General features: G+C 35.9%; 3 protein-coding genes and 3 non-coding genes across 13 annotated transcripts in view; 2 read left to right on the forward strand and 4 right to left on the reverse strand.

The window, feature by feature from the left end:
* TSPAN5 (tetraspanin 5) overlaps positions 1-1802 on the forward strand; it is a 174482-nt gene extending 172680 nt beyond the window's left edge. For all 3 annotated transcript variants that reach the window (XM_030865631.2, XM_060299769.1, XM_030865630.2), the window contains one exon: positions 1-1802. This exon is cut by the window's left edge and continues 357 nt beyond it. The gene's annotated coding sequence lies outside the window, so the exon portion shown is untranslated.
* Positions 1803-34948: 33146 nt separating this feature from the next.
* RAP1GDS1 (Rap1 GTPase-GDP dissociation stimulator 1) lies at positions 34949-292648 on the reverse strand. Of its 5 annotated transcripts, none has more exons than XM_060299768.1 (15): positions 292345-292648; positions 154309-154416; positions 132574-132696; positions 129727-129852; positions 89278-89424; positions 77034-77162; positions 69579-69704; positions 59699-59842; positions 58786-58917; positions 57455-57589; positions 55964-56089; positions 55052-55191; positions 49026-49152; positions 45263-45391; positions 34949-35987 (listed from the first exon to the last, which is right to left on the reverse strand). In XM_060299768.1, the coding sequence occupies exons 3-15, from the start codon at positions 132692-132694 to the stop codon at positions 35860-35862; spliced, it is 1710 nt and encodes a 569-aa protein (XP_060155751.1). In that variant the 5' UTR covers positions 132695-132696; positions 154309-154416; positions 292345-292648; the 3' UTR covers positions 34949-35859. The 5 variants fall into 5 exon arrangements, with proteins under 5 accessions (XP_060155751.1, XP_030721493.1, XP_030721494.1 ...); XM_030865633.2 differs by lacking the exon at positions 292345-292648 and adding an exon at positions 190163-190374; XM_030865634.2 differs by lacking the exon at positions 292345-292648 and adding an exon at positions 190163-190374 and having other exon boundaries at positions 55052-55188; positions 154309-154419.
* LOC115858195 (U6 spliceosomal RNA) lies at positions 215554-215660 on the reverse strand. The gene has a single exon (XR_004041563.1). It is a non-coding gene; the product is annotated as a U6 spliceosomal RNA (small nuclear RNA).
* Positions 292649-292931: 283 nt separating the features above from the next.
* On the forward strand, positions 292932-807665 carry STPG2 (sperm tail PG-rich repeat containing 2). Of its 2 annotated transcripts, none has more exons than XR_009563864.1 (8): positions 292932-293030; positions 322856-322967; positions 390399-390558; positions 396888-397048; positions 419178-419270; positions 446614-446773; positions 503763-503834; positions 553414-553529. XR_009563864.1 is itself a non-coding variant. In XM_060298816.1 (8 exons), the coding sequence occupies exons 1-8, from the start codon at positions 293023-293025 to the stop codon at positions 807566-807568; spliced, it is 843 nt and encodes a 280-aa protein (XP_060154799.1). In that variant the 5' UTR covers positions 292932-293022; the 3' UTR covers positions 807569-807665. The 2 variants fall into 2 exon arrangements, 1 of the variants encoding a protein (XP_060154799.1); XM_060298816.1 differs by lacking the exon at positions 503763-503834 and adding an exon at positions 807536-807665.
* Positions 407782-407884, reverse strand: LOC115858196 (U6 spliceosomal RNA). The gene has a single exon (XR_004041564.1). It is a non-coding gene; the product is annotated as a U6 spliceosomal RNA (small nuclear RNA).
* Positions 576430-576564, reverse strand: LOC115858197 (small nucleolar RNA SNORA70). Its single transcript, XR_004041565.1, has one exon. It is a non-coding gene; the product is annotated as a small nucleolar RNA SNORA70 (small nucleolar RNA).
* Positions 807666-1153433: the final 345768 nt, after the last annotated feature.

Below are 1153433 nucleotides of genomic sequence, written 5' to 3' on the forward strand. Positions count from 1 at the left end.
GGGAGGGTGGGGGACCCAGATGCACTGAATTTGTGGAAAAGGCTTGTTCTCTGCTTCGGTAGTTGGAGGTCTGCCTCCTGTGCCATGGCCTGAGGAAGTGCGTCTTTTCTAAAACTCAGCCCCTTACCTGGGAGGGCTGTGGTTTCATTTCAAGGAACTGCTACAACCATGGTCCCAAGAAGAAAACAGCTTGCCTTTGGGTTCAGATTTTGTGACCGCGTTCAACAAGGAACTTGTGTGGGCACGTCTGGTCTCTCCTGAAGTTTCTCCTCGTAAGAGAAGTTGGATATTCCTTGTGTGCTGAGCAGGGCTCTGGAACACTTCATGATGCTGAATTTTAGCAGGACAGATCTCTCTTCTGAGTAGGCCTGAGCTTTATTTATCAGTGAAATCCAAGGAGAAAATGAGGTTAATGAAGAGGTAGTAAATACTGCAGCCTACCAAATTAGTCGTTGGATTCTTTGGAAACTCTGGAATACTATGGGTTTCGTTTTGTTGTGGGTGTTTTTTTGTTTTTGTTTTCTTCCAAAAGTGAAAGCTATATACAGTTTCTTAAATTTTAAAGATTTTTTTTTTTACTCAGCTCGAATATTAATTTTTTATATAATCTCCCTGCATGACCTGTGAATCAATCCACCAACTCCTTTACCTGCCGTCTTTTCTACAAACCTTTAAAAACGTTATTCGGTCAGCATTGATTTCGTGGGTTCACAGCCTTTAGAGATGTGTCCTCCCTGTCTGCGAAGGATCCATCTGGGCCATCGCAAATGCTTCTGTGGACTCAACACTCTCTGAACCGTGTCGGTTGATCATCGTGGCCTCTTCTGCAGCCTCCCCGTCTTTCTCTTTGAAGGGAATTAAACCCAATTCTGAAATGATGTGGACACAATCAAAGCTTCTGATGGTTTCTTTCTTCTGGTTTTAGTTCGTTTTTATTAAAAACAAATGAAAACAAAAACAAAAAAAAAACCCAGCGTGCATGGCCAGAGCTCCTTCTTTTCTTAGTACAGACTCACCTTCAGGATGGTAACAAAGCACAAACTCTTTGGAGGGGAGAGCATTGATGGGGCGAGTGTTCTGTGACACAAGGTGGGAAACACTTCCAGAGACTGCCACCTGCCCCCATTCCAGGTGGGAGGGACGAGTTTTGCCCCCAGATTTTAATCATCCAGGTCCACCAGGATGTCGCACCCCCTGGGGAGGAGATGTTAGTCTGTGGAACACTGGGAAGACCATAGGTGTATTTTACGGTGATGACACACTTACCAACACAGAACTGGGCAGCCAGCTAGCATAGTTGGTGGAAACTTAGCAAGGTTTTCCATTTCAGCCCCATGTTGCATCGCTGTGGCTGATGAATGTGTCCATCTGCTCAGAGAAAGGACAAAAATTCTTTGAAAATCTAGGCTCCAGAGTTAAGGTGTGTATGACTCTGCATGTGTGTGTTTCTGTGTCTCTTTGTAGTTAGAGATGTTCGTTCCATATTCTGGCTGTAAGATTATTTTGTTTCATCTCTGCCCCCACCACTGTTGTCATTCCGTATTGTCATTCCAACATGGAGAAGACTTGAGCTCTCCAGTTGGCACTCTTGTCTTGTTTGTTACCTCATTCTCCAGTGAACTCCACCTGACCAGTTGATTAAGAATCAGGCGAGCTTCCCACCCTTTGGCACATCCAGTGAAAGGCCAAACAGCAAGTCCAAGTGAGTTCTAAATTTTAATTAATCACCCTTTATTTTTTACACTTGAGAGTGGTTGTAATTAAAGGTTGTCATTAATAAACTTGGTTCTACCTTACGTGGAGTTATGTCTGTCTTCATTCTCTCTTGCAGTTGTGAAATTCTCCAATCCAGTGGTGATCAAACTTAAGTGTGCATTGGAATCACCTGGAAAGCTTGTTAAAACACAGGTTACTGGGTCTGCCCATCCCCAGAATTTCTAATTTAGTAGGTCTTGGGTGGAGCTTGAGAACGGAATGTGCATTGCTGACACGTTTCCAGGTGACGCCGTTGCTCCTTGTCTGGGAAGGACACTTGGAAAGGCACCGTTCGGATCAGGTTCTCTCAGAGGGGAAAAGGAGAGGGGACATTTTGTGGCTGGGGAGGGGAAGGTCCCTTTGTGCTGCTGGACACGGACTGATGAGAGACAGGGGCAGAGCTGGGGATGGAGGAAAACCTCTGTCTCTGAAATCATTGTCTGCTGGTCACAATCACCTGGGCACCACGTAGAATACAGATCAGACCTTGCCCCGAGCAATTCTGGAGTGGGAGAGCCAGAGACTGTATTTTTAAGGAGTTCCCGTGAAAATTTAATGCACAGTGAGATTTAGGACCCGTGGACCTAGGTAAATCTTAATAATATTCACAGGCCTTTTATGAGAAAATAATTTCTAGCAGTCTCAGAACAGGAATCTTAAAAATCTAAGTTTTTAAGATTAAAATGCCAATGTAAATGTACTTTCATTGTGAACTGTCACCTCAGAAGCCTCTTTCAAACTATTAAAGACTATTTTCAAAGATCAAAAGAAAACAAAATGTTATGGTTCACATAGTATTCTCAGACCCTGACACTATGTCTCAATACTTGTTTGAGAAACAATGTGCCTCACTTTCCTGGATATTTAAGACAGAAATGTTATTTTGACTATAAGGAAATTTATCAGGGGTAACTGGAGATAACTAATCCCTATTTCTTGAGTTTTCTTAGCTGTGCTATAGAGATGATCTGTGCACGTGAGGTAATTGGCCCTCCTTGTTCAGAGCAAACTCTGGGCCAACAAAGGAGAAATGTTACAGCTCAGAGGTAACAAGGTGCTTTGTCTACAAAACTCAGAACTTACAGGAGGTTTCTTCCATATTTAGAAGGGGATGATTATTAAATTTCTCTATCTCCGTTGTTTGACCAGCTCCCACAAACATCATTGGTTTCTATGATTTAAAAATATCTGATAGTTTTTTTTTTTGAAATGAATGCAGGAATTCAAAAGCAGAATTTCGTGTCATGAAGCACTTGAAATAGAAGTGCCTTTCCTTGTCCTCCCTCCTCCTCGCAAAGAATAAACCTCTGCTTCTCTTGCAGCTTTCTCCCCACCCCAGGTCTCAGTCAGCCTTCTCTCAAGGGGGTGCTGAGAAGTGTCTCTTGGCTGCTTCTTATGCAGACTGTTTCCTCCTCCGTGCCGTGTGTGTGTGTGTGTGTGTGTGTGTGTGTGTGTGTAGGGGCTGGGTGGATGCACTAATTCTGCAGTTTCCTGGTTCTGCGGCCTTGGACCAGAGCCCTGGGAAGCCGGTGGGCTGAACAATGAGAAGCCTGAGCCCAGCGACCTGGCAGGCCTTCCCCAGCTCTTTGTCATTTATTCCACGAAGCCCTCCTCCTCTAGGGAAATCCTGTTGAGACCTCCAAGGAAGAACTGGGAAGCTCTCCATAAACGCTGGCCAATGAGGTTGGTGGCCAGCTCTCTCCAGCGAGGCCAGGGGGCTGTTTCTAAGTGATGCCCTTTCAGCAGTAGGAGGCCTAGTCTTTGAATGAGAAGGAAAATGCACTGTTTGGAAATACTTTAGTTTGGGCCTTATCATGGTGACATGATAAAGTCTATACATGACAACAGACAAGACAGATGTATCTAGGTGTGGGTAGGGGACAGAGAAGGGAAGCCAAATTCTGCACGGGACCGAAGCCATCTGTAGACTTGAGCGTTTCTTTTTTTGGAAGAGTTTGTGACAGAAGAGTTTATAAAATTATGGTTTTTAAGACTTCTTTGAGGAATTAAATAGAGTTATCTTTGGGGAGTGTTCATGCTGAGTAGTACTCTTGTAAGCTTGGCACCAAGGAGAGGATGGGTGCCTGAGTGAGTTCATCCTGGTATCCTTTAACCTAAACCAAACTCCTCAGGACCTGCCCTGGCCAGTAATTCCTTCACTTCCAGGAACCCCCAACAGAAGGAAAGCTGAAGGAAGAGCAGGTTCGTTCCTGGGCTTTACTCTGTAAATTTACTCTGAAAAGAAAATGGTAGCATGCAAACAAGGTGGTGCTTCGCATGGTGTTGCGCTCCATTGAACTACGTGTAGGAGAGGACCAGCTAGAAAGCTGCCTTTTAAACCTGGAGCTTGTCAGCTTGTATTAGTTTTTGCTTTTGCAGAACGACTGGTTTGAAAGGAACGTTTTAACAGCCTGCCCTCTAGTGGCGACCTTGTAGAACCACTCCTGACTTGAGTTGGAAGAGTCACTACAGTCTATTCAGAGGCCCTTGCTCTTTGGAGAAACTTGAGGGTGTACAGCTGTATGTTGCTTGCTTAGGGTGGGTAGGTGCTTTATTCCTTTGACACTCCTGAAAAATGACATGACAGAGTTTGTTTTGGAAAGTCAGGGAGCAGGTGTTAAGCTCCCTTCACCATCTAAGTCCCAATCTTATGGCTGGGACTTTCCAGGTCACTGTAGCAATGTGTACACGTTGAAGCTGGGCCCTGTCCTCCTGCCTAGGCTCAGACAAAGTTTCTAGACGGGGTGGAGACAGTCTGAAACTGCTAATCTACCAGGCAAGAGGCACTGCCTCGGTCAAAATGCCCAACGAGGAGGGGAGGTGCACTGACCTTTTACACTTTCCCTCCCAGCTCGCCCCTACTCTCCACTGGCACTCTGGAGGCTTCTGTGACACAAGGCCCCAGTGTCCTGATCTGCATCTGTATTCCTCTTCAAGACAAGCAAGTCTCCTGAAACAAAGATTAGCTATTCCTTGTATTCCCTCTAAAAGCACCCCTGTGGAGTGTGCTTTGATCTGAGAATTTGCAACCTTGATTTTAAAGGCTGTGAAGACTGGTAGAGTGTTCCTGACTGTAACTTGTGTTTTAGGAGTTTGTTATAGGTTGCATTGCGTCTTCCAAAAATTCATGTGAAGTCCTAACCTCCAGGACCTCAGAATGTGATCTTATTTGGAAATAGCGTTGTTGCAGACGTAATTACAATGAGGTCATGCTGGGTGGGTTCCTACTCCAGTAGATTATTGTCCTTATAAAAAGGGGAAACTTGGACGCAGACATGCACACAGGGAGAAAGCCATATGAACGTGAAGGCAGAGATCAGGCGATGCATCTGTAAGGCAAGGAATGCGAAAGACTGCGAATGGGTCACCAGAAGCCAGGAGAGAGTCATGGAATCGACCCTCCCCCAGAGCCTCCAGAAGGAGCCAACCCTGAACTTTTAGCCTCCAGAATTATGAAACAATAAATTTCTGTGCCTTAAGCCATCTACATTGTGGCTTACTAGGAACCTAATAGAGTTTGAGCAGCTATTGCTGGCTTTCAGGCTGGAAATGGTAGGACCATGTGCTGCTTTTAGCTGGTAGAATGTGTATGTGGCTCTTATTATTTGAGTGGATGCACCCGAACATGGCTAAGGACTTGCTCTCTGTATCTGCTTTCAGCTCTTTGAAAACAGCCTTGATACGTTTTGTGGGGCATTTAAAACAAGGGATGCTTTATTACATGATGATTAAAAATGGTCACACTGGGGTGGAGTCAAGACGCTGTACTAGGAGGATGCAGAATTTGCGTCTCCTTCCAACGAGGGCACCTACCAGGCACCAGTGGGGGACCACGGACACCTAAGGGGACAGGAGGAACCCCCAGCTACCGGGTAGGATGTGGGGCGTGGGGGGAGTGAGGGGGGAGGAGAAGTGGAGGAGGGATGGGACTGGCGCCTCTGAGGGGTGGCTGGGGCAGGGGAGGAGTTCCTCCACCCAGCGGGACCCACCCACGGTTAGGGGTCCAGTGGGGACAGGGGAGACCCTGTGGGAGACAGTGGGGGAGGGATGCGAAGGAACAGAAGGGAACGTGGCCTGTGCTTTCCCTGTCCACTTAGGCACCAGGGAGCCTGTTTGGCTCCTGGGCCTAATCCTCTGCCCTCGGAGCCTCCCTCCTGCCACGCAGAGCCCAAGCTCCACCCTTACACCCCCACCCAGGGCCCCACCTCTTCACTTGGAGACCCCCTCCAAGGCGCTGGGCCTAAACCCCACCCACACACCCTCACTCAGGGTCCTACCTCCAAAGTCTGGATCTCCACACCCCAGAGGCCCTCCTTTCCAGGTGCTGCCTCTCCCCTTCCGGAGGTCCTAAGCAGAGGCCCCGCCCCATGCTTGAATGTCGCCCGGCCTGGGTCCCGCCCCACCCAAAACCCTGCCCCTGCCTAAGTTCCACCCCCCCCCGCCTAAACTCCACCCCCATAGCCAAGGTTGTTTTTTTTTTTTTTCTTGTTCCTGTTTTAGATTGGGGTTCTGTTTTACCTTGTTGATTCTTTTAAATTTTTTATTTTTCCTAACAAATCTTTTATTTTTCTAATTTTATTTTATTCTCTATAATTTGTTATTGCTCTCTCCTTTTGGCTTGTCCCCTCACCCTTTTTTGTTTCTTTTCTCTGTTGTAGTTTTATTTTACCTTGTTGCAGTTGTTTCAATTATAGTTTTATTGTTCCTAATATATTGTAAATTTTTCTACTTGTATTTAGTTTTTTATTCCTCGATATTGTACTGCTCCTTTTTTTTTCTTTCTTCCTTTTTTTTTTTTTTTTTTTTTTTAATTTACCGCTCCACAAAGCTTGCGGGATCTTGGTTCCCAGGCCGGATGTCGGGCCCGAGCTCCAGTGGGAAGACGTCCAAGTCCAAACCGCTGGACTAACAGAGAACCTCAGACCCCAGAGAATATCAATCGAGTGAGGCCTTCCGGAGGTCCTCATCTCAGCACCAAGACCTGGCTCTATCCAACTGCCTGCAAACTCCAGTGCTGGATGTCTCAGGCCAAGCAAGCAGTAAGACAGGAATACAGCACCACTCATCAAAAAAAAAAAAAAAAAAAAAATTGAAACAACAAAATAATATGTTACAGATGAAAGAGCAAGGTAAAAACCTATAAGACCAAATAAATGAAGAGGAAATAGGCAACCTACCTGAAAAACAATTCAGAGTAATGATAGTAAAGATGATCCAAAATCTCGGAAGCAGAAAGGAGAAAATACAAGAAACATTTAACAAAAATCTAGAAGAACAAAAGAGAAAACAGTGATGAACAACACAATTACTGAAAATAAAAATGCTCTAGAAGGAACGAATAACAGAATAACTGAGGCAAAAGAACGGATAAGTGAAGAAGAACGGAAGATGAAATGCTGCAAATAACTGAGAGGGAGCAGAATAAAGAAAAAAGAAGGAAAAGAATTCAGGACAGTCTCAGAGACCTCTGGCGCAACATTAAACACACCAACATTCAAATTATAGGGGTTCCAGAAGAAGAAGAGAAAAAGAAAAGGTCTGAGAAAATATTTGAAAAGATTATAGTCAAAAACTTCCCTAACTTGGGAAAGGAAATAGTCAATCAAGTCCAGGAAGCACAGAGAGTCCCACACAGGATAAACACAAAGAGAAACATGCCAAGACACATATTAATCAAACTATCAAAAATTAAATACAAAGAAAAAATATGAAAACAGCAAGGGAAAAATAACATACAAGGGAATCCCCATAAGGTTAACAGCTGATTTTTCAGTAGAAACTCTGCAAGCCAGAAGGGAGTGGCAGGACATATTTAAAGGGATGAAAGGGAAAAAACTACAACTAAGATTACTCTACCCAGCAAGGATCTCATTCAGATTTGATGGAGAAATTAAAACCTTTACAGACAAGCAAAAGCTAAGAGAATTCAGCACCACCCAACCAGCTTTACAACAAATGCTAAAGGAACTTCTCTAGGCAGGAAACACAAGAAAAGGAAAAGACGTACAAAAACAAACCCAAAACAATTGAGAAAATGGTAATAGGAACATACCTATTGATAATTACCTTAAATGTAAATGGATTAAGTGTTCCAACCAAAAGGCATAGATTGGCTGAATGGATACAAAATCAAGACCCGTATATGTGCTGTCTACGAGAGATCCACTTCAGATCTAAGGACACATACAGACTGAAAGTGAGGGGATGGAAAAAGAGATTCCATGCAAATGGAAATCAAAAGTAAGCTGGAGTAGCAATTCTCATATCAGACAAAATAGACTTTAAAATAAAGACTATTACAAGAGACAAAGAAGGACCCTACATAATGATCAAGGGATCAATCCAAGAAGAAGATATAACAATTGTAAATATTTATGCACCCAACATAGGAGCACCTCAATACCTAAGGCAAATGCTAACAGCCATTAAAAGGGGAAATCGACAGTAACACAATCATAACGGGAATTTAACACCCCACTTTCACCAATGGACAGATCATCCAAAATGAAAATAAATAAGGAAACACAAGCTTTAAATGATACATTAAACAAGATGGACTTAATTGATGTTTCTAGGACATTCCATCCAAAAACAACAGAATACACTTTCTTCTCAAGTGCTCATGGAACATTCTCCAGGATAGATCATATTTGGGTCACAGATCAAGCCTTTTTAGATTTAAGAAAATTGAAATTGTATCAAGTATCTTTTTTGACCACAATGCTATGAGACTAGATACCAATTACAGGAAAAAAATCTGTAAAAAATACAAACAGATGGAGGCTAAGCAATACACTATTAAATAACCAAGAGATCACTGAAGAAATCAAAGAAGAAATAAAAAAATACCTAGAAACAAATGACAATGAAAACATGACGACCCACAACCTATGGGATGCAGCAAAAGGAGTTCTAAGAGGGAAGTTTATAGCAATGCAATCCTACCTCAAGAAACAAGGAACATCTCAAATAAGCAACCTAACCTTCCACCTAAAGCAATTAGAAAAACAACAACAACAACAACAACAAAAACCCCAAAGTTAGCAGAAGGAAAGAAGTCATAAAGATCAGATCAGAAATAAATGAAAAAGAAATGAGGGAAACAGTAGCAAAGATCAATAATACTAAAGGCTGGTTCTTTGAGAAGGTGAACAATATTGATAAACCATTAGCCAGACTCATCAAGCACAAAAAGAAGACTCAAATCAACAGAATTAGAAATGAAAAAGGAGAAGTAACAACTGACACTGCAGAAATACAAAGGATCATGAGAGATTACTACAAGAAACTATGCCAATAAAATGGACAACCTGGAAGAAATGGACAAGTTCTTAGAAATGCACAACCTTCTGAGACTGAACCAGGAAGAAATAGAAAATATGAACAGACCAATCACAAGCACTGAAATTGAAACTGTGATTAAAAATCTTCCAACGAACAAAAGCCCAGGAGCAGATGGCTTCACAGGAGAATTCTATCAAACATTTAGAGAAGACGTAACACCTATCCTTCTCAAACTCTTCCAAAATATAGCAGAGGGGCTTCCCTGGTGGCGCAGTGGTTGGGAGTCCACCTGCCGATGCAGGGGACGCGGGTTCGTGCCCCAGTCCGGGAGGATCCCACATGCCGCGGAATGGCTAGGCCCATGGGCCATGGCCGCTGGGCCTGCGCGTCCGCAGCCTGTGCTCCGCAGTGGAAGAGTCCACAGCAGTGAGAGGCCCGCTTACTGCAAAAAAAAAAAAAATATATATATATATAGCAGAGGGAGGAACACTCCCAAACTCATTCTACAAGGCTGCCATCACCCTGATAGCAAAACCAGACAAAGATGTCACAAAAAAAGAAAACTACAGGTCAATATCACTGATTAACATAGTTGCAAAATTCCTCAACAAAATACTAGGAAACAGAATCCAACAGCACATTAAAAGGATCATACACTATGATCAAGTGGGGTTTATCCCAGGAATGCAAGCATTCTTCAATATACGCAAATCAATCAATGTGATAAACCATATTAACAAATTGAAGAATAAAAACCATATGATCATCTCAATAGATGCAGACAAAAGCTTTTGACAAAATTCAACACCCGTTTAAGATAAAAACTCTCCAGAAAGTAGGCACAGAGGGAACCTACCTCAACATAATAAAGGCCATATATGACAAACCCACAGCCAACATCATTCTCAATGGTGAAAAACTGAAAGCATTTCCTCTACAATCAGGAACAAGACAAGGATGCCCACTCTCACCACTATTATTCAATATAGTTTTGGAACTTTTAGGCACACCAATCAGAGAAGAAAAATAAATAAAAGGAATCCAAATCGGAAAAGAAGTAAAACTGTCAATGTTTGCAGATGACATGATACTATACATAGAGAATCCTAAAGATGCTACCAGAAAACTACTAGAGCTAGTCAATGAATTTGGTAGAGTAGCAGGCTACAAAATTAATGCACAGAAATCTCTTGCATTCCTATACACTAATGTTGAAACATCTGAAAGAGAAATTAAGGAAACACTCCCATTTACCATTGCAACAGAAAGAATAAAATACCTAGGAATAAACCTACCGAAGGAGACAAAAGACCTGTATGCAGAAAACTATAAGACACTGATGAATGAAATTAAAGATGATACAAACAGATGGAGAGATATACCATGTTCTTGGACTGGAAGAATCAACATTGTGAAAATGACTATACTACCCAAAGCAATCTACAGATTCAATGCAATCCCTATCAAACTACCACTGGCATTCTTCACAGAACTAGAACAAAAAATTTCACAATTTGTATGGAAACACAAAGGACCTCAAATAGCCAAAGCAATCTTGGGAAAGGAAAACGGAGCTGGAGGAATCAGGCTCCCTGACTTCAGACTATAAAACAAAGCTACAGTAATCAAGACAGTATGATGCTGGCAGAAAAACAGAAATATAGATCAATGGAACAGGATAGAAAGCCCAGATATAAACCCACACACATATGGTCACTTTATCTTTGATAAAGGAGGTAAGAGTGTACAATGGGGAAAAGACAGTCTCTTCAATATGTGGTGCTCGGAAAACTGGACAGCTACATGTAAAAGCATGAAATTAGAACACTTCCTAATACCACACACAGAAGTAAACTCAAAATGGATTAAAGACCTAAATGTAAGGCCAGACACTATCAAACTCTTAGAGGAAAACATAGGCAGAACACTCTATGACATAAATCACAGCAAGATCCTTTTTGACCCTCCTCCTGGAGTAATGAAAATAAAAACAAAAATAAACAAATGGGACCTAATGAAACTTAAAAGCTTTTGCACAGCAAAGGAAACCATAAACAAGACGAAAAGACAACCCTCAGAATTGGAAAAAATATTTGCAAATGAAGCAACTGACAAAGGATTAATCTCCAAAATATACAAGCAGCTCATGTAGCTCAATATCAAAAAAACAACAACCCAATCAAAAAATGGGCAGAAGACCTAAATAGACATTTCTCCAAAGGAGATATACAGATTGCCAACAAACACATGAAAAGATACCCAACATCACTAATCATTAGAGAAATTCCAATCAAAACTACAATGAGGTACCAACTCACACCATTCAGAATGGCCATCATCAAAAAATCTACCAACAATAAATGCTGGAGACGGTGTGGAGAAAAGGAAACCCTCTTGCACCATCGGTGTGATTGTAAATTGATACATCCACTGTGGAGAACAGTATGGAGGTTCCTTAGGAAACTAAAAATAGAACTACAATATGACCCAGCAATTCCACTACTGGGCATGTACCCTGAGAAAACCATAATTCAAAAAGAGTCATGTACCACAGTGTTCACTGCAGCACAATTTACAGTAGCCAGGACATGGAAGCAACCTAAATGTCCATCGACAGATGAATGGATAAAGAAGATGTGGCATATATATACAATGGAATATTACTCAGCGATAAAGAGAAATGAAACTAAGTTATTTGTAGTGAGGTGGATGGACCTAGAGTCTGTCATACAGAGTGAATTAAGTCAGAAAGAGAAAAACAAATACTGTATGCTAACACATATATATGGAATCTTAAAAAAAAAGGTTATGAAGAACCTAGCGGCAGGACAGGAATAAAGAGAATGGACTTGAGGACACGGGGAGGGGGAAGGGTAAGCTGGGATGAAGTGAGAGAGTAGCAGTGACATATATACACTACCAAATGTAAAATAGATAGCTAGTGGGAAGCAGCTGCATAGCACAGGGAGATCAGCTCGGTGCTTTGTGACTACCTAGAGGGGTGGGAGGGAGACACGAGGGAGGGGTTATGGGGATATATGTATGCATATAGCTGATTCACTTTGTTATACAGCAGGAACTAACACAACACTGTAAAGCAATTATACTGCAATAAAGATGTTAAAAAAAACAATTTGGTACTGAACAAATAAAATATATAAAACTTAAAAAAAAATGGTCACAGTGCAGTATGTATTTCTTTGAAGTAAACCATCTTAAATGCAACTTGTGTGAGTGATTAAAGTCTTACAAATAAAACAGCTAATTTCCATGACTCTGCTTCCTTTAGTCTTGTTAGTTTGTGACCGAATCAGTCCACTACTTCACCAACCCCTGCTGCAAGCCAGCTACCAGAGGTGAATGCATCATCCATCCCTTGACATAACAGGTAACATTCACTGAAAGTTTACTGTGTTCCAGGCACTGTGCTATAAGCACTCTACATACATTTTTGAGGAAATGTAAACTGCAGGAGAGAAAAAACCCACACTCGTGGAAAATATAAACTTCACCAAGAGCATGTTCCCCAAAGTGGTGCTGGCTGAGATGGGAGGATCACGGGTAATGGAAGAAGGCCTGGAGGAAGAAGAGAGGCCTGACCTGGGCCCTCAGGGAGAGTGGAGGAATGAGGAGGTGAGTGCCACTGGGGAGATGGGGAGGCCCCAGAGCTTCCACAATGCAGGAGTGGGGAGAAGTGCAGGTAAGCCATGAGAAGTTCAGGTACAGAGAGTGCTGGAGTTGTGGCCAGTCTCTGGCCCATGCCAAGCACTCAAAAACTTGCTGAATGATGAGTTGAGATAATTGAGGTGATGGGTATGAATGAAGAGGTGACTGATGCAAAGTAGAAATTAGGGTAAAGCTGGTCAGTGTCTGCAGGTGCAACCCCCCTGCCATCTGGGAATATTTAAAAAATCATTCCAAAAAGTCTGCCAGAATTGTCTATCAAAGCATTCTGTGGAAGGCAAAGTGCCAGTTGCCACACCCCAGGCCTTCTAAAGAAGTCACCATAACTTTACAGGCCACAGGAAATGCTGTGTTTTATCCTTGTTCTGGAATCCACTTTTTTTTCCCACCCAGTTCCAGTGTGCCTCTGAAATTTCTATGATCTGGGGGCTGGCATGGAGCTCACCATGTTGCAGCAGGGGACATTGCCCTGAAGCAGGTAGAGGTTGGAGGTGACCAGGTCCTTGCGTTTGACAGTGGTTCTCAGCTCTAGATGCCCATGAGAATCACCCGGGAGCATTACACAAACAAACCACTGTGCAGCCCTTCCCCCCCCCACCCCCTTTTAAAGCTTCCAGGTAATTCTAATGTGCCACCAGGGTTTCTCAAACTTCAATATATATAAATCGCCTGGGTCTTAATTCACCTGGGTCATATTTCACTTTAAATTATCTGGGTCTGATTTAGCCAGTCTTAAGCGGAGCTGGAGAGTCTGAGGCTCCAGCAGGCTCCCAGGTGACACTGATGTCATCTGCAGAACACAGTTTGAGAGGCAAGGACAATCTACAAGTAGGCCTTATTTAGAACCGTGCAAAATTAATACCTTATTGACATTTCTGGGTGATATCGTTCCTAAAACTACTAAGCTGAAATTTTCAAGTCTGGGTAAGAAAATACAGGGTGATTATAAATAGGCAATGGGTATATGTTTGTTAGATACATTTTATTTTGATTACAAAAGAAAAATGTGCTTAATGCAGAAAACACAGGAAAACAGAAAGAGAAATAACATGTATTTTCACCATCTAGAGGCCTATGCTGGTATACATCATCTAGAGGTATGTTCGTGTGTGTCTTTCCATTACTTTTTTGATTGTTTTAAATTGTATAGTACTGTTTATAATGTTCTGTAGTCTGCTCTTTTTTTTTTTCTTTTTCAAAACAGAACGTGTTCAATGTCAGTGAATATTCTACACAATAAAAATTTGTGGTCACATAGTATTCTATTGTATAGATCAGGGGTCCTCAAAATGTGGAAATGTGGACAAGGGAATTTTGGGGTTTCCCAAGACCCTCTCAGATAGTCCATAAGCTCAAAATTATTTCATAATGTTGTAAGACATTATTTTCCTTTTTTGATACCATTCTTTCTGAGTGTACAGTGGTGTTTTTCAGAGACTACACGATGACGTGATATCATCACTCTGACAGCTAATGGAATGTGTGTGTATTGAACGTTTCTGTGTTTAAGTATTTCTCCCTTTTAATTTCTGATATAGGAAATACTCATACAAATAACCCACATACACAAAAGTTGTTTAGGGGCTTCAGTCATTGTTCAAAGTGTAAAGGGGTCCTGAGACCAAAAAGTTTGGGAACTCCTGGTGTAGATAAACTATAATTTAATTAACCAACCCATCACTATTAGAAATTTAGGCTCTTCCCCATTAAATAACTTTTTTTTTGAATTTTGTTATTTTTTTATACAGCAGGTTATTAGTTATCTATTTTATAAATATTACTGTATATATGTCAATCCCAATCTCCCAATTCATCCCACCACCAGCCACCCACCTGCTTTCCCCCCTTGGTGTCCATACGTTTGTTCTCTACATCTGTGTCTCTATTTCTGCCTTTCAAACCAGTTCATCTGTACCATTTTTCTAGATTCCACATATATGCGTTAATATACAATATCTGTTTTTCTCTTTCTGACTTCACTCTGTATGACAGTCTCTAGGTCCATCCACGTCTCTACAAATGATCCAATTTCGTTCCTTTTTATACCTGAGTAATATTCCATTGTATATATGTACCAAATCTTCTTTATCCATTCGTCTGTCGATGGGTATTTAGGTTGCTTCCGTGACCTGGCTATTGTAAATAGTACTGCAATGAACATTGGGTGCATGTGTCCTTTTGAATTATGGTTTACTCTGGGTATATGCCCAGTAGTGGGATTGCTGGATCATATGGTAATTCTATTTGTAGTTTTTTAAGGAACCTCCATACTGTTCTCCATAGTGGCTGTATCAATTTACATTCCCATCAACAGTGCAAGAGGGTTCCCTTTTCTCCACACCCTCTCCAGCATTTGTTGTTTGTAGATTTTCTGATGATGTCCATTCTAACTGGTGTGAGGTGATATCTCATTGTAGTTTTGATTTGCATTTCTCTAATAATTAGTGATGTTGAGCAGCTTCTCATGTGCTTCTTGGCCATCTGTATGTCTTCTTTGGAGAAATGTCTATTTAGGTCTTCTGCCCATTTTTAGACTGGGTTGTTTGTGTTTTTAACATTGAGCTGCATATATTTTTTGGAGATTAATCCTTTGTCCATTGATTTGCTTGCAAATATTTTCTCCCATTCTGAAGGTTGTCTTTTCGTATTGTTTATAGTTTCCTTTGCTGTGCAAAAGCTTTAAAGTTTCATTAGGTCCCATTGGTTTATTTTTGTTTTTATTTCCATTACTTTAGGAAGTGGGTCAAAAAAGATCTTGCTGTGCTTTATGTCAAAGAGTGTTCTTCCTATGTTTTCCTCTAAGAGTTTTATAGTGTCTGGTCTTACATTTAGGTCTTTAATCCATTTTGAGTTTACTTTTGTGTATGGTGTTAGAAAGTGTTCTAATTTCATATTTTTACATGTAGCTGTCTAGTTTCCCCAAAACTACTTATTGAAGAGACTGTCTTTTCTCCATTTTATATTCTTGCCTCCTTTGTCATAGATTAGTTGACCATAGGTGTGTGGGTTTATCTCTGGGCTTTCTATCCTGTTCCATTGATCTATATTTCTGTTTTTGTGCCAGTACTATACTGTCTTGATTACTGTAGCTTTGTAGTATTGTCTGAAGTCAGGGAGTCTCATTCCTCCAGCTCAGTTTTTTCCCTCAAGATGGCTTTGGCTATTTGGGGTCTTTTGTGTCTCACTACAGATTTTAAGAATTTTTGTTCTAGTTCTGTAAAAAATGTCATTGGTATTTTGATAGCGATTGCATTGAATCTGTAGATTGCTTTGGGCAGTATAATCATTTTCACAGTATTGAGTCTTCCAATCCAAGAACATGGTATATCTCTCCATCTGTGTGATCTTTGATTTCTTTCATCAGTGTCTTATAGTTTTCTGCATACAGGTTCTTACCTCCTCAGATAGGGTTATTCCTATGTATTTTATTCTTTTTGTTGCAATGGTGAATGGGATTGTTTCCTTAATTTCTCTTTCTGATCTTTGGTTTTTAGTGTACAGGAATGCAAGAAATTTCTTTGCATTAATTTTGTAGCCTGCAAATTTACCAAATTCATTGATTAGCTCTAGTAGTTTTCTGGTAGCATCTTTAGGATTCTCTACATATAGTATCATGTCATCTGCAAACAGTGACAGTTTTACTTCTTCTTTTCCAACTTCTATTCCTTTTATTTCTTTTTCTTCTCTGATTGGCGTGGCTAGGACTTCCAAAACTATGTTGAATAATAGTGGCAAGAGTGGGCATACTTGTCCTGTTCCTGATTGTAGAGGAAATGCTTTCAGTTTTTCAGCATTGAGAATGATGTTTGCTGTGGCTTTGTCGTATATGGCCTTTATTATGTTGAGGTAGGTTCTCTCTATGCCCACTTTCTGGAGAGTTTTTATCATAAATGGGTGTTGGATTTTGTCAAAAGTTTTTCTACATCTATTGAGATGATCATATGGTTTTTATTCTTCAATTTGTTAATATGGTGTATCACATTGAGTGATTTGTGTATATTGAGGGATCCTTGCATCCCTGGGATAAATCCTGCTTTATCATGGTGTATGATCCTTTTAATGTGTTGTTGGATTCTGTTTGCTAGTATTTTTTTTGAGAATTTTTGCATCTATATTCATCAGTGATATTAGTAATTTTCTTTTTTTGTAGTTTCTTTGTCCGGTTGTGGTATCAGGGTGATAGTGGCCTTGTAGAATGAGTGTGGGTGTGTTCCTTCCTCTGCAATTTTTTGGAAGAGTTTGAGAAGGATGGGTGTTAGCTCTTCTCTAAATATTTGATAGAATTCACCTGTGAAGCCATGTGGTCCTGGATTTTTGTTTGTTGGAAGATTTTTTTTTATAAATTTATTTATTTGATTTTTTATGTTTGTCTGTATTGGTTTTTCTTTGCTGTGCGTGGGCTCTCTCTAGTTGTGGTGAGTGGGGGCTACTCTTCGTTGTGGTATGCAGGCTTCTTATTGTCGTGGCTTCTCTTGTTGTAGAGCACGGGCTCTAGGCACGAGGGTTTCAGTAGTTGTGGCTCGTGGGCTCTAGATGGCAGACTGAGTAGTTGTCACACACGGCCTAAGTTGCTCCGCGGCATGTGGGATCTTCCCAGACCAGGGGTCAAAGCTGTGTCCCCTGCATTGGCAGGTGGATTCTTAACCACTGCACCACTAGGGAAGCCCTGTTGGAAGATTTTCAATCCCAGTTTCAATTTCATTACTTGTGATTGGTCTGTTCATATTTTCTACTTCTTACTTGTTCAGTCTTGGAAGGTTATACCTTTCTAAGAATTTGTCCATTTCTTCCAGGTTGTCCATTTTATTGGCATAGAGTTGCTTGTAGTAGTCTTTTATGATGCTTTGTATTTCTGCAGTGTCCGTTGTAACTTCTCATTTTTCATTTCTAATTTTATTGATTTGAGTCCTCTCCCTCTTTTTCTTGATGAGTCTGGCTAAAGGTTTATCAATTTTGTTTATCATCTCAGGGAACAAGCTTTTAGTTTTATTGATTTTTGCTGTTGTTTTCTTTGTTTCTATTTCATTTATTTCTGCTCTGATCTTCATGATGTCTTTCCTTCTACTAACTTTGGGTTTTTTTGGTTCATATTTCTTTAGTTCCTTTAGGCGTAAGCTTGGATTTTTTATTTGAGATTTTTCTTGTTTCCTGAGGTAGGATTGTATTGCTATAAACGTCCCTCTTTGAACTGCTTTTGCTGCATCCCATAGGTTTTGGATCATCGTACTTTCATTGTCATTTGTCTCTACGTAGTTTTTGATTTCCTCTTTGATTTTTCAGTGATCTCTTTGTTACTGAGTAACGTATTGTTTAGCCTCCATGCGTTTGTGTCTTTTTACGTTTTTTTCCCTCTAATTTATTTCTAATCTCATAGTGTTGTGGTCAGAAAATTGATATAATTTCAATTTTCTTAAATTTACCAAGGCTTGATTTGTGACCCAAGATGTGATCTATCCTGGAGAATGTTCCATGTGCACTTGAGAAAAAAGTGTAATCTGCTGTTTTCAGATGGACTGTCCTATAAATATCAATTAAATCTGTCTGGTCTATTGTGTCACTTAAAGCTTGTGTTTCCTTATTCATTTTCTGTTTGGATGCTCTGTCCATTGGTGTAAGGAGGTGTTAAGTCCTCCACTATTGTTGTGTTACTGTCGATTTCCTCTTTTATAGCTGTTAGCATTTGCCTTATGTATTGAGGTGCTCCTGTGTTGGGTGCATATATATTTATAATTGTTATATCTTCTTCTTGGATTGATCCCTTGATCATTATGTAGTGTCCTTCCTTGTTTCTTGTAACATTCTTTATCTTAAAGTCCATTTGGTCCGATATGAGCATTGCTACTCTAGCTTTCTTTTGATTTCCATTTGCATGGAATATCTTTTTCCATCCCCTCACTTTCAGTCTGTATGTGTCCTTAGGTCTGAAGTGGGTCTCTTGTAGACAGCATACATATGGGTCCTGTTTTTGTATCCATTCATCAAGCCTTTGTCTTTTGGTTGGAGCATTTAATCCATTCACATTTCAGGTAATTATCGATATGTATGTTCCTATTCCCATTTTCTTAATTGTTTTGTTTTTGTTTTTGTAGGTCCTTTTCTTCTCTTGTGTTTCCCACTTAGAGAAGTTCCTTTAGCATTTGTTGTAGAGCTGGTTTGGTGATGCTGAATTCTCTTAGCTTTTGCTTGTCTGTAAAGCTTTTGATTTCTCCATTGAATCTGAATGAGATCCTTGCCAGGTTGAGTCATCTTGGTTGTAGGCTTTTCCCTTTTATCACTTTAAGTATATCATGTCACTCCCTTCTGGCTTGTAGAGTTTCTGCTGAGAAATCAGCTGTTAACCTTATGGGAATTCCCTTGTATATTATTTGTCATTTTTCCCTTGTTGCTTTTAATAATTTTTCTTTGTGTTTAATTTTTTTCAATTTGATCACTATGTGTCTCAGTGTGTTTCTCCTAGGGTATCCTGCCTGGGACTCTGCGCTTCCTGGACCTGGGTGGCTGTTTCCTTTCCCATGTTAGGGAAGTTTTCAACTATAATCTCTTCAAATATTTTCTCAGCTCCTTTCTCTCTCTCTTCTCCTTCTGGGACCCCTATAATGCAAATGTTGGTGCATTTAAAGTAGTCCCAGAGGTCTGTTAGGCTGTCTTCATTGCTTTTCATTCTTTTTTCTTTATTCTCTTCTGTGGCAGTGAATTCCACCATTCTGTTTTACAGATCACTTATCTGTTCTTCTGCCTCAGTTCTTCTGCTATTGATTCCTTCTAGTGTATTTTTCATTTCAGTTATTGTATTGTTCATTTCTGTTTGTTTGTTCTTTAGTGCTTCTAGGTGTTTGTTCCTTAATTCTTCTAGGTCTTTTTTAAACATTTCTTGCATCTTCTTGATCTTTGCCTCCATTCTTTTTCTGAGGTCCTGGATCATCTTCACTGTCATTATTCTGAATTCTTTTTCTGGAAGGTTGCCTATCTCCACTTCATTTATTTGTTTTTCTGGCGTTTTATCTTGTTCCTTCATCTGGTACATAGTCCTCTGCCTTTTCATTTTGTCTATCTTTCTGTGAATGTGGTTTTCGTTCCACAGGCTGCAGGATTGTAGTTCTTCTTGCTTCTGCTGTCTGCCCTCTGGTGGATGAGGCTATCTAAGAGGCTTACTGGTAGGAGGGACTGGTAGTGGGTAGAGCTGGGTGTTTTTCTGGTAGGCAGAGCTAAGTAAAACTCTAATCCGCTTGTCTGCTGATGGGTGGGGCTGAGTTCCTTACCTGTTGGTTGCTTGGCCTGGGTGACCCAGCACTGGAGCCCACAGACACTTTGGTGGGGCTAATGGGGTCACAGCAAGGAGTACTTCCCAGAACTTCTGCTGCCAGTGTCCTTGTCCCCGCGGTGAGCCACAGTCATCCCCTGCTTCTGCAGGAGACCCTCCAACGCTAACAGGTAGGTCTGGTTCAGTATCCTATGGGTCCTGATGTGCACACTACTTTGTGTGTGCCCTCCAATAGTGGAGTCTTTGTTTCCCCCAGACCTGTCAAAATCCTGCAGTCAAATCCTGCTAGCCTTCAAAGTCTGATTCTCTGGGAATTCCCCCTCCCATTGCCAGACCCCCAGGTCAGTAAGCCTGATGCAGGGCTCAGAACCTTCACTTCTGTGGTATAATTGTTCTCCAGTTTGTGAGACACCCACCCAGCAGTTATGGGATTTGATTTTATTGTGATTGTGCCCCTCCTACCATCTCATTGTGGTTTCTCCTTTGTCTTTGGATGTGGGGTATCTTTTTGGTGAGTTCCAGTGCCTTCCTTTTGATGATTGTTCAGCAGTTAGTTGTGATTCCGGTGTCTCTCAAGAGGGAGTGAGTGCACATCCTTTTACTCCACCATCTTGAACCAGTCTCCACAGTGAACTTTCTTATATATTTCTTATACTTTGCACATTGATAGAGCCCTAGTAGTGGAATGACTGGATCAAAGGATTAAAAACATCTCATTTGTGGCACTAAATGAATACCTTACCATAGACATTTAAATTTTAAAGTGAAAATTGTTTAAGTCAAGATTTGCACCCAAATCAAGAGGAAAGATTAATGTCTCCAGATTAGCATTTTTGTTTACGTAACAAAAATAGAATTCCAGTTACACCACAAACCCAGACCTGTTGCAATGGAGGTATTTAATTACCATTGTGGTGTCTGGAGTGCAGAGCTGCATGCTCTACCCCTGTCTTCTGCTTGGAGTGTGAGAACTTAAATGAGAAAACGGCTCTCAAGGTTCTGTCAGGCCATTTTAGGAAAGATCATCTCAGGACTCTGGCTTCATGTTCTAATTTAATTTCTACTGATGCTAATTGGTAATGAGGACTCTTAGCACACTTTTTTTTTTTAAACAAGAAAAAAAGCATACAAATTTAATTTTTTTGCATGTACATGGGAGTCTTCAACAGGAAAATGAAGACCAGAAGTCATTAGGACCAAAAGCTTAAATACCTCGTTACACAGCGAACAATAAATTGTGGGGATGTGACAAGACAGAGGGGCTGGTGCTATGAGCAGTATATTGTGGGACAGTCACTAGCAGCTAAATGCGGGAAACGAATGGAAGGTCATTTTAGTAGGTGTGTTTGTACAGGTGCATTTCGGCATTGCCTCCCAGTCTCTGGTGATATGAATGTTCTTCCTGGTACAGGGAGGGCACCTTTCTCAGGGGAAATTTCATGTCCTGCTTTTAGGTAGAAAGGGGGAGTCCCAGAGCCCTCCCTGTGTCTGCTGTTTCTCAAGCTTAGTGCACATTTTTTGAGCCTCACGTATATCAAACATTCTACTAAGTTCTAGAGCGAGAGAGGGAAGAGCGGGAGGTACTAAAACCAGAACGAAGAGTAAGGCAGGGCTTACTCCTTTCACTGCAGTGCAGAGCAAAGGCTGGAGGAGATTTGATTCCTTTATTGACTCTGTCAGGGAAAGACCTGGAGTCAAGCTGGACATGGGAACAAATGCCTTAATGACTCGGTCTCTGGGGAGAACCTAGGAGGCTGGTCAGTCACTAAGCCTGAAGAATATCGTACAATCTGTACTCAGTGAAAAAGCTCCTCAGGTTGCTTTAGCAAAGGAAACCCATGCGTGGCAAAGTAAGAAAGTCACAGACAGTGTGTGTGCTGGTTGGACTCAGAGCTTAGCCACTGGTTATAGTGTGGGTGTGACCTTAGACACGTGACTTTCTCTCTCCTATCCTCAGAGCCTCCCTCATGAGATGGAGATAGTCATGCCTATACCACAGGGATGTTGCAAAGATGAAAAGTGTCGAACTGCCCTTCTTCCCCAAATCCCATTCATGCTTCAGATCTCACCTAAATCAGCTTTCTCAGGGAGCTCTGTTAGCCCCCTCCTCTCCACACCAAGATGTGCTCCTGCAGCATCCTCTCTGGAAGAACTTACCTGATTGGCATCTCTTTTCCGTGGAATCAGGAACCTCTATGTCTCTAGCACCCAGACCAGGCTACTGCTTTGAGCAAGCCAAAGGGGATGAGCATACCTTTGTTTCTGTGTAGAGAGTATGTGCTCACCTAACGGATGGACTTTTATTCTGAAAAAGAAAACTGTTTCTATTTTCCTGTAATATGGCTTTTTCAAAGAGGAACTGACCCTGGCATCTGTCAGCCAACCCTGGATGGGCTCAGGCCTGTGCACTGAGTACAGCAAGTGCCTAATCCTCCCAGGGCACCTCCATCTCCCCCGCCCACCAATCCTGTTTAAGCATCAAACAGGAAAGGCAAAGGTGGGTAAGGATTAAGCCTTGGAAGACATTATTTTGCTAATGAATTCTGAGTTTTTTCCAGGCTTGCAGGATTTCTGAACTCAACATTTTTTGAAAGAGCTATGTTGCCAGGAGGTGGGATCACAGTTAAGCTGAGAAAAACTCGTGCAGGACTGCCAGACTGAATTGAGACCCTCATGAATCTCATGCTTTTAGGTTCAACCAGTAGTAACAGTGTATGTGCTGGAGGACTTCCCTGGTGGCGCAGGGGTTAAGAATCCTCCTGGCAGTGAACGGGACACAGGTTCGGTCCCTGGTCCAGGAAGATCCCACATGCCATGGAGCAACTAAGCCCGTGAGCCACAACTACTGAGCCTGCGCTCTAGAGCCTGTGAGCCACAACTACTGAGCCCATAAGCCACAACTACTGAAGCCCGCATGCCTAGAACCCATGCAACGCAACAAGAGAAGCCACTGCAATGAGAAGCCCGCGCACCACAACGAAGAGTAGCCCCCACTCGCCGCAACTAGAGAAAGCCCGCGCACAGCAACGAAGACCCAGTGCAGCCGAAAATAAATTTTTTTAAAAAAAGGTGTATGTGCTGGAGTAGGTGGCTACCCTTCATGTCCTGCAGGGCAAAGGGAGACCAAGCTTTCCAAGACAAGCGGAAGTCATGAGTCACCCATGACTGTAAGGCTGTCACTTGGACACATGGAAAGCTTACAAGGAAGGCTCTGTGCCCCTCAGGAATGCAGCAACTCCCTTCGCCTTCTCTAGATGCTCAGGGCCCCAGACTATCAGCAAGAGGCTCCTGACGCCCGGGCCTTCCATCAGGGTGATGGAGGACAGGCTGCTGTGGTGGATGGTTGTTTCCGGGCTGTGCCCAGTAAGACTAAGCAAGCGTGAGGGTATCCAGGTGACTTCTCCAGAGGATGTGTCAGGCAGCATAGATTCCAGGTAGTTCAGGGTACCATTCTGGGAGATGTCTACCATAGACCACATCTGGAGTTGAACAGCTCAGGAAGTTGGCTTGCTCTAAGTGCAGCAGTTTACTTGGCAAGTGATAATGGGTCCCTGGGTCAGAAGTGAGGGGCCTCAAAAAGGATGGAAGTAGAATAGTAATCCTGGGTTACTGATGCAGTAAACGGCCACCTGCTTGCCCAAATAGGATGATGACCTTTTGTTGGCTAGGTCAGCCTCTCTCTGAGGACTTTAAGGAAAGTTTGCTTGCCCTTCATTCTAATAGAACAATGCTTTTCCATTCTGGCTGCAGATTGGAAATCACCTTTGGAGCTTTAAGAAATTCAGATGTCCAGGCTCCAGCTCCAAAGATTTGATTCTGTAAGTTTTGGGTAAATCACCCCTTTTTCTTTTCTTAGAGGGGTCTGTTGGTGTCTCTTGGGGACTCCGATGTGACACAATGCCATGTGAATTAGGAAGCGCTGAAGGGAGGGCTGTGGGCTGAGGGGCTCCGTCTGTGTGTGGGGCAGCACCTGCAGTGAAGGCTCAGCTGGAATGAAGAAGTGCCCCCTGGACGTCTCCTCAAGGTCCCTAAGCACCTCAGCCCAGCTCACGTTCCTTTACAGGAGGCTGCTCCTCCTTTGTTCCTGCTCTCAGTTCACGGCGCCACTGCCCTGTCTCCCAGCGCAGACATTTGGGAATCATCTTTTTTTTTTTTTTTGCGGTACAAGGGCCTCTCACTGTTGTGGCCTCTCCTATTGCGGAGCACAGGCCGCGGACGCGCAGGCTCAGCGGCCATGGCTCATCTTCCCGGACGGGGGCATGAACCCATGTCCCCTGCGTCGGCAGGCGGACTCCCAACCACTGCGCCACCAGGGAGGCCCTGGGAATCATCTTTGATTCCAATCTCCACCCCACACACATATCTTAGACCTTCACCGTCTCTCTAGTCCTAGTTCAAGTACCAAGAACCGTGAAGGCTCAGAGGCTTTACCTTCTCGCAGGCTAACTGCTTAGCTTGCCTCGGTTTCACCAATGCTCGCAGGAGGCGTGAGACTTCTGGGTCAGAGACAAAGGATGGCCTTGCAGATGGTGTGAGCTTCATGTTTGTGATAGTTCCTGAGCCCCTAGTCCCTCAGAGGACAGTGACCCAGGTGGCTACTGCACACACACTGTCTCTGCTGCAAGGTGCACTGAGCTCAGGGATCCCCCAACTTTTTTTTTTTTTTTTTTTTGCTGCGCCTCCTGGCTTGCGGGATCTTAGTTCCCTGACCAGGGATCAAACCCAGGCCTCAGCAGTGAAAGCCTGGAGTCCTAACCACTGGACCGCCAGGGAATTCCCAGGTATCCCCCAACTTTCTAAGGAGTCTGCAAACAATCCCGACCAAACTTTGCCCCGAGGGAGGTGTTTTTAATTATCTCACACAGTACAAAAGTATGCCCCTGCCCTCAGAAGGAGACCCTATCTCTATCTTACAAGGCTGTTACATAAACATCCTCGAAGAGATAGTTTGAGATGAAAGCTCTTCACAGAAGTATAGAAACATGAGACACCCATGGAGAATTGTCTCCCGACACTAGGAACTCATCACAATTACCTATGAATCTCTGCTATTAGTCTCTCTTCCACTAGCAATAGTTCTGGTTCTAGATCAAAACATAAAGCAAATATGCCGATCGTCTGTTTAAACTTTGGTTTTCCACTACATAATAACAAGTTAAAATGTCTAGGGCCCCATCCCATCTGGTCTGCTCTGCTCTATTTCTCCTTCCCTATCTCTTACTTCTACTCTGCTTTCACAGGTAGCTTCTGCTCCAGGATGCTCGGAGCTGAGTCGTCTCTCTACAGAACCCCTATGACTCTGTTTATACATCAGTTAATATCCTTACTTGTTTGCTTTACTATGGTAGTCAGATAAATATGTTTCTCATCTTCTCCCCCAATGGAACCTATCTATCTCCTTGTTCTATCCATAGTCCAACATGGTGCCTGATGTACCCAGTATGTGCTCAGTAGATCTTTGTGTAGTGAGGAAGGCTGCTAGGTCAGCAAGTCAGGCTGTTTGGGGTTTTTCTGAACTTTGAGGGTTAAAGCTGGCAGCCCCAGTTGTTTCAGTCCTCTGGGCTTTGTTTTCCTGAGTTCTGTGGCCATAACCTGTAAGCATAAAAAGTTGTTCCAGGGAGGTCTTGATGCTTTAGTGACTAGCCATGTGAATCAAGATTTCATTCCAATCCAAACAACAGAATACCTTGCTCTAGGGGTTTAAACAGGTAGGTGTGTGTCCCCTGCATTATCTGAGGTTCCTCAGTACAGGGCTGATCCTTCGGTTCATTGTGGGATCCAGGTTCTTTCCACCTTTCTGCTCCACTGCGCTTAATGTGGAGGCTTTCATTCTCATGCTCATACTTCCTGGCTGCAAGAGGGCTCCTGCACTTCTGGGGCCCATAGCAACATCTGAGGTAGGGAAAAGGAAGAAAATGAAAAGGTGAAGGGCCAAAGGCCTTCCAGCAGGTCTCTGCCTTTTTGTTTACTAACGGATGCCCTTCCCATGAACTTCTATGGAGTGGTAACACCGACTTCGAAAGCCAGGGAATTGGAGTATTTTAAGCTTGGTACATTGTCCTCCTGAACAAAATTGGGTTCTGTAAATAGGGCAGAAGGGGTAGCTGGATATTGGGTAAATAACTTGCAATATCTGCCCCAAAGACAGATGTCCCTTTTCTTTTTGTCTTTGTATTGTTTTTTGTCTTTGCATTGTTCTTTTTAAAAAATTTTATTTCATTGAAGTACAGATTGCTTTACAATGTTGTGTTAGTTTCAGGTGTACAGCAGAATGATTCAGTTACACATATACGTAATACTTTGCATCTGCTAATCTGTAGTTTATTTATTGGTCCTACCGACGTGAGCTTTTGCCCAGGCCCACTGTTCCTGTGTCCGATGACTTTGTGGACATTCATGTCCTGAGTCCTGAATGATTTTTCCTTCCTCTTTCCCTTTCATGCTCTGCCTTGTCTTCTCAGAAACTGAAGGCATTTTTGTTTGTTTGTTTGGGTCTCTTACTGATATTATATTCCTCTTCAACCATGGCAGGGAGGTGGGGAGTTCCGGCATTTTTTGGTCCTGGGTTAGTCACCTCTAGAGAAAACAAGGTTTGGCAACCATTCCTGTGCTGTAGCCGCACTTTAGCTCCTGGTCTGTGCATTCCCTGGCGGTCTGAGGCACGGAGACTTACCTGGGCCTCCGCACGCTGGGGGATATGAGGAACATGCTCTCCTTTGGTGCGTTATGTCAGTGAAACATTTAGGAGCAGGCTGTTTCTCTTCAGGGGTGTTTCAGCTGAGTGGATTGAAAGTTTTAATTGTCTGAGCCTCTTTAAATGAGGAGACTCATAGCTGAAGGGTTGGCTACAAAGAGGAAATTGTGGTTGATCAGGTTATCCCGGGAGTTTGGCAGGTGTTAGAATTCTCTGCTTCTCAAAGAGCAGAGTGTAATCGCTTGGGTTAGCAGGGTCGCGTATTCCATAAGAGCTCCTGAATCATGGGATAAAGGGGGTGGGGAGGATATTTTTGGCCTCAGGAGAAGGGCTGCATTCCTGATCCAGCCAAGAAAGGATGTCCTAAATTCCTACAGTCCCCTCAGGGTGCTGCCAGCCTCAGCCCACTTCTATCAGCAGGATGGCGTGGGTACGGCTTACAGCTGTTTGGGTTTCCAAGATTCCTGACACTTGACAGTGGGACTGCAGCTGTCACTGGCCTTCAGAATGTCGAGCCTTTTCTCTGAGGGGATAAAAACAATCCAAGTTTGCACAGGTCATAAACATGCCCTGGGGTCAAGTATTTGGACCTCTGTTTGACAAGCCCCTTCCCATGGCGCTGCTTCTCTTCCCCTAAAAATCCCCACCCCTTCTGCTCTGGAAGCAGACAGACCACACGTGAGGTCTCCACAGGGTCAAGCCACGCAGGCTTCCGGGGGCTCTGGAGTTGAGGGGAACAGGGCGGGGTGGGCCAGGTGGGGCCTCTAACAGGCTGGAGACGCACGCCCTGCCCAAAGGCACAGGGCCACAGCCACACACCGCGCTACTGGGATGCAGAATGCCTGGTTGCCAGCTCTCCCCCTTTTAAAAGAAAAGTCAAATAACTAGATTTTTATGCAAAATCATCCAAAATTTCAGTGTTTACAGCTGTTTGTTTTCTTCTTTCTTTTTCAAAATACCATGTGGAACAAACACAGATGTATGAAGGCCCCCAGTCTGCCGTGGTCTCTAGAGGAAGAACTGGGTTAGCCAGGTCACAGATGCCTCAGGAGTGTTAAATGAGGACTCTTGTGGAAGAAGAGGCCCTGCACCCCTCTCTCCTCTCTCCATGTGAGTGGCGCCTGGAGTGTGTTCATCACTTGGAACCAATCAGAATGGCGGTTCACAGGCTTGGCAACAGGTGCAGAAGTGTTGGGAGAGGTGGATGACAGTGCTAAGAGGCAATTAGACTCCAATTAGCTAAACACCAGCTCCAGTGGGTACTTGGAGGTGTGCCCTGTGCCACCTCTTTTTAGAGGCCCTCTCTGATACATCTGGTAAGCGGCGCTCGTGAAGGGTGCGTGGGTGTAGCTGATCTAAGGCCCGGATGCCAGGAGGGAGGTGCGGCCACCCCACCCTTGTGACGCCACTACCCCTTGTGGTGGGTCCCCTTAGGAGACTAGCAAGCACTTTGCAGGAGCAGAGCGTCCAGGAGGTGACACGTACAAGTGGATCAGGAGGAGGCCGAATTGAGAAATTGATAAGGGCTCTTGAAGAAGAAAGGAATGGAGTTTTAAATTTAGGATTAGGGGCAGAAAGCAGAGGGGACTTACAGGTCAGATGTTTTGAGTTGAGCATCTGCAAATGCTCACGACTTAGCATTTGAGGTTTGTTTTTCAAAACCTGGAATATGTCTCTAATGTCCAGATGTGGGAAAACGGCTAAGTAAATTACGGTGCTTCCATATAACTGGAGAATATGCAGCCATTAAGAATGAGGTTATGAGACAGTTCTTAGTAATGTGGAAAAATGCTTATTGTGTACATGGAAAAAAAAGGAGGTAGCTGCATGTGGCATAACACTTCAACTATGTAAAATATGCAGGCACACAGGGCAACTGCTGTGGAGAGCACGCCAGAACACCCTTCCGAAACTGCCTCAGATGAAGCCTGCCTTTTACAGAGTAAGGGCCCACCAAATCAGGTGACAAACGCCCAGAGGTACAGGTAATCTCTGCTTTCCATCTCTTGCTTTTCTTTGGTCAGTGCAGGGGAAGGCCCTGCGTCTCACAGTGCCCCTGATAAGGGGAACAAGAGGGCAAGGGGTAGGAGAGGGGGAAGCAGAGGATGTAACAGATTGTGTAGATTGTGCTATTATGAAGCTCAGTGGTCACTTTGCTGTGTCACTTCCCCTAACTTCTACTGGGCACCAGGGGATGAGGGGTGTGGGTGAAAAGAGTGGAATATGAGTCATTAATAACTCCTTCCATACTTACCTGCACGAAAAGGGAAGTCATTATAGGAGAGGCATGGTGGTGAGTGGGATACATTCTAGAACCATAAAAAAAAGGAGGGTGAGGGGGAAGGAACTGTGTACGGATAGTCGGCACCAACTGAAGTTAGGGACTATTTTGGGTTCCTGCAGAGATGAGTCTAAAATCAAAGCCGCTCTGGTTAATATTTCCTCCCTGTGGTTCCCTCTGATTAGGGCAGCACTTTATCTTTTACCGTTGGGTTGCAATCTTAAGAGTATGATTCAACCTTTACCTCCTTCATAAGTTCTAGGTAATCGCAGGTATTCATCTGATGTGCTTATGTTAGACACGGGGAAGAACGGAGCGCCGAGAAGCAGAGCAGACACCCCTGAAGAGCGCTCAAGGTCAAAGGCAGCTGACCTTCTCTGGTCCTGGTGGTGGGGTGATGGTGACCGCACGAGAGCTCTGTGAGATGTCCTCAAAGGAGCAGGGGTTTTTCATCTGAGGGCACGGACACCCTAAGGGCAGGGGTGTAGCCAGCTTCCCAGCAGGCTTAGCTCTGTTCTTTGTATGACAGTTCATTAAAAATGAACCAAAGAAACCACAAAAACACCATTTGGCTAGAAAATCCCCAACTTGAAACTTGGCCTATTTTAAAGTAGATATGGTTATAAAATTCAAAGTGAGAATTCATATAGGAATTTATTTTTGACAGTAATCTGAGGGTATAGTTTTTGAGTTTCTTTCCTTCAGGATTCCTGGGAATCAATAAATGACAAAATAACTACTGCAATAGTAAGTGATATCTGTCAAGTATACTTGAAAATCAGATTTTTTAAAAAACTTAAGTACAGTTGATGTACAATATAATGTTTCAAGGGTACCACATAGTGATTTGACATTTAAATACATTATGAAATAATCACCATGTCTAGTAACAAGTTATTACAATATTATTGACTATATTCCCTATGCCGTGTATCACATCCCCGTGACTTTATAACTAGAAATCTGTACCTCTTAATCCCCTTCATCTATTTCATCCAGCTATACACCCCTCTCCCCTCTGGCAACCACCAGTTTGTTCTCTGTATCTGTGAGTCTGCTTCTGTTTTGTTTTTGTTGTTTTTAGATTCCAAGTATAAGTGAATCATATGGTGTTTGTCTTTCTGTCTTACTTCACTCGGCATAATATCCTCTACATCCAGCCACGGTGTTGCACATGCTGAGAGTTCACTCTTTTTTTATGACTGAGTAATATTTCATTGTAAATACAGTTAACCCTTAAACAACACAGGTTTCAACTGCACGGGTCCACTTATACGTGGATTTTTTTCAATAAAAACTACAGTACTACACAATCTGTGGTTGGTTGATTTCACAGATGCAGGACCATGGATACAGAGGGCCAACTGTGGTACTTGAGCATCCATGGAGTTTTGGTATCTGAGGCAGGTCCTGGAACCGATCCCCAGTGGATATCAAGGTACGACTGCATATGCCACTGTATATTCTTTACACATTCATCTATTGATGGACACTTAGGTTGCTTCCATATCTTGAACACAGGGGTGCATATGTCTTTTCAAACTAGTGTTTTTGTGTTCTTTGGGTAAATACACAGAAGGGGAGTTGCTGGATTGTATTGTAGTTCTATTTTAAATTTTTCAAGGAACACTAAATCCAACCCTAGATCTTCTAAAAATATGTATAAAGTTTATATACTGGAAATCTGGGTTAAAGCTTTAAAATTTTTTATCTTGAGATAACAGAAATCTAATAAAGATGTTTTGAATTATTTAATTTAAAAAAATCCCAAACTTGAGACTAAGAGGCTTCAAAGTATGACAGGATTAGGCTTTAAACTTGCTTGATGAAGATTAAAAAACCTAGCTAGTTAATTTTCTTAAAACCTAATCCTGAAACAGAAAATTCTCTATATATGTGACCAACACCAAAACACTATAAAGTTCCACACACCACTGAATGTGGTTTTACCTTCGTATGGTTAAGCAGATTAATGTAAGATTGCACACATGCCTACCAGCAAAACCACAGATCTCTGAGTCATGGATAAGTTCTAAGAATGTACTCTGAGGTTGGGGGTGAATATGAAAATGAAGTTTTTTTTTTTTTTAGATTGTAGATGGTATTTGAATCAAGTCACTTCTCCCCTGAGCCCCTGTGTCCATGACTTAACCATCCTACTTGCTCCATTTTTACTCCTTAAAAGCTGCGTTCATAATGCTGGGGATCAGAGAAACCATTAAAACCACTCGGGAGAAGACATCACCCTGATCCTCCAGTTTGCTTAGGAAGTGGGAGGCTCTACATTTCTCTTTGGACAAATGTGACATCAGGCAGTAGAAAAGCCAGGGACTGAGGAAACGAATGTCAGGAGAACCCAGGCATCAGTTCCTACCTGGCTTAAGTTTGGTCTAATTATAGTTGGTTCCAGTATATAAATGAATTGTTGCCATATTAAATGTCTATCCAGTGTTATAAATAGCAGACAGATGCATATTGTCCATTTCTGAAATGATGACAGATTACAATCTCTGTGGCCATGGCTAAAAAGCTCAATTTGGTAAAAGGGTTTGTTTGTTTTTCTGGGAAGAAACAAAGTAAGGATAAGGAACTTCAAAAAGTCAACTGAGAAGGAAAGAATAAATAAATTGAACTTAGGAGCATAAGTTCCATGCAAAGCTCACTTTTTCCTTCAAATACTGTAGCTTACCATTCATGGCATACAAGGAACTAATAACTTACCCCTGGAAACCTCCAACAAGGGACTCTGCCTGTCTAGTCAAGAAGCATAATGATAAATGAGTGGGTTCTATTACAGGATTCAGAGCACAGTTACCATAAACCTTTATGCAAAACACATAGCATTTATACATAAGAAAAGATGAAAGACATATGAGAAGTATATATATTAAAAAGGTGTATTTTATATGTACTGATAAAAAGTTGGCAGCACTGAAAATGGGAAGGGGGGATTGTTTTGTTTCTATACTGAGGAAAAACTCAGTACTATAGCTTTTATCTATATTGACTTAGTAATAATACTAATAAAAGCTAATATCACTGAGCGAGTACTGTTATTCCCACTTTACAGATGAAGAGGTCTGAGACAGGAAGAGGAAGTACTACAGTGGGAGCTACACTGAAAGGCCTTCTCTGCCCACCTGGCCATCTTAGTTTCAGGGGGAAGGAGGTAAGAGGTTATACACTCTGTATGGAGGATAACTGGGTGCTCCTCAAACTATTAATAGACACTATTAATACATTATTAATACACTATTAATAGAGACAGAGTCTACTATCAAAAAAAATGCTCTGAAGTCAGACAAATATCTAAATGTCAATTTCTCTATCAATCTCTCTAGAACTAATTCTCCTATTTGGCTTTTGTTCTTTGAATTCCTTTAGCCAGGAATCCTGTAGGGGGAAGGTAGGGAATATAGTTTAGGCCATAAGATGTCACAGTTCCCTCCAGCTTTACCGTCAACCCCCGAAAGTTTGAACTGTCACAAAAACCCTGGGAAGGAGGAATTATTAAACTCAATGAGAAAACAGGCCCAGAGAGTTTAAGTAATTGGCAATGGTCACATAGGTAGTAAGTAATAGAATCAGGATGTGACTACGGAAGAGGCAGTATCCAGAGACCTTACTCTTTCCACTTATCACACTTTTCAAGTAGTTTCCACAACATTTTAGTAAGACAGACCTTTAAAACATATCTGTGATGCCACATGACATATAATGATGTATCTTTGTATGTAAACTAAGAGATCACATCTGTGAAAAAAAAACCCTCAATTTTCCTGGTTACAGCCATGAAGATTCACCCCAGATATCATTAAGTGCTTTTTTTTTTTTTTTTTTTTTGCGGTACGCGGGCCTCTCACGGTTGTGGCCTCTCCCGTTGCAGAGCACAGGCTCCGGACGCGCAGGCTCAACGGCCATGGCTCACGGGCCCAGCCGCTGCGCGGCATGTGGGATCCTCCCGGACCGGGGCACGAACCCGTGTCCTCTGCATTGGCAGGCGGACTCTCAACCACTGTGCCACCAGGGAAACCCCTCATTAAGTGCTTTTTAATAGATACTTGTATGATTCAAATGTATGGCTTCCTAGAGTTAAGAAGTGTCTTTTAAGCTTATTGATTATAGTAACAGCTGGATACAAAGGATAATGCTTACCTGAGTAATAGACATCTTCACCCCTTATGTTCAACAGAATTAGATAATAAGCCTTCTAATGATACCAAGGAGTATTTCTTTTTGAAATCTTCACATGCAGGGGTTTCTCAGAATACTTCACCCTAATGCTTATATCTGAGAGCATTCTGTTCCACCCAAGAGGAAATTGTATTAGAACTGAAAAATTTTGTTCCACATCTCCACTGTTATCAGATAGTATGCTCAAAGCATGTTTTATCAAGGAAGACACAGGATTATGGGCCAGTATTTAATCAATTTTGCTTTGAGCACAGTGAAGTTACACTCTGGGTGGGTGGTTAGGAAGATTCCAAGGAGCTAATGGGACTGGGAGGGAGGAAAGGAGGACATTCCAGTGCATTTCACTCAGACATCTCCTTCCCTCTAAGTTTTGGCCTTTTTGCTTTTCATCTATGCTCTAGTCCTGGCACAAAGTGGTCATGAAAGTTTTGTTTTGCGGCTCCTCCCATCTTTCCCTTAGAATGCACTCTTAGTGAGTAGCAAACTAACGTAAAGGTGGTCTCTAAAACTAAGACCAAGTAGTAGGAGAGGGATGGTATTGTCTGTGGACTCCCACCCACTGCCCTGGCACAGCAGCACATCACCGAGTATGGTGGAGCCCTGTTATCATAAGGGCACAGCCTCTGGTCTGGTCACGCCGCAGAACAACTGGTGATTTGAATTGCATTTTGTTTTGCTGAAGATGAGAGCTCCTAGCATATTAGCAAATTGATTGCTGGCAGCTGTGGCCCAGACAGTATTTTTTTTTTTTTTTTTTCTCAAGTCCGTGCTTTTTGGACGCTTCTGTTCTGAGGTTTTCTATATAATGCTTTTCAATACAGACAGATCTTACTATCAAAAAAGGAAAATTCTCTGAAGTCAGACAAATACCTACATCTCAATTTCTCTATCAATCTCTCTAGAAATAGTTCAGGCACTCTGGAAGTTTCATGGAAGTAGGGATTCATTCAACAAATACTTACTGAGCACCAACAATGAGCAGGCACTGTTCTAGGAGCTGGAAATAGAAGTAAAATATACAAATAAACCAAATGATGTCATTACAGTTTATATACTGTTTATTTAGTTATTAATATGGACAGCCTATTATGCAACATTACAGATGTCTTTCAAAATCTAAAATAAAATATAGTCCACTATCCAGCCCAGGAGAAGACAATGAACCAGATCGTTCTTACAGTAAATGTAGCAAAAGCGCTCACAATAATCGTCCTTTGCTTGGACATCAGAGGGAACAGTCACTCAAAAAGTTCTTTACCTCCACTGGGGTTTTAACTTTCTCAAATTACAGCTATTTCAGAGTCAAAAGTCCAACTTCGATCACCCCATAGAGATGCGCAGCATCAATTCTGGAGAGCAAGGAGCCCACCTTACCTTTCAGCCAGTATTTGTCAAACACGGGCATTCGGAGAAGGCAGGTATGTCACAGGGATGTTCATGTGTTTCAGAGCTCTAAGACCCGTTTGGTGTGGTGGTAGCAGTGAAGAGTGTACTACATTCTGCCAAGGGGGCTTCTGACCTCTTCAGTCTTGGCACTTGGCACTGTCACTTTCCGATAGGCTTTAAGATCCACTGCAGTTCTCTGTGGAAAGTGGAGGTGGGAAACTCTAACAGCTACTGGGATGAGGCCATGTGCAGAATGAACTGGACTGGCTACTATGGCTTTTATGACCTTCCTTTCTTTAGTCTAGACAAACACTTCTTAATCTTTTTTCATATGCCCTGCTAGTTCTCATATAAAATTTAAAAGGGTTAAAAGACCAAGGAAACTTCTTGCTTTCAAGCTGAATGGTGAAAAACAGAAAAAAAAAAATCCATTTTCTAAAGAGCTGTACTCAACTTTCTCAGTTGAAAACAAATCCCAAGTGACTTTTAAAGACATGTGGTGAACAATGTTGATTAACTGACAGAAGAAATTCTGAGGTGAAACTGTACATATATCAGAATCTAAAATACAGGCAAAAAACAAGATGTACTAGTATACTATTCTTCAACCCCTTAGTTTCATGCTGAAAACTACAAATGTTTTCAGCATCATCAGGCTACTGATGACGGCCAGTTAAATATGACATAGAAAACCTTAGAAAGTCTTGCCAAGTTTGTGGCAGTTTCAAGAGTCTACAAAGGAAGAAGAAGAAACCAGAGGGTAAAGAGCGAGAGCATTGGACTTTATTTAACTCTAGGTACCATGGGTTTGACATCAGTAGGTAAGACTAATGAATAAGCAGCCATACAGGTTTTTTGGTCACTGTGCTTTCCAAGCACCAAGAAATGGAGCTATTTTTACTATTCAATTCCATCTTTCATAAGCTAGTCAGATCCTGCTGCATTCTCATTTGTTTCTAATTAATTTACCAGTACATTATTATGTAGTCTACCAAGGACGAGGAGCAAGTCATTGTGTAGTACCAAGTTTACGTCATCATCATAGGACTACAACATGCACATTCTACTTAATGTAGCTCAAGCAACAGGAATACAAGGAAACAGTTATGGGGTGGAGACTTGTTTTTGACAAATTCATGTTCACACTAACTAACTAACTATGGGTTTAGAAATCTTATTGGGAAGGTACCTACAGCAGTTCTTCAATTGGCATTGGAACATTACACGCATGCACAAGTGATATGGAAGAGAATGAAGCAGAAGAGGCAGCTGGATGGAGGACAAAGGGGAAATGAGGGGTGTATCAGGGAGGGGTAGTTCTCAGCTTTCCACAGCAAGTCTCTGCTCTGTGAGAGAAGCCTGTTGAGCAACACTTTTGTTCTCATGACTGCGAAGTTTGGATACAACATCTAGAAAGGCCAAATCCTGTACTTCCTTGTGTAGAGATTCTGGAAGACAAAAACAAGGCAACAGGTATGCTTCTATTAGGTTGTTCTACTCTTTCTTACTATACACTCGACCTAAAACATATACCCAAAATGCTCATTTAAATGATACCGAGTGATAAAACTAGGAACAATTCTGGAAAAAGACACAGCAGTAGCCTAGAAATGTCTTTTTTAGGGATGTTTGTTAGAATAAAAAAATCAGAGACCCTTTATAAAAATAAATCATATGTCAAGTTCTACAGTCAAAGGTTGATTAAAGTAATGAGTTATAATTAAAACACAGCTCATTGTATGATCTCAAGGTTCAGTTATACACTCCTAACTTAACCCTATCAATCATCAGTTCAAATATGAAGTCCAATACTTACGGAAAAATCTTAGATCTGTTTCAAATTAATTTTGTGGCAAATAAAAAGGTTATTACCTCACATCCTTTCAACAAATTTCTGTGATAGGAAATCTAAAAAGGAGCCTACTATATCTTCCTCTTTCTCGTTTTCTTGCTCTATTTAACTTCAGTTACAGTAAAATACAGGATTCCTCTTAAGTCTGGTAAGTTTAATGTAATTAGCATCCCTCAAACTGATGTGTTTATTTTGATAAAACTGAGGTATAAAACCAGAACCAGCTGGAGTAGCAATACTCATATCAGACAAAATAGACTTCAAAATAAAGACTGTTACAAGAGACAAAGAAGGACACTATGTAATTAATGATCAAGGGATCAATCCAAGAAGGAGATATAACAATTTTAAATATATATGCACCCAACACAGGAGCACCTTAAAGGCAAATACTAACAAACAGCCATAAAAGGAGAAACTGACAGTAACACAATAATAGTGGGGGACCTTAACACCCCACTTTCATCAATGGACAGAGCATCCAGACAGAAAAACCAATAAGGAAACACAGGCCTTAAATGACACATCAGACCAGATGGACTTAATTGATATTTATAGAGCATTCCGTCCAAAAGCAGCAGAATACACAGTCTTCTCAAGTGCACATGGAACATTCTCCAGGACTGATCACATGTTGGGCCACAAAGCGAGCCTTGGTAAATTTAAGAAAATTGAAATCTTATCAAGCAAATTTTCTAACCAAAACGCTATGAGATTTGAAATTAACTACAAGGAAAAAACTGTAAAAAACACAACATGTGGAGGCTAAACAATATGCCACTAAACAACCAATGAATCACTGAAGAAATCAAAGAGGAAATCATAAAATACCTAGAGGCAAATGACAACGAAAATACAACAGTCCAAAACCTATGGGACACAGCAAAAGCAGTCCTAAGAAGGAAGTTTACAACAATACAATCTTACCTCAGGAAATAAGAAAAATCTCAAACAAACAACCTAACCTTACACTTAAAGCAACTAGAGAAAGAAGAAGTAACAAAACCCAAAGTTAGTAGAAGGAAAGAAATCATAAAGATCAGAGCAGAAATAATTGTAATAGAGCCAAAGAAAATGATAAAAAAGATCAAGGAAACTAAAAGCTGGTTCTTTGAAAAGATAAACAAAATTGATAAACCTTTAGCCAGACTCATCAAGAAAAAACAGGGGAGTGGGCTGAAATCAATAAAATTAGAATGAAAAAGGAGAAGTTACAATGGACACCACAGAAAATCAAAGGATCATAAGAGACTACTACAAGCAACTATATGCCAATAAAATGGACAACCCAAAAGAAATGGACAAATTCTTAGAAAGGTGCAATCTCCCAAGACTGAACCAGGAAGAAACAGAAAATATGAACAGACCAATTACAAGTACTGAAATGGAAGCTATGATTAAAAAACTCCCAACAAACAAAAGTCCCGGACCAGATGGCTTCACAGGCAAAATTCTATCTAACAAACACCTATCCTTCTGAAACTATTCCAATAAAATCACAGAGGAAGGAACAATCCCAAACTCATTCTATGAGGCTACTATCACCCTGATACCAAAACCAAACAAAGGTACCACAAAAAAAGCAAGTTATAGGCCAATATCATTGATGAACGGACATGCAAAAATCGTCAACGAAACACTAGCAAACCAAATCCAACAATCCATTAAAAGGATCACACGCCATGATCAAGTGGGATTTATCCCAGGGATGCAAGGATTCTTCAATATATGCAAATCAATCACTGTGATACACCACATCAAAAAGTAGAAGAATAAAAACCATATGATCATCTCAATAGATGCAGAAAAAAGCTTTTGACAAAATTCAACACCCTTTTATGATAAAAGCTCTCTACAAAGTGGGCATAATAAAGGCCATATATGACAAACCTACAGCTAACAATGGTGAAAAGCTGAAAGCATTTCCTCTAAGATCAGGAACAAGACAAGGAGCTCATCAGTGAATTCGGTAAAGCTGCAGGATACAAAATTAATACACAGAAATCTGGTGCATTTCTACACATTAACAACAAAAGATCAGAAAGAGAAATGAAAGAGACAGTCCCATTTACCATCTCATCAAAAAGAATAAAATACATAGGAATAAACTTACCTAAGAAGGCAAAAGACCTGTACTCTGAAAACTATAAGACGCTGATGAAATAAATCGAAGATGACACAAACAGATGGACAGATATACTGTACAATGTTCTTGGATTGGAATAATCAATATTGTCAAAATGATGATACTACCCAAGGCGGTCTACAAATTCAACGCAATCCCTATCGAATTACCAATGGCATTTTTCACAGAACTAGAACAAAAAATCTAAAAATCTGTATGGAGACACAAAAAACCCCAAATACCCAAAGCAATCCTGAGAAGTAAAAACGGAGCTGGAGGAATCAGGCTCCCTGACGTCAGACTATACCGCAAAGCTACAGTCATCAAAACAGTATGGTACTGGCACAAAAACAGAAATATAGATCAATGGAACAGGATAGAAAGCCCAGAAATAAACACACACATGTATGGTCAATTAATCTATGACGAAGGAGGCAACACTATACAATGGAGAAAAGACAGTCTCTTCAATAAATGGTGCTGATAAAACTGGACAGCTACATGTAAAAAAAATGAAATTAGAACATCCTTTAACACCATACACAAAAATAAATTCAAAATGGATTAAAGACCTAAATGTAAGACTGGATACTATAAAACTCTTAGAGGAAAACATAGGCAGAACACTCTATGACATAAATCACAGCAATATCTTTTTCAACCCATATCCTAGAGTAATGGAAATAAAAACAAAAAATAAACAAATGGGACCTAATTAAACTCAAAAGCTTTTGCACAGCAAAGGAAACCATAAACAAAGTGAAAAGACAACCCACAGAATGGGAGAAAATACTTGCAAATGATGCGACTGACAAAGGATTAGTCTCCAAAATTTACGAAGAGCTCATGTAGTTCAATATCAAAAAAAAAAAAAACAACCCAATCAAAAAATGGGCAGAAGACCTAAATAGACACTTCTCCAAAGAAGATATATAGATGACCAAGTGGCACATGAAAAGATGCTCAACATCGCTGATTATTAGAGAAATGCAAATCAAAACCGCAATGAGATTCTACCTCACACCAGTCAGAATGGCCATCATCAAAAAGTCTACAAACAATAAATGCTGGAGAGGGTGTGGAGACAAGGGAACCCTCCTACACTGTTGGTGGGAATGTAAATTTGTATAGCCAGTATGGAGAACAGTATGGAGGTTCCTTAAGAAACTAAACACAGACCTACCATATGATCCAGTAATCCCAGTCCTGGGCATATATCTGGAGAAAAACATGGTCCAAAAAGATACACGCACCCCGATGTTCACCACAGCACTGTTTACAATGGCCAAGACGTAGCACAACCTAAATGTCCACTGACAGATGAATGGATAAAGAAGATGTGGTACATATATACAGTGGAATATTACTCAGCCATTAAGAAGAATGAAATAATGCCATTTGCAGCAATATGGATGGACTGAAGATTATACTAAGTGAAATAAGACAGGGAAAGACAAATATCATATGATATCGCTTATATGCAGAATCTAAAGAAAAAAAGATACAAATGAACTTATTTACAAAACAGAAACAGACTCACAGACTTAGAGAATGAACTTTTGGTTACCAGGGGTGGGACAGATTGGGAGCTTGGGATTGACATATACACACAACTATATATAAAATAGATAACCAACAAGGACCTAGTGTGCAGCACAGGGAACTCTGCTCAATACCCTGTAATAACCTAAATGGGAAAAAATTTTGAAAAAGAATAGATACATGTACATGTATAACTGAATCACACTGCTGTACACCTGAAACTAACACAACATTGTTAACTATACTCCAATATAAAATTAAAATTTTTAAAAATAAATAAAACATTCACTAATAGAATATAATGGTAAAACTAATAATAAAAATAATCAGTTTCATTACAACGTAATAAAATAAAAATAAACATAGTGGAAAGGCTAAAAAAATACAAAAAATGAAACCAGAACCAACGTTTTTAGCAGAAATAGAAAAATCCATTTTAAAATTCAGATGGAATCTCAAGGGACTCCAGATATCTAAAACAATCTTGAAAAAGAATAAAGTTGGAGGTCTTACACTTCCTAATTTCAAAACTTACTACAAAGCTACAATAATCAAAACAGTGTGGTGCTGATATAAAGACAGAGAGATTAACAGAATAGAACAGAAAGCCCAGAAATAAGGCCTCACATATATGGTCAAATAATTTTCAACATGGGTGTCAAGACCATTCAATGACAAAAGGACAGTCTTTTCAACAAATGGTGCTGGTAATATCCACAGGAGAAAAATGAGGTTGGTCCCTTACCTTACATCACATACAAAAATTAACTCAAAATAGATCAAAGACCTGAACATAAGAGCTAAAACTGTAAGATTCTGAAAGAAAACATAGGGGGAAGACTTCATGACATTGAGTTTAGTAATGATCTTTTGGATATGCATGAAAAGCACAGGCAACAAAAGGAGAAATAGATAAACTGGACTTTATCAAAATTAAAAACTGTGTATCAAAGGACACAACAGTGAAAAGGCAACCCTTGGAATAGGAGAAAATACGTGCAAATCATATATCCAATAAGCATTTAATACACAGAACATATAGAGAACTTTTCCAAAAACAACCCAAATAAAAAATGGGCAAAGCACTTGACTAAACATATCACCAAAGAAGATAAGATATACAAATGGCCAATAAGCAAATGAAAACATCCCCAACATCACTAATCATCAGGGGAAAGCAAATCAAAACTACAATAAGATACCACCTGACAACCATTAGGATGGCTATTATCAAAACAAATAACAAATATTAGCGAGGATGTAGAAACTGGAACCCATGTGCACCTCTGGTGGAAATGTAAAATGGTGCAGACACTGTGGAAAACAGTACAGTGGTTCCTCAAAAAATTAAGCATAGAATTACTGTATTATCTAGCAATTCCACTTCTGAGTATATAAGCAAAATAACTGAAAGCAGGAACTCAAACAGATATTTGTGCATTCATGGTCATAGTGGCATTATTCACAATAGCCAAAAGGTGAAAATAACCCAAATGTCCACTGATGGATGAATGGATAAACAAAATGTAATGTATACAAACAACGGAACATTATTCAGCCTTAAGAAGCAATGGAATTCTGACACATGCTACAACATAGATGAGCCTTGAAGACATTATGCTAAGGGAAATAAGCCAGACACAAAAGGAAAAATATCGTATGATTCCACTTACATGGGGTACCATGAGTAGTCAAATTCATAAAGAGAGAAAATAAAATGGTGGTTGCCAAAAGCTGGGGAGATGGGTGATTAGGGAGTTACTGTTTAAAGAGTATGGAGTTTCAGTTTGGAAAGAAGAAAAAGGTCTGGAGATGAATGGTGGGGACGGTTGCACAGTGATATGAATGTACTTAATCCACTGAACTGTACACTTAAAAATGGTTCAAATGACAAATTATATGTATATTTTACATTAAGAAAATGCCTGAACAATTATGAACACGCTTGAAACAAATGAGATCACAGCAAGGAAACAGAAGATATAAAGAAGAGAATAGAAATATTAGAACTCAAAACTACAGTACCTGCAACAAAAAGCTTGATAAGCCTATCAAGACAGAAGAAAGAAGAGAAGACAGAGAAGACAGAAGAAATAATCAGTGAACTTAAAGCAATACAAAGCCACAAAGCAATACAAATTACCCCATCTGAACAACGGAGAGATAATAAACTGGAAAAAAAATGAACAAAACCTCAGGGACCTGTGGGATATAGCTAAAGAGCTCACATTTATGTCATTAGAGGACTTGAAGGAGAAGAGAAATAAGGTGGGACTGAAAAGGTACCTGAAGGAACATGGTTAAAAACTTCCCAAATTTAGCAAAAGACATAGCGTACAGATTCAAGAAGCTGAGCAAGCCCTAAACAGGATAATCCTAAAGAAATCTACGCCAAGACACATCATAGTCAAACTTTTGAAAACTAAGAGAAAAAAGTCTTGAGACAGAAATGACACCTTACCTACAAGGGAAAAAACAGCGAGATAGTGGATTTCTCATAAGAAACTATGGAGGCCAGAAGAAAGTGGCACAACATTTTTCATGTTCTGAAAGAAAAGAACTGTCAACCCAGAATTCTATACACAGAGAAAATATTTTTCAGAAATGAAAAAGAAATCAAAATATTCTCAACGAAAATGAATAAGGAATAATAAAGGAAATGAGAATTTGTCACAAACAGACCTAACCTAAAAGAATAGCTAAAGGAAGTTCTCTAAACAGAAAGGGAAAAAAAGGAATTTTGGACCATCAGAAAGAACAGATATAGCAATTACATATAGATAAATACAATAGGCTTTCCTTTTATCAAGAGTTTTCTGGATTATGTTTGATGGTTGAAAACAAAAATTATAACACTAATGTGGTTCTAAATGTATACAGAGGAAATATCACTAATTTGAAAAGACATATGCACCCCACGTTCATTGCAGCATTACTTAGAAAAGCCAAGCTACAGCAGCAACTTACATGTCTATGGATATGTGAATGAGTAAAGAAATTATGGTGTGTGTATATAATGGAATATTATTCAGCCATAAAAAGAATGAAATCTTGCCATTTGTGACAATACGGCTGGACCTTGAGGGCATTATTCTAAGTGAAATGAGACAGAGAAAGACAAATACCATATGATCTCTCTTATACGTGGAATCTAAAAACCAAGTTCATAGATACAAAGAATAGATTGGTGGTTGCAGGGGACAGGGATTGGGGTTGGGAGAAATGGGTGAACTTTTAAAAATTAATTTAAATAAATGGAATAAATATTAAAAACTGCAATATTAATAAAAAACCCAAAGAAATAGTAAATGATTTTTGCTTACTGATTAAACAACACACAAACTTTTTATTTCCCACTGCTCTCCAACTTGGGTATCATATTACAGTAAAAAAATAAAAAAATAAAAAATCTCACCGGTTACCCAAATAATATTTCTATTTTTCTCTAACAGTGCATCACTAAAAATACTGGCCCTGGAAAAATTCAGAAAATAACCAAAGGAAATACTTCCTTAACTAAAGACTTAACACAAGAGTGTCTTGACCATTTATTTATTGGTCAAATTGAGAATGGATGCACTCTTTGTAAAGGAGAATTTTAACATTTGAGGGGTTGCCCAAGCAGGATTTGTGGAAAGGATCAACAATTACCTCAAAGAATGCAAGCAAAGCAGAGGTTACTGGGGCATTCGTCAGTACAGCGGCATAGAACAGAAAACACTAGGGTAATGCAGACAGAGCCATACCAGCAACATCCAAAAAGATGGAGCCTCAAGCCCAGGGATTCCGTGCTTCCAGTTCCTTTAGCAAAGCTGATGCAACTGCAGAGACAGATGCATCAAACCACTTTGACCTGATGCCATTACACAATCCATTCATTTAATTCTCCTTGTTCTGATCAAAGCTCATCAAGCAACCCTTGATGCCTGTCTGCCCTGAAGGAGTCAATGAGCCAGACATGTGCACTTGGGGTGTTCTGAGATCAGTGGCAGGCATACTTCTCATTATACATAAGTAAACTAACATTCTGGTTTTGTACTTGGATAAGGTGAGCCTGCCCCAGGAGTCATATCCACCCTTGGTGTGTGCACAAAAAAGTCCACCTAGAAACGCAACTCTGCCCATCAAGGCTCACTACCAGAGGTGCTTTCCCGACACCCACCCCCTCTACTGCCCATCATTTGGGTTGTTACCATCACCTTGAAAGTGCCTGTCACTAACCAGACAGGACAATTTATGTTCACCACTCCTCACCCAGCACCACTGCAATGTCCCTGCTCACTTCCTTCACTGTCTTGGCTTCCTCGTCTAACCAATGGTAGTAATAATAATGATAACCAACTTTGTGGATGAAATTATGTAATCTTTAAGCATTAAAAAAAAAGGTGGGGGGATGACAGAGTGGATTAAAAAACATGACCCAACAATATGCTGCCTACACTTCAAATACAAGATACCGCAGATTGAATCTGAAAGGGCAGAAAAAGATCACGTGAATGTTATTCAAAAGAAGGTAGGAGTAGCTATATTAACATCAGATAAAGTAGACTTCAGAGGAAAGAAAACTACCAGAGACAGAGAGGAACATTACATAACGATAGAAAGGTAAATCCACTAGGAAGGGTGTATGCACCTGCCAACTGAGCTGCAAAATGTATGAAGCAAAACCTGATAGAACTGAAGGGAGATACAGACAAATCAACAATAATAGCTGGAGACTTCAACACCCCTCTCTCAGTAATTGACAGACCGAGTAGAAAATCAGCAAGAATACAGAAACACCATTACCAAACAAAAGGATCTAACTGACATTTATAGAACTCACCACTCGATAACAGCAGGATACATGTTCTTTTCAAGTGGTCCATGAAATGTATAACAAGATATGCCAATGATTTCTTGAACAAACTCCTTAGCTAATATCATGGTATACAAAATCAGAATTTGTTCCTTATATAAAATATTTTAGGGTTAATGAAACTTAAAGGTATTAATTTTTTAACACTGACTTTTGCCTATATTTGCTATATAACACTTTCCATTATTAAGAATCTTTTGGGAGTATTTGCAGTGTAAAAGTAATCCTGTATCTTCCATAAACTAATTTCTAATGCTTTTAAAACCCAAAGCCACCATTTACTATGATTTTATATTTAATGTCAACCGTATGTTGATGAATATCAAATGACAGAGAAAATACGTACCAGATCCCATGAGAGCACAGATCAGGACCATGGAATTATATTTGATTTCAGGAGCACTTCTCTCATCTGCTAGCAGTGTGTGTAAAATCTGTACAAGTTTAGCACTTTCTAGATCTTTCTCAGCAGTGCCTGGAACATGAAACGAAGTATCAGCTATATTCACTGGGTATGAACCTGGGACAATCTGGCTAAATACTAACTTCCCTTTCTAGAAACTGATAATGTGAAACCTTTCAAACGGGACTCATAAATAATAATGACATAGACATGCAATATTAAATTTAGACCTTGTTAAAAGGGTATTTAGATCTAAAATTCAGTAGATACTTCAGGAGTTTAGGCCTAAAATTCAATATTAAAACATTCCTTTAAATATGAGGCAATTAAAAACCTTTATTATGAAAACTGTTAAACATATACAAAAGCAGAAAAGATAGTATGATACACTATGTACTATCACCATCTTCAAAAATGATCATGGCCAACTGTGTATCCTCTATCTCTAGTCTTATCCACTTATTCTAACCCATCCCAAATTATTTTGGAGCAAATCCTATAATCACATAATTTCCTCCACAGGTATTTCAGCATGTATCTTCAAGAGAATCGGACTCTGCAATTCCTATCAAAATCCCAAGAGGATTCTCCATAGGAAATAGATAAGCTTATACTAAAATTTATATGGAAAGCCACAGGCCCTAGAAGAGGTAAACAATCTTGATAAAGAAGAATAAAGTGGGGGGAATTCCTCTACCTGATATGAAGGTCACTGTATAGCTACAGTTATCAAGACAGTGTGGTGTTGGTGGAGAGACAGACACATAGGTCAGAGGAACTGAAAGAAGACCCTAGAAGTAGACCCACACACGTAAGCGCAACTGATTTTTAACAAAGGTACAAAATCAATTTAGTTGAGGAAAGACAGCCTTTTCAATAAATGGTGCTGAAGCAATTACATCCATAGGCGGAAAAAAAAAAAAAAAAAGAAACCCTGACCTAAACCTCACATCTTATACAGATATTAATACAAAAAGGATCACAGAGTTAAATGTAAAACTACAGGACTTTCAGAATATAAATAATCCTCAAAACTCAATAGTTAAAAACAATTTAGAAAATGGGCAAAGATCTAAATAGGCATTTCACCAAGGAATAAATACAGATGGCAAATAAGCACATAAAGATGTTCATCATCAGTAGTGATTAGAAAAATGGAAATTAAAACTGCATGAGATATCACTATATATCTATCAGATTGACTAAAATAAAAGAAAAAAACAGGGACAATACTAAATGTTGGTGAGGGTACAGAGCAAATTAGATCACTTATGCAGTGCTGGCGGGAATGTAAAATGGTATAGCCACTCTGAAAAACAGTCAGTTTCTTTAAATATCAATCATGAAGTTGCCATACAACCCAGGAGTTATCTAGTAACTCGTAGGCATTTATCTAGAAAAATGAAAATTTATGTTTACATAAAATCCCATATATGAATGTTCATTGTAGCTTTATTTTTAAAAATCCCAAAGTGGAATCAGCCCAGATGTCCTTCAATACGTGAATGGTTAAACAAATTGTGGTACATACATATCACAAAATACTATTCAGGAATGAGAAGGAATGAACTATTGACACACAAATCAATGACTCTTTAGGAATTTATGCTGAGCAAAAGAAGCCGATTCCATAAGGTCACATACGATATGATTCCATTTATATATTTTTGAAATGAAAAAAATTTTAGAAATGAAGCGCAGATTAGTGGTTTCCAGGGATTAGGAGCAGTGTAGGAGGTAGGTGAATGTGGTTATAAATGGAGAATCCTTGTGGTATTAGAACTGCTCAGATACACCTACACAGGTGATAAACTGAATATAACATACACACAAGTAAGTACAAGTAAAACTGGGGAAGTATGAATAAGATAAACTGAATATAACATACACACAAGTAAGTACAAGTAAAACTGGGGAAGTATGAATAAGATAGGTACATTGTATCAGTGGTTGGGATGTTACACTAGTTTTGCAAAATGTTACCACTGGGCAAAACTGGGCGAAGTGTACAAGGGATCTTTCTGTATTATTTCCTACGACTGCTTGTGAATGTACAACTATCAAAAAAAAAAAAAAAAAGGATAAGGACTCAAAATGTTGCTTCAATACTATTATCGTAAAAAATTTTATAGTAATTCCTTAATAATATCTAAAAGCCTGTAAGGATACAAGTTTGGAAAAATACGGTTTTCAAAGTGTATTTTATATTAAAAAGGTAGTATGACCTCATTTCTAAATCTTAGGCTCAAAGAGCCTAGGAAGCACTAGGTGACAACAACCAACAACAAATACGATTATGTTTTGTCATTTTATATAGTTCTGTGGTAAGGTAAACAGACTCAGGCAATGCTCAGCTATCAGGAGGCAGACAAAATTAAAGCCTATTTAGAAGATACTAGTTATGAAGGGCACAAGACCAGATTCAGCCCAGGATAGGAAGTCAAGGATATTCTGAAATTGCTCTATCACTTTAAGCCATTTTTAAAAATCAAGCCATGAACCCCGTTTGGTATTCAATGTCCTCACCAACTCTCACCTCTTCATCATAGCTTCCCCTCTTAAAGGTGTCTGGACCTCTGGACAGACTCACATAATCTACCCAAACCATGGAGGAAATCACAGCATCTTTAACCTAAGTTAGTGACCAAAGCCACATATATTTTCTGGATGTTTTCTTTCTTTAGAATTCAAGAAAATTTTACATCCTACTTATACGTGATTTTTTAAAAATTATAAATTGTTTTAATTGTCCCCTTAAGAGGACAAAAATTCAAATCTCTCATACCTGAAATCTGAGTAAATCTGACACTGAAGGAGATATACCATGTTTATCTTTTGGCTTCTCCTTCCTGGGATAAGGGTTGGTGGGTCCACTTGCCCCAGTGTGAGAATTACGGGCAAAAATCATCACTGGGAACTGAGGTGATCAGTTAACAGTATTTACCCGAATGGTTTTGAACCGAACAGGACATGCCTACCAAGTCTATAGTCCTCCTTTACGTAAGGCAACCTCAGGCCTTACCACAGGCCATGTGACTTTGATTGTCCCCAGCTGACTATGTATCAGAGTTTGGTTCCGGAGACAAAGTTGCTACTCATAAACTAGATGCTAGCTTCTCCTGAAGAATTCTGAATAACAGGAATGCTACTGCTAGAGAGAAACTACCTGAATCATTTAGACTCTGCTTTGGGGGAATCCTGAATGTAAATACACAGAAGAGTGACATAAAAGGTGAGAATTTAGAATGAAGGCAATGCTGTAAAGCAACAGAAACCATGGTGATAGAGAGGAGGAGGTTAGTAAGAGAGAATCAATAGTAGAAATGGAAGGGAAGGTCTGGATGTCTGGAAGAGTAGCAAACCCTGAACTTGTTGTATTTTAAGTATTGTTTCACTTCTCCATGAGGTCTGCTGAAAATGTTTTCTGTATTCCCTAAGTGCCTAAACTTTGAGGTATCAAAATTTAAGAGTCAAACTAACCTTAAAGCATTACCCTAAAAATGTTACCAAAAGAACAACCAAAAAGGACAGCTATGGTGACAATCTATAGAATATGATTTTCCATATACTCAGATCCGGACGGGTACAGAAACACACTGGCAAAATGCTTCTAGTCAAGGTCCTGTCTGACTTCTATTCCACTCCTGTGCTTTCTTTCATCCAAGATAAAAACAGGAGAAAATAAGTTTGTCACTGGGGTACTTACCCAATTCTAAAGCTGCTATTAGTGCCAAAGCAACAAGGGCTTCATTCTGCATTATTACATGTTCACTAGTTGCCATGGTAACTAGATGCTTGATGCCACCACTTTGTACAATGGTTTTAATTACATCCTACAATAAATTAATATCACAGAATTATAAACTTTACTTTTAAACATAAAAAAACTGCGTTACCATCAGTCAATTCACTGTTGAGTGGTTTTCTGACAGTGTCCCTATGAATCATTACATTTAACCATAATTTCTTCTTCTTCACAGAAGAGAAGGAAAAAGCTTTTACCTTTAAATAAATTCATCAAAAGATGACAACTTAAATTACCTAAGCAAAAAAGACCACTGCAGTTCATATCAAGGAACCGAGAGTCCCAGAAGCTAACAAAGTCAAAGAAATAAAAGTGCCATTGCCCCAAATGAAGACTTACCACGAGATCAACAAAAGAGAATAAATCTTGGAATAATAATAATGTAAAAAGTTCTTCCTTTCAGATTTTTATTATAACACCAGGTAGTTGTTTCAGATGCATCAGGTGAAGCTTTTTACGTATGTATGTGTGCATGTATACATGTATGTATGCAGCCTTTTAAAACCTTTGTTGGGTCTAACAAAACTAGATTACATACAAAAGGACTTGAGCAGAACTTAAATCAAAATTCTGTCTCCCTCATTTCTCATGGTGCCTACAGCTCTGTCCTCTCCAGCGGCAGAGGGGCAGTGGGCTCCAGACTCAATAAATCCCACTGACTTTGAGCAAACTACTGACTCTCTCTGCATCTCAGAGACTTCACCTATAACACTGAGACAATGTAAGTGTATATCTCATAGGTTTTTGTTATAATTACAAAGTTATTACATGAAGAGCACACATAAAAGTATACAGCAAAGGCTAGATAGAAAGAAATGGGTACATTTATTTCTAGTACTCATTTTTGTCTTCATCTCACTTAGGGTTTTGTTGGATTAAATATGATTTAGTAGAAAGCCTCAATTATAAAATATTTAAAAAGTAATTTTAGTACTTTTCACTATTTTTAGTAATTTGAAGTAAGCACTGAATATTTTAAGTAGCCTGTCCAAGTTAATGGTACAAAACTGTAATTAGAAATATTTTCAAATTAATTTGCTAAAATATTGGAAAAAGGGTTTATGCTTCTACCTTATGTAAATTTTTAAGAAAACTATTTATAGACAGTATCTTTGCTTTGAGTCCAACCTTGTTTAGTGAGCAAACATTCTAAATCAAATAGAGTCTAAGTTCTGAGTTTTTACAGCAGTTGTGTTCTAGCATTTAATGTCTTTTCGCATCAACTTTTTTAGAAAGTGAGAAACTATCTTTTAAAGCCTTTTCTAATGAAAAGAAAGCCTCCCAATATAGTCAGCCCTCCGTACCTGCAGGTTCTGCATCCATGGATTCAACCAACCATGTACTGAAAATATTTGGGGAAAAAAATTTCATAAAGTTTTAAAAAGCAGAACTTGAATTTGCTGTGCGCTGGCAACGATATAGTAGTTACACTGTATTTCCAACGATCTACTAGCATGTACATCATATTAGGTATTATAAGTTATTTAGAGATGATTTAAAGTCTAAGGGGGATGTGTGTAGGTTAGATGGAAATACTATGCCGTTTTTATATAAGGGACTTGAGCATCCACAGATTCTGGTATCTGAGAGGGTGCCCAATCCCCCTCAGATACCGAGGGACGAGGATGACTATATACCGCTTTATACTGCTTACTCAGAGGCAGTTTATTTGAAACTGATACAGAATTCTTAAAATTAGTAAAGAATTTTATAAATATCACAAAGGAGCTTGTTGAGTAAAAAGGATCAAAAGAGATTCACAAGATACATATGCAGTCACCTAGGAAGGTTCCTGGGCTGTCATTTCATCCTCTCTTTTGTGATTCACCCTCAAAAGCCCACTGTAGTAGAAAGAAGGGAAAGGGATGAATGAATGAAGAAAATCTGCACATCAGAAATACCAAAAATCACCACCCCCCACCCTGACCCCTTAAATCAAAGCGTAGCTTCTTTTCCATCTCACTTTTCTGGAACGAATATCTGAGTACTGTCCTTTAAAGTGCCTGCCCTCTCTCCTCCTACTTCAATAAATGCTTACTGAGTAGCTACTCTACAGAATCACTTTGCCCGATAGAATGGGGGATAAAAGATAAATGAAGCATTGTACTTGTGTCATATGACAAAAGAGGATTATTACTATTGACAGCTACCCTGTATGGAGAAACACCTATACACTGGACAACACTTATACACTGGGTAACTTACAGATAGTAGCTCGTTTTTATCCTCACAGAAAATCCCACTAGCTAGATATTATCTCCAGTTTATAGATGAAGAAATGGAAGCTTAGATTAAGTTATGGAATTTGCCCCAAATCAGACAGTGATTAAATGGTAAAAAGCCAAGATTCAATCCAGGCAGTTTGACTACTAGGTCTTGTTTTTAACCATTTGTGGTCTATGGAAAAGCATACACACTGAATTCATCATAATGCCAAGCAGAGGCAGTCATTTAATGTGATTTGAAGGGGCTCTATGAATGTATTTTAAAGTTATATTTTTAACGTCAAGATTAAAAAAAAAAGATTAGCACCACTCCATAGAGCAAGAAGGTTCATCTGGAAAATTAATTTTAACCAATACACTTCTAAAATTAATCCAGAGATTATTTTAACCTCTCTGAAACCATTTCATTTATAATAAGTAAACTGTAGATATACATAATGAGACGTTTTCTCTGGGTAATCCTTCTAAACCTTAGATGTCTCTGGAGAGTCTTTAAGAATTTTGGAAATATTTTATAATGCTTTACAAAGTTTGAAACAATATTTTATTTCATAATCCTATTTTTCAAGGAGTTTTCTTATGGAAAACTAAATTTTGGTACATATATAACTAAGGCAAATTATCTATGTTAACAGTCTCACATATTTAGCATTTATGGTCAGTTTGTTCTTAACTGTTGAGATAAATCCACCTCAAGACTCTGTTGAAAATTGTATAACAATGTTGTTACAATGGAATGGTTTGAGATAGGCTTGAATTTGAGATAATCGATTTATAAGACTGTAGGCTGGTGTAGCTACTGAATCACCTACCAAAAATTTTCTTTTTTAATATTGTATCATCAAAGCTCTCAGTACAGGTTTAAGTAAATGTTGGATAAATAAGCAAATGACTAAGTACATTTGTTTAAACAAGTTTTTAGCTGATACTGATGAAGAATGTTTTACTCTTACAGGTTAAAGAAAAGTGCCTACTTTGATAAAAGGGAATTTTTATTTTCCTATTGTAGAGGCAAACTATATTTCTTTCTCTGTTTTTGATATCTGCAGTCAGAAGGTCCAGCTAGTTGGTTACGAGTCGTAGCCTAGGGCACTCTTTAGAGGGAAGATGTAATTTTACCTATTGGCATAAGCACAAGGATACACCATATATGGCTGAAAGGCCTAAGCCAGCATGAAACCCCATGAATCACTGCAAACTTTTGGAGGACTGGACTCTAAGGTAGAATTCAGGGTGACTTTAAAAGGAGTAGAATATTCAAAGTTTAAGAATAACATAAGGACAGAGCTGTGATTCACAACAGCTGGTTAAGGATATACAGGAATGTAACAAATTTGTACCTAGTGTTTAATTATTTTAAAAACCTACTCCAGAGCAGCAATTTTCCAAAGTATGTCCAGTGGAATGTTAATAGATGCCTCTTGCAAAAAAGACCCACAGTTAAATAGCTAAAGTTAAGGAAGTTTCCTTAGAGCTTCTACAGAATTCTAAAGGCAAGTAAAGGGAATGCACTATTATCCTAACTACTCTGACCATGAAACCCTTTTTCTTGGAACATTTCTTGGGGTTATTATTCGATAGAACATATTTTGAGAAATGCTGTTCAAACAGAATCATCTGTTCCTTGAATGTTTGTTAAATTTAAAAATAATTTAAATTAATAATTCTAATCCAGAGCTCAAATAACACACCTTGTATCTAATCATTAACGTCTATGAATCAAGGTTCCTATTGCCTCTTAGTAGCAGTATAATCTCAATTGTAGGAAACATATGTAAAGGAAAAAGTACCCTATCTGGTACTGAATTATAAAAAAGTTATAATGTAACTATAAAGTTGCAATCCCATATCATTTCAAATTGTTTTTTATTACACACACACACACACACACACACACACACACACACACACACACACACACAGAAAGGTACCATCCCATATTTCTCATAAGTCTTTTCAAAGAACCTACATGGTGATGGATGCTTAATGGGTATTTTATTTGAAAACTTTTGGGGGGAGGGAGTATGGTATTAGATAAGGGAAAGGGAATCTGTGATAATGAAACCCACAGAAAAGCCTCAAAACTCTCAGATCTCAATATTACAGCATCTGAAGAGCTTTGGTTCCAAGATTGGCTTATTTAAGATGATGGAACGTTATCTTCCTGTGCACACATTTTTGTGTCCACTAATGGTTTGGTTATACAGTTCTGTTAGTTGTTAGTGAACTTAAGGTATATTATGGATTAATCAAGTCTTCATTGGCCTAACCACCACAAGTAACAGGAATTTACCTGCGAGTTCCAAATTCAGATGCCCAAACATGGCTCTGTTTGTTGCAATCTAGTTAACAGAATTATGGTTTGCCTAAATGAAACCACTGGTAAGAATTCTCCTAGAATGGAGCAAAGAATTAGGTAAAGACTCTGAAAAGGATAGAAGAGTGATTTGGCAGTAAGCAAGTTAGGGAATGTCAGTTCTTCTCATGGTCTCTTATTCTGATGAATGGCATGATTACCCCACCCGGTGCTAAGCCCCAAACTTGGAATTCTCTCTAAAACCTCCTTCTCCTCGGACCCCACTTTTGAATTCTGTCAATTCTGCCACTCATATCTTTCTCAAATCCTTCTTTTCCATCCTCACTGCTTCTATTAGGTTGAACCATATGATACTTGTTTCTTTGTGTCAAAACCAGCAACTTCAAATTGCTTAGCCCAAAACCTTAATTCAGGCCTTTATCATCTCGCACGTATATTTTTGAAAAACTATGTTTTCCTTGCCCTTAGTAAGCCCTAGAGTCGTCTTTCTAATGAAAACCAAATAATAGCACCCTGGCGCTTAAAATCCTTTGGGAGCTTCCTAATTCTCTATAGGATAAATTCATACGCCTTAAGCTGGCACATAATTCATTTTGATCCCCTCTTCTCTTCCTCTCTGGTCACTGTCTTTACACACTCTGCTCCAGCAATACTGCTTTACTTGCAGTTTTCCTCTCGGACTATGTTGTTGTAGACCTCTGTGCTGCTGACACACTGTGGTCTTTGCTTGGAGGCCTTTCTATGCTTTCTCTTCCCACTCTCCTCCTGAGAGATTCCCAGTTAACATCTAAAACACGACCCCTTCTGTGATGCCCAGACAGTTGGTCTCTCTGTCTTCTAAGTTATATCTGAATTGGAGTCTGTGGCTTTAATGCTGTTTTTATATCTGCCCTCCCACTGGACCGTTAATTCTCGAAAGTCATACTATATTTTATAATATTTACACTGTAAGTACCAAAATGTTGACTGTGAAATGAACAAATGGGCCTGACAGAGCAGTTATGATGAAGAGGTAAAAGGACTACCACAGGAGTTCATTTTGCTATGCTTTCTTCATACTTTCCATCTTGTCAACAATATACTTGGTCCTGTACTGGTGTCAGTGAAAATGGATGGGATTTTAGGCTGCTATAGGTGAGACAGGTAGTAGGAAGGTCCAAGTTAACAGCTGCTTTTGCCGCAGGGAAAGATGCCAAGAGGTAGCATCTGACGGGAAGGAACATTCCTGTGGCCAACCAGCTGGAACAGTTACTATGGTGAAGTCAATTATTTATACGAAGGAGATTTACACAAGTCAAGGAATACCTTTACTTTCAAGCTTTTTCTCTTGCCATCTTCTTTTAATCTGTTTCCTAAATAAATGAACGGTTTCCTCCGGGACTTACTTTTGATTTACTGTGTCGTATGAGGGCAGAGAGCAGTCTGTTTGACTCCCCCATCACACCAGCGTGATCTTTGGCTTCACACCATTCCACCAAACGCTCCACTAATTTAACATTCTTTCCCAGTTGTTCAGCAGCTTCTGCTATAGGAAAGAAGGCAAACCACAAAGGAATGAATCACTGATAGGCAATCAACTGAAGTAACTGGTAAAGATGTAAGAGTGTGAAGGAAAATTACAGGTCTGAAAACAGAACACAACAATTTTATTAAAGCAAGAACTGCAAATATTCCGTATCTGATGGACTACTGAGATTTTCTATTCAGTTGTGGACTTTGTTATACAAAAACAAAATAAACAACTTTATACTGTTTTGGCTCAGCCTGGCAGTGTGTTAGTACTTTGGAAAACTGTACCGAAGAATTTTTAGCAGTACTCTGAGGAATCAGTATAGAGAAGGTTTAGAATTTAGAAGTAAGTAAATAAATGTAACTCATCCCAAGGATTGGTTTTCATTATTGTTTCTGTAAACAGAAAAATGATCTCCCTGTTTGCAAAACAAATTTAAAAAAATTTTGACTGTCACTGTATTGCAACTTGATAATTTTACAAGGTAAGAAAGGGTATAAAAAATGCCAAAACATAAAAACCCCTCAAGAACCACTAATAAATTAACCTAAAATCAGATTATATGTACTAATAAAGAGAAATGCAATATAATTTCCATTGAAAGTCAATTATAACAAGCATGGAAATTAATGAATGGGGGTTCCAAAACCAATCTCTTTTTGCCTTTTATTTGCTACTTATCTTTATGATTACATAATTCTGAAAGCTAAAAACAGGTCCTTTTTCCACTAGAGGCACATTAAGACTATTATACCAAAAATGCACCTTGAGAAAGCATTTCTCTTACCTTGTGCATCTATTAACATTCTTAATGTTCCCAGGAGTTTGAACTGAACTGGGGGCATTTCAGATTTAAGAAATTTCAAAACTGCCTCTGTGACGCCAGCTGATAACATCTTTGCTTTATTTATAACTAGAGAGAGAGAAAAAAAAAACACTGATTAAAATGATAGCATTTTTGATGATAATCATTCAATTCAATATACATTTTTTGAGTGTCTTATTATCTTAAGGCCCCATGTTATATTTGTCTACTTAAAAACAACATTGTTACTTTTCTGTTAATTTTAAGAATGGAACTGGGAATGGGAGGGCTAGGGGATAAGTATCCTATTTGTCTACAGGAGCACAACATACAAAATCACACTTACTTGCTTTTAAAATCTAATCATAAACTAATAATTTGTAAAGGAAATCTGATAATGTTGCCTTCCTATTTATGAAAAGCACAATTCCTCAACTTTGATAAATGTTTCTTTTTACCTCTGTCCTGGACCCAACTGTTAATATAGATATTATAGACATTAATGAACAATATTAATCTGCTACATGAGCCAAATTGATTTTATATAGATTGCATTTTCATATAGTTATACTATTTTACCTAATCAGAAATTTACCTTTAGAAAGTAGAGTAAAAGGATAGTTTCAACTATATCCTGTATTAGTTCCCGTGATAATGTGATTTCAAAAGGCTTGTAATCCAAAAAGGCACATTAAGGCTATTTAAAAAAATTGTGTCTGCTCGTAGGGAAAAAGAATTCTTAAAAGTCATTCTTTAAGGGAGTCTGTTAATTGATACCATTATCTTACCTCAGCTGAAGATGCTTAAAAAATCTTAACTATACAATATGATGAAAATCTAGGAGTTCACAAAAAGTAATAGAATATTTGAATAATCTGAAAAAGGAAGATTATGCTTGTATAGTCTCAGAAAACTTCTTTAACATATGATCTCCATTTATTAGTAAGAAAAATGTAAGCAATCTGAAGACTATTTTTCTTTTCTTGGTCAGGGCAGGTCCACAAATCACATAAATATCTTCCCCAAACGACAGATCTTTATCTCTTACACAGTTGGCTCCCATTCTTTTTGTTTTTAATTAATTTTTATTAGAGTATAGTTGATTTACAATGTTGTGTTAGTTTCTGCTTACAGAAAAGTGAATCAGTTGTACATATACATATATCTACTCTCTTTTAGATTCTTTTCCCATATAGGTCAGTACAGAATATTGAGTAGAGTTCCCTGTGCTGTACAGTAGGCACTATTGCTTTCTGAGCTATTGACCTTGGCTTTGATGTTGTTTCAGAGCAGTTTCTATGACTGAAACCACGAATTTCATTTAAATAATAGATTAAAATATTGGACTGCACTGAGAACGAGATAAAAGCATTTGAGCTAATAAAGAGGCTACTGATACAACTGTCTCAAAGCACCCCATCTCATAGATGACTTTTAGAATAAATCTCATTGGCTCCCATTCTTAAGTCTTACCTGGAATGGCTAGGTTTCTGAGGGCACTTAGTGCCGCGTGCTGCACGGTTACGTTTCCATCTTCTACATGTCTGTCCAGTAAATCCATAAGTTTTTCTACAATTCCATTGTCTACCATATGGATACAATTTCCATCTAAATAACAACAAAAAACATTTTTTTCCCTCTTTACAAATATCTATAAATATTTTGTAAAACTGATGCCTGCCCATTATCTACATTAGGGAAAATGGAGCTATAGGAAAATAAAATGAATTCCATCTCCTTCTTACATCAGATTTACAGATTTTTTGTTTGTTTACTGACTGAGAATCCGATTATAAGATTCTTAAAATAGATAAAATTTTAAAAACTGGCCAAAATTTTAAAAAACTGGCCAAAAAAGTCTCTAGCTGAGTTCCTGATAATATATCAGAAGATGAGTAAGTAGAAACCACATGCTTAAAATGTCCTCCAGTAGTTTCCATTTATAGTGAAGTATGCCAGTGTTCTGCGAACGTTACAGTGACAGTACTCTACACTTTGTCATCATGGCTGATATTTAAATTATTTTTTAAAGACAGAATTTCTGAAACATTTATAAAGCAGAGAGAATATTATAACGAACTACTATTTACCCCCCGTTTAGCTTCAATAATTATCAATATTTTGCCAGTCTTAATTTCATCATTAAGGAGTTAATGATGGTCCCCAGAAGGAAGGAAGGAAAAATGGAATAAGTCATCTATTATAACATGCTATAACAAAAGTTAATACTCAAATAAAATCAAATTAAAAACAAAAATAACTCGTATTTCCTAGACACAGTATAAGTTTCTAGAGGGAATAGCAGAAGTGTCAGACTTCAGAAATATACATGGAGGTCTGGTGCCTCTGAAATTTTATTTAAGTAAATATTCTATCTTAAACCAGAGGATTACCCATGCTTAGATTTTATAGGTGTAACACTATAAATGAGGCACAATAATGAATACTCAGATTATTAAATCCAAAATAAAATCACCAGGCAAAAAAGTATATCCTCCCACATCAGATGTTTATTAGAATGGGACTCAAGTTTATTCATCTCTGAAGTACACAGTACTCAAAAGAAAGACTTCATAATCACTGTCATGACCTTTAAACTATTAGAACTTAGTTGAATTGCATAAAATATGTAATTTGTTGGGAAAGTCAATATTAGTATTTCAGATTTCTGAAAAATTAAGGTAGTATTACACACAGATACTGCACACGCTTCTGAACTGTTTTAGGTTTAGTATACGTTATGGCAAAGCAAAATTTAAAAATACAGAAGGTCTGATTTAATAAGGATGAACTCATATGCTTACCATTTCTGGCAAAATTTGCAATTGCCAATGCTCCAGCAAGCTGTAGCTGGTGGTTATTTGATGGAATCCAAGACAGTACCCTTTGAAACACATTACCTTTTCCTCCTTCAAATAATTTCTGCATGGATTCATCTAGAGGTAAATGCAACAGGTAAGAGGAAAATACTTAGAAGTAACATATCCCTATTCTTAACTGAATACCCAATTGGGAAATCACATAGATACTTTACAATCTATAATTCACAAAGGGAAAAGTAATGACTCTATTTCTTAAATAAATTTATAAATTTATTTTTGGCTGCGTCGGGTCTTCGTTGCTGTGCGTGGGCTTTCTCTAGTTGTGGTGAGTGGGGACTACTCTTCGTTGTGGTGCACGGGCTTCTCATTGTGGTGCCTTCTTGTTGCAGAGCATGGGCTCTAGGCGCACGGGCTTCAGTTGTGGCACGTGGGCTCAGTAGTTGTGGCTCACAGGCTGCAAAGCGCAGGATCAGTAGTTGTGGCTCATGGGCTTAGTTGCTCCGTGGCATGTGGGATCTTCCCGGACCAGGGCTCGAACCCGTGTCCCCTGCATTGGCAGGCGGATTCTTAACCAGTGCACCACCAGGGAAGTCCCAGTAATGACTCTTTTTCTAATAACCTTTTAGCAGAGGCTGGACAAAAGGGCTTAGAATTTTTCTAGTCTAAGTCCCAAGTAGCCATCTCGCTTTTAGTCCTTTGGTGCCACAGCTGTCTCTTCTATATGACAGCTCTTTAAATACTGGAAGATGTATTTAAGGTTTCAAAATCAACAAATCAACAGGATTAAATGTGACAGGAAAATGAGAAAATGCCTAATATAGTATTTATAAAAGAGACGATAAATTTTTAAATATCTGACAGTCATGTTCTTTCGTTGGCATAAATTACAACTCACCTCCAAGAAGTAATAAAACCATTAGATCTGAAGCGGTTTTGAGCTCAGCAATATCCTCCTCTTTGTCACTATCCACTTTCTGCTGAACAATCTCTAGTAGACATTCTACCAGGCCTGCTTCAACCAGCTGTAGCTTAATAGCATCTAAAGAATAATGTGAACAAAATAACCAAAATTTGAGATGAAATAGCAATTCTGGTATAAGCAATTTAATGTAAAGAATTATAAAAAAACCAAAAAAGTGTATGATTTAGATAACACACCTCTGAAGATCTGAGTTTCAAATGGGAGTATCTGACACTGCAGCTTAAATACACAAAAGCTTTATTTCATTTCTATTTGATATGTCACTTTTCACAATGTCTGGCAGCAACTAAACAAATTGATTCTCAGCACTGAAGGTAAGTAATATCATTCTACTGTTATTCTAGATACTATGCTCACATTTAAAAGGCAATACTATAAAATACTGCACACTGTTTAAAATAAAACACACATAACTGTTAAAGTTAAAACACATTCACTAATGGAGTTTGAATACAAAGATACTAAAAAGAGGTATTAGTAAATTTCAAAGTATATCCCAAGTATTTACATTTGGATTCATATTTGTACAGATGTTATTTTTCTAGGGCAGTTAATTAATTTGTAACTTTCTGAACTTGAAAGTCATGTTTTTAAAAAGCGTTTCAGGTTTTCATTAATTTGAAGCTTTCTTGGGTGATGGGTACATGGTGGTTCATTATACTACAATCTCTCTACATCTGAATAGGTTGTTTTTTTAAAAAAAAATAAATTTATTTATTTATTTATTTTTGGCTGCGTTGGGTCTTCCTTGCTGTGTGCAGGCGTTCTCTAGTTGTGGTGAGCGGGAGCCACTCTTCGTTGTGGTGCACGGGCTTCTCATTGTGGTAGCTTCTCTTGCTGCGGAGCACGGGTTCTAGGCGCGTGGGCTTCAGTAGTTGTGGCACGTGGGCTCAGCAGTTGTGGGTCGTGGGCTCTAGAGCGCAGGCTCAGTAGTTGTGGTGCACGGGATTAGTTGCTCCACAGCATGTGGGATCTTCCCGGACCAGGGCTCGAACCCGTGTCCCCTGCATTGGCAGGCGGATCCTTAACCACTGCACCACCAGGGAAGCCCCTGAATAGGTTTTTAAATTTTCATAATAAAAGCTGAAAGAAACAAATAACTTTCAAGTTTTCTAATGGATAACTCACAAACTAAGGAATTTTAGAGACAGAATTTACATACCAATTATATTTTTTAAAATTATCTTCATAGCAAACTCTGTGAGCCTATCAAATCGATATTGTTTGCACCACTAATGTCTTAAATATTCTTTCATTATAGAACTTACTTCGTTGAAGATTTTATATTTGCATCCATATCTGTCTCCCCCAATATACCTCATTCATCTTTGTGTTTTAACCTAAATTGGCCTACTTAAATATTTTGGGTATATTTGATACTGCTTAAGATAAATGCTGATCAACTGACCTCAGAAATATATTTGTTACACATAAATTTAATTTAAATTTTATTTTCTAGTTGGATTTTATTTTAGTCTTCAGTTTCCCTAAGCTGTATATGCACATATCTACAGCAATGGCAGTTCAAGTTTTTTATTTGGAAGAAACTTTTTTATTTGGAAAGACTGTTTTCATACTTAAGACTTGTTCTTTCAGACAATTTTAATGTGTAAAAGTTTGGCTTTTTTCTATCACTAGGATCGCTGATATTCTTTAGCATATTATTTCAGAATACACAGAATATTCAACCTGTAATATTTTTTTAAAAGGTATACTTGCACTGTGCCATGCTGAAAGTAGGGAGTTTCCTTGGTTACAGAATGACAGAAGTAGAAATGTGTGGCGACTAGAATTGAAAGCCACAATGAAAAAGCCTTAAAAATACAAAAAACCTTGAATTATACAAATCCCAGTTTAAATGTTGGAATCACTCTCCTTTGCATACAAGGAAAACCAAGGATGATATGCTAAGGCTAGTCCAGAAACAAGTTTTCAAAAGTATCATTCAATCCACAACACAGTTATAAAACACAAGTGAAAATAGTGGAGGACAAAACAAATAAGAGAGAAAAACACTGTTATTTTGAAATATTGCAAGGAAGGGTACAGGTCATTCTCTGGCATAAAACTGACTGAAGGTCACAATGAAAATTTCCTATTTGGCCAAACCACCAAATGAGAGGAAAAATAAATTTCTTCCTAAAGAATAAGATCTAAGGCATTCAGAAGATTTAAAATGTGTCAGGATTAAAGTTTACAGATCTTTCCTCTCAACAGTTTAACTGTAATCACATATATATGTGGGAGTCTTAAATTGCCTTATTAAAAAGGATTAATGAGGCATTCTGCCAAAGCAGACAGCCCAGCACACATTGATCAATACCATTCTGCCCAAGGACATCTATCTTTATCACCACCGTTTGCATATATACGTACATATATGTACATACATGTATCATATATATGTACAAGTATATGTGTATAAATGTGTATTTGAAAATCTTTTCTAAGTGGTGAAAAAAAGCCCACAAATGCCGCAGAGTGCATAAAATATACGTTACTCTTAATCAATTATTATTACTAAGTAAATAACTGTGTAACTATCACCTAGATCAAGAAATTCATTGCCAACAACCCTGGAAGCCCCTCTGTGCTTTACTTTTTTCTATCACTTATCCCTCCCTTTCAAATCACCATGCTTTTTAAGGTAATCACATCCATACTTTTATAGTTTCACCAAATAATCATTCCTAAAAACTATAGTTAATTTTAGCTTTTTTGTAACTTCATATAAATGGAATCGTAAAATATGTATTTTTCAGTGTTGGCTTTTTCCTTTTAATATGTTTATTATAAGATTCATCTACACTATTGGTTATAGCTGTCTTCATTCTTTCAAAACTGTGTATTTTTCCATAATATGGATATACCATAATTTATTTATTCTACTGTTAATGGATATGAGTTGTTTCCATTTATTCATTATTATAAATAATGCTGTTATGAACATTCTTGTAATGGCTCCTGGTGCACATGTACCCATTTCTGGGTATACACCTAACAGCGGAATTGTTGGCTCACAGGGAAAGCATATCTCCAACTCAGTAGATACTGTTCTCCAAATTGTACCAATTTACACTCCCATCAGCAGTTAATGAGTTTCCACTGTTCCACACCTTCATCGACACTTGGTATTATCACTTTCCGGTGAGTATACAGTGGTATTTTATTGTGGTTTTATTTTGCAGTTCCTGATTTTTAATGAGTTGAGCATATTTTCATGTGTTTATTAGCCACTTGGATTTTATCTTTTGCCTTCTTAAATCGTTTGCACATTTTCCCACTGGGTTTTGTACATTTTTCTTAATGATTTGAGGGAGTTTTTCTATATATTGTACACATCAGCCCTCTGTTGGTTACATGTGTTGTAAATAAATTCTCATCTACTGTCATGCTTTTCACTCTTAATGGTGTCCTTTGAGGAATAAAAGTTTTTCCTTTTAAAATAACAAAATTTATAAATTTTTCCTTTATAGTTACAGCTTTTTGTGACTTAAGAAAACTTTCTGTACTCCAAGGCTGTGATGATATTCTCCTATTTTAAGATAAACTTTCTTGTTTCAACTTTTACATTCAGGTCAATAATCTATCTGAAATGAAATTTAAAAAATAGTATTGGTACTTCCCTGGTGCTGCAGTGGTTAAGAATCCGCATGCCAATGCAGGGGACACAGGCTCAACCCCTGGTCCGGGAGGATCCCACGTGCTGCTGAGCAACTAAGCCCATGCGCCACAACTACTGAGCCTGCGCTCTAGAGCCCACGAGCCACAACTGAGCCTGCGCACCTACAGTCCATGATCCACAACAAGAGAAGCCACCACAATGAGAAGCCCGCACAGCACGATGAAGAGTAGCCCCCACTCGTTACAACTAGAGAAAACCCATGCGCAGCAACGAAGACCCAACGCAGCCAAAAATAAATAAAAATTTTAAAAAATTTAAAGAATAAAAATAGTATTAAGTGGGATTGTATGAGTGTCTCCAACAGTTTTTTTTTCCATTCCCAGCACTGTTTATTAAAAAGATTGTCCTTTCAATATAGTTTTGCAGTGACACCTTTTTTTCTTAGTAAAATAAACATCTACTAATGCATCCATTTGTTTCTGGGCTATCCTGTTCCACTGGTCTTCTTGTCCATCTTTGAACCAATACCACATTGTCTTTTAAATACTACAGTTTTATCAGAATGAAGTTTTATTATTGTTATGCAATAAAATCAGTTCTGCTACCTTAGTCTTTTTCACAGTATCTTGGCTACTCTTGGTCTTTGGGATTTTGATGAGAACTGCCATAAGTCTTCAGATCAATATGGTGAGATATAAGATCATTACAAAATCAAGGTTTCCAATCTATGGAAGTGATATAGCTTTGCACTTATTTAGATTTTAATTTCTCTTGATGACTTTCTACAGTTTCCTTGCACATTTATTTATTTTTTTCAAATTTCATTTGATGGTATTTCCAAGATGACATTAAAAAGTAACAATTCTAACCATTTATTGCTTAAACTGGAAAAGTTTTTTTAAAAAGAATAACACCAAAATGGGCTTCCCTGGTGGCACAGTGGTTGAGAGTCTGCCTACCAATGCAGGGGACACAGGTTCGTGCCCCGGTCCGGGAAGATCCCACATGCCATGGAGCGGATAGGCCCGTGAGCCATGGCCGCTAGGTCTGCGCGTCCGGAGCCTGTGCTCCGCAACGGGAGAGGCCACATCAGTGAGAGGCCCACGTACCGCAAAAAAAAAAAAAAAAAAAAAAAGAATAACACCAAAACTGTATCTGTTAAAAGACTGTCATTGTCTCATACAGTCCCACACTCTTCTTGAAATTGCAACACAACCTCTAGATTTCCCAAAAAGAGAAATCCAAAATGTGGTATCTTCATAAAGAAATGGCACACAGATCTATGTGTTTTACCCAATGGCTTCAATAATTTCTTTGTCTGGGTCAGTATTGGTTTCTGCAGAATTGGAATGCTGTCTGGGATAATGACTATGGGTCATCTCTCCATTTGTAAGTTCAATCAAATGAAACACTTGCTTTCGAACAACTAGCAAAGAAGAAATGAACAATGAAATCCAGTATTTGCTGGATATGAGGGTTGTTGACAACTAAGAATAAATAGAATAAATAATTAAAGTGAAGCAGGCTTATATAACAGAATGTTATGCATAACTCTTAAAACATATTGTTGAGCAACAAAAGTTAAGAATACAAGGAAACTTATAGAAAAATGTCACTTGTGTAAATTATAAACAGATACATTCATGAAACTATATCAATACAATTTCACATAAGCATACACAAACACATCTATTACATGCATTAAAGTCGAATCCTCTGGTAAATGGTGTGCCTGAGGAAGACAGTGGTAGGGAAGGGCTAAGGAAGAAGGCTACAAGGAGAGAGACCTTGTTTAGATTACACATCTTTTATTAGTCCATTCTTAAGTATTCCTTTTTTTTTTTTTCGCCACGCCGCACTGCTTGCAGGATCTTAGTTCCGTGACTAAGGGTCAAACCCAGGTCCCTGGCAGTGGAAGCAAGGAGTTCTAACCACTGGACCACCAGGGAATTCCCTTAAATATTTCATTTTTTATACTATAGTAAACAGTGTATTTTTAAAAATATATTTTCTGTTTTTGCTGGTATGTAAAAATACAATGCTTTGGTTTTTAGATGTTTTTCTTTGTCTTGCCTGGCAACCCAACCAAATTCTAATTTTAAAAATTAATCTATATATATATATTTTTTTTTTTTTTTTTTTGCGGTACGTGGGCCTCTCACTGTTGCGGCCTCTCCCGTTGCGGAGCACAGGCTCCGGACGCGCAAGCTCAGTGGCCATGGCTCACGGGCCCAGCCCCTCCGCAGCATGTGGGATCTTCCCGGACTGGGGCACGAACCCGTGTCCCCTGCATCGGCAGGTGGACTCTCAACCACTGCACCACCAGTATATTTTTGATATACATAATCATATCTATGAATAATGATAGTTTTATTTCTTTCTTTCCTATATCTTTTCTTTCTTTTTTACTCTACAGCACTGGATAGTTCCTACAATACAATAAGAAATAAAAATGGGGATGACCTTTCCTATTCCCAATCTTAAAAGGAAATGCTTTTTGTTATACCACTCAGTATGATGCTTTCTATAGGCTTCTGGTTATATATTCTTTTCATTCTCTTCTAGTGATGGTTTGCAAAGAGTTTTTAAAAATCATGGAAGGATGGTTAATCTTCTAAAATGCTTTTTCTGAATGACAAGATCATATGATTTTTTCCCCTTTATTAAGTTTTAATGTGACGAATTATATTGATTGCATTTGGAATACTAAACTACTTTATATTTCTAGAATAAATCCAATTTGGTATGATGATGAATTTTTAAATATATTATTGGATTTTGTTTGCTAAAGTTTATGGGAATTTTGGATCTATGCTCATGGTGAGACTGGCCTTTAAATTTTATTCTTGTATTGTCTTTGTTGGTATTTTATTAGCTTCACAAAATATATTGGTGAGTATATCTGCTTTTCCTATTCTGGAAAAAAATTAAGATAAGATTACTCAGCTTTTCTATTCTATATCACCCATACTTGAAAATGTATTGGCATCAAATTTTCATAACATTCTCCGAATATCTTTAAGATCTGTAGTGAGATCTCTGTTTTCTTGATTTTGGTTATTTGTGCTTTCTCTCTTTTTTTTTCCTGATTAATCCTACTAGGGATTTACCAGTTTTATGATGTCTTTTCAGACTCAACATAGGCAAGTATATGCTTATATTGCATTACATATATTCTATTTTATTAATTTCAGTTCCTGTATTTCCTTCCTTCTATTGTAATTTCTTTGGGTTTCATTTATGTTTTCCCTCTCTCAATTCCTGAGATTAATACTGAGCTCACTGATGTTAGCTTTTTCCTTTTCTATTCATTTACAGTGAAAAAAAAAAATCCCTCTAAGTATGGGTTTACCTGCAATACACAAGATTTGAGATAGTGTTCTCATTTTCATTATTAGAAAAATGTTCTAATTTTCTTCATGATTCTTCTTTGACCTCCAAGGTATCTGAAGTGTATTTCTTAATATCTAAACAAATGGGGATTTCCTAGTTATCTTTTTATTATTAGTTACTATTGTAATTCACTTAGATCAGAGAACATACTCTAAGATTGCAATCCTTTGATATTTTTCCCATCAGTATACATGTTTTAAATGTTTCATATGTACTTGAAAAGAAAGGGCTCTGAAGCAGGGTGCAGTGTTCCAAAATACGTCCATTAAATCAATTTTCTTAATCATGTTGCCCACATTTTCTATATTCCTATTTTTTAATGTTTGTTCTATAATGATTTTTGTGGATATTTAGGGCACCTCATAGTTCTGAATATTTTTGCTTCATATCTTTTGACATAATGTACATTTTTATAGCTTCCAAGAATTGGACCTTTTATCATGATAAAGTCACCTTCTTTATCTCTACCAAGTCTTTTAATATTAAAGTCTCTTTTATCTGATATTAATATGACTACCTCAGCCTTTTTTAGGTTTGAATGGTATATTTTTTCCAATCTTTTTAATCTCAACCTTTTAAATCTCCTCATACTTAAGAAGCGTTGCTTGTTTAAAAAAAAAGCTGGTTTTTAAAAAATCAGTTAATGATTAGTCTTTTAACTAAAGCATTCAGGCCACATACATTTAATGTAATTAATGAAATACTGTGTCATAAATCTAGCTTATTTTTTCTGCCCTATTTTTACCCCCTATTCCATGTTCCCTTTTCTCTCTGCTCTTCTGTTAATTAGGATTGATGGGGTATTAAAACAAAAAAAATCTTTCCCTAAATCCTTCCATTAGTTTGGTATTTACACACTGGTTTTAAAAATTATTTTAGTTCACCTTAAAATTTGAAATCATTTATTCACCAGAATCTAATAGTACTTTCCTCCATGTAGTACAAGGGTTTTGGGACTCTTTAACTACTTTTACCTCCCTCCAGATTTATACACTCATTCTGTGGTGTATTTTAGATAATACACATATACATTTTAAACTTCACAGTGAATTATTTTTATTATTTTATATATTCAATGTTCATGAGTTTACACACATATTTACTGGGTTATTTTGCTTCCTTCTCCTCCCTTGTACCTATAACCTTCCTTCTGGAGTCAGTTTCCTTTTGTTTTTGGAATCATTTTCCTTTTTTCTAACAAACATCCTTCATAATTTCCTTTAGTAAGGGTATATTGGTGGTGAACTTTCGCAGTTTCTAACCTGAAAATATCTTCATTTTGCTTTCAGTTTTGATGGGTATTTTCACTGGGTTTAGAATTTTAGATTGAATTTATTTTCTTTCAGCACACAGAAGATATTTGTCATCTGGCTTTCATTGCTACTGTCGAGAAGTTAGCTGTCAAACTTTTGCCTCTTTTAAGGTAATCTATATTTTTCCTGGCTACTTTTAAAACTTTTGTCTTTTTTTTTTTGCAATTTCAATATGATGTATCGAAATGTGTATTTCTTTTTATCATGTTTTAAATTCATTGGGCTTCTTGAATCTTTGATATCTTTCATAATTTCTGGTAAGGGTTCTGACAAAATTTCTTCAAACTTCTGCCCTCCCATCTGCCCTCCTTCTAGGACTCCAAAAAATGTATATGAGACCCTCTCACTTTATACTCTGTACCTCTTATTCTCTCTTATGTATATTGGGTCTTTTATTTCTCTATATTTCATTCTGGATTTTCTTCCAATCTATCTTCCAGTTCACTGGTTCTCTAATTCAGCTATATTTAATCTGCTGTTAAACTCATCTATTAGGTTCTTAATTTTTTTTTTTTTTTTTTTTTGCGGTACACGGGCCTCTCACTGTTATGGCCTCTCCCATTGCAGAGCACAGGCTCCAGACGTGCAGGCTCAGCGGCATGGCTCATGGGCCTAGCCGCTCCGCAGCATGTGGGATCTTCCTGGACCGGGGCACAAACCCATGTCCCCAGGTGGACTCTCAACCACTGCAGCACCAGGGAAGCCCTATTAGGTTCTTAATTTTGGTTGTATTTTTCAATTCAGGAATTTCCAATTGCTTCTTTTTCAAATCTGCTATTCATTCCACTTTTTATAGTTTCTAGTTTCCTTCTAAAAATTTTAAGCTTGTTTTTAACTCTCTGAACATAATAAGCATACCTGTTTTGAGTCAAAGTCTAATAATTCCAGTATCTGGAGATTTGCTGCTGTTTCCTGTTCTTTGTGCTGATTCTTGCTTACAATGTCTTGTCTCCTCATGTGTCTAGTCCTCTTTGATTGTGTGCTAGACACTGTATTTGAAAAATTATTTGTATGGGATGGTTTGCTTACTCTGGTTCCCTCTTATTCCTAGAGTGTATCCCTTAAGATTTTTTGCTCAAAGACAGAAATAGTTTACCAGTGTTCACACTGTTGGTAGGCCTGGTACTCCAACTTTTATGACCTTTTTGCCCTGCAAGGGTACATAAGTGGAGTTCAGCCTACTGGCTGCCTGTTCCAGATTGGTATAAGAATGTGTAAGCTACAGAACCATCTTTGCCAAGATTATAAAATCAAAGAAACTTGGAAAGTAGCTTTGGCCAATGTAGATATAGTTAGGCAGTAGATAATGCAGCTGAAGTTAGAGATACCCCAAATAAAACTTATCACATCATTAATAAAAAAAAAAGAATTTTGAGTTAAATAGCTGGCAATTAAATAATATTAGAAAAAAATGGAAAAAGCCTACGTGATCAAAAATCAAGAGATGCATTTATTTTCTCACCGTTTTCTGCCAATGGAGCAAGAACCTCAAACACCATTTCCCTCTTATCATGGTCTATTTGTTTCTTGAAGAGTTTTACCAGCTCTTCAGCAATGTTCGTACTGGCAAACTGTTCTTTACTTGACTCTGCAAAAAACAAGAGGAAAATTTAGAGTAAGCAAACAAAATTAAGCCCAGAAACTGTTTTCTATTACCTTCAATATTTGGTCATTTTTTACCATTACTGATAAGTACAAACACTCTTCAAATACAGGAACAATCAAAACCATTTTTTTAAATGCCCCTGAAGAGGAAAAACATCTAAGTCTTTAAAGAAAATGTTCTGGCCCAATTTTATTCAAGGCTATAAAATAAATGTTCACTAGCATAACATATAGGTAATCATAGCAACAGTAAAATTACTGTTATAAATTCATAGTTTCAAGGCTTTTAGTCAAAGAAGAAAAATTACTCATAACAGACTGCATTTTACATGGATGAATTAAAGGTGACTTGTCTTTACACCAATACGGTGGTATACTTTTGCATTCTTCTTGACATGCCTTTCTAATTTATGTATTTTTAAAATTTATTTTTGGCTGCCTTGGGTCTTCCTTGCTGCGTGCGGCTTTCTCTAGTTGCGGTGAGGGGGGGCTACTCTTCGTTACGGTGCGCGGGCTTCTCATTGCAGTGTCTTCTCTTGTTGCAGAGCAGGGGCTCTAGGCGTGCAGGCTTCAGTAGCTGTGGCACGTGGGCTCAACAGTTGTGGCTTGTGGGCTTCAGAGCGCAGGCTCAGTAGTTGTGGCGCACGGGCTTAGTTGCTCCACAGCATGTGGGATCTTCCCGGACCAGGGCTTGAACCCCTGTCCCATGCATTGGCAGTTGGATTCTTAACCACTGCGCCACCAGAGAAGCCCCTAACAAGTTTTTCTATCAAAGGCCAATTCCTCATTCCCTCTTCCTCTTCACCATCTCCAGCCTCTCACTCTAGAGCCTCATCCTCACCGTTTAAATGTGCTTTAATATTTCTCACAGAAAAATAGCAATATTAAAAACAAACACCTTCCCTTTACACCACTTTTATTCACTACCATCCAATCTGTTCCCGTTCACAAACAAATTTCTTGACAGCATTGTCTACATACACTGTCTTTCCTTTCTCAACTCACATGCATTCCTAAACCCAGCTCAGACTAGTTTGGCCCACCTCTCCATTCTGCGGTCTCCCTTGCTGGCTCCTCCTCCTGCACCAGATCTCTATACATTCTGTTGTGGTTCCTTGGGACTTGATCCTTTGCCTTCTCACCTTTTTGAGCCTTACTCTCACCCTAGGCAATCTAACTTCTTCCATAGCATAAAATAGCACCTATATGTTGATGCTTATATAATCATATCTCTAGCCCTCTTCTGGACTCCAGGCTATTTATTTAACTGGCCATTTGACGTCTCCATTTGAATCTCTCTCTAGCATCCAAACTCCACGTCTAAAGTGGACTTCTGATACTCCCCTGAAATCTGTTCTTCCTCCAGACTTCCATAATCTAGTGAAGGAACATGCCACCTAGCCATCTGCCATGCAGGCAGAAACCTGGGGGTCACTGCTCACTTGTTCTCACTCAACTGTACAGCCAAAGAATAACCAAGGTCTATCAGTCTACCTCCAAAATACAACCAGAATCCATTCCATTTCTCTCCAAGCCTCTTCTCAGTTTCTTTTGCGCATCAGATATCCTATCAATTTATCTAGAAGTTTCTTTCAGAGAATTCTGACCAAATCCAGCCTAGATTGGTTGCTCTCCATGTTTGTGGGGCACAGCTGACATCCTGGAATTCCTTTTTCATCACCTTGATGGATGCTTTCTTCTCCCTCCTGTATCAGATACTCTATTATCTATGTCCTCTCACCTTCACATTTTTAGTTTTGGTGGAGGCATCCTCCAGCAGCTTCCTGAGAAAGCTTCTATGTACTGTGTATAGGAGATAAATATTTTGAAATTTTGACTGTCTGAAAATGCTCTTTCCCACCTAGAGTCGATGCCTGTCATTTAAATTAGTTCCTTACCCTGTTCAATTACTTTCTCATACTAGCAATTATCATAATTTAAAATTATATGCTTATTTATTTGTAAATTCATTTAAAAAATAAATTTCCATCTCACCCACTAAACTATAAGTTCTTTGAGGGCACGGACAGTGTATAGTATTTTAACTACCATAAATACAGTGTACAGTATAGTGCCCAGTAGAGAGCAGGTGTTCAAAAGAAATTTATTGATTGCATGAACGTGTGACTGAAAGAACAAGTAAATGAATGTAAGAGCGATATTCTGCTCTCTAGTCTCTGGTAAATCTCTGCCAATGTCAAATAAAAAATATTACAAATTCAACTTTAAAAGAAAATGGAGAAACATAAAATTTTATATGGCTTAATACAGTTTTGATTCACTCTACTGTTACACTGCTTTTGGCACATGTACCACATCTATGCCAAAATGATGAGAATCCACTCCAAGACTTGTAAGGATTCCTTAGTGCCACAAAAAAAGGAGTGTGGGTTAAGTGTCTTTTCTGATAGGCTACCTAAACCCTCAGAAATCATAGTTTACAAACGTCAGCCCACCTTACCCTAAAAGGAGGTTAGTTTGATTTAAATAGGAATGATTTAACGCTGGTGGTTACTCTTCTGTTTCAGACAATTCTTCAAATAAAATGAAACATAAAATCACAGGTGAAATAGACATCATTTATCTAGTTATGTGCTATTATTCTTTTCAAAAAATAATAGTTCTAGCACTCTTTTTTCCAATCCATATTTTATTCTTCTACTTATTAAACTGAAACCAAATCACTGCTGCTAAGTAATTCATGTCATTCGCCAGCACAAGGAAACAAGGCACTATGATTAACATAGGAATTAACGAAAAAAACCTGTACTTATCCTGCAGGTGGATACAGAGAAAAGATAGTGTGAATTATGACTTGGACATTATATTTGGATTAAATGCCATGGATCCTTAACAGACCTTTAGCAAGAAGGTTTATTTCCTAAGGGATTTCTTTTTTTTTTAATCAAAATTATATATGAGTTTAAAGAGTTAGTCCTAATACTTACACTACCGGCAGAATCGAGTACCCCTTGCCCATTTCTTCTTCAAAAATAAGCACATAAAGCTCTTTTAGCTAATTCACTGGTATTTACCTCCAAATCTTTAAATAATGTATTTATATTAAGTTTTGATTGACTTCCCACTATGAAAGATGAAGCACTAGCTTTCTTTTCTTCTTGTCTCCACAATACCCTCCATCTTCTCACTGTAATTATACTGTAATTTTGGTTATTTCAATAATTAGTGTTTCAATGATACACTATTTCATTTGCCCTGGAATTACTTTTATTTCCCAGGAAATTTTTTTTTCTCATTTACTTAGTTTTCAATGTACTTACATTAGTTCAACTCCACACTCTGTCAGTTGTCTAGTTTTCTCTTAATAAGCTCGTTCACTTTAGGTGCTCAATCAATTTCATCTCGTAAAGAATTTCCCCAATCTGGACTGGTTACTCTTTGAAAATAGGCCATTTGGGGCTCTCATGTCACCATAATACTAGGAACTCCTATTTTCCTGTTGTATCTCTTGTTTCCTGATTCCTATGTAGTCTTATTATTTATATCCCTTGTTTTGGTGGGACACATCTTCCAGTGGCTTCCAGGAAAGATGCAGGACACCAATTTTGAGACATTCATGTTTGACAAAGTCCTTATTGTAACCTCAGACTTGACTGATGGTTTGCATATAGAATTCTATATTTGAAATAATTTTTCCTCAAATTTTTGAAGACAATATTCCATTTTCTTCTGGTTATCAGTGTTGTTTTGATACATCTGACGTCTACTGATTCACCATCTTTTTTATGTAACTTTTTCCCCTCTCTCTGGAAGTCTGTAAAAGATTCTCTTTGTCCCCATTATTCTAAAACTTCACATTGATGTGCCATGGTCTGGGGGCCTAATTGTCATCTGCTAGGCTAGGCATTTGACAGATTCTTCCAATCTGGAGAAATATATACTTTAGTTTTGTGGTACTTGAGTTATTTGGCCATTTCCTCCTATTTACCTCTTTCTAGAACTCTTCGTTTGATCCTCTATCTATATTTTCACTTCTACTTTCCATATCCTTGTTTTTTGCTTTATATCTATAAATATTTCTCCATACATTTTATTGGCTTTCATTTTAGCTATTGTTTTTAATGTTCTAGCTTTTTCATTTGTTCCTTTTCTTTAAAAATAGCATCCTGTTAGTTTCATGATTACAGCATTTTTCTCATTTCTCTGAGCATGTTTGAGTATCCCCCACCCCCATCCTGCATAGTTTCTATTTCCTCCGAGTTACCTTTTTTTTTTAATTTATCTTCCATTTACAGGCTGTCGTCACCTCTCTGCTTGTCTGCCACCGATTAACTGGGATCTAAAAACTGATTAGGATCTATGAGTAGGAGTGGCCTTATTTTATTTATTTAATTTATATATTACACAGCAGGTTCTTATTAGTTACCTATTTTTTTTTTTTTTTTGGCAGTACGCGGGCCTCTCACTGTTGTGGCCTCTCTCGCTGCGGAGCACAGGCTCTGGACGCGCAGGCTCAGAGGCCATGGCTCATGGGCCTAGCCGCTCCGCAGCGTGTGGGATCCTCCCGGACCGGGGCACGAACCCGTGTCCCCTGCATTGGCAGGTGGACTCTCAACCACTGCACCACCAGGGAAGCCCTAGTTACCTATTTTATACATATTGGTGTATATATGTCAATGCCAATCTATGAGCGGCCTTGTTGACTGAAGATTCCCTGTAGGTCAGATGGCTCTTGTGTAGAGAAACTCCAACATAAGCATCTTTAAGTCCATGTTCTAAAGGACAAATGGGACCATTAAGCATACCTACCTTCATTTAACTGTGTTCAGAATGGTACTCTGGTACCTCTTACTTCATTTGGTCTGATGTCCCCAGTGTACAAACCCTCTATTTTTAGTCTCTCCAGAGAGTAAACACAGTCTTCTGCTTAGATGGGAAGGGCTAGTTACCACAGTGTGGGAAGGGAAAGAAGGTTTAGAAATCTTGATGCCACCAAATCCTAAACTTTTTGAAGATTCCAAAGAGCAAACTGGTTAGTTCTTGGTTTTCCAATTCAGGATTTAGATTTCAAAGTTTTGCTAAGTGAGTTACTGCTTGCTTTTCTTTCCGGGCTCTAAAAAGTTTCTGTGTTAACCTCTTTACTTGGTCCCCCCACCAACCCCGCTTTCTTTTCCTTGATGGTTTTGCATTTAAAAAAGAATCTATTGTAGTTTTAGTTGGTTTCCAGAAGAGAGTGAAAGTAAGTGCAGATTTTCATTCTAACATCTCTAACCCCCCAAATACTAATATTTTAAGCAGACAATTTTATTTATAAAAGATTGTGGAGCCAAATAAAAAGAGGAAAAAATCCCATTCTGCTTAATCTATAATGTTAAATAAATCTGCAAACTTTAAAATCGGATTAATGCTATAATTGTGAATATAGAAAAATTATGTGTGCACATAAACTAGGACTGAAAGAGAATAAAAAGATAGAGCTGCACATTCCTTTTTGGCCCCCAATTATGAAATAGTTTGCAATTGTTTAATTATTTTATATTTTGTCTTTATATTATATCTTTAGTGAGCAAAACCACACAAATTTCTGCTATTTAACATTTTTATTAAGAAATTTTGACAAAAAGTAACTCTAGCATTTAATGATATGCCATACTCAGAAGTGTGTGATATAAATGTGATATGATCTTGATCTTTACCTGTGTCCATAAAATAATACTAGGTGATTTGCTAACTCACGGGCAATAAAGCCCACACTGAAAAGAGAAAACATGTATCCTGGGCATACATGTTTTATTTCAGTGTTGATGTATAACTTAGCTATTACATGGGCATAACAGACTCATGATATATACTCTAGAAGTCTTAGTAAATGAAGAAGTATTTCTCTTTTATACTTTCTTTCTCCATATGGGGTAAGGGCAGTAACAGCTGGGACCAGAGTATGGAATTGGGCCAAACTAAATTGGGTGCATATCCATCTTTTAATACAGACCCAGGTCTCCCTGTATGCAGAATCGAGGTGGTCTATACAATTTCCCAAACAAATCCCGACACCTTAACACAGGTAACTCATATTAACTGGTGTCTGTCTCTGTTACAAAGGTTATGACATTATCAGGGATTAAAACATACTTTGTCTTAATTCTACAAAGTATACTAAACACAAACTCCTACGTTCCATTTTAATAATGGAAACTAACTTGTAAAATGGTAAATGAACGTTGTTTCATTCTTGGCCTTACTTGAATGATGGAAATAATGAGACAGTATGAAAAAGAAAAAAGTAGAAGAGAAGACAAGAAACATTCACAAATGCCAGGAGATGACCCACTGAATAAAAATGACTTCTAAAAATTAACTCCGATAAATAATCCCTAGTCCCTTAACTTGAAGTCAAAGCAAAAGTAAAGTACTAAAATCAAGATTTTAATGTGAGTGTGCAAGGAGATGAGCTTTCAGTTAGAAAAACCAAGGTTAGAGTCCTGGTGCTTCTGTTTATTTATTTATAAAATGGGGATATTAATAGAATTGATTTACTCATTTGATATAGCTATTATTTTAGCTATGATGAAACATCATTTGGTTTCACTGTCCCCATGATGAACAATTTATTATGAACATGGTTGTGGGGTAGATTTAGACCAGGAGTTGTAACTTTCTATCAAGAATTATGGGGAGGAAGGAGAGAAAAGAAGAAAGGGTAATATACATGATATAGAGAAAAATAAAACAAGGAAAAGAGATGGGGGTGCTGGGGTCATCAGTCCTCCCTCTGTTAGGGCTGGGCTGTGTTGCCTGCACTGGTCTGTTTCTGCCCACCTTCTGATTTTCAAGGATTTTTCATATTTTTTTCAAATTCTGTTACAAACATATTCTGATGAAAAAGTTCTCTATTATTTTTTTGGATTTTGTAAAAAGAGAGGGAAGAACCTTAGTCTGCTAGATTCCTTTTCACCTGATAAGCAAATAGTTCATACAAAACATAATAAATTATGAGATCCTTATTTTTGGCCTGGAAATACAATATTTGATTTTAAGACCATCACGTTAAGAATACCAAAGTCAAGTGGAGATCATTTTAAATATTCAATTTCATTAAATAGTATACAAGTATAAACTTTAAACCTTAATACATAAAGCAATTAGGAAAGCAAACTAGCTCCAATTATAAACAACACAATCCTAAGATGTAATTGGATCTACACTTTTTAACACTGAAACAATGTATCTACAATGCTTCAAAAAAAAAAAAAACTAATATAAACAGATTCCCAGGTTAACCTCTAAAGGAAAATTTATTATAAGTACATTAATAAGTTTATTACATTTTTGACTCATGGCTAGGACTTACCAAGTTCTGCTAAATTGCCAAATGCAACAAGACACATTTCTGTAAGAGCTGCATTTTGGCAGTGGATGCCCAGTAATTTAACTAAGGTAGGAATAACACCCATGTTGATAAGCTGAGCTTGAAGGGAATCTGTAAAAAAAAAACAACAACAACAAAACACAAAAAAAATGTTTATGTATTAAATGGACATTAGTAAGAAGAAAACACCTCTTATTCTCTCTATTGCAAACTCAACACTACTTCAATTAGAGTAAAGCAAGATTAAGTCCACTCATATAACTGCCTCGAAAATGTTTAAGACATTAGTTCAGAAGAGTTGAATTTTAAAACTTTTCAATGATTAAAAGACACTTAGAAATGAAAATAATTCAAATAAGATGTCAAATCACTAATTTTTTTAAAAAACATGATCTTATATCTTTACAGAGCAGGTTTTAAAACGTATAAATAATTAAACACTACCACTGGTTTTTAAGTTAAAAGGTTAGACAAAGTAACATTTGCATTACAGGAAGTCACAGAGTATATGAAAAGCGTAAGAAAAAAAGCAATTTTAATAAAGATTAAGACAAAAAAAATCTTAGAATCCCTTAAAGATAGTTGCTCCATAATAAAGAATGAAAAGTATGTAACACACACAGGTTATTGTTTATTTGCAGCAGAGTGTTCTTTGATGACTGTTAGGAAGGAAAGTAGTTTTAACAAGGAAAAAAAAAATCTGGTTACTTAAAATATTTTTCTTTTCAAAGTTTTACTTAATAACAGTGACAATCATCTTAGAGGTAAAGAGAATGAGGTCAATATGGCTTTGTCATCATTGCTTGCCTTCATTTTCTAAGAAACTAATTGGTTTTAAAGTACTTAATATGCCTTGGCTTTCCACATGGCTCTTCATGAACAATAATAGAATACCTATAGCAGTAGAGTTGAAGGTAAATAAATCAAAATGAAAACCAGAAGTACTGTCTCTTAGAATAAGCTAAGAAGAAAGACAAACACTCACATGCCTATGCAAAACACTATTACTGTTAATAACTGGCTCATCTAAAGATAAAGGAATGCCTTCAAAATTTTTTTCTTTTCCTTTTAAAAATTATATGCCATTTTCAAGTTAATTTTCTCTAAATTCTTTTAAGTTACCTACTTGGAATTTAAAGATTAAAAATCTGTTTCTTACAGAACACATTTTCCTCTTAGCATGCATCCCTTGACGGAGTTTGCGTACTAATCTCTTTGTCACTCTTCTTAGTTCTTAACCGTCAGCAAAGAACATAAAGGCAAGGTTGAGCTGTCTCACATGCCAACTGATTACTTGCCCGGAGGTCTCTGTACTTAATTTTTACTGCTTTTAGAGTGAAGTATGAAGAGACAGCCAACAGAGGCTTATCAGCCCTGAAAACTGACAGTAATTATGGATATTACCTGGTTCCGCTGTGGGGACCATCTTATACTAGAAAGGGGCCTATTACCAAAACAAGAATAGGAAACAAGGCCTGAGACAAAGTTAAGTTTACATTTAGAGTTCAAATAGTCTAAAACAATTTCAAAATTTACAATGGAATTATGAAGTCTGTTCTAAAAGGAGATAGATATAAAAGAACATATTCAACTAAATGATTTGTTTTTATGCTTTTGATGCTAAATATTTTTTTCTAACTCTACAATTTAGTAATTAATGAATGACTCACAATACTTATCTTACAGGCAAATTACTTGTTATACCTATAATATTATATCTATTATAGTACTATACCTATGTGTTATAGTGGCAGAATATTGTATTGTGGTTATAGTATTTTTAAAGATCATGTACCAAGAAGCTTTCCATATTAGAAATTATTTTGGTTACTTACCAGTAGATAGAGTTCCTTACTATCGGACCACCTCTGCAGATTCTTGTTCTTTAGCAGTATTTTTAACTTTATTTATTTATTCATTTTGACTACCTCTTCAAATACTGCAGAGCTACTGAATCATTAATTTTCAGGTACGTAAGCGTGAGCACTAGCGCATGCATTGAGTAAGTCAAACTCCACTATGTGTTTGCATATATGTAAGCATCACACACCCCCTCAGTACTATTGGTGCAAACTATAAAAATCCAACAGTCCAGGGACATTAGAGGAATAACAAAATTTGTGAAGGAGATAACTCAACAGGAGAATGCCACTTAGATATTCTTCATGTTCTCTTAACTTAGCATCTCTAATGCTCTCTAATTTTACAATATTATGAATTTTGGTTCCAGGGATAAGAGGGACAAAAGGTTAAGAAATATTACAGAGTTTCATACAATCTGTGGCATACAAATTGAAGCAGTAATATTTGAAATTGTGGTAGATCAGCAGAAAAAGTAGCATAGCCCAATGGCATATGGTGTGAATTGCCATAATTCATGAAAATCACACTGCTTCATGAAAATGTGTTTTCAAGCTACCCAGGAGCCAAACTGATTGTATACTCACATACAACACACATACCACACACAAGTAAAGAGAAAAATATATAGTCATCCAATGGACAGACCTCATTTTGGACCACTTGGGTGCTTTCTTTTATATCCATTTCTATGATGGTAACTAAAACAAAAATTATACTCAAGTAACTCTAAAATCTGTTCATACCAATTACAGGCAAGTCATTCTCCTTTGATAATGGAGGCCCAGAAGAGGGAAAAAAATTAAACAGGTTGGTACAAATTTTCATTTCGAGATAAGCAAGCATCTTAGAACATGGTTCTCAAAGTAGAGTCCCCAAAACCCTTTCAGAAGATCACCAGGTCAAAACTACTTTCATAAAAATACCAAGATTTGATTTGCCTTTTTCACTGTATTGACATTTGCACTGATGGTACAAAAACATTAGTGGGCAAAACTGCTGGGGCATTAGAATGAACGCAGTCAGTGGCACCAAATTGTATTAGTAGTCATTGTATTCTTTACCATCATACATTCACAGTAAAATAAATGCTGTTCTCAGCAATTGTTAAAAAAATTTTTAAAGTTATTTTTCATAAAAACATGCTATTTACCTTAACCTATAATGGTAGGTTAAGATAGTAAAATGCAATACTAAATAATTTTAAAAACTGTCACTTTTATTTCCAATATAGTAAATATTGATAGATATAACCCATATATATAAACAAAAATTCTTTGAGCTCTTTAGTAATTTTTAAGTGTCTAAAAGAGTTCTGAGATCAAAAGTTTAAGAACCACTGCCAACAGATTACCTGATTTTTATAGGAATTGGAAAAACAATATGGAAAAAGAGATTCTGAAATTCAATGATATGCTTGGCAGATGTGACAACAGAAAAAATGTAAAATTAAAAGCACAGTAGGAATCCTAGATTGTGATGCTCAGATATTTTGAGCGAAATAACATTAATTAAGCACCTTAACATCTCATTTTGCTTATGTGAGCAGAAATTCTACTTAAGCCTAGGAAAATATTTCATGATTAGATCTGTTTGCCTATTTCAGTTACAACTTACTATGTTATCAATAAATAGTTTTTTTGAGGGTTAAGTAGAGGTCCTGTTTGTGTGGAATAAATTAGTATTAGTACTTATTGCTGGAAGCAAATGATTAAGTTGAATCACTTTTTCTTATTGCCCAAAGAAAGCTTTGAATAGACTTCAAAGGATAGTAGCTGACACTCATGCTATTGTGAATGGTATCAGGAATATGACTTTTAAATTAAAGACTAACTGGAAGAAATCCTTAGAACCAGAAATAGTTCACATTCTCTAGATTTGAGAAAATAAGTAACATAATTCAAGACTGAGACTTTTTGCATCCTTCAAAGAATACAAGCAACTCCAAGGGAATGTTGTCAGAGCTCAACAAACACAATTCACAAAAATGCAACCAAGGCCCATACACAGCAAACACTTATGTGTGAAAGACAGTCTTTAGACAGCACAATGTCATAAATGTCTGAAGACTTTTAAAAATTGCTCCTGACACACAACACAGACAAATACTGACCAAAATACAGAATTACAAAATTACATAATATCAAGATGACACAGGCCCTGCATGATCTATGGGGAGGAAGAGGAAGAAAGGCACTGAGGGGGTGCAATACAGATGCATATACAAAGAAATATAAGGCAATCAACGCATGCGCTGGTGTGAACACTTACCTACCTACATTTGAATTTCAATGGTTCCAAGTTCTTCAGGTCACACACATGGAAACTCCAAAGAATGGAGATCTGGAGAGAAGATCTCAAGTTGAAGAACCTTTTTCCCCCTGAGTTTTAAGTTTAATGTTTAAAACGTTGGTATAGATTATAGGTCCAGAAATGTATGCCAAGAATTGCAGTAACTCAACTGAAGTTATGTTGATCAATTACTAAAAAGAATAGGTTTCTTAAGAAGATTATAACACGTCTATCTTATTCCTAAGAAATGGCCCTTATAGACAATAAGCTTATTGATAAATAGGACTTAATGATGAAACTGTGTCAAAATAACACACACAGAATTCAAAATATACAGTCTCTACATTAGTATGTATATTATTTATAGTATAAAGAGTACAACATTTCCTATTTACAGGATTGCATAAAAACCTAATCTACAGTCAAATTAATTATATACAGTTGAAACAATAAAAACAAGCAAATGTAAATCCTGATGAGAAGTTCTAATACAATTTGGATAAAAATCATTGGGGCATAATAAAGATGGAAGAAAACTGCCCTTTACTAATGGCACATCTACATTTCCAAAAATATATATAAAAAGTAAAAATTAGAAATGAGGTTAACAGTGAAGTAGAACTTGCAAGTTGAAGCAAGTTGCAGCTCTATCTATTATAATGTTGAAAAGTAAACTGACTTAAATACAGCAACCAAGAGGATGGTTTGTGGTTAAAAACTTTATACATACACATGTGCAGGTACAAGTAAAGACTTCCTTTTCAGTTACTTATGACTTACTTTTGTTGATTGATCAGGAAAGTGAAGAATTTTTATTCTAAACCTAGTGCTGAGATATGAAACCAAAAATATTTAGACTGTTTAAAGTTAACTTCAAATCAATGATTTTCAAAGGCCTCTTTACACAAAACCTGCATTATATGTTTTGCACCCAGATTACCTCTATAATTTAAGCCCCAGGTTATACATTTCCAAGACAAACAGCCATTTCAAAGAAAAAAAAGAAAGAGAATCACGATTCATTAGTATTGAGAATATGAGTCTAAAAACAATACATTTATATATTTCTTGCTTTCTAAAAGTTAACAATAAAAAATGAAAAAGCTTTTTTCTGGGTTCTGAAAATAAAAGTCTCTACAGAGCAAAATTTCCCTTTCGTAAAAGTTCTAGAGATAACTGACAAAAGTACATGAGTGAGTATGATGTAAAACACAGCAACAATGAAAAACCTCAAAGCAAATCACAAGAGAAAGGAAAAATGTTTTATTATTCTTAAGAAGCCCACCCATTTGCTGTTCTCAATCCAATAACATCTAGAATGATTATGTCTTAGTCCAGCAGATAACTTTTTCCCTAGACTCACTTCAGGTTAAATTATTTACTACAGATCAACTCGTTATAATGAATACTGCTACAAAGATTTCTACATATACATCTACTCTGATTTAAGAAAACGCTGTGCTTTCATCTCAGAAACAAACTGGTCTTTTAAAAGTTAAAATTGTTTTTTGTTTTTTTAGAAGAGGACTACTGCCAGCTGTTGCTTACGTAGCTCTTATTGGGAGAAATAAATCCAGTCTGGGCTCTCATAGGGCATTGCTGAAAGGCCACATCTGTAGTAAGTATAAATTTAAGCCTAAATTTTTGTATAGCAAATTGAGCTAATTGTCAGGTTAATTTACAGACAACATGTATATCTTATAATCATATGCATTTAAAAAACATGAAAATTCTGTTTTACAAAAGGATTTACTGGTTTTAACAAAAACCCAAATAATACTAGTTACCCTGGAGCATTACTATGATTAAATTTTTTACACTTTAAAAATTCATAGAAGTTATTTGCAACACACAAACTGTGTTAACAAGAAATATCTATATAACCCAAAGATTTCTAATTTCTTTCCAAGAAACATTTTTCAAATATTTAATTAAAATTTTTTTTCAGTAAATAAAATATAGGCAGTTTGCTGTTAACTGGACTTATTTGTAGTCAGAAATCAGGGTTACTAATTTTTACACAAGTTAGTTTACATATGATACTTTTCTGCCCTGAGCTTCTCACTGAATGAATATTTTAAATGGTCTGAATTAAAGATGCACTGATATATGGTCAAAATCCATTACTCATCTCTGGCTTTTGCCTCAGCTCTTGAAGGTCAAACACCTGAATGCTTACTTCAATGTCATTTCTAGCACCGACAAATTTGTGCATAGTCAATGATCATGTGCTTGATACCATCATATTTCAACCAGTGTAACATCAAAAATAAAAACAAAGCCTGGTCTTTCAGTTTTATCTTTACTATCTGAATATTCATTTTTAAATATAGGTAAGCATTTCATGTACAGAGAAAAATCTCCCAATGTGTTTCACGTGTTGAAATTCTATTAGATGAAATGTAAATGTGTATTTATACTGCAATATTAAAGTGTGGCAATAACTAACGAGGGTGAAAGCTATACAAATGTAAAAATTAAATCAAGGCAGAATAATAGAGATTATATTATCTACTCTCTTTATAATTTACAACAAAAAATAAAATAAATGTTAGGAGTTGTTTTTGATTTTTAGTTACTTAATTCCATTCAGGCCATGAATCTTTCAGGAAAAAGTCCAATTTGAGAAGTCTTTACATCTTATGAGGATGAGTTAAAATCAGAAAGCCCACTCTGCCTCTTTAAATTTTCACTATGAGAAAATTCTTGAAAGTAATATTCAATAACATCCATGATTAGTCATCTTCAATCAAGACATAAAGCAAATGAAGAAAAACATGTTAGAGAATAAAGAACCCCAAACATATTTTGTTACTCCACTGTCCCCAGTTAAAATTGATTATTTAGTATCACAATGCTAAATGCACTGTCATGATTATAAAATAATCCAGAAGCTAAAAATGCTGCAAAGAGTATAATTTCTATAATTTAATGCCAAACTTTAAATCATTAACAAAAAAAACCTATAACAATCATTTCATTTTTTTTGTGATAAAATTTCCAATTCTTGCATTCAGAAGTTCATTTTATAATGGCCAAAGCTTAATATTAACGCTAATACTTGTCTATGTGGAATTAAACCAAAATATGCATTTGGTACACCTCTACTAAAAACCAAGTTCTTAGCCTGTCCGTTAAATAACAGCATTATTATAGTAATTGTTTAGGAGGGTTATGGTGAAGAGCTAATAACCTAGTCTAATTGGTCAAATTTAATAGGCAGAATTAGCAGGAGGCACAAGAACAACTAACTGCTCTGTACATCAATAAAACAATTTGTTTAAAATGACATTTGTAGCAGAACTTCATGAATGCAACCTACTTCAGACTGATTAGAAAGCTCTGTTGGACAAACAGTAAAAATTCAGAAATTTTTTAGAGAGAACAGCAGTTAGTAAATAAAGAATTCTAATATTATTATTTTTTAAAACCTAAAAACTTTTCAGGGGTACAATAAGTCTTTAACACACCTTAACATACTAGAGTACTTTAATTTGACAAACTGGGCTTCAAAAGATATAACTTAAAAGTACATCTCCCATGCCTTTATGAACAGAAAATACATGAAAATAGTATATAGGAAAATTATAATTAAGAAAAAAAGACAATAAATTGCAAAAACACACTTTGTTTTGTCTTTCCCCCTTAAAGTTAGGCAAAAAGTCTTCAGTGTTTAGGAAATTTATGGAATTATTAACTAGCTTATACCCACAGTAAGTAAACTTTGGAACTAGTTCCTCACTCATGCAAAGCAAATCATTTTCTAAACATCTAACATCTAGGAAGCATTCTTTCTTACCTATAATAAAGTAATACCAAAAAATAAACAAGTAGCTCAGTCCAAAGTGTGTTTTTAGTTTTTAATCAGGATTATTCCTTATTAATTTCTATTCTTCCTATTTTAAATATGAAGAAAAATCAAGTAAGCCAAGTTATTGGCTGAGTTCACTAGGAAGAGTATTATTAGAATTGGGAAACTGCTGGTTGAAATGAAAGGAGCTAAAACTAATTACATATTAAGTGATCTTTAAATTAGAGGAGAGAAGATACTTTACAGCCCTATTTTAAACAACTGAATTTAAGTACTGGGCTTAATACTTAAATTCAATTGTTAAAATGCTCTGATACTCCATGAGCTGCATTTCTTAAATCACACAGATGGCCTCCCTTCAACCGTAGTTCAGTTATCATAAGTCCGTGCGGCAAATAAATGTGAGAATTATCATGAGAGTATCGCAGAGAGATTTCAGGAACCACAAAAAAAGAGAAATTACTCTTTCGATAATAAGGAGTTATTAAGATACCACAGAAAAATCAGCTCTATTTGTAAAAATCATAGGTATATACATATATCTATATATACACATACACATACATATATCATATATATGATACTGGTCACATGAAGAAGCCCATCATAGACCGTGTATATTATGTTAGTCACTTTAGAAGGGCTCGCTTGCCCACTGCTCACCTCCTGCTGTGAGGCCCGGTTCCTAACAGGCCGTCGCAGACTGGTACCGGGGTTGGGGACCCTGCTGTAACTACATAAAGAAAATACAGGAAGTTCACATTTCCTCAAATAGAACGTCAAACTGTCAATACGCTTGTCTCTAACCACAACTGTCAAATACTCAGAATATTTTGGAGGGCCACAGAACTGAAGAGTGCTTTTTCACCATGTGAAAAACAGGTATGATTTTTCCCCAAAGGAAAAATTTGAAATGATTTTTACTAAACAAAGTTTTGTTTGTTATTCTAGTTAAACATGATTTTATTTAGCAATATTAATGACACAACTTTTCTAGCTAAGCAATTATAACTTTTTCTATTCAGATATTCCAAACTTACTTGTCTGAATATAGAAAGTTTTAATTGCTTCACCAGTGGGGAAACAAAAGAATATATCTAGCTCATAGCTTAAAGTCTTGAGATGGTTCAAAAGTTTTAAAACTCGTGAACCTTGAGTTTTATACCCTTTTATCAAAGGGTATAAAAATGCCTTTACTGAGTGTTTTCATTATAGATATCTTTCTTGCAGGTGTTTAAGAAACTTGATTTCCTATTTAATGTATTCAAAGATTTGATATGCTCGGAGTTGTCCACTATATGGACAGGAATCAAGATATCCTAAGTCTCAGCCTGGTGTCAAGCCACCTTTAGGACTAATAAACAATTTGAAAATGTTCTTATTAGAGAAACTATGTTGGTGGATCTTTGTTACCATTTCAGTACTTTTTTTTTTTTTTTTTTTTGCTATACGCGGGCCTCTCACTGTTGTGGCCTCTCCCCTTGTGGAGCACAGGCTCCGGACGCGCAGGCTCAGCGGCCATGGCTCACGGACCCAGCCACTCCGCGGCATGTGGGATCTTCCCGGACCGGGGCACGAACCCGTGTCCCCTGCATCGGCAGGCGGACTCCCAACCACTGCGCCACCAGGGAAGCCCCATTTCAGTACTTTCTTATCTCTCTCTGTTTAAAAAAAAAATTATCTATGAAGCTAAAGAATAACTCCCTAACTACAAATGAGGCTTAAGTTCTTGGGCCCAAGGGTAGAGTTAATTTTTCCGTTAGAGTAATAAGGAGGTATTTATCACTCAACTATTCTACTCAGAAACTAGCACAGGCTTGTGTACTGGAATTCAATAGTAAATACACAAAAAAGGAATTTCATTTATCAGCGCTAGTAAAAAGCGCCTCCTGAGTTTCAAAAAGCTCTAGTGCTTTTTGGCTCAGTGACTCATACAGGTGGACAGGATCAATACCAAATGATCTTAAGTTAACCAAGAAGACCTAACATTAAGTTGGAAAGTCTTTCAACACATATTTTAAAGAAAAGAGTAAGTAAATAATTGATACAACAACAAAGATGCTTAATAATTATGCAAAACAAAAAAGGATATAATTTAAGTTAAAGAACATTATGGAGAAAAAGAACCACTTCACAAACTATGATCCCCATGACAGACAAAAGTAAAAGGAAGCAGAGGAAAGAAGATCGTCACAAGTCTGGCATTTGTTCCTTTAAAATACTAAAGATAAGTTTACTTCTATTTTATCTAATAACTTTTGAAAGCTGCATTCAAATTTCAGCTTTTAGAATAATGGAACAAAAACACCACTGCTCGAGTAATGTTCTGAGAAAAGTTAATATAGCTTTCTAAAGTATCTAAGCTATTTCTTGGGAATACTTGCACACCAGGGGAAAAAAAAAACCTACCCTTACAAAAGAAATATACATACATTTAGACCGTGCACTCTGCGTATTGTTAACATTACCTTCCCAGTACACCTCTCTACAGTGTGACACCCTATTATAGAGACTCAATCACAATCTCCTTTGGATTAGAATTAGTGATGTTTTTGAAGACCCTTTTGCCATTTGATAAGCTTTTGTACAGATTTTTGAAGAACTTCCTCAAAGGATAAACAACTAGTTTAGATGCATAACAAGCCTAATTCTTTTATATCCAAAGCTGCCATAATAACTTCACAACTAGTTTCTTTCACTTGTTTCTAAACCATTCTCCCACTTAGCTTTGTTCCACTTTCTCAGGTGTCCAAGCCTAAATGAAGCCAAAGAAAAAGCAAGTGACATGAACAACTGGCCAATGATTTCTTAATGCAATTCAGATACCTGTGTATTATGGTCAAATTTCAATTATTTAGGAACTTTACCCAGATAGATGAATTCTCCTGTTCGTATTTAGGACATTTTCTCTTCAAAAATGATTCCACCAGAGGGTAAGAAAAATAGAAGTAACTGACCCTATAAAGACTACATTTGTTTCTAGCTCAAGTTTAACAGGCAAGCCATTTGATGAATAAGAACTATTTTTTATTATTATAATGGATAACTTTAATTCATAAGTTTAAAACTGGTGTTTCTTGGAAAGGATGTGACCTGAGGACACGTTCTGTTTAGCTTGTACAGGGCTAGAGAATCAAATGTAATCCACCATTTAAAAAACAGATGTCACATGAAAAGTTAAATTTCTAGCTTCCTCTTCCCACCAGATGAAAAGATTTGGCAGTATGTGGCCAAACTGCCACACAGAAACAACTGACTAGAGGAGAGTAGTAGCTCTCCCCTTTCAATGGGACAGGGCTCAGTCCCCACCATTTGCTGCTATCACTAACACCAAGGTCAAATGTCAGTAGCCATTTGTCATCGATGTTTACCTTTTTTTTTTAATTACTGAGACTATTTCTTTGGACTCATGAAGAAATAAAAAATATACCTAAAGGGCCATGTGTTTCTAGGACACATGAAAGAATACTATTACATTTTCAATATACAAGTAAAATTGGTCTCTGCCAGAGATTACAACTTAAAATGCCATGATGAAATAAGCCACAGAAAGACCTTATTTGTATTAATTCTAGGAACCTACTAGAATTTGAGTGTTTTACCATGCAGTAATTCATAGGACAGATGAATTTTATGTGACATTTAAAAGTACAATGAAGCTTTTGTTTCACTGTTCTTATGCTCATTTAATTAACAACCATATAGGCTATCTGAAAATTGACATGTTATTTGTTGCTGGGTTCTAAGAATGTTTTACAGTGAAAAGAAACTTCTGTTTACAAATATTTATTAAATTTCTAAAATCAAATATCTGAACTTTATTTTTCTAAGGCCAGATTTCATTAAAAGATTTTTTTATTGTTATAAGTAAACCCAGTATCTAGAGAAAATAATTCTATTTATATAGACAGTGTTTATGTTTTAAAGCTGCTCCTGGTATTAATATAAAGTAATAAACATGAAGGTATTTTAACATTGTATATTTTTTAAATGTTCATAGCAAAAAATATTAAACCATACCATTATGTTGTTTCTTGTTTTTGGTATTGATTAACATGGACAACCCTTCAACATTAGTCCCATTTAGTAAACTTGACCATTTTGTATTTTTAAACATTGTTATTTAATGTTGACTAATTACTAATTTTATATGCTACTTATCAATGCTTTGCTCATAATTCTTCTAAATAGTTTTGGTTTATACTACAGTAATGATTTTTAATTTTTCCCCCACAGATAAAGCAAGTTTTCAATTTTGTTTACCATTCTCATTGCTATAGTTCATCAGCATGCCACAAAAGACAGTCAAGAGCTTCTCATTGGCGGGATCTGTTTTACTGCACAGTGACCTTAAATGGTCAATTACAATCTGTGCACCACCTGCTTGGTCAACTGCACTTCTGCCCTCATCTGTAAAACAAAGAGTCAAATTAAAAAGAAAAGAAAAAAGAAATGTACCTTACAATTTCAAATACAAAACATAACAGTTATTTCTTATTTAGTGAGTAAGTAGAAAATAAACCTAAGTAGGGCATTAAATATGACTTTTCGGAAAACAAAACAAATAAACATGGAAATGGGGGTGGGATGGGGAAAAGAGACAATCACTTTTTAGGAGAAAAATGATTATTCTCATTGGTATCATATAGGAACCTAAAGAACTTCTGTGGGTCCTAAGATTTTATGACTATGACATGTGAAATATTCTGCCTCCTCTTTCACAGATGACAACTCTGTGTAAGAGAAAAAAATAGGAACTAATATTCCATTGGAATATTTTTTTTCTCAGCTTGGAAACCACTAAATGTATCTTTCCATCAGTGGTTTCAGTCAGTTATTACCAAAGATAACCATCTGCAACACAGTATAATTTTAGATTACAATATGTAATTCCTAAAGATTAGTACTAGGGTCTTTTACTGGCATTTTCAATAGCACATAAGCATGTTCCCTTTTTCAATTCTTAGTAGTTTGTGTTTCATTTTTCCTTATTCTCTCCATTCAAGAGCACACCAATACACTTCAACATTACAACCAGTGGTCAAATGGTCAGACATACCTTCTATTTATGTGTACACCTACACTACATAGAACAGATGTCATTTAATTGTTGGAACATATAAACTGCTTTAAAATACTTTCTAACCCTTGAACATAGAATTGGAAAGAGATGAAAGAAAGACTATGTCTTTCTAAATCTGACTTCCTTATATAAAATATGACAGACTCGGGCTTCCCTGGTGGCGCAGTGGTTGAGAGTCCGCCTGCTGATGCAGGGGACACGGGTTCGTGCCCCAGTCCGGGAAGATACCACATGCCGCAGAGCGGCTGGGTCCGTGAGCCATGGCCGCTGAGCCTGCGCGTCCAGAGCCTGTGCTCCGCAACGGGAGAGGCCACAACAGTGAGAGGCCCGCGTGCCGCAAAAAAAAAAAAAAAAAAAAAGACAGACTCTAGAACAGTGCTATCCAATAAAGATATGAGTGCCACAAATGTGAGATACCTACATAATTTAAATTTACTAGTAGCCACATTAAAAACATAAAAAGTGAAAAATTAGTTTTAGTAATATATTTTACTCAATTCAATATATCTAAAATACTGATCACTGCAATACACAATCAATATACAAATTATTAATGAAATATTTTACATCTCTGCTTTGTAATAAATCTTTGAAATCCAAGTGTATTTTATATTTTACACTTACAGTTCCATGTCAATTCAGACTAGCCACATTTCAATTGCTCAAGAGTCAAAATGCCTAGTGGCTGCTATACTGGATCTTGCAGCTATAGAAGCACAACAGAAGGATCAGTAAAAGAAATGGCTCACAAAGGACTTAGAGCTATGAAATTAGTGAGTAAATGAAAGATTTTCATTTTCCTAATAAAAGAACTGAAACTAAGGTCATATCTTTATAACTGTTGCTGAACCATATTAGAAAATGAGGCAATACATATCATTTCCTGTGGTAGAAATACACACACACAACCTATATAGCAGGGCCTCATAAATACTAGCTTCATAATTTTGCAAAATTTTAAGGAAATCCATACTAAAATGAAACAAAACAGTTTTGTTCACTTAAGTTTTGTGTCACGTCCACTTGATTTTATTCTATGATTATACAGATGCAGAAAAGGACCCTATGCTAATTAGCTAATAAGATCACAGAAAATTCTTAAGTGCCAAGGTAGCTAGTCACATGAGCCAGCCAAGTACATTGGTCCTATCTCATTTAGAAATCTAATTTCTAAAGTTTTCTTTTCCAATAACATAAATGTAAATTATCTAAATTGTTGGGCAATTTGTAGGAGGATCATGTCAGAAAAAACTAAATATTAGGATGACAAATCTAAAGGTTCAGACCTTCAATACTATGCATATACAATATATATCCCATCCCTAAACTGCAAAGCTCAAATAGTTTTTGATTCTAACTGTTGAGTATATATGGGCTTTCAAAATATAAATCGTGTATGCTTAGAAAGCTAAGCTGGCTTCCTATCAACACTCAGGTATTCAATATTCAAAACATTAAATAATTCAATAAATTTTCATACAAATTTATTCAACAAATTTGGTCATCAAACTTAATAATGCAATAAATAAGAACGAAGCTACAATTAAAAGGCAAATTACCTACTTGTGTTTCAGAACCACAGTATTTCGCTTCCCTTCCTTTGCTTCCTTCTTCATTCCCTTCCTCCCTCCCTGCCCTGTTTGGACTACAAGATAGCTATGTGTTATCAAGGGTTGGCTGAAGAGCATAAGCTCAATTTCTACATTAGAAATTATTGATACATTATTACCAAATTTGAGAAGAAAAACAAAGCACATATAATAGAAGATATCTGACTCAAGGAGAATTTTATTAAAATATTTTAAAGAATCTGAAGATGCAAAGAAATAATAATGCTTTTTTTTTTACTGGAGTATAGTTGCTTTGCAGTGTTGTGTTCATTTATACTGTACAGCAAAGTGAATCAGCTATATGTATACATGTATCCCCTCTTTTTTGGATTTCCTTCTCATTTAGGTCACCACAGAGCACTGAGTAGAGTTCCCTACTCATTTAGGTCACCACAGAGAATTGAGTAGAGTGCTATAATGCTGTGTTCCTTTATTCTACCAAAACCAGTGAGTAAGTTTTTAAAGGCATCTTACAAATTATTTAAAATACATATTAGAACATCTGTCATTACACAAGTCCATATAAACTGTGTTTCCGCAGTAAAGGTAACCCTATAGCTTTATGTTATATTAAAATGAGTATTATTGTTCACTTAAAAATAATTTCCAAAAGGTTCCTTATCCTAAACGTTCATATCCCCAAATGTAGGCTCACTTTTAACTCTTCTGATAATAAGTGACTTCTAATTTGTGAAGCATCCTGGGCTGTAACTTCTAGAAATATAATTTACGTTTTTATTTTCCATAATTATGAGGTATCCAACCACTGGGGAAAGTGCAGCCCACCAATTCTTTAAGCCCTGCTACATTCTTTAATGATGACCTGTCACACAAAGTAGTTACCAGCACAAATATGATCTTTCTTCACACTAGGTAAGAGCAGGGCTTTAAATCTAATGAGATACTGCACTTTAAATCTAACAGGTGGTATTACTCTTCAGTAGTCAAAAAGATATTCAGTAGCCAAAAGCAGGAAGCAATAAAATTTGTATGTCATGTTTAGTATGCCTCACAAATGAGAAAAAAATGAGAACAAGTTGGTATTCCATTACCAAGTACAAGTTATACGCTAAGGCTGAGGAAAGGACCTAAAAACAACCTCTGAATACAACTACCTGATGGGTTATAGTATATCCTACGTTCAGATTTGCTTGTATCTTTCCCCAAATACTTAGTACACAGCAGGCACTCAATATTTATGGAATGGATGGGGCCTTAGGGTAGATTTTGGTAAAGTATGATTCACCTTGGGGATGAGAGAGAGGGAGGGAGAGGGAGAGGTGAGAATGAAAATCATTTACTTCTTTTTTAATGTTTAAACCACCACAATATGGTTTGGCTTTGCTTTTTTTGAACTTTATTTGAATGAACTCATGTTATATTCATTCTTTTTGTGCCTTCTTACACTCAACAGTATGTTTATGAAATTCATCCACTCTGCTATATGCTTCTTTGCTGTACAATATTCATTATATGAACACATAGTAATTATTTGTCTATTCTTTTAGCTGATTATTACTTGGGTTGTTTTTAGGTTTGGGCTATTATTTATAATACCCAGGTGGTATTGTTGGTTCATAGAATCTGCACATCTTCCACTTTTTTAGATAATGACCAACAGGCTTCCAAAGCCAGTGTACATTCCCTCCAGCAGTGTGTGAGTTCCTGCTGCTTCACTCCTTCACTACCACTGGCATTCTATTTGATTTTTTTTTTTTTTTTTTTTGGCGGTACACGGGCCTCTCACTGCCGCGGCCTCTCCCGCCGCGGAGCACAGGCTCCGGACGCACAGGCCCAGCGGCCACGGCTCACGGGCCCAGCCGCTCCGCGGCATGCGGGACCCTCCCAGACCGGGGCACGAACATGCATCCCCTGCATCGGCAGGCGGACTCTCAACCACTGCACCTCTAGGGAAGCCCTCTATTTGATTTTTAAATCTGATGGGTGAGGTTGAATCTATTGCAGAATATACAGGAGCAGGTCTTTGCTGACAGTTTCCTTTTCTGTACATTCAATAAGACAGTTAATTTAGTTCAAGAGTATGTAGCATGTACATGGGGAAACAAACAGTTCACGTTGAGGGAGGGAGAAAAAGAGAGAGATAAATGGATGCATACATGCTAGAATTTGAAAGAAAAAAATGGAAAGAGAGCCAAGTAGCTACTAGAAGCTGACTATCAAGCCTGTGTAATAATATGACTGGATAAGCACAATTCTAGAACTTTTTTATACTCTTGCTTATGGAAAAGCCTTACAATAATATCAGCAAATACACTGTTGTTGTTTTTTTTATCATTTCAATAATCACCAGCTTTCTGAAAGGAGAATTTAGAAGGATTAAATCTTTGAAAAGACTAAGGAGGAAGACTGGGGAAGCAGCACGGTGTTGGATGTCAAAGTGGCCCATAATTTGCAATAGCACATTTTATCTAAAATTTATTTTTAAAAATAATTTATTTTTATAATCTAAAAGTCTGTTTTTCCATGCTACCTTCCACTTTTGTGGTTTAAACATCACCTTTTTCATATTCTCAGAAATTCTCAGTATCATAATTCTATTTTTAAAGAATTATGCCTACATACATATTTGATATGTTTTCCTCCCACCCTCTACTTATTTGTATAATAACAAGATCTTCATTCCTTATGCATCCATCTGCTCAAACTACTTATTTCCCCCCAGAAGTAATAATCCTCTGTGACATCAGGAGTGGTTGCTGTGGTGATGATTATGACGTACCACCTCAGAAAATTATGAGAAATAAACTTCAGGAGCTGATCATACTAATAAGCTTTCATCTAAATTTTGTCAAAAATTAATATTGAAAAACACGAGAAAAGTATGTGTTGTGGAGATACTACTGAATAAATTATCTTTTGTGTTTTCAAAGAAGTTTTAGCAATTAAAGAGTTCCCTTTTAACATGTTACACTGTCATGGATTTGTGCACTGCCTCACTCACTCTGTTTTCTATAAAAGCATCCTGTACAAATGCTCTGTGTTAATCAACAATGCTGGCTGTGCACCGGCTGCACACACACATTACAGTAAGTGCTAGAGATTTGGCATAATTAAAGATGATATGGAGCATAAAGCTAACAAAGGCTCTTTAGGGTTACTGATGGCCAAAATAAAAGCTAAGGCTCCGAACACAGAGATAAAAATGACTTTTCTTGTACGTGTACTTTAGAGATAATACTATTATAAGTGAATTAAGAAGATAAATTATAAACCATATTTCATTTTTCTTATATTTCAATTCAGACTTTGCTTAAAGAAATTGTGATGATTAAATATCAGCCTTCTGAACTAAAACTTGGGAAATCTGAATTCCAATTCAACGTTCCCTCATTAAACACTAAAAAAGGTATATTGCAATACTTTTACCATGTAGTTCAGCAAGACAGTAGCACTATATTGGTGTCAATTGTGAATCTTTTTTAAAGATTCATTTCTGACAGGTTCTTGGGTATCTTTACCCCCAAAATCTTTTTAGGGTATCCATGAACTTAACAAATATCAAGACCAATCTACATTAAACAATAGCTGTCCAAAATGCAGGCTAAACGGAGAGAAGATGATAGGTAAAATCTATTTCACATATAATTGGTTAACAGATTAAAGAGGCATAGTACAATAACACAATTTTCATATCCGTATCAAAACTCACGGAGAGTCACACATCCATTCATTGACATCCACACTGAGAGTGAGAAATTTCCATATCTCTGAGAAAATGTGCTTTAACTAACAACAGAATCACAGCAAAGAATGAACAAATTACACCATCTTTTCTTTAACGCTGTAACACTTATATGCCTTATAAACAAGGACAAACCCTTAAACTATGCTGCACATCTTTTCACACATCCCTGTCACATCACCCATGATGAGCCGTCCAAATAGTCACAACTTTGACAAGTCCCTCCCTTTCCCAACTTCTGCATTCTTAACAGAAACCATGCATCCTACTTTCAGACAGAAAAGAGAAGACATCAGATACAATCTTTCCCACTTTTTCACCCTCTCCACTTATTAGACCTAAGATGATATGCAACTTTTCCCAATCACTTTCAGTATCTCATACTGTAATTGAAGTTCAGTTATAGCTATTTAAGGGTAAAGAAGATTTATTTTCAACAGGAAGTAACACTTCCCTTTTTAAGTAAATAAAGTTGTAGACATGTCATAAACTGAGGACCTGAAGGGAAAGAACATTTAATGATGAAGTCCTTGGACTAGTCCTGGTTGTTGGAGTAGAAATTAGAATGTTTTTGTTACCTAAAATTTGGAATGTTAAAATTAAGAATTTCAATAAGGCAAAGTAGAAGTTTTTAATATTTAAAAAAAACTGAGGTAATCACTCACTGAGTGATTATCACTGAGGTAATGACTTATAAAATATCTATAAGGTCTTTAAATTTGGGGTTTTGTTAAGATTGACCATAAGAAAGCCTCGTAACCTCTGTTGATGTCAGTTTCCTAATCTGGAAAAGGGGGGAAAGCAAGAGTAGAAGATGGTCAGACTTCTTTTTAGCTTTGACATTCTCTTATTCATTTCAGTTTCTACTTCTATTTCTGCTGTGTCCATGTGTGCACACAGGAAATACTTAACATATGCTGTGTAAGGTTTTTTAACGTGTTAAATTTTGCTATTTTAGCTTTCCAATAATTAATCATTATAATTCATGTACTTATTTAAATTTTTCCCAAGGAAATATTACTAGACACTATAAAGACCCTGGCAAATAAATCAGAAATTCTTTTTAAAAGCTAAGTTAGAAAGCTGAGCTCTGAAAAATTATACTGTCTAGAAAGAATAATAATTTTTGATGTGCTTTTTCTTAGTGAACAAAAAAGTGATTCAGAATAGGTGCTTAAAGTCAAAACAATTATAACTTAAGACCTTACTAGTATTGGTTTGGAAAAAGTGGTAACATTATAAAGATGCCACTTATTTTAATAACATTTATTTTAATAAGATAACATTTATTTTAATCACATTCTTCACGTCTTTCCTTCAGACTCTACTACTATGCCACTTTTAAACCTCCAAGAACAAATACTTTGTTATAACAGAATTTGAAAATGTGTAATATATACTAAACAAGGATCTTAATACAGCAGGCAACATAAATTAGACTCATATTAAATGCAGGTACACAAATACTATTCTGAGACTTTTTAGTCAATACTAAACTATAACTGAGATTAGAATCCTAGATTTTAAACTTCAAAGAGCCCATTAAGAGCCCTTTCATTTTCAGTGCATGCCAGCCACATGTGTTACAAAACTCAGATGTCTTAGATAACTAAATGAAAAATATTACTGAAAATCCCCAAACTATCACATTACTCAGCTAAGAAAATGATTGAATTTCTAAAGTTTTCCAGAATTCTGTATGAATAATGATCCAAATAAGGAGTAAATAGGATAAAGTTTGTAAATATTTTCATTAAAATGTGATTTAAAAAATGTTAGTCGCTATCTTTAAATTTACCTGAACTGAAAAGGAATCAAATATCAAATTTCTTTTTATAAACTTCAAACACAAATTTATGACACACAGATTTACTCATGAGCATATGCTTAGCCTGCCATTTAGGTTCAGTAGTTTAATATCTTTATCTGAGATAACACTACTGATAAAGGAGTCTGCTTTTGAGACACTGACATCATTCCTGCTTATTATGGGTTGAACTGTATCTCCCAAAAATATATGTTCAAGTCCTAACTCCCAGTACCTCAGACTTTATTTGGAAACAGGTTCATTGAAGAGAGTTTAGTTAAGATGAGGTCATACTGTAGTAGGGTGGGTCTCCAATCCAATATGACTGGTATTCTTATAAGAAGAAGAGAGAGACGCAGAGAGGAGAATGCCATGTGAAGACATGAAAACACAAATGGAGAAGACAGCCATGTGAAGATAACAGCAGAGACTGGAGTTTGCTGCCACAAGCCAAGGAACTCCAGATGCCACCAGAAGCTAGGAAGAAGCAAAAAAAAAAAAAAAAAAAAGTCCTCCTTGCCTACAGGTTTAAAGGGAGCATGGCCCTGCTTGACACCTTGATTTTGAAGTTACAGCCTCCACAACTATAAAATAATAAATTTGTGTTGTTTTAAGCCACCAGTTAGTGGAACTTCATTACAGCATCCCCAGGAAACTAATACACTTCTTTACATAAACAATGTGAAATGTTCAAGCTTCATATTAAAAAAAGAATATTTGACATTAAGTAAGCCTATACTATATATTCAGGTTTTATAAATCTCACAGAAACTACAGTTTTCAGATTACTAACAATAATATTTCTCAAGTATAATTAATACAAGACTTTATTTAATCAATAATACAAGACATTATATTATTTAATCAATTAATATAGAGCTTGAATTATTTACTTACCTATTTAATTACTTAATCACATGTAGCAACTGTGATATGGGTACAACCAATGGAAAATTACAGCTTCTTTCCTCACTACTTAATCTACTTTGAATTTCTTTCTACTTAGAACCAAAATGTTTCAAAATGGGTTTTGCTTCATAGATAAATAGTAACAGTGATGGATGTCCAGCATGGTGCTTATCAATAATAGTCTACTGTTGGGAGAAGAACAAGAGTACGGAGAGAATCTCTCTGTGGAACAGGCAGGCATGAATGGCTAAAGTCTGAAGAGAGCAGGAACACTAAAAAAAGTCCTCTAGTACGCCTACTCTAAGCACAAGGTAGGAAGAGCCAACTACTAAAGTTCTGAAGACTACCGCACTGAAGTAAGGTTAGCAACAGCAAAACATGAACCCAGCTCAACTTCTGACTAGATTGGCTGGTCCTCCACCCCATACTAACTGCCTGAAATAAAAGGAAGTGTGCTACTTCCAGAGATTAAATATTGTTAATTTCAGTCTCTAGTGTTTTTCTACACACAATGTCCATCATTCAATACAAAATTAAGAGATACCTTTTAAAAAGGAAGGAAAAAATAATTCACTGTCAAGAGATAAATCGATCATCAGAATGAGACTTCATAGGTGACTAAGATGTTAGAACTATCAAAAAGGGACTTTAAAATAATCATGATTCATATATTAAAGAATTTAGTAGAAAAAGTGAATATCTATGAACACGTGGAATTTTGTAGAGAAACAGAAATTATAAGAGTTAAATGCAGATGTTATAATGAAAAACATTATCAAAGATAAAGAATTATTTCAAAAGGTTGAGCAGTAGACTCAACAAAATGAAGGAAAGACTCAGTGAACTTGTAGATCAACAGAAATAAAAATTAAAACACAAAGAGACAAAAAAGAGTGGGGGAAATCCCAAAGCACATACAAGCTGAAAGAAAATAGCAAAGGGTCTAACTTGAGTATAACTGGAATCTCAGAAGGAGAAAAGATTGAAAACATGGTAGAAGAAAAGTTAAACAGTTAACAGCTGAAAAATTTCCAAAAATAATGAAAGACACCACGCCACAAATCTGTGAACTTTAGGGACCCTCCCCCTCCCCAGCAAAGAAAAGAAAACAAAAATACACACCAAATAGTCAAGCTGCTGAAAAATCAAAGAAAAAGAGAATCTTTGAAGGCAGCAAGAGGGAAAAAATAGAAATATTTATATTTGGAATAGCAAAAATAAGAATACAGCAGACTTCTTATCCAAAACTATGCAAGCTAAAAACCAATGGAATAACATCTTTGAAGTATTGAAAGAAAAAAAAAACCTGTTAACAAAACAGATTTTCAGGCAGAAGGTGTAAAATACTACACAAAAATTTGAATGTATCCAAAGAAACAATGAATGATAAATATGACAAAAATCAAAGTAAATATAAAAATTTTTTCTCCTGTTTTTAAAAATACCTGTCAAGAGAGATTGGTTCAATATGGCGGACCAGAAGGATGTGCACACACTCCCTCTTGCGAGAGCACTGGAATCACAACTAACTGCTGAACAATCATTGATAGGAAGACACTGGAACTCACCAAAAAAGATACCCCACACCCAAAGACAAAGGAGAAGCTGCAACGACACAGTAGGAGGGGCTCAATCACAATAAAATCAAATCCCATAACCACTGGGTGAGTGACACACAAACTGGAGAACAATTATACAACAGAAGTGCACCCACAGCAGTGAAAGCTCTGAGCCCCATGTCAGGCTTACCAACCAGGGGATCTGGGAATGGGAGGAGAAATTCCCAGAGAATCAGACTTTGAAGGCTAGCAGGATTTGATTGCAGGACTTCAACAAGACTGGGGGAAACAGAGACTCTACTCTTGGGGAGCACACACAAAGTAGTGTGCGCATCAGGGCCCAGGGGTAAGAGGCAATGACCCCACAGGAGACTGACCCTGTTAGTATCTGTTAGTGTTGGAGGCTCTCCTGCAGATGTGAAGGGTGGCTGTGGCTCATTGCGGGGACAAGGACACTGGCAGCAGAAGTTTTGGGAAGTACTCCTTGGCGTCAACCCTCCAGGGGTCTGCCATTACCCCACCAAAGAGCCTGTAGGCTCCAGTGCTGGGCCGCCTCAGGTCAAACAACCAACAGGAAGGAAACTAAACCCCACCCATTAGGAGACAAGGAGATTAACGTTTTACTGAGCTCTGCCCACCAGAACAACACCCAGTTCTACCCACCACCAGTCCCGCCAATCAGGAAGCTTTCAAAAGACTCTTAGATAGCCTCATCCACCAGAGGGCAGACAGCAGATGCACAGAGAACTACAATCCTGCAGTCTGAGGAACAAAAACCGCATTCACAGAGAGAGAGACAAAATGAAAAGGCAGAGGACTATGTACCAGATGAGGGAACAAGATAAAACCCCAGAAAATAAGTAAATAAAGTGGAGATAAGCAACATTCCAGAAAAAGAATTCAGAATAATGATGGCGAAGATGATCCAGGACCTTAGAAAAAGAAAAGAGGCAAAGATCAAGAAGATGCAAGAAATGTATAATAAAGACCTAGAAGAATTAAAGAAAAAGCAAACAGAGATGAAAAATACAATAACTGAAATGAAAAATATACTAGAAGGAATCAATAGCAGAATAACTGAGGCAGAAGAATGGATAAGTGACCTGGAAGACACAATGGTGGAATTCACTGAAGCAGAACAGAATAAAGAAAAAAGAATGAAAAGAAATGAAGAGAGCCTAAGAGACCTCTAGGACAACATTAAACGCAACAACAGTCACATAATAGGGTTCCCAAAAGAAGAGAGAGAAAGGACCTAAGAAAATATTTGAAGAGATTCGTGTCAAAAACTTCCTAACATGGGAAAGGAAATAGCCACCCAAGTCCAGGAAGCGCAGAGAGCCCCAGGCAGGATAAACCGTAGGAGAAACACGCTAAGACACAGAGTAATCAAACTGACAAAAATTAAAGTCAAAGAAAAATTATTAAAAGCAACAAGAGAAAAAGGACACATAACAAACAAGGGAACTACAATAAGGTTAACAGCTGATTTCTCATCAGAAACTCTACAAGCCAGAAGGGAGTGGCACAATATATTTATTTATTTGTAACATCTTTTTTAGAATATAATTGCTTTACAATGGTGCATTAGTTTATGGTTTATAACAAAGTGAATCAACTATACATATACATATATCCCCATGTCTCTTACCCTTGCATCTCCCTCCCTCCCACCCTCCAAATCCCACTGCTCTACATGGTCCACAAAGCACCGAGCTGATCTCCCTGTGCTATGTGGCTGCTTCTTACTAGCTACTGGTTTTACATTTGGTAGTGTATATATGTCCATGCCAATCTCTCACTTTGTCCCAGCTTACCCTTCCCCCTCCCGGTCTCCTCAAGGCCACACTCTACGTCTGCATCTTTATCCCTGTCCTGCCCCAAGGTTCTTCATAACCATGTTTTTTTCTAAGATTTCATATATATGTGTTAGCATACAGTATTGATTTTCTCCTTCTGACTTAGTTCACTCTGTATGACAGAACATAGGTCCATCCACCTCACTACAAATAACTCAATTTCGTTTCTTTTTATGACTAATATTCTATTGTATATATTTGCCACATATTCTTTATCCATTCATCTGTCAATAGACACTTCAGTTGCTTCCATGTCCTGGCTATTGTAAATAGAGCTGCAATGAACATTGTGGTACATGACGTATGGTTTTCTCAGGGTATATGGCCAGTAGTGGCGTTACTGGGTCATACGGTAATTCTATTTTTAGTTTCTTGAGGAACCTCCATACTGTTCTCCATAGTGGCTGTATCAATGTACATTCCCACCAACAGTGCAAGAGGGTTCCCTTTTCTCCACAACTTCTCCAGCATTTATTGTTTGTAGATTTCTTTGATGATGCCCATTTTGACTAGTGTGAGATAATATCTCATTGTAGTTTTTTTTTTTTGGCGGTATGTGGACCTCTCACTGTTGTGGACTCTCCCGTTGCGAGCACAGGCTCCGGATGCACAGGCTCAGCGGCCATGGCTCACAGGCCCAGCCACTCTGTGGCATGTGGGATCTTCCCGGACCGGTGCATGAACCCGTGTCCCCTGCATCGGCAGGCAGACTCTCAACCACTGTGCCACCAGAGAAGCCCCTCATTGTAGTTTTGATTTGCATTTCTCTAATGATTAATGATGTTGAGCATTTTTTCAAGTGTTTGTTGGCAATCTGTGTATCTTCCTTGGAGAAATGTCTATTTAGGTCTTCTGCCCAGTTTTGGATTAGGTTGTTTGTTTCTTTCATATTGAGCTGAATGAGCTGCTTGTGAATTTTGGAGATTAATCCTTTGTCAGTTGCTTCATTTGCAAATATTTTCTCCCATTCTGAGGTTTGTCTTTTCATCTTGTTTATGGTTTCCTTTGCTGTGCAAAACCTTTTAAGTTTCATTAGGTCCCATTTGTTTTTGTTTTTATTTCCATTTCTCTAGGAGGTGGGTCAAAAAGGATCTTGCTGTGATTTATGTCATAGAGTGATGATCTGCCTATGTTTTCCTCTAAGAGTTTCATAGTGTCTGGCCTTACATTTAAGTCTTTAATCCATTTTGAGTTTATTTTTGTGTATGGGGTTAGGGGGTGTGCTAATTTCATTCTTTTACATGTAGCTGTCCAGTTTTCCCAGCAACACTTATTGAAGAGACTGTCTTTTCTCCATTGTACAGTCTTAACTAATTTATCAAAAATAAGTAGACCATATGTGCATAGGTTTATCGCTGGGCTTCCTATCCTGTTCCATTGATCTACATTTCTGTTTTTGTGCCAGTACCATACTATCTTGATTACTGCAGCTTTGTAGTATAGTCTGAAGTCTGGGAGCCTGATTCCTCCAACTCCGTTTTTCTTTCACAAGATTGCATTAGCTACTCGGGATCTTTTGTGTTTCCATACAAATTGTGAAATTTTTTGTTCTAGTTCTGTGAAAAATGCCAGTGGTAGTTTGATAGGGATTGCAATGAATCTGTAGATTGCTTTGCGTAGTATAGTCATTTTCACAATGTTGATTCTTCAGATCCAAGAACATGGTATATCTCTCCATCTATTTGTATCACCTTTAATTTCCTTCATTAGTGTCTTATACTTTTCTGCATATAGGTCTTTTGTCTCCTTAGCTAGGTTTATTCCTAGGTATTTTATCCTTTTTGTTGGAATGGTAAATGGGAGTGTTTCCTTAATTTCACTTTCAGATTTTTATCACTAGTGTATAGGAATGTAAGACATTTCTGTGCATTAATTTTGTATCTTGCTACTTTAACAAATTCATTGATTAGCTCTAGTAGTTTTCTGGTAGCATCTTCAGGATTCTCTACATATAGTATCATGTCACCTGCAAACAGTGACAGCTTTACTACTTTTCCAATTTGGATTCCTTTTATTTCTTTTTCTTCTCTGATTGCAGTAGCTAAAATTTCCAAAACTATGTTCAATGATAGTAGTGAGAGTGGGCAACCTTGTCTTTTTCTTGATCTTAGTGGAAATGCTTTCAGTTTTTCAGCATTGAGGATGATGTTGGCTGTGGGTTTGTCATATATGGCCTTTATTATGTTGAGGTAAGTTCCCTCTATGCCTACTTTCTGGAGGGTTTTTATCATAAATGGGTGTTGAATTTTGTAGAAAGGATTTTCTGCATCTATTGAGATGAGCATATGGTTTTTATTCTTCAGTTTGTTAATATGGTGTATCACATTGATTGATTTGCGCATATGGAAGAATCCTTTGCATTCCTGGGATAAACCACACTTGATCGTGGTGTATGATCCTTTTAATGTGCTGTTGGATTCTGTTTGCTAATATTTTGTTGAGAAGTTTTGCATCTCTGTTAATCAGTGATATTGGCCTGTAGTTTTCTTTCATTGTGACATCCTTGTCTGGTTTTGGTATCAAGGTGATGTTGGCCTCGTAGAATGAGTTTGGGAGTGTTCCTCCCTCTGCTATATTTTGGAAGAGTTTGAGAAGGATAGGTGTTAGCTCTTCTCTAAATGTTTGATAGAATTTACCTGTGAAGCCATCTGGTCCTGGGCTTTTGTTTGTTGGAAGATTTTTAATCACAGTTCCAATTTCAGGGCTTGTGATTGGTCTGTTTATATTTTATATCTCTTCCTGCTTCAGTCTCGGAAGGTTGTGCTTTTCAAAGAATTTGTCCATTTCTTCCAGGTTGTCCATTTTATTGGCATATACTTGCTTGACGTAATCTCACATGATCCTTTGTATTTCTGCAGTGTCAGCTGATACTTCTCCTTTTTCTTTCCTAATTCTGTTGATCTGAGTTCTCCCTTGTTTTCCTGAGAAGACTGGCTAATGGTTTACCAATTTTATTTATCTACTCGAAGAAACAGCTTTTAGTTTTATTGATCTTTGCTAATCTTTCCTACACTTCTTTTTCATTTAGGTCTGATCTGATCTTTATAATTTCTATCCTTCTGCAAACTTTGAGGTTTCTTTGTTCTTTCTCTAATTGCTTTAGGTGTAGGATTACATTGTTTATGTGAGATTTTTCTTCTTTCTTGAGATAGGAGTGTATTGCTATAAACCTCCCTCATAGAACTGCTTTTGCTGCATCCCATAGGTTTCGGGTCTTCGTGTTTTCATTGTCATTTGTTTATAGTATTTTTTGATTTCCTCTTTTATTTCTTCAGTGATCTCTTGGTTATTCACTAGTGTATTGTTTAGCCTCCATGTGTTTGTAATTTTTACAGCTTTTTTTCCTCTAATTGATATCTAGGCTCATAAGCATTGTGGTTGGAAAAGATACTCGATACGATTTCAATTTTCTTAAATTTAACAAGGCCTGATTTGTGACCCAGGATATGATCTATCCTGGAGAATGTTCCATGAGCACTTGAGAAGAAAGTGTATTCACTTGTTTTTGGATGGAATGTCCTATAAATATCAATTAAGTCCATCTTGTTTAATGTATCATTTAAAGCTTGTGTTACTTATTTATTTTCATTTTGGATGATCTGTCCATTGTTGATAGTGGGGTGTTAAAGTACTATGATTGTTACTGTCAATTTCCCCTTTTATGGCTGTTAGTATTTGCCTTATGTATTGAGGTGCTCCTATGTTGGGTGCATAGATATTTTACAACTTATATCTTCTTCTTGGATTGATCCCTTGAACATTATGTAGTGTCCTTCTCTGTCTCTTGTAATACTCTTTATTTTAAAGTCTGTTTTGTCTGATATGTGAATTGCTACTCCAGCTTTCTTTTCATTTCCATTTGCATGGAATATCTTTTCCATCCCCTCACTTTCAGTCTGTATGTGTCTCTAGATCTGAAGTGGGTCTCTTGTATAGAGCATATATACGGGTCTTGATTGTGTATCCATTCAGCCAGTCTATGTCTTTTGCTTGGAGCATTTAATCCATTTACATTTAAGGTAATTTTCGATATGTATGTTCCTATTACCATTCTCTTAATTGTTTGGGGTTTGTTATTGTAGGTCTTTTCCTTCTGTTGTGTTTCCTGCCTAGAGCATTTGTTGTAAAGCTGGTATGGTGCTGCTGAATTGTCTTAGCTTTTGCTTGTCGAATCTGAATGAGATCCTTGCTGGGTAGAGTAATCTTGGTTCTAGTTTTTTCCCTTTCATCACTGGCAGAGTTTCTGCTGAAAGATCAGCTGTTAACCTTGTGGGGATTCCCTTGTGTGTTATTTGTTGTTTTTCCCTTGCTGCTTTTAAAATTTTTTCTTTGTATTTAACGTTTGATAGTTTGATTAATACGTGTCTTGGCGTGTTTCTCCTTGGATTTATCCTGTATCGGACTCTGCGCTTCCTGGACTTGATGAACTATTTCCTTTCCCATATTAGGGAAGTTTTCAACTGTAATCTCTTCAAATATTTTCTCCATCCCTTTGTTTTTCTCTTCTTCTTCTGGGCCCCCTATAATTCGAATGTTGTTGCGTTTAATGTTATCCCAGAAGTCTCTGACAGTGTCCTCAATTCTTTCCATTCTTTTTTCACTATTGTGTCCTGCAGTAGTTATTTCCACTATTTTATCTTCCTCGTCACTTACCTGTTCTTCTGCCATTGATTCCTTCTAGGGAATTTTTAACTTCATTTATTTTGTTATTCGTCACTGTTTGCTCTTTAGTTCTTCTAGGTCCTTGTTAAACGTTTCTTGTATTTTGTCCATCCTATTTCCAAGATTTTGGATTATGTTTACATTATTCTGAAATCTTTTTCAAGTAGACTACCTATTTCCTCTTCATTTGTTTGGTCGGGTGGGTTTTTAACTATCTGCTGTGTGTCTGTCTTTTCATTTTGCTTAACTTACTGTGTTTGGGGTCTCCTTTTGGCATGCTGCAGGTTTGTAGTTCCCGTTGTTTTTGCTATCTGCCCCCAGTGGCTAAGGTTGGTTCAGTGTGTTGTGTAGGCTTCCTGGTGGAGGGGACTAGTGCCTGTGTTCTGGTGGATGAGGCTGCACTTGTCTTTCTGGTGGGCAGGTCCACATTTGGTGGTGTGTTTTGGGGTGTCTGTGACCGTACCATGATTTTAGGCAGCCTCTCTGCTAATGGGTGGGGTTGCGTTCCTGCCTTCCTAGTTGTTTGACATAGGGTGTCCAGCACTGTACCTTGCTGGCTGTTGAGTGGAGCTGGGTCCTGGCATTAAGATGGAGATATCTGAGAGATTTTCACCATTTGATATTACATGGAGCTCGGAAGTCTCTGGTGGACCAATGTCCTGTGGTGGAGCAATGTCAGCTCTCCCACCTCAGAGGCACAGGCCTGAAGCCTGGCTGGAGCACCAAGACCCTGTCATCCACACGGCTCAGAATAAAAGGGAGAAAAAAAGAAAGAAAGAAAAAATAAAATAAAATTATTAAAATAAAAATTACTAAAAATTAAAAAAAATTTTAAATAAAAAAAAGAAAGAAGCAACTAAACCAAAAAACAATCCACCAATGATAACAAGTGCTAAAAAGTATACTAAAAAAATAAAGCGGACAGAACCCTAGGCCAAATGGTAAAAGTAAAGCTATACAGACAAAAATCACACACGGAAGCATATACATACACACTCAGAAAAAGAGAAAAAGGAAAAAAATATATATATCATTGCTCCCAAAGTCCACTGCCTCAATTTGGGATGATTCGTTGTCTATTCAGGTATTCCACAGATGCAGGGTACATTCAGTTGATTGTTGAGATTTAATCCGCTGCTTCTGAGGCTGCTAGGAGAGATTTCCCTTTCTCTGTTCGCACAGCTCCTGGGGTTCAGCTTTGGATTTGGCCCCGCCTCTGCGTGTCAGTCACCTGAGGGCGTCTGTTCTTCGTTCAGACAGGATGGGGTTAAAGTAGCAGCTGATTAAGTGGCTCTGGCTCACTCAGGCCGGGAGGAGGGAAGCGTATGGAATACAGGGCACCTGTGGCTGCATAGGCCAGCGTGACGTTGCACCAACCTGAAGTATGCCATGTGTTCTCCCGAAGAAGTTGTCCCTGGATCATGGGACCCTGGCAGTGGCAGGCTGCACAGGCTCCCGGGAGGGGAGGTGTGGATTGTGACCTGGGCTTTCACACAGGCTTCTTGATGGCTTCAGCAGCAGCCTTAGTGTTTCATGCCTGTCTTTTGGGCCTGCGCTGATAGCCATGGGCCACACCCATCTCTGGAGCTCGTTTGGGTGGCGCTCTTAATCCCCTCTCCTCGCACACCGCGAAACAAAGAGGCAAGAAGTCGTCTCTTGCCTATTCGGCAGCTCCAGACTTTTTCCTGGACTCCCTCCCGGCTAGCTGTGGTGCACTAGCTCACTTCAGGCTGTATTCACGCAGTCAATTCCAGTCCTCTCCCTGGGATCTGACCTCCGAAGCCCGAGCCTCAGCTCCTAGCCCCCACCTGTCCCGGTGGGTGAGCAGACAAGCCTCTCGGGTTGGTGAGTGCTGGCCGGCACCGATCCTCCATGGGGGAATCTCTTTGCTTTGCCCGCTGCATCCCTGTTGCTGTGCTCTCTTCCGTGGCTCTGAAGCTTATCCCCTTCGCCACCAGTCTCTGCCTGCAAAGGGGCTTCCTGGTGTGTGGAAACCTTTCCTCCTTCAGAACTCCCTCCCAGAAGAGCAGGTCCCATCTCTATGCTTTTGTGTCTGTTTTTCCTTTTGCCCTACCCACGTACGTGGGCAGATTCTTGCATTTTGGAAGGTGTGAGTTCTTCTGCCGGCTTTCAGTAGGTGTTCTGTAGGGGTTTGTCCACATGTAGATGTATTTCTGATGTATTTGTGGGGAGGAAGGTGATCTCCACGTCTTATTCTTCCGGCACGATATATTTGAAGTGATGAAAGGGAAGAATCTGCAACCAAGATTATGCTACCTGGCAAGGATCTCATTCACATTTGATTGAGAAATCAAAAGCTTTACAGACAAGCAAAAGCTAAGAGAGTTCAGAACCACCTAACCACCTCTACAAGAAATGCTAAAGGAGCTTCTCTAAGTGGGGAACAGAAGAGAAGAAATGGACCTACAAAAACAAATCCTAAACAATTAAGAAAATGGTAAGAGGAACATATATATCGATAATTACCTTAAATGTGAATAGATTAAATATTCCAACCAAAAGACACAGGCTGGTTGAATGGATACAAAAACAAGACCCAAATATATCCTGCCTACAAGAGACCCACTTCGGACCTAGGGACACACAGAGACTGAAAGTGAGGGGATGGAAAAAGATATTCCATGGAAATCAAAAGAAAGCTGGAGTAGCAATACTCATATTGGATAAAATAGACTTTAAAATAGAGAATGTTACAAGAGACAAGTAAGGACACTACATAATGATCAAGGGATCAATCCAAGAAGAGATAACAATTACAAATCTATATGCACCCAACACAGGAGCACCTCAATACATAATGCAAATGCTAACAGCTATAAAAGAGGAAATTGACCGTAACACAATAATAGTGGGGGACTTTAACACCTCACTTACACCAATGTACAAATCACCCATATATTTAATAAGGAAACACAAGCTTTAAATGACACAATAGACCAGATAGATTTAATTGATATTTATAGGACATTCCATCCGAAAACACCAGATTACACATTCTTCTCAAGTGCACATGGAACACTCCCCAGCACAGATCACATCTTGGTTCACAAATCAAGCCTTGGTAAATTTAAGACAACTGAAATCATATCAAGCATCTTTTCCAATCACAATGCTATGAGATTAGAAATCAATAACAGGGAAAGAAAAACAAACATATGGAAGATAACCAATACGTTATTTAATAACCAAGAGAGCACTGAAAAAATCAAACAGGAAATCAAAAAATACTAGATATAAATGACAACAGAAACACAATGTTCCAAAACCTATGGGATGCAGCAAAATCAGTTCTAAGAGGGAAGTTTATAGCAATACAATCCTACCTCAGGAAACAAGAACAATCTCAAATAAAAAATCTAAGCTTACACCCAAAGGAACTCCAGAAAGAAGGACAAACAAAACCCAAAGTTCGCAGAAGGAAAGAAATCATAAAGATCAGAGCAGAAATAAATGAAATAGAAACAAAGAAAACAATAGCAAAGATCAATAAAACTAAAAGCTGGTTCTTTGAGAAGATAATCAAAATTGATAAACCTTTAGCCAGACTCATCAAGAAAAAAGAGGGAGGGTCAAACCAATAAAATTAGAAATGTAAAATAAGAAGTTATAGCGGACACCGCAGAAATATAAAGCATCATAAGAGACTACTACAAGCAACTCCATGCCAATAAAATGAACAACCCGGAAGAAAGGGACAAATTGTTAGAAAGGTATAACCTTCCAAGACTGAACCAGGAAGAGATAGAAAATATGAACAGGCCAATCACAAGTAATGAAATTGAAACTATGATTAAAAGTCTTCCAACAAACAGAAGTCCAGGACCAGATGGCTTCACAAATGAATTTTATCAAACATTTAGAGAAAAGCTAACACCCATCCTTTTCAAACTCTTCCAAGAAAATGCAGAGGAAGGAACACTTCCAAAGTCATTCTATGAGGCCACCATCACCCTGGTACCAAAACCAGACAAAGATATCACAGAGAAAGAAAACCACAGGCCACTATCACTGATGAACATAGATGCAAAAATCCTCACCAAAATACTAGCAAACAGAATCCAGCAACACATTAAAAGGATCATACACCATGATCAAGTGAAATTTATCCCAGGGATGCAAGGATTCTTCAATATATGCAAATGAATGAATGTGATACACCATATTAACCAACTGAAGAATAAAAACCATATGATCATCTCAATAGATGCAGGAAAACCTTTTGACAAGATTCATTACCCATTTATGATAAAAACTCTCCAGCAAGTGGGCATAGAGGGAACCTACCTCAACATAACGAAGGTCAAAGGCCCACAGCAAACATCATTCTCAATGGTGAAAACTGAAAGCATTTCCTTTAAGATCAGGAAGAAGACAAGGATGTCCACTCTTATTCGACATAGTTTGGAAGTTCTAGCCACGCCAGAGAAAATAAATATATAAAAGGAATACAAATTGGAAAAGAAGAAGTAAAACTGTCACTGCTTGCAGATTACATAATACTATATATAGAGAATCCGAAAGATGCCACCAGAAAACTACTAGAGCTAATCAATAAATCTCATAAAGTTGCAGGATACAAAATTAAGGCACAGAGATTTCTTGCATTCCTATACATTAACAACAAAAGATCAGAAAGAGAAGTTAAGGAAACAATCCCATTCACTACTGTAACAAAAAGAATAAAATACCTAGAAATAGACCTACCTAAGGTGGTAAAAGACCTGTACTCAGAAAACTGTAAGACACTGATGAAAGAAATCAAAGATGACACAAACAGATATACCATGCTCTTGGATTGGAAGAATCAATACTGTGCAAATGACTATACTACCCAAAGCAATCTACAGATTCAATGCAATCCCTATCAAATTACCAGTGGCATTTTTTACAGAAGTAGAACAAAAAAATCCTAAACTTTGTATGGAGACACAAAAGACCCCAAATAGCCAAAGGAATCTTGAGTGGAAAAAATGGATCTGGAGGAATCAGACTCTCTCACTTCAGACTATACTACAAAGCTACAGTAATCAAGACAATCTGGTACTGGCACAAAAACAGAAATATAGATCAATGGAACAGGATAGAAAGTCCAGAGATAAATCCATGCACCTATGGTCAACTAATCTACAACAAAGGAGGCAAGGATATACAATGGAGAAAAGACAGTCTCCTTAATAAGTGGTGCTGAGAAAACTGGACAGCTACATGTAAAACAACGAAATTAGAACACTGCCTAACACTATAGACAAAAATAAACTCAAAATGGATTAAAGACCTAAATGTAAGACTGGACAGTATAAAACTCTTAGAGGAAATCATAGGAAGAACACTCTTTGACATAAATCACAGCAAGATCTTTTTGACCCACCACTGAGAGTAATGGAAATAAAACCAAAAATAAACAACTGGGACCTAATGAAACTTGAAAGCTTTTGCACAGCAAAGGAAACTATCAACAAGATGAAAAGACAACTATCAGAATGAGAGAAAATATTTGCAAACAAATCAATGGACAAAGGATTAACCTCCAAAATATACAAACAGCTCATGCAGCTCAATACTGAAATAACAACTCAATCAAAAAATGGGAAGAAGACCTAAACAGACATTTCTCCAAAGAAGACATACAGATGGCCAAGAGCCACATGAAAAGCTGCTCAAGATCACTAATTATTAGAGAAATGCAAATCAAAACTACAATGAGGTATCACCTCACACCAGTTAGAATGGACATCATCAGAAAATGTACCATCAACAAATGCTGGAGAGGGTGTGGAGAAAAGGGAACCCTCTTGCACTGTTGGTGGGAATGTAAATTGATACAGCCACTATGGAGAACAGTATGGAGATTCCTTAAAAATATATATATAATATTATCATATGTCCCAGTAATCTCACTACTGGACATATACCCAGAGAAAACCATAATTCAAAAAGACACATGCACCCCAATGTTCACTGCAGCACTATTTACAATATCTAGGTCATGGAAGCAACCTAAATGTCCATCGACAGACGAATGGATAAAGAAGATATGGTACATATATACAATGGAATATTACTCAGCCATAAAAAGGAACGAAATTGGGTCATTTACAGAGACGTGGATGGATCTAGAGACTGTCATACAGAGTGAAGCAAGTCAGAAAGAGAAAAACAAATATTGTATATTAACGCATATATGTGGAATGTATAAAAATGATACAGATGAACCAGTCTGCAAGGCAGAAATAGAGATACATATGTAGAGAACAAACGTATGGACACCAAGCGGGGAAAGCTGAGAGGGAGGTGATGAATTGGGAGATTGGGATTAACATATATCCACTAATATGTATAAAACAGATAACTAAGACGAACCTGCTGTATAAAAATATAAATAAATAAATGTACAATGAAAAAAATAAAAAACCGCAAAGGATCCAGACTCAGTATGTCATATGGTTCCTTCTGCTTTTAACATGAATTTTTTGTTCAGTGTAATAAATTCTTTCCCAAAAGGAACTGTGTAAAGTATCAACATAATTAACAACAATATATTGTGGGATTTCTAACATGTAAAAACAACATACATGACAATAATAGCACAACGAATGGGAGGAAGGAATTGGAATTATATAGTTGTAAGGTTATTAAACTATATGTGACATAATATAGTATTTGATGGTAAATTGTGATTAAGTTAAAGATGTATGTATGGGCAACCACTAAAGAATTAAAAAGAGGTATAAGAAGTCAATCATGAAGACAAATGACAGAAATTAATATTGCCCAATTTATCCAAGGAAACTTACACATTCAATTATAGAATAGGTACTTATTAATATTAACTTAGCCTTTATGTCAGACAGTGTGGATATCAACAGGAATATAAGAAGCCTCTTCTTTTACAGAGTTTCTATTTCAGTAAGAAAGACAGAATAGTAGACAATAAAAGCTTCAATACAGTTTTTTACAGCATGTTATGGAAGCACAGATAAGAGAATATATACATGTTCGGGAGGAACAGATGGAGAAAAAAGGAGAAAGGAAGTTTATATAAAACTTCACAGAAATTAAATTTCATGATAAACATAAGTGTAGTCACCTAAGACCTGTAAATTATGAATCCATAATAATAGGTATATTTCTACAGTAAAATTACAGTTTTCTCTAGCTCACCTGTAATCTAAGTTAATCACTATTTAAAAGGAGTAACAGTTCCTTAAACTACTAATTAATGGCATAAATTACATGCTCAGTTTAATCAAGGTATTTTAAGACCTGGGGCCAAATTAGCATTAATTCCCTGCATTTATTTATCAAAATGTTTTGGGGGTACATATGGTGTTTCACATACTGAGCTAGGTTTGGGGAATACAAAGCTAACTAATTCATAGTTAAGGAGAGAAAAGTATGAAGGAAAATATTTATGCAGTAAACAGTTAAGTTTTCAGAGTACAGTGCAAGCACAAATAAAGAAGTTTTACCTAGAAGGGTTAGAAAAAGATTCATTGTCATGTTTCTCAGAATGTTTTTCAAGTCCTTACTGGCATTTATTAAGTGTATACAAAGAAAAAAAAAAACCCAACTGTGTACTTTTTCGCTTAGATTCTGATTCATCCCCTTCCGTATTAACTCTATCAAGGAAAAATTTATGTAAAATAAACTACTGAACACACAGATTTAAAACATATAATTGATGAGTTCTGACAGTTTTGCACATCCTAGAAACTACCAACACAATCAAAACACAAAACATTTTATCACAATCAAAAGATTCTTCATGTCCCCTTGCAGGCCTTCTTTCCCTCCACTTCTGTCCCCAGACAACCACTGTTCTCTGTCATTCTAGATTAGTTTGAATAAATACATTCATATAATATGTATTCTTTTATGTCTAGCTTCTTTAACTCAGCCTAATGATTTTGAGATTTATTCATAGTGTCAGGTATGTAAGTGGTTTATTCTTCTTTATTACTGAGTAGTATTCCATTGTATGTCACAAATTTTTTTTTAATCTGTTCACCTAAATGTATAAGACATTTGGGATGTTTCTAGTTTGGGGCTATTGTGAATACAGCTGCAGTGAATGCTGATGTACAAGTTTTTGGTTAAATATCTAGACATGAAATAGCTGGTTCTTATGGTAGGAGTACGTTTATGAGTATATGGTTACTGAGCACTATTACAGTTAAAAGAATGTGGTGTGCCATTGAAAAATTGTACTTAAAAAGTTCTCAAATACAGTAAAAATTCTTAAAATAAAGGACAATGCATGTACTCCTGAGCATAAGAGGTACTTAAATAAATGCACACCAAATTGAAGTGAAACCTTAGCTTCATATCTAAGCAAGCATAGGGCTTCTGCTCCACAATCAACCTGACCACTAGAGAAAAGCATCAGCCTCATTCTACTAAACTGATTTTAACTTTAATGTGTAACTTTTCTAATTAATTTTACAATAAGTAATCATCTAAGTTACAAAATGAACAAAATTCAGGGCTAAAAGAAAGGTTGATTAAAAACTAAAATTCTAGAAATGAGTGCTAAGAAACTGTCATAACAATTCAGAATTGTGAAGAGGAAAAAGACAACTAGACCTTCACGTAAGAATGATACAATTGATTCCATGCTCAGAAATCATTAAATATTTCACCTGGTGGCTTTGTTGTTAGTCAATTTTAACATCAAATTATTTTTTTAAAATTTTGCCTGATTTTCATTCACTTACGGCATCATGAAATATATACAAATCTGAAAAACAATTTGGTATATCTTCTTTTCGTTCTTTTCTTTATCATGGGACACTACATAATATTGATCTGGTCTAATAAAGATTAGCTAATACAAACAACATATATTAAATACTTAACTGACCCATACTACAGTATGTGGAAGAGAGAGGAAAAAAACAAGCATCACCTGGTGTTCACTCAAATGACAAGCTGTCCAAAGGAAAGAACCTGTTTCTGTTCTTTTAAAAATAAATTTATTTATTTATTTATTTTTGGCTGTGTTAGGTCTTCGTTGTTGTGCGCCGGCTTTCTCTAGTTGCAGTGAGCAGAGGCTACTCTTCGTTGCAGTGCGCGGGCTTCTCATTGTGGTGTCTTCTCTTGTTGTGGAGCATGGGCTCTAGGCGCGCAGGCTCAGTAGTTGTGGTGCACGGGCTTAGTTGCTCTGTGGCATGTGGGATCTATCCGGACCAGGGCTCGAACCCGTGTCCTCTGCATAGGCAGGCGGATTCTTAACCACTGCGCTGCCAGGGAAGTCTCCTGTTTCTGTTCTTGGGTCTTATCACTGCTTATTTTAAGGTTTTTCAGGTCACTCAGGAAATTTTTTTGCTGCTTATTTGTTACATTATTATGGTTTTTCTACTTTAAATCCCAATTTATTTCATTTAGAGCACAGTATGAGGAAAAATTTTAGGTTAGAGAACTACTAAATAGAAAAGCTCACTTTGTTAAGCCAATAAATTAGAGAAATTTAAAAGGGTGTATCAATCAGTAAAACTGAATTTAAAATATTTATTAAAAATATGTAAGATGTGTATAAATTCCTTTCTATTATTTTTCATCCCAGGAAAGGAAGAATTATTCAGGATATTTAGTAAGGACAGTATAATTCTAATTTTTATTATCTATATACCTTGTGTGCAGAGGAAATTGTACAAAGCAATAGGTATTTGTCTGAAAACTTGAAGGGTTTACCAATGTTTGTCTAGCTGGTTTATTGAGAATTGTAAAACACTCAGATTATTAACTGGATTTCCTTAGTTTTTACTAAGAATCCTGATCAAATTTAAATGTTCATCATTTCCCAATGAATAAAAAGGAAAGTCAATATTTCATACATTCTTCTACATTTAGAAAAAATGAGAAGAATAAAGGATCAAATGTGTGCATGCTTACATACACATATACATTTTTACATAAAGTTTTAAAATTTGGAGAAATGTGAAAAGCTTCTCCTTCATCACTTGGTTCTGCTCTATCTTCTTTCAAATTAGGTAGTTTACTTTTTTGACTTAAAACAGATTAAACAAAATATTGATTTAAGATTAGCTTCTAGCAAAATTCTTACAACATATTCCTATATCTGCAATTCTAAGAGCTGAACTATTAATACTGAAACATAAAGGTATTTGATGACATATTTATGTATTTATGAAAGTGATCATTTCTTCAATTATAGTACTTTGAGAAAATGAACAAGAGACATGAATTTTAGTTCAACACTATGACCAGTTTAGCTGTTGATCCTGAAAAGTCATGCGAACTCTCAGGCCCCAGTTTCCTTATCTGTAAAATATGGCAGGGTTGGATTAGATGACTTCTAAAAGTCCCTTCTTTTAAAAAATTTCATGAATTCTATGTGGCTTTATACCCTTAAGCTTGTTCCTTGAATCCATATATTCTATCCAAGTAACATCTGAATATTTTGCTAAACAAGAGAGATTTAAACTTTTTGAATATTTATCCCCAAAGTGTGTATGAATATAAAGATATAGAAATTGACCACTTGCCATTTCCTTTTGTATCTCTCTATTAAGAATCTCAGATTTATTACTGCCACCAACAAAATAAAACAAAACAAAAACAAGCAGCAATAACAACAATACTCAGAAAAACATAACAAAATAACCTCTGTTCTTTCCTTTATCGGTAAACTACCCCATCCTCTGGTCGAGCCCCAAATCTAAGAATCACTCTTGATTTCTCCTTTACCCTTATTCCAGATTCATCCACCACTCTAAGTATTTCTCAAATTCTTCTGATGGCCCTCATCTTCACTACCACAAACCTAATCCAAGTCACCATTATCTCTTGCCTAGACTGCTACAAATCTTATAATTGGTCTCCACACTTCCTTTCCATACTCTTCCATTCTTCTCAACCCACTTTTCATGCAGCTCCAAGAGTGATGTTTTAAAAATCTATGCCAGATCCCCTTTGACAGCTTCTCATTGCTCTGGGATGGCCCACAAGGCTATGATCTAGGTCTTATTTATTTCTTCCACTTTATTATCCAACACTCTCCCTGTCTACTGCATCTCATATACCTTGGTCTCTTTCCTGTGCTTTGACCAAACTAAGTTCTGTCCTCAATTGGCGCTTTGCAATTGCTATACTTCTCTAAGGAATATTCTTCCCCTTCTCTTTAAATAGCTACTTTATTCTCATTTCTTCAGAATTCAGCTCAGATAAAAACAGAACTTTCTTCACCTTCAGATATTCTCCATTATATCATCTTGTTTATTTCCTTGATACCAATGATCACAATCTGTAAATATCTTCTTTTTGTAGTGTTTACTTGTTTATTATCTATCTCCTCCTGTGCAATACCCACAAAGGGGCTTTTCGCTCTTATTTTCAATGATTCCCAACACCTGGCACAATGCCCTGAACACAGTGGGCTCAATCAATATTTATTGATTGAAGTATTTGGTGCATATATATACATGAAATAATACAAAGGCACAGAATGAGAATTTCCTGGGATTTACTCATCATCATTACTGGAAAAAAACACTCAAATCATATGACCCATGGTGTATGTACTGAGACTTTCTATAAGGAGGAACATAAATACATACCTTCAATGACATAAAGTCATGTTTCTAGTTCTAATCTCACTTAGTAGAGATAGTTTTTTTCCCTATGTTATATAGAAGGCTGATTAAAAAAGAAGAGTTTACAGGTTAAATCTCTGTTAGCTATTTTACTATGATGGCATGTCTCTTTTGATTTGCAATCTTCAGCATCATATGACTAGATTCAAACGAAACATTTTGTAAATGACAAAGAATTATCCCCCAATGTAAAAATTCTAGCCTTTGAATCTACATGGTGTAAATGAACTTTCATAATAAATAAATCATTACTGTATGTGAGCAATATCCACAAAGGTGGGGGGAGGACAATTATTTTTGGTGCTGAAAAGAAGGTCTTCATACCCAAAAAAGTTGGTAGCCTAAAAAAACTATAATTTTATTTGTTATGGGTGCATGAAAAAGAAAAAATAAGTTGGTAGTCATGATGTAAATCATTAGGAGCAGTATCATATTTTTGTAAGTCAGACATATTTTCTATTCTGATATACAAGATTATAAAGGATTTTTGTACTCTTCTTAAATATATTGTCTCTTAATTTTGCCTAGCGCTATTTTATTTTTTAGGAGCAGGGTACTGGTAAATAGACATACCTGCCTTGCTTTTCAAGATAAAGTCAAAACATACTTATGAAATCTACTAGGGAAGAAAATTAACTTCTGATGCTTACATTTTCCCCTATAATTTTGTCAAAATAGGTAATTTCTACTATGTACCTTAGACATATTCAAATATGTTTTAAACATTCAAATGAAAAATTTAAACCCATCAACATCTTTTCTGAAATTCAAAAAAACAACTTATTCATGATCCAGGTGCAGGTAAAATGCATGAAAGACTAGATATAAAAGCAAAAGCTATAAATATTACACCAGTGAAATTACAAAAATGAGTCATGAAGAAAAAAAAATCATGACCGTTAAATACCCGTATATCAAAAGGAAACATAAAGCTTGCAATTTGGTGGCACAGTATTATATTCAGGTTTAAAATTTGCCTTTATTTAATGTAGGATAATTTCAAATATTTATATATTTACATTTATAATGCAGGATCAGGAGAGGAAAGCACCAGTTCCACAGATGCAGTTTAAAATTAGGTCACAGCATGGCATCTGATGGACAGCTTTGGCATGCCTACTGATATCAGTATTAATTTATATAGACCAATAGATTTCTCACATCAGTCAAAATTGTTGACAACTCTAATTTTTTAAAAAAGCCTTTATATAATAATAGAGCATCCGTAAGTCACACTGCATTTGCTAAAGAAATCACTGAAGTTACTCTGTTTACCAGGCTTTTATATTTCTACATTACAGTAAGTCCCCTATACATGAACAAGCTCTGTTCTGAGAGTGCATTCATAGGTCCAATTTGTTCGTAAGTCCAAGAAAGTTAGTCTAGGTACCCAACTAACACAATCGAATATACAGTACTGTACTGTAATAGGTTTATAATACTTTTCACACAAATAATACATAGAAAACAAACACACAAAAAATAAAGAAAACATTTTTAGTTTTACAGTACAGTACCTTGAAAAGTACAGTAATACAGTATAACAGCTGGCCTACAGGGGTTGACATCAAGTGAACAGGCAAGAAGAGTTACTGACTGGAGGAGGGAGGGAGGTGGGAGATGGTAGAGCTGAAGGATCATCAGCAATAGGAGACGGAAAGCAAGCTGCAGTTTCACTCACACCTGATGTTGATGAAATGCAAGTTCGCATCTTTGAAAGTTTGCAGCTTGAAGGTTCATATGTAGGGGACTTACTGTATCAGCAAAAGACTGAATATCTGTATTTTATAAACAACTTATTAATTAAACTCAGTTATTTCATAAAATTACCTTAAACGACTTCTGAACAGCATTCAGGCAACAATGTAAATAATTTACTGCTCCAATTTATTAGTCTAATTGCTCAAGATCAAAATTAAATTTTATTCCAACTATTTTAAATGAGACGCTTTTGTATCAAACTATTTCATACTTTAAAAAAACTACCCTAGACGATGTATACGTATTTGCATGTGTGCTCACATGTGTATGTAGTAATGATTTAGAATTTAACTTAAACTGATAACAGCACAGTTTCTCAAAAGGTACATTATTCCACTCAGCAAGAAGAATGTGAATTATTCACCTTTAAATAGTATTTATCTTTTATATTCCTTCCCAACCAAGGGAAAGACTCCCAATATGCAGTAGGGATAACTTTGATTAAAAATAGAGAAAGTTTTCAGTACTTTACCTTGGTTACAAAGAAGAAAAATAGAAAAATTAAAACAGAACACAATTAAGAGCAGAGGATACTATGTATTGACAGGGCTTCAATAAGCAGACTAGACATTTTATGTTTAATGTGTCTATACATAGACTTTATCTTTAACAGGTGAAATTAGGATAGTAAAGGTCTGGGAAAAACACAGATTTCAACAGCAAAAACAAACAAAAAATCTTACTTTTGCAGAGCTTCATAATTAGACTTTCCCTACCCTTTTTAAGACTTTCCCTACCCTTTTTAAATCAGGAAAGGGAAATTCCAAATGCCATTTAGGCTTTGACGTAGAGGAGAGGAGAGAATCTGGTATCCAAGGGACACACACAAAAAAATTTAATTTGGCAACCATATATGACTTCTTATTGAGTTCAAAAAAAGAAAAAATCATCTAATACTTTTGCCATGTACAATGCTCCCTCACATGTTGTCTCTACTTTCCTATCTATTAAAATTGATCACAACTACCTGTAAACTATTAGTCCATCTCTTTAACAAGGCATTAGCTTTTTTATAACATGGTACATGGGAACTAATCAAGTACTGGAAAAAAGCAGCTAAATATATAATGTGTTCTTTGCCATACAAGTTTTATGAAGGTAAAAATTTATAGACTGTTAGATTTTTAAATACCATTTTAATAAACAAAAGGTATTTGAATGTAATATGAAGCACAAAAATGGAAAAATCATAGTTCCTCAAAGTATAAACTATCTGAAGGGTTACTAAATATTTAACATTGCTTAAATCTAGTACAGTACTTTGCAAGAACCAACCAAATTAATGACAATCAATCCAATCTCACTTCAAAATTCAATTTCATTCTCTCCGCCCCAGTCAGTATTTACCGTATAATACCTGGGTCTACTATAATGGCTTTTTGATATCTCTACCTCACTTCTCCTCTCCTTCCAATACAAATTGGACCCTTCTATGGAACTGAAAATACCAATTTCAAGTTTTCTTCCAGTGGCTTTTTCCTGTCCACACATTCCAGCACAAAAACAACTCCTTAGCCTATATACATTGTAAGTGCACAACACAAATCGATAAATGAATGCAAAATCAAGATCTCTACCTACAGTAAACCTTCACTACCATTTGGTTACCTAAAAATCATATCCTTATGACTGCTTATAATACGCCTCACAGCCCCAACTCTGATCCCTTCCCCACACCAAAGCTTCTTACCGTCACTTTGCAACTGACTTCTATTTAATAATGAGCTTGACTTGTACTTTACTGGGAAGATGGAGGCCATGCCAGAAGCACTCTTTTGACTGCTCTCTGTACTACTGTAAATTGTTTTTTTATAGTTTCACCTATGTTGTTATTTTTCTCTAAGGAAGAATGTCCCTTCCCATTCTAACACCAAAGATTTCATTTCTTCTTTTTTCATCTATGATCTTTGCCCATCAATCATTTACTCCAGGAAATTTACTCTGTCCTTGTCCATAGGGTCCTAGCCCAACAAATGAGTTCCTGTTTCCACTACTCTAATTACTCTCACAATGCTGCCCTTCCCACAAACCGCTTCTGTCTCTTCTTTTCTCATTCAATTTCTAGAAAGTTAATACCCTCTTTTCATTTCCTCATTACTCACCATAGCCCTTGAAATTCTATTTCTTTCTCCACAAGACTCGACTTAGAGATTTTTTTAAAACATGAATGTCTGTTAATCAAATGACAAAATTCAGTATTTTTCTTGGCAGTACCTGACAGTGTTTATCACCCAACTCTTTGGAATCCATGACAAGAAAATCGTTTTCCTCGAATCTTTCAGTGCTTCTTCATAAGCTCCTTCCTTTCTTCTATACTCAAAATGTGGCTGTTTTCCTCACGCTTTCCTTTAAACATTTCTTCTGTTCCCATGGGTCAACCATCACTTTTAAGTGTGTGAATCTCAAAGCTCTGTCACCTGAATGTGACAACAGCACCTCAAATTCAACATGCCTCCAAACATATCCACCTGGCTGAGATCTATTTCTGTTGTTGATATTATCCAGATTTGAATTTTGGACTCATGGACTCCTTTCTCTTACCTGATACTTTCTTGGATTCTTACACACACACACACACACACACACACACACACACACACACACACACACACACACACACACACACACACACACACACACACACCCTCTCTCCCTTTCTATTCTCTTTTATTCTTCAAGCTTGAAAAGAAACAATAACCTTCTAACTGCTTATTTTTCATCTAGTCTACTGTCCAATGGTTTTTAAGTATGAATGTGTATTAGAATCATCTAGGGTGTGGCCAAGAAAATGTATTTTGAAAAAGTCCGCTAAGTGTTTCAGATACATACTTCTTGTTAAGGGCAACTGCCTATCTTATAATGTACATCTCTTTCAAATTAACTTTTTCTATGGGATCGATCTGCACATTTAACTCTTGCTCAAATACCTCCAATGACTCCCCACTGTACTAGCCTTTCTCCAATATGGGTTCCAGACATATCTCTCTACTATATTATCTACCTTTTAAAATGCTTTTCTGTGCTCCTGAATAATCTCCTAATCCTTTCTCCACATGTCCAGATACTATGCAGATTGACTGCTTCCTCCTCTATTAACACCACTGGGAGGGCTCAAACACAAATGAGCTCCCTCCTAGATCTCTATTGTGTATCCTCTTACAGCACCATCACTGTGTCCTATTTTACTCACATGTTTCATTACCTTGAATGCACTATTAACTCTTTAAACAAAGGAGACACACTTGAACAATTAAACAGAAGTGATTACCAGCAAAACCATTTTCCCCCTCACATTATTTGCGTTGGTTTTTCCAGAACAAAGGTAAATTATAAACTACTTACAGGCTGATCCTGACTCACCAGAAATCTCACCTGAAGTAGAGGCTTGTGGCCCAACACAGAAATCCTCCCGAGACTAGGAGTGCTAATGCCTAATCTATCCCTACAGGATGCATAGAAGGCAGAACCTACTGATTACCTGTTCTGATCAAGGTCCCAAAAGTATGAACTGTCTCTCCCTAAATTTTATTTTAGGGCTGTCAATTTTTTTGTTGATTTTTTTCCCTTAAAGTCAAATTTGGAAGGAGAAAAAATTAGAGGCAATTTTATCCTCCACTTTAATTATATAAATCCAATAAAAAGAAAATTACTGTTGTAGGTCATACTTTAAATGTTTATATGTACGTGTATATGTATATAAGTTTGTAATTATGTTATATACATTTCTTCTTCCCACTCCCTCAAGTAGGGCTGATAGAAACAAGGTCATTTCCCACAGATTATATGTATGCCTCTTAGAAATGTGGAGTTTTTTAAAGGTTTAATTTTGAAATAATTAGAGACTCACAGAAAGTTGCAAAAAAAAAAAAATTAGTACAGACAGGTCCTATGCACCCTCCAACCAGCTTGCTCCAAGGGTAACACTTACATAACTCTAATACAATATACCAACCAGGAAAGTGACAATCTACGGACCTTGTTTAGATTTCATCAGTTTTTATATGCATTTGCATATGTGTGTGGGCATGTATAGTTCAAAGCAGTTTTATCATGTGTATAGATTCATGTAACTGTGGTAGTTTTAAATATTCACTATCGTGTAAATCAAATTTTATCAAATCGGTAACAGGCTTAAAAACAAAAGATAATTATATTTTTTGGTCTCAGAAAATAGAACTTGGATACATTACACAATACAAAATTGAGCAGGTATAACGAATGCAAAGTAGAACTGTATTTTGGTTTAAAATAAACTAGGAAATATATTCAAGTCAAAACTTCTTGAAAATTTTAAGTTGTATGCTTGAATCAAGTTCAACTACCAAAAAACAACACATTTGGGCTATATTGTCCAAATAGAACTACGTTTGCTAAAGTACTCCGTATTATTTCTTGGATTCTGTTAAAGATGTGGTGTAAGAAACAATCATATGGAGACTATTTGAGCAATTTTTTAGAACCGTTATTGAAGATACTGTCTAATGCAAACCAATATCTTTTGCAGATTTTAAGAGGAATGTATACAGAATCATCTAAGAAGCTAATGATATCCTGATGATAAATCTCGTCTAGAATTTGTCTCAACAGTTTTTTGTTTAACTGAAGAGCTACAAAATTTCTCCTTAGCATAAAATAAAAATTACATAGCATATCAAGTTTTTCACCTTGGCAACTGAGATGCTCAAATTAAATTAGTGCTCATTATGGTAAGTATATTATCCCTGACTCTTACTAGATTTATCTTTGCCTCTCCTTATATGGATTCTGTCCTTTATACTTTAAAAAAGTATATCCTGAGTACATTAGTGTATGCATTGCATTATGTCACAGCATACTTTTTAGAAACAATAATGTTATAGAATGAATGTTTGTGTCTACCTAAAATTCACATGTTGATATTCTAACCCCTGATGTTATGACATTAGAAGGTAATTAGGTCATGCAGGTAGAACCCTCAATGAAGAGACAGGAGAGCTTGCTTCCTCTAGCTCTCCTCTCTCTGTGAAGATACAATAAGAAGGCTGTGGGCAAACAAGGAGTGTCCTCACCAGATACTGAATCTACTACTGCTTTGATCTGGGGTGGATTTCCCAGCCTCCGAAACTGTGAGAAATAAATGTTGGTTGTTTAAGCCACTCAGTCTATGGTATTTTAATATAGCAGCCCAAACTGAGTAAGACAAATGATCATACATAAATGCTACGTATTTCCTTTGCCTAGCAGTTCATAATTTATATTGTACATCTATATATAACCTTATTTAATCCATACAACAGTCCACTTTTCCAATGAGGAAACTAAAATTCAGAAAGATTAAATGATAATTTAGTAAATGGTAGATCTGGAAATCTTATCAATCTGTAATATTTGCCTTCCAGAGAGCTTACTAAAATTTTACTTATTTATAATTTTATTAATTTAAAAATAAACTATATTTTATAAGCAATGCACCATTTGCTTAATTTCTAAAAAATGGCTCCAAATACTACTCCCATCACCCATTTATTTTCATTCTGATCAAAAACCACATATTAAGTGTGTACTCTGTAATTGTCCATAAGTTGTGTTCCTTTGTGCATTTTATTTTCTCCACCATATTAAAAGCTCTTTAATGGCAGGAACCTTTTATAGAGCTTATGATAGGGTTACAAAACAACATCTATTTCCAACTACTATATACATAGGAAATCTTTACAAGAGAGGATTTTCATGTGATAATAGCCATATTTACTGTCTCTAAAAGCAGTTGCATACAGTTGTTTATTCTTATATACATGATGTACTCTGATAATAAATTTATTAAAAATTACAACAGATTAGTAAAAGCTGAAGAATCTTATTTTTATACTTATTGGTTGATAATTCTATTCTACTCTAAAATTGAATACTAAAAGAAGTAGGACAAATCTACAGACCTGCAAACTCTTTAATAACATAATCAAACACTTAACCTAATTTATATCACTGAAAAAAACATTTTAAATGTAAGATATAAATAGTTCTGTGTTTAATATAACTGCTGCAAACATATTCTGACTACTTAGGCAATTTCAAAGCATGTCTGTATTATTCTTATCTAACCAACTTACATTATGAAATATTACAGAATTATTGCTAATTCTTTTTCAGCGTTTGCAGTCAGAATAATAAACTTTTTCTTCATCCCTTACATTAAAAATAGTGTAGCACAGTTAGAATCACTAATATATAAATAGGTCCATGCATGTACTTGGGCATCCTTTCATTTTTACACTTCTTGAAGTCATTGAAATAAACAATATTTAGTTTACCTCATAAACAATGGCTTTGGCAAGCCTGATTACCACCTCATTTTGGTAGATTTATTTCTTCATTAGTGAGCAAGAATTCAATTTCCTTTATATCATGTAAGACAGCATGTCACACAAGCTTCTTAAGTGCGCATCTTTCTAATAATAGGACTAATTACATAATCAAAAGCACTAATTTCATTTCTGTAAAGAGGTATATTTGTTTAATTTTAATTAATTTGAATTCTATATTATTCTTTCTCTGGTATACAAAAAGGCACAAATATTTAATTTCATGCAATCATTTTCTTTTAGCCTCCACTAAACGACTTGACCAGTATTTCTGATATCAATTATTTCCTGACCTCAAGCAGTACCATCTACAAACAGAGAAAGCTCAGTCTCCAGTCACCAATTTATCCCTACGAATTATAAACATTGGGGGGGGGATTTAACATGAAGCTCTTCGATACTGTAAGACCATTTAATTATATAAGCAATTTTAAATGTGCACAGTTATATAAACAAAACTAATCATTAAAAGAAGAGAATACCACAAAAATGGCCAGGTAAGGAGAAAAAGGGGCTCATTTTTTTCCATATCACCTTTGAGAGAAATGTGTAATTAAACAGGCCAAATGTATGCACTGCTGAGATGTAGTACTACGTTATCTAAAATCATATCCCCTAGCATATCCCATCACAGCTTTGCTGACTTCTTTCCAAATTGAAATATAATTTTTCTCTCTTCTTTGATCTAAAAGATGTCAAACTTCTTATAAAAAGAATTATTTTGGAGAAGTTAAAGGGCAAAGAGTTAAAATGTTGCTTATATCAGAAGTCTGGATACTTCGAAAGAGAAATCCATAAATGCCTTGGCACCTCTCTGGAAGCACAGAAAAAAGACCAGGCATTTTAAATGAAAACTGTTCCCACTCGCTGATGCTTTCATCTCTATATGCAAGAGAGAGACTGGGTGGGATTCAAAAAGTTCATCAGCAACAAAGCCTCATCCTGTCCCATTTAGCAGTTATATCAGTCTATTACCTGATGTTAGGATATATAAGACAGTTTCCTTCCATTAGGAAGAGTTCCCTAAAATGGGCACTGTCAAAGCTGGGAAATCTGAAATCTGACCTACTTTTTTCAAAAGATTTCCATGAATTTCGTGGTAAGTGTAATTCTTTCTACAGTTAGAGCTCTCCTTTCAAAAAGAACTGTTAACTGACATGCTGGCAAATTGCCTTACGTTTTAAGTATCAAAATAAAAATCTATAAAATATGCACAAATTTCTCACATATTTATCTCTAATACTGGATTCCCATGCTACTTTATGTATACGTTGACTTTACTATCTGTTGTAAGCCCAATAAAATTCTGAATAAACCCACACTAAAAAATTATTCATTTGGAATACATTTATAAAACAAGAATAAACTGATTAGTCCTATGGGTAAGTTTAATAAAATACAAACGTGAATTTTAAAACACATGTTATCTGTAAGAAGAAGATTCCTTGTATGTACAAGGCTGTCATTTGTAGTTTTCTATTCTCCGTTTAGGAATGAAGCATTACATTCTTAAGAGGGAAGAAGGTTAATTAATTAATTAAAATAGAAGTTATTCAATACTTTTTAAAGAGAGAAATCTAATTTCTGGGTTCTTTCAAACTCCTGCTTGTCATAATATGTCACTGCATTTCAAGTAAATTAAAAAATCAACCACACAGCATCACATTTATAGACTTTGATATCATTCTTGTAATTAAAATAAAGGTGCTGTACTCTTCCTACAACTATTCTGGAGAAATCACTCATAAACTGACATAGATTTAATTTCAAATAAAAGGATAAGAAAGCATACAGTATTATGGAAATTATATGCTTAAGACAGCATGGCACAATGAACACATTTTTACCACATGATTTACAGTAATAAATCACTTCTTATATTTATTCATTTTTAAGATTACTAACTTCATTTTCCTTAAACAAGGTTTAAATGTATAAAAAGTCTGTATTCAGTATGTTTAATTTTCTATTTAACTATAATTTTCATTGAACTGAATGAGAATAAAGTGGTTATAGTCACGAATAAATGAAACAAAAAATTAACTTCATAGCCTAAAGCATATCCACAGACTTTATACTGTGTACAGAGTAAATGGATACGATAAACAGCATAATAATGGACTTCAGTTTCATCAAAATGATACTTATTAACTAGACATTTATTATACTAACTTCAAGGTTCTTTAGTGTATACAGGAAATAAAATTACTCTGTGCCCATAAAAATCATAGCAAGATGAGACAATAGATCACTATGGGTATTTCTTCCATTGTGCCAATATTAAGTGAAACTCTAGGACAAAAGTACTCAAAACAGATAATTCCTATGATGTTCAAACAATGCATAATTCAAGAATATCTAAACTGAACAAAGATTAAAGAATACTTTTGATAGCCTTAAATTCTAGTAATAAACACAGAAGATAAGAATAAAAAGAGTAATGACTATACTCTCCAAATACTTGCCATCAATCTTTGCCTATTACTCTGCAGGGGTCTATTAAATATACATTGTTAAAATTAATCATATAAAATACACATTCATTCTTGAAAGCTAACGTCAGAAGCTATAGTGTTTAATAAAAATCCTAAATATGAAAATGCAAGTTATAAACATAGAGCACTAGGATTTTATAAACAAAGCTAATACCCTAGGATAGTAAGAATTGGAATGAAGGCACAGATAGGTAAATTTATAAGCAGCATTAGGGACTGAAATTCTCCCATTAAAATTCACATTAAAAGACATCCCGTGTCCTCAGATATAATATATAATATTCCAGAAAAAGGAAAGAATAAATGAGGCTAGTCTTACCACCACTGCTACAGAGAAGTTATAACTGAAAGCTGTAGTTTCAATCTTTTTTTCTGCTTCTTTCTTTTATTATAAATAAATATGTTTATGACTTTATTTTGTCTGGCTTATATGCACAAATCACTTTTTGAAACACTGTGTATTATAAAAGAGCTATCTATGATTTTTGTACATAAACTCAATGGGGAAAATAAACAATAAAAGTTATCCTAGTTGTATAAATAGAACTAAATTCTTAGGAGACTTTAAAGGTGAATGTTAAAAAATGTGTTTTTGTCTCAGAAATCTAAGGAAAATCAGGATAAGCCTAATTAAACTGAATATACTCAAGATTTTTTTCTGTATTTTGTTTGCATATACGTGGGAAGGAAAAGTAGAAAATGTAAAAATTTTGCAATATCTATACCCATACCCAAGTTCTTGCTTTCTCTTTGCCTAGTAGAACAGTATATTATATAAAGTGGTGAGGATGACAATGACGTTATGACAAATAGGAATGGAATCAATGCAAGATGCAATAGGCCAATCTAGCTCTTGAGAAGATAATGGTTTTTATGAATGGCTTTACTGAATTGCAAGTAATTAAAAATGTATTTGGACAGACTTAGAAACTAAAAAATGTGTTCAGAAGTATTCTCATGCAGAGATGGTACTTCAATAAAACCTAATTGAAAAGATATATTTTTTCCCTAAAATTAAAAGCTCCAATTCTTAGAAAATGACTTATTTTCCTCTGAAAATATCATTTGTGATATGAGAAAAAGAATTCATTTCAGATAAGTCTTAGATAAAAGAATACTATGGCCCGAATTTCCATCGATTCAGCTACATAAGCAGAGCTAAGTCATACTGGCTCACATTAATGTCTTAGCCTAGAAAAGACAGTGCTAACACTAAAAGCAGAATTATTATGAAAATCGTAATTCTTAAACAAAAGTTTATAAGTGTACCATTGCTATTTCAACACTTACGGCTATCGTAACATATGTTTCCTAGAGCCCTGCCAGTTTGAAGCAGCACTTCCTGGTCTTTGCTATTTAGCAGCTGCACCAGTGGTGAAATTAATCCTGCATCCACACATGGAATTCGCATAAATTCTGAAAAGAAGAACATATTTAATTAAAAATATAAAGATTCTCAATTACATAAAAAACCTCCCTTAATAAAATAAATATATAATATGAAAATGTTTAAGATGGCTTACTATCTGAAGAGTACATTTCTGTCTAAAAGTACCATTACAACCCTACTAAATACTTCATGAAATAAGTACACAAAAATGAGTGGGGTCATATTTTTCTTTGCTGATAGTCTCTACCATAAACCAAAAGAATTTTTCATTAACTTTCATTATACCTAATTTATCACTATCTTCTTATACCTGGATGTTATAAGAGGAGGAAGGTGGAGGGGGGAGGGGGGGAGGAGATGGAGGAGGGGAATAAGATGTAAAGGTTTTGTTTGCTTTCACACATTTTCAACTTCAGTTATCAGCACTGTAGACACATAACAGTACCTCGTTTCAGAAATTTGTTGTTGTTGTTGTTATTATTATTATTAGACACTCTGAGAGTACAATTCTAAAAAGGAAGAAATATTCAGATACTTCCTCTTTTACTTATTTTTCCTTTGCCTCAAATCCATCTTAAATCTGTTATATAGGGGAACACTTTATTTAAAAGATATCAAAATCTTTTACTGCAATTTATGGTCATAGCTATGCTCCCACATTAAACTTGCCCCTGGAACTTCTTACTAATACTCTGGATTTTGAACATCAGCACATAGTCAGGTACGCTAATATTTAGAGAGTTCCTTTTGTATGTACAAATTTAACCATAATTATATTTTATAATTAATCCAAATCTAACAAGTATATGCTAACACTTCTCTTCTATTATTATATAACGTGCACAGCAGAGTGACGATGAACAGATCAACTTCCAATTTCTTTTTTTCTCCGGTTCACACAATCTTCTTTCATTGTCAAGTTTCTAACCAGAAGAAATATAAGGCTAGTTAATATCTCTGTTGGGTCATGTTGCATTTCTGAAGATATTTATTTAAAAAGAAAGACTCTAATCCACTTTCTCAGCCAGTCACTTAAAAAAGAAACAATGTGACGATTAAGCAGTAAACAACCATTTAAATGGATCCCATTTATTTTAACCAGTAGGGATTAGTGGCATGCCCTTAACAAGCCTCTGATTAAAAGTATAAATGCTATAAATTATGTCTTTAAAACATAGTTGTCATCTACTAGAGTGTAACTAGAAGCAACCTCTAGCAGCAGAGTTATCATGCAACTGTGACCAAGTATTATAAGGATTGATACTATTACGTAATAAGATCATATAGGAATGGCAAGCCATTTCAAAAAAAAAATCTATTCAAAATTTCTCAATCTATGTTATGTGTGTGTGCTCATTCTTAAGAAAAAAAGTTTTAAGATAAAAATTGATTTCTGGAAACTATACTGTGTTTCTAATGAAGTTAAAAATAAATTACTTGATCTTAAAAATCAAGCTGCTTTGCATCTAAGAAGATTTAGATAGTGGTTGCTCTAAGTTAACAAACAATATCTGAAGGGGTTTCATTTTCAAACTAGATCTGCTTCAGGAGTTCTTTGTTGTCCCAAGGTGATCCCTATCTATTCAGAGCAGTTCAAATCTTCTTGAAGTACACTAAATGCTCCAGGCCACTAGGAATCTCTGAACATTTATGACCAGCTCAACTCCAGAGCACAGCATAATGATTATAAATTACAATAGCTTAGATGTACATACAAACAATAGATGGTCAGTTTTCATTAACAACCAAAAAATGATTTACCAATATTGGAATTTGGAAAGATATTTTGAGCACCTCTAAACAAATGAAAAAATTTCATGGCAATTCTTTCTGGTAACACACATATGAACAAGTTGTTTTACTGGGCTAAAAACATACTTTACAATGCCACCTGCCACAGTGATTCCACAATGTATAAAATTGTGTAAAACTGAAGCCAGAATTTTAAAGTTTCTTTTTTTAAAGTATAATATATGCAACTTACTAAAATAAAAGAACTAAAAATAATATCAAACTTTGACAAACTGAGGCATACTAATGGTATTACATTTAGCATGGCCTCCCCTTTTGCTTAAAAACTGCTTTAAGAAGTCAGTGTTTTTCTCAAATTGACTAAACTAAAATCATACACAAATATTTCTGCTACAAAATAATTCTTCCAAAGAATCCCCTCTCACTGGATATAAACCATATATAATGGGACGGCTATTTTATAATCTATGCTTTGCTGTCATTACATGGAAACCTAAGAAATAAATGTTTCTCATGAAGATGAATTCAGAAACCAGTATGTATTCCGACTACACTGTTGCAGTCAAGTGCCAACGTCAGTAGGTCAGACTAAAAAGAAAAAAACAGTGAGTTTATCTGGATATAACACAAACCAACGTATACACTGAAAAAGGGTAAGCTGTCCTGTGACAATGAAGACGAATGACTCAGTGGCAGCTCAAGAATCCTGTAACCAAAGCAATAAATGATACAGGTACAGGACTAGCGGTGCTGTTCTTTAATTCTACTCTGAAGGAATGGAATAGCAAATGGGAAATGTACGAATAGAATGACTATAATGATAGTCATTTTAAACAACATTTCATTACGTGAAAAAAGTCAAAGAAAAGAAAAATAGAAAGAAAGTAAAAAGGTCTAATCTACAAAATTAAAACATAAATTAATAAAACATACTGACAGGTAGGGTGTAAAACTGAAGATGTTCCCAGCAGAAAAGTTCTTGAGGAAAACCTCACCATTTTTGGCTATTTCTGCTATGATGTTAGCTACTTTGGCTGTGCAGGAAGACTGTGGAACCAACAGACTTGCAAACAGTTGAAGTATTCCACTTCCTTGGATTTTTTCACTTGTTTCCATATCTGAAAGATACATACAAAGAGCTTCAGTGAACATCTTCAACACTAACACTGACAACTTCATTTACAATAAATTCTTTCTTTAAGAATTTTCACCATCCATAATAGAAACAGTTCATTATATATCAAAATGTGTATATTTATATAAAATTACCTTCAGTTCCACAAGCTGCTTTCATGTTCAGTTTTTATCTATGCAAAACACTTTCTAATACAATCTTTTCTAAATCTACAGATTATAAAGGAATCCTTTCTGAATATACCATTTGCATACCAAATTTACTTCTCAATGTTATTTCCAACACTGTCTATTCAGAGTAGGAATGCTTTACTTTCTACTTCCCTTCTGAATTCTCTAACAGTGTGTTATTAATACATGTGAATTCTATGATTACCTATAATGCTACAGCAATTAAAAAAAATAAGTGGCAACTACATGTGCTAAAAACTCACCTCATATCATTTTATATGGAGTGATAGAAGAGACTATTCAGTTCCATATGATTACTATGTTTCTCACACAACTTATTCAAACCACCACTAATGAGAAAGGGAAATAGTCAACAGCAATAAGGCCATGGTATTTAGAACTCTATATGGTGATATAGAAATTCAAGACGACCTACTTCTTTCCTTTTCTTTCCATCTTTGTTAAAATACAAATAAAGAGCCTTTGTATGAAATCAAGCTGCTTCATGTAAAAAGCATGACCTATTAAAATAAAAAACAGGAACACCTGGAATGATGATGGAAATAAAGACAAGCTCAAGGAAACAAAATTTAAAATCACTATTTGGCTCGTAACAACGAAGAGGAATGGCATTGTTTAAAAACAGGGAGCTATAAGGCTCATTAAGACATTCTATTTAAATTTATTTCTATGTGTAGCTCCTCTATATCCTTTACATCCTTTGGTTATACAAACAAACAAGAGAACTCTAACGATTTCTTGTTAAGTAAATGGCAGCTGCTCTGATCAACAGAGAGTAGGGAATCATTTTTAATAATTTGAGAAAGTCTACAAAAAATTATCTATTTCTTTATAGTAAGCGCTGATTAGGGCTTCCCTGGTGGCGCAGTGGTTGAGAGTCCGCCTGCCGATGCAGGGGACGCGGGTTCGTGCCCCTGTCCGGGAAGATCCCACATGCCGCGGAGCGGCTGGGCCCGTGAGCCATGGCCGCTGAGGCTGCGCGTCCGGAGCCTGTGCTCCGCAACGGGAGAAGCCACAACAGTGAGAGGCCTGCGTACCGCAAAAAAACACAATCTCTTCATATAGTAAGCGCTGATTGTTTAGCTCAGTGTTTTTCAAACTGTGGGTCCCAATCCATTAAGAACCCTGAAATCAATCTGGTGAGCAAGGACCAGCAATTTCTTAAAAAGAGAAATAGAATCAACAATATCCACAACAACAACAAAAGAATAGAAAAAAATTCTTTTGCGGACAGTAAGGTAAAACACTGAGTGAAACACATGCACATGTTACTGTATGTGTGTGCTTACTGAATGTAAAATGTACCACTAATCGTAGATTCTGGTCAAAAAGTTAAAAAGCAATGTTCTGTGTAACCCAGGACTAGCCAGGATTCTGTGTTAAAGAGGTACAACACTCTTAACATTATCAGAAGACGCTGGAATTGTTGAATGGCTGAAGCAATAGAAAATTATATGGAAAATTATTTATAAATTTGTAAAAATTGAAAATTGTAAAAGTTCCATGGATTTGTTATCTTAAAAACATTTCTTTGCAATTACTGCAGTTACTTGGGTATATGTGCATGTTTATATATGACATTAGTACAAAAGATCAAGTGATCAAAATTAGTCAATGTTGAAACTCCATGCATTTCCTTTTCCATAAGCCTAGTACACTTTAATACAGCTAATACTATTTTGGTTTTCTTACATTTTATGTACTGTAATAAAAAAGGATATTTTGGAGATACTTTAAAACAGCGCTTTTTATTAGGTGAAGAAACAGAAGCCCAGAAAGATAAAGTAACCTTGTCTAAAGTCACCAATAATCATAGAGCATGAAGGGCAAATTCAGATTCTACTACACTAACAATTCAACATGTGTATCACCTGGCAACCACTGGTGTTATTTTTTAGAACAGAAAACTTACTTAAGCATAAGTAAATGAAATTTGTCTTTCTGTACGCTGCTACTCACTGGTTTCTCACAATTCAGATTATTACAAATGTAAAGTACACATGACAGAACATAAACACAGGAGCTGTCCTTTCAGCAAGCGCATTTATAAAATACAATGTGGCTTTTCACTTTTACTTTGTTTCTTGGATTAAAAAATACATTTTTAAGGTACCACCTGAAAATCTGACACCAAGTTTCTGTTAATTATTATTATCATTATTATTCTTTCTAGCAAGAAGTCAAAAGAACTGAACTCTTTGCCATGTTAAAATTCTTCCTTTTCTGACCACTGCTACAACGGTAGGACACTGGGGTTGACTGCCCCAGGGGTCTTGTCCCACCATCTGCTGGTGCTAGGATGACAGCAAGAATCTGGCATGAGGGATGAATCATGATTAGATGTGAAGCTGAGGCATTTGTGTGTGTGGAGGCGAGCAGTTAACTGCAAATCACCCAGGCACGTCTCACTTTAACTATAACTAAAAAAATGGCTTAACATCAGAGCTGAATGTCAGGGGCACGGGGAAAAAAAGAAAACAAAGCAATACAAGACTCTTGCACTCTGATGAGTTTCCATGGATTACAATCCAGGGAACTGGGAAAACAGTTATAATAAGATGAATCAAGATTTGGGAATAGTATTTTTTTAATACTATTGTCAGAGAAATAAAAGGGAAAATATAATCTGGTTTTTCACATAAATCTGATTTACAATTTAGAAAAATCGAAAAGGAATTCTATTTACTTGCTAGCATGTGGATTTATATATAGGTTTAGAACTTAAACAGCTGGGAATTATCTTCTTTCATTTGTCATGAAAACATAAAGGGCCAAATACTGCTTATCATTAAAATGCCACTATCCAATAAACAATTACAAAGTTTCAGCCTCATTTCATATATGCTTTCTACACTGGCATTCTACTGCATCTCACAATGTGTATCTGTGAACTAAACATGTTCACAGATATCTATGAGCACCGCTGAAATGATTTTAAGAGAGCATTAAGAAGGCGTCAGTGGTGGTGTTTGCAGGTCTAAATGAATGACTGCTTGTAAAAAGAGATCATGTGTTGTGATCAGGAGTCCTAAAAAAAAAAAAGGCAGACTTTTCATTATCTTTAGCCATACTACTACTGACATTGGAACTATACCCATTTTAAATATTTGCAGGAATCAATTCCACTTCTTTCTCCCCCTTCACGTTTAGGTGCAGTCATAAAAGCGTTTGAGTATGCCTACAAATTATAGGCAGCTGGCAGTCCTTGAATTTTGAAGGACCCATACATGAAGGGCAGTTGCTACTCTAAAATAATATCTGTGGAGCTACGGCAGGAGTCATATCCATTAGAGTAGCCCTTGCAGTTCTGCAAGCACTCATTCTGTCTCTGCAGTCCTATGTCCACACCCCACCTGACCTCCTGGTGGCAAGGAGCAGCTTCGTTATGAAACTGCCAGGGACAGAAAGAAAAAGAAAACTGGGCAATTGGGTCAGAGAAACTTGAAAGAAGAGTAAATCAAGAAGCTGTGCTACAATGCTATAGGGAGAGGAGAAGTTAAAGCACAACTCATAGAATTTCTCAAGACCAATAACCCAGGAGAAGACAGAGAATGGGTGGAATAGGAATGGGAATTTAAGATATGGCTCGAAAAATGCTAAAGTTCCCAACAAAGCTGCCAAGTAAACACGTTAAAATAATTGGCTTTACAGTTAAATATCAAGAGCAGGTTTTCAGGTACGCTGCTATAAGCTGAATTTATGATGTTACGTTGGCATATAGGCTTTATGAGGAGAAGCTAATGAAAAGCATTTGATAGCCAATTTACAGTAAACTCCAAATTAGAAAAACAAAAATAATGACTGTTATTACTGTGACTCTATTAGATTAAAAATGTACTTGGATTATTTACTTCTAGTTATGAGAACAATAAAGAATTGCTATTTTTACTTATATTATATGTCCAAGGATCCTCGTGACTGACTGTGAAGAGAAGACTCAGATTTGGGATTGACTGCAACGACAAGGAATATGACTCCAGGGCTGTGTGTGTATCGTTGTCTCTGGGGAACTATTTATTCCTCAAGGGGTAGACTTTTAGAATAGGGTGTAACAAGAGATCTGGCCCTGTGCCTGGGAGATCTGATCCAAATCCAAGGTTTCATTTCCTACCACACAGACGAGCCCCAAATCCTCTCTCCCTTTATCCAAAGGAAAACAAAGCATGTGCGCTTGGATATACAATAAATACCTCAAATTTATCATTTCCAAAATCCAATTTACTCTCTTCCTTTCCTTTCATTTTAGTCTCTATTGCAGTTAATGGCAGGGAACCCATCTAAGCCAGAAGCTCTAGAATGATTATAAATTTTTCTTTTAGTAAATGCCTTGCTACCACCCATGTTAATCAGAAAGTACTGTAAGTTCTGTAGATTCCATCTGACTAGCATCTTGTGCATCTATCCTTTCCTTGTTACATTCGTGCTACTTCCAGTTCTCAATTCTGACCTTTATTAAATGCAACAGCCTCCTCAAGAGTCTCCCTAACTCCAGCCTCCCCTGCAACTGTCATCTACATTGACGGCAGAATAAGCTTCTGGAAATACAAATTTTATGTCACTCCCCTACTTTAAATCTTTAAATGATCGTCTATAAGTTTTAATTAAACATTCAAGCACATCCATGACATTTATATTTCCCAACCATATCTCCTGATACTCCTCCATTGATATCCTACATTCTAGTCACACTAAATTGCTTATAGAAATCTAAATTAATCATTTTATTTCATACTTTCTTACTGCATTTGTTCCCTCTCTGAAATGCCACACCCACACCACCACTATAGCTAATGCCTACACAGAGGCATAGTGTCCTCATTTAAAGGCACCTGACTGAGAGCCATTTAAACCTTTAAAGATACCTGACTACCATAAAAACTCATTTTTTAAAACAGACATGTGACATAGGCATGATAGGTTATGTTTTCTTCATACTACAAATAAAGCTATATGATTATATTGGAAAAGCAATAAGAAACCAATTTTTCTGATTCCTAGTCCAGTGCTCTTCCTAACACAACTGTTAATTTAGAAGATATATAGTGCTAACAATACCTTGACCAGATTCACCAAGTTATTATGTGACAAATATTTTTATTTAACATATTTTTCAGAAGTAAGAACTAAACTAAGACAACTGGGTAAGAAAGGGATGCACAGTATTTTGAGATAGATAAATTGACTCAGTGATTGAAGGAGAGAAAGGGAACTGTGTATAGAGAAAGTGAAACAGGTTTAAAATATATTTAAAACACAGAAGAGGACTATACTGGGTATAAGATTAAAGGGTCTGACAAATGAGAAATTAATGTTTCTAAAAGAAAATGGAAGTATATGGGGGGTTGTTATAAAATGCTTTTTCTTTCACTGATGAGAATCTTTTTCCCGCAATAAAGATTTTAAGCAAATAAAAGGAACATGAAGTACAGGAAAGAAAAGGCTGGATATAGTCATGAAAAGAAACAGGGCAGAACAAAGACCCATTTGCACAATGACTCACCGTCAGAAAGAGGTCTTACTAAAAGATTAAGTTGTGAGAGTCATTTATAAAATTACAATAAATGATTTTGACAGTTTTGCAGTCATTTCAATTCCAGGGATAATGTAAGCTGTGGGAGTTGGAGAAGTTATGTATTTGGAAATCACTAGAATAAGCAGGGAGATCTGCTAGTCTGACTATTTTCCTTTAACTTACCACCAACTAGGTCAGTTGCTAAAAACTGAGTTGGTTAAAAAATAAAAGAAAGATATTTGCTGAGAAATACCCGGAGGAACCGTGCTAATGATTGTGGTAAAAGCAGAGTATATAACTAGAATCGTTCAACTCTAAGTTCACAGTAATTACTGAAAATGCGGTCCCTACGGTAAACGTGGATTTCCTCACTTCATACTAAGAGAACGAGGACATAGTAAAACAGTGAAGGAATATTTTTAGTAAAAGATCTATCTCCATCCTGTGAAACACCTTGGGGAAAAATATGAAGTAAACAAAGCTAAAGAGATTGGCATCTGTAGGTCACAGGGCAGTCTTCATGTAGGGATTAATGACCTTACAAAAATAGACCCCAGAGAGATGCCATGCTTCTTCCACCATGTGAGGTTCCAGTGAAAAGACAGCGGTCTATGAATCGGAGAGCAGGCCCTCACCAGAATCTGCTGGTGCCTTGGTCTTGGACTTCCCAGCCACCAGAAGTGTGAAGAATACCACCTAGTCCAGGCTATTTTGTTATAGCAGCCCACGTGGACTAAGACGTATGGCATAAAAGTCCTTTCATAGTTTGACCCCTACTCCCTTTCCAGTTTCAGTTTCTGATTGAACTAGGTTTCTTCCCCACCACTGTGACATTGTATATGTTGCCTCCATTGCTTGGGATGTTCTTCCCATAATCCTTGTGCCCTCACATTACCTGGGTAAAGTACACTGTATTTTCAAAATCCAGCATTCCCTGATCCTGCTTATCAAATTCACCCCTCTTCCCCAATATTCACACACAATGTTGTAATTGTTTCCAAGCTGTTAGAACCTATTTGGTAGCTGAAGACTTGGAGTAGATGAGATTATCCACAGAAGATGTCTTTTTACTGAGTCCCTACCATATTGGGAATATAAGCTAAAGGATACAAATCATATCCTCAGTGAGCTGTCTAGTAAGAGAAAGAGAGAGGTAAATAAGTTACCACAATTCACTGTGACTGATAACACCATGGAGGTTACATACAATGTATAATGGGAAGCAATCACAGTTCCATGAAGATCATAGAAATTTCCATAAACAAGGTAACATTTAAACTGAGTTCTGAAGCCCAATAAAGCATGTTCCAAGCAGAAAAAGGAGAAAAATTTATTCCACAAAGAAGGAACACATAAAAAGCACTACTATCTGAAGCTAGAGACCCTAAATTTGTAATAGCAACATTCTGTACCATTGGGTGATTTTTTTACCAGCAGCTGGAGGCTGCCAGAATTGAGAAGTGGAAAAGGTAGACGGCTGATATTATCTTAGGTTTGAAGAAAAGGTAGGTAAAAGGAGAAGGATAAGAGAATACACCTATGAAACACCCATTTATCCATCAGAATCTAGGTGAAATGGCAGTCCCTCTGTGACACTCTGAAAGACTCTTACAACTATGAATTGAACCCAGTTCTCTGAACACTTTGTAATCAGCTCTATTATATAATGTGTTAAACTGTATTAAAACTTATCTGTTACTTGTCTATCCAATCGCTCTGGGGCAAGGTACCAACTAATGCATGGTGGTACCCAATTAATGCTAGTTGAATAGAACTGCCCTGTGCTTAAGGAGTTTATAACTGAATAAAAAAAGGCATACACACATAATTAATATACACCAAAATAAGTTCAACTAGAGGGATGCATAAGCTCTCCTACAGAATACTAAAGATGGAGCAACTGAGTTACATTTATTAATGTTGTAGAAGTTGTAATTACTTTTAACAGAAAAGAAGATTGAGCTTATAAGGAGACTGTCTTATATTTTAAGAATTTTCTCATCAAGAATGGAAGTTTTTTTGGTAGCATTACCAATCGCTAGCTTATGCAGAGACTAAACTTTTCACTTTGCATTAAGCTAATCAGGTCTCAGATTACATTTTTTCAAAAGCAAACATATGCAAAAATGTTCTTGAAGCTTCAGACATCATTTTAGAAACTACTTTGTTTTTATCTTATCCCTCCCACATGCACACATCAGAAAGAAAAGGTGATCAATCCATAAGTAAGTTATTATGAGCAAAATGAAAACATTCTGTTTGCTCCTTTAGTACAAGGAGGAGAAAAGATGCGTAACGCTTAAATATGGGCAGAGAAAATTACCAGCATCTAAGTGAACTCACCTCAGAGAACACTCTGTGCTAAAACCCAGATGTCTCTTAAAAATAAAACCCCACTACTCTGCCTTTTGGAGTCTCAGTTTGGGGTTTATCACAACAAATACTAAAAAGCAGGTCATAAAATCAACCTTAGTCAAATCAACTAGATTTGCTTGTGGAAAGCTCTAATGTTAAGGGCATCATTCCTCACTAGCAGTTATCCCAACACATAACTATTATGCCACACAATTCATTTTGATATGTCAGTAGAATATAGAGTCCACTTGTGATGGTTACTTTTACACGACAACTTGATTGAGCCATGGTACCCAGGAATTTGGCCAAACATTATTCTGGAGGTTTTTGTAAGGGAGTTTTTGGATAAGATTAACATTTAAATCTGTACATTTTAAGCAAAGCAGATTGGCTTCTACAATGTGGGTAGACCTCATTCTATCAGCTGAATGTTTGAATAGAACAAAAGACTGACCACCCTGAACTCTTTCCCCCACGTGCCCTGGAGCAAGAGGAATGCTGCCAGCAGAGTAATTCACGTGCAGGGTCATGAAATCTCACATAGTATTCTGTACTACTGCTCCAACTCTGTATAACTAGAGTCAGAAAAGAAAAGTGACTTTGACTCTGTCTGAATGTGTTGGCTTTCTGAAATTTCAAGAAATTACACAATGCATTGTTTGTTTTTTAACTGGTAATAAAACAGCCAAAATTTCCAAGTGAAGGCATCTGACAACAGAAGGCACTGAATGCTACTAAATTCTAGTAAAAAAAATTAGAGTATAAAGATTCCCTACATTATACAGTCCACTGTATGAATACCACCTAGAATATTATACCTAAACTCTATCTTACTAAGCACATGAAACGTTCACACTTTCTCAGTTATTGATGATTTTTGAGGAAAGAGGTTGTGTTTATTTTTACTTATTTGTTAATTTTTTTCTTTATTTTTGAAATAATTGATTTATAATATTATATTAGTTTTAGGTGACAACATAATGGTTCAATATTTTTATAGATTATAATCCATTTAAAGTTAGTACAAAACAATGGCTACATTTCCCTGTGCTATACAATATATTCTTGTTGCTTATTTTATAAATAGTAATTTGTGTCTCTTAATCCCATACTCCTATCTTGTCATCCCCCGCGCTTCCCTCTCCCCACAGGTAATCACTAATTTGTTCTCTGTATCTGTGAGTCTGTTTCTGTTTTGTTATATTCATTCATTTGTTTTATTTCTTAGATTCCACATATAAGTGATAACAGAGTATTTGTCTTTCTATGTCTGACCTATTTCACTAAACATAACGCTCTCTAGGTCTATCCACGTTGTTGCAATGGCAGGATTTCATTCTTTTTTATAGCTGAGAATACTCTAGTGTGTGTATACATACACCACATCTTCTTTATCCATTCATCTGATGATGGGCACTTAGACTGCCTCCATATCTTGGCTACTGTAGATAATGCTGCTATGAACATTGGGGTGCACGTATCCCAATGATCCAGTGTTTTCTTCAGATATATACCCAGCAGTGGAATTGCTGGATAATATGGTAGTTCTATTTTTAGTTCTTTGAGGAACCTCCATACTGTTTTCCATAGTAGCTACACGTATTTACAATTCCACCAACAGTGTACTAGGGTTCCCTTTTCTCCACATCCTAGCTAACATTTGCTATTTGTAGACTTTTTGATGATAGCCATTTTGACAGGTGTGAGGTGATATCTCATTGTGGTTTTGATTTTAGTTCTCTGATTAGTGATGCTAAGCATTTTTTCACGTACGTTTTGGCTAGCTGTATATCTTCTTTGGAAAAATGTCTATTCAGGTCTTCTGCTTGTTTTTAAATTGGGTTCTTGGTTGTTTTGATATTGAGTTGTACGTATAACTAGCAGTTATCCCAACTGGGATAACTGGGTTGTTTATATATTTTGGATATTAACCCCTTATCAGTCATATCTTTGCAAATATTTTCTCCCATTCAGTAGGTTGTCTTTTCGTTTTGTTGATGGCTTCCTTTGCTGTGTAAAAGCTTTTAAGGTAAATTAGGTCCCATTTGTTTATTTTTATTTCTTTTGCCTTAGGATACAGATCCAAAAAAATACTGCTAAGATTTATGTTGTGATTTGTTATAAGACAGTAAAATGACCATGAACCACACACAGTTAAGAATATGGTATATAATACTTTTGGCCTTAGTATTCTTCATCAAGAGCTTACTGTACAACAAATAAAAATAATATAGTATCTTACATCCAGTTAAAGAGATGTATAGCTGACTTAGCATACATTTCTTCAACTCTTTTTTAATGTGCTTCTAAAAAGTGTTTCTTAATTTGGAACCTTTTCCACTTTCTGGCTATTCTTCCCTTACTCTCAATATTTCAAGCAAAGAGTTAACCTTTTACTCTCTATTTTGCCTTTAATGTTACTACTATTTTTCCTATTTCAACAATATTTGCAGTTGGTCATTAATATTCATATACATTCATAACTCAAAAACTGAAAATTGCAGTAGGTAATAAATGAGTAACAGTGAAAAGTGAAATAACTTTGCTTTTGTTTATTTACTTGGTATAAAAGATATTCCCATGGTATGGCATCTCTTCCAGTTTTAACATAATAGATAAACTATAGGTTTACATTGATTAAGATTCATATAAAATCAAACCTCCAAAAGGAGAAAAATTTATTTCAATTACCTATTTTTCTGGCTAGTGTTTCTTTTCCTTCCTCTAAGCTAAATGTTAGAAATTTAAAAAATGATTATTAATGCCAAGTAATTAAAATATTTTTTAAATTTATAAAGTAATTTATATTCATATTTCATTAAATCTTGACATACCAAAATTCATATAACATTACAAATGTCTAAGAGGAATCTATGTAAAACTACACTGCATAAAACTACATGTAGAACTAAATTTATATCTATGTAAAACTATATTAAAATGAAGTAAGAAAAATAATAAGCAATCACGTTCACACTGTCAGGGCTGCGTAATACAAACTAACAAAAAATGAATATCTCAATTTATAGCTATAAACATAATTCAAAGGCTGATATAATATGACCTTGTAATTGTAACCAAACAATTATCTGGTGGCAAAATTAACGCTCCACTGACTGTAGTTTTGAACCTTTGGGGGCTGTAAATTACTAAATTGAGAAATTTCCTAAAATGTTTATCAGACCATTTAATAATCATTCATTTTAAAATAAATAATTAACATTATTAATTTTAATTATTCTTTAGGTACTAATTCTCAATAGGTAAACATTTGTCCCTGAATACACAAAGGAAGATATAAATCATACTGAACCTCACTATTCTACTAAATGACACTGAATCTGAGACTGTACAACTACACTGCACTTTCCATACTTAAGAAAATCTTCCTCTAGAATTAACGCTCTCAGCAAATAATTTCATTATAAATAAACTTCAAAATAATAAAAAAGAAAAATGTTTACTATTCTTATACTGAGTAGGCTAAAGATTTATGGTTTAGAGGTACCTGTTCTTGATTTTTTTAAGAAAATCATTCTTTAATTAAGACTATCTTAACATGAAAAAGGATTTTTATATTAAGTCCAGAGGTATTATATTGAATGGTGAAGCATTAGAAGGGCTTGCCACTAATATCAGAAACTAAAATAAGATACTACTCATACCATTGTTATTTACTATTTTGCTGGCCGTTCAAGCCAACTCAATAAGTCAGCTATAGTTACAAGGGAAAGAGGAAACAAAAATAACAGTTTATGTTCTGACTGCAAAACCCAAGAGAACTAGCTAAAAAATTATTTTAACTAATAAGTGAGCTCAAAAGGTAGCTGAATACAAATAAAAGATATAAAAATCAATACAGCTTTCAAACTGATCTCTAACAAAACGGCCTGGAAGTTATAATAGGAAAAAGTCCATTTGCAAAAACAACCAAAATAATGTAGAATACATAGGAAAAATCCTTTAAATAAGATACATATGGAAAGCATGTGAACCAAATTACATAATCTTAATGAGACATAAAGAAAGAAAACTTGAATAAAAAGATGTAATTTATGTTTTTAGAATAACAAACTATTAAGAAGTTTTCAATTCTTTCCAAATTAATTTATAGCTTATCCCAATTTCAACAGCATTCTCCAGGAATGCAACAAAGTATTTACACAACTTCTCTGATATAACAAACCCATGAAAATAAAAAAACTTTGAAACAGATTTATGAAGAGGAACTTTCTCAATAAAGCTACTATAATTAAAATAGCATGGTTACAACACAATAATAGACAAACAAATTAATGGAATAAAATAAAACCCCAAGACTGGCCCAATTATATTAAATTAAGTAGTTATTATATGATAAAAGGAACATCCTCAACCAATAAGGAATAGATTAAATAGATTAAATGACACATGGTGTTGGGAAAATTGATTGTCTAGAAAATAATAAAATTAAATCCTCACCTATACCATATATAAAAATAAATAATTGGGGGCTTCCCTGGTGGCAAAGTGGTTGAGAGTCTGCCTGCCAATGCAGGGGACACGGGTTCGTGCCCCGGTCCGGGAAGATCCCACATGCCGTGGAGCGGCTGGGCCACTGAGCCTGTGCGTCCGGAGCCTGTGCTCCGCAATGGGAGAGGCCACAACAGTGAGAGGCCCGTGTACCGCAAAAAATAAATAAATAAAATAAAATAATAATTGAACATAATAAAATCAAATAATCATAATAGCAAGAATACATGTATTTTATATAGAGTCTTCCTTTAGCAAAAATAATGATTCATTAATTTCTCAAAATGTCACATTTATAAATCCCAAAGTCTACCTAATGGTGAAACTTTAACCTTTGTTTTACAATGCCAAGTGGGTACTCAGGAAATCTGAATTACAAGAGGTAAAAATGAAAGCATTTAGACTATGTAAGAAAGCTTTCTAGAGGAAACAACCATCATGACTACCAAGTACTACAAGAGCTAAAAAGCAGTATGCTACTGCCCATACCTTTAATATCAGGTTCAAACATCCATAATCACAGCAAAGACACTGAAAACAGGTTAATTTAATCAATCTATTTCTTACTTTAAAGCATTTTCCTTTAAACATCAAACTACATTTTTCTGTTGAGAATATATAATCCTTTTTTTTTTACAGTCACTCTGCTCTTTAATTCAATTCACAGAGCTGCTGAAAAAGTAGACATTTCTATTTAAAAGTAGAAAAAAAGGTTTGTATAGAAGGTATTTCTGTTATACAAGTATATTACACAGCTTGGGGCAGTAACAGTCCAAAAAGCTCTTCTCACCCACTGATACTTTAAGCCTAGGAGGGAAGAGGTCTATCACGTAGGGTCTGGTTCTTGCTTGATTTGAGAGCGTCTATCAGTCTCCTGTATTTCTTCTGTTGCAGGAACCTCCAACTGGCTTGGCTCAGCTGATTCTTGGATTACGGGCCTTCTGACTCACTCTGATCAACCAACTGGTTATTAATCACAAGTCCTGGAAATGGTCTAATGACTGTGAATTTAATGAACTCAGCACGTGGAAGGCTTACCCGAGGGTGTGCCATTCTGATGACCATCTACTTTTGGCATTCCAAGGCTGGAGAAGATACTCAGAAACAAAGCCAAAATTAAGTTCATCATTAAAAAGCCTGAAATGTTTGAGACAGCAATTAAGGAGAGCACCTCCTCCTCTAAGAACCCTCCAAGAAAAATAAATTCATCGCCCAATGTTAATACTACTGCATCGGATGTTGAAGATCTTAACATCATTCAGGTGACAATTCCAGACTATGATAATGAAAGACTGTCAAAAGTTGAAAAAGCTAGACAGCTAAGAGAACAAGTTAATGACCTCTTTAGTTGAAAATCTGGTGAAGCCACTGGTATGGACTTCCCTGTGAAAGTTCCCTACAGGAAAATCACAATTAACCCTGGTTGTGTGGTGGTTGATGGCATGCCTCCCGGAGTGTCATTCAAAGCCCCCAGCTATCTGAAAATCAGCTCCATGAGAGAATATATAATTCTTATTAATTCATTTCTAATTCATTATACTAATTAAAAGTCCAATCTGCATGCCTCATATTTTTTGACACGTTCAGGACATGTTGGGTTAGTGTTTAATTTGAGAAGCCAGTTAACATCTATCAAGCATATGGCCACAGAAGACCTACAGGTAGCTGCAGTTACACAGTTAAATGGGCCCCTGTCAGAAACAAATGTTAGGAAGACACAGCAGCACAAACCCATCAGCTTCTCCCTCAACAACTTAGTGACAGTAAGTCAGTATTAGTGTTTTACTGAGGATGGTAGATCTTTTTCAGTATATATTTGGCATATAGTATCATTTCAAATCACATTTCTCTTACATATTTTACTGTCAGGAACATAAGAAGTTTTTCAAATTTAGCAAACTTAAGAAGCAAAAATGGTATCATTTATCAATTAGCTAGTGTAAGAAAATCCAGATTCTCTGTCCATGCTTCAATCACAAAATACAAATACCAATGGAGGCTTATCTCCTTCTGGAGATTGTACACAATGAGAGCTTTCTTTGCCCCTTATGCTTAAAAGCATATTAGAAGGCAAACAGAACCCAGTAACCATGTTATTATCTTCTGTTACTAATCTTGTGACCTGTGAAAGATTTCAAGATGGTCTTTCTCATTATTTCAATCAGATTCAAGCCTTTCTGTGACCCCTCTTCTACGAATTCCTAGATATAAATATATTTGAATATATACTGTCTCTTCTTTCTGCTTCTGACTAACATATATCTTGGACCTATATGCTACTACTTCCTTAGAATCTAACCCTAGGATAATGAACTTAAGGTTCATTATTTTAAATGGCCTCTTTTAAAAATGTCTGCTCCTCCACTGAATAACCCAACTACATTTTATTGATGACAATGATGATGATTTTGTTTCTCAGCTTCATTTCCATCACATCATACTGGCTGGTCCAATTCTTAAACCACCCATAATTCAAGAAATGATAGCCTATAAAACTCCAATAGAAATATTTATAAATATTTTATAAAATTTTAAAAATGAGATTCAATATATAATCAATAATTTTAAAACGTTTCATGAGATATTTTACTTTTGAGGAAGTTCTAAGTCTTTATAGTACAGTATGTATTTTACACTTATGGCATACCTAAATTCAGACTAGCCTCATTTCAAATGCTCAATAGCCATGCAGAGAATGGATACTGTATTGGACAGCACAAGTTTAGAAGATTCCTCTGGAAGGCTAATGAGCATAGTATTCCCTGCGTTTTTCCATGTTTAACAGAATTTTGCTATAGCCTTGATACTTACTGAGCACCTTGGCTCAATATAAAATTCTTATTCCTTTAGTTTTCTGAAAATACTGCTCTAATATTGAATTGTTTTGCATATTGTTGTTGAAGAGTCTGATGCCAATCTAATTTTCTTTTCTTTTTAAATAAATTGATCTTTTAGCATGGAAGCCTGGAGGATTTCTCCTTTGTATTTATTTTTACCTTTAAAGTCTAAAAGTTTTGCTAGACTTCTTCGAGGTCAATTTTCACAAGTACATGCTAGGCCCTTTCAACATACAGATTCTGGTCTTTTTATACTTCAGAAAAGTTCATACTTTTAAATATTAGCTCTGTTCCACTGTTTTGTTTTTCTCCTTGAGGATTCCAGTTGCACATATGTTGGATCTTTTTGCCTATCTTCTATATTAATCATTTTCTCTTTGATCCTTTATTCTGTCTTCATTTTGCCCACTTTCCTCAATGCTCCTTATTAAATTTTCAGTCACCTCTATTCTTCCTTGGTACCTTGTAATTTAGTCTTACTTTTTAAAATGATTCTTTTCTTCATTATCTTCTAGTCAACTCTTACTTTACATCTTCCTAGTAATTATCCACTTTGGTTCCAAGTTTCTGAATTTCTTACCCAGGTATTCTTTTTCCTTTTCATAATTGCAAAGGCTTAAGGATGTTTAATATAGGTCATGGTGTTCTGTTACTGATAACCACTTTGTGGGTGGTTTAGGAGAAAACAATTCAATAACTAAAATGTTTTGATTCTTATTTTCTGATTTGTTCCTTGTAGCACCTATGTATGTATATAGCCTGCAATTTCCTATTCAGTGTATAGTTTTTCTTTTCTTTAACTAGCAGTAAAAGTTGTATGCAGTAAGGGTAAGGATGAATTCTCAGGTTTTTTAGTTCAAAAGCTCCCTCTTCTGAACTTAAACCAAAGGAGGTTATTAGTGTGTCTTCTAACAGTATGATTTTCTTATTTCTACAGAACACTTACTTTCTCCATCTTGCATCCTTCTTTTCCTTCAACACCACGTCTACAAGGGAGAACAATTTCATCCCCCAAAGTGGCACTCTCCTGATCTGTTGCCTAGGGTCCTGTGTACTTTTAAGTCTCCTCCTTTTGATTCCCAATAGCCAATGCTCCAATTGAATCTAAGGCCAGATCTTAGAATTTTCCCACCAAGTTAAGACTTTTTCTTTCTAAAGGCAATTTTAACTGTAAACTATCACCCCTAGGCTCCTGATTCAACCCCTCTCGTCCTTTCCATGTGGTCTCTGCAGTCTTCATGAACTCTCTCTAAAAATGGGCTCTGAAGCTGAGTAGGCTAGATTTGGATATTAATTTCTCTCTCCTAATAATCTGAAGTTCTTAGTGTGTCTCCAGGGCATAGGTTATAGATATTTGATTTTATCTGATTTTTTGTTGATTTGTATGGCTTTTTAGACTGCGTAGAAAAATTCAAACTTAGGTGGCCACCACTACTCTATGGCAATCCAGGGGTCTTAATTCATCAAGAATTGTCAGTGTCTTTTTAGTTGACCACGTTTTCTAGCTTAGCCTAGTCTCCTCTACTCTTAAAATACTACCTTTATTTAGTAAAAACTGAACCTTTGGTAATTTATGATTAGCACCAGTCATAAGCCCTCATTAATGATGGACACAATAACTAAAAGAGCCACATAATACAAAACTATATAAAGGAGATGAACACCATAATGAGTTTAGCTTGCAAAGAAAGCTGCAAATGTATCACTCTGTGATACATTGGATAACGTAGGGTAAAAAACTGAAATCTAGATATTACTGTGAAAGAATTAAGTGAAATAAATTTTCATTTCTACTAAAGCAGCAGCGATCTTCCATGCTCAGTAAATGAAGATTTAACAAGGTTATTGAAAAAGAGTTGATAATAAATTTCAAAGTCCCTTACTTGGGAAATAATTTTGATACATGACAGTAAGTCTGTTCAGAAATATTAAAGGCATAAAGCAGACTAAAAGCAAACAACAGACAATTCTTACTGTTAGAGAAGATTTATAATCTACGTTAGTAGCTTCTGTACATAATTTGATATGTTTAGGATTATAGCCTAGTAGGGAGCCAAAAATCAACACACTGAATAAAATAAAGAACAAGCGTTAAGAAATAACCTAAGAATTCAAGAGGTAGATGAGTATTACCAAGTTAGGAATATGGAACTAGATACTAAATACTTTCTTCTTTAAAAACAAGTAAACTGATGTTCTTTCATAGGGTTTTCTATAGATAATAAACAATTACGTGACACTTGTATGAAATAGGAATTGCCATCGGGCAATTGGTTAAAGTTAAAATACAAAGGTATGTGAGGCAATGAGAAAGAGGAAAACAGCCTAATCCGTTAGGGAAAAAATTGAAAGTGGTGCTGGTGATCATGCTGGCACTGTATTGTGGTTCCCCCAGCCAACAAGAACATGGTCCTCATGCTCTTACAACAGAATAGAATTTTTATTATGAACAGACTGTAAATTTTGCTTATTTGGGGGCCTTTAATTCATGCTAGTAGTTTGTCTTATAAGGTGGTTCAGATGTCATACTCTCTAAGGACAATTCCTGCCTTAATGTTTACGGATAAAAATGTGGGCTGTTTTACATTTTCAAATAAGCATGAAATAGAATAACCGACACTACAATTCAACAAGCATTTACTGAGACTCTTCTAACTATTCTCTGAATCAAAAGAGACCAGAATAAACGGGCTGATTTCTTGGCTGGTAGCCTTCATATATTTACTAAAAACATTTTAAAGCTGAGATCTGAAGTATTTATATGAGTGAATGAATGCTTCTATATTAATTTAGATCAGAGATTTACACAAAATGCTTGCTCAAACAAAATGTTTTCCATAAAGTCTAGTACGTATTCAAATTTTCAACTTTTGTCTTTTAAGATCCTTACAAATACTAGATTTAATGCCCCCCCAAATTTAAGAAAACACTCTGAAGTCATACATCAAAGCAAAAATTCTAATTCAGATTATGATCATCTGTAATATACAATTCAAAAATACTAAATTTCCACAGTGTAAAAACTTAGAAGCATAATTTCTTTCCTCTCAGAAATGTCCTTTCCAATGGTAGGTTAGTAAACTGTAAAACAGAACTTTAAGATTAGATTTCCATTACACACATTACTATCTTGTAAAGAATGGAGAAATCATTCTTTCTTGATCAGGTGCAATTCTAGTGCAAACACTGATATTTTTTAGATAAAACACCTAACACTAGGAAGAATTATGAAATTAGAACTTCTCTGTGTAAAAAAAGCCAGTATAGATGCTAAGTTATATGCTTTATAATTTTACCTTTAAGAGCATAGAAGTAGTGACGGATCAAACATTTTATTCAGGGAAGTAAGAACTTTATAAAATAAACATTTCCCTGGTATTTAAAAAAAATTTTTCTTGCTTAAAAGCTGGATGTTAATTTTATAAAACATACCAATTAATATCTATAAAATAAATATATAGCTCAAAGGGGAAAATGGTTTATAAATTTTCTTCCTCTGTAATAATAATTTGAAACTATTTTAAAGAAAAAGCAAAAATTTAAGACAATATTAAAATCTAGTTTCTGAAAACACTTTCACATTCTATAAACGCAGGAAAAAAGTTGCACTTTACTCAGAATGTAGTTTTTTATTTTGGAAACTAAGAGTTCAAATTCAAACTCTGTACTCTGCCAGAGCAAGGCAAGCACCCTTACAGGGACTGTTTCCTTATCTTTTAAATGGTGATGTATATAATACCTCCTCATGGGTCTATAGGAAAGATTAGATTAGACAACAGATAGAAGTCTGAAGTCTAGTGCTGAGTACACAGTGGATGCTCAATGATAGATATTATTTGTGGATGCTTAATCAATGATAGATATCATTTGTAAGTCAAAGACGGAACATCTGCATGAACCACCTCTTCCTACATCAAATTCTTTTGTGTCAATAGTCTCAGATGTGAGGACAATTATGAATTTTATTACAGATTCTTAAGAAGCCATATTCCTTTTGTTCCCTTCCTAAGGAGTCAATAATTAAATTGGTAGAGTCTGTTGTTTTCATTACCACTTTGTAACTATTTGGCCTTAACATTTTATGATATATAATTTCAAGACCATTTTCAATAAATGGGTCCAACGAATAACTCTGCAATGGGTCTGAAATTTAGTTCAGCAACTATATACACTTGTCAATATTTCCTGAATCTGTTCTTTAAAAAGCTATAAAATGTTGCTTCCTTTTTTCATTTCTCTTCAACAATTTCATCTATCTGTGTACCAGTCTTTCCAGGAGAGGGCTGAGCAAGCCTCCATGTATAACCAAGGATATCACCTCCGTGTCCTTCAGGTCCTGAACAAATGGTCCATTTAGAAAATACTACTTGTTTTTAACACAGAGAAAAAACTGGGCCATTTAAAACAAAGTAAGTTATAATAAAACAACGCTTGAAAAAAAATGAACTTGAGATACTCAATTTATACAGACTGATTACAAGATTACGTAAATCTGCCTATACAGGCATGTGTAAAACTCAGGTCATTATGTGGTTCTATCCAAAAGAATATTCTGTGATCATGGAAATAGTTTATACCTGTGATCCCCAATAAGGTAGTCACCAATCAAACATGGCTATTGAAAGTTAGACTAAAGAACTTAATTTTTAATTAAATTTAATTGTTAAAATTTAAATAGCCACCTGTATCTACTATAATGGAGAGTACAGCCTTACACATTCTCTCTTATTTTTCTTTACCACTGTGACCCTTATCCAGATGTTTTTTACTGAACTCCTTATTTTAAATCCCTTCTCTGATATCTCTAAGATTAAATAGCTTGACATAATTATAATCTCAAAAGCAAAATATTACTAAAACAGAATTTTAAAAGCTACCTTAAATGTGCTTTTTGATAAAGAGTATTGCAATCAATTATTTTAAATTTCCTAATCACAGTTTACTAAAAAAGAAAAAAGAAAAAAAATGCATACATATCAGAGTGCTTGAAACTGAACTCTAACAATACAGTCTATTCTTCCTCCTGAATTATTTGTCAGCTACATAATTATTCCCAGGATAAAATAATGGCATAATTAAAAACAAGCACAGCATAAACCACAGCACAGCCAAGGAGAATTAAGGAAACAAATGAAAATTATTCTGTATCTGTCTATTCATTGTGATAATACAGAAATTAGTGAATAGAAATATGATGGATCAAATGTAACAATACAATGTATTAGTCAATGAAGAGTTGTATAATTTTTATCTCTTATTTACCACGCCACCAAAGATCAAGTGTTACCTCAGTTTTACAGGATTTCTGGATGACTACTGATGGCTCTTTCCAATTAAACCTAAGCATACACATTATTTTAAAGTAAAATGATTAAAAAGATCTCAGAAAAAAAATTTCAAGTGTTTTAAGCTCCCTCTCTCTTTCTTTCTTTCTCTCTCTCTCTCTTTCTTTCTTTCTTTTCCTTCCTTCCTTCCTTTCTTTCTTTCTTTTCCTCTCTGTTTCTCGTCCCCACATGTAAACACAGTCTTTTTTTAAAGCGTAGTTAGGTGTTAAGAAGAAAAACAACTTTGGCGCTTATCTGTTAAGAACTGCCTCTCTCTGGGACTAGTATTAATGTCATCAATGTCACCACCAATCAATTCCACCTTTCTTCTGCCTATCAACTTGGCTTTCAGTATCCTGGGGGTGGCAAGGTAAGTAGGAGGGTGAACATGTAAAACAATCTCAGTATTCAGGGACAGGATTCAAAAGAATTCAAGTTATGTGAATGTAAGTTATGTGCTAAACTATATACCAATTTCTGAATGACTGTTGATTTGATTTTTTGTTTGGCATTTGAGTAAACATAATAAAACTTACTATTTTTTTTTACATCTTTATTGGAGTATAATTGCTTTACAATGGTGTGTTAGTTTCTGCTTTATAACAAAGTGAATCAGTTATACATATACATATGTTCCCATATCTCTTCCTTCTTGTGTCACCCTCCCTCCAACCCTCCCTATCCCACCCCTCTAGGTGGTCACAAAGCACCGAGCTGATCTCCCTGTGCTATGCAGCTGCTTCCCACTAGCTATCTATTTTACGTTTGGTAGTGTATATATGTCCATGCCACTCTCTCACTTTGTCACAGCTTACCCTTCCCCCTCCCCATATCCTCACAGTATGGAGGTTCCTTAAAACTTACTATTTTGAGCCAAGGCTTGAAGTAGACAATCCAAGCATCCTTCTAAACTATCATCAGTTCTGTCAACAGCTGTTATCTTCAGCTTCTTCAAGGTATCACTGAGATTATCTGCTTAGAGAAAAAAGAGCAATCAGAAACCTCTCTAACCATCATGTTACATGATAAACAGTACCACTAACAGGCATAAGGCTCCCATATGGTGAATTAATTTCCACATACATTCCAAAATGGCAATGGACTATACGATTACATATTTTTTAAATAAAATTTTATCCATTTAACTCCTATAAAATATTCATTCTGTATCTGTAAGATACCAAGAATATTCCATAGATAGTCACAGAACATCTTTTCAGCATTCTTGTACCTTATTTAGCTTGTTCAGGAACAAGCCATGGTTAACTGAAAAAAAAAAAAAAAGGTCTACAAAAAATTACATAGCTTTGCAAATAATACTTTATTACATTTTTGGCTTCCTCTGTTGTATTTTAAATACATAAAATGAAAATGAAGGTTTAGAAAAGTTTCAAAATGATATGACTTAAAATAATAGTCTGATGACTATAAAACCTGTTTTAACAATTCCATTTAAAAAACGCTTCAAAGTACTGCTTTAAGCCAAAACACGTACATTTTGGATTTTAAAGCAATGCTCTCCTCCTAAATTATACATGGATTCCTCTAGACCATAGACTGTTAAAAATCTTTTTACACTATTAAAAATTATTTAGGACCCCAAAGAGGTCTTTTAAAATTTTTTATTCAAGTTTAGCTAATGTATAATGTTATATAAATTATAGGTGTACAATATAGTGATTCACAATGTTTAAAGGTTATGCTCCATTTATAGTTATAAAATATTGGCTATATTCTCTGTGTTGTACAATGTATCCTTGTAGCTTATTTATACATAATAGTTTGTACTTCTTAATCCCCTACCCCTTTACTTCCCCTCCCCACTTCCCTCTCCCCACTGATAACCACTAGTTTGTTCTCTATATCTGTGAGTCTGTTTCTTTTTTGCTATATTTAATAGTTTGTTGTATTTTTTAGATTTCATATATAAATGATATCATACAGTATTTGTCTTTCTCTGACTCATTTCACTTAGCACAGTACTCTTTAGGTCAGTCCACATTGTTGCAAATGGCAGAATTTCATTCTTATTTTACAGCTGAGTAGTATTCCATTGTGTGTGTGTATATATACGCACAGACACCTCCCCCCAACATCTTCTTTAACCATTCATCTGTTGATGGACACTTAGGCTGCTTCCATATCTTAGCTACTGCAAATAATGCTGCTATGAACATTGGGGTGCATGTATCTTTTCAAATTAGTGTTTTGATATACATACCGAGTGGTAGTTCTAGTTTTATTTTTTTGAGAAACCTCCATACTGTTTTCCACAGTGTAGCAACAACTTACATTCCCACCAAAAGTATACAAGGGTGCCCTTTTCTCCACATCCTCACCAACATTTGTTATTTGTGTTCTTTTTGATGACAGCCATTCTGTCACTTGTGAGATAATATCTCACTGTGGTTCTAATTTGCATTTCCCTAATGATTAGTGATGTTGAGCATCTTTTCATGTGTCTGTTGGCCATCTGCATGTCCTCTTTGGAAAAATGTCTGTTCAGGTCTTCTGCCTATTTTTTAATCAAGTTGTTTTTTTTTTTTTTTTTTTTTTTGCGGTACGCGGGCCTCTCACTGTTGTGGCCTCTCCCGTTGCGGAGCGCAGGCTCCGGACGCGCAGGCCCAGCTGCTCCGCGGCACGTGGGATCTTCCTGGACCGGGGCACGAACCTGCGTCCCCTGCATCAGCAGGCGGACTCTCAACCACTGCGCCACCAGGGAAGCCCAAGTTGTTTGTTTTTTGATGTTGAGTTGTATAAGCTGTTTATATATTACGGATATTAGTCCCTTATTGGTCATATAATTTGCAAATATTTTTTCCTATTTAGTAGGGTGTGTTTTAATTTTGCTGATCGTTTCCTTTTCTGCGTAAAAGCTTTTAAGTTTAATTAGGTCCCATTTGTTTATTTTACTTTTATTTTCTTTACTTTAGGAGATGGATCCAAAAAATTAATGCTGCGATTTATGTCAAAGAGCGTTCTGCCTATGTTTTCCTCTAGGAAATTTATAATTTCTGGTCTTACATTTAGGTCTCTAATCCATTTTGAGTCTAGTGTTTTATATGGTGCTAGAGAATGTTCTAATTTCATTCTTTTCCATGTAGCTGTCCAGTTTTCCCAGCACCACTTATTGAAGAGACTGTATTTTCTCCATTGCATGGTCTTGCCTCCTTTGCTGTAGATTAACTGACCATAAGTGTGGGGGTTTATTTCTGGGCTTTTTATTCTGTTCCATTAGTCTATGTGTCTGCTTTTGTGCCAGTACCATACTGTTTTGATGACTGTAGCTTTGTAATAAAGTCTGAAGTCAGGGAGCGTGATTCCTTCAGCTCTGTTCTTCTTTCTCAAGATTGTTTTGGCTATTCAGGGTCTTCTGTGTTTCCATCCAAATTTTTAAATTATTTGGTCTAGTTCTGTGAAAAATGTCACTGGTATTTTGACAGGGATTGAATTGAATCAGCAGACTGCCTTGAGTAGTATGGTCATTTTAACAATAATAATTCTTTCAATCCAAGAACACAGTATATCTTCCATCTGTTTGTGTAATCCTCAATTTCTTTCATCAGCGTCTCATAGTTTTCCAAGTACAGGTTTTTTTTACCACCTTAGGTAGGTTTATTCCTAGGTATTTTATTCTTTTTGATGCGATGGTAAATGGGATTGTTTCCATAATTTCTCTGATTGTTAGTGTACAGAAATGCAAACAAATTTCTGTACGTTAATTTCGTATCCTTCAACTTTACCGAATTCATTGATGAGCTCTAGTAGTTTTCTGATGATGTGTTTAGGATTTTCTATGTATAGTATCATGTACAAAAGAGCTCTGCTTTCAATTATTTATATTGATATTTAACATACTAAAAATTAAAAATGAGACTTTTAAATACTTATTTTAGTAATTCATTTAAACCTAACAAATATAAAACTATTATCTGTTAACATAATTATATTTTTAATGAAAAATAATTATATTTCAAAACCAACTTACTGAGAAGAGTGGCATTTTTCTACATTTTCACAAATCTCTGTAATGTCTGCCTTAATAGAAGAAAACTGGATTCTCATATCTGCTTCTGTACTCAATCTTTATAATTTGTTGTTTTGGTTAAGTAGATGAAAAAAATTCAGCCTCACACATATACATAGTTGGAAAACAAGGGAGTATTTTAACAGCCTTTTCAGATAACAGTGGATAGTCTTTGATACTACACCAAAATTTGATTAGTGGTAGTGTTTTAAAGGCTAGTTACCATGTGAAATCTGAAACAATATCACTGAGCTCTGCCAACTGTTACATGAAAATCCACTGCTCTTTTGCATTTTGAATCTTTCATGCATGCAACATGTTTGTCATCCATGCATTGGTCATTTAAAAAATTAGGTCATGGAGTTATGCATATCTTCCAAACACTGACACATTTCATTGTACTATTTCAAAATATCACATTTGTTAATATCTTCACTAATCTTTTTTAAAGACTAAGTACTGGGAAGCTGTCAAGCCTAAGGTGATACAAGTTTTCCAAAATTCTAATTTTCTCTTAAAACCTCTAATTTTATCACCAGCAACAGATACTGTGAGTTGTTTTCCTTAAATGACAAATTAACCTCATTCGTGAGAAAATATCTGCCAAATATGAAAAGCCAGTTCGTCTCTCTGTTCTTTCAAATTAAAAAAAAAAGTTATTCCATGAAAAAAAGTATCTCAGTCAGCTCACAACTCAAAAGATTGCACAACTGCTTTTCTTAAAAACAACCATCAGACGTTACGATGCAATGCAGGTGTTTTCTGTGTACTTCCCATTTTATCAAATAGTATATTTTTAAAATGTGTATTAAAAAGTTAAGAGTTTTAAAAACATTGTTTTTCCTGCTTCATCACGGACATTCTTAAGTAAAACTGGTATTTTTTTTTTAACCTCAAGTATACGATGGTAAAGAATACAATAATTACTAGTTATTGTAGTTTGGTGCTACTAGTAGCCTGATTCACACATACTGAAGCACTAGCAATTTTTTACCCACAGATGCTTTTGCACCACTGTCAGTGCAAATGTCAATACAGTGAAAAAAGACAAAAAATGTCTTTTGATGATACCACACAAATAGTTTTGACCTCATGGGCACCCTAACAGCACACCAAGGACTCCTGGGATTGCTGCTCTAGTATTAGAATTTCAGGCATTTTCTTACTTCAAAGTAAGGTGTACATTGTACATTGCCAGCTCATGACAATTCTAAAAATAAAGTGGAATTCCCTATTATAAAATGAGTGGTAATTTATTTTCCAGGTCAACCCAGGAAAAAGTAGACAAAAATTTACATTAAATAATACTAACATGCTCTAGTGATGTCTCATACAACTGTGATTAACCTAGTAATCCTAAACCTACTTTATAAAAAAATCCCAGGTTATCATTCACAACGAATGTTAATATTTATTTTCCTAAGAGGGCTTAAATAGTTTTGAGAAATTGATTTTATTTCCCTAAAGGAAAAGAAAACTATATTCATATATATGTCTTCTATTAACTAAAAAGAAGTTGTAGGGCATCACATCTCAGATATACTTGTTCTATCTTATTACATGGATATAGGTTGATTTTTCTGAAATAAAGTATGAATAATATATCATATCTAAGTTCATACTACTAAAAGTAATAAAAAGTAATTACCACAACACTGAGGAAAAAAGACATAATGTTAGTCAAATGATAATAATACATCAAAACTATGAGTCAACAAGTAATAAAAGTAGTTAAGACGTACTTAGTACTACCTATATTGGCATCTGGATCTGTTTTACTTGTTTCCTTTCCTTCATTCCATCCCCAGTGCTCCTTGTTTGACATCCCTTTCTTATCAAGTTTCAGTCTAACTGTCACAACCCCAGAGACCATCGTTCTTCTAAGTCTTCTCTTCCCCAACCCTCCAGGGTTATTCTCTATCACTGCATCCATCCTTCACAGCACTATTCACAGTGTGCAGTTATATATTCTTTTGTTTAATTGGTAATATATACTCCCCATCTATATTGTATGGGGCACATTGTTAACTATAGTCATTGCACTATACCTATTACTTGGCACAAAAAGGTAGCCAGCAAATATTTATTAAATTAACTAAGTGAATAAGGGAATGAATTCCTTACTTGCAGAAAGCTCTCTAGTTACCATCCTTTATATCACACACTTATGAGCCAAAGTATACCAATAGGGAAGGGAAGGTAAATGTTACCTGCTATGCACCTACACTATGCACTCCATATTATCAGAAATAGAAATACAGGATCTTATATTTTAATATAGGAAGGTATCAGTGAAGACAATTTAAGTACTTAAGAATATAAAATATATAACTAAAAAAATACATAGACCATTCCATTTTTAAAAGACTTCTACTCAGTAAAAAAATCATTCAGTCTCTCCATAGAAATAATTATATGCCTACTAATGATGTGGGATCTTTCTAGAAAAAGTTCATTAAACTCTTCATCCAGAGACAACCAAAGCTGTCAACAGAATTATTACAAATTTAATGTATTTTTTAAGCATTTAAAATGAACGAACAGGTTAGTACTTAAAAAACTCTTGCTGTGAATCTGTTTACAGTGTCAGAATGTTGATATCTTGATTGGAATAGTGATTACATAAGTATGTACATTTGTCAAAGCTCATCAAACTGTACATTTAAAATCTGTGTATTTTAGTCTGTGTGAATTATACCTCTTTAAAAGAGCATACTGGAAAATAAAATGACTGGGGCAGTAACCCCTTTCCCACTGGTCTCAAGCTTCCTTACAGGGAATTTTTACTACAGCGACACTTCTGGCTCTTCACTTGGCAACTGCCACCTCCATTCTCCAGGAGAGGAATGATTTATCTGATTAACAAGTTGAGAGAGAAGAACTGGATATGCATGGCTCAGCCCCTTCTGGGCTCCTGAGTTTTCAGTAGAAGGGGCAAGAATTCTGTTCCTCTCCATCTTTGGCTGTCCAGCGGCACCAGTGACAAGGTTATTAGTAAATACATTTAATTCAGCCCTGAAGTATTAGCCATTCCTTTGTGACTATACAAATAAGCTCTGTCCTTCATTCTAGACTTTACCAATTTTAAAGCAGTTATTCTGAATTCCAACAGAGAACTCATCTGCTTATATCGCCAGTGATTCTGAACTTGAGTAGGGAACGGGGGTATTATTTTTGGACCCCTTCAAAGCATGACAGTACATCTCAGTAGTGAATCCTTACCATCCAAATTTTTTGTGTGTGTAAATCCAGATTTCCGTACTTTATATTTACTTATGATTTAAGACACTGTAATTATTCTAATAGAAAATTTCTCAGCTTCTGGCTGGTGGGGAGGGTAGGGGAAGTAAGTAGAGAATGATAATTTTCATGGGAAGTTCTAGTACTAAGAAGTATTAACTAAAATGAAAATTTTTGCCTTAAAATAATAATCTCTTCCTTATATTACAGCATATGGTCTAGCTTGTCTTGTGAAAGAAATTATGACATCTTCAAAGAGTTAAAGCAGGGACTTCCCTGGTGGTGCAGTGGTTGAGAACCCGCCTGGTAATGCAGGGGACACAGGTTCGATCCCTGGTCCAAGAAGATCCCACATGCCGCGGAGCAACTAAGCCTGTGGCGCCACAACTACTGAGCCTGTACCTCTAGAGCCCAGGAGCCACAATTACTGAGCCAGCATGCCACAGCTACTGAAGCCCGTGTGCCTAGAGCCTGTGCTCCGCAACAAGAGAAGCCACTGCAATGAGCAGCCCGCGCACCACGACGAAGAGTAGCCCCTGCTCACCGCAACTAGAGAAAGCCCGTGCGCAGCAACAAAGACCCAACACAGCCAAAAATAAAATAAATAAATTATAATTAATTAATTAAAAAGGAGTTAAAGCAAATTTGACTTCGGTCCTTAATTCTCTGTCTCCTACTTCTTAACCACTTAATCACTCTTAAAACCACAATCTAACCAAATTGTCTAAAACTCTTATCAAAATTAGTCTGGCAAAAGTCTTAAATGATATCTCGACAAACACAATGGACTTTTCTCAATTCTATTATTTGACATCTTACTTCAAAACACCAGTGTCTCTAAACATTTGTTCTTGGTCTTCTCTATCTGTCCCTTTAATGTTAGTATGACCGTGGTTTTGCCCAGAGTCCTCTTCTCTCTCTGGATAATATATACATGTTCACCAGAGAATTAGAATGGTATGCTGATCATCAACAAAAAAACCAAATAACCCAATCAAAAACTGGGCAGAAGACCTAAATAGACATTTCTCCAAAGAAGACATACACATAGCCAACAGGCACATGAAAAGATGCTTAACGATGCTAATTATTAGAGAAATGCAAGTCAAAATACAATGAGGTATCACCTCACACTGGTCAGAATGGCCATCATCAAAAAGCCTACAAATAATCAACAAGGTCCTACTGTATAGCACAGGGAACTATATTCAATATCCTGTGATAAACCATAACAGAAAAGAATATAAAAGAGAATGTATATATATGTATAGCTGAATCACTCTGCTGTACAGCAGACATGAACACAACATTGTAAATCAACTATATTTCGATTTTAAAAAAAGAATAGGGTATTCACTGACTATTAGGAATAGAAGAGATCTGTGATCTTCTGAATCAACTTTCTCCTTTTATAGGGACCTACAGGGATTTATATTCCAAGGTCACTCAGCAAGTATGCAGAATTGCTGTCGCAGGTCTCATTTTCACTCTTTTACTACTTAAATGATCGTAGGCAAGTTAATACTTAAACACATGATAGTACATATAGATAGGGTAGCTTATGAACTGCAGAATGTGTAATGAGAATTTAATGATTTAAAATACTGAGTCCTATGTAATTGAAAATGTACATAAGTCCCACGTGGCCAAAAAACCCTAGCATTTTAAAGAGCTAATTAAAATGAAAATGTGAAAAAAAAAAGTCCACAAATAATAAATGCTGGAGAGGGTGTGGAGAAAAGGGAACCCTCCTACACTGTTGGTGGGAACGTACCTTGGTGCAGGCACCATGGAGAACAGTATGGAGGTTCCTTAGAAAACTAAGAGTTACCACATGATCCAGCGCATGTATCTTTTTGAATTAGAGCTTTCATCTTTTCCAGATATATGCCCAGGAGTGGGATTGCTGGATCATGTGGTAATGACCTATATGGGAATGGAATCTAAAAAAGAGTGGATATATATTTATATGTATAACTGATTCACTTTGCCATACAGCAGAAACTAACACAACAACATTGTAAATCAACTATACTCCAATAAAAATTAATTAAAAAAAAGACACATGCACCTCAGTGTTCATAGCAGCACTATTTACAATAGCCAAGACATGGAAGCAACCTCAATATTCATCAACAGATGAATTGATAAAGAAGATGAGGCATATATATATACAATTTAATATTACTCAGCCATAAAAAAGAATTAACTAATGCCATTTGCAGCAACATGGATGAACCTAGAGATTATCATACTAAGTAAAGTCAGAGAAAGACAAATATTATACGATATCACTTATATGTGGAATCTAAAAAAACAGTACAAATGAACTTATTTATAAAACAGTAACAAACTCACAGACAGAGAAAACAAACATAGTTATCAAAGGGCAAGCGGGAGAGAGGGATACATTGGAAGTATGGAATTAATTAACAGCTGCACACTACCACATATAAAATAGATAAACAATAAGGATTTATTGTACAGCACAGGAAACTATATTCAATATCTTGTAATAAAATATAATGGGAAGGAATAAAGAGAACATAGATATATATATGTATAGCTTAATCACTCTGTTGTACACCTGAAACTAACACAGTATTATAAGTCAACTATACTTCAATAAAAAATATTAATTTAAAAAATAAAATAAATACATAGAATGTTATGCTGCCTCTCCTTCTATCCTTCCTTCCTTTATCCAGCTGGACAGATAACTTCCTTTATCTATCCAGCTATCTACCTATCAATGTAAAGAACTGCCACTTTTTAGGCCTTGTTACATTTGGATAAAATATGACTGCAACTTCTGATAACCCTGATCAGCAAGCTAGCTCTCATTCCAAGTGTCTCCTCTTAGAAGCCCTTGTTAAAGATATTAAGACATAAAGATATGAAGACAGCTATACTTTCCTGCTGGAACTTTGAAACAACCTTGTCCAGACTTTTCTCTTCCAATCCTGTACACCATTAGGCACCAGAGGCTCTTTATGCTCCAATTTCTCTATTCTATTAGCCAGAAACTCAATGTGCTGGTCTTTAAGTGTGTACTGCAATGGAAGAGTTTCAAATTTTACAGCTATCAGTTCCTCTCTTTTCTTAATATCAATCTAAGAAAAACTGACGAGAAAAGTGGGGTTATTTTTATATTTAAATAACTTGACTATAGAAGTGCCTAAGATAATCACCATCATCAAAGAATATACTGTCCCAAAGAGCCAGTCTCAAAATGAGACAGTATCATATTAGGCTAGTAAGTCCTGAAATTCTTTCCTTTTTTTAAAAGAGAAAAACAACCACTGTTTATTTCTAATATAATAATATAAAGTCAAACACATTGTGCAACTTTTGCTTTATAGTTAGCCTAAGGGGTGGGGTTGATGGTCAGAATGGTTAATGGTAGGGAAGACATACCATTCATTTTTAACAAATTTGTATTTTCCAAACAGTATTCCCTAATTAGATACCTGAATGCTGATAGCATTATTTTATATGTAAGGATATCGACATTCAGTCACAAAGTAGATCAAAAAGGAAATTATTTTAGGTCCCAGAATAATTCAGTTTTTAGTCTTATTTTCATTCATTTTTTTTCCTTCTGAATCTCATTAGCCGAAACTTGAATTTTTTTTTAATTTTAGTTGATTTACAATGTTTCAGGTGTATAGTAAAGTGATTCAGATATATATAGATACATATATATATTGTTTTTCAGATTCTTTCCCATTATAGGTTATTACAAGATACTGAATATAGTTCCCTGTGCTATAAGTAGGTCTAATTGTTTATTTTATATATAGTAGTATATATCTGTTAATCTCAAATCCCTAATTTATCCCTCTCCCCTTTTTCCCCTTAGTAACCGTAAGTTTTTCTACGTCTGTGAGTCTATTTCTGTTTTGTAAATAAGTTCCTTTGTATCATTTTTTAGATTCCACATATAAATCTAAAGTTCTTTATGCTATTCATGGTAGCATAATTTTAAGAGTTTATCTTCTTCAAAGATATTATCTAGAAATAGTACCTTTAGTTTCAAGGTTACTGGATCTAAAAATATAGTGTATATTTTCAAATGTTCATTCTATCGTCTTACTATATAGTAAGTGGACGGTTGATAATACCCATTAGGAGACAAATTTATCGCCCTTCAAATGTCACTCAATATTTTCTAAATATACAGCGTCTTAGTAATAGCAACACTCTTAAAAAAGAGATTATTTCTTGCAATTGAAGAGAATTAACCTTCATGTACATATATAGTAGCAAAGCTTTACTATCATCATTATTACACACACCAAATGAAAATAAAAATTATTTTTATACTAACATGCTTTTCAAGCACCTAGAATGTAGTCAATGCATGACTGGAAGAATTTCAAATTCATCTCCAAATGAATGGCATTAAGTCAGTTTGGGGCACCTGGCTTAGGGAGCTGGAAATAATAACAGTCTCTCCTGAATATTATATTTCACTTATCAAAAGGGTTTAGTATTTGACAAAATGAAACTATTTTAAAAGTTTGCCTGCTAAAGAAAGAAATGATTGTTTTTTACTAGTATGATGATGGAAAGTACTGTATTTAAAAATTATAGTATTTTCAGCTTCCGTATATTGTAACTCAGTTTCTATCTTACTTTTTTGCTTAATATATCTTTACAGAGTTTAGTCCCGAGCCAGGCCTAAAACCCAGAACACTTTTAAAAATTAGTCTATTGCAGACTTCCCAGGTGGCGCAGTGGTTAAGAATCCACCTGCCAATGCAGGGGACACGAGCTCAAGCTCTGGTCCGGGAAGATCCCACATGACACGGAGCACCTAAGCCCGTGAGCCACAACTACTTAGCCTGCACTCTAGAGCCCGCGAGCCACAACTACTGAGCCCACGTGCCACAACTACTGAAGCCATGCGCCTAGAGCCCGTGCTCTACAACAAGAGAAGGCACCGCAGTGAGAAGCCCGCGCACGGCAACAAAGAGTAACCCCCGGGCTTCCCTGGTGGCGCAGTGGTTGAGAGTCCGCCTGCCGATGCAGGGGACACAGGTTCGTGCCCCGGTCCGGGAAGATCCCACATGCTGTGGAGCGGCTGGGCCCGTGACCCATGGCTGCTGAGCCTGCGGGTCCAGAGCCTGTGCTCTGCAACGGGAGAGGCCACAACGGTGAGAGGCCCGCATATCGCAAAAAAAAAAAGAGTAGCCCCTGCTCGCCACAGCTAAAGAAAGCCCGCGTGCAGCAACGAAGACCCAAAGCAGCCAAAAATAAATAAATAAATAAAATAGATTTATTTAAAAACATAGTCTATTGCGTCTTCCATTAAATTATGCTACATGTGAGGAAAAAACAAATTTTAAAAATATATTTGTTTCATTCTTTCTTTTAATCCATTTCTGCTAGTTGAGAACTCAAAGACCAACACAGGATATAAGTCCCCTCTGATTATTATCCCTCCCCCTTTACAAATAAATCTTACATTCTCCAATTTTCTTATTAACACTAAAATGAGTAAACGAAGATTGTTTCTGAGTCTTACGGAACCTGGGTCCAACTTACCAATTTCTATTCACCCAGGCTAGAAACCTCAGAAACATGTTCTTTCCAGAGCATATCACTGTTCTTTCAAAAGTATTCAGTGATGAATAATTGCCTAAAGTCCAGAATACCTTACGTCAAAACCAAGTGCCTCAACTAATATTATGCCCTCATCTCGTTACTTTCTCACACAACATATGTGTCAGTCCCACTAGATTACTGGCTTTTTTCCAGGCATATGCCCATTTTTACAACTGTGCTTATTAAATTCTTCCTGTCTAAAATGGCTTTCTGTGCATTCTCTATCTATAGAATAACTACTTACTCTGCAAAGTCAACTAATATTCGATTCTGATGTGAAATCTTCTGTATTCTTGCAGTCAGACCAACTCCTTTCTTTTCTAGGCTCCCATATCTTGTTCCTAACCTCAATGATGGCACGGATTTCACTGTTTTCTATATTGCCACTGTTTCACCATAATAAGCAACTCATCGACAAAAAAGGCACCATATTTTAATGATTAATAGCCTCTGGAGTCAGTCCATCTGGGTTCAAATCTTGGTTCCACCACTTAAACTGCATAAACTACACAAGCTTATTTTCTCTGTCTTCTCATATATAAAATGTGGATAACAATAATAAGTACCTCATCAGGTTGTTGTGAGGATCAAATGAGGTTATACATAATGCTCTTAGAACAGGCTATATAGCATGCACTAAGCAATCAAGCACTGTTGATGATTGTTGATATAATAATTATTAATAACTGTCATAGTTGTACTGCTCATTACACCCACCATGCTGTCTTGAACACAGTAAGCATTCAGTGAACAACTGCTGAACAGAATTTAATGGCACTCACCAGCTATGTCTACTTTTTTTTTTTTTTTTTTTTTTTGCGGTACGCGGGCCTCTCACTGTTGTGGCCTCTCCCGTTGCGGAGCACAGGCTCCGGACGCGCAGGCTCAGCGGCCATGGCTCACGGACCCAGCCGCTCTGCGGCATGTGGGATCCTCCCGGACCGGGGCACGAACCCGTGTCCCCTGCATCGGCAGGCGGACTCCCAACCACTGCGCCACCAGGGAAGCTCTTTTTTTTTTTTTTTAATAAATTTATTTTATTTATTTTTGGCTGTGTTGGGTCTTCATTGCTGTGGGCGGGCTTTCTCTACTTGCGGCGAGCGGGGGCTACTCTTAGTTGTGGTGCGCGTACTTCTCACTGTGGTGGCTTCTCTTGTTGCGGAGCATGGGCTCTAGGCACACGGGCTCAGTAGTTGTGGCTCACGGGCTCTAGAGCGCAGGCTCGGTAGTTGTGGCGCACGGGCTTAGTTGCTCCATGGCATGTGGGATCTTCCCGGACCAGGGCTCGAACCCGTGTCCCCTGCATTGGCAGGCGGATTCTTAACCACTGCGCCAGCAGGGAAGTCCCAGTTGTGTCTATTTTTAATTTGCTTTTTCAATGTTATTTAACATTTTACACACGCACACAAAGCTTAATTAAAATGCATAAATGTGATAACATCTTCTTTTTTGCCTGGTCTTCCCTGTCTCCTATCAACCTCTCCATTTACATGTCAATAACCTAAGTTTTTTAAGCGTTCATGTTTTTTTACATCCTCACATAATCATGTATAAAAATATACAGTAAGTTTGGGAAACTGTTAACTAAAATGGGATTATATTATACACACTTTTTTGCATCTTGATTTTCTCACTCAATAACTCTTATAAATTACTCCAAGTCAATCTGTATAGTTCTAACTCATGTTTTTAAATAACTACCATAGTTCATAGTACAGATACACCACAATTTATTCAATCATTCCTGTACATATACATTTTCACTTTCTTTTGCTAAAAGTGTTTCATTTTGGTCATTGGTACCCCTAGTGCAATAAGCATCATTATACATGTACAAAGTACTTTTAGTTTTATGGGATAGGCTCCCAGGATGGAATTGCTGATATTGTAATTTTAATAGATGCTGCCAACAGCTGCCCGAAAAGGATGAAAGATTTCACTTTTCTTCCAGATGTGTTGAAAGTATTCTCTTTCCAATAACCTGGCTATCAATAAATATTGATATCTATTTCTTGATGGTCTGATGGGTTTAGAGTTGATATGTAATTGTTATTTTAATTTGCATTTCTTTAACCACTATAAATATCAGCATCTTTTCATGTTTGTTGGCCACTGGATTTGCTTTCCTGTAAAGCGTTTATTCACATCCTTTGCCTAGTGTTCAAATAGATTTGTCAGTCTTGTTGTTATTGTACAGTATAGACATTAACCTTTTGTCTGTCATCCATTTAACTTTTTTCTCTAAATCTATTACTAATCCACTAAAATTGTTTATGTATTTTTTCCTAATTTTCTTTTATAGCATCTGGATTTCCACCCGTGGTTAAGAAAGTCTCTTGAGCTCCCAGCAAATGCCTCAATTTTCTTACACTATTATGATACTTTTAGTTTTTATTTTAAGTATTCGATTCACAGGAATTCATTTTTACATGTGGCCTAAGATTAGGGTGTACTTTTATTTTCTTGTGTCAGGAGTAGTTTTAATACTCCATCCTTTTCTCATAGAATTAAACTACCACCTTTGTCTCTTTATACAGAAATGTATTTTCTAAAGTTTCTTTTCTTTCCAGTGACCTTTTGTCTATTCTTATACCAACACTATATCTAAGTAATTACACTGGCTGTATCTAATATTCTGATACCTGGTAAGGCTAGTCCTGCCACTATGTTATTTTTCAGCTGTCTTGACTACTCAGATTTTCTTCTTCCATAAGAGGTTTAACATCATTTCATCTAATCATTCCACAGCAAATGAATTAATGGATGAATAAAAACCCTCCTGAGATTATAACTGGAATTATATTAAATTTATATTTTAATTGTGGGATAATTTGCATTCTCACACTATGAAGTCTTCCCTTCCACTAAATGTATGTATTTCATTTTATTCTGATCTTGTTTTGGGTCTCTCAGCAAAATGTTCTATTTTTATATAGATCCTGTAATTTATTATTAAATTTGTTTCAACATATTTAAAAATTCTGTCATTAGTGAGAACTGAATAATTTTTCCCATTATCATGTGTAGGTGTTTATGCCTAGAGTAGAAAAGAGTTACTTTGTATAATTATTTCATAACCAGCCAAATTCTCTTATGAGGTTATTAAAAAGTGGGACTTTTTAGTTTCCTGAGTTTTCTGTATATAAAATTATGATTAGTAAAAAACAGATCGTGTTATCCCTTCTTTTCTAATGTTTATACCCATTCCCAAGAAAGACAGGATCAAACGAGGAAATAGTTCTGAACTCAATTAATTCATGGCCAAGTTAATCATTTTAGGTTAAAATTCAACATAGAAAACCTTCTCTTCTGCCCTTAATACCGCTGCATCCTCCATGGCTCTCTGAAGGTGGGTAGATATACTCATATAAACACACATACACACCTAACAAAACAGGGACTTATTTCTTGGCAAGCAAAAAAAGGTGAAGTAGAAAAGTTCATGACTCAGTCACTGCTGCTGCTACTATAGATTTCTGGGGTCAAAATATCAACTGGGGCAGTAGGGGGCGGGGGGAACACCTGAGAACTTAGGAAAAGGTTTAAAATTTAATCATTTACTATTATCTTCATAATTATTGTTTAGTCACAGAATAAAGAATTTGAAACTTAAAGTGAATATAAAGCTAATGTAAATAGGCCATTTTCTTTAAATTCGTTTCCAAGATTAAGTTCCACAGAAGCATTCTAAGAGGAATCTACCTAAATACTAAATGTTTGGTGAACACTAAACTTGACTTGGAAAAGAGATACCAGAGCAAAACTGTAACAGTTCAAAATGCATGTGTGCAATATTTATTTTCAATAGCAATTCAGGCAATACGTGGAGAATTAGAAATATCTGTAATATTTAGAGAGAAACGAAGACATAGAAACTGTTTTACTTAATGAAAGAACTCCAAAACAAATTTCATAAATATTAAACTCCTAATTTCTACCTTAATTCATTCATTACGTTAACATGTAGTCATACCTCTTCATACATGTGGGTTCTCTCCCAATACACTTCTCCAGGTTGCAAAGACATCATAACTTTGTGCCCATTTGCCAGTTATCCACACATCTATCTACTGGATATGCTTCTTTCACTCCACAAGACGATTATAATTGCACATCTCACATTACTTCCTCCCTCACTTGAGACAAGATTACTAACTTAAGAGTTCATAAAAATATAAGGCCTTAGATGAATTTAATCAATCTCTTCTATATGTCAACGGTTTGAACTATATAAGTAGATGAATTCCAAAATTTAACTCCATAATCAAGTTCACAAATCTCTTTAACTAAGAAATCATTTTTATATACTATTGTACAGTTCTATTTCTTCTGTATTTTTCATTTTGCTAGTTTTATAGTCCTAGGTTCATAGAACTCTTTTAGTTTATTTCTACTATTTCTACTATTTGATGGGACATTCTTGTACAACAGGAGATTCTTCTAGGATACTCACATTGCTCTCCTATAGTAGAGACTTAATAAAACCTGAAAACCTACTTTACTGAGTTATTTGTACCTGCATTTCTTATTACAGATTACGGCATAAATTGCCATGATTAAGAAATATTTTTATGTTACACTAAAAGATGCTACTCTAAAAACAATGACTACGCTTCATTTTTTCTTCTCTAATTATTTCAGAAATTGGATAAAAACTTTTTGAGCAATCACTTTTCATGCATTCTTAAATGGAGTTAAAGTCTATTTTAGTTTGAACCAATAACACTACAGTCTTAGTAAGATGTCATGTTTGATTAGAGGGTCAGGAGTATGACTGATGATCTTCACAACTACAATATTAAACCATAATGGATAAGAGCATTTGGATAAGATACAGTTTGTAAAATTTTATTTCACACAATGCCAAAAGACCTTTTCACTTAGAGTTCAAGAATGATCTGTTTTATAGCTGTCAAATATAGCTTTAGCAGATAGTATGACACAAACTGCTAATAAGTTAATATATCAGCTTTTTTTAAGAGAATGATTTATGCTGAGATTCAAGCTTAATTAATTCTTTGACCCAGAACTGACCAAGAAAAATACCAGGGTGATTTCTTCTCCTCAACAATCCCCTAACAGAAAGATTTAAAATACAACCATACCAAATAGTTGTCAACACCCAGGATATTGTAAGCCAACTTAGAAAATCAATGTAGATAAATCTACAAAGCACAATGGCATTTGTCAAAGAATTTTAAAGACACCCAAGAATTATACTAGAACAATGTCGGTGAAACCGTGTAATTTGTCATATTACAAACAGCTTCCGTGTAGAAGAACTGTCGGAATGATCTCTATACACAAGAGTTCCAGAAAATGCTGGGAAGTGGAAACTATATACTTTCCAACTTGACTTCTGTACAGGTAAGCTAATTGAGTCTGTAACAAAAGAGAAACTCTCTAAACATAAAAACAGCTACTTGAAAAATATTTACCCTGTTCCAGCTCCCTATACCTGGTACGTGCCTGCAGATCAACTGAGTCCTCACAGTATCAGCATTCTACCACCAGATTCTTCGGAACAATGTTTTATCAGTTCACTTCATTATCCTGCATTTCCCAGTTTCTCAGGCCCCATTTATCTTCAGGCTTTCATATTCTATTTAGTCCCTCAGAATAGTACATTGATCTTGGATTTAATATCTTAGCTGTGACCTTTTACTCCTCCTGGATACTAAAGTGTCTGCCTATAATGCTTCAGCTCCTGGCATTTAGATTCAAGAGTAAAAGATATCCTGCCTCCAAGCTCTGCCCTGGACTCTAGGATATGCCTGACAGGGGAAGGTGAGGAAGACCAGACAAGAGACAGATAATATAATTTCAATAAGAGGAAATCCTGCCTAAATATATGGGAATTTTAAAAAGCTACATAAGGTAGATAAACAGAAGTGTTTGGGGGCTATCTACTTATACTTCCAAACAGTCCCGAGCAAATTCTTCACTAGAGTATTCTTAGAACTGTGACTAATCAATTATAAAGATGGACAAAGAAGCAAAGACCCTGCTTTATAATGCTTTGTAATAGAGAACTAGATTAAAGATTGACATAAAAGACCTACGTAAATGGAACTTTCTTTAGCTAGAGAAATATATAAAGAAGTACTTCATTAAGATTGGTACAAAGCAAATAGTCTCACTTCGTAACCGAATAAATACAAGAAAGATAATATACACTGAAATTTATAAACTTTTAGGCAACACCAACTTTTCTGGGTAATAAAATGCCAACCAGAGAAAAAGGATATATAAACAAGTAGTCATAAATGTGACAGATGAATTTAACATAGGCATATATTAAGGAACATATTAAGAATTTTAAAAATCTAATAAAAATGATAATGTCTGGACTGTAACTGATGAGCCCACAAAGGAATATTTTCCCAGGATACTGCTACAGAAAGCAAAAAGAAATGTGAGGGTCAAGGTAAAACAAGAGAATTTAGATAAAAATTAAATATATAAAACAGAAAGCATGATAATATCTGTACTTAAACCTATGATGTACCATGAATTTAAAAGGAATAAAATTCAAGCAATAGGATGAAGAGACATTTAAGTCAGTTATCAACCTATTTGTCTCTCAGCTCCAAATTCACCCTTATTGCCTGATCTATAAAAATGAATCTGGGGGCTTCCCTGGTGGCACAATGGTTGAGAGTCCGCCTGCCGATGCAGGGGACACAGGTTCGTGCCCCGGTCCGGGACGATCCCACATGCCGCGGAGCAGCTGGGCCCGTGAGCCATGGCCGCTGAGCCTGCGCGTCCGGAGCCTGTGCTCCGCGACGGGAGAGGCCACAACAGTGAGAGACCCGCGTACCGCAAAAAAAAAAAAAAAAAAAAAAAGAATCTGGGCCCTTTACATATTTTTCCTTTGTCAGATGGCATGATACAAGCTTCGTCTGTAGATGACAATGGATAGCACTGAAGAGGAAGGTGCTCTCCTTCCTGCTCAGCCTGCATAATTTTCTCCAGTGTCAAGTGTCTGCGAGTCATAGCATTCACCACACATTTTCTCCAGCTCTCAGCTCAGGCAGCAGTGCTGTGTACAACAGCCCCACACAACTCAAGGCTGCATCCCAGCCCCGGTTACTGCTTCCCACACCATCTCTCAGCCCTGGAAGTATGTGTGCCAGAAGCCCTGTGGAGCTGGCTATCCACAGCTACTCCAGCCCAAACTGTACACAGAAGTGTGCCGGGTTCCTGCAGAAGAGGGCTCCTCCAGCTCCAGGTTCCAGTAGTACCTGAAGGGGTGCTTCAACTTCCTCTGCATGCCCAACTATCTGTGTGCCACCCATCAACCCCAGCTTGCTTGTTCTCCCAGGAGTCTCCTACAGGTCTGATGGGTATGGACCAGCTCTGGCCTGGGCAACCCAGTGAACCTCTATGCCATCAGGGGGCCTGAAACTGTATCTTTTAATGAGAATTCACCCTTCCAAAGAAGTGTGTGCTTCCTTGGATACACTCCTGCACCAAACACTTCAGAGTTTGCTATCTACCTTTAAAGTTACTCTCCAATTACTGTTTAATAGTTTTTACATCAAATGTCCCCTGTTTAAATTACTGTGTGTTGAAAGACAATTCTCCCTGGATTTCATGGTGTTCCTGCACTGTTGGGGCATTCTGAGCAAAGGAAGTTGATAACCTATAATAAAGATAAGTCTCCCACCCTTAGAATGGACACATTCTAGGATTGTAAAACATTGCCCTCTTCTTCCCAGATATTTGCTTTTAGCTTACTTTTAGGGTAACAAACCTAGAGATGCCATCCCTCTCCCAAGAGAGGCTTTGTTTAATTCAAGAGCAAAGATAAGGGGTATGTGTGCATGTGTTCCTCGAATGGCAGATGTGCCAGCAACCCAATATAAGCTCTCAGTGTCGTAATTTTAGGATTCCTCTCTTAAAATTCCTCTCTGCTACATGTGCACCAATCACCAGTACTAAAATGTTCTATGAGTAATAAACCCTGTTCTAAGATCTACAGACCTCGTGTTTCCTGTCATAATACCTATACGTACATATAAATGTAACATTAGGTGGTTTGCCTTCTGATTGGACCTAGACTGATACAGATATATACATAGTCGGCTTAGAAAAATGAGGAGCTGTGTGGCAAACAAGTAAGAATATTAGCTCTTTCAGTGAAAAATATCATAGTCTATCAGATCATGAATGCTATGTATCAGGTGAATAAAGGTTAAGAAGATAACCTCAAACTTCTACTCATCCAACAATATGAACTAAGCATCTACCAAACGTCAAACACTGCCCTAAGTGCTAAAGATACAAAGATGTATACAACACAGTTCGCATAGTATAGAAAACTTTTTTTTTTAGTTTTAATTTTATTTTCGTGGGAATTACCTTCACATGTCTCAATTTACTCCCAGAAGCAATCAATGTTAACATTTTCTTGTGCATGCTTCCAGAAGCACTCTATTTATGCAATTATTTATATTTAAAAACACATACACACACACACACACACACTTTAAAGCATAATCAATCCAAATGTTACCATAGTACTAACTACCTTTCTCATGGTAATGATCTTAATAAAGTACCCATTATTATTAGAATCATTATAGTATTATTTTAGAAAATCTAATAACTACTATGTATCTGAAATTCTTTGGTAATTATATGAGAAAGTATTATTTCATTTAGTGGTAATAAACTTAGAAAACCCACTGTCTTCCAAAAGTGACAGGAAAGAAACAGACTCAAAATAATTTTGTCAAATATATAATATGAGCTTAACAAATATACGAATATAAGATTAACATTAAAATTAATATCAGGTATAATAAATTTTCATTTGGAGAGAGGAGTACAGATATTCCTTTGTTCCTATGAGATTTTATTAGGCTATTAGGTTTTGAAAAAAAATACGTAATTTTTAGTGGTAACTATCCTTATTAACTTAAAAGTACTGACTGACATTTTTCATTAGCCAAACAGGTAACATTTACGAAAAAGTTATAGTGAAACCTATAATACTGTTTAAACATGCATATCTCTTTTCTGGTAGCCAAGACAGTCAACAAACATTTTTTCAAGGGAATTAATGTCACATAAAGAACAATTAAATAAACCATAAGGAAATGCTACTTAGTAGAAAAAATTCTCTGTTAGGCTATCTTCATTTGAAATGAAAGAAAAAAATCAGTAAACATTTATTCAGCAGGTAGTTCCCACTTTAATGAGTTTTAACAGCAATCTGTTTCTTACTGAAACAATGTATCTTTCACATTTTATAACTGTTCCAATTATTACTGTTACATAACAAACCACCCCAAACTTACTGGCATAAAACAAAGGCCAATTTATTACTCTCACAGATTCCTTGAACCAGGAATTCACAAAGGACACACTGAGAATGGCTTGTGTTCTCTCCACAAGGTCTGGGGCCTCAATGCTGTCTCAAAGGCCAGGAACGTCTCTGGGAGTGACTCAACGGCTGAGGCTGGTATCATCTGAATCATCTGATAGCTCATTCACACACATGTCTGGTGATTGGCCTGGAAGGACCTGAATGTTAGGATTGCTGACCTGAGACCTGACACCTGAGGCCTCCTTATGTGGCCTGGCTTCCGTATAGCATGGCATCTTCAGGGTCTCAGACTCCTCAGGGCTCCAAGCAGGCCAGTGTCTCGACAAATAAGGTAGAAGCAACAATGCCTTTTACTACTGAGACTAGGAAATCACAGCATCACTATTGCTGTCTTCTATTGGTTACAAGTGAGTCACAAGCATGCTCAGATTCAACAGGAAGAGAATTCCCCAACTCTCAATGGAGAGTGGCAAGATTTAGAAGAATACCTGGGGCCAAAAGAGACTGTTGTGGCCACCTTTGGAAAATATAATCTGCTACAGTAACTTAACATTCACTACATAATTTGGTTAAAATAATACAACAAAGAGCATTACACCCTTTGATTGGTTTTAACTCTTAATATAAGATAAAGTTTCCCAAAAATGACTGTATTTTCAGCTTTGGAAATAGAAATTAAAATTTATATGATTGTTATTTTACATAATATTTACAACTACCTTGTGAAATAGGTGTTATTATTACCTGTATTTTAACAGCTGAGAAAGTTGAATTCGGCAGCTGAAGAACTTGCCCAGAAACTTAAGTGTCAAAGTTGGGATAAATCCAGACATGTGTGTCTTCACAGTCCAAGCACTTCTCACTGACCAAGCAATCTGCACCGTACTGCAATTAAGTGAACCTCATGCAGATCTCATGCATACCAGAGCTGTACAAAGAAGGACTACCTGTATCTTTCTTTGTATAGACGAAAGCTATTCAATAATGAATTTATAACCCAACCATGTTAGATAGTTGTACTGGCTAACAACTGTCCATGTATCTTAATATGTCACAAAACAGAACAAAAAACAAGAAAGAAAATCACAATGAAATGTATCAGGGAGCAGTCTCTGCCATAGCATCTCAAGGGTAGTACCACGCTTTTTAGTACAAGTAAGTGTTTAATTGAATAAGTAAGTAAATTCTAGGAAAAATTTTCCAGATCACTGTAAGTAATGAGCACTTGTATATTTCAAACAATCTGTACTAGGTGCTGAAAAGATAAATTTGATCTATCCTCTCATTTAAATTCTTAGGGGGGGAGGTGTTTTCTCTTTTTCTAGAATCCAAATTATGGGGACTTCTCTGGTGGTCCAGTGGTTAAGAATCCACACCCCAGTGCTGGGGACGTGCGTTCAATCCCTGGTCGGGGAACTAAGATTCCACATGGCGTGGGGCAACTCAGTCGGCGTGCCACAACTACTGAGTGCACGTGCTCTGGAACCTGTGCACCGCAACTAGAGAAAAGCCCACGCGCCGCAACTAGAGAAGCCTGCGCGCCACAACAAAGAGCCCATGTGCTGTGACTAAAGATCCTGCATGCTGCAATGAAGACCTGACTCAAATAATAAAATTTAAACATAATTAATTAATTAAAAAAAAAGAATCCAAATTATGGCCATATCTGTTTCTATTACTCATTCTTTTATATTATTCTTTATCTACCAGTTAGAGGTTAAGCTTTTCAAAAGCAAAAAAATGTGGCTACTTGCACTCCTTATTTTGTCACTTTCTGTAATGCCTAATATGGTAATCTTGTGTTTCTCATCTGACTATGGAGCTTTACACAAACTATATAAAAGCCAGAAATGTGACACAGTGGACAGTTACTTTTTCTGGGAGCTTACCACCACCCTCCCCTAAAATGTGTTCCTACAACTAAAAGGAAATTAAGTTAATCAGCTCATATAAATTTTGTCTTTGTTCTGATTTTGCTTCTGAGGCCATCTTATAACCTTAAAGATAAACCAACATTTATATTTCTGTGAAGCATAAATACATCAATGTAAGTTTTACGTTCTTATAATGATCAGTTTCATCTTTCATAATGGAGTTACTTGAGGAATCTTAGAAGGGGAATATTTTTCAGAAGAGTTAACGAAAATAATTTTTACAACCTGACAAATCTGTTGTTAAAAAGAATCTTAGATGATGTGAGCTTCTCACAGCTTTGAAAACAGTTTTCTGTTGAAGTACGATGACCGCTGGTTATAATTTTTTCCTGACTATAAAAAACAAAACTCCACCCATAAATTCAGGGAGCTTCTAGTTATTTGAAATTATTTTATACAACTATTTTTATACAGTTTTTAAAAATAATTTAAAAATTTTAAAATTATGATTTTATGTAATTCTTTTTATATAATTATTTTAAGTTCATATAATTCTTATATGTTAGAAAATACTTTCTAATACATAAGAAAATAATATTCTCTAGAAACAGTTTAGCAGTCTTATTGCACTTCGATTGCTTTTTTAAATGCCATGCCATCATTTGCCCTAGAAAATGTATTTTATGCTTGAGAGCCAAAAAAGAAAGGAAAAATACAACAGATCTTGGTTTGGGGGCTAGTAGGTCTTTATTAGGTAACTGAGCTTGAAGTTTTCCATATGATAATTTATATTAGTATGAAATGGGCATCCCCCTTCCATTTTTAATTGAAATCTATTATTTGGTTCCTATTCAATAATAATGTAATATTTTAAGGATATATATGAAATGGGGATTTAAAGACCTGAACTAACTTGCCAAAAGGTTATACTAAATTAATTTACGGAAAAGCAGAGATTCCATCCTCTATCTCTTTGATTTCTTGTATTATTTGGTCAATTGAAAATTCAGTTTAATCATCACTGATGACCATATAATCACAGATAGTTAACTTTGCTCTTGACTAGTTGTACGATTTAATTTTCACAACAATTTCTTAATTTTAAAATAAATGTATTAATTTTCAAAAGTAATATAAGGTCAATTTTATCAGAAGTTTGAATACAATTAACTCTTTAGTAGTTCAAAAGCTATAACAGAAATTTCAGACATTGCAAATTTAAATACTTTCAAGAGTGAGAGAGTACCGAGTGAGATTTGTAGGATTTAAGATAATAGTAAGAGGGACTTCCCTGGTGGTCCAGTGGTTAAGAATCGAGCTTGCAATGCAGGGAGCACGGGTTTGATCCCTGGTAGGGGAACTAAGATCCAACATGCTGGGCGGTGAGGCCAAAACAAACAAAACAATAAAAATAAAGTGGTAAAAGAAGTGTCTTATAAAAAAAAAGATAATAATAAGAAGTAATGAACTGGGGACCTTATACCCTGCCTAAAGGACAACTATCATTGATTGTCACCAATAGAAATATAGGTTCAGAGATCCTAAATGTTTACCTTTTCAAGAAAAGTTGGTGAAGCAGATTTTTATCAGAAATTTCCTGATTATTTAAATGTTGACAACTAATTCCAATTTCTAAAACTTCGCTAAAAAAATCCTTCCGCAGAGTATATGTGGACCATGGACTGCTGGTTTGCAAGCTCTGTTACAGACATGTCTTTCATCACTATAGGGTAAGGCTGTTAAATTAGGAGAAGACTGACCTGAATCTGTAGTGACTCTATAACTGAACAAACAAGTATTTACTGAATGCCAATAAGAAATATGAAACACTGATCAACTAAAATTATTGAATTATTGAATGTGTTATAGAAGTCTAAGAAGTAAGAGGTGTCCAGAGAACAATAAGAGGTCAGTAAGAGAGGTCAGAAGTAGTTTTCATGAGCTGGACTAAGGAGAATGAATATGAAAAGTTATTCTAGAAGAAGGGGTAACATGAACAGTGGTGTCTTGGTGGTATCACTGACGAAGAATATTTAGGATAAAGGAAGATGTATTTCAGAGAGCAGTGAGAAATACAAGAGAGGTAGCAGATTTCTATGGACTTTGAAAGCTAAGCAGAGTTTAGACTTGATGTGGTCAACAGTTGAAGCAATATTAGATCTTGTGTAGGGAAGTGACATGATCAATGTGGTGTCTTAAAAAAAGATGGTCGTAGCACGTAGAAAAGACTGGAGAGCACAGTCTAGTATCAAGAGGCCAACTAAGAAATGGTCTCAGTAGTAGCTGAGGTAAGGGCCTGGACTCTAGCAATAGAAATGGGTAAAGAGTTTTCCACTATCCTATTCACCTGAATAAATCCTTGTTATTAGCTCGTTGTGTGTGTGTGTGTGTGTGTGTGTGTGTGTGTGTGTGTGTGTGTGTGCGCGCGCGCCCCTGTGTGTGTGCACTTTTTTTCATTAACAGATTGGAGCTGGCCTAGTATAATGAACAGAACACTAGTTAAGGAGTTAGGAAATAAGGGTTCTAGATCTGACACTGACCCTAACTGAATGTGTGAAATTGGGCATGCCTCTTAATCTCACTGAGCCTCATCTCCATAATCTGGACAGAAAGAGACAGAGCCAGATAGACGTCATTGTTTGAGGCCCTGGGTCTTACAATTCCGAAAACTAACAATCTGAAGTATTCAGATAAAAGTGTAATCTCTGGTTTCTTTTGAAAAGTCTGAAAATCTGGCTTCCTTGGGCCCTCATCTGTACATGGCAAAACTGGCTGGAGCTGAGTAGGGCATTCCTCTTTTAGGTTGGGCACATACTCTCTTAGTTGGCCATAGTCCCACCATTTCCTGTTGTAGCCCTTCAGTGAGGCCCAGCGTTAGTTACAATTCATCATGCTTTCATTGCTGTTTTTTATTATGGTAGAGAAACATTTTTCTAAACTTTGTCTTTTATCAAAGGTGAGAAAATGAAAGACAAAAAGACATTTTGTCAAGAAAAATCAAAGAAAGCATACATTTTTATGGAAATAAAATATTCCTTTAGATTTAATATGCAAAAGAAAAAGTGCATATGTGTGAAAAGATCACCACTTAACCCTCTTTAATCATATAGTTTCATTTGAGTTTGGAAACCCTGTTATACATGTTGGAAACCTATTGAAAAAAATATCTATGGAGTGAAATGATTAGATTCACATTTTAGAAAGAGTACTCTAGAAGCATGCAAGAACTTAAGAGGGGGAATGCTGAGAGAAAGAACATCTGTTAGACTAGTAAAGTGGTTTCAAGAGGTGAACTGACATGTTTACAGTGGAGAAAGGAGGAGAGGACTGATTCAAGCAGGTAGAACTATTAGAATTTAGGGAACCCAAAGGGTGTTGGAAGTAGAATGATTCTAGATTTTAGGAACGGCTGACTGGATAAATGGTGATACCACCAGGGAGTTACGGAATGCATAATGGAGAAAAAGTCTTGGGAAAAGGTGAGGTAGTATAGCATTACTCTAAAGCAGGAGTTGGCCAACTACGGCCCACCGCCTGTTTTTATACAACCCACGAGTCAAATGGTTTCACATTTGTAAATGGTTGAAAAAAGTCAAAAGAAGAATATATTTCATAATGTGTAAATTATATGAAATTCAAATTTCAGTGTCCACAAATAGAGTTTTATTGGGACATAATTCATTCCTTTATTTATTGTCTACACCTGTGTTCACTTCACTATGACAGAGGTGAGTCGTTGAGACAGCAATCATATGTGGTACTCTCATCACTTTAAACTGTTGCTTGACGTACTACAAATTGCTGTGACACAGTTATGATTGTTCAGTGTTTCGAGTACCATGTGTATTGCCACACCACAACATTTCACTTTGACCATCACATCAAAACGAAGAAAAAAAGTATACTTCAAATATCATGCTTTTAATGTTTAAAGTGACATATGGATTATTTTGTTACTGAATGAAATGGCAAACCACTGTATCACACAATGACACTATAGCTACGCTAGAAAAATTCAACATGTATCTATATTACCAGACTAAGTATTCATCATATTCACAATTCATAGGAAAGTAATTGTCAGAGGAATTAGAAAATACAAAACAAAGTACCTCTGGGAGGTTGAGATTGACATATATACACTACTGATACTATGTATAAAATAGATAACTAATGAGAACCTACTGTATAGCACAGGGAACTCTACTCAATGCTCTTTGGTGACCTAAATGGGAAGGAAATCCAAAAAAGAGGGGATATATGTATACGTATAGCTGATTCACTTTGCTGTACAGTATACACTAACACAACATTGTAAAGCAACTATACTCCAATAAAAATTTTAAAAAATAAATAAAGTACCTCATCATAGCAGAATTTCTTCACAAAAAGAAAAAGAGAAAATGAAGTTGCAAACAAACTAAGTTTCTGAGGGGCTCACTTATTAGTCAAGCAAGGAAAGCTGTTTACTCGTGGTGAGTTAATTAAACTGTATTTTGACTGTAGTAACCAAAGAAACATTTCCAGAGGGGGAAAAAACTCGTTTAAGAAAACTCTTTCAGTGAGAATAGCTACCTGAAGAGGTAAGGGCACTGGGAGCAATATCAATATTCAATTAAAAGACAAGGCAAATAATTTTAAAAAGGTTTTCCTTGGTTCTTGATAAATTAACAGATAGATATTTGTGATACTGCATAGTGTCCTTATTTTCGAGAAGTCAAGGCTGAACGTGACTGAAGAAGAGCCTCTATAAAGACTGCATAGAAGAGACAAAGATATTTTTAAAGTTGAGAAAACATTAATTCAGTACAACCTGAAGTGGAATCTATTAAGATGTGTTACATCTGATGGTGGTAAAAACATGTGAGGAACAGAAAAAGGCTTAGTTGAATAAATTTATAAAGTCTGTGAAAATAAGGTGTTTAAAGTCTATGTTTCTTCATTATATTATTAATCAGCAGGTATTTTGTGGGAAAAATATTTTAAACTAACATGTATGATTGAACCAATAGTATCAACTTCATCCACACTCACAGATTTAACCACTGTCGGTTGTTTGTACTTTGATAAGAAATAGAAGCTGCATATCCTAACTTGCCTTACCACACAACAGCTTAAGGGCTTAGCAGTTGTACGGTTTTACAGCGATTTTTTTTTTTAGCTCAATGGTGAGACTGAAATTTCTGAACAATAAGAAGTGCCTTCAACCATTATTATCAAACAATGAATACCTTTGGAAATGATATTTTGCTGCAGATTAGATAATGTCTCCTTGAATCTGACCTGAAAGTCAAGGCAAAACAGTGCTTATATGTGAAACATACTGTGTTAAGTCATTTTGACAACATTGTTCAAATCACAAGTAACCATCAATCTGCTTTATACATTTCTTGCACTGTCAAAAGTTAAAAACAAGAAGATCTCTGTGCATATACAAATGTGCAACAGATATATTATGCAAGCTCAAACTACAGTTCCAGCAGTGTTTTTCAGACCTCACTGCAAGTGCAAAAGAAACTTCCATATATCAAAATCCATTTAACTATGCAATTGAGGAACTTCCATCTAACTTTCAGTTGGTTAATCTGCAGTGTAAACAGCATACTAAATGGAAACTATCAAGAGAATCTAAAAGAATTCTATAAATACCTTCCATACAATCAATGTGATTATTAAGATCACATGCCCATGATTGATAGCAGCATTTGGTAGTACCTGTCTGTGTGAAAACGTTTCAAAGACAAAATCAATTAAATGCCTTTACAGATCTGCATTAACAAATGAACAACTGCAATCAATTTTGATGATAGGGTAACTGGAAGTCCCAATTAAAGGAAACTGCTATCTCAAAAAAGGAATTACAATCTTTTCATTCGGAGACCTGTATTTTACAATCATGTTCAATTCATGTTATATTTTGAATTTAGTCAATAAAAATTTTGTGGATATTTGCTTTTTCTCATATATAGTTTCACTCTTATCTATGTAATATCCTTGATTTTGCCTCTCGGCCTACAGGGCCTAAAATACTTTCCATCTGGCCCTTTATGTAAAAAGTTTGCAGACCTCTGCTTTATGGTGATGCTATTCAAAGTGCGGCATCGTCTGGGAAATGTCTTGACAAGGCAAATTCTTGGCCCATCTCACACCTACTGAATCAGAATTTCTGAGGGTGAGCCCAGTAATTTTTCTTTTTTAACAAGCTTACAGGTGATTCTTATGCAAGCTAAAGTGTGAGAATCAATGCTCTCAAACAGGATTTTAGAGACTTAGTTCTGTCCCCTTGGATAAATTATTTAATTCTTTGAGTAAATAAAATGGGGATAGTGTCCCCCACTTCACAGAACTGTTGAAGAGATTAAAACTATTTAAAAAAATATAAAAAAATGTAAAGTTTAACATGATTACTGACATCAATAATTCTTAATAAATGGTAATAAATGATAATTATTACTTCAAAGGTGTACTGGGGCCTCCTTGCACCAGCTCATGATATAATGATAATTAAATTTTTCAGAATTTTGTGAGGCAATTATTAAAATAGCCATTATCAAAAATTTTATAAACTTAAAATTAAATAAGTTATATTAAAACAAAGTTATTAATAGTCAAAACTTATCACTACTTAATTACTTTACTACCTTTTATTATTATCTGTGCTCATGAGGCTATTATGTCTGTATGGTTGGTATATTATATAATGGTGTGCTGCATCTCACTTCTTCCCAACTATGCATTCACAGGAAATCAACCACCACAATCAGAGCTTTTTTGGAGAAAGGCTTCTGGCAAAACGTTAATCAACACATCTCTGGTTATCATTATTAAAAATTACATAATGAATTCAGTTTTGAACTCAATGAGTTTGAACTGACTACGCATGTAGGGATGGATGTCTAACCGTCTACTAGATAAAACGATAGAGCCCAGATATATATCTTTAGGCATCAGTAGCATATAGACAGTAGTTGAAGCCATAAACATGGACAAAATTGAGCAAAACAGCCTTTAGAGAAGGGGTCAGATATAGAACCCATATGGAAAAAGTTAATTTTGTGAACAAAAAGTCAGAAGGACTTTAGAATTTATAAGTATAGCCAATTATGGCTAGCAGCTCAATTTAACTACTCCCATTTATCACTATCCTAATTCTTAGTTTTAACTCCTGGAACGCTTCTACCGACAAAAGTTGTATAAATAGATGTACTGAGAGAATTACATTACTCTGCAATTTGAATTCAGCATCCATATCTTAGCCAGCAGGGGTAATGGTATTTTAGGCCATCTATTTAGACAAGTCTAACAAATTGGTTCATACTCAGAAGTTTCTACCTCAAGGAGACATTGCCCTTCGAACAATAAAGAAAAACAAGTTATATAGGGATGATTATAACACACTTAAGACATCAATGATATTGAGTATATTTCAAAGTTTAGTTTCAAAGAATTGCAGAATTTTAGAACCAAAATAGACTTTATAACCTATTCTGATACCTTAATTTTTTTTGGCTCTTCTCTCCATAAGAAAGAGCTGTTTGTCAAGTTAAATGTCTAGGAAAGCATTTTAAATTAAATTTTTTCCTTATTAGTTATCTGAACATCTGATTATCTAAAATTAACATGGAGTTCCCAAAGGAGATGATCTTCCTTCTCCATCCCTCCTGATGTTCATGAGGGGATATTAAAAATTTACATAATTCTTTACGGCTGTTGTTGGTGCCTCTGATAACTGCAGAATCGCCAAGTTCAGTTCAGCTGATTTGGAATCTCTGGAGAGAGCAATCACACTATTTCCCTAAAGGCACCTAGAAACTCCAACATTCCACTGTGAAAATTAAAACTCTATGGTTCTCAAAATGAATTAAGGCTATTATAACTTTCCAAATAGTAGTACTAGAGACTTCAGAAAATATGACTCTGCCAAGGATAATGAATCTAGCTCTCTCCCGTATGAAAAAAAAAAAGTGGGCATATACAAAATAGGTATAAAGCCAATAAGAAAAATTACTGAACTAGTCAATATATAATCTATGCTCTTCTAAAATAATAAATTTTAGTGATTATCAGCTTATAAAAATATTTTATTGCTCTACCTTGACTTATAAAGAATAAGCAAAAGTACCAATTTTAACTATTTATCTACGAAACTATTCCAGGACTTAGAAATGCAAGCCAAAAAAAAAAAGCAAAAAAAAACAAAAAAAGACTTATGCATAAGGCTTATACATACTTACAGAGAAAAAGAAAACTCCATGAATTAAGAGTATAATTAGAGGCGAACATATAACTAGAGAAATCCCAAATTCACAAAGATGAATAATAAATAAAGTGATAAAACCATTCATTAGTAGAGTATCCTTTATGCAAACTGTCATGTAAAATTATAAAACCATTTCTAAACTCCCTCTACATGACAGATACTGCAAAAACAGAAAGTACACTATACTAAGTCACAAAGACATAAAAAATGGAATGTCAAAGAAATGTGACGCACTATGGTGAGATTACAAATTGTTCAGCAAAAAAAATAGCACATGTTATTCCACGTAAAGTGAGACATTTAAAAAATGTTTAAACAAAACTATGCTTATGTACAGATATTTAAACGGGGCAAGGAATATTGCACTACTATACATAGGGAACTCTGTCTCCACTTACTCATTAGCCACTTAGCCTTTACAACTGACCTCCATAGCTATCATACCTCGTAAAGCTGCTTTTTAGAAAATACCCTAGGTAATATCCTAACCAAACCACATCAGCTTGGAGCCTTTTCTCAGTCCTATTACTCTTACTGTTCTGAAGCAACAGCCATTATTGACCATTCACTCTTGAAATCAACCATATGCCTATTCTAGTCTTTCACTCCTACCTACTACTGTCTTTTCTGGTGTCAAATCATTTCATTCTTTTTCCTTAACAATGGGGCATTCTTCAAGATTCTTACCTTGGACAAAGTTTCTTCTTTTTCTTTGTTGACTCTCATCCTCCTACCTAACTTCAAATATTATCTCAGGAAAATTGTGGATAACATCCAGATCTCTAGCTCAAATCCTCTGTTGAGAGTTAAAATAACTGTTAAATATTTTTTACCTAGTTTTGGTTAGTCAACTGATTTTTACTGCATAGCTCCTACATGCAAGACACTAGTGTTAGGAAATGTATTCAAAACCTAATATGAGAGTCCCTGTCATCAAGAAGCAGAGAAGCTAAAAGGCAAACTAAATAGTCCAACACATCAGGTCCAAAACTGACTATTCATTCACGTTTCCTCTTCCTGTGGATTAAACAGATATTTAAAAGATCCCACATTCTCATTATTGCCCAGGCAACAATGTATGACTGCTTTCTTAATTCCATATTCTTTATTGCAATTTTCTATTCCCATTGCCACAGGCTGGTTCAGGACAGTATATATTTTCACCCAAACTGCAACAACCACCTTCTGAATTATTCTCCAGTTTCTCATCCAATCCATCCCGCACTCAACTGACAGATTAATTTTCCTAAACCACAGATGTGCTCCATCACTTACCTATAAAAAAAGTTTAACAGTCCCTCAATAGACAAGTCAAGCCTAAAAACTTCGTCGGCTTGGCATTCAAGGTCCTCCATTATCTGTTCTTTACCTATTACAACTTTTTCATCTCTGTCACCCACTATTTCCTTACCTTTTGCTCCAGCCAAACATGGTTATTTAATCATATCCTGAAACTGTTTGAATGTTTCTATCTCTGTATCTTCCTTTATGTCATTTCTCTCCCTCTGCTCCCATCCTGATTAACAGTCTCTGTTCATTTCTACCTTTCAGAAGCTTAACCAACCATTAGATCAAATAACATCATTTTTCTGAAAACTCCTCTCCATCCTCTGAAACTATAAAATATGTTAATGTCTTTTGTATCACTCATACTTTATTTAGTTATCTGTGTATGTAGAACATTATTCCTGTTAAGATTATAAGAAACTTGAAAAATGTTTTATTAATTTTTATCCTCCCACAGTACATTACATATGGTTGATATTCAACAAATTATGCTGAATTTGTAAAAAAATATATACATAAAATAACAGCCATGGTCCATAAGACTACACAGGAAGTCAGTTTCCTTCACTCTCTTGTGGCGAAAAAATCACTGCCACGACAATATCTTTTTAAAAAATCACTGTATTTATTTCTTGAAAAGACATTAAAAAGTGATTTTCCCCCTACCACTAATCAGTATACCCCTTATGTACATATGAATTGTTATAATAACTTCCTTGGCTTCGAATATAACATTGCTTCCCAAGGTTTCAGTTTTACATTATAGTACGTACCTACTGATCACAAACTAAACCACTGAAAACAGCAGTGTAGAAGGAAATAGCTTGCCTGGTGGCTGCTCCAAAACCCGTACCTCTGAGACAACCCAACTTATTTTTTTTGAGAGAGAGAGGAGCAGTCATAATGTAATTATACTTCTCTGTTCCCACTTCCTTCACATCTCCAGCACCTCCATAATACCTACCAACCTAAATGTTTGTTCAGAGCCCATACTTTCAGGTTCACAAGTTGAAAATAACAGACAGGTTTCCAGTTCAACAATTAATTCACCAAAGATTTACTGAATACATACTATGTGGTAAGCACTGTAGAGGACTCAAAAATTCCTAAGATACAAATTTCATCTTCTGGAACACACGATTAAATGCACAACACACACACCTTAACAACTCCATTATAAAGCAGATTACGTAAGGGCTATAAAGCTTCCAGCAAGGTACAAACAGAATGGTAAAAGGAGAGAGAGTGCTTAATCAAAGTATATCTGACAAGCTTCAAATGAGAGATGGATTTCTGGATTTCTATTTGGAGTTTCTTTGAAATCAAGTAAAGAAGTCAAGATTTTCAAGATTAATTATTTTTAAGTAAATTATTTAAGTATTTTTTCACTGGTATTGCAACAGAATGGATTTTTTCCTACTGAAAAGGTACTGATTTAACATGTAAGTTAAAATTTTAGTTAAACAGACTTTTTTTTAGCTCACCTTGAAACATGGGGAAATATATTTTATAGGCCAAACTTGTGCCTACAATTAAGAAGAAAATTTTTGTTATGTTCAAGGGAAAGACACAATGTGTCCAATAATCCGGACTAATATTTATTTAAAATTCCACTCCCAGAGAAAGACTAGATACATATAAATGGGCCACCCGATTTTTACAGAAATCTGTCAGTATACCAATAGTACATTAAAAAGGAAAAAACTGAAAAAGTGAAAATAAAATTCTGGGACCTAGATTCATTTTTCATTCATACCACCTCCTCTTGTAACAATGACCTCTTCCTCATATACGGCCAAAAGTCTGAATCAGAGTTTGGAGCCTTGAAGTAGGCTCCATCGACACCAGATACTTCTTTGAAGATTCAGAGTTGCCATGACCTAACTCTGTACGTGTTGGGCAATGTATTGACAGGTGAAAGGACCACGCTCATCTCAAGCTTAAAATAACTTGCAAGGAAGGGGTGGGAAAAGTCCGAGTTGACAGATGCCAATGTAGCAAATTTTAAAAAGAGGAAACTATGATAGACAGGAATGGAAGCAAACTGGGGAACTTGCAGAAGTATGGCATTCCAAATTGCTACTATTTTTTTAAAACTTTCGTCTTTTAATTACATTACAGCATCCAAGAGACGTTTCTGCAATTACTGAACTTAACAATGAAGCAACATACTATGAAAAAAAAATTAGGTTTAAATTACATGCAGTTTTATAAAACATATTTGCTTTTAAATATCTCATCCAAAACTCTTGATATTAACGCGAAAGAACTAAAATCGGATTATGGAGATTTCGACAAGTGAAGCTGGGAAAGAATAACTAACATGTAAGTTCGGTAACATGTTACAGGCAGGTTGCAGTTTCCCTGCTACAGTAGACAGGCGAAGGAACCAAGAAAATGGGTTGAGCACAGGAATATTGCACACTGTAGCCACCCAACACTAATTCAACAGCTAGCGGGCTCTATCCATCCTCCCTCACGTTCCTCGTGGCCTCTGACAAGTCATCCTTTCAACCTATGAGACTGTCCGCTCTCCCCCACCGAAAATAATTTCCGTGCAGGTTGTAAAATCTCCGGCACAAACTACTTGCTCGCACCTCCTCGCCTTGGGATGGGCAGTCCCCAAGATGGGGAAAGGTCGCGCTGGCAGGGAAGTTACGTGAAGTGGTCTTTCTCGCGGTCCGCCCCGAGCCTCCAGCCCAGCAGCCGCGGGAGAAAGGAAGCGGGCGGCCTCCGAAGAAACCGGGATGGGGCAGCGAATGCGAGCCCGCGAGGCAGGCTCTGTGGTGCCCGAGCACCGGCTCGGGCAGGAAGAATGGAGGAGGGGAGGCGAGGCAGCGAGGTGCCCGAGAGCCGGGCGGGCGGTCCGGCCCCGCGGCCCGACCCCACCCCGCCTCGGGACCCTCCCAGCCCACGGACTCGGCGTGCGTTCCGCGTGCGCCGACTCTCCCCGGAGGAAGAGCCACTGCCTCACACCAGTGGATTTGAGAAATTCGGCAACTTTGCGCGAGAAACGCTTCCCACCCTGCAACACGCCGAGAAAGAGAAATATGTCAGGCGATGACGGGGGAGGAAGGATGACTTACCCATGGTCCTCCCAGAGGGTGAGGAGCCGGCAGGGCGAGGCGAAGGTCTCCGGTGCGGGCGGCGCGGCGCTGTGTCCTCACTCTACCTCCGCCTCTCCTGCAGCCAGGGAGGGACCCGCGGGGGGCGGCCGCCGGGGAGGAGCAGCTACTGCTGCCGCCGCTGCTGCTGCTGCAGGCGGCGCGGCCGCGGCGGGGACGAACGGCGGGGGGCGGGGCGGGGTAGGGCGGGGCGGGCGGGCGCAGCCTGCGGCGGGCGCGGCTCCGCGGGCGGGAGGCGGAGGCGCCGAGCCTGCTGGAGCGGCGTCCGCCTAGACGCGCGGTCCGGGAGCGCCCCGCCCTCCCCACCGAGCATGCTCAGTGCTTCCCTTCCCCCCCACCCCGGGGCGAGAGAATCTAAACGTGCTGGTGGGCGTGTGTTTGCCGGCCGGCTGCCGCCGCCGCGGAGGAGCTTGATGGCGGCAGCTTGAGGGGCGGAGGGTGAGCCTCGGGAAAGCTGGGCGCAGGGACCGTGAGCCCGAACTATTACCCTCCGGCTCGCTACCTCGACCCCACCAACCCACACCCGAAAAACGGGCCGGTGTTTATTAGGGGGCAGCCCGGGTGCACAGGCGGGAATTTCCCGAAGAAGGAAACGCTGGGCCTCCTCAGACCTGGGAGGGTGGTCGGAAAGCAAAGCGGACGTCCTGAAACAGACCTACTGGCGATGAGGCCAGTGCCTCTGGAGATAAGATACCTGGGGACGCCCGTTTTCAGAGCAGCCTGTGGGCTCGTTGGGCGGCCCCTGGGAAGGTGCTCAATATTAGCGGGACAGTTAAGACCAGTTTAAAAAGAGAAGTCCGGGCAGCGAGAGGAGTGATCGCCCCGGGATGTCCTCGGAGAGTGTGTCGTTCTCCTTCCTAGAGGAGTGCGGCCTTCCTTTCCCCGGAGGACACCTGAAAAGCCATGTAATGAGGGTGCCCTGGCCGTCGGGCTCCACCCTCCCGGGATGTGCCCAGCTGTGCCCGGCTCCCTTGGAACGCGGCCGGAACAAGGTCGCCACGGTGAGAAAATAAAAGTCCGCTGAGTCGGTGCGGCCCCGCAGGGTCCGCCGGCTGGAGTTTCCGCCGCCCGCTCCCGACATCCCCGTAACTGCGGGGAAAACCTGAGCCGCGCGCTCCCTTTTGAGGGCGCCCTCCCAACTGGGCATGCGCGCGGGGCGAAGGCTGGTCTTGGGTTCTCTACCCTGGGGGAGGAGGCTGGGGAAAACCTTCCATTTCTCCGCATCCTGGTCGTGGCCTGAACCCTCTCTGGTGGCTGCGGTGAGGGATCAGGTCGCTCTCCCAAGGCAGCAGCAACTGCAGTCCTGCAGGAGAAGGGGCGCCGTCAGCAGCACAACCTGTGAGAGGGAGATGCTGAATAGCTCAACGGAAATTCCTTTCCCTTTTCAACTTTTGCTCTTTCGACTCAAGTGTTGAGAAAAAGGTGCCCCCCGCCCTTCATCCGTGGCCCCTTTTAACAGTCATATCACAAGCACACAAGTCAGAATAGGCCTTGTAATGCGTTGAGCAGACAGCCGATTTTCTAAAACAAAAAGGAAACATAATAAAAAGGTTTGATAAAATAAGAAAATACAATAGAACTACAGAAGTGAAAACTGTTAGACTTTTGTGATGCCCAAGACAATCAGGCTCTTCACTCCTACTATACTGCTTTCCTTTCTGTGATATAAGAATGCTCTTGCTTTTTGCCTCAAAATAGTCTTACAGAACAGAATTAGTTTCCTAGGGCTGCTAAGTACCACAAACTGGGTGGCTTAGGACAACAGAAATGTATTTTCTTACAGTTCTAAAGGCCAAAAGTCTGAAATCGAAGTGTGGGCAGGCCCGTGCTCACCCTGAAGGCGCTAAGGAAAGATTTCTTCCGGGCCTCCCCTAGCTTCTGGTAGGTCCTTGGCCTATGGTACCATAACCACAGACTTCACATGGCATGTCTGTTGAAATTTTTCTTTTTTATGAGCACACCAGTCATTTTCGATTAGGGGCCCAAGTACTCTAGTATGACCTCATCTTTAATTATATCCGCAGTGACCCTATTTCCAAATAAGGTCACATTCTGAGGTACTGGAGGTTAGGACTTCAATGTATATATTTTATAGGGAACGTGAGTCAATCCATAACACATACCGATGCAAGCTACACACATACACCCCCGCACACACCACACCACGTTCCACTTTCATTTTGGACCTCGCCAGAAGACTAGACCAACCTTGGGCCTTTGTATCGCTGCTTCTCATTTTTTGTTCCTCTCTCTTTCTTTAACCTTACATTAATCTCTTCCAGATTCTCAAGTTCATTTGCTTCGTCTTTCCTGCTACCTTCCTTTTGTAGTTATATATTACAATAATTTCTAAGAGCATCTTTTATATTTTGTTTGGGTGCATAAATTGAAACTAGCAAAAGCAGCTGAAGACGTTTTGTGACCTCCCACCTGACACTAGTTTAGGTGCCTTCTTTGCTCTGCTCGAATCCACAAGCCATCCTTTCAGCACCCCTACCAGTTAAAACCACAGGGCTGTCCAGGCAAACTGCATAGTGAATCCCAATGCACTGCTGTGTAACCATAGTGAGACCCAGTACTGACTGCAACATGCAGATGTGGGCTGGTATAATGCCTACCCCTTTCACACTAGTTCCCCTCCCCTTCCTTGTCTTCTCCTGTCATAGGAATGTCACAGGAATATCTTTTTATTCAAATCTTATCTATGTGAGGCCTTCCCTAGCCATTTTATCTAAAATTTCAACACTAGCCCCACTTCCATACTTTATTTTTTCCTTACTACTTATCACTAAAATAATACATATTTTGCTTATCGGCTATCACCCCATTTAAATTTAAGCTCTGGGCTTCCCTGGTGGCGCAGTGGTTGAGAGTCCGCCTGCCGATGCAGGGGATGCGGGTTCGTGCCCCGGTCTGGGAAGATCCCACATGCCTCGGAGCGGCTGGGCCCGTGAGCCATGGCCGCTGGGCCTGCGCGTCCGGAGCCTGTGCTCCGCAACGGGAGAGGCCACAACAGTGAGAGGCCTGCGTACCGCAAAAAAAAAAAAAAAAAAATTAAGCTCTCCAACGGCAGGAATTTTTGTCTGCCTTATTTGCCATTATGTCCTAAGTGCCAGAACAAATGCTCACAGAGCAAATGCTCAGTAAAAATCTGTTGTATGAATGAAAGTCTTTTCATTCAGAGTTTTTGTCTTTAAAAAGCAAGAATGGTGTTAATATTCTTTTTATAAACTCTAGCACCTTACCAAGTAAAATTAGTTATGCAATAAATATTGATGATGATGATGATGACAGCTGCTATCTGTGTTGTTTCTGTCTTAAACTATGAATCTTCTAAAGAATCTTCTAAAGGGACTCGTTTTTGTACTAATCTATTCACTCATTCAGTTAATAGAGATTTATTGAGTGCCTACTACGTATCAGGCACTATAGTAGGCATTAGGGATAAAGAATAAACTATGGTCCCTGCTCTCAAAAAACTTATATATTAGAAAAATTGCTTTGATGAAACTTCCAGTCATTGATCACATAAATAGCTAGAAAATATACTCCTGATGTCAAAAGAGTTTTCCAGAATACATCTACTAGTTCTCATGCTCCAGGTTAAGCAATGCTCAGGATTTGATTAGGCCTGCTACAAAGTGAAGGAGGAAATTCTATCCAGAAATACCTATATATTCATGAAGTATCACAGATTTATTTGTGTATCAAATTATTGTGGTAGGGGGCAGGTGAAGAGAAGTATCAAGGAAAATGTTTATTAGAAAGGGTCATAAGTACTATATTTTGACAAGGTTTATAACAAAACTTACCTCATTTTTGCATGTAAACTTCAAAAGGTTAGAAGGTGCTTTAAATTCTGTAAAGGAAGTGCACTGGGAGGGGCAGAGCAAGAGGAAGTAGAAAGAGAAGAGAAAGAATGTTCTTTAAAAGAAAAATAGGGAACTGATTGCCTCTTCTTCCCCATGATGTTCTGAACAGCATTTAAGGGAATCTCACTGGAGTAGTTAACTAGACTTTGCAGTGATAAAAAATGATTTGTCAGTGAACAGTCTTCTGCCTAAATTCTATAGTTTTAAAAGGCCTCAATGAGGTTAGGCTAGTCCAGGTTGAACAACTGAAATATCTTAAACCCTAGCTCACTGTAATCCTATCCCACCCCCTCCTCTCATTTACTTCCTATATTAACCATTTTCTACTTCTTATGAAATCTAAATTTTCTTTTTTCATAGTTTGTCACCTCAAATTACCAATGTCTACATATTGCAAACAATTATAGGCCTAGATTATATACATTTTTTATTTGTTTGCTTTGTTTTGTCCACAACACAGGGCATGTGGGATCTCAGTTCCCCAACCAGGGGTGGATCCTGCGCCCCCTGCATTGGAAGGGCAGAGTCTTAACCACTGGACCACCAGGGAAGTCCTATATACATTTTTCAGATGGGACGAAGCACTTTGCAATCAGTCAAGTAGTTGCTGAGCATCTCTTCTGAGCTCAGCACTGTGCTAGATGCTCTAAGAGATAGGTATAGGTATGCATCATGCAAAACAGAGTAGGAACAGTCTATTTTTAAAGTTTCTTCCTATTAGAAAATCGCCTAAATCTGTGAGCACTAACATATAAAGAACACTAGTCAAAAAAGTCAAAGATGGCTTCATAAGATGTGTATGGATAGAATTTTTCTGAAGATATTATGAGAAGAAAGGAATCTATTCCGAGAAAGAGTATGAGCTAAGGCACAGAGATGTCATATTCATAAGACCATAGAAAGGTACATATTGAGGCATATTGGGAAATAAGATTGAAAAATGTAGTAAGAGGGACAGATTGTGAGGGCCTAAAATAGCCAAGCAAAGGAATTTGAACTTGATAAGGTAGGAAATAGGGAACCATTGAAAGTTTCTGAGAAACGGAATGTGGTGAAAACAATACAGGGGGCAGGAGAAGGAGTAGTAGATTTAAAAAAGCAATACTTACTGAGAGCATGTGACATTCTGTCTAGGAGTTAGGTACACAAGGGTGAATAAGAGGGTTTTGGCCCTCGAGGAGTACAGTGGCAGAGACACAAGTGAACAGAGTACATGCTGTAAGTAATAGGACAGAGTAGTGCGGAAGAATATAGGTAGGACATTTAACCCTGTCATGGAGAGCCTCCTGGAGAAGATGCCATTCAGCAGAGACCTGAAGGAGGAATAGAAGTCAACCAATCAAAAGGCTTTATGTACATGGGCCTGGAAACAAGAGTTTGAATCTTTAAGGAACCTGCAAGCAGTTGGTGGCTACAGTGAGATGTGCACAGATATGGGGAAAGGGAGAAGGTCATGGAACAAAGTGGACAAGTAAGAGGGATCAAATCTTGTAGGGTCTTGATGGTTCAGGTAAGATATTGGACAGTATCCTGAGGGCAGCAGGAAGCTACTGGAGGGTTTAAAGTTTGAAAATGACATAGTTAAATTTATATTTGAGTAGTTGCAAAGTGGAAAGTGCCTAAGAATGAGGTCTAGACTAGAAGCTGGGAGACTTGCAATATTCCAAATGTGAGCTGAACTGAAATAGAAGCAGTAGGGATAGAGAGTAATGGACAGTCCTGAGAAATACTAAGGGAGTGTTATTGGCTTGGTGATTGATCAGATGTTGTTTAGGATTGTTTATTTTAAATATATAGCAGCACTAAGGGTGAGGTATTATTATCTCAGCTTTACCAATGATGAAACATGTTAAGAGAGGTTAAATAATTTAACTTAGGATCTACAACTAATACATAAAGGAAGCAGAAGTCAAATCTAAGCCTCTCTGACTCAGATCCTCACTGCAATAATGTGTTAGATAAATGTGTTGAGGGAAAATACCTTATATTTTGTGTGACCTCAACAGATTAAAAATACTATGTTGTAAAATATTTTTATTTGAAGTGAGTTTCATTGTCTTTAAAATACTCTTTGTGTGCTTCTACTTCTCTGAACTTTACAAGTTTAAAAGACAGAATCTCTGTGTTACTATACTATTTGTGACTATTGAATAAAGCTACTTTTGATTAAGATAGGCTCAGTTATTCTTGAAATAATATTTGGCCTATTTTAATTTCAGTTGGCTTTGCCATTCTGTTGCATTAAAAGGGGGGTTAGAAGTTTGCTATGCATCTAGGATTCTAAACCATGACATGCAGGGATTCGTTACATTTGTATGTTTTTAGACCATTTGATAAGCATGGATAAACCTTGTTTCCTTTTCTTCCTGTAAACTTCAAATTTAACTCAGTCTTTAAAAGGTTGTTAGTGAGATATCAGCTCAGAAAGTGTCATCTCAGTCTACAGACTCCTTACTGAGTTTTGTCACCTCATTTTTTCTTTCATGTTTCATAATAATGAGAAAATCGTGCCAAAGTAAAATGAATAGGTGGCGTGAGAACATTGAGACCTGATGGCTGAGGACATTACCATGGAGGCAAAGGGAGCTCAAGACACAAGAATGCTGAGTCCTAGTCTACCTCTAACCACCTCTGTGGCAGTTAATTTTGTCTTTTGGGATAGTTCACTGTGTCTCTGAGTCTCACATTTCGTCTTTGTAAATACTGTAAATTATAATAGGTCAGTCAAGGGGAGAAAACATGAACTGTCTTGCACATTTAAGGGATATTTTCCTCATGGTGCATGGTTCTGATAGAGGCATTCAGTTCTACTACCTAAAATTATCTCCACGCTCCAGCCCACCCACCCACGTGTACATATCCTCACAAACTTGCTAGAGAAATCCTCCAAGTCTTAAAACATTTCATTCCTCCCACCCTGGACTGGCCTAAGGCAAAACTGGGAAGTAATTGAAATTAGTGTGATGCTCTTGGGATTATTTATGTGTCAAAAACTCTCATGTATCAATAACACTAACATCTAATACTAACCACCTGAGTTAGATATTTTACAGGTAAGGAAATGGAGAAACAAGATATTTTAATTAATTTGCCTAGTGTCACATGACCAATAAAAGGTAGAGCTGGAATTTGAACCAAGTCTGTTTGATTTCAAAGTCCACGCTCCTTCCATTTCATCGCATTGCCTCATGTAAACTTGTTTCCTCATCTCTAACCTCACCTCCACTGTAACACTTCATGGAAAAGAAACACCTGTATCTTATCTTACCTACTTCTCCACTCTGGCTAGGTTAACTATCTGGTTCATGAATGATTTTCTTTTCAGAGTTAACAGAAGCTAATCTAGTAATCCATGCCAATAGGCTTATAACCATCCATTCCTCTGTGAAACATATGTAAGCATTTTAAGAGTGGTGTTTTAGATAAAAATAAAGTAATTCAAAAGAGGAGTTCTGATTAGATTATCTTGCTTCCTTCATATGCTCTCTTTTTTCTTCATATACTTTTGTGTAGCGCAAATCACCAGCAATTGCCCATTTTCCCTACTTAGGATTTTTCCAGATCCTTTTGAAGTCTCCACCATTTCCTTTTCAGGGGTCCTCTTTTATCTACTTTAAAATTCACCTAAAGACTTCCTTAAGGAGACATATTCTAACTTAATCTCATCCAACCCTGATTAAGAAGTTCTTAGTGCTTATAAAGCTCCTATAACAAAAACTGGCTTATGCAGACTTCTGAACAGAAAAGCCTCATTAACCGGCATGTCTCTTTACCTACAGTTCACTGATAATTGATTCTCATAATGATGATCCTGAAGATTCTAAAGTATTAAAGACTGAATAAAGTTTGCTTAATGTACTTGTATTTGTTTCCCATGGCTGCTGTAACAAATTACCACAAAATTATTGGCTTAAAACATCATAGATTTATTAGCTTACAGTTCTGGAGGTCAGAAGTCCAAAATGGAGTTCACTGGGCTAAAATCAGGGTGTTAGAAGGGCTTTATCCCTTTTTGGAGGCTCTCAAGGAGCATCTGTTTCCTTGCCTTTTCTAGCTTCTCGAGGCTGCCCACATTCCTTAGCTTGTGTGCTTCTTCCAGCCTGCAATCACATTCCTTCCTCTCACTCTCCTGCCCATTTCTTTCCCTTTTAAGGGCCCTCATGATTATATTGGGCCCAGTAAAATAATCCAGGATCATCTTCCCATCTCATGCTCCGTAATTTAATCACATCAGCAAAGTCCCTTCTGCCATGGAAGGTAATATATTTTTTATTTTTTTCTTTTTCTTTTTATTGAAGTACAGTTGCTTTACAATGTTGTTAGTTTCAGGTGTATAGCAGAGTGATTCAATCCTCTCTATATGTATATCTATTCTTTTTCAGGTTCTTTTCCATTATAAGTTATTACAAGATATTGAATATAGTTCCCTGTGCTATACAGTAGGTCCTTGTTGTTTATCTGTTTTACATATAGTAGTGTATATCTGTTCATCCCAAACCCCTAATTTATCCCTCATCTCCTTTCCCCTTTGGTAACAATAAGTTTATTTTCTATGTCTTTGAATCTGTTTCTGTTTTGTAACTAAGTTCACTTGTATCATTTTTTTAATATTCCACATAGAAGTGATATCATGTTATTTGTCTTTCTCTGTCTGACTTACGTCACTTAGTATGATAATCTCTGGGTCCAAAGGTAACATATTGACAGGTTCCAGGGACTTGAACGTGGATATCTTGCGGGTGGAGAGGCATTATTCTACCTACCTTGGTAGTTAATATTAAATTTATTTTGTTCCATTAAATGTATGACAATTAGCAAAAACGTATATGCATAGATGATACATATGTGATATGTATATGTGAGTGTACATGATAAATTTGTTAACTAGTTCTTTAATCATGCTGGAAAATACACTTGTAATTTTTATCTTATATATGTGTTTTAATCATTTCATGGATATACATATATTTGTCTTTCTAGATCCATTATCCAGATCCACATTTTTATGTCCTTTTTCCCTTCCTAGAATCTAGTAATAGTTCTATTGGCTTGGCCAAAAAATTTCTTCAGTTTTTAACTAAGAATAAAAGACACATTTTTCATTTTCACCAAGAACTTTATTGAACAACGTATTCACCGTTTTGATCCACTACCTTCTGCCATTTTTCAGGCAACTTCATAATTCCATCTTCCCAAAACCTTTTTATCTTTTTGAGCAAAGAACTGTTCCAGGTGCCTTTTACAGTCTTCCAGGGAATTGAAATTTTTTTCCAACAGGAGAATTTTGTAAAGATGGAAATAAATGGAAATCCCAAGGTGTAATGCCTGGTGAATATGGCGGATGAATCAGAACTTCCCGGCCACGCTGTAACAGTTTTTGCCTGGTCATCAAAGAAACATGCAGTCTTGTGTTATCCTGATGGAAGATCATGCGTTTTCTGTTGACTAATTCTGGACGCTTTTTGTCAAGTGCTGCTTTCATTTGGTCTAACTGGGAGCAGCACTTGTTGGAATTAATCGTTTGGTTTTCCAGAAGGAGCTCATAACAGAGGACTCCCTTCCAATCCCACCATATACATACATCACCTTCTCTGGATGAAGGCCGGCCTTTGGTGTGGTTGGTGGTGGTTCACTTCACTTGCCCCACGATCTCTCCCGTTCCACATTATTGTACAGAATCCACTTTTCATCGCCCGTGACCATTTGTTTTAAAAACAGAATGTTTTCGTTAATGTTTAAGAATCACACACGGAAGGTTTTTGTCAAGAAGGTTTTTGAATCACACGCGGATTCACACTCTTGACAAGGTTTTTGTCAAGAAGGTTTTTGTCACTTAACTTATGTGGAACCCAAACATCTAAGAGATGTACATAACCAAGCTGGTGCAAATGGTCTTCAACGCTTGATTTGGATATTTTGAGTAGGTCAGCTATCTCCCACGTGGTATAACGTTGATTGTTCTCAATTAATATCTCGATTTGATTGCTATCAACTTCAACTGGTCTACCCGACTGTGGAGCATCGTCCAGCAAGAAATCTCCAGCATGAAACTTCTCAAGCCACTTTTGACACGTTCGATCAGTCACAGCACCTTCTCCATACACTGCACAAATCTTTTTTTGCGTTTCAGTTGCGTTTTCACCTTTCTCAAAATAACAAAGCATAATATGCCGAAAATGTTGCTTTTTTCCTTCAATCTTAAAATGGCTACACAAAATTTCACCAATTTTGATAAGTTTTTTTTTAAATGTGCTCTGATATGACAGCTGTCACATACAATCTAACAAAATTGTTTCTAATGAAGTTAAAGACAACTACTAGAGCCATCTTATGGAAAAAAACCGAACGAACTTTTCGGCTAACACAAAATGTACATTTTCAACAAACATCATTGATTAAGTTGACTCATATTCCTGAAGTAATCAGACTTGAACCAGGTTTTTATGGTAAATAAACCAGTTCATGGTTTTCTGGGAGCAAAACAATTAAAGGGATATGAAAAATTCATATGGAAATTAATTAGAATTTACACTTTGTAATTATCAAGTCAGCAAGTCAGGCTGTTAATTCTGCATTGCTGTTTCCATGTAATCATTCATTTATTCAACAAATATTTAATACTAGCCTACTGTGAGCTAAGACTTGAGGATACAACAGTGAACAATAAAGACTTGTTCCTTTATTGAGCAGATTTGAATGAGGAGGACAAACAAGCAAATAAACAAAACATAAAGATGGGATAAGTACTATAAGGGAAGCAGATAAGGAGCTGGGACAGACAAAAATGACAGTGGGGAAGTAATTTATAACATTACATTGTGTGGGAAGGCCACTCTTAGAACATGATAACTAATCTGAGACCTGAAGATAAGAAGCTGATCACACAAAAAGCCACAGGGAGAACTCTTCAGGCAGAGGGAGCTGCAAGTGCAAAGGTCCAGAGGCAGGAAAATTGTGGCTACGTTTTAGGAAATGAAAGGCGGCCAGAGTATTGAAGCCTAGTAGGTAGAGGAGAGTGGCAAAAAATGAAGTTGCAGAGGTAGTGAAAAGTCCATTAATGCTGAATTTGGGGCTTTAATGGATGCAAAAAAAAAAAAAAAAAGCCCTCTGTGGTATTCCAGAATTTAAAAACAAGTGGATATAGGTCTCAGGGGTCAGATTAGATAGAGGTCAAAATAGCATCTGTGTTAGTGATTCTGCTGATTGGAGAATTTAGCCAAATGGGCTTCCTAATACTCCTCCCACTGCTATAACCTCCCGTTTTCCCCAGCAGAGCTGAACTGCAGGCTTTCCCTCTAGGGGCAAGCTAGTTACTGAAGGGCAGAGGAGAAATAAGCCGTTCTGAAAGAAAGAACCCAAGAAGTCTCTGAGCCACGCATTCTCAATTCCCATTGCCATCTCACCAGTGAGATAATTCCCTCTTCCTACTCCGGGGAAGGAGTACTAACGGATGAGAGTGGAGGGGGCAGTTGCTGAGAGAGAATGGGACTATTTCCATGATTTTCTCCCTGCTGAGAGAAAGTTCTCTCCTTTCTATGGAATGTGTGGAGGGGAGGGGAAAAATAAATATCACCCTTACAGTTCCATCAGATGGGTCTTACAGGCCATGATGCAGAGTTCGAATTTCACTAAGTACAAACAACAAGCAGTGAAGGGTTTTCAATAGTGGAGTTACATAGACTGATACACAATTTGGAAAGATCACCTCGGCTGCTGTGGAGACCAGTCGAAATAAGAAGAGCATCTAGCAGGAAGAGTTACTGCCTCCTAGATGATTTGAGAGATGGTATGGCTCACATCAGGGCAGTGGAGGAGGAAAGTAAGAGGATTAGAGGTCTAGAGGTAGAAAGGCTGTACTCGCTGATGAATTAGATTTAGGGCAGACAGTCAAGGAGGAATTAAGGCTAAGTAATTAAGGCTGAGATTTCTGGTTTAAATGACTGGGTGGATGGTGGAGCCATGTATTCAATTGGGAAAACTGGGAAAGAAATAAGACGGCCAAAGAATTACATTCCTTGGATTTGGCAAAGAAAAGATTGTTGGTGATTCTGCAAGAGTAATTTTTGTGAACACCAGGAAGTGAAACCAGATTTAGAATTTGAAAGACTGATAGATAGGTGATTGCCTGTGTACGTTTTTAAAAGAAATTTTACTATGGAGGTGAGCAGAGAAATGGCATAATAAGGGAGATAAGGGATGTTTGAAGATTTTTTGTTTTTACACTGAAGTGAATGGAGTGATGAAGTGATGCAAAGTAGAATAACTAGAGGTACAAAACCTTTAGAAAGGCAAAGGGGAATGGGACCCAGAGCTCTAACTGGGTAATGGGCCCGAGAGACGGACACCTGAAGTGAATCTCTGTAACAGGAGTGAAGATAACAGATACAGGTGGCCTGGTAGGTTTGATGGCAGGAGGATGGAGAGCCCCCACTGAATAACTTCTATTTTATTTATGAAGCGTGAGGGGACATCATTAATGGAGGGTAACGGGAGATAAGTTATTTGAGGAGAGAAGAGACAACATGAAGGAGTTGTGTCCAAAATTATGAATTCAAAGCTAATGCAGAAATTAAGTACTATTACTGGGCAGTGTTTAATGCCCATGTGAGGTTTGTAATTATCAACGAAAAGTATATCAGTTTGGTTATTTTCTTCAAAGTTTCATTGTCTATCAGATTCTGATATGGTCAAAGAATGGTTGTAGTGCAGTTAATAGTGCATGTGAGCTAAAAAGATATTTGAAATTTGTATTTCAGAGGTAGTTCAGTTTATTCTAGGCATGACCATGGGAACAGGTGGCTGAAGAGGGGAAGAGGAAAAGTTAAGAAGTCAAGGAGCTAAGAGGAAAGTTATAGGCTAGGTCATCCACATGCACAGTGAAATCACAGAGCATGCTGACAAAAATAAGAGTGGAGCGTGAGCCAGGGGCTAGGTTATCTATGAGTAAAGAGGAATGGCCAAGAGATCAGCAGATGGCAGCAACATGATTTAGAGAGGGATATAGCCAGATGGCATGAGCTTCAAGAGAGCAGAGGTCTCTGCAGGAGGACAGTGGGGAGAGAGGAGAACACCTACTCCATTGGCTCTGTAGTAGGTGGAGTGTGAGGGGGGAAAGCAGATGTCATTCGAGAGGCCTGTAGTGTAAAGTGTCCTCAACTGGAAAGTCAAAAGATGGAAGGGAAAATTTCCAGAAGATTGAGAATGTAACAGATGGTTTTGTTATCAGTTGCTGCTTACTAAACCACACCAAACTCAGTGGCTTAAAAGAGCAATTTTATTATCTCTCAAGATACTTCAGATTGACAGTGCTCAGCTGGGTGATTCTTCTGATTCACATGATGTCATATGGGGCTGAAGCCACTGGGAGCTTTGACTGGGCTGGAAAATCCAATTAGCTCGTTCACATATTTGGTGTGTTAGTGGAGATGACTGGAAAGCTGGGCTCACTTGGGATACCAGTGCATCTCTCTCTCTCTCTCTCTCATCTCAGGGTTTTTCCTTCTCCACACGACTACTAACATGGAAGCTTAGGCTTCCCAAAAGCACAAAAGTGGAATCTGCCAGACCTTGAGGCTTATACCCAGAGCTGGCACATCATCATCACATTCTATTAATTAAAGTGAGTCATGGGACCAGTCCAGATTCAAGGGAGGGGTCTCACAATAATGTCAATACCAGGAATTGTGATCCATTGGTAGCCATCTGTGGTGATTAGCTTACCATAAGAAATTTGTTGATTCAGACTCAAACTTTTTAGAGGGCAGAGAGGAAAGGCTGAGATGGGATTCAGTCAGATTAGGAGATAGAGCAGTACAGGAATGGAAGAGCAGGTTATAATGGATGATGAAGGGACTTGTACTTCCAAAGATTACTGAAATAAAGAGGAATTTGAGGCATGATGCAATTAGTTCTACTAAAGCAGTGATCTCCAAATTTCTTTTTGATTATGCACCCCTAAGTAAAAATTTTTGAACAACTTAATACATTATAATTACATAATTATTAATTATATATATTTAATAATGTTCTACTGTAATGTGTACTTTGTAGAACTTAAAATAGAAATTAAGAATGATTAGATAGAAAAGATTAGATAATACTTTTCATATTATTTTATTCTATTTATCAATGGTTCAACAGCCTCCTTGCCCTTTCTGGTGAGAGCAATTTGGTTGACAATTCCTCATCAATTAAAAAAATTTTGTTTTAATACCTTGTGATATAGTGGCTCAGTAGTCTGGTTCTAAGTTCAGTTTATTCCCATGTTGGTTTTAATGGCTATTTTAGCTGAAAGAGCTTTCTCACAAAAATAAGTACAGCCAGATGGAAGAAGTGCACCATTAGCTGTGCCTGCTAAATCATGATACTCATTTTTCAAACCCATCCCCAATTATGCAAAGGGTTTTGTTGAAATTCAGCTAGCCAACATATATCATACCCAATATCAGTCAGTCATTCTTACAAACTAATCAGAAGTTATTGCATTTTTATATTTTTAAGAAATGGGCTCAAAACCCACTGAAACTACTCATTTTTTAAAGTGAGATTAAAGGAAGATCTTTAAGGAAGATTTGTTAAAAAGTCTTAAAAACTCAATTTCCAAGTTTTTGTGTGCAGATATTAAGAGTTTTACATTTAAATTGTTTTCAACAACAAAATTACATAACAATGGAACATTTCCAAGTATCTATTTTAAAAATGCTCTCTCCTTAGCCCAAATGTCTTTTGAGCAGCAGTTACTTTCTCCTTCATTATTAAAAATGTCACCTTTACCTTGAAGAAACTGATTAAGAGTATTATTTTTTCAAAAATATCTGACTGTCACTTGCGTTCATAGAAAAAGTTAGCAAATTGGGCACACTTGTCAAGTTTACTTGACAAGATGTTATTCAGCTTTTAGTTGGACAGTCCTTTCTCGAAGAAAACCAGTATACTGGTTACTGTGTGGTAAAAAGATTTTCATGGTCAGCCCTTGCTTATTACAAGCCTCCACTATTATTTTAAAGATCTTATTTTATTAAAAAGTTAATCGCATTGACAACATTCTGTGTAGCACACGAACCATGGTACAGTATCATACATAGAAAGGAAATCAATTCATAGCATCTTGATGCTATGTATTTGCCTTGTGGAGCAAGTGAGGACAGGAGTGTCAGTCAGTACATTGAGTATTAGAAAAGCATAAGTCCCTTCATATTTTTTAGATACAAAATAAAGGTGTCAAGTCTAATATTTTACTCTTGCTCCCCATTGTTTTGTTTTGCACATTTCATTTTGGAAACCATACTCTTTGAGTAGGATGAAGAGGAGAGACATTTGGTTTGGCAGCATGGTCCTAAGCAAAACAGTAAAACTGGGACTTTGGGGTGACTGCTCCTTCTGACAACACTCAGTATAGTAAAGACTTCATGCTAAAACATCCCACTGCAGTACAATTATTAAGCACCAACTACATGCAGACAATGGTTATAACGATGACTTTTACATTGGAAGACAGGTGATCCAACTTTTGGTCTTCAGGTACGTATTATATACATTTATAAATTCACTCATTCACTTAATATATTTTCCATAACTTTTGGCACATATTTTAGAAGTGAGGTAATATTGATATGAGTTTCAAGGATTTACCAAAGATTACACTTACTGTGGGTGGTGAAGATTAAGCTATATGCTTAAGGTATTTTCTATCTAAAATACTTCCTTTAAGAAGCTCTTCAGTTACTAAGATGGAATTTAATCAGGCATAAAATGCTAAAAACAAAAACAAAATACAAAAGTTCCCCCCAAACAAAAAGCACAACAGGACTTGTACTATCAGGGAAAAGCACGAACATTCAGATGCCAGAGTTGGGTAGCAGAGTATGCTGAGTTCAGAAATGACTTGGGGTCGGGGGGCAGGTGGTTTGCAGCAGCAGAGGAATCAGTCAAAGGAAGGAAGTCATTGGAAACACTTGTCTTCTTAGAACAAATAAGCATACTGGGTGAGTGCCTCACAGGCAAATCCTAGAATTTCTTCCAATAGCAACATAGGAAAAGGATATCTTATTGGTTGTTTGGGAATGATTATAGTGTAGACATTGGATGTAGGAGTCTGGAACACAGTGGAGGAGAGGTCATGCTCTGCTTTTCCTCTTAGCTCAGACCTCCTTCTCCTCTGCCCACCTCTCAGCGTGAGGTGGGCCCTCTTCTCTTCCCTTCTTTCTCTTCCTTTCTCTCCTTTACACACTATCCCCACTTGACACTGAGTTCCAGATCTGTATATCCAGCTACCTACCATACTTCTTCTTCCTTGTCTTATAAACATTTCAAATTTGATATAGCCAAAAAAGAAATTTCAATCATCCTTTCTTCTCCAATCTGCTTCTTTCCTAATCTTTACCATCTCATTTTGTTTAAACCAAAAACCTAGAACTCATCGTTTACTCTTCGCTTGCACTCTGTGTTCCTTACCACCTGCCCCCACCTCCCCACCCCAATCCATCTGATTCTTCTTCTTTCAAAACATAGATTTCACATCTGTCCACTTCTATCTCTGTTACACAACCCTGGTCCAAACCACCATCTTCTCATGCCTAGATTTCTCTAAGCGTCTCTGACTTTTTCTCTTGCCCCCTTACAATCTAATTTCTACACAGCAGCTGGAGTCATCATTATATAAAATGTAAATCAGATCCATCACTCCCCTGCTAAAACCCCCCAAACTTCCTACCTCACTTAGAAGAAAGCCCAAACTCCTTACCCTGGCTTACAAGGCCTCATGTAATCTATCCTGCTTGCATCTTTGTCATCATTTTAAACCCTTTTCCCCCTTACACTGCCTTTCTTTCTGTTTCCTAAAAATGCCAAGTTCATTCCTGCCTCAGAGCCATTGAACCAGATATTCCCACAGCCAGGAATGCTTTCTCCGTAACTGCTTCCTTCTTGTCATTCAGGTCACAGCTCAATTATTATAGAGGAACTCAGTTGCCTCACCTCTATAATGTACGGAAACCGACAAATCTAAAGTAATCAGTTACTCCATCATATCACTGTTTTATTTTCTTTATAGCCTCATTGTTATCTGATATTTTCTTGTTTTATTTGTTTGTTTTCTCCCTGTATTAGAATGTAACAATAGTAACAATAAGGATTTTTATCTTTTTTGTGAACTGTCACTGTTAGAACAATGTCTAGAATGATTTTCTTTTAAACATCAATTGCATGCTCCAATTTAGTGCCCTGGAAGACAGTTTTAAAGATAGAGTATCACAAGCCTCATTAAAAGTGTCTCATATCTAATGCTGTTTAATGGGAGATGGGTCATATCCAGCAACAGTTGTTTGGTAGCGGGGAAGGATGTCTAATGGAACAGCTGTTTTCAAAAGAATCTTAAGAGCTTTAGACTTCTAATTCAGGGAGATGAATGAATAGACTCAAGGAGCTCTTCTGAGCATGTGCTATGCTGGTGACAGTGATAGGATTATACAGGAGATAAGACTGTGGAAGAGAGCCAACTCATTTGTCCAGCTGATTGTACTATGAGCGGTTGGGGGAATAGAACACAGAGATAATATTAAAATAGAAATCACAGGAGAAATACAAGTTACAGATGGATAGAATCCAAATCAATTGCACAAACAGAGATCAGTTACTATAAAACATGATTCAGGCCTTCAAGGAAATTTACAATATAAAAGTGGAAGTGAATATATACATAGTTAAATGGAATCCAAAATTCAGCTTGGACTAGCCTCAGGCACACCTTCAAACCAGGCCACTCAGTTTTAGCCTTTAAATAAATCCAACTGTGAGAGAATTGCGTAGAAATAAAGCCTTACTAAAGATTTAATGAGAAAACAGAAGGAGTCATATAGCAAAATAGCCTAAAACTCTGCTCTTTCTCTTTCTTACAACTGCCTTATTCCTTCCTCAGAATCTCCTCAGCAGCCTTTCTAATCACTTAGTCCTCTTTTTCCCCTTCCCCCTTCTCTAGCCAGCTTGCATCGTATCCTCAGCAAACCAAAATCTAATTGTCAGCCAAACTCTGACCACCTATTGTTTCTCAAACGAACGTAGGATGGTCGGCATAGGGGTGTGGGTGGGGAAAATGACTCAACTCTTATGCCACCGATATGTCTGGAAAATGGAAAATAATTCAATATTATTAGAGTTTAAGTTTCACAATGGGGTTTAGTTGGAAATAAATTTGAAAAGGTAACTCAGAGCATGATTAGCCTTGAATGTCACCCCAAACATTTTTATTTTGGAGGTCAATAGGGAATTTTGAAGATTTTTAAACAGAGACGTTTCATGACCAGATTTGTATTATAATAAGATAAGCCTGGGAACAATATGAGGGATGAATTAGAAAAATAGTCCACCAAAGATAGGAACAATTTGCAACGATTTTAAAGTTATTCAATGACGAAGTTATAAAATACAGTAATGGAAATGACATGGAGAAGATGATTTCTAAATATATTTAAAATTCAAGAATCTTCAGAATTTTAAGTTTGATTAGATGTAGAAGGTGGAGAGGGTTCTCTTGTTTCTAGCTTTGGCAACCAGTAGGCGAATGATGCAATTAACTGAGTTAGGGAGTACAGACAATGAATAGCTGCTCTATCTTTGTGTGTATTTTATGATTTGTTTTTGTGGGCAGAGATAATGATTTAGACATCAAACCAGACAAGTGTGAGCAGGAAAGCAACACACTCACATTAAGATGTACAGCATTTAGAAATGCATGTGTGAGGTTTAAAGGAAAGGTCAAAGTAAGATGAAATTAGCTGTACAGAATGATGATGAAAGCTATGGAAGCAGATAAGTGATGCATGAGCAAGTGTGAAGCTAGGAGAAAATAGTGCTAAGAACATGTACATAAGGAAGTATTACATTTAAGATATTTGTGGGAAAATAGGAACAGATAAACAGATTGACCAAGAGTTGTCAGAAGGAGAAGGACTGTTGATAAAAAGAAGACCATTATTTTTGAAAAAGTGAGAACTTAGGATAAAGAATTAGGATATATGATGTACAAGTAGTTGTGGAATTCTGATATAGCATAGGTTTTAAAAAATATTTTTTCATACCTTTATTTTTAAAAAAATAAGTGTATTTATTTATTTTTGGCTGTGTTGGGCCTTCGTTGCTGCACGCAGGCTTTCTCTAGTTGTGGCAAGTGGGGGCTACTCTTTGTTGTGGTGCGTGGGCTTCTCATTACGGTGGCTTCTCTTGTTATGGAGCACAGGCTCTAGGCACGCGGGCTTCAGCAGTTGTGGCACGCAGGCTCAGTAGTTGTGGTGCACGGGCTCTAGAGCGCAGGCTCAGTAGCTGTGGTGCACGGGCTTAGTTGCTCCGTGCCATGTGGAATCTTCCCAGACCAGGGCTCGAACCCATGTTCCCTCCATTGGCAGGCGGATTCTTAACCACTGTGCCACCAGGGAACTCCTACTATAGGTTTTGAATCACAAAGTTTTTAAACTGTTAAAACATGATAAACTGTTCACAGTTATAAGCCTGATTATAAGGAAGTAGGGGCAGAGGTGATAAAGGGGGATGAGGGAGAAGCTTCAGCCATCATGTTGAAATAGAAAGAATTCCCATTTTCAGGGCCTTCTTGTATAAGTCTAGAAAACTAAATTAGACCTCTCTGCTTTCTCCATATATTCTTTTTTTTAAAAAAAAATTTGTATTAAAGTATAGTTGATTTACAATATTGTGTAAGTTTCAGGTATACAGCACACGTACATATTCTTTTTCAGATTCCTTTCCCCTATTGGTTATTTATACATATATGTGTGTGTGTGTGTGTGTGTATGTGTATATATATATATATATATAAAACATCTTCTTTATCCATTCATCTGTCAATGGACATTATTTAGGTTGCTTCTATGTTTTGGCTATTGTAAATAGTGCTACAATGAACACTGGGGTGCATGTTTTTTTTAATAAATTTATTTATTTATTTATTTATTTATTTATTTATTTATTTATTTATGGCTGTGTTGGGTCTTTGTTGCTGCGTGCAGGCTTTCTCTAGTTGTGGCGAGTGGGGGCTACTCTTTGTTGCAGTGCATGGGCTTCTCATTGCGGTGGCTTCTCTTGTTGCGGAGCATGGGCTCTAGGGGCGCAGGCTTCAGTAGTTGTGGTGCGCGGGATCAGTAGATGTGGCTTTTGGGCTCTAGAGCGCAGTCTCAGTAGTTGTGGAGCATGGGCTTAATTGCTACGCAGCACATGGGATCTTCCAAGACCAGGGCTCGAACCCATGTCCCCTACATTGGCAAGCGGATTCTTAACCACTGTGCCACCAGGGAAGTTCCTGCATGTATATTTTTGAATTATGGTTTTCTTCAGATACATGCCTAGAAGTGAGATTGCAGGATCATATGGTAGCTCTATTTTTAGTTTTTTAAGGAACATCCATACTGTTCTCCCTAGTGGCTGCACCAATTTACATTCCCATCAACAGTATAGGAGGGTTCCCTTTTCTCTACACCCTCTGCAGCTTTTATTATTTGTAGATTTTTTGATGATGGCCATTCTGACCAGTGTAAGGTGATACCTCATTGTAGTTTTGATTTGCATTTCTCTAATAATGAGTGATGTAGAGCATCTTTTCATGTGTTTGTTGGCAATCTGTATATCTTCTTTGAAGAAATGTCTATTTAGGTCTTTTGCCCATTTTTTGATTGGGTTGTTTTTGGTTTTTTGATATTTTGAGGTATATGAGCTGTTTGTATATTTTGGAAATTAATCCCTTGCTGGTAGCATCATTTTCAAATATTTTCTCCCATTCTGTAGGTTGTCTTTTCATTTTGTTGATGGTTTCCTTTTCTGTGCAAAAGCTTTTAAGCCTAATTGGGTCCATTTGTTTATTTTTGCATTTATTTCGTTTGCTTTAGGAGACAGACCCAAAGAAATGTTGCTATGATTTATTTCAAAAAGTCTTCTGCCTATGTTTTCCTTTAGGAGTTTTATGGTTTTCAGTCTTACATTTAGGTCTTTAATCCATTTTGAGTTTATTTTTGTATATGGTGTTAGCGAGTGTTCTAATTTCATTGTTTTACATGTAGCTGTCCAGTTTTCTCAGTACCACTTATTAAAGAGACTGTCTTTTCTCCATTGTGTATCCTTGCCTCCTTTGTCATAGATTAGTTTACCATAGGTGCCTGGGTTTATCTCTGGGCTTTCTATCCTTTTCCACTGATCTATATTTCTGTTTTTGTGCTAGTACCAGATTGTCTTGATTACTGTAGCTTTGTAGTATAGTCTGAAGTAAGGGTGTCTGATTCCTCCAGCTCCATTTTTCTTTTTCAAGATTGCTTTGGCTATTCAGGGTCTTTTGTGTTTCCATGCAAATTAAAATATATTTTTGTTCTAGTTCTGTGAAAAATGCCATTGGTAATTTGATAGGGATTGCACTGAATTTGTAGACTGCCTTGGGTAGTATCATCATCTTGACAATATTGATTCTTCCAATCCAAGGACATGATCTATCTTTCCAACTGTTTGTGTCTTCTTTGATTTCTTTCATCAGCATCTTATAGTTTTTGTAGTACAGAATCTTTTGCCTCTTTAGGTAGGTTTATTCCTAGGTATTTTATTCTCTTTGATGCAGTGGTAAATGGGATTGTTTTCTTAATTTCCCTTTCTGATCTTTCATTGTTAGTGTATAGAAATGCAACAGATTTCTGTGTATTACTTTTGTATCCTGCAACTTTACCAAATTCATTGATGAGTTTGAGTAGTTTTCTAGTAGTTTTTTTCTAATAGCATCTTTAGGATTTTCTATGTATAGCATCATGTCATCTGCAAACCATGACAGGTTTACTTCTTTTCCAATTTGGATACCTTTTATTTCTTTTTCTTCTCTGACTGCCATGGCTAGGACATCCAAGACTATGTTGAATAAAACTGGTGAGAGTGGACATCCTTGTCTTGTTCCTGATCTTAGAGGAAATGCTTTCAGTTTTTCACCATTGAGTATGATATTAGCTGTGGGTTTGTCATATATGGCCTTTATTATGATTAGGTATGTTCCCTTTTTTTTTGAAGTGAAAATTAAATTTTATTTATTTAATTATGGAGGGGGAAGTTGACAATAGTAATTTGGTTAAAAAGCTTATATTCTTGATCAGAGGTTAGCAAACTTTTTCTGTAAAGGGCCAGATTGTAAATATTTTAAGCTCTTTGTGGGTCACACTATTTCTGTCCCAACTACTCAACTTCACCATTGTAGAATAAAAGCAGCCATAGACAATACATGAAAAGAATGGGCATGAGTGTGATCCGATAAAATTTTATTTACAAAACTGATGAGGGGCTGGATTTGGTCCATAGGCTATAGTTCTTTTACCCCAGTTTCTGATCAGTCATGCAAGTGAGATTGATACCTGGTTAGGGTGGGCATATTTGATCTTGGTGTAAGTATGAACTATAAATCTCCCACAGAGCTAGTCCAGTTTTGTCCAGGTGAAAATCACTTTTATCTTCATATCTTGATCTAGGTGTGGTAAACATCAACCTGGTGATCTTTGAAGATCCAAAAAATGAGGGGGTATTGTGAAACCAGCAAGGGCACTTTTGGTTTTGTTGAGGTAGAGACCTTCATGATTAACTGAATACCCACAGGACTTTTGATGTTCCTTGGAATCTTGACAACTGCATGCAGTTTTTGCACCTCCTTCATTATCTTTTTACTCTCCAGTTTAATTGATCAATATATGTTAACAAATAGACCAATACCATGATATGTTTTAGTTAGAAGAAAATTACCTGTCTTATTTGTTTGTATTAATCCACAATTTGCTTACATGCCGTTATTAATCACTACAATTAAAATGGGCTGAAAACACTCAAGATGAGTTACTATTACTTTCTCGCTATTTAATCAACATTTTCCTGTGTGCTTTATTCAATTAGGCTCTCTCCTTTAGTCTTAGTTAAAAATACAATATGTGTTCATTCATTCATTCATTGAAATCTCATTGAGTGCCATGTGTGAAGCACAATGCAATGTGCTGTAAATACAAAGATAATCCTGTTTAATCTTTGCCCTTGAAATGCTCTCTGGCAAGCCATAATAGAGCTTCCAGAGGGAGGGAGTGGTCAACAGTACCAAATATGGCACAAAGGTCAATCATGAGAAGAGAACATAGGCCACTGTATTTAGCGGTAAAGAAACACAGAGAGAGACATTTCTATAGAGTGTCAGTTTAAGTGCACATACTCTTGGATCCTTCAAACTCTTCCTATGCTACAATGCTCAGATTCCTAACAATACAGCCCAAGGGCACAGTCTTTGTTCCTCCCCAGAGGCTATATGATAAATTCTAATTTCCAGATGGATTGTACCTCAGAGCTATATTAGTTAGGATACCAGCTTTGCTAGGCATCAGCAGGAAAGGATTTTAGTAAAGGATATTGGATACCTCTCAAAATTTCTGGAAAGAAAGGAGAATCAATCATGGAAGCTACACAAATAGGAACTAAGTCGGGGAGTCTTGTAAAGACACATTGCCTAAACACTGCATTTTTTAAGACTATTTTTTAGAGGAGTTTTAGGTTTACAACAAAATTGAGAGGAAGATACAGAGATTTCTTACATACCTTTTTCCCCACACATGCATAGCCTCCCCCATTGTCAACATCACTCACCAGAATGGATCATTCTTATTTTTTTTACCAAGGATGAACCTACATTGTCACATCATAATCACCCAAAGTCCACAGTGTAACTTAAGGTTCATTCTTGGTGTTGTACATTCTATGGGTTTGGACAAATGTATAATGTATGTATAATGTATAATGACAAACAGTCATCATTATAAAATCATAGAGTATTTTCATTACTCTAAAAATCCTCTGTGCTTTGCATATTCATCTCTGCCCTCTCTGACTTCTGGCAATCCCTGAACTTTTATTGTCTCCATATTTCTGCCTTTTCAAAAAGGTCATATAATTGGAAATATACAGTATGTATCCTTTTCAGATTGTTTTCTTTCACTTAGTAATACGCATTTAATGGCCCTATGTGTCTTTTCATAGCTTAATAGCTCATTTCTTTTTAGTGCTGAATAATATTCCATTGTCTGAATGTACCATAGTTTGTTCATTTGCCTAATGAAATACATCTTTGTTGCTTCCAAGATTTGGCAACTATGAATAAAGCTGCTATAAACACCTATGTGTAGGTTGTTGTGTGTATATGTTTTCAACTCCTTTGGATGAATACCAAGGATCACAATGACTGGATTATTGGTATGAATATGTGTAGCTTTGTAAGAAATTGCCAAAATCCCAAAAGTCTTCCAAAATGGCTGTAACATTTTGCATTCCTAGCAGTGATATATGAGAGTTCCTGTTGCTCCACATCGTTTCCAGCATTTGGTATAATCAGTGTTTTGGGTTTTGGCCATTCTAATAGGTATATAATGGTATCTCATTATTGTTTTAACTTGCAATTCTCTAGTGGCATATGATGTGGAGCATCCTTTCATAGGAATTTGTCATCTATATATCTTTTTTTTTTTTTTTTTTTTGGTGGCACATGGGCCTCTCACTGTTGTGGCCTCTCTCGTTGTGGAGCACAGGCTTCGGATGTGCAGGCTCAGCGGCCATGGCTCACGGACCCAGCCGCTCTGCGGCATGTGGGATCTTCCCGTACTGGGGCACAAACCCGTGTCCCCTGCATCGGCAGGCGGACTCTCAACCACTGTGCCACCAGGGAAGCCCTGTATATTTTCTTTGATTAGTGTCTGTTCAGATCTTTGGCCCATGTTTTAATCAGGTTATTACTAAGTTTTAAGAGTCCTTTGTGTATTTTGGATAATAGTCTGTTATCACATGTGTCTTTTGCAAATATTTTCTCCAAGCCTGCGTTTTTTTCTTCTCATTCTCTTGAATTGTTCTTTTTTTGTGTGTTTTGAAATTTGACTTTTTCCAAATCTTATATCACTAAAATAACTTTCTTTGGCTAGTATTTACATAAGATATCTTTATCTTTTATTTTCAGCTTTTGTGTGTGGTCTTTTAGTTTAGTGCATTGCTAGCAACATAGAGCAAGATTTGTTGCTTTATCCAACCTAATAATCTCACTATTACTATTACTATTTCTGGTATATCTGCAATGACTTTAACAGTCTTATTTTATATTTTATGCCTACCATTCTTTTTCTGTTGCTTAATTTTTTTTTTCTGCCTTCTCTTGGTCCAAAAGTTTTCTATTCTCCACTTTTTGTCTGCTGAGTCATTTATTACTGATTATATATTTTGTCTATTAGTTATAATCCTTATTTTTTCAGCATTATATTTAACTATAAATATTTCTTACAGATTTTAAGTTATCTGGTGTTTTTATTTTTCAAACGTAAAATGATCTTAGTATGCTTCAGTTATCCATTATTGTACTCTCCAATCTCATGACTGACTTTTTTAATACAAAAGTAGTTTTTTTTTATAGTCAGTACTAACTTTAGTTTCACTAATTTAAAAAAAAAAATGGAATGCTTCATGAATTTGTGTGTCATCCTTGTGCAGGAGCCATGCTAATCTTCTCTGTATTGTTCCAATTTTAGTATATGTGTTGCTGAAGTGAGCACTTCATTAATATTTTTAATTGTAGTTGATTTACAATATTGTATTAGTTTCAGGTGTACAGCAAATTGATTCACTTATATATATATATATATATTTCAGATTATTTTCCATTATGGGTTATTACAAGATATTGAATATTGTTCCCTGTGTTATATACTAAATCCTTGTTGCTTACCTATTTTATTTATAGTAGTGTGTATCTGTTCATCCCATATTCCTAACTTATCCCTTTCTCTCCCCCTTTCCCCTTTGGCAACCATCAGTTTGTTAATTTCTAATACACCGTTTTAAAAAGTTTCATGCATCTTCTGGTTTATTTTACTTATTGCTGAAAGACATCCTTCACTATTTTTTTCACTGACAGTCCATAAGTAGTATTCTCTCTCAGTCTTTGTGTATCTGAAAATGTAATTATTTTGTTTTATTCTTGAATGATAGTTTGACTGTATATAAAATTTTAGATTAACAATTATTCTTTTCCTCAGTGCTTTAAAGCTATCATTCCATTGCCTCCGTTGCCTATTATTATTGATAAGAGGCCTGCTATAGGTTAAAATGTGTTCCTCTTCTCTCTCTGGTAGCTTTTAATATATTTTCTTTTTTCTTTTTTAAAAATTCAGGTTCATTGAGGTATATTTTACACACAATGAAATCTTTTTATGTGTACAGCTCAGTAATATAGAACATTTTCATTAAACCCAAAAGTTCTTTCATGCCCCTTGTTATGCAACCCCTCCCCCATCTCCAATCTCTGACAATGATCTGATTACTGTCTCTATGAATTTGCCTTTCAGAATGTTACATAAATGGAATTCTACAGAATTTTTATTTGATTTCTATCACTTAGTATGATGGGTTTTGGAGGTTCATTTATATTATTTCATGTACTAGTACTTTGTGTCTTTTTATTGCTGAGTTGTATTCCACTGTATGGATGTTTTGCAATTTGTTTATTCATTCACCATTCACCAGTTGATGAATATTTGAGTTGTTTCCAGTTTGGGGGCTATTATAAATAGATCTTCTATAAACATTCTCCTATAAAAAATTTGTATCAACATATGCTTTTATTTCTCTTAGGTTAATATTTAGGAATGTGATTGCTGGTTCATACAAGAAGTGTTTGTTTTACTTCATAAAAAATTGCAAAGGTATTTTCCAAAGTGGTTGTCCAATTTTACATTCCTACTAACAATGTAGGAGAGTTCTATTTGCTTCTTTTTTTCAGTTCCTTTTTTACCTAATTATATTTTCATTTTTATTATTTATTTATCTTTATTTGTTATTGGCCACACTGCAGCATGTGGGATCTTAGTTCCCAGACCAGGGATCAAACCCACGCCCCCTGCAGTGGAAGCATGGAGTCTTAAGCACTGGACCACCAGGGAAGTCCCTTTTATTTTTTTAAATTTATTTTTATTTATATCTCTTTCTTTTAAATAAATCTCTTTGTCCCAAAGTTGTATTTTGGGCTGAATATCTCAATATTATCTTTAAGTTTGCTAATTCTCTCTTTGTATCCATTAATACTATCTAGAGTTTTATTTCATTTATTGAGTTTTTAAAATCTCAATAGCTTTATTTTTAATTTCTATAAATTCTACAATTCTCATATTTATCTTTTTTCTTCTTTTTTCTGTTTCAAATTTCTTTTTATTTTTTAAAAGCAAATTACGTCTTCATTTATATCAATGAACTTGCTAAATATTTATTTTAATATCTTCGTTAGACTATACTCTAATTTCATCTGGGATGGATTCCTCTGTTGAGTTTATTGCTGTTGTTCTTGGAAATATATATATTTTGAACTTTTACTTTGAATTTCTCTCTTACTTTCTCTACCTCTGTGCTCACCCCTGCTTCTCTTGTGGTTGTATTGTTGCTTCTGCCCAGATCCTCAAGCCAAAATCAGGTTTTATAATATTAGTTTGGAGTCCTCGCTACCTGTTGATTTGGCAATATTGCGGATTTGTTCATCAAGCCAGCTAATGACTTGCTTTTCTTCACATTCGAGGAGCTGTGTCTACTGTTTTCTTTGCCTAGGCCTGAAGCTCCGTATATACTATACAAAGCAGCAGATACAACAGTGGTTTTCCATTTGCCTTTTTGGAGGTGAGCTCCACCCCAAGTCTAGCTTGGATCAGTGGATGTGGTTGCAGTCCTCCACCTTGCATTGCATATTTTTTGTCCCTGTTAGCCTTCAGAAAGCAAATTCCAGCCACTAATTCTTATTTTTGGATTTAGAGTCCAGCAGAGCTTGTGACGTTTCTCTTCTGCTTCTTATCCATGGAGATTTATCTTACATTTGAGCCTGACAGGTCTTTTTTGGCTTTCTCTCTTAAATTATACAATTTCTCTCTTAAATTATACAATAATTTATACAATATATGTTACTGATTTTTTTTGTGTGCTGGGTGGGCACATGAAAACCTGAACTTACAGTGTCATCTTGACTGTAAATCTCTCAACACTTTTTTTTTTTTTTTTTGCGGTACTTGGGCATATCACTGTTGTGGCCTCTCCCGTTGCGGAGCACAGGCTCCGGACGCGCAGGCTCAGCGGCCATGGCTCACGGGCCCAGCCGCTCCGCGGCATGTGGGATCTTCCAGAACCGGGGCACGAACCCGTGTCCCCTGCATCGGCAGGCGGACTCTCAACCACTGCGCCACCAGGGAAGCCCTCTCAACACTCTTTTAAAGCCTAATACTTCATACCCGCTCTACACCAGAAAAAGATACGATGAGAAAAACAACACATTAGATTCTCTCTGCTTAAACTCTGCTTTTCACTGATATGAGAAGTTGTTCTGTCCAACCTTTGTGTGGAAAGGAAATTATACACTGGGTTGCATAACCTTCTCATAAGTTTCATAGCTTCTCGTAAGTAAAAGCTTTATTTTATGGTACCATTATTGTGATCACTCATTTGTGTGGCTCTAGAAATTCCAAAAATATCAGGTACATCCATAAAAAATTATACTCTGAAGTTAAAAGAACTGATTATCCAGTTCTTAGGGTAATCTGCCGTAACTCTCCACAGTACTGTTGGACTGCATGGTAGTTACCTACTATCTTTTATTCATTTTATTTATAGTAGTACAGCCCTTCAATTGTTTGTGCTACATTTTTGTTTTAATTTTTCCTTATTCCTGTATTAATTTTCATTATTTGTAAATATAAGTGGCTTAGCCCTTAGGCCTAAAAATAAGAAGACCTTTATATTAACCAAGATTTTCCATTAATTAGAAAATTAGTGTCACTTTAACTCTTTATTTCCTTGTTTGTAAAATCAGGCATATTAATTTTTTATTGCTGCTATAACAAATTACCACAAACATATTGGTTTACAACAACACAAAGTTATTTTCTTATAGTACTGGAGGTCTGAAGTCCAAAATGGGTCTTACTGGGCTAAAGTCAAGCTGCTAGCAGGAATGCATTCCCTCCGGAGGCTCTAGGGGAGAATCCATTTCCTTGCCTTTTCCTTCTTCTGGAAGCTGCCTGCATTGTTTGTGGCCCCTTCCTCCATCTTCAAAGCCAGCAGCATAGCATCTTCAAATCTCTCTCTGATTCTAACTCTTCTGCTTCCCTCTTCTACTCCTAAGTACCTTGTGATTACACTGGGCCCACCTAGATAATGCAGGATAACCACCACACTACAAATCCATCTGATTAGCAACTTTAATTCTATCTGCAACCTTATTCCTTAATTCCCTTTTGCCATGTAACCTAATTTATTCACAAGTTTTGGGAATTAGGACATGGACAGCTTTGGTGGGTCGTTATTTTGTCTACCTTAATATTAGGTAACATATGAGTTCTTCCTGTTCTATCGAGGATTCTAAATTTTTTAAGTACTCTGTCAGACATATTAGTGCAAAAAATAGTATATAAGTACTGAATAATGCATAAGAATATATATTTTTTATTCTTTTTTTTTTTTTTTTGGCTGCGTTGGGTCTTTGTTGCTACATGCAGGCTTTCTCTAGTTGCGGCGAGTGGGGGCTACTCTTCGTTGCTGTGTGCAGGCTTCTCATTGCGGTGGCTTCTCTTGTTGCAAAGTGCAGACTCTAGGTGCGCAGGCTTCAGTGGTTGTGACATGTGGGCTCAGCAGTTGTGGCTCATGGGCTCTAGAGCGCAGGCTCAGTAGTTGTGGCATAAGGGCTAAGTTGCTCCGCAGCATGTGGGATCTTCCCAGACCAGGGATCAAACCCGTGTCCTGCATTGGCAGGTGGATTCTTAACCACTGCACCACCAGGGAAGTCCATGCAGAAGAATTTTACCTATGGAACAAGTTTTTATGTCTTGCTAAATTCACAGAACTATTTTTTCCATTGGATACATTAAAATATAAAAAAAATTAACAGTGATTACTTTCTACAAGTAATTCAGAAGATATCCTAATTATCATATATTATCATTTTAAACTATAAACTGAGATTAGGGTGAGGATCATTTATACTTTCAAAAATCTACTTAAAATTAAAAATTAAAAAGTTTTTTTTCCATGTTAACTAGTCAATAAGAATATTATCACAATGGTTTGGTAGGTACTCAAGAATTAAAATTTGGTAAAATGATTTTAATTAAGTTCTCTCTACCTCATTTGCAACTTGCTTTTTTTTTTATGCAGTGGCAAAATGCAAATGTTTCTCATAGAAACTTTCATATTCATATTCATGAAAATATTCTCAATCCCATGGGATTTATCATGAACCTTAAGCTTGCCTTATTATTTTTCAGGTCAGTGTAACCAAAGAGGGAGCTTTTTAAATAATACCATGCTTTTGGTATGGGGGGGGGGGGTTAGTTTCATTTCTTTTAAGTCCAATGCTATTATAAAAGCAATACTTTTATTAAAAACCAAGACAAAATAACTATAACTTTCAATTTTCCTGTAATGAATATATTCTTGAAAGTAATTACTGAAGTCCCCAGAGAGAATGGTTTAAAGTGATAATGTGAAATAATTTTACTTTCATGATCCTATATTGCTCTTTTAGCATTAACATTTTGGTTTAAAGTCTTGAACACAATTCATTTGCTATGCTTGTTGTGTAGATGTCCTTTTCCCTGGAGGATTTTTTAGAATATTGCATCAGCTTGTGTTTTCCAGGTTCTCATTTCTGAATTTGCAAAGAGGCTCCCAAAGAGATTATAGCTAAGTGAGACTTCATTATTTATATATATTTTGTTTGAATATATACCCAAGGATTTGAATCTATCATCAGCTCTTTTCTGACCCCAATTATTAAGATAGTTCAATATTTCCACAGTCATCATCGTAACTGAAATAGAAATAATATTGTTTTAACAGGCACACCTAACATCAGAAATGCAACTGATTTAGTCTTCATTGGAACTGTAATTAAAACATAATAATAATGTGTGCATATACATTATATTATTTCTATTTGTTTAAAATAGTTGGTGTATTTTGGTACTTAATTTTTTACAGTGTTCTAGTTAGACATCAGCACAAATGAATTACTCTCCTATAGATACTCCGTACACACTATCTTCTTTTTTTTTCTGTCTTAGTTTGCGCCACGCAGCATGTGGGGTCTTAGTTCCCTGACCAGGGGTCAAACTCATGCCCCCTGCAGTGGAAGCGTGGAGTCTTAACCACTGGACTGCCAGGGAAGCCCCCATAGACACTATCTTCTACATAGAGATGCCTGTGTCTACAGTGTTCAAATTGTCAATGATGACAGTAACATGGTATATTACAGAGGCAAAACTGCCCTCTTCATCTCTGGAAGCACCTCTATTTAATTAATTAAGATTTCATATACTTTCTAATTACCTAACTTTAACAGAGCTACCATGTGTTTGGAGAATGATTGGGGCTTTATGAATTCATGATCTTTTAGAACTGAGAAGATGTCTTTAAAAGATAGATGTTAAAATTTTTATTTGCACTGTATTATAATATTCTAGATTTGTTCTATTAAAGGAAAGTAGGGGGCTTCCCTGGTGGCGCAGTGGTTGAGAGTCCGCCTGCCGATGCAGGGGACACGGGTTCGTGCCCCGGTCCAGGAAGATCCCACATGCCACGGAGCGGCTGGGCCCGTGAGCCATGGCCGCTGAGCCTGCGCGTCCGGAGCCGGTGCTCCGCAGCGGGAGAGGCCACAACAGTGAGAGGCCCGCGTACCGCAAAAAAAAAAAAAAAAAAAGAAAGTAGGGTGTGTGTGTGTGTGTGTGTGTGTGTGTGTGTGTGGTTTGGGTCTGGGGCAACTTTCAGAAGTTCACGTAAACACTGATTTTTCAAATTGTGAGTTAGAAAGTGTAGTGACTTACATTAAAATTACATTTAAAACAGTTTTGCAGCGAAAATTGTAAAACATGGAAAATCTTCCACATTTTCCCTGTATTGATGCCATGACTCTGGCCAAGTCAATACTGACTGAAGAGAAATGTTATGAACATCAGATGGCCAGATTTTAAGTAGAAACTTATTTCATCCACAGAGTCTTATAACTCATCAAAGTTTATGTTACACCTCCCCTTTCTATTCTGATTATAACAGAAACTTTGTCTCACTTGAGAGACTGCTGCAACAGCATTTCTTCACAGGTGTGAGGATTCCCTTGGGATTGATTCCCTTTGGGGGTCTAGGGAGTGTCAGGTGATCTTCTCACTGTTCCTGTGTGCTGCCACAAACACTCACAAGGATTCTGGCCGAGGACCTGTTTGATTTTTCTGAAGCAGCTTCCGTGTGCGCTGCCCATATGAATCGGGAAAGTGAAGGTGGAGTTTTCTGGGGATGGTGGGAGAGGTGATTTTGAGAGTCAGGTAGACATCCCCAAGTGTACCTGACAATTATCTGCCAGAGGGACAAAGGTGTGAGAAGCCAGCTCCACATATGACTATGAGACTTCAAAAAGTTGCTCTCACAGCTCCAACCCAAAGTTAAGAGGCGTTTGGCAAGAAAAAGTCAGATTTGGATCAGGAAAAGTGAGTTATTTTATTTTTCCCCAATGAGTTTAGTTGTGGGTATTCTCACATGAAAGCCATGATGGGTAATAAAGGTTGCAAGGCTGGCTCAGAGACCGCAAGAAGACAATAGCTAAGGAAATAGTACAATAGGTCATCTCAATAATTCTCAACCAGTGTCACACTCTGGCAATGCAGAGTGATGTAAAGCATGGTTAAGAAGCTGGAGGGCATAAAGATTGCTAGAGCCTCTCTGGCAGGAATGGCGAGCATCTCCCTACTGCCCAGACTAATTAGGTCAACTTTTCACTGGATGCCAAACCCTTTGGTATATTTATCACACCTGCACGAACTATAATTATATGATTATGTGTGTAATTATTAGTTGAAAAGTCTTTTTCTCTCATTAGATAGTAAATTTCTTGAGGGCAGAGAGCACGACTGTCTTACTGCTACAAATCCAGTGACGGGCACATAGTTGGTAGTCAATACTTATTTGTTGAATGAACTAATGGTAGTAAATTGGGTGAAAGCAAAAAATGTCTTGCAGCTTCTTCAGGCTGTATATTCATGAAATGAAATTTAATTTAGCTTCTACCCTTTGTGCTTCCAATCTGGTTCTCTCCTGTATTCATTAACATGGCTAATGGCATTATCACTTACCTGATCTCCCAAATTAGAAAGCTCAGAGCCATTCTGTATTTCTCTCTCTTCCCCAATCTATGTATAACTGACCTTCAAATTTTTTCATTTTGCTTTGGACTGTCTCCAGATTATGATTCTTCTTCTATCTTCATAATGCTATGATCTTAATCTAGGCTTTTATCATCTATTATCCAAAATATTGCAACAGCTACGTAAAGGAACTCTTAACCACTAACTTCTACCTATTTCAATCTGTACAATGCCATCGGAGGCTGTCTTCCAAAACACTGGTGTGTGAACACCTTGCTACTTACAATTTTTCATTGGCTCTCTATTAACTAAAAAGTAGTCTTATATCACTTAAAAAGTGGTCCTCAAGGGGAGTAATACTGCTCCCTAGGGATATTTGCAAATTTGTGAGTATATTTTTGATTGTCACAAGGATTAGAAGTACTACTGGCTCTCACTGGGCAGGGCCAGGGAGGCTAGATGTTCTACAACGCATGGACAGTCTTGCTTAATAAAAGTTTGTTTCATGTTCGGCACATCTTTTTTTTTTTTTTTTTTGCGGTACGCGGGCCTCTCACTGTTGTGGCCTCTCCCGTTGCGGAGCACAGGCTCCGGACGCGCATGCTCAGCGGCCATGGCTCACCGGCCCAGCCACTCCGCGGCACGTGGGATCCTCCCAGACCGGGACATGAACCCGTGTCCCCTGCGTCGGCAGGCGGACTCTCAACCACTGCGCCACCAGGGAAGCCCCAGAATTGTCTTTCTAATGGGTAAATCAGATCATGTCACTCCCCTTCATGACTGCCTTCAGAATAAAATCCAAACTCTCTACCAAGGCCTACAAGGCCCTACCTATGTCTTCCCTTTCTGCCTCCCTCTCTGACTTCATCTCTTGCCACTGTCCTTCACATTCACAGTGCTCTAGCCCACATCAGACCTTCCCCAAGATTTGCATGTACTGCCTGCTTCTCACCATTCAAGGCTCAAGTCAAAAATCACTTCATCAGAAAGTTCTGCCTGTCTCGTTCATCTCTGTATCCTCACATTAAAGCACTTAGCTACTCAAAAAATACATGTTAGTTGGATAATTGGTGAATTTCTGCTGTGAAAATCTGGATGAGTATTCTCCTTGGACTAGTGAGCGTTGAGGTGCAACTTTGGGGGGTGATGTAGTGGCATGAACTACTGAAGCCTGGTCGTTTGCCCTGGGCCGTTAAGTTTTCTCACAGTGTTCTTTCTATGATTCCAGGCTATGCTGGTCTACTGGCTCTCTCAGCACTTTCAGGTTCCCTCTCTAAAGCATTCAGGAATTTCTGGGGTCACTGGAGGACACGTATATGCCATGAGCAGCCAGGAGATGTGCCTCCGATTATGTGGCCATGATATATCCCCACCTCCACACCACGGTTCCCATGCCATGTTGGACACTGTGTAGGGTGGGGTTCTCCCAGGCCAGTAGCCTCCCAACGCTGCTCCTAAAAGTCCCTAGGTCCAATGTCCTTGGTCTTTGTAATTGCTGTTTCAATGTTTCTAAATGCCCTTCCCTCACATACTGAAGGCCGTGAAAAGATGCTCAACATCACTAATTATTAGAGAAATGCAAATCAAAACCACAGTGAGGTATCGCCTCGCACCAGTCAGAATGGCTATCAACAAAATGTCTATAAATAATAAATGCGGGAGAGGATATGGAGAAAAGGGAACCCTCCTACACTGTTGGTGGGAATGTAAATCGGAGAACAGTATGGAGATTCCTTAAAAAATTAAAGTAGAGCTATCATATGATCCAGCAATCCTACTCCTCGGCATATATCTGGAGAAAAACATGGTTTGAAAGGATACATGCATCCCAATGTGCATTGCAGCACTATTTACAATAGCCAAGACATGGAAGCAACATAAATGTCCATCCAAAGATGAATGAATAAAGAAGATGTGGTACAGATATACAATGGAATATTACTCAGCCATTAAAAAGCATGAAATAATGCCATCTGCAGAAACATGGATGGATCTGGAGATTATCGTACTAAGTGAAGTAAGACAGAGAAAGACAAATATCATATGCTATTACTTATATGTGGAATCTAAAAAAACAATACATATAAACTTATTTACAAAACAGAAACAGACTCACAGACTTCGACAAATTTATGGTTACCAAAGGGGAAAGGTGGTGTAAATTAGGAGTTTGGGATTAACATTTATACACTACTATATGTAAAATAGATAATCAACAAGGACCTACTATATAGCACAGGGAACTCTACTCAGTGTTCTGTAATAATCTATATGGGAAAAGAATCTGAAAAAGAATGGATATATGTATATGTATAACTGAATCACTTTGCTGTACACCTGAAACTAATACAACATTGTCAATCAACTATACTTCACTATAAAATAAAAATTAAAAAAAGAAAATAATTATAAACAAACAAACAAATAAATGCCCTTCTCTCTCATGCCACACCTTTTACCTGCAGTCCCTCTGCTCTCTCAAAGCAGAAACCAGGAGGAAAGAGGAGAGAGACATCCTTCAGGTGTCACTCTTTCTATTTCTTGTCTTTCTGTATAATGTACAAGACTGAAAGGGGCAGATGCTTCCAATTTAACCTTCCTGCCTGTATTGGCTCTCCTTACGTAAACTGTATAGGCTGGCTTTTGAAATATTAAGGGAGAGATTGAGGAATTTAGTAAGTCCTTTTCTCTCTCTTATAAAACCTGGCTCTCAATTACTATCTTCCTAAAAAAGTCAAGAAAGTCTGCTTTGATACCTAAAGCAAATCAAAGACTCTTTTATTTTACAGTATTTCCCCTACCATGGCATGATAAACTTCATGGCTTGACACTGGAAGTGCAAGAATGCAAAGGAACATGCTTTAATGAGGATATTACAATGCACTGATTTAGTATTTCTAAAATATTATTCCTACTACACATAACATGATCCCAATCTGCTTTATCATCTTATCCTCACTTCCTGCTATTTTCCATCTGCTACACAAACCCGATTCTTTAGACACCATAAATTTCTTAAAATTTTCTGAACACAACATACTCCATGAATTAGCACAGCTGTTTATTTTGCCTAGAACATTCCTCTCCAATGTACTCTGCCTGGCAAAGTCTTTTTTATCCTTCCAGATTTAGCTCAAATCTTCAACCACCTTGTCCTTCATAATGTCGTAGCAATATGTAAACATCACTGCTGTAGCATGCATCACATTACATTATAATTTTTTTTTTACCACTAGTTTTTTCAGCACTTCAATGGCAGGGGCAGAGTTTTACACATCTCTTTAACAACAGACCCTATTATTCTGGATAAACATATTTCGTCCATTCTTATTTAATTTAGACAGGAGAACAAACTTAGTATTACATAGGAAAAGGATATTGAATTCCTACACTAATGTAGTTTTTCCTTTAATTTGCTACATGAAAATGTGAAAGCAACAAAGAGTAAGAACAAAGATAGTTTTATAAATCTAAAATTCTTTCTTACTTAAACCCTCTTCTACATTTTTATGCACAGGATAAATAATTCATATTAGGAAAAAAACTGTGGTGGATTTTTTAAAGTCCAAAACTTTATACAAACTTCAAAAAGAATTATAAACTAATATTTTAAAAATCCCACACATTCTATTCTACATTAATAAAGAATCAGAGTGTTTTAGATAAAATATTCCAATCAGGCTTCAGTGAATGAATATGCTGAACGGGAGAAAGAAAGATCAAGATAGCAGCTAACTGTACAATTTAAACATCAATTAACAACAAAATAAAAGGTTTTTGTTTTATGAAAAGAAAGTCAGATAACAAGCTTGTGGAATTATGTCCTATCTTCTTTCCTTTATTGCCTTCTTTCATGGTGAATTAAAAGCAGGACTTGTCTATCACAGGTAGGGAAAGGTATGCAAGTAAAAGTCACCACGCAGGGGAAGGCTTTGTTCTCAAGAGGCTGAAGCAGGAGCCTGGAGACCTTGCCTTTTCTTTAGTGCCCTGTGTGGTTTTGTTCGATCAAAACATGTTTGCTTTAACCCACTCCCAATGTAGCCTTGCAGCTATTATTTTCCTATTTGAGCTTCAGAATAGGAACATATTGCTTCTTTACCTTTGCAAAACACAGCAACTGTAAAAATGTAACATTTTCTTTAAAAGACTTGAGAGCATGCCTGTGAAATATTTAGGTTTTTAGTTATAGATGTGTGATGGGTTCAATAGTGTACTCCTCAAATTCAAGTCCACCCAGAGCCTCAGAATGTAACTTTATTTGGAAATAGGGTCTTTGCAGATGTAATTAGTTAAGGATCTTGAGATAAGGTCATACTGGGTTAGGGTGGGCCCTAAATCCAATGTTAGGTGTCCTTAGAAGAAGTGAACAGGCATAGAGATACACAGAGAAGGCTGTATGAAGACAGAGGCAGAGATTAGAACTATGTGGATAAAAGCCAAGGAATGCCAAGGATTGCTGGGAATTACCAGAAGCTGGAAGAGGCAAGAAAGGATTTTTCCCTAGAGCCTTCAGAGGGAGCAGGACCCTACAGACACCTTGATTTTGGGGCTTCTGGCCTCTAAAACTGTGGGAGAAAAAAATGTCTGTTTTAAGACACCAAGTTTGTTATAATTATTTCACAGCAGCCCTAGGAAACTAATATACAGGAGGCAATTCTTAGCTCAATCTTTATCTTAGAAAGCAGAGTCTAGGGATTTGGTGGGGAGAAGAGTCCTTCCTTCTATGAACTTTCCCATCACTGTTTACATCAATATAATCCTCCTGTTTCTCTTCCTTTTATTGGTAGCCAATCTATGGATGACTGTCCCCTGGGGAATTAAGGAGTCCTTGCAAAGCATCCCTGAAGCCATTTTGAATTAGATAGTAACTGAGAACTGAATAAATGGGTTTCCTCCAGTTTTGCTCAACTGTTTCCAAAGATGTGTAGATGCTGTCATCACGGACACTGTGTACAGTAGGGTAGACTGTGCACTGCACAACTCCGAGGGTAGCATTCATATCAATGTCAATATGCAGAAGGGTCAAATTGTGTACAATGTAAACAGACATAAAGGCTGTTGTGATTCATAAAATACAATTTCATCTAAAAGCATTATTGAGTTAACGGCAGTTGTCTGTTACTATGCATTTCTCCCCATGATTGGATTTTTAAGTTACAACTACTATCCTGTAGGTGGCTATGACTTTCTTAAAAAGATGTCCTTACGTAAAAATATACATATATATTTGTTAGCTTTGCTGCCCTAATAAGTGAGCCCATTGCCTGAGAGTCTCTTTTATCTTTTCTTCTTATTTGTCACCCATAACAATCATTCCTAAAGCTCTGCCCATTTCTTCTTTATAATATTTGTTAAATGCTATCTGCCTCTACATAATAACTACTTTACTTTGGGCAGTCAGGTCCCCTGGCTAGGACGACTGTAACCAGATTCCTATATCCTTTTGTTTTCCATCTCTTTTCACTCCTATTAATTTGTGACAGAATTGCACATTAATCTTTGAAAAGATAATTTTTTACTATGTCAATTCCCTCATCAGGAAATTCCACTGACTTCCTTTTACTTGTAGAATTAAATCCAAGTTTCTTAGCCTTTCATTCAAACCGCTGTTAACTTATTATATCTGATCTCTTTTCTCACTACTTCCTATCCCTGTTTTTTTAAAGTTGGTGAATTGACTTTACAATAATATTAAACAGCTGCAGTGAAATTTTGATTTCTTTCTATTGCTTTCCTCTTCCATCTTTTGGACTGTCACAGCTTCAAAGGAAGTTCCAGAAGGAGAACATACATGAGGCATATAAAGGAAAAAGATGTGCTCACAATTATGTTTTTGCTTTTATTTCTAGCTTTAGAGACCCTGTATTATAAAGGTATTTGGAAGTAAAAAACTAAATGTAATGTAATAATTATAAATAATTATTCTTTGATGGAGCTAATAATATAACTAATAAATAAGCAAAAAAATTGATGAGTCACCTATATATTAGTAATCATCAATAATTATATTTCATCACAAAATATACAGGTTACAAGGCAGGTAGTTAAAATTAGATCTCAAGAAACTTTCCATCCATATTGCAAATGCATGTATCTTATATTTAAGAACCTATTTTTTTAAATGTTAAAAACATTTAAATTTCTTATGTAATAATATTTTTGCAAAACTTACATAGCATTATTATCACTTCCCAAGAATTATTATGCTAGCAAGTAAAATTTCAGTCTTTTCCCTTTACATCATAGATAATGAAGATTTTCACATAAAAATGGGAGCAGTCTTTCTAAGGCTGGTTGAATATTAATTAAAGTTCTGTTGCTAATATCTCATACTTTATACATTAATAGTGAGGTTTATTATGTGTGAAATATTATTATTTATAGTAGATAGTAGACATTATTATTCAATATATGAAACTTCAAACTTAAAAAATTGGTAAAACAGGGAACTAACACATATTTGAAGGAACACAAATAAAAATCTTGAGGAATACGCCATGTGTTAGTCACATACCTGGGCAGGTCCATAAACACATTTTAAAAGCATAGGACATAGGAGAGTTCTACGTAGAACCTGGACATACTCTGGCAAAAGAGAAATTCTTAAGATTGTGTAATGGAAGGAAATAATGAAAGGGTAGATCATAAAGTAGAGAAGGCACTGCTAAAATCCATCCAAATCGTCAAAACCTGAAGGCAAAGAGTCGATCACTAGGTGCAATGATAATCTGGAATGTCATTATCTGACAGGGCCCAGCAAACCACAGTAATGATCACCATAGCAATCTCTTCTTTCCAGAAAGCTTTTGACTCAGGTCACTGAAGAATTTGCTTTCCATGGTAATATCTCCAGTTCTGTAATTAAAATATCAAGTAGGATTTCAAGTAGCTTTCCAGACAGTTTTATAGAATCTCATTTGTCCTTAAGGAGTAGGGTACCTGAATAATCATTTTAATACTGTCTTAATATAATTACTGAAAAAAATAGTAAGTGTGTTTTGGCTGCACCAAACCACACTTATTAATTGGAACTGCAATACCACTACTGACTTTGGCAGAGCAGGAAAAAATTGCTATTTAAGCTAGTTCTGAATATCGGGTTTTTTTCCCCTTTAGTGTTTATCCACTTGGAGCTGAAGAAAGTATAAAGGCCAAATGGGAATCTGACAGTTATTCAGCCAAAAGATGTCAACAAATCAGGAAGTTTTTACCTAGCAAACCCTGCTCAGAAATAGATGTGAGCTATAAAGGCAAAAAATAAAGGTTAGAAAAAGCAGGAAATGAGTTTGGACATCAAAAAATTGACATGTACACCTACATACACTGTTTTATTCCTTGTGAAAATGTCAGGAATGCCATCATTTATTATTGGTTGTGTGTTAACAACTCAGGGTAAATGATCACAGTAACAGAGATGAAAAGTATTCATCCCAGACCTGACAGGTGGGAGTAAATGGCGAAGAAAGTGCTATTTAAAAATGGTGAGAGGAGGGCTTCCCTGGTGACGCAGTGGTTGAGGGTCCGCCTGCCGGTGCAGGGGACACGGGTTCGTGCCTCGGTCCGGGAGGATCCCACGTGCCGCGGAGCGGCTAGGCCCGTGAGCCATGGCCGCTGAGCCTGTGCGTCCGGAGCCTGTGCTCCGCAACGGGAGAGGCCGCGGCAGTGAGAAGCCCGTGTACCGCAAGAAAAAAAAAAAAAAAATGGTGAGAGGAAACCAATCATGGGGTTGAGGGGTCGGGAATAGACGGATAAAAAATTCTCCCTTGCCAACTATCAATACCCATGGCCCGAGTCAATCTGAAACAATATTCCCATATATTCTCTAGACTGTGTGGCAACGAAAGTGGGCCCATCGAAGGCCAGAATGGAAACAATTACCAATTTCCTCTGCTATTTTGTAACTGGTATGGTTGTTCCGCGGTGTGAGTGAATCTGAGCAAGGTATGCATCTGTTCACGCAGCCCTAAACCACATAAGGTCCATAGTCATCTTACAATTTCATAATAAAAGCATGAAAACAACAGCAACCAGTTTTTATCTTCAACCCTAAATTAGATATTGAGCATCTTAATGAAGTCAATTTTATCAAATGTTCCTTTTTGTTGTTACAATAGCTTTTCCTAAGTGATAATGTTACTTGTTATTGAACTTTATGAAACCTCGGTCTGACCTTCTTTCAGGTTTGGGTGCCAGTTAAGCAAGCAGATGAACCACATGTTAAACCACATGAGGTGGTTACCTGGAGAGCTAGGGAAACAGGAGCCAGACCAGATGCGAACGGAGTCAGAGAACTGAGAATAAAAACCAGGAAAACCAAATTTGTTATTTCCTACACTAGGAATGTAGGGAGACAGGCCTGGAAGATAGGAGTTCAAAGCTGGTATTCTAGAAGATTGTATTCTTTTGTTTCAATTTAAATTATTATGAACATTATAGAAAATAGACACATGATAAAAAAACTTAAATGAATATACAGAAGTATGAAATGAAATATAAAATCTCCTACCCCACTCACTTCCACTTCCACTGTCCAGAGATAACCGTTGTTAACAGTTTCTTATGTATCCCTTCAGAATTTTCTATCCATATACTAGTACATTATTATGAAATTATATTAAAATATGAATTCAAGGAATGTAATACCTTAAAAGAGCAGAGCTCCCCCAATGTATATCTACAAAATAAAGTTCTAAAAATCACGCATGCAAGTAAAAGGAATCATTCATTAGTAATCATCTTGTATTACGTTCAGTGAAAAGTATAGGGAACAAATCAGTTAATTGGAACCAGATACATAGAAAATGAATATCCTTAAAAGCAAACACACATATGCCTTTTTAATTCTTTTAAATAACAAGGAATTATACTATTAGGTGCTTTTGTTTTTAACTTTAACTGGGAAGGGAATGGGTTCTCACCAATCAGATTGGGCACAAGTTGTAAGCAACTAGCACAGCCCTAAAAGGGTTTACCAGCTGAGAATCAGGCATACCTACTAGAATTAAGACTCATTAAGGAGACTTTGTTTTGTGCTTGTATCATTTCTTCGTTAAATAAAATATTTTAAATAGATTTGTAAGTCTATACGTCAATTTTTGTCTTTGTGGTTGCTTTTCTTCTCATTGAATAGCAAGTGCTTTTGTATATTAAAGAAATTAGAATTTTACTGATATGTATTACAAGTAATTTTTTCTCAAGTTAGTTGGTTGTATTTTATCTTTATCTGTAGTATTTGTTTTGTCTTGCATGACCCCTTAGTTTTTATGTAGGCAAACATATTAATCTATTCCTTAATGACTTCTAGATTTTCAATCTTCCCATAAAAAGCCTCCTACTCTAAAATTATTATTTTTTAGCATCTTTATTGGAGTATAATTGCTTTACAATGTTGTGCTAGTTTCTGCTGTAAAACAAAGTGAATCAGCTATATGTAAAAATATATCCCCATATCCCCTCCCTCTTGCGTCTCCCTCCCACTCTCCCTAACCCATCTCTCTATGTGGTCACAAAGCACCGAGCTGATCTCCCTGTGCTATGTGGCTGCTTCCCACTAGCTATCTATTTTACATTTGGTAGTGCATACACGTCCATGCCACTCCCTCATTTCGTCCCAGCTTACCCATCCCCCTCCCCGTGTCCTCAAGTTCATTCTGTACATCTGCGTCTTTATTCCTGTTCTGCCCCTAGGTTCTTCAGAACCATTTTTTTTAAACATTCCATATATATGTGTTAGCATACAGTATTTGCTTTTCTCTTTCTGACTTACTTCACTCTGTTTGACAAACTCTAGGTCCATCCACCTCACTAAAAAGAACTCAATTTCGTTTCTTTTCATGGTGGAGTAATATTCCATTGTACACAGGTGTCACATGTTCTTTATCCATTCATCTGTGGATGGACACTTAGATTGCTTCCATGTCCTGGCTAGGGTATATAGTGCTGCAATGAACACTGTGGTACACGATTCTTTTTGAATTATGATTTTCTAAGGGTTTATGCCCAGTAGTGGGATTACTGGGTCATATGGTAGTTCTATTTTTAGTTTATTAAAGAACCTCTATACTGTTCTCCATAGTGGCTGTATCAATTTACATTCCCACCAACAGTGCAAGAGGGTTCCCTTTTCTCAACACCCTCTCCAGCATTGCATTTATTGTTTGTAGATTTTTTGATGATGGCCATTGTGACTGGTGTGAGGTGATACCTCATTGAAATTTGGTTTGCATTTCTCTAATGATTAGTGATGTTGAGCATCCTTTCATGTGCTTGTTGGCAATCTGTATATCTTCTTGGGAGAAATGTCTGTTCAGGTCTTCTGCCCATTTTTGGATTGCGTTGTTTGTTTTTTGATATTGAGCTGCATGAGCTGCTTGTATATTTTGGAGGTAATCCTTTGTGAGTTGCTTCATTTGCAAATATTTTCCCCCATTTTAAGGGTTGGTTTTTGTCTTGTTTATGGTTTCCTTTGCTGTGCAAAAGCTTTTAAGTTTCATTAGGTAACATTTGTTTCTTTTTCTTTCCATTTCTCTAGGAGGTGGGTCAAAAAGGATCTTGCTGTGATTTATGTCATAAATGTGTTCTGCCTATGTTTTCCTCTAAGAGTTTTATAGTGTCTAACCTTACGTTTAGGTCTTTAATCCACTTTGAGTTTATGTTTGTGTATGGTGTTAGGGAGTGTTCTAATTTCATTCTTTTACATGTAGCTATCCAGTTTTCCCAGCACTTACTGAAGGGGCTGTCTTTTATCCATTGTATATTCTTGCCTCCTTTATCAAAGATAAGTTGACCATATGCGTGTGGGTTTATCTCTGGGCTTTCTATCCTGTTCCATTGATCTATATTTCTGTTTCTGTGCCAGTACCATACTGTCTTAATTACTGTTGCTTTGTAGTATAGTCTTAAGTCAGGGAGTCTGATTCCTCCAGCTCCATTTTTTTTTCTCAAGATTGCTTTGGCTATTCAGGATCTTTTGTGTTTCCATACAAACTGTGAAATCTTTTGTTCTAGTTCTGTGAAAAATGTTGTTGGCAGTTTGATAAGGATTGCATTGAATCTGGATGGCTTTGGGTAGTATAGTCATTTTCACAATGTTGATTCTTCCATTCCAAGACATGGTATATCTCTCCATCTGTTTGTATCATCTTTAATTTCTTTCATCAGTGTCTTATAGTTTTCTGCATACAGGTCTTTTGTGTCCTTAGGTAGGTTTATTCCTAGGTTTTTGTTTTTGTTTTTGTTTTTTTTTTGCGGTACACGGGCCTCTCACTGTTGTGGCCTCTCCCGTTGCAGAGCAACAGGCTCCGGATGCACAGGTTCAGCGGCCATGGCTCACGGGCACAGCTGCTCCATGGCATGTGGGATCTTCCCGGACTGGGGCACGAACCCATGTCCCCAGCATCAGCAGGCAGACTCTCAACCACTGCGCCACCAGGGAAGCCTTATTCCTAGGTATTTTATTCTTTTTGTTGCAATGGTAAATGTGAGTGTTTCCTTAATTTCTCTTTTAGATTTTTTGTTGTTAATGTATAGGAATGCAAGAGTTTTCTGTGCATTAATTTTGTATCTTGCTACTTTACCAAATTCATTGATTAGTTCTAGTAGTTTTCTGGTAACATCTTTAGGATTCTCTATGTATAGTATCATGTCATCTGCTAACAGTGACAGTTTTACTTCTTCTTTTCCGAGTTGGATTCCTTTTCTTTCTTTTTCTTCTCTGATTGCTGTAGCTAAAACTTCCAAACCAATGTTGAATGACAGTGGTGAGAGTGGGCAACCTTGTCTTTTTCTGGATCTTAGAGGAAATGGTTTTAGTTTTTCACCATTGAGACCGATGTTGGCTGTGGGCTTGTCATATATGGCCTTTATTATGTTGAGGTAAGTTCCCTCTATGCCTACTTTCTGGAGAGTTTGTATCATAAATTGGTGTTGAATTTTGTCAAAAGCTTTTTCTGCATCTACTGAGATGATCATAAAGTTTTTCTCCTTCAATTTGTTATTGTGGTGTATCACACCAATTGATTTGCATATATTGAAGAATCCTTGCATTCCTGGGATAAACCCCACTTGATCATGGTGTATGACCCTTTTAATGTGCTGTTGGATTCTGTTTGCTAGTATTTTGTTGAGGAGTTTTGCATCTACGTTAAACAGTGATATTGGCCTGTAGTTTTCTTTCTTTGTGACATCTTGTCTGCTTTGGTATCAGGGTGATGGTGGCCTCGTAGAATGAGTTTGGGAGTGTTCCTCCCTCTGTTATATTTTGGAAGAGTTTGAGAAGGATAGGTGTTAGCTATTCTCTAAATGTTTGATAGAATTTACCTGTGAAGCCATCTGGTCCTGGGCTTTTGTTTGTTGGAGGATTTTTAACCACAGTTTCAATTTCAGTGCTTGTGATTGGTCTGTTTATATTTTCTATCTCTTCTTGGTTCAGTCTTGGAAGGTTGTGTTTTGCAAAGAATTTGTCCATTTCTTCCAGGTTGTCCATTTTATTGGCATAGAGTTGCTTGTAGTAATCTCTCATGATCCTTTGTATTTTTGCAGTGTCAGTTGTTACTTCTCCTCTTTCATTTCTAATTCTGTTGATTTGAGTCTTCTCCCTTTTTTTCTTGGTGAGTCTTGTTAATGGTTTATCAATTTTGTTTATCTCTCAAAGAACCAGCTTTTAGTTTTATTGATCTTTGCTATTGTTTCCTTCATTTCTTTTTCATTTATTTCTGATCTGATCTTTATGATTTCTTTCCTTCTGCTAACATTGGGTTTCTTTTGTTCTTCCTTCTCTAATTGATTTAGGTGTAAGGTTAGGTTGTTTACTTGAGATTTTTCTTGTTTCTTGAAGTAGGATTGTACTGTTATAAACTTCTCTGTTAGAACTGCTTTTGCTGCATCCCATAGGTTTTGGGTCGTTATGTTTTCATTGTCATTTGTTTCTAGGTATTTTTTGATTCCCTCTTTGATTTTTTCAGTGATCTCTTGGTTATTTAGTAGCGTATTGTTTAGTCTCCATGTGTTGGTATTTTTTAGTTTTTTTCCTGTAAGTGATATCTACTTTCATAGTGTTGTGGTCGGAAAAGATACCTGACATGATTTCAATTTTCTTAAATTTAACAAGGCTTGATTTGTGACCCATGATATGATCTATACTGGAGAAAGTTCCATGGGCACTTGAGAAGAAAGTGTAATCTGCTGTTTTTGGATGGAATGTCCTATAAATATCAACTAAGTCCATCTTGTTTAATGTGTCATTTAAAGTCTATGTTTCCTTGTTTATTTTCATTTAGGATGATCTGTCCATTGGTGAAACTGGGGTGTTAAAGTCCCCTACTATGATTGTGTTACTGTCAATTTCCCCTTTTATGGCTGTTAGAATTTGCCTTATGTATTGAGGTGCTTCTGTATTGGGTGCATAAATATTTACAATTGTTATATCTTCTTCTTGGATTGATCCCTGGATCATTATGTAGTGTCCTTCTTTGTCTCTTGTAATAGTCTTTATTTTAAAGTCTCTTTTGTCTGATATGAGTATTGCTACTCCAGCTTTCTTTTGATTTCCATTTGCATGGAATATCTTTTTCCATCCCCTCACTTTCAGTCTGTATGTGTCCCTAGGCCTGAAGTGGGTCTCTTCTAGACAGCAAATATACAGGTCTTGTTTTTGTACCCATTCAGCCAATCTATGTCTTTTGGTTGGAGCATTTAAGTCATTTACATTTAAGGTAATTTTCGATATGTATGTTCCTATTACCATTTTCTTAATTGTTTTGGGTTTGTTTTTGTAGGTCTTTTCCTTCTGTTGTGTTTCCTGCCTACAGAAGTTCCTTTAACATTTGTTGTAAAGGTGGTTTTGTGGTGCTGAATTCTCTTAGCTTTTGCTTGTCTGTAAAGGTTTTAATTTCTCCATGGAATCTGAATGAGATCCTTGCTGGGTAATCTTGGTTGTAGGTTTTTTCCTTTCATTACTTTAAATATGTCCTGCCACTCCCTTCTGGCTTGCAGAGTTTCTGATGAAAGCTCAGCTGTTAACCTTATGGGGATTCTCTTGTATGTTATTTGTTGCTTTTCCCTTGTTGCTTTTAATATTTTTTCTATGTTTTTAATTTTTGATAGTCTGATTAGTATGTGCCTTGGTGTGTTTCTCCTAGGGTTTATCCTGTATGGGACTCTCTGTCCTTCCTGGACTTGATTGACTATTTCCTTTCCTATGTTAGGGAAGTTTTCAACTATAATCTCTTCAAATATTTTCCCAGACGCTTTCTTTTTCTCTTCTTCTGGGACTCCTATAATTCGAATGTTGGTGCATTTAATGTTGTCTCAGAGGTCTCTGAGATTGTCCTCAATTCTTTTCATTCTTTTTTCTTTAATCTGCTGTGCAGTAGTTACTTCCACTATTTTATCTTCCTCGTCACTTATCCGTTCTTCTGCCTCAGTTATTCTATTGATTCCTCCTAGAGAATTTTAAATTCCATTTTTTGTGTTGTTCATCATGTTTTTTTGCTGTTTAGTTCTTCTAGGTCCTTGTTAAACGTTTCTTGTAATTTTCCATTCTATTTCCAAAATTTGGATCATCTTTACTAACATTACTCTGAATTCTTTCAGGTAGCCTGGCTATTTCCTCTTCATTTGTTTGGTCTGGTGGGTTTTTACCTTGCTCCTTCATCTGTTGCATATTTCTCTGTCTTCTCATTTTGTTTAACTTACTGAGTTTGGGGTCTCCTTTTCGCAGGTTGCAGGTTTGTAGTTCTCGTTGTATTTGGTGTCTTCCCCCAGTGGGTGAGGTTGGTTCAGTGGGTTGTGTAGGCTTCCTGGTGGAGAGGACTGGTGTCCGTGTTCTGGTGGTGCTGGATCTTGTCTTTCTGGTGGGCATGTCTGCATGTAGTAGTATGTTTTGGGGTGTTTGTGACCTTATTATGATTTTAGGCAGCCTCTCTGCTAATGGGTGGGGTTTTGTTCCTGTCTTGCTCATTGTTTGGCATGGGGTGTCTAGCACTGTAGCTTGCTGGCCATTGGGTGGAGCTGGGTCTTAGCGTTAAAGCGGAGATCTCTGGGAGAGCTCTCACCGATTGATATTATGGGGGACTGGGAGGTCTCTGATAGTCCAACGTCCTGAACTTGGCTTTCCCACCTCAAACGTTCAGGTCTGACACCTGGCCCAAGCAACAAGACCCTGTCAGCCACACAGCCAGGTACGTGGGGATTTTCTTGCCTTTTGGGAAGTCTGAGGTCTTCTGCCAGTGTTCAGTCGGTGTTCTGTAGGAGTTGTTCCACTTGTAGAAGTATTTTTGATGCATTTGTGGGGAGGAAGGTGAGCTCCACCTCTTACTCCTCTGCCATCCTGAAGGTCCCCCTAAAATTATTATTATTTTTAAAGTATTTTTTTAATTAATTAATTATTTTTGGCTGCATTGGATCTTCATTGCTGCATGTGGGCTTTCTCTAGTTGCAGCAAGCAGGGGCTACTCTTCGTTGCAGTGCACAGGCTTCTCATTTTGGTGGCTTCTCTTGTTGCAGAGCACGGGCTCTAGAACTGCAGGCTTCAGCAGTTGTGGCACGTGCACTGAGTAATTTGTGGCTCACGGGCTATAGAGTGTAGGCTCAGTAGTTGTGGCACATGGGCTTAGTTGCTCTGCGGCCTGTGCTATCTTCCTGGACCAGGGCTTGAACCCCTGTCCCTTGCATTGGCAGAAGATTCTTAACTACTGTGCCACCAGGGAAGTCCCTAAAATTATTTTTTTAATTCAATTTTTTTGCTTTTTATGATTTCCCTTTTACAGTGCAATATTTACATGTTTGGAATTCATTTTGAGATCTTTCTAAATTAGTAGCCCAGCTGTTCCAACATCATTTATTGAATCATCCATCTTTCCCTCAATAATTTGAAAAGATTTATAAATAATGTACTAAATTCCTATTTGTTTGGAGGTTTATTTCTGAATTTCTTTTGTTTCACAGAGCTGTCTATTCTTTGGCTAATAATAACATTCCTTAATATTGAAGTTTTACTGGTAGGTATATTACCTCTGTATTAATTTTCTTTTTCAGAGATTTTCTGCCTCTACTCAGCCATTTATTTTTATAGGTGAACTCTACTATTATTTTTGCAAGTTAAAAAGAAAAGAAGAAACCTCTGGAATTCTGTTTGGGATGATAATGAATTAACCTATTAAACTTTGGGAGATTTTCATGTTTGTATAATTATTTTTTTTAATTTAATTTTTATGTTATATTGGGGTATAGTTGATTTACAACGTTGTGTTAGTTTCAGGTGTACAGCAAAGTGGTGCAGTTAACATACACATATATCCATTCTTTTTCAGATTCTCTTCCCATATAGGTTATTATAGAATACTGAGTAGAGTTCCCTGTGCTATATAGTATGACTTTGATGTTTGTATTATTTAGTCTTTCTACACTGGATGAAAGTACAGTTGACCTTTGAACAATGTAGGGGTTGGGGTGCTGACTCTGTGAGCACTGGAAAATCCAACTATAACTTATAGTCCATCCTCTGCATCTATGGTTCCACATATTCAGATTCAAACAACTGCAGAGAATGTAGTACTGTAGGATTTATTATTGAAAAAAAATCATCTTATAAGTGGACTTGTGCAGTTTGTACCCCTGTTGTTCGAGAGTCAACTATATATCTATATATATTTAATTTTTTATATTCCATAATTTTTTTCCCAAGTAGATCTTATATTCTTCTTTTTAATTTTACCACTAAGTATTTTGTTTTAAAAATCTGATTTTGTAAAACGGGATGCTTTCTTTCATTTTGTTTTCTAACCTATTTTTGTCCAAAGGTTTGTTTTCTCATTGGGTGTCAGCCACATCAAGAGTGGAAGTGTGGGCTTCCCTGGTGGCGCAGTGGTTGAGAGTCCGCCTGTAGATGCAGGGGACACGGGTTCATGCCCTGGTCCGGGAAGATCCCACGTGCCAGGGAGCGGCTGGGCCCGTGAGCCATGGCCGCTGAGCCTGCGCGTCTGGAGCCTGTGTTCCGCAACGGGAGAGGCCACGACAGTGAGAGGCCCGCGTACCGCAAAAAAAAAAAAAAAAAAGAGTGTAAGTGTGAATCCGGTTTGAGCAGAGTTAAGACAAACAACTTCAAGTTCTGGGCTATATTTGGTCTTGTTTTTATCTAGGTCTTCTCCTACTTGCCCCCTATCCATTCTAAAACTGAGAATGGCCCTTTTATTATTCAATGCCTTGTATCTCAGCATCTTTCTCAGTTAGCCAACTCCCTACTGTTCATCCAAGCACACTGAGAGTTGTAAAAAAATGCTATTATACATATATATATTATTTTTTTGTTTTAAAATTATTCCTAACATTTTGAGTTATGTGGATATTTAAAAAATAAATTTATCAATTATATATTTTTTTGCTTAATTCTTTTTTTCCATAGGGGAAAAAAAAAGTAAGTTTCACAATAAAAGTAGCTTATACTCAGGGACACAGGAGTAGAGGGAGGCTGCCAAAACTCTAGGAGTCAACAGAGCTGGAAACCACAACTTAATTCATCAGTTTGGTATACCTCATTCTTATATTTGCAGAAACACTGATGTCTACCTCCTGTGGCCTCCCCACAAGCAACTGCCCACAATGGTCAGTTCAGCTTCCAAAAAGATGTGAGGAGAGAGAACCAAAAAGTCTGTTGATGCCTTTAGCACCAGAAGTGTTTTGCTATCGCACAAGCTGTCTCTACTGAGTATCTGTTCTGCACAATCTGAGGAGTACCTATCTATTGCCACAGTGATATCTTTTCTTGCCCAGACCTCTTCAGCCCTGTACAGTTATACCATAGTTAGACTTCAGGTTTATACTTGCACGTATCCAGCCATGGATCCCCAAAGGTGATAACATGCTAGGGCGTCACTGGAAGCTCCTGAAGTAATTACCTATTTCTCATGTGTGCCTCGACCAAAACTGCTTACTTTGGATATTGAGGTTCTTGGGTTAGCTGGGTCTTAAGCACAAATCACTGAAGGAGAGTTCTACTTCAAAGCCCTTGGTGCTTTTTTCCAATGAAAAATCTTGGACTGAACCCCCTCAATCTGTCAGAAAACTTCTAACAATGTTAAACCTCAAAAAGGAAGTTGTTCAAATTCTAGTTCATATTTTTTTCCCCAAGTGGCTCCTTCACCAGTATGCAAAATTTCCCATGCCTTACCCTGGAGGCAGGCTCTGTACACCATGAAGTCTTGAGGAAAAACATCAGGTTATGAGACTCACCCCCAAGATAACAGGTGCCTGAACATCTTACATAACTAAAAGCAAAACAAAGATCTCCAAAGGGACTGGCTACAGGTACCTAAACCAAGAAATGCTGCCAGCTTGTCATTCAAGGTTCTAAATTCAGCTCACCTGAAACTCTGTTACACATGCAGGCTATCAAAAAAACCAAAGCAGGTTTGGAGGAGGTATGAGTTTGGGGAAAGAGAAATGGGGGAGGCAATTGCCTAAAACTTTCCTTGGTGCTTTCAGTTTGTCTTTAGGGTGTGTGGGTGAATTCGCCAGGTGTAAAAGACTGGAGACAGAAGGGACACTATATAAATATAATGAGTCTAGTATGGAAGTTGTTAAAACAGTCCACATAAGCTCTGTTATGACTAGCATACAAATGCCACCTCTTTTCAACATTAACAGAATTATATTCTATCCCTACATGTTGCTTTAGGCACCTCATTTACCAACACATTTGGACATCAGATAGGCATAAAGTATATAATTTATAGTGCATAAAAATCACAGAAATGCTTATGGATCCCTAAATTAGGATAATATATTTTAGCTGGTGCAGTCTTTTATCAATAAATCTTAATTGAATTTTCAAGTTAGAGCCTGCAGGGAAAATGTGCTCTAGTTTTGTTTTATTTTCTTAGGTTTCCAGAAACACTGAACCCAAACACTGTGAATGTTCCCTGACTAAATGTAACTGGATTGCTTTGCAACAAATATGAATCAATTCCCTTAATTTGTTCAAATGAAGATCATTCACATATTCTAGGTCTAAGGTTTTCAACTACTCTGTAAAAGTAATTAGTTTTTCTTGTAAACTACATTACAACCAGTAGAATATTATAAACTATTAATCTTCTTTTAAACGAATTCTCAAATTTCAGCACTAGTTTCAGTGCAAACACATGTTAAACTTTTACCTCTGGGATAAACAAAATGATGATGCATTAAAGAGACTATTCCTTTTAGGGAATTTTGCCAACATTTTTTGCAAAATAAATAATGTATGCCAGAATCATTAACAGCATAGAAAGCCATGGGAATGCTCCCAAATTTTAAAAAATGAAATTCAGTATTTTCGCAGCTTGATTTGAAGAAAATGAAAGTGGAGGCATCACTGTGGAATTTTAGTTTTGAATGCCTCTTTTTATCTGATGTGTTCAAAGTCAAACATAATATTTTCCTTCCATTGGTATGAATCTGTCTTCATTGTGTTCCCTCAAAAGCCAACCCTGAAACAAGAGCTTGGGTGCAGAGGGTGTGTTTGGGGGATTATCTGCAGGCAAACTGAGGAAGGCAACTCGTGTGACAATCTATCGATTTTATTTTGTTTAATTACAACACCAACTCTCTGAGGTAGATAAATCAATCATCACCCTTAATTTCAAGCACCTGAAGTTAACTCTCTTTAGCTGATTAAGCAGAAAAAGGAGTTTATTAAAAGGATACTGGCTGGCTCAGGGAACTGCTGGGAGGCCCAGAGAATTGAACTTGAAGTTAACTTCCTGGGAACGATTCTGAACATCACACAGCTCAGTTGGCCCAAAGAGGAAACTGCTGCTTCTGTTGTCCTACAGAGCATTAGGGAAGGTGCTGCCACCTCCCAACTCCCCTCTAGGCCACTTCTGTGCCGGGAACTGGACCCTGAAACCACACAGAAACTGCATACACTGGTGCTGCTACCATTGAAAGAAGCAGCATAGTGCGCACACCTTGATTTTAGCCTTGCAAGACTTATTTTGGACTTCTGACTTCCAGAGTTTTATGAGAACAAATTTGTGTTGTTTTAAGCTATTAAGGTTGTGGTAATTTATTAAAGCAGCGACAGAAAACCCAAAACACCCTTTTTACCAGAGAGATAAGAGAGTGGAGAGAAATAGGGAGAGACACAGAGAGATCAGTCAAGATGATGATGATGACTGCAGTGATGCAGTTTGAAACCCTTGATTTATTTGTGTCTAAGCCAGTACCACCCCTGCAAACTGCAGTTACTCGGCAGACACATTTGTTTTGAACACCAAATAATTTGTATGTATTTCTACCACCGACAACTGAAAGTCTTAAAAATACAGGGTAGCAATCTCATTTTCAAAATTTCCAACTTGTAAAGTGTAAGGAAAATGAAAGTATAGAACAAGCAAGTTTCCTCTTTGCCATGCACACAGGTAAAGTGTATTTCTTAAAGAAAGAAGAATGCTTTCTGAATTCTGTGCACATTAACCAAGCACACTCAGATGGAGACAGTATTACAGGTAAAAAATGTTCAAAAAATCTCTGAAGACATAAGAAAGTCAATGCCTCCATTACTCACTGTTGAATATAAACTTATTTATTGGGTGGTGGTGTGACGAATTGGGAGATTGGGATTGACATGTATACACTGATGTGTATCAAATGGATGACTAATAAGAACCTGCTGTATAAAAAAATAAAATTAAATTAAAAAAACACCTTATTATCTTGGGATAAAATAGCAAGCATTTAGCTTCTGAATCATTAAAGTTCACTAGTTTCAAGAGTGAGTTGTCATTTTGGCCAAATACAAATTTTGTTCTTGTTTTAGGAGAGTTAATTCCCCTGAAATAGTCTGGTCATGCAGAATTTAAAAAGAAGCAGTACCTAGATCTTTTGGGAGTATGATTAACTGTAGCTCAACACCTGATAAATCCAGTGTACACTTTTACATTAGTCATTTTAGATAATATAACTTTCCTCTAGTTTGGAAGGCACACATCGGTTACATATGCAAAGGCAGTTCAAACAAGGATCATAGTCACTCATATACTTTGACAAAAAGATGGTCAATCTATGTGGGAAATGCATCTTTATTTTTATTTTGGGAGAGACATATAGAAAAAGGAAACATTCAAAGTTGAATCAATTTTGGTAATTAAAGGGGCGAAAAATATTACAACTGGATTTCTGCTGGCATTTAGACATAGGTAAAAGGTGTTCTAAGCTTGAATCCAACAGTGGTTTGAATGACCTACCAATTTTACCTTCATGTAATTGGTCTGAAGTTATATACCTTTTCACATTTATGTATAGTTTATTATATGCCTGACACTGTGCTAAACACTTTACCCACATCATTTCATTTCATTGTCATAGCAACCCAATGGAATAGGTACTGCTTTTATTTTCATTTTACCAATAAGAAAACTGAGGGCTGGAGAGATTAAGCATCTTTCCCGATATTATAAAACTAATAAGTGGAAAAGACAGGATACACATTTGACAGTTAGATTCAGATACTTCAGAGCCTACTTTCTTTTTTTTTTTTTTTTTGCGATACGCGGGCCTCTCACTATTGTGGCCTCCCCCGTTGCGGAGCACAGGCTCCGGACGTGCAGGCTCAGTGGCCATGGCTAACGGGCCCAGCCACTCCATGGCATGTGGGATCTTCCCGGACCGGGACACGAACCCGTGTCCCCTGCATCGGCAGGCGGACTCTCAACCACTGCGCCACCAGGGAAGCCCAGAGCCTACTTTCTAAACCAATAACAACAGATCAATTCCAGCTTGAACTTACATATGCTACCTTTGTTTCATTATATTCTTCTGATGTTTATGCTATGTTCTAGAAACATAAATCTTTATGGAAATACATGACTAACAGCTTCCCTATGGATCTACTAACATGCTAGTTTTGTTAATTTAGAACTATACGAGGAAAGATTATAAACTTACATTTGGAAGAAATAATTTTTCATGGAATAATTAAAAAGACAGGATTGACAGTTCTTTTCTTGGACTACTGAACTATTTTTGTAGTTAATTAATTGAGACTGATTCTAAACAGATATTTATTATCTCATCTTAAATATCTGAGTTTTCCAGAGTTATATCTTAAGCCTGGTTCACTTACTCTACATATAGAACTCTACCTTCATGATTGCATCTGATGTCATAATTTTAAGCATCACTTATATTCAGATAACTTACACATTTGTATCAATAGCCCAAACCTCTTTACCTAAATCCAGTTGCTTAGTGGTTATCTTTGTTTAGAAGAGCCACAAACACTTTAAACATTATCAAAGCAGAATTTATTGTCTCTTCCTCTTGACCACATCCCTTTCTGTTATGACCCCCTCAACCATTTTTTATCTTGTATGCCCTGTTCAGTTAGTGGCACCACTATCCATCATCTGAGCATCATTGATTTCTTTCTTGGTCTTGAAGCATCGAAGAGCTAGGTATCTAGGAACTAGTAACCCATGAACCAAGATCTTGGAGAGAAGGTACATAAATTGGTACCTGATGATCCCAACACACCGTGCTGCTTATCCTCTCCAGGCATGTGCTTACAGTGCATGGTGTAGAACGAGGGGATTAGAAAGCAAACAGAAATCATTGGCCAAGAGGTTGAGCAGGAATTTCATCAGTCTTACAATGGTGGGGAGACAAAATTTGGAGTTTAAGGACCTAAAGAAAAGAGGCTATAGTAAACCCTCCAGACTTTCAGTTGAGACCCATGAAGGGAAACATCCTAGAAAGAGTACAAAGTGAAAATATGGAGCTATCACAAAACTGAAATTCAGGGCCTCCCTGGTGGCGCAGTGGTTGAGAGTCCACCTGCTGATGCAGGGGACACGGGTTCGTGCCCCGGTCCGGGAAGATCCCACATGCCATGGAGTGGCTGGGCCCGTTAGCCATGGCCGCTGAGCCTGCACGTCCGGAGCCTGTGCTCCGCAACGAGAGAGGCCACAGCAGTGAGAGGCCCGCGTACCGCAAAAAAAAAAAAAAAAAAACCCAAAAAACTGAAATTCAACTGTGAATTGGTACAACCCAAGAGTATATTCAAGGTGATATATCCCTATTCTAACTACCTAGAGGGGAAAAAAAAACCCCCAAAAACCGAAATCCTTTTTTGGAGAAGGAAAGCATGATCCAGAGTTTCAAGTTATCACTACAAATTTTCACACACAACACCCAGTATTTTGTGGAAAATTATGGGTATGCCAGGACATGACCACAACCCAAGAGAGAGAGAAAAAAAAACAACAGATAAAAGAAACAAACACAAAGAGATCCATATATTGTACTTATTACGTATGAATTTTAAAATAACCATTAATTAATACATTTAAGTAAAAGATGAAAAGATAAGGAATTTCAACAGAAAACTGGAATTATCAAATTATCTTTGAAAATTCTAGAACTAAAAATTATAGTAACTCAAGAACTTAGCTAATGAGCACAATAGATATTAGACATGGCTGAAGAGAGGGTTGATGAAATATAAGAAAGATCAGAAAACATTATCCAGATTGAGTTATGGTGAGAAAAAGAGATAGGAAATGCAGAAAAGAGCTTAAGAATTCTGGGGCATGATGACATTTTCTGATGTACACGTAATCTGAATCCTAGAAAGGAGAGGACAGAGAATGAGCAGAAGCAATATCTGAAAACATGATGACATAAATTTTTAAAAACTTATGAAAGACAAAATAATAGAATCTAGAAGGGTTATGAACTTCAAGCAGGATAATTAAAACACCATCTAGACTAATAATAAACACACTATTAGTCAAACTGCTGAAAGTGAAATATAAAGAGAAAATCTTGGAAGCAGCCAGAAGACAAACAGTAAGACGCCTCAACAGAAATGATGAAAATAACAACAACAAAAAAAAAAACTAGAAGTTTCTGTAATCAAGTGAAAACAAATACCTTAGAATTCCAAACAGGCAAAACTATCCTTCAAAAATTAAAATAATTTAAGATGGATCATAGAACTAAGTGTAAAAGGTAAATGATAAAACTTCTGGACTAAATAATAAGAAACTATCTTCCTGGCCTTGGGGTAAGCAATTATTTCCTAAACAAAACATACTAACCACAATAAAGAACACTGGAAAATTGGACTTCACTGAAATTAAGAACTTACGTACATGAAAAGACAACGTTAACAAGTGAAAAGGGAAGCCAAAGATCAGAAGACTACAATCATAAGGCATATCCACCCAAAGACTATTACCCAGCAGGAAGGCTGACTATACCACAGGGTTAGTGAGGATGTGGAGAAAGGAACTCTCATAGTTTGCTAATGGGAGTGTTAATTGGTATAGCCACTTTGGAAATCTGTTTGGTGGTATCTATTAAATGGTCTACTCTTAAATGATCAGCAATTTCATTCCTAGTATAAGGAGTGCTTATGTTCACCATGTAAATGTACAAGAATGATCATAGAGCTTTATTCATAATCTCAGTCATCTGAAAACAACCTGAATATGTATCAATATGATATGGGATAAACCAACTGTGGTAATTCATACAATGGAATATTATTCAGAAAACTGCTACATGCCACAGAATGAATGGATCTCATAGATACAATGTTGTGCAAAAGAAAGCAGGCACAAAAAAGTATATACTGTATAAGTCCATTTATATGAAGGTTAAAAGCAGGCAAAACTAATTTGTGGTTATAAAGGTCGGGATAGTGTTAGCTCTGGGGAAATCTTGATTAGGAGGATACAACAGAGCCTTCTAGCCTGCTGGAAATTCTTCTAGAGTGCTTGAGCTAGGTCATGGTGACGTAAGTGTTTACATATGTAAAAATTCATTTACCTGTAATGAAAGACATTTTTAGAAAAAGAAAAAAAATGAGAGACTTAATCAATAGTAGGTGTGCATTAAAAGAAATAAAAAAGGCAGTGCTTCAATTAGAAAGAAATGATCCTTGATGAAAGCATGGAAATGCAGGCAGCAGTAAATAGCAACAGAAAGGGTAAAATGTGGGTTAACATTAACTGTATAAAACAATAATAGTAATGCCAAATGACATTTGTAACATCTAGAACTAAAATACCTGACAGCAATAGCACAAAGGGAGGCAAGGAGCAGTTAACAGAGTGGAAGTGTTCCAAAATCCTTGCATTGTCTGGTACTTGTAAAAGTACTAGTTTATAATAGACTTGAGTAAGTGGAGGATGTATGTCATAATCTCTAGAGAAGTAATGCAAGCCACAAATGAGAATCACATAAGTAGATCTTCAATTTCTAGCAGTTATATTTAAAACTAGTAGAAAAAAAAACAGGTGAAATTAATTTTAATAATATTTTTCTAACCTAATATATCTAAGATATAAATCAATATAAAATTATTAATGAGGGTCTTTAAAATAATAAGTCTTCAAAATCTGTTGTCTTACTTTTATAGTACATCTCAAAGTGGACTACCCACATTTCAAGTCCTCACATGTGGCTACTAGCTAACATACTGGACAGCCCAGCTCTAGAGCAGTGATTCTCAAGAAGAGGGATTGTGACCCACAGGGGATATGTGACAATGTCCGAAGACATTTTTGATTGTCATGATTGTAGCAGCATGGGTGGTACTATTGGTATCTAGTGGGTGGAAACCATGGATGCTGCTAAACATCCTATAATATACACAGAACAGCCTCCTCCCAGCCCATAAAGAATTCTTCAGTCCAAGATATCAATCATAACATGGTTGAGAAACCCCGCCCTAGAGTAACCTGTAAAATAAAAGTTAAAAGTTATATAACTAATAAGCTAATTGTGGGAAGGAGGAGAATGAACGGTAAAAACTACTTGACTAATTCAAAAGAGTAAAAGAATGGAGAGAAAAAAGGAATATAGAACAGATGGGACAAATAGAAAACAAGTAGTTATATTAGTTAATTTATGCTAAATAAATACATGGATTAATATTCTAATTAAAGATTAAGATTGTCGGATGGGGAGAAAAGTCCCTACCTATATGTTGCAAAATTTTTTTTACATATTAGGGTGCATAAAAGTTGAAGGTAAAATGGTTACAAAGGCTATACCTTGTAAACTCCAACCAAAATAAAACTGGTAGAGCAATGCTAAGATCAAAATAGGCTTAAATGCAAGATGTATTACTAGAAGCAAAGAAAGATATTTCATAATGATACAAAGGTCTTCCATCAAAGTGATGGAAGTGACTGATTTAAAATTCCAGATGACCACATTACTTCACTGATATAAATGTTTCAATGTCTCCCCATTGACCTTGAATAAAGCTCAAACTACAATTATAGTAGATAAGTTCCTCCAATAATCACCTGCTTTACCATTAACATCTCATGACATTTCTTATCACAAAATTCATGTTCAGCAGTGTTGAAGAGCATGCAGTTACTCAAAATTATCTTATCATTTTATGCTCTCTGTGTTTTTGCTCGTTATTAGTCCCACTCCCTGTAATGCTTTTCTTCATGGAAATCATCTGAAAAAGTTCTGTTTATCTTTCAAAGCTGTATTCTGTTATATCCTAGCTAAATCTTTTCTGACTGACCACCATATATAATTCTTCCCTCTTCTGTGTACCTCTGTACCTCATGGATACTTAAAAAATAATTTCTTGTACAATTCTGCTGTTTCTGGTAGCCAGCAGGAAGATATTAGGCACTCAGTAATATATATTTTTAGAAGTTACAGAATTTTATTTACTAAAGCAAAAATTTAGCTACAGACCTCTGCGACAACATTAAATGCAACAACATTCGAATTATAGGGGTCCCAGAGAAGAAGAGAAAAAGAAAGGGAATGAGAAAATATTTGAAGAAATTATAGTTGAAAACTTCCCTAATATGGGAAAGGAAATAGTTCATCAAGTCCAGTAAGCACAGAGAGTCCATTACAGGATGAATCCAAGGAGAAACATGCCAAGAGATACTAATCAAACTATCAAAAATTAAATACAAAGAAAAAATATTAAAAGCAGCAAGGGAAAAACAACAAATAACATACAAGGGAACCCCCATAAGGTTAACAGCTGATCTTTCAGCAGAAACTCTGCAAGCCAGAAGGAAGTGGCAGGACATATTTAAAGTGATGAAAGGGAAAAACGTACAACCAAGATTACTCTACCCAGCAAGGACCTCATTCAGATTTGACGGAGAAATTAAAACGTTTACAGACAAGCAAAAGCTAAGAGAATTCAGTACCACCAAACCAGCTTTACAGCAAACGCTAAAGGAACTTCTCTAGGCAGGAAACACAACAGAAGGAAAGACCTACAAAAACAAACCCAAAACAATTAAAAAAATGATAATAGGAACATACATATCGAAAATTACCTTAAATGTAAATGGATTAAATGCTCACACCAAAAGACATGGACTGGTTGAAAATAAGACCAGTATATATGCTGTCTAGAAGAGACCACTTCAGACCTAGGGACACATACAGACTGAAAGTGAGGGGATGGAAAAAGATATTCCATGCAAATGGAAATCAAAAGAAAGCTGGAGTAGCAAATCTCATATCAGACAAAACAGACTTTAAAATAAAGACTATTACAAGAGACAAAGAAGGACACTACATAATTATCAAGGGATCAATCCAAGAAGAAGTTATAACAACTGTAAATATTTATGCACCCGACATAGGAGCACCTCAATACGTAAGGCAAATGCTAACAGCCATAAAAGGGGAAATCGACAGTAACACAATCATAGTAGGGGACTTTAACACCCCACTTTCACCAATGGACAGATCATCCTAAATGAAAATAAATAAGGAAATACAGTTTTAAATGATATATTAAACAAGATGGACTTAATTGATACTTATTGGACATTACATCCAAAAACAACAGAATACACTTACTTCTCAAGTGCTCATGGAACATTCTCCAGCATAGATCATACCTTGGGTCACAAATTAAGCCTTGGTAAATTTAAGAAAATTGAAATCATATCATGTATCTCTTCTGACCACTACGCTATGAGACTAGATATCAATTACAAGAAAAAAATCTGCATGAAATACAAACACATGAAGGCTAAACAATACACTACTTAATAACGAAGAGATCACTGAAGAAATCAAAGAGGAAATCAAAAAATACCTAGAAACAAATGCCAATGAAAACATGATGACCCGAAACCTATGGGATGCAGCAAAAGCAGTTCTAAGAGGGAAGTTTATAAGTACAATCCTACCTCAAGAAACAAGAAACATATCAAATAAACAACCTAACCTTACACCTAAAGCAATTAGAGAAAGAAGAACCAAAAAACCCCAAAATTAGCAGAAGGAAAGAAATCATAAAGATGAGACCAGAAATAAATGAAACTGAAATGAAGGAAATAATAGCAAACATCAATAAAATTACAAGCCAGTTCTTTGAGAAGATAAACAAAATTGATAAACCATTAGCCAGACTCATCCAGAAAAAAAGGGAGAAGACTCAGATTCGTAGAATTAGAAATGAATAAGGAGAAGTAACAACTGACACTGCAGAAATACAAAGGATCATGAGAGAGTACTACAAGCATCTCTATGCCAATAAAATGGATAACCTAGAAGAAATGGACAAACTCTTAGAAAAGCACAACATTCCAAGACTGAACCAGGAAGAAATAGAAAATATAAACAGACCAAAGACAAGCACTGAAATTGAGACTGTGATTAAAAATCTTCCAAGAAAACAAAAGTCCAGGACCAGATGGCTTCACAGACGAATTCTATCAAACATTTAGAGAAGAGGTAACACCTATCCTTCTCAAACTCTTCCAAAATATAGCAGAGGGAGGAACACTCCCAAACTTATTCTATGAGGCCAGCATCACCCTGATACCAAAACCAGACAAAGATGATGCAATGAAAGAAAACTACAGGCCAATATCACTGATGAACATAGATGCAAAAATCCTCAACAAAATACTAGCAAACAGAATCCAACAGCATATTAAAAGGATCACACACCATGATCAAGTGGGGATAAACATTCCAGGAATGCAAGGATTCGTCAATATATGCAAATCAATTGGTGTGATATACCATATTAACAAATTGAAGGAGAAAAACCATATGATCATCTCGATAGATGCAGAAAAAGCTTTCAACAAAATCCGACACCCATTTATGATAAAAAGCCTCCAGAAAGTGGGCATAGAGGGAACTTACCTCAACATAATAAAGGCCACATATGACAAACCCACAGCCAATATCATTCTCAGCGGTGAAAACCTGAAACCATTTCCACTAAGATCAGGAACAAGACAAGGTTGCCAACTCTCACCACTATTTTAATCAACATAGTTTTGGAAGTTTTAGCAACAGCAATGAGAGAAGAAAAAGAAATAAAAGGAATCTAAATCAGAAAAGAAGTAAAGCTGTCACTGTTTGCAGATGACATGATATTATGCATAGAGAATCCTAAAGACGCTACCAGAAAACTACTAGAGCTAATCAGTGAATTTGGTAAAGCAGCAGGATACAAAATTAATACACAGAAATCTCTTGCATTCCTATACGCTAATGATGAAAAATCTGAAAGAGAAATCAAGTAAACACTCCCATTTACGACTGCAATGAAAAGAATAAAATACCTAGGAATAAACCTACCTAAGGAGACAAAAGACCTGTATGCAGAAACTTATAAGACACTGATGACAGAAATTAAAGATGATACAAACAGATGGAGAGATATACCATGTTCTTGGATTGGAAGAATCAACATTGTGAAAATGACTATACTACTCAAAGCAATCTACAGATTCAATGCAATCCCTATTGAACTACCAATGGCATTTTTCACAGAACTAGAACAAAAAATTTCACAATTTGTATGGAAACACAAAAGACCCTGAATAGCCTAAGCAATCTTGAGAAAGAAAAACGGAGCTGGAGGAATCAGGCTCCCTGACTTCAGACTATACTACAAAGCTACAGTAATCAAGACAGTATGGTACTGGCACGAAAACAGAAATATAGATCAATGGAACAGGATAGAAAGCCCAGAGATAAACCCACGCATATATGGTCAACTTATTGTTGATAAAGGAGGCAAGAATATACAATGGAGAAAAGACATTTTCTTCAATGAGTGGTGTTGGGATAACTGGATAGCTACATGTAAAAGAATGAAATTAGAACACTCCCTAACACCATACACAAAAATAAACTCAAAATGGATTAAAGACCTAAATGTAAGGCCAGACACTATAAAGCTCTTAGAGGAAAAAACATAGGCAGAACACTCTATGACATAAATCACAGTAAGATCCTTTTTGACCCACCTCCTAGAGAAATGGAAAGAAAAACAAAAATAAACAAATGGGACCTAACAAAACTTAAAATGTTTTGCACAACAAAAGAAACCATAAGCAAGATTAGAAGACAACCCTCAGAATGGGAGAAAACATTTGCAAATGAAGCAACTCACAAAGGATTAATCTCCAAAATTTACAAGCAGCTCATGCAGCTCAATATCAAAAAAACAAACAACCCAATCCAAAAATGCACAGAAGACCTAAACAGACATTTCTCCAAAGAAGATATACAGATTGCCAACAAACACATGAAAGAAAGCTCAATATCACTAATCATTAGAGAAATGCAAATCAAAACTACAATGAGGTATCACCTCACACCAGTCAGAATGGCCATCATCAAAAAATCTACAAACAATAAATGCTGGAGAGGGTGTGGAGAAAAGGGAACCCTCATACACTGTTGGTGGGAATGTAAACTGATACATCCACTATGGAGAACAGTATGGAGGTTCCTTAAAAAACTAAAAATAGAATTACCATATGACACAGCAATCCCACTACTGAGCATATACCCTGAGAAAACCATAATAGAAAAAGAGTCATGCACCACAATGTTCAATGCAGCTCTATTTACAATAGCCAGGACATGGAAGCAACCTAAGTGTCCAATGACAGATGAATGGATAAAGAAGATGTGGCACATATACACAATGGAATATCACTCAGCCATAAAAAGAAACGAAATTGAGTTATTTGTAGTGAGGTGGATGCACCTAGAGTCTGTCATACAGAGTGAAGTAAGTCAGAGAGAGAAAAACAAATACCGTATATATGGAACATATATGGAACACATATATATGGACTCTAAAAAAAAGAAGAAAAGGTTTTGAAGAACCTAGGGGCAGGACAGGAATAAAGACGCAGATGTAGAGAAGGGAATTGAGGACATGGGGAGGGGGAAGGGTACCTGGGATGAAGTGAGAGGGTGGCATGGACTTATATATGCTACAAAATGTAAAACAGATAGTGGGAACCAGCCACATAGCACAGGGAGATCAGCTTGGTGCTTTGTGACCACCTAGAGGGGTGGGATAGGGAGGGTGGGAGGGAGACGCAAGAGGGAGGGGATATAGGGATATATGTACACGTATAGCTGATTCACTTTGTTAGAGAGCAGAAACTAACACACCATTGTAAAGCAATTATACTCCAATAAAGATGTTAAAAAAAAGAAAGAAAAAAAGACTGAATAATGAAGAAACAGAAAATCAGAATGGACCAATTACTGGTAAGGAGATTGACTCAGTAATCAAAAATTTCCAAGCAAAGAAGAGTCCAGGACCAGATGGCTGCACTGGTGAATTCTACCAAACATTTAAAGAATTAGTATCAATCCTTGTCAAACTCCTTCAACAAATAAAAGAGGAGAGAACAATTCCAAACTTATTTTCCAAGGCCAACATTACCCTGATACCGAAACCAGATGAGGACACCCATGATGGTTGGGGGAAGTGGGTGAAGGTAGCCAAAACGTACAGACTTCCAGTTTTAAGATAAATAAACTCCGGGGAAGTAATGTTCAGCATGGTGACTACAGTTAACACTACTGTGTTGTTTATTTTTTTTATTTTTTTATTTTTTTTGTGTGTGTGTTGTTTATTTGAAAGGTGCTAAGAGAGTGGATCTTAAAAGTTCTTATCACAAGAAGAAGAAATTGTAACTATGTGAGGTGATGGATGTTGACTAAACTATTGTGCTAATCATTTCACTATATATACATATATCAAATCATTATGTTGTACACCTTAAATTAATACAATGTTATATGGCAGTTAGACCTCACTAAAAATGGAAAAAAGAAGAATCTGCAAAGTAAATTTGACACTTACTTAACAATAATGCATACTTGTTATTGTCCTGAATGATAACTGGGAATCTGTGGTGAACAATTATTTTAATGGTTGCAATTATATTACTGTTACAGTAGAGTCAAAACTCTTTCTCCCTCTTTTAAGAAATTAATTTTCTTGATTTTTTTCAATAAAAATGGTAAATATTAAAAGTCTATTCTGATTCTATAGGCAGTTTAACTTGATCACACTCATGCTGATTGATTTACACATTGAAAAATCCTAGATCTTGAATTCCTACTTCACAGACTTATGGGGATTAAATGTTGTTCAAGTTTATGTTGTTGAAGATGGACTGTATTCCTCAAACCTCTTCCCCTATTATCCAGTCAAGACTCAGGGCAGACAAGACCATTCCTCTTACCTGTACTCCCTGCCATAGACAACGTCATTACATGATGAAAAGGAGCAGGTTGAATAAAGTGAATGATGGGCAAGGCCCAGGAAGTAATGGATTCAGGTTTTTCATTCATTCCTTCTTTCACTAATATCTGGATGCCCTTCTTAAAGCATCTGAACAACATGTCTGTTCTCTTTCCTTAAGGGCTTGCCTGAGAGTATAAGGCAGCACAGATGGGGCTCTGAAGCAATGGATAGATGCTCAAAGTTGGGAAATAAATCTTATCTTTCCACATAATGCAAGTGCTACCTATTGTTTTTAGCTGCCAAGTACACTAGTCAGATTACAGGCCAACTCCAATCATACCTTCTAGTGGCAAAGCTCATTTTCCTGGGCATGTGGCTCAGACCAGGTCAGTCAGAATACTTCTTCCTCTGGTGAGGTAAGTCATCTGATCCAAGCCACAGTATTTCACCAGGATTGTTCTAGATGGAGATAGCAAGGAAGGGCTTACTTTTGAATACTAGAGTTAGAAGTCTGTGAAAATAGATGCCAGTGGTCTTATTGCTCATCCTGTGGAGATAATGAAACCACAGAGAGACAGCAGAGTTACAGATATAGTGAGATATGAGAGAGAGGCAGACAGAGAGAGACTAGGAGACACTGGGTGGTGTTTCCAGGTCTGAGGCTCTGAAAGCTGACATTCCTCAGGGTGTTTGTTAGTCAAGGAAAATTTCTGGGCAGAGGAGGCTGTGTCCTCAGCTCTGTATCACACTTCACCATCTGGAGCTGAAAGCAGCACTGTTCATGCCCACGGCTTAGAATATGTCTTATATAAACAGTTTCTTCAACCTCCGACCTCCAGGTCCTTATCTTCTACCAGCAATGTCCTCAACTCACATGTCACAAGAGAAGCAACTTTTTTCACATATAAAGGAGTCAATCTCAAGGGAGACATTCACTCAAGGGAACCAAATCTGTTGAAATTCAACTCCTGTCAACCCAGTGAACAATCTTTTATATAATTAAACAAACCCTTCTTTTAAAAATTGTCATCTTTGCTGTATATTTACATAACAAAAAATTCAAGAGGTTTAATCAGAACAAAGGGGCTGTTTGTCCCAAATGTGGTTCCATGTTTTTGTGAAACAAACAAACAAAAAAAACTACTGGCAGCTTTGAAATGGAAATTTTTTTCAGCTCCCTTACTCTTCTGAACCAAGGTGTCAAGATTCAGTCCTAGTTCTAGCTCAAGGTACCCTGCAACTTTCTTCCTCCTAGTAGTCTGTGCAAGAAGCTTTTCGCAGCTTATGCCCTACAAATTGGAACTTAATCCTTTGGATGGTAGGGCAGGCGACTTTTCCATTTTGTTCCAGATGTCACTCTAAAATTCCAGTGCAGATCATAAGCATCTGAGTGGGGTTGTTCTGTGAGTAGTTAGAAATGTAGGACTAAAACAAAGTGAAATGCCAAGGAAAGAAAAAGAAACTTAGGAGAAACTACTGTGGAGGTAATTAGTTGGAGTAATCTGTCATGTGATGGGTTCAGAGCACTGTGACTTAAGGACACCTGTGGCACATTCTTTGGGGCAGGACTAGAAGCCTCCGAAAGAGACCAGGTTATGGACTTTCCTGGCAGTCCAGTGTTTAAGACTCTGAGCTTCTATTTCAGGGGGCACGGGTTCAATCCCTGGTCAGGGAACTAAAACCCCACACGCCAGTTCCCACACACCGAGAGGTGCAAAAAAAAAAAAACAAAACAAAACAAAAAAAAGAAGCAGGTTAGAACACAATGCAGTCCTCATAGCTCTGTCTGGGTGTAGTGCAAGCCCTCCTAATTTCTTGCCCTGCCTCTTCGGAAGACACTGTTGCCAATGTGATAACAGCTGAAATCCTGATCAGTCTCTTTCATCCTAAGTATTCACAATAGCTCTCTCTTCAGTCTTGATGCTTTTGCTGCTTGACTGGGTTCCTGACCTGCTCCCACTCCCCTTTCTGCTTTTGTTATTCGTATTAACAACATAAAGGGGATTTTGACCTTCTATGTGACATGAGATAGGACACAAGACAGTTTGGGTATTATTTTTGTCCCTATGAAGAAAAGGGATGGGTATTTTAAAGAAAGACCCATAATTACCACAAGTAGGACTATGTTAGAAAAGCTGAGCTGCAACAAGGATGGGATTTCAACTGCAGAATGAGAACTAATAACCGGATTGGCCTCATTTTCCTCCATCTCCATCCTGCTGTTTAGTAAGAGACTAGAAGCAGACACTGAGGAAGATTCAGGGTTTGGTGAGATAACATAGGTCCACTGCAGGTTAGGAAACTCTAGGGTATTGAACTTCTGCTAGAAATGGTTGTATTAAATATTATCATCTTGGAATCCTGGTGTTTCAGATAATGATAGATTGGCTTATATAATACGCATGCCACCCACTTCCCTGACTTTTTCTTATCTGACTCTATTACAGCAGCTGTAACCTAAAAACCCAGTTTCCCAGCCTTTCTTGAAACTGAAGTGCTATGTGACATGGTTCTGGCCTATGAGGTATAAGCAGATGTGATTTAGCACCACTATTTTCCCTCTCTTCTTTTTGCTTGGTTTTGGAGGACTGGAGGCACTGATGCCATTTGGTACCATGAGGCAACAAGTAAGAGGACAAATGAGAGCATGATAAGGATGATAGACTAAAGAGGTAGAAAGAGTCTGGGTGTCCCATGGCATTGCTGAGCCATAACATTAGCCTGGAACTCCCTATCCCAGGACTTGTGTCAGTGAGACAGTAAACTTCTATTCCTTCAAGCTAGTGCTTCGCATCCTTTTCCATATCTTAGCACACAGGGAAATGATAATATTCATGTTCCACATGTAGGTAGATAGACAAAGCTGCTTAGGACTGTAGACAATCCCTCATACCTTAAATGCCCACTCTAAAGACTAAATGATCACTATCTCAGCTTACTTTTAACCATTTGCAGCTCTCAGAGAATTCTGATTTAAGCCACTTTTAGGCAGGGTTTCTTTTCTCTGAAGTTGAACACATCTTCGATGCACTAGATTCTGAAGAGAATCTTGGGAGGTAAGAAAGTAACTTTTAACCTGAGAAAAAGTGAATGACTTAGCTAACTGAAATTCATAATGAAGGTAAAAAGCAAGTTAGCCTCTGTAAGGTAAAAGGGAAAATGTGGCATGTAAAAAAGAAATTCTGTTGAAAAGGAGGGATTTCTGATTTAAAGAATCAGAGGGTTGGGTTTCCCTGGTGGCGCAGTGGTTGAGAGTCTGCCTGCAGATGCAGGGGCACGGGTTCATGCCCCGGTCTGGGAGGATCCCACATGCCGCGGAGCGGCTGGGCCCGTGAGCCATGGCCGCTGAGCCTGCGCGTCCAGAGCCTGTGCTCCGCAACGGGAGAGGCCACAACAGTGAGAGGCCCGCGTACCGCAAAAAAAAAAAAAAAGAATCAGAGGGTTGCTCATTGTGATGAGATCAAAGTAAAGGCTCTGCCTGGCGGATGGAATGGAGATGGAGGTCTACAGAATCAAGGGAGGAAAGAAAAGACTAAGGGAAGTGGAGCTGTTACATTACCTTAGGGTATAGAGGATACTGGAAGAAGGTACTGTTGTAGCCTGAGGGTATCCAAGGAGAAGGAAGAGGTCTCTGCTAGAGGAGAACTGTGATGCTGTGAACAGGGGAAGGGGAGCTGGACGGAGGACTTACATTTCACATGATGAGAATGGAAGGGAAGGCGCTCACTCTATTGTCCAGAAGTAGCATTGGGAATCTAGGAGACTATCAATGCTGAGGAAGGGACCATATATTTCTCCTTCTCTCAACCTTGCCATTCCCACACCTCCCCTTTGACCTTTTCCTGCTCCTCCTCTTCTGGTCAACTTAGGTTAGATTGCAGCACTGAAAATAAAATATATAGATGAGTATATTTTTCCAAACTTCCTTGCCTGATGACAAAGATTCTCTCCTTGACTGAACCCTACTCAGTTTCCGTAGAACTCTTTTTCAGCTAGGCCTGACTAGGTGTTCCTTTCAGCATTTTCCAATTTTATCAAGAATCCTGATAAGCCACTTTAACCCTCAATATGTAATTTGCTTCCTTATCTGCCACCATCCCCCAGGTGGTGTCTGATCACCCTGGCCTGCCTTCAGCAAGAATCCTGTTAGGTCAGTTTCGCCAGACTCCCCCCTTACCCCTGATATTTCCTCTTAGTAATGACCACCCCCCACTCCCAGCTCTGCTCTATGGCTAGAGCCTCCCACTTGCCTCTGCTGTATTGGGAGTTGAGGCCAATCTCTCTCTCCCACTGCAAGATCTCACTGCAGTTTGTCCCTACATCCGTTGCGATGGTCCCCCTTGAATAACATCTGCCTTACTTACCACCTTCAACAAGGGTCATGGATAATATTTTCTTTAACAATTTGAATAATATTTTTTCTCTAATGTTGATTAGGAGTTAACAACAATGAAATGATAATGGTTATTACTGTAGATAATATAGGTATTACAGACAATATACTGTTGAACGCATACTAGATGTCTGATACCATTCAAAGTGCTATACAAATATTAACTCATTTAATTATCAAAAAAACCCAACCAACTTTGTGTTAAGGCAGCATTGAGCATTATGATTTGGTGTGTGAAAGACAAAATGCACTAGACAATTAAGGAAATTATTTTATTTGTCTGACTGCAGTGAAGAGACTATTTAATGAGGAATGTCTCAAAGAAAAGGGAGAGGTCTGGGGTTTTATAGGGGCAGATAAACAAGGGTGTCATCTGCCATGTGGGGTAATGCGGAATGACAGAGACATCTCGGAACATGTGAGGCCAGAGTTGTGCTTTGTAGTTAGCCATTTCCCAGAACATGAAAGGGTACACGGATTTCTCAACCACTGCTGCTCGAAACACAGAGTTCAAATAAAAGTTCAACACTGTCAGGTGAATGAAGAATGAGAGAAGTATCTGAATGTATCAAACAATTTAATGATAATTTTCATTAAATTTCATTCAACTCCACACCCCTAATTCAAACCCTTTAACGTTAATTAAATGCAAGGCCTGTTATTCTACATGTTATCTAAAATTATCTACTGTTAAATTTAAGGAGAATGGAAAACAGGATCATCCTCAGTGCTACATCTTAAATAAAGCCAACAAGTGATAGACAACTGGAAGGTGGTTACTTATGATACAAAATGATGGCTTAAAGTTTTTAACAAACTTCCCAATGATTTAATTTTGGAAATAGTATCAACAGTGAAAGGCCACCCAAGAACATAATAATAAGAAAAATAAGATTGCTCTGTGGGAAAGCTACTCTTATGGCTTTTACAAAAAATAGGAACAGGTCTGTCTAGGTCACAGGTTATCCCCAGAACATCAAATAGTGCTTTGCATAGAGTAGGTCTCAAATATTTGCTTAAATTAGTGACTTTGTAGGAGTAAACTTGGAGACTGTGTAGAACTACACGATTAAAGATTTTGGGAATGCCTCAAACTCTAATCAAAACAACCTAGGTGCAATCTTGAGAGGCAAGTCTGGAATGTGATTAAAGTTAAATAAGTAAAACCCTAAGTAGTGGTATATCTCATTTAGAAAAATGATGTAAACATAGGGGTTCAAAACACACCACCCCCCAAAATACTAATTTGGCATATTAACTGTTTTGAGCTACAGACACTAGAAAAACAACAAATGCAAGAAAGGCAAGCTGACCTCCCCTTTTCTTCCTGAACACAGGAGAGAAAACTCCCTTGCAAAAGATGTCCTCCTGCACCTGGAGGAAGAGAACATTCTTATCACCAGAGACAGGGAGTCAAGGTTGTGAAGAAACTGCACAAACAAACCTTGTTAAAATAACCCTTATCTTCCTTTACTCTCCCCATGTATTTTAGGTACTTTTCCATAATTACTACAGTTTGTTCAATCTAGTATACAAGCACACAGGTCTAACCACTTTTTGGGTCTTCATTTTCCTGTGAAGACATCCATGTACATGTGAAAATAAAATTTGTATGCTTTTTCTCCTGTTAATCTGTCTATATCAATTTAATTCTCAGGTTCAGTCAGAGGCCCTAAGAGGACAGAGGAAAAGTTTTGTCTCCCTTACATAAACAAAAAGGTAAATTCTGTTTGGGGTAGAGAATATGAAACCCCCAGATACAAAGTTGCTAAAGTCCATCCAAGCACTGTCCAGGCAGAGAATGTTCAGACTGATGAAAATGGCTGAGGAGTTGACAGCTCCAAGCTTCTTTAACCTGATTCCCTTAACCAATATAATTGATGTCCCTATTCTAATCCCATGCTTCCTAAACAACATTGTAATTCAATTTGGCTTCCTGTGGCTGTCAGAGGAACAACTCTTGGATTTAGTACTAACCGTGGCAGAATCGAACTGTAACCATACATTTAGCTATTTCTTTACAGATACATCATTAATGGACTATTCTTCCTTGGAAACTAAGAGGCTGAGAAACACAAGCAGTATTATGGTTCGAATTATATTTTAGATAGACTTTTCAGGCTACAGTGTGAAGACTAGATTTAAGAACTATAACATTGGGATCAGGCTGACTAGTTAGAAGGGAGTTTTTGAGATTGTCCAGGTGGGAGATAATGAGGACCTGAATATGGAACCAATACAGGAAACAGTTCTCTGCACCCTTAATGGTGTTGGTTATTATCTTCTAAATCTGCTTATTTTATAGGTGAGTAATGTTACCTCATTGATGTTTGGATTTCAATATCTTTTATTAATAATGGAGATAAATATTTATCACTTGATTAATTCTTTTGTTTGACTACTGTTTAATTTTTAAAATTTCATTTTTCTTTTATAAAATGCTTCAGACCTTAAATGTACAAGAGATTCAAATTACCTAGAATTAACCAACAATGGTAATAGGGACATTTAATCACACAAAATCGAAAAACACCAATTGAAATGCAAAGCAATCCTATTTTACTTTAATGTAATGCATTAACTTTGGTCTGATCTTCAGCTTTGATTTACACAAAGTTGCCTGGGAGACAGAATTTACTGTCTTAGCATAGACCAAAGGATTTGTGCTGGAAAAGGAGTCCAAAAAATTAATTCTAAGAAACTGAGTAAGTTTATCCAGAATTCAAGCAGTCCCAAGGCTCAGGAAAATAATTTTTTAAGTAACGTTAGAAGAGCAATTCATAAGCAAACTCCTTTATAATATTTTTCTTCCTGATGTTTATTTATTTCAAAATAAGCAAAGATGATAGCAACAAAGGACTTTCTGTTGTTGTTGTTAAAAGAAAGTGAAATCATCCACAATCCCATCACGAAACACGTCTTATTTTAATTTTTTTTTTGCGGTACGCGGGCCTCTCACTGTTGTGGCCTCTCCCATTGCGGAGCAGAGGCTCCGGACGTGCAGGCTCAGCGGCCATGGCTCACGGGCCCAGCCGCTCCGCGGCATGTGGGATCTTCCCAGACTGGGGCACGAACCCGTGTCCCCTGCATCGGCAGGCGGACTTTCAACCACTGCGCCACCAGGGAAGCCCTAATTTTTTTATTCTTTCGTTTTTGTATCCATGTAGTAGTGTGACTTTGATACCTCTATCTTGTTTGGGAATTCACTCAAAAGAATATCTCCCCTTTTAAATGGCAAACTGGGTTTTCTACAGCAATAATAGCTAGACATAACTATTAGCAGTATCTAACAGTATTAGATACTATTGCAGTGATTGCTGAACAATTTCTTTCCATGGGCCAACAATTCTTACAACTCAAACTCAAATTTGTAAGATGTGCAAATAGCATTTTAAAATCACTTTACAAATCATCTTGACTTTAGTCATTTCTTTTTATTTCTGTTGTTCTCAAACAAACACTTGCTAGTATGAAAGTAATATGAAAGCACTGTAGTATTGTGAAAAGGATCCTGGAATCAGAACTGGGCTTTTACCTTAGCCCTGTAATTATAAGTCACACATTTATCACAAATCTTTTTGAACTTTAGTTTTCTCTTCTGTAAATAAAAACTGTACATGACGGGCTTCCCTGGTGGCGCAGTGGTTGACAGTCCGCCTGCCGATGCAGGGGACACGGGTTCGTGCCCCGGTCCGGGAAGATCCCACATGCCGCGGAGCGGCTGGGCCCATGCGCCATGGCCGCTGAGCCTGCGCGTCCGAAGCCTGTGCTCCGCAACGGGAGAGGCCACAACAGTGAGAGGCCTGAGTACCGCAAAAACAAAACAACTGTACATGATTCTTCTAAGGATTGGATAGTGCCAAATCATAGACTGTGCACTCAGTGAACAAGGTTATGGTTATCAAAGGCGGAAGGTGGGGGGGGGCAATAAATTGGGAGTTTTGGATGGACATATACACACTACTATATTTAAAATAGATAACCAACAAAGACCTACTGCATAGCACAGGGAACTCTGCTCAATATTCTGCAATAACCTAAATGGGAAAAGAATTTGAAAAAGTATAGATACATGTATATGTATAACTGAATCACTTTGCTGTACACCTGAAACTAACACAACATTGCTCATCAACTATACTCCAATATAAAATAAAAATTTAAAAAAAAGGATGCTCCTTTATACTGAATTATGAAGTGACCTAATGGGTGTGGTCAAAATATCAACACAGAAAAATCTATGCTTACTTGAGCTTTCCTGAGAACATGTGAGGGTTTTTTGATGGATGGCTATAATCAATACCTGAAATACATTTGCCTTTTTTTCATCCAGCACTGCCTCCAACTCTTAAGACTGCTTGATTAACTTCAAAGACTGAAAAACAAAAGTGTAAGCAATAACAATGTAAAATAAAATTCATATTTTATGACAAGAAAAATTAAAACGTAAAAAATTTTCTCTGCTCTTTGGCCTCCTCTCCCCATTATTGTGCATCGTGTATCTATATTATGCATCAACCAAACCTCCCCCATCAGCAGAAATGCCTGCTCAATCGAAAAGAGCAACATTCTCCTAGCATCAACAAGACAACTCCTTAAAAGATAATATTCCTTTTTGATCCTGTAAGGGGCCAAGATGACGCTTACACTTGGGTTGCATAAACTGTCAATAATACGTCATATAATGCACAGCCCTCTGTCTCAAAAAACTTATATATATAACTGTGCCTTGACTTCTAACGGGTAGAACAGTTCTCAGAGATTTTTGAGATGCTCTTCCAGGGTTATAATCCTCAAATTTGGCTCGAATAAAAATTTCCATTTCTTTCTTAGATCTACTGATTAATTTTTCATTGACAACAAGCAATGGAGAATTTATTAAATTACAAAATTTCTTTAAAGCTATGAATAACTGTACTTAAAATTCTTAGGTAAGAAAAAGAAACAAAAGGCAACCAAATTGGAAAGGAAGAAGTAAAACTATTTCTGTTCTCAGATGATATAATCTTATATACAGAAACTCTAAAGATTCCACACAAAAAAACCCTGTTAGAACTAATAAATGAATTCAGCAAAGTAGCAGGGTACAATGTTAACACACAAAAATAAGTTGCATTTCTATACACTAACAGTGAGCAATCTGAAAACTATGAAAACAATTGCATTTACAATAGCATTAAAAAGAATAAAATACTTAGGAATTAACCAAAAGGGTGAAAGATTTGTATAATGAAAACTATAAAATATTGAAAGAAATTAAAGAAAATGAAAATAAATGGAAACATATTCCATGTTCATAGATTGGAAGACTTATACCGTTAAGATGTCAATACTACCAAAAGCAATCTACAGATTCAATGCATCCCTATCAAAATCCCAGCAATGTTTTTTGCAGAAATAGAAAAATCTATGCTAAAATTCATATAGAATCTCAAAGCATCCTAAATAACTAAAAGAATTTTGAAAAAGGAGAGCAAAGCTGGAGGACGTACATTTCCTAATTTCAAAACTTACTATAAAGAAACAGTAATCAAAACAGTGTGGTACTGGCATAAAGACAGACCTATGATCAGCAGAACATAATAGAGAGCCGAGAAATAAATTCTCTCATATATGGCCAGCTGATTTTTGACCAGGGTGCCGAGACCATTCAGTGGGGAAGGACAGTCTTTCCAAAAAACGTGCTGGTAAAACTGTATATCCACATACAAAAGAATGAAGTTGAACCCCTACCTAACATCATACACAAAAGTTAACCGAAAATGGATCAAAGATCTAAATGTAAGGCCTAAAACTAAAAAACTCTTGGAAGAAAACAGGGCAAAAGCTTCATAACATTGGATTCAGCAATGATTTCTTGGCTATGACACCAAAGGCACAGAAAACAAAACAAAACAAACATAGACAAACTGAACTTCATGAAAATTAAAAAACCGTGTGTATGAAAAGACGATATAAACATAGTAAAAAAGGCAACCCAGAGAATGAGAGAAAATATTTGGAAATCATATATCTGATAAGGGGCTAATATCTAGAACATACAGAGGACTCCTAAAACTCAATAATAGAAAAATAAGAAATGCAATTAAAATATGAGCAAAGGATTTGAATAGACATTTCTCCAAGGAAGATATACAAATGGCCAACAAGCATATGAAAAGATGCTCAGTATCACCAATCATTAGGGAAATGCAAATAAAAAGTACAATGAGAGGCCATCTCATATTATGATAGCTATTAAGATGTGGAGATCCTAGAATCCTTCTGCACTATTGGTGGGAAGGTAAAATCCTGTAGCCACTATGGAAACAGTATGATGGTTCCTCAAATAATTAAAAATAGAATTACCCTGTGATCTAGCAATTCCACTTCTGGGTATATATCCAAAAGAATTGAAAGCAGAATTTTGAAGAGATATTTGTACTCCCATGTTCAGAGCAGCAGTACTCACAATAGCTAAAACGTGGCAGCAGCCCAAGTGTTCACAAACTGATAAAGGGATAAGCAAAATGTGGTATACACATACAATAAAGTATTATTCAGACTTAAAAAGAAAATTCTGATATATGTTACAACATGGATGAACCTTCAAGACATTATTCTAAGTAAAATAAGCCAGTCACAAAAAGACAATACCTATGATTCCATTTATATGAGGTACTTAGAGTAGTCAAAATCACAGAGACAGAAAGTAGCATGGTGGTTACCGGGGGCTGGGGGGAAGAGATGAATGAGGCGTTATTGGATACAGTTCCATTTTACAAGACGATAAGAGTGTGGAGATGGTGGTGATAGTTGTGCAACGTTACCAATATACTTCATACTACTTAACTATACACTTAAAAATGGTTACAATGGTAAATATTTTATGTATTTTACCATAATAAGAATGAAAAAGAATATGAGTAATAATTATCCCTAAAATTTCTTGAAGTCTTCTTGTTTGTGTCAATTCTTTGTTGTTTTCTAGCACCATGCCTTGCCTAACACGCCGGGTATGACCTGAAGAAGCCCTGTAGGCATATGCTCTTTGTTGCTCATCTCATGGAGGGAAAGAGTAAAGACCATCCAACACTATTTGCAAAACTAGATTCTGGCAACTTGAGATGGATTCTGGTTCCCACTACTGCAAAAAACAGTAGAATTTCTAGCCCCTTGTAGATATTGAGGGGTATCAGAATATACCACCCCAAAATATGCCTCTTTGGCATATGGATTATTTTGAGCTAAAGGCCACTGAGAACCAAAAGATGCAGGAAAAGCCCTACAAACAAGACACAAGCTTTCCTTTTGTAAAGGAAATTACATTTATAAAGGAAATTTTCATTTGTAGAAATGTCTCGCTCTCTCCTACCAGAAGAGGACTCTTAACACTCTTAGCAATGAAGAAAGCACCAACTCAAATTTGCATAACAAACCTTACCAAACAACCCTGTTTACCATAATTTTCCCTGGTCACTTTTTTTTTAAACATCTTTATTGGAGTATAATTGCTTTACAATGGTGTGTTAGTTTCTGCTTTATAACAAAGTGAATCAGTTATACATATACATATGTTCCCATCTCTCTTCCCTCTTGCGTCTCCCTCCCTCCCACCCTCCCTACCCCACCCCTCTAGGTGGACACAAAGCACCAAGCTGGTGTCCCTGTGCTATGCGGCTGCTTCCCACTAGCTATCTATTTTACATTTGGTAGTGTATATATGTCAATGACACTCTCTCACTTCGTTCCAGCTTACCCTTCCCCCTCCCTGTGTTCTTAAGTCCATTCCCTACGTCTGCGTCTTTATTCCTGTCCAGCCCCTAGGTTCATAAGAATCATTTTTTTTTTTTAGATTCCATATATATGTGTTAGCATACGGTATTTGTTTTTCTCTTTCTGACTTCACTCTGTATGACAGACTCTAGGTCCATCCACCTCACTACAAAGAACTCAGTTTCATTTCTTTTTATGGCTGAGTAATATTCCATTGTATATATGTGCCACATCTTCTTTATCCATTCCTCTGTCGATGGCAATCCTGGTCACTTTTATATAGCTTGCCTCCCCTGTCCAAAAGCCCCCAAACCCCTTTTCCTTTGTTGGTCTTTAAACTCACGTTCTAACCATCCATTTGTGCTACTTATCACTGAGTGCTCCCATGTGTATATGTGCAATGCACATGTTAATACCTTGCTTGTTTTTCTCTTGTTAATCTGTCTTTGGCCAGTCTAATTTGTAGGACCCCTACTGGTAACACTAACATGGGTAGAGGAGATTTTCCTTCACCTACAACATCTTCCTTTTCTCTCTGAGCACAAACCATGGATGTGACCCTTCTCAACTTTGGTCCTGGTTCTTTGCTTCTCATAGGTAGTATAACCTTGACCAAATCACTTGCTACTTCTTTCCATCGCCTCCAGATCTTACACTTCAATAGTAACAATGACATCAGTTATTCCTACTTGTAAGCCTGCTTTGAAAATCATAAGAGATTTGATATTATTCCATGTGGAGGACCAAGTTGACAGAAATTCCTATGAGGTCATGGGAAAGAGCATATTCTGCTTATAAGCTGGTGAATTTGTTGGAGTTTAGTTGTAATCCTGCCCTAGAGCAAGTGATGCTGAGAGTTTCTTTTTCATCACAATCTTACTATGAGTCTCTGACAAGAGTTTGGTAACCTGGTTGGGAAAACAAAACATAGACAGAAATGAAATGTTTATAGAACAGCAGCAAATTCTTCCATAAACCTGACTTTTTTTTTCCCCCCTGCATCAAGGCTCGTATGTCATTGATCAATTATAAGTTATCTCCTTTTCCTCTTAATTCCCATGGTACTATCTACAAGTTGAATTACAATAATTTCTGTGCATATACTTTCTGTTGGTTTTCCCATCAGGAATAGCCCTGCCAGCAGGACAAACACACTCATCCCTGTATTTGAGTGGGTTTGCCTGGGTTTGCCCAGTTACTCTACTTCCATAGCCAATCAACACCCCCTTCCCTTTTTTGTTAATATATTCTTTCACTAGCTATGTTAATATATTCAATAAAGTACTTCAAATCTTGCAGACTTGACTTGGCAGGAATTCTGTCTCTCAGGTGACTTTGCCTATAAATTGATTATATGTTAAGTATATAGTTTAACTCTTTGAGGGCAATCTTTTTTATTCAATATCCACATTCTTGTGTGACCACTCAACTGTAGCACTCTGTACTGACAACTGTAGAAAGTAAATTAATGTTTTACTTATAGCCACATTTGAGGTTGGTGCTATATCCTGGACATCAATAGCTATTCTGATGGTGTGAGATTGTATTTTAAGAAATCTCTTAAGTATTGTTCCTCCTTGCAATTATTTCACTTGAGCTTAGGTACCCTGCTGTATTATTTCCATGTGCCCACATTTGCATATTTCCATTGTGGTAAACATCTGCATTCATGCTTATTTCCTTCCTTCCTGTCTCAGAAGATGAAGTGTCCCTCCTACTGCTCAACCCACAACAATCTGGCTTCTGCTTATCCCCCACTTCCTTCCCCCGACAACGGAAATTATCTTTACTGAAAGAAAATAATGCATTAAAATTGCCAAATTCAGTGGATCCTTTTCAATATTTATCTTATTGAATTTCTTCTCTACTCCTGATTGCTGGGCAAGCACTTCTCAAAACTATCTTCTATGCTCTTGGCTTCCCTGACATCATTTATTCTGACTCTAATCAAATATGCCTAACCAATTTTATTACTTTCCTTCACAGGCTCCTCCTCTTCTGCCCACAGATTCTAACCTTGGCTGTTTCTGAGGGTTCTTTCTGTCTTCAGGCACTGCTCTTCTCTCTTTGCCTTCTCATGTTGGGTGACAATTAACATGGCTTTAATTACCGCTTATATGCTGACTTTTGAACCTCTCAACCCTGATCTCTCGTTATTTAAACTTATATAACTAACAAGTTACAAATTCCTGAGTATTGGTCATGCTTTGGTATTTCGCACTATGAAAATAAAGCAACACTTTTGTTGACCAAACTTTAAATTCCTCAATCACAGATACTGGTATTAGGTAGAAATCTTTCATGTCATCACAGAGGTATAGTCCATATAATTTTCTGAAATTTTTATATTTCACTGGATTTGTGGATGAAAAAGGGGAGAAAATTCTTAAATGTGAAAGAAAAAATTATATAACTGCAGCTGGATATATGATATCTCTCATTGAAGTGTCTAGTGTTCTTTATCTAACACTATGTTTCTAGCTGTAACTCTACTAGTTTTATATCAATAAATCAAAGAATTTTGTTTGTAAAAGAATCCTTTCAAACTGGTTTAAACAATAAATACATTTGTTATCTCACATATCAGTCATTCTGGAGGCAGAGTGGGCTCCAGGGCTAGTTCCTTCAGTAGCAAGAGGACCTAGTTTTGCTCCATTTTTCAATACGCTTATGTCCTATACATTATTATCAAGTAAACTTATTCTGTAATTGTAAGGGTGATTTAGTTTTAAGAAGTCCATCAACATAATCCTTTACACTCACATGCCAGCTCTAGGCATTAGGTCCAGACATAGCAACATTAAAAGAAAGAGGAGGCACCATTTTGTCCAGTGGCTCTTTCGAAGAAGTAAAATTTCCTCAGAGACATTAGTAGACTATATTTTACAAATCTTTGTCCACTGTATTAGTTTTCTGTTGCTGTCAGAACAAACCATTACAAACTTAGTAGCTTACTACAACACTCATGTATTATCTCACAGTTCTGTAGGACACAAGTCCGGGCAGGCTCTACTGGGTTCTCTGATTAGGGCTTCACAGGCTAACGTCAAGGTGTAGGCTGGACTGGGCTTCTAGCTGAAGGGTCTGAGGAAGAATCCACTTCCAAGTTCACTCAGATTATTCACAAACTCCAATTCTCTGTGGCTGTAAGTCTGAGGCCCCTCTTTCCTTGTTGGCTATCAGCTGGGGGTTGATCTCAGCTCCTCGGGGCTGCCCGCATTCCTCATCAAGTGGTTCCCTTGAATCCTTCTGCTTTGAATCTCTTTCCAGCTGAAATCTCTTTTCAGCTGAAGAAACCTCTCTGCTTTTTTTTTAGGGCTGGTGTGATTAGATTTGGCCACACAGATAATTTCCCTTTCTTGAGACCAACTGTGCCAAATCACAGAACATAATCAGGAGACTGATATCTCATCATATTCATAGGTTTTAGGGATTAGGGTGGGACATCTTTGAGGGGCCATTTTAGAATCATGCCTACAACAGTCACAGGTGGGTCACATGCCCTTTCCTGAACTAACCATTGTCCAGGCAATGAATTACCATAATTTGCTCAGATAGTTTTCTGGATGGAGCGGGTGGGTTGGGGGATAAACCACAACGTACATTATGTACTCAAATAATAATGCTTCCCTTGAGAGGTGCCAAATGGGTTCATATATTCTGTCTATAATATATATGTATTTTTTTTTCTTACAAAGAATACTATTATCTTGTTAATACTCTATTTTCTTCCTTATTGATCATAATGGTATGATACATGTTGGTTAGCATATCAGTTAAACATTTTAGGGGAGGGGAAAAAAGAGACTTTTTGAAGTGAAGCCTAGCATTTGAGAGCAACAGAAGAGAGTCTGTTTTTCCTATTCTATCACGGTAAACTATCTGTAAAAAGAGATAGCTGATTACTTGTTAAACTCATGGATGGCAGCAGCATTATGGTTACAGCTTTGGAGTTTCTTACAGGTCTTTATGTAAAATATATAGAATTTGGCAGATGTAGGCTGATATTGGTTCAGCTGTTATAGGTAAGTCACTTTAGGTGGCTGGGAACAACTTTCTATAAGAAGCCACTGTCCACTCACATCAACTTTCCAGGACCTCCAGTATTACTTTGAGTACCTTTCTAGGAATTGTCTAATTTCTTGTTCCCTCACTCACTTAGCCCATCTGCCACCCTGCTCTGCCTAGTTTGTTGGAATGTAAGGGCAATCTGGCTGTACAGCATGTCACTCTGTTAATATCTAGTGTACCTTGGGACAGTCCAGCTAACAAGGTAGATGTCATTTTTTCTACTCCCCTCTTCACATGTGACCCTCCAGAAGCTGTTCCCTTTGCCCAAGACTATGACTTTCCTCTAAAGAGGAGAACTTTTGATTAGGCAAGAGTATCTAAGTAGGGTTATTTCCATATTAGAATCTCTTAAGTGAAGATTTACCACAGTTAACTCCACCATCTGGCAGGAGTATTCACTATACAATTAGGCAAGACTTCTCTAAGAGCCTGAGCCAGGGTTCAGAGATGTTCCAGGTGAGCTGTACATTCTGCTTGCTTGGCTGATGTGCTGTCTTGTATGTCAGGATGTAGCTCAAGAGCTGATAAAGTTTCTGAACGATAAATAGTTCCAGGAAATAAAGTGATTGGGAAAACACTGGATAGATTTGGGGGTTTTGCTATAAATATGGTACTTTTAGCAAATAAAAGGTCAACTGGATACTAATCTGGTAGACCTTAATCATTTTCTATTGTTTCTAGATCAATTTTTTCATTTTTAAGCATGAAGAAACGAAGGTCTTAATTGGGTATAATTAGCTTAAGGCAAACATTGAAGTAAGAAAAATTCAGACTTTTAAACTCAGTCTGTATAGTACCTGATTTTAAGCATTCATGGTCAATGGAATCACCAGTCCACTTTATTGTACTGCATAGCTTTGTTATATGTTAGTAATATTATAAAAATGTACATTTGCCAGAAATAAATGTTTAACATCTATAAGGTCTTGATGGATTTCACTATAGACAGACTGCTATTTTCTTTGGGTAACTCAAATTATTCATCCAGCGCTGGAATTCTGGTTACCGTGTTTATAAACAAGGACATAAAACACGGTATATTGGAAACATTATATTCTCAAGAACTTTCCTCTTTATAATTATATAGACTTCCTGTTATTTAGGTATAACTCTTCATAAAGCTAAATTATTGTGAATTAATAAGACAAATGAATTTATTAGCATAAATTGGTGAAATTGTGCCATCTAGTGCCCTTTACTGAAAAAAGTATTTTTTAAAATTTATTTTTCAGTCCCCAGAATCTTACACATTACAGATTAAAAATGAGTCTAGAAATCTAGTTTTTCAACCTTAAATATTACAGATAAGAAATATTGAGTACAAATAAAAATACAGTTAGGACATATGTTTCTGGAAGAAGAGTGTTCCACATACAGGAAAATATTCTAGCCAATCCTTAGGAATTGGTGTGGTCATTCCAAGCATTTCCTAAGACTTGTTTACTACATCTAGTATAACATTCTCTGTGCAGTATGTGTATTAGTGGGGAGACTGCAGACCACTACATAATAAGATTCTTGGCGGTTGGTGGTGAAAGATCTGGAAGCCTGGGGCTTGAAGATTCTTCTCTCCTTCCTTGCCTTTCCCCTGCTACATTGCTACACTGCCCTGTACTCAGAACTGGAGGAAGCAGAGTTGTGCGTGTGTACGTGTTTTGACAAGAGGGGAAAAGAGGAGTCATGAGTCGTATTAGAATAAATGGGGAAATGTGATGGAGAAGGAAGAGAAAAGTTTTAAAATTCTATTTTAGGGTACTGGGAGCTGAAATTAATTGACAGAAAGCTCCGGAGTCACAGTTATCCAGGTTTGGGTTTGTGTGAATTTGGAATTATCTGATTACTTTCGGAGACTTAATTTTCATATGGCTGAAAAAAAAGGTGGGGGTAGATGGTAAGAAAAGTAAATTCAGGTACCTTATATAACGGGTGTGCAGAAATAATCATGTAATGAATATCAATCCCTTTCAACCACAAATGTGTTAGCAAAAACTTCTTTACTTACCTATATATGTGAGACACGTGCACATCGCTTGTGTTAGTTATTATGCCTGTTCAATGAAGTTAAGGATTCGTTTTTTTATCTAGTGACCTTCTCTTATCTATCAATCATGTACCATCTCATGACTTCGGTTATTTTCTTGACATTTTTTCTATCTTGAATTGCTATCATGTTTTTCAGACTTGTGTCAACAACTATACCTCTATCTATGGATAGCTATATATCTACAAAAATGTTTACATACCTCTCAATGTTTTGTTCATAGTGGGCAATCAATAAATCCTTGTTACATTATACACTGGGCTTCAGTAGAATTTTCCTTTACCCAGGTAGAGACACGTTGTCAGCAAAGCCTTTATTTGGCAACCATGAAAAGAAAGTATATTTCTTTAAACACATTTGAGATTTCATAAGCACTTATGTAACTTAAGGTAGCTACTTTATGTTTAATTTTAATTGTGGTAAAAAACATATAACACAAAATATATCATCTTAACCGCTTTTAAGTGTGCAGTTCAGTAGTGTTGAGTATATTCATGCTGTTGTGCAATGGATTTCCAGAACTTTTTATCTTGCTGAGCTGAAACTCTATAGCCATTAAACAACTCCCCATTCCCCCCTCCCCCAGCCCCTGGCAACCACCATTCTTCTTTCTGTTTCTATGAATCTGACTACTTTGGATACCTCACTTCAGTAGTTATCATACAGTATTTGCCTTTTTGTGACTGACTTATTTCACTTAGCATAATGCTCTCAAGGTTCATCCATGTTGTAGCATGTGACAGTATTTCCTTCCGTTTTAAGGCTGAATATTATTATTGAATTATTAATTCAAGGTAATTGTTTTTAAAGTACTTAGACTGTAGTCAGAAAACTTAATAAGAATTGCTAATCAATTTAACATGGTCTGCATATATAACAGAATATAGCTACATATATTTAATAAAACACTGTACAATGCTGAGACAGAATTCTAATGAGTGAGAATCTTCTAAAACTTTAATAAGCTCCTTTGAGACCACTGTGCAAGACAATAGGTTTTTTAAAATGCCATGTAAATATGTTCTTAAATTTTTTATCAACAATTTATAAGTTGAGCCACATGAGATTTGTATCTCAGTGCTATACTTTCCATTTTTAGAATACTGAATTTAAATGATAAGTGTCAAATTTACTGATTTCCAATCTTTTAAAAGCACACACCGTATTAAAAAAGACTTATTTGGTCTTCATTTTACCCTCTAAAAAGAAAAAGTAAAATGCCTTAGCATTTCATTCATACTTTTTAAAACAAAAGTACTGCATTTGGTATTGTTTTCCTTATTTTCACACCATTAACAGCATATTCACAGTAAACTGTTACCTGGAACTATCCACTCTAGGAGGACCATCCCCAGAGTAGCCCAGGATAGGGACTGGGAGAGCAATCTAAGGATCAGGTTGCTGTGTGTGCCTTGATCTCAAACCCCATTTCCACAGGGCATCAGAAGAATGAGCAGTTGCTACTGCTTCTAGGCAGATGATTTATTATGTGCACTGATTTTGGTCAAAGTTAAGAATAGAAACATTTTATCTGACCCTTCCTGAAAAACTCTTAAGTGCAAACTTCACTTAATCCATTTTTATGTAACTTATTCCCTTCATGACTCTACATTTTGTGGGAAAACCTCTCTCAACAACATCTCCCTATCTTCCCCCATAATTGACCTCACTAGACCACATGTGTCTCTGCCTCTGATTACTGTTTACCTCGTTTGGCACTGGATTTCTCTCATCACGGTATTCTTTGAAGCAGGTGGGGTGAGGCATATTTTCCAAAGGAGCCCAAGTGGTGTACGGATGCATGTTGCAACCTTTACTGCAAACTCTGATTTACATCTCACCATGTTTTCGTTTTACCTTATTCATGGCATTAAAACAATACAAACATTTCACAGCTCTGCTTGCTTCCTGTCCTTGTTTCGTCTCTTTTAACCAACGTTTTACATATTAAATTTTTATTAAATAATCCTGAAACATCTTCCCCTTTTATAAACAATTAATAAATGTGATCATTATTTATTTCTTCCTCACTCTTCCCCTCTCCCACCATATTTTCTCCCCATTTTAGGTAATCTAGCATACCTAGACTTAGGTGATCTAGCACACCTTCTATATATTCTCCACGTTTATGTAATCATATACATAGTATATACTCACATGTACATTTAACATTAATAAAATTTGGGGGGTAATTCCTTGGTTTTAGAAAATGTATGATATATATTTTCTGAATCTTGCTCTTCTCAGTAATACCTCATGGAAATCATGCCAAGTAAATGAAATGACTTTACTTCAGTCTTCCATGGTGACATGATTTACTGTCATTCCCCTTATTATTAGGTACTTCATTTTTTTCTATTTTTTGACATTTTGCACAACGAAGAAACAAATTTGTGTTTAAATATATGGATGTAAGTAAATATCCATGTATTGCCGGTCCTCCATATCTGTGGGTTTCACAAACTTGAACTCAACTAACTTCAGACCAAAAATAGTTGGAAAAAATTCCAGAAAGTTCCAAAAAAGCTTGAATTTGCTGCTCCCTGGCAACTATTTATATTTACACAGCTTTTACACTGCACTTACAACTATTTACATAGCACTTACATTGTATTAGGTATTATAAGTAATCCAGAGATGATTTAAAGTATACAGGAGGATGTGCATAGGTTATATGTAAATACTATGTCATTTTACATAAGGGGCTTGAACATCTTGGATTTTGATATCAGTGGGAGTCCTGGAACCAATCTCCTGTGATACCAAGGGATGATGACTGTATATCATTTTATAATGGGGTATTTATTTTTACAAGATATCTATGGGGTATTCACAGGTAACTGATAATTTATATTTCCACCATCCATTATGAAATTACGTTTTCTCATATCCTCCCAGAAAATGGTCTTTTAACTCTTTGCCATCCTGGTGGGTAAAAAAGTGATATTTCAGTGTGACCGTGATATGCATTTCCTCCCTACTAGTGGGCTTGAATATTTATTTTGGTTATTTGAGTCGGTTCCTCTGTGAATTTGCTTTTTACGTTTTTTCTTCCATTTTTCTACTGGGTTTTCTTTCCCTTCCTGATCATTTTTTAAGAGTTTATGATATATTGAATAGCAGAGATGTTAAGACTCTTTCTGTGTTCTTTATTGCAAACAACTTTCCAAGAGTTGTTGCTTATATACTGAATTTATTTATGACATCTTATGTTACATAAAAGTTTAAAATTTTGATATTGTCATGTAGTGACTATCTTTTCTGTTAAAGATTCTGTCTCCAGAGTTAAGAAGGAAGTTAAAACTCTCTTTGCCCATAAACATAATTGTCTACATTTTTACACATGAACTTTATTGTTTCATTTTTTAACGTTTATATCTTGAAACATCTGGAAATTATATTTCTAAATGTGCGATATAGGAGGAAATTCTATTTTCTTATAAATTGGGTAGTCAGTTGTGTCAGCAGAATTTATTAAACAGTTAAAACTTTTCTCACTTAAAGTATTATATTTATCTTAGATTAAATGTTTACACACACTGGAAACACTTCTGGATTCTTTATTTAGTTCTCCTGATCTGTCTGCTTCTAGGCCAACACCACATTGATTTGATTGTAGTTGCTTATAGCCCCTATATCTTCAGATATTTGATATGGGAGTTATTCCTCACCATTCTTCTTTTTCCTAACTGTCTATTCACCCACATTTATTATATAAAAATATCAACTGAAATTCTAACTGGAATTGTATAAGATATATTAATTTTAAGAGAATTTATATTTTATGATATTGGCTTCCCATGTAACTTTGGTGTCTTTTCATTTACTCGTACCTTCTTTATTTAGGTTTTAAGTCTTTCCTATTGCATAATTCTATGTATATATTCCATGATTTTTGTCATATTCTATGACAAATAGAATTTTTACATATTCTTATGTATATATTCCATTATTGTTAATGGAATTTTTCACCAATTTACTTTTTAGGGTAGATAGAAACTTGTTAGGATAGATAAAAACTATGAGTTTTTATGTATTTAACTTGAACCTGGTCACTTCACTTATTCCTCTTATTAATTATAGGGTAATTTAACACATTTTCCTGTGATATTTTGATATCCCATTACATTATAGGCAAAAAGATATTTTTATGACTTGTTTTTCAATTTGATACTATTTGTTTTACTGTACCCAATATATACAATATATACTGTATCCAATATAATTAATATATTTAATTATTATTAAATGATAATTATTAATAATTATTATAGAAGCATCCATTTTTTATTTCAATTGAAGTAGTTCTAGTCTTTTGCTGTTTAGGGTAGTATTTTTTCTGTCTCTAAATTTTGTAAGTATTTTTGATTATATTCAAATAGTATCCTTCAATTTCCATTAAATATAGAATTTTTGTTAGAAATTGCTCTTTAATTTTATCAAATGTTTGTTCTGCAACTGTTGATATGAATATATATTACTTTCTGTGATAATTTGTCAATGTAGAGCATTATGTTTTTGAAATGAAATCACCCTTGCAGTCATAGAATTTACATTTTTTTATCTTAATATATTATCCTTTAAAAGCATTGTTAGGGACTTCCTTGGTGGTCCAGCGGTTAAGACTCCTCTCCCAATGCAGCGGGCACGGGTTCAATCCCTGGTTGGGGAACTAAGATCCTGCATGCTGCCTGGCGTGGCCAAAAAAAAAAAATTTGCTATTACTTCATTAGAATTTTAGAATTTTTACATATATATTTATTATAGAGATCAACTGTATTATTCTTTTTTGGGAGAATCTGTGATCACCTTTTGGTATTAAAGTCATACTGGTTTCATGAAGTAAAACGAGAGGATTGTATCTTTATGATTTAGAATATTTTAAATAATATTGGAATTAACTTTTTTTAGGTTACATAAGACATCTGTGATTTTTATCCAGTATTCATTCCTGTTTTTTAAATAACCTCTGTATCTTAGAACAGTTTTAGATTTCCAGAAAAATTGCAAAGTACTGTATGGTGATTAATGATTCCATTTTGTTTGCTTGTGTTAATGTGGAAGACTTACTATAAGAGTTTCATTTTACTATTGGCTATCTTTCCTTTCCTGTGCTCCAAATCAGACACATATTTCTTTACTATTTCTTGAACATAAGATAATTTTTTCTTATTAAGACATCCTATTTCCCTCTTAGTCACTCTCCAAAGTAAGATGAAGTTTTTAGAATATTTTCATTTTCTCTATTCTCATCTTTTCTTCTCTTCCCCAACAGCCATGATTTTTGAGACTTTACCTTCCCCAATTTCTAGTTTTTTCTATATAATTTGTCAGATTATTATTAGTTTCTTATCTACTATGTCTTCTTAGTTGTTAGAGTCCTTCCTTAGAACATATTTTATATATATGTGCTCAGTCTGTTATTGTATATTAACATTCAAACACAATCAGTGGTATATTTACAAAAAACATTCATTGACCAACCCTATTTCCTCACTTTTTTATTGTGTTCTACCTTGAGGCTATGCACATATATCATTTCTTTTTTGGTTAGAGCTATTTCATGAGTCTCTTCAGTTGGTATATGTGAATAATAAAATAGTACTTTCTAAATTCTCATATAGCCACACATGTCTTCCTTATGTCCTATGACAGATGAGAAAATTATTACTGGGTATAGGCTTCTTTGGTGTCCTTGAACTTTTTCTAAAAAGGTAATCTGCATGTGTTTTTCCTTTGCCTGCTACCTTAGAGTGTTAAAGATGAACACTCTGATTTAATTTTGATCCTTTCTCTGTGTTTGTAACTTTTCTGTCTCAACTTGGACACTGGTGTTTGCCAGTGCCATTGTGGAATCCTCCCTCTAGCTCACTAGTGCCAAGACCTGGCCCCAACCAACAGCCTGTAGGCAACAGCATTGGGACACCTCAGGCCAAGCAACTAACTGGGCAAGGATAAAGCCCCACCCATCAGAAGACAGGGTGACTTAACAAAAACAGAAGTATAGATCAATGGAACAGGATAGAAAGCCCAGAGATAAACCCACTCACATACGGTCACCGCATCTTTGATAAAGGAGGCAAGAATATACAATGGCGAAAAGACAGCCTCTTCAATAAGTGGTGTGGGGAAAACTGGACAGCTCCATGTAAAAGAATGAAATTAGAACACTTCCTAACACCATACACAAAAATAAACTCAAAATGTATTAAAGACCTAAATGTAAGTCCAGATACTATAAAACTCTTACAGAAAACATAGGCAGAACACTCTGTGACAAGTCACAGCAAGATCCTTTTTGACCCACCTCCTAGAGAAATGGAAATAAAAACAAAAATAAACAAATGGGACCTAATGAAACGTAAAAGCTTTTGCACAGCAAAGGAAACCATAAACAACACGGAAAGACAACCCTCAGAATGGGAAAAAATATTTGCAAATGAAGCAACTGACAAAGGATTAATCTCCAAAATATACAAGCAGCTCATGCAGCTGAATATCAAAAAAAAAAACAACCCAATCCAAAAATGGGTGGAAGACCTAAATAGACATTTCTCCAAAGAAGACATACGGATGGCCAACAAACACATGAAAGGATGCTCAACATCACTAATCATTAGAGAAATGCAAATCAAAACTACAATGAGATATCATCTCACACCGGTCAGAATGGCCATCATCAAAAAATCTACAAACAATAAATGCTGGAGAGTGTATGGAGAAAAGGGAACCCTCTTGCACTGTCGGTGGGAATGTAAATTGATACAGCCACTATGGAGAACAGTATGGAGGTTCCTTAAAAAACTAAAAATAGAATTACCATATGATCCAGCAATCCCACTACTGGGCATATACCCTGAGAAAACCATCATTCAAAAAGAGTCATGTACCACAATGCTCACTGCAGCACTATTTACAATAGCCAGGACATGGAAGCAACCTAAGTGTCCATTGACAGATGAATGGATAAAGAAGATGTGGCATGTATACAATGGAATATTACTCAGCCATAAAAAGAACCGATATGAGTTATTTGTAGTGAGGTGGATGGACCTAGAGTCTGTCATACAGAGTGAAGTAAGTCAGAGAAAAACAAATATCGTATGCAAACACATATATATGGAATCTAAAAAAAAAAAAAGAAAAAATGGTTCTGATGAACCTAGGGGCAGGACAGGAATAAAGATGCAGATGTAGAGAATGGACTTGAGGACATGGGGAGGGGGAAGGGTAAGCTGGGACGAAGTGAGAGAGTGGCATGGACATATATACACTACTAAATGTAAAACAGACAGCTAGTGGGAAGCAGCCACATTGCATGGGGAGATCAGCTTAGTGCTTTGTGACCACCTAGAGGGGTGGGATAGGGAGGGTGGGAGGGAGATGCAAGAGGGAGGGGCTATGGGGATACATGTATGCATAGAGCTGATTCACTTTGTTATACAGCAGAAACTAACACAACATTGTAAAGCAATTATACTCCAATAAAGATGTTTGAAAAAAAAAAAAAAAGGAGACAGGGTGCCTTAAGACCCCTGAGCCCACAGCTACCTCTGGCCATGTCCCTGCCCACCAGAGAGGCTAGGACCCAGGGCCACCCACCAGTGGGCAGGCACCAGTCCCTGAATCCTTGAACTCCAGGAAGCCATCACTAGTCTCTGGACCAGCCTCACCAGATAGCAGGCAGACACCAAATGCAAGAAAATCACAATACCACAGCCTGTGAATCCAGTCTGCCCAAAGCAGCCCAGACCCTGTCCTGGGACCAGCTGGGCCTTGGTCCTGCCTTTCAGCAGGCCAACAAAAGCCTCAGGATACCCAGGACCCTGTACCTAACTGTGTCAGGAACCAGGCCCGCCACCTCACCAGAAATCCAACACCAGCTCTGCGACCCCTGGCTCCTGCAACTAGACTCTAGTACCCAGCTCTGCCTTCCAGTAGGCTGGCACTAACCACAGGAACTGGCTCTATCCACCAGTGGGCAGGAAATGGCCCTGGAGTCTTCTGGACTCTAACTCCACCCATGAGTGAACCAGCATAAATCCCAGGACTCCTGGGGTGGCAAAGTCAGCTGCCTCATGACCTGGTTCTACCAACCAGCAGCTGGCAGCCTCCACACAAGGCATGGCCTGACCAACCAGACCTGGGGGCCCACCAAGCCTACCAGATCAACTACATAGTCAACTTGCCATAAAACAAGGACCCATGCAGCCCTCATAAGTGGAACCCCTAGAACATATAATTTGGGTGATGGGAAGGCAGTGTGCTGCTGGATACATAGCTCATCTCCTACAAAAGGCCATTTCTCCAAGGTTGGGAAATATAAGCAGCCTACGAGATATATAAAAATAAAAATAGTAACTTAGGCAAAATGAGGTAACAGAGGAATATGTTCCAGACAAAGGAACAAGATAAAACTAGGAGAAGAAGAACAAAGTGAAGTACAGATAGGCAATCTACCCAAGTAGGAGTTCAGGGTACTGATCATAAAGATGACTAAAGAACTTGGGAGAAGAATGGATACACAGAGCGAGGAATAGGTTTTAAACAAACAGTTAGAAAATATAAAGAACAGCCAAACAGAGATGAAGAATACAATAACTGAAATGAAAACTACACTAGAAGGAATCACAGTAGGCTAAATGATACAGAGGAACAAATTGGCGAGTTGGAAGAGAGAGTAGTGGAAATCACTTCCACTGAACAGAAAAAACAAAACAAAAAAATGAATGAAAAGAAATGAGGACAGTTTAAGAGACTTCTGGGATAATATCAAGTGTACTAATGTTCACAACATAGGGGTCTCAGAAGGAGAAGTGAGAGAGAAAGGGCCTGAGAACATATTTGAAGACACAACAGATGAAAACTTCCCTAACCTGGGAAAGGAAACAGACATCCAAGTCCAGGAAGCATAGAGAGTCCCATATGGTATTAACCCAAAGAGGAACACAGCAAGACACACTGTAATTAAAATGGAAAAATTAAAGATAAAGAGAAAATATTAAAAGCAGCAAGGGAAAAGCAACAAATAACATAAAAGGGAACTCCCATAAGGTTATCAGCTGACTTTTCTGCCAAAGGGAGCGGCATGACATATTTCAAGTGATGAAAGGGAAAAACCTACAACCAAGAATACTCTACCCAGTAAGGTTCTCATTCAGACTTGATGGAGAGACCAAAAGCTTTACAGACAAGCAAAAGCTAAAAGAGTTCAGCACCATCAAATCAGCTTTACAAGAAATGTTAAAGGAAATTCTCTAGGTGAAAAAGAAAAGGCCACAACTAGAAACATGAAAATTATGAAATGAAAGAAGCTCCTCAATAAAGACAAACATACAGTGAAGGTAGGAAATCATCAATACACAAGCTAGTAGGAAGGTTAACAGACAAAAGCAGTAAAATCATGTATATTCAGAGTTATCAGTTAAGGGATACAAAAAAACAATTAGATGTAAAATATGATAACAAAAACAGTAATCATGAGGGGAGGAAAGTACAAATGCAGTGTTGTTAAAATGCATTTGAAAGTAAGAGATCAGCAACTTAAAACAATCACGTATACATACAGATTGCTATATAAAAATCTGATGGTAACTACAAACCAAAAATCTAAAATAGATACACACACAAAAAAGAAAAAGGAATCCAAACATAATACTAATGACAGTCATCAAATCACAAGAGGACAAAAGAAGTAAGGAACAACAACAAGGAAAAACTAACAAAACAACCCCCAAACAACAAAATACCAATAAGAACATACATACCAATAATAATCATAAATGTAAATTGACTAAATGGTTCAGTCAAGAGACAAGAGAGTGGGTGAATGGATGCAAAAACAAGACCCTTATATATGCTGCCTTCAAGAGACTCATTTCAGGGCTTCCCTGGTGGCGCAGTGGTTGAGAGTCCGCCTGCCGATGCAGGGGACGCGGGTTCGTGCCCCGGTCTGGGAAGATCCCACATGTGGCGGAGCGGCTGGGCCCGTGAGCAATGGCCACTGAGCCTGCACGTCTGGAGCCTGTGCTCCGCAACGGAAGAGGCCACAACAGTGAGAGGCCCGCGTACCACAAAAAAAAAAAAAAAAAAAGACTCATTTCAGGTCTAAAGACACACACAGACTGAAAGGCAGGGAATAGAAAAAGGTACTCCACACAAATGGAAATGAAAAGAAAGCCAGGGTAGCAATACTTTTATCAGACAAAATAGACTTTGAAACAAAGACTGTTACAAGAGATAAAGAAGAACATTACATAAGGATCAAGGGATCAATCCAGGAAGAAAATATCACAATTGTAAGTATATATGTACCCAATATAGGAGCACCTAATACATAAAGCAAATATTAACAGACATAAAGGGAGAAATTGACAGTAACACAATAATAGCAGGGGACTTTAACACCCCACTTACATCAACAGACAGATCATCCAGACCGAAAACCAATAAGGAAACACTGGTCTTAAATGACATATTAGACCAAATGGACTTAACTGATATTTACAGAGTATTCCATCCAAAAGCAGCAGAATACACCTTTCTTCAAGCGCACATGTAACATTTTCCAGGATAGATCACGTTAGGTCATAAAATAAGTCTCTGAATTTAAGAAAACTGAAATCATATCAAGCATCTTTTCTGACCACAACACTATGAGACTAGAAATCAACTACAAGAAAAAACTGCAAAAAACCACAAACCCATGGAGGCTAAACGATATGCTGCTAAAAAAACAACCAATGGATCACTGAAGAAATTAAAGAGGAAATTAAAAAAACCTAGAGACAAATGAAAATGAAAACACAACAACCCAAATCTATGGGATGCAGCAAAAGCATTTATAAGAGGGAAGTTTATAGTGACACAAGCTTCCCTAGGAAACAAGAAAAATCACAAATAAATAACCTAACCTTAATCTTAAAGCAACTAGAGAAAGAAGAACAAACAAAACCCAAAGTTAGTACAAGGAAAGAAAAAATAAAGATCAGAGCAGAAACAAATAAAATAGAAACAGAAAAGCAATAGAAAAGATCAATGAAACTAAGAGTTGGTTCTTTGAAAAGATAAACAAAATTGATAAATCTTTAGCCAGACTTATCAAGAACAAAAGAGATAGGGCCCAAATCAATAAAATCAGAAATGAAAAAGAAATTACAGAAATACAAAGGATCATAAGAGACTACCATGAACAACTATATGTCAATAAAATGGATAAACTAGAAGAAATGGAAAAATTCTTAGAAATGTGCCATCTCCCAAGGCTGAACTAGGAAGAAATAGAAAATATGAACAGACCAATTACAAGTACTGAAATTGAATCTGTGATGTAAAAACTCACAACAAACAAAACTCCAGAACCAGATGACCTCACAAGCGAATTTTATCAAACATTTAAAGAGTTAACACCTATCCTTCTGAAACTATTCCAAAAAATTGCAGAGGAAGGAACACTTCCAAACTCATTCTATGAGGCCAGCAACACCTAGGTACCAAAAACAGACAATCACAAAAAAAGAAAATTACAGGCCAATATCACTGATGAACATAGATGCAAAAATCCTCAACAAAATATTAGCCAACTGAATCCAACAATACATTATAAGGATCACACACCATGATCAAGTGGGATTTATCCCAGGGATGCTCGGATTTTTCAAAATTCACAAGTCAATCAGTCAATGTGATATACCACATTAAGAAATTGAAGAATAAAATATATGATCATCTCAATAGTTGCAGAAAAGCTTTCAACAAAATCCAACATCCGTTTATAATAAAAACTTTCCAGAAAGTGGGCATAGGGGGAACATACCCCAACGTGGTAAAGGTATCATATGACAAACCCACAGCTAACAACATACTCAATGGTGAAAAGCTGAAAGTATTTCCTCTAAGATCAGTAAGAAGACAAGGATGCCCATGATGGAAATCCATGAAAAAGTTCATGTTGCAGCTAGAGTTGTAAGGCAGTGTGGAGGTAGAGCTTCTCTTCCTTGGGAAGTCCTCTGTCTGTTTTTTGTTAAGGTTTCAACTGACTGGATGAAACCCACTTACATTATGGATAGTAATCTGTACTTTGATTAGTTAAATGCTAATCTAAAATATACCTTCACTTCACATTTAGATTAGTGTTTGCCCAAATGTCTAGGTGCTATGGCTTAGCCATGCTGACATATAAAATTAACTAACACAGTATCCTTTGTCATTCTTTGCGACCTGCATTATCCTGATACCAAGGCCAGGTAAAAATACCACACGGAAACTGCAAATCAATATATTATCTGAGGGACTTTCCTGGTGGTCCAGTGGATAAGACTCCATGCTCCCAATGCAGGGGGCCCAGGTGTGATCCCTGGTCAGGGAACTAGATCCCACATGCATGCTGAAAATAAGAGTTCGCATGCTGCAACTAAGAGTCTGCATGCCGGAACTAAGAAGTCCACATGCCGCAACTAAGAATCCTACATGCTGCAACTATGAGACTGCATGCCACAACTAAAAGATCCCACATGCCACAACTAAAGATCCTGCATGTTGCAATGAGGATCCTGGGTGCCGCAACTAAGACCCGGGGCAGACAAAATAAATTTAAAAAAAAATCTTATTCGACTATACCCATAAAACTACTCAGTAAAATACTGGGAAACCTAACCTGACAGCATATTAGCAGGAACAAGTCAGATTAATTCCAGGAATGCAATGGTGGGTCAACATAAGGAAATTAACCAATATAATATACACATAAACAGAGTGAAGGTGAACAACCACATGATCATCTCAACTAATGCAGAATAACCTCTTGACAAAATCCAGTACGTTTTGATGATGACTCAATAAAATAGGAATTGAAAAGGAACTATTTTAACATTAATGGAAAAAACATTTTTTCATATTCACGTATGGGGAAGCCATTCTGGCTTATACATGCTTTGTCCTGAACTTTATGGGCTGTCAAACAGACAATATTTTTCAGCTTTAACCATTAAGGAATGTCCACTTTGAAGAGGAGTAATGCCTCCTTTTCTGTCATGCCAAGGCTAGTATTTTTTCGAAGATAAAGTTCCCTTCCCAGATGACAGGGTCATGCTGGCTCACTGTGTACCTGCTAAACTGTAACTACATCTCTGTTGAAACCTTAAAGGAATGTACCCCTGTCATATTTGATGTATGTTCTTTGTTCTGACAAGATATAAAATTGTGCTGAAAACCAAAAGAAAAAAAAAAAAAGAGACAAGGATGCCCAATCTTGCCACTTTTCTTCAACACAGTATTGGAAGTCTTAGCCACAGCAATCAGAGAAGAAAGAGAAATGAAAGGAATCCAAATTACAAAAGAAGAAGTAAAACTGTCACTGTTTGCAGATGACATGATACTATACATAGAGATACATACATATCAAAAGCAATAGTGTTTGGCTGGTGTTTCATTTTATATCTTACTATCCTTTTAAACATTAATTCAGCAAACATTTAAAATGTACTCTTTAAAGTGTGCTATGCTAAATGCTGTGAAGAATTAAGCTCTCAAGAGCTTAGCATTCATAGATAAACAACTGAAGAGAGGGCATTTCCAGACAGAGATAAATTCTTGAGCAAAAGCACAGAGATGGAAAGGGCAAGGTGACCAATATGTAACTTGTGTGAATGGGTAGTAGTGGAAGACATAAGAATTGAAAGGTATATTGGGTTGTTTGAAACACCCAATGCCAAACTTATTCAGTAAGCAATAGGAGACTCCTGAGCAGGAGAGTGGCATTCTCAAAATCATACTTAGAAGATTAACCCAACTGCACTATGTGGGATAAACTGTAATAGAGAGACTGGAAAAGGAATTCCAGTTGAGATATTACAATAGACCAAATCAACAAAATTACAGGGGTGAGATGGGGTGAGAGGGTGGATTGCAGAAAGATCCCAGAGGTGGAAACAACAGAACTTGGATGTGGGAGCACAAGAAGTAGAAGTAGTCTAAGATGTTTCAAGCCTAATGTATGAGAGGGTGTTGCTCTTCTGAACAGAAACAGGAGATTAGGAGGATGATCAGGCTTTCCAGAGAAAATGAATTAAGGTTTGGGAATATTTAATTTGAAATGTTGGTGGTTCACTTATATTTAAGTGTGAAGCAGACACCTGGAAATGCATGAAGCTCAAAGAGGATATAGGATTTATGAGAATGAATAAAATTACCAAGGGAGAAAGAGAGAAGAGGATGGGAGAAAAAAGAAAAATGTGAGACAAAAACAGAGAAGACAGTAGGTGCTGTCAAAAGAAAGTATAATGAGAATCTGGAGGGTAGGGTACCTTGGACACCAAAGGAGGGGAAAGTTTTTCAACAGGATGATTGTGGATGAAACTGAGAGGTGTTCTTCTTTACAATGATTCCCTTCTCTTCAGTAACAGAAACTGGTACCTAGAAAGGGGCTATATTGCCTAGTCTCCTTTATAGCTAGAAGTGCCTATTTACATAGTTTGGGCCAATGAAATGCAATCATACATTTCTGTGTTACATCCAGGAAGACTCCTTGAAAAGGAGCGGGGGCATACTTCTATTTTCCCTTCCTGCTCCTAATAATGGCTGGAGCTCCAGCAGATAATTTTTGGATCATGAAGAGATCTCAAGAACGGGAACTGGGGGCTTCCCTGGTGGCGCAGTGGTTGAGAGTCCGCCTGCCGATGCAGGGGACACAGGTTCGTGCCCCGGTCCGGGAAGATCCCACGTGCCGCAGAGCGGCTGGGCCTGTGAGCCATGGCCACTGAGCCTGCGCGTCTGGAGCCTGTGCTCCGCAACGGGAGAGGCCACAACAGTGAGAGACCCGCGTACCGCAAAAAAAAAAAAAGAATGGGAACTGCACATCAAGATATGGAGCAGCACAATACAGCATCCTAGTTTCCTGACATCAAGGAGCCACCACGTCACCTCTGAAAGATTACTTCTAGATTTTCTTTTTTAGAAATAAATAAACATGCAGCCACACTCAAATAAGAATTGATTAAAAAAACTATTGATTACTTGGTGTGGGAGTAGAGCCCAGTTGGGGGCATTTTCCAAATAATGGCTATGAAAACAGGTTCTAGAGTCAAACTGACTAGCATTAAATTCAGCTCCATCATTCATTAACTATGTGACATTGAATAAGAAATTTAACGTCTCTAAGCCTCATCATATTAATAGAGTAGACATATTAATAGAGCAGACATATTAATAGAGCCTACCTCACGGGTTATGTGAGAAATGATTTAGATTATTGATGTAAAGTGCTTCACACAGTGCTAGCACATAGTAGGTGCTCAACGAATGTCAGTGATAAAACCTCAGGTGGTCATTGGGTAATATGGTATAATTTTAAAAATACATTTCATGAAATGAAAATCAAAACTACAATGAGGTACCACCTCACACCAGTCAGAATGGCTATCATTAAAATGTCTACAAATAACAAATGCTGGAGAAGGTATGGAGAAAAGGGAACCTTCCTACACTGTTGGTGGAAATGTAAGTTGGTGCAGCCACTATGGAAAACAGTATGGAGGTTCCTCAGAAAACTAAAAATAGAAGTATCATATGATCCAGCAATCTCACTCCTGGGCATATATATGGACAAAACTATAATTCAAAAAGATACATGCACCCCAGTGTTCACAGCAGCACTATTCACAGTAGCCAAGACATGGAAACAACCTAAATGTCCATTGAGATGAATGGATAAAGAAGATGTGGTACATATATACAATGGACTACTACTCAGCCATAAAAATAACAAAATAATGCCATTTGCAGCAACATGATGCAACTAGAGCTTACCATACTAAGTGAAGTAAGTCAGAAAGAGAAAGACATGTGATGTCACTTATATGTGGAATCTAAAATACGGCACAAAGGAACCTATCTACGAAACAGGAGCAGACTCACAGATATAGAGAACAGACCTGTGGTTGCCAACAGGAGGGGATTAGGGGAGGGATGGACTGGGAGTTTGGGGCTAGTAGATGCAAACTATTACATATAGAATGGATAAACAACAAGGTCCTATCGTATATCCTGAGATGAACCATAATGGAAAAAATATAAAAAAGAATGTATATATGTGTAACTGAGTCACTTTGCTGTAGAGCAGAAATTAACACAACATTGTAAATCAAGTATACTTCAATAAAAAATAAATTAAAAAAACACATTTCATGAAATTTCATGATTTCAGAATATCAAATCTTCAGTTTAAAGAAACATAAATTTATATTAAACAAAGTAATGAACATAAAATATATTTTGTAAGCTTCAAATCATATAAATGAAAAATTTTACCATTTTAACTTGAGTGCATATCACTTTACAACGTGACCTCTAATAACACTGACAAAGTATATTCATTTGATTTTGATACATGCCAAATGATTTATTACCATTGCTTCATTTTTTTTTTTTTTTACAAAAAGCAAAACAATGGAAAACCAGTAAGTCATAATGGGTTGTAGAAATTAGTTTCAAAAACAATTCAGTTTTATAATATTTATAAGGTATTTAACTCTACTTAAAGCAAATTCGCACCCCTCAAGATTTATTTTTAAAGTTTATTCTTGTGGGAGCCAGCACAGAGAAACGGAAAGAACCCAAATTTTGCAGTCAAATAAACCTGAGTTCAAACACAGTTTCCATCTCTTACTAATACTATGGAAATGGTTGTATAGTGTGGTTGATTAGCATTAAAACTATTTTGCAGGAACTGAGAAATGCTGAACCAAATTCTTTATTTTGTATTCATAAATAATTATAATACTGTGTTAACATTTTAATTTTTTTTTAGCAGTACACTCATTCTAAACTATTTAAGAAATATTTACCACACTGAGAGATAATTAAAAAGGTTGCCGTTCTCATTTAAAAATATTTTCCAATTCTTAAATACTGTGTACCATTCTGGTTACTGAACCATAAGAGGGAAATAATAGCTGGGAAGGGTAAACAGAAGAACAGCCACAGTAATTCAAGGAAATAGAGGAAGGATTTTCACACTAAAAACTTTTCAAAGAAAAGCCTTTTGCAAGGAACACAGAATCCTTAGAGACGAAGTGTTACAAAATCAAAGAATGTAGAGGTTGTACCTCAGTGGTGTGATATTTAGATGGGATCTGGCCACAAGGCCCAGAAACGCTAGAGTCCTGCCATTGATCAGCTACCCCTCTCTGTGAGGTCGCTGAGGAAAGAACATGGACTGAGGAGTCAGGCAACATAAAGAAATTCTACATTTCTAGGTGGTACCTAGGTCTTAAGGCTACAAACTCCCCTTTAGAGATCTGTAAATAAACTAGGATACACCTATGAAGAGCTCCTTTTGTCTAAGTTAGGTTAGGTCCAGTGGACAAAAATCAGATCAGACAGAAAGCATATAAAGCCTGCTTTACCACTTCCATTTCCAGTCTCAAAGCCAATTCTACCCCAGGAAAGAGTAATCTAGACTGTTGCAGATGTGAAAAGCCAGAAGGAGGATGTGAGCGCCTTCACCAGTGCCTACAGCAAAATGGCTGGCATCTGAATTTGCTTTTTGGGGTCCCCATATAGTTGAGTATCTAGTTTCTTAGTAGGAAGAGGAGGTATCCAAAGTACTGTAATATTTTTCTTATCATTTTATTCATCTCTTTTGTCATCTCTTGTTATGAATTACACACGTCTCTTTTTCCACTAGATATAGAACCCTTGAGGATGAAGACTTTCTTATATCTTTGTATCCCCATAACTTAGCAGGATACTGAACCTACGGCATATGCCAGTAAGCGTTTTTTAAGTGACTAAATGATTATTCAGGAAGCTACTGGGTAGGAAAAAACGTACGACAGATACATTCTTGAGAGGCAGATAAGGCTTGTATGGAGAGCATTCTAACATATATGGAACAATTAAGCCACAATAAATGACCCACAGAATTGAGTACTGAATCGTATCCTCCAGAGTATAAATAAGTACAAATTTGTAGTAGGAACACATTAAAGTACTGTAGCTCATTGGGGGTAAGGCATGGTCAAGATAGGATAGGATTTGTTTAAGCCTTTAGAATGGTTAGAATCTGGATGGAATCCTTGCTGGGAAAAAACAAAAAAATCCTGAGACAACTTTTAGGTGGATTCTGACATAGACTCCTTAAGGCCTTTGAAGAAGCCTGGTTTCTTTCGCCTAAGGTTAAGAGACTCCTTGGTTTAGTGGGGTGGACTGGGCTTTTTCAAGGTCTTTGCTCTACTTATACACAATGTAATAAATCAATGCTGCCGTTGCCTGGTATCTGACAACAGGAGCAGCTTTCAGTTACCTGAATTTGCATTGCTTCGGTTGCTGAGTTTTTCGTCTCCTTCCCCCGGTTCTCTGTTTCTTGTCACCACCACCTTCTGGGTTTCTCTTAGCACCCTTTGAACTATCTATGGGATAAAGTCAGAGTGCTTTCCCCCTGGGGTGCGAGTACAGTCGTGGTAGGAGTTGGGGATGAGGCTGCGGAAGCATTTCCCTTTGCACTAAGGCTTTTCTTTCACAGTAGTTGCTAGTCTCTTCCCAGCTGCCCTGACTTAAAGGGGAAATGGACCACGCTCAAATTACCCCTAACGCTTCCAAAGCGTTTTCTAGAGCTTTTCTGAATCTCGATACAAAGCGATAAAAGGAGCAGCTGGCCTCGGCCCCGCCCTCTGCTGGAGGACGCCAAGAGCGCGGGGCGGAGCGAGTGGGGAAGGCGTGCAGCTCGGTGCGCATGCTCCCAGGGCTCGGCCAGGGAAAAGCGCTTGAACCTCTCTCACAGAGACTTCCGGGTGGAAAGAAATGGGCGGAGCCAGCTCCGGAAGCGGAGGGGTGGGCGCCTACTATTTAACTTCCTTCCTTGGAGGAGGGCTTCCGCTCTCGGTTGGTGAACGGATGAAACTGCGGGAAGTTTTCTCTGTGCTCATGCTCCTTTTCAGTTTTCCACGCGGCTAGAAATCGACCTGGGAGTATTCTGACACCAATGAGCAGGTGGGGCGATAGCCCCTGCGCTAGCACCTCCATTTACAGAAGTTTTTCCCACTCCTCCTGAAGTTGTTGACGGCTTCTTTTTGCTCCACATCTCTCCTAGCCTCCCTGTTTTTAATCCCTTTGCAGCCGCCCACCCTTCCCCCCACTCCATTATGTATGCTCGGGCTCCCCGTGTGCTTAGATTGGCTGAAGCTGGCAGCACTGAGGATCATGTGGGTCCTGGATCCTACCAGGTACCTTTCCTGAAGCAGCAGGCAACAGGTAAGGTGTAGAGAAAGGCAAGCCTTCTGTAACAGGCGCCTCACTTTCAGCCTGCTCCGCTTCTGTGCGCCTGAGTTAAAACACTGTAGTACCATTTCATAAGTATAACACATGAAGTACGCAGGGAAAATACTATCCTTATTTTACAGATGATAACTGGTAAAATAATTTGTCGCATTTCACAAGGCCAGTAAGCGTGTGGCGAACTTGATTTTACAGTGGCTGTCCACATCATACTTTAAATGGTACAGATTAGATCTAGGATTTTTATTTCCTGGCCCCGTGGACTATGTGAGTCTCCAACTCTCCTGTGTACTTCTTACCGCTTTCTGTCTCTTTTCTTTGTAATCCTGCCTGCCTCACACACCTTTCCTAACTAACCAGAGAAACGTTAATTTACTGAGATATAACTTTTATATTTCTGTTTTGGAATACCTTTTAAAGATAGTCCCATGTATTTTTTCAGGTAGATGCTTCCTATCTTACCATACCCATCTTTTTCAATATACTTAACGAGAGCCTGTTTATCCCACATTGGGTAAAGAAAAGCTGTACTCTTTGAGAGGTGAGGTGGGAATGGATAATTTAAGTAATTATTTGCTCTCATTTGTTAGCAATTTTAGTGGCTGGGGGTGACTTTTAATAAATACTTCTAATTTGCTTTCTACTTTTTCTAATCTGATGATTTTTGTGGGGCTTAATACCATCCAAATTACACTTTTTCCCTTGTTAGCCTGCATTTTCCCTATTGTCACACTGTTCCTGTATTTTTAAACAAATGCCAAGATCCACTATTCTGTTAACATGTTTGAGGAGATTAGGGTATTCGGTTGATTTAAGTTTCTTTGGAGTACAAATTTGTCATTTGTCATTGTTTTAATCTTGAATTTTACTGCTTTTCAGCTTCTGCTATTGATATCAGTGTTCTTGGAGCTTATTATGTGTCTGTATTTAATGCAGCTGAGTCCTTATAAGCATTAACTACCTACCAATTTATTAGCCACCGACGACCACCGAAAATGCTAACACTTATGATACTTTTCAATCATTATTTTATTTTGACACAACTGACCATTGTCTTTTTAGAGATATTTCTTCTCTTGGTGTCTGTAACATCATTTTTTCCTGGTTCTTTTTCCAACTATTGTCTTGGAACAGTGCCTGATACATGGTTGGGACCTAGTAAACATTTGTTAAATGCTGAATCTGGTATCATTTTTCCGCTCTTCAACCAACCCTACATAGTCTTCTTTAAAGGTTTTTATTTTTCTAAATACCTTTTAAATGTTTATATACTGTACTTCTCATCCTTTGCTTGTTGCTTTTCTCATGTTTACTTTTTCATTCAAATCCATAGCTTCAACTGCTATCTATATTCTGATTCTGATGACTCCCTAACAGTCTTTAGAGATACAGGTGATTCATATCTCTAAGATGAGCCTTCTCCTGATCATCAGGCCTTTGCATTGCCAATTACTTCTTTTGGACAGCTCTACCTGGGTGGTCTCTGGCATCTGAAATTCCAGGTGTCTGAACTTATCATTTTCCCTACTATCACAGACCCCTTTGAAAAAAAATGCCCTGTCAGTTGCTTATAAACTTTTAGCTTTGGAATTATTTTAGACTCCTTTTTTTTTCCTCTGACTGGTCACTCCCATTGATCATTAGAACTTACTGATTTTCTCTTCTCATTCTCTCTCAAACTGGTTCCCTTTCTTCATTTAACTGCCCTTGACTTAGTTTGGGATTTCTTATTTTTATTCTGAAATTAACCAATAAAATATTACTGGTTTCTCTGTTTCAGCCTCTAACAACTTCTGTCTTATGGCTAATGTAATCTTCCTAAGATATAATTATGTTATTTGTTTAAAAAATTCCTTTTAACACTAAGGTTAAAATCTGAACTCCTTAACATGCTGCATGAGATTCTTCATGATCCCTAACCTGGTCTCTCACTTAACCTGATCTTTCCAGGCACCACACCTCCACCAGCACTTAACCTACATATCAGCAATTCCAACTTTGCATTGTCTATAAATTCATGTTCATTCACCTCCATGCCTTTGTACCTGCTGCTACCTTTGCTGAGTAATCTCTCTTTTCTTTCCTTACTTGTCTAATTCCTACTTATTCTTTGAGCCTTGGGTAAAGTGAAGTTGTTCTTTGACTCCACTGTCTCAGGTCTTTCTTCTTTGACTCCTAATGACTCAAAGCACCTTGATACTATATTGTAATTATCTGTTAACTTATCTGGCTGCCACATTAAAATGTGAGATTATTGAGGGCAATAACCAAGATCTCGACTGTGTTAGTCTCAGTTTTTAGCTCAGTACCTTAACACGTATGTAAAAGAAATAAACAATAATTCTTGAAAGAAAGTTTAAAAAAATCTAATGAGTTACATATAGCAGAATTGAAAACTCATAATTTGACTTGTGTGAACTTTGCTTAGAGATCAGTAACTGGGGTTTGCAAGGCCCTTCTTTTACTGTTTTATAGAATTGTGCCTTGTTGACCTATGAAGGAAACTAGGAAATTCCATATTTGGGAACTTTGAGCAGCTGCATCCTATAGAACCCTGTTTTAGTAATACTCAGCACTGACATGGTAATAATGATAATCAATAGAGGTTATAGGTGTTTCTTTAGTCATTTCTCTACAGGATTCCCTGGCAAGATAATTTAAAAGTAGCTGTTACCTCTTTCCTAGGTACATTCTGCTTTACACCTCTTTGAGGTCAGTAACACTGGACTATACAGAAATATACACACTTATTTAAGGGTCAGGGAAATTTTGTAGAGTATGATGTAGGAAAAGCGATGTTGGGACTTTATGTAATTTACTTGTTACCTTGAATTACACAAGAGGAGAAGATCTTAGTCTTAGAACTTCAAAAGAAAGATGCAGATACTCTTTATTCTCAACCTTTCTCTTCTAATTATCATTTTCCTCTTACTGTAGGCTGCTTGGTCAGTCCTCCAGTGTGTTGTCTTCATATTTTCCTCAGAAAATTCTTTCCACATTAATTTTCAAACTTCATTGCCTTGACTTTTGTCCAATTGATCAGGGATTTCTACCCAGGATCTGCAGCCGGAAAGGAATAGGACTCAGCTGCTCTGATTTCATGAGTGGGAGAGATAATGGATATTCTGATTCCAGATTAGTGACAGCTGCTCCTGATTTTCTTGCAAATTATCTGAGAAGCAAGCAAATCTTATCTCATTAAAGCAAAGCTTTCCCATAGACGACCAGCCTAGTAAGATATGATAAAAACATAGTCCTTTTAATAATGTGACTGCTCCTGGCATTATTGTGCCAAGGAGTATTTCATTGCTTTTTGAGCTTGATTTACATAACAAATGGTACCCCATGTTAGCATATATTAGTTATCTGTCCTGGTTCTATGTTAGTTATCTAGGCTGGGTGACAGTGGTTCTTAATATATTCTTTGCTAAATTTCTTCTTTGTTGGGAAAGCAGTTAGTTTTATCTGCCACAGAAGCGTGAGCTGTCCATGGTCTTGTACTCCTGCCTATGTGCTTATGCCGGCAATAATGGTTTTATCTTATTAGCCATTCAGAATTTAGGGAGACCATTTCAGGGAATTCTATCTTTATTTAAGTTTAAATAAAAATACGTATGTGATTGCTATATAAATGTTGATGTCCCTGAAGATGAGTATGTTTCAAAGATCTAGCTATTGCTTTTATGTGAAGAATGCCCTGCTTGCTTTGTACAGTAGTTGTGGCTGCAGAACTTGTCCTTTATCCCACGCCTCCCACCTTCTTTCTCAAAAAATAGACTGACTTTTATTGCTTCATGCCAGTCTGATTTCTGCTGTTGGTGCCACAAACTTAATATATCTCAAATTGAACTTACTTCGTTCTTCTCGAATCTTATCTTCTCCTATATTCATTTCTTCTTTCTACCTGACAGTTTGATTTATCATTTATTGTTGGAACTTAACATGTCAGTATAGTCATATGTCCCAAATCAAACTTTAAATTTTTCACTCCACCAACCCTAATATGCCAGAATTGTCTTCTCCTATATTTTGTATCTTAATTATTAGCAGCACTGTTAGTAATGTAATTGTTTGTTTGTTTGTTTGGCTTCCCCCCTATTTGAGGCAAGGGTTTTAGCTTATTCATTATTGTACCCTAAATGCCTCTTTCTGACTTGTAATAAAGCATTCAGTATTGCTGAATGAATGACTAAAGGTGTAGTTTAGCATATCACCTGTTAATTCTATATTTATTGTTAAATATGCATGACAGTATGACAGGGAGACCAACCATCCTGGTTTATCTGGGAATGTCCTGACTTTAGCACTACAAGTCCTGTGTCCTGGGCAAACTAAGACAGTTTGTCACCCTAACCGTACACAGTAGGCATATAGTTATGAATAAAACAGAAAAGTCCCTTCTCTTATGGAGCTTATTAGTATAAACATTTAAATTTTCTTGTGGTTTTACTTGAGCTCAATATTTCATACAAACTTTTAACCTATTGATGAAAGATTATTTTGTGGTTAATATTGGGGAACTTCAATGAAGATTTTATGAGTACTGGCTTTCTTGAACACATGGGGCTATTGTGTAGGGTTTTTTCCCCCCCATTTTTATATGAATTTCAGTATTTTGCAATTCATTTTATGTTTCTTTAAATAGATTCAGTTAGAATCTCTGCCATGTTCTGATGACAGCTGCCTCAGAACTAGCCTGAGCTTAGCTTTCTTAGTTTTCATATCTGTCTCACATTACCTAAATGAACATAAACTTTAAAAAATATACCTTTAATTGTGAGATGAAATACTGATGCAGAAAATTGCATAAAATTTAAATAACTTAAAAAGTGAATACTCAAGTAAAGAAATATAACATTGCAAAATTGTCTTTTCCAACCATAACCCTTTCCCTCTCCCCTACAGGTAAGGACTATTCTAATTTTTATGGCAATTAATTCCTTGCTTTTCTTTATGGATTATTAAACCATATTGATGAAATGACCCCTTTAACATAATGAAATGTCTCTCTTATTCCTGGTATTCTTTGTTCTAAAATCTGCTTTGTCTGATTTTAATTTAGTCACTCCGGTTTTCTTTGATACGTGGATGTGTGGTATATCTTCTTTCATCCTTTTATTTTTAACCTCTGTGTCTTTATGTTTTAAGAGTGTTTCCTGTAGACACCATAAAGTTGGGTCTTGCTTTTTTATCTAATCTGACAATCTCTTTTAGTTGGGGCATTTAGAACTTTTCCATTTAATTTCACTATCAATATTGTTGTGTTTTAATTTAATCTCTTGCTATTTGTTATGTATTTATCTCATCTGTTCTTTGTTTTTCTCTTCTTTCGCTAACATAGTTGAATGATTTGAGTTTTTACAAAAATGGTTCTGTTTTTATCTCCACTATTGGTTTACTAGCTGTACCTCTTTCTTTTATTACTTAGTGGTTGCTCTAGGGTTTACAATATACATCTCTAACTTATCACAATCTACCTTCAAATAATATTGTACCACTTCATGTGTAGTATATGAGCCATACAACAGTGTGCTTCTGTTTTCCCCATCTCATTCTTTGTGCTATTGTGGCCATATATTTTATTTCTACATATGCTGTAATGCCACAATGAATTGAAATTATTTTTGATTAAAACAGTCAATTTTTTTTAAAGTGATTAAGAATTGAGAAAAAATGTCTTTTATTAACCCATATAAAATTAGTTGTTAATCCCATTCAGTATACTTTTCATTTCAGAAGTTTGATTTGGGTCTTTTTTATATCTTTATCTCCTCATCATGTTCATCTTTCTTCTACCTTATTGAACATATGAAGAATATTTATAATAGATATTTAATGTTTTTTGTGCTAATTCCATCTTCTCATTCCTAAATGTGTTTGTTTTCATTGACTTTTCTCCAGTTTATAGGACATATTTTCCTGCTGCTTGGTAGAACACTCTCTGGTTGTTTTCACTATTCACTGTATATAATCTGTGGCTTGGTTTCTGTGTGCTTATATGTGTGTTTTGATTGAAATCTGTATCTTGTTCTTTGGTTGCTTACCCTGATTTGGAACATTTCAACTGCTGTCCTGGGTTTCTCAAAACTTGGCTTCCTTTTAACGATTTCTGTTATGGTCCTTGTGTTGTTTTCTTTGTTTGTTTGTTTTTGCTTTGGGGTAGCAAATTCAAACCATCAGTCACTAAATTAACACCCAGAGTTTTAACATCATTCATGAAGCTTTTTCTAATCACCTCAGTGTGGTTGAGAACTTCTCTTTTTGACCCTCTGGGCATTTTTTAGCACTTCAGATATTTTTCCATGTTTAAAATTATTTTAGTACTTTTCTTAATGCTTCAGTAGGTTGTTGCTTTTTAAGGGTAAGGTCTGCATTTGACTCACCTCTTTTGTGCTTTAATACCCAACACAAATAAATGACTTTTGATTTCAGTTGCATTTTAATACATGAAGGCCTCAAAAGAAACATTATTTCTGGTTTTAAAAATATATGATTAGTCCAGGTTAGCAAGCTTTTAAACTGTACTAATTATCACCATAAATCTGCATAGTGTACACTGTCCTTAGTTGTACAAGATTCTCACAAGTTTTGAGTCCTCACTTTCATTCTTTTATTACCTGTTGAATATAGCTGCTCTATTTTCTGTCATTTTTTCTTTAGTATCTATGCTGATTAAACTATGCTCATTTTCTTGCTATATTTCTTGAAAATTTTTATCAATCTTTCAGCAGACTAAATCTGTCTACTAAGTTTTCTTACTGAGTATGTCTCTGCTTGTATCTTGGATTTATAAACCTTTGTTTGGGGTCAGGCAATCAAGAAATATTTACCGAGTGCCAACTATGTACCAAAGTGAGGAAACATATTAATTACTTGCCGTAAGCTCACTCTAAATTATTTCTATCTAGGCTCTGCCTATAAATTCATATATGCTATTCTCTATAATTAATATGTTTTTCCAATATATAAAACTATGATCTTCTGAGGATGAAAATATTTTATCAGTTAAATAGAACTTCAATTTTCATCTCAACCAAATACGCTTAGAAGAAAAAAGACTTGTTTTATTTTCTTTAGATATTTTTTCTGGTGTTTAGTAAGTCCAGTTCTGTAGGTTCTTATATTTAATGTATATTAATACAAATTATGCTCTTACATAAAATTTTTGAAATGCAAAAACTTCTGTGGCTAGACATTAGTTCTAATAATACAGTCTCAGCAGTTGAGGTTACCAAATGATTTTATACATTTTGAGTGCTTTTTCTCTGAAATTATCAGAATCCTATCTTATCTGCCGGTGATATGATTTTACTTTCATAGGTGGCTATGCACCATTCCTTTCTTTGGCTGCCAGAGAAAGTACTTTTACTGTTGCCTCTAACACTGAGAAAGCTGTTCCAGGTCACTATAATGTTTCAGAGGTGCAGGTAAATTTATAATAGTTACTGTAATTGTCTGAGTTAATAAAAATCATGCTTTCTTCCTCTAATAGACTAACATGTCCTCTAATAGACTAACATGTCATTTGTCATATTTTATTTTCCCTTCATATGATCTTCTTTTACCTTTTAATCTATATTTTGCAATTAGAATAAGAGAAAAACAGATGTGTTCACTGTCGGTTGTCTGGTTGGGTGTTTGTCATTAATCCACATATTCTATAAGACATGAAACATTGTTACATGCCTCATAGACCTTGAGATTCCTGAATGGGAGAATAGGACTACTGAATTGATTAAGGCCCATGAAAGTTGTGCAGATGGTCAAAATATGTAGAATAAGGATGGCAACAGAGTGAAGGAATTGGTTTGTGTGCCATATTCTAAAGCTATAGCTATTGCCATTGTCTTCTATTTCTCAAGAGTCTGTGGCCAGAATATCTCCACTCTTCAGAAACAGTGGTTGTAACTCCAGTCTTTATAACCATTAATATCAAGTTTTCCCTTTTCACGTAAATTTTGTACTCATTCATAATGACTCCTACTTGACCCTAGCAGGCCTTTATCTCCCCTGTTGGAGGCCCAGATCAAGTCATTGATGCCTTAATTTTTACATTAGATTTTCTCAGTTATTAATGGCAATGATTCTACCAGTTAGGGGTTTTTGGTTGCAAGCAATAAAATGGATTTTTAAAACAGATACTAGGTTTATCATAGATTTATAGGTAAGGTACTTGGGTGGCTCATAGACTTGAAGGAAGAATTGAGCAGTCAGGACTTAAAGAAGGATAGGACTAAGATAATCCCAGGTATTTCAGTAGTAAGAACTTCTGCATCATTCAATGGGAAACTGCCATTAGATAACTTAATTCTATAACTTCTTCCACTTTTTATGTGTGACAGCACTCAACGATTAAAATCCCCAGTAGGGAAAATCTGATTGGTCCAGTTTTATTATGGACCCACACCTATGATTCCTGGGCCAGGGGTTCCTGTGTTTAGAAGCTCCTTTAAAATCACAAAATATAGGGGGGGTTTGATTGTCCCAAGGGTGGCAAATATGCTGTTATGAGCAGATAATAGAAGGGATGCTGGACAGATAAAAACAATAGATTTCCATTATTTTTCACCCCTTGACTGCCTAGTTCTCTCTCATGCACACAACATACACACACTTCTTCCCATATATATAATTTTAAAAGTGCAATTATTTTATGTATAATTTTCCTTCCCAGAAGGAGCCAAATTAGTATCTAGCTACTGCATTCAAAGCTGGTATTACAGTGTCACTGCTAAATGAATCCTGGATCTCTAGATTTAGGCTATTTCTTGTTCTTGAATATTCCTGTTTCATTATTCTGCAACTTATAGATTCGATGGTAAATATAACATGAGCTATTATAAAGAACTGGTTAGGATTGTGGAGCTAGACTAGAGCTAGCACTAGACTACCTAGATTCAAAATCCATCTCTGCTGCTTACTAGCTGTGAGTTTTAATCTTAACCACTTAATCTCTTTGGGTCTTAGTTTCCTCATCTATTAAGTAGGGGTAATAACTTGGTAGGCTTTTTCTAAGGATTAAATATATTAATAAGCATTTAAAATAGTGCCTTATTATGGTTGGCACTCAATAAATTTTAACCATTATTAGTGTTGCCATTTTATAATAGAAAGGGGAAAAAAATAGAGGGAAAATCAAAGTGTTGTATGAAGCAAGGAAATACAGGTGGGGACCTGTTCTGTTTCTGTAACTGATCACGAGGCTACAGGTAGCTTAAGATTTTTCCGTTACTCATTCCATGTTCCCCATGTCTTCAACAAGAACTTTATCCAGTAGAGTTCTAAGCTTAGTGGGATCACCAGACTCTTCAGATCTAAGGCGTCTCAGCTCTTGGTTCTTAGGCTTGCTTTTTAACCTTTAAATGAACTTGCTCTTAGCATTTTCACTGGCTTACTTAGTAGGCTCTGCAGGGTGTTCCCTATGTTCCATCCCACCACACTCCTCTTGGCTCTCATTAGTCCTGTTTTTCTGTCCGGATCAGGGTTAATCACCCCAGCCAGTACACAAACCTTATTTCGTTTCCTGCTTGGTAGCATAAAGAACCTGGAATGGCCAGTTGGTGGTTCAACTTCCAATTCAGGGAAACATGTCTTGCTTCTCCGTGGCATCTTAAAACTTTCAGAAAACTAGAGCCTAAAGCACAAAAAGCAAAACAGTAAATAGTGGGACATTAGACTTAATCGTTAGAAGTGTCACTCCTGCCTACACTCCATGGCTCACAGACCAGACCAGCATATTATGGGTATATGGGCTCGCTAGTTCTACCAGTATTTCCCTCATTAAGCCTGATCTGTAACTCCAGTATTCCAAGAGGGAAATGTAATAAAAAAACAGGTAGATTTCAAATTTGTTAAATGTGACAGGTATCAAGATGTTGGAGTGTTATTTTATTTTATTTTAAAATTTATTTATTTATTTATTTTTGGCTGTGTTGCGTGTTCGTTTCCGTGCGAGGGCTTTCTCTAGTTGCGGCAAGCGGGGGCCACTCCTCATCGCGGTGCGCGGGCCTCTCACTGTCGCGGCCTCTCTTGTTGCGGAGCGCAGGCTCCAGGCGCGCAGGCTCAGTATTGTGGCTCACGGGCCTAATTGCTCTGCGGCATGTGGGATCTTCCCAGACCGGGGCTCGAACCCGTGTCCCCTGCATTGGCAGGCAGATTCTCAACCACTGCGCCACCAGGGAAGCCCTGGAGTGTTATTTTATATTAATACTGATTTTAGTCAGTTCCTGTAAAATAATATAAAGTGCAATTTAGATCAAATTTTATTTTATTCCAAATTGGGTACATTTCTTGGATTTCAAGAATAAGAAATTAGGAAGTGTGCTTTTTTGTATAATAGATGATCTAAGAAAAAGAGTTCTGGTATTCTCTACTTTTCTACTTAAAATTATAAACAAGTGCCAGGAAATGATTGATTTCCTTTGTTTAAAAAAATGACTTATTACTTACGTAGTTGCTGTTGATTTTTTTGTAGTTTTAGGCTAAATTCTTGCAGAACTTTTAGAAGTTCAAGAAGTGTGAATTTATCATACTATTTGAAAAATAAAGGGCATTTCATTTTATTTTATTTATTTATTTATTTTTGCGGTACGCGGGCCTCTCACTGTTGTGGCCTCTCCCGTCGCGGAGCACAGGCTCCGGACACGCAGGCTCAGCGGCCATGGCTCATGGGCCCAGTCACTCTGCGGCATGTGGGATCTTCCTGGACCGGGGCACGAACCCATGTCCCCTGCATTGGCAGGCGGACTCTCAACCACTGCGCCACCAGGGAAGCCCAGGGCATTTCATTTTAAATAGCTGAATTAGGAAACATATTTGTAATGTGACATGGGTTACATATTCTGTAAATAATTAATATATTAGATAATAATTAAAGGGATAATCTTACTGGAAATTAATGCATGTATTTAACAACTTATCTTTATACTTTTCTTTTGGAAGCATAGGTTGACATGTTGCTTTTTATCAGAAGTTAGTTAGTAAATATTATTTGGAGACTTCACATGAAAGTTTAAAAAACCAAAAATGTGGGTTGTATTTGTGAGGGCCCACCTCCACTGCTAAATACAGAATACTTGAAGCTTTTATAAAAGCAGAATATTTGGGAGTTGAAATTCTTTTCCCCTATTTGGTCTCCTCTATTTCTCTCTTCCTCTTATGGTTATTTCACTTTGGCTATGGTTGTGGCCATTATTCACAAGTTGGGGTTGGGGATATAAGTTTTGCCTTTATAGCTCTTGCCCAGTTATAGGCAAAACAATTTCCTTTGTTCCTTTAGCATATCTGAAGCATGTTAATTTTTTTCAAAAGGAAAAGAAAAATAGAAAGGAGCATAAAGGAAATTTGCTTAGTAGAAAAGAACGTAAAGGAAATTAAGAAAATAAAAGAAGCAGAAGAATCAAATTTACAAAGTACAAGCTTCTGATCCTTTGATAATTAACTTATTAAGTCTCGTAATTTGTTTTGTTCATATCCTGTTTCCTAGGATGATTCCCACTCCAGAAGTTCAGTATAAATATCACTTATGTTTTCTGGTTGTCTTCTAGTTTCAGACCTGTTTCTGCATGGCAGATACCGTTTTGTTCCTTGTTACATGAGAATGGCTCTAGATGTGGGGATGTCTTCCCTGGGTCCAGATAAATAGTTTATTTCTTATTTCTCACTAGCTAGGCCTAGGAATAGATGTCCAGATTAGGTTTGATTTTTGATTGGAGAGATACATCTCATTAGAGCTGAATGATAGTCTTATCATAGGTGATACAGTGCATGGCCTCACACTTCATATGAGACTCTGCTTCCTGTAGAGCTGAGAGATTGCTGACAATATAAAAATTCATCAAATAGCCATTGCATGTAGACAAAGCACAGTTCTCAAGAAGTACTAAGACCATTGTCTCACAGGTTTTTATATAAAATGTATAATTACTTAGTAATATAATTTTGGGTCATTTATCTGACATATGAAAGTTCCTTTTGTAACCATTTGTAAAATAGTAGAATTGGTAATTATGAATAATCTGAAAAAATCCTGGTTAATTTGTACACAGTTAAAAAAAATCAAATTGATTTTACTATCCTCGGTTGAAGTATTCAATATAAGTTCAAATTGCAGTTTGAAATGTCAGATCGTAGAGACTATAGTAATGGCTTGCAAAGAATGAAAATTTGAGGAGATCTTTTCTTTTCACATGATTTTATTATTTAATCTAACTTGTTAATTTTTTTACAAAATCATTAAAGTCTACTCTTATAGATCCAAACTCTTTAAACATAAGAATTGTGATGTTATTAAAACAGTAATCAAGTAGCTAATTGACTATCTAATTTGACTCATTTTTTTAAAAAGAAGACCTCTTTTGTGTATTTCTTAAAAGCTGAATAAAGCTGAATAAGATGCAAACTAAAGATAGGCTCAGTTAATAGTGAATGTGAACAACTGACATGTACACGTCATGTGAAAAGGCCTGTTGGTAAATCAATAACAAAAAAACCTTATCTGATCAATGAAATGCCAACAACTGTTGGGTTGGCCAAAAAGTTTGGGTTTTTCCATAATAGCGTACAAAATCCCGAATGAACTTTTTGGCTAACCCAATGTTAATATGAATCATCTTTGCAATGATTGAACTGTGACTGTTTAGTGAAACTAGTATGATGGAATTTTATTTGAATTAACTGGCTATTATCCAGTTGATAAATTTCAGATTCTAGAGAATCCAGATATGTGACATGGAGAGCCATGGACAATTCCTCCCAGGACTCTTCTCTGCAATAAACAATGTTTAAAACTAATCTGAGCATAAAACCAAGCTGTTGCCAATAAAACTGTGTAAACATCTCTGGAAATGACCAAAATATTATTCATGAAAATAATTAATCCTAAACAAGCTTGGAAGGTTTGCTTTTCCCCTCCAATACGAGCATTTTTAGCTCATTTCTGAGGTATAAATTCTCCAGGGGCCTGTAAACATAAGCATACACTCTTTATTCTTGCTTCACAGCTTTGGAGATTCCTTTGTGTTTGATTCCTGTTTTAAAACTGAGTGTTGCATTCTCTTAGAGTGTTCAAAGTACAGTAAATTTTAGTTTGAGTTCAGCATTAAAACTGACAGCTCTAATTGTCATCCTTTCTTACTACCCTCTCTCATTAGACAGTTGTCTTCAGTCAAGAGCCTTAACTTTCTCAGGCTGAGTTTTAAAACTATTAATATTCATATTAATATGTAATATTTATCAAATAGGTATTAATTTTAAAGCGTTTCTTTTAATTATTTCATTTTTTCTCTACAATTTAGTATAATATAAAAGGAGGCCAAAGTCTACAAAACTGGGAGAAATGTTTTAAGAAGTTTATTTCAGATGGTCCAGGGCCAGCAAGCTATGATCAGTCTTATCCTGGAACGTTAGCTATGAACAGAAAAATACTAGAGGCTAAGAGCGTCTTCAGTCAGTACATGCTATTTTGAATTATGCTTCTAAGGCCTTTTTTTAAATTAAAATAAAGTAGAAATGGTTTACTGTTTTATGTGATTAGTACATTTAAAAAACTTACCATAAAAATTAGTAGGTTTATTAGTATCCATATTGTAGTTTATAATTAAATGAATATTTGATGTTTATAAACTTTAGTTTTTAACCATGTTAATATTTGACTTCACTTCTGCTTTTGATAAATCTATAATATAATCTCTTCTAATGTCTGTGGTGAACAGAAAGTAAGGGAGATTTAAAAAACTGGCTGAGTGGTTTACCTCTCTATATAGAGGAAACTCCTGTGTAAGTACTGTTAATAATACCGTGAAATTTGAAACATGACTCCTGAAATAAATAAACTCAAAATTTAGATGAGAGAGATAATGTAGATCATTACTAATGCAAGATGAAATGTGACAGGTGCTAAGTGAATGATCATGTGATTAAATGCCATAGGAATTTAAAGGAAGAAGATGTATTTCATAACAGCTTATGGAAAAACCTGAACGAACTTTTCGGCCAACTCAATGTTATGAGAGAGTCTAATTTGTAGGGGATTTATAGAGGAGGTTGGCTTTGAAGAATAGGGTTGGAATATGCATTCTAGGCATGGAGGACTACATGAGTGCAGATAGAGAAGTGGGATCTTATGGAGGACAATGAGATTATTTTGACTGGAGTGAAGAATTTGTGTAGGAGATTAGCAGGTAATATGTTTGGAAAGGTACATTGGTGTTATATAAAGAATAATCTTTACACCAAAAGCCTACCCCTTTGAAATAATTAATAAAATCTAGCAGATTTTGGTCATAGTTTATTTAGCATAGTTCCCGCTCCTCTTTCCATAACAACTTCACATAGCTCATATTAATTAAATTTTAATCAGTTCTTTGTTTGTTTAGGAGGATATATTTTAGGGCTAAGTACTCAGTTGAATAATGTCAGTGTAATGACAATAAGGTTAAGGTTTATAAGTATACTTAAATATCAGCTCTTTCATGTGTGTGGACAAAGTAAATGTTCATTTACTCATGAAAGTGTTTATCAGACATTTTTTGAGTAACTATGTGAACCAGACATAATGCTAGGCACTGATAATACTTAGAAGATAAATCACTGCTCCCTGGGATCTATAACTTTAACAGGGAAGTAATGAATGGAATTCAGCACAAAACAGTTGATGAAATGCTATTTTAATAAACATTTAATAAAAATTTTTACTAGTAGCCTGAAGTAGATAGTTGTTGGAGGGAATTAGGGATCTCACAAACTGGATGTTGAAGAAGCATTCACTAAGGTTGGGGCTACATTTTGGAAAGTCTTGACATCATGCAAATAATTTTTGAAAGTAGTGAATGGAGGGGAGGCCATTCAATACTTTCCTGTTTTAATTTGGTAACCAGTCTCATAAGTGTCACTGAAACTACTTAATAGTTGTCTCTAATGATAAAAAAAGTGAAATTCTGCAAGTGATAGTATGTTTATGACACAGTTGTATATTGGGCATGTGTGCAGTCAACTCTAGCATTTATTTATTTATTTAAAACCTACAGAGGATCAATATATTCTTTTTCTGATAGAAGTTGCAGACTCTATTTTTATTTTTTAATGAATATATGAGCTTCCCTTCATTTTTTCCTTGTTGGTTATCTATTTTAAATATATCTATTATAAATATATTCTTAATAAGTAATTTTTCATATTACTAAATTATTTAAATGCCAGTATTTTATTTGATGTATTCTATACTGGTATTTCTAATATATGTTACTCCTTTCTGTTTTTACTTAAATTATAAAATGTTTTCCATTGAAGGAAATTTTGAAAAAAGGATAAGCACCTTAAAACTTCTGACTCTAACATTGATAATTCTGTTAATTTTTGCATAGTTCTTTTCAGTATCAAATCATATATGTATATGATTTTATACACTTACATATAATTTTATATAACTTACATAGCTATAGTAATAAATTCAATTTTATATTTTAAATTTCCATTTAGCACCATATCAGACATTTTCCTTGCTACATAGTCTGTAAAATTAGGATATTTATATAGGGCACCGGTAAGATGAAGTAAGTCAGGAGCTGGAAAGGAATGAAGCCAGAAAATGTTACAGAAAATATAAAGTTTGTTTTTACCTGGCAGATACTATGATAGCATAGCACAAGTAAGCACTTTGAACTGCAGATTGTTGATGTGACTGTAGGAATGAATGCCTGTTTTTGGAATCACTCATGCTTGCTATACTAAGCAAGATAAATAACTGAGCCAGATGAGAGATTCCATATCTCTAAAAGTGGCTTTAACAGTAGTTTAGTTTATATTATGGTTTATGTTACTATTTAATAGTAGTTTGGTTAAATCTTGGTTTATATTATGAGGTAAGACTTGAATTCACTCTTTTAAATTACTTTTACAGACATACATTTTTGGTTTATATTATAAAACTCATAAAGTCAATATTGAATAGTTGTCTTTTAGTAAAATTTAATATTTGTTCATTCCTTTTCTTGCCTTTGAGTAAATAATATATATATATATATATATATATATTTTACAGAAAATGTCAAGGGCACTTACAGTTTCCAGAAGTGTTGATGTTCCTTCAATTCCTTCTTGTGGACGGTCATATGGTCATATCATATTAATGAGGATGGCAGTATCACAGAACATTTTCCACCTGCTATTGACAGTACAGTAGGTTCAGCATACTATAAACCTCAATTTGTAAGTACGATACATTTCACACTGACAGTTGGAAGACTGTTTATTATTATGCATGTTCTAGTTAATGTAATACTAACTGCAGTAACAGATAGACCCCCAAATCTCAATGGCTTAATGCAACAGAAATTCTTTTTTTCCTCATTCATATGGACATTTCTTGTTGATAAGAGATGTTCCTCCATGTAGAGATTCAGCGACACAGGCTTATTCCATTCATGTTACTGTCATCTCCAAAGGCCTTGGTGTCATCTGTATCCAGCTCGCAGAAGGGGAAGGAGGACAGAGAACTGGTAGTGGGGGTTTTTTGTAGGCTAGGCCTGGTAGTTAAATTTCAGGCACATGGACACACTTAACTGCCAAGGAGCCTGGGAAATACAGTCTAACTGTATCCAGGAAAAAGAGGAAATAGTTTAATAGTTTAAGCTTAGGCTTAAGCACCTTATGAAACCATTTGGTTTTTGGCATTAGGTATACTGGGGTATTTTGGAGTCTTAGATACTTTGAATTGTTAAGTTTTTATTCCTAAAATATTTTTATTATAATTTATATAATTGCACATAGAGTTGAACAAACATAAAAACAGATAACCATGTACCCACCGTCTCATATAACACATATTAAAATTTTATTACACTCGAATTAGCTATATTTTAAAATAAATATATTATTACAATTATTATCCTACCCAATTTCCCTCCCTCCATTCTTTTCCCTTTGCCAAAGTAAACAGTAAATCTTTACTACATATAAATAACAATATGTATTGTTGTATGATTTAAAACATTTAAGTAAATGTTATCATCTGGCATGCAGGTTGCTTGCTATTTCACTTAATGTTATATTTTCTAGATTTAACTATATCAATATACTAGATCTAATCCATTCATTGTTTCCAATTAGTGAGTTTATTTTTTAAAAAATAATTTTAAATTTTGAAATAATTACAGATTGATAGAAAAGTTAAAAGAATAATACAAATAAACCTTTCACTTAGATCCTGCAGTTAATGCTTTATCACATTTGCTTTATCATTTCCCCTCTATATTTATATTCTTATTTTAATTAAGCAATTTCATAGTACATTTAAGACATGATGCCCCTTTACTCCTAAATACCTTTAATGTAAAATTTCTAAGAACAAGAATTCTCTTTTATAACCACAATGTAATTATCAAAATCAGAAAAATTTCATTCATATAATCCTATTATCTAATCTGTAGATATTTCAAAAATATTACTAATTATCTCAATGATAGTCTTTAAAAAATGAGTTTTGGTCAAGAGTCCCATCTGGTATTACAAGTTGCGTTTAGTTGTTGTGTCTCTTTAGAGTCCTGTCATTGAGAACAGTTCTTCAGTCTTGCTTTGTCTTTTGTAACCTTGACTTTTTGAAGATTACAGGCTGTTTATTTTGTAGAATATGTCTCAGTTTTGGATTCGTGTATATTTTATCATGATTAGGATGAGTTTATATATTTTAGCAGGAATGCTACATAAGTGAAGCATCCTACTCAGTGTATCACATAAAAAGGCGCAGGATGTTTACTTATCCCGTAGTTAGTGATGTTAACTTGAGGGGGTGTCTTTTGGTTTTATCTACTGTAAAGTTACTAGTTTTAAAAATTTATAAATATTTTGGAGAGGTTACTTTAAGAATGAGTAGTTATCCTATTCCTTATCAAACTCTCACCTATTAGTTTAACATCCATTGATGATGCCTGAATCAATTTTACTGTGATGTTTATCAATGGTGGTTTTCTAATGTCATATTTTCTTTAACATATTTTTTGTTGGCACTTTACTTACTATAAAGAACAGCTTTATATTCTTTTCCATTTATGTATTTATATCAGTATGGGTTCATGAATTCCTGTTTTACTGAAAAGGTTGTAATTCACTACTCTCGCTATTTATTTTGAGGTTAAAATGATCTAGTATTTGACCCTTGGGAGCCCTTTCAGTCTGCTTGTTGTGTCTTTTTGACATATCTCCATCATTCTTTGAGCATTTCTTTATTTTATGGCACAGTAAAATGTTGCAGGTTCATCTTGTTTTTTCCATTGCCACAATCATTGTAATCAGTCATTTCCTCAAGGAGCTCTACTTTCATTTAGTGGAGAATGATATTTCAAAACAAGATCAGTACACTAGGTACATTTGGGGTATCATTCCTTCTAGGCCATCTCAATGGACAAAGTTAGAAATCTATACTTTTTCTTATCTGTCTATTAAAAACTTTGAGCTTATATTGATATCTCTAATTCCAGTTCAGTGCCACATGTTTATTCTTGTATTTCCTTTTCTGTGTTTGATCTCCCTTCTCCCACAGTGAGAAACCTGGTTCCCACTATACTCAGTATATTTACTTATTTGCTTAATCTTGTAAAACACTGAACGTAGTTTCAGAATTGCTAACCCATCACTTCAAAAACCAGACTTGAGAAGGTACAAAGCTCTTACCTCTATGTGACCTTCGGGAAGTGAAAGCTAAGACAGACTTGTAAACTGCCTACTTGAGTGTTGAAGGTGTGTCTCAACACATGCACAGTGCACCTCTGCAAAGGTTGAAGACCTACTCGTTCAAAGCATTAAGAAAACCTCTGTCCAACGATTACCTGACCAGTCAGCTAGCCAGACTGAGACTTTAGTGGACACACATGACAGAGAATACAGAATTTAGAGAATTAGTCCAGAAATCACTAAACAGAAAAACCCACAATAAACCTTTGGGTCAGGAGGGAGATTCTGATTTTCAGAGTTGCCACATTATATTATCTAAGATGTCTGGTTTTCAACAAAAAATTATGAGACATGCAAAAACAACAACAGAAATATGGCCCATACATAGGAAAAGAAGCAATCATTAGAAACTGTTCTTGAGGAAGCCAGGATGTTGGAGTTATTAGACAAAGTCTTTAGATCAACTATTTTAAATATATTCAAGTAAATAAAGGAAGGTATGTCAAAATAATTAAAGGGGAATATAAAAACAATGTCTCACCAAACAGACAGTATCATAAAGATAGAAATTATAAAAAACAACCACGTAGAAATTCTGGAGTTGAGAAGTACAATCATGGAAATGAAAAATTCTCTAGAGGGATTCACTAGTGGATTTGAACTGGCAAAAGAAAGAATTAGCAAACTTGAAGACGAGTCAATTGATATGCAACCTGATGAACAGGAAGAGAAAAGTATGAAGAAAAATAAACATAACATCTGAGACTTGGGGGACACCATCAAGCATACCAACGTATGCATAATGAGGGTCAAAGAAGGAGAGAAGAAAAAGGGGGCAGAGAGAATAGTTGAAGAAATAATAATTTGAAAACATCCCAAACTTGATGAAAAACAATCTACACATACAAGAAGCTCATTGGATTGCAAATAGGATAAATTCAGAGAGATGCGCACCTAGATATATCACAATCAAACTGTTGAAGCCAAAGACATTGAGAAGTCTTGAAAGCAGCAAGAAAAGTGACAAGAAATCCCCAAGAAGATTAACAGCTGACTTATCAGAAACCATGGAGGCTGGGAGGCAGTGAGGTGATATATTCAAAGTACTGAAATAAAAAAGATTGCTAATCGAGAATTCTATAACCAGCAAAACTATTCTTTGAAAATGAAGACAAAATTAAGACATTCCCAGATAAACAGAAACTGATAGATTTTGTCTGTAGTACACCGTCTAAAAGAAATACTGGAGTTCCTTAGGATGAAATGAAAAGTTCATTAGACAATTACTCACATTCTGTTTAAAGAATTAAAGTACAAAGGTAAAGGTAAATAGACAGGCTGGTATTTTACTTTTAGTTTGTAACTCCTCTTTTAAATTTCTATTGATTATAGAACACACTAGAGATAATACATTTTATCTTCAAATACAGGTATTTGAAGACCTGATAGACTGCTCCATACTATAAAACTTATGAATAACCAACTTACCTCTGATAAAATGGAGAGTAAAGATATTGTAAGTTATAGATATGTCTCCTGTTCACACCCTTAGAATTCCCATTTCTTTCTGGCTATAGGGTCTTTTATCCCAGGAGTATTTTGCTCTCCCTGTCAATGCCATGCCTGGTTTTCCAGGCCTTGGCTATCCTATCATCCTGTTAATATAAAAATAATTAGTTTTCATCCACAGACAGTGCCAGTATCTTAGGTATTTGAGTAAGATATGCTCAGAAGAACAATGGAGATAACTCTGTAAAAATTACATTGAAGTTAATGGAAGTCCTGTGGTTTAATATCAGTATATTCTGTCCAAGGTAAAGGACAATTACGAAAGGTAGTGTAATGGAACTGGACTGCTTGTGTTTATTTCTTGGCTTCACTACTTAATAGTTATTTGTCTTTGGCCAAGTTACTTAAGCTCTTTGTGCTAAGTTTTCTGATCTAAAATATCCTGGGAAAAACTTTGGTTTTATATATTGGAACTAGTATTTCTTTTTCACAGTAGTCATTGATCCTTGGTCTCAGCTTAAACAGTTCTCTGTTATTCTTAACTTAAATCCCAAAATGTTATTCTTGCTTTAAAATTATATTTTTTGTATACGCTATTTCTTTGTTTCAGAATAATTCTGGCCTTTAAAAGGCCAGAATAATGCCTCCAAGCTAGATGTGCAAAACTTTTTTCATGTATGAATAAACATTACTTTAACATATAAAATTTGATTTCTTTCTGGCTACATTATTATTCATAGAAGAGAGAAGTAACAATAAGAAAATTTATTCTACAATTTTAATAGGTCCAGTTTGATGACCTATTTTAGTAATTACTGATTCGATCCAATTTGTATTTATTAGAATAAAAATCTAGATCAAATTTAAGAAAACATGTTTGTAAAAACATAGTTTTATGTATAAATTAAAGACATAGTGGTTAATATTCAAGAAGATTCAACAAAGCTTAATTTGAATTGTGATATTTTCTGAAATCTCCATCTTGAATTTGAGAGAAAAACTAGAGGTAGGGTAGCAAAGGTCAGTAGCTGAAGGCTTAATTTTCTTGTTTTTTCCTGCAGGGGAAAATAAAAACACAGGTGCCTCACAGACTATTATGAAATTGATACTGTAATAATGTTAATTCAAGTATTATCCAAATTTCTGGTAATTCTATGTATCTCTTTAGCTGCTTTTTGAGATAACACTATATGTGGGCTCAGTTTCCAGATGTGAACATTAATAGAAAATTGAGAAAATAATCCAACAGATAGGTAATTATTGTGATTATTCCCTGAACTGTTGAAATAACATCTGCTGAAGGTATCTTATGTAGCTTAAATATAGAAGCAACTCTGAAATTACAAGTTGTATAAGACTCTAGCCAACAAATGGTAATTTTTAGCTGTATTTAATCTGTAAAGAGAAATCCTCTATAAATTATTTTGTATAACATTTTGAATTAGAAAATTTAGCTACTCTCTCTTTTTCAAAAGAAGAGCTCAGGTAACCATTAGAAGTCTGCTTTTCAGAGGTGGATTTCACAAGCAAAGTTTGTGGTTGGAATTATGACACTGACGTATTTGCTAATGATAACATGCTGGGAACTACCTGTGTGCTGCCACAGTGGAATGCAGTTTTGAACTGCCATGCTTTGGGACTTTTAATTCTTCACAAATTCTATTTCCACACTTAATTATGGAAAAGACATGAGAAGAATGTTACATAGCCCCTTCTTCATTGATTTCACTGCCAGTGAAAGTAGCAGTTAGCAATTCTTCAAGTTATATTACATCATTCACTTAAAATAATGCACCTCCATGCTGAGTTTGCTTCAATTAAGTCATATTTTATTTGCTAATGATTTTCCAAGCTTGACGATGACCTTGTAGATGGTATTGTCAACACTTCTTGTTTGTTTGTTTTTAATATCACATCCCTTTAATTTATTTTTATTTTTTGAATTTTACACAGCAGGTTCTTATTAGTTATCTATTTTATACATATTGGTGTATATATGTCAATCCCAATCTCCCAATTCATCCCACCACCACCCCCCCAGCTGCCCCCTCTTCCCCCCCTTGGTGTCCATACGTTTGTTCTCTACATCTGTTGTCAACACTTCTTGACATAAGGAGAGTGTGATTTAGAGTTGAGTACGTCAATTTGTTCCTTATTTTCTATCTGTATTTTTAAAAGGCTTTTAAATTAAATTTACAATTGAACATTTACCTGAGAACTGTAGAGGTTAGTGAGTTAAGTAGTTCACATGGTCTAAATGAAATGAATTTCAGCATATACACAGGAAAAGGATTTTGCTGGTGTCTTGAATGGTGTGTGTTTATGTATGTGTGTGTGCATAGTCTTTCTGCTGGATTACCTTAAGAATTGTTAAACAGTTGACCTGCAAAATCACAATAATTAACCTGAGGAAAGCTTCTTAGACATAATTCTACTTGGATATAATTTCTCCTGAAATGCTGTATAGAAGAATTACTATAAAATTGTAACTTATACTTTTTAGGGTATAAAAATATAATGTTAAAGATGATTTGTCAAAATGCTCTGTTTTAAAATACTGATTTTATTTTTACAAATCTATAGCCTATAGTAAATCAATATATTAGATATGCTCCTGCCTGAAATATAGAAAATATCTGGCATATCTAACATGGCTATATTTATTATATAAGAAGAGAGTTCTACATTTATTTCACTACTTACTAAGCCTAAAATCTTCACAATTATGAAACTTTGTTTCATTTCTAAGTAAAAATAAAGTACGAGTGAAAAAATTTTCACTTTCTGCCATCAAAACTGTGAATGTACTTTTAAAATCCATGCCTCTATTAAGTAATTTCATTTGAAAGATGGTCTAGAACACTTATTTTAGCAAAACAGTGTTGCATGGCTGATCATTCTTTCCTTTCCTGAAGCTCTGTGGGGTGCAGCAGTCTTCAGAGCTGCCATTGACCCAAAGGAATGGGCTGCTTTTCAGCTACTCTAGTGGATGCCATGGTTTCTTCCAGGACTCCTCTACTACCATCTGCTGCTCTGTTGGACATGTCAGTCTGTGCTATTTTTCTGTGCTGTTCTGCTAGTTGTTATGGTGTTTGTCTCTGCACCCCCAGACCCAAAGCCTTTGGATGATCTGACTGCCTTATTTCCTTTTGTGTTACACTCAGAAGTGCTAAGGCAGTGTATACCCTATGCATTAAAGAGATTGGTAGGATAGCCCTTTCAATTTTTATTCCTAGCTCTGTTCCTCCTAGGACTGACAGGGGTCTGGGCTTGGGGATCATATATCAACTAGACAACCTATTTATAACAGTAACAACAATAATAATAATATCAGTGTCTTACTTTGATTGGGTGCTTTATAGTGTTATAGCTTCATAGGGTGTTAAAGCTGATCAGTGAAGAGGGGAAATACCTCTCTGCTCTTTGTGTTGTAGTTCATTAGAAGGAATCTGCATATCAATAAACATTAAGACCACTTACAGTGCTGGAAATATTCCTGGTGGGAATAAGGAGTAATGCTTTTTATTTGTGTAACAAGTTTTCCCAGGCTTTATTGGATTGTGGGTACTACAGAGAGTCACAATTATGTCAGTAACTCAAATATATGTATGTTGTCTTCTCCTGTTGATGTGGTAGACCTCCAGCCTTCCGCAAAGTTCCCCTTCACAGGGGCTTCTAGAAGGGCTGTCTTAACTATGCTTCTGAATAAGTCTGTTTCCACTGAGACAGCTTCTGTTCCCCCAGGCAGTTCAGTCTCTTGCCAGATGGTGCTCTCTGCTGGGCATTTCCACCCATATACTCCATCAGAGCGAAAGCTGCGTGATGAGCTGAGGTGAAGCTGGCGGGGATAATGCTTTTCTCTCTTTGTTTTATACTCTATTAGATAGAATGCTCTAAAAGTAGTATTGATTTTTACCAGTGTTTTAATGAAATGTCTTTTAGATTTTTATCATAGCCGTTTTGCACTCTACAGAACACAGGCATAAATCCAGTGGGGGATTATCTGTTAGAAGGCAAATTCAGTCAACAGAAAATACTCAGTAGTTCGCATTGCCACTCTTTTGACAGTAAGATTTTCTAACTGGGTGTAGGTTACCATGATTAGCTGCTTCCCATAGGAATAGTTTTTGCGTTCACCTTCTGGTTGATTTGCCCTATTCACTAGACGTTCCAAAGTGTGTCTGAATCTTATTTGGACATAGCTAGTAACTCCCTGTTTCTGTACCCTCAGCTGCAACATCCTCCATCACCCAAGCAAGGAACAAACAAGGAGATTTACTAAAATTGAAGCAGGAGAAACCTTTAGAAAAACTGTAATTCAATTTCTCTTTGAGATTGCCATCTATGATAAAAGAATCAACAAAGGTCCCATTTCACTTCATGCAAACGTCAAAGTTCTGTCAGAGATTGTGTTGGCCCCTGTTTAATTCTTTCAGGTCAGGTGGTGTAAAAGGGAAAGTTTAGTTGTATTGTGTTTGTATTTTATAATATTTGAGGGCTAGTTGTTAATGTTAAGCTCTAGGAAGTAAAAGATGTTTTCACACAGTAGGGAATTTTAGTGCTGTACCAGCTTATTTTTGGATTTTGTTGTGCCATCCCAAAGCTTTCTAGAGTGGTGCCTCTCTAACTAGGAAGTCTGTCCTTGTTAGGAGACAGTGGCAGTGCTTCCAGTTTATTTCCAACCATCCATGGCAAGAATGGAGTGAGTTTTTGCATTCTTTCATCACTTCGTGTAATGGCACTGGTGCAAATAAATCTGTAAGATTATTAGTAGTTTTGAGAATTGCTCCCTACTCACTACCCATGAGTCCATCCTTACCTCTAGTTTCTGTCTTTCTGGGGATGTTAATAGGGTTCAGCTGAGGTTCTTTTCACGTGCAGTGAGATCTTTTTCCAGTTCTAGTCTCTGCTGTACTATATTTTCCAGAAATTCCTTGAAGTGGAATGTGAATGATACCTTCTCCTAGTTTCTAGTACTAATAATTTACATCTATTTTATACGCTTCTTCTGAGATTCTGGTGGGAGGGGGGCAGATGTGGGTTTGATTCACCAATCTGAACTGGAATTATGCTTTCTAATCATTTAATTGCTATTTATTTCATTAATATTGTTTATAATGGTAATTGAGAGAGATTGGTTCCACTATTCAAGAATAGTAATGGTCACCTAGACCAACTGATATACTGTTTTATGCAGTTAAACTATCAGTTTATGTTACTGGGATTTTATTCAATATATATATTAATTGGTTTAATAATCCATGCCTATTTTAAAGCTATATTTTTACAAATATGAATTAAAAGTAAGTGAAATAGACTAGAGTTACCATCAGATAAAAAAGTAAGATTTTATAAATTTCTTAAATGATTGCTCAATTTAGAATGTATTAGGTCAACACAAGAATTCCTATGAGATGCTACTGTTCGTGTTTCATACTTTATTCTTTTATTAGTTTCTAATGAAAGCAGGTGTTTTAACTTCTCTAAAGTGAACTCTTTAGTGAGTCATGCTTATTGTGTGACTGTGAAGGAAGATTATTGCTGATTTCTTTTGTCACAAATGACTTCTTTGGTATTAAAGTACTGATCCTGACCTCAAACATTAACTATGAAATGATTTGGGGGTAGTGTTTAATTTTTGTTATATATTTGTTACTCTATGAAAACTTTACATGAATATCTTCTGCACTTACCAAGTGATTAGAAGTTATGTAGCATCTGTTGGTAATGTTTGAATTTTAATTTCTTAAAATTAATTTCTACTTAATTAAGTCATTTTTGTTAGGCTTTCCCATTCCCTAAATCATTCAATTCTGCCCTTTCTCCCCTTTTTAAATGATGAGGAGCTAATTTTCATTGCCCTTAAGATTTTAGATTGTTGAGTGTACTGCCAAGAGCAAAGTTGTTCATATTGGTTGAGGATGTAGTAAACTAGAGGCCCTTCTCTGGGAATCCTGGATGACTCAGGAGTGGGATGGGGCACAGAGTGATACTCTTGAGATGTATCAAGGAAGAGTCTAGCATTTACCAGTGGAAACTCCTTGACTAAGGCTACCCTTGCTTTAGACTTAAGTAAAGTTAAACATTGTTTCATGATTATTTAAATTGTCTCTCGTCTTCACTTTTTTTTTTTTTTGGTGAGGATTTTTCCAATGTAACTTTGAAATACAAGGGGATGCATTTTGGCAACTCTTTGGGAAGACTAGAGTTACCTGTAAAGTCAGGGCCTGGTCCTGGACAGTATGATATAACCCAGTAAGTAAAAAAATAGTATATCTTTACTGTAGTTTTTGACTATAAATATTCTAATAATTTAGACTAGGTTATGCTGTTATGAAAGGAAAAATCAGTATGAAAAACTTCAAGAAATATGATATTTTAGAGTAACCTATATGAAAACCATTGCTTTTCTGTCTGCCAGATCCTGTGCTACCTGTTTTGCATGTATTAATTCATTTATCTTCACAAGTCTCTGTGTAGTTACTATTGTTATGCCTATTTTATCAGTGAAAAATGAAAGGGTCAGAGAGAATAAATAATGTATTTAATATTATGTAGCTATTAAGTGGCAGAGCTTGACGTTGACTGAGGCCTTTTCGGTTCTACAGCCCATGTATCTAAGTACTGAAATATACTGTCTTTAATTACAAGATAGAGAAAAGATCAGAGAAAATATAGAAGAAGGTGACCCAGGACTCTGCATCTTGTTCCTGCCTCTGGTGTCCATTCTTTTGACTACATGCTGGATTTAGAAGGCATTCTCAGTATAAGTCAGAGCCATAACATTAGGTTGAAGGTAATATTTATGAAGTCTAACTAGGAAATACATTTTCTAGTTAAAAATTATTTTACAGTGTAAAATAATTCTTTCTGTCTTTATTTTCTCCTACTCTTACAGTAAGGTCTTAGACATGAGTCCATGGAAAGCAAAACTGAGTGACAGATATCATGTTGTTCTCAGAATCTATTGCTGCTTTTCATGATTTAATTTTTAACAGGTTCCAGTTTATCTGCCTGATCCTTTCTCTCTTATAGGATGAGTTTTCTAGCAGGAAGTCCCACAGTGATTACCTATCCAATTAATTTGCTGAACAGATTCAGACACATCTGTATACCAGCAGTGGACGTAGCTTAGGCTCTTACTTAAACTCCCCTACTACTATTCATTGAACAAACATTGTTTGAATTCTTGCTATGTCTTAGTACTAAACTTAGTAACTAAGAATAAAAAGAATAAAACATGGCCCTTGTTTTTGGGAATTTATACCCTATTCTATTGTCCTTTTCATTTTTTCACTCTCCTAATTTGGGTGATATGCCATGTATTTTAATTTTTTTAGTAGTTACACTAGAAGTTTAACATGTATATACAGCTTAATGGGATCTAAATTTAATCTTTGTCATTCCAAATAAAGTCTGTCAAAATGCTCTAACTCTACTCATCCCCTTGACATAATGTTTTTGTTAGTATTTTACTCTTATCTTTTTCTTCCAGTTTGGCTGGTTTGCTTTCCTATCTGTCTGCCTGCTTGCCTGTCAGTTTTATTGAGGTTTAATTAACATTAAGCAAAATTAACCCTTTTTAGAGTATGTGGTTCTGTGATGATTGTTTTCCATCCATTCCACTACACGTCTAACTAAGTACCTCAGGCATGACCAGCACTCTGTCTAATTCTATTGCTCTGATTTTGCTTGATAGTTTTTTCCTGACAGTCCTTTTTACTTCTCCAGCCCTGTCCCACTCCCATTCTCCTCCTATTTTTTTTTTTTTTAAATAAGTGTCTGTCTGAGTTTATTTTTTATTTTTTTGGTCACACCGCATGGCTTGTGGGATCTTAGTTCCCCCACCAGGAATTGAACCCAGACCCACACCAGTGAAAGCATGGAGTCCTAACCACTGGACCCGCCAGGGAATTCCTTCTTCTCCTTTTTTTTAAATGTTTCTTTCTCTTTGATCTTTGTTATTTCCATTGTTTCTTCTTTCCTTCTGTTTGTATTTTCACTTTTGCTAGTAGGAATGTATGCATATAGATTGCATTCCTAACTGCATCAGATATTTCATCATTTCCGTAATTTGCTCTTTGTTTTTGCTGCCTTCACTATCTTTTATTTGGACTTGTCTTGGTTCCTTCTGGTAGTTGATATTTTCTACCTTTTCTTTTTTCTACTTTTTGTTTATTGATTGAGTCATAATTATTGTGGATTTGATATGGTATAAAAACGGAAATACTTGGGTATTTCGAATGGAAAGATGAGCTCATAGGTTTCTTTTTGGGAAAACAGACCTAAATGATATGTGACCCTTTTGATATCCCAAATATAAATTTTTTATCCATAAAACTATTTGAGGTTTTGAAAATAAGTTCATTTGTTGAATTTTGTGCAAAAAAATCAATGAAGGCAGCATTTGACAGTGAACTGAGATGTTATATGCATGTTTAAATCATAGTAATGTCTAAACAAACAAAAAAATGGCAATTATGTAACTTAAATGTTTGTTTTTATGTTTTTATATTACCTTTTTTTAAACTTATGTTCAGTATAGTTCACTGGAAGTGTTTAATATGGCTTTTTTTTTTAAAAATTCTTTTTAAGAATTAGAAAAAAGTAACCTATTTAAATATAATAGCTAACAGTTATTGTATACTTACTAGGGGTTTTGTATGGCAGTAAATACTTCACATATATTATCCACTTTAATCATTACAACCTTGAGAATTGGTTAATACTATTTCCAGTCACAGATGAAGAATCAAATCTGAAGTTTAGAGAGGGTGAGTGATTTGTGTAATGTCACATAGCTAGTAGGTAGCAATGTTAGGATTCATATCAGGCTGTCTGACTCCAGAGCTTGGGCTGTTATTCACTGCTTACTTGGTTTATTATTCTTACTTGTGTAAATTTCAATGAAAATAAGCTTCCCTTTCATTTTCAAAGATCTTTCTTTATGCCCTTTTCCTGATTGTTTTATGATATAAATAGCATTGACTGTTTTCCCCTTATTTTAGTTAATATTTGAAATACCAAGTGATTTGAAATTTTAAAGACCTTTTATGGTGAATAAGCTACACAGGAAACTATTTTTGGTAGCTTTTTATTTAAATTCATGACATAAATCCCACATTTTGTTTTCTTTTTGGAATCATTATTAGAATAGGTATATTTTAATGCTCTGAATTGGAAAATGCAGATCTAACCAATATAAATGAATAGATCTGACAGAGTTTAGGATATATTGGCCTAACACACCCAGATATCTTATTGAATACTTTTTAAGCAGGAAATGGTATAAAAATATTCTCTTAACTTATATAGACATTTATATATTTGAAATTGAGAATAATTTTTATCTGAATTTTCTAAAGGAAAAAGGCACTACATTATGAAAATATTAACATCAAGAAAGATCAACAGCAAAATCATTGCTCAAATCTCCCACGACTTTATGAAGTAATAATATTGCAGGAGGAAAAAAAGGTAAGTTGAAAAGTAACTATTTCATCTACTTCCTAGATTTTAAGGTCATTGAATCTTATTATCACACAGAGTACTCTTCTACTGTTCCTCGTAGGTAGTTGTCACTCTGAATTTTGTGGAAGGAACTGAGGAACTGTGTTTAAAATTTCCTTCAAGTTGATTGCTGTCTCTGCTTGAACACCTCTTGTGATAAAGAACTCAATACCCCTGAGGTTTCTTGTTTCAGTAGTGGACTACTCTGTTTCTTACAATTTCCTTCTTAAACTGACCTAACTTTAGCTGCTTGTTGTCTATTTATTCTCCTTTTTCCTATGACTTCTTTTAAATCTCCCTTTAAATCTTTTCTAGTAAGGATAAATGTTCTAAATATCTTTGACTATTCTCAGTATTTAGCTTCAGGATAACTTATTTTCCTTTGACGTTATCTAGGGATCTTCGTTAGTTTTTGAATCTTTCTCTCCTTAAAATATGATTTTGAGAACTAAGAATAATATTCTTGGTGAAGTCTGGTTAGTACATAGTAATATTTTTATCTTTATTGTTCTAGGTAGTGTATATTTATTAATATAAAAATCTAAATGCCATTAAATATTTTTTGTAGCTATGTTTCAGTTTAATTATTTGGAACTTGTAGGCACAAAAACCTGGGATTTTTTTCCTCTAGTATATTTAAACTTAAAAACTTGAAGATTATAGGATAAACATTTCAAAATGGATCATTTAGAGTAAGGATAAATGACTCTCAGTTGAGAAATCAGTGAGTATTTCAATAAGAATTTTCTGTCTTCCCCTGAATGTTAATCAGCAAGGAAAAATATTGCTTATAGAACTATTAGAAAAAGATACAATAACAGAGTAATATAATGCAATTGTTTTCATAGAATAACAATTATAAATCTCAAACAAGATAAAAAGTGTTAATTTAAATCACGAGAAGTACTGGTTTATGGTTTTCTTGTAATGTGTTTGTCTGGTTTTAGTATTAAGGTAATGCTGGCCTCATAAAATGAGTTAGGAAGTATTCCCTCTGCTTATATCTTCTGAAAGAGATTGTAGAGATTGGTTTAATTTTTTCCCTTAAATGTGTGGTAGAATTCACCAGTGAATCCATCTGGGTCTGGTGCTTTTTGTTTTGGAAGGTTATGAATTATTGACTTGATATCTTTAATAGGCATAGGCCTATTCAGATCATCTATTTCTTCTCATGAGAATTTGGGAGATTGAGTCTTTTAAGGAATTGGTCCTTTTCATCTAGGTTATCAAATTTATGGGCATAGAATTGTTCATAGTATTCCTTTATTCTTTTAATGCATATGGGAACTGTAGTGATGTCCCCTCCTTCATTTCTTTTTTTTTTTTTTTTGTGGAACGCGGGCCTCTGACTGCTGTGGCCTCTCCTAATGCAGAGCACAGGCTCCGGACGCACAGGCTCAGCGGCCATGGCTCACGGGCCCAGCCGCTCCGCGGCATGTGGAATCTTCCCAGACCGGGGCATGAACCCGTGTCCCCTGCACCGGCAGGCAGACTCTCAACCACTGCACCACCAGGGAAGCCCCCGCTCCTTCATTTCTGATATCAGTAATTTGTATCCTCTCTCTTCTTTCTTAGTTTGCCTGGCTAGAGGTTTATAAATTTTTTTTTGAACTTTATTTTTTTATACAGCATGTTATTAGTTATCCATTTTACACATATTTGTGTATACATATCAATCCCAATCTCCCAGTTAATCACCCATCCCCTGCCGCCGCTTTCCCCCATTGGTGTCCATATGTTTGTTGTCTACATCTGTGTCTCAATTTCTGCCCTGCAAACCAGTTCATCTGTACCATTTTTCTAGGTTCCACATATATGCGTTAATATACAATATTTGGTTTTCTCTTTCTGACTTACTTCACTCTGTATGACAGTCTCTAGATTCACCCATGTCTCTACAAATGAACCAGTTTTGTTCCTTTTTATGGCTGAGTAATATTCCATTGTAAATAGGTGCCACATCTTCTTTATCTATTCGTCTGTTGATGGGCATTTAGGTTGCATCCATGTTCCATACTGTTCTCCACAGTGGCTGTATCAATTTACATTCCCACCAACAGGGCAAGAGGGTTACCTTTTCTCCACACTTTCTCCAGCACTAGTTGTTTGTAGACTTTCTGATGATGCCCATTTTAAGTGGTGTGAGGTTATACCTCACTATAGTTTTGATTTGCATTTCTATAATAATTAATGATGTTGAGCAGCTTTTCATGTGTTTCTTGGCCATCTATATGTCTTCTATGGAGAAATGTCTATTTAGGTCTTCTGCCCATTTTTGGACTGGGTTGTTTCTGTTTTTAACATTGAGCTGCATATATATTTTGGAGATTAATCCTTTGTCCATTGATTTGCTTGCAAATATTTTCTCCCATTCTAAGGGTTGTCTTTTCGTCTTGTTTGTAGTTTCTGTTGCTTTGCAAATGCTTTTGAGTTTCATTAGGTCCCATTTGTTTATTTTTGTTTTTATTTCCATTACTCTAGGAGGTGGATAAAAAAAGATCTTGCTGTGATTTATGTCAAAGTGTGTTTTGCCTATGTTTTCCTCTAAAAGTTTTATAATGTCTGGTCTTACATTTAGGTCTCTAATCCATTTTGAGTTTATTTTTGTTTATGGTGTTAGGGAGTGTTCTAATTTCATATTTTTACATGTAGCTGTCCAGTGTTCCCAGCACCACTTATTGAAGAGACTGTCTTTCCTTCATTGTATATCCTTGCCTCCTTTGTCATAGATTAGCTGACCATAGGTGTGTGGTTTTATCTCCGAGCTTTCTATCCTGTTCCATTGATCTATATTTCTCTTTTTGTGCCAGTACCACATTGTCTTGATTACTGTAGCTTTGTAATGCAGTTTGAAGTCAGGAAGTTTGATTCCTCCAGCTCCGTTTTTTCCCCTCAAGACTGCTTTGGCTATTCGGGGTCTTTTGTGTCTCCATACAAATTTTAAGATTTTTTGTTCTAGTTCTGTAAAAAATGCCATTGGTAATTTGATAGGGATTGCATTGCATCTGTAGATTGCTTTGGGTAGTATAGTCATTTTCACAATATTGATTCTTCCAATCCAAGAACATGGTATATCTCTCCATCTGTTGGTATCATCTTTAATTTCTTTCTTCAGTGTCTTATAGTTTTCTGCATACAGGTCTTTTGTCTCCTTTGGTAGGTTTATTCCTAGGTATTTTATTCTTTTTCTTGCAATGGCAAATGGGAGTGTTTCCTTAATTTCTTGTTCAGATTGTTCATCATTAGTGTATAGGAATGCAAGAGATTTCTGTGCATTAATTTGGTATCCTGCAACTTTACCAAATTCATTGATTAGCTCTATTAGTTTTCTGGTGTCATCTTTAGGTTTCTCTATGTATGTTATGTCATCTGCAGACAGTGACAGTTTTACTTCTCCTTTTCCAATTTGTATTCCTTTAATTTCTTTTTCTTCTCTGATTGCTGTGGCTAGGACTTCCAAAACTATGTTGAATAATAGTGGTGAGAGTGGACATCCTTGTCTTATTCCAGATCTTAGAGGAAATGCTTTCAGTTTTTCACCATTTTGAATGATGTTTGCTGTGGGTTTGTCATATATGGCCTTTATTATGTTGAGGTAGGTTCCCTCTATGCATACTTTCTGGAGAGTTTTTATCATAAGTGGGTGCTGAGTTTTGTCCAAAGCTTGTTCTGCATCTATTGAGATGATCATATGGTTTTTGTTCTTCAGTTTGTTAATATGGTGTATCACATTGATTGATTTGCGTATATTGTAGAATTCTTGCATCCCTGGAATAAATTGCACTTGATCATGGTGTATGACCCTTTTAATGTGTTGTTGGACTCTGTTTGCTAGTATTTTGTTCAGGATTTTTGCATCAATATTCATCAGTGATATTGGTCTGTAATTTTCTTTTTTTGTAGTATCTTTGTCTGGTTTTGGTATAAGGGTGATGGTGGCCTCATAGAATGAGTTCGGGAGTGTTCCTTCCTCTGAAATTTTTTGGAAGAGTTTGAGAAGGATGTTAGCTCTTCTCTAAATGTTTGATAGAATTCATCTTTGAGGCCATCTGGTCCTGGACTTTTGTTGGTTGGAAGATTTTTAATCACAGTTTCAATTTCATTACTTGTGATTGGTCTGTTCATATTTTCTATTTCTTCCTAGTTCAGTCTTGGAAGGTTATACCTTTCTAAGAATTTGTCCATTTCTTCCAGGTTGTCCATTTTATTGGCATAGAGTTGCTTGTAGTAGTCTCTTAGGATGCATTGTATTTCTGCGGTGTCTGTTGTAACTTCTCCTTTTTCATTCTAATTTTATTGATTTGAGTCTTCTCCCTCTTTTTCTTGATGAATCTGGCTAATGGTTTATCAATTTTGTTTATCTTCTCGAAGAACTACCTTTTAGTTTTATTGATCTTTGCTATTTTCTTTGTTTCTATTTCATTTATTTCTGCTCTGATCTTTATGATTTCTTTCCTTCTGCTAACTTTGGGTTTTGTTTGTTCTTCGTTCTCTAGTTCCTTTAGGTGTAAGGTTAGATTGTTTATTTGAGATTTTTCTTCTTTCTTGAAGTACGCTTGTATTGCTATAAGCTTCCCTCTTAGAACTGCTTTTGCTGTATCCCATAGGTTTTAGATTGTCATGTTTTCATTGTCATTTGTCTCTAGGTATTTTTTGATTTCCTCTTTGATTTCTTCAGTGATATCTTGGTTATTTAGTAACGTATTGTTTAGCCTCCATGTGTGTGTTTTTTACGTTTTTTCCCCTGTAATTTCTAATCTCATAGTGTTGTGGTCAGAAAAGATACTTGATATGATTTCAATTTTCTTAAATTTACTGAGGCTTGATTTGTGACCCAAGATGTGATCTATCCTGGAAAATATTCCATGCACACTTGAGAAGAAAGTGGAATTTGCTGTTTTTGGATAGAATGTTCTATAAATATCAATTAAATCTATCTAGTCTATTGTTTCATTTAAAGCGTGTGTTTCCTTATTAATTTTCTGTTCAGATGATCTGTCCATTGTTGTAAGTGAGGTTTTAACGTCCCCCACTATTACTGAGTTACTGTCGATTTCCTCTTTTATAACTGTTAGCAGGTGCCTTATGTACTGAGGTGCTCATATGTTGTTTGCATATATATTTCTAATTGTTATATCTTCTTCTTGGATTGATCTCATGATCGTTATATAGTGTCGTTCCTTGTGTCTTGTAACATTCTTTATTTTAAAGTCTCTTTTATCTGGTATGAGTATCGGTACTCCAGCTTTCTTTTGAGTTCCATTTGCATGAGATATCTTTTTCCATCCCCTCTCTTTCAGTCTGTATGTGTCCCTAGGTCTGAAGTGGGTCTCTTGTAGACAGTATATATATGGGTCTTGTTTTTGTATCCATTCAGCAAGCCTGTGTCTTTTGGTTGGAGCATTTAATCCATTCACGTTTAAGGTAATTATCAATAGGTATGTTCCTATTACCATTTTCTCAATTGTTTTGGGTTTGATTTTGTACATCTTTTCCTTTTCTTGTGTTTCCTGCCTAGAGAAGTTCCTTTAGCATTTGTTGTAAAGCTGGTTGGGTGGTGCTGAATTCTCTTAGCTTTTGCTTATCTGTGAAGGTTTTAATTTCTCCATCAAATCTGAATGAGATCCTTGCTCGTTAGAGTAACCTTGGTTGTAGGTTCTTCCATTTCATCACTTTAAATATGTCCTGCCACTCTCTTCTGGCTTGTAGAGTTTCTGCTGAGAAATCAGCTGTTAACCTGATGGGAGTTCCCTTGTATGTTATTTTTCATTTTTCCCTTGCTGTTTCTGATAATTTTTCTTTGTCTTTAATTTTTGTCAATTTGATTACTATGTGTGTCAGCGTGTTTCTCCTTGGGTATATCCTGTATTGGACTCTCTGCGCTTCCTGGACTTGGGTGGCTATTTCGTTTCCCATGTTAGGGAATTGTTTGACTATAATCTCTTCTCTCTCTCCTCCTTCTGGGGCCCATATAATGCAAACGTTGCTGCGTTTAATGTTGTCCCAGAGGTCTCTTAGGCTGTCTTAATTTCTTTTCATTCTTTTTTCTTTATTCTGTTCCTCAGCAGTGAATTTCACTATTCTGTCTTCCAGGTCACTTATCCGTTCTTCTGCCTTAGTTATTCTGCTATTGATTGCTTCTAGTGTATTTTTCATTTCAGTTATTGTATTGTTCATCTCTGTTTGTTTGTCCTTTAATTCTTCTAGGTCTTTGTTAAACATTTCTTGCATCTTCTCGATCTTTGCCTCCATTCTTTTTCCGAGGTCCTGGATCATCTTCACTATCGTTATTGTGAATTCTTTTTCTGGAAGGTTGCATATCTCCACTTCATTTAGTTGTTTTTCTTGGGTTTAACTTGTTCCTTCATCTGGTACATAGCCCTCTGCCTTTTCATCCTGTCTATCTTTCTGTGAATGTGGTTTTTGTTCCATAGGCTGCAGGATTGTAGTTCTTCTTGCTTCTGCTGTCTGCCCTCTGGTGGATGAGGCTATCTAAGAGGTTGTGCAAGTTTCCTGATGGGAGCGACTGGTGGTGGGTAGAGCTGACTGTTTCTCTGGTGGGCAGAGCTCAGTAAAACTTTAATCCGTTTGACTGCTGATGGGTGGGGCTGGGTACCCTCCCTGTTGGTTGTTTGGCCTTAGGCAACCCAACACTGGAGCCTACCTGGGATCTTTGGTGGGGCTAATGGCAGACTCTGCGAGGGCTCACGCCAAGGAGTACTTCCCAGAACTTCTGCTGCCAGTGTCCTTGTCCCCATGGTGAGCCACAGCCCTCCCACCCCCCCTGCCTCTGCAGAAGACCCTCCAACACTAGCAGGTAGGTCTGTTTCAGTCTCCTCTGGGGTCACTGCTCTTTCCCCTGGATCCCGATGAGTACACTGCTTTGTGTGTGCCCTCCAAGTGTGGAGTCTGTTTCCCCCAGTCCTGTCGAAGTCCTGCAGTCAGATCCCACTAGCCTTCAAAGTCTGATTCTCTAGGAATTCCTCCTCCTCTTCCCAGACCCCCAGGTTGGGAAGCCTGATGTGGGGCTCAGAACCTTCACTCCAGTGGGTGGACTTCTGTGGTATAAGTGTACTGCAGTCTGTGAGTCACCCACCCAGCAGTTATGGGATTTGATTTTACTGTGATTGCACCCCTCCTACCATCTCATTGTGGTTTCTCCTTTGTCTTTGGATGTGGGGTGTGTTTTTTGGTGAGTTCCAGTGTCTTCCTATTGATGATTGTCCAGCAGCTAGTTGTGATTCTAGTGTTCTCGCAAGAGGGAACGAGAGCATGTCCTTCTACTCTGCCATCTTGGTTCAGGGCTGAATAACATTATTTCTTGTATATGGAATCTTTTTTATAAAAAAATGTTTTTATCTTATGTCCCCAATTAAACCATTATTCTTAGAGGGCAAGAATCTTTAATTCTACTTTTTTTTTCTTTTGTATTCCTATAGTAAATAGAGTGAGGTACATAATGTTTAATAATCTTTTTTGAATGAATGATTACAGATCTGAAAAATGAGCCGTTTTATTTAAAAATTTTAATTTAGAGAATGCTTAGGTTTTTCCTTTCATAATAGTGCCTTCGAAGGATAAGTTTTAAAGCAGTAAAATAATTAGGCAAGTAAGTGCTCTAATGTCTTTGGATGTAAGCATTTTCTGATGGTACAACAAAATATGATATATAATAATATGAATATAATATGAATGATTGTGTTTTTTACTTATCATATCCTTGAAATCTATTTAATTCTGTTTTATACACAGTATTGTTTCAATATATCTTTTGAATGCATTTTGGCATTTTACTCTACTGATAACTTATGTTAAGAAACACAACTATTAACTTTTATTCAAAGTGAATATTTCCACAGGAATATGTCTTGCCTTTGGCAATGAAAATTCTTGTTAGTATCCTCCTTAACATTAATGATGTCTTTAATATACAAAAACATTTAACTTATTTGTATTGAAGTTCTTTGATTTGGTAATAAAAAACTTAGGAAGTTGCTGTAGTAGCTTCTGATCAGTCAGAAAAACAGTAAAATGTCAGTAGGTGGCGCCAGTACTTTGGTTCTTTATTGACAGAAAATCTTTATTCATTCATTTCCCATATTCATTAAAACAAATGGTTAAAAATCATGTGGTATGAAAATTCGCCTTGTAGTTATCCTGAGCAAACCTAAATTAGAAGTTTTAGTTCTTTGATAGGTCTGCCACCTTGAAATAACTTGGAACTTTATATTTCAAAATGTTATTTAAATTCTGGTTGCAAAGTAAGTTATAGAGCTGTCGTTTCTGTTCATTTGTCTATATAAATTTATGAAAATTGTTAGAATTTCAGAAGTTATATTTTAAAGTTGTAATATATAAACTTGGTTTTCCTCTAGATTAGAATATACCAAAAAATAATGTACTCTTCTTAAGTAGATATTTAGTAGATCTCTAGTAGAAAGTTGTAGTTTCAAAAACATGCTACAGAGATTAATAATAAGGACATAAGAGGCAGAAATAATATATAGCCTTTTGTGATTTTTTTTTTGAAGCCTGCCATTACGTTATTATTAATGATTTTCTCTTATGGGTGGATTGTTCCAGTATTTCTGATGCGAAAATTTCACCTTTTCTCTTTTCATTGCTAGTCTTTAACATTTATTAAACTACCAGATTTGTGGGCATTATAACAGACACTTGGAATTTATTGCAGCTAGAAATATGTAGTGGTGACCTTGAAAGAGCTAAAATTTGAGGATAAACAAAGATTTAGGAAGACTTGCACACAATTAAATGTGTTTTTCTCCCCCAAACACAAATTAATTGTTTGAATTATGGTTACTGTATCCAGAAATCTGAGTGATCACTTTTCTTATTTTCTAGAAAAACTTTTCCAATTTTTTTTTTTTTTTTTGGCGGTATGTGGGCCTCTCACTGTTGTGGCCTCTCCCGTTGCGGAGCACAGGCTCCGGACACGCAGGCTCAGCGGCCATGGCTCACGGGCCCAGCCGCTCTGCGGCATGTGGGATCTTCCCGGACCGGGGCACGAACCCGTGTCCCCTGCATTGGCAGGCAGACTCTCATCCACTGCGCCACCAGGGAAGCCCAACTTTTTCAATTTTTAAATTATGGGTTTCAAAAATAAAAAGATAGATGTCAACAAAGATTGGAGGAAAAGATTGAATATTAAAATATAAATGGACAAAACTGTGTGAAAAAAGCTGTGAGGTTGGAGTTGGAAACATTTATTTAATGCTTAAACAGTGATTCAGTATCCTTTGGAAGAGCATCTGATATCTTCAAGTCTAATTGTATAATAGTTTGTACTATTATTAGTGAGTTTTATATATATTGAAGTCACACTCATTCATGGTAAAATTTTAAGAACTTTATAAAATAAACAAAGCATTCTTAGATTTATTCGTAGTTTAGTGGTAAGGAGTTCACGCTTTGGAACCACACTGCAATTGTTTTGCTCCATTACATGCTAGTTGTGTGACCTTGGGCAAGTTACTTTGCCATTCTAAGCCTATGTAATTTTCCTTCTAAATCTCTAAAATATGAATAATAATATATATAAAAATATAACAAAAATGTCATTGTGAGAATTCAATGAAATGTGATTATACACACACACAGAGACACTGCTTAACACAGTGTTTGACATTTGTTAACACTCAGTAAGTTATAGTTATTACTATTACTTTTTTTTAATTTTTATTTTTTTGGCTGCGTTGGGTCTTCGTTGCTATTCATGGTCTTTCTCTAGTTGTGGCGAGCAGGGGCTACTCTTCGTTGCAGTGCACGGGCTTCTCATTTGCTGTGGCTTCTCTTGTTGTGGAGCATGGGCTCTAGGTGCGCGGGCTTCAGTAGTTGCAGCACGTGGGCCCTAGAGTGTGCAGGCTTCTGTAGTTGTGGTGTGCGGGCTCTAGGGCATGCAGGCTTTAGTAGTTGTGGCACACAGGCTTAGCTGCTCTGTGGCATGTGGGATCTTCCTGGACCAGGGATCGAACCCATGTCCCCTGCATTGGCAGGTGGATTCTTAACCACTGTGCCACCAGGGAAGTCCCCTATTACTTATTTAATGAGTATTGATTGAAAACCTACTCTGTGCTGTGGATAGAAAGATGAGGAATAGTACAAACTTTTCTGAATCAAGGAATTCATACATTGACGGAAGATACAAATATATAAAGAATTATACAGTGATATCCAAATTAGGTACAGTGAGACTTCAGAAGAGAAAGCCATTGATTCTGCTTGGGGGATGACACAAGTCAGAAAAGAATCCCAAAATATGTTTGAGTTGTGTTTTGAGGGATGAGTAGGTATTTGTCAAATGGAGTAGAAATTATAGGCAACGAGGATGTGCAAAGCCTTGAAGTTTTGAGAAAAGCAGTTTTTATTTTTATCTATAGGTGATGATGAGCTAGTAAATATTTTAAACAGATGATTCATGAACAGTTTTGTAATTTCAGAAAAATAGGACAGTAAGTTGTGGGTCAAATGGATGGGATATAGGGAAGGGGAGGGAGGGAGAAGTCATGAGGTGATGCATAGTGATTCACATAGTGAATGGCTGTATTAAGATAATACAGTAATATATACCTGGATGTTAGCATTGATTTTATCTAGTGATTAATTTGATATGGGAGGATGAGTGGCAAGGAAGTTGAGGATGACTTATAGATTTCTCACTTAGAATACTGTGTGAATGGTGTTGTAGAGAGTTAGAGAAAATACAGAAAGCATACCACACTCTGTGTGTGTGTGTGTGTGTGTGTATGTGTATGTGTGTGTGCGTTAGAGAAAATACAGAAAGCATACCACACTCTGTGTGTATATGTGTGCATGCGTGCACATGTGTATGCACAAGTGTGAGAATCACATTAGGTTACACATTTATTTGTTATATAGGTAGAAATGTTTTGAAGGTAGTCAGAAAGTTGAGAAAAATCTGGACTGGAGATTTAGGTATTAGTCATTGGGTTATAACCCACAAAGGGTGAGGATTGAACCAGGGAGATTGACAGCATTTAATGGGTAAATGGAGGAAGGGGGAATCTAAGAAAGGAACAAGGAGGATTAAAAATGGTAGGAACAGAATAGGGAAGAGTGACCTCACAGGAGCCAGAGGTTGATTGTATTTTAAGAAAGTAGTTGCCACCTCTGTTATATATTTTGGGTAGGTTAATAATGATAAGAACTGAAAATGGTCCCCTGAACTTTGCTGAATTTTGAGATCAGTGGTTACTTTAGCAAATCGCTTCTGGTGGACTGGACTGGTTGAAGATAGCAAGGTGGTGGTGGATTGAAGAACGGATGGATGGTAAAGAACAGGATCCTGTGAATATAGACTGTTTGCTCTTTCAGGGAGTGTGCCTAAAATGAAAGGCAGAGAGCTAAGCTTTTACTGATTTTTTTTTTTTCTTAAGGGAGAGACATTATAATTATCTGCATGTGTTATTTACCTTTTGCTAATTTAGGATTATTGCCAAGATAAAAGCTAGGTTAACGATTTTAAATAACCTGATGATAATTAGGTTATTAATATTTTAATTCAAGAAGCATTTATTGAAGTGAGTATTGTGTGCTTAGCATTACACTAGTTGCCTTAGGACTTCAGAAGTTGGGGGAAAAAAAGCCTGGGTTTTATTTGCTTCCTAATTGGAGACACCAATCACGTAGAGGAAACAATTAGAGAAAATACATGGTATTCCCTCTAACATTTGCTGAATGAATGAATGAATGATATAAATCTGTGAAGGTTAAAAATAGAGTATATGTGAAATACAGGGATATACTGAGTGATATGGGTCTTAATATTTCTTATCATGACATGCAAAGCTGTTATAATCCGACCCTTAACTACTTCTCCAACTGCACACATCACAGTTTTTCTATATGCATCTTGGACTTTAGTTGTATCAAACTACCTTTAGATTCTTGAATTTACCATTCTTCACCCTCATCCCCTACCCCTCTTCCTCTGCATAAACTCTTCTTTCTCCTGGGTTGCTCCCTTTCTCTTCATATGGCTGACTCCCATTCCTTCTGTGAGATTCAACTCTTAGTTATTTATGTATACCTCAATCATGGCATTTATCATACTATAATTGTCTGCCAAACCATGCCATTCTTGAGGGATTATGTGTTACTGAATTTAAATCCCTAACACATGGTAGATTAAAAGAATTATTGAATGAAGGAATAAAATTATATTAAGCTAGCTTTTAAAGGAACTGTTAGAGAACAGATTGATGGAGAGTAGTGAATGAGGACATTTTGAGTAGAAGACATAATGTGTGTGTAGCTGGCAGACTAATGTGACTACTCTAAGTGAGGTTGTTTTAGTGAGTACTGAGAGAAAGCTGAAGATGGAAATAATGGAGGACTTTTAATGCAAGCTGGAAATATCCAGATTCCACATAAACTGTAATAGTCATTCTTAAACATGATGATGTGGAAAAGTTTTTCAGGTTGTTTATTCTAATAGTTGTTTATTTTACAGAACTCCCTTGTTCAAATCTAATCCATTCCTGAAAACATGTTGGATAGCAAATATTTGGGTAGCAGGAAGCTGTGTTCTGTTATTTCAAGTGACAAAAAATAATACAACCAGCCCATGCAAAAATCCTACATCAATTTTCCAAAACACTCTTAAACAGCTGTATAACAATCACACAAGGATTTCAGCAGGGTATTTAAAACATCAGTTACCTAATTAAGAAAAAAACAACATTTATTGAGCTCATTAGTATGTTCTTATGTAATAGACAATAATACTGTTCTATGTCAGATATTACTTTTTAATTTGAAAAAAACATATTCTGTAATGTAAATAAAAAACAGTGAAATAGCTGTTATAGATACTAAAAGTCTCTAAATTGTCTGGTTTGATTTTATGCTCAGCCACCTGGCAGAAGCAAAATCTGGGACCAATGAAGTGCTAAGCCTGGGGAGCAGGGGAGGGCTGGAGGGGAGTGGGAAGATGATGAGTGCAGTAATACACAGTACTCTAAAAAAAAAAAAGAGTAGTGATCTCATCAGGATAACAGCTGAGACAAGACTGCAGACCACTCTGTACGTTCTGCCCAGATTTGTGCAGGGCACATTTTTTGCCGGCATGCATCTTCAGATTCATTATAACAAGTTTCTATTTAAGTATTGAATTTTGGGTAAGATGCTTGGCAAGTCGTTGTTTAAATATTTGCATTCAGGTAGTGAGAGTTTGGATAGTGGTATAGACCTATATTTAATTAGGTTCTTTAAAAAATGAAGTGAGAGGCCTCCCTGGTGGCGCAGTGGTTGAGAGTCCGCCTGCCGATGCAGGGGACGCGGGTTCGTGCCCGTGTCCAGGAGGATCCCGCATGCCGCGGAGTGGCTGGGCCCGTGGGCCATGGCCGCTGAGCCTGCGCGTCCAGAGCCTGTGCTCCGCAACGGGAGAGACCACAACAGTGAGAGGCCCGCATACCGCAAAAAAATAATAATAATAATAAAAAATAAGATAAAATACAATACAATAAAAAATGAAGTGAAATACATTATTTTTGTTGTGAACTTAGAGGTTTTTTTATTTGCTAAATCTTGTTATTCTCTCTCTTTTTTTTTTTTTTTTTCGGTATGTGGGCCTCTTACTGTTGTGGCCTCACCCGTTGCGGAGCGCAGGCTCAGCACCCGTGGCTCACGGGCCTAGCCGCTTCGCGGCACGTATGATCTTCCGGACTGGGTCACGAACCCCTGTCCCCTGCATCGGCAGGCGGACTCTCAACCACTGCTCCACCAGGGAAGCCCTGGCAGGTTGTTTTAAATCTCTATACAGAAAATGAAATTTATAGCAATATAGTTTGTAAACTATAGATACTCCTTCAAACTTAATTTAAACAATTACTTTAATATTTCTTATAGTTTTATTTATACATAAAATGTGTATTTTTAAAAGTTGTATGTTTTCACTTTTTGATTGTATATATTCACCTTTTATATGTACCAATTTTTCTAAGAACCAATTTATGGCTGCATTAGATTTTCTTTAAGATTTTAGGTACAATGTAATACAGATTTATTCTGAAAAACAGCTACATAAATTATGTTTCTTGAGTCTTACCCATAGTATCTTTCGGAAAGTAAAATGACCATCTGTATACATTTTTTATGGGCATATAAATATTTCATGAATTTGTCTCTATAAGTGAACATTCTTTTTGGAATCTAGAGTGAAATCATAATTTTATTTCAAAGCAGGTATTGAAAATATATCTTAAAATAACATTTTAGACAGATTGATATCAATGATAACATATATAAATGTACCTAAAGAATTTTATGATAAAAGAAAATATCACCTTTTGTGTTTCATATATATAGTGTTGCTGTATCACCATATAGAGCTGATATCTGTGAGTCAGTCAGTAGAGAAATTTAGGAGGAATTAATTTCTCAAAAGTGCTAGCAGCAAGGTTATTTTAAAAGACTGAGTCTAATAAATAATTGTAATTTTCCTAAGAATTGATAAAGACAAGTAGTAAAGAATGAGTTTGTAAGAGAAAGTGAGAGCAGTGTCCTGGTTAAGACTGATGAGTACGTGAAATACTCATCTCTGCTTTTCAAAATAAACATTTTAGGTCATCAATCAGTTAAGAGTGGCAGGTAGTGACCATTAGGTGGATTCATTAACACCCTGCAGCCTGCTTGTACAGGGTGACCCACATCTGTCTTCATTAGAAGTTTTCTGGTTGCCAGTAGTGAACAGATGGGTCATTATTGCCGACACTGCCCTCTGGGCCTACCTGGAGGACATGCAAAGTCATCCTATATAGGACACATCTATATTTACCTACTAGGGTGTGAGCAAAATATTTTGAGTAATGATGATATATTAAGATACTTTTAACCAAAAGCCTGCCCATGTGGATTCATATTTGTGAACAGTTTATGCAAAAATATTATTTTGGAGGAGAGGGAAATTCCTTAAATGTATATTTAAAATATAACTATTCTGAACCTCTGTGAAAGCTAGGATACAATTGAATTGTAACTTAGACATAAGTTGATAAATTTTTATTCAGATTATTTGAATTTAATAGTATACTGAAAGACTTTAGTAGAAACATAGTATGTAATAGACGTGGTTATTACTGATGATGCTTTTACATCATAAATACAACGTATTTCAAGATTTCCTTCCATTTATATAGTAGAGTTCAAATAAGATTATACCTTATAACATATGATACTAAATTCCAAATTTAAGATAGTAAAATCTTAGAGACATATATTTGATCCATCTAACTGGTTTAAATAAAAGGAAAATCATGTCTATAGTCTTGAAGTATGCAAATTTAGTATTGAATTATATCTGAGACTGTCTATTTTTTTCAGTGGCAGCAAAAACTTTTGTAAGGGTAGATTAATTACATTAGTTGTAATATCCTGGGTGTAAATGATGGGAAGATATTGACTGTGCACATTTATCTTTGCACTTCTTCTTTTTTTAATTTACTGAGATGCCTTTGTTCATTAATGTTCACGGTCACCACAAATGCAGGCTGTGAGTATAAACTTAAAACACTGAATTAGGAAAACTATTTTATGAAATGGTTACTTTTCCCATAACACTGTAAAGTAATATTTTAAATTTAGTGCTCTGAATTTAGGAATCTGGAGGCTGGAGTCCTGGGGAATTGGAAGACTTAGCAATTCTAGGAATTATTTTTTTCCTTAAATCTGATAGGCTGGCTAGTGATGAATTTGGTTACTTTCATGTAAGTTTTTAAGAGAAAAATATTATGAGGGCTCCTAAATGATGATAATTATGATGATAATAATAGTAGTAATTGTGGGCTAGCTTTCCCTTTATAATATTCTTAGAAGATATTCTTTGCCTAATAAGCCAAATAAGGGTATACTACAAACACAATGCCCCACTTTTTGTTAAAAAGTAAATGTTTTCTTCATGTTTGATAGTTTGTTCATTTTTGCAGTGATCAACTTGCTTTACAATTAGAGAGAGGAAAAGCATAGATTTCTCAGGATCACATTTGAGATGACATTCAAGCTCTGTGTCTGAGATAAAATTTATTTTATTTCAGGAAAACTACCCTTATATTAAGTTTTAAGTTTTCAAAGGAGCAAAGAGAATAAAAGAATTAAGACTATGTTGTGGCAACTTACACAATGTCTTTTTTCTGCCATTGTGATTCTCACTAAAATAGTTAAAAGTTACAGAAGGTCATTAGAATAAGATGACAAAGTTTAGTCCTGTGTATTAGTTTCCTAGGGCTGCTGTAACAAAATACTATAGGCTTGGTGGCTTAAACAGCAGAAACTTGTTTTCTCACAATTCTGGAGGCTGAAGTCCAAGATTAAGGTGTTGGCATGTTTAGTTTCTTCTGAGAACTCTATTCCTGGCTTACAGTTGTTTACCTTCTTGCTCTTTCTTTATATGGTCTTTCTTTATGCACCTGCATCCCTGGTATCTCTTCTTCTTATAAGGACACGAGTCCTATTGGATCAGGGCCCCACCCTTACCCTTAATGACCTCATTTAACCTTAGTTGCCTCTTTAAAGGCCCTATGTAAATATAGTCACACCAGGGGAGGGGGTTAGGGCTTCACCATATGAATTTGGGGGGTGCACAATTCAGTCCATATCATCCTGGGAGAGTGGGAATATTTAATATGAGTGAATTTTGCTTTGTGTTTTATTTTTATTATATTTTATTGGTACATTTAGACATTTAGGATTTATCAATACAACTTGTAAAATTAATTTTTTACTACACTTGACCCTTCAACAACCCAGGGGTTGCGGTGCTGACCCTCCCTACAGTTGAAAATCTGTGTATAACTTCTACTTGGGTCTCTGTATACATAGTTCCTCTGTATCCACAGTTGGCATTTGTGGATTCAGCCAACCTCGGATCATGTAATACTGTAGTATTTACTATTGAAAAAAGTCTGTGTATAAGTGGACCCTTGCAGTTCAAACCTGTGGTGTTCAAGGGTCAACTGTATTTTCACTTATGTGATATTTTAAAAAGTAGTTCTATAGATGTAGCAACACGTTTTGTTTGATCATTTTCTCTCTTAATTTATCATTTAGGTTGTAGGTCACTGCTTCTCAAACTTTTTGGCCTCAGGACCTCTTTACACTCTTAAAATGATTGAAGACCCTAAAGAACTTTTATTTATGTGGGCTGTATCTACTGACACTTGTATTAGAAATTGAAACTGAGAAACATTTAAAATACAAGAATATATGTGCTTATGAGAAAGCAAGAGCCAAGTAGACAAATAGGCAAATAAAATCTTAGTATTTTCTAGAGACTGAACGTGTCTCCCCAAAATTCGTACTTTGAAACCTAATCCCCAATGTGATGGCATTTGGCCGGAGGCAACTGCATCTTACCTTGGAGACATAGACACTGGCAGCAGTCATTTTGGGGAGCTCATTGTACTGCGTCGACACTGGTGCTGGCAGTCACCATTGTATAATCCTCCCTCTAGCTTATTAGCCTCAGGACCCAGCCCCACTGCCGCCTAACAGCCTATAGGCACCGTGCTGGGATGCTTCAGGCCAGGCACCTAACTGGACAGGGACACAGCCCCACCAGCCAGCAGACAGGCTGCCTTGAGACGCATTAAGCCTACAGCCACCCCTGGACACAGCCCTGCCCACGAGATGGCCCAGGACCGGGCCCCACTCATCAGTGACCTGCTCTAGCCTTGGGACTAGCCTTACCATCAGTGGGTGGGCACTGGCTCCAGGACAACCACAGTCCCACAGTTTGCTGTGGCAAGGCCCAGCCCACGCCCCAGTAGGCCAATAGCAGTCCTGGGAATAGCTGGTCCCTGGCCCTGCCCACCAGAAGGCCAACACAACCTTTAAGACATCCCCAGACCCTGTAGCCAGCTGTGGCAGGAATCAGCCCCACCCACCAGCAGTTCTGACACCAGCTCTGAGACCCCTGGACCCTGCAGCCAGATCCCATGGCCCAGCTCTGCCTGCCATTGGGCTGGAACTAGCCCCAGGACTGAGTTTCTCCCACCAGTGGGTGGGCACCAGTCTTGGGATCTCCTGGACCCTGCCCACCAGTGAGCCAGCACTAGCCCCGGGGCCACCTGGGGTTCCACAGCCAGCTGCCTCATGACCTGGCCCTGCCAACCAGTGGCTGGCAGCCTCTGCACAAGGCATGGCCTGACAACCCAACTGTACTGGGGGTCAGCCATACATACCAGATCACCCACAGTAGTCAGTCTGCTACAACAGAAGGATCCAAACAGTCCACATAAGGTCCCATACAGAATTAACCCGAGGAAGACCAAACCAAGACACACTGTAATTAAAATGGCAAAAATTAAAGATAAATTGTCCATTTTATTGGCATATAGTTGCTCTTAGTAACCTCTTATGATCCTTTGTATTTCTGTGATGTCAATTGTAACTTCTCCTTTTTCATTTCTGATTTTATTGATTTGGGTTCTTTCTCTTTTTTTCTTGATATGAGTCTGGCCAAAGTTTTGTCAATTTTAACTTTTCAAAGAGCTGGCTCTTAGTTTCATTGATCTTTTCTCTTGTATTTTTAAGTCTCTGTTTCTGCTCTGATCTTTATGATTTTTTTTTCTTGCGACTAACTTTGGGTTTTGTTTTCTGTTCTTTTTCTACTTACTTTAGGTGTAAGTTTAAGTTATTTATTTGTGATTTTTCTTGTTTCCTAGGTAAGCTTGTGTCACTATAAACTTCCTTCTTAGAGCTGCTTTTGCTGCATCCCATGGATTTTGGATTATTGGTTTTTTGTTTTCATTTGTCTCCAGGTATTTTTTATTTCCCTTTGATTTCTTCAATGATCCAGTGATTGTTTAGTAGCATATTGTTTAGCCTCCATGTGTTTGTGTTTTTTGCAGTTTTTTTCTTGTAGTTGATTTCTAGTCTTACAGGGTTGTGGTTGGAAAAGATGCTTGATATGATTTCAGTTTTCTTAAATTTACAGAGACTTGTTTTACTAGCCTAGCATGTGATCTATCCTGGAAAATGTTACATGTGCACTTGAAAAAATGTGTATTCTGCAGCTTTCGAATGGAACGCTCTATAAATGTCAATTAAATCCATTTGGTCTAATGTGCCATTTAAGGCCAATGTTTCCTTATTGATTTTCTGTCTGAATGATCTGTCTGTTGATGTAAGTGGGTTGTTAAAGTCCCCTGCTATTATTGTGTTACTGTCAATTTCTCCCTTTATGTCTGTTAATATTTGCTTTGTGTATTCAGGTACTCCTATATTTGGTGCATATATATTTACAATTGTTATATTTTCTTCTTGGATTGATCCCTTGATCATTATGTAGTGTTCTTCTTTGTCTCTTGTAACAGTCTTTGTTTTAAAGTCTATTTTGTGTAATAAAAGTATTGCTCTCCTGGCTTTCTTTTGATTTCCATTTGCATGGAATACCTTTTTCTATTTGCTGCCTTTCAGTCTGCATGTATCTTTAGATCTGAAGTGTGTCTCTTGTGAGCAGAATATATATGGGTCTTGTTTTTGTATTCATCCAGCTACTCTGTGTCTTTTGGTTAGAGCATTTAGTCCATTTGCATTTAAAAATTATTGATGTGTATGTTATTATTATCATTTTGTTCATTGTTTTTGGGTTGTTTTTATAGTTCTTTTTTGTTCCTTTCTTTTGCTCTCTTTTCTTGTGATATGATGACCATCTTTAGTGTTATATTTGGATTCTTTTTCTTTTTTGTGTGTGTATCTATTATAGATTTTTGGTTTGTGGCTGCCAAGAGGTTTATATATAGGAATCTGTCTATCTACCGATTGTTTTAAGTTGCTGATCTATTAACTTCAAACACATTGTAACACTCCATCATTTGTACTCTCCTCCCCTCATGATTACTGTTTCTGAATCATATTTTACATCTATATTTTTTGTGTATCCTATATCTGCTTGTTGTGGATATAGATGGTTTTACTACTTTTGTCTTTTAAACTTCCTACTTGCTTTGAACGTGGTTGATTTACTACCTTTACTGTATATTTGCCTTTACTGATGAGCTTTTTCATTTTGTATTTTTCATGTTTCTAGTTGTGCCCTTTTTTAGCATTTCTTGTAAAGCTGGTTTGGTGGTGCTGAACTCTTAGCTTTTGCTTGTCTGAAACTTTTGATCTCTCCAATAAATGTGAATGAGAGCCTTACTGGGTAGACTATTTTTGTTTGTAGAATTTTCCCTTTTATCACTTTAAATATATGATGCCACTCCCTTCTGGCCTGCAGAATTTCTGCTGAAAAGTCAGCTTATAGCCTTACAGGAGTTCCCTTGTATGTAACTTGTTGCTTTTCCATGACTACTTTTAATATTCTCTCTTTATCTTTAATTTTTGCCATTTTAATTACAGTGAGTCTTGGTGTGGTCTTCTTCAGGTTGATCCTGTTTGAGACTCTGTGCTTCCTGGACTTAGATGCCTATTTCCTTTACCACATTAGGGAAGGTTTCAGCTATTATGTCTTCCAATATATTCTCTGCCCCCTTTTCTACCTCTTCTCCTTCTGGGACCCCTATATGAGAATATTAGTATACTTGATGTTGTCCCAGAGGTCTCTTAAACTGCCCTCATTTCTTTTCATTCTTTTTTCTGCTTAACATCAGTGATTTCCACCACTCTGTCTTCTAGCTCGCTGATATGTCCCTCTGTATCATTTAGTCTACTGTTGATGCCTTCTTGTATTTTTCATTTCAGTTACTATATTCTTCATCTCTGTTTGGTTGTTCTTTATATTTTCTAACTTTTTGTTAAAAACTTCTAGCGTCTTGCACTGTGCATCCATTCTTCTTCCGAGTTCTTTGACCAATTTTATGATGGCTACCTTGAGCTCTTTCTTGGTTAGATTTGCTGTTTTCACTTCACTTAGTTCTTCTTCTGGGGTTTTATCTCCTTTCTTTGTTTGGAACATGTTCCTCTGTGCCTCATTTTGCCTAACATGCTGTTTTTTACTTCTGCATATCTCGTAGGTGGGTTATATTTCCTGACTTTGGAAAAGTGACCTTTTGTAGGGGATGTCCTATGCTTCCCAGTGGCATACTCCCCTCTGGTCACCAGAGCTATATGCTCTATGGGTGCCCCCTATGTGGCCTGTGTGGGTCCTTCTGTTGTGGTGAGCTGACTACTGTGGGTGATACGATATGCATGGCTGGCCCTGGTCCAGTTGGTTGTCAGGCTGTGCTTGTGCAGAGCCTACCAACTGCTGGTTGGCAGGGCTGGGTCATGAGGCAGCTGGCTGTGGAGCCCCAGGTGGCCTCAGAGCTAGATCAGGCTCACTGGTGGGTGGGGCTGGGTCCAACTAGTCCCAGGTCAGGATCTGGCCTGCTGGTGGGTGGGCTGGGTCTGCAGGCAGCAGGGCTGTGGTTGTCCTGGGGCTGGTGTCCTCCAACTAGTGGGTAAGGCTGGTTCCGAGGCTAGAGCAGGCTCAGTGGTGGGTGGTTCCAGGGATTCTGGGGCTGGTGCTTGCCCACTGATTGGTATAACTTGTCCCTGGGGTCTCTACCTGTGGGGTCCTGGGGGTCCTTGGTCTAGTGCTTGTACACTGATGAGTGGTGCCAGGTCCTGGGCCCTCTTGTGGGCAGGGCTGTGACCAGGGTTGGCTGTGGGCTCAGTGAGTCTTAAGGCTGGCTGCCTGTCTGCTGGTTGGTGGGGCTTTCGCTGCCCAGTTAGTTGCTTGGCCTGAGGCATCCCAGTACTGATGCTTACAGACTGTTGGGCGGGAATGGGGTTGGGTCCTGAAGCTAATAAGCTAGAGGGAGGATTATACAATGGCGTTTGCCAGTACCAGTGTTCACATGGTAGAATGAGCTACCCACAATGGCTGCCACCAGTGTCTGTGTCCCCAAGGTGAGCTGCAGTTGCCTCCAGCCTCTCTATGAGGCTCTCCAAGATTAGCTGGTAGGTCTAAGCCAGGCTCCTTTCAGTGCTTTTTCCGTGAGTCCTGGAGCATGTGAGATTTTGTGTGTGCCCTTTTAAGAGTGGAGTCTCTGTTTCCCCCAGCCATCCACTGGCCTTCAAAGCCAAATGTTCTGGGGGCTCATCTTCCCAGTGCAGGAATTCCAGGCTGTGGAGCCTAATGTCGGGCTCAGATCCTTAACTTCTTGGGGAGAACTTCTTTCATTGTAATTATTCTCCAGTTTATGGGTCCATGACCAGGGGCATGAGACTTGACTATATCAAGACTCCACCCCTCCTACTGGTCTGGTCTTTTTCATTGATAATTGTTCTATAAATAGTTGTAATTTTGGTGTGCCCCTGAGAGTACGTTTCCTCAGGGTCTTTCTACTCTGCCATTTAGCTAAGTTCCTACAACAGTCTTTTGAGGAAATTATTGTTATAGAAATTTTGCAAATGAGATCACTTGAGATAAAGAGAGAAAATAGCTTGTCCAACATCATAGGACTAGTAAATGGTGGAACTAGTGTCAAGTTGATCAAGAAGTTTCTGAGTAGTAGTGTGGTGACAGTTGTTAGGTTGACTTGCTACTCTTCCATAGATTCAGCCTCTAAAGGAGATAGTAAATAAATGGATTTAGGCAGTTAATACTTACAGCAATATTAACATCTTGGCTCTCATCCCTGATTCCCTATCCCCAGAGAGCAACTTGAATGAGGCCAGGTCTTGCCTGTACACACAGTGGGGGTGCATTATCCCCCAGATGTCAGGACAGAAACCCTGACATGTAAACTCTGATCTTATATGAGGCCTGTTGGCAAACCTTCCCATCTTTACCTTCAGAGAAGGAGAGATTATCTTCATTAACGTGGAGTGTAGCAATTTTACTGCAGAAAGGAGGAAATGGGAATTTTTTTTCTTTATTACTCTTGAATGCATGTAGGGGAGGGAGAGATCTCTATGTTTGCTGTCTGGGAAAATAAATAATTTTGCTCAGGAAGTCACTGTTTTCATCTTTCCAGGGCCATCTGCTTACACCAGTCTTCTTGAAAAGATAGTCCTGGAATAAATTGACTGTTAATTGTCTAGTTGTGTGGAAATGAGATAGATTCATGGAGACTTGTGTCCCAACAGCTAGAACTTCATCTCTTTTCTGATAAGCAGCAAATATTTTGTAGCTACTAAATTTCATGTGTTGTTTTTGTTTTTTGTTTTTTTTCATGATGGGAGACCCTTAGAACTTACTGCTCTTACTTTTGGCATTTGTCTATGAACTTTTTGCTTTGATATCCTATCCCACAGCAAATCAGAAGAACTGATTAGGAGCACAGTAACTATAGCAAGTCATCATGACATATAGGAAGAAGGCAAAACTTTATAAACAACATACACAAAAATTGTAATACCTCCCTAGAACTATTTACTGTGTCAGAAGAGTTATATATCAGTTACTTCTGAGACACTCACTACTCAATAGCTAAAAATACTCAAATTTTAAAAGTTCAATTATTTAAAAATACTTTTCAATTATCTGGAAATTTATCTATGTAGAACACTAAATTCTCCTTGGATGAAAAATAAAGTATTTCAGTGCAAGTGTTTCAAAAAAAAATGGTGATCGATATACTTACATAGATGACCAATTGTGGTAGAATGAACAAACATTCATATCTTTGCACATATATTTTTAATATTTTAAAAATGATTGGTTTCTACTCATTCAGAAATGCAATAGCATGTAGAGGTTGTCACTGTTCTTATACACCCACACACAACTTTTGGAACTCATTGTTTGAGTCTGGATCCAGAAAAACTCTTACACATATTTAGGGGAAGAAATGTATAACGTTCTTCTCTTGACTTTAGATCACTTCAATATTACCATGAAATCAAGAGCCATTCAGATTAATGACCATTTTCAAGTACTTGTGCTTCATTTCATAATTTATTCAACATATATTTAATAAGCTTCTGCTGTATGCTAGGTATATGCTAGGTACTCTACTAACCTCTGGAAATACCATGGTGAACAAAAGTATGTACAGTGTCTCTCCTCAGGGATTTTATAGTCAGCTTAGCCAAAAAAAAAAAGCATCATAGGGAGGAGACATAATCAGGATTTGGAGAGTTTAAATAGAGGAATGTGACCTAGTCATGGAGATCAGGAAAGGAAGGCTCACCTTTAGAAGTGAGGTTTGAGGTGAGATCTGAAGGGGAACATAAGTTAGAGGAAGAGGTAAGGGACATACATTCTAGGCAGAGAGAATATCAAAGGCCCTGTGGTGGCAAGGGGCAGAGGATGTTAAAGGAGCACAGCCTGGATATTCCTTACACATACACATAAGGAAATATACAAAAGATTACGAATTATTGATACTTTGTAAAATGAGCATCTTATTGTGGAAATATAAGGAAATATACAAAAGGAAATATACAAAAGATTACAAATTATTGATACTTTGTAAAATGAGCATCTTATTGTGGAATTAAGATTAAGTTGAGATGACCTAGGTGTTTTACAGAATACATCAGGAAAATACCAGAGAAGTGAAAAATTTAAAAACTATTTTTGTTTTCTTCTAACTTGAATAATAAATGGCACATAGAATTTTGGACGTTGATAGAAAAAATATAGGCTTAGGAACAGAAGGATTCTTTTTCATAATACCCAAAAAGCATAATATTAGCAAGGCTTCAACCCCAAAACCCCAATAAAACATAATATTAGCAAGGCTTCAACCCCAAAAACTAAGTTGAAAGGTATAGGTTTATCAGGAAACCCCTTTTGTTTCAGAGCTCGTTGTTGAAAAGCTTTCAAAAATATATCAGCCCTATCCCTCATTTCTTTTAACTTTATACCTAAGTAATGTAGTACAGGTAGAGATTATATGGATATGGGTACTTTGAAGTGATAAAATAATATGTTGAATGTATTTTATAACTTGCTGTTGCTCTCCTTTCCTGCTCTAAAAACTTCCTGAAGCAGCAGAATCTTTTTGATATTTTTGGCTGAAAGACAATGAAAATATTGACTTACAGGCTCTCTGGTTGCCAGGTGTATAATAAGCAGTACGATTCAAAAGGTTAAATCATTTAATTATTTATTTTTTAACAGCTAAATTACTATGTTGGCTCATTGGATTGAAATTTTCTTTGTAACTGAATATTATGAGAGTTATGTCAGTAATATAAATTGGAAAGTTTATTTCAGGTCACAGTGATTTCTTTTTTTTTTAGTGTTTTTATTATGGAATTCAGAAAGCACTTGTCTGAGACACAGTTCGAGATTGCCTTCTGAAAAAAGCTCACCTTTCTCTATGTGATAACCAAATAAGCAATTTTAATTTTCTATTTTATAAGTGTTTTTATATGAGGAGAATGTTTGGCTCAGTGAACTAGATTGATTGTTGAGATTCCTAAAAAGGAGAGAGGAGAGAAGGAAACATTTCCTCAATGTTTTGGTGTAATTTATGGGTCCATGTTTGAATTTTGAGCCTTTTGACATCCGTAAATGCTACACTCAAAAAAAGAATGAAATTTCTTCATGTTTCTGAATACATATTATACATTTAATAAAAAGGACCATAACTGATATTGTCAGGAAAAATAAGCTTGTAAATAAATAAAGCAGTCACTTATACAGTTACAGGTGGAGAAACTGAATTAGGCAATTTGAGTACGTGTTACTCACTTAATAGTGAAGGTGATTTATGGATAACATCTTCCTGACCCATGAATGGTAACGTTAATAATTGGTCTAGTAGAAAGGGGATATATTTTCTGCCATTTCTGATGTCTTTTATCAGTATTCCTACAGATGAAGATATATTTTCTTGCTAGATTTGGGTAAATGAATGTGACAAAAGCACTTTTCCAAATGGAACAAATATTAAAGTGTGGCTTTCTCTTTAAATTTTGACAAATAACTTCTGTATTAAAACATACTGTATATCCATACACAATTTGCCTTTTGTGAGAATCAGGTTGGATCACATTTTTCACTAAATGTGTAATTAAAAAAAATTGTTAGTCACTAAATTCATTTAAATATTAAGATAGGTAATATATTTGATTATATTATTAATGATATATTTTTGGTATATGAAACAAACTTCCTTCAGCTTTGCTATATGTATGAAATACAATATACATATATATACTCAAATACATACGGTTTTGCTTCCCAGTAGCTAAAGACTCTGAGGCATCAAATCATTGAGTTATATTTAAGTCATAGCATAATCCAGTAGAAAACATTAAATAAAATGAAAGATATACCAACCTCTCTTTACTTATGAAACACACTATGATACAGTACTTTACTGAACTGCAGATAGATATCCAAACTAAAACATGGATACATATATTTGCAAATTTACTCATTCTGATAAAGTTGCAGTTATAAAAACATAAAGCTTAAATATACAGTGTAATAGTATACGTCAGTGTCATAACTAATAGTGGTCTTCTTAGTGCATCTGTATTTAAACTCTATTGCCTTGTGATTAAGGAGCAGAAATAGCCTAGATATTGGGGCAGTTATTTAGGCAAAGTAGCTCTGTGTTGTTTAAATGAAAGATTGGTGGTGAGCGAGTCTCTGACTTATCTGTATTGTTGGAGTTATTGAAGTATGCGTTTGTTTACTTTGCATACTCCTTAAGGGTATATACTTTTCTTGGTAGATATATCAGGTGACAGTAAAGAGAACTCAATCTGTTTTAAATAGAAAAGGAATTTATCAGTAAGTTTTAGAGTAGGTCTGACTCAGGCACTGTTTAAGGCTCCAGTGATGTCACCAGGACCTGATTTGTCTCATTTACTTCTGAGAACCTCTTCTTCTGTACTTGTTTTTTTCATAGACGGGATTTTTCCTAATAGTGGCAAGGAGGCTATTGCACTGAAGAGCCTCACAGTCCCTTGTTCAAGTATAGTGAAAAAAGAGTCTCTCTGCTCCTGGATAAATCAAACAAAAGTCCATTTGGAATAATCTTTTGGTTTGTGATGTTTATTTATCATGTATTAAATTCTTATATTCAGTAAGATCAGTTTCTGGGCTGCTTAGATTGTTCTCACAGCTAATATAGGACAGGGATGTTGTGGAAGAAATCTTTTTTTTATTATCTTATTAGAGCTTGTAACTTTGAGATGAGTGTTATTTTAGAGAATGGATGTGATAGCTCTTTTGTAATATTATCAGAGAATTGTTTATAAACACTTGTAACAATGCTGTTCACAAGAGTTGTAACTTCTTGGCACAAATGAAACTTTTTTAAGTGAAAACAACACTTCTAACTAACTATAAGTGGCATAGAAAAATATTTTATTTAAAATAGTTATCTAATAACTGGTTTCCTTACAAAACTCTTTTTCTTAATTCTAAGAGATTTTCAAATAATTTTCTTAGCTCTTCTATATGTATAATCTTATCATCAAAATGGTCATTTGGCTCCTGGCTTTTTTAGCATTATCTTTGGTTTGCTATTTTACTGCCTTGAACAGAAATTACAGGGCAGTATTAAATGATAATGGTGGTATCTGGCATCCTATTCTGTTTTTTTTTTAACATCTTTATTAGAGTATAATTGCTTTACAATGTGTTAGTTTCTGCTGTACCACAAAGTGAATCAGCTATATGTATACATATATCCCCATATCCCTTCCCTCTTGTGTTTCCCTCCCAGTCTCCCTATCCCACCCCTCTAAGTTGTCACAAAGCATCGAGTTGATCTCCCTGTACTATTCTGTTTTTATTTTTTTAACATCTTTATTGGATTATAATTGCTTTACAGTGTTGTGCTAGTTTCCGCTGTACAACAAAGTGAATCAGCTACATGTATACATATATCCCCATATCCACTCCCTCTTGTGTTTCCCTCCCACCCTCCCTATCCCACCCCTCTAGGTGGTCACAAAGCATTGAGTTGATCTCCCTGTGCTATGCAGCTGCTTCCCACTAGCTATCTATTTTACATTTGGTAGTGTATATATGTCCATGCCACTCTCTCACTTCGTCCCAGCTTACCCTTTCCCCTCCCCGTGTCCTCAAGTCCATTCTCTACATCTGCGTCTTTATTCCTGTCCTGTCCCTAGGTTCATCAGAACCATTTGTGTTTTTTTTTTAGATTCCATATTTATGTGACTATTCTGTTTTTAATGGGAACGACTTTAGTTTTCCCCTTTCAGCATGGCATTGGCTTCTAGGTCAAAATGAATATTCTTTATCATTTAAAACATCCTTTATTCCTGCTTTCCAATATTGTTTAATTTGGAAAGTGTGTTTAGTGCCTATTTTTGGTTATCTAATGAGGTCACCATGTGGAGGATCTCACTAAACCTACTGAGAGATTTTCTTATATTAAGCCATCTTTAATTTTTGAGTGATATTAGTTGATTCTTGTAAAATACCGTTGAATCAATTTTATAAGTATGCAGCTGTCTCACAAAACATCTCCTGGGTTAATGTTTTCCCAGTAGGGACTGTCTCTTATTTATGAATACAGCAATGTCATAGAATATGCATCCTCTATACCCAATACAAAAATTTTAACAAATGATGTGCAGGGAAAGTCTCTAGGCATATTCTAAATACAACTTTGGTAGAATATAAAATTTACCTGTAGATGTTTTGTGAATCTACAAAAGTTATTAGCAAAGGTTTCAGTGTTGCCAGGATAAGAGGATAAGAGAATATTAAAACATGCAAAGCCACTGTTTGTTAATAACTATGTGAATTGTTTATCAGGAAGCTATGTTTTAACATTTTATATCTTAAACATAGTTTGGTAAATATATAGGCATTTTATAGGGTTTTAGTTACTACATAAAAAATGTTAGAGGTTTTACGTTGATGTATAATGCATTATAATTGTTGGTTTTAGCACAGAACATCTAATTTTTAGGAAGGAATGATGTTATGCAGTTGATGCCTGTGTTTAATTTGGATTTTTGTACCTGTGAGATCAGTCTATAGTAGTGATAACAAATATGTCAGATTATGATATCAGAATTATTTATTTCAGAAAATAAATTTAATCTTGACATTTCATAATTTAATCTTTACATTTTAAAGAACTTGGTGGCAAAGTTTCCTTGCCTGGATCATTTCTGAGTTATTAGTTAAATTTTATAATTCAACTTTTATAATTTTTTTTTTGTTTAATAAGATTTTTCTGCTAAATTTTGAATCAGTTGGCTTGGGATTTTTGTTCTGGTTAGCAGGTGGGGCCAGGCTGGGGCTTCTGACATGCTGGTAGGGTTTGAAACTCATTTTAAGACTGAAGGAGGGATCATCCAGGCTTTCTTATCAGCTTGCCCAGATGTAGGCAGAAGGGGAAGAAGAAGAGGTGAGGCTTTAAAAGCTGTCAGCAGTCAAACATCAAAAAATAGAGTCAAATTCTTAGTGGAGTTTACACAAAGGAATATAATAATAAATGATAGAATATTAGTTTGTAACAGTTTTACAATGGAGGAGTGAAGCAATTGATTTTGGTTGGTTCCTTATGGAAGCCATAGTCACCTTATGGCTCTTTATGATGTGACTGTTCTGGAACATAGCAGGGAGGAGCAGGAATTGAGAGTAGCTACATTTCTACATGCTTTGTTCCTGATAGAATGTTTCCAACATATGGGGAATTTAATTTTTAAAATTTCTGTGGAGAATGAAAATTCGAAGCCCATGATTGGTTGGAAACTTCAACCACCTTCAAGGTGAAGATATGGCCATTATTTGCTATGGTACAAACTTGAATTGATTGCAAATGGGAAATGGAAATCAGAATTAATTCATTCTATTATGGCAATAAATGTAAATGGTTTAAACTCTTATATGAAAGGCAAAGACTTTTTGAAAGTCTTTTAAAAAATTAAAGTCCTGCTTATAACAGGCACATACCCAGAAAGATGTATAATGGTTATAAATGAAAGGATGGACAAGGATAGATCAGGCAAATAGAAACAGAAAGTAAAACGTGAGTGACCAAATTCATTTTCTAAAAAATATAATTCAAGGCAAAAACATTCAAGGTGATCTTGAAGCAAAGACAGCTTTCTCTTTGTGGCTGAATCAGCAGTAGGAAGTGTCACCTGCAACAAAGATTTGAGATTATATTTTCAGGGGAAGTAGAACTACCTCTTTATGAATAGCAGGATTTTTTTTTCCACATTGAAGCACATCTCCCTTTAGTGTTTGGCTCATAATCAGTTAATTTGCTGGAAAGTTTGAAGGATTCAGTTAGACACATACTATAGGTGAAGAGAAAGAATCAGCATTTTCTTTAGACAAATATATACATTTGTTCATTTTAATCCTATTCATAATTTATTTCAGGGTTTTGCAAATTTTTTAAGTCATTATTTCTCATATTATCAACTTTATGTACAAAATGATATCTTTTTATTCTACCCATGAGTGCAGAAAATTTAAGACAATTTTATTGACAGTTTAAATGGTTGGAGTACATGTAAAATGGCAATTTCCAGCCCCTATGTTTAATAGGGCTTTTAAAACATCTTTACTTTAGGGACCATTACATCCTAGGATATAACATTCCCTATCTCTGTTACTTACAGTTTTTGAGATGTGTCACTCAGTGGACAGGGAAAGAGATGTGTAGTTGAGTGGAGAGAGGTGGGGTGGAGTAGTGCTCTGGGTGCCTCAAAAAATAGCATAGACCCAGTAGAAGGATTGTTACCCACATTTTTAGTTCATGAGTTTTAGCAAGGGAGCATAATAGGGAAGTATTGAAGTCACCCTTTTATTTATTTCAGGTTTGCTCTATGTCTGTGCCATGAAACGTGGAAATTCCTATTTGATTATATATTTTCTCTGAATCCCACTTCTCAATGATGATCTTATTTTTCCTTTAAAAAAATCTGCCTTGCGTAGTCTATTATTGGGAAATTGTTGGTAACTTTATTAGGACTAGTAGGTATGTGCGATTTCTCTCCCTATGAATTGTCTGCTTAGATTGTCAGAATTAAATGGTTGTGTATACTTTTATAATGACTAACTCAGTATTTACTGGAAGGAGCAAAGTTGTACTTTAATTCTGGTTACTCAGTATGGAAACAGATACTGTCACCTATGCTCTTTAGTTTGTTTTTAGAATTCATTCAGAAGAGAAACAAGTACATTTAACCTTTTTTTATTGGGAGAGAGTTCTTCATAGGAAGATTCCTGAATGATAGCTTCTCATATGTATAATTTTCACATGTACTGTTCCCTACTAAATGAAATATCCCATATGAGATTCAGGTTATGTGTTGTGAATAAGCATTGCTTGAAGTCTGGAGGCAACTGTGAAGAATATACTTTGGAGCAGTTGTGACAGAAAGCAAGCCTGTATTATATGAAATGACTTGGTTTCTCCATCATTTGAGTTTTGTATACACATCAGTTATCCACATCTAGTAGGCTAAGGATCTTTATTGTATGTCCTCCAAAGCCATTTCCATTTGGGTTTTGTTTATGGAGGACTTTGTGGCCCCACAGTTCACCATATTTCTTTAGCAAGCAAAGGGGTGCAGGTAAGGTGAGACTGGTGATGGTGGTATTTACTGTTTAACATAGCCACTTGTAATCCTCAGCAGTTGAAATAAGAGCCAGTGTCTGTTCACCAGTACCATGGCACTGCCATAGTGGACCATCTGTTTCCCTTCAAATACTTATTGTGACAACTGAGACATTTGGTAACGCTTATCTAGGCCATGCCTTGAAACATACAGAAATATATGGGATGTGTTCGGAATAAAGCAGACTTAGAAGTTATGACCTTAGGATTTTCTTGGACTTCCGCATCAGGGTTATGATCTTATTCTTGTCCTTTAGTCTATGGCCTAACAAAGATTATTTATTTGCTTCTCTATCTCAACCAACTCTAGCCTTAGCTGTTACTACCCTATCATTTCCTTCCGCAGCCTCTCCAAACATATTGTAACAGATCAAGGGCCTTATGTTGTATCCTAGTCTTGGAGCATTCTCTCGTGTAGAAATCTAACCGTGCTTTATATAGCTTTTAAAGATTGATGGCCAGTCAGGGTAGTATCTTGGGCTGTGAATACCCTCTTTTTAGGTTCACCTAAACATTCAGACTCGCAAAACTATCCTAGGCCGTACTTGGCACAATCCATTCAGAAGGATAAAGGATAGGAACTACAGCTTGCCTGCCGGAAGTGTCAGGAATTCTTCTCTAGGAGTCCTTCTAGCAATGCTTGCTTGCCGAAAGTGTCAGGAATTCTTCTGTAGGCGTCCTTCTAGCAATCACAGAGAATTATAGCTCAGGTGCAAGGAGATTTGATACGTATCAGGAGGGTGTGATATTCTCCCCAGTTAAAAAGTCTCATGTCCCACAGGAACTACTGTCTCTTTTAACTACTTCATAGGAATAGCTTCCAGGATCCCCACAAGGGACATGCCAGGTACAAATGATAAAGCCATGGTGCCCCATTAGGTATTTATAGTTCTCCGAGTACAGTTACATTTTACCAGTCAGGGAGCATTTTACTTTAAATAATGTTGTCTAGCAGCCCAGTGGACATACTCTCTTTTCAGGTTATGAGGGGCACAGAGCTAGCAAAGTAGAAAGGGTTTTATTAATCCTTTGCCATGGTCTGCTCCCTGTGCTTTGGCTAACACATTCACATAGACAAGGACAATCAGCACATTTTTGACCACCAGTATTTGCATTATTCAGTGGGTCATTAATGTTCACTCTCTACTGTAATTAACTGGAATAGTCTTTTGGCCAGTTAGTTTTCTAGGGCCCACCATACCTTTTAATTCTGTAGATCTCAGGTAAATTTATAACAGGGAAAAATACATGACAGTGTTTAGTAAGCCAAACATGGTACAGTGATTTTTTATATTCTTTTTATCAAACATGTCTCTCTCATTTTTGGTGGTATATTTCAAAAGTATACCATCAGTAAACCAGGGGATCTAGGCAGTCTGAAATTATAGTCAAGATTTTACTTTATCCTTTTGGCTTGAGCTTTTAAAAACACGCAGTCATTGTAGAAGTTACTTTATGAAGTTTCTTTATTTTTGTTGGTAATCTTAACAAGGCAGCAGAAGATAGAGATCAAGTAAGGCCACCCTGTTCTCCTCCCTGGCTTTGCTAGCTGACACACACACACAGGCATTTCTTGAGTAAGTGTGATTCCACCCCTTCTTCATAAGAGTAGTCACAAATATGGGTTCTCAGACTTGTGTGCCCACGTTAGCTCCCCAACCAGACTTCACAGTTTAGATGTTTTTAAAAACTGCATATTTAACATCTCTACTCAGATATCTGATAGGCTTCTCAAATCACCCGTGTCCAAACAGAACTTTTGATTTCTCCTACCTGTCTTTCCCATTCAATCCAATAAGCCAGTCATTAAATAGTACCAGTTTCTTTTTCTAAAAAACTTAGGAGTTTTTATTGATCTCTCTATATAATCTATTCTATACTATCATTCAGAGATGTCTTTCTAAAATAAAATCAGATCATATATATACTTCTCTTGTTCAAAACCCTCTACTGATTTCCATCATGTTAAGAATGAAATTCATACATATAATCACAGTCTACAAGGTCTTTAATGATATAGACCCAGACTACCTCTTTAATTTTATTTCCGTCACTTTTTTCCCGACTTACTCTTAAGTATTCTGCTGTCCTTTTTTGGTTTCTTTGGAAAAACCAAGCTGTTTTCAACTATTTTGCATTTATTATTACTTCTGCTTGGAATACCTTTACTGTTGAAAGGCTTTACCCTCATTTCATTCAAATTTCTGCTCTAATATTACCTCTTCAGAGAGGCCTTCTCTGACTACCCAATCTAATCACCTACCCCCATGTAGCATTTTTCATTTGTCAACATTACGTGTAATATTATGTATTGTATATTTATATATTTGTTTAAAATTTAAGCTCCATAAGGGCAGACATTTTATTTTATTAACTTTATCTGTAGCCCTTAGGAAAATGTGCTAAGTAAATATTTGTTAAAAGAATCAAAGAATAATCAAGGATAGAGAGTTGAGATATACCACAAGATGCCCTGGACTCCTTTTGCCACATAAACCAATTTTACTGGGTAATCTGGTGAGAGGAGTATGGTTAGTAAGGGCATTCATGTAAATTTACACCCCAGAACAAACTGCTTTGATTATATCAGATATTCTATGAAGTAAAGCCACAGCAGATGATCCTTTGCTGCATAACTAGTATCGTATAAAAGCAGGCCTTAAGCTGTCACTTGTCCTCCCCAGTACTCTCTTGTCCTTCACAGACTTAGTGCTGAACTACTTAATCTGACCTGTTGTATGTGATGAACTCTGAGCTGATCTTGGTCTTTCTAATTTCTGACCTCCCTATTTGTTCTCCTGTTTATACACTTACCATATGTATTTGCACTTAGGGCAAGTTTCATGGGTATGCAACCAATACAGTTGCACAGGGCATCACATTCAGAAGGACCCCATGCTTGATTTAATGCTTGACTATTGTTATCTTGAAATTCTTAATAATATTTGAACAAGCAATATGACATTTTCGTTTTGCACCGTGCCTCAAGATTATATAAGTAGTCTCATTTGTGCCCCTTATTTGGCACTGTTTTCAGCCTGCCATCTTGGCTTCAGGATTCTCCCATTGGCTGTTTCAGGTTTCCATGATCCAGTCTTCTCCCAGGCCTTTTATGATCCAGCTTGGTCCCAGCTTTCTCTACCCAACATAGGTCCCAGGAACAGCACTGCAGTTAGCCTTGTCCTAGACCTAGGCTCAAGAAATTTTTTACTACAAGACATTTTGTGTATAATTATTAAAGAAAACATTTATTTATTTATTATTATTATTATTTTTTGCGGTACACGGGCCTCTCACTGTTGTGGCCTCTCCTGTTGCGGAGCGCAGGCTCCGGACGCGCAGGCTCAGCGGCCATGGCTCACGGGCTTAGTTGCTCCGCGGCATGTGGGATCTTCCCGGACCAGGGCACGAACCCGCGTCCCCTGCATCGGCAGGCGGACTCCCAACCACTGCGCCACCAGGGAAGCCCTATTAAAGGAAACATTTACTAAACACTATGTGCTAGTTACTAGAATTGCTAATTCCTTATTTTATGAATAAATTTATAACTCACTAAAACATTGTGAAAAGAACTCCACCAAAAGAAAATTGCAGTAAAATCACAGAATAGCATGCACCAAAATATCACTCTCTTCATTATTTTTGGAGTTAATGATTTGGTAATATTTTCAATAATTAACAGCTTCTGGATAGGCTCCAAAATGGATCTCAGTTACAAGAATTTCGTTCTATGGTAAATTTATTAAGATTAGTGAAAATTTTTACTAAGACTATTGACTCAAAACTTTTCTTTTAGCGGATAAAGATAACTTACCAAAGAATTCTGAGCTCTAAGTATCTAGAGAAATCACATTTACTAATGTTTAACAAAATAAACCCTTATGCAGATTAATTTTGCTTACAATTATAGTTAAAATTTACAGTAATGCAAAGGTAATTTTTCTTTATATTCATAATTGCTTAGGGGTGTTGTTCCTTTTGAATAACAACTTTACTCATTTGTATTTTGGTTCTTTGGAGTAAATTGTATAAAATGTAAAGTGCTAAGTTAAACTATGTGAGGAACGCCTGTGCTTTTGGTATCCTGTTGAATGAGGTTATGCATTTTGATTTGATTTCCTGCTAAATATCTGCTGTTATACGTGAAATTTACGAGGACATGATGATCATGAGGAATGGTGAAAAATAAAAATAGGAGCATGACCTAAGCTATTTTTATCTTAAAAATTCATATTCTGGAGCTGCGGTATTGTCCCTCTTTATCATAAAAATTTAGTTTTTTATAAGGGATATATCTCAGAGAGATCAGAGAAAGGATTTAGCTACAGGTTAGAGGCTTCAGGATAAACTAAAGGAGTGTATAATACATTTTATCTGAAATTAGCTATCTAAATAATTTAGAGAAATTATAATTCACAAAAAGGAATGCGCACAATCATGATTAGAGCTTAAAAACGGAACTGCTACAAAATTCAAGTCTGATTAAAGTCTTCCGTAGTACATCCATATCATTAAACAAATGAAATTTCAGATGAAAGAACCTGAAAATCAGATATATAACTATCTTTGCTTACTTTAAAAAATAAGATATATGCAAAAGATTTATATATCCTTAGCTTTGAGGGGAATGAGCAGTGTTTTTATCACAAAATGTTGCCAAAGGAAATCAATCAATGCTTCCATGATTATGTCTCAAGACAATTCATAAAATTCATGTCATGGACAAAGATAAAATTATTGGTTGTCTAAACTTTCCTTCTGTATAGAATGAAATGGGATGAGGAAATACATTATGACACAGGTACCTAATAAAAGCCCAAAGTAAAAGAACGTGTGTTAATTTTACTCCAATTTAGATTTTGTATTATTTGCTTTTGTAAGTATCTTAGGGATTGATTCTTAAAGTTGTTATGTAGGTATGGTTAATGGCTTTTGTAGAGTCAAGTCCCTGCTAGATATATATATAGAAACCAGAATATTAAAGGATATGGGATGCTGTGTACCTATATTCTAAGCAAAGGAGTCTCAAAGTGTGATTACCAGCAGGTGGGTTCTCATAAAGTGTTTACAGCTGATCTCCAATAGCCTGTCCTCATTGGCCAAAATCAATGACATTTTCGGCAGCTATTCTGATGATATTTTGCAGCTTAAAAGAGAGTAAGTTTTTAAAATTTTACTAATGTACCTGAATTTTTTTACCACTTTATTTTTCCCCAATTCTTTGTTATCATTTTGTTATAAGAAATGGGTAATGTTTGGTGTAAGTGGGCCTCAGGTCTTTTGTCTAGCTTAAGAGACTGTCAGAGAAACTTACCGACCAACCAGCCTTTGAGAGCTACTATTTGCTGATGTTTCATCAGTCCTTGTGTACTGCCTAAACCTTGAAAAGTAAAATATACTTAGAGTACTCTTTCTGAGAATAAGACAGTGTTACCCTCCCTCAGTGAGGTTAGGGAGGAAAGAATGGACTTGGTCACTGAATTTGCTGACTCTTAATAGGTGATGCCTATTTATGTACGTATCAATGTATAAAGATTCTTCTCCAGAATGGATCCGTCAGTTCAGTGTCTGCTAAGTGATAGCCACTGTGTTAGGTATTTTAAATATATGATCTTATTTAATCCTTTCTAGTTACCACCTGTATTAGGTCTATATTATTGGCCTTTCTTAATTTTTTTACGATTTATATAGATCTGTATTTATTAAAGTGGAATTCTAGATGTCAAGAGCATATTACTGAGTTTTAGAAAGCCATTAACAAAACAGCAAAACCGATTTAAAACTATATTATACATATGTATATGCTTAGAGGTCTTAAAGGATGTTTATCAAAATGTTAATGGTGGTTAGTAATCTCTTGGGGCTAGGAGGAAGGAGGTGTGAGAATTCATGAATACCGAGTATTTTTAAAATAAAAAAAAACAAGCTATTTTAATTTTCGTACAAAAGACTAAGGCCAGTGAACCCCATCTCTGACTTGACAAGTTCAAGGACATTTAAATTTCTTTCTCATCGAGAGATAAAGAAATAGGGGCAATAAGGAAGTTCTCTCCAAAAAATGCATCAAACAATAAATTACACGCCTGTCCAAAAAGAAGAGGTGCTGGGGGATGAAGGAGCCTGATCTCTATCAGATCCTCCTCTTTCACTTCAGGAATTTTTGGAAGAGAATGCATTTTATAGATCATTTTACTTGTTAAATGTGAATTTGTTTCCCATTTATACGTAACAGCCTGAGCTTCTGTACCTCTATGCTGATATCAAGCCTCTTGTCCCGTCTTTCTTCTTCTCCTTGAGAATCTGCATAACCTCCAAAACCTTTATCTAGCGGTTCTTTTTCTTCTGTGCCAGAAAAATTTTTTTCCAAAGAATGATAAAGCAGCATCAACATAAATCAGTTAGGTGCTCCAGTTTTGATAGAATCAACTTTAACTTTGGCAGGCTAGAGGGAACTTCCTCCACATGTCTAGCCATGCCTGATCTGTCTAAGGTATGGTCTTCTGTTAATTAGGGCAAAGACCCAAACAGGATTCATCAGTTATTTGAATCTTCTAAGAACTTCATACCTTTATTGTCCATCTCTTTGAATTAACAAAGACCTGTGATGGGGTGAAGGATGTGAGGCCAACACTTTATACAGGTCAAGGAGACACTTGGTCAGTAATGATTGTTTACGAGCTGTTACAGTGTAGCTCATTGTACACTTGGCACTCATAGGGAAGTTTCCTTCCAGCATGGCTATCCCATCTTCATCCTTGATGCAGTGCTTCCCAATCAATGACTATGTGGTCCATTTACAGTTATTGGTTGCCTGCATAGCACGTTTGTGGACTTTAAACTTGCACACTTCACAAGACAATCCTTAGGGTTTGGCAAACTGTGGTTCATGGACCAAACCATAGCCTATAGACCTGTGCTTCTTTTATATAGGCCCTTGAACTAAAAATGGATTTTACATTTTTTATAGGGTTGTAAAATAACATAAAAAAGAACATGCAACAGAGACCATATATGATCTATAAAGCCTAAAGTAATAACTACTTGGCCCTTTACTGGAAAATGTTGCCAACTCCTGATCTATGTGATATGATCCTGGATTAAACCTCTTAATTACAAATTACAGTACATTGGCCTAGCATGTGAATGGGAATACCAATTATACGTCCCTGAGAAATGGTACACGTGGTACTGAGCACACTCAAAATGTTCCCCATTCTGAACATTTTTTCAGTCTTTCAATCCAATCTTCCATGTCTTTTTTGTTATCAGTATGTAAGATGAACTGTATACGTGGAGTGTTGACCACAAAACTTGGTGTTGGACTCAACCACATTAGCATCAGTCAGATCTACCTTATCAAAAATGATTGCCATGTAGTTTTTGCATAGTATAATACTAGTCCTCAAGGCTTAAAGTATCTACCCACCCCCTTTTTTCAAATTTTGGTATGGACTTTTCTGTTTCATTAGCATCACTTTTTTTGATGATTGTTTTTTTTAGTAGATCTGCCCCATGATTGAAACCTTACAGTTGAGCTTCTGCAGGAACCCAGGTTTCATTTGACTTCTCTGTGGGTGCCAGAGGCTGCAGGGAGCTCTGGTGAGGGGTGTTCCAGACTGGCAAGCAGCCTGGCCAAGTTGAGCAAGGCTTGCCAGGGAGGGAGAGGGGTATAAATTGTTTTTATTAAAAATAGTTAATATGAACAGTTTAAAACATATACAGAAGTGGCGAGACTGTTATAATGAGTTACCATCACCCTGCTTCAATAATTTTCAGCTCATGGTCAATCACGTTTATCTCTTTATTTTCCCTCTTGAAATATTTTGATGCAAAACCCCAATATTATATATTCTAATATGTAAATTTCAATATGTATACTTAAAAATAATTACAACCCCATTATTATACCTACAAAATGAAAATAATTTAATAGCCTCAACTGGCCATTTGGTGTTCAAATTTTCTCAACTCTCTCACATTTAAAAAAATTGTTTCAATGAGAATCTGAATAAGATTCATACATTGTAATTGGTTGATGTAGTTCTTAACTTTCTTTTAATATATAATCTTTCTCTCCATCTCTTTATATATCTATTTATTGGAGAAAAGGGTTATTTTTCTCTTAAATTCCCATAGTCTGGCTTTGCTGAGTATTTCCTGATGGTTTCCTTTAATGTTCCTTTGTCTCCTACTTCCTACAGAGTAGACCTAGAGGCTTGATCAGATTAATGTTCAATCCTTTCAGCAAGACTACTTCATAGGTGGTGTTGTATACTTCCATCAGGGGGTACATAGTATCTACTCTCTCTCTTTTGTGATATTGGTGGCCATTGATGATCATATTCTAGATCTAGTTATTAGGGGTTGCAAAATTGTGATAGTCTATAATTTTCCACCTTGTTTATTAGTTGAAATACACACAACTGTTTGGTTATGCTGTGTTACAGTTCATATAGAAAAGTCAAGATAAATGCATAATTTATTCCTTTTATTTACCATTTTCCAAATAATGTGTTATTGCTTAGCATCCTCCAATGGTGACCAATTTCTATTTTTTAAAAAATATCATTATGAATTCATGGAGTTAAATGTATTACGTGTGTTTGATCAATATTCTTATTGCTGCCAACATCTTCCATCCGTAGCAGTTGGGAGCCTAATTTGGCTTTTTATTTAAAGCTAGCTTTGATCCCTTTCTTCCTTTCTGGTCTAATAAAATGTCCCAAGCTCATCCCTATAAGACATGTAATCTGCCATTTCTTGACAGAGTCTTGGTTCCTTTTAGTATTATCCTTATTTTAAAGTGGAGGAAAGTGAGGGGCCTGATATTCTGACCCAGATCCATTTTATTCTAAAAATTCCAAGTCCAGTAGCCATTAGAGACATGGAGAGTACTCCATGAACTCAATTCTTATTTAGCATTTGTTTGAGTTTCCACAAATTCTGCTTTAAGGGAAAAAAGAACTCAAAACTTATGTGTGCTTTCTCTTGCTTTATTATATATCAGAAAGCCTACATATAGCTTTACTTGGTCTTTCCATTTCAAGTTTAAGAGAAACTTTGTTCTTCAGGTAGGATTAATTGCTTTACTGATATCTCAAATATATGAACTTTTATCCAGGACAGAGTCTCATTATTCTCAAGAATCTAGAGTTCCTCTGTACATTCTTGTACTTATTTTATCTTCTTTTATCTTGTGAGTTAAAAGAGAAAGCCATGAGAAACCAGGCAAGACTATAATATATTGCTTCATCCTTTCCAACCTTGAGGATTACTCCTTCCGCCCTCTTGCTCTGTACATTCCCTGGGGACCCAGGGAAGTGGGTCTTAACGTAGGAAGTTCAGTAGAATCATGCATTAAAAAAAAAAAAAAAAAAGAAACCTTTATACCTAGCTTCTGAGTCAGTAGGGTTGGTAGGGGCCTCACTTGTATATTCTTGGAGAGTCATTCTAATGATTCTGATATTACATTTAATTGAATAGCAGTGTTGCAGGGACTCTAGTCTCTGTGAGAGTTTCCTCCTCATCAGGGAAAACTTTCAGCCATATTTATGTATCACATATCCATTCACCTTTAAGCTCAGGGTTAATCTGTGCTTCATTAACATTTTAAATCTCAGAATTTCTTAAAAAGTTATTAAAAATATGTTTCATTAATCTTTGCAAAGCACCAGCTTTTGGATCTTTGATTATCTCAAATATTTTCTCTTACATCAATTTCCTTTTCTTAAAAAAATTGGGGTTCATTATGTTGTTAATTTTCCTTCTAACTTCTTTGTAAAAATAGTTTAAAAGGAAGTTGAATAGACAATACATTTCATATGGTTCAAAATCAATACGTATTTAAAAATGCACCTAGTGCACTTTTCCCTATCTGCCCATATCTCAAAACCCACCCCAATAAGTAAACCACTTACATTAGTTTCCAGCATTCACTTCTTGAAAAATGTTATGCACATACATAATAAAAATAGTTTTTACTTTTTTGTGTTTGTTTTTACCAAAAATGGTAACAGATTCTAGATGCTCTTATAAAACTTTTCTTGAAAATTTAACAATAAATGTAGATATTTTCATATCATTTCACAAAGAATATCCTTTTAAAAAAAGAGCTATGTAGCATTGCATCATACTTATATATCATGATTAACTTTGCTGGTTCCATACTGATGCAAAATCATGTTGTTTTCAGTCTTTTGCTACTTCAAACAATGCTGAAATTAATAACCCTGTATTTGCTTCTTCATAGATGTATAATTCTATCTGTAGGATAATTCCAAAATTTAGAATTGGTTTTTGATTGGATATATATGCCTTTGTAATTATGATAAATATTTCCAAATTGCCTTTCACAGAGATTGTATTAACTTACTCTCTCACCAGAAATATATGAGTACTCCTATTTCCCCCATGGTCAGCAAAGTGGTATGTATCCAAATTTTGGATCTTTGTTAATTTTATAGGTGAAAATGGTGTCTCAGTTCATTTCTCTTATTATGAGAAATTATGTAGCTTTTCATGTGGCTAACTACCATTTGTATACATCTTTTGGTTTTCGTCTGTTTAAAATTAGGTTTTCTTTTTTTTATAGTTTTTTTTGTAGTGTATTTTGGATGAATTCTCTAGTTAAGGACAATTTAAAATGTGAATAAAAAAATCTGCTTTAATATATTGAAGCACTAAAAATTTACTAAGCAAGATATGGTTGAGGGAGAAAAAAGGCCCAGGGAGGTAAGCCTTGTGTAGTAAGCACAATAATAACCCTCCAAAGATGCCCATGTCCTAATCACTAGAACCTATGAATATGTTACTTTACATGGTGGAAGCCCTTTGCAGAATGAGCTAATTTAAGTGTTTTGAGATGGAGAAATTATCCTGACTTATTTGGTCAGTCCTAATGTAATCACAAGGGTTCTTATAAAAGGGATGCAGGAGAGTCAGAGTCAGAGAAAGCAATTTCGTGATGGAAGCAGAGGCTGGGGCATTACAGGGTCATGAACCAAGAAATCTAGGCAACCTCTAAAACTGGAAAGATAAGGAAGCAAATCCTCCCCTAGATTCTCCAGGAGGGGTGCAGCTCTGCCAACACCTTGATTTTAGGACTTTTGATGTCCATAATTTTAAAATAATAAATGTGTGTATTTTAGATACTAAGTTGATCATAATTTTTTAGGGCTGCAATGGGAAATTAATATAGATTTTGGTACCTGGAAGAGGGGTGCTGCTGTAACAAATACCTAACACTGTACACGTGGCTTTGGAATTGTGTGATGAAAGAGTTGAGGCTGGCAGAATTTTTTTTTTTTTTTTGCGGTATGCGGGCCTCTCACTGTTGTGGCCTCTCCCGTTGCGGAGCACAGGCTCCGGACGCGCAGGCTCAGCGGCCATGGCTCATGGGCCCAGCCGCTCCGTGGGAGGTGGGATCTTCCCGGACCGGGGCACGAACCCGTGTCCCCAGCTCGGCAGGTGGACTCTCAACCACTGCGCCACCACGGAAGCCCGAGGCTGGCAGAATTTTGAGAAACATGATAGAAAGAGCTTAGATTGCTTTGAACAGATGTTAGTAGAAATATAAATGTTAAAGAATCTTCTGACAAGGGCTCAGACGGAAGTGAGAAGCATGGTAGAAAAAACCTGTATCATCTTAGAGAATACCTAAATCATGATAAACAGACTGTTGGTAGAACTATGGACAGTAAAGCACTGCTAGTGAGGGATCAGAAGAGAAGTGGAACATGGTATTGGGAACTATAGGAAAGCAGATCCTTGTAATAGAGTGGCAGAAAGCTTAGATGAATTGCCTCCTACTCAATTATGTGGAAAGTAGAATTTGTAAGAGATGTTCTTGGATATTTGGATGAAGAGATTTACAAGCAAAGTGTTGAAGGTACACTCCGGTTTCTTCTTGCTGCTTATAGTAAAACTTGAGAGGAAAAAGATAATTTGAGGGAAGAACTATTAAGCTAAAGGAACCAGGGTTTAATGATTTAAGAAATATCCAGCCTTGAATATCCAGATTGAAAAAGACACTAAAAGTAGGAGATTCACTGTTTGGAAAGCGTGCTCTGTAGAGAAAGCCAAGGTGGTGGCTGAACAGTCTTCTGCTTAGAAGGATCTGAGTATTTAGAGGACACAGAGGACTCTTCTAAGACAGTAGGTATGTGACTCATGGGTCCCTTCAGCCATCTCAGCAGAAGCGAAACATAGAGATGGGATAATTTAGGAAAGACCTCTGGAGGAGCCTCTTGTGTGGAGTGAATCCCTGTATCAGACTTGGGAGCCCCACCACAATGGTTCTTAAGAAGTTTACATCAACAAGAACAATGCCAGCTTGGACTAAAAGGGACAGAGAGAAAGAGAATTGAAAGAAGGCTGTGGATGCCAGATCCTATAAGTAGGAAACAGGCTGATGAAACTACTGAGCTGGAAGCACATACTACCCTTCATGAAAAAGGAAGGTTGACTCCCAGCGTGGAGCCTTGCACCCCCCGCCCCCCAAGGTGAAGCTGGATTATGAGCGACAGAGGATTATTCTCAGAGCTTGAGATCTTATCGAAGTTGTCTGACAGGATTTTGAAATTCCTTGGGATGGCTGACTCCTTTTTTTCTTCTATTGTCCCCCCTTTTGAATGGGGATGTCTATGTTTGGTGTCCTCTGATTGTCCCACCATTGTATTTGGGGAGCTGATAACTTGTTTTCAAGTTTTACAGGTCTACAGGCAGAGAGGAACTTTGCCCCAGATGGCGCATATCCAGAGTCTCATTCATACCTGATTTATATGATTTAAATGATGCAGTTTGGGACTTTTGAGTTGAAGAGATTTAGATGAGATTTCACACATTGAGTTGCTACCATAATTGACTGAGACTTTTGAAGATGTTGGAATGGGGTGAATGCATTTTAAATGTGGGATGGGTGTGAATCTTTGGGGACCACAGGGCTGACTGTGGTAGAAACAATAATGTGTCCTCAAAGATGCTCAAGTCCTAATCCCTGGTACCTGTGAATATGTTAACATGGTAAAAGGGACTTTACAGATGAGATTAAGGGTCTTGGTGTAGAGATATTATCTCGGATTATTCATATGGGCCCAGTATAATCACAAGGATTCTTAAGAGGGACAGAGGGGTGTCAGAGTCAGAGAAAGCAGTGTGACAACAGAAGCAGAGGGAGAGAAAGCAGTGTGATGACAGAAGCAGATGTTGGAGTGACGCAAGGCCACAAGCCAAGGGCAGGGACAGCCTTTAGAAGTTGGTTAAGGCAAGGAAGCACAACCCTGCTAACATACAGTTCCAGGAGTCCTTGTATCAACTGTTTGCCAGCTATATTAATTAATCCTCAAATTCCATTGAATCCAACTGCATAATAAGGGACAGCCTCTCTATTCTTTGCCTTTTTCTTTTTGTTCTTATACTTTCTGGAATGTAGATGGAGTAATGAATTTACAGTAGTTGTTTTATAACCATGAAGTACCAAATGCGAAAATGTTCAAGAGAATCCCAAAGACTTGGGTACTGACATAGTTGAGCCACTGAATCAGTACTTACATAGTTTATTTCTGGACTTAACTGCTTTATGAGACAAATACAAGTTTATTTTTAAAGGCAGTGTTGGATTTGTTGCTATTTGTGGCTGGATACACTTGTACCTGATATTCTTATAAAACAAGCTGAAAAGTCAAAGACAATAATTATGCTGAGAGAAAACACAGTAAAAGTGAAATTTCTTTCATTAAATGATAGCAGTCAAATGTCATACAATATCAGTAGCACATGTGTACAAGAGCACCTATAAACGTGTACTAATATCTGTACAAACGTGTATAGATATTTTGGTTTATGCTTATTTTAAACTACTGATTTGCAGAATATGAATCAACTCTTGCTTATGTGTGCTACATATATATGTGGGGAAGAATTTGGCAACACTTAGTTTATTTATCTTTGAAAACTCTACCAAAGGGAGAAGTGGTGCTTCTTTGATTTAATTAAAGACAATCAAACTGAAATACAAATAGCTTGAGACTGACATGTGGATATTTTCCTAGCTTAATGTCTTTTTTAGTCTGGAGAAAGAAAGTGATGTTGTATTATTTAGCTAATATATAAACCACATCCAAATGTTGCGGCAGAGCATGAGGGAATAATTTTGAGAACTGAAAACAAGAGTGGATTAGAAATACACTTACTTTTGTCTTCAAAGTTGAAACCTCCAACCTTCCAGCTTTTGGCTATAAAACGTTAGAACTTATCTATTTGAGTCCTGAAAGTAGTCTTCAGTGAGCCATCTCTCCATAATTTCAGGGCCGTTTGTGTTAATATGAAAATCTAGACTTATCTGGCAGCCACTAAACACTTGGTGCCATTTACAGTGATCTATGATTGTGGATTTAAAATTTCCAGTTTAGCAGAAGCCAGCATGAGAGATCAATGGCAAATATAGCCTAAATTATAAATTAAGCTATCCACCATTGAGCTGCATAAAGCTACCTTTGTGAAAGACTGCAAATAATACTATCCTGCTCATTGAAATAAAACTTATTTAATTGCTAATTTAAAAACTAATGTTTTTGTTGTTAAGAAAAGTAAGAAACACTTTTAAAAAATTACCTAAAGTTGATGATATTCATGCACACTGATTACCTATTAAGGAGTGTGTAGGTGCCAAACTTTAAGAAATACTGCTATTGAAGCTATAGATAGGGAATCTCCTTCACCTTGAGTATTAAATGTCTTGTTTGTTTCAATGCTCTTAGGTAATTTTTTTTTAAATTTATTTTATTAATGTATTACTATTGACTGCGGGTCTTCATTGTTGTGTGCAGGCTTTCTCTAGTTGTGGCGAGCGGGGGCTACTCTTTGTTGCGGTGCACAGGCTTCTCCTTGCGGTGGCTTTTCTTGTTGTGGAGCATGGGCTCTAGGCACGTGGGCTTCAGTAGTTGTGGCACGCGGGCTCAGTAGTTTTGGCTCGTGGGCTTTAGAGCACAGGCTCGGTAGTTGGGGCACACAGGCTTAGTTGCTCCACGGCATGTGGGATCTTCCCGGACCAGGGCTCAAACCCGTGTCCCCTGCATTGGCAGGCAGATTCTTAAGCACTGCACCACCAGGGAAGCCCAATACTCTTAGGAAATTACAAGTATCTTAATTTAGGGAATCAGAATTTCCCCATTATCTTCTTGACCCTCCTTCCATATGAAATTCATATTGATATTCCACCACACAGAGTAAGAGGAAGTTCTTATTCTAGTTCTTTCACTGCTTGTTGACTTGATCTATGACCATATCTTCTCAGGGGGTCTATAAATCTGTCCTGCTGAGCCTACTTTTGCACTTCATTTTCTGATTGCCACCAACATATCCTCCATACACTTCTTAGAGAAGTATGGGCAATACTAATTTATTGTGTTCACTAACTTGTGAATATAACAGGAAGTTAGATCATCTATCTCATAAAAATGAGAATTGTGAAGATAAAATCAGTCTTTCATGGTATAGGCAATGCCTTTGATGTGACTCCATAGTCTGATCACTGCACAATAATCTAGTGAAAGTAAATATGAGTGATTGCTCTTTCCTACACAGCATTTCAGAGATTCCTTCAGACCTAGGTAATCCTAGTTTCAGAACTATCAATCTGTGTAAAGATCAACTCTCTGCTAATCATTTGTAATTATGATTTCATCATGATGATACTACAAAGAGGCATAGAAAACTCCAACTCATTTATCAAACTTCTTTTGGGCTTTGATTTTTCAGGATCTGGAGGTATATGCAAAAATTGATATAGTGAGATACATTCTAATGCATTTATGCTTAGAATAAGATATATATAGACTAAGAGCAGAATATGGAATCTAGTGGCTAGGTGGGCTGAATTTAATCTACAAGCGGATTATGGCTAATTCATAGTTATAAAAAATTGAATTAGTTACCAACGTCTGTAACCTGTACAATTTCATATTCAAATCTAGATTTTCAGCTTTCTTTAAAAACGAAAAAGACAAAAACCCCAACCTAACAGCAGTCAGTTGGGGCTGATTAAATTCTGCCCCTGGTGGTGAGGGTGCGTGATCTTCAGTGCACCATCTTCCATTCAACACTTATTTGCCTGCCTGGCCCCAGCAGGCATTTGAATTCTTCATCCTTGTGAGTTTAATACCAATTAATCTTATATGGGTCCTTTAGCTTGATTTAAGATTTATAATCCTTAACATTATTTCATTTGGATGTATTCAATTGTATATTATTCATTAAGCATTGTTTCTTTAAAAAGAGGAATTTGGGTTTTTAAGGAGCAGGAAAAATACATTCCTGTTAAGTAACTCTATGCAGAAGTTCATGTTGCATTGCACAGTAATAAATGTTAATGAACTCTGAACATTTAGATGGCACTAATTTACCAAAATAAGCATTATAAATCTTGACTGCTACTAGATACTCCACCATATAGGATATAGTAATTACAGGAAAACTGTATAAACTATTTGTATATGTTTTCTCTTAGTGACAATTTTTGAACACAGAGCTCATGTAATTTTTTTTTTTTTTGCGGTGCGCGGGCCTCTCACTGTTGTGGCCTCTCCCGTCGTGGAGCACAGGCTCCGGATGCGCAGGCCCAGCGGCCATGGCTCACGGGCGCAGCCGCTCCGCGGCATGTGGGATCTTCCCGGACCGGGGCACGAACCCGCGTCCCCTGCATCGGCAGGCGGACTCTCAACTACTGTGCCACCAGGGAAGCCCTCATGTAATTCTTGATTATTGTGGTGACATTTTTCAGGATAGCCATATTTACTCTAGCTTAGAACTTGGTAGTGTAGCTTCAGATTTGCTCTATTAAATTTTTGACGCAACAGAATTACTAATATCAGTGTTGACATGAACTGTTATTTCAGCAGCTGTATTAAGGAATCTATGTAGCTTTTATCAGCTTTATTCAGTTTCACGTTGGAATGGTTGAAACTGTGTAAAATAACCTTCTACTCCAATGTACAGTCAAACCTAGTAGCTCATATTTGAATTCTGCTTCTCCTGATATACTTGTCTAGATTTACATGGTAAAGCTACTTTTGTTTTCTATTTCTGTTGCTGAAAATATGGTAACCTAACTAGTATATGGTTTGTTCTACAGAGCACTTCTGGTCACTTATTTAATTTTCTCATTTCAATGGTGTATAACCTAAGTGCTGTATCTGAGACCCAGTGATATTTATAATACTACTATTGATTAACATAAAGTTTTTCAAATCTTTTTTGTTCACTTTGAGTTTTCCTTACCATGCTTATCTGATTTAATTCTGTTTAAATTTAACTGGTTCTTAAAAGAATCACATAGAGTGTGTTTGCTTCCTGAGATCAGAAACAAAGAGGGCATTATGCTTTCTAAATGAACCACAATTTATGTTGCAGTTATGAAAATGAACACAATAGACACATATTCTTTTCTATACTCCCATGTCAAAGTTACATATTGCTCTGTTCAATCAATCATTATGACTGAGTGACTTAAAGAGTTAACTATATCTGGGGCATACTTATTAAATATATTCAATTTTAAATTAAAATTCAGTTTTGTTTTACTAAGAAGATAGTGCCAATTGTAATCATATAGCAAATGTTTTGTTGATGTAAGCATACTGAAAATATTTTAAGTTGCAAACCTTCATTTTGAGTTGCTTATAAATTTGCTTCTCCTTACTATAAGATGATATAATAGAAAAAGGATGCTGGATATCATCTTGTTTATAGAAATTAGAATAAATATATTTTAATTAGCTTTAGAAAATGGTACAATCATCAGTCTTACTGAAACATTCATTCTAGATGTTAGCTGAAGAATATAGCAAATGCTCTAAAAATTACTAGATTAAGTTGAAAGATTAGAATGATTCATAAATTCATATGGGCCATTAAAAAGATTTGTGATATTAAGAATATAATATTAAAATTATTATAATACTGAGATCACATAAATATTACATAATATTCTTAGCTCTTTCTCTTTCTCTACACAGTTTCCCCAGAAACAACTTGTAGCCTCATGACTTCAGGTACCACCCGTGTATACTGATCACTTCCAAATACACAGATCACTTCCAGTATGTATTTATACCCTGAACTCTCCACTGAGCTCCAGTCTTCCACGAATGACACCTCCATCTTGATGTTTTACAAGAACTACAAAACTAACATTTCAAAATTGAACTTGTCTTTCTTCTAACCCTGCTCTGGCTTCTATTTTCTCCATCTGACAAGTGCTTCCATTCATTGGCCAGGAGAGTGTCACAAGGCCACCCCATCTGGAAGATAGTTAAGGAAAGGGAGGTTGGAAATTGGGATTGTGCTAGCAACCAATAATATCTGACTCACCTACTTACAAGCCATGTTGCTTTTGGAAATAATTTCTTTGTGTCACAGTTTCCTTGTCTGTGAATTGAAATAATGCTGACGAAGAGTATGTACTCAGTAAATGTTAGCTGTTGTTTTGGTCACCTATTGCTGCTTAGCCAATCACCCTAAAATGTAGTGCCTTAAAACAACAACTATTTGTGATTTCCATGATTGCACTAATAGTTACAAATAGGGTTCAATTGCTAAAGATTCAGGGCCCCAAATGACGATGCTTAAATTTACAGTTTACTGCAATGAAGAATACAAATAGCAACGGCATTAAGGTACTTTTTGTAATCAAAGGCTGCAAGGGTTCCAGAGAGGCCAGGAGTGAGCTCTAATTGTCTTCCCTCCCTAAGGCCATACCAGGACATGCTTTCTGTCTTGGGTCAGAAACCACTAACACATGTGTGGACATCTCAGAACCTGGGAGCTCAAAGTGGAGTCTTGTCAGGATTTCTTATACTCTGCTGGTCATATAGGCATATTCTGTTATATAACCAGCATCAACTGTAGAACCCTCTAGGAGTCTCACTGAGGCTAGGTGCAAACCATCAATCTCACTGTTATCAATGAACAATGCTAACAGTGCTAGCTGATAGAAACCACCCTGAAACTCATGGGAGTTTTTTTTTTTTTTTTTTTTTTTGCGGTATGCGGGCCTCCCACCGCTGTGGCCTCTCCCGTTGCGGAGCACAGGCTCCGGATGTGCAGGCCCAGCCGCCACGGCTCACAGACCCAGCCGCCCCGCAGCACGCAGGATCCTCCCGGACCGGGGCATGAACCTGCGCCGCCTGCATCGGCAGGCAGACCCTCAACCACTGCGCCACCAGGAAGCCCCATGGGAGTTTTATAATTGCAAAGCAAGACTTAATCTTGACCGGGGATCAGTGCCTTGTAGATAATTTAGCAGAAGAGCTCACACCAGTTCCAGGCCTGCTGGAATTAACCTTCATAGTACAATGATTCTCTGGGTTTTCTGGACTCAGCTGACTAGTTTTTCTGAGCCGTATGGTATCAGCTGGGATCACTCATCTGGCTGCATTTCAGAATATCCAAGATGGATGCTTCCATTTATATGTGAGACATCTTAGCTGGATTGGCTGTAATGACTGGAAGCTGGCTCGACCTCACTTTCCTTCCAGGTAGCTGGACTTGTGTTGAGGCTTTAGAGCTCTGAGACTGCAAATGCAGAACATGTCATGCCTGTTAAGGCCTAGGCTCGGAAATGGTGCTATCTAACTTCCCCTATATTCTCTTTGTCAAAACAAGTCACAGGGCCAGCCCAGATTCATAGAGGGAAATGGACTCCATCTTCTGGTGGGAGGTAAGGCATGAATATATAGGGATAGGAGGAATTTTTGGTGGCCATCTTTCTAGGCAATCTGTCATGACTGTTATTGTTCTTGTTGTTATAATTATTGCATTATCATTACTAGAACTACCCTTTAGTCAAAGAAAGCATTATCTTGCCTGGACTTCTGAAATAGCCACCTAACAGGTACCTCCACTTCCAATCTTACTCCCTTCTTTTGTCTTCACAGGCAGTCAGATTTATCATCTTAAAATGTTATCTGACAACAAAAGGAGCAACAACCCATTGAATAATGGACAAAAGACTTGAATAGACATTTCTCCAAAGAAGATATACAAGTGCCCAATAAACACACAAAAAGATACCCAACACCATTAGTCAGTAGGGAAATGCAAATCAAAATCACTGCAAGATACCACTTCATGTCTCCTGGGATTTCTGTAATAAAAAATAGACAATAACAAGTGTTTGTGGGGATGGGGAGAAATTGGAACCCTTGTACATTGTTAATTGGAATGTCAAATGGTGTGGCCTCTATGGAAAACAGTTTGATGATTACTTGAGAAGCTAAATACAGTATTACCATATGACCCAGAAATTTTACTTCTAGGTGTAAACTCCTCCTGAGAGGCTTTTCACATGCTTTTCACTCTTCCAGGAATGCTGTTCTGACGAATTTTCCCTCTTCAAATGCTTTTCTGTAATAGGAATGCTATTCCATCCATTCTTTCCATTCTTTCTAGCTGGTCACAAAGCACGGAGCTGATCTCCCTGTGCTATGCGACTGCTCCCCACAAGCTATCTAGTGTATATATGTCCATATATACACTACCACTATCTCACGTTGTCCCAGCTTACCCTTCCCCCTCCCCGTGTACTCAAGCACATTCTCTAGTAGGTCTGCATCTTTATTCCCGTCTTGCCCCTAGGTTCTTCAAGACCATTCTTTTTTTTAAGATTCCATATATATGTGTTAGCATACGGTATTTGTTTTTCTCTTTCTGACTTACTTCACTTTGTATGACAGACTCTAGGTCCATCCACATCACTACAAATAACTCAATTTCGTTTCTTTTTATGGCTGAGTAATATTCCATTGTATACATGTGCCACATCTTCTTTATCCATTCATCTGTCAATGGACACTTAGGTTGCTTTCATGTCCTGGCTACTGTAAATAGAGCTACAGTGAACATTGTGGTACATGACTCATTTTGAATTATGGTTTTCTTAGGGTATATGCCCAATAGTGGGATTGCTGGGTCGTATGGTAGTTCTGTTTTTAGTTTTTTAAGGAACCTCCATACTGTTCTCCATAGTGGCTGTATCAATTTACATTCCCACCAACAGTGTATGAGGGTTCCCTTTTCTCCACACCCTCTACAGCATTTACTGTTCGTACATTTTTTGATGATGGCCATACTGACCAGTGTGAGATGATATCACAATGTAGTTTTGATTTGCATTTCTCTAATGATTAGTGATGTTGAGCATTCTTTCATGTGTTTGTTGGCAATCTGTATATCTTCTTTGGAGAAATGTCTATTTAGGTCTTCTGCCCATTTTTGGATTGGGTTGTTTGTTTTTTTGTTATTGAGCTGCATGAGCTGCTTGTAAATTTTGGAGATTAATCCTTTGTCAGTTGCTTCATTTGAAAATATTTTTTGCCATTCTGAGGGTTGTCTTTTCGTCTTGTTTATGGTTTCCTTGGCTGTGCAAAAGCTTTTAAGTTTCATTAGGTCCCATTTCTTTATTTTTGTTCTTATTTCCATTTCTCTAGGAGCTGGGTCAAAAAGGATCTTGCTGTGATTTATGTCATAGAGTGTTCTGCCTATGTTTTCCTCTAAGAGTTTGATAGTGTCTGGCCTTACACTTAGGTCTTTAATCCATTTTGAGTTTACTTTTGTGTATGGTGTTAGGGAGTGTTCTAATTTCATTCTTTTCATGTAGCTGTCCAATTTTCCGAGCACCACTTATTGAAGAGGCTGTCTTTTATCCATTGTATATTCTTGCCTCCTTTATCAAAGATAAGGGGACCATATGTGCATGGGTTTATCTCTGGGCTTTCTATCCTGTTCCATTGATCTCTATCTCTGTGTTTGTGCCAGTACCATACTGTCTTGATTACTGTAGGTTTGTAGTATAGTCTGCAGTCTGGGAGCCTGATTCCTCCAGGTCCGTTTTTCTTTCTCAAGATTGCTTTGGCTATTTGGGGTCTTTTGTGTTTCCATACAGATTGTGAAATTTTTTGTTCTAGTTCTGTGAAAAATGCCAGTGGCAGTCTGATAGGGATTGCATTGAATCTGTAGGTTGTCTTGGGTAGTATAGTCATTTTCACAATGTTGATTTTTCTAATCCAAGAACATGGTATATCTCTCCATATATTTGTATCTTTAATTCTTTCATCAGTGTCTTATAATTTCCTGCATACAGGTCTTTTGTCTTCTTAAGTAGGTTTATTCCTAGATATTTCATTCTTTTTGTTGCAATGGTAAATGGGAGTGTTTCCTTAATTTCCCTTTCAGATTTTTCATCATTAGTGTATAGGAATGCAAGAGATTTCTGTGCATTAATTTTGTGTCCTGCTACTTTACCAAATTCATTGATTAGCTCTAGTAGTTTTCTGGTAGCATCTTTAAGATTATCTATGTATAGTATCCTGTCATCTGCAACAGTGACAGCTTTACTTCTTCTTTTCCGATTTGGATTCCTTTTAGTTCTGTTTCTTCTCTGATTACTGTGGTTAAAACTTCCGAAACTATGTTGAATAAGAGTGGTGAGAGTGAGCAACCTTGTCTTTTTCCTGATCTTAGTGGAAATGGTTTCAGTTTTTCACCACTGAGGACAGTGTTGGCTGTGGGTTTGTCCTATATGGCCTTTATTATGTTGAGGTAAGTTCCCTCTATGCCTGCTTTCTGGAGGTTTTTTTTTTTTGTTTATCATAAATGGGTGTTGAATTTTGTCAAACACTTTCTCTGCATCTCTTGAGATGATCATATGACTTTTCTACTTCAATTTGTTAAACGGCGTATCACATTGATTGATTTGCATATATTGAAGAATCCTTGGATTCCTGGGATAAACCCCACTTGATCATGGTGTATGATCCTTTTAACGTGCTGTTGGATTCTGTTTGCTAGTATTTTGTTGAGGATTTTTGCATCTATGTTCATCAATGGTATTGGCCTGTAGTTTTCTTTCTTTGTGACATCATTGTCTGGTTTTGGTATCAAGGTGATGGTGGCCTCGTAGAATGAGCTTGGGAGTGTTCCTTCCTCTGCTATATTTTGGAAGAGTTTGAGAAGGCTAGGTGTTACCTCTTCTCTAAATGTTAGATAGAATTTGCCTCTTAAGCTATCTGGTCCTGGGCTTTTGTTTGTTGGAAGATTTTTAATCACAGTTTCAATTTCAGTGCTTGTGATTGGTCTGTTGTTCATATTTTCTATTTCTTCCTGGTTCAGTCTTGGCAGTTTGTGCATTTCTAAGCATTTGTCCATTTCTTCCAGGTTGTCCATTTTATTGGCATAGAGTTGCTTGTAGTAATCTCTCATGATCTTTTGTATTTCTGCAGTGTCAGTTGTTACTTCTCCTTTTTCATTTCTAATTCTATTGATTTGAGTCTTCTCCCTTTTTTTCTTGGTGAGTCTGGCTAATGGTTTATCTATTTTGTTTATCTTCTCAAAGAACCAGCTTTTAGTTTTATTGATCTTTGCTATCGTTTCCTTCATTTCTTTTTCATTTATTTGTGATCTGATCTTTATGATTTCTTTCCTTCTGCTGACTTAGGGTTTTTTTTTGTTCTTCTTTCTCTAAATGCTTTAGGTGTAAGGTTAGGTTGATTATTTCAGATGTTTCCTGTTTCTTAAGGTAGGATTGTATTGCTATAAATTTCCCTCTTAGAACTGCTTTTGCTGTGTCCCATAGCTTTTGGGTCGTCGTGTTTTCATTGTCAGTTTTTTCTAGGTATTTTTTGATTTCCTCTTTGGTTTCTTCAATGATCTCTTGGTTATTAAGTAATGTATTGTTTAGGCTCCTTGGGTTTGTATTTTTTACAGGTGTTTTCCTGTAATTGCTATCTAATCTCATAGCATTGTGGTCAGAAAAGATACTTGATACAATTTCAATTTTCTTAAATTTACCAAGGCTTGATTAGTGGCCCAAGATATAATTTATCCTGGAGAATGTTCCATGAGCACTTGAGAAGAAAGTGTATTCTGTTGTTCGGGGTGGAATGTCCTATAAATATCAATTATGTCCATCTTCTTTAATGTATCATTTAAAGCTTGTGTTTCCTTACTTATTTTCATTTTGGATGATCTGTCCATTGGTGAAAGTGGGATGTTAAAGTCCCCTATTGTGATTGTGTTACTGTTGATTTCCCTTTTTATGGCTGTTAGTATTTGCCTTATGTATTGAGGTGATCCTGTGTTGGGTGCATAAATATTTACAACTGTTATATCTTCTTCTTGGATTGATCCGTTGATCATTATGTAGTGTCCTTCTTTGTCTCTTGTAATAGTCTTTGTTTTAAAATCTATTTTGTCTGATATGAGAATTGCTACTCCAGATCTCTTTTGGTTTCCATTTGCGTGGAATATCTTTTTCCATCCCCTCACTTTCAGTCTGTATGTGTCTCTAGGTCTGAAGTTGGTCTCTGGTAGACAGCATATACGGGCCTTGTTTTTACATCCATTCAGCCAGTCTGTGTCTTTTCGTTGGGGCATTTAATCCATTTACATTTAAGGTAATTATCAATATGTATGTTCCTTTTTACCATTTTCTTAATTGTTTTGGGTTTGTTATTGTAGGTCTTTTCCTTCTCTTGTGTTCCCTACCTAGAGAAGTTCCTTTAGCATTTGTTGTAAAGCTGCTTTGGTGGTGCTGAATTCCCTTAGCTTTTGCTTGTCTGTAAAGGTTTTAATTTCTCCTTCAAATCTGAATGAGATCTTTGGTAGGTAGAGTAATCTTGGTTGTAGGTTTTTCCTTTTCATCTCTTTAAATATGTCCTGCCACTCCCTTCTAGCTTGCAGAGTTTCTGCTGAAAGATCAGCTGTTAACCTTATGGGAGTTCCCTTGTATGTTATTTTTTGTTTTTCCCTTATTGCTTTTAATATTTTTTCTTTGTATTTAATTTTTGATAGTTTGATTCGTTTCTCTTGGCATGTTTGTCCTTGGATTTATCCTGTAATGGACTCTCTCTGCTTCCTGGACTTGATGAACTATTTCCTTTCCCATATTAGGGAAGTTTCCAACGATGATTTCTTCAAATATTTTCTCTTTCTTTTTCTCTTCTTCTCTGGGACCCCTAAAATTCTAATGTTGTTGCATTTAATATTGCCCCAGAGGTCTCTGAGACTGTCCTCAGTTCTTTTCATTCTTTTTTCTTAATTCTGCTCTGCAGTAGTTATTTCCACTATTCTATCTAACTGGTCACTTATCCGTTCTTCTGCCTCCGTTATTCTGCTATTGATCCCTTCTAGAGAATTTTTAATTTCATTTATTGTGTTGTTCATGATTGCTTGTTTGCTCTCTAGTTCTTCTAGGTCCTTGTTAAACGTTTCTCGTATTTTCTCCATTCTCTTTCCGAGATCTTGGATCATCTTTACTATCATTTTTCTCAATTCTTTTTCAGGTAGACTCCCTATTTCCTCTTCATTTGTTAGGCCTGGTGGGTTTTTACCTTGCTCCTTCATCTGCTGTGTGCTTCTTTGTCTTCTCATTTTGCTGAAATTACTGTGTCTTGGGTGTCCTTTTCACAGGGTGCAGGTTCGTAGTTCCCTTTGTTTTTTGTGTCTGCCCCCACTGGCTAAGGTTGTTTCAGTGGGTTGTGTAGGCTTCCTGGTGGAGGTGACTGGTGCCTGTGTTCAGGTGGATGAGGCTGGATCTTGTCTTTCTGGTGGGCAGGACCACGTCTGGTGGTGTGTTTTGGGGTGTCTGTGACCTTATTATGATTTTAGGCAGCCTCTCTGCTAGTGGGTGGGGTTGTGTTCTTGTCTTGCTGATTGTTTGGCATAGGGTGTCCAGCACTGTAGCTTGCTGATCGTTGAGTGGAGAGGGTCTTGGCGTTGACATGGAGATCTCTGGGAGATTTTCGCTGTTTGATATTATGTGGAGCTGGGAGGTCTCTGGTGGACCAGTGTCCTGAACTTGACTCTCCCACGTCAGAGGCACAGCCCTGACGCCTGGCTGGAGCACCAAGAGCCTTTCATCCACATGGCTCAGAATAAAAGGGAGAAAAAAAGAAAAAAGATGAAAGAAAATTTTAACAAAGTTATTAAAATAGAAAACAAAAAAGAATTATTAAAAAGATTTTTTAAGTAATTAAAAGGAAAGAAAGAAAGAAGAGAACAACCAAACCAAAAAACAAATCCCCCAGTGATAAGTGCTGAAAACTATACTAAAAAAAAAAAAATACGGACTGATCCTGAGGACAAATGGTAAAAGCAAAGCTATACAGACAAAATCACACACAGAAGCATACGCATACACACTCACAAAAGCAGAAAAAGGGGGAAAAAAATATATCGTTTCTCCAAAAGTCCACCTTCTCAATTTGCGATGATTCATTTTCTATTCAGGTATTCCACAGATGCAGGTACATCAAGTTGATTGTGGGGATTTAATCTGCTGCTCCTGAGGCTGGAGGGAGATATTTCCCTTTCTCTTCTTTGTTCGCACAGCTCCTGGGAATCAGCTTTGGAGTGGCCCTCCCTCTGAGTGTAGTTCGCCTGAGGGCGTCTGTTCTTCGCTCAAACAGGACGGGGTTAAAGGAGCAGCTGATTCGGGGGCTCTGGCTCTCTCCAGCCGGGGGGAGGGAGGGGTACGGATGCAGGGCGAGCCTGCGGTGGCAGAGGCCAGGGTGACGTTGCACCAGCCTGAGGCGCCATGTGTTCTGCTGGGGAAGTTGTCCCTGGATCACGGGACCCTAGCAGTGGCGGGCTACACAGGCTCCCGGGAGGGGAGGTGTGGATAGTGACCTGTGCTTGCGCACAGGCTTCTTGGTGGCGGCAGCAGCAGCCGTAGCGTCTCATGCCCGTCTCTGGGGTCCGCGCTTTTAGCTGCGGCTCTCGCCCATCTCTGGAGCTCCTTTAAGCCGCGCTCTTAATCCCCTCTCCTCGCGCACCAGGAAACAAAGAGGTAAGAAAAAGTCTCTTGCGTCTTTGGCCGCTCCAGACCTTTTCCCAGACTCCCTCCCGGCTAGCCGTGGCGCACTAACCCCTTCAGGCTGTGTTCACGCCGCCAACCCCAGTCTTCTCCCTGCGCGCTCTGACCTCCGAAGCCCGAGCCTCAGCTCGCAGCCCCGCCCGCCCCGGCGGGTGAGCAGACAAGCCTCTCGGGCTGGTGAGTGCTGGTTGGCACCGATCCTCTGTGCGGGAATCTCCGCGTTGCCCTCCGCACCCCTGTGGGTGCGCTCTCCTCCGTGGCTCTGAAGCTTCCCCCCTCCGCCACCTGCAGTCTCCGCCAGCGAAGGGGCTTCTAGTGTGTGGAAAGCTTTCCTCCTTCACAGCTCCCTCCCAGTGGCGATGGCCTGTCCCTATTCTTTTGTCTCTGTTTTTTCTTTTTTCTTTTGCCCTACCCAGGTACGTGGGGAGTTTCTTGCCTTTTGGGAGGTATGAGGTCTTCTGCCAGCATTCAGTAGGTGTTCTGTTGGAGTTGTTCCACATGTAGATGTATTTCTGATGTATTTGTGGGGAGGAAGGTGATCTCCACGTTTTACTCTTCCACCATCTTGAAGCTCCTCCCATGTCTTATAGTTTTCTGCATACAGGTCTTTTGTCTCCTTAGGTAGGTTTATTAGTAGGTATTTTATTCTTTTTGTTGCAGTGGTAAATGGGAATGTTTCCTTAATTTCACTTTCAGATTTTTCATCATTAGTGTATAGTATCTTGCATGATTTTTTAAGGATTAAAGATAACAACAGAGTATTATCAAAGTATAGTGCCTGCCACACAGTGGTGCTCAATTAATATAGGGAATTAAGGTTTCTTCATTTTATTTGTAAGAAGGATTACAGATAGGGAGAACTAAAAACATTATCTAAGGAAGTGTTAATTGGAGAAGTGAGTTTTATAGACTAAGAAAAGCCTCTAAGCAAAAATAAAACCTTTTTCTGGTATCTGAATGGATGGTAATAAAAATATCTTAATTTTACCCCCTCTTTACACCTTTTCTGCAATGTTATTGCATTATAGCTTGGATATAGGAGGATGTAGCCTTAGAATTAGGCTACTTAGTCAAAATTATACTAGAATAACTGGCAACAGTTAAATTAGATGTGAAGCTAAAGCGTGTAGAAACAAATGAAAATCTTAAAATTAGACTTCTTTCTGTATCCTACCACATCAGACTCATTTGGTAATCATATAATATCCTCAGTTTTAATATTTTTTATTTTGAGTTCTGTATTTAAATAATCAGTTTAAGTCCATGGCGTAGTGTTAGGTGCTATATGCATGCTATTCCATTATGTGCAAATATCAGTTCTTGAAAAGTATCTTCTGTATTTGAAAGAGATACAGAAAGGACAAAAGTTATGGATGGTATTCATCAGTCTATCTTTATAGTCCCATCCATTCAGTTAATATTATCGAACTATGATAATATGTGTTAAAAGTGTGGTAAAGCTGATTTTTTCCTTCTCAAAATTACTACCACCATGACTCTTAGCCTTTGCCGGTATATTTTCTTTATATTTTATAGTTTTTGTAGAAAGAGATAGAAGGGCTTCTAGTTGTATAAGATGGATTGAATCCATGCTTATGTCATAGCTTCCTCCCTCTATTAGTTTGATAGGACTGTCATAACTAAGTACCACAGACTGAGTGGCATAAGAAAATAAATTTATTTTCTCACAGTTCTGGAGGCTAGATGTCTGAGATTAAGATGTTGGCAGGGATTTTTTTCTGAGGTTTCTCTCCTTGGTTTGTAAATCACTGTCTTCATCCCATGGTCTTTCCTCTGCATGCTCACATCTTTGCCCCAATTTTCTCTTTTCATAAAGACACCAGTCACACTAAATTAAGGCCCATTCTAAAGACCTCATTTTAAATTAATGACCTCTTTAAAGTCCTTATCTCCAAATTCAGTTACATTCTGAGATACTGGGGTATTGACCATTTATAAGTATGGACTTTAAATGGTTTCTGATTAAAATGCACAAACATATAATATTTATATATTTCTATATTTAATACACACATATTTAATATACACATAAATTTGAGGCAGTCACAAAAATTTGAACTCTGAATAAAAATTCAGATGAATTAAATAACTGCTGATTTTTTTAAGATAGAAAAATGGTTTTGTGGTTATGTTAAGAGTCCCTTATTTTTTAGAGATACATCCCGAAGTATTCATTGATGAAATTATGTGATAGTTTAGACTTGCCTCTGCATCATTAGAGTGAGAATTGGGGAGGTTGGGAGAATTGGGGAGGCTGTGTTTCTTTATTGTGCATGAGAATCTTCTATGAGGATTAGAAAACACATATGGACGCGAGTTGAGGATTATTGACCTTGGGTGATGTGTATGTGGAAATTTCTTGTACTATTCTCCCCATTATTTTTTGTTTTTAATTTTTCATAATTAAAAGTAAATGCAGGAATGAAATGGAGAGTTTAAGTAAAAGCTTATATACAGAATGGGGAGAAAGTTCTAGGCAGCTTTCCCACTCATCTAAATTGTCAGCCAGACTTGAGAAAAGACTGATCTTTGGGGGCCTGCTAATACAAAGGCTGAGTTGTGATTCTATCACAACATAATTAAGTACAATAGATTTCAAGTTACTTCTGTTCTTTTTTTTAAGTTTTTTTTTTTTTTGATGTGGACCATTTTAAAAGTCTTTACTGAATTTCTTACAATATTGTTTCTGTTTTTATGTTTTGGTGTTTTGGCTGCAAGGCACATGGGATCTTAGCTCCCTGATCAGAGATCGAACACGGACCCCCTGCAGTGGAAGGCAAAGTCTTAACCACTGGACCACCAGGGAAGTCCCTCAGGTCACATCTATTCTTGTGTGAAATTTTCAATCAGATTTTTTTAGGGACTCACTCTTACGTCTGAATGAAGAGCAAGGGCTCACCAGACAGACATTTGAGGAAATCCTCCAATGTGAAACACAAAAACAAACAAACAAAAAGCCAACATCAATGAAACTCGAAGGAAACAGATAATAGAACAAAATTATAAATAATTAAAATTATAATTATATCCACAGAAACATGGAGAATAATGCACGTGTGAATAAAGAAGATTTAGAGAATAAGAAAGGTAATTTGAGAATTAAAAATGTGATTACAGAATTTAAATAATAGAACGTGAGCTGAGAGAAATACCTGGCAGGCTGGTGTCACTATTGTCCTTACTGATGTGAAGGGGACTCTGAAACTCTAGGGGAAAATGGCAGTTACGGAACCAGTGGAAAGTGACTGTACCTGGATGAGGCCCAGCAGTGTGAGTTTTAAACTGTTTTAGGGCCTCAGTTCTGACTGCACATTAGCATTAGCCAGGAAGCTTTTAATTCCTGCACACCATCTGATCAAATGAATGATTATACCCTAGTTTTTAAAGACAGGCCCATTTTTATTAGCTTGCACATGAAAAAATGCCATAAACAACATGCCTCAATAATCTTTAACTTCTGTTCCCAAGGTAGGATACTTTCAAGATCTGGGCCTTCTGCCTTAAGATGGATGTGCTTAGCAAAAAAAGCTGTAGTAGTGACCCCTTTTTGGCTGAAGTGTGTTTCTTTATTGTGCATGAGAATCTTCTATGAGGCTTGGTCAAAGTGCAGATTCCTCGGCCCATCAAGATTCTAATTCACCATATCTCAGATGAGACACTGGGAGGCCATGTACTTAATAGGTTGGTATCAGTGCAGGTGTTTTGTTGATCACAATGTGGAAAAGCAGGATAAATATTACGGCATTTTCAGCCTGTGCCTCGGGTTTGGTCTTTGTAAAGTCTTTGTATCTTCTTTATATTGTCATAAACAGAGACCTGCCTTTCAGTGGTCAGTGTCTCACAATCCTATTTTGGAGCTTATTTTTAATTGGCTTATTAAATCCTAAGTCTAACTTTTTAGAAGTAAGGACCTGATTTTACTGTTCTATCTTATTTAATGAAGCAAAGTTCAGTAATATTAGGAACTTTATGGAAAAACAGAAGAAAAAGAATAGGAAGTGTTCACTGAAGGGGTCAAGATTTCATTTCGTCTTTTATGCAAAATAGTTCTCAGGACTAAGTATATTCACTTATCTCATTATTCACACTTAGTCTTTTCCCTATGCTCCATAGTAATGACCACTTAGACAACTGTTGAAAACAGTAGGAAAGTAGTCCCTGTTTGTCAGTAGCTAATAATTGTTTATCATGCCTTCCTATAAAGAGAGAAGGTAGATATAGCATATCTGAAAAGTTCAAGAAAACAGATTACCATCATGTATTTGAATATCCGTATTTCTGTATTTGATGCATATTTCATAGGTTTATATAAACACAGACTTACGCAGAAGTTTCTTTTCTTCTAAATGTAACTATCTACAAGTTCATAGATAAAAAACAATCTTGCATGACCAAAGTGAATCTTTTCTATCAGCTATCAAATAATTGTGTAAATTTGTTCATTTGAGACAACATAGCATGGACTTTGCATAAATTTTTAGAATATAATTTATTTATAAGAAGAGAGATTTCTGTATAAGAATTTCTCCTAAAGAATTGTTCGAATTATTATTTTTTATTATAATTATAGATATTTTACTATAATTAGAAATAGATAATGCTCTTATTTGGGGGCACATTAGTTCCCAGAGGAACGTATCTCTAAAATCGTTGTATGGTCAGTGAAAATACAATGCATGCATTCATCCATTCTTCTGACAAGTATTTACTGAGCACCTACTATGCCCCAACTACTCTTCTATACTCTAAAGATACAGCAGCCAACAAAACAAAACAAAACAAAAAAACAGCTGCCCTCTTGGAGCTTATAACATTGCAGGAAATCATATTTTGGATAGTAAAAAACAATAAGGTTGAAAAATAGGTAGGAGAGGGGACAGGAGTTGTTTGGGGCAGGCAATGAAATTTTATGTTGGGTGGCCTGGAAATGACTCATTGAGAAGGTAACGTTGAGTAGTGAACTGACTGAATTGAAAGAGTGAGCCCTGGAGCTATCTAGGAGAACATTCCAAGCAAAGAGAATGGTAAGTGCAAAGGTTTTGAGGTGGATATATGACTGATCTTTTTGGGAAACAGAGTGAATGAGTGGAGAGAGTAGTAGGATAGGTGGTTAGAGTGGTAATAGTGTGTCTGGGGGTGAAATTCATTTCATATTAAGGACCTTGGTTTTTTGCCAGAAGTGAGATTGGAAGCCATTGGATGGGTTCGAGAAGGGGAGTGGTGCAATCTGACCAAGGGTTTTATCTGGATCCATCACTAGTTTCTGTGTTGGAAACAGACTGAAATGGGCAATGGTGGAAGCAAGGGAGGCAGTTAGGAAGATTTCACAATAATCCGGGTGAGAGATCGTGGCTTGGATCAGAGTATTTGTGGAGGTGGAGCGACATGGTTGGATTTGTCTGTATTGTTATGATATAGGTGATAGGATTTGCTGATAGAATTTCATTATACATCCAAGTTATAAGCCAAGTATTTAATTCATAAATTAAGGAATAATTCAACTATAGAAAAGTAGGGGAGATATTATATGAAGCAGAAGATTTAAATCCATCTTTTTTATACTATGAAAGGTACTTTATCAAGGTAGTTAAAATATTTGATGATGACTAAATAGTACTTCTATATATATATTTACATTTTATTAGCCAGATAATTAAAACCCAATCCCAATGTTTACTGAATTAATTTTTATCTATTATAAAATCTAGTTAAAAGCTTAATGTCTTACATCTAACATTTGTAGTTAAAATAAAATATATCCTAAAGCTTATTTGTTGGAAACAAAGCAGTCTACTGATTAACAGAAATTTGAAAAGGCAGTAAAATATTTTTTAGAGATGAGCTGGTTGTATAAAGTTAAATGGAAGAAATATAGAAACTACTTTTATTCATTGTAGTGTCTAAATCACGTGAAGAACTAGATAATTTTTTTCTGAGCTCTATCAGTAGGGGGCAGCAAAGTCTCAAGTAGTGTGTTTTCAGGTTCCTGGGAGGCTTTGCTAAGGAAAATTTCCTTTTTTGTTGTTGTTGTTGCCGTTGCTCTTAAGAAGTTTGTTCTGGCTTGCTTTTTAATGAAGTGCTTTGGTAATATCACTTAAAAGCCCTGTAGCTTTTGTTCAGATATTTAGCCAACTGTTCCCTTAGGCGCTATAGATGCTTTCTTAATGAGAGTATGTATTTTTTTCTTTCTGTAATTTAGGGAGTACCAGGGCCAGGAAAATATGACATTAAAAGTCAATTTCAGAAGAATGAAAGTATGTCATCAAACGTAAATCATGCATCACCTGCTTTTCTTTCTCAATCCCGGGTAATGTTCTACAGTTATTTCATATTTAGTGTGTAATAGGTATAATGCAATGCCAGCAACAAATCCAGTGGTGTTAGGGAGATTATAAAAAGAAAAATGGTATTTAAGCAAATTAGGAACAGATGCAGCCTGGGCAAATCATTTTGCCAGAAATGTGGGTAAAAGGAAATGACTTAAGATTACACTATTAACAATAATATGCAGAGATGAATATTCAAATTGGAATTATTTATTAAACATTGTCTACTAAGCAAATTTGCTTATGTGGAAGTTCAGGTTAGCTTATAAGAGCTTTTAGTCTGGGTTTTAAAATATACTAATGAATATGTGAAGTGTTGACGTGTAATCTATGAGGACATGCATATCTTTTGGAGAAGGTTCTGAAGGCTGTCTGGAGCCTAGCTGTAAATTATATCTAAAACTGCCACTGGGGCCTTTATTAGTGATGTGAGAGTCTACTTCACAGTAATCCTGTTCTCCAAGGTCTATATTGAGGGGACTTGAAGGTATCTAAGATATTCCTAAGGCAAGAACACTATAATACTAGCAAACCTTTATGTCACAGTGGCCAGATCATGTCGTTGTGATATTTAACCAATTGTACTATGTAAAACTCAGATTATCTTATTTAACTAGGGAAGGTTATTAACCTTCAGATGACTACAGCGGGCTACTTTAGTTTCATTGTACTTAAAAGGCAACTCCTTGGAGACAGATAGATTGCAGGTATATTTTGGAGACACAGTTAACATGACTTTTTAATGGGTTAGATGTTGTGGTGAGGGACTAGGAAGAATCAGGAATGAACAGCAGGTTTCTGCCTTGAGCAACTTGATAGTACTTAAGGTACTACACAGAATGGATGTGAGGGAATGGGATATCGTGTGTGTGCCCTTGATTTTAAAAATACCATTTTTACAACTAGAACTCTCAGTTTTTATTCTATTCCTGTTCATCTGATATACAGTCCTAATGTGACATTACTTAGCACCAATTATAATATTTTAAATATATTTTCAGAAATGAAAAAGAATATGATATCAATTTTGCTTAAGAGGACCATGAAGGAAAGAATCATGGTTCTGGGGTGAAAGATATGGAAGAGTTAAAACCAACAGGACTGCCTGCTAGGGGTAGTGTTAGTGTTTAGCTGAATATGAATAGATTTATTAATGATTATGATTGAAAAAGCAATAATGAAATTAACAAGGTGGACTTAGAACACAATTTTTGATTTATAGAATTAAAGACATGTTATGTTATTGGGATACTTATTTTAGTCTTGACTTAAGGAGTTGTCTGGTATTTTATGTAAATGCATTGAATTTTCTTATGTCTTCAACTATTAATTTTTAAAACATAAGATTTCCTTTATAATAATGGTTCTCAACTCTTGCTGCATATTAGAATATTTTGGGAAATTTTAATACATTCTGATACGCAGTTGCTTTCTTTCCTCTCTCCCAGAGATTGATTCAACTGGTCCAGAATAGGACCCAGGCACCAATACTTTTTTTAACTCCTCAAGTAATTCTATATGCAGCCAGGGTTGAGTATTACCATTTAAAAACATTGACTCAGCATTTAAATAATAAAATAGTATTTAAGAAGGCTTTGGAAATGTTCCTACATGAAAGGAGGCTAAAAGCAATATCTGAGCCTAGACTAGGTTATGTATTAGAGGGGAAAAATGCAATAGAATTATAATTAGATCAACTGACAGATTTGGAATATAAATGGTACATTAGATAAAAGTCATATCATTGATTCATTTAAGAAAATACATGTAAGAAAATATCCCTATTTTTAATAAATACGCACTAAAGTATTTAGGGGTAAAGGGCCACAACACACATAACTTTCCATTAAATGGTTCTATATATATGTGTGCATATATGTGTGTGTGTGTGTAGAGAGACAGAGAGGGAGGAACGGACATACAAACAGAGAGAAAGACAGAAATAGAGTGGGCAAATGAAAACAGTGAATGGCATAACATGTTAGCAGGTGCATCTGGGTAATCATTGCACAGGTATTTTCTGCATTATTTTTATTCATAAATTTGAATGTTCCAAATTTTAAATTAATTCTAAATAAAAAAGTTAAAAAAATGATTATTCAATGCTATATTTCATGAGATTTCATAATTTACATATAGATACATGTATATTTAATATCAATCAATTAAATATTATAAATTTATAATAAGCTTATTATAAGTTTATAAAATCATAACTTTAATATTATAAGTTAAAGTGAATTTATATACCACTTGAATCTAAGATTTTTTTCTTAAGGTAGCTAGTGGTATCGTTGGGTTAATTGAATATATATGTTGAGGAACTTTGTCAATTTGTGTAATTTTATTATATAGAAGAAACCATGTTAGATCATGTAGTTTTTCTTTATTATCTTGCAGAATATTTTAAATGTGAAGATTGTCCACACACTATCATCTGAATCTCATATTGAGATGATTTCCTTTGAAAAGTCTTTCTGGCTTAGCGAAGTACATAATGCATTACTGTATTAATATATAGATGATTTTTCTAAAAGTATATATTTTATGTTTTGATAGATATGTTTACTCATCTACATTTTCTTCACTCCATTAAGAAATAAACTCCAGATGTTATATTACTAAGAAAGCAGCTTTTAACTCACAAAATATCAAAACGTACCATAGTTTCTTACTGGCATATTTTCTTGTTCTTCACTAGAGGTTTGTCCCTATGAAGTCAATCACCCCAGCTCCTGTTGCATATAATGAATCTCGAACTGCTTTCAAGCCCTTGAAGAAAACACCAGGACTGAAAAATACCTCATTTGGTCAAAGTGCTGCTCGATTCACACAAGACTCTAGGACAGAGAAAATGCCAGGTTAGCAATGAATTCATATGTATCTACTCTTTAGCTTTATGCAACTTAATATCCTTAAAATGGATGCACCAAAAAAAAAAAAAAAAAAAAAAATGGATGCACCAGAAAGTACAATTTTCTGTTCTATGGGTGGTGTTGTCATTTTAAGTCAACATTTTTTTAAGCATTGACTCTACACTAAACACAGATAGCTGAAAATAATGTACAGTTTTAGTAAGATTTTAATTTAACTTGTCATATCTCTTAGTTGTAATTTTCTATTGTTTTCCTTTTTTCAATAAATTTCCTAATTTTCCCTTGGTAGGTGAACATATATGTAAATTATGTGGTCACTGCCAGTAATATAACTTATGATATTCAGTTTTGTTAAAATTTTATTTTGGAGATGTCCAATCACATGTTCTAGTATTCTCAGTGGGTATTCTAGTATACAGTGGATAATCTAAAACTATAACACAAAAATAACATATAATGACTAACACATTGCTGATGTATAACAAACTCAGTGGCTTAAAAAAAGACTTTTTCCATCATATCCCATTAATCTGTGGGACTGCTAAAAGGCAGAGTTCAGATGGGACTGTTATTCAGAGTGCATGCATAGCTCAAGCATTGCTGCCCCAGGGTAGTTGGTCTTTTCACATGGCAGCTCAGGGCTCCATGAGACCTGGCAGGAAGCTGCAAGGCTTCTTATGACCTACCCTCAGAAATTCCAGGACATCACTTTCTGTTAGTCAATCAAGTGGCACAGGGTAGCCTATATTGAAAAGAAGGACATGAAACTTCATCTTTCAATGACAGGAGTAGCAAGGAATTTGTGGCCATCTTTAATCTGCTATAGAATACCCTCTGGCTACAAAATATTTTCATTTTTCCTACATGCCTTCTCAAGGCCTCCAAAGTCTTAGGCAAGTATGGTATAATCTTAAAGACCAGGATCTTGTTATCTAAGTCAGGTGTAGGTTCAGGTGGGGATTCTTGGGTGTGGTCCTTCAGATCATCTTGTATATCTCTCTTCTCTATCAGAAGAGCTGTGAACTACAGATACAAGTTATCTCCCCCATATATTCAACACATATTGGTGGGAGAGAGATAGGATAATAATACTAGAAACTCCTATTCAAAAAAGAGAGAAAACTGGAGGCCCACAGTATTACCAAATCAAACTTGGGTCCACTTGCCTGTGTGCAGTAAAGCCAATCTACTGACACAGGGTTGTGGTGAAGAAAAGTGTAGCATTTACTGCAGGGCACCAAGCAAGGAGTCCAGGTAGCTAGTGCTCAAAAGGCCCAAACTCCCCAATGGCTTTCAGGGAAAGGTTTTTAAAGACAGGGTGAGGGAGGGGAATTGTGGGGTGCGTGATCAGCTCATGGACATTCTTCTGATGGGTTAGTTGTGAGGTAATCGGGAGTCAACATCATCAACCTTCTGTTTCCAGCCGCTCTGGGGTCTACCTGTTTGTGGGCAGCATACAGTTAACTTCTTCCACCTGGTGGAGGTTTCAGTATCTGCAAAACAGCTCAAAGGACATGGCTTAGAATGTTATCTATAGCCTTTGAGGAGGAACTAAAAATGCTTGACTTTGTTTAATGGCTAAATTATTATTATTTTGTCTTGCTTGACTGTTTTCCTTTCTTTCTGCATTTTCTCCCTTCTCTGATTAAATTTATTCTTTGGAACATGTGGAAGGCCTAGGAGGCTAGTTTTCTACAAATAAGAGACAGGCAGAGGGCATTGGGTGAGGGTATCTGTCCTGAGAAGGCCCCATGGGGTCCTGCTCAGTGACAATAGAAGTCACAGGCCTATAGCAATTCTGAAGTCCAAGCTGGCACATGTTGCCATTTTCTTAGTTAGGGCTCAGCTGGGCTCCCTGGGAGAAAGATTTCCTGTGGTGCTTTGTTTTACCTTTTAGGCTCTTGGTTTCATCCTTTGAAACATCCTTCCTCTTCTATAAGAAATAGGCTATGTTTTCAGCTTTCTCAACCTGCTTCCTGCCCAGGGAGATCCGGGGTCTATGAGCCACTTTTCATTTTGTACTGTTGTTGTTTGTTTCATTCCAGGTTGGTTCATTCCTTATTAAAACTTTGTAGGTTTATTATTGTATTAATTTATAATCAAATACACTGGACAAAAGCCAAGCTCACATGTACTTCTTAGAAAAACCTTTGTCTACTTTGGGTCACCTTTAGTGTTGCTGTGTTTCTGTACTCTTAGATTCTTAGGAGCACTATTGCACTATTGTTTTAGCTTAGAGGGTCTATGACATATGGCCTTAAAATTCCTAGATGTTCTTTTCTGTAACTGAGAGATTCTATGAGATACCATCTTAAATCTTTTTGAGGTCTTAACAAAGGTCTTACAGCTAAACCCTGGATTTGGTCTCGGGGCGTTTCTTGCTTTGAGAGCTTTTTGCTATGTGGAGAGACTGGGGATGAAAAACAATTTTACTTTCAAACTCAGAAAATATTGGTTTCATTTTATTTCCTATAAATTCTGCTTGAAAACTGAGCAGTTTTAGCTTATCTCTTTCTAACTATACCTTCTCACACACAGCTAAAAGCAACTAGTTGGCACTTTTGATATATTTAACCTAGACATTTCCTGAGCTAGAATCCACTATTTTATTAGGTGTTTTCTTCACTATTCCAAGTATTAGTTTTGCCAAAATTTCTGCTATTATAGAATACAAATTATCTTTTCTCCAACCTCCATAACATTTTTATCACTCTCTTTAAGCCATTACCAACTGTCTCCTCAAGGCCGTTTCTCTAAGTCTTGACTTGTTTCAGCTTCTGGCCCATTGCCTGATCCCAAACCATTGCTCCAAGTTTTGACATGGTAATTTTTCCTTAGAGTAATGCTGTACTCATGGTATAAAATTATTTACTATTTACGCCATTGAGAGGTTGAGTATTATTCTTCTACATCTTCAATCTTGGCTAGTCTGGTGGCTTTCTTCTCCAATAGCATGCAGTGGAAGTGATATTCTAGCACTTCTCAGGCAAAGTCATAAGCTTAACAGCATATACCTGGGCCTATAGAAACAATTGATTTTGGAGACCTGAGCTTCTAGATAGAAATCTGACTAGTTTAAGACTGCCATTCTGGAGAGGTCTTATATAGGTGCTAGGCACTACTCCAGATGCACCTAGCTCAGTAGTGTTTATCATGAATCTGAAATACAAATTATTTCAAAATATCAATTTATTCAGTGACCCAACTGCCTGAAGTTTGGGCCTTGTTTTCAATTTGATGGTCTAATGTATTACAAATAAAGTTTTATAAATTCCCCAAAGGTTATTTTATTTTTAAAGGATAAAGTTTAATTATGATGACCTCTAAAATCTAATCCTGATCTTACATATTTTAAGAATTAGTGAGAATGGCCTTCGTGTGTTTTCTTTTTCCCATGTAGATATTAGTATACAGTAATGACTTAGACTCACAAATCAGTCATCCAACAGATTCAACCACCTAATATATGGCTCAGAGCTGTGGCAGGTTACTGTTCGAAGGCATCCTAAACTGTCTAACTCTGGGGTTCCTGGGCATTGCTACACTTAATAACTGGAAAATGAACATAAAAAACCTCTAATGTAAGTGAATTATAATGATCAGGGTGGCTTTTCAAATCAGAACCTTAACAAGGTAGTACCTGAAATGCACACACCTTGAGGTCCCTATATTTAAGTACTTAAGCTCACTTGTCACAATGTTACATTGTCCTCTCATGCCAGAAGAAAGCCAAATCTAAGATATTTGTATTTTAAGTCCCTTAAATGGTGGCCCAAATAGTTTTCATTATGCTCTCTATTTATATTTTTCCCGAGCATTATCAGTGGAGGAATGTTGGAAGACGTCAGAAATAAGATGTATTGGCATTTAGGTTTTCTGAGAGTTGGCACGACAGACTTTTGGGGAATAGACTTTAGAACTAGAATATTTTGAAAAACTGGGAAGAGCTTGTGGGCAGCTTCTTTGAGAAAAACCTTACATGTATCAGGAGTACAGAGGATTTGACAGCGTAGAATGACTTGATCACTTTTAAACCAGAAGGAACCTGAAGTATCATCTAGCCTCATGCCCACTTGTTTGTTTCCTGCCTGCAGTGAGAAAGGAGATTGCACCAGAATGTAAATCCACACAATGCTTCCTTCATGGAGAAAGACTAGTTATAAAACGTTTAGTGAGTCAATTTACATTTAGTTGTGAGCTCCTTTTATTGTAGATTGTTCTTGGATGGGCAGCAGTTCACAGATCACATTTTGACTAGCACTGATCTAGTCAATTCCTATTATCTTCAGACAGGAACTTGAAGCCCAGAAAAACAAATGAGATTTAAGTGATGGTTCATACCTATTTAGTTGCAGATCTAATTTAGTAGATTCCAGATAACATGAGTACAACCAAATCAGGTGTTCTTTTAAGTATTTGATATTGCATTTTATGAATATTGCTGCTCACTGGAACTGATTTCTTGAAAATACTGAATTATAAAACATATACAAATATTTGTTTCAAATATTTGAATGTCTTGATAAAAACTTTTATCAATGGCAAAGAAAGTTGTTTGTATTATTTTGAATGAATAAAAAGAAATGTTATTCACTCAGATTGTCACTGTAGAAAATATTCCTGGTTATAAATGTACACTAAAGGGTAAAAGGCAAAAATTTGAATAACTAAATACTATAATAGGAAGATTGGGTGATAGCTGATTTTTTTCTGTTCCAAATTGATTTTTAATGTTGTTACATCAAGATTTCAGTACTTTTTGGCATCAAGAATTTCCCTCCTGCCCTCCTCCCTCCCTCCCTCCTTCCCTCCCTCCCTCCCTCCCTCCCTTCCTTCTTTACTGAGTATAATTTACACAATAAAAATAATTCATTTTAAGTGTACATTTTGATGAGTATTGGTAAATGTACATAGTCAGATAATCACCACTATTTAATCAAGTTTTAGAACACCTCCATCATTCTTAAAACGTTCTCTCAGGACTTCCCTGGTGGTGCAGTGCTAAAGAATCCACCTGCCAATGCAGGGGACGTGGGTTTGAGTCCTGGTCCAGGAAAATCCCACATGCCGTGGAGCAGCTAAGCCCTTGCGCCACAACTACTGAGCCTGCGCTCTAGAGCCTATGAGCCACAACTACTGAGCCTGCATGCCACAACTACTGAAGCCCCCACGCCTAGAGCCTGCAGCAAGAGAAGCCACTGCAATGAGAAGCCCGTGTACCGCAATGAAGAGTAGCTCTCACTCGCCAAAACTAGAGAAAGCCCACAAGTGGCAGCAAAGACTCAACGCAGCCAAAAATAAAAATAAAAAAATAATAAATTTATTTTAAAAATAAATAAAATAAAACATCATTGCCATACCCAAGCTCATCTAGGTTTCAAAAAAAAAAAAAAGGTCCTCATGTCCTTTTGCAGTTAATCTCTACCCCCACTCTTGGCCCTAAGTAACTGTCAGTGTTTCTATGATTTTTCATTTTCTGGAATTTTATATAAATGGAATTACACATTATTTAGGATTTTGTGTTTGTCGTCTTTCACTTAGCATGATGTTTTTGAGGTTCATTCATGTTGTTGCATTTATTTTTTCTTTTTATTATTGAGTATTATTCCATTGTTTGGGTGTAGCACATTTTGTTTATCTGTTCACCAGCTAATGGACATTTGGGTTGTTTTTATTTCTCTTGCGGAAATAACTAGGAGTAGGATTTCTGGGTCATGTGGTAAGTATATGTTTAACTTTATGAGGATTTGACAAATTGTTTTTCAGAATGACAAAGCACTTTGCATTCCTGCCAGCAATATATGAGAATTCTTTCTAAAAAATTACTTCATTTATAGTTACTCAGTTTATAAATAAGATATGGTGTATATATACAATGGAATACTACTCAGCCATAAAAAACAATGAAATTTTGCCATTTGCAGCAATATGGATGGACTTCGAGGGTATTTTGCTAAGTGAAATAAGTCAAACAGAGAAAGACAAATTGTGTGATATCACTTATATGTAGAATCTACAAAATACAACAAACTAGTGAATAAACAAAAAAGAAGCAGACTCACAGATATAGAGAACAAACTAGTGGTTACCAGTGAGGAGAGGGAAGCGGGGTGGAGCAGTACAAGGGCGGGGAAAAGTAAAAGGGTTATTTTGGGATTATATGAAATAATATGTGTAAAACTTTTGAAAATTATAAAGCACTATAGAAGTTAAAGAATCTTTCATTCAATAAATAAAGTAAAATAAATAATAAAGTTACTCAGTTTAAAAGAATTAAAAGTGTTTCTTACATATGATATTCTTCATAATTCTAGGTCCTGGGTTTTATAATATCCCAAACAATACTTTAATTGACAACTTTAGCAATACCTGCTTGAAGAAACAAAAGAAAAGTGCATTTGGTTCTTCTGTTCCTCAGACTCTCTTCCTGGTTCAGAAAGACGTTTTTCCTACTCCTGGGCCTGCTGGCTATAAGGTAATATGTGGATACCAAAATTACATTACTTATATCTATTACCAAGAATTTAGGGTTTATAGGATTACATGTGATATATATACCTCATTATTATAAGCCATACTATTATTATTGAAATTATTTATATATGGTCATTTATGGCATAAGAACAAAAATTAATTTGGTCACAGCTATGTTTGTAATTTTTTTTTAAAAGTAGATCTTATTCTTTATCTCTTTGGAGATCTCATATGTAGTTCTTTAAATATTTATCTTCATTTTATGATTGGGCCACTATATTCTGAAAGTAAATGTAGGCTCCCTTTAAATTAGGGCTTTTTAAAATGTTCTCTGCAGTTTTATAATTTTTATGTTGACGTCTTACACATCTTTATTAGATTTATCCCTCAGTATTTGATGTTTTTTTTATTTGTACATGAGTGTTCATAGCTTTATTCATATAGTTCATATAACATTCATAAAACTTTATTTGTAATAATAGAGCTGAAAACAACCCAAATGTCCATTAGTCAATGAATGGATAAACAAACTGTGATATACTCATATTTAACAAGAATTAGTACATCTAGCCCTCTCAGAATAAATAGGAGGAATGAAATAAACTGACAAAAAAGAGTGGATAGTACATTATTCAATTTTTTTTTAACATCTTTATTGGGGAATAATTGCTTTACAATGGTGTGTTAGTTTCTGCTTTATAACAAAGTGAATCAGTTATACATATACATATGTTCCCATATCTCTTCACTCTTGTGTCTCCCTCCCTCCCACTCTCCGTATCCCACCCCTCCACCCTCCCACTCTCCCTATCCCACCCCTCCAGTTGGTCACAAAGCACCGAGGTGAGCTGATCTCCCTGTGCTATGCAGCTGCTTCCCACTAGCTATCTACCTTACGTTTGGTAGTGTATATATGTCCATGCCTCTCTCTCGCTTTGTCACAGCTCACTCTTCCCCATCCCCATATCCTCAAGTCCGTTCTCTAGTAGGTCTGTGTCTTTATTCCTGTCTTACCCCTAGGTTCTACATGACATTTTTTCCCTTAAATTCCATATATATGTGTTAGCATACGGTATTTGTCTTTCTCTTTCGGACTTACTTCACTCTGTATGACAGACTCTAGGTCTATCCACCTCATTACAAATAGCTCAATTTTGGCTGAGTAATATTCCATTGTATATATGTGCCACATCTTCTTTATCCATTCATCCGATGATGGGCACTTAGGTTGTTTCCATCTCCAGGCTATTGTAAATAGAGCTGCAATGAACATTTTGGTACATGACTCTTTTTGAATTATTGTTTTCTCAGGGTATATGCCCAGTAGTGGGATTGCTGGGTCATATGGTAGTTCTATTTGTAGTTTTTTAAGGAACCTCCATACTGTTCTCCATAATGACTGAACCAATTCACATTCCCACCAGCAGTGTAAGAGTGTTCCCTTTTCTCCACACCCCCTCCAGCATTTATTGTTTTTAGATTTTTTGATGATGGCCATTCTGACTGGTGTGAGATGATATCTCATTGTAGTTTTGATTTGCATTTCTCTAATGATTAATGATGTTGAGCATTCTTTCATGTGTTTGTTGGCAGTCTGTATATCTTCTTTGGAGAAATGTCTATTTAGGTCTTCTGCCCATTTTTGGATTGGGTTGTTTGTTTTTCTGTTATTGAGCTGCATGAGCTGCTTGTAAATTTTGGGAATTAATCCTTTGTCAGTTGCTTCATTTGAAAATATTTTCTCCCATTCTGAGGGTTGTCTTTTCATCTTGTTTATGGTTTCCTTGGCTGTGCAAAAACTTTGAAGTTTCATTAGGTCCCATTTGTTTATTTTTGTTTTTATTTCCATTCCTCTAGGAGGAGGGTCAAAAAGTATCTTGCTGTGATTTATGTCATAGAGTGTTCTGCCTATGTTTTCCTCTAAGAGTTTGATAGTTTCTGGCCTTACATTTAGGTCTTTAATCCATTTTGAGCTTATTTTTGTGTATGGTGTTAGGGAGTGATCTAATCTCATACTTTTACATGTATCTGTCCAGTTTTCCCAGCACCACTTATTGAAGAGGCTGTCCTTTCTCCACTGTACATTCCTGCCTCCTTTATCAAAGATAAGGTGACCATACGTGCATGGGTTTATCTCTGGGCTTTCTATCCTGTTCCATTGATCTATATTTGTGTTTTTGTGCCAGTACCATACTGTCTTGATTACTGTAGCTTTGTAGTATAGTCTGAAGTCAGGGAGCCTGATTCCTCCAGCTCCGTTTTTCGTTCTCAAGATTGCTTTGGCTATTCGGGGTCTTTTGTGTTTCCATACAAATTGTGAAATTTTTTGTTCTAGTTCTGTGAAAAATGCCAGTGGTAGTTTGATAGGGATTGCATTGAATCTGTAGACTGCTTTGGGTATTGTAGTCATTTTCACAGTGTTGATTCTTCCAATCCAAGAACATGGTATATCTCTCCATATATTTGTATCATCTTTAATTTCTTTCATCAGTGTTTTATAATTTTCTGCATACAGGTCTTTTGTCTCCTTAGGTAGGTTTATTCCTAGATATTTTATTCTTTTTGTTGCAATGGTAAATGGGAGTGCTTTCTTGATTTCATTTTCAGATTTTGCATAATTAGTGTATAGGAATGCCAGAGATTTCTGTGCATTAATTTTGTATCCTGCAACTTTTCCAAATTCATTGATTAGCTCTAGTAGTTTTCTGGTAGCATCTTTAGGATTCTCTATGTATAGTATCATGTCATCTGCAAACAGTGACAGCTTTACTTCTTCTTTTCTGATTTGGATTCCTTTTATTTCCTTTACTTCTCTGATTGCTGTGGCTAAACTTCCAAAACTATGTTGAATAATAGTGGTGAGAGTGGGCAACCTTGTCTTGTTCCTGATCTTAGTGGAAATGGTTTCAGGTTTGCACCATTGAGAATGATCTTGGCTGTGGGTTTGTCATATATGGCCTTTATTATGTTGAGGAAAGTTCCCTCTATGCCTGCTTTCTGCAGGGTTTTTTTTTTTATCATAAATGGGTCTTGAATTTTGTCAAAAGCTTTTCATGCATCTATTGAGATGATCATATGGTTTTTCTCCTTCAATTTGTTAATATGGTTTATCACATTGATTGATTTGGGTATATTGAAGAATCCTTGCATTCCTGGAATAAATCCCACTTGATCATAGTGTATGATCCTTTTAATGTGCTGTTGGATTCTGTTTGCTAGTATTTTGTTGAGGATTTTTGCATCTATGTTCATCAGTGATATTGGCCTGTAGTTTTCTTTCTTTGTGACATCCTTGTCTGGTTTTGGTATCAAGGTGATGGTGGCCTCGTAGAATGAATTTGGGAGTGTTCCTCCCTCTGGTATATTTTGGAAGGGTTTGAGAAGGATAGGTGTTAGCTCTTCTCTAAATGTTTGATAGAATTCGCCTGTGAAGCCATCTGGTCCTGGGCTTTTGTTTGTTGGAAGATTTTTAATCACAGTTTCAATTTCAGTGCTTGTGGTTGGTCTGTTCATATTTTCTATTTCTTCCTGATTCAGTCTTGGCAGGTTGTGCATTTCTCAGAATTTGTCCATTTCTTCCAGGTTGTCCATTTTGTTGGCATAGAGTTGCTTGTAGTTATCTCTCACGATCTTTTGTATTTCTGCAGTGTCAGTTGTTACTTCTCCTTTTTCATTTCTAATTCTATTGATTTGAGTCTTCTTCCTTTTTTTCTTGATGAGTCTGGCTGATGGTTTATCTATTTTGTTTATCTTCTGAAAGAACCAGCTTTTAGTTTTACTGATCTTTGCTATCGTTTCCTTCATTTCTTTTTCATTTTTTTCTGATCTGATTTTTATGATTTCTTTCCTTCTGCTAACTTTGGGGGTTTTTTGTTCTTCTTTCTCTAATTGCTTTAGGTGCAAGGTTAGGTTTTTTATTCGAGATGTTTCCAGTTTCTTAAGGTGGGCTTGTATTGCTATAAACTTCCCTCTTAGAACTGCTTTTTCTGCATCCCATAGGTTTTGTGTCGTTCTGTCTCCATTGTCATTTGTTTCTAGGTATTTTTTGATTTCCTCTTTGATTTCTTCAGTGATCACTTGGTTATTAAGTAGTGTATTGTGTAGCCTCCATGTGTTTGTATTTTTTACAGATCTTTTCCTGTAATTGATATCTAGTCTCATGGTGTTGTGGTCGGAAAAGATACTTGATACAATTTCCGTTTTCTTAAATTTACCAAGGCTTGATTTGTGACCCAAGATATGATCTATTCTGGAGAATGTTCTCTGAGCACTTGAGAAAAATGTGTATTCTGTTGTTTTTGGATGGAATGTCCTATTAATATCAATTAAGTCCATCTTGTTTAATGTATCACTTAAAGCTTGTGTTTCCTTATTTATTTTCATTTTGGATGATCTATCCATTGGTGAAAGTGGGCTGTTAAAGTCCCCTGCTATGAATGTGTTACTGTTGATTTCCCCTTTTATGGCTTTTAGCATTTGCCTTATGTATTGAGGTGCTCCTATGTTGGGTGCATAAATATTTACAATTGTTATATCTTCTTCTTGGATCGATCCCTTGATCATTATGTAGTGTCCTTCTTTGTCTCTTCTAATATTCTTTATTTTAAAGTCCATTTTGTCTGATACGAGAATTGCTACTCCAGCTTTCTTTTGGTTTCCATTTGCATGGAATATGTTTTTCCATCCCCTTACTTTCAATCTGTATGTGTCTCAAGGTCTGAAGTGGGTGTCTTGTAGACAGCATATATATGGGTCTTGTTTTTGTATCCATTCAGCCAATCTGTGTCTTTTGGTGGGAGCATTTAGTCCATTTACATTTAAAGTAATTATCGATATGTATGTTCCTATGCCCATTTTCTTAATTGTTTTGGGTTCGTTATTGTAGGTCTTTTCCTTCTGTTGTGTTTCTTGCCTAGAGAAGTTCCTTTAGCAGTTGTTGTAAAGGTGGTTTGGTGGTGCTGAACTCTCTCAGCTTTTGCTTGTCTGTAAAGGTTTTAATTTCTCCATCAAATCTGAATGAGATCCTTGCTGGGTAGAGTAATGTTGGTTGCAGGTTTTTCTCCTTCATCACGTTAAATATGTCCTGCCACTCCCTTCTGGCTTGCAGAGTTTCTGCTGAAAGATCAGCTGTTAACCTTATGGGGATTCCCTTGTGTGTTATTTGTTGTTTTTCCCTTGCTGCTTTTAATGTGCTTTCTTTGTATTTAATTTTTGACAGTTTGATTAATATGTTTCTTGGCGTATTTCTCCTTGGAGTTGTCCTGTATGGGACTCTCTGTGCTTCCTGGACTTGATTAACTATTTCCTTTCCCATATTAGGGAAGTTTTCAACTATAATCTCTTCAAATATTTTCTCAGTCCCTTTCTTTTTCTCTTCTTCTGGAACCCCTATAATTTGAATGTTGGTGCATTTGATGTTGTCCCAGAGGTCTCTGAGACTGTCCTCAGTTCTTTTTATTCTTTTTTCTTTATTCTGCTCTGCAGTAGTTATTTCCACTATTTTATCTTCCAGGTCACTTATCCATTCTTCTGCCTCAGTTATTCTGCTATTGATCCCATATAGAGTATGTTTCATTTCATTTATTGTGTTGTTCATCGTTGTTTGTTTCATCTTTAGTTCTAGGTTCTTGTTAAATATTTCTTGCATTTTGTGTATTCTATTTCCAAGATTTTGGATCATCTTTACTATCATTATTCTGAATTCTTTTTTAGCTAGGCTGCCTATTTCCTCTTCATTTGTTAGATCTGGTGGGTTTTTATCTTGCTCCTTCATCTGCTGTGTGTTTTTCTGTCTTCTCATTTTGCTTATCTTACTGTGTTTGGGGTCTCCTTCTTGCAGGCTGCAGATTCATAGTTCCTGTTGTTTTTGGTGTCTGTCCGCAGTGGCTAAGGTTGGTTCAGTGGGTTTTGTAGGCTTCCTGGTGGAGGGGACTAGTGCCTTTGTTCTGGTGGATGAGGCTGGATCTTGTCTCTCTGGTGGGCAGGTCCACATCTGGTGGTGTGTTTTGGGGTGTCTGTGCTCTTATTATGATTTTAGGCAGCCTCTCTGCTAATGGGTGGGATTGTGTTCCTGTTTTCCTAATTGTTTGGCATAGGGTGTCCAGCACTGTAGCTTGCTGGTCGTTGAGTGAAGCTGGGTGCTGGCGTTGAGATGAAGATCTCTGGGAGATTTTCGCTGTTTGCTATTATGTGGAGCTGGGAGGTCTCTTGTGGACCAGTGTCCTGAAGTTGGCTCTCCCACCTCAGAGGCACAGCACTGACTCCTGGCTGCAGCACCAAGAGCCTTTCATCCACATGGCTCAGGATAAAAGGGAGAAAAAGTAGAGAGAAAGAATTAGTAGAAGTAGGAAGAAAGAAAGAAAGGAAGGAAGGAAGGAAGGAAGAAGAAAAGAAGGAAGGAAGGAAAGAAAGAAAGAAGGGAGGGAGGGAGGGATGGTGGGAGGAAGGAAGGAAGGGAAGGAAGGAAAAAAGAAAGAAAGAAGATAAAGTAAAATAAAATAAAATATAATAAAGTTATTAAATTAAAAAATAATTATTAAGAAAAAAATCTTAAAAAAAACCCAAGAAAATGGACGGATAGAACCTTAGGACAAATAGTGGAAGCAAAGCTATACAGACAAAATCTCACCCAGAAGCATACACATACACACTCAGAAAAAGAGGAAAAGGGGAAAAAATCATAAATCTTGCTCTCAAAGTCCACCTCCTCAATTTGGGATGATTCGTTGTCTAAAGGAGGGAAGGAAGGAAAGAAAAGAAAGAAAGAAGATAAAATAAAATAAAGTTATTAAAATTAATTATTAAGAAAATAATTTAAAAAAAACGGACGGATAGAACCCTAGGACAAATGGTGAAAGCAAAGCTATACAGACAAAATCTTACACAGAAGCATACACATACACACTCAGAAAAAGAAGAAAAGGGGAAAAAATCATAAATCTTGCTCTCAAAGTACACCTCCTCAATTTGGGATGATTCGTTGTCTATTCATGTGTTCCACAGCTACAGGGTACATCAAGTTGATTGTGGAGCTTTAATCGGCTGCTTCTGAGGCTGCTGGCAGAGATTTTCCTTTCTCTTCTTTGTTCTCACAGCTCCCAGGGGCTCAGCTTTGGATTTGGCCCCGCCTCTGCGTGTAGGTCGCCGGAGGGCGTCTGTTTTTTGCTCAGACAGGACGGGGTTAAAGGAGCAGCTGATTCAGGGGCTCTGGCTCACTCAGGCCAGGGGGGTGGGGGGCACGGAGTGTGGGGGGCGGGCCTGCGGCGTCACAGGCCGTCGTGACCTTGCACCAGCTTGAGGCGCGCCTTGCGTTCTCCCTGGGGAGTTTTCCCTGGATCCCGGGACTCTGGCCGTGGCGGGCTGCACAGGCTCCCCGGAAGGGCAGTGTGGATAGTGACCTGTGCTCGCACACAGGCTTCTTGGTGGCGGCAGCAGCAGCCTTAGCATCTCCTGCCCGTCTCTGGGGTCTGCGCTTTTAGCCACGGCTCGCGCCCGTGTCTGGAGCTCCTTTAAGGAGCGCTCTTAATCCCCTCTCCTTGTGCACCAGAAAACAAAGAGGGAAGAAAAAGTCTCTTGCCTCTTCGGCAGCTCCAGACCTTTTCCCGGACTCCCTCCCAGCTAGCCGTGGTGCACTAACCCCTTCAGGCTGTGTTCATGCCGCCAACCCCAGTCCTCTCCCTGCGCTCCACCGAAGCCCGAGCCTCAGCTCCCAGCCCCGCCCGCCCCGGCGGGTGAGCAGACAAGCCTCTCGGGCTGGTGAGTGCCGGTCGGCACCGATCCTCTGTGCGGGAATCTCCCCGCTTTGGCCTCTGCACCCCTGTTGCTGTGCTCTCCTTTGTGGCTCCGAAGCCCCCCCCCCCCCGCCACCCGCAGTCTCCGCCCGCGAAGGGGCTTCCTAGTGTGTGGAAACCTTTCCTCCTTCACAGCTCCCTCCCATTGGTGCAGGTCCCGTCCCTATCCTTTTGTCTCTGTTTATTCTTTTTTCTTTTGCTGTACCCAGGTACGTGGGGAGTTTCTTGCCTTTTGGGAGGTCTGAGGTCTTCTGCCAGCGTTTAGTAGATGTTCTGTAGGAGTTGTTCCACGTGTAGATGTATTTCTGGTGTATCTGTGGGGAGGAAGGTGATCTCCGCATCTTACTCTTCCATCATCTTCCCGTCGTCCACCTTTGAAGTTTTTTAATGCTATCAAAATGTTATCTTTTAAATATTTTCATTGTTTAGCTTTCTTTTCTTGGTGTAAAGAAATATAATAGTCTATTAAAGATTTGCTTTACCAATGATTCATACTTCTTGCTAAATAAAATGATCCTACTAATTTATTATTATTTTTAAAAACAATTTCATCACGTGATTTTATGCCATCCGTGAATGGCAGTTTCTTTTTTTCTCAGTTAGTTTCGTCTTTTATATATATATTTTGTGGCTTACTGAATTTGTGCCTCCCAGAACAAGGCTCAAGAATGTTCATAGGAATTAAAAATATCCAGAACCCAACAAGGTAGAATTCACAGAGTGTAGCATTCAATAAAAAAAAAATTACTAGGTATGCAAAGGAGCAGGAAAGTATCAATAGAAAGAGGCCCAGAAGTTATACAGATGACAAAATTAGTGGAAAGTACATTAAACAGTTGTTATAACTATATTCTATATGTTCAAGAAGGTAGAAGAAATATTGAGCATATTAAGTAGAGCAATAGCACAAATAGAAAGGCAGAAATTAAAGTTCTAGAGATGGCAAGTATTGATATAATGTATGAAAAAATGTACACTAGTTAGCAGCAGATTAGTTAGTTCAGACTAAAAAATTAGTTAACCTCAAGACAGTAATAGAAAATGTTAATATCTCAAAGGAAGTACAGTGAGAAAAAAAGACAAAAAAAGAATAAAGTATCAGTGAACTATGGGACAGTTTGAGGTGGCTTAAATGTGTAACTGGAATCCTTGAAAGGAAATAAAGAGTGAGGGGACACAAAAAATAATTTTAAGAAATAAGGCTGAAAATTTCCAAACTTTGGTGAGAGCTAGAACCACATATCCATGAGACTTAACAAACCCATAGCACAAAAGACATCAAGGAAACTATGCCAAGGCAAATTATAATCAAATTGAATAAAATGGTAAAAAAGAAAAAAAATTCTTAAAAGCAGCCAGAGGAAAAGTATACATGACATTAAAAGGGATGAAGTTAAAAATGACTACCTTTCATGTTGGAAGTGATGCAAGTCAGAAGACAGCAGTGCAACATCTTTAAAGTATTGAAAGAAAACAGTTGTCAACCTATAATTCTACTTCAGGCTCAAATATCTTTCAAAAATGAAAACAAACTGAAAAGCTTTTCTAAAAACTTCTATTTATAAAATGAATAAGTCATGGGGATGTAATGTACAGCATGGTTACTATAGTTAATAATACTGTATTGAATATTTGAAAGGTGCTAAGAGAGTAAATCTAAAAAGTTCTCATTTCAAGAAAAAAATCTTTGTGGTGATGGGTGTTAACCTGACATTGTGGTAATCATGTTGTGATATGTATAAGTATCGAATCATTATGTTGCATACCTGAATCTAATGTAATGTTGTAAGTCAATTCTACCTCCATAAAAAAGAAGACCTTTTCATATATATAAAAGCTGAAATATTTATCTGCCGAAGACCTAGTGTGTAAGAAATGTTAAGGGAAGTCCTCTAGGCAGAGAAAAATGTTACCAGGTGGAATCTGGATCTGTATAAAGTAATGCAGAGTATCAAAGGTAACCATGTGGGTAAATATAAAAGGGTTTGTTTGATTTCTCATTTCATTGAAAGCCAAACATTTTACATGTGTTTGATTGCTGACAATTTATCTTTACAGAAAATAGTGGAAGCCAAGAGAGGAACTTCTATTCTGTTATTTTGAAGTTTAGAATTGTCAAAGAAGAGATTCTGGACATTGTTAGACACATACAAGAAATGTAGAAAATCCCTATTCCAAAATGATCAGCAGAAAACAAGAAACATTCCTGAGATCAGAGATTATATGAGTAAGAAGGTTACTCATACAATTATTATAGCCTAACAGGTTGACAGGAAGCCACTCTCACGAGTAAAATTCTGACGGTGCAGTTGGCTACACATTAAACCTTTTAGAGTTCAGATTTTAAAAGGGCATCTTAATGTTTGTGTATATAATTATTCATTCTTTCTCATTTCTGAAGAATGAGAAAGCTTAAGAGAATGCATATATAGAAAAGTTAAAGTAGCTAACAATTCGGGTGGAAAATATAGAAAGAATAGATAGGTAGATAATCTATAGAGAGAATATAAACAGATGTTAAACACTGGGGAAGTTTGAACATACCTGTCAGATCATAAAAGGGCATGTACAAAACATTGGAAATGTGTCCATACTACACACTTGGGAAATAATGATTGGATAAATGAATAGAAGAGAGAGGCATAGAAGTATAATCTAGGAAGTTTAAAGAGAAGAACAATTTATTGTAAAAAATGCTAAAGAAAATTAAAATGACTTTGTATAAGTTTGGTTTGGCAAAAGAATTGCTAAGAAGATACAAGAATCCTGTAGGGGTGGGGTAGATGATATAGGGATAGCAGAGCCATTGAATTACTAAACTGGATTGGACTCTTCTATCAGAGAAAATGATTTTCATCCCAGAAAGTGTGGAACACACGTGCTTCATAGGAAATTGAACACTAATATACCTATGGTGGTAATGTAAGAGTACCCTAGTACTTAAAAAAATTTTTTTAATGAAATGCTTCACAAATTTGCATGTCATCCTTGCACAGGATGATAATATCTGTATTGTTCCAACTTTAGTATATTTGCTATTAAAGTAAGCACCCTAGTACTTTAAATTAGTTAAAAACTTTAGCTGTAGCTGAAATACATCTCATTGTAATGAAAGAACAGCTGTGAAATCATTATCAGTAATCTTTTAGTAATGCTGCAGATTTATAGGCATATCAGAAAAATGGAAACAAATAAAGGTTTTTCTTATTTAAACAAAAATTATTAAAATTTCACAAAGTAAGATTTTCATAAATTCTTATAAAATTTTAAATTGCTGTTAGTAAAGTTGCAGGATATAATTAACATTCAAAAATCAGTGGCATTTTTACACACTAACAACAGCTGTCCAAAAAAGAAATTAAGGAAACAATCCCATTTACAATAGAATGAAAAATACTTAGTAATAAATTTAACCAAGGAAGAGAAAGGTCTGTACACTTGACAACTATAAAACATTGATAAAAAAAATTGAAGAAGGCACAAATAAATGGCAAGATAGCCCATGTTCATGGATTGGAAAAATTAATATTGTGAAAATGTCCATACTACCCAAATGATATACAGATTCAGTGCCATCTCTATCAAAATTCCAATGGCATTTTTCACAGAAATAGAAAAAAATTCTAAAATTTATATGGAACCATAAAAGATCTCAAATAGCCAAAGCAATCTTGAGCAAAAAGAACAGGAGGCCTCACACTACCTGATTTTAAAATACACTACAAAGCTATAGTGATAAAAACAGTTTTGTACTAGCATAAAAACAGACATATAGACCATTGGAACAGAATAGAGAGCCTCAGAAATGCATCCATATATTTTCTTCCAAGAACACTCGATGAAGAAGACAGTCTCTTCAGTAAACTGTGCTGGGAAAACTGGATATCCACATGCAGAAGAATGAAACTGAACTTTTATCACACACTATATAAAAAAATCAAGCCAAGATTAATTAGAGACTTAAATGTAAGACCTGAAACTGTAAAACGATTAGAAGAAAACACAGGGAAAAAGCTTTTTGACACTTATCTAGACAATAAATTCTTTACATATGACCCCAAAAGCACAACTAACAAAAGCAAAAATAAACAAATTGGATTGCATCAGACTATAATAAAAAGCTTCTGTACAGTAAAGGAAACCATCAACAGAGTGAGTGGGAAAAGAATATTTACAAACCATGCATCTGATAAGGCGTTACTATCCAAAATATATAAGAAACTCAAACAGCTCAAGAGCAAGAAAACTAATAGTCTGATTTAAAAATGGACAAAGCATGTGAATGGACATTTCTTAAAAGAAGACATACAAATGGCCAACAGGTATATGAGAAAATGCTCAACATCACTATTGAGGGAATGCAAATAAAAATCACAATGCCGTATCATCTCACATCTGTTAGAATGGGCATTCTCAGACAAGAGATAAGTGTTGGTGAGGATATGGAGAAAAGGAAACCCTTGTGCACTGTTGGTGGGAATGTAAATTGGTACAGCCATTGTGGAAAACAGTATGGAGATTCCTCAAAAAATTAAAAATGAACTACCATATGATCCAGCAATCTGACTTGTGATCATATATCTAAAGGAAATGAAGTCAGTATATTGAAGAGATACCTGCTGTTCCATGTTCATTGCAGCATTATTCACAGTGGCTGAGATGTGAATCAGTGTATGTGTCTATAGAAAGATGAATGGATAAAGAAGATGTGGTGTGTGTGTGTAAACACCCAAACGCCACATACAGGGGAATACTATTCAGCCTTAAAAAAGAAGGAAATCCTGTCATTTGCAACAACAGGGGTGAAGAACACCTGAAGAACATTATGCTAAATCAAATAATGAAATAAGCCGAATGCAGAAAGACAAATACTGCATGATTTCATTTATATATGGAATCTAAAAAAATAGAACTCAAAGAAGCAGAGTAGAATGATGGTTGTCAAGGGTTGAGGGGTGAAGGAAAGGGGGAGATGTTGGTCAAAGGATACAAAGTTTCAATGCAGGATGAATAAGTTCTGGAGATCTAATGTATAGTGTGGTGACTATAGTTAATAATACTGCATTGTATACTTGAAATTTGCTAAGAGAGTATATCTTACATGTTTTCACTACACACATGAGTTAAAACTATCATCAAGCTGAGAAAAAATAATGCAAATTTAGCTATATGATTGAAAGTAATATCTCTCTAAAACACATCATGTCATGGTACTGCCTTTTTTTTTTTTTTTTTTTTGCGTTACGCGGGCCTCTCACTGTTGTGGCCTCTCCCGTTGCGGAGCACAGGCTCCGAACGCGCAGGCTCAGCGGCCATGACTCACGGGCCTAGCCGCTCTGCGGCATGTGGGATCTTCCCGCACCAGGGCACAAACCCACGTCCCCTGCATCGGCAGGTGGACTGTCAACCACTGCGCCACCAGGGAAGCACGGTACTGCCTTTTAATAAGCTCCTTTTGCCTAAAATTCTGTGCCTTCTATCAGGTATAGGAAGAAATTTAAGTCTAAGAACAATGTCCTTTTCATAATCTGTTGTCTACCTAGTTTTCTAAACTCCTATCTTAGCATTGCTATAATTTCCCTTCACTCCAAGCTCAAAAATGCCTTTAAGGGGCTTCCCTTTAAACATATCATGCCACTCCCTTCTGACCTGCAGAGTTTCTGATGAGAAATTAGCTGAAATCTTATGGGAGTTCCCTTGTATGTTATTTGTCATTTTTCCTTTGTTGCTTTTAATATTTTCTTTTTGTCTTTAACTTTTGTTAATTTGATTACTATGTGTCTCAGCCTGTTTCTCCTTGGGCTTATCCTGCCTGGGACTCTCTGCACTTCCTGTACTTGGGTGACTATTTCCTTTCCCATGTTAGGGAAGTTTTTCAGCTATTATCTCTTCAAATATTTTCTCAGGTCCTTTCTCTCGTCTCCTTCTGGGACCCTTATAATGCTAATGTTGGTGCATTTAATGTTGTCCCAGAGGTCTCTTAGACTTTTTTCATTTCTTTTCATACTTCTTTTTTATTCTGTTCTGTGACAGTGATTTCCACCACTTTATCTTCCACGTCACTTGTCCGCTCTTCTGCCTCAGTTATTCTGCTATTTATTCCTTGTAGTGTATTTTTCATTTCACTTATTGTATTGTTCATCTCTATTTGTTTGTTCTTTAGTTCTTTTAGGTCTTTGTTAAACATTTCTTGCATCTTCTTGATCCTTGCCTCCATTCTTTTTCCAGGATCCTGGATCATCTTCACTATCGTTATTCTGAATTCTTTTTTCTGGATGATTGCCTATCTCTAATTCACTTACTTGTTTTTCTTGGGTTTTATCTTGTTATTTCATCTGGGACATATTCCTCTGCCATTTCATTTTGTCTAACTTTCTGTCATTGTGGTTTCTATTCCGTAGGCTGCATGATTGTAGTCTTCTTGCTTCTGCTGTCTGCTCTCTGGTGGATGAGGCTATCTAAGAGGCTTGTGCAAGCTTCCTGATGGGAGGGACTGGTTTTGGGTAGATCTGCATCTTGTCCCTCTCATGGGCAGGGCCATGCTCAGTAAAAATTTAATCTGCTTATCTGATGGGTGGGGCTGTGTTCCCTCTCTTTTGGTTGTTTGGTCTGAGGCAACTCAGCACTTGCGCCTACAGACTGTTTGGTGGGGCTGATTGTGCTCTCTGCGAGTGCTCACACCAGAGTACTTCCCAGAACTGCTGCTGCCAGTGTCTTTGTCCCCGCAGTGAGGCACAGCCCCCCCCACCTCTGCAGGAGACCCTCCAATACTAGCAGGTAGGTCTAGCCCAGTCTCATGGGGTCACTGCTTTTTACCCCTGGGTCCTGGTGAACACAGGACTTTTTGTGCACTCTCCAAGTGTGGAGTTTCTGTTTCCCCCAGCTCTGTGGAAGTCCCACAGTCAAATCCCATTTGCCTTCCAAGCCAGATTCTCTGGGGACTCCTCTTCCCATTGCTGGACCCCCAGGCTGGGAAGCCTGACATGGGGCTCAGGACTTTCACTCCCATGGGAGACCTTCTGTGGTATAATTGTTTTCCGTTTTGTGAGTTGTCAACCGAGCGAGTATGGGATTTGATTTTATCGTGATTGCATCCCTTCTACCATCTCGTTGTGGCTTCTTCTTTGTCTTTGGATGTAGAGTATGTTTTTTGGTAGATTCCAGGCCCTATTCATTATCCATATATTGTTCATATGTCACCCTCCTTGGAAATCTTTCATTGATCACATTTTCTCCCTGCTTCCACCCGACTGTCCCTGCCTTTTTGATGTCATTGTATTTTGCATATCCTCAGATTTCAGTTTAGTGGAATTAATTACTCTATTTTGGTTTAGTATTGTTTTAAGGTACACAGTACAATTTTAAGATGAGAACAAATGGCAACAACAATGGAAACAAAAGAAACTAGAAAAAAGTATGATTAACAATTTTAAGGTAGGAATTGTTATGTAACTAATTTGACATTTGATTTCCTGAATTACTGACACATTAACTCTTTTATGTTTCATTATATGTCAACTTTGTATTTATTGAATTTTTATATTTTTGGACATTAATGCTTTTCAGCTTTCTAATTTTTATTGAAACTTATTTTTTTCAGATATTTGTTTCCTAGGTAAACATTCCTAAAGAAGTTTGTTTTCTATGTTAAAATCTGTTTTTATTCTTCTTCCTTATTAAGAGAGAATTCTCTGGGGTTGTTTTGTATTTCTGCCCATCTTTGTTTATGACTGTCTTTTCAAGGATGATTGTATAGCACATAGCTTTGGAAGATAGAGATAGTGTCTCCTCTCAAGCAGAGGGCAGGCATGCTTACTCTGATTATGAAAGATTCAGGTTCCCTAAGCTCACAGGTTTTCTTCTGAAACAAAGCCCATTGCTTTGTACAAGTATCCATTTTGCTCCATCTGCCTTGCCTTCATTAGGATTGCGGGCAAGGAGGACAGACGCAAGCATGATGACGCTCATGCTCTGAATTATTGTATGAGGAATAAGGTCCTTTGTTTCTGTCTCAGGAATCTCATGTCTTTTGCCAGCATCAGAGAAACTGTGGCAGGTTAACTTGTTAGCTTGAGGTAGATAAAAATCTCAGACTCTTCATAGTTCTTACATCTATATATCCTTAACTTGTAGACCTTTTTTAAAAAATATTTTTTGCTCCCAGAGGCCCCAGAATTACATATGATAGCCTCCCCAAAATAGCACTCTGGTTTCTGTCAATTTAATTTGTTTTCTGTTAAATTCACCAGTTTATTATTGAGATGCAAACATAAGAACAAGTTTAACATGTCCATACACACTCTAAAACATCTTCATTTTTCTAGATTGCTAGATTTTCTAAATTGCTAGATTTAATTTTGAGTATTCTTTTTCTGTCATTAACCTTTGACATATGTTTTTTAACTTTTATAGTGTGATATCTGTCTATCATGTGGTAGAAAACACATAGTGTTAAATTTACCATCTTAACCATGTTTAAGTGTTGATATAAGTATATTTTAAATGCATAATGAATGTTAGTAGTTTTTAGAATACTTGTATATTTTTAAAATGTACTATGAGTTCATTATTCTGAGTAACATTATATTTAGATAAAACAAATTATTAAAATTATGTTTCAAGAAAAAATTTTAAAAAGCCCTCATTATAAATAGTCTTTATTCTCTATTGCAGATATTGAGACAGTATAGCACAGTGATTATGAGTATGATCTCTGGTGGCAGAGTTTGTGAGAATATTTTCTTGCTTTGCACTGACCTTGTGAAATTTATTTGAACTCTTTATGCCTTAGTAATATGGAGATCATAATAGAACATACCTCAAAACATTATTATGAATACTAAATGAATCAGTACATGTAAAATAATTTAAATAGCTTCTGGCACATGGTAAGGACTCAGTAAGTCATGTTATTATTATTGACAATTGAAAACTACCCATAGGTATAACTCAGACACTAGTAGTTTATATAAAATTTGAGAAACTATAATCAAGAGTGAAAGATATACCCTAAAAACATATGAGTTTTAAAAATCCAGTCTGATAAACTTTGTGTTTAACAGTAGTATTAATCCATTTATAGTTAATGTGATTACTGATATATTTGTGCCTATATGAACCGTATTATTTCATATATTCTATCAGCCCACTTGTTTTAGCATTTTTTCTTACCTCACCTTTTTTGAATTAATCAAATATTTTATATTTTTCCATTTCATCTACCTCTATTACATTTTTCTTATGCATTGTTTTACTATTCTTTTAGTAGTTACCATAAAAATTACAATATACATCCTTTACTTTTTGCAGTCCAATTAAAAGGATTACTTTTACCACTTTCCCAATAATGCTAACTTAGAACATTTTAGCTCTGTTTTGCTATCTCCTATTTTTGTTTAATTATTGTCATATATTTTAAGTTTCCTTATATTTAAACTCTTTGAATATTATTGTTTTGTATAGTCAATATTTCTTCACACATTTAACCTTTCTGTTGTGCTTCATTTCTTTCTGCATTTCCATATGGAATCATTTTTCCTCTGCCTGAAAAACTCCCTATGTCATTTTTTATTTTGGGGACAAAGATTTCTATGTTGGTAGTTATTTTCTTTCAGCACTTTAAACATGTTATTCCATTGCTTTAGGCCTTATGTGATTTCTATTGAGAAGTAAGTTGTCATACTTATTGTTTCTCTTTTGAAAGCAATTATTATTATTTGGTCTTTGTATTTTATGTGTCAAGAGTGTGGTTTTCTTTTTTTTATTAATTTTTATTCATTCAACATTGCTTTACAATGTTGTGTTAGTTTCTGCTTTACAGCAAAGTGAATCAGCTATACGTATACATATATCCCCTCTTTTTTCGATTTCCTTCCCATTTAGGTCATCATAGAGCATTGAGTAGAGTTCCCTGTGCTATACAGTATGTTCTCAGTTATCTATTTGATACATAGTAGTGTATATATGTCAATCCCAATCTCCCAATTCACCCCACCCCACCCCTTTCCCTGCTTGGTGTCCATATGTTTGTTCTCTACGTCTATGTCTCTATTTCTGCTTTGCAGATAAGTTCATGTGTACCGTTTTTCTAGATTCCACATAAGTGATATTATACGATATTTATTTTTCTCTTTCTGACTTACTTTACTTGGTATGACAGTCTCTAGGTGCATCCATGTCCCTGCAAATGGCACAATTTTGTTCCTTTTTATGGCTGAGTAATATTCCATTGTATATATGTACCACAACTTCTTTATCCATTCCTCTGTTGATGGACATTTAGGTTGCTTCCATGTCCTGGCTATTGTAAATAGTGCTGCAATGAACATTGGGGTACATGTATATTTTCAAATTATGATTTTCTCTGGGTATATGCCCAGGAGAAGGATTGCTGGGTGATATGGTATGTTTACTTGATTGAGGTTTGCAGAGCCTTTGAATCCCTGGATTGATGTCTTTCATCAATTTTAAACAATTCTTGACTATTATATGTTCATATATTTCTTCTGTTACATTCTGTCCTGCTTGTCTTTCTGGGATGCTAATAAATAAGTATGTTACACCTATGCCCCATACCCCCAACATGTCTTATAAGCCCTCTGTATTATGTCTCCTTTTTCTCTTTGTGCTTCAGTTAGGTATTTTCTACAGAGCTATCTTTCAATTCACAAAATTTTTTTTTCAACTGTTTCAATTGTTATTAAATCATTCTATTGAGTTCTTAATTTCAGATATTCTGTTTTTCAGTTCTAGAGTGGCTATTTCATTATTTCTTATGATTTCCCTTCTCAGGAGGAAGTCTCCATGATTTAAAGCATTTTTTTCAAAAATTTTTCCCCTATGTTTTCTTTTTTTTTACATTAAAAATTGATTATCTATATATTTCTCTGCAGAGAGAGTAGGACATAAGTTATACATGAGCAAAAGTTAGTAAGAGAAAACAATATAAAATCTAGAAAATCAACAAAGCTAAAAGGTGGTTCTTGGAAATTTCTAGTACATTTTATAACTCCTTGGCATAACTGATCAAGAAACAATGAAAGAAGGTACAGACTTCTAATATCAAGAATAAAAAAAGTGTCGACATTACATATCATACAGATATTATCAACACAAAATAATACAAATGTATGATATTTATTTTGAACATTTGATGTAATGGAACAGAAAAATAGAAAAAACTAATTGTACAATATCTATAGTTAGTCTTCTCACATAGAAAATCTAGGATTAGATGACTTGCTATAAGAATTCTACCAACCAATTAAGGAAGAATTTTTGAATCTTAAAGGAATTGTTTGAATATTTCCTTTGAATATTTGAGCAGGAATATTTCCCAACTCAGTTTATGATGCTAGCAAAATTCTAATTCCCAAATCTGACAAATATATTTGAATAAACGGAAAAAAATCCTGTTCCATCTCTTTTACAAGCATAGATACAAAATCCTAAACAAAATATTGCCAACATTAATCAGTGGTTTGTGGAAAGGGAAAAATCACTATCAGTTTGTATTTATTGCAAGAACACATGGTCAGTTTAACGTTTAAATATATGACAAAAAAATTTATTAATATTTGGTTCTTCCTCCCAATGTTGGGACATGCTTATTCATCCCGTCTTTTAAAATAGTTGTCGTAAATTTACATTCCCATATTTCATTATGAATTTCACAATCAAAATACATTTGCTTATCTTGTTAAAAATCTCAGTCATATAACTGTCCTGATAATTCTTTCTTGAAAACTATTTCAATTGCAACAAATAAAGGAAAAAAACTGTTAATTTTTCTTCTCATTTATATATTTTGAGTAATATAAAACCAACAATCCACTCACAGTTTTAGTGGGCATAAACTCCCAGCCAGAGGTTACATTTCCCAAAAGTCTTTGAAGCTGCATGTGGCAATTTGACTCACTTTGGGCTATTCAAAGATGAGTAGAAGTGATGTGTGCAACATTCTGCTCACACTATTTTAAAAATAAATTTGATTTCCCTTCACTTTTTCTTTTGCCCTTCTTACAGGCTAGAGCAATGATTGATATGGCCATAGTGTCAAAGCTGACCATGTTGATGAGGACAATACCAAGGGTAGGGAGAGGGAGTAGGAAAGAAACAAATAGAATAAACCTAGTTTCTTTCACGGCATTTTAGATCTGAGCAGCCTGCTCACCCTATGTTTTCTTGAACAAATTAATCATAGTTATTTTAAAGTTCTGTCTGCCAACTCCAGTATCTGGATCACCTATGGGTCTGTTGTTATTTTATGTGATTTTTTCTCTTGATATTTGATCATGCAGGTCTGTCTTTTGGCATGTCCCATAATTTTTAATAGAGTGCTAGATATTGTATATAATACAGAGACTTTAATAGTGTTATCTTCTGCTAGAGAGATTTCATACTTTTTTCTGCAAAGCAGGTAGAAGTCAAAGGAGATCACCTTAATTTAATCATGGCTGTGGCTATTACAGTTTTTCTAGGGCTTAGTTTACCTCTTTTTTGTTCATTTTTATAAAGTATTGTTCTCTGGGGATTTCAACTGTGAGCCTGACATGTTTAACCATCCCCACCCCCGTGTTCTGAACTGTAATCTTTAATGACTCTGTGTCTCAGAGTTTTAACTTAGAGTTTTAGGGTCACCTTGCTCCCCACCCCTTTGCAAACATCTTGATAGGGAAACAGACCATGTATTTTGAGGCTCCTCAAATCTGCAGTTTTGTTATGTGGCCCAACAAGACCACAACAAGCTTATTTTCCAGCTCCTTAATGGCAGCCTTCTGCCAGGTCTAAACCCAGATTCTTTCTCTGTTGCCTGTTTATCGGCAAATGTCCCAGGAAAAAAGCATCTGCAGATTGATCGCTAAACTTTCAGAGGTTCTATCCTCTTCAGAATCTTAGCCCCCCCTTGTCTGTACTGGCAGTTCATAGAGTTGGAAGCATTCATAGCCCTATGAAGACTTTATAGAATTTTGTTGTATTTTATCTGGATTTATAACAAATCATATTTATAACAAAGAAAAAATATGGATTTCATTTTGTTATATTTTATATGGATTTATTTGGTTAAAATGTGGTCTTATGCAAACTACTCATTCCCTCTAAAGCCAAAGTCATTTCTTGAGCTTGTTAATTTCTACTACTAAACAGTAAAAATTGTAAAACGCTTTTGAACTTATTTCATAATTTCTAATACCATATACATGATAATAATAAAATTATTATGCAAGTAAATTATTTTTCAGCTTCAATAAATTTAAAAATCACATGAAGTAATAATGATGGCTCAGATGCTCTATATTTGAAGGATTTCACATTTCTACATGATGTGAAACCGTGATTTTTCTGTTTGTGAAAGTGATAGAATCTACCTATTTTCTTTTGAGTGGCTATGTAGCAATAAAACATGAGGAAAAGAGAAGTACCAGCTTCAGCATTTAGGGTAGTGAAGCATATAGTTTCAAAGATACAGTATGTGAGAGATGAATTTTTTAGTAGATCAATGTTCCTGAAAAAAAAGAACAAAGAAAGAAATACCTAGCTATTCTTCTAGGTGTTAAATCCTGAAGTATTAAATATGAATATCAAATTCTGAAATAAAAACAGTGAAGTGTATAAAAATGGGAAAATAAATCCTCATCCTTTTTGTATATACAAAGAATGTTACTGCTGGTTATATGGTTTAAATTATTAAATGAATACAAATGGCTAAATTGTATAATAAATCAGAAGGAGTATAATAGCACAAGGATTAACTAATTGCTAATTAAATTTTTAGATTATCAGCTTCCTCTAGCCTATTAATTTGCATCTTCACTGCATATAAGGAATTATGTTTAAGAGAGTGTGGATCATTTTGCTTAGAAAATTTATTAATCCAGGATTGCCACATAATCAATTTAAATAGTTATTGTTAATATATTTCTATTTCATGTATTAATAATTAGTTGTTAACAAATAATACTGTATAATTGACCAAATATCTTATATATTTTTGATATTACAACCTGCTAGTTATGAATCAGGACAAGAATTGTTTCTGAATTTGACATTAGAGTATAGCTAATAACTTGCCCCTAATATGTTTAAATAATGTATGCAGATCCATCTTACTTTCGTAGAGGTTCATGTAATCAACCCTTTTCCCATTTTAATATCTCATTGATTTAACGTCTTTTACTATATTCCATTTAAAAGTTTTTTAAAATAAATACATGTATATCTCTATTTAGTGACAGAGCCATATTAATGAGCTTATTGTACATTTATTAATCATGACCTTTGTATTGATAAAAATAAAATAAGTGATATACTTCTTTCAAAATTTTTTTTTTTAATTCACAGGCCTGTGAAATTTCTGATGAACTACCTAACTTGACTAATCGATATGCTGCTTTCTCGTCAAGAACAGAAAGAACTACTAAAGTATCAGATATGGTAAGAAGGCTTTTCTATGACCACATGTATTTGTAATCTAGGAATCATGGAGGAGACTGAATAACATAAGCATTATATTAGGACCTGAGAGAGGTACCTGGTAGCCTGCTGTAATATCTTCAGCTAGTATGCTACTTCCATATTTTTAAAGTTCAATGAAATTCTTGAAGCTAAGCAGAAGTCTAGCATTTCTCTGTGAGAAAAATATTATGTGGAACATCTCCTTAAGGGTCAGAGAGCATTCATTAGGCCATATAGACAAACTCAACTTGTGTTGTATATGAAGTGGAAGGTTTGTTTACTTTAGGTGCAACTCAGTTTCCTCATAAGTGCAAATATTTTCCCTTTTCAGTTTGAATCTATCTTGAGACTTAAGACTTTTCAGTGACATTTTTTATCCCTGTTAATCTGTATTTTAAATTGTGTTGATAAGAATTTTGCTACCTCAATTTCCATTTTTTATAAATAACTAATATTGAATAAATTGAAATAAGTAAAGCATGTGAAATTTAAAACTGTATACTTAACTATTTCATTCAGATTAAACTTATTAACAGATCAAAGTGAAATTTAAAGATAAAAGGTTAGACTTATGTGTACAGGTATTGTTAAAATAAATTTTTTATAGAAATTGGACTGTTATTATAAGATATTGTTAGTAACAAATGACCAAAACAGGATCATTAACCAGGTCGTAAAATGTAGCCAGTCAACCGAGAAGCAGAATTGCTGAACTAAAATTCTACTAGGTACACAATGCCAAGAGTTCATTTACAGTGTTTTCAATGGTGAAGTAAATGGTACAAGATTAGGAAGAACTCATGTAAGTGAAGTACAAATGCAGTGCTAGTTAAGTTAATACAGCTGTGAATGTCTAGGAACTCATAGGAATTAGATTAATTTGATGAGAGTCCTTAAGGAAGGGACTTATTTTTTTTCTGAGACATTAATTGACTGAATCTGAGAGATGGAGTCAAAATTAGCATCAGGTTCTATGAGACTTTTTGTGGCTATAAGTTCAAAAGATAGTTTAGAATCATCTAGCAGTGTCTTGACATTTAAGAGATTTTCATAATTGTTAAATAAATTTGTTGTTTTAGTAGATTATTTATTAATCTTGAGGAATTTTAGGGTTGTGTTGTGTTTCTCAAGTGAATCATTGTTATACACACCTTTGGATCCATGGTGAAGTATGTCATAAGTAATTTATTACTAATATAACGCTTTACTTCTCTTGTAATATAGTAGCTACTAGGAAAAAACAATGCAAATTTCTGAAGGTACCCATAGGAATGCACATGTATAAGTTACACTTTATGTTTGTAGTGAAAAAAGATGATAGAGATCTGTTCTAAAGGAAGATGAGTTGCCTACCGATTGTTTTTACCTAACTTACATTTTCCTCTTTTATCTTTGTCTCTCACTGCATCTGGAAATTCCTTTTTATTATTTATTTATTTATTATAATTTTTATTGGGGTATAGTTGATTTACAATGTTGTGTTAGTTTCAGGTGTACAGCAAAGTGAGTCTGTTATACATATAGGTATATCCACTCTTTTTTAGATTCTTTTCCCATATAGGCCATTACAGATTATTGAGTAGAGTTCCCTGTGCTATACAGTAGGTTCTTATTAGTTATCTATTTTATATTTAGTAGTGTATATGTGTCAATCCCAATCTTCCAATTTGTCCCTCCCGCCCTACATACCCTCTGGTGACCATAAGTTTATTTTTTACATCTGTAACTCTATTTCTGCTTTGTAGATAAGTTCGTTTGTAGCCTTTTTTTAGATTCCACATATAAGCAATATCATATGATATTTGTCTTTCTCTGTCTGACTTCACTTAGTATGATAATCTCTAGGTCAATCCATGTTGCTGCAAATGGCATTATTTCACTCTTTTATTGGCTGAGTAATATTCCATTGTATATATGTACCACATCTTCTTTATCCATTCCTCTGTTGATGGACACGTCTTGGCTTCCACGTCTTGGCTATTGTGAATAGAGCTGCAGTAAACATTGGGGTGCATGTATCTTTTTGGATTATGGCTTTCTCTGGATGTATGCCCAGTAGTGGAATTCCTGGATCATATGGTAGCTCTATGTTTAGTTGTTTAAGGAACCTCCATACTGTTCTCCATAGTGGCTGTAGCAGTTTACATTCCCACCGAAAGTGTAGGAGGGTTCCCTTTTCTCCACATCCTCTCCAGCATTTATTGTTTGTAGATTTTTTGATAGCATTGTCCTTTTTTCCCCTCAAGAAACACTTGCATTTAAAAGGATTGGTTGGTACTCAGCTTACCCAAGAAGCAAAATAGTTTAGTCACATAGAACTCTTTGGTTTTTGAATCCCTTCCATAAATGAGAATACCCTTCAAACATGTGGGTGTATGATCTGTATCTAGTGAAAAATTCAAATTATTGATCTCAAACTTTTAAAATAATGGAATTAATTTTATAATTTTCACATCAAATAAAAATATTAGAAAATTTACCTCCTATATATTTACATTTTATATATATGGACATGGTGCAATCTTGAAGGAGGGCATATAGTTTAATTTTCAACATGTTACATAAAAGTTTTACATAAAAATATTTAAAAATCCAGACTTCTGTTTCATGTGAAAGACAGAGCATATATATACATCTCCCTTCTTTTTACAAGGTCCCAATGAAATAACTTTTTTAAAAACTATGATATAAGGATTAGTTGAATATAAAAAGACAAAGAGATTGAAAATATTAATGGAGGCTAGACACAAGCCAAACATCTGATTATTAGGCATTCCAGGAGCAGAATGCTAGGATGGTAGTTTGCAGTATTTGATGTAAAAAACAGTAAGTTATCTTGAACAGAAAAAAACACGTGTCTTCAATTAGAAGAGCTCAACAAAATACCATAGAGGACAAATTTTCAAAGATATGTATTCTTCTCACATTCTTTTGCGTTTTCAGAAGACTAGAAATAAAGAAAATACCCTTGAAGCTTCCACAGAGAAAAGTAACTGGGTCACCTACAATGGGATGAGAAACATACTGATATCAACACTTTCTCAGCAGCATTAGAGATATTTCAGAACTAGGAAATGGTAGGATAATATTTTCTAAAATTTCTAAGAGGAAATAATTTTGGGTAAAGAATTCTGCCTCTACCCAAAATTTCAATTAAATGAATCAAGAAAATAATTTTCTGACATGCAAGAGCTTGGAAAGTTTAGTATCTTCACAACCCCATATGTGAAGATGCTCTAGCAAAAAAAAAAAAAAAAAAGAAAGAAGAAAAAGGTGACATAAACATATAAACATATAAACATAGAGAATAGAAACTCAGCATTTCTGGATGAAGTAGAGAAAAGTGGAAACAAATTAATAAAGAAGGCATTTTTAGTTCATGCTTGGGACATTCTTCAAGAGTCAGGGGTTTTGTGACCACAGAATTTTATTTACTCCTCTATGTGTTTCACTGCACTAGTTGGTTCAGTGGGGAATAATCATGATATTCTAAATGCTGTTTTAATATTGTTGATTTGAAATCAATCTATACACATTGCAGAAGATTTAATTATAGTACAACAATATAAATATTAGAAATCTTAATATCATTAATAAAATCAGGAGGTGAAAGGTAGGAGGCAGTGAAATATGGCAATTCTCTTATTTCATAGTGCAGAGTTAACAGATATTGTCAAAAATTGACAAATTACAGTATAAGTCCTTATATTAAATTTGTAATGGTAAATACAAAAAAACCCCACACACCTCAAACTGAAAAAACTCAATTACCATTAAAATAAATTATTTCTGGGACTGGAACCAGGGAGAGGTTAAGAGGACAATTTTACCATTTATTTTAGACACTTGCATATGATTTGATTTTTATTCATGATGTGAAGATATTATTTTAAAATAAAAGTAAAAATAATACTCTTGAGTTTATGAGGAGCATGCATTTGGAATGGCATTATGACATACTGGTGCCTGTACTGACTCATTCTCTGCAAACAACCAAAATTCTAGGTAAAATAGAAACAAAACATATTCACAAATGCTTCCAAGATTTAGAAAGAGAGGAGTACACAGGCTAAGTTAAGGAGGGACCCAGAGTGGCAAGTAGAGCACTGAAGCCAGCTGTCACCCTGAGGACATTTGCCAAACTAGGTGACCTTGAGTTTTAATTTGTATAGCCTCAGAGACCTCCAGAGAATGAAAGAGAGCCTAAGACTCTCTCACAGTGATTAGTCTCAAAAAGATTCTTAATACAGTTAAGGCTCCAGAGGGCAACCTAGGCACGTTAGGAGTGAAATGCAAATAAATCTCCCCTTCTTACACACCAAAGGACTTTAAGGAAGATTGTTAGTGTTGAACTTTTTGGTGTTGAATGTGTGTTAGGGGAATCACCCCTGAGATCCTGTTACATTTCACCTTCATTTAATGGTTACAGATATTAATGAAATGAATTTTATTAATAAAAATAAGAGCTAATGCTTATAATGTGCTTGTTCTATGCCAGGGACCATTTCAAATGTGTATTAACTCACCTGAGTACTATAATAATGGCCATCTTTAAAAATGTGGAAACTGAGTTTAAAGTCTAAATGGCAGTCAGAATTCACACCGAGGCAGTCCATCAATAGAATCCACTCTTTTTTTTTTTAGAATCCACTCTTTTAAGAGTCTTTCTGTGTTACTCCCCTTTGGGCTGAAGAATTAGGCTTAACTAAAATAAATATGACAATAAAATAAATATGACAATATAGTAAATGATTTTTGTGATTTAAAACAAAAGAGATATGACTGTAAAGATCTCAGACATTATTATAAGGGATAGAACTTTTTTTTTTGAAATGCAATTTCTGTTTAGCAGAAACTGATGAGGATTCAGCGTCATGAAACAGTAGTGAAGTTAATAACTTTCCTCTAGTCATTCAGACCAAAAATTAACTAATGACTATTTAGTGGAAAAATCACTGGAAGAATTTGATGTACTTTCTTATATTGAGGCATGGCTCAGAAAGGGGCCTCATTTGATTAGTGACAATTGGTCTCAAAAAATATAACAAAAAATTATACTAATATTTTATAAAAATTAATAAATGACTTGAAATATATTAGAATTATTTGCTGAACAGTTGCACTACAAATTTTATCACTTGATATAGAGTTTTATAATACTTAGAGTTGAGAATGAAGGGAATTTTAAAAATAAATTTTGATTTATATATTTATTTATCTATTAGTTTATATTCATTTGATTTGTTAAATATTTTGAATATCATCCCTGAATAAAGTTTAAAAGCAAAAGCTTTGGCATCAGAGAAATGCTTTTCTAGTCTCTAAATCTGTTTCCTCAACTATTAAATAGTGATAATAAATTAAGTAGGCATAACCTGATAGGGTCATAGAAGAACTAAGTATATTATTGCTTGCAACACTTATTTCATTGTGTTACCCACAGTAAGCTGTAAGTAAGTTAGCTATAAAAATTGTGAATGGCAGGGTTACGGCTCAGAGCTAAGTAAATCCCACTTCAAAGCCTATGATCTCTTTTCAATATTTCATAATGTGAATAAGGAGCCTCTATTAAAATATGGTAATGTCTTTTGCTTTTTACACTTCTTTGTAAGTGACATTCACCTTCCTCAACCAGAGGACCCTCTGTTTTGCATGGTGTTGCTATGTCAGGAATGCAAAGAAGCAGAAAGAATAAATGTTCAGTTTTTTACTTTGGAAACATTTCTTGAAGTTCTTTTCAGAGGCAATAGTTGTGGGGGCCATGGCTTCATAATGAAGCTTTGAAAATAATGGAAAGTGTTGTCTAATTTTCACTTTCCTTTAAATATTCCAGAACTAGAGTTTGGCTAAGAGGCCCAACTTTTATATAAAGTAGCTATTTATGGATAATAAACAAACTCAAAATCTTAGTAGCATATAATAAAAAGCATTTATTACTGATAAGTTTGCAGGTCTGCTAGAGAAGCTTACTTCAGGCTGCAGGTTTGCTGGGGAAGCTCTGATTCATGATGCCATTTGACTGGGGTGGCTCTTGGGACCAGTGGGGTAGCTGGAGTATGTTCTTTTCATGGTGATGGCAGAACTATAAGAATATTACTGTAAGAAAGAGAATAGGGAAATTGCAGGATAAGGGAATTTTCCTGCTACAGTGAACGAGAAAGCCCTTCCTAGATTGGAAGACTAGAAAAGGATAGAGAAAGGTAGCAAAGCAAGGCATTTGAGATTTGAGCACAAGGCCAGCTTCATGCTCTCCCACATTGTGGGTGAACTCTGGTAAGACTGGGGGTTGGGTAGTAGTGGTGGAATACATGGAGACTCAGGTTAAGAAATCCCAGAATTACTGAAGTATGAATTCCACTTCATCTCTGAAAGCCTGGGAGGGTGCCTCCTTTCATACTGGGTAGCTGCTGCAGACAGAAAAGTTATAATGGTATATTTAGGCAAAGAGGGCCTATTATCAGTCAGAGTCTAGTCAGGAGACAGAACCACACTAGTTATTTTGAAATAAAGTAATACAAGGAACTGTGGATATTGGAGAACTCCAAAAGGCTAAGAGGGAACACTAAGGTATCATGCAAGTAGTAACAAGCAATGCCACCATCCTTAGGCCTGGGAAACAAAGGGAGTAGATTGGAATTATTAAAACTTGAAAGCTTGGAGATACCTTTTGTTAATGTGATTCAAGTTTCTGAAGAGGAGCACAGCTCGGCTGGTGCTAGTGTCTCAGGAGCTCAAAAGAAAGGTCCCCTGGGCCTGGGGCACAGACCTTTGGGATCCTGGAGATAGTAAAAAAAAAAAAAAAAAAAAAAAATACGTATATTAGAAATGGATTTCAACTGAAATCCTTAAGAGTCAAAATTATTCTGACTAAAACCTATATTCTGTTACCCTCAGTCTTTCTTTCCTTACAGTATCTCACTGGAACAGCTATGAAAATTTCTTAGATTTTTACATAGTTTTAAATGTTTATTTTATTGGCTGTTAGTTTACTTGTTGGTATCTTATCATTCACCTAACCACTGGTGGAAGAGAGAACATTAAAGTGAATTTTCTTACTGCAAGTAAGGGATTTTAGGCAAATGATTTCTGACACACTGAAGAGTTAGTCGGTCACAGTGCACTTACATACTTCCTGTTCTTCCATTACATTTTAAAGTCTATAAATTTTTCACTTAATTGTCTAACTTCATTAGTTCAGAAAATGGCTTTGATATGCAAACAGCAAGCACAAGTGCTGCTGGATGCCATCTTCATCAAAGCACAGAAAGAACAGTGAAGGCAACTGCTAAGCAAAATACACTATGAGAAACCAGATTCTAGTAGCCTGCTTTTTGATTGTGTACAATTGCCTGTCAGTACTTACACAGATTGTGAGAAGGATGCAGTTCTGCAGTTTTATATTAGTTATTTTTAATTGCCCTACATAAATATCAGAAGTAAATAATAACTTCATGAAGAAATTATGTTTTTTAAATTTATTTATTTATTTAGTTTTGGCTGCGTTGGGTCTTCGTTGCTGTGCGCGGGCTTTCTTTTTATTTGCGGCAAGCAGAGGCTACTCTTCTTTGCGGTGCACAGGCCTCTCATTACGGTGGCTTCTCTTGTTGCGGAGCATGGGCTCTAGGTGCACGGGCTTCAGTAGTTGTGGCTCCTGGGCTCAGTAGTTCTGGCTCGTGGGCTCTAGAGAGCAGGCTCAGTAGTTGTGGCGCAGGGGCTTAGTTGCTCCATGTCATGTGGGATCTTCCTGGACCAGGGCTCGAACCTGTTTCCCCTACATGGCAGGTGGATGAAGAAATGATTTTATCTTTACTCTTTGATAAAAAATTTTGCACTTTACTGTGTCTTGAGGATGAAATCTGTCCTAACTTTGAAGATACCATGTTCATTTAAAGTGATCAACAGCAAAATGGCTCGTATTCTACATACCTCTGAGACAAGCTATTTGAGGCATTCATCGCAATCTGATTCCTACATTTTATATCAACCAGTCATTGTTTTATAGCTTATGTGAGAATTGAAAGACAGAAAACATGTTAAAAGTGATATGGAGATGACTAGTCAAGACCTTAACTCCATCATTTAAATCCTTGATACCAGCATGACTATATATTCGATCCTACACATGGTGTAGTGATGGCATTAATACCATTGAAACCTCTGTATAATAAATCCATGACTAATGAAACATGACATTTAGAAATTGACTTCAAGTGTCTGTCTTACTTAGGATGCATGTATTCATGAGTTATAAACCTTGTTTCAGTATATTTAATGTTTAAGAATTCACTTGTTCTTAAGTGTGTTGTAGATTCATCCCTGCTTCTTAACTTGAGCATATTCCCTTCTCCCTGAAGACTTCCTCTTCCCAGCGCGCAAAAAATGCCAGAACATCGAGAAAAGAACAGTATTGTACTTTAGCTCAAGTGGCTAATTTGCATTTCTTATAAACTCTATAGCTAGTAATGTCAACTTCTTACCTCCCTCATATATGATCAGTTCTTAAGAGACATACCTTCTTAGCCAACAAGGTCATTTTTGCTGTAGGAGTATTTGACTCTGGGGCTCCCCTAGTGTTCCAGTTACATTGTAACAGACCCTGAACTAGAAATCGGAATCCTGATTCTCTTCTCAGGTTTTTATTGCTGCTTCCTAGTGAAATAGATCTTGTTATTTTTGCTGATGTACGATGATAATCTTCTTACATCTGTGCTATTTCCTATTTGTTTGGACATAGTTTCAGTATCTTTACCAGTTCTTTTGCCATCTCTGCTTTTTTTTTTCTCTTCTCTTCTCTTTTTAAGTGTACCTGTAGAAATAGAAGCTCTCGATGAATCTGATGCCATTGATATAAAATGCAAAAGATCTTTTATGAAATCGTTTTATTCAAATGCTGCTATGTCCCAGTCCAAAATTTTTCTGTTTTCTTACTTTTTACCATATTAAGAGAATACAGGAGTCTCTGAAGAAAGTAAGTACATCCCTAATTCTCATCTATATAAAATGCAAACTTTTTAAAAATATTAAATATAATAATTGAAAGGAAAAATGAGATTTTATGAATTCTACTAATTGTTTTATCTTCTCTTAAAAAACTTACAAGACTTTTTTTAAAGAAATACTTTAAAACTTCTATACAGTAAGATACCCTTAACTTTTAAATGTATGTAATGATTAGTGTGGAAAAGATCTTCAAAGAAAAGTAAAGCAGTTCCCTACACAGTGGAAAACAAAGGAAGCAGCATGTAACAATGATAAATATCTCTGAGGACTTTCTAATTACCTTCTAATATGGTGTTTATATTTAGAAAATTAATTTACCCATTTTTATGGTCCCACATCCAATTCTAGAAGTATGCTTTTAAGACATCATTGCTTAATTATAAAAGAAGCTTTGGGACTTCCCTTGTGGCGCAGTGGTTGGGGGTCCGCCTGCCAGTGCAGGGGACACAGGTTCGATACCTGGTCTGGGAAGATCCCACATGCCACGGAGCAACTAAGCCCGTGCGCCGCAACTACTGAGCGTGCATGCCACGACTACTGAAGCCTGTGCTCCTAGAGCCTGTGCTCTGCAACAAGAGAAGCCGCCACAGTGAGAAGCCCGTGCACCACAATGAAGAGTAGCCCCTGCTCGCTGCAACAACAGAAAGCCCGTGCGCAGCAATGAAAACCCAATGCAGCCAAAAATCAATCAATAAATAAATTTATAAAAGAAGCTTTAACAGAGTAGATTTTTAAAATCTGAATTTGCACATTTAAGCATTTCCCTAGGGTTTAAGACCTTTCCTATACCTTTGATTTGCTCTATACAAAGAAAAAAAGATCACATATTAAACACTTGCCAACAATTTCCTAATGTGCATTGTAAATTCATGATTACATCTGTTTCTTCATATGAGTCTCATAGTGCACACTTAGGGGGCTTTTCTTCTACTTGTATTCAACTGATTTAATTAGGCAAGTCCCACTAACGTGCTAATTGGAAGACAGACTTTTTCCCATTCGCCTGAGATTAGATTGCATTCACGGAATCATAATTATTTTGATGGCTTACCACAGTGAAATAGATGAACTGTGTATCAGCTAAATTTTTAATGAAGTTAACTTTTTACTTTCATTCTTATGTAATTTCTTTCTTTATCTTCTGTATAAGGTTGTTTCTCAAAGTGTCTTTTATTTATTTTTTTCAGTTGTCATTCTCTTTCTAATATGTCACATCTCAAATACTTTAATAAAATTTTGTTGTATACTTACAAGACTGAAATTAAAGAAAGACAAAACAGTTTTGATCTGAAGACTTAATGCTAGGAAACAGAAGTAAGACAAATTATATATTAGAGCCCAATTGTGGTATAAAACATTTTATCTTATAAGTTCTTAGTATTTTACACATATTATAATTTCTGTCCATTTGTCTCCTTTATTAGCTCATCTAAGTTCATGATTAACACTATTATGACCTTGATGTGTTCCAATCACTGTGATAGTATTTGGGATATAAAGATAACTATGACCTTTCCTCCGGAAGAACTTCATCCAAAAGTAGAATTATGCCTTTAAAAAGAAATTCTGAGGAATATAATTTGTATTTTTTATATTATCTGGGAAAATTCCTTTTTCCATTTATATATATATTCTACCTATACTTTAATGTCATGATGAATTCCCAATTTTTTTTCATTTTTTCTTTAAAAGTCATTAGGTTCTGATCTTTTTTTTCTTAGCTAAGCATTTTAGAGGTTTCTGACCTTCAGAGAAAAATATATACCAAGATCGACGTAGTTGCAATATAAGTAAGTTTGTAAGGAGATAACCATGTACAGCCACTTTGGAAAGCAGTTTGGCATTTCCTGCAAAAGTCCAAAAGTTTAAAATTCACTTGCCATTGACTCAGACATTCTACTCCTAGGTATTTATTCAAGAGAAATGGGAGGTATGTATGTGAATGTTTATGGCAGTGTTATTAACCAAAACCAGTATTATTAACCCCAAACTGGAAAAAGCCCAAATGTTCATCAGCTAGTGAATAATAAGCAGACTAAGATAGCCATAAAATGTAATACTACTCAGAAATTTAAATGAATGAAATACAGATATACACAAGAACATGATGAATCTTAAAATCATACTGTGTGAAGGAAGCTAGAAAAAAAATTTTTACAATATATGATTCTATTTATACAAAATTCTAGAAGTGGAAAGTAACATATAGTCACAGAGACTATATCAGTGTTTACATGTGAATGTGAGTAGAAGGTAGGGTGGATAGAAGGTACGGTAACAAAGGAACACAAGAAAGTTTTGGGGGATGGAAAAATGTTTATTATCATGATTGTTGTGATTATTTCATGCAGATGACATGCCAAAACTTGTCAAATTGTACAGTTTAAATATGTAAAGTTTACTGTATATCAAGTATACAGTAGCAAAGTTACAAAAAATTACTTAGGGAGATAAGACAAATTGATCTGTGTTATAAAAATAAAGAGAAAAACACATTAATTACAAACAAATATAAGTCATTAAGATGATCATTGCATGATTGGTAACCCCAGGGACTAATGGGTTTCATAAAGTGATTCCAGTGGAGTTTTAAATAACTAATTTTCATTTCACATGTTCACAGTTTTAAAATGACTCCTTTATTTTGATTGATGAGAGGATAGAGTTTACTTTTGATATTTGCTTTTACTTTATGAAGTAAATTTCTTCATTGCAAAAGAGGTTGACTATTTTTTTTAACATCTTTATTGGAGTATAATTGCTTTACAATGGTGTGTTAGTTTCTGCTTTATAACAAAGTGAATCAGTTATACATATGTTCCCATATCTCTTCCCTCTTGCATCTCCCTCCCTACCACCCTCCCTATCCCACCCCTCTAGGTGGTCACAAAGCACCGAGCTGATCTCCCTGTGCTATGCAGCTGCTTCCCACTAGCTATCTGTTTTACGTTTGGTAGTGTATATATGTCCATGCCACTCTCTCACTTTGTCACAGCTTACCCTTCCCCCTCCCATATCCTCAAGTCCATTCTCTAGTAGGTCTATGTCTTTATTCCCATCTTTCCGCTAGGTTCTTCATGACCTTTTTTTTTTTCTTAGATTCCATATATATGTGTTAGCATACGTTATTTGTTTTTCTCTTTCTGACTTACTTCACTCTGTATGACAGACTCTAGGTCCATCCACCTCACTACAAATAACTCGATTTCGTTTCTTTCTATGGCTGAGTAATATTCCATTGTATATATGTGCCACATCTTCTTTATCCATTCATCTGTTGATGGACACTTAGGCTGCCTCCATGTCCTGTCCATTGTAAATAGAGCCGCAATGAACATTTTGGTACAAGACTCTTTTGGAATTATGGTTTTCTCAGGGTATATGCCCAGTACTGGGATTGCTAGGTCATATGGTAGCTCTATTTTTAGTTTTTTAAGGAACCTCCATACTCTTCTCCATAGTGGCTGTATCAATTTACATTCCCACCAACAGTGCGAGAGGGTTCCCTTTTCTCCACACTCTCTGCAGCATTTATTGTTTGTAGATGTTTTGATGATGGCCATTCTGACTGGTGTGAGATGATATCTCATTGTAGTTTTGATTTGAATTTCTCTTAGGATTAATGATGTTGAGCATCCTTTCATGTGTTTGTTGACAATCTGTATATCTTCTTTGGAGAAATGTTTATTTAGGCCTTTTGCCCATTTTTGGATTGGGTTGTTTGTTTTTTTGATATTGACCTGCATGAGCTGCTTGTAAATTTTGGAGATTAATCCTTTGTCAGTTGCTTCATTTGCAAATATTTTCTCCCATTCTGAGGGATCTTTTCATCTTGTTTATGGTTTCCTTTTCTGTGCAAAAGCTTTGACGTTTCATTAGATCCCATTTGTTTATTTTTGTTTTTATTTCCATTTCTCTAGGAGGTGGCTGAAAAAGGATTTGCTGTGATTTATGTCATAGAGTGTTCTTCCTATGTTTTCCTCTAAGAGTTTGATAGTGTCTGGCCTTACATTTAGGTCTTTAATCCATTTTGAGCTTATTTTTGTGTATGGTGTTAGGGAGTGTTCTAATTTCATTCTTTTACATGTAGCTGTCCAGTTTTCCCAGCACCACTTATCAAAGAGGCTGTATTTTCTCCACTGTATATTGTTGCCTCCTATATCAAAGATAAGATGACCATATGTGCGTGGGTTTATCTCTGGGCATTCTATCCTGTTCCATTGATCTATATTTGTGTTTTTGTGCCAGTACCATACTGTCTTGATTACTGTAGCTTTGTAGTATAGTCTGAAGTCAGGGAGCCTGATTCCTCCAGCTCCGCTTTTCTTTCTCCAGATTGCTTTGGCTATTCGGGGTCTTTTGCGTTTCCATACAAATTGTAAAATTTTTTGTTCTAGTTCTGTGAAAAGTGCCAGTGGTAGTTTGATAGGGATTGCATTGAATCTGTAGGAGAAAAACCATATGATCATCTCAATAGATGCAGAAAAAGCTTTCGACAAAATTCAACACCTATTTATGATAAAAACCCTCCAGAAAGTAGGCATAGAGGGAACTTTCCTCAACATAATAAAGGCCATATATGACAAACCCACAGCCAAGATTGTCCTCAGTGGTGAAAAACTGAAACCATTTCCACTAAGATCAGGAACAAGACAAGGTTGCCCACTCTCACCACTATTATTCAACATAGTTTTGGACGTTTTAGCCACAGCAATCAGAGAAGAAAAAAGAAATAAAAGGAATCCAAATTGGAAAAGAAGAAGTGAAGCTGTCACTGTTTGCAGATGACATGATACTATACATAGAGAATCCTAAAGATGCTAACAGGAAACTACTAGAGCTAATCAATGAATTTGGTTAAGTAGCAGGGTACAAAATTAATGCACGGAAATCTCTAGCTTTCCTGTACACTAATGGTGAAAAATCTGAAAGTGAAATTAAGGAAACACTCCCATTTACCATTGCAACAAAAAGAATAAAATATCTAGGAATAAATCTACCTAAGGAAACAAAAGACCTGTATGCAGGAAATTATAGGACACTGATGAAAGAAATTAAAGATGATACAAATAGATGGAGAGATATGCCATGTTCTTGGATTGGAAGAATCAACATTGTGAAAATGACCCTAGTACCCAAAGCAATCTACAAAGGTTGACTGTTTTAATGTTTAAGCTTCTCTTATTATCTACAATTCTGCTTATCCATTGTTTTACTTCAATTATATAATTAGAGAAAAATAATGTAGGAAAAATACTTTTACTTTTTTTTTCTATACTGTTTTCTTGGCATGCTCCAGTAATAGAAACTTTCAAAGACACTGGGAACTTAATAGAGTCCAGGGCTATTTCTAGATTCAAAGTTTCAATGCATGTAATAGAATTAATCTGTTAGTTACTAACTGGAATTTTAATTTTGCAAGAGATGAAAATATTTCTAATTCAAACATGTAAGAGTGTTTGAGTGGAATGTTGTCTCTGGGAAAATAAATTGGACATAAGGTTATAAGAATTTTGGTAATAGGGTATTTTTGAGCAGTTTGAAATGAAAAAAAAAGGCATAACATACTGTTCCTCTACATGGCATGATATTTTTGTAGTATTGTATAACATTACACCTAAAAAAGAGAAAGCATATGAGAGAATTTTTTCATGTTCACTAGTGCATTTTATTGCTCTAGTTTCCCTGATATTTAAAAAATATTATTATTAGTAATCCAAGTAAATTTTGAACACAATACTTTCAGACTAAGGGCAAAAAGAACTGTAAATAAATTATGAACTGTATTTAGCAGGTCTGATTTTCACAGTGGTGTAGGTTAGCAACTTTAAAACAACTTTCCTTGTGACCTAGGAGTAAGCGAATGGTCAAATATATTGAGAATAAGGAGAAGTGTGTTTTTCACTGTTAGAGAAAGGAGTTATAAATATGGAAAGGAGAAAGTCTAGAATATATAGATAGAGACATATGGATATAGATATAAACATAGAGGTATTTGTGTATGTATGTGTACATCTTTTTATCTTTTCTTTCCCCTTAGCTCTGTCTGCTAAAAGGGCCATTGTAGCAAGGAACACACTTTATTCTCAGATCTTGGTTTATAAAAAATCATTCCTCACTTAAAGCTTCCAGAGATCCTTAGAGAAATGGCTGATTTCAGGGCAGGAGCAGGAATATCTTGCTGTGTTAAAAATCAATGCACACTAAAATAAATAAATGATTGGAACATGTTAGAAGGACGTAGGAGCCAGCTTGAAGGTGCTCCCACAGGCTAAATCAGGGATAATTTGAACATCAAAATAATTAATGATGATAATGAATTGTAATCCATAGAATAAAACAGGAATCCATTAGTCAGCATGTCTGAACTGTCTTGAACTGACTGTGGTATTTTAATGTTTCTTGTTATTAATGTGCTCCCATCTATTCTCACATCTCCTGTAGTTTTATAATTGTTTTAAAGTTGTATTTTTTGTAATTATATTTTTATTTTTTTTTAACATCTTTATTGGGGTATAATTGCTTTACAATGGTGTGTTAGTTTCTGCTTTATAACAAAGTGAATCAGTCATACATAAACATATGTTCCCATATGTCTTCCCTCTTGCGTCTCCCTCCCTCCCACCCTCCCTATCGCACCCCTCCAGGCTGTCACAAAGCACCGAGCCAATTGGATGAGGAAATTTTGACACAAGAATTTACCCATAGTCATATGGTTAGCAAAAATACAAGCCAGGGCTTGACCTCAGACAACACAGCTTCAGAGTCCATAATCTTTACTACTGGTGTACATTAAGGCCAGTGCTTAGTAAAGACTCAGTAAATTTTTGTTTGTAGGCTGTAAGATAGGGTAGCATTTATTTATTGATTGATTGATTGAACATCTTTATTGGAGTATAATTGCTTTACAATTGTGTGTTAGGGTAGCATTTAAAAACAGTATCACTGGGCTTCCCTGGTGGCGCAGTGGTTGAGAGTCCGCCTGCCGATGCAGGGGACGCGGGTTCGTGTCCCGGTCCGGGAGGATCCCACATGCCGTGGAGCGGCTGGGCCCGTGAGCCATGGCCGCTGAGCCTGTGCGTCGGGAGCCTGTGCTCCGCAACGGGAGAGGCCACAACGGTGAGAGGCCCGCGTACCGCAAAAATAAATAAATAAATAAATAAAAATTAAAAAAATAAATATTTAAAAAAAAGACCAACAAAAAAACAGTATCACTTAAGTAGCATTTTCTTTATAGAGGAAACAGTGTATCAAATTCTTTAAAAGAAGGGAAAGGAAGAAGTAAGGATATTCACATTTTTATTTTAGATGATCATTTTCTTGACTCCTCATGAAATTAAATAATATTTTGGATGTATTTATATGGCTGTAATCTTTATATGCATGAGTCTGGAAAATAGCAGTAGCACCCTTGGTCTTTAATAGCCCTTTCATCTAATTTTAATTTTGCTTGTTTTGTTTCTTTACTCAATCAACAAACATTTAGTGTTACTAAGAAATGTGCTACTAAATTTGTCACCAAATATAAGATAACCTGAACAATTGTTTAGTGTCACATAAGCACCATAGATCTGGAAGAAGACAGGATATTTAAAATATATTTCATTAATCAGGAAAGATATTTATAGGAACATAAGGGGAGAATAATTAGGTTTCCAGAATTTCAGATGTATAGTTTGTCTTTTGACATTGAGATCTACAGCTGGTGTGTCATAAAATGTTATTTTTGTGTATGGTTAACATTACCAGAACTCCTTATCTCCCTCTCCCTCTCTCTCTCCCTCTCTCTCTCTCTCTCTCTCTCTCTCTGTCTAGACAATCTTTATTTCCTGTTCTGTACCTTCTTTTTCTTAATCACCTTGCTTTCTCTTCTCTCTTTTCATCTTTTTCATAGTTTATTCCCCTCTCTCATCATCTTTACTCTTCTGTGTCTAGATATGACCATAGTTATTTTTGGAGTAGGTAATGGGATGCTAAGATATTTATAGCTTACCGGAAGCCAGCCTGGATCATTCTGTCCACTCTTAGTTTACTATGGATGGTGGAGGCAACTTCCAAACATGAATAGTTCTATGACTTATCTACTGCCAATCTCATAAGAAGAGAAGAGAAAAAGACATGTTTCCTGCACAGTGACCTGCTAAATATTTCTGAACATGACCTTCAGCATGAATTATGGTGGGAGGGGTTTGCATGAGTGGGTGAGATCTTTGAGGGCCTTCTTGAAGCTAATTATAAGGTTATGAATACAACCCAACAATTCTGACTTCAAGTTCTAAGGTATTTCAGTAGCACTACCTTGAAATGATTCCTTTTTTTATACAATGGGTAATTCTTGCCATACTGAGCATAAGTAGATGATAATAAGGGTTATATGATTTCACAAAGTTTAAACATAACAAATTGGATACTTTCTTGTTTTGGCGGTGCCCTGCGGCATGTGGGATCTCAGTTCCCCGACCAGGGATCAAACCCATGCCGCCTGCATTGGGAGCGTGGAGTCTTAACCACTGGACCGCCAGGGAAGTCTCTGGACTCTTTCTTTTAGATATTTCTCTAGGGTTAATCAACAATTTTCACAACTCTATTATTTAAATTACACTTCCTTCACAAATCACATTCAGATTTTACCTCTTGTAAGTTTTCTAAGTTTATCAAGATGAATTTTAGTGTCTTATCCAAATCTGTTCAACTGGCTCTGGGAGCAATTATGTTCTTTTTAAAGAATCATTTACATTAACTTTCTTCCCTTTCACATTCGACTTATAAAATAATTTACTTTTGGATTTTTGTTGAATTGATAAAACTGAAGAAGTGGTCTTGTCAATCAGAGCTAGTGTAACTAGTAATAATCTATGCTTTTTCCATAACTCAGTAGCATTAGCATTTACAGGAAGAGAAAGGCCATTTCTATTCACATGTTTTACTTTAATCTGATGAGATATACATTTTTTTCTGTAAAACCAGTGTCAAAGGTAATCATGAAAAGCTCAAGCATCAAAAGTAAAGGTCTACTTTTTTGATACTAGCAAAGAGAAAGAAATACATCTCACATAAAATATCAATCAAATTTAACTACCTGGAGACACACTGTAATGATTGTGTGAAAGTGAGTCCTTGATCAGTTTGAATGGAAATATCCATACTTCTGCATCATTGCTGAGATTATAAATTACATTTGTCTTTGCCAGAAACCAGAGCATCTTTAGGGAAAGCAGTATAGTTGAACAGTTTTACACAACAGACATTTTATAAAGAACTGCTTATATGTGAGGCAAATTTAAGCACTGTAGGGGTTGAAAATACTTTTGTGGCATAGTGTCAGCCCTACTTTTATGGGGAAACTCGGTGATAAGGCCACACATGAGAGGGAAAGCTTCGAGGTAGACAGATTCATTCACTCATTCATTAGCCCATATATCTACTCACTGATTAAAAAATGTTCATTGATCACTTACTGTGTGCCAGGCACTTGCCATCATCGAGGATACAATGATGAACAAAACAGATGCTTCCTTAACTTTCAAGAAACTTACCTTTCTATGGGAATGAATGATATTAAAAAAATAATTAAAGACTTGTTTAACTGCAAATGTAACAATGGGTACAAAGTTAAGAGCTGTGTGTCTGAAAGCCTATTGCAAGAACAAATGGATTCAGGGAAGCTTTGAAACCCAAAGGATGAGCAAGAATTAGACAACAAAGTTAATAAGCCATGGGTCAAAATAGCTTTTTCTATAGTCTAATATCCTGATAGTATTCTAGAAATGAATTAATTTTTTTATGGTTCTAGTGCCCTCAAAGGCAGCTATTATGACTGAGATTACTAGCTATCTACCCCGTCTTTATTCTTTTTCTTCCTTTCTAACAGAACCCAATTTTATTTAGAAGAACAACATTCCCAGGTAAAACAACTACTTTTTTAAAGTTCCCTTATAGCTACAGAATGGTTATTTGACACAGTTTTAACCAATGGGAAGAAAGCAAAAGTTACTGGTTTGGCTTCTAGGAAAGTTCCTCTTGGAAAGTGTTTCAGCTGTTAAACACAATTTTTGCCTTTGTCCTTTCTCTTCATTTCCGAAATGAGAATGCTATGGCTAACATCTTGAGAACATTAGGATGAGGGTCACAATCTAAGTATGGTAAAACAGAAAGCATGAAATGGCTTAGACCCCCAGTGTTATTGGGGATCCCCTAGGCTCCTGTATTCCTACTGTCAGTTTCTTTAATTTGAGAGAATAAAATAAAAATTAATCTGCAAATACGTAGGGTACATAGAATCCTATCTGCGGAAACCTTGCCTTCTCATCAGATGGCTTTATTCTGTTTCTGCTATTATATTGACAAAGAAAGAAATATTCAAGTAGATATATTTGTTTAATGTGCTTTTTATATGTTTATGTGTCTATATAAACTATAAGTAATAGAAGAATTAAAAAATAGAGGATATCAATTCTAGCAGGAGTGATCAAGAATGCTTCATGGACGATGTTCCATTTTAACTGAGCTTTAAAATTGTAAAACTGCCTTCACAATTTAAAAAGGCTTTGCATACCAAGGAGAATCTCCTGAATTTTTTCCCATAGACACTCAGGAGCCAATGAATGCTTCCAGCAGATGTCTGTCATGTTTCAGTACAATAACTTATTTGCTACTGGGATGCCAGTGATTTGAGACTGAGAGACCTGAAGGTTAAAGAGGCAGTTAATACAGTTGTCAAGTAGTATTTTAGAGCACTTACCAGGATCTTTTTGGTAGTAAAGGAAAGAGAGCGTTGATTTTTAGATATGGGGGAGAAGGGTGAAGAAATGTGAGAGCCGGCTTTCTGTTTTCAGGCCTGGATAGACAAGGAATTATTGTAGGCAGGTGAGAAAGGATAGATGGTTAGGTAGTTGGGGAAGGGAAGATAATGAGTTTTATCTTAAGACTACGTGAGAATAATGATGTGGAAATGTACAGCAAACAACTAGAAATTTGTGACTTAAATGTGAATTATATAATGTTATGTTGGAGAAATTAGGTGAAATTAATGCTTTTATTGCCTACATGATTTTGTCCATCAGCCGGTTTTGTTATTCTTTACTGGGCCTTGAAGTATCATGGTATAGCTGACAATTGTAGTTTCTTTCGTAAATCAGCATTAGGATAAAGGGTCTTTTTCACTGTGCTGGGAGAATACAGAAAATGAAATCAATACTTCCTGTTTTTGATTATCACTTAACAATTAACATTATGTCACATCTATATTAAAATCTTTTTCTTTCTAAAGTAACATTCTTTTCTAAGTCATATATTTAAAGAGGTATATGTTTAGAATGATGAATATTAGGAATGCTGAAAAATGGCAAGGGTAACACGTTTGTAATTATAATTTGCAATATGCAGAACAAAGATCATTTGATTATCATCTGAAATGCCTTCTCTATAAATCCAGAATTAAACAACTTGGATAAACATATTGGTAAATTGCTTTAATCAAAGTTTTCTGCATATTTAGGCAAACTTCACTACATTTATGGCCTATAATTTTTTTCACCTTATATATTTGATTAAAGATTTTGATTTGAAGCTTTGATTGAAAATATCCTTCAAGTCTTCTTAAGTCACTTCACTAATTTGACAAGCTTCATCATAAAAGAAGCTCTAAGTGACTTTTTAATAATTATGTATTTGGGATTTTAAACTAAAATTTTAGACCAGAATATACTTAGCTATGAAATAACAGCTAGAACAAGTTACCCCCAAATAAATAAATTTTAGCCCAAATCATAGTAATGATTTACTAAATCATGCTACCTAGCAGTGTGTGTGTGTGTGTGTGTGTGTGTGTGTGTGTGTGTGTGTGATGTGTGTGTACATATATAGCTTACTGGAAGCAGAAATGGAAGAACAGTTATTTCTTGTAAGAAGTAGTTCTGGTTTAATTGCCTAGGATGTTAACTCTCGTAAAGTATATGAATCTCTCTCACATAGCTATTATTATTAGACCTGCTGTGTATCGCTGTGGACTCGTCCTGCTGGTGAGAGTTTGTCTCCTAAGCACAGGAAGACTGAGATTCCACTCTGCCTTTGTGGCTCTGCAACTTCTTCATGTTGCCCTTCTGAGTTTTTGGTTGAGTGCCTGAGGTTCTCTTTTTTTCTCCCTGGAAGTCCTACCCTTTACAAATTTTCAGCTTACTCTTTAGCTTCCTATGCCATTCGGGTTCAAAACTTGGTAAATATCTTGAGAAAGAGGCTTGTACTCTGTTGCCAGCCCTTGTTCTAGTGTGACTTTAGCTCCTAAGCATCAGAAGACTGCAAATTTTATTCTGTCTCTTCAACCCAGACTTCTGTTCTTTTGCCTGTTCTAGCACACAGCAAATAGTCCATCATAAAGAACCAGTAATGAATTTGGTCTCCCCTAGTCTTCAGTCCCTTATGATAGACTGTGTGCCCTTTGAAAGCTCCACTAGTTCTTCTTTTCCTTAGAATAATCTGTCTGCCTATGAAGAACCTAATCTTTAGCTCTTACCCTGACTTGTTAAATGCCCATATAGAAGAAAGCAGCTTTCAGTGTAAACTCACATTAGAAGGGCTTCCCCCATTTTTGAATTTAGTACATAAAATCCTCTTTGCTTTCACAGATCTCTTATATCTTTGAAATTATGATTTTAACATTTTACCATTTTTGAAAAGTAAAAATGATTTATCAAAACCTACTCTGGTGGAAATGCTGGAATAGCTACTTTAATTACAAATAAAACATGTTAAGACAAAATGGGATTTAGAAATAAAGTCACTCTCACTTAATATTTTTAAAAATTAAATTTACCATAATAATATGATAATTAAAAATTTTTATGCACAGCTCCACAAATATATACAGCAAATATTGACAAAACTACAGGGAGAAACAAGTTCAAAAATAAAAATTATTCTATTTTATTTATCTGTATAGATCTATCTTTAAAAGACAGAATAGAGTTGACCACCTTGTGATGTTACTGATCAAGAAAAAAATGAGAAATGGCAAAAACAACAAATATCAAAAATGTAAAGAAGGACATTTCTACAGATTCTTGAAGCAATAAACAGACAATATTTTTTCTTAATAAATTTGAAAACTCAAGACAACATGGACAACAGTCCTTACTAAAGAAAAATACAATCCAGAGTTAATATATTATCTAAAATGTCTATTTTTCAACCAAAACTCATTCGATATGCAAATATCAGGTAAGTATATTTCATACTGAGGGGGAGTATGAGAAACCTACTCTGGTAAGATTAGACATTGTATCAAACAGATGAAGATTTCAAAGCAGCCATCATAAATATATTCAAAGAATCAAGGGAACTTATGTTTAAATAACTGAAGTAAAATATACTGAGTTAGACGATAGGGAATCTCAATAAAGAAATAGAAACAGGCAGGCAAGCAAGCAAAAGAACTAAAAAAGAATTCTAAAATTATAAAGTACAATAATGCAAATGAAAAATTCACCAGCTGGACTCAATAGCAGATTTGAGATGACAGAAGACAGAATCAGTGAACTAAATAATAGCTCGATAGAAACCATTAAATCTGAAGAAAAAAGAAAAAAAGATTGACAAAATGAACAGTTTCAGAGACCTTTGGGTCAATATCACATATTCCAACATATATGTAATGATAGTCTCAGAAGGGGAGGTGAGAAAGAAAGGGGCAGAAAAAAACATTTGAAGAAAAGATAGCTGAAAACTTTCCAAAATTAATGAAAAACATGAATATACAAATCCAGGAAGTTCAGTGAACTGCTAAGTAATAACATAAAGATGTCTAACACTCTTAGACATACCATAGTCAAACTGCTGAAAACCAAAACAAAGAGAACATCTTGAAAGTGAAAAACAATTTATTACATACAGTGGAAATAATGTGATCATGAACTTGTCATCAGAAAAAACGGAGGCTGGAACTTCCCCGGTGGTCCAGTAATAAAGAATCTGCCTTACAATGCGGGGGACATGGGTTCGATCCCCGGCTGAGGAACTAAGATCCCACATGCCACAGGGCAACTAAGCCTGCATGCCACAACTACTGAGCTCACGTGCCTCAACTTGAGAGCCTGTGTGCCACAAACTACAGAGCCCACGCACTCTGGAACCTGCGCACCACAACTACAGAGCCCAGGCACCCTGCAGCCCACATGCCACAACTAGAGAAGAGAAAACCTGCACGCCACAACTAGAGAGAAGCCGGCACACTGCAGCAAAGAGCCCGCTTGCCTCAACGAAGATCCCGCATGCCGCAGCTAAGACCTGACGCAACCAAAAAAAAAAAAAAAATACTCTTAAAAAAAAAAAAGAAATAATGTAATGGAGGCCAAAAATCAGTGAAATGACATATTCATAATGCTGAGAGAAAAGCAAGTCAACCAAGAATTCTGTATCCAGTGAAAGTATCATTAAAAAATGAAATGTGAAGTAAAGACATCCCCAAGTCCTTTACCATAGCATGGTAAAAGGAAAATTTATTTTGAGGCTAAAACTTGAGTTCAGTCTTTATTTGCATTGTGCATACATCTTGGGAGACAACTCAGTGATCAAATGCTCCATTTCTTGCTAGGCCTGGGGGGTTTAATTGTTGATGTTTGGTAATTAGAGTTTTGGAAGATAAGAGCATGCATGCAGTTTAATATGTCCAAGGTTAGAGAGTATATGAAATTTCATATGTCAAAATGGCAGGGAACAGGGATGGGAAAAATACTGAAATTTTTGAAATGAAGAGCTGGTCTTTGGGGCTCCAGGTCAGTTAGGCTTGGATTTTAAGTGGTTAATATAAAGGTTCTGGGCATGGGGAATTGTGCATGGGCTTCAACTCAACTTAACATGGTTAAATAAAACCACAAAGTATGGGAAAAGGTTTTTCCAAAATACAAACAGGGTGACCTGCCTTCCTTTGAAGTTGGTTGCCACCAGTGATTTTTTTTTCTACTGCCTGATTCACTGTCTTCATGTGATTCCCAGCAACTTAACTACTTTGGATTTTGTTGTTGTTGTTTGTTTGCTTGTTTGGGGCTTAAAATACTAGGAGCTTTGCTTTCAAATATCCTGTTGGTATCTTTCTGCAGGAAAGGGAGATATCACTGAGGGTTTCATGTAGTCCCACAACTAATAGAAATAATAATGCTAATAAAGATGATAATGGCAATGAAAGCAAATACAAGTGCATGTATCAGGTATGTTGATCTAAACAAATAGACTGCCAGATATTTCTCCAGCTAAGATGAGTTTATCTGAGATCAGCAGAGAATTGCAGTTTGGTGTCTGCGACCATGGTGAGCCATGTGCAACTCCCTGCAGGGCAAGGGAAGGAGAACACTTTTACAGAAAGGAAAAGGGAAGTTAGGGCTATAGAAAACAGAGTCCATGGCATTTCGTTGGCTGAGTCCTTGCCAGAAAAGAAGAGGGTCTTTCTTCTTCCTGTTGGGCTCTGCTGTTGTCCCATGGTTTGAGAGCTCTCCCTCCTGATCTTCTGACTATATTTAATTGAGGTTTTTGTTTATTAATTTTTTATAGATACCATTCTAAGAATTTCGCATACATCAATTATTTTAATTCTATGATTATTTATGTCATTTTTAGGTAGGGCCCTGGTTTTCCAGACGAAGAGGTCAAGACACCTTAGACTTAACTTTAATTTGCATTGAGACATAGGTTTTATTTCATCATTTTATGGCATTTTCCCTCAGTCTCTAATTGCTCTTTCAGGTTGTCCTCTCACTGTTGCCTCTGGGAACATAACTGCTAACTCTATGAGTGCCATCACTAGAATAGAATTTTTTTTAAATTCAGCTTCTTTAATCTAAAAAATAAATAAAATAAATCTAAAATGGAATTTTTAATGTTCTGTGTCTTTTTGAATAACTGGCTGCCAGTTGAAAGGCTGGCATTTGAGCCTGTGACCTAGATTCATATCCTAGGTTTTTAAAGTTAGACCAGGAAGATAAGACTCAGGTAATTTTGGCTTTTATGCTGGGACTCAGATTTTGCTGCAAAGCGTGTGGAATTTCCCAAACACAGGAACAGGATTCAAGTACTGGGTTTAAAAAAAAGGATGAGAAATGACTATTATATCCACTCATCATGTGCCTTCTCTGTGATGTACAAAGGATCACCAACAGAAATTTGATGATCTTATCTATACATACTATTTTTCCCTGAAATGGTGTGTAAAGTACTATATATAGGTATTGTTTAAGTTATTGCTTTTAAACAGGGTTTCAGATTTGTCTTACTAATCCTAGGAATTAATTAATGCCTAGAAAATTTATTTGACATATTAATCTCTTGGTCAGATAAAATGAGAGTTGAAGATGAGTAAGAAGAGCCCAGAAACATCAGTAAAGGACACAGGTAGGGAATAAGTTTTCAGAGAAGCATAAAAATGCTATAAAAAGATGTGGTCATGATGGGGGTAGTATATTTTCACTTGGTAGAGGAGCTAGTGAATGTAATGAAATTTAGGGTAGCTAGTTTGACGAAGTTTTCTAGAGGGGAACACACTATTGTTGAAGAAAACTGATCACTTGTGCGTTACTTACTTTTTCTTCGAGGCATTAAAAAAGAAAAAAAAAAAAAAAGGTTCCTATGTGGCAGCAGCCAAACCCGTCAGTCATATCTAGGCTAGGCACTGGAAGAGGGACTAGGTGGTGACTCCAGGCAGGGTGCTAAGGGAAGCAAGAACAATAACAACTTCTGATAAAAAATGAAAATGCATAGTAGGGATAATCAAGATCTTTGTAAAGCTTTCCTAAATACTCAGAGTACATTGTACTCATGATTTCTTTGTGCCTTTTTGCTCTCTTCTACTTTCCTTTCACATACCACAGAAGCAGCCCCGAAAGATCCAAAAGTCATCTTTGGAGCTATTGCTTCTAGTGCTTATCCTCCGCCTGCCTTTACTAAATGTACTCCTAATGCAGACAAGAAGCAAACAGCTGTTGACATTTCTTAGTTGACTTATAGATTGTGGCATTTGTGTTTGACACAGTACTTAAACCAGAAATATGGGGTTTCATGTGAGAATCTCCTCTGCTAGTCATGATCAGTACTTTTACTGTATTTAGTGATTCTTTGGAAGTGGGAGATAATGTTGTTGGCTTGTGCTTGAGGGTGATAATAGGGATATAAGGAACAAGAGAAAGTATGTTTTATAAAGTATGGCTCCTAGATGGACTTCAAAAGTTTGCTTTCTCAGTATCCAAATTTTTTTGAATTATTTGAAACATTAAAATTCTTCTCTGTTGGTCTAGACCCTGATTGTTCAGTCTTGTTTTTTACGTTGAAATTAGCTTTTGTAGAATAGTAAGATTAGCTAACCCTTTTGTAGAATCAGGAACTAATCTAAGTATTTTACTTGTTTTAACTCATTTAATCCTCACAGCAACCCAATGACATATGATATAAATTTTATAGTTTCCCCACTTACAGATGAGGACGCTGGGGATCACAGAGGTTAAGCAGCTCTCTTAGGGTCCCACAGCAAGTAAGGAGCAGACATGTGGAACCAAAGAAGTCTAGTGCTAGAGTCTCTAACCTTAGCCACAATACAAGTCTCCTGCCTGCCAGAAAATCATTAAAACTTAAGAAATTTGGTCTTTATACATAATACAGATGAACAGATTTGTTATATATATAATATGCTATGTTTTAAAATAATTTGAAGAAAATGAGTTTTATAAATTTCCATTGAGGTAATTAGCTAATGGTTTCCAGGCATTAATTGTGCAACAAATATATGATATTTTTGATTTAATTTAGTTTAGAATTATTATTGTGATTATTAATATCCGTGTGGTTTATGTTGATTAAAAATGTTAATGTAACTGTAGAGCACGTAAAGAGCCATAAGTGATGAAAGGGGAAGCCTTTTAACTTAATTGAAATCTATTAAAATGAAATAAGCAGTCTCATTTGTAGAATAAGTAAGGTGTGCTCACATAGGACAGTTAAGCAGGAATAGTTTTGCTGCTTAAGAAAACAAGTAATCACTGCTCTCATTTCTGTATAAAATTTGATTTTCATTATGAAATTTGAAAATTAGAGTTTGATCTATATTATGAAGGCTATTTTTTTAAGAATGTGAACCTATACTTCATAATTCTGTTTATTTTATCTTAAATTTTTACAAGTTAATTTAAGGAGGGCATAGATTTAGGGATACTCTTAAATTTCTACTTTTAATGGTTAATTAAAGAAAATTTTCATATTTTCTATTATCATTGCTTAGTGTGACCTATGCTATATCTTTTTGGAAATTTTCTATATGTTTATGCTAGTCCATTGAAATTTGTTTCAGGATGTTCCAGCACCAGGCACCTATGATGTTCAAAAATCATATGAGATGTCTCAAGTTCAACATAAATACATGCCACCTCGTAGTTTGGTGGCCAGAATAAAACATGCCTCGTTTCTTAGCACAACTCATCGGTGCCTGGACAAAGTGAATGATGGGCCAGGTAAGTATAGACTGTCTTTTTAAAGAAATGGAAACAAAATCTAAAGTTTCCTTATTAAAATAGACAATTGTAAACATACATTTATCATGTCTCTTTTAAGTGTGCAGGACAAAAAAATAACCACTTATTTAGTGAAAGATTTTAGATGTTTTTTCAACTGTAAGAAGATTTGTTTGGAGTTTTATGTCTTTTAATTTTACCAAAGACAATTTTACTAATTTTATTAAAGCTAATAAGTCATATCCTATTAGAGAAAAAAACCAAACTCTTAATATGCTATAGTTATTAGAGGAGAAATAACTACTGATGTGGAAGATCAGTTGTATACAAGATATATATCATGCCAGTCTCATGGAATTACTTTAATTTTCCTCAAGTATTAAGAAAGCAGCTATATAAAAGGTAAACATTTATTTGAGGGGTTGAAATTCCAAAAATAATTTTGATTTTTAAAATTGGGATTAGTTCATCTACTAGTAATGGCATTTTTATACTAAAATAGAATGAAATAACTTTCCCTGATAATGAAAATGAACCGGTAAGTAGATTATTTCACACAAGAGAATTAGATAAAGAATGGGAACAAGAGTTTTCAACAGCAATTTACAAATGTATTGCCATTAAGTAACCAAACTGTTGTAATGGATCTTTATGAGACTATGAAGAGAAAAAATGAAACAGAATGGAGTTTTTAATGAAAAATCAAAGCGGGAGAATACGATGGGTCAAGCAAATAAGAATACTTGGGAGACTCTGAGATCCAGAGAGACTTGCTTTATTTTTCACTGTCTTTCAGGAATCAAGTATATTACCAACTTAAAGGTCCATTTTAAGTCCAAATTTAGCTTTTCTTATTTTCTTTTTCTTCTCTTGAGTTATTGTACCATTGTTGATTTTGTCAGGTTTTAGCTTTTTTGAAGTAGAATTCAAATTCCTTTACTATTGTCTCTGACCACACTCGTTATGTGGTCACCCAGAAATGGTGCAGGGAAATTAGTTCTTTGAAGTTTAGGTACTATCAACTGTCACCGTGACCAAGCACGATCAATCAAGTAACAAATATCTATTGCAGAGTCTCTTAAAGTAGATTAGATTGATCTTCATATTTTCTGAAGATTTTTTTTCTCTTTGCTTTTACTCTTGTCTCCATAAAAATTATTATAGATGCAATGCATAGTAAGATCTTCAGTTAAGTTCCAGGATTGGCACTCTGACTTTTCATTGCTTCGGTATTTAGCCTAGGGCAAGTAAATTCACTAATTGTTTCATTAGTTTCTATTTTACAAAAGTGAGATAATATTTGCCACCTACTTGGCTTTCATGAGAATACTAAAGATTAATAAGACTGTATTTCAAAGTCATTTTCAGAACCGCTGAAGCTCCTTAGAAGTATAAAATCTTATTATAATGTGAAACATGTTTCTTCTTAATGCCTAGCCAACACTAGCTTCTGAAAGAATTTGGGACAGGGAAATATCTTCATTATGAAGACAGTTATTATTTGGAAGTCAAAGACATATGGACTGTCAAAGTCACTATACAACTGTAAATTAGCCAGCTTGCTAAATGAAAAGAGTTTATCATAATAAGCCAATACTTCATTAAGTTTGCCATCCTGCATCTTAAAGTAGCCTATAATTCAGATAAATGACAGCAGAAATCCCACATGCCTCTATAATCAACACATTAGAAAAAAACATATGGATTTCTAAAGCTATTACCTGATGAGATGATTATGAAATCTGATTTCCTCTGACATATGTAGATACTGTGATAATTATAGGATTCATTCTTTTGAACTTAATCTGCTATCTTAAGGTATACAGTCCAAAATATGTCTCTAACATAGATTTAATAGGTGGCCAGGGCCAATTTAATTAATATCCATTCTTTGTTTTGGTAGTTGAAGATTAACTTCTATTTGTTCTGTTACATTGATCCAATCAAGGAAAAGAAGTCAGGTGTGATACTATCAACTCTCTAAATAAATTCCTCTTTTTTTGTTAATTTTCATTTAGGTTAGGTTTTTTATCGATCAATATGACAATAAATTCTTGATTCTAAAATGAGAATAGGGCTTCCCTGGTGGCATAGTGGTTAAGAATCCACCTGCCAATCCAGGGAACATGGACTTGAGCCCTGGTCGGGGAAGATCCCACATGCCGCTGAGCAACTAAGCCGGTGTGCTACAACTACTGAGCCTGTGCTCTAGAGCCCACGAGCCACAACTACTGAGCCCATGTGTCACAACTACTGAAGCCCGCACACCTAGAGCCCGTGCTCCACAACATGACAAGCCACCACAATGAGAAGCCTGTGCACCGCAACAAAGAGTAGCCCCCACTCACCACAACTAGAGGAAGCCCATGCACAGCAATGAAGACCCAATGCAGCCATAAATAAATAAATAAATAAATAAAATGAGAATAGCCCATTTGTATTTACAGTTCTTAATACCATTTAACTTTTGCTGGGTACAACTAGTATGTTAAGTCTTTTGATTTTTTTAAAAAATCATTGTTATATAATCAAAAGGTACAGTGATAATAGTTCTGTTGGTTATACGCTTTGTGTCAATGTTTATCCTATGAATGATCTCCTTTACTATCATATCTTCTTAGAAATAAAATAAGAAAATAGTGGGGTTTTTTAACCCTATTATTTGTCATTTAAATATTGGTAATTTTGTTAAACCTTAATACTGGTGAGAAGAGCCTTTTTGGGTTTTATGTCAAATTATTTACAAGCCAGATAAAATTATTTTCTGTTATTATGTGTGTGTGCGTGTATATATATGAAGCTATAAGATTGTTTGAATTAATTTGTAGAGCTTGATATGCTTATTTGTTCCTTGAGTCATGACATAACTAAGAAGAATTGAGTGCTTTGCCTTACAGAACTTAAAGAACATGTATATTGTTATCTTTCTACCTAGAATAGAATAATAGGCAAGTTAAAATTGATTACTGACTGTCGTATATTTGTAGGTAACAGTGTCAAGAACTGAGGTTGATAAATGACCTAAGTTATGAGTTTGGTTGATATACAAATAGTATTCTTCTCATGAGACTCATATACTTAATAGAACATTCAATCACTCAACATTTTATAGCTGTGTATTTATTTCAAATTGTCTGAGAACTTTTATTAACAGTATTGAGGTGATTTTATTTTATTCAAATGAAGTCTTTGCAGACATTTAAGAAGTATAAAACTCATTTTCATTAGTCTAAATTAAAGAGGGAAGTAGTATATTTGCAATCAGTATACCATATGCCATTAAATGTTGTGTAACCAATAAAAACACATTTGAATCATTTAATGAAGGAATTATTAAATGAGGTCTGTCACATTTTAAGCAATCTACTCTTATGCACCAAGTTGTTTTTTTTTTTTAACATCTTTATTGGAGTATAATTGCTTTACAATGGTGTGTTAGTTTCTGCTGTATAACAAAGTGAATCAGTTATACATATACATATATCCCCATATCTCTTCCCACTTGCGTCTCCCTCCCTCCCACCCTCCCTATCCCACCCCTCTCGGTGGTCACAAAGCACCGAGCTGATCTCCTTGTGCTATGCGGCTGCTTCCCACTAGCTAGCTGTTTTACATTTGGTAGTGTATATATGTAAATGCCACTCTCTCACTTTGTCCCAGCTTACCTTTCCTCCTCCCTGTGTCCTCAAGTCCATTCTCTAGTAGGTCTGCATCTTTATTCCCATCTTACCCCTAGGTTCTTCGTAACCATTTTTTTCTTTAGATTCCATATATATGTGTTAGCATATAGTATTTGTTTTTCTCTTTCTGACTTACTTCACTCTGTATGACAGACTCTAGGTCCATCCACCTCACTACAAATAACTCGATTTCGTTTCTTTTTATGGCTGAGTAATATCCCATTGTATATATGTGCCACATCTTGTTTATCCATTCATCTGTCGATGCACACTTAGGTTGCTTCCATGTCCTGGCCATTGTAAATAGAGCTGCAGTGAACATTGTATGCACCAAGTTTTAATTCATGGACATGTAAATGACTTTGTGATTGATCTAGCTCAGGTAAAGTAAAATTGTTAAGTGGAAAAGAATTAAACATTATCTCTCATAGTGATCTGTTTTTGGACATTTAGAGGAGAAAAATACTCAGCAAATTTAAAAAGAAAATGAAGAAAACTTTGAGAGTGTGGAAAATTGGGCACTCTCCTACATTGTGGTGGAAGTATAAGTTGATATCAGTGATTGTCAAGGGCAGGCTGGCAGAATGTTTCAAATATACATGCCATTTAACCCTAAAATTCTCCTTCTGGGATTACCCTAAAAAATAATTAATAGTATATCCAAAGTTTTAAGCATCAAGTATATTCATCCAAGAATACTAATAATGAAGTTTTTAAGGTTCTAAATGAAAGAAAAATGGGGTTTAGTTAACTCTGATGTAAAAACTGAAGAGTCCTGTGAAAAACTTTAAAATGGTATATATTGCTTAAACCTGATAACAAGATAGGATTCATTTGACTAATCATTTAACCAATCATTTAACAAATATGCACTGAGAGCTTCTTATGTATTAGCAGTGTTCCAGGGACTTGTGATAGAGCAGTGAACAAAATATAAATGTTGTTCATAGAGCAAAGCTTTAGGATGGAGACATTTAATAAATGAATGAAGAAATAGACCAATAGATTGATAGATGAGGGAAGGAAGAGAAAGAAAAAGAATGAATACTAGGTGGCTATAAATGCTATGGAGAAAAATAAGAGAAAAGGAGGATTGGGAGTTCATTGTGGGTTCTGCATTAATTTCAAAAATGTTATCAGTGAAGACCTCACTTAGAAAATGATCTGTGATTAAATAGCCTTAGGGTGGTAAAATATTGTGTTTTTCTTTTTAATTTTTAATTATTTTCTCTATATGAACATACAATGCTTTAAAGTAAGTAAAATGATTTTAATATTTTTAAATAGAAAACAGTTGAAGTTTAAAGCATAATTTTAATTAAATATTTAAGTGAATGATTAAGCAATACATAGCATATAATACAACATTTGTAGGCTGAACATAACAGGTACTGAGACTTATTTTATGTAGAAAGTATAGATCATTTCTAATGAAAATAACATTGTGATTTCTGCATCACATTCCCACAGGAAATTATTTTAGGAAACAAATATAATTTATCTTAGAAGTTAATTGAACATATCCCATGAAGATATTTTTGTTCACTTTTCAATAAACATAAGCAATACCTTTGATATAAAAATCAGTGTAGTGTGAAAACTAATTATTTATTCTATTTTCTCAGTGGCTTGTAATATTATAGATTCAGAAATACTATGGAATTTATGAAAATGCAGTTCATCTCACTTGCCGAGTGCTGTTAACCTATTTCAATAAATATGTAATTTTTTGGTTGTTTTTCTTTAGCTTCCAGAAATGCTTTTGGGCTGTTAAAATGCAAGATAATTCTGAGTATAGGCAAAAATTGATCAGATCAGTTTTGGAGACTGGTTGATTTTATATCATTAATAAGAATGGTAGAAATTTTATTATTGAAAATGAGCTAACTTTATTAGTTTTCAATCTCAAGTTATTTTTGTTTGGGCACTTCATATATATTTAAAGTAAATTCTTATTTATACATAATTTGAGAAAGTTCAATTTATTAATAAGTATGTCATAGGTAAAACTACCCTAAATGTAATATACAGAATACTAGTTTTCTGAGTTATTCACTTTTTTGTGTAGTAAAGAATCTTTGAAGACTATGGGAAAAGCTTAATCTGAGGAGAGATCGACTATGTTGGGTGGGGTGGGGGGCAGGAAAGAACTGATGCAAAATATTTTAGAATATAAAGAATAACAGAATCAAAGTCTGAAGTAGAGTGGTAGCCTTAAAACAGAAAATGGACTTTGTTTATTGAGGGGGGAGGTAAGTTGTAAAGAATAACTGAAAATGTATAGATTTTATATAGAGACATAATACAGGTATACTTCTTTTTTCTGTACTTTGAATTATTGCACTTGGCAGAAACTGCATTTTTCACAGATTGAAGTTTTGTGGTAACCCTGCGTCGAGCAAGACTATCCATACCATTTCTCCAACAGCATTTGCTCACCTCCTGTCTCTGTGTCACATTTTGGTAATTCTTGCAATATTTCAAGATTTTTCATTACTATTATATTTGTTATGGTGATTGTAGTCAGTGATCTTTGATGTTATTATTGTAATTGTTTGGGGGCACCATCAACTGCACCATATAAGATGGCAAACTTAACTGGTAAATTATGTGTTCTGACTTCTCCACCGACTTGCAGTTCCCTGTCTCTCTCCCCCTTTCCTCCCTATTCCCTGATTCACAACAATATTGAAACGAGGCCAATTAATAACCCTACAATGACCTATAAGTGTTCAAGTAAAAGGAAATATTGCATCTCTCACTTTAAATCAAAAGCTAGAAATGATCAAGTTTAGTGAGAAAGGCATGTTTGAAAGCTGAGATAGGCTGAAAGCTAGGCTTCTTCCACAAGTTAGCCAAGTCGTGAATGCAAAGAAAAGGTTCTTAAAAGAGATTAAAAGTGCTACTCCAGTGAACATACCAATGTTAAGAAGGCTAAACATCCTTACTGCTGATATGGAGAAAGTTTTGGTGGTCTAGATAGAAAATCAAACCAGCTACGACATTGCATTAAGCCTAAACCTAATCCAGAACAAGGCCCTTACTCTCTTTAATCCTCTGAAGGCTGACAGAGGTAAGGAAGCTGCAGAAGAAAAGTTTGAAGCTAGAAGAGGTTTGTCGATGTGGTTTGAGGAAAGAAGACATCTCTGTAACATAAAAGTTCAAGGTGAAGCGGCAAGTAGAAGTTTCAGCAAGTTATCTGGAAAATATAGCTAAGATAATTAGTGAAGGTGCCTACACAGAACAGCAGGTTTTCAATGTAGACAAAACAGCGCTCTATTGAAAGAAGATGCCATCTAGGACTTTCATAGGTAGAGCGAAGTCAGTGCCTGGCTCCAAAACTTCAAAGAGCAGGCTGACTCTTGTTAGGGGCTAATGCAGCTGGTGACTAAGTTGTACCCAATACTCATTTACCTTTCCAAAAACCCTAGGGCCCTTAGGAATTATGCTATATCTATTCTGCCTGTGCTCTATACATGGAATAACAAAGCCTAGATGACTGCATATCTGTTAACAACGTGGCTTGCTGAATATTTGAAGCCCACTGCTGAGACCTACTGCTCAGAAAGAAAAGATTCCTTTCAAAATATTACTGCTCGTTGACAATGTACCTGGTCACCCAAGAGCTCTGATGGAGATGTTCAGTGAGATTAATGATGTTTTTAAGCCTGCTAATACAACATTAATTCTACAGCCCATGGATCAAGGAGTAATTTTGAGTTTCAAGTCTTATTATTTAAGAAATACATTTCATAAGGACCTAGCTGCCGTAGGTAGTGATTCTTCTGATGGATCTGAACAAAGTCAACTAAAAACCTTCTGGAAGGGATTCATCATCCTAAATACCAGTAAGAACATTTGTGATTCATGGGAAGAGGTGAAAACATCAACCTTAACAGGAGTTTGTAAGACCTTGATTTCAACCCTCAGGATGACTTTGAGGGGTTCAAGACTTCAGTGGAGGAAGGAACTGCAGTCATGGTAGCAATAGTAAAAGAACTAGAATTAGAAATGGAGCCTGAAGACGTGACTGAATTGCTGCAATTTCATGATAAATATTTAACACATGAGGAGTTGCTTCATATGAATGAACACAGAAAGTGTTTTTTTTTAAAGATGGAATCTACTCCTGGTGAAGATGCTGTGAAAATTATTGAAAGGATTTTGAATATTACATAAACTTATTTGATAAAGTAGCAGCAAGGTTTGAGAGAATTGACTCCAATTTTGAAAGAGGTTCTACTGTGGGTAAAATGCTATCAAACAGCCTTGCATGGTGTAGAGAAATCATTCATGAAAGGTAGAATCAATCTATATGCCAGACTTCATTGTTGTCTTATGTTAAGAAATTGCTGCAGCCACCCCAATCTTTAGCACCCACCACCCTGATCAGTCAGCAGCGTCAACATTGAGGCAAGACCCTCTACCAGCAGAAAGATTACAACTTGCTGAAGGCTCAGATGATGGTTTAGCAGTTTTTAGTGATAAAGACTTTTTTAGTTAAGATATGTGCATTCTTTTAGACATAATGCTACTGCACTCTTAACAGACTACAGTGTAACATAAGCATAACTTTATATGCACTGGGAAACCAAAAAATTTGTGTGACTCACTTTATCAAGATATTCTTTTATTGCAGTGTTCTGGAGCTAAACCCACAATATCTCTGAGGTATGCTTGTATATAGAGGAGAGCTTATCTCAAACATCTTGTAAATTTGGCATTGTATAATGGAATGAATTATAAACTGATAAAACAAAAAGTCCACATGGTTTTAAACATGATTATGTCAACTTGAACTAAGAGGAATGGACACAATATATAAAATAAAAAGACTTGGACTCTTGAATTTCTGTAGGTAGGAAGTTGGCTGAAAAAACTACCTAGTTGCAAACATGGGCTACTGTTTATGGAAAAGGAAGGTAACTTAGAGGATGGAACCAAGAACCCACAGAATGGAGTTGTTGAACATACTATACTGAACAACTCCTTGGAAGTAGGACTGAACCCTCATCTATGAACTGGCAACTTGTGCCCGGCTGGATTTGAAATGCTGTGCAACTATAAGTGCTATGCCTCTCCTGTTTTCCCCCCTTTGAACAGATGTGTTTTAGCATTTATTTTTTGACTGTTATACCATTAGCCTGATAATTTGTCTCTTTAGTTGAAGGTCTTTAGATTGAAAGGAACAGTATTCAAAAGGATGCACCAGAAGAACTACAACAGGGGAGTCTCATTCACATCTGAACTAGACCCTGGACTTTGAGTTAATGCCATAATGGGATGAAATCTTGGAGTCTTCAGAGCAGGGTTGCTTGAGTTTTGCATGTAGGAGACATGAAATCTTGTGGCTGGAGAGTGGACAGTAGCAGAATGTGTTTTCCAAAGATATTTGCCACTGGATATTTCATCCTCTGTGTTCTTCGCGCAGCACAGTGTTGACACTGCTCTCATTGGGTATTGGAGTTTATTTCTGGTTTCCTAGTGGACTTTTGGTACTACCTTGACCAATAGAGTATGGCGGAACAGTTGCTATGTGACTTCTGAGGCTAAATCATAAAAATTTCTTGCACTTCTGGATGGTCCTCTTGGAATGCCCCCCTTGAATGTAGCCACCATGCTGTGCAAAAGCCAATCAGCCAGGGAGAGGCCCATGAAGAGGAACAGGGAGCCTCAGTCCTCTTCCTGGGAGAGCCCCAGCCAGCACCCAGCACCCAGCACCCAGCACCCAGCACAGACTTGCCAGCCATGGAAGTGAGCAGCAGTGGGAGTGGAGCCTCCAGCCTTCAGTCAAGTGCCCCAGATGACAATCTGTATGGCCAAGATGAGGCTTTCTCTCTGAGGCATGTCCAAAGTGCAAATTTATGAACAAAATAAATGACTATTGTCATTTTAAGCCATTAGTTTTGGAGACTAGTTCTTTATGCAGCAATAGATAACCAGAACAAATTCTAAACAAAGAAAAAAGAAAAGTGAAAGCAGACATAGTTGAAAGTAAAAATATGGAATAATTGGACTGGCGGGCAAAACAAGACTATAGTATAAGTTCTTTTTAAAAAATTTTTCTTGAAGTACAGTTGATTTACAATGTTGTGTTAATTTCTACTGTACAGCATAGTGGTTCAGTTATATATTCTTTCTCATATTCTTTTCCATTATGGTTTATCACAGGTTATTGAATATAGTTCCCTGTGATATACATGGTACTTTAAGTATATAAAGTACCTTGTTCTTTATCCACCCTATATGTAATAGTTTGCATCTGCTAATCCCAAACTCCCAGTCCTTTCCTCCCCCAACCCCTGCCTCCCTTGGCAACTGGTAAAGGATTGGGAGAAACAAGAATCGGAAGGGTTGGAAGCCCAGCAAGCGTGCAGTTTGAGGCAAAGTCCTGCAGAGGGTAACCTAGCTTTAGCTTGATCTCAAAGGGGATACTTGCAGTGTAAGCTATACCTGAAAGTTGTCCTACCCAGAAGCAAAAGCGCTGAAGCTTTCATACTCCTATATCAATCAATCATTGATAAAGGGCTGCCCTGGGGGCACGTAAATTCCCATGCAGGTCTGGATCTCTATGCTTATGGACAAACTGGGCTTCTGACAGCATTCCTCTGAAAAAGAGCCATAGGTGCTGGCTGCTGGAAGGAAAAGCACACAATAGCTGGAGGTGTGTAAAATGTACTGAAAGGAATCTGAAAAATCTGGATGGAGCACTGACATTATCAACTTACCTGAAATTTAATAGTCAACAAATATTGTAAGGTTATACTCTGGCCTTTCACTGTGTTGGATACAATGTTTTTGGAAATGCAAAAGGAAATTCAGTTTAATCAAATATTTGTAAGATGAGTTAATCAACAATTTCTCTTTTTAAGGGTTTTTTGTTTTTTTTTTCCCCAAGGACTGGACCTTGGAAGGAATTTAACAAAGTGTACCTTGGAAAGTCCAAAATTAATAATCTAAGCATGATGACTGCTAGAATAATCCATTGTTTGACATTTAAAATAAATATACTCAAAGTATTTTTTGTTATTTCATTTTATCATAATAACGTAAGTTAATAAAGTAAAACAAATAAATTACCTCTCAACAAAAGTGAGGAATTATAACTGGACAGACTTGCCTTCTATGGTGTCAGTTATTTGATGTGATTCTTTCATTCTTTAATTAATGTATTCATTCTTTCAATAAATGTAATGAGCAGCTAATTTGTACCAGACAGTACCTAAATTTCTGAAATTAGAAAAAAAGATATTTCCTGCATTAATGGAGTTTAAAATACAAGCCTTTTAAGAGTAACATGCAATTATAATTTGTCTATATTTTATAGTTTTATAATTTTAAATTCTGTTTATCATCAGTTTTTAAATACTTGGGATACTTATTTTTTCTATTCATTAGAACACAAGTAAAAATATTTTCTGAGAGTATTTTAATGTTTAATATAAACACACAGTGGTACTCACCATAAAAAACAAAATATATTGGTTCTAAATATCAATAATGTTTTGTGTGTCCAGAGAGGCTACTATATCCTGTTACTATTTTTATTCTTTGTGAGCTCATATTTGTATGTTGTAATATAATGGTGTGAGTATATATTGTTCTTTCTTGAGCACATTCTATTGAAAATAACTTGATGTACTGGGATAAAAATGGACTCTAGATTCTAACAGAATGCATTCTAATTGGGGCTTATTTATGAGCTGAATGACTCTAAGCAAGTAATTCACATTTCAGAGCCATAGTTTCTCAACCCATAAAAGGAAACAATTGATATCTATTTCATAAAGTTGTTGTAAAGCTTAAATTCGCTTATATGTGGAATCTAAAAAATAAAACAAACTAGTGAATATAACAAAAAAGAAACAGACTCATAGATATAGAGAACAAACTAGTGTGGAGAGGGAAAGGGGGATGGGCAAGATAGGGGAAGAAGATTAAAAGGTAAGAGCTACTTGGTATAAAATAAATAAGATACAAGGGTGTAATGTACAACATAGGTAATATACCCAATATTTTATAATAACTGTAAATGGAGTATAATCTTTAAAAATTGTGGATCACTATGTTGTACACCTGAAACTTAAATAACACTGTAAATCAAATATACTTCAGTTAAAAAAAAATGGATTTAAAGCTCCTAGCATAGTACTTACAACATAGTAAGTGCTCGGTAATGTCAATTTATTTCTCTTCAACTCTTCTGTACTGTTTTTAGTTTGATCCTGCATCATTATAGAATGTTATTTAAGAAAAGATGCTGGTAATAAGATTCAGGGGGCTTAAGTAGAAGCAGGAAGACAAAGAGCAAGGTAGTGCAACAAAGATAGTACAGTAGCTTGGAAAAAGGTGGTAGTGGTGACAGGGTTAAAAAATATATACACACACACACACACACACACACACACACACACACACACACATATATGTAAAACAGAATTTGTTAACATTATGTATGGAGATGAAGGAAAGATGACCACACAGTTTTTGACTTGATCAACTGGTTTTGCCGGGATAACTGGTGGGGAGGATTTTTTAGGGGTAATGTAGAGTGGGAAATATGCTCTGTTTTGGACATGTTACATTTAAGAGTCTACTTGAATTTTAAATTGCAGTTTGGGTATATGAATTACAAACTTCAGGGATAAGATCGGGACTGACAGTGAAAAATAGGGAATCATCAAGTATAGATGACATTAAGTCCATGAGACTGCAGGAGATCTAGGGAAATCAGGAGGAAAAGAGGGCATAGATCTGAGCTCTCAGCATTACAACTTTCAGAGGTTAATATGAGGAGGAAGAACAAATAAAGACTAGATGTATATTTTGTTGTACAGTTTTTTAAAAGTTTTTAAATCGTTTTTAAAACTATTAGAATCAAATCAATGAATATTTTAGTGAACTGGAAAACCCATATAACCTAATCCAATGTTCAAATTATTTATTCCAATCCATTGTACAAAATAATTATGAGCAACCACTTAGACACACTGGATTAAAATCACTTTTATAATTTCCAATTTTAGAAATAAATGTAGAACAGACTATAAATATGATTTCACTTATCAAAAACGTTTCTATAAATTCGAAGGAAATATTTAGAGAATAGTTTGAAGTCTATAAACTAGTATAAAATATTCAAGTAGGAATAAAAGACTTGAAAATCCGATCTCAGGATATAACAGGCTACAAGTGCTTCTTTGAATTTTAGGCCATTACAAGTAAAGAGCTGGTAATATATGAGGAAGTAAGATAAATATATACATATATATATATATAAAATTTGATTCATCTTTGCATTCTTAATAATTACCACTTCTAATGGTTAGAAAGGTTAATTAGTATTTATTTTTATATTTGACCCTGCATTTAACTATTTAGGAATGTGATATTTCTTGGCATTGTAATTTTTCAACCTTTGATTAATTTTCCAGTTTATTAACTTATATTTATACTTCTTGTCCCTAAAAAAGTTATGTTATTTTAAGAAGAGAACAAATGAATATATAAACTGATATTTGCCATCATAATTCTTGTTCTTAGGAAAAAATAAGGGTATTATACCAGCCTTTAATAAAGTTTTAAAAATTTGCTGGTGATTCATAGGTTTTTTAAGCCACAAACTCAGTGGCTTAAACCAACCCTCATTTATTAGCTCACAGTTCCGTAGGTCAGAAGTCTGGACAGCTCTGTGAGGTTATATACTTAGCTTCTCAAAAGGTTGAAATCAAAGTGTTGGTGAAACTGAACTCTTATCTGGGGGTTCCAGGGAAAAATCTGTTCCCACATTCATTCAGGTCGTTGGTGGAATTAAGTTCTTTGTGGTTTTAGGATTGAGGTCCCTGTTTCTTTGCTGGCAGTCAGCCAGTGGGACACGGAGCTCTGAAAGGCTGTCTGCATTCCTTGGCTCATGGCGTTCTATATCCTCAAGCTAGTAGAGGGACATCAAAATCTTAGGCTTCAAATCTCTTGACTTCCTCATCTGCCACTAGCCAGAGAAAACTCTCTGCTTTTAAAGGATTCACCTGATTGGGTCAGGTTAATCCAGATAATCTCCATATTTTAAGATCAGCTGACTGGTACTTCAATAACATTGACAAAAATCCCTTCATAGTAGTAGATAGATTTGTGGTTGTTTGGGTAACCAGGGGATGGGAATCTTGGAATGATGTCTTTAAAATTCTGCTTATCACAATTAGTTTACTCAATTACAGTGAACACATTCCTATAATTTTTCCTTCTTTCGATCTCATTATATCTTTAGTTTCTATGTACATAGGACTTGAGATATCTCCATCTCAGTGCTGGTTAAGACATTAATTTTTGTGTTTCTTTTCTTCCATATTTTACTTGGGTTTTAAATTTTAAATGGTCAGTTTTAGATACTTTTTATTTTCCAATTATGCTGTCTAATCTACCATTTAAAAGCATTTGTTCTGTTGTTTTCTCTGTTACTGAGAAAGTATTTTAAAATATGCCATTAAGATATTGGATTTTCTAGTAGTTCAGTCAGTTTTTGCTTTATATATTTTGAGGCTATGTTTTTAAATGTTTTAGCTTCCTGGGAAAGCAAGTTTTAAGTATCTCTATATGTAGTGTTTGCTTTTTTCCTTTTTTTTCTTTTTGCTTGACAGTATGTGTATGTGCATGTGTACATTCTGATATTAATGAAACTATATAAACTTTCTTTGGTTTAGTGCTTTTAAGATATATCATCTTTTTATCCTTTTACTTTCAACCTTTATGCATCCTTATGTTTTTGTTTTTTCTGTGTAAATAATTTTGGTCTTTTTAAATCCAATTTAAAAATTTTATCTATTATTAGAACTTTTTAGTAAATTTAAATTTAAGAATTTTATTGATATAATTGAGTAAAATTCTTGATAAATCATCCTTGATTTATCAAAGTCAAGTACAATTGTTATTTTTACCTTATTCCTAGACAATGCAAGAACACTAGAGCATTTCAATTCCAGTTACCCTTTTCCTCATTTTCTGCTATTATTTTCATGTATTTTGATTCATTAATATCTTAAACTCAAAGAGGTCATTATTGTTTTATACAGGTGGTCAATTATCTTACAGATTTATCCATCTACACATCTGTGATTTCACTGCTTCATATTCTTTTCATTCACGATGCCGTCTGTGATCAATTACCTTCTGTCTGAAATGTATCCTTCTGTCTGAAGTAATTCTTTTAGAGTGGATCCACTAGTGGATAATTATCTTTGTTCTTTTTTAATATGTTGAAAATATTTTAAAATATATTTTTGGATTAAAATTTTATGTTGAGGAGGGAGGAGATATGGGGATATATGTATATGTATAGCTGATCTACTTTGTTATAAAGCAGAAACTAACATACCATTGTAAAGCAATTATACTCCAACAAAGATGTTAAAAAATTTTTTTTTATGCTGACAGTCACTGTTCAACACTTTATAATTATCATTTAATTATATTTTAGCTTCCATTATTTCAGTGTAGAATTCAGAAACATCTAAATATTGTCCATCTAAATATTGATTCTTTGAAGATAATATATATTTGTTCTTAAGATCATACACCATGATCAAGTGGGATTTATCCCAGGGATGCAAGGATTTTTCATTATCTTCAAATCAATCAGCATGATACACCACATCAACAAATTGAAAAATAAAAACCATATGATCTTCTCAATAGAAGCAGAAAAAGATTTCAACAAAATTCAGTACCCATTTATGATAAAACTCTCCAGAAAGTGGGCATAGAGGGAACATACCTCAACCTAATAAAGGCCATATACAACAAACCTACAGCTAACATCATACTCAACAGTGAAAAGCTGAACACATTTCTTCTAAGATCAGGAACAAGACAAGGATGTCCACTCTCACCACTTTTATTCAACATAGTTTTGGAAGTCCTAGCTGTGGCAATCAGAGAAGACAGAGAAATAAAGGAATCCAGATTGGAAAAGAAGAAGTTAAACTGTCACTCTTTGCAGATTCCATGATACTATACATCGAAAATCCTAAAGATGCTACCAGAAAACTGCTACAGTTCATCAATAAACCTGGTAAAGTTGCAGGATACAAAATTAATGCACAGAAATCTGTTGCATTTCTATACACTAACAACAAAAGATCAGAAAGAGGAATTCAAGAAACAGTCCCATTTACTGTCACATCAAAAAGAATAAAATACCTAAGAATAAACCTATCTAAGGAGGCAACATACCTGTACTCTGAAAACTATTAGACCCTGATGAAAGAAATCGAAGATGACACAAACAGATGGAAAGATATACCATGTTCTTGAATTGGAAGAATCAATATTGTCAAAATGACTATACTACCCAAGGCAATCTACAGATTCAATTAAATCCCTATCAAATTACCAATGACATTTTTCATAGAACTAGAACAAAAAGTCTTAAAATTTGTATGGAGACAAAAAGTACTCCAAATAGCCAAAGCAATCTTGAGAAAGAAAAATGGAGCTGGAGGAATCAGGCTTCCTGGCTTCAGACTATAAAACAAAGCTACAGTCATCAAAGCAGTATGGTACTGGCACAAAAATAGACATATAGATCAATGGAACAGGATAGAAAGCCCAGAAATAAACCCATGCACCTATGGTCAATTAATCTACAACAAAGGAGGCAAGACTATTCAGTGGTGGAAAGACAGTCTATTCAACACATGGTGCTGGGAAAACTGGACAGCTACATGTAACAAAAGGAAATTAGATCATTCTTTAGCATCATACACAAAAATAAGCTCAAAATGGATTAAAGACCTAACTGTGAGACTGGACACTATAAAACTAGAGGAAAACAGGTAGAACACTCTCTGACATAAATTGCAGCAATATCTTTTTCAATCTGTCTCCCAGAGTAAGGGAAATAAAAATAAACAAATGGGACCTAATTAAACTCAAAAGCTTTTGCACAACAAAGGAAACCATAAAAAAAACGAAAAGGCATCCCACAGTTTTGGGAGGTAATATTTGCAAATGATGTGTCTGACAGGAATTAGTCTCTAGAATTTACAAGCAGCTCATGTGACTTAATATCATCAAAACAAACAACCCAATCAAAAAATGGGCAGAAGACCTAAATAGACATTTCTCCAAAGAAGACATACAGATGGTCAAGAAGCACATGAAAAGACGTTACACATTGCTAATTATTAGAGAAATGCAAATCAAAACTACAATGAGATATCACCTGAAACCAGTCAAAATGGCTATCATCAAAAAATCCACAAACAATAAATGCTGGAGAGGGTGTGGAGAGAAGTGAACCCTCTTGCACTGCTGGTGGGAATGTAAATTGGTGCAGCAACCACGGAGAACAGTATGGAGGTTCCTTAAAAAACTAAACATAGATCTACCATATGACCCAGCAAACCCACTCCTGGGCATGTATCCAGAGAAAAACATGGTCTGAAAGGATACATGCACCCCAGTGTTCATTGCAGCACTGTTTACAATAGCCAAGACATGGAAGCAACCTAAATGTCCATCAACAGACAAATGGATAAAGAAGATGTGGTACATATATACAATGGAATATTACTCATCCATTAAAAAGGATGAAATAATGCCATTTGCAGCAACATGGATGGACCTAGACATTGTCATACCGAGTGAAGAAAGTGAGACAGAAAGAGAAATATCGTATGAAATCGTTTATATGCAAAATCTAAAAAGAAATGATACAAATTAACTTATCTACAAAACAGAAACAGATTCACAGACTTAGAGAAAGAACTTATGGTTACCAGGGGGGAAGGGATAGTTAGGGAGTTTGAGATTGACATGTACACACTGCCATATTTAAAAAGGATAACCAACAAGGACCTACTGTACAGCACAGGGAACTCTGCTCAATGCTATGTGGCAGCCTGGATGGAAGGGGAGTTTGGGGGAGAATGGTTACATGTATATGTATGGCTGAGTCGCTTTGCTGTGCACCTGAAACTATCACAGCATTGTTAATCGGCTATACTCCAATACAAAATGAAAAATTAAAAAAGGATGCTTTTTTAAAAATGTTTTTTATTGTGGCAAAAGTCACATAATATAAAACATGTTATTTTAACCATATTTAACTGTACAGTTTAGTGGTACTAAGTACATTCACATTGTTGTGCAACCCTCACCATCATCTATCTCCAGAATTTTTCACCTTCCTAAACTGAAACTCTGTCCCCATTAAACACTAACTCCCCATTCCCCCTTCCCACCCCCCAAAACCCCCCAGCCCATGGCATCTACCAATGCACTTCCTGACTCTATGAATTTGATTATTCTAGGTACCTCGTATAAGTGGAATCAAACAGTATTTGTCTGCAAAAAAAGATACTTTTAATATGTTTTCTTTGTCTTTGATTTTCAACAAGTTTAGTATGATGCACCTAGGTATGCTTTTCTGTATATTTATCCTGATATGTTTATATACTACTTCTTGTGTTTACGCCTTGATGTCTTTTTTCCTCCCAATTTTGGAAAGTTCTGTCATTATATCTTAAAATACTGCATCTTTTTCACTCTTCTTTCTTTCCTTCTCCTTTTACTTGTACTACTCCTTCTCCTACTCCTTCTTTTTCAACTCCAATTAAATGTATCCTTTTTTGTTTTCTTTTACAATCTCTTCATTTTTTATCCTTTTGTTTCCCCATGTATCATGCAGGTATTTTATTTAGCCTTCTCTTCCAGTTCACTAATTCTTTCTTTTGTGTATAATTTGCTGTTTGGACAATTTAATAAATTCTTAATTTTCCTTATTATATTTTTATTTCTGCAATTTGCAGTATATCTCTAAATGATAACATTTTGAGGCAGTCCATTTAATTGGGAGTCTGTTGACTACTCATAATGATTATCATGGCCGAAGGATTTAAGAATTGTTTTTCAGAAAGGGTTGTAGTATATAAAGGAAGTAAAACAAACGTACATATTTTTTGCTCCCAGGAGTTTAAAGGCAGAAACGGAAAATAGAAAGAAATATTAAAAATGTATAAACAAATTTACATATTATTTTTAAATGAGCTGATAAATATTGATGTATTAAACAAATCAATGTTATTTGAGAATGAAATCCAGTGTCAGATGAAAATCCAAATTACATTATTTTTCTTAAATCAATAGAAGAAAATAAAAGTTAAGTACAGTATTATCTATATCATAGAAAGACATTGGAAACTATTCGAAGATAATAGAATATTTGACGTAATACAGAGAATCAAGTCAATGGAACATTATTTGAGGATGAAAAATCATACGGTTTATTCTGCAGTGCATGTTTCTTTAAAGTGAATTAACTCATATGCTATTAAAGAATAGGGCAAAGAAGTCAGTAAACTTCAGAAGTTGCCTTGGTTCATTTGCATATATGTTTTGAGGCAACCATTAGCAACCTTTCTTATGACTAATGATAAAGACTTAGCAATATGAAGATTGCATAGTTGTGCCTTCTTGGTGCTTGTGGTCATTGCCCTTTTACACTTTTCACCATGTTAAGATTTTAAGGAAGCTAAGGGAACAGATAAAGGTGTTGCAAAGACATTTCTCTTCATACTAAAAAGCCAAACCACCCCCCTAAACAATCAAACCTTGATTCATGAAGTCTTTACCGCTTTTTAAATTACTGATGGAACTGGTTTTTATTAGGAGTAAATGTCCTCAAGAACTTGGTCTTTGAGACAGAAAGAAGCATAATCTCTAGAGTTAAAGGCTGCAAAGGATGGGATGATACTGATGCCAAGCGGAAATTTAACTGCACTGTTTTTAATGGGTTGGAACAGTATCCATTAGCGCACTGGTTACTAAGTTCTTTGGTTTGGTTTCCTTGTTTTTCATTGTGGTAATATACATATGATATAAAATTGATCATCTTAACCATTTTTAAGTGTATAGTTTAGTGGTATTAAATACATTCATAATGTTCTTCAACCATTACCACCATCCATCTTCAGAACTCTTTTCATCTTGTAAAACTGAAGCTCTGTACTCATTAAATTACTCCCATTGCCCCATCCCTCAGCCTCTACAAACCTGAGAGTGGATGGAGGGGAAGTGGATGCCTTCCCCAGCATATACTATGAAGTGAATCTTAAAGGAGAAAGAAAAAAATAAACTTGGGGGAAGATTAATATTAGCTCCATCTGTTGTAATTTTAATTCTGAATAGTATCCAGCTGTATCACTGCCCAGACTACTATCCCAGATTCCTGTCTGGCTTACATATTCACCATAGCTTCTCTCTTGCTGGTTGCAAGAAATCTGAATGCACCAGGCACAAGTTGTACTAGTCCTTGAAAGACCATTCCAAAATGAAAGGGATTTGTTGAGAATAATGTGATATAAGCATTAGGGTTGGGGGAGAGGTGTAGGAAGGAAGGAAGGAAGGAAAGGTGGGAAGGGAAGGAGGAAGATAGATTATCTTGACCTGGTTGAGCGATAGCAAAGTGTAGAAATGTGTGTGTGTGGGGGGGAGTGGGGTGGAATGTTCATTCTAAGACCAGGAGATATAATCATAGAAATTAGAAGGATCAAAGGATGAAAGACCATTGACTAACAAGAAAACAAAGTTAAGGGAATAAGGGGAGATATGAAAACTGAAGATTACGATATTCTTGAAGTGGTTCTACTTTTTATGTCTAATTATTACAACTTTTTGGTCAGAAATTATGATTTTACAAATGTTAATTTAACACTCCAGGAATTAGAAAACTCTGTTATTAATTTAAGTTTAAACATTTCCATGTAGGATAGTATTGCAGTTGGATACATGAAAAATACGTTTTAGTCAGATATAATATTCTTTTCAAGCAAGCCATGTTGAATTTTGTGGAGCAGATCCTCTTTGGAAATGCCACACTATTGTTCTAAAGTTAAATTAAAATTCAAACAGTTGAAACACAGAAATAAACTCATTTTATATTAGAAGATATAATAAAAGATTTTAAATAGTTCAATGTAGGATAATTGTTATATAAAGTGCATCTAGATGATTCAGCAAATTTATTAAAACTCAATAGTGTATGGTATGATAGCTTTATACAGTAGCTTTACAGAAAGCTCATATTGTCCAATTTGTTATAATTATTGGAACTGCATTTCAATTAAAACACTTAGCAATTTCCTTGTTCTTTTTGAAATATTTTGAAACCCATTAGTGTGTCAGTGACTTGGCATTGCTCTCTAATTGCAATAGATTTCAAGTGATGAAAATTGATTTTTTGTAGCATACTTTGTAGAGTCAGCATTGGTTACCTGAATACATTACAGTTCTCTTAAAACATTATTTGATGTTGTTAGAAGGTTTCATTGTCTGAACTTGAGATTATATGTGCACGTTATTCTTCAGAGTTATTTGCATTTTGAGGAAATGTAATGAAATGTGAAATTCTAAGAAATGTTAGGATATTGAAAACATATTTTAAAAGCCTTCTTTTTACATGTAAAGCTAAATTATGCTAGCATAGGTTCAATGTATCTCTCTCTTAGCATTTGGGGAATTGTGGATGTAATTTTTATTATAAATATATTACAAAGCAATAACAAATACTAAATTTATAATTTCAGGAGAAGCCTTTACCTACTAATTATAATCGATAACCTCCATACAATGCACTGTTTATAATAAAAACATTTGTTACATTAAAAATATTATATAAAAGTACAAAATTATTAGTTCCCATCTCACTGTGTCTTTATAAAGTGAAATACCCATGTAACTATTATCAAATGAAGAAATAGAACATTACAGGCATCCTTAACTCCTCCACTTACTCTCTCTTAATCAATACCATCGCCCCAAAGTAACCACTATTCTGGCTTTTGACACCATTGGTTTATTTTCACTGTGTTTCAATTTATGTGTAAATTGAATACAGTGGGTACTGTTTTGTGTCTGGCTTCTTTCATTCAACCTTGTAATTTGTAGGCTGTAATCCATGTTGCTGCAGGTAGCAATAATTAGTTCATTCGCAGTATAAAACATATCACATTTTCTTTATCCATTTTACTACTGATGGAAATTTGGGCTGTTTCCAGCTTAGTGCTTTTATGAATACTGTTATAGTAGACATTCTTGTAGATACTTTTTAGTGCACATAAATATACATTTCTCTAAATTATATACCTAGGGTTGCAATTGCTCTACAATCTCCTCAGCACATGGTATTTTCATTTTTTTTTTTTTTCATTTTAGACATTCTGCTTTAGGAGTATTTCACTGAGTCTTTAATATGCATTTTCCTGATGGCTAATGAAGTTTAATACTTTTGCATATATTTTTTGGCTATCTGGATAGCCTGTTGTAAACTGCCTTTTAATGTCTCTTGCCTATTTATCTTTTAGATTATTTTATTATTGATTTTTAGTAGTTCTTGATATATTATGGATATATTTTATAGTTATACATACTGTAAATATGTCTCCTCTATGATTGGACCTCTGCTTTCTTAATGATTTCTATTGATGAACATAACTTCTTAATTTTAGCATCAAATTTATTCATCTTTTCCTTACAGTTATTGCTTTTAGCATCCTGTTTAAGAATACTTTCCTTATCATAGTTCTTAAATAATTTTTATAGAACTGTTATTGTTTGGCTTTTCACAATTAGATCTGTGATCTTATCTCAGTGGATGTTGCACATATATTTATGAGTGAGGTTACCCTGTAATTGTCTTGAATTTTTCATATCTGTCTTTGTTAATGTTTGTTTGTTCCTTTCTGGCTTCAAGAAAAAAGATTTGGGAAGTTTGTAACCAGTTATTGCTCTATGTTAAACAGTTTCAAAATCTCAGTGGCTTAAACATAGTACTTATTTATTTACTTATTTATGCTTCTTTGTTTATAGTGTTTTCAGTATCATTCAGTTCTAAATTTATCCTAATTTACATTATGATATCTTCTTTGCCCTATAAGTTTTTTAAGATTGTGTTTAAATTTTCCAAATGTTTGTAGCCTTATTAATTAATCATACAGTTTTTTGGTAATTGATTATTAACTAAACTTTAAATTTTGTAGTCAAGAAATTCAATCTGGGAGATGCAAGAGTGAGGAGATATGGGGATATATGTATATGTATAGCTGATTCACTTTGCTATATAGCAGAAACTAACACACCATTGTAAAGCAATTATACTCCAATAAAGATGTTAAAAAAACAAAGAAATTTGATATATCTGCTGCCCATTTTTTGAAATCTCTTAAGGCTTGATTTATAGCTGAATACTTACTATTTTTGTAAATATTCCACATGCATTTAAAAATAATATGCATTTGCCAGTAGTTGGATATAATGCTCTACCGATATCAGCTAGATCAAGCTTATTAATGAAATTTTTCATATCTTTTATATCTTGATTAATGTATTAATTACTTTGAGTGGTGTGCCAAAAATTCCCACTGTAGAGATATATTTTACGATTACTCCTCATGGTCTGTTTAAATTTTACATAATAATTTTTGAATCAGTACTATTAGGTGACTACAAATTATAGCTTTCTGTTAAACTGAACCTTTTATCATGTTATAATGAACCTCTTGATCTCTACTCATGCATTTTAGCTATACCAAACTTTTTTTTTTTTGTTATTAGGATTTGTCTGGTATATCATTCTTAGTTCTTTTACTTTCACCTATTGTCTGACCATGTGTTTTTAGTGGTTCCCTTTTGTTACTAACATATTCAGGAACTAGGTGGATTTTATTTTGATAACCAGGTTGTAAAATTGCTATTTTATGTTGTTTTCCACTTTTCTGTATCTCTTTGTTTTCTTTCTTGCTTGCTTTTCTTTGTTTGTTTTTGAAATGATTCAGGGTCTTCATACTCTCTTCTACCCCCACCCCTAGTTCATCTGTTTGCTTTACTGGTTTGGATCCTATATACTCTATTCTTGCGTTTTTAGAAAATACCCTCAGTGTTGCTACATGCACATTTACTTAATAAAGTTTATATTTCATCAAGATCTTTGCTCTCCCAAACAGTGCTTCAGCTTTGTTTACTTTGCTTTAACCTTACACATCATCTTATAAAATAAGTTGCTGTTTAGAGATTCACCAATATTTATTATTTTCTTTAGCTTTTTTTCCATCTCAGACATTACTTCTAGGGTCCCTTTCCTTTTTCTTGAAGTATATCTTTTAGAAATCCCTTTAGTTATAGACTTTTAGTGATAAACACTCATTTGTTCATTCAAACCGGTATATATTATGTGCTGGGCATAAAATAATACATGCAAAAATCTCTGCTCTCATGGAGCTAAAACTCTAGGAAGGGAGACAGGCAATAAGCAAGATAAAACATAATATACAACTGTATGTAGTATTTTAATTGTGTAGTAGAAAAAATAAAACAGAAAAATGAGATATGGAATGTTATTTGGGGGGTGTCAAGGAACGCCTTACTGGGAAGGTGACTTTTGAATCAAGACCAAAAGAACTGAGGGAATATGAAGGTATGTAATGAAAAAACATTGCAGACAAAAGGAACGGATTCTACAAGGCCTGGAAAGTTCAAGATACAGCAAGGAAACCAGTAAGGCTATAGCAGAAAGAATGATTTGGAGATTAGTACATGTGCCCGGAGATTAATGTACATCTTGGTGACGCATGGCTCAGTAGGTCATGCTTCACAGTGATATGGAAGGCTATTAGAGGGTTTTGAAATGACAATTGATATGATCTGTTTTAGCAGGTTCACTTTGTACATTATAGACTGGAGTGGAGCAAAAGTAGAAAAAATTAATAGGTTATTGCCATATCAGTGAAAGATGATGGTAGCTTAGAGCAGAGTATTGGCAGAGAGGGTGGTGAGAAGTGTCACAGTCTAGGCATTTTTTGAAGGTAAAGCTAGCTGATAAGATATGCCATTGGTTCCGATGTAGGATGGGAGACAAGGGAGAAGCTAAGGGTGACAGAGATTTTAGGTCCAAACAACTGTCAGGGTAGATTTACCATTAACTGAGATGAAAACAAATGTAAGAGATGATGATTTTGGAAAGATTATTAGGAGCTTAATTTTGAACAAATTAACTTTAAAAAACATGTAAAAAAATCTTAATTCCATCCTTATAGTGGCAATATAGTTTTGCTGGCTGTATCATTTCATTTGATATTTAATTTCTCTTAGCACTTTAAGGTGTCCTTCTACTAACTTCAAACTTCCATTGACACTGCTGACAATTCAGTCTTCAAATTAATTGTCATCATTTTATAGGTAATCTATCTTCTCTACGTGTTTTTGAGATCTCTTTATCTTTCACATTGCTTGGTGGTCTTCTCATGCCAGTATTCAGAATTTCTCTATTAATGTAATTTTTTCCTTTTGTTGTAATCATTCAGGAATTTTTCTTTGTCCTCAATTTTCATTAATTTGAATATATATGAAGGTTTTGTTAATTCTGTTTGAATCTAGCTGAGACCTCTCAGTTTGAGTTCATATGCTTTTCTCTCATTCTCAGAAATTCCTAGCAATTATTTCTTCTCATATTGCCTCCCCAGCCTTCTTATTTTATTTTATTTTTTGCTAGCTAATGTTGGAATGTCAAGCCACTTTTTCTTTTAGTTATCTTCTAACTCTTTATGTCTTTGCTGTAATTTCTTTGACCATAATTTGACCCTTTTCCAGCCTAGTCATGCAAAAACTTTCATTCTACTATCAAACCATGTATTTATATTTTTGTTCTACAGTCTGAGAAGTTATTTCTATCTCTCTTCGTATTTTTCATAAATGTCTGTTTTTATTTATCCTACATTTTCTAGTATTTTATAGGTGTTAGCTTATCTCTCTTAGGACATTAAATATCCTCATTTTAAACTATGATTCTGAATGATGTTTTTACTTTATTTCTTTGGTTATGCATTTTTTAAAAGTATCCTTTTAATTGAATTGTCTTCAAATGTTTGTCAGTACTTGATTTTGTGCTCATTTTTGTAATTGGGATTTCTTGCTAAATAGAGCATTTATATATCTTTCAAACATGGCTGCTATTTTCAAAATAAGTGCTAAATTGGATGGGACACCAGAACTACAGATACAGATCGAAATGCTGGCAAAACCAGGACACATGGTCACACAGTTGTTAAATTCTGGATTGTATGTGCCGGTATAGCCCACCTGGGCCAGGGGAAGGAGCTGCTGCTGTTAGGCCTTGCTCTCTGAACTGTTTCCACTAAGAAGGAAAGATAGTTAATATGTGCCAATAAATGGGATACTTTGACATTTGGTCTTCACATACTGTGTTTCACTAGCCATCTGAAACACTCCCCGTGTCTTTGTCCAAGGTTTTCCACTTGTTCTCTCTGTTCTTGTCACCTCCCTACCCCCACCTCTGGCCCAACACAGGGCAGAGACTTATGTGGCTTCTTGGGAGAGAGAAGTGGTAGCGCCTAATTGTTCTTGCTCAGATAACAACCTTGCCAGTTCTCCCTAAGTTCTGTCCTGCATGTTTTTTGCTCCCCCAGTGCATACTCTAGACTGAGGTTTTCTTCAACCTTATCTACTTTCAGTCTCTCAGGAATTTTTCATGCCCATTTAAAAAAAATATAATATCTATATGCTTTTCATTTCTAGAGTTTGTATCTTAAACCTGGCAGTTACTAAATTCATTGGTACTATTGTTTAGGAGATATTTCCAGCTGTTTAGTAACTGTCAGTTTTAGAGTTGATATCATTATAGTAGTATTGCAAGCTATTAATTACTACTATAATGTATCTAGACTAGTCAAATTTTATGATATGTACATTTCACACAGTTAACGAAGTAATCTTTCAAGAAATGTGATGTGCAATATGAATATAGTTTTACTTTTAGAGGTTAGTATTGGTAAACAGAGTTGTAGATTTGATATACAGGTCTATTTATTTTCAAAAAATGCAATTCACACAATTATTTATAAAGTACATCATAATATGTATATTTGCAGGAAAAAAACAGGCTCCTGTATATTGAGGTCACCTTGCAAGAATAGTTTTTTATATGATTACTGTCTTGATAATTTCACAGTTGTTCTATTTATGTGATAATAGTAAAGGTATTGTGTGCCTAATCTTTCTTAATTGAATATAATAAGCTAAAAAAGATAACTATATTAGTAAAAAATTTGAAAGGAAAACTATCTGCTTGAGGCTTCAGTGTGATGTAAACTATATTTCATAGAAATTATTTGTATTCTAAAGTATTTTTGACTTTGACAACCTTAAAATTGCACTCAGTACTAGGCAGAAAAATGGTGTTATATAAAATCATAACATCAGCGTAGTGTATGAAGTAGAGATCATAGTTTTACTGTTAACCATTTTATTTCTCTATAAATGAAATTCGTTGTTCAGCATGGCCTACTGAACTGTGTTTTCCAGTCAAGTTATTTTGTAAAGATTACATTAAATTCGTTGCAGGTTACATGCTTTCAGAGATTGTAACAATTCCTATCTGTTGGAACTATACTGTGAATTTCTTTTAGTGTAGGAAACAGTTCAGAAAGACAGTTTTCCATCTCAATGTACCTTTTCAGAACAGTTCTCATACCTCAACCACAAGTTTTTATTAAATACAAATTGAAGTGAACTTATGTCAGTAAGAAATAATGAAAACAAACCTTCAGAGAACTGCTTTGGGTTTTTTTTTAGAGTAGGAGCATAAACTGTAATTCAGAATTACTTAGAGAGTGTGCAAAGTTTGGTAGAATTTGAGTAGCTGCTATGTTTTGAATATTATGCATGCTGAATAACTAATAATATAAATCTTAGGTTTTGTAGATGGAATAATGTCTTCCTATCCCTCAGCCTCACCCCTCCAAGATACCTATCCCTTAACCTAAAGAGGCTGTGAATATTTTTTTTTATCAGACCATCTTTTACTTTTCTTTTCTTTTTTTATTGTGGTATATTCGATTTACTATATTATATAAGTTTCAGGTGTACAACATAGTGATTCACAATTTTTAAAGGTTATTCTCCATTTATAGTTATTACAAAATATTGGCTATATTTCCTGTGCTGTACAATATATCCATGTAGATTATTTATTTTATACATAGCAGTTTGTATGTCTTAATCCCCTCCCCCTGTCTCACCGCTCCCCCGTTTTTTCTCCCCACTGGTAACCACTAGTTTGTTCTCTGTATCTGTGAGTCTGTTTCTTTTTTGTTATATTCACTAGTTTGTTTTATTTTTTAGATTCCATGACTTATTTCACTTAGCATAATACCCTCCAAATCCATCTATGTTGTTGCAAATGGCAAAATTTCTTTCTTTCTTATGGCTGAGTAGTATTCCATTGTGCACGTGTGTGTGTGTATACCACATCTTATCCATTCCTCTGTTAATGGACATTTAGGTTGCTTCTATATCTTGGCTATTATAAATAATGCTGCTATGAACATTGAGGTGCATGTATCTTTTCTAATGTTTTTGTCTTCTTTGGATGTATCCCCAGGATTGGGTTTGCTGGATCATATAGAAGTTCTATTTTTAGTTTTGTGAGGACCTTCCATAGTGTTCTCCATAGTGGCTGCACGAACTGACATCCCCACCAACAGTGCACAAAGGTTTCCTTTTTGCCACATTCTTGCCAACACTTATTTGTGGACTTTTGAGGATAGTTCTGACAGGTGTGAGGTAATATCTCTTTGTTTTCATTTGCATTTCTCTGATGATTAATGATGTTCAGTATCGTTTCATGTGCCTCTTGGCTATCTGTATGTCTTCTTTGGAGAAATGTCTATTCAGTTCTTCTGCACATTTTTTAATCAGGTTGTTTTATTTTTTGATGTTGAGTTGTATGTGCTGTTTATATATTTTGGATATTAACCCCTTATCAATCATATCGTTTACAAATATTTTCCCCTATTCAGTAGGTTGTCTTTTTTTTGTTGATGGTTTCCGTTGCTGTGCAAAAGCTTTTAAGTTTAATTATGTCCCATTTGTTTATTTTTGCTTTTGTTCCCTTTGTTTTAGGAGACAGAGCCAAAGAAATATTCCTGTGATTTATGTCAAAGAGTGTTCTGCCTATGTTTTCTTCTAGGAGTTTTATGATTTCAGGTCTTACATTTAGGTCTTTAATCTATTTTGAGTTTATTTTGTGTATAGTGTTAGAAAGTGTTCTAGTTTCATTCTTTTACATGTAGCTGTCCAGGTTTCCCAGCACCACTTATTGAAGAGACTGTCTTTTCTCCATTGTATAATCTTGCCTCCTTTGTTGTAGATTAATTGATCGTAAGTGTATGGGTTTATTTTTGGGCTCTCTATTCTCTTCCATTGACCTATGTGTCTTTTTTGGTGCCAGTACCATACTGCTTTGATTACTATAGCTTTGTAGTGTAGTCTGACATCAGGGAGAATGATTCCTCCAGCTTTGTTCTTCTTTCTCAAGAATGTTTTGAGCATTCAGGATCTTTTGTGTGTCTATACAAATTTTTTGGCTGCACTGTGTGGCATGTGGGATCCTAGTTCCCTGATCTGGGATGGAGCCTCTGCCTCCTGAAGTGGAAGCACAGAGTCTTAACCACTGGAACACCAGGGAAGTCCCCTCCATACAAATTTTAAAATTATTTTTTCTAGTTCTGTGAAAAATGCCATTGGTATTTTGATAGGGATTGCACTGAATCTGTAGATTGCACTGGGTAGTATGGTCATTTTAATAGTATTAATTCTTTCAATCCATGAACACGATATATCTTTCCATCTGTTTGTGTCATCTTCAATTTCTTTCTTCAATGTTTAATAGTTTTCCGTGTACAGGTCTTTTACCTCCTTAAGGTTATTCCTAGTTATTTTATTCTTTTTCATATGATTGTAATTGGGATCATTTCCTTAATTTCTCTGACAGTTTGGTTTTTCTGTATAGAAATGCAACAGATTTCTGTATATTAATCTTGCATCCTGTAACTTTACTGAATTTATTGATGAGCTCTAGTAGTTGTTTGGTGGCATCTTTAGGATTTTCTTTGTAGAGTGTCATGTCATCTACAAACAGTGATAGCTTTATTACTTCCTTTTCAATTTGGATTCCTTTTATTTCTTTTTCTTGTCTGATTACTGTGACTAGGACTTCTAATACCATGTTGAATAAGTGTCAAGAGTGGGCATACTTATTTTGTTCCTGATCTTAGAGGAAATGCTTTCAGCTTTTCACTGTTGAGTGTGATGTTAGCTGTGGTTTGTCCTATATGGCCTTTATTATGTTGAGGTATGTTCCCCCTGTGCCCATTTTCTGGAGAGTTTTTATCATAAATCAATGTTGACTTTTATTAAAAGCCTTTTCTGCATCTATTGAGATGATCATATGGTTTTTATTCTTCAATTTGTTAATGTGGTGTATCACATTGATTGATTTGCGGATATTGAGAAATCCTTGCATCCCTGTGATCGTGGTGTTTGATCTTTTTAATGTATTGTTGGATTCAGTTTGCTAGTATTTTGTTGAGGATTTTTACATCTATGTTCATCAGTGATATTGTCCTATAATTTTCTTTTGTGATTTCTTTGGTGTTGGTGTCAGGGTGGTGCTGGCCTCATGGAATGAATTTGGAAGTCTTCCTTCCTCTGCAATTTTTTTGGGAATAGTTTGAGAAGAACTCTTCTCTAAATGGTAGAATTTACCTGTGAAGCCATCTGGTCCTGGACTTTTGTTTTCTGGGAATTTTTTTTATTACTGATTCAATTTCACTGCTGGTAATTGGTCTGTTCATATTTTCTATTTCTCCCTGGTTTAGTCTTGGAAGATTGTACATTTCTGGGAGCTTGTCCATTTCTTCTAGGTTGTCCATTTTATTGGCACATAGTTGATTGTAGTAGTCTATTATGATCCCTTGTATTCCCATGGTGCTGTTGTAAATTCTCCTTTTTCATTTCTGATTTTATTGATTTGGGCCTATCTTTTTTTTCTTGATGAGTCTGGCTAAAATTTTATTAATATTGTTTTTTCAAAGAACCAGTTTTAGTTTTATTGATCTTTTCTGTTGATTTTTAGCTTCTATTTCATTTATTTCTGAATAAATGAATATCATTAAATCAAAAAAACCATTATGATTTTTTTCCTTCTACTAACTTTGGGTTTTGTTTGTTGTTCTTTTTCTTGCTCCTTTAGGTGTAGGGTTAGGTTGTTTATTCGAGATTGTTTTTGGTTTCCTGAGGTAAGTTTGTATCATTATAACCTTCCCTGTTAGAACTGCTTTTGCTGCATCCCATAGATTCTGGATTGTTGTATTTTTGTTTTCATTTGTCTCAAGGTATTATTTGGTTAATGCCTGCGACTATATGTTAATTTTACATGGGAAAGAAATTTTACAGAGGTAATTAAAGGTTGCTAATCAGGTGACTTTAAATTAGTGAGATTATCTTATATTATTCAAGTGAGTTCAGTCTAATCACATGGGCGCTTAAAATTAGAAGAGGAAGGCAGAAGAGTCAGTGAGAGGTATAGTAGGAAGAGGAGAGAGTTAAAATCTGAGATGAATCCCACTGTCCCTTACTGACGTTGAAGATGGAGGAGAGGGGCCTTGAACAAATCAAGCAGCCTCAAGGAGTTGAGAATGACCCCTAGGCATGAGCCAGCAAGGAAATGGAGACTCGTACATCTGTATACAACTGAATTTTGGCAGAAATCTGAATGTGTCTTAAAACATATTCTCCCCTAGAGCCTTCAGAAAGGGCCACAGCTCTGCAGACACTTTTATTTTGGCCTTGTGAGGCAGAGGCAGAGAAAGAAGCCAACCCCACCAGACTTCTGACCTAAAGAACTTTGGGATAATAAGTTTGTGTTATTTTAAGCCACCAAATCTGTGGTAATTTGTTACTTCAGCAACAGAAAACTAATACAATTGGCAGTATTTTTTTATTCTGAAATGAGACCTCTGAAAAGGGCAAAAATCTCATCATATAAAATAAACCGAAAAGATAGGGAGAAATACCTTACTTGTTCTTTCTGAATTTTATCCCTGCATCCATTTCTATCTCTTTACATTCATTATATTTGTAACTTTTCCTTTCTTTCTTAAAATAATGAGTATGGTGAAGAAAGTACACAGTCTAGGATGTGTGGTGAACCTGTAAGCCCTGAAAAATTACTTTAAAAATTAAACAAATAACTATTTTAAAAAGAAATTAAGAGAAAAATCTCATTTACAATAACATTAAAAATAATAGAATACTTAAGAATTAATTTAACCATTGAGGTGAAAAAACTGTACGCCGAAGACTATAAGACATTGATGACAGAAGTTGAAGAAGACACAAATATGTGCAAAGATATCATGTGTTTTTGGATCAGAAGAGTTAATATTATGAAAATATCCATACTACCCAAAACATTCTATCGGTGCAATCCCTATCAACATTTCAATGCCATTTTTAGGGAAATAGAGAAAACAATTCTAAGGTTTATATGCAGCCCCTGGCAACCCTGAACAGCCAAAGCAATCTTGAGAAAGAAGAACAAAACTGTAGGCATCATACTTCTTGGTCTTAAACTACATTACAAAGCTATAGTAATAGAAAAAATAGTATGGTACTGGCATAAAAACAGATGCATAGACCAATGGAACAGAATAGAGAGCCCAGAAATAAACCCACACATATCTTGATAAATAATCTGTGATAAGGGTGCCAACAATACACAATGGGGAAAGGATCATCTTTTCAATAAATGGTATTAACAAACTGGATATTCACATGCAAAAGAATGAAACTGGACCAATATCTCACACCATAAACAAAATTAAAAATGGATTAAAGACTTCAAAAAAATACCTGAAACCCTAAAATCCTAGAGGAAAACATGGAGAAAAAGTTCTATTACATTGATCTTGGCAATGACTTTTTGAATATGACACCAAAAGTACAGGCAATAAAAGGAAAAATAAATAAGTGGGATTATATAAAACTAAAATGCCCTGCACAGCAGAAGAAACAGTCAACAAAATGAAAAGACAACCTATGGAATGGGAGAAAATATTTGCAAACCATATATCTGTTAAGGGGTTAGTATCCAAAATGTGTAAGGAGTTCCTATAGCTCAATAGCAAAAAAACCCCCTAACAACCCAATTTAAAAATGGGAAAAGGACCTGGATAGACATTTCTCAAAAGAAGATATAGAAATGGCCAATGGGTACATGAAAAGATGCTGAATATCACTAATCATCAGGGAAATGCAAATCAAAACCACAGTGAGATATCACCTCATGCCTATTAGAATGGCCATTATCAAAAGGACAAGTGATAACAAATGTTGGGTATGGTGTGGAAAAATGGGAACCTTTGTGCACTGTTGGTAGGAATGTAAATTGGTATAGGCATTATGAAGGTTTCTCAAAAACCTAAAAATAGAACTAAAATACTATCCAGTAATCCCACTACAGGGTACATATACAAAGGAAATGAAATCAGTGTCTCAAAGAGATATCTATACTTCCATGTTCATTGCAGCATTATTGGCAATAGCCAGATGTTGAAACAACCTAAGTGTCCATTGACAGATGAATGGATAAAGAAAATGTTGTATACATATACACAATAGAATATTATTCAGCTTTAAAAAAGAAGGAAATTCTGACATTTGTACAACATGGATGGAACTTGAGGACATTATGCTAAGTCAAATAAGCCAGACAGTGAAAGGCAAGTACTGTATGATGTCACTTATATGTGGAATGTAAAAAAGATGAACTCATAGAACCAAACTGCAGAACGTTGGTTGTCAGAGGTTGGGGTTGAGCAAAAAGGGGAGAGGATGGTCAAAAGACACAAACTTTCAGTTATAAGGTGAATAAGTTCAGAGGATCTAATGTGTTGACAGCATAGTGACTATATTTAATAATCTGTATTATATACTTGAAATTTGCTGAGAGTAAATCTTAAGTGTTCTCACAAAAAAAGTAACTATGAATGTACTAATTAGCTTGATTGTGGTAATCATTTCACAATGTATACATATATCAAACTATCATGTTGTACACCTTAAATATATATTTAATTTTAATTTGTTATACTTCAATGAAGCAAAAAAAAAAATTAGCTAATACAATTTCTGCAGCAGTGGGCCTAGGGAAATCTAGCTGCTTAGGAAATCTAGCGAATTTAAAAGTCTGGTGTTAATAAGCCCCAAATCACCAGCTAAATTCCTTTGAAGTTCAGCTCCTTTACGTAGATGAAAATTCAGTTCCTTTAACACAATAGATCTTACTTTTTGCTTTCACTAAGCTTTCTCCAGGTACAAACAATTGAGTCACAAGGGAGACCGGGCTGGAGTCTGGGGAATGCAGTATAAGTCATCACTTTTTGAAATCCAGCAAAAAATATATCATACTGTGGATGAGTTAGTGGTATTTGTATCCAAGTGAAACATAATAGGGTCAAGCAATGTAGAGCAACACATAGCAGTATAGAATGTATTTAGAAGTGTATGTTAAAACAAAAAGCAAACTTAGAAGATTTCATTCATTAAGAATCTCAGTTCCTAATGTCTTGGTTTACATTGTCACTTTAATTTCCATGCTGTAGAGATAAAAATTGCAGTCATATTCTCCAAAGTTTAGGTTGAAAACATCCTCTGTAATCCCAGTCACTTCCTACTATCTGTCAGGAGTTTCAGAGGGAGAAGTTTATTTAATCTAAAAGCTATTTAAAATCAGCCTGCATCCAAGTGAGAGCTGCATCTCTGAGGACCTCCAGTAATCAATCCTCTTTGTGTATTTCTGTAATAATCTGTCCCAAACCCATTTCTGTGGAACATTTTACACACTTAGTCTGTAGGAGTTAGAGATGAGAAAACAAAAATGGATCTCTTCATTCTTTGGCTTGCATCTTAAGAATCTTATATAAACTAGATATTTTCTCAAAGTCTTCAGAATAGCTTATTTAACCAAACTACCTAGATGATAAATTTTGGGGTTTTTTTGTTTTATTTTTGGTATTTTTTTGGAGAGAATTTTCAGTTTTCCAAGAGAAAAGGGAATTTAAAGGGAAATTTTACTTTTTTCCCCCGTAACTGCTTTTATTTGGGAGAAAGGCAGAGAGAGAGAAAGGGCGGGGGGGGGGGGGAGAGAGAGAGAGAGAGAGACTGACTCATTAATTTTAGTTAGTTAATCAATTAATTCATTTATTTATCCCACAAATGCATTGAACAGTTTATTCCTGATGTGCCCTGTTAGATGCTGGACAATAATGATGAGCAAAAGTAGACAAGACCCCTGTGTACATAGGGTTGACACTCTAGTGGGAGTTATAGAAACCAAATGGGCAATCATTTCTCTAGTGACATTAAGTTTTTACATATTTAGAGGTAAGAGAAGACTAACAAGAAGGGAAATTTCGAAGGAAGGAGTTAGAAAAAAAAAATAAGCTGCTGTCCTTGCAGTCTACTATCATAGTGTAATGGGCAGAGACCTAGCCTGTTTTGTACAGGGAGTTATGGATTGGCTAACATTTTACACATTAATCTTTATTCATAGGGGTTTAAAAGAAAAACCCATTAAAGAATTATGACAGTTAAAAATTCTTTAAAAAACTGTAAACATTTCCATCCATTTACCAGAAAATTGTGAAACTTCATTTTGGTTTTATATAATAGTTCTTATATAATCATCCATATTTTGAGAATTTGAAAATTAATAAAATTTGAATATAGTGAATATATGGTGCTAACAGTTGATCACTGACAGATGTAGTGATGGTGCAGAATGTGGATTAAATAAGAGTATAACAATTATAAAATGATTTTCCCTAGTTAATGGAAACCAAATGGTCTTGAGATAATTTTTTGTTGTTCGGCTTTGGAAATTGGTATGTTTTAGTTGATGAAACAACTGTATATTGTGAATGATGAGTGAGTTATATCTTTTTCATTATATTTTAATTAGCATTAGAATTAAGATAATTGATATATGAATGTTTTACTTTTAGATGTGACACACTTTATTTTTTCAGGTTTTTATTTATTTATTTTTTTACTGAAGTATAGTTGGTTTACCTGTTGTGTTAGTTTCAGGTATACAGCAAAGTGATTCAGTCATACACATATATATATCTATTCTTTTTCATTAAAGGTTATTATAAGATATTGATTATACTTCCCTGTGCTATACAGTAGGTTCTTGTTCGTTATCTATTCTATATATTATAGTGTGTATATGTTAATTCCAAACTCCTAACTTATGCCTCCCACCCCCTTTCCCCTTTTGGTAACCAAAAGTTCTTTTCCTTTGTCTGTGAGTGTATTTCTATTTTATAATATTTCATTTGTAGAATTTTTTTAGATTCCACATATAAGTAATATCATATGATTTTTGTCTTTCTCTGTCTGACTTACTTATAAGATAATCTCTAGGCCCATCCATGTCGCTGTAAATGGCATTATTTCATTCTTCTTATGTCTGAGTAGTATTCCATTATTTGTATGTACCACATCATCTTTATCTATTCCTCTGTCAGTGGACAGTTAGGTTGCTTCCTTGTCTTGGCTATTGTAAATATTGCCGCTATGAACATTGAGATGCATGTATCTTTTCAAATTACGGTTTTCTCCAGATATACGCCCAGCAGTGGGATTGCTGGCTCATATGGTAGCTCTATTTTTAGTTTTTGAAGGAAGCTCCATAGTATTCTCCATAGGAGGTGCACCAGATTACATTCCCACCAACACTGTGGGAGTGTTCCTTTTTCTCTATACCCTCTCCAACATTTATTATTTGTAGACTTTTTGATGATGGCCATTCCGACTGGTGTGACATGGTACCTCACTGTAGTTTTGATTTGCATTTCTCTAATAATTAGCAATGTTGAGCATGTTTTCATGTATCTGTTAGCCATCTGTATATCTTCTTTGGAGAAATGTCTATTTAGGTCTTCTGCCCATTTTTTGATTGGGTTGTTTGTTTTTTTAACATTGAGTTGTGTGAGCTGTTTGTATATTTTGGAAATTAAGCCCTTGTCGGTCACATCGTTTGCAAATATTTTCTCAGATTATGTGGGCTGTCTTTTTGTTTTGTTGATGGTTACCCAAGATCTATCTTGATTACAAAATCAGTGATTTTTTTCCCTATATACCATACTTTAATCAGCTGGGTTTTTTTTTAACATCTTTATTGGAGTATAATTGCTTTACAATGATGTGCTAGTTTCTGCTTTATAACAAAGTGAATCAACTATACATATACATATATCCCCATATCTTCTCCCTCTTGCCTCTCCCTCCCACCCCTCTAGGTGGTCACAGAGCACCGAGCTGATCTCCCTGTGCTATGCAGCTGCTTCCCACTAGCTATCTGTTTTACATTTAGTAGCGTATATGAGTCATTGCCACTCTCTCACTCGTCCTGGCTTACCCTTCCCCCTCCTCGTGTCCTCAAGTCCATTCTCAACGTCTGTGACTTTATTCCTGTCCTGCCCTTAGGTTCTTCAGAACCTTTTTTTTTAGATTCCATATATATGTGTTAGCATATGGTATTCGCTTTTCTCTTTCTGACTTCACTCTGTATGACACACTCTAGGTCCATCCACCTCACTACAAATAACTCAATTTCATTTCTTTTTTTGGCTAATATTCCATTGTATATATGTGCCACATCTTCTTTATCCATTAATCTGTCGATGGACACTTAGGTTGCTTCCATGTCCTGGTTATTGTAAATAGAGCTGCAGTGAACATTGTGGTACATGGCTGTTTTTGAATTATGGTTTTCTCAGGGTACATGCCCAGCAGTGGGATTGTTGTGTCGTATGATAGTTCTTTTTTTAGTTTTTTAAGGAACTTCCGTACTGTTCTCCATAATGGCTGTATCAATTTACATTCCCTGCAACAGGGTTCCCTTTTCTCCACACCCTCTCCAGCATTTATTGTTTGTACATTTTTTGATCATGGCCATTCTGACTGGTGTGAGGTGATATCTCATTGTAGTTCTGATTTGCATTTCTCTAGTGATTAATGATGTTGAGCATCCTTTCATGTGTTTGTTGGCAATCTGTATATCTTCTTTGGAGAAATGTCTATTTAGGTCTTCTGCCCATTTTTGGATGGGGTTGTTTGTGTTTTTGATATTGAGCTGCATGAGCTGCTTGCAAATTTTGGAGATTAATCCTTTGTCAGTTGCTTCATTTGCAAATATTTCCTCCCATTCTGAGGGCTGTCTTTTCATCTTGTTTATGGTTTCCTTTGCTGTGCAAAAGCTTTTAAGTTCATTAGGTCCCATTTGTTTATTTTTATTTCCATTTCTCTAGGAGGTGGGTCAAAAAGGATCTTGCTGTGATTTATGTCATAGGGTGTTCTGCCTATGTTTTCCTCTAAGACTTTTATAGTGTCTGGCCTTACATTAGGTCTTTAATCCATTTGGAGTTTATTTTTGTGTATGGTGTTAGGGAGTGTTCTAATTTCATTCTTTTACATGTAGCTGTCCAGTTTTCCGAGCACCACTTATTGAAGAGGCTGTCTTTTACCCATTGTATATTCTTGCCTCCTTTATCAAAAATAAGGTGACCATATGTGCATGGGTTTATCTCTGGGCTTTCCATCCTGTTCCATTGATGTATTCTTTTGTTTCTGTGCCAGTCCTGTACTGCTGTACTGTCTTTATTGCTGTAGCTTTGTAGTACAGTCTGAAGTCCAGGAGACTTAATCAGCCATTTTTAATGTTTACATTAGAAAGAAAAAAATGTTTAAACTCAATGGAGCAAAACAGACAGTGAATAATGAAACAAATACTAGTTACTTTAAAAAGTTAATCAGATTGATAAACCTTTAGGTAGACTCATCAAGATAAAGAGACAACACACATTGAAATGATACAAAGGATGTGCATAACAAAACCTAAGCATATATTTATATAGTGGCAATAAAAATTTTTAAATCTGAATTAACAAAAAAATACTATGTAACATCAGAAATTTAAAAGTTCACACCTTCCATATTCTCCACACTTTAAAAGGATAGTAATATAATTATTGGGAAAACTTTATGCAAAAGAAATTGACAGCTTAGATAAAATGGACAATTTTTTTGAAAGACATACACTAACAAAACTGTCTTGAGAAGAAACAGATAATCTGATTAGTTCCACTGTATATTTACTAAAGAAATTGAAAAAGAAAGTCTTCTGAGAAAAAAAGTATCAGGCATAAACATTAAAGGAATAAAAAATAGTGATCCTATAGAAACTTTTCTAGAAAATGGAAAAGATGGGAATATTATTTATTTTTTAATGATATCCAGCATATCCTGGATAACAAAGCCATGCAGTTATATCCCATTATAAGAAAACTACAAATTGGTTCCCTCAAGAACAAAGACACAAAATTCCTTAACAAAGTATTATCAAATTAAATTTTGCTGTGTTTTTTTTTTTACTGTGTTTATAATGATTATGCCTGTTGAATTTTCTCTTCCCAACTCTAAGCCACAGATAAGCTATTTTCTAATCAATAGCAGTTGTCTTCCTAAGAGAATTCTGGTGCCAGATGGGGAAAAGATTTTTTGTTGTTGTTGTTTTTGTTTTGTTTATGTGTGCATGTGTGTGTGTTTAACCCTGATACACTTATTTTGCTTTAACTTTTCTACCATTTTCTCCTTCACATTTATCTTTCTGTAATAACCACCATAATATCTGAACACACTTTTTAAAAAGAGATCCATTCTCTCTAGTCATCAGCTTCTTCATTTGTATGAACACAAATCTATATAAAATTATATTTATTACAAATTACAGTATAACTTGAAATGGAAAATGCTTGGAAAAACTTAAACAGTGACTTAGAATCATTCTTTTCATAGTAGTAAGAACAATCTGTGGTAGTACACTTTAAGGAGAAACTCTCTCCTATAAATAGACTGTTTATCACATGATGCTCTGATGTATTTTTATATTATAACAAGCAAGTGGCTTGGAATTTCCTTTCACAGTACTTTATGTTTAGGATACTATGTATTTCTAGATGAATAATTTTAAATGTATGCCAAGCTTTGTTTTCAACTAATTTCCATTAATTAAAAAACATCAGAAAAATATTACATGATTTAACACAATAATTATAATCTTTAAATATTAGTAAAATTATGCTGCCTGTACTTTCAAAGATATATTTTTGTTCTCTTGGCAAGTTTTAGGAAATAAGAACTTTGTTGCATCTCTAGTTTTTCACATGCAAAATACTTTCTTTTATCTTTAGTCAGAAAGTTCAAAAGCATTTCAGACAGAGTTCATTAAACATTTTTATAGATGATTGTCCTTTTGAAGCAATACAGAAAGATTAAATTAGAATAAATTTTGTCAGGATTTATAGATGTAATTCACATAAGACTTCATCTATTTCCCCTTTGTTGTTTAGCAGTGCTATTTATGATTTTGAAAAATAACACATTCTCTCTCATACTGTTATCTTACGTTTTAGTAGTTTTTCTGATTGCATGAAATGACATAATAAACAGTGCAATTTCCCTATCTTGTGTATCTCTCTCTGCTATCTATTAAGATTAATATAGTAAATATCATCATTGAGCTCTCAATTGTTTTCTGTGATACAGAGTAAAGTTCAACTGTAAGTATCTAGGGGAAGAAAGTTATTCATTCATATTTGGAAAATAGTCTTCTAATGAACTAATGATGAAAAGTTGACTGTGTGCATTCCTTTCAATGCATTATTCAAAGTATTAGTAACATTAGTTCATGTAATGGGACAATCTTGCTAAGGTCATATATATTATTGGGATTAAAGTTACAAACAGGGATGGGGTGGAGTGAACTATTAGAAAATTTTCATTCATTCATGAGCACTTTATGGTAGTTAAGAATGTAACTGGCAAACTGTTAAATCAGAAGTTGTATTTGATAGACACCTAGGTCAGAACTGATGGAATTCCTTGTCATCATGAAGAATTTAACAAGTTGCTTTTATCAGTTTTAGTCATCTTTGATCAAAGTGAAAGAAAAAGAGAGATGACTCTTGTGGATTTTATCTGTGCAGGATAAAGGCTTTGAGCACATCTTGAAATTACATGTCATGGAATTGTAGAATCCCAAAGGTAGGCAGGATTGTATATATCATTTGATCCAGTCTTTGCTTACAATCAGGAATGTGAGAATCCAAGTTTTAAGGGATGTTCAAACCATACATAGTATGTGAGAAAAAAGAGCCAAGACTAAAATCTCCATTTTCCTATGATTATTCTCATGGCCTTTATCCCTGGCTATAGACTTTACAGGGGAAAATTTTTTATCTAGATAGATAGATAGATGGGTAGATAGATTCCCTCCTCTTTTTCAACAGCTACATTATAGATATAGATATAAATATAGATATAAACAGTATAACAAGATATATAATCATTTGATTTTTTACTTTAAGGAAATATAGTTAAGTATATCCATAAAACAAATAACAAGGATTCATTCATAGATTTTGTGTTAACTCATCATATAATTCTCTTTGATCATTGCTAACTGATTATATAAGTCCAAATTATTTGAACTAGAAAAAATATTATTTCATATGTTAGTTTTCAGTGTTTTTCTTTATAATATAATAATATTAAGCAACATGAATCATTGAATAATAAGGCAAGAAGAAATTCCAGAGTCAAGATTCTGCTATGTTTCTACTGATTCAATATAGAACTACACTTAAACCATCTATAGTTGTTTTATTTGTTTCAGAGATGATTGATACTCAGAGATGATAAGCGAAAATTTTATTGGCAATGTAGCTCAGTGTCTTAATTTCTCTAGTGATTCCCCCCTATATTCAATATCACAATATAACTATAGCAAAATGAATATCATACTTAAATCATTAATAATGAAATGTTATTATCATACATAATTGACAGAGGCAATTTAAAAGTGAATCAAGAAGATTTAGTTCAAAAAAGTAGCAGACAGTCCTTTAGCAAAAATAGAATTTCTGACACATAGAAAATTACCCAAATTATGGGGCTATTCTATCATGTTACTTCTAATTTGATACAGTTAAACTTTAATTTTACAAATAAGGAATAAGCCATAGATAGAGCATGTAATCCTCATCTTTGATTGATAGATTCTAAAAGCAGAAAATGTCTATAGTAATTTGATATCTTAGGATGATAATTTACCAGAGGTATAATGTGAGAAATAAAGGAGAATGGTTAATTCACTGTGAATAATGACTGAAGAAAGATAATTTCTATCCTAGTTAAAGCAGGTATTAGGGCAAATAGTATTTAATCTAAAACAATGAAAGGTAGAGAAGTTAATTGATTACATTTTTTTAATCAACAGAAAGATAGGGGTTTACAATACTTTTTCAATTTACTCTAAAACCAACCAATGAGTAGCTCTACGGCAGAAAGAAAGTAAGAAACTGAAAACTTATCACTGATTTTGCAACTTCTCTCTGGTTCCCTGGAGCTAATAGCACCTGGTTCAGCAACATGGCTGGAAAACTCTTTTGCGGGACAAGGAAACTACTTTTATTCACAGAACAGAGTCCATAACGGAGATCCCTGATAGGAATTGGAGTTTTTTTTGACTCAGTTTTTGCTGCCTGGGATTCATCATTTAATTGCCCCTTGGCCCTGTTTTTAAGTAAGATCTGAATAGGACCTTTCAGTTTGATCTAAAAGAAGGGACTATGTTCTGGTATAATTTTGGCTAAAAATTGACAAAAACTGACAAACCTATAAAGGTAGCTGTTGTTACAACTTAACTATAAACTATAAAATCAACAGGGTCAACAGTATTTCCTCTACGACTAAATGGGAATATCTATTTCTGCATTTTTGTGGAGTTATTCCTGGATCAGTTTTCCAGTGTAAAGTGCATTGTGGTCATCCTCTAACCTTCATTTCCTGAGCTCATGTATAGTGATGGTGATTAAGCATAATGACTTAACCTTATTTTTCTGTAGTATTTAATAGTTTCAAAGTGCTGGAAAAAAACCTTTTTAATATAAACTTGTGATGTAGGCAGTATAGATTATTTTATTCTACTATTCTAAACGTAATCAGTAGAAGAACCAGCACAAAATTCTAGGCATTTTTGCATGTACTTGAGTGCTTTTTTAGTCTCACAGTGTTGCCTCTCCAAACCCTCTACACTGAAAAATTACAACAATAATGAACTTTTTTTTGCTTTTGGAGATATTTAAGAGATAATCTTTCTATGTTTGTTGGATCTACTTAAATTTTATTAAACAGTAGATATCAATGGCTTTAATGCTTTTAAAAATGCTCTTCTTCCCTATAAGGAATGTTCTTCTGTCCACATTTCTATTGAAATTCCACCCATCATTCCAGTAATGTATTAAGTACCACTTCCTCCACACCTTTGGCAGATATCAACTTTTTTCTCCTCACTCCTCTCTCCAATCCATTCATCTCCCTATAATATTTTCAGTAGTCATCAGCCCCTTTACAATTTCTGGGGTCAAAGAAAATTTAAAAGTAACAAAATTAAGTGGGAGTAGAAAAGAAGTGAAATTTTGCATATGTTAAAATACTAATGATTAATACTGATTACTAAACTGTGCTAGCTAGCAGTTTTAAAGACTTTTATTTGACAATCCGGCAGCCTGTGGAACAAAAACCACATTCACAGGAAGATAGACAAGATGAAAAGGTAGAGGGCTATGTACCAGTTGAAGGAACAAGATAAAACCCTCAAAAAACAACTACAAGAAGTGGAGATAGGCAACCTTCCAGAAAAAGAATTCAGAACAATGATAGTGAAGATGATCCAGGACCTCAGAAAAAGAATGGAGGCAAAGATCGAGAAGATGCAAGAAATGTTTAACAAACACCTAGAAAAATTAAAGAAGAAAGAAACAGGGATGAACAATACAGTAATTGAAATGAAAACTACACTAGGAGGAATCAATAGCAGAATAACTGAGGCAGAAGAACGGATAAGTGACCTGGAAGACAGAATGGTGGAATTCACTGCTGTAGAACAGAATAAAGAAAAAAGAATGAAAAGAAATTAAGACAGCATAAGAGACCTCTGGGACAACATTAAATGCAACAACATTCGCATTATAGGGGTCCCAGAAGGAGAAGAGAGAGAGAATGGACCTGAGAAAATATTTGAAGTGATTATAGTCGAAAACTTCCCTAACATGGGAAAGGAAATAGCCACCCAAGTCCAGGAAGTGCAGCAAGTCCCATACAGGATAAAGCCAAGGAGAAACACGTCGAGACACATAGTAATCAAATTGGCAAAAATTAAAGACAAAGAAAAATTATTGAAAGCAGCGAGGGCAAAACGACAAATAACATACAAGGGAACTCCCATAAGGTTAACAGCTGATTTCTCAGCAGAAACTCTACAAGCCAGAAGGGAGTGGCATGATATACTTAAAGTGATGAAAGGGAAGAAACTACACCCAAGATTACTCTACACAGCAAAGATCTCATTCAGATTCGATGGAGAAATGAAAAGCTTTACAGACAAGCAAAAGCTAAGAGAATTCAGCACCACCAAACCAGCTCTACAACAAATGCTAAAGGAACTTCTCTAAGTGGGAAACACAGGAGAAGAAAAGGACCTACAAAAACAAACCCAAAACAATTAAGAAAATGGTCATAGGAACATACATATGGATAATTACCTTAAACGTGAATGCATTAAATTCTCCAACCAAAGGACACAGGCTTCCTGAATGGATACCAAAACAAGACCCATATATATGCTGTCTGCAAGAGACCCACTTCAAACCTAGGGACACATAAAGACTGAAAGTGAGGGGATGGAAAAAGATATTCCATGCAAATGGAAGTCAAAAGAAAGCTGGAGTAACAATACTCATATCAGATAAAATAGATTTTAAAATAATGTTACAAGAGAAAAGGAAGGACACTACATAATGATCAAGGGATCAATCCAAGAAGAAGAGATAACAATTATAAATATATATGCACCCAACATAGGAGCACCTCAATACATAAGGCAACTGCTAACAGCTATAAAAGAGGAAATCAACAGTAACACAATAGTGGGGGACTTTAACACCTCAGTCACACCAATGGACAGATCATCCAAAGTGAAAATAAATAAGGAAACAGAAGCTTTAAGTGAAACAATAGACCAGATAGATTTAATTGATATTTATAGGACATACCATCCAAAAACAGCAGATTAGACTTTCTTCTCAAGTGCGCACAGAGCATTCTCCATGATAGATCACATCTTGGGTCACAAATCAACCTCAGTAAATTTAAGAAAATTGAAATCGTTTCAAGCATCTTTTCTGACCACAATGCTATGAGATTAGAAATGATTTACAGTTAAAAAACTGTAAAAAGCACAAACACATGGAGGCTAAACAATATGTTACTAAATAACCAAGAGATCACCGAAGAAATCAAAGAGGAAATCAAAAAATACGTAGAGACAATTGAAAATGAAAACACGACAATCCAAAACCTATGGGATGCAGCAAAAGCAGTTCTAAGAGGGAAGTTTATAGCTATACAAGCCTGCCTCAAGAAACAAGAAAAATCTCAAACAATCCAGCCTTACGCCTAAGGAAACTAGAGAAAGAAGAACAAACAAAACCCAAAGTTAGCAGAAGGAAGGAAATCATAAAAATCAGAGCAGAAATAAATGAAATAGAAACAAAACAATAGCAAAGATCAGTGAAACTAAAAGCTGGTTCTTTGAGAAGATAAAATTGATAAACCATTAGCCAGACTCAACAAGAAAAAGAGGGAGAGGACTCAAATCAATAAAATTACAAATGAAAAAGGAGAAGTTACAACAGACACTGAAGAAATACAAAGCATCCTAAGAGACTACTACAGGCAACTCTATGCCAATAAAATTGACAACCTGGAAGAATTGGACAAATTCTTAGAAAGGTATGACATTCCAAGACTGAACCAGGAAGAAATAGAAAATACGAACAGACCAATAACAACTAATGAAATGGAAACTGTGATTAAAAATCTTCCAGCAAACAAAAGTGCAGGACCAGATGGCTTCACAGGTGAATTCTATCAAACATTTAGAGAAGAGCTAACAGCCATCCTTCTCAAACTCTTCCAAAAAATTGCAGAGGAAGGAACACTCCTAAACTCGTTCTATGAGGCCACCATCACCCTGATACCAAAACCAGACAAAGATGCTACAAAAAAAGAAAATTACAGACCAATATCACTGATGAATATAGATGCAAAAATCCTCAACAAAATACTAACAAACAGAATCCAGCAACACAATAAAAGGATCTTACACCATGATCAAGTGGGATTTATCCCAGGGATGCAAGGATTCTTCAATGTATGCAAATCAATCAATGTGATACAGCATATTAAAGAATTGAAAAACAAAAACCATATGATCATCTCAATAGATACTGAAAAAGCTTTTGACAAAATTCATCACCCATTTATGATAAAAACTCTCCAGAAAGTGGGCATAGAGGGAACCTACCTCAGCATAATAAAGGCCATATATGACAAACCCACAGCAAACATCATTCTCAATGGTGAAAAACTGAAAGCATTTCCTCTAAGATCAGGAACAAGACAAGGACGTCCACTCTCACCACTATTATTCAACATAGTTTTGGAAGTCCTAGCCATGCCAATCAGAGAATAAAAAGAAATAAAAGGAATACAAATTGGAAAAGAAAAAGTAAAACTGTCACTGTTTGCAGATGACATGACACTATACAGAGAATCCTAAAAATGCCACCAGAAAACTACTAGAGCTAATGAATGAATTTGGTAAATTTGCAGGATACAAAATTAATGCACAGAAATCTCTTGCATTCCTATACGCTAATGATGATAAATCTGAAAGAGAAATTAAGGAAACACTCCCATTTGCCATTGCAACAAAAAGAATAAAATACCTAGGAATAAACCTACCTAGGGAGACCAAAGACATGTATGCAGAAAACTATAAGACACTGATGAAAGAAATTAAAGATGATACAGACAGATGGAGAGATATACCATGTTCTTGGATTGGAAGAATCGATATTGTGAAAATGACTATACTACCCAAAGCAATCTACAGATTCAGTGCAATCCCTATCAAATTACCAATGGCATTTTTTACAGAACTAGAAAAAAAAAAATCTTAAAATTTGTATGGAGACACAAAAGACCCCAAATAGCCAAAGCAGTTTTGAGGGAAATAAACAGAGCTGGAGGAATCAGACTCCCTGACTTCCGACTATACTACAAAGCTACAGTAATCAAGACAATATGGTACTGGCACAAAAACAGAAACATAGATCAGTGGAACAAGATAGAAAGCCCAGAGATGAACCCACGCACCTATGGTCAACTAATTTATGACAAAGGAGGCAAAGATATACAATGGAGAAGAAACAGTCTCTTGAATAAGTGGTGCTGGGAAAACTGGACCACTACATGTAAAAGCATGAAATTAGAACACTCCCTAACACCATACACAAAAATAAACTCAAAATGGATTCGAGATCTAAATGTAACACCGGGCACTATAAAACTCTTAGAGGAAAACATAGGAAGTATGCTCTTTGACATAAATCACAGCAAGGTCTTTTTTGATCCACCTCCTAGAGTAATGGAAATAAAAACAAAAATGAACAAATGGGACCTAATGAAACGTCAAAGCTTTTGCACAGCAAAGGAAACCATAAACAAGATGAAAAGACAACCCTCACAATGGGAGAAAATATTTGCCAACAAATCAATGGACAAAGGATTAATCTCTAAAATATAAAAGCAGCTCATGCAGCTCAATATTAAAGAAACAAGCAACCCAATCCAAAAATGGGCAGAAGACCTAAATAGACATTTCTCCAAAGAAGACATACAGATGGCCAAGAAGCACATGAAAAGCTGCTCAACATCACTAATTATTAGAGAAATGCAGATCAAAATTACAATGAGGTATCACCTCACACCAGTTAGAATGGGCGTCATCAGACAACCTACAAATAACAAATGCTGGAGAGGGTGTGGTGAAAAGGGAACCCTCTTCCACTGTTGGTTGGAATGTAAATTGATACAGCCACTATGGAGAACAGTATGGAGGTTCCTTAAAAAACTAAAAATAAAATTACCATATGCTTCAGCAATCCCAGTACTGGGCACATACCCAGAGAAAGCCATATTTCAAAAAGACACATGCACCCCAATGTTCATTGCAGCACTATTTACGATAGCCAGGTCATGGAAGCAACCTAAATGCCCATTGACAGACGAATGGGTAAGGAAGTTGTGGTACATATAGACAATGGAAGATTACGCAGCCATAAAAAGGAACGAAATTTGGTCATTTGTTGAGACGTGGATGGATCTAGAGACTGTCATACAGAGTGAAGTAAGTCAGAAAGAGAAAAACAAATATTGTATATTAACACATATATGTGGACCCTAGAAAAATGGTACAGATGAACCAGATTGCAGGGCAGAAACTGAGACACAGATGTAGAGAACAAACGTATGGACACCAAGTAGGGAGAGCCGCGGGGTGGTGGGGATGGTGGTGTGATGAATTGGGCGATTGGGATTGACATGTATACACTGATGTGTATAAAATAGATAACTAATAAGAACCTGATGTATAAAAATAAATAAAATAAAATTCAAAAAAAAAAAAGAGAGAGACTTTTCCTTCCCTAAAGTTTTAGTGAGACTTTGAGAATTCATTTTGCTTTGTTTTACATAACACATGTATCAAGGGCCATTTTATTCTATGTCTGGTCCTCCAATCAACTATTTAGAGTCATTGTGATTGTAGTGTTCTCAGAGTATCCACTAGAATATGAATTCGTGAAGGCAGGAATTGTATCTCTCTTGTTGGCTATTATATACTCTGTAACCTAGTATAGTTTTTGATGTATAGTAGGCAAATAAATAAATGATTGCCTTTTGTTTTTATCCTGCTCTCTTCGTCTTTATCCCTTGGTCAATCCTTTTTACCCTGAAGTGCTATTCTCCAAGCGTCATATTTACTTTACTTCATCTTTTTCTGTTGGTCACAAAAATTCTTCAATTCTATCTCTGTCATATGCTTTCTATCCTTTTCTATTTACTAATCCTTTCTATTATAAGAAGATGATAGGTAGGATGGACTAGTTACATTTCAATATTCCTTAGAATCTGATTTTATTCAGAGCAGTAATGTATCTAAATGAAAGACTGCAAGCCTAGTAGTCCTTTCCAGCTGATGTGTAACCATTTTCTAAGTGTGGACATCAGTGTGTGGGACATGTGAGAAGACTGCTTAAAGGAGAGACAGGCAAAAGATGCTCTTTGCCCTTCCACTTCATCTTCTTCCTCCTACCCCCCGCCCCACCCTCCAGCTCTCTGGAGCTCTAGCAGCCATTTTTCTCCTTGGAGCTCCTTGTGACTTTGAGGTTAAAAGGTATGTTCCATGTATGCTCGGAGAGGAATTTGGAAGGGAACTCGTTTCCTCACTAGCACTAAGCCAACACTCATTAGAGACTGCTGATTTCTATTTTTTGTATGTGAAAAAGAGGTAAAAATCACTTCTCTTTTGGGTTTTTGGTTATGTGCACTTGAATTTAATCCTAACTGTTAGAGTGAGCAAAGTAACCCCAAGAGAAAGTTGAAGGGACCAGTAAGATAATGGACAACAGCAGAAACCCTGATTTAGATCCTACTCTCACTGTGAACCTAATCATTTTCAGCAAAAATACAACCATGATGTGATTGGTGTGAGTGAGTTTCTTTTGGAAGACAGCAAGCAAATGGTAGAATTGAGTTGTATTGAAAATATGTATTTGTTGGTTTGGTTTGAAGAGGAGTGGTGAGTGTGAGGAAAATTAAATGGTTCACTGGACCATAAAAACAGAGAGAGAGTCGTAAGGAAATAAGTCTTAGAATTTACAGAGATGGCAGAAGGTCCTATACCCCAAAGGTTGTAAAGTATGGTTTTATCCTAAATTTACTTTAAAACTCAAAAGGGTAAGAAGACCACAAGATGATATAAAGGTAACAGAAATTACTCCAAGAGTAGGTTACAATTACTGTTTCATTTGTAATGAAGCAAAAATCTTTGAGGACTGCCGAAAAGTGCTGCAAAAGTAAAAGCACATTTTGATAGAAAATTGTATAAATAAAAGACTAAATTGCTTAAAAGAGGAGGGATATGATCACTGAAGTTCCATTGTGGCATTTATTGTAGTCTTTCTGGCATTATTTTTAGTATTGTTTGTGCCTTTCTTTCTCCAACTGGTTGTGAGAAATTTGAGTGTGGGTTATTGTGCTATATTATTCTTTCTTGCATTTCCTGCATCAACTTGCAGTGGTTAGCATTTAACACATGTTTATAAAACTTAATTAAAGTATTTTTTTGGTTCTTTCATTGAACTTTTCAAAGAACAGTATGAATATATTAATTTTATAGTACAATGTGAGTGTTTTTGCTAACATACTTTTAATTTCCTTAAAAGAAGGTAATACTTTAAAAGTAATTATCCTATGAAATATGAATTTTTCACATTTAACATTTATAGATGTTACAAAAGTCATAAATTTAACAATTCTGCTATTAAAGTATTACCTTAAAAACTTTTTTCAGTGTTGCAATTGGAATGACATACCTATAAAGGATATTTTACTTTCTGAATTAAACAATGTTAAGTGGTAAAATAATGAAATTCACTTTGCTGCTTTTTGATCAATGTGAATGGAATGGCATGAATACTAAAAACTGTGCTTATCACTGAATGATATATCTTTCAAGTTCTACATTCCTAAAGTATGTGAACATTTTTCTTTATGAAATTGACTTTAAATGCTACAATGTATGCTTAAAAAATGATACCGTTATTTCAATGTCAGTGTTAGAAATAACATCAACTACAATCTTACTGTTGAATCACATAAATGTATGATCAAAAGTATAGTCTTACTTCCTTCAATCATGGATTTTTATACTGTTTTGTAAAAAGGAAAGTGAAAAGGGTTGCTTCTGAAAAGAAATTAAAAGTGAGATTGAAACTAAGAAATCATAAAAAAGGCATATGAAAGGAATATGTTTGTTGACTTTATAAAAGCAGTGATGATGATACAGCTTCATTAACGTACAAAACATAGATCTTTCTGAACATTTCTCAAAGCCAACTTAAAATTGTTCCTCTTAGTGCATACATCTGATACTTCACATAATAACTTAGGGAAAAATTGTCTTTAATCTATTAACTCTTGGACCTAAAAATGTAGCAGTGGAGCAGAATAATAGATTTTCAAAACAAATTATCCCTGAATTTTCACTTGTATCTCTAACATTTTTAAATTGTCATTATATTTTTATGTTCCTTTTTATGTATAGTAGAAGACAGTTCAAAATGGATGCTGTATTTATTTGTGGAGGTTTTCTTTTTGGTTAAATTGTGAAATAGCAAAGTTGATATTCTGTTTTTATTTCATGCTTACAATTTTGAGAAGAATTCTTAAAATAGACTTATGTTCTAAAAAAATTAACTGACTACAAAATAAATATATGCTGAAAGGGTAATTTTATTTAATATTTGGAGCTAATATACCAAATGTTTTACAAAAAATATAATTATGGTGTAAGCTAATATTCAAATACTTCTTTTTGATTTGTTATTTAAATTTCTATAGGCAGTTACTCTTAAAAGGGGACATATATTTTCTAAAGTTATCTAGCTGGCAAACTCTCTGGTAAGAGGGATACTGACTGTCAATCTCTTCACTATTTATTTAAATGAGAGTTATTAATAATTTTTCTGTGTATAACATTACAGATTCCACAATCATCCTTATTTCCTCTTGCAACAATAAACATGCAATTACACTTTGAAAGATAGTATTTCAGCATATAATGCACACAGGGAGTTTTACTTAAAGTTATTTCTAGAATGCTTACCTATATTTGAGAATGACTGTTCAGATATTAATAATAAATCTTAATGACATGTATGCCAATTATCAGTTTATTATCTCTCAGCTCCAGATTTACCCTTTAACACGTTCTGGGCAAATGGATGGAATGGCATTCCTCTAAGCCTCTCTCCTTTACAATGAGTGTGATGTTGAACTTTCTCAGTAGAGGGCACTAAAGGGACATTGAAGGAGGATTGGGCTTCCTGCTGTTTCTGGCTGCTGGGTGGTGGGTCAGCAGCGTGGGTGGAAAGACATCTGGGTGGTATGCTGCAGTGGCCATCCACCCAGAATGCAACCTTGCAGCCCTTATCTGTCCTGGTGATCATTTTCCATAGCCCTCTCAACATGGATACCATACTCCCAAGCCCTCCTGTCCATATTGGCACCCCTTTTCCTGTTTGCGTGTAAGCTACCCCAGGTTTGTCTCCTATGGTCCTTATGCCATGGCCCTCCTGACCACACCAGGGCTCCTGTTCCCTCTGCATATCTATGTGCCCAGTCCCCTGGCTGCGGTGAGTCTGCACCCCTGCCTCCACTCCCTCCGCAAGCCTGCATGCTGGCTCTTGGCAGTGGCTCACCTCACAGACACTGTGCTCCAAGCCCTCTCCTGCATCGGAACCCCCGTTCCCTCTGCATGCTCACATACCTGACTATGCTCACCGGTGTCCCACCTGTACCTCCCCTGGCCCCTTACTGCACTCCAGTGGGATGCTTCCTTCTTGCCGACCAACTCCAGACCAGCTCTGGACTGGGAAAATCACCAAACTGCCTTGTCATCCAGTAAGCTGGATTACACCTTCCCCCAAAAGGTTTGAAACCCAACCTTTGGAAGGAGGTCCACCTTTCCATGATTGTCCTTCCTTGGGTACTCTCTCTTAGCCCTAGGCAAGATACAGAGTTTTCTTATATCCTAGAGTCACTTTTTTATCATAGTTAATAATTATTTATATTAAACTTTCCCTGTTTAAACCACTATTTGCTTTCAATCACTCCTGATTGGCCTGACATTCATACAACATGCTTTATTTTTACAATAGTTGTGATGCTGACAGGATCTGATGGTAACATCCATGATCACACATACCAGAAATAATGACAACATTCACTATGTTCGCTTTTCCAAAAGTGAATAACAGTATTTACCTCAAAACCAAACCTAAAGCTGAACTTTAGGCTACTCCTACTATTGGTGTGCAACTTTCAAATGTACACATCAGCCTGCATTTCTCTCCTGAAGTCCAACTTGTATATCCAAGTGCTTGGATGGTTGACAGTCCCCCTCAAAAACAAAACAGGCAAAAAGAAAAAAAAAAAAACTTGTCCCAAACCAAATGCCTCATCTATCCTACCCTATCCTGTCCTACAACTTTGCCTTTAACTGTCCTTTCCATCTCAATAATAGCAGTTTCATTTTTCATGTTTCTTAGACTAGAACCTTCATCCTTGATTCTTCTGGTACTCTCAATCCCAGATCCAGTCCATGAGCTAATCCTGTAGGCTCTATCTTCAAAATATATCCAGTTTTCAACAACTTTTCATCTCCTCTAAAGCTGACACTTTGGTCCAAGCCACTGTCTTAGCTGCATATTTGCAAGCATTTCCTAACCAATCTTCTTGCTTCTTCTCTTGCCTATAGTCGACTCTCACGTCACTCCTCTGTTTAAAACCTCTAATAGCTTCCAGCATTAGAGTAAAAGGCAAAGACCTTTTCATGACCTACAAGGACCTGGTAGATCTGGCCCTCCTCTGCCTCTCTGAACTTACCTCCTTCTCTCTCCCTTGCTTACTGTGCTCTAGGCAGACTGTTCCTTGAACTTGCCAAGTGAGCTCCTTCCTGTAATGTTCTTCCTCCAAACATCCACATGGCTCACTTCTTCACCTGCTTCAAGATTCATAGTCCCCTTTACCCCATTTTATTTTATATGTGGTATTTTTTCATGTTGCTTATTTAATATTTACATGTTCATTTTTTTTACAATCTGTCTGCTATTCCTGGAATGTCAACCTCATAAGGGCAACACCTTGTCTAGTTAGTTCACTGCCATATCCTCAGCATCTAAAATGGTGCCTGGCATGTGGTAAATGCTCAATAAATATTTGTTGAATGAATTAATTAATGAATAAATTGGTTGCCTATAATATTTTATTCAAGTATTGATCTTATGGAATAATATCAAATGCCAATTTACAGAGAGAAAACTGGAGCACAGAAAGTTTTCGTTATTTTTCCATGGCAATAATAAATAAACAGCTATTAATAATAAACAATAGTAATAAATGGCAGAGACAGGATTTGAATTCAAGCCTGTCTGTAACCAAAGCCCGTGCACGACCTTCAACTAAATCTCAGTTTTCTGAGATAATGTAAACTTGCCTCTGCCTTCTCCTTCAAAAGTGGAATTAGGGAGCTGGAGTGCTTTTTCAGATGGACTAAATTCATGTCTTTTTTGTGTAAGTGGTTACCCATTTTTATAAAAGGGCACTATACAGAAGAAAAATTATTCTACACTATGTAGGATTGCTATTTGCATTGCCACTTTGCATAAGGAAGTAATTTTGGATTTTGAAAAATTCAAATTTATAGATCTGAAATACAGCCATGCAATCATATTCTAAAGGCTACTTAAAACATATAGGAGGGTTTGAGAAGGGCAGAAAATAATATGCTTTGGGCATTCGACTGACTTGGAAGGAAGTCTAAGCTTATTTTAGTTAAGACTATTAAAAAATCATTAAAAAAATTACGTGTTAGTTTTGCTGGAAAAGAGAAGATGATCAGTTGTCAGATTTTCCACACCAACGTAAATATACCACCACACATGGAATATGCTGAGAAAACTATCACATAGCATTTGATACACTAGTCATTGTCTCAACCCATGATCCTGTAAGTTGTCATCAAAATGTGATTTAGAAATACTGGTCAAGATTTGTTTCTTTAACTGAGAAGGAAAGAAAACACACTGCCTAAATGTGTAAGAGAAAAATCAGAGGTTGTTAAAATGTAAAGAGGTAACAGTCTTTGGATTTGTCTCTCTCTCTCTCTCTCTCTCTATATATATATCTCTACGTGTGTGTGTGTGTGTGTGTGCGTGTGTGTGTGTATCTGTATGGCTCGGCCTTAATATATCCCTTTTTTGCTTGTGACTTTCAACTGTAATCAGTTAATAAAGTATTTATTCTCTGCATTCAGGTTCAAATAACTTGTTGTATTCTCTTATATTTAAATTTGTATTTAGCATATAATGAATATGATAAATTCTGAGAAGTCTCAGAATTTCTAACACATATATAAATAAATAAAATCAAATGTATGACAATATAAGAATATATATATTTTAAAGTATACTTGAAACTAAGAATATTTTCTTTGCCACTTATTTTGTAAGGGTAGGTCCATTTCATGTTTAAGTGTTATATTAGGTGTACTTTATTCTAGTTAGAGTACCAGTTGTACTTAGAATATCCAAAATTTGCACCTAATAATTACAAACCATCTGGTATTATTTTTTTTACTTTCACTATGTAACAAACTATCCTAAAATTGGATAGCAACTGTTTATCACTCTAGCAACAGCTAGAGGTTGTGAAGGAGGCTCATCTGATCTTGGCTGGGAGTTAGCTGACTATTGGCTGATCTAAACTAACCATTGTTGGGGCAACTGGAGCAGTTTAGATGTGCTCCATGTGGCTCTCATTCTCCAGCAGATTAATCCAGGCATATTCTGTTATTGTCAAGGTTGAAAAAGAGCAAGCCTCACTGTGCACACCCCCCCATTTCAAGCTTCTGTTTGCATTGTCTTTAAAATTTTCATTGGCTTAGCAAGTCATTTGTATGAGCCTGGAATCAAGGGTTTTCCTCTATGTTTTACCTTTGTTACAAGTATTTCTGATTTTCTCTTTCCATCTCTTGATACTTTCTTAACCTTTGAGTTTCTATCACTTTTTTTCCCTCTAACATGCCAAATTTCTAGGTGAAGACAAAATCAAATTAACTCTTTTGTGGACCTGTTATAACATGGAAAAACTGATTAACACATTATCCAGATGCTCATTATGTAAAGCTATCTCCTAATTTTGAAGACAAAAAGATAACTAAATTTAGGAAAAATTGCTTACAAAATTGCAATTAATTTAAATGTTAAACATGAATAACAAACTACATGGAAACATAAATTATGGAGGATTTATTTCCTTACTTCCTTTTGTAATTAAGCATAGCAAATAGTATAAAATTTAAATTCTAGTAGCAGCTATAGTTTATTATTAAACCATGCTGCCATGTTTAATTGTCAGAGATACTCAGGATCTTCTAAATTTTTTTCCATTTCCAAATGATATGGGAGTCATTGAGGATAAATGATAAAACCTTAAAAAAATTTAAACTAGAATAAAGGAAAATAAAACTTTCCCTGGTTCATTTACTGCACTCCTTTGTGGCTTTGTTATAGGTATAAAATGGAAAAACTGATTAAAAGAATGCATTGTACTTGGTATTTAGTCAACATTTTAATAGAGGAAAAAGAGAAACATAATTAGTAATGGAATAAACACTACAAAGCCTCTTAATTTATCAACAGTTGAGTTTCATTTGCTTTTTAGGTCATAAAATCACTGAGCTTCTAAATTGGAGGCTAAAAGAAAATTTTCTTATGAGTGTCCAAAACTGTATTATAGTTCCTCGTGCTGAATATTTTGAGATTTCAGATATGATAGTGAGATATTTCTCACACTTTAAAGATACTTATATTTATTTTGTGCTTATTATTGAAATTTAATAAATGTTTACTTATTAGGTGAACTACCTACTTGAAAAAAATACAGTGTATGATAAAATTGAACATATTATGGTTAAAATTAAATATAAAAAAATTAATTAGGATAGAAGAAACAGATATTGGCAGCCACAGTTAACATGTTAATTATTTAACATTTTATATATACATTGAATTTCTGTTTGACAAAAACAAGTACCAAAAGAAAACTTATTTGATATTTTTCTTATAAAAGCAAGAATTAACATTCTTCTGAAGATATAACTCATTAATTTTTAATTGAAAAGTTAGTTCATTTTGATATTAAAATTCCTTAACAAATTCTACATTGGTTAGAAAATTAAAATCATTGAATATCCTATTAGTTGTCATGTTAATGCCTGTACATACACTGTACACTCATAAATGAAGTAGAAATCATATTCTGCGTACAATGAAGGTTCATTTTATAAATCTGTGTACTCATTAGTAAGAATGTTTTATTTTTGAATATTTAGGAATAGAAGCAATTTTGTATTTGTAATTCCCTGTTTTAATTTAAAATTCAATTACTTTGTTTTAAATGTTTTAATCTAAATCTTTGTGAATGGTGTTATTTTCTTGTATTTGACTTCTACACCCAGTCTTAGACTGTTAATTTTGGAAGCATATGATTTATTTTAAATAAATATTTCCTCTCTTTACCAATAGCTGCTCATAATGACTGAATAAGAACAGAATGAGAAGAAAACCAACATACAATGGACAGCGAGTCTGAGAAAGGTGGGTTTGAGTCATCTGGATTTTGGCTGGGAGTTAGCCAACATTTTTTTGCATTTTGCATTTTGTTTTTAAAAAGAAGCCATATATTTCTTCAGCCCAACCAATATTTAAATCCTTTTAAAATATCCCCAACTAAATGTATTGAGCTATGTGACCCTCCCAATACTTAGAAACTTTGCACGCACACTAAAACTGCCAATTTCATTTTTTACCACCTCTGCAAGTTAGAAGATTCTCTCTAATATTCAGCTGATCTGAGGTCCATAAAAGTTCACTCTGTGTGTATGTGTGCTGTGGAGGCTGGGTCTGAAGAGTGATCCCGGCAGAGGTACCACTATGTCTTATAACTCTGAGCACAGTACATTCGAAGTAGTGAAAAAAGGGAAGTGTGGCTAAAATGGAGAGTAAGGAAGGGTGGTACAAGACAAGGGTGAAGAAGTGGGCTCGGGCCAAATCATGTAGGCCTTGCAGACCACGTTAAAAATGTTTAACCTTACTCTTGTTTTGTTTTGATTTGGGGGGTTTCTTTTTGGATTTTTAAAAACATTTTTTATTGGAGAAGAGTTGCTTTACAATGTTGTGTTAGTTTCTGCTGTATAATAAAGTGAATCCGTTATATGTATACATATACCCACTCTTTTTTAGATTTCCTTCCCATTTAGGTCATCACAGATCACTAAGTAGAGTTCCCTGTGCTAAACCGTAGGTTCTCATTAGTTATCTATTTTATACATAGTGGTGTGTATATGTCAATCCCAATCTCCCAATTCGTCCCACCACTTCCTTCCCCACTTGGTAACCATAAGTTTGTTCTCTACATCTGTGACTCTATTTCTGCTTTGCCATTAAGTTCATCTGTACCAGTTTTCTAGATTCCATATATGTGATATTATACGATATTTGTTTTTCTCTTTCTGACTTACTTCACTCCATATGACAGTCTTTAGGTCTATCCACATCTCTGCAAATGGCACTATTTCATTCCTCTTTATGCCTGAGTAATATTCCATTGTTTATATATATACCACAGCTTTCTTATCCATTCCTCTGTCAATGGACATTTAGGTTGCTTCCGTGTCCTGGCTATTGTAAATAGTGCTGCAATGAACAGCGAGTGCATACGTCCTTTCAAATTCTGGTTTTCTCTGGATATATGCCCAGGAGTGGGATTGCTGTGTCATATGGTAGGTCTATTTTTAGTTTTCAAGGAAGCTCCATACTGTTCTCCATAGTGGCTGCACCAATTTACATTCTCACCAATAATGTAGGAGGGTTCCCTTTTCTCCACACCCTCTCCAGCATTAATTGTTTGTAGATTTTTTGTTGATGGCCATTCTGACTGGTGTTAAGTGATACCTCACTGTAGTTTTGATTTGCGTTCCTCTAATAATTAGTGATATTGAGCATCTTTTCATGCGTTTGTTGGCCATCTGCATGTCTTTGGTGAAATGTCTATTTAGGTCTTCCACCCATTTTCTGATTGCGTTATTTTTTTGATATTGAGCTGCATGAACCATTTGTGTATTTTGGAGATTAATCCCTTGTCAGTTGCTTAGTTTGCAAATATTTTCTCCCATTCTGAGGGCTGTCTTTTGGTTTTGTCTATGGTTTCCTTTGTTGTGCAAAAGCATGTTTAACCTTAATCTTTATGCATTGAAAAATGTGACTTCAGAATCATCATTTAAGATAAAGATAAAAAACGTTGAACACAATGATGTCAAGAAAATCAAAAGAAATATCCATACTGACTAATGCTGATAATTAGTCAGCAATTTCCATAATACCGTACAGACTGAATTCCCTTTCCTGGCCCTACCAGGTTTACTCCATAGGACTGGAGTTAGAAGAGGTTAGTGCCTCTCTCTAGAATGCTGCAAATGACTGTGCTAGGGGAATAAGACCCTGAAATGAATTTTGAAGCTGAGTTTAATAAACTATAAAAGCAAAGATCAAATGAGTCTAAAGAAATATTAATTCTTATAGGTATTAAAAAAATAACAACTGAGGTCAAAGAGTGAAAGCTCTTTGAAAGCAAAGTGAAAGCTTTGCTTTCGGCTTTGCCTAAGTAATTGTCTAAAATAGATGTTCTTTTGTCTGGGTTGATCTTATGAGAATTACAGTGTGTTATATGGAGTAGCCAACTGTGAAGTACATAACCAGATAAAAAATTATATAACTTTTGTGCATTGATACAGTGAAAGACATTATTAAATGCCTTAATAAAGTCTGGATAGACTGTATTCCACAGACTAGCAAACTGAGGAGCATTGATCTATTGTTTGTAGAATCTACTCTGTTCCAATTAGAAAAAACTGTTGGAATTACTTTAATCCATTTCTGCTTCCTCACACCTCTTGCATTCTTTATACTTCTTCCTAGATAACTGTAATGCTCCCATAATCTAAATTTCATTTTGCTTCACTTTCCTGGGCTATAATACAACCAAAGTGGTAGACTTGAATTTCTTAAATTTGGATTTCTGAGCAGATAGGTTCATTCCCCATTTGGATTTCTATTCCCCTCATTATCAACCTTTCCCTGCCCTTTTTAATTACCTAAAATATACTGAGTTGAGATAAGAAAATCAACTTAGAGTTGGAACGAACTTAGAGCAGAGGCCTCTGTTACCAGCAAGTGGTACTATACTATGAATAAATCACTAGATGTAAATAATGTCTGTCTTATGCCTATATATATTTATTTCTTAAATTACAAACATAACTTGAAACATTTTTAGAAGGTACAACTCATTTGGGGGAGTTAGCCTCCCTGATTTAGTTATTTTGTATAGGGTGACCGTATAATATTTGTCATCTAAGAGGCCTTTGAGAGTGAAAGGGGCTCTATAATAATGTTCAGACAAAAGTCATAAAATAAGACTGTCCTAGTCAAACTGGGACATTTGGGTACCCTACTTATAGGTCCTATATTTGTCCTTAGTTACATGCATCTCATGAAGCTTTGGCCTGAAATTCAGTAAACTATGTAATAGAAATGTGTAGCATTAATTGCCGTTTAAATATATACAAAAGCTTTATTTTAAAATCCTTCCCATCGGATTTAAATCATCTCTTGCTTTTCTAGAATTTTAGCCTTTGTTTGTGAAATGATTAGTCTCTTGTTTTCTAAAATCCAAGGACCAGGAGTTAGGGCAACATGTTTAAATTTACCACTTATCACCTATATGCTGTACAAGTAACTAACACTATATAGGAAACTATATGTTGGTCTTTATTTCATTCTTGAGGTAGAAGGCTCTGATTATTTTCTAGTATTAATATTTGTGTCCAGTTTTTCTTTTTGAAAATATAGCATAGATTATTATATTTACAGTTAGGTCTTCTGAGAGTCAAGATCGAGAAAATATGAGCAAGATTTCATCAAGAAGCTTTGAATATGAGAGAAAGGAGATATATTAACATTTATGCAAAACTATAATGCATTGTTCTTTTTTAGCCATATGATTTTAAGAATAATACCTTTTCATAACCTGATAATGATAGCTAAGGAAATGAAAATATTTCACAAGAAATTGAGGGTTTTTGAATGGCTTATTCTGTTTTCTTTTTGTATTGAGACATATTTTTATTTTCAGTTTGGGATACTTTAAGTCCGTAGTTAGTTTGGATTTAATGTAAAATATTTTTCAAATAGGAGCAAGCCAATAGCTTTGATTTTCTTTTCCATTGCTGTTGTAAAATAAGATTTTCTTTCTATACTTTTTTTTCCTGGGGCATTTTAGCTACATGCCTTTCATATCTGAAGTAAGTGTGCATATTTGTTAATGGTGTGCACATCTATATGGCAAATGAGATCCTTTTCATAGGGAGAAAGCTTCCTATTAGGCCAAAAGCTCTCATTTTTTTTTAGCTGTCCCTATTCACATTCTCCTGTCCCTTCTGTTATCAGCTACCAGTTGTATGGGCAAAACAGGTCTGAACCTAATGTTCCTGTAAAATTGGTCACCAGGGGACAGCACAGAATGTGCTTTATCTCAGAAGACAAATGTGTTAATCCTACTCTATAAAGAAGGAGAAAGATAAATCTGACAGAATGAAAAAATGCTAAATGAGCCATTTTGTTTATGTAGGGTTAAAAGATCTTCAGAATTATATTTTTCTTTCAAAATAAGAAAAAGGAAGGAAATCCTGCCACATCTAAAAGTGTTGTTAGACACTAGCTGCACTGAATACAGATTTAAATATGTCCTTAAAAACCCTAAAGCTTCTTTATAGCAAAGGAAGCAAAGTGAAAAGATAACCTAAGGAATGGAAGAAAATATTTGCAAACCGTGTATCTGATAAGCGATTAATCTCCAAAATATGTAAGGAACTCCTACAACTCGATAGCACAAAAAAGTAATAACCCTATTAAAAATGGGCTGCGGACTTGAATAGACAATGTTGCTCCGAAGTAGAAATACGAATGACCAATAAGTATATGAAAAAATGTTCTCTGTTACTAATCAACAAGGAAATGCAAATCAAAACCACAATGAGATATCATCTCACACCCATCAGGATGGCTTTTATCAAAAAAAAGCAAAAGACAACAAACGTTGGCATTGATGTGGAGAACACTTGCAAACTGTTGGTAGGAATGCAAAATGGTGCAGCTGCCCTGGAAAACAATATGGATGTTCCTCAAAAAATTAAAAATAGAACTACCATATGACCCAGCAATCCTACTTCACTTTTTCTAATCCCCCAAAATTAAAATAAGAATCCTGAATAGATTTTAGTACTCCCACGGGCACACAGAACTATTAACAATAGCCAAGGTGTGGAAACAACTTAAATGTCTATTGACGGATGGATGGATAAAAAAATGTGGTGTATACATACACTGGAATACTATTTAGCCTTAAAGAAGAAGGAAATTCTGCAATGTGGGACAATTGAGGGCATTATACAAAGTGAAATAAGTCAGTCACAGAATGACAAATACCGTGTGTTCTCACTTATATGAGGTATCTAAAATAGTCAAATTCATAAAATCAGAGTGCAATCGTGGTTCCCAGGGACTAGGAGGAGGGGAAATGGGGAGTTACTAATCAGTGGCATAAAGTTTCAGTTAAGCAAGATGAATAAGCTCTAGAGATCTGCTATACAACACTGTACCTGTAGTAAACAGTAATGTACACTCAAAAAATAATTAAGAGAGTAGATCTTATGTTGTGTTCTTACCACAGTAAGATGAAATTTTTAAAATAACCTTGAAAAATTGAAAGTGGTAACTTTTTTTTCCCATTTTTTAAAACTCAAGGACACTGAGCTGGAGAGGATTTTTTTCCCAGTCTACTAATCTATACTTCAGCTATGCATTTTTAAAATTTCACTTATGTTTTCCTAAATTGTAGCCACATATATTAGTTAAGCATTTAATTCGCTTAATGGTAAAATCAGCAAAAAAGCAGTGGTTAAAAATTGTTGCTGAGTGATCTGGAATTCTTACTAGAAGTTCCAGGAAGATAAAAGCCTCAGGATGCTATGTAAATTAGAAGGAAAAAAAGACCATCATTTCCATTTCTTCAAAAAGATTTATCTTGTTCTTCTTAATTAGAGGGCAAATGTCTTCTATTTTTGTCATTTCCCCACTGAATATGGTTGCAGAATAATGGCCTCTCCAAAGATGTCTATATTGTAATCTTCAGAACCTGTGAATATGTTTTGTTACGTGGTGTATTCATTTGCTAAAGCTGCCATAACAAAATACCACAAACTGTTAAAACAACAGAAATTTATTGTCTCATTGCTCTGGAGGCAACAAGTTCCCATAAAGGTGTCAGCAGGGTGCATGCTCCCTTTGAAACCTGTAGAGGGGAATCCATTATTGTCTCTTCCTGCTTTGGTGTTTGCTGGAAGTCCTTGATGTTCCTTGGCTGGTAGATGCACCTCTCCAGCCTCTGCCTGCATGGTCATATGGCCGTCTTTCTCTGTGTGTTTTGTCTGTCTCCTCTTATTATAAGAGCACAAGTCATTTTGGATTAAAAGCCCACACTACTCCAATATGAGCTCATTTTAACCAATCTACAACAATCCTATTTCCAAATAAGTTCACATTCTGAGGTACTGAGAGTTAGAACTTCAACATATTTTTTAGGTGACACAATTCAACCCATAATACATGGCAGGAATAATTAAGTTTACAGGTTGCTAATCAGCTGATTTTGAGATGGGGAGATTATCCTGGATTTTTAAGGGGGTCCAGTGTAATCCCAAGGGTCCTTAAAAGTGAAAGAGGGAAACAGGAAACACTGTGAGAGACTGAACCTGCCATTTCTGGCTTTGAAGATTGAAGGAATCATGAGCCAAGGAATGTGGGTAACCTTTAGAAGCTAGAAAAAAGTAAGAATGGACTTTCTCCTAGAGCTTTCAGAAAGGAATGCAGCCCTGCAGTGAGACCAATTTTAAAATTTCTTACCTCCAGAGCTATAAGGTGGTAAATTTGCATTATTTTAAGCCACCGTGTTTGTAGTAGTTTGTTATAGCAGCAATAGGAAACAAACACACTGACCCTAGCTAATGAGGTATATACAGAGACAGTAAAGAATTGGGTTTGAGTAACTTCTCTTTCAATATGACCATCTTTAGATGCTTAGCATTATATTTTCTTTCAGATCCTCTTTTGTTTCCATTCCTAACATATTAACCATAGAATTGTTGACTCATAAGTTTGGAAGAAACTTTGAAGACCCTATGGTTCAACCCACTGTTTCAAGCTTATGGCCTCTCTACATCATTCTTGAGAGGTTATCAAGATTTTGACGAGTGTACCATGTAAAATGAGATTTACCACCTCCTGAGGAATACACATATCCAAATAGGGTCTTGCTTTGGCTCAATTACTTACCAGGGAAGAGATACTTATAGCATCTTGGTTCATTCATTTAAATTCGTATATTGACCACACATCTAGAGCTAGGTTCTTGGCAGGGTATATTGTATGAGATGGGTACATAAAACCGAAACCTTAGTTCCTGTCCTTGATGTCTTAAATTGGGGGGGGCGGATTCGAACTTCAGTAGCAAGGACCTTATTGCAATGAGTTCTCTAATAGCATACACTGGGAACAAAGACATAGGAATAATCGATTCTGTTTAGATGTATGAAGACCAATAGATGAACACGAAAGTATGAAATAATTGGCATATTTGAGGGACAGCAAGTTATATAACGTGAATGTGGTGGTGACAGTGGCAGAAGATAAGATAAATCAGAAACAGTCTTGGTGGGCCATTAGAAGCTATTAAGTAAAGGAGTGACACATCAGATTCATACTTGAGAAAACTTGTGCTAATGTTGAGAATGGACTGGAAAGAGGAGCCGATTGACTAGTTAGGAGGCTCTTGCAATAGTTCAGGTGTCTATTTCTTAGAATCTCTGGCATCTCCAAAACTCTCTGATTTATTACCTAGATAAAGATATATAGTATCCTTTCTTGTGGTTCATCTTTAGACTCCATCTGAAACTCTAGGAAACAAGTTCCTGAAACTTCAGCAAACAAGTTCCTGAACCTTCAGCAAACAAGTATTTTGCTGGTGCCTTAAATATTTTTATATTTCCTTATGGACACCTGATTCTTCTTGTTTTATCTGAATTGCACAAATGTTAACTACCTGGGAATCACTAAGTCCTCCAACCTTCCTTTCCACATACATTGAAAAATTCAGCTCTTTACTCCCTGACCATGTAATATTGCTGAAGATTCTTGATGACTTATGTTTCTTCTGACTACCTTTAATTTCCTCTTTCCACTCAGTCCTTGATCGCTGCTTTATGTCTCACTACCTGTATTCTTTTTTCCTCCCTCCACTCCATTAATCTGAAACACAGAATTCAACTCTTTGTTCCTTCCCCCGAAGTACCATACACTGCAGACTTCACTAAAGTTAGGTAGTAAGAAAGAGGAATTATTTCAGAGAATAGTGACAATGCTGACCTTTTTTCTGAGCCCTGTACTCTGGGAAAGCAGTGGAGATTAAGAAATCCCCTACCTTTTTGTGTTCTGTGTAAAGGCTAATGGCAAAGGACCATCCTTCCCTTACATCCTCTGATATATGACCAACAGCCATTCTTTCTCATGACACCCAAAAGACTCATAGGTGGCTCTCATTTACCTCTCTGTCTAAAACTTGAAGACCCTTTCCGTTTCTTTGAGAAGTTTCTCAATAATGACATCTTCTTTGCAATAGCCTGAATAACTATGTCCTTAATTGTTCAATGTATTGTGTCTTTCTCATCAGCTAACAATTTAAATGTATTATGTATCCATTTTTCCTAAGACTTTTGCACTGCCCCTCCCTACATCCTGCTAAAGCCCTTTTCTGTTTTTCCATCTAAAATTTCTTGTCTCTTTAATTTATTGGGTTCTTCATCCCTTTCCTGTGTAGAATGCCAGAGCAAAATAAAATCAAATATCTTTCATTTTCTAACAGAGTCTTTTATTATTTTTTAATTTTATTTTATATTTTTACGGATCACCCTGTAGGGCCTCTCTATTCTCACATAAATAGCCTTCTAAAATGCTTTGAAAAACTAAGGTCATTCTTTCCTGAAAACCACTTCTTAATATATCATTTTATATCTCATTTAAAAGACTAAAGGCCAATAATTCAGAACCTCTAAAGCCTAGACTGACAACTTCAAATAATGTACAAAAATAATAACTATAATAGTTTTAATTAAAATTAATTTTTTACAGTATATTTCATTTAGCAGTGTTTACTAACAACTTTGTAATGTAGATTTTCTTTTCTTCACTGAAGGTGACTTAATGTCAGAGAAATTCAGTGTCTTGCTTTTAATTTTATATAGTAAATTGGGACTAATATAAGACCAATGATATAGTCACAGATGCTAAACTCACAACCTAGTCAACCTATCTACACCTCTATTAAATATGTATAAGAAAATGACAAGGAAAACACACATTACACAGAAACAGGCTGAAGTCCTTGACCACTAATCAGGCATGAATACATGTGTTTGGAAGCTTGATGTGTTTGAGTGAGCGGAGGTTTTAGTCCCATTGTACATAAAGTGTTGTATATATTAATCAGAAGGAGATCTATTGTTTTGTGTTAGGGATATATATGTGTTTGTTTAGAAGTAAAAATAGAAAACGTTAAAACTCATTGAATTCTGGAAGGTGTTGAGTGTCATAAAGAATATCTCAAGAAGGGCTTACTTTGCAAAGTGTCTACTTTCTTGTAACCACAAACCTGAGTTAATCCCATATGGCGCTTGAGGGTCAGTCTCACAGAGCAGAGCATGCACCTAATTGCTGCCTAGTGTGAGTGATAATAAAATAAGAAAAGGCATCTGTGGTTGGAGCGATCTTAATTAGGAGAAGAGCTGCTTGTGACATAATTAACTTTATTGGGGGGGGTGGTCAGGGAGAAGCTTTCAAAGGGTTTTTTGTCATGAAGAAAAGATGAAAGGATGAGATAATGAAGAGATGGACATGAATTATCAATTAAGAGTCCTGTACCGAGTTTTCGTCTTCGTGGATGATGCATGTAATACGTAGTCAGTGTAAATAGAGAAAATATCTATGATTTTTTCAAAAGGTAGGAGGATTTTTAGTAACTCTTGTGGGGAGAGAGGAAGGAGAGAAAGAAAAAAATTTATAAATGGAGACGGAGAAAAGAGAATGCAGAGGAGAGAGAAAAAATTCTGATAAGAAACAAGTCAGAAACATACTCAGGCAATGTTGGTTGGCCCAATAGAAGTCATGCAGTTGAAGGGCTAATCCATGTCATGGTCAAAGTTTTTCACTGTTGATGCGAATCTTCTGCCAGGTGTCATGAGTATTTACTTTATGTCTTTAGAGCATCTCTTACCAGACTCTGCTTCCTAAGACTCTCATCCAAGGACTTTTTACATTTAAAACCAAAGAACATAGCATGGAATAAAGATAGGAATACATAAAAATAGGATGGATTTAATACATCTTTCACAGAGGATCATTTTGTAAGAATTCAAGCTTAGAACTTTTGACTAGTCTGCAGCATATTCAGGGAGCCCAGTAAATATAAATTAATATAAAGGTCTATACTATTTCTTTGTTTAAGAAAGTATTGGTCAAATTTAGATATACATACAGTGCCAGTCTATTCTTGAGAGCCAAATGCTTTATAAACGTATCATACAAAGATGAAGAGAAATAAAGGGAATATAAAGTTTATTTTTTTCTTAAGGAAATGGACAATTCATACTACTAGGGAAAAGAAAATGCAGTATGTCTGTGGAAAATAGGCTTATGTCAGAGTAAATAAAGATAACAGTTGTAGAGCAGATATTGATAAATCCTTACAATAGAAAAAAATACTAGAGCATGCAGTGTGAGCACATTTTCCCCTTTTGAACTATTATGTTGCTTTCCATGAACGAGTAATTAAGTAGAATGTTTTCCAGGGTTTTATACATTACACTCTGATTGCAGTTATAAGTATATTGTTAGAGGACATGCTTTAATTACTAATAGACATGGTGTACCATTCTCTGCAATATTTAAAAAATATTTTATGCTTGAGAAGCTATAGGTAAAGACTCATTTTTATTAGGTATTTATTAGATAAATGAAAATAATGAGTGAAAAAGTATACCCATTTCTCCAAAAACTTGCCACAAAAAAAAAAAAAAAAAAGATTTTTTTTGAAGTTTGAAGGTAAGCAGAAACCTTGAGTTAACCCTTTCGGTCGTTTGTTTAATTTGACCTCACTAACCTCAGTCACCCATTCACCCAGAGTGGTGTTTCCAAAAATATGGTAAGCAAAACCAGCCACAGGATATTCCTGTGTCATGAATGTGGTGAGCGGATTTCTAGGGTGGCCTCAGTGATTCTCACCTCCTGGCATTTGTGGCCTTGAGTTTGGATCTATGACAACAGACAAGGGAGAGAAGGATGCAGGTGCAGATGCTGGTAGTCAGGCAGATGGTAACGGGCGTCTGTGGAAGTCTCCGATTAATTTTCTCAGTGAGGTAGAAAGTACTGTAATTGGTTGAGAGCAAAGATTTATTGGGTGATTGAGAAGAGAGAAGGTGTGAAATAGTCATTTAGGAGTGGGAGACTACATAGACCAGACAGAAATAGTATGATTGAATGGCAGTGTTAAGAGTCCTTAGAGGTGGGAGTTAGATATCTGAGTTTGGGGACTGGAAGAGAAGTCTGGGCTAGATGTATATATTTGGGAATCAAGAACCCATCTGATGAGGTGTGAAGTCAGGGAAAGTGATGGAGTAGGAAGCGCTAGGAATCTGTCTCTTCACTAGAAAACAATTGTACTGGCAGAAACTGAAGTGTCTGTTTTGGAACTCTGGAGTCTCTTTGAACACTGCAACATCCAGAGGAAAGCTTGGCTGGTAAATTGCTGTTAATATCTGTCCATTTCAGCTTTCAGTGCAGTAGAGACTAACCAGCCCTCACTCTGCCCCATGGCAGGCAGCTGTGGAGATGTCAACCCATGTTTCTAGATTGGGTTGCTGGAGCCAGGATGGGCAATAAGGAACTTGTATTTCAATTATTGGGGCTATGTGTTCTGACTTAGTGCATAAAGGCAAGTCACCATTGTTTTAATCCCTACGGGCTAAAGCAGCTTCCAGGAGACTTAAAAAGACAGAACCTGGGTATTTTTTTTGACGTTCAAAAACAGCCATGCACACAGGGGATTTGTAAGGCAACTGGGCATGCCAGGGAAAGACTGAGGCTTAGAAAAGACTTGAGGCCTTGTTCATGAATAGGAAGGCTTAACCTTGTTAAGATGTCAGTACCATTCAAAGTGATCTACAGACTCAACACAATCTGTATCAAAATTCTAACAGCCATTTTATCTGAAAAGAAAAAAGCCAAACCTCAAATTCATAAGGAATTTCAAGGGGCCTTGGACAGCCAAAACAACCTTGAAAAAGAAGAATAAAGTTGGAGGACTCACATTTCTTGACTTCAAAACTTAAAATAAAGTTATAGTAATTAAAATAGTATGGTACTTGCATGTGGACATTTAGACCAGTGAAATAGAGAGCCTAGAAATAAACACTTACATATATGATCAATTAATTTTCCACAGGAGTGCCAAGACCATCCAATGGGGCAAAGATAGTCTTTTCAACACATAGTGCTGGGAAAACTGGATATCCACATGCAAAAGAATGAAGTTATATGTATATCTATATCTATGTCTATATATCTATATATCCTACAACTCAATAATAACAAAACAAACAAGCCAACTTAAAAAATGGGCAAAGTTCTTAAAATGACATTGTCCAGTGTAGATATACAAGTAGCCAAAAAGCACGTGAAAAGGTGTTCAATATCAGTAGTCATTAGGAAAATGAAAAGCAAAAGCAAAATAAAATACCACTTCATAACTACTAGGATGGCTAGGATCACAAAAACCCAGCAAATAACAAGTGTTGGCAAGGATGTGGAGAAATTGGAACCATGTGCATTGATGATGGGAATATAAAATGGCACATCTGTTGTGAAAAACACTTTAGTGGTTTTGCAGTGGTTAAACACAGGACTACCATATGACCCAGCAATTCCACTGCTTAGGTATATATCCAAAAGAATTGAATGCAGAGACTTGACAGATATTTGTACAGCCATGTTCATAGCCAAAAAGGTAGAAACAATCCAAGTGTCTATAACAATGAATAGATAAACAAAATGTGTTATACACATACAATGGAATATTATTCAGCCATAAAAGGGAATGAAATTTTGATATATGGACTTTGAGATGATCATGCTTTGTGAAATAAGCCAGACACAGAAGGACAAATATTGTATAATTCCACTTATATGAGGTACCTAGAATAGGCAAATACATAGTCAGAAAGTAGAATAGAGATTACCAGGTATTGAGGAGAGGGTGGAAGGGGCAATTATTATTTAATGGGTACAGAATTTTGTTGAGGATGATGAAAACATTTTGGGGATAGATAGTGGTGATGGTTACACAACATTGTGAATGTATTTAATGATATCAAATTGTGCTCTTTTAAATTGCTAAAGTTATTAATATTGTGCTGTGTATATTTTACCATAATAAATTTTTTTTAAGAAGGAACCCATCTGAAGTTTGCATTCATGGATTTAGAGTGAGTCCAGTCAGTATGGTTGAGTATTTTTCTTTAGCATTGCAGGAGTGATTGACATGCCAATGAATAATTGAGATAATTTACATCTTATAGGAAGACATTCTACTATTCATATAAAAAGAAGCTTTAGGAATTCAGAGAACTAAGAAATTAGGATAAGTTAGACTGGTTGAAAAAGGCTTTGTGAAGGGTACAGGATTCGAATAGAGCCCTGAAGGACTTAAGTATTTGGATTTACGAAAGAAGAAGAAATTAAATCTTGGTAAGGAAAACAAGGTACATTAGTCTTGGATTCTGTAATTAGCATGGTATATTCTAGGGTAATGATACAGGCTAAGTTTGAGCAGATGATTAATGTAAAGACGTGGAATAGACACTTGGGACATGTATGGGATAAAGACATGGAAGGTAGTGTAAAACTAAACTTTAAATGGTCTTTAAACCTAGGGTGAAGAATTCAGATTTTTTTTTTATGGAACTGGGAGCCAGTGTTGTACAGCATAGAGGTGATATTATACAATCAACATTTTAGGAATATTAAATGAGTAACGCTATGTTGGGTGGATTAAAGTGAAGTTACAAAATATTAAACAAGAAATCTAGAAAAATTATTTTTCTCTTCCTAAATCTAATGTGACCAGCTCTGTGACTTTGGGGAACTCACTTAGCTCCTCTAAGCTTCAGATTTCTTATCTGTAAAATGAAGGGATTGAATTTTTCATTATGATGGAATATAAGAAAGTCAGGTAAAGGACATAGTTCTAAAGCACACCTATGATCTGCTGCTAAGATGCTTTAGTAAAATATTAATTAAAGAAAAAGTATATAAAAATTTCTTTAGAATATGATTCCATTAAAAAATTAAAACAAAATTATGTGTGTTAATAATGAATGTTATTCACTTTAAAAGAAATGGAAGTAAACGCAGCAAAATCATAAGGGGTTTTGTATTAGAAGTAATTTATTCATATTTTTAATATTTTTATACTTTGTAAATATAATGAGCATGTACTACTTCAATTAAAAACAAATAAGAGTTTTTGGTTCTAGATTAGAACTTGGGATTCTAGAATACTGTAGTGTTGGTAAGGTGTTAGGGACCTAAAATTGAAAGATAGCCAATATGTATGCATAGAAAGAGATCTGAGAGAAAATCTGAAGACAATTGTCAGGGTTTAGTAATTGGGTGAGAATTTGAAGTCATTCTCATGATCTACTTTATTTTCTTTCAGTTTCTTTACTAGAGAGGACCACAAATAAATTTCCATTTATTAGGCATACCCTGACCCATTCCAAATCAATGCTCATGTATACAATTAGACCTTAACTGCTATTTGACAATTCAGTTATATTTATCTATTTGACTCAGTGAATACTTTTCACATTAGCTGTTCCAAATTTTTGGCTCTTCCCTTAAAATATCTAATTCCCTATCGAATTCTTTTTTTTTTTTTTTTTTTTGCTTTCACTTATGATAGAAATTTCTTAATAGAAATGCCCTCAATTTGACCCTTATCCTTCATCTCGTGCTGTGGGTAACTATTCATAGTGTCTCATTTTCCTCTAAAAAGCATATCCATTTGGAAAATAAGTTGCATGGTTATCATAACTTTAGGAAACATATAAAACTATTTTGTAGTTGTGTTGGGGGTCCCCAAGACCACTCCCAGAGTTGATGACTCACTAGAACAACTCCCAGGAATCAGAAAAACTGTTATACTCACAATTACTATTTATTACAATGAAGTGATACAGATTAAAATCAACAAAGGGAAAAGGTACATGAGATGGAGTCCAGGAGAAACTAGGCACAAAGTCCCAGGTGTCCTAACCCAGTGGAGTCACATAAGGATGCACCTAATTTTCCAGCAGTCATATGTGACAACATGTAAAAATGTTGTCAAAAAGGAAGCTTACTTGAGCCTGGTGTCCAGAGTTTTTATTTGGGATCAGTCACATAAGGCAGACCTTCTTTGAAATGTGTAGGGTTTAAGCAACCCAGGCCTGCTGACCCTTGCCTGCATAGTAGTTTATATCTGAGAACTCTATTTTCTGAAGTTCTTACCTTACAGCATCGTACAATATTTGTATTATTATTTCACGGAAGAAAGGAAGGGTCTAGACAAAGTAACTATGAATATTGTGTCTACAGAGCACTGTGCTTAAGATTTACATGAATTATTTTATTTAGTCTGTGCAATAGTCTTATTTATTTATTTATTTATTTTTGGCTGTGTTGGGTCTTCGTTTCTGTGTGAGGGCTCTCTCCAGTTGCGGCAAGCAGGGGCCACTCTTCATCACTGTGCGCGGGGCCGCTCACTATCGCAGCCTCTCTTGTTGTGGAGCACGGGCTCCAGATGCACAGGCTCAGTAGTTGTGGCTCACGGGCCTAGTTGCCCCGCAGCATGTGGGATCTTCCCAGACCAGGGCTCGAACCTGTGTCCCCTGCATCGGCAGGCAGATTCTCAACCACTGCGCCACCGGGGAAACCTGTGCAATAATCTTATCAATAAAGTGTCTATTTTCAGTTAGTTTCTTCAAATAAATGGAGTTTATATTTTTTAGGTGTTACCACCTGAAATATAGTTCTGAAGTGGCTTTCTTAAGTTCCTAGCAGTCTTTTATATAAAGCTAAAGTTCTTCTCATATTTCATCTTTTTGGTTGTTGCTATATCAGTTTTTTGATCAGGTCTTTCTTGAAAATCTTTCTCCACTTAACATCAATTTTGTCTACTCTTTAGGTTTTCTTCCTACCTCTTCAACCTATCCTATGTTAGTTTTACTCTTTCTTTCTCCACTCTCCATTCCACTTGGTCTTTTGGAAATATGGAAGATTAGCTATTTTGAAAATCCTTACACTATGAAGAAACTCTGGATAAAATAAGACAAACATCCTTTGAAATTCAGAGCTTAGCTTTCAAGCGGTACCATCTCTTAGTAATAAGCGCTTCTTAATGCTTTGACTGCCTTGTGGAAGGTAGGGGGGTTGGCATTTTGATAACCACATAAAGTAAGCAGAAAATGATACGTATACACAAAACTAGGATTTTCTAAGGACTACATTGTCAGTTAAAGGGTGGGCTGGGAAAAAATATCTAATATATCATCAAAGAAAAGCTATAAGAAAGCATTTTGTTTTGGCCTGAATAAAAAAAATTCTCTGAGAATTCATAGTCATAAGTCTGTATTCACTCAAGTTTCATGTTTGCATTATGATTTTCATGATTTTGGAAGACTTCAACCTGGGAAAATGACATATAAAGTAGTTGTATGGTGGTACTATCTCTAGGGTGCTTGACAGAAGCAAAACTACCTCTACGCAGGGAACTACCTCTACCCAGTCCTCACAAGATTCTCAGAAATAAACCCTGCTGAACATAAGTTCACAATCCACAATTAAAAGTTGCACAAGTAATATATCATATCTGCAGAAAGAACAAACATCAGAATTAAATCTTTTCCAAGAACTTTAGAAAGTAGAATTAGTAGATATAGACTACAAAATAGTCTCATATGTTTCCTAGAGTTATGGCAACCATATAATTTATTTTCTCACATGGATATGCTTTTCAGAATGAAATGGGCCACTATAAATAATTACACACAGTACAAAGGTACTAATTAGGTACTGTCCTATGCTAACTGAGGTATATGGTCACCCTATCTAAAATAAATCTTCCCAAAGTTCTTTTACTTGGATTTATCTATATGTCAATAAAACAATAAAATAAAATTTATTTAAATTATTCTAGTTCCTTTATAATTTTCATTAATTCAGACTGAGCTATTTCTTAAGTTGGTAAGTTCTTATACTATTGCTGTTAATACTTCGGCAGATATTTTCCTAGTATGATTAGTTAGCAAAAAGAGGATAAAATGGTGACTAATGAGTGAGTAGAAGCCACTCATGTAGTGATATTCATTAAGAAAAAGCAGTGGGAGTGTGTACTATATAACTAGTATAATCAAATAGATATAAAGGGTAAAGGTGCATCCTCTTCAGCTTTATTAGGGCCCAAAGCTTCCAAATTTTTAGGTTTAAATAAAGCAAGATAAATTTATTAGTAGTAAGAAGTATGGAAGACCCTTGACTTTTTGTTTCATTTATCATTCAGTGATTTTGTGAATCATTTTATTTATTCTGTTCATAGACATTGTTCGACGCACACATTGATTTGAGGTCCCTGTAATGAATCGTCTGGCAGCTGACTGGGAACTGCTTCTTTATATAAGAGCCTTCCCTGAGAAAAGAGTAGATACCCAAAACAGACTTTCCTAAAGCCTTGGGGATATATGGAATTAAACTTCTTTCTGTGGTAGTAAGGAAGTAGTTAGAAAAAAATTGGACTACTAGAATTCTTTTTCTTACTCCAGGGTTTGGCAAACTATGGCCTACAAACTTAAATCTGTCTAGTTTTGTATGGGCCATGAGCTGAAAATCATTTTGCATTTTTAGATGTTTGAAAAAGAAAAAAATCAAAAAGAACACTGTTTTGTGTCAAAGTATATGAAACTCAGTCTCAGTGTCTGTAAATAAAAGTCTTATTGGAATACAGTCATGCTCATTTGTTTACAGATTGTCTACGCTGCTTTCGTGCTATAATGGCTGAGTTGAATGGTTGCAGCAGAGACCACATATTTATTATCTAGCCCTTTTGACCCTTGATCTATATGGCCAGGAAATAATATGACAACACAGATTAAAACTCTAGCATTGCCACTCTTAACAGTTGTGGGGCCTTGAGCAAGTTGCTTGATAATCTTAACTTTTGATTTACTCATTCAATCAAAGAATATAATAAAAGTACCTACTCTGAGGTTTTAAAGCTTAGCCGAAATGGTATATTACAATGCATGGGAGATTTCTCCTAGTTAGCTAACATCCCACCTATTCCCCGCCCCATCCCCTTATCCCTTTACTGTCCACTAATAGAGGCTGGAAAAGCTAAATGCTCTCTTTTACATCCTTTCTTCCGTCTAGGGTTGATTATGTAGTTCTATTTTAGCAATGGAACAGAGTTCAGTAGGACTGAAATGAGTGAGGGGAAGAGAAGAGAGGGATGAAATCAGAGACAGATGTGAGGACTAAGCTGTGGCAGCTGTCTTGCCAACATAAGGGAACAGTGGATGGAATCACATACACACCTACTCTGACATTGTTGGGCAGCTGACCCATCACTAGAAGCCACCTAACTCAAGACTTCTTGCTATGTGAGAGAAATAATTACCCATTTGTTTAAGCCAGTAGGTGGGTTTTCTGTTATTGTTGACAAAATTATACCTGACTAAAGTGCTTAGTTTGGTGGCTGGTATATGCAGTTGCTCAAAGCATGTTGGCAAATAGTTATATGTGCGTTTCAAGATCAGGCAGTCCAGTATAGTTAGAGGATAACAGGCCTTTAAACATAACAACAGTTAAGAGTTACAATAGACAGTAATCAGAAGATTTAGAAAATAGTGTAGAAATAGAAATAGGGTATTTTAGGAGCTTATGAGTTTTCCATTACTGTGATAATTTGTGATATGTTAAGAGGTACACAGAGAGTTGAACCTGCTGTGCCCTTTGCCATACTAGGTAAACAAAAGTTTAAAAAGATGGCAACAATGATGTCAGTATAATTTGTTTAAGCCCTTTACAACCCCTTTTAAAAAATCCTACTACTAGTAATTGACGGCTTTATGATTTAGCTGACTAGATGTTGGATATGATCTTATCTCACAATATCATCCGCTATCTATTAAATCCTGGCATAACCATGAGCCAGGACTTTGGTCTTTTGCATGTGTGATATGGCTGAAATACAGCTACTTCTCAGTATTTTTCTTTGTGGATGAAGTTTTGTTCCTTCCTTTTCTGCCAATAATATAACTTATTGGAGAAGTTCCACTGTTAAATTAGATAATGATTGCAAGTATATTGAGAGGGAATCCCATTGGGTAAAGCCTGAACACATAATTTTTTAGTACTTTTAGCTTTGAAATCTATGGACTTAAGTATGAATATCATTTCAGCCTAGTTATTATATATTGCTTTGTTTTTAAACTTTTTAAAATGGATTCCTTTAATTTAGTAAGCTAGAGATACAAATTGTTATGGTTTTATGTGTGTACAATGTACCAAAATATATTGAAGGTTTAACTATAAAGTAATGGTCCTGTCCGTAATTCTCATGTGTATGTCTGTTTCATAACTTTCATTCAGCCACATTTTATGCATCAGTATCAAATGACCATCTGTATAAAGAAAAGTAAACCTGATGTAAAGGTTATAACATTACATAGAAACAGGCAATTGGAACACCCAAGAACTTTTAGAGAAAAAAGATGAGGTACTTAAGCCCAAAAGATAAATTAGTTCAAATGACTCTCATCTTCTCATACTACGTCTTACATAGAAGATTAGAAATCCAGATGTTAAGATTAACTTTTTATTTTTCAAACAAGTATTGAATTGCAGCGTAATTTTGAGAAGCTTCATTTTGTTACTCTTAACTGCTGTTTAATTGACTCCAAGAAGTATTGTGTAAAGATAAAATCATATGCACATATGATATGAGCTTTCCTCAAATTTTCTTAACTGATTTTTTTTTTTTTTTTTTTTTTTTGCGGTGCGCGGACCTCTCACTGTTGTGGCCTCTCCCGTTGCGGAGCACAGGCTCCGGACGCGCAGGCTCAGTGGCCATGGCTCACGGGCCCAGCCGCTCCGTGGCATGTGGGATCTTCCCGGACCGGGGCATGAACCCGTGTCCCCTGCATCGGCAGGCAGACTCTCAACCACTGTGCCACCAGGGAAGCCATCTTAACTGATTTTAATCTAGGTTCATTGAACAATTTGTAGTCCCATATAAATCAGTATAAGTCTCTTTTACTCATTCAAGGTTTTCCTGAATTCTAATAGAACACATTGTGTTTTCCCATAGATATTAAGATAACAGAGCTTTTTTGACATTTTATTTATGACAGTATTAATCTTACTAAAGATCTTTCATGGTAAAAATGTTTAATGAGATCTATCAAGCTATGAAATTTTATAATTGTAGCATACTTTAATGACCTTGTGAATATTTGAGATGATTTCGTGAAATCAATAGACTAAGGGGAAAAATGAAGAAGAAAAAAATACCTTTACTTTAAAAAAATATCTTTTGTACAGAGATTAACACATAATTTTATCCCTTGATTTAAAAAGGAATAAAATTAAATATGCCATAATTGCTTTTTACTGATGTGAATTTGATTTATTGGACCAATTAAGGACACTTTTCTGTACAATTTTATTTTTTTTGTGCAGTGAGCCCTCAAAGAGAAGGTATGGATGATTTAAATTTGACTGAAAGCAGTTCTGGCTTAGGCCCCAGTTTCAAAGTGTCAATACTAGTTCATAAATTATACCATATTGCAGGCACGTTTCTTTAATGTCTTCTTAAACCATTGGTAGCTTGTTTTTAGATTGACTGAATAAGCAATTTTATAAGGAACTATTTCTGGAAGTACCAACTCAGCATAACTAAGAAGAATAGAAATCTCACTGGTAATTGGAGTAACACTTTTAAAAGCATTGAATTGCTCTTTTATGTGAAGAACAGATGGTAAAAAAGAAAAAGGAATTTACTGGAGTCTTCTATTTGAGCCTTATTCAATTTAATTTAATTTTCTGAATATAGTAATAATCAGCTCAAACCCACAAAACCACTGTTAATACAAAAACTGAATGACTTTGGTAAACTTAAATAAAATTAGAGGAATATTTTTGAAATTTAATATACACAAATAAGGGGATACTATTATTCCTCTTCTCTTTTCTATCCCTCATCTCCAACAATTAAAGAGTCATTTGATATTAAGATAAGGTCATACAATAATTTATCTAGGGACTTATTCTTGTCACCACATATTCTACATTTCTCAGAATAGTACGTATTACATATTCTTAGTAGCATGGGTAAATTGTCAGATTTACTCTATAGGAAATAATGTGACAGAACGAGGGAAAAAAATTCCATCATCTCAGAAGCCGTTTTTATTTTTTCAATATATGTGGAAAGATGAGTAATTCAAGGGTCTCCTAGAACACAGTTCTGGTCATATCATTCCCAAGCTCACCAACATTTCATGCCTTACTATTGACTATTATATAAGTGCAAAGGTTTCAACTTATATATTATGACCCAAACTTTCAATTCTAATCATATTTTCTCTATCCTTTATCCCTCCTTTTATTCTGTTCTCTACTTATCACCTAATAAAATTACACTATTCAATTCCCAAATCATGCCTTATGCTTTGCTGTGTAAAGATTTTATTTATGCTGTTTCTTTCACCTAGGAATAATTCGTACCTGTTTAACAAAATCCTGGTCATTTTCTAGACCTATCTCAAATGTCTCCTTTTATGAAGCCTTTTCTGATCCTGCCAACCAGATGAAATCTCTCACTCTTTTAGAGCCTCATAGAATTAATGGTACGAATCTTATTCTTCCTTGTAATATAGACATTTGTGCATTTGTCCTATTTCCCTTTGCACTGTACTGGAATTTCCTTGCGGTAAAACTTGATTATTTTTCTTCTCTGTATCCCCTGTGCACCAAAATGCTAAATGAATTAACACCTTATTGAGCAGAAGATATAAGATATGAGAATCTTCCTTAACTTGAGTTTCTACAGATTAGCCCTCCGGAATTTAAAATGAGAGATCAACTATTAATAGGTTATTCAAGCTCTGAGTAATTTGGAAAAGAATGATCACCTTTGGTTTATCATAGTCTTCCAGAATAATGATTTAAAATTTAGATTTCTTTGGTTGTGTAATAAGAGGAAGTCAATGCAAATGAGACAATGGTCAAGATGTAAACATTTTTCCAAAGCTTGGAAATGAGTGTACTTAATCTGATCTCACCCCTTTGTTTGCTCTGATAGTATTTAAAAGCAACCACTCTGTACAAATGCATGATACTTGTTGTGGAGGATAATAAACCAACCTTTTTGGCAACATCAATCTAAAAAATGACTATTGTTCATAGTGCAGCCAAAATGTAGTTCTTAGCTCTTGCTACTCTGGATTGCATACCTTAAAAAGAAACACAGCACAACAATTTCTTTTTTTTAAATAGGGTAGCTTTCCTTACTACCTCTCTTTCAATCCATGCCTGAAACAAAAGCTACTTTAAAATGACTTGGCTTTATGAAGACTGTGTTTCTAGATGCTTGTGATAAATTTTATCAGTGTTGTCTGGTTTCTTTAGCTATTTTTCTTGTGACCTTTTACCTAAATTCCTTCTCTGTGATGCTTCTTAGAAGGGTTTAAGATGTTGGAGGCACCCTGGTTTTGAGTCTTCCATCTGTGGGCTATTTGTAGTCCACCTCATCCACCTTGTTCAGTGTTGCAAACCCCTGATTGTATAGGAGAAGAAAGGACTCCTCCCCAAAAAGCCAGTCTGCAGAGGCACAGCATTCTCACACAGAAAATATCTAATATATTTCTAATTCAGTAATGAATTCAATCAATAATTGATTTATAATTTAAATAATTCACATTTCTATTTCAATAATGACCGACAAAATTAATCTAATTCTCAAGTTCCAACTAGATCACCCATTCAGGTAGCTTCGTCAAAATAAAAGGAACTATGGTGACACAAGTTATATTCTATTCTCCAATTCTGAAAGATAGCAAAAGTTATATATTCTTCCCCATAGTCTACCAGTGTCCATCATACTTTCCTCTGAGTCTTGGTAACAGGTGCTTGCTTTCCAGAAATTAGCTAATAAATGAAATGAAGATTTTAGGATCTAAAGTTATGCAGTATTTTCTCTTTTTTTCATTATTCCCCAAATTCTTTCTCTGTCTCTGTATCTCTTTCACTGTCTCACACACAGACATACACACACACACACACACACACACGGATGCACGCACGCACACACACACAAACACATACAGATTTCTTGATAAAAAGTTCTCCAGAAGATATTTCTAGGGATGAAGTATTTTTTCTTTGCTTGTTTGTATTTTGAATGATATTTTCTGAAGTCTAACACTGCTGAGCCTTTCCAGAGGGTCTGCTGAGTGGTTTGTTCAGTTTGGTCAAACAGTTTGCATGATTTCAACTGAGGTTTTACTTCATCAACTTTTTTTCTCAGCTCTGGGCAGCTGTTTTAACAGGTGTGCTCAGATTTTAAAGTGACTCTGGTTTCCTGGGTGAGTTAAGCCTTTCACCAATATTAGATCCAGAAATTTACTCTGTATCATGAACAAATTACTGGCCATTTAGGAGAGGAAGTAAATACTTTGTCAGGATAATAACAATTTGGAAAATACTTCTACATATAAATTTCTTTAACCTAAAACCAAACAGTTTCCACCTAGTTAGGTGACTTATTTTGCCTCCTATGAACTTTTAAAAATACTAATAAAAGTAAAAATGTCATCAATGGAATGGAAGGCTCTTTTTAAACCAATATTTTTATATAAATAAATAAACTTCTTGGCCTTAAAGTATCTCATTTCTCTGATTACCCATGTTTGCTTTTACTGTGCTGTGTAATAATTCTGTTGTACAAGTTTCAGACAGACTATAACCACTATGCTTCTAATATTTTTTTTTTTAATTAGAGGATAGAGAGGTTGAACAGAATATAAATGAATAAGTTTCTTGCAGCTGTGGCCAATTATAGAGAATACCATTCACTGTTGATGTAATTCTTTGGTTCATGCTTTATGGTTATCTCAAGATACTACATGCTGAAGCTGGCAAAGCTATTGTCTATTAGATAATAACATGCATTGCTAAAGATGACTGATTATGCAAAATGAGGAGGACAGTTCTATAACATCCCAAACCAAAGATGATGTAAATGGCTTTTTAAAGTGAACTATTTGACTATAATTTACTTTGAATTTTTTAAAGTCAGTGGAAAATGTATTTATTGTAATTTTGCCTCTGCTATCATTTATGCTTTTTAACCAGCAACATAGCTAAGATTTAAATTATAATTTCAGAATTAGTACATTGAAAACGACACTAGAAATTGGGGAACTAAGTTGGCTATCCTGGAAATTAAAATTTTCCAAAATATGTTCCATAAACATTAACTCGATGAGAAGACTGTGGGACAATAGGGAGTCTGTGATGAAACATGTGATGGGAAATGCACATATTGATCCTTTGTTATGTGTGGATTAGAATATCACAGACCCTGCCATGACCTGCAGTAAAGAAACCTGTTTGAACCTTGTTTAATCCAACTTTCCTCAAATTTATTTGACTGGAGAACACTTTATATATGTCACATCAACTAACACTCTGTGAAAATTTGAATTCTGCAGGAAAAAAACCCCTGAGGGAATATTGCTTCAATGCTTTAGAACAGCAAGTTTCAGCTTTTGGAATGTCTGATAAAAGACAAAGTAGACATTGCCATCTTTGCCCAACTTTAGACTATTCATTTAGAAACATATCACCTTTTCACCAAAACACACCAAACCCATGCTGGAAAATTCGTTATAGACAATCACACTCATATAAAGGACATTTTATTTAAATTTCAAAATGATTTGTTAAAGAACATGAATATTTATAAAGATAAATGTAAAACTAATTTGGAACCATGAGATGGATATATCATTAATATATAAATATATATATATACTACACAGTACATGCCTAATAGATTTATTTACACAATTTTACCTTTTTAATGATATTTTACTGTAGAAACCAAGTATAGATAATTTTTACCTATTTCTTCTGATGACTTTGTCAATTTCACATACATTTAAAGACTCAGATATTTCAACCTGAAGCACAATTCCTTTCTTTTCAAAATTCTGTTTCTATCTCTGCAGAACATATAATTTTAGAAACAGAAGCCACAGAGGTGTGTGTATATGTGTGTGTGTGTGTAATACATGTACATGATAACAAACCAAATTGTGTAGAAGAGCCTAGAGAAAAGGAATAGAATCTTGCCTCCTCATTCTTTCATGTTACCAGGGGCAAACTTTTTTAAATTACTCAGTGTTGAAGCAAGTAGAATGTAAAGATGGCTTCTTTCTGTGGCTCCAATGCCATGATCTTTAGGCTTCTGAAAGTAGAATATTCTTGTTATAGAAATCACATAAGATTTTCTCTTCTACATTCCATTAGTTGCTTAAATTTTGCCACATTTTGATTAGTTTCATATTTAGACCATAACTGTCTTTATAGTTATCTGGAACTTTAAGTTATCTTTTTAAAAAAATTGTGGTAAAATACATATAACCAAAAATTTACCATTTTAAGTGTACAGTTCAGTGGTATTAAGTACATTTACATTATTGTGCTATCATCACCACCGTCCATCCATAGCATTCCTTTCATCTTGCAAAACTTGAAACTCTACCCATTAAATACTATCTCCCCTAGCCCCTGGCAACCACAGTTCTACTTTCTGTCTCTATTAATTTGTCTACTCTAGGTACCTTATGTAAGTGAAATCATACAAATTATCTTTCTTTTTTCTTGAGTCGGCTATTATTTTATCCAAAGTGTCCATCACACTTTTTTTTTTTTAACCTGGAGACCTCTTTCTGGGAGCTCTGTTGATCACCTCTTTTTTTTTTTTTTTTTTGCATTGGTTTTCCTCTAGGACTGATGTATATTAGCCCTGGGCTATTATTTTATGGAAGTGGTGGCAGGACTTTATATTTCAGAGTGTCTTTACTTTTCTCTTACATTGTCTTTTTTTGCTCCATCATCTTCTAATATCCAGTTTTACTGATGCAAATATGGTCACGTGGCATTTTGAATGTTTTTTCCTTTGTAGGTGACTTGTCTTCCTTGCTGTGGAAACATTTAGGATTTTCTTTTTATCCTCGATATTCTACAATTTCACAATGATGTATCTATGGTTGAGTATCTTTATCAATTTTTACTCAGGCCCTTTATGTTTTTTAGAGTCCTTTTACATTTGAAGAATTCTGTCCTTTTCCAGAAATTTATTCCATACATCAAAAAATCTACAAACAATAAATGCTTGAGAGGGTGTGGAAAAAAGGGAACCCCCTCCTACACTGTTGGTGGGAATGTAAATTGGTATGGCCACTATGGAGAACAGTATGGAGTTTCCTTAAAAAAATAAAAATAGAGCTACCATATGATCCAGCAATCCTACTCTTGGGCATATATCCAAAGAAAACTATAATTTGAAAATATACGTCCACCCCAGTGTTCATTGCAGCACTATTTACAATAGCCAGGACATGGAAGCAACCTAAATGTCCATCAACAAAGGAATGGATAAAGAAGATGTGTTACATGTATACAGTGGAATATTACTCAGCCATAAAAAAGAACAAAATAATGTCATTTGCAGCAACATGGATGGATCTAGAGATTGTCACACTGAGTGAAGTAAGTCAGATGCAGATAGACAAATATATGATATCGCTTATATGTGGAATCTAAAAAAAAGGGGGTACAAATGAACTTATTTACAAAACAGAAGTAGAGTCATGGATGTAGAAAACAAACTTATGGTTACCAGGGGATAAGGGGGGGAGGGATAAATTGGGAGATTGGGATTGACATATACACACTACTATATATAAAATAGATAACTAATAATAACCTGTTGTATAGCACAGGGAACTCTACTCAACACTCTCTAATGGCCTATATGGGAAAATAACCAAAAAAAAAAAAGTGGATATATGTATATGTATAACTTATTCACTTTGCTGTACACCTGAAACTAACACAACATTGTAAATCAACTGTACTCCAATTAAAAAAAATAAAGTTAAAAAGAATTTATTCCATAATTTCCTCTCAGCATTTTAAAAATTTTCTCCTTTGGAAACTCTGGATTTTGGACCTACAGGATGGTTTTTCAAAAAATATGTCTTTACCTTTCTATCATATTCTCTTTCTCTTTTTTTGTCCTTTTGCTCTATATTAAGCAAGGATTTTTTTCTTTAGCTATTTTTGTCTCATTGAATTTTCTATACCAACAGTTCTGTGCTCTTAGAATACATTCTTACTCTCTGATTGTTCTTTGTTTTATAGATGCAGTATTATTGTAAATGTATTTTAGCATATTATTTATTTAACTTTTTAAAGTCCTATTTTTCCTAAACAATCTAGTTTTCCTCTAGAATCAGATTTTTATTTATTTTGGTCTTTGTCTTTCATGCTGCTAGCTCTTCACATATGCCAGGTGATCTTTGGTGTCTGTTCATCTACTTAAAAACAGATTATCTGTCTATTTCAATGCTCTTTGTTTATACCAGTACAAGAGGTATTATTCTCTTTTTCTCTGTTTTTACAGTTCTGATTCACCACTCTGTCTTGTTTGGCAGAGGCAGGGTATATGTTGAGTAGTGAGCTTTGCTTTAGAATAAACAAGTAGACCAGCCAACTTCCTTTCTACTCTACTACCTCATCCTACTTTCATACGCTCTTTTCTATGAAATGCCAGCATGAAGGATTGTAGAGGATGATGGGCAGAAGAACATTGCATGTTAAACTTCTTAGTATCTAAGAGCAAAGATAAATCAACAGGAAGAGAGATAAGAGGAGTTTTGGTAGCAGTGCATTCCAAGGTGTTTTCAGTTTTCTTTACCATACTGTTTAAAAAGTATTTTAATAAAGAGCTGCAGAAACAAGATCTTAATTAAATTAACCTATTTGTGTTTAAAAAAACAAAAACTCAGAAAACTGTCAATACAACTAAGTTCCTTAACATGATAAAGGTTATAAATCTGAAACTTACATTAAATATTATTCATAAAGGCAGGAAGACAGGGATATCCACTATTACCATACCTTCTTAACAAAGTAGGTAGTTCACACTATTACCTAAGGAGAGAATACCTAAGAACACAGAAGAAATGGAAGGATTGAAAGAAAAGAGATGAAACTATCTTTAGTTTCAGATTATAGCATCATTGCAAAACAATTTCTAAAAATCCAAAAACTGCTAGAACTTATAAAATTAAGTACACTTGCTAGATATAAGAATGACCTAACAATGAATAACATTTCTCTATACCAGGAGTGATCATGTATGAAAGGCTAAATATAACTCCTAAAAGGAATAAATTTCCTAGGAATTAACTAAGGCCAAAGTTTTCCATGAATAGAATTTGAAAATTCTAATAATGGACAGAGATAATGGTCTGAATAAATGAAGAGCTAATTCTAGGCTCTTGAATGGGATGACTTTATATAATGAATATATTAATTTCCCCTGTTTTAATTTATAAATGTAACCCCACTTTAATTTATAAATGTAAAATCCAGTTGGACTTTTTGAAGAAATTGATAAACACACTAAAATGTATGTAAAAAATAAAGGTACATGAATAATTTTTAAAAAGAAGAGTAAAGAAAGGGGAGAAATTTCCATATCATTTATTAAGATGCATTGCAGAACTGTATTAATAAAAATGTGGTTTTGGCAAAAAAATAAGATAAATGAATAAGGAAGCAAAGAAAAAAAGCTCAGAGATAGATCTATGCATATATGAAGACAATTTCTTATGAAGTTGGCACCACAAATCAATGGATAAAGGAAAAATTTAGTAGGGCCCACTGAGGAAACGGACACAATAACTAAAGAAAAATCAGATTAGATCTTTACAAAATATCACATACAATGATGGAATCCAGATGAATTAAAGACAAATAAAGGTAAAACTACAAAGTTAGTAGAAGAAAATACTGGGAATACCATTGCAACCTAAAAAGTGGAGAAAGACTTCTTAAAAACTTCAAAAGTAGAACCATAAGGCAAAGAATGGTATAAGCATGAATATATCAAAACCTAAGTATTTCAGTTCAACATTGGGCACCCTTGGCAAAGTTAAGTAGATGACAGAGAGAAGAATGTATCTGCAATGTTTAAAACTGACAGAGATGCAAGTATGGACTAAACAAGGAATTTATGAGCTCAAGAAGAACAAAATAAGAAACCCAAAGAGAAAATCGTCAAAGCATGTGAAATTATTTTATAGTCTCTATTATTTTTTATTTTAGTCTTCTCCATAGAAGTTCAACTGATTCCAGAAAGACTCATATTCCTTCTTCTTAAAGCTCATTTATTTTTATGTTACTACTATTAGAGTATAAAAATGAATGTTAATGTTTTTAAATCTCAGGGAATAACAGTTACTGTAACAACAAAAATAGACTACCCTAAAAAGTCTGACAGTTGTGTGACAAACACATAGGACCCTGACTTCAATGATAAGGTTCTCTAAAGAAACTCATTGGAGTTACAATTATCAAGTCATTTCTAAGGAGAGGATAAATGCATTTGACAAAACAAATTGGCATGAGAAATAACGTAGTATTGGGTTTCATCTAAGTGTAGAACTCACCATTTCCCCTCAAGCCTTAAACAAATATTACATGGGTGAGAGCTCTTGTAAAATGTTATGTTTTGAAATAGATTTCATTAATGGCTTCTAGTGATAATTTATTTCTCCCTTTATGCACAAGTCTCTTCTCATACTAATAATGGATAGCCTATTTGCATATAAATAGATTTCAGTATTTGTTGAAGCAGAGACAAAACATGTTTCTTCCCCAGCCCCCAGACATTGTTAAACAAAAAAAAAGAGGGGAAGGCAATATTGCAATAATTAGCATTAGCAATCAGTATTTGTAATAATTTTCTTGATCAGAAATTTTTGCAGGTAACTTTCTTTGGTGTTTTCATTCATTTACTTCATGTCAAAGGTTTTGACCTGTATTAAAATCATTTTTTAAAAAAGAATCTGCACAGTTTTCTGAGTGATGTTTTTTGATATACTTATGCTTCAAACAAAAACAACAAAGCGGCTTGATATTGGTTACTGAAATGTTTACTGTGACCCTCTGTGTATCTTCTCCTAATTAGTTTTTACCATTTTCACTGATTAGTTAGCATGTTCTGTTTTAGAGAAGGTAAATGTCATTTTTGTGACTATATTGCTTAATTAAATAAATCATTTACTTTTGAGATATAACAAGTCACATGCTTATGATAAAGATTTTGTTCCTTTTAGTTAAAATGTGCAAATGTTAATCTTTCAGTTATCATGTGGTCAAAAGTATCAAATCTTAAAAAATGTTATTATTAGAACATATGTCCTTCCTAAATATGTCTGCCTTCCTAAATATGTTTTATAATAAGGTCTTCTGAGCCTACTTCATTTCAACTAACAAAGGTCACTAGTAGAGAAAGAAAGATTAACTCAATATATTTTTTAAAACATATCCAGTTGATGTTTGCTTTCAGTATTTGAATAGGATATGTTCCTCTATCATCTCTCTTTAAGTGAATAGGAGGCATTATCTTGTGGCACACTTAGTATTTACTTTAAAGTAATTTCTTCAGGAAATTAAGACAACAGCTGCTTTCTGGCAGGTACAATATCTATTAATGAGTGTCCTTCTGACCAGCAGAGTCATTCAGAGGAGAGTGAAAAATGACTTCAGCTTTCAAAAAAGACAGGAGACGTGACCATTCTATTTGAGCAATTCTATTTTACTTGATTTTTGTTACTTGCATAAATACTGTTTTCACCTCTTGTTACATACTCTTTCTCATGTGAGCGAGGTGATTCCTGGGGGTCCAAAGCCCTTTCCAAACATGGGGCCAAAAATATCCTGAAAGAGTGATGAAAACACTGTGTTTAAATCTATGTATTTTAAAACATCATATGGATCTTTTCTACCAGTTAAAAAAAAGTGAGAAAGTAAATTGTCCCTCTGAAAACATGACACATTGCATTCTGCCACAGAGAGGCAGCCTTCACCAAAAGATGGGACTTAGGGTTATTTGGGTTTTGGAAAATAATATTTAACTCTAGATTTAAAAAAATGTTTATAACAGGTTTAGAAAGTAGCAGTGTGTGGCAGCCTAGACAACTGGGAGTGTGACAATATGGAGACTGGAAGACAACTTGGTTTTCAGAATTGTGACATTTTTGTTTTCCTTAAATGTGTATGCATTTATTATAAATTGAAAAGTATAGACATAAAACCAAAATTATATCTACTTTGATATGGTATGGATTAATAATCCAGGAACAAGTTTCCTGAATTTATCATATAGACCTTAATTTATTCCATCTCTTAGACCCAATTCACCTGTTAGGGAAATGTAATGTTGAGATTAAAGCATAATATTCTCATTTAATTAACATTATCTTTTTTGGCAAATTTGATGTTTTTGGAAGGTGCCAGAGACAGCAAAAGAAGATTAAGAAGGCAGTGTGAAATATTGAAAAGAGTTGTTAAAAACATAGAGCAAGTCACAACTCAGCTATTAACTCAATTTCCTGTAAAATTTAAATAATTTTATTTTCCTTTCTTTCCTCTCAGGGATGTTCTAAGGATTAAAAGTGGTTGAATGATTTGGCTCTTACTCCTTTTGTGACTTTGTAGAAGTTGCTTAACTTTTCTGCTTCATTTTATCCCCCTTTTGTAAAGAAAGAAACTAAAACTTTATAAGATCTACAGAATTTATGAAGTGTATATGGCTAGTATACAGAAAGGTTGAATTTTTTAGGTTTAAGATTTATTGTGGAAAATGATAGACTAAAATAAAATCGAGATGAAAATATACTTACATTTCAAAGAATTGTATCTTCCGTGATCATGAAATAAGTTTTACACATTTGGCTCCATATTGAAATAACGTGACATGCCTATGACAGAATTCATAACGTGCTGAAGGATATACACTGAAAAGTATGTCTCTTTACCTTCTTAATGATGCCAGCCTCCTATAAATCTCTATCCTCTCAGGCAAAAGTTGTTAAACTTGTTTGCAAATATTTATGTGATATATCATCTAAATAACATTTTCACATTATAAGTAGAAATATGAATTCAAGGTATCCATTTTTCCATAGACAATTACTGAGAAAGTAAAATGAAAAAAGAATGGTTAAAATGCTTAAAAGTCATGGGAGTAGACTCTAGTGGACTCATAAATCGGTTCTTCCTTCCTTGGTTTGGCTCAGTTCAGCTCAACAAGTACTGATTGTGGCTCTACCATAGGCAGGCAAAGGGACATAAGAGATTCAGATATATTCTAGAGGCAATGATAGTCTCATCCGTAATTTCTTAAGATTTATTCTTTGATCAATAGTTTTTGGGAAAAGCGATTCAGTGTTTAAATATATTTGGGAACAGCTACATATTAAGTTGTAGTTTAGAGGTCTAAACAATGGGTTTTGTTAAATTTGTTTTCTTCATTCCACTTTCAGAGAATATGACTTATTATTTTGTCATGAATCCAAGGCATCTGCATTCTAACACTAATCTGGGTGATTCTGATGCCTATGGTCCATGAACTACACTTTGAGAAAGATTCGTTTAAAATGTGTGGTGCTAAATATGATCCTCTTTGGTTTTTAGTGTTGATATTTCAAGCCATAGAACAAATTCAGCCAGAGGCCAGTGGAGAAACATGTCCAAAGCTATGGAAGGGCTTGTGAATAGGCCCTGTGGGTCATGGGTATTGAAGACAGTTGAGGAAACTATCAACTATTTGGAAATAAACATTATTAATATAAACAAATCCCACTGTTATTTGTCATGGTTAAATTAATTAGTGGTAGCTGATGAGAAGGCTTGCAAGGGAAGAATCCTGCTATTATTTCATGAAGCTATGGCAACAGGGTTGGAAAATATTTACATTATATGACCACAAGAACAGAATGAACAGAGAACACTGTTAAGGTGAAGAAAAAAATCTTATTTAGATTTATATCTATGTATAGATTTAAATTTACTGAAAATGAGCAAGAAGCTTTCTGAGATATTCAGTGGTTAACCTAATAGTTTTTGTTTGATCTCTAATGAATATAAACAAAACATTTGTGTATGAAAGCATGAAAACCCCATTCTTTCATTCATTTAATCTATGAAATATATTTTTTAAGACACAGAATGTGTTCAATTAGGTTGCAAATAAAAATGTTAATCATTTTTAATTGACCTGTCATTAAATAAATGGTGTAGGCTCTTCTTTCAGAAAATTCTAAACTCAGTCTAGCTTTATTGTAGTATTGAATAAATTGTAGCAGACATATTCAAAGAAAAATTCAAATCCAAATGCACCTAGGGGTTAAAAAAAATGGCAATAGTCACAATTAAAATGGTAAAAATTAGCCACTTAAAAGTTTTGCTTTAAATCATAGTTCATTTACTATAGCTTTCTTAAATAATTCAGTTTGATTAGTACTAATCAGATGTTTTAATTATTTTAAAAATAAGGTTGGTATTTATACTTAAAGAAGAGTTTATAACTTGATCTGTGACATGACATGTTTTACAAAGACACATAGCATTATCCTGATCTTTACATACAGTATTCACAGAGATAAGTTCCAGTTTTAAAAGGGAATACCTTACTATTTCAGCCCTGAGTGTTAACATAATGACGATGATCTAAGAGGACTTAGTAAGAGGACTTAGAATATATGCTGAGACTTCTCAACTTTTTGCTTAATGTTCTTGACATTCTGAATCCAAACCTTTAAAATATGAACAGTAGAATATAAAGCCCAAATTCAGTTATGAAAGGAAAATTCGCTACTAATATGTCAGGCCAGTCATGAGGTATTTTATTTACCTTAAAGATATTATCATATTTTATTGATTACTTGATAAGTTTGTTCATTCATCACTAAAAATCATGTGTTACATATATATATATAGTACCTACTCAAAATGGTGTTAGGTGAAAGTGATCATCCTTTCTTCCAGTTGGTTCCTATAATTCATAAAGAAAGTATGTTATACCTACATTTGCAAGACTGGTGAAAGTCATTCAAATTTGTACAATGTACCTATTAGAGAGCAAAATTGTCAGCAGTTCAAAGACTTCATCTGACAGGGTTTTGAATACACATTTTGATAAGTATGTACTTGGTGGTACACAGATAAACAGAACACTGCCATTTGAAGATATATTTTGGTCAAGTCAAATCTATGTGATTTTTTGTTTATATGTCATAAGAGTGCAGCCCTACTGCTTAATCAATGCTAGGAACACATTTTAACAGGTGGATAATTTAGGTAGACTCCAGTAAATGCAGTTCTCAGTCTACTTAGGTTGAAGTGCACTGTAATAGTCCATTCCGTAGGGACTGTGTTGGCAATAATTCCTAGATACTCTATAGTAACTTTAAGGTATCATCCTTAAGTATTTAAGATTTTATTTCTTAAAATATGTAATACCTGTTTTGTTTTTAGTAAGAGAAGTCAATGGTATGGTAAAACATACATGGAAATTTTGGTTAAAAGTTTACGCATTATCAGGACTCTATCATTTTTTCTCATCACCTATAAGCTGAATTTAATAGACTGTGTAGTTCTGTGGTCATAATCTGAAGTGCCATTTAATCAAATCGAGTGTTACAAACAGGAGAGGAGCGTTGAACCTAAATGTGGTTTTGACATTGATAATAATACTTCCTTGTGTACTAATCTTTTGTCTCTCCTATTATTTCATTTGTAGAGCTGAAGAATAAAATCTGTGAGACAATGTGTTCCATAAAAATCTAAACTCTCTAAATGACATTTTAAAGCCATGCAGTCCATTTTAATGAACGATTTTCTAGATGCATTTTTAATTTCTAAAGATATGCTCACATATGGGATATTTATTTTCCAGTAATTTTCTGTCACCTTCAGATAAAAAAGGACTCAGTATTCATAAACAAAATTGACTACATGATTTATAAATTTTGGCTCATTATGAAGAAAGCCATTTTTTTAAATATGAGGTTTTGCAGCTTTATTCATAGAAGTGGTAGTTATTTCTGAGTTGGCTCTAATGCACCAAAATGATTTTTATTTTAAATTACTCATTTTTCCTCTTCTACCTCATTTTTGCCCTGTAGCATTGGTTGACATTTCAGAGAGAGTAAGTTGGCATAGGGCTGGAAAATATGTAATTATAAGAATCATCTGCTCTTGAATTTCCCATTATATAGTAGTCATGATTCAGGCAGACTTTTCATAGGTGTTTGATTTGGAATGAGAAGTTTTCTTCTTCCATGACCTTTGACTAAAATGTGGCATTTTGGTAAACAAATAGAAGATAGTTTCTGCATAATCCAGTTGTGAATCAGAGCTGGTAAAGCATTGTAAATCTTTGACCTGTATCATATAAGCAGTAACATATGTAATTGTAAATATATTTTAAGATTAAGTGCAGTAAACTTATTTTTTTAATGCTCTGTAGCTTAAAGCAGACTAAGTGCTAAAATGCAGCAAGATGTGTATTAAGAAAAGTTTCGCTTCACTTAATACTCCTCAGAGGAATTCCAATAGAAGGAAATCTCCTACAACTACTTTTGAATATTTTCTTTTCATTTAATGAGTTATAACCATGAATGCAAATATTTATCAGTTGCTTTAGCATTTTGGTAAAAGTAGGGGATAGACTATACTTTATAACTGAAAATGAAACTTAGTTACAGTAGTGTTTGGATAATAACCTTACCTATTGCATTAACCTTTATAGATCTTTATGGCTAAAGTTGCAATTTTCAATTAATTGACTGTGGAATTCTATACCCATTTCCTGATGGTATTTTGTGGGTTTTTTTCTGGAAGCCACAGCAACTGGTACATTCTCCCATGCATGGTACGGTTTGTGTATATAAGACTCTCTGTTAAGATACTGTGTTTATGTATGTACATTATTTCTCTGTACTATAAATATAAATTATATTATTTCAAAGTCATGCATGCTGTTTTTATAGTAAGATGGCATTTGCTACAACACTTGTCACTTGGTAGATCAAAACACATTAGCTTCTGTCTTAGTCAATGTGGGCTACTATAACAAAAGTACAATAAACTGTGTGGTTAAACAATAGAAATTTATTTCTCACGGTTTTGGAATCTGAGAAGTTCAAGATCAAGGTGCCCAAGGTGCTGGCCAATTCTATTCCTAGTGAAGGCCCTGTTCCTGGTTTGCAGATAGACATCTTGCTGTGTTTTCACACAGGAGGGAGAGAGAGAGAATACGCTCCTCATAAGGACATTAAACCCATCGTGAGGGCTCCACCCTTATGACCCAACTGCCTCTCAAAGGCCCCATCTCCAAATACCATCACACTGTGGATTAGGGTTTCAGCATGTGAATTGTGGAGGGACACAAACATTCAGTCCATACCAGCATTCCAAAAAGGCTTTATGAATTTGGACATCTATCCTATCAATTGACTTGATATTAGAATGATTGATCTAGAGCCAGAAGTTAAGTTTTATTTAAAATTTTGAAATGTCCTATGTAAATAAAGCTAAAGCATTAACAGTATTTCATATGAACACATCAATTCTAAAATATTTTAGATTTTAAAATATCAACAAGAATCTATTCTTCAAAGTAAGTGGCTTTGAATTGCCCGTCTACTAGTGGGACAAAGGCTTTTAATTTTGTATCCTATTAATATCTTTTATTTAACATCTTTATTGCAGTATAATTGCTTTACAGTGGTGTGTTAGTTTCTGCATTATAACAAAGTGAATCAGCTATACATATACATATATCCCCATACCTCTTCCCTCTTGCATCTATCTCCCTCCCACCCTCCCTATCCCACCCCTCTAGGTGGTCACAAAGCACCGAGTGGATCTCCCTGTGCTATGCAGCTGATTCCCACTAGCTATTGATTTTACATTTGATAGTGTATATAGGTCCATGCCACTCTCTCACTTTGTCCCATCTTACCCTTCCCCCTCCCCATGTCCTAAACTCCATTCTCTAGTAGGTCTGTGTCTTTATTCCCATCCTGCCCCTAGGTTCCTCATGACCATTTTTTTTTTCTTAGATTCCATATATATGTGTTAGCATATGGAATTTGTTTTTCTCTTTCTGACTTGCTTCACTCTGTAGGACAGACTCTAGGTCCATCCACCTCACTACAAATAATGCAATTTCGTTTCTTTTTATGGCTGAGTAATATTCCATTATATATATGTGCCACAACTTCTTTATCCATTCATCTGTCGATGGACACTTAGGTTGCTTCCATCTCCTGGCTGCTGTAAATAGAGGTTCAGTGAACATTTTGGTACATGACTCTTTTTGAACTATGGTTTTCTCAGGGTATATGCCCAGTAGTGGGATTGCTGGGTCATATGGTAGTTCTATTTTTAGCTTTTTAAGGAAACTCTATACTGTTCTCCATAGTGGCTGTATCAATTTACATTCCCACCAACAGTGCAAGAGGGTTCCCTTTTCTCCAAACCCTCCCCAGCATTTATTGTCAGTAGATTTTATAATGATGGCCATTCTGACTGGTGTGAGGTGATACCTCATTGTAGTTTTGATTTGCATTTCTCTAATGATTAGTGATGTTGAGCATCCTTTCATGTGTTTGTTGACAATCTGTATATCTTCTTTGGAGAAATGTCTATTTCGATCTTCTGCCCATTTTTGGATTGGGTTGTTTGTTTTTTTGATATTGTGCTACATGAGCTGCTTGTGAATTTTGGAGATTAATCCTTTGTGAGTTGCTTCATTTGCAAATATTTTCTCCCATTCTGAGGGTTGTCTTTTCATCTTGTTTATGGTTTCCTTTGCTATGCAAAAGCTTTTAATTTTCATTAGGTCCCATTTGTTTATTTGTTTCTATTTGCATTTCTCTAGGAGGTGACTCAAAAAGGATCTTGCTGTGATTTATGTCATGGGGTGTTCTGCCTATGTTTTTCCTTTAAGAGTTTTATAGTGTCTGGCCTTACATTTAGGTCTTAATCTATTTTGAGTTTATTTTTGTGTATGGTGTTAGGGAGTGTTCTAATTTCATTCTTTTACAGGTAGCTGTCCAGTTTTCTCAGCACCACTTATTGAAGAGGCTGTCTTTTCTCCATTGTATATTCTTGGCTCCTTTATCAAAAATAAGGTGATCATATGTGCGTGGGTTTATCTCTGGGCTTTCTATCCTGTTCCATTGATCTCTATTTCTGTTTTTTGTGCCAGTACCATACTGTCTTGATTACTGTAGCTTTGTAGTGTAGTCTGAAGTCAGGGAGCCTGATTCCTCCTGCTCCGTTTTTGTTTCTCAAGATTGCTTTGGCTATTCAGGGTCTTTTGTGTTTCCATACAAATTGTAAAATTTTTTGTTCTAGTTCTGTGAAAAATGGCATTGGTAGTTTGACAGGGATTGCATTGAATCTGTAGATTGCTTTGGGTAGTATAGTCGTTTTCACAATGTTGATTCTTCCAATCCAAGAACATGGTATATCTCTCCATCTGTTTTTATCATCTTTAATTTCTTTCATAAGTGTCTTATAGTTTTTTGCATACAGGTCTTTTTCTCCTTAGGTAGGTTTATTCCTAGGTATTTTATTCTCTTTGTTGCAGTGGTAAATGGGAGTGTTTCCTTAGTTTCTCTTACAGATTTTTCATCATTAGTGTATAGGAATGCAAGAGGTTTCTGTGCCTTAATTTTGTGTCCTGCTACTTTAACAAATTCATTGATTAGATCTAGTAGTTTTCTGCTAGCATATAAGGATTCTCTATGTGTAGTATCATGTCATCTGCAAACAGTGACAGCTTTACTTCTTTTCCAATTTGGATTCTTTTTCTTCACTGATTGCTGTCTAAAACTTTCAAAACAATGTTGAATAATATTGGAGAGAATGGGCAACCTTGTCTTGTTCCTGATCTTAGTGGAAATGCTTTCAGTTTTTCACCATTAAGAACGATGTTGCCTTGGGTTTGTCATATTCGGCCTTTATTATGTTGAGGTAAATTCCCTCTATGCCTACTTTCGGGAGGGTTTTTATCATAAACGGGTGTTGAATTTTATCAAAAGTTTTTTCTGCATCTATTGAGATGATCATATGGTTTTTCTCCTTCATTTAGTTAATATGGTGTATCACATTGACTGATTTGTGTATATTGAAGAATCCTTGAAATTCCTGGGATAAACACCACTTGATCATTGTGTATGATCCTTTTAATGTGCTGTTGCATTCTTTTTGCCAGTATTTTGTTGAGGATTTTTGCATCCATTTTCCTCAGTGATATTGGCCTGTAGTTTTCTTTTTTTGTGACATCTTTGTCTGCTTTTGGTATCAGAGTGATGGTGGCCTTGTAGAATGAGTTCAGGAGTGTTCCTCCCTCTGCTATATTTTGGAAGAGTTTGAGAAGGACGGGTGTTAGCTCTTTATTAAATGTTTGACAGAATTCGCCTGTGAAGCCATCTGGTGCTAGGCTTTTGTTTGTTGGAAAATTTTAAATCACAGTTTCAATTTCAGTGCTTGTGATTGGTCTGTTTATATTTCTATTTTCTCCTGGTTCAGTCTTGGAAGGTTGTGCTTTTCTAAAAATTTGTACATTTCTTCCAGTTTGTCCATTTTTTTGGCATACAGTTGCTTGTAGTACTCTCTCATGATCCTTTGTATTTCTGCATTGTCAGTTTTTACTTCTCCTTTTTCATTTCTAATGCTGTTGATTTGAGTCTTCTCCCATTTTTTCTTGATGAGTCTGGCTAATGGTTTATCAATTTTGTTTATCTTTTCAAGGAACCAGCTTTTAGTTTTATTTATCTTTTCTATCTTTTCCTTCATTTCTTCTTCATTTATTTATGATCTGGTCTTTATGATTTCTTTCCTTCCGCTATCTTTTGGGTTTTTTTGTTCCTCTTTCCCTAATTGCTTTAGGTGTAAGTTTAGGTTATTTGAGATATTTCTTGTTTCTTGAGGTATGATTGTATTGCTATAAACTTCCCTCTTAGAACTGCTTTTGCTGCATCACATACTTTTTTTTTTTTTTTTTTTTTTTTTTGCGTAACGCAGGCCTGTCACTGTTGTGGCCTTTCCCATTGTGGAGCACAGGCTCCGGACGCACAGGCTCAGCGGCCATGGCTCACGGGCCCAGCCTCTCTGCGGCATGTGGGATCTTACTGGACCAGGGCACAAACCTGTGTCCCCTGCATTGGCAGGTGGACTATCAACCACTGCGCCACCAGGGAAGCCCCATCATCACATACATTTTGGGTCATTGTGTTTTCATTGTCATTTTTTTCTAGGTATTTTTTTGATTTCCTCTTTGATTTCTTCAGTGATCTCTGGGTTATTAAGTAATGTATTGTTTAACCTCCATGTCTTTCTATTTTTTACATGGTTTTTCCTGTAATTTATATGTAGTCTCATAGCGTTGTGATCAGAAAAGATACTTGATATGATTTCAATTTTCTTAAATTTACCAAGGCTTGATTTGTGACCCAAGATATGATCTATCCTGGAGAATCTTCCATGAGCACTTGAGAAGAAAGTGTATTCACTTGTTTTTGGATGGAATGTCCTATAAATATCAATTAAGTTCATCTTGTTTAATGTATCATTTAAAGCTTGTGTTTCCTTAATTATTTTCATTTTGGATGATCTGTACATTGGTGTCAGTGGGGCATTAAAGTCCCCTACTCTGATTGTGTTACTGTCGATTTCCCTTTTTATGGCTGTTACCATTTGCCTTATGTATTGAGGTGCTCCTATGTTTGGTGCATAAATATTTACAATTGTTGTATCTTTTTCTTGGATTGATCTCTTGATCATTATGTAGTATCCTTCTTTCTCTCTTGTAATCGTCTTTGTTTTAAAGTCTATTTTGTCTGATATGAGAATTGCTACTCCAGCTTTCTTTTTATTTCCATTTGCGTGGTATATCTTTTTCCATCCCCTCACTTTCAGTCTGTATGTGTCTCTAGGTCTGAAATGGGTCTCTTGTAGACATCATATATATGGGTCTTGTTTTTGTATCCATTCAGCCAGTCTATGTCTTTTGGTTGGAGCATTTAATTCATTTACATTTAAGGTAATTATCGATATGCATGTTCCTGTTACAAGTTTCTTAATTGTTTTGGTTTTGTTATTTTAGGTCTTTTCCTTCTCTTGTGTTTCCTGCCTAGAGAAGTTCCTTTAGCATTTGCTGTAAAGCTGGTTTGGTGGTGCTGAAATGTCTTAGCTTTTGCTTGTCTGTAAAGGTTTTAATTTCTCTGTTGAATTTGAATGAGATCCTTACTGGGTAGAGTAATCTTGGTTGTAAGTTTTTCCGTTTTATCACTTTAAATGTGTCTGCCACTCCCTTCTGGCTTGCTGAGTTTCTGCTGAAAGATCAGCTGTTAACCTTATGGGGATTCCCTTGTATGTTGTTGTTTTTCCCTTGCTGCTTTTCATATTTGTTCTTTGTATTTAATTTTTGATAGTTTGATTAATATGTGTCTTGGCGTGTTTCTCATTAGATTTATCCTGTATGCGACTCTCTGCACTTCCTGGACTTGATTGACTATTTCCTTTCCCACATTAGGGAAGTTTTCAATATAATCTCTTCAGGTATTTTCTCAGTCCCGTTCCTTTTCTTGTCTTCTTCTGGGACCCCTGTAATTCGAATGTTGGTGCATTTAATGTTATCCCCGAGGTCTCTGAGACTGTCCTTAATTCTTTTATTCTTTTTTCTGCTGTGCATTATTTATTTCCACTATTTTATTTTCCTGGTTAGTTACCCGTTTTTCTACCTCAGTTATTCTGCTACTGATTCCTTCTAGAGAATTTTTAATTTCATTTATTGTGTTGTTCATCATTGTTTGTTTGCTCTTTAGTTCTTCTAGGTCCTTGTTAAATATTTCTTGTATTTTCTCCATTCTGTTTCCAAGATTTTGGATCATCTTTACTATCATTGCTCTGAATCCTTTTTCAGGTAGACTGCCTACTTTCTCTTCAGTTGTTTGGTCTGGTTGGTTTTTACGTTGCTCCTTCATCTGCTGTGTGTTTGTCTGTCTTCTCATTTTGCTTAACTTACTGTGTCTGGGGTCTCCTTTTCACAGACTGCATGTTCGTAGTTCCCGTTGTTTTTGGTGTCTGCCCCCAGTGGCTACGGTTGGTTCAGTGGGTTGTTTAGGCTTCCTGGTGGAGGGGACTGTTGCCTGTGTTCTGGTGGATCACGCTGGATCTTGTCTTTCTAGGGGGCAGGACCACGTCTGGTGGTGTGTTTTGCGGCGTCTGTGATCTTATTATGATTTTAGTCAGCCTTTCTGCTAGTGGGTGGGTTGTGTTCTTGTCTTGCCAGTTGTTTGGCAGAGGCTCTCCAGCACTGTAGCTTGCTGGTCATTGAATGGAGCTGTGTGTTGGCGTTGAGATGGAGATCTCTGGGAGATTTTTGCCGTTTGGTAATATGTGGGGCTGGGAGGTCTCTGGTAGACCAATGTCCTGAACTCGGCTCTCCCACCTTAAAGGAACAAGCCTGACGCCTGGCTGGAGTACCAAGACCCTGTTATCCACATGGCTCAGAATAAAAGGGAGAAAAAAAGAAAGGAAGGAAGTAAAAAAATAAAATAAAATAAAGTTACGAAAATAAAAATAATTATTTAAAATGGAAAAAATTAAAAAGTAATAAAAGCAATGAAAGTAAGAAATAAAGAAGATAGCAACCAAACCAAAAAACAAATCCACCAATGATAATAAGTGCTAAACACTATATTAATAAAAAAGAACAAAAAAAAACCGGACAGACAGAACCGTAGGACAAATGGTAAAAGCAAAGCTCTACAGACAAAATCACAAACAGAAAGATACACATGCACACTCACCAAAAGGGAAAATGGAAAAAAATATATAATCATTGCTCCCAAAGTCCATCCTCTCAATTTGGGATGATTTGTTGTCTATTCAGGTATTCCGGAGATGTACAGTACATCAGGTTGATTGTGGAGATTTAATCTGCCGCTCCTGAGGCTTCTGGGAGAAATTTCCCTTTCTTTTCTTTGTTTGCACAGCTCTGGGGTTCAGCTTTGGATTGGCCCCACCTCTGCGTGTAGGTCACCTGAGAGCGTCTGTTCCTGCCCAAACAGGACAGGGTTAAAGTAGCAGTTGATCAGGGGGCTCTGGCTCACTCAGGCTGGGGGGAGGGAGGGGTATGGAATGCAGGGCGAGCCTGCAGCGGCAGAGGCCAGCGTGACGTTGCACCAGCCAGAGGCGCGCCGTGTGTTTTCCTGGGGAAGTTTCCCTGGATCATGGGTCCCTGCCAGCGGCGGGCTGCACAGGCTACCGGGAGCGGAGGTGTGGATAGTGAGCTCTGCTTGCACACAGGCTTCTTGGTGGCTGCAGCAGCAGCCTTAGCGTTTCACGCCCATGTCTGGGGTCCGTGCTGATAGCTGTGGTTTGTACCCATCTCTGGAGCTCGTTTAGGTGGTGCTCTGAATCCCCTCTCTTTGTGCACTCCGAAACAATGGTCTCTTGACTCTTAGGCAGGTCCAGACTTTTTCCCGGACTTTCTCCCGGCAAGCTGTGGCGCACTAGCCCCCTTCAGCCTGTGTTCACGCAGCCAACCCCAGTCTTCTCCCTGGGATCCGACCTCCGAAGCCCGAGCCTCAGCTCCCAGCCCCCGCCTGCCCTGGCGGGTGACCAGACAAGCTTCTCGGGCTGGTGAGTGCTGGTTGGCCCTGATCCTCTGTGCGGGAATCTCTCCGCTTTGCCCTCCGCACCCCTGTTGCTGCGCTCTCCTCTGCGGCTCCGAAGCTTTCCCCCTTCGCCACCCGCAGTCTCCGCCCGCGAAGGGGCTTCCTAGTGTGTAGAAACGTTTCCATCTTCACAGCTCCCTCCCAGAGGTGCAGGCCCTATCCCTATTCTTTTGTTTCTGTTTTCTTGCTTTTCCCCTACCCAGTTATGTGGGGAGTTCCTTGCCTTTTGGGGTGTCTGATGTCTTCTGCCAGGATTCGGTAGGTGTTCTGTAGGAGTTGCTCCACATATAGATATATTTCTGATATATTTGTGGGGAGGAAATTGATCTCTGCATCTTACTCTTCCGCCATCTTGAAGGTCTCCTCCCTATTAATATCTTTATGTCTACTCTTGTATTTCACTGTTTATATTCATTGTCAATATTCTATGCTCCAAGTTTTTATTTCCTCTCCCACAGTGTCTTTTAAATGCCCTCTAATTTAGTTTCATTCATCACCACTCTTCTAAAGTTACATCCTATATACTCTACAGTGACCTCCCTATAAGTCTCCTCTTGAAATATTTGATATAGTAGACCTCTAACACTGTTCATATGCGAGGCATGGCATGTGATAGACACTCAAAATAAGTATTGGTTAACATGCAAATGGAGAAAGAAATAACCTCTCCCTATTTACTGTCTATAATGTTGTAGTAGCTAGATTTATTAATTAGACTGTTTCCTTCTTTGATTCTTCTCCTCCCTCTCTGTGCAGTCCCCCAAGTTCTAGTCCTTAGTTATTTAGTTTTTCTCTCTCTGTGATCTTTCACTTAGAGAAACCTCAACTATTGTCTCTGCGTGAATAACTCCATTCTTTTTCTCCAGGCAAGCTTCCTCATGAGCTTCAGTTATATATCTACGATTGTCCTCTACACACTTCTATTTGGATATCCTGCATCTTTTCAAACATAATTGGTTCAAAATCAAGCACAAGATATTCCTCTCCTCCTTCTTTCTATGTTTCTTTATTTCCATCATAGTATTACCTTTTTCATAGCCACTTTTCATTTTTATCTTCTTCTAATCACTGTACATACTAAATGTTTATTACATTTCTTAGAAAATATTCTGAGTTGTTCTTCCTTTCCATTATCAATGTTAGTGAACTCCTTGTTAGTGACCCTGAAACAGCCCATCTTCCAGTCATTTCATCCTATGAACTACTGCCAGAGTTTATTTCTTAAACTATCTCTTTCTTTATGAATCTCCTTTAGTCAAAAACCTTCAAGAGCTAGACTATGGAAGTGGTTTTCAAAAGCCTTTTTTTAAAAAAAATTACTAAACAACTTCAGTTAAATAAAATCTTGTATGGGACCCAAACAAATAAAACAGTAGATCTGTAGTTGTTTTGGCTGAAAATATTTAAAGCCTCTTGTATTTGGGCTTTACCTACACATTGTCCCCTGGGCAGTTCTTTAGAATTTCTGGTACATTTTAGAATACAATTTGAAACCTATGGCCTCTAGTACAAAATCTTTATTTAGGATTTAGGCCCTGTTCCATTTAACCAATCTGTTTGCTACGTAAAACTTTTTCCATGTAAATTTGTGCCTTGACTTCTGTCATGTTTAGTGCCCAGAATGCTGTTAAACCACCTTTCTGCTTCTTTAAATCTTATTCATATCCCAAATGCAGTTCAGTCATCACCTCTTCACTGAACATGTGAATGAATATGTAGGAATAAAAGAGTTGGGTATCTTTTTTCACTATGTAGATATATTTTGAGGGGGTACTGTATTCTTTTTTTGGAAATTACTTCTGATTTGAATTTAATTATTACATACACAGAGGTCTGTGCAGGCGTATCTTGGAGATATTTCAGGTTTGATTCCAGACCACCACAATAAAGCACATGTCCCAATAACAGGAGTCACAGAAATTTTTTGGTTTCCCAGTGCATATAAAAGTTATGTTTACACTGTACTGTAGTCTATTAAATGTGCAATAACATTATGTCTAAAAAATGCACATACCTTAATTTAAAAATACTTTATTGCTAAAAGATGCTAAACATCTTTTGAGCCTTCAGCAAGTCATACTCTTTTTGTTGGTAGTTGGTATATTGTCTTACCTTGATGTTGCCTGCTGACTGATCAGGGTGGTTGTTGCTGAAGAGCTAGGTGGCCGTGGCAATTTCTTCAAATAAGACAACAATGAAATTTGTTACATCAATTGACTCTTCCTTTCATGAATGGTTTTTCTATAGCATGCATGCTGTTTGGTAGCATTTTACCCACCATAGAACTTCTTTCAAAATTTGAGTCATTCCTCTCAAACCCTGCTGCTGCTTTGTCAACTAACTTTATGTAATATTCTAAATCCTTTCTTATCAAAATTTCAGCAGTCTTCATAACATCTTCACCAGGAGTAGATTCCATCTCAAGAAACCACTTTCTTTGCTCAACCATAAGAAGCAACTCCTCATCCATTAAAGGTTTTCCATGAGACTGCAACAATTCAGTCATCTTCAGACTCCATTTCTAATTTTAGTCCTCTTACTATTTCAACATCTGCGGTTTCTTCCTTCACTGAGTCTTGAATCCCTCAGTCATTCAACTTCTTCCAAACTCCTGTTAAGGTTGATATTTTCACCTCTTCCCATGAATTAAAAATATTCTTTTTTTTTTTTTTTTTTACAAATATTCTTAATGGCATCTAGAATGATGAACACTTTGCAGAAGGCTTTTAATTGAGCTTGCCCACATCTGTCAGAGGAATCACTCTCTATGGCAGCTAGATCCTTTTGAAGTATATATTTATATTTTGACTGCACCACGTGTCTTGCAGGATCTTAGTGCCCTAACAAGGAGACCAGGGGTCAAACTTGGGCCCCTCTGCAGTGGAAGCATAGAGTCCTAACCACTGGACTGCCAGAAAACTCCCAAAATATATTATTAAATAATAAGACTTGAAAGTCAAACTGGATCCGTGGGCTGCAGAATGGATGTCGTGTTAGCAGCCATAAAAACATCATTAATCTCATTGCACATCACCATCAGAGCTCTTGGGTGACTAGGTACATTGTCAATGTAAAGTAATATTTTGAAAGGAATCTTTTTTTCTGAACAGTAGGTCTTAGCAGTGGGCTTAAAATATTCAACAAACCATGTTGTTAACAGATGGGCCATCATCCAGGCTTTATTATTCCATTTATAGAGCACAGGCAGAATAGATATAGCATAATTCTTAAAGACCCTAGGATTTTTGGAATGGTAAATGAGTATTGGGTTCAACTTAAAGTCACCAGGTAATTAGCCCCTACAAAGAGAGTCAGCCTGTCCTTGAAGCTTTGAAGCCAGGCATTGACTTCTCCTCGCTAGCTATTGAGTTGGCCGAAAAGTGCCTTCAGTTTTTAAGTGAAAATAAAAGACGCATTTTTCATTTTCACCAAGAACTTTATTGACCAACATATCTGCCCTTTTGTTCCACTACCTTCTGCCATTTTTCAGGCAACTTCATAATTCCATCTTCCCAAAACTTTTTATCTTTTTGAGCAAAGAACTGTTCCAGGTGCCTTTTACAGTCTGCCAGGGAATTGAAATTTTTCCATTAAGAGAAGTTTGTAAAGACCGAAATAAGTGGAAATCCCAAGGTGAAATGTCTGGTGAATACGGCGGATGAATCAGAACTTCCCAGCCAAGCTGGAACAGTTTTTGCCTGGTCATCAAAGAAACATGTGGTCTTGTGTTATCCTGATGGAAGATTATGCGTTTTCTGTTGACTAATACTGGACGCTTTTTGTCGAGTGCTGCTTTCCGTCGGTCTAATTGGGAGCAGTACTTGTTGGAATTAATCATTTGGTTTTCCGGAAGGCACTCATAATAGAGGACTCCCTTCCAATCTCACCATATACACAATATCACCTTCTTTGGATGAAGACCGGCCTTTGGTGTGGCTGGTGGTGTTCATTTCACCTGCCCCACGATCTCTTCCGTTCCACATTAATGTACAGCATCCACTTTTCATCGCCCGTCACAATTTGTTTTAAGAATGGAACATTTTCATTATGTTTAAGTAGAGAATCGCATGTGGAAATATGGTCAAGAAGGTTTTTTTCACTTAACTTATGTGGAAACCAATCATAAGTGATTAATATAACCAAGCTGGTGCAAATGGTTTTCAACGCTTGATTTGGATATTTTGAGTATGTCAGCTGTCTTCCACGTGGTATAACATTGATTGTTCTCAATTAATGTCTCAATTTCATTGCTATCAGCTTCAACTGGTCTACCCGACTGGAGCATCATCCAGCGAGAAATCTCCAGCACGAAGCTTCACAAACCACTTTTGACAAGTTCAGTCAGTCACAGCACCTTTTTCATACACTGTACAAATCCTTTTTTTGCGTTTCAGTTGCATTTTTACCTTTCTTGAAATAATAAAGCGTAATATGCCAGAAATGTTGCTTGTTTCCTTCCATCTTCAGTATTAAAATGGCTAGAGAAAAATTCACCAATTTTGATGTCTTTTTTAAATGAACGCTGATATGACAGCTGTCACATACAATCTAACAAGATTGTTTTGAATGAAGTTAAAGACAACTAAGTGCTACTAGAGCCATCTTATGGAAAAAAACCGAACGAAACTTTTGGCCATCCCAACATGAAAGTCCTCGATGGTATCTTCTTCCAAAAGAGGGCTGTTTTGTCTACAGTGAAAATCTGTTGTCTAGTGTAGCCACCTTCATTAATTATCATAGCTGGATCTTCTGGATAACTTGCTGCAGCTTCTGCATCAGCACTTGCTGCAGCTTCTGTGTCAGCACTTGCCGCTTCACCTTGCACTTTTATGTTATGGAGATGGCGTCTTTACTTAAACCAACATCTGCTAGCTTCAAACATTTCATCTGTAGCTTCCTCACCTCTCTCAGCCTTCACAAAACTGAAGAGAGTTGGGGCCTTGCTCTGTATTAGCCTTTGGCTTAAGGGAATGTTGTACCTGGTTTGATCTCTACCCAGACCATTAATACTTTCTCCATATCAGAATTAAAGCTGTTTTGCTTTCTTATTATTCATGTGTTCACTGAAAGAGCACTTTTAATTTCCTTCAAGAACTTTTCCTTTGCATTTACAACTTGGCTGACTAATATTTAGTGCAAGAGGCCTAGCTTTTGACCTATCTCAGGTTTTTTTTGTTTTGTTTTTGTTTTTGTGTTTTTGCGGTACGCGGGCCCCTCTCTGTTGTGGCCTCTCCCGTTGCGGAGCACAGGCTCAGCGGCCATGGCTCATGGACCCAGCCGCTCCGCGGCATGTGGGATCCTCCCAGACCGGGGCACAAACCCGTGTCCCCTGTGTCGGCAGGCAGACTCTCAACCACTGCGCCACCAGGGAAGCGCCTATCTCAGGTTTTGACATGCCTTCCTCACTAAGTTTAATCATTTCTAGCATTTGATTTCTAGTGCCCCATGGTAGGGGTACTACTTGGCCTTATTTCAATATTGTTGTGTCTCAGGGAATAGAGAGACCCAAGGACAGAGAGAGAGATGGGGAAGAAATCAGAACACACACAACACTTATGAATTAAGTTTGCTATCTTACATGGGCACGGTTTGTGCTACCCCAAAACAATTACAATAGTAATATCAAAGATCACTGATTATATATTACCATAACAGATATAATTTTAATAATGAAAAAGTTTGAAATATTGTGAGAAGTACGTGAACAAATGCTATTAGAAAAATGGTGCTGATAGGCTTGCTAGAAGCAGGGTTGCTACAAACCTTGAATTTGTAAAAAACACAGTATCTGAAAAGTGCAATAAAGTAAAGTGCAATAAAATGAGGTATGCTTGTGTTTTATGCTTATCATATTTCAAATCCCTGAACTGAATGACTTTAAGCATTCAAAAGGATGAGTTCAAGAGTGATGCTAAATATAAATGTTAAGATAACAAATCTAAGAATAATATACATGTGACCAAAATCAATAATTTAAAACATGCTTTATTAGTTTTACATTTGTTTTCTCTTAGGGCCTGCAACATACAATCCTGTTTTAAAGAAATCTTGCTCCATACCCTTATTTGTTAAAGCATCAAAGCGTTTTAAAGACTCCAAAGAGATTACTCCTGGTCCAGCGACATATGAGGTTTGTCAATGATATTTCTCTTTTAATAATAACACAAGAATGGAAAAATTTCCAGAAAGTACTGGAAATGTCTTCATTAAAGTCCTTTCCATATGTTCTATTCTTATTACTAACCAAAATCTTTTGGCTAAGAAAGGCTTTTTTAAAGATAAATTCTGACATTTCTGAAAGAATTGTTTGAGAATTTAAGAATTATTTAACAATTTATCTATAAATAGCCTCTACAGCACAAATATATATAATTTTTATATCCCTACAACTCTAAATATTTACTTGTTTACATACACAAATTGAAATAGAAATTTCCAAATGTTTATTGAAATCAAGAATTTATTGGAGAGCTCAGAAGAAGAAAGCCCTGTGCATCCAATAAAACCAGGTATTGATCTTTTATTTTCTTTTAATAAATGCAGGTGGTTTAGATTCATAATAAATAAATGTCTCATTATGCTGTGGGTCTTCTGATTGTAAGGACGAGGTTTAAACTGCAGGGTTTTAGAAATTGTGTTCACTCTAGGCTTTTATTCCCCATTTGGTGTGAAAAGGTTTTCCTATTGGCTGATAGCAATTAAGAGTGCAAACCATAATGAATGTTTATTTGGGTTAGTTAATGACAAATTTATTTTTATTGAATGTATGTTTTTCTACTTTGTCAAAATGTCATAATCCAAAGAATTTTTTGGCATTCTGTCAAAAGCACATTTATAATATAATATCAGAAAAGGGAGAAAAAAGAATAATGAAAGACTTGTTATTTTACTTGTTGGCTGTTGATTCCCCCAAAATATCACTGTTACTTTCTACTGATAAGCAAATCTAATTTTATAAGACTTACTTCACAAAGGGAAAATCTGCTAGACAGAGTCTTAGTAGTAGTTCAGAAGGTGAAAGTCAAGGGAGGATACATTATATATATACAGTGTTTTAGGGCCTTGGCTCTGTAATGTAAGGCAAGTCTTGCAAATTGGGAACTGATAGAGATTTGGCAACGTTTATGACATATTTACTCTTGATTGTTGGGTACAATGAGGAAAGGTCTTTAAGCAAGTATTGATCAGTAAACTATTAGTCTTAATAAGTTAGATATTATAGATGTTCATTTGATCATATTAAATCATAGAAAATCTTTAACTGATTGCTTCCTCACACCTTTTGAAAACTGGTTTTAATGGTGTCCACAAATGATAAATGCCAGTAAATCTGATGTTATACTTTTTCATTTTGTGCTACATTTGTCCTAGAAGATGTACCCACTAGTATTCTTAGTATTTAAAGATGCTATTGCTTTTTCTTTCACTAAGATTTTATGATTTATATTTATACTTCCTCAGTCATTTATTGTGGAATATTATTTTCCATGTCAGAAAAAAAATTTATGAATTTAATAATGAGGTTTAGTTAAGGTAATGCCTAAAATGTCAAACTAATATATCCGTATATTATATAATAGATATAATACTGCAGTAGAGGTTAATTTTCTGTTGAGGACTGTCTGTAATTTTTTGTCTTTCCAACACCACTTGTTTCTGTTAATTTTTTGAACAAATAATTTTTTGGAACAAATAATTTTCTTTCATAATTTTTCTTCTTGAAAGGAAAAGTTACTTCTTTTTTTTTAACATCTTTATTGGAGGATAATTGCTTTACAGTGCTGTGTTTGTTTCTGCTTTATAACAAAGTGAATCAGCTATACATATATGTATATCCCCATATCTCCTCCCTCTTCTGTCACCCTACCACACTTCCTATCCCATGCCTCTAGGTGGACACAAAGCACCAAGCTGATCTCCCTGTGCTATGCGGCTGCTTCCCACTAGCTATCTGTTTTACATTTGGTAGTATATATAAGTCCATAACACTCTGTCACTTCATCCCAGCTTACCTTTGCCCCCCCTGTGTCCTCAAGTCCATTCTCTACATCTGTGTCTTTATTCCTGTCCTGCCCCTAGGTTCTTAAGAACCGTTGTTGTTGTTTTGTTTTAGATTCCATATATATGTGTTAGCATACGGTATTTATTTTTCTCTTTCTGACTTACTTCACTCTGTATGACAGTCTCCAGATCCATCCACCTCACTACAAATAATTCAATTCCGTTTCTTTTTATGGCTGAGTAATACTCCATTGTATATATGTGCCACATCTTCTTTATCCATTCATCTATCAGTGGACACTTAGGTTGCTTCCATGTCCTGGCTATTGTAAATACAGCTGCAATGAAGAGTGTGGTACATGACTCTTTTAAATTACGGTTTTCTCAGGATATATGCCCAGTAGTGGGATTCCTAGGTCGTATGGTAGTTCTATTTTTAGTTTTTTAAGGAACCTCCATACTGTGCTCCATAGTGGCTGTATCAATTTACATTCCCACTGACAGTGCAGGAGGGTTCAATTTTCTCTACACCCTCTCCAGCATTTATTGTTTGTAGATTTTTTGATGATGGCCATTCTGACTGGTGTGAGATGATACCTCATTACAGTTTTGATTTGCATTTCTCTAATGATTAGTGATGTTGAGCATCCTTTCATGTGTTTGTTGGCAATCTGTATATCTTCTTTAGAGAAATGTCTATTTAGGTCTTCTGCCCATTTTTGGATTGGGCTGTTTGTTTTTTTGATATTGAGCTGCACGAGCTGCTTGTATATTTTAGAGATTAATCCTTTGTCCGTTGATTCATTTGCAAATATTTTCTCCCATTCTGAGGGTTGTCTTTTCGTCTTGTTTATGGGTTCCTTTGCTGTGCACAAGTGTTTAAGTTTCATTAGGTCCAATTTATTTATTTTTGTTTTTATTTTCGTTTCTCTAGTGGGTGGGTCAAAAAGGGTTTTGCTGTGATTTATGTCATAGAGTGTTCAGACTATGTTTTCCACTAAGAGTTTTACAGTGCCTGGCCTTACATTTAGGTCTGTAATCCATTTGGAGTTTATTTTTGTTTATGGTTTTAGGAAGTGTTCTAATTTCATTCTTTTACATGTAGCTGTCCAGTATTCCCAGCACCACTTACTGAAGAGGCTATCTTTTCTCCACTATATATTCTTGCCTCCTTTGTCAAAGATGACCATATGTGTGTGGATTTAGCTCTGAGCTTTCTATCCTGTTCCATTTTTCTATATTTGTTTTTCTGCCAGTACCATATAGTCTTGATTACTGTAGCTTTGTAGTATAGTCTGAAGTCAGGGAGCCTGATTCCTCCAGCTCTGTTTTTCTTTCTCAAGATTGCTTTGGCTATTCGAGGTCTTCTGTGTTTCCATACAGATTTTGAAAATTTTTGTTCCACTATTGTAAAAAATGCCATTGGTCGTTTGATAGGGATTGCATTGAATATGTAGATTGCTTTGGGTTGTATAGTCATTTTCACAATGTTGATTCTTCCAATCCAAGAATAGAGTATATCTCTCCATCTGTTTATATCATCTTTAATTTCTTTCATTGGTATCTTATATTTTTCTGCATACAGGTCTTTTGTCTACTTAAGTAGTTTTATTCCTAGGTATTTTATTCTTTTTGTTGCAGTGGTAAGTGGAAGTGTTTTCTTAATTTCTCCTTCAGATTTTTCATCATTAGTGTATAAGAATGCAAGAGATTTCTGGGTATTAATTTTGTATCCTGCTACTTCACCAAATTCATTGTTTAGCTCTAGTAGTTTTCTGGTAGCATCTTTAGGATTGTCTGTGTATAGTGTCATGTCATCTGCAAACAGTGACAGTTTTACTTTTCTTTTTTGATCTGGATTCCCTTTCTTTCTTTTTCTTCTCTGATTGCTGTGGCTAAAACCACCAAAATTATGTGGAATAATAGTGGTGAGAGTGGGCCACCTTGTCTTTTTCCTGATCTTAGTGGAAATGGTTTCACTTTTTCACCATTGAGAACGATGTTGGCTGTGGGTTTGTCATATGTGGCCTTTATTATGTTGAGATAAGTTCCCTGTATGGCTACTTTCTGTAGAATTTTTATCATAAATGGTTGTTGAATTTTGTTGAAAGCTTTTTCTGCAACTACTGAGATGATCATATCGTTTTTATCCTTCAATTTGTTTTATGGTGCATCACTTTGATTGATTTGCGTATATTGAAAAAATCCTTGCATTCCTGAGATAAACCCCACTTGATCATGGTGTATGATCCTTTTAATGTGCTGTTGGATTCTGTTTGCTAGTATTTTGTTGAGGATTTTTGCATCCATTTTCATCAGTGATATTGGTCTGTAGTTTCTTTTTGTAACATCTTTGTCTGGTTTTGGTATTAGGGTGATTTTGGCCTTATAGAGTGAGTTTGGGAGTGTTCCTCCCTCTACTATATTTTGGAAGAGTTTGAGAAGGATAGGTGTTAGCTCTTCTCTAAATGTTTCGTAGAATTCAACTGTGAAGCCGTCTGGTCCTGGGCGTTTGTTTGTTGGAAGATTTTTAATCACAGTCTTAATTTCAGTGCTTGTCATTGGTCTGTTTATATTTTCTATTTCTTCCTGGTTCAGTCTTGGAAGGGTGTGCTTTTCTAAGAATTTGTCCATTTCTTTCAGGTTGTCCAATTTATTGGCACATAGTTGCTTGTAGTAATCTCTCACGATCATTTGTATTTCTGCAGTGTCAGTTGTTATTTGTCCTTTTTCATTTCTAATTCTGTTGATTTGAGTTTTCTCCCTTTTTTTCCTTGATGAATTTGGATAATGGTTTATCATTTTGTTTATCTTCTCAAAAAAACAGCTTTTAATTTTATTGATCTTTGCTATTTTTTCCTGCATTTCTTTTTCATTGATATCTAATCTAATCTTTATGATTTCTTTCCTTCTGATAATTTTGGAGTCTTTTTTGTTATTCTTTCTTTAATTGCTTTAAGTTTAAGGTTAGGTGGTTTATTTGAGATTTTTCTTGTTTCTTGAGGTCAGATTGTATTGCTATAATCTTCCCTCTTAGAACTGCTTTTGCTCCATTCCGTAGGTTTTGGCTGTCATGTTTTCATCGTCATTTGTTTCTAGGTATTTTTTGATATCCTTTTTGATTTCTTCAGTGATCACTTGTGTATTTAGTAGCATATTGTTTAGCCTCCATGTATTTGTACTTTTTACAGATTTTTTTCCTGTAATTGATATCTATTCTCATAGCATTGTGGTCAGATAAGATACTTGATATGATTTCAGTTTTCTTAAATTTACCAAGGATTGATTTGTGACCCAGGATATGATCTATCCTGGAGAATTTTCCATAAGTACTTGAGAAGAAAGTGTATTCTGTTGTTTTTGGATGGAATGTCCTATAAATGTCTATTGTTCCATCTTGTTTAATGTATCATTTAAAGCTTGTGTTTCCTTATTTATTTTCATTTTCGTTGATCTGTCCATAGGTGAAAGTGGGGTGTTAAAGTGCCCTACTTTTTTTTTTGTTAATTGAAAATTCTCTAGAAGTAATCAGTAGCAGAATAACTGAGGCAGAAGAACGGGTAAGTGACCTGGAAGATAAAATCGTGGAAATAACTTCCACAGAACAGAATAAAGAATGAAAATAATTGAGGACAGTGTTGGAGACCTCTTGGAGAACATTAAAAGCACCAACATTCAAATTATAGGGGTCACATAAGAAAAAGAGAAAAAGGGACTGAAAAAATATTTGAAGAGATTATAATTGAAAACTTTCCTAATATGGGAAAGGAAATAGTCAATCAAGTCCAGGAAGTGCAGAGTCCCATACTCCATAAATCCAAGGAGAAACATGCCAAACACATATTAATCAAGCTATCAAAAATTAAATACAACAGAAAAATATTAAAAGAAGCAAGGGAAAAGGAACAAATAACATACAAGGGAATCCTGACAAGGTTAACAGCTGATCTTTCAGCAGAAACTCTGCAAGCCAGAAGGGAGTGGAAGGACATATTTAAAGTGATGAAAGGGAAAAACTTACTACCAAGATTACTCTACCCATCAAGGATCTCATTCAGTTTCAACGGAGAAATTAAAACATTTACAGACAAGCGAAAACTAAGAGAATTAAGCACCAGCAAACCAGCTTTACAACAAATGCTAAAGGAACTTCTGTAGGCAGGAAACACAAGAGAAGGAAAAGACCTACAATAACAAATCCAAAACAATTAAGAAAATGGTAATAGGAACATAACATATCGATAACTACCTTAAATGTAAATGGATTAAATGCTCCAACCAAAAGACATAGACTAGCTGAATGGATACAAAAACAAGATCTGTATATATGCTGTCTACAAGAGACCCACTTCAGACCTAGGGACACATACAGACTGAAAGTGATTAGTTTTTGTAAAAAGTGTAAATTCTCTGTCCAGATTACATTGTTTTGAATATGTATGTCTATTTGTTCCAGAATCATCTGTTGAAAGGAGTGTCCTCTCTCCACTGAATTACCTTTGCTACTTTGCCAAAGATCATTAGGTTATATTTGCGTGGGAGCATTTTTGGGCTATTTTTTGTGTTCCGTTGATCTATTTATTCTTTCGTCGATACCACATTGTCTTGATAACTAGCATTATAGTTAGTCTTAAAGTCTGGTAGTGTTAGTACTCCAACTTTGTTCTTCTTCAGTATTGTCTAGGTTATTATAGGTCTTTTTGCTTTTCCATATAAACCTTAGGATCAGTTTTTCTATATCCACAAAATAGATTTCCAGGATTTTGATTGGGAATGCGTTGAATCTATAGCCCTTTTTGGAAGAATTGACATCTTAATAATATTGTCTTACTATCAATTAACTTGGAATATTTCTCCATTTATTTATATCAGCTTTAATTTCTTTCATCAGAATTTTGTAGTTTTCCTTGTATAGCTCTTGTATATATTTGTTAGAATTATACCTAAGTATTTCATTTTTTTGAGTGCTAATGCAAATAGCATTGTGTTTTTAATTTCTAATTCCAGTAGTTCATTCCTTGGGTATAGGTAAGCAACTGACTTTTGTATATAAATTTTGTATCTTGTAGCCTTGCTATTAGTTGATTCTTTGGGATTTTCTACATAGATGTTTTATGTTCCAAAAAAGGCCATTTTGTTTCTTCTTTTTCAATCAGTATACCTTTACTTAGTTTTCTTTTTTTTTATTGCATTAACTAGCACTTCCAGTACACTATTGAATAAGAATGGTGAGCAGGAACATCCATCTCTTGTTCCTGATCACAAGAAAGAAGCATATAGTTTCCCACCATTAAGTACAATGTTAGCTATAGGGGATTTTGTAAATGTTTATGAAGTTCGGCAATTTCTTGTTTATTCCTAGTCTGCTGTGAGTTTTTATCATGAATAGGTGTTGCATTTTGTCAAATGCTTTTTCTGCATCTGTTAATGTGATCATATGATTTTTCTTCTGGTCAAATCTCTTTATAAACATGTTAAAAGCAGACATCCTTGCAATCACATTAGTGGTATTTACCAGACGGGGTCCTTACCTGTGAAATGCTTTTATAGCAGTATGTACCTGGTCTGTCAAGTCTGCTAATTCTAAATAAGTCTGAAATTTATTGATTTATAAGTCACAACTCTGGAAAATGTCACTTAATCTGTGTAATTATGGGAGTATAGAATAGGGCTCTTTAATGATAGAATAGCTTCCTTTTGTATGCGTGCATCATTTTGAAACCGCTCGTGTTTGTCTGGGCCAGGACCCATCACATGACAAGGAAAGGGAACTGACAGAAATATGCTGATGATAGGGCTGTTTGCCATGCCTTAAGTTACAAAGTTCTTTGTCTCTGACCCAGGAATCTTATTGTTCTTGCCAGCCTCATGAAATAGTAACTGGCTAACTAATTAGTTTGTAAGTGAGTAAAATAAAATCCCAACCCAAAACATTTCTACCGGCTACAGTTGGCTGGAGCTACTTAGCAGCTGCCGCTTTCAGTGAATCATATTTTCTCCAGTTTTCATGGACCCCACTACTGTGCCTCACTGTCAGTTGCCTCTTTTTATAACTGAGTTTTTATTTGCTTATTGTAAAATTAAGAGGCATAGTAGAATAGTGATTAGCACTGAAAACTCAAACTATGATCCCCCTATTCAAATTTAAATTTCACTAAGTAAACCTGTATGCCTTTAGGCAAGCTATTTAAATTTTCTGTCTCTGTTTCCCCATCTGATAATGATGATGTAGAAAATAATAATACTTTCTTTGTGTTTATTGTGAAGATTCACTGACTTAGTTACTAACTAAATTCTGCTAACTTAGTTCACTGAGTTAATATGCTTAAAGTACTTAGAATTGTGCTGACCAGCTAGTAAATGTTAGTTATTACTATAAAAACCATGTCCCTATTAAAAGTGAGAAAGTAAAGGAGGAAAATTTAGTTCAAAAATTGAGAATATGGTTTGTGAATTTTTCTGTGTGTTTATCCAAAGTGTATTTGTATTGCAGTATTAATTTAGTAATATTTAGTAATTATAGCAAGCTGGAAACATTACATGGTTATCTTTATGATAAAATTTTTGTAATTATTTTTAGGTTTTATGGCAGTTTGCATTAGAAATTTAAATTTCGGCAGAAACTTAAAGTAACAGAAAGTTAGGTATAATCTCAACAATGATAGAGGAGCATCTTATAGAACATTCTAAGCTTTCACAGCATAAAAGAGTACTACAAATATTATCAGAACATCAGTAGTTAAATGATAGTAGGAATAGTACCAATGCTCAATTTATTCAACTCAGATTTTAAAAACAGAAAAGCTAAATATGATTTGATGTTTCTTCATGAATAAAAGATGCTCAAGATATTTTCCATCTGTCAGTTTATGATGATGATGATAAATATAGATTAATCATTCAGTTTTTGAGGTTATAATCTTGACTCTCTTGGCCACATTCTTTTATAAAATGATGTATTTTTTGAAGTTACAGCTCTTTTGAATGCCTGGTAGAGAGCTTACTATGACCTATATATGACTATAATTTGTGAAATGTGGTAAAATGAACTTTCTGCATTTAACAATAACCAGTAGGAGAAAATCAGTAAAGCAGACAAATATCTACATTATAAAGATATTGGGAATTTGATCCTGAATATTTTCTGTAATATTGTTATGAACAAGTGTTTTATTATTAGTGGTCATTTAGAAAAATAGCATTTTACTCAAATGGTTCTTAATTCAGTTGTTGCTAAATTTAAGTGAGAACATTGATGTTATCAGTACAACCAACACTGTCTGCAAATGCTAAATTGGTAATGGTGCTGCGGGTCACTCTGATTCTATTGTTATATCACAGAAGATATTAAACAGGGGTGTAAACAGAATAAATACATTAAACAATATTAGAGTAACTGTCACACCTAGAAATCTCTTTTAATTAATTTTCATATAAGGCTGTTTCAACACATAGGTTGAGGTTTTTTTGTTTGTTTGTTTTTAACATCTTTATTGGGGTATAATTCCTTTACAATGGTGTGTTAGTTTCTGCTTTATAACAAAGTGAATCAGTTATACATATACATATGTTCCCATATCTCTTCCCTCTTGCGTCTCCCTCCCTCCCACCCTCCCTATCCCACCCCTCCAAGTGGTCACAAACCACCGAGCTGATATCCCTGTGCTATGCAGCTGCTTCCCACTAGCTATCTACCTTACGTTTGTTAGTGTATATATGTCCATGCCTCTTTCTCGCTTTGTCACAGCTCACCCTTCCCCCTCCCCATATCCTCAAGTCCATTCTCTAGTAGGTCTGTGTCTTTATTCCTGTCTTACCCCTAGGTTCTTCATGACATTTTTTCTTCTTAAATTCCATATATATGTGTTAGCATACGGTATTTGTCTTTCTTTTTCTGACTTACTTCACTCAGTATGACAGACTTTAGGTCTATCCACTTCATTACAAATAGCTCAATTTCGTTTCTTTTTATGGCTGAGTCATAGGTTGAGTTTTTAATATGAAGATGATAACTAGTAAAGATCTGGCTTCTGATTTTGATTTGATTTTTTTTTAAGTCATGCCTTTTGTAAATTGCTGAATTGCTCAGTCAGTTCCAATTCACTAGAAACTTAGTTAAGAGATGTGTGCTATCATATTCCATAAAAATAGTGACTTTAAAAATTAAATCATAAACTTAGAATACCAGTTAATGAATATCTTAACCTAGTGATATCAGTCACACTTAAAGTTTAAGAAAACAAAATTTACTATATTCTGGGCACCTAAAATGGTATAAAATCAAGCTTCACTGATCCCTACCATAACATCTAATTTCTCCTATATATGTTATGTTTTTGCACTGGCTAGAACATGTCCTGAAACATTTTAATAAATTTCCTTTTCCTGTTTCTATGTAGAATATAAAATGAGCCTATTCACATCAGAGGTCAGAACCCCTGCTCAATTCAACATTCTCCACATTATCTAAATCTTATATTTTCTAGTTAAAAATGATCATTTTCTTAGACCTTTTACTTTTTACTTCCATCTACACTAATGGGCTTCTCTTTGGGTTTATATTTTTTCAGGAAATACAGTTGTAATAGTTACTGTGTTACTGCATATGAGAGGCAAATAGAAAATAACCAGTTTGAATTGAAATGCAGATACCAATGTCTTAACAATGGGTAATGCAATATATGCTTGAGGAAAATCACAAATCATAGATTTTTAGAATTTCTTAAAATAACTGAAACTTTTTGTGGTTTCAATTCAGTTTAAATTCATTAAAGGCACATTTCTATATAGTTGTGATTATAGTTACTATCTATGTATTAGCCAAGTGCAAGATGATCTTGGAGGTGGGGAAAACTATATATATATTGAGTTTTGTTATTATTGAGGCCCTTATAGGTAGCATAGTCTAATCATTAAGAGTTAACCTTTTTTGATAAGACAGACATAGGTGCTCCACTAGCTTTTCCACTCTCTCCCACTTCACTCGTATCCAGAGAATTTGAGAAGTGAGCCCCAGATTCCTCATATTTTAAAATGGGGCTGTTAATAGAATCTATTTGATAGGACATTTTAAGTGTTACAAAAAATGTGGGTATGCTGGCTGGTCCATAGTAAGTGCTGATTACATTATTTATATTGTACTTGGGTTTTAATTTTTTATCATTAATAAGCACCATTTTAAAAATAAGAAATTTTTATATGTATAATCTAATCTATTAGTAAATACTTAATTTGAATTCTATTGTATTTGCATATAAGTTATTTCAAAATGTGTGTTGATTTTATTCCTCTTAAGTGGATCTTTAGTTTCTTTTCTATATGTTAGCAGAGAAATTGTTACTGAAAATTTGGTCCGTGTCCTCGATGCTGAATGAGAATAACAAGGGCAAGGGTTTGAGAATAACAAGGGCAAGGGTTTGAGAATAAAGGAAAGAGAAATTTTATTGATTTGTCAGAAAATGAGGAGGGTAGCTGACTAACATCTTAAGCACTACCATCCTGCCTTCTAAGAGAAAGCAGGGATATTTAAACAAAAGTTTTGGGGTTTCAGTGTGACCATTGTCACATATAGTTGATTGTTTTGTTGAGGGTAGTTCTTTCCATGACATTATCTCTGACTGTTTCGGTCCTCTGGTTTTTTCAGCCCTCTGGTCCCAGTTAGAATGTTCCTTCTTTTGATAATTCTTGCTTTGTGACTTCATGGCCTTGGGTTTCTGTGGTTAAGACAAGAGGAACAAGCAGAAACAGTGAGAATGCCTGCGCACATTAATCAGTAACAAAGAATTTAAGTTTCAGTCCCCAGCAACGGAGGGAGAAGATGGAAAAACAAAATCATTCATCAAACAGTTTTAGTTTTGGGGTTTTAGTTTTAGTTTTAATTTAGTGTACAGTTATTAATTAGTTCTATATGTTCATTGCTGGTGTATTTTCATAGTGGTTCCAATTAGAAAACTGAAAAAAAATTCACTCTAAGTATTTCTAAATTATATGCTAAATATGTAGGATTAAAATGAACTTTGAATATTTTTATTGAGGCATACACTTCCTACAATATCTAGCACTTCCACTTAAGATTTTTTTCTCCCAGCATATTCACACATAAATCATAACATCTACAAAAATTTTTTTTTAAGTTATATAGTTTTTTCCCTAAGAGCATTATCTAATGGTGTATATATTGATTTTTCATGATTCTTTAAGATATTATTTTTTATGTACAATTTTAATGAGAACTAAAACAACCTCCTAATCTTAGAAATGCCTCTGTTGATTAAGAGTAGGTTCAGCTTCCTATAAAAGAAAACTCAAAATAGATACAGAAATTTCTTCCTCTCTCATGTAAAAGAGATAGGCAGTCTAGGGCTCTTACAGAGGACCCATGAAGTCACCAGGAACATGGGCTTCAACCAGCTTAGCATTTAGCAATCCTGGTCATGTGGTCCTTACCCCCCCAGTTCAAGAGGGCTATTCCAGACATCACATACATTTCCATGTACCCGATCGCAGGGGTGAGGGTGGAGAGGAAAGGGTATCCCCTTTTCTTCTGAAGGATATACCCCCAAAATTTGCTATAGAAAGTTGCTTTTGTAATCAGATAACAATTCTCTTTATTAAGCCAGTGCTTATAGATACATGGCTATATTCAGCTATGAGGGGCCCAGCTAAAAATTAGGATCTTAAAACCAATTAGCGGTCTCCACCACACTATCTTTTGAAGAATATAGCTATGCCCTCAAAAGTGTTAAAAAAAAAACACAACTATTAAATCTTGCTTTGTAAACTGTAGACAATTGGTCAGGCTATATTACAACTTAGTCATCATTTTTTTCATGATTAAATTGTTATAATAGCTATGATTGGTTCTGCATCATCCGCTAAGAAAATGTTATTAAAAGTTATTAAAAAACAGTAAATGCCATGTCATACTGCTCAACTTTTCAATACATCAAATCATTTTAGAGTTCCTTTAAAGCATTTTTACTGGGTATGTAACAATCTTCGCTTGCAAAGAGCCTTTGATGGTTTATGAACTGACAGTAACTATCCATTAGGAGTATTGCTTTAGGGCAATATTCATATTTATTAAAATGCTTCAGTAATTGACTTTCAAGAAAAAAATTTTTACCTCATACTTTTAATTTTGAAAAAAGAAATCATGGAAAACTACCAATCTAAATTTGTTAAAGATTGAAATCAAAATAGCTGTCTAATTCAGAAAGTTGTTCATATGAGTAATTCTCTTTATTCAGAGTAGCACTGCTTATTCTTGTCTTCTGATGAAACTACTTAGATATGAGAAAATTTTTAAATGCAGGTTTTTGTCTGTTCTGGTTATAAGGGAAACAAGTCATTTGCCTTAGGATGTAAGAATCTTGTGGCAGTACAGCTAATGATTTAACTTTGATTAATTTAGCAAGGCATAGAATTTTAAAATTTGTCGAAACCTTTGAGAATTCATCCTCCAATCCCATCATTTTATGTTGAGGCACTATGGTCTGGAAAGTTTAAGTGACTTGGCAAGGTCACATTAATGAGTTAGTGGCAATGCTGAAACCAGGACTAAAGTTTTACTGCCTTTTAATCTAGTGCATTATATCTCCCATTCCCTCCCTTTACCCTCCTTCCTTCCTCTGCTCCCTATATTATATTAGAATTAAAATATTTGTGTATCATACCAGGTTCATATGTGAAAAGGAAATCAGGTCATAGTGGTTAGTTAGTGGCAGTACTGAGGGTAAAACTAAAGATTTCTTTGCTCTAATGTAATGTACCCTGTTTCCACTAATGTATTATCATCACTATTATTTCGAGAATTTTGTTTTATGTAACATTTGAATTTCAGTGTTTAGATAAAAATTATTGGAAACGTATTGTTAATAAATGTTTCACATATGAGAATGAATAAATAACTGCTTTGGTTAATCTCTTTAAAACTGGCAATAATGACATCAATAGTAACACAGTGCTTTGCTGTTTAAGGCAGACTGTGTTAAAAAGGACAGAATTGACCATTTGAAGTTAGGGAAAGTTGAGTGTTCACTCATTCTACAGCTCAGGACCTGCTTGAAGGATTGATTGCAGAGTATTCAGTACCATCCCTTTCATTATGCTATTCTGTTTTGATTGTGAAAAACTCAGTCTGGGGTCCAGAAAATTATATGTGAAATAAACACAGCCAAGTAAACTATGACTATTGCTTTAGCAGTTTGAGCTATTTTGACCAATTTGCTGCTATATTTTATCAGCTTCCCCAAATAATCAACTAGAGTCTTACTTTCCTATGTTCTGAATTTTACGAATTGCACTTTTACTTTTCAATATCCTTATAATAATACAGTTCCTAAATTTATGCTTCTGCCCTTTCCTTTCTTCTCTTTCTCCTCTTCTCGTTTTTCATTATCATCAATTTGTAAAAAAAATTCATGAACCTTTGTTACATGAATGACCTATTACTATCTACAAATGGGGATATGAAAAAGTAAGGCACTCTTGCCCTCAGAGAACTTCCAGTCTGGTTAGAGGGACAGAACCTGTCCTAGAAAAGACTGGTTAACATTTAAAAACTGGTATGAATGATAAGCATTAGAGAAGATCAGAGAAGGGCGAGATCACTAGTGAGTGTTTAAGTCTATTGATAGAAACTTCAGAGATAAATACCTATTAGAGACTAGACTTGAAGGATTTAATCAGAGTGTATTATAATATGCATAAATTGTGGTAAACCCTTTGGGTCAGTGTTAGATATCCTGAAGGACACTTTGAGTACATTTGTGATCAACTACTTGACATTCTTAATTTATGATGAACTAAATCACCCTTTCAAGCAAATTTAAATTTAAAACACAAAATGAGAAAGTTCATTCAGATGATATAAACTGATTACAAAAATATACACTTAAAATATGTTTATATATATTACAAAATACCAGAAATGTTTTATACTCTATAGTAAAGAGATAGAATGTGATAGAAGAATCACGTCTGTTTCTGCACTTTAATTCTTTTCATACTTAGTTATGGGACCCTGCCAACATGGAAAGTAAAACAATATAAAGCTTCATATTCTTTAATTTAATCCTGGTAGAAAATATAGCTGAAGCCAGAGGCTACAAGCATCAGCTGACAGTTTAATGAAGACTTTTGAAAGAATGGGAGAGTCTAGGTACTTTAAGACAAGCCCTGAGCAAGTCATTACATCTGTTTAGACAGAAAAAAAAAAAAAAAAAAAAAGATTAGTGAATATTTATGTATCAGTTACCAAAATATTTAAGTTAAATATATGTTTATTTTTATCTAATTATCATAAATTTGAATTTTTCTTTAAATCTATTGGCTACAAAGGCCAAAGATCTTTCCTGTAATATTGAATCATTTATTTTTAAAGTCCCAAGGGCTGTTGACTTGTGACTGTGAAGTTATTAAATATTCATTATAGAAGACTACATGTTAAAATGTTTGTGTGAAATACCTGCCTCTTCATTTAAGATTGTAAATTCATTTGTTCACTGGAAGCTGATTTTACCTACCATACTTGTAATACCAACTATGAAAGAGCTGCTATCTTTTCCTATAACTTTCCTATATAAGTGGCTTCAGTTTGCTTGTTAGATAGAATGCATCAGGGTTTTTTTTCCCCTACAGGCTTGCTTACAATAAACCTAGTGACTCTAATTCACTCATTTCTGAAAAGCATCACATGTACAAGTTTTTTTCAGACATTAAGATGTATTGTACACAGTACAGATTTTGGCTTGGGTTCAGGTTCAGAAACTGCTGCAAATACAGAGGTAACTGGGAAAGTTAAAAAAGATGTTGATTGCCTGGATTTAAACACCGTTATAGAGAACCCAGTAACAAGATATGTCTCTCACCCCCACCAGTGGATTTTAACATGAATTTTATAGTCTTCTAGTGTCTTACACACACCATTATCACATAACTTCCTATAACTAGAAAAGGTAACTCTTCTTGCTCCAGGCAGTTCAAATGCACACTGACCTCTTTCAGATAAACCCAGCTATGTTCTCCTGAGATCCACCCCTAAAATTCCTTTCCTTTGACTCTGTATATCTTCAAAGTATCTTACAGTGCCTGGTATGTAGCTATAGCAGCAACAGCAGCAACAGAAGGAGTAACAATGATGATAGTAGTAGTAGTAGTAGTAGTAGTAGCAGTAGTAGTGGCATTACCCAACTCAGGTCTGGGTGCTCGCTGCCCAAAAATCAATACTTGAGAGGCAAGTGCTAGTAGGAATGGAAAAGTTGCTTTAATCAGAAGGCCAGCAATCTGGGCAGAAGGTGGCTTCTTGTCCCAAAACCAGCTCTAAAGATTTTTCTCTGCCATGAAAGTTTTTCAAGGGCTAAAGGGGAAATAATTAATCCCTGAGGTAGGGAATCCGGTTCCTCGTGGTGTCCCATTGCGTGCAGATTTGTGGACTCCCTGTGATCCTTCTTTAGATGCTATCTTGTTCACACAGTCTGTTCATGAGATTACTGAAAGGGAAGCTGGGGAAAAGATCTAGTCGTCCGTTAAATACTTATCCTTCATTTCTATTTCTTTGATCTATGCAAAGAATCAACAGGTTAGGCAAGGTACTGTGTGATCAAAAGATTTGAAAGATGTTCTTGGTCCAAGACAAAAGGGGTCTCCTGCTGAGGGTGGTTTTCTGCAAAGAGCTGCTTTACAGTAGTAGTACCAGCAGTGGCAATAGCTGCTGGATAGAGTTTATCTTTTTTAATATTATAAAAATATTTCTCACATTTTTTTTTGTTTAAAAACATTCTTGCTTTCATGTTGGGGTGTGCTGGTAACATGCAGTTCAAAATAAAATTGTAATTGATAAATATCTCCAAGGCTTGTGTATCTAAGTTTATAAGTATGTAGAATGTATACTTACCATCCATTGCTGTCTTTGTATGATCCACAGAAGAAATTCAGTCCCATTACTTTTTGGTTACACTTCCTATATGAATATGATGTGAACTAGAGGAGCAAATTAAGTGAGCTGTTATAAAATACTTGCCTTTCTAGTGCAATCCTTCGATCCTTTTTTTGTCTCAATTGAGCCCATTTTCAGAGAGGCTGAATATAAGAACTCGGGGTATGTTATCTATTGTTTGGTCTTATTACATTCATTAACCACAGTCAAGGTGCCTTTCAGGAAGAAAGGATGATAGATAGATCACATTCTCAGGATCACATTCCCTGTCATGGAGAACAAAAATCAGGGAGGTGGGAGGTAGCAGAAGACAGAGTGCAGTGGGATACAGGTGCACCTTTTCCAGAGAAGAGCAAGATGAATGTTCTCATTGTCACTGCAGCCTGCATTTCATTAGTCATTAGTGTGACAGGTCTGTAATTGATGACATGATGTGGGACCTGTTGTGAGGCTTCTGTCCCCTCCTTTGAAACTACTCCTGTGTCCCTTAAATAGTGTATGGTTATTTAATGTGTCAGTGCATCTGCCTTCATATCTCAGTCAAAGCTATCTTGGTAATGACAGAAAATCACACCACTTGTAACAAGGGAAGATGATATTAAAGTTTCATTGCTGTATTGACTGCAGTTCTCAGCAGTAGTTTCTTATGTAATAATAGGCAAGCTCAAGAACAAATTTATCAGAATAAGAGAAAAGAGCATAATGTGAGCTCTCAATCTGCTGCAGAAGAATGCTTTGTAGTCTACAGCTCATTGTTTTACTTATATTCTTTCTCTAGTTGCACTATTTAGATTGAGTTTCAAAGTTCTTTTGCAAGAAATACTACATTATATAGATCAGTGTGGTGCTCGAAGGACAATGGTGCTTCAAGGACAAAAGACAATGCTGCCTGAAAAACTTGCAGCATTACATTTTTTTTTTTTTTACACCCCCTACCAGACTCTTAATCGCCCTCACCACCGTGTTGCCATGGTTACGAAATTCGTGAGCCCACCTGGGCGAGGAGACCTGTCCCAAATAAGGAAAGGCATCTGCCCTGTCCCATTCCCACCCTATAGAAGGAAGGTACATGTGCCTCAACCAATCAGTAAACGAAATTTTTACCTCAGACCATTCCTTTGTTTTCTGGCTATAAAAACTGATCAACAGCACATGTTCTGGCTCGACTCTCCCAGACTACTAGGAAGTCTGCCCGCTGTTCTGGCAGCGACCCTTCCCTCTAAGAAACTCTATCTTTGCATTCTGCCTGTGTCTGGAAATTCTTTTCCAACCCTCCTTTGGACCACAACAATCATCTGAACAATTATTTAAATACTTGAGCAAAATAACTGAATGAGCAAATCATGACTGAACACTTTGATTCCTTTTTAATAATTGTTTGAAAATTATTGAATCTTTGAGGAACTGCTGGAAAATTTGTTTTACTTTAATTCTATATTTAGGCTTATTTTATAATTACTTATCCATTAATTAATATTGTCCATATGGGAATTTTTTTGAGAAAATTACTCTAAGAAACCACAGGGGTGAAACGTATGTAACATTATAATAAAAACATGTTAAATTTTTTAAAATTAATTCTTAAGATCAGAACTTTATTACTCATCAAAAATGTTGTCAACAATTTAATGAAGTTTGTTTTCTTGGATAGGGTTTGTTTTTTTTTAATGTTATAAAGGATATCTATTTCCCTTTAAGTTTTTAGTAATATAGTGGTAATAAAAAGTATACTTTTTTATAGCAGTTATCTATAATGAGAAGGCTTCCACAAGTTGGGAATAAATTGAATTTTTGTATATTAAATTTGGCTACTCACATGTAGAGTTGCTTTACTGTAACTATTTTAATATGTATAACCTTATTAGCATTATAATGACAAGCTTCCAAAGGAAAAATTACAATGACAATTAAATAGAGCATCCATGATGATACAAGTCAAAACTACATTCTATCAGTATATTTCTGATTTCCTTGCTGTTCTTCAAACTATACTCCCATATCTGATTTTACAAGATTATGTCTTTAATTGAAGCATTATTAGTCACCTCCTTCAGACCTATACCTAACTTTGAATGTACTATACATGAGACCATAACGTATGTATCCTGGTGACCTTTAAGTGTTCATGAACCAGTGTACATGAGAATATATATATTTTTGTTGACTAGTTAGGTCAGAGTTTGTGAAGTATTTTCTTAACTAAAAATCCATTAGATAGCCATCAAAATGCCTGGAAAGATCCTTAAAATACATTTATCTACTCTCTTCTTTATTTACTAAATACACATTTTCTTCCTCTTGTTTCTGAAACAATACTTCCTCCTTGTTTTCTTTCACCTCTTTGATCATGCTTTCTGTCTTCCATGATGTTTCCTTCTTTGCCTGCTGCTTTAATGCCAGTCTACAGATGTTTGCCAGAGTTCTGTCTTATCCTATTTTCTTCTCAGATATCATAACTTTATTCTCATTTTTATACCACTTAATCTAACTTTTTATAATCCCCTTTTTCTTATGAGGATTGGGTATATGTTCCTAGTCTTCTACTGAGATCTGCTCCTGAAATACCTGCTGATAATGCAAACTGTTCTCAGAGTCAGTTATTGTCTTTTACCTGGATTATTTTAACAGGTTTCTAATTCTGTTACCGACCTCTCCATCTGATAGTCACAGTTATCTTCCTAAGGCATAGATCTGCTCATTTCACCCTCCTATTAAATAATTTTTCTGTCTCTGCATTTCCAGTATAGTAAAGTCCAAATTCCTTAGCACAGCCATCAGAATGTTTCACAGTCTGGCCACTGTCTCTCTCTAGCATCTTTTCCTGACAATTTCATATGGAGGACTGCGGCCTATTCCCAGAATATGGCATATAAATACTCTGTGTATTTCTTCCTTTACCTTGATTAGGACTGCTGCCTTGAATGCCTTACCCACTTTTTCCTCCTGATACCCTTTTCCTTATTCTTATTTTTTTACATAAATTGACTCATACTACATGTAGACTTTTGAAGCTGGATCTTTTGACTTAATATTTTGAGATATGTCCATGTCAAAATATGTAGATTTTGTTTATAACTTATAGTTGTTGATAATATTCTGTTATATGAATAATTAACTGTTTTTCATTCTTTTAGTGAGAACAAATAGGTTGTGTTTATTTTTTTCCGCTTTGCATAAAAATGCTACAGAGAACAATCTTACCATGGTGTCTTTGAACATATGTGCACAATTCATTAAGTAATTAATGAATTAGTTTCAAATGGCTAGTCTGGGGACCTATGGAGAGTAATGAGAGGATGGTGAAACATAGACACCTGTCATCATTTTCCAAATTTTCTTTACTTGAAATGTCCTTGTATAAAGTATGATAGCGTCAAAATGCCCATGTTATGCTTTGTTTGCCATGTAGTTATATGATGCAAATAAATGTGAGGAATGGAAAGTTTGAAAAAAATCTATTAATCTAAGTTTTTCTGTGCCATTGCAAAGTGTGATACCATTTTACCTAATAAGGCTCTCTCATTAACATGCCTTAAATGCAAGTGCAAATACAAAATTTTGAAAGTTAATCTATATTGCATTGCTTTCTTTGTCTTAAATTTTGGAAACAGATTAGTGCTTGAGGAGTCATTTATTCCTAATAAACCTATTGTGTTTTATACTAAATTCTTACTGTATACTTGCTTGCTAATTGCATTAGGTCATACAGTTTCAAATGCCACAAAACACAAAAGAGTAAGCAACTGCATCTATACTTAAAATATTGTCCCATTTACCTTTCTATTTATATTTTTGTAGCCTTAAAAATGTTTCTTGAAATATTTTAATAATTGAAATACTTCCATATAAATTGAAGCACTATTGCATATTACAGTGGTCCTTTCATTTTACTTTGTGTAAGAATTGCCTGGGGAGTGTGGTAAAGTATGTACTTTTGGTTTCTACTATGGAAGATTCTGTCTCAGGTGTGTATTTTGAATATTAACTTCATGTCCTTACCACACACAACTACCACCACCTTATTTTGCTCTGGAACCTGACTTCTTCAGAAACATCAGTTGAGGCAAAAGATGGGGTGCTGGTGGTCATGGTGATGGCTGTGGTGATGGTGGCAGTGATGTCAGAGGTGGTTGTGGTGGTGGTGATGGGATGGAGCTGGCATAATTCAGGCCTTTGGAATCACATTGTCTTGAATTTGAATCCCAAGTGTAATACTTACTATCTTTAATATCTTGGTCAGATTAGTTAACCTGTCTAATCCTCAGGTTCCTCATGTATAAAACGATGATAATGATTTCCCTAATTCATAATGTTTAGCACAATACCTGGCCTGTAGTAAACACATAATAAATGCCAACTATTATATATGCCTGAAGTGGCTTTGTTTCTTTTCTGATTTTGTAAACAAAATTTTGTGGGTAGATTTTCTATGGAAGAACAGAAATATATTTAAAACTCTAGATCCTTGAGTTTCATAAATCAAAGCCAAAGAGTATTCAGGTATCCCATTTTCCTCATTTCTGTAAATATTACTTAGTGATACTTTTACATCAGAAAACTTAAAAGGCACTTCTGAAGGAAGTATTATCTAAGTATCTATTTTTGTCCTGAATGGGAATCAATAAAAGGGTTTCATGTTAACAGTCCATGTTCTGGAGACTAAATTTCACTGTTTTTTTTTTTTTTTTTTTTGCCACTCTATGAATATCTCATTCTCTCAAAGGAGATACTGAAGTAAAAAACTAGGAAGCTTCTCATCAGAAACACGTGCATGCATACTCTTGAGAACTCCAGAGTACCTCGCAGGGGGAATACTGTATGTTTTCACTTATATGTGGAGTCTAAAAAATAAAACAATTGAAAAAATACAATAAAACGTAAACAGACTCACAGATTCAGGGAACAGACTGTTGGTTGTCAGAGGGAAGAGGAAAAGGGGCAAAATGGGTGAGGGGGATTAAGTGGTACAGCCACTATGTATAAAATAGATAAGATACAAGGATCTTATCCTTGTACAACACAGGGAATATATTATATAATAGCTTTATATAAAAAATGACCATGTGAAGAGTTAGTAAACTATTATAGGTTCACTTTTCCGAGGATTTGCACATTAGTTCTTCTAGTATTTTAAAATCTAAATTCCATTCCACTAAAAACAAAGTAGCAATTCACAATTTGAAAGTTACAACATTTTTGAACTTATAAAAATATTTTACTTGTAACTTTATCAGGGATTCTTAATCAGTGATCTATGAATTTTTAAAAGTCCATGAAATTAAATGTGAAATATTATATGTTTGAATTTGTATTTAGCTTTCATCAGGCTTTAAAACCCAAACCTATGAGCTCAAAATTGTTAAATGACATTAATCAGTAAAAGTATGTTCCCCAGAGTAGATATTTTGTAAAATTAAAATGAAGAAAATCTATCATGTTCAATATTATTATTTTGTCAGTTTGTTCTTATTATTCCTTGTCCTATAAGTCGATTTTCATTCACTTTCAATGTTGTGATAATTTAAAATCTGTTTTTTTCTATTATTCTTCATTATTTAATTTACTTTCTCCTCTGATATATTGACTTCTCAGTTTATATTTAAAACTTGGAATGTGGGATAGCTATTTCTTTAATCTTGGTGAATTATTTCCTTCATTTTTTTTTTTTTTTTTTGACAAGAGAGTAGGATTTATCGGTGGGCATGAGTAAGGAGGGGACAGCGCCAAGGCTCTCGCGAGTGCAGGGCCCGCCATGTTTCCAGGGGCCATGACTAAGGATGTGTTTGATCCCACAGCCATCTGGGATGAGCCACTTTCCTGCCACCATGTTTTCAAATCTATGGGCATTAAACTTAGTAAATCCCCACTTCTTGGAGATGTGGATCTTCTGGTGACCAGGGAACTTGAACTTGGCCCTGCAGAGGGCCTCAATCACATGCTCCTTGTTCTGCGGCTTGGTGCAGATGGACATTATGACTTGACCAATGTGGACCCTGGCCACTTTGCTCTGGGGCTTTCTAAAGTCACTGCACATACTTGTCTGGAGCCTAGACTGGGGACAGCATGCCAGTCTTTAATGTCCACTGGAAAGGGCAGTCTCCAAGGTCCCTTAGGGCAACCCATACAGGCAACAGGCTGCATACACTACCGAGGAGGCTGCTGTTTGCAGCCATTGCGCACTGGGCCCCCATGGGGAAAAGAGCACAGTTGGCTTAATTGACTGCAAATCCATCATTTTTAAAATGGTTATTTTCTAATAAAACTAGGGTGTGGAAGTCTGGAAACCAAGTGTTAAGACCTACTTGCTAAGGAATGCTCAACAGTTAGAGAAGTCCTTAGAGCAGGACTGTGGAGAACACTGCTCTTCAAAGCGTGATGTGAGGATCCACACTGGTAGGTGAACTCTTTATTACAAGTCCATGACTAGATGGGGACGAAATTGAGAGCAATTATTTAGAAACTTTAATAGCAATTTGACATTACTTTGAAATCCAAGGGCATGATTATTTTTCTGTTAATTCACTTTACTGTTATTATGTAAGAATTCTGGTATGCAGCATGAACTGTAAATTTTAAAACATGGCTCTTCAACCACAGAAAATTTGAGAAACAGTGGTGTAGACTTCTTGGCTCAAGCTCACAGCTTCATTTGTCCTATTACAGTAATTAACAGAATACTAGAAGAGAAATCGTACTTTTCTTCCAGAATTTTAAGTTTTCAACTTTATGAAACTGGGAATGATGTTTTATATTTTCCCACATATAAGAGGTATTTTGAATTAGTGCAGTGCTTTGCTGGGCAAATTTAGGATACTGCTAAAATACAAGTATTTTGATGGGGAAAAGATTTATTCTCTTTTCTTATTACATACATACATATATATATATATATATATATATAAGCATTAACTGCTATGAAGCATTTTATGAGAAGTAGAGAGACTTGTGACATGGAAGAGGTAGTTGGTGCTCTGAGAATGAATGGGAACATGAGAGAAGGAAAGGAGAGCTGAGAGTTCAGTCTTAGCATGCAAGTCTTATCAAGTCCATTAGAATATAGATGGGGGAAATTAGAAGGTCAGCTGGGAAACTTAGGAATTTAATAGAATTATTAAAGCGTTATTTAAATATTATTTATTAATTATAACTAAGGTATTAATTAAATATCATTACATTAATATGTATTAATGGAATGCTGAGAAGTAATTTCTAACATGATGGGATAGTGATCGAAGTAATCAATTTAGGTCCCTAGGTGAGAATGTAGTAGAAATTACAAGAGGCACTATGGCCAATCAAGATAGAGAATATACAAAGATGACAGAAAAATGGGGTTGAGAATGCTTCAGGAGAAATAATAATTTCCTGAGAAGGAGTAGACTTAACCAGCACATCTGGAAGTAGAGGCTACTATTTTCATGATTATAGTAGTGCTTTAGATGTTATAGAAATGAATTCTACACATTCTTTCACACTTCCTTCAATTTGTAGGTGGCATCTATATACTCTTTCAAATTTAAGTGGGCTTCCAAATTGTTTATGGCCAACAGAATATAGCAGAAACAACAGTGCATGAGTTCAGAGGTCAAGTCCTCAAAGGTGATGTAGCTTTTACTTTATTCTCTGGAATATTTGTGTTTGGAGTCCAAAGATTCCATATAAGAAGTCTGACTACCTTGAAGTCAACATTTTGGGAGGAAGCAAAGCCACATGGAGGGGTCACATATAGGAACTCCAGTCAGCAGTCCTAGTCTTTGAGTTATTTCCTCCCAGGCACCACATATGTGAGTGAAGTAGGCTTTGGCTGATTCCAGCCCCCAGCTGACAAATGAGCCCCAGTTTCAAATTTTCCTACTTGAGATACAATAGGGACAAATCACCTCCTTCCTGTGCTTTAGATCCATAGAACCCAGGGCTTATTATTATTAAATGTTTTTAAGTCACTAAGTTTTGGGTTAATTTGTTATGTAGTATTAGAAACTGGAACAGATGTTAATTTACATTGTGTCTAATTTTTGAGCTAAAGTTATAGGAAGTTTTAGAGACACTACTTGTTTTATATATATATATATATATATATATATATATGCGTGCACGTGTGTGTATATAAAACGTATAATTTAAAACTATTAGCTAATGGGTACTATGGAATAAATTTGTATGGTTGTTTAGAGAGCATTTTAGTATAATTCTTTTACATGAGCACTTAAGGCCTTAGAGTTTGGTTTTATTTATGTATTTTTAGTTTAAGATTCATTCACAGCTCATATTTATCTTGAGAAATATCTTAGATGGATAAGACTGTCTTAGAATGACAAGAAACCCATACCTTCTATTTCAAATCCTTAAAAATTTCCTGCTTCAAGTCCTGCACATCTTGAATCTTCTTCTCTATACTTTTTAATAGACTTTATTTTTTGCAGCGCTCGTAGGGTCACAGCAAAATTTGAGCAGAAAGTTTAGGTATTTTCCATAGAGTTCTTGCCCCAACACATGCACAGCCTCCCCTATTATCAATATCTGCCCAGCAGGGTGGTACATTTTTTGTAAATGATGTGCTTACATTGACATCACTATCACCCAGAGTCCATAATCTATAATAGAGTTTACTCTTGGTGTTGTACACCTATATGGGTTTGGACAAATTTATAATCACATATACCCATCATTATAGTATTATACAGAGTACTTTCACTGTCCTAAAAATCCTCTGTGCTCTGCCTATTCATCCTTCCCTCTCCTAACTCCTGTCCAACACTGATCTTTTCACTGTCTCTAGAATTTTGCCTTTTCCAGAATGTCAAATAGTTGGAATCCTACAGTAGTATGTAGCCTTTTCAGATTCCCTCTACTTTTATTTTTTGCAACTTCTCATTCATAGTTGTCAACCTAAATATGAAGTCCTTTCCTCAAAAAAGTCTTCCTAAATCCACAGTCTATATCATACTCTATGTTAATTTTTCACATTGCAGTTTTAATTCTTCCTTTGCAGTACTTATCATAGTTTATGTGATTAGCATCTGTCCCCATTAAAATGTGAAATATTTCATCACTGGTATCATTCTTGTGGCTAGCACAGGGCCCAGCATATTTAGGTACTCAGCAAATATTTGTAGGATTTTTGAAATAAATTAATGAAACCAGTTTTCCTATACCAAAATACATTAAGCATATGAACATAAACTGACAAAGCTGATTCCACAAGCTATAACATAAATTCAAATTCCGATTTCATTGGTTTACCACACCTTATACTTGCATAGGTGCTCCAACAATACATATTTTGTCTTATATTTTTAATCTAGTACAGTTTATTGTATTTTATTTTGAAACTACCTAAAAATTGTTATGTACAAATTTGATTTTTCTGTGTCAAATAATGTACTTATTTATGGGGCATATTTTGGAATCTCCTTCAAATGTTTTTTTTTGTTTTGTTTTTTTGTTTTTTGCGGTACGCGGGCCTCTCACTGTTGTGGCCTCCCCCGTTGCGGAGCACAGGCTCCGGACACGCAGGCTCAGCGGCCATGGCTCACGGGCCCAGCCGCTCTGCGGCATGTGGGATCTTCCCAGACCGGGGCACAAACCCATGTCCCCTGCATCGGCAGGCGGACTCTCAACCACTGCACCACCAGGGAAGCACCTCCTTCAAATGTTTTAATAGCCACCTTTCACTTATCTCCTGCTGAAATCTGTTTGCTGACAGTTACTAAAATTAGAAGTATATAGTTATTGGATCTCATAGCTGGTAGAGATGAGTGCAACTAGTCCAAACATTCAGTTTACAGAGGAATCATCTCAGAATCCATGACTTGTCTAGGGTTACAGAGCTACTCAGAGCCGAAACCTCCTTGAATTCAAGCTTTCTTAGTTCAGTACTCTGGGCCACTGCTTCCACAACTCTTTCTTGGTATATCAGACCTAGAAAAAGTAGTGGCGGATTGGGAAAAGTAATGTCTGCAGCATAGCCTAGAATTGAGAGCTTCCTTTTTTTCCTTTCTTATTCATGGTCTTTTGTTCCCCGTTAATATAACTTCTTTTCACTAAAAGTACATATTGTGAATAGCATTCCTCTTTTAGGTATTAAAATTGCAAGAAGTACAGAGAACTTAGACTTTACTCCTTTCATCTTTATTTTAAAGAACATTTGATAGCAGATACCCTGTGTCTTCTAATTCAGTGTTCCCAAATTTATTAAAATTCTGGCTTTTTCTTTTCCTGGCATACAAAATCTCAGCCTCAGACAGTAGAAGGTATTATTTCGATATAATTCACTCTAGAGAATGATATGATGGATAAAGATTGTGGAAGACACACCATGTCACAATGGCCTTAGTACCACTAATCCTAACAACAGCCATGCCACTCAGGAACTGGGATCCTCATTTTATTGATGAGGAAACTGGCTCAGAAGGGTTAAATAACTTGCCCAAATTTGCTGCTCATAAGCAGCAAAGCCAGGTATATCTAGCCTAAAGCCTACATTTGTTTGTTTTGTTTTGCTTTCACTACAGTAAACTCCCTATATTATTATTAATTGTTTTCCTAAACTGTCAAGAATGACAGTTAGCCAAGGAATTATTGCTGTATTTATGCTAGTTATGAATAGATTACATCTAGGATTTTTTTGTCATTTTAACAGTAGATTGGGATTTAAGTCATTTTTGGCTTCATAGAAAAAATTCATGAAATCAGTTTCAGAAAATAATCTTTCCATTCAAATGTGCATTTTGTTATTTTAAGTAGCTTGGCCAGGTGTGCTTTGTGGTTTTTACCTGGAACATGAATCCCTAGTCCAAACAAATCTCACTTGTCGGAATATAGCTAATGAATTTAATAAGTACATTGGTTAATCTATGAAATAGTTGTAATTCAAAAAATTATCATCCTGGCTTCTTCCATTTACTAACTTCGTGATTTAGGGCAATTTATTTAACCTTTTTGAACCTCCATTTCCTCACCTATAAAGTTGGGATGATGGCAGTAAACCCCTTATAAAGTTTTTCTGGGGATCACGTGAGAAAATGGATATAAAATACTTGGCACCATGCCTGAGACCCAGAAAGTGCTCAATAAATCTTTTAAGCAGATCTTAACTTGTCCTGTCTGTGGATTGAACAATTATAGTGATATGCCCTGATCTGGGAATGTTGCCATTTTTTAGTAGATGTATTTCATGAAAGAATATGAATAAAGGACACCCTTTTTCATCCATGCTGGGAGGTGTTTAAGAAGTCCCTAATACCCTGTGTCACATTCCTCTTTAGTTCCAATAGGATTGTTACAGGCAGTATTCTAGTTCTGGTGATTGTATGTGATGAAGTACATAAAAGCCCTTGTCAAGGGGGGTGAGGAGGTGGAATTTTAGTAGGTTAATTGCTCAATAGCTACTAGGAAAACTCTAATTTAACAGATCCATCAATATAATATGAAGCCTCATCTATAAATGCTCTGTTCCCTTAGGAGGATCATGTCCAAATTACTGGTCAAATGCTGAAAGAAACTATATTACAATGAATTGTTGTTGGGATATTATAGATGTGTTCTATCTCAAGTTAACAGAACATGCACTAGTGTGCCATAGCTTTACTCTTCCAATTCTTTTAAATGTGTGTCCACTAGGTCAGTTAAGCCTGGGCAACATTTCCTCCCTGTTTACTATTTATCATGTAATATGAAGGGGGTCATGTCCAGTACTGTAGGTAAACTGCTCAGAAGCCAAAAATAATCATTATTATATCACTGAACTGGCTTTGATACTTATAGGATATTTGCAGTGGGCCAAAACACTTTTCTTTTTCTCTCCTTATTGTGTAAATAAAGCTTTAGCTGAACTAGCTACCTCAAAAGTAAAAAGGTAATGCATTCTGAGGCTTTCCAACAAGCTTCATGAGCCGACATGAAATCTGAGAGTATATAAGAACAGAGTGCCATGTAAGAGACATCCTAAAAAGCTAAGTTTACTTCTTTTTATGAAGTAGATCCCTCTCCAGTTCTGTAGAGATCTAAAGTCAACTTTTGTAAATGAAATAAGAAGACCCTTGGATTAAACTATAATTCTGTCTTCAAATGAAGACAGAATTTTTCTGCTGGGTTTTTCTGCTGGATTACTCCTCCCCCAAGGTACATAGAACGTCTAGTCAAATGACTAGAGGGAGAGTGTGTGGATATTAGGGACAGAAAACTCTAGGATTCATATTATTTAAATGTTGTTTCTGAAGCATATGTATTTATTTGAGAATGTGTATATTTCCTTAATACACCCACTGGCTACAACAGTCTCTGCTATTTTAAAGTTTAAATCTAGTAAGTACATATTTATATACATATTTATGTGTATGCAATAATAGCTGGTCTAGTGATTTTTTTAAAGAAAATTTAATTTCTTAGAAAAAGCAATTCTCTACATAGTCTACTGGTCAAGTACTCCTTGCAATACAAAGTGTCCCATTAATGTCCGTATTTTCTTAGTTAAGCCTGGTACTCTGTCCCCAGTAGCATCTTCCTCCTCATCCAGGAAATACAAGTACTGCTGAGATGCCCTTTACTATTTCATATTCTATGAAAAGGCTAGACTTTCTTCCAGTAAAACAGCTGGTACAATTACTCTACAACTTACTCTGCCATGAAGGAGGTTCAGGGGGTCTATTCCCTGGTACTTGTCCTTCCACCTATGCCTCATTTCCCTGCAGTTTACCGGACCATGCTGTTTTTCACTAACATATGACATAATATTTTCTGTATATTGGCACAAGCATGGTTGATTCTGCTTGATCTTGCTTCTCTCAGTAGTTTTCAATTCAACTTAATATATTTGGAGATAGTGTTGTAAAGTTATTAATGAGTCATATACTTGAAGACAATGGGTGAAATTTATTGTACCTTAAAAACAAAATTCCAAAATTAAATATTGCAGGCATATAACATATTTAGTGTTGACCCAACCATCAGAGCACATTATAGAGATATCTTCTGTTATTATTTCAAAATACTGACATCCTAATGATTGGAAACCTTATCCATAAAATGTGATACAATCTGGACGTTTTTAGAATAATCCATCATCATGAAACTATCCATCTTGGAAAGAAAAAAAAATAAACAGATCATGTATGTTCTTGCTGTAGAATCTCATTTTGTGCAAGTCACATCTTTTGAAGAAGCAGTTTTGACCACATTTCTCCCACAATATGGAGCAGTTTACATGGTGCCTCCTTGCTCTGCTATGCAAATACAAACCGAAAAGTAGTAGATGTTCATAGGCATGTTCATAGTTGGGTTTTTGTTTTAGTTAGTTTGCTTTTGAATTTGTTCCTTTAAATAACAATACCCTTACAAGTGACCTAGTTGACAAATTTTAGGTACAATTCAGCTTTCATGGAATACCATGAAAATAAGTGACTGTAAACTGGATTAGCTGAAGTTCACATCAAAAATGTGGTGAAGCTGAATATTTTAACAATTAATTCTTCTAACCCATGAACATAGGATGTCTTTCCATTTATCTGTTTTTCTTAATTTCCTTCATCCGTGTTTTGTACTTTTCAGTGTATAAGTATTTCACCTCTTTGGTTAAGTTTATTCCTAAGTGTTTGTATTCATTATTGTGAATGGGATTGTTTTCTCAGTTTCCTTTCCAGATAGTTTGTTGTTAGCATATAGAAATGCCACTGATTTTTGTATGTTGATTTGTATCCTGCAACTTTACTGAGTTCTTTCATTAGTTCTAACAGCTTTTTGTTATTTCTTTAGGCTTTTCTATATCATGTCATCTGCAAACAGAGATAATTCTTCTTTCTTTCTGATTTGGATGCTTTTATTTCTCTTTCTTGGCTAAATGCTCTAGTTAGGACTTCCAGTACTATGTTGAAAAGAGTGCTGAGAGTGAGTGTCCTTGCCTTGTAGCAAATCTTCATGAAAAGCTTTCAGTTTTTCCTCACTGAGTATGATATTAACTGTGGAATTTTCTTATGTGGCCTTTATTGTTTTGAGGAAGTTTCTTGTATACCTACATTGTTGAGAGTTTTTATCGTAAGTGGATGTTGAATTATCAAAGTCTTTTTCTACATTATTGAGATGATCATGTGGTTTTTATCTTTCATTCTGTTAATGTGGTATATTGAATCATCCTTGCATCCCAGGGGTAAATAATCCCACCTGGTCATTGTCTATAATCCTTTTAATGTGCTGTTGAATTCAGTTTACTTGTATTTTGTTGACTATTTTTGCATCTGTGTTCATCAGGAATATTGGCCAGTAGTTTTAGTTTCTTATGGTGTCTTTGACAATGAGGAAATGATAGTCTCTTTAGTAAACAGTGTTGGGAAAACTGGACAGCCACATGCTGAAGAATGAAGTTGGACTCTTATCTCTCACCGTATACAAAAATCAACTAAAAATGGATTAAAGATGTAAACATAAAACTAATAGCAGAAAATATAGAGGAAATGCTTCTTAATATTGGTCTTGGCAATAAGTTTTTGGATATGACACCAAAAGCATAGGCAACAAAAATAAAAACAAACAAGTGGAGCTACATCAAACTAAAAGCTTCTGCACAACAAAGGGACAATTAACAGAGTGAACAGACAACCTACGGAATGGGAAAAAAATATTTGCAAACCATGTATATGATGAGAGGTTAATATCCAAAATATGTAAACAATTCCTACAACTCAATAGCAAAAAATGAAAAAAACCTGAATAAAAAATGAACAAAGACCTGAATAGATAATTCTCAAAAGAAGACATACAAATGGGCAACAGGTACATGAAAAGGTGCTCAATGTCACTAATCATTAGGAAACGCAAATCAAAACCACAATGAGCTATCACCTCACAACTGTTAGAATGGCTCTTATTTAAAAGACAAGAGACAACAAATGCTGGTGAAGATGTGGAGAAAAGGGAGCCCTTGTACACTGTTTATGGGAATATAAATTGGTACAGCCATTGTGGAAAACAGTATGTAAATTCCTCAAAAAATTAAAAATAGAAATACAATATCCAGCAATCCAACTTCTGGGTGTATATATCCAAAAAAATGAAGTCAGTATCTCAAAGATAATGGACCCCCATGTTCACTGCAGCAATATTCACAATAACTAAGATATGGAAACAACCTAAACGGTCATAAAAAGATGAATGGATAAAGAAAATGTGATACACACACACAATGGAATATTATTCAGCCTTAAAGAAGAAAAAAATTCTGCCATTTGTGACAACGTGGATCAACCTGAGGGACATTATACCAAGTGAAATAAGCCTGGCACAAAAAAACAAATACTGCATGATCTCACTTATGGGTAGAATCTAAAATAGTCAAACTCAGAGAAGAAGGGAATAGAATAATAGCTGTCATGGGTTGGGAGGTAGGGGAAATGGGGAAATCTTGGTAAAGTGTACACAGTATCAGTTATGCAAGATGAATATATTCTGTAGATCTAATGTGCAGCTTGGTGGCTGTTAGTAACAATACTGTATTTTATACTTGAAATTTGCTAGGAGGGTAAATCCTAAGCATTCTGACCACACACACACACATACACACACACACACACACACAGAGAAAGTGTTAACCATGTGAGATAATGGATATGCTAATTAGTTTGTTGTGTTCATTTCACAATGTATATATATATCAGAACATCACTTTTATATCCTAAATATAAAAATTGCATTTGTCAATTATACGTCAATAAAACTGAAAAATAAAAGGCTATTGCATTTGTCCTGAGAGGAAGGATCTGACAGTTACTTTGTCTCCTCTCTTACTTAAGTACTTCCACTACTCAAATCATCTCCTTTCTTTGAAATATGTCTGTGTCCAGTGTTGACAGGAACACATACCAGAAACCTTCATGGCGTCTAGATGGAGTCACCTTTTATTTTTGAGGACATAGGGAAAAAATGTGAAATGTTCCCATGGTGTAAACAGTGTTAGTCATAGCAGTGGATTTATAATGTTATGGGTTATGCTGTGCCAGTACTGAGCACTGCATCCCATTGACCAGGGCCTTCATGCATCCTTTAACACATTTATCTCTGTGAGTTTGTTATGTGCAGGGTCTCTAAGCACAGGGCATCAGGCAGAGGCCCGTCTTCCTGGTTCTGTGAGCAGTCCTGAGGATTGTAGTATGTGGTTACTGCAACTACCACCGACATACAACTGATCTTATATTTTAAGATGTACATCTACATAGCTCTTGCGATTGCCTCTAAATGAGTCATCTTAAAAATATGAAATAATGACAAATGTTACTTAATAACTAGAGAAAAATGTGCACCCTAAATTATTCTAGCTTTGCATCAACTACGTGATCTTAAAGTGTATTTCTTTTGGCTTATTCTATTAAAATATGACAAGGGATTATGAGACTATATTGACATGAAGAATAGCATAATTTCTGCTCTTATGAAAACTAGTATGCGAAATTGTAGCAACATCAGTGATGGATATGCTGTTAAAACTGAAGTAAGAACTAAAACAAATAATTCTGCCAGTTGTTTCAAGTGAATACCTAAAGTCTATTATTTGGTGCTCTAGGCATTATTAAAGTATAGTTATAGTGAGTTTTATACATTTTTGATCATGATAAACAAAAAAATGGAAATGTCTTCTTCTCTTGGGATTTTATTGCCTCCAGCATTAATCTAAGAAATTGATATTGGTCTGAGTAAGAACTAACCGAAGTGAAAAGTTATGCTTTGGTTTAATAGTACTATCAGATCCCAGAAATGGTAAAAGAACAAGTTTAATTTTAGTGGTATTTTTCCTCCAAAATACACATAAATATATACCATTAATGAGCTTGTTTAGTAAAACTAGTTTAGTCCTCATGCCATCAGTAATGCAACTCTAATGTAAAGTCTAGGTTACATAAACAATTTACAAGTTAGTATCATAATAAATACAAATATTTTGGTCGTTTTCAAGTGTTTATCTGTTTGATGTTTGGTCAATTCCCTACATTGTAAAAATTAAAGATGTAGCCTTTTAGCCACTCTAGACTTTCTATATTAGATTCAACATGTTTTCACTATAAAAATAGACTTATAATTCATTATGGTTATAAGGCACATACTATATAAAATTTAGAGTAGAAAAAATTAAAAATTACCTGTGAGTAGTGAATTAACCAGAGTTAATATTTCTCTTTATACTGTCCTAGATTTAGATTTATACTAAAAATATATATTTATCCAAAACTGAGTCATACTGGATGTGCCGTTTGGTAAACTGCATTGTTGACTTAATGATATATCATACCCAGTTTTCCATGTCAAAAGCATATATGCAGATTATCATTTTTAATGTGTGTAATATATGTGTATATTATGCAAACAGCACATTTTTTTGGTCATTATGTTTTTTCTGATTTTTACTATTATAAACAACATCAAGATATACTTTATTTAAATATATTTGTGATCAGTTTTTCTATTGTTGTCTAATGATGGATTCATGGAAAAATCATCCATTCAACACATTTTATTGACTATCTATTATGTGTGAGCTAGTCTTCTCAAGTCTAGGTGCCAAGGAATAAGGCAGACAAAAATCCTTAACCTCATGTGGCGTATAGTTTAGTGAAGGTAACAAACTATAGAAATAAATAATGATATTTAATAAATAAATGGTGATATATACTATGGAGAAAAAGAAAGTGTGGAAGGGTGATCGAAGTGTCACAAATGGAGTTGCAATTGTAAATAGGATGGTCTGAAAGTAAAACTGTTGGGTCAATGTATATCAAACACTGTAAACATTTGGGCTTCTTATTTTCCATAAACCTTTTATCAGTATATTCCTACCAATGTATGAGAGAATATTTTTCTCACATTATAAAAAAATCAAATTTTAAAAAATATTTTATTATACTTTTCTAGTTTTATTAAGATATAATTGACATAGAGCACTGTATAAGTTTTAGATATATGGCATAATGAATTGACTTACATAAACAATTTTCATATGCAAAATTTGAATATTTGAATTTTGCATCACATGGTTATTAATGAAGTTTATTTTTCATGACTGTGGAACATTTGTGTATTTTTAATTTAAACTACCAGTTCATTTTACCAGTAGAATTATTATCATTTGCTCCTTATATCAGAGACTATAGAAACTCTGCCATTTCTCTTGAGATTAACCATTCCAGTGAGTGCCCGCCAACTTCCAACTGCCAGTATCTGCATCTATTTTATTTAAGAGAGTTCTCTAACAGAGCAGACCACAGTGCTAGAGAATTAACACTCTTTAGGGCAGCTTTGCACCAAAGGCCAGCAGGAGGTGGTGGTAAATACCCCCTCCCTCACCCCTGTGTTTATGTGTCTTGAGGCCTGTGTTCTACACCATTTCCTCAAGTTTCCCTGTAGGATTAAGCTATTGTCGCCCACAGTGGTAGCTGCTGTAATAATGCTCCCTTTATTAGGTGTCTTTGCTTCTCTTGTCTTGCTTTCCCCCTCTCCTGACTTTGCTTCTAGCACCTCCCACATAAATTATTCACATGTGAATTTTTAGGATCAGCTTGGGGACATTTCACACAACAAGAGTTGTTCTACTTCTTAACTGCTACAAGCTTTTAAATTATCAATAACAGAAACATTTGTCAGTTACATAGTTCACAGATATATTTTTCTAGTTTGTGTTTTTTATGGTATTTTCTCAGAGAGAAATTTTGCATTTCTGTTAGGTGACATGTATCCAATTGTTTAACACTGTAAAATGTTAAAAAACAAACAAACAAAGCGAAAAAACTCTCAATGTTTTGTTAGTACTCAGGGTTTTTTTCCTTCTTTTTTACTTTCCATTTGAAATTTTGGTGGAAGATGAGAAAGGTGGAGATTCAACATTCCTTTTTTTTTTCATATCGGTAAATATTTTTCCCAATACTGTTCATTGAGACATTGTGTAAATATTTTCCCCAATACTGTTCATTGAGACATTGTTATCTGAAATCAAAACTTACCTTTGGCCATGTTGTTAAATAACAAAATTAGACCAACAAATCACTTTCCTTCCTTTCCCCATTCTGTGCTGCTATGTGATTCCCTAATACCTGAGTCAAAAGGGGCATTGAGGAGTGAATCTGGTACTAAACATATATATACCACATTGTGAATTTAAGTTACCATATTATCAAGGTCACCACCTTTGTTTTACATATTTAAATTTAACTCTACTGTGAAAAAGTTTTGGTCGTCTACTAAAGGCATGTGAAGCATCATTGGACAAAAAGTCCAGGGACAAAACATTACATTTGGACAAAAAGTCCTCTCAGCACCAATAAATCATGGCAAATGATGATCATTTTAGTACATCTTGGTTTAAAGAGAACCTTAGTAACATCAGTAAAATGAATTGTTGAACAGTCTACTTAGTTTATCTCATCTTTAATAATTTGCTTGGCTTTTAAGGTTTGCATGCTCTTACGAAACTTCATTTATTGTCTAGATCATTTATTAAAGTTTTAATGATAGAATAATTTCTACTGTTATATTTTATTGTTTTATACATATATGCATTATCTCTTCATGCATATCCTTTATGGCATAGATTTAACTTTATTTCTGATTATTTCCCCACTGTACAGAGCTGAGAATGAGGTAGGGAAATTATAATTTTTGGATAAAATACATAAATTTAAAAGATTTAAAAGCATATGTTTCATCTAACAAAATATCATGCATTCTAATATATTTAACTTATGGATAACTGTGAAATGGTAGCATTTTTTTCCCTATAAGAACACGGACTATTAATTTACAGTACTTTTCTCTTTATTATTTTAATCCTGGGTCAGAGACAAAGAAGGTTGATGCCAAAGGTTCCCTCTATACAGAAAAATATGTGCTTGGTTCTGTTTATAGTTTCATCAAATTTTGATTTTTCTCCTTACAAGTTAGAGAATAGTTATAAAATGGAATGATAAGAAAACTCTACTTCTTGGTGTTTTTTTTTTCTTCCATTTAATTGTAATTGTATAAGTAAAAGACAGATAAATCAGTGTGTTTGTAGGGCACAGTAGACATGCTAGCAATTTAACAGTCCCTTATATGCTTCACTTTCTTCATTACAATGTGTAAATGGAAATATTTGTCATAAACCCCATAAAACTTATAAATGATATCTCAAGGCCTTTAGATAAAAACTCATTTGAGCTTGTGCAAATTTGTGATAGTAATATTACCATCAGAGTATCCATTTATCTGTTCAAGATTGTATACTTGTTTTTATTATATGTCAGGCAATGCAATTCATATTAATAAGCATTTCCAAAAATTTCACTTGAGATATTTTTAGCATAACTATAATCATAAAGTGTGAGTCCTTTCATATGGCAAAAGTAATTTCTTATGGATTTACTAAGAGTCAGTAAAGAAATGTCAAATGTATTTCACATTATGTAATATTCAATGTTTTTAAAAAAGTGTGGAAAATACTTTTAAATAATGTGAACCCATTTTTCATTTCTTCTTTATTTACTTTTCAGATTCAAACTACTTTTTTCTAGTTCATACAGACTTCATCAGTTTTCCTCTAATTATCAATTATCTTTCAGTGTTCTATCACCTATCTTCTTTGCTTTCAAGCATTACCTATAAAATAATAAAAGAGAGAATAAGGTGCTTATTTTGCTAGTTAGAAAATAAAGAACTTACAACAAAGTCTAAAATATAAGTTTATCTGACCAAAGTGTATTATCATTCCGATATTTAAATTTTCTTTTTCAAATGTTTATCTACATCATTTAGGAATGTATATTCAGTTCAGATTCTACCTTGATGATTTTAATTTTAAATGTCCCAGTTAGCCTAAAGGCATAAATTATAGCAACATAATTTATGAAAGATTTTCCTCATGATACTGTTTGGACCTATTTTGTACCTTAGATTGATTTTCATAGTAGTGATTTAACCTGTTAATACTCTGATGCTGAGCATTTATGAAAATGCATTCTCTTTCATTGATGAGTTCTCTCCATATTTTTAGATTTAGGAACTTTTATAAATAAGGAGATATAAACAATAAGTTCTGCTCTGTATTGGGAAACTATACTTACCCAACAGGAATCACATGTATACAAGAAAGTTATTGACATATGCAGGATTTAAAAATTTGGGATGGTTTTAAGGGTTCTGTGACATTACTTTTATTTTTAGGAAGAAATGATGGGAGGGAGCATCTTGTGCTTTTCTTGTGTCTTCTACATACATACACCACACATGGTTTATTTTATAAGCCATGGTTGTCTAGTAGGAACAAATGACACTGAAATACACCTGACCTGGGATGTTAAAACCATTTTTATTTCAAATGGTTATCTTGGTTAAGTTACTATCTCATAATAAAGATCTGAATGTCTGCTCCAAATTATGTATTGAAAAGTCGCATTAAGATTTTTCACCCCACATTGGTGGCCCATCCGTCTGCAGGCAAAGTGCTGTGACCCCCTCTGCTAATTTCAGCTCCTACTGGCTAGAGACTAATCTTCCAACTTTGATAATTTGTCCTTTTTACATACATTTTACATTAAGTAGCCTGTGACAGTTAAGACCATTTCAAATTAAAACCAGTTCAAGATCTAGAGATAGAGAAATGCTCTACAAAGCAGAGGGTTAGAATACCTGTTTTTCCCAGTGTGTTAATACGATTATGGGAACCAAATAACCTTTACCTGAAGCTTTTAACTTGGGTTCTGGGTTCACAAGTCCACAGAGTGAAATAATTATCTGACTTCTAGAGAAGTGTTACACGTAATTAAGATAATAAGTGTTAATACTCAGTAGTAGTAAGAATCAGGATGCTTGGCAGATTGTTAGGGTATACATCAGAAAGTGTATTTTTCCTGTGTTTCTATTCTCTCCTCAAAGTGTTTTCTGATGATTAGTGGATAATTCGTTAATTACATATAGATTTTAGTGAAAAAAGATGTCAAGGACTGTGTTCTGAATTATTGTTAGACAAAGAGGCCTGGGTTTTAAGTGTGTAGCAAACTTATAACCTGGGTATGTAGGATGGAAAAGAAACCAGAATTTAGCTAATTGAAGCCATGGGAGATTGACCTTAATATTAAGACTTTTCTTCCCAGTCAAGGGAAGGCTGATAGTCTAATGCAGTGTGTTGATAACAATACCAATATACAATAATAACAGGTACTACTTATTATTAATTTTTTCCAGGCACTAGGTACATACACTTTATGTATGTTTCCTTACTTTCCTAAAACATTTGTAAAGAAAACATTTTTATCTTTAATAATGAGAAAATGAGTGTTATTGTATCATAGTCTCAGAGAGCAGAAATGATTTGTTTGTGATCACAAAAGATGGTAGGAACAAAACTGGGATTTGAATTATGATGTCTCTGACTTCAAAGCCTCTGCTCATTTCAGTAGTCCTCTATTTCACTGGTGTTAAGAGAGTTTTCGGCACACCTCAAGTGTAAGATCTATTTAAATAATCAGTGCTAGTAAGTGGTCCAAACTTTCTGACAAGATAAGACAGGAAAAAATTCTTTCTATTGGTACATTCATTCATCCAGTCACTCATTCAGTAAATACCTATTGAGTACCTTTTGTTCACCTACCTGAAGACAGATAGATACCTTTGAGGTTCCCATATTGCAGCAGAATATTAGTCCATGCCTGAGGGATGGGAGAATATAGAGATTCCAGTGTTAGTATGGATAGAACTGATATTTAGTCAACACACACTGGGATGGCTTTACCTGTTGTTGAACTGTGTCTATATCTGTTGATAAGTAGCCTCAACCCTCTCCAGGGACCACTTTATACCTCCCTAGCACCTAAAGGATTAATGTCTGTTTTAATGAGGGCTTTTAGAATTTTGCTTCTTCTCTGAAGTTGGCAGCTATTATCTTGTGTAGTGCCATCACTGACCAAATGAACAGATCAGCCTAGGCAACAACATGGGCTCCTCACCTGATAATGCCCGGGGGTCTTCCCTTATTTCATGTCCATCCTATGTCTCATGCTACAGAGACATCAGAGTAGTCGTGATTTAGAGCCACACTGGCCCTAGCGAGTCTGCTCTACTGCCAGATGGCTCACTGCACTCACTGCAGCTCTTGAACTGCTCCATCCACTCCTGTTTCCCTCTGCCCAAAGCCAGGCCCACGTACCAGAAGGAAAGATGGGAAGGTGGCATCCCTAGAGGCAGTGTTAGCATCTTGGAAGACAAATGTTTACTATTCATCTCCCTCCATAAGATTGTAGCCCCACCAATGGTCCTACCTCAGCTACTGTCAAATAGTTCACGGGTAGACTGTAGCCTCCACAGGACTTTGCGAAAGCAGACAGAGATGGTGACAGCTAGTAGATAGAGGGTAATTGGGACACCTCAGGCAAAGACCAGGGATTGCTGATTCTTCTAGCAGAGTGGGAATTTTTGCAAAGGGGGAAGAAGATGGAAGGAGCCTGTGAAAATAACATGGGGCTAGGAGATGCCTGGAGTGCAAATCCCTGTTTTCAAACTTCTCAGTTAAATATTACCTCTATTTAATTCACTGCATGACAGCTAGTCATAGGCATTAATGGCATCAATATTAACAATAAATCAAGGTCCGGACACCATTCCAACACATCTAAGTCTTCCTCATTCAATAGGCAAGGAAACTGAGGCATTTATAGATTATTTCAAACTTAAACAGCAGAAACAGGATTCTAAATCAGACAGCCTGGCAACATGCCCATGTTCTTAACCATGACTTTGTGCCACCTTTCACATGACATGAAGGATTACTTTAATTCTATTAAATATGAGATTCAGGTTTATTGTCATGTTTTAGTTATAAAAGAAAATTGAATCTATAAGGATCTCAGACATGGGCTAGAAAATACTTAAATGCATTTGCTATTAATTTAACAGAAGCTGAAGGAGAAGTTAGGACTATAAACAATGTTGATCTAAAGAAAAATTCTCTGCTTATTGAGACGTTTAATTACTATCAATTAAATGGGAGAAATTTTTAGAAAACTTTGATGTAGTTCTCTGTGTCAAATCATGGATTGTACTGAGGCAATACTTAGTGATATGCATACCAAACAAAAGGTTACACCAAGCATTTCTAAAAGTCAAGAATTGATTTTGAAATTATTAGGGTAATTTGCACCATAATTTATATCACTTATTAAGGTTTTATCATATATACATATATAATTATGCTAATTTAGAGAATAAACATGAATGTCTTTTAAACGATATATACATATATTGATTTACAAAAAGCATCAAAGCTTTTGGAATCTGTGAATGTTTAAGATGGAGAAGTTAGATGATTCTGATATGAATTGAAAGTATGGAGGCATGTGAGACTTTTCCATGGGTCCTTATGCTTCTAGTTTCCATTCTACATCTATGTTTAGTTAATTTTGATGTATAATTCAATTTTTATATAAAAGACTAATTTTTAAAGTAATAGAATATATTACATTATAAGCTTCCACCATAAAGTGAAACAAGACATACCAAAATAAAAAAAAAAGAAAAAAAGAAGCAATCCCTTTGGAATCTACTGATAACAAGAAGATAACATAAGACTTCAACACTGAGATACAAATGGTGGGTGGAGGGCTGGATTTTGTTATAATAAATATGACTCCTGCATATAGTCTTGCACTGTGTGCAAATAAAATTTGTTCCTCAGTGAAATTAGAAATTGCTACCTGTCATGGAACTTCAAGGATTCTCACAAGTCTTCAAAACCACACATTTTAATTTGTGAAAGCCAAGCAAGGGTCTACTTCAAGCAGCATAAAGTTTGTGATTGATTACACTTAGGAAGACCCACAGGACCATGGATTTTTCCAGTGAGAAGAGATCAGATCATTTAGCCCAATGCCTCATCACAAAGATGAAGCAACTGAGACCTGGAAAGAGTCTGTTTCTGGCAGGGCTTGGACTGGAATTTATGTATAGTGAAAACACTTTTTTCCAGTATCTCACATTGCCTCCTCTCTAAGCCAAATAGATGAGAAAAATATCAAATTATTTTTACATCAATAAAGTTTTAGAGGGAATACAGAAACAATCTATGTACCTATAGCAAGTTTAGTAAAACTGTAACTAACTGAACTTATGCAGGAGTCAATGAAATTGGCCAAAAAGGATTCGAAAGTGTCCAAAAAGGATGTCTTCCACATTGCAGTTTGTAGTAGGACATACCATCTGGCACCTTTCTCAAAGCCTAGAATGAAAGCAACAAAGGGCTGCCAACTCCCTCTTGATCAAAAATAGTCTCTGACAATGTCTATTAATTATGTCATAAAACTAACTAAACAAGCGACATTCACATGCCACATGGCAGAGGTTAAAATGCAGCTAGTGAAGCCTAAGGATGCTAGAGTATTTGAAACTCTGATAGCTGCAGCTTACTTGGAAATGAATAGCAAAATAAAAAGCCTTCTTAATATTATTTTATGAACTATATCTTTAAAACCAAAGTTTCAAGTCCTTTATCTTAAGAAGACTGTACATCTGAAGAGAAACCAGAGGGTTGCCCCAGCCACTGGAGCCCAGAAAGCCTGCTGGGCTCCCAGGTGAGGTCCCCTGCCCTCTGAGACCAGGGGTGGGGGCACACCTGGGCCCCTTCTGTTCCTTGAGCCTAAGCCCCACCCCACCACATCCCCCACGAGCTTTTCCAGCCCTGTGGGTCCTAAGCATAGGCCCTGCCCACCACCCAAACCTCGCCCTTGCTTAGGGCCCACCCTCCACAGCCAAGGCCTTCCCCCCCTCTTTTTTTTCTTTTCCCTCCTCCTCTTTTTTACTACTGTGGTACTGATGTACCTTCCAGTTGTTGATTCATCTATATTTTTATTTTTATATTCTTTCTAACATATCTATTAGTTTCCTAGTCTAATTTTACTTTTTACTTTGTTATTCTCTCTTTTTATTTTTTTGCTGCCGCATGCAGCTTGCGGGGTCTTGGTTCATGAGCCTGGGTTGGACTGAAGCTCCTGAGGTGGGAGCTCCAAGTCTGAACCACTGGATAAAAAGAGAACCTTAGACTCCAGGGAATATTCATCGGAGTGAGATCAAACAGAGTTCCTCATCTCAGCGCCAACACCCAGCTCTACCCAATAGCATACACACTCCAGTGTTGGAAACCTCAGGCCAAGTAACCAGTAAGACAGGAACACAAACCCACTCATTAAAAAAAAAAAAGAGATGGGAAAAAAAATATGTCACAGATGAAGGAGCAAGGTAAAAACCTACAAGACCAAATAAATGAAGAGGAAATAGGCAATCTACCTGTAAAAGAATTCAGAGTAATGATAGTAAAGATGATCCAGAATCTCAGAATTAGAATGGAGGCACAGATTGAGAAAATACAAGAAATGTTTAAAAAAGATCTAGAAAAAGTAAAGAGGAAACAAACAGAGATGAACAACACAATAACCAAAATGAAAAATACACTAGAAAGAATCAATAACAGAATAACTGAGGCAGAAGAATGAATAAGTGAGCTGGAAGACAAAGTGGTGGAAATAACCACCGAGGAGCAGAATAAAGAAAAAAGAATGAAAAGAATTGAAGACAATCTCAGAGACCTCTGGGAAACAGAGGTAAAGCACCAACATTCAAATTATAGGGGTCCCAGAAGAAGAAAAAAAGAAAGGGTCTGAGAAAATATTTGAAGAGATTATAGTCGAAAACTTCCCTAACATGAGAAAGGAAATAGTGACCCAAGTCCAGGAAACACAGAGAGTCCCATACAGGATACAGGATAAACCCTAGGAAAAACACACCAAGGCACATATTAATCAAACTAACAAAACTTAAATTCAAAGAAAAACTATTAAAAGCAGCAAGGGAAAAACAAAAAATAAAAAGTAATGGGCATAGAGGGAACCTACCTCAACATAATAAAGGCCATATATGACAAACCCACAACAAGCATCATACTCAATGGTGAAAAACTAAAAGCATTCCACAAGGATCAGGAACAGAATAAGGATGTCCACTCTTGCCACTCTTATCCAACATAGTTTTGGAAGTCCTAGTCACAGCAATCAGAGAAGAAAAAGAAATAAAAGGAATACAAATTGGAAAAGAAGAAGTAAAACTGTCACTGCTGATAACATGATACTATACACAGGAAATACTAAAGATGCCAGAGAAAACTACTAGAACTCATCAATGAATTTGGTAAGGTTTCAGGATACAAAATTAATGCACAGAAATCTCTGGCATTCCTATACACCAACAATGAAAAATCAGAAAGAGAAATTAAGGAAACACTCTCATTTACCATTGCAACCAAAAGAATAAAACACCTATGAATAAACTTGCCTAAGGAGGTGAAAAACTTGTACTCAGAAAACTATAAAACACTGATGAAAGAAATCAAAGATGACACAAACAGATGGAGAAAAATACCGTGTTCTTGGATTGGAAGAATCAATATTGTGAAAATGACTATACTACCCAAAGCAATCTACAGATTCAATGCAATCCCTATCAAACTCCCAATGGCATTCTTCACAGAATTAGAATAAAAAAATTTACAATTCATATGGAAATGCAAATGACCCCAAATAGCCAAATCAATCTTGAGAAAGAAAAACAGAGTTGGAGGAATGAGGTTCCTTGACTTCAAACTATACCACAAAGCTACAGTAATCAAGACAGTGTGGTACTGGCACAAAACCAGAAATATATATCAATGGTACAGGATAGAATGCCCAGAGATAAACCCACGAACATATGGCCACCTAATTTATGACAAAGGAGGCAAGAACATACAATAGAGAAAAGACAGCCTCTTCAATAAGTGGTGCTGGGAAAACTGGACAGCTACATGTAAAAGAATGAAATTAGAACACTTCCTAACACTATACACAAAAATAAGCACCAAATGGATTAAAGACTTAAATGTAAGACCAGACACTATAAAACTCTTAGAGGGAAACATAGGAAAAACACTCTTTGACATAAACCACTGAAAGATCTTTTTTGACCCACCTCCTAGAGTAACAGAAAGTAAAACAAAAATAAACAAATGGGAGTTAATTAAACTTAAAAGGTTTTGCACAGCAAGTGAAACCGTAAACAAGACAAAAAGACAATCCTCAGAATGGGAGAAAATATTTGCAAATGTAACAACAGACAAAGGATTAATCTCCAAAATATACAAGCCGCTCATGAAGCTCAATATCAAAAAAACAAACAATCCATTTAAAAATGGAATGGAAGATCTAAATAGACATTTCACCAAGGAAGACATACAGATGGCCAAGAAACACATGAAAAGATGCTCAACATCACTAATTATTAGGGAAATGCAAATCAAAAGTATCAATGAGGTATCACCTCACACTGGTCAGAATGGCCATTATCAAAAATCTAGAAAGAATAAGTGCTGGAAAGGTTGTGGTGAAAAGGGAACCCTTCTGCACTGTTGGTGGGAATGTAAATTGGTACAACCACAATGGAAAACAGTATGGAGGTTCCCTAAAAAACTAAAAATAGAACTATCATATGACCCAGAAATCCCACTACTGGGCATATACCCTGAGAAAACCATAAATCAAAAGAGACATGTACTGCAATGTTCATTGCAGCACTATTTACAATAAAGAAGAATAAAGAAGATGTGACACATATATACAATGGAATATTATTTAGCCATAAAGGAAACAAAATTGAGTTATTTGTAGTGGGGTGGATGAACCTAGAATCTGTCATACACAGTGAAGTAAGTCAGAAAGAGAAAAACAAATACCGTATGCTAACACATATATATGGAATCTAAAAAAAAAAAAAAAGGTACTGATGAACCTAGTTGCAGGGCAGGAATAAAGAGTTAGACATAGAGAATGACTTGAAGACATGGGGTGGGAGGGCGAAGCTGGGGCAAAGTGAGAGTAGCATCGACATATATACACCACCAAATGTGAAATAGTTGGCTGGTGGGAAGCAGCAGCATAGCACAGGGAGATTGGCTTGGTGCTTTGTGATGACCTAGAGGGGTGGGATGGGGAGGGTAGGAGGGAGGCTCAAGAGGGAGGGTATATGGGGACATATGTATGCATATGGTGATTCACTTTGTTGTGCAACAGAAACTAACACAGTATTGTGGAGCAATTTTACTCCAAAAAAGATCTATTAAAAAACAAAAAAAGAAGACTGTAGTACTGAGCTCACATTGTTGTGCTGCTGGTTTCACTGTTTTTCTAGCAAGATGCTTTCAGCCCACTCTATTCAACAGCTGCCAGGTAGCAAAGGCTTTTCTTGTGAATGGGGATTTTTAAAAAAATGATAGCTATATAAAACAATAGGCCACATTCAGTTCTCCATCTGTCTTTTATGTCCCTCTGGATTGCTTAAAGAGGCAACAGTTTATTTATAACCCTCACATTATACTCTAAATAATATTTGATGAAGGCTAATTTTTAAGGTTATCAGAGAAATTACATAATTGTACCTTTAGGCTATGAGGAAAGTACACTGCAGTTGCCTGTAACTTTCTTGACCCTGCTACGCCATGCAGTTTGCTTGTACACTTTACCCAGTTTTGAACATGACATTGTGGGGAACAAAAGATGACAGCATTTCATCCCAAATCTAGTGTTGTCACTGACAAAAAGCTTTAAGACATCTAAACCTGCTCTTGAAGGGAGGGAAGCAAAGTAAATGTACCTATCTTGACCAGAGTTTCAAAATAAAGAGTCTTCAGAAGACTAGAATACAAAAAAATATATTACTGATTTATTCATTGTGCCTTTCAAGTGAGAGTATTGAACATTGCCCTCCTCCCAAGTGAGATCTGCTTAAATGAAAAATAGGTTATATTATGTGCAGGGTTTCCAGCCTCTTAAGTGTCAAATTTAACCCAGACAGTCTCACGAGTGATTAGAGCCATGTGATATTTGCTTCCCTCTGAATCTTTCAATTTGGTGTTAAAAGGTAGGACATTGCAACAATTTGTGGGTCAAATAACACACATTTCTCTGGCACAACATCTAGTTTGTCAGAGAAGATAATTCATTTGTGGAATGTTTATTTGTTTCTTTTAAGGTGCTTATTTGATTGGCTGGGGACTAGTGAAAAATAATTCTTTCGTCTAAAACAGTGACACAAGACAGATAGAATGCTTTTTTTCTTCATGAGTTCTTGTGACAATCTGTCTTTTATTTTCTTTGAAAGGGAAAGGAACTAATGTATTCTGATGCCTTATTTGTTCTAGATGCTTTAAAAATTTTTTCTAATTTTATTGTCAAAACAAATATGTGAGGCAGGTACTTCTCTCAAATAATGTATACGCATGCCATATTAAGATGAAAGATTTTACTAAAGTTGTATTTCAAAGGTTTCTGAAAAATCAGATCAAAAGTCACATCAAATAAACATCACATTCTCTTTAAATTTCATTCTCTTAAATCACAGTATAGAAGGACATGAATTTTGGTATGTCAGTTCAAGTCTAGATTTTCAGATTTTAAAATCCTTGAGATTGGAAATACTGAAAGACTTTTTAAAGATATTCATCTACAACATTTGAGGTAATTTCAATATATCTCACTTTCTGGTGATGCCATTTTGTGTGGCCCAGTCTTCAGCCTACAAGTTTTGTTAGAATAGTTAATACGGGTGAAAATAATGTGAATTTTACCAAAATTATCTTTGGGATAGAGGGAGTCATCTCAAATTCTCTTATATCAGACCCTCTTGAAACAATGTCCCATTTGGAAAAGACACATTAATCTAATACAACTTTAATCACTGCTAGATAGATACGCTTATAGAAGTCAAGTAAATGAGTCCATAAAGAAAGAGGCAAAGAAATTTCACATTAACTTAATAAATATATCTATCTGTGTGTATGGCCTCACAACTGTATGTTTAATGTTGTTGCAAAGAAGCCATTTAAAGTAACTTAACTAAACAGTTAAATGGTTAGATGTTGTGATTACATACTTACATATAAGTGCAGAATTAATGAAAAAGCAGTACTATGGTACTGTGATATACACATAAAGCACATGTAGCCTAGAATGTAATTTGCTTGATAGTATCAAAATTTGCATCAAAAATTGTTGATTATGTGGATGTAGGTGAGAATAATGTGCACCAGGAAACTCTTAGGTGACTAAATATATGGCTATACATTGAGAAGTCTCTTAATGTCTAAAATACATGTAAAGAGTTTTAACAAAACTGTTTTATGAAACATGAGAGCAGAACCAAAGAAATTCTCCATTAATAATTTAAATAGCCTGAGTAGAGAATTGAAATAATTTCAGCAATGTCTTTAAAAGCTTATGTATTCAAACCAAACAACTTTCTCTTTTAAAATTATGTCATTAAAATTTTTACTAGACTCTAAGTTCCATGCGATTGCATTCTAGTATCTCTGGTACTTAACAGGCATTCAGTAAGTGTCTGTTGAACAATGAATGAAGAGTGATTTTTATCAGTTCTAATGAAAAAATGCGATTGCATGATTTGATTGATTCATTCATCAAATAATCATTACTAAACTGGTCCAAGCACTTTTCAAAGTGATTATAAATATTGCCCTTATTCTGGAAAGTTCTGCCTTTGTTCAGCCCTTTTGAATTTTTTTGGCAATTATTCTCTGAGGTTTAATTTTCTCTTACTTGTTTTGATTATTTTGTTATTTTCTAAAATATCAATCGGTATATTCCAGTGTGACCTAAGATATAAATATATACCATAAGAAGAAAGACACATACATAACATGAATTTTCTTACACTTTAATTATCGTGTGATACTTTCAAGTTCGACAGTAGAGAAATAGAGAATTAAGATTATATCTAATTCCTTGTTAATAACTGACCCCAAGTAAAATGATTTTGTTACATTGAGTAGACCACTTTAACTTTTACAATGATTTCCATGAAAATCAGTCATGTATTGCTATGATTTTTCTAAAAAAATGTTTTAGCAATAAAATGGGCATAAAATATTTTCACTTCTTTGATTCTGAGAAATTGATATAATAATTTAACATTTCTATGCATTTTGTTATATGTACTATCTATAGATAAAAAGTATCATAAGTATATCAAAATATCAAAATAATATCAAAAGTATATTTTTGCCAAATGCTATTTTTTATAAATGCTATTAATGATTTTCCTAAACATTAAACATACTTATCACATGTGATATTAAAGATATTAATATACTCCATTTTTATAAGCATTTTTGATGGTATATCCCAGATATTAAATATATGAATATCAGGAATTAATTATTATTACATTACAGCATCCTATTCTTATTTTTATACTGAAATGCAGTTTATACTGCCCTAAAAATACTGTACAAGTAGGTACCAATTAAATATCTGTGGATCTATTTATGTTGAGCAGTAAAAGTCATAGGCAAGCCACTTTAATTTGTTATTATTGACAATAAAATAATTTGGAGAGAAAACACTGTTTTGGTTTATTGTTTAGAGCACAAGTAAGTTAAACACCAAATAAAATCAAGGAGAAAGAAGAATAGGTGTTATTTTATGAACAAAATCACGCTTTGTTCAAAATGACTATGCCTATAACTTTCCTATGTTATATTAACTCCTACATACTGATGAAAGTGAATTATAAATAAAGATTTATAATTATAATTTAGAGAAAGATGTTTAGCAGGAATCATTTCATCTTTTAACAAACATTGCTTAGTTAGGAGAAAAATAAGAAATAAAGCATTATAGAAGACTTGAATGAATTTTCTTTGTTATTGTAGTACTATATAATATTTGTATGGGTGTTCAAAGATTTTTTCATTTTGCTCATTTGGATATAAAGGTAAAAAGTAAATTTTAGATATAAAAAAAAAGTCTCTTCATATAACTGCTCTGCTGTCATGGTCTATGATAAGGTGAAATGAATAATAGTAAAAGTTATAATGAACTAGAAAATTAGCTAAAATTATTTCCCCATGTCTTTCCTTTACATTATTTCCAAAATGTTCTGTTCTAGATGTAAAACAGAAATACTAAAATAGAACTGACAGATAATCAACACACATAAATATGCATATATATTTGTGTATGTGTGTGTGTATACAACACTGTGTACTATGATGCATCATGATTTCTGAAAGATTGATGCATATAATTAATATCAATTATAAGTTGAATAATTTTATTTTTCATTCTGTTCTGATAATATATGTTCATTTTGAGTCTTAAAATCTTAAGTTAACTTATTAGTTCTAGCAATTGCCTTGTATAATCCTTAGATTTTTATACATTGGTAGTAATGTTGTTTGCTAAAAAGGATTACTTCTTGCTTTGAATACATTATTTAATTTCTTTTTTCTTCCTTCATTGCACTATCACCTCCAGTACAATATTAAACAGAAATGGTGAGAGCTAACATCTTGACTTTTCCCTAATTTTAGAGGGAAAGATGCCAGGATTTCACTTTATTTATGATGTTGGTTTTCATAGATATAGGTTCCACATGTAGGTTACATATTCATTATAAGATTCCCTCTTTTACAAAACTGAGCTCCTTCATCCCTCATAAAGCTTATTGGATTGCATGCTACTTAGTCTGATATTTACCCTTAACTTTGTTTTTAAACTATTTTTTGACTACATTTTTGCCCAACTGCTACTATTTAGTCTCCCTGTTATTTGATTTACATACGATTATCTCAAAGGATGCAGAAAAAGCATTTGACAAAATTCAACAAACTTTCATCATAAAAACTCAACAAATTAGATATAAAAGGAATATGCCTTGACATAATAAAGGCCATATATGACAAGCTCACAGCTAACATCACGCTCAATGGTGAAAAATTAAATATTTTTTCTTTATGTCTCTGTTTGACGAGAACATGCTTTTAGATAGATAGATAGATAGATGGATAACCTGAAAGACTACACAAAAAACTTAGAACTAATACATGAATTCAGTAAAGTTTCAGGATACAAAATCAACATACAAAAATCAGTTGTGTTTCTATACACTACCAATGAACTCTCTGATGCCATTTACAATAGCAGCAAAAATATATAAATAAATAAAACACTTTGGAATAAATTTAACCAAGGAGGTGAAAGATCTGTATGGAGAAAACTGTAAGACATTGATGATAGAAACTGAAGAAGACACAAATATTGGAAAGATATCCTGTGTTCATGTATCAGAAAAATTAATATTTGTTAGAATACACCCAAAGTGATCTACAGTTTCAATGCAACCCCTATCAAAATTCCAGTGGCATTTTTTTATGTAAATAGAGAAAACAATCCTAAAATCCTTCTGGAGCCACAAAAGACCCCAAATAGCCAAAGCCATCTTGAGAAAGAGGAAAATATCTGCAGATATCACACTACCTGAATTCAAAATATACTACAAATCTATAGTAATCAAAACAATGTGGTACTGGCATAAAAACAGATACATAAACCAATGGAACAGAATTTATAGCCCAGAAATAAACCCCTGCATAGGTCAACTAATCTTTGACTAGGTGGCCAAGAATACATAATAGGGAAAGGATAGTCTGTTGAATAAATGATGTTGGGAAAATTCAAAATTCACTTGCAAAAAAATGACATTGGACTGGTTACACTACAAATAATAATGAACTCAAAATGGATTAAAGATTTAAATGTAAGACCTGAAACTGTAAAACTCCTAGAAGAAAATATAGGGGAAAATCTCCTTGACATTGGTCTTAGCAATGAATTTTGGATGTGACACCCAAAGCACAGGCAACAATAGGAAAAAATAAATGAGTGGGACTACATCAAACTAAAAAGTATCTGCACAGCAAAGGAAATAATCAACAAAAAGAAAAGGCAACTTATGGAATGGAAGAAATATTTGCAAACCATATATCTAATAAGGGGTTAATATGCAAAATATATGAGAAACTCCTACAATTCAACAGCAAAAAACCAAACACCCAATTTAAAAATGGGCAAAAGATCTAATTAGACATTTTTCCAAAGAAGACATACAAATAGCCAGCAGGTATATGAAAAGATGCTCAGCATCACTAATCATCAGGGAAATGCAAATCAAAACCATAATGAGATATCACCTCACACCCTGTTAAAATGGCATTTATCGAAAGGCAAGAGATAACAAGTGCTGGCGAGAATGTGGAGAAAAGGAAACCCTTGTACACTGTTGGTGGGAATGTAGATTGGTATAGCCACTGTGTAATAATAAAATAGAACTACCATATGATCCAGCAATCCCACCTTTGGGGGTATATTCAAAGGAAATGAAATCAGGATCTTGAAAAGATATCTGCACACCTATGTTCACTGCAGCATCATTTACAGTATCCAATATATGACAACAATCTAAATAACTGTCAACAAAAGAATGGCTAAAGAAAATATGAAATTATAAAAACACACAAAATAGAATATTTTCAATAAATTCTAATAAATTTTAATAAATATTCTAATAAATAGAATATTTATTAAAATAAATCCTGCTACTTGCAACAACATGGGTGAGCCTGGAAGACATTATGCAAAATAAGTCAGACACAAAATGACACACACTGTATGATCTTACTTATGTGTGGAATATAAAAAAGTCAAGTTCACAGAAAAAGAGAGCATACTGTTTTGAATACTTGAGATTTACTGAGAGTAGATTTTGTGTTCTCACCACACGCACAGAGTTGAACTATGTGAGGTAATGGATGTGTTAATTAACACATTGTGGTCATCATTTCACAGTGTACAGGTGTATCATATCATTGCATTGCACCTTTTTTTTTTTTTTTGGCTGCACCGTGTGGCTTGTGGGATGTCAGTTCTCTGACCAGGAGCTGAACCCGGGCCACAGCAGTGAACGCCTGGAATCCTAACCACTAGACCACAAGGGAACTCCCTGCACACTTTAAATATGTACAATTTTTATTTGTCAGTTATACCTCAGTAAAGCTGTGTGAGGCTGGGGCTGGGGGGATGAAAAAGAAAGTTTTAAGAGATAACCATCATTATGTGTTGTTAGGTACCTATAGGGAATAAGCAGCATTGTTTTCCTGAGATATAAAACAGAAAGATAAATAGCTGTGTTGGAGTGTAAACAGTCTCTATATTTTAATACTGATGATTGTTCTTAAAATTATGCATTGATTTTCCATAATTAAAATTCTCAATGTGATGACCAGGTAAATCTTGAAAAGTAATAGTAGCACCAACCTTGAAGTATAAAAGGTTGAGATAATTGAATAGTTCATAAAATAGGAAGACTAAGGAGGTGAATTTGCCACTTCAGATTCTAAATGAAATTTCAAAGTTGCAATTAAAAAATGTAACCTTTGATCAAGAATTGAGAGATCACAGATATTACTTAATGCTGGATAGGAGTACTATTAAATCTGTACTAATTTAAAAAAAATCATCACTTCACATGACAAATCCATATGTGTACAACATGATTTGAAGGTTGTGATATATATGTATATATATTATATATATAATACAACATTATTAATAACATTTTTTTAAATATTTGGGAGAAATATCCATATCTATGTACCTGTGTGCCTATCTACCTACCTACCTGTTTAATTATATGTCTCTCCGTTCTCTTTTAAATACAATTAGAACAGTATCTGGCATATAGTAATAATCCAATAAATTGTTGTAGAATGAATAATTGATAACTCGTTCTGAGCACTGTTGCATTTTAGCACTGTATTATTGATATAGGCATTGACCCTATTTCTGCATTCCTTTTTTAGTCTTGGGCACATTGAGTACAAGCTCTATATCTCTCTGCATCTTCCTGTTGTCCTTCTTCAGCACAGTGACCAGTACAGAATTTTTTGTTGGCCCATATTAGTTATGTGATTTTATAAAAGATATTTGTTCCTACGAGTCAGTAAATGTGTAACATTCTTGTCCTTTAAAACTGAATTTTTGGTATATGCATTGCAAGGACGCAGGATCATAAAAAGTCATTTTGTTGACGCATATAAGTAAGTCATAGAGTCATATTAGAGAATTAGATTTTATCATCAAATCATAAGTAAATATCAGTACTAATTCATGATTTTATTAGATTTTTTACTCTTATTATGAACATTAACTGGTATTTAGTCTTTGTGTTATCTTGTTAGTTCATCTTTCCAAAAATACCGCCATCATCTATCTATTTTACTTTTTCCATGTCAGTGGGAAACTCAGTAATAAAAAAAAACTATAAGCATATTAAAGTTTCTATGTAATTTTAGTAAGCCTAAAAACAAAGTGCTATTACTGCTTCTGCATTTTAAACTTAATAGTGATTTTAAGAATGGTATGAGATTTATTGTCATAAAAATGACTTAGTTTTAATTAATCTTTTTTGATGGAAGTACAAGTCAAGGTGTCAATAAGGAAAAGCAGCTTTTGTTGTTCTTAAATGGCTAGATAAAAGTAAGGACTATTTTAATGTTTTATCTCCTTTAAATATAGAAAAAAATTATGTGATATATTTATTAATATATTCTGATTTGGGAATATGCTTTTACATATAATGGAAAGCATCTATTATTCAAGATAGACCTCTGATCTGTTTCTGTCTTGCATTAAAACATTTCATCTATCTTTTCTTATTCCTATTATAAATTGAGGAATAGCAAAGAAAAAAATAGTCTGCTTTTCTCATAGCCATAGCCTTGCACTGTCAGAAATGTCACAGGTTAATGGTACAGCTCAGTTCCATTTATCTTATTCTGACAACTCAACCAACCTAGCACAATCTAGCAAAAACATTCTTCCTAGACCAGGTGACATTTTCGGCCTTTGTTCCTTTAATATGGTGGCTGTGAGAGCATTTAGTGTGCAATAACTTTGTACAGAAACTTTGTGCTTTAAGTTTCTTCAGTATTCAATCAAGGACAAGAGGTTTTTAGAATTAAAAAAATATTTATCAAATATAAATATACAGAGTACTCTTCTACTTTCAACTAACCTGAAGGTTATCTAAAAACCATAGAGATCTTTAACATTTTTATCATTCAAAAGCTGTAAAAATTTACAGAATATATTTTTAATTTCCTAAGTTTTTGATTGCATAAACTTAGTTATTTTTTAATGCTGAAAAACTAAATTTAACATCAAGATTGATACGAGGTCTCGGAAGCATTGCCCACGTCACTTGGTAAATGAGGCTGAGTATCTTTGAGGAATATTTCTCACTGTGTTGATGGAAATTTAAACAAGTTATGACACCTGAATATTTCTAAAGCCATTTCTTTGTTCTGAATTTGATATTGAATAATATCTTGCCTTCTCTGTCTAGGAAATAATCATATTAAAAGAGTGACTGTAATACTTTCCTTCTCTATTTTTGATTGCTCAGATTTAATAAGATATATTTTCTCACTGTAATAGAAAATCAATTAAAAAAAGGCAAGCAATGTTTTGGTTTTAGGAACAATATATACATAAATATATGTGTGTATATTGCTGTCATTTTTTCAGAGTAGTTCTTATATTTTTTAAAATAAATTAAGAATGTAGTCTAAAAAGTCTTTGCCTCTTGCCTGGTAATAATAAAGCCATAAACCTTCTATATTATGCATTCTTTATTTTTATATAGTCAATTTTATGAACATTTCATATTTAATTTTTCATACTGGCCATATAGTCTGTTAACTCTGGAGACACTGAATTTTTAAAATCAATTTTATAATATTACTTTTTCTTGTATTTTGTAAGATTTTTTAGGATTAATAAAACAAAAATGATTAGCCACCTTCGAGTTTGAATAAGATATCCTCTAATAGAGCACTCTTTCATAACTGTAATATTTTACAGTATACTTAATTATTTTGATATTTATGCTTTCAATCCAATAGTTTTATACAGAAAGTTAATATTTATTTTTGCTGAAGAACAACTATGTTTTATGTATATCTAATCTGAATTTCAGATTAATTTCTGATGAAATGCATGAGCGAGATGTAGTTGTAATTTAAATGTATACATAAATAATAAGAGATACTAGATAAGTTCTTTCCTATAACTAACAAGGAAGAATCAGAAGAATATAACATCGGGCCAAGAGATAGAGTCAGTTTTCAACATATTTTATGGTAATTTATGTTGTTAAAAAAAATTGAGCTGCTTTTGTCTTAACTGAATTGTAGCTAACAGTACTTGAACATAATGGACATTGTATAACAGTAGCTAAATTTGCTTCAAATAGTCTCTTGAGTTTGATTGTTGTATAGTAAAACAACCACAATTATTTTATTTGAAGATTTCTAGTAACACTAAGAGGTAAGTAAGTCAATTCAAATAGACTCCTTGGCTTTTTCTACTTTTGGTGAATCTAGGCATTATTTGGTAGTTTTGCAGCAAAATTTGCATATCTACTGCATCATCATGTTGTGCTTTTGGAATTAGCCAATGATTTCTGTTATTACTTTGCATTGATAAGTTGAATTAGTTTTGTCTGGAAACTGTTCACATATTTATATGGATTATAGACCAACAGCTGGTGCTTAATATGTAGATAATTATTAATTTACTTCACCAACTCAATTAATGTCAGGGAAGATTGATTCATTGTCTGATTAACCATTTGATATTGTCTGCGGATTAATGGGCAAATCAACTTCACACAGATCTTTCCAAAGTTTGTGTGCTTTCACAAATTATATTTCACTTACAAAATATCCTTTTGTTTTGGTCATGTTAATGATTATTCCCATCTTGTTTATTTGGCTATCATAATTTAATTCCATTACTCCTGTCATATTTCGAATGTTGTTGCTACTCTCAGATCTTACAGGTGAAATTATTTTGTAGCCAAATGTATTTGTATTCTTTTCAAGACTACTGTTCCTTGTATCCCTTCCACTGTTACAGATATTCATTCAACCTATATTCACCGAACACCTACTTCAGGCAAATTAATGTGCTTATGAATTCACTGTATTGGCTTAAATCACTTCTGAATTTTTTCATTGACATTCTTGAAATGTATGTTCAATATGCACAACTAAATAAGTATTGGAACCAAGCCTATTGGTTCCTGTTATCTTTATCTTATTTTGCTTCCCAAGGATTCCACGCCGCTCCGTTGAATTTTCTATAGCATTTTTTAAATCTAGTTTTTTATCTCAACATTTACCAGTGATATGTTCAAGTAGCAAAAATGGTAAAAACAACAAAAAAATTTCTTTTTTGCATTATTAATGAGAGTCATGGATTGTATGGGCTATTTGCTCAGATTTATTACTAACACTACCTTTATAAAGTAGTTTGCTTTCTTATATAAAATTTACAGTTTAAAATAATTATTTTGCTCTCTCAATAGCACTGTTTTTGATGGCTTTTCAAGTTTATTATTATTACCATTAGGACCTTCTGACTCTAAATTTATTTTTCTAATCCCTTTGCATCCTATCCTATATATATTAAGATGGTTAGTGTACTGAATTAAAGTTTACATGTAAATGTGGGAGATCAAAGTCAGATAACATTGGACATTTAAAGATATAAATGTCTAGTCAGAGACAAAATATTTCTAGTCTTTGCTTTGGAAAGCTTGGTATGAAACTTTTCCCTTAAGAAATGATGAACAATTGGGGTTGTTGCCCATCAAAATGCAATACAATTTCTATTTTTCAGCAAAAAAAAAAATTAATCTAGAGGGAATTTGACCATGAGTAAAAATATTGTAAAATGCACCGTTATTTAACAAACAAATATACTACCAGCTTAACTATGGTCCTTAAATGATTTGTTGACTGAGGGACTTCAATTATCTAGTCATGATCCTAGGGATAACAGCCAAGTTCATATATGTACACACAATAACAACTGAATTCTGATATCTGTCTAACAGTTATTTTAAGATAAATCCATATTTCAGAGATACTAAAATGTGAAAAATAAGTTTCTTAGAAGTGATAAAATATAGTAATGCATGTGAAGTACTAAGCACAGTGCCTGACACAAATATTTAATAAAATGCTAGAGTATTATTATTGAAAAATAAAAAACATGAGTTGGATGTATATTTGATTTCCCTCACTGTAAACTTCAAATTTAGTTGGGTAATATTTGCTAAGAATGTGTGTGAAAATCTAGGCTTGTCAACAAGAACTGTGTAGTTTAAGTTATTCACTCTGGCACAGCTTTATTTCTGAGTAGCTAAAATGGGTTGGTGGAAAATAAACCCATGCATGCTATTTGTCATCCAGCTTAAAAAGTAGATTTTAAAATGTCTTATTAAACCTCATCAGGTTCAATATCTTACTGATAATCCTGCCAAAGTCAGGGGCAATATCTCTTAATACCAAGTAGTCAAAGAATAGTGTTTCTCTGGGTATACTATAGACGGTGTAGAAAATGAAATTGATGTATGTGTAAACAATTCTGTCCTTTAAACATTTTACTATGAAACATAAAAAAGGGAGGAAACCCATCTTTTAAAATATTTGGCTAATTACAGAATGTCTGTCAATATATATGTGCAAGAAAAACCTTCAAGATACTTTATATTATGTTCTATTCTCTATCCTACATAAGAGTTTCAAAAATGCACAACTCTCCTCAGATCAATACTTTTCTTTCTAATTTAGCTAAAGTAGGTTAACGTGCTAGTTTAAATAAATGTGTTAGCATAGAAAAATTACCTTTTAATTCCATATTTTATAACAATTTTGGTATACTAGATGCCTTAGTAAAATAAATATTTTCCATGTTTTTAGAATTCCATATTGAACAGGCCTGTGCAATGAATCTCTAGGGGATAAAACTTTAACCCCTACAATATTGACATATTGTGTGCATGTGGAGATAAAGGGAGTGATCTCTCTCTCTCCCTCCCTCTCTCTCTCTCTCTCTCTCTCTCTCTCTCTCTCTCTCTCTCTCCCTCTCCCTCCTTTTTCTTATAAAGACACCAGTCCTATGTTATCTATGGCCCTGCCCTTATGACTTCATTTAATCTTAACTAACTCCTAATGACTCTATCTCCAAATATAATCATATTAGCGATTAGGGCTTTAAAATATGAATTTGAGGAGGACACAATTCAGTCCATAGAACCTATATTTTATTGTCTTTATCCATCTGGAATGGACTTCTTCCCTTCTTTCCCCATAATTACTCTAATAGCGATATTTTAAGTTACATCTTTTTTTTTCTTGGCCACACCACGCTGGTATGCAGGATCCTAGTTCCCCGACCAGGGATCGAACCCACACCCCCTGCTGTGGAAGCACGGAGTCTTAACCACTGGACCACCAGGGATGCCCCTAAATTCCATCTTTAGTGGGAAAACAATCTTCCCTTAAATTAGCCACTATAAAAAAAAAATAGCCAGTATAAGAAATTCTTGAGAAATTACCATTGCAACAAAAAGAATAAAATACCTAGGAATAAACCTACCTAAGGAGACAAAAGACCTGTATGCAGAAAATTATAAGACACTGATGAAAGAAATTAAAAATGATACAAATAGATGGAGAGATATACCATGTTCTTGGATTGGAAGAATCAACATTGTGAAAATGACTCTACTACCCAAAGCAATCTACAGATTCAATGCAATCCCTATGAAACTACCACTGGCATTTTTCACAGAACTAGAACAAAAAATCTCACAATTTGTATGGAAACACAAAAGACCCCGAATAGCCAAAGCAATTTTGAGAACGAAAAATGGAGCTGGAGGAATCAGGCTTCCTGACTTCAGACTATACTACAAAGCTACAGTAATCAAGACAGTATGGTACTGGCACAAAAACAGAAATATAGATCAATGGAACAGGATAGAAAGCCCAGAGATAAACCCACGCACATATGGTCACCTTATCTTTGACAAAGGAGGCAGAAATGTACAGTGGAGAAAGGACAGCCTATTCAATAAGTGGTGCTGGGAAAACTGGACAGCTACATGTAAAAGTATGAGATTAGATCACTCCCTAACACCATACACAAAAATAAGCTCAAAATGGATTAAAGACCTAAATGTAAGGCCAGAAACTATCAAACTCTTAGAGGAAAACATAGGCAGAACACTCTATGACATAAATCACAGCAAGATCCTTTTTGACCCACCTCCTAGAGAAATGGAAATAAAAACAAAAGTAAACAAATGGGACCTAATGAAACTTAAAAGCTTTTGCGCAGCAAAGGAAACCATAAAGAAGACCAAAAGACAACCCTCAGAATGGGAGAAAATATTTGCAACTGAAGCAACTGACAAAGGATTAATCTCCAAAATTTATAAGCAGCTCATGCAGCTTAATAACAAAAGAACAAACAACCCAATCCAAAAATGGGCAGAAGACCTAAATAGACATTTCTCCAAAGAAGATATACAGAGTGCCAACAAACACATGAAAGAATGCTCAACATCATTAATCATTAGAGAAATGCAAATCAAAACTACAATGAGATATCATCTCACACCAGTCAGAATGGCCATCATCAAAAAATCTAGAAACAATAAATGCTGGAGAGGGTGTGGAGAAAAGGGAACCCTCTTACACTGTTGGTGGGAATGTAAATTGATACAGCCACTGTGGAGAACAGTATGGAGGTTCCTTAAAAAGCTACAAATAGAACTACCATATGACCCAGCAATCCCACTACTGGGCATATACCCTGAGAAAACCATAATTCAAAAAGAGTCATGTACCAAAATGTTCATTGCAGCTCTATTTACAATAGCCCAGAGATGGAAACAACCTAAGTGTCCATCATCGGATGAATGGATAAAGAAGATGTGGCACATATATACAATGGAATATTACTCAGCCATAAAAAGAGACGAAATTGAGCTATTTGTAATGAGGTGGATAGACCTAGAGTCTGTCATACAGAGTGAAGTAAGTCAGAAAGAGAGAGACAAATACCGTATGCTAACACATATATATGGAATTTAAGAAAAAAAAAAATGTCATGAAAAACCTAGGGGTGAAACAGGAATAAAGACACAGACTTACTAGAGAATGGACTTGAGGCTATGGAGAGGGGGAAGGGTAAACGGTGACAAAGCAATAAAGAGGCATGGACATGTATACACTACCAAACGTAAGGTAGATAGCTAGTGGGAAGCAGCCGCATAGCACAGGGAGATCAGCTCGGTGCTGTGTGACCGCCTGGAGGGGTGGGATAGGGAGGGTGGGAGGGAGGGTGACGCAAGCGGGAAGAGATATGGGAACATATGTATATATATAACTGATTCATTTTGTTGTGAAGCTGAAACTAACATACCATTGTAAAGCAATTATGCTCCAATAAAGATGTTTAAAAAAAAAAAAAAAAAGGAAGGAGGGAAGGAGGTGAAATATCTTATAATGAAGAGAGAGGTTTTTCCACGTATAGGGGGCAGTAAAGAAAATCAGCAAAATGTAGCCTAATAATCCACAGGGGCAGAGAGAAGACTCTGGCTTCTGGGTGTGGGTTCCTGTTGTCTTCACCAGAAGCTGCTTCATCAGTTCCCAAGACCCCCAGCTAGAGAACGTCTGAAAGACAAGAAACTATTGATCAAGAAACTATTCAAGTAGGTTAGAGACATACATCTACCATGCGAGAGGAGACTGAAACTCCAGCGAGCAGTGCCAAAATCAACCCTTTCCAGAATGAAAAAACTTATCTCTCAGTACTTCTCAATCTAATTGAAATCCACCTCTATGGGATAGATTCACAGACAGCAGATAAACTATATTCCATAGTTGAGTACCCTCTCAGCACAAATAATACTTGGGCTGAATTCTCAGCTGCAAATATTCAAGTTAGACAAAAACAAGAGTAACAGAAAAGCACTGTTTTTACATATCTGAAATATATACCCCAACATCTCCACTTGGGAATAAGAATAGTTGTGTGTATATGTATCTTTAATATAGTATCTGTACATATTACTGTGCCTGGTTGGAGATTGGGGTGGGGATTTTTATGAAAGAGATGTGTAAAGGGAGTGCTCGCCGGAGAAGCCTGAGGGAAGTGGAGGGACTCAGCCAGCACGTGGCTAAGTATGGCTGGAGACAGCTCTTCCTTTTTTCCATATTTCTTGCCATAAGGTCTAAATTTAAATTTGGTTAACAAACAACTTTCATTTCAAGGTCCATTTCATTTTTATTTTCCTATGAAAAATAAATCATATGATGCCAGTAATGCAGACATACTACAGCTGTTTCTCTTTTCTGTATCAAATCTGAAAATAAACTTGAAAAGCTACACCTTAAAAAAAAAAAAAAAAAAAAAGAAATTCTTGAGACTAGAAAAGCCATCTTTCAAGTCTTGCAGTGAGCCAACTAAATAGGGAAAAACTTTCTGGAAATAGAATGAGAAACTAAAATATTGGGCCCTTGTCTTTTCTCACTCATTAAGTTTTCATGGCACTCCATAATCATAGATTAGTGCCCCAAAATAATTTCTTTGAAAATTCAGCCAAACATATCACAAAGAAGGGAATTTCCTGCAACTTCTACAACTCTTCTTTCAACAACTATTTATCAAGACTTTTTTAATATGACAACTATCATCCTAAGCATTGAGAATACGACTTTAAACTTGTCTTTACAGATCTCAAAGTTTAGTGAGTGAAATGGTGTATGAACAGAAATTACAGTAATGTGATGCAGACTCTTAAAAGTACAAGACATTTTAGGAGTACTTAGAAAAAACAAAAGAGCAGAACTGGAAGGGGCCAGGGAAGTCTTCTTGGAATGAGTGACAGCTCATACAGAAGTACTTAGCCTGGAAATTATGTATGCATGTGTGTGGGGGGGTGCATTTTGTGTACTAAGAAGTGAATTAGTATATAGGAAGGTCCTGGAGGTGAGAAAGAGCATGAGAATCATGTCAAAATCTCATCTTCTTCCTGTCAACCTTCAAGTCAAAACATGTAGTAGTCCTCTCGTGACTATCACATGTATAAATTCTTCAAAATTACAAAACCCTCTATAGTCTTAAGAACTGTGTAGAGTTTGGTATTTTATTCTATCTGCAAGCTAACAGGTTAGCTTGCCACAGTTCATAGATGCTGGCAGAAGGTATGAGACACCTGGAACAGAGACATAGACCTTTATTACTTGATGCAATAGCAGCAGCAAAAGTATCAGCATTTGCATCATTTCCCTAAGACCCAGTTTGTTTAGGGTAGTAAGAAGGCCAGGTGATGCCTAAACATACAGTGTGCTGTGTTACATGAGAGGAATATCAAATTTAGGACATGTGAATATTTGAAAGGTGTTGTAAGCCTGCCTGAACTTTGCACAAGGAGACATTATCTTTATTACACTAAACAGTAGACAAACTTACCCTTAGCTCTGGAAGGATATACTGTCTTTCAAGGCTGCTCACTGTATAAACATATTTGAAAAGTTAGTTAAAACAAAAACAATCAGTGCTTCTGCTTATAAGAAATGCAAGGGACCCATAGAGAATTGTTTCTCAACAATTTTAAGACTCTCTATGACTTTGTTTTTTCTGAATATGCAGTTTTACTTTCTTTTTATTCTCCAAAGAGTGTTCCATTTTGGCTCAGTTTCCCCGTCTAGAAAACCCCCAGCCTTTCCTCTGCTTAGCTATAAACTACTAAAATGGGACAGGTCCAAACAAACTCCCCTTCTCTGTATCAGGAACTCTGCAGAATCTGAGATTTTTCCATACTTGCAGGGTAACATATTAGCCTGTTACTGTATCAGGACTGCTGGGAAGACATGAGACTCATGGGTCAGCAACAAAGGACTTCATTACTCACAGCAAAAGCAAAAGCAAAAGCAGTAGGCGGAGCTTCATGTTTGCTTTTGTTGGTTCCCGTGCTTACCATGTACCATGGAGATAGGCTTGTTGAATTTATCAGACAAAAAAATACGTAGTTAAATTTGAATTTTAATTAACCATTTTATCATTTTACATATGTACCATCAATATTTGAGACACAAATGAAAAAAGTCCATTGTTTATCCAAAATTCAGATTTAACTAGACATCCTGTATTTTGCCTGACAGCTATACATGTGGGCTATTAGAGGACCCATGATGGGTGCCTGCACATACTGTGGGCTGTTTCAGGTTAGAGGAGAGTGAACCACCACTTGGGAGATTCACTGCTTTTGTAGTGAGTGGAAATAAAGCTGTTCTTTGGGAAGAGGTGTTACTTCATCTCTCCATGATGCTCACTGGGAAGAAAAACAACAACGAAACAAGCCTGGAAAATGGAATGAATCAGGTAAAGAGTGATCAGGACCTTCCATTCTTTGCCGCACAGAAAGAATGTGCAGGGATCCTCAGGGCCCATGGCAGATTGTCTCCAGCATTCTGAATCGTATAACTTAAGCCAGCCTTAATTCCCATCTGAAATACTGTACTTGGATATGACACTATAACTTTTCTATCTTTAGTATTGTTTAGTTCAACCTAATTTTGTCTTTTTGATTTGCTCTGTAATCTTAGTGAGGCCAGAGAACATGTCCTACTTTTTCTTTACTTTTTTTTTTTAATATTTCACAGTATATTTTATAATGTCATACATAGATGCTACTTAACAAAAACTTTTCAGATAATTAGTGCCTTTAGGATTAATAGCTTTTAGCTATTACATTTTTAGGGATAATGGTAAGCAAAGAATAAATTCTTTGGGAAAATATTTATCTGAAGCTATTTAGAGGAAGCTTTTTTTAAGCCTGGAGCAAAAATGTCTTGATCTATGTATGCTCTACAATAACTAACAAATTTCCCTTTCATACTTTTCTGTTCCTAATTACCTAATATCTTCTGTGTTATCCTTTTAGATGCTAACAAATAACTACAATAACTAACAAATTTCCCTTTCATACTTTTCTGTTCCTAATTACCTAATATCTTCTGTGTTATCCTTTTATGTATACTGGCATGTGCAAATGAGTAAGCCTTCTTGTGTTTAAGGTTGGATAGCTTTATGAAGTTTGGCAGGTTATCATAATGTTAAAGCCTCTAGATAGAATTTTAACATGGTGTCCAGGGTCTGCTTCTCTGTATTTCCTCATGAACAAAATGAGAGGGTTTTGTATCTGAGTTCTGAGATAACCAGATGCTATAAATATCAAATACACCTGTAAACACACACACACACACACACACACACACACACACACACTTTCAGTTTTTTCCTTCTCCCATCCATTGACCACTATTTGAACAGATACAGCAGTGAGGTGTTGCTGTTCTTTATGCAAAAATGGATTTTTAGCCAGTCTTCAGTACTTACTTTTTCATCCCCAATAGAAGAGATGTGTGCACTTTTAGGGCAGGTAAGAAGGAACATCTATGACCAGGGGAAGAAATAAGAAAATGAAAACAGATGGCTCCTTAGTTAGGTCCTGTGTCAAGTAAATGTCACTTTTGAACTGATTATTGTAAATAACTTAGGAATGGATCGTTAAGCTATATGTTCTATACCTCTTGTATGCATGAAGATAGAAATTTAGACACCACTTACATCTAACACCACTCTGCTGATGGATGTGAAGTAACAACTCATAATGATAAAAGGCTTACTAGTAATGAGTACCATTGCTGCCATTCTACTTACCTAACAACGAGAATATAAAATACGAGTAAAGCAGCCACTACAGCATGAGTCCTCAAATTGATTCTAGCGAGAAATTTCCTTATTTTGAAGGTAAACCACTTGATTAACAAGAAAACAGCATTTTGTTGAAAAACAGTGCATCCTGTGATCATGTGCTTGTACTCAGGTCACCCATTTGGATGATATTAACATTTTATGCCTGAGCTGTTCTCTGAATGAACTGGTACCCTGAAAGAACTCATTTAACCAAGGTTTCTCCTACGCTGAAATAATTTACGTTCTTAATGAGTTAAAAAAGCTTTGTTCCTATTTGTATTACCCTTTACTATGTATCAAAATACCCAAATGTTTAATGGCTTAAAAGAAAATTCTTTTGTCTCTCATGATTCTGTGGGTTGACTGGGTTCAGCTGGGCAGTTCTCCACTGGAGTCTCCCATTTGCTGCAATAAGATGTGAGCTGGAGCTGGCATCATCTAAAGGCTTGAGTGAGCTGGATGTCCAGGAAGGATCACTCTCATGACTGGAAGCTGATGCTGGCTTCTCACAGCATAGCAATTGAATTCCCAGAGGGAGTTTCCCAAAAAGAAGCATAAGAGACCCAGGCAGAGGGCTGCAGCCTTCTTATGACCTAGCTTTGGAAGTCCCAAATTATCCCTCTGCCACATTCTATCTATAAAGCAAGTCACAAAAGGCAGCTGAGGTTCAAGAGCAGGGGAAATAGACTCCAACTCTTGATGGAGGAACAGCAAGGTCACATTGCAGAAGAGCAAGTTCGATGTTCTTTGGAAAATATATTCTGCTACAGTTCCCTTGGGCTACTTACTTACCTTAGTAAGCAAGTCTGGATTTTTATACTAAAGATTACTTGCTAGCAATACTAATTAGACAAAAATGAATGACAATGGAGACTTATCTAACCACCATTCTTATAAACTATGATGTAGTATCAGCATAATTTAATATAGAGTTCCACAATTTCTAGCTTGCATGTCTCCCTCTATTACCCTGGTACTCTTTCTTTATTTTAATTTTTGGCTGTGTTGGGTCTTCGTTGCTGCACGCGGGCTTTCTGTAGTTGCGGTGAGCGGGAGCTACTCTTCTTTGCGGTGCACGGGCTTCTCATCGCGGTGGCTTCTCTTGTTGAGGAGCACGGGCTCTAGGCACACGGGCTTCAGTAGTTGTGGCTCGCAGGCTCTAGAGCTTAGGCTGAGTAGTTGTGGTGCACAGGCTTAGTTGCTCCGTGGCATGTGGGATCTTCCCAGACCAGGGCTTGAACCTGTGTCCCCTGCATTGGCAGGCAGATTCTTAACCACTGTGCCACCCTGGTACTCTTTTCTTAATACTACCTTGACTATAGCCACTGCTGGTATCAAACTCACATTTCTCCTTTCCTAGGCTGACTTGCTAGTATATCACTTTCTGTAACACTTAAATGGGCTTACATGGCTGAGATAATGGAAGGGAATAGTATGTGTATCTTGTTATTACTACTGATATGGCATATACTTACTCTGGTTCTCCAGTTAGTGACAGAAAAAGAGAATGAGTGAAAAAGAGATTTTGGTGGGGAGAGTTATCTCTGCTTTACCCCTAAATAATCTCTGTCAAGCCTACTAAAGCCATATAATTTAAGTAAAACAAGAAGTTTGCAATGCAAATGAATCTTCCAGAAAAGTACACTTGCAATTCCTGAGAAATACTAGTCCCTTTTATGTATTATAGAGATATCACTGATTCTAATTCCTAAACTTAAATTAGCCACAGGAACAAATCATTGCCAGACAGAGATCTAGGGTTTTTCAAATGAGATCAGAAGTCAGAAAATTAAATCAGAATTATAAATCAATTAATAAATATGTACTTTGTTTTTCTTAACCTTGAAATGGGAATAATGATACTTTTTCCTGCATTTTACTTATTCATTTGTGCACCTAATTAATGCCAGGTATTGGCAATACAGCTTTGAACAAAATAGACAGAAATTCTTGCCTTTGTGAGCCTTACATTCTAAAAGAAGGATTAAACTTAAGTTAATATATATATTTAAGTGTATATACATATTTAAGTTAAATATAAATATTTAAGTTGATAGTGTGTACATTTTATCTAAATAGACCTGCCCTTCGCTTTCTGTTACAATGTGAACATGAGATAATTTGTCTAGTAAGTTCTATAAACCAATATGTTAAAACAATATAGTATTAAAATTTTTTTAATCTGAGGAAATTTGATAGAATTTATTAATTGTATTTATAATGTTTTCAATCTTCAGACATTTAAAGTAGTATGCCCCTTCTTTTCCTGCAAACAAGATCACTCTTATCTTTTGCTCTTTTTATAATTTAATAAGTCTTCAGAGGATGCACATTTGAATTGGCATAAGCTGGTCAGGCTTTTGCTAAGAAATAATTCTCTAAAAAGTAACTTCTGTTATCATACAAACTTAAAGTCTTTTTTTTTTTTTTTTGAGAGAGAGAGAGAGAGAATTTAGTTGTAACACATAGTTAAGCCTAGGTTAGCAAATTCTATTCCCCAAGCTGTACTTGTATCACGACTCGTGATGTTTTTGACAAACAACAAATTAATCAGTTCTCATGCAGTCTGTGCTCAGGAATAAATGGAGTAGAAACAAATCAATAATGCCAAATAGAAAAAGACAATAGCAATAATAAAATAAAAATGATTTCCTAGTCTCCAATAGAATGTTACAAGTAATGGAAAGGGAACCTCAAAGTATGGCTCTAAAGCCTTTTTTTTTTTTTTTTTTTGCTAGATAGGTGGAAAATCATGTTGTTTCTAAAATTTGTTATGGATAGTTAGTATTCTAGTGCTACTTTACCTGTGAAAATAGGACTACAAAAATCAGAACCTTAGTAAAAGAGAAAATAAAAAGTTAGGAAAGTATTACCCTCATTCCTTTCCTTGCTAAGTAAGTTACATTACTTAATATTTCTTTTTCTTTCTGACCTCACTAAAAGAATATAGGAAATAGTATTCAGTTCTACCAGAAACAAAACATTGAATGGGTATTTTAATCATCGTGACTTTTTAAGGCACCTTCATATTTCTCTATGATTTTCCAAAAGCTCTCATCTTTATTTTATCCTCTGTTAAACGTGAACATAAGACGGGTTGATTTTATCTTACTATTGAAGGATGTTAAATATCTTATTTTTTGCCAGCTTAATAATACAAAGAATGTTATTATATAACTCACTAGCTATTCCATTTCCTTAATACCTAGCCATAAACAATTGAGGTATCTATAAAAATATATATTTTATTTACCACATGGTGTACATGGTAAGGTTAGGGATTTTAAAGATATTATGATTAAAATAGTGAATAAGAAAGAATAGTAAATGAGACAATTTTTTACACCCAAATAATTTACTAATATACTGTCAAATAAGGATCAGTTATGTATATATAAATACACACAACACACACACACAACACACATTCATTTCACACTAATTCACAATCCTTGATGTTTCATTTTATGTCACCATAATCATCAGCAACAAGCATTTATTAATTGCAGCTGTAAATACAGCCAGGCCAGGACCCAGATCTTGTTTTCTAAATACAATTTTTCAATAAAATAACCAGAGCTCCTTGGAAAAATGATTGATTCTAGTACTGGGGCAAAAAAAATACAACATGAGTCTAGAACATCTTATAATGCCAGAAAGTAAGAAAGTGCTAAAAAAAATCAAAAGGGGAGAGGTATCCTAATTGCCAAAGCTGGAGCAGTTTGATCAATAAAATAAAATAAGTATTGGATTATAACCCAACATATAAAATTAATATGAATGAATCCAGACTGACACAAATTAGTGATTAAATAAATGAGGAAGAAGGGACAAATCTTCCTTAGAGAAAAATTTTCAATAATTTATGTAGGTACTTCCCACTCCAAGAGGTGAAGTGTAATCTAATCCTTTTCTCCTCCACCCCCAATGCTTATTTGTGTTGGCTGGACTTAGTGACTCACTTCCGTAGAATAAAGTATAGAAAGGGAAGAAATAGTAACTTTATAGTGCAGAAATCTGGAAAATACTACCTTAACCAAGTGATCAAGTTAATGTCCCCAGTCATGTGCTTTCTGATATGGTGTGATAAGGAGGGCATTCAGAGTTTTTATTCCCTCCTCCCATTATTTTTTGTTTCCTTGTCTATTTGGATCTATTTGCATCTATTCTTTTTTAAATTTAAATATGTTGACATACAATATTGTTAGTTTCAGGTGTACTACATAATGATTTGACATTTGCATACATTATGAAATGATCACCACAATAAGTCTAGTAATCCTCTATCCCCATACAAAGTAATTACAGTATTATTGACCATATTCCTTATGCTGTATATTGAGTCCCCCATGACTTTTTTGTATAACTGGGGGTGTTGTACCTCTTGATCCCTTTCACCTGTTTTGCCCACCTACTCTCTTAAACCTATGTGCCTCTCTTCTTGACTAGTCCTATTTGGGAAAGATGGTGTGGCGGATTTTTATTTGCATTAATTAAAATTTGTAATATTTTTGTTCTGCGCACACCCGGGTCATATTCCCCAGCCTCCCTTGTGGTTAGTGGTGGCCACATTTCCTGATTTCTGGCCAGTGCAGTGTGGTAGGAGGTGATGGAACACTACTTTTGGACCAAGACCATAAAAACTTCCCCACATGGTCATCACTCCCCGTAAACTGTCTGAAGAGAGAGGTCGCCAAAGATTCAGAACTGTTTGCTTCCTTAGTACAGCTTAATTTGAGAATTATAGTGCCAATGGCCTGGGTATTTATGAAGGAATTTGTGCCTATTGACAAATTATTTTCTAGAATGGTTATATCAGTTAAACTCTGGTCAGCAGTAAATGAATTGTTCTGTTTCACAAAATCTTCATTGTTGCTGAAAATTCTGTTTTCCTTTTTGTTTCTTCTTTGTCATTTTGAGAGGCAAAGAAAATGTGTCTTGTTTTAGTCTATCTAATTTGATAAATAATGATGCTGTTCTTAATCATTTTACTTTTTTGTGTGTGAAGTGTCTAGTCATGCATTAATGCCATTTTTCAATTGGTATCTTATGGTTATTCTTTTCTTGATTTTAAAGACCTTCAGATATATTAAGCATGCTACACCATTTCCTGTCATATATTTTGAAAATATTTGATCATGACTTGTTATTTGCATATTACATTGATTTGTAGTATGTGATGTACATAATTTCAGAGATTCACTCTTATTTTGTAAAATTCTTCAGCTCAGAGTCCTTTAAAGGTGGAAATTCTATGACAGTTTTTAAAAATTCCTTCCTGGGTTTCTAATTTTTATCTAATAATTTGATTATTTTCCCCAAAAATATTCTATTTAATTCAGGTTTTTAAATGTATTAGTATAGATTTGTAAATAGTATTATCTTATAAATGTAGAAATATTTCACCTATTTGATTTCTAAAATTTACCTCTTTTTTTTTTACTATAGTTCATATTATTCAAGAAGAATATATTTATTTGTACCACACAGATTCATTGTCATCTTCTTTTGTACCATAATTGACATGTTATTGTTTTTGTGTTCATAATTTAATGAAAAGGTCATACTTGCCAGTCATCAAATACATTGATTCTTCTTGTTCTACTTCAGTAATACCTGGTTGCTATTAGAATCTTTCTGCCAGCTCTGAAATTAAAAGGTTCTTTGCTATTTTGTCATTAATCTAATGGACTGGCACTTTTGCTTTCACTGCCTACTCAGTTATGTCAGTGTGTAGATAAGAATTAATCTTAGGATAATTTGAAACAGTTGTGAAAACTGTAGCCCAGAGAGTATACACTCTTCTCATGGTTATTCTTGCCTTCATCTCCCTTTGCTACTAACTTCTTTCTGGGGAGTAATTTGTTAATTCCAGTCCAATTCTGTCATGGAATTTGTTGATTATTGGATTTGTAGTCCCAGCTGTAGTAATGGAGGGCAACAGAGAATGGCTTTGAGTTACTTAGAAGACTGTTCCTACTCTTTAAAACGATGACTTATTTTGCTTCATCCAGTGATGGTACCATGTCTCTAAGGTAAGAATATGCATTAAGTTTTAATGGACGTAATTTATTACCTTCTCCTAAATGATTCTGCTTAATGGCTTCATCTAACCTTTAGTTATTAGAAATCCCCTCTGGAGTCAAGCAGATGCCTGACCATTTATCCTGATTTTCATTGCTTTGGTGGCTTTGTTTTCTTTCTTAGTTTTTAATATCTTTCTGTGGAAAAATTGAAGAAGAAAAATTAGGACTTCCTAGTTTGCCAATATTTTAACTAACTCTCATCAGGAAATTATTTCGTTTCAATTGCAGGAGATTTTCTTGGTGATCTGTAAGTAGTCCTATTATATATGTATATACTTATATGACATCAATAATAAATATATATGTTTTGCATGTACATTTTTAGTGATAATAAATCAAATGGGAAAAATTATTTATGATCTTTAGTACAAATCCACTTAGGCACACAGGACAAACATTAATTATGAAATGAATTCAAGATATACATAAAGTTAATTCAAATGTAAATTCGAACATGATATAATCTGAATTATACTTCTGATCTCCTAAATTTGTAGAGGTCCCTTGATAGAAGAGAAAATTTAATTTTACTTTAGGAAAATAATGAAATTATAAGTAATTCTATCAAATTCACTTTGTCTAAGTCATCACAAACATTTCACTAGATAGCTGCCATGTAGAGAAGAAAGATCATAGGAACAGGATATAATAATGTTCTTTCTTTCACATGCTAGCTTAGTTACTTACCGATATACTTAGGATATGGATACTTATCCTAGTGGACATTTGCTGTTTTTGTCTGTCTTCTTCAACCTTTCTCGTGGTGACAGAGCCCCTTTTCCTGAATAAATGGGAAATTGATGCATGCCTAGTCAGAGAACTACTGTCCCTTGCACAGAGCTGTTGGTTCGAGGATGGCCAGATGACTCAGAAGGGCCTATCAGACACTACCCTGGGAACTTCCCAAGATATTAAGGAATATTGCCTATTTTCACTGGCTAGTAGGTAAACTTTATAAAATATACATGTAAACTAACATGCTTACTGAGCACATTGTATGGATTTTTGTCTTTTAGGATTTTCCTTTAAACTTTAGGCAGGGGTAACACTTCCTTGCCTCTGGTTTAAAAACTCAAACAGGCTCATGATTTTTCTGCCTACCTTTAAAAAATAGACACAGTGCTCTACTATAGACACTTTATCCTGAAAGAAGTCTCAAATAAGAAGTTAAAATATCCCAGTCTCATTTATTTTCCCCAAGCTGTGAAATTCAGTCAGCTGCAATTGTTTTTCCCTCCTTTCTCCAGCTTGAACCTGCAGTGTAAATGAGGGTATAGCTTGGTTAACATCTTTTTTCCTTTGATTTAAGCCTTCTTTTTCCTTCTCCTGCCCCCACGTTTTAGCTGTGGTTTTGGACTTCACAGGGATGGGGAATATGGAGAAGGAGAAGACATTGAATTGAACAGTTCTTATCTGAACTGGACAATAAGCTGACTTCAAGCCCTCTGGGATGACAGATGTATAAAGCTGAACCTCATGTATACTTTTGTGAGATCCAGGAGTTCTCTCTTGGACCTCTCTATTTTCTTCATCCAGGCAGACACTTACCTATTTTGGGTGGTCCACTGATTCTCCTTCTGTAGTCACTGGGTAGCCTCTAAACTTTCTGCCGGATGTCCTCTTGCCATTCTAGGTGGCTCTGTTACACAGGACCCAACACAACTGCAATCTAGCGCTCTCTCTCTTCTAACACACACCCCATTTTGATAAAAGCTCTAGCATTTCTAGGCCCTTCAAAGTCTGGCAGTATAAGCCAATCCCATTTTCCTAGGCAGGAGTCTAATTAATACAGTGAATGCATTTCAAAAATCTCTGAGTGTTTTTTTTAAATGCCCCCTTTCTAGACCTGTTAAAAGGATGCACCCTTCTCATCCTCCACAGATGAGTAGGGTGGGATTCACAGCATAGTGACAGCTCTTGCCACTAATTTTCTTTCTCCCCTCTGTGATGCCTTCTAGTATCCTTGATTTAGATTCAGCACAAGATTTAGATTCTTGTGCTGAATCCAAGAGTTATGGGAAAAGTTCTTCATCATTGCTTTTGCAAATTCTTCATATCTACATACAGTGGCAGGAAGAGCCCCCTTCCCCTATATAATGTGGGCTGCTCTCTCTGTCTCTCTCTTTCTCTCTCTCTCTCTATATATATATATATAGAGAGAGAGAGAGAGAGAGAAAGAGAGAGACAGAGACAGAGACAGAGAGAACGTATCTTTGTAAACTATGCTTCTGGAATTATAGGCATAACAGAAAGGATGAAACATCTAATAGAATGCAAGTACTTGAAACATTTTCAAAGGTGAAAGATAATAAAATATAAAGACTTTTAAAGATAAATTGTCACAATATTTATTTAATCATTCATTTGGATGCAGTATTGTATTATAAATAATACAGTAGTAAATTGTAATTTAAAAAAATAATTTTTCAAAAATTGCGATGCTAGAAATAAAATTAGTCAGTGGATGAATCAAGCATGTAGTATATTTAATCAGTCTTCTTGTTGAAGTGCATCTATAAAAGAAAATAACCACAGTTTGTATGTATCTCTGAACTTGACCTATATGTTATGTTTTGCTGCCTTCTCCCAATAAAATATTTTTATACTGTCTCTATTTTGGGCACAGTAAAGCTCCCTGACAGAGAGTTCCACTTATGAGATTTATAGAAAATGTGCAGCCCTATAGAGCCAGGCTCTTAAGTGCTCAGTGGTTATATTCGTATTCAGTAAGCATATCAGTTAAGAAGTAAAATAAAAAACAAAACTTGCTCAAAAAGAAGGAGATTTAACAGTCTTCTTTTAGAGACTAGTGTCCATCTTGAAAACATTGCTACTCTTAAGAACACATACCATGGTGCAGTCACAAGTCATGCACTAAAATCACAAACTCAGAATACTATAAGGCCTCATATGATGAGAAGAACAAACATTTAAAAATAGACATCAACAACATCCTGTATTCTGGAAGGTCCCAGACCATTTCAAATAATTCTGAACAAGGTGAATAGAGCTGAGCTGCTGCTTAATAGTAATTTTCCTTTCAGTTCTTATCTAGGACAATGAAATTTCCATGGCTTTGAATTAGTTTTTCAAATGATTTTTGTGGAATGTCTTAAGATGAGATTGAGGAACTTGTGCTGGTTCCTTTCTTTCTTTCTTTCTTTCTATGTAGAATTCAGGGGTTTTTTTTCTTTTTTGGTAATAATACAAATAAAATTGAAATCCCTGATTTGCCTCTGATAAGTGTCTGAATTAGCTGATAGGTACTGAAGCTCTCTAAGTTTATAAATACAATACCTGATTACAGTGTAGGGATCATGATGATTCTATTAAATTTACATATATTGTGTTTATTTAATTTTCATATTATCAGTAATTTGCTGTGAAAAAATATTTCTACACAACATGTCTGAATCATTGCTCATTTCCAAAATATTAATTTAAGTGTTAACAATAAGTGGCAACATATTTCATTCAAACAAAAAGGTGCAGGTCTTGGAATCATGAACTGAGTCTTCGTCCAGGTCTACCTATTAATATTTTTGCAACTTTGAACAAACTAGCATAACATAAGCTCTTTAGGTCTCTGACATATACTTCTTTAAGATACATACTTCTTAAAATATTTCATGGAGGTATTTAAATTGAATGAGGTAGTGTATACAGTAAATGCATGCAAGCATATTCTAAGTTCCAGTCTAAACACTTTCAGCACTACCAGATATTTGCGTATCGAAGTATTGTATGTAGATTTTTCACTGCGTTAGAAATTTTTTATGCTTTTGGAAATTCTTTATTTTGAAAAAAATTCATCTGATATAGAAGTTCACATGCCTGCACCTCTATTAGTAGTAAAACCTAAAAAGGTAATGAAATAATACAGTTCAGAGCTGGATGATTTATATCTTTGTGTATCAAGAAAGAGAGGAAGCAAATGGGTGTAATTGTTGAACTAAGTAAACTGCAAATGAATACATCATAGTATTGAGAATACTGAAGATATAGCTCTAGAGTAGGTTATTTTCAGTTAAAACTCTAGGCAGTTAAAATGTTAATATAGGGTCTTAGGTCAACTGGAGCAGCTTTGGTTTATTTTTTGAAAAGTGGCAACATACTCTAAACATATTTTGCTTATCTTTCTTTAAGAAGAGAAGGGAAAAGGACAGGATATTTGCTGCCTGGGGTAGTTCTTAAAGAATATTATACTGATTATCTTGCCTTTGAAATGGAAAAGGGAAAGGCATATTAAATATGGTTATGCTCAGATATTTAGTATGTTTGGGTATAGAATATAATATAAATCAGAAGTAATCTTTACTTGGCAGCCAGAACTGGCTGTTAAAATATTTTAGTTCTCAAGTATTAATAAATTTGTCTCCTTTAGAATGCCAAAGGCTTATTCTTTTGAATGGGTCTTAGGCCAACTACACATGAGCATCTACCTTTGGAAAGAACTGGTGAAGATTGGGCTTTTTTCTTGGGGTAGCAGAAGGGAAGGAGCCCTATTCAGGTGATACTTTGGCTCTCAGTTGAGTCATGCTTCAAGAGGGACATCATTCAGTACACTCATCCTCAGAGAGAATGCTCAGGCTATGCCTTAGATCTAGGGGTTGGAAACTAGGAAACTAAATTTTCATTGCTGCCATATCTTTTTTCTTCTTTGCCTTTCATATCATATTTAAATGTCTATTTAGACATATGTTCTGTAAGTCCTCAATTCAGTCCACTGTGGCTATGTTATAAAAGATTTTTATGTCATTTTCTTCTGGCCAAATTTCTCCCACAGACTCAGAGGACTTGCAAGATATGGGGCTATCCTTTCAGAATATGGATTATTATATTACCATTTAGAATGGAACTACCCTCAAGTAAAATTGAGACCAAAGATCAATGTAAGAACATACTTGGATTCTCGGCTTTAGGAATGAATTTTCTCTACTATGACAAAGATTTTCCCATGTACAGTATTCAGAAATGGCTAGTATCTTTTAAGATCAATTTAAAAATTTTTTAAATTGTGGATATATGCATAATATATAATTTATCATCTTAACTATTTTTGTGCACAATTTTATAGTGTTAAGTACATTCACATTGTGCAACATTAAAAACTTTTTTCATCTTTTAAAACTGAAATTCTATACCCATTAAACAACAGCTCACTATTTCACCTCTCTGCAATGCATGGCAGTCACCAATGTACTTTCTGTCTCAATGAATTTGACCACTCAAGATACCTCATATAAGTGGAATCGCACAGTTCCTGTCTTTTTGTGACTGGCATATTCACTTAACGTAGTATTCTCAAGGTTCATCCATATTGTAGCATGTGTCACAATTTCCTTCCTTTTTAAGGCTGAATAATATGCCATTGTATACATATAACACATTTTGTTTATCCATTCATCTATCAGTGACCCTTGGGTTGCTTCCACCTTTTGGCTATTGTGAATAATGCTGTGAGTATGAGTTTCTTCAAGACTCTGCTTTGGGGTGTATACCAGTAGTAGAATTGCTGGATCATGTAGTAATTCTATTGTTAATTTTTTCAGGAACCTCCATACTGTTTTCCATAGTGATTATACCATTCTATATTCCTACCAACAGTGGTATTCCAATTTCTCCACATCTTTGTCAACACTTGTTATTTTTTGATTTTTAATAATAACCATCCTCTTGGGTGTGAGACAGTATCTCACTGTGGTTTTGATGTGCATTTCCCCAGTGATTAGTGATGTTGAACATCATTTCATATGCTTGATGGTCATTTGAATATCTTCTTTGGAGAAATGTCTATTCAATTTCTTTGCCTATGTTTTAATAGGATTGTTTGTTGTTGAGTTATAGGAGTTCTTTATATATTCTGAATGCTAATCTCTTATCAGATATGTGATTTGAAAATATTTTCTCCCATTCCATAGGTTGCTTATATTTTGAAAAATTTATTTTTTAGATCACTTTTAGGTTCACAGCAATATTGAGCAGAAGATACAAAGATTTCCCACACATCCCCTGCCCCCACCCTTGCATAGCCTCTCCCATTATCAGCATCCCTGACCAGAGCAGTATGTTTATTACCAAGGATGAGCCTCTGTTGACATATCAAGATCATAGTCATTCAAAGCCCATACTTAACCTTAGGGTTCCCCCTTGGTGTTGTACATTATGTGGGTTTGGACAAATGAATAATGGCATATATCTATCATTTTAATATCATACAGAGAGTATTTTTAGTGCCCTATGAATCCTCTGCTCTGCCTATTCATCCTTCCCTCTCCCATCACCCCTTGTGATTACTGATTGTCTCGCATTTTGCAGAATATCACACAGTATATAGCCTTTTCAGATTGGCTTCTTTCACTTGGTAATATGAATTTGATTCCTCATGCCTTTTCATGATTTTATAGCTCATTTCTTTTTAATACTGTGTAATTTCCATTGTCTGTATACCACTGTTTTGTGTGTGTGTTTTTTGTTTTTTGGGTTTTTTTTGACTGCGTTGGGTCTTCATTGCTGCGCACGGGCTTTCTCTATTTGCGGCTACTCTTTGTTGCGGTGCACGGGCTTCTCATTGGGGTGGCTTCTCTTGTTGCGGAGCGTGGGCTCTAGGTGCGCAGGATTTAGTAGTTGTGGTGTGCAGGCTTAGTTGCTCCACGGCATGTGGGATCTTCCTGGACCAGGGATCGAACCCATGTCCCCTGCACTGGCAGGCGGATTCTTATCCACTGTGCCACCAGGGAATTTCCTACCACTGTTTTTTTATCCATTCATCTACTCACAGATATCTTGGTTGCTTCCAAGTTTGGGCAATTATGAAGAAAACTGCTATAAACATCTGTGTGGTTTAAAAAAAAAAACAACAGGTTTTTGTGTGGACAAGTTTTCAACTCCTTTGGGTAAATATCAAGGAGTGTGATTGCTAGATCATATGGTAAGAACGTGTATTATTGGACACTTCCAAACTGTCTTTCAGTGTAACTGTACCATTTTACATTCCCACCAGGAATGAATAAAAGTTCTTGTGGCTCTACATCCTTGCCAGTATTTGGTGTTGTCAGTTTTGGGCCATTCTAATGGTTGTGTAGTGGCAACTCGTTGTTTTAATTTGAACTTCCCTGATGATATGTGATGTGGAACATCTTTTCCATATCATAATTTGCTATCTGTATATCTTCTTCAGTGAGGTGTCTGTTAAATATTGGGCCCATTTTTTAACTGAGTTGTTTATTTTCTTATTGTCGAGTATTATAAGTTCCTTGAGTATTTTGGAAAACAGTCCTTTATCATAGGAGTCTTTTATTTCCTCCCAGTCTATGGCTTGTCTTCTATTTCTCTTGATGTTGTCTTTCACAGAGCAGTTGTTTTTAATCTTAATGAAGTTCAGCTAATCAGTTCTTTCTTTCATGGATGTGTCTTTGGTGGTGTACCTAAAAAGGCTTCACCATATCAAAAGTCATCAAGGTTTTCTCCTATGTTATCTTCTAGGAGTTTTATAGTTTTGAGTTTTACTTTAGATCTGTGATCCATTTTAAATTAATTTTTGTGAAGGATATAATGTCTGTGTCTAAATTAATTTTTTTTTACATGTGGATATCCCGTTGTTACAGCACCATTTGTTGAAGAGACTGTCTTTACTCCATAATATTGTCTTTGCTTGCCAAAGTTCCATTGACTGTATATACAGAGGTCTAATTCTGGGCTGTCTATTCTGTTCCACATAGGTTGCTTTTTCACTCTGTTGACTGTGTACTTTGATGCATCCTTTAAGATTGATTTAGGCAAACTTTTGGACTTGACAGAAAGACTAATTAGAAATATAAGAAAATATAATATTGGTTATGTCTGGATGAGGCTATGTATTTCTATTTTCTTTTCTTCCTTTTTCTATGGTTTACATTTTCTAAAATGTCAAAACCACTTGCATTTTTTCACTTAACAATATATCATAAACATTTTCCCATAACATTAATAACTTATTTTTAAATAATTATATACTAGTAACATATATGCATTCATAGAATAGACATTACAGATTCATTCAGTCATTTCCTTATTTTGGATCTTTCAGATTGTCTCCATATGTTTGATATTAATAAAGATAACAAAAACTTTGGATGTTCAAAGAACATCCAGCTTACATGCTGGAGTTTAATCTTAATGGATTAGCTTCTTAAAGTGGGGCTATTGAGTCAAAGTTAATGCACATTTTAGATTTCAATAGAAATGGCTATATTACTTTTCAAATAAGTGGTATGAATTACATATCCACCAAAAATGTATGAAAGTACCCATTTCCCCACAATGAGAGCAGCATTAGATATTATCAATTTAAAAATTTTATCCAGTCAAGTAAAAAGAGCAAACTTGTTTTTAATTTACATTTTTTCTGAAGTTTTATATCTTTTTTAATATGTCACCTATTTGTATGCCTTCTTCTACATGAGTAGGAATATGTTTGCCCATTTTTTAATTTCTTTAATTGTTTTTGACTAGAAAAATTATAGAGGTCATCATATAGTAGAGATATAACATTCTTATGACTGCATTTTGACTGACAATTTTTTGTTTGTGTATGGTATCTTTGGATTCAAAAATATTTAAATGTATATATTTGTTACTTCATAGTTTCTGGGTTTTCTTTCTTTAAGAGGACCTCTTTCATTCCAAAGGTATAAACATATTTTCCTAATTCTTAAATAGTTAATTGTTAGTTGTTATTCCTTTGCTTTATAAGAAGATCATTTTTTTGTGTCTAGCTTGAGGTAAAAATAGTTTTTCTTTGGTATATATAGGCAATTATGCCAAGAACATTATTAAACAGTCATTTTCCCCACATGTTTTTCATATTATATGATTATTATATTTTAATTCATTTCTGGAACCTGTCTTTTGTCACTGAGTTATTTTCTATTTCTATGTCAAAGTATACTCAGTCTACTCCTCTACTTACTCAAGTTTTTTTTTTTTTTCCTAAGAATGTGCTATGGAGAAACAGAATATAATTAAAGACTTCTCTTATCCAAATTGTTAAAATGAAAGAGGGAGGGAAGGAGGAATGAGGGGAGAAAGAGAGAGAGAGAAAAGAGGAATATTTCAGCTTATCTTCCCTACCTTATCCCTTGGTTTTTCAGATTTTGTAGTATATTCAAGTAATAAGAGGAGTGGACATATGTCATTTATTATTTTTTAATAGATCTTTATTGGAGTATAACTGCTTCACAATACTGCGCTAGCTTCTGTTGCACAAAAAAGTGAATCAGCCACATGCACACATACATCCCCATATCCCCTCCCTCTTGAGCCTCCCTTCCATCCTCCCTATCCCACCCCTCTAGGTCGTTGCAGAGCACCGAGCTGATCTCATTGTGCTATGCAGCTGCTTCCCACTGGCTATCTATTTTACATTTGGTGGTATATATATGTCCATGCTACTCTCACTTTGCCCTAGATACCCCCTCCCCCACCATGTTGTCAAGTCCATTCTCTATGTCTACGTCTTTATTCCTGCCCTGCCACTAGGTTTATCAGTACCTTTTTTTTTTTTTGATTCCATATATATGCATTAGCATACAGTATTTGTACTTCTCTTTCTGTCTTACTTCACTCTGTATGACAGACTCTAGGTCCATCAACCTCACTACAAATAACTCAATTTCGTTTCTTTTTATGGCTGAGTAATATTCCATTGTATATATGTGCCACATCTTCTTTATCCATTCATCTGTCGGTGGACATTTAGGTTGGTTCCATGTCCTGACTATTGTAAGTAGTGCTGCAATGAACACTGTGGTACATGTCTCTTTTGATTTATGGTTTTCTCAGGGTATATGCCCTGGGTCATATGATAGTTCAGTTTTTAGTTTTTTAAGGAACCTCCATACTGTTCTCCATAGTAGTTGTATCAATTTACATTCCCACCAACAGTGTAGGAGGGTTCCCTTTCACCACACCCTTTCCAGCATTTATTATTTCTAGATTTTTTGATAATGGCCATTCTAACTGGTGTGAGGTGATACCTCATTGTAGTTTTGATTTGCATTTCTCTAATAATTAGTGATGTTGAGCATCTTTTCATGTGCCTCTTGGCCATCTGTATGTCTTCTTTGGTGAAATGTGTATTTAGGTCTTCCCCCCATTTTTTAATTGGATTTTTTTTTTGATATTGAGCTCCATGAGCTGTTTGTATATTTTGGAGATTAATCCTTTGTCTGTTGTTTCATTTGCAAATATTTTCTCTCATTCTGAGGGTTGTCTTTTCATCTTGTTTATGGTTTCCTTTAATGTGCAAAAGCTTTTAAGTTTCATTAGGTCCCATTTGTTTATTTTTGTTTTCGTTTCCATTTCTCTAGGAGATAGGTCAAAAAAGATCTTGCTGTGGTTTATGTCAGAGTGTTTTTCCTATGTTTTCCTCTAAGAGTTTTATAGTATCTGGTCTTACCTTTAGGTCTTTAATCCATTTGGAGTTTATTTTTGTGTATGGTGTTAGGTAATGTTCTAATTTCATTCTTTCACGTGTAGGTGTCCAGTTTTCCCAGCACCACTTATTGAAGAGACTGTTTTTTCTCCATTGTATGTTCTTGCCTCCTTTATCATAAATTAGGTGGCCATATGTGCATGGGTTTATCTCTGGGCTTTCTATCCTGTACCATTGATCTATATTTCTGTTTTTCTGCCAGTACCATACTGTCTTGATTACTGTAGCTTTGTAGTATTGTTTGAAGTCAGGGAGCCTGATTCCTCCAACTCTGTTTTTCTTTCTCAACATTGCTTTGGCTGTTCAGGGTATTTTGTGTTTCCATATGAATTGCAAAATTTTTTGTTCTAATTCTGTGAGGAATGCCATTGGTAATTTGTTAGGGATTGCACTGAATCTGTAGATTGATTCATGTAATATAGTCATTTTCACAATATTGATTCTTCTAGTCCCAGAACATAGTATATTTCTCCATGTGTTTATGTCTTCTTTGCTTTCTTTCATCAGTGTTTTATAGCTTTCTGAGTATAAGTCTTTCACCTCCTTACATAGGTTTATTCCTAGGTATTGTATTGTTTTTGTTGTGGTGGCAAATGGGATTGTTTCCTTAGTTTCTCTTTCTGATTTTTCATTGTTAGTGTATAGGAAGGCCAGAGGTTTCTGTGCATTAATGTTGTATCCTGCTACCTTACCAAATTCATTGATTAGTTCTAGTAGTTTTCTGGTGGCATCTTTAGGATTTTGTATGCATAGTATCATGTCATCTGCAAACGGTGACAGTTTTACTCCTTCTTTTCCAATTTGTATTCCTTTTATTTCTTTTTCTTCTCTGCTTTCCGTGGCTAGGATTTCCAAAACTATGCTGAATAAGAGTGGCAAGACTGGACATCCTGGTCTTGTTCCTGATCTTAGTGGAAATGCTTTCAGTATTTCACCATTGAGTATGATGTTTGCTGCGGGTTTTTCAGATGTGGCCTTTATTCTGTTGAGATAGGTTCCCTCTATGCCCATCTTCTGGAGAGTTTTTATCATAAATCGGTGTTGAATTTTGTCGAAAGCTTTTTCTACATCTATTGAGATGATCATACGGTTTTTCTCCTTCAGTTTGTTAATATGGTGTATCATATTGATTGATTTCACTATATTGAAGAATCCTTGCATCCCTGGTATAAATCCCACTTGATCATGGTGTATGATCCTTTTAATATGTTGTTGGATTCTGTTTGCTAGTATTTTGTTCAGGATTTTTGCATCTTTGTTCATCAATGATATTGGTCTATAATTTTCTTTTTTTGTGACATCTTTTTCTGGTTTTGGTATCAGGGTGATGGTGATTTTGTAGAATGAATTTGGGAATGTTTCTCCCTCTGCAGTTTTTTGGAAGAGTTTGAGAAGGATTGGTGTTAGCTCTTCTCTAAATGTTTAATAGAATTCACCTGTGAAGCCATCTGGTCCTGGACTTCTGTTTGTTGGAAGATTTTTAATTATGGTTTCAATTTCCTTACTGTGATAGGTCTGTTTATATTTTCTAATTCTTCCAGGTTTAGTCCTGGAATATTGTACCTTTCCAAGAATTTGTCCATTTCTTTGTGATTGTCCATTTTATTGGCATATAGTTGTTTGTAGTAATCTCTTATAATCGTTTGTATTTCTGCAGTGTCAGTTGTGATTTCTCCTTTTTCATTTCTAATTTCACTGACTTGCATCCTTTCCCTTTTTTTCTTTATGAGTCTGGCTAAGGGTTTATAAATTTTATCTGCTCAAGGAACCAGCTTTTAGTTTTACTGATCTTCGCTATTGTTTTCTTTGTTTCTATTTCATTTATTTCTGCTCTGATCTTTATGATTTCTTTCCTTCTACTGACTTTGGGTTTTCTTTGTTTTTCTTTCTCTAGTTGCTTTAGGTGTAAGGTTAGGTTGTTTATTTGAGATTTTTCTTGTTACTTGAGGTGAGATTGAATTGCTATAAACTTCCCTGTTTGAACTGCTTTTGCTGCGTCCCATAGGTTTTTGGTCATCATGTTTTCTTTGTCATTTTTTTCTATGTATTTTTTTATTTCTTCTTTGATTTCTTCAGTGATCTCTTGGTTATTCAGTAGAACACTATTTAACCTCCATGACATACAAGTGAAACCTCACAAGGTTATCAGCTGACTTTTCAGTAGAAACTCTGCAGGCCTGAAGGGGGTCGCAGGATATACTTAAAGTTAAGAAAGGGAAAAACCTACAACCAGGATTACTCTACCCAGCAAGGGTCTCATTCAGATTCGACAGAAAAATCAAAAGCTTTTCAGATAAGCAAAAGCCAAGAGAATTCAGCACCACTAAACCAGCTTTACAACCAGCTTTAGAAACTTCTCTAAGTGGGAAACACAAGGGAAGAAAAAGACCTGCAAAAACAAACTGAAAACAATTAAGAAAATGATAATAGGAACATACATAGTGATAATAACCTTGAATGTAAATGGACTAAATGCCCCAACCAAAAGACACAGACTGGCTGAATGGATACAAAAACAAGACCCATATACATGCTGTGTACAAGAGACCCACTTCAGACCTAGGGACACATACAGACTGAAAGTGAAGGGATGGAAAAAGATATTCCATGTAAATGGAAATTAAAAGGAAGCTGGAGTAGCAATACTCATGTCAGATAAAACAGTCTTTAAAATAAAGACTGTTACAAGAGATAAGGAAGGACACTACATAATGATCAAGGGATCGATCCAAGAAGAAGATGTAACAATTATAAATGTTTGTGCACCCAACATAGGAGCACCTCGATACATAAGGCAAATGCTAACAACCGTGAAAGGGGAAATCGACAGTAACACAATAATAGTAGGGGACTTTAACACCCCACTTACAGCAATGGACAGATCATCCAAACAGAAAATAAATAAGGAAACAAAAGCTTTAAATGACACAATAGACCAGATAGATTTAATTGGTATTTATAGAACATTCCACCAAAAGTGGCAGAATACACTTTCTTCTCAAGTACAGATGGAACCTTCTCCAGGATAGATCACATCTTGGGTCACAAATCAAGCCTCGGAAAATTTAAGAAAATTGAAATTGTATCAAGCATCTTTTCTGACCACAATGCTATGAGATTGGAAATCACTTACAGGAAAATAACTGTAAAAAACATAAATACATGTAATTCTATTTTGATATACCTCAGTGAACATGAAGCAACAGTTTTTTTGGAAATTCAAAAAACAAACAAACAAACTATATGTAACAGAAGAAATATTTGCCGTTTCAGAGTCAACAGTTGACTCATTTTGAAAAGATGGTAAGTTTGATAGGTTATAGACAACCCAGTGTAAAATTGTAATTCCATTCTATCTAGTGGTGCTATAATAACATATCAGTCATCATTAATCGTTGGTTACGATGAAATGAGTCACTATTCTTATTCAACCCAAGGTGGAGTTCATTGGAACTTCTAATCTGTAGCCAGTCAGTCAGAAGCATAGGTGACAACCTAGACTTGTAATTGGCCTCTGAAGTATGTGGGGGAGGCAGTCTTGTAGGACTGAATGCTTAACCTGTGCGGTCTGATGCTATTTCTAGGTAGATAGTGTCAGAATTGGGTAGAATTGTAGGATACATAGCTGGTGCCAGAAAACTACTTGAATATGTGGAGAAAATACCCACACATTAGAATTGGGTGCAGAGTCTTACCCCTGTTCAAAAAAAGATCCTCTTAGGAAACTAATAATAGATGGAAACTTTATTCTAATTGAATATTTACCCAAAACATAGGACAAAGATTGTTTTCAATGTTGTAATCTTTTTCTTTTTTTAACATCGTTATTGGAGTATAATTGCTTTACAATTATACTAAAGCAGTTTCTGCGTTATAACAAAGTGAATCAGTACACATATACATATGTCCCCATATCTCCTCCCTCTTGCATCTCCCTCCCACCCTCCCTATCCCACACCTCTAGGTGGACACAAAACACTGAGATGATCTCCCTGTGCTATTGGGCTGCTTCCCACTAGCTATCTGTTTTACATTTGATAGTGTATATATGTCCATGCCACTCTCTCACTTCATCCCAGCTTACCCTAAAAACATTTTTTTCACGTTCAAGAAAAGGACAAGGATGTCTTATGATTTCCACTCCTATTTGAGAGAATAATGGAGGCACTATCTTTTTTTTTCTTTCTTTAAGTTGGAGGAAGTATCTTGAATAATAAGAAAAGGGAAAAAATGTGGATAAAATTGGCATGGAATGGATTCATAAAGATTGGAGGTGATGGATGGAGTTTTAAAGAGCAAAAACTTTGACAGATAAGGCTATCAGATGCATTTTAGAATTTGAAAAATTAAATCAGTAGGCATTGGATTTGATGGAGCATGTGGGAAACATTAGTGATAGATACACAGATAATAAAATGAGAAAGTGTCAAAAACTGGCATTACTTGAAGATTACATTAACAGAAAAATAAAAGAATCTATAGATAAGTAATAAGATTCATAAGAGATTTTGAGAATCTCTGTACAAAAAGTGATTGCATATCTATATACCAGCAGTGATTAGAAAATGTAAAATTATATAAAAGTTCATATGTAAATAGCAATAAAATGTGAGGTACAGAGAAATAAATCCAACAAAAGAAGTATAAATAAAACTATATGGAAAGACATTACAATTACCTAAATAAATGGAGAAATGTACCATATTCATGAACAGAAAGTTTCTAAAGTTTGAATTTTCCCAACTTTATCTGTAAATTTAGTGGCTTTATAAAAAAGATTTCTCAAGGAACTTGACAAGATTATTTAAAGTTTATTTGAAATAGTAAAGAGTATATAAAACACTCCTAAGGAAGAACATTGCAGGGGAATTCCTATACCACATAAGATTGCATGGTGCAATAGTAATTAAATCAGTGTGATATTGGTATAGGGATCAACAACAATAGAGCAGAACAGATTACCTCAAAATAAACTTATATATATAAGAAAGCTTGATATATGTGAGAGGTGGCCTTGAAGATTGCTGGGGGATAGATGGACTTTTTGAGACCTGTTGCATAAAAATATTAATAATCCATATTGGAAATAAAGGAATTGGATCATTGCAACATGCCATATGCAAAATTCAATTCCGTGTAGATTAAATATTTTGAAAAGCATAATTTAAATCTTTTAGAAGAATATATAGAAACTATTTATATAAGAGTTTTAACTTTTTAAACAATTCACAAGAAGCACATAAGGAAATCTGGGAGAAAAATAACTAACAGGAGTTCCAGAAAGAGAAAACAGAACAAATTAAGGTAAGAAATTTGTCAAGGAATTAATGTGAAAATTTCTCCTTGGATTTAAAGACATGATCTTAAGATGGAAAAGGGCTACCAATGTCCTGGTACAATGAAAGGAAAAGCAAGTAAAACCAAATGCACAAAGAAACAGAGGCATCTTATTTTGAAGTTCCCAGAACTTCAAATAATTATATATATTATATGGTATATTATAATTATACCAACAAGAATCTTAAGGTCAGTTTTGGCTTCCTCTCATCCATTCCATGCCCATCCCTAATCAATTCAACTGCTAAGTGCTCTAGATTCTATTTGTGCCATATTTCTCACATTATTCCTTCCCTTCCATTCCTTTCTTTGCCATGTGGTTTAGGTCGTTATCTGCACTTTTCTAGGTTATTTCAGTAACCTCCAAATTAATCTTTTCTGCATTCTAGTCTATCAGTTATATTCTGAATCTCTCTGCATTCTAGTCTATCAGTTATATGCTAACTGTGCCCAAAATTACTTGCTGTTTTCTGTTGCTTCTTAAATTAAGTCCAAATTTCTTATCTTGGGTTTTAAGTGTTCGTGTAGAAATACTCCAAGCCTAATTTTTGCATTTTCCCACAATGCATATGCATACCTGTGCTTTAGCTGTTTTATGGGGGAGGTGTACATGTGACTATATCTTCTAGTCACTGCCTCATTATCACTTCTAGTTTTCTCTGGATGCTGTGCCATCCGTGTAGAGTGTCTCTCTGTGCACCTTCTTCTGTAGAAATCCCATCTAGCCTTCATAACCCAATCAAAGTTTCCTACTTTATGAGTCCTTTTGTGAGTTCTCCACAAACGTGAAATAGGAATTTATCTCGTTGAAGACCCACATTTACTTGAACACTTTCAAAATATTTGCCCTTTTTTTATTTTATAACAATTTGTATGCTGGTCTTACAGTATTTGATTTTAAGCCCTTTGAAGAAAGGGCTTTATTTTACAAATGTTTATATTCTAGCACCTAGCCTGTTCCTTGCACATAGGGTGCATTTGATAAATATTTGCTGTATTAAATTCAATTCTTAACTTTGTTCAGTTAGCATATACTTTTAATATTAAAAGGAGAAAAAGGTTTGATTAAAAATTCCAAATTATGTTCACAGTAAAAGTAACCTTTTTATGTGTGAATTAATTATTTGAGCTTGATGAATTGAAACCTCATAAAATATATTGGCATGGACCTATGTATAAAAAAGACATGGGTACAATAATTTCTTAATCCTACTAAGTAATTAGCTCTAATGAAGCAAACCCTCTAAATAAACATTCTAACATTTTGTTTTGTATTTCTTAGATTTTTAAAGTGGATAAATATGTTCTCTAATTTAATAAATATCAAAAAGAACTGCTGACACTAATTTGGGTTCTCAAGTCTCAATATGGTAACTTAAAAATTTTATTATTTTTTATGTTATCATTTAAAGGTTAATTATACTTAGAATGATTACTGCTTTTCTACTGCTCTTTCTAATTATTATTTCTTCTGAAGTTTTATTCAATGTAATTTACTCATTAGAGGAATATATTTTAATATGTTTCTTTTTTATACAATTCACATTTGAATTTAATCACAAAATTTAAAACATTTTATTTAATCACAAAAAATGTTTTAAAGACACTCAGGTATTTCTCTATATTTTTCATCAAAAGAAGAGTATGCTTAGGGAATTATTAAAAAGTACAGGTGTATTTCACCTAGCTAAAGGCATGTTTTAAAGCTTTTCTTATTACTTGCAACAAATAATATTCTGGAAATCTCAAGGTACATCCTACAAGAAAGCAACATGGATTAGCTACCAACATCCTGACTGATGACATTCACAGGAATAATGGGAAAGTTAGTTTATGCCTTCTGAGAGAACCATGATTTGTATATTGATACAAGAAGAGAAAACCAATTTGGTTGCAGTGAACCATGGCAGACTAGGGTACAACATGTGCTTGAAAGAAATAAAAGGTACGTTGTTCAGAATTTCATCTCCCTTATCTCTATTTCACATCATTTTTCATCTTCAAGTGTGATGATCTGTGGAAGAATCGGGTTATCCAAAAGTGTACCATTTATTTAGAACTACAATATTTTCCCAGCTGCTAAAACTTTCTAACCTTATGTTTCAAAAATTGAGCAAGTCAAGTTATGGGCTGACTCCCATAGGGATGATGTTATGTAACTTGGGTCTTCATTATTATATAAACTGATTAATGTTAGAGAACATGGAGCAGCAAAAATTCATCTTTTGCGCCCACAGTTATACCCCTTCTCTTATGTATTCAACTATTTTTTTCTGGTCAAATTCCAAATTCCAGGGTTTGTTAGTGGAAGTTAATTTATAAAATATAAATGTTACAATTTCATTTAAATTCTTTTAAAATATTTTGATAAATGGACCTGCTGTCTCTCTACTTTTAAGTTTCTTTATTGTCATATAATTATTCCTTAGTTGCGTATTTATCATTTCATCAACTAAAATCACTTTCTTTTGTCTTTGAACTATTTTTAATGCTGTTTCTTGAACAGCTTGCAGATTATTCTGTGTGTTTCTGGTACTGAGATATGCAACTAAAATGAGTATTCCAGATGCAGACACAATATAATTGTGTAGTGAAGGATTTCACCTCCTAGTTTAAATATGTGATGGCCTATTTTCTTGACACATTTTAATGTACATCCACATCCAGTTCACAATTAATCTTCTCTTCAGTTCATCCCCTGCTTTCTTTATGCAAAATCTGAGAATAAGGCTGCATCATGTTTTCTCCTCTAAATTCTTTACTTTGAGTAACTTATTTGTTATCAGTTAAGTATATAATCACTAATATTATTTTTACATAATTCCATGGTATTACATCTGCATCTTATACTTAAGTCAGGTGTAACCTCTTAGTTGGTTCTTTTACTGTGTGTGTCTGTGTGCACATGCAGTATCAATAGGCATATATAAATTATATGGATATGTATTTATTATAACTATACATGTTTATGTATTTGTAGGCTAAAAACACCTAGACGGATTAAAAATAATCACCTAGAACAGAAGTTGGCAAACTATAGTCTATGGACCAAACTGGTCTGATTCCTATTTTTGTAAATAAAGTTTTATTGAAACACAACCATAGTCATTTTGTATATATATTGTCTATTGTACATTTGCAATACAAAGGCAGAGTTGAGTAGTTGTGACCAAGACTTTATGATCCACAAAGCCTAACACATTTTCTATTTAGCCTTTTCAGAAAATGTTTGCCAACTCCTGACCTAGAAAATTGTTTATATGGTTAAGTGCTTAATAAATATTTGTTTAATGAATGAATGAATTATTAAATTAATATATGAATGGATGAATTTAATGATTGTTAGGTTAAAATTACTGATTCATGGATTATTATTACTAACATTGCTTTTATTACGTTAAAATATGACATTGTGTGTTTTTCATATAAAAAACTACAAAGAGGTTAATAAAAATAGGTCATAATTTTCTTGCCTATATAATGGCTATTGATGTTTCTAAATAAAAACAATACACATACATATCCAAAGTTAATGAGGTAATTATTACACTATTTTGTGATTCTTTCCAGAAAATAAAATCCATAGTGATTACACACACATACACTAACACACATGAGAGCACACTTTCATCTATTTTACACCTTTTTTCTCTTGGAGATTTTTTCATATTAACATATTTATAACTACCTTCTATTCTTAACTGTATGATATTCCTTAAGATCAGCCAGTCTGTAATCAGCACGGATTTATATCCCACTTCTGCTGCTTTCTCTGGAACCTTGGGCAAGAACTCCTCGTGCTTGTGTCTTCCATCTTTAAAATAGGCATAATATCCCAATATTTTGTGTGATTTAGGTAAAATTATACATATTAAGTGCTAAGAAGAGTGGGTAGAAAGTGTTAGCTCTTGTTTTTGTCTTTGCTATTATTGTTGGACACTTTGAACTGAAGTTTATTTTATTGCATATGAATATCCAGTTGTTCCAGCATCATGTGTTGAAAGACTGTCCTTTCTCTACTGAACTGCCTTTTCACCTTTGATAAAATCAGTTATGAATCTATTTCTGCACTCACTGTAGCTATTCTTTCCATTCCATTCTTTTGATCTATTTAACTACATGTAACCAGTGCTACACTGTTCTAATCAATGTAGCTTTATAGTAAGTTGTGAAATTAGCCATCCTTCAGATTTTTTCTTTCACAAAGTTGTTTTAGCTATATCAAATCCTTTGCATCCCATGTAAATTTTAAAATCAGTTTCTCAATTGATTTTTAAAAACCTGCTTTTTTTAAAAATTGCGATTGTGTTGAATCTGTAGTTCTATTTGAGAAGAATTGCCACCTTAACAATATTGTTAATATTGTTAATATTGTTAACAATCTTTCAATCAGTGAACATGATATGCCTCCATACTATTTAGGTTTTTGTTCATTTCTCTCAATAATGTTTTACAACACATTTATGTCTACAGGTATTTCACATCTTCTGTCATAGGTCTCCCTATATTTCATATTTTTGATGCTATTGTAAATGGTATTTTTAAAACTTTAATTTTTGATTGTTTATTGCTCATAATTAGAAAGGCAATTGATTTTTTGTATATTGATCTTGTATCCTGCAATTCTACAAAACTCACTTATTAGTTCCAGTAGCTTTTCTTATAAATATCACCAGATTTTCTATATACATGATAATGCCTTCTGTGCATTAAGAAAGTTTTATTTCTTCCTTTCCATTATGGAGACTGTTTATTCCTTTCTCTGACCTTATTGCACTAAGTAGAACTTCCAGTAAAATGTTAAATAGAAGAGGTGAGAGCAGATTTTTTTTTTTAAACCTAGAGTAAGGAGTTTGGGTTTGATTCTGAGGGTTGGGGGGAGCCAGTGGAGGGTTTTCAGCATGATCTCCTTTTTTATTTTTCTTTTAAAATATTTATTTATTTATTTGGCTGCATTAGGTCTTAGTTGCAGCAGGCGGGATCTTCGTTGCAGCATGTGGGATCTTTCATTGTGGTGTGCAGGCTTCTCTCTAGTTGCGGCGCACCGGCTTAGTTGTCCTGTGGCATGTGGGATCTTAGTTCCCTGACCAGGGATCGAACCCATGTCCCCTGCACTGGAAGGCGGATTCTTAACCACTGGACCACCAGGGAAGTCCCAAGAGCAGATTTTTTTTCGTGATATTAAGAGACTGTGTTTTGGGTTTTCTCTAATCCCTCTGGCTAGAATACATCATTTTGTTTCTTCTCCCCCAACCAAATAGTCCTAAATGGCTTATGGCACTGGGGATAATTCTTTTTTGTTGTTGTTGTTAGTTTATGCTTTATAACAATTTTTTTTAAAACTGGGGATAATTCTTCCCACACTCTAAAGTTGGTTATAAGAGCCAGTGATTCTCCTAGAATGGTTCCCTATCAGTTAGTTCACATGAAAACAGCAGGAACTCTTAGTTAAGCAAAAATATTTCTTAAGCAAAAATTTTGCCCATTTTTTTGAATTGGCTTGTTTGTTTTGCTTAAGTAAAACATTCTGCAAATTTGTAAAATGAAGGCTCAATGTTTTTATATTTATTTTTTAAAAAATATATTTATTTATTTTGGCTGCACCGGGTCTTAGTTGCGGCATGTGAGATCTTCATGGCAGCATGTAGGATCTTTAGTTGCGGCATGCGAACTCTTAGTTGTGGCATGCGAACTCTTAGTTGCAGCATGCATGTGGGATCTAGTTCCCTGACCAGGGATCAAACCCAAGTCCCCTGCATTGGGAGCATGGAGTCTTAGCCACTGGACCACCAGGTAGGTCCCTCGATGTTGTTGTTTTTAAAAAGAGGTTCTGGCAACTTAATCTCTGTTAATACCTGCATTATGACTAGAGTAGTTCTGTACTTTACTCAGCATTGTAAAGGACCTGCACAGTTACTATTCCTTCAGCTTGCTCTGAGTGACCCTAGATAGACCTCTTTCTATTGCTGTTTTTTTTGTTTTTGTTTTTGCGGTACGCGGGCCTCTCCCTGTTGTGGCCTCTCCCGTTGCGGAGCACAGGCTCCGGATGCGCAGGCATGGCTCACGGGCCCAGCCGCTCCGCGGCATGTGGGATCTTCCCGGACCGGGGCACGAACCCGTGTCCCCTGCATCGGCAGGCGGACTCTCAACCACTGCACCACCAGGGAAGCCCCTATTGCTGTTTTAAAAGTTTTTGTAGCTAATAATACGGTAATAGGGCTGGTAGCTGGCCACTGTGAAACTGGCATTCAGGACATTGAATCTCTTCTTCTAGTGGGAGAAATTCCATGTAAGTCTGTTTGTAGCCTTGGCAAGAAACCATGACAGCCTAGATCATCAAATCTATATTTGTTTGTAAGTTGGCCAATGGTGAAGACTTAAAAAGTAACATTACAGTAATAATGTAAGGGAATTTTCATCAGTACTGTCAAGAATTGTATATTTATGCCAAAAATATATGCCCAGGGCTGTTTCATTGATAAGCATACTATAGTGTCTCAAAAACATCAGGAGATTGTCACATTCTTGTTATTTGTCACTTCGTGGACCTTCTTTTCTCTAAGTTTATGACAGCAGTTCACATAGCACCGTCCTCATTTATCTCCATGCTGCAGTATAAATAATACAGAGCTTGCTAGTGATCCAGGTAACCTAAAATTTATATTCATATAACTTTTAGGATTATTACTGGCATTTGTATGCATTCAGTAAATACAACAGTAAAAGGCATTTGTATACATTCAGTAAATACAACAGTTAAAGGAATTATTGTACCACCAATCAATTTATCATTCTAGACTCTATCTTTTACTCAGTTACAAATACTATGTTTTGATTTGGGTTTTTTTTCCTTGTAATATATCAAAAACATTATTTTCTGAGAAATCATAAGAAATTTAAATTTTGTTAGAGGTCAATTTAATTTTGGCCTGTTGTTTTGGAAGGACCCATCTGGAGACTGGCTAAAAAAGCCTTCAGCCTGGCTCCTCTGGGACCAAGCCGTCTCCTTAGTACCCTTGGGGTTAGTTTGCAAGTTGTTTGAATTGAGCCTTTTGTGCTATAAAATGTTTGAGCTATTTGTAAATTGTTTACATTAGAGGAAAAACCTCTGACAAATGAGATCCTGGTTTTTGAAGTATTTTGAAGCTACCCCCTCCCCCTTACAGGTATTTCAGCTGATTTTATGTTTAAAAAACATGGTCCTTCCTCATGTGCATTTCTAACTAAATGGACTAACCTGACCAAAGGCAATTTAGACCATCAGTGGCCATTATGGGGAACTTTTGAATTCCCCAAACTTAATTTCCTTAAAACAGAATTGGACTACAATAGCTCAAAAATTTCAGAACTGAGTGGAGTGCTTATTTTGATAGGTATTTTGAGGTTACCCAATGTTATCAGGAGTCTAAAATTGACTCTCTGCAAAATAAGATTTTAAGATTAACTGAGACAAACAAAGGGTTAAAGAAAGATAAGATGGATCCAGAGGCCTCAGGCTGCTTCTTCTCTTCCTTGGTCAGACTCCACCTCTAGCACCATCTTCCTCCTTTTCTTCTGAACCACTTTATGCCTCCTCTATATCCTCAATTTCCCCACATAATCTCTCACCAATCTTTCCCTTTTCTCTGAAACTCTCCCCACTTCCTTTTCCTCTCAACTTGTCAGTCAGAACCCATCCATTTAAAATTAAGCTTTCTGAGGATCCAGGAGCTAAACCCTTAATTTCTCATACTCTGAACTAAAGCTGAATTGCAAGCCATAGTCAAAGATTTTCCCAAAGTAATTAAAGATCCTCACAGATTTACTAAGGAATTTAGTGTAGTCATTTAAACTTATCAGCCTCATCTCTCAGACTTATATCAGCTAATTCATATGTCTTTTGGCAAAGACCAGGCCAAGCAGTGGATGAAAACTGCTAATTGGGAAAATCCTGAAAGGTCTCTAGAATTACAACCAGGAGACTAGCCCACTAACTTATACGATCAGGCTAGATCAATCATTAGGCAAACTTCATTGAGCAATTCCTAAGGCTTTTCAAAGCTGTTGATTAGAACAAAATTCGGGCTTGCACACAAAAATTTGATGAACCTGTTCCTGATTATTATAATCAACTCAGATTATTTTTAAAGAAAATTTTAGTCTTCCTTCAGATATTCGTTTCACTCAGGTAGCTTTTACCCCTATGTTTATTAATGGGCTGAATCAGGACCTTTCCCTTATAGTGAAAAGAACCAGGGTGGAATGGGAAACTGTCCACTCCAGATTTTGCTACTCTGGCACACCAGCTCTCTTGCACTGTAAAAGCAAGAGCACCAAAATTCTTAATCTTCACCTCCAATGAATGAAGGTTCCAAAACGAAAACAAAACCTTTCTAGTTTCTGCTATTATTGAAAAGAGGTAGGATATTGGAAAAGAGATTGTTACAAATTTAAGCACTTTGGGTGCCTTTGGACCTCTAACCAGCCTTTCCACCTTCCTCCCAATTCTCATTGATGGGGCTGTGAGGAACTACAGGCACTCTTCCCAATCCTCCCTCTTAATCAGCTTGGTAAAACTTTTCTCCGGATTAGGGATGAATCTCTTCCAGTTCTAGTTGACACTTGAGCCAAACTTTCAGTGCTCAACCTTACTACTATAAAACAGCCACTGCCTTTTAGTGTTAAAACAGCTAGAATGGGGGGGGATCTCTAATGAACCTCAAGAGGTTCCTGTCTCTGAACCTGTTCCCTTTTGTTTAGGCCCTTTGGGAGATACTTACTCTGTTCTCTTTAGTTCATCCACCCCTACCCATTTATTATGCTGAGACTTCTTAGACAAGTATGCTAGAATTTCTTTCTCCCAAAAGGGGGAAATAATTCTAGAATTTGACAGTAGTCATCAAAGTAACACACTAGGTGAATTAAATGACCCTTTATTTGTTCGGTCTCTGATGGTACTAGAGCAGATTCTGGAAACACTGATCATTTGTTCCTATTGAATCAACTACCATTTCCTTATGGGCAAAATCTCCAAATGATGTTAGCAAAATTCACAGCACACCTCCCATCAGCATTCAAATAGATCCCTCAAAACCTCCTTCCCCAATTAATCAATACTCTATAAGTAATGAAGTATTTCAAGGCATAAGGCCTATCATAGAAGATTACAAGGCTCAAGCTCTCATCATCCCTTGTACTAGCCTCTGTAACAGTCCTATTTTATCAGTGATAAAACCCAAGGGCCAAGGATAGAGATTTGTGCAGGACCTCTGAGCAATAAACCACATTGTTATCCCTCAACACCGTGTTGTTCCTAACCCTCATACGTTACTAACATCCACTCCCACAGATGCCGAAAGCTCAGCCTCTTTACACCGGTGCTGGAGACAGGGTCTTGGGTGAAATAGAAAAGAATAGCTTCATTGCTTTGCGAGGCAAAGGGGGACACAGAGGAATCCTACCCTTGAAAACTATGTGTCCCAACCCAGAAGGATTTGATGAGGAGTTTTATAACAATGGTTGAAGGGTGGGGTTGCTGATAAGATTAAGGTGTATGCAGGGCCTTCATTCCTCTAATCTGGTCTCAGGTAATGTCTTGATGAGCTTCTCTGGTTCCTTTAAGGTAGCCTTAGGTGGTCTTTCTCTGGTATGAAGAATGCCTATATCTTAAGGAGCTTGAAGGTGTCCCTTCAAGTGGAACCAGGACCCTGCCCTAAGGCTACACTATTGTTTCCTGGCTGCCTCTCCCTTGTCTTTGCATCCCTTCCCTTCCTTGATAGCAACAGTTAGAATCTGCCCTTTGGAACTCAGGGAAGGTCATGGAGTCAAGAAACAGGAGACAGAAAGGCTTTGTGCCCAGAAGGTCCACAGGGTCCTGCTTGGTTTCACCACTGGAAGTAAATTCTTTACTATAATTGATTTATGCAGTGAATTCATTATTCTAATTGATGAAACCAGCCAATACCTTTTTGCCTTCACTTGCGAAGAAAAACAATTCGCCTGGACAATAATGCCTCAGGGTTTTACTGAGAGTCTTTCTAATTTCTCACAAATCCTGAAGGCTGATCTGGATGATATAAAGTTCCCTAGAGGTCCTACTTTGTTGCAATATGTAGATGAGTTGCTTCTTTACTTTCCTTCTCAAGTCTCACAGGAAGATAGCATCCACTTGCTAAAGATTTTAGCTTCAAAGGGAGTAAGGTTGCCAAAGAAAAATTGCAGTTTTCCCAAACCCGGGTTTGATATTTAGGGCATCTGATATCAGAACAAAGGCTACACCTAGATTCAGATAGACTTCATGGTGTCCCAAGTTTCCCAAAGCTAAGTACCAACTTGCAAGGTTTTTTGATTATTGCCAAAATTGGATTCCAAATTTCTTATACCATACCTCTATATGTTTTACTGAAAAATAAGAACTCCAACCTAATTTTATGGGAAAAACCAGACAACATAGCCTTTGAGGCCTTAAAGGAATGTTTGATGAACCCACCTGCCCTTGGGCATCCCAATTATCAGATTCCCTTTTCCTTTTTTGTATATGAAAAGGAAGGGAATGCCCTTGGGCTACTAACTCAAAAACAAGAGACCACCATCCACCCATAGACTATTGTAACCAGCAACTGGACACTGTGGCATGGGTCCAGTTGGTGGCTACACCTCTTTCCTTAGAGCCATTATGGCCACTGCCCTTATAGTTAAAGCCACCAAAAAAAATCATTGTGGGATGCCCTTTAACAATTTTTGTACCTCATAGAGTAGAAGCTCTCCTGAATTCTCATCACATCAACATTTCTCAGACAGCTGCCTTACCTCTTATAAGTCCTTTTGTTAACTGCTCCTCACATAACTCTTACATTATAATAGCCTTAACCCAGCTACTCTTCTCCCATCCATCATCAATGAAGTCCCTCACTGCTGCTTAACACTGACAGACCACCTCCTGACTCCCCATGATGATCTACAGGAAATTCTACTGGTTAACATTAACTTTTCATAGTTCATTGATGGTTCTTATTTAAAAGGTGACAATGGCAAATATTGTGCTGGGTATGCTATTATAACTCCTTTTGATGTCACTGAGGCAGCATCTTTACTTATGGCTACTTTGGCCCAACAGACTGAATTTTACTCTCTAACATGGGTCTGTACTTTAGCCAAGGACAAAACTGCCGTTATTTATACTGACAGTAGATATGATTTCAAAGTGGTTCATGATTTTGGGATGTTGTGGGAGCAACATGGCTTCCTCACATCCAGTGGAAATAAAAATTTTAAATGACCCCTATGTGCAAGAATTATTGGATGCAGTACTTTTTTGCCTGATCTTTTGCTATTATTAAGATTCTGGGGCATTCTAAATTTGACTCTCCGGAAGCTAGGGGAAATCATCTTGCTGATATTTCAATAAAGAATGCTGTAAAGGGACCAACAGCAGCCAAACCTCTGTCATGATACTAAAGGATATTTCTCCCAAATGATAATTTAGAAAAGCTGACTAGAGAAGCCCAACAGTTGACCTCAGAAAAGGAAATCTCAGACCAATCCTTTTTGGAACCCATAAACTCTCACTCTTTGAAATAGTCACAGGACGTTCAATGTACTTAGCTTCTGCTTCTTCTGACCTACAGCTGAAACAAAAAAGGAGAGATATTCCAATACTGCAAAGGCCTAATGACTTCTATTAAAAATAACCATGCTTTGGTAAAGCAATCTTTTCATAGTGCACCCTTGGGAGACAAAGCATCACACATTACAATCTGGAGATTTTTGTCTATTGGAAAAGACACCTCCAGAACTGTTTTCAACCTCATTGGAAAGGGCCTTATCCGGTACCACTAACCATCCCTTTGTCTGCCAAACTTCAAGAAATAGACTCTTGGATTTATATGACCCACCTATAGAAAGCACCAAACTCTGACTGGAACTGGCCATCATGTGGTGATGTGAAAGTAAAGATTTCCCAGAACTGAAGCAGATGACATCTAATGAGACAGATTTCCCAAGATATCTGGACCTGTCCTGTTGGCAGTTTGTCACCAATCCTTGGGTGATGACATAATGCTTCAGATGATCTCTAATGACTATGATCTTGATAATATATGGACCTTATATAAAAAGCACCTGATTGCAAATGAAGCAACTGACAAAGGATTAATCTCCAAAATATACAAGCAGCTCATGCAGCTCAATATCAAAAAAACAAAAAACCCAATCCAAAAATGGGTAGAAGACCTAAATAGACATGTCTCCAAAGAAGGTATACAGATTGCCACAAACACATGAAAGGATGCTCAACATCACTAATCATTAGAGAAATGCAAATCAAAACTACAGTGAGGTATCACCTCACACCAGTCAGAATGGCCATCATCAAAAAATCTACAAACAATAAATGCTGGAGAGGGTGTGGAGAAAAGGGAACCCTCTTGCACTTTGGTGGGAAAGTAAATTGATACAGCCACTATGGAGAACAGTATGGAAGTTCCTTATAAAACTAAAAATAGAACTACCATATGACCCAGCAATCCCACTACTGCATATACCCTGAGAAAACCAGAATTCAAAAAGAGTCATGTACCACAATGTTCATTGCAGCACTATTTACCATAGCCAGGACATGGAAGCAACCTAAATGTCCATCAACAGATGAATGGGTAAAGAAGATGTGGCACATATATACAATGGAATATTACTCAGCCATAAAAAGAAACAAAATTGTGTTATTTGTAGTGAGGTGATGGACCTAGAGTCAGTCATACAGAGTGAAGTAAGTCAGAAAGAGAAAGACAAATACTGTATGCTAACACATATATATATGCAATCTAAAAAAAAAAGAAAAATGATTCTGACCAACTCTGTGGCAGGACAGGAATAAAGATGCAGACATAGAGAATGGCCTTGAGGACACTGGGAGGGGGAAGGATAAGCTTGGGCAAAGAGAGAGCATAGCACTGACATATATACACTACCAAATGTAAAATAGATAGCTAGTAAGAAGCAATTGCATTGCACAGGGAGATCAGTTTGGTGCTTTGTGACCACCTAGAGGGTTTGGATAAGGAGGGTGGGAGGGAGACGCAAGAGGGAGGGTATATGCGGATATATGTATACATATAGCTGATTCTCTTTTTAATTTAGTTTCACAGCAGAAACTCAGAAACCACTGTAAAGCAATTATACCAATAAAGATGTTAAAAATGAAAAAAATCTTTTCTAAGGGGTGAGGACTTAAACTTTTTTTTAACCCCAATTATAACATTTTACTTTGAAATTTCAAGAGCCATATATTACTACCTAAAAGGAAAAATGTATTAGTTGGTTTTTTAAATTCTGTTTTCCTGATTAGCATAGTTAGCAAAAATAATTAATATTTTAACTCCCATAGGCAATGTTTTGTATTTTCCGAGTGTGTATGTGTGTGTGTGTGTTTATGCTAATATGAAACTCTTGAGTATATATGATATATACATCTCTATTAATAAGAAATCAATGTTGGACACATTCAAATATCATTTAATAGCCATAAGTAATGATCTTTACTATCAATTAATTAAAAATGCATGGAAGTTCTTTGCAGAAGTAGATAATTATTTTTCTTTGCCTAGAAGACAGATGTGGTTTAATGATTACATAGTGATTATTTATTGTAAATATTCTCTTTCTCACTTAGTCCTGAGCTCTTGGCTAAAACAGATGGGTGTTTTATTTCCTTGATTACACAGATACTGTATATTTGATGATAAATGAATAGGAAAACTTCTAAATTCTAAATCTTAACAACTTCTGTCTACCCAGGTGTTTAGTTTTTAGTTTCTAGCCAGTGAAGGCTATGGCTATGCGTTAGTTAGGAACAGAAGTACCTAAGTAGTTACTGCTTAATATAGATATGTTCAATTTTGTATTGCTATTGGAAGAAGGGCTATTTTCATTATTAGAGTTTCTGATTAAGTAAATATTTACCAGAAACTCTTTTTTGCTTTAACCTTTGTTGAAAATTGCAGAGAAATTGGCTTTCTTTGATTATAGGAAGACTGAAGATTGAGATATGGGTGCACAGATGAGGAGGATATGGCTTTTCTGATGATGTGTTTGATTCACATCCCAGACGAGTTTGAGGTTTTGCTTGTAGAAAAGGTTTTTGAGAGAGTGGGATTTAGGCTAGTCTCTTGCCTTTCAGGTTCCTATCTTACTAGACAAACTTACTAAGGCAACTTGAGCTTATTGAGAGAATAGAAACTAAGGAAATGCTTTACCAAGGAACATGGGATCTACTTCCCCTATATAGTCAGATTACATTGCTTGCTTTAAATTCCCTTTTTTTGACAAACTACTTGAGGGGTTAATCTAGTTAATCCATGGTCTTTCTTGCCAATCTGTAATTCTAATGAATTCTTGTATAATGGGCACATACCTGTCATTGTACACGTTATGCCCTTTATTTTGTTTTTGAGGACTTTTAACATCCTTCAGATCGTGATTTTGAATATTCATGATTATTATTAAGTTAAAATATACAGACTATTTTTGCTGAAATAAACAAGGTATTTTATTTATGTACTTTACAATTAGTGTTTAGAGAAAATCTTCCCAGGTAATAGGTGTGAAAATATATAAAATAATTATTAAACAAAAATTTTTAAATACTTTGTAGACTTTTAGAGTCCATAAAGTAGTAATATATACTTTGACTCTCCAAAAGTAACAACTTTAATAGAGGATTTCACAGTCTTATTTGACCACATAATTTTTTGTTCTCAGAGATCAATAATCATGGTCCTAAACTGCAGTCACATGAAATACTATGTGGTGGGCTGAACAGTTGCCCCCTCATAAATGTCCATTTCCTAATCCCCAGAAATTGTAAGTATTTTACCTTATATGGCAACATAATTAAGGTTAAAGGCCTTGAGGTGGGGTGATTATTCTGTATTATCTGGGTGTATCCAGAATAATCATTTGACTGAAAAAAGCAGAAAGCCTTTCCCACTGATGGCTTTGAAGGTGAAGGAAGGGGGCCATAAGCCAAGGGATACAGGCAGCTTCCAGAAGCTGGAAGACACAAGGAATGCTGACATGTGTCTGCTGACACCTTGAATTTTGCCCAGTGAGATCTATGTTGGACTTTGGACCTATAGAACTGTGAGATAAATTGTGTTGTCAGCCTCTATATTTGTAGTAATTTGGGAAATGCTGGTTTAATTCTAACTTCTTTTATTGATAAGAAAAATGAGGCCTAGTGATGTTAAAGATGTTTGACAAGCTTAAAAAATTTACTTTTGTAAGGGAGGCAAAACTTTTCCTTTATCCTCTTAACTTCTCCAGCTAGGCCTAAGGATTAAGTTGACATATGGCAGATTAACAGGTGGCAAGCATACAAATTGTACTTAATATTTTTACATGTACATGGTAATCCTCACAGGAAAATGAAGACTCCAAAACAGTTAGGCCTAAGTGCTTATATACTATGTTGCACAAAGGGTAGTAATTGTGGAAAAGTAACTGTAATATATAGGGAAGACTAAAGAAGGGTTATTTTAACAAAACTCGTTTGTACATATTTCTCTTGGTCTTAACTCCCCATCTAAGGTGATAAGAATGTTCTTTTCCTCCTGGTTTAGGGAGGGCATCTTTACCATGGGAGTTTTATCTCTGCTTTTAGGAAGAATAGAGGCGATCAGGGTGTCCTTCTTGCGTCTGTTGTTTTCCAAGTCACTTTTGCCCAAACTAATCCTTATGCCAAAGTGGCATATTTTGGGGTGGCATATTCTGCAACCCTTCACTTGTTAGTGTTAAAACTAAAACAATTGACTTGGCTTATAATGCCATACAATTTCTACTTAAGCCGTGCTTCTGGTAGATGAAGAAAACAATGAATACGAATGGACACAGGAGATATTTAGGACACTTTTAAAGAAATTATTTATATATTTATCTAAATTTTGAGAATTAATGTTTTCAATTGCCTTTTTCTCCTCGTATTAGAATATAGAAAATTTTCAATTAATTGAAAGTTCAGAACTTTTAGTTTTATCTTTAAATCTTTTTCTTTAAATTATAATATAAAAATAATTATGATTGTATTAATAAATACATGGTAAAGCCTGGTTTCTGCCATGTAGTTTTCACAACCAGCACTCTGACCTTTTCCTCCTTTCCTCTTCAGATTCCCCATATCCTTATTTAAAGCTACCTCATGTTTTATTTGACTTCAGGTATCTGATGCAATTACCAATATTGGTCTGATGATTACTTGGGTGAATTTGGGTGAGTGAATATGCTATTGAGTTCTAGAGCATCTTTAAAAAATTATATTAGCTACTGTTTTTATTTCAAAATATTTAGAATACTTTGTATTTCATCAAAATATTTTTATATAATATGTGTAGATTTGTTCCAGTTATAAAAGCAATTTGCTATAGAAATTAGGAAGAATTACAGAAATATAAAGAATTCAGAAACTCACATTAAAAAGAAAATTTTTTAAATTATCCACATTCATGACTGAGATTTCACATTGTATTGATTTCACATTGTATTTAGGCTTAGCAAGTGTCTGAGGCATTTTTATTAAATCACTGTAGAGGGGAAATAACAAACTAGACTTCTGTCTTAACAGCTACAAATTACCCTGAGGATTTTTATAATGTTAAAGATCAAATACCTAACTCTAATAAGGATAAAACTTGTTAAAATCCCATTGAATTTATTTAAAATTTATTTACATATGAATTTGATTAATAGTAGTTAAAATTTATAAACAATTACTGTCTTTAACACTAACCATGTATTCTCATTTCCCACATTTATTCAAAGTGAGTTTCTCAAAGCTTTTGTATAAACATTCATATAAACTAGAAATGAATAGAAGCTTGGATTCTGTTTTATTATTTAGCCAAAATATGCAATTCAGCTTTAACTTCAGGTCTCAAACTTTGGAAGACAGAATGGGATAATAAATGCTCACCTCAAAATAATTTCTGACATCCTTGAACTTACCAGTGACTAGTAGTCATAGGATCATGCAGTTTTATAAGGCATACTATTACTAGCACAAATGAGGCATGACATTTGCCTTTATGTTAATATACAAAGATTTATTTCAAAATAGAGATAACATATAAAATTTAATTTATAATATGCTTCATATTTTGAAATTCTGTTATGACTTAAAAGATTTGGAAACTGTTTTTATATGAGGTGTTCAACCAAGATATAGTAACAGCTATTTCATGTAAGAAAAAAAATAACATTTTCAAGATATTGCTTGGGGAAAAAAAATCTTATAAAATCCAGGATAACAGTAATGACTAACAAGCAATGGTTACTAGCAGAGAAAATAGTTTGATGGAAACCACGGAAGAAGTAACAAAATGGCTGTGCCCTGGAAATGCAGGTATTTGTTACATGATAAACCCTCTAGAAACCCTTCTGCCATTAGACTCCAGGGCCATACTGAAAATGTGTATTCAATGAGAAGTAAAATGATGACAAGTGATTGTGTAAAAAATAAAGCACATGAAAAAGGATTAGAAATAAAATATATAATTAAGGGCAACAGTCTGACGATAGCCTTGAAACTGTTTAGGAAACATTTTATTCAAGCAATGCACAGACTTCAGTTTGAGGCATTATTTCTCTTAATTTGTCTCACTATTGTGGAGCAAATGGTCAAGTCCAGGAATGGAAAAGAACATAGGTATATACATTGGTCAGTTAAAATCAAGTAGTAACTTGGGGACAACATCATACATACACTTGCAGAAGGAGCCAAAATATACTTTCTCTTCCACCAGCTTCAGTTCAGAGCTACCATTTATTAAATTTCACATATGTACAGAAACAAAACTAACTCACAGCTAGTATTAGTAAGAAATTATGTCCCCTGCACTATTATGTCAAATTTTCAATATATTATACTAATATTTTTGGTAACAAAATTATAGAAATGAAAGTATTTTAATTACATTTCAAACATATTCTGTCATCCCAGAACTTCATTTTATGTTGTTTATATGTGATTCTGGCCTCAGCTTTAAGTTCAACTTCAATGTTTTATTGAATTTTTTTAACCTCTTGCTTTGAAATATGTTTATTCTTAGACTAAAATTGCAACAATAGTACAAAGTTTTCCGAACCATTTGAGAATAGGTGCATACATTGTGCCACCATTTAGGCCTTAAAATTTTAATGTGCATTTCCAAAGAATAAGGATATTATTTATAGAACCCAGGAGAGCTATCAAGTTTAGAAAATTTAACATTGATATAATAACTTTAGTAATGCACATCTTATATTTGTCCGTTATCTCACTAATGTCCTTTATATCATTTTTGGGAGATACAGAATCCAATCCAGGATCATGTTTGGCACTTAGCTGTCATGTGTCTTTAGTTTTCTTTAAACTGGCATAGGCTTTGTCTTTCACGACGGTGATTTTTTTTAAGAACTTGAGGAATTTTCCTCAATTTTGGCTTTTCTGGTGTTTCCTCATGATTAGGATCAGAATATGTATTTATGGCTGAAATGCTACATATGTCATATGTGTATTTTTCAGGGTATCACATTTAAAGGCACAGAGTGACTATTTGTCCTTTATTAGTAAGGTCATTTGGTTAAGATTTTGTCTATTTTACCTACCATATAAATATTATATTTCTTTTTTGTAAGTAATAGGTAATTTATAGGGAAATACTTTGAGATTATGTAAATACTGTTTCTCATCATCCTTCCTCTACCTCTGTTTAGCATTATTTGATGATTCTTGCCCAAACCAATTTTTACTAAATATAATGGTGACCATACAGGGATTTTTCTAACTCTGCCTCTCAGTCCAGATTTATCAGTTAGCTATTTATTATAAAGAAGAACCCCCCATTCACCTTTATTTGTTAATATATATACCTATATATTTATGATCAGTGTTACTAATAGATCTCTATTATATTCAGTTGATTCTAACACATTACTGCAAAAAATATTTCTGATGCTTATACAGATTTGGCCAATGCTAGCCCCTTCGAACTCTTCCTAGGACATTTTGGCGTGCCTCTCCCCATCATTTATTTTAGCACTTTGGGGGCACTTCCTTTCAGGAATAAGAAAATATTACAGAACCATCTAGTACCTTCCCAGATCAAGTCCTGGACTCACCCATTTTTCCAACGAGCCAGTTTCCTTTACTAGGTAATGAATAGTATTTAGAAAACAAGATCTGGGTACTAGGTGTTCTCATTGCTACTAGGGTGTGGTTGTTTCTTGCTCTTTCAGGAGAGAGACAGACAGACAGAGAGAGAGGGAGAGAGAGAGACATGGAGACAGAGAGGTAATTAGTTGTATAAGTTCATACTTGCCTCTATTCAATCATCTGCCACAGAATTTTTCCTTGCTTTTCTTCATTCCACATTCATCACTTACTTCTTCCATTCTGAGAGGCAACATCTGCACGTTTACTCATTTGCTCAATTGTACCATGCATATAAAGAGTTTCAGAATTGCTATACTCACACCTACTAAACAAACTGACTAAAAAAATGTTCAAGATTTGTTTGTAGTTTTCTTCTTCTTTGTACTAAGTTTTCTTTGTACTGGGTTTAAACACTGTGGATTAGCTATGTTTTCCTCTTTTAGTGTGACTATGTTATTCATTTTAGAGTTAGGTTCATTTGTTTCTGTTTGCAAACAATATTTTTTGATATATAGAACATGAATATGCTTCTAAAAGTCAAAACTATGCAACAATATATATCCAGAGAATTATCACTACTCTCTAATCTTTTTCACACCATTTAGCAGCATCCACCCTTTGTAGGCAAATAATTTCATTGATTTTACTCACTCAGATTGTCATCTTCTATGAGTCCCAGTCTTGGGTAAGCGTCTCTGATCTTCTTTCCTATCTGATGGGGGCTGGTTTAAAACGGGTGTTCCAGGCTACCAGATGTTATTTCTTTGCATTCATGATTTCTCATTTTGTTTAGTTTTGCTTTGTTTTTGGCCTGTGGCAGTTGACCTTTTCTCGTATAGATGGACAAAAGGGGAATTTAGAGCTATGGCTCCAGCAATATACACTCATCCAGTGCTACATTAAAGGGGGACATACTTTCCATGACTCTGGTGTCTTTGAGACCTTCCTCTCTTAAATATTCCCTTACATCTCTAAAGTGTACTTAATTCTTTCCCTCTCTCTCAAAGGGCATGGAGTCTCACTCCTCAACAAATCATATCCTTTGTCACAAAAGATTTACTTTTCTTGTCTAAACACTTTTGTACTCCAAGAAGGAAAGGAGAGATGTCTTTCTGACTATACACAAAGTTTTACAGTGTGGTTGATAAGTCAGCACATTAGACTTTGTATTTAGACCCATTTTTCTTACTAATATCTCAGCAGAGAGAGGTTTTCTGTCATAATTTAGGAAGCTGAGTAACTTTCCCAAGATCTTACATTTCCAAGTGTTGGAGTTAGAATTTTAACTTGGGCTCATTTGCCTCTAAGACCAAACAATTTCCACTGTATTATACTGCTTTGCAGAGTATGTTACCTAAGGGTCAGCACTGGACTCTATAGTCTGGGAGGATGTCAGATGTTAAGGCCTAGTCAATGGAAGCTGACACTGTTTAAATATTATCGTCCACTTTGTTATAAAGCAGAAACTAACACACCATTGTAAAGCAATTATACCCCAATAAAGATGTTAAAAAATAAAAAAATAAAATAAATAAATTTTAAAAAGAAGTCAGGTAGAATAGAGCTAGAAAATTATTCCTAAACTCAATCAGAAATTGTTCAGCTAAAAACCACCACTTGGGACCATGAAGTGCAAAAAGAAACATAACTCCCATGTCAACTTTTACTGTGAGGAGGGTCTGTAGCACAGGGTTCTGAGATAAGGAAGGATGTGTTGACTTCTACAAACCAAGGCAAGAAGGGCATTATGCAACTAGTATGTTGATTCAACTCTTGGAGGTATAAAAATAAAAGTTTTTTCCAATTTCTGATTTAAAAAAAGAAAAAATTATCGTCCTATCATTCAGATTTGTCTGGTGAGTAGGAAGGACTGAGAAATCCAGATCACTTGGATCAATCAAAGGTTATTGCAGAAGGAAGAGGCAAGGACATTAGAATAGGAATTGAAAATCCTTTGCATAAGGGAGGCCCTTACTATATACTTATTAAATGTTTGTTGTTGAGCAATGAAATGCTAATTAAAATATTTGCTCTTTTTATCAAAAGAGCAATAGGTACTGCAGGTGGCATAGGATACGAACAAGTAAGGTAACTCAGACTGGAGCTGAAACTGAATCCGTCAAAACTCCAGACTAGAAACAGAGCGTTGCAGGTTAAATACTCTACAGTAATCAGCACAGGAAGACTAAAGTTCTGGAAGTCAAAGGTTAGGGTGGAGGTCATTGAGGTCACATTTGAGAGTAGACAAACTCTAAAGCCAGTAGAGAAGTCCCTTGAAGCTGAATAGCTCTTGCAGATTTCAGAGGCCAAATAAAGAACAAGGATAGAAGGGCAGGGGCTCTTGAAACAGTTTCATCACTGAATAGAAACACCAAATAAACCTTATTTTACTAGGGTAGGAATGCCTGACCTCCATGCATTTTATGCTTTCTGCTACATGTGTGGGCCTATGCAATAAGTTATTGCAAGTAAATAAGTGTACAAGACTCCTCCTGAAGTAAAAATTAAAGTACTGGATTTAGATGTAAAATATATTTTTGATATTTATTATATTCTCCAACATTTAATTAAATTTTGAAGAAACAGGCTTTATTGTTTTAAACATATTATTTCATTTTATAAATTTAACTTCTAACTTTTATAAGAATTGTTATTCTTTGGTAATACTTAAATAATAGTCAGGTATTAATTTCCCTTTCTAGATTACTTTTTCTTTAACGTAGATAATTTTTTCTCTTTTCTCATTCTTATTAAGTAGATATCTTGAGAGAAAAAAATTAAGATTTGGTAAAATGACTACAGATAATGTGACACAAATTTATAGCAAAACAAAAAGCCTTTAATGGAGGTCAGTTATTTCAAATTTAGATGTAATAAAGATATTTTTGTATTTGTTCAGGCATTTGTGTAAACTTTAGTAACTATGTGACAAAACCACAAAGATATAAATCTTGTTAAGGAAAATTTCTTTAAAGAGTGATATTGTATCTGTTATCTGTTGTTTCTTAACAGATTACTCCAACATTTAATGGCTTAGAGCAATATTTATCATCTCACAGTTTCTTTGGTTCAGGCATCTGAGTGAGGCTTGACTGGGTCCCCTGGCTCAGGGTCTTTGGCAAGGCTTCATCCGGGTATCTTGACTGGGAAAAGATCCTGCTGGTACAATTCACTTTCTCAGAGGCTGTTGGACTGAGGCCTCAGTTTCTCCTTGGCTGTTGGCTGGAGGCTGGCCTCAGTTCCTTGCCAAGTGGGTCTCTCTATAGAGCAGTGCACACAAAGGCAGCTGGCTTCCCTCCAGGGAAGTGAGCATGAAGAGCCAGAAATAACAGTATGAGCAAGATGGAAGTCACAGAATCTTGTAACGTATCTTTACTAGTGATACTCCTTTTCCACGTCCAGCCAACACTCAGGTAAAGGGAACCACAAAAGATTGTGAATACAGGTAAGTGGGGATCATTAGGGCCATTTTAGAAGGCTACCTACTGTTCTGTCACCACATTCTGGGATTTTAACTAATTATTAGGTAGAATTTACATAACCCACAAATCTGTAAGTTACATTTTCTAGATTGGCATGTTCTCAACTTCATTAATAAACCATATATATATATATATATATATATATATATATATATATTATATGTGTATATAATAGAACCCATACCAGGGAATGGCAGTGTATATGACACTGTATGGATTTTATCATATAGCTACCTCTGGCACAGATATATGCAGCCACTCCAAAAGTAGGCTATAGGGTTCTAATGTACAGTGACAATTACTTATTGCTAAGAAAATGTAAGAGAGGCTTAGTTTAGCTTAGGAAGTAGTCTCCATTCCCCTTTAATCTAGATTCCTCTTTTGTGTATGTCATTTTGCTCTTGTTTCTGTGCCTTTCTTCCCCGGTGTTGATATCTCTTATTTTAGGATCCTTATTCTGTTTGCAAGAAATTCTCAGTTCCTGCTAATGCAATTGCTCAAAGGTCACTTTAAGTACAGTCTTTATAAATTGATTTCTACAGAGTCTTTGCTTCCTTTGCTTGAACATGTCCTGCAAAATGCTTGCCGCCTGTATTAGTTGTTAACCTCAGGAATGACTTTGTCTATTTGCTTGGCCCTGCAGCTCCTTCTCTTGCCTGAGAAATCTGTGTCTGCCCTTGTGTCTTTTCTGCCATCTCATTTCTCTTTCTGTTGATGAGGTTAAGGTGATGTTTTATATTCTATTGCTTTTGGCAAGATGAGTCAGTTTTTGGGTGTCTAAGTTGAAATGTGACCCTGCCATGTTTGCAGTGCCAAGACTACAGAAGAATCTCAAGAATAATTCTCTTTACAGCATTTTATTGTCACTATTTTATGTGCCACATGACTATGATGATAAGATAGAAATGATAGCTACTCTGTTGAACTCATTTAACAAATTCTGAAAAACTTGTATTGTTTATCATAATTCCAAATATAAAATGCTTCATTTATTTTGACTCCCTCTCTCTCTGATAGCTGACTAGGGAATTTCAAATCAGAAGGCCTTCCTTACAAGTTATTCCAAATGAATAACTCAATCTAGTTTATATAATTAATTTTATACAGACACAACGCTTCTAATAAAGTATATTTTTTTAAAGGGAAATTAATGTACTCTATTAACATATATGTCTTATCTCTTTGATCCTTTTATTCAGTAACCTTTTATTCAATAGAGTATAAACATTAAAAAAGCATATACACATATTTTTTAGTACCCCTTTTAATTTTTTTATTCCTTCTGTCTTACAAAAAAATAACTATAGAGATAAGAAGAGACTCGTAATTTTATTCCAAAAGAGGGAGAGAAATGATTATAGTGCTTTTATAGTTACTGTTGGTTTCTCAAATAGAGCTAGATGTCTTATCTTTCTGTTTTAATTTAATACAGTAAAATCTTCAGGTTAGTGTTCTGGCTTATTAAAGTTTGGTTTTTTTGTTGAGGAAACTGCATAAAAATATGTAGATTGTGTGAATTCAGGTGTGTGATGTTTTTAACAGCCTACAAATCATAAAATGCAATTTTCTCCTTTTAGTGCCAATTTCATGATACTAAATGGCTTAGAAAATTGTATTAGGTAATTTTCTCTAGTGCATTTGATGCAAATTGCACTAATATTGTGAAGTGCCTTTGTTTAACATATTTTCTTATAAGTTAGATAAATTAAAATTTCTGAAGGGTGGAATTGGATCAAGATGATTATGATTAGGGAAATGGCTTATTCCTCTCTAATAACATTAAATATGGTTAATTCCATGCATTACTGATGTAAACCTAAGTAACTTCACCATTTACTCTAATGACCACTTTCTTTAGTAGATGAAGAGTGCTTTGTCCCAGAGTTCTGCAATAAAATCTCTTTATTTCTGCAAATGCATGTAGGAGATGTTACCAGTTTCCATAAAGATATTTTTATCACTCAAAGTAGCTATTTTTGAGACACCTAATCATGACTTTTCATTTTAGAGGTTTAAAAAATCATGCTGGAATCTGAAGCAACATAAGGCTCTCTCATGCCTTATAATGCTCAGGAAAAGGATGTGTGTTATGTTAAGAAATATATACGGAATGATAATGACCTTTGTGGAATGATAAATAGATGTAACTGATGAAGTGATACAGGCAGGTAAGAATGATTTACCCAGAGCAAGAGTTTGTTGTCTCCCATCTTTAATGTTAGGTTTTTATCGTAACCCCCTATTTCTAGCAGACTGTTTTTTCATGCTGCTTCCAATCTGTCCTGTACCACCTGCTTTGGGGCTTCTACTTGTTCAGAATCTGGTATCTATTGAGTGCTTGGCATATAGTGAACATTAGATTAATAAATGTTGATTTTACAGATTAATTGATCTCTGGAGCTATCATTTCTCCTTACTCTTACGATAGCATGCATAACCATAAATAATTGTTCTGAGTTACTTTTTAGGTTTAAAAAAATAGCACTAATGTATTAATGGCAGATAGTATGTTATCTATTTCCCTTTCACCATCATTCTTTCCACAGTACTTTTACAGGGAAGAAAACCTAACAGCGTAATCAATCTTATAGGAATTTCAGCCCCGTAAGGCAAACTGAGGTTCAGGGAGATTCTATCTATTGCATCATATTACCTAGCCAATGTCTTCTATTGAGACAAAATGAGATGAAAAACAGTTTGCAACCAAGCCAATTTAAAGAAAACTGATACATCTTTAAAAATAGATGCTCTTTGAGTGCTCAAGTTGGGATAGCATATCTAGCATAATCATATAAGCATATCTTATGATAGTATTTTCACAGGAGTCTAAACCTCTTCCTGTTTTCCATTCCTGAAATTCTAGGACACATAGGTTTACATCTGAATATTGTCCTCACCTCAAAAATTTCTGTACTCATTCCATTTTGTTGAGACATAATTAGAAATTAAGACAGAGAAAAAGTTTAGATTTAGGGATAGAAAAATGAAACTAAAGCAGTTGGAAACATAGAAGTTATTTGTAATGACATTTTAGGAGAGATAAAAAATAATGATAAGAAATTAAGTACAGACCTTAGAAATTTTAGGAAGTGGGGAGTTGAGGCTGAACTTGTGTGTGGGAACTGTCTTCTATTACAAGGTTTTCAATAACCTAAGCCTTAAAGTTGAGATAATGAGATAATGAGATAATTGAGCCAGCACTGATAAAAACGGCATATTATTGTCATTCTCATGAAGTATGGTTTACAAATGCTCTTGAATTGACTATCCCAAAGATAAAATAGGCCAGACCCAAGAGAAGGAGGCTATACCCATAGTTGATCAGAGCTGCCTGCTACTGAGCAAGAAGACTTGGGGCTGAGACAAAATGGTCCTATAGAATTGAGAGATTTAAGAGAGATGGAGGGACTTTCCAGACATATCATAGATCTTATGTAGCAGAGTAAATTTGAAACCAATTATCTGACACCCAGTCCAACATTCTTTCAAATATACTCAGAATCCTTTATTCCAAACAACGTACGTAAATACTGAGGATTTTTAATGGAAAAGGAAACTTAGTAATGATTCTTAAATAAAAGAGGTCCTAGAACATTGACAGTTTGAATAGTTTAGAGCCTATATTCATAAAACCATATAGCCTATATCTCAATGTCACATGAAGAAATTTAGCAATATTTGAAAATGATGAAAAAGAGATGGCTTGTCCTCACTGCATCTGCCTTAGTCCGGTGGATGTTTTCCTAAGCATGTGCGGCAGTATGTTATTCTGTAACAAAAATGAAATGGCCATGACACACCAATGATAGAAATTAGAAAAAAAAAAAAAAACAATTTTATTTTCTGCCATGATTTGAAATGTTTCCAACAAATCCTTTCATCTAGGATTTAGTCACTTATCTCACAGACCCTTGCTATTAACATTCATGTCATAAAGAAAGAGAAGATAAGCCATTAACTGCTTCCACAATGGAGAAAATTAGAGATGTACTTGAGAACTGTGAAAAGGAGCATTGCCATCTACTTCTATAATGGAGGTAGATTATTCAGAAAAAGGATCCATGGAAAAGAGCCTTATGATTGCAAGTTATTACTCTAATGGAAGTGATTAAGAGTTAAGAGTATCAGTCTGGTTTGATTTGCTTTAAAACATAACTCATAGATAGCTTGACCTTTCTCAAGACTCCGGGTCTAGCTATTAGTAGCAATGAATAAAATCATAGTGAAAATCATGAAAAGCAACTGCTAGCATACTTTTGAGAACTTGAAAGAGTATGTTCTCATATTTGCTCCAATATTAGTATTAGTATCTGAAAACTCAGTATATTTCATTTTTCTTCTTTACGTTGGAGTTTGTCTCCAAAAGTATAGTGTTTCTCTATATTCTTTTCATGGATTTTAAAAATCTAAATTCTAAAAATATTCCAAATATTACAGACATGTTTTGTTTCCTCTAGTCTATATCTTAAGTTCATTGTATAGGATTCCTTCTAAAAAAAACTCAGTAGCAGAAAAATCATATTTTGAAACTTTAAAACTGATCTTTCCTTTAATATAGTATCAAGTCACAGAAAGGCAGGATTACTTGGAAATCAGAATCAAAGCTGTCCAAAATGTAACAAGGCAGAGACAGAAGTGAGCACTGATTGGCTAGGAAAATTACTCACTATCCCATCAATTTCTAGACCCATCATGACTCTAATTGCTATTATATTTCTTTATCTTATAAATACTTTTTTAGTACTTATTCTATACAAGAACTATTCTATGTGTCTCTCATATATTTGTCTACTTATCATAACAACTATATTGGTAACTGCTTTTATTATACCTATTTTACATATTTAACTAAGAACAAATGAGATGAAGTACTTGCCCAAATTCACCCTGATATGTTCTGAGTGATACAAATAGAATGGAATACATATCAGTCTTGATTTGAATACTGGCTATATAATACATTTCTCCTATTTATGTGGACTAAGGTTAGATTCCCTTTCTTGCCAGCCCCATTACATTCTTGGCACTAGTAGGACTCGTAGACAATCCCCAAATCTTTTTGACACAAACTAATCTAGATATCTATTATGTTCTATTTGTATTCTTTAAAAATACATCTTTTTAGTTAGTTATCTGCATTGAATTTCACATTGTTTGTATTCTAGTTTACTTAGGTATTAAGAATCTAGATAATATGCAACATTGATTAGATTTTAAGATTTTAGTTACTCTTTAATAGTCATAATAAGAGGTACCTCAGTCTCTAACTAGTAGTGAAAGTGCCCATAAGCAAGTAACTATGATATAAGGAACCTACCAAGCCTAGGTACCAGCTTGAATACTTCCCTGAATCTATTATCTGCATACTTGGCAACTGTCAAAGACAGCTCGAAAAAGAAATTTTCTAGTAATAATAAGTGTTATTTTGTCCAGGAACACGAGTAGGAGCTCCTCATTTTAAAATGATAATTTACATAACAATAACTAGTCACACAGCTATTAATGAGAGAGCAGAGACTAGAACTCAGGTCTCCTGTGGAGTTGTTCAGTAGAGATTAAAATTTGTTTTGTTCTAATGCAAACTGAAAAAATCAACAGCAGATGTTGATCAAAAGTGATTTAAAGTCACATTCTAAGACAAAATTATAAGTGAAAAACTCTCAGAAATGGTAGTGTTGTATTTAGTTGTGTGGACATTCTAAGCAAATTAAAAGCTCTATTACACAAAGATAGAACTTAGCACAAGTGATTCTGTTTAAAAATAGCTTCATTTACTACTTTGATTCTGTAATCATAGAACATTTGGAGTTTTATTAATCTAAAGTGAACTGACTTACCTTTTAGAAATCATAAGGGATACATTATTCTTCTATATATTTGTTGTAATGGATAGCATTAGCAACACAGGTAATTATAACTATTAGCATTATAACATCCCATACATGGTGGTAAATAAATATAGAACTAGCCTAAATTCTCCTAAACTAGGCTGCTCCACAGTATAAGCCACTCCCCTCTCTTCTCTGTAACCATTTCCCCCTTTTACTTTTTTTTGTAATTATTTCATTAGCTTTTTTGTTGTGTTTTTCATATATTTTATTTTTTAAAGCAGTTTCAGGTTCACAGCAATATTGAGCTGAAGATACAGATTTCTCATGTGCTCTCCTGCTCCCACAGATGCACAGCCTTTCGAATTACCAACATCCCATACTAGGGTGGTACATTTGATACCAAGGATGAACCTCCATTGATATATCATTATCTCCCAAAGTCTATAGTTTACATTAGAATTTGCTCTTGGTGTTATATGTTCTACAGGTCTGGATAAATGTATAATGACATTTTTGGGGATAGGGGCACAATTCAACCAATGATATCTACATATATTAATAAGAAACATGCTAGGACTTGAACCTACGTATTCACACTCCAGATCCAATGCTATGTCTTTATTTCCAGGTTTCAAAATCTATTTATCGCAAGATAAATCAGGATATTTTAAAATGACTTTCATTCACTTTAATTATAGTGAAATTATATTTGGGCCGCTCAGAGAAAACTTACATTGCCATTCTCATTCTCATTTAGTTTTTACTACATCTAAGCATGTGCTAGTGAACTGAATTTATATAATAAATATAGTATTTTATTTAATTCTCACAACAGAAAAACGCAAACTAACTTTTTGGCCAACCCAATATGTACCTTATCCTACCTTTATAGATAGAGACGTTACTTAGCTAGGCCAACTAATATGCCAAGGCCACAAGTTGGTAAACAGAGTGATGAAATTGGTACCCTGATCTGTTCACTACATAAATCATGCATAATACCATAGCTGAACTCATTTATTGCACTTCATATGTCAGATGTCGTATGTCAGATGTCTGACATATGACATCTGTCATATGTCTCATTAGCTCTCAGAGTCAGTTTGTCCGGAGTAACAATTCTCTTTAAAGCAACTCAATGTCTTCTAATGGTTCCTAGCTTACCTTCCCTCCATCCACACAAGCTCCCTTTCAGTTTCTTTAAACATATCATGTTCCCTCTTCCCATAGGCCCTTTTCACATCCTTATTTATCAAACTGACTCTCTTTTGTGTGCTATTTCTAATAAAAGCAGAGTTTTCTCAGAAACTGATGAGAAGTGGGGTATCATACTTGTACCTCATTCAACATTGCAGCGGTGGTTACAGTACAACTATAATAAAATCTCTAAATCAAAGAAACAAGTTTTAAATTGAAATACTTTTTATACTCTGGAATAGTAGGGAATTTTTAATATATGATTATTTCTCAATAAAATTGTCAACACTGTAGTACAACACAATCTTAAATATTATAAATTTTAAACATTTATGAAATTATATCCAACATATCTTTCTTTTAATATAATCAGATTTTTGAAGATTTTTTTTTTCTCTTTAGAAACAAAAAGTGTCTTCAAATTCTATACAAACGTATACACATTTTTCTTTGTAAAATTTTCACTACTATCATAGTAAGGATTCAAGGCATAAATCAATAATGTAAAATAAATTATGGACTCCAAATGAGTTAAGACCATTAAACAATGATGAAGAGTTTATTCTTTAATCATAAGTAAATGCTTATTCTCGTTGTCTCAGTTTTAGGCATTGGGGATGTAGTGATGGACAAAATAGAATAGATAAGTGCCCAATGGAGCTGGCATTCTAGTCGAAAGACTTAAATTATCTCTCTGTAACTCTGGCAGTGTTGATGTTCCCTCCTCCCTCTTTTTTCGTCCCTGTCTGAATGACATCAACATCATGCTTTGCTAATTTTCTTTCTATCTGCCTATTCTTTATCAGTCTTCTTTTTCTCCACATATTTCTCAGAGCTCTTTTTTACCTTCTTTTCTCCTTCCACACATTTTCCCATGGATAGTCTATTCAGACTCACTAATAGGGGAGGAAAAAGTATTTTTCTCTCTACCCTTCTAAGTTTTCAGCTGGAATTTCTATAACAGAAGACCAGTTAACAAGAGAAAAACAAATAGAAATTTATTAACATGTGTACCTTATGTATGCATGGGAGATAACCAGGGAAGAATGAGTAACTCAAAGCAGTGGCTTAATAACTGAGATATAACTTCATCAACAAATAATGATAAATTTGTGGAGAAATGGCAGGACAAAGGAAAGCAGTTTTAAGCTTCCAAGGGCTGCAAGATGTGGGAAAATAAATATATGGGAGCAAATGAATATCTACTGTAGTAAATTTGTCATGTAAATTCCTCTGGTGCTATCTTCAGGTTGGTGGGATCTAAAGTTGTCTCTGGTGATTGATTTTGTCCTTCCTGGTACAGAGGGGAGGAGAGACACTTTTGGAAATTTATGTCCTGCTTTTAGGTAAATAGGGAAAAGACAGGTAGCTTTTTTTGTATCTGCTTCTTCTCAATTGCCTTCAGCTCAAAATAATCCTTATACCAAAGTGGTACATTTTGAGATGGCATATGCTGCCACCCTTCATTAGACAGCTGAATATTCATATTCAAGGAGCTCTCTGCCTTGACTCCTAATACAACTTATTGAGCTGCCTACTGACATCCCACTTGACGTACTTGTAGGTGACCACAACTTAATATATATCTGTACCTTCTCCTACCCCAAATTTGTCCTCTGCGTTGGCTTTGCTATTTGAGTAAATAGTACCAGACTTGAACCTGGGAGTTGTTTGTTGGTTTTCCCCACTGCGGACCCCCCATTTAGTCCATTAGAAACTTGTTGTTTTTACATATTAAACATTTCTCTCATTTGTCTGCTTCTACTCATTCTCGATATCAGTACCTTCCCCATAATCATCTATTCCATAGAAACTGCATAAACTCCCAGTCTTTCTCCTTATCCTCCACTCCCAGTCTGTGCTTCACAGAGCAGACAGATCACTTTCTAAAGTGAAATTTTAATTATATATTTCTATCACTCAAGAGTTTCTCATATCTTTCAGGATAAATTCAAACCCTTACCGTGGCATGCATGACCAAATCTTAGTTTATCTCCCTAGCCTCTTTTCGATTCTCATTTTTAGTTTGAATATACTGAACTTTCATTTGCAAGAATATACCATGTAATTGATTCTGTTGAACAAGCTGGCCCTGCTGCTTTTCACTTGAATATTTTTTAGTTCCCCATATTAGGAATCAGGTATTCCAGAAAACTTTACCTGATATCCTAAATTTGTATTATATGTCTCTTTTGTATGTTCGTGTATTATCATATACGCATGTACTTCCTCTGTCTTGGTATTTCTCACACTAGAGTATCATGGCCTGTGGGGTTGACTTGATGAAGTCAGGGACAGTGTCTTTCCTGTTCATCAGTCTGTGTCCAGCATCTTGCACAGTGACTGGCACGTACTAGGTATTATTTAATGAATGAGTGGTTATAATCTCTTGATTTAGACTTTTTAATGGCATATACTTAATTTTATCTCTATTTCTTTACAAGAATTGATATGTGAATTTTTAAAGTTGTGTTTTTCAGAAACAGTAGATGGAAATGATTAGACCTACCTTGCTTGCCAGGGTGAAATAGTAACCTTTTTTTCTTTCCATTTTCTTTTCTTTCTCTATACTGCACAGTACAGGAACAAAGAAAAAATTACCTAATTCTAACTGATCATATTATTTAATATACTGCATATCATCTTCAGATAAACTACAAGCCATTATTTTTAAACCACACCTGCTAATATTGTTGTCATTTTATTTACCTAGATAATACAATACACTTTACAATGAATTTTTCATAGAAAGACATTGTTAAGAACCAATATACCCTTTATTTGTAACATTCATCTACCTCCTAATATAATTGGATTATATTTTTTCTATTACTAGCAAATGGTCTTTAGATATATAGGTAAACTAGAGTGCCCAATTGATTTTGCCCTTAGTATTCATTATTTTGTATACTATTACATATCCTTTTAATTCTCCCTCTCTCAACTAAATGTATCCTTTAATCTTTTATTATAGAGTACTTCATTTTCCTTATAAGTGCAATAGTCCTCATTGCTTTCTGGTGCTCTGTTTATTTCGCATAACCTCCTAAAGATGATATGACTAAGATGACTACTAGGGTACTATAGTTAAGATAAAGAGATATTATTGATTTGTAAATTGAGGTATTATAATATGTGTGTCCTATTTCTGGCCTCTTTTAATATGGTTTAATACCTCATTCCATTTTTATTGCCTCTGGGTAGTGAACAAATGTCTTCGTTGAATTGCACAAAGAGATACATAAATCTTATTCCTGAGAAAATTGCATTTAGTTCAGAGCTCATCGATGTGTATGAGTAATTTGAATTTATTTTTCAACTGTGCTTTGCCTTTACATATTTTAAGTGGATTTTATCAACCTTTGTGCTTCTTAATTACCTTATATTGTTAGGTCTTTTGGAATTCAACCAATTTCCCTAATCTCAAGAAAATTAAAATTAGTTTTTTCTGCAAATTTTAAAACTTCACCTTCTTTTCCAGATCATTAACAAAAGTACTGAATAGGAGACACAATTATGGATCCTAGACTAACCCTGCTAATTAACCTCTTTGCTTCCTGAGGATTTGGAATTTATTTCCACTCAATTTCTACCACTTAACTTGTTTTTAATGGCTTAAGGCCATCCCCAGGGTGGGGTAGAGGGGCCTGAGCAGATCATTTTGCAGTCTCACTGCTTAACATTTTTATTCATATGAAATCCTGTGAAAGTTAACATCAAGGACATTTTTACAAGTGTGAAGCCCCTGGGAGCTGTGTATAAAGAAGACTATTGTTTTTAGGTTAGCAAACCCATTCCCAAATCCTCTTCCAGCTTTCTTTATGAGTCAGTGCTTCTCAAAGTTTAGATTTCATAGAGGATAACCTGGGAGAGGATGTTAAAATTATGGATTCCTTTGTCTCCTCTTGAATCTGTTGAATCAGAATCTGGCATGGATTGGTTGATTCATTTTACCCTTTTAAGAAACAACCTAGATGAATACTAGTTGCCTATGCTTTTCTTCTCAAAGTCTTGTCCAAGGATTAGAAGAATCAGCATCATCAGATTATTAGAAATGCAGAATCTCAGACCTCTTCCTAGGCACTGAATCAGAATTTAAATTCCTAACAGTATTCTTAGATGTTGTTTGCCCATTAAAATTTGAGAAGCACTCTGTAGACCATACTTTGAGAAACACGTAAGCAGTGTAAGAAAACAATCACATGTCATTTTTAGTACCAGCTCTAGATTTCATTTCCTCCTTAACCCCCTTCTCTCCTCTAGCTTTTACCTGTTTACCTAGATCTTGGCCTTGCCATATCTATGGTTTGTCTGGGTTTTTTTTACTGGGTACTAAACTATATGCTGTACGAAAATGACTCTTGCCTGATAGAACTTGCTGTCTAGAACATTATGTTTAACTTCCCGTTATAATTTTTAGAAAGATGTAAGTATAGATTAAGCATTATGTCTCCTTTATCCTGGTGTGTTAAAGAAAAAACTGGTCATTACTCTTGTTAGAGATGAAAGAAGACTTTATTCAAGAGGGATGAATACAGTAGGGTTTTTACAGTAGGGGAGAGAGATTTGGCTCAGTTCCAAATACAACAAGGATATGTGGAGATTTATAGCCAAGGAACTGGATAGGGGTCAGTGGATGGAAAATTACTAGAAGGAAACATCAAGGCTAGGGGGATTTTTCCTAAATCAACCCAACAGAATTCCTGCAGAAGGTAGGCTAGGGGGGTGAGATATTGAGGGTGGTGGATGAGGAATTTGATGAGGTATCCAACGTGATAATATATCTAGACTGAGAGATCTAACGAAAACTGATTCAGTAGACTTCTTGCTAAAACTGAACTAAGTGGGCCAAAGACAGAGCCCAAGTTTGGGACCTTGTCAAAAAGAAGATTCAGATGAGCTGACTCAAGTTTGGTCAAGGAAAGAGTCTTTTCAGGTGTTACATATGTGTTTTATTGTCTTCCGTATGTTGGGGAATTTAAAAAGCTATGTTAATTTCCTTTCATACTATTCTGGCTTCTTGGAAATTGCCTGGTCTTTATTTTTTTTACAAATATTTTTTAGAACAGCTGAGTTTTACCCTGTATTATAAGAGAAAAAACAACTCAGATAAAAAAGTATTATCTTTATAATTAACAATTCTTAAGTTGAGATTGTGATTCCACAATATGTAACACTTTGCCCCTGTGTAAAGCAAGCATGTGTTTTTAATCATATACTAAGCATTTTAGGTAGTAAATTTTAGGTAGTAAAGTGTTCCCACTATATTTTAAAGTTTATTGTCTATCTCAAAAGTACCAATCCAAATGAATATGTGGATCTTGACTGAAAACCAAAAGGTTAAGTGGAAGCCTATACATTTAATAGAAGTATAGTGATATGAAAATTGAGTTATTTGTAAAACACTTAAATATTTTTAAAAAGTGAACTTACATTTAATACATACCATAATTATGCTTGTCAATAAAATAAAAAGGATAAAGTGAAGCAGGAGAAGGTATTTGTTATTTACAAGTCACCCTGAGGATTTCTGAGAGTACAGAGTCATTCAATGGCCTTTCATACACATCAGAATGGTTCTAAGCAATAATGTGGAGGATGCAACATCGAGGGAATTGGAATTTACCTAAATAGTTTAGCACTGAAAGCCAAAAACTTAGAGAGGTATAAGTAGGTGGACGGAGGGACTCAAGCCTGAGAAATTTTTAGAAGCTATTGGGAAGGGTGGAAAGAAGGAGGCATGGAAGCTGGGAGTAAAGAGGGAATTTTTTTTTGGATAAAAGAGAAGTATCATTAGTTATCATTGAATTGTTTACTCTGTACTAGGTGATATACCTTCTCTCGTAACTTTACCAAAATAGTCATTGAAAACTATATTGCTGCCTCTTGATGCTTTGTAGAGAAGATTTGTATTCTGGAGATATGAGGAAGTGTTGAGTTCAGTTTCAAGATATGTATTTGTGTGGATATAGGCCTTCCTTAGATATTCTTCCTTCCATAAGCTTATGTGAGTTTGTGCTCATGTCAGGTTTTTAAAATATGGCTATAAAATTCAATTCTCCTTTAAAGGGTGTGCCTATTATTTTTGTATTGCTACTTTGCTAAGTATACTACTCTATTTTTGCTATATCTATTCTTTTATTTTGTTCACTGAAATTCATCATGAAATCAGAGATTTGAAAGGGAAAATGAGGATCATCAAGTATAACATCTTGCCAAGGTCAGGAACCCCTCTCCAGACAGCTTGTACTCCACCCTTCATTTAATTTCTGATATTTCACTGAATAGCTCTAACCGCTGCAGGCTGTTTATATTTATTACACAATTCCCTTCTCACAACTTGCTTCACTTTTTCTAGTTCTCTACAACAGCTATGTGGCTGCTGTGTTTCCTTTTTGAATGTCATTTGAATATTTAAAGACAGCTCTACTATTCCCATTGTTCTTTTTAAAAATACTTAATCCATTTATGCTGACTTTCAACATGTGAATCCTTACAGTAAAGCACAGTAGTTTATAGCTATCATCTGAAAAGCTCTACTACTGAGTGATACTGTTATCCAAAGCTGAACTGTATGCTTTTATGGATATCTCTGTAGATTCCATGAACTATGAGATCACACATTCTGAAATACTGACTTATAATGTAATTAACTGGAATTGTATCTTTATAATTTTGTATGCATAGAGCTCTGTTTTTTAACTTATTTTTTGATGAAGTATATTTGCTTAGTTAAATTTTTTAGGAAGCTATTTAATAAATACATTTAATTTTAAGTTAAACTTTCCATGACCTCTTTGCAGAGTTTCCTTTTAGATAAATCAAATTATGTTATGATTGGGAAAAAAAAGCCTTTTCAGTTTTTCTCTTTTGGATATGCTTTTCATTGTAGTATACTAATGTGTGGACAGTAGATCTCATGTATCAAGGGCACTGCTAATTATGCAAATATTTGCGTCCTACCAGGACCTATTGATATCAGCCATCTGTGTGTTTAATAAATTTCCCAAGTGATATTTACTAAAATTTGATAACATTTAAAAGATTTTACTTATGATCTCAACAAGATTGAATCAAGAATATGAGTCATATACTCAGTTTATTGTTACAAAATAAAATTATATAAATTTTGTGTATTTGGAACCATAAAATAAATGGTGGCTTTAGAAAATAATGTATAATTTTGATTATCACCTAAATCTAAGCAGGACATTTTCTTTCATTGGAATTTTGCCACCTAATATAGTAACCTAAATAAAAAAGACAAAACTATAAGGCAAAATGAAGGCCTGTGTAATTATCTGGCATTAATAAATTATACATTTATTAATAATTAAGATTATATGATTTCTAAAAATCCTTTAAGCTTTACATTTTTTACTACATTAAAACTGTATTTGCAGAGTTGGCACAGAAGCTACCTTAGGTAAGAAAATTGACTACATAGACTTACATGCCTTTTTCTTTACACAAGTGCATTTCTAAGCTATAAGCAATTAATTAGTCCTTCTCTTTATAAAGTCAGAAAAATTGATTTATTTCCACATATTTCTCCCAAAAGGAGTTTCTTCTTTACACAGTAAATTTCTTTTCCAGACAACCATGCCCCAAGCAGTGAAGTGTAAGAAAGTCCTAGACCATTGATGTGGGGTTTTTAATTATTGTCTATTAATGAAGAGTCTTAACCTGATAACTTGTTTTCCAGAGTGAACTTCGAGGAAATATACTTACATGAGAATTCAATGGGCTTCCTAGGAAAAGCAAGGAAAGGAACTTATGACTATGTATGAAACACTAGAACTCATGCCCTCAGAAGAGAAGGTGAAAAAGGACACTCTCTATTCTTTTCAGGGGTGTTATGAGTGAACACGTAATTTCTATTAAGCTTGGAGACATTTAAGATATTTGGGTGCCATGATGGGAAGAGTCTTGGATTTTCAGCAGGGAGAGAGGCTGTTGGGTGTGTCTTTTGATTTAGCCACAGGGCTATGCCATCCCATGTTCTCCGTGTTCCTTCAAAAATGGGAAGCTATAAATTAGAATAATATTCAGTCTTCTCAACATGTCTTTCCAGACTCTACAAAATCTGGCTCCTACCTAGTTTTGAACTATTCTCTTCCTCACTTACTATGTTTCAGCCACAGTCAATTTTGGATGATTTTCTTTTAGCTGTTATTGCTTACCATAGGCTCATCCCAGAAGCTTTGCAGGCTGGTTCCTTCATGTCTTTTTTTTTTTTTTTTAACTTCCACCCTTTTCTCCCCCTCCCCCAGTTATGGAGCTATAATTGACATAAAATACTGTGTAAGTATAAGGTGTACAACGTGTTGACTTGATACCTTTATATATTGCAAAATTATTACCACCAGAATATAAGCTAACACCTCCATCACACCACATAATTACCATTTCTTTTTGTGGTGAGAACATTTAAGATCTACTTTCTTAGCAACTTTCAAGTATATAATACATAGTTATTAACTATAATCACCCTACTGTATATTACAGCAGTCCACAACCTCTTCGGCACCCGGGACCGGTTTTGTGGAAGACAGTTTTTCCACGGGGGTGGGGGTTCAGGCGGTAATGCGAGCGATAGGGAGCTGCAGGTGAAGCTTCGCTTGCTCTCCTGCTGCTCACCTCCTGCTGTGCGGCCCGGTTCCTAACAGGCTGCAGACAGGTACTGGTCTGCAGGCCCGGGTTGGGGACCCCTGGTATATTAGATCACTAGAACCTATTCAGCTTATAACTGGAAGACTGTACTCTTCCAATATCTCCCCATTGTTCCCACCCCACCCCACCCCAGTCCCATTTTAGTCTCTGTTTCTATGAGTTCAGCTTCTTTAGATTCCACATATAATTGTTATTGTTACCAAGTCCAGGCTCATACTGCTTGCCACACAACAGGCCAATAAATCAAGAGACAGGTTGTTGGGGCAAGGAATAGTGACTTTATTCAGAAAACCAGCAGACCAAGAAGATGGTGATCAAGTGTCCCAAAGAACCATCTTGTCCGGGTTTGGATGCGAGTTTCTTTTAAAGAACAAAGACGGGGAAGTGAGAAGGTAAACTAAAAAAGGCAATAAGTTGTTGCAAATATTTTCTGGTTCTGGCCAGACTCTGGAGGGGATGTGTTAATTTCTTCTTTCCTGGAGCTGACAAGGTGGGCCTGGTCAAGGTGTTTCCTATGAGCTAAAGAAAGGTATTTTAGCTTAATGCTCAGGTATGGGAGGCAGGGTTCCTAGAGATAGGGCATTATGTATACTTTAAGCTCTAGGAAGCATCCCTTTAGTGGTTAGCTTGTAACAAAAGCAATAGAATACAAAGGTTAAAGTAAAAGAAACAGATCCAATATGGAGTCAGATTTGTTCTTCCCTGTTACAATATCATGTTTCTCTATCTGACTTATTTCACTCAGTAGAAGGCCCTCAAGGCCCATCCATATCACAAACAGCAAGATGTCCTTCTTTCTCGTGGCTAAATAATAGTCCATCATTATTATATAAGTACAACATTATACACACACCACCCATACATATATACCAAATTTTCTTTATCCATTTATGCATTGACAGACACACTTAGGTTTTTTCCATATCTTGATATTATGAATAATGTTACAATGAACATAGAGTACAGATATCTCTTCAAGAAAATAATTGGCTTTACTTTGTATATTTACCCAAAAGTCAGATTGTTGAATCATATGGTAGTTCTATTTTTAATTTTTTTAGGAACTTCTATACTATTTTTCATAGTGACTGCACCAGTTTACATTCCCACCTACAGTACACAATGGTTCCCTTTACTTGCCAACGCTGTAATCTCTTGTTTATTTGATAATAGCCATTCTAACTTGTCTGAGGCAATATCTCATTTGGGTTTTGATTTGCAGTTTCCTGATGATTAGCAATATTCAGCACCTTTTCATGTACTGGTTGCCTGTTTGTATGCCTTCTTTGGAAAAATATCTATTCAGTTCCTCTACCCATTTTTTTCCAGCTTTATTTTTTTTTTTGAGGTATAATTGACATACAGAACTATATAAATTTAACATGTACAGTATAATGACTTGACATATATATCTGTATATATATAGTGAAATGGTTATCACAGTAAGTTTAACATCCATCATCTCATATATATACCAAAAAAAGAAAAAGTGTTTTGTTTTTCTTGTGACGAGAACTTAGGATTTACTTGCTAAACAATTTTCAAATATACCATACAGCACTGTTAACTATGCTCATCATGTTTTATATTATATCCCCAGTACTTACTTATCTTATAACTGGAAGTTTGTATCTTTTGAACAACTTCATTCAATTCCCCTTCCCCTATCTGCTGCCTCTGGTAATCATAAATCTGATGTCCTTTTCTATGAATATTTTAAGATCCACATATAAATGAGATCATACAGTATATGCTTTCTCTGTATGACTTATTTTACTTAGCATAATGCCCTCAAGGTCTATCCATGGTGTCACAAATGGCAGATTGTCTCTTTTTTTTGGCTAAATAATGCTCCATTTTATATATATATATATATATATGTGTGTGTGTGTGTGTGTGTGTGTGTATGTGTGTGTGTATAAATATAAATACACACACACACACACACACACACACACCACCTCTTCTTTTTCAACTCACCCATCAGTGGGCACTTAGATTGTTTCCATGTCTTGGCTGTTGTAAAAAATGCTACTATGAACATGGGGGTGCAGATATCTCTTCAACATAGTATTTTCATTTCCTTTGGATATATTTCCAGAAGTGGAATGGATAGATCATATGGTAGTGCTATTTTTAATTTTTTGAGGATCCTCCATAGAGTTTCCCATAGTGGCCATGCCAATTTATACTCCACCAACAGTGCACAAGGGTTCCCTTTTCTCCCCATCCTCACAGTACTTGTTGTCTCTTGTCTTTTGATGATAGCCATTCTAACAGGTACAGGGTGATATCTCATTGTGGTTTTGATTTGCATTTCCCTAATGCTTTGTGATGTTGAGCACCTTTTCATGTACTTTTTGGCTATTTTTTTAAATTAATGAATTTATTTATTTTTGGCTGCATTGGGTCTTCATTGCTGTGCACGGGCTTTCTCTAGTTGTGGCGAGCGGAGGCTACTCTTTGTTGCAGTGCGTGGGCTTCTCATTGCAGTGGCTTCTCTTGTTGCGGAACACGGGCTCTAGGTGTGCGGGCTTCAGTAGTTGTGGCACACAGGCTCAGTAGTTACAGCATGTGGGCTCTAGAGTGCAGACTCAGTAGTTGTGGCACACAGGATTAGTTGCTCTGTGGCATGTGGGATCTTCCTGGACCAGGGCTCGAACCTGTGTCCCCTGCATTGGCAGGTGGATTCTTAACCACTGAACCACCAGGGAAGTCCCCTGGCTATTTGTTTATCCTCTCTGGAAAAATATCTATTCAGCTCCTTTGCTAATTTTTAAATTGGATTAGCTTTTGTTTTTTCTCTTTTGTTGTATGAGTTTTTTAATAAGATATATGATTTGCAAATATTTTCTCCCATTCTGTACATTGTCTTTTCATTTTGTTGATGGTTTCCTTTGCTGTGGAGAAGCTTTTTAGTTTGATGTAGTCCCACTTGTTTATTTTTGCTTTGCTTGCCTTTGCTTTTGGTGTCAGATTCAAAAAATCATCACCAAGACCAATGTCAAGGAGCTTACCTTCTATGTTTTCTTCTAGGAGTTTTAGGGTTTCAGGTCTTACATTCAAATGTTCAAGTCTTTAATCCATCTTGGGTTGAATTTTGTGTATGGTGTAAGATAAGGATCTAGTTTCTGTCTTTTGCATGTGACTGTCCAGTTTTCCCAGCAACATTTATTGAAGAAACTATCCTTTCTCCATTGTGTATTCTTGGCTCCTTTGTCATACATTAATTGACCATATATGCATGGATTTATTTCTGGGCTCTCCATTGGTCTATATGTCTTTTATGCCAATATCATAGTTATGATTACAATAGCTTTGTAATATGGTTTGAAATCAAAAAAGGGTGATGCCTCCAGCTTTGTTCTTTTTCAACATTGTTTTGGCTATTCGGGGTCTTTTGTTGTTCCATACAAAAGGATCTGGATATTTATTTCTTCAGGTTAAGGAAGTTTTCTGTCATTATTTTTTTTTAGTCTTCTGTCCCCTTTTCTCTCTTTTCTTTTCTTGAACCCCTATAGTGAATATAATGATGGTGTTCCATAAACCCTGTTAAGCTATCATCAATTTTTTCATTCTTTTTTTTCATTCCTTTGATTGAATTAATTCCACTTCTCTGTCCTTGAGTTTGCTGATCTTTTCTTCTGCTTCATCTAGTCGGCTGCTCAGTCTCTCTATGGAATTTGTAAGTTCAGTTTTTATACTCTTCAGCACTGTGATTTCTGTTTAGTACTTTTTTAATATTTTCCCTTTGTTAAAATTCTCCCTTCGTTCATGCATGTTCTTCTGACCTCAGTGAGCATCTTTATGACCATTATTTTGACTCTTCTGTGAGTCTCCATTTCATTTTGCTCTATTTCTGTAGTTTTATCTTGTTCTTTTGTTTGGAACATATTCCTCTGTTTCTTCATTTTCCTTGACACTTTGTGTTGGTTTATGTGCGTTAGGTAAAACAGCCACCTCTCCCGGTCCTGACAGAGTGGTCTCATGTAGGAGATGAACCTCATCAACTAGCTCAGCCCGTGCTCCTGTTTGTCTCTTAAACCTTTATGATTGTCCAGACCTCCTTCTTTGTTCTTAGTGGCTTCCAGTAGTTTGAGGGTGTGCCAAGCTCCATCAATGTCCCAAAAGGGTGGATCACAGTCTGCACCTATATGCAGGTTGATTAGAAGCTGGATCCCTGGCAACATCTAGGAAAGTATATAGTTAAGGCACTCCTGGGGTAAACTAAAAGATGAGTATTTTTTGCCATCTCACACTGTACTGGGACCAGGTGTATGACTGTGTGGCGGGGATGGGGGGGGTACTCCTGAGCCCATTAAGGACTTCTTTGTTTGCTACAGTCCTGTGGGAATCCATTTAGAGTCAGATGATCTGGCAACCTGTCCCTTGGGTAGCAGGTGCTAAAGCTGGGGTGCAGAACTGTGTACAAGCTCTTGCTCTTTCCAAGGGAGGTGCTGGTGAATTGGAGCAGGCAGGAGAGAGAGGGTGAGGGAGGTGTCCACTGGCTTCCCTGTTCTCAGGTGAGGATCACAGCCAGCCTAGTAATATGTGCTAAATTAGAAGCCTGAATGTATACAAATAGACCCCATTCAGGTAAAGACTGGGAGATGGGCAATTTTTGCTACTCTCTGCACTGAGCCTTGGGATGATAGCTGCAGAGAATGCTTGCTCCTGTTAATTACTTCTTTATTTGCTATGGTCTTGTGGGTCTCATGAGATCAAACCCCATTGGCTTTCCCAGGTAAATGTTTTGGGGGCCTGTCCCTCAGTTGGGAGTCTTTAAAGTTGGGCTGCTATATGTAGGGTACAAACTCTTCACTTTTCAGGAAGAAGCTGGGACTTGGGAGTTTTTCTCCTTATTTTACGGTGCTGTGCTGGGGATAAGGTTTATAATGAGAGAGCATCTCAGCCTTTCCTACCCGTTTCATTGTGGATATTTTCTAATTCTCCCAATGTGTAGGAGTTGCTCAGCTAATTTCTGGATTTCTTTAAGAGGGAATTGCTCCATATGTAGCTATTCATTTGGTGTGTCCATGGGACGAGGGGAGTTCAGGAGCCTCCTGTCGTACCATCTTTAAAGATGGCCTTCTTTCATGTCTTTAGTGTCTCTGCTCAACTATGAATTCCTCAGAGAAACTTTTCCTTTGAATTCAATTTACGGTAGCTTCTATTGTGTCACCCTATGATACTTTATTCATGGTATTGATTACTCTCTGTAATAATTAATGTTTATTTTTTTTTAATTTTTTCTTTTGCCCTCCACTAGTACTAAGATTTATGAGAACAGGTGTATATAATATATATATATGTATTATATGTTATACATATATATGCATTATGTATTATTATAATTTATAATATATAGTTCAATGAGCTCACTTTCTCCATCCATCAGTTTGGATTTTGCATATAAAATATTCTATATGTTTAAATATAGAAAGATCTCTGATGAAATGTAGCTTGTTCTTAATTGTTAAATAATTTTTATATAATGTATATATTCTATATAAAGACAAGTCTTTAATTTGAAAGTCAACTTGCTGCTTCACTCAGTTTTTGACCTACTGAAGTTGAATTGTTGGAAAGGAAAAATGTGAATACAGGCCTTTATTGAAGAAGACCAAAAAAAATTACGAGTGTGAAGAATCAGTCTGTGATTCTGGAATGTTAGCGTGCTTCATCTTAGAAATCCAGTGATTAGTTGTACAAAATTTGTCCAGAATGAAACTCAGAGATGGAAACAAGATGATCCTTACTAGAAAGATCTCAGAAGATAATGCTCCAAAAGACAGAGTTGCTATAGGATGAAAGTCATGTTAGTCCTTCCATTAAAAAATAATAATAATAATGGACTAGCTTCTTTGAATCCCATTAGAATAAGATGCTTAGGAAAAGAGCATTGCTGATCTTTTGAGTTTCAACAAAACAGTGAGACTCAAGGCATCATTAATATGAACAGAAGGCAATAATAAATTAAAGAAGATAAAACAGGGAGCTTCCTGTAAGTTGAGAAGAAGAATCATACCAATATAACACCAAATGGGTCTTGCTCATAAAAGAAACTTTGAAATTTTGACTCAAGAAAATCAGAATAGCACTACAAATATCTGTAGATTTGTTTACTCTGTGCTATAAAGTTGAGAGCACCAACCAAAAATAAACAATTGTAGTGGCAAATTTAGGGATTTGTTGAAGTGATTTTACTAGAGAAAAGATAATGGTATAATTGGCATATTAAATTGTGTAATTGGCATATTAAATCATAGTTGAACCATGCTGTGCTGTTTATCTGGAGTCTACACTGTCTACTCCTGTCATCAAAACTGTATTACTGTATTATTGTATCATTACTGCTGTACCTAATCAGCAAAGGCCTCTTCATTCAGGAAGTCTTCTCAGTCCCCTGAACCCAAGTATGATTCCTCCTTTAGAGACCAAGATGTCTTATGTAAGTTTTAATTATGTACTCAGTATTGTAATTATTTTAATCTTATGTGTCTCCCTCACTTTACTGTAAGTCTTATGCTCTCTGGATCTGTATCTCTGTTTATAATTGAATTGCCAATATCTAGTTCAGTGACTAGATGCTGAATGAATGACCATAACTTGCTGTTGGGTGATATAGGAGAATTACCTCAGCCTAGAGAAGATATGCTTACTGACCAATAATTTTTTTTCCGTGATGTTAGACAATATTTTCCCAACCTCTCCAATTTTACAGTGGAATCTGGTAGAAAGACAAATAATTACATAGTAACTATATTGTTACCTAATAATACACATTTTTTCTGATAAATAATCATACCTTTGAAGATTGTCAACACTCAATTTTTTTTAACATCTTTATTGGAGTATAATTGCTTTACAATGGTGTGTTAGTTTCTGCTGTATAACAAAGTGAATCAGCTATACATAAACATATATCCCCACATCTCCTCGCTCTTGCATCTCCCTCCCATCCTCTCTATCTCACCCTTCTAGGTGGACACAAAGCACCGAGCTGATCTCCCTGTGCTATGTGGCTGCTTCCCACTAGCTATTTTACATTTGGTAGTGTATATATGTGCATACCACTCTCTCACTTTGTCCCAACTTACCCTTCCCCCTCCCCGTGTCCTCAAGTCCATTCTCAATGTCTGTGTCTTTATTCCTGTCCTGCCCCTAGATTCTTCAGAACCACTTTTTTTCCCCATATATATGTGTTAGCCTACGGTATTTATTTTCTCTTTCTGACTTACTTCGCTCTGTATGACAGACTCTAGGTCCATCCACCTCACTACAAATAACTCAAATAACTCAATTAACAGTCTGCGGTCTTCTGCCAGCATTCAGTAGGTGTTTGCTAGGAGCTGTTCTACATGTGTATGTATTTTTGATGTGTTTTAGGGGAGGAAGGTGATCTCCACATCTTACTCCTCCGCCATCTTGAAACTATCCTAATAAACAATTTTTGACTGTCCATTCACCCTTTACTATTATGAATTTGCTTATAAACCCAAATTATAACTTATATATACCCATCTTGAAGTGATTTGGGAGGTATGTATTAAAATAAGAGAACTCATAACTCGTATTTATTGACCATCTATCATGTGCTTTCTAGGCCTTTATGTATTAATTATTTTACTTAATCTTTATAACTACCCTAGGAAGTGTAGTTATGGCCTCTCTTTTCATAGGTGTTGAAAATGAGACTGTGTTTAAAACCCGTATCCAGCCAGTGTGTAACAGAGGTTATATTACAATCCAAATCTACCTTTTACCAAAACTTCTGTGTACTCTTTCCACTTTTCTAAGAATAGTGAACCAAATTTTTTTCTGAAAATTTCACGTTACATATCTAAAGCCATAAAATAGTAGGAAAATGTCAAATACCATGTGCTATTTATACAGTGGATAAAAATGCTTTGCATTACATTAAACTTGTAACTTTAAAGCAGTGTGACATTTTAAATTGTTTGACTAGCTGGCTTCTTTAAGGAGCTACTCACTGTAGTGGAGGAAACTCTTCCATTCACATGTGACAAACATCTAGGTGGTACAACAGTATATGGTATTTCAAGAAATTAAAATTGTAATGTCATAGCTGAAAGGACTTATAAATGATTATTCCACACATCTGTCTTGAGTCATAAGATTGTTTAAATTATTCAGTATAGTCAACAGTTGTTTTTAAACTTAAAACCCCTTCAGGCCATACCAGTATTTTATTTATTCTTCAACTGTCCAACCAAAACTTCTGGCAGTCTAATTTAAAGCTTTCCATTGTCCATCTGTAGGACAACTCACTAGAATCTGTGTGTGTGTGTGTGTGTGTGTGTGTGTGTGTGTGTGTGTTTAAATCATCTCTTTTCTCTAAGAATATTACTTAAGATTATACAAAGACTGAACATCACCTACAGGATGTTTGTCAAGTTTCTCTAGTAAAATTTGTGTCATTATAAATGATTTAAATCTCACTAGTGACCCCTAAATTAAGTATATATTAATAGCTTTTATGGTAACATATTGAATTTAAATAGCTAAATGTATATTAATTGTAGAGTGGAAAAATTAAGTCCAACAAAATTTACTATACAATTGTTTGATATTCCACCAGATTCCATTGTAAAACTGAGAATTGGGAAATTTTTAACTACTTGAAATTATAAAAGCTTAAAAACCTATTAAAAATCTCCTAAATTATATACTATAAGAAGCCTAGTAAAGTTTATGCAAAAGTAGCAGCTTTTATTTTTATTCCTCAATAGAAGAAAAAACTTGAAAAATATATAGTACTAGCAATTCTATAAGTATGTGTTTTAATACTAATACTCTTTTCCTATTTTAGTTGTAGCATCAGATTATTAAAAAGCAGTCTAATGTATCAAACTAAACATTTGTGTGAACATTATTCAATTAATTAGATATCTGTGGTTATTAGGTTTTACTATTTTTCCTCTCATGGATGTAGGTTTAAAAAAAAATTATATCCTCTGATTATAGGAGACAGCAAAGTTCAGACTTTAGATTGAAAAGGTAACTAACTCTGGTGTTTACTAGTACTGGTAGATATTCCATTACAACAAATATTTTTAATAAAATATACTTGGACTAGATAGTTTTTGACATTTTTAATGACAAATTAAATTTGACTATGTAAAATACTTTTCTTTAAAGTTACTTTCAATTCATCCTGTTTAACTTCAGGATTCTATTCTAGCCCACTTATGCATGCATGCTAATATTAGTTCAAATTTTAAATATAATCTTTGTTGTAAATTCTTTCTGAACAAATTAGAGCATATGTGTGTTGAAGATGAACTTCTAGTTTAATTTTTCAAAACCCTTCCAAAGATAATTAAATAATGTAAAATAATGGGTCTTTGATTTTGTTGTTAATTCCAGTTTCACTGTCATGTTTATTTCATGGTGTCCAAAATGTACTTCTGAATGCTGACTTACAGATTTATCAGTTCTGGATAATGATCCTGAGTGGTGTAACAGAGGAGCATTGGCATTATGGCATGTCCAGGAAACAAGTAAAAGACAGCTGGCATTTTTAATGTCTTTCTTTTCTTTTTAATCTATGGAAGTCACAGTATTGGGGGATTATGATTTTCATGGCATTATCATTTTGTTATATTTTTTTCTGATTTAGATTTCTAATAAATTCCACTTGATTTTCACTGTCACTATCCATGTCAATGTTCTTAGTGTATTATTATGAAAATATGTTTATCTTCTGTCATATTTGCTTCTTTCTAGTTCATCTCTTATTCTCAATCTAACTTTGCAAGATTGCTCTTCTAAAATCTAGTGCTTTATACATATATCCTCCAATTTAAAGGCCTTCATTGACTCCACACTGTCCATTTTTTCATACATCAATCACATACCTACTTATACTAGACGCTGTGCATGTAGAACACAAGAGCTAGGCCCAAGTCCTTGTCCTGCCTTTTTATACTTAGTTCATATCTAGTGCTCCATACTCAGCTCCTTTTTCCTCTGTACAGTTATTCCACTTTAGCCAACTGTCTTTTACTTGTTCCCTGGACGTGCCATAATTATTCTATTGCTTTTTATCAGAATATCCTCTCCACTTGTTTAAAAGCTTTACTTTTATTCTTTTTAAGCTCTGCATATGTATTGATTCATTTCATATTATAGCATCTCTGTGAGTTAGGTACTACTGATATCCGAGTTTTGCAGATAAGGACACTGAGGCACAGAAGGATGAGGTAACTTGCTCAAGGTTACACAGCAAATGAGGTAGAAGTGGGAATTAAACTCTGACATTCTGACTCAAAAATCTGATCTCTCAACTAGTTTATTTTGAGATCTACCCATCCCCCCTCCTTTCTCCACTTCTTTTTCTCTTTCTTTCTCTCCACTTCTCCCTTTTTCTCTTCTCTCATTCTTTCAGGAATAATATAAATTCCTAGCTGTGTAGTGTCCTGGCTAGAGATGCAAGGCGATATTTGCTTTAATGTCATCTTCTTTTCTGAGTGATAATCTCCTTCCTGAGTTAGTACATTCCTGCCTGGGATCTTCCCTCTGTGCTGGCATTTGCAGAGGTGCCTGCATCTACATTTGATCCCACTTTTCTCTGCAACATCCTGCGTTATGACAACAAATGCTCCTCAGTGTCTGCTGGCTCTATGTTTCTTTCTTTTCTTTTTTTTTTTTTTTAATCCCTTCACAATATGGGAAATTTGGCTGCCCTTCTATACCTCGGTGGCATTATGAGAGTGTCCGTGGGCTTTTCTACACCAATCTCCTTTCATAGTTACCTCAATTCTGTTTTCTTTTGGCATGGAATTCTGGGGAACTTTCCAGACCTTGATACCTCCCAGGGAAAGCAAGGGAAGAGAGCAACTACATCCTGTATTTTAGTCCTGGTTCTAAGCCTCTCACTTCTCCAACTCTATTACCTTTTAATTTCTTATCTCTGTACTAATAACTCTGCAGTTCTTATTATTTTTAATTCTCCTGTCTTAAGGCTAAACCACGATTTTTATTTGTTTGCTGCTTTTAATGTTTTGAAAATCAGGGATTTGATGTCTCTATTTTTGGTTCCACTGTCCCTTAGGGCACCAAGTTTCTACAAATAGCTGGGCCATTCAGGACAAGAAAAAGGGGAGGATGAAAAGCAATTCTATTAAAAGATTTTGATGTCATTTCCTCACATTGACATCAGATTGGAGGTAAAAAATAAGGTTGATGAGAATGAGCTTATAGGGAGCCAGGATGATGAAAATTTTGTTTTAACGTGATAAGATAAATAATAGGAAGGCGTTTAATATTTTTGACAGAAGTAACTAACAGGGAGGTTATATGGAGGAATTTTGTTATTTTAGCCTGTGATATGATAAAATGAAAGAGGGAGACAACAGAAGGTAGATTATTAAGTACTTTATCGTCAATGTTTTTCCTCCTGAGTGTGTTTTATTTACTAGTTTATATTAATGCTTTTGTTTTTTCATGGAAGAATGGTGTCCACCTTCCCATGAAATGTGAAATAATTTTTGACAGTTCCATTTTTACTATATTATGTGCTCCTTAGTGTATATTCATTTAATTAAACTACCAATAACTCATAGGGTTTTAATATGTGATTTGTGTTATCATGTCATAACTTTTAACCTTATTTTATAAAATGAAAATGAATACTTAAGTGTACCTGCCATCACTTCTAAGTGACTGTCTCTTTTATTCATGGTTTGTTTCCTCTGACAAGGTTCTCAGCCGACAGTTCTTATCTCTGTGTTTTTATAGTTTCTTAATTATTCACTGTCATTTTAAAATGAATGCTCCAGAAATACTTGAGTATTTACATACTCTTTGTCACCTTGCTTAACTTTGCATGTCTCATAGAAGTGTCTTGATAATTATTGTAATAGAACTTGAGAGAAGTTATGTCAGCCTGCACATACCATTAGTGCATTAATGTGTCAAAATAGCGGTGAATGACACAGCTCTAGGCAGTCTTAAAAGCTGCTAATGGCAGGCCAACTCTAAGGAATTGATTTGTAAGCAATACTAAGGCTATAAAACTTTCTCCTTGATATATAGTTCAGAAAGCCTTGTTCTGTTATTCACCTTATTTTTAGTAAATGAGTAATAGCTCTTTGAATAAGAGAACAATCTATAAAGACAATATAGTTGATGTGCTTTATGTTAAAGTAGCAATAGAAAACTTCAAAGAGCAAAACTAACAAGGTAGCAGCGTGTTAAAATTAATTCAGTTGTTAACATTTAAACTGCAATTTAATCACAGGTCAAATCTCATAAGTTATTGTTTTGTGGTTAATAGAAATGGATGTGGTAAAGTGGTTTGTCAAGCTAATAGCTTTTTGACACCTAGAAGAGATTGAAGAGAAAAATATTTGAAATGTGAAACAAACTTCATAAATATAAATTTATGAGGAATAATATAATCAATATAAATATAGTTATGTGTTGGTTTTTAAAACTGAAAAAGTATATTTTAAAACTAAGAGTATACAAAGTTCCAAGCCTAATGTACTTTATGACTTAATACACTTTACGTTGCATTTTAGATTAAAATGTACTTGTATTGTTTTTCTATACATGAGTCAGAGATACTTATAACACTATATTGTTGTTTGGGCTGAGTCCGTCTCTCTTTTAGGGGGCTTCCTTAGAATCGGGGCCGTCCCCGTCATGCTTATCATTCTGGCTTCCAGGACTAAGCCCAATATATAGCACAAACTGGGAGCCCAGTTAGAATTTTATATAAAAGAATGTGTGCTCCCTCAAGGGCCAAACCATATCATTTTAATATAAGGCAGTTTTTTTTATAAGTGTCACAAGAATGGCACAAAGGATAATTCAAGTAAGATGAACATATGTCTCAGATTTCCCAAAACTTGCTCCATATGGATAGTTGTTGGAAGGAAAAACAGTGTACTATAGTACATTTCACTGGAATTGACATTCAGATTTGCACATAAAACAAATGAGTTCCGTTAGAGTATTTGAAAGTTTCTGTTTAACCCTAAAATTTGTAACTCTGATTGAGATTCATGGCTAAACCATACGAAAGTGACTGCAAATAAATTGCTATTTTGAATGAATCTAGAAGTACTTTTTCAGTGGAGAATGAGCTTAGCTAAGTAACAAGCAGCATCATAGCTCATGGGTTTTATTCCATTGCAAGTGACAAGGAAGGAGGAATTTCAGGAAGACTCTAAAGAGCTTTGAAATTTCCCAGGGTGTGTTTGAGAACAGTTTTGGGAAAAAAGATGACTTCATTTATTTTTTATTTCTTTCCTCCACTCTTCATTCCATCTTCATGCTTTTTCCTGGTTTGCATTAAGTAGTTGAAAATATAGTGACTTTTTGATACAATTTCTTTAATCAGACTGGAAATACAGTATTGCAATATCAGAACAAAATATAAGAAATATTCAACATAAAATTTTAAAGTTAGATTTCAATAAAAATATGTGCATATATATAAAGTTTTCATTTATAAAGGAAATAAGAATATTTTTCTAACATATAATTACAGGCTGAATTCATAGGGAATTTTACACTCAGTATTACAGTACTTTTTTTAGAAGTGAAGAAAAACAATATGGCATAGTTCCCAAACTTTTCCATACATTAAAATTACTTTAAAATTCCTTACTTCAACTTTACAATATTTTAATACAAACTGTGCATTCTTTCCTAACTTCCTGTTTCAAATTGCTCCCTCAACTTATAATTTACTACTCTGGAGACAGTGGTTGACTTTTTATGGGGTGATTATTTTCCAGTTGTTTCTTCTTTCAATTCCCTTTTCTGCTTTTCCCCTCTAAGCACCCACAAACACATGTACATGTCTTTTCTCATTTACTTGATATGTGGCCTTTACAATGAGGCCATCTTTCTGTGAAAATGAAATTTTATATCTTGTTAAAAATTCCAGAACGCTGTGTCCCAAATGGGTATACATTTCTGAATACAAGACCCTAAATCTGAAAAGCCAGAAGGGAAAATGGCTTGCTTGTAATATCCATAACTACTTATAATAATGCAAACTCATAGATTTACTAAGGTAATGATTTACAGTCATGTAAATTCCCATAAGTAAGGTTTTCATCTCCGAAAGCGTTCCATAGCACAACAAAACAGATTTGTCGCTCACTTAATTATGACTGTATATCTTCATAGCACTTACTAGTCATGCCTCACACTCGCCTTAAGCAGATCATGTTCCACATTCATTTTTGGTTCTGTCCAAAGGTCTGATTATTTTGCACTTAGGTTGATTTCACTGAGACCTTGATCTTAAAGATCCATGAATGTTTTAAAAAACAATGTTTCAGTGTTCCTATTCATAACATTTTATAAACTTTCAGGTAAGACGTTCCAGTTAGTGACTGTTTTCCCCAGCCTTGCTCCATCCTCAGTCATCCTAATAAAAGAGAACACATTGATTAAGATGAATATGTGTAATATACATACACACACACATATGTATACACGTACATAATATCTCTTAAACAAGACTTTGCAGGGTAATATGTTTGGGAGAGAGAAGCTATAACTTCTCTGCAAAGAAATGCAGACTTGACTGTGTATATAATTTTTGGTAGTAATAAAGATGATAAAAAGTACAAGGTAATTGAGGGATGGGAAAAAAAATTGAGCCAACTGGCATGAAGAACTGGAACTTTAACCTTTATTTAAATATCTACAGATAGTATCTTCAAGTGTATAAAAGCCTGTATTCTTGAAGCTAAGAAATTATAAGGATAAATATAAGTGATTCAGTTTTGTTTACTATTAGTTTAAGTAATACTAAATCACATACTGTATGAAAAATATTTTTATTGCCAATAAAATGCAACTCACTTTTTTCTCCTCCATAAGAAAATAGAAGTCTCAGGAAGAATTTCTTCAATGCCTGTTTTTATAGACACTTTGGGAATCCACTTTCACAGTGAAAAGAAAATCTTTCCTTGAATTTGAGGACAGCTTTCGTGTCTCCCATGGCTCTCACACTTACATAAATCTCCTCTGTCCTGTTTCTTCAGAACAGTCCCTCATACAGTCGTCATCTTCCTCCTATTTCTTTAACCTTTGCAGCTGCTTACACTCCCTTCAGCATCCAGTATATTCATGACTCTAGGATATTTGGACCAAAAACAAGACCTCCTTCCATGACACATTAACTACTCTCAGTCTCCCTTTCTTCATGGCCAGGCTCTAGAGAAGGGTCCAAATGTATCGCCTTCATCTGCTTACCTTTTATGATGCTCCACTTATTGTAGTCTATCTTCTACCACCCAGTGGCAAATGTTTTTGTCAGGAGCAGCAGTGAACTGTTGAATGCAGAATCCAAAGAACATGTTTTGAAGTATATAGTTTCTTACTTTAGATTTGTTTGATTGATTTTGTTTTTCCAGTATTGGCCACTGTGACCACTTCTTCTGTGTTGGTACTTTTTCTATTTTGACTTAGCTTTGTGACATAGACTGGGTAGGCACTGTAGCGTAGTGTTTGATTTCATGAAACTCGTCAGAAATACCTGGATTTATTGTCCCTATTTTGCTATTTAATGTCGATTACTTTGGGCATGTTACTTAATCTCTCTAAACTCAGTTTTGTTTTCTTTGAAGTAAAGATGGTAATCATGTCTACCTCATAGGGTTGTAAGGATCAATTATTTTTTAAATTATTAAAGAGCCTATTATGCATGTCTGGTGCATGCTGAGTCCTCAATAAGTGACAGGTATTATCAATATTTTTAAACCATGAGGACACTCTTCCCTCTCCCTTCCTTACTCTTCCCCCTCTATATCCACTCCTCTATCCTTCCTCTTTTTCTTTCCCTCTCTTCCTTTTCCTCTTTTTTCTTCCTCTGTCCTCCCATCCTCCTCCCTTCCTCTGAGTCTCTTTCTTTAGTCCTCTCAGATGCTCCAATCACTGCCATGGCTATTGCTACCGATAAATCCCAATCTGCTTATCCATTTCACATTTTTCTCAAGTGCTTCAGCTTCATATTGAATTTCACACTAAACAGTTCCAGCTGGGGATTTCCTTGGCACCTCAAAGACAGCATGTTCCAAGCTCAAGTGAACCTATCTCACCACTAACCTTACATCTGCTTCATTCCTATCTTAGTTATTGATGCCAGTCACTTAGTCCTGGAAGTTCTTTAATTTCACTGTCTCCTAAATCTGTATCATCTTTTCCATGCCTGCTCTTCCTTTCCCAGTTCATAATCTTCTTATTATCCATCTAGATTACTACAGTGGTCTGCTATATGGGCTCACAATCTTTGGTCTTGCATATTTCTCATCCAATATTCAAACCATTGCCAGTTGAAACCTTGCAAAGTGCAAATCTGATTTTCTTATATGACTTGTTAATTTTTAAGTTGTTCCTTATACAATCTCAGGTTAAAAAAACCTTCTTAACAAGGTATGCACATAAATGGCATAACTGCTTTGTTTTCTTTGTATTTGTATTTTGACGATTACTCTCTACGGCAAATGATCCTTTAATGACACGTTTTTGTCAATGTTCTATGTGCAGTTGAAAATAATTTCTTTTCTGCAGATACTGTGTGTAATGTTCTATATATGCCAATTAGGTCAAACTGATTAATCATGTAGTTCAAATTTTCAGTTGTGTTACTGGGTTTATTTGGGTTTTTTTGCCTGTTTATTCTACTAGTTATTGAGAGAGGTGCGTTAAAATCTCCTACTATGATTGTAGATATATGTATTTCTCCTTATTCCTCTGTTAAAATTTTCTTCATATACTTTGTATCTCATTATCATTAAACAGAAACTAATGACTGTATTATTTTCTTGTTGAAGTTATTTTATCATGATGAATTATCCCTTTTTAAATCTCTAGTGATTATTTTTACCTTCAAGTCTTCTTAGTCAGATATTAATATAGCCACACCTATTTCTTTTAATAAGTATTTTGTGGCATTTTTTTTCCATTCTTTTATGGTGCATTTTTCTGTTTTCTCATATTTTAAACATATTAGTTGTAAACCGCATGTGTTCTATCTTAGTTTTTAAACCTATTCTGAGCATCTCTGTCTTTTAATTGTAGTTTCAGTACTTTTAGATTTTATGCAGTTACTAATATATTTGCATTTAAACCTACCATCTTGCTATATATTTTCTATTTCTTTCATGTACTTTTGCTGTTATTACTCTCTTCCCTCTTTCTTATAAAAAACTTTAATTATATTTATATCCATTGTATTTAATTATATTACCTAATTAATTTATTTGATTGTTTCTCTGGTTCTTTTTGTGTTCATTTTTAGTGCTTATGCTCTAGATTTTAATATACATCCATGACTTACTAGTCTCCCTAAGCTAGTGCTATTTAGCACTTCCTAAAAATGCTGAAACCACACCTTATTTTAGCTTCATTTAGTCTCTTCTTACCTTTTGTACTATTGTTGTCAGACATGTTTCTTTCTATGATGTACATCCACAAGACACAAATAATATTGTTCTTCTAAGAAGTCAGTATTTTTTCTATACATCAACAAAATCACCTTTTCTAGGGCTCTTCATTCCTTCCTTCAGTTTCATCTTTCCATCTGGGGTCATTTTTCTTTCAGCCTGAGAAAATTCCTGTGTATTTTTTTTTTTGCGGTACGTGGGCCTCTCACTGTTGCGGCCTCTTCTGTTGCGGAGCACAGGCTCCGGACGTGCAGGCTCAGCGGCCATGGCTCACGGGACCAGCCGCTCCGCGGCATGTGGGATCTTCCCGGACCGTGGCACGAAGCTGTGTCCCCTGCATTGGCAGGCGGACTCTCAACCACTGCACCACCAGGGAAGCCCTCCTGTGTATTTTTTATATTGCAACCGATTATCTCACCTGGTGACTAATTCTCTTATCTTTTCTTTGTCTGAAAATATTTTGATTGCACCCTTATCTTTAAAGGGTATTTTCACTGGGTTAAAATCTGGGTTGGAAACTTTTTTCAATCTTTCAGAATTCAGCACATTGTCTACTGACTTCCATATTTCAATTGATAAGTTGGCTATCGGTCTTATTGTTACTCCTTTTAGAATTTATTTTAATCCTTGGATTTCATCAGCTTGACCTTGATGTGGTTACTTATGGTCTTCATGCTATTTACCCTGCTTATGGTTCCATGATCTTCTTAAATATGTGGGTTGATACCGTTGATCAGTTTTAGAAAATTCTTCATCATTATCTGTTCAAAGATTGCTTTTGCCACAACTTCCCTGTCGTTTCCTGTGGGTAGCCTAATTACAAGTATGTTAGACCTTTGTATGTTGTCCCTTATGTCTCTTGCACTCTATTTTGTTCTTTCCATGCTTTTCTCCTTCTATGTTACAGTTTACAAATTTTTTTATTGACCTGTTTTTTAGTTCACTAATTCTGTCTTCTCCTTCCAATCTACTATTAACCTCATTCAGTGAACTTTAAATTTCAGATATTGTGGTTGTACAATTTTTAAATGCCTACTTGATGCTTATTTTATAGATTCCAATTCCCTAGAGAAATTTTTTATCTTTCTATGAAATTTTTCAATCTTTTCCTTAATGATTAATAACATACTGATATTTTAATATTCTTCTTTGATCACTCCAGTATCTGAATCAAGTATTCATATACTTCTATTGTTTACTTTTTGTCCTGACTGATGGTCACGATCTCCTGCCTCTTTGCACAACAAGTAATTTTTTATTGTATGTCAGGCCTTGTATATAAAACAACTGTAAAATCTTTTTTTTTTTTTGGTACGCCGGCCTCTCACTGTTGTGGCCTCTCCCGTTGCAGAGCACAGGCTCCGGACGCGCAGGCTCAGCAGCCATGGCTCACGGGCCCAACTGCCCTGTGGCATGTGGGATCTTCCCGGACCGGGGCACGAACCCGTGTCCCCTGCATCGGCAGGCGGACTCTCAGCCACTGCGCCACCAGGGAAGCCCCACAACTGTAAAATCTTTAGCTCTATAATTTATTTGCCAACAGGGAGGGTTTACCCATGAGATTAATCACTTCAATCCCATCCAGGACAGAGCAGGATCAGGCTTGGGTTGTAATTTGAGTTAACACTCAGTTTACCATTGGTTCATCCCCTCTCCTTGAACATGGCCCCGATGAGCTTTTGCCTGAAAGCCTGGTATATGTGATGGGACTGTCACTTCTTAGTATTTGCCTCACAAACAGCCAGATGGGAAAGATTTCACTCTTCCCTTCAGGCCCAGCCCCATCCTTGTCCATTTACCCCTGATGTGGAAAACTGGGCACTTACCTGTGACTTCTCTGGTTTTTAAACAATCACACTGACTCCACATGACCATCGAATTGTCTACTGGTTTCTCCTTACTCCGGTAAAGTCACTTTGTGTGATCCTACTTGGATACTCAGACCACACCCAGAATCAGATACCCCTAGAGAGGAAAACAGATGGTGATTATCTGTTGAGAAAAGACTCATCACTTAGGTATTTTAGTTTATCTACTCTTTACTGTTTCCTCAGCACTCTAATATTGTAAAAAATATGTGGCTTTTTCAAATTATCTGTTTTACTCATTTTACTAGTTGTTGCAGCGTGAGCATTGGTAACTGCAACTTATTAGATCCTGTGCAGAAATGGAGGTTCCCCACCCTTATCTGAAGCTGTTTGTTCTTTCCTAGGGTTCTTATAACACTGTTAATGCTCTGTGCTTACCTTTGTCGTAATACTTTTCTCATTTGATAATAATGATCCTCTCTGTGTCTGTATGTATGTGTGTATGCAGGGGATAGGGAATATAGGTTGTGTTTGCTGGTTGTGTTTATCTGTCTCTGCCTCTAGACTGTAGGGTTTCTAGAGTCATTGTCCCCAGCATTGTGTCTGATGGATGGAAGGTGAATACACATGGAACAAATCAATGAGAGGCAGTTATCCTCATCCTAGGACACAGATTATTAGAAGTTTGAAATCTGTTGTTGCCTGAAATATTTAAAATAGCTTGTTGTAAATGTTTCCAGTGTCCACACTATCTCCATACTGATGTATAATCTAGTGCCAAAGATGTAATTTTGACCCTGACAAGAGTTTATCAGTTTACCCTGGTTAACTATAGCACTTCCTCTTCTTTGTATCTTTCACAGCGTTCAGCAGAGTGCTCTGCTCTTAGTAGACACTTAATGTTTACATATAAAGCTATTGCTAAGGTTTCAATGTTCTTAAATTCTCAAGACTTAATTCTAAGGACCAATTGTATAACATTATTACCTGGAGTACACTATTATGATGTCATTTGTAATTCTGTAGCACAAACTCCTGTTTTCCCTCTTCATAGTGATGCCTTTTTTCATCTCTTTACCATGTGGCAAAAGTGGAGAAAATGACAGCAGTGTTTTATATATTTTTTGCCCTTATATTACATAATGCTAAAAGTACAGATTTTTCTTGACTTAAAATCAAATACTCTGAGTAACTTTCTAATGTTAACACCTAAATAAGACTTTGTTTTCAGTTTTTTTTCATATTGTAATGACACAAATCCTAACTAAGTTTTCTTTTTCACACTTTCTTTCTCATTTGGAAATCCTCTATGATTCCCTGAACAATGTGCTAATGAAACTTCACTGTTCTTTATGGTTTATTTTAAGACAAAACACTATTACAATTTCTTGTAAGATTTTTCTGAAGCTTATTAAAATTTAGTGCATCAATTCTAATTTTATAGATTGGATGTCTAAGCTCATAAGGAGGAATAAAGTTTCATCTTAAAAACTTAAATGGAAACTTTTTCTGTATTATGTAACTCTGCATCTGAGGCTTCTTAAAATTTTCTCATGAATTGAATTATTTGGTGAATACTTTTTAAGCTTCATATCCCTCATGTAGTCAAATTATACTTACTAAACTTTTTTCTACTAAAACCCTTGTGTTAATTTAAATAACAACCTTTCTCACTAGTTATTTAGGAAAGAAAACAAATCATAAGGGGTTAGTGAGTGAGTGATAATGTGATAATATAAATACATCAGAAGTCAGGTTTGAAGGACTTTCTATAAATCTTCCTACTTTCTTTTTATTCCAATATTATCTCCCTTTGAAGTAAATGATTTGTTAATAGCCTATAACATATGGTTTTAAATTTCTAAATATATAGAATATAAATGCTCATCAAATGAAAAAACTAGTTAATGAAGTGGAAAACAGCAAACTATTTTGAGTAGCACAATACTGAGTTGATTTTTTGTTGATATGTTGCATTTTCATTATCATCCAATTCAAAATGTTATCTAATTTGCATTCTGATTTTCTTTGACCCATGAATTATTTGAAAATATGTTGCTTATTTTTATAGTTTCTACTTCTCTGGATTACAGGTAGTAGGGTAAGGAGAAGCAGTCAGCCAAATATGCTCTTAGTAGATAGTTATTCAAAGGAAATATATAAATATTTAAGAGAAAAAAGTTAAGTTGTTTAGAACTATAATTTTATATGCATAAATTGTTAATTGGTTCAGAAACCTTAATATTTAAGCTAATATTTTAACTTGTTTACTATCAAATATGTAATTGGTTCAACTAATCTAAAGGAAGAGGTGGGTTAATTAGGGAAGCTTAGGTGGGTTATTTCCAAGAAGTTTTTAAATGTGGCAGTACCCTAGTAAATTTACCATCACCCAGGGCCTGAGTCTCAGCTATTCTCTTTAAGAAATTTTATTTTCTAGTACACCAAAAACACGTTAAATTCATAGGCAAACTTATGTTAACCAAGCTTAGGAAAATGACATATAAAACCCAAATATCAACTTACAATAAGAACTGTAATTTCTAAAGGTACCAAATAAGGAAAGCTACCTGCAAAGCCTAATTATAATCAAGGTGCCAGTCTATAAATTCACGGCAAGAAATACAACTGTCCAGGGAACCAGACACTTCAGTCTTCTAGCAAGCACATTTTCTCCCTAGGTGCCATGTGAGCAACTATTATAATTGAAAGGTAGTTTGGTGAGTATCTAATCAGAAAAAGGCAAATTAGTTATGTGATTTGAAGCTCAAGTTAAGATGCTTCTCGAGGACCATGAGAGCGTCTTACTCATTTTTTGTATCCTGATTGTGTGGAACATGTTAGAGATTTTTTTAAAAGTCTGCTGAATGAATGAACACTCTATACAGAAGAACATATATATTCCAGATGCTAGGAAATATTTTATTTGCTGCACTGAACACATTGCCTTTAAAAAATACATAATTGCCAACAATGATAACAAGGAGAAAATATCTGTAAAAATAGTAGCTAGTCAATTTAATATAAAAGCCTCCTCAAAATGAACGTGAATATCTAAGGTAGGATTTGCTTATTGCACAACTCCAGGGTCGCCTTTAGTTAGAATGCAATGTGCTACCTGGAGGTACACAACACAGTAGTACTGACCTATGGTTAGCTGATTTTTGCATTTTGAGATGAGGAACAAGAAATGCAAAGTGGATTATTCAAAATATGTGCAATTATTATAGACAAGGTGCTGAAATTACATATTCACAATAGATCATTCATCTTTAGAACAAAATCAGTGCATAGTTTCAGTGCACACTGGTTGAAACAATGCCATCAAGAACTCAGGACTTTTGCATTTGCCAGCATGTAACCAATTAAATCTGCCTTTCTCACCCTAACCCCTCTGTACCTGAGTCACTCTTTGCTTTTTTGTTGTAGTTTTCCTTTCTTTTCAACTATTATCCTTTCAGTAACCATTATGCCCAGAAATCTTATGTCAAGGACTGTCAACTTCTATTTTCATCTTCTGGGTTAGATAAGTTAAGTGTCTTGAACATTACATATTTGCTGATGCTGTTCATTGTAGGGGTGATAGTGAGCAAAGAGCACTGGAAGGTAATCATTGTGAAAATGGGAGGAATGTTGCTTGGGGAGAGGGGGCCATTTGCATATTTTGGGTTCATCCTGAGAAAATGCTTTGACCTCTGGTTGGATGAGTACTTGAGGGCAGACTTGTTTTATTAGCAGCTTGTTGGCTAAAGATCCAACTCAAATTATCTAAATGAAGAAACACCTCTGGAAAATACCACCATTTGTGACTGTCCTTTTGTGTATGGGCTTCAGACCTCCAGTTTTTGGCTTTGCTACTTTGAGCAAGCCTAATTCCTATGAATGTTGGCCTTGCTTTATCTTTAACATGGTGACAACAATAACTTCCTTACAGGATTGTAAAATGCAAAAACATATTATATTACAATTGCTATTGAATAGTTCCTGGGACATTACAGGTTTTTCTTTTGGCATTCAACTATTAGTTGAAAGCAAAATGATTTGTCTTTAACTAAAACCTCAAGCACATTTTTGTTTGTTTGTTTTATTTTGTATACATTTTAACAATCCCATAGGAAATTCCATATAAGCACTTTCATTACTAATCTGCTGCATTATATTTGATTTTGACTTTTGTTTTCCTATTTTTCAAACGACAATATAGATTGATAAAAGAGAACATTCAGACTTTAAGATCCTAGAGAATAGAAAGTTTAATAAAAATATTATTTTTTTCTATTGAATATAATAACTGGTTATGTGGAACATAGCTTAAAATTTTAAAACTTTCAGAGATAATTATTTTCTCACATTATTTCACATGGGTACTCTTTCAATTTTTCTATGATGTTCTTTGTTTCCCCACTCCCCCCGCCACAAGATCTATAAAGCTTATTTAAACGCGGAAGTGTAATTTTGATATCAAAACCAGAATCTGTTGAATATAAGCTATAGACCAGTTTTAGCTGTATGTAGTAATCCTAAAGAAGTTAATATCCTTTTCCTATATAATTCAATTCTAGGATACATTTTATGGAAATAACCAGAAAATAGGAGGAAAAAAGTACACAAAAATATTCTTCAGATAATTTTGTATAATTGTAAATATTTTTAAAATATTTAAATACCCAACAAATTCAGAACAATTGCACACAATGTTATTTCCATTTAGCGTATTAGTTTATTCATATGTTGCTTACTGGATACTTAAAAGTATGAAAATCAAAATTATAAGCTGCATTTTAATTTTAAAAACATACATACTGAAAACATAAGGAAATACACAAGTATATTGTGTATTTTAGAAAGCAGGGACCATGCTTAAATATCCATGAACTCATGGATACTCTTATGTGTTGTCTCACGTATGTGAATGTTTGTCATTTGCCTTTATGTCCAAAAAACAACTCGTTGGGGAATAATAATATTCACTCATACATTTTTTTCATCATCAGAAATTTGAAGACAATGTTTGACTGAATTCTGGAATTAAATGTTGTGGTGATGAAATTTGAGGCCAGCTTGAATTCATTTCTCCTTGAAGTTGACTTGTGTTTTCTGCCTGTTTGCCTAAGGAACTCTTTTTCATGGCACAAAGTAGTTTAACCAGAGTTTGTGGCATTTCTGAATGTTCTGTTAAAGTTCTTTCTGGTATATATTGTAACATGTTTAGATTCAGTTCTTCCTTCATTTCTTCAGAGAAATGTTATTGCATTACATGTCTTCAATTTTTTTATTCCAGTTACAAGATTTCTAATAAGTAATTACCCATATATTTGATCATCTTAGTGTGTCTGCTTATCAACATCTCTCAATGAGAATCTTTTTTTTTTTTTTGCGATACGCAAGCTTCTCACTGGAATCTTTAATATGTTTCTATTTTCTCTTGATTTTCTATAACTGCCTCAAATATTCTCTTATGTCATTGATTTGACTTTTATTATATTTATTCTGATTCTTACTGTTTCTAATCTATACATTCAAGTTGAATATTTTGGCTCTCAATTAATTTCCTTAGCTGTAAAATCTTATGTTTCAACTCATTTTGTTGTCTTTCATCTTATCTCTGTGATCCACCTCATTGACTCCTAATTTCTTCTATTAAATTCTTCTATATCTCAAATGGTTCTTAAGAATATGCTTTTAGTCCTTGGATTATGTTGCAAACTATTTGTTTTTATTTTGCATGTGATGTTTCATTCTTTTTTTAAAATTTTGTTTCTCTCCCACCTCTAACCTTTTCTTTCTTTTCTTTTTTTTCCTATTATAGTATGTTTGTACAGTTTACATATGCTCTTCCTTTCATTTTTTAGAAATCTTAAAATGGGCAGCATTTTTCAGATCTTGTATTTGCTTTGGCTTCATGTGATTGAATTATCCTTGACACTTCTCTACATTTTAAACAGTATTTTCTCTATTTTACTATATCTAAAGGCTAAATACTCTCATCTACACACTGTCTCTATTTGCATATTTGGTGGTATTTATGAACCTTTCTTGCACCTAAATCCTCCTCTCTCCACCAGGTACTAGATCAGGTCCTCCTTCACTCAAAGACATCTCTTCAGCAATTCTCCTCTCCCTCTTCATCATCAGGGTTTTTCTCTTCTAGATCATCTCAACATCAAACAGATTCTTGTATATCACATTTTTTAAGTGCTTGGTTGATCCCTCTTCCCCTCCAGTCATTGCTGCATGTTTCTGTTTCCATTTACTGTAAAATTCCTTAAAATATTTTCTGGGCTCACTTTCCCCAACTCTTTTCCTTTTATTCTTCTTTGCACCTAGTAGGTTTTCACCCTCTGCACTGCACAGAAACCACTCTTATGTCCAGCAGTAACTGCCATGTGGTTAAATCCAGTGTGGATTCTCAGTCTTCATCTTACCTATTAGCAGCATATGACATGGCACTTGATACTCCTTCCTCCTTGAAACTTGTATGCTTGACATCCAGAACAACATCCTATCTCACTGACTACCCATTTTCAATTTTCTTTTCCAGTTCCTTTTGATCTCCCTAATTTTTTTAAAGTTGGATTGCTCCTAGGCTCTGCTTTTCGATTTCCTTTTTTATCTCACAACCTTGGTGACGACTTTAAATGCTATCTTCATGATTCATGGAGGTAAAGGTCCATTGTCCATGGAGGTCCCATGTTTTACCTCCAGTCAGGATCTCTTCTCTAAACTTCAAATGTCAAACCTCTACTTTGATGTCTAGTGGCATTTCAAAATTTACATATCCAAAGCCAAACTTCTGGCTTGATTCATCTCTTCTGGCTTGATTCACCCTCATCCAATTGGTCAGAAAATCCTACTGGCCCTACTTTCAAAATATACACAAATTTTCACCAGTTTCTATAACCTCTGCTGCTACCACTGTCATCAACTTTTCTCTGAATTATAGATGTAACTTCCTAATGGGTCTCCTTCCTTTTATGCTTGCTCCTCTTAGCATCTATTCTCAAGACCAAGACCATAGTCAGGATATGCTAATTGAAATATAAATTAGATTAAATCTCCCCTCTGTTCAAAACACTCCATGGCTTTACTTCTCATTCTACGTAAAAGCAAAAATGCTTACAATGGTATAAGGCCATATGCAATACACCTGCCTCAAGCTCCAACTCAGTTACTCTTTTATGTCATCCCTTACTAACCTCCACCCAGCTCACTCCATGTAAGTGGCACTGTTTAGCTGGCTGTCCCTCACACCTACCTTTGTACCTGCTGTTTCTGATGCCTAGGATCTCACCTTCACCTGTCCACATGGTTCACTCTCTCACTTCCTTCCAGTCTTTGCTCACTTGTCACCTTCTCACAGAGGACGTCCCTGACCACTCTATTAACAATTGGCACCATTCTCCCCCAAGAACTTCTCTATCTCTCTTCTTCTTTAATGTTTAATCACATTTTAATAAGTTGTCGATATATTTGTTTTGTTTTTAATAACTGTTTCTAAATATTATAATGTAAACTTCATAAAACTAGATATTTTTGCCTGATTCGTTTACTGCCATTTCTTCAGTACTTGGAACAGTGCCATATGCATAATAGATTCTCAACAAAGAGTGGTTAAATGAATGAATAAAAGAATGAACAAATGAACTGTGGAAGGGCTAGGTCTTAGCTGCAGCTCACAGTAATTCATCCTGTGTAACCTGGGTTCTTTTTCTTAATGTTTATTAATTGCCATGTCAAGGCCCACTCATACCAGCTAAAGGTGTGGAATTCCCATAGTTTTTAGATCTTTTACTTAACTCAGTATAATATCCTGGAATATGGAAATTCCTGTTGATACTTTCTTACTCTGCTACTGTTTTCCTGCATCATAGCAGTTATTTGTACTTTCTTGGGTTTATCCTCATTTTCCCAGGACTGATGAATCACTCCAATCAGCTCTGCTCAAAATTAGAAAGTATAAATGAAAATTCACAGGATTTTCTTGATTCCTCGTTTCCTAAATATGACTTTCTTGGAGAGAGATGGGGCAAGAAATGATACTTTTTTTTTTTTTTAACTGAGATCATCTGTATTCTTTTGTTGGCTACTACTTTTTTAGGTTGGGCATCTCATTCTTCCCTTTCATAGTTTAGGTCTTGCTGGTGAATTTCGTTGTAAGTTTTTACTACTTTTCTTGATGCTGTTAAATACCGAAGGAGTAAGATTATTTTCAGTACTGTTTCAATTGTCTGTCTTTACAGGAAGTCTGTGTATTTTGTTTTATTTTTAAAAATGAAGCAATATTTAAAAATAAATCAGCAGTCTCTGCTATTGGCATGTTTTTGTTCCATTGTTTCTTATTTTAGTCAAAATGTGCAGTTATTTGTTGTAAGTTCCAAGACCATTATATTTTTGTTCAGCCTGCTTTTTTATTTTTCCAGCTGTAGATTTTACTGTGAGAATTTCTAAGTAACATTTTCCTAAACTATATGGTTATGCATTTTTCTTTATACATGAAAGCACTTGGTTTGTGATTTATAAGAAGTCTTTATAATTAAATAACGGCAACATTCAGCAGTATTACTTATAATCAGGAACAAAACAGTCTTCTCAAATGCTAAATCAGATCTTTATGAGATTTTTCTTAATCTTAAGCTGCATAACATAAAAATTGAAGCAAATGGACTTTTTTTTTTTTTTTTTTTGACCACGCCACATGGCATGCGGGATCTTAGTTCCCTAACCAGGGATTGAATCCATGCCCCCTGCAGTGGAAGCACAGTCTTAACCACTGGACCGCCAGGGAAGTCCTGCAAATGGACTTTTTGTTAAAAACCTTTTAATACCTTACATGGAAATTACGCATACCTTCAAAAATACTTCACCCACTTAAGCAGCATGAACTCCTCATGAACACATTCTCTGCAAATTAAAAAGTACACCAGTTAAAGGTGGACAGCATGGTTTGCTTCAGAAATGAAAACGAAGTCATTGTTTGAGAGTGCCTAACCCACGAAGGACCCACAAAGACTAAACTGAGTATTTCTTTGTTAAAATTCCTTTATTTAATAAACACATGCCCTAATTCTATACCCACGTTTTCAGGAAAGAGAAAAGGTCTGTGGGATTCTGATTTTTCTCCAGGGTACATTTAGTAAGCGCTGTCTGTAACTGCTTCTTCCTGTTCCCCTTCCTGCACATGGTCAGGAGAACTGTTTCCCAGGCTGTTCACCATTAAAATTTATTAAACCTCAGCATCGATAAATTACACTGGGGCAACAAGAGAAATGGAATAAATAACAGAAAACATAGGGATAATGAAAAATATAGGAATCAGAAAAATATGTACATGAATATGATAAGAATGGAAAAATTTATAGTGATAGCTTACTAATTTGTGTTTTCCTTATCAATATTTTGAAATCATGCACTTCCCTGACAGACATACTGTACATTAGCTCTCTAAGAGTGTTGCAAAAAGAAGACAAAGTAATGTGCCATGGATTCTTGGAGTACTGTTTATACTGCTAAAATTTTTTAAAGTTTTAACTCAGCATGACAATCTTTTAATCTAGTTTCTAAGTAATGAGTGTAACATAATTCAAATTAATTTAATTAGCTAACAAAGAGATTAGCAGAAATGTATGTTTGTTTAAATTGAAGACTTTAGATAGAAGTATACCTTTATTAATTAGATGACTTTTTTGCTAAATGATTACTCAAAATTTGAAAAATGATTTGGAAAACATGGTAGGGTAGGAAAGTATTTCTTTTTCCTGTTATATTAGCACTTAACTGGAGCATTTATATCAATGTTACATATTTTACAATGTTACATCAGGTTTATGTAACCTGATCAATAATGCTAAATAATTCACATTTATTAAATTACTAGTTAGGTACTGTAGTGAAATGATTGTAATTGGACGTGTAGTTTAAAGGCTGTGTTTATCAACAATTCTGTATAATTAGTTTCTATCTTTATTTAGGTCAAATTAGCAAGTAGTCAGAATTGTATACGCTGCCTGCATATACTGTTTTCTGTTTGGATTATCCATAATTCTTGGGAAGTAATGGAAATAAGTCAGCGGTCCTGAACCTCTTTGGCACCAGGGACCAGTTTCATGGAAGACAGTTTTACCACGGATAGAGGTGGGGGATGGTTCAGGCGGTAATACAAGCCACGGTTCAGGTGGTGATGTGAGTGATGGTTCAGGTGGTAACGCAAGCGTGGGGAGCAATGGGGAGCAGCAGATGAAGCTTCGCTCGCTTGCCCCCGCTCACCTCCTGCTGTGCATCCCCGTTTCTAACAGGCTGCAGACTGGTACTAGTCCACAGCCTGGGGGCTGGGGACCCCTGAAATAAGTAATACTTCAATGCTAATCATTTTTATTTTAAATAATACTTATTTTTCCTGTATAACTCATCCAAAATAATGCTTCCTTTATCCTATGTAAAACACTCACAAGCTTTTTTTAAAAAGATGGACTTAAACATGAGAAATTTAGTTTTCTTAGTATTTTAACATAAATGTTGCTTTCTTTGCTCTCATGGAGTCATGAACTTCTAGCTAAAGTACAGCAGCAGAAAAACAAACAACTTCTAAGAAAATATTTGGCAGACAAAATGAATGCCCCATGGTGAGTCTCACCTTTGAGGCAAGTCAAAGAACAACCAAAGGTACATTTGTAAAAGGTTATTAGATAAAAGAAATGATTTGCATACTGCTGGGATACACATACTGCTCTGTGGGAACTTCCTTCAGAGTTAGGATGTTTCTAAGGGAATGCATTAAACTGTATAGATATCTATACAAGCATAGAGGGCATGTGTATGACTTTTCAGCAGAAAGATCATTTTATTTTCCAAACCTAATGTTTTCTTGGTCCCTTCTAGATTATGCAATATATTTTACTGGGTAACCATGGCAGTGCAGTAATTCTCCAGTTAAAGCTTCTTTATGAAACAAAGCTTACATTTTTTTTTCTAGCAGCAGGAAACAGTTGACTGAAAAGCAGATCACAGTCTTTTGAGACTAGATGCACACTGTGTGATTCTGAGTTCAGCATGTGTCTTGGGGGGCATGTTTAATTTTTTTTTTTTCCTGAGACTATGCTATTTTGTCTGCCTGGAGGTACAAAAGACATTCTGTTCAACTGTTAAAACTCTATATTTGTGTAGGTAAGAACTTACAATTGTTAAAATCAAGTGAAAAATTGCAAATTATTTTTTGCTTTCCCTTTACAATATATTCTGGTTGAAACACTTTCTTCATTTTGGGGCGTATAAATTGGTTCTTTGAAGACGTTTTCATGTTTAGGGTAATAAAAGTAGACAATGACAGTACTGAAGAAATTTGCCTTTACTAATATTAGTCATGTATAATTTATAAAACACATTTGGTCTCTCTCTGATTTTTCATCATATATATGTGTGTATGTGTATATGTAAATCATTTTCGAGTATTTATTTAATGTGTCCATGCAATCTACAGAGAGCATACAAAATAGTTCTCTCCTTTTATAAGGGTGAAACTTAAGTAAAGAAGAGCCTGCAAGTATTTACGTTCATGTGGACAATAGCTACTTGTTGATATATACAGATATATACAGATGTTAAGCTAAAGAAAGTAAATTACTTCATCTGTTTTTTCAACCAAACTCCTTAGGTAATTCAATGGAAATTTGAAATTTTGCTTACCATATGGTTCCCTTGGTTATTTTTTTGTCCAAAACACCTTTTTCTCAAACATTTAATGTATAATATTTGGCAAAGTAAGTTGCTTTACTACTGAGAGGCTGAATTCCTTTTGAACATTGTAAATATAAAAAATTAATATAGTTTTACCTGCATTTACATAGTTTTTGAAATCTAAATTATCTTCTTGAAACTGACTGCATTTCTGTCACTCCCAAAGAATGAGATAGGATTTTGCTTCATGGAATTTAAACATGAACTACAACACTAGAAAGAAGCCCCAGAAAGCATAGCTTGTCCAATATCAGAGAATAATTAACAAAAAAAATTTTTATAGATTGTTTTAAGGATAATATTTCATTCCTGATTTTTTAATGTAATTTGAAATGTTAGCATTAGAAACTCATGTTTTGTGTTTGTGTATCAGATTTTATGCCATATTTTAGCATAGTAATAAGCATAGTGGAAAACATGGAGATAAGAAGCTAGGAAAAATAGAAATGCATAAATAAAATTTGGTGATTTTAGAAAGGAAACAGGAATAAACAACTAGAAATAATAAGAAATAAAAAGGAGAAATTAAAACAGAATAAGAAATATTCTTATGTACAAAATAAAAAGTACTCAACTAGAAACAGTATGTAGTTTGTCACAATTTCTTTGCCTTTTAAAATGTTTATCATATATCCATTATTATATATCTATGTATCCAACTATTCTCAGAAAGAAACACTAAAAATATGAGTGCTAAATATTTATGTTGTAGAGATTAACTGAAATACTGTCAATCATTAACTATATCAAAAACATTTATTTTGATATCTTCTTTTTTTTCTCATTTATATTATCAACAATGGAAATAGTTTAATTTAGGATTTAGGATACCAGTTTAAGTATGTGGCATATATATTTTCTTAATTTTGCATCAATCTATACATTTAATTATTATGATGGAAAAATGTTAATATCCCATTGCAGAAAATCTTGTGGAATGAGAGATACTGTTGTAGCTATCTTTGAAATCGTAGTTTAGCACTCTCTGCTCTCTTGGCCATAATATTTAAATCCTTCCCATGCGAAAAATTCTCACTTCTCCCCCAAAAGTCTCATCCCATCACAGCATTGGCTTGAATTCTGTCATCTCATCATCTAATCATGTCAATTTATGGATAATGCTTCTCAGGGCTGGTACCTAAGGTGTAGCTCCCTGGATGTAGCTTCTTTTAATCCAAAGACTTACAGACTAAAAAAACAATTTGCCCTTCCTTCATCCAACATATAATGGGGGAGAACAAAACAGGATGACCTCAAAAAACACACATAAGGGGAAGAGAGAAAGACAGAGTCACATAAAAATCATTTGTCCATGGCAATTCTAAAATCCAGCTTGGCAAATTTTGTGGGTTTCTTGATTAGGGGGGTTCTATTCCCCGGGAGTCCTTCTTTATTACTTTTAACTCTGTCCACTTCCGTTTATGTAAGAAAGGCTTTCACGTGTTTCAAAATGCCTATATCTTTCAGCCCATAAATATATAAGTTCTTTTAAAACTTTGTGGATTTCGTATGTATAAAATTACAAATTCACTCCATTTGGCAAACCCATACCTACAAATCTCTTTGAGATAATCTCTCTGCTTTGATTCAGGGTGTTGTGGGACAATTTTCTTAAAACGTTTTTGCCTAGGTGAGCAATTGAGATATTCCACTAGGACTCTTAGAAGCCCATTTGCCTAGCAAAAGGGTTCTAGAAGGCACCTCCTTAAATCTTTTTGGCATCTTAACAAAGGATCTTGCAGACCTTTGGTTTGATCATTACCCTTGGAGCACTATGGATTTAATCTTTGCACTGGAAACTTTTTTCACTTTGATAGTTGCTTGTTGGAGGAGACTGCAGATGAGAACAATTTCATGTTTATTTCCAGAAAACACTGGCTCTTTTATGTTTTTCACTAAATTCTACTTGAAAATGGAACAGTTCCTCCTTTAGTCCATCTTGCTTTTCATGCAGTTTGTTATGGGCAGCTAAAATAAGACAATTGACACTCTGAACATTTTGTATGAAAATCTTCTTAGCAGGAAAAAATTAGGAATAGGAAATTTTATTATGGCCATCTTAGAAATACACCTTTAAAAATATGTTGTATAATATACATTAGCATAGATCTTTTGAACTTTGAGGTATCAGATATTATAACTGAATGGTGTCTCATAAGCTATCTAATATATTGTTCTATACAAGAAGGATTCTTTTCTTTTTGGGAGAATATAATTAAAATAATAAAATCTACCAAACCAAAGATTCCTCGCCACAAAATATAGGAAACAAAGAAAACAGTTTTATCATTGAATAAACTTTAATGTGTGACACACGTCACAGGCAATCCCTAAAGAAATTACAAAGAAAAAATAATGTAACCTTTTTATAGAGCTAGGCAGATACAAGGAGACAAAGAAAGCATTCAAAATTTTCCCTTTGGCAACAGGGAAATTTTTTAATGTAATTAAAAAAAATTTTTATTTACCTCTACATTCTACATTATTCTTACCAGATGACCATCTAGGCATGCAATGAATATAAATAAAGAAAAGATTGCTATGGCATTGTAAATTGTACCACTATTGGATACTGTATTGTACTGGTCAAGGTTCTCCAGAGAACCAATAGAATTATATACATATGTACACACACACATACACACAATAATGAAGAGAGTTATTATAAGGAGTTGGCTCATGTTATACAGAGGCTGGCAAGTCCCAAGATCGGCAGTTGGCAGGCTGGAGCCCCAGGAGAGTGAATGGTATAGTTCCAATCCAAGTCCAAAGGCCTGAGAACCAAAAAGGCCTGCTGTAGGTTCCAGTCTGAATATGAAGGCAGCAGAAGACTGATGTTCCAGCTCAAAAGACAGTTAAACAGAGAGAGTGAATTCTCTTTTACATCTCTAGTTGCCATTCAGAGACCCTCTTCTATGCTCTTTACTATGTCTTCTACACCTCTGTAACTCTGACACCAAGCACAAAGCCTTTGGTGCACAGATTGTACCAAATAAATGTTTGATAATTTAAGAAATGAGTTTTTGGAGCTAGGTTCTCTGATGCTGTTAGAGACTAAGGTATGAAGAAGCTGGAAATTTATTTAAGAACTTATTTAAGAGCATTCAGTTTTTACAGAGAGAAATGAAAAGACTGAGAATGTTTTTGGTTTTTTTTTCTCATGGGCAGGGGTGGAGTGGGGACAAAAACCCAAGATTGCTGATATGAAAGATTTTCTGTAGGAAGGATATATGAAGGAAGTAAGTTTAGAGTGACTTGTGAAAGATAATTTTCTGCCAAAGCTTGAGATAGTGGATTTAGGGCTCAGCCAAGATGAAGTTAACATCCCACCATAGATTTAGAATGAGTTAACAAAGACAACAATTTCAACGGTCAAAATTAGGAAAAAGAAAATACAAAAAATTTAAGTTAGTGAATCAGAAAGAGAATCCAAAATGCATTTGCCAAGCCGACTGAGGTTATATTAACTAATTTCTCTATTCTCTAAGTGGGATTTAGTTAAATATATTACTTGCCTTTTAGTGCATTTATTTATGTGCTTTTTGCCAGTGACTAGTGTTCAGGAAATGGGATAGTTAACATCAGAAAAGAGAAAAAAAAGAGAAAACTGAGAGGTTAAAAATCAGAGCTCTTCAAAGGAGTTTTCATATAGGTACTTTGGCCACATGACTGAACTCTAGTCATTGGGATGTGGGTGGAAATGATGCCTGCCACTCCTAGGCCTGGCTCTTATACCCTGTGTTGTCCTCTGTGCTCTTTCTGTTTCTGTTCAACTGTGATTGCCAGAGCCATCTTGGAAGCCAGTTTTTGAAGATGGCTGATTTGCCATAAGTCTAAGTTCCTGAAACACTGAATACCTACCTACTCCCCTCACCTCATTCACCAGGCTAAACTGAAACATTAGTTCTTCACTCTTATCCAAATAAGATACAATTTCTATTGTATCCATTTGTCTATTTGTTATAGCAGTTTAGGTCAAAACTATATTTACACATAATAGAGTGGGTAAGAGCTCAGAATTTGGGGACAGACAGAGTGTGTATAACTAAATCACTAGCTCTTTGATCTTCAGTAAAACACTTCATCTCTCTATGCCTCACCTTCCTCATATGTAAACCAGGCTGTTCTTGGGATTAAATGAGTTAATATACATAAAGTGCTTAGAACAGTGCCTAGTAGATAGGAAAAAGCCTAAAATACATTGGAATTGTTATTATTATACATTCATTACTTGATTTTTCTAAAGATGATCTCTTGAAAAATGTAGATTTAGTTAATTTATTTTGACTGTTTAATAGTAGTCTCTTGTGTTAAGACCTGTAACTTGGTTATTTCTTACTATGAATACTAAGTGTAAGAATATAGGTGTGAAGAACATGTAACAACTTCAGGATTATAGTTATTTCTCTAGAAACAGAAGGAAAGAAAGTAGGGATGGAATTATATGCTTTTTCTTTTTTTTTTTTTTGCGGTACACGGGCCTCTCACTGTTGTGGCCTCTCCCGTTGCGGAGCACAGCTTCCGGACCTGCAGGCTCAGTGGCCATGGCTCACGGGCCCAGCCGCTTCACGGCATGTGGGATATTCCTGGACAGGGGCGCGAACCCGTGTCCCCTGCATCGGCAGGCGGACTCTCAACCACTGCGCCACCAGGGAAGCCCGGAATAGTGCAGTTTTGAATATTCCTCAGGGTATGCAATTGCCCTGAAACACGTAGTAACCCTGTTCACTCTTCTGCTTTCTATGATTATATTTTTTTTTCTTTTTTAGAAATTCATATAACTGGAATCATACCATATGTAGTCTTTTGTATCTGGTTTCTTCCACTTATTATAATAGTTTTTGGACCCATCTACATTGTTCAATGAGTTAACAGTTTGTTCTCTGTGTGTTCAGTTGTTTCATTATAAACCTATACAATATTTTGTTTATCTATTTAACAGTTGATGAGGAATTATAGTTGCTTTCAGTTTTTGACTATTATGCCTGAAGCAGTTATGAAATTTTGAGTACAATTCATTACATGAACATATGTTTTCATTTCTCTTGAGTAAATAAATAGGAGTGAGATTGGTTAGTGTATATCTAATTTCACAAAAGACTGCCCAAGAATTTTCCACAGTAGTTGAAAAAAATCATACATCCCACTAAGACTTATGAGGGTATCAACTGCTACTTGTTTTTTTTTAATAATTAATTTATTGGATTGGCAAAAAATTTCGTTCTTTTTCCATACAATGTTATGGAAAACCCAAATGAAATTTTTGGCCAACCCAATATTTGGTAGTACCAAATTCCCAGTATTGAAAGCTTATTCAAATAACTTGCATTATTCTTCTTAAAAATGCTATAGTGGAAAAATGCTAAGGAGTTTCCATCACTATTTCTTTTTAATTTTATATGGGAGTATGGTTGGTTTAAAATTATGTTAGTTTCAGGTGTACAACAAAGTGATTCAATTATACATACATGTATATTTATTCTTTTTCAGATTCTTTCCCAATATAGGTTATTACAGAATTGAGTAGATTTCCCTGTGCTATGCAGTAGGTCCATGTTGACTATCTATTTTATATATAGTAGTGTGTATATGTTCTTCCAAAACTCCTAATTTATCCCTCCCACCACCTTTCCCCTTTGGTAACCATAAGTTTGTTTATTAAGTCTGTGAGTCTGTTTCTGTTTTTTAAATAAGTTCATTGGTATCACTTTTTTTTAGATTCCACAAATGAGAGATATTGTTAGATATTTGTCTTTCTCTGTCTGACTTACTTCACTTATATGATAGTCACTATGTCCATCCATGTTGCTGGAAATGGCATTATTTCATTCTTTTATGGCTGAGTAATATTCCAGCTGTATAAGTATGTGTGTGTATGTGTGTGTGTGTGTGTATGTATATATATATATATATATATATACATACACACACACACACATACATCTTTATCTATTCATCTGAGGATGGACATTTAGCTTGCTTCCCTGTCTTGGCTATTGTAAATAGTGGGGCAGTGAACATTGGGGTGCATGTATCCTTTTCAACCATGTTTTTCTCTGGTTATATGCCCAGTAGCGTGATTGCTGGATCATATGGGAACTCTATGTTTAGTGTTTTAAAGAACCTCTATACTGTTCTCCATAGTAGCTGTACCAATTTAGTAGCTGTACCAATTTACATTCCCACCAATAGTATAGGAGGGTTCCCTTTTCTCCACACCCACTGCAGCATTTTTTGTTTGTAGACTTTTTGGTGATGGCCATTCTAACTGGTGTGAGGTAATACCTCATTGAAATTTTGATTTGCATTTCTGTAATAATTAGCGGTATTGAACATCTTTTCATATGCTTTTTGGCCATCTGTGTGTCTACTTTAGAGAAATGTCTATTTAGGTCTCCTGCCCATTTTTTGATTGGATTGTTTTATTTTTATGATATTGAGCCATGTGAGCTGTTTGTATATTTTGGAGATTAATCCCTTGTTGGCTGCAACGTTTACAAATATTTTCTCCCATTCTGTGGGTTGTCTTTTCATTTTGTTTATGTCTTCCTTTACTGTGCAAAAGCTTTAAGTTTAATTAGGTCGCATTTGTTTATTTTTGTATTTATTTTCATTACTCTAGGAGGTGGATCGGAAAAGATCTTGCTGTGATTTATGTCAAACAGTGTTCTGCATAGGTTTTCCTCTAAGAGTTTTATAGTATCCAGTCTTACATTTAGGTCTTTATTCCATTTTTAGTGTGTTTTTGTGTATGGTGTTAGAGAATGTTCTACTTTCATTCTTTTACGGTGTTAGAGAATGTTCTACTTTCATTCTTTTACATGTGGCTGTCCAGTTTTCCAAGCACCACTTATGAGACTGTCTTTTCTCCATTGTATATTCTTGCCTCCTTTGTCATAGATTAGTTGACCATATGTGAGTGGATTTAGTTCTGGGTTTTCTATCCTGTAACATTGATCTATATGTCTGTCTTTGTGCCAGTACCATACTGTCTTGGTTACTGTAGCTTTGTCGTATAGTCAGAAGTCAGGGAGCCTGATTCCTCGAGCTCCGTTTTTCTTTCTCAAGATTGCTTTGTCTATTTGCTATCTTCTCTGTTTCCATATAAATTTTAAGATTTTTGTTCTAGATCTGCAAAAAAATGCCATTGGTAATTTGGTAGAGATTACACTGAATCTGTAGATTGCCTTGGGTAGTATATTTTGACAATATTCATTCTTCCATTCCAAGAACATGGTATATCTTTCCATTAGTTTGTGTCATCTTCAATTTCTTTCATCAGGGTCTTATAATTTTCTGAGTACAGGCTTTTTGCCTCCTTAGGTAGATTTATTCCTAGGTATTTTATTCTTTTTGATGTGATGGTAAATTGGATTGTTTCCTTAATTTCTCTTTCTGATCATTCCTTTTTAGTGTATAGAAAAGCAATAGATTTCTATGTATTAATTTTGTATCCTGCACCTTTACTGAATTCATTGATGAGCTCCAGTAGTTCTCTGGTAGTGTCTTTAGGATTTTCTATGTATAATATCATGTCATCTGCAAACAGTGACCGTTTTACTACTTCTTTTCCAATTTGGATTCTTTTTATTTCTTCTTTTTCTCTTATTGCTTGTGGCTAGGACTTCCAAAACTATGTTGAATAAAAGAGGTGAGAGTGGACACCCTTGCCTTGTTCCTGATCTTAAAGGAAATGTTTTCAGCTTTTCACTGTTGAGTATGATGTTAGCTGTGGGTTTTTCTTATTTGGCCTTAATTATGTTGAGGTATCCCTCCATGCCCACTTTCTGGAGAGTTTTTATCATAAATGGATGTTTAATTTTGTCAAAATCTTTTTCTGCATCTATTGAGATATCATATGGTTTTTATTCTTAAGTTTGTTAATGTGGTGTATCACACTGATTGATTTGCATATATTGAACAATACTTGCATTCATTCCTGGGATAAATCCCATGTGATCATGGTGTATGACCTTTTAATGTATTGTTGTTGGATTTGGTTTGCTAGTATTTTGTTGAAGATTTTTGCATCTGTGTTCATCAATGATATTGGCCTATAATTTTCTTTGTGGTGTCTTTGTATGATTTTGGTATCAGGGTGATGGTGGCCACATAGAATGAGTTGGGGAATGTTCCTTCCTCTGCAATTTTTTGAAATAGTTTCAGAAGGATAGGTGTTAACTCTTCTCTAAATATTTGATACAATTTGCCTTTGAAGCTCTCTGGTCCTGGACTTTTGTTTGTTGGAAGTTTTAAAATCACAGTTTCAATTTCAGTACTTGTGACTGGCCTGTTCATATTTTCTGTTTCTTCCTCGTTCCATCTTGGAGATTGTACCTTTCTACAAAATGGACAAATTCTTCTAGGTAACCCATTTTATTGGCATATAGTTGTCTGTAGTAGTCTCATGATCCCTTGTATTTCTGTGGTGTCTGTTGTAACTTCACCTTTTTTATTTCTAATTTTATTGATTTGCACCCTCTCCTCTTTTTTCTTGATGAGTCTGGTTAAAGGCTTATCAATTTTGTTTATCTTTTCAAAGAATAAGCTTTTAGTTTCATTGACCTTTTCTACTGTTTTCTTCATCTCTATTTCATTTATTTCTGTTCTGAACTTTATGATTTCTCTTCTTCTACTAATTGTGGGTTTTGTTTGTTCTTTCTCTCATTGCTTTAGGTGTAAGCTTAGGTTGTTTGAGATTTTTCTTGTTTCCTGTGGTTAGATTGTATTTCTATAAATATCCATCTTAGAACTGCTTTTGCTGCATCCCATAGGTTTTGGATCATCGTGTTTTCATTTTCATTTGTCTCTAGGTATTTTTTGATTTCCTCTTTGATTGCTTCAGTGATCCATTTGTTGTTTAGTAGCATATTGTTTAGCCTCCACATGTTTGTGTTTTTTACTTTTATTTTTCTTGTAGTTGATTTCTAATCTCATAGCCTTTTGGTCAGAAAAGATGCTGGATATTATTTCAGTTTTCTTAAACTTACCAAGGCTTGGTTTATGGCCCAGCATGTGATCTACCCTGGAGAATGTTCCATGTGCACTTGAAAAGAATGTGTATTCTGCTGCTTTGGGATGGAATGCTCTACAAATATCAATTAAGTCTATCTGGTCTAATGCATCATTTAAGGCCTGTGTTTCCTTCTTGATTTTCTATCTGGGTGATCTTTCCATTGATATAAGTGGGGTGTTAAATAAAGTCCCCCACTATTATTGTGTTACTGTCAATTTCTCCTTCTATGTCTGTTAACATTTGTGTTATATACTGAGGTGTTCCTATGTTGGTTTCATATATATTTCAATTGTTATATCTTCTTCTTGGATAGATCCCTTGATCATTATGTAGTGTCCTTTGTCTCTTTTAACAGTCTTTATTTTAAAATCTATTTTGTCTGTTGTGAGTATTGCTACTCCAGCTTTCTTTTGATTTCCATTTGCATGGAGTATCTTTTTCCATCCCCTCACTTTCAGTCTGTATGTGTCCCTATATCTGAAGTGGGTCTCTTATAGACAGCATATATATGGGTCTTGTTTTTGTATCCATTCAGCCAGTCTATGTCTTTTGGTTGGAGCTGTCTCATTTTGTCTAACTTTCTGTGTTTGCGATCTCTTTTTGCAGGCTACAGGATTGTACTTCCTCTTGCTTCTGGTTTCTGCCCCCTGGTGGGTGAGGCTGGTCTAAGAGGCTTCTGCAGGCTTCCTGGTGGGAAGGGCTGGTTTCTGCCTACTTGTGGGTGGAGCTGGGTCTTGGCCCTCTAGTGAGAAGGACCATATCAATGGGTGCATTTAGAGGCTGTTATGGGCTCAGGAAGACTTTTGGCAGCCTGTCTGCTGATGGGTGGAGCTGTGTTCCTGCCCTGTTAGTTGTTTGGCCTGAGGCGTCCCAGTACTGGAGCTTACAGGCTCTTTGGTGGGGGCAGGTCTTTGTGTCAAAATGGCAGCCTCTGGGAGAGCTCACACCAATGACTATTCCCTGGTACCTCCACCACTGGTGTCCCTATCCCCACAGTGAACCATACCCAACCCTGTCTCCCCAGGAGACCCTCCAAGACCAGTAGGTAGGTCTGGCACAGGGCTCTATGAAGTCACTGCTTTTTCCCTGGGTCCTGGTGCACATGAGACTTTGTGTGCACCCTCCAAGAGTGGAGTTCCTGCAATCAAGCCTGCTGGCCTCCGAAGTCAAATGTTCTGGGGGATCCTCCTCCTCATGCCAGTCTCCCAGTCTGGGAAGCCTGACATGGGGCTCAGAACGCTCTCTCCTTATGGGAGAACCTCTATGATATAATTATTTTCCAGTTTCTGAGTCACTCACCCAGTGGGTATGGAACTTGATTGTATCACAGATGCTCCCCTCCCACTGTCTTTTTGTGGCTTCTTCTTTGTCTTTGGAAGAAGAATATCTTTTTTGGTAGGTTCCAGTCTTTTTTGTCCATGGTTGTTCAGCAGTTAGCTGTGTTTTTCATGTTGTCATGAGAGGAGGTGAGCTCAAGTCCTTCTACTCTGCTCTCTTGTCTCCAACCTCAACTGCTACTTGTTATCATCAGCATTTGATATTGTTTAATTTTAGCCATTGTATTTGGTTTATAATTTAAATTGCATTTCCCTTGTGACGAATAATATTGAGCAACTTTCCATATGCTTATTTGTTGTTTATAATCTTCTGTGAAATGCTTATTCAAATATTTTGCCTACTGTCAAAGATAAACAAAGCCAGACACTAGTCAAAGTGGTAAGGACAGATTTTAATCAGTAATATACTATAACAATAGAGGAACGAGTCCAGTCTGAACTGAACTCAACTTCTATTTGTACAGGGGTAATTAGGTGTTCTGAAGGGACCATGAGGGAATAGGGAAGGAGGTGAGCAGGGGCTCAGTAGAGCCAGGGAAGTGAAAATTACAAAAATCAGAAGGGGGTTGGTCCATGTGAAACCCATATTGGTTTGTTAACTGGTACTTATGGAAGTTAGACTTTTACCCTCCCACAGAGGCTGGGAGACAGGGACTCTACCTTGCAGGTGTTGACTGGAACAAACAGAAAATTCTTTTGGCAGCCTAGCCCTCAAACCAGCAAACTTTTATCAGTTTTCTCAACAGGCACTTTAAGGGGGTCTATGGTCATGTTAAGGATGTGGCCTTGACCTGTTAGAAACCATGTTAGTGTTTTGTTCAAGTCTTTTTTTTTTTTTTTTTTTTTTGGCCACGCTACATGGCATGTAGGATCTCAGTTCCCCAACCAGGGATCAAACCATGCCCCATGCAGCAGAAGCCTGGAGTCTTAACTGCTGGACTGCCAGGGAAGTCCCTGTTCAATTCTTTATAGGCCAAGGCTGAGGCCTAGTAGAGAAAGGGTTCAAACAGCCTGGATAGAGTTTGGTCAAGGAGAGAAACTTTGTCACTACTTTGTTTTTTGTCTTCTCATTATTTAGCTGTAGGTATTTTTTCATATTCTGCTTACAACTCCTAATGAGATATATGTTTTTCAAATATTTTTTCCCAGGCTGTGACTTGACTTAATTTTCTTTGTAACTTATTTTGAAAAGCATATTTTTTAAAAATTGATGGATTCCAAATTATCAGCTTTTTATTGTATGTTACATAATTTTGCATGCTAAGAAATTTTTGCTTCACTTAAGGACACAACTATTTTCTACTAGGTTTTTTATTCCAATAATTTTTGTAGCTTTATTAATTACATTTATATGTAAGAGCCATTTTGAGTTTAATTTTTGGATATGTCATGACAAAGAGAAAAAAGATTTTTTTGGCATTGAATGTAAAATAGTTGTGGCAATTGGCTGTTGTGGTAAATCAACAGTTGATTTACAATATTGTGTTAGTTTCAGGTGTACAGCAAAGTGATTCAGTAATACACATATATATGTGTGTGTGTATATATATATATATATATACACACACACACACATACACCTTTTTCTTCAATTCTTTTCCATTATAGTTTATTACAAGATATTGAATATAGTTCACTCTGCTACACAGTAAAATCTTGTTGTTTATCTATTTTATATATGGTAGCATGCATCTGTCAGTTCCATACTCCCAATTTATCCTTCCCCCCACATGCCCCTTTGGTGACCATAAGTTTGTTTTCTATGTCTGTAAGTCTGTTTCTGTTTTGTAAATAAGCTAATTTATACTATTTTTTAGATTCCACATATAAGTAGTATCATATAATAGTTGTCTTTCTCTGTCTGACTTACTTCACTTAGTATGATAATCTCTAGGTCCATCCATATTGCTGCAAATGGCATTATTTCATTCTTTTTTATGGCTGAGTAATATTCCAGTGTAGATATACACCACATTTTCTTTATCCATTTGTCTGTTGTTGGACACTTAGGTTGCTTCCATGACTTGGTTATTGTAAATAGTGCCACAGTGAACATCAGGGTGCATGTATGTTTTCGAATTAGAACTTTTGTCTTTTCTGGATATATGCCCAGGAGTAGGATTGCTGGATCCTGTGGTAACTCTATTTTTGTTTTCTTAAGGAACCTCCATACTGTTCTCCATAGGGGCTGCACAAATTTACATTCCCACCAACAGGGTAGGAGGGTCCCTTTTCTCCATACCCTCTCCAGCATTCATTACTTGTAGACATTTTGATGATGGCCATTTGACTGGTGTGAGCTGATACCTCATTGTAGTTTTGATATGCATTTCTCTAATAATTAATGATGTTGAGCATCTTTTCATGTACCTCTTGGCCATCTGAATGTCTTCTTTGGAGAAATGTCTAGTTAGGTGTTCTGCCCGTTTTTTGATTGGGTTCTATGTTTTTTTGTTAGTGAGTGGTATGAGCTGTCTGTATACTTTTGGAGATTAAGCTCTTGTCGGTTGCATCATTTGCAAATATCTTCTCTCATTCCATAAGTTGTCTTTTCGTTTTGTTTATGGTTTCCTTTGCTATGCAAAAGCTTATAAGTTTGATTAGGTCCCATTTTTTTAACCTTTCATTATTTTTAATTTTTTTTTTTAATTGAAGTTTAGTTGATTTACAATGTTGTGCCAATCTCTGCTGTACAGTAAAGTGACTCAGTTATACACATAGAGACATTCTTTTTTTAATATTCTTTTCCATTATGGTTTATCCCAGGAGATTGGGTATAGTTCCCTGGGTCCTTGTCGTTTATCCATTCTAAATGTAATTGTTTTCATCTACCAACTCCCAAGTCCCAGTCCATCCCTCTCCCTCCTCCCATCCCCGTTGGCAACCACAAGTCTGATCTCTGTGTCTCTGAGTCTGTTTGTTTTGTAGATAGGTTCATATGCCATATTTTAGATTCCACATATGAGTGATATCATAAGGCATTTGTCTTTCTGTTTCTGACTTACTCTACTTAGTATGATAATCTCATGTTGCATCCATGTTGCTGCAAATGACATTTTATTATTATTTTTTTTTATTTTGCGGTACGTGGGCCTCTCACTGTTGTGGCCTCTCCCGTTGCGGAGCACAGGCTCTGGACGCACAGGCTCAGTGACCGTGGCTCACGGGCCCAGCCGCTCCGTGGCATGTGGAATCTTCCCGGACCGGGGCACGAATCTGCATCCCCCGCATTGGCAGGCAGACTCTCAACCACTGCGCCACCAGGGAAGCCCCAAATGACATTATTTTATTCTGTTTTATGGCTGAGTAGTATTCCATTATATATATGTACCACATCTTCTTCATCCATTCATCTGTTGATGGACATTTAGGTTGTTTCCATGTTTTGGCTATTGTGAATAGTGCTGCTATGAACATAGGGATGCATGTATCTTTCTGAATTGTAGTTTTGTTCAGGTACATACCCAGGAGTGGGATTGCTGGATCCTATGGTAATTCTATTTTTAGTTTTCTGAAGAAGTTCCATACTGTTTTCCATAATGGCTTCACCAACTTACATTCCGACCAACAGTGAAGGAGGGTTCCCTTTTCTCCATACTCTTGCCACATTTGTTATTTGTAGACTTTTTAATGATGGCCATTCTGACAGGTGTGTGGTGGTAACTCATTATAGTTTTGATTTGCATTTCTCTAATAATTAGTGATGTTGAGCATCTTTTCACATGCCTACTGGCCATCTGTATATCTTCTTTGGAGAAATGTCTATTAAGGTCTTCTGCCCATTTTTCAGTTGGGTTGTTTGTTTTTTGTTGTAGAGTTGTACGAGCTATTTGAATATTTTGGAGATTAAGCCCTTGTTGGTAGCACCACTTGCAAGTATTTTCTCCCATTCTGTAGGTTGTCTTTTCATTTTATTTTTTTTATGATTTCCTATGCTGTGTAAAAGCTTGTAACTTTGATTAGGTCCCATTTCTTTATTTTTGTTTTTATTTCTATTGCATTGGGACACTGACCTAAGAAAACACTGGTACAATTTATGTCATAGAATATTTTGCCTATGCTTTCTTCTAGAAGTTTTATGTGTCACGTCTAATGTTTAAGTCTTTAAGCCATTTTGAGTTTATTTTTGTGTATGGTGTAAGGGTGTGTTCTAACATCATTGATTTACATGTGGCTTTCCAGGTTTCCCACACCACCTGCTGAAGAGACTGTTGTTTCTCCATTGTATGTTCTTCTTCCTTTGTCAAGGATTAATTGGTCATAGGTGTGTGAGCTTATTTCTGAGCGCTCTATTCTGTTCTATTGATCTATATGTCTGTTTTTGTGCCAATACCATGCTGTTTTTATTACTGTAGCTTTGTAGTGTTGTCTGAAATATGGAAGGGTTATGGTTCTAGCTTCTTGTCCTCAGGATTGCTTTAGCAATTCTGGGTCTTTTGTGATTCCATGCAAATTTTAGGATTATTTGTTCTAGTTCTGTGAAAATTGTCATTGGTAATCTGATAGAAATTGCATTAAATCTGTAGATTGCTTTGGGTAGTATGTCCATTTTAACTATATTAATTCTTGGTCTCCAAGACCATGGGATATTTTTCCATTTCCTTGAATCATCATCAATTTCATTTATCAATGTTTTTTAGTTCTCAGCGTATAATTCTTTCACCTCCTTGGTTATGTTTATTCCTAAGTATTTTATTTTTTTGACGCAATTTTAAATAGAATTTTTTTTTACTTCCCCTTTCTGATATTTCGTTAGTGTAAAGAAATACAACAGATTTCTGTATGTTAATCTTGTATTCTGCTACCTTGCTGAATTTGTTTATCAGTTCTAGTAGTTTTTGTGTGGAGTCTTTTGGATTTTCTATATATAGTAGCATGTCCTCTGCATATAGTGACAATTTTACCTCTTCCCTTCAGATCTGGATACGTTTTATATCTTTTTCTTGTCTGATTGCTGTGGTGAGGACTTCCAATAGTACTTTGAATACAAGTGCTGAGAGTGGGCATCCTTGTCTTGTTCCAGATTTTCATGGGAAGGCTTCAGCTTTTCATCATTTAGTATTATGTTGGCTGTGGGTTTGCCATAAATGGCTTTTATTATTTTGAGATATGTTCCCTCTATACCCACTTTGTCAAGAGTTTTTATCATGAATCGATGTTGAATTTTATCAAAAGCTTCTTCTATATCTATTGAGATGACCATGTGGTTTTTGTCTTTTCTTTTGCTGATGTATATCACATTGATTTGCGTATGTTGAACCGGACTGTGACCCTGGAATGAATATAACTTGATCATGGTGTATGATCCTTTTCATATGTTTTGGATTTGGTAAAATTTTATTGGGGATTTTTGCATCTATATTCTCAAAGATATTGGTCTGTAATTTTCGTTTTAGGTAGTGTCTTTGTCTAGTTTTGGTATCAGGGTGATGGTGGCTTCATAGAATGACTTTGGGAGTGTTCCTACCTCTTCAGTCTTGTGGAAGAGTTTGAGAAGGACAGTTATAAGTTCTTTGTATGTTTTGTAGAATTCCCTAGTGAAGGCATCTGGTCCTGGATTTTTGTTTTGAATTACAGATTCTGTTTCACTTCTAGTAATCAGTCTGTTCAAATTATCTATTTCTTCTTGATCCAGGTTTGCTGCGCTGTATGCTTCTAGAGACGTGCCTATTTCTTCTAGGTTGTCTAATTTGTTGGCATATAACTGTTCATAGAATTGTCCTATGGGTTTTCTTCTAAATTTCTGTGGTATCAGTTGTTATTTTTCCTCTTTCATTTCGTTTATTTGGGTCCTCTCTTTTCTTCTTGGTGTTCCTGGCCAGAGGTTTGTGGATTTTGTTTATCCTTTCAAAAATCCAGCTCTTAGTCTTAATGATTTTTTTCTGTTGTTTTTTATCTCAATTTTATTTATATCCTCTCTGATCTTTATTATTTCCTTCCTTCTGCTGATTTAAGTTTTGTTTGCTCTTTTTCCTATTCTTTTGGGTGGTAGGTTTGGTTGTTTTTTGGGGATTTTTCTTGTTTTCTTTGAGGAAGGCCTGTATCGCTATGAACTTCCTTCTTAGAACTGCCCTTGCTGCATCCCATAGATTTCGTATGGTTGTTTTCATTGTCATTTGTCTCGAGGTATGCTTTTATTTCCTCTTTGAATTCATCATTGACCCACTGGTTTTTTTTAATAGCATGTTGTTTAGTCTCCACGTAATCATTTTTTCTCTTTCTGTGATTGGTTTCTAGTTTCATGCCATGGTGATCAGAAAAGATGCTTGAAATAATTTTCTATCCTATTAAATTTGTTGAGGCTTGCTTGTGTCCTAGTATGTGGCCTAGCCTGGAGAATGTTCCATGTGCACTTGAAAAGAATATGTATTCTGGCGTTTTTGGATGTTGTGTCCTGTAGATATGACTTACTATTCTAATTATTCTATTCTATTGTGTGATTCATGATCTCTTTTGCCTTATTGATTTTCTGTCTGCAATATCCGTCCATTGATGTCAGTGGGTGTTACCATCCATTGATGTCAGTGGGTGTTAAAGTCTCCTACTGTTATTGTATTCCCATCAATTTTTCTCTTTATGTCTATTAATATTTGCTTTATATATTTAGGTGCTCTTATTTTAGGTGCAGATATGTTAACAAGTGTGATATCCTCTTCTTGTACTGATCCCCCTTTCATAATGATTATAATGTCCCCCTTTGTCTTTCTTTATGGCCTTTGTTTTGAAGTCTATTTTGTCTGATATGAGTATTGCTATCCCTGCTTTCCTGTCATTTCCTGTTTCAAGAAATATCTTTTTCATACCCTCACTTTCAATCTATAATTATCTGTCACCCTACAGTATGTCTCCTATAGGCAGCATACTGTAGGTGCTTGTTTTATTACCCAATCTGCCACTCAATGTCTTTCAACTGGAACATTTAATCCATTGCCATTTAGAGTAATTATTGTTAAGTATGTATTTATTGCCATTTTAAACCTTATTTTCCAGTTGATTTTGTATTTATTCTTTGTTCCTTTCTGCTTCTTTTTGTTTTTCCTTTTGTGGTTTGATGGTTTTCTTGTACATTATACTCGAGTTACTTTCTTTTTGTGAATCTATTATATGTTTTTGATTTGTGGTTACCCTGGTTTTCAAGTATTTTAACCTGTAACTATAGCTACTTGCTTTAGACTGGTAGTCATATAAGCTCAAACACATTCTAAAAGAGCTACATTTTCTTACTCTCCTCGCCCACATTTTGTGATTTTTATGGCCTACTTTACATCTTCATGTTTATCCTTTTGCTGTTCATTGTAGTTATAATTGCTTTCACAGAAATTTTTTGATTATTTTTTAATCTAGGTACTGGTTTATTTACATGAACTTCAGCCCTTTTATGTATTTATTTTTTTCCTATTGATTTCCCCTTTCCTATAGATTTTTGCTTCTTTTCTATTTAGAGAAGACCTTTGAATATTTCTTTTAGGTTAGGTTTAGTATTACTGTATTCTTTCAGTTTTTTTCTTGTTTGAGAAATTCTCTTACTCTCCTTCTATTCTAAATGATAATATTGCTGGGTAGAGTATCCTAGGTTACAGGTTTTTCCCTTTAGGACTTTGAATATACCTTGCCACTCCCTTCTGGTCTGCAATTTTCTGTAGAGAAATCAGCTGAGAGCTTCATGGGGACTCCCTTGGAACTGACTTTTTTTCTCTTGCTACCTTTAGAATCCTTTTTTTTTTTTTTTTTTTTGCCATTTTAATTATGATATGTCTTGGAGTAAGTCTGTTTGGGTTCATTTCGTTTGGATTCCTTGTGATTCCTGTACCTGGATATCTTTTTCCTTCCTTAGGTTTGGGAATTTTTTAGCTATAATTTCTTCAAAAACATTTTTGATTCCCTTTTCTCTTTCTGGGGTTTCTATTATGAGTACATTGGCACACTTTATATTATCCCATAGATCTAGATTTCTGTCTGTTGTTCTGATTGGGTGGTTTCCATTATTCTTTCAGATCACTTATTCATTCTTCTACATTATTTAGTTTGCTATTTATTGCCTTTAGCTTGGTTTTCATCCCAATTGAGTTGTCTAATTTTGATTGGCTACTCTTTATAATTTCTAATTCCTTGTTACAGTGATCTGCATTTCTATTGATAGCCTTTCTTAATTCTTTCGGCATTTTTATTACCTCCTTTTTTAACTCAGGGTCTAGTAGTCTGAAGAGGTCTATTTCCTTGTTTGTTCTGTCAGATTTCTCTTGTTCTTTCAGTTGGGAGTAATTCCTCTGCTTCTTCATTTTTCTTATATTTATAACTATGAATTTAGGAGAAACAGTTACGTACTGTGATTTTGAAGGGTTGTTTTTATGTGGGAGTATACCTGTATAGCCTGAGTCCAATATTTTTGGTGCAAGGGCTGTTTTTGCTCTGAATTCTTACCACATCTTTCCTTAGGGTGTTCTGGCACTTGATCCCTTCATAGTGGGTTGTGTTTGGTGTTGTGGTGACCAGAGCCTACACTGGATGTTGAACAAGTCCTCCTGTTTGCTCTGGTTGCCCTGTTGCAAGCAGGGTCTGTTCCCCAGTTGTTGGAGTTGAAGCCCCCTGAGGTTCTAATCTGCAGTGGGAAGTAGGCAGGACTGGAACACTCCCTCTGGGAAAGGAGCTGCTGCATGTTCTTCCCAGGAGCTGTCCTCTAGGACATGTGATTCTGTGACTCCACTTGCCACCTGGTGTGTGTACCCACAAAGATCACTGTTGCTGGCACTGCACTTGGTGGTTGCCTCTGCTTGTGGGCTCTAGTAATCAGCTTGGAGGTCCCTTAGGCATGTGTACACACTCACAAGACTGCTGGTGCATAAACCCATGTGAGCTGCACCCACTGAGCCCACAGATAATCAGCTCAGATGGCCCTTGATTAAACAATTTTTGAATGGGGTTTTGCATCTATGTTAATTAAAGTTATTGGTCTGTAGTTTCCATTTATTGTAATGTTTTTATCTGATTTTTGTATTGAGGTACTACTGCTGGCTTCAAAAACTGAGTTGAGAAGAGTTCCATCTCTTTCACTTTTCTGGAAGAAATTGAGTAGAATTTACATTAATTTCTCATATCATGACTGATAGAATTCATCACTGAAGCCATCTGTACCTACAGTTTTCTTTATGGGAAAGAATAAACAGATACTTAATTTCTTTCATAGATATAAGGTCCTTAGCATTGTCTGTGTCATCTTGTGTAAGTTTTAATGGTTTGTATCTTCCATGGAATTCATCTGTATTATATAAATTGTGAAATATATTAGCTATTTGTAACATTCCCTTATTACTCACTTACTAACTATAGGATTTCTATTGCTGTTCTTTTATTTTTCACATTATTTTTTCTTTATTTTATTTTTGATCAGATTGGATTGAAGTTTATCACTTTTATCTTTTCAAAGAGGCAGCTCTTAGTTTCATTGATATTTTCTATTGATTGCTTAGTCTCTATTTCATTTATTTCTGCTGTGATCTTTATGCTTTCTTTCCTTCTACTAACTTGGTTTTGTTTGTTCTTCGTTTTCTAGTTCCTTCAGGTGCAAGGTTAGACTGTTTGAGATTTTTCTTGTTTCCTGAGGTATGCCTATATTGCTGTAAACTTTCTTCTTAGTACTGAGTTTTCTGCAACCCATGAAATTTGGATCATTGTGTTTCCATTTTCATTTGTCTCCAGGTATATTTTTTAGTTTCTTCTTTGATTTCTTCAGTGACCCATTGGTTATTATTAGCATATTGTAAAGCCTCCATGTGTTTGTGTTTTTGCAGTTTTTTTAAAATTGTAATTGATTTCTAGTCTCATGCCTTTGTGGTTGGAACACATGCTCAATATTATTTCTTTTTAATTTCTTGGTTTTTTAATTTTTTAATACAATTTTTAAAGGTTACAATCCATATACAGTTATCAAAAATACTGGTTATATTCCCTGTATTGTATAATATATCCTTGTAGCCTCTCTTACACCCAGTAGTTTATATCTCCCACTCCTGTATTGCCCCTACACCCTGCCCACTTAACCACTATAGAGTTTGTTCTCTATATATGTGAGGCTGCTTCTTTTTTGTTTTATTCACTAGTTTGTTGTATTTTTTTAGATTCCACATATAAGTGATATCATACAGTATTTTTATTTCTCTGACTGATTTCACTAACTTAGCATAATGCCCTCCAAGTCCAAACATGTTGCTGCAAAAGGCAAATTTTCACATCTTTTCCCATTAGTGGTTTATATACATATAAACCAGGAATGGAATTGCTGGCTCACATGGTAGTTCTATTTTTAGTGTTTTGGAAACCTCCCTACTGTTTTCCACAGTGGCTTCACCAATTTACATTCCCACCAACAGTGTACAAGTGTTCCTTTTTCTCTACACCCTCTCCAGCATTTGTTATTTGTGTTCTTTTTGATGATAGTCATCTGATTGGTGTGAGGTGGTATCTCACTGTGGTTTTGATTAGCATTTATCTGATGATTAGTGATGTTGAGCATCTTTTCATGTGCCTGTTGACCATCTGCATTTCCTCTTTGGAAAAATGTCTTTTAAAGCCTGTTCAGTGGTGCTGAACACTTTTAGCTTTTGCTTGTCTGTAAAACTCTATCTCTCCTTCATATCGGAATGATAGCCTTAGCTGGTAGATTATTTTCCTGGTAGATTATTTTCCTGGTATAAAACCCGATAGGTTTTTTTCCTTTCATCATTTTAATTATATTGTGGCACTCCATTCTGGCCTGCAATGTTTCTGCTGAAGAAGTCAGCTATTAGTCTTATGAGAGTTCCCTTGCACATAACTAGTTGCTTTTTTCTTCCTGCTTTTAAGATTCTTTATTTTTAATTTTTGCCATTTTAATTACAATGTGTCTTGGTGTGATCCTCTTTGGGATGATCCTGTTTGGAATTTTCTTTGCTTACTGGACCTAGATGTCTGTTTCCTTTCCTGGGTTATAGCAGTTTTTAGCTATTATGACTCAAAGGTGTCCTCTGCCCCTTTCTCTTTTCTCCTTCTCAGACCCCTATAATGCAAATATTAGTATGCTTGATGTTATCTCATAGGTCTCTTAAACTATTCTCATTTTTTAAAATTCTTTATTCTTTTTTCTTTTCAACTTGGGTGTTTTCCACTGCTCTGTCTTCCAGATTGTGGATCCATTCCTTTGCATTATCTAATATCCTGTTGTTCCTTTTAGTGTATTTTTAAACTTCATTTATATGCTTCAACTGTTTGGTTCTTCTTTACATTTTCTAACTCTTTTTGAAATTCTCACTGTGCTCATCCATTCTTCCCCTGAGTTTGGTGAGCATCTTTATGGTCATTACCTCAAACACTTTATTGGGTAGATTGTTTATGTCTATGTCACTTAGTTCTTTTTCTGAGGTTATGTCTTGGTCCTTTGTTTAAACATATTCCCGTGACTCCTCATTTTGCTCAATTCTCTGTGTTTATTTCTATGTATTAGGTATGTTTCCTGATCTTGGAGAAATGGCATTATGTTGGAGATGCCCCATGGGGGGCTAGCAGCACACTCCTCTCTCTGTTCACCAGAGCTATACACTGTGGGGGTATCCCCTATGTGGGCTATATTTGCCCTTCTGTTGTTGCAAGGCCCACTACTGTGGGTACACTGACAGATGGGCCTGGCCCGTGTCCCAGTTGGCTGTGACGCTGTGTTGTGTGCAGTAGCTGTGTGCCTGCTAGAGGGCAGGGCAGGATTCCTGTGTGTTTGGCTGCAGAGCCTGAAGGGTGCATGAGGTTGCTGGTGGCCCATTCTTGGTTGGGGCTGGGCTCCCATGTGCCTGTCTGTGTGTACCTGGGGAAGCATATAGTGCCAGCCTGTTGGAGGAAAGGGCTGTGTTCCTATTTATTGGGTGGGCCAAAATGTTCATTTGGTTTTTTCCATAAGATGGCTCTAGTAGCACTTAGTTGTCTCTAACTTCATTTGAAACTATTTTGTTAGATTGTATGTGACAGCTGTCATATCAACATGCATTTAAAAAAAGACTTATCAAAATTGGTGAATTTTTGTATAGCTATTTTACTATTGAAGATGGAAGAAAAAAGCAACATTTTCAGCATATTATGCTTTATTATTTCAATAAAGGTAAAAACATAACTGAAACATGAAAAGATTTGTGCAGTGTATGGAGAAGGTGCTGTGACTGATTGAATGTGTCAAAAGTGGTTTGTGAAGTTTTGTGCTGGAAAGTTCTCGCTGGACAATGCTCCATGGTCGGGTAGACAAGCTGAAGATGATAGTGATCAAATCGAAATTATAACAGAACAATCAACGTTGTACCACACAGGAGATAGCTGACATATTCAAAATGTCCAAATCAAGCATTGAAAATCATTTGTACCAGCTTGGTTATGTTCATTACTTTGATGTTTGGGTTCCACATAAGTTAAGCAAAAAAAATCTTGAACATATTTCCACATGTGATTCTGTACTGAAATGTAATAAAAAAAAGTTCTGTTTTTAAAACAAATTGTGATGGGCGATGAAAACTGGATGCTGTACAACAATGTGGACTGGAAGAGGTCGTGGGGCAAGTGAAATGAACCACCAACAACCACACCAAAGGCCAGTCTTCATCCAAAGATGGTTATGTTGTATATATGGTGGAATTGGAAGGGAGCCCTCTATCATGAGTTCCTTCTGGAAAACCAAATGATTAATTCCAACAAGTACTGCTCCCAATTAGACCAACTGAAAGTGGCACTCAAGGAAAAGCATCCAGAAATAGTCAACAGAAAACGCATAATCTTCCATCAGGATAACGCAAGACTGCATGTTCTTTGATGACCAGGCAAAAACTGTTACAGCTTGGCTGGGAAGTTCTGACTCATCCGCCGTATTCACCAGACATTGCACCTTTGGATTTCCATTTATTTTGGTCTTTACCAAATTCTCTTAATGGAAAAAAATTTCAATTCCCTGGAAAACTGTAAAAGGCACCTGGAACAGTTCTTTGCTCAAAAAGATGAAAAGTTTTGGGAAGATGGAATTATGAAATTGCCTGAAAAATGGCAGAAGATAGTGGAACAAAAGGGTGAATACATTGTTCAGTAAAGTTCTTGGTGAAAATGAAAAATGTGTCTTTTATTTTTTCTTAAAAAACCGAAGGCACTTTTTGGCCCACCCAATAGATGTCTGCAAGGCCCAGGAGATCCTATATTCGTTTTAATTGCAATATTCCCTAACCTTTTTGTGTTTTTTTGGTGTTTATTTATGTCTTCTGGGACTACAAAAACTTGAAGTGTAGGAGCCCAGTGTGTGACTTGGACTCCTTGCTCCTTGGAAAGAACCTCTGCAATTGTGATTATTCTCTCATTTGTGGGTCACCTGTCCAGGGGTATTGGTTTTGACTATACCCCATTCTGTACCTCTCCTACTTTATGATTCTTTATATCTTTAGTTACATAGATCTTTTCTGCTACTCTTCAGGTCTTTCTCATAGATCCTTGCTCTGTAAATACGTGTAATTTTGGTGTGCCCATGGGTAGAGGTCAGCTCAGAGTCTTCCTACTCGACCATCTTTACCACACCCATAATGGATATCTTGATCTGTTTATATTAACCATGGATATCCAATTCTAATTGACATGATATTAGATAAATTTATATGATAAACGATATGATAAATTGATGGGATATTTTTAGGACTTCAACTGAGAAATGTTGATGCTACTCAGTTCTGTAGCTATTTCTATTATTTAATTGCAATGTAGATCTAGCACTTAATATCAGAGTACCAGAATGCCAGATTTTAAAGAACATTCATAGTCCACTAAATTATTTGTCTTTATGTAGTACCTTATATAGGTTATTTTTAAAAAAATTTTATTTTATATTGGAGTATAGTTGATTTACACTGTTGTATTAGTTTTAGGTGTACAGTAAAGTGATTCAGTTATACATATACATATTCTTTTTAAAATTATTTTCCCATTTAGGTTATTACACAATAATGAGTAGTTGCTCCCTGTGCTGTACACTAGGTCCTTTTTGATTATCTATTTTAAATATTGTAATGTGTATATGTTGATCCTATACTCCCAATTTATCCCTCCCCACTACCTTTCTCCTTTGTTAACCATAAGTTCATTCTCTAAGTCTGTGAGTCTGTTTCTATTTTGTAAACAAGTTCATTTGTATCTTTCGTTTTTAGATTCTGCCTATAACCAATATCATATGATATTAGTCTTTGTCTGACTGACTATGGTAAACTCCAGGTCCAAACATGTTGCTGCAAATGGCATTATTTCATTCTTTTCTATGGCTGAGTAATATTCCATTGTATATATGTACCACATCTTTTTATCCATTCCTCTGTAGAACATTTAGGTTGCTTCCATGTCTTGGCTCTTGTAAATAGTGGGGCAATGAACATTCATTTTAGATTTATGGTTTTCTATGCCCAGGAGTGAGATTGTTGGATCATATCCAACTGAAAAAGGTAGCTCCTTTTTTCAGTTTTTAAAGAAACTTCCATACTGTTCTCCACAGCAGCTGTACCAATTTACATTCCCACCAACAGTGTAGGAGGGTTCCCTTTTCTCCACACCCACTACAGCATTTATTGTTTGTAGATATTTTGATGGTGGCCATTCTGACTGGTGTGAGGCGATATATCACTGTAGTTTGGATTTGCATTTCTCTAATAATTAGCAGTGTTGAGCATTCATTCAGGTGCCTCTTGACAATCTGTATGTCTTCTTTGGAGAAATGTCTATATAGGTCTTCTGCCCATTTTTTGATTGGGTTGGGTTTTTTGTTTTTTTTTTTAATGTTGATCCACATGAGCTGTTTGTAAATTTTGGAGATTAATCCCTTGTCGGTCGCATCACTTGAAATATTTTCACCAATTCTGTGGGTTGTCTTTTCGTTTTGTTTATGATTTCCTTTGCTGTGCAAAAGCTTTTGAGTTTAATTAGGTCCCATTTGTTTATTTTTGTTTTTAGTTCCATTAGTCTAGGAGATGGATCAAAGAATATACTGCTGCGATTTATGTCAAAGTGTGTTCTGCATGTGTTTTCCTCTTAGAGTTTTACAGTATCCAGTATTACATTTAGGTCTTTAATCCATTTTGAGTTTATTTTTGTGTATGGTGTTAAAGAATGATTTCAGTCTTTTACATGTGGCTGTCCAGTTTTCCCAGCACCATTTATTGAAGAGACTGTCTTTTCTCCATTGTCTATTCTTGCCTCCTTGGTCATAGATTAATTGACCATAGGTGCATGGGTTTAATTCTGGGCTTTCTATCCTGTTCCATTGATCTATATCTCTATTTTTGTGCCAGTACCATACTGTTTTGATCACTGTAGCTTTGTAGTATTATCTGAAGTCAGGGAACCTGATTCCTCCAGCTCCACTTTACTTTCTTAAGATTGCTTTAGCTATTTGAGGTCTTTTGTGTCTCCATACAAATTTAAAATGTTTTAGTTGTAAGGAAAACACCATTGGTAATTTGATAGTGATTGCATTGAATCTGTTGATTGCCTTGGGTAGTATAGTCATTTTGACAATATTGATTCTTACAATCCAAGAACATGGTATATCTTTCCATCAATTTCTGCCATCTTTGATTTCTTTCATCAGCATCTTATAATTTTTGGGGTACAGGTCTTTTGCCTCCATAGGTAGGTTTATAACTAGGTATTTTATTCTTTTTGATGTGATGGTAAATTGGGTTGTTTCCTTAATTTTTCTTTCTGATTATTCCTTGTTAGTGTATAGAAATACAACCGATTTCTGTGTGTTAATTTTGTATCCTGCACCTTTACTGAATTCATTGATGAGCTGTTGTTTTCTGGTAGCATCTTTAGGATTTTCTATGTATAGTATATATCATGTCATCTGCAAACAATGATAGGTTTACTTCTTCTTTCCCAATTTGGATTCCTTTTATTCCTTCTTCTTCCTTTATTGCTGGTGGCTAGGACTTCCAAAACTATGTTGAAAAAAGTGGTGAAAGTGGACACTCTTGCCTTGTTCCAGATCTTAGAGGAAATGTTTACAGCTTTTTACTGTTGAGGATGATGTTAGCTGTGGGTTTTTGATATATGCCTTAATTATGTTGAGGTACGTTTCCTCCATGCTGACTTTCTGGAGAGTTTTTATCATAAATGTCTGTTGAATTTTTTCAGAAGCTTTTTCTGCATCTATTGAAATGATCACATGGTTTTTATTTGTCACTTTTTAAATGTAGTGTATAACAGTGACTGATTTGCTGATACTGAAAAATCCTTGCATTCCAGGGATAAATCCCACTTGATCATGGTGTATGATCCTTTTAACGTATTGCTGGATTTGGTTTGCTAGTATTTTTTTGACAATTTTTGCATCTGTATTCATCAGTGATATTAGCCTATAATTTTCTTTGTACTATTTTTGTCTGCTTTTGGTATCAGGGTAGTGGTAGCTTCATAGAATGAGTTGGGAGTGTTCTTTCCTCTGCAATTTTTTGAAATAGTTTCAGTGTTAACTCTTCTCTAAATATTTGATAGAATTTGCCTGTGAAGCCACCTGGTCCTGGATTTTTGTTTATTGGGAGTTTTAAAATCACAGTTTCAATTTCAGTACTTGTGATTGGTCTGTTCGTATTTTCTATTTCTTCCCGTTTCCATCTTGGGAGATAGTATGTTTCTAAGAATTTGTCCATTTCTTCTAGGTTGTCCACTTTATTGGCATATAGTTGCTCCAACTAGTCTCTTATGGTTCTTTGTGTTTATGTGGTGTCCCTTGTAACTTCCCCTCTTTCACTTCTCATTTTATTGATTTGAGCCCTCTCCCTTTTTTTCTTTATCAGCCTGGCTAAAGGGTTATCAGTTTTGTTTATCTTTTCAAAGAAGAAGCTTTTAGTTTCATTGATTGTTGCTATTGTTTTCTTCATCTCTATTTCATTTAATTCTGTTCTGATCTTTCTGATATCTTCCCTTCTACTGCCTTTGAGTTGTGTTTGTTCTTCTTTTTCCAGTTTCTTTATGTGCATGATTAAGTTGTTTATTTGAGATTTTTCTTGTTTCCTGAGGAAAGATTGTATTACTATAGTCTTCCTTCTTAGAACTGCTTTTGCTGTGTCCCATAGGTTTTGGATCATGTGCTTTTCTTTTCAATTGTCTTTAGGTATTTTTTAATTTCCTCTTTGACTTCTTCAGTGATCCATTGGTTGTTTAGTAGCATATTGTTTAGACTCCATATGTTTGAGTTTTTTTCTTTTTTTTTTTACAGTTTTTCTTAAAGTTGATTTCTAATCCCATAGCACTGTGGTCGGAAAATATGCTTGATATGATTTCAATTTTTTTTTAATTTAATTTAAAAAATGTTTATTGGAGTATAGATGATTTACAATATTGTGTTAGTTTATACTGTACAGAAAAGTGAATCAGCTGTACGTATACATATATCCCCTCTTTTGGGGATTTCCTTCTCATTTAGGTCACCACAGAGCATTGAGTAGAGTTCCCTGTGCTATACAGTAGGTTTTCATTAGTTATCTATTTTATACATAGTATCACAGTGTATATATGTCAGTCAATCCCAATCCCCAATTCATCCCACCCATGCCTTCTGCCTTGGTATCCATACACTTGTTCTCTACTTCTGTCTCTCTATTTCTGCTTTGTTAACTAAGGTCATCTATACCAATTTTTTCAGATACCACATATATGCGTTAATACACAATATTTGTTTTTCTCTTTCTGACTTACTTCACTCTGTATGACACTCTCTAGGTCCATCCAAGTCTCTACAAATGACCCAACTTCATTCCTTTTTATGGCTGGGTAATATTCCATTGTATATAGGTACCACATCTTCTTTATCCATTCCTCTGTTAACAGACATTTAGGTTGCTTTCATGTTCTGGCTATTGTAAATAGTGCTGCAGTGAACACTGGGGTGCATGTGTCTTTTTGAATTACAGTTTTCTCTGGGTATATGCCCAGTAGTGGGATTGCTGGGGCATATTGTAGTTCTACTTGTAGTTTATTAAGGAGTCTCCATACTGTTCTTTTTTTTTTTTTTTTTGGCGGTACGCGGGCCTCTCACTGTTGTGGCCTCTCCCATTGTGGAGCACAGGCTTCGGATGTGCAGGGTCAGCAGCCATGGATCACGGGCCCAGCCGCTCCGTGGCACGTGGGATCTTCCTGGACCAGGGCACGAACCTGTGTCCCCTGGATCGGCAGGCAGACTCTCAACCACTGCACCACCAGGGAAGCCCTCCATACTGTTCTTCATAGTGGCTGTATCATTTACGTTCCCGCCAACAATGCATGAGGGTTCTCTTTTCTTCACACCCCCTCCAGCATTTATTGTTTGTAGATTTTGTCATGATGGCCATTCTGACCAGTGTGAGGTGATACCTCATTGTAGTTTTGATTTGCATTCCTCTAATAATTAGTGATGTTGAGCATCTTTTAATGTCTTTGTTAGCCATCTGTATGTCTTCTTTGGAGAAATGTCTATTTCGGTCTTCTGCCCATTTTTGGATTGGGTTGTTTGGTTTTTTAATATTGAGCTGCATGAGCTGCTTGTATATTTTGGAGATTAATCCTTTGTCAGTTGCTTCATTTTCAATTATTTTCTCCCATTCTGAGGGTTGTCTTTTCATCTTGTTTATGGTTTCCTTTTCTGTGCAAAGCTTTTAAGTTCCATTAGGTCCCATTTGTTTATTTTTGTTTTTATTATCATTATTTTAGGAGGTGGGTCAAAAAATATCTTGCTGTGATTTATGTCAAAGAGTGTTCTGCCTATGTTCTCTAAGAGTTTGATAGTGTCTGGCCTTACATTTAGGTCTTTAATCCATTTTGAGTTTATATTTGTGTATGGTGTTAGGGAGTGTTCTAATTTCTTACTTTTACATGCAGCTATCTAGTTTTCCCAGTACCAATTATTGAAGAAGCTATGTTTTATCCACTGTATATTCTGGCCTCCTTTGTCATAGATTAGGTGACCATAGTTGCATGGGTTTATCTCTGGGATTTCTATCCTGTTCCATTGATCTATATTTCTCTTTTGGTACCAGTGCCATACTTTCTTGATTACTGTAGCTTTGTAGTATAGTCTGAAGTCATGGACCTGATTCCTCCAGGTCTATTTTTGTTTCTCCAGATTGATTTGGCTATTCGGGGTCTTTTGTGTTTCCATACAAATTGTTAATTTTTTTGTTCTAGTTCTGTGAAAAATGCCATTGGTAATTTCATAGGGATTGCATTGAATTTGTAGATTGCTTTGGGTAGTATAGTCATTTTCACTATATTGATTCTTCCAATCCAAGAACATGGTATGTCTCTCTACCTATTTGTGTCATCTTTGATTTCTTTTATCAGTATCTTATAGTTTTCTGTGTACAAGTATTGTGCCTCCTTAGGTAGGCTTATTCCAAGGTATTTTATTCTTTTTGTTGCAGTGGTAAATGGGATTGTTTCTTTAATATCTCTTTCTGATCTTTCAGTGTTAGTGTATAGGAATGCAAGTGATTTCTGTGTATTAATTGTGTATCCTGTGACTTTACTAAATTCATTGATTAGCTCTAGTAGTTTTAGGGTGGCATCTTAAGTTTTTCTATGTATCATGTCATCTGCAAACAGTGACAGTTTTACTTCTTGTTTGTCAGTTTAGATTCCCTTTATTCTTTGTTCTTCTCTGATTGCTGTGGGCAGGACTTCCAAAATTATGTTGAATAATAGTGGCAAGAGTGGGCACCCTTGTCTTGTTCCTGATTTTAGAGGAAATGCTTTCAGTTTTTCACCACTGGAAGTACTGTTTGCTGTCATATATGGCCTTTATTATGTTGAGGTAGGTTGCCTCTATGCCCATAAATGTGTTTTCAATTTTGTCAAAAGCTTTTTCTGCATCTATTGAGAGGATCATACGGTTTTTATCCTTCAATTTGTTAATATGGTTTATCACATTGATTGATTTGCATATATTGAAGAATCCTTGCATTCCTGGAATAAACCCCACTTGATCATGGTGTATTATCTTTTTAATGTGTTGTTGGATTTGGTTAGCTAGTATTTTGTTGAGGATTTTTGCAACTACATCCATCAGTGATATTGGCCTGTAATTTTCTTTTTTTGTTACATCTTTGCCTGGTTTTGGTATCAGGGTGCTGGTGGTCTCGTAGAATGAGTTTGGGAGTGTTCCTCACTCTGTAATTTTTTGGAAGACTTTGAGAAGGATAGGTGTTAGCTCTTCTCTAAATGTTTGATAGAATTCACCTGTGAAGCCATCTGGCCCTGGACTTTTGTTTGTTGGAAGATATTTAATGACAGTTTTAATTTCATTACTTGTTATAGGTCTGTATTTTCTAATTCTTCCTGGTTCAGTCTTGGAAGGTAGTACTTTAAGAATTTGTCCATTTCTTCCAGGTTGTCCATTTTATTGGCATATTAGCTACTTGCACTAATTTCTTATGATCCTTTTTTATTTGTAACTTCTTTTTCATTTCTAATTTTATTGACTTCAGTCTCCTCCCTTTTATTCTTGATGAGTCTGGCTAAAGGTTTATCATTGTCTTCTCAAAGAACCAGCTTTTAGTTTTGTTGATCTTTGCTATTTTTTCTTTCAGTTCTATTTCATTTATTTCTTCTCTGATCTCCATGATTTATTTCCTTCTACTAACTCTGGATTTTGTTTGTTCTTCTTTCTCTAGTTGCTTTAGGTGTAAAGTTAGGTTATTTGAGATTTTTCTTTTTTCTTAAGGTAGGAATGTATTGCTATAAACTTCCCTGTCAGAACTGCTTTTGTTGCATTCCATACGTTTTGGGTCATTGTGTATTCATTGTCATTTGTTTCTAGGTATTTTTTGATTTCCTCTTTGATTTCTTCAGTGATCACTTGTTTATTTAGTAGCATATTGTTTAGCCTCCATGTGTTTGTGTTTTTTACAATTTTTTTTCCTGTAATTGATTTCTAATCTCATAGTGTTGTGTTTGGAAAAGATGCTTGATATGATTTCAATTTTCTTAAATTTAGCAAAGCTTGATTTGTGACCCAAGATGTGATCTATCCTGGAGAATGTTCCATGAGCACTTGAGAAGAAGGTGTACTCTGCTGTTTTTGGATGGACTGTCCTATAAATATCAATAAAGTCTATCTGGTCTAATGTGTCATTTAAGGCTTGTGTTTCCCTTTAATTAATTTTTTGTCTGGATGACCTCTCCCTTGGTGTATATGGAATGTTAAAGTCTCCCACTATTGTGTTACTGTCAATTTCCCCTTTTATGGCTGTTAGCATTTGCCTATGTATTGTATTGCTCCTATGTTGGGTGCATAAGTATTTAGAACTGTTATATCTTCTTGGCTTGATCCCTTTATCATTATATAGTGTCCTTCCTTGTCTCTTGTGACAGTCTTTATTTTAAAGTCTATTTTGTCACATGAGTATTGCTACTCCAGCTTTCTTTTGATTTCCATTTGCATGGAATATCTTTTTCCATCCCCTCACTTTCATTCTGTATGTGTCCCTGGGTCTGAAGTGTGTCACTTGTAAATAACGTATATACGGGTCTTGTTTTTGTATCCATTCAGCCAGTCTGTTTCTTTTGGTTGGAGCATTTAATCCATTTACATTTAAGTTAATTATTGATATGTATGTTCCTATTACCATTTTCTTAATTGTTTTGGGTTTGTTTTTGTAGTTCTTTTTCTTCTCTTGTGTTTCCTGCCTAGAGAAGTTCTTCTAGCATTTCTTGTAAAGCTGGTCTGGTGGTGCTGAATTCTCATAGTTTTTAGTTGTCTCTAAAGCTTTTGATTTCTCCATCATATCTGAATGAGAGCCGTGCTGGGTAGAGTAATCTTGGTTGTAGGTTTTTCCCGTTTCATCACTTTAAGTATATCCTGCTGGCCTGCAGAGTTTCTACTGAAAGATCAGCTGATAACCTTATGGGGATTCCCTTGTATGTCATTTGTTGCTTTTCCCTTGCTGCTTTTACTATTTTTTCTTTGTATTTAATTTTTGATAGTTTGATTAATATGTGTCTTGATGTGTTTTTCCTTGGGTTTATCTTGTATGGGACTCTGCAATTTCTGGCCTTGACTATTTCCTTTCCAGTATTTGACTATAACCTCTTCAAATATTTTCTCAGACCTTTTCTCTTTATCTTCTTCTGGGACCCCTGTAATTCGAATGTTGGTGCGTTTAATGTTGTCCCAGAGGTCTCTGAGACTCTCCTCAATTCTTTTCATTCCTTTTTCTTTATTCTGCTCAGCAGCAGTTATTTCCACCATTCTATATTCCAGGTCACTTATCCGTTCTTCTGCCTCAGTTATTCTGCTATTGATTCCTTCTAGCATATTTTAAATTTCAGTTATTGTGTTGTTCATCATTGTTTGTTTGCTCTTTAGTTCTTCTAGTTCCTTGTTAAACATTTCTTGTATTTTCTCCATTCTTTTTCCAAGATTTTGGATCATCTTTACTATCATTACTCTGATTTCCTTTTCAGGTAGACTGCCTATTTCATTTTCATTTGTTTGGTCTTGTGGAATTTTACCTTGCTCCTACATCTGCAACATATTTCTCTGTCAGTTTTTTTAGATTTATCAAGGCTCATTTTATGGCACAGCATGTGATCAGTCCTGGAGAATGTTCCATGTGGACTTGAAAAGAATGTATATTCTGCTGCTTTCACATGAAATACTGTATAAATATCACTTAGGTCAAGTGGTATAATTTTGTCTTCTTCTTGGATTGAGCTCTTGATTTATGTAGTGTCCTTCCTTGTCTCTTGTAACAGTCTTCATTTTAAAATCTATTTTATCTCTTTTGTCTGATGTCAGTTTTGGTACTCCAGCATTTTTTTTTTAAATTTCATTTGCATGGAATATTTTTTCCATCCCTTCACTTTCATTCTGCATATGCCCCTAGATCTGAAGCAAGTCTCCTGTAGATAGCATATATACAGATGTTGTTTTTGTATCCATTCAGCCAGTCTATGTCTTTTGGTTGGAGTATTTAATCCATTTATATTTAAAGTAATTATCAACATGTACATTCTTATTGCAGTTTTGTTAATTGTTTTAGATTTGTTTTTGTAGGTCTTTTTTTTCCCCCTTCCTCTTTCGTTCTCTTGTGATTGTTGACTAACTTTAATTTTGTGCTTGGATTTCTTTTGTTTGTGTGTGTGTGTGTATCCACTGCAGATTTTTGGTTTGTGGTTATGATGAGGCTTTGATATAGCAGTCTATATATAAACAAGATTGTTTTTAGTTGCTGTTGTTTTAATTTCAAATGCATTTCCAATATCCTGCATCTCTACTTTCCTTTTCTCATGATTTCTGGTTTTGATATCATATTTGTGTGCAGATGATCTCCTACCTTTACTTTATGTTTGTCATTATGGGTGAGCTTTTCCATTTGTAATTTTCTTGTTTCTAATTGTGGCATTTTTTTCTGCCTAGAAGAAGTTACTTTAGCATTTGTTGCAAAGCTGGTGTGGTGGTGCTGAGTTCTTTTAACTTTTGCTTGTCTGTAAAGTTTTTGGTTTCTCTGTCAAAGGATCCTCTGTCAAGGATCTCTGAATGAGATCCTTGCTGGGTAGAGTATTCTTGGTTGTACATTTATCTCTTTCATCACTGCAAATATATCATGCCATTCCTTTCTTGTCTGCAGCGTTTCTGCTGAGAAATCAGTTGATAACTTTATGGCAGTTCCTATGTATGTCATCTGTTACTTTTAATAATTTGTTTGTCTTTAATTTTTGTCAATTTAATTACTATGTGACTTGGTGTGTTCCTCCTTGGGTTTATTCTGCCTGGGACTCTGTACTTCCTGGACGTGGGTGACTGTTTCCTTTCCTGTGTTAGGTTAGTTTTCAGCTATTATCTCTTCAAATATTTTCTCAGGTGCTTTCTCTCTTCTTCTCCTTCTGGGACCCATATAATGTTAATGCTGGTGCATTTAATGTTGTCCTAGAAGTCTCTTAGACTGTACTCATTTCTTTTTATTAGTTTTTCTTTATTCTGTTCTGTGGCAGTGATTTCGACCATTCTGTCTTCTAGCTCACTTATTCGTTTTTCTTCTTCATTTACTCTGCTATTTATTCCTTCTAGTGTATTTTTCATTTATTATATTGTTCATCTGTTTGTTCTTTAGATTTTCTAGCTATTTATTAAACATTTCTTGTATCTCTCGGTCTGTGCCTCCATTTTTTTCCATGATCTTGGATTGTCTTTACTATCACTGCTCTGAATTCTTTTTCTGGTAGATTGCCTACCTGTCTGAACTTAACTTCACTTAGTGTTCTTCTGGGGTTTTATCTTGTTCTTTAGTCTGGGAAATATTCCTCTGCCATTTCATTTTGTCTAACTTTCTGTCATTGCAGTTTGTGTTCTGCAGGCCACAGGGTTTAGTTCTTTTTGCTTCTGCTGTCTCCCCCCTGTTGGATGAGGCCATTCTAAGAGGCTTGTGCACGCTTCCCGGCAGGAGGAGCTGTGTCTTGACTCACTGGGGAGCAGGGCCTTCTAGTCCACCATGTTTTCTCCACCTCCTGAGCTTGTAGCATTCCCTGTAACACTCATATCATACCTGTTCATAATCCACAAGATGCAATATGGCTTCGACCTTGTGCCGGTTCCCTAAATAGTATTTTAATCATGGAGTGTGGGGTAGACTTTGAGAACTTCTTATGGCATTTCTATAGTACGTAACATTTTGCAATTTGTACCATTTATAGTCTGCTGTATTTTGATGATGGTAAGGGGGTCATGCTAAGTGTACTCTGATGTATATTCAGAATAATAGTTTTGTCTCATAATCATATGGTTGATAATATCTCTGAACCTACAATGCATACCATCAGGACTTTAGCATATTAGCATTATTTTTATTCATTTTCCTTTTTGATTCTTTTTTTAAAAAAACACCTTCACTGGAGTGTAATTGCTTTACAATGGTGTGTTGGTTTCTGCTTTATAACAAAGTGCATCATTTATACATATACGTATGTCCTCATATCTCTTCCCTCTTGCATCTTCCTCCCTCGCACCCTCCCTATCCCACCACTCTAGGTGGTCACAAAGCAACAAGCTGATCGCTCTGTGCTATGCAGCTACTTCCCACTAGCTATCTATTTTATGTTTGGTAGTGTATATATGTCCATGCCACTCTCACTTTGTCCCAGCTTACCTTCCCCCACCCCATATCCTCAAGTCCATTCTCTACTAGGTCTACATCTTTACTCCTGTCTTGCCCCTAAGTTCTTCTGACCATTTACTTTTTTTTTTTTAGATTCCATATATATGTGTTAGCATACAGTATTTGTTTTTCTCTTTCTGACTTACTTCACTCTGTATGACAGTCTCTAGGTCCATCAACCTCACTACAAATAAATCAGTTCCTTACTTTTTATGGCTGAGTAATATTCCATTGTATATATGTGCCACATCTTTTTTATCCATTCATCTGTCAGTGGACACTTAGGTTGCTTCCCTATCCTGGCTATTGTAAATAGAGCTGCAATGAACATTTTGGTACATGGCTCTTTTTGAATTATGGTTTTCTCAGGGTATATATCCAGTAGTGGGATTGCTGGGTCATATGGTAATTCTATTTTTAGTTTTTTAAGGAACCTCCATACTGTTCTCCATAGTGGCTGTGTCCAATTTACATTCCCGCCAACAGTGCAAGAGAGTTCCCTTTTCTCCACACCCTCTCCATCATTTACTATTTGTAGATTTTTTGATGATGGCCATTCTGATCAGTGTGAGATGATATCTCATAGTTTTGATTTGCATTTCTCTAATGATTAATGATGTTGAGCATTCTTTCATGTCTTTGCTGGCAATCTGGATATCTTATTTAGAGAAATGTCTATTTAGGTCTTCTGCCCATTTTTGGATTCGGTTGTTTTTTTGATATTGAGCTGCATGAGTTGCTTGTATGTTTTGGAGATTAATCCTTTATCAGTTACTTCATTTGCAAATATTTTCTCCCATTCTGAGGGTTGTCTTTTCATCTTGCTTATGGTTTCCTTTACTGTGCAAAAGCTTTGAAGTTTCATTAGGTCCCATTTATTTTTCTTTTTATTTCCATTTCTCTAGGAGGTGGGTCAAAAAGGATCTTGCTGTGATTTATGTGACAGAGTGTTCTGCCTATGTTTTCCTCTAAGAGTTTGATGGTGTCTGGCCACACAGTTAGATCTTTAATCCATTTTGAGTTTATTTTTGTGTATGGTGTTAGGAGTGTTCTATTCTCACTCTTTTACATGTAGCTGTCCAGTTTTCCCAGCACCACTTATTGAAGAGGCTGTCTTTTCTCCACTGTATATACTTGCCTCCTTTGTCAAAGACGAGGTGACCATATGTGCGTGGGTTTATCTCTGGGTTTTCTATCCTGTTGCATTGACCTATATTTCTGTTTTTGTGCCAGTACCATATTGTCTTGATTACTGTAGCTTTTTTTTTTTCTTCTTTGCGGCACATGGGCCTCTCACTGTTGTGGCCTCTCCCATTGTGGAGCACAGGCTCCGGATGCGCAGGCTCAGTGGCCATGGCTCACAGGCCCAGCAGCTCCGCAGCATGCGGGATCCTCCTGAACCTGGGCACGAACCCACGTCCCCTGCATCAGCAGGTGGACTCTCAACCACTGCGCCACCAGGGAAGCCCAATTACTATAGCTTTGTAGTATAGTCTGAAGTCAGGGAGCCTGATTCCTCCAGCTCCATTTTTCTTTCTCAAGATTGCTTTGGCTATTCAGAGTCTTTTGTGTTTCCATACAAATTGTGAAATTTTTTCTTCTAGTTCTGTGAAAAATGCCAGTGGTAGTTTGATAGGGATTGCATTGAATCTGTAGATTGCTTTGGGTAGTATAGTCATTTTCACAATGTTGATTTTCCAATCCAAGAACATGGTATATCTCTCCATCTATTTGTATCATGTTTAATTTCTTTCAGCAGTGTCTTATAATTGTCTGCATACAGGTGTTTTGTCTCCTTAGGTAGGTTTATTCCAACATATTTTATTCTTTTTGTTGCAATTGTAAATGGGAGTGCTTTCTTAATTTCACTTTCAGACTTTTCATCATTAGTGTCTAGGAATGCAAGAGATTTCTGTGCATTAATTTTGTATACTGCTACTTTACCAAATTCATTGATTAGCTCTAGTAGTTTTCTGGCAGTATCATTAGGATTCTCTTTCTATACTATCATGTCATCTGCAAACAGTGAAAGCTTTACTTCTTCTTTTCCAATTTGGATTCCTTTTATTTCTTTTTCTTTGATTGCTGGGGCTAAAACTTCCAAAACTATGTTGAATAATAGTGGTGAGAGTGGGCAACCTTGTATTGTTTCTGATCTTACTGGAAATGGTTTCAGTTTTTCACCATTGAGGACGATGTTGGCTGAGGATTTGTCATGTATGGCCTTTATTATGTTGGGGAAAGTTCCCTCTATGCCTACTTTCTGGAGGGTTTTTATCATAAATGGGTGTTTAATTTTGTTGAAAGCTTTCTCTTCATCTATTGAGATGATCATGTGGTTTTTCTCCTCCAATTTGTTAATATGGTGTATCACATTGATTGATTTGTGTATACTGAAGAATCCTTGCATTCCTGGGATAAACCCCACTTGATCATGGCATATGATCCTTTTAATGTGCTGTTGGATTCTGTTTGCTAGTATTTTGTTGAGGATTTTTGCATCTATGTTCATCAGTGATATTGGCTTGTAGTTTGCTTTCTTTGTTACGTCTTTGTCTGGTTTTGGTATGAGAGTGATGGTGGCCTCGTAGAATGAGTTTGGGAATGTTCCTCCCTCTGCTATATTTTGGAAGAGTTTGAGAAGGATAGGTGTTAGCTCTTCTCTAAATATTTGATAAAATTCGCCTGTGAAGCCATCTGGTCCTGGACTTTTGTTTGTTGGAAGATTTTTCATCACAGTTTCAATTTCAGTGCTTGTGATTGGTCTGTTCATATTTTCTATTTCTTCTTGGTTCAGTCTCGGAAGGTTGTGCCTTTCTAAGAATTTGTCCATTTCTTCCAGGTTGTCCATTTTATTGGCATAGAGTTGCTTGTAGTAATGTCTCATGATCCTTTGTATTTCTGCAGTGTCAGTTGCTACTTCTCCTTTTTCATTTCTAATTCTATTGATTTGAGTCTTCTGCCTTTTTTTCTTGATAAGTCTGGCTAATGGATTATTCATTTTGTTTATCTTCTCAAAGAACCAGCTTTTAGGTTTATTGATCTTAGCTATCGTTTCCTTCATTTCTTTTTCACTTATTTCTGATCTGATCTTTATGATTTCTTTCCCTCTGCTAACTTTGGAGTCTTTTTGTTCTTTCTCAAATTGTTTTAGGTGTAAGGTTAGTTTGTTTATTTGAGATGTTTCTTGTTTCTTAAGGTAGGCTTGTATAGCTATAAACTTCCCTCTTTGAACTGCTTTTGCTGCATCCCATAGGTTTTGGGTCATTGTGTTTTCAATGTCATTGTCTCTAGGTATTTACTTTTCTTTTTTTTGCGGTACACGGGCCTCTCACTGTTGTGGCCTCTCCTGTTGTGGAGCACAGGCTCCGGACGCACAGGCTCAGCAGCCATGGCTCACGGGCCCTGCCGCTCCGTGGCATGTGGGATCTTCCCGGACTGGGGCACAAACCCGTGTCCCCTGCATTGGCAGGCGGACTCTCAACCACTGCACCACCAGGGAAGCCCTCTAGGTATTTATTGATTTCCTGTTTCATTTCTTCAGTGATCTCTTGGTTATTAAGTAGTGTGTTGTTGAGCCTCCATGTGTTTATATTGCTTACAGATTTTTTCCTGTAACTGATATCTAGTCTCATAGTGTTATGGTCGAAAAGATACTTTATATGATTTCCATTTTCTGAAATTTACCAAGGCTTGATTTGTGACCCAAGATATGATCTATCCTAGCGAATGTTCTATGAGCACTTGAGAAGAATGTATACTCTGTTGTTTTTGTATGGAATGTCCTATAAATATCCATTAAGTCCATCTTTTTCATGTATCATTTAAAGCTTGTGTTTCCTTATTTATTTTCATTTTGGATGACCTGTCCATTGGTGAAAGTGGGGTGTTAAAGTCCCCTACTATGAATGTGTTACTGTCGATTTCCCCTTTTATGGCTCTTAGTGTTTGCCTTATGTATTGAGGTGCTCCTATGTTGGATGCATAGATATTTACAATTGTTGTTTGCCTTATGTATTGAGGTGCTCCTATGTTGGATGCATAGATATTTACAATTGTTATATCTTCTTGGATTGGTCTGTTTATCATTATGTAGTGTCCTTCTTTGTGTCTTGTTATAGTCTTTGTTTTAAAGTCTATTTTTTCTGATATGAGAATTGCTACTCCAGTTCTCTTTTGATTTCCATTTGAATGGAATATCTTTTTCCATCCCCTCACTTTCAGTCTGTATGTGTCCCTAGTTCTGAAGTGGGTCACTTGTAGATAGCATATGTACGGGTCTTGTTTTTGTATCCATTCAGCCAGTCTGTGTCTTTTGGTGGGAGCATTTAATCCATTTACATTTAAGGTAACTATCAATATGTATCTTCCTATTACACTTTTATAATTGTTTTGGGTTTGTTATTGTAGGTCTTTTTCTTCTCTTGTGTTTCCTGCCTAGAGAAGTTCCTTTAGCATTTGTTGTAAAGCTGGTTTGGTGGGGCTGAAGTCTCTTAGCTTTTGCTTGTCTGTAAAGTTTTTAATTTCTCCATCAAATCTGAATGAGATCCTTGCTGGGTAGAGTTATCTTGGTTGTATGTTTTTCTCCATCTTCTTATTAAATATGTCCTGCAACTCCCTTCTGGCTTGCAGAGTTTCTGATGAAAGATCAGCTGCTAATCTTATGGGGATTCCCTTGTGTGTTATTTGTTGTTTTTCCCTTGCTGCTTTTAATATTTTTTCTCTGTATTTAATTTTTGATAGTTGATTAATATGTGTCTTGGTGTGTTTCTCCTTGGATTTATCCTGTATGGACTTTCTGTTCTTCCTGGACTTGATTAACTATTTCCTTTCCCATATGAGGGAAGTTTTCAACTATAATCTCTTCAAATATTTTCTGTCCCTTTCTTTTTCTCTTCTTCTTCTGGGACCCCTAAAATTCAAATGTTGGTGCATTTAATGTTGTTCCAGAGGTCTCTGAGACTGTTCTTAATTCTTTTCATTCTTTTTTCTTTATTCTGCTCTGCAGTAGTTATTTCCACTCTTTTATCTTCCAGGTCACTTATCCGTTCTTCTGCCTCAGTTATTCTGCTATTGATCCCTTCTAGAGAATTTTTAATTTCATTTATTGTGTTGTTCATCTCTGTTTGCTCTTTAGTTCTTCTAGGTCCTTTTTAAACGTTTCTTATATATTCTCCATTCTATTTCCAAGATTTTGGATCATCTTTACTATAATTATTCTGAATTCTTCTTAAGGTAGACTGCCTATTTCCTCTTCATTTGTTAGGTCTGGTGGGGTTTTGCCTTGCTCCTTCATCTGCTCTGTATTTTTCTGTCTTCTCATTTTGCTTAACTTACTGTGTTTGGGGTCTCTTTTTAGCAGCCTGCAGGTTCGTAGTTCCCATTGTTTTTGGTGTCTGTCCCCAGTGGCTAAGGTTGGTTCAGTGGGTTGTGTAGGCTTCCTGATGGAGGGGATTAGTGCCTGTGTTCTGGTGGATGAGGCTGGATCTTGTCTTTCTGGTGGGCAGGTCCACGTCTGGTGGTGTGTTTTGGGGTGTCTGTGACCTTATGATTTTAGGCAGCCTCTGTGCTAACGCATGGGGTTGTGTTCCTGTCTTGCTAGTTGTTTGGCATAGGGTGTCCAGCACTGGAGCTTGCTGCTCTTTGAGTGGAGCTGGGTCTTGGTGTTGAGATGGAGATCTGTGGGAGATTTTCACCGTTTGACATTAAGTGGAGCTGGGAGATCTCTTGTGGACCAGTGTCTTGAACTTGGCTCTCCCACCTCAGTGGCACAGCCCTGACACCTGGCTGGAGCACAAAGAGCCTGTCCTCCACATGGCTCAGAATAAAAGGGTGAGAAAAATGAAAGAAAGAAAGAAGAAGATAAAATAAAATCAAATAAAGTTATTAAAATAAAAAATATTAACAAAAAAAATTTTTTAAGTAATTAATTAAAAACAAACAAAAAAAACCCCAGACAGACAGAACCCTAGGACAAATGGTAAAAGCCAAGCTATACAGACAAAATCACACAGAGAAGCATACACACACACACTAACAAAAAGAGAAAAAGGGGAAAAAAACATATATCATTGTTCTCAAAGTCCACCTCCTCAGTTTGGGATGATTCGTTGTCTATTCAGGTATTCCACAGATGCAGGGTACATCAAGTTGATTGTGGAGATTTAATCTGCTGCTCCTGAGGCTGCTGGGAGAAATTTCCCTTTGTCTTCTTTTTTTGCACAGCTCCTGGGGGTTCCGTTTTGAATTTGGAGCTGCCTCTGCAGGTAGGTTGCCTGAGGGCATCTGTTCTTCACTCAGACAGGACGGGTATAAAATAGCAGCTGAGTAGGGGTCTCTGGCTCACTCAGGCCGGGGAGAGGGAGGGGTACAGATGCAGGGCAAGCCTGCGGCCGCAGAAGCTGACATGATGTTGCACCAGCCTGAGGTGTGCCGTGTGTTCTCCCTGGGAAGTTGTCCCTGAATCACGGGACCTTGGCAGTGGCGGGCTGCACAGGCTCCCAGGAGGCAGGTGTGGATAGTGGCCTGTGCTTGTACACAGGCTTCTTGGTGGCACAGCAGAAGCCTTAGTGTCTCATGCCCGTCTCTGTGGGTTCTGTGCTGATAGCTGCGGCTCATGCCCATCTCTGGAGCTCCTTTAAGCGGCACTCTTAATGCCCTCTCCTCACGCACCAGGAAACAAAGAGGCAAGAAAAAGTCTCTTGCCTCTTAGGCATGTCCAGACCTTTTCCTGGACTCCCTCCCTGCTAGCTGTAGCGCACTAGCCCCCGTCAGGCTGTGTTCACGCAGCCCACCCCAGTCCTCTTCCTGGGATCTGACCTGGGAAGCCCGAGCCTCAGCTCCCAGCCCCCGCCTGCCCCAGCAGGTGAGCAGAGAAGCCTCTTGGGCTGGTGAATGCTGATCGGCACCGATCCTCTGTGCGGGAATCTCTCCGCTTTGCCCTCCACAACCCTGTTGCTGTGCTCTCCTCCATGGCTTCAAAGCTTCCCCCACCACCACCAGCAGTCTCTGCCCGTGAAGGGGCTTCGTAGTGTGTGGAAACCTTTCCTCCTTCACAGCTCCCTCCCAGAGGTGCAGGTCCCGTCCCTATTCTTTCGTCGCTGTTTTTTCTTTTTTCTTTTACCCTACCCAGGTATGTGGGGAGTTTCTTGCCTTTTGGGAGGTCTGAGGTCTTCTGCCAGCATTCAGTAGGTGTTCTGTAGGAGTTGTTCCACATGTAGATATATTTCTGATGTGTTTGTGGGGAGGAAGGTGCTCTCCGCGTCTTACTCTTCTGCCATCTTTAAGCTCCCCCTTCTTTTTGATTCTTGTTTAAATAATCATTTTCTAACCCACACAGAACACATTGTACTATATATATCGTATTAATAGTTTCAAAGTATTTGCTTTTATATTTAGTTATTTAAGAAATCTAATATTTGGTGAGTATATTTTTATGTTGTTGTAGGAATTTAAATACTTTTAATGTGATGAATAATTTTTTATTATTCATCCTCCAATTGTTTATGTGATGAATAATTTTTTATTATTCATCCTCCAATTGTTTATAGTGTCTTGTCTTTCATATACCAAGTTTCCATACATTTCTGACTTGGTTTCTGGGCTCCATTTTGTGCTTACCATTAGTATCCTTGTCATTCAATCCAATAAATTAGTGAATTTAATTAGTATAGAGATCTAGTATGGTAAATTATACCTTACTCATTTTGTTGCAGTTATCTTTGTTGTTATCATATCTGTGAGTTATTAGGTAATAATAACATACTTAAATTGAATATCTTATTAGAAGAGTAAACCTAAAGTTATTAAATTTTACTAAAACTGTACAAAATAAGTACAAAAATAATGAAAACTGACATTTTTTACAAACATTAGTTTGTTAATTTGGAGGCTATGTTAAAATACTTTAGTAGGACTCAGGCCAAAGTGGGATGCAAGATAGAAACAAATCCTCTGTTGCTAATTGACAGTCAGTGAGATTATCATGAGAAAATTATAGTAGTCTTCTAGTATACATTTTCCAATTCATGTTTCATGTTCATGCCTTTTTAATCTACCTGTAGCAAAACTAAAGTAGATCACTGTAAAAAGTAAATTTTTCACCTACTCCAAAGTTCCATTTCATGATCCTAATATACTTTTTTTCAAATATTATTTCCTATTAGCTCATTTCATATTCATAAATTTTACCTTAAGGAAACCTCTTGCTACATTCACCATACTACTTGATCCAATATCCTACTGTGTTTATTTATTATGTTTACTCTTCTGTGAGTGTAACTTATTCATCTCTACATCTATAGAATCAATTTATGTTTCAATGTCCAGATTAAATGTTGACTTACCTGTCACTCCAAAGCACAGTGACCTCTTCCTTTGAATATGTGTTTATCTTTACCCCCTATAACATAAAAAAATTAATTTCTATCTCATTATTATTAGTTATGTGATAGCTCCATCTCTTTTAATAGACTGTCTATTCTTATAAGAATATATTGTGTGTCTGGTTCACCTTTATTTACTCAAAGTGTCTGTTCTTATCATATAGTACATGATTTAAATTCTGTTGGATTAATGTAAACTACAGATTTGTTAAAAGGATACAGAGAAAGAATAATAAATAATGACAAGGAGGAGGAGGTGTGAACACTAAAAAAGAGAAGACAAACAGAACCATAAAGAGCATTTGATGTTTCAGGATAGATTAAAATACTACAAAAATTTTGTTACAGATTTTTCTAGGAAGATAATGGTAGGTAAGTCCCTAGAACTGATGGTATCTACCCAAGCAATTATTAATTCAGAGTTGTATGTGGGAAACTGTTGTACAAAATAAGTTGTCAGTATAAATGACCCATGTGTCAGAGAACAAATATGACACATATAAGTAAATGGAAAATAGACAATTTATATAAAAAATAATAACAAAGACAAAACAACAATGGTTAATAATTATTGAGGGCAAACACACACATGCAGACTTACAGTCACATTCAGAGATACAGCCAGTGAACAACTATGGAAGACTCTAGTTACTGTTCATAGCCCAGGAACAGGGATCTTATAAATTGTTTCCTTATGATATAGGCTTATGTGCTGCTTTAAGAAAGCAATCAGTCATAGACATCACTATGACATATACTGAAAATAAAACAAAATAAACTGGTTAACTGTCATAGTGGTATTGAGCCTTCATTTTACCTAACTTTCTAGTCAAATTTAACAGACTAGATCATGACTACTGGGGTATCATACTTTCTTTGGTTTATTCCTATCTTACTGGCTGCTTCTTTTAGATCTCCTATACTAATTCCTCTCATCAACGTGATTTCATATATTGGAGTGCCAGTGATACATTTGCTGGATCTTTTCCCTTTTCTCACTAAACTACACTACAAATCTATACCACCTATCTGCTGATACTTCCCAAATTATATCTCTAACCTGGCTCTAGTTCTCTTCCCAAAACTCCACAATACTTACCCAACTGCCTATTTGATATCTTCATTTGGAGATGTCACTTGAAATAAGTGCCAGGTGACTACGAGGTGACCAATAAATATTTACCAAATCAAGAAATTAAAAGAATGATACTTACAACCAAGTAGAGTTTACTCCTGGAATGAAACAGTGGCTCAACATTAGAAAATATTTTAATGTAATTAAATGCATCAACAAATTAAAGAATAAAAGCAATGTAACTATTTTAAAATATGCTGAAAATTTTTTTTCAAAATTCAGGAAGCTTTTCCAATAAAAAAGCTGAATTAAAATAGGATTTGGTACATTAATTTTAAAACTATGTAGAAAATCCTGATAGTAAGACTATTATATGTTAAAATATTAGTCTTATTCCCATTAAAACTGGGATGAAGACAGTGATACCAACCATCATTCAACTTTGTTCCAGAAGCTCTAAATAATGCAATATAAAAAAAAGAAATAAAATCAAATATTAAAAAGAGATGCAGATGACATGAATGTATGGTAAAATGAAAACAACAAACAGTATTAAAAATATTTGGAGACTATTGCAAAGTGACTAGAACAAGTGTATATTGAAAAAAATTCTTTAAAGTTAAAATAACAAATTAAGAAATTTTTATTATACACACACACAAAGACACTATAATATCTGAAATAAAAAGCAGCATATCAGGGAATAAAACTGTAAAATTTTGCTGCATGATACAAACCAAAACTGCACATATATGAGAAAACATGCTACAGACCTGTATAGGAAAACTGAACATCATGAAAACATTTAAAAGATTATATAGTTAATGCAATATATTTATTTATATATTCATTGATTCAACAAATGTTTATTGAATTTAATACCCACTATGTCCCTGACACTAGGAATACAGGGATGAGCAAGATGGCTATGATTCAGCCTCCTACAGCTTACATTCAAATGGTACAAATAGACATATAAACAAACAAACATTTTTTAAGGTAATTATAAATGGTACAAACAAAAATAAAGTAAGGGCATAGGCATGAGCCTGATGGTGGTGGTGGCATTGGTCTTTAAAAGGTGGTCAGGGACAGTTTCTGTGAAGGGGACATTTCAGGAGAGACATCTGAACAGTGAGGGGTCATTACAGGAACAATATGAGAGAAACATCTTCTACTTAGAGGCATCAACAAGTGCAAAAGCCCTGAGGCCAGAGTGATTTTGGTATGTTTGGGAAGAGCAAAACAATTAACAGTGTCTGGAGCAGAAGGGGAATGTGGTAGAAGATGAATTTGGATGTGTAGTTAAAAACAGAAAAGAATACTGTAGGACCCATACACACATACCCATGTATATTATATCTGCATTGTATTATATTTAAGCATTTCAATATATTTTTTAATACATTGTATTTAAAAGGTGAATACTCTTAGTAGGCAAAAAAAAAAGTTCTTAAAAAACAATGTACCAGAGCAGCAAAGATGGTGGAATAGAAAGACCCTGTGCTCACCTCCTCTCATGAGCAGACCAAAATCACAACTATCTGCAGAACAACCATTGATGAAAAAGACTGGAACCTACCAGAAAAGATTTTCTACAACTAAACACATAAAGAATGAACCACAACATGGGTAGGAGGGATATACTCCCAATATAATCAAATCCCATATACCCCAGGTGGGTGAGCCACAAACTGGAGAATAAGTATATTGCATGTAATATAATTACATGAGTGAAAGTTCTGAGCCCCTCATCAGGCTCCCCAGCCCAGCAGTCAGGCACCAGGAAGAAAAACATCCAGAGCATTTGGCTTTGAAGGCCAGCAGGGCTTGACTGCAGGGGACTCACAGGACCGTAGGAAATAGAGACTTCACTCTTAAAGGGAGCACACAGAATCTCATGCACACTGGGACCCAGGGCAAAAGCAGTAATGTAATAGCAACCTGGGCCAGACCTACCTGCAGGTCTTGGAGTATCTCCTAGGGAGGTGGGAGGGGTGGCTGTGGCTCACCCTGGGGACACAGACAATAGTGTCAGACATATTTGCAAACATTTAACCATGTGAACTCTGCTGCTGGAGGCTGCCATCTTGGCCCATTAGTGCCAAGACCTGGCCCCGCCCTACAGACTCTAGACAGCAGTGCTGGAATGCCTCAGGCCAAAAGACTAACTGGGCAGGGACACACCCAACCCATCAGCAGACAGGCTGCCTAAAGACTTCCTGAGCCCACAGTGACCTCTAGACATGTCTCTAGACACAGCCCTGCCCACCAGAGGGTGAAGATCCAGCTTTACCAGTCAGTCGGCAGGCACTGGTCCTTTCTGCCAGGAAGCCTGCACTAGCCTCTAGACCAGCCTCACCTATGATGGGGTAGACACCAGAAGTAGGAAAACTACAATCCCATGGCCTGCAGACAGAGTCTGCCAACAGCTGGCCAGACCCTATTCAGGGAGTAGTTGGGCCCTGGCCATGCCCACTAGCAGGTCAACAGAACCTTTGGAACACCCCAGACCCCATACCCAACTGTCAGGAACTGCCCCCTCCCAAGGATCTGAAACTAGCTCTGGGATCCCTGGGCCCTGCAGCCAGACTCGAGGAAACGGCTCTGCCTGCCAGTGGTCTGGCACTAACCCCAGGATCTGGTTTCATCTGCCAGTGGGTGGGCAACAGCTCCAGAGCCTCTGAAACCCTGACTGTACCCATCAGTGAGCCAGCTCTAGTCATGGGGCTCCCTAGGGTTCTGCAACCAGCCACCTGGTGACCAGGCTAAACAGTAGTCAGCAACATACACACAAAGCAGGTCCCTGGCAACCAACCAGACTAGGGGCCAAATAAGCCTACCAGACCACCCTATGTAGTCAGCCCACCACAACAGAAGAACCCATACAGCCTTCTTAGAGGGAACCCCTAGAGCATATAGCTTGGGTGATGAGAGGGGAGTGTACTGCTGGGATGCATAGGACATCTCCTACAGAAGGCCACTTCTCCAAGGTTGAGAAATGTAAATAACCTACCACATACATAAAAATACCAATAGCAACTTAGACAAAATGAGGTGGCAGAGAAATAGGTTCCAGATGAAGGAACAACATAAAACCCCTTAAGAAGAACTAAATTAAGTGGAGATAGGCAATCTATCTGATAAAAAATTCAGAGTAGTGATCATAAAGATGATCAAAGAACTTGGGAAGAGAATGGTTGCACAGAGGAAAAAGTTAGAATTTTTTTTTAACAAAGAGTTAGAAAACATAAAGAACAAGTTAACAGATGAAGAATACAATAACTAAAGTGAAAAATCAACATTGAAGGAATCAACATTAGAGTAAGTGATACTTTAGAACCTATCAGTGAGCTGGAAGACAGAGAAGTGGAAACCACTGTTCCTGAAAAGAAAAAAAAAGAAATGAGGACAGTTTAAGAGACTTCTGGGACAACCACAAGCACACTAATATTTGCTTATAGAGGTCCCAGAAAGAGAAGAGAGAAAGAAAGGGCCTCAGAAAATATTTGAAGAGATAATAGCTGAAAAACTCCCTAACTTGGTAAAGGAAACAGTCACCCAAGTCCAGGAAGTGCAGAGAATCCCAATAGGATTAACCCAAATAGGAATACACCAAGATACATCATGATCAAAATAACAAAAATTAAAGATAAAGAGAGAATATTAAAAGCAGCAAGGGAAAAGCAACAAATAACATATGAGGGAACTTCCATAAGGCTATCCTCTGGTATTTGTCAGCAGAAACTCTGCAGGCAAGAATAGAGTGACACAATATATTTATACTGATGAAAGGGAAAAACCTACAACCAAGAATACTCTACCCAACAAGGCTCTCATTCAGATTAGACGGAGAAATCAAAAGCTTTACAGACAAGCAAAAGCTAAAAGAATTCAGCACCACCAAACCAGCTTTACAACAAATGTTAAAGGAACTTCTCTAGGTGAAAAAGAAAAGGCCACAATAAGAAATAAGAAAATTATGAAATGAAAAAGCTCACCAGTCAAGGCAAACATATAGTAAATGTAGGGAATCATCTACACAGAAAGCTAGTAGGGAGGTTAAAAGACAAAATTATTAAAAATCATCTGTATCCACAAGGAGTTAAGGGATATACAAAACAGTTAGATGTAAAATATGACATCAAAAACAGTAATCCTGAGGGGAGGAGAGCACAAATGCAGGGTAGTTAAAACACATTTGAAATTAAGAGATCAGCAACTTAGAACAATCACATATACATAGAGAATGCTATACAAAAATGTCATAGTATCCACAAACGAAAAATCTATAATAGATATACACACAAAAAAGGAAAAGAAATCCAAACAACACTAAAAACAGTCATCAAATCACAAGAGAGTAGAACAAAGGGGGAAAAAAGACCTACAAAACTATCCAAAACAATAAACAAAATGGCAATAAGAACCTACATATCAATAATTACCTTAAGTGTATGTATATGGACTAAATGCTCCAAACAAAAGAAACAGAGGCTGAATGGATACAAAAACAAGACCCATATATATGCTGCCTACAAGCAACTCACTTCAGATCTAGACACATATACAGACATAAAGTGAGGGAACAGAAAACAAGGTATTCCATGCAAATGAAAATCAAAAGAAAGCCAGAGTAGCAAAACTTGTATCAGATAAAATAGACTTTAAAATGAAAACTGTTGCAAGGAACAAAGAAGGACACAACATAATAGTCAAGTGATCAATCCAAGAAGAAGATACAACAATTGTAAATATATATGCAACCAACAAAGGAGTACCTCAATATATAAGGCAAATATTAGCAGACATAAGAGGAGAAATCAACAGTAACACAGTAATAGTAGGGGACTTTAACACCCCACTTACATCAATGGACAGATCATCCAGACAGAAAATCAATAAGGAAACACAGGCCTTAAATAACACATTAGACCAAATGGACTTAATTGATATATATAAAGCATTCCATCTGAAAGACACAGAATACACATTCTTTTCAAGTGCACATGGAGCATTCTCCAGGATAGATTACATGCTAGGCCACAAAACAAGCCTCAGCATGCTTTAGAAGACTGAAATCATATCAAGCACCTTTTCTGACCATGATGCTATGAGACTAGAAGTTAACTACAAGGAAAAAAAAACTGAAAAAACACAAACACATGTAGGCTAAGTAATATGCTATTAAATGAACAATGGACCACTGAAGAAATCAAATAGGAACTCAAAAAATATCTAGAGACAAATGAAAATGAAAACATGATGATCCAAAACCTATGGGACACAGAAAAAAAAAACAGTTCTAAGAGGGAAGTTTATAGCAATACAAGCTTACCTCGGGAAACAAGAAAAATCTCAAATAAACAACCTAACCTTTCACCTAACACATTGATAGAAAGAACAAACAAAACCCACAGTTAGTAGAAGAAATTAGAAAGATCAGAGCAGAAATAAATGAAACAGAAACTAAAAAAATAGAGATGATCAATGAAACTAAAAGCTGGTTCTTTGAAACCATAAAATTGATAAACCTTTAGCCAGACTGATCAAGAAAAAAAGGAGAGGGTCCAAATAAAATCAGAAATGAAAAAGAACTTACAACTGACACCACAGAAATACAAAGGATCATAAGACGCTACTACAAGCAACTATATGCCAATAAAATGGACAATCTGGAAGAAATGGACAAATTCTTAGAAAGGTAAAATCTCCCAAGACTGAACCAGGAAAATATAGAAAATATGAAAAAAACAATTACAAGTACTGAAATTGAATCTGTGATTTAAAAAAAACTCCCAACAAACAAAAGTCCAGGACCAGATGGCTTCACAGGTGAATACTATCAAACATTTAGTGAAGAGTTAACATCTATACTCCTGAAAATATTCCAAAAATTTGCATAGGAAGGAGCACTTCCCAAGTCATTCTATGAGGCCACCATCACCCTGATACCAAAAGCAGACAAAGATACCAAAACCAAAGAATATTACAGGTCAGTATCACTGATGAACATAGATATAAAAATCCTCAACAAAATACTAGCAAACCGAATCCAACAATACATTAAAAGTATCATACATCATGATCAAGTGGGATGTATCTCAGGGATGCTAGGATTTTTAATATCTGCAAATAAATCAGTGTGATACACCACATTAACAAATTGAAGAATAAAAAATATATGTTCATCTCAATAGATTCAGAAAAATCTCTTGATAAAATTCAACATCCATTCCAGATAAAAACTCTCCAGAAAGTGGGCATAGAAGGACCATACCTCAACATAAAATAAAGGCCATATATGACAAACCCACAGCTAACATCACACTCAACAGTGAAAAGCTGAAAGCATTCCCTCTAAAATCAAGAACCAAGACAAGGTTGCCTACTCTTGCCACTTCTTTCAACATATTTTTGGAAGTCCAAGTCACAGCAATAAGAGAGGAAAGAGAAATAAAAGGAATCCAAATGGGAAAAGAAGTAGTAAAACTGTCAATTTTTCAGATGACATGGTATTATACATAGAAAATACTAAAGACACTACCAGGAAACTACTAAAGCTCATCAATGAATTGGTAAAGTTGCAGGATACTAAATTAATACACAGAAATCTCTTGCATTTCTATACACTAACTACAAAAGATGAGAAAGAGAAATTAAGGAAACAATCCCATTTACCATTGAATCAAAAAGAATAAAATACCTAGGAATAAACCTACCGAAGGAAGCAGAAGTCCTTCACTCTGAAAACTGTAAGATGCTGATGAAAGAAAGTGAACATGACACAAACAGATGGAAAGATATACTGTGTTCTTGGATTGGAAGAATCAATATTGTCAAAATTACCATACTACCCAAGGCAATCTATAGATTCAATACAATTCCTATGAACTTACCAATGGCATTGTTCACAGAACTAGAACAAAAAAAAATTTAATTTGTGTGAAAACATAAAAGACTCTGAATAGCCAAAACAATTTTGTGAAAGAACAGAGCTGAAGGAATCAGGCTCCCTGACTCTATGCTACACTACAAAGCTACACTGATACAAATAGTATGGCACTGGCATAAAAACAGACACACAGATCAATGGAACAGGATAGAAAGCCCAGCAATAAACCCACACACTTATGGTCAATTAATCTATGTCAAAGGAGGCAAGAATATACAATGGGGAAAAGACAGTTTCTTTAATACATGGTGCTCGGAGAACTGGACAGCCACATGTAAAAGAATGAAATTAGAACATTCTCTAACAGCATATACAAAAATAAATTCAAAATGGATTAAAGACCTAAATGTAAGACCAGATACTATAAAACTCCTAAATGAAAACGTAGGCAGAACACTCTGCAGTCTAATATAAATCACAGCAATATTTTGCGGGAATCTATCTCCTAAAGTAATGGAAATAAAAGCAAAAATAAACAAATGGGGCCTAATTAAAGTGAAAAGCTTTTGCACAGCAAAGGAAACGATCAACAAAATGAAAAGACAATGTACAGAATGGTAGAAAACATTTGCAAACAATGCAACTGACAAGGGCTTAATTTCCAAAATATGCAAACATCTCATATAGCTCAATACCAAAAAACCAAACAACCCAATCAAAAAATGGGCAGAAAACCTAAATAGACATTTCTCCAAAGAAGACATACAGATGACCAAAAGGCCTATGAAAAGATGCTCCACATTGCTAATTATTAGAGAATGGTAAATAAAAACTGCAATGAGGTAGCACCTCATACCTGTCGAATGGCCATCATCAAAAAGTCTACAAATAGTAAATGCTGCAGAGGATGTAGAGAAAAGGGAAATCTTCTACAGTGTTGGTGGGAATAGAAATTGGTGAAGCCATTATGTAGAACAGTATGGAAGTTACTTTAAAAACTAAAAATAGAGTTACCATATGATCCAGCAATCCCACTCCTGGGCATGTATCCAGAAAAGATGAAAACTCTAATTCGAAAAGATACATGCACCCCAGTATTCACAGCAGCACTATTTACAATAGCCAAGACATGGAAGCAAGCTAAGTGTCCATTGACAGATGAATGGATAAAGAATAAGTGGTACATATACAATGGAATATTACTCAGCCATAAAAAAGGAATGAAATAATTCCATTTGCACCTACATGGATGGACCTAGACATTATTATACTAAGTGAAGTGAGACAGAGGAAGACAAAACCATATGATATCACTTCTATGTGCAATCTAAAAAAATAAATGATACAAAATAACATTTAAAAAAGAGAAATAGACTCACTAATATAGAAAATCAACTTATGGTCCAATGGGGGAAGGGAGAAGAGGGGTAAATTAGAAGTTTGGGATTAACAGATACACACTGCTATATATAAAACAGGTAAACAAGGGCCTCCTGTATGGCACAGGGAACTATATTCAATATCTTATTATAACCTATAATGGAAAAGAATCTGAAAAAGAATATATTTAAATATCTGAATCACTTTGCTGTATACGTGAAACTAACACATTATAAATCAACAATACTTCAATAAAAAACCATAATATAAAAGGAAAAAATATATAAGTATGAGATTTACTGTGGAGGAAGGGCAAATGACCAATAAACATAATAAGATATTCAAATTCTTTAACAGAGAAATATGAATCAAAACAATGGGCTAGTATTTTCACAAAATATTTGGCATAAGTAAGAAACAATAAAAACATTTAGTGTTACAACATTTTTGGAAAAACAGTATTTATTTGCCCCACCAAAATCAAGATTTAGAAAATATCCTAAAAAAATATTATATATAAGGATTTCTAAAGATGGTTATTCAATACTTTTGTAGGCAGCACACTCAAAACAATCCTCATGCCTATCTACAGCAATATTTGAATAAATGATAGTAGTGTATCTATACTAAGAATATGCTAAAAGAGAAAATGAATAGATTGAGAGTGAATTAATGCTGTATTAATTGACTTGTAGAGATATCCATAATACATTAAGTAAATAAGCAATTAAAGAATTGTTATATAATGCCATATATTTATATGAGCTAAATCTATGTATGCATAATTTGTTTCAGCAAAGAGAAAAGTATGGATGGATCCATATGAAAAGGTTGTTACCTTTTGGTTGAGGGTTAGTTGTTTATTACCTTTAAAAAATACAACTTATTCAAAGAATTCAGTAAAATAAAAAGGAACATAATGATATTAATTGAGGCTTTTCTTTGAAAGTGTACCAAACTTTCTGGTGTACCAAAGGGTGAGGTAGTAGGAAAAGTTTGTCCTATATGCTATCAATATGAAACTATATTGAAGAAAATTTTAAAACAGTAAGCAAACCCACTAAAAGTCAGTTAGATTTTTATTATCATTATGAGCTGGCAATTCTAAACAATATCAGTGATATTGCCTCTCCCTGCCAGAGGGTCCACTATCACCCCCATCACCCGCAACCACTTTTCCATGTTCCACCTTTAGTTAAGAAACTAAACTAATATAATGTTACATGGCAGTTATATCTCAATAGAAAAAGAAATGTTAGTCTGGGTAACTAATTTACTAATCTGTAGCTTCTATCGTATCTCAATTTTAGAAAACTTTTCTCTACTTAATCCTTTGCTATTAACAAAGAATGTGTGTGTGTGTGTGTGTGTGTGTGTGTGTGTGCCTGTGTGTGTCTGTGGTTTTAAATGTACATATTGAATGGTTTTTGTGTATGTGTGTGTGTGTATATATATATATGTATTTTTGTGTGTATATACATATTCTGGGGGTGGCATTTAGTAACTATTATGAACATTTTTCTTTAGTTAAATCTACTTTCATCACAATAGAAATATATATTCACAAAAAAGGAAATATCCTCAAGAGTGTTAATAGAATCTCCAATTCTATCTCAAAAGGACAACCAATGTCAACCTCTTGGGGTGTATCATTCCATAAGCAGATATTTCTTCCTTCTGATCTTTTTAGACTAAACATAAACAAATTCAACCATTTCAAAATTCAGTTACATGGTTTTCTAAATGTTCTTAAATGTGCATTATCCTGTGTTGTGCTATTTATCAAATTAGTAACTTGACTTCATATGTATTCCAAATAGCTTGAGTTTTATAAAGTACTATATGCACTCAATATAAACATAAGTATTCTCAAATATGCCATTTTGAAATTTTGTATGATGTATATTTTATGCATATCTAATTTAAGAATTCAAAGGAAGAAAGAAATCTTTTTATTTACCATTTAGATATGCTTTCCTTATAAATGTTGGTTTTGCATTATATGTGAAACTGAAGAACTAATAGTGCTTAGATAAATCAATAAACACTCAGAAAATGTTTTCTTCAAATTTGAGTGGTATTCTCTTTACAATATTAAACCTTAACAGTTATGAACCTCTTCTTGGAATACTAGTTTTCATTTTTTCCCCAACAGTGAAACACTGTCTTAAAATGGCTTTTTAAATAAGAAGCCAAATAGGATAAACAGATACAATTGCAGTTGTTATGGGGAATGGTTGGGTGGCTACCCTGACCTGCTACTCCTTTTCTCCCTAAAGCCCACATCCAAGAGAGTTCCTGAGGCACTTTCTCAAAATCTCTATGGGTCTCCTGGGCAGTATTTTAGTATTTTACTATGGATGAAATATATGCCATATGAAGGAATCACTTCAATTACTTCTATAATTCTGAAGAATATTTGAGAAACATTGAAATAATAGGAATAGCATATTATTTTAATAATATGAATATTACTGTTTTCTTTTATTGTTCCAACTGGAGACTGTGGTCAGGAGACACTTGTGGTCAGGAAACACTCAGATAAAGGAGACTAAAGTTTAAACTATGTGATAATCAATATATTCTACATGATACAATAGTGTATAAAATTCTATAAAGATGCACTTTGTATCATAAATCATGTATTTTAAGAATTACATTTCATAATATACACTGAAAAATACTATCTCATATATATATATATAACATATCAAATTCTCCTTTGCAAAATAATGAAATTTTTCCACATTATAAATCACAGAATATTTAGTGAAAAACTAGCAGCACATATCAGCAAAGCAAATGTGCCTCAGATCTCAATCAGCTGTTTTAGAATCACGTAGCTCCCATTAAGAGAGTTCATCCACAATATTTCCCTAATCTCATTGCCTCCATATTTTATTTTATTGTTAATTGTCTATTTCTGAGGGAGAAGACTTGAATCCAAATCACAAAATAATTGTCTCAATTACTTTCATTTTATTTTATAAAATGAAAACATATATTTTATAAGCTGAAAGCTGCCATAATCATAGCTTATTAAATATAGTGGTTCTAATAGAATCCAGTATTATAGTAGGGTAGGTTTGACTACATGTTAATTTCTGTTTCTTTATATACTCATAGCTCCTAGAAAGGAGAATATTTTGAGCATGCCTCATTAATTGTCTGTTGGTTTGGTTACTGGTCCTTTAAATTCTGTCTGGTCATTCCCTCACAATGCCCCGACCAGCACATAAAAAGTAAGCAAGGAATAACAAAACCTTTTCTGGGCACTTGCACTCCTTCTTGCCTTCCTGACAAAGAGATTTCTGTCTCAGTATTTTAGCTTGTGTACCTCTGTATCTGTGTCTTTATGTGGCATTTTTTCAGTCTTCCTTTTTGACTCTTTAAACTTGGTCTTTCTATTTGGTTTTGCCTGTGTCTTTCTCTTTTCTTTTTTTGTCTTTGTAGTCATGGGTCAGAAACAACTAATTTTATCCCTCCCATACTGTGAGTGCTAGACTCAAATGTGCAGCTGCCTACTACCTTCATTGTCTCAGCTCTCCCTCAGACATATCAGACTCCAGATGTCCAGAACTAAACCTAATATCTTTCTGCCTGATTCTGCTCTCCCACTGTACCGTCTTTAATGGTGAGTTATAGAAACATCCTACCAGTTATTTTTGACTCTTTCCTCTATATCACTGCTGTATCTAATTGGACAACCTATCCGCTGTTTCCAATGAATCCCCAACTTTGTCTTCTAGATGTTATTATAGAACAGCTTGATTCAATAATATATCATTTCAGGTTTTATTTCATTTTTATTCAAAAAGAAGACAAAAATGACCACAGTAATTCCAAATCCAAATTCAGAATGAACTCAGTTTTTACTATAACATATTAACATGCATTTAAAAAATTATAAACATTATTGGGTTATTATAGAAAACTGAGCACTCTGTGAAGCCAATAAACAGGTGGATTTTTAATAGTACTACCTGAATATCATGATTATGTATTTTTGCCTGATTTTTAAAAAATGCTTCTTGCCATGTGGGAGTATTTCCAATCTTTGTTTTTCTGACCCATGTTTCCTAGAAAAGTGGCAGCTCGTTTAATGGTCTGACTAAAATACCACAAAGTTTTGAATGTACTAAATTGGTTGTATGTGTTTTTTGTTTTGAGTTCTGCTGTAGATTTTGTTTTTGAGTGGAAAGAGAAGTTAGATGGTATAGAGAAGGGAGTTTACAATTTTTTAGTTATGTGAGAAATCTGAAAGCAGCTTGACTAAATAAAATACATTTCTCAAATATCTTTTTCTTCATTTTCCAGTTCCACTGCATAGGCCAAACTACCACAAGGCTATTTGACACATGAAAGAACTTTCTCTGCCTAAGGGGAAGGAAATGGGATTCAAGTGAACCATGAGGGAGTTGATTTGCTACTCTACAGTGTTTATAGGGCAGAGGAAGAAATTTAGTAGTTTAGAGATCAGGTTTATAATGACCACCTCCAGAGAAACTTTGAACTATTTTTCTTAATTTATTACCACTTTTAAGTATCTCTTTTTCTAAAAAGCTCAAAGCCTCCAGACAGAACTTTATGTATAAGTGCACATTATATATTTAGGAATTTGAGAAAGAAAATGGTGTAAAGCATGGAAGGAGAGAAGACTGATGAGGGACTCCGATTCTAGGTGACATCAATGATAGCAACCTATCCAATTAAGTTCTCATTTCCAGAGAGCACAGAGGTCACTGGAGGTTTTCTTTTTTCCTGATGGTCCATCAGAAAAGAAAAGATAGTGCTAACCCTTCATTAATTAAAACAAAACAAAACAAACTTAGTTGGACATGAATATGAATTTTAAAATCCAAAGAAATCACTTTTTATTATTGCTTTCAAATTTTAATCCAACTGCATACACAAGTTTGTCACTATCACAGATTTTTAAAGAAATCATTAAATGAGGAAAAAAGTTCAACAGAAATATTTTATGCATTAATTTATTAGAATCATAAGCATTTATTTCTTTTAGCTTTCATTGTTTATACAAGACATTGATGATAAGCTGTTAAAGTATAACTTAATCACAGGATTTAGCTTTAAGAGGATATATAGTAAAATCATTTAAATATGCTACTGTGTCTTTTTCCTATCACCTTACTTTCTTCTTTTAGAGGTAATATAATGCTTATACTCTACAGTCTACAGTTTTCCAGATAGATGCCTTACCAAGTAAAGAATCCATTCTTACTGTAGTATACAGAGTTCTGTCTTTAAAAATAAATGGCAAAGTAGTTTTAATAACTCCATCAGCCACATTCTTATTTAAATCATAGGATGACTTTTATTTAGTGTCCAGTTCCTGGCAGTGTTCCTTGATCACAATCTAATTATTTTGCATTTGTCTTCTCTGAGTTTGCATTTATCTCCTGAACCCAGTCACCAAAATGGTCTAAATTTTTTAACCTATTTACCAGCTTTCACTTTTTTTCTCTCCATTTTTAATATAATTTGTTAACAGACTAGTCTCCTTTCAGGTTTTAAAAATTATTATTAATATGCTTTGTGACTCATATTGCCTAAATACTGTATGACTGTAAAATGAATTCTTGAACGTGTTATACATATAATTTATTTTAAAGTTGAAAATTTCTTTTGGTGAATCATTATCTGGTGATTCTGTTCTACTTTTGTCATTAGTAAATTAACAATGATACTTTTGGAATCTTTCTTTATAAATAAAAGAAGTAGATTAATTACAGTAATATATAATTAAGAATTTGCTTTTATCCAATTTAAAATATTTAGTGTTCTTTTAATCCTATACTTTTTAACATTTTAATTAAAAAAATTCTTTTTAGAGGTGCCATGAAAACCGAAAACGGGTATTTTGGAAGATTTTGAATATATTCAAGGAATCTGGCTTCTAACTTCCATCTGTAATAATGTCAAAGCACTGTCTGGTTAAAACTCCCCCATAAGATGGGGTTAGATTCAGTGGCTATGCAATTCTCATGACCTTTTTCAGATACTGGAGATAACTTAGTCATTTTCCATTTCTCAGCTATAATATTTCTTTTGAATATTGTGAACTTTTAAAAAATGTCACTAAAATGTTAACTATTTTTTTATCTTCACACATTTGTGGATTTTGACTATACGAACATGGGTGTGAAAACGTCTATTGCAAATATCTTTAACAAACTCTGTATTTCTCAACTTATAGATAATTCTGTTTCACACTTCAATGAATGATTTATGGCATTGAATAATCTATGATCTAGTCTTCTGAAAGGACATGGAAAAACATCTCCAGTTTCCTTTTTTATTAGTTTTTATTTGTTTAAAGTAACTCATTTTTTACTCTTAACATTTTTACTATGTTGTTCATATACTTTTTGGATGATTTTGTTAAACTCTAGGAGGGTGTTAATAATGTAACCATAAAATGGAAGAACCCCACAAAAGACAAATATGATAGACTTATCCATCAAAAAGTAAAAACTTTTGTATGAAAAATAAACACATGTAAAATCTTCAGAAAGAAATAAAAAATATTATTATTATCAAATACTACAGATAGCTAACAGATGTGGATCATTTACTATGTGCCCACTTCTCTTCTAAGAACGACTCATTCCTCTCATTGGAAAATGAAACCAATCACCTATTCCCACTCACAAAACTAAGAGGCAGTGGTTGGTTCTAAATCTAGAAAAGTATAGCTTGAGAGAACATGCCCTTAACCTCTCCACTAAGAGTTACAAAAAATATAAAATTATTTCCATTATGAGTGAAGGAATTCAGAACATGCCACCCTAAAATAAGCCACTCCAGGGGCTTCCCTGGTGGCGCAGTGGTTGAGAGTCCACCTGCCGATGCAGGGGATGCGGGTTCATGCCCCGGTCCAGGAGGATACCACATGCCGCGGAGCGGCTAGGCCCGTGAGCCATGGCCACTGAGCCTGCGCGTCCAGAGCCTGTGCTCTGCAACGGGAGAGGCCACAGCAGTAAGAGGCCCACGTACCGCAAAAAAAAGAAAAAAAAAGCCACTCTGGTGTACTGACTATTCTGAGTTAAAGGCACTTGAAAAATGGCAATTACAAAATAAATAAATAAATAACACTCCAACTTTCCAAGCAGGAGGTGAAATTTCCATGTGAAAGATGTCCTCCCTATATCAGAAGAAAAGTAACGTTCTTATCATTAAGGATGAGAAGCTGGGACTAAGAGAATTCTGTACAAGTAGACCTTGTTAAAATAATTCTTATCTCCCCCTTTAGCCTCTCCACATAGGTTAGTTACTTTTCCACAATTGCCTCTCTTTTTTCACCCTAATGTAAAAGCCTGTAGATTTTGCCATTTTCTTTCTTCACTCCTTATGAAGGCTCCCGTGTCATGTAAAACTTGTATTAAATAAATTTGTATGATTCTTTCCTGTTGATCTGTCTTAAGCCCACTTAATTCTAAGGCCCAGTTTAAAAGAACTCTAGTTCTTAAAGGTAAAGGTAGAATTTAGACTCCCCTGTACTAGTAACCAAAGAAAAATGATTAAAAGAACAAGATGACATTACATATCAATCAAGTTATCAAAAACTTTTTCTTCAAAAAAGATACACAATGACAATAACAATCTGATGAAAAAGACGACAGTATGAATCAGGCCTCTTAAAAAATTCAAAATATGACTTCCTCTGGCTAAGTAATTCTATGTCTAATCATTTATCTTAAAAGTGAAAAACTGAGAACAGTACAAATTATATATATTAAGTAAGTGTAGAAGTAAAATAGGACATAACAACACAGTGGCATATTATGCAGCCCTAAAATATGTTTTCGAAAAGTTTGAAGAGCCTAGGGGAAATCCTGATATTGTATAAATAGTGTAACCACTGCTACTTAACACAAAAACAAGCAAGTAGCAAGGGGAAACAGTAATGAATCCCATAAAGGAATACGTAGAACAATGATTAGGAAACATCTAGATATTTTAAAACTAACCTGATGTAGAAGATGAATCCCAACTTCTGTCAATTACGTTTCAGAATGGTTGTATAAACTCCTGAAAGTTTACAGGCTCTCCGACCTTGGTGCTGGATGTTGGGTGTGGCTGGGTATTGAGTAGGAGAAATCTAAGCCATAGGCCTCCCATTAATCATAGGTGTGGGTCTACTTTTTATTACCTTTTGGTATGATAATAAATAGATATAAAGAATTATTTTAAAACTCCAGCATCTTGTAAAAGCAAATATGACACTTCTTTGTAGGATTATTTTCAGTACTGAACAGATTTTTCTTTCCTAACTCCTAAAAATGAGCTAACAATGAAACATTACAAACCACTATCAGGAAGAATAAGCACATGTAAATAAAAGAATTAGCACACTCAAAAACAATATATAATAAAACAATGTGATGAGACTTTAAAAATACATATGATGAGACTATAAAATACATATGATTAAACAAAAGATTTAATAGAAACCAGAATGAAAAATCTGGGAAACAGAAACACAAAGATTTTAAAGATTTCTAAAATACTCATAGACTTCTGATTTCAGCTCTAACATATGTAGAGTATGGAAATCATCACTCTTGTCTTCACAACAAGAAAAAGCTGGAAAAAGTGAAAATCAATGACTTTTCTTAGACCCGTCTGAAAACTGAAGTTGCTGGGACAACTACTGCTCTGAGATCGGAAGAGACAGGCACATCCTGAGAGATAGAGACAGATCTACTGATCTGGAGCAGAAGCTGCTTGAGCCATAAACTGGTAGGGATACACAAGAAAAATTCGACAAACTGCTAGAGGCTGAGTGTGGACCAGTCTAAAAATGAGAAAATCATGGGGGCTGCAAGCTTAAGGGGGTCCCCTATCCAATTACTTCACCACTAGGTTCTTCTGGTGAGGACTAGAAAGGTCCCCTTATAAACCCAGCAAGGAGCATAACCACTGTGAAACAAGCCCAGAGCCTTCTCCAAAATAAAAGGTCTACTCTCCAGGGGGAAGGATTTTTCCTGATGTAATTCTGAAAGTTTATACCAGCTGAAGAAAACGGAGGCACAGAAAAAATAGGTGACTTCTTTTTTTAAAGAGTGCATATTTTAAGAGGGCTATAATTATTGGAGTGGACATAAATGTGACCTTTTTGGCCACTGATATATGCCTACATGATAATGCATTTACATTCCTTGCAAATATTCTGTGAAATAATTCAGTTCACCCACTATTTATCATTACTATTATATAGTGACACATACCAGGCACAGTGACAGGGCAAATAAGCATATAAAAAATATGCTCAACATTATTTATCATTAGGAAACGCAAGCTAAAAGAGCCATAAGATCCTACCACAAACCTATTAAAATGCTAAAATCCAAACAACGGACAATACAAATTGCTGGTGAGGATGTTTAACTATAGGGACAGGAACAAAATTCATTCTTGGTGGGAATGCAAAATAGTACTGCTACTTTGGAAGATAATTTGACAGTTCCTTACAAAGCTATACAGTCTTACCATACGAAACAGCAGTCATGTTTCTAGGTGTTTACCCAACTGATTTGAAACTAATGCCACACAAAAACCTGGACATAAATGTTTATAGAAGCTTTATACATAATTCCAAAGACTAAGAGAAACCAAGATGTCGTTCAATAGGTGAATGGAAAAACAAACTGTGATACATCTATACAGTGAAATAAAATTTAGTGAAAAAAGGAATGAGCTATGAAGTCACACAAAGACATGACTACTAAAACTGGAAGTACAGATACTTTATGACCCAACAGTTACTCTTTTAGGTATGTAACCAACAGAAGTGTGTACATATGTGCACCAAAAGACATGCATAATGATGGATAGCAGCACTATTTATAGTAGCCAAAATCTGGAAACAATCTATAAATGGTCTTTTGAAGTAGAATGGATTAAATACATTGTTTATATAATAGAATGCAAAAGAATGGAGAATGTTATACACAACTACTTGAATCCATACCACAAGCATATTGTCGAATGAATGAAGCCAGATACAAAAGTAGATTCCCTGTGTGATTCCATTTATGTAAAATTCGAATTCAGGCAAAACTGATCTAATAACGTTCTTAGAAGTCAGGATACTTGTGACTTTTGCAGGCTCTGAAGTGGATCTGGGGAGTTGTGACTGCCTGGGGGCACATAGGAACCTTCTGGAGGACTGGTAATATTTTATTTCTTGACCTGAGTCTTTTTACACAACATGTTCACTTTTTGAAGATTCATTATATTTATTTCTACATTTTTCTCTATGTATGTTATGCTTTAGTAAACACTTACTTAAATAAATACATGGAGAATGTTTAAAAAGATTAAACAATGTCTAATAGCAGTTCCAGAAAGAGGAAATAAAGGAAATGGAGAAGAGATACACACATACTCTTAGTTGAGAATTTTCCAGAAATGAATGAAGACCTGAAGTCCTCAGAATTTTAAAACAAACAAACACACATAAAACCTCTCAGGTCTCTGTTAACAGAACAAAAGACAAAAACTAATTCTAGTAAGCTAGATAAGAAATAAAGCACGATGCAAAATAAAATCTATAATATGTAACTTAGTAGTAAGTAGAAAACATAAAGCAGAGAAAGAGTCTATGAAATATTGGGTTTGGGAAGCAATGTGGAAATCCTAAGTGGAGCTTCTAGGGAGAGCCTTACTGAATGTAGAGAGATATAAAGTACACAAATATAGGCAGGTGGGTAGATGTGGTTGTGGGGGTTGATAGAAGAGGGTGAAGTAAGATATCCTTCTACAAATACTGTAGTTAATTCTCTGTAGTGAAATCATAATTCAGTTACCTATTACCTGATTGTGAGGGATATTCCAAAGTGTTATCTAATGACCCTGTGGAATGATTTTATATGTCAATCGTTAACCTACTGTATCATTTGCATCTCCCTCTCCCTCTCTGTGCCACTTCTACCCCATACACTTAGTAAATGAAGCATAATGTTGCTTTCAGTATCATTCTCTAACTACCTGAAAGAGGAAAAGGTCAAAGGATCATACTATTTAAGAAGAATGACAGAAAGACAATAGGAAAAACACACTTCTCTTCAGTACTTGTAAGGGTGTTGGATGGTGTTCATGCAAATAGACTTGATGATTAGGAGGACCCAACCAGCTCAATAATACAGATTTTACTAATTTCTAGCAGAAAACTCTGAGACTGTCTAACATCAAAACTGATATTGTTTAAAAGAGGCATCCTCTGAACTGCATGGTATGAGACTGAGTAGCAGGCAGAGGATTTCTGATTCCAGGGAAAGAGGAATTGGAACCAGAATATTAGCTAAAGAGCAATTGAATAGTTGAAGTCCTGAAGACAGCATGTTTTGAGTTTAAATTTTGTTTCAACATTTATTTTGAAAAATTCAAACTTCAATACACCAGTTGTTAGCATTTTGTATCATTTGCACTTGCTCTGATCTGTCTTTTTATCTTTCCGTCTGTCTCTCTTACACACTCTCACACATGTATACACATATATTTCACTTTATTATTATTACTGTGAAACTATATATTGTATAACCATTTGAATATACCAAATATCACAGTCTTTCACCTTTAAATAGTTCAGCCTGTGTCTTCTGACAATGAAGATGTTCTCTTACATGACAACAGAACGATGATGAAATTCTGGAAATTTTACATTGTTACAGTCCTTATTCTAATTTTTCTAATTGACCTAACAATATTCTATATATCCAGGATCACCTAATGCCTTTAATCATCATGCTCCTTTACTTTCTTTTAATCTATAACTGTTCCTTAGTCTTTCTTATCTTTCAGGACATTGACCTTTTTGATGCTGTTTAGTAAAATTAGTTTCAATATTTGTTTATTGTCTCTTCTAAATGCATACTTCTAATCAGTAGTACAAAAGTTATCAGGTAATTGTCCTTTCATCCTTCTCTGATAGGGAACAATATAATGCTTTTTTTTTTTTTAATATCCCACAGTGACATGAAAAGACATTCATCATGCCAGGAAAAATATAATCGTTGTTATCCTACCAAACAAAAATACCCTAATGATTCATTGTGACTAAAATATCTTAGGCAATGTGCTTTATTTCACATAACAAATAGATACCATATCATTTATAATTTCAGTGAAAACTATAAACATGGCAAATTAGAATATAGTCATTTTAGCTTTTATTTCATTATGAGTTTGAGAAAGAAAACATATAGCTTTGAATATTGTATTGATTTTACTTCAATTGTAATTCAAATTTCAAAGCACTTATCATAATTTCAATGGAATGGCATACATAAATTGTTCTTTAGTTCAGATTAATCTTAAATCAGTTTTGCAAACCATAGAGCACAGAATATAAAAAGTCTAAATGGACATTAGGCAACTCTTTGCTGCAGACAGATAGTTTCAGATATTTTTGTATTCCGAAAGCTACAATCTGAACATGGTTTCAATGAAGATCAAATATACTTAAAAGCCATCTCATATTCATTCTAACTCCAGGTGGAAAATGCTTGGAATACAAAATAAATGTTTTTATCTCCATATAGCAAGGATAGCAGTCTTTTTACTTTTCCTATGCTTGAAGAAAAAGCAAATTGTTAAGTAGATGATGTTTTTGCATAGTTAAAAACTCATAATTATGTGCTATCATACATATAACTTCATTTTTTTGCCTAACAGTATAATAAGTGTTAAAGTTTAGTTCTTTGGATATTGTCACCTCTCATCATGTAATTTAGTCTTTTCCAAACCTAAGCTGTCTCTTCATATACTTGTTTATTGTTGTTCTGCAATTTATTTGCAGTATTAATGACTTTCAACCCTTTATTTTATGTTGCATGTCATCCTCAGCTTCTAAGTTTGTACTTTCAATGATAATAAATAGATGTATTCTTGAACAATTTACTATGTCTTATTTAACTTATATTAAAGAATAAGATATGAAATTACATTAAAAATAGTCCAAGAGGATGAATTAATGTTGTCTGGCAAGTAAGAGGTTAGGATGAAAAATGTAGGACATGGTAACATTTGAGTTTGATAAAAGTTGTTTCCACACAAAAATGTGTCAATAGCAAACCAGTACATTTCTATTTTAATCATTATGGCTATTTAAATCATTTAATTTATAACAGGGCATGCTCACTTTGGCAGCACATATACTAAAATTTATAACAGGGCAAGTTTTTTCTCCTTAGTATTCTTTATAAAAAATTACGAATCTATTCTTTCTTGTCTATTCTTTCAGATGAATGTCAGAATTACTCCACGTTTTTAACAGACTATTTTTAGGGCAGTTTTATGTTCATGGTAAAATTGAGTGACAAATACAGAAAGTTCCCATATACTCCTTTCCCCACCCAGCCTCCCTCACTATCAACATCCCACACCACAATGGTACATTTATTACAATTGGTGAAACAACAGCAACACATCATTGTCACTTGAAATCCATGGTTTACATTAGTGTTCATTCTTGGTGTTATACATTCTGTTTGTTTGGGCAGATGTGTAATAACATGTATCCAGAGGGGAATGATCAAGATAGTGGAGTAGCAGGATGCAGCGCTCACCTCCTCCCACAAATACATCAAAAATATATCTATACCTAAAAATATATCTGTGGAACAGTTCTCACGGAATACCTACTGAACACTGGAAGAAGACCTTGGACTTCTGAAAGGGCAAGAAGAATCCCCACGTAAATGGGTAGGATAAAAGAAAAATTAAAAGAGAGAGAGAATCAGGATGGGACCTGTGCCCCTTCAAGGAAAATGTGAAAGAGGAGAGGAGCTTTGTGCCCTGCGGAGCCCCGCAACCAGCAGAGAGATCAGCTAGGATGGAGGGGGAGCTTCGAAGCCTCAGAGGGTAGTGTGGCAGCCAGTTTGCAGAATGGAGAGAGACATGCACAATCCCTGCCACCATCCTGCATTCCCCAGACTGAGACACGTGTCCACTGGTACAGGCAGGGGCTGGATGCTAAAGCTCAGGCTTCGGAGATCAGGCCCAGGGAAAGGTCTGGGGTTGGCTACGCAGAGACAGTTTGAAAGGGCTGGAGTGTGTTGCAGGTGCAACCAAGGGTATATGTGGAGGGAGCCTGGGACTGCCATAGATGTGGGCACCAGCCGCTGCATCTGCACACCCTCTTTTTAGAGGATAACAGCCAGCACATGCTGAGGAAAGAGGCAGCATGCATCCATACTAAAAACAACTCTTACACCAAAAATGTTAAACCCACACAAGCTATACAGGGACACTCTCACATAAAAATAGCCCTCCCAGACCACAATAGATAATTGTTTCTCTTAAACTCACAGAGTAAGAGAAATATAAGTAAAATGAAGAAGCAGAGGAAACACTCCTAGTTAAAAGACCAAGAGAATTCCCCTGACAGAAGAATGAAACAGACCTCTTCAGTCTAACAGATATTAAGTTCAAAAAGGAGAAAATGAAAATACTGAAAGAATTAAGAAAGGCTATCAACAGAAATGCATATTTCTGTAAGAAGGAACTAGAAACTATAAGGAGGAGCCAAGAAAAATTAGAAAATTCATTTGCTGAGATGAAAGCTGAGCTAAAGGCAATGAATAGCAGAATGAATAATGCAGAAGAATAAACAAGTGACTTGGAAGATAGAATAATGGAAATCACCCAATTAGAACAGCAGACAGAAAGCCCTATTTTTAAAAAAAGCACTATAAGAGGCCTATGGGATAACACAAAGCATGCCAATCTATGCATAACAGGGGTTCCAGAAGGAGAATAAAGAGAAAAGAAGATCAAAAATGTATTTGAAGAAATTATGGATAAAAACTCCCCAAGCCTAAAGAAGGAAACAGATGTCCAGGTACAGGAAGCACAGAGGGTTCCAAACAAAATGAACCCAAATACCTACATCAAGACATATCATAATTAAAATGGAAAATGTTAAAGATAAAGAGAGGATCTTAAAGGCAGCAAGAGAAAAACAAAGAGTTAATTACAATGGAACCCCCCTAAGACTATCAGCTGATTTCTCTAAAGAAATGCTGACGACCAGAAGGGAGTGACAAAATATATTCAAAATCATGAAAGAGAAAAATCTGTAACCTAGAATACTCTACCCAGCAAAATTATCATTTAGAATAGGAAAGAGAAAGAATTGCTCAGACAAGCAAAAACTAAAAGAATACAGCAATACTAAACCTATCCTAAAACATTGAAAGGTCTTCTCTAAATAGGAAAGAAGTGAGAATCTTATAGGAAAGAGAAAATCACAATTGGAAAGTAAATCACTTAAATAAACCGGTATACAGATTAAATATTTTTTAATTAAAAAAATTTTGTGAAAGTGATGATAACCAGAATGAAGAGCAAAAGGATAACCATGAAGATGTAAAAAAGGACATCAAAATCATAAAACGTAGGGGTAGGAGAGTAAGAAAATGAGAAGATTCTTTTTTTTAGAATGTGTGTGAGCCTATATGACTATCAGTCTAAAGCAAGTAGATATAGGAGGGGGTTACATACTTGAAAAACAGAGTAACCACAAGTGAAAAACATACAATAGATTCACAGAAACCAAAAAGAGAACACAAGCATAAAATAAAAAATCATCAAACCACAAAAAGAAAAACAAAGGTACAAAGAAGAAACAAAGAAGCAATTACAAAACAAGGTTTAAAATGGCAATAAATACTTACCTATCAATAATTACATTAAATATCAATGGACTAAATGCTCCAATCAAAAGATATAGAGTGGCAAGTTGGGTAAAAACAAAGCAAGAGCCTACAGTATGCTGCCTTTAAGAGACCACTTATGGCAAAGGACACACATAGATAGAAAGTAAGGGGATGGAAAAAGATATTTCATGCAAATGGAAATGACAAGAAAGAGGGGGGTTGCAGTACTCATACTGGACAAAATCAACTTTAAAACAAAGTCCATAAAGAAAGATAAAGAAGGACACAATATAATGATAAAACTATCAATACAAGAAGAGGATATTACTCTCATCAACATACATGCACCTAATATAGGAGCACCCAAATACATTTAAAGGGCTTCCCTGGTGGCGCAGTGGTTGAGAATCTGCCTGCTAATGCAGGGGACACGAGTTCGAGCCCTGGTCTGGGAAGATCCCACATGCCGCGGAGCGGCTGGGCCCGTGAGCCACAACTACTGAGCCTGTGTGTCTGGAGCCTGTGCTCCGCAACAAGAGAGGCCGCGATAGTGAGAGGCCCACGCACCGCGATGAAGAGTGGCCCCCCGCTTGCCACAACTAGAGAAAGCCCTCGCACAGAAATGAAGACCCAACACAGCCAAAAATAAATAAATAAATAAATAAATAAAAAATTAAAAAATACTAACAAACATAAAGGGAGAAATTGACAGGAATACAGTAATAGTAGGAGACTTTAACACCCCACTCACATCAATGGACAGATCTTCTAGATAGAAAATCAGTAAGGAAACAGACATCCCAAATAATACAATAGAACAGTTAGACTTAATATTTTCAGGACATTACATCCCAAAAAACTGAATACACATTCTTTTCAAGTGCACATGGAACATTCTCTAGGACTGACCATACACTAGGGCACAAAACAAGCCTCAACAAATTTATGAGTATAGAAATTATTTCAAGCATCTTTTCTGACCACAGTGACATGAAACTAGAAATTGACACAGAAAAAGAAATGAAAAAAATGATTACATGGAGACTAAACAACATGCTACTAAAAAACCAATGGGTCAATGATGAAATCCAAGAAGAAATTTTAAAATGCCTTGAGACAAATGACAACGAAAACACAACCATGCAAAATCTATGAGTTATATATAGCAAAAAGTAGTTCTTAGAGGGAAGTTCATGGCAATACAGGCCTTCCTCAGAAAAAACCAAGAAAAGTCTCAAATAAACAACCTAACCTACAACCTAAAAGGATTAGAAAAAGAAGAACAAACTAAATCAGCAGAAGGAAATAATAAAGATCAGAGAGGAAACAAATAAAATAGGGATTTAAAAAGCAATAGAAAAAATTAATAAAACCAAGAGCTGGTTTTTTGAAAGGGTAAGCAAAACTGACAAGCCTCTGGCCAGGCTCACTGAGAAGAAAAGAGAGAGAACTCTAGTAAAATAAGAAGGAAAAAGGAGAAATAATAACCAATAATGCAGAAATACAAAAAAAAAAAAGAATATTATGAACAATTTTATGCCAACAAATTCAACAATCTAGAAGAAATGGACAAGTTTCTAGAAATATACAGCCCACCAAAACTGAATCAAGAAGAAATAGATAATTTGAAAAGGCCAATCACTAGAAGTGAAATAGAATCTGTTTTTTATATATATATATATATATATATATATATATATATATATAAAGAAAAAACACAAAAACCTCCCTAAAACCCTACAAACAAAAGTCTAGGACCAGAGGGCTTCACAGGTGAATTCTACTAAACAGAAGAACTCATACTGATCCTTCTCAAACTCTTCCAAAATACTGAAGAGGAGGGAACACTCACAAAGACATTGTTTGATACCAAAACCAGACAAAGATACAACGAAAAAGAAAATTACAGGCTAATATCTTTGATGGTTATAGATGCAAAAATTCTCAGTAAAATATTAGTAAACTGAATCCAACAGCACATAAAAAAGGTCAAACACCACAACCAAGTTGAATTCATCCACAATTCACAAGGATGGTTCAACATACATAAATCAATGTGGTACAACACATCAACAAAAAAAAGGCGAAAAACCACATGACCATCTCAATAGATGCAGAGGAAGTATATGACAAATTTCAACATTCATTCATGATAAAAGAAATCTTAACAAAGTGGGTATAGAACATATCTCAACATAATAAAGGCTATTTATGACAAACCCACAGCCTATATAATAATGGTGAAAAGCTGAAAGCCTTCCCACTAAAATATGGAACAAGATAAGGATGCCCATTCTCACCACTTCAATTCAATGTAGTATTGGAAGTCCTAGCCACAGCAAGAAAAAGAAATAAAAGTTATCCAGTTTGGAAGGGGAGAGGTAAAATTGTCATTATATGCAGATTACATGATACTATATTTAGAAAACCCTCCTAAAGACTCCACATAAAAACTGCTAGGACTGATAACTGAATTCAGCAGGATAGTAGGATACAAGATTAACATACAGAAATTGGTTGTATTTCTTTACACTAAAAATGAAATATCAGAAAGAGAATGTTAAAAAAATAATACCTTTTAAAATTGTGCCAAAAAAATAAAATACTTAGGAATAAGCCTGACCAAAGAGGTGAAACACTTATATGGAGAGAACTATAAACTATAAACCATTAATAAAGGAAAATGACGATGATTCAAAGAAATGGACAGATATCTCATGCTCTTGGATGGGAAGAATTAATATTGTTATAGTGGCTATACTACCCAAAGCAATCTACAGATTTAATGCAGTCCCTATCAAATCACCAAGGGCAATTTTCACAGAACTAGAACAAATAATCTTAAAATTTATATGGAACTATAAAAAGACCCAGAAGTGTCAAAGCACTCCTGGAGAAAAAGAACAAAGCAGGAGACATAACCCTCCCAGATTTCAGACAATACAACAAAGCTACAGTCATCAAAATGGCATGGTATTGGCACAATGGAACAGAATAGAGGGCCCAGAAATAAATCCATACCCCTACAATCAATTACTCTTTGACAAAGGAGGCAAGAATATACAATGGGAAAGAGACAGTCACTTCACCAAGGGGTGTTGGGAAAGTTGGATAGCCACATGTAAATCAATGGAGTTAGAAAACAGCCTCATACTATACACAAAAATAAACTCAAAATGGCTTAAAGACTTAAACATTAGACATGATACCATAAAACTCCTAGAAGAGAACATAGGCAGAACATTCTCTGACATAAATCATAACAGTGTTTTCTTAGTCTCCCAAGGCAATAGAAATAAAAGTAAAAATAAACAAATGGAACCTAATCAAACTTACAAGCTTTTGTACAGCAAAAGAAACCATAAACAAAGTGAAAAGACAGCCTATGGAATGGGAGAAAATATTTGCAAATGATGTGACTGACAAGGGCTTAATTTTCAAAATATATAAACAGCTCATACAACTCAACGTCAAAAAAATAAAAAGCCCATTCAAAAAATGGGCAGAATACCTAAATAGACATTTCTCCAAAGAAGACATACAGATGGCCAACAGGCACATGAAAAGATGCTCAACATCACTAATTATTGGAGAAATGCAAATCCAAACTACAATGAGCTACCACCTCAAACTGGTCAGAATGGCCATTATTAAAAAGTCTAAAAATAACAAATGCTAGAAAGGGTGTGGAGAAAAGGGAACCCTGCTACACTGCTGGTGGGGATATAAGTTGGTGCAGCCACTATGGAAAACAGTATGGAGGTTCCACACAAAACTAAAAACACAGCTGCCATATGGTCCAGCAATCCCACTCCTGAGCATATATCCCAACAAAACTATAACTCAAAAAGATACATGCACCCCTATGTTCATAGCAGCACTATTCACAATGGCCAAGATGTGGAAGCAACATAAATGTCCATCAACAGACGAATGGATAAAGAAGCTGTGGTACATATATACATGGAATATTATTCAGCCATAAAAAAGAATGAAACAATGCCATTTGCAGCAACATGGATAGAACTCATCACACTAAGTGAAGTAAGCCAGAGAGAGAAAGACAAATACCATATGATATCACTTATATGTGGAATCTAAAGTATGATACAAATGAAACAGAAACAGACTCACAGACATAGAGAACAGACTTGTGGTTTGCAAGGTGGGGGTAGGGGAGGGATGGAGTCAGAGTTTGGGGTTAGCAGATGCAAACTATTATATATAGAATGGATAAACAGCAAGGTCCTACTGCATAGCACAGCAAAGTATATTCAACATCCTGTGATAAACCATAATGGAAAAGTATATATATATATATATATATATATATATATATATATATATATATATATATATATATGTGAATCACGTTGCTATACAGCAGAAATTAACAAAACATTGTATATCAACTCTACTTCAATTAAAAAAAAAACATGTATCCAGCATTCTAGTATCATACAGAATAGTTTTCCTATTCTAAAAATCCTTTGTGTTCCAACTATTCATCCTTCCCACACCACTAACCCTGGGTAACCTCTCATCTTTTGACTGTTTCCATAGTTTTGCCTTTTCAGAATGTCATAGTTGGAACCATACAGTATGAAGTCTTTTGTCTTCTTTCACTTAGTAGTATGAGTTTAAGTTTCCTCGATAGGTTTTATGGCTTGATAACCCATTTTTTTTTAGACCTGAATCAAATCTCGTTGTCTGGGTGTACCACAGTGTATTTATCCATTCATCTACTGAAGCTTATCTTTGTTGCTTCCACGTTTTGGCAATTATGAATAAAACTGCTATAAACATCTGTGTGGAGGTGTTTTATAGACAAAAGTTTTTAACTCATTTGGGTAAATACAATTCACGTGGACTGTATAGTAAGAATAAGTTTAGTTTCGTAAGAAGCCACCAAACTATTCCAAAGTAGGTGTACCATATTACATTCTGATCTGCAATGAATGAGTTCTTGTTCTACATCCTCACCAGTATTTGGTGTTGTCAGTGTTTGGGATTTTGGCCATTCTAATAGATGTGTAGTGGTATCTTGTTGGTTTAATTTGTAATTCTCTAGTGACATATGATGCTGAGCATCTTTTCATATGCTTATTTGCTATGTGTATATCTTCTTTGCTGAGATGTCTGTTTAGATCTTTTGCCCATTTTAAAATCAGATTTTTCAGTTTTAAGAGTTCTTTGTATGTTTTAGATAATGGTTCTTTATCAGATATGTCTTTTGCAAATATTTTCTCCCAGTCTGTGGTTTGCCTTTTCATTTTCTTGACAGTATTGTTGGCAGAACAGAAGTTTTCAATTTTAATGAAGGCCAATTAATCAGTTATTTCTTTTATGGGTTATGCCTTTGATGGTGTACCTAAAAAGTCATCGCCAAACACAAGTTCATCTCATTTTTCTACTATGTTATCCTCTAGGAGCTTTATAGTTTTGCATTTTACATTTAGGTCAATTTGGATAATTTTTGTGAAGGATGTAAGGTCTGTGTTTAGATCCTTTTTGTATGCTTATGGACGTCAAGTTGTTCCAGCAGTGTTTGTTGAAAAGACAGTCTTTGCTCTGTTGTATTGGCTTTGTTCCTCTGTCAAAGATCAGTTGACTATACTTGTGTGGATCTTTTTCTGGGCTTTTTATTCTGTTCCATTTATTTTTGTCTGTTCTTTCACCAGTACCACAATATCTTGATTACTGTGTCAAATGTAAGGTATAGTAAGTCTTGAAGTTGGATATTTTTAAAATAAAGAACAGTAGCCATTTTAGACTCATATAACTAATTTTATAAAATGACCATTCTATTTTTGCTATATTGGGACTAATTTATAAAACATTATCAGAAGTTCTTTCTAGAAAATGTAAAAGACTATCAGCATACTTATTATATAAAACAATACAATAAATATCGTCTCATATACCAGTTTGTGAAGAATCAGGATGATTTCCTAAAATAAAATCCTAGACCTGATATGCATTTGTGTTTTCTTCTATTTATTCTAATGTTCCATTTTAAAAAAAAATTAAACATTTATATTTACATGAGCCCACAATGTGAAGATACTATTTATAGTCATTTACAAATCTCATTATTCCAGTACCTATGACCTTTGAGTACATCCTTTTCCTGTTGACTTGAAATGCCAATTTTACCATATGCTACATGAATGTGTTTATTTTAAGCCTAGCAGGTTACTTTTCCACTGAATTTACCACCTGTCTTGGGGCTTGAGCCATACTGTTTTAAGTATTATAGATTTATATTATTTTATAATGTCTGGTACTATCTCCCATGACTCTTCAAATCTTTCTCAGATGGACCTTCAATTTCAGACCCTTTCAGTTCCAGAAGCCTTTGGGGAAAGGTATAGAGAGAGAACTGGTGCAATGAACTGGTGAACTGGTGCAATGAATAGCCAATAGTTTCATTTCTTTCCTCTGCTCTAGATAAAGCCTGACATAACCTCCACTCCACTTACATATCTCCACTGCCCAAATTCAGACATGCTACTGTCTCAGCTTTGTCTGGCTCCTATTGTCAGAAACAAAGTTGACCATGATAATGTCTAAGTTCATTTCATGTGCTGTGCCATGATTGAAACTAGGGTCCTCACAAAACTATACTGACTCCAGAGGAGAGAAGACCAGATGGCAGAGTAGAAGACCTTGAGCTCACCTCCTCCCATGAGAACACCAAAATTACAACTAACTGCTGAATAACAATAAAAATGACTGGAAACTACCAAAAATGATATTCTACATCCAAAGACAAAGAAGAAATCAGAACAAGATGGTAGGAGGGGGTATACTCATGATATAATCAAATCCCATAATCACTGGGTGGGCAACCCACAAACTGGAGAATAATTATATTGCAGAAGTTCTCCCATATGAGTGAGGATTCTGAGCTCCACGTCAGGCTCTCCAGCCTGGGCGTCTGGCATCAGGAGGATAGCCCCAAGAGCATTTGGCTTTGAAGGCCAGTGGGTCTTGATCACAGCAGCTCCAGGATGGGGGAAAAAAGAGACACCACTCTTGGAGGACACACACAAGATCTCCATGTGCACTGGCACTGGGACCCAGGGCAAAAGCAGTGACTTCATAGGAGGCTGGGCCGGACCTACCTGCTGGTCTTGGAGGGTCTCATGGGGAGGTGGGGGGCAGCTGTGACCCTCTCTTGGGATATAAAAGATGGTGGTAAATATATTGGGGAGTATCATCTGAAGGCTGACATCTTCCTTGGGACATTAACACCAAGGCCTGGCCCAACAAACAGCCTTAGGTTCCAGTGCTGGGTTGCCTCAGGCCAAACAACCAGCAGGGCAGGAAAACAGTCCCACCCAGACAGAGAGGCTGCCTAAAGACTTTTGGAGGCCACAGCAACCTCTAGACATGCCCCTTCACATGGCCCTGCCCACCTTAGGGCCAAGACTCAACTCCACCCATCAGTGGCAGAGACCAGAGGCAAGAAGTATAAAGTCCCACATCCTGTGGAACTGAGTCCACAAACATAGGTCAGAACCTACCCTTGGACCAGCTGGTCCCTGGCCACTGGATGACAAGAGAGGAGTGTACTGCTGTGACACATAGGACATCCCCTATAGAGGGCAGCTTCTCCAAGGTAAAGAAACATAAGTAAACCTTCCACATACATAAAAATACAAATAGAAGTTTAGACAAAATGAGATGGCAGAGGAACATGTTCCAGATGAAGAGACAGGATAAAACCCCAGAAGAATAACTAAGTGGCATGGAGATAGGCTATCTACCCAAGAAAGAGTTCAGAGTAATGATTGTAAAGGTGATCCAACAACTCAGGAAAATAATGGATGCACAGAGTGAGAAGTTACAAGAAGTTTTTAACAAAGAATTAGAAAAAATAAAGAACAACCAAACAGTTGAAGAACATAATAATTGAAATGAAAAATGTACTAGAAGGAATAAGTAGCAGAATAAGTGAGGCAGAAGAACAAATAAGTGAGCTGCAAGACAGAGTGGTGGAAATCACTATGGAACAGAGTAAAGAAAAAAGAATGAAAAGAAACAAGGACAGTTTAAGAGACCTCTCAGACAATGTCAAATGCACCAACATTCACATTATAGGGGTCTCAGAAGGACGAGAGAGAGAAAGAGCCTGAGGAAATGTTTCAAGACATAATAGCTGAAAACCTCCCTAACATGGGAAAGGAAGCAGTCACCCAAGTCCAGGAAGCAGAGAGATTAGCATACAGGATAAACCCAAGAAGGAACACACCAAGACACAGTAATCAGATTGACAAAAATTACAGATAAAGAGAAAATATTAAAAGCATTGAGCAACAAATAATACACAAAGGAACCCCCATAAGGTTATCAGCTGATTTTTCAGCAGAAGATCTGCAGTAAGAAAGTAGTTGCAGGATATATTTAAAGTGATGAAAGGGAAAAATGTACAACAAAGAATACTCTACCCAGCAAGCTCTCATTCAGATTTGATGGAGAAATCAAAAGCTTTACAGATAAGCAAAAGCTCAGAGAATTTAGAACCAGCAAATCAGCTTTACAACAAATGCTAAAGGAACTTCTCTATGCAGAAAAGGAAAGGGCACAATTAGACACAAGAAAATTATGAATGGGAAAGCTCACCAGTCAGTAAAGGCAAACATACAGTAAAGGTAGGAAATCATCCACATGCAAATATGATATCTAAACCAATAATTGTGAGAGGAGAAGAGTACAAATGAAGGATATTTGAAATGCATTTGAAATAAAGCAATCAGCAACTTAAAACAATCATGTATATATATAGATAGATAGATAGATAGACTGCTATAACAAAACCTCATGGTAACCACAAAACAGAAATCTACAGTATATATACACACAAATAAAAAATGAAATCCAAACACAACACTAAAGAAAGTCATTAAATCATGAGAGAAGAGAACAAAAGGGAAAGTAGGGGAAAAGACCTACAAAAACAAATCCAAAACAATTAACAAAATGGATGTAAGAACATACATACTGATAATTACCTTAAATATAAACAGATTAAATGCTCCAACCAAAGACATAGACTGGCTTAATGGATACAAAAACAAGACACATATATATGCTCTCTACAAGAGACCCACTTCAGATCTAGAGACACATACAGACAAAAAGTGAGGGGATGGAAAAATCAGACAAAATAGACTTTAAAATAAAGACTGTTATAAGAGATAAAGAAGGACACTACATAATAACCAAGGGATCAACCCAAGAATATATAACAATCATAAATATCTATGCACCCAACATAGGAGCACCTTGATATACAAGGTAAATGTTAAGAGACATAAAAGGAGAAGTTGACAGTAACACAATAATAGTGGGGGACATTAACACCCCACTTTCACCAATGGACAGATCATCCAGACAGAAAATCAAGAAGGAAACACAGGCCTTAGATGACACATTAGACCAGATAGACTTAATTGCTATTTAATTGATGTTTAAAGAGCATTCCATCTGAAAGCAGCAGAATACACATTCTTTTCAGGTTCCCATGGAACATTCCCCAAGATAGATCACATGCTGGCCCACAAAGCAAGCCTCAGTAAATCTAAGAAAATTGAAATCATATAGAGCATCTTTTCTGATCACAATGAGATTAGAAATCAACTACAAGAAAAAAACTGCAAAAAGCACAAACACGTGGAGGCTAAATAATATGCTGCTAAGCAACCAATGGATCACTGAAGAAATCAAAGAGGAAATCAAAAATACTCAGAGACCAATGAAAATGAAGACACGATGATCCAAAACCTATGGGATGGAACAAAAGCAGTCCTAAGAGGGAAGTTTATAGCAATATAAACTTACCTTCAGAAACAAGGAACATCTCATATAAACAACTTAACATTACACCTAAAGCAACTAGAGAAAGAGGAACAAACAAAACCCAAAGTTAGAAGGAAAGGAATCATAAAGATCAGAGCAGAAATAAATGAAATAGAGACCAAAAAAACAATAGAAAAAAATCAATGAAACTAAAACCTAGTTCTTTGAAAAGATAAACAAAATTGATAAATCTTTAGCTAGACTAATCAAGAAAAAAGGGGAGAGGGTCCAAATCAATACAATTAGAAATGAAAAAGAAGTTACAAGAGACACCACAGAAATACAAAGGATCATATAAGACTACTACAAGCAACTATATGACAAATAAAATGGACAAACTAGAAGAATTTGTCCATTTCTTAGATATAATCTCCAAGATGGAACCAAGAAGAAATAGAAAATATGAACAGGCCAATCACAAGTACTGAAATTGAAACTGTGATTAAAAAACTTCCAGCAAACAAAAGTCCAGGACCAGATGGTTTCACAGGTGAATTCTATCATTCTATCAAACATTTAGAGAAGACCTAATATCTATACTTCTGAAACTATTCCAAAACATTGCAAGGGAAAGAATACTTCCAAACTCATTCTATGAGGCCACCATCACTGTGATACAAAAACCAAACAAAGATACCACAAAAAAGGAAATTACAGGCCAATATCACTGATGAACATAGATGAAAAAAATCTTCAACGAAATAGTAGCAAACCAAATCCAACAATACATTCAAAGGATTATACACCATGATCAAGTGAGATTTATCCTAGGGATGCAAATATTTTTAAATATCTGCAAATCAATCATTATGATACACCACATTAACAAATTGAATAATAAAAACCATCTCAATGGATGCATAAAAAGCTTTGGATAAAATTCAACATCCATTTATGATAAAAACTCTCCAGAAAGTGGGCATAGAGGGAACTTACCTCAACATAATAAAGGCCATTTTTGACAGACACACAGCTAACATCATAAACAATGAAAAGCTGAAGGCATTTCCTCTGAGATCGAGAAGAAGACAAGGATATATGCTCTCTCCAGTTTTATTCAACATAGTTTTTCAAGTCCTAACCACAGCAATCAGAGAAGAAAAAGAAAGTAAAGGAATCCAAATTGGAAAAGAAGAAGTAAAACTGTCACTGTTTGTAGATGGCATGATATTATATACAGAAAATCCCAAAGATGCTACCAGAAAACTACTAGAGCTCATCAATGAATTCAGTAAAGTTGCAGGATACAAAATTAATACACAGAATCTGTTGTAAAATTCCATTGTTACTTCCATACAGTAACAATGGAAGATCAGAAAGAGAAATTAAGGAAACAATCACATTTACCATTGCATGAAAATAAAAAAATACCTAGGAATATACCTACTTAAGGAGGCAAAAGACCTGTACTTCAAAAACTGTAAGATGCTGATGAAAGAAATTGAAGATGACACAAATAAATGGAAAGATGTACCACGTTCTTGGATTGGAAGACTCAATACTGTTAAAAATGACCATACTACCCATGATAATCTACAGATTCAGTACAATTCCTATCAAATTACCAATGGCATTGTTCACAGATCTAGAACAAACAATTTTTAAATTTGTATGGAAACACAAAAGACTCTGAATAGGCAATAGCAAACTTAAGAAAAATAAAGATGGAGGAATCAGGCTGCCTGGCTGCAGACTATACTACAAAACTACAGTAATCAAAACAGTTTGGTGCTGGCACAAAAACAAAAATATTAATCCATGGAACAGGATAGAAAGCCCAGAATTAAACCCATGCACATATGGTCAATTAATCTGCAACAAAGGAGGCAAAAATATACAGTGGAGAAAAGATAGTCTCTTCCATAAATGTTGCTGGGCCAACTGGGCAGATACATGTAAAAGAATGGAATTAGAACATTCTCTAATACCATACACAAAAATAAACTGAAAATGGATTAAAGACCTAAATATAAGACCAGATACTGTAAAACTCCTAGAGGAAAACACAGGCTGAACACTCCTTGACATTAATTGCAGCAATATCTTTTTGGATCTACCTCCTAGAGTAATGAAAATAAAAACAAAAATAAACAAATGGGACCTAATTAAACTTAAGAGCTTTTGCACAGCAGAGGAAACCATAAACAGAAAAAAAGACAACCTATATCATGGAAGAAAATATTTGCAAATGATGCAACTGACCAGGAATTAATCTCCAAAATATATACATAGCTCATATAGCTCAATATTAAAAAAGCAAACAACCTAATCAAAAACTGGCAGAAGATCTAAAAAGTCATTTCTCCAAAGAAGACATATAGATGGGCAACAGGCACATGAAAAGATGCTCAACATTGTTATTTATTAGAGAAATGCAAATCAAAATTACAATGAGTGGGCTTCCCTGGTGGCGCAGTGGTTGGGAGTCCGCCTGCCGATGCAGGGGACGCGGGTTTGTGCCCCGGTCCGGGAGGATCCCACGTGCCGCGGAGAGGCTGGGCCCGTGAGCCATGGCCGCTGGGCCTGCGCGTCCGGAGCCTGTGCTCCGCAACGGGAGAGGCCGCAGCAGTGAGAGGCCCGCGTACCGCAAAAAAAAAAAAAAAAAAAAAAAAAATTACAATGAGTTATCACCTCACAGGGATCAGAAGGACCAACATCAAAAAATCTACAAATAATAAATGCTGGAGAGGGTGTGGAGAAAAAGGAACTGTTGGTGGGAATGTACATTGGTACAGCCACTATAAAGAACAATATGAAGGTTCCTTAAAAAACCAAAAATAGAGCTTCCATATGATCCTACAATCCCACTCCTGGGCATATATCTAGAAAAAACCATAATTCGAAAAGATACGTGCACCCAATGTTCATTGCAGCACTATTTACAATAGCCGAGACATGGAAGCAACCTAAATGTCCATTAACATATGAATGGATAAAGATGTGGTATGTGTGTGTGTATATATACACACACATATATATGACTATTATATATAAAATGGAATATTAGCCTTATAAAAGAATGAAATAGTGCCATTTACAGCAACATGGATAGACCTAGAGATTATCATACTAAGCTAAGTAAGCCAGACAGAGAAAGACAAATACCATATGATATCACTTACATGTGGAATCTAAAAAAAGTGATACAGATGAACTTATTTACAAAACAGAAATAGACTCACAGATGTGAAAAACAAACTTATGGTTACCAAAGGGGAGGGGGGAGGGATAAATTAGGAGTTTGGAATTAAAATAAACACACTACTCTATATAATATAGATAACCAACAAGGACCTACTGTATAGCACAGGGAGCTATATTTAATAGTTAACTATATTTAATATCTTATAATAACCTATAATGGAAGAGAATATATAAAATATATATATATGAATCACTTTGCTGTACATCTGAAACACATTGTAAATCAACTATATTTCAATAAAAATAAAAAAATTCAAAAAAATTTGAATTTGAATACTGGAGTCAGTAGACTCCAGTATTTTAATCTCAATGATATTACACTACTTAATTATCTCTAGATTGAGAATGACAAAATTTCAGCTTCCTGAAGTGAATATTTCTACTTGGAAGTAGGTTGAGGATGGGGGATAGAAAGCCTGAATCAGCCCTCTAAATCTTCAGTCCATTCCCATCACTATTATATCTACCTGTAATTGTTTGAAAATTTCAGCAGATAGATGTTCCATCCCTGTTTTTCATTAACAGAGTTTTCCCTAATCATATGTTTCCTTGGCCATATCTGTGGGAATTTGAGTAGGAGGAACACTTGATGCCAGCTATAGAGAAAAACAAACCAACAAAAAGACATCACATGGAAAGTCGCTCATTTACATTTAATTCATAAATTTATATACATCCGGCTTTATCTCATAATCCTTCCAACTGCTACAATAGAAACTCACTCATTTTTTCTAATACTAGTAACTCCAAATATCTTATGCTATGGATTTTATCCTCTTTCTATATTTTCTGGGACATTTTACTATCAGTTATGCCCTCTTATTCTCATCAACAGGGTACTTTCTCATCTTTAAATAGTTTTAAATCTCCTCTGTTAAAAATAAAATAAAATAAAATAAAATTATAAACCAGTATTTCCAGATGCTTCGTTTACCTCTGGTTCTTTCTTTCTCTTTTCTATCTTTGAAGTTAAGTTCTTGAAAAAAGTTTCTCAGTAATGCTGTACTTTTCCTTCTCCTCTTCTCAATTTCCTCCAGTCTGGCTTATATTCACTTTAGCTTACCTCAACTAAGTTAATTAGTGTACTCCTTTTGTTTCAAAATGAAGAATGTTTTTCAGTCCACTTATTATTAGACTTCTCAGCAGTGTTGAAATCTTGGTACACTCTCTTCTCTTGGCTTCGCTGACATACTACTCTCTGCTATTCCTCCTGCCTCTCTACCTGCTCCGTTTTTGTCTTTTATAGCCTCCTTTCCCATATATGGCCATGAATTTGGTTTCATAAATTTGACCCTGGGTCCTTCTCTTGTACTGTGATCTCTCCATAGTCTATTTGCAGACAACCTGCAAATTTTCATCTTTAACCCATTCTCCTCCTCTGAGCTTCAGACTATAGTCTTCCCTGCTTCTAGAAGATAACTGTAACCTGAAAAACCTCTTGCTGAGTAATTCTCATTGAACAAAATAAACAAAAATAAATAATTCCCATTGAAATTGGTGATACACAATTATTTCAGTAATTAGATAATACATACATGCTATTCAGTGTTTTCATAATAAAAACATTAATGCAAAATATAGTAATGAATGATCTTTCTAAAAAGTAAATCAGAAAATCATCTCTCACCCTGTTTTTAATAAACCTCAATGGTCTCTAATCACGTTCATCATAAAGACTCCTTAACTTGGCTTATTTACCTCCAAAGCATCATCCCTCGTGATGCCTCTGTTTCTTTATTCCACTCCAGGCCCACTGGTCTTCTTTCAGTTACTAGAACACGCTACAGAGTCTTTGCTTATATTGATCTCTGAGGCTGGAGTACCTCCCTCAATCCCCCCATCACCATTGCCTAGCTAAGCTCTATCCTTCCTTCAGACTTCAGTTCAAACATCACTTCCTTAATGAAGCCAATGATTGCCCTTCCTTGGTCAAATCTTCCAATTTGTACCTCTTCTTAAGAGTTCTTATAACTGTTTGATTTTACGTTTATTTCATGATTATCTGATTATTGGTAGTGGATTTCACAAGGCCTGAAATTTTATCTTATTTCTTGACAATTTTATCATTAGACCCTAGTACAGTGCCTGGTATGTTGTAAGCACTTGATATCACTTGTGGGATAAATGAGAGGAAGGCAGAATAAATGGAATTTACCCAGTTTTCCTTTTTTAAACCATGAAAATTTTGGATTACGACTATATTTTTGGGAGTAATTCTATGAACATTGGTTCATTGTTCTGTTTTGTAAATAAGTTCATTTGTATCTTTTTTTAAGATTCCACATATAAGTGATATCATATATTTGTCTTTGTCTGACTTATTCCACTTAGTATTATAATCTCTAGGTCCATCCATGTTGCTGCAAGTGGCATTATTTCATTCTTTTTTTATGGCTGAGTAGTATTACATTGTATATATATACCACATCTTCTTTATCCGTTCATCTGTTGATGGACACTTAGGCTGCTTCCATATCTTGGATATTGTAAATAATGTTACTATGAACACTGGGGTGCATGCATCTTTTCAAATTAGTGTTTTAATTTTCTTTGGATATATACCCAGGAGTGGAATTGCTGGATCATACAGTAGTTCTAATTTTAGTTTTTTGAGGAAACTTCATACTGTTTTCCTTAGTGGCTGCTCCAATTTACATTCCCACCTATTTTCTAGGGTTCCCCTTTCTCCACATCCTGGCCAACATTTGTTATTTGTAGACTTTTTGATAACCATTCTGACAAGCATGAGGTGATATCTCATTGTTGTTTTGATTTGCATTTCTCTAATAATTAGCAATATTGAGCACATTTTCATGTTTCTGTTAGCCATACGTGTATCTTCTTTGGAGGAATGTTTGCTCAGGTCTTCTGTCCATTTTTTGATTTTTTTGTTTTTTTTTGATATTGAGTTGTGTGAGCTGTTTTTATATTTGGGATATTAACCCCTTGTTGGTCACATCATTTGCAAATATTTTCTCCCATTCCATAGGTTGTCTTTTCATTTTGTTGATGGTTTCCTTTGTTGTGCAAAAGCTTTTAAGTTTCATATTTTCCCATTTCTTTTAAGGTTCATTAAGGTCCCATTTGTTCCTTTTTTCTTTTGTTTCCTTTGCCTTAAGAGACAGAGCCAAAAAAATATTGCTATGATATATGTCACAGTGTTCTGCCTATGTTTACTTCTAGTAGTTTTATACTATCCCATTTTACATTTAGGCCTTTAATCCATTTGAGTTTATTTTTGTACATGGTGTTAGAGAGTGTTCTAATTTCATTCTTTTATATGTAGCTGTCTTGTTTTCCCAGCACCACTTATTGAAGAGACTGACTTTTCCCCATTGTCTATTCCTTCCTCCTTTGTCATAGATAGACCACAGTGCATGGGTTTATTTTTTGGGCTCTCTATTCTGTTCCATTGATCTATGTGTCTCTTTTTGTGCCAGTACCATACTGTTTTGATTACTATAGCTTTGTAGTATAGTCCGAAGTCAGGGAGTATGATAACTCCAGCTTTGTTCTTTTTTCTCAAAATTGCTTTGGCTATTCAGTGTCTTTTGTGGTTCTATATCAATTTTTGGATTATTTTTTCTAGTTCTGTGAAAAATGTCATGGGTATTTTGATAGAGATTGCATTAAATATGTAGATTGCTTTAGGTTGTATGGATATTTTAACAATAGTAATTCTTCCAAGCCACTTACACAGGATATCTTTCTGTCTCTTTGCATCAGAAATTTATTTTTAAGGAACTTGATGCAAATATTTACTTTTTGGGAGGATATTATACAAGTAATAATAATGACAATACTTGATACTTAAATAATGGTGTTGATATGCCAGGCTTGATATGCTTTAAACATATTAATTTATTTGGTCCTCAATACAATACTACAAAATAGGTATCATTTTATCATCCTCATTTTCCAAATGTGAAAAACAAAGCACAGAGAGTAAGTAAGTTGTTTAAGGACACAAAGAAAGCACATAGCAAGGGTGTGGTCATAGAAAGTCCATGCTTTTAATCACTAAGCTATATTGCTTCTCAAGAACAAAGACTACTTTCTATATTTAATTCAATTAATATACCAAGAAAGTTTGTATAAGGTGGATAACATTGTCTGTATTTGAAAAATTAGGGAACTGAGGTTCATAAAGGGGAGATAACCTTCCAAACATCACAGATATTATAAGTGTACAAGTCTAAAATTTCACTGAGATTAAGTATCCTTTTTCATGAAACTGGTTCTAAATCTGTAATTCTCATCCTATCACATGTAGACAATGAAACAATATACATCTATGAATGCAGTATTCTCAAAAATATGTACTTATCGGCTATGCATCTCAATACCCAACTTCTTTGTATATCCTGTTACACAGTGTTCTTGATGGGGGCATGAAAAAACAGGATATGTGTTGATAGGGCTATGTTAGGACTGATACCAGTCATGTAGGAGGCACTCAATCCATATTGATTGAATGAAATTCCATAATTTTGTCCATCAGTCATCTCCTTTTAGAAAGAGATTCAGTGGACATTCCTCACAGCAGTTGAAAATTAGGCACTGGGGTTTTGTTTGTTTGTATTTGTTTGTTTTCTAGTTTTCAGAGTAGTTTCAAATATTGTCTTTCTCAATATTTTCATTGGTATGTGAATGTGGAATGCAAATGAACTTTTGTTACTGCATGTTCACAGTACTAAAGATAGTTTTGGACAGATGATAAGCATTTAATCAATATTTGTTGAAAGGATAAATGGTGAGAGAAGACACATCTGGGAAACAAATATCTACTTTCATTAGAAGCAAAATTTGTTTTGAGGATAAAATTATTTGATATTAATATATGCAAAAAACTATGTGTTTCTTTTTGAAAAATGGTTAAGGTTTCACCAAAGATTTTGGTGTCTCTCAAATATATTTGGGAAAACTATTAAACATACTTTAGTTAACCTCATGACTAGTAACTTTTTTACAGTTTAAAGTAAATTTATATATATTAACCCTAAGAATCTAAGTGTGTAAGATATTAATGAATAGTATTAGTATGTTACAGAAGTTATTTACATTAATGAATCCATTACTGATTTATATAAAATAATTTTTCAAAGTTTATGAATGATATAATTAAGATGTTATACTTTTGTTTGAATATCCATAGCTCGGTCCGTTTTTAAGACATTCTGTTCTGAGAAGAACATTTAATGTCACTCTATCAAATCTTTTCCCAACTAAAAGAGAAAATGCTTCAATTATAGAACAAAAGAACAAACAAAAACACCTGGTAAGTGTGCTTGCTTGTCCTCACTGAATCACATGGCTGCTACATTTTTACAGTCCATAATTTAACTGTCATACAGAATCTCTGGGTGACATAAACTTTTTCTGTTTTCAAAGCAGTATATTTGCATCCCTCTTCTAAAGATTGGTTATATTTATGGCCCCAAGGAGTAATTAAGGGATTATAGTAGAGGACAATCTGCATGCTTCTAGAAATGAGTACTAATCTGGTCAAGAAGAGCTATTACATTTTCATTTTTATAAAGCCTGCTTTTCATTTACCTTTGTTGCCAAGATAGAAGAGTTACCTTAATGAGGTAAAGGTGACAGACTTTCTTTTAATTAACATGTTTTTCAATACAAAGTAATTGAAAATTAAGGCAATGCTTAAGTCAGTTATTGTGAGATTACATTTCATTGATATTTAGGCTTTTTTGACCAAATTGTACAAGCAAGCAAGATTGCACTAAGATAGATAAATAGCTGCTATTGAATTATGGGTTAAACACTGACTATATAATAATGACTGTGACAGTGGTTTCGACTTTGATTTGGGGGGCGGGGAGGGGGCTGGATTTAAACAATTTGATGTTATTGTATTCCAGACAAAAATTCCTTTTCACTTCGGTATCCATACCACCAAGTGGCATTATATTTCAGGAACTAACTGAGATTATATTAATTGCTAGGGAACTAGACTCTAAACAGAAAATTATTTATTAAAGTATGACAATAAAATATAAACTTTAATATCTGATATATCATTAGACTACTTACTGGTCAGTAGATCAAATTCATATAGATGTCATCTGAGTTTATTCCTGCTTACAGTCTAGACCTCTGCTGTCCATTATGGTAGCCACTAACCACATGTGACTATTGAGCACCTGAAATGTGGCTATTTCAGTTTGAAATGAGCTGTAAATCTGAAATGCACACCGGATTTTGAAAACTTAATTTGACAAAAAGAGTATAAAATATCTAATTAATAATATTTTATAGTATATGTTGAAATGATGATATTTAAGATATATTGTGTTAAAATATACCATTATGCTTATTTTCATCTGTTTATTTTTACTTGTTTAATATGGTCATAGGCTCATATTATATTTCTATTGAACAGTGAGGATCTAGAACATCCATGTTTAGGAACAGTGAATTCATCAGTAAATTATGCTGAAAAAGAAGGTCTACAGGGGCTTCCCTGGTGGTGCAGTGGTTGAGAGTCCGCCTGCCGATGCAGGGGACGCGGGTTCGTGCCCCGGTCCGGGAGGATCCCGTGAGCCATGGCCGCTGAGCCTGCGCGTCCGGAGCCTGTGCTCCGCAACGGGAGAGGCCACAACAGTGAGAGGCCCGCGTATCAGGACAAAAAAAAAAAAAAAAAAAAAAGGTCTACAATAATGTCTCATTTTCAATTCCATTTCACACACTATCCTTTTTTTTTTTTCGCAGTACGTGGGCCTCTCACTGTTGTGGCCTCTCCCGTCGCGGAGCACAGGCTCCGGACACGCAGGCTCAGCGGCCATGGCTCATGGGCCCAGCCGCTCCACGGCATGTGGGATCTTCCCAGACCAGGGCACGAACCCGCGTCCCCTGCATCGGCAGCATCAGCAGGTGGAGTCTCAACCACTGAGCCACCAGGGAAGCCCCACACATTATAATTTTGCTTCTGTTATATGTTTTGTTATGACAGGGAGCAATAGCCCATTAACTTTACTCATAATCATTATTAATATGCAGTATTTCCTTTAAAATACAAATATTTAAAAGCTATTTCATTTAATTTAAAACCACTGCCTTACCATTTATGGTATAATTGTCATAATTTTCAATTCTATATCTATTTTTGACCCCAAAGGGGTTATTATCATTTCTTGAGTTATATTCGTTTAGATTCACCCATGTGTTTATCTGTTCCACTGCTCTTCATTCTGTCTTTCATTTCTATGCTTCTATTTGGGATCATTATTCTTCTATCTAATGAACTCCTTTTAATGTGTAGGTTCATGTAGATTTGCTGTTGAGGAGTCCTCTCAGTTTTTGTTCGGAAACATTTTTATTTCATTTTCATTTTTGAGGAATATTTTTCCTGGATAAAGAATTCCTGGTTCACACATATTTTCTTTCAGCATTTTAAAGATGTCACTTCATTACCTTCTGCATGTTTCTTTTATGAAATATTTTTTCTTTGAATATAATGTCTTATCTGGCTGCTTTTTCAAATGTTCTTTATGCATTTTAAAAAGTTAATTTTACTCTAATATGCCTAGGTTTTCTTTCTCTCCACCACAGTCCTCCTTGGTATTTGCTGAAGTTCTGGATTGTGTGGATTGATGTCCTTTTATCAATTGTGGAAAATTTTCACACATTATCTATTAAAATATTGCTTTTATAACATTTTATAACATTCTCTCTCTTCTTACTTTGAAAATACAATTACAGATATTAAATCTTTTTATTGTATGTCATATATCCTGGATTTCTTTTCTATATTACAGACTCTTTTCTCTCTGTACTTCAGTCTGTATATTTGCAAACAATCTCTCTTCTAGATCACTAATCCTCTCTTCAATAGTCTAATCTGCAGTTAAACACATCTGTTGCATTCTTAATGTCAATTATATTTTTAATTCTATAATTTCCATTTGATTACTGTTTATAAATTCCAGTTACATGGTGACATTCTCCATCTCATCAACAATTTTGTTAAGCATCTTACTCTTCATTATTTTAAAGGCTATAATACATAACTCCAACTCTGATTCACCTTTGGATCTGCTCATACTGTTTATTTTCTTAGTTTCTGTCTTTTAATTCTATCTCCTGGCATGCCTAATAAATTTGATTAAATGTTGGTTTTAGCTTATGAAAAATTATAGAGATAATTTGATGTTTTGTCTCATACTATCTTCCTCCAGAGAGAATATTCTTCTGTTTTCTCTCAGGTACCTTAGATATGGAGCAAACCAATTTTTTGCACTGTGGGATTTTGCTTGTTTAGGGCTGAGCTTCCCATTTTTGTGAGAATTGATCTAATTCTCATCATCCATGTTCCTAAGGTATATTTCTATGATCCTAACAGGAAGTCAGTGGCAATCACTAGAGTTCCTCCCCTAACATTTTTTCCTCCATCCTGTGAAACTGCCAAACACTCTGTGCAGATGCCCAGACCTTACCTTCCACTTCTGATTCTACTTCTTAGACTCTTGACCCAACATCAAATAAAATTTACCAATGGCTTGAGGGGCAAAAAAACCCGACACAATGCTAGACTTTCATCAGTGTTCTCTTTTCTTTGGAACTTTTGTCTCCTCAAGTCCTGCTATCTTGGACCTGAACTCTAAGGTTTGTTTCTATAGACCCTAAGAAGGCCAGCACCTCAGCTTAGATTCCTATCTACTTCGTGGCTGTCTTCTTAGCCTTAGGAACTACAACAGTCTTCCAAGGCAATGTTACACTCAAAGTTGTGCCCTCCCCATCCTTCCCACCAGGTTCCTGGCCCTTACAAGACACGGTTGTCTGTGTAGCTCTCCATTCTCTTGACTAGATATAAACAAAAATAAATTCCCTAATTTCTCTCAGAGACTTGGTCTGCAACAAGTTACTCTGCCATATCTGAAATTCTTCCTTTACTATAGTTTGCCAAGCTCTTTGCCTTTTACCACTCAATTCTTGAAATCATGCGTCTTTGATGAACATTTATAACTAAATGTAGTATTTCCTAGACATGTAACTATATGCTCATCACCCAACTAAAAGTATACAGTATTTTTAAGAAAGTATATTTATTAACTTACTTGCATATTTATTTCTCTGAGGATTATTATTGTCACATTATAAACTAAAAGAACATGTTAAGATTATGTTTAATTATTTATTTTTACATGGTGCCACAAAATAAGTCCTTCAAAAATGTTTTCATGTCCCAGATGTTCCCACCCACATCCCAAACCCTCTGTGCAATAAACCTTCAGAAGACAAAGCAGACTCGCTCCTTGTTCAACATTTCCATTACAGATGAACAAGAAGACTGATTCCATCTTTTCTGTTTATATACTCTATCATTACCACTAGAGAACCTCAAGTAAAGGACATCAGATTTGGATTCAGAATTATTCTGCATTTCAGTAAATATAGTGTCATTTAGAGGCTCCCTCCTTTAATTAACTTTCAGGAAAAACAATTTTATTTCACAATTAGGGAGGAGTTTAATGTTTGGCTGAGCTACTACATTAACTCTAAAGAAAAATGAGTGAGTTAACATGTTCAAGTGGCTGCTATCAGCTCCACGCATGTTTGGGTGAAGGGGGAGCAAGCTAAATAACAGAGGAGTGTTGGATGATTGAAAATTGGGAAAGAATTACCAATTTAATGTCAAACAGCAAGGATAATGTCACCAAAACAAATTCTCTGGACTTCACAGGTTTAGCCTGGATCAAATAACCACATTTTGCTCAACTGTTCCTGGTCATAATGGAAATAAACATAAAATATTTTTGGCATGTATAGTCTCACATACATGAAACTTCGTGAAAAAATTGATTTCTCCTAAGATGAAACCTAGTACAGCCTTTTATGTGCTACAAGTACATTTTAAAACCAATTATATTATAACGTATCTTCATTCCCCAAATAGTCATCAATGAATAAATCAGTATATCAGATTATATTTTGAAAGTTTTATCATTTATTTAGTTGTGACTTCTGTCAGTTGATACTTCATCTTATTAAATTCACTATTATTACGATGTAACATCCAAACAATTGCAGTTATAATATGTATTTTAATATATACTTTCAAGTACCCTGAATCTCTAGAAGAGTCATTAGGACAATCCAAAAGCTAGGATTTGGGCATAATATGAACTACTTGATATCAGTGATACTTAGTCAATTTGGTTAGGGGCAAAAAGGTATTTTGTGAAATTTTTGTATATTTTTAAATTTGAGGTAATGTAACTAGAGGAGCAATCTGAGAGAATATTTTGGCTTAGGTTGAGTAGTACAATAAAGTCACCACTTACTGAAACAGGCTTTCTTTCCCCACAGATATATTCCAAAGTTATTATCTATTAATATAAAGGTAAGCTGACAGTTCTCTCACAAAGAAGTAATTCCATTTTGATGATGTCCTCCATCAGCTGCTCAAAGAAACATAATTGCTCTTCTAACCTCAAGAGACAGAAAAATCTGCTCTTGCAAGACATTTAATTATTTTTTCCTCAAAAATTTTCCTATTACAAAAACAGTATGTGTATTTGTTGCATTCTTTCTCAATGTATATTACTAGTGCTTTCATACAAAATATAGTGCTGAATAAAGACATCTGATGAAAAGTCTTTTTCACTTTAGACTCTCATTCTGTGACCAGAGAATGCAATTACTTTCCAAATACCAGGCATGCTGAAACAAAGCAAATGATGTTATTATGTGTATGTGTTATCCACTTGACTTATTTTCTTACTCTTTATTTCTCTGAAATTATAAAAGTGGAGAATAAAAATCATAAAAGGAATGTTCAGTATGTTTCACTTTTTGTGAGTTTTGTGTGCAAATAAGAGAGCAAGGAAAAAGTGATCGAATTGTGGTAACACAATTTAATTCCAGTAGCCAATATATTTGGGGAAGATAGATAAATATGAAATTGTAAGACTTGGGGTTAATGTTCTACTTCTAACATGGTCTTGAAAAGGAAATCAGTTAGGGATAAGGATTTGGATCAATGGGTCTTCATTTTGGAGGGGAACATAATTATTTCCCCTTTGAAATTTTGATAAAACTTATGGAAATTTAATTAATAAAAATGGACTTATGCTATTTTTAGAATGGCATAAATTTTAGAACCTAAATTTTTTCTAAATTTTAGAACCTAAAATTTAGCATAATTTCAAAGGATTCAAGTCCTGAACTCTTTCAATATATTCTAGTTTAAGAAAACTTTATCTAAAATATCTCCACTAGGGCTTCGCTAGTGGCACAGTGGTTGAGAGTCCGCCTGCTGATGCAGGGGACACGGGTTCGTGTCCCAGTCCGGGAAGATCCCACATGCCGCAGAGCGGCTGGGCCCGTGAGCCATGGCCGCTGAGCCTGCGCGTCCAGAGCCTGTGCTCCGCAACGGGAGAGGCCACTACAGGGAGAGGCCCGCGTACCGCAAAAATAAATAAATAAATAAATAAATAAATAAATAAATAAATAAATAAATAAAAATAAAATATCTCCACTAGTGTACCTAGAATTACTCATCTAAGATTGGAACAATAAAACCCAGAATAAATGGTCAATGAATACTTGCTCTTCCATTGGATTCATGAATTAAGTTGAATTGAATTGGAAAAACAGCACAGAACTGATGGTTGATAGAAACCTTGAGCTCATGTCCTGGCTAGGAAACGCTAAGTGAATTACTTAATCACCTTGTTCTTTGTTCTATGGCTGTAAAATAAACAGTTGGTGTGATAGGTTAGTAACTTTCAAACACAGACACTGCTTCACAATTACCAAATGAGTTGATAGTACAATACAACTTCCTCATCTAACAACTCCCCAACTACTGTGGTCTGTATCCTTGCATGGAGCCCTGGAACCTGTATTGTCCTCTACGTGTTAATGTGATGAAGTTAAACTGTAGCTACATAGTCCCCAAGGTTTCTACTAGCCATATGGTATTTTTTTCAGCAGTTACTTTTTTATGTCATGTGACCATGTAAAATATAATTCTGGTCACAGAAAATTTAGATGACCAGGAACATTTGAATTGTATTACATATGTTGCAACACCTTTGCATGTATTCTTTTATGATAAAACTTTATAGAATAATTTTTATTGTCTTTGTCTTAATTCTATTCTTCTATAATATATTACATGATATGAAAATCTGTTCATGAAAGAAAAATGAAAATTTAGAATGCAGGAGACAGTTGCCAGTCACAGCTCTTAAGACAACACAGTTCTTACATCTGTAATCTTGAATTGTTTAAAAATTTTCTAGACCAGAATTAGTTGGAAAAACATAGGTTGGAAAAGCTTCCTCCCTACCCACCAATTAATCCTTTCCAGCAATTTCATCCAGTAAGTCTCTTATTTGCTTTTAGTTAGTTTTCTTCCCTTTCAACTGAACTATCACTATCACTTAAAACATTAGGTTTTCTTGAGGAAACTTATTCTTATTTGATGATTATAGAGCTCATTTCGAGGAGGCAGTTTTTTTTAGGAATATTTTTAAATCATCTTCTGTCCTTTAGTGTTACTGACCAATTTAACCTTTGCTTAATATGTTAATGTTTGAGATATTAAATGCTATTACAAAAGGGATTTCACAAGCAGGACAATCGATCATGTGGGTGCTCTCAAAATTTATACTGTTACTCTTGCACTGTCACTTTTTTCCTATGTTGCCCAGGGTTGTCATTAGCCTTGGTAACATAAACAAATTCCTGCTCTTACTCACAGCAGGGTATGTTGCCTAAAGTTCCCCATGTGGGAAGCAGCTAAATTATGCTATGACTTGAATGATCTTCCCTTGTGACTTCTAATTCTACATCCAATTTTAAAGACATTTGTTTTCTTGCTCTCTGGCATTTTAAGTAATATAGCTTATTTCTCCCAATCAGTAGCTATTTAAAAACTAGGGTTGCGCCTCAGTTTTAGCAGTTCTGGAAAATTATCTACCTCTTTACCACCAAGGTTGCTGAAAATGTATTTTATGTGCCTTATTTTAAGTTTTCCATTATTTTAAATCAGACCTTCCCAACGATTATTCCCAATAATTACTACGGTACTAAAGGAGATCTGCAGTTGGTTAAATCAACAGATGCAGAACCACAGGTTTGGAAGGCCTACGGAAAAGTTATATGCAGATTTTCCAGTGCACACGCATTGAGGGCCCTAACCCCTGCATCGTTCAAAGCACTATATATATATTTTTTTAAAGCTGAGTTTTAGCTATAAAACACAAGATAAAAAAGGTTCTTTGATTTGTAATCTTGTGCTCATAAATACTATATATTTATTTATGTAGGTTAAGTGGTAGTCTTAATATTACTTATACCTAGAATTCTAATAACTGTCAAGCACTAAGAAAATCTTAGAGTCTTGTCTACAGAATTATCTCTTATATGTATTTATTGAATTTATAGTAAACTACCTCTCTAAATTTTTTACCTAATTCTTAAAAAGATATGGCATATGTTTTCTTTATGCTCTTTTGAAAGTAAGATACTTACTATAGAAGAAAGGATACAAAGATTTTGGGGACGGTTTTTGAGCCAATGATATTCAGTTGGAGATAAAACTTTTGAGTGATGAGGATTAACATAATGAAGAATATAATTTTCTGAACAATAAGAAATCCACATAAAAGAAGGTAACATCAAATCATGAGGTACCAATTAATTTTTCACAAGGCAGTTTCTCATAAAGATGCAACAGATAATTAAAAAGCAAACTGACATCAAGAAAGAAAATTCAGGGCCCATGTCTTGGTCAGGGCCCCCTCCGGACTAAATCTCATTATACATCTGTGTCTAAAATCATATTTTGCTATATTAAGTAACAAATATTAAATAATGGCTAAGGTGTCAAGAAAGTTTCATTACACATCTTCTACTTAACATGACAGTGAAGTGCAGAGTAGGTTGAAGAAATGTGGCCATTAAAAATAATTAAAATTTTTAATTGCTAGTATTTAAAATGTTATAGCTCAGCTATCAAGGTAATTCAGATATCCAGAATGATATATATCTGTGCATTATGATTTTATCTTTATAGGAGGTAGATCTTATTGATGAATTGTCTTCAGTTTACCTTGGTGCCTATGCATATAATTTTCTTTACAAAGATCTGAAGTTGGATTTAACACTATTCTTAGCAGATGATATCATAGGGGAGGCATAAATTCTTTACTGAAGATTATCTTCTCTTCCCATGGCTAAATATGTCTTAAATCTTGTAAGATGATTTGTAAAAACAGACATTATTCCAAAAATACAAATTATCTCATTTTGAATTTAATCTTGTAAACTGCTTCGAGGGTGAATAGAGATCTATGTAATCTATAGGATTATATGGAACATGATACTTAAACCCATCTTCTTAGAGAGTGGTTCTTACTTGCCTAGATTTTTGTTCTTTTTTAAACAATAGTGAAACAGGGCAATTGAATATAGCATTAATCAGAATTTTATGTAAAAATAATAATACATTGTATGCTGTTTGCTAAGGGGTCACAGAGCAAATTTTCAAGCAAAGGAAGGGTTACTGTCCCAGATCCTGTGCCTAAAGCTGTTCACTCTCAACTAAAGTCATGCAATTAATACCCAAGGATAATTTTTCATGAATGTCAAATAAATGTAAAGTGCTGATCCTATAACAAGAAGTTAACTACCAGTTGATCTTTTGTGCAATAGATCATTGTTTTATTCAGCAATAAAAATGCTTTAAGTTTCCTTTATCAATTGAAAAGGTCTTGTTATATTATAGTCATTCTCAATGTAACTGGTGGTATAAATTCATAGAATTACATCATTCAAGGACTTTTCACAACTTCCAGCTCTCAGAGTATAAACCAAATTCTGCAATGAAGAAATGTATACAAAACTGAAGAACTCTACAACATTTTTCTTAAATTGCAGGGAGTAGATCTAAATGTCTTTGTACCCTTGATATTTTTACAAATACAATATTACAAACTCTTAAAAAGCAAAGTCCTCAACTTGTATATCTTCGTATCACCCAAAGTGCATAGCAAAAGTTTTGCATGTAACAGTCAGTCAATACATGTTAATTTACTGAGATCAATCTGGCATGAGCAGAATTTATGATAAAATAAGAGATACAGCCAAAGAAAGTAAGGTTTTTCTTTTTCTTTTGCTCAGGCTAAATGTTATCGAAAGTATTAGGCCACCTTCAATGTACATATCTTACTAGAACTTGTTGTAACTTACTTGTGCGTGTGAAAAAAAATTTCATATGTATATGGTTGAATTGTGTCCTCCAAAAAGATGTTGATGTCCTGATTCCCAGTACCTGTAAATGTGATCTTATTTGGAAATAGGATGTTTGCAGAACTTTATGTTAAGATCAGGGTAGACCCTAATCCAATATGACTCTACCCTTATAACAGGGAGAATTTTCTCTCTTTGCGAATGCACATAGCGAGAACTCCATGTGAAGAAGAAATCAGGGTGATGCAGCAGAAGCTAAGGAATTCTGAAGATCGCCAGAAAACTACCAGAAGCTAGGAGAGAGGCATGGAACAGAATCTCCCTCATAGCCCACAGAAACAGCCAACCCTGCCAACACCTTGATCTCAAAGTTTCAGCTGCCAGAACTGTGAGACAATAAATTTCTATTGCTTAGGCCACCTAGTTCGTGGTGCTTTGTTCTGACTGCCCTAGCAAACTAACAGAATATGCGTGAATCACAAACAACTTAAAATTTAGATTTAAATACTTAGGTTATATAAGAATGAACTTTGTGTTTAACCTTTCTGTTACTAGTTAAAATGTGCTTTTGGAGGCAGAAACAAATGTTTGTGATGCAAAGTCAACAGAAATCTATATACAATATCAGATTTTGATTTAAGGAAATTAAAAAAAAGTCTGTGTACAAACCAGTGTTGGAAGTGAAAATAGAAAAGAGATGATGAGCTAATACTGTAAAATTATTATAGAAATTTTCCTTTCCCTGTTCCAACTTTCTATTCTTTTTGCCCTTTTTCAATTTTATTAATAATCCTCATTTTGTCCACCAACAGTCAAGTGTAGGTGAATTCTATTTCCTTATGGACGGGAGGAGAAGAACACCACCACCTGTTTTTTAATTCTGGTAATATTCATTTGAAAAAAAAAGGAAAGGCATATCCTTGAGAGTATACTCACACACACTCCCTTTGACCACTATGTCTGTATTAGCTCGAACTTTCATTCTCTACTTGATATTATCTAAGTTCTTCCATTTTTTTATAATTTTCTTTCAATCCTCTATTATCTCTGAAAATATGTATATAATTCAGTAATCTGGATAAATTTTTCTTTACATATTTTCTGTAATCTGTACATTTTTACAATCTGGATACGTTTTCTTTACATACTTAGAAGTTGGGCTCCTTGGAAAACAGTCTCTGGTATGCAGTTTAATGTGCAGAATGTCTTTTTTTTTTTTAACATCTTTATTGGAGTATAATTGCTTTACAATGGTGTGTTAGTTTCTGCTTTACAACAAAATGAATCAGTTATATATATACATATGTTCCCATATCTCTTCCCTCTTGTGTCTCCCTCCCTCCCATATCAATGAGATGATATCTCATTGTAGTTTTGATTTGCATTTCTATCGCACCCTTCCAGGCGGTCACAAAGCACTGAACTGATATCCCTGTGCTATGCGGCTGCTTCCCACTAGCTATCTACCTTACGTTTGGTAGTGTATATATGTCCATGCCACTCTCTTGCTTTGTCACAGCTTACCCTTCCCCCTACCCATATCCTCAAGTCCATTCTCTAGTAAGTCTGTGTCTTTATTCCTGTTTTACCCCTAGGTTCTTCATGACATTTTTTTTTTCTTAAATTCCATATATATGTGTTAGCATACGGTATTTGTCTCTCTTTCTGACTTACTTCACTCTGTATGACAGACTCTAGGTCTATCCACCTCATTACAAATAGCTCAATTTCGTTTCTTTTTATGGCTGAGTAATATTCCATTGTGTATATGTGCCATATCTCCTTTATCCATTCATCCAATGATGGAAACTTAGGTTGTTTCCATCTCTGGGCTATTGTAAATAGAGCTGCAATGAACATTTTGGTACATGACTCTTTTAGAATTATGGTTTTCTCAGGGTATATGCCCAGTAGTGGGATTGTTGGGTCATATGGTAGTTCTATTTGTAGTTTTTTAAGGAACCTCCATACTGTTCTCCATAGTGGCTGTATCAATATACATTCCCACCAACAGTGCAAGAGGGTTCCCTTTTCTCCACACCCTCTCCAGCATTTATTGTTTCTAGATTTTTTGATGATGGCCATTCTGACTGGTGTGAGATGATATCTCATTGTAGTTTTGATTTGCATTTCTCTAATGATTAGTGATGTTGAGCATCCTTTCATGTGTTTGCTGCCAATCTGTATATTTTCTTTGGAGAAATGTCTATTTAGGTCTTCTGCCCATTTTTGGATTGGGTTGTTTGTTTTTTTGTTATTAAGCTGCATGAGCTGCTTATAAATTTTGGAGATTAATCCTTTGTCAGTTGCTTCCTTGGGATCAACACTTACGGAAGGGAGGGTGTGGAAGCAGGACTGAGCAGAAGGAGAAGTTGAGCTGCAATCCTAGCTCAACAGCAGCCCTAGTCAACCCAGCAGGGTGCTCTGGAGGGAGAATGGGCTTTCAGAATTGTTCTAACTCGGGCTAAAACAGCTGGCCTTTGTACTCCTGCATAGATCAGTCATTGGAGTGGGCCACCCCACAAAGAGTGTGACCTTGTGCAAGGTGGCTCTCTGCAGCTGAGTGAATCCCTTGAAGGTGCTGACAGTTCAAAGCTGTCTGTCACCAGCGCTTCCCATAGCTGAGGCAGCAAGTCCTTCACTGAAAGAATTCTGGGTACCATGTTACAGTGCCCATTACATGGGAGAATGAATATCACCACAAGTTTACCTTGTAAAAGATACTCTCCTAATACTATACAGGGCTTGATTTTTTTTAAAAACTGAAAGCATTTTAATTACGAGACAAGAGATGTCATATTTAAAACTTCTGTAAATAAAGGATGCTTTAATTCATAAAAGAAAAAAAATCATCCACTAGTTTAGATTTTTAGCTTTAAGATAACCAATATATTCACATGTTGACCTTGCTGGAGGTAGGGTTCACCTCTATGAACACCCTGTGAAATTCTGAATGCTAAATGATTTCCAACACTGATGGATGCTGACCTGAACTTTCAAACACTATTAGATCAGCATGATAAAGCAGACTTAGAGCAAACTCTAAAGAGCAAATCCCTTTTTTGTCACTGATCACCTCTTCCTGCTACCACTCAAGGGAATTTAAGCTGGGACTTTAAAACAAAATTATTTAAAATGTCATGTCCTTGATGCCATAGAATTTATCCTTTGTACTTGCTTTAAAATATTTTCAGCCAGTTAACTTCACACCTCTGCCTAGAGAGCTCGGGTTCTACGAGTACTGCAGATAGGGATGTTATGGGTTGATAATTCTGCTGCTTAAGCTCTCTGCACGTTGCTTACTTTGTTCATTAAGCTCTTAATGTGAAATCTGATTCTTCCCCAGGTTTTTGTCCCCTGGCCATGTATCATCTAGTTCCTTCAATTTTCCTTTGTGATCAATCTCATTCCTGAGCCAACCTATTTCTGCTTCAGCTCTTTTTCTTTATTGCTAGAGAATTAAGTTCTTATTCCCACCCTTTTAATCATGTAATTATCTCTGAGCTATATTTTTTCAGTGCCACTTAGTCTCTTCTCCCTAATCATTGTTAAGCTTTTAAATTTTTTATGAATCCTTTCTGCTCTAAATTCGCTCACTGCTTTATGACATAAGTTTTTGTGTTTATTTTCTTTGTAGTGGCAGACTTTCTGGTGCTTTGGTTTAAACTTGTCTGCAAATACTGTGAAGTTTTTACCAATAGATAGACAGGTCCTATGTGCTATTTAAGATAAACTTGCACAAGAAATATATCTGAGTCTAAAGTGTTAAAATACATTTTTATATCTCCTGACCATTTCTTTAAAAATCGATTTTGCTTAGCTCCTAATTCTTCTTTGCTTTCTTCAGTGGTTCATAGGTCTTGGGCTGACAGGTTTATTATTTACCCACCAGACAAACAATGTTTTGTTAACAAAAATAATAGTCTTTCTGAAAGCAAGAGTACATTGCAATTGTTCTGGTCATATGCAGAAAGGTTTATTTTAAATCCACCATTATTTTGTGGAAGAGGTATATAATAATAGCCATAATATCAATTAAAATAGAAATGTGATAAGAAAACTGTCTTTTTTTTTTAATGTAATGGTTTTACTGAAGTAACTCATTGTACCAAGTTATTCAGGCACTCTCTAGTGTGTTTTTGACTAGTAACTATAACATAGAACATAGTTTTATGAAATGAATTCATCAAAGTTGGAGGATACATGACCAATATGCAAAAATCAGTTGTATTTCTATATACTAGCAATGAACAATCCCAAAAGGAAATTAAGAAAACAATTCCATTTATAATAGCATAAAAAAGAGTGAAATATTTAGGAGTAACTTTCACCAAGGTATAAGACTAGTGCATTGAAAACTATAAAACATTGCTAAAATATATTAAAGAAGACTTAAATAAATAGAAAGACATTGCATATTCATGGGTTAGAAGACATGATATTGTTAAAATGGAATTATCCCCCATTAGATTAATGCAATCTCTATCAAAATCTAAATGACCATTTATTTTTAAGAAGTGGAAGAGCTGATCCTAAAACTCATACAGAATTGCAAGAGACCACAAATACCCAAACCAATCTTAGAAAAGAACAAAGTTGGAACACTCACACTTCTTTAATTCCAAAAGTTACTACGAAGCTACAATAATCAAAAAAGTGTGATGCTAACATAAGGGTAGACATATAGATTAATGGAATAGAATTGAGAATCTAGAAATAAACCAATACATCTATGACCAATTTATTTTGATGAAGGTACAAAAACCATTCAGTGGGAAAGAATAGTGTTTTTAATAAATGATGCTAGGACAATTGAATATCTACATGCAAAAGAATAAAATTAGATCCTTACCTCATACAGTATATAAAAATTAAGTCAAAATGGAGCAAAGAACTAAGTGCCAGAGCTAAAACTAAAAACTCTTAGAAGAAAACATAAGTAAATCTTCATGACCTTGGATTTGGCAATGGTTTCTTAGATATGATACCCAAAACACAAGAAACAAAACAAAACAGATGAATTAGACTTCATCAAAATTAAAACATTTGTGCAAAGGGCACTATGAAGAAAGTGAAAAGGCAACCCACATAATAGGAGAAAATATTTGTAAATCATATATATATAGAGAGAGTACAGTATCCAGAATATATAAAAAAACCTTACTAGCCAACAACAAAAGCCAACCCAATTAAAATTTGGGTAAAGTACTTAAATAGAGATTTGTCCAAAGAAGATACACAAATGGTCAACAAGCACATGAAAGATACTCAACATCATTTTTCATTTGAGAGATGCAAATTGAAACACAATAAGATACCACTTAATATCCAGTAAGATGACTATAATAAAAGTAGTCAATAACAAATATTGCACAGACATGGAGAAATTGGAACACCCATATATTGCTGGTGGGTATGTAAAATAGTGCTGTGACTGTGGAAAACAGTTTGGCAGTCCTCCAGTAAGTTAAACATAGAATTACCATGTGACTTAACTATTCCATTCCTAGGTAAACACTCCAAAGAATTAAAAACAGATGTTCAAACAAAAACTTATACATGAATATTTGTAACAGTACTATTCAGAATAGTCAAAAAGAAATAAACAACCCAGAAGTTGATAACTGATGAATGGATAAACAAAGTGCGGTATATCTAGACAATAGAATATTACCCAGCCATAAAAAGGAATGAAGCACTGATATATGCAATAACATGGATATCCTTAGAAACATTATGCTAAGTGAAAATTTAAGCGGACACAAAAGAACATATACAGTATAATTCTGTTTATATGAAATATTCAGAATAGATAAATTGGTAGAGACAAAAAACAGATTAGTGGTCTGCCAGGGAGTGTGGGCAGGGAGGAATGGGTAATGACTCATTAATGGATATGGAGTTTCCGTTTGGGGTAATGAAAGTGCTCTGGAACAAGACAGTGATGATGGTTTCACACTATTGTGAATAGTATACTTATTTATTTGTTGCACATGTTCATTAGTATAAATGCCATTGAACTGTATAACTTAAAGTAGTTAAAATGGTGAATTTTATGCTATATGAATTTTAACACAATAAAAAACAATTTATAAAAAAAATTCCCCACCAATGGATCGTGTATATTCTTTTGACGTTTAATTTCTCATTAAAGGATAAACTTTTTTCCAAATACATATAATGGGTGGAATTTTACCTTGAAATCCAGGTGAAAGAGTATCTGAGAACTTTCCCTTATTTATTAAGTGTGAGAGCATATAATGGTAATTAATTTGCTTGGTCTGTTAGAAAGTAATTTAGCTCAGTAGATACTATGACCTTACCACCAAAGAAGAAATTCTATAATTGTATTAAAGAGTGCGATTTGGATCATAAAACTAAGTCTAATTATGTGTTCATTTTATTGAATTGTAAAAACACTGAAATAAGTTTTAGTATACTCTGTGTCATAGATTTGTGGCAGCAGTTTCCACACGTGTCACCCCCAATTTGTAATTTCCATCTGTAAGTCTTTGTGCCAGAAGAGCTCTAGACCTGACTGACATCAATATAAATAGATCATCACACTGATTCTTAACTCTTCTGCCTCATTGTGGTAAAAATTGATCAAACTCAGAAGGGGCATCTTTACCCAGCAGCTTGATTTCAAAGAGCAATCATGCTGTCTAAGTACTGGTAGCACAGCCATTGATTTTAGAATCAATGGGACATTAGGGCAACACTGGATCTCTGACTGGCAGCAGGAAAATGGGTTAGAACATTTCAAACTTTATAAAATAAAGGCAAAATAAACATTAAATTTCACGAAATCACATCTGCTCTGGCTGCTTACATTTTAGGATTTAGCTTGAAGCAGACATGAAATGTCCAACATTCAACTTCAGAAATTTGAAAATCAGCCAGCCACCCCAACTTTGTATCCCATTGCCCAACATTCCAGTTGAGACTCAAATGTGGACTTACTCTTAAGAGCTCTTTATGATATCTCATTTTGAAATTTTTATCACTTTTCAAGAACTGGGATCCTAGGTTGGTAGGCTGGTAGAATCTGAGCATTCCCAGAAGACTCACAACACAAAGCCCAGCATTGTTTTACAGGTGATAATTTGACAAATGCTAAGTGTATAGCTGCAAGAGTCCGTAAAACATGCTTGTTTGAATAAATGCCAAGTCGTGGCTTGACCTCATAATAAAATGACAAAGTAGAAACAGTGACTTTGTTCAAATTAATGTAAACATTTAGATGAAATTATAGTAAGTAATGGAATGTTTGTCCTTTGTACTTTTTTCTAAGCTTTGTCTCTCCTGGCCCCCTTTCCATGCCTCCACTGATAGTTTTAACTGGATTCACCTGTCAAACTAGTGGCACATAGTAGAGTGTCCTTAGTTTCGTGGATGCTGTTTTGGGGAGTTGACTTTAAGTTACAGTGTGTTTCATTTTGATTTTGCAGCTTAGGTTGTAACACACTGTACATAATTTGTACTTAACTTTCTTTGTACCTTTTGTTTCTTTGACAGATGGCTGCTGCCAAGAATCAGCTTGGGTGGGGAGCTAAAGTTCCAAGAAATATAAGAATTGCATGCATAGCTAATATCCCTTAGGTTTTTTCCTGCACTCTACATGATAAACAGAGACCCAAGCCACAGTTCCTGCCTTCTGGGATGGTCCTTACCAATGACGGCTTTGTCTCTTGCCTGAGTCCCAGTTCCCTAGTCTGTAAATCAGACATAATTTTTTTGTCATCCCCTTTACTTCACCAGGGGATTTTAAGGATTGAGAAACCTTGTAGCACTTGACAATATAAAATGCTACGGTGATGGTTAAAATGAAGAATGACCTTGTCCCGCCAATGAGTAATTTACTCCCAGGGAGTAAGTTAGGTATCTGGGATGTGAATTAATTCTCTCATATCCATCAAGGCACCATTTTCAGCTGAGTGCTATAGGGCATTAAAGAATACACTATTTCCATGAGAAGCCAAAGTACTTCTGCCCTTCCCACTATGTCTACATTTTTAAAGCAACTAAAAATTTACAAGGAGATATATTAGACACTTTTGGGAAATACCAAAAATTAAATCTGGAAAATCATCCCAGTCTTATACACAATTATTGAAGTAACCTCGAATGTTTATCCCTTTGATATAATAAACTAAAAACTTTTCAAGCTTTATGTTAGGTTCTCCCTCTAAGTCAGCCTCAGACTAGAAGCACGAATGTATCACAGTTGTCCTTCACAGCTCCTTTTAGCTTTATGAATTTATACAAACTTTGTTTTATCCTATTGATAAGCTGATTATCACTTTGTAGTGGTGTGTATTAAGTTTACAACTTATTTTCTAAGTTAATAATAATCAATTTCTAATAGTTTTCTAGGGCTGCTGTAACAAAGTACCACAAACTGGGTGGCTTAAACAATAAAGTGCCTCAAAGTGGGCGGCTTTGTCTCTTGGTTCTGGAGGCTAGAAAACGGAGATCAAGTTGTCAGCCAGATCAGTTCCTTCTGAGGGCTGGGAGAGAGAAATCTGTTCATTCCTCTCTCCTAGCCTCTGGTGGTTTGGTAGCAATCTTTATCCTTCATTAGCTTCTGCTGCATCACCTTGATCTCTGCCTTCATCTTCATGTGGCAGAGTCTCTGTGTGCATGACTGTATCCAAATATCCCCTTTTCATAAAGATGCCTGTCATAGTGAATTAGGAGCCCATCTTACTCCAATATGACCTCATCTGAATTTAACTAATTACATCTGCAACAACTATTTCCAAATAAGGTCACATTCTGAGATACTAGGGGTTAGAACTTTAATATACGAATTTGGCAGTCGGGGGCACATAATTCAACCCATAACACAATTTTATTTAATCTAAGTTAAATTTGTTCAAGCAACATGAAATAATAACTCATTATAGTCTAAAATTTATATTTGAAGCCATATTCTTTTTTTTTTTTAACACTCTTCATGGCTTTTAGATTTGTCACCTACTCTTCCAGCTTTTATTTTCAGTGTCTATGGTGTTCCAATTGCTTTCACGCAGGTGTCTTACAGTGTTCTTTCTTACTCTTTCTAGGGTAATTTCTACATTCTTAGGGTCTGCAATTCCGTTACCATTGTTTGGATTATCACTGCATACATGCGTTACGTATCACTTGATCACTCCAAAATTCATAAATGCTTCAAAGCCTGGCACCTAAGCTGGAATTTTTATTTGAGTCTGCCTGGTAGTAGATCTATGACCTTAGGTGAGTCATAGTCTATGACCTATGAGTGAGTTTCCTTACTGGTAAAGGGATTCATGATATTTGTAATAGGGATTCAGAGAAGACTGAACAGGATACTGAAAATAAAGTTGGTAAAGCTGTTAGCATAAAGCTTGAGATTTAACAAATGTTCAGGTAATTTACTTGTTTTCATTTTATTATTCAAAATGGCTTAGTGTTATCTACAAATTGAAGAGAAAACAATGCAGGCCTTTCTCCAGGTCACTCAACAAAATTTATATAAGGCTGTGTCAATTTTCTTCTAGGTTAGTTTGCTGTAACAAATGACCCTCCCTCAAATCTCAAGTAGTTTATAAGAACAAATTTTTTTGTAGTTTTGTTTTTGCTTTTTTTCTTGTTTCTGTTTTGTTTTATCTACTTGTCACACTAGTTCTGCTCCTGCCCCACATTTCTCCCTCATTCCAGAATGCAGGCTAAAAATAGAGCCTGAAGACCCTATCTAGAACATACTATTCTTATAACAGAGGAAAGGAGTCCAAACCAAAGTACTCAATGGCTCTTAAAGCTCTGCTCACAGCTGGCATATTCTCACTTCTACTCAAATGCAGATCATTTGGGCCAGCATGGTACCATGAGGTTGGGAAGTATACTTCTTCAATAGAAAGGCAGTGCAAGTCACATAATAAAAGGTAGAAATGTAATCTAAAAAGTAAGGAGGAAGAAAATAATTTGGAACAGAATACAATCTATTACAAAGACCAATCATAGTTCTGATACCTAAAAAACAATATTTGTATTTTTCTCTTCATGGATGTACCCCTTTATAGTCACCTCTGATCTTTCTGTTGTTGTTATTGTTTCTCATCTGGAAAAACATAATTCTAATCTTGAAATGACTAATATTGATCGCCCTCATAAAAGGACTTTCGAAAAACACTTAATCAGATTACTTTTATCCACATGCATGATTAATCTCTTCAAACTCCCCAAATCAACATAAGGTTTCCTTATATGCAGGTTCATATTACTTTTCCCAAAATTTATACCCAAATATTTAGTGGCCTGTTAGACATCTTTTGTTTCTGCCTGCTTTAGATAATATTCCAGCCTTTTCTGGTAATAATACTCCAATTAAAAAAAAAATTACCCTTTAACCATTTTCAAACCCCTGTCTCAGTTGGATATTCTGTGCTTTGAAGTGTGTGAAAATTAATAAAAGAAAACCTCAACTAAAATTGGAGTCAGGAAGGACTGTAGAGGGAACTCAAACGTGGTACCAATCTTGGTCAACTGCAGATCCCAACTGAAAGAGACTACATTGTACTCTCAAACAGGAAGTGTAACTACTTTCCTAGCCAGCAGGGGGAAGGAAGATCTTCTTGCCCAGCAACAAGCCCGGTCAGTGGATTTGCCACAACTCAGTCAATAAGAAGCTATCGTCACCTGAGCTCTTATTTTCCTTCAATGAACTTTCATTTCTCTCTTGCTGATGACTTCCTTATCCCACTTTCTTTAAAAGCCTTCTATTTTGTATAACCCCTCAGAATATATCTCTGCTTGCCAGATGAGACGCTGCCCGATTCATGAATCATTTAAAGCTTCTGCAAACTTAGGTCTTTAAATTTACTCAGTTGAATTTTGGTTGTTAACAAGTGTCACTTGAGTGGATATATGAATCAGGCTGAGCTAAACAGAGCCAATAGGTGTGAGCCAGACTATGGGGAAAGACCATCTATCTTTTGTATGGGGTTTATGAGGTACTACCTGGAACCATACCTGGAACTCCTGGTAACTCTCTGGCCACCATGAGAGTATAGCTTCTCTGAATTATCCAGACCAGAGAAAAGAATTTGACAATTGAAGAGGAAAAGAAAATATTAGTAGTATTGTTTAAACACCTAGATAACAACCTTAACTGAAGCTTTACTCCCTGGATTTGTGAATCAATACATTTCCTTTTTTTGCTTAAAGTGGTTTGAGTTGGGTTTCTGTCATTTGCAACTAAAATAGTCTTGACTCATATGCAATTTTCTAGAATCTTCTGAAATGTGAATGAATATATGCTTCTGAGCTCCAAGATTGCAAGGAATGAAAACTACTATAACAAATAATTTATTATAAATTATTTTCAAGTTTCAAGAGAAGGGAGTGGCATTATGATGTCAAGGGAAAGAAAAGAATTTAAAATTAATGGACCTGAATTAGAAATCTTGTTCTGCTACCTACTACCATTGTGACCAGGGAGAATCATTTAAACTTCACAATATCCTTTCTTAATTTCTAAAATGGTGTAATACTAGAATTCTAAGAGAGCTATTATGGGGATCAAATAAAATAGTACTTGTGAAAAGAATTTTTTAAAGAGGGGATATATGTACACATATAGCTGATTCACTTTGCTGTACAGTAGAAACTAACACAACATTGTAAAGCAACTATACTCCAATAAAAATTAATTAAAAATAATTTTAAAAAGATTTTATAGAAATGACCATTATTCTTACCACAAGGCTGACATATAGTTCCAAGACTAGCAGCATTTGCATCACCTGGGAGCTTGTTAAAAATTCAGATTCTCAGATCCCAGCTCTACTGAATAAGAATTTTTGAGGATGGGGCTCAGGAATTCATGTTTTAAGAAACTCTCTAGGAAATCCTTGTGAGAGTTATAGCTTGAAAATCATCACCTTAAAATTATTATTCAAATAAAAGAAGCAAGTCACCAGGATATCTATACTGCTGAGGAGGATTCAGTGAACTATAAGAGAAAGCACATTTACCAAAAACTTTCTGATTTAGCCATAAAGAATTTAAAGAGTCACTATATAAGATAATGGTGAGATAGAAGCATTATGTTTAATTATCAAAGCAATGATATATAATAAGTGATATGAAATTTAAAAGAAAGGATAATTAAGCACTACAGTTTTCTCAGAGCAATAGATTGGGATAAATTCTCCAAAGTATGGGTAGAATTGGGCTAAGTTAAGTGAGTGGAAAGAATTCCAGATAAAAGAATTAGGGTGAAAAACAAGATGGAAGGGCAAGGCCAGGAGTAATTTCAGCATGACTAGAGCATAGAATGCTTTGGGGGGAAAAAAAAGGAGAAACAAGAAAGGAACTTGGGATAAGCTAAAAATGGCTTTCGGTGATAAATGTATTTGGCCTTCATCTTGTCAGCAGTGATGAATTTATAAACAGAGAATTAAAACAGTGCATGCACATCACGCCATAGTGGTTTAAAACAATGTCTCAGTGTTGCCTGGATTTAAATCCTAAATCATTACTTACTATCTGTATAAATTTAAAATACTTTTAACTACTCTCTCTCAAACAGACAGTGGGAATATAATTTACCTACAGAGTTTAGTGCTTATTTGTAGTTACTATAATCTACTCTGCCTGGTTTAAGCATGGAGAGAGTTACTACAGAATAGCAAATGGCCTTTGGAAACATTTGCTGAGTTTTAAAAAATGATGCCCAAAGCCAATGAAGAACTGGACTAACACGGATATACTGCTGCTCCTGCCATAATCAGGAAGCCACTGCTGTATCAAGAAGTCACCATGACGTCTCTCAAGTCCAGAGTCACGACGTCTTTGCTATATTTTGTAATAGAAAACATACACCTCCAGTTCTGCATCTCTAGACTTCACTCAGTTCTGATTCAAGTTTTGCATGAATGCATATGAATGATGCACTTGGTTGGAAATGAGTCTGGGGAATGTGGCATTTAGCTTTCCCACTTTCCAGCCCAGGAAGGTACACTGGGAAAAAGTTAAGATTAAATGTTGAAGGAGCCAATCCACATTATCACCTCCTAACTCTCAGGGTGACTGTGAGGATTAGATGAGCTTGTTTGTGAAGCCTTCACCAGGATGGCTTACATTTAGTAAGTGCTCAGCAAATGGTAGCTTACAAAAGATTTTAGGATCAAATATTTGAATAAAAACAGAAGCTATAGAGTCATTTATGAGATAATTGCTTCAGTTTAGAACAGAAGAAATACTGGCACAGAATGAAAATTGTAAATATGATGAATAGAATGGATATATGTGCTATTTCAAAGACATTATGGACAGGATTTGATGATAGAATGTAACAGCTAGTTTCTAAGTTTATTGTTCAGATTGCTAGTGATTATCAGCGTAAGGCTACTTTTTTTTATTTCAATATGCATATTAGAAAGGGAATCAAATAAAGTTCAGATAGGAGAATTGGTTGCTTGGCCTTCTTGTGTTTTCAGATCCAAACATTGTGAGTGTAGACATCTGAAGAGTTTGTGGCAACTCAGTATTCTCCCTGAAAGAGTAAATTTCAATAAATATGTTCTGGATGGCTCTTATGCAATGTCTCAGAAATTAAACAGGTATTTACCTGGAGCCAGAAATAAAATTAATTTTTCTTTCACAAGTCAAAATATCTTCATTTAAAGGTAGAAGTCATTAATGGAGAGAAACTTAGGCCATTTTCTGCAAGACATTTATTTCTCTGAAAAATGACTACTAGAAAGACCAAAGAATGTGTTGATTCCAAATACTCAGTAGGACATCCAGCTTAACTAGTTATACACTCTTCCAGGAAATCAGTAATAGAGTTCTCAGTGTTTTTGCACAGTTGTTCTAGAAGGGGGAAACAATTATCATTGACTCAGCACCTTGTTCATGTACTTAGTACATCAATAATGGCCGGGTTGGGAAGAAGGTATTCCATGATAATGGGAATCAAAAGAAAGCTGGAGTAGCAATATTCATATCAGACAAAACAGACATTAAAGATTTATAAGAGACAAAGGAAGACAATATATAATGATCAAGGGATCAATCCAATTAGAAGATATAACAATTGTAAATACAAATGCACCCAACATAGGAGCACCTCAATATAGAAGGCAAATACTAACAGCCATAAAGGGAGAAATCGACAGTAACACAATAATAGTGGGAGACTTTAACACCCCACTTTCATCAATGGACAGATCATCCAGACAGAAAATGAATAAGGAAAAACAGGCCTTAACTGACACATTACACCAGATGGACTTAATTGCTATTTATAGAGTATTCCATCCAAAACCAGAATACACATTCTTCTCAAGTGCACACAGAACATTCTCCAGAACTGACCACATGCTGGGCCACAAGGATAGTCTCAGTAATCTTAAGAAAACTGAAATCATATCAAGCATCTTTTCCGATCCCAATGCTATGAGATTAGAAATGAACTACAAGAAAAAAATATATAAAAAACACAAACACTTGGAGGTTGAACAGTATGCTTCTAAACAACCAATGGATCACTGAAGAAATCAAAGAGGAAATCAAAAAGATACCTAGAGACAAATGAAAATGAAAGCACAATGATCCAAAACCTATAGGATGCAGCAAAAAGTGTTCTAAGAGGGAAGTTTATAGCAATACAATCTTACCTCAAGAAACATGAAAAATCTCAAATAAACAACTTAACACTACTCCTAAAGCAACTAGAGAAAGAGGAACAAACAAAACCTGAAGTTAGTAGAAGGAAAGAAATCATTAAGATCAGAGCAGAAATAAATAGGGACAAAGAAAACATCAGATGCCAATGAAACTAAAAGCTGGTTCTTTGAAAAGAAAAACAAAATTGATAAACCTTTAGCCAGACTCATCAAGAAAAAAACGAGAGGACTCAAATCAATAAAATTAGAAATGAAAAAGAAGTTACAACTGACACCCCAGAAATACAAAGGACCATAAGAGACTACCACAAACAACTACATGCCAATAAAATGGACAACCTGAAAGAAATAGACAAATTCTTAGAAAGCTACAGTCTCCCAAGACTGAACCAGGAAGAAATAGAAGATATGAACAGACCAATCACAAGTACTGAAATTGAAACTGTGATTTAAAAAAACTCCCAACAAACAAAAGTTCAGGACCAGATGGCTTCTCAGGCGAATTCTATCAAACATTTAGAGAAGAGCTAACACCTATCCTTCTGAAACTGTTCCAAAAAATTGCAGAGGAAGGAAAACTCCCAAATTCATTCTATGAGGCCACCATCACCCTGATACCAAAACCAGACAAAGATACCACACAAAAAAAAAAAAGAAAGAAAATTACAGGCCAATATCACTGATGAACATAGACGCAAACTTCAACAAAACACTAGCAATCTGAATCCAACAATACATTAAAAGGATCATACACCATGATCAAGTGGGATTTATCCCAGGGATGCAAGGACTTTTCAATATCTGCAAATCAGTGTGATACACTACATCAACAAATTGAAGAATAAAAACCATATGCTCATCTCAACAGATGCAGAAAAAGCTTCTGACAACATTTAACATTGATTTATGATAAAAAATGTCCAAAAAGTGGGCATAGAGGGAATATACCTCAACATAATAAAGGCCATATATGACAAACCTACAGCTAACATCATACTCAAAGGTGAAAAGCTGAAAGCATTTCCTCTAAGATCAGGAACAAGACAAGGATGTCCACTCTTGCCACTTTGATTCAACACAGTTTTGGAAGTCCTACCTATGGCACCTGAGAAGAAATAAAAGGAATCCAAATTGGAAAACGAGAAGTTAAACTGTCACTGTTTGCAGATGGCATGATACTATACACAGAAAATCTTAAAACACGCTATCAGAAAACTACTAGAGCTCAATGAATTTGGTAAAGTTGCAGGATACAAAATTAATACACAGAAATCTGTTTCATTTCTATACACTAACAATGAAAGATCAGAAAGAGAAATTCAAGAAGCGACCCATTTACCACTGCACCAAAAAAATACCTAGGAATAAACCTACCTAAGGAGGCAAAAGACCTGTACTCAGAAAACTATAAGACACTGATGAAAGAAATCGAAGACGACACAAAGAGATGGAAAGGTATACTATGTTCTTGAACTGGAAGAATCAATATTGCCACAATGACTATACTACCCAAGGCAATCTACAGATTCAATGCAATCCCTATCAAATAACCAATGACAGTTTTCACAGAATTAGAACAACAAATCTTAAAATTTTTATTGAGACACAAAGGACCCCGAATAACCAAAGCAATCTTGAGAAAGGAAAACGGAGCTGGGGGAATCAGGCTCCCAGGCTTCAGTCTATATTACAAAGCTGTAGTCATCAAATCAGTATGGTACTGGCACAAAAATAGAAATACAGATCAATGGAACAGGATAGAGAATGAAGAAATAAACCCAGGCACCTATGGTCATTAATCTGAAACAAAATAGGCAAGACTACACAATGGTGGAAAGACAGTCTCTTCAACAAATAGTGCCGGGAAAACTGGACAGCTACATGTTAACAAAAATAGAGCATTATTTAATACCATACACAAAATAAGTTCAAAATGGATTAAAGACCTAAAGGTGAGACCAGACACTGTAAAAGTCCTAGAGGAAAATATAGGCTGAACACACTCTGACAAAAATCTCAGCAATATCTTTTTCAATCTGTCTCCCAGAATAATGGTAGTAAAAAAATAAACAAACAAATGGGACCTAATTAAACTGAAAAGCTTTTGCACAGCAAAGTAAACCATGAACAAAACAAAAACAGCCCACAGATTAGGAGAAAATATTTGCAAATGATGTGACCAAAAAGGGATTAGTCTCCAAAATTTACAACCAGCTCATGAGGCTTAATATCATCAAAGCAAACAACCCAATCAAAAAATGGGCAGAAGACCTAAATAGACATTCCTCCAAAGAGGTTATACAGATTGCCAAGAAACACATGAAAGGATGCTCAACATCACTAATCATTAGGGAAATGCAAACCAAAAACTACAATGAGGTATCACCTCAGTCAGAATGGCCATCATCAAAATGTCTATAAATAATAAATGCTGGAGAAGGTGTGGAGAAAAGGGAAACTTCCTACACTGTTGGTGGGAATGTAAATTGCTGTAAGCACTATGGAGAACAGTATGGAGGTTAAAACTATAAATAGAGCTACCATATGATCCAGCAATCCCACTCCTGGGCATGTATCTGGAGAAAAACAGTCTGAAAGGATACAGGCACCCCAATGTTCACTGCAGCACTGTTTACAATAGCCAAGACATGGAGGCAACCTAAAACTCCACTGACAGAGAAATGGATGAAGGAGATGTGGTATATATATTCAATGGAATATTAGCTATTAAAAAGAATGAAATAATGCCATTTGCAGCAACATGCATGGACCTAGAGATTGTCATACTGAATGAAGTAAGTCAGAGAAATAGAAATATTGTATGATATCTCTCATATGCAGAATCTAAAAAGAAATGATAAAAATGAACTTATTTACAAAACAGAAACAGACTCACAGACTTGGAGAACAAACTTATGGTTACCAAGTGGGAAGAATGGGGGAGAAGGAATAGTTAGGGAGTTTGGGATGGACGTGTACACACTGCTATATTTTAAATGGATAACCAACAAGGACCTACTGTATAGCACAGGGAACACTGTTCAATGTCATGTGGCAGCCTGGACGGGAAGAGAGTTTGGGGGAGAATGGGTACATGTATATGTATGGCTGAGTTTCTTTGCTTGTGCACCTGAAACTACTACAACATTGTTAATTGGTTATACTCCAATATAAAATTAAAAGTTAAAAACAAATTTTAAATTAAAAATTAAAAAAAGTATTTTCAGGCTTCCCTGGTGGTGCAGTGGTTGAGAGTCTGCCTGCTGACGCGGGGGACATGGGTTCGTGCCCAGTCCGGGAGGATCCCACATGCTGTGGAGCAGCTAGGCTCATGGCTAGGCCGCTGAGCCTGTGCGTCTGGAGCCTGTGCTCCGCAATGGGAGAGGCCACAGCAGTGAGAGGCCCGCGTACCACAAAAGAAAAAAAGTATTTTCTAAAAAAAGATAAAAATCACCACCCTGAAAAAAAATAATGGCTGTTTTTTTGTTTGTTTGTTTTGTTTTCCCCCGATCTCTAGTCAGGGTCTTTGACTCCCAATCTTCAGCTGGCTTCTGTTCATGGCTCTTCCCCTTCTTTCTTTTATTCATATATAAACAGTGCAGGCTGTTTAACTGATATGGTTTACTGATCACTGATTTCTGTCTGCCTAAGACCACTGTTTAGCTAATACAAAGTGACACTTACTGCATTTGGTTACCCAGAATGATTCCCTGAAGGTTGCTGATTTCTCAGGCAGTATATTCATGACTTATTTGAGATTACTCTAACCTCTGAACTTCTGAGTATGTGGGCCAGATTAGAAGAGTGTTGCATCTTTTCTCTCAAGAACATTCACTAGACCTGAAAGACTCCACACAAAATCTACTAGAACTGATATATGAATTTAGCAAAGTAGCAGGATACAAGATTCACATACAGAAATCTGTTGGATTTGTTTACACTAACAATGAAATATCAGAAAGAGAAAGTAAAATCACTTTTAAAATCATATCAATAAAACAACAAAATACTTAGGAACCAAGGAGGTATAAGACTTATATGCTAAGAACTATAAAACATTGAAAAAGGAAACAGAAGATGAGTCAAGAAATGGAAAGATATCCCATGCTGTTGGATTAGAAGAATTAATATTGTTAAAATGGCCATACTACCCAAAGCAATCTACAGATTTAATGTGATCGCCATCAAATTACCCATGACATTTCTACCAAAACTAGAACAAGTAATCATAACACTTATATGGAACCACAAAACACCCAGAATTGCCAAAGCAATCCTGAGGAATAGAACAAACCTGGTGGTATAATCTTCCCAGACTTCAGACAATACTACAAACCTCAGTAATCAAAACAGCATGGTATTGGCACAAAAACAGACACATTGATCAATGGAAAATAATAAAGAGCCCAGAAATAAACCCACACACCTATGGTCAATTAATCTTCAACAAAGGAAGCAAGAACATACAATGGAGAAAAGTCTCGGAGAGGGACCAAGATGGCAGAGTAGAAGGACGTGCTCTCACTCTTTCTTGCGAGAACACCAGAATCACAACTAGCTGCTGGACAATCATCGACAGGAAGACACTGGAACTCACCAAAAAAGATACCCCACATCCAAAGACAAAGGAGAAGCCACAATGAGATGGTAGGAGGGGCACAATCACAGTAAAATCAAATCCCATAACTGCTGGGTGGGTGACTCACAGACGGGAGAACACTTAGACCACAGAAGTCCACTCACTGGAGTAAAGGTTCTGAGCCCCACATCAGGCTTCCCAACCTGGGGGTCCGGCAACAGGAGGAGGAATTCCTAGAGAATCAGACTTTGAAGCCCAGTGGGAATTGACTGCAGGACTTGACAGGACTGGGGAAAGCACAGACTCCACTCTTGGAGGGTACACACAAAGTAGTGTGCGCATCGGGACCCAGGGGAAGCAGTGACCCCAGGGGAGACTGAACCAGACATACCTGCTAGTGTTGGAGGGTCTCCTGCAGAGGCAGGGGGTGGTTGTGGCTCACCTTGGGGACAAGGACACTGGCAGAAGTTCTGGGAAGTACTCCTTGGTGTGAGCCATCCCAGAGTCTGTCATTAGCCCCACCAAAGAGCTCAGTAGGCTCCAGTGGTGGGTTGCCTCAGGACAAACAACCAACAGGGAGGGAACCCAGCTCCACCCATCAACAGTCAGGTGGATTAAAGTTTTACTGAGCTCTGCCAACCAGAGCAACAGCTCTACCTATCACGAGCCCCTCCCATCAGGAAACTTACACAAGCCTCTTAGATAGCCTCATCCACCAGAGGGCAGACAGCAGAAGCAAGAAGAGCTACAATCCTGCAGCCTGTGGAACAAAAACCACATTCACAGAAAGATAGACAAGATGAAAAGGCAGAGGGCTATGTACCAGATGAAGGAACAAGATAAAACCCAAGAAAAACAACTAAATGAAGTGGAGATGGGCAACCTTCCAGAAAAAGAATTCAGAATAATGATAGTGAAGATGATCCAGGACCTCAGAAAAAGAATGGAGGCAAAGATCGAGAAGATGCAAGCAATGTTTAACAAAGACCTAGAAGAATTAAAGAACAAACAAACAGACATGAACAATAAAATAACTGAAATGAAAACTACACTAGAAGGAATCAATAGCAGAATAACTGAGGCAGAAGAATGGATAAGAGACCTGGAAGACAGAATGGTGGAATTCACTCCTGTGGAACAGAATAAAGAAAAAAGAATGAAAAGAAATTAAGACAGCCTAAGAGACCTCTGGGACAACATTAAATGCAACGACATTCACATTATAGGGGTCCCAGAAGGAGAAGAGAGAGAGAAAGGGCCAGCGAAAATATTTGAAGAGATTATAGTCAAAAACTTCCCTAACATGGGAAAGGAAATAGCCACCCAAGTCCAGGAAGCACAGCGAGTCCCATACAGGATAAACCCAAGGAGAAACACGCCAAGACACATAGTAATCAAATTGGCAAAACTTAAAGAAAAATTATTGAAAGAAGCAAAGGAAAAATGAAAAATAACATACAAGGGAACTCCCATTAAAGTTAACAGCTAATTTCTCAGCAGAAACTCTACAAGCCAGAAGGGAGTGGCATGATATACTTAAAGTGATGAAAGGGAAGAACCTATAACCCAGATAACTCAGGCAAGGATCTCATTCAGATTCGAAGGAGAAATCAAAAGCTTTACAGACAGGCAAAAGCTAAAAGAATGCAGCATCACCAAACCAGCTCTACAACAAATGCTAAAGGAACTTCTCTAAGTGGGAAACATAAGAGAAGAAAAAGACCTACAAAAACAAGCCCAAAACGATTAAGAAAATGGTAATAGGAACATACATATCAACAATTACCTAAAACATGAATGGATTAAAGGCTCCAACTAAAAGACACAGGCTTGCTGAATAGATACAAAAATAAGATCCAAATATATGCTGTCTATAAGAGACCCACTTCAGACCTAGGGACACATACACACTGAAAGTGAGGGGATGGTAAAGATATTCCATGCAAATGGAAATCAAAAGAAAGCTGGAGTGGCTATACTCATATCAGATAAAATAGACTTTAAAATACAAAATGTTACAAGAGACAAGGAAGACACTACATAATGATCAAGGGATCAATCCAAGAAGAAGAGATAACAATTATAAATATATATGCACCCAACATAGGAGCACCTCAATACATAAGGCAACTGCTAACAGCTATAAACGAGAAAATCGACAGTAACAGAACCATAGTGGGGGACTTTAACACCTCACTTATACCAATGGACAGATCATCCAAAATGAAAATAAATAAGGAAACAGAGCTTTAAATGACACAATAGACCAGATAGATTTAACTGATATTTATAGAATATTCCATCCAAAAACAGCACATTACACTTTCTTCTCAAGTGCGCATGGAACATTCTCCAGGTTAGATGACATCTTGGGTCACAAATCAAGCCTCAGTAAATTTAAGAAAACTGAAATCATATCAAGCATCTTTTCTGACCACAAGATAGTGAGATTAGAAATGAACTACAGGGAAAAACCGTAAGAAACACAAACACATGGAGGCAAAATAATACGTTACTAAATAACCAAGAGAACACTGAAGAAATCAAAGAGGAAATCAAAAAATACCTAGAGACAAATGACAATGAAAACACGATGGTCCAAAACCTATGGGATGCAGCAAAAGCTGTTCTAAGTGGGAAGTTTATAGCTATACAAGCCTACCTCAAGAAACAAGAAAAATCTCAAATAAACAATCTAACCTTACACCTAAAGGAACTAGAGAAAGAAGAACAAACAAAACCCAAAGTTAGCAGAAGGAAAGAAATCATAAAGATCAGAGCAGAAATAAATGAAATAGAACAAAGAAAACAATAACAAAGATCAATAAAACTAAAAGCTTGTTCTTTGATAAGATAAAAAAAAATTGATAAACCATTAGCCAAACTCATCAAGAAAAAGAGGGAGAGGACTCAAATCAATAAAAATGGAAATGAAAAAGGAGAAGTTACAACAGACACTGCAGAAATACAAAGCATCCTAAGAGACTACTACAAGCAACTCTATGCCAACAAAATGGACAACGTGGAAGAAATGGACAAATTATTAAAATGGTATAACCTTCCAAGACTGAACCAGGAAGAAATAGAAAATATGAACAGACCAATTAAAAGTAATCAAACTGAAACTGTGATTAAAAATCTTCCAACAAACAAAAGACCAGGACCAGATGGCTTCACAGGTGAATTCTATCAAACATTTAGAGAAGAGCTAACACCCTTCCTTCTCAAACTCTTCCATAAAATTGCAGAAGAAGAAACACTCCCAAACTCATTCTATGGGCCACCATCACCCTTATACCAAAACCAGACAAAGATACTACAAAAAAAGAAAATTACAGACCAATATCACTGATGAATATAGATGCAAAAATCCTCAACAAAATACTAGAAAACAGAATCCAACAACACATTAAATGGATCATACACCATGATCAAGTGTGATTTATCCCAGGGATGCAAGAATTCTTCAATATATGCAAATCAATCAATGTGATACACCATATTAACCAATTGAAGAGTAAAAACCATATGATCATCTCAAAGATGCAGAACTAGCTTTTGACAAAATTCAACACCCATTTATGATTAAAAACTCTCCAGAAAGTATGCATAGAGGGAACCTACCTCAACATAATAAAGGCCATATATGACAAACCCACAGCCAACATCATTCTTAATGGTGAAAAACTGAAAGCATTTCCTCTAAGATCAGGAACGAGACAAGGATGTCCACTCTCACCACTTTCATTCAACATAGTTTTGGAAGTCCTAGCCACGGCAATCAGAGAATAAAAAGAAATAATAGGAATACAAATTGGAAAAGAAGACGTAAAACTGTCACTGTTTGCAGATGACATGATACTATACATAGAGAATCCTAAAAATGCCACCAGAAAACTACTAGAGCTAATCAATGAATTTGATAAAGTTGCAGGATACAAAATTAATGCACATAGATTTCTTGCATTCTTATACACTAATGATGAAAAATCTGAAAGAGAAATTATGGAAACACTCTCATTTACCATTGCAACAAAAAGAATAAAATACCTAGGAATAAACCTACCTGGGGAGACAAAAGACCTGTATGCAGAAAACTATAAGACACTGATGAAAGACAATAAAGATGATACACACAGATGGAGATATATACCGTGTTCTTGGATTGGAAGAATCAATATTGTGAAAATGACTATACTACACAAAGCAATCTACAGATTCAATGCAATCTGTATCAAATTACCAATGGCATTTTTTACGGAACTAGAACACATCATCTTAAAATCTGTATGGAGGGCTTCCCTGGTGGCACAGTGGTTGAGAGTCTGCCTGCCGATGCAGGGGACGCAGATTTGTGCCTCGGCCCGGGTAAGATCCCATATGCTGCAGAGCGGCTGGGCCCATGAGCCCTGGCCACTGAGCCTGCACATCCGGAGCCTGTGCTCCGCAGCAGGAGAGGCCACAACAGTGAGATGCCTGCGTACTGCAAAAAAGAAAAAAAAAATTGTATGGAGACAAAAAAGACCCTGAATAGCCAAAGCAGTCTTGAGGGAAAGAAACGGAGCTGGAGGAATCAGACTCCCTGACTTCAGACTATACTACAAAGCTATAGTAATCAAGACAACATGGTACTGGCACAAAAACAGAAACATAGATCAATGGAACAAGATAGAAAGCCCAGAGATAAACCCACACACCTATGGTCAACTAATCTATGACAAAGGAGGCAAGGATATACAATGGAGGAAAGACAGTCTCTTCAATAAGTGGTGCTGGGAAAACTGGACAGCTACATGTAAAAGAATGAAATTAGAACACTGCCTAACACCATACACAAATATAAACACAAAATGGATTAGAGACCTAAATGGAAGACTGGACACTATAAAACTCTTAGAGAAAAACATAGGAAGAACACTCTTCGACATAAATCACAGCAAGATCTTTTTTGATCCACCTTCTAGAGTAATGGAAATAAAATGAAAAATAAACAAATGGGACCTAGTGAAACTTAAAAGCTTTTGTACAGCAAAGGAAACCATAAACAAGACGAAAAGACAACCCTCAGATGGGAGAAAATATTTGCAAATGAATAAACGGACAAAGGATTAATCTCCAAAATATATAAACAGCTCACGCAGCTCAGTATGAAAGAAACAAACAACCCAATCCAAAAATGGGCAGAAAACCTAAATGACATTTCTCCAAAGAAGACATACAGAAACTACTCGCCAAGCCGCCTTGGGTTCTCGCCCTGCTATGCCTTCTTCTTCCGAATACATATTAGAATAAACCATAATGGTATGATACTGACAAGATTTTAAGACTTGCTGAAGGAGACTTCCGGGAAGATGGCGGAAGAGTAAGACGCGGAGATCACCTTCCTCCCCACAGATACACCAGAAATACATCTACACGTGGCACAACTCCTACAGAGCACCTACTGAACGCTGGCAGAAGACCTCAGACCTCCCAAAAGGCAAGAAACCCCCCACGTACCTGGTTAGGGCAAAAGAAAAAAATAAACAGAGACAAAAGGATAGGGACGGGTCCTGCACCAGCAGGAGGGAGCTGTGAAGGAGGAAAAGTGTCCACACACTAGGAAGCCCCTTTGCAGGCGGAGACTGCGGGTGGCAGAGTCGGGGAGCTTCGGAGCCGCGGAGGAGAGCACAGCAACAGGGGTGCAGAGGGCAAAGCAGAGAGATTCCAGCACAGAGGATCAGGGCCGACCGGCACTCACCAGCTGAGAGGCTTGTCTGCTCACCCGCCGGGGCGGGCGGGGCTGGGAGCTGAGGCTCGGGCTTCAGTCGGAGTGCCGGGAGAGGACTGGGGATGGCAGCGTGAACACAGCCTGCAGTGCACCGCGGCTAGCCGGGAGGGAGTCTGGGGAAAAGTCTGGACCTGCCGAAGAGGCAAGAGACTTTTTCTTCCCTCTTTATTGCCTGGTGTGCGAGGAGAGGGGATTAAGAACGCTGCTTAAAGGAACTCCAGACACGGGCGCGAGCCGCGGCTAAAAGTGCGGACCCCAGAGACAGACATGAGACGCTAAGGCTGCTGCTGCCGCCACCAAGAAGCCTGTGTGCAAACACAGGTCACTAGCCACACCTCCCTTCCGGGGAGCCTGTGCAGCCTGCCACTGCCAGGGTCCCAGGATCCAGGGACAACTCCCCCAGGAGAACGCATGGCGTGCCTCAGGCTGCTGCAACGTCACACCGGCCTCTGCCGCGCAGGCCCACCCCACAGTCAGTGCCCGCCGCCCCCCCCCCCCCCCCCCCCCCCCGGTCTGAGTGAGCCAGAGCCTCTGAATCAGCGGCTCCTTTAACCCCGTCCTGTCTGAGCAAAGAACAGACGCCCTCCGGCGACCTACATGCACAGGCGGGGCCAAATCCAAAGCTGAGCCCCTGGGAGCTGTGAGAACAAAGAAGAGAAAGGGAAGTCTCTCCCAGCAGCCTCAGAAGCAGCCGATTAAAGCTCCACAAACAACTTGATGTACCCTGCATCTGTGGAATACATGAATAGACAACGAATCATCCCAGATTAAGGAGTGTGGATGAAAGGCTCTTGGTGCTGCAGCCAGGAGTCAGTGCTGTGCCTCTGTGGAGGGAGAGCCAACTTCAGGACACTGGTCCACAAGAGACCTCCCAGCTCCACATAATATCAAACGGCGAAAATCTCCCAGAGATCTCCATCTCAACGCCAGCACCCAGCTTCACTCAACGACCAGCAAGCTACAGTGCTGGACATCCTATGCCAAACAACTAGCAAGACAGGAACACAACCCCACCCATTATTAGAGAGGCTGCCCAAAATCATAATAAGTCTACAGACACCCCAAAACACACCACCAGACGTGGACTTGCCCACCAGAAAGACAAGATCCAGCCTCATCCACCAGAACACAGGCACTAGTACCCTCCACCAGGAAGCCTACACAACCCACTGAACCAACCTTAGCCACTGGGGACAGACACTAAAAACAACAGAAACTACGAACCTGCAGCCTGCAAAAAGGAGACCCCAAACACAGTAAGATAAGCAAAATGAGAAGACAGAAAAACACACAGCAGATGAAGGAGCAAGATAAAAACCCACCAGACCTAACAAATGAAGAGGAAATAGGCAGTCTACCTGAAAAAGAATTCAGAATACTGATAGTAAAGATGATCCAAAATCTTGGAAATAGAATAGACAAAATGCAAGAAACAGTTAACAAGGACCTAGAAGAACTAAAGATGAAACAAACAATGATGAACAACACAATAAATGAAATGAAAAATACTCTAGATGGGATCAATAGCAGAATAACTGAAGCAGAAGAACGGATAAGTGACCTGGAAGAAAAAATAGTGGAAATAACTACTGCAGAGCAGAATAAAGAAAAAAGAATGAAAAGAACTGAGGACAGTCTCAGAGACCTCTGGGACAACATTAAACGCACCAACATTCGAATTATAGGGGTTCCAGAAGAAGAAGAGAAAAAGAAAGGGACTGAGAAAATATTTGAAGAGATTATAGTTGAAAACTTCCCTAATATGGGAAAGGAAATAGTTAATCAAGTCCAGGAAGCACAGAGAGTCCCATACAGGATAAATCCAAGGAGAAATACGCCAAGACACATATTAATCAAACTGTCAAAAATTAAATACAAAGAAAGCATATTAAAAGCAGCAAGGGAAAAACAACAAATAACACACAAGGGAATCCCCATAAGGTTAACAGCTGAACTTTCAGCAGAAACTCTGCAAGCCAGAAGGGAGTGGCAGGACATACTGAAAGTGTTGAAGGAGAAAAACCTGCAACCAAGATTACTCTACCCAGCAAGGATCTCATTCAGATTTGATGCAGAAATTAAAACCTTTACAGACAAGCAAAAGCTGAGAGAGTTCAGCACCACCAAACCAGCTCTACAACAACTGCTAAAGGAACTTCTCTAGGCAAGAAACACAAAAGGAAAGATCTACAATAATGAACCCAAAACAATTAAGAAAATGGGAATGGGAACATACATATCGATAATTACCTTAAATGTAAATGGACTAAATGCTCCCACGAAAAGACACAGATTGCCTGAATGGATACAAAAACAAGACGCATATATTTGCTGTCTACAAGAGACCCACTTCAGACCTAGAGACACATACAGACCGAAAGTAAGGGGATGGAAAAAGGTATTTCATGCAAATGGAAACCAAAAGAAAGCTGGAGTAGCAATTCTCATATCAGATAAAATAGACTTCAAAATAAAGACTATTACAAGAGACAAAGAAGGACACTACATAATGATCAAGGGATTGATCCAAGAAGAAGATATAACAATTGTAAATATTTATGTACCCAACATAGGAGCACCTCAATACATAAGGCAAATACTAACAGCCATAAAAGGGGAAATCGACAGTAACACATTCATAGTAGGGGACTTTAACACCCCACTTTCACCAATGGACAGATCATCCAAAATGAAAATAAATAAGGAAACACAAGCTTTAAATGATACATTAACCAAGATGGACTTAATTCATATTTATAGGACATTCCATCCCAAAACAACGAATACACATTTTTCTCAAGTGCTCATGGAACATTCTCCAGGATAGATCATATCTTAGGTCACAAATCAAGCCTTGGTAAATTTAAGAAAATTGAAATCGTATCAAGTATCTTTTCTGACCACAATGCTGTGAGACTAGATATCAATTACAGGAAAAGATTTGTAAAAAATACAAACACATGGAGGCTAAACAATACACTATTTAATAACGAAGTGATCACTGAAGAAATCAAAGAGGAAATCAAAAAATACCTAGAAACAAATGACAATGGAGACAAGATGACTCAAAATCTATGGGATGCAGCAAAAGCAGTTCTAAGAGGGAAGTTTATAGCAATACAATCCTACCTTAAGAAACAGGAAACATCTCGAATAAACAACCTAACCTTGCACCTGAAGCAATTAGAGAAAGAAAAACAAAGAAGACATACAGATGGCCAAGAAGCACATGAAAAGCTGCTCCACATTATTAACTATTAGAGAAATGCAAATCAAAACTTCAATGAGGTATCCCCTCACACCAGTTAGAATGGTCTTCATCAGAAAATCTACAAACAACAAATGCTGGAGAGGGTGTGGAGAAAAGGGAACCCTCTTGCACTGTTGGTGGGTATGTAAATTGATACAGCCACTATGGAGAACAGTATGGAGGTTCCTTAAAAAACTAAAAATAGAATTATCATATGATCCAGCAATCCCACTACTGGGCATATACCCAGAGAAAACCATAGTTCAAAAAGACACATGCACCGCAGTGTTCACTGCAGCTCTATTTACAATAGCCAGGTCATGGAGGCAACCTAAATGCCCATTGACAGACAAATGGATAAAGTAGATGTGGTACATATATACAATGGAATATTACTCAGCCGTAAAAAGGAACAAAATTGAGTCATTTGTTGAGACGTGGATGGATCTAGAGACTGTCATGCAGAGTGAAGTAAGTCAGAAAGAGAAACACAAATATCATATATTAACGCACGTATGTGGAACCTAGAAAAATGCTACAGATGAATCGGTTTGCAGGGCAGAAGTTGAGACACAGATGTAGAGAACAAACGTATGGACACCAAGGGGGGGAACCGCGGTGGGGTGGGAATGGTGCTGTGCTGAATTGGGCGATTGCGATTGACATGTATACACTGATGTGTATAAAATTGATGACTAATAAGTACATGCTGTCTAAAAAAACAAACAAAAAAACAACTAATACTAAACTTTCTTGGGTTATTTGTATGGAAATATGTTAATATAAATGTTTCCGACATTACATGAAATTCCTAAAAATCTTATATGTTCTGGTATAATGTTATAAGTCATAATTCTAGTTATTACTTTAAAATGTATATCTCAGAAATAACTAAATTTCCTTGTCAATTGCATTATTATGAACTTTCATCAAATCTTTAAGCATAGTTATTTTTAAGTCTTTGTTTATTTACAGACAGTTCTGGGTGAACTCTGATGCTTTTGCAAAAATGTTCCTATAAAAGGGTTTCGTCTTCAAGGAATTCATGGAAAAGCCTGTGACAAGTACAGGTTTCTGGTAACTGACTATACTGCTGAACTGAATGAATAAGCATTTTCAGAAATCTAATGGAAAACTGATGAATTCATAATAGTGCTAACAAAAGATCAAGATTAAAAAGAAATTAATTACGTGGGACTGAGTGAACTGATGAGGATGATTATAATTTTTGTGACTTTCTGTTTGAATTAAAAAAAAAAGAAATCAGGGACAGTGGGTACCTTTGAGGGAGTTGTGCCTGGAAAAGAAACATGAGAGGAACTTTTGTGTTCCTGGCAATGTTTTGTTTCTTGATCTAGAAGTGAAATACACTGTTCATTTTTTGAATTTGAAAAAAAAAATAAATAAGAAAGCTGACCTGTATTTAGCCATCACTTATAAGAGCTACTCATGCCAAATGCTTCCTTCACCATTAAAAAAAAAAAAAAAAAGAACAAAAAGCCAAGGTTGACAATATACTAACGTTTTGAACCTCTATGTTTTTTTTGTTTTGTTTTGTTTTGCGGTACACGGGCCTCTCACCACTGTGGCCTCTCCCGCTGCGGAGTACAGGCTCCGGACGTGCAGGCCCAGCGGCCATGGCTCACGGGCCCAGCCCCTCCGCAGCACATGGGATCCTCCCGGACCGGGGTACGAACCCGCGTCCCCTGCATCGGCAGGCGGACTCCCAACCACTGCGCCACCAGGGGAGCCCGAACCTCTATGTTTTTAATTGAATAATGGGTAATGTGGAAAAATATAAGGTCATTACAGGAGTAATATTATTTCAAAAGAATATAAGAATCATGAATCATGTCTACTCTCTTTTAAAAAATAATAACAAAACTTTTACATTTTGTTAAGTGGACTTAGTGGAGGTAGGAAAGAAGAAGCAGTGATGTCACGAGTCTTCCTTAAGTTCTATTCAGTATTAATATATGAAAAGTGACAGAGGAATATTTTCTTTTCTTCCCTTACATACATCAATCATATAATTAACTGGCTGGTAGGTAGAAGGAAATGTATGTGTACATATTGAACTCCATCTGTGTTTAGAGTTAGGAAAGCAACTTCAAAAATGTACAGCTATTTCTTAATAAACAATATTTTATGTTTCTTCTAGTTAAAAAAAAAGTCTCTTTAGCAAGTGGTGTTGGGAAAGCTGGACAGCTGCATGTACATCAGTTAAGTTAGAATACTTTCTCACACCGTACACAGAAAAAAACCCTCAAAATACCTTAAAGACTTAAATATAAGACACGACACCATAGAACTCCTAGAAGAAAACATAGACAAAACGTTCTCTGACAAATCATAGCAATGTTTACTTAGGTCAGTCTCCTAAGGCAAAAGAAATAAAAGGAAAACAAACAGATGGGACCTAATCAAGCTTATAAGCTTTTGTACAGCAAAGGAAACTATAAACAAAACATGAAGACAACCTACGGAATGGGAGAAAATATTTGCAAATGATGTGACCAACAAGGGCTTAATTTCCAAAATATATGTACAGTTTGTACAACTGAACAAAAAAAGAAACAATCAATCAAAAAATGGGCAAAAAGGTTTAATAGACATTTCTCCAAAGAAGACTTACAGATATCCCAGAGGCACGTGAAAAGATGTTCAACATCACTAATTATTAGAGAAATTCAAATTAAAATTACAATGAGGTATCACCTCACACTGGTCAAAATGGCCATCATCAAGATGTCTACAAATAATAAATGCTGGAGAGGGTGTGGAGAAAAGGGAACCCTCCTACACTGTTGGTGGGAATGTAAATTGGTATAGCCAGTAGGGAGAACAGTATGGAGGTTCCTTTACAAAGTAAAAATAGAGCTTACCATGGATTCCAGCAATCCCACTCCTGGGCATATATCTGGAGAAAACCATAATTTGAAAAGATACATGCACCCCAATATTCATAGCAGCACTATTTACAATAGCTAAGACGTGGAAGCAAGCTAAGTGTCCATCAACAGATGACTGAATAAAGAAGATGTGATATATATATATATATATATATAGACACACACACACACACACACACAATGGAATATAACTCAGCCATAAAAATGAACGAAATAATGCCATTTGCAGCACCATGGATGGACCTAGAGATTATCATACTAAGTGAAGTAAGTCAGAGAAAGACAAATATCATATATTATCACTTATATGTGGAATCTAAAAAATGATACAAAAGACCTTATTTATAAAACAGAAACAGACTCAGACAAAGAAAACAAACTTATGCTTACTAAAGGGGAAAGGGGGCTATAAATTAGGAGCTTGGGATTAGCAGATACAAAGCACTATATATAAAATAAACAACAAGTTCCTACTGTGTTTGTAATAACCTATAATGGAAAAGAATCTGAATAAGAATATATATATATTCAGTTTATATATATATATCTATATAAACTCAACCACTTTACTGTACACCGGAAACACAATATAGCAAACCAACGGTACTTCAATTAAAACAAAACAAAACTTGTCCAATGGCACACACATGCAGCAAGGAAAAGCAGTTCAGGTATGCAAAAAAGGCAGCTGGATTCCAGAATCAAGGGAAATATAAGTGTATGCTATCATGTGAACTAAGATTTTAAGTTTTTAATGCTAATATGAAATTGATTCACTAAGCAGTTTCTTAGGAAAATTAATACTAAATGTCACAACAGATGGAATTTTAGTTTGTTGTCTTATTCTATCCTCTGCTGCTTCTGGCTTCAAAATTTCAGTTAGGAAAGTTAAAGTTAGAAAAACTGACAAAGAATAGAACCACAAGGGGGCAAATTTATCAGAAAGACAAATTCAGTATATTTTTCAATAAGGAAGTAAAAAAGGGATACTGCTTATTTCTAAACTACTTTTTAAAGAGCAAGAGTTTTAAGGGGAAAAACCATCTCATTCTTTAAGCAAAATTTTGGTAATATATATCATGATATCTACGTGTAGCATGCGTTAGTATTGCTTGCATCTGCAGAATCCAGAAACTCAGCTATCATTTCTTTGCTTTTGTTTCCCTCTTTTCATATTTAATCACCTGTAGTGAGAAATCGATAGTTTGTGGCCAATGAAATGCCCACTCCAAGACATGCAGCAAAGTGGAGGGCATTTCCAGCACTCCTGGAAGTCGCATGGATATTTCAAGACAAAGAGACACATGAGCTACCTGCATCTTAGAGCTTCATCCCACCAAAGTATTGTAATAAATTCAAGTGGTCACTATTACAGAGGTGTCTCTGTAACTTCCCTTTGATTTCTTGCCATTTCCAGGTTTTACAATAGCTTATGGTGGCAGCTCAGTGAGCCAAAGGCTTTGTCTGAACAAATCCTCGGCTTCTTTTTGTCTTTCTTTGGTCCAGCTTTTGACAGTGAAACCTGCCTGAAGGGCCCAGTCTGGCAAGGTAAATTCCCAATGATTTATGCAATGTCACTTTCTTGATGATTAACCTGAATAAATCATGCTGGTCTTTTCAGCAGTGACCTTTATATTCTTATCAATTTTCAGAGCAAGAAGAAATTAGCCCAGTCCTCTCATTGATCTTGTGAGGGAAACTGTACCTCATAGCAGGGGTTCTACTGATAGACAATGAACACTACAAATAAGTTATCAGTTTACTTTTAATAAAGTGTCTCACAATGCATTATTCTAGCAACGGGTCTAAATCACTGTAACTATAACTGTTGTTTTCAAAACCTTTTAATCTAATTGGAAAATCTTCCTTCGTACTAGTAATAAACACTCACTAAACTGTCTGCACCTAATTGAGCTATAATAATTTATGGGTACTCCCTACTGTTATTCCCCTTTTTAATCAGACAGACCGCTTTATGTCTTTAACTAATGAAATCTAAGAATCCACCCAGTAGATCTGGTCAAATGTCACTAGTGAATAAATCTTCATTAACACTGGCAGGTTCCAAACCTAGTCTCCGTCTTGATTTAATTATTGTCTCACAACTGTACTCTTGTCAGATTGCAAACACTTTTTCTCCATTTCTTCAAATAACATGCCTTCATCACCAGATCTACTTGTGGAGCACAGCCCTCTGACAGCACAGCCCCCTGTAGCCCTTGGAATGAAAGCAGAGCTGACTTGCCAGTCTAAGCAAGACCATGTGTCCCAGTCACGGGCACTGCTTCTGTTTCAGCTTCCTCTGCAACTTTTTCTACTTCTGACCTTTGTCAGTGTAAAAACACACTTCTATCAGTTCGCTCAAGGTGTCCAAACCCTGGTAAATTAAAGTACACCACCCCAAATCAGAAAAGAACAAAAGATAAACTAAAATAATTTTAAGAGGAATAGAATAGTCCCACAATGGCTATTTATCCCAGTAGGAAAGTTTTCTTGTGAAATTCACTAAGGTCAGAGCAAAAGGAGTTAGATGATACTAAGTTTGGAGCAGTGTCACAAAGCTGGCCCCTACCAATGACCAATGAAATCCTCTGGAAAGTCCTCATTAACTATATTTGCAATAAACTGACATAGCATTTATTTCCCTGAACTGTTCTTAGAAACACTGGCTAATCAGGTTTATTTTGAAAGCTTGTTTTTTTTAATTCCATCTGCTTCATTTTGAAACATGCCATTATATGATTTATATAATTCCAAAAAGTATGCCACCCACAAGTGACTTAGGTACCTTAAAATTAATAAAAGAGTAATAGATGCTGACAAGCGGGAGCTGGAAGCAACAATGTTACCATGAGAAAGCTAGTTTAGTTGCTAGTTAACAAATGCTTAGGTAGATTTAATCGTATGCCAGTTACTCTTCTAAGTCTTTTGCAAATTTTAACCTTTACAAAAAGGCCAAAGAGGTTACTCTTATTAAAAAAAAAAATAAGATTTTCCAGCTGAGGGAACTGAGACACAGGAAGTTTATGTACTTGTTAGAGTCACACAACCAAGGAACGGTAGAACTGGAATTTGAAACCTGGTAGACAGGCTTTGGAGTTAATGCTTTTTCTCTACATTATGCTATCACTTTGCACAACTGAACATCTGACTTGACTAAGTTGCCGAATGTAGGGCAAAAATGGAGCGTAATGATACCTTAGGGAAGACATTCCTCTTGGTATTTAATTATAAAAAGGTATCTTTGCACTTATTCCAGAGAACTGTCGTCTCTCAGAATAATCATCCAAAAAAGGATTCCATGGCTTAATTAATTAGGGAACTTTACCCATGTGATAACTTCTTTGGAAATTCACAAAGCACGTCAGTATGCTGAAGGCTCTGGGATGTACAACGAAGACCTATGTATAAGTAGGTGTAATCTAGAATTTGTAGACCTGCTCAACAGCGGAACAATGTTTTCTGGAAGACTCACTAAAGTCTTGCAGAACTAATGACTCACCATGAATCATCTTTATGGAAAAGTCATAAAAGTCTTGTTTAATGTGGGTCCTTAGAGGGGCACTGAATAATATACTCAACATATCCTTGACACAAATCCAAAAAAACAAATACTGAATTGGTTTTTACATACTTTCATGAACTTTTTTTAATTAAATGATTAACACTGAAATACAATGTGTTAAAGATTGTCCTGAATGAAGCTAAACTACATATAACCTTCCTATGGTTATTAGATGGAATGAAAATGGAGTATCTGTCACAATTTCCAAAACTATAACTTATTTAGCTTTCAGATTAGTTGCTTCCCAATTGAAATTTTGGAAAATACTTAGTAACATAACCTTAAATCATGCATTAAATGGGGGTAAAGTGATTGTATTCCACAATACAGGAGTTTTTATGTCCATAAGAGAGGTCATTTTTTTCTCACCATTGGGTCAATTACTGATCCCCAGATCCTTGTTTTTCTGAAAAGTTTTATGTAGCCTCTTCTATTTGGGGCCTACAGTTGACTTTTCTGTTGTGCCTACAGTGCATCTTGGCACAGCACTGGAGAAGTCCCTGTCTGTCCCATTTCTGCTAAGATATTCTTCAGTGGTTCAGAGTATGGGCTTTAGACTGGTCAGAATGTGCTTAGAAATCTACCTCCCACTTGTTGGTTCCATAACTTTGGTCAAGTTACTTTACATTGATAAGTCTTGGCTTCTTGACCTATACAACGTGAGTAATGATAAAACTTGATTCACATGGTTATTGTGATGACTGACAAAATGCTTACAATTAAATGATTAACACTGAATCTAGTGTGGTATACCGGTATCACCCAGTAACTGGTGTCTATGCCTATCATAGCTTCAAACTTTAGTTTCCATCAGACACACTGGAGGCTTTTTAACACAGATCTGAGCTTTACCCCCAGAGTTTCTAATTCAGTGGATCTGGGACGAGGCCTGAGTATCTGCATTATTAATAACTTCCCAGGTGATGCTGATGCTATTGGTTTGAGGACCACACTGAGAATCACTGCCATAGAGTACCGGACAAATGTTCTATACAAAGAGAAGCTGTCAAAGTGGTCATGTTGTATCAGGTGCATTTATCAGAGGCATTTAACAGATATGCCTATCAGAGATGTTGAAGAAAAGGGCCTTTAGGCAGAATTATTGTCTTAACCTGGAGTCTGCCAAGAATAGCATTTTTGAAGAGGTATACAAATGTCTTCAGCTGATATGCACTGGCCTGGGATGGTTTCTTCTTCCAAAACAGTACTGCATTCAAGCTTGGTGCTAGGTAGCAATGTTTTGTTTCATTGTTGGTTTTGTATCAAATTCCCATGCTGTCACATAATGGTGGTCTATTAGAGCCCATTTTACACTCTCCCAGATATCAATGATGCCGTTAAGATGGCTCTCCCCTAAAAGTTACCCCTAAAAGTTATCCAATGAGAAGTAACACTCATGAGTCATTGGGGGCCCTGAGCATGCAACCTGGACTAGAATCATTGGAAAGTTCACCTTTTCACCTTAAAACAGATGGAAGCAGCTAGAGAAATGATAGACAGAAGGGGAACAGAATTCATTATACCTTCTGAGTTAATATTGACCTGGGAAAAATACAATGATTTCAAAGTTTGTTCTGATAACTGAGAAAGCCTTCTTAATTAGAAGTAATGTCAAAAAGGTGGCTATTCCCCCAAATTCCTGCTCACTTACCATCTGCTGCTGATAAAGGCTGGCAATTAAGAAATGTTAAGAGTAAGTTCTAATTACCTTCCTACCTCTGTATTTTGTTCCCTTGTTGCTCTTTGACAGCCTTAATTGAAGCCCACATGTGAATCACATCTTCTGCATCATGCTGGCTCCTTCTGCCTGAATATGCAGAAATCATCACAAATCCAAAGTTGCCCTCTGGTAAGTATCTGTTGTTAGAAACACTCTTGTACATTTCAGCGTTTCTGTGGTGCCCGTCTTATTTTACCATCAGTACTCTGAGTGCGGCAGTGATAGCAGGTCCTCAATTCAATTTCCCAAGAACGGCACTTGCCATTGGCTTAACCCTCGTCTTTGGTAAGTTTGATGATGCAGTGGAAGTGGCAGTCTTCCTCACCAAGCCCTCACCAAGTGTATTGAAATCTGTGTGGTCCTATTCGTGTCACCTCTTCTTTTATAAGTCACAGAAACACATTTTAGAATCTCTATTTTTAGTAGGGAAATTTTGCTTCCCATGCTTTGGTACTGCCAGTAGAGAACAGAAAAAGAAGAGCAGTATTATGCTGGAAGTAATTTATGACTGCTGGGGCTTTGGCTGTATAGGAATCAGAGCTTGTTTACCCTCCTACTGTCAGATAAAAACTATGACATTCTGGCTCCATGCTGCCGTGGTGTTTTTTGGAAGAGAGATTCACCTCACTGCACTGACCTGGAAAAGTACAAAATAACTGTTTCATTGAGGCCATCATAAATATATCTCTACAAGTGGTGCCCAGAATTCATAGATCTCTAAATATCTGAGTTTATTAAATTTATTTATATCCAGCATCTGTTCCATTTTTTCACTAATTATTTTAGCAAACACTGAAGAGCCAGATCCTGATAATTTTCCACTTTATCACACAAATCAAAAAAGCAGCACCACACAGGCAGTTATTCTTTGTGGAGCACTTACAGGAGCAAACCCATATGCTGTTCTTGTTTGGGATAATTATAAATTTTTAAACATTTAAATGTAGTTATCTTTAAAACTGGTATTAACTCCCAAACAATTTAACGTCAACAACCCAATACCTAGAATGTCTATCATACAAAAGAGTTAATTAGGTTTATATGTGTATCCCTGCAAACAATTGCAAATGGCTTTCATGTGTTTGCATGAATAATCAAAGCAGGTTATACATGAATACATTACCTTTTTCCTTTTAGAACAGTTCACTAGGACTTGAAGTCACTGAATTTTAAAGTTAGGACTTCAAAATCATCGAGTCCAGTGACTTGCAAGCTTGAATATGCATTATAATAAGCTTTGGCGCTAAAGCATATATACTTGAGCGCCAGGTATGTACGAATAAGAATTTGAGATGCTTACTCACTGGAAGAGTAAGAATGAGAACATGGTGTGTATATTTTTAGATGTGTAACAGATCATTCTGATGGGCACTTGTATTAGTTTCCTGGAGTTGCCATAAAAAATTATCCTAAACTGGGCTGCTTAATGCAACTTAAATGTATTCTATCACAGGTCAGGAGGCTGGAAGTCTAAAATCAAGGTGTCAGCAGAGCCATACTCTCTCTGAAAGCCCTGAAGAGGAAGAATCCTGCCTTGCCTCTTCCTAGCTTCTGGGGGTTGCTGGCAGTCTATCATCCCTTGGCTTGCAGGTGCATTGCTCCATTCTCTGATTCTGTTGTCACGTGGTCTTCTTCCCTTTGTGTCTGTGTCTCTATATCTCTCCTTATAAGGATACCAATCACTGGATTTAGGGCCCAACCTATCCAGAATGATCTCATCTTAACTTGATTACATCTGCAAACATCCTATTTCCAAATAAGGTAACATTCAAGGTATCCAGGGTTAGGAATTAAATATATGGTTGTAGGTAGGGAGGTGACGCAATTTACTCCACTAAAGCACCCAAAGTAAAAAGTTCTGATCTAGTGTCACTAAAATCTACTGACATCACTATGTTTAAAATAGAGGAGTTAAGCAACGTATATTAGTTTTCTGTTGCTCCATAAGAAATTACTCCAATTAAAATAATAAACCTTTATTATTTAACAGTTTCTGAGGGTCAGGAATCCAGAAGAAGTTTAGTTGGGGTGTTCTAGCTCAGGGTCTCTTATGAGGTTTTAGTCAAACTGGTGTCTGAGGTTATAGTCATCTGATGGCTTAAATAGGGTTGGAGGATCCACTTGGAATCTCACTTAGTTCTGCAGTGTTAGTTGGCTTTAGGCCCAAGTTCCTCACCAGGTCAGCCTCCCCAGAGGGATGTTTGTTATATGACAGTTAGCATCCACCAAAGTGAGGGATATGAGATAGAGAAAGAGAAACCAAGACAGAAGCCACAGTGCCTTTGGTAACCTAATCTCAGAAGTGAGATAGCGTCTATTCTGTCATATTTAATTGGTCACACAGACAGAGGAGGGGACTTACAGTGTTTAATACCAGGAGGCATAGATCACTGAAGGCCATGTTGGAAGCTGGCTACCATAAGTGGGGAGTCAGGCATTTTGACTTCGGGACCAGAGACACAACCTTTGCCACTCAAGGTGTGATCCAAGGGTTGGCATCGCTTGGGAGCTGAGTAGAAATGATGAATCTCAGGCTTTATGTCAGATCTAGTGAATTAGAACCTATATTTTAATAAGATCTCCAGGTGATTTGTATGCACACTACATTCCGAGAAGCACTAGGTTAGAATTACTGACTCAGACACATTGCCCTTTTGAAAGTAGTGCCTTGAGTAGTACATCTAGTCCAAAGAGACTGTCATTGCTTGAAATCTGCTATGAACTTTGCTTTGGGACAGAGCATAAGACACCCCAAGAAATCAGCATCTTCCCCTTGTGGCCACACTATCTTACTGTACCCATAATAATTTTTTACCCTTTGGTCACACAAAGTTTATTTAACCAGATTGATTCAAAGATGTTTAATTCATTTTAAAATACCAAAAGTCCACTTAAAGAATAAAAACCTATTCTACAGTAAAGATATTAAAAATGTATTGCATCCTCCAAAGATCTTATGATCCCAAATCATAATGCTGTTTCCAGAAACAGTGCCATGCACTTCTAGCCTCTCAGCTTCTAAAGGGAAGATTACGATCTTGCCCTCAAATAATTGAAACCAGTGGTGAACTGAATCTAACTAGAAGTACAACAAAACTCAGACCAAAATAAAATACAGATTACATTAACTCAGGCCCCTATACCAACAGCTTGAGAGAATAAGAGGCACAACATCAAGAAGAACACTGTATACTGGTTCCCATTTCCAAGGGAAGACTCAACTACATGGAGAGTAGCAAAGATCATCACTGTGCCAAGCACCAGAAATAGGAGTCCAGACACCTCTGCCCATTGAATCTTGGTATTGGAGTTTCCAAGGAAAACAATGCATCAAGCACTGGATGAAACAATGCTTTACTTACATAGAGAAGGGACAGAGTGAGATCAGCTTCTGTAGTGGGTGTCAGTTCCCCATGGCCTGCAGGTCTCTCTCTCAGCAGCCAATGCAGGGTAGTTCTCCTATGTGCAGCCCTCCCGTGCTGCAGTGGAAACACCCCGTGCCATCCCTGTGAAGGACAGACGTAACGGTAGGGTTGATCAAGTGCTCTATAGCACACACATTTAAGGAGAACCACAGAGAACCCACTGAACATGCAACAGGGAAAGGTATTTCCACACAAGGTGATAAGTGTGGCATAGGCTGTGTGAGCTTTTTAAAAGTTTTTTTTTTAAACTTTAAAACAAATCGAATGAAAGATTCCTTAAGTTCTATAGTGCTTTACAGTTTTCAAAAGTTTCACACACATGATTTCATATAATTCCCATAATAACCCTTTTTAAAATCCTCTACCCCGATATTGCCCCTTCTCCCTTCCCTCTCCCGACTGGTAACCACTAGTTTGTTCTCTATAACTGTGAGTCTGCTTTTTTGTTTTATTCACTAGTTTATTATATGTGGAATCTAAAAAATACAAGTCATCACATACAGTATTTGTCTTTCTCTGTCTGACTTATTTCCCTTAGCATAATGCCCTCCAAGTCCATCCATGTTGCTGCAAATGGCAAAATTTTGTTCTTTTATGGCTGAGTAGCATGCCATTGTGCATATATACCACATCTTCTTTATCCATTCGTCTGTTGATGGACACTTAGGTTGCTTCCAAATCTTGGCTATTGTAAATAACGCTGCTATGAAAACTGGGGTGCATGTATGTTTTCGAATTAGTGTTTGCGTTTTTTTTCAGACATATACCCAGGAGTGGAATTGCTGGATCACGTGGTAGTTTTTTTTTTTAGTTTGAAAAATCTCCATACTGTTTCCCACAGTACATTCCCACCAACAGTATAGGAGGTTCCCTTTCTTTTGGTAAGGAAGTGCTCCAGGCCCAAGGTCCATTCTTATGAGGCCGAGTGGGAGTCAAAAGCCTGTAAACATGAGACTGCCTTTCCCAACACGCAAACTTTTCTAAGTGACAAAAAATATTTAATGTCATACTTTTTTGTTGTTTTTTATACAGTTACTGTCATGTGATAAAACACATCATGTGTTTTTATTATAAGATAAAGTTAAAAAAAATATATATATATAGTCAAAAGAGAAAAGCATCAATAAAATCAGACTCAGAGATGGCCCAGATGTTGGAATTTTCAGACAGAGACTTAAAAATAACTATGAGAAATAATGTTAAGTGTTCCAGAGGAAAGGTTAGCAACTTAAGGGAACAACAGGAGAGAGATGGAAACTATAGAAAGAACCAAAAGGGATTCCTAGGGATAAAAATATATGATATGAATCATAAAGAATTTATCTGAAAAAAAAAAAGAATTTATCTGATGAGCTAATGTAGTCTGGGCACAGATGGAGAAAGATTTAGTGAACTCGAATCAATGTCAATAAAACTTATCAAATCTGAAACTTACGAACATAGACACAAAAATCCATAACAGGATATAGTGCATCAAATCATATAATACTTAAAAAGGATAAGCCATCATGATCAAGAAAAGTTTCTCAGAAATGCTAAGTTTGTTCAGCACTCACATTTTTACCAAGTTAATTACCATATTATGAAGAAAGTATCATAAATTAACCTCAATAGAATCAGTATGGGCATTTGATTAAAATTTAGCCCTCATTTTAATAAGAACTTGCTGCAAGTGAGAAATAAAAGGAAACTTCCTCAGCCTGATTTAGGGCATCTCTGAAAAACCTACAGCCAACGTCATCCTTAGTGATGAAATAGTCATCATTTTTCCTTTGAGACTGGGATGAATGCAAGAATGTAGACTCTGACCACTATGCTAGAACATAATGCTGTTTTATTTTAGAACCACAGGTTCTCACCAAGTAAGCTAAGACATCTTATCCAGGGAAGTCTTGTCCTCTACCTCTTTTCTTCCACCCTAGAATTTGAAGGTAAATATACAGTAGTGATAGTCTCAGACTTTGGTGTCCCTCAAAGTCACAGGACATCACTCGCTTTATTAATTCAGAGTCTACTATGTCTCTGGCACAGTGCTAGGTGATGGGGAATTATTTATAGTTCTTTTCTTTAAAGAACATACAGATAGGTGGAGGAAGTAAAACAACACATTGTTTTTTACAAATGACAGTGTGCTTCTACAGAGATAAGCACAGACTGTCACAGGCACATCAGAGGGCATTAATCTAGCCTGGGAAGGAAAGGCCAGGGGAAGTGAGGAAAGTCTTCCAGGAGCAGGCAAATATTAATCCTAAGATTTGACCGCGATCCAGTAGTTCTTGCTATAAGGTCCCAAGTCACAAGCACCAAATCCAATGTAGCCAGAAGAATTTCCTATGTGGCCCCAAGGACAGCTGGCCTTCTTTATTAGCAATAAGCCAGAGACAACACATTCATTTGTTCCCACTGGAGAGCAAGGGGTGTGTATCCAGCCTCAGCCTAGCCAAGGCTCATGTCCATTGCAATATACTGTTGGACCTTCTTTTAAACTGGGTACAGTGTGTGCCCACTTGTGCTGATTAGTCCTTCCTGGTCTTGGTCCTACTTTGCCTGGAAGCATCTGAATTATAATTTTCTGTATCCACTACCCCTAATTCATGTGTATAGAGAGGACTAGATAATGGGCAGGTGCTAACACTTTTACATGTTCCCAAAGGAAAGAAAGGAGAGTGAAGATGTGTTTTGACAGAAAGAATAACAAATGCAAAGGCTTGAAGGTAAGAAAAGCATGACTCTTTCAGGGAACTGATAGTGCTTCAGAAGGAGTAGATTTTGAGTGGCTACTGTGGGAGGAGCAAAGCCATAAAAGGGCCTACATGTCACACTGAAGAGTTTAAATTTTCCTTTCCCTTAGGCCAACAGAGAGCTATTGAAGGGTTTTAAGAAAGAAACTGTGTCACTACATAATTCAGGTTTAAGAAATATTACCCTGGTGACAATGTGAAAAGTGAACTTAAGGGGGCAAGATAGGAGTCATGGAAACCATTTAGGAAATTGTTACCATAGCGGACTGCGAAATGATGATGCGATAATTCAAGGTGCTGGTGCCCTGGTGGAGAGAAAAGGACAGATTCGAGAGATTGAACAGATAGCACTTGGCGGTTAATTGGACATGAGGAATGACACAGGATAATTATGCTTTAGCCCTTCATCAAAGGATGTTTTTGTAACACTGTGTTACTCTATGTTTTATATTGATACTTCTTCACCAAGCATGTATTTCTCACTTGTTAAAAGCCTGAAAATGTTCATCCATTTGTAATGTATTTTATTGTCAGTTCCTAAGATAGCAAAGATAAAATGTATCTTTGAACAAACTCTCACATCACTTTCCAGCAAAAAACACCTTGAGTACTCAGGTATAAATAAGATAAACACAAGATACAATTTTCATCTATTATGATACAGCATTACATATTTCAGTGGAAACTTGAACTAAAAGAGATCTAAGAAAAGAAGTATTTTAAATCATTTTCTGGTTAACCCTAAATTAACCAGAATTTTCTCATTTCAATATTCATAATTGAAAATCTTATTAAAATTAAACTGTTAATCCTTTGCTTTACTATCTACATCATACCAAACATAATTTTTTGATGAGTCAAGGTTATTTTTGTACTCTTTAAGTCATTCTTGTAAATATCAATTATTAATCACCCTTCAACCCACTCTATGTTCAGTAATGACTTTGCTCATTAAGCATACCAAAGGAAGAGTAAGATGAAGCTTCTTTAAGAAACAAATATCCTAGTATAAAAAATAGCATAGTTTCAAAGGGGATATTTTAGAGAAAGCTTTCAGGAACACTATGGAGTGTAGACAATCTGTGTGTGGTCATGGCAGGAGGTGGGGGGGAAGGGGGTGCAGTAGTGCAAAGGCCTCAAGGAAGGGGCCTGGATGGTGTGTTTAAGGACCAGAAGGGAGTGAGTATGGTTAGAATTGAGTGAGCAAAGAGAAGAGGTACAGGGATAAGCTCTGAGAGGTAGCCAACTATAGTGGTTTCGAAACCTAATTCCCAGATTCTTTGACACTTCCCTAATTGACAGGTGGAGCTTATAGGTCTCTCCCCCTTGAATGGAGGTGGGTGACTGACTGGCAATGTGGTTGAAGTTATGCTGTGCCAGTTTCTAGGTCCAGACCTTATGAAACTGGTAACTTCTGCTTACGGTTCCTTGGATTGCTTGCTCTTAGAACTGTGAGATGTGCAGGCCACGTGGAGGGGCTACATGTAGATCCCAGCCAGCAGGGCACGACCACCTACAGCCAGGATTAGTTGTCAGTCTTGTAACTGGTAAAGCCTGTCAGATGATTCCAGCCCCTACCACCATGAAAGAACCTGAGAAAGAACCACCTAGCTGAGCTCAATCAACCCCAGAACCATGAGAGAGAATCATAAAATGATCACTGTGGGGTGACTCGTTACACAGCAATAGGTCATCAGAACACCAAGTTCTATGTCCAGTAAGGCTTTTTAGGCCATTATAAGGCTTAGACCCTGAGTGATAGGACTGCCAATTTGAAGATGGATAAGATTTGACTTCTCTTTTAAAAGGGTCACTATAAGTGCTGGTTTGGTAAAACACTATAAAGGGTAAGGGGTAGAAGCAAGGAAATTAGGCCACTGATGTAACTGAGGTGTGAGTTCACGGTATTTCCATTTAAGGTGGTAGCAGTGAAGTGGGTAATAATGGGTCACGGGCAGGATATATCTTAAGGGAGACTGAAGATATACCCTGACTTGATTTCCTGAAAACAATGTGGGTATGGTCCATTTTTATAAGCATATTTTCCCGGGATGATCCTGATTTATAAACACTTCCCTTCAGTACAGAGGAGGGTATGTATATATTATTTTTGCCTTGCTTCAGTCTATTTATTTACACATTTGAACGGAATATTGGAACAGTAGGCACTCGCTGTCTCTGTACATTCTACTTCATCCTATGGAGCATACCTCACTTGTCACTGGTGGCCACTTTCACAGCTTTCTTTAAACTTCCCCAAATAAGTGCTCCCTCTTCCTTCTTTGTTTAAAGTAAGATAAATGAAAATTAGAGGAAGAGTGGACTAGATGTTATCTGGAGCCCACCTCCATGTTTTCACCTGATATCTGTCACCTAGGGAAAGATTTAATTAGATGGCTACTGTTCTCACTGTTATGCTGTGAAAATTTTTACTTCAGTGGCTTATCTTGTCTTATAAAAAGAAACATATAATTAAGCCCTATGGGAAACCATGCACTTTGTGGCAGCTTCCACATTTGTTACACTCTTGTAAAACTACAGTATGCCAAGTCAACTATGCATAAAACAAAGTTCACTTTATGTGAATAATCTGTTCAAAAATGAAAATAATGAGTTTAGAGCAAGGGTTCAGGAGATAAAAGAAATGGCAAAAGAAACAATGCAAAGATAATACAAATAATAGAAAAAGGAAGGATTCGGGGATTCTGGTTATGAATGTGTTTAGGAAGAAGAGCTGATGAAATTATTAATTGTCATAAAAAATATAACTGAGCTCCCTGAGACCAACTGCTCACAGCTGCCCTCTAACACTGAAGTGTGAGCATGTGTCACATCAATCTGAGCCCAGTTTGTCTCATGTGGCCTGAAGGTCTGAACCATTTCACTAATAATTCACACAACTTTAAGGCACAATTTCCCAATGAAGAGAACCACCAGTCTACCAGGTAATGCTAATTTTGCTGATGAGATCTCAAAATTCAACCCAGAAGACACCAAATACTAGCCAAACAGAAAGTACCTTCACCCACAGCTTGGCTCTGAAAGCATTAACTGTGGAAGATGGGAAAGTAATGTTTTTACTTTGACTTTACTTTGACTCTATCAGAATTTCTACAAAATTATAAGTAGAAGGAAAACGCAATGCCTGGTTATAACAGCTGCTGGACCATTTGCAACACCATTTCGGTGGGGGTGGGGTAAGAAATGAAGCATGAAAATATAGTAGAGGCACCATCAGAGAGTCACATGAATCTTTTGAAATTATAACCTAATTAGGCCTATGGGAAGAGAATGCCTTGCCAGATACAGGTATTCATCTATCATATAATGAAATATCATTTCTTCTCATTGTTCTTCAAATATATTCATTGAAAATAAGCTTTGTAATACTCATGGTCAAGATAAAAAGCCCTTGCTTTGTCTTGTTTGTAGGCTGGCTCAGCCTAGACTATGGTGGGGAAATGTAGATGCTGGTCCTTGGTTGCTTTTGATTTGCACATGTCCCAGCATCTCTGGGATCCCCTACTCACAGTAACACTGACCACCTTCTAGAACTCCTCCTCTCTTGGGTACAGCCTGCTGAGCATGGGAGTTAGTGGAGAGGTGGAGGTTGTCCTCCTTGGTCATCTAGGTCCTTCAAATAAAACCAAGACCATAACACCAAGACAGCAGGGCTAAAGGACTGTATTACTGGAGGACTAGGTTACAGTACAAGGGCAGTTATGATAGAGGAGGGCAAAAATCAGCAGCAGGCACTAAATATCTTCTCCAGAGTAAGTGCTGCAAGGAAAAAGTACCATTCTGGAGTGCATCTCCCTTCTTAGACAAGCTTCCCCACCCTCAGGTTCTACAGGATAGTGGAGGTAAGAACCAGGAAGAGGCTTTGTATTTCAGGCTTCTTTGAGGCCCTGTCACTTGTGCAATAGTGTAAACTGCAATAATGTCCGTCTCTAGAGCTTTTACTTCTAAATGTTTAATGGTTACATATGTTGAATTATAATATATGCTCACATCTCCCCCCAAAATTTTCATTCATTTACTCATTCATTTTAAGTATTAAATGAGACCCTACTCTCTGCCAAGTTAATAGTAAAAAAGTCATTTAAGCGAGAAAATCTTGGATTGTGATTAGTGCTCTTAAGATATTAAACAGGGAGATGAGTGAAAGTTGCATAAAGGGGGTGCTACTTTAGGTAGGATAATCAAGAAGGTCTCTGAGGAAATAACATTTGAGATGAGATTTTGTCTATGAGGTTAAGATAACAATTGTATCTACATTGAAGTTTTTTGTTGAGGATTAAATGAGATAATGTATGCAAAGTGACTACCACTGCATGGCTCATAGTTAGGACTCAGTAAATATTAGCAGCCATTATCCATGTTATTTTTATCATTAATCATAACAGCCTGGCAAGATGGGCAAAGAGACTATTGATATTATTTTATAGATAAGGAAACTGTAACTGAGAGGTTAAATGACTTTTCTGTGGCCACACAACTTATAAACGGTAGAACCAAAACTCAAACCCCAGTCTTTTGACGATTATTCCAATGCACTTTCAATGCACACTGTCATATCACTTGGGAGCAACATCTCTATCTATCTGGCTATCTAGCCATCTCTCCCTTTCTCCATCCATATCCATTCACCTATTTAACTAATTAGTCAGGGTTCCCCAGAGAAAAAGAACCAAATGGATAAACATAGATTTACCTCCTATCCTATGTTCTTTCTTTCTCTCTCTCTCGCTCTCTCTCTCTCTCTCTATATATATATATATATACACACATATATATAAAATGAAAAGAACACATAGGATTAATATATAGAGATATAGATATATACCTATATCCCAGCAAGACTGGATGTTGCAGACTTGAGCCTGAAGAACATCTAGAGGGAGAAAGCCTTCCTTTTCAAGGATCCCAGTCTTTTCTCTTAAAGTCTTCAATTGACTGGAGGAGACCCATCCACATCAAGGAGGGTAATCTGCTTTACTCAAAGTGTACTGATTTAAATATTAATCACACCTAAAAAATATCTTCACAGCAGCATCTAGACTGATATTGCCTAAAAACTGGGCACCTTTGTCTAGTCAAGGGGAAAATTATATACGTACTTTCCTACCTATCTAGGAGTGCATACTACATTTTGTCATAGGATTTACATTGAATAAAAGGAAGCTCTTTCTTAGTTTCAGCTGTGGGTTTGGGAGGTACAGGCAGACTCAGATTCCTGGCAAGCGTTCTTCCATGGATGCTCCTTGATAGAATGTGCTTGTTCTAAATGCTGTTATAAATCGTATTTTATTTTAGTTACATGGTTATAGTGGATGTACATCACTGTTCCAGGTATGTGGTATAACTATTTCTTTTCCTTTAGCTCAGCTGAACAAACAAAATGCTTTCACAGAATAATTTCCCACAAGCTCATTCTTCCAAAACAGTATCAAAGAGACCCCAAGAGGAGAAAAGTAGTCTTCTCTTTGTGTATATGAGGGTATTGGTTTGATTCTTGGTTATTCATTAAATTGTATAAAACAAATATTTTGCAAGTTTGATAAAGAAGCTGGTTGTCAAAATAAGGTATCTCAGTCCTACCCACTGTATCCGTAATATAATGCCTAGATATTTAAGGTAATAATCTGCAATGTATATGACTTATGTACATAAATATTTGGAATTGTGAAAATGAACACAAATGAAATATGTAAAAGGCAAATGGCTAACTATATTAGAGTATGTTTTTCAGTCCTTCAAAATGTTTTTTTATAAAGACATGGAAAACTGCTTATGAATTTATACAATTGAAGTAGAATTCTTTGTCTCTATTTATAATATCCCAATTATGTAAAAAAATGCATAGACCAAAAGGATATCTATGTAAAAAATATAAAGTTATCTATAATGACTATTATCTCTAGATGGTAGTATGGATGATCTTATTTTGCTTCTTTATATTATCTTTATTAAAATTAGCTTTTATGCCATACATGTACTTTTTTGTGTGTGTGTGTGTGTGGTATGCGGGCCTCTCACTGCTGTGGCCTCTCCCGTTGCGGAGCACAGGCTCTGGACGCGCAGGCTCAGCAGCCATGGCTCATGGGCCCAGCCGCTCCGCAGTATGTGGGATCTTCCCGGACCGGGGCACGAACCTGTGTCCCCTGCATCAGCAGGCAGACTCTCAACCACTGCGCCACCAGGGAAGCCCATGCATACGTTTTTATAATAAGTAAAAAAAAATAGCTTAAAATTTAAAATAAAAAACCACTAAGTATCCTAGTTCCATGTGGTGAGCTTAAGTGGCATACTTGTGGCATATGATCTCTTTTTAATGCTCAGTCTTGAATATACTAATAAAATAAGAAAAACATAGCATATGCCTAGTCCATTCTATTGGCTATCAGACTTTTATCACTTAATTTAGGAGAGAAATTCTAGGAAAAAAGTAAAACCATTTCTCAGTTTCAATTTGTACCTCTAGATCTTCACACCATGAAGTTTCTCTTAAAATTGATGAGCAGTTTGTGTGCCTGTGCTCACATTGTTTCCCTGCCTGGAAAACTCACTTCTTCTCTCTCATTCACTTTGCTCTGACTTCAAGGTCCTGAACAAGACTTGACACCTCCAAGAAGTTCTCTCAGATACCTCAAGCCCAGAGTAACCTTTCTTTCTCATATTCAGCACATGATGAATTACAATTGATGTAAACTGAACCCTTGACTTCATCTCCTCTCTTCCATTAATTGTCCTTTATTTCCATTAACCTTCCTTCAGATTTATCATCGAGTCTTTTTTTTTCCCAACAAACTTACTAAAAGCCCCAGTCTTAGAATTAGTTTTATTACAACAACAGTATACAAACTAGAACGAGCCAAAAGGAGAGATACACAGGGCAAAGTTGGGGAGAGTTCCAAATGCAAACTTTCCAGGGATGTGCTACCTTCTCAGAACCAAAGTGTGATAATACTCAAAGAGTATTGCCAACCAGGGTACTTCAGCTAACCTGCAGTGTCCAAAGTTTTCATTTAGTCTTCATTCTGTGGGCATGACTGATTAAAAGATTTGTCTTGGGCTTCCCTGGTGGCGCAGTGGTTGGGAGTCTGCCTGCCGGTGCGGGGGACGCGGGTTTGTGCCCCGGTCCGGGAGGATCCCGCGTGCCGCGGAGTGGCTGGGCCCGTGAGCCATGGCCGCTGGGCCTGCGTGTCCGGAGCCTGTGCTCCGCAATGGGAGGGGCCGCAACAGTGAGAGGCCCGCGTACCGCAAAAAAAAAAAAAAAAAAAAGATTTGGCTATGTGATTGAACTCAATCTCCATCCTCCTTACCCTTCTCAGAGGTAGGACAGATAACACCTGGGTCAAAGCCCAAACCCTCTAATTACACGATTGGTCTTTCTGGCATGGCCAGCCCCCATTTTGAGTCATTTCATTAGTATAAACTATATAGGGGCCCACCACGATTCACCTTGTTAGCATAACCTATCAAACGTGGTCCAGGGGCCCGCCCTGGATAATAAAGACAGTCATCACTTGGGAAAATCGAAGGGTTAGGAGGTTATTTCCTCAGAACTGGGGTAACAGCCAGCCAAATCCTTTATCACACAAAATAAGTACACAAATTTAACAACTTTCTTACCAAGCAGAAGAAAATTTGGCTCCTTAGATTTTCATGCATGCATTTTTAAACATAATGAGAAAAAGGTCAGTGGCCGTAGTTTATAAAGTATCTATATCTTGATTCTCTATTACATTTATTTAAATGAATAAAACACAATATCAAGCAATTAAATACTGTTCATATCCTAGATTTTCATTTGAAACAGAAGGGGAAATATTTTTTGCTGCCAAGCCATGAAAAAAACGTGAACAATACTTTTTGCTATCCGAACTGAAATCTTGAAAAATGAAAGAGTAAACGATAAGCTTAAAAGTAAGTGAATTTAAAATGGATCAAAGACCTAAATTTAAGAGCTCATACTATAAAACTCTTTGGCAAAAAAAAAAAAAAAGGAAAATCTTCATGACCTTGAATTTGGCAATGATTTTTCAAATATGACACCAAAATGACAGGCAACAAAAGAAAAAATATATAAATTGGACTTCATTAAAATTAAAAACTTTCGTGTATTAAAGGAGACTATAAAAGGAGTGAAAAGACAACCCACAGAATGGGAGAAAAATTTTGCAAATCATATATCTAATATAGATTTAATATTGAGACTAAAGAACACCTACATCTTACCAACAGAAGAAAACAACTCAATTATAAAATGGACAAAGGACTTAGATAGACATTTCTCCAAAGAAGATATACAAATGGTCAATAAACAAATGAAAAGATACTCATCACTAATAATTAGAGAAACACACATTAAAACCACATTAAGATAGTACCTCACACTCAGTAGGATGGCTAGTATGAAAAAACACACAAAACGACAACAACAAAAACCCAGAAAATAAGTATTGGCGAGGATGTGGAAGAATTGGAATCCTTGTGCACTGTTGCTAGGAATGTAGAATGGTGCATCTGCTATGGAAAATAATATGGTGGGTCCTCAAAAAATTAAAAAGAGTTTTAATAATTAATAATCTGACAATTACACTTCTAGTTATATACCTGAAAGAATTAAAAGTAGGGACTCAAAGATATATTTGTACATTCATATTCATAGTACCATTATTCACAAAACCCAAAAGATAGAAGCAACCCACGTAGCCATCAACAGATGACTGGATAAACAAAATGTGATATATATACGATGGAATGTTATTCAGCAATCAAAGGGAATGACGTTTTGATGCATGCTACAACACGGATGGACCTTGAAAACATTATGCTAACTGAAATAAGCCAGTTACAGAAGAAAAACTATTGTATGATTCCACTTATATGAGGTATATAGAATAAGGCAAATTCTTAGGGACAGAAATTGCTACCAGGAGCTGGGAGGAGGGGCCAATAGGGAGTTGTTGCTTGATGGGTAGAGAGTTTCTATTTGAGATGATGATAAATTTCTGAAAATAGATAGTAGTGATGGATACACAACATTGTGTATGTACTTTATACCACTGAATTGTACACTAAAAAATGGTTAATTTAATATGTTATGTAAATTTTGTCACAATTTTAAAGAGTCAGTGAAGTAAAGAAAAAACAGAAGAATGTATCATTAGATAGCTAGATACTAAAAACAAAAAGTTATGACAGTTGATAACTACAGAGAGGCTTTCAAATGGGCCTCTATACAGAGAGGAAAAGAAAGTGATGGAATCAATTCCAAACAAAGATCACAAAAATTACACAACAGAAAACTCTTTTGAGATACTATTTCCCCCAATTTAAAGATGTTTATGGCTCTATGCAGCTGTCTATTATTAAATTATAATTTAACTTACTTGAAGAATAGTGTGGTAGGCAGAATAATGGCCCCCCCAATGTGCCCACTCTCGGATCCCCAAAACCTGTGAATATGTTATGGTTACATAGCATAAGGGACTTTGCAGATATGATTAAGATTACAGTACTTGAGGTAGGGAGATCATCCTGGATTATGTGGATGTGCTCAATCCAGTCATATGAACCCTTAAAAGCAGAGAAATTTCTCTGGCTGTTGTCAGAGAGATGCAACAGAAGAGAAGGGCAGCAGATAGGTGAGGCAGAGAAATTTAAAATGTGAGAAGAGCTTGAGCCCCTTTGAAGATGGAAGGAAAGTGGTCATAAGCCAAGAAATGAACTCACCTCTAGTGTTACGGAGTCCAAGCTTATACTGCTCGCCACAAAACGGGCCAATCACTCGGGAAACAAGGTTTTGGGCCGAGGAACAGCAAGTTTATTCAGAGAGCCAGCAGATCGAGAAGACGGCAGACCAGCGCTCTCAAAAGACTATCTCCCCCGCGATGGCGTTCAGCCTTCTTTTATACTAAAAGGGGAGGGGTTAAAGTCCTGCTTCTGGCTGCACTCCCGGAAGGGATACGTTAATTGATTCTTTTCCCCAGCCATGCACAGGTGGGCCTGGTTGAGGTGCTCCTGAGTTAACCAAAGGTATTTTAGCTTAACCTTCATTACCTGGGAGGCAAGGTTCCCAGAGATGGATCATTATGTAAAATTTAAGCTTATAGGCAGCATCCCTTTGGTGATTAACTTATAATAGAATACAAAGTTTCTTCCCTATTACACTTGGAGCCAACAGCCAGCAAGGAAATGGGGACCTCAGTAGCACAAAGCCATGGAATTGAATTCTGTCAGTGGGTGGATTCGAAAAGGATTTGGAAATGGATTCTCCCCAAGAAGCTCCAGAAAAAAGCAGAGCCCTGATGACACTTTTTGGTTTTGGCCTTGTGGGACCCTATGTAAAGAAACCAGCCAAACCCACTAGATTTCTGACCCGTAGAACTATGAGAAAACACATTTATGTTGTTTAAATGGCTAAGACTGTGGTGATTCTTTATGGTAGCGATAGAAACCATACAAACAATAAATCAGGAAACGCTTTGTAAATACATCTAAATTTCTTCCAAACACTATTTAGAATTTAACATCAACATCACTTTTCCCTTCAGATAATTTCCTGACATTTAATAGTCATTGAAATTAAGCAACATAACTCCAAAGTTTCTGAGAATCAGTTATTTTTCCCTGGGTATGTTTTGACTTTTATAAAGGGCACCCAAGAAAATCAAGGGGCAGCAAGAAAAATAAAAGAATAGTGTTATTTTTTTTCCTTGTGTGTTAGCAAAATCTCAACTCAAATATTACATATTTGATGTTGAATAATAATGACTCAGGAGATGATTTCTCACTTGCACAATAAAAATACTTTAACTTGAGAGAAAGCAAAACTTCTCTCCACTTGACATGAGGTAACTCTGAGCACTATGCATTTTGGGATTTTCTCTAGGCCTCAAGGTCGAGATCACCGAGGTAACTGCAGAAGTCTAGCGTCGGTATCTCAAGGATGGGTAGTGCACACAGATACGGTTCAGATGCAAGTGAATTAAAATAGAGATATTTTACTTTCTGAAATATTCCTGCCAATCCTGCTTCTCATCCTGCATTAGTTTTATATTCTCCATAAGAAATTACCATAAAAGTGGGTAACACAACACATATTTATTACCTCTTATTCTCTATAGGTCAGGCATCCTGGCACAGGACTGGTTTCTCTGCTCAAGATGAAGCAGGGCTTCAATCAAGGTGTTGTCTGAACTGCGTTTTCATCTGGCTCAGCTGGGAATGTATCTTCTTTTAAGCACATCCAGGCAGAATTTATTTCCTTGTGGCTGTAAGCCTGAAGGCCCTGACTTTTTACTGGCTATCAGCTCTCATCTGAGGCTCCCCTCAGGTCCTAAAACACACCAGTGATTTCTTGCCAGGTGGGCTTTTTACTTCATCAAGCTAGCAAGGAGAAGCTGTGAAGCAATTTGGCTAGTAAGACATACAGTGGGATATAATCACAGAAAGTTCCATCCCTTTCTCATATTCTAGCGGTTGCAAACAAGTCACAGGTCCCACTCACACTCAAGGGGTAGGGATCTTGGAGGGCATGAATGCCAGATAGCAGAGATCACTGGGGTCACCTCAGGGTCTGTCTGTCACACCCAGTTAAAGATTTCATGATTTTATGTTGTTTTTCTAAGCTTAGAAAATGGAAAGATAACCCGACTTGGGTTGATTTTTTTTTTTTTTTAATTCCTGTACTCATTTAGAGGCAAATATGGTAAGCATTGGTTAAAAGCATTGGTTTTGGAATATTTACATAGGCCTGGGATCAATGACCAGTTCTAATGTGCAATTTGGGGCTAGCTGCTTAATTGCTATAAACCTTGACTTGCTCTTAATAGGAAATGCAGATAAAATTACTTATCTAATAGTTATTCTGTGAGAATTAAATGACAGAATGCATATTTAGTAAATATGCATTTACAATCCAAATTATTTATTTTATATATTTTTCATTTTTATTGGAAAAAAAATCCTCCCGATCCACAGGCAAGAGTCAAAGTTAGTATCTGGGCAAAAATAATATCTGTTACACATGGTATCTGTAGCATAAACCAATCTGTCAAACAGATGCAATATACGCCATGTAAAGAGATTTTACTGAATGCACATTTCATCTTAAGTCATTCTTTAGTAATCCCTAACACCAGTTCTGGAAACTTCAGTTTCACAAATTTCTATTATAAGAAATACCAAACGTAAAGCTCACATTTTAAATAATTCCTCCTCTAAAATTGGATGGAACTGTATTGACTTATTTATTTATTTGAAGACATTACAAAATAATTGAACTCCTCAACAATTTTGTTCTTTTTGTTTCTTCAGTGATCCCCCTTTAAATAATGACTTTGCATGAAGTGTGAAACCATGGGAGTACTTAAATATACAGATCAAGTGGAGGTAGAGGAGGCCATTTTTCTAACAACCGTTTTATTGTTATGCCATGTGGGCCCCATTCAGTTTCACATAAACTGTTGGAATATAAAGGTTCATGGTATGAGTTCACGTACCAGCTGAATTTATTTTTGTCAATTAACAGCTGCATATGCTGTTGAGATCCTTTGGCTAATATACTGCATTTAGTTCATATTACAGCATCCAATACAGATCACACCAGGCCATGGCTGTCTTGCAGAGAACAATTTTATTGTAATCATTATTGTGGTCAGGAAATATTTCCTTTTAGCTTTTTATTTTTGTACTTCACTAATCGTAGACATAAAAATAACTAGATAAGTAGGTAGGTAGATAGAAGATAGATAGATAGATAGATGGATAGGTACTTCTTGTGGGTGATTCATACTAGATCATTTTGGCAAATGAGCCATAGTAAAAGTGCTGTACTAAGAAATTTATTAAATAGAATTTTTACAAATCAGAGAAAGTATATATTAGAATTGAGGGAGAAAGTTAACTTCTGATTTGATGGGTTTGTCTACTCTTGTCTATGTCTTTACTACTTTATACTTTTTTAAATTCTATTCCTTAATATATTACATTAACTGTAATAAAATTCTGTTTTGTAGTCACCTCTGAGTAACATTAATGCCATGCAAAGATATACTTTGGCTTTAAAAATTTCCTGCCTTATGGCTGCTTTGTAAATACAACTGCTTTGTATATTGTAGACATTTTACACATCTGAATTATTTTTGTAGATAAAGAAGGAAAAATCTTTCTCTGTGAAATAAGCTAATAGTAATTTTTATTTCTCTAATAAAAGAATATGCTTGAATGAGATTAAGGGAGGCCAAAAACATGTAATAGAGTGAGAAATATAAATATTCTGTAATGTTTACTTCAAAGTACACTTAAAGTAGTTATTAGCAACAGACAGAAGAATATCTGAAAAATTATATATAAGAACTGTATGAAATAGGTGTCTTTTAAGAAGGTAATACTAAATGCTTCATACAGCTCATCATGAACAATAGGTCTAGACACCACCTTACATAATGTAGTGAGCCTTTTACTGATCATGGCAAAGTAATTGAAGGGGGCAATTCAGTGGCGATTTAAATAATCCAGTGTTATCAACAGCTATGAAGCTATTTCTAAGACCAATTTGACACTCAAGATGAAGAATTGGTTCAAGGTACAGCATGATTTGCTTTTGTGTGGGGGTTCATCTGATCATTCCTGGCCCATTCTGGCTATTTTACAGGCCTGTGTGGCAGAGGCTGGGACTCCACTGTTTTCCAAATGTGCACATTTATCCATATGCCTTCTTCACCCAAGAAAATCTTAGGTTAGTGAACATTTAAATGTCACCATTTGACTGATGTCCATAGAGCTCCTTTGCATTTTATAACGATTGAAGAAATCATACAAGGCCATCTGGAGTATATAGGTTGCCATGTATCCTTAAATTCCTACTCCAGACTTACCATGGCTGTATCACTGGGGCTATTCTTATAAAAACGGGTTTCCAAGGAAGCTGAGTCATTTGATATATGATACAATAAATAGAGGAGAGAGAGCATAAATGTGAAATGGAGAAAATTTACAGGGTGACCATACTCTTTCGATTTTTATGTTTCTACATTATATCATTACAGTTCCATTCAGCTGTTCATTCTTTTAAAAGTTGGTTAAACTGCTCCATTTAAGGATTTATGTACTAGATTCCTTAAAAATATGGAACATAATTATCTGTGAATTATATTCTGAATGTGGCACTTCTGCATCATTGTCACTTGAGCCTCAGAGACATAAATAGGTCATATTTATGTTTGCTTGACCTTACTGCATCTAACAATTGATTTTTATAAAACAAAGTAAAAAAATCCTATCAAGTGTCCTTGTTGAAATATAAAACAAAGTGTAACTTCTAATATCTAATTTTCTAATTATTTGTTTCCATCTTTAGCCAATTACTGAAAAAGTTAGATCCCTCAACACTGAATATACTGTATCTTTCTCAAATCATTTCTAGCTCAAAGTCCTGCAAATGTAGATGATTCCAATAATTGTGTTTATCTTCTTCAGCAATTTAACTCTCTATTATGTAAATTCAAAGACATTGAAAAATGTACCCCCATGTCCAGATATTGAAGAGCCCACTCTCTCATTCATGCATCAGCTGGAAGCAGGAGCTGGGAGAGCAATTCAGCTGTGGCAAGACTGCCAGAAAGTGACCAATCCAAAGCAATTTGGTCTCTAAAGATAGGAGCCAGTTTTTCAATGAGGCTGGTTGGTAGAGAATGTGAAACAACACAAATTGGCCAATATTAATTTATTTTCACCATCTATTAATTTTTTGATGGGAGAAATAACTCAGCTGCATTCCCCAGTTCTTAAACAAGCTTGCTTCTTTCTTTAGTCCCTCTTTCGCCTCTACTCAGCTTTCTACCTGTGTTACCACCATCATCCCATGGGTCGTTCATTCATTAATTTAAGAAATATTTGTTGTATATCAGCTATGTGCCAAGCATCTCTGTTAGGCACTGGAGACGTGGCACTGAACAAAATAGACAAAAATATCTGCCCTTATGAAGCTTATATTGGGAGGGGAGTGTATAAGATATTAAAATAATTAAAGTGCTGTTTAGAAAAACAAAGTAGGGAGGGGGGTTAGAGAATTTCCGTGTGGGAGGCAGGGCTTGCAATGCTGGCCAGAGGAGGTCTCACTGAGAAGGGGGCACTTGAAGGGAGATCAAAAGGAAGAGTTGGGATGAGCCTTGTGGCTATTAAGAAAAGAACCCAGGCACAGCACAAATGCCCTCAAGTGAGGACGTGTTGTTTAAGAAATCACAATGAGAGTAGTGTGGTAGAGCAGAGGCAACTAGCATGAGGTGAACAGAAAGTGAAGTCAAAGAGGCCATGGGAGAGAAGCAGATCACAGGGAGCCTTGGAGGGCCTTTTGAGGACTCTGGCTTTTACACTGAGTAAGTGGGAAACCCCGTGGAGAGTTTTGAACAGTGATGAGGCATTTGACTTAGATTTTGACATGATCACTCTGGTGTCTCTTTTGAGAAGAAAATGAGGAGAAACTAAGAACAGAAATGGGGGGATCATGATTCTGGTGAGAGATGGATGGCAGCAGTGGAGGTAGAGAGAATTGGCCAGATTCTGGAACTATTTTGAAAGTACAATCAACAGGATGTGCTGACAGATCATACGTGAGTGTAAAAGAAAAAAAAAAGAGAAGATAAGGGAGACCATAAGATTTTGGCCTAAGCCTCTGGGAAAATAGAACTAAAGGCTGTAAGAGGAACAGTGGAAACTCTCAGGAGGCCAGTTTTGAACATTAGGTCTGAGGTGTTGATTAGATATCCAAGTGAAGAGAATGAAGAGCTAGTTGGATAGCTGCCTGAAATTCAAGGGTGTGATCTAGACCAGATATATAAGGTTTGGAGGCACGAACCTAAAGATGGTATTTAATCTGCTGAACTGGATGAAATCACCTAAGGAGTGAGTATAGATAGTAAAAGAAGTTCATAGATGGATTAAACTCCAAGGTTGATTTTAGTTTGTTATCTTACTGTTTCTTAAATTCTTTTTGTCTTTTAGTGTGATTCTTTTCTTGGGGTGAAAGGGTAGTATAAGCATGCTTTTTATTACAGTAACTCCCCTACATATGAATGAGTTTTGTTCCAAGACTGCATTCATAACTCCAATTTGTTCCTAAGTCCAACAAAGTTAGCCTAGGTACTCAACTAAACAATCGGCTATACAGTACTGTACTGTAATAGGTTTATAATACTTTTCACACAAATAATACATAAAAAACAAAAAACAAAGAAAACATTTTTAATCTTACAGTACAGTACCTTGAAAAGTACAGTAGTACAGTACCACAGCTGGCATACAGGAGCATGTTCGCATCTTTGAAAGTTCACAACTTGAAGGTTTGTATGTAGGGGACTTACTGTACTTACTTTTAGGCTGGCTTACTTCTAAAATATCTTTTGGAACTTAATTGTAGCTAATATATTTTATTGATTTTTATATATATTTTTAATACCCAACATATACAAAAAGGTAGTACAATACATTTTAATAATTCCCATAGTAAAAATTCCTATAATATATATGATTATCTTGTTAATAATAGTTTTCATTATTTCAAAAAGTAACATAGGAGAGATGACTAATTCAAAGTCTGGCACTTTGTGCCCCCAGCATCTAACACACTGTCTCATATATAGAATGTGCTCAATATACATTGATTGAATGAGTAGTTATGCATGCTAATTTGGCACATGAGAAATTTGAAAAAGAAATTTTATTAATAGAATTGAAAAAATTAGTGATCTAATTATTCCTTAATAAGATTTTTAAAGTTATTTTTAATTTTAAAAGTTATACAATTATAGAAATACAGTTAATACAGAAATGCAAAAAGAAAAAAATAATCTAAAGAACACTAAAAAAAACACTGTTAACATTCAACTGCATTACTTTCTAATCATTTTCTATCTATACTTTAAAGTTAGTTATGATTGTTTCATATATATGTATATTAGTTTAATCTTACCTTTCTCAGCAACATCACAACAAAATATTTTTTAGCTATTTTGTTTTAAAACTATACTAATTTAACTAAACTGTTAATCTCTTTTTAGGATATTTTTGGATATTTCCAATTTTTCGTTATCAAAAAACAATGCTCAATGAATGTATTTGTACATACATTTATTTACTGAATTAAAGATCATTGACATATACACACTGCTATATTTAAAACAGATAACCAACAAGGACCTACTGTATAGCACAGGGAACTCTGCTCAATATTCTGTAATAACCTAAATGGGAAAAGAACTTGTAAAAGAATAGATACATGTATGTGTATAACTTAATCACTTTGCTGTACACCTGAAACTAATACACCATTGTTAGTCAACTATACTCCAATATAAAATGAAAATTTTAAAAAAAGAGAGAGAGACTGTGGAAGAAAAAAAATATTTTCTTAGGTGATATTCTAGACTTAGAATGTAATAAAACTTAAAAGTTATTTTTAAATGTTTTAGAACCTCAACATTAGAATATGTACATTATATCTTCGTTCAAACGGTCGCTGCCAAACAGTATAACTTCAGAGGTAGGAGATACGTTTTCTCAAGCACAAAATCATCACACTTTTGTAATATTTCTTAAGAATAAAGTCTAATATTCTGACTATACCTTCAATATATGTACCTTTAAGATATATGCTAAATATATCTATGCCTCTCTCTATATATATATTTATACATTGATATATATATATTTAAGGTAACACAAATATATTAAATCTTTCAAGAGAAAGTTATTAAAATATTGTATTGAATAATAAAAGGTTTGCATTTGGAAATGTCAATGTAGCATCCCCAGGACATATTGAAGTAATCACACAATTGTTCAACCATGGTCAGAAATCAGCTATGAATAAAAGAGAATTGCCTTTAAGAAGTTTAAAATTTAGAGAGGGAGAAATAGAGATAAACTGAATATTATATTAAGACCCACCAAACCTGGGGCACGGGGGTTCCGCATCTGCACAGACACACTTAGAGAAGCACTGGACAATAACTCATGTAAGTAAAAAGAACTTCATTCTTTACTCTTGTCTCCTTAACAGCCCAGGGTGACACATCTCAAACAGTCCATTCACTCAGAACTCATTTGGAATCTCTCACACCTCACACCCACCATTCTTTCCATTTCAAGTTTTCTTTTACCTAATTTCTCCCTCTACTCCCAGGTTTTTATTGCATTGATAGATTTAGCCTCTGAAATCAAGTCCTTCACTCTTGCCTCCACCCTTTCCTACTATCCTGTTTATTCATTTACAAAATATCCAATAAATTGTATCATTCCCTTGGGGAAAGGGAAGGGATTAAGTTAGATAAGGAGGCAGAAACATTCCCATGATAATGAATCTAGTCCCTGCCGCGTTTCCCCCATCTGTATTTTAAAATGTATGCAAAGAGATGCCTGACATTTAATTGTGCCACTAAAAAGCACAAACCCCTTTCTTCTGGAGTAAATGTAACTTCACGTGGTCACTTCTGGAAGTGTCGTCAAGCTCAGCCTATTTGTGCCAGTCAAAATCCTATTTTGAAGACTTTGACAAGGGGTGTGGGGTGGGAGGGTAAGGGGTGTTTGAGTACCAGGGTTTCAGTATTGGAGGTCGCAGAAGGGTGCCCTATTATCATAGGCCCTTCTTAGTGAAAACCAAACATATACAGCTTTTGTTGGTGTGGATTTGGGATTTGCCATATGCCAAGCCCTGAAAGCAGAACTGTTATCTAAACCAAATGGCTTCATGGGAAGCAAATGAGTGGGCAAGGCTGTCAATGGCTGTCTCTGAGAACCTGCTATTGGAATTACTTTTCTTGCTTTTCACCACCCATGGGTACCTCCTTTAACACAAGTACAACCCTATGTCCCAGATCTGAACTATCCAAGCATCCGATATCAGTAGTTTCCTTCAACAGTGACTAGAATTCAGATAAACCATTGGTGTGACAAAACGACATAAGATAAAAATCCTGGATTCCTGTTTTTCATGCTTCTGCTACTATAAGCGTTTATCTCTTAAGACTACACACTGGTTAAATTCTAGATGCTTAGACTTTGTTCATATTAGAAAAAAAAACTACAGGAGAATTTTAAGAGTAGATTTAAGAGGATACTGAAGAGAGGCACAAGGCTGTGAAATATTTTAGAATAATCTGTGAGAAGTGCTAAAGAAATTCAATTATAAAAAAATAGAAATTGGCAGCTAAATGGTAAGCTTAGTGAGTTTTGACCGTATGAGGAGATATTAAGTGGCTTGCCATAGAATTCGATAAATATCACTTTAGAGAATAAATGAATCTCCTGTCACAGCTTTGAAAAAAAAGAAAAACTCCTTTTTGGAGGTTTGCATGAATAAAATAGCCAAATCTTCTGTGAATGATTTGATATAGTTTTCTGGGGAAGACAAAAAATAAAGATACATCCTGAAGTCCCATTTAGCTTTATGGTTTTATGAGCCTCATCTTTCTTTCTTTATTAGCATGTCTGAGTAACTTTCTAGGAGCAGATGTTGATTTGTCAAGATTTTTGTAAAGTTTCAAAATAATTTGCAAACTGATTTCCATTTGCATTTGTTATCAACTACGAGTTTTCCATATTTGTTTTTAAGGCACAATTTTCTGACAAATAGGTTGTTGAAAAGAAATGATAGTTATGTGTGGAGAGAATAACATTTGTTTATCTTTCTGTATCATTCCTCCAGGAATTTATAAGATTTTAATACATTAAATACCTCAGAACCCCACTCAACCACACATACATCAAAGAAATATTGCAAACTCTGTTAACTGAAAACCATCCAAACCATTATGAATCGATTACTCCAGCACCAAGATTTGACACTCAGTGGGTGTTCAATAAACATTTGCTGAATCTAAATAAATTGACTCAACAAACCTGAACTGAGTCTCCTGTGATTGTTCATTTCTCTTCACAATCTGCATTGTACAAAGAAATTGACAAATTTACTAAGAAAAGTCACTGTCTCTGAGTTTACAAATTCTAGCTCAGACAGTCACCATTAGGTAAGATGGCTTTTCTTGTATGTTGAAATTATACATAACGACCCTTAGAAAGGGATTCCAATATATGTAAAGTATTTCATCTAGGATTCACCGAATACTATGACAGTTTCATCCTTTTCCTGTTTTCTTTCTCTCCACTCTGTATGTGAGTAATGGAAATGCTATTATTGTAATCTTTTTCATAATATTCAAATCAGATCTAGTAGTCAAAAGTTTGTAAGTTGGAAATAAAGGCCAACATAGCAAAAGAAAAATAAATTACCATTAAATAAGCTTAGAGAAATGTCAATCACTGGATACAAATTTTATTTATTTATTTCTTGAGTTACTTTCTCTATATTAGTGAGTGGGGGAAAAAGTAATGCAATTATTTCTTTCTTTCATGACCAGGTTCTTTTAATAATTAGTATCACTCTTAGAATCAATGGATACATCCAGCCATTGTTTACACTCAGGCTTTGACTCCGGGCACACAGTAGGTGTTCCATAAATATATTTTTTTAGATTTATTATTTATTTATTTATTTTTTGTCTGCGTTGGGTCTCAGTTGTGGCCTGCGGGATCTTCGCTGAGGCACGCGGGATCTCTCGTTGCAGTGTGTGGGCTCTGCATTGCAGCGCGCATAGTTGTGGCGCATCGGCTTAGTTGCCCCGTGACATGTGGGATCTTAGTTCCCTGACCACGGATTGAACCCGTGTCCCCTGCATTGGAAGGCGGATTCTTTACCACTGGACCACCAGGGAAGTCCCTCCATAAACATTTATTGGGTCAATAAATGCAAGAGTGACCTAGCATCAATTTCTATGCTTTTGAATACAGAATGAGTTAGGAAACCTTAGTAAAATTATAGAGATAAATTTCTACTCTTTGCAACCTGACCAATGTGTTTTGCAACATTTTTAAAATATGAGAAATGTTTAGATTTTTTTCATAAGGGGAAAAAAAAGAGAGGAGTTCATATTTTAAAAAAATTTCCTCCATCTTTGTAATTAGCTCACCCTAGTAAGGGCTAGGCAAATAGAACTTGAGAACTTAAGAAATAGCAGTTCAATAGGTTTAATTTGACTGCTAATGTCAGAGAATTATATCAGCTGTGTAAATAAGCATGATTATGTACCATGTCCTGCTTTACATGGCAAAGGGTGTTGTTACTGTGTTAGAATTATTTTTTGCTACTATAAAGAAAATTTTAGGAAACAACCTTGCACATATACTTTTTATTATTTTTTGATTTATTTATTATGGATTCTACAAATGGAGTTGCTCCCTGTTTTGATTCAGATTGCCGACTCTCCTTCCAATATGATTCAGTTTGAACTTCTGCATATAATGTGCTATGTTCATTTCTCAAAATCATGCCAACACAGAATAGCATCGTTTAATTCTTTGACTAAGTAATGAATGAAAAATCTCTCATTAGCTACCGATGCATTCATTAAAAAAAAAAAATTCTCACAGAACACCATGAGGTAAGAATAATGTCTTTCTTTTACAAGTAAAGACGCTGAGACTCACTGAGACTCAGAACACCATGTAAGTATCTTACCATAGGTCACAAAGCTGGAACCCATGTCCTTCTCACTTATGAGCTAGTGCTCTCAACAATGTATCATTCAACATTTCCTACTGAAAAGGAACATTTCAAAATTTCATGTCCTGGATACTGGTATTTTATAAAATCTATTCACGACTTGTATTTTTTTACTCACGATATTTTCCTTTGGACCACCATTGTTTGTTTTTAAGAAGCTTTTTAAGAAGCTCTGTTATACTACATTTTGATTTGCATTTGGATCTTATTCAACTTTGTGCAGTAACTCAGTATATTCATAAAATTACGCAAAGTTTCCATAGGTTGGAAATCAGTAGTTTATTCAAAATTAGTGACTTTCAAATAAGTAATATGCTGCTTGAGCTGACACGGTTTACCACATGAAATCTCTAAAGGATTTCTTCCAACTATGTCCTGCTTCTCAGGATATTCCAAATCACAATCCATACATTTAAAAACTTGCTTAATTTCTCTTCCACAATTTTCCTTCTGTTAATAATAATGTTCCTTACTGGCTTCCTAAATCTTTCCACATAAACTGTATGTTATTCTTTGTTTAAAGTGCTTTCACACACACACACACATTAGATAAGAGTAATATTTCATTTTGAAAAATTCATTTCAAGGCATTCATTTTTAGATCTAAGAAAAATGACCTTTAAACACTTTGGCATAAGACTGAAAAATAAGTAATTGATAGATATTTGGAACAAGTAAAGAGATCTGCATCATTACCAGATTAGAAGTTGGTTTGATGAAATGGTCCAAATGCAGGGAAAATGAAGGCTATTAAGGGACTTAAAAGCAATTTCTAAGTAGAATTGTTTTCATTTATTGAGTACCACCTTAAATTTATTGGAAAGCTTCCTGAAGTTGTTCAGCAGGAGTTCTATAAAATGTATCTTTAACCCCATTTTCCCTTCTTTTCTCTCATCTAAAAACAGCTTGAGGATACTTGCCCAGTTGGTTGTCAGCTTGAGAGGGCCTTTTAGTAAACATGTTCTGAGTAGGAACTCCCTGGCACTATGAGAGACAGCTGGCTCTTATTAACAAACTTTGCATTACAAATAGAGGCAGGAGCATCACACATGGGGGCTTGTGCATCTATTTTCCTGCATTCCAGACAAGTGTTCTTCCCACAGAGGTCAACTCTCAGGCACTTTTATATTAACTATAGATAAATTATAGGGAACATGTGCTTTCCTTCTGAGAGCACTGCGTAGCCTAGAAGCAGTTACCCGACTGCAACCACAAATGTGAAACAATAGTCTCCCAGAGTAGAAGTAAACACAGAATCAAATATTCTTGGGAAAGAAAGAATAAATAGCTAATAAACTTTACAAAAAGATACATAATATTACTAATAGTAAAAGAAACACAATTTTGTGGGTTTCTTGCAAAGATTATTGGTAAAGGTATGTATGGATAAAAATACACTTTGATGCACAATTTCATGTTTGTATATACCTACATAAATATATATGCAATATGCACATGATACATACCCAATACTTACATGATATATGTGTGCGTATAAAACCTATTTGTAAGAATACATATACGCACATGTATAACATATCTATATGCATATAGAAAATTCATCATCAAAGTTTATATTTCTCCATTTGTACCCTTATCAATAATCTTTCAAGAAACAAAAACTGTTTTTCTTCTATTTGTTTTACTATGTACAGTTGACCTTTGAACAACACAGGTTTAAACTACATGGGTCCACTTATACGTGGATCATTTTTAATAAATACTATAGTACTGCATTATCCACTGCTGGTTGAATCCTCGGATGTGGAACCATGGATACAGAGGAACCTCGAATATGGAGGGCAGACTATAATGTTATACATGGATTCACCTGCTTGGGGTTGGTGCCCGTGAGCCTCACCATGTAATCAAGGTGCAACTGTACATGCATATATGTACACACATATGTGTATCTCCCCCCCGCCCCCCCAGTCTCCTGGAACCCAGCTAGTCTATTTATCCTACAAAATTATCCTTTGAAAATGATTGGACAAATATAAATATATATATGTATAGGATTGCTTATTGCAACATCTGTTTTAATAGTAGAAGTAGCTTACACGTTCATCCATATGGGATTAATTAAATAAACCATGGTGCATTTATACGTTGGGCTGCCAGGCAACTATAAAAGAGGATGAAGTCCTCTGTTATTCCACATCTTAGTGATGTAATCAGGGCCAATTTACTTGACCTCTTTGTACTTCATTTTTCTCAGCTGTAAATGATAATAATTGTATCTAACACACTGATTATTATGAAGATAAAATGAGTTAATTTATGTCAAATGCTGAGAAAAATACCTGGCATATAGCTATTATATATGTTGGATTTTTATTACCTATAGTACATTTTGAAATATAACTGCTTTGCATAATTATGTGAATAAATTGGATTACAGGATAATAGGTGTATATATGTATTTATAATTATATGCACATTTAATGAATGTTTTATACACACACACACACACATATATATATATATATACATGTCTCCAAATTTTGTTTATGTACATAAGCAAGTCTGAATGGATATTTACTGACTATTGAACAGTGATGATCTATCTCTAGGGTGATTTAAAGTGCAACTTCATTTTCTCCTTTATACATTTCTTCAGTTTAGACATTTCTATATATGATATATTTAATAGTATCCATGCATTACTTTTATAAAATAGAACAAGGTTACTTTGATTATAAAAATAATCTGAAGAGCAAAAACAACTTCCAAATAAAGGAGAAAATTTAGTTACATATGCAAAATTGGCCCAATACTTACTAGTAATTTAACAGAAAAGAATTGTGATCAGATATTATTCTATAGATGCAGGTATTATAATCAGATGTAAAATCTTTTGATTTTTGTATACTTTTCCAATTTCCGTCAAGTCTTCTTAAGAAAGATCAAAGTAAAATATTTTTATGCACGTTAGTTTTATGCAGCTGAACTTATTGAACAATCATGGGTTTTATGTTCCATTTTTGCATAATATCTCATTCTTTACATTTGTTTGCCTTGCTTTATTGTAAGATTTTTAATACTAGAGAACTTAGTTTTTAACTATACCAACATTCTATTATTTAAATTACAACTGTGATCATGAGTTGATTACATTAATAACATTCATTCCTGACACCTAACCTTCCCTTACAAACTTTCTGTTGTTAAAATGATAACTATAGCACTGTGGACTCCTGGGGGAACTAAATGTATTTACCAGCTGCTGCCCATACTATTCTGGTATCGCTATAAACTATTTTACTGGGGATGAAGAATAAAATGGCAGCAGTGGGGAGAAATTGTAAAAAAGAATATCCCAGATATTTCAGACAGAAATGAATGACATAGTTGATCAAGACTCCAAAAAGTAGGAATTAACTGTCAGTGATCATGAAACATATAAGAAGATTTCTGTTTCACATTAGAAGAAATAATCATTTCCTTGTGCTTTTAAAGCTTTTAAAGCTATAGCTCTATAGCTATATATCCACAGACTTGTTTCCTGATGGCATCTGAAAGTTTGCCAGACTGATCCAGTTCTGTATCTTGATCATGGGCCATTTAAGTGTTTTTATTTCCAAATATTTTGTGATGTTTTTGATATGTTCTTACTAATTTCTAGTTAACATTATCAGGGTCAGAAACACTATTCTGTATTGTTATATCAATCTTTTGAAGTTTATTGAGACTTGTTTTTTGCACCCAGCTTATTATCTTTCTTGGTGAATATTCTATGTATGCTTACCAAAAATGCGTGTATCTATAGCTGTTGGGTATAGCGTTCTACAAATATCAATTGGTGAAACTAAGTTGATACTCTTGTTCAAGTCTTCCACCATGATACCTATATTTTTGTCTACTTGTCCTTTCAACCACTGAGATAAGGTTCTTAAAATATCCAACTGTGTGTAAATTTTGTCTATTTCTTCTTTTAGTGTTTAAGTTGTACTTCATATACTTGAAAGTTTTGTTTTTATGTAGTTATAAAGTTAAACTTGCTACGTCTTCTTAATGAATTTCCTCTTTTATCATTATGTCTTTAGTTCTAGTGAAAATCACCATCTTGTTAATATAGCCATGGCAGTTTCCTTGTGCTTAGCATTTGCATGGTGTATCTTTTCATGCTTTTACTTTCAATATCTTTATTAATACATAAACTGTGTTTCTTGGAATAGCATATCATCGAATCCATTTTTTAAAATCCAGTTTAACAATATCTTCCTTTTATGTGGAGTGATTAGCTCATTTTAATTTAGTATATTGTGGTTGAGTTTGTCTATCATCTTCATATTTATTCCTATCTATACTACTTCATTAACAATGTTAAAAAGTACAATGGTATAATTCCATGCTCTTATTGTAATATATTTTATTTCTGTATATGTTACAAACATATTGCTTTAATAAGTCAGTATTCTGTTTTAAACATTTAAAAATAAATTTGTATGTAAATAAAGTAAAAAGCTGTTTTATAATTACCCATACTTTTACTCTATCTGGTCCCCTTAATGGTTTCTGCATATCTGACTTCTCTATGGTATCAATTCCCGAAGAATATCTCTTAACATTTCACCCAGTACAGGTCTGCCAGCAATCAATTCGCTTGGCTTCTGTTTGTCTGAAAATGTCTTTCTTTTGCCCTCATATTTGAAGCATATTTTCACTCAATATGGAATTTCATTTGATGGTTCTTTTTTTTCTTTCAGCACTTTAAAGATGTTGTTCAATTGTATTTGGTTCTCATTGTTTCTGATGGGAAGTCAGCTACCAATATATCTCTATGTAATGATTCTTTTTTCTTTAGCTGTTTCTTTATATTTGGTTCTCATCAGTTTGTGTTTGATGAAACCAGTTATGGTTTTCTTTGCATTTACTATGCCTGAGGTTTGTTGAGCTTTCTCAGTCTATAGGTTGATATGGTTTATCAATTTGGAAAAAATCCCAGCAAATAATCTTTTCAAATAGTTCTTCTGACCCACTTTCTATTTTCTCTTCTTCTGGGACCTCAATTACACATATATTGCCTTACCATTTGATATTGTTCCACAGACCTCAGGTGTTCTGCACCTTTTTTTTTCCTCTTTGGGTTACACTTTGTATAATTTCTGTTGACAGGTCTTCAAATTCATTGATTCTTCCTCCTGTTGTGTCCTGTCTTCTGTTAGTCCCATAGGAAAAAAAAGATTTCTGATATTGTATTTTTCATTTTCTTCATTTTTATAGTGTCTACCTTTCTGCTGAAATCCATTATCTGTACATGCATGTTGTCTACCTTTTTCAGTAGGCATATTTTTCCCAGTTATTTAAAAGTCACTGTCTGATAGATAATTCCAGCATTGTGGCTAATTCTAGTTCTGTTTCCATTATTTCCTCTCTCCATCAAAGGTCATATACCTTATTTCTTTTTGTTTATTATTATTATTGCTTTTTATGACAGAATTTGTACATAAGCGACCAAAGAAAGTAATATTTATCTCCATAAAGGTGTGCCCTTCTTATATCAGCCATTAGTGACAAGGACTAAATGAGCCTAAGATATATTTGACCTCCGTCTGAGTTTTCTTGAAGCTTTAGTTAAATTCAGTTACTCACTGATTTAAAATACTTTGAAGAACTGACTTAAAATGTTTCCCTTTAGCAAGGCTTGGGATCTGGGCACTGGCCAGAGTCTGCTAACCTCTTTTTCATTAACATCCAACTTCCAGCTTTCTGGGCCATTTGGGAGTTCTCTTTGCTCTCCGGTTCTGCTACTTGGGAGGTCTCTCTCTGTCCTGCAGCCCAGTCCATAGGCTTCTGTACTGCTGCAGTACACTTGGTGAAGTGCCGGAGTTTCCCAGAGGGATTGCTCTCTGTTCTCCTGCTCTGCCCCAGCCTTTGGCATGCTGCTGCAGTACAGTGGCAAAAGCCCAGAAAATTTTTAAGAATTTCTCTTATTACTCCCTCCCTAGACCCAGCTTTCAGTGTATAGCTGCTTTTCCTTTGGAAGGCCCAGGTACCTTGAGGGGTATCTCTCTCAACTTTGCTGCTCTGTCTCTGGGCTGCAGTGTACCTTATTATGTGAATACCTGGGGAAAGATTGGGCAGGTGAGTACAGGCTTACTCTGTGGCTGAGGCGCCCTATGATTCTCACCCATCATACTGATCTACATTCTGCTGTGAAAGTTCATTAAAGGTTGGTCAGATTTCTACATGTCTTGCCCTTATCTCTGGAAGATTTCTCCATTTCTCCCCTTGTTAGCAGTGAAAGCAGGTGGCCAAATGCTCATAACTTTCAGGATTTTAGTTCATTTTGGTTTCTTTGCATAGTCAATTCTCTGATTTCTCAAAACCCTTCATTTGTAGCTTACCGGATGGAGTGACACTCAGTTGTGACTTTCTAGATACTAACTCCACTTGGTGATGAAAAATTAGTAATACTAATTTGAACTCTGGTGCCCTGGGACACAATGATATTCACATCCAACCTCAGGAAACTGTAAGGAAAAAATCAAGCAAGTACATTTATTTGTTCCCAAGCGCCTCCTTTGTTCACACCTGTTCCTTTTTCATACTAGGTGTTTGCCTTTGAACATTCCAATTCATTTCTTTAGTATTCTTTTTTTGTGCTGACTTCCTCAATTGATTTGAATGTATTATTTCTTTCTTTAGGTCAGTTTTTCTTCATATTGTTTGGCCAAAAAGTTCGTTTGGGTTTTTCTGTAACGTCATACAGAAAAACATGAACTTCATGGCCAACCCATTATAAGGACATGTGACTCTTCCTGAACTTAAATCTGAGTTATTACGGTAATTCTCTTCTCTTTGAAAACGCTTCCTGTCTCTTGGAGAGGATGAGTGAAATAGCTGAGGGAGATGAAGAGGAATAAACTTCAAAATGCAAAATAAATGAGTCACAGGGATGAAATGTTCAGTGAAGGGAATATAGCTAATAATAATGTAATATTATTAACAAATAATAAAACAAATGGCAACTAGACTAATTGTGGTGATCATTTTGTAATGTATAGAAATATCAAATCACTATGTTGTGTACCAGGAACTACCATAGTGTTATAGGTCAATTATACTTCAAAAACAAACAAACAAGCAAACATACAAACTCATAGAAAAAGAGATCAGATTTGTGGTTACCAGAGGTAAGAGGTAGGTGGAGGGGGAACTGGATGAAGGCAGTCAAAAGGCACAAACTTCCAGTTATAAGATAAATAAGTACTAGGGATGTAACGTTCAATATAATAAATATAATTAACACAGTTGTATGTTACATATGAAAGTTGTTATGAGAGTAGATTCTGAGTTCTTTTCACAAAGAAAAAATATTTTTTTTCTTTTATTTTTTTTTTGGTGGTACGCAGGCCTCTCACTGCTGTGGCCTCTCCCGTTGCGGAGCACAGGCTCCGGACGCACAGGCTCAGCGGCCATGGCTCACGGGCCTAGCCGCTCCGCGGCATGTGGGATCTTCCTGGACCGGGGCACGAACCCGTATCCCCTGCATCGGCAGGAGGACTCTCAACCACTGCGCCACCAGGGAAGCCCTTTCTTTTATTTTTTTAATTTATTTATTTTTTATTATTATTTTTTTTGTGGTACGTGGGCCTCTCACTGTTGCGGCCTCTCCCGTTGCGGAGCACAGGCTCCGGACGCGCAGACTCAGCGGCCATGGCCCACGGGCCCGGCCGCTCCGCGGCACGCGGGACCCTCCCGGACCAGGGCACAAACCCGTGTCCCCCGCATCGGCAGGCGGACTCTCAACCACTGCACCACCAGGGAAGCCCCCTTTCTTTTATTTTTTAACTATATGCGATGATGGATGTTCACTAAACTTATTATGGCAATCATGTTATGCTGTACATAAAACAAATCATTATGCTGTGCACCTTAAACTTATACAGTGCTGTATAACAATTACATCTCAATAAAACTGGAAGAAGAAATAAAAATAAATCCCTTTGCATCTTTTGGCAACTTCATGCAGTTAGATACTCAACACTATTTCTACTGAGAATTTTTGTAAATTATGTTTCAAATGATGCATGGCCCCATGGATCTAACACATAACTATATTGCTATGATTAATCAACACATATTTTATCAATTTGCTTTACTTGATTGCACTACTTTGAATCTATTACTGAGCAAAACAAGAAAAGCTGATCTGCTCTAGGGAGTTTCTATGTATCTTATTGTTATATTTTTATATTTCTCTAAATGTCATAAACATATAGTTGAGCACTGATTATTTGATGATATATAGATTATGACATTTTTATTTTCAGTGTTATTGAGGTGATTAAATATTTGATGCAACACTACAAGCAGAGACACTCATTTCAATCATTATATATAGTTGAAGTATGGAATTGTCAGGATGAATATGAGGTGATGAAATCATCTTTTCATTAAAGTTAAAATATAGCTATGCTGGAGAGTTCACCCCACCCTGTGGAAAGTCTAGATTATAAAATATAGTAGTGGGATTTAGAGATTAAACTGCATGTAGTCAGTAGTGCTGCCCAAACATGTAATGTACTTATAGACATTTTGGAATTTAAAAAAAATGGGTTTTGATTAGGACAAAAAATACCATATAATTTCACTCAATAAAACATTACTTAGCTAATTCTTAATCTAATTAAATACCGAAATTTCAAGATTCAGTGCTCCCATATAGCACATTATTTTCCATTTGCAAGAAGCAAATCATCCAGAAATATTTAAGATTTGAAAAATATGTGATAAAAATGTGAAATTTGTTTGAACTCCATGTCTGAGCCTCACTGATTATTATTCAAATGAGTGATTGAATGTGTGTGTGTTTTAATCACATAAGAGTTCTGAGTTAATCATAAAATGGATGTCTAGTATAACACCTTTTAATTCTTCAGTTTTCAGGAGGGGAGAAAAATCCCATCCCACTATGTCACACAGAATATTTTGAGATGAACAGGTCCTTCATGAAGACTAGAATGAGAGTTGTGAAAGACTATTATCTGGGGAAATGTCCTAGCAAGGAAAATAGAAGTTGTAGGAACATCTGGGTTGGATTTTTGGCATAAGCAACCAAATGTACTCAGGAGGAGCAAACCTTCCCAAAGAAAACACGACTGAAGCTGTCTGCTTTTATTAATGCACCTCACTGGTGAATCTCCAGTGGTGATGGATCACCCTCATTTAAGGAATGATGTGCTGGAAAAATGCATTATTTTCAAGAGTAATAGAGTGGATTAATGCAAGTGTGTACTGAAAAAAAAATCAAAACTCTCATGATATATGCTGATTTTTGGGTGTTCCCCATTTTGCACGGCTGTTTAAGCAAGCACTCTAAATGGAAATGCACTTGACATTTTTGCAACTGGATGTGATCAAACAACATTAGAATTTAGCTGATTTCTCAGAAAAATGATTAAACCAATTTCTTTCTCATTTCCACTTCTTGCATGGAAACAAGGAATAAAAGACATTTAATAAAATAGATGCCCTAAATGAAAGGCTGCCTGGGAACAATAGAAGGGGGTTGATATCTTTTTTCTTCTTTCCTCCCTTCCTTCATCTGTCACAGTAGGTCTGAGCTGCATACATCATCAGAGGGGAATTTTGATTACCTGTTTCCAGGCCTTGGTAAAGCCATTCATGATAAATATTCCATAAGGTACCTTGAGACTGAGTTATGCTTTCCATTAATGTTTATGTCACAAGGACTTGTTAATACAGAAACATTCTTAAGCATTCTATAATAAATGATTTTGGCCTCGCAGTGCCTGGTAGCGGACAACTGAGCATTAAATTCTGCCAGGGCGGTAAGAGATAACACAATAAGATGACTATGCCTGCTGCACAAGATCATCAGGTACAAGTATATATTCTATTACCTGGTACAAGTTAGGGTAGCATATAAAAGAGGGTGATGACAGCAAACAGAATCGTTAGGTGTGTTTGTAGCTTTTTACCTACGGGAGCATTCTTGCTCTATTGAAAATAAAATGGATCAATTACTACTTTAGTTACTAGTGCTGCATAATAAATTATCACAAAGTTGGCAGCTTAAAATAACACATATTTATTTCCTAATGGTTTCTGTAGTCAGGAATCAGGGCATGGATTTGCTGAGGCCTCTGTTTTAGGGTCTCTCGAAGCTGCAGTCAAGGTGTCCCCCAGGAATGGGGTTTCACCTGAGGCTGGACTGAGGAAGGATCTACTTCTAAGTTCACATAGTTGTTGACAAGATTCAATTCTTTGTCAGCTGTTGGCTGGAGGTTTCCCTCAGCTCCTTGCTATGTAGGCCTTTTCACAAGGCAGTATGTTTCATCAAAGCCAGCAAGAGACAAAGCCAATAGTGAGAGTCTGCTAGAAGATGGAAACTATAGCCCTATGTAATATAATAATGATAGTGACATCCATCACTTTTGCCATATTCTGTTGGCTAAAGGCATGTTACAGGTGCTATCCACATTCATAAGGGAGATGATTATACAAAGGTGTGAATACCAGGAGGCAGGGATCAATGGGGGCCATCTTAAAATCTTCCCATCCCAATTACTAAGCCCTAAACTATTTCTCTACTTTTGAATCCAGTTATGTCTAAATAACTTTGTATTCCTGCAAAATTCTGTACAAATATTTCTGTGGTGGAGAATTTGTAGTCTTGAGAAATCCTAAGTGTGTATTACTAAATCTGTCCAGAAATTAGAGAAAATATGTATTTTAAAATTCTTTCCCATTCCTTGCCAGCTATACAACCTAGGTTAATTTCATAACCTGTTGTGCCTCAGTTTTGTACGTGCGAAATAGGGAAACTGGTTATCTTGTCTACCTCACAGACATAGTCTTATAATTAAATGACATAAACCAAAAGAGTCATTTGAAAAAATAAGTTGCTTATAACAACTTATTTGATATATGCAAAGGTAACCTAAATTTCCCCAAGTTTCACTAGTCTGAGATCCCAAATATAATAATGGCTTGAATGTTTTGATCCCACATCTCGCAATTTCACCACACCTCCTCCTGAATTTTCTCTGAGTTTTTCTATGAGCCTCCAAGGAATGTCTCTCACGTTCTCATAAACACTTTCAATGAGCTGCCAAATGCCATCCACAATCTCTTACCTTTTCTCCTGCCATGGTCTCCCTGTGTGAGGTCCTAGGATCCCGCCGGGTCCATTGCCTTCTCTAGGGACACTGCCCTGGAGCTTTGGAGGTGGCAGACCTGTGAGTTGGGGGTTTAACTAGGGCCAACGTAGTACATGCTCCCCCTCCCCCTCAAGTGTAGAGTCAGTTGAAAAACATTTACAGGAGCTTGATAAATACAGACTAAAATGTCAGCTTCATCATCAGTGGAGGTGGGTTAGAAACACAGCTTGGGTGTGTGACTGTGCACAGACTTCCTAATAGCTGTTGCCTGAGTTCTGATCTTAGAAAACTCCTTTTAGGAATGCAGGGTATGCAGGCTGTTTACACAGATAAGCTGCAACAGGAAACCACAGTCTCATACCCACTGCCCCCTGAGAGCAGGGGCAGAGAGTGAGGCCCAGGGCCTGGGCCACTAAGCAATGAAGGAACATGGACCAGTGGAACAATGGGCACCAGAGCCTCTTCATCTCACCAATCAAATCAGTCAATCCTTTTTCTGTGGAGGGAGGAACTAAGAGAAGGAGAGAGAAGCTGGAGGGAGAAACTCACATAAACATGGGGAAACGGAATAGCATATCCCCTAGCATTGTGTACTGTTCTTAGGCAAAGCTGGGGACTAACTGGTCTCTCATCTTGAAACGTTGCTCTAGGATAGAGGGTATAAAGAAGGTACTACTTTTGTCCTGGTGAAGAGTCTGAGAAAATAGGCCAGCCAGAGCATAGCTCTGCTACCTAGATGTAATCGAGAGGAAACACCACTGTTATATTATGATGTTTACTCCCTGTGAAATGGACTAGAGCATTGACTGGAATTTGACAAAAATAAACCAAACGGCATCACAATACAACAGCAGGAACTCCCTGCTAACACAGGTCTATTTCTGTTGATTCGTTTTGCAAGGTTACATACCTTGGCTAGTTGAAAGCCAGTGGTCACAGTTAACTGAAAACCTAAAAATACTAATACATGGCAAGGTGCTGTTTACTGAGACTAATTTTCTGCTTTTATTATCTAAGTCATAAATGGCTGAATGTGCCTCCCAAGAAGCTTTGAAATATCACAAGAGGCTAAAGAAGAACAAGTACAAAAGAAAAAGGAGGTGGTTTGTAAACTATTTCCACAATGCCAGGTCTGATTCAGACCATGGAAATGAAATGATAAGTGAACCTGGTTTTTAAACAATATTAAAGAGCAAATCAATTTCTCTCTGCCCCTATTAACTGTACACTGAATGCAAAACTGTTTTAAACCTGTCTGAGGTAGTAACACATAAAATCAGTCCAGGGAATTCTTATGTCCCATGCTGGTCTGTCTGTGCCTAATTGAGTTCTTAGCAAAGCACAAGTTTTGGTTTTCATTTACAAGATACTCCACTTAGCTACATATCCATGGGGGCCATCTTTAATGACTGACTGTCTTTGCTCTTGCCCTCCAAAGAAAAGGGATTTGTTAGTGTCTCTCAGCCTGAGTTATTTCCCTGGAAATTTTTAGTCTCATAAAATTAGGCATCTCTTCAAGTTTCCAAATTTGCCCAAGAATACCAGCAGCCTAGGCTCAAGCCAGGACTTCTCCTGTACTCCCATTCTCTTCCCCACTTCTTTTCAGTAATAACTTGGAGGGGCTTCCCTGGTGGCGCAGTGGTTGAGAGTCCGCCTGCTGATGCAGGGGACACGGATTCGTGCCCCGGTCTGGGAAGATCCCACATGCCGCGGAGCGGCTGGGCCCGTGAGCCATGGCCGCTGAGCCTGTGCGTCCGGAGCCTGTGCTCCGCAACGGGAGAGGCCACAGCAGTGAGAGGCCCGCGTACCGCAAAAATAATAATAATAATAACTTGGAAATGTGATGGTGGATACGAAACTGAAATTAGGATTTAGGAATAAAATGTGCCCACTGAGCATTCTTTCTGTGTTTGTGGTTGAGGGAGAAGTAAGATCCTGTCGTTTGGATTAGATCATTTCATATCTACATGTAAACAGGTTGGGATTTTACCAGATGCTACGAATCTGTCATAATTTGGCTATTTTCTTCTTGTGGTGCCCAGCCCCATATTTTGTTAAGTGGTCACACAATCACAAGGGCTGCACTAAGCTGAAGGCAAATCTGAGAGAACCTCTTTTCTTGAGCAGGGTGAGCTTCCATTTGAGATTTAAAATGCACTGTATTGCAGGTGTTGACCCAACCCTTGCTAATGCAGAGGAAAGTGCACTCCCATGACAGGAAAGGGAGCTAAAAACGTTTCCTGCTGTGCTTACAGCTCTGTCATCACTGTCAATTATTCTTTGTAGATAGTTTTACTGGCTGCTTTGCTTCACAACTCTTCCACTAAGCAGTCCTTATCTCAAAAACAGCTCAGTCATCCACCATCACCAATCATGAGTCCTGTTGTGTCACAACTAGATGGCTGAATAAAATACCTCACTTTTAATATAGAACCAAAACAAGACAATAAAGACGGTGTTTTGATCTTTCTTTAAAACTAATAGCGCTGATTCTAACCAGCCTCTACAATAGATGTTGCAGCAGCTACGGGTATTTATACTAAGAGTACAACTCTTTGGATTGTAGTCCTAACTTGCACCTCTTCTCCAAATGCTGGGAGCAGTTATGACTAGAGGAAGCTCATACGCAAAGCGAATAAAATGTTTTTGCTTGGGTTTCAGAGTTTTCACTTATTTCTTGTTATCTAAAATCATACCTTCAAAACACTGACATGGGCCAGGATAACATAAGGGACTGGATGAAGGATCATTTTTATAAAGTCACTCATGCTGTGTCTTCTTTGATTGGATAAATGTAAATTGAACATTTAAAGGAAATTGCTAAGAAAGGTAGAAGTGTATTACCAATAATGCCAAAAAGTTTTACTTGTAAAAACAAAACGAAACAAAAAACCTCCCATTCTTTTCATTTTTAATCCAGATGACAAATGAAAGAATTATATATATGTGTGTTATACACTCTCTTTTTGCAAAAAATTATTTTCTGGAAGGAATTCATATGAAGACTGCAATCATCAGAGTTTTAGAATTTGTGATGACAGCCAGGATATCCATGTTTACCCTCAGTAATTCTTATGTTAACTTTTATCACTGCTTTGCTATTTCAATGATAGTACACAAAAACTTGATGGATATGCTGGATAATACAATCAGAGCATAACCCTTATTAGTCATAGACTCTATAAAGTTATTTGTTCAAAATAGAGATAATATTTTAATTGAAATAGGTTCATAAATCTTTGGCCACTGTGAATCTTATAACTGATCATAGTTTCTTTGTTGCCATTAGAAATCTAAAAGTCCGTATCTAGCGTGTGAAAAAGTCCTTATAATATATGTTTTTAGACTCACCTTAACATGACTTTATTGTGTATGTGTGTGCTTGTGTTTGCTGCACTTTACAGTGTGTAGACGTATACTCACACACTCATATACATAGGTTCGCACATGCACGTGCATTTTGAATGTTTTGTATACAAGAAATGAATTTTGAGTTTGAACGGAACAATAATTAATGAATTAATTAAATTAATGAACAAATGAAAGACTGTGAGGGATACCAACAATTCTACTCAAATCACCTTTCCGTTTGGATGAAGTCTTTGTGCTATTGTCATTGTCTGAAATCTCCTGATAGATGGTGCTGGTGGTTTATTTTAGCATGCTAAAAATGGGTCAGATATTTCTTTGTTATTTTTTTTTTCTCCCAAATCTCATGCGTTTTGTTTTCTTTAATAGATTCCTTCAAAAAGGTGGGATCTTGCCCTTGGTTTCTAACGAAGCCTTTTGTTAAGTTCAAGCCCAGTAATCACAAACAATGTAAAAGCTAATGGTTGAATGAGAGACATAGGTTGCTCTTCTAAGGATTTCAGTTACACTTCAGTTTTTATATTCAGCAAATGAGAATGCCTTTAAAACCTCTCATCTGTACATAAAAGTGAGTAAAAATAGAAAAGAAGAGAAGTGAAAAGAAGCTACAATTACAGAATTTACGATAGGAATATAGAGAGCAAGATAGCATTGGTCCATTTAAGAAAGAGAAATGCATTTTTAATATTTTTATAGAAAAATCCCTTCAGGTTGATTTGCATTGCCTATATTTAGCACAGATAATTGAAAAGAATGTTTGATGGTAGTGGTATCAAAATCAGTCTGTGAGGAGGAGAGGTAATGATTGGATTGCGCTGGCACCGTCACCCTCCCCACTCCCCCAAGCTGTGGACCACCGTGTCTGAAGCCTCCTCCCTCTCCTGCCCAGAAGTGCTGGCAGCTCTCTCCAGGTATTCTGTCACTCTCCCTGACCTCGTAGACCCGGCTCACTGTGGACATCCTGGGTGCTCCTGGGTATCCTCAGTTTTTAATCACACACAGTGCTATATTGTGTTTTGATTCCAGAGTCCTGATTAAAATTCCTTAACTGGCAGGAGTAGATTTTTTTTTAACTGCAAAGGTAGTTAGAAAATAACTCAGCAAAGAGGATTTTGGCTAATTCAAGCTGTTTATCATTCTTTCCCATAAAAAGCAAAGAGAAATAAAGAGGGAGAGGGGCAAGGACAAAACTTGGAGGTGAAATCTATCTATCCTTAAACACTCCACTGGATGTGGTAGCCACCCAGTTACAAAGTGAGGACACAGAAAGATTACTCTTTTTAGCCTTAGTGTGCTCAGCACAGAGAGAATCCTATTATCTCTACTATTCCGTTGAGAACCTATACTCACCATTCCCTTATCTGGTTGAAGAATATGCTACTGTGGCATAATAATTTTTGTGAGTTGAAGGCATTAGAGTTCCTGAAATCCCTTATTTGCCTAAAAGTAGAGCCTCCCAAAAGAACTCAACTGTTAAAAATTCCCTCCAGGGAGCCACAAGGGACAGTTGATTCTTATCACTTGAGACAAACAATAAGTCAGCAGCACACCTAAAAGACACTGTCAAAAAGCTATCATAACTCCTGTCTGTTCTCCGAAGGACTCATTTATCTTACCGAAAACTCATTTGTTTTCCCATAAGTGCCTTTCTCTATGCCCCACCTCCCCTTCTAAGAATTTACTTGTTTTCCCATGTGTTCTTCTCCCCATTCCCTTCACCTATATGTTCTAAATTCTAACCACCACTTTGAGTCACATTTTTTGGTGAACTCTCTTATGTACATAGGTGGTTAAAATCTGTCATTTTTCTTGCAAATCTGTCTTCTGTCAATTTAATTTGCAGGCCTCCCCAAACTCAACATAAGAGGGTAGAAGAAAAGTTTTTCCTTGAAGACAGGGTTTTATGCTTATGCTTAACAATTTTAGCAAAATTCTGTCTGCCTTTTGTTAAGGGTGGCTTCCAGACATCAATGTATTATAGAATTTCATTTGTATGTATTTAAAAAGATAAAGTTATAACATGTATACTCATATGTATACATAAATTTATTCCATATAGTTTTCACATCTGGCCATTTATGTAAAACTATTATTTCTGAGATCCCCTTAAAACAAAAGGAATCATGAGAAAACGCTGCCTTTAGAAAAAACTGAACTCTGGTAAATGAGTTTTCCCAAATCCTTTCTTACTACAGAATCCAGTGATTTAAAAGATTACATTTAGTATAATGCATAGAAAAACTTTAAATGCAAGTTTATATTACCAAAGAATTTTTGATTTTTCCCTTTCCATTTTGTTTTTTTTTTAATAGCTTGATGCTGAAGAGAAAGATAGAAACTTGGCCCTGTTTTTTATTCCTTTCTTATCATGTTTGTTTTAGACCCTGGGTGGCTAATTTATGGATAGGGATAAAAAACACAACATCCAAGCAACATCTAGCAAAGAGCATATGGATATAGATATATAAAAATCTGGACTTGAAAACAAGATAGATACTGAACTGTCTGAAGTATTCTTCATTCGGCAATAAAATGCTCTTAGGAGTCTTTTTTCTTTTTAGCAAAATGTCTAATCATATCACTCCCCTGTATAAATAGTCTGCATGATATTGCCAAGGCATTTTACATGGTATTCAAGCCTAATTATTTATCTTCGTCTATTCCTTTATAGCTCCATCATAGTACCTATCACACTCTATTATGGTTATTTGTTTACTTTTCTGTATTCACGACTAAATTAATATTCCATAAAGCAGGAACATTTAATGTCTCTATCTCCAAAAACTAACACAAATTATATCTGTATGCCAGCACCTAACTCTTATGTTTAGTGCACAGCAGGTGCTCAATATATGTGTGTTGAATAAACTCATATTTGGAATGCCTCCTCTGATCTTTCTGCCTGCTTAGCTCCTTTTTTTTTTGCGGTACACGGGCCTCTCACTGTTGTGGCCTCTCCCGTTGCGGAGCACAGGCTCCGGAAGCACAGGCTCAGTGGCCATGGCTCACGGGCCCAGCCGCTCCGCGGCATGTGGGATCTTCGCGGACTGGGGCACGAACCCGTGTCCCGTGCATCGGCAGGCGGACTCTCAACCACTGCGCCACCAGGGAAGCCCTGCCTGCTTAGCTCTTATACTTCAATTAATATTAAATCCAGAAAATCTTCCTTGTAATGGCTAGCCTGGTCTCACAGGCTGAATTAATCACACACTAATCTATGCCCCCAGGGCACTCTGGTCATAGCACTAGTGTCACATCGAAATATAGTATTTTAAGTGTTTGTTTCTATATGTCCTTTCAGGTAAGAACTAGATCTAATTCATTTTTATCATTCAGAATCTAGCATTGTGTCTATTAAAAAAGAACTGCTGAATAAATGTGTGTGAAATGAATAAAGGAGCAGCCTCAATGGTGGGAAATATACAAGGTTTTATTTCCTGGGTGGAATTGTATCCCCCAAAATAATATGTTGATATCCTGAATCCCAGTACCTCAAAATGTGACCTTATTTGGAAATAGGATTGTTGCAGATGTAACTAGTTAAAGAGAGATCATACTGGAGTAGGGTGGGACCTTAATACAATATGACTGGTGTCCTTATAAGAAGAGAAAAAACAGACACAGGGAAGATGGCCATGAAGACAGGGCTAAAGATTGGAGTTATGCTGCTATAACCTGAGGAACACCTGGGGTTACCAGAGGCTGGAAGAGACAAGGAAGATTCTCCTCTAGTGGTTTTGGAGGAAGCATGATACTGTCAACATCTTGATTTCAGACTCTTAGTGTCCAGAACTGAGACAGAATAAATTTATGTTGATTTAAGCCACCCAGTTTGTGGTGCTTTGTTAGGGAAATGCTAGGTAACCAAAACACCTAGTATGTTTAAACTGTCTTATTTATGTTACTTGGGGTTATCTTTAAGATGGAATTGGTGTAGGCAAGAAAATAAAAGCATATGTGATACTTAAGGATTGCCTCTGCTCTGTAAGGTGTTAATGGTCTCCCAACATGGCATCCACCTGAAATGTGAGCTCTTTGAAGGGAACAAACAAATGAATTAACATATACTTATAAGTTACTGGGTAACAGTAATGTATGGAAAGTGATGCCCTTTGTTTCCAAATGTCCCCAAATTGGGAGCAAACTGTCTTTAGAATCATAAAAAAGTGATAACAAATTTTTACTTAGAATCTATAATGAGAGGAGGACACAAAATGAAAGATAGTAGATTCACCTATTCATTATCCCCTGTTTTGGGGATACAGCAGTGGGCAATAAAATGAAGGTTGCTTCTCCTGGAGATTATATTTTATTGGGGTAGAGCAGAAAAAACAAAATATAGGATACATTGGATGATGCTATGAAAAAAAAAAGAAGTAGGATAAGAAGATGAGGAATATTGAAGGGAGGTTACTTTTTCAGTTGGGGTTGTCAGACGAAGTGTTTTTCATCAGATAGCATTTGGGTGGAATGGGGAAATGAGCCATATATATGGATCTATATAGATATATATGTGTATATATATACATCAGATATGTGTATGTGTGTATATGGATCTATATAGATATATATGTATATATATACATCAGATATGTGTATGTGTGTTTATGGATCTATATAGATATATATGTATATATATATACACATCAGATATGCGTATGTGCGTATATGGATCTATATATATATGTGCATGTATATATACATCAGATATGTGTATATGGATCTATACAGATATATATGTATATATATATACACACACACACACACACACACACACACACAGAGCGAGAGGGCAAAGGAAACATGTCCTAAGGTAGAAGAGTATTGTTGGAATAGCAAAGGAGCCACTATTGCCTGTGAAGGGGAGAAACATGTGACAGGAGATAGAGAGGTAAATGAAGACCAGCTCACGTAGGCTATGAAGGCCATTTGAGAATTTTTCCTTCTCCTCTGAGTGAGTCTGCTTATGGGTTAGTTGTATGCAAAGGAATAATATGATCTAACATAGGATTTCAAGTGTCCCTCTGGTGTCTGTGTAGAGGAATTCAGCATGGGGTGAACAATGGTAGAAGTTGACAGACTAGTTAGATGGAGACTGAAGGAACCTATTTGAAATGTCATGGTGACTTGAACTAGTATGAGAAGTGGTTGGAGTTGTTACGTTCTGAAAATGGAATCTGAGATTTGCAGACGGGGTACATGAGTAGACCTGAAATGAGTTTTGTCAGACAAGTAAACATCACGGTGAAGAGGGGAGTAGTGAAGATGGGAGTGGAAGGGACAGCACTCCACACCTATCAGAAGGCATGGAGGCTTAAGGAAAGAGTACATGCCTGAGGAATTGGAAAGCCCTTGGAGGAAGAGGAGAAGAAAAGCAAATGACAAGGGTGATTTCAAAGCTCAAGTGGACCTAGCTTATATAGGATCTGCTGCTGTGTTCTGGAGGTTGAAGTTTATCCTGAATGTGGAAAGGAGTCCTTGAAGGTTTTCTGAGAAGGAGTGAGGCAGTTTTATATTTACAGTGTAGAATGCTAATGCTGACGGTAGATTGGAAAATGGATGGAGAGAGGGCAAGGATTGAGGGTGGAGACCAGGCTGGAGATTTTGCAGTATCTCATTTAAGAGATGATGGTGGCAATAGCACTATAAATAAGGAGAAATAGACAGACAAAAGACATTTATGATTAAAATGGCTAGACTTAATCATTAGTTGAATACAGGAGGTGAGGGAGAGGGAGACAGCAAGGGTAACTCCAAATTTTCTGACTTGGGTAACTGGGTTGTGATGGGCCATGACCAGCCTTGTCCACAGATACCTTCTCAAAGGACATAAACAGAAAACTCCTAGGGTCTGAGAGCAGAGGCACGGATCAATGAAGATTGCGCACAGTGCAGGCACATCAAGAATGCCAAGGCCTGAAGGCAGAGCCTTGTATGACAATTTGCTTCAAAGTGCTGATGTAGCAACAGGTAAAGAGCCAGTATGCCCAAAGTTCTGTATTTCCTCTGACCTGGCGGGCATCTCTTTCTCTGTGATTGGTCAAGAATACCAAATTTTGGAGCTTCCCTGGCGATCCAGTGGTTAAGACTCCATGTTTCCACTGCAGGGGGCATGGGTTAGATCCCTGGTCAGGGAACTAAGATCCCACATGCTGTGTGGTGTGGCCAAAAAAAAGAATACCAGATTTTGAGCACTCCTTCTCATGAAAACAAGGAATGAATTGGGAGCCATGCCTATCACTTGTATCCTTTGCACTTCCTACTGTGGCTTCATGAATAAACCATAGAGAAGGGCAAGCCAAGCCAAGTCATCACCATCTCTAAGCTTTCAGCCATTACCAGACTAGCTCATGGGTGGACGATGGTGCCATGAATTAAGTTTGTGAATAATAAAGATGAAATATATTTGGGGGAGGTGGGGGAGGGTAGGAAAGACAAGAAATCCAAGAAGAGATTTCCTGGGTCTGTAATTCAAGTTTAAAACCTGTGTCTAGAGACCCCAGATGAGGTCTGGCTTCAACCATAGATTATGGATGCCATTAGGGAACTTAGAAGATCCCAGAATGAGGTCAAAATAAGGAGACAAAAGAGTCAGGGATTGATTTTAGGAAATGTCAGAATGCAGGTTATTAATATAGGAAGAACATCATTCTGGAAGAGGAGACCAAGAAGGAACTTCCAGCAAGCTAGTAGAACAAGGAGAAAGTGGATCTCAGAACCCAAGGGAGAAGGGATATTTATAGGTTGCAGAGAGACCTACTGAGGTACAGAATTAAAACTCCCCACTGGATTTAGCAACTAGGAGGTCATAGATGATGTTAGGTGTAATCACTGTGATAGTGAGGTACAGAAATCAGATTTCACTGGGCAAATCAAATGGCAGGTGAAGCACTGGAGACAGCGCGGGTTTAGCACTCTTTCTGATGTGCAGGCTTTTAGGTGAAGGAGAGATCAGATGATGGCTGGAGGAGAATGTGAAATCAAAGAAGATTTATTATGTTAAACTGAAGCATATTAAAATTTTTAAGAGTTTATTTGAGCAAAAATCAATTTGAATATGGCAGCATCCAATCTAGCGGATAGAAAGGAGCTCTGAGAAGCTGTACAAAATGAAAGACTTTTATAGGCAGAAGGGAGCAGGAACAAGGAAGTTATACTAGTCAAAAAAGCAGATTGGTTACTGCAAGGTTACTTTCCTTTAGGGGATGGCAGGTAATCAGACAGATTACCTAACTAGTGCTGATCAGGTGATTCCTGATGGACTGGTTTAAGATTTCGTTTCTGGGAGAGCCAAAACAGTAATTAAGTCTCAGTTTTAGTGACCTTGGGCTCAGCATAAGTGGCTCAGTTTTGGGCCCTGTTTTCTTCTTTTTTAGCAATTTTATGTGGCACAGCCATAGAACACTTGCATGTTGAGAAGAGAAGCAAGTCTTAAGCAAGTTTTTAGAGGCATCATTTGAACCACAGCTAGAATAAGCTATCGAGTGAGGCACTGGAGAAAGCAGATGGTTCCATTACTCTAAGGTTTAGATTTTACCTAGTGAGTTTGCTGGAAGAATATTTGCACTGGGTGTTAAAGTCATTGTTGGGATTTTAATCGTTTAAGTAAATCAAGTCTAGGCTACTAGGAGTTGAAAGCAGGAGGGGACTAACTCATTAAGACTATCCCTTCATCCTCACAAAAGCTGGGAGGTTAAAGTGAGAAAATGGTAATGTGGCACACAGTGAGTATTCCATCAGTGCTGGCTCTCTTTTGAATAATCTGAAAAAAATATATATAAGAATGTGAGACCCCCAAAACGTGTCAAAATTAGAGAGCTCATTATCAGCTCTAAGAAAACTTGTCTCCAGTAGGACACTGCAGAAACTGGGCAGAAAAGTCTTAATAAAGGCAAATCCCTGATTCAGAGTCTCTTTGTGTGCCTTAATAAAGGAAGGGGCTTGAGGAAGTCCATGGCACAATGGCACCTGATTCAGACAGCTTATCAAGAGTCCAAGAAATGCTGCACTTCTGAGTTCTTGTCGAATAGATTCTATAAATGCTAGACTCTCAGGAGACAAAGAAATGCTAGAAATATATCTAGTGATCTCTGAGACAAATGCAGCAGACCAGCTCTGTGTCTGGTCTCACCCTTATTCCTATTTCAAGGCAAATGCTTCTAAATATTGGCCCATTCACACGCAACAAAGAATTCCTATGATCACGTGTGTATTTTAAAATATGCTTTAAATTTTTTCACTTTACTTTTTATACTTTCTTTTTTTTTTTCCTTTACACTTTCCACAATGCTTTGAAGAATGAGCCTTTGTTGAAAGAATCTAGATTTCAAATAATCCCTCTCTATCCTCCTCCAGTTCAGTATTACTTTCCTCTCTTAGGCTGTCCTCTCCCAGCCTTCTAGATGACTGACCTCCTTGCAGGCAGAGAACCTTGCCCTTTGCACCTTTCAGGCCATCATTAGTCATTTCAAAAATTTTACAGAGTAATGATAAAGAAAACTGTTATTTGAAGGACTTGGGCTGTGCATTATTTTTTTGGCCTTGACAAATACCCATTGGTAAAATGAAGACTTCAAAGGGCCTTCGTTAGGGCCTAAGAAAGGAACAGTGGGAAAGTTAATTACCTGGAGCCAAAAATCCTATTTTCCCTTTAACAGCCCAGGGCTGCACTTTACAAGCAATCAAATGGAGTGATGTCTGGCAAATAGTCAGCCTTTCTTGAAATGCTGAGTGCAATTAGATGCTCTCCTGTCTGTCATTAAAGACAAATTGTTTATAAATGGTTAACATTTGAGTACTACACTATGTTTTCAACCTTTATCACAATCATATTTCCAATATTGACTGAAATATTCTAAACTGAGAAATGGGAGCCTATTGCAAGGTTAAATGCTTGATAATAAATTACTGTTGATCTTAACAACACTCGCACTGTTTATTTATTTTGCCTTCATTTTCTTCAGGGGTTTTGACATTTGCATTTCAAATATATTCAGAAGAAGTCTTCTGTGAAAAGAATCATCCTTCCCCTGATAGTGGCTAATTTTCTTCCTAATTGGGACTGTGAACAATTCAAAGAAAACAAACTCTCAACCCTGTCCAAAACCCACTGGCTCAAAAGAAACCCAGATGTCATTAGGGTTGTCAATGCTCCCTGATGAGACAGAAGGGTGAATAAAGTATTTTTGACTTGTAGAGGATGTTTTGAGATTGTGATATTATATGCTTCTCCCATGCTTGATAGCAATTTACTTCATTATATTGTATTTTAACTATTCAATGCACTATTCTAATCTGTTTATTCAACTGCACTATTCTTATTCAGTCACTAGTCACCCTACATAAAACTAGGAAGTTCATACAAAAGGACACAAGGGTCAGGCTCCTGAAATTGCGGTGATACCAATTTAGACTCTTCCGCATCTTTCAAATGATAAGGTTTCAAACTGGCACTTGGGTCTATTTCATCAGTACTATTTCAGTACTTTCATCTTAAGAACTGAATCTAAGAGGGTTGAGGAGAAGTTTTTGTTCAGAATTCTGAACAAAATAATAAGGATATCTTCTTAGTTATAAAATTCAGAGCATGGTGTTTCTAAGTGGTAATTATCATCATTAAAACTGAATGTTTCAAGGTGTAGATATCAAGTCTATTCTAGGGACATCAGTAGAACCCAAATGCTCATTTCTCCATTGCCTGTCCAATAAAACCTCTATTTAATAATAAATGATAAACTATGAAAGAGTAACTTAGCCATTAGTTATTTAGAAGTTACTATATGCTAAGGGAGCGTGCTAACTCCTTTTATGTATTTTATATTTAATTTTCATAATTACCCTAAGAAATAGATTTTATCCTTTCCCTTTTATAAATGAATAAACTGAGTTTTGGAGACATTATTTTCCCACAACTAGTAAATGGCAGAGCTAAAAATCTGAGGAATATTTGTCTGTTTCCAAAGCCATATTCTTTCAAGTAGACAATTACCTAATAATCTGAACATTATATGCTATTATTATCCACCTTTTCAAAAACAGCATTATAAATACTATATAAATAATGAAGGCTCTTGACAAACTAAGTACAGGAAATTAAGTAAAACTCTTTGTTAACAAGTTGAATCTTAACTGCATTATCTATATGTAATGTGTGTGTCCTGAACTTACAGTAAAAGTCTAGAGTAGGATCTGCAAACCACAAACCCCTAGCCAATGACTCTTTTTGTAAAGAAAGATTGATTGGAACATGGCCATCCCCATTCATTTGCATACTATCTATGACTGCTTTCATTATAAAACTATGAAGGGTCCTAGAATATACCATTGTGGCATAAGGATTATTTTGAGCTAAAGACAGTTGAGAATCAATAGATGAAGGCTTTTTCTGAACTCCCTTTATCTGCTTAAAAACAGAGTCTTCCAAAAGAATTCAACTGTCATAAAACCCCTCCCTGGAGTTTCACAACCAGGGAAGATTAACTCCTATCACTGGAAAGAAGTCAGCAATGGGGATAAGAAATACACAGAAATTGTCACAAAACTATCATATCTCCCATCTGTTCTGCTAAGGGCCCACATATCTTTCCTAAAAGTCATTTGTTTTCCCACAAGTGCCCTTTCTCCTCAACCTCTTCCCCTATTGACATGGTATATAAACCTCAAATTCTAACTGCCTCTTTGAGACACGTTTTGTTTTGTTTTGTTTTGTTTTTGTGAGCTCTCCTGTGAACATATGAGTAAACTTTACCTTTTCTCTTGCTAATTTGTCTTTTGTCAGTTTAATTCACAGGGCCCCAAGTAATAAACCTAAGAGGGTTGAAGAGAAGTTTTTCCTCCCTGATGACTGCTTTGTCAAGAAGTTGCAACAGAGACCCTGTGGCCTGTAAGTGTAGAATGTTTGCTATCTGGCATTTAATAGAAAGTTTGCTGAACCTTGTGAGGCTGAATGAATATTCAGAAATGGAACAGAGAACTTCACTACGTTTAAGCCAACTTCATAGTGAATCTGAAGTTTATAAGAAAAGGTACAGCCATATTATCTACTTGCAAATAATCATGTAGATAATGAAGGAAATATATAAGCTTCTTTGCTGCCATGTTGCTTATGTGGTCACCAGCAATGAGAACCTAGGAAACTTTCTTGTCCTAAAGGTTACTGTATAATTGTGAAAATTTTATCAAACGACTCTAGTTTAAATTCCAATGAGATATACGGTGTGTGGTATGTACGTAACACAATAACATTCAAATACAAATAATCTGGAAAATCATTGTTTAATTTCTACTTTAAAATTTTTACAGAGTTTGATTAATAATATAGCTATGCATGCTTCTTCTGTTAATTTTTTTTAATGTCTTTCTTGGAGTTTAATTGCTTTACAATGGTGTGTTAGTTTTTGCTTTATAACAATGTGGATCAGCTACACATATACATATATCCCCACAACTCCTCCCTCTTGTGTCTCCTTCCCACCCTCCCTATCCCACCCCTCTAGGTGGTCACAAAGCACAGAGTTGATCTCCCTGTGCTATGTGGCTGCTCCCCACTACCTATTTAACATTTGGTAGTGTATATATGTCAGTGTCACTCTCTCATTTTGTCTCAGCTTACCCTTCCCTCTCCCCGTGTCCTCAAGTCCATTCTCTACATCTGCATCTTTATTCCTGTCCTGGCCCTAGGTTCTTCATGACCATTTTTTTTTTCTTAGATTCCATATATATGTGTTAGCATACGGTATTTGTTTTTCTCTTTCTGACTTACTGCACTCTGTATGACAGACTGTAGGTCCATCCACCTCACTACAAATAACTCAATTTCATTTCTTTATATGGCAGAGTAATATTGCATTGTGTATATGTGCCACATCTTCTTTATCCATTCATCTGTCAATGGACACTTAGGTTGCTTCTGTGTCCTGGCTATTGTAAATACAGCTGCAATGAACATTGTGGTACATGGCTGTTTTTGAATTATGGTTTTCTTAGGGTATATGCCCAGTAGTGGGATTGCTGGGTCATATGGTAGTTCTATTCTTAGTTTTTTAAGGAACCTCCACACTGTTCTACATAGTGGCTGTATCAGTTTACATTCCCACCAACAGTGCAAGAGGGTTCCCTTTTCTCCACAACCTCTCCAGCATTTATTGTTTGTAGACTTTTTCATGATGACCATTGTGACTGGTGTGAGGTGATACCTAATTGTAGTTTTTTTTTTTTGAGTGTTCCCCATTGTTTTCTTTCTTCTCACTGTAGTTTTGGTTTGCATTTCTCTAATGATTAGTGATATTGAACACCCTTTTATGTATTTGTTCGAAATCTGTATATCTTCTTTGGAGAAATGTCTGTTTAGGTCTTCTGCTCATTTTTGGATTGGGCTTTTTTTTTTTTGACATTGAGCTGCTTGTATATTTTGGAGATTAATCCCTTGTTGGTTGTTTAATTTGCAAATATTTTCTCTCATTCTGAGGGTTGTCTTTTCACCTTGTTTATGGTTCCCTTTGCTGCGCAAAAGCTTTTAAGTTTCATTAGGTCCCATTTGTTTATTTTTGTTTTTATTTCCATTTCTCTAGGAGGTGGGTCAAAAAGGATCTTGCTGTGATTTATGTCATAGAGTGTTCTGCCTATGTTTTCCTCTAAGAGTTTTAGAGTGTCTGGCCTTACATTTAGGTCTTTAATCCATTTTGAGTTTATTTTTGTGTATGGTGTTAGGGAGCATTCTAATTTCATTCTTTTACATGTAGCTGTCCAGTTTTCCCAGCATCACCTATTGAAGAGGCTGTCTTTTCTCCAATATATATTCTTGCCTCCTTTATCAAAGATAAGGTGACCATACATGCATGGGTTTATCTCTGGGTTTTCTATCCTGTTCCATTGATCTATATTTCTGTTTTTGTGCCAGTACCATACTTTCTTGATTACTGTAGCTTTGTAGTATAGTCTGAAGTCAGGAAGCCTGATAACTCCAGCTCTGTTTTTCTTTCTCAAGATGTCTTTGGCTATTCGGGGTCTTTTGTGTTTTCATAAAAATTGTGAAATTTTTTGTTCTAGTTCTGTGAAAAATGCCATTGGTAGTTTGACAGGTATTGCACTGAATCTGTAGATTGCTTTGGGTAGTATAGTCATTTTCACAATGCTGATTCTTCCAATCCAATAACATGGTATATCTCTCCATCTGTTTGTTTCATCTTTAATTTCTTTCATCTGTGTCTTATAGTTTTCTGCATACAGGTCTTTTGTCTCCTTAGGTAGGTTTATTCCTAGGTATTTTATTCTTCTTGTTGCAGTGGTAAATGGGACTGTTTCCTTAATTTCTCTTTCAGATTTTTCATCATTAGTGTACAGGAATGCAAGAGATTTCTGTGCATTAATTTTGTATCCTGCTGCTTTACCAAATTCATTCATTAGCTCTAGTAGTTTTCTGGTAGCATCTTTGGGATTCTCTATGTGTAGTATCAAGTCATCTGCAAATAGAATTCGCCTGTGAAGCCATCTGGTCCTCGGCTTTTGTCCGTTGGAAGATTTTTAATCACAGTTTCAATTTCAGTGCTTGTGATTGATCTGTTCATATTTTCTAATTCTTCCTGGTTCAGTGTTGGAAGCTTGTGCTTTTCTAAGAATTTGTCCATTTCTTCCAGATTGTCAATTTTATTGGCATATAGTTGCTTGTAGTAATCTCTCATGATCCTTTGTATTTCTGCAGTGTGAGTTGTTACTTCTACTTTTGCATTTCATCAATTGCACTATTGATTTGAGTCTTCTCCCTTTTTTTCTTGATGAGTCTGGCTAATGGTTTATCAACTTTGTTTATCTTCTCAAAGAACCAGCTGTCAGTTTTATTGATCTTTGCTATCATTCCCTTCATTTCTTTTTCACTTAGTTCTGATCTGATCTTTATGATTTCTTTCCTTCTGCTTACGTTGGGGTTCTTTCGTTCTTCTTCCTCTAATTGCCTTAGGTGTAATGTTAAGTTGTTTATGTGAGATGTTCTTGTTTCTTGAGGTAGGATTTTATTGCTATAAACTTCCCTCTTAGAACTGCTTTTGCTGCATCCCAAAGGTTGTGGGTCATGGTGTTTTCATTGTCATTTGTTTCAGGGATTTTTTGACTTCCTCTTGTATTTATTCAGTGATGTCTTGGTTATTAAGTAGTGTATTGTTTAGCCTCCATGTGTTTGTATTTTTTACTGATTTTTTTTCCTGTAATTGATATCTAGTCTGAAAGCATTGTGGTCAGAAAAGATACTTGATACTATTTCAATTTTCTTAAATTTACCAAGGCTTGATTTGTGACCCAAGGTATGATCTATCCTGGGAAATGTTCCATGATCACTTGAGAAGAAAGTGTATTCTGTTGTTTTGGATAGAATGTCCTATAAATATCAATTAAGTCCAATTAAATGTATCATTTAAAGCTTGTGTTTCCTTATTTATTTTCATTTTGGATGATCTGTCCATTGGTGAAAGTGTTGTGTTAAAATCTCTTACTATGATTGTTTTACTGTCAATTTCCCCTTTTATGGCTGTTAGTGTTTGCCTTATGTATTGAGGTGCTCCTATGTTGGGTGCATAAATATTTACAATTGTTATATCTTCTTCTTGGATTGATCCCTTGATCACTATGTAGTGTCCTTCTTTGTCTCTTGTCATAATCTTTATTTTAAAGTCATTTTGTCTGAGATGAGAATTGCTACTCCAGCTTTCTTTTGATTTCCATTTGCATGGAATATCGTTATCCATCCCCTCACTTTCAGTCTGTATGTGTCCCTAGGTCTGAAGTGGGTCTCTTGTAGATAGCATATATATGGGTCTTGTTTTTGTATCCATTCAACCAGTCTGTGTCTTTTGGTTGGAGCATTAGTCCCTTTACATTTAAGGTAATTATCAATATGTATGTTCCTATTACCATTTTCTTAATTGTTTTGGGTTTGTTATCGTAGGTGTTTTCTTTCACTTGTGTTTCCTGCCTAGAGAAGTTCCTTTAGCATTTGTTGTCAAGCTGCTTTGGTGGTGCTGAATTATCTTAGCTTATGCTTGTCTGTAAATGTTTTAATTTCTCCATCAAATCTGAATGAGGTCCTTGCTGGGTAGAGTAATCTTGGTTGTAGGTTTTTCCCTTTCATGACTTTAAATATGTCTTGCCACTCCCTTCTGGCTTGCAGAGTTTCTGATGAAAGATCAGCTGTTAACCTTATGGGGATTCCCTTATATGTTATTTGTTGTTTTTCCCTTGCTGCTTTTAATATTTTTTCTTTGTATTAATTTTTGATAGTTTGATTAATATGTGTATTGGCGTGTTTCTCCTTGGATTTATCCCATATGGGACTCTCTGTGCTTCCTGGACTTGATTGACTATTTCCATTCCCATATTAGGGAAATGTTCAACTATAATCTCTTCAAATATTTTTTCAGTCCCTTTCTTTTTCTCTTCTTCTTTTGGGACCCCTATAAATTGAATGTTGGTGCATTTAATGTTGTCCCAGAGGACTCTGAGACTGTCCTCAATTCTTTTCATTCTTTTTTCTTTATTCTGCTCTGCAGTAGTTATTTCCACTATTTTAACTTCCAGGTCACTTATCCATTCTTATGCCTCAGTTATTCTTGTATTAATTCCTTCTAGAGAATTTTAAATTTCATTTATTGTGTTGTTCATCATTTTTTGCTCTTTAGTTCTTCTAGGTCTTGTTAAATGTTTCTTGTATTTTCTCCATTCTATTTCCAAGATTTTGGATCATCTTTACTATCATTGCTCTGAATTCTTTTTCAGGTAGACTGCCTATTTCCTCTTCATTTGTTTGGTTTGGTGGGTTTTTACCTTGCTCCTTCATCTTCTGTGTGTTTCTCTGTCTTCTCATTTTGCTTAACTTACTGTGTTTGGGATATCCTTTTTGCAGGCTGCAGGTTCATAGTTCCCATTGTTTTTGGTGTCTGCCCCCAGTGGCTAAGGTTGGTTCAGTGGGTTGTGTAGGCTTCCTGGTGGACGGGAGTAGTGCCTGTCTTCTGGTGGTTGAGGCTGGATCTTGTCTTTCTGGAGGGCAGGACTGTGTCTGGTGGTGTGTTTTAGGGTGTCTGTGACCTTATTATGATTTTAGGCATCCTCTCTGCTAATGGGTGGGGTTGTGTTGCTGTCTTGCTAGTTGTTTGGCATAAGGTGTTCAGCATTGTAGCTTGCTGGTTGTTGACTGGAGCTGGGTCTTAGCGTTGAGATGGGGATCTCTAGGAGTGTTTTCACCATTTGATATTACGTGGAGCTGGGAGGTCTCTGGTCGACCAATGTCCTGATCTCGGCTCTCCCACCTCAGAGGTACAGGCCTGACACCTGGCCGGAGCACCAAGACCCTTTTGGTAAGTCTGAGGTCTTCTGCCATCATTAAGTGAGTGTTCTGTATGAGTTGTTCCACATGTAGATGTATTTTTGATGTATTTTTGGGTTGGAAGGTGATCTTCATGTCTTACTCCTCTGCCATCTTGAAGGTCTCCCTCTTCTGTTAATTTTCTGTTCAAATTTTACTGATCTCCTCATAAATATTTATAAACATTATATATACATGAGTATTTGCTTTTAATACTACATGAATAAAAGTAGTGACAGTGGGCATCTTTGTTTTGTTCCCAATCTTTGAGAAAATGCTTTCAGCTATTCACAATTGAGTATGAGGTTGGCTGTAGGTTTGTCACATATGGTCTTTATTATTTTGAGGTATGTTCCCTCTATTCCCACTTTGTTGAGAGTTTTTATTATAAATGAATGTTGAATTTTGTCAAAAGCTGTTTCTGTATCTTTTGAGAAGATCATATGATTTTTATTCTTCAGTTTGTTAATGCAGTGTATCACATGGAGTGATTTGCAGATGTTGAAACTTCCTTGCTTCCCTGGTATAAATCCAAGTTGATCATGGCATGTTATCCTTTTAATGCCTTCGTGAATATAGTTTGCTAGTATTTTGCTTAGGATTATGGCATCTATGTTTATCAATTTTATTGGCCTGTAACTTTCTTTTTTTGTGCTGTCTTTGTCTGGTTTTGGTATCAGGGTGATGCCGGCCTCAGAGAATGAGTTTGGAAGCATTCCTTCCTCTTCAATTCTTTGGAATAGTTTGAGAAAGATAGGTGTTAACTCTTCTATAAATATTTGGTACTATTCACCTCTGAAGACATCTGGTCTTGTACTTTTGTTTGTTGGGAGTTTTTTTCTTTTAATTGCTGATTCAATTTCATTACTGGTAATCAGTCTATTCATATTTTCTAATTCTTCCTGATTCAGTCTTGAGTGATTGTAAATTTCTAGGAATTTATCCATTTCTTGAATGTTGTCCATTTTATTGACATACAATTGTTTGTGGTACTCTCTAATGATCCTTTGTATTTTTGTGGTGTATGTTGTAACCTCTTCTTTTTCATTTCTGATTTTATTGACTTGGGCCATCTCTCTTTTGTTCTTGATGAGGCTGGGTAAAAGTCTATTAATTTTTTTATCTTTTGAAACAACCAGCTCTTAGTTTCATTGGTCTTTTCTATTGTTGTTTAGTCTTTATTTCATTTATTTCCCCTCCAATCTTTATTATTTCTTTTCTTCCACTAACTTTGGGTTTTGTTTGTTGTTCTTTTTCTGTCTCCTTCAGGTGTAAAGGTTAGATTATTTGAAAATTTTCTTGTTTCCTAAGGTTAGGCTTGTATTGCTATAAACTTTACTCTTAGAACTGCTTTTGCTGCATCCCATATGTTTTGGATTATTGTGTTTCCATTTTCATTTACCTCCATGTTTTTTTGTGTTTTTTTTTTGCAGTACGTGGGCCTCTCACTGTTGTGGCCTCTCCCGTTGCGGAGCACAGGCTCCAGACGCGCAGGCTCAGCTGCCATGGCTCACAGGCCTAGCCGCTCTGTGGCATGTGGGATCTTCCTGGACTGGGGCACAAACCCATGTCCCCTGCATCGGCAGGTGGACTCTTAACCACTGTGCCACCAGGGAAGCCCTACCTCCATGTTTTAAAATTTCTTCTTTGATTTCTTCAGTGACCCATGAGTTGTTTAGTAACATATTGTTTAGCCTACACCTATGTGTGTTTTCCTTCTCCCAATCTCATTGTGGTTCCTTCTTTGTCTTTAGTTGTGGAAAACCTTTTTTGGTAATCTTCAGGTTGTTTTCATAGATAGTTCCTCTGTAAATAGATGTAATTTTTGTGTGTCCAATGGAGGAGATGAGTTCAGGGTCTTTCTACACTGCCATCTTGGCCACCTCTTGTTCATTGATTTTATTTTTCCAAAAATGTATTAAGTAATTTGGAATTTAATTTAGGTAAATAGGTAAGCATTAAATCATATCAGAGACCCCAATTTTCCAAACCTTCCTGTTAGCATAACAATGGTCACTAAAAGTTGCCAAATCTAGGAATACTCAAGGTGTCGCCTGCCCATTCTTAGACATGTTTCATTTTTGGTGTACTTTTTAACACTTTTAATTGGACACTTCTAATGCAGACAACAAAATTGCAGGTGATGTGCATTACTTTAGTGTTTTCGCTTTCAAGAAAGTGAATTTACAGCAGGAAGCTTATATAAAACTGGTAATAAAAATATGTACTTTTTCACCACCCACAGCCTAATAATCACAACTAGTACCTGATATTTATTAGTGGGAACCAAGAGCTTAATTTTAGAAGTAAGAATTAGAAATACTCATATGTGAGAATATTAATTTTTTTTCTGGTATATACCAAGCATGCTGATGTATAAGTGCCCAGTAAATGTGTGTTGAATGAATGGAAAATTGATAATATTTTCCATAGAGTCGATGAAATCCTTGATATTTAAGGTGAACTGCAGGTTTATCCTCTCTACTCCTTCCTACCAGTCCTGGCCGAATCCTCTTGATCTTTATTCTCCCTTCTAAGACAATACATAATAAGTATAACCCCTCTTCTATATGTAATCTTTCATATAGTTTATGACAGTTTTAATTTCCTATGGAAGACACTCCTGATTTTTTAATATGTAAACTCTATGTGAATAGTATTGAATTTATTAAGGGTGACAGCCAAAATGTCTGATACAGAGTAGATACTGAATAGTTTGGAGGATAAATTTTAGATACATACAGTGTTTCCAATATACTATATCCTATATTTTTAATATTTTAAATACTATATTTTAAATCTTAAATACTAAATTTAAGTATTAAATACTAAATACTAAATTTTAAATTTATATTTTAAATCTCTCTGTAAGTAATATTTTTTCCTGTATGTTCACATTCCTCTTCAAGCGTAGTATACAGAATTTAAGGAATTGTTATTTTGATGAATGTACTTCAGTCAATGCAGACTAGGATCATATTAGCCCTTCAACAAACATTATATTTTTAGATTAATTATACCTCCCTATTCACAAGTTAGTTACTGAATATCTAGCATATGCACAAACAGAACATTAAAAAGATATAAAACTGTGTTATTTTGCCATATTTATACATCTGGATCTTTAAGCCAAGTGCACATTTGAGTGCCTTTAAATTTCTTGAATTTTCTGAGAAAAATAAAAGAAGATTAAAAAAAAAAAAAGGTGGGTGATGTTTTGGCTGGTGATAGACACCAAACATTAAAATGCCAGAAGAAATATTTATTTTTGTTCACAACCCCTATTTGACCTGTGTCCTCTAACATTTATGCTTTTTGGTTTCCAAGGGTTGTTGAGTGTTTTAATCATAAAGATAATTAAGTAATGTCATTTACCTTTTATTGCACCTGGGATCTGATAGAAACTGCAAATACATATATATATATATATATACACACACACACACACATAAGGCTTTAAAAAATATATCCCAATGCTTTCTCCCAAAAAGCAGGGTTTAAAAGTGCTTGAAAATTGAAACAAAATGCTCCTTTGGCACATTTGTGTTGGACAAATATTCTACTTTTTAACTATTGGGGCTCCATGTCCAGTCCTGGGGCATCTGTTGTGTTGATATTTTCAATATTTTCTATATTTTCAAACTGGCTTCAGATTATGCGAGACTTTTCCTTGTGTAGACTGCAGAATACTGGGATAAAACCCATGGATGAGCACACATGAAGGAACATGGTAAAAGTCTAATCAATCACTCTTATTTGCATCGTTCTACTTCCCAAGTACATTGTAAAGACTAAGAAAAAGTGATAATTAAAGAAACCTATTAATAGGAGGCATTTAAATTATTTTTGCATTTAATTTTATTTTCCATTTTTTGCAGCTTTAGAATAGATAGCTAGATAATTAACAGAGGAGAGTATAAGGATCATTAGAGGAGATGGTAAATTAAATGGATGGTTCTGAATTCAAAGAATTTTCCTAAAATGGTAGATTCTAATGAATGAAAGTAGTTTTCTGAGTTTACAGCACAATAAAATTAACATTCAAAGTTTCCTATATTGTCCTATAAATAGCTACAATTATCTCAGATTTATAATCAGATTGATCACATCATTTCTTCTTGAAACCAGAACATTTTAAGAGTGAATGGGTGAGCTATGGGCAATAGGCCTGGGCAATAGGCATAAACACAGATTGTTCCAGCCAAACAATGTATATACGGTCATGCCCACACAATGTTCTGTAACTAAGAGATTATCACTGATTTCTATCAGGTTTTGAGTTTTTGTTTGTTTGCTTTCTTTGATTCCTTCTCTTTTGTTCTTGCCTTTCCTCTTTCTTGCAGTGTTTTTCCTCAGATTTTCACATAGCTGACAACTTCTTATTCAAATTTTAGCTGTAATATCTCATTTTTAGAGAGCCCTTTTCTAGAGCACCCTATGAAATGCCACCCACTCCACAGCCCACCCACTGCCACCCATCCCACTGCCCACTCACATTAATATATCATTTTATTGTTTTCTTCTCTTCATAGTTATAATCATGATCTGAAATTATCTCATTTATTTATCAATACTTGCTAATTGTCTGTCTCTCCCACCAAAATGTAAGCTCCATGAGAAAGGGACTTTCTGTGTTGTATACTGCCAAATCTTTAGACCTTTGAAGAATCTCTGGCTCAATAAAAATGTGTTGAGTTCCTGAACAAATAACTAACCAACCACCATTATCATATATTGGTGTTTATATTGGTGTTTAGAGCTGGAACTAGAAACAATGGGAAATAACTTGAATTTAATGTGTAGATTACTTGAAACTTCTATGATTTCATGGCTTTGGAAAATGCAGATTTTGTTCTATGTTAATTATATTTAAGAAGTTCGGGTCATTTGAACAAAAGAAATGGATTATGGTTTAGGGTATAACATCCTTTATCTCAGATTCTTAGTTCACTTTATGGCAGATGTACATAAACACAGATATACCATATGAAGGATTCCAAAGATTAATGCCTTCTACATGAAGTTTTTTTTTTTTTTTTTTTTTTAACAACAAATGAAAATCATTCTGCCTTGTTAGAGAGGTATAGAAATAGCCAAGTACACTATGTACCAAGGGGGAGATTTAACTCTATGTTTGTAAATCTCAGGATGTTTCTAAGTCAGTTTTATCGATATGCAATTACAACCTTGAAACTCATCTATCATTAACTGTAGTGGGAGATAACCTGAAATTCTAGCTGGCAGATTCCCCATCTCTCTTCTTGAACACAGTACATAAATAATCCTACAGAAGTGTCCCTGTTATCTCAATATTAATTGCATCAAAATTCCTTGACCAGCACATTATATGCCACCGAAAGAAAAGGGAAAAAACCTCTCAGATGGGTTGAATTTTCTGGAGATTTTGCCTCTTTTTAAAATTAAAAAAATCTATTAGGAAGAATAAACTCATAAAATTCTACTTACACTTGAATGAGGAAATGGTTGTTCTTCAACTGAAACATTTTTTAATGGGTTATAGGATTCTTCAAACAGCTACAAGAGAAAAATTATTAGAAATAAGATTAATTTTTCATGTGATATAACTATTCAGCTTGGTCTAAATGTAGTAACAGAACTAGAATTCTGCATAGACAGTGTGGGCAACATTCAACATTTGAAGGACATTGAAAGAGCAACCTATCTAAAAATCTCTTACGCTCTATTGTCCTTACTTCCCTCCATTTTTTTGTCCTAAAAGTATTACCTTAAAATTTTATCCACAAGATGTCTTTGATAAAAGATTGTTCATTCTCTTCACACTTGTCTCCTAAGCTCTTCTTTTCCATGCTTACTATCTTTTTCCGTTATTAATAAAAGTATTTTAAGTGCAAACCTTTAGTGAATTCCTGGTGACATCTTTATAAACAGTATTTTAAAGATTATTTCTAAATCTTAGTTAAATGTTATTAAGCCTTTAGGGAAAGTGGCAAGTATAGTCAGTGATACCAAGTTAGAATCTTTTAAGTATGAGGAAATTTCCAGTCACAAACAGTTGACTGAAAAAAAAATGCTTCTGATTCCTAACTAGAAGATCTAGCATGGCTGCTAGCTTATCCCTTAAACCTAAAACCAGAAATAGAAAGAAGAATGACACTGATGGATTCAATAACCTGACAAATGGTAAGAAAATCCTGGGGAGAGAGAAGACATTTGGGATCACATCTGTAATGGGGACCCTGGGAGTTGAGGTCAGAGGAGAATTAGATGTTTTAAAGTGGGCAAAAGCTTTATAGTTGTGTCTTTCTCTCTCCCCTACTTAAGCATGGGGGGATAATTGCCTGTATTTGCACTATTCTGGGACAGAAAAACCAGTGACGTCACAGTGAAGCCAACCAGAGGTGACAGGGTAACATCAGTACAGAAAGAGGTCCAGCTGAGGTGGAGAGCACATAGTATCTAGAGCTAATAGGGGGGTAGCTCCTGAGAATTTTCCTCTCACCACTCTTTGTCTAAGTGATTTTACCTGAAAGAAACAGTTCAGGGCAAAGAACAAAGCCAAGGATCAAACAAGATATACCAGGAAAATATCAATTCAAAGAAAAGCTGTGATACTGATTTTAAACTTAGTTAAAATATAATATACAGGTTTGGAGATCCTGGCTAAAATATAAATGCACTAAAAAAATATTTCTTATTTTCAGATGACATGATTATCTACAAAGAAAGCCCAACAGAATCAAGAAGTTATTAAAGTGAAAAAGAGAGCTTGCTGAATATAAAAAAATCTTGCAAATATCATTAGCATTTTTCTGACCTAGTAGTAAGAAACTAGAAACTATAACTGAGAACACAGAAACTGTCCCATGTAAGCTTCGTAACTTAGAAATTTGGTCTCTTGTTCTTGCTATGGTTATTAAGAGAGAGCTAATATGTTATTTAATAAAAATTTATTGATAAACAAATACAGCAAAGCACTATCCCTGGTGATTAGCACAGAAAATTGTCAGAAAGACAAAATATCAGCTTTGCTTCAAGGGAACAGCCTAGTAAAATGGAGGATGATCTCTACCAATGAAGGTAAGTTTGTATGTTTATATCTACTACAATAATAAAGTACATTTTTCTTAACATTATTGCTTTTGAAATTAAATTTTTGACTGAAGATGCACAAAACAGTATTATATGTATTTGCCTCTTGAGAATACTAGTAACTGTTTTTTAAAAATAGGTACCCAATTATCTGACATAAATTAAGCATTCATTGTAATCTTACAACTAGTAGTGCACACACGTCTTTTAGACAGGAATATGAAATAGAAAATATAGTTCCTGAGTATAAGGCCCTTAGAAGCTAGTTGAGGAAATAAAACATAGGCACAGGAAACAACAAGATAGCAATTACAAAACAACTATCAACCTGTGTAGTAAAACCTCTGTAATGAGAACTAACTAGAAATAAGCTAATTTAAACTAGTTAAATAGGCACTCACTTCTTCCAGGTATATAAAATAGCTCACACTAGGCTAAATAATGCTCCATAAATTAGTATGTGCTAAATAATTTTGCATAAATAATTTCTGTGGTGGAAATACCTCCACTGTGGACAATTTCAAGCTACCAATAAGAATTCCTTAATATCTACAGAATTACCTTAATACTCATGAACCAGTATGAGCTGGCTCCAGCACACCACAGTCTATATTTTAAAAGCATATTCTCTTTCATTATCTCTGAGAGTTACTACTTCCCTTCCCACTCTGACTGTTGGAGAGAGATGTGGAGATGTTTTCTTTAGAGTCAATTTTTTCAAAATGTCTTATTTCTCACATGTTTTGTTAGAAAAATATCTACAAATGTCATCTGAAATATTTGAATCTTTAGTCTATGAAACCATACCCTTAACCACTGTGTGGTTTAAAACAAACTTTGTGGCAAGATATATGTATAGGTATTATATTTGTTAATGATATGTTCTTTGCATTTCATTGAGACTATTTGCTTCAGAGAGTATCCTCATCTGAGAGAAGACTTTATCTTCTCAGTATCCTCCAGCCAAATTCATTTTTCTCAATTTTTTTCATGTTACTGTTTCCTAAAAACTTAGCACTTACTTGTAAAACATCCTGGACTTGGTTTATCTGAGATACTGCAATGTGGATTATTTGTGATAGGAAAATTAGAGAGTTAAGCTGGATACTGTTCTTTGACAGTTTTTCTGTTGATGTTTTTTCATCAGATGTTGGAAAAGCTGCTGTACCCTGGAGCCCTTTGGCATAATAATGTTAGTGCCACAAGCTGGTAGCAGTAGGTTTTGAGCTTGGGGAGTCTTGGAAGCAGGGGTAAATATAGACAGCTAGTCTCAAATTCCAGCTGTCTGTCCCTTTTGTACATGAAGAGGTAAGGATGACGTCCAGATTATTTTATTTTCCAGGAAAGACTGTGGGGGAATATACGCTTAAATTGCAAAGGCAGTTTCACATCAAATCGTTTATTAAAGTCATTACCATTTAGCCTCCATAAATCCCCACAGGTCACTTAGATGGAGAAAATAAGGATATGACGTGCAGTAATATAATGTGGGCGGGGGTAAGGTGAGGATTTAGTCAGAGAAAAAGGAGGAAGGAAAATGTTTTGAAAATGTATTGAAAATGCATTTATATCGAAAAGACTCATTTAAACTATATGGTTTCGATAAGGAAAGGAAAAATAACTCATTTATATCCAGGGCCATGAATAAGTGCATGTAACATATATTGAAATCTCACTTAATGACTGACATAATAACTGATTCAAGTAAATTGAATCAGTTCCCTGGAGGAAGTTTCTTCATCTGATACATCATAGTATAAAATAAGAAAAGTAATGAGGTAAAGGTATGATCTTACTACGTATGGCTTTTAGAGTATATGTAAAGATGTTTGACATTCTTATACCTTTAAAAGCATGAATTGACAGAAATGAAATAGGTAATGATGAGATGGTGCTTTCAACTGAAATTGAACAATGATTTATTGATAATGTAAATATGAAAATTATTCTGTAGGTACTATGGTGACCACAGTTACGAATAAACTGCATGCACTTAACCATTAAGAGCATATAATTTAGCAGAGGAAATAAAAATCATATATAATTAGATTTAAAATGCAGCAGGCCATAATAAGATCTTTATACAGTGGTGCAAATAGGCCATAAGAATTTAGGGAAGAAAGAACTTTTAGTTCTGAGTGGAGGGTACCTGGGAAAATTTTGGTAAATATATAGCTTTGAAGCAGAATATTAAAAGGCATCTAGAAGTTATATAGGAGATATCTGAGGAGTAGGGGCATTCAAAATACAAACCTTTGCTTTTTAATTGTTAATTTATTACTCAAAATTTATTGATTGTTCTATTATATGTCAGACCTTGTGTCTGATGCTGGGAGGAAGGATGAATAAGGTGTGGTCTCTGCCCTCAGAGAAATAATAGTGATGGTTCATGTTATGAAAGCAATTTATCTTTTTTCCTTTTTCCTCCTGTAGTATAAATACATTGATACAAACTTTTAAAAAATTGTGTTTAACCAGTCAGTTAGGGTTATAAGTGGAGAAGATGATACAGAGAGAAAAGAAGTTGAAAAGTAATAAATCAGAGCAGGAAGCATATAAATATGATAAAATGTGTAAAAGCCAACCTAATTCTTGAACTTTAGCATCAGCGTTGTTTAGCACCTAGCCTAGTTGATATATTTTTTAACATCTCTCTGTTCTCTGTGACAAAAATTGTTTTGAGTAATAATTAAGTAGTATTTAATAATAATGTTTATTTGTTCTTTATTAATAAAACTTAATAATTTAAGAGAATTACTTTCAATTTTAAAGCTATTAAAATTTATTAAAATATTTCATGTGTGAGCTAAAATGGCACTTAACCAATTGTAGTATTTCCTATAGCTGCTATAGCTAATCGCCACAAACTTAGTGACTTAACACAAATTTATTGTCTTACATTTCTGGAGGTCAGAAGTACTAAATGGGTTTCATGGGACTAAAATCAAACTGTTGGCAGAGCCATGTTCCTTCTGCAGGCTCTGGGGGAGACTTTCTTTATCTTTTCCTGTTTCTAGAGGTTGCCCCTCTTCTTTCTTCAAATCCAGCTATCACATCACTCCAACCTCTTGGACCCTTGTGATTACACTGAGCCCACTCCATCTCAAGATCCTTAATTCAATCACATGTGCAAAGTCCTTTTGGTTGAGTAAGGTAACATTCACAGATTCAGGGATTCCGACGTGGACATCTTAGGGAAGCGGTCATTATTTTGCCTATCATACAAATCAAAAATATTGTGTCTTACAGTTTGCCCTTTCTTTCACTGTTTTATATTTTAAACACAAATAAAACCTCCAAATGCTCACATTGAAACTGAGCAAGACCCTGCGGGGCCTTCCCAAGACCGCCCCCCTGCCCCGCAACCGTGTCCTCTTCCTCTTGTTGGTTGAAAAGTGTTAGCCTCCTAGGCCTTCCTAGAGTTCCAAAGAGCAAATTTAATCAGAGAAATGCAGAAACGAAAGAAAACAGTCGAGCAAGACAAAATAATAATAGTTTAAAAATAAACTACTCCTTTAGTTCCTTCTTAAGGAGTATATCCTTGAGTTATTCCCCTGAGGTTTTTCTGCAGCTACTAAAGCCCCCACCAGGTGGAAGAAATTAACTGCTGACCACCAGCATGTAGACACCAGACTGGTTGGAACCAGAAGGTTGAAGATGTTGACTCCCAAAATGCCACCCTGTTACCTCACCATCAACCAATCAGAGAATTGTGCACAAGCTGAGCACACACCCTGTGACCCTCTCCCTCACATTGTCTTTAAAAATCCTTCCCTGAAAGCCAATAAACACTGTACTTTCCTTCGCCACAAACCTGTGTCAGCAGACTGGCTTTACTGTGCGTTGGGTGAGTGGACCCAAGTTTGTTTCATGAGCATCATGCATGGATTGACAGAACTGAAGGAACTCAAGTACTGGGTATTTTGTCTTTATTTTTACAATCACTGTGCTCAATTCATTTATTTCTATCTAACAAGCTAAACACAAAAATATGTTTATTTCTAATCTATTAAATAGGGTTTTTCATAGGCATTAGATAAATGAACTGCACCCAAAGTGAAAAATTTTGAATTGCTATGAAATTTTCTTGAAATAAACTTGCATAGTTGAGACTATATGTATCAGGGCCAGTTGTATGACTAGATTTTGCCTGAAATAACTTTAATGAAAGAAACAATATTTATTAAAGGATAAGCAATGAAAATGTGCTAATGTTAAACTTCCTTGTACATTAGTGAAACTCAAGAGTAACTGTAGCACTTGTTTAAAAGTTAGACCATCAAAAGATCCTTTTCATGGAGAGGTAATTTACCACTAGTATTGTTTAGGATCATGATAAGAAAAAGAAGATCAACAGACATCCTTTCACCATCTCTACATAGGAGGAGACTGTTCCTGCGGCTCCACCTTTGGTTTGCCATTGAATCAGTTACATTCTTTCCAGATGCATTTTTAAAAATTTCTGTTTATCAAAGTCTAATCTGGCTATTTCAGGTACAGTAAGTGCTGCTATAATGAGACATCTGTGTGCCTAAAAATCACTATACAAATTCTCAACATTGGGACTTTGTTAAATTAACAATTGCTACGTAAAGGCCTGGGTATCTGAGGTGAGCTGTGGTTCAACAAAAGACCTCAAGAGAACTGAAAAAGAGAAGTTTATTACTCACAGATCTTGGGGGAGGTAAAGGCATTCCTCAGAGACTACATGGAGAGATTAAGGCAGGGTGTAGGCAGAGAGAGTGGCAGGGCATGGGGCACATGCCTTCACTAGGGTCCGTGGGCAGAGGGCTTTTCCAGGGCTAAAACCAAATTGGCTTTGAGGGGGTCTTATATAAGTAGTGCACAAGGAGAGGGCCCTGGGAGGTGGGAGAGACTGCTTATCATGAGGGCAGCTGCCAGAGTCATATCAGGAACTTACATTTACTTGTGACTCTGCAGGCTATCTAGGCTGTGTAATCGAGGGTGTGCCTAGTGTCAGTTCAAGGTACCTGTAGGCTGTTTGCCACGTAAAACAGCTGCTGGATGCCAAGGCAGTAATATAGTTAATAGTTTAGCTAAACTCTTAACACAAAAAAAAGTCAAGATCACAGGACTTATGGGAACAATGGGGTTAGAGTTACAACACTCAAAAACTTCAGTGACACATTAAAAAAAGATAGGAATCTAATAAAAATGTTAGCATAGTTTTACACATTTTAAATTGTTAAGAAATAGATAAATAATTCAATATGACACTTTATCTTGACAGAGACCTGAAGTTTACATGGAAGGGGGTTTTGGAAGGGTTGTAGCCTGAGAGTTATTGTGAAATAGTAAAGGCAGGGTTACCTGAAATCAGTCCGAAAGTTGTGACGGCAGCTGTGGATAGGTGTGGTTCATAACACACTGGATGAACTGAGATAACTAGTGGATATCTGAGGTGTGTGCCTGTATGTATTACGTATATTCATATACGTCTTGGTTCAGCAGGGTGCAGTTTTTTGCCATCACGTAGCTTTTCTCACTGATGAAATTATACATAAGCAAGTGTGAAATTGGCATGATGCTCAAAATGTTCCTTAATAGATAAATTAATAAATCAATTGGGACAAATTTGTGTTTTCAAAGCAAGCATAATAGCAGGGCCCACCATAATGTCACTTCAACTCTGAGTGGCAACATGGAGAAATACAAAAGCATGTTTTCCAACTTGCAGATCAGAGAACATGCCTAGTACGGAGAGACCAGAAGGTTTCATGTCAAGTACACAGCACCTGTGACAAATACTGCCCCCATTTTTCCAGGCAATACCAACATATCCCAGTACTTTTCCCTCTTGAGTCTTAACTCTACCTCAGAATCTTTCTAAAGACAAATTTCAGGAGAACCACTGCTAATCGGCTGGAGTTGGCATCAAGAGATGGAAAACAGCTTTGCCATTATCAAGGGTGGAAAAAAGCATGGGTTATGAAGTCTTTTAGACTTGGGTTCAAATCTTGGTTTTCGGCTCTTACTTGTAAGTTGTGAGTCTTGAAGAATTACCTAGACTCTCTTGGCCTCTGTTCTCTGAACTATAAAACTGAGCTAACAATGCCTACTACAAATAGCTGTTGTGAGAATGAAATAAGGCCATATAGACAAAGTACCTAATGCAGTGTCTGCATCAGTCTGCCTTCAGTAGTTTTCTTAACTCCCCTTGGGCAAACAAAGAAGCAGAGAAATATCTTGATTGGGGGTAGAGGATAAGATGGAGGTATATCATGAAACTCACAAACCAAAATAATCATCTTCCTTTTAAGTGTACACGCTTTCTGTGCCCTCTGCATGAAGACACATTTGAATGAAATGTTACCAAACCACAGATACATGGCACATTTATCCTGGGTAAAATACAGATCCTCTGAAATATTGCTTATCACTTCTCGTCATCTGTCCTAGTCACCAGGCAATGCTTTACAGAACTGAACTTTGAACAAAATATTTTGGTTGCTTCTCGTGGTAGGCAGGCGTATGGGGGATGGATTTTAAAACTAAATGCAAAGATAAAGGTGCCAGTGGAGAATGCTTGGCTCTCCTCTCTCTAAAAATGTTGATGATGACTTATGATATGACCTCAGGCACACTTGACTGAAGGAAAAAAGCTCCAATTCATAATCATTTCTTAATGATATCACAAAAAATTAAGCACAAAAAGCATGGAAACTCTTGCTTATATTATTCAAAAAATAAGGAAATAGTTGGGCATTAAAATAATTTTAAAAGATGTTGAAAAGCAATCAGTGTATTTCTCTTAGTTGGTAAAATAGAGACCCTCTTGCGCTGTTGGTGGGAATGTAAATTGATACAGCCACTATGGAGAACAGTATGGAGGTTTCTTAAGAAACTAAAAATAAACTACCATATGACCCAGCAATCCCACTACTGGGCATATACCCTGAGAAAACCATAATTCCAAAAGAGTCATGTACCACAATGTTCATTGCAGCACTATTTACAATAGCCAGGACACGGAAGCAACCTAAGTGTCCAGCGACAGATGAATGGATAAAGTAGATGTGGCACATATATAGAATGGAATACTACTCAGCCATAAAAAGAAATTAAATTGAGTTATTTGCAGTGAGGTGAGTGGACCTAGAGTCTGTCATACAGAGTGAAGTAAGTCAGAAAGAGAAAAACAAATACTGTATGCTAACACATATATATGGAATCTAAAAATAATAATAATAATTCTGAAGAACCTAGGGGCAGGACAGGAATAAAGACACAGATGTAGAGAATGGACTTGAGGACACGGGGAGGGGGAAGGGTAAGCTGGGACGAAGTGAGAGAGTGGCATGGGCATATATACACTACCAAATGTAAAATAGATAGCTAGTGGGAAGTAGAGGGGTGGGATAGGGAGGGTGGGAGGGAGATGCAAGAGGGAGGAGATATGGGGATATATGTATATGTATAGCTGATTCACTTTGTTATAAAACAGAAACTAACACACCATGGTAAAGCAATTATACTCCAATAAAGATGTGGGAAAAAAAACATACTGTTTGCAATCTGCCAAAAATGTGGATACTATTTCTTGAGGAGGTAAATTGCCCAGCTATAATATTTGCTATCAAAGGCACTACATTATAAAGCTTTAGTCCTCATTTCAGAGGCAGAGACCTGTTTCTTTGGTATTGTAATCTTTAGACAAGAAGATTCATGCCCATAAACATGGACAACAACAAAGCTACCCAGGACAGATGAGACTTGAACACTGGCAGAGCACATTGTCATTTCTGCTATGGTTGTGCCAGTTACATGGTCCCTACTGGAAGCTGCTCATTGGCTGAGACATCATTTCAATTCAGAAGAATTGAATACCAGTGAGGTTTTGTGTTCTGGTATAAAAATGGAAGTGCTGAGCTAAAGTTAAATAAAAGTCAGAGTTCCAGGAAAGTAGAAGAGGAAATTATTTCTGCTCCAAGCTAATGCTAAGGATGTACAACAGATTCATGCCAAAATTAACCTGCGTTTAGACTGAACACGGTGTCAGATATGTTTTCTTTGAGTAAGAATCCTGATGAGGAATTTTATATGTTATTAGTATTTCTATTATTTTACTGTGAAAGTGATGATTTTCCACTATTCTAGCCAACTGTATTTCAGGAGGTAAAGGGAATATAGTATCACTGTTTCTTCAGCCTGACAAAAAGATGTGGATTGTGTGTCTGATACTATAGAGAAGATGCATTCTGATCTGTTAAACCAATAGTTATTTCACAATGTGGACTAGAACCACATGCCCTTCTCTGTTTGAACAGTTAAAGGACTGGGATTCACCTGGAAGCTGGGGTGTTTTTGAAATAAACCTTCAGAAGTACACTGTCTGAATATCCCAATCATTGCCCAACATTCTCTATTTTCATTGTCAGTGGCAACAGGTCTGATGGAAAGCAGTAGACAGCCTTGTGGTGTATCAAGGTGGTACCAGTGTCCAATGAAATTGACTTCCTGCTGGAAGATGTCACTTAATATGGCATTATCTAGCCTGCCCACCTAAACCCAGTTGACTTGCCATCTGCTCCACAGTGAAACTGGCACAGTTTCCAAGAGGAAACATCCTGCCATCCTATATAATGGCCTGTGGGATGGAAAGCCAATTGACCATGGTAAGTTAAGTTGATTAATTGTTGATGTTAAAATTAAGATTGCAAGCCAAAAAAAGAAAAAAATTGTAAGATTCTAGTTCATCCTGATTTTTTTTTTCAGTCTGAATTTTTATGCTGAAAATGATTCAGGTTGTTTGCTAAGGTGCTATATTTTTAGAATTCACATTTACAGTAAAATATCTATATCTATAGATATTTGAGACTAATAAATAAGGCTTGTGAAATTATTAATTATGTACCTCCAGATTTTGAGATAGAATGCTAATTTTGTAGTTTTCTACAAACTACAATCAGACTCAAGACACGGATACAGGCGTACATCTTTGTGCTTGTACTTAGCATACTATGTTATCCGAACATCCTAAGATATTGTCCTGATAGGCAATTTTTCCTCTGCTAAGAGAAAAAGACCTCAAAGTTACATTATATGACCATTAACTCACATCAGTGTACTCCCCTCAAAATAGTTCCCTTTGAAAGGGATTACCTTGCCTGATCTAGCATAGCACCAAGAACACAGAATGAGCTTAGTGATTATCATTTTTATTTGATATTACATAAAATTTATCTTCATGAACTTCTAAGGTTGTAATTCAATGACATTTGGATTCTGCAGCCACCAGAGCTGTAGTTTTTCTCAGTGTGTGTTCTTTACCCGTGATGCGCTGTTGCATCAAAGTCTATGTCTCTCATAGTTTATCAGTAGTTTGCGGTTTTTCCCATCTTACAGCTTAAGCCTTTCCCCAGTTTATAGTTTAAGTCTATGCCCATTTTATAGTTCATATATATGTAAGATCAGTTTTTAATTTGCCTATATTATGTTTAAAATTAGTCATATTGGTTTCTTTATGAATTTGTTTTCACATTTTTTGGGGTTTCCTCATGAATTCATATTTCATCTAAATGATTGTTGAACTCATGTTCAGGGTAGGAGACAGCTCTACTCCGCAAGGGCAGCAGAGAGACTAAATAAATAAATCTAGATGGCCCTTGGTCTCACATGGGCAGATGCACCAATCAACCCCACGGTGAGAAAGCTATAATGATGAGATATGTTATGGACTTGTTGGCTTCAACTCCATCAGTTGTGGAAAACACTGAGAGCAATTAGATTTGACATTGATACACCCTCATACTCAAAACTCTGGGGGAAGGAATTTCCCCCTGCCACAGTCAACTGCTTTCCAAACAGGATCTTTAACTGTTTGTATAAAATGTCTGGCTCCTTAAAGAGTGAAAGTATCCAAATTAAACCTAAGCAAGGGGCTCTGATAAATCTGAATTGAAGATTTCTTCTAGGCAAGAAGGCAGATGGCATTTGGAAAAGGATTGTAAGATGATCCTTGAAAATCCTTTGGACTTTCTCTTTCCAGATATGCATGAAGACATTTATAAAACTTAAGGGAGGGCAAACCATGGGAAATTTGATAAATTTATAAATATTAATAAATATACAATTGTTTTGTATTTCTTTTCATTACAGAAGATTTTGAAAATACATATTTGGAGTATTTACATATGTGTAATATAGATATATTGTGGAATGAAGATCAAACAAAGCAGGAAAACATCTTTGGTAATTGCTGAAGTTATGCACAATTTAGGTTTAAGCACTGCTGTGAAGATAATGTAAAATATTTGACATACTGTATATATTTTGGTAATTCTGGCCCAAACATTTAAGGAACAACTATTCCAAAAAGCAAATTAAAAAAAAAAAAACATCCTAAGAATTACTCTGTTTTATTGTTTGCTTAAGATTCCTTACCTGGGCTTCCCTGGTGATGCAGTGGTTAAGAATCTGCCTGCCAATGCAGGGGACACGGGCTGGAGCCCTGCTCCAGGAAGATCCCACATGCCACAGAGCAACTAAGCCTGTGCACTACAACTACTGAGCCTATGCTCTAGAGCCCATGAGCCACAACTACTGAGCCTCTCTGCTACAACTACTGAAGCCCACGTGCCTAGAGCCTGTGCTCCACAACAAAAGAAGCCACCAAAACGAGAAGCACGCACACCACAACGAAGAGTAGCCCCCGTTCACCACAACTAGAGAAAGCCTGCACGTAGCAATGAAGACCCAACGCAGCCAAAAATAAAAAAATTAATTAAATAAATTTTTTAAAAAGAATGAAATTAAAAAAAAAAGATTCCTTACCTAAGATAAATCGTATTGTATAAATGGTTGAAAGATGATTCTAATTGTTTTTTAAATATGCTTTTTCTTTATTAGCCTTTTTAAAAAAAACTGCTTTGTCATTTCTATTGGTCAAAGTCTATGAATACGTGAATTTTTCCCTAAATGGTCCTATGTTATTAAATAAAATTCGATTCAAAGGTATTTGTTAACTTGTTTTGAACAGGCTTGGGACAAAGCATATAAAAGCATATAACGATGGAAATCGTTAAGACCGCCTGATCTCTGCTTCACAGCAAAACTGACATATGTGAAATTGGACTCTAGCTTATCATCTAAAAAAAAAACAAACCCTAAATCAATTCAAGTTATTGCACCTTCAAGATAATTTTAGGAAAAAGATATTAAGACAAGAAGCCTTATTCTTAGCCAGCATATTTCTCTTCTCAGGGTAGAACCCCTGAGAGCAGGTATATGGTCTCTTTCACATGCTCATCACAGCAGTCAATACAAAGAAGACTTCTCGTTTGTGCCCCAGGCACCGACACCTACCTTCCCTGTCTCCACCTGTCTTTTTTATTTGTTGGCTTCAGTTTGGTTAGATATTTTATTAAATGGCAGTAATATAAGCAAGATAGGAGTTTGTTACTTTCTTATACAAAAGAAGCCTTCTTTGATTCTAACTTTCTTCTCCTAGGATAATGTCATCAAGTAATGACATCATGTCACTACATTTGAATTTCAGGCCTAAAGAGGGGGACAACTAAAGGTGAAAAGGGAGTCTCTTCCAGAAAAATTCAGAGAATAGTTCACTGAGAATAAATTTTGTCTAAAGATATGTTGTATACTATATTAACTCCTTTCACTAGAATATTTATGAAAATGTTTATTAATTTATAGTAAGGTGATTTTCTAGAACTTGGCAGGATCTGTTTATTCTCTTCCTTGTCTAGATTTACTAAAATTATGTGGAGACTATGGATATATATAGTTGTAGTTTTCTGTATATAATTATGCTTTTGTGACATAAGATAAAAATCAGTTAATTCCAAAATGACATCAGTCTTTCCTAAGTTTTTTTTCATTCCTCATGCAATAGTAAGTTGAGAGAATCCCTTCATGTGAATGTAAGAAGAGACAATGTGGGCACGGGCTCACTACCCCAGTGATGTGATTGGACTGAGAAAGTAAGCACCACTTCTCAGTGATACCTGGAAAAGTAAATTCCTTTGAATTAGGTGCCCTCACAAATAAAAGCATTTCCTCTTTATTTTTCTTTCCTGCTTAATTCTGAAGCTTGATACAGAGACAGAGTCAGAATATGTCTATTTGTAACTTCAAAGACCTAGGGAGGATTAGACGCTCTGAGAGCATATCCAAATCTAGGGGTTTGCTGTGACATAGTTTCCTTGAGAAATCTGTTGAGAATCTAAACTTACATGAAGAAACTCCAGAGGAGGGGGTCAAAGCTAATACTTGTTTCTTTCTTCCTACATCAGTTATAAAATCCATGATATGCTGATCTAGCTAGAATCTGTTGTCTTTGACCACAGTACTCCTTCATTTGATCCAAATACACAAGTGGAAAAGATGGAAACTACTTATATCAACAATCAAATTTCTCAGTGAAAGAATTTAGAGCTATTACATCGCACAAATAATTAATCTAACCACCCACACAAGCAACCATGCAAATTTTGTAAAAAGAACTATTTTTATGCACATCTATCAACCCAATTACACGTTCAGGAATCAGTATCATTAAAGGATATCCTTATGTGTACAGCACACTAGAATACTGAGGTCCATTGCTTAGACTTCTGGTGTCCTATGCACGCCTCATTCCTGAGATTTTAATGTGCAGCTGCACAGTGAATACACTGTACATATTTTACCACTTGCCCATTGTATTAATTTTGTAAAGTCAGAAAATCTGTCCTTTGTGGATAGAGACAAGTGGACACAAGCTTATAATCTTTGCAGAAGCATTAGTTTTATCATATGCAGCTGTGAAAGAAGGCTGGGTGCATTTAATTAGGTTATTTGCCTCACATTGAACCAAGCGGATGCTCATTTCAACATTCCGCTTTATTGTTTTTGTAGATCTGTATGGATGTCTGGGCTGAATGAAATGTGAGGCAGACAGAGCAAATCTGTATACTTTAAAATGTAAATTTTTATTGCTTATCCAGAATGAGTCTGTTAATCTAGGAAGACATAAAGTTTATATTTATCATTTAGACTGGAGTACAATTTATGTGCATTCCCTTAATATATGAATTATGAAAAGTCAAAATGTGTATAAGGGATTCATTACCGTGCTTGATTAGAGGTATTTTACCATGTTTTGCTTGCTTTTGTGTTTCTTTTTTTTCTTAACATTCTAATGTGTGCCAATAAACACTCTGTGGAGTGTTACTAGACAAAATTTGAATGAAATTAGGGGGTAAAATTACATGAAAATAAAGTGGAAAGAGTTTTCAGGCAGAAGAACTTTAAGTATAAAGGCCCTGATTGGGTACAGGTGTGTTGGGTCTTAGCCTTAGCTAGAAAAGAAAGAGATGAAGAGTGGTTAAGAGAGGAAATCAAGGAGATAATCTGGGATCCGAGCATGTAAAACCTTTTAAGGACATGGTTAGGACTTTGAAATTTATTCTAAATGTGTAGCAAGTCATTGGTGAATTGTGAGCAAAGAAGTGATGTGATAAGCTTTATGTTTTTTTTTTTTTTTTTTTTTTTTGCTGTACACGGGCTTCTCACTGTTGTGGCCTCTCCTGTCGCAGAGCACAGGCTCCGGACGCGCAGGCTCAGCGGCCATGGCTCACGGGCCCAGCCTCTCCGCGGCATGTGGGATCTTCCCGGACCGGGGCATGAACCCGCGTCCCCTGCATCGGCAGGCGGACTCTCAACCACTGCGCCACCAGGGAAGCCCCAAGCTTTATGTTTTAAAAGGATATGTCTGGTTGCTGTGCGGAGCAGGAATTCACTATTCATAGGAGCTGTCTATGAATATTACTTTTTATAATTAATTGCACTGATATATTTCCTGATATTAAACTATCTGTGCATTCCTGAAGTAAACTCCACTTTATGTAGGGTGTCACATGCAGTTGACTTTAAGTTATTATTTTCTCTGAGATATTTACATTAATGAATGAGGTTTCTTTTCTAAGCTTTATCAGGAAGTTAGGAGAAACGGAAGCAGGTACTGTTAAATCAAAACACAATTTAAACTGGGTATCTTAGTGATATATTTGAAACATACCTAAGAAAGTAATCAGAAAAGAGCTGGCAAATGTAAAATTATATTTGGATTAGCAAAGTAGATTTTAAAATGAATAGGTTGGGATCAGTATTATTCACCCTTTGCTGTTAGATAGGAAGTGAGAAGTCAATCTAGCATCTGAAACAATACAGTGGTTTGATAAAACAGCATTTTACTGATTTTTATGCTTTCATTCCTTAGTGGAACAAAGGAGTGAATGAATAAGTGAATGGATGGATGGATGAATAAATCACCAATATTTTCATAGTACTTTTCAGAATACAAAGCTCCTTTCCCCAACATCACTCACAATAGTTTTTGCAATAAAAACTCTAAGAAGTGAGCTATTCCAAGGTTTTAAGAGAAGCAATATATTAAAGTGGTTAATAACACCCAGAATGCTGGGATTCAAGTTCTGTCTGTGCCTCCTATCACATGTGTAGTATCTGGTAAACAACTTCTTTGCCTCCAGTTACCTCATCTGTAAGATGGAAATAATATTTTATGGTTTTATTGTGAACATTAAATGACTAAGGCATTTAGAACAATACCTGCAGAATAGTATGTGTTTAATAAATATTTGCTTAAAAAGATAGTGAAGGTAGTATTAATTGTATGGAATAGAACTGGCCACAAACAGAAGTTGTTTCAAAGTAGCACTCTTTCCATTAATAAGGCTAATAAAAATACAATCACGAAGGGCATGCTAAATAATTTGATCTATCAGCTCAGTATTCTCATAAAAGAGAGATAATGAATATTTAGTGTTTTGCACATTAACTGGCACATAAGTGTCATGGTTATTATAAGTTCATTTAGCCAAGTTAAGGACCTAATTATTGTAAGGTTAAAGCATTTATATAAATATAGCATGTTGTTATGAAGACAGTAGCAAGCTATATACTAGCCAGAGATTTGCTGTTTGTCTCTACTGGCTATAGACAGCTCTTTTCAAAGCACAGCTTGTTATATCGTCCTAAATGCCATTCAACCCAATTTTCCTCTAGGTGTCCATGTGGACAATGGTATTTTGCAATGTTACTCATCTATTAGGAAACAATGTCATTTTCAGAGATTAGAGATGACTATGTTATCTGGCCAGGGCTGTTTGTCACTCCCCTACACTCATTAGTAAGCACAGCAACAGAAGATTCTGCATACAGTGCCACCTGCGTGTTCAAAAGCTTTTACTCCCATTTACTCTGAGTTTGCTCAGTTTGGAAGCATGACCAAAACTCTAAAAGTCATTCACCAGCTGGGTGGGAGGAGAGATAAAAACAGGGCCAGAAAAATTCTTCCCAGACCACCTGAAGAGGTATTTCTAAACATATCACCAGACCTGAAAACGTTCTATCTGAAATGAATGTATGTACTGCCTAACATGAATGAATGTATAATACTGACAATTTTTTTCATAGTGAAATTAAATTAAATACATGAATGTGAATAGTCCTGTTTATGCTATCATCTCAAATATTTGGCAGTGATAATTAAGAACCTGGCATTTGGCAAGTTTTTCTTATAATAGTCATAGTGTCTTTATGTGTCTGTGGTCAAATAATAGATGGCCATTTCAGCTGAACATGTAGCAGTCTCCAGGAGTTGGCTTCTCTCTCTTTTTGGGTAAGCATTTCAAGTTGAATCTTTTTTTTTCTTGGTGTTGAGGTATTCTGTCTTTTATGGTAAGTGCTTTACAACGTAATCTTGGAGAAAACACATTAGCCTTATTACTATATAACCCTATTAATATTGAATGAATGCATTTTATTTAAATTAATAAAATGGAAGCTCAAATAGAGAAAGATTGAAGGATTGGGATTTTGGGGGGAAATATAGAAGCTAGCATTTCTTGTAATTCATATCCTCATGAAATACTTCAGTAATATCTTCCCATTACCCTTCTCTGTGGAATTATAATTTATCCGATAAACCCTTCTGCAAATATAAAGTCTGCCTCAACTACTTAGTGAGTTTGTTTTTAAAATTAGTTACTCCTCATGCACTTTTTTTTTTTTTTTTTTTTGCGGTACGCGGGCCTCTCACTGTTGTGGCCTCTCCCGTTGTGGAGCACAGGCTCCGGACGCGCAGGCTCAGCAGCCATGGCTCACGGGACCAGCCGCTCCGCGGCATGTGGGATCTTCCCAGACCGGGGCACGAACCCGTGTCCCCTGCATCGGCAGGCAGACTCTCAACCACTGAGCCACCAGGGAAGCCCCGTCATGCACTTTTAAATGTCTTTTGTTAAAACAGTTTTTTGTTGTTGTTGTTTTTCCTATTTATTTATTTAGGTAGGTAGTTAGTTTTGGCTGCGTTGGGTCTTCGTTGCTGTGCGTGGGCTTTCTCTAGTTGCGGCGAGCGGGGGCGACTCTTCGTTGCGGTGTAAAACAGTTTTAATTATGAGGAAACCGGGTGAACTCATGACTAAAATTCTTGAGAGAATAATCTTAAATGTCTGGGATCATATTTCCCAAGCAGTCTTTCTGCCTCAGAAAATGATTTATTAACCAGAGTTCAGCTGCTTTTTGCTTTTGTTGTTGATGACAAAAGGCATGTTAAAGCATGTTAAATTGGCTTAACGTAGTGGACAGAAATGTTGGTTTACCATAGGAGAATTCGCTGCCAATGCATATTTCTTCTTTGTGTTACATATAAGGAATAGTTAATCTGACCTCAAAGAAAAGAAACATATGCCTCCCTAGATAAGGTTCTAGAGATGAATGAGTCTGTCTGCTATATAGCATTTGTTGGTCAGAGAGAAGGGAGAAAAAAGGAGGGTGGAAAATAAGCAGAAAATGAGACTCACCAAAGGCCTGATTCTAAAGGGAAAAAGTGAAATAGAACAGAAATGACACATAAAATGGAAGGAAAGTGGGGTGAATAGATGTGGAATAAAAAATAAGCACAGGTATATTGGCAGTATACTGCTGAGTCTCTCTGGGGTCACATTTGTTATTTGTCCCTTAGCAAATGATTCTGGAATGTTAAACAGTCAATGTGCCTGTTTCTAATAAATTAGGCTGTCAAAAATAAATAAATAAACTCAATTTGGGGACTGTGGTCCATCAATTATATAATTCTAACAGGCACAACTATTATCCAAATTCTATTTTGGGCAATGTCTCTATGTACTCAGCGAATTAAGACTGCAGTCTTAACTGGCCCAGTTTGGTGTGGTTCAGGTAGCTGGAAGCTGAAAGGGGTGGTCTCACCTAATTCATTTCACTGGGACAATTCAGGATGGCTGTATTCAAGTTCCACAACTGCTTTGCCATCTATTACACTGTCCCATTTTATGCCTGCTTGTCTTACCCATTACCCTTTCCTTACTCTCTTTTCCACTCTACTCCATTTTCTAAGTTGGTTATACTTTATTTTGTTAAGAATACTTATGCCAGGCAACTCCTCCTTGATCTTCTGACATTACTCGATTTACTGAACACTACTTTATTCTTAAAATTGATCCTTCTATTTTCAAGATGCTTCACTTACCTGGTTCTCCTTCTACCTTTCTGATCACTTCTTGTTTCCTTTCTTTCTCTCTCTCTCTCTCTCTCAAAATGTTTATAAACAAATAATAGTCAGTGAGAAAAGTGCTCTTTTGTCAAATAAATTTGGAAAATACTACAAATAACACCCTCTTCTTGGTAACTTACCAAAGCATATTAGATTCTTTTACACGTCCTAGGAATAAAGAATCTTGTTTGTGTTTAACTCAACATCTAGCACTATTTCAAACACTCTTTTTGGTTTCTTGTTTACTGCTATATTTTAAAGGATCATGTAGCTGCAAATAACTGCATATAGTGGGCCTCAGTTGCTATGTCAAGCATTAATCCAACATTTCAGCTTACCTGTTGAATATCTTGGTCTGAATATTATGCCAGAACTTTGAATCAATATTAAAAGACATGTCATTTTTCCCCTTAATAAAAATATTTACCAGTTGGCTTCAGTGAGCCAGGCACTGCTGGGTGCTAAGGATAGAATGATAAACAGGATGTAGTTTCTGTGATGGAGATAAGTAAACATAAAGTGGGGTGGGGTTTGGGAGAGATGAGGACAAGAAGGGCGACAGATCTAAACAGAGATCAAATTGTGAAAAGCGTGGAATGCCATGCTATGGAGTTTGAAGTTTTTCTTGACAACAAAAGGCAGCCCTTGAAGGATTTTAAGGCCAGCGATGATCAGATTTTTTTAAAGACCAGTATGACTCCAGGATGAGGTATACATTAAAGCAAGGCATAGATTCTTCATGGAGTCTATGAAATCAGTTATCGTAAGACAATAAGACAATTACGAAATTAATCAGAATCTGCCTCATGTTATTCTTGGGTGTGAGCACTTTTCTATTTTCTAAATGTGAGGTCCTTAAGAACAGTAGTATCTTGTTTATCCTTGTATACTTGCCCATCCTTAGCATATTTCTTTGTACAGACTAGTTGCTTTCTTAATGATTGCTTGATGAGTAAATAAATATGAACTTTTTACTGTTTAAAACATGTTGTAGAGCACATTTCCTCAATGGACTGATAAGCCAAAAAAAAAAAAAAATGAAAGCAGTTAATGAGAACCAAGAGAAATAGGGAATTAGCGATGGGTGAAATACAATCATAAAGAAAGAAAATAAAATTTGATGATAGAAATTGCCTGTTTCGGAGACATATGAGTTCAGAGGCCTGGTAATTTAGTACAAAGACTTTCACTTCTAAGTCACAGAACTTCAGTCTTCCCATCACCATTAAAAAAAATAAGTAAATTGTTGGGTAAGCAGCCACTGCTCAACCTGCCACCCCTCTCTCTGGGATTGCCCAGTCAGTGCCCTGCACCTGGAACATTCCCTCATACGGAAGACAGGTGCCGAAGTGTCAGTTGACTCCAGACTTTTCTTTCTTATTAGCAGGAAACTTTCCCATGTTCTGGGTACACAGTGTATTTCCTTGTATTGCTTACATGTGTGTCGTATGGACAGGTCCACCAGTAAATCTGCCCTCCCCAACCCAAGGTAAAGGGGTCTTCGCCCACAGCATGAGAGAGGTGCTGAAGCCACTGCCTTGTGTTGGCTATCAGAAGGGACCTGGTGGCCATGGATGACAGCACACACTAGAGACACTGATCTCGCTGCACCTCTTCTCCTTTCTGTGAGTAAGGCTTCTTCCAACCAGCATATTATGTGTTGAGTCCTCTTTAGCAACTCTGCACCCAGAGGAGATGCAGTGGGCCGAGGGCTGTGGGCTCCTACTTCTGGAGGTTGGCATTGTTATGATCTCTGCCATCTTTCATACAGTGGAAATCCTCACTTGGCGTTGGCAGCTGGTTCTGCCTGCCTAACATAAACCCATAGTTTGTCAGGACTAAAACATGGAGTAAAGTCAAGGGGCAGACAGTTTCAATTTGGTCACTATTTGGTAACCACACCTGAAGTAAAGCTCAGTCCAGGGTGCAGAAAATGAGTAAAAGGAAGCCTTAAAATGCTGATGGTTCCCTCTCGTGCCTGTCAAGAGTATGAAGTTGAAGGAGTGTTTTGCATATCCATTGGTTATTATCTTTTTGAATGAAAAGCTTTAAGCTAAGAGTCTAGAACTATTATCTGGTTTCAGTGAACTTGGAGGAACTCTTCTACATTCTCAGCAAATGTTAAAAAAATATAATGTGGTATCAATAGTTTCTTGAATATTTATTATGTGCCAGGATCTATGCTATCTCATACAAATCATCTCTACCTACCCATTAATATCCCCACTGTAGAGACAGGAAAATTGAGGATCATGGGGATTCAAAAACAGCTAATAACTGGCAAAATATAGCTAACTTCAAAGTTTATGATCTTCATCTCTATATTTCATGCTTCATCACTTCATTGAAAGAAGAGAAAATAATTAGCTTTCTCAGGAGCTCAGCAGTGCCTAGGAATTCTTTTGGCCTCAGTTTGGATTAAAACTGCTAAAAAGCCATTTATTTTAACTGCGTTTATTAAAAATTCTGCCATGCTAGTCAAAATATTAATAAAAATGGAAACTATAAGCCACCATTAAAAATACTTTTCCCTTGGTTATATGTTCACCTGGATCAAATATGTTGTCTTCCTGACACCAGGAAAAATGGCTCAGATTTGCCCAGCAAAAGCTTGGGTGCCCTGAAAATTTGTATTCTAGTAGCAGAGATTCACACATTTTGATGTGATCATACAAAAATGTAGGAATATTTCTATTAGCCGTATCACCAAAATAAGAATCAAAGTGTGAAAAGCTCCAATGATTGATGATAATAGCAAGTAGCCAATATTGTTCCCTATGTTTGATGAGTATCCCAGGCAAAGCCAGAGTTAATGTTTTATTCTTTCTAATAGATATTTAAAATTTTTTTTCTGTTTTTAGCTTTTGAAATTGTTTTGGCTTTTGAGTTGTCTTGGCTTCTGGGTGGATAAAGCTGCTATTACATTTGGTTTTGTGTACTATGCTTAAAAGGAAACAAACAGACCATTTTAAAGTGTCAGCAGAGATATATGTAAAGACAGAAGTGAATTACTCCTGCAAAGAGTAGAGGAGTCCAGCAGCCTGAAATAGACTCATTAAAATTAGCTTCATCTAGTATCATAACCAGGGCCTTAGGAAAATCTATAGTATCTACTCTGTGGGCAAGAAATAGCTATGTCATATTTTAAAGGGAATCATTGATTTTGTATTTTTCTCAACTTTGAAACAAATAATAAAGTGCAGAAAGGAAAAAAAGAAGCTGTTCTGATTATTTTCCCTGAGACAACGGGTAGAAAGGCTTGGGCCTAATAGGAAGGTTATTTTGGAAAAGCTATGACTGTATCAATTTCAAAGTAATATGAATAGATGCTCAACCTTGAGCAGCTTGAACAAAACACTGCAGAGCTTGTGGATGCCCAGAGAGCATATACAGAAGACTCACTGAACAAGGCCTTTCAATACAGGTAGCTCATACATTTTCTCTTTTTTGCCGAAGCTGAAGCCTGAAGTAGAATAGAGATAGACAATTCTCACCTTGGTGATAGTTACTGACAGCAAAAATGATATTAGGAATAGAGCTCATTCTGTAAACTATCAGAAACCGAGCCTTTTACTCTTAACTTGGAAACATTGATATAGGCAGAGGTTATGTTGAATTAATAAGTAGAGCAAGGACTAAATCTTTTTTTAACACAATCCTGGTTAGAATGTCCTTTTGCAGAGGTGTTCTAGGGGAATTTGCTTCCACAGGCCATAAAATTTTCTACCTTTGTCCCATTCAATGAAGTTTCATGTTCCTTTTAATGAGGTGCTGAGAATTTTTGTTTCCATGATTAGAGAAATGGCTTATATATCTATGGAAGCACAACTGAATATTGGCTAAAATTCATATTTACCTAAAGTTGATCCATTTTACTTTATTGATTGATGGGGGTGAGGTAAGAGAAAAGATATCTTGGAGTTCAGATGTTGAATGGAAAAAGATAATAAAAAAATAGGAATAAGCATGTGGAGAAAAAGTTCAGCTACTTAACACTGGGGCAATATGTACTATTATAATACTTTCAGAGGCATTTCATACAGGGTGTCTTGCTTTTGTGCTGAACTCAGGAATACTGGAACAGAGAAGTTGCTGGAACAGCTGAAGTTCGAATTGATTTCCCCTAATGTTCAAGGAGGTAAGACTTTCTACTTAGAATGAAGATGTATTTTAATAATGTCAAGATAGTAGGAATAAATTCATTCAGCTTAATCCCTAGGCAGAGTTTTTCTCATGGCAACATTACCAGGTAAGCCCTAAAAGAAGGGAGCCAATACTAACAGCCCTGTGGGAACACCCTGCCACCATTCCTTTACACAAAATACAAGTTACTCCATAAGCCACTGAGAAAGATCACCATTTTCCTTGTAATACTCAAACAGCAATCAGTGCAAAAACAATATCTGTACTCTGTTTTAAGAAACTTACCAAGATCAGATGACCCAAATGCTGTTTGAGTTTTATTAAGAATATGCCAGTCTTAGTGAAAATGTGAAAAAATAAAGATTGTCATAATAAAACCACTTATTGTGGTGACAAAAAAAAGCCAGTCTAATAGTTTCTTTTTTGTTTCAATATTAAGAGAGAAAAGTAACTTTTAATTTTTATTTTAAAAGGAATCAGAAGAAGATATATATGTTGGATTGTTCCAGAATCTTGTTACACTCAAAAGTGAACATGGATCTGGTTCTAAATCATTTTCTTGGCTTAGATTTAGAAAACATTCCCTGTAATTCAGGTAAATTGGTCCTCAAAAAACAAACAAATAAACAAACAAAAACCAAGGTTTTAACCTCCAAGTTGCCCTTAGCTGAAGCTTGTTGCTCCATAGGCTTCCCAGCTGGTGCATCTGGCTCCAGGACAGGGCGTGTCAGGTTCTATCTATCATAATGCTCCACTTGACCTCATGGTTCAGAGACGAGTGCAGATGATGAAAGGAGATGGTGTCACTCATAATGTGAGGTCTCAGTTAGGGAAAGTCTCAGAAACCCTCCAACACATTATTAAAAGGAAATAAATTGGAAAGGAAAAGCTCAGCTTGCTGGGCAAATTGAATTTTATTTGGTTCAAAATTTTATCTCAGAAAAAGTTAAGAACACATGGGAGTAAACAAAGATTACAAAGTTGGGTTTGGAGATTTTTTTTTAGTTCGGAGATAGATATCAGAATTCTCCCACTTACTCAGCTCAGGCTTCATCTCACTTGCTAAAAATTCTTTGATTTATCTGACCATTATTTTAAAAATAAGTTAGAAAAGCCTATGTGGGTTTTCAAATTGATGATACAATCTAAGATATTACTTAAATCTACACAGTACTTATTACCTTTCAGAAATAAATGCTTTTTGTTTTATGCTATTTTGTAATTGGTGCCCAAGGACACCAAAACATCTCTCTGTGTTTATGTGACATTCTTTCACATGGAGGAAAACTGAGACTGGTCTTGGTTAAAAAGCAGATTCAGAGAGAAAGGAAAGAGAGATCTAGAGAGTAAAAAGTTAGGAATAAAACTACAGAATATTAGAATTGGAAGCTTTCTTAGAAATCATCTAATTCCTAAAATATACAGAATTAAGAATATTATTTCCACGTGATGTTCCAAAAATAAAGTTCCATTGTTAAAGAAACATGAGCAGTAATGTATACTAAACCATCATCTGTAGATGCTCATTGTATATTAGTGTATTAAAGACCTGAGAATTAAAAAATTTTTTTCAAAAACTGTTTAACACATTTCTTCATCATTTCCTCAAGTAATGTAGTGTGGTGGTGACGACTCAAACAGATTTGGCTCAGAATCCTAACTTTACTATTCATTAACTGTGCGTACCTGGTTAAGTCAGTTAGCATCGCTAAGCCTGAATTTACTTATCTAGTAAATGTGGGATAATATTATTTACCACCTAAGGTTGGAGTGGGGATGAAACAAGAAAATGATAGTAAAGATCCTAGCTTTGTGGCACCTCACACATAGTTTATGTCCTCTTCATATGGTAGCTTAATTAACAAGATAGCCTTTGATAAAAATGATACAGGGAAACATAGTTGTTATGGGAATTAAAGCAATGCATAATTTTGAAAAGGAAATTGTAATAAATTGTTAGTGAAAGTAAATGACATGCAATACATAGAGTTACTAGTAAGATGTGAAATCTTTGGACTCCTAATAATTGTCCTCTTTCATGATGGTTTAGTCATCTTTCATGGATTATGGATTAGGTGATTACATAGAGTAATGATAAAGGTACACAATTTGGTACTGTATCAACTAGATTCAGATTCTAACCTGCCAACTCCTAGTTCACTAATGTTAGCAAGTCGCTTGACATTTTGAGCCAGTTTTCCTATTTGTAAACCATGAATTAAAATATTATTCCTCTTTCTAAGAGTTGTTGAAGATAATTAAGCTATAGAAATTTACCATTTGTTGAGAGTTTACCATATCCTAGACCACAGTTCCTAGGTAAAAAGGTAGTAAATGTTTTGCATACAGTAAGTGAGCAACTGTTCATGAAGATGCTGTACAAACTACAATGCTATTAGTAAATACTAGTTAATAGTAACAGTTAATGCTGCTTGGCACCCCATGGTTTCTGAGTAATTAACTAAATATCTGTATGACTTCAACGTCTAGTAATTACATGGAGGAAGAAAAGAAGATATACTCAGTCCCCAAGTAATTTTGACCTTTTAAAGAACGTTTAAAATCTGTTCTAATATCAAATTTCAAACAATGCAAGAATCCAGGTTCAATTTGCCCTGTGCTATCTGGGATCTTAGTTTTCTTAGCTCAGACTTTCAAGGTGCCTGTCCCTAATCAACTGTGGATGTGTTAGGGTTACATAAAACTTTCGTGGATGGACCCAGTAGAAATGAGAGTATGTATTATTATTCTGATTTTTCATAAGAGGAAACTGAGGTTCAGACAGGCCAACCAACAGAAAGTTAGAGAGTCAGGACATGCACTTAACTTTTAAATTTCAAAGTCTAGGCCACCTTCTATTGTGTCCAAGATATGAAAAAGAAAGATAATTTAACATGATTTCTAGAGCTCAAGCTCTATCAGATTAGCTTTATTAAAGGATTGATTTACTTTAAAAAATGATCCCTGGGCTTATATTATGTATTAAAAATATAAATTTATTCTGGGAAGTTTTATATCAGTTAATTATTTTTATATTCATAAGTGGTTACCAAAGATGCTTGAGGAATGTTCAGTCTGTACAGTTTTAAGGATAAGAATTATAATCTCCCATATTCCCTCTATGGAGGTAGAAAGTAAACTGGGTAATCTATGTTCAGCTCTGGTACTATGTTTGTTTTTTGATCATTTTTGCTTTTCTTTCTCTAAATTTTATACATATGCTCTCTAAAACAAAGGACAAGTATTGAATAGTTAGATATATAATTTCCCAACCAATATCTATCATTTAGGATTAAAAAAATCCCTTTTGGGTGAAAATCTTTTGGGAAATGACTTATCATATAATCTGTATAGAACTTTCATCAGTAAACACATATTTCAATGAGTATTTGTCAAACATCTTTGCAGTCAAGGTGTTGTGCAAGGTAGTAATGGCCTTCCTGTGTTGAAGGAAGTTAAGAATCTGGTGAGTGAGGTGGACAAAGTCAGAGAATATTTAACTGATAAGGAACGTACTGGGCCAGCACATGGACTAGGTCCTTTGCTCTGCCTGGATGTGCACGCTAAGCTTCTCCTAGTGCTCTGTTCATTCATCCTTCCAAGGCACACTCACTGTGAGTCAGTCAGATATCAGAAATTTCATCAATCTCTTGTGATACTACCATAAAAAAATTAACATAGATCTATAAACCTTGTTCTCAAGAAATACGAATTTAATTGACCATTAGTGACTATGCTATTGCACTATAGATTGACATGATATAGGAAGTAGAACAAGCTATTGGGATATATGGAATGAAAACTGCCCAGACACGGGAACTCAAGGAAGTCTTTCTCAAAGTGGCATCTGAACTTATAATTGAAGTCAGAGAAAGAGTAGCCAGAGAAAAGTGGGGGAAGTGAAGGAAATATTCCAGCCTAGAGAAAAGTACATAGGAAAAACAGCCTCAGCTTCATACACTAGAACAAATAGAATTGAACCAGTTGAGTAAAAATTTTGAAAAAGGGAAAACCATATGTGAAGTTATAGAGGAGTTAAATCCACGATGTATATGAGGAAGCACTAGTATTTGGGTATACTTCTATAGAATTCTGCAGTAAATTCAGACTATACTACAAAGCTACAGTTATCAAGACAGTATGGTACTGGCACAAAAATAGAAATATAGATCAATGGAACAGGAGAGAAAGCCCAGAGATAAACCCATGCACGTATGGTCACCTTATCTTTGATAAAGGAGGCAAAAATATACAATGGAGAAAAGACAGCCTCTTCAATAAGTGGTGCTGGGAAAACTGGACAGCTACATGTAAAAGAATGAAATTAGAACACTCCCTAACACCATACACAAAAATAAAGTCAAAATGTATTAAAGACCTAAATGTAAGGCCAGACACTATAAAACTCTTAGAGGAAAACATAGGCAGAACACTCCATGACATAAACCACAGCAAGATCCTTTTTGACCCACCTCCTAGAGAAATGGAAATAAAAACAAAAATAAACACATGGGACCGAATGAAACTTAAAAGCTTTTGCACAGCAAAGGAAACCATTAATAAGAGGAAAAGACAGCCCTCAGAATGGGAGAAAATATTTGCAAACGAAGCAACTGACAAAGGATTAATCTCCAAAATATACAAGCAGCTCATGCAGCTCAATATCAAAAAAACAAACAACCCAATCCAAAAATGGGCAGAAGACCTAAATAGACATTTCTCCAAAGAAGATATACAGATTGCCAACAAACACATGAAAGGATGCTCAACATCACTAATCATTAGAGAAATGCAAATCAAAACTACAATGAGGTATCACCTCACACCAGTCAGAATGGCCATCACCAAAAAATCTACAAACAACAAATGCTGGAGAGAGTGTGGAGAAAAGGGAACCCTCTTGCACTATTGGTGGGAATGTAAATTGATACAGCCACTATGGAGAACAGTATGGAGGTTCCTTAAAAAACTAACAATAGAACTACCATATGACCCAGAAATCCCACTCCTGGGCATATACCCTGAGAAAACCATAATTCCAAAAGAGTCATGTACCACAATGTTCATTGCAGCACTATTTACAATAGCTGGGACATGGAAGCAACCTACGTCTCTATCGACAGATGAATGGATAAAGAAGATGTGGCACATATATACAATGGACTATTACTCAGCCATAAAAAGAAATGAAACTGAGTTATTTGTAGTTAGGTGGATGGACCTAGAGCCTGTCATACAGAGTGAAGTAAGTCAGAAAGAGAAAAACAAATACCGTATGCTAACACATATATATGGAATCTAAAAAAAGAAAAAAAATAGTTCTGATGAACCTAGGGGCAGGACAGAAATAAAGATGCAGATGTAGAGAATGGACTTGAGGAGACAGGGAGGGGGAAGGGGAAGCTGGGACGAAGTGAGAGAGTAGCATTGACATATATACACTACCAAATGTAAAACAGATAGCTGGTGGGAAGCAGCTACATAGCATGGGGCAATCAGTTCCGGTGCTTTGTAACCACCTAGAGGGGTGAGATAGGGAGGGTGGGAGGGAGATGCAAGAGGGTGGAGATATGGGGATATATGTATACGTATAGCTGATTCTCTTTGTTATACAGCAGAAACTAATACAATATTATAAAGCAATTATACTCTAATAAAGATGTTAAAAAAAAAAATTCTGCAGTCAAGTAGATGGAACATGAGCCCTGAGGAGGAAAGGAGGGTCAAGATTAAAATGGATCTTGATGTTATTAGGTAATAGGAAACCATTGACAGGCATCATACTAAATCATTGCTTAGACTGACTACCTCAGATTTACAGGTAATAAAATGGAAGTCCAGAGAGGTTCTATGATTTGCCCAAGGGCACACAGCTAGTTAGAAAAAGAATTGGAAATATAATGTTAGTCTATAGAGACCTGCTACACATGCCTCACCTTCAGGCGTTTAAATTATTTGGGAAGCTTAAAACAATGACAAATTGATTGTCTATCAAGTAACTGGTAGAAGTGGCTCCTTCTCTCAGGAAGACTCCTAAAATATGTTCTTCCCAGCGTAAATCCTGGGATGATGGCTAGATAAACATAAAGGAAGGCAATGCTTGCTTGATTTGCAATATTTTTCTTTTTCATCACTCCCTTTACACCTCACTTATTTTTGATTATTCATTGTCTCTCACCCTGAATATGAGTTTCAGAAGGTCATTGTCATCTTGTCACAGACAGAGAGCTGTCTCCCCTGAGTTCCCCAGCACCTGCAGCACAGAGTTCACACTGATTCAGATTAGCTCTGGGTCAGCAGCGCTGTAAGGAGACGGTTTTAACCCCTTGTAGACCTGATTTCTTTCTTGGAGTGAGGCTGAGGAAAACACATTCGCAGAACTCCTCTTTCCCTGATCTTTCCTGCTCACTTCCTGCCCTCTCTCCAGAGCAGGCCGAATTTTCTCCCTCAGCCTGCAAGCTTCTGTTTTCTGCCTGGCTGCGCTCACCACCTTCCTATGACACCTTAGGGAATTGCCCTCTTATTACCACAATTACAATCTGTACACATTTCATTAAACTAATATCGCTTTGCACAGGCTTTCTCCACAGAACTGCACAGCTGGAGGCCCATTTCTTTTCCTCAGCTTAAACACGTTGACAGGTTAAGAAAGCTATTATGTCTGAATAACAGGTGTTGCAAAACAATGTGCATTTGATGCTTAAATGAGAGAGCTTCTTTATTGACTGGCTTTATTGCAGCTAAGGCTCTCCTTTTTCACAATTACTGGATTTTTATTGTTTTTCCTGCTTTTTAAAGTGTATTCTCTTGTTTCAGAATAGGTCTGAAGTGACTGTGTGTGGTTATTTGTTATTCTGCTGTCCTCTCTTTTATATTATTATTATTAGTGCTTCTTGCTTTACTTTTCAGGTGAAGAATAGTTGCAGAAATAAAAGGGTTTTATTGGGTCTCTCTTTCTCTCTACTAGAAGAACACCCACTTCATGAACAGCTCCCAGAGGACCTCCAATGGGATCCTTCTCTATCATTTTCCCTCCATTTATATTGCCTTATTCACTTCTCTCACCTACCTTCCAGTTACCCAATGAATTGGCTCCCAAATGAGAAACAATAAAATACAACTGGAGGGAGAGTTTACTGTTATGCTCCCTTATCTGAATATCACTCACATTTTTTGTTTAGGACCTGGCTGCATAGAACATACACACTGGTATATAATTTTTGGTATTTATCCTTTATCTCTTGATGTTTATTTTTCCTTACATTCATCAATGTTAAGCAAATCTTTATTCCTTTTCTCTTTTTCCTCACACAACACCATGCTCAGCAGGATATAGTCTGCTTTATTATTTCAATAAGATGACTTTTGCTGATGAGACAATCAAGTGTTAAAATTCCATTTTTCAAAGGCAAGTGCTCAGTGAGAGAGAACACATGATTATGAAAGCACAGAAATGGATGGAAATAAAAGATGGCTTTGAAATATTTACATGGGTATCCTTACAGTATCTAGTGTAGTTCTCTTCATATTGTAGGCACTCAGAAATGCTAGGCCATAACATACTTTTTGAAAGAAAAATTTGGGTTTCATGTTTAGTTACATTTTTATGGTAGTAAAAAGCTGGAAGAAAAAAAAATGAAGGCAAGAAAAAGCTCATTATTTCCTTGAGCTGAATATTTTCAATTCTCCTAGTGTATTCAAAAGTTGTAATCATCCTAATTATCACCTATTTGTTTCCATGAAGGCAAATGAAGTCATATCTGTGATTAGGTGAGACACGTATTTTACTCAACGTATGTATAACGACTACTAGAGTTGGGGCAGCGTCTAGTTCCCTAGTATCTTCAGTATCTAGGGCATTTTTGAGAACAAAGTAAGGGCCCAATAAGTGATTGCTGAATGAATTAACCTTAGTCCCTTTAGAGGTGAATTCTTCACCTGGATTTCAGATGGTTCCAAGACCTCTTGAAATTCTAAGTACAATTTTGTGTATATGCACAGGAGTGGGGCAGTAAGAATTCTTGGTTTTCATCTGATTGTCGAAGGAATCTGTGACTCCAAAATTTATGAGCATCTCCTTAAAAAGAAGTCCCCTGAATGATAATAATAATAATAATTTTGTAAATGCAGGAATTATTTATTGAATCTGTAGCTTAAGCATATTTTTCTACCATAAAGTTACGCCTAGTTGAACATGGAATTTAGGAAACTAGGTAAGCTTTACTTGACCTGATAAAAATATACTCTTAAATTGTTTAATTGTTTCTTCCCAGAGCCAGGGACCAACTGTGATCATCAACCTACAATTGTAACACAAATTGATATTTTTAATAATAACACCCAAACTTGTACTTTCTGTAAGTGCTTTACAATTTAAAAAAGGCTTTTTCATTTAAAGGACAACAGAAATCCATCCCACTAGAGTACTGATTCACCAATATCACTGGGAATAGGTGAGGCCAGTTCTATTTTCAGGGATTTCCAAGTATAGTGTGTCTAAATCTCTGTGATGCCTAATTATTATTTTTTTAAAGTAGTAACTCTACATTTATGGGGCAGTTCTCCTAAGAATTTCAATGAACTTCATGAAGTTTCTACAAACTCTGTAGAACAAGACTGTGATTCTCCTCACTTAACAGGTAAGGAAACTAAAATGCAGATACAGTTCAATGATTATTCTCACAGCTATTTGGACCATGACTGGATATGCAAATCAAAATATTAACCCTGGATTTTTCATTGGTTTCCTGCTTCTAAACTAATACATACAGAAAAAATTAAATATTTATACTTTTAGGAATACCTTTGCAAACAAAAAAAAAATCTCCTAATACATATTTTTCTTTCTGATTTAAAACTGAGAAAATAATTTTACCTTAGGAAATTGGTTTTAAATTGAAGGAAAACATTTTATATCTTTGAGCTAACAGATTTAAATAAAATGTTATGAATACCTATCAATATATTAAAATCTAGTAAAATAGTATATGATGGAATAGTTTATGGAAATCCATTATAACAGCTTTTTAGAATTATCTGCTCTCTTAAGATAATTCCACACATGTGGGTGATACAAGAATTTTCAGGAAAAAGTTTTGTTTGAAAGATGAATGAAAGATGACTATCCGATTGAGAAGATTCTGCTTTTGATTTTTTCTTTAAGTCTCAACTATGTTAATTAAGTTATTTAGCATGACATGGATCCCCTGTATCTGAATTTTACTTTGGGCCATTTTGAAACTTTGCATCTTTAGGTATTTATGTGAAAGAATATGAAAAAAGTTAAATTCAGTTTTGCCTCTTATACATTCTTCCCTTTTGAATATTATTACAAGGTATGACGCTGTATGAACAGATTCTCTGATTCAGCCTATTGAAAATAATAGAGAGAGAAACCAAGATGGCGGAGCAGAAGGACGTGCTCTCACTCCCTCTTGCGAGAACACAAGAATCACAACTAGCTGCTGGACAATAATTGACAGGAAGACACTGGAACTCACCAAAAAAGATACCCCACATCCAAAGACAAAGGAGAAGCCACAATGAGACAGTAGGAGAGGCACAATCACAGTAAAATCAAATCCCATAACTGCTGGGTGGGTGACTCACAGACTGGAGAAGGTACTCCTTGGCGGGAGCCCTCCCAGACTCTGTCATTAGCCCCACCAAAGAGCTCAGGTAGGCTCCAGTGCTGAGTTGCCTCAGGCCAAACACCCAACAGAGAGGGAACCCAGCCCCACCCATCAACAGTCAGGCGGATTAAAGTTTTACTGAGCTCTGCCAACCAGAGCAACAGTCAGCTCTACCCACCACCAGTCCCTCCCATCAGGAAACTTACACAAGCCTCTTAGATAGCCTCATCCACCAGAGGGCAGACAGCAGAAGCAAGAAGAGCTACAATCCTGCAGCCTGTGGAACAAAAACCACATTCACAGAAAGATAGACAAGATGAAAAGGCAGAGGGCTACGTACCAGATGAAGGAACAAGATAAAACCCAAGAAAAACAACTAAATGAAGTGGAGATAGGCAACCTTCCAGAAAAAGAATTCAGAATAATGATAGTGAAGAAGATCCAGGACCTCAGAAAAAGAATGGAGGCAAATATCGAGAAGATGCAAGAAATGTTTAACAAAGACCTAGAAGAATTAAAGAACAAACAAACAGACATGAACAACAAAATAACTGAAATGAAAACTACACTAGAAGGAATCAATAGCAGAATAACTGAGGCAGAAGAATGGATAAGAGACCTGGAAGACAGAATGGTGGAATTCACTCCTGTGGAACAGAATAAAGAAAAAAGAATGAAAAGAAATTAAGACAGCCTAAGAGACCTCTGGGACAACATTAAATGCAACAACATTCACATTATAGGGGTCCTAGAAGGAGAAGAGAGAGAGAAAGGACCAGAGAAAATATTTGAAGAGATTAGAGTTGAAAACTTCCCTAACATGGGAAAGGAAATAGCCACCCAAGTCCAGGAAGCGTAGTGAGTCCCATACAGGATAAACCCAAGGAGAAATGCGCCGAGACACATAGTAATCAAATTGGCAAAAATTAAAGACAAAGAAAAATTATTGAAAGCAGCAAGGGAAAAACGTCAAATAACATATAAGGGAACTCCCATAAGGTTAACAGCTGATTTCTCAGCAGAAACTCTACAAGCCTGAAGGGAGTGGCAGGACATATTTAAAGTGATGAAAGGGAAGAACCTACAACCAAGATTACTCTACCTGACAAGGATCTCATTCAGGTTCGAAGGAGAAATCAAAAGCTTTACAGACAAGCAAAAGCTAAGAGAATTCAGCACCACCAAACCAGCTCTACAACAAATGCTAAAGGAACTTCTCTAAGTGGGAAACACAAGAGAAGAAAAGGACCTACAAAAACAAACCCAAAACAATTAAGAAAATGGTCATAGGAACATACATATGGATAATTACCTTAAATATGAATGGATTAAATGCTCCAACCAAAAGACAAAGGCTTGATAAATGGATACAAAACCAAGATTCTTATATATGCTGTCTACAAGAGACCCACTTCAGACGTAGGGACACATACAGACTGAAAGTGAGGGGATGGAAAAAGATATTCCACACAAATGGAAATCAAAAGAAAGCTGGAGTAGCTATACTCATATCAGATAAAATAGACTTTAAAATAAAGAATGATACAAGAGACAAGGAAGAACAGTACATAATGGTTAAGGGATCAATCCAAGAAGAAGATATAACAATTATAAATATATATGCACCCAACATAGGAGCACCTCTACACATAAGGCAACTCCTAACAGCTATAAAAGAGGAAATCGACAGTAACACAATAATAGTGGGGAACTTTAACACCTCACTTACATCAATGGACAGATCATCTAAAATGAAAATAAATAGGGAAACAGAAGCTTTAAATGACATAACGGACCAGATAGATTTAATTGATATTTATAGGATATTCCATCCAAAAACAGCAGATTACACTTTCTTTTTAAGTGTTCACAGAACATTCTCCAGGATAGATCACATCTTGGGTCACAAATCAAGCCTCAGTAAATTTAAGAAAATTGAAATCATATCAAGCATCTTTTCTGACCACAACACTATGAGATTAGAAATGAATTACAGGGAAAAAAATGTGAAAAACACAAATACATGGAGAGTAAACAATATGTTACTAAATAACCAAGAGAACACTGAAGAAAAAAAAGAGGAAATTAAAAAATACCTAGAGACAAATGACAATGAAAACACAATGGCCCAAAACCTATGGGATGCAGCAAAAGCAGTTCTAACAGGGAAGTTTATAGCTATACAAGCCTGCCTCAAGAAACAAGAAAAATCTCAAATAAACAATCTAACCTTACACCTAAAGGAACTAGAGAAAGAAGAACAAATAAAACCCAAAGTTAGCAGAAGGAAAGAAATCATAAAGATCACAGCAGAAATAAATGAAATAGAAACAAAGAAAACAATAGCAAAGATCAATAAAACTAAAAGCTGGTTCTTTGAGAAGATAAACAAAATTGATAAACCATTAGCCAGACTCATCAAGCAAAAGAGGGAGAGGACTCAAATCAATAAAATTAGAAATGAGCGCTTCCCTGGTAGTGCAGTTGTTGAGAGTCCGCCTGCTGATGCAGGGGACACGGGTTCGTGCCCAGGTCCGTGAAGATCCCACATGCCGCGCAGCGGCTGGGCCCGTGAGCCATGGCTGCTGAGCCTGTGCTTCCGGAGCCTGTGCTCTGCAACGGGAGAGGCCACAACAGCGAGAGGCCCGTGTACCACAAAAAAACAAAAAACAAAACAACAACAACAAAAAATTAGAAATAAAAAAGGAGAAGTTATAACAGACACCACAGAAATACAAAGCATCCTAAGAGACTACTACAAGCAACTCTATGCTAATAAAATGGACAATCTGGAAGAAATGGACAAATTCTTAGAAAGGTATAACCTTACAAGACTGAACCAGGAAGAAATAGAAAATATGAACAGACTAACCACAAGTAATTAAATTGAAACTGTGATTAAAAATCTTCCAACCGGGCTTCCCTAGTGGCTCAGTGGCTGAGAGTCTCCCTGGCAATGCAGGGGACACGGGTTCGTGCCCTGGTCCGGGAAGATCCCACATGCTGCGGAGCGGCTGGGCCCGTGAGCCATGGCCACTGAGCCTGCGCGTCCGGAGCCTGTGCTCCGCAATGGGAGAGGCCACAACAGTGAGAGGCCCGCGTACCGCAAAAAAAAAAAAATCTTCCAACCAACAAAAGTCCAGGATCAGATGGCTTCACAGGTGAATTCTATCAAACATTTAGAGAAGAGCTAAGACCCATCCTTCTCAAACTCTTCCAAAAAATTGCAGAGGAAGGAACACTCCTAAACTAATTCTATGAGGCCACCATCACCCTGATAGCAAAACCAGACAAAGATACTACAAAAAAAGAAAATTACAGACCAATATCACTGATGAATATAGATATAAAAATCCTCAACAAAATACTCACAAACAGATTCCAACAACATAGAGGATCATACACTACGATCAAGTGGGATTTATCCTAGTGATGCAAGGATTCTTCAGTATATGCAAATCAATCAAAGTGATACACCATATTAACAAATTGAAGAATAAAAACCATATGATCATCTCAATAGATGCAGAAAAAGTTTCTGACAAAATTCAACACCCATTTATGATAAAAACTTTCCAGAAAGTGGGCATAGAGGGAACCTACCTCTACATAATAAAGGTCATATACGACAAACCCAGAGCAAACATCATTCTCAATGGTGAAAAACTGAAAGCATTTCCTCTAAGATCAGGAAGAAGACAAGGATGTCCACTCTCCCCACTATTATTCAACATAGTTTTGGAAGTCCTAGCCGTGGCAATCAGAGAAGAAAAAGGAATAAAAGGAATACAAATTGGAAAACAAGAAGTAAAACTGTTACTGTTTTCAGATGACATGATACTATACACAGAGAATCCTAAAAATGCCACCAGAAAACTACTAGAGCTAATCAATGAATTTGGTAAAGTTGCAGGATACAAAATTAATGCACAGAAAACTCTTGCATTCTTATACACTTATGATGAAAAATCTGAAAGAGAAATTAAGGAAACACTCCCATTTACCATTGCAACAAAAGGAATAAAATACCTAGGAATAAACCTACCTAGGGAGACAAATGACCTGTATGCAGAAAACTATAAGACACTGATGAAAAAATTAAAGATGATAACAACAGATGGAGAGATATACCATGTTCTTGGAGTGGAAGAATCAACATTGTGAAAATGACTATACTACCCAAAGCAATCTACAGATTCAGTGCAATCCCTATCAAATTACCAATGGCAATTTTTACAGAACTAGAACAAAAAATCTTAAAATTAGTATGGAGACACAAAAGACCCTGAAAAGCCAAAGCAGTCTTAAGGGAAAAAAATGGAGCTGGTGGAATCAGACCCCCTGACTTCAGACTGTACTACAAAGCTATAGTAATCAAGACAATATGGTACTGGCACAAAAAGAGAAACACAGACCAATGGAACAAGATAGAAAGTCCAGAGATAAACCCACGCACCTATGGTCAACTAATCTATGACAAAGGAGGCAAGGATATACAATGAAGAAAAGACAGTCTCTTCAATAAGTGGTGCTGGGAAAACTGGACAGCTACATGTAAAAGAATAAAACTAGAACACTCCCTAACACCATACACAAAAATAAACTCAAAACGGATTTGAGACCTAAGTGTAAGACCGGACACTATAAAACTCTTAGAGGAAAATATAGGAAGTACGCTCTTTGACATAAATCACAGCAAGATCTTTTTTGATCCACCTCCTAGAGTAATGGAAATAAAAACAAAAATAAACAAATCGGATCTAATGAAACTTAAAAGCTTTTACACAGCAAAGGAAACCATAAACAAAATGAAAATTCAACCCACAGAATGGGAGAAAATATTTGCAAATGAATCAATGGACAAAGGATTAACCTCCAAAATATATAAACAGTTCATGCAGCTCAATATTAAAGAAACAAACAACCCAATCCAAAAATGGGCAGAAGACCTAAATAGACATTTCTCCAAAGAAGACATACAGAGGGCCAAAAAGCACATGAAAAGCTGCTCAACATCACTAATTATTAGAGAAATGCAAAATAAAAACTACAATGAGGTATCAACTCACACCATTTAGAATGGGCATCATCAAAAAATCTACAAACAAGGGCTTCCCTGGTGGCACAGTGCTTGAGAGTCCGCCTGCCGATGCAGGGGACACGGGTTCGTGCCCCGGTCCGGGAGGATCCCACATGTCGCGGAGCGGCTGGGCCCGTGAGCCATGGCTGCTGGGCCTGCACGTCCGGAGCCTGTGCTCTGCAACGGGAGAGGATGCAACGGTGAGAGGCCCGCGTACCGCAAAAAAAAAAAAAAAAAAAATTAAAAAAAAAAATCTACAAACAACAAATGCTTGAGAGGGTGTAGAGAAAAGGGAACCCTCTTGCACTGTTGGTGGGAATGTAAACTGATACAGCCACTATGGAGAACAATATGGAGGTTCCTTAAAAAACTAAAAATAGAATTACCATATGATCCAACAATCCCACTACTGGGCATATACCCAGAGAAAACCATAATTCAAAAAGACATATGCACCCCAATGTTCATTGCAGCACTATTTACAATAGCCAGGTCATGGAAGAAACCTATATGCCCATCGGCAGACAAGTGGATAAAGAAGATGTGGTACATATATACAATGGAATATTACTCACCCGTAAAAAGGAACGAAATTGAGTCATTTGTTGAGACATGGATGGATCTAGAGACTGTCATACAGAGTGAAGTAAGTCAGAAAGAGAAAAACAAATATCGTATATTAACGCATGTATGTGGAACCTAGAAAAATGCTACAGATGAACCAGTTTGCAGGGCAGAAGCTGAGACATAGATGTAGAGAACAAATGTATGGACACCAAGGGGGGAAAACCCCAGGGGACGTGGGGATGGTGGTGTGCTGAATTGGGCGATTGGGATTGACATATATACACTGATGTGTATAAAACTGATGACTAATAAGAACCTGCTGTATAAAGAAATAAATAAAATAAAATTCAAAAATTAAAAAAAACAAAACTAAACTTTCTTTGGGTTATTTGTATGGAAATATGTTAATATAAATGTTTCAGACATTACACGAAATTCCTAAAAATCTTATATGTTCTGGTATAATGTTATAAGTCATAATTCTAGTTATTACTTTAAAATGTATGTCTCAGAAATAACTAAATTTTCTTGTCAATTGCATTATTATGAACTTTCATCAAATCTTTAACCGTGGTCATTTTTAAGTCTTTGGTCATTTACAGACAGTTCTGGGTGAACTCTGATGCTTTTGCAAAAATGTTCCTATAAAAGGGTAAAAAAAAAAAAAAAAAGGAAAAGAAAAGAATAGAATCAGTTGCCCATAACAACTCTGTCAATTAGATTGTATCCTTGCTGTCTTTCTCTTGTCCTAGAAATTCATCTTCTTGAAAGCATTTGTGTTACTGAAAGTAACGGAGCCTGGTAATGCTGGCCATCACCTTTACTTCATTTGCATTTTTGTCCAACATTTTATCCCCAAGCTCCCTTCTCTCTCCTAAAGCCCCCATCACTCCACTGCATCCCATCAGGTGCTCTCTCAGCCACATAGAGGCAGTCTGCTGTGCGAAAACAAACTGTGTACTAACCACAGTTTCCCATGTGTCTGGGGCTTCTCACGCTTGTTCCTTAAGCCACAGCAGCTGGGATGACCCAGATACTAGAACTGTTTTCCTCTCTCTGGGTTTCCCCATTTCCAGGAACGACCATTGTTGCATTACCTTTAGGATTTGAAAACACAGCATGATCCCTGTGGGCGGTACAATATTCCTCTGCTGGAAAAATTAGGGCACAAAATGAAACTTAAAGCCCCAAAGAGCAAGAGGGTGAATGTAGCAAAGCAGAAATTATTAGCACGGTGTTCCATTGTGCCAGCAAATATTCCCTCCTGTGTGTGTGAAAACAGTAAGAGAATTACACACTCACCTGCCTGGTTATGGGCAACACGCACCAAGAATGAATGCAGTTTTCAAATACAATAGGGAAATGAGAATTTATTCAGTCTGGGGATTAAATCTAAGCAAAAAAGAAAATGTCATAAAGAAAAAAACATGTATGATTAATTTAATAAGATTTATTTTCTTCCCAGCAAACGCTAAATAACTTATAAATAACAGTTCCTGGTCATAGAAGGAAAATAAATAAATTTCTAATTTTTCTTTTGGCTTATGCTGAAAAAGGACCTTAGCTATTAGTCAATATCCCTAAAAGATTTTATCTAAACCCATGGTTCTTAAACTTGGGCATGTATTACAATCACCTGGGGACTTGGTAAAAGTACAGAGCCTCAGGTGCTATTTTGCTTCACTATGTTGGCCTCTGTACTCTGGTAGCCTTCCAAACAATTCTGCTACACACCCAAGCTTGAGAACCATTGATCCAAACCATGAGGGGGAAGAACCAAAATACTTCAATACTGTATATTTATTTATTTTAAATTTTTTGTATTATTTTAAGTTATAAATTTTAATAGTAACTTTGGAGCCATCTTAGACTCTTTTCATCTCACACATCCAATCCATCAACATATTTTGTTGGCTCTTTCTTTAAAATAGAGCCCAAAGCTGATCACTATTCATCATCTTCACCACCACCATCCTACTCAAAGTCAATATGATCCTCACCTAGGCTATAACAACTGGACAGGTTCCTTGAATCCTAGTCTACCCCGATCCCAGTCATACAGCAGCCTGAGGGATCCTGCTGACACTTAAATAAGACCATGTTACTCTCCTTCTAAGAATCTCCCACAACTTGCTATGTAATTCAGAGTAAAATCCTATGAGTTCTGGACCCATTACCTCTCTTTCCTCTTCCCCTCACTCACTTCTCTCAACCACATTGCTTTCCATGCTGTCCTTTGCACATGCCACTCTTGCTTCTGTCTTGGAACTCTTGTCCTGACCTGTTGCTTTGTTTGGATCACTCTCTTCCATAGTAACTACCTCAATCACTAACCTGCTTCATTCAAACCTCTACTCAGCAGGCTTCTTGCTCACCCTTGGTAGAACAGAACCCGACCCTACTGATTTAATTTTCTTGTGTGTGTGTGTGTGTGTATTTTAAACTGTTGTTGATACCTGAAATGTTATATATTTATCTGTTTACCCTTAATAGAACATGGGCTTCATGAAGCTGAGGTGTTGTCCTTTTTGTTCTGAGGGGTGGTGTATTATTAGCATTCAACAGGGTTCTGATAAATGAATGAATATATAATTTCTTCCAGGAATACCGCAAATCACCAACTGGATAGTATTCTCGAGATTTATGTTAAGTTTATGAGTGTCATTTTACATATGAGAAAACTAAGGCACAGACCCACCTATTTATTTGAGGGCATTTGTCTAACTAGATAGAACTATATTTCTCCCAAACCCCCTGGACCTGTCTGGAATTCAGACATCTCATGACTTCCAAAACAAAATCTTATTACATATCATCTCCTCTGGACTTCACGCTTTACATTAAAAAATGACTTTTTTTGAAGTAATATTACATATGGTAACAAAACTTTTTTTGGTAATCATCCTGTGGACACACAGAAAATGCATCCAATTGCTTAAAAGAAAATTGATGAATGTGATACTTAGACTAAGTTTTAGTTTGTTCAGTGTTCAAATCAATATCTCATTTCAGGCAACGTTTGTGTATTTCCTTGTATCATTTTTCCGCACACCCTCCATCCCAGCCTCTCCATTGAGACTATGTTCACGGTGGGTGACTGTACAGTCTTTTATCATCCTAATATACCCAGGTTTTTCCATATTTAATGTCTCATTCCTACAAAGTCTTTATTTTGTAATCATAAAACAATTTAATTCCACATAAGAAGGCTTTGTTTATTTGGTAATATTCAATGTAATCCCTAGGTAAAATCCTTAGATATTTATGATAGTAAATATAAGCAGCAAGAGAAAAATATTAAACAAATGTCAGTGAAGTGGCTATTAAATTTAAGAGTGAGTTAAAAAGCAATTAATTAATGGCAATTAGCTAAGTGGATGAGTTGATTTTTTTTCCTCGAAAAGAGGTTTTCCCCATAATGACTATCTTTGCTTTACAAGAGCTGTTCATAACCCTACTGTCATCCTACTGAGCACATTTAGAATGATGAAAACTGGAGTGTGAGCCTGGAGCTGAGGCTATGCCATGAGTACTGCATGTGAGGACCAGGGAGATGGCTTAGAAACTGCATCACTAAGCTAAGCATTTGGAATGAGAACTCTAGAACAGAGTACCCACCTTCCACTAAGGAAAGTCAAAATTGGTTCCAATAAGCCTCATGTCCCTACTTTCTTCTTCCAGAAGTCCACAAAGTCCAAGTGCACATAGAATCCAAAGAGAAGCTACAGATATATTCTCACAATTGATGAGAGGTCAGCAAGTTTCCTCAGTGTAAGAGTAATATATGAAAGTACATTCCAACAACAGTTATAAAATGAAATTTATGTTAAGTCACCTATAACAGCAACAAAACTGTAAAGCACTTAAGAAAAAAACCTAGTAGAAAACATGCATTGAAGGATAATAGTTTATTACTTTATGACCTAATACTAGTTTTCATAAATTTTCTGTGCTTAGAGTATATTTAACAAATCATTACTTACGGAAAATAGATACATACATTATATGTCCTTTGGTGGAAGCTTGCTTAATTGTGCTGCTGCCATCTTTTGAAATCTTACTATTTTTTATGTCATTTTCCAATATAATTTTTAAAAAATAATTGTGATTATTTTGAAGCATAAGGACACTGCAATGGATACTATGGAGAAAACATAAATGTCAATAAAGTGCCACTATCATTAGGATCACAACCTAAAATGAATTAAAATATGGGTGCCATTACCTATGGATGCTGTCACTTGGAGGAAGGCAAGCAAGGCAAAAAGGCATGAACAAACAAAAAACTTTTTCAGGTGAATTCTACTAAAGCTTCAACATAATTGTATGCTAACATTTTCCCCATTTACTAAGAAAAATGTGCCTTTGAAACTAAGTAAGAACTTATTCCCTCACTGAACTTTAAACGGGTAAGCATTTTGTAGAGTATCTCACAATCTGACCCAAGTTGTTTACTGGTCTGGGGTTTTTAACAGCCAGAGAAAACTCCATGAAAAGCAATTATAAAATAGCCCTTGTTTGTTTCCCATTCCAACTGCAATTTTTCAACTTCTTCCACCTATCAATGAAGAAAAGTACTGCTTCTGATAATAGGTAATTACTTTAGATAATAAGTTTTAGGTGGTTTAACAAGTCTTATAGTTAAAAAATTGATTTACCTTTTAAAAGAGAATTCAGTAAAGATGGCAATGAATCTTTTGGTTATCTAAGATTCTTATGTTAAAGTAAGATAAGTAGGCAAGGTAGTTAAGTTCAATTAATTATTTGTCAAATTTATACGATTCCTTTTTTTGTTTGTTTTCACCATGTATTTCTAGGTTAGGGGTATGGCACGTTGCATTTTGAACAAGAAGGCACAGCACATTTTCCAGTCCTGTACGCTCTTCTAGAACCTAGCCACTTCATCAATCAAGAGATACAGTCTCTTTGCCCTCTACTTAAAATTAGGCTGGTCTTTGTGACAGCCTTAACAAGTAGAATGCAGTAGAAGTGATGATGCATAACTTTCAAGGACACGTCATAAAAGGTAAGGTAGCTTCTACCTGGCCCAACCCCTGCCCCAGCTCTCTCTCTCAAATGCTCACCCTTAGAATCCAGCCGCTGTGCTGTGAAGAATTTCAGGTCACATGTAGTGGCCACAAGTAAGTGTTCTGACCAGTATCCCAGCTAAGGTCTCAAATGAATGACATTAGCTTCCAGAAATGTGAGTGACCAAGCCTTTAAATGAATACAGTTTCCAGCCTTGGGGCCACCTCACATGATGCTGAGTACAGCAGAGATAAGCTATCCCTGGTGAGCCCTGCTCAAATTGCAGATTCAAGAGCAAAATAAATGTTTTAAGATGCTAAGATCTAAGGTGGTTTGTTGCACATTAGGTAACTAGAAAGAGGAGAAATAAGAATTCAACATCAAGAACCAAAACTACAAATTCTTCACTATTTTGTACATATTATAAGAATCTATATGTTGACTTCATGTAAGTCTGTTAACTTTTGTTTTCCATATTTTGGGATGATGCTATTAGATGCATGCATGTTTTGAATGAATATATATTATCTATACAGTGAACTAATTCATATTACATGTGTACATATTTATATTTATAATATATATGGCAAATTAATATTTTGTATGTTGAAAGCATTGTATTTCCTAATAAAGTTTTTATCTTAGAGTATCATTTATTTGATAAATGTACATATAAATATGTTCATAGAGCCATATCAACTGCCTTCTGGACGGTATATGCCTAGTGTACTTTATCCATTCTCTTTTCTTCAAATTTTCTTTGTCATTATGCTATAAGTGTGTCTCTTATTTTTAAAAGCAAATAGCTGGATTGTTTTAAAAATGTCAATTTTTGAATTTCAACTGGTAAATTTAATTCACATATATTTATTGTGATTATCAACATATTTATATTTGTTATTCAATTTTATTTTGTACTTTCTTTTTACCCAGCTATTGACATGCTTTTTATTCCCCTTCTACCTTGCAAGCAGGGATTTTTTTCCCTTTCATTTATTGATTTTTTTTCTCCTTTGGATTGCATATTATACATTCTCTTTCTAGTTTTTTAGTGCATACTCACATTTTCAGTTTGCATATATAACAAAGATGAATCCACATCTCAACCCTCCTCCTGAACAATTTTAGGAACTTAGAATGCTTTAACCCTGCTTTTCTTCCCTTGACATCTTTCATGCCATTATTTTTCTGTATTTTAATTCTATGTTGTTATTCTAATTCTATAGACTAATCACTGATTTGTCATTGTTTTATGTCATAAGTATTTACCACATTCTAGCAAAAATTTTCCTCATTATTCTTTGCTGTATCTCAGTACAGCTTTTGTGGTTCAATTTCCATTTTCCTAAGTTTTTGAACACCCTTTAGTGAATGTGATGATAGCAAATACTGTTTGATAATTAGAAAATATCTTTACTTTGCCTTCATTCTTGAGTATATACATAATTTATGTATTATGATTTACATCTCTTTTTATGATAGTACCATACTACTTTGATGGCTATAGCTTTGTAGTATAGTATGAAGACAGGGAGCCTGATTCCTCCAGCTCTGTTTTTCTTTCTCAAGATTGCTTTGGCTATTCGGGGTCTTTTGTGTCTCCATACAAATTTTTTTTTTTCCTGCGGTATGCGGGCCTCTCACTATTGTGGCCTCTCCCGTTGTGGAGCACAGGCTCCGGACGCGCAGGCTCAGCGGCCATGGCTCACGGGCCCAACCACTCCACGGCGTGTGGGATCTTCCTGGACTGGGGCACGAACCTGTGTCCCCTGCATTGGCAGGTGGACTCTCAACCACTGCGCCACCAGGGAAGCCCTCCATACAAATTTTAAGACTTTTTGTTCAAGTTCTGTGAAAAAGGCCAGTGGTAATTTGATAGAAATTGCATTGAATCTGTAGATTGCTTTGTGTAGTATAGTCATTTTCACAATATTGATTCTTCCAGTCCAAGAACATGGTATATCTCTCCATCTGTTTGTGTTGTCTTTGATTTCTTTCATCAGTATCTTATAGTTTTCTGAGTAGGCAGGTCTTTTGCTTCATTAGGTATGTTTATTCCTGGGTATTTTATTCTTTTTGATGTGATGGTAAATGAGATTTTTTTTAAAAAAAATATTATTATTTATTTATTTAATTTATTTATTTTTGGCTGCATCAGGTCTTAGTTGTGGCACACAGGATCTTCATTGAGGCATGTGGGATCTTTCATTGCAGTGTGCGGGCTCTTTGTTGTGGTTCACGGGCTTCTCTCTAGTTGTGATGTGCATGTTTTCTCCTCTCTAGTTGTGGCACACAGGCTCCAGGGCACGTGGGTTTTGTAGTTTGCGGCATGCGGGCTCTAGTTGAGGCCTGTGAACTCAGTAGTTGTGGCATGCAGGCTTGGTTGTCCAACGGCATGTGGGATCTAAGTTCCCTGACCAGGGATCGATCCCATGTACCCTGCATTGCAAGGTGGATTCTTTACCACTGGACCACCAGGGAACTCCCAGGATTGTTTCTTGAATTTCTCTTTCTGATCTTTTGTTCTTAGTGTATAGAAATGCAACAGAGTTCTGTGTATTAATTTTGTATCCTGCAACTTTACCGAATACTTTGATGAGCTCTAGTAGTTTTCTGGTGGCATCTTTAGGATTTTTTTATATATAGTATCATGCCATCTGCAAACAGTGACAGTTTTACTTCTTCTTTTCCAATTTGGATTCCTTTTTTTTTGTATGTATCTTCACTGGAGTATAATTGTTTTACAATGTTGTCTTAGTTTCTGCTGTACAACAAAGTGAATCAGCTATATGTACTGCTATATATATATATATCAATATATCCCCTCCCTCTTGAGCCTCCCTTCCACTCTCACTATCCCACACCTCTAGGTTGTCACAAAGCGTTTCTTTTTCTCCTCGGATTGCTGTGGCTAGGGCTTCCAAAACTATGCTGAATAAAAGTGGTGAGAGTGAACATCCTTGTATTGTTTCTGATTTTAGTGAAAATGCTTTCAGCTTTTCACTGTTGAGTATTATGTTAAGTGTAGGTTTCTCATATATGGTCTTTGTTATGTTAAGGTATGTTCAATCTAGGTCCACTTTCTGGAGAGTTTTTATCATAAATGTGTGTTGAATTTTATCAAAAGTTTTTTCAGCATCCGTTTAGATGATCATATGGTTTGTTTTTTTTTTCTTTTGCGGTACACGGGCCTCTCACTGTTGTGACCTCTCCCGTTGCAGAGCACAGGCTCCAGATGCGCAGGCTCAGCGGCCATGGCTCACGGGCCCAGCTGCTCCACGGCATGTGGGATCTTCCTGGACCGGGGCACGAACCCGTGTCCCCTGCATCGGCAGGCAGAGTCTCAACCACTGCGGCACCAGGGAAGCCCAGATCATATGTTTTTTATTCTTCATTTTGTTGATGTGGTGTATCACACCAATTGATATGAAGACACTGAAAAATCCCTGCATCCCTGGGATAAATCCCACTTGATCATGGCGTATGATCCTTTTAAGGTACGGTTGGATTTGGATTGCTAATATTTTGTTGAAGATGTTTGTGTCTATGTTCATCAATGATATAGGCCTGTAATTTTCTTTGTTTGTGGCATCTTTGTCTGATTTTGGTATCAGGGTGATGGTGGTCTCAGAGAATGAGTTTGGGAGTTTTCCTTCCTCTACAATATTTTGGAATACTTTCAGAAGGATAGGTGTTAACTCTTCTCTAAATGTTTGATAGAATTCGCCTGTGAAGCCATCTGGTCATGGGCTTTTGTTTATTGGAAGTTTTAAAATCAGTTTCAACTTCAGTGCTTGTGATCTGTCTGTTCATATTTTCTATTTCTTCCTGGTTCAGTCTTTGGAGCACATACTTATCTAAGAATTTGTCCATTTCTTCCAGGTTGTCCAGTTTTTTGGCATGTAGTTGCTTGTAGTAGTCTCTTATGGTCCTTTGTATTTCTGTGGTATCCCTTGTAACTTCTCCTTTTTTATTTCTAATTTAATTGATTTGAGCCCTCTCCTTTTTTTTTCTTGATGAGTCTGGCTAAAGGTTTATCAATTTTGTTTATCTTTTCAAAGAACCAGCTTTTAGTCTCATTGATCTGTTCTGTTGTTTTCTTCTATTCTATTTAATTTATTTCTGCTCTGATCTTTATGATTTCTTTCCTTCTGCTAACTTTAGGTTTTGTTCTTCTTTCTCTAGTTGCTTTAGGTGTAAGGTTCTGTTTCTTATTTGGGATTTTTCTTGTCTCCTGAGGTAAGGTTGTATTGCTATAAACTTCCCCCTGAGAATGGCTTTTGCCCTATCTCATAGGTTTTGGATCCTCGTGCTTTCATTTTCACTAGTCTTTAGGTATTTTTTTGATTTCCTCTTTGATTTCTTCAGTGATCCACTGGTTGTTTAGTAGCATACTGTTTAGCCTCCAGGTGTTTGTATTTTTTGCAGTTTTTTTCTTGTAGTTTATTTCTAATCTCATAGCATTCTGGTTGGAAAAGATGCTTGATATGATTTCAATTTTCTTAAATTTACCAAGGTTTCCTTTGTGGCCCAACATGTAATCAATCTGGAGAATGTTCCAAGTGCACTTGAGAAGAATGTGTATTCTGCTACTTTCAGACGGAATGTCCTATAAATATCAATTAAGTCTATCTGGCCTAATGTGCCATTTAAGGCCTGTGTTTCCTTATTGATCTTCTGTCTGGATGATCTGTCCATTGATGAAAGTGGGGTGTTAGAGTCCCTCACTGTTATTTTGTTACTGTTGATTTCTCCTTTTATGTCTGTTAGTTTTGCTTTATATATTGGCATGCTCCTCTGTTGGGTGCATATATATTTACAATTGTTATATCTTCTTCTTGGATTGATCCCTTGATCATTATGTAGTATCCTTCTTTGTCTCTTGTAACAATCTTTATTTTAGTCTATATGAGTGTTTGTCTGATATGTGTGTTTCCACTCCAGCTTTCTTTTGATTTCTATTTGCATAGAATATCTTTTTCCATCCCCTCACTTTCAGTCTGTATGTGTCTCTAGGTCTGAAGCGGGTCTCTTGTAGCCAGCATACATACAGGTCTTGTTTTTGTATCCATTCAGCCAGTCTATGTCTTTTGGTTGGAGCATTTAATCCATTTACATTTAAGGTAATTATCAATATGTATGTTCCTACTGCCATTTCTTAATTGTTTGGATCTGTTCTTGTAGGTCTTTTTTCTTCCCTTCCTCTTTTGTTCTCTTCTCTTCTGATTTGATTATGTACTTTAGTGTTGTGTATGGATTCCTTTTTCTTCTTTGTATGCTTATCTATTGTAGATTTTCTGTTTGCAGTTACCATGAGGTTTTGATATAGCAGTCTATATATAAGAAAGATTCCTTTAGGCTGCTGGTCTTTTAATTTCAAATGTGTTTTCAATATCCTGCATTTGTGCTCTCCTCTTCTCACAATTGCTGGTTTTGATACAATATTTGTGTGCAGATGATTTCCTACATTTATTTTATATTTGCATTTACCAGTGAGCTTTTCCAATCATGTTTTTCTTGTTTCAAGCAGCGGCCTTCTCTTTTCTTTTTTTGGAAGATGTGTTTTAATTAATTTATTTTTAATTAATTATTATTATTTTTTGGCCATGCCGCACAGCATGTAAGATCTTAGTTCCCTGACCAGGGATTAAACCCATGCCCCCTGCAGTGGAAGTGCGGAGTCTTAACCACTGGACTACCAGGGTTTTTCTTTTCTGCTTAGAGAAGTTCCTTCAGCATTTGTTACAAAGCTGGTCTGGTGGTGCTGAATTCTTTTAGCTTTTGTTTGTCTGTAAAGCTTCTGATTTCTCTGTTGGATCTGAATGAGAGCCTTGTTGGGTAGATTATTCTTGGTTGTAGGTTCTACCCGTTCATTACTTTAAATATATTGTGCCACTCTCTTCTGGCCTGCAGAGTTTCTGCTGAAAAATCAGCCAATAACCTTATGGGAGTTCCCTTGTATGTTATTTGTTGACTTTCCCTTGTTGCTTTTAATATTTTTTCTTTGTCTTTAATTTTTGTCAATTTGATTACTGTGTATCTTGGCGTGTTCCTTCGTGCATTTATCCTGCCTGGGACTCTCTGCTCTTTTTGGACTTGGGTGACTGTTTCCTTTCCCATGTTAGGTTAGTTTTCAGCTATTATCTCTTCAAATATTTTCTCAGGTGCTTTCTCTCTCTCTTCGCCTTCTGGGCCCCCTATAATGTGAATGTTGGTATGTTTAATGTTGTCTCAGAGTTCTTTTGACTGTCTTCATTTCTCCTCATTTTTTTTTTCTTTATTCTGCTCTGTGGCAGTGATTTCCACCATTCTGTTTTCCAGCTCACTTATCCGTTCTTCTGCCTCAGTTACTCTCTTATTGATTCCTTCTAGTGTAGTTTTCATTTTAGTTATTGTATTGTTCATATCTGTTCATTTGTTCTTTAGTTCTTTTAGGTTTTTACTTTGATGTTGATGGCTAGTGACTTATCAGGGTGGTGATTTCTGAAGACTGGAGTGGTGGTGGCAATTTCTTAAAATTAGACAACAATGACTTTTGCCTCATTGACTGATTCTTTATTTCATGAAAAATTTCTCTGTAGTATGCAGTAGAGCATCTTTCAAAATTGGAGTCAATCCTCCACTCAAACCCTGCCAGTGCTTTATCAACTTAGTTTATGTAATATTCAAAATCCTTTGTTGTCATTTCAACAAGTTTCATGACCTCTTCACCAGGATTATATTCTTAAGAAACCACTTTCTTTGCTAATCCATAAGAGACAAATCCTTATCGGTTAAAGTTTTATCATAGAGTGTAGCAATTCAGTCACACCTTCAGACTCCACTTCTAATTCTAGTTCTCATGCTATTTCCACCACACCTGCAGTTCCTTCCTCCACTGAACTCCTGCTTTCTTCAGAGTCATCCCCAAATGTTGAAATCAACATCTTCCAAACTCTTGTTAATGTTGGTATTTTGACTTCCTCCCATGAATAATGAATGTTCTTTTTTAAAAAATGTATTTATTTTATTTATTTATGTTTGGCTGTGTTGGGTCTTTGCCGCTGCATGTGGGCTTTCTCTAGTTGTGGCGAGCAGAGACCACTCTTCACTGCGGTGTGCAGGCTTCTCATTCTGGTGGCTTCTCTTGTTGCGGAGCATGGGCTTTAGGCATGTGGGCTCAGTAATTGTGGCTCACAGGCTCTAGAGCACAGGCTCAGTAATTGTGGCGCAAGGGCTCAGTTGCCCCGTGGCATGTGGGATCTTCCCAGACCAGGGCTCGAACTCGTGTCCCCGGCATTGGCAGGCAGATTCTCAACCACTGCACCACCAGGGAAGTCCCCATGAATGTTCTTAATGACATCTAGAATGATGAATTCTTTCCAGAAGGTTTTCAATTCACTTTGCCCAGATCCATCAGAGGAATCACTATCTTTGGCAGCTATACTCTTATGAAATGTATTTCTTAAATAATAAGTCTTGAAAGTCAGAATGACTCCTTGATTCATGGGCTACAGAATGGATCTTGTGTTAGCAGGCAAGAAAACAACATTAATTTCATTGTACATCTCCGTCAGAGCTCTTGGATGACCAAGTTCATTGTCAATGAGTAGTAATGTTTTGAAAGGAACCTTTTTTTTTTCTGAGCAGTAGGTCTCAACAGTGGGCTTAAAATATTCAGTAAACCGTGTTGTAAACAGACATGCTGTCATCCAGGCTTTGTTTTTCCATTTATAGAGCAAAGGAAGAATCATTTAGCATAATTCTTAAGGGAAATTCTTAGGATTTTCAGCATGGTTAATGAACACTGGCTTCAACTGAAAGTCACCAGCTGCATTAACAAGAGAGGCAGCCTGTTCTTTGAAGCTTTAAAGTCAGGCGTTGACTTCTCCTTTCTAGCTATGAAAGTCCTAGTAAGTGGCATCTTCTTCTAATAAAAGGCTGTTTTGTCTACATTCAAAATCTGTTTCTCATATAACCACCTTTATTATTTTAGCTAGATCTGGGTAACTTGCTGCAGCTTCTACAACAGCACTTGATGTAATGGAGATGGCTTCTTTCCCTAAACCTCATGAGCCAACCTTTTTTAACTTCAAGCTTTTCTTCTGCAGCTTCCTCACCTCTCTCAGCCTTCATAGATTGAAGAGAGTCAGGGCCTTGCTCTGGATTATACTTTGCTTTAAGGGAATGCTGTGGCTGGTTTGATCTTCTATCCAGACCACTAGAACTTTCTCTATATCAGCAATAAGACTGATTTGCTTTCTTATCATTTGTGTGTTCACTGGGGTAGCACTTTTAATTTCTTTCCTTCAAGAATTTTCCTTTGCATTCACAGCTTGGTTAATTAGTGTAAGAGGCCTAGCTTTTGGCCTATCTTGGTTTCAACATGCCTTCCTCACAAAGCTTAATGATTTCTAACTTTTCATTTAAAGTGAGAGACATGTGACTCTTCCTTTCACTTGAACACTTAAAAGCCATTGTAGGGTCATAAGCTGGCCTAATTTCAATATCGTTGTGTCTCAGGGAATAGGAAGGCCTGAGGAGAGGGAAAAAGATGGAGCAATGGCTAGTGTGTGGAGCAGTAAGAACACCCACCACATTTATCAATTAAATTTGCTGTCTTATATGGGCACAGTTTGTGGTGCCTCAAAACAATTATAATAGTGACATCAATGATCACTGGTCACTGATCGTAAGAAACTAATAATAATGAAAATGTTTGAAATTTTGCAAGAATTACCAAAATGTGACACAGAGATACGAAGTGAGCAAATGATGTTGGAAAAATGGCGCTGATAGACTTGCTCAACACAGGGTTGCATTACCCGCAAAGCACAATGAAGTGAAGTGCAATAAAGTGAGGAGTGCCTGTAATATCTTTATGTTGGCCATTTCTAACATTTGTGTCACTTTCCATTAGCACATAATAGAGCAGTGTTGTACAAACTTATCTGGTCACGTGAATTAGCTAAGGATCTTATTAAAAATACTAATTCCAGGCTCCTCTTCTGGAAAGTCTGTTTGTCAGACACTGTAAGTACCCCATCTATATCCACTCTTGGTCTCACTGTTCTGGCATATGTCTCTTGCTTCCCACTATGAGCACTTGCAACTCTCCTTCTGGGTACTCTTTCTTGTCTATGCAGAGCAAGAAGTAATGAAGCTTCATGTTCCTGGGGATAGACCTCAGTCAATGACTAATGGGAGCCAGAGCTTCCTTACCCTTTGGATGGAACAACTATTTATAATTATTTACATGGTCCCACAGTTCTCGCAGCATTGAGCCTCAGCTCAACAGTAACATGCTCAGCAATGAGCAACTTGTTGGCTTCCTCTCCTTCCCTGTTTCATTTCCCTACGCCCATAACTGCTTCCTGGGACTCCCCCCACAAATATGATATTTCTACTCAAATACTTTTCTCAGTTTTCTTTTTTGGGGGTCACCCAATTTAAGAGCATCTGATAGGTTTGGAATGGGACTAGGAATCTGCATTCCGTTATGCATTATAACAAGCATTCCATTATGATTCTTGTGATAAGTTAGGAGCAGTATCCTACTGCCAGATAACAATCTATTTTTTTAATAACCTGCAGCATTTTTCTCCTTGAAACTTCTGTGTTGTGAACAACTCAACTATGAACTATCCTCCTATAGAAATATTTTATTTGTTCTCTTCCTGTATAGCTTTCTAAAAGATTTTTATATCTTTGAACTCCAATAAATTTTCACTTTGGTTATTGCAACCTCTTTGCTATTTTTGCTTATTTTCATGGTAATCTACATAACTATGAGTTCATCATACATTAAAAATTTTTTTTCTATGTAAACTCTTGCCTTTTTATAACCTGTAATACAATGCTAAGGAGTCAGCATTGATGGGGTTGTGTTCTTACAATTTCATCAAATTCTACATTCTTTTGTGCGATAGTTCAGATTTAGTTACACTGAATAAATTTTGTGATTATACAAAGTGAATAGTGGTAGGAAGAGAAAGGGGCTTTTATTCAAAATGAGCCTATAAAGTATTCATTTCTTTTCTAGACCTCCTCAGTAGTGAACACTATGATTCATTTCCCAAATACATCTATAAGACTGAAAGACATATTTTCCCAGCTACTAGGAGTGGGTTACCTCATCTGTAAACGCTCTCCAGAGATTGCCCTCAGATGGAGAGAGCTGTCTCAATCCAGGCCATATTCCTTTCTCAGAGGCCAACTACACTCAATGACCGATTGATATGTATTAAAGGTCTGGCCTCCTTGCCACAAGCAGGTTAAATCTAAAAGGTTATTCCAGCTTCAGAGCTTCCCAAGGGGTCAGCTGAGTCTAATGTGGATTATATAACAACATAACTTCTCCCTTGCTCAATCCTGCTTCTTTCCTTTCTTTGTACTAGGAGTTGATCCCAAGGACACTCCCTAACACATTTTCTGCATGCTAATCTCCATGTCAGAATCTGCTTTCAGAAGAACCCAACCTACAGCATTTGGTTCCATGAGTGGTATTAATAATGATATAAGAAAGCAGATGCTAAGATGGGATTCTGAAGCCCATCATTCTTCAGCTCACTGGCACTGAGGACTCCATCACTGGTGGTAAGTAGACTGTGCATAGCTGCTGGCTTAGGGTAGCAGATGCAATCCTCAAAATGTTCATTGGTGGTGAATTGCAACAATATGACTGGAAGGGATTCCATTAATGGGGACAGTATATCAGGTGTTTGAGAACAATGGTGAAATAGTAACTATAAGGATAAGGAAATTGGATGTGTGTTGCTAAGTACAATTGATGGTTTAGAGGAGGATAATGAAAAAGGCTGAGAGGACTAACTGGGGATTAAAACTGAGTGTAAAAGTCAGGAGTCCTCCTGCTAGAATATAAAGAGGGTCTCACTGGGCCTTCCCTGGTAGTCCAGTCATTAAGACTCTGCACTCCCAATGTAGGGGGCATGGGTTCGACCCCTGGTAGGGGAACTAAGATCCCAGATGCTGCACGGCGTGGCAAAAAAAAAAAAAGGCTCTCACTTTTTAAAGCTTGAAGACAGAAAAATCTGCAGACCAGGACTTAATCATAAATATGACAGAGCTCCTAAGAAAGTTATGTACAAAACCTAGTTAAGTCGGCCACCCAAAAGTCAGGGCCCAGAGTTATGGAATGGGACATCTGTGTTGAGGCGCTCAAAAACTCAGGAATCTCTAAATATTCCTGAACTCTCAGCTTGGCAAAATGGTCCATGTCTCCTTATTAAGGACTGGTGTATCCGTTGGCTTGATGAAAATGCAGAGGCCTCTACCTGTAAGACAATATGACACATATATCCGCAATCCTTCTGAATTTCCCCTACCCCCATTTCTGGACACTAAGACAATAATTAGGGATAAATTCCAACATAACCTGGCTCAGGAAGTGCTGTGCCTGCCAATGGAGAGAAAGAAATATACTCCCAAGGAGCTGTAGAACGTAGGCAATATACACCAGTAGGAACTAGGAGATACTCATGGAACTGGATTCTGAGGGTGATATATCAAATGGAGGGAAAGAACATAAAGTTGGATAAGTTACAGTATGGGTCTGCTGTCATGGGATATAGGATTCAGCACCCAAATAAAGATCTTAGCAACACACTTCTTAGAATGGTTCTCAGAAGCTGAAAATAATCAAGCAACAACACAAAGTGAGGTAGAAATGCCAAAACTGTCATAGCAGACAGAGAAGAAAGGATGCTAGAATAACTATGCTAGGTAAGGTCTGATGTACCACCAGTGATTATGTTCCTTAGGAGCACCCAGAGTGTTCATTATTTACCAAAACAATAAGGGATAGGTTGGTGATAAGGGAATCAGCATCACTAAGAAGTTCACTTATGCCTCTTCTCTGTTAAACCAAGGAAGGTGGTAAGATATGCCATTACAGAACTGCATTCTCTGACATCAGTGGGGATGATAGGACTCCCAAGCGATAAAGGCCAGGTGGGGAGGCTTAACTGACATAATCTAGGCGGATACAATTATTGTAATTTGTGGCAAGGTCACAGTGTGGAAGGGAGGATATGGGGTGGCTTGACACACAGAGAGTTTTGGAGATGGTTAATAGAACATGGCTTTCTTCGGGGAAAGACATATGGTAGCCAATAAGGGTATCTAAATAATTCAACCATTTAAATAACAAAAACCAGTCAAGAATGATGGTCAGGAGGTTAGGACAGCTGTCCCAATAAAATTTCATGATGCCTTGCCCAATTATAAGAACAGGAACCCATTGCCTGGTCCTATGACATTCCACACTATCCAGAAGCTTCTAGCCTGACACAATGATGGGTTAGTCTGTGGAAAGCACAATTACAGCACCAGACAGTATTTTGTAAACATGGGGCACCATCATCCTAGATTCAGTGTACTCTGAAGGTGCTGTTTCTCCAATAGCTAGAATATATGGATCCAGGAACCAAAGGCTGGAGGCAAGAGTGACTGTGTTTCACATCACTTCTGTCACTCACTTGGGAAATTTGAGTTTCTTGTTCTAGTAACACTGGGCTTTGTGGGTTTAAGGATTCTAATTTCCAAAGCAGGGATGCCTACACCTGGACACATACCAAAAGTTCCACTGAACTATATAAGTTTTGACTTTTCCTGAGGACTTTGGGCTCCTCAGACAAGAGGACAAGAGGAGAACTCACCATCCTGGCAAGGATAACTGACCCGGATGTTACTCAGGAGGGACAGGGAGGAAAGTGTTTGGCACCAGGTGATTCACTTTAGTACCTGTTGCTACTTCCTTGCTCAGCTTTGACAGTAAATTGACTAGCGCAGAAACCACAGCCTAAAAAGGGCAAGCTCAGATCCCATAAGGATGAGTGTCACAGTCACATCATTCAGTAAGCCACCTAGACGAGGAGTGTCAGCCGAGGATAGAAAAATCTAGAAAGTAGTATAGATGGGAGACCTGAGCATAATTTGTGGTCCTGAAACCAGCTGTACCAGTGGGGCAGAGTTTGTCCCACTAACCTTCCTCTTCTAAGTTTTCCTAAGGAAAATAGGTACACCAGAGTTCTAGAAGATTTGCTCCAAGAATTTATACAAAGAACTGTATCTGAGAGGCACAAAGAGTGAAATGGCAGTGGATGTTGCATTATTTCCCATGTCTCCTTTCGGAACTCAAAGACTGAATCTCCCAGCTGCCAGCTGATCCCCCTGGCAGTCAGGGTCCTCTGGAAATTGCCCTCAGCTGGAGAGATCTGGTTTGTCCAAAATCACCCTCCTTCCTGGGAAAGTCTGCATTCAATTGACAGGTCAACATGAGACTATAAAGCCTCAGTCCCCTTTGATACAACTCTGAAGGGTCATCTTAGCTTCAGAGCTTCCCCTTGGGTAGCTGAGGCCTTTGTTGAGACAGCCTCCAAACCGAGATCCTCACTTTGCTTAGTCCGGCCACAGCTATTGATCCTGAGAACACCCCTGGTACACGCTCCATCTCAGAGTCTCCTTCCTGGGGAAATCAACACCTTCAAATGCTGTTTGCTCTTCGACTAATCACGTCCCTCAAGTAGGATCAATGGGTTTTCTGTTTCAGAAAAATGTGCTGTACTAATCTCTTAATTCAAAACCTCTGCTCAGGATGTCTGGCTTCAATGCTTGCCTTTTCTCCAGTGCTTTTACAGAGCACAAAGTCTCAGTCCACACTGACATTCCCCTGCCCTTCATCTGCAAGACTATTCATGCTCCTCATTCCAACTAAGTCATATAGTTTATATTTCCCTGTAAATGTATTCTTCTGCTAAGTAAGAATCATTCTTTAACATTTGAGATTATGTTTTAAATGATTTGTGAATTCTCTAATAAATCCTGTGTAAGACGAGGCACATTATTTAAAAGAGCAACAAGTATTTGTAAATTACCTAATAAATGTAATCTACACCTTTACCTCTCTGCCTCTTACCCTATAACTCACTACATTCAAGTTCTACGTCCCTCTCTAAACCTTCCCTGCCACCCCATCTTCAGTATGTTACTGAATTAACTGTGGCAGAAAGAAGCCTCAGCTATTGTGTTTACTCCATAAATATTGGCATGTAAATGAGTGTCTGAATGAATAAATGATAAACTTATTAAGTCAAGTTCCCCCAGACCTAGAATCTTCTTACCGAACCATGATCAATGGATCCTTGAATAAATCCACACACTTACATGAACCCACCTTACCCCTCTACCAATGCTCCATTGTCTCCACGTCTTGTCTGTGGCCACCTAGGTAAAAGATCTGGTGTACTGCTAAGGAGAATGGTAAAGTGGAAGAAAATCAAGGCTCACTGAGCCTCTGGGTTATAGCGTTTCCTATCTTCCTGTGATTCTTGGGCCCACTGTTCTCCATTCTACTCTATGTGCTAATCAAGGATGGTGGCCCTGTTCTAAACCTCAACCAATACCTAAGGGTCCTTGTACTTCATTAATTCCTGTCAATCCTCTTACCCTAGATCTAAATCCTGCTTAGTTTACCTCAGCCTCTTGTCAAAGAGTCCTTCTTTGCATGTACAAATTGCCTGACATAGAACTAAACACCACCCTGCCCCATTTCAGAACTGATTTATCACCTTATCTCCTTTTATTGCTATATCCCAGAATGCAGATTGGGATGCTTGGTATGTAACAGTGACTAAGCTTATGGTCACTAGACACAGGGCTTCAAATGCAGACTTGCTCTCTTGTGCTCCTCTTGGGTAAATGTGTAGGGTAGGGGAAACTTCTGCAGCAAACATTGCTTCCTCAGTTCCATTCTGGATGCCACTGCATTGATTTCTAATGAGTCTTGGCCTTCCCTAATATATTAGTTAGCGAGGGCTCCCATAACAAAATACCACAGAATGGGTGGCTTAAACGACAGAAATTTATTTTCTCATTGTTCTGGAGGCTAGAAGTCTGAGGTTAGGTGTTGGCAGGTTTGGTTTCTTCTGAGGCCTCTCTTCTTGGCTTACAGTTGGCTGCCTTATTGCTGTATCCTCAGATAGTCTTTCCTCTGTGCACAGCATCCCTGGTATCACTTTTTGTATCGTAATTTCCTCTTCCTATAAGGACACCAGTCAGATTGGATTAGGGCCTACCCTAAGAGCTTCATTTTAACATAATTGCCTCTTTAAAGGCCCTATCTCCACATACGGTCCCATTCTAAGGTAACTGGGTGTTAGGGCTTCAACATAAACATTTGGGGAGGGGGCACAGTTCTACCCTTAACAGTGGCATGTACTCTGCTCTGTGCTGCTGATGTCTTAGCAGTTCTCACATTTGAGCCATCCCATTTATTAACTAATCTCTTCCTCAGCAGCTCATCACTATTGAAAAAACAAACTAAATAGCTCCCCCAAATATTTTGTGATCATTGCTGCTATTAATACAGTTTAGTATTAATAGTAACAAATTTACTGGCTTCCACTTTGATTTGTTAAGTAACAATTCAAAAATAAGAAACTCTCACCTGCCCCCATCCCCAGATCCTAAGTACTTCTGTACATTCCAAGGGAAAATATTATATTTTGTTTAATTGGATAAATATACATTTCAAAGACAATAAATTCTTAACTGTTTAAATTTGTGGCTTTGACCTCTGTTAGTAGTTTTTCTACCTCTAACTATCTGCCCTCATTCTCAATATACTCTCTGGGAAATTATGCTTTTCTGTGTGAGTGAATAAAAATTTTATTGTTTACATAGTCTAAATACGTATAAGAGATTTATTATAACATAATGGGAATTTGAGAGACCAGGGAGATCTTGAAGATTTGGAAATATTGGTCTAAGATGTCATATATTTATACATTCCTTCATAAGTTTATCAAATCCCTGCCTGAATTTCATTCCTATAGCACTGTGATACACAGACATAGGCAAGGTTATAAGAATACAGAGCCACAATAATGTTATAAAGATTATCTCTTTGTTACAATGCTAAGGAAAGTACCAGGATTTGTGCTGTTTTATTACTGCTCAGATACTGACTACTCCTGATGGCAAATTTCAGATGATAGATTTGTCAGGAAATTAAAATGCCCAGCAGTGGATATTGAAGGGCTGTCTAAAGGATCCCATTATTGACAACAGAGAAAAGAAAACTTGCAATGATATATAATTTTAATTGGACTCTGTCATGACAGGCTGACCACTTGCCAACAGTTATCCTGAGAAAAAATAACATGAAGGGGTGTAAAATTTGCTATATGTCTTCCCAGGTTGGTTGGAACAGCTGTGACAGTTTTTAATTCATTTAAAATGCCTCTTGTCTTGGGCTTTCATTTTTAAAACTTCTTTGACAAAGAAGTAATGGGGGGGGGCAGCCAGACAGTGTGAAATTGTCTAATGAGGAAACTTTACACTAGATATTACATGGGCAATAGAAACAGTCCTTAGACTATGTACTATAAAAAATATATGTTTCTTTATTTCACATTTTAATATGTGTCAAATGGAGGAAATACTTTCAAACCTCCCCCCTCCCCCAAACCTGTTGTTTCAGGAGTGAAAACCGAGGATGGAATGCAGTTACATTATATACTGGATTTACCATGATAATATCAACTTTGCTGGGTCCTTGAAAGCTCTTAACCCTGATGAATCTAATTATTTGTTTCTCTGGTAGTTCTTAGAAAACAGAGGTGGTATAATCTGGGCCTACAAGGCCTCCAGCCTTCAGGTCCATTTTGTTTGGCCCTCAAAATGTTGGCCCTTGGAGCACTTAAAAAACTAGCCAACTATTTTCAGATAGGCCCATTTTCCTTGAAAAATGGAAGCTGGAAGGTCTGATGCTACTGCTTCCTCATTCCTGCATGGTAAAATATCACCTGTGAGTTTATTACTCATAAAATTGAAGGGAAAATGAGTTTTGCTTTTCTTTTCCAACTAGAATCTCCATTTCTAACTCTAAAAACTACGGCTGATGATCAAATTTTAAGTTTTAATTTAGTTCATTTTCCTAGACATGTTATGGGTGAAAGGAAATAAAGTGTTTTCTACGTTTTGCCTTGAGATCCTCAAAAAGACGTTCTGTCTAAGATCATGCAACAATCCACTAAGGTAAGCTTGAAATGATTATAATTATGGGTTTGATCACTACATTTTATGCATTTCTCTCTTCATTTCAACATCTATTATTGAACACCTGTACTGAGGTCAAAATGGTACCATGGGCTTTGAGAGATGCAAAACTGATATGCAACAGTATTTTCAAATAGGGGTATTAAAGTCTATTTGGAAAAATAACAAATGTACAAATGAAATAGTACTAAAATAACATGAAACCATGCATATTTAGAAACGAATGAAGGTTGTACAGATAATGTTGTAACTTCAGAGAAGGGAGATATCAATCTAAACCAGAGTGAACAATAAAGACTCCAAGGAAGAGGTGACTCATAAATCGCACGTGTTAGACCTACAGTCTCAGAAAACAAGACAGAATATTTAAAATAGCAGAGGTGTAAAGGTTTCAAGGCAGAGATGATTTTAAAAATATCTACAGGGACTTCCCTGGTGGTGCAGTGCTTAAGAATCCACCTGCCAATGCAGGGGACACCGGTTCGATCCCCGGTTCAGGAAGATCCCACATGCCGCAGAGCAACTAAGCCGGTACACCACAACTACTGAGCCTGTGATCTAGAGCCTGAAAGCCATAAATAATGAGCCCACATGCCATAACTACTGAAGCCCGTGTGCTTACAGCCTATGCTCTGCAACAAGTGAAGCCACTACAATGAGAAGCCCGTGCACCGCAGCAAAGAGTAGCCCCCGCTTGCCGCAACTAGAGAAAGCCTGAGCACAGCAACGAAGACCCAACACAGCCAAAAATAAATTAATTAATTAATTTTTAAAAATCTACAAAGAGGCTTGTTTGATATGAATACTTTGGGGTAGTGATGAGAGAAAAGGATGAATACACAAGACATTAAAAAGTCATGATAGAATGCAGTAGTTATTTGAAGCAAAGAAAAAAGTGTTACTTCCACCATCACTTTCATTTCATTTTTATAGTTGTTTTCAAATTTAGCGTAACTCACTAGTGTTAATAGCCAATGTGTCATTGGAAAATCCATAATAAAGTAAAGAAGTCAGGTAAAACCCTAAAACCTGTCGTAAGCAGGTGATCTTAGGCAGCAGAGTGTAGAAGGTGCACTAATGCTCCATTCTTCATCTCTGACATCTAGACCCAGGAGTGATGAAGCAAACCCTCTTCTCACAAACCACTGAGGTTAGGTCACAAAAATAAAGGTGAATACATACAGGCCACTAACTGCACAAACACCCATTCATAGGTAAAAAGACATATCCTTGCCATTAAGGATTTCACAATTGTGAAGAAGAGACAAACACAGACATACGTGTTAAAGTTCTCTGTATGTGAAAAAGAAATGTGCTATTTACAGTAATAGAACTGTGTACAAGACATGATAATACACTCTTTTAGGAACGTTTATAAAATACTTCAATGGAAAAGGTGATTCCTCATTAGGATTTAAACAGAAAAATAAAATTTTGCAAGATACACTGAGACTTGAAAGGGTATTCCAGGCAAGAGACATGACATGGGCAAAGGCAGGAAGGCATACACACCTACAATGTTAGGGTAACCATGGTTTTTTTTGATATTATTGGAGGCTGAGAAAAACAGGAGGATAGTTGCTGAGAAGTAGAAGAGGGGCAAATAATTAAGGAGTCACAGCTTTGTTCTATTGGCCATGGAGAGCCACTGAAGTGTTGAAGCTAAGGAAGAAACATGATAAGATTATTCTGCTTGCAGTGAAGAAAACATTAAATATAGTCTAGTCTAAAGGCAGGAAACTCAGCTGGCCATCGCAAGAATCCAAGTACAAGATAATGAGGGCTTGGACCAAGGCACAATAGTGAGTATAGGGAGGAAAGCTCGGAGAGTTTCTAGGAAATAAGATTTATTTAGTAATGATAATAATGATCATAACAATACCTAATGTTTATTGAAACTTATTATATACCATGCTCTTTGCAGAATGCTTTTATTTTCACGTTAAACCTTTGAGGTAGGTATGTTTAATTCCCCCAAAACTTGTTTACCTCTTATGTGTCCCAGCTCAGTAACTAGAACCACCTTTCACCCAATAGCTTGATTCAAATGCCATCATCTTTGATTAATCTTTCCCTTCCACCCTTCCTCCAATTCATCAGTAAAGAACAGTCATTCCTCACAACCTCCACGGCCATAGCCCTTGTCCAATCTGCAGTCATCTCTCTCCAGTATTAACTGAAACTGCTTCCTAACTGGTTTCCCTGTTCTTGTCTGTTTCCCTACATCCTAGTCATCCTACAATTGTTGGAGTGACATTCCTCAGGCCTCAGAAACACCAAATGATTCTCATCGTACTTAGACCTAAGTCAGAAGTCCTGCTGAAGACCACCAAGGCCCTACCTGAGCAATCACTGGTCACTTCTCTGACCTAATGTCTGCCAGTTTCCTCCTCCTCTCTCATTCTGCCCAACATATACCTCTGTTGTTCCGTGAACACACACAGGCATGTTCTGCTTCAGGGCTTTTGTGCTTGTTCTTCTCTCTGCCTGGAATTGTCTTCACAGAATTCCCTCCCACGGAAAGATCTCTGTTCAAACGTCATCTCCTAAAAGATGCCTTTTGTGACCATTCTATCTAAAATAGCATCGTTTTCTTTTCTCTGCCATCACTCTCTAGCCTCCAACCAACTCTGTTCTTCTTCATTTGTAACTGGGTATTGCTACCCGATGAATATATCTACTATTTTTTAACTGACTATCTTCTCTGGTAATCTAAGTAGAGATTGTATTTGGCTTGTTCCCTGTTATATCCCTAGGACCTACGGGCAGTCTCCTGCATTCTGTTGGTATATAATACTTCCTGAATAAATGTAAAAATGAATGAATGAATGGATTAATACTCTTTTTATAGATGAAGAAACTGTGGCATAGAGAAATAAGTAAATTTCCCAAGCTCCTACAGCTATTAGATGTCAAGAGCCAGGTATTAAGAGTAAGCAATATCACTAAGAACATGCATGTTTACGTGCCTTGTGACTTAGTGGAAACTGATTCACAAAAGAAGGTGTTAGAGAAAGACTAGTAAATTCCCTCTCCTTCCCCAATTTACATATTTTAGTTAAAATTTTAGGCTAGATGTTATTTCATAGGAAGGGCATATTCAATACAGCAAAAATAAAAGCAGATTGAAGATGGAGTCAGTCATTGTGGTGTGCTAGAAAAATGATGACTTGGAGTCAAAAATACTGCTTTCTATTAACTTCCACCACATAGTCATATAGGTGGGCTTCATTCCTCCTATATATAAAATGGCTAAAGATAATTCCTACCTCAGATATTGTGAAGATCAAATGAGATAATACATGTGAAATATTTTGCAAAATATTATAGCAATATTGGTTTTCTTTACCACTATAATAGGGCATGATCTGGACTAGAGTGTATGCAATGATTGTGGGTTAGAGCATATCGTTTCTTCTCTTTCTAATGTGCTATATATTCTGTTGTGGCCTAGGTGTGTTATATGGCTAAACACCACTTGCCTAGATGGTTTTGGCTCTTGCAGACTCGGCGGTCTCCTGGGAAACCATGTACATACTGGGGAAATTTGGCTCAATCCGTGCTAACTGGCTGATGGAACTGACCTTCTGTCTTACAGAGCATAATTGCAGCCCTTGTATCGAGAGTTGCTAACAGTGAGATCTGCAAAGAAGTTCGGAGACAAATTAACCCTTTCCGCTTTTTTTCCTATTAAATCCATTACAAATTGTTGTGACTGGTTAGTTTAAACAAGCTGAAAATGAGCCTCTTATGTGTATAAAAAACATGTAAAGCAAAGTAGTGTCCCTAGAATTGTTCAATATTTATTCAAATCAGAGGTGTTGGAAGGACTTGTTTCATGAGAAGTAAAGGGAAAAGTTTAAAAGGTTAGCCCTGGCAATTACAGGGAGCATGTTTTCTGTCTCTTCTCATAGAAACACATGCATCTTATCCTCAATGGCTGCCAGCCTTCTTGTCAGACCAATTACTTTAAAACAATTGTTTCATTTGGAATAGATGCCACAGCCCAAGTGATTGTCCCTTGTCAGTGACACATTCAATTAAAACAGCTCTGAATAGGAGTTCTGGGGGGCCTACTGTGACTTGTCCAATCTTATCAGTCAACAAAGAACAACCTTGGAGAATTCAGTGCCTACTGGTTCCACTGTCAGTTGGTTCAAACATGTTGCACCTTCCCAGGGTTCCTCAGAGTCTTTCATCCCTGTGCCTTTTACAGCCAATGACAGGCGCCATCTCAGCAGTGTCTGGGTCCACAATGCCAAGAAAGCTTATGGCAGTAAATAAGATGGCAGCTGTGGCAGCCTTGACAGCTGGCTGGAGCTCAGGGTGGCAGGCTGAACCATACTGTGAGCAGTTGGGGCAGCAGTGAAGTATGACCAGCATTACTGGTTGGCAGATGTCAGTTTCCACACCACTAGTTACTACATGATATGACGGACACACTTGCCTTATTATATAGGCAGGCAGAACTTTAAACAAACTCTGTGCACCTAGTACGCTGTTTACCTTCCTTTGAGTTCAGGAAAATGTAAACATTCTCATCAAGATGAAAATTCCTTGCCTTTATAGTACACGTACAATTGAAGAAAAATTTTATGAAGTAGCAACAGCAGAGCGTTGACTGTTCCATATGAGAGCCGGAATCAATGAAAGTAAAACTGATTTCAAAGAAAGGTTTGTTGTGTTGGCTGCCATTTTAGAAGCACTGTGAGTTCACATGTATCTTAGGACTCCTGTGTATAGAAATTGTACATGTCCCCCATACCTTTTGCATATTCTCCCATACTCTCTTTTCTTAGGCAAACTTACCATACCTCTGCATCTTAATTATCTTTCTTATTTTTGAAGAAGAACTGGTTATAAAACAGCCTATTATCAGAGGAGATGTGTGATATAAAATATATATTATCAAAACAGGTAAAATGAAAAGAAGCTGTTGTATGAAATCATGTGTACCACTGTGAGTTCATAGATAGGGCAAAATGGATTTCTGTGGCCATGTCAATTCTGTGCAGAATACAGATTTGCTACTTTGTCATAGGGTCAACCAAGGTGGGTGAGCAGGCTCCAGGTCTGGAAATCTGTCATGGATCTGAAGCTGAAAGCTGTCAGACTAGATCTCGTTTCAGAGCTGAACCTTGTCACAGAGAAAAGTCAACAAAATGACTCAGGCAAAAACGTGCCACTGCTCTCACATCCCGACCCCGTGAGAGATTGAGCGTGGTTCACCTAAAACCAATTCTCCTAATATCCAATCTGCCCAAATACCCATTAGCCTAATGATCATATTCCTAATAAAAATCTGTCATAGATGTAGCATTTCACATATAATAAGATGCCACTCTTAAGCATTTTTAGCATATAGTGGGCTTTTAAAATCTACTTAATAACACTTTAAACATTTAGTCTTAATTGGGTGAAATGCCTTGAAAATCCTCAAAGGTCGGCAAAATAGTCACTATGAAAGTTTATAAAAATGCCTCCAAGCCACTACTATTTTAGTACACAGGAAAAGTTGTATATTTGGTAAGTGAACATTTTAGATGAATGTGTCATTAGGTAAATTGATCATTATGCCAATTGATTTTAAGAAAATTAGTTTTAGGCAATTTGATATTCTCCCCCTTCCCATTCTGAAATTCCAGGATTTTTGATGTGCACAGCAAAGCCACTGCCAAGACAAGGTTTGCTTGGCTCTACCCCCAAATAAGATCAAGATTTCTAATATAAAGTTATGATAAAACTACAAAAATAATTTGAGTATTTGCTACGAGCCAGGTATACGCCGATGTACTCTACATCCATTTATTCAGTAAACACTTACTGAGTATCTACTGTATGCCAGGCACTGTTCTGAACTATCTCATGTAATCCTCACACTGACCTTGTGGTTTATCCCCAGATGTGTCTGGGGATGGGGATGGAACTGAAGTATAGAGAAGCTAAGTGATTGCTTAATTAAGTGGTGAAGGTGGGTTTTGAACCCAGGCAGTCTGGGTCAGTGCTTTACTGCCTCAGCAGATAGGCCCCGCTGAGAAGTCATTAACTACAGCTCTAGGTGATTTTTCAAGCTGAGCAGGTTGTGGGGATGTAGGTGATATCCCCTGTATGGTTAAAAACAATGTTAGGGTTATGGCTTCTCAGCGATAGCATTACTGGAAGATCAAAAATCTGCTTGAGGGTGGTTCCTTTCTCTGAATGTATCTAATGATCTCCACATCCTAAACAGATGGAAGAGAGCACCTATCAAAATGAGCATATAATGAGCAAGAAACTCCAGATGAATCCTATTAAAACAACACCAGTATGACATGCTAATAATGTTCATATTCCTTCTCCATGCTGTCCAGTTGTTTATGGAGACCCAAACTCTGTTTCCTCACCTTCCTGCCTTAATACTCCTGTGATGGATGGGAGCTGAATGTTTGAAGGATGTCACTCAAAGAAGGACTTTTTTGCTGGCATTCTGTGCAAGGTGCCATAAGTAGGAGCTGGTGATGGGGATCATGTATATATTTTCATGCTGTTGACCAGGTGAGTGACCTGGACCATCAGAAATATACTACACTAATGCAGTATCCAATATTTGGTGCTAAACATCAGAAACTTTCTGGACAATGGAAATTGTTAACTATTGGCAGTATTTTCAGTGTCCTTAGTTAAATAAAACTTCCATTATGAGATAATTATAATGAATCCTAATGCATAGTTCTCAAGTAAATTTGTTAGTAAACAAACATATATATGTGTGTGTGTATATATATATATATAACTAATTGGAAATTTAGGAAACAATAACAAAAAAGAAAAAAGAAAAGAAGAACACTTCAGATTGGAGTTATTTAAAACCTAAAATTAGTATTGCTTGATTTAAGCTTTAATTTGCAAGACAAAGATAAAGATAAGAAAAAAATTTTGGTATGGCTAAAGAAATATTTGCAAAAGGTAAAATGTACCTGCAATGCAACTGACCCACTGGGGACACTTTTCACAGAAGTAAAATGTCTTCCTGAGCTCAGCTGGTGATCAGTTTATGCCCTGAAGCATGATTATAATGTTAACCTTGAAAGGTCCTAATGAAATGAGTTTGGTGGTCGCAGCCTATATATTTTTGTAGGCACCAGTTCACGCCTTGGAACGTATCTTGATGGACTGTCTGCAGAACAGCACAGCATATATTTGAGATTACAGTGTGACCCACAGTCTCCACACTATAACTCCTATTTTTTCCCACATGATTCACCTCTCAAAATTCAGCCCAGAAGGGAGAAATGACTACTTAGTGACAGTCTGTACATTATTGATGGGGCAATAGGGTGGTAAAGAGATAACCCTAGGTGTCTTGTTTGCCAGTTGATTAACCAGAGTGAGTGCGTTCCCTAGGGAAAACATGTCTTGCAGAAAACCAGTTATCCATTCAGTCCCTCACTAATGACAATACTGCAAAATTTGAGACACTCCTCTTTCCTCAAAAGTTTGGTGGAGTATGACTCTTTAAATCAGACTGCAAATTAAGACAAAATTAAAATTGAGACGCATGCATACCATTTGGGTCAATGAAGTACTATTAAGAACTTAGGCTGAGGTAAATGCCTGAATTATATTATTTGTATTTCACTGTAAAGATGACAGGTCTCCTGGGTAATCTTTCTACGTTTTAAGGCAAGAAATCTTTATATGTCTGGAAGGGATATGAGATTGCTATACCTAATACATTTGATTCAAATAAAATATTTAGAATAAAGTAATCACATTATAGGTTAAAGCTTTAGTATTTTAAGGGCTGTCTAGTGAAGTTCTAATGTGATGGTGCCACTCTTTCTTAAAACAGGGGCGATCAAGTTGCAGCTGTCCAATCTTCTGTATTAACTTTGGAACCAGTTTGGTAATGTCAGCAGTTTATTCTCAGTATCCCGGAGGAAAAGACATTTAACTTCTCTTGAATCCACTGCTTCATGACATAAACCAGCTCAGGATGCCCTTCTGTTATATTATACAGAACTAGAATGTTGGATAGAATTCAGTAGCAAAGCTTTTTCACAACCAAAAACTTTGCATGTCTCACTCCTTTAAACATGAGTGTCAGGCTGATAAATAGCTTGCATTCTTTATATTTAACTTCTCTGAATGGAATTCAAGATTTTTTTCTCTGAGGCCATCAGAAATTTATGAACCATTTTTATTTTCTATAGTCTTCAGAGAGGAATCTACTTGTATAAAGAAGACTCCAAGGCATTTGTCATTTTACAGAGTGAGACCATTAGCAGGTATTGAATACGAACCTAAGATTTTAGGAGTTCTGAGGAACTGTGGAATCAGAGTACATGTAGTTAAAGAATAGAGACTAAGCACAAACATTTTATTCTCCCTCACTGAACATCTTTTCTTTTGTGTCTTACAGAAAACTCAAATTATAAAATTATTCAGATGTTAGCAATTTCTTTGAAAATTTCTGTTTGTTATCATGTTTTAGTAGTGCTATCTCCACACATCACTGCTCTTTTCTTATTACTCTTAACATATTTAAGGAATGTTGGGTTCAAAATCCCCTGTGACTTCAGCATTTCTCCTCCTGGCTAATGCAAGAAATTCAGATAAGAATAAAATAAAAGAAGGAGATGAATTATTTAGCCTGCAGAAGAGAAGACTAAATGGGTTTGAGGATCATGAAGGAAATTTAATAATAGTTTTCATGTACAGAACAGATATTATACAGAGATTGATGGCTAGCTATTCTCTACATTTTCTGAGATCATAATAAGAAGAAATAAAATAGGAGAGACTAAGGCAGCAATGAGGAAACATTTCCTGATGTTGAAGTTTGTTGATTATGAATATGTTCAATTTGTCATTCAATATTTATTAAGTTTCTACTATATGAGGTCATAGTTGCCTGGGATGGAATTGTTTACTTAGGGGTCTTCTTACAATATGTTTACATTTTGTTTGAAATGATTTATCTGGTTTTGTTTAGAGATAGAGAAACAGATCATTGGCTTTATGATTTTTGTAACTTACCTCAAAGACTCACAACAGAAAAAATAAGATGCTGATACAAATTTTCACACAAACATAACATAGATTTTCCCAACATCCATCTTAAGAAACATAGAAAAGAACAATTAAATATGAGCTCCCATCAATGTAATCATTGAAGCTCCAATACCTTTAAACCTCTTTTTTAGTCAGGGTCAAATTATGGCTGATTTATCTCTTTGAGTTCCATTAATGTTCTCTTGGATAGCTGACCATATGAAGTCTCACTGCTTTGGTGGCTTTAGCTACCATTTTAGGGGCTCGCCCTACATAAAATGATGACCATTGACTTGGGCTAAGATACTTATCCCTCTGGTTTGCTACAAATGCCACACCAACCTGCTGGTTATTCAACTCCAGTTTCTCCTTGATGGATATCACTCTTCTCTCCATGTAAGACGTTTATTCCTCTGACCCCAAATCTACATTATCACTAAAGTTAAGGAAGGTCTCTTCCTCATTAGAAAAATCATGACTTATTAAGCTCCTAAGTGGTGAGGATGTGCTCTTTCAGTTAGGACAGTTTCTACTTTTTGCTGAGTTTGAGGAAAATACATGAGATGCAATATTTTATGTGGACATAAAACTGAATATCCTAACTGACAATTCAGAAGTATGTAAAACTGACCTCAATCAATTAAAACACTTATTTTGAATGAATTCCTGCCTCCCAAGGTATCCCTCCTCGTGTTTGCTGTATTCTTGGTTGTCTCCATTGCTAAAAAGAATCTCAAGTCATGGATCCTGGGGCTGTAAGTTACAAAACCATCCTACCATTTTCCAATTACAAATTAACCCATCTTGTAAATACAGCACCTGGTCACCAGTTTTTCAGCTGTGCTTTTTCATAGTTTTCTCTCTCCCATTTCATTTAGATAGGTGGAAGTAGTGAATTTTAAAAGAACCCATTAGGGTTACAAAGACATACATCTTAGTACTCATAAAACATTTGCTTTGGGAATTCCCTGGCGGTCCAATGGTTAGGACTTTGTGCTTTCACTGCCGAAGGCGCAGGTTCGGTCCCTGGGAGGGGAACTAACATCCCCCAAGCCACACAGTGCAGCCAAAACATTTGCTTTTGCATATGATCCCCGTAAATAACTTGCAGCCATGGTATAGTTAAATAGCAGACACCTAGGCCAGGTCAGGGAGAAAAAGGAGTCAAAAATGTGTGTGTGTTTTTCAAAGTGACCCCAATTCATAAATGTGATTCTACTCTTATTGGAGGAATAAATAAAGGTTTATTAAGTCAGAGCTAAAATTAAACATTTTCAAAATCTGAACAGTTACTGAACAGTATTTTTGTCTATTGTAGCCTGACAGTATATAGGAAACTGACAAACAACTTCAGAGAAAAACCAGAGGAAATGCTTTCCTCAGGAATCTGAGGTATAAAGAAGCTATGCAACTTCCCCAAGGCACAGCCTGAGTGGCAGAGAGGAGATTTGTATTTACATAAGTCTATAAGTCCAAAACCCATACTTTTCCCTCCATACAACTCAACTTTTACAGTGAATTTTAAATGATCTCACTATGTCTTATAATACTTCAGTTCAAAATTGTAAATGTGTTAATGGCTTCAGTTGATCACTGCCTCTCCCTGAAGCCCTGTGTTTTTCACTTGGTTTCTAGGACACAACTTCTCTGGGTTTTCCTCTTGCCTTAGGAGTAATTCTGTTTTCCAAACTTGTTGTTCTTGGAAGGCCACAGGCCTTAGTGCTTCCACCTATTCATATTAAACACTTACTTCTTTGGAGATCTCATGAAATCTTGTGGCTTTAAATATGATCTATGTGCCAATGGCACCAAATTTATATCCATGTTTTAGAACTTTACCTTGAACTCCAGACATATATTCAATTGTCTACTCAATAGCTCCCGCTGGATGTCTAATAGATATCTCATATTCAACATGCCCCACACTGAACTCCTAACTCTGCCTTCCTGCCACAAACCTGCTCTACTTTAGTCTTTGTCATATTAATGGCAACTCTGCCCTACAGTTGTTTAGACTCAGGTCCTTAGAATCCTCTTTTACGTTTTGCTTTCTCTATACCTCACATCTAATTTATGAGAAAGTTGGTGTGGCTCTACCTTCAAATATTTCCAGAACTAGACCACCCCTAAACATTTCTACTGCTCCTACAGTTATTTCCACAGCACCATCGTCTCTGGCCTGGATTACTACTGTAATCTCCTAACATTCTTCCTTCTTCCACTCTTGCTTCCTACAGTCTACTCCCAGCAGAACAGCACAGATGATTCTGTTTTACCATGGATCATGGAACAGTTCTACTCCACTCTCCAAATTTTCTCAATATTTCTTAGAGTTAAAGCTATAATCCTTACAGAGTCCTTCAAGGATCTACCAGATTTGACCCTCTGTTACCTTGCTGACAGTACTGCCTGTTGCCTGCTCCCTTCCTCTTCTCCAGACACCTGTGCCAGAATTCTTATCTATTCTTCACATACTCCAGGTAGCACCTGACTCAAAGTCTTTGTAGTGGCTCTTGCTTCTTTCTCCAGATATCTGCATGGCTCACTCCTTGACTTCCTTCACCTCTTTCCTCGTATGTCAGTTGAGGAGGACTTTGACTACTCCTTCCCTTCCAATCTTCCTTACCTTGCACTATTTTATCCCATGCCATTTATCACTTTCTAGAGTACTATGTAATTTAATTATTATGCTCATTTTTTACATTTTCTCTCTACTCACTAAAACATAAGCCCCCACAAAGCAGGTTTTTCTAGTGCTTTGTTGTTGGATAAATTCCCATAGCATGGAATGATATCTGATGCAGTTGGCAGTCAGTTAATATTTTGAGAAAGAAAAAAAGAAAGAAATGAATGAATAAATGAAAACAGAAAGAAAAAGGAAAGAGAAACAGGAAGGAAAGAAGGTAACTAAGAAGAAAAAGGGTTTATTACTATTATTATGGAATCTACATACTATCTCTTACTTAAGGTGATAGCTCATTCTCTGATTAAACTATGGAAATTTAAAACTTTGGAATAATCATTTATAATAATTATAGTGAGAGTATTTGTGGTGGTATTTTTAAACTATTGGATGTTAATTTAAAAATATAGGTGTTTACCAATGCCAAAAGATGCCTAAGGAAACATGAGAACTAAATGTAATGCATACTGAATGGGATTCTGGACACCTCACCACACCCTATACATCTGAAACTGATTTGATCAACTGAATGTTGTAACTTTTCTATATTCAACAATTTCCCTTAAAAGTAATATTTCTCCTATCTAGCTTACTTACTACCTCTTCATTCCAAGCCACCATTCTGCTTTAGAATTCCATCATTTATTTTTGTCATCTTCTGTTATTCTCCCATTATATCAGTAATACCACAGACTAATATACTCTCACTGACCAACAAAGTTTCTGGTACATGATATACAACAATATTTGTTGTCTGAATAAATAAGAAATATATAGGTAATAGTCATTCTCAGATTATTATGTGAAAATCATGTATTATCCCTATCAAATTCTTCTAAGATTTGTTGAAAAGTTGATAAAATGCTCTGGCATCAAAAGTATAAACACTGATTTATCCTCTTTGATTTTTATCAATATAATTTATGACAGTGGATATCAGAACACTAAAATGTGTTATGCATGATGGTTGTCACTTTTTCCTTATTGTGTCTATGACTGATTTCTTAAAATAAGAAACAACAAACACTGTATGTGTATATATTTTTTCTCTTTCTCTTCTAAAAATGTCATCTAGCTATTTTCTCATTATTTTCTACGGATATAGTTTGTTTGTTTTATTAATGTTTGTGTTAAAATGAAATTTAAAGGTGAATTTTGGGGTCTGGCCAATAGTTTAGAATCCAATCATTAATAAAAGCAGCAGGATCTGATAGTGTTTTGAGGAGATATTCTATCTGAAATTCTTTCACTGGATGAGGATTTTAAAGCAACCCCTTCAAACCAAAATGTCTATGCTCTATTTTGAGAACTTGGAACTAACCACACCCATTTTTAGGCTGTATTCTTAGACCATATTCAGCTCTCTCTCTTCCTCCTGCTCTTTGCTAATTTCTGTATATTATTTCTGTACATTCATACCTCTTCTTAAAGGTAGGGAAAATATTTCTTCTCCTACCCAATAACTAGAATAGTATTTTGTATGAAACAGATGTTGAATTAATTTGATTAAATATATTACAATTTGTGAAATGAATAGAATTAACATTATACTATTTCTACTAAAATTTATAATGCTTCAGCATGCTGCCAAATGGCCACGTCTATTCTTCATTGATTTCCTGTCAATCATTAAACACATATTTTATTGTTCCATTTTACTTCATTGTTCAGAATTACCCATTTCAGCCATAATTTATTACTTGTTCTATGCTATTTAGGTCTGCTTGCTGGTTCTAAATGACCATGATATCATTTTACAGATATAATTCATACTAGATAGAAAGCTTAATACAGCTTCACAACATTTGATCACTTCATAATGTCATGTTTTTGGATTAATGGTATATTGTATCCTATTTCACTAAGTTAAAATGAGGGTCTAATAAAAATTATAGTGTCTAGAAAGTATAATTTTAGCATTTAAAATAACTGAGAGAATATATCTAGAAGTCACATTTTCTCTTAATTCATCACTGTGGGAAACTTCTGATGGTGCTGTTGTTGAATGGAGGTCACTGTCAAGGAGCATGATGTAATATATCACAGGACTCATGGGCAGATATTAGTTGAAACTGGCTTTTCCAGAGCCTTCCTGTCTTCCATGTCTTCCATTTCTAAGAGATGTGTAAGTATGTAACTTTCAATTTCATAAGAACTTTATTCACTTGTAATTAGATCATTTGACAGAACCCACTGTCTTGAATCACATTTTTTCCTATTTTGGGCTATTGAGAGTTTAGCTAAGCTACGTCATGGTATTGCTGCCTTGACGTCCATTTTGTTTGGCCAAGTGACCTGCAGGGCTCTTAAACCAACACTAGCCCCTCATGTAAATGCATGCTTTAGATAAGAACTCAGAGTCACAAGCAAATGTTAAGTTCCTGATATGACTCTTCCAACTGCCCTTGTGATCAACAGTCACCCAGCCTCCCAGGGGCTTTCCCTTGTGCTTAGATAAGACCCCCATGCAACTTACCAAAGCTGTACTCTTTTGGTTTGAATTGACCAGTCTGGCTTTAACCTTGGAACCCCAAAGCACTCTGTCCAAGGACCCTAGTAAAGGCATGTACCCCAGATGCTATGGCTCTGTCTGTACTCTGCCTTGACCTCCCCATGTAGCCCCTTGAGGCATGCCATGCTTCCCCCAGGACCTGTGAGTAATAAACCTCTATTTCAATTTCTCTTTTGGTCTGTCGTTAAACTGTGATTCACCATCTGGCATCCTATGCTCCACTTAACAAATGTTAATTTAACAAAATCAGAACATGGGAACATTCATTTCCTAAAATACAATATAAATATCAAATTGAGCGAATTCAGCCAGATATTTTCTTCTTATGGATAGAAGCTCAATAGATATTAAGCCCCTAAAAGGAGAACTGTAACTCTAGTGAGAAGAAATATATTGGGTAAAAAGATTATGGAAAACAATATGAAAACACTTAAGCAAGTACAGAATGGTATGGGAAAAATTTGGCATGGATTGATAAAAAGAAAGGTGAATGTCAGACTTAACAAACCAATTAACTTTCATCAGGCAGGAGAGTCAATGAGTTCTTGACAGGGGTAAAGTAATAGACATAATTTGTTTACAGACTAAAAAACCTCTTTGACATGCTACCACATCATAGACAAGAACATGAAATTAGCAAGTTATTTATGGAGACATTATACATTGAATGAAAAAAAGTGCACAATGGTGAAGAACATTGACAGGCATTCCAGATTACGTAGAAGGAAGACCTAAATGAAAAGAGGGGGCTGCAGCTGTGCCCACACACCATATCTGCTCAGAGAGACAACTGCTAAAGGGAACAAAATTGAAAGTTGGGAGGAAGCTAGCATTGTCAGAGTATTGATTAAAACCAATTAGGATCAAATTGGGTCTGTTATTAGAAATTTATTCCCTTGATATTTTAATGGCTTTGAATTCCTTAGAAAATATGAGTTTTTCATCAGCAATAGCTGTATCTTTCGTGCCAAAATGGATTTCACACACTAATGGATGATTAGAATATTCTGTTCAAAGGACATATACAAAAAAGGGGAGGGCAGATCTTAACTGCCTTCCTTCAATCCTTCCTTCAGTCATATATTTAGATATATTTTCTCCTCTTTCTTCTTCACTTCGTGTTTTCCCATACCTATAAGCCCAGACTAGCACAGCATTATGTCTTACATATTTTGTATACTCCAAAGAAATCCCATTTTTCATATTTTCACATCAGTACTGGGTCAGATTCCAACATTTTTATACCTCAAATATTTTAATAATTTTCCAAGGTAAGACAAATTCTTAAGTATCTAACTCCAAAATTGGTTCCTTTTCATATAATTCCAAACTGGGTTACTGACATAATTCCTCAGAAGGTTAATTTTGACCCCTCCTTTTCCTTCCCCTATCCAGGGGCTTCCTTAGTATGTCTATACTTTTTCTCCATTATTCTCAAACTGATTTTATTCAAGCCTCTAATACTGCTAACCTATATTATTCCAATCAGTATTAACAGCATCCACTTATATGTTTACTCTTCAAAACTTGCACCATGCTAATGGTTTTATACAAATTATTTTTCATAATTTTTATAATGCTACGTCAAGAAAGGTGTTACTGTGTCAGTTTACAAGTAAGGGGAAGGAGATTTAGAAAGGCTAACAAACGCTGCAGGCCACGCAATTGGAAGAGAAGGATCCAGGATTCAACTGATACTCTAGTGACACGTTTCTCTGATAGTTCCTGTAATTGTTTCCTATCTCATGTCCTTGCTTTACTTATTAGACCCTTTATATTGGGTTGGCCAAAAAGTTCGTTCGGGTTTTCCACACGCTATTAGGGAAAACCTCAAACGAACTTTTTGGCCAACCCAATATTACTACAAAAACATTTTTTAAAAGATTATTTGAGGGGCTTCCCTGGTGGTGCAGTGGTTGAGAATCTTCCTGCTAATGCAGGGGGCACAGGTTCGAGCCCTGGTCTGGGAAGATCCCACATGCCGCAGAGCGGCTGGGCCCGTGAGCCACAACTACTGAGCCTGCGCGTGTGGAGCCTGTGCTCCGCAACGGGAGAAGCCGCGATAGTGAGAGGCCCGCGCATCGCGATGAAGAGCGCCTCCCCCCCACGCTTGCTACAATTAGAGAAAGCCCTCCCACAGAAACGAAGACCCAACACAGCAAAAATAAATAAATAAATAAATTAATTAAAAAAAAAGTCTCCATTCTTTATTTAAAAAAAAAAAGATTATTTGACTTTGAATTTAAATCCCTTCAGTGCAGTCCACTCTTATCCATATTGCCTTCTGGTTAAAGTCTAAACTCCTTAGCATGTCATATCAAATTCTCCCTGACCTGGTCTCTTAGACCCCACCTCCTTTCATTCCCCACCTAACAGCTCCAGTCGTACTAAACTACTAATTTCCTTTCTGGCAAGTTTTTGTCCTGACCTTCATGTTGTTACAGCTCCCTTAGAATCCTCCCTCATTATCCACTGGAGGATGTGTCATAATTTCATCTTCTCTGTCATATTCCATTGTCTGTGGTTAAGCCTCTTTCAGGAGAATGCTATCATTTATTTCTGTTACTGCAATGCCTAACACAGTGACTTTCACATAGGAAATGCTCAATAAGAGACTGCTGAATTAATGTACAGACATATCCCAATGATTTCCCTCTGTCTTATTATATGAATTTTGAATAATTTAACTTTTGTTTATACCCTGAATTTTTAAAATGTTTTGATTATGTGTGTTCATGTTTAATTTCTGTCCTTATGTATACAAATTTCTGCGGTCTGAATTTTTCACTTAATCTCATTTATTTAAAAATAGATATTTAGATATGGACACATATTTTTTCAAAATTATGTTGGGGCAGATGCCTGTTACCTCTATTTGGTATGCTTGACTATTTCTTTGTTGTTGAGAATTAAGACAATAACAGTGTTACGCATTATGGTTAACATAGCAATGAACATTAGGGTGGAAATATATTTTTAAAAATTATTCTGGTAAACATCTTTCTTAGGGTACATACCCAGAAATATGGTGAGTGGATCAAAGCATGAACTTTTACATGGCTTCAGAGAAAGGGTCAATAAACTCCAGCCTGTGGGTCAAGTGTGGCCCATTGCCTCTTTTTGTGAATAAAGTTTTATTGTAACACAGCCACACTCATTCATTTAGATATCACCTATGCCCTCTGTCATATTTCAAGGGCAGAGTTGAGTAGTTCAGCGCTTAAAGCTGAAAATATTTACTATCTGGTTCTTTACAGAAGAAGTGGCTAAACCCTGTCTAGAGGCATATTACACAACTTATTTCTGAGAGGCAGTTTCACTACTAACAAAGTAAGCATTGATTGATTTCACCATACCTTCATCTGTGATGAGAATTATGATTATAGTAAAACATTTATGAATTGCCTTTTCTCCATGATAGTCTCACTCTTTGTACTGAGAGGAAGATTGAGAGATCTAGACTTTGTACCAAGGGGCCTGGCAGCTTAAAAAACTGCCCTGAAGCTTGGCTATATATGCTTCCAAAGAAAGTCTATTCCTATGGGAGTCAATATATTAGCACTTCAGTGACTGCCAGGTGCTTCCTCTCTCTACCTAATGAGTTCTATGGAGCCCTCATCCTCATCTAGTTTGCAATGCCAACAACTATCAGACTTTGTAATATTGTCTAGTTTACCATACTGAACTGTTGCAGATGTTTTGCATTCCAAGAGTACCATTTAATATAGACAAAAGTGCTGTAAAGCAAAATTTAGATTATTGCATAAAGGTCTGCTGACTTGCTTCAGCATGGCATTATGCTGAGATTGCAAGCCAGGTGCAAAGGGGCTATCACATTTCATCATTTCTGTGTTGCAAAATCAGGTAACATGGGTATATTATAGGTCAGATTATCTTCTTGTAATACAATGTGACCCAGTTTGCCAAATAAAAATGGAATGAAACAGCAGCTTGTAGCAACACCTAAAATATCTTCTGAATCATTATCTCTTTAATGAAAAGCAACACTGGACAATTTCAACGCAAATTGTGGTTTAGCATCTCATTAACTGAATAATGGCTTTTACACATGATGCATTTCTAAGCACCTGAATTGTTACAAAAATGTTACACCAAATTGAATCAAGAGTCCATTCTTCTATCCATCCTAGATGACAAGTAAGATCTTTCTGTCTTTCATTATTTCACAATAATTTGTTTTTTCTTTCTTTTTTTTTTTAAATGTGGACCATTTTTAGTCTTTATTGAATTTGTTACAATATTGCTTCTGTTTTATGTTTTGGTTTTTTGGCCACAAGGCATGTGGGATCTTAGCTCCCCGACTAGGGATAGAACTCGCACCCCCTGCATTGGAAGGTGAAGTCTTAACCACTGGACCGCCAGGCAAGTTCCCCTTGTTTTTTATCTTCCACAGATACGAAGTAGAACAGAGTAAGATTTCCAAGCAGCCTATTTGCAATATTTCTATGTGTTTAAAAATTTTTTCCACTGTGGATTATGTGGCTATTTGATTTTGATTTGCCATTTGACTGGCATAGTTTTTTCTTAGGAGACTCAGGGGATCTAAAAATAAAAGAGGAGTTGACTTCATGTATGAAAGGCTCCCCAGAACATAAATTACTTCTGGGCATCTTCTAGTGCCAGTAAAACAAATCTCGCAACTTTTTAATTGAAGCCTACTGAGACCAGTATGCCTATTTTTGAGTTCATTTAAAACATCCCCCTCCAGAAGTGATACTTTCCTTTCAGTAATCAAGCAATTACTAGGCTGATTTCACTTCTTTCACACAAACTTTGCCTTGTGTTCATCAGTCTGGTTCTTTCACCCTGATAAGCCCTGGCTACTGAGGCTGGAATAGCTGTTCCATACCAGGTCTGAATATCTGCAGGCATTTTCCTCCTATTTCACACTGAGTTAGCAATCAATCCCATCTGTTCTTTATCATTAGGATTTCACAATGTGCTCTAAGCCATTCTTCAAGTAAGGTCTTAGACTTTCGAGGCAGCTTTCCAGATAGATAGATAGATAGATACATACATACACGTACACCTACATATACACACAGTTTTTTATATCCTATAATTCTCACACAGATTTTAGGTAATATGGATATACAGGCATCTGGAAATAATTATTTGTGAAAAAAAACCTCACTTGTATATGCTCATTGCTTTATCATTCTCCATGAAGTAGTATCAGATGACTAATTGTTTGATATACCATGTTTATTATGCTCTTAGTAAAAGACAAGTTGTTTTTCAAAACACTCATGCATCAAGGCCAGGTAATCAATCAGGTGTTAACATTCCTTGAGTTTTGCTTCAAGCAATTCTTCATTGACTTATACAGTATTCTCATATTTGATGCGTTGTCAAAGTCAAGAATAGTCAGTACCAAATCCCTCACAGGCCATTTTGTTGGGGTATTAATGTTAAAATATAGCAGTATATAAATTGGCTAGTGTACGACATGTGTTTCAAATAAAGACAAAAAAACACTACCCAAGAAAGCCCTACAAAATATTGTCTTACTACTTTATAAAAGAAAATAAATGAACTTCATTTAATATTTACTTTAAAATATAAGCAAAGTTGAGCTGTTATGAATCCTTAAGGGTGCTGCTTCATTGTGTATGGTGTGAAGGCCTTTTAATCCAAAACTTTGCTTCACACAATGAAATCTGACTACTTCCACAGGCTAGTACATTTCAAGTAAATACAATTATTTAATCTTTAATGTATCTCAAATGCTATCTAATATTTGATCCTTTATCCATCTCCTAAGTCTCTAAAACTAAATAAGTCTTGATCAAAATACTAGATCTCTTTCCTTAAGAGATTTGATAATACTTTTGTAGAAAATATCATTGCTTATTTTCATTTTTCAGTACTTTAGTAAAACTATAAAAGCTACTCATACCATTTATTAGAGCATAACAAGATGTCCTAAGTTTCTAAAAACAATTTCAAAGAGCTGCATAAGCTCCTTGAAACCATGAACGATGAAGTATGGAAAATCCAAAAAGTATCTACTTTATACAAATTATATTTTCTAACACTTATTAAGATACTCCTAGAATAAGCACTGACTTTAATATATCACATTTGAAATGCAATTTTTCTGCAAAGCATAGGAATTTACCAACTAAACTTTCCCTACTACTTGTTACAGGGGACTTGCAAATATGTCTCAGTAAAGAGAACAAATTTATTAATAAAAGCTCTTGAAATAAGATCTATAACTTTTTAAAAGTATGCCTTTTGCTTTAGAATTATTAAAGCATAATTACTGGAACCCTTTAAAGTCAATTTACCTAAATAAGAGCATTATAAAAGCATGAACAGGGATGATTGTAAAATTATAGGCTCCACTGGTGACTGAGCTCCAGGAGGCAAAACATTTTATGTATACTTTCTTTGGTATACCATATCCATGTCTGTTATATAATTTCTCTGGCATGTTTAATTGATCTTTTAGAAAGTTTATAATACTGAACTTGGGAAAAATGTGATTTGAAAGTACAGTGGCATCTGTTACACAAGTATCTACTAGGGGCAATTAACGCTTCGAATTTTCCCAAAATTCCATTAGGGAGGATGGAATAGGTCAGAGAAAATTGAAGGGAATAATAGAAGGAGCATAGCAGAAGGTTATAGGCTTTGTTTAGACATCTGGATATAGAAGAAAAACAGCCTGAGTTGACATTCTCCTGTTTTTTTCCCCAGTTCTAGTGGAGAGGAAGTCAACATATTGTAAATTGTTTTTCTTCCTATCTTGTAACATTGAAAAACTCTTACCTCCTAGTTTTGATTCAAGCTAGTCATCAAGCCTCCAAATTTTGGATGAGATGTGACTCATCCCAATTCTTTTTAAGATCCAGTTAGTCACCAAATTCTATGAATTATTCCTTTAAGATATCACTTGTCCAAGTTCTTTTCACTTTACTTTCATTGTCAACATCCTAATCCACAGTTTCATCACCTAACACAGAGATGAATCAAAGAGCTTTGTATGTGTTCTAACTTCAGTCTCCTCCATCTGCTCCATCCTACATACAACTGACAGATGAACCTTGATTAAATCCTTTTTCTAAAAATTTGTGTCATTATCTACTCATCCTTCACAATGAATTTCAACAGTACATCCTGTAATGTTTATATATATCCAAACAACCCTATATCATATGATTTCTCAAAAATAACTTTAGCTTAACTTATAAAAGCCTCTACATCTCAGGGTTTATATATCTACTGGGAGTTGTTTGGATTTGGCCTATTAATTGAGCTTTAAAGAGATATAATACCATTACTGAAAAATAATTTTTCTATTTGTTCTAAGATTTTTTCAAGTTCATCTTTTCTTGATATAGTGGCTGCATTAATTGTTCCTACAACCATTATCTAGCTTTTGATTTAGAACTAATCACCTATTAGTTATCTATTTCTCACTTAATATTTCTCAAGATATAGGTATATTTTAATTTATAGTAAAAGGAATCAAATTTGAAATGTTAAGTGGTTACAAATAGATCTAGATATAATGGGATATTTTTGTTTCCCAATTATCCAAATGTTAAACTTTTCTTTTTTTAATAGGTGATTCCACAATATAAGACAGGATTAAGTAGCTATTCCCTGGGCCCAGAAATAGAGGAAATCAGGATGTTTAATTGAATTCATTTGAGTTCAAATCTTTCTAGCTAAACAAATCCCGATATCTTCCTTTGGAATTTTAGGAAAGAAAATTCAATTAATTAAGTTCAAAATATTGCTATGAATAACCAGTGTTATTTTTTGTTGAAAATTAACCTAAGCATATAAAATAGATTTCTGTTACAGGTTTGATTGTGTCTTCCAAAAAGATACATTGAAGTCCCATCTCCCAGTACCTGTGAATATGACCTTATTTGGAAATAGGGTCTTTGCAGATGTAATCAAGTTAAAGTCACATTGAATTAAAGTGACTAATCCAATGACTAGTGTCCTGATAAGAAGAGGGACATTTGGACACAGAGTAGGCAGAAATACTGGGAAGAACTCCATGTGACAATGGAGGCAGAGATTAGAGTGATGCACTTAGAAGTCAAGGAATGCCAAGGATTGCCAGAAACCACCAGAAGCTTGGAGAGAGGCATGGAAGAAAATCCTCCTCAGAGCCCTCCAGAAGGAACCAACCTTGCTGACACCTTGATTTCGGATTTGTAGCCTCCAAAACTGTAACAAAATAAATTTGTTTTTTTGAGCCACCCAGTTTGTGATAACTTTGCCACAATAGCTCTAGGAAAGGAAAAATTAATTGTGTATAGCTAAACTACTAATATACCTATCTATCTATGCATTCATCTATCTCTCATCATCAGCGATCAAGCTATTCAAATTCTATCCATCCATCCATCCATCCATCCATCCATCCATCCGTCCATCTGTCCATCTGTCCATCCACCCATCCTAACAAAGAGAACAAATTTTGAAGTCAGTCAAAGCCAAGTTGCAAGATTCTCAGCAAGTTCTTAGTTTTTCAAAGCCTCAGTTTTCTCATCTGAAACATGAATAGGTTTCAGGATTAAATAAAGCTTAGAACAGTACCAGAAACATTAGTAAGGAGTCAATAATTATACATACACACATAAATACATACACAAACACATACATATACACACATATTGTCTGCTTATAACCATGTTCTCTTTATTCCTTAGCAATATCTGCCTAGCTCGCTATGTATTTTTCTATATGTCCATATATACATACAAATGCATAAATGGTTTTGTAGCAGAAACTACTGGTTGTCCTCCAGTATCCACACTTTCCTCCTTCCTTCAGAGCTTCACTTGAGTACATAAAAATCTGGAATAAAAACTGTATTTTCCACCTGCCCAAACTCACAAATTGTGACCATAAAATTCTATTCTAGCCATTAGAATATATGTTAAATTGTTGCAACAACTCTCAGTGAGAATGCTTAAGAGGAGACAGTGTACCTTTCTTTGTCAGATCAGGTCCTACTTGCTGGCATCCTATCAATGTGATTAGCTGGAGTTCAAGTAGTCATTTTGACTATCAGGAGGAAACTGCACGTTGAGAATGGTACAGTGAAAGATAGAGGAAAGATTAATTATAGTTTCTGCCATGGCCAACTAATTCTAACAGATGTTCATGTACTAATAACTTGAGAATATTTAAATCTCAGTATAAAATTTCTCATATGAACAATGCAATATATAAATGGGTTGACTACAGGAGCTCCTATATGTGTCTATATCTCGTTATCTCCACCATTACTACCCTAATCCATGATTTTACCGTCTCTTTCCTAACCCATTGCAGTTGTCCCCAAGTGGTCTCCCTGCCTTCACTTTTGTGCAACACCATGGTCTATTATCTTCATAGTAACTTGTTTTCTTTTTTAAATCATGGGTCAAGTTATATATTTCTCCTTCTTAAGACTCTCCAGTGGCTTCTACTGCAACATACATCAAACTCCTTAAAATTTATGATAAATTCCTTTTCGGTCTGACCTGGTTTTATCCTTTCATTTCATGCAACATGTTCCTTATAGCCAACATGCACACACTCCAGATTTATTTCTGTTTATAAAATATTTAAGGCTCATGTCATGTTACTTTCCTAAAGAGGACTCCTTATCCAAAATTATATCACCCTCACATAGACACACCTAATCACACTCTACCAGCAATCTCTGTGTCAATACTATGTTTTATATTTTGTATACTGTCTACTTAATACCATGTAAAATTACCTTGTGTATGTGTGTTTGTACACATATGTGTATATACTTATTTTTTATCAGCCCTAACTGGAGTACAAGCTTTATGAGAACAGAAGCTTATCTATCTTATTTATCTTCTTATCGAAGTTCCTGGAACATATCTGGTATATAACAGATGCTCAATAAATATTTGATGAATTAACGAACTCAAAATTAAGACTTACAGAAAATACTTAAAAGGGCTTCACATGGTTATCCTGAACAAAGGAAGATTCAGGGAGAATATTTGAGTAGCTGTCATGAAAATAATCTAAAGATATTTCAAATGGAAAAATAATTGTTTTGGTATACCCTTAAAATTAGGATACCTATTTTGATTTAAGAGAGATAAAACCATTCTAAAAATCAAATCTGTGGAAAGATAAAATGAGTTGTTTGGGGAGTTTTTTAAATAAAATCTAAATAATCACAGGGATGGTTTCTATAGAAAGCACTGAGTCTTAGTATAGATAAAGATAATGTAGCTGCATTATATATATGCCATCCTCTTATACTGAAGAGCTGCTTCTTTTTTACTTATCATAACCCAATGTGGTGTTATGTTATCTTAAAAGATTATTAAAGTAATCTAATTAAGTTTATTTTATTTTCCTCATCAAGTCTATGAGTTACTTAAAGTACTGGAAATACCATATTTTAGATCTGTCTCAATGGTATACCAATATTTAAATAGGTTACAAAAAATCCAGTTTCCTCCCCCCAATTTTTTTATAATCTATTCCCATTTTTTTGTCCCCTCTCAACCTATCACCATGATCACTGAATCATTTTTCTGAGGAATGTGGAAGGAATATTATTAGGAGAGGCAGTATGAATCATCCTGGCACTGGGACCGTTACCCTTTTATCCAAGAAGATCCTTTCCATTTCTTGTTATGATGTCTTATCATCTTCATGACCATACACACTGGGGAATATAGGCTCTACTGTGCATTTTGGTCCTTTGTTCTAAATTATAAGCAGTATTAATTGCCCAGTAATCAAATGGCAAGCCTAGCATAGACTCTGCATAATATATGATCTAAGGGAAAGGTGAAAAGCACGAAAGGCAGTGGATATGAAGACTGTTCCTGAATAGCCTGGTCTGAAGGTAGAAGTAAGGAACTTCAGCCTGGGTTATTCTAAGAGTGCTGAGCAGAGAATGAAAAGGAACAGAAATACTGACTAGACTCTTAGTTACACTGAAATTATCTAAAATAGCCAGAGTAGTTACTCAGAATGCAGGCCCTGAGATCAACGCTGACAGAGTCTGATTCCCTGTTTTATCACTTACCCAGCTGCAAGACTTTGGACGAGTCACTTAACCTCTCTCATTTGTTTCACTGTAGAGATGAAGATAATGATGGCATGCACATGATAGCATTTGGGGGAGGAAAAAGTAAGTTAATTCATGCAAAGCACTTATCAAAGTGCTCGATGCATCAAAAAAGGCCCACAAATGTTAACACTCTAATTCCTATTTTATACTTTATATGCTTAATAGCCTCTGCTTTCCTAAGTCTTCTACCTTTACCCTCCTCTGAATGGCTGTTTTTTAATCAATTGAGAATAGAGACAAAATTATAGAACTTAACATCAAAATATTAGGATAGAGGAATGGAGAAGAAGCGAGAATAAAGGCTGGGGACTAAGGAAACATGTCTTGTGACTATAAAACAATGAGGTTCACAATTTTCTTCCACAATAAATTCTGAAGGCAGATTCTTAAGAGGAGTTTCATTCCAAAAATGCTCAGAGCAAAGACAGTGAATTTGAATAAATTTTGTCCCCCCAAGGGATTCCTTTGAAGTAGCACTCTTGTTCTGATTATGTATCCTGTAAAACTTACTAAAAATAAAAACCACTTGGCATTTTACAGACAATCTATTTTATAACAATTTGTAAGTAAAAGAAATGTGCATATATGCATGTTCACACATACACACACATGTTCTTGCCTAGTAATTGCAGAAATCCATACCATAAGGCAGAGTTCAGAAAGAAACACCTTTGATGTTACAGATCACGATCAAATTACAGTCAGCTTTTGAGGCTGGCCTTGGTCAAATAACAGCTTTGATACTTCGGGTCAGTTGAACAAACATTTGTTATCTACTCTCTGCAGGCACTGCAGGAGAGTCCCTCTATGATCTAGTGAGTACATCAGACACGTCAACAGCTGGAACAATACCGCTGACAGTTTCCTCTGACAGAAATGGCAAATGTGTACAAGAAAGTACAGAGGAGGGTGACAAAAATCATGTGATTAAAAAAGGATTTGAAGTTTCCTTCAGGAAGTGTAACTTGAGTTACACCTTGAAGAATGGACAAAACTCTGGTAGCTGGAAAAAGTGAGGAAACAGGCTCTGAAACGGAGGGTTTAAAAGGCATATTTCCCTTGAAGTCTTAGTCACTTGACAACCTTAATTCTTTATCTCTGATGCCTTCTGGTGCTAATCCCAGATTTCCTGTCACGCTGTTATAGGAAATCTACCCAATCACTGACTTCACCACACCCACATGTTTGTTCACAAGCATGTTTTTTTAAATGATTGAACTGACCAATGAATAAGTGGTTAGAGGCCATTTGAGGAAGAAGACTTTAAGTTCTAAAGAAACTCTGAACCTTAAATGAAAAAAGAATATGTATAAAAGATACTGGGAAGAGCGCTCCAAGATCAGGGGAGAGAGAGATCTGTGCATTATCTCACATTTTCTGCATCACCACCAAATTTATTTTAGTAATTCACTTCAGAGCCTGGATGCGGCATCATCAATGACTGTACCATGAAGCCAAGCAAAAGGGGCTGTTCAGCAGTTCCCTGACACTCTGCCAGTGCAGACCTAAACTTAGAACCAACTCTGCTCCACACACATGCTCTTCCTATTATGCCATGGTTCATTCTAATTAAAAGGAATAAATCCCCTGCTTGAAATGGCAGGCAATTTTGTTTATTTTTGTTTTAGGTAAACCATACAGAGCAAAACTCATGTGGACTGGGGCCATAAACATGAAGCCTGGAGATAATAAGACCACTATTTTCCTTTAGGAATGACTAGAAAAATCAATGAAAGGGTTTGGTAAGAAGGGAAGACTAAAAGCTCAACCAATCAGGAAACGGTTTGTCATTTGGATGAGTCTAATGAGAAAAGAAATGCAGTGGATGCTGTGACATTATGCAACAAAATAGTGAATGATTAAGAAGTGACAAATGCAGGAGAAAAAAAAGGTACAAAAGATAATTTGACAAACTCTTCCCAAAAAGTAACAAAAAAATTTTTTTTCTCTGACTTAGTGGAACAACTTGACATAAGTAGAGTTACCCTATTTTCAAAGAATTTTGAGTGGAACAGCTTGACATAAGGAGAGTTATCCTATTTTGAAAGAATTTTGTGTGAAGTAAGTTAAATTTTTATATAATTTTAATAATTAAGAATTGCAAATATATGTAAAGAATTTGGACTTTTAATGATGTAAACGCTGAGAATTGTGCTACATTTATTCAGAGTGCATTAAAAGTAGAAGAAAAGCTGATAATTATATTTTCAAGTATAAATATCATATATTTTATTTATTAAAATGGAAAATTAATAAAATACATTTTACATTGAATATAATTAGAAAATTTTAGATCATACATTTTACAGAATTAATATGTATTATCTGACCTCTAATTCAGAGTATTTTAAAACTCTCTTACTTCTTTTAAACAGAAAATTACGTGTAATATTTTTTATTGACAGATCATAACAGTGGAGTATCATGGAAGGATGTTGGCCTTAGGATAGCTGGTCATGGATTCAAATCCTAAGCACTATTATTTTCTAACTATGTAGCCTTGGGCTAGTGTCTTAAGTTTTCTGGGTTTCCTAAGACTCAGTTTCCTTACATTCAAACTACAAAGCCTGCCACAAAACACACATCCACAATATTAATTTTCTCCTATCATTCCATTACATAGCCTCAACAAGAAGTTAAAAATCTGACCTCATCTGAGATCCAGTTAATAAGAGTGAGACAAATCAGAGAGTTTCCTATGACTTCAAGTACAAAATTTATTGCACCCTAGGGGGATTTAAACGATGGAGAACACCAGATGTGAGTGGAGTTTGCCTGGCACAAATAAAATAATTTCCTTTTCCTTGAGGATGTTAACATTTAGAAAATGTTAATGATAAAACAAGTGTTACATGCTTAGTCACGTGCTGCAAATGACTAATCTGGAGTAATCTTTAAATAGGGAACGGTTTAAATAGCAAATTCATATTTTGGGTTCCTATTTGTAACATGTAAGCTTCATGTAACATGTACACTTCAGTAAAACTTCATGTGTCTTGAAATAGCTTTATGTGAATATGTTGACTGAAAATGGATCATCTGACAAAGACATATGAAGGTTGATATCTAGAAAAAATAGTAAGATTGGCTTAATTTCTATAAATAATGTATGCAAGATAATAGAAATATGACTCATTGATTTGTTAATAATATTTTTGTTTTTAAAAGTACAAACATGTTGCCTGGCTCTAGAGGCAATGTGCATATGCACAGTGTGGGGAATATTTTCTGACTCTGCCTGTGGAACTTCCTCAAAATATAGGCTCCAAAAGTTGTTTGTTTGTTTGTTTGTTGCTATGGATACTTAATTTAATGACACTTTTAGAAAAAGTTATTTTACCACATAAATGGCCAGTTTGAGTTAAGGCTTAGAACTAATTATGAATATTCTCAACATCTTTAAAATAACAAAAAGGACAAATAGGATTAGGAATGAAAAATGGGTAAAGAGTGAGGGATAAGGGTAAAGCTCAATGATAGGGTAGTACATTGAAAAAGCTTCCGGGATAGAATTGACTGAATGACCTGGGGCCCAGGTCAGCTGACTCCTGATCTAATCATTTCCCATATAATCAAAGTTTATAGTCTAGGCAGAGAACTTTGCCTGTATGTATGCATGTGTGTATTTTAGATAGGAAAATCTCTCCCCCATCCTTTGGGGCAAATTTTTATCAGTATTAGTTATTCCTCTGGGTTGTAATAGAATGAGCCGTTTGAGCTGTGTTGGAAAGTTATTCCTTAAACAGAAGTGGACCCAGACTGTTACTCTGTTCTCAGTGTTTAATCCTGCAGTTTTTGGCTCTCCTCTGGAGTCGTGCTGTGGTCAGCTCACCGGCCACACGGGTCACTTCTCCACTTCCCAGGGGAAACAGTGTTACAGTCACAGTGAAAACAAAATGAGCCTCTGAGGCAGACAGGCCTGAGCTATATCCTGGGCCTCTCAAGGTGAGCAGATTACTCAAACTCAATGAGACCCACTATCTTCGCCTGTCAAATGAGGAGATAATAGGACCTGTGTGAATTAAATGAACAACATCCACCAGATATTTAACAGGATTCTGATACATAAAGCACTCACTAGACCCTTTTCCCTTCCACATTCTCCCATGCTGTTAAAAGTATGCCTTTTGTTGTGTCTTTGGAGAACGTTACTCTAGCTTGATAAAATATTGCCTAAAATAATGGTAAACTGGCTCTGATTACATGACTGAGACACTTTCCTATGGGTTTATATTTGTCTATTATGGCTGCGTACTACTAGGTTTTTGGCTGTATTCCAAATAATAGAGATTTTTTTAAAAAAATATAAGTGAACTGTTACCACAGTATTACAAAATCTTAACATTCAATGTTCTTTGAGTTCTGTGTTAAGAGAGTGCATGTGTTAAATTGAATACCTGAGTTTTCCTATTCACATATGACATAAGAGAACCAGTGACAAAGTGAAACATACCAGTTAAGTTATTCATCATACAGACTATTAGATTTACCAAATTATTTATTGTATCGAGTATTTAAAAGCATATATCTAAACCACATTTTAATTTAGCCAGACTGGTTTCATGTATATTTACTATACATGTTTCAGATGGTACCATTTTAACATGTCTAATTTATTTTTTAAAGATTATGAAAATAATTTCGAAGTGATTTTATTGTTACTGAGTTCTGTGTTTTTAATAAATCTAAGAAATTCTCAAAAATAGAATTCCCATAGAAATGAATTTTAAGTTTCTGAAGAATGAGAGATCATTTTGGGGGCTTAATTATAAACTGGTACTTTTAATTATAACCTGGCACTTTATACGTATACTCAGATACCTGATAACAGGGACACGTATGCACTCAACAATAATAAAAAAGCTTAAATTCTGTCTCTTCAGATATGGATATCTTCCCACCCACTCTTTATGTTTGTTGTAGGGCAATAAACTCTTACTCTTCTCCTACAGGCAAAGATAAAATTACCTTCTTTTAACATACATTTTATTTACATTTAATCTTTTTCCATTATGATTTTGGTTATTCTGTTTAATAATAGAAAAAAAAACTCTATGCATACTTGATTGATATTAAATTCTTTCAAATATTGCAGGAAGAAAGCACATAGAAATCACAGTACAAAGATATAATGTTTATAAAATAAAAAATGGAAAAAAGATATCAAATAAAGCAAAAAAATGTTTTACCTGATTTTGTTTGTACTTAAATTTCATGTTTTCTCATAACGATCTACTCAGTGAGTGTCTCGAAGGAAATGTGATTAACTATTTCTTTTACATATACAGTATTTATTGAGATTTCATAAAAAAGATGATTTTCTTCAAGTAATTTCTCATTTCATAGCAATAGATGACAGAGAGAAAATTGGAAAAATAAATATTGATGAGTACATTTCAAATTGAAATTTCTATTAAGTCTTTTTTTTTTTAACATCTTTATTGAAGTATAATTGCTTTACAATGGTGTGTTAGTTTCTGCTTTATACCAAAGTGAATCAGTTATACATATACATATGTCCCCATAGCTCTTCCCTCTTGAGTATCCCCCCTTCCCACCCTCACTATTCCACCCCTCTAGGTGGTCACAAAGCACCAAGCTGATCTCCCTGTGCTATGCGGCTGCTTCCCACTAGCTATCTATTTTACGTTTGGTAGTGTATATATGTCCATGCCACTCTCTCACTTTGTCCCAGGTTAACCTTCCCCCTCCCTGTGTCCTCAAGTCCATTCTCTAGTAGGTCTTTGTCTTTATTCCCGTCTTGCCCCTAGGTTCTTCATGACCTTTTTTTTTTTTAAGGTTCCATATATATGTGTTAGCATATGGTATTTGTTTTTCTCTTTCTGACTTACTTCACTCTGTATGACAGACTCTAGGTCCATCCACCTCACTACAAATAACTCAATTTCATTTCATTTTAAGGCTGAGTAATATTCCACTGTATATATGTGCCACATCTTCTTTATCCATTCATCTGTTGATGGACATTTAGGTTGCTTTCATGTCCTGGCTATTGTAAATAGAGCTGCAATGAACATTTTGGTACATGACTCTTTTTGAATTATGGTTTTCTCAGGATATATGCCCAGTAGTGGGATTGCTGGGTCATATGGTAGTTCTACTGTTAGTTTTTTAAGGAACCTCCATACTGTTCTCCATAGTGGCTGTATCAATTTACATTCCCACCAACAGTGCAAGAGGGTTTCCTTTTCTCCATACCCTCTCCAGCATTTATTGTTTGCAGATTTTTTGATGATGGCCATTCTGACTGGTGTGAGATGATATCTCATTGTAGTTTTGATTTCCAGTTCTCTAATGATAAATGATGTTGATGTTGGGCATCCTTTCATGTGTTTGTTGGCAATCTCTATATCTTCTTTGGAGAAATGTCTATCTAGGTCTTCTGCCTATTTTTGGATTGGGTTGTTTGTTTTTTTGATATTGAGCTGCAATGAGCTGCTTCTAAATTTTGGAGATTAATTCTTTGTCAGTTGCTTCATTTGCAAATATTTACTCCCATTCTGAGGGTTGTCTTTTCGTCTTGTTTATGGTTTCCTTTGCTGTGCAAAAGCTTTTTGAATTTCATTAGGTCCCATTTAATTTTGTTTTTATTTCCATTTCTCTAGGAGGTGGGTCAAAAAGGATCTTGCTGTGATTTATGTCATAGAGTGTTCTGCCTAAGTTTTCCTCTAAGAGTTTGATAGTGTCTGGCCTTACATTTAGGTCTTTAATCCATTTTGAGCTTATTTTTGTGTATGGTGTTAGGGAGCATTTTAATTTCATTCTTTTAAATGTAGCTGTCCAGTTTTCCCAACACCACTTACTGAAGAGGCTGTCTTTTCTCCACTGTATATTCTTGCCTCTTTTATCAAAGATAAGGTGACCATATGTGCATGAGTTTATCTCTGGGCTTTCTATCCTGTTCCATTGATCTACCTTTCTGTTTTTGTGCCAGTACCATACTGTCTTTTTTTTTTATTATTATTTTTTTATTTTTTTTTATTTTTTATTTTTAACATCTTTATTGGGGTATAATTGCTTTACAATGGTGTGTTAGTTTCTGCTTTATAACAAAGTGAATCAGTCATACATAAACATATGTTCCCATATGTCTTCCCTCTTGCGTCTCCCTCCCTCCCACCCTCCCTATCCCACCCCTCCAGGCTGTCACAAATCACCGAGCCAATATCCCTGTGCCATGCAGCTACTTCCCACTAGCTATCTACCTTACTACGTTTGTTAGTGTGTATATGCCCATGACTCTCTCTCGCCCTGTCACAGCTCACTCTTCCCCCTCCCCATAACCTCAAGTCCGTTCTCTAAGAGGTCTGCGTCTTTATTCCTGCTTTACCCCTAGGTTCTTCATGACATTTTTTTTCTTAAATTCCATATATATGTGTTAGCATACGGTATTTGTCTTTTTCTTTCTGACTTACTTCACTCTGTATGACAGACTCTAGGTCTATCCACCTCATTACAAATAGCTCAGTTTCGTTTCTTTTTATGGCTGAGTAATATTCCATTGTATATATGTGCCACATCTTCTTTATCCATTCATCCGATGACGGGCACTTAGGTTGTTTCCATCTCCGGGCTATTGTAAATAGAGCTGCAATGAACATTTTGGTACATGACTCTTTTTGAATTTTGGTTTTCTCAGGGTATATGCCCAGTAGTGGGATTGCTGGGTCATATGGTAGTTCTATTTGTAGTTTTTTAAGGAACCTCCATACTGTTCTCCATAGTGGCTGAACCAATTCACATTCCCACCAGCAGTGCAAGAGTGTTCCCTTTTCTCCACACCCTCTCCAGCATTTATTGTTTCTAGATTTTTTGATGATGGCCATTCTGACTGGTGTGAGATGATATCTCATTGTAGTTTTGATTTGCATTTCTCTAATGATTAATGATGTTGAGCATTCTTTCATGTGTTTGTTGGCAGTCTGTATATCTTCTTTGGAGAAATGTCTATTTAGGTCTTCTGCCCATTTTGGATTGGGTTGTTTGTTTTCTTGTTATTGAGCTGCATGAACTGCTTGTAAATTTTGGAGATTAATCCTTTGTCGGTTGCTTCATTTGCAAATATTTTCTCCCATTCTGAGGGTTGTCTTTTGGTCTTGTTTATGGTTTCCTTTTCTGTGCAAAAGCTTTGAAGTTTCATTAGGTCCCATTTGTTTATTTTTGTTTTTATTTCCATTCCTCTAGGAGGTGGGTCAGAAAGGATCTTGCTGTGATTTATGTCATAGAGTGTTCTGCCTATGTTTTCCTCTAAGAGTTTGATAGTTTCTGGCCTTACATTTAGGTCTTTAATCCATTTTGAGCTTATTTTTGTGTATGGTGTTAGGGAGTGATCTAATCTCATACTTTTACATGTACCTGTCCAGTTTTCCCAGCACCACTTATTGAAGAGGCTGTCCTTTCTCCACTGTACATTACTGCCACCTTTATCAAAGATAAGGTGTCCATATGTGCATGGGTTTATCTCTGGGCTTTCTATCCTGTTCCATTGATCTATCTTTCTGTTTTTGTGCCAGTACCATATTGTCTTGATAACTGTAGCTTTGTAGTATAGTCTGAAGTCAGGGAGCCTGATTCCTCCAGTTCCTTCTTTCGTTCTCAAGATTGCTTTGGCTATTCGAGGTCTTTTGTGTTTCCATACAAATTGTGAAGCTTTGTGTTCTAGTTCTGTGAAAAATGCCATTGGTAGTTTGACAGGGATTGCATTGAATCTGTAGATTGCTTTGGGTAGTAGAGTAATTTTCACAATGTTGATTCTTCCAATCCAAGAACATGGTATATCTCTCCATCTATTTGTATCATCTTTAATTTCTTTCAACAGTGTCTTTTAATTTTCTGCATACAGGTATTTTGTCTCCTTAGGTAGGTTTATTCCTAGGCATTTTATTATTTTTGTTGCAATGGTAAATGGGAGTGTTTTCTTAATTTCACTTTCAGATTTTTCATCATTACTGTATAGGAATGCAAGAGATTTCTATGCATTAATTTTGTATCCTGCTACTATACCAAACTCACTGATTAGTTCTAGTAGTTTTCTGGTAGCATCTTTAGGATTCTCTATGTATAGTATCATGTCATCTGCAAACAGTGACAGCTTTACTTCTTTTCTGATTTGGATTCCTTTTATTTATTTATTTATTTATTTTTGGCTGTGTTGGGTCTTCGTTTCTGTGTGAGGGCTTTCTCTAGCTGCGGCAAGTGGGGGTCACTCAATCGCGGTGCGCAGGCCTCTCACTATCGCGGACTCTCTTGCTGCGGAGCACAGGCTACAGATGCGCAGGCTCAGTAATTGTGGCTCATGGGCCTAGTTGCTCTGGGGCATATGGGATCTTCCCAGACCAGGATTCGAACTCGTATCCCCTGCATTGGTAGGCAGATTCCCAACCACTGCACCACCAGGAAAGCCCGGATTCCTTTTATTTCTCTTTCTTCTCTGCTTGCTGTTTAAACCTCCAAAACTATGTTGAATAATAGTGGTGAGAGTGGGCAACCTTGACTTGTTCCTGATCTAAGTGGAAATGGTTTCAGTTTTTCACCATTTTCACCATTTTCAGCCACAATGTTGGCTGTTTGTTTGTCATATATGGCCTTTATTATGTTGAGGAAAGTTCCCTCTATGCCTACTTTCTGCAGGGTTTTTATCATAAATGGGTGTTGAATTTTATCAAAACCTTTCTCTGCTTCTATTGAGATGATCATATGGTTTTTCTCCTTCAATTTGTTAATATGGGTTATCACGTTGATTGTTTTGTGTATATTGAAGAATCCTTGCAGTCCTGGGATAAACCCCACTTGATAATGGTGTATGATCCTTTTAATGTGCTGTTGGATTCTGTTTGCTAGTATTTTGTTGAGGATTTTTGCATCTATATTCATCAGTGATATTGGCCTGTAGATTTCTTTCTTTGTGACATCTATGTGTGGTTTTGGTATCAGGGTGATGGTGGCCTCGTAGAATGAGTTTGGGAATGTTCCTCCCTCTGCTATATTTTGGAAGAGTTTGAGAAGGATAGGTGTTAGCTCTTCTCTAAATATTTGATAAAATTCGCCTGTGAAGCCATCTGGTCCTGGACTTTTGTTTGTTGGAAGATTTTTCATCACAGTTTCAATTTCAGTGCTTGTGATTGGTCTGTTCATATTTTCTATTTCTTCTTGGTTCAGTCTCGGAAGGTTGTGCCTTTCTAAGAATTTGTCCATTTCTTCCAGGTTGTCCATTTTATTGGCATATAGTTGCTTGTAGTAATCTCTCATGATCCTTTGTATTTCTGCAGTGTCAGTTGTTACTTTTCCTTTTTCATTTCTAATTCTATTGACTTGAGTCTTCTCCCTTTTTTTTTCTTGATGTGTCTAGCTAATGGTTTATCAATTTTGTTTATCTTCTCAAAGAAACAGGTTTTAGTTTTATTGATCTTTGCTATCATTTCCTTCATTTACTTTTTATTTATTTCTGATCTGATCTTTATGATTTCTTTCCTTCTGCTAACTTTGGGGTTTTTTGTTCTTATTTCTCTAATTGCTTTAGGTGTAAGTTTAGGTAGTTTATTTGAGATGTTTCTTGTTTCTTAAAGTAGGATTGTATTGCTATAAACTTCCTTCTTAGAACTGCTTTTGCTGCATCCCATAGGTTTTGGGTTGTCGCATTTTCACTGTCATTTGTTTCTAGGTATTTTTTGATTTCCTCTTTTATTTCTTCAGTGATGTCTTGGTTATTAAGTAGTGTATTGTTTAGCCTCCACGTGTTTTTATTTTTTACAGATTTTTTCCTGTATTTGATATCTAGTCTCATAGCATTGTGATCAGAAAAGATACTTGATATGATTTCAATTTTCTTAAATTTACAAAGGCTTGATGTGTGACACAACGTATGATCTATCCTGGAGAATGTTCCATAAGCACTTGAGAAGAATGTGTATTCTGTTGTTTTTGGATAGAATGTCCTATAAATATCAATTAAGTCCATCTTGTTTAATGTATCATTTAAAGCTTATGTTTCCTTATTTATTATCATTTTTGATGATCAGTCCATTGGTGAAAGTGGGGTGTTAAAGTCCCCTACTATGATCGTGTTACTGTTGATTTACCTTTTTATGGCTGTTAGTATTTTCCTCATGTACTGAGGCGCTCCATTTGGGGTGCATAAATATTTACAATTGTTATATCTTCTTCTTGGATTGATGACTTGATCATTATGTAGTGTCCTTCTTTGTCTCTTGTAATAGTCTTTGTTTTAAAGTCTATTTTGTCTGATATGAAAATTGCTACACCAGCTTTATTTTGATTTCCATTTGCATGGAATATGTTTTTCCATCCCCTCACTTTCAGTCTGTGTCCCTAGGTCTGAAGTGGGTCTCTTGTAGACAGCATATATATAGGTCTTGTTTTTGTATCCATTCAGCCAGTCTGTGTCTTTTGGTTGGAGCATTTCATCCATTTATATTTAAGGTAATTTTTGATATGTATGTTCCTATTACCATTTTCTTAATTGTTTTGGGTTTGTTATTGTAGGTCTTTTCCTTCTCTTGTGTTTCCTGCCTAGAGAAGTTCCTTTAGCATTTGTTGTAGAGCTGGTTTGGTGGCGCTGAATTCTCTTAGCTTTTGCTTGTTTGTAAAGCTTTTAATTTCTCCATCAAATCTAAATGAGATCCTTGCTGGGGAGAGTATCTTGGTTGTAGGTTTTTCTCCTTCATCACTTTAAATATGTCCTGCCACTCCCTTCTGGCTTGCAGAGTTTCTGCTGAAAGTTCAGCTGTTAACCTTATGGGGATTCCCTTGTACGTTATTTGTTGTTTTTCCCTTGCTGCTTTTAATATTTTTTTCTTTGTATTTAATTTTTGATAGTTTGATTAATATGTGTCTTGGCCTGTTTCTCCTTGGAATTATCCTGTATGGGACTCTCTGTGCTTCCTAGACTTGATTAACTCTTTCCTTTCCCATTTTAGGGAAGTTTTCAACTATAATCTCTTCAAATATTTTCTCAGTCCCTTTCTTTTTCTCTTCTTCTTCTGGAACCCCTATACTTCGAATGTTGGTGCGTTTAATGTTGTCCCAGAGGTCTCTGAGACTCTCCTTAATTCTTTTCATTCTTTTTTCTTTATTCTGCTCTGCAGTAGTTATTTCCACTCTTTTATCTTCCAGGTCACTTATCCGTTCTTCTGCCTCAGTTATTCTGTTATTGATTCCTTCTAGAGAATTTAAAATTTCATTTACTGTGTTGTTCATCACTGTTTGTTTGCTCTTTAGTTCTTCTAGGTCCTTGTTAAATATTTCTTGTATTTTCTCCATTTTATTTCCAAGTTTTTGGATCATCTTTACGATCATTATTCTGAATTCTTCTTAAGGTGGACTGCCTATTTCCTCTTCATTTGTTAGGTCTGGTGGGTTTTTGCCTTGCTCCTTCATCTGCTGTGTGTTTTTCTGTCTTCTCATTTTGCTTAACTTACTGTGTTTGGGGTTTCTTCTTAGCAGCCTGCAGGTTCATCATTCCTGTTGTTTTTGGCGTCTGTCCCCAGTGGCTAAGGTTGGTCAGTGGGTTGTGTAGGCTTCCTGGTGGAGGCGAGTAGTGCCTGTGTTCTGGTGGATGAGGCTGGTTCTTGTCTTTCTGGTGGGCAGGTCCACATACGGTGGTGTGTTTTGGGGTGTCTGTGGCCTTATTATGATTTTAGGCAGCCTCTCTGCTAATGGCTGCGGTTGTGTTCCTGTCTTGCTAGTTGTTTGGCATAGGGTGTCCAGCACTGTAGCTTGCTGGTCATTGAGTGGAGCTGGGTCTTGGCGTTGAGAAGGAGATCTCTGGGAGATTTTCGCCATTTGATATGTGCAGTTGGGAAGTCTGTTGCGGACCAGTGTCCTGAACTTGGCGCTCCCACCTCAGAGGAACAGCCCTGACACCTGGCTGGTGCACCAAGAGCCTGTCATCCACATGGCTCAGAATAAAAGGGAGAAACAAAAAGAAAGAAAGAAGAAGATAAAATAAACTAAAATAAAGTAAAAGAAAATAATTAAAATAAAAATCAATTATTAAAAAAAAAAACTTTTAAGTCATAAAAAACAAAAGAAAGAAAGAAAGAAAGAAAAGAGCAACCATACCAAAAAGCAAATCCACCAATGATAGCAAGTGCTAAATACTATACTAAAAACAAAACATAAAAAAACGGATAGAACCCTAGGACAAATGGTAAAAGCAAAGCTATACAGACAAAATCACACAAGAAGCATACACATACAAACTCACAAAAAGAGAAAAAGGAAAAAAAATATATATATATCTTTGCTCCCAAAGTCCACCTCCTCAATTTGGGATGATTCGTTGTCTATTCTGGTATTCCACAGATGCAGGGTATATCAAGCTGATTGTGGAGATTTAATCCCCTGCTCCTGAGGCTGCTGGGAGAAATTTCCCTTTCTCTTCTTTGTTTGCACAGCTCCTGGGGTTCAGCTTTGGATTTGGACCCGCGTCTGCCTGTAGGTCTCCTGAGGGCATCTGTTCTTTGCTCAGACAGGACGAGGTTAAAGTAGCAGTTGATTAGGAGGCTCTGGCTCACTCAAGCCAGGGGGAGGGAGGGGTACAGGATGAGTTGCGAGCCTGCGGTGGCAGAGGCCGGCATGACATTGCACCAGCCTGAGGTGTGTCATGTGTTCTCCCAGGGAAGTTGTCCCTGGATCACGGGACCCTGGCAGTGGCGGTCTGCACAGGCTCCCGGGAGGGGAGGTGTGGAGAGTGACCTGTGCTTGCACACAGGCTTCTTGGTGGCGGCAGCAGCAGCCTTTGCATCTCATGCCTGTCTCTTTGGTCTGTGCTGATAGCAGCGGCTCGCACCCGTCTCTGGAGCTCCTTTAAGCAGCACTCTTAATCCCCTCTCCTCGCACACCAGGAAACAAAGAGGCAAGAAAACATCTGTTGCCTCTTCGGCAGCTCCAGATCTTTTCCCAGACTCCCTTCCAGCTAGCTGTGGTGCACTAGCCCCCTTCAGGCTGTGTTCATGCAGTCAACCCCAGTCCTCTACCTGGGATCTGACCTCTGAAGCCTGAGCCTCAGCTCCCAGCCCCCTACCATCCCGGCAGGTGAACAGACAAGCCTCTTGGGCTGGTGAGTGCTGGTCAGCATCGATCCTGTGTGCAGGAATCTCTCTGCTTTGCCCTCTGCACCCCTGTTGCTCCACTCTCCTCCGTGGCTCCAAAGTTTCCCCCCTCCGCTACCCACAGTCTCCGCCTACAAAGGGGCTTCCTAGTGTGTGGATACCTTTCCTCCTTCACAGCTCCCTCCCACTGGTGCAGTTCCCATCCCTATCCTTTTGTCTCTGTTTATTCTTTTTTCTTTTGCCCTACGCAGGTATGTGGGGAGTTTCTTGCCTTTTGGGAAGCCTGAGGTCTTCTGCCAGCATTCAGTAGGTGTTCTGTAGGAGTTGTTCCACATGTAGATGTATTTCTGATGTATTTGTGGGGAAGAAGGTGATCTCCGCGTCTTACTCTTCTGCCATCTTGAAGCTCCTCCTCTATTAAGTCTTATAGATCTGAGATCAAGGCTATTAATGAGATTATCTTCATAACTTGGGTGATAGTATTTTCCCAAAATAGCCACAACAATATCTCCCATTCCACATTCTCTTCTACAATATGACTTTAACCTTTCTTCCATTAAGAGGTAAGGTCTACATTCCCTCTCCTTGAATCTGGATATGATTATGTCTATGGCAGAAGTATGACTTCTGAGTTTATGTCATAAATAGTGATACAACTTCTGACTGATTTTCTTGAATATTTGTTCTTGAGAACCTATTACCATGTTGTGAGGAAACACAAGCAGCTAATGGAGAGATCTATATGGAGAAGAAACAAGACCTTCTGGACTACAGGCCTAGCTGAGCTGCATGACGACAGGCATCATTAACTTGCCAGCCTTAAAGATCAACCATCTTAAAAGTGGATTCTCCAGCTTCTGGTTAAGCCACCCCTCTTGATGGTTACAGAGAGCAATGATGAACCATCCTTCTGAAATTTGCCATAATTTCAGATTCATGAAATGATTGCTCCTATTTTAAGCCACCAAATTTTGAGCAGTTTATTACATAGAATAGATAACTAATAGAGCCAATCTCCTAAAAAATGACACCCAATTATTCAACTAAGTCTGTATGAGTTAGGAGTGATCATTGTCCACTTTCCCAGGTATGAGTCAAATAATTTGGCTTTATCACCTTTAATAAGAGGCAGAGTATGTGTGTGCGTGTGTGTGTGTGTATGTGTGTGTGTATACATACATATACATATATATGACATACCATTCAAATATGTCAATGTAGAAAGATATGTTTTCCTTCACATAAATATCTAATAAAGTCCCATTATCTTCTTGAATAATAGTTTTACTTAAAGCCCTCAAGCTGAACTCAGTATTATATAAGAAGTGTCAAAAACAGGGGCTTTTCTTTGTTTTTTGCACCTCAGTTTGAGAAGTACAGACTTCAGAATTGGCCATCCTCAAGAAAATGTCTCCTAAGAACCATTTTCTGTAACTGTGGCTCAACAGCAGCAAATATAAAGGTAACTTTATAAAGTAAAATATAGATCACCATTAAAATAGCCTGGGTCTTCTCTCACCAAAATAACTTTATACATTAAGTGACAGAACAAATATAATCACTGTCTGATAGAATAAGTTACCCTAACTTAACATAACAGTACTTTCCAAAATTAAGTGGGTTTAACAAATGTAGAAACACAAACTATCCTAAATATTATTATTCATTGTCCTATCTTCCTCAGACAGCTGAAAGACAGAATTGATCAGATAAATCCACAAAATCCTATGTGAATATTTTATGGGAGGTTTTAAATTGCTCTCAGAAAAAAGAAAATGAAGGAGATTAAAATAGAATCTATGTACATACAATTTTGGGGATCAAATGCAGGCTGAAAGAGTGATGTTCCAGTTCTAATGTAAATAAACATAGATAATATTTTATAACAAAAAAGTTGTAGTTTACAAGGCCAGTTAATGCTAGATGAGAATCATAATCTAGGAGATTTATTTTTTTTAAATATATAATTTCTTTGAATTACTTGGAAATTAAGGATTTGTTTAATAAATAAGAGATTAAAGATGAGATTTATGTCAATTACATGCAAGTGAATTGGCAGAATTAAGAAAATAATTTAGGATGAAAATAATGATACTTTAGCTTTAAAATGATTTTAAAAGTACTAAGGAGCTAAACTGATATATAGAAAGAGAATTCATAGAAATGGTGAACAAATTTATGGAAAAGCCTTTACCCTGGATGCAGAAAAAAAATAGAAAAGAAGTGAAAAAGGATTTTATATATATATATATATATATATACACATATATATATATATATACAGACACACACACACAATGAGCTGAGTAACTGAGTTAGATACACTGATTAAGAAAAAGCTGAATGGCCTATTACCAAATGCACAACAACATGAACAGGTAAAATCACAAACACAGATCACAAATAATCAGTAAATGTTTCAAACTCATATAAGATCAAATGTAAGTTACAAAAATCATAAAATTGCACATTCATATTCCAGAATGTCAGTAATTAAGACATTAGTAATACCAAGGTAGATGTGATTGTGAGACATGCAGGGACTCTCATACAATGCTGATAGGAAGGCAATCTGGTATATTTCTGATAACAAGTACTAAAATGTACTTTGTCAGAGGTTTCTGTAAGTGTGCTCAACAAACCCTGCTTCACCTTTGTTCATGGGCACATAACTGGATGAGATTTCCTGTTAGATGTTAGATCTGCTGTTAAATGGTCATACAACTAAGATTTGGCCAATGGAAAGAGGTTAGAAGTGACATCAATTTTAAATCCTGAAGACTAAAATATGTCACATGTAATCTTTTATGTACTCTCTATTTCATGTCTACCAGTTGAATTATGATAATGTAGCAAAGGACTGAAGGCCCTAAGGAATGGAGGAATTATAAGTTAACAAGGTATCTGAGTGGCTGATTCACTGCATGAAAGAGAGTCACTCAGGACAGCTGGTCAACAAAGAATCATATGTTGCATGGTTGCATGATGAAAATGAACATTTGTGTTAATCCACCAAAATCTGGAGGTTGTTTATAACAAACACAGACATAGATAAATCATTATCTTAAAGTATGATGCTGCCACAGCAGAAAGCTAATGAGGCATTGGCTTAATTGGTCAGGTGGCCGGCAGCAAGAAAATTGATATCAGAGGCTGAGAAAGTGGAAACCCAGGTTGTATTGTGATGGTATATCTGGCAAAATTCTTGCATGGGATAACTTGGAAGGCAGACCACATGCCTTACTGATCTTGTACCTCCAGAGAAAAAATCAGAGTGTTTGTGTGTTTTGGTTATTATTGGTTGCTTTTGGCAAGTTATAAGAAAGTGAAAAACTCAAGAAAGTCTTGTCTGATTTGTTACTAGATATGGACAGGAGTTTTGAAAATACAAAGATTTGGAGCAATAAAAGTTTGTAATACCTTATATATTCTAGAACTAAACAGTGAAAGATAAGATTGAAAAAAGCTTTCAAAAGATATTGCAAAGCTTCTAAGCTTAAAAGAGACCATCATTTCTGTGTTAAATGTATGGACTTCCCACCTATTGTTTTAAGTTGGCCAAAATAATTGCCATTATGTTGATAAAGCAGCATGGGTTTGAGGAAGCAAAACATTAGCCTTGAGAATTTCTGCCTAAAAGATAACCTTGGTTGTGGTTAGCAGCACCTGGAACTCACTGGAGGCAAAGAGAGATCTACTAATTTTCTGAGAGAATATTATTGCCCAAGGAACTATGAGCCTGAACTTAAAAGCCACCAGCCATTCAAATGATAAAATAATATTCAGAACACAATTTTTACCAGGAGGAACAGGCTATGAAACAAGGGAAGACCTAATAAGGGCATATTCCTCATTGCTCACCTCAGACCACTTCAGATATGAATATGGAAGATAATAATTTATCGGTGGGTAGAACCGTTAGACAAGGGAGTTCCACACAAAGAGCAAAACATAGTCTCATCAAGGAATATCCCTTACCCTATGATAAGGAGTTTTTATATAGCCTGCCACTGAGATTTCTAGATGTCTGCATACCAATAACTGCTATGTATCTCCCACTCCGCCCTTTTCAAATACGATTTTCTGTTGTGGTCATCCTGTCCCAACTGTGCTACTGTATATTGGGTGTAGGGGGAGCTAAAGCTCTATTTCAAGAGCATCAGACCAGAGTAGATATACATGGACCTAATAAAGATCACTACACTCATATTACATCAATATCCTGGACTTCAAGTTGTATGAAGACCAGATAGGACTTCAGAATGTATCTCTTTAGGAAAGGGGTAAGTTGGAAAAAGTACAAAGTGATATTTGGGGATCAGATGGATACACTGTGTCAGAGGCTGCTATGGGTTCACCAAAAGCTACATTCCCTTTCTTCTGGGGAACACAGTTAGACCACATTTTTTATTCAGGTATGTCCCTGTGACTGAGTTACGGCCAGTGGAATGTGGACACAAGTGATGTGTGATACCTTGAAGCCTAACTCCTAAAAATCCTCAAATGATCCCCATACTTCTTTGCAGAGAATTCACCAGAGGAGCTTATCTACCTAGGGAATGCAGAGTGATGAGAGAGGAGGAGCCACAGGCTCTAAGACACCACTTGGAGAGCTGCTTTACTCATGGCAGACTGGTGCATGACCAAGAAAAAATTTTATGGCTGAAGCCACTGACTTTTGAGGTTGTTTGTTACAGTAGTTAGTACATTCTGACTAACATAGTCAGTAACTCTATTGCATTGATTTTTTTCCCCTAAGCTTGTTGTCAAGTAAAAAGAAAAAGTAAATGAATAAATAAATATATATATATACACACACACGCACACACATATGTGTGTGTGTGTATATATATATATATAAAGTTATGCTTATAACAACAATACTTAGAAAAATAACATCTATTAAATTATAGTTCTCTATATAACTGAATATTTTGTATTATTTAAAATGATACATGTATCAAGGTTGAAATAGATTTAAGCTATATTGTTTATGAAAAAACTTTTATAATGAAATTACGAGTGCATTTTCACTTTCCTCTTCATTGCTTTTACTACTGTCTGACTGATTTACCTTTACCATGTACTTATAATCAGAAGTTTTAAAAAGGTATTTTCTTTTTTTTTACATTTTTATTTTATTTTGGAGTATAGTTGATTAACAATGTTGTGTAAAAAGGTATTTTTTAAAATAAACTTAAATTAAAAGACAACCTAACAAATGAGAGAAGATATTTGCAAATCATGTATCTTTAAGGAGTTAATATCCAAAATATGCAAAGAACTCATAAAACTCAACAGCAAAATATTCAAACAAACCAACTGGAAAATGGGCAGAGGACCTGAATAGACATTTTTCAAAAGAAGATGTACAGGTGATCAACAGGTACATGAAAAGATGTTCAACAAATGCAAATCAAAACTACAATGAGATATCACCTCACAACTGTTAGAATGGCTATTATTAAAAAGACCACAAATAACAAATGTTGGCTAGGATGTGGTGAAAGGGCAACACTTACATCCTATTGGTGGGAATATAAATTGGTGCAACCAATATGGAGAACAGTATGGAAGTTCCTCAGAATATTAAGAACAGCATTACCATATTATCCAGCTCTTCCACTTCTGGGTATTTATCCAAAGAATAGGAAAACACTAATTCAAAAAGATATATGTACCCCAATGTTCACAGTAGCATTATTTACTTACAATAGCCAAGATATGGAAACAACCTAAGTGTCCATCAACAGATGAATGGATAAGGAACAGTGTGTGTGTGTATATATATATACACACACATACTACTACTCAGCCATAAAAAAGATGAAATCTTGCAATTTGTCACAACATGGATATACCTTAAGGGTAATATGCTAAGTGAAATAAGTCAGACTGAAAAAGACAAATACCGTAATATTTTACTCATATATTGAATATAAAAAACAAACAAAAATAAATGAACAAACCAAACAAAAACAAACATGGAGATACAGAGAACAGAATGTTGGTTACCAGAGGGAATGGAGAGGGGAGGGCAAAATGAGTAAAGGAGTTCAACTGTATTGTGAAAACTAAATTTTTGGTGGTGAGCATGTGTAGTGTATATAAAAGTAGAAAGATAACATCGTACACATGAAAATTAAACTTATATGTTATAAAAAAGTTATCTCAATAATAAAAAAGGAAGATAAGATAAAAATGAAAAAAATAAAATAAAAGTAAATTTTATCTACCAGGCATATGAGATTTAATTTGCACATTGAATCTAACACAGATTGTGCCTTTCCCAAATCAGTTTTAGTGAGTCTGAATTTTTCTGGAAGATAGAAGAGCTCTTCCAATCATCTGAGCCTGCTTCTCTTTAAATAGGTAAAGATAACTTGGGGGGAAATTAATGTCATCACTGTCCTGCTATATTGGAGTAAGATTATTTTAGAACGATAAAGTCAAGCCTTAATGAACTCCTTGAAGAATTTTTGAAGGCCCTCAAACTAGCCATTAATGGAATTAGTTGTTTTAAAACCTATGTCTGGGACTTCCCTGGTGGTCCAGTGGGTAAGACTCTGTGCTCCCAATGCAGGGAATACGAGTTTGATCCCTGGTCGGGGAACTAGATCCCACATACATGCCACAACTGAGAGTTCACATGTCACAACTAAGAAGTCCGCATGCCACAACTAAAAAAAAAAAAAAAAAAGATCCCGCATGCCACAACAAAGATCACGAGTGCTGCAACTAAGATCTGGCACAGCCTAAATAAATAAATAAATATTTTAAAACAAAAACAAAACCACATATGTCCATCCAACTTACCCAACCTTAGTTTCTTTAGTAAACCACTATGTTCTAATCATTAGTCTATATCTATGCCCATAATCTGCAGTCCTTAGATTTGAGTCAGACTCATAATTTACTTCTCCATCTCAGTCCTGCCATTCTACTGAATAAATTTTATATTTATATAGATGGTGTTTTAATTTCCTACTGGTGCCATAACGAATTACCACAATTTGGGTGGCTTAGAACAACAGAAATTTATTCTCTCATAGTTCTGGAGGATAGAAGTCAAAAGTCAAGGTGTTGGGAGGGCCATACTCTATCAGAAATTTTGGGGGAAGAATCCTTCCTAGCTCACCTCTTCTAGCTCCTGTTGGCTGCCAGCAGTCCTTGGCACTCTCTGACTTGTAGATGCATCACTCCAATCTCTGTTCCTTCTTCATGTGGAAGATGTTTGTCTGTGTCTCTATATCTGAATTTCCCTCTTATTATAAGGAAATCAATCATATTAGATTTAAGGCCCACCCTATTCCAGCACAGCCTCATCTTAACTTTATATCTGCAAGGACCTTATTTCCAAATAAGGTCACATTCATAAGCTCCAGATGGAAATGAATTTTGGGGAGACATTATTCAAACCAGATGGTGCATCCCAAAACTCTGTTTTTTAAATTTTCTCATTTTCAACAAGATTATACAGTCACACTCTCTTTCCGTCATATGTTAGTACTTGTTATAACCTAAAGCCCCTTCACTTCTGAAATATTAAATTCAAACTTTCCATTCTCTGACCGATTTTTTTTCCTTTTTATTTGCTTTTCCCTGTCCCTTCAATATCTACACTTCAATTCATCCCTCTAATTCTCCTGATGCATCAATCCCTTCTTGTCTTTGTTCAAATTAATATTCTGTCCCAGATTTGGTGGTCTATATATTGGAAATATTTTTACTATCTCTCTGCCTTATTCCTATCTTTTTGTCAAACACATCTAGCAAAACTCCAAACCCTGGATGAATAGAGTATCTATCTTTGTTTGTACCTGTGCCCAGGATCATCAGCCTATGTGCAAAATTATTCATATAATCAATTAGACTGTTATCACCATGAATTTGGTATAAAAATATGAAGTGAGATTTCAACATTCCTCAGTAATTATACAGGGTATCTATTTAGGTCACTTTCTCATTTTCCTAAATTACAGGTTTCAGGCTTTCTGTGACTATTTCTATCAGTAGTTGACACTGACTAGAGCTTCCTCTTAGAAATGCCCTTGGCTTTCACAGCTCTTTTCTTCTCTAGCCTCTCTTTCTTAGTCCTCTTTGCAGGACCTCTTTTCATTTTTGCTTCCTCTTAATATTGATATATTGGTGAAACAAGGTTCTGTTTAAACCTATTTTTATCTCATTCTATATACATACTAGCAAGGCAATATTATTCATTTCCATGGTTTTGATTATAATATATATATTGAAGATATACATTCATTTAAAATATCCAATTATTTCTTTCTTCTAGGCATCAGGTCTACATATGAAATTGCTTACTAGATAACTTCACTTGAATGTTTTATTGGTCAGCTCAGATTGCCATAGCAAAATACCATAGGCTGAGTGGCTTAAACAACAGAAATATATTTCTCACAGTTCTGGAGACTGGAGAGTCCAAGATCAGGGTGCCAGCATGGTTAGGTTCTAGTGAGGACTCTCTGGCTTGCAGCTGGCTGCCTACTTGCTTTGTCCTCACACGGTGGGGACAAAGACAGAGAATGAATTCTCTGGTGTCTCCTAAAAGAGCACTAAAAATCCCAACATGAGGGTCCCACCCTCATGACCTAATCTAAGTCTAATTACTTCAACGAAGTCTCACCTCCAAATATCAACACTTTGGGGATTAAGGACACATTTTAGTCCATAGTAGGTGTATACAGGTATATCAGCTACAATGTGTTGCATGATTATCCCCTTGTCTTTAACACCAAACCTATCTATTCCCTGATATACTTAATTATACCGACATCCATCCTTCTGCCAAATCATAAAACTTAACACATTTGACCTTTCCTCCTCTTTCAAACACCAAGTTTTTTCATCTATCCATTTTAAAAATGCTGAATACCAATAGGATACCAGGCACTGTGCTAGGAACTGGGTTAACCACAGAGAGAAAGAATAGATGTAATTCCATCCCTAATGGAGCTAAAATTCTGGTGTTGGACACAAATCACAAGCGTTAGTTCCATAATCATGCAAGTATATAAAATGTTACAAGTGTGATGAGTGGTATGAATGTTAGGGACATTGCACTAAAATAACACAATTTAACTTAGGGATATCAGAAAAGATAGCCTGAGTAAGTGAAGATTGAGTTGAGATGTGAAACAAGAGTAAGAATTTTACCATGCAAAAAAGAAAGAAGAGGAACAGGTCTGTTATCTTCCTTAGATTTATTCCTAGGTATTTCATTCTTTTTGATGCAACTGTCAATGGGATTAATTTCTTAATTACTCTTTCTGATAGCTCATTATTAGTGTATATAAACACAACAGATTTCTGTACATGAATTTCATATCCTGCAACTTTATTATGTTGAGATATGTCCCTCTTTACCCATCTTCTTGAGAATCTTTATCATAAATCAATATTAAATTTTGTCAGTAGTTTGTTCTATATCTGTTGAGATTATCTATCATATCATCTTAATGCTTCAATTTGTTAATGTGGTACATCACATTGGTTGATTTGTGGATACTGAACCACCATTGCATCCCTGGGATAAATCCCACTTGATCATGAGCAATGATCCCTTTAATGTATTGTTGAATTTAGTTTGCTAGTATTTTTTGAGGATTTTTACATCTAGGTTTTTCAGTAGTATTGACCTGTAATTTTCTTCTTTTGTGATGTTCTTGTCTGGTTTTGGTATCAGGATAATGCTGGTCTTGTTGAATGAGTTTGGAAGCATTCCTTTCTCTTCAATTTCTTTGGAATAATTTGAGAACTATAGGCATTAACTATCATCTAATGCTTGATAGAATTAACCTGTGAGGCCATCTGGTCCTGGACTTTTGTTTGTTGGGAGTTTTCCTTTTTAAAATCACAGATTCAATTTCATTACTAGTAATTGGTGTGTTCATATTTTGTATTTCTTCCTGATTCAGTCTTGTGAGATTTTACCACTGGGAATTTATTCATTTCTTCTAGGTTGTCCATCTTATTGGTGTGTAATTGTTCATAATAACCTCTTATGATCTTTTGTATTTCTGTGGTGTCAGTTGTAATTTCTCCTTTAGCATTTTTTATTTTATTAATTTAGGCCCTCTCTTTTTTTCTTGATGAGTCTGCCTAAAGGCTTATTAATTTTGTTTATCCTTTCAAAGGACCAGCTGTTAGTATCACTGATCTCTTCCATTGTTTTTAAAATCTCTACTTCATTTATTTCCACTTTGATCTTTTTTGTTTCTTTCCCTCTAACTTGCTTGTTTTTTATTTCTTTTAGGTGTAAGGTTAGGTTGTTTATTTGAGATTTTTTCTTGTTTCCTAATATAGGCTTGTATCACTATAAACTTCCCTCTTTGAACTGCATTTTCTATATCCCAGTTTTGGGTCATTGTGTTTCCATTTTCATTTGTTTTCAGTTAGTTTTTGATTTCCTTTTTGATTTCTTTCTTTCTATGTTTAGTAGCATACATGTAGCCTCCACATGTTTGTGCTTTTTGCAGTTTTTTCTCTTGTAGTTTTTTCTAGTCTTATAGTGTTGTGGTTGGAAAAGATGTTTGATATCATCTCAATCTTTTTAAATTTATTAAGTCTTGTTTTGTGACCTAGCATGTGATCTATCCTGGAGAATGTCCAATTTGAATTTGAAAAGAATGTGTATTCTGCCTTTGGATGGAATGTTCTATGTATATCTATTAAGTTCACCTGGTCCAATGTGTCATTTAAGACCAGTGTTTCCTTATTCATTTTCTGTCTAGATGATCTGTCCATTGATTTAAATAGGTTGTTAGAGTCTCCTACTATTATTGTATTACTGTCAATTTTCCTTTTATGTTTGTTAACTTTTGGTTTATGTATTTATGTATGTTGAGTGCATATATATTTAAAATTGTTATACATTCTTATTGGATTGCTCCCTTTATCATCATGTAATGTCATTCTTTGTCTTTTGTTATAGTCTTTGTTTTAACATCTATTTTGTCTGATATAAGTATTGCTATCCCAGCTTTCTTCATTTCCATTTGCATGAAATACATTTTTTTCATCCTTTCACTTTCAGTCTGTGTGTGTCTTTAGATCTGAAATGAGTCTTTTGTAGGCAGCATATATATTGGTCTTGTTTTATTATCCATTCAGCTAATGTATGTCTTGTAACTGAAGCATTTAGTCCATTTCCATTTAAAGTAATTTTGATAGATATAAGCTTGTTGCCATTTTGTTCATTGTTTTCTGGTTATTTTTGTAGGCCTTTTTTTTTTCCTGTCTTCTTCTTTTGTTCTTTCTCCTTGTGATTTGTTTACTGTCTTTGGTGTTACGTTTGTGTGTGTGGATCTATTGCAGAATTTTGTTTTGTGGTTACCATGAGGTTTATATCTATCTATTTATCAATCAACCTATCTATCATTATATTAAGTTGACGATCTCTTTAAGTTTTAAAGCATTCTAACAATCTTTACACTTTTACTCCCCACTTTAATGTTTTTTAAGTCATATTTTACATCTTTTTTGTTCTGTGTATTCTTTACTTATTGTGGATACAGACTATTTTACTACTTTTGTCTTTTCTATTAGCTTTATAAGTGGTTGATCAATTACATTTACTGCATGTTTGCCTTTGCCAGTGAAATTTTCTTGTCATAATTTTCATATTTCTAGCTGTAGCCTTCTCTCTCCTTTTAGAGAAGTCCCTTTAACATTTCTTATTAAACTGGTTTAGTGGTGCGGAACTCTTTTAGCTCTCACTTGTCTGTAAAACTCTACCTCTTGTTCAAGTCTGAATGATAACCTGTCAGTAAGAGAATTCTTGGTTGTAGGTTTTTTTCCTTTTATCACTTTGAATATTTCATGCCTCTCCCTTCTGGCCTGCAAAGTTTCTGCTGAAAAGTCAGCTTATAATCTTATGGGAATTCCCTTGTATGTAACCAGCTTTCTCTTGCTCTTTTTAAGATTCTTTATTTTTAACTTTTACCTTTTAATTATAATGTGTCTTGTTGTGGACCTCTTTGGGTTCATCTTGTTTAGGACTCTTGTGCTTCCTGGACCTAGATGTCTATTTCCTTCCCCAAGTTGGGAAACTTTTCAGCTATTATTTTTTCAAATAAATTCTCTGCTTCTTTCTCTCTCTATTCTCCTTCTGAGACCCTTAGAATGTGAATGTCATTATGAGAACTGCCCTCATTTTTTAAATTCTTTTTTTCTGTTCAGCTTGGTTCATTTCCACTACTCTGTCTTCCAGATCACTGATCTGTTCCTCTGCATCATCTAATCTACTGTTGATTCCTTCTAGTATTTCTGTTATTGTAGTCTTCACTGTTTGGTTCCCTTTTATATTTTCTGACTCTATTGAAATTCTCACTGTGTTCATCCATTTTTCTCCCAAGTTCTTTGAGCATCTTTATGATTATTACCATGAACTCTGTAGGGGAAACTGCTTATTTCCATTTTGTTTATTTCTTTTTCTGAGGTTATGTCTTGTTACTTCTTTGTAACATGTTCCTCTGTCTCCTTATTTTCTCCCAATTCTCTATGTTTATTTCTATATGTTATGTAGGTTAGTTATGTATCCTGATCTTGGATAAAAGGGCCTATGTAAGATACATCTTATGGGGCCTAGCAATGCATTCCCCTTTGGTCACCAGAGCTATATGCTCTAGGGTAGGGGTGCCCACTGCATGGGTTCTTCTGGTGTGGCAGGGCTGAATACTGTCGGCATGATGGTAGGTGGGGCTGGCCCCCAGCCTGTTTTTTTTTTTTTTTTTTGAGGCCATGCCTTATGCAGTGGCTGTCAGGTCTGCTGGAGGGTGGAATAGGCTTCTTGTGTGATTGGTTACATGGCCCAGAGGGGCATGGGGCTGCTGCCAGCTTACTGTTGGGTGGGCTGGGTCCCTACATTTTTGTTTGGCAAGGAAGATCCTATATTTATTTCAATTTTAGTATTTGCTTAGTTTTTGGCTGCATTGGGTCTTTGTTGCTGCATGCGGGCCTTCTCTAGTTGTGGTGAGCGGGGGCTACTCTTTGTTGTGGTGCGCGGACTTCTCGTTGCAGTGGCTTCTCTTGTTGTGGAGCATGGGCTCTAGGCACATGGGCTTCAGTAGTTGCAGCATGTGGGCTCAACAGTTGTGGCTCACAGGCTCTATAGTGCAGGCTCAGTAGTTGTGGCACATGGGTTAGTTGCCCCGTGGCATATGGGATCTTCCTGGACCAGGGATCAAACCTGTGTCCCCTGCCTTGGCAGCCATATTCTTAACTACTGCACCACGAGGGAAGTCCCTAGTATTTGCTTTTTAAAGTGTTTATTTTTTAATTTATCTATGTCTTCTGGGACTATAAACACATTGTATGTAGGATCCATATTTTGGTTATTATCTCTCTAGAACCTGGCATGGTAGTCCCTCAGTAAACAATTGTTTAAGCATAAATTGCATGATTAAATAAATGGATGAATACTATTTAATTTGTATAGTAGGGAATTTGAATCTAATCTGTGTGCCCTAGTGCATAATACTGTCAGTGCTACTCCAAAAGAGTTCCTTAATAAGAGAAAAATCTCATAATATATTTTTAAATTTTCCTTTCCTTTTATAGCCTGGATTATGTCAATTTATTGACTAGTATCCCAGAGAATATTCTGGTTTTTTCAGCAGATTGTATGTATATACTGCTGCTTTTATGTAAAAAATATTTACAGTTTTCATAATAGCTAGCATCTAGTGAACAGGTATTATACATACTCTAGGCAATATTCCAAGTAATTTGCATGTATTAATGTAATTATCACATTATATCACAAAGCTATATAGAAGATATTACTAGTATTATTTTTTGTATGAGGAAAATGAGACACTGAGAGATTATGTAACTTGTGCTAAGTCACACATCTAATAAGGGCAAGAGTCGGGATTTGAATCCAGGCATGTTATCTGCAGAGTCTGTGCTCTTATTCCCTATACCATATTACCTCTCAATCTCAAATACAACATAGAAGAACCAGAAGACTTATTTTTTTAATCATGTTAGGCTCAGGAGGGAACTCAGAAACCCACAGTGTATTAGATAAAATCAGTGCATGTTTTCCCCCAAATTATACTTGGTAGTTTCACTCTGTAATTACACATGCTCCATATATTTCCATAGCTTCTAGAATATAGTCTGAGTACAAGGACCAAAAGGAACTTTGCTCAGGACCAGAATAAATTAGTAGAACTCATATGAAAATGAAAATAAGGAAAATGGGAAAAAAATTAAAAGGGGCTTTGGGACACATACAAATTCCTTTATACTCCAGGCATCAGTAAATGCAGTATGAGGAGCTATGTGACTCTAACTTCTATTAGAGATAGTACTTAATAGATACACATTGATAACTCTTGATAGAGTAATTAACTTTTGCTGTATAAATCAAGGCCCACGTTTCAAAGCTATTTTTCAGTTTATACAAAAGAGACAGAAGGATTGATTGAGTGATATCATTTTTCTTTGGTATGTAATTATTACCTGTTCATAATTATGGATGTCAGTTACATGCAGATATTATATAATAGTAATAGGTTTGGCAGTGAGAAGCAGTAACTAGCATTAACTGTTATTCCAATTACTTAGTTGTTCTGCAAATACTAAGATAATGAAAGAGGTCTTTTTTTCTACTCGTAATTAATTAATTCATACATTTATTTAACAGATATTTTCTGGGTACCTTGGTATATACTAGGAATTCTTTTCAGTGATGGGTATCCAGTGGTACACAAGACAGACATAAATATGCTCATGGAGCTTTCAATCTAGTAGAAAATATAGATAATAAAAAATAATTAAGGAAATATATATAGTAAGCTAGATAGAGAGGAGTTTTATGGAAAAAAATAAAGCAAAGAAGGAGGATAGAAAAAGCTAGTGGGAGGGGTAGCAATTTTTAAACAGGTAATCAGAGAAGGCATATGGGTAAAGACTTAAAGGAGAAAGCCAGCAACATGAGTATATGGGAAATGAACTTTCTAGGCAAAGCAAAGAGAAAATTGTATTTTTGCTGTATTAGTGCAACAAGGTGCTCATATGCCTGAATTTGAAAAGGCAAGGGAAAGAGCAACAGGCCATTTAAGAAGTAATGGATATCTAGGGCTAAGTCATTTTAGCCTGAGTGACATAGTATATCATTGCAAGGTTTTGAGTAGCAGAATGAGATTGCCAGATAAATTTAAACAGGATCACCCTGGTTGTTATGTTGGAAAGTAGGCAAGGGAGAGACAGGGAGATTAGTTAGGAAGTTAGAACATTAACACAAGCAAGAAATGATAGTGTTTGATCTTGGGTTGCTGAGAAATGTTCACATTCTGGAAATATTTTGATGGTAAAGCCAATGAGATTGAACGTGGACTGTGAAAGCAAAATCAAATCAAGAATGACTCAAGTTTTTTGGACTCTACGATTGGAATCAGCATTTGCTATTAACTGAGATGGAGAAGAATGGAAGGTGAGGTTTTCTGTGTGCCTGTGGAGAAGATCAGGAGTTTGATTTTGGATGTGTTAAGTCTGAGACAAGTAGTAGGCATTCAAGTGGAAACATCAAGTAGGTAGTTGTGCTTAAATGTATAAATTTCAGAGAGGAGATCTGGCCTTGTAATATAAATTGGGAGTCATCATCATATAGATGTTATTTAACAACATGAAACAGGAGGGAAACATCAGGGAGTGGAGATATAAACCTGTGCTGTCTAATATGATAGCCACAGCCAAATGTGTCTATTGGGCACCTGAAATACAGCTATCCTCAATTGAGAGTGCTGTTAAGTGTGAAAAATACACCAGATTTCAAAGACTGAGTATGCCAAAAAGAATGTAAAATCGTTTACTAACATTTATATATTCTTAAATATTAAAGTAATATCTAGAGCCATTCAAGTAAATATATTACTAAGATTAATTTCACCTGTTTCTTTTGCAGCTCATATTTGTAGCACATATTTCTATTGAGCATTATAGATATATAGGAAATGACATCCAAAGTTTGAGCTCTGGGAAATTCCTAGATTAATATATTTGGAAGATGAGAGGGAAGCAAAACGTAGATTGGGATGGGGCAGCTAATGATGTGAGACAGATACTGGGAGATGGCTGAATCCAGAAATTCAAATGAAGAAAATATCTCAGGGAGGAAGGAGCAGGCATGGAGTTTGATCTACCATGTCCAATTTTTAACTGACTGTGATACTTCAAATAAAACTAGGGTTGAGAATTGAGTATTGGATTAGCACCATAAAGGTCACTGGTTTTGGAGCAAGTCATTTCTGTGGAGATTTAGGGTGAACATCTTATTGAAATGTTTTACAAGAGAAAATTAGAGGAAACAGACTGGAGGAAATTAATATAGAAAGCTCTTTTGACGTGTATCATGGTAAAAGGGAGGCAATCAATGAAATGGTAGTTGGAGGGGACAGTATAATGTGGTTGAGAGCCATCTTTTAAGGAAGAGAAATATAGCACCATGTTTTTATGATGACATGAAAGATTCAGTATTGAGGAAGTAAATGTTCATATCAGAGAACTCTTCAGTGATTTCCTGATTAGTCTATAGGAGTTAGAATCTAGAGCAAAATGCAGGTGAATATGACTTGCTCACAGAATACTTAAAATCTAAAGGAGGTTGTGACAAAGTGTATCTGCATGGAGAAGATTTGTTACTCAAGGATAAACACAGGTGGGGGTGAGAGTTCTCCCTTTAAAATGTGATGGGATGAGATATGGAAAGGAGGTAGTTAAGTAGTCCAAAAATATTCAGAGCTTTTATGTGAAAATATGCCTTAAATTCAGAAACAATAAAAAAATTATTATTGGGGAATTACAAACTAGTGTGCTCCACAATATTGTTTATTTCATTTGAACAAGTGGTGAATTCTAAGGGAGAGAAGGATTAAAAAAAATAACAGAGTTTCATTTCATCAGCGATACTTTGGCTTTACTTTCATGAACTCACTTTGAAGGTTTTGTTTTCACTACTTATTGGAGTTACATTAAGAAATTAATAATGAACATATTTTGACATTAAAACCAGCATAGGAAGTATGGTTGCTTGAAGATGAAGGAAAAATAGCTGCTTTGTAAAATAAAAATGTTTAATTTTTGTAGAAATAGAGTCCAAGTTTTGCTTCTTCAATGCCCATTAAATAATTAAGACTGCAAAGTACCCTATATTTCTTAATATTTGCTTTTAAGAGAAGGTTAAGTATAATACATATTTTCTATTACTTAATTACTTTAAATTAAACATTTATTATTGAATACTATGTGACAAATGCTGTTATGCAAAAGTGGATGAAGACATCTTCCCTGTCTTTAAGAATCATATACATAAGCAGAACAGTCACTCCTATAGACAAATAATATAATAACAATAATATTGAGCATCTATTGTTATTGGGGTAAAGATCTCACAATAACCATGCAACATATGTATCAAATTTAATCAATAAGAAAATATATTGTAACTTGTCTAAATGCATTCTGTTAATAGTATGGTAGAAGTAGAATTTGAACTGTCTAATTTAGTTCCAAAACTTCTTTCCTTTAATCCACATTCCCCTTGACAAGCAAATAAAATAGAAATGTGTGCATTAATGATCTATTGTTGAGTAATAAATTACCTCAAAACTTAGTGGCTTAAAGCAATATTTATTATCTCAAAGATTCTATGGGTCAGGAATCTGGAAATGGCTTTGTTGAGTCCTCTAACGCTGGTCCCTCACATGCAATCAAGCATCAGCTGGAAACACAGTCATCTCAAGGCTCTACTGGAGGTGAAACCACCTCCAGACTCACTCATGTGGTCATTAGCAGGATTCAGTTCCTCTCCTGTTTTTGGACAGAGGGAATTGAGGTGTTGGCCAGAGGGTTGCCTTAGTTCTTTGCCACCTGAGCCTCTCCATGGAGTATCTCACAACATGGCCGCTTTCTTCATTAGAGTGAGCAAGTGAGAGAGCAAGAGAGGTCTAACAAGATGGAAGCTAGAGTCTTTTTGAAACCTAAACTTGGGTGTGACACTTCATCCCTATGCCTATGTACTATTCATTAGAAGTAATTCAGGTCACATTCAAAGGGAAGGGATTACATACAGGCATGCATACTAGAACTCAGGCATCACTGGGAGCTACTTTACAGACAGTCTACCATATGGTGTATAAAAAATACAATAGTAGCTCAGAGGAGGAGTTGTTAAATCTTTTGTAGTGGTGATAAGAGTTAAAAAGAAGCAATATGTGCCTGAAATGCACGTTGAAGATCTTATAGTAGTTAGGAAGTCATTTTTCTATAGCTTTGTTTGTTTGTTAACATAGAGGAAGTGTGTTTAAAATAAAGGGTTAAGGGAAAGGCATACCTAGAAGCTTAACAATATGGGAAAATGTGTTAAGTTATAAAACTATGGAGGCAAGTGGGAAATGAAATTGTAAAACAGCAGACCTTAAATTTGGGGGAGGCCATAAACCAATTTAAACAGTTGATGAAAAACAATTATAGTGTTCTCAGAAGAAAATTGAGCATAAATATAACATTTGTTGCTTTTCTGAAATTATCTGTAGATCCAAGTTAAAAACAAACAAATACTTCCAGGGTTAATTAGGCCCAGGGAAAATTTTGAAGGACATCCTTACTAAAAAATTGCAATTTTACCCTGCAAGGCAATGGTCAGGTTCTGAAGAAATTGTAAGGAGAATGAGGTGATGACATTCACTAACAATGGGTGCAGCGTCACTAACTGATTAGAGGGAGAAAAGCCATGTTATGAAGCTACTGTAGTAACCTAGGTAACAAAGATTTGACTGGAGCAGTGATGTTTCCGTAGAGAGAATGACAAATCTCTAGGAGATACAATCACCTGGACTTGTTGACTAATTTAAAACTTGAGTGATACAGAAAGGAGAATGACTTTAGATTTCTGGTTTTAGAAGCTGGGTGATGTGAAGAGAAAATCATAATGGAGTAGGTATTGTTAAGAATGCTCTGTAAAATGGAGCTGGGAGGCCACTGAGGAAGTGTGACTTAAGTATGTCTCAGCCCAGATGGAATTTAAACCTTTGACCACTTATTGTCTTAAGCAGGCATACAGACCATCTGCCAGAAACTTAAGATACTTATTGGACACTTACCCTAAAATAACTCATGACAGCCTATTCCTTAAGGACAAATATTTACTTTCCTGCATCACAGTCAGCCACAATTCTTGCTAAACAACTTTAACAATTGTGTGGCTTTTATCTTTATAATCCCCTGACTCTTTCTCTTCCCCAGAACACTCTTTCGGTTTTACCCAAATCTGTGTCTCTGGAATTGCAATTCCTAAGAATCCAAATAAAGTTCTTTGCAGTCTTGACACTGGTTATTGTTCAACAATGATAACATTTAGAGAGATAAAAATGTCCTTATTTCCTTCCTGTGTAGGGAAAAACCCAGTTCTTCGTTACTATGTTTTTCTTCTCTGTGAGTCTCTTTACTATTCACAAAAACACTTCACTTTTGACACCTCTGGTAACCAACTGTGTGGGGGGTTTTCCTCACAACCTGAAGCAAGTTTCCACGACACAAGCTGGGTGTCCTACAATTTAACTCAATTTTAACACTATCTACCTGGCGATAGTGACAGATCCCACAGGTTAAGGCTCAGTTCCATAAGACTGCTCCCACCCTCAAGCTCAGCTTATCACCTATACTTCTGACAAACCAGCTATAGACTGGAGGTTCCAATGACCTCCTCCTCAGGTTTGATTAACTTGCTAGAGTGGCTCACAGAACTCAGGAAAACACTTATGTTAACCAGTATATTAAAGGATAAGATAAATGATTCAGATAAACAGTGAGATGAAGAGATGTATAGGGTAAAGTCTGGGAGGGTTCTGGGTGCAGGAGCTTCTCTGTTCCTGTGGAGTTGTGGTGTGTCACCCTCTTGTATGTTCACCAACCTGGAAGCTCTCTTAACACATACTTTTAAGATTTTATGGAGGCTTCCTCATGTAGGCATGATCAACCATTAATTCTATTTCCAGCCCTTGTGCCCTCTCAGGAGAATGTGGAGTGGGGAGCTTCTAATCATGGCTTGGTCTTTCTGGTGACCAGCTCTCATCCAGGAACCCATCCAGAGTTGCCTCATTAGAACAAAAGATACTCCTATCACCTAGGAAATTACAAGGGTTTCAGGAGACCTGTGTCAGGAACTGGGGGCAGAGGCTAATATATATATATATATATATATATATATATATATATATATATATATATATATATTTTCTTTTTTCTATTATCTCACAATACATATTAACAAATATACTAATTTTTCTTAAAAATAAAAGAATAAATGTAATATTGATGAAACAGATATACTTGTATTGGCTATTTCTAACATTATTTAAATACCATATCTGCCTATAATAGAAATAAAATTCATGGCCTACAATGGCACCGGGAGAAAATCAAAGTAGAGAGGGACCGTCTACAACAGAAATGAGATAGAAAATGCTGAGAATGCCCAGTGGTTCTCTTAAAATATTGTAGACTAAATTAACTAATGGAATTGCACTTCTTAATTTAATTAATGAGGTTTGCAGCCAGAAAATGCTTCTCTCTATATTATTAGTCTGACATTCATTTGACTTATGTAGGCCAAAGAATATTTCAAATCACCTTAGGCTCAGGGTTGTCAATCTTATTTTGCTCTTTTCTTCTTGTTCCTTATAGAACAAGATAGAAGCATTATGGAAGCATTTCACAGTGACAAAATGCCGTATGAATTCTTATACTCTTTCATTTGAGCTTTGGCCTTATGATGACTTCAATTTAATTCACTAAGAATGTTAGGGCCATTTGGCTGAACCATCAACACTAAAGCACATGTTTACTGAGTTCTTGCGTTAGGAATATAGGAATGAATAGAACATATTTACAAGCTATAGTCATTCTCTTCAAGAATTATAAACCTAGTAGAAGTACTGAGAGTATATAAATAATTATGAAGAGGGCTTCCCTGGTGGCGCAGTGGTTGAGAGTCCGCCTGCCGATGCAGGGGACACGGGTTCGTGCCCCGGTCTGGGAAGATCCCACATGCCACGGAGCAGCTGGGCCCGTGAGCCATGGTCGCTGAGCCTGTGCGTCTGGAGACTGTGCTCCGCAACGGGAGAGGCCACAACAGTGAGAGGCCCGCATACCACAAAAAAAAATAATAATAATAATAGTAATAATACTTATGAAGAAAATAAAATTTATAAACACAAAACTATTAATATAAATAAAGTATTGTGAAAATCCAGAGAAAGGATAGATCATACATATCATTAAGAATCCAGAAATATCTCATTTAGTAGGTGGCATCTGAGACAATCTATGAGCAATCAGTAAGATTTTTGAGCAGTAGAAACAAAGCAGAAGAAATAGGAGAAATTATAAGACTTAGGAAAATATTGCTGTTTAGTAAAGTTTTCCCAAGGAAAATGAAAGATGAGCTTAGAAAGATATAGTTAAAGTAAAATTAGTTTATGCTTGCTGCTCAAAATAAAATACTTATTAATGTCTGTTGCAGGACCTGGCTGGCTGTTTACCAAACTTGTTTCTTCTTCCTCCCTTGCAAAGAGCTAACCTACATTTACTAGCATACCTTGCAGTTAGGTGTGGCCAAGTGACTGAATTTTGACAATGATATAAAGTGTGCTACTTCGAGAGGTGACCCATAGAAGATTGAATGTGATCCTCCATGTTCTTTCCCCTCCAGAACAAATTTGGAATACTCACATTACCTGATTTGAAGACTTGGATTAGTCAGAGTTTTTACATAAGGCACCAGGAACATGATATATAAAAGAAAAATTGCTAAATTAGACTTCATCAAAATTAAAAACTTTTGTTCTGTGAAAGAACTGTTGAGAGAATGAAGAGATCAACCACAGAGCTAGAGAAAATACCGATAAATCACATTTCTGACAAAGGATTTGTACCTAGAATGCATAAAATTTCCTAAAAGTCAAACAATGAAAGAAAACCCAATATGAAAAATGAGAAAAGGATCTAACAGACACTGCATCACAGAAGATATTTTGATGATGCAAAAGCATAGGAAAAGATACTCAACAAAATTAATTATTAGAGAAATGTAACTTAAGGCCACATGAGATACAGGCATATACTTATTAACATTGCTAAAATGAAAAACAAACAAAAAACACTTACGATACCAAGTGCTGGTGAGGATGTGGAACAACTGGAACTCTCACATTTTGCTGGTAGGAATGTAAAATGATATTGTACAACTGCTTTGGAAAACAGTTTTGCAGCTTCTTGTAAAGTTAAATATACACTTGACATATGATCCAATGATCCTCCTTCTATGTGTTTGGCCTAGAGAAATGAAAATGTATAATTATACAAAAATCTGTTTCTGAATGGATATCAGCCTTATGTTAATCACCAAAAACTGAAATCAAACATTTGTATTTCAATTGTTGAATAAACTTTGATACATCAATACAATGGAATTTTACTTGGCAATAAAAGGAATAAAATATTGATTCATGCAATAATATGGATAGATCTCAAATGCATTTTGCTAAGTGACAGAAGTTAAACACTCAAATACATTGAGCAATAAGAGTAATTCTACTATTATAATAACTTTTTAAAAAAAATAGTATTTTCAAGTTCATGAACCACTATATTCTTCTACTGTACATCATACAAAATAACATTGGAAAATTGTTTTTAAAAAGAACATTTCTATACGTTTTTCTTTTTACTACTCAAAGTATTTCAAATAACTCTCACCACAATGGTAAAAGGTAAGTTAGAAAATTAGATAATAATTGGATAGCAGGGTAGTTTATATGTATTTGGTGAGGGAATTAACCTTTTATTTGTGGACCAACCACAAAATTGCAAGTCTGGAATGTTGTATTCTTGCTATTAATAGCAATACTCTTACTTGTCTTCATATGTTATTGCAGCTGCATACTTATACAGTTCATTGAACATTGAGCTGATTACATTTTTGGAACATATCAAACTTTAATATTCAAATGCTACTCTTGTGACAGTCTAAATACTAACTAAAAAAGAAGTAACAAGATCTAAAAGAATAGACAAACTTTGTTAGTAAAATGTTCTCTGGCATACATTTGTCTTTCTTTTCCTAAAATGAATATATATGCATTTAAAATCTATTTCTCAGAAAATAATTTGTATTAATTTCATGCATAATTCAACAAGGTCAATCCTGACATTTTAAAAACTTTTACAGTAAGTGCTAAAAAAAAGTTTTCAAGAAATAATGTTACCAGATATAGGAAAAACAGTCATTTACTCTTAGAAATTCTTCATGTTCCACATTTTCCCCAAGCATGAGATATAAACAAATGAACCAACAATCATGTATTTTGCAATTTCTAGATTTGCTATTCTCATTCATATATGCTAACACATAGAATTTTTTCACTCTCTAGAAATACTAACATAGAAAATATGAAAAAAATCTTTTTTCAACTTATAGCTTTTCTGTACTATTTATCTGATTTAATAGAAAACAGAGAGAGAGCGCACGCGAGAGAGAAAAGAATGACTGAAGAGATTTGGGGAAGGAGGAAGGAAAAAGAAAAACCTAAACTTAAAACTTTAACATTCAACTCTAAACTGAGTTTTGATTTCACCTACTAACATCTTTATTGAACCTAAAATGCCCATCACAAATATGAATGTCTTTTGTTCCCAACAATTTACAGCACTTTATGGCCTATTTCATTGCATCATAAATGTCATAATGACCAAATGTTCCATGAAATGTCATAAAATGACATGAATTACAGTTATCATCTAGGTCTATGTCTGGAAAACTGAGTTTCTGGTTCATGCTCAGGTAACATTGTGCTTTTTGTGTTTGAAATTTCTGTGTACTGTGGCACTGAGTTAATTAATTTTATTTTATCATCGAAATGTACTATGGTTCTCTTTCAAAAAGTAATTCATTAGTCAGGAGAGTACACACATAACTGAATTAAGTATTTCTCAATTATATGCTGTTATTTCTTTAAATATCAGCTATTTAAAGATTCTTAAAATCTCATCTTAACAAAGCTCTCTGGCGTGATAATGCTTTACAACTAAAGTTTCATTTTCAATATTGGGACATTTGCTGCTCTGGGACTTATTAACGTGTATGAGATTTTATCATACTGTTCAAATTCAGTAATGAATGCTATGTTCTTTGGCCACCCCAATCTCCCATTATCATGTGCATGCCAGAATGTAATTTGATAGTTTCCTAAATGTAAGGAAAAGGCAAAGATCATAATGATGCTATTCACACAACTGTGCTACCTATACTTGTATTGCTAAACCTATTTTTGACAAGTTGGTTTTACTACGTAGCTTTGATCCAGCTGGAAATTTAGCTTGCTAGCTAAAAAGCAGTTTTTGAAATGTTAATTTTCAGTTTATATCAATATTTTACTTCTCCTTTTTCTTAATCCAAATAGAAAAATGATGCAACTCTTAGACTGGATTGTAATGTACCTATTTATTCAACAGGTATTTACTGAGCCCCTTCTGAATCTGGGTACTGTGGCTGAGAGGAAGAAATAAACATGGCAATTGCTGTTTCTGCCTTCTTGACACTTATCCAGGAGTTCAGAAAACAAATATGTAATTGTATGTTCAGTTCTAAGTGTCTGATTTTGGTAAGCTAAGGCATTTTCTACAGAATACCATTACTCCAGATCCGTAGAGGAATAAAAATTGAAACGCTTAAATCAGCATTTTCAATTCTGAAAGCTATTCCTTTTCCTTTCACTTCTTAGGGAATTTTCCCTGCACTTTACCACTGAATGAATTACAGGCAAACTAATGCAATCCCTCCTTCTTTGTAGGGGTGCATCTTTGTGGACAACCAATGTAACTGTAAGAGTGAACACTTTGCTACTCTTGATTTTCCAATCTCACTCAGTATATTCCTGCTGGTAAAAGAAAGTAGTGAGTAATTGAATATCCTGAGTAGTAATGCACATCCTGGGCCTCTGCAACTAATTCTCTCTCCTACTCTTACCTTCCTCAACAAAACATTTGTCTCTTAGTTCTTTCAACACCCAATTAGATATTCACAACTTTGTTTACTGCCAGTCCCTACCCTGACATGTAATAGTCATTCAATAAATTAACTGACACAACCCTGGAAATAAGCTATACAGAGTTTAAAAAATATTTGCAGAAACATGGTTCATTCCATTTGGCATGATACTTTTACCTACAAGGATTGTGTTTTACTGAAACAATTACTTACTTCTGTGCAGAAAGAAGCTAAAACGATGCTTTAAAATTTTTGTTAGGGTTAGACAAAAGAGCCATAAAATAATGGAATTTGCCATATTGGAGACTTATGTGATTGGACAATGATTTTTAAGACAAATATGCGTGCATACCTTATTATAATGCCCCAAGAGAAAATCCTAAAGCCCAACTCAGCAACAATATAGTCAGAGGTTATATAAGGCAATTTATATATTCCAAGGGAGGAAATTACTACTACGCTTGGGGCACTTTATAATGTGGAAAAATACAGTGAGAAAGACTGTCAACCTAATGTTACAATAGTACTAAGTATATATGTGAATAATTCCCTTGACTTCAATCTTTCTAAAATGGCTCTTAATCAACAAAGAAAAGATTGGGAGGAAAATGTCTGTTTAAAGGTTTTGTAAAGTTCTGAAACTTCCATCTGTGTCTGTTTGCGTAAAAATCTGCCTGTCATTCTAAAATAATTTTTTTTCAAGGATTTTTTTTAAGTTTAGCATCTCATGAAAAATTCCTACATTTAGAAAAACTATACAGACTTAAACTTTGAACTACCTTTGGTTTTCTAATTAGTAATTCCAATTGCAAGAACTTCTGACTCAGGAAAAAAAAAACTGTAGGAACATTTAAGTGCTTGGAGGAAAGGTGCTGGATAATGACAAATGAGATATTTGGCCTTGCGTGACAAAGCCAGTGAGGAACATTTACATTATAGGGAGAGTAATATATTACTTTAAGTTTGCACAGTCAATCGTGTTTCCTATGTGGTTTGTTAGGTTCCAACATATCTTTTAAACTTTCCATTTAATTTGGTCTCTTAATCTCATTGTTTTTACATTGTTATATTTTTGATAATATTTAAAAAGAAAGTTTAAATATATTTAGAGAATGTTTTACTTCATGAGTGACATTATGCCAGGCATATTAAAGGACATAAAGATAAAAGAGACATAGTCTATTCCATGAAAAAGCTTAAGCAGTCTATAAGGAAGAAAAGCTCAGTACATTTAATAGAGAGAAGACAAATGCATAGTAGAATATAGTAGGGAGATGTTTCGAATATTACTTTTCTCATGTTTTTATTTTTAAGGGTACACTGAAAATCTCAATTGCTAATAATAGAAGCAAAATAAAAACACTGAGGGTTAATTTCCAAAACACGAGTAACAAAAGTATGTGCATTCATTATAGTCCCACTCTTTTTCAGTTCCTTTGTTTTTGAAAGAGCAGAACATAGGTAGAAATTTTCAGGCCTTTGAAAAATTTTACACCTTTCATATGTGCAATATTTGGTTGTCTTTTCTATCTTAATGTTTCCTCTTAAAGTCTATCATTTCTTAAAAGACAAAATTAACATTTTAATGTTTACTATATGGCTGTAATGTTCAAGACTTGAATATTCTGTGATATTCAAGACTTGTGAGAATGAATGAAAGGCAAATTGAAGAGTTGTTCAGTAAACCACAGAATTTGAACATTGAACAGAATATTGCTGTTAATATGGTACATTATAACCTCTTTTTGTTAAATCTTTGGCATGAAATACTGTTAAGTTCCCTAAGTCCTCATTATTTTCAGAAGGCTAATATTTTTGTTGCATTGCTATGATGACTGAACTTGAGTTGACATGGGTTGACTGCCTGTAGGGTATTGTGGGCTAACTTGCTGTTGAATAGACAAGGCTTCCCTTCTCTCTAAATTACACAGGAGAATTATTTTGCAGAATAGGAATAATAAAGCATGTAAATTAGCTGAAATAGAAACAAAAAAATTCCACAGGAGTTGAAGGAATGGCATTCAGCTAACAATACTGTTATAAGAGAAATCTTTTCTGTATGTTGATTTTATCTTAAAGTGGAGGGATCATTTATTGTTTGGGAGAAAATTTACACAGAGTTTGGAGAAGTGTTTAAAGAAAACTTTTCCTTTCATTATTTGTGATTGGTCAGATCCAAAGAATTCTCCAACTGCATTACTTTGTTAATCCACTGAACGTAAGTTCACAGAATATCTGCTATGTGGCAAAGTCTACACTAAGTATTAAATGTACAGAGGTGCAGGACCTGGTCTCTAAGCTGAGGGAAGTTACAGGTTGGGGGAAACACAGAAAAATCAATTAAGTGCAACATGAAAACTATAAATTTCACCAGCCCTTCAAGGAAGATATAATTCTTATTTAAAATTTTCCAAATCTTCCAACTAATTTTATAAATTGAGGAAAACACTGTCACCAAAGCAACACAAATAATGCAAAAAAAAGTAGAACATTTTCACATATGAGTAAAGATTCAAAATAAAGTATTAGTAAATAAAACCTAACACTCTATCAAGGGGAAAACACCTCATAAAGCAGTCTTATGACTTCAAAGATTAGTTGATGTCAGGAAATCTCTAATGTAATTTACTACAACAACAAGATTAAAAAGGAAATAAAATAATATCATTATATTGATAGATATCCAATATCATGTTTTGCATTTTAGTACCCATTACTGAAACATAACTTTGCTTTTTTTTCTGAGCAACTTTCAGAAAACTATTGCAAAGTCATATCTTCAAATACATTCATGCCTACTCTTACATCTCCTCTTTCAGTATTGTACTAAATATTTTCCTAAAGTTAAATGAACATGGTTGATAAATTAACATCTCACAAAGTTGGTGTTATTTAAATCTCTTTCCTTAATAATCCATTATATATCCTTAATCCCTCGATCTTTGTATTTATCTTAAGCTCCTTTATGGTTATTTATAATTGGATTGTATTATTTACCCATAATTCTCAAAATTCCCCAGATTCTCAAATTAAAAATTCTGCATCCCAAAAGACTAAAAAATTAATTGCTTGATATTTGGAATGTAGTTTCCTGTAGAAAACTCTGTCTAGACTAGCATACAAGACCTATTAATACTAGGGAATAAACTTAATGAAGAAAAATTTAAAAAAACTAACCTACATTCTATGTAAGTGAAATACAGAAGTAATATTAAAAAATAGTGAAATAAAATACTTTGTGATACAAATAATAAACATAAAAATAAAATATGTAATGAAAAATTTCAATTTTCCTTGAATTCTTGTCCTTGAAGGAAGTAAGGTGAGGTTCTAGACCCTCCATATACATTAAAAATCAATAGAACTTGTTTTGGTTTTTTTTGTTTTGTTTTCTGTTTTTTTATTTTTTTTTTGCCCATGTATAATTTCACTTTAAAGTGAAAATTTTAATTATTGAAAAATATTTAATTATTTTAAAGAAATTTATTGTGATTCCAGTCTTTTATTGGCTTACAATTTATTTTTTAAAACATAAGCAAATAACTGAATTTATATAACTGAGCAAAAGTTGGAGGACAGAAAACAAAGAGTATACCTGAATGAGATCATTTTATACAATATAAAATGAGGATGACTTTAATAGAGAATATTTGTAGCATCTCTTTGAGAGAGAGAAAGGAACAATGCATTAGTCAGTTCTCCTGTCAACTGCTAGTCCGCATTGGTATAGGTCATCTCGGTTACTATCCAAAGCAGGCATGAATAATCTTGGGGTGAATATGGAGAATGTACAAATGGTCGAAACCACAGAACATTAGCCATACAGATATTTTTAGCAAAATGTTGATAACTGCATAACTAAGTGAACTAATATCATCTCTAACAATTTTGCTGGAGTTAAAATGTATGGATTAACGTGCTGCGGTTAAAGTTGATTTATATGTTAACCAGCCTTAGGCTAACTTGCCAGAAAACAGTAAATTTCAATAGAAATTTGTTATTTTTGTTTAAAAGCTAATTTAACTATAATGTGTTTCTTCTCTCCTTTTAATTGAGTTGTATAAGATTACCCTCATTTAAAACAACAAAAAACAAAAACCTAGAGACTAAACTTCTATAACCTGTTCAACATACTATTTTTGAGTACCTATTATTAGTATTCAACAAAACACACCTAGTTTTAGTTATCTTGGAATGACATTAAATGAACAAAGATAAATCCACAGTTGAAATCTGTGAAAAATGCAATGAAGGAAAAGAATAGGATGCAATGATATACAGTAACAGGAAGAACGACTTTTAGGGGAGGTGGTTATAGACAGTCTTGCTCAAAATGGCATTTAAGCTGCAGTCTGAAGGGTGACTAGAAGTTATGCATCTGGAGAAAAAGAGGATGTGCATTTCAGGCAGGATGAATAGCTCATTAAATAATAACAATCTAGATGAAGGAAGAGCTTGTGAAAAATTTCCAGGTGGGCTGGAGGGTTTTTGAGCAATGGGGGCAGTGATATTGAGGCAGGCTGGGACCTAGGATCTGGGACCCTTCACTGCAGTGCTTGCACCTGGACAAACATCTCCTCAAGCAACAGAATACAAAGAAACTACAAGGGACTAAAAATAACTGCCCGCCTAAGTAGTTGGACAAATTATGAACAATAAGATACAAAAAGGCCAAACCCAAACTGCCTCTTCTGAGGTGTCAGGAGCAAAAGCAGGGTAGGACGCATGATCTCTGCACACAACACCACATAATGGTGGGCAGCCCACCTAAGCCACCCTCTGGCCCAACCCACCGATCTGCTCCCACCCTCACCTCCTCTAGGGAAGCAGCTTGCCAGCTAGGGCCCCACACTCCCCACCGCAGGGGCAAGCAGCAAGGGCAATTGTTACTTGTTCTCGCTCCCTTGTGCTACAACAAGAGTCCCAGTTAAGCCTTGGCTGAATTCCTCCTCTGGCCTCTTATCAGTTTTTATTAACTAAAGAGTCCACAAACCCAGTTTGGTAACAATATGAGTTGAGGATGGAGTTAAATCATGGACTTTTTACATTATTCTGAATATAATGAGGAGGTTATGGCTGTGATGACATTACAGCCATGGCAGCATTTAGTTCTTCTTTTGGAGGATCAAATACCTAGATCATAAATTGGGTATAAAGTGGTCAATAAGTACAGAAAGTGGAGGAGGAAAAGCACAGGTGCTTAAAGGTAAGGTAACTCACATGCCAGGAAACTGCAAGTACAGAATCTGTTATTGTAATAACAGAAACCACCAAAGGGAGTTTATGGATACATGTAACAGGAAAGGTAGAGGCCTGTCTAGCTTCAGACACATTGTATCCATATGCTCAAACAAAGACTGCAGAAGAAGCTGTTTCATCATCTCCCAGCTCTGTTTTTGTGTGTTATTTAATTTTTCATATGAAGTGACACATTGCCAACAGCACCTCCAAGGTCATATTCTACCAGCCAAGTGACTCCAATGAGGTAGTGCCTCTTTCTCAATAATTCCCATAATAAAGCCTCCTTTAAATCCAGGTCACCTACTCATCCTTGAACCACTCACTCACTAGGAAATGATCTAGGAAATGGAATACCCTCCTTGTCCAGGCCTGACTCACATGCCCAACCTTCAATGGGTAAGGGGTTAGGCTTTTCTGAGTCACATTGGCTCAACATGACTGAGGGTGCAGAAGTTGTTCACTAAGGGAAAATCAGGATGATGTTATTGGAAGAAGTAGAAATGTATGTAGGTGGGAGACAGATAGGCAAGTGGGGGATTACGGAGGGAATCAGGATACTGAGAATCAGAGAAGGACCAGAAGAAATTAATGGCTGGGAGATGGATTCCAATGAGATTTGCAAAAACAAGTCCAAAAATAGGATAAAAGTAAAAATACATATATACACTACTATACATAAAATAGATAACCAACAAGGGCCTACAATATAGTACAGGGAATTATACTATTTTGTAATAACCTATAAAGGGAAAAGAATCTGAAATATAAATATATATATATGCACGAATCATTTTGCTGTACACCTGAAACTAACACAACATTGTAAATCAACTATACTTCAATGAAAAAAAAGATAGGATAAAAGGACATATTCATAATCTCCACCCTAGTTCTACTGAATCTGAACCAGATCTTCTAGGGTTGTGTCCTATTGACGTACATTTTAAAATAAGAATACCAGGATTCTTTAGCACTCTATAAAGTTTGAGAATCACTGGATTAAAATTATAACCATGGGAAGGCCTGAGTCTCTCAATAATTCAATGTGTAGAGTTTCTCTGAGTTGTGAATTTGTATGATTTTTTTTTGTCACTTGTTATCTGAAGCAAGAAAATAACCTGACCACAAAATGGACACCTACCACATAATACTGATTTCTTTTTAATGTTGGTACTTCCATTAACACATTTGTATGTAGAGAAAAATTGGCCCAAATCGATTTAAGACCAGCAAGACCTCTTGGTGATTTTGCTTCAACCTCCAAACACTCAGATTTTCTCCACATAGAAACTCACAGCAGATTAATTGAGTTCTTGAGAACAGGTGTGAAAACTTGAAAATGAATACCCATGAGTGTCTTTGAACATGAATAAATTGCAAGCTTTTGCTTCAACTCTGATTTCTTACCCTGTTTAGACTGGAGTTAGTGTTTAGCACTCCCTCAGTGTCAACTGTGTTGCAAATCCTGGACTAAGTTTTATTGCAAAAACAGCTCATCTTTGATTATTGTGAAGTCTGTTAAGATTCAGCCACCAGGTGTCAGTAAGACTCGCAAAACAATAGGGTTCTGCAGAGTCCAGTGATTTTCTTCATTCACGCTCCAGGAGCAAATTAATACAGCCTTTGGTTATATCTTTTTTGTTGTTGTTGTTCCGAAAGAAATGCAATCCATTGACAGACCCATTGAACACAGAGAGAATTTAAACCTTCACCCCGCCCCCCATGACAAGGCCTTGTTTCACCACACTTTCATAGTACGGGCTGGTTTTTAATTTCCAAGAACTGAGTACCTCAGGATTCATCGTGGGGCTTCCCTGGTGGCGCAGTGGTTGAGAGTCCGCCTGCTGATGCAGGGGACACGGGTTCGTGCCCCGGTCCGGGAAGATCCCACATGCTGCCGAGCGGCTGGGCCCGTGAGCCATGGCCGCTGAGCCTGCGCGTCCGGAGCCTGTGCTCCGCAACGGGAGAGGCCACAAGAGTTAGAGGCCCGCGTACCGCAAAAAAAAAAAAAAAAAAAAAAAAGATTCATCGTGAATGAGGTAGTTTATCCAACCTAGAAGGAAAAAAGATGCATCTGAAGCAAGTGACAAGGAGGCAAGGTATCTTGCCAATTACATGTAATCTATTATGAAATGTCAATTAATAAAAAAATAAGTAGAAAAGTTGAGCATTCTCAGACTATTTATAATGCCAAAAACATACACTGGGACAATTTTGAAACTTAAATAAAATGGGGTCTTTTTTTTACTAAATATCCAAAGTTTTGTGTTAGTGTTCTCACTTATTATTATTGTTGTTGTCTTCATCATTATTGTTTTTTACTCTGCTATTGTTGCTTATAAGTCATACATAAATCCACTTGACCCTCATAAAAAGCCACCTTAATACCTCAGGTCTTTTTTCCTATTTCATATAAACCTTGAATTAAAACTTGAAATTAAATGTGTCACAGCATATCCGTGATATCGTTATAAAATGTATTCTGTTCCCTATAGTTCTGTGTAGAAAAAAGATTTTGCAAAATGTACTCTCAGCTTCTTGAGGATTATTCTAATAGTTATTGTGTTCTGGTACACTGTTTGGTTTAATTCCTATTTCACTTTAAGTTTCCTCAGAGGTAGATATTTCAAGCGCTTGGTGTTGCCAGCCTATCTAGTTAAAGTCTGACCAAGGTCACAAAGTCTGTTGACTCATATGGCAACTCCTGTGTAGAACACAAAATTCTACATCATCTTTGAATGGAATCCAATAGAGCAAGATCCCAGCTGTCCTAGTATCTGTTGAAAACATAAGACTGACCTAGTTTAAATTGGTTCTCAGCATTATTTTGGAGAGCATTTAGGTGTTCAAGACTGCAAGAATAATACATGTATATTTTAGAAAATTTGAAAAATCAAGAAAACACCAAGATGAAAAAGAGAGAGCAACTGGTAATATTTTGACTCTCAAGATTTTGTATTATCTTGTCTCAGTGTTTACAATATTTAAAAAGAAGCAGCAATAGGAACAGCTAGTTTTGTAAAGAAATTACTTATTTGTGACTAATCCAAAAGACTGTATAGAGCTTCTCTTCCCAGGATAATAAATGGTAAGCTACAGTGGCCAGATTGTATTGTTCCTATGTCTCAGCAAGGCGAAGTCCCTGACAGCTATTGCCAGACTAACGTCTTTTTCCTCCTTCAAATATAACACGTTTCTAGAAATTGAAGTAGGAAAAAATTATTGTAAGGGAGGCGTGGTGCAGGGAGAAGGGTTAAAACAGCTTTGAATGCTCTATAAACTGGGTCCAGTATTATAAAGGGGTGACTTACTTCCCTGTAGCCACAAAAAAGTTTGGGTTTTGGGGAGGGATGAGTGATTGCAATATTGGTGAGTGAACACAAGTATACTGTGTTTTTTCCTTGCGGGCACTTGCTGTTTTGCCTCAAGTCTTCGTTAGAACTTTGGTTAGGGGACATTCTATTGATATTTGCCAGATTAAAAAAAAAATAGTTCTAGTGCTGTTAAAACTTTTCACATCACATTTTATTTTGTGTTGTGTTTCGGCGGGAGTGTGAGGGGGTGGTCAGTCAGGTACCCCTAAATTTCTGCCACTTAACTCAGAAGCCCCTCATCACCAGCACTATGATATCCTCACTCTGAGTCATTAGTGAGCACTTTTCCATTTAGGGCTTTTCAGATGAAACTAGTCAGATTAATTTCTAGTGCCTATCACAGTCCCCAGGACAGAGTAGATAATGAAAAAATATGAAAAGAGTCAGTAAACTAATTTTTTAAGATATAGCAACCTGTTGTCAGGTATTAATGAACAAAACAAACCATATTTTTCATTTGTCATGTTTCATCGGTTTAGTTGGGACATCTGGTAGAAATAATGCAAGGCAGACACTGTTAATATATATGACTGGCAGGGTACACATGCACATGTGAATGATAAATATTGGACAGAATTGTAACAAGAAAATATTGAACATTTAGATTATATACAACATAAATAGTTTCATTTTTGACAATAAATAATAAAAGAACTAGTGGAGTTCAATATTTGGTGTGAGTGGGTAAGTAGAACTCCAGTTAACAAAAAGTGATATTGTCAAGAAGGAAACCATACTTTGATAGTGTGTAAGAGAGAAACAGGATCACAAATTGAACTTTGGTTGTACTCAAACTGTGAAGTTGGAACATGACCTGGGAACATCACTAGATTTATCACTTTTGATGCTTTTCAGATTGCTTAGGTGGCCAGGATGCCCTTTTAAACTCTCCATCTGACTGACTGTCTGCATCCTTTCCTACAGAGCACAGGCTTTGATACAGTGATCCCTGCATTTATCATGTTCAGATGTGTCTATTTCAATGTGCTTTTCTGAAACTAGGGGAGAAAACCATGTGGAGATTGCAGCTGGTACCAAATGCCGTACCTCACCTCATTGTATAAGACAATCTCCAAAAGAACATTACTCAGACTCCCATGTACACAGAGAAAACATCCCTCAGGGAAGATTATCTAGCTCACTGCATGAGTGTCTCATTGAAGATTCTCCCAAAGTGAATATGTAACTTCCTAAAAGCCCCACAAATATCCTTAAATGTTACACATAGCATACAGGGCACTTTCAAGAGGACATTTTGTTATTAAAAATACCTATATTTGAAATATTATTTAAGAAAGAATTCATTTTCATATTAATAGTTTCCTTGTCTATAGGCATGTGTCCTTTCTATCCTAATGCGTTTTGGTTCTAACATGCATTTGTGACTTTGGCTTCATAGAATATAATTGTGACTTATTCTTTTTTTCCTTCATTCAATAAATATTTACTGAGCACCTCCACCTTTAAATAAGTCTACTATACTCCATAGGAGATACAAAAATGTTTAACACACACAAAAAATAAATAGACCCTCAGGGGCTTACAGAGTAGGATAGAAAACAAGAAAATCATGCAGATCTTTTTATAATATAAAATATAAAGCAGTAAGTTCCCTGTGAAATGTGTACATCAGACATTCTCAGTCAGCCAGAGAGGGTGGTGAAACTTTCCAAAGATTTTCTTATAAAATCACACACTGAATTCTTTAAAATATGATGAATTTGAAATCCAGTCAAGAGTTAATTGAAGTTGAGTACCAGTAAATCTAACAGTTTCAGGCAGTGAGGCATATACATTTATATTTAATTGGCAAAAGTCACCCGATTGAGAAATCTGTCAATCACAATGTATGAACGGCTAACTCAATCACCTGAGTGACTGATACAGCCATCAATGAAGAGTATTGTTATTAAATACCTGGAAAAAGAATCAACTATAAATAAATTAGTTGGCTGGGAATGGAGTTTCAAATTTATGTAACATGTAGGAACCTCTGTTTTATGTTTGCTTATTTTCTATAACTCAATTAAATTTCTACCAATATGGCAGAAAAAAAATTTAATATATAACCAACCACTTCTCTTTTTCTAAGGCAGTGCTAAATTTTGGGAGATCTTACATAGGACAAGGCATTGGAGAGACTCAGTGGATCCTCAGCATCCTCTTCCTGGCTGAGTGAGATCCATTGTTTTATCTGGACCCATTCACCAGTACATATACGTTGCCTTGTAGGCATCTCTATTCCTCTGTTTCTTCTTCCTCTATTTCCTGTACTTCCATGCCACATTCATAGGTACAAGAATCATGCTACTATACCCATGCAAAGCTAAGGCACAGAAATCCCTGGAAGGCTGTCAGAGGGCTTGTCTTTTTCCTCCACTTTCATGGTGCTGCTTGGGAAGTAAAACTCAGAATGTTTGTCTGGGAGGGAACCATCTATTTCAGTATCTTGTCTTCATCGTGTCTCACCTCTCACTTTCCTTTTTTCCAAAGAAAAATTTTCTATTTGAGTGAGTGTGAAGATTCCCCTCTTCAATCCACCCCTCTTAAATATTTATTGTATACATAGTATTTCTCCATTTACTGAGGGAACCAGTCTCTTGGAAGACAATAGGCAGGACAATTTTCTTTTCTGCCTTCTTTCATCTCTCCCATGAAGTATTGAGTAGGAAAAGGTCTAGCAACTTGACATGGGGGAATAAAGCAAAGTAAAAGGGGTAATATCCAAGAAAAAAATCACAATGAATAATATGCCAAATATGGTTATTCCTACATTTATGTATATTATAATCATCTCATGATTTTTTGATCAAATAAAAATTAAATATATAATAAAACTATAAAAATGGAATAACATATCAGAACATGTATTCATTATTTCAACATTAATCCTTGAATGAACATTTAAGGCACTGTCTCTAGTGGCTCAGGATGCAAAAACTAATAAATTCTCTCCCTTTTTTTTAGATGCTTATGACCTATTGGGGATGACAACACATGAATAAGAGCACAAAAGTATTACAGATTATCAAAATACAAGAAAGTAGACTGTGGATGAAGGTCTAGGTGTCATAAATTCTATTTAGGTGGGGAAGGATTAGGCAAGTCTTCATAGAGGTGAAAAATCTTGAGTTGAGTGTTGAAAGATGGCCAGATGTTCTCTAGCTGGTCAGAGCTGTGAAGGTCTTCCAGGAAGAGCAAGCAGGAATAGAAGAGAATATAAGGCATGGCATAAGCAAGTAGGATGTAGACTAGAGTGAGGGAGTCTGACGAAAAAGAAAATATGAGCAGTTTGACAAAGCAATGACACAGGGTGGGTTACGTTAGGGGAAAAATAGCTGAAGATGTAGAATTCTGAAGGACCCCATATGTCATTCTACAGAGCTCTGTATGTCATTTTGAAAGACTGAGAATTTAGTCAAAAGGTGTTGAGGGACGGGCTTCCCTGGTGGCGCAGTGGTTGCGAATCTGCCTGCCGATGCAGGGGACACGGGTTCGTGCCCCGTTCCGGGAAGATCCCACACGCCGCGGAGCGGCTGGGCCCGTGAGCCATAGCCGCTGAGCCCGCGCGTCCGGAGCCTGTGCTCCACAACGGGAGAGGCCACAACGGTGAGAGGCTCGCGTACCACAAAAAAGAAAAAGAAAAAAAAAGGTGTTGAGGAACATTGCATGGTTTTAGAGGAGGGGGGGTTAATAAGATTGAACTTGATCTTAGGGATATCATGTTGGTTTCAACTGTGGAGGACAAATGTGAGGCAAGCACAGAGAGAAGTAGGAAGACAACTTTGGAGAACAGTTCAGAAATGTTGGCAAGCCATATTTAAAAGCAGATGGACGAATGGATAAAGAAGATGTGGTACATATATATATAATGGAATATTACTCAGCCATAAAAAGGAACAAAAGTGGGTCATTTGTAGAGATGTGGTTAGACCTAGAGACTGTCATACAGAGTGAAGTAAGTCAGAAAGAGAAAAACAAATATCTCACATTAACCCATGTATGTGGAATCTAGAAAAATGGTACAGATGAACCAGTTTGCAAGGCAGAAATAGAGACACAGATGTACAGAATGAATGTATGGACACCAAGGGGGGGGGAAGCGGGGGTGGGATGAATTGGGAGACTGGGATTGACAAATATACACTAATATGTATAAAATAGATAACTAATGAGAACCTGCTGTATAGCACAGGAAACTCCACTTCGCTGTACAGTAGGGACTAACACAACATTGTAAAACAACTATACCCCAAATTAAAAAAAAAAAGCAATCTGTAGTAGTGATGGGGAAGCAGTAGCTTCAGAGTGTTGTAAGGAGTTTGAATTAATAAGACTTTGAGTGCCCGTAATGTCTAAATGTGAAGTAAAACCCTAGAATGACTCTAGGTTTTTGGCATGGGTCTCTGGTGTGTGGTGGTATATTTCACAAAGATAAAAAATAAAAAAGAAGCAGGTCTATTTGGGGAGAAAAGTAATCCAGTATATAAATGAAATGTAGAATAATTAGGCTGATTGGATCTTTTTAATGCTGACTTTTTTCCTTATCATTATATAAATGAAGGCTTTGAAATGCTGAGTTTAAGGCACATAATACCATACTGACACATATACTTTTCTCAGTGATCTGCTGTAGGTAATTTCAGTACTTCATTTCAAAGTTCTAGCTGCCACCTGGAGCTTATATATCTAAGCAGAGCTCAACATCTAGAATCATAATTCTCCTCTTTACTTGTAGCATATTACACTAATGAATATTTTGTGTCATTTGGAGGGCAAGATTTCGGATTGATCATACTTTGTCTTCTTTTAAAGATTTATGAGCTTTATAAAAGGCTTTATTTCAGCTGGGAATTGTCCTGTATCATGTTCTGGACTATGTTCTGCATCTAGTCTCCCATTAATATTAAACCAAAGTCAACGACAACAACAACAATGAAACCTTGTGAGAGAAGGCAGTATAATTCTGAGGATGCAATTATGTTTATGCATTTAAGAGCATGCTCCCCTTTATGACATTTTTAAATTAACAGAATTTCATCTCAAGTCACCAACTAAACAGATGGTATTGACCAGTGGGAATCTTTTTAGTAAATGGAATAATTTTTAAAATTGTGCACATGCAAATTTGGCCATGGCATTTATGAAAGATATTCTGACACTAGACCTGTTAAAGGATGGAGTAGGAGATAGTAGCATGTGAAGTTAGTGTCAGGTTGCTTTAGCTGTCACTTTAATGTTAGGGCCAATTTTGTCTTCAGTTAAAGAAAAAAAGTACTGATTTTTGGTTTTTCTCTCTCTCACCTTACCATTCTCTCCTGTTTTTCATTTCTGATGCTTGTCAGTTTCCAGACATGCCTAGCATAAAATAAATCAATCAACTGACTCTTTCAATTATTTTTCTCATTCAATAAGCATTCACTGAGATAGTGAGTAAATGTGGGAAAACAAATATAAACTGGTTTATAAGCTATAAGGACTCTGATATGAGTAACGGCTTCATACTGGCCTTTGCTACTTGACTACTAGAATAATGGATTTTCTTATGCTACTTTTTTTTATCTCCCTAAGCAGAACAATGCAATTAGACCAGTAGTAATGTATTCCCACTTTTCATGAGTACGTGCTGTGGCGTGAGTCAGTGTAAAATAGATCATTCCTTCCAGTGGTCAGTCATGGGAGATGTGGCCCAGTGAGGAATAGGAGATGACAAAGCCAGGTAAGGAAACTGTACTTAATCAAGGGGTGGTATCACACCATTGTGGGTCCCTATGATTTCAGAAAGGCAGCCCATTCTTGTTGGCTTCTTTTCTGGGGAGGAATAGGTCATCGTTCTAGAAAGGACATCTAGCTCCAGAGAGAAGACCCAGTCTGTGGGAGTACTACAGCTTGAACCAGAGAAAGGAGATAAGTAGGGAAATGCTTACTGGTGCCAGTAGGCTCCTATTATAGTGGCACTGTAGCCAATACATATGTCCTGTTACATTTGTATTAGTTCTCTATTTCTGTATTGCAAACTACTATAAGCTTAGCGGCTAAAAACTCACATATTTATTATCTCACAGTTTCTGCATTTGGGGAATCCAGACACAGCTAGTGGATACTCTGTTTCAGAGTTTCTCGAAAGGCTGAACTCAAGGTGCTGACCAAGACAAGGGATTCATCTGAAACTCAAATAGGAAAGGATCCACTTTCAAGCTCAAATGTTGGTTGGCAAGATTCGGTTCTTTTTGATTATCAGGCCGAGTCTTCAGGCCTTTGCTGATATTGGCCAGGGGCCATTCTCAGTTCCTTGCCATGTGGGCCTTTTCAATGGCTGGCTTACTTCATCTAAACCAGCAAGAGAGAGAGTCAATGAAGTCTCCTAGCAAGACAGAAATTACAATCTTAGAAGGGACTTCCCACCCTTTACCTTATCCTATTGTTTGGAAATGAGTAATAGGTCCTCTTTCATACTCAAGATGAAGGGTGTGAATGCCAAGAGGCAGCAACAATATGGGTATTGCAAACATACAGCAGAGTCGAAGAACACATGACTAAGACCATAAACATTGAAGCCAGACAACCTGCGTTCAAATCTCAACTCTGCTACTTACCAAGCTGTGTACTTGACATTGGGTTAGTTACTTAACTTCTTTGTATCTAATTTCTCTACCTATAAAATAGAAAAAACAGTCACGCTCACCTCGTACAACTGTTGTGATGATTAAATGGGTTCAGAGGTTTAAGCAGTAGGAAAGTCTCACTAAATGTTTGTTATTATATTTTGTGAATAATATGGCAAAAACAGATGTGTTTATCACTAGACCTTGGGTCACCCACTCAAGGGCATGTCTGAGTTTGCACAGAGACATGAATATCAAGAATCACTGCTTCACAGAAAGAGCAGACTTACAGATCTGCATCTAGAAAGCAGTCCTGGGCCCTGGCTCTCCTCATGGAGAATAGGGTCTGGAGGGACTTACATCCATCCTGAGAGCCCTTAAGCCAAAAGAGGATGCATATGGGGCTGAGTCATACGTACTCTATTTCTCCTCTTAGGTAAAGCGATGAGTCCTCATATTTTGTTTCCCTCCTGAGAAATGAAAATTCTCATCTTTCTGTGGCACCAAGAGGAACAAGAATCTTGTAGTGTCCTCATCTCCCACTTCAATACTTCTATGACCTATAAGTCACTGCATAAACCTTGCTCTATCCACTCTCCAACATTATGTCAATACTTATCCCATCATTCACTGGCCCCAGCAACTGACCTCTTCTCTGTTTCCTGAGGAAACCAGGGCCCTTTTTGCCTCAGCACCTTACATATGTTCTTTCTTCGGACTGAATACTTTCCCCACATCTCTTCACACTATCATTCTTTGGTCTCAATGTCAATGTCCTCCTCAGGGAGGATGCTGCTGAGAGAGGTCTCAACCCTCTCACAAAGCTGTCTAGCACATTACTCTCTCTTCCATAATTTCTTTACTTTCTCCCCTTATTAGAATCTAAGCTCCATGATTGCCAAACTCTTCTATCTGGTTTTCTGCAGTATTGGCAACACCTAGCATAGACTGTGGTAATAAATATTTGTTGAATAAATGAATGCTATAAATGCAAAGATATGATTGCTGAACTCTACTACATCTTTACAAAAGAGAAGAAAAGCTATTTTAGCCATTTGAAACCCTCAAGATTTTTAAATAAAATACACTCCAAAAAATAGTCACATAAAGGTAGAGTTATTTTTTTCTGTAACAATGATCCAAAGATATATCTTGTTCTTCATATGGAAAACATTTTAATAAGTGATAAGCTAATTGAACTAATGCTTTTAGTCAGAGGGTTAGAAATAAAGATTTATCAATTCATATAACCAGTTCATATATTAATCAGAAGGCAGAATTTAACAATTAGCTATTAATCATGTGCTGTTTTTGGACTAACTAGTTGTTTGATCTGATTATTTTCAGCTTGAATATCTATTGGAGTACTACATTCTGCATGCCCAGCATTAGACTGCCAATAAAAATCATATTTCCAACATCATGGGAAAATTCTCACAATATACGGTACTGCTAAACGCAAGAAATAGTACACAAATTCTGTATACTCTGTGAACTCAATTTTTTTTAGAAAGAAAGATTCTTTAGAAACATAACCAATTATTAAAGTATTTATTTCTAGGGAGTGTTTGGATTATGAGTGATTTTAATTTTATGGAATCTGCTTTTATGTTTTTCCACAATATTTCTACTTCAAATTATTTTAAATAAGGGAATTTTCTAATGCAACTGCAAAAATTTTCTGTGTGTGTGGACATCTTAATAGTTGAAAATCAGTGAATAGTTGAAACCAATGTGGATTTAAGTATTAAAATCTTTTTAAAATGAAAGAGGGATATGAATCAACTGCATTCATTAAACCTCCAGGACAGGGACAAATGGACGAACAATGGTTAAGTAAAGTTTGGACAATAATCTCAAGGAAGTGTTTTAAGCAGTGGGTGGTGCCTGTGTAAAAAAACACCCTGCCAAGAGAAGCAGTAAAGGAGTTCCCTGGTGCCACTTCATGAGAACAGAAAGAACACTTAACAGGAGAGACCCCTGAGGACTATTATTATATTAATGGCTAAACTCACTACTGAAGTCAGGTGGGAAGTTGGCCAGGACTCTGCTAAGTCTCAGGTGCTTGATGTAGCTCTCTTTAGACAACGACACATTTTTCTGGAGCATGTGTAGGACAAGGTCACAGAATTTGGTGGGTAACTGCTTTTTTTGTTGTTAGATTTGTCCATTCCAGAGACCTAGTCCCCCACATTGGTTCAAAATTACTTCTGAGCCTTCATATTTGCTAATTAATTTTCAAACATGTAGCACAAAGGAAGGAAAAAGTCCTTCTTTTTTATAGCTCATTCATTTGTACATTTTTTCCTCTGCCCTGTCCCTGCTCTATTAACACAAAGACTCCTATTTTATATAGCTGTAAAAACTAGAAGGCTTCGCTCTTAATCAGAGCTGTCTAGTTTCATTGCCTGAGGGCCTAGATCATTAGTAATAAATGTCATTAGTTGATGTTTCCAACATCCAGAGACTGTCAGATGATCTCCTCATTTAATCTCCCCATGATTAGAAACAGGCCCAAGCTTTTGATATTTAGTAATTTTATTTTCTTGTTGTGGGAAAAGTAAAAGGCTACCTCTTGGAAACAAAAGCAAAACTAATAGCCACTTCACAGTAGACTTGAAGGAATAACAGACTATATACAAAGACACTCAAAGCGGAAACAAGGGAGAAACTGCAAGGAATTGGTATCTGCTGCGCCCCAGGTTTCTTCAAGGAGCTGAATTAAATTGAGCCATGGGCAGCCCCAACTTGCCTGCCCTCGTTACATCTTAGAGCACTGTCTGATTTCCAGCATTCTAATTGAAAAGACCCTTTGTAGTAAAAAGCTCTGTTTGAGTCACTTTGAAATCATGAGCCTCGGGTTTTCTTTCTGGCAAATGTTTCTTAGAGATCACTAAGCTTATTAAACAGTTCTGTGTTTAGAAGCTTCTGATGTTGGAACAGGCATAATCCAGACACCTTGGTACAAAAAATAGCACTCAATTCCCCATGGACTCTTTGGAAAGAGGCTGTGTGCTGCTCTCACTTCCTTGACCTGTATCTTTGGAACCTCAATGCCATGTACACAGAAGTACCTGGTAAACATCTGCAGTGGCAGATCATAATCATACAATTATTATTAGTCACAGAACAGACTGTTGTTCAGTTCTTTGGCGTTCTTCATCTTATTTCCTCCATGGACCCAAAGGAAGAATGGGAAGTTATAGAGCATCAGAAAAATTTTAAAGATGGAAAAGTAGTTCTATTTGAGTGAAATTTAAATAATCTTTATGGAGATGAAGTATTTATGAAGTCTGGACACCTAACAAAATTGTTCACAATTCATTTTTGAATGCTGAAAAACAAGATTAATGAATGTAACTATACGTTTGTTTCTCTATTCTTTCAATACTTTACTCAGCATTACGTTATACAATGAGTATTGTCATATAATAATTGTCCTAAGAAAGAGATTTTTTTAAGTCTTTGCGTTCATAGTTATTTTTCAGTACATAAAAATTTCCTGTTTTATTTTTTAATGTTCCTTGAGACAGGAAATACATGAGCCAGTTAAAAAGAAAATGGCAAACTTACAGGATTTGAAGCTCAAACTGATAAAAAGCATAATCAGTTTCATCATAGGTGACCACCTTTGATCAAATATTGGTTATTTAACTCAGCTGAATTAGCTGCTCCTGGAAATCGGCTTCTACTCTACATAGTTGGCATATCTTTGAGCATTCAGGGCCTCACTAATGCAAAACTGAGGCTGAGAATTCCACAGTCACCTGCTTATTGATACATATCATCTTTTTTTTTTTTTTTTTCCTTTGCGGTACGCGGGCCTCTCACTGTTGTGGCCTCTCCCGTTGCAGAGCACAGGCTCCGGACGCGCAGGCCCAGGCCATGGCTCACGGGCCCAGCTGCTCCGCGTTATGTGGGATCTTCCCGGACCAAGGCACGAACCCGTGTCCCCTGCATCGGCAGGCGTACTCTCAACCACTGCGCCACCAGGGAAGCCCCCATATCATCTTTTAATGAAGAGGATTTGTGGAAAAATAAAGAGAAAATAACACATTGAGCTTCTGTGTGGCAGGCACTTTCCAGTTTTACCTCTTTTAATCCAAACAAGAATTTACCCTGCGGGGTACCCATCATTATTTCCATTTTACAAGTAAAGACACTGAGACTAGAGAAGCTATGACTTCCCCAGGGTCATAAATCTGGACAGAATGGGAGACAGATTTCAAACCCACATACGACTGACTCTAAAAACTCAGGCTCTTTCTTGTATTCCATGCTGGTGAACATAGGTTGAAAAGATAAATTTAGTGCATTTCTTATTGCCCCCATTCAGAAATTTACATTGCCTGTTTACTTTTCCAACTATATACTCTGTTCTTAATTCTAGTAATTAAATATATATTTATTTTTCTTCAATACAAATTTTTTCTAATTCAATTCCTTTCTCTCTTTTTCTTCTTCCCTTGAACTATTTCTGTCTTTTTCCTTCTCATCTTCTTCCTTTACAAAAGCAGTTCCATGAAGGAGGAAAGAAAAAAGAATTTTGAGTGGTCACAGTGAAGAAAGAAATTACTATCTGGGGCACTCAGGAAATAATGCTGGGAGATCAACCAACAGGATGGAACTTGTGTCCAGACCAATGACCATTCATAGATGTGGTCATTCATTCAACTCACGTATTGAGTTCCTAGTATATACCTTCCATTGTGCTGGCACAGGCCTTAACACCAAGTAACACAGTGTTTAATGGGACAAGACTTAAGCATGAAGAAGGTAATGACAAAGAAAGTGATATGGGCAAGGTGCTGTGGAGAGACATTGGTGAGGGCTCTAATCAAACTGGGTGACAAGGTGGTGGAAAAAAACACAAGCTTCATAAAGAATTGAAGCTTAAAATGAATCCTGGAGTCCTGAATGAAATATCTGAGCCCGGGGTCCACTATGTAAGGAAGAAGATTTATCTGTGGTTCTAGCCTAAAATGTTGACAGCAGCTAGACTGTGATTCGTGAAGATCATGGCCTAGAGAAGAAAATGTGCTTTAAGCCTAACAGAGCCATGGTTGGGTTTTGTATTCTTCACCAGAAGGGCAGGCTTGGAGTAAAAAGGCTGAAACACGTTTCACTCTGCTAACGGCCCCTAATCAGTAAAAGGCCATGCTTTTAAGTTGTGAATTATGCTTTAGTATTCACAGACAGAACAGAACAGCTCTATTCTTCTGCATTGGCCTAGGTTATATTGACTCGTCACTTTTTTTGGATATCTTGCTAGTTAACTGAACTATGTAATGGTTAAGTATGACTCCTCTGACAAAGTTTGGAAAACTATGAAATAGATAGATACCTTTATCAAACAGATACCACTGTAAGCAAATTATTCAATATACATTTAAAATTAGAAATTTTTCTCTAAGTAGAACCTCTAGCTATAGACGTTCTATTATTTATGGCATTATGTTTAAAATTTGATGAACAGCAACAAAAAAATTAAAAACAAAGTAGTAAATCTAATGTATTTTTATCATATGTCTGAGAATCACTGAAAATAAAGGTCTGGAAAACAATCATTTAAAAAATACATTGTGTCAGGCTTCCCTGGAGGTGCAGTGGTTAAGAATCTGCCTGCCAAATGCAGGGGACACAGGTTCGAGCCCTGGTCTGGGAAGATCCCACATGCTGTGGAGCAACTAAGCCCGTGCACCACAACTACTGATTCTGTGCTCTAAAGCCCATAAGCCACAACTACTGAGCCCACATGCCACAACTACTGAAGCCTGAGCACCTAGAGCCTGTGCTCTGCAACTAGAGAAGCCACCGCAATGAGAAGACCGTGCACCACAATGAAGAGTAGCCCCCACTCACCGCAACTAGAGAAAGCCCACGTGCAGCAATGAAGATCCAATGCAGCCAAAAATAAATAAATATATTAAAAAAAATACATTGTGTCACTGTTATTCTTTATGAATTACTGTTTTATGGGTCTACTAGAAAACTGAAGACAGAACCAACCTTAGTGTAGGCTTTGTTCTTAAAGATAATTTGGGAAATAAGACATGACCTAACTTAATACCTACAGTCAATAACAATTGGCTACTGTGTTTATGCAAATAAATAAATAAATAGTAAGTATTAATGCCCAAATTCCCTCTCTAATGCTGGTGAAGAGAGAAAATGTACATTCTATAAGAAGAACAATATTTTTGCAAGCATTCTGTAGCATTTTCCTGTTTTTTTTTCTCCTTCCCCTTCTTTCCTCCCCCTCCCCCTTCTTCAATTTCAAACTGGGTATCTGCCTGCTGGATATATGTTGGTAGGGATTCAAGAAAGTCTTGGTTTACTCTATTTGACCTCTCATCCTTCCTACCCAATTGAAATTTTTATAGCCCACAAATCCTGCATACAGAATTACTTATTTAAAATAAATATACAATGGAAAAGTTGGCATTTTCACTTATGAATCCGACAAAGTTAAAATTTGCCCCAAAATAACCTTGTATAGATGAGATAGGCTGAGCAAACTAACCAATGACTGTTGATTCTGGTTCAGTTCCACAGATGCCTCACCTTTAAAGTCTTGTTTGGCTGAGTTGAGTGCTTGTCTGAGGGGAGCAAATCCTCAGCAGGAGGAGGCCAATACTGAAAGAAGTCCTTGACGGTCTTTGAAGCAATCAGGAGTACTAGTGCAAGAAAGAGTGAAAAAATAAAGAAACCCCTCTGAAAATGTTTAGTTTGTATGAGGTGCTAAATTGGTAGTAAATTTGGGCAAGGAAAGTGACCCAAGCAATTCTATTAGAAGTTATCAAAACGAATGTGTCTGCTTAGAATTTTATGTCTAACAGGCAAAAGATAGTTTGGGAAGGCATGCACTAGTCAATAGGTTACTTTTTAATTATGAAGTCTTTGTTTATCAGTACTTACATCTGAGCTGCTTTTGAACTCTCATGTAGATTTAGAGAAATAAAAAGAAAAATATAAAATCTGGAACTAATTTCTACTCCAGGGGGCACCATTTATAGAGAACAGAATGGGGATGATGCTTCTGGAATTGTATAACATGGTAGCCTTCTTGAACATTTACAGATTTTCTTGAATATTTACAGTAACTTTTGGCTATATGCATATCAATATCCAGTATGGAAATTTTAGAAAAAAAGATAACTTTAAAACATCCGATTTAATTACTAGACAATCAGGATGCTGATTATATGGAACTGATAACCAGATTTCTGGTTATCTGGAATGACTTAAAATGACCAAGAATTCATATGAGTTTTTCTATAGCTTTAGAACCAATTTTGATATAATTTGACATCCATTATGGATGAAAACTCTTATTAAAGTAGAAATAGGTGTAAAGTTCCATATAGATACATATATATATATATATACAAAATATATGATCATATATATATACATATGAATAATATGTATTTCAAAGTTAACATGTTAAAACCCAGGCTCCTGATCATTTCACAAAAATCTTGGTTTATTTACAATCTTCTCTATGTATGTTAAGGCAACTCCATCTTTTCAGTTTTTCAGACCAAAAAACTCGGAGTCCTACTTGACACCCAGAAAATCCTGTTAGTTCTTTCAAATAAGTTCAGAATGTGACTACTTCTATTGCTACAAGTTTGGTAGTAAGAATGAGATAGACCTATTATTAATATCAGGAAAAGATCAATATATTAAGTGGAATAATCAAGTTGCAATAATTTTTATTTTATGCTGCCACTTGTGTTCCATAATTTCTCACTATATATAGTAATTTAGTATGCTTATATATGAATTTGTTTTACTTGTTTAGATAATAAGTAAGAAAGAAGGTCTTTGGAAGACTGATGGAGTATCTGGTTGGGATGATGAGCTGCTTGGGGAAAAAGTGTGGGGGAGTTCCTTTAATTGTGTAATTTCTGGTACCTTCTGAATTTTATAGCAAGTGAATATATTACTAGCTATTAAAATTGAAATTTTAGAAAACTATAATTATTCAAGAAAACATTTCATTTATTTTTCTCTCAGAGTTTACTTAACTATATGGTACTTTGGAAGACAAATATCTTAAGATATAGTTCCATTCTTCACAATGAAATAGGTGAAAAATCAATTTATCATTGTATAGTATAGATAAAATTATGCTTTGGTCATTTTGTATCACTATCTTATGTAGAGAATGTAGTTAGAAAGTGGAGATAAATTACTTAGGCCATTATAAGGCCTCTTATCTAGTGAAATTTAGATACAATTAAGAAAATGGAATGTACATTTTGTGTTTAAAAGTAAAACAGTCACAAAATCCATGAATTTAATAATAGGGCAAACGAGCTTTCAGAGAAAATGATAGAAATCATGTCTCTGAAGATAGCTGTAACCAAAATGGACAAAGTACACAAAATATCCATAAGGGAATAATCTTGATATCAGCAGAGAAAATACATGACTTCAGAGAATGGTTTCTTTCTTCTTCCTCAGTGATAAAATACTATGATTATGAACAGTAATTAACTCTAAAACAACATGGAAGTTGGATGGAAAGAACTCTACCTAAAATGTTGAATTATTAAAGTGAATGAAAGAGGAAGCACGCACTGGGGATATAAAGCGTGCTACTCTAGCAGAGCTATTAACTATTGCATTAGAGCCTCTAAACATATGCTCTTTTTACCTCTATTGACTTCAGTCAAACTGGATCTTTCCACTAAAGGAGGCAAATGAGCTTAATGTTTCAGCTGGTTGATGCCAATGGCAAAGAGACCTTTAAATGCACTTTGAGAAAGATGTATGATCAAGGAGACATATGCTTTTCTCCATTAGTGTAACAAGTCAAAATATCATTTAATTTATTTCTGAAAGTGTTTTTTACTGTAACAGATATAGCTCATCATTTAACTTCATTCACTAAACATTATACACTAGCATTTTATTATAGTTTTAGGAAAATAAAGGGGAGGCATTTCAGGGGTGATTCACTGACATTCCTGAAAATAGTATCATTGCTTCAGAATCCTTAAAATGTTAAGTATGTTTGAATGTAGTACAAGTGGATACTGAAATTTAGGTTTTCTGTTGCTGTTTTAACCATATGTTGTACAGATAAATGCTTACAAAATCCACATAAAGCATTTTGAAATTTCAGAGAAGAGAAAGAAAGTATAATTGATGCTACCATTGAATGCCAAAGGAAGGCAATGAAAATGGAGTAAAATACCAGTATAAATACTAATATTATACTACTAAGTACTCTATGACTATCTGAGCTATATATAAATTAGGGCCATTTTTGCATGCCACAGATCATCTGCATGAGGTAATTCAAGTATCTAGATGTTTTAATTTCTAATCTCTACATTTTTGGTTTCATACAGAAGAAAAAAATTATTGTAAGTTCAATATTTCAGTTGTCTTTTTTATATTTTAATGACATAGATACTATGGTTTCTTTTTGGTCAGAAACAAGATGTTTGGGGACATAGAGAAGATAACTGACATACTTTAGATTGAAATGGGGGGACTGAGTAGTTATACTATGAATCTGGAAGATAAAATGTGCATTCATATACAGTAATACAGAAATGCATAAACATGGTACAGGTAGCATAAACAATTATCAGGCAGCAATGAAGTATTTTTGCAGTGCAGTTTACTGTAGGAATAAGAGAGTCTGGAGTTAGATCAGAAAATCATATTTATATCATTTTCTTACTTTGAAAATTGAACAAGTCATTAAAAATCTCTAAACCTCTATTTACATATTAGGGAATTAGGAATACTATTAGGAATAAGAATTCTTACATCACAGGGGTATTATGGATATTAAATTCAGTAATGGGTAGCACTTGGCATAAAATAAATGCTCAATAAATTACTGCCATTATTCTGTGCAAATTTTGCTATGTTAAGCATTTCTTGTAAATGTAATTGTTAATGTATTTTGTTTCTTTTGACAGTTAGTGAGCTAACTATAACTATTAATCAGGTGTTAGCCTGGTAATGTATAAGTATGGTATAGGCTTGCCTTCAAAAGAGTGAATGGTTATTAAGCTGTGTAAAGAAAAAGATCTGGCTCTGACTTGACAATAAGTTTGTCTCTCTCTTTCCTATCATGCTTTTTGCAGGACTTTGAAGTTCCACCTTGTAGATTCACCCCATCACCACCTGAAGCCTGTTAGGTATTCCCTCAGGGAGGTGTCGCACAAAAGTGTCACTGTGAATTCTATATCTTCACTTTCCATCTTTAAGGAAGTAACTTTTTCTGTAGCTTAACTTCGTTACTCTAAAATAAGTGTAATAATAGCACCAAACTCAAAGTTTATTTGAGGACTAAATGAATTGATGCATGTGAAAATAACTTAGAAAAGTCCATCATGTAAAAATCTGTTTGTACATGTTAGCCATCATTCTTAGTGACTGCTAAGCATTTGACTCTTCTCAATTATTGAAAAGTGAATCTGGGAATCTAAAAGAATCATGTTCTTTCCTGAAACCTATGCTCAAGTTCTTATGAAGTGATACTTGTATGATTTAGGAATGAATTCGATTCTTATTAATAAACTTAAGCACAAGTTATTTAAAAACTTGTTAGTAACATTATTATCTAAACTTGTCTATGGCTGTACACTCTGACTAGGCTTAGAGTTTTACAAACTTGTTTTCCACCAATTGATTGATCTTATTTTGCCCTCACTACTCTCCAACTATAAAATAGATGGTGAGGTGAATTATAATTTTTTTTAAATAAACAATATATAGACACACTGTTGCCTATTTTATGTATAGCAAAAGTTGACTGGTAAGATATAACAATCAAGATACAAAGCTAATATATAACAGGTATAATACCTTATATCTTAAATAAAAGGTATTTAGTTTACTTTTATTTTGAATTGGTGTAAGCAAGTCATTTTTAGCTATTTATAATTGCATCACATACGAGTAACTACTTTCTTAATTGGAGAACTGGAATAATTATCCATTTAATCACAGATTAATATATGGTACATTTTAAACTACTTTTGGTTACTTAATAATTACTTTTTTCTCTACACACCACTGCATATTTGATAATTGTATAATATTGTCTTTACTTTGCTAGTATATAAATAGTCCTAAAATTCTAGAGCAATTAAAACAAGGTTTCCTCTCCATCTTGTATGAATATGTTAAGTATGTATTTTTATAATTAAAGTAGAATTAGTTAAGAAAGGCAAACTGTTTACATGGAAAAATATGCTATATTAAAAAATACATAGTTTTTTTTTTCGCGGTACGCGGGCCTCTCACTGCTGTGGCCTCTCCCGTTGCGGAGCACAATCTCCGGACACGCAGGCTCATAGGCCATGGCTCATGGGCCCAGCCACTCCGCGGCATGTGGGATCTTCCCGGACCGGGGCACGAACCCGTGTCCCCTGCATCGGCAGGCAGACTCTCAACCACTGCGCCACCAGGGAAGCCCAAAAAATGCATAGTTTTTAAAAGACTTGAAAACCCAAATGAAACAAAGTGCTTCAATGTATTTAGTCCAAAGTTTGATATAAATTCTTCTAAGTGCGTTAGAAGAAATTACATGACAAACAAAACTTACTTGACATTTTGGTGAAACAATTAGGACACTAGCTTGTTTTTCCTTGGGTAAGCCATAACTGACCATATAGGACTAAAAAAAATGGGGATGGGCTCATTTAATTATGCTTTCAGAATCTTGGCCCTGTATTTAATTATTATTTTTATTATCCTTCCTGCTCTTTGCCTCTCACTAAAACAAACTCAATTTCAGAATGTAGAAATCTATTGTAATAGAGCAACTGAAAGTAAGTTTGTTGATCTAGGCTTGCATTAACAGAACATATAACTAACTGGATATCATTTTGAAACAAATATAATACTAACTTCTGGTTATTTCTGTGTTATAAAATTACTGATGATTCTTATTTTACTTTTTTTCTTTTATTGCTTAGTTTCACATTCTACAATGAATAAAATATATATTTCTTGTACAACATGGTAATTTTTCAAACCAAATGATATAAATATATGTTTGTGTTATACCTACATATTTCAACTTGTATGATGTATTCTAATTACGGTTAAATTGAGATTTCATATATGAGGGAGATTTTAATTAATTAAATTCTATTTTCTCTGTGTAATAATGTCTTCAATTCTCACCAGTATGTGATAACTTTTTTAAGAATTATTATTTAGAATGGACACTGGCAAACAATAATGGTACTAAAATAAAATTTTTGGTTTCAAAAAGGAAATGCTCTTCTGTGTTACTAAATGTTTCCCTTTTCATAAAAATGTTAAAAAATATTGAAAATCAGGGCTTCCCTTGTGGCGCAGTGGTTGGGAGTCCGCCTGCCGATGCAGGGGACACGGGTTCGTGCCCCGGTCTGGGAAGATCCCACATGCTGCGGAGCGGCTGGGCCCGTGAGTCAAGGCTGCTGGGCTTGTGCGTGCGGAGCCTGTGCTCCGCAACGGGAGAGGCCACAATGGTGAAAGACCCGCATACCACACACACAAAAAATAATAATATTGAAAATCAAATTATTATTTTAATTAAGGTTTTATAAGGTTGTCCACTATAGATGTAATTTTTAATAAGATTACCACATATTAGCCATCTACCCCATTTAAATATAAATCCAAAAGTCACTCAATGATCATCCACATTGTACATTACTCTGTACTCTTTAGGTGTGCTATACGGGAAAACTTAAGTATTTGAAAAATATAGCTTACTAGGAAGGAACTTCAAGTCTTCAGAGACTGGCTATGAGAAGTAGCTCCTAGATTCATCTTACTACTGCAAATTGTGTCTTACATTAAGATATATCTATCTTGTTACTTTTTAGGTCTCCTCCTCTCAGTCTGGAGGGTACAGGACCCTGGAGAAAGATTTAGATGAAGAGGATCCTGAGGCCCAAAGGACTTGGAGTCTCCTAAGATCACAAAACAACCAATTAAGTCAGTAATGAAAAGATCATATCTTGCTTTAATAGTTTCTCATATTCATACCTGAAAGGACTCCCTCACCAATGGGTCTGCCTATGGTGCATTCAAGCTGCCCCAAATTAAAAAAATCTGTAATTTGCTGCAAACATCTTTCGGATAAGAGGCACTAGGAGCTAACTTTGGTTCAGTCTCAGAACATTTATTTTGTTTCTACCTCTTGCTACTGTACCTCTTCCATTAAGCCTTAATGCATCTTACCCCAAATTCTGTCTCATTTTCATAATTGTAACTTAGCTTCAAGTAGGAGAATTTGATGATCCATCCATATGAGCAATGTTCTGAGCCAGTGATCTTGCCTGGTTCCCTGTCTCTGGGCATGTAACCATATTCCTTGATAAGCCTCCTCCTCAATCAGTTCCAGGCACCAGACTTAAATCCTAGCTCCTGGTACAGCTGTGGTTACAACTGGGTAATAAAAGCAGATACTTTCATACAATAGTAACAGCATTATATATATTTTTAAAGCAAACAAAAAAAAAATCTAATTTTGAAAAAAAGGTTTATTGGAATGATTTCTAATTATGTGTGGTTATTGCATTCTCCCATCCTATCAAATTGATGAAATAAAATTCATATTTTATGGCAAGACAAGAAAAATTTAAACATAAAACTTTGCTTTGCCCATCTGGGCCTCCTCCCTCCCCTTTAGTGTGTTTTATGCATGTGCATTAACCAGACCTCCTTAGGAGATAACATTCCTTCTTACTCTTATAAGAGGTCACAATGACCCATGACCCCTACTTGCTTTGTAAGTGCAGATCTGGATTGTGTAAACTATCAATACATCATTTGATATATAACCTTTTGTCTCAAAAACTTATACAACTGTGCTTTGATCTCTAATGGGCAGAACAGTCCTCGGAGCGTTCTGGAAGACTGTCTCCTCGGTTTTAACCCTCAGGTTGGCTCAAATGAAATTTTCAATTTCTTTTTTTGATCAATCGACTATTGATTAATTTTTTTCATCAATATTAAACTGTAATATTATTTTCTCAAATGTTTGTGCACTACCTCGTAAACATGGTTTAATAAACCTTCATAAAGTAAACAAAATAATTCCTCAGGACCATAGAACCCTGTCTAGTGTGCATGTAATTAGCCAGTGTATTTCCTAAATCCTATTACTTTCTAAGTGAGAATTCATTATCATTTATAATCTCTCTCTCTCTCAAAAGAAGAAACAGTGGTATTTCAGGAAAATATATCTTAAAGATTCTCAAGTTACCCTTAGCTATTTTTATACAGACCAACATATAGCTCACATTCTAACTTTTATTAAGAGGAAATTATTTTCTTTCCTTTTCATTCTCACATAATTTACTTTGAGTGAGAGAGTTATCTTCAGCACATCTGGTTACAAGACAGAAGAATGAGATGTTTATAACAAAATAATGTTGCATAATGAAGTACTTCAGGTAGACGACAAGTGAATCTCCAAAGATATTAGAGCTGTAATTTGTATTTGGTTCTGAAGATGAACACCTGTAACAGTCATTTTTCCCTATGGTAGCTATCTTTATAAAATTAACAGTGATTTAGATTTAGATTTGAGGGTTAATCCATATTCCTTTCGAGTGCTAAGGCAATTTCAAATAAGTAAAAATGCTTTTTCTCTAGGTCAAAAACAAGTACTGTGAGGGTGTAAGACTGCTTTTATAAATGAAATGCAAGTGTTTGAAAAGTGACATCCATTTCTTTGGCTAACAAATTTTTCTTTGAACATGTAAATGCCTATAAAGAAAGGAGACAAGCGGTGACTGTTTGTCATTAACACCTTATTGTGTCTTTGTTCAATCAAATGATTTCTTCTGAACATCTAACGAAGATGACATGGAAGAATACTTGCAAAATTTTGTTATTTTTCATAAAAATACTTTTCTTTGCGTTGACTCTAAATATATAAATATATACTTATTCCCTCCCTACATTGAAACATATTTGACCTTTGATTACTATGAGAGATAAATACTTAGGCTACGCCTAAATAGTTACTAGGTAAATAAAAATCAGAAATGTACCTGTTGAATTTGATAAATCAAAATAATTCAATAGAAACAATTCATTACAAAGCTTGCATTTGACCACACAACCCAATACACGATCATTGACAAGCAGTATAGCATGGTAGTTAGAAGCACTGGCTCTACAGCCCATCTGCCTGTACTTAAATTGGCTCCATGACCCAATGCGTTTGCTTAACTTCTCTGAATCTCAGTTTCCCTATTTCTAAAAGAGGGATTGATATTTAATAGGGCTATGATTGGAATTCAATGCATCAGTACAGGCAAAGTTCTCAGAAGGATGTCCAGCTCATAATTTAGCGGTTATCATTATTACCATTGCAGAAACAGCATACAGGAGAAATGTAGTGAGAAGCTATACTTTTATGGTAACTAAATTAATTTGCAAGTTAGGACAATTGAAACTTAACCTTTAAGGTGCCACAAGGTATTTAAAGTATCCAAGTGTTATGGGTTGAATGTTTGTGTCCCCCCAAGTTCGTATATTAAAATTCTAACTCCCATTGTATTAGCAGATGGGGCCTTTAGGAGATGGCTATTTGTCAGAGCCTTCAGGAATGGGATCAGTTACCTTATGAAAGAAACCCCAGAGAGCTCTCTGGCCCCTCCCACCAAGTGAAGACACAGCAAGAAGACGTCTGTCTAAGAACCAGGAAGCTGGCCCTCACTAGACACTGAATCTGCTGGAGGCTTGATCCTGAACTTCCCAACCTCCAGAATTGTGAGAAATAAATTTCTGTTTTTTTAAAGGCTGCCAAGACTATGGTATTTTGTTATAGCAGCCTAACAGACTAAGACCTGTTATAATTTGACTATGACCTAAGACTGAATACAAATATATGCTTTTTGCTTTACAAAACATTTTATAAACAATACCTGTTTTAATTTTGTTAACTGCTATTTTTTATAATAATACATTTTTTACTAAAAGAAACAGGCCTATAAGCAATTAATTATGTAATACAGAATGAAATAACTGTAATACTAGGCAAATAAGCAAAGTGATCACATCATCTTGGAATTTATAATAGACATAGAAATGAATGTATACTCAGATAAACAATTTAGACTTTAGGACAACAGATCTCAAAAACTTCAAGAAAGAATAAGCTGGATATTCTTAAAGGAGATGGCTCAGGAGAAATGTGATGTGATATAAAAAGTAAATTCTTATAACACAATTTTAAATAATTCCAAAGATGAAGAAATATGGCAATATTTTTCAAATTACAGTCAACTTACTGTTTTCATTAAAATGATGTAGACTGTTTCATAAAAATTTGGATTCTAGAACCACACTCAAGTCTGGCTGAGTAATTATCTGGAGCTGAAGTCTAAGCTGATATTTTTTTTAACAGCTTACTAGGTGATATTCATGCATGCTAAACTTTGAAGTAGGGAAAATGTGAAGTACTTTAAGTAATACAGGATGAACTGGTGAGAGGCCAAAAGAAGAATCACTTCTCCCAGCCTTTCCAAACAAATGATCTTCAAAGTCAAAGGATAAACTAAACTTGGTTGAGAAAATATTTGAATATCATAAGTGAGTTATTAAATATTAACTGCTTAATTAAATACAGTCATCCCTCCATATCCTCGGGGGATTGGTTCCAGCACTTCCACAAATAACAAAATCTTCAGATGCTCAAGTTTCTTAGTAGGGTCAGCCCTTGGTTTTCCATTCGATTTCCTCAATGTCCACTGATTCAGTACCTGTGGATTCTGCATACAGAAATTTGAAGTTGAATCTGTGGATATGAAGGGCCTATTTTAAGTTTAAATTTCTTGTCCAGATAAGTTATACTCAAGAACAAGAAGCAATTTGAAGTTTTAATTCCAGACCTACTATTGGTGATAACTGAAGAATTATGGATCATTTCAAAAACAGTAGAAGAAAGTTGTCTACACTTTTTCTCTTTTTCTTTCTTTTTCTCCCTCTCTCCCTCCCTCTCTCCCTCTCTTTTTCTTCTTTCCCTAGCCTCTTTCATTCTTTCTTTCTCTCTCTTTCCTTCGTTTCTCTTCCTTTCTTTCTATTTTGTGGGGAAGCTAGATCTCTAAAAACATAGACAAGTGATCTTGGTAACAACCTCAACAAAATTAAACAAAATCATGTCAGGTTTAGGAAAGAAAGTATTGGTAGTTATGACCCTGTCTCTATTTACCAAGAATAAAAAAGATCCTTTTATTTTGCCTGATTTTTCTCAGGCTTTGACAAAATTATTTAACTGGCATAGTGAGGACCACAGACAACTGTATTTCATCAAGTCTGCTTAAAATGTTTCTCGGTATGTTTTTGTGAGAACTGTCTTAATTGAATTTTAAATAAGAATGATCCAGTATTTTAACTGACTGTAACTCATACTTAGACAGTAGTGAACTATGGCTGCAAACAAAGATAAACTACTCTAGCCTGTTTTGGTAGAAGTGCAGTATCAAGCAAAACAGGTAAAAGTTCTTGGCCATATCTTGATTTCTATGTTTGTTATAGGGGGGACACTTTAATAGGAACATGGCAAAATCACACAAAACAAACCAAAAAACACCTAGCGTAAGGTCAGAAAAAAAATTGGAAAGAGCTGGTTAATGGTCTAAGAGCTCTGTCACATGAGGGAAAGCAGAAGGAGCTGCGACATTTAGCTTGAAAGGAATAGAAATTGGAAAAGTAGGTTTACGGGTTTCTATGTGTATAGACTGATCATATGGAAGAATTAGACTGATTCTGTGTCATTCTATAAGATGAAGTTAAGGCGGTGGGTAGAAATACATGCAGAGTGTTCAATTCAAACTAAAGACAGATTGTTCTTAAGACATAACAGCTTTCTAAAAGCACATAAAAAAAATTCTTAAGTTCTGAAGTTTATGCAAAACTAGACAATCTGTCAAAAGTGATACAGAGGTAATTTTTTATTGGGTGTAAATTCGGCTTATTGTCCGCCTTTAAATTTTGAATTTTCATGATGGTCTCTGTCTAGTTTATCCTGAAGATAGGTGGGACTTGAATCCCAAGTGATATCATCTTAGTCTAAGTTGGTACAATCTTCATGATTTGGGACTTTGTGATAACTCAAAATTAATAGTGAAACAAGTCTTTAAAAATGTAAGTGGGGCTTCCCTAGTGGCGCAGTGGTTGGGAGTCTGCCTGCCGATGCAGGGGACACGGGTTCATGCCCCGGTCTGGGAAGATCCCACATGCCGCGGAGCGGCTGGGCCCATGAGCCATGGCCGCTGAGCCTGTGCGTCCGGAGCCTGTGCTCTGCAATGGGAGAGGCCACAACAGTGAGAGGCCCGCATACTGCAAAAAAAAAAAAAAAAAAAAAAAAAAAGTGTAAGTGAGTGAAATTGACTTTTCCTTTCGTGATGTTAGGGTTATGAAATATTAGAAAGGGAATAAGTTTTCTCTCATTAATAATGGATAAAAACACACTTTTCTCTCATGGGACTGATAAGTGTTGAAAATGCCAGCTTAAAAAGAACAGTGTTGTATATTTCATTTAAGTTTTTTTCCCCTAAATTTAAAAGTATCATCTATTTTATTAAATGTAAGAATGCATATAGCTTTGGTATTGCATGTCATGTCAAGCTGTGTTGTGGAAATTGTGCCAGGGTGAAAATATTTTAAATAATTTTTTGAGATATACCAGCTTTTTTAGGTGTAAAATGCTTTGAGATCATGATCTACGTCAAAATGGTTAAAAATAAATAAAGAAAAAACTAAAAAGCTCCTATAATGCAATGAACTGAGTAGCCTAGTACTTATTAAACAAACGTTTCAGTTATACAATATATGCAAAGGGAATAGTTGCTAAACTCAAAAACAACAACAAAACATTTGCTAGTAGCTCAGGGTTCTTATATTAGTGGTTAGTTCACTAACATCATACTCTAATCACTGCACAGAACTGAGCAATTACCTGCATGGTCAATTCAGGTAATCAATTACCTGGTTATTTTAGATTAATCTACAGATAACACTTTAGTTTTTCGATGACTTTGGGTTTCACCAAGGAAGTTATTATTTTATGGTTTTTCATTTGAGGATTCAACATTTGTTCTATATCTGTTACGTAATTGAATTGAAATAAATATAAAATCAATAACATCACTCTTCCTTATTTAATGAAGAATCATATAAGGATAAAATACCAGAAGAGATGTCACATTTGTTTATAAAAATCACTGAACTCGAAAGTAACGATTTTCTCCATGATTCATAATATTATTTTCAGATTTTTAATGTTATGCTATCAATCGCTTCAGAATCTGAATCATTAGAATTTCCTCAAAAAGGTTTTAGCTTTCTGCCTTTATCAACTTGAAAACAAAGAAGTTTTCAAAGTTTACAAAATTCCTCTTTTAAATTCTTTCAATATAATGTTGAAAAATAAATTTGACTCAATCTTTTTTTGCTGTTTGTTTTTTTTAAAGCTACACATCATTGAGCCTATATTTGACATTGTAGAGAACCATGCGGCGCATGAACATGCATAGTTATGAAATAATATTCAGAGGCTATACACAATCAAAATATGAAGCCATTGAGAAATAATGAAATAGAATACCTGGTCAATTGTAGGCCACTATGGCAGACACTGCAAGTTACTACTCGATATCCTTTCTCTCCTTCCTCTATTTCTTTCTCAGGAAGAGATACCTCCCCAACACCATCCCCCATTTTATTCCAGTGGCTCTGTGGCTCAGCTAAAAGATTGTATTTACAGCCTCCTTCTCTACTCATTGAAGCCACTTGCGTTAAGTTATGGCTGATGAGATACAGATGCAAGCTATTGGTGGGGCTCCTGAAAAGGTTTTTTAAATGGAACTTAATTAGCTGGGAGAAACCCTTTGCCCTTTCCTTCCCCTTGTTCTTCTTCCTGCTGAAACATGTATTGATACATGGAATTTGGAGTTCTGGTATCATTTTCTTCCTTTGTGGATAGGGATGGAAGGATGTGAGCAGAAAAACAGAAGCCTGAGTTGTTTAATGATACTATGCAGTCACCTCATCAATTTGGGCATGCCTACTGATGTACTTATTCTTTTGTGAGAAGATAAATGGTAGTTCATTTTAGCTTCTGGAGTCTGGCGTTAGTTACGAGTAACCAAACACAACTCCTAACTGACAGAGACACTCAGTGACATAACATGTGGTTGGATGCAACTTCCATGTCTGTAGCAGTGGCAAAATGATTTGATTTATTTTGCATGAGACTACAATGCAGAAAATCTTTGGGGGAGGGTGTGAGAGTAACAGAATCATTTTGGGTGTGATCTAATAGATATATCAACATAAAATATATGTTGATATAGATATCAACATAGAAATATATATTTTAAAATTTGTGATCTAATGACTATTTTTCCTCAAGTAAAATATCCACCAGGGTTCAAATTAAAAGCAACTGGGTCAGGGATAGGTTTCTAGAGCATTTATGAACAGGTTCTTAAATATTTCTGCCAAGAAAATTATGGGAAGGAGAGACTGCCTACTGTCACACATATGACCCTGGATTATTACATAGAAACACAGACCTAGCATTGGAAAACCACCCATTGTACTTCTCAAAACAGTGTCCAACAGATGCTAATGTCCCTAATGGATTCTCTGTTGCTTTGGGCACGAGAACTGATTAGACTTGGATAGTAATAGAAAATATTCTAACAAAACAAGTGAAGTCATTGGAGAATAACTTTGTCTAATTCAATATTTGACAAAGCAAAAACACTTCGTTGATGCTCAGTTAAAGATAAAATGCTAATAATTTACTAATTTCCACTACTATACTCAAACTCGCCCCTCTTCATCTTTCCTTCAGACAAGAGAAAGAAAATCTACATAAATAAAACAGATTTTAAAAAATCTACAAAGACACATGGGTCCCCTTTAATCAGTAATTCTCAAACTTGTAATTTTGACCTTAGATGTATATTTGAGCCTTCCCCTTTATTCTTTCCCCAGCTTCTGGGTGTTTAGCCCATAAAAGAAATAAAGCTGGAACAGGTCAAATCTGATGTGAGTTGCATTTGATGACAGAGATACCAGGAAATTGTGAGTCGTTCACCAGGGTGAACATTGAGCCTTTTCTGTACTGCAAGGGCTCTAAGATGGGTGCTTTCTCCTGGGTGCCAAGAGGGCTGTTAGGACTGTATGCAGAAGCTGGAAAATGTGAGAGGTAAAGAGAAGCAGGCCATTCTTTTAACTCCTGAGAGACCATAAATAACCATCTGTCAGTAATATCATACAACTTAAGAGTTGAAATATAATTAATTCTATGTTTTTTTTAAAAAATGGCAGCTTAATTTGTCAAAGGAAATCATATCACAGAATTCCAGTATCTAAACCTGACAACAGCCAATAAAAATGGAGCTCCTCTGGTTAAAATTTGAAGAGAATAAAAAGCCCCACCCTACTCAATCTCCTCCACATCCCCCCAGGCAGACCTTTCGGTTCTCCCAGAAAGCTCTGGGTTCCACGTGGTCCTTGGAATTGACAGAACATGGTTGGAAGCTTCTTGCCTACTTCACCTCCTTCCATCTCCTTCTATCATTTTACAACTTGGGTGCTAAATGAGGAAATTGAGAGCAGAGAGTTCCAGTAATTTCCCCATGGTTACTGTTAGAGAGAGAGTAAATCTGACTACTGTCTTTGGTTTGTTTGTTTTTTCATTGTACAACACTGTCTGGAAACAAAGGGAATGATACTTAACATCATTTCAAACTCCTTTTCAAATCATTTCCCATCTGAATATGTTAAACTGCAAAGAGAATGGCATTTGTCCCATACTTTTGGATTACTTCATAAACTGAAGAAAATTAACCACAATTAATCATTGAGAGAGTGATTCAGGGACACAATCTTAGATTGCATGAAAATTCAAAGCAACCACAGACAGTTCAACCAAAGAGAATATTATTTATTCATCATCAATAGTGTGCCCAGGATTCTAGAAGATATTAAAGGAGCATAAAACATGGTACTTGACCTTAAGGAACTGACTACTTTGTTAGGCAGACAATGTGTGTGTGCGTGTGTATGTGTGTGTGTGTGCATGCGTGTATTTAGAAGATAAGTATCAATTGAACTGTGTAGGATTTAATAAAAACTTCATTGTAGTTTATGAAAGAGAATACAATCAGGTTCTCTTACTTATCAATTTAGAAAAAGAGAGAGAGAGAGAGAAAGAGAGAGATAGAGAGCTTCAGGAATTTGGTTTTTGGTCTTTGAAGCGATCAGTGTGTTGATGGATCTACTGCTGTTCGAAGTTTCCTGGCCTGTCAAATTCATGGAAAGCAGAAGTCAAGAATTTTGCAGAGTAAAATGGGCAGCATGTGATAAAACAGATTTTGTATGAAAAGAGAAACAGAAATAGAGAAGGCAGAAATGGAACCACAAGCTTGGAATGTTCTAACTACTATATTTCCTAAAGTTAGACTCTGTAAAATTGCCTTCAAAATTTTAGATTCATGAGTCATTCTTTAAGTTTGGGTGAAGGGTTTAAGTTGTATTCAATCAAACTTTTCCTGAATAATTCGGAATAAATGGATACAAATTACCTAGTAGAGTGTATAGCACATGAAAGAAAAATATGATATATATCATTATTATGTTGAAATATTATAATTTCTAGTGCCCAAGATTCCACATGGTTAAAGTTATAGAAACAAAAAATGCAAAGCTGCTGGACTTTTCAATACCTTGCGTAAAGGGAACACTGAGTGGAATTTGGGAGCTGGGACCTTTAGTCCCTTTTTTTTTTTTTTTTTTTTACCAAGTGTCCCATTGCCAAGTGTTGGTAAGACTAAGTAAGGAAGCCTCAATTTTCTTTTCTGATGACAAGGGAGAAGATTAGTGATTTCAAAGATGTCTTCTATCTTTAACCTTACGTAAATCTTGGGTTGAATCAAAGGTCTGGTATAATCTGCAAGTACTTTTGTTATTTGTCCTGTGAAATCATCCATGCATAAATTTATATGACTTCAAAATAAGAACATTTTTCTTTATTGAGCTTTTTTTATGTTAGCTTTCCAGCCTTGTGCTGTATGTGTAAACCTCATTTTGGAGACTTCCAAATAATTATCACTGATTAAGAGACAGGGGGATTTTAGTTTCTAAATCATAACATGTGGTAAATGTATGCTTGTTTTCCTTGACATTAACAAGATCTTAATTCCATCTGAAAAGCTGATTTAACACAGGTTTAATCTTGTATATGTGTTATTATTGAGAATGGATCTGCCTTTATATTTGGTAGAAAATATGATTGTGTCCTGATGAGAGTGACATTTAAAATTAGTTTCCCAGACTTAGTGTGCCCATTGAAACCTCACAGATGGAAGAGGAGAAAAATGTCAAAGAAGCTCATATACTTGGATTTGTTTCTGCTGCCTACGCTTTTCTCCTGACACCTGCTTCTTGGCATTGCCTCCAGTGCCTCAAAAGGAAAACATGTTGCAAAATGATATATTAGAGCATTGTATAATATTTTGATACATTTTTTAAAGGGAACAACTTTCTCTTCTCTCATATTGCTGACCTCTACACTCCTGTATTCATCTTCCTCCCTGCTCTTGATTCCTCAGGACACTGTAGTGTTTCCCTGGGGGACAAAAGCAAAAAGAAACTCTTGGTGCTTTAACAGGCTTAGATATTGCAGAGAATTCCCATTTCTCACAATGCCCCTTACAATAGCAGTTCAAGGACTCACTGTTGCAAAGACTGATGTATGTATATTAAGCAAAAACAACAAGGAAAAACAAGAAGTCGATGTCTCTTCTATATGTCACAATGTTTTTAAAATTGCCCATCACCTGGTAATCATGTCTTCCTCTCTAAGGCAAAACTTCAGAGGTTCATCTTTTAGTATAAGCCTATGACAACTGACCTGTATGGTATTAGTGGTTGGAATTGGTACAGCCTGTAAAATCACATAATGTAAGGGAAAAATCTAACCCTGAAATAAAAGGATATTTTATTTGTTAGACAACTTTTGTTTGGAAGAAACAAATTCAAAATGAAACAAATTGATTTAATCTGGCAAAATTCTGGTTCATCTTGTATTCATGTATTACTCAGTGATGGTTTCATGCTTCCCTTCTTATTCCCCATTGTGATGGTTAATTTTAGGTGTTAACTTGACTGGGCTAAGGGATGCCCAGATAGCTGATAAGAATTATTTCTGGGTGTGTCTGTGAAGATGTTTCTGGAAGAGATTCTCATTCAAATAAGTACACTGAGTAAAGAAGATCCACCCTCACCAAAGTCCAATCCCTTGCGGGCTCAAATGGAACAAAAAGGTGGAGGAAGCGTAAATTCTCTCTCTCTCTCTCTCTCTCTCTCGCTGACATCTTCTCCTGCCCTCTCTCTCAGACCTTCAGACTCGAACTTGTATCAGCGCCTTTTCCCCCAACACCTCCCATCTGTATTTCTCAGGCCTTCAGATTTCAGCTGAATTATACCACTGGCTTCCCTGGTTCTCCAGCTCACAGACAACAGATAGTTGAATTTCTCAGCCTCCATAACTACAGGAGCCATTCCTATGATAAATCTCCTTTTACATATATCCATATATATCCTATTGGTTCTGTTTCTCTGGAGAACCCTGACTGATACGTCCATCATTCTCCTCTTTTCTGAGTGTTAGATATAAAATCCCCATATATTTATCTATTTTCAGTGACACTGCTCTCAAAAAAACTTTGTTAGATTTCTGTGAGATATTAATCTCATCCAAACTTCAGTAAAAAATACAACACTAAAACTCCTAGGATACCTTATCTTTCTCTTCAATAAAATTTTATTAATGTTCTAGGTCCAGTTTAGTAAAAACAAAGGTGCTCTTTCCAGAAGTTCAATTTTCCAGCATCCTAACAATTGTGATTTAACCAGGTAGCCTGAAACTGTTGATTTTCATATAAGTTTCTGAACTAAATGCCTTGGGTAACAAAAATCAGAGGAATAATATTGTTGTGACATGGTCCCTTAACAAAGCAGTAGTACTCAACGTGAGAAGACTCCAGTCTGGCCATAGAAACTGAAGAAAAATTGTCATTGTTAGAGTTCTGAAACAGGAGGAGACAAAGGGTTGAACGTTAAATGAGGTTTTTCCTCTAGAACTGAAAAGCAAGTCAATCCAAATGACAAATTGAATGGATTTTCTTACAGACTTGTGGGTTCCCCATCACTGTAAGTATTCAGACAAGAGATGGACACAAATCTGGGGGAATCCCACAATAGGTAGGAATTGTACCAGGTGAACTGTAAAGCCCCTTCTAATGCTGAGATTCCATTGTTCTAAGAACCATACGGTGAGGGCATTAAAAACAGGCCGGGGAAAAAGAGACACTGAATCCCCCAGTTATCCTCCAAATTTCTCTCTACTTGCTGGTTCCCTGGAAAGGCAACCTCTCTTTATAACAGAGATGCTAAATTTAACTGGTATGCCTAACCTCATCTATAATCTCCTAGCCTATTTCCCAAGTTTTTTTCTATACTATTACAGGCATCATTTAAAAATCATTAATAATTGTGTCCATTAACTACGTTTTCAAATGTTCTGAGACATAGTCTCAGAGATGAGGCATGTGAAGTGGCTGGAGCCTGGAATGGAGAAGAATATGAATTGCACTTAGTTCGTGGCAGAAGGGAAGAGCATAGGAGACTATTCCCCAATTCACTTGATTTTTACCTGATAATTTACAAGGTATGTAAATTAGGAGACAACCACAGAAGGTACATTTAATGACATCTTAATGTATCATGGAATTTACGACACGGCATGAATAGCTTGTGCACTCAACCATTGGAAGCAGATGTTGCAATAATTCTACTTAATACTTAGAAGCAAAGTAAAGCATATTTTTTTGTACAAATGTTTATGAAACATTAATAAGAATAATATGCACCATTCAATGCTGAACATATAATCTGAAATCCTTTCCTATAAATATTTATAAAGGAGACATTTTGGTTTTCAATTTAAGCTGATTTTAAGCCCAGATTCTGAGATGCTGCATGTTTTTTTTTTTCCTCTGGGTGTATATTTAACTAGAGTAAGACTAAGTGACTCATAGGGCAGCAGCACTTTTTACTGTACCTACTTAGTGAGAGCCTAAAGAGATTGCTTTGAATTAATTCATGAAATATACTCTCTACTACAATAGCTCAGCTAGTGGCTTGGAAATGGACCTTTTACTGTTGTATTAGTTAGTAACTACTTACTGTGTTGCAAAGAATTAATGAGCTTCATTAAGTTCAAGGAAGTACACAGTTTCTAAATTATGTGGTAATATTTGATATGTATAATATAAATAATTTTAAAAATGCCTTTTCCATCAATGCCTCAAATGTTGGCTTGGTTATTCACAATGACCAATTAGAGGTATTAAAGGAGATAGGGTATATTTGAGAGAAAAATCTACATTACAATATTATAGTAAATTTGATTTACCGTTCAAAATGCTGTAGTTCTTTACTGCTAACTACGGTTGCAAGGCTCTTAGACACGTTATTTTCTTTTTGACAGTATCTTTTCTATTTGCAGTTGTATTATGTTTCTTCTAGTGACTTTTACTAGCCAATGTCAGGTTTTGTTTTGTTTCTCCCCCTCCCCTTAATAGGGGAACTATTTTAGAGAAATAGAATATCTGTTATTTTCTTCTACTTAAAACAATCCTAACTGCTAATTGCTCTTCAACACTGCAGTACTGTCCGTCCTTAGCTGCCCAAGTTTAGTTGAAAATGTCAAGATTATGAAGTGAATCATTTTCATAACTTTTTTTTGTGTAAGTATATAAATATGGAGTACGTTTAACATGCCAAATTTAGCATTCTCAAGCAATACAGTGAAATTATTGAAAAGCATCAGGTGAAACGTGAGCCTTGGGAAAAGTGAAAAGGACTTTATGGTGTAAAGAATATCCCACAGCAACAAAGCAGAAAAAGAACAGCTTGAAGGTGGTTAGGAGCTATGCATAGGAGTGATTTTTAAAGTAATGCTGAATTTGTCTCATCAACTTCACTTAAATCTGCCTAATCCTTTTGAACACAATATGATCGGTAATTTAAACCAGTCTTGAGACATTTGATCACAGCATGATGACATCAGCACTCTCTAATCCACTGGCTCGTGTCTTATCATTTAAAGAAGATGTTAGGATTTGTAACATCTTCTCTGACCTTTGTGTTTGTCTTGGATCTCCAAATGCTGATATGCACGCTGGATGTACAAATCCAAAGAAATCAAGTATTATAAAACTATGCTGCATCTTAGGATATTTAAAAAGCTATTTTTGACTCACCCTTGTCCTACTGACTACCGAAATTGAGACACTGTAAAAGAGATTTGGTGAAAATTTTCTATCACCATGTATCTACTGTGTTATGAATTTCTTCAACTTATTGAAAGTTTTTAACAAATTTTATATCAATTGCGTCTAGAATACCTTTGTGAAGTAAATTTTAACACTAAAGTAAATGTTTGTAAGAATACAGTACTAAAAATAATCTCGTCATGGGTACTTAAGCAGATATTTGTTCTAATTGGAATAAATTAAAGTGAATTTACATTAGAAAATAACAATGGTTACTTTAAAGCACCAATTGACACTGTAAAATAAAGGCTTCACAAATGTTTAAGCTTTATCCATTTCACATACCTTGTCTTGCAGTGGGAAAAGAAAATGGTAAATAATGAATATATTCCGCAGCCCATTGCAAAGTAGCTAGAGACAGAGATTATGATTTAAATAAGCTTTAGAGTAAGGCTAGGATAGCAGTATTCCTGAGCCCAACTGTGGTCCAGGTTTACCTAATGAAGTTGTAAATGTCTTTCTTTTAAGGTTACACTGTTAATTCCCTCATTAGACTCCATGTTCACAACATTACCAGGAAGCTGGGTCTGGTTTACTGCCAGGCTCAAACCCCGTGCCAGCCCCTGCTTATTCACACATACTAGATCATGGGACTCCAGTAGTCACTAAAGTACTATTCTTCCTTTCTCTACTACCTACATCACCATTTGTGACCTGAGGTGAGAGAACTTCTTGCCCTCTAGCTATTATCCCCAACCTTTCCTGAGAATGTCCTTTCTCTGCTGTTACTACTTGGATACTGGAAGAGACCAGGATGGCAACAGTAGCAGTGGGAGGGAAACATGCAATTTTACATATTCTACTGCATTTAATGTTATTGTACCATAACCCTATTTGGGGAGATCAGAGAAAAGGCTTAGGGTGGTTAAATACTTTGCCCCAAATCACACAATTGTGAAGTGATATAGCTGGTGTTTCTGGACCAGTTTCTGATTTCAAAACCCCCTTTTCCCCTATTGATCACAGTGCTGGCAGCAAGAATAACCAGAGACTATGTGCTCTTACATGCAAATGGACCTCTGATATTTTCCCAAGGCCATTATCTACCATGACTTCGGGTTCCATCTAAGATGGCTCAAAGATTATCAGGGCATTATAGCACTTAATTTACTAATAGATTATGAAATAAGCCTGATATCTTCAATTAGTCTTGGAAGTGAACTATTTAATAAAAACTCTAAATCTTTTTCAAAGGTAGTTTTAAATGGTTATTTTTGAAGTATGAATCCCAACAATCAGAGTTCTGTAGGCAAAAGTTCTTAACCAATTACTTCTCTGAGAGTTTATTTTCTCTGAAAACTTACCTTTATTCTTGACATTAGGCATGTGAATAGAAGTTTGAAAGACAGAATAAGCCGGAGGAAATAAAGGAATAAATGATTCTAGGAAAAGGCTTGAGGAAATGTCAAACTCAGGTTATAGATTGTTGGGACTGTAATTCATGTAACTTATTTTCCTGGATATGCCCTTTGACATACTTTCATAAATATTTTCTTTGTCTCTCCAAATGAAGTTCAAACTCCTGAAGCTTGGAAGGCAGATAAAGTGCTTTATTAACATTATATCCCCAGTGTCTCACATTTAGTTGCTGCTTAATAAATATTTACTGAATAAATGAATATAAATAAAAGAGTAAACTTTAAATCTTATATATTGTATGTTACACATTTTTTGCTTGACTATGAACTGTCAGTTGTCTTTGAATCATGAGTATAAGGAACAATAATAAAATCTATGCAGCAAAGATATATTAATCAGAAAAAAATCCTTTAAAATATGTGGGTCAGTTGGCATGTATATGTGCAAGAATAATGTGAGTTACAAATATGTATGTATGCTTATTGCTAGTAGTCTTTCTTCCTGCATAGTGGGTTTTCAAATGTACATTTTTTTGTAACTCATTTGATTGAACAACATTCACATTATGCTTTTACTATCAGCTATAATGTACAGGTATTCTAGAACTAACTCTGTACTTTAAGAACTTGAGAAGAAAGCTCCCAGATGCTATTTCATCATAATAATGGCTGATAAAGGTGACAAAGTTGGTAAGAAGGTGCCAGAAACCCTGGGCTTTGGTATTGCTGATGGTGACAGAAGAAGAAGGTCATTTGGAAGCCTCAGGTGCTGAGATGCTTAAATTTTATTATTTACTTGTATCACAGTTAAACAACTTAAATTATTGAAATTCTAACCACTAACTACTGTTTTATATTGAAACAACACCTTTAAAATTTTCCATAAACAGTATTTATTAAAAATGCATTATACTTTTAAAATCAACCAGCCTAGGGACTTCTGATTCTGGACCAAAATACAGTAAATTCACTTCTCCTTATTGCTCCTGATAAGTACAGTTAAAAACTTCGGAAATTATACATATAAAAAGCATAAGAAAACTCTGGAAGGTGGAGAGAAGGCAGAACAACTAGGGATCTTGGGGGCCAAGGAACGACTCAGCGCATATATATATATATATATATATATATATATATATATGTATACAGGGCAGATTGCATCTGGACATGGACCCCGAGAGAGAGAACGTATCAAGAGACTTGGGCATACCTGAATTCTGCTTTCTGGAATGCCAAGTTCTCGGGCCAGTTGTTTTCTGGTTGTTATCCCAGGGTAGCGGTTCTGTTGAAAGAGTGCTTGCAGGACATCCTTCTGACTCAGCTTCAGAACAAGCCTCCTTCTTTGTGATCCTCTTGAGAGTGGGCCTGTGGAAGAGAAAAGGGGGCGAAGTCTCAGGGGGGAATCCATGGAGGTGCAAAACAATGGTGCCAGCCCAGCGGTTATCCTTGTGCCATGTGGAAAGCCTCTAAGTCAGGGGACAACTCTGCATTTGGAACTGACTTCGGTATACCGAAAGCCATGCTGAATGGGACCCTGGTGGTCCTGGGCACCCTACCCTCATGGTGCAGTGTAGGCCTCATGGGGAACCTAGTTTTCCACTCCCACGCCAGGCTGCGCACCCCCTTCCCTTCTGACACAGTGTCAGAGGAGGCCTGATTAAACAGAAGATTTAAATAAGACACAGAGTCTAACAATATAATACCCCAAATGTCCAGGACACAATCAAAACTCACTTGTCACACTGAGAACCGTGATAATATCAGCTTGAATGAAAAAAGGCCATCAAAGATGCTAACACTGAGATAACACAAATGCTGGAGTTATCTGACAAAGATTTTAAAGCAGCCATCAGAAAAATGCTTCAAAGAAAAATTATGAGCTTGTTGTAAACACATTAAAAAATGAAAAGTACAAGCAAAGAAATGTAAAATATAAACAGTAAACGAATGGAAACTTTAGAACAAGAAATAAGATGAAAAAAGGAAACCCTCAGGGAATGCGCTCAATAACATAATGTAAAGGGCAGAGGAAGAATCAGTGAACTTGAAGATAGATCAATACAAATTTCTTAGTATGAACAAGAGAGAAAGAATGGGCTGAAGAACAAAATAAACAACCTCTGAGATTATGTAGGACTGTAAGAAAAGATCTGACGTTCATGTTATCGGTTTCCCAGAAAGAGAGTAGAAAAAGAGTATGGCTGAAAAATTATACATAAATCTAAAAGAAGTCATGTCAAAACAACTCATTATTAAATTTCTGAAAACCAAAGACAGAAAAAATCTTCAAAGAAGCACAAGAGAAATAATACCTTACATATAGTAGAAAAAACAATTAGAATGCTCTAGACTTTTATATTCAATTAAATATCCTTCAGGAATGATGGGGAAATCAAAATATTCCCACGAGCACCAAAACTATGAGAATTTGTCACCAGCACATCTGCCCTAAAAGAATGGCTAAAAGGAGTTCTTGAATCAGAGTGGGTACAATTTAAAAAATAAAAATAAAAACAGCAAATCTTGGAACATGAAGAAAGAAAGAAAAACTGAAAAAAAAAAAAGGGCAAATACCATACACTTTCCTTCTGCTGATGGGTTTCTAAATTGTGTTTGTTGGTTGAAGCAAAAATTATGCCGCTTTTTGGTGTGGTTTTCTATGTAAAGGAAATATTTAAGACAGTACTATTATACACTGAAAAGGGTAAAGGGATTTAAAGGAAAGTAAGGTTTCTTTCTGGTGATGAAACTGTTCTGTATCTTGATTTTGGTGGTTGTTATACAAATATACACATGTGACAAAATGGCATAAAACTATATGCATACATTATACCAATCTTAATTTCCTGATTTTGATATTGTACTATAGTTATGTAAAATGTTACTGTTAGGGAAGAGGGTGAAGGGTACATGAGATGTCTCTATACTATTTTTGTAATATCCTGTAACTCTAAAGTTATTACCAAAAGAAACTTAAAAAAGAAAGACAGGGTATGCATGTATTTTGATACATATATTTATTATATATCTATATTTGTCTTTGAAAAATAAATACATTGCATATACTATACACAAAGACCTGTTCAGGACTGGTCACTCACTCTGGCTAACATCCAAACTTGGTCCTGATCCAGTACTGGATCCTTAAAGATCAAAGCCTGGATATATGATACAGGATATATTTAGCATCATCAAACCTGATCTTTTAAAACATAAGGTGTCAGGATGAAATGCAATGATCAAGTAAAATTTCAAAATGAATGTAATAATTTCCAAGCCAGTATTTAATCAACCAAACTATCACTGTCACTTCACACAAAGTATTAACTCAGTTAACATTACTATTTTATACATAGTATCAATCTGTTACAGAAATATCTATTATAAGAATTCTTCCTAATAGTTTTTTAATACCTACAATATGCCATGTACATTAAATATACCATCTTATTAAACTTCACAACCGTCCTCCAATGTGGATATTATTTTGTCTGTCTTTTATTCAGAGATAAAGATAAAGCTTAAAATATTTAAATAACATATTCAGAATTATCTATCTAGTTAGTGGCCAAAGGCAATATTTACATTTATATCAGGCAGCCTACAATGAGGAAAATAGAAACCATACTAGGTATTTCAAACAGAAAAGAATTTAACACGGTAAATTCATTATGCATGTTTTTGAAAATGGAAAAAGCAAAAATTGGAATGTGTATTAACTCAGAAATTAGAAATTGTGAGAAGTAGCTATCACCTGAAGCGGGGAGGAACACAAGGGAAGAAGTGTTAGTACCAGACCTTGGAGCACAGAGGAAAGGACCCTACCTTTGGTATGTTCCAGAAGCAATGCCAGAATAAGAAAAAAAAAGCTAGAGTGAGAGTGAATGTGAGAGAGTGTGAAAGCAAGAGGAAGGAGCGGGAGACAGAGAGCGACAGAGACACAGAGAGAGGACTATGCTTGTTTCTCATCTCCCAGCAGTGCCCCCTATCCATCATACCCAGAGAGAAGCCAACTGGAAAAATACTCCAGGAAACAGTTTGCAGACCTTCAGTGTAGATGGGGTGCGGGGATAAAAAGAAGGGTTGAGACAGTAACAAAAAATTGGTATAGACTGATGTTTTTTTAGAGTTATATTTATACTGGAATATGCTGCCTTCAAACCAGGAACTATGCACAAATATCTAAAATTTGAAATCTAAAGCCCAAACCTGTTCACTCCATTTTCTAAGAGTTTTAAAACTATGTAATATATAATTTAGTCTTTTTCCTTACTTTTCCACCGACCTTCCAGAGATGCAAAGGTATGCAATTTCTCTTTTATATTTTAACAGTTGTGTAAAAATCTTTAACATTAAGAAATAATTCTAAACTTTGACATGATCCAAGACAAAAAATGCTGACCTGCTTTACTTTCTTTTCATAGATCCCTGGTTAGCATTTAAGGTGATAATAAGGCCAAGGTCTCAGGTATATTTCCTTAATGGGCCAGCTAGCACCACTTATCTCATGCCCACAGATGATTTTTACTAAAGTTTGTTAGATGTGTTAACAGATGCTGTTGTTTACCTGAAACACCCTGGGGGTTGATGGGTCATTGCAAAACTCACTTGGTAGTATTGGTAGAAGCTGTTGGGCATGCAGATTAGTAAACATTTAAACATCAAGGAAGTACACTTCTCTGCAGTGTATTGGCATTCAAAGAGAAAGAAAGAATTCTAGTTATCTTCTGAGGGAGAAAACGTCTTTTTAAAAAGCTGACTCTCAGAGATGTCAATGAGGTTGACCCAATGGACTCTTGTCCCCTTCTTTCTATTTATGCTGTTGTCTTTGGGGCCAACATTGATTGAATAAAAGCAAAATAGGTTTTTATTTGCTGGATTTCTTCTGTAAAAAGTCAGTGTTGTCAGGATATAGTTTGGATTTTGAGATAATTCTGTATGAAATGAGTAAGGTGTAATAGAGAAGAACATGGTAGATTTTATACCTGGGAAGTGCACTCTAATTGTTTATATAAATCACTAAGAAGCAGAAATTAAATGGACAAAAATGCATTTGCATCTTCAATGGCATAAAGGAGAGAAGGATGAGAAGTTCATTTTAGTACCATAACACTAGAAGTCTTATTAATAATGCTAGATGTATGATATGTAATAAATGAAGGTAATTTGATAGAAGAAAAAGCTTTTCTCTGACTTTTGCTTTTATTTTTTATTTCTTTTTTCCCTGCTAATTTTTTAATGAGGTGTAATTAACATGTAACTTTTGTTTCAGATGTACAATAATATTCAATATTTACAATGATTCAATATTTGCATATAGTGTGGAAGGACCGCCACAGTAAGTCTAGTTAACATCCATCACTATACATAGAATTTTTTCTTGAGGTGACACTTTTAAGATCTACTCTTTTAAAAACTTTCGAATATACAATACATCATTATTAACATAATTGCCGTGCTGTACATTACATCCCCATGACTTATTTATTTTATAACTAGAAGGCTGTGCCTTTTGACTCCCTTCACCCATTTCCATACTGCCCATACCTCACCTCTGGAAACCACCAATCTGTACTCTGTATTTATGAGCTTTCTTTTTTTTTATGATTCCACATATAACTGAGAACATATGGTATTTGTCTTTCCTTGTCTGACTTATTTCACTTAGCATAATGTCCTCAAGGTCCAACCATTTTGTCACATTTGGCAAGATTTCATCCCTTTTTATGGTTGAATAATAAATAATAGTCAATTACACATATATACCACACTTTCTTAATCCATTCATTAATTGATGGACAGTTAGGTTGTTTCCATTCTGATTTCTGCTTTTAAAACTATGTTGCTCAAGCTGGTCATGGTGGCAACATGTAATGGGGGATTTAATTCTAATTATGTCTTTCTAGACTGCCTTTGATCTTGTAAATATGATTAATTAAGAGAACTTGAGCAACATCTGACCAGCAACTTGGAGTAGGTGAGTGGTTTCCAAACAGACAGTATCAATCAGTGTAATGCCTTAGTAGATCTGGAACATCACTTTTGAAAATGAAATTGAATAAAATAGGATAGAATAAGATAGGATAGGATAGGATAGAACAGAATAGGTTAGGATAGGATGGAATGGAATAGAATAATATAGACTCAGAATAGATTAGGAGGTGAAGAATATTTGGTGAAATGCTTACTTTGGTTGTGTATATATCTGTGTGTGTGTGTGTGTGTGTGTGCACGTGTGTGTGTATGTGTGTGTGTTCTGGGACATGATATGAAATGTGCTGCTCACTATAAGTTGTGGACAAAAATATTTGAAGTTGGAAAATACAGTGAAAGAGATCTAACTGAAACAATTCTGTACTTCCTTGTTGCTTCTATTAGTCAAACCACTCTGGCTAATTGTCTTCCTCTGTTAGATTAAGGTAAAAGGGGAATGAACTTGATGCCTTAAAATGCTAATTCTTCATAAAAACATCAATTTTGACTTGGCCAATTCATTCTGTCCTCATTTTACTATAGATAAAAGTAAGAATTTGAAACTGTTTCAAAAAACAATATTTTCCATCACCTTGTAGGATTACTGCCACTCCAAATCACATAGATTATCTCATAGGTCTGAAATTCTTTTACGTGGTGGTTAGTTTTTAGACTGTCTTTATATCTGATTGTACAGTGTATTCATTACTGGCTATTTAGGATGTGGTAGGGATGGCAGGGGCAGTTGTGACTCTAGAAAGCAGAAGACTGAATAATACTGACATAGTTTGTGAGCTGTCAGGTTTGGCCAACTTCATTGTGGTAAGCAGACTTGAAAATGGTCCCCAAATACTTCCCACTTCCTAGTGTTCATAGCCTTATTAATCCTGTCTCCTTTAGTAATTGATTCTCACTAATAGAATACAGCAACATTGAGGGATGCTACATTATATTACAAAAGATTGTGACTTCTCTATTACTGGCAGATTCTCAGTATTGCCTTCTCAGCTTGCACAATTTGATGAAGAAAGCTGCCATATGGGAGAGGTCCACATGGAATGGCCTCCAGCCAACAGCCAGCAGGGAACTGAGGCCCTTGTCTCTCCAGGAACCATTCTACAGGAACTAAATACTGCCAAAAACTAAATGCTCAGAAGCAGATCCTTCTCCAGTTGAACTTTCAGATGATACCACCCCTCTCTTGCCAGCAACTTGACTGTGGCCTTTTGAGAGATTCTTAAGGAGAGGACCCATTTATGCCATATCTAAATTCTTGACCCATAGAAATTGTTGATTTTAGAGTTAATTTGATATACACAGCCATGAGAACTAATGCATTAACATATACTCTGATTCTCAAACATGGGTCATTTGGCACTGGCTGGAAATACTTTCGGTTTTCACGACTTTACGGGTACTACTGGAATCTAGGAGGTAGAGGCTGAAGATGTTGCTAAACATTCTATAATGCACAGGACAGCCTCCTAACAGCAAAGGATTTTCTGACCCAAAATGTCAATAGTGCTGAAGTTGAAAAACCTTGGTCTAAAGAAGGTTACAGTACCTTTAGACAGTAGATTTTAGATCTCATTTTCCACAAACTATCTCTAATATCTACTACCCAAAGGGAAATTACCTTTAAGTACATTCTGAGAATCTTGTTGTAAAATCAATGCAATTTCATTCATTTTTGAAAGATCACAGCATCTTTTTCTTTCGGAATGTCCCAGAAATCAAAGTATGAAACATGTCTCCATTAAAATACTTTAAGTTTATTAACCCTAGCGCTATGTCCATTCTGAAATATATAGGCAAGCTAGAAGCTGATAATAAAGCATCTAAAAGAGGTAGAGAAATTTTACATCATATTAATCTCATTATGGTAATACTTGAGCAGCCAAATTTATCTTTCTCTATATTTGGTAAGTTTGCTCTCCCTCAGGCTAAGGCTCATTATGCCCAGTTATATCTTACACTGAAATGGTTGACATACAATGAAAGGAGATCCTAAAATCCTGGTGGGTGTGCCTGTAACTTTTCACACTCTAAAGTGCTTCATGAATAAATCAGTGAAGTTGTCACAGAGAGAAAGCATACATTTTTCCACAAATGGAACTGTAAGCAACCTGTGCACATTGTGAATAGCCAGTAAGTTTCATTTATGACCTGTCCTGTCAGAGAAACAGCATAATTTGTATTGCTGTTGACATATTGACAAACAATTGACATATTTCCAGTACATAAAAACAACCTGAATGTTAAGGAAATACATACTGATATTACTGTGTTTCTGCCTTATTCAGAGCAATAATATAATTACCTTTTTTCTTTTTAAGGAAACAAGAGACAACCAATAGTCCATTGAAGAAATAGCTCCTCACACTAAGTTCAAGAATTGTCTTACTAAAATTTGTCTTAAGTACATTGTACTATATAGCCATGCTCCATCACCATCAAATAAGCTACATAACCCTTTAGTTTAACTGCATATATAGCACTTCACTTTTGCCAGCATAGATCGGGGAATACTGGTTAAGGATACATGTGCCAGGGTCTGTTACCCTTCAAGCATATTCCTGTCCTAAATTTATTACCTAGGCTAAAGACAGCTGAAAGGCTGATTCAAGCCCACATTGTGGTTTTGCTTTGACCATGATCATGAGAAATTGTGATTAATCAGCACAGACTTGAAAAGAGGTTAAAATGCACAACGTGCAAAGTGAAAGATATTGGCTCAATATCACCCCTTCTGTTCACTATTCAAAAACTCCAGTGGTTCCTTATCCTCTACAAAAAGTTTAGTCTCTGTCTGGCATTTAATGATTTCCCTGCAACTACTTCAAAAAAAATTTGTTTCTTAGTACTTCCCATCTTGAAGTCTTTACTTCAATCAAATCCAGTCAGACTCTTTTCTCCTTCTTATGTCTGTGTCACAGATTATGGGGTTCCCTCCATCTGAACTAACCTTTTCTCTTCCTGCACAAATTGTAACCATCCTCAAAACTGTAGTTAATGTCTTACTCCTTCAAATATGTCTTCTTAGATCTACAGCAAGAAGATAGTTCTTTCCCTCCTCTAAAATTATAAAATGAAGTTTATCTGTATGTTCAGTTCCTATTTTGCATTTAATTGCATGTCTGAATTACCTTTGCGTTTCTCCAATGCACAAGGTCTGCTGTATTAAATACACATGTAATCACCTGACCTAGATCCTAATGAAATGCAAAGCGCTTACTTAAATTTGCAAATTCAAATTTTTATTGCCCAATCATTAAATCTATATTTCTTGTTTGACTAGTTTGACATGTCTATTCCTGAACGTATCATTCATTTTACAGAAAAAGAATACAAAACTGACAGAGAACAGTATTTACATGCTAATTAACTAATTAATAGGGATCTGTAGAAAGCCTCTCAATATCTTGTATCAGTCTTTAGTCTGGCACTATCAAATAAACATACTGATCTTCCTTATTTCTTTCCTTGGTAATGAAAGATGATCTAATTCATCTCAAAGATATGTTTAAAGTCTAAACTGTTGACTTGCACTGGAATGAAGCTTTCTTTTCTAGCACAGGAAAGGCAATGTGGTTAGTGTGCAATTGCTATAGTGGCAAAAATACAATTGAATTTAATTAAGCAGGTTTAATGACTAAAATGTTAACACAGTTCTAGTTTATAATATCCAGCCTTAATGTGTGTTTTGTCTGATGAATTCATAGTGCCTCCCAACATTCATTTGGCTTGACTCTCCTGCCTGTCACAGAAGGAAGCTGAATGGCTCAGAGAGAAAAATAAACAATTCTCCTTCTTGTATACCCTGTTTATTTATGGCATATTTGAGTTATAATAAAAGAGAACAGTTAGGCAAACTAGCACCTATCCTGAAGAGTAAGACACGAAGAAGCTAAAAGTGAAAATAAAAGGAAAAGAATATAAACACAGATCAGATAATTATACTTCCTCATTAACTCTCACTGCAATCTTGTAAATGAAACTATTCTTCCATGTTTAGAAGACTGAATGTATTCCATTGCCAGAATTTACCTGCTAATAAAATAAAATTTTAATTCTATTGTCTTGCCATCATATCCTAATGGGACCAGGCAACTAATACTTGCTAAAGGCATCAAAGTTATCTTCTAAGAATAAGTACAAGGTCATGAAACTTTATAACTGAAATGCCAAGGATTTTGTGTGTACTTGTTTTGTGAATTTGTCTTTTACTATGAGTTTAAATACGTGATTCTCTAAAGGTAATTTTACCATAAGTTTCCTCTTGTCTTCAGGAGAAAAATTTAATAGGGATGATAAAAAAGAAATTATTTTTTTTTTCCTTTTGGAGAATAAGAACTTTTGAAAAACATAGTCCTTTGCTGAATGAGTAGCTCCCATTTAAATAAAATACATTCCAGTACTATTTTCTTTTTTAAGTAGTAAATGCATACGACGCTTTAAAAAGGGTGATTTGGTTCCTGGGAAGCAGTTAGATGATAATGATGTCGGGAAAGAAGCCTGGAAGAAAGGAGTCCAGACAAAGTATTAAAGAGGGAACATGGCACAGTGCAGCACTTTCCAAACAGTGGTTCTCCTACCACCTGCAGTACAGTAAACAGGAATGCTTAATAAATATTTAAATTCCTGGCCCACTCAAAACACACTGGGTCAAAATATTTCAGTGCTGGACAAAAGCATCTGGATAGACATCTTTGGTGATTCTGAAGCACATTAAAAATTTAGAACTATTGTCAATGAGAGCACATTTTAAATTTTTTATGAGTATAACTGTTTTAAAAAGCATCAGGACACTCATCTTTAGTACTTTCTCCATCTCTTCTTACCTTTTAAATTTAGCATTTCTATTTCATGTTTCTCTGCAGACTGTCTGCTATTCATACAGTCTACCAGGTGGAAGATGATCACATCATAAAGCCTGTATCTTTACCTCCTCGTTCAAGAAGGCAGCCAAGTCTGAGACTATACTATATTCATTTGGCCTCAATTCCAAATTTCTAGAGAAGGGATTCTCACTGGCTCAGCTTGAACTAAGTGTCCACCTTCTGCCCAAAAAGCTATGGCCAAACAAGACAGGACCATGATATAAAACATGGTAACAGAGTCCCTACCCCAACTACCTATGAATTCAATTACAAGAATATACTGTTTGACAAATACAGGACACTTAAAATAGAGAGTAATTAGGAGTGAGGGAGAGAAATTCCCGAAGATAAACAAATCATTGTACTCTGGGCAGATAACTTAAAACCTGTCAGCCAAAGGTAGCAAAATAGTGGTAAAGAATCTAAGTGTCCAACACGATGGCTTGGTTGAAGGATAATAGAGTAAAAACCCATTCTTAGGAGAATGTAAATAGTAGAGTAAATAGTAGAGTAAAATAGTAGAGTAAAAACCCATTCTTAGGAGAATGTAAAGAAAGAAGGAAAACAGTCCAAGAATATTTTTATGCTAAAAATACATACAGATTTTTAAATGCCTTAATATGACCCTATTTAAAAATAAACACAAAACCAGGAAAGACATAAGGAGATATATTAAAGTTGCATAGTGAATGTCACTGGATTTCTTCTTTTTTCTTTAAATATTTCTGATTTTACAAATTTCTACAGATTACTATTAAATTGGCAGAAAATAGAAAGGAAGGAGTAACAGTTCTTGTGCAGCTTGATGCTTATCTACTTTTAAGTCCGACAGCAACCAAAGAGGCTCCTTTCTCTCAGTGTTTTTGGAGCCACAGTCACTGACCTGCTTGCTGAACACACCTCTTCTTGAAGCCAACCAGAGACAGAGAACACAACTTCCACTTTTTGCAAAGCATAGACTAACCATTAAGACTGTTATAGAATAGATATTCCTCAGGATTCCATCCTTAAGATGTGGTGAACCCACACATGGCTTCTTCCTCAATCCACATGGTATTTGGGTTGACATCAATATGAAAATTACCTGTACCCAACTGAGCACACCCAAAAATGTCAACTAGATTATAGTGATCATTTACATTTTTTGGCCATTTGTCATCTGCATATACTTTTTATTTGGAGGAAATTTCAACATAGGTAGGAGGTATTATCCCAACTCCCACTACAAAAGTAAAATGAAATACATATTTTCTCTCCCACTCCAGAAACTGCTATAAAGTGGACCTGGGGTCTTAGTGTAGACAATTAAGTATTCCTATGCAGAATTTTGACTTCTGTGATCATTATACAAAGATGCAGGACAATCAGGAATTTTCTGCTGCTGAATTGGCTGGTTCTAGATTTGAGTGGTATTTGGAGAGTGTCTGATGGGGACAACATAAAACTGTGTCACCCACACTATTGTGGCCACTGCCTCCCTTCTCTTGATCTACCTGGTTAACTAGTCTTTCTGAGGATTTCATAAGGTAGTTTTGATGGTTAATTTTACATGACAACTTCACAGGTCATGGTGTGCCCAGATTAAACATTATTTCTGAGGGCATCTGTTGTTTCTAGATGAGACTGTATTTGAACAGGTGAACTCAGCAAAATAGATTGCCCTCCCCGTTGTTGGTGGCATCATCCAATCCACTGAGGGCCTGAATAGGACAAAAGGCAGAGGAATTTTTCCTGCCTCATTAAAATGGTTTTAATTTAAAAAATCCTAAAATGAATACATATGAAAAATAAAGACAGAAAGGGAATAGAAGGAAGGGAGGGAAGGAGGGATAGAGAGGAAGGAAAGGAATAATATTTGGAGACTGAATGCCCTGAGATTAAGCTGAAACATTACTATGTGCTGTGTAATTTTAGGCAAATTACTTGAGTTCTCTGAGCCTTAGTTGTCCTCACTTAAGAAAACAAAAGATTTAATATTTTTTAATCTGTTGGAAGAATTATAAGAGATAATTTATGTAAAATAGATAATAAAAATGAAAGCCTTGTACATGGTAAGGACTTAATAGATATTAGTTATTTCTCCTTTCCCCAACATCATCTCTGAATGGGTCCGATCTTTCTAGTTATGTCTCTCTGTCAGATGTAGAGGGAAGGATGGACTCTAAAACTAGTTCAAGAACTTGTTAACTTAACTCACAGAGACATCTGGGTAACTGAAGTTTATTTTAGTTCTGTAACAATAAAGCCAGGAAGATACCGGCCCAAGCTGTGTAAACTCAGGGAGATTAAGAGTGAAGATGAGAAGTTTGTTCAGCAATATCTGCTCTGTGCACTACTCCTTAACAATCATATTGTGCACGGCTTTATAGATTTGATGCACCTGGCCCAGGTATTGAGCTCTCCAGCATCAATCTAGGCAAGACTGTATCCTGAACTGTTTTAGCTATTTTGGGCCTAAAGAGGGCAGTTGAGTTTCCAAGTTCTGATATTTATTCTTTCAACCTTATTATCCACAAATGTTGGTCTACAGTTCAGCCCTCCTTGGGTAGACTAAAATTCTTTTTACCTTCATACGTCTTTGTAGAATGTTAATGAACTGTACAATATATCCCATTCAGTGCTGGAAGGAACATTGTTTTCATTACTGTCTTGTCTCTTTTGCCCTTCCTAGTAATGCTCAATATAGGATATTGGGGAATATAGGAGGATATTGTGATGGTAATAAAATGAGGCCAGTAGCTCTAATCTTTTTTCTATCAGATGTCCCAGAATCTCTAAACATATCACTTTTCCCTTGGAGACACATTAGTTCAGAGAAGTGATGTAACCTACAGAGATGTTGAGATGTTAGTCAGACTTTGGAATTAGAAGACCCTACTCTTTTACGCTGGACTTAACCCTGGAAGAAAAAGCCATAGCAGTTGTGGTAGCCATTTGGCTAACTAAGAGGAGCTTGTGATTAAGCCAAAATAGGGGAAAGGAGAGTCAACGAATGACAACAGATCTGGTCTAAACACCCATTAACCCTTCGTATCAAGCTACAATTCACCGGATCTTTTCCTGAACTTTTTAGTTGTGTAAGACAATAAATTACCCTTTTTCCTTTAGACAGTTTTAATGGGATTTTTTTATAACTTTGAAATGAAAATGGATGCATCTTTTTTTCTTTATGGAATTCGGCAGCCAAAGGAGTTACCTGGTAGCTGCAGGTCAGAAAGAGCGCTTGATGAGGCTTATGAATTCTTCCCAGTAGTACTGAGTGATGTCCTAATTAATACCCACATTCTCATTTAGGATTTAAATGTATTCTCTCTTAGCTCATTCTATCCCTCGATTCTTCTGTAGGGCTCTACCTTGTTTTCTATAACCCCCAGTCCCTAGGGAGTTGAAAGTGGAAGTTTGTTGACTATAGACAGATATTTTGTTTCCTAATCAACAGTCTATATGGGATTTCTTAGTGTTGTGCTCTGTTTAACATACTGAATTTTTGGTTATCTCTAAGTGCCTGAAGTTTTCCTGAGCTTCCATCATTCTGAGACTATTGTTCTTTGGAGCATGTGCTGATTATTTCCCAACTGACTGGCCCGAGACTGAAGGGTATGAATACAGGAACAAACAGATCTTCAACTGAAAAAGGTAGGATCTGAGAGCAAGCTATGGAGGAGGGCAAAACCGGTACCCTGAAATATACCTATAAAGAAACCAAGGGTTAAATAATCATAGACAGAGTTGACTCTATTATAAAAGGAAGAGCCACAAAACAAAAACTGGTCAAAGGTAATGGAACATCTATAGGGACAAAAGGATTCAAGCAAATTTAAATATAAGTATTAGACAAAATTACTAAAAGTAAAAGAAGCAAACTCCCTCGTTGCTACTTCTGATAATTCTTTTTCAGCTTTATCCACGTGTGGAAATTTGATCTGCTTCACACAGACTTCCCAACCTCTGAAGAAGGATGCTTTTCTATATTCCAATCAGAATATGATTTTTCCACCAGACATATGGTGTATTTCCTCAAGCTGCTCTGTCCACATTTGGAGATCCTACCCCAGGTACTGACTTGTATACTTTAGTTTCAGGGAACATGGAGACTAAACTTTGCTTGCCATTTTCTGAGTCTAGAGCTAAGTCTTCTTCCAGCAGTTTTCCAACACCCAACTGGTTGTTCAACAACTCAATTCAATTCAGTTCTGACACTAACTACCCTGAGTTTGCCCAGATCCCATAGGTTAAGAACTCAGCTCTACAAGACTGCCCCAATCAGATTGGGGGAACCAAAATAAATGGGGTCCTTGGGTAATCCACACATCTGCCTGGTTGGTTACAAATTCGGGTCTTCCCTCAACCTCCCCCTCAGGTTTGATAATTCACTAAAACAACCCACAGAACTCAGGGAAGCATTATGCTTATGATTATAGTTTCATTATAAAGCATACAACTCAGGAACAGCCAAATAGAAGAGATGAATAGGATAAAGTACACAGGGGTGAGGGTGTAGGGTGGGATGACACGGAGCTCGCATGCCCTCTCTAGGAGCATCACTTTCTCAGAACCTCAATGTGTTCACCAGCCCAGAAGCCCCTCAAAACCCTGTCATTCAGAGTTTTTAATCAAGGTTCCATTACATAGGCATGATTGATTAGATCATAGACCCCTGACGACTAAGCTCAATCTCCAGCCCCATTCCCAGAAGGCTGAGGGATCAGGCTGAAAGTTCTACCCTCTAATCATGTGGTTGGTTCCAGATCTCATCCTGAAGCTATCTAGAGGCTTACTATGAGTCAACTAAATAGTCAGGCAGGATACAAAGCGGCTCCTTATGAATAACAAAAGACACCCATCACTCAGGAAATTCCAAGGGTTTTAGGAACTCTATGCCAGGAACCACGAACAAAGCCAAATATATTTTGTAGTATAGGACAGAAGTTCTCCCTGAAATTCCAGAGGTTACATGTAGACCTGAGGCAGGAGATAGATGGGCTCCAGGCTAGGCATTTACAACTGGCCTCCTGTTCACACCTCCTGGGGTGAGAAGAAGATGGGCTCCAGGCCGGACATTCATTACCAGCCCCCTGTTTACATTTCCTGAGGCAAGAGACAAATGGGCTCCGGACTACATATTTATGACCGGACTTCTGTCTGTATTTCGAGATCTGAGCATCAGGGTAAGAAACAATAACAGAAATAGGGTAGATGACGAGACACTGGATACTTTTATGGCAGGGACAGACGGCTCAACCCTGTTAAAAGATCAAGGGGTCATACACTTCCCATCCTTGGGGCAAGGGAAACATGGCACACGTGCAGAAAGGCTCCTTGGGGGTCAAAAAAGAGGGGGCACCACTCCATAATATGTGATGCTAAGGCCATCCCATAGGCCTCTGGGCTGAAATCCATCTTGGAAAAATGTTGGGCACGCACGTTGTGGGGGTCCTAGGGCAGGGTAGATGTGGAGAAAGAAACCAGGTAATTGGCCAGAGGTAAACACAGACCTGGAGGAACTGCCCTATAGAAATCACTTAACCACCTCTTTATTGCGCTCTTCCTCATTAGGGAGGATGCCCACACACTTTCTCTCCAGATGTGCATCTCTGCCTTGCTTCTGTCTTAACTAAACAAACTGTTTCTCTGTGTGCTCTCCCACTTGTTGCTGTGCTATGTCTCTCGCACTTGTTGTTGTGCTATGTGTGTGCATCTCTGACTTACTTCTGTCTTAACTAAACAAACTGTTTCGCTGTGTGCTCTCCCACTTGGTGTTGTGCTATGTCTCTAATAATAAACTCTGTACCTGTTTTTACACTTTTGCCTCCGTGAGAAATGCATTTTTCACTGGGGGCAAGAGCCAGGAGGTGTGGTGGCTAGGAGTCCTGGTTTTCATCCAGGCTACCCAGGTTTGATTCCTGAGCAGGGAATTAAGATCTCACTTCACACCACCACTCACTGCTGCCTCTCCGAGATCAGACCAATCAGAACATCCATATCACCCTCATAAACCCTTGTTCTCTATTCTTGGGTCTTCATTATTTTCTGAACAGATGAAAACAGTGTCTGAAAACATTTAAAATTGCATTAGCTGATTAGTAATTTTCATTGAAAAAAAGTTTATTCATATATATTTTACAAAATTGAAATGTAAGTCTTCATGATCTTTAAAGCAATTCTCTCTCTCTTTTTTTCTAACTAACCATTATGCTCGGAAAGGGCACACATGGAGCTAAAGGTCGCACCAGTTACTTCATCTAGGCTGCAGTTATTCATGATTTTCCTGTTTGTATAGTATTTGCCTGTATGGTTTCACTTGTTCAGTTTGCATTTTCATAGTTACTACTATATTGCATATCTTCAATTCTAAAAGCTGATTGTAGTAGTCAAGATATGTTAGATGATAATAAATAAACACAAAGCTCTTAATAGACTTAATAGAACCAAATGTTGCTCTTACTGTTGCTTCATATCTAAAAGACCAGCAGGGTACTCTTCTCACCATAGTCACCAGGACCAAAGGCCTTCAGGTTTCATCCTGACACCTGTTTCTTAGATTAGCATGGCAGAGGCAAAAGAACCTGCCTGTCCATGCACTGTCTCTAAAAGGTCTGCCCAGAATGGATGTGTCGCATTTGCTCACATATTATTGACTAAACCCCCATGACTCTCTCTCGACCTAATTGTAGGTACCATGATCCTATCAGCTTTTGGTAGGAAATCTAAACAATCATTTTCCTGGAGAGATTTTGACTAATTGAAAGGATTTATTTTCCTATGTGTTGCCATAAACCATTCAGAGGTTTTAATAATGAGTTTAATGGCCACGCCTTTGATATGATGCTTGCCAAGAGTCTGAATTTTAATTGGCCTTTTTAATGCAAAGCATTTCTCCATTTTATTTTTTTATACTTTGGAGTTGAAAGCAGTTCTCCTTCTAAACCAACAAGTCCCTGAATTTGTGGACTATCTCTATGTCTTTTAAATCTGTTTTCTTGAACTCAACTTTTTCCTCTGATACCTTGCCAAATACAGTCAATAACAACAACTTCAAACCATTACTATTCTATTTTCCACTATTAGACCACTTCTAGTACTAAAAATTCATGTGGTGTATAAGCTGCCTTCCAAGCAGAGGTGGAAATGTTACCAAGAGCTTCGACCCTACATAACATGGACCATCCTTTCAGGTTCCTGTATCAGTTATCTCCCTACTTGTTACCTAGCCCTTATATTAATCCCACATGTTTTAGCTCTGTTGTCACAGAAGCATCCAGTACCAATTTTTGTATATAGCAGGAGAGGATATTTTCATTTGCTCCTCTAGATCTATAGTCCACACTTCACTACTTTGTGCCTTGTGTCGGGAGGGAGAGCAGAGCCGGTGGGAGGGGGGAGGGGGGGTGTGGGCAGGGGGTGCAGCTTGATGTTATTATCTGTATCAGTGGATTCTTTTGTCTTCCAGCTTCCAAGAGTGTTCAGCAACAGAAATCAATGGTAGGAGATTGGAGGGTAGAAGGAAAGTAGGTTGCTTACTCTCCTGGATTCTTCCCCTTCAGGTCACTACAGGTTGGCCGAATTCTTCTAATGAAGGCTACAGTTATTGTTAGGCCCTTTCCACACAACTATACCATCCATCTTCTAGTAATGAACTCTCCTTTTTCTTGCTCTTTCAGGTCTAGTGGTCATAACATCTATCCAATGTCATAAGGCCTAGGATACCACACCAGTCCTGGTTAGTTTACCTACCCTCCGATGATGACAACACAGTAAATACTTCCTTCGTTTAAACCTCCTCAATCACCTAGTTTGAAGGGGCTTCCTTTTAGGACTCTGATTGATTAGGTTATGTTTCGGTAGTACAATAGTCCTGACTGTTTCCAGCTTGACATAATAAAAGTTCGTTTCTTACCTAGGCTACCTATCCCACATGTGCAAGCAGGGAGCTCTGTTCACTCTAGTTACTCAGAATTATAAGCTTCAGCTTGGCTTATGCTTCTGTAACCAGTGGAGCCATAGAAAGAGTATACGTTACTCCTGTAGGGGCCCTTCTACATCTGCCTGGTTGTGACACCTGCCACTTTTGCTTACATTTCTAACCTCAGAGGTTTAAAATTTACCACCCTAACATGCAACCAAACAGGGGAAATCTGGAAGAATTTAATGTGTACTTTACAAATGGTTCAAAAGTGGGTTTTGAAGCACAAAGTTATGATGAAATTAAAGCAAACATTAAAACTCATTTTAACTTCATACACGTACATAGCAAGAATGGCGACAGTGCCCATACAGACTATGAGGACTATCTGTTTGTCCTCAAGCAAATAAATCTGTTATTGTAATGATGCTGCACAATTAGCCAAAAAGGAAAGTGTAAGATCACAGACAAGTAAATAACTGAAAATTGAATAGTATTCAGGCCAGTTTATGAGCCTTCCAGATCTCTCAGCTCCACTCCTACCCTGGGCCTGGGAGTTGGTTGTTTTCCCTGCTTCCCACACAGAGTTGCCCCAGCGATGGCTTTCACTCTTCCCATGGGCTCAAAGCCAAGATCTATTCACCACTGCCTTTGCCTCATCTTCAGCATTTTAAATTATCCTACCATCCCAAGAGTGAGAGTGGAGCTTCAGCAAGAATTCTATAGTACCCTCATGGTATGAGATGAAGCTGCTTTGGCTCTTCAGTGTGACACAAATGGACTTTTGGAAGGGCCAGGTTCCCCAGTGGCTACTCAAAGGGGCCAATTAGTAAAATGCAGAAGAGTGGGAGAGTAAACATCATATGAAATGATCTTTGACCAAAGAAAGATGAACAGGGGGAAAAGTGCATTGAAAGATTGCTTTCCCTTCCTCTCCTAACAGTTTTGAGATGGTGGTATCATATAGTCTCTCTGCAGATATTCCACAAAACTAAGCAGCTGATTGCATTTCCTGGGAAGCTGGGACAGTTTAAGTAACAGGCAACTTAAAACTTGCTTGCCCTTCTTCACCGCCTCACTTCCCTTTACACTCACTCTTGTTTCCCTGTGATTGTACTGCCTCTCTCAATACAGTGTTTACACGTAAGGTTTGCCTTAGGAAATATTTGCTAAAGAATCTCAGCTTAGAAAACTAGTACCAAGGATGGTCATAAAAAGAACTTCAGGAGGAAATTTGGTGTTGAATTTCCCAACTGTCTGAAAGCAATAAAGACTCAATCATTGGGGGTGATAAATAAGGTGATAAAAACCCCTGGAATGAAATAATAGTACCAGTATTAAACATTTTAGCAGTAAATAACAGAATTTAGGTATATCTGGGTTTGTTTGGTTTTTTTTGCTCATCATTTTAATTTCAGTTTTTCCTTGACATTTATCACACTTTACCCCGTAAGAGTTTTTTTTTTCCTCTGCCACTTATATTTTCATGTACATCTATGAAATTCCTGCTCAGATTATTGTTGTTGTTTTTAAATAAGATATATACTAAGAAAATTGAAATATTGGGATATTTATAGAAACTCCATTTAATCACATTCTCAGAGAGAATGTCAATTGTTAACAGACTCATTCCAAAGAAAATTTACCAAAGTTTATTTTAAATTAATCACTGTCCTTATGCTGGTTTTGCAGTTGCCATTTGAATTTTCTGACCAAATCTGGCTGTTTTACTTCATCTGGACAGACAGGTAAGCATATTGATCTAGGTTTTGGTAATAGAATACTTCTCATGCCCAACTCTGAATCAGGTCAAACTCACTTAGGTATCAAAGAAAAAAGGAAGAATGTTCTAGGTAGCAACTGAAGTTAGCATAAACTCTGACTTAAAATGGCTCAAATATGTAGGTGTTATTTGTATCACATAAATCTGAAGCTAGGCAATTGCTGGTGCTGATTTACCTACCCAAGCCGTTTACGTCTCCCTGTCGTGTCATTCTTATATGTTGGCTTGGGTCCACACATTTATTAGTTTTCTAGGGCTGCCATAACAAAGGACCACAGACTGGGTGGTTTAAAACAGAAATTTATTTTCTCATAGTTCTGGATGTTAGAAATCTGAGGTCAAGTTGGCGGCAGAGATAGTTTCATTCTGAGGCCTCTCTCCTTGGCTTATAGATGGTCCTCTTTTCCGTGTGTCTGTGTGGTCTTCCCTCTGTGCATGTGTGTGTGTGTTCCAAGCTTCTTTTCTTATAAAGACTCCAGTCATAGTGGATTGGGGCCCATCCCAATGACTTTAACTACCTCTGTAAAAATTCTGTCTCCAGGGCTTCACTGGTGGCGCAGTGGTTGAGAGTCCGACTGCCGATGCAGGGGACATGGGTTCGAGCCCTGGTCTGGGAAGATCCCACATGCCGCGGAGCAACTGGGCCCATGAGCCACAATTACTGAGCCTGCGCGTCTGGAGACTGTGCTCCGCAATGGGAGGCCGCGATAGTGAGAGGCCCGCGCACTGCGATGAAGAGTGGCCACCGCTTGCCACAACTGGAGAAAGCCCTCCCACAGAAATGAAGACCCAACACAGCAAAAATAAATAAATAAATAATAATTAAAAATGAATATCTGGTTAAAAAAAAAAATTCTGTCTCCAGATATAGTCATTCTTATGTACTGGAGGTTAGGGGCAACATATGAATTTTGGTGAGGGGCACTATTTCAGCTCACACCACTGTGGTTATCACTTTGTGGTCTTAAGATGAACGCCATGCATCTCAGAGTTACTATAAAAACAGAAAAAAAAAAATAGAGAGAGAAAGTAATGGGACCTGTTATCTTTATCCCCTTTTTAGAAGAAAAACAAAAGCTTCCCATACCACCATCCTTTCCTCATGTAGTTGATTCATGTATAGCTCAATAGCCAGAACTGTGTTACATGGTCACTCCTAGCTGCAAGCATGGCTGGAAAAGTGGGAGGGCTTTTAAATAGTTACATGAAATATAACTATAGGTCTACAGTATCTACAGTAAAGGAGACAAGGAAAAGGATGATTAACAATGGATTTGGGACCCCTCAATCTACAGAATCTGTTTCAGAGAATTTCATAGAATGTTTAACAAATGTATATTTAATGACCTACTACTAATGACAGACGCTATGCCAAACACTCAAGATATATGAGTGGACAAAACACATACCATAAACACAGAATTCATAGTATGGTGTGGAAGACAGAAGATTAATATAGGCAATTACAGTGCTGCATGGCAATTGAAACGATGGAGCAGCACAGCGTACTACAGAAACTCATAGGAAAGGCAACAAACCTGGTCACAGATCACAAAAGGCTCCACAAAAAATGTGGTATCTATGCTTTTCTCATCATTAACATGCAAGTAGAGATATTGGTAGAGATATTTTAAGCAGTAAGTAAATGAATGTGCCAGAAATAACAAGCACAGGGCTTGGCACAAAATAATTACAACGTCTGTGTGCATTTATTGATAATTGTGGGGTTTTTTTCTTTGTTTTTTCTGGGGGGGGGATTTATTTGTTTACTATATCACAATAGCAAACACTTTTGTACTTCTTAAAATACATTAAGGGTTCCGTTTTACTCAGTTATTCCTCACAATAATTAAAGGAGGTAGTAATTATTACTGACCTCATTCTATAGATGAAGAAATTGAGACATTAAAAAATTAAGTAATTTGTGTAAAGCCATGTAACTACTAAAAGACAAGGCTGGGATTTGAGTCTAGCCAGTCCAGCTCCAAAGAGCACTCTCTTACCCACCCTGTCATCAAAGCTCTCCTCATTAGACTCTGCCTCTGATACTTATTTCAAGTGGCATTAAGAATGTACTCATTTTAAAACTATAATTCACCCTGATGTCTGAGTTTCTATCTCTGGTAATATATCTACCTGGTAGGATAGGTGGTTTCTATCTACCTGCTACTGCACTACATTTTTTAAAAATATATATATATTTCCAGGTAAGATCATGGAGTAATCATTTTCTACTCAAATGGCAAAAATAGGGGAAGCTTTAAATTCCATCAGTACATAAAATGTCTTAGTTTACCTAAGGCTAGTCATTTTCTCCACTCATGTTTTTTCTTCCTGTGAGATATGCTATAAACCAAATATTGTTAATTTGGCATTCAGACAAATTGGATGATTTTAGAAACTGTTTTTGGTTCTTTCCAGGCAATGAAAAATAGAAGTTTTGTTTTTATGCAGCAACCATCTCTTCCTTTGTTTTGTCTTTTTGTTAATATTTTTAGCGTTTTATGTTCATATTTTGTTTCATTGCTATCCAAGTTTAACATAGTTTCTATTCAGTTGTTTGTTTCAGGATATAATTAAAGGAAATATATTCACTAACTATAATATAGCTTTTATTTTAATTTTTCAATGACATACATTTTGAAGTTAGTAAAGCCTCAGTTTTGCTTTACTTTCTTCTGGCTGGGAAAAGAGCCTGCCAAGGTGTCAACTGAACAATGGGATTTGAAGAGTACATTGGAAAAAAAAATAAAAGAGAATTGGTCCTCACTTTTCATTTCAAGCATCAACTACTAAATGTCTATGTACTACTGGCAATTTTTCATAATCAAGTCCTATGCTTTGAGAAGTCAGCAGATCCACAATCCTGAAAATGCTGGTTATTTTTATGCAAATATGTATTGTGTATAAACAATTGTAACTCAGGAACCTGGACTTTTTTTGTAGACAAAGCCAGTGTTAGCAAGTTTTTAACTATAGGTTTTAGAGTTTGCTGCCACTTGCTACTCATTTTTCCACGGTGATCTCTTGTCTGTATTTTCTAAAACCATATTTATTTTTTATTTCCAGTCGATACAGGAAAGCTTTCATGTCTCACTCACCTTTTATGCTTTTTTGAGTTTTATGGAATGAATACATTTTAAAAAATTGTGTCAAGAATTATCAAGGTCCTTGATAATTTCCAAGGATGTGCTCTCTTGTTTTGTTGTGATGCTACTATTTCCATGTTACCTTGATGCAGCAGCATGGAATTCTTATGCTGCCTATGATAAAGTATGATTTCTATTAAAATTGCGATTGATTCTGTATAATAACTACATTTTGAAATAGACCTTTTCAGTTTTCTCTCGGCAATGCCTATTTCTATTTGTGTCTATATGGACTTAGCACTTAAAGCCAGCTGAGTTTTATTACATTTTAATTTCCCCAACACTTTGATGGCATAAATTAGCTAACCTCTGGCCTGTTAGAGCCTTGTGGTTAAGATCTGACAAACAAAAATTTTACTGTGTTTATGATGGTTAAACAATTCTAGCTCTGTTCATTTCTGGCTTGGGGGTCTCAACCTTGGGGGTCTCATGGTCACTCTAAGTCTCAACTTTCTCATCTCTAAAATGGTAATGGCTCTCCCTGGCATGACTCTTTCTCTGAATGGCTGTGAGGATCAAATGACATAAGATACGACTTGGCGTCTCAACATGGAGAACAAGGATTCCAAGGAGGAAAAGTGGTAATCAGGAGGTGCAGAATTCTTAGAATAAAGATGGTACATCATCCAACAAAAAAGGATTTCACTGAAAATTTGGAGGGAGAAAAATGAAATAATTTTATAAATAAAACCAATACCAGTATTATGGTATGGAATTCAAAACTTACATGAATGTTTAAGATAAAACATTCAAAACTAATAGTGAGAAATTGTCTCTCGTGGCACTAAAATTCCATTTTGTCATTCTGTTTGTCTCAACCTATCCTCCTATCAAGCTTGTATGTTCACTTTTCTCTGCCTTAAGGGGACTTGAGAGAGCATATAAATGTGCTTAAATGCATAAAATGGCATTCAAATATGACATATTACTATCACCTTTGGTCTTTCTGAAATTGTGTGCAATATCTTGAAAACCTTTCCGCATTTCTGCTGTTTACAACTTAATTCAAGTTGCCATCTTCACTCTGTGGATCACTGCAACTACCTTGAAGCTGATCTACTGTATCCAGTCTGGTTTCTCCCAAGTTAACCTCCAACACTGAAGTAAAGTAGTGTTTCTGAAACTCTAATCCAATCATGGCACCTTCTTCCTTAAAACCCAGCCATGACTTTCCATTTTTCTTGGGAAAAATACAAAAGTTTTCAACATGTCTTCTTGAGCCTTCCACGGCTGATTCCCCAGCACTCTTCCTAGCTCACACTGTTCCTACTGTTCTCATTTTTCAACCACTAGAATTGTTCAAGCTCTGTCTTGCCACAGGGACTTTGCATATACTGTTCTCTTGCTGTTATGGTCTTTCTTCCTCTCTTCATCTATGACTCCTCCTCTTGCTTGAGATCTTTCATGAAAAAGCAAACTTCCTATAAGAAGCTTTCCCTGTCCACTACAGTTAGGTAAACTCCCATTATAAGGCTCTGTAGCACCTTATGTGTCTCCTTTGTGGCACTTACTACAGTTGCAACCAAACATTATTTGTGCAAGTATTTTATTAAAGTTACTCTTTATTACTTCTCTGTTTAAACTCCATTAGTCTACTTTGTTTCATAGTAGCACATAATAAATCCTCCATATATATTTGATGAATGAATTAATGAGTGGATAAAACTATACTTTACATAACAATTTTCATCATTGTCATTTTCCTGAATATTTTATAAATACCTGCAAAGTAGAGTTATAAAATTCTTCTAAGACAGTAATATTACCTTACTGCATGTCTCATTTATATAAAATTTTATTACTGACATAGTGTTGGATATACAGTAGAATTAAAGTGAATTTTTATTAAAGTGGATTGAATGATGCAATTTATAGGGAAATGAAGATCAGCTATATATTTGATTTTAATTTGTTTATTGATTTTCTCTGATTGAGATAGAACTATATGTATTCTACTAAGAAAGACTATATTACATTATGATCTAATCTCTATAAACTATCATGGAGAAAGGAAGTATGATCCCAGATAGAATGTATTAATGATGAGTGAAAATGATTAGCATTTAATGTAGAAAATGATTAATAATAGTAGGTGGGTAATTACCTTTGTTAGAAATTAGATATAGACATTTGAAAGCTGGATTGCCAAAGTGATGATTTAATTACTTATGTATTAAGCATCTATCATAGGCAAGAAACACTGATAGGCATTGTGAAGATAATCAATTTAAATTAGAGGGTATCTCTATCCTCAAGGAGGTTAGGCTCCCATTAGAGAAAGAAAGAAACAAACAAACAAAAAACGTAAAATAGAGCCAGACTGCTGTAATAAACGCTATAGTACAGTGTCAGTGTTACGGGCTGAACTGTGTACCTCCCCACCCTCCATCCCCAATTCATATGTTGAGGTCCTAACCCTTGATACCTCAGAATGTGACTGTTTTGGGAGATAGAGCCTTTAAACAGGTAAATAAGGTAAGAAGAGGTCATATGGATGGGTTAGTACCCAATATGACAGGGTTTAGTACTGGATTAGTATCCAGTATGACAGGTGTCTTTGTAAGAAGAGGAATTTTAGACACAGATACACACAAAATGAAGAGCATGTAAAAACACAGGAAGAAAATAATCATCCACAAAGCCAGGAAGGAAATCCTCAGAAGAAAAGCAATCTGCCAATACCATGATTTTGGACTTCTAGCTTCTAGAACTGTGAAGAAATAAATTTCTGTTGTTTAAGCCACCTAGTCTGTGGTATTTTTTAATGGTATCTCTACTTAACTAAAACATACAGTTATAATCAAAATGTTTTAGGAACACAGAGAAGAAGAAAACAGTTTTTCTGGAGGTTTATAAACCTACAGTGAAAATAGTATCTCTGCTTATTTATTGAAGTTTGTATAAAACTTTCAAAAGCAAGATCACATTCTTCTCTGTTTCTACAAATCACTCAGTAAACTTCTCAACTTCAAGTCTTGTAATACAATTCCAGTTCTGGTCACCCATACCTTAAACTTTGACACCTAGAGTACTCTGTATTAGTTTCCTATGGCTGCCATAATAAACTACCACAAACTTAGTGGCTTAAAGCAACATTATTTTTTTATAGTTTTAAGTGTCAGAGGACTAAAATTGAGGTGTTGGCTGAGCTTGTTCCTTCTGAAGCCTCCTGAGAATTTATTCCTTCTCTTTCCCAGTTTCTAGAGGCTGCCTCCATTGCTTGGCTCATGGCCTCTCCCTCATGTCACTCTAACCACTTGCTTCCTTTGGCACATCTCCTACTGCTAACTTGGACCTTTATCTTCCTCTTATAAGAACCTTTGTGGTTACATTCATTCACTTGGATAATATAAGATAATCTTCCCATCTCAAGATTCTTAACTGATCATATTAGGAAAGTCCCTTTTGCCTTGTTACATAGCCACAGGTTCTGGGTGTCATGATGTGGACATTTTGGGGGGCCATTATTCTGCCTAACATATCCTACAAAACAGATCTCTCATATTTCAGTACCCTGCTTTTTAAACTCGGCCTTTTATCCTCCATTTTCTCATTTCTATTAAACCTGCTCATTGAACTCTAAGCAATATCCAATATTGAATCTTTCACTTTCTTCGTTGGTGTCGCTTTTCCTTTATTCTATGTTTACTGTAATTTGATCATCCTTATTACTCTCTCCTCAGATCCTTCAATTCCCTTACTTTACTGTCATACTATTGCCCAGGCCCAGACACACCCCCAGGCTGATCAGTCTCCCATGCTGTCTTCTCCCATACACTGGTACTCCTGCAGAGTGGAGGACTGACCACACAACAAGGGTCTCCAATCTAAGTCAGTCTGCAGTGTTAATTTTACTTATCCCTTTCCAGTTTTAATGTCTATTAAAAGAAAACAAAATAAAAACAAGAAGAAAACTTTTACCCTTCACTGTAAGCGTTCCCAATCCTCACCATTTCTCAGTAGATGATCTAACTTCCTATTTCCATAAAATAATTGAGCCCATCAGCACAAAATATCTCAGTATCTTGCTCTCCCATCCACAGAATCCTAGAAAGGTGTCTGATCAATCTCCATTCTCCTTAGAAAATGACGGAAGGAATATAGATTTGATTGTGTCATGCTGCTGCTTAAAAATATTTATTGGTTCCCAGTTATCTACAAAGTAACTTCTAGCTTCTTACTTTAGCAAGGAAAAATGTTCCAAATCATCCAAATAACTTACCATTTTGCATCTTCATCTTATACTCTACCTATATTGCACTTCTTGTTATTATCTAAATATGCAACAGTATATCTAAATATACTCTACACTATTATACATATTATAATATATTATACATATTTGATCAACTTTTTCTCTACCTGTAATGTTCTTACAGTATGCTTTAAACTAGCAAACTTCGCCTTCTCCTTAACAATCTAAATCATATTTTTCCTGGGAAACCTTCCTTAACTCTTCTTGGAGAAGTTAGTAGATATTCTCCTTAACTTTTAACTTAATTACTACTTAATACTACTACTACTGCTGCTACTACTACAGTTAATATTATCCCGACTATTACAAATAATGTAATGATTAGCTACAATTTACTGAGTTAACCAATGCAGATAATGTTTCTTTTGAATCCCCCAATCACCCCTGAATTTAAGAACAATTATTATCTCTTTTATTGTTGAAGGTACAGAGGCTTAAGGTAGTTAAGTGGTTTGCCCAAGGTCACGCAGATCCAGGATTTACATTCAGGTCTGTCTGATCCAAAACTTTTACTAAATGCTATATTCTGTTGCCTCCCTTGCAAATTTATCACATTTAACTGCAAGGCCACATATGCTATATTATATAGACTACATACCCTATAGAGGATTAGCAATTCTGTGGAGCTATTTGTGTAATATTGGTAAATCAAATTCTTTTTATTACTGCCTTAATGCCAAACTAACATAATACTGGCAAAGAATATAAAAAGTAATTATTATTACTTAAAATATGTGCTTTCTTGTGTAAATTGAGGTGTTTAAAAATTCACCAAGGATGTGTAATCTACAATCTCACTTATATCTTTCAAATTCCTAGTGAGCAGAAAAATGCTTCTCTAAATGTTTATAATGTATACTTTGCATAAATTATATAAATGTTATTAGAAATACTTAAGATTATAAACAGTTGACTGACTTTATTCTGGTAAAAGGAATCTGGGACAATTATAGTACTCAAAGTTAGAATTATTTTTTCCCATTTATTATTTTTATTATTTTTAACTTCTCCTTAAACACCTGCCATGTAATACACAATGCATAGGAGGCTTTCTGTGTACAGAAAATAATTCTAACCAGTGCACAGAATATCAGATTAAAAGATGTTAAATCTCTTGTCTATGATATCTTAGTCTGACTGATGCTAACCCTGCGGGCTGCATTACGGTACATTTACCTTAAAAAAAAAAAGTCAGCACCTTGCAAATTATCTTTTCATTTACAACCATAGAAGGGACAACAGAAGAGGGACAGCCAGCTTTTGAAGGCTCCCCAGCGGATGCAGTCTACCAATTACATCCTAGCCCACAGCATCGCAGAACAGCAGACAATGGGATGCAGAGCACTTCGTCTCTGCCAACAGATACCACCACTCAGAAAATCCTGGTGCAATTGACTTTTTATGGATAACATTTCCCGAAAGAGCTGGAGTTTGAAATTTCCTAAAGCCAAGCCCACTCTGTATCTATTTCAATATATGACAGTCTCAACTGAGTGTCTAGCCAATAAAGTCTAAACAAACCGGCTTTATATTTGAAGCCATATATCAGATGTATAGCTAACTATGCTCATCTCATCCTGAAAATGAATGAATTAAAATACATTACCACAGGGTTGGCTAGCTAAACAAATACTATGAAGTTTGAAACCGTCACTGCCTTATTCATGCCTGTAATTAAATTTTAAGTGTTTAGACACCAAAAATCTTGAATGGTCTCCTAATGATCCCTGGAAGCCAGGTCTTTTAAACTGAATGTGCTGACGTACATGACTGGCCCCAAATCTTACCCACAGGTCTTCATGGTTTACTTTGAAAGTGAAACTGATAATTATTTGTCCTGATTCCTGAAAGATCCTTCTTTCATGTTCTGCACTGAATGTAATGTGGTTCATTTTCATTAGGTGAAAGCATTGAGCTTCAGGCAGAATGTTCTACTGAGATGCGGCAGAAAATGCATGCAGCACACACATTTAGAGCACACGTTGAGAGAACACACTTAGTAGGAACAGCCTTTCCTATAAATCAAAAGATTAGAGACTCCAAAAAGCTACATTAATTTTTTACCTTTAGAAAACTGCACTGTTTTGAAGCCATTCATACGTGTAACCAATAGAAATGTGAAGTTACGCATCACTAATAGTGTTACTTCTTTCATAAATTCAGACAAATTATCTGAGTTAATTCCCAAGAGCTTTCTATTTACTTTTAAATTATTTCCTTGCTATTTTCCCCAGATTGTGAGGCGTGAATGCATAGATGTTTGTAGTCATACAATCCACCCTTTTGGCAGCTGCCTGGATTATTCTGAGGACTTTATAAGAGCATTTAGAAAAGCATGAAAAATCCTGATTGCTAAGCATAAAAAGGAGAGTATGCATAATATGGGAAAAGGTTATGAATTTTTATTACCCACTTCTCCGAGCTCCATTTTTCAAACATATATGGAGTCAGCATGGCTCTGTAGAAAGAATACTAGACCAGGAGAAGCAGGGCTAGATATTCCACTCCCAGCTTTTACAAAAACCAGCTTTATGCTCTTACACAGGCATTTAATACCTTAGAGTTTGAGCTAATGATCTTTCATATTCAGTTCAGATTTAAGATTTTATTATTCTATTTTGCAGTTTTTTCATAACATACCATCTGCCTACCTATCCACCTACCTACCTATCTTATATCCCACTTTCAGGAAGAACTTATTAAATAGAATTTACTTTATTTTTACTTAGCAGTACCAATTTCCAAAATCTATTGAAGTGCTGGGTAATTTGGAAATGTGTGGTTAAAAAAAAGAACTCTTGGCTGTTGGCAAAAATGTTTCCAAAATTGTAATACACTGCATGATGAGAAAATGTGCCAGATTCAGTGAGTTATTTAAAAAAAACAAGTTGATGCTTACTGGGTAGAACAACTGTTTATAAATGTAATGAGCTTATCATGGAGTAAAGAGAAAGGATTTACACAGTATAGACACAGGGGTCAGAGACTGAACAGATTAATTTAAGAAATGATAGCACATTAAGAAAAAATTATATATTTTTAGAGTTTATGGGTTTATCTGCTTGAAAAGTAAATCTCTTATTATTCTTTCTCTTGTGTTTCTCTGAAGACTTACTGTGTTGTGACCTTTATACTCTGATAGGATAAGAATAGAAGAATATTTTATTTTTTCATCTGTAGTATTTACTACTGCATTTAAACATTCTAATTCTCATGTCTCTACCTATCAAATTTATTTAAGAAAGACTCTAACAGAAAAAAAATAATGATAGAATAATTAAGGAAACAGGATACATGTACAACAGAAGTAAGGAGATTATTTGTAGCAATTTTTCTTCAGTTTCCCCACTTGCTTATGTTTTTGAGATCAGCGTTCAAATAATTATCTTTGGATCTCTACATGCTCTTTTTGATATGTTAGAAAAGTGGAATGAAGGGCTGAGGAAAACAGCCAGTGGGGAAAATACTAAGTCTTTAAATACGAGCAGAAAGGGAAATACTCATAGCACTGCTAATTGCTTGCACTCTGCAGTGGGAAGCTGTCAAGACAGTCATGTTATGAATCCCAAGCTGAAGCAGCTGCTGCTCTTGTGCACAGAATATTTTGTGTGCTCTTTATGTAGGAACACTCCCCTTGTGGTCTTTTGGGAGATTTTGCTTTTATATGGATGCATTCATAGTTTTCACTCGCAGATTGAAATTATTCTTCAATAAAATATGGCTATGAGAGGTTATCGCTCATCCATCTTTGGAAAGGAAATCCTAAGATGAAGTCATACTTAAAGAACTAAAAGAAAAATGAATTTACTAAAATTACTATTAATTGAAAAACACTTACGTAGTGTCAACCATGAGGCAGACCCTATGTTAGGCTCTGGAGATATGTCATATTCAATATAAGAGTGAATATAATTTTTGGACATTAAACCACAGAATTGGAAGGGACTTTATAGATACAGCATTATAGTGGTTCTTTTTCTTTGGGGTTCTTCTATGTTAGTGGTACTAATAAAAATAGCTACATGCCAGAACCTTCACATGTTATCTCTTAAGGCATGTGTTAAAAACTACATTTTTAGATAAGGAAGTTAAGAATTCATAGTGCTAAACAACTTGCCTAAGGTCACACTGTGGCTGACAGATTCTCAGGTGGCTTTTCATGATCAGTGCCTCTTGGTGTTCACACCCTTGTATAATCTCTTCCCCTTAACAGTGAGCAGAGCCTGTGATTTTATCTAATAGAATATGGCAGACATGGTGAGATGTCACTTTGGTGCTAATGTTGCATTATGTGGATCTTGCTAGTGGATTTCTGCTAGAGACTCACCTTGCTGCCTTGCTGAAGTAAGCATCCATGTTGGAGAAGCACAGGTGTCAAGGAGCTTTTGGTGGCCTCTAGGAACTGGAGGAGGCCTTTAAAACTAATCTCTTGGCTGTCAGCAGAAAACTGAACTTCTCAGTGCTACCACCGCAAGGATATGATTTCTGTCAACAAACTGAGGGAGCCTGGAAGTGGATCGTTCCCCATTTGAGCTTCTAGATGAGAACCCAGCTCTGGTCAACACCTTGATTCTAGCCTTGTGAAACCATAAGTAGAGGACCCAGATTAGAAGTTCCCAGCTCCTGACCCACAGAATCTGTGAAGTAATAAATGTGTATTTCTTTTAAGGTGGTAAGTTATAGTTATTTGTTACACAGCAATATATAACTAATACATAGTATTTGAGACAGAGGCCAAATTCAAATCCAGGTCTGCCTGACACTTAAACCAATTCTTTTTCCATAACATCAGTGGCTACAAGTTTGGGTCCCAGGATCCCCTCTATAATTAGTACCTGGAAGTCTTATTAAAAATATTGTTTTGAGGGTCTCACAGCTGACCTACTGAAACAGAATCTCTGGAATAACGGCTGAGTATTTGTATTTTTCACAAACTCCTGAAGTGATGCTTATATACATTAATGTTGAGAATGTTTCACTATACCTGGTTGCTTTTATAAGCTGCAGTTGTTATTTTAATTATTTATAATGGCTATAGATCAGAACAGCCTTTTATCCTCTAAGAAAGGTTTTTTTTTTGAAGGTTGATAATTCCAAGATTTTTATTGCAATACAACAAGATTATCAACTAATAGTAGGGATAGAATTGTGTCTTTACAACTTAGTTTGCATATTTTCAGTTGTATTATCATCCAAAAATAAAAACAATAGGCACTTGTTTTATGGCTCAAAATAAAATGAAAAAAAAAAAAAAAACATGGGATATGTCAGACCCTTCATAGATTAAGAATGAAGTGTCTGACAGATAAGAACTACATCTATAATGTTAATCTCCATTGTATGTACCCCGTAGCTGTCACAGTGTTGGATACACAGAGGGTGTTCAATTAATATTTTTCAATGATTGACTAAAGTATAAAGCAGGCAAATTCATCAGTCCTTAGCTTTTTCAAGTCTTGATCCTTTAACACAGAACTTCTTAACCTGAATTACAGGTATGTCAATATAAAGACATTCTCAGTGCTGTTTGGCATCCAAGTTTGTTACTGTTAGACATAAGTAGCATTGTTCATTTACCTTATTGTGCCTCTTACTTCTTACTATGTGTGTCATGACTTTATTTAAAGTTGGAAGTTCTGCATTAGGGTTTATATGACATAAATGGTACAAAAACCAACTTTCAGTAAAAGTGTCTTTTAATTTATGAAAAACAGAATCTCACTGCTTTAATTTTGCATGTCTGTTTGACTCCTGAATGTGACAGGCAGGTTTCCGAGAAACATCATCAGAAATGCCTTTGCATAACCAAGTAGACAAAATCATCCCACTTCCTGTGATCTGCTGTGAACCAAGTGTGAGTTTAAATAATAAGGAATTCAGGTACTAAGACTATAATATCATAATGCTGCAATCTGTAAAAGAACTCTTATTTCTTATCTTATAAAAGACCAAAATTAGCTCAAAAGAGTGAGAGTCTTATCCAGGCTGAGAACCTGTTTTTTAAATTATCTTCCAATGTTATTTCTTTATTACTGATTTCAAGTTTTAAGCAGTACAAGCCTCAGTGACTTTTGGAAATAAAAGAAAAACGTCTCAAGATTGAGTTAGGCACTAGGAAACAAAGAAAAACAAGTTCCCTAGTACTGAGAATTTCCCATGATAGCAGGGGAGATACATACATAGACCAATAGACAACTATAGGCAAAGAGGCCTTTACCACTTCAAATAGTTCCTCTTTGACATGGTTTGGGTGAATGTGAAATGTAACTCCTATGTTTCTGTATGTTTATCACATATGTTGGGTCTCTTTCTGTCTCTCCCTCTTTTGTGTTCTGTTTCTCTAAGTACACACACAAACACACTACCTCTGTCAGAGTGGGAAAATTACTACCCTTTATTTTTGGGCACACAGGAAGACTGCACTTCCTCCTTCCTCCTGAAAGTAGACAAGACCAAGTGACTTGTTTTAGGCAATAAAGGAAGAGCAGATATAGCATATCTTTCACAGGTAGAAGCATTTAATTGCTCGAACTCATATCTCCAGCAACAATGATCATAGCACAAACTGATGTGAAAATGCTAAGTCAAACCAGCCTGGAATGCTGAGCCAACACAAAGAGAAAAGTTGACTTGAAGGTTTACTCAGATGCAGAAAGTACTGAATACAACCAAGAAATACTTTTTTGGTATAGTTGCACTAATCCTTTGGGATTATTTGTTACTAGGATACAACCTAGTCCATTCTGATTAAAACATATCCTGCTGATAGGTATTAATCCTTAGACAGAGTTGAATCTCAACTTAGAAGGACATAGTGAAACTGCCCTATAATTTTTTAATGCTAATTCATCTCCAAATGAGAAAGGAATGGCTTTTATCTAGTAGAGTCCTGTTATTTTTTTTCTTTGATTCTATTCCCTTCTGGTGGCACCCTCCACACACTCTCATTTTATGTCTCCTTAGGTGCATCTAGAATAAGATAATTGACCAATTTTTCCCAGCTTTGTTGAGATATAATGGACACACAACATTGTAAATTTAATGTGTTTATGACGTGTTGATTTGATATATTTATGAATTGCAAAATGATTACTACCATAGTATTATCTACCACCTCTATTCCATTACACAACTACCATTTTTTCTTATGGTAAGAATATCTGAGATCTACTTTCTTAGCAACATTCAAGAATACGATGAAGTATTATCATCTATAATCACAGTGCTGTACATTAGATCCCCAAACTTGTTAATCTTGTAACTGGTAATTTGTACCGTTTGAGCAATAGCTCCCTATTTCCCCCTAACCCTTAATCTGATAATTGGATGTTTTAATTTTAAATGGCTCTTTAGCTATAAAAACCCACCCTATGCTTTGAAGTTATTCCTTGTTTGTAAGAGATTTATTTAGATCCTAGTAAAATACTAGGGTCCTGAATTTGCATTTTATGATGATATGGGGGAATGATGGTTCATTTTTTTCCAATCACATATATAAATTTGACAGAATTAGACAAATAATGTCTGTAAGCTAAAAGGTACAAAGTTTTAATATAGCATAAAGGAGGGAACCATTAATTCTGTCTCAATGGGGTAGTGGAAATTTTAAAGAGGTGCCACTTAAATATGGCATTTAAAGCAAAGGGAGAAAGGGAAGTAAATAGGTAAAAATTATAAATATATATTTATAAATACAAATATTTAAAATACAGAAAATATATTTGTATATATAATTATATATCATATATAATTGCATGTAGGTAATACCAAATATATACCATATACATATATGTACATCCACTCACATGTATCTATATATCTATATATTTATCTGTATACACAAACACACACACACACACCTTGGAGCATGGAGAACACACAGCAACAGCAGTTAGAAGCAACAGGCCGCTTGTACACTTAACAATTAGGATAGACTTTTAAAGGTAATACTGAGTAAAAAAAATAGTGTGATTTATACTACAGGACTTGGAGAATACAGGGAAGACCAAGAGGAGCTTCCCATTTTCAGGAGAACAAGAGTAAAAAGGAACTGGGTTTGTTGGACAGACTTGTTGCAAACAGATTCACCAAAGGCTGGAATGCAGAAAGCTGAACCAAGAAGTATAGTTGGCAACCAGACTCTTACCTGACTAAAGTATAAAGCAGGCAAACTCATCAGTCCTTATGAAAACATAAGGAAGATACATGATTTGTGTGTGTGTGTGTGTGTGCGTGCGTGCGCGTGTGTGTAAAGAAAATAATTAAATCATTAGATTCTTGGGCAGTTGAAGAAAAACTGTGAACAGTAAGGGGTAAAAGAAGATTTTTCTTAGAGATAAAATCTCTGAAATATGAGAAAAACTTGGAGGACAATTGGAAAAAAGAAATAAAATTAGATTGAACACTGATATTTCTTTTGACCTGTATAAAATTTTGCATTAATAATATGAAGACCATCTAATTATTTTATGATTTCATATTTTATAGTTTAAATTGGAAATATTTCCTAACCTCATTGGAGATGTGTGCCAGGAGCTTAGAAGCTTCAAATTATCTATTGAAATATTAAACAGAGTATAATAGGTCAATAAAGAATACTATTTCAGTATAGCATAACATTTTAATAGCACTAGAACACAAAAACTAATTTTGATTCTTTTCCTTAAAAAAAGATACTGCTTTTATTGTATTTTTTAAACCTTTTTATTGGCTTCTGGAAAGAATTCATTTCAAATTTATATTTTGTGAATGCTACAAACAATGCCTTTCTTCAAGAAAAGAGAAAGGAAAGTGGAAATAGAAAAATATGTATTATGTCTACACCAGATCTAGAAAAATCCCGAATAGTAACAAACAGCTACAAATAGTAACTAGCAAATAATAACAAAATTACTATTTGCTTTGAAAATTTGAAAATAATACAATATTTCATGAGATTTTATTAATAATATAAATTATGTCTAAATCTCACAAAAGATAAAAATGTATTTGAATCTGTTTATGTTGTAGAGGACTGGGAAAAAAAGGAATTATTATGTTAAGAAAAATATTCTACCCATTCTTTTCAATTTCACTTCCACACAAAAATATGTAGGATTTACTAACTTACAAATTTCAAGGTATATATTACCTGCATAATCATAATAAAATAATAAACAATATTTATTGAGCTCAAGCACTTACTACATTCCAGGCACTGTTCTAAGCAGTGGGCACATACTATGTCATTTAATTTTTGGCACAACATGTGCGATACTTACTATTAGGGAGAAACTGAGTCACAGAGAATTGAAGGCTCTTGTCCAAGGTCACAGAGAGTTAATGACCTAACTGAATTTCAAACATATAGTCTGGCTTCAGAATTTGTATTCTTAACCACCTGGTGTCTTTATTGCTCAGAGTGGCAGTCATGGCTCTTGTAATCTGGTAGGAGGGAACCTCTCTAGAATCGTCACATATTATTCTGCTGTATCTACTCAACTTCACAGCCAATCTGCTCCTCGAATCTATATCATGTATTCCCATTTTTGTGGTTGTTTATGTTGTTCTTCCTTACTTAACGCTTGTCTTTTTTTAATAGCCAGGTCAAAAGTCAATTTCTCTGATTTTTCTCCCCAGGTCCTACCAACCACAATGGATTCCTCTTTCCCTCCTTCTTGCCCCTATAATCATGTATCACTTAGCTTAGCTTAAATCATTCATAGATCTCTTCCCACATATTGCTTTCTACTTTGCCTTGTGGTTTTAAATTTGCAGTTTAAAATAATATAATATTTCATTTATTTTATTAATAATATAAATTATGTCTCAATCTCACAAAAGATATAAATGCATTTGAGTCTGTTATGTTGTATAGGACTGGTAAAAAAAAAAGAAATTATTACGTTAAGAAAAATATTCTACCTGCTGTTTTCAACTTCACTTCCACATCTTTACATCCCTGAACAACCTTACAATGTCTGAAGACAAGGCCTGTTTGTTTTTAATCATAATATCTAGTCTTATCTTTGAAAGCATATCTTTTGATCGAATATGTTAATAAATGAATAAATAAGTGATTTAAATATAAAAAGAGATGAAAAGCTATGAAGTCAATCAATCTTGGAGAAGTAATTGAAGTGTTCACTGTTGGTCAGTACGTACATTATCAGTTTTTTCAGGCTACTGGGAATATTTTATAAATAAATTTCAAGGACAGTTAAGAACTCATTCACTCATGAAGTGAATGATGTACTTTTTACATTGTAAGAATCTGAGTCAAAGACATGTAAAAATAAGATATAATGTCCTAATCCTTCATAAAAATTTATGAAAATGTAAAATGTATAACTAACAAAGTATGTTAGTACTAATATTTCTCCTAAATATATTTTGGACTGCCTGACCATAGAAGCTATGTGTTTCTCTCTAATCATAATATTTCATAGTGCACATCTATAGAAGGTAATTAATATATTCTGGCTGAGTGAAAAAAAAAGACATAAATGAGTAAAAAAGTTAATGAATGATGAGAGAACTTCAAACTTTAAGAAATAACCAGAGCATATAAATTTGTTTAAACTCTGACCCTAGGAAAAAATACATTTTGGTTAGCGAGTAAGGAAAGTATATGGTCATTAATGAAAAGATTTTAGGCTCTTGCTGCTGATCCAAATTGTTATAGTTAATGGAAGTTGAGATAACATCTACGCCAAGAACAACATACTAGCTAGACATGTAAACATATCAACTGGGACTTGAAGTCAGGTTACCAGATTGTGGTAAAAAACGTAGCATTATGAACTGGCAATGACAAAGCAAGTAGGAATTTCTTTGGAATTAGGAATATACTTCTAGTTTTTTCACATATTGGAGAACATGATATTTTCTGTGCTTTCTATTTTATCCCTTTTCACATGCAGAAGTATCATATTGTAGTTTTAATGAGCATTTTCCTAATGACTAAAGATATTGAGCAGCTTTTCGTATGATTATTTTCCATTTTATGCCTTTTTTGTGAAATACTAGCTTAAGTTGTTTGTTAAGAGACACAATTATCTCCCTTTTTATTAAGTTGTAAGATATCTTCAGACAATTTTGGTACATGTGCCTTTTTTCCTGAGATATATATATATATATATATAATGCATAATATATATGACAAATAACTTCATTTCTTTAGTTTGTTCTTCACACTTTAATCTATCCTTGATGAACAACTACTTAAACCCATTATTATTTAATTTATCATTTTTAAGAGGAAGTGTTTTTATGCCCTGTGTAAGAAAGTTTTGCTAACTCTAATGTCATGCGTTTTTCCTATGCTTTTTTCCCTAAAATCCTTATTATTTCTACCATTGACATTTAGATTTGCAATCCATCTGGAATTGATTTTTAGGAGAGGTGTGAGATTTTTAGGAAAGGTTTAAGATTCGGGGGTAGATGCACTAAATATATTTTTTTCCTTATGAATATCCAATTGATCCAGCATCATTTACCGAAAAGATCATCCTTTCTACATTGCATTTCTGATTAACATCTGTCAAAAATCAGGATGCTGTGTGCGGATCTGTTTCTGTACTCTGTACATAACTCTAATACACAGCTAGTTACATTGTAAGTTGGTACCACTTTGGTGGAAAGCTATTTATAAATACCTGCTAAGTTTGAACACAATGCATATACCATATGATTTAGCAATTGTATTTCTAAGTATACATTCAAAAATAAATGTGTGCATATGTTCACCAAAAGACATGTAACTGAATGTTCAGAAAAAGATTATTTGTAATAACTAAACAGTGAAAACTACCATAATGTTCATGAATGCTGTAATGAATAATTATATCACACAGTGAAATATACAGAATGATGAAAATGAATCATCTACAACTATGCATAATAACATGGATGAATTTCAAAAACACAAAGTTGAGGGGGAAAAGCAAGTAAAAAAGCAGGGAGCAGGGTAGCAGGTAGTGGTAATCCTTATACAGAGATTTGACTACAGATAAAACTAATCTATAATACTAGAAGTAGGAAATTACTAACCATTGGGTGTAGTAGTCACTGAAAATAGGGGTTCTTCCAGCCTGCTGGTAAGGCTCTATTTCTTGAACTGAATGCTAGTGACATTGGTATATTCAGTTTGTGAATGTTCATCAGCCTGTATGCTTATGTGCATTGTTAAATGGATGTTACATTTTAATAAATAAATTTTAAAAAGGAAGAATATATTTAAATGATTTACAGTTAAGGAATAAATTATAATAAAACTTAGGAGATATTTAGAACAAAACCAAAACTTGTGGAATGCAGTTAGTGCTCTGCTTGGAAGGAATTCTGTAAGAGTTTTAAATGTTGATGTTAGGAAAAAAACCTAAAAATTGTTTAAGGAAGCAGAAAATTTAATATGTGAGAATAGAGCAACAGAATAAATGTAAAGAAAGTAGAAAGAAGAAAATATAGACCAGATGCCACTAAAACATAAAACATGCATGCAATAGAATGAATTAAAGAATACAGTAGTTGTGGGTTTTTTAATGAATAAAACTGATAAATTTGCAAGAGTGATTAAGAGAAAAAGTAGGTACAAATAAAAGTATAACTTTTGGAATGAAAAATATTACATAAACACTGAAGATGTTAAAAGATAATGAAAGAATACCATGAGAAATTTAATGACAAATTTGATGTTAGGTTAAGTAAACAAAGGTATACAAAAACAGTTTTTGCAAAATAAGATTCAATTCAAGCAAAAACCAATTTTTCAGAAACAAAGATATGCTTTAGCTTGAGATTAGAAGGTACAGAGGAAAGTAATGAGAAGTAAGGTTAAAAAAAGGAATTAATTGAAATTGTCTTAGATGAATAGCTGTACAAATTGGCATCTTCTAACCCAATGCATACTCCTTTACCCCATCCTCATGCACTTGGCTTTTAACCCTAGGTAAAACCCAACTAAGCAATCATACAGTAGAAAAACAGTAAAATCAACAATAAATAAGAAATAGAAAAAACTATGTGGAGAAGATTTAGGGTTCTGGCATTCCAGAGCAAAATCGTACCCATTCATGGTTTCTCAGACCACTCATTTCTTAAGCAAAGTCTATTAATCGTCAAGCTGAGCCAACTGATACAGAATTACCAGTCAACATTTCTATTTATGAGACAGACTTGGCTGAAAACAGACAAGTAGGAGTGAGGGAAATTTACATATGTAGGAGTGAAGGAAAATCACAATAGCTACCTGAAAAAAATCAACCTGTAATAATCAAAACCTTGAAATATAAAGACCACAACAGATAAACATTAGAACTGACTCTGGAGGAAAGAGGCATATATCAAGAAACCACAAGATTATTTAAAACAGTATCACCAACACCACCAATAATAATAACAACCAATCCCTCTAATTATTAAGCCTCCCTTCTTAAAAAGCGGTACTTTTATTCATGTACTTAATTTAGGGCACAAGCCTTACAGTCATCCCTACCCACTTTTTCTCTCATACTTCCCATCTGACTTACCAGTAAATCTTATCAATTCTACTCTACATCAAAAATATAATCCAGGGCTTCCCTGGTGGCGCAGTGGTTGAGAGTCCGCCTGCCAATGCAGGGGACATGAGTTCGCGCTCTGGTCCAGTAAGATCCCACATGCCGCAGAGCGGCTGGGCCCGTGAGCCATGGTCGCCGAGTCTACGCATCCGGAGCCTGTGCTCCACAACGGGAGAGGCCACAACAGTGAGAGGTCCGCGTACCGCAAAAAAAAAATTATATATATATAATCCAAGCCCAATTTTTTTCTCATAAACTGCAGAATGACCACCTTATTCAAGACACCACCATCTCACCAATGGACTATATAAGTTTCCCTTGAGTTTGTCTCTTCCTTCTTTGCCCCACTGACCTTTCACCTCACTCATCATATACCTTTTCCCCTTATAAATGTAACTGTGATCACGCATGTCTCCTTTAAAGCTCTCCACTGTTTACTCATATAGTAGAATAAAATCTAAACTTCATGCCATGGTCTGTAACGTCCTGTATATCTTCACAGTGGCTACTTTAAAAAATTTTACACCCCCCCCAAACATTCTTTACTCCTTCACTCAACTCCAACCAGACCAATCTCTTTTCTTGTTCTCAAAAATGCAAAATATGCCTTACAAATTTAGAATCAATCTGAAACAAAAATAAAACATACATATTTAAATAAGTTACAAAAGAGAATGTAAAAGCTACAACAATCCTCCTAATGTAAAATTAAAGGTTTAGTTGACAGAAATCAATGACTATACATAGATGCAAAATATCCATTCTATTTAGATAGATATTATCATTCCTAAAAAATAATATAATTTTTATGGGAGGAAACCACTGTATTAAAATAGGAAAATATTTTTACATAAAATTATATAGATTGTCTATATATTATGTTTTCCATACATACTGCATTATACTTTGGTATTTAAAAATTTTTAATACAAATTGAATGCAATTTTAAAAGACTGAAAAACATGTACAATGTTACCTGTGGTTACCTCTGAAGGAGGACATAAACATAATGATTTTATGTGCAGTTTCTGTTCAGCCATACTTCCTAAATCTCTCAGTCTAGTGTTAAGTTACTGACAATAATAGAGTATACTTTCAGAATAGTTATATTGCTGTGAAAAAGTTTTTAAAAATCATACAATTACCTATATACATACACATACACACAAACACATACCCCAAAATTTATACACATAAAATCCTTCTCCAAACTTAGATATCAAGACAACATTACCCAGCAGGATTTCAGAATTGCTATGGACCAGGGACTATAATGCACCTCTCATTCTTTCCCTCCTTGGGTGTCGCTGGGTCTTACAGTTGATCTGTCTCTGTTCCTCCTTCATAAAGGTGAGACAATTTGTCTTTATATACAAATTGTATTGTAAGACTTACATCAAAATCTGATGTAGATCATGAGATCCTGTACTTTGAGCATAATATTGTAAGTGGATCAGAATTTTGAGCCTCTTGAAATAGAATGTATGTAAACAACTGTGGTCAGGAAGTGGACTCTGGAATATCATTTACAAAAATAGTTATAATTAATCTTTTCTCTATAACCATACCCTACCTGGAATATAACACTGCAAATCATACATTAAGCAGTAGAATTTCTTTCTTACTCCTTGAATCTGTGCTGTCCTTTTAATTTGTGGTGACCAATACAGTACAACAGAAATCATATTGTGTGAATTCTAAGCCTTGTTTATTTCTGCTTTCTCTCTCATGGAATCCTGAGACTGCTATGTGAATAAGATCTGCTAATATGCTGGATGATGAGTGTCATGTGGTCTATTTTATCCTCTTTCCACCACTGACAGCTAACCTTCAGACTTGTGAGTGAGGCAACCAAACACCAGCCAGCCCCTAGCTAACCTGACAATAAACCTCACATATATAACAATTCAAGAAACCCAGATCAGCAGAACAGCCCAGCTGACCTGTAGTCTTATAAGTTATAATAAATGGTTGTTTTTAAATTCACTCAATCTAGGAAATGTGTGTTACACAACAATAGATAACTAAGGCTTAAGGGTAACTGCAATTGAAAAATCGTAACAGTGGACAGTCTAAAAATTTGGAATAAGAAAAAAGCTATGTAGATGCATGCTACCACTAAAATTAGAAGCAAAATACTATGGAGAATAGTAATAAACAACAGTTGGATTCACTAGTCAAATAGTGAGTGATGCCTAGCAAATATGATTCAGGATTGTATAGCTTCTCAGTTGTATTATTTTCTTATGGAAAATAATTTCAAAATCTATAGCAGAAAAAATTAATTATTTATATATATTATAAACAATGCGTGAATGAAGCTATGAAAAATAATTAAGCAATGCTTTTGTTTGACCCTCCATACTTCTCATATCCTTCTCCCCTCACACTAATGGTCTTGGCATAACAGTAATATCAATGATGGCTGCACTTAAAATAATACCTATTTTCCATAATACATTCTCTATAATCTCATTCAAATAATCAAATGATCTCAAATTATTCAAGATAAGAATTTTATGATTAGACAAAAAAAACTGAATCATACTAGTTTATGCAGTGTGAAATAGAAGCTTGAAACATCTTGAATACAACATTGCTACCTAAGTAGGTATAAACCAGGTCAGCAAATGAACTAGTTTTACCGACTGATTAGAAATATATTAGGAGCAAAGGAAAAAAAAGGCATGTTCTACAGAAATTCAAATAAACCACATATAAATGAAGAAAAAATAGAGCAGAAGAGCCAAGAAATGTTTTCTATTCACAATTCTAAAATGCATAAATAGGTCTACTTGGCACCACCATCATCAAATTATCAATAGTGAGTTAAAGGTTATACAAACAGAAAAGATAGCATTTTGAAAAGTATCAACAAAATGGGGAAATGCTAGATTTGCATCATAAAGGACACACACCTTGCTGGGCCTTCAGCAGTACAGAAGAAATGCACTTACATGAAAAATTGAAAGACATTCTGTCAATGTGGGCAAAGTGATGTGGAAAATTGGAATAATTATCTGGATAATTCAGGCCAAAAATGGTAATGAGGTAAAAGAGTTCTTTACAATCTGATTTATCTAAGTCAGCTGTCTACATTTATTAAATTAACTGGACACTTATTCAACTCTCCTTTTTTCTGAGCTTGAATAGACTTTGGTATTGATTCCTTGTCTGTAGGATGAAGCAGAAGAACCTTGGTGCATTACTGACATTTCCACATTGGTTACAGATAACGCTCATTTTTAATCTCACAATGCACTTAATTACAGTTTAAGACATTACTGAATTATACTTAAATATTTATAACATCCTTTAAAAAATTGTTAAATATCAATTTCCAATTTAGTCTTTTATTAAAGTAATGTCCTAGGCACAAAGCAAGTTGAGCTTCACTTAATGGCTACTAACCACTGGATAGTTTCATAAGTCTTATAAATGCTTGACAAAATCATATAACATAGTGTTCTGTGTGTTTCAAGTGACAATTTGACTCTAGCATGTTGATTCAATTCATTAAAATAGTATCAATTCAATGATTAAGTTTATCTTTCTACCAAATCCAAATACTGATTTTTTTTTCTTTTGACATTGGTTATTTAGGAGTAAATGGAATATAATAGCATGCAATCCCTCCAGATACGTGTAAGAAAAGAAAGACAGAAAACTATAATAGTATTCCAGGAGACCTTTAAGATGGCAGAAGAGTAAGATGTAGAGATCATCTTCCTCTCCATAAATATATCAGATATACATCTATATGTGCAACAACACCTACAGAACACCTATTCAATATTGGCAGAAGACCTCCAACCTCCCCAAAGGCAAGAAACTCCCCATGTACCTGGGTAGGGCAAAAGAACAAAGAAAAAACAGAGACAAAAGAATAGGGGTGGGACCTGCACCTCTGGGAGGGAGCTGTGAAGGAGGCAAGGTTTCCACATACTAGGAAGCCCCTTCACTGGCGGAGATAGGGGGTGGCTGGGGGGAAGCTTCGGAGCCATGGAGGAGAGTGCAGCAACAGGGGTGCAGAGGGCAAAGCGGAGAGATTCCTGCACAGAGGATTGGCAAAAAGCAGTACTCACCAGCCCGAGAGGCTTGTCTGCTCACCCGCTGGGGTGGCTGTGGGCTGGGAGCTGAGGCTCTGGCTTCGGAGGTCAGATCCCAGGGAGAGGACTGGGGTTCGGTGCATGAACACAGACTGAAGGGGGCTAGTGCGCCACAGCTAGACGGAAGGGAGTCCGGGAAAAAGTCTGGACCTGCCTAAAAAGCAAGAAACCATTGTTTTGGGGTGCGCAAGGAGAGGGGATTCAGAGCACTGCCTAAACAAGTTCCAGAGAAGGGCACGAGCTGTGGCTACCAGCACGGACCCCGGAGACGGCAATGAAATGCTAAGCTTGCTACTGCAGCCACCAAGAAGCCTGTGTGCAAGCACAAGTCACTATCCACACCTCCCCTCCCAGGAGCCTGTGCAGCATGCCACTGCCAGGGTCCCGTGATCCAGGGACAACTTCCCCAGGAGAACACACGGCATGCCTCAGGCGGGTGTAATGTCACAATGGCCTCTGCTGCCGCAGGCTCTCCCCACATTCTGTACCCCTCCCTCCCCCTGGCCTGAGTGAGCCAGAGCCCCCAGTCAGCTGCTCCTTTAACCCCATCCTGTCTGAGTGAAGAACAGATGCCCTCAGGCGACCTACACGTAGAGGCAGGGCCAATCCAAAGCTGAACTTCAGGAGCAGTGTGAACAAAGAAGAGAAAGGGAAATCTCTCCCAGCAGCCTCAGGAGCAGGGGAATAAATCTCCACAATCAACTTGATGTACTCTGCATCTGTGGAATACCTGAATAGACAACGAATGATCCCAAAATTGAGGCAGTGGACTTTGGGAGCAATGATATATATATATATTTCCTTTTTCTCTTTTTTTGAGTGTGGATGTGTATGTTTCTTTGTGTGATTTTGTCTGTATAGCTTTGCTTTAACATTTGTCCTAGGGATCTATCTGTCAGTTGTTGTTGTTGCTTTTTTTTTAGTATAGTTTTTGGCGCTTGTTATCATAGGTGGATTTGTTTTTGATTCGGTTGCTCTCTTCTTTCTTTCTTGTTTTTCTTTTTCTCTTTTTTATTACTTTTTAATTTTTTTCATTTTTAATAATTTTTTAATCACTTTGCTTTATTTTACTTCTTTCTTTCTCTCTCTCTCTCTCTCCCTCCCTCCCTCCCTCCCTCCGTCTCTCTCTCTCTCTCTCTCTCTCTCTCTCCCTCCCTCCCTCCCTCCCTCCCTCCCTCCCTCCCTCCCTCTCTCTCTCTCTCTTTCTCTCTTTCTCTCTTTCTTTCTTTCTCCCTTTTCTTCTGAGCCATGTGGCTGACAGGGCCTTGGAGCTCTGGCCAGGTGTCAGGCTTGTGCCTCTGAGGTGGGAGAGCCAAATTCAGGGCATTGGTCCACCAGAGACCTCTCAGCTCCACATAATATCAAACACTGAAAGCTCTCCCAGAGATCTCCATCTCAACGCTAAGACCCAACTCCACTCAACAACAAGTGAGCTACCGTACAGGACACCCTATGCCAAACAACTAGCAAGACAAGAATATAACCCCACCCATTAGCAGAGAGGCTGCCTAAAATCATAATAAGTTCACAGACACACCAAAACACACGACCGGACATGGTCCTGCCAACCAGAAAGACAAGATCCAGCCTCATCCACCAGAACACAGGCTCAAGTCCCCTCTACCAGGAAGCCTACCAACCCACTGAACCAACCTTAACTACTGGGGGAAGACACTAAAAAAAACGGGAACTACGAACCTGTAGCCTGTGGAAAGGAGACCCCAAACACAGTAAGTTAAGTAAAATGAGAAGACAGAGAAACACACAACACACGAAGGAGCAAGGTAAAAACCCACAAGAACAAACAAATGAAGAGGAAATAGGCAGTCTACCTGAAAAAGAATTAAGAGTAATTATAATAAAGATGATGCAAAATCTTGGGAACAGAATGGAGAAAATACAAGAAACATTCAACAAGGACCTAGAAGAACTAAAGAGCAAACAAACAATGATGAACAACACAATAAATGAAATTAAAAATTCTCTACAAGGAATCAATAGCAGAATAACTGAGGCAGAAGAACGGATAAGTGAACTGGAAAATAAAATAGTGGAAATAACTACTGCAGAGTAGAATAAAGAAAAAATAATGAAGAGAATTGAGGACAGTCTCAGAAACCTGTGGGACAACAGTAAACACACCAACATTCAAATTATAGGGGTCCCAGAAGAAGAGAAAAAAAAGGGACTGAGAAAATATTTGAAGAGATTATAGTTGAAAACTTCCCTAATATGGGAAAGGAAATAGTTAATCAAGTCCAGGAAACACAGAGAGTCCCATACAGGATAAATCCAAGGAGAAACACGCCAAGACACATATTAATCAAACTATCAAAAATTAAATACAAAGAAAAAGTATTAAAAGCAACAAGGGAAAAACAACAATTAACATACAAGGGATTCCCCATAATGTTAACAGCTGATCTTTCAGCAGAAACTCTGCAAGCCAGAAGGGAGAGGCAGGACATATTTAAAGTGATGAAAGGGGAAAACCTAAAACCAAGATTACTCTACTCAGCAAGTATCTCATTCAGATTCAAGACAGAAATTAAAACCTATACAGATAAGCAAAAGCTAAGAGAATTCAGCACCATCAAACCAGCTTCACAACAAATGCTAAAGGAACTTCTCTAGGCAGGAAACACAAGAGAAGGAAAAGACCTACAATAACAAAACCAAAACAATGAAGATAACGGTAATAGGAACATACATATTGATAACTACCTTAAATGTAAATGGATTAAATGCTCCAACCAAAAGACATAGACTCGCTGAATGGATACAAAAACAAGACCCATATATATGCTGCCTACTAGAGACCCACTTCAGACCTAGGGACACATACAGACTGAAAGTGAGGGGATGGGAAAAGATATTCCATGCAAATGGAAATGAAAAGAAAACTGGAGTAGCAATTCTCATATAAGACAAGAAAAGACTTTAAAATAAAGGCTATTACATGACACAAAGAAAGACGCTACCTAAAGATCAAGGGATCAATCCAAGGAGAAGATATAACAATCGTAAATATTTATGCACCTAACACAGGATCACCTCAATACATAAGGCAAATGCTAATAGCCATTAAAGGGGAAATCGACAGGAACACAATCATAGTAGGGGACTTTAACACCCCACTTTTACCAATGGGCAGATCATTCAAAATGAAAATAAATAAAGAAACACAAGCTTTAAATGATAAATTAAGCAAGATGGATTTCATTGATATATATAGGACATTCCACCCCAAACCAACAGGATACACTTTTTCTCAAGTGCTCATGGAACATTCTCCAGGATAGATCATCTTGGGTCACAAATCAAGCCTTGGTAAATGCAAGAAAATTGAAATCGTATGAAGTGTCTTTTGCAAACACAATGTTACAAGACTAGATATCAATTACAGGAAAAAAATCTGTAAAATATACAAACACATGGAGGCTAAACATTACACTACTTAATAACCAAGAGATCACAGAATAAATCAAAGAGGAAATCAAAAAATACCTAGAAACAAATGACAATGAAAACACAACTACCCAAAACCTATGGGATGCAGCAAAAGCAGTTCTAAGAGGGAAGTTTACAGCCATGCAATCCTCCCTCAAGAAACAATAAACATCTCAAATAAACAACCTAATCTTACACCTAAACCAATTAGAGAGAGAAAAACAAAAAGAACCCAAAGTTAGCAGAAGGAAAGAAGTCATGAAGATCACATCAGAAGTAAATGAAAAAATGAAGGAAACAATAGCAAATATCAATAAAACTATAAGCTGATTCTTTGAAAAGAAAAGCAAAATTGATAACCCTTATCCAGACTCATCAAGAAAGAAAACAAGAGGACTCAAATCAATAAAATTAGAAATGAAAAAGAAGTTACACCTGAGACCTCAGAAATACAAAGGACCATAAGAGACTACTACAAGCAACTACATGCCAATATAATGGACAACCTGGAAGAAATGGACAAATTCTTAGAAAAGCACAACCTTCCGAGACTGAATCAGGAAGAAATAGAAAATATACACAGACCAATCACAAGCACTGAATTTGAGACTGTGATTAAAAATCTTTCAACAATCAAAAGCCAAAGACCAGATGGCTTCACAGGTGAATTCTATCAAACATTTAGACAATAGCTAACACCCATCCTTCTCAAATTCTTCCAAAATATAGCAGAGGGAGGAACCCTCCCAAACTCATTCTATACCAAAACCAGACTAAGATGTCACAAAGAAAGAAAACTAAAGGCCAGTTTCACTGATGAACATAGATGCAATAATCCTCAACAAAATACTAGCAAACAGAATCCAACAGCACATTAAAAGGATCATACACCGTGATCAAGTGGGGTTTATCCCAGGAATGCAAGGATTCTTCAATATATGCAAATCAATCAATGTGATACACCATATTAACAAATTGAAGGAGAAAAATCATATGATCATCTCAATAGATGCAGAAAAAGCTTTTGACAAAATTCAACACCCATTTATGATAAAAACCCTCCAGAAAGTAGGCATAGAGGGAACTTACCTAAAAATATTAAAGGCCAGATATGACAAACCCACAGTCAACATCGTTCTCAATGGAGAAAAACTGAAACCACTTCCAGTAAGATCAGGAACAAGACAAGGTTGCCCACTCTCACCACTATTAGTCAACACAGTTTTGGAAGTTTTAGCCACAGCAATCACAGAAGAGAAAGAAATAAAAGGAATCCAAACCAGAAGAGAAGAAGTAAAGCTGTCACTGTTTGCAGATGACATGATACTATACATAGAGAATCTTAAAGATGCTACCAGAAAGCTATTAGAGCTATTAGCTATTAGCTATTAGAGCTAATCAATGAATTTGGTAAAGTAGCAGAATATAAAATTGATGCACAGAAATATCTTGCATTCCTGTACACTAGTGATGAAAAATCTGAAAGAGAAATTAAGGAAACACTTCCATTTACCACTGCAACAAAAAGAATTAAATATCTAGGAATAAACCTACCTAAGGAGACAAAAGACCTGTATGCAGAAAACTATAAGACACTGATGAAAGAAATCAAAAATGATACCAACAGATGGAGAGATATACCATGTTCTTGGATTGGAAGAATCAACATTGCAAAAATGACTATACTACCCAAAGCAATCTACAGACTGAATGCAATCCCTATCAAACTACCACTGGCATTTTTCACAGAGCTAGGAAAAAAATTTCACAATTTGTATGGAAACACAAAAGATCACGAATAGCCAAAACAATCTTGAGAAAGAAAAATGGAGCTGGAGGAATCGGACTCCCTGAATTCAGACTATACTACAAAGCTAATCAAGACAGTATGGTACTGGCACAAAAACAGAAATATAGATCAATGGAACAGGATAGAAAGCCCAGAGATAAACCCATGGTCACCTTATGTTTGATAAAGGAGGCAAGAATATACAATGGAGAAAAGACACCACTTCAATATGTGGTGCTGGGAAAACTGGACAGCTACATGTAATAGAATGAAATTAGAACACTCCCTAACACCACACACAAAAATAAACTCCAAATGGATTAAAAACCTAAACGTAAGGCCAGACACTATCAAACTCTTAGAGGAAAACATAGGCAGAACATTCTATGACATAAATCACAGCAAGATCCTTTTTGACCCACCTCCTAGAGAAATGGAAATAAAAACAAAAATAAACAAATGGGAGCTAATGAAAGTTAAAAGCTTTTGCATGGCAAAGGAAATCATAAACAAGACGAAAAGACAACCCTCAGAATGGGAGAAAATATTTGCAAATTAAGCAACTGACAAAGGATTAATCTGTAAAATTTAGAAGCAGCTCATGCAGCTCAATATCAAAAAAACAAACAACCCAATCCAAAAATGGGCAGAAGGCCTAAATAGACACTTCTCCAAAGAAGATATACAGATTGCCAACAAACACATGAAAGGATGCTCAACATCACTAATCATTAGAGAAATGCAAATCAAACCACAATGAGGTATCACCTCACACCAGTCAGAATGGCCATCATCAAAAAATCTACAAACAATAAATGCCAGAGAGGGTGTGGAGGAAAGGGAACCCTCTTGCACTGTTGGTGGGAATGTTAATTGATAGAGCCACTATAGAGGATTAAGGTTACAGTATTAAGTATTAACTTTTATTTTATTAAGTATTAACTTTTATTAAGTATTAAGTATTAACCTACAGTATTAAGGTTCCTTAAAAAACTAAAAATAGAATTACCATATGACCCAGCAATCCCACTACTGGGCATATGCCCTGAGAAAACCATAACTCAAAAAGAGTCATGTACCACAATGTTCACTGCAGCTCTATTTACAATAGCCAGGACATGGAAACAACCTAAGTGTCCATCGACAGATGAATGGATAAAGAAGATGTGGCACATATATGCAATGGAATACTACTCAGCCATACAAAGAAATGAAATTGAGTTATTTGTAGTGAGGTGGATGGACCTAGAGTCTGTCATACAGAGTGAAGTAAGTCAGAAAGAGAAAAACAAATACTGTATGCTTACACATATATATGGAATCTAAAATAAATAAATGCTTCTGAGGAACCTAGGGGCAGGACAGGAATTAAGACACAAACCTAGAGAATGTACTTGAGGACAGGGGTAGGGGATGGGTAAGCTGGGATGAAGTGAGAGAGTGGCATGGATTTACATATACTACCAAATGTAAAATAGATAGCTAGTGGGAAGCAGCCGCATAGCACAGGGAGATCAGCTGGGTGCTTCGTGACCACCTAGAGAGGTAGGATAGGGAGGGTGCAAGGGAGATGCAAGAGGGAAGTGATATGGGGATATATGTATATGTATAGCTGATTCACTTTGTTATAAAGCAGAAACTAACACACCATTGTAAAAACAATTATACTCCAGTAAAGATGTAAAAAAAAAATACAACTTAAAAAAAACTATAATAGTATTCCAAAGAAATCACTTAATATGTTTCAATTTCAAGCATTTTATCACAAGTAACCATGAGGCATAAATTTTAGTTTAAACATTTGCACACTGAAACTGGAAAATAGAAGTTACATCTTAAACACAAGTTACAAAGACCCTTGGACTTGGAAAGTTCAGCCAGTCTGCAAAAGGTTCCTAGAAGCCTGTTCAGACAATTAAGAAAGTATTATAAATACTTCTGAAAGCTTTATGCTTTGACAGATATTGCAAAAGAAATGTATTCTTAAAGATATCACCTCTAAAAATCTTTCATCTAAGGTTTGCCCCATATAACTGACTATTAGAAGATGCATAAATTTGAAAAATATATTCACTGCTTGTGAAGAGGAACGAGCCCACAGAGCAGTATTTTGCATCTATGGCCATACTGATATTTTGGGCCAGATAATTCTTTGTTTTGGGGGGGCCCTCTTATGCATTGTAGGATATTTAGTAGTAGCATGCCTTGTTTCTCCCTACTAAATGCTAGTATCACCTTTACCCCCAGTTATAACAACTAAAAATGTCTCCAGATATTGACTAATGTCCCGTAGGGGGCAAAATTACCCGTGGTTGAAAATCACTGCCATAGAGTGTACACCTAGTGTTCTCAGTGCCAGTATACCTGCACAACGAACTCAAGCCCATTCCCAAACACGTAAGAGCATGTTGCCCTCAGAGACTAAAGCTTTTCAGCTTTGTCCCAGCTACAGTGTACATCTAGAGACTGAAAAGGAAAAAGTGGTTAACAATGACTTTGCTATGAAGAAACTATCAATAACTTGAACACCCTACAGGCAAAGCATAGCCGATTAGCCCTTTAATTGTCTTAAGTCCTCAAGAGACTTCCCAAAGAAAACAAATGAAACCAACCCTGGACATGTGGATTTATACACACTGTGTGAAAGTACCTTTCCTGCTGGGAAATCTCTGGCCAAATTGGGAATGCTACAGGCACTAAGCCTGTGCAAATAGAATGCCTTCCTGCCCATGCTTAGCTTTTTCCCCTCAAGATCAAAAGCCTGAGCTCTGGAATTCTTGAAAAGAAATCACCAGAGACCTGTGCTAAATCAGAATAGAGTCATTAGGGATGCCTGATTTCCTTGAGTTTCTGTTATCCCTTGACAGGGTTGTTGCTTTTTCCAATAATAAAAGTCTGTAAAAAATCTGAACTGTTTAAATGTTGCAGTAATAACTGATCTGAAAGCCACCATTTTCTTCCCTATAACCAGTGAAATAAATGGTTTTGTTTGAAAATATCTGGCAGTGAAGCAAGACATTTTTTTTTTTTTTAGATTTTGGTAACCTATGCTTTTTCTCTCAGAATACTGGCTGAAAATGCCTATTCGTATAAAAACTATCTTTGTTATTTAGGTTGATCATATCAAACAATATCAATAAAGATATTTTTTCCCCTTCTGAATAATTAGATAAGTACAAAATGATTTTTAAAGTGTCTGACATAGGAAAAAAACAAAACACCTGAACAAGATTTCTCAACTTCAGCACTACTGGCATTTTGGACCAGATACAGTGTAATAGCTGTGAGGGAGGCTGTCCGGTGCATTGTAGGATGTTTACCAGTATCCCTGGCCTCTACCCAGTAGATGCCAGTAGCACTACCACCCCCAGCCCCAGCCACACACACAAACACAACACACACACTTTCAGATTATAACCAATGAACATGGCTCCAGAGATTGCCAGATGTCTCCTATGGGGGCAAATTTGCCCAAGTTGAAAACCACTGATGTAGAAAAGTCCTGCTTTGAAAAGGCACAGGTGTCATTTGGCATTTACAACTCCTTTGTCATAAATAACCTTATTAGGCCACAAAGATTTTCTCCTATTTTTTTTCTAAATGTGTTAAATTTTTACATATGGAGCTATGATCCATTTTGAATTAATATTTATATAAGGTGTGAGGTTGGTATCCATTCTTTTGCATTTAGATGTCCAATTTTTCCATTTGTTGAAAGACTACCTTTTCTCCACTTAATTATCTTTACACAGGTGTCAAAAATCAATGGTTCATATTTGTGTGGATCTATTACTGGCCTGTCTTTTCTATTCCACGGATCTATATGTCTATCTCTCTGCCAATAACACATTACCAATAGCAGTATATAGTAGGTTTAAAAATTGGGCAGTGGGAATCCTGTTGTATTCTTTTTCAAAATGGTTTTGACTATCTTATTTTGCCTTTTCATTCAATTTTAAAGTTAGCTTGCATATATCCAAAAATAAGTATATATGTATATATACATATAATATATATTATATATAATTTATCATTGTAAATGATTTCTATATAGCAGGTAATAAGTACTATATAAATTCTATATGAGTTTATATATTCACATATATATATATTTGCAATAGCTCAAAAACAACATGCTTAGAGATAAATCCAAGAGAATATGTATAGGATCTTTATGGGGAAAACTACAAACGCTAATGAAAACAATCAAAGAAGATATAAATAAAAGATATGCCATGTACATGGATTAGATGATTCAATATAGTAAAGATGTCAATTATTCCCAAATTGAACTGTAACACAATTCCATTCAAAACCAAAGCAGGATTTTTTTTCTTTTCCATATATATATATATATATATATATATATATATATATATATATATATATATATATATACTATTCTAAAACTGAATGAAAAGGCAAAATGTTCAGAATAATTTTAAAAAGAATAGCTGAAGCAATTGAACTATCCACTTTTAAGACTTACTATAATAATATCACAATAGCTCCAAATATATTTTTACTACTAGTTATTTAGAAATATCTAAATACTGCTTTGTCTGAGTGCTGCAAATTTTGATATTTTGTATTTTCAATTTTGTTCACTTAAAAATAATTTTTAATTTCCATTAAAACATTCTCTTTGATCCATATATTTTGTTTTTTTTTTATTTAATAAACTTTTTTTGGCACAGTTTTAGGTTGATAGAAAAAATTGAGTGAAAAATTTAGAGTTTTCACATACACTTTCAATCTCCACTATTATTAATATCTTACATTAGTGTATTGCTTTCATTGTAATTTGAGTCAATATTTATCATTATTAATATATAATACATAACCAAAGTGCACAGTTTAGTTTTAACTAAAGTCCATAGTTTATATAAGGTTTACTTTTTGTGATTTATATTCTATGGGTTTTGACAAGTGCATAATGACATTAATCCACCATTACAGAATAACTGCCCTAAAAATCCCCTTTGCTCTGTGTGTTCATCCTTCCCTGACTCCCCCCAAATCCCTGGCAACCACTGATCTTTTTATGTTCTCCATAGTTTTGCCTTTTCCATAATGTCATATAGCTGGAATCATATAGTATATAGCCTTTTAAGTTTGGTTTCTTCCACTGAGTAATATACATTTATGGTCCTTCCATGTCATTTTGTGGCTTAATGATTCATTTATTTTTATCACTGAATAATATTCCTTTGTATGGATGCACCACAGTTTATCTGTTCACTCAACTGAAGGACATTTTGGTTGCTTTCAATTTTAGCAATTATGAATAAAGCTGCTATACACATTCATATGGAAGTTTTTGTGTGGATATTAAGTTTTCACCTCATTTGTGTACATGCCAAGGAATGTGACTGCTGAATCATAAGAGTATGTTTAGTTCTGATAGAGCAGCCAAACTGTGCTCCAAAGTGGCTGTACCATTTCACATTCCCACCAGCAATAAATCAGAGTTCCTGCTGCTCCACAACCTTGCCAGAATTTGGTGGTGCCAGTGTTCTGGATTTTCACTATACTAATAGATATGCAGTGGTTCTCTTATTGTTGTTTTAATTTGAAATTCCCAAATGACATATAATGTTGCATATTCAATCAAAATGCTTATTTGCTATCTGTATACCTTTTTTTTTTTGCGGTACGCGGGTCTCTCACTGCCGCGGCCTCTTCCGCTGCGGAGCACAGGCTCCGGACGCACAGGCTCAGCGGCCATGGCTCACGGACCCAGCCGCTCCGCGGCATGTGGGATGTGGGATGTGGGATCTTCCCGGACCGGGGCACGAACCCATGTCCCCTGCATCGGCAGGCGGACTCCCAACCACTGAGCCACCAGGGAAGCCCTGTATATCTTTTTTGATGATATATCTGTTCAGATCTTTTACCCACACTTTTTATTTCTCTTACTGTTAAGTTTTAAGGGTTCTTTGTATATTCTGGATACAAGTTCTTCACCAGATATGTGTTTTGCAAACATTTTCTTCCAGTCTAGGGCTTGTCATTAAATTCTTAAGTGTTTTTTCCAGAACAGAAGTTTATAATTTTAAAGAAATCCAAAGTCTTTGTCCAATAATTTCAACATCTATGTCATCTCAGTGACAGTAACTGTCCCCATTCAAGTTGAGATTTTTCTCAATTCTACATATGCTGAGTAATTTTGGATTTTGTACTACACTTTTGATACTATAAGATTCTGGGGTTTATTTAACATCTATAGAGAATGTTGCTATTTTTGTATTGTAAGCAGTCAACAAACAATACATATATAAAAAAAAGAGATTTTTATAAACAATTGATCCAGCTGGGTTCAGGCCGCAAGTTCCTACCAGTATTTGTGAGTTGTGATACTAATTTAGTTTTCAAATTATTGTAGTGCTAGTCTAATCTGTCCCACACATGCACCACCAAGTCTGAAACTTGAGTGATGTTCTATCTTGCAGTTAGTTTTCAAATGCTATGTATGCTGTTTAGAGGCAGATGCATGCATGTTCAGGTCAGAGGAGAGTTTATAAACAACTTTAAAGGGTCAGTCTTCTGAGTGCAACCCCCTGCACCATTGCCCAGGCATATTCCAATCCTCTGGGTCCTTCTTATCCTTGGGCCAAAAGTTGAGTCTCAATTTGCCCCAATATGCTGCATACTTCCTACAACAGCACACATATTTGCAACTAAGGTGTGGGAAGATAAAAAGGAAAAAAAAGGTCAATGGGCATTTTCCCCATTCTCTAAGGACCCCAGCTCCATGGACAGTGAGGAAGACTTCCTTTCTAGAGAGTTATGCACTTGCTCATATTGTAGCTCACTTGTTACTGCTTCCACAAGATCATTTAGGTTTCAGGATACAAAAGAATAGAAAAAAAAGAAAAAGAGAAAAAAAAAACTGGTGACTTTCCTTACTTTCTCTGAGCATGAGAACATCTCTTTCTTGCTCTTCAAGCTGGACAAGTGGAGTTTTCCTGGAGCTCTCTCTCTCTGCATTGATTATCTCTTCCAAATTTCAGGCTGCATTGAATTCAGGCTAGGAGACACGAGGGAAAAATAATAGCAGACTCACTGATGGTCAATAGTGTTTTGAATACTGGTATTCTTCTTCAATCCTCCTATCATTATTTACTTTTCAGAGTCTATAAATAGCTGTCCCATGCATTTTTTTTTAGGTTCCATAGCTGCTTTCAGTGGGGTAGAGAGGGTGGATTATGTTCACTGAATCCTAGAAGTGGAATCTTTAGTCTTATTTTAAAATGTATATTGTTGCCTTAGTGGATATTTAAAAAAATCATGGATTTTTATAACAGTTGAATGAACTTTCTACATCCCTTATCTTTAATATATATATTTTACTTTGTATAGGGAAATTGTATTTTAGAGAAAAAATAATAGAGAATGGCACAGTCTCTTTTAGTAAAAGACAAATGATTTTACAAATCTATGCACATCTTTATGAAATAAAGTTTAGATATTTAGAGGACCCCTCTATGTATAATGAGGTGGGATCAACTATGACATCTGCCAAAATTATAGCCATATTGACTATTTTTCTGAGAAAACTGAAAAATTTGTAGGTGTACTAATGCTCAAGTTCTGGGGTAGGCATGTTCACATATTATCACTCATTCAATTTAATGTAATCCTACAGCAAATTTTTAATCTACTTACTATTTACATTTATAAACAAGGAAAACAAGGATTCAAAGAGGAAATTTCTCAAGAAATTTCTCTTGAGTTATAGAGTCTGAAAATAGCATAGCCTGGGTTTTTTATAGAGCTTTCTGATTTAAAGACTCCAAAGCATGTGATATAGCAAATATTATTTGATTATTTGAAGTTCAGATGTGGAGGAAAGTCATGAAAATATAAATTAGAAAAGACTAAGAAGAAAATAAACAGAAATTTTGAATTAGATTTTAACATTAAAAAAATTAATAGATAATAATTACTTAGTAATACTTCAGTGTCTGTCAAGAGTCATTTTGTATTTTCTAAATATTTCTCTGGAAGGCAGTTAAGGTTTTACAACGTTAGGATTTTAACCCATTACTCACAAGATTTAAAAATAATAATTATAGAAATAACCCATGTTCATAAGTTTTTAACTCAAAAATATAATTTAAAAATGTACTTTAAATAAATGTTGAAATTATAAACACTCATTACCTAGTATAGATAGATAAAGAGACAGGTCATAGACTGAAAGAAAGATGTGTGTACAGAGAGATAAATTATTAGATAACCCAAGCCTACTCTATTCAAATATATTTATTCAAATAGTACTTAAATTGAGATGATTACTGCTAAAATAAATATTAAAAAAGAAAAAGTGGGACTTCCCTGGTAGTCCAGTGGCTAAGACTCTGCACTCCCAATGCAGGGGGCCCGGGTTCGACCCCTGGTCAGGGAACTAGATCACACATGCTACAACAAAGGGTTTGCAGGCTGCAACTAAAGATCCTGCGTGCTGCAACTAAGACCTGGGGCAGCCAAAAAAAATATTAAAAAAACAAAAACAAAAAATGAAAACAAAATAAAAAAAAATTGAGGTGATTACTGTAGGGGAGTAAAAACAATCTTTTTCCTCTACCCTTTCTGGGTTCGATTGAGGCTTTGTAAAGTAATAAATGACAGATTAATAAGAGAAAAACAAAAGTTTATTAACCTGTACATCACACTAAATAAAGGAGCACTAAGTAATGAGTAATTCAAAGGAGTGGTTACAGTTTGAGTTTATATAACAGTTTAACAAAGAAAAAGACAAAGGAAATGCACTTCGAGCTTCTTTTTATAAAATTTTTTATTGTGGTAAAAGTCACAAATATAAAACATACTATTTAACCATATTTAACTGTACAGTTCAGTGGCATTAAGTACATTCACATTGTTGTGCAACTCTCACCATCATCCATCACCTGAATCTTTCACCTTCCCAAACTGAAACTCTGACCCTTTAAACACTAACTCCCCATTCCTCGTCCCCACACCATCCCCCTCCCCACCCCTTGGCATCTACCACTGTACTTTTTGACTCTATAAATTTGACTATTCTGGGTACCTCGTATAAGTAGAATCAAACAGTATTTGTCTGCATCTGATGCATACTGGAATGCATTTTTAAGGTTAACTTAATATATGTCCTACAAACAGATCACACCTTCTTATTTTTCCCCCTGTGCTATATCAGTAGGCACTCACCAGCCATCTACTTCATACATAGTAATGTACGTACATCAATCCCGATCCATACCACCACACCACTTGGTGTCCATATGTTTGTTCTCTACGTCTGTGTCTCCATTTCTGCTTTGCAAATAGGCTCATCTGTACTGGTTTTCTAAATTCCACATATATGTGTTAATACACGATATTTGTTTTGCTCTTTTTGACTTACTTCACTCTGTATGACAGACTCTAGGTCCCTCCACATCTCTGAAAATGGCACAGTTTCATTCCTTTTTATGGCTGAGGATTATTCCAGTGTATATATGTACCACATCATCTGTATCCATTCTTCTGTTGATGCACATTTAGGTTGTTTCCATGTCCTGGCTATTGTAAATAGTGGTGCAATGAACATTGGAATGCACGTACCATTTGGAGTTATGGTTTTCTCTGGGTATATGCGCAGGAGTGGGATTGCTGTGTCATATGGTAGTTCTATTTTTAGTTTTTTGAGGAACCTCCATACAGTTCTCCATAGCAGCTGTACCAATTTACATTCCCACCAACAGTGCAAGAGGGTTCCCTTTTCTCCACACCCTCTCCAGGATTTATTGATTTCTCCACACCCTCTCCAGGATTTATTGTAGATTTTTTGATGATGGACATTCTGACTGGAGTGAGGTGGTATCTCATTGTAGTTTGATTTGCATTTCTCTAATGATTAGTGATGTTGAGCATCCTTTCATGTGTTTGTTGGCAATCTGTATATCTTCTTTGGAGAAATGTCTATTTAGATCTTCTGTCCATTTTTGGATTGGGCTGCTTGTTTTTTTGATATTGAGCTGTGTGAGCTGCTTGTATATTTTGGAGATGAATCCTTTGTCAGTTGCTTCATTTGCAAATATTTTCTCCCATTCTGAGGGTTGTCTTTTCATCTTATTTATGGTTTCCTTTGCTGTGCAAAAGCTTTTAACTTTCATTAGGTCCCATTTGTTTATTTTTGTTTTTATTTCCATTTCTCTAGGAGGTGGGTCAAAAAGGATCTTGCTGTGATTTATGTCATAGAGTGTTCTGCCTGTGTTTTCCTCTAAGAGTTTGATAGTGTCTGGCCTTACATTTAGGTCTTTAATCCATTTGGAGTTTATTTTTGTGTGTGGTGTTAGGGAGTGTTCTAATTTCATTCTATTATATGTAGCTGTCCAGTTTTCCTAGCACCACTTATTGAAGTGCTGTCTCTTCTCCATTGTATATTCTTGCCTCCTTTGTCAGAGATTAGGTGACCACAGGTGTGTGGGTGTATCTCTGGGATCTCTCTCCTATTCCATTGATCTATATTTCTGTTTTTGTGCCAGTACCATACTTTCTTGATTACTGTAGCTTTGTAGTATAGTCTGAAGTCAGGGAGCCTGATTTCTCCAGCTCCGTTTTTCTTTCACAAGATTGCTTTGCGTATTTGGGGTCTTTTGTGTTTCCATACGAATTGTAAATTTTTTTGTTCTAATTCTGTGAAAAATGCCATTGGTAGTTTGATAGGTATTGCACTGAATCTGTAGATTGCTTTGGGTAGTATAGTCATTTTCACAATATTGATTCTTCCAATCCAAGAACATGGTATGTCTCTCCAACTGTTTGTGTAGTCTTTTGATTTCTTTCATCAGTATCTTATAGTTTTCTGAGTACAGGTCTTTTGCCTTCTTTGGTAAGTTAATTCCTAGGTAATTTACTCTTTTTGTTGCAATGGTAAATGGGATTGTTTCCTTAATTTCTCTTTCTGATCTTTCCTTGATAGAAATCAAGAGATTTCTGTGCATTAATTTTGTATCCTGTAATTTACCACATTCACTGATTAGCACCAGTAATTTTCTAGTAGCATCTTTAGGATTTTCTATGTATAGTATCATGTCTTCTGCAGACAATGACAGTTGTACTTCTTCTTTTCCAATTTGGATTTCTTTTATTTCTTTTCTGCTGTGATTGCTGTGGCTAGGAATTCCAAAATTATGCTCAATAATAGTGGCGACAGTAAACATCATTGTCTTATCCCTGATCTTAGAGCAAATGCTTTCAGTTTTCCACCACTGAGAATAATATTTGCTGTGGGTTTGTTGTCTATGGCCTTTGGTATGTTGAGGTAGATTCCCTCTATGCCCACTTTCTGGAGAGTTTTTATCATAAATGGTGTTCAATTTTGCCAGAAGCTTTTCCTGCATCTATTGAGATGATCATATGGTTTTTATTCTTCAATTTGTTAATATGGTGTAACACATTGTTTGATTCATGCATATTGAAGGATTCTTCCATCCTTTGGATAAATCCCACTTGATCATGGTGTATGATCCTTTTAATAGGTTGTTGGATTCTGTTTGCTAGTATTTTGTTGAAGATTTTTGCATCTATGTTCATCAGTGATATTAGTGTGTAATGTTCTTTTTTTGTAATATTTTTGTTTGGTTTTGCTATCAGGGTGATGGTGGCCTCATAGAATGAGCTTCAGAGTGTTCCTTCGTCTGCAATTTTTTGGAAGCAAAGACAGGTGTTAGCTCTTCTCTAAATGTTTGATAGAATTCACCTGTGAATCTATTTGGCCCTGGACTTTTGTTTGTTGGAAAATTTTTAATTACAGTTTCAATTTCATTACTTGTGATTGGTCTGTTCATATTTTCTGTTTCTTCCTGGTTCAGTGTTGGAAGGTTGTACCTTTCTAAGAGTTTGTCCATTTCCTCCAGGTTGTCCATTTTATTGGCATATAGTTGCTTGTAGTAGTCTTTTATGATCTTTTATATTTCTTCAGTGTCAATTGTAATTTCTCCTTTTTCATTTCTAATTTTATCGATTTGAATGCTCTCCCTTTTCTTCTTGACGAGTCTGGCTAATGGTTTATCAATTTTGGTTATCTTCTCAAAGAACCAGCTTTTAGTTTTAATGATCTTTGCTATTGTTTCCTTCCTTTCTTTTTCATTTATTTCTGATCTGATCTTTATGGTTTCTTTCCTTCTGTTAACTTTGCAGTTTGTTTGTTCTTCTTTCTCTAATTGCTTTAGGTGTAACATTAGGCTGTTTATTTGAGATGTTTCTTGTTTCTTGAGACAGGATTGTATGGCTATAAACTTCCCTCTTTAGAACTGCTTTTGCTGCATCCCATAGGTATTTGGTCATTGTGTTTTTGTTGTCATTTGTTTCTATGTATTTTTTAAATTTCCTCTTTGAGTTCTTCAGTGATCTCTTGGTTATTTGGTAGTGTATTTTTTAGACTCCATGTGTTCCTCTTTTTTAGTTTTTTTCCTGTAATTGATTTCTAATCTCATGGAGTGGTCAGAGAAGATGCTTGATACAATTTCAATTTTCTTAAATTTACCAAGGCTTGATTTGTGACCCAAGATGTGATCTATCCTGAAGAATGTTCCATGTGCACTTGAGAAGGAAGTGTATTCTGCCGCTTTCAGATGGAATGTCCAATGAATATCAATTAAGTCTATCTGGTCTAATCTGTCATTTAAAGCTTGTGTTTCCTTATTAATTTTCTGTGTGGATGATCTGTCCATTGGTGTACGTGGGTGTTAAAGTCCCCCACTATTACTGTGTTACTGTCGATTTCTCCTTTTATGGCTGTTAGCATTTGTCTTATGTACTGAGGTGCTCCTATGTTGGGTGCTTAAATATTTACAACTGTTATAGCTTCTTCTGGCATTCATCCCTTGATCATTACATAGTGTCCTTCCGTGTCTCTTGTAACAGTCTTTATTTTAAAGTCTATTTTGTCTGATATGAGAATTACTACTCCAGCTTTCTTTTGATTTACATTTGCATGGAATATCTTTTTCCATCTCCTCACTTTCAGTCTGTATGTGTGCCTAGGTCTGAAGTGGGTCTCTTGTAGACAGCATATATGGAGGTCTTTTTTTTGTACCCATTCAGCCAGTCTGTGTCTTTTGGTTGGAGCATTTAATCTATTTACACTTAAGGTGATTATTGACATGTATGTTCCTGTTACCATTTTCTTAATTGTTTGGGCTTGTTTTTGTAGGTCTTTTTCTTCTCTTGCATTCCTGTGTAGAGAAGTTCCTTTAGCATTTGTTGTAAAGCTGGTTTGGTGGTGCTGAATTCTCTTACCTTTTGCTTGTCTGTAAAGTTTTTTATTTCTCCATCAAATCTGAATAAGATCCTTGCTGGGTAGAGTAATCTTGATTGTAGGTTTTTCCCTTTCCTCACTGAAATATATCCTGCCACTCTCTTCTGGCATGCAGCCTTTCTTCTGGAAAATCAGCTGATAACCTTTTGAGGATTCCCTTGTATGTTATTTATTGCTTTTCCCTTGCTGCTTTCAATATTTTTTTCTTTGAATTTAATTTTTGTTAGTTTGATTAATATGTGTCTTGGCACGTTTCTCCTTGGGTTTATCCTGTATGGGACTCTCTGCACTTCTTGGACTTGGGTGGCTATTTCCTTTCCCATGTTAGGGTAGTTTTTTATTATAATCTCTTCAAATATGTTCTCTTTCTCTTTCTGTTCTTCGGGGACCCCTATAATTCGAATGTTGGTGCATTTAATGTTGTCCCAGAGGTCACTAAGACTGTCCTCATTTCTTTTCCTTTTTTTTTTTCCTTCTTTCTGCTCCTGGCAGTTATTTCCACCATTCTATCTTCCAGCTCACTTATTCGTTCTTCTGCCTCAGTTATTCTGCTATTGATTCCTTCTAGTGTATTTTTCATTTCAGTTTTTGTGTTGTTCATCTCTGTTTGCTTGTTCCTTAGTTATTCTATGTCATTGTTAAGCATTTCTTGTATTTTCTCGATCCATGCCTCCATTCTATTTCTAACATTTTGAATCATCTTTACTGTCATTACTCCGAATTCTTTTTCAGGTAGGTTGCCTGTTTTGTCTTCATTTATTTGGTCTTATAGGCTTTTACCTTGCTCCTTCATCTGTATCATATTTCTCTGTCATCTCATTTTTGTTCATGGGTGGGGCTGTGTTCCTGTCTTGCTGGTTGTTTGGCCTGAGGTGTCCAGCACTGGAGTTTGCAGGCCATTGGGTGGAGCTAGGTCTTGGTGCCCATCTCCAGGAGAGCTCACAGCGGTTAATATTCCCTGGGGCCTGGTTAATATTCCCTGGGGCTGACGTTCTCTGTTTGTCCAGTGGCTTGGACTTGGCACTCCTACCACAAGGGCTCAGGCTTGACCCCTGGCCTGTGATGAGACACAAACTTCACATTCTCCTACTCTGCAATCTTTACTCCACCCCCCTGAACTTTGAGTCTCTAGGTACAGTAAACTATGGCTGAATGCTATGGAAAAGATGGGAATATCATAGCTAGAGGAATGGGTGGGAACAGTGTTTTAATGAGAGAGATAAATCTCCTTTTGATTGAGAAACTCTAAATAAAATGTGTCTTTGAGAAGGTCATATGTAAATGATAAGAAGAAAACAGCTAAGATTTGGAAGTGTAGGGGACCAGATTTTGCCACCCAAAATTATGTCTCTGGCATATCAATTATTTTAAGCTGGTTATTTTCTAAGAAACAGCAGATATGGGAAAAATTCTGAAAACCAAGGAGTTATCTTTTTGTAAGAAACATTTATATTTGTAAGGGAAATCTTCATTTGTAAGGATGTCTTCCTCACTGTACCAAGATGAGGTGGATGACCAAATATCTAGAAATCTTATCAATGGAGAAGGCAATGACTTAAATTTGCATCACAATCTTATACTCATTTACTGTGGTTTTCCTGGTAGCCTCCCATAACTAACTCCACCTTCAACATCCTCTTGTCTTTAGCTGAGGATCGTATTTAAGGTGAGGGCTTTGGCCATTTTGCCAGTTACTCCGTTTTCCTGGGCCTTTCCCATGTTATTAAACATTTAATGTTATTAATGTTATTAATATACATGTATACATGTTATTAAACATTTGATTTTCTCTTGTCAATCTGTTTCATGTTGATTTAATTCTTAGACCAGCTAGAAGAACCTAGAAGAGTAAAGGAAAATTTCTTCTTCTCCAACAAAAGAAAGGAGAGAAAAGAGTTAGTGTTATAGGCCAAAGGTAGGAAGATGTTTCACTTTCTAAAAATGAAAGTATCATCATAGATGATGGAGAGGACAGTAGGAAATGGGGTCAGAGAAATGGGCCTGGATCAGATCAACAAGGGGCATAGGAAACATGCTGAAGTGTTTTGACTTTGTTCTGAGATGCTCTTTTTCATTTATGTGTCTACACAGATGCACATGTTCACATGCATCTCAATCACTATTGTCCTACCCCACCCACTTCTTTTCTCAGGTATTCACTATACCTCCCCAATTATTTTGGCAGTCAGCATCTCTCCTCAGAAGAGGTAAAAAATAGAGCAGTAATTTAGAATTCAGACTTTGGAATCAGATACACCTGGACTCAAACTTTGTCTCTGACCCTGTTGGCAGCAAGATAATCTGGGCTTTGGTCAAGGACCTTAACTCTTTAAGACAAGACTTTTCATGTATAATATGAGAAAAGCAATATTAAATTTGTAGAACTTTTGCCAGACACAAACATGATAATATTACACACTACTTAAAAATAATGTGTAAAATAAATGGTATCTATCATCTATTACTATATCTATTACTATTACTAATAAATGGTATATATTTTTATTACTGTAAAATGGCCTTCCCTTCATTACATCTTCCAAGGCTGTTTTCTATGATGTAGTCTCCAACTGAAATTAATCTCCTCTATAATCTGCTTCCAATTTTTATCTTTATTTAAAATGACTAAATTATTTTATATAATATGAAACCGAGCAGGACCCTGTGGAGTCCTCCAGGGTACAAATACTTTCTGCATCCCCCATTTCTTTTCTGTAGAAAATAGCCTTAATTCAGCCTCCTAAGACCTTCCTGAATTCCAAAGGACAGATTCAAAAGTTGCTAATCAGGGAAGGGAAAGAATGCAAAAACAAAAGAGGAGCAAGTCAAGAAACAATAGTGCAGCCATAAAGCAGCGTCCTGGTTCCTTCTCAAGGAATATACATAACGCTATATCTCTGAGTTCTTCTGCAGGAACTAAGGCCCCTACTCAGGTGCAGGATGGTAACTTCAGGCTGAGCACAAAAGTCCTGGAGAACTGCCCTGTTACCTCACCACCAACCAATCAGAAGAAAGTCTGTACACAGTGGAAGATAAGGAAGACTCTGACCTCCTCCCCAAATAATTAACTGCAATTAACTTCCCTTTTCTCCCTTAAAAAACATTCAGGGTCAAGCAGAATCTTGAGACTTGGTTCTTAGACATGAATCAGCCTTCTTCCCAGGTTGCTGGCCTCTTGAATAAAGCAAACTTTCCTTTCTGAACAACTTATCTCTTAAGTATTGGCTTTCGAGCAGTAAGCAGCCGAACCCGAGTTTGGTAACAAACAGTTATTTGTCTTACTGTAACTTAAGCTACTTAATGCTGACCACATATCACATCATCATTAGAATCTCCATAATGACTCCACCAAATATGCAGCAGGTACTTTTAGCAAATAAATAAATAGTTTATTTAACTATTTGTTTAATAATATAGTTATTATTATTTTTATTTTATCTATTGAAAGTTGTTTCCTATCACAGAAAAATAATAGATGAAAATATGGCCTGTGTTTAATAACAAAGTTGCCATTTGTTTAGCTGTCCTTTTCTTAATCAACGAATTCAGTATAAGATCCCTTTAAGCAGTGAGCTCATCACGACATATATACTTTTGTTGTGATCACAAAAATCTCATTTATACATCACCTTTGAGTGGTCAGAAACACTTATTTGGTATGCCAACCTACAGGTATGTAGATGAAATGAGGTGTGTTGAGGCAAGTCTCAATGATATAATGATATACTTATGAAAAGATATTTTTTTCTAGAAATGCCTCTGTGTGTGCGTGGAAACCTTTGGAAACATTAGAATGCAAATGTCAACATACCTCGAAGGAGATAAAGTAAATAATGAATTGTTTAGGTACTTAAAAAAGAAGCCAACATGGCAAATCTTTCTGAGACGATGATAAAATCCATGTGATTACTTTATTTGTATTTATTTAAGCTATTTTAAATGTCACAAATCTCTTTGAGGGCATTATTTCAGAAGGCTACAGAAACAATCCTCTCTTTAAAAGTGAAGATCCCTTTTGTCAAGAGAAGATTCTGTGATAAGTCTTTATACCACTAAGTACCCAGACAAACTGTTTAAGTTCTAGAAAATTAGTAATTGTATTAAGCCTAAGCTTACAAAATAAACAGCTACATTTTATGTAATCCATAGTTCAAAGAAACATAAATTTGCAATTGATAATTGCTTGTCTTTATATTCCATGCAGGTAAATTTCTACTAGAGATTAAAGAGAGTACAGCCTTGATGCAGAGACACAAATGATGGAAGAAGTGGTAAGTTAATAGCTTCTTATACAAAGGAACAGTTTCCAGTTAACATCAATCTTAGTTGCCAAAACACGACTGTAAACCTAAAATGAACTGTGTAGATTATGGACTGTATCGTCACGCATGCTTAGTCTTTCTTACTTTTCAAAGTTTACCACTGTTAAATATCAGCCTTTAACAACTGATTTCTGAAGGATAAATTTACTTGTACACAGAACGCAGAATTCCTCTGTCTTTCTGGAACTCTATATCCATGTTTTCTGTCAATTCATCCATTCTGCAGACTTTAGCATGTTTATTATTATCTTGTGTTAATGGAAGGGGACATTTTAAACTGGCTTTCTACATGGAAATCTTGCTTAAAGTACAGTCACCTAGTTTGCCTCATCATGACATTTCTTGATGTGCAGGAATGTCAAATATGAACTTGAGAGTGGCATCACTTTTGGTCAAACCATATCCAGTATATTTTGAGCTACAAAAGCAATTTGTCTCAATTTAAGTAAAATTAGATGGGATTTGGGTAACTGTGGCTGAGTAAGGCAATCTTAGGGGATCTGAGATCTGGGATTAGATGATTATTGCAGAGAAAAGGATTAAATTTTAGATGCTGAGAGAAAAGCCACACACAGAAGTATGGCACCAAAAGACTACGTTTCAGACCAGCAGTGAGTGCCAGTGCACTGCGTTAGTCCAAAGTAACAGTAGGTAAGTGGAGCGTCCAAAGGCAAAGACCTAGAGGAAGAGAGACAGCTGGACTTCAGGAAATGTGCTGGGGCGAAATATGCCCCAGCCAAAGGGATGGCTTCATTATTTCATTGCTTATATGCTACTGAATATCTGTTATGTGCCAGATCCTATGCTAGTGACACAAAATAAGAGTTTTGAACAAGGTAGACATCATGTTTGCCTCCATAGAGCAAACAGTTTAGTGAGGGAGATAAACAAATATTAATTTTACATATATAATTATAGAATTGGTGTATACTTATAATTATATAAGTATAATATATACTTATCAAGAGTAAGCGTCATACTGCGTTATGAGACCATATGGCAAGAAAATATAACCTAGTCAACATAATTATGGAACATTTCCCCAAGGATGTGAAATATAAGCAGACTCCAATCTATGGAAGAAAGGCTGTCAAGAATAAGACAGGGACAATTCCATAGAAACTGGGCCACTAAGTCTTTGCTAAGACACAGATTCAGGAATGAGTTAGGCAGAAGCCAAGTTTTAAAAAATTGAAACAAAAGGGCAAAGTTAATACAGCTATAAGAACAATTTGATATCAAAGCAGAGAGCAAAGTTAGTACAATTTAGATTCTTTTGTTCTTGCACTTCTGCTTTTCTACAATTGCTTTACCACTTCATCTCCAGTTTAAGCTGAGGGTTTATCTTAGACACTGGAGGAATGACTGAATTAAATGACTTCAGTTATAGGAAAAAAGAGGAGTGCAAGGAATTTGAGTTTTTGGGATCTAAGGAGAATTTTTTCTTCTTTTTATTAGAAGATATTATTTCTCTATGACACATGGAATGAGGACAGAGAGATACTGAGGATGTCCCACTATTTTAATCAATTTTATTTTTTAAAAATCAGTAAATGATTATTGAGTGGCTATTACATGTCTGATACTGTGCGACTCCTTGAGGATGCAATAGTGAACAAGATTAGCTTTTGTACTAAGACGGTCATGGTCCAGAGACATATCTGACACATGATATAATAAAGTTGAGCTCTAAAAGATCACACAGAAGGACAAATAATCTAAACTTAGAGAGTCAAAAATAATGTATTGGAGAAAGTAATGTTTAAACTGAGATGATTAGTGAATAAAAAAGAGGTGAATTTGAAACTATAGGATCACCCAGAACAACATGTGGAGTGAAAAGTTAACAGTGCAAAGGAGAGTTAATATGAGGAAGGAAGAAGGACTTTATGAAACGGGTAGAGGGAGGAAAGCCCAAAAAGGAGCCTATAAAGGATTATCCACAGATAAGAGAAAAACACATACACATACACACAAAAAAACCAATCACAGAATGTAATGGAAGAGAACACTTCAAGAAGAAAGGAACTGTAGACCATGTCAAAAGTAGCAATTAAATTCCTTAAAAAGTGTCCTCTGGTTTTAGCAATAGAGAGCTTGTTGGCCACCTTGGCTAAAGTGGTGGTAATGAGAAGTTGAAGTCAGGAGACTAACTGCAGTTTACCAAGGACTATTTAGAGGAGAATATAAAGATATAAGTGTAGACAACTGAACAAAGTTCCATAGGTTATTATGGGTTATAGAACATGTGGTGGAAGGGCCCTCTGGTTTCAGTCTACACTGGTCATAGTTGATGTGCTCAGGGTCTAAAACAGCTTAGTCTTACTAATGCAGATACCAAGCTAAACCATTGTTGACTGGCAAGGTGGTGATGTTGGGCTTCAAGTGTCCAGTCTCTCTAAGTGCACTGCATAGACATTCTCCACTGAGATCCTGCCATTCCCAGGATGCTATGATACTCATAATATCCTTATTCCTTTTACAGTTTTGGAAGAAAGTTTCTGCCAACAGTTCTTCATTTAGTAACTTTTGTTTTTTTCATTCTTTCCCTTCTGGGATAATTCCACAGAATTCCATAACTCTTACAAACAAAACCTAGGAAAGCACTTAGCTTCGTATGCCTAAGAACATATCCTTTGGACCTGACTACTCTGCAACCTCCGAGTGAAGAAAACACAATATTGACCATCTTCTTGGAATCAGGGAGGGAAAGCATTTACAGCAATCCAAGCAAAATCCAAGTTAAAATTTCAATAAATCATTCTGCCACATTAGGTGTCTTTTGTGCAAATTTCATCCCTTCTTTATAGGGTACACTGTTGGCTTTTTGTTTTTCTGTGGAATCTAGAGAAAATATTATTTTTATTAAATTACCTTAGAGATATATTAAAGAACATTTGAGCATTCCACCTTAAATTTTCAAAGTCCAGCTCCTTTAAGGTTTACATATCTTTAGAAAATTTTTCTTCTCTTAAAAATTCAAAGAGTCATGTATGACAATGTTCATTGCAGTACTATTTACAATAGCCAGGACATGGAAGCAACCTAAGTGTCCACTGACAGATGAATGGATAAAGAAGATGTGACACATATATACAATGGAATATTACTCAGCCATAAAAATAAATGAAATTGAGTTATTTGTAGTGAGGTGGATGGACCTAGAGTCTGTCATACAGAATGAAGTAAGTCAGAAAGAGAAAAACAAATACCGTATGCTAACACATATATATGGAATCTAAAAAAAAACAAAACAAAACTGGTTCTGAAGAACCTAGGGGCAGGACAGGAATAAAGACACAGACACAGACATAGAGAATGGACTTGAGGATACGGGGAGGGGGAAGGGTCACGGGACGAAGTGAGAGAGTGGCATTTACATATATACACTACCAAATGTAAAATAGATAGCTATTGGGAAGCAGCTGCATAGCACAGGGAGATCAGCTGGGTGCTTTGTGACGACCTAGAAGGGTGGGATAGGAGGGTGGGAGGGAGATGCAAGAGGGAGGTGATATGGGGATATATGTATATGTATAGCAGATTCACTTTGTTATATCGCAGAAACTAACACAACAATGTAAAGCAATTATACTCCAATAAAGATGTTTTAAAAATATATATATATGCTCAGTTCTTATGCACTAAAAGCACTAACAAGTTTAAAGAATTAATGCATGGATGCAGCAAGGTTTTATCTTCACCTAAATTACTTAGCTATGTAGGCATTTTAAATAAAAGGAACATAGAGACTTGATATTTTTAAGTATAACGGAAGGAGCAGCTGCCACCATCATAGGAAATTCATTTAAATGCAATCTCTGAGGGAGTTAGATTTTCATACGGAAGATTTTCCTCGTGTGTATAGAAGTCTTTAAAGATCAGTCGTCTTTCATGAAAGTTCTTATCCTTTAGTTTATTTGCTTATGCTGCCCTTTCCACCAGTTGCCAAGCTCATGGAAGATGGTATTTCTGAGGTGAATAATTTGCCTCTTTCTCTTTGGGTTCCTGACTAGAGGTTTGTAAAAGTTCAATGGATTTTTTGTTCACCTGTAATATCCTCTTCAATTTCTTCAAGTTTATAATAAGATAATATTAATGCAAATTATGATGCAAATAATAATGCAAATCCATTCTATGTAATTTATTTGTTACAAAGTTCTGAACAAACATGCCTCAGTAATTTGAAAATTAATTTACAGCAACTGGAAGGTGGTCACATACTACTCACAGGCAATTTTAGTTTGGCCTGCATGATTTTTTTAAATATATTTTAAATACTCAGAAGATTTCACATGAATAAAATCTGAAATTTTAAACTATTATTCTACTATCGAAATCTGAGATTTGGAAAGAGTGAGCTGCAGCAGAGAAGCTCCATTCAGACAGAACACTCCCACTGTCTGGTTCAGAGAATGATGGGCTTGGCTACTGTGAACATTTGAATTTGCAACACTGATTTACCTAGTTGAGTTCTGGTAATGAGATTTCAATTTCCAAACTACTTTTAATAGCAGACCAATGCCTTTTTTTAAAACAATGAAAGCAACAACAAGAACGAGTTGTCACATCTTCTGAAGTGAGGTTTGGGTGTCTGTAAACCCACCTTTTGATCTCTTCATAACAATCCTCACTAAACCTCTGAGCTATCCGTCATGGTACGCTTAAGGCAAATGTTCATACTGAATTGTATGCAAAATATTATTCTTAAAACATCCTATTAGGTCTTAGCACATCTATAGTGACTTCCATGACACTGGTCAGAGCTATTTTCATTCTTTCTCATTTTACCTGGTTTTGTAGTTGGACACTTGCAATTTTGAGTTTTGTGTAAAATATTGTGTAAAATATTGAGCTAAGATATGTCTAACAAGAAAGAGGATACTTTCTCACTTACTGACTTGTTGGGTAATTTATTTCCTGCTGAGACAGAAAGGAAGGGGGCAGTGCACAATTGTTAAAAGAATGAGGAGGTGGGCACAGCCATTGAGAAAAATAGGATATGACAAAAACCAGGTGGAACCAGCTAAAACCAAAATGACTTTGAGCAATGTCTGGTCATTGACCTTTAGCTCATTATACCTTCACGAGAATACTAAAAAATCACTCCCCCTAGCACCATGACAGTTCCAGGGCTGACCATAAAAGGCCAAGAAGTGGGCAGTGGCCCAACTCCTAGAAATCCCCACCCTTTCTCCTGGAACAGCAAGAATATTCCTCCCACTCACTAGCATATGAAATTACCCAGCCCATAAAAACTAACAACCCCATACCCTGGGCCACTCTTGCCTTCTGAGACAGACCACATTCTGTGTATGGAATGTATACCTTCCTAAATAAACTCGTTTTCACTCTACTTCCTCCCACTCTTCTTTCCTGTGCCAAGCCAAGCACCCTCACTTGGTGGCCCATCCCAGGGACTTGCATGTGTCCCAGAACATGATATTTCCTTCTGCACCACTACCATCCAAAACAGATTCTGATCTTCCAGCTCAATGGAAACATGGTTCCATAATTCAAGAAAGCAGCTTGGTGTAGTACAAGACAAACTCATTCTGTCCAACGTCACTATAATCAGTTTACATTGAAAATGTGGACAAGTGAAAAATGGAAGACAACTGAGTCTTTAATATCTTATATTTTACATAATTCACATTCATAGTAATTTAAATTATACATCAGTGTAACAGTATCATAACCTGCAAATATATAACTTTTGTATTTTTTCTCCTTTTTTTGGCTTTTAAAATTTTCTTCACTTACTTTTAATTGATATAATCTAGGAGAACTTTGTTTTCTATGTTTGTATCCTGAGACTTTTAGAGAGAAAGGGTTATGAAGAATCTAATAATCACATAGGTAAAACACATTAAAAAAATGCAGTTACCAGGTTTTGGTCTTTTCATAACCTTGCAATATCTAAAATCCCCCTTTCTCCCTGACTTTGGCCAAGAGAGCAGACGGATAATTACACTCCTCAAAAGATAAATTAAATAATTTGGACCAACTGGGTTACTGAAATATAGTGCTAATGGAGGGTTGTGGAGAAATGGCCAAATAAGAGTCTCGAATGACCTTCTTTTCCTCCTGGTGACAGTGCTTTCCAGATTAAAAGCTGTTTTCTTTTATTGAAATAGAATAGTGCCAAACATTGAACATGCTTTGTAAGACATACATCAAGAGAGAAAATATTTCACCACAATGACATGACCTGACATTTTAAAGCAGATAACAAATGACATCTTGCCCATGGCACCAAGTTATTATTCCCTCTCTTGTACCTTGGTGCAAAAGCAGGATGCACATTCCTTTTAATCATGGGATTGTGTTAAATAAATTTTTACCAGCAGAGACTATAAAATGCCCCTCATCATTTCCGAATATCCTGACCTCTTGACTGTCCCCACTGTAGCATATAAAGACAAAGCCTATGCTAAGTTTTTCATCATTTTATTCCATTTCAGATCCAATTATGTGGGGGTCTTCCATCACTTACAGGGGTGTATATGCTATAACATGAAGTGCCACACATTAATCAGACTCTTTTTATCCAGCAGACACCAGTGCTAAATCACATTACTCCAAAAAAAAAGGAACATGAAATAGATGCAAACGTACAAGGAGGGGGCCCTCTTTTGTGCAGCTACAATAGGAGGTGACTTGTGTGGGTGGCCTTCCCATCAAGTCCCAGAGAGTCTCAAAGTGCATTTGTTTTTCATGTTTTCTACCACGTTCTTCCCCAAAAGGACCCTTTTCTCCCACTTGCTTTAATGTTCCTCTGCCAGTTTATATCATAGAATCTACCACTTTAAACACTGCCCTAGGCAATGACTTTCTAGTTGAACTGTTGTAAGTAATCGGCCTGTAAGCTGAAAAATGACCAGCTTGACACTTGTTCAGCCCTCTCAGCAATGAAAATTCTCCCTTTAATCTCAGCAGTCTCTTTACAAGCACATAGGACAAATACCTTAGATGCTGAATATTTCTGACAAATGACATTGAAATTGTGGATCTGAGAGAAGCAGAAAAGTTTATATTACTAAATAATCTTAACTCTATCTTGGAATTAACATTTTCTCTATAATATTTTAAAATTATATTTAGGTTGTATTTTCAGACACCATCATGAAGATGCGTTGCTTATGATTTCAAAGACATACATAAAAAGTACAGTATAACAGTTAAATAAATTTCACTGAAAAAATTAATGAAAAAAACAAGTATTCTTTTCTTTAACCAATATGGGGTAAGGATTATAGTTTAAAACAGACATAGTTTTAAATACCACTTCAACAGCTTTCTCATGACATATGTTTGGGCAAGTTACATCACTTTTTGAAGTCTCGATTGGTTCCTTTAAGAAACAGGAATAATATTATCATTTAACTTCACAGAATTGAGTCAGATTAAGTGCGCTAATATCTGTAAAGCCTCAGGAACAGTGGTTGACAATGCTAGCCACTCAATAAATATTTGTCTTTGTTATTATCACAAAATTCTAAGACATACCTAGAATAAAACAAAGAAAAAGTATAATTGTTGGTTTGATTTCTTCCAAGGACAAATTGGAAGGAATAATCTCAATTGCTTTAGATTCAAACTGTGGATTTAGAAGTTTTATTGAAGAAACTAACATAATTTTCCATAAGAAAGTCTTAATAGATAGCCTAAGAAACAAATTAAAATCAAAGTTTTTGAAAATTTAACTGCAAATTAGTGAGGGTATTAAGATAATTTCACCATATCAATGAAAGACAAAATCCCTCCACTTACAAGAAAATATTAATAAGATTTTAGGACTCTGCATTTTTAGAAGTATTGGATTAATCTTCTAACTTTTACCGAAAAATAAATAAGAAATGCATACCTCACATCAGTTTAGGCTCTAGGAACAATTAGATCTGATGGTTTCATTCATTCCAGATTTATATAATGATCTGAAATCATTTTAATTTT

The sequence above is a fragment of the Globicephala melas genome, chromosome 5 (genome assembly GCF_963455315.2).
Source record: "Globicephala melas chromosome 5, mGloMel1.2, whole genome shotgun sequence".
Lineage (NCBI taxonomy): Eukaryota > Metazoa > Chordata > Mammalia > Artiodactyla > Delphinidae > Globicephala > Globicephala melas.

What these genes read in the sequence shown, in the direction of transcription:
- RAP1GDS1 (XM_030865632.2), bottom strand. An exon ending in TGGCAATTTAGCAGAACTTG is followed by an intron (nt 69,705 to 77,033) that starts GTAAGTCCTAGC and finishes TGTTTTTTGCAG; the next exon opens with AGTCAAGTAAAGAACAGTTT. An exon ending in AATAGCAGCTTTAGAATTGG is followed by an intron (nt 45,392 to 49,025) that starts GTAAGTACCCCA and finishes TTCATGTTCCAG; the next exon opens with GCACTGCTGAGAAAGATCTA.
- STPG2 (XM_060298816.1), top strand. An exon ending in TATTGCAGGAGGAAAAAAAG is followed by an intron (nt 322,968 to 390,398) that starts GTAAGTTGAAAA and finishes GTTCTTCACTAG; the next exon opens with AGGTTTGTCCCTATGAAGTC. An exon ending in CTGGTCCAGCGACATATGAG is followed by an intron (nt 553,530 to 807,535) that starts GTTTGTCAATGA and finishes GAATGCACATAG; the next exon opens with CGAGAACTCCATGTGAAGAA.